The sequence below is a fragment of the Phacochoerus africanus genome, chromosome 1, assembly GCF_016906955.1.
Source record: "Phacochoerus africanus isolate WHEZ1 chromosome 1, ROS_Pafr_v1, whole genome shotgun sequence".
Lineage (NCBI taxonomy): Eukaryota > Metazoa > Chordata > Mammalia > Artiodactyla > Suidae > Phacochoerus > Phacochoerus africanus.
This window is the reverse complement of record NC_062544.1, coordinates 215794292-216947724: the sequence shown is the minus strand read 5'-3', so window position 1 is coordinate 216947724 and position 1153433 is coordinate 215794292. Positions and strand designations below refer to the sequence as shown.

Genomic DNA, 1153433 nt, shown 5'->3' with positions numbered 1-1153433 from the left:
ACTATTTGGATAAGTAACCAGTGACTTTCATTGTTTTCTCGCTTGGGTACTGCCCTGCATTTTCTACTTACCCTCCTTCTCCACCACAAAAGCGGGCATAGCTAGGTCTCAGCATCTGGGATTCAATTACAACATGATTCTTTTCAAAAATAAATAAAAATAAATGAGCCAATGAACCCCTGGAACTACCATGCTTTTCTCTTCATCTTTTTTAATGGGGGAGGTTTTATTTTTAGATTTTGCTGTCTAAAGATTTCTTACAATATTTTTAAGCATGACATCTGGTATCCCAAGGCCTCAACATCTGGTCATAGGTTACTTGTAGCATTATGGCTTAGTTTTCTTTCTTTTGAAAAATAATTATTCTGTAATGGCTTTCATGGCTATCAAATGAATAAAAACAGCTTTTATCTCAACATAGTTTTAGCAGTAAGCTTGGGCTTTATTGGCCCCATGATCAGGGATCACCCAGAAAAATTTAGTAATTAGGTTCCCAGGATAATAACTCCAGGGGATGGATCCTTGGCTTGCAGGCTTATTACCAGCTTAAACTCTCATCCAAACCCAGAGTCTCCCTCATATCGTAGCGGGCTCTCAACTCTGGGTCCTGCCTCCTCAAGAGGGTCTCCCGTCTCTTCCAAGCTCTCATGGTGCCTCCACCAGAAACTGCTCCTAAGCTTTCTTACCATCCTATGGGTTCTCTGGTTTCACTAAGCCTAAGTAAGGGACAGGACAGGATCCAAATTTCATCCCAGACTCCCGATGATCAAAAATTCATCTCTCTTTACGCAGATCAAATCCTAATGTACCTAACCCTTAGGAGTTTGTGAGGCTGTTCCACCATGGATACTGTCCCCAGTCGGAGACGGCCAGATCGTCACACCAGGTTACCCCCCCACCCGCACCACCCAGTCCCATTATAGGTACAGATCAGAGGAACCCAGTCAATGGAAGTGGCCACGACTATCCTGAAGCACTGCTCACAGAATGCTTCCCCAGACACAGGCGCCACTGGGTCTCTGCTCTTTGTTAGGACCTAAACTGGGTTCTGAATCTGATACCTCCAAGAAAAGCCATGACAGGCTCCTCCACCCATCCTTCTTCAGCCACAGCAGAGATGGAAGGGAAAGGATCCAACTGCTGCATCAATCAAGGGCCATTCAATGGGCTCGTCCTGACCCTTCAGGGCCCCCTCCTCAGGCTGGAGCTGAGTGACAACACTTAGGGGGCTGACTGTTTCCTTGCTCAGCAAGCTGGCCCTGCTGTGTCTCCCTCCCATCTGTCTTCTCCTCTGCCGCACAATGCTTCTGCTTCAAGTTGGGACATCACTAGCCCCTATGCCAAGAGGGGAACTGGTTCTGCCCCTTCCTGATCAACGCTGTCCCCACAGCCCTAGGGATGCACAGCCTCAGAAATAGCTCCCACAAGGAAGTGTCCCCTCAGGTCTCAGCCTCCACATAGTAGAACTTTGCTGGTAGATGGTGAAGTCATGCTTTGAGTGGCTCCAAATATAAGCAGAAGAATGTTGAAATAACCCCTGGCTTCAGTGAGTTCTTAGTCCAGTGGGGGAGGACAAAGTCCATGAGTGCCTAAGAAGCCAGGAAATCATCCAGAAAACACTGCTATTCCCGGCGGATAACAGGTTTAAATGCTCTCGGCTGCGCTGGCACCGTTACTCACCCCTCCCTCTGGAAAGATTTTCTTCTCTTGGTTTCTGGGATCCTGAACTCTATTTTTCTTCTTACTCCCTCTTCCTGGTCTCTAAATGATGGGTGTGCTCATTCCCAAGGGATCAAATCCAGTCCCATGCTTCTACATACCCTCTAGCGACTAGAGATTCCCAAACACAGTCCCTATCCCAACCTCTCCACTGACCTGCAGGATTTTGCAACTGCCTACCCACCTCTCCAACCTATGACAAGATCTCTAACAACATACAACAAGATCTCTCAGTTTTCTCCAGCCAAAGGTGCTCTTCCTGCTGCATTTCTCACACAAGCAAAAGGCCTGCCAAAGAGCACAGTCCCACCCACCCAGATGCTCAGGCCTGGGAGTCACACTCACTCACTCACTCACTTGCTCCAAAGCGCCACCCCAATCCATCAGCAAGTCCCACTGGTTCCACCTTCAGTCGGATCACTCCTCCCATCTCCATGCTGCCAGCCAGCCAAGCCATCCGCATCATGTTCTCAGCCCACTGCAGCAGTCGCCTAACTTTCTCCCTTTCTCCACGCTTGTTTCCCTATAGCCAGGTCTCCACGGAGCAGTCAGATCACAATGTGCTCTCACCTCACAACACCCTCCAATGACCACCCATCACACATGGAATAAAATCCAAACTCCTGTGACCTACCCGGCCCTACTTCGCCCAGCCCTGACTACTGCTCTGAACCACCTGCTATCACGCTGTGCTTCAGCCTCCACCCTCTGCTTGCTGGCCTGCTTGCTCTTCCTCTAACCACAGCAAGTTCACTGCCTCAGGGCCTTTGCCTTGAATAGAGCTCTTCCTACAGATTTTCAAGACTCATGCCCTCACTTCATTCTGTTCTCTACTCACATCTTAATTCCATGAAGAGGCCTTCCTTAACTACTTGGTAACCCTATATAAGATAACTCTGTAACCCAATCCTTCCATCACCTTAACTTTGCTCTCTTTTAGCTGGGGCAAGTCTGCCTTTAAAATAAAGCAACATGCATTCATTTTTCCAGGCTTTGATCTTCTGCCTCTGCTGCTTCAGTGTCTTGGCTTTAAGGCTTTGCCTTTCAAGCAAGCCATGCTCAGACACCTAAAGTGTTCCCTTTGATCTAGTCTCCACTAAATCCTAAAATAATGCCTCCCATCTCAGCCACAGGTAATGCACTTCTTTCAGGCAGCGGTAGGACAACGCCTACGTTTATTCTTTATCAGCCCCTTTAGAGTCCAGCCTCACAGTCATTTTTTTATAAATTCCTTTAAAGTTACAGGATTTATTTTCTTAACAATAGAGCAGCACCTACCTACTTAGTTTAATCTCTCCAAGCAGTCTAGGAGCCTACACTCTCACTTCAGTGATGGGGCCATAGTTCAATGCAGCTTTAGAACCATGGGGGAAACCATCAGTGCCATAAAATCACAGGCCACACTTCCTGTCACTAATTCCTCTTTCCTTCTCATGCTCTTCATTTCATTGGCTGCAGCCCCACAGCCTCCTTTGCACTGAGAGCGAACGGATGCCCCCCAAAGACCCCTAAAGTGCTGTAACCATGAAGGCCAGCATAGTGGCAGCAGAAAACCCATCTCTCTCACTGGCTAAAGCTGCAGAAAGCAATGAATCCCTGCCTCCGCCCCCACCCCCGACCCCTGCAAATCACACCTTTGAAATCCTAAAAGATCACCCACATGAAATATTATTGAGAAATACATTTTGGAATATTATTTTAAACGTTATTCACCACTGTACAGCTGCGCAGAGAAGGCCCCATCTACATACACTGACTCTCTGTCTCTCCTACCTGGGGCTTCGCCCCGAGCAGAGCAGAGATGACTCCATCCGGGCAGCATGGACACAGGTGCCCTTGGCCAGGACCTGGAATAGCCAGGCCCACATTAACACCGAATTCTACCTGTGCTCCAACCCTGATGATGGCTGCCTGCCAAGAAACCACAGAGCCAAAGGGGAAGCCAAAACCGAATGGAGTTCATCAGAGCAGCCCATGGGAATAGCGAAGGAGGAAGTCTGGGGTAGTTTGGAAGATGGAGCACCATAGGTTGGCAGTGTGAACAGTTTCTAGCAGAGGCCAGGGCACCCAGCAGGCGCCTAATCAATCTTATTTCCTGGCTGACTCTGCTGATGGCTCCCATCGCCGACTCCCACCGACTACACCAGTTCCAGAATGCCGACCAGCTAAGCCAAGGCCAGCAGATGATGCTAAAGCATGTTGACTTCACCCCCACCTGCCTGGGCACCTGGCCAGGTGTCATCTCACCTTGGGGGCACTGGTCCCCTGGGGGAGGCACACAGTTTCCCACTCGGCAGCTCCTCGGGGAGGTCTGAGGGGGAGGGGTTGTCAAGAGCATAGTTTATAAACTCTGCCCACTCACCAGCGTCTCCTCTGCTATTTGTTGTGGCAACTGGGCTGGGAGGACAAGGAAAGACGTCCTGGAAGTTTGCCTCGCTGTGGGGAGCCCTCAGCCAGATGCTCCTGAAGCTGTTCTGAAGGGTAGCAGGATCAGCCGATTTGGGGGCCACCTGGCCAGTGCCTGCCGGGAAGGAGGACAGGAAAGCCGAGTCAGGGACAGGCATGCCAAAGGCAGCGGGAGTGGCCGGGAGGAGGCTGGTGGAAACATCCCAAGGACAACAATAGTGGCTTTTCTGACTAAGTGTGGGGGGTTACGGGTTTAGAGCTCAGGAACAATAGTTACAAGGAGAACCCAGAACGAGGTGCATCCTTCCTCCGCAGAGAACCAATGCCCGAGAACAGACAAGGGTGGCACTGGGGTGAGGCCCTGGCAGGGCTGGGGAGGAAGGCCTCCTGACAGGCCACTCAGGAGACTGATGGGGGTCTCTGGAGGGCACTGGCTGAAGGCAGTCAGGGTCCCTGCTTTGGTGACTCGGCCAGGGGAAGGAGTTGCTGACAGGACAGGGAGGACATACTCGCAACTGCGAGAAGACTGGCCTCAGAAATGAGTGAGCCCCTGCCCCCAACTACCCTAGAACCCACGTCCCGTGCTCCCCAGGACCCACACACAGGCAGCCCACCGGGCCCAGGCTCCTGACGGTCACCCCTTTCCCCCACTTCAGAAACTGTTTCCCTTCAGCAGCAAATCTCACATACTTCTTAAGATGGAAACAAGTATCTACAGTAAGTTGTAAATCCGTTCTCTCAAAGGTTCAAACGACTTATCTCTGAGCGTGTTGTGAACTGCCCTTCCAGGTTTACTAGTAAAGGAGTCTTTATAAATGCAAAGGAAGTCACGATGGAATTTCAGCAGAGATTTTCAGGTGGAAAGGTCCTCACCCATCCCTTTGATCACAGGAGACTGAGAGAGTGGACACTCAGTCTGGGGTTGTGGTTGCCCACACCTTGAAGAGGTAAAGGGAGTGCCTGGGCCCCTAGAAGAGGGGTGGGATGGGGTGGACTCCCCATCCTGTTATGGTCCTAGGGCTGGACATACTTATCCACATGGACAGGGAGCCTCAGCACAAAACTGATCCCAGGAGTGTAAGCTCCATCCATACTCAGTTGTTCCTGGTAACATGTGTGGCCATAGGACCAGGTGGGAGCTGAGGCAGGATGTTCTATAAGGAATGGATCTGCATCTATCACAGGCTAAGCCAGTCGGTCCCTGCAGAACTTTTCTCAATCCAGTAAGCTCAGTCCATGGGCTGCCCTTCTCTTCAAGGATTCTCCACCCTTGGTAAAGGGTTCAGGTGCCTGTGGCTCTTAGTTCTTTGACCCTGACTCTACCTCCAGCTTGAACACTTGGCACCTCATCCTCACCAGCTCCCCTTCCGTTGGCTGCCAGCAGGAGGCACCTCCTCACCTGCTGCCCCTCCTTGCCTCAGGCCCACACCCTACCCTGTGCCCAGGACGCTCCAACACCCCCATTCTTTTGGCCCATGGATTAGGCCACTTCTGGCTATGATCCTTTATGGCCCGACTTGTACCAAGGATCGTTTCTAAAAGGACCCAATGTCACTCACAAGAAAACACAAAAAATTAAGTGATTATTTAAAAATTAAAACTGCAGAAAAGCTGATAATACATGCAAAACAGTTTTCTAAGCTCATTTCACAAACCTATCAAGTGTTATATCTACCCATGTTCCACGACACTCGGAGTGAACAAAAGAAACAGAATGGGTCACACAATTTTCCCTGCTGTGATGAGGATGCAAAAGGCACTTCAACAGGAAGCAGGGCCTACAGAGAGGGGACTGAACATCACACAGACAATTCCACCCACAGGGTTTTCTCCATTTGGCCCCTTTATAATATCAACATTTCATAAAAGTAAGGGAAATATTAAAAAGCTACTCGAGATTTTTGCCGGGAGCTAAGGCAATGCGGTTTGGGCAGGGGTCTGGTAGCTTAATACAAGACACAGTGATTCTCTGGGCACCTCACCAAGCGTTCTGCTGGGAAAAAGGGGAGGGGAAGGCACAGGGGGAGGGGCACTATGGTGGGATTATTAATTGCCATAATGACTGGGAGAGGGCAAGGATGCTGAATATCTCACATTAAATGGAATACTCATTATAAAGAATTGTCTAACGTACTAATAATGTCCCCGTGGAGAAACACAGGAAGGGGAATCAGTAATTAGCATGACTCTTCTAATGCCCTAAATACCAATTAACGTCTTCACAGGGAGTTGACAGCAATGAATGCAAGAAGGTCTGCTTAGGGAGTACAGATGAAGGGGGATGCCAGGCTTCTGATGTGCCAGTCCTGCTGGTGGTGACATGTATATCATCCTATGAGGCGGCTGGAGCCTGGAGTACTGTTGGCTGCCAAGAGTGCTGGAAGATGATGAGCTACTGGCATGCCCGTGGAAAGGGACAAACCTTTCCTGTTTTTTATTTCTCCATATGTCTAAGTGAGGCTATAGCTGGGACAACCAAACTGCAGATCAATACATCACAGGAGAAACTAGTCTAGAGCACTGGTTCTCAAAGCCTGCTCTCCCAACTAGCATCACCTGGGAACTTGATGGACCTACCCCAGACCTGCTGAATAGAAGAAATTCTGAGGGTGGGTCCAGCCACGTGTGCTTTATCAAACCTTCCAGGTGAGTGTGATGAAGCCTCAAGCTTGAGGACCAACAGTCTACAAGGTTTGAGGCTAAACATGGCAGTTGATCACCAGAGGTATTTTACAAATGCTGCCTCACCCCTGTGCAGAGTCTCTCTAATAGACTCTGAGAGGCAGGGGGAAGTTGCAACGTCTCTGTTACAGGCAAATGACCACAAATGGAGGGTCTGAGAGGGAAGACCTAAGTGATGAGAAATGAGAGCAAAGAGTGAATTATTATGGGCAAATCTAAACCTCAGGTCAGATTAACCACCCTAGAAGGATTTTTTTATTATTGTTGATTGATAATATTATATTAGTTTCAGGTGTACAGCATAGTGACATCATATTTTTATAGGCTATACTCCATTTAAATGTACTACAAAATAATGGCTTTATCTCCCTGTGATATATACTATATCCTTGTTACTTATCTATTTTATACACAGTAGTTTGCATTTCTTAATCCCATACAACTGTCTTGCCCCTCCTTCCTTCCCTCACCACTCTGGTATCTACCACATTGTTTTCTATATCAGTGAATCTGTTTCTGTTTTGCTACATATAGTGTCTCATTTTTAAAATTTCACATATAAGTGATAACATACAGTATTTGTCTTTCTCAGACTTCTTTCACTAAGCATAACACTCTCAAGATCCATTCATGTTGTTGCAAATGACAGAATTTCATTCTTTTTATGGCAGAGTAATATTCCATTGTGTGTGTATGTATATGTATATATATATATATATATATATATATATATATATATACCATATCTTCTTTATCCATTTGTCTGTTGATGGACATTTGGGCTGTTTTCATATCTTGGCTATCGTAAACAGTGCTACTACAAACATTGGGGTGCATGTATCTTTTCAAATTAGGATTTTCTTTCTTTTTTTTTTTTTCAGCTATTTAGCCAAGTATGGAATTGCTGGATCATAGGGTAGTTCAATTTTTAGTTTTTTGAGGAACATGCATACTGTTTTCCATACTGGCTGCACAAATTTAGCATTCCCACCAAGAGGGTTCCCTTTTCTCCATACCTTCTCCAACATTCATTATTTGTAGACTTTTTGATGGTAGCCATCCTGAAAGGAATGAGGTGATATCTCATTGCTGGTTTGATTTATATTTCCCTAATAAATACTGATATTGAGTATCTTTTCATGTGCTTGTTAGCCATCAGTAGGTTTTTTGGGGGAAAAAACGTCCATTTAGATTCTCTGCCCATTTTTTTTCCTTTTCCTTTTTTTAAGGTCACACCTGCAGCCTATGGAAGTTCCCATGCTAGGGGTTGAATCAGAGCTACAGCTGTCAGCCTATGCCACAGCCACAGCCGCTGGGATCCAAGCAACACGGGATATGAGCTGAGTCTGTGACCTACACTACAGCTCACAGCAATGCCAGATCCTCAGCCCACTAAGCGAGGCCACAGGCTGAATTTGCATCCTCCTGGATACTATTTGGGTTTGCTACTGCAGAGCCACAATGGGAACTCTGTACCCATTTTTAATTGGATTGTTTTTTGGGTTTTGTTTTAGCTATTGAGTTGTATGAGTTTATATATTTTGGATATTAAGCCCTTGTTGGTTGCATCATTTGCAAATATTTTCTCCCAATCAGTAGGTTGTCTTTTCATTTTCTCAATGGTTTCCTTTGCTGTGCAAGAGCTTTTGAGTGTAATTAGGTCCCATTTGTTTATTTTCGATATTTCTTTTGCATTGGGAGATAGATCCCAACGAATATTGCCACAAGTTATGTCAAACAGTGTCTTGCTTATATTCTCTTCTGGGAGTTTTATGGTTCCATGCCTTACACTTAGGTCTTGAATCTATTTTGAGTTTATTTTTGTATATGATGTGAGGAAATGCCCTAATCATTCTTTACCTGTAGCTGTCCAGTTTTCCCAGCACCACTTACTGAAGAGACTGTTTTTCTCCACTGTATATTCTTGCCTCCTTTGCTGCATATAAGTTGGCCATAGGTGTGTGGGTTTATTTCTGGATAGAAGAATTCTGTTTTTAATCAAACTTATATTTCCCTTTGAATAAAATACACATTTATATAAAATTCAAAAAATGCATAGGGTATATGGCAAAGGGTCTTTCACCTTCCCCTGCTCCTGGGTACCCAGCTCCAACTTTTCTCTCTCAGAGGCAACCATGTAGTCTGTGTTTTCTAGGGTATGTTGCAAAAATACATGTATGTTTTTGTCTCTATTTCTTCAAAACAAATAATAGCATACACACTGTTTTGTACCTTGCTTTTCTCACTTAATATATTCTTAGGATTGCTCCATATTAAAAACATCAAGAACCACTTATAAGACTTCCAGGTGTATGGAAACATACAACACCCCAGGGGCATGTGTGTCTTTCCAGCAGAAAGGGAGCATCTGCTCGATCATTACATGATTCTTGTGGATTTCTTAGTGAACCCCTAACAGACAAACTGTCCTCAAATTCTTTTTGGAGAACTCTCCACAGGCTCTACTTGTTGTGTGGTTTCATAACAAAAGGAGGCAATACTGAAAGCCTGAGGTCATTAAAGTCCAGCAGTAACACTACCAGATAACACCAGCAGCTAAAGGGTCAGATACCCTATGACACATGGTAGAGAGGAGCTTGAACACGAGAGAACTCAAGGCAAAGAGAGGACTTAGAACTTTTTATCTGTAAGACTCATCACCATGAGTCACATTTTATCTATTGGAATTAACAAAGTACATGAAAATATAAAGACATAAACTAGTTAAGAATACTTAGGAGGGAGTTCCTGTCTTGGCTCAGTGGTTAACGAATCCGACTAGGAACCATGAGGTTACGGGTTCCATCCCTGGCCTTGCTCAGTGGGTTAAGGATCCAGCGTTGCCGTGAGCTGTGGTGTAGGCTGCAGACGCGGCTCGGATCCTGCGTTGCTGTGGCTCTGGCGTAGGCCAGAGGCTACAGCTCTGATTCAACCCCTAGCCTGGGAACCTCCATATGCCGTGGGAGCAGCCCAAGAAATGGCAAAAGAAAAAAAAAAAAAAAGAATACTTAGGAGAGCCAGTTTTCAACACTTAGAATCTATATAACACAGAATAAAATAACATAAATAATATCTATCTTTCCACTAGATTCAGTTAGAGGAACATTTTCTTCGGAATTACTTTTTGTTCTGTAAAAAGTCTTTGCCCTCCCTGGTTCCTGCCAGATTTGTATCAATGTAGCCTTTGAACCTAAAGCATGAAGATTTCTTTTCCATAACAGCTTTGTTGAGATATAATCCCACATATCACATAATTCATCAATTTAAAGTATATAATTCAATTGAAGATGACATAAACAGATGAAAAGATATTACATTGCTCTTGGAAGAAGCAATACTATCAAAATGACTATATTATCACAATCTACAGATTCAATGCAGTCCTTATCAAATTACCAATGGCATTTTTCATAGGCCCACAACAAAAAAATTTTTAATTTGTATGGAAACACATAAGACCCCAAATAGCCAAAGCAATCCTGAGAAAGAAAACTGGACCTGGAGGAATAAGGTTCCCTGAATTCAGATTATGCAAAGCTATAGTTATCAAAACCATATGGTCCTAGCACAAAAACATAAATAGATCAGTGGAACAGGATAGAAAGCCCAGAGATAAACCCACATACCTAAGGTCAATTAATCTACAACAGCGGAGGCAAGAACATACAATGGTGAAAAGACAGTCTCTTCAATAAGTGGTGCTAGGGAAACGGGACAGCTACATATAAAAGAATGAAACTGGAACATTCTCTAACATCATACACAAAAATTAACTTAAGATAGATTAAAGACCTAAATGTAAGGCTGGATACTATAAAACTCTTAAAGGAAAAAATAGGGAGAACACTCTTTGACATAAATTACAGCAATATCTTTTTTTGATTCACTTCCTAAAGTAATGGACATAAAAAACAAAAATAAACAAATGAGACCTAATAAAACTTAAAAGCTTTTGTCCTGCAAAGGAAACCATAAACAAAATGAAAAGACAACATACTGAATGGGAGAAAATCTTTGCAAATGGAGGGACTGACAAGGGATTAATCTCCAAAATATACCAACACTCGATGCAGCTCTATGTCAGAAAAACAAACAGCTCAATCAAAAAATGAGCAGAATATCTAAACAGACATTTCTCCAAAGAAGACATATAGATAGCTAAATGGCACATTAAAAGAGGCTCAACATCACTAATTAGAGAGAAGCAAATCAAAACTACAATGAAGTATCACCTCACACTGGTCAGAATGGCCATCATCGAAAACTCTACATATAATACATGCTGGAGAGGGTGTGGAGAAAATGGAACCCTCCTACACTATTGGTTGGAATGTAAACTGGTACAATTACTATGGAGAACAGTATGGAAGTTCCTTAAAAAACTAAATATAGAACTCCCATATGATCCAAAAATCCCACTCCTAGACATCTATCCAGAGAAAAATCATAATCAGAAAAGATACTGCACCCCAATGTTCACTGCATCACTGTTTACAATAGCCAAGATATGGAAGCAACCTAAATGTCCACTGACAGAGGAACGGACTAAGAAGAGATGAATATATATGTACATACACAGTGGGCTATTACTTAGCCATAAAAAGGAATTAAATGATACCATTTGCAGCAACATGACAGACCTAGAGATTATCATACTAAGTGAAGTCAGACAAAGACAAGTATCATATGATATCACTTATATGTCGAATCTAATAAAACTAATACAAATGAACTTATTTACAAAACAGAAACAGACTCACAGATTTCGAAATCAAATGTATGGTTACAAAAGGGGAAACAATGGGTGGGGGAGGCATAAATTAGGTTGGGATTAATATATACACACCACTATATACAAAATAGATAACTCAAAGCGACCTACTATATAACACACAGAAATCAACTCAATATTCTGGAGTTCCCATCATGGCGCAGTGGTTAACAAATCCGACTAGGAACCATGAGGTTGTGGATTCGGTCCCTGCCCTTGCTCAGTGGGTTAAGGATCCGGCGTTGCCGTGAGCTGTGGTGTAGGTTGCAGATGCGGCTCGGATCCCGCGTTGCTGTGGCTCTGGTGTAGGCCAGTGGCTACAGCTCCGATTCGACCCCTAGCCTGGGAACCTCCATATGCCGCGGGAGCAGCCCAAAGAAATAGCAAAAAAAAATAGACAAAAAAAACCAACTCAATATTCTGTAGTAACCTATTTGGAAAAGAATCTGAAAAAGAATGGATATATGTACAACTGATTCACTTTGCTGTACACCTAATACAATATTCTAAATCAACTATACGTCAGTAATTTTTTTTTTTAAAAAGGAAATAAATGCTGTGGGTGCAGCCCTAAAAAACAAAACAAAATAAATAAAGAAATAAAAAAGTACACAATCAGTGGGGTTTTTTGGTTTGTTTTTTGCGCTTTTTTTGTTTTGTTTTTGGACTAGTCACAGCATTATACAGCTATCAACTCAAGGCAGTAAGGACATTTTTATCATCCAAAAAGAAACCCTATACCCATTTGCAGTCACTGCCTGTAATCCCTCAAAATCCCCAAGCTCTAGGAAACCACCAATCTACTTTCTCTTTCTATGAAAGATAAGATCTTTCAACAGGCTCATCAGCAAACTTTACACAACTGAGGAAACAAAAATTAGTGATCTTGAAAATAAATCAACAGAAATGCTACAAACTGGAAATACAAAGAAATAAAGTGGTGATAGGGAAGAACAAAGCATCTAAGGGTTACAGGATAGTATCAAATGGTCTACCACACAAGTAACTGGACTCCTAGAAAGGGAAAAAATGAATGATGATGAATGTTGCAGAAGAAATATTTGAAGCAATAATGCCCACAAATGTTTAAAAAATAATGAAATATATCAAACCACAGATCTGAGAGGCTCATGGAATTCCAAACATTATAAATACCAAACAAACAAAAACAACCAAACACACCTAGACACATTATATTCAAACTGCTGAAAATCAAAGAGAAAGTATTAAAGGCAGTCAGAGGGAAAGGGAGAAACATATTACCTATAGAGGAAGAAAGTTAATTATTCTCATTTGAAACAATGCAAACCAGAAAACAACAAAATGACATCTCAACAGTACTGAAAGGAAAAAAACAAAACTATCAACCCAGAATTCTATGCCCATTAAAATAACTCTCAAAATAAAGGAGAAATAAAAATTTTTTAAAAGCAAATGAAGAGGAGTTCCCGTCGTGGCCCCGTGGTTAACGAATCCGACTAGGAACCATGAGGTTGCGGGTTCGGTCCCTGCCCTTGCTCAGTGGGTTGACGATCTGGCGTTGCCATGAGCTGTGGTGTAGGTTGCAGACGTGGCTCGGATCCTGTGTTGCTGTGGCTCTGGCGTAGGCCAGTGGCTACAGCTCCGATTCTACCCCTAGCCTGGGAACCTCCATGTGCCGCAAGAGCGGCCAGAGAAATGGCAAAAAGACAAAAAAAAAAAAAAAAAAAGCAAATGAAAACCGGAGTTTCCATTGTGGCACAGCAGAAACGAATCCAACTGAGGATGTGGGTTACGATCCCTGTCCTCAATCAGGGAGGTGGGGATCAGGCGTTGCTGTGAGCTGTGGTGTAGGTCACAGACATGGCTTGGATCCTGAGTTTCTGTAGGCTGGCAGCTGCAGCTCCAGTTCGACCCCTAGCCTGGGAACTTCCATATGCCATGGGTACGGTCCTAAAAATTAAAAAGCAAAAAACAAACAAAAAAAACAACAACAAAAAATAAAAACATGAGAGAATTTGTTACTCACAGACTTATCCTTCAAGAACTGTGAGAAGCTAAACTGAAAAGAAGTTGGGTCGAAATAAACTAAGATCTCTAGAAATAGTTAAAATGAAAGTAAACATGGAAGACATTTTTTAAAAATTAAATTACTCTAAAAAATAATTGTTTATAGTTAAAAGAGTGGTAATATACTAAGGGTATATAGTATCATAAAAGAAAAATGTATGACAATAATACAAAAGTGGGAGGGAAGAATTGGGAGTATAATGTTCTAAGATTTTTATATTATACACTAAGTGGTATAATATTATTTGAAGGTAGACTGTGATTAGAGGTGTATATTGTACTAGAACAAACATTAAAAAAAATTTTTGAGACGTATAAACGTAGATAAAAAGAAATACTAAAAATCCTCAATACAAAAGCAGGCAGAAAAAGAGGATAAAGGAACGAAGAAGAGATGTAAAAAACGAAACACTTAGATGACAGATTTTAATCCAACCATGGCAGATTTTAATCCAACTATATCAATAACTAACTACATTAAAGGTAAATGGCCTAAACATGCCAATTAAAGATTATCATATTATATTAAAAAACCCAAAAATATGCTGTCTACAAAATTATATGCTGTCTACTTTATATATAGACAGAGATAAGTTAAAAACAAAAGGAAAAAAACATAAAAATGCAAACACCACCCGAAAGAAAAGTGAAGTGGCTATATTGATAGAATGCAAGTAGACTTTAGAACAAGGAGTATTAGCAGGAATAGAGTAATTTCATAATGATGGAAAGGACAATTCACTAACTATAACACTCGTAAATGTGCATCTAATAACAGAGACCCAAAATACATGGTTCAAAACCTCTTGTAACTGAAGGGAGAACTGAGTAAATGCACAGTGGTTGTTTGGAGAATTCAACACTCCTGTCTCAGTGATTGTTAAAAACAAGTAAATAGATAATATGTAAAGGTATAGAAGAACAGAACACCACCATCAAACAACCTGACTGAACTGACACCATACCTAAAAAGGCAGAATACACATTCTTTTCAAGTGCACATGAAGCATTTACCATTAAGCCAATTTCTGGGCCACCAAACAGATCTGAATTAATTTAAAAGATATGAAATCAAATAGAGATGTACTATAATCTAAATGAAATTAAACTAGAAGTTAATAACAGGAAGATATTTTTAAAAATTCTTCCAAAAGTTGAAGACTAAACAGTACACTTCTAAATAACCCAAAGAGGAACAAAGAGGAAGTCACAGGATATTAGAATATATTTCAAACTGAGTGATATGAAAACTAAATGTATCAAATTTGGGCAGATGCAGCTCAAGTCTAGGAGGAGATTAATAGCATCAAATGCTAATATCAGAATAGCCAAATCTGTGGTCTAGAAAACTAAAAAATAAGAGCAAACTATATCCAAGTCAATCAGGAGGAAGAAACTAATAAAGATAAAAACAGAAGTTCATGAAATTGAAAAGAGAAAAAAGTATCAACGAAACCACAAGTTTGTTCTTTGCAAAGATCAACAAAACAATGAGCCTGTAGCCAGGTTGGTCAGGACACACCCACACAAACACCAAACTATAACTTCCAGAATAATAGAGGTGATATTACTACAGACCCTACAGACCTTAAAAAGATAAGTAAACATTATTAATGATTCTAGGCCCAGAAAATTGACAATTTAGGTGAAACAGACAAATTTCTTGAAAGACACAAACTATGAAAGCTCACTCAAGAAGAAGTAAATAACCTGAATTAAAGAAACTTTCTGGGAGTTCTCGTCGTGGCTCAGTGGTTAACGAATCTGACTAGGAACCGTGAGGTTGCAGGTTCGATCCCTAGCCTTGCTCAGTGGGTTAAGGATCCCGCATGGCTGTGAGCTGTGGTATAGGTCACAGATGCAGCTCGGATCGGACCCCTAGCCTGGGAACTTCCATATGCCATGGGATCGGCTCAAGAAATGGCAAAAAAGACCAAAAAAAAAAAAAAAAAGGTACAAGCTTCTTGAGGGATCCAGAAGTCTTCTCATGAGAAAGGTTTCAGCTGATATTAGAAGATAGGGTATGAGGAGACAAGATACATGGCAATCTTCAAACATGTAATGGGACAGTATTCACGATACAGTTGTTTCAGATACAGCTGGTTACATTTAGGCAGATTTCTAATGAATAAAAGAAGAGTTTCAGGATTATAAGACTTCTGGGAAAAGGCATCTACTTTCCATTTGAGTGGTGAGATTCTTAAAACCACAGGTGTTCAAAATGTCCTAGAAAGCTCTCTGTCAGGGATACAGAAGAGTCTTCTAGCTTAGATGGGAGTAGGGACTCAATGACATTAAAAGTTCTTTCTAGTACTAAGAAAGAGCAGGAAAAGTAAAATCCAGTTGGCTTAACTAAGGTTTAAGAGCCAGGTAAGGGAGTATTACGAGATTCATACACTTTTTTTTTTTTGTCTTTTTGCCTTTTCTAGGGCTGCTTCCTGTGGCATATGAAGGTTCCCAGGCTAGGGGTCTAATCGGAGCTGTAGCTGCCGGCCTACGCCACAGACACAGCAACATGGGATCCCAGACGCATCTGCAACCTACACCAGAGCTCACGGCAACGCCGGGATCCCTAACTCACTGATCAAGGTCAGAGATCCAACCCGAAATCTCATGGTTCCTAGTCGGATTCGTTAACCACTGTGCCACGATGGGAACGCCCCAAGACTCATACACATTTAAAAAAGCATACTGCTTATCTTTATGTAGTTTACAGTGGTAATTTAATAAAGATGTGTATTTCTATAATATGCCATGTGAAAATATTTCTTTCTGTATATTTTTCTCTCTCTGCTATTTACTCTAAGTGATTAGTCATTGCCCCATTATTCATTCACATTGCCAGTTCCTTTTTCTCTGCCTCTAGACATCCTTCCTTTAAAAAGACTCACAAGGAGTTCCCACTATGGCATAGTGGGTTAAGGAAGGTCCAGCTTTTCCACAGCTGTGGTGTTAGTTACAGCTGCAGCTCAGATTTGATCCCCAGCCTGGAAATTTCCATATGCTATGGGTGCAGTCAAAAAGTGTCATCAGAAGGACACAGCATTTTTAATAAAAGAGCTAATCAGACAAAAATCAGCATAAATCCTCCACATTATCTACTCAACAGGGACTAGGAGAAGGGGTTAGAAAGGAGAACTGATATTTATTAGGTATCTTCTAGTATACGGTTGTGTCTCCCCTGATGGCCATCAACAATTCTTCCACTCACTCCTGTACACTCGTGTCACTCCAACTGTATCAGAAATCACAATAAATATAAATGAACCAAACTCACCAGTTAAAAGATACACAAACAGATATGAGTGACATCATATGGTAGACAAACACATGCATGCACACACAGATCAACTGATTCAGGTTTATTTGGTGGCTCAGAATATGGTCTATCTTGGTCATTGTTTCATTTGCACCTGAAAAGAATGTATATTCTGCCTTGTTGGGTATAGTGTCAATTCAGTCAAGTTGGTTGATAGTGGTATTCAGTTCTTCTATATTCTCTTAGTTTCTGTATACTAGTTTTATCAATTACTGAGAGGAGTGTTGAAAGCATAAATATATGTATTATATATACATATATGTATACATGAAAGAGGCTGAAAGAAATCAATGTAAAAATAGGAAAATATGTCAGGCAAAAACTAACCATAAGAGAATCACTACAGAATGATAAAGAATGTGGCAACTATGTATAAGACAACCCAGGCATGGATAGGAACAAGGATCTAATAACTGCAACCCAAATATAATAATTTAGAAACAGGCCAATTCCACTATTCAATTTAATTCAATCCCACAATTATTTGTGAGAAAGTTACCAAATTTGTTACCATGGACAACAAAGTTTGACCTAACAGACACATATAGGACTCTATATCTGATAACTATAAAATATGCATTATTTTTTTAAAGTACATAGGAATATTTTCCAAAATTAACCCACAAGAGGCCATGATGCAAATCTCAACAAATTCCAAAGGATCATATAGTCAACGTCAATTAAAAGATCAGCTTGACTGCTGGTCTTCTCTGCCAACATCTCATGCCCCTGAAATTCCCCTCTTCGTTGTGCTTGTATCTTTAGACACTCTATGTGGAGGCTGTATCCATTCATTCATTTATTTAACATATTTTTATTTAACACTAAATACAAGTTACTGTTCTAAGCACAGAGGATACATTAACAACCAAAGCAAAACTGACAAATATACCTCCTTTATAGTTATCAGATATAGAGTCCTGTCTGAGCTTACATTCTGGTGTCACCTCTGTCACTAGACCACAAGTGCCTTAAGGCAGGACCATGTCTAATACAGATTTAGCTGACTCTTAACATGCTACTGGGCCACACAGTATGTTGGTTCTGGCTGGGAAGGACCTATAGACCTTACTGAAGATGAAGGGCTTGGTGGGACTTAGGGTATGGTCTTGAGATACTGTGGTGGAAGTGGAACGCAGCTCATCAAGGAGGGACCTGGAACCAGAATGAGTGACAGAATCTAGACCCTCCTTCCCACCTCTCTATTGCCAATTCAACATCTAGGTCTCAGCGACCCACAGATCAAAGCAGACCCATGTCTAGAAACCAATTTATCACAGCAGAGCTGCATAAGCCCAGATGGATGTCAAAGAAACTTGAGGCCATGAAGATCAGAAGGAATAATCATGTCTCTTAATATGTGCCTGCAAAAAGGGGTGCAGTTTAAAGAGGCCAGACAAGTCAAGTGACAACATCCCACATGTTAGCCTGGTTATAAGGTTCTGTTTTTCTTCCCTGTGATGTAGGAAGGAACACCTGGTTTTTCTGAGCTATGGGACAGGATGAGGAGGAGAATATACATGGCTTGTGGCAAATAGATCCATGTTCTAACAGACACAGGAGCATGGTAATTGGCTTTATGGGGAACTCTGTCCAGTTCCAGAATGGCAGGTTAACAGTGTAACCGAGAAGGGCCTTAAAAAGAAAGATGCCTTCAGCTTCTATTTTGGGACTACAATGTGATGGTTTGATATATGTACACGTTGTGAAAAGATTACCACAATCAAGTTAATTTACACACCCATCAGCTCACATAGTTACCTCTGTGTCTGTGTGGTGAGAACATTTAAGATCGACTATCTTAGCAAATTTCAAGTATATAATACAGTATTGTTAACTACAGTCATAAGGCTGTACTTTAGGTCTCCAGAATTTATTCATCTTATAAAATTTGTATCCTTTGACAAACATCTCTCCATTTCCCCACCTATCTCCTCTTTGCCAGCCACTGGCAACCACCATTCTACTCTCTGGTTTGCTAAGTTTGACTTTTTTTAGATTCCACATATAAATGAGCTCATACGATACAGGTTTCCCCTATTATCTGAAAATATAGCATTTCTATGAAATCGTTTGTGAGCCAAAATGGCGTAAAGCAAAAAAGCAATTACTTTAAGAACACCTCTTGCTAACGGATGCACACAAAAAAAGTCAGATAAAGCACAGGTGCTCACAGACACCAATAAAAGCAGCTGAGATGCTGAGGGTAGTTCCTGGGGAAGGAGCTTGGTGGTTCTATACTCGCTGCTCACGGTATGTCCTGACTTTCTAAAACAGCTTGCTGCAAAATAAGTGTGGGCTCTTTTCACTTTTTGTAAAAGCAAAAATTCTCCTAGGATTTCTTCTGGTTAATGAAAACAGGCACTAACGTAGTTCTTTCATAAAAGCAAAGTGGCATAAAACAAACTTTCAAAAATTGTGAAATACCCAATTTTACCGTCTTTCTCTGTCTTATTTCAAAACATAGCATGTGTCCTCCAAGCTCATCCACATTGTCACAAATGGCAGGATTTCCCTCTTTTTAGTGACTAAATACTATTCCGTGTGTTTGTGTGTGTATCAGATTTGCTTTACCAATCCATCTTATCAACCAACACTTAACTTGTTTCCCTATCCTGGCTATTGTGAATAACATTGCAGTGAACATGAGAATGCAGATATGTCTTCCAGATACTGATTCCATTTCCTTTAAATGAATACCCAGAAGTGGAATTGCTGGGTCATATGATAGTTCTGCATTTAATTTTTTGAGGAAACTCCATACTGTTTTCCATAACAGCTGTACCAATTTATACTCCCACCAACAGAGTACAAGGGTTCTCTTTCATCCATATCCTCACCTGCATTTGTAACTTCTCTTTTTGGTAACAGCTAGCCTAGCAGGTGTGAGGTGACATCTCATTGTGCATTGTTTTTTGTTTGTTTATTTTTTGGCCACACACACAGCATGTGGAAATTCCTGGGCCAGAGATCAAACCTGCACCACAGTAGTGACAACACCAGATCCTTAACCTGCTGAGCCATCAGGCAACTCCCTCATTGTGGTTTTGATTGGCATTTCCCTGGTGATTAGTGATGCTGAGCACATTTTCATATACCTGTTGACCACCTGGATGTTGTTTTTGGAAAAATGTCTATTCAGGCCTTTTTCCCACTTTTTAATTGGATTATTTGATATCTGTGGGGGTTTTTTGTTATGTTTTACTACTGAGTTATATGAGTTCCTTATGTATCAATCCCTTATTAATATATTGTAGATGTTTTCTCCCATTCTCTAGGCTGCCTTTTCATTTCATTGATGGTTTCCTTTGCTATGCAAGAGATTTTTGGTTTGATGTAGTCCTGCTTGTTTATTTTTGCTCTTGTAGCCTGAGTTTTTGGTGTTAAATCCAAAAAAAAAAAATCATTGCCACAATCTTTTTTTTTTTTTTTTTTGCTTTTTAGGGCTGCACCTGCAGCATATGGAGGTTCCCAGGCTAGGGGTCTAATTGGAGCTACAGTTGCCAGCTTATGCCACAGCTGTAGCAACACCAGATCCAAGTCTCATCTGCAACCTACACCACAGCTTACGGCAACGCCAGATCCTTAACTAACTGAGCAAAGCCAGGGATTGAACCCACATCCTCATGGATCCTGGTGGGGTCCGTTAACTGCTGAGCCACAACGGAAACTCTACCGCAACTAATTTCAAAGAGTTTTCTCTTATGTTTCTTCAAGGAGTTTTATAGTTTGAGGTCTTAAGTCTCATAATCAATCAATTTTGGTTTGACTTTTGTGTGTGGTATAAGGGTCCAATTTCATTCTTTTGCATATATATATATGCAAAATTTTCCCAACACCATTTATTGAGGAGACTCTTTTTTTTCCATTGTGTATTCTTGGACCCCTTGTCAAAGACGAGTTGACCATATATATGTGAGCTTATTTCTGGGCTCTCTTTTCTGTTCCACTGATTCATGCTTCTATTTTTATGCCAGTACCATACTGTTTCAATTACGTATAGCTTTATAATATAACTTGAATCCAGGAAATGTGATGCCTACAGCTTTGTTCTTCTTTCTGAAGAGTGCTTTGGCTATTCAGAGTCTCTTGTGGTTCCGTACAAACTTTAGGATTATTTGCTCTATTTCTGTGAAAAATGCCATTGGAATTTTGATAGGGATTGCACTGAATCTGTAGATCACTTTAACTAGTATGGACGTTTTAACAATATTAATTCTTTCAGTCCATGAACACAGGCTATCTTTCAATTTACTAGTGTTTTCTTCGATTTCTTTCATCAGTGTCTTACAGTTTTCAGTGTATAGGTCTTTCACCTCCTTGGTTAAATTTATGCAGAAGTATTTTATTCTTTCTGATGCTATGGTAAATGGGATTGTTTTCTTAATTCTTTTTAGGACAGTTCGTTGTTGGTGCCTCCAGCTTCTGATACAGGTTTTAATGAAGACTAGTTCCTTCTGCTGGGAGCCACTCCTTCCCAAAGAACACATCAATTCGGAGAGAAAAACTAAAACAAAAGACCCACAGCAAGAGACAGGAAGGAAGGGATGCTATTCAACCCCCCTGCCCCTCTCCTCCATAGCACACAATAGCTGAGTCCTCTACTAGAGAACCGTGGCTCCAAAAGAATCCCTGTGGCCTGGTGTTTTCTGGTTTTTAAGCCTCTGTTTGAGCATTGTCACTATGGCGACAAGTCTGGGATGCTCTGCTCTAAGTGAGGAAGCTTATCCCTTCAAATATGCTTCTTGAGTTAGCAACAAAGGAATTCACTGAACCTCAACTAATCTCATATTCTCCTGCGAGACCTCTCTCAAGAGGCACTTTCCCCCCTCTGCCCTCACAAACCTCCCAGGTTTACACTGTTCAGCCAACAACCACATTTACACAGAGGTTTATAGTTTACTTTCACCCACATTATCTCAATCAAGCCCCAAGGAGTCCTCTTCAGTCACATGAGCCTATTCTACAACAACTAAACAAAATGCGGCCCTTGGTTTTAGGAGGCCCCTCCTGGAAGGCTAGCAGACACAGGCCTGGCAGCTGGGATGGGACAGAGGAAGGATGGGTGGGAGGGCAGAGACCTTAGCCACATGCCTTTTTCTTTTCCAGAGGGAAGAATCTGCAGTGGCTTGTAGCCCTGGCAGGCCTGATACCCACTCCCCTGAAGCTCTTCTGAGCCTGATCGAGGCTGTTGTTCTGACTTGGCTCACGTCCTACATCATTTCCAACCCCAGCTGTTCTGAGAGTGGCAGTCAGCTCTGGGGAATTTGTCCTCCCTGACTTCAGAGGGCTCTTCCTTAATTATAATTTTTAGAGTCAGCCCCAGTTTCCTATAACAGAGGTGTACAGGGAAAATTCTCCTTTTTCTCTACTCTGTGATGACATTCTAATTCACCTCTGGTCACCAAATGTGTATAGGATTACCCCTCACCAAGCAATTCTCTATGCCACCAGCTGTGTGTTCAAAAACTTAATTCTGACACTATCTGCCTGGAGATAATATCAGCTCTCACAGACTATCCCCACTTCAGATGCCAATTTCCAGTCCAGGTTGTTGTCTGTACTTCTAACTGACTGGCTCTAAATCATATGTTCCCACAACCCTCTCCCAGAGTTTGATCATTTGCTAGGACAGCTTACAGTACTCAAGAAAACGTTTTACTTACTAGATTAATGGTATATTGCAATGAATATTAAAGAACACATAAGAATAGCCAGATGAAGAGCTATGTGGACTGAGGGCTGGAAGAATCTTAATCATAGGAACTTCTGTCTCGTGGAGTTTGGGGTATACCACCCTCCTCGCATATGGATGTATTCTTGTTCACCCACTCAGAAGCTTTCCAAATACCATCCTTTGGGGAGGGGGGTAATGGAAGCTTCCTGTCGTAGGCATGACTGATTACATCATTGAACATTAGTGATTAAGTCAATATCCAGCACTTCTCCCCTCCCAGTTCCAACTTTCTATGGCAACCAACTCCCTTCCTATGGTTTTATAGGGGCTTTCCAAAAATCACTTTATTAATATAAATTCAGATGATTGAAAGGGGCTTGTTATGAACAACAAAAAACACCCATTTCATTTGTACACTCCAGAGCTATGCTATTTTTTATTCCCTTTTAGGGCTGCACCTGCAGCATGCAGAAGTTCCCGGGCTAGGGGTCAAATGAGAGCTTGAGCCGAGGCCTACCCCATAGCCACGGCAACACCAGATCTGAGCCACATCTATGACCTATGCTGCAGCTTGCAGCAATGCCATATCCTTAATCCTCTGAGTGAGGCCAGGGATCAAATATGTATCCTCACAGACACTCTGTCGGGTTCTTAACCCACTGAGCCACAATGGGAACTCCTCTAAAGCTATTTAAGAAGTGAGGAACAAAGGATTCTGATAATGCTCTTATCACTTAAGAAATTACATAATTTTTAAGAGCAATTTCCAGGAAACATGAAAAATTTATTATATCACAATAGGCCTACCTCTTACTAGTTTTAGGACCTTAGGGAAATCATTTAACCTTTCTAAGTCTGTTAACTCATCTGTAAGATGTTGGCATTTCTATCCATCCAGGGGGTTTTGATAAGGATTCTACTTATCCTTAGATCGGCAGAACTCTTAGTTCCCACCCACACCAGCCCATTCTGCCCTCTTAGCCTAGACAGCCTCCAACCCTAAGAAGGTTCATAACAAAGAGACAACCCAACCTCACCTTGACTTCTCTAGCTTGTGTCTGTGGTCACCTAAATAACTTAGGGGTGATACACAATTCTTTCCCTCTGATTTTCAAAACAGACAATTAAGGGAGGCTGTTCAACTCATTTTGTCTCTGTGATGAGAGGTGATGAGGTAAAAACAAAGGTTATCGTAGGAGACAAAACTTCTGGGTTCCAGTCCTCCTTGCTCACTGAGTTCCTCAGCCTCTCTGGTTGGAGAGTTATTCTCAAATAACTCCCCTGCCTTACCTCCCAGAGGAAAGGGGCTGGATAGGGTGCTCTGTCAGGCCCCTTTCCCACTCTAAGATCTCCAAACCTTAGGGGACTATCAAACATGACATGGAAACAAATCAGATTTTGCAGACACTGGTCTTGCCCTCAAGGAGTATTCTAATATACTCTAAAATCCACCCCTGCTTCTTAAAATAAACATTTCATTTGGTAATAATTTTATATTTTTGAAAAAGTTGCTAGGATGATGCACAGAGTTCCTTTACCAGTTTCCCCTAATGTTACCATTGTACATTTGTCAGAACTACAAAACCCACATCAGTATATTACTATTTACTAAATTTCGCATTTTATTTGAATTTCACCAGTTTTTCCACTAATGTCTTTTTTCTCTTCTTGGATCCAATCCAGGATACCTCACTGCATTCAGGATAAAACATTTTTTAAATAGTGGAAGATTTCCAACATAGAAACAAACAGATCTTCAATAAAAAGAACATTAGGAGTTCCTGCTGTGGCTCAGCAGAAACAAATCCGACTAGGAAACATGAGATTGCAGATTCGATCCCTGGCCTCACTCAGTGGGTTAAAGATCCTGCATTGCTGTGAGTTGTGGTGTAGGCTGCAGATGCAGCTCGGATCCTGTGTTGCTGTGGCTGTGGAATAGGCCAGCAGCTGTATTTCCAATTTGACCCCTAACCCGGGAATCTCTATATGCCTCAGATACGGCCCTAAAAAAAAAGGAAAGAAAAAAAGAACATCAGTTATATTTAAAGTTCTTTGTGAGTCCTCCCTTCCCATTTTCAAGCCCTTTTCTTTTTTCCTAGAGATAACCACCATCAAAAACTAATTGTTTATCATTCACAGACATATTCACATGGATTCCTAAAAAGACAGTATAAGCATAAACACTATATAGTATTGTTTTACAGGCTTAGAAACTTATATAAATACTATTCTTTTCATATACTTCCATAACTTGCTTCTTTCATTCATCAGTGCTTTTGAGATCTAGCTATTAAGAAATATAGTGCTAGTTCCTCCTGCTGTATATATAACATGTATAGTAGCTCATTCTATGAGTACACTATTATCATTCTCCCACTAATGAATATTGACACCATTTCCTATTTTTGTGCTGCAATAGAAATTTTAATGCATGTTTGCTGATGCACATAAGAAAGATTCTCCATCTGGGACTGGAATTTCTGGCTTAAAAGGTGTAACCAAATTGTTTTTTAAAGCTGTTGTACAGTTCAACACTCTTCTGAGAAGGAAATGTGTCTGTTGCTCCATATCTTCATCAATACTTGGAAGTACATTTATTTCATAAATTTGGAGAAAATTGGCATCTTTTAAATGAGTCTCCCAGTTCATGAACATAGCCTTTTTCTCCATGTATTAAGGCTCTTTTTTTTTTTCTTTTCAATAATTATAATTTCTCCAAAAATATTCCTGTACATTTTTTGGTTAGAAGTACTTGTAGGTATCTTGAGGCTTTTATTATTATTTAAAATGGGATTCTTTATCTATTAACTTTTCTAATTGGTTGTTACTGGTGAATAAAATTTTGATATGTCAATTTTGTGTCTAGGGAAACTGGCAAACCCTTATTATATATTTTCCAGTTAAAAACCTTAAGAAAATAACATTGTATTCAAATAAGGAAGGACATATCATCTTTCCAACATTCACATCATTTTTCTTATCTTACTGCATTGACTAGAATCACCGGTACAATGCTGAATATAAATGGTGAGAAAGGGCATCTTTGCCTTTTTCACTATTTTTCTGAAAAGGAGCCTAGAGTCTCATTGTTAAGGATAGTTTTTGCTGCAATACTTTGATAGATGCTCTTTATCAAGTTAAGGAAATTTCCTCCTAAGTTTTCTGAAAAGTCTATTCAATCATGAATAAGCACTAAATTCTGATAACTGCTTTTTATGAATCATATATTATAGGTATTATTGATCTGTTAGTACGTTTTATTACATTGACATATTTTCTGATGTTGGATCATTCTTAATTTCTTGCATAGACTCAACTTGGGATGTAAACGTTTGAAATAGATTTGCAAATATTTCATAAGCATCTACGTTTATAAATTGAATTAGGCTATAATTTTTCTTTTTTGTATTCTTATTTGGGTATTTAGGCTATATTAAAATTGTAAAAGTAGACAGCTTTGTCTAACTTTCTATTCTCTTAAACAGATTGTCAACGTTAGGATTATCTATTTCTTAGAAGATGAATACAATGCAGATGTAAACCATCTAAGCCTGACATTCTGGGGAGAGGAAGTTTTGGTTTTCCGTTTAAGTTCTTTAATGACGGCTGCTTTATTAGAATTTTCTATATTTTTTGAAGTAAGTTTGGCAAATTATATTTACCTAGAAAACAGGTTTTTCCCAATACAAATTTTAGAATAAAATTCTTCAGAGTATAATCTTATTATTTGTATCACCTATTACACAACTGCAGTTACAGTTCCCATTCTTTCAAAATACTATTTGTGGCTTTTTCTGAAAAAAAAAAAAAAACTTAACTAGGGATTTACCTATTTTATACCTTTTTTGATCCTCTAAATTGCTCTCTGTTTCATTTGGCTTGTCCTTAGTTTCCTTACTTCTACTTTTCTAAAGGCTTATTCTTATTCTTTGTCTAGATTCTTAGAGATGGACATATATAGACAATAGTAGGTGCCTATACAATATTTATTCTTCGTTTTTCCTTATTAACATAATCCCTATTTAGTTTGGGAAAGCAATATGCCAAGCTTAAAAAAAAATTATATCTTTCAGAATCCCTTGCAGCTAGGAAATGTCATATAACACAGTTCTTAGCAATGACATACAAGTGGAAGTTACTGGGTAGGGCTTCCAGGAAAGCTCTTTACTTAAAGATAGCAGACTCAGCTGGTACATGCCTTTTTCATAACCTGTACTTTTTTTCCCCATCATGTTTGGAATGTGGATACAAAATTAGAAGTAAAGCAGCCATCTTGCAACCATGAGGCAGCAAGCATGAGCATGAAAGCTAAGTTTAGATGGATCAAAAATTAGAAGAGCCTGTGGCTACAATAGTATCATGGAATCTCCACATCTGTTTTAGAGGGCTACCTCCGAATGGAGTCCCCCTAAAATCGAGTTCCTCTGCTGAGTTTATGGTTAACCTCTTTATCCAAAACTTTATTTACATTTTTCCCCCTCACTTGTTTCCCTTAGGATTGAGGAGTATCAAAGAACAAGGGGGGAGTTCCCATCATGGCTCAGTGGTTAATGAATCCAACTACGAACCATGATGTTGCGGGTTGGATCTCTGACCTTGCTCAGTGGGTTAGGGATCCAGTGTTGCTGTGAGCTGTGGTGTAAGTTGCAGACACGGCTCAGATCCCGTGTTGCTGTGGCTCTGGCGTAGGCCGGCAGCTACAGCTCCAATTAGACCCCTAGCCGGGGAACCTCCATGTGCCATGGGAGCAGCCCCAGAAAAGGGAAAAAAAAAAAAAAAAAAAAAAACCAAGGGGAACTATAACCAAGCAGTACCTTGCAGCACCCTCTCAAATAAAAAAGCCTTTCTGTGTTCCCTGCATCTTGTTTGTAGAAAAAGGCCTTCTCTGAAGTCCAGAGAGCAGATTCAAACAGTTACTAATTAGGGAAGTAAGGGAGTGCAGAAACAAAGGAAAAGCATTCAAGAAACAACAGTTCATGGGAGCTCCCGTCGTGGTGCAGTGGAACGAATGCGACTAGGAACCATGGGGTTGCAGGTTCAATCTCTGACCTCACTCAGTGGGTTAAGGATCCGGTGTTGTTGTGAGCTGTGGTGTAAATCACAGACACGGCTCGGATCCTGCACTGCTGTGGCTGTGGTATAGACTGGCAGCTGTAGCTTCAATTCAACCCCTAGCCTGGGAATCTCCATATGCCTCGGGTGCAGCCCTAACAAACAAACAAACAAACAAACAAAAAAAAAAAAAAAAAAAGAAAGAAAAAAAAAGAAAAGAGAGAAAAAAAACCCAAAACAATAGTTCAGAGTCCTAATTCCCCCTCAAGGGATATACATACACATCTGACACATATCTTTGAGTTGTGCTGCAGGAACTAAGACCACCCCCCACCCAAACAGAGGATGGTGACTACATGCTGAGCACAAGCACATGGACCCCACACTGACTAGAACCAGAAGGTGGATGATTAAGATTCCTGAAACACCACCCTGTAACCTCACCACCAACCAATAAGAAGAAAGTCATGCCTCCTGCAACCCTCACCCCACATGTGGCCTTTAAAAACCTTACACCCTGGTCAGCCAGAAAGACGGATCTGAGAAAAACCTGTACCTCTTATTTTCATGATCAGTGCCCTCTCAATAAACCTTTCTCTGCTCCAAGCTTCCATGTTTGTTTATTTGACCACACTGTGTGTTGGGAAATGAACTTGAGTTCAACAACACGAACTTTTTGTTACAGGACAAATATTAAACCTCTAAAGGCCTTTTAACCCATGATCATTTAGATTCTTTTACACATAGCCAAATACCATTTTAAATAATACAATATTCAACTTATTTTTCATATTTTAAATTAATACATGCATTTAAGGTCATAAATTTTCCTAAAAGAAAACCTTTCTTGACTAAACTAAGAGATCAACTGTGCTGGCCCAAACCCAAAAGAGCACTTGGCCAACCCCCAAAGTAGTGATATAAGTGAAAATAGCCATGGTTTAAGTCCCTAAATATGGGGGTGGTTGTTATGCAGCCAAAGCTAACTAATACAGAAACTGGTTTCAAGAGTGAAGTGCTGCCACAACAAAAAACTAAAATGTGGTATTAGCTTTGGAATAGGGCAGTGACTAGAAAATCAGTCACAGACTTTGCAAAGATTGAGTGCAAAAGCTGCAAAAATGGAAGAAAAAAAAAAAAACCCTGCTCTAACAGGTTTGGAAAATGATGACTCATACTATGTAAACACAGAATAGCTGGTAAAAGTGAAGCTTGCAATAACTTGACGGGGGGAGGGGAAATGAACCTGATGAACTTTCAGTTACAGCTAAGTAGCTGTCCAGCGAGAGAATTTGAAAAGTGCCACTTGGGTGCTCTTAACTGCATGTAATACAGGATGGCAAGACAGAGAGATGTGCTCACGAAGGAAGTGTTCAGTTTACAGACAGAATTTAGATGGGATTCAGAGGGCCCAGGACCTGCTCTGTTGTAAAATAAAACTCTCATCTCCAGTCTCCCCATATTTGAATAGTCTTCAAGCAAAAGATTCTCAAAGTAAAAGGAAACCTTAGGACAAAGAGAAAAGCAAGGGTGTGGCCACTTGTTAAGACCTCTGAAGGATTTAAGGAAATGTCTAGTATACTTTCTCAGCTAGACAAAAAGTCATGCCAGAAGCCTAATCCCATACTACAGTGAAGAAATCTGGAGAAAAATAATTCTGGGTACAGGTTTTGTTGAATAAAGTTGACAACAATCTGTTACACAGAAAGCCCAAAATGTTTAAAACAAAAAGCACAACAAAACTATACCAACAAAAGCACCCTGAGCTTGAACTAGACAGACTAAGATTGATTCAACTGTAAAGAGGTCCCTTGGCTCTCAATTACCTATGGTCAGGAAGCCAGAAGAGAAAGCTTCTGAACTGTTAACGTGGCTGTTTCTCAAGAAAATAGAGGAAAGATTTCTCAAGATGGGGAACCAAAGGACTGGGGAATGGAGTCTAGAGCCTTGGAGAACAATGGACTGGGAGGACTCCCCAGGAAGCTGAACTGATTCCTAATCAAGGGCCATTTTTTGCCCTGGCACAGGGCCACCTGGCAAAATTTGCCCAGGGGGACTTTTTATTTTTCCCCCAGTTAGAAAAGCTGGTTTTTGTATTTGATTCCCATAATAACTCCCACTTTCCACTTTTTGAATTTACTCCACTTTACAGATGAGGAAAAACAATGCTCAGAGGTCAGGTCAGCTTCCACAATAGCCCAGCTAAGAGGAAGCAGCTCTAGGCCTTCAGCTGCTGCAGCCCATGTGCTCTCTGCTTTGCTGCTCTGAGCCCCTGGGAAGTCATTTGTTGGATACTTTTGCTTCCCCAGAGCAAGAATCTTATGTTTGCGTTCATGACTAGGAACTATCTTCAAAAAGAGTTTCTGATGAGTTAAATCAGAGCATAAATCAGCAAAAACGGCCAAGGAGGGACAACTCAAAAGATCTGTAGGGTCAGAAAGCTCTCTCTCAGAGTTCCTGTCATAGCTCAGCAGTTAACTAACCCGAACCCGACTAGCATCCATGAGGATGAGGGTTCGATCCTTGGCCTCAATTCAATGGGTTAAGGATCGGGGCATTGCTGTGAACAGTGGTGTAGATCGCAGATGTGGCTTGTATCCCACGTTGCTGTGGCTGTGGTGTAGGCCAGTGGCTACAGCTCCAGTTAGACCCCTAGCCTGGGAATCTCCACATGCTGAGGGTTCGGCCCTAAAAAGACAAAAAGAAAAAAGAAAACTCTCTCTCTCCTCTCTCTCCTCCCTTCTGCCTCCATCCTTCTCCAACATCCCTCTCTCTCCAGTCCTCTCTCCTTTCACTCCTCTTTCCTAAGTCCTGCTACAGCTATGTGGCATCATTTTTACTTGTTGATACACTGCTTATAAGCATTCTTTTTTTAAAATGATTTTTATTTTTTCCATTACAGTTGGTTTATAGTGTTCCATCCATTTTCTACTGCACAGCAAGGTGACCCAGTTGCACATACATGGATACATGCTTTTTTCTCACATTGTCCTCCGTCATGCTCCATCACAAGTGACTAGATACAGTTCCCAGTGCTATACAGCAGGATCTCATTGCTTATCCATTCCAAAGGCATTATAAGCATTCTAACTTCTAGTTCTTGTCTTTCCTACTGGAGGACAAGCCTGGTCCTTTCCCTTTCTCTCAAAATGGAACAGAGTCCCTAATACCTGACTGCTCAGTTTAATGGCCTAGGAGGTCTTTTAGGCCAGTGATTGCTATGTATCTCCTCATCCTCCCTCTTCTGAAGTCTGTGTCTATTCAGTTAATATTCAATGCCTCTGTCTCGCCACTGTATGTCGGATGTGTAGTGGGAAGAGGACTTTTCATTTTTAGTTTGCAGACCTCTGAATCAAGAGGAGCCTGACCTAAGGAGCCATGTCTAAGGAGCCTCCGTCATCCTGATGTGATAAGCTCATGAGATCACCGGCTTCCAATCTGATACTCTAAGGAGGATGAGACAGAAAGCCTGCAACGAGGGTCAGCAACTTTGCACATGGAAGAAATATGAATACTTTGTGGCCAAGGAGCAGACTGTGATAGATTCTAAAAGCAGCCACAATTTCTTTTTCTCCTACCCAGGGGTGGAGTCTATTTCTCCACTCCTTAAATCTGGGCTTGGCCATGTGGCTTTATTTTTGGCTAATAGGACATTAGTAAATGTAATACAAACGGAAGCTTAAAATGTGCTTGCAGAGGGAGGCTGCCCTCTGATTGCATTTGGAAACCTGGATTGTCATGTGAACAGCCTCAGCAGACAATTTGGAAGATGAGAGCCAATTTGGAAGAGAACTAAGGCATCTCAGCAGGCAGGCAGTCAACTTCCAGACAGGAGCGAGGCTATCCTAGATCATCTAGCCACCAGCCCGTCAGAGATGTATGTGATAGTCAAGATCAGCTGAGCTGGCCAGATTTTTTAAATTGCCCAGTGAGCCAAAAATTCCAGAGCTAAATAACAGTGTTTCCTTTAAGCCATTAAATTTTGTAGTGGTTCATTATATAGCAAAACTCAACTGATAACAATTATAATTTTTTTTTCTCTTTTTAGGGACACAACTGCAGCATATGGAGGTTCCCAGGCTGGGGGGTCCAGTCGGAGCTGTAGCCGCCGGCCTACACCACAGCCACAGCAACACCAGATCCGAGCCATGTCTGCAACCTACAACACAATTCATGGCAATGTCAGATCCTTAACCCACTGAGCGAGGCCAGGGATCGAACCTGTATCCTCATGGATACTAGGCAGAATTGCTTCTGCTGAACCACTACAGAAACTCCTATAATTTTTTTCTTACAAAGTCTATAATTATCATCTTTGTGATTCTGAATGTGGCTTTAACATTCCCCCCAACAGCCTGCCCATATTGCTATTGTTGCCTAGTTTTCATTTTAATAATTTTACTCCCCACCCCCCACCCAGTACACACACACTTAGGAATTTTCTACACAGTTAACAGTTAAATGAATATATTTAATCATCTTGTGTTCAGTGTTCTCATATTGTGCATCTTTTCTCATTGTTTAATTTTTTTCTTTCTAAAGCATATATTTACTAGTTCTTTTAGTGAGAGTCTGAATTTATGCTTTTGGTCTTTATTGTTCTCTCATTCTTTTTTTTTTTTTTTTTGTCTTTTTGCCATTTCTAGGGCCGCTCCCGAGGCATATGGAGGTTCCCAGGCTAGGAGTCTAATTGGAGCTGTAGCCACTGGCCTACACCAGAGCCACAGCAACTCGGGATCCAAGCCGAGTCTGCAACCTACACCACAGCTCACAGCAACACTGTATCCTTAACCTGTTCTCTCATTCTTAAAGGATAGCTTATCTAGGTATAGTATTCTAAGTCCAACACTTAGAAGTTGTCTGTTTTCTTCTGCCAAAACATCAATCAGCCTGGCATTTATTTATACATGTTTATACATGACAGTTGGGGGGTTGGTTTTTTTGTTGTTTGTTCACTTTTTAGGGCCACATGTGTGGCATATGGAGTTTCCCAGGCTAGGGGTCAAATTGGAGCTACAGCTGCCAGCCTATACCACAGCCACAGCAATGACAGATCCCAGTCATGTCTGTGACCTACACCACGGGTCTCAGCAACGCTGGATCCTTAACCCACTGAGCAAGGCCAGGAATTGAACTAGTATCCTCAGGGATACTAGTTGGGTTTGTTACTGCGGAGCCACAGTGGGAACTCCCAATACATGACATATTTTTAACTCTGATTTTTAGTTGGCTGTTATGCACTGAAGGTCTGTGTTGCCCCAACATTCATATGATGAAGCCTCCTCCCCCGACCCCCACCCTCCCCGCCCCAGTGTGACTGTATTTTGAGACTGGGCCTTCATGGAGGTAATTAGGGTTAAATGAAGTCATATGAGTGGGGCTTGACCAGAGAGTGTCCTTAGAAAAAGAGATGGGAGAGAACTCACACACTCTCTCCCCGCTGCCATGTGGGGGACACAGTGAGGAGGCAGCCATCGACAAGCCAGGAAGAGGGCTTTCAAGAGAAACCACATCAGTTTTGATCTCAAACTTCCCAGCCTCCAAAACTGTGAGAAATAATGTCTGTTGTTTAAACTACCCAGGCTATGGCATTTTGTTACAGTGGCTCAAGCAGACTCATACACCAGTCTTTTCCCCACCTTGATGTTATGTAGTTTCACTACAACCTGTGTAGTTGTGGGTTAACCTTTACTTAACTTTCAAGATATTAGGAGATACTTTTGATCAAGTTATTAGGAGATACTTTTGATCTAAGAACTCACAGTTACTCAGTTCTGGAAAATTATTAGCTGTTTATTTAAATACTACTTCACTTTCGTTCTCTGTTCTCTCTGAAATTGTTACTAAAGAATGTTGAAGCCTGTCATTTTCTCTTTCATATCACTAAAATTTGCTTTTTGTATTTCTGTACTTTGACCAGGATGAGTTTCTCTGTACTGTCTTACAATCTGTTAGCTCATACTTCTCTGGTACCTAAGCATCACATTTTTCTTTTTTTTTTTTACCATTAAATATTTTATATAGCATAATAAAAATAACTTAACTGGTAAGAATAGCAAAAATAATACACCCTCTGAAAATAAGTAAAATATAAAATGCATAAATTGGTTAAAAAACAGAGTAATTATATAAATATGTCCTCACAATGTGTTACATCTTATTGATTCTTCAATATAGGTGTTACACCATTCTAGGTGATGTGATAAACATTATAGACCTTACATTATACTATGGAGAGAAATGGCTCCCTCATCTGAGTTACAGTTCTCTGTCTTTTCATTTTTATAGGTTTTTGGTGTGGTGACCTTTTTATAGATAATAGGGTTGTAGCCTCTCTTACTTCTGGTGTCTGCCCCCCTTGTGGCTGAAGTTGGTGTGGGGGGCTTGCTGTAGGCTTCCTGATGGGAGGGGCTGATGCCTGCCCACTGGTAGGTGGAGCTGTTTCTAATCCCTCTGGTGGGTGGGGCTTAGTCTCTGGATGGGATTAGAGGTGGCTGTGTGCCTGAGGGGTCTTTAGGCAGCCTGTTTACTGAGGGACGGGGCTGTGATCCCACCTGGGTTGTTGTTTGCCCTGGGGCTTCTCAGCACTGACTGATGTGTGAGGCCAGATTTTCCCAAAATGGCCACCTCCAGAGAAAGGCAGCTGCTGAATATTCCCGAGAGCTTTGCCTTCAATGTCCCTCCCTCACAACACACCACACTCACCCCCATTTTCCCAGGATGTCCTCCAAGAACTGCAGTCAGGTTTGACCCAGATTCCTATGGAGACCTCACTCTGCCCTGGCACCCAGTGCATATGAAAGTCCATGTGCGCATTTTAAGAATGGGGTTTCCATTTCCCCCAGTCCCATGGAGCTCCTGCACACAAGCCCCACTGGCCTTCAATGCCAGATGCTCCAGGGGCTCTTTCTCCCTGAGCCAGATCCCCGCTGGTGAGGGTTTGATGTGGGGCTCAGCACTCTCACTCCTGTAGGTGAGTCTCTGTGAACCAGTTAGTTTTCCCACCCCTGAGGTATGGGGTTGTTTATATCGCGAAATCACTCCTCCTACCTCTTGATGTGGCCTCCTCTTTGTCTTCTGGAGTAGGGTATCTTTTTTTAAGGTTTCCAGTCCATTCGGGTGGAGATTGCTCAGGCTTTAGTTGTGAATTTTGTTGTTATTAGGAAAGAAGTAGAGCTCCAGTCCTTCTATTCCACCATCTTAATCCTCTCTCCACATTTTTCATTTCACAATTTTTTTATACATACCTGATCTTATTTTATTTGTTTTCACAATTCCTTATTTTTATTTATTTTTTTTGTCTTTTTGTTGTTGTTGTTGTTGTTGTTGCTATTTCTTGGGCCGCTCCCGCGGCATATGGAGGTTCCCAGGCTAGGGGTTGAATTGGAGCTGTAGCCACCGGCCTACACCAGAGCCACAGCAACTCGGGATCCGAGCCGCGTCTGCAACCTACACAACAGCTCACGGCAACGCCGGACCGTTAACCCACTGAACAAGGGCAGGGACCGAACCCGCAACCTCATGGTTCCTAGTCGGATTCGTTAACTACTGCGCCACGACGGGAACTCCACAATTCCTTATTTTTAAATTAAAGTATATTCCTTTTTTTTTAGGGTGGAGGCACATATTCTACCTATATATTATGAAGTCTTTTCCAGGCTATTCTATAAAATTAATGTCATTTGGGAGACTTTTTTCTTCTTATAGTTGATTCTGTTCTCTGTATGTCTTGATTTGTTTGACATTTTGGAACTGCAAGTTCCTTTTGAGTCTGTTGTTCTCACTTTTGTTGTTTTGTTCCTTTCTTTCACTCCATTTCTCCTTGACTCTCCAGGCCTGCAATGCAGAAGCAGGTTGGATGTTACAGCCTCACAGGAGCACGGCAGCTGCAGGTGCAGTCAAAGAACCAGCGGGCCACTGGGCTCAGTTCCTGGTGGCGAGGTGATGTGCTTGTCCCTGCTTTCCTCGGCCCACAGCTTCTGCCCCAGTCTCCATCAGCAGGCTGATGGGCTTCCTTCCCACTCACACACCCAGGCTTCCTTCACGACTTGGTGAGCTCTTCTTCAGCTCCAGCTTCAAGCCTTACTCTAGTTTCTCAATGCTGGCAGAACTCCTTTTATTTCATAGGAGCCAAACTCTTCACAGCCACTGCCTCCATCCAGCTCACAGTGCAAGCAGCTTTAGTCTCTGATCACCTTTTTGCAATTCTCTTTTTATGATCCACAGAGATGGTTATGTCACATCAAAGCTGGTTATGTCCATTTTTTGTTTTCTCTTTCCTATCATCCATCAGAGATATGAATTTGGAGAAGAAGATTTCAAAATATAAACAAAGTGTAAATTAGCAATCTGGTCCTCCTTCCCAAAGTGGCATGTGCTTCAAAACGGAAACTTAAAAAAAGGACAAGGGGGCGCTTTCATCATGGCTCAACGGTTAATGAATCTGACTAGTATCCATGAGGGTGAAGGTTTGATCCCTGCCCTTGTTCAGTGGGTTAAGGATCCAGTGTTGCCGTGAGCTGTGGTGTAGGTCGCAGATATGGCTTGGATCTGGCGTGGCTGTGGCTGTGGCATGGCGTAGGTCAGCGGCTACAGCTCCAATTCACCCCCTAGCCTCCACATGGGAACCGCCATATGCTGTGGGTGCGGCTCTAAAAAGACAAAAATAAAAATAAAAAAAGGACAAGGAGATCATATGTGAAGGCCACTCATTTTTCTCTGAAGCCAGAGGAATCTCTTCACCTCACTAAAGACTCTCTGTCCAAAAAGAAAGTATGGTGAGCAAGGCAAAGAGACCCACTGCTCTCTGCCACCATCTACCCTGGAGATTTGGGAACTTCTCCTTTTAATTATTAGCATTAATTTTTTTTGGCCATGCTTGTGGCATGTGAAAGTTCCCAGGCCAGGGATCAAACCTGAGCCATAGCAGTGACAATGCCGGACCCGCAACCCACTGAGCCAGCAGGGAATTCTGGAACTTCTCCTTTTAGATCACAGCTATGTATTGATCAAACCAACTAGAACAGAGGACTTTGGCAAGAACTTGGGAGACTAACACAGTCTCTCCCATTCATTCAAGGGTAAAAACTTCAGGGAGGAAGAATGGGATGGAAGAAGGACACCGCAGATACTGTGATGTGGCACATCTCGACACTACAAATCCATTCTTTGAAGAATGGAATTTGCTGCACTGGGGCACAGGCACTTGAGTCTCCACTGTCTGTGACACTGTTCTTGCACAGTCACTGGACAAATAAAGGGATATAACCTAAGTCTGGAATCAATACACGGAGAACACACAACACAGGCAGCTTTCCTTCCCCTTGATCTGGAAGGGCACTTCTTCTTTTTGCCTGAGCGCTTGCAGGGAGAAATTTCACTTTTAGTTGGAACAACTCGATTTGGCACTCCGCTATTACATACTACCATGACGTTCTCATCTGTTTATCCACTGGGAACTTCCCAGGACCGGTCTCCTCAGGGTATCAGGTGGGATGAGATGAGGCACATCGATTTCAGCACTAAATTCCAGGGGGTTACTTTGCGTATGTGCTTATTTTTTACTTTGCTTTTTGCCAACTCTACCTAACACAGCCAGGTTTCCACTTAGCTACGCTACCCACTCAAATATTTCTTGAGCATTTATTGATAATAACAGCTCCTATTTAATTGGGACCTTCTGCATACATGATAATGCATTTTACACACACATTTAAACTTCACAACGGCTAGTCTTTCAAAGCAGGCAACGTTATCATCATTTTTCAGGAGAGCAAACAGGCTTAGAGACATTCAGTGATTTCTCAGAGTCACACAAGATGGAGCTTGAATTTGGATATGACCCAAAACCCATAATATTTTTGTTATTGCAATCTGAGGACACCTGTTCTTCCTATAAAGAAATTGTGTATTATGGGCTATGGCCCAAAGTTTTCAACACTGAAGCAAGTCCAGCTTAAAACATCCCACAGTGGGGCTGTCACCTGGCCTGTATATATTTCTTTCCCCTTCCATCTCAGTCCTGCCATTTGTGCTTCTGAGGCTTATGACCTGGCCACTCTCAGCTACAGGCTTAATCAGGGGCAACAAGAAACTCTGGGTCCCTGTTGGTACTAGACCCTGGACCCTTCTCAGTCAGTGCCCTGAGGCTTGGTAGTTTTCCTGCTGCTGCTGCTGCTAAAGCTTTAGGGATTTGTCTGCTTGTCAAGTTTATTTTTATCTCTTGCAGTGGTGCCCAGATCCTGCGGTATTGGCCTTGGCCCTGAAGATGGCATATAATAGGCAGAAAAATGCAGTGGGACTTAGAAGCATTGAGAGGTCTCCAGAGAGGGAGAGGCCTCAAAGTACTTGAGAAAGGAAAACTGGAGCTGGCTCCCCAGAAATGTGGATGAGCTCTACCCTTTCACCCACTCCTTTGGCCTCTTTAGTAATCCCCTGCTCAGCCTGGGAGAACCATAGACCTTGGTTCTCAAAAATCCTTCTCCCCACTCCGTCCTGGAACCAAACGTGCTAAATGCTTTGCGTACATTACTTCATTTAACCCTTTTGACGTCCTATACGGTGTAGGTGCTGTGATCTCCGTATTACAGATGAGAAAACCAAGGGAAAGGGAGGCTTTATAATTTATTTACACAGGATCACAGAGCTTAGGAAATGACAGAGCCAGGATGTGACACCAAGCAGTTTGACTGTCCTCTATGCTACTTTCAAAATAGCTTCATAGTAAAAACCAGAAAGGATGGATAGAAAATCTCTATGTGACTATATTTAGTTATAGGGACTCGGCGGGGGGACTGGATTAGATACAGGGATTCAAGGTGCTGGGGCAACACCGTATTTGGATGGGTGAAAGGGCTGTGCTCCATCATCTTTCCACACACTGTCCTCTAAGGGACGTCTGCTCAGCTGGAGGGGCAGAAGTGTTCTTACCCCAAGCATAGCACATCTGACGCACGGCAGTCACTCAATAAATATTAGCTGGAGTAGCAGCCCTTTTAAATAACCTCCATGGGAGTTCCTGCTGTGGTGCAGTGGAAACGAATCCGGCTAGTAAACATGAGGTGGTGGGTTTGATCCCTGGCCTCATTCAGTGGGTTAAGGATCCGGCGTTGTCATGAGCTGTGATGTAGGTCACAGACATGGCTCAGATCCCATGTTGCTGTGGCTGTGGTGTAGGCTGGCAGCTACAGCTCCTATTCAACCCCTAGCCTAGGAACCTCCATATGCCACAGGTGCAAACCTAAAAAGCAAAATAAATAAATAACTTCCATGTATCAGAGTCACCCCTTTAGGCAACACTCTCTGCGCCCTCTGTTCAAGACACTGACTGATGTTCCCATGCTGAATGAGCACGGCTACTAGGTTATTCTTAGGTTCTCTAGTCCACTTGCACCTTCCGCTCCTGCAAGGCAAACTGTGTGCAGGAACCAGCTGACTTGTCCCAGAGCTGATTTTGCCAATTGTATTTATTACTGAAAGTATTTAACTAGATTCACACATAATTCAACCTGACTCAATCACACCAAATGCCAGCCATTTCCAAAAATCTAAGCCATGTTCAAAAGATGAAGCTGTAAAATAATACAAGACATTAAAAAGACTGTCCAAATATCACTATCATATAAAGAGCTTCTATAACTTAAGAAGAAAATAGCAAGTAATTTAATAGAAAAATGAGCCAAGGACAAGAACAGATAATTTCCAAATAGCCAAGAAAACATGGCAGCATATCCAATCTCGCTAGAGGTAGGTAAAAATTAAATCAACAATAAGACAGTATTTATTATCCATTAGACTGACAAAAGTTTAAATGACTGATAATATCTGGATGGTAAGGTATGGGCAATCCATTCTGTTACCAGGAACTCAACATTCTGTGATAATCTATATGGGAAAAGAATTTGAAAAAGAATAGATATGTGTGTATGTATAACTCAACCACTCTGCTGTACAGCAGAAATAAACACATTGTAAATCACATATACCTCAATAAAAGTTTTTTAAATGAAAAAAATTCAGAATTGCATAAAAAAGAAATTTAAGTTGAAAAACTTCTCCACATATTCTTCTGTGGCTTTAAAAATAATACATGATTTTTTTTTTTGTCTTTTTGCCATTTCTTGGGCCGCTCCCACAGCATATGGAGGTTCCCAGGCTAGGGGTCAAATCGGAGCTGTAGCCGCCAGCCTACACCATAGCCACAGCAACGAGGGATCCGAGCCGCGTCTGCAACCTACACCACAGCTCACGGCAACGCCGGATCCTCAACCCACTGAGCAAGGCCAGGGACCGAACCCGCAACCTCATGGTTCCTAGTCAGATTCATTAACCACTGAGCCACAATGGGAACTCCTACATGATATTTAATAGATGCCTTTCCTTATCAAAAAAAATTTGTTACCAGCAATTTCTTGTAGGTAGTAGAAACAGTAAATTTATATAAAAAAATACATTTTTTTTTTTTCCTTTTTAGGGCCACACTGCAGCATATGGAAGTTTCCAGGCTAGGGATCAAATCAGAGCTGCAACTGCTGGCCTACACCACAGCGACAGCAACACAGGATCCAAGCCACATCTGCAACTTACACCAGAGCTTGCAGCAGTGTCAGATCCTTAACCTATAGAGAGAGGCCAGGGATCAAACCTGCATCCTCACGACACTGTGTCAGGTTCTTAACCAACTGAGCCACAGTGGGAACTCCCCAAAATAGATTTTTAAGTAATGGGATTTTTAGTGGTTTCAGATGCAGCTAAAAAAAAGCAAAACTCTCCCTCAGAAGGAAGAAGGAACTGTTCTAACCCTTAAACACTATACTAAAACTAAAACTTCAAAAACCTTCAGAGCGACGTGGCATCACCAAAATAAGAGGTGATAATACACATTCTTGGAAGAGGACTACTGTGATTTAGATGATGACTTCTGGTATGCTGATCACCAACACCCTTCTCCCAGCTCTGCAGTCCCATTGTGGACAATGCAGCAGCACCCACCCCAGCAGGCCCAGCACAGAGCTCGTGACCAGGGGGCTGGCGGAAGCCACATTGTGAGCAGTGCCTCCTCTTCCCTTCCCCACACGCTCACGTACAAGGCTTGGGTTGCACTGGGGTGGATGGTGTGCCTCTCACATTCTTTGATCAGAACATTGCTCTGTCTCCAACCTCTCATGCTTGAAACCGACTCGCTGGTATTTGAGCCCTCGGGACACCCAGCGCCTGAAATAAAGTAAAGACCCAGCTTCTCTTGGAGACCCAAGGAGCTAAGGACATAGTGTTCTATCTATACAATGAAATGCAGATTTCCCAATAAAAGGCAAAATTCTTGACTGCGGGAAGTTGAATAGGATGGAAAAGAATTCCAGCTGGTTAAAGTTATGGCACTGAAAAAAGCCCTGTCTGAGAATAATTCTTGTGTCTGAGCCCAAGATGCTGTCATCCTGCCATGGATTGTTAAAATAGTCACTCATGGCATACTCCGATCCTCAAAGCTGTGCCCTACATTGGTCAATAAACACAATGGTCTTACTGCCTCCTCTTCCAAAATTAAGAATATTTTAGCTGAACTAGTGCCAGGGCAAAATGCACAGGAGGATGTATTTAGTTAAAAACTAGTTGGACACCATGTGATTACATGTTAAGATCGTGAAAGGAAATGTCAAGAATTCTCCTTCCTGCTCTATTTTTGAAAGAAGAGAGCCATAAAGTACCAGTCAGCTGGCCTCTGTGGGCCTGACAAGGTGGGCTCTGGGGCAAGACTCTTGGGTCATCAGCACGGCACCATAGCTTCTAGCCGGGTGACCCTGCTTAAGTCTCCTGGCGTCTCTGACCCTCCATTTCCTTGTCTGAAATATGGGGATACCAACAGCTCACCTAGGGTCAGCAGAGGGGGCAAATGAGTCAATCCATTTAAAGTGCCACTCTCCAAGGAAGCACTCAAGTGTTAGTTGTTACTTCTGGAAGGGAGAAGGGGTGGGTTGGAGGCAATGCTGAAGGGCTTGAATGCCGGTCATTGGCTTGTCAGCCAGTGCAGAAGGCATTTATTCATGTGCTCTGCCCAAGCTGTCCTCGGGCCATGTCCTGTGCTTGGCCATTTATATTTGGCACTGACCCCTTCTGTATGTGGGGGGTGGTGATCTCTCTAACTGGATCATGAGTTCCAGGAGGGCAGGAACAGTGTCCTAACCTAGCACAGAACCTGGTGCCCGGTAAGCCCTCCAGGGATACCTGATTGGCTGCTTGCTGTTGCATACATGGAGGTGCCCAGACTCAACATTAATCATACAAACTCCATTTAAATGGGCTTTCCTCGAAGTGCAGCTAGATCTTGCAGGATATATTCATAAACCAGAGGCAGAGATGGGTTTCTGTGATCCACTGGACGACGACCCTGGAAGGTGCCGTCCCTCCCGTAGGCAGGGTGCTTGCTCTCTCACTCACTGTCTGGGGGCTCTCTGTCATGCCTACAGGAGCAGCATAGCTCCAGGCCAGCAGGGACCCCACGCAGAATCCAGGCCAGCAGTCTGCGTCTTTCCCCAGGAAGTCTTTAAGGCCCTGCTGGCTCAGCATTGGCCATCTGGACGGCCTCCTGTGCCACCTGGGTATTTAGAGATCAGCTCCAGTGCACAATCCTAGTGTCTTACTCTGACTTCCTGGCCACATGTTCTCAAACTGCCAAGTTGTGCAATTCAAGTTGGAGAACTCTGTGTCTCTGGAGGTTGTCTGTTCATTCAGCAAGCTTCCCTGAGGGCCTTCCAAATGGAAGGTGCTAACCTCAATCTTAAAATATTGAATCTTAGTAAAAATTACTAACATGTCATATATTGAACACTTAGCCTATGTCAGATACTGCGCTAAGGGCCTTCAATCCATTCTCTAACTGAATTCAGGAAGGTTGGTATCATCTCATTTTACAGATGAGGAAAATAAGATGCAGAAATGAAGTGACCTGCACGAGCTCCATGAGTGGTGAACTGCAGGGCTGGGAGTAGGGCCTGAAACCAGGTTTGTCTGAGAACAGGCTCTCTGATCACAATGCCTGCTGACTCTCACTGCCCCATTTATCTCATTCTCTTCTCTAGCTTTACAACTCCTGCTCATGTCACTCTTACCACCTAGATTCTAAAGCTCTAGACTAGTTGGATTTGCTAGTTCACGGGCTCTTCTAGACCAGGGGTTGATATGATAGGCTACCAAGCCCCTGATGCTAAACAAAAAAGGAGAAGTTTGGGTTGGGCTTTAAGAATGTCCCTTTTTAGCACCTCTTGCCCTCCTCCTCAGCTTTCCTCCCCACTCCCTATTTGTCCTTCCCTCCTTTTTCTGCTTCCCACTGGACCCACTCAGGTAGCTCATGGGCTCTCCAACTCGACCCCAAATGAAACTCACCCCCACTTCCTGACTTCTCCATCAATGCTTTACATAGAGCCACCTGGCACTCAGATCAAAACCTCAGAGTCTTTGGCATGAGAAGGAAACAGAGCATAGTGGATAAAAATACAGGTTATGGGTGCGACTTCTGGATCTGACTCTTATCAGCTCCAGGATTGATAAACAAGTTACTTAATCTAGCTCAGTCTCAGTTTCTTCATCAGCAAAATGAGGATTAAAAACAGTACCTAGCAAAAGAGAAAGCGTTTTGCAACAAATGCAGCAGGAACAGCTGGATATCCATTCGAGGAAAAAAAGAATTTTGACTCCCCCTCATATTGGACACAAAAATTAAATGAGATCAATGATAGATATAAATATAAAAATTAAAGCTATAAATCTTCTAGAAGAAAATATGAGATGATCTTTGTAATGTGAGTGTCAGCAAGAGTCTTAGGGCACAGGGAAAAAAAACAAAAAAACAAAAAACAAACAAACAAACAAACAAAAAAAACCAGCCTTACAAAGAAAGTGATAAAATTAGATCTTATCAAAATTTAAAACTTCTGTTCATCAGAAGACACTTAAGAAAATGAGTAGGGGAAAAAAAAAAAAAAAAAACAGAAAGAAAATGAATAAGCAAGCCAAAATAGGAAGAAGATTTAGAATCACATATCTATAAAGAAGTGGTATTCAGAATAAATAAAGAATTCCTAAAATTCTATAATAAAAAGACAAAAAAACACAGTTTTTAAATGGTCAAAATATCTGAATAATTTGAATAACACTTCAGAAAGAAAGATACAAAAATGAACAATAAGCACACGAAAAAATTTCTTAAAATCATCAATCATTATGGAAATGTAAATTATAACCATTTTAGGATACTGCTACATATCCACTAGAATGGCTAAAATTTAAAAGTCTGACACTATCAAATGTTGATGAGGATGCAGAGTGACCAGACTCTGATACATGGTGGAAGCATAAAAATGCTCTTTGTCGGTTACTTATGAGGCAGAAAACACAGACCTAACCTATGACCCAGTGATATTTCACTCCCAGGTATTAATCCAAGATAAATGAAAAAAACACATCTACCAAACAAGACCTGTACAAGATGTTCATGACAGCTTTATTCAGAATAGCCAAAAACTGGAAACAGCCTAGCATCCATCACCAGATGATGTACACAGATGTACACAACTGTGGTACAGCCGTACAATGGACTACTATTCAGAAATAAAGAGGGAACTAATGATACACACAACAACATGGATGGATCTCAAAAGCATTATACCAAGTGACAGAAATTTCAAACCAAAGTGTACCTACTGTAGGATTACATTTACATGAAGTACTAGCAAAGGCACAAGGAATCTACAGTTTAAAAATCTGAATAGTGTTTGCCTCTGAAGAGTTGAGACAGAGACTGACTGAGAAGAAATACGAAGGAATTTTATGGGATGCTGCTAATGTCCAAACCTTAAAAGGGCATTGGGTTGCAGAGTTGCATGCTTTTGTCAAAAGTCAGGCAACGGTAGACTTAAGATTTGTGCATTTCACGTATGTAAATTTTATCTCAAAAGAAAAATAACATAAACAATTATTGAAATCTTATTAATAGTATGCATGCTTAGCATTTAGGGGGAGATGTACCAATGTCTGCAACCTACTTTTTTTTTTTTTTTTTGTCTTTTTAGGGCTGTACCCACAGCATATGGAGGTTCCCTGGCTAGGGGTCAAATTGGAGCTGTAGCTGCCTGCCTACACCACAGCCACAGCAATGCAGGATCTGAGCCGCGTCTGCGACCCACACCACAGCTCATGGCAATGCCGGATCCTTAACCCACTGAACAAGGCCAGGGAGACAACTTGTGTCTTCATGGATACTAATCAGGTTTGTTACTGCTGAGCCATGATGGGAACTCCTGCAACCTACTTTGAAATGCATCACAGAAACAAGACAGTCGGATGGATGAAAAGGGATGGAGAGATACATGACAAAGCAAAAAAAGCAAAATGTTAATTTTAGAATCTAGGTTGAGAGTATATAGGTACTCATCGTACATTTGTTTAAACTTTGCTGCGTATTTGAAATTTCATAGATGTTTTTTCATAGAAAATAGTACCTAAAATATGATGGCTGTACCATCTTTCACTCTCCTTCCTGTTACCACTCAGATAGTCTCCAACACCTACTGATTTCGCCTCATTCACATCCCTCCCCATGCTGGCTCTCCTGCAATCTCCGGCCAGGTCCAAGCCCTGGACTCATACCTGGACGGACTGCAGGCCCACAGTCCTCCCTATTGCTGGTGTTCCCTCACTATGATCCATCCTCAGTGTTCATCTTCCTCATTCACAGCTCTTAGTATGTGAATCCTGCTGCTCAGCAACTTTTGGTGACTCTCTACTAACAATCTCTAAACCCTCAGCCTGCCACAAGGCCCATGCCCTCCAGCCTTATTCTACTATTGTCCTATAGAAACACAGAAAGTCTTTGCTATAGTCAAACCAGATGATTGTTTGTCTCCTAACACAACATACACCTCCTCTCTCCACACTCTTGCCTCCTCTGAAGGAATCTATTCCTGGGTGACCAGGGGCCTGGCTACAGGTCTCAGCAGTTCAGCATATGAACAGAGCTGGTCAGAAGGCTTTGGCCACTGAGTTCCCGTCATGGCACAGTGAGTGGTTAATGAATCCAACTAGGAACCATGAGGTTGCGGGTTCAATCCCTGGCCTTGCTCAGTGGGTTAAGAATCCGGTTTTGCCGTGAGCTGTGGTGTAGGTCACAGACGCGGCTCAGATCTGGCATTGCTGTGGTTGTGGCGTAGGCTGGTGGCTACAGCTCTGACTGGGCCCCTAGCCTGGGAATCTTCACATGCCATGGGAGCGGCCCAATAAAAGGCAAAAAGACCAAAAAAAAAAAAAAAAAGCTTTGGCCTTGATTGATGTGAGCTTCAAGGCATCCTAGAGACCCAGCAGTGTTATGCCAGCACAGAAAGCACCTTTGTTCACTTGTTCATTCATCCATTCATCCTCTAACTCACTTGCTATGTGCCAGGTAAGCAGCCAGAGGCTGCAAAGGAAGTAAAATGACAGAACTCTACAGTGAAGAGACACAATTAGTGAGTGTGGGACAGAAGAATATTCATAATCCACAGGAAGTTCCTGGTCTGAGGTGGTAGTACCAGAAATCTCACTCAAGCTTCTCTCCAGATTGAGGCTGGTGAAAGCGTAGTAGGATCCCTGTGGCAGCTTTCAAATATGCCCTCCAAATCTTTGACACTCCTCCCAACAAGGTAGGGGACAATCTCTATTCCCTCCCCCTGGAATCTGAGAGGGCTTGTGACTGCTTTGACCAATACAGTATGATGAAAGTGACACTCTGTGATTTCTGGGGTCAGGTTAAAAGACAAGGCAGCCTCTACTTGGCTCCCATGGAACGTTCATTTTCCAAATGCTCCCTCTGGGGACCCTCCCCTTAGAATCCAGTCACCATGTTGTGAGGAAGCCCACACCCCATGATGAGGCCACATGTAGGCACTCTGGCTCCCATGTCCCAGCTGAGCCCCACCTTCAAGTCATCTCAGCCTGGGCACAGGACTGTATGTGAAAAAGACTGCAATGATCCCATCTCCTAGTCATCTGATACCTGAGCCACACAGGTCTTCCCAAGCCATCTCCCCCATGTCCTGTTCAAATTTCTTTCTGACCCTCAGAACTCCTGAGCATAACAAATAATAACACTCATTATTATGCTGAGTATAATAATATAATTTTATACTGCTAAGTCAGAGGGTGTTTTGTTACAAGCACTAGATAAATGGAACAATCCCTTCAAAAACATATGCTACGTATGGCAGGGCTCCAGGTAGCCTAGGCCAGGGGCCTGGAGCCAACAAAGAGTAACACCCCTCAAAAATTATAACTGACACATCCCTTTAAAAATTGTACCACATCTGTCAAGTTTAAGATACCTTCAATTATTCAACAATCAACAAATATGTATTAAGTGCCTAGTATATGACAGTCATGTTTAGCATGGATAAAAATCCCTGCCTGGAGGAGTTTCCATCATGGCTCAGTGAATAACGAATCCAACTAGGAACTATGAGCTTGCGGGTTCGATCCCTGGCCTTGCTCAGTGGGTTAAGGATCCGGCGTTGCCATGAGCTGTGGTGTATGTAGGTTGTAGACGCAGCTCAGATCCCGCGTTGCTATGGCTCTGGTATAGGCTGGCAGCTACAGCTCTGATTCGACCCCTAGCCTGGGAACCTCCATATGCCACGGGAGCAGCCCCAGAAAAGGCAAAAAGACCAAAAAAAAAAAAAAAAAAATCCCTGCCTGGAGTTCCCGTCGTGGCTCAGTGGTTAACGAATCCAACTAGGAACCATGAGGTTGCAGGTTGGATTCCTGGCCTTGTTCAGTGGGTTGAGGATCTGGCATTGCCATGAGCTATGGCGTAGGTTGAAGACATGGCTCGGATCCCGCATTGCTATGGCTCTGGCGTAGGCCGGTGGCTACAGCTCTGATTAGATCCCTGGCCTGGGAACCTTCATATGCCATGGGAGCGGCCCTAGAAAAGGCAAAAAGACAGAAAAAAAAAATCCCTGCCTTCCAGGGTCTTATTACCTACTGGAGAAAGCAGACAATAAGTGAGAGAAGTACAGAACATATAAACCATGCTGGAGAGGGGTTAAGTACAAGGAGAAAAAAGAAAGCCCAGAGAGGTACCATGAAGTATCAGGGGTGGGGCTGAAATTTTAGAGAGGGTGCCCAGGAAAGGCCTCATGGAGAAGGTGACTCAAAGTCTTGTTGGAAAGGGCTGGGGTAGGAAATATAAGGCTCTCACAGCTGTCTCCTCCTGGGCACTCTTTCCATGTCAGCTGCTCACATGTCATTGACTAGATAGACCTCGCAACAACTCTGGGGTCAAGGAGCTTGGGCTTCTCCAAAACATCAACTCTCAAATAAGAATTATGTGATGTCCAAACAGGAAGGGCCCTCAGAAGCCATCCAGTCTCACCCCCTCATCTTTCGATGGAGAAACTAAAGCCAGAGTGTTCTAGCTGGCCTAAGACTTTTTTTTTTTTTCTTGTTAGGACCACATCTGCATCACAAATGGAAGTTCCCAGGCTAGGGATCCAATTGGAGCTGTAGCTGCCAGGCTATGCCACAGCCACATCTGGGACCTATGCCATAGCTTATGGCAACACTGGATCCTTAACCCACTGAGTGAGGCCAGGGATTGAACTCGCATCCTCATGGATTCTAGTTGGGTTCTTAACCCACTGAGCCACAATGGGACTTCCCAGCTGGCCTAAGACTTAACATGAGATCTGTAGGGCTGCCCAGCCCCCTGCTCTTCCTCCTACTCTTTTACTGAATACTGGAAAACTGCTTTCCCTTGGTAACAAAGCTCTTTATCCCTTGGTTGCATCACCCCAGCCAGATGCACCTGATCCACATATCACTGATATGGTCCAAGACCAATCCCCAAGGCGAGTGGGTGGGGGAGTGCAAGATCAGAAGCAGCACTGGCCCTAGACAACTGGCAGCATTCCCAGCAAGAGCACTACCATTGTGCCTATAACACCTCCATCAACATCCCCTCCACAACAGTCTGTGAAAAAGAAAATGGACATTTCCCAGGTTCTCGGCTGCTCTGCTATGAGGTGAACTGTGACCTCCAAAAAGTCATGTTGAAATCCTAACACTCCCCTCCCCCACAACCTGGGAATATAACCTTCTTTGGAAATGGAGTCTTTGCAAGTTGAAATGAGAGCAGGGTGGGCTCTAACCAAACAACTGATGTCCTTACAAGAAGAAGGACCTTTGGACACATACAAAACATGTAAAGACAGAAGAGAGACGGTCCTGTGAAGGTGGAAGCAGAGATTGGAGTGATGAATGTACAAGCTGAGGATGCCAATGGTTTGCCAGCAAATCATCAGATGCTAACAGAGACAGGAAGGAGCCTTTCCCAGAGCTTTCCCAGGGAGCATGGTTCTGCCTACACTTCTATTTCAGACTTCCAGCCTCTAGGACAGTGAAAGAATAAGTTTCTGCTGTTCTAAGACACTTAGTTTGTGGTACTTTTCTTATAGCAGCCCTAAGAAACTAGTACTTCCTCATACTTAAAAAGTCTGGAGGCACCCACAGCCCCAAATGCACAAGGCTGTCTTTCTCCCTGCACTTCCAGGTCAGATGTTCAGAAGCAGCTCCCGCCTCCTCCAACACCACCCCATCACATCCACCAACAGCGCACGTGCCAAGACGGCCCGTGGAACCTGCAGGAAGGAGGGAAGAGGTCAGATGTTCCTAGGGGTTTGGGTACAATTTGCTGACCACCTTGGTCTATCTCTTGCTATAGACACAACCTGTTTTATGTTTTATAAAGTTTGGCTCCAATCAGTCTACAATCTGTTGGTCTTTTTACCTTCAGTAAAAATGACAGATGGCAAAAAAAAAAGGTGGGGGGGAGTCCCGTTATGGCTCAGTGGTTAACGAATCCAACTAAGAACCATGAGCTTGCGGGTTCGATCCCTGGCCTTGCTCAGTGGGTTAAGGATCCGGTGTTGCCATGAGCTGTGGTGTATGTAGGTTGCAGACGTGGCTCAGATCCCACGTTGCTGTGGCTCTGGTGTAGGCTGGTGGCTACAGCTCCGATTCGACCTCTAGCCTGGGAACCTCCATATGCCACGGGAGTGGCCCAAGAAATGGCAAAAAGACACACACACACACACAAAAGAGAGAGAATGAGAGATGGTCCCTCTGACAAGCTGAGAGGTCACAGGGAAGCACCATCCATAAAAGATGGATCACTCTCATGGGTCTAATAGTGACCTGTTAAGTAAGAATCATCCCAATAATAGGCCATTTGGCAACATGGAGCAAAAGCAAAAAAAAAAAAAAAAATAGGATCATACCTTTCGAACTAGTAATGCTGTTCTTGGAATGTAATCCAAGGAAGTGACACAATAGAAAAAAACAAACCAATTGGACAAAGATAATTACAGAAGTCTTACTCATAATAGTGGAATAAAAACTGGAAACACTAATTGCAGGATAGGTAAAAGGGAGTATCATAATAATACCTAACATTTCCTGAGCCCTTACCAGATGGCAGACTACGACAAGTGTTTGGGTGATCTTATTTTACTCTCAGAAAAATCTTATGACAAACCTATGCTACCCCTCTTTTAAAGATAAACCCATTCAAGGTCATATAGCTAGGAAATGGCAAGTGACCACTATTTTATGCCCTCGATTTAGTTGGAGTGGTGACTTTATCACGGCCATGTGAAATTGGGCAAGTTCTTTTTAACTTCCCTGAGCCTTAGGCCCTCAACTAGAAAACAGGAACGAGAACAACATCCTAAGACGGTCAAAAATTTCGGAATGCAAAATGTGTGAAACATTAAGTAAATTATCAGGCATTATCCAAAGAAAAACTACTTCCAGCCACACAATGATAACATAAGACCTTATGTGGTAGGAGTCCAATTATAGCCTATTTTGTGTGCCAGGTTGAATAGTTAGAATTTTATCTTTCATGTAGTAGAAGATGAACATTGTTTTGTAATAGGGGTGTTTCAAGTAGATCTTGTTTTAATGTTTTTGAGTACAATAATATAAAATCATCTCAAGATGACAACACTGGAATTTAATTTCTAATCCTCAACAAGTTTTATAAGTTCCCATGTAAAAGCCTGGATCTGAGTCTTCAAGGGGATGGGTAGGTGGGCCTGGTAGCCGTCATTTCCTTAATTCACTGACTTTCTGCAGCAAAGACAAGGCCGCCATCCCTTAACAGCTGCACCCAGGGGTCTAGAATGTGGGCCAAGGAAAGCAGAGACTCCAGGGGACACAAAGAGGTGGCACAAATTCCTGATGGCATTTAAGGAAGGCTCTCCTCACCCTCGCTCACCTCACTGGGCCGTAAGGTGGTACAAACATGTTCTTCCCACAGACAGAGGGCCTAAACATGTATAAAGGAGAGTTATTACTAGGGGCCTGGCGCCATTGAGTACCAGGCAATTATGCAATCAGTTTCACCAACCAGGATCTGGCGCAGCCCCAGGACCCTGTTCCCATCCCAGGGAGCCAGGCTGAATAAGGCAAGACAAAAACACCAAACAATACAAGGCACCACTCAGACCTGCCAGTCAGGCCCTCCCTGCTCCAGAGCAAAATCACAGATCCAGCCCCTGAGTCACCCCTCCCCTGCCTTTAGTCAAAAAATACCTGAGGACAAAGTGACCGACACTCCCTCCTGATACTCTACACTTCTAGTGGATTTTCCCATCATGTTTGCTATTTGTTTTGCATTGCTCTATAGATGTGCCCACCACTCCCACTGAGTATCTTTCAGAGTTCCCCCTCATCTCTCAGGAGAGGAGGTGAATTGTTTAATATAACCTTCATCACAATGCTGGGAGATTGTGAGCATCTACATGTTAGAAATGAGTGAAGGGAAGTTAAATAATTAAATAATTTCCCAGGCTCACACATCTGAGAAGTTGTTGAACTAGGATTCAAACCCAGGTCTGTGAGCTGCAAAACCTGGATGCTTTCTGTCAACCACACACAATCAAGAAGGAAAAGTAGATGAGACGGACTCTGTAACCTGCCTGTATGAAATCTGTCTGGTGCACTGAGTTGCCATCATACTATGCAGTCAACACACAGCTGACATGAGACATGAAGTTCAGGCATGCTCACATCTTCTGCTCCAGCTCTCCTACTCACTGGCACACCCTTCTGAAAATGGAGACCAGGGCCCTGGGAAGGGCTCGGTCAAACCCTTTCAGAACACCAGCATAGGGCTGGCATCTGGATGTCTTGAGGGGTTGGCAGCCACTGTGCCAACCACAACTCTCAGGAAAAGGAGAGAGTAATTAGAAAGCAGAGCCCCATAGACCAAAGTTAAGTCATGTTTCCAAAATAGCCTCTGAAAGAAAGATCAGCCTGTGCCTACAGTGACAGCACTTGGGCCTAATTCTTCCACACAACCCCCGTTTCCTCTAGCCCTCAAGGGGACCATAAACAGAGATCAGCATCAGTATCATGGACATGCACAGTTCTTTCCATCCAACCACAAATATTTATTAATCATCCACTCTATGCTTCATGGGAGATAAGACTGATACAACCATGGCTTTGCTCCTGAGAAGCTCTCAGCTCGGTGACAAGTTAAGAAACACAGACAGGGCCAGGTGCAGACCAGATGCTCTAAACTAAGTAGAGTTTATCTCGGGAATGCAAGGCTGGCTCAACATTTGAAAATCAATCAATGCGAATTTGAAAATTCACCATATCAACAGACTAAAGCTGAGTGGGCAACCTATGCCCCATGGACCAAATCCAGCTTGTTGTCTATTTTTGTAAATAAAGTCTTACTGAAACTTAGCCATGACCATTCATTTATATATGATCTATGGCTGCTTTCAGGTTGTCCCCCGCTCCCCCCCCAAAAAAGGCAGAGTTGAGTATGTATGACAGACATAGTGGAGCCTACTAAGTTATAACTTTCTACCATTGGCTGTTTTCAGAAAAAAATTATTGGCCCTTGCTCTAATTTATTGGGAGAGAGCCCTTTTACCCATAAAAACTACAGCAACTCTAATTCCCTCTAGCCTCTATTCTGCAGACCAGGTTGGGAAGCAGATGTGTGAACGTTAGAGTCCCAGACTCTCGGGGCTGGAAGACCAGGCCACTGCTATCCATGAAGAAAGAAGTCCAAGGTACAACTTCCAATCCTCCCTCCCACTGCTCCCACTCCCAGGCAGAAACCTCAGAGTTCTCTGAAAGAATCTGGCACGGGCCTTTACTAAAGCTTTTGTAACAAATGTTTGTAAGTAGAAAATATCCTTCTATACCTCCATGTTCCTCTTTTCAATCCAACTGCCCCCAAAAGCAAGACACTGGAGGTCTCATACCAATGATCTAAGCTTCCACTTCAGCAACTAGTAAAGGAAGAGCAATTAAACCAAAGAAAGTATAAGAAAAGAAATAATAAAGAGAAGTCAGTTAAATTGAAGACAAAAAAAAAGCATTAGAGAAAAAAAAATCAATGGAACCAAAAGCAAGTTTTTTGAAAATATCAATAAAGTTGACAAACTTCTAGCCAGATTGACAGAACAAAAAATATATAAAACAAATATTAGTAATGAAAGAAGAGACATCACCATAATCCTGAAGACATTAAAAGAAAAAGTAAATATTATCACTAATATTTGCCCATAATCTCTACATTTTGGATGAAACAAATTACTCCTAAAACACGAATTATCAAAAATCACTCAAGAGAAGGAGGAATCAAGATGACGGAGAAATAAAACACACAGCTCACATTCTCCCACAAATACATCAAAAATACATTTACATGAAGTTCCCTGGTGGTTCCAGATTAAGGATCCAGTGTTGTCACTGCTATGGCTCTGGTTACTGCTGTGGCACAGGTTCGATGCCTGGCCCAGGAACTTCTGCATGCCACAAGTGCAACCAAAAAAGAATGCATAGAACAATTATCACAGAACATCTACTGAATGCTGGCAGAAGACCTCAGACTTCTGAATGGGTAAGAAAATCTACATGTAACTGGGTAGGACAAAAGAAAAAAAGAGAGAGAAAGGAATTGGGAAGGGATGTGAACCTCTGAGGGGGAGCTTTGAAAGAGGAAATATTCCCAAACAGAAGTCCCCTCACTGGCAGGGAGATCAGCCAGGATGGAAGGGGCACTTCCAAGCCTTGCAGGAGAGCACGGTAACCAGCTTGTGGAAGGCAAAATAGAGAGAGACCTTCACAGGCAATAGGTGCTGCTGCCCTGCACTCCCCAGCCTAAGACGTGCATCCGCTGGTATGAGCAAGGACTGGGTGCTAAAGTGCTAAAGCTTGGGCTTCAGAGGCCAGACCCAGGGATAGATCTAGGGTTGGCTGAGTGGAGACAGTTAGAGTGTGGTGCAGCCTCAACTGAGGGTGTTTGTAGAAGAAAGCTGAGCCCACCATAGAAGCAAGGTGTCATTTTTGGGAGGGTATGCAAGGGGAGAGATGGGACCATCATAAGAGACTCTTTGCCCATGAGCACTTTTTCAGGCAACAGGACATGGCTTACATGAGTTTTGGAGGTAGACACAAGTTGCCACACCCTGAGAGACCCAGAAGCAGATGCCAACTCCACCAGTGCAGACTCTGGGAACACGAATGAGCCACTGCATCTGCTCAACCCCATCAAAAGGTTAAGAGTCAGCACACTCTGAGAGAAGAGGCAGGAGGCACCCATGCTAAAAACGGCCCTCATGTCAAAAATAGTAAACCCACACAAGGTACACAGGGATGGTTCCACATATAAATAGACTTTCAAGACTACAGTATGTAATTGTTTCTCTTAAACTCAGAGTAAGAGAAATATACGTAAAATGAAGAAGCTGAAGAACCACTCCCAATTCTTTCTTCCCCTGAAGGAACAATGAAAGAGACCACTTCTGTCTAATACAAAGAATTCAAAAAGGATATAATGAAAATACTGAAGGAATTAAGAAAGGCCATTAATAGAAATGCAAATTATTGTAAAAAGGAACAAGGAACTATAATAAGGAGCCAAGAAAAATTGGAAAATTCATTTACTGAGATGAAAGCTGAGCTAAAGGCAATGAATAGCTAAATGAATAATACAGAAGAACAAGTACGTGACTTAGAAGATAGAATAATGGGAATCACCCAATCAGAATAGCAGACATAAAGCCAAATTTAAAAAGTGAAAGCAATATAAGAGACCTAAAGGATAACATAAGCATGCTAAAATATGTATAATAGGGATTCCAGAAGGAGAAGAAAAAGAAAAGGGGATTAAAAATTATATTTGAAGATATTTTGGCTGAAAACTTCACAAACCTAAAGGAGGAAAGAGCTATCCAAGTATAGGAAGCATAGAGGGTCCCAAACAAAATGAACCTAAACATGCCTATACCAAGATATATTATAATTAAAATGCCAAAAGTTAAAAAAAGATTATTTTTTAATTTAAATTATAAATTTTATTTTTTTAATTTTTTAAATTACTCAATGAATTTTATTACATTTATAGTTGTACAATAATCATTACAACCCAATTTTATAGCATTTCCATCCCCAAACCCCAGAACATTCCCCCACCCTCCAATCTGTCACATTTGGAAACCATAAGTTAAAGAAAGGATTCTAAAGGAAGCAAGAGAAAAACAAAGAGTTAATTACAAGGGAACCCCCATAAGACTATCAGCGAATTTCTCTACAGAAAGGGTGCAAGCCAGAAGAGAGGGGCAAAATACATTCAAAGTCTTGAAAAGGAAAAATCTGCAGCCTAGAATATTTTACCAAGCAAGATTATCACTTAGAATAGAAGGAAAGATAAATTATTTCTCCGACAAGCAAAATCTAAAAGAATACAGCAATACTAAATTTATCCTAAAAGAAAAATTGAAAGATATTCTCTAAATAGAAAATAAATATGAAACTATGAGAAAAAGGAAATCACAATTGGAAAATAAATCACTTAAATAAGCCAGTATACAGATTTAAAAGAAAAAAAAAGAACTATTTGTGAAAGCGATGATAACCAAAATGAACAGAAAAAGGATAAACACAAGGATATAAAAGAACACATCAAAATCATAAAACAGGAGTTCCCGTTGTGGCTCAGTGGTTAGCAAATCCAACTAGGAACAATGAGGTCGTGTGTTCGACCCCAGGCCTCACTCAGTAGGTTAAGGATCTGGCGTTGCCATGAGCTGTGGTGTAGGCTGAGACTCGGCTCACATATGGCATTGCTGCCACTCCGGCATAGGCTGGTGGCTACAGCTCTGATTGGACCCCTAGCCTGGGAACCTCCATATGCTGCGGGTGCAGCCCTAAAAAGACCAAAAAAAAAAAAATTACAAAACATGGGAGAATAATGGGCAGAAGATCTAAACAGATAGGTCTCCAAAGAAGACATACAGATGGCCAAAAAACACATGAAAAGATGTTCAACATCACTCATTATTAGAGAAATGCAAATCAAAACCACTCTGAGGTACCACCTTACACCAGCCAGAATGGCCATCATCCAAAAATCTACAAACAACAAGTGCTGGAGAGGGTGTGGAGAAAAAGGAACCCTAGTACACTGTTGGTGGTACAACCACTGTGGAAAACAGTATGGAGATTCCTCAGAAAACTAAACATAGAACTACCACTTGATTGAGCAATCCCACTCCTGGGCATCTATCCAGAGAAAACCATGACTTGCAAAGACACATGTATTCCAATGTTCCTTGCAGCACTATTTGCAATAGCCAAGACATGGAAACAACCTAAATGTCTATTGACAGAGGAATGGATCCAGAAGATGTGGTACATATACACAATGGAATATTACTCAGCCATTAAAAGGAATGAAATACTAGCATTTTTAGCAACATGGGTGGACCTAGAAATTATCATGCTAAGTGAAGTCAGCCATACAATGAGACATCAACATCAAATGCTTCCACTGACATGTGGAATCTGAAAAAAGGACAGACTGAACTTCTTTGCAGAACAGATGCTGACTCACAGACAGTGAAAAACTTATGGTCTCTGGAGGAGACAGTTTGGGGGGTGGGGGGATGTGCTTGGGTTGTGGGATGGAAATCCTGTGAAATTGGATTCTGATGATCATTACACAACTACAGATGTGATAAATTCATTGAGTAATAAAATAAAAATAAAAAATAAAACATGGGGGAGGAGAGTATTAAAAAGAAGATTCTTCTTTTTTTATTTTAGAATGTTTTTGAGCCTATATGACTATCAAACTAAAGTAAGTAGATATAGGAAGGGGTTAACATATTTGAAAAACAGGGTAACCACAAATACAAAAATACAATAGATTAACAAAAACCAAAAAGGACACAAGCATAAAACAAAAGGAAATGATCGAGAAAGAAAAAGGAACAAGAAAGAAACACAGAATCAAATGGAAAACAGTTTAAAATGACAATAAATACATATCTATCAATAATTACCTGAAATGTCAATGGACTAAGTGCTCCAATCAAAAGACATAGAGTGGCAGATTGGATATTTTTTTTAAGTGTACAATATGCTGCCTACAAGAGACCCACTTTAGGGCACATAAATTGAAAGTGAGGAGATGGAAAAAGATATTTCATGAAAACAGAAAAAACAAGAAAGCAGAGGTCATAATATTCATATAAGATAAAAATACTTTAAAACAAAGGCTATAAAGAAAAATAAAGCATACTATATAATGATAAAAGTATCAATATAAGAAGATTTTATATTTGTCAACATATATGCACTTAATATAGGAGTACTCAAATACATAAAACAAATACTAACAGACAAAAGGGAAGAAATTGACAGGAATACAAAAACAGTAGGAGTATTTAACATCCCACTTATATCAACAGACAGATCTTTGAGACAGAAAATCAATAAGGTAACAGAGATCCTAAGAGATACAACAGAGTAGTTAGACTTAATTTATATGTTCAGGACATTACACCCCCCAAAATCAGAATACATGTTCTTTTCAAGTACACATGGAATACTCTCTAGGATTGACCACATACTAGGGCACAAAACAAACGTCAACAAATTTCAGAATATAGAAATTATGTTAAGCATCTTCTATGACCACAATGGCATGAAACTAAAAATCAACCACAGGGGAAAAAAATGAGAGAAAAAAAAAAAAAAGATTACATGAAGACTAAACAACATGCTACTAAGAAACCAATGGGTCAATGAGGGTTATCAAAGAGGAAATTAGAAATACCTGGAAACAGATAACAACAAAAACACAACCATATAAAATCTATGGGGTGCCACAAAAGCACTTCTTAGAGGGAAATTCATAGCAATAAAGATTTCCTCAAAAACAAGAAAAATCTTGTTTAAACAACCTAAGCTACCACCTGAAAGAATTTTAAAAAGAATAAACCATAAAATCAGCAGAAGAAAATAAATAATAAAAATCAGAAATGGAATAAGTAAAACAGAGATTTTAAAACAATAGGAAAAAAAATCACTAAAATCAAGACCTGGTTCTTTGAAAGGGTGGACAAAATTGACAAACCTCTGGCCAGGCTCACCAAAAAGAAAAGAAGGAGAACCCAAATAAATTAAATAAGAAATGAAGAAGGAGAAACATCAACTGATACCACAGAAATACACAAAAAAAAAAAAACTGTAAGAGAATACTGTGAACAATTATATGCCAACAAATTCAACCTAGAGGAAATGGACAAGTTTCTAGAAACATACAGCCCACCAAAGCTGAATCAAGAAGAAATAGATAATTTGAACAGATCAATCATTAGAAGTGAAATAAAATCTGTAATTTAAAAAAAAAAAAACTCCCTAAAGCAGAAGTCCAGAACCAGATGGCTTCACATGTGAATTCTACCAAGCCTACAAAGAAGAACTTATATTGATCCTTCTCAAACTCTTCCAAAAGACTGGTTAGGAAGGAACACTCCCAAAGACATTCTATGAAGCCAGCATCACACTGATACCAAAACCAGACAAAGACACTACCAAAAAAAGAAAATTATAAGCCAATAACTGATTAATATTAATGCACAAATTCTCAACAAAACATTACCAAACTGAATCCAACAACACATTAAAAAGATTATATGCCACGACCAAGTTAGATTCATCTCAGCATCACAAAGATGGTTCTAAATACACAAATCAATGTTATACAGCACATCAAAAATAGAAAATATAAAAACCACATGACCATTTCAATAGATGCAGAAGAAAGCATTTGATAAATTTCAACATCCATTCATGTTAAAAACTGTTATGAAAGTGGGTATAGAGGGAACTTATCTTGACATAATAAAAGCTGTTTTTGACAAAACCACAGCCAACACAATACTTAATGGTGAAAAGCTAAAAAGCCTTCCCCCTAAAATCTGGAATCATACAAGGATGCCCAATATATCCACTTTTATTCAATACAGTACTGGAAATCCTACCCACAGCAATCAGACAAGAAAAAGATATAAAATACATACAAATTTGAAGAGGAAAAATTGACATTATATGCAGGTGACATATTATACATATAAAATCTAAGAACTCCACACAAAATTACTAAAACTGATAAATTCAGCAAGGTAGCAGAATACAAGATTAACATATAGAAATCATCTGCATTTCTTTACATTAACAATAAAATACCAGAGGAGTTCCATCATAGCACAATGGAAATGAATCCGACTAGGAACCATGAGGTTGCAGGTTTGATCCCTGGCCTCGCTCAGTGGGTTAAGGATCTGGCACTGCCATGAGCTGTGGTGTAGGTCACAGATGCGGCTTGGATCTGGTTTTGCTGTAGCTGTGGTGTAGGCCAGCAACTGTAGCTCTTATTTGACCCCTAGCCTGGGAACCTCCATACGCCAAGGGTGCAGCCCTGAAAAGCAAATAAATAAAAATAAAAATAAAATACCAGAAAGTGAACATTAAAAAAAAATACATTTTAAAATCACACCAAATAATAAAACACTTAGGAATAAACCTGACCAAGGAGGTGAAAGGCAAAGGAAATTAAAGAGATTCAAAGAAATGGAAAGATACCCCAGGCTCTTGCACTGCAAGACAATATTGTTAAAATAGCCATACTACCCAAAGTAATCTGAAGAACTAATGCAATCCCTATCAAATTACCCTTGACATTTTTCACAGAACTAGAGCAAACCATCCTATTTGTATGGAACCATAAAAGATCTAGAACTGCCAAAGGAATCCTGAGGAAAAAGAACAAAGTAGGAGACATAATCCTCCCAGGTTTGAGACAATACTACAAAGCTACACTAATCAAAACAGTGTGATATTGGAACTTAAATAGACCTGTGGATCAATGGAACAGAATAGAGAACCCAGAAATAAACCCAGACACCTAGGTTAATTAATCTTTGACAAAGGAGAAAAGAATACAAAATGGGAAAAAGACAGTCTCTTCAGCAAGTGGTGCTGGGAAAACTGGACAGCTGCATGTAAATCAATGAAACTAGAGAACACACTCTTACACCATACATGAAAATAAACTCAAAATGGCTTAAAGACTTAAACATAAGACATGACTCCAAAAAACTCTTAGACAAGAACATAGGCAAGAACATTCTCTGACATAAACTGTACCAATGTTTTCTTAGGTCAGCCTCCCAAAACAATAGAAATAAAAATAAAAACAAAACAAAAATAAATGGGACTTAATCAAACTTACAAGCTTTTGTACAGCAAAGGAAACCAAAAAATAAAAATAAATAAATAAAAAAGACAACCTAAACAATGGAAGAAAATTTTGCAAATGATGAGACTGACAAGGGCTTAATTTTCAAAATATACAAACAGCTCCTATAACTCAACAACAACAAAAAACCTATCAAAAAAATGAGCAGAAGACCCAGACATTTCTCCAAAGAAGATATACAGATGGCCAACATGAAAATGAAAAGATACTAAACATCACTAATTATTAGAGAAATACAAATAAAAACTACAATGAGGTATCATCTCAAACTGGTCAGAAGAGCCATCATCAAAAGGTCTACAAATAGCACATGCTGGAGAGAGTGTGAAGAAAAGGGAACCCTCTTACACTGTTGGTGGGAATGTTAAGTTGGTGCAGCCACTATGGAAAACAGTATGGAAGTTCCTCAAAAAACTACAAATAGAGTTACCATATGATCCAGCAATACCACCCCTGAACATATATCCAGATAAAACTATAATTCAAAAAGATACATGCACCCCTATGTTCATAGCGGCACTATTAACAACAGTCACAACATGGAAAACAACCTAAATATCCATCGACAGATGAATGGATAAAGAAGATGTGATACATATATACAATGGAATATTACTTGGCCATAGAAAAGAATGAAATACTGCCATTTGCAGCAACACAGATGGAACTAGAGATTATCATACTTAAGTGAATTAAGTCAGAAAGGGAAAGAAAAATACCATTTGATATCACTTATAGTTGTAATATAAAATGTGACACAAATGAGTCTATCTATGAAACAGGAAGAGATTCATAGACACAAGAACAGACTTATGGTTGCCAAGGAGGAGGAGAGATGGGAGAGGTATGAACTGGGAGTTTGGGCTTAGCAGAAGCAAACTATTACATTTAGAATGGATAAACAAGGTCCTATGGTATAGCACAAGGAACTATATTCAATATCCCATGATAAAGCCTAATGGAAAAGAATGTAAAAAGATTATGTAAAGTGTAAAAAAACAATCACTCAAGAAGAGATAACCTAGATAACCCTATATTTATTAAATAATTTAATTTGCAGTTAAATACCATCCCATGAAACAAACAAATAAAACCCTCCAGGTTCAAATGGCTCCACTGGAAAATTCTACAGAAAGTTTAAAGAATAAATAATAACAATTCTATACAACTGTTCCAGAAAATAGAAGTAGAGAAAATACTTCCCAACTTCTTTTATGAAGTAACCAATACCCTGATAGCAAAATCAGACAAAATTTTAAGAGAACTAGTCTAATATCTATCAGAGTATAAACACACACACAAAAAACCCTCAACAAAATGTTAGTAAATTCAATCCAGCAATACAAAAAGATTAATACTATATCATGATGAAGGGGAGTTTATTCCTGGAATGTACAGCTAGTTAAACACACAGAAATCAATTAATGTAATTCAGCATATCAACAGACTAAAGTAGAGGTCAGTAAACTATGTAGCCTATTTTTATAAATAATAGTTACTGGAATACAGTCACACCTATTCACTTACGTATTGTGTATGGTTGGATTTATGCAACAATAGCAGTGCTGAATCATTGATCAGAAACCTTGTAAGAGTGGAGTAGAGACCTTTTAGTCCACAAAGGCTAAAATAACTTACTCTTTGGCTGCTACCATATGAATGTTTATATTCTCTTAAAGTTTCTATGTTGAAATCCTAACCTCTAAAGAATATTGTATTAGATGGTGGGATCTTTGGAAGGTGATTAAATCATTAGGGTGGAACTCTCATGTACAGCATTAGTGCCTTTATAAAAGAGACTACAAAGAGATCCCTAACCATGTAGAGGACATGGGAAGAAAGTGCTGGTTACGAACCAGGAACAGGGCACTCACTAAAACTTGACCCTGCTGGAACTTTAATCTTGAATTTATCAGCCTCTAGAACAGTAAGCAATGAATTTCAGGTGTTTATAAACTACCCATTCTGTGGTATTTTGTTAGAGCATTCCAAACAGACTAAGACACTTTCCATTTAAGAAAATGTCCACCAACTCTTGGACATATAAATGATCATATATAGATCCAAAAGGAGCAGTTGAAAACCACTGTGGCTCACCAGGTTAGGAATCTGACCAGTATCCATGAGGATGCAGGTTCAATCCTTGCCCTCACTCAGTGGGTTAAGTGTCCAGCCTTGCCACAAGCTGCAGAACAGGCCATACTATCTTCCATCATATTCTACACATCATATTCTCACTCAATATATTAAAGGATCTGTTGTTGCCATGAGTTGTGGTGTAGGTCACACATGCAGTTTGGATCCCACATTACTGTGGTTGTGGTGTAGGCTGGCAAATGCAACTCTAATTCAACTCTTAGCCTTGGAACTTCCATATGTCATGGGTGTGGCCCTAAAAATAAAACAAACAAACAAAGAAAGAAAAACTCAGCAAGCTAGGAGTAGAAGGAAACTTCCTCAGCATAATAAGGAACATCTACAAAAACCATACAGCTAGAATCAAAGATAATGGTATGAGAATGAATGCTTGCCCCATAAGATTGGCAATAAGACAATGGTGTCAATTTTTACCACTCCTTTTTATTATTTTATTTTATTTTATTTTTTGTCTTTTTGCTATTTCTTTGGGCCGCTCCCGCAGCATATGGAGGTTCCCAGACCAGGGGTCAATTCGGAGCTGTAGTCACTGGCCTACGCCAGAGCTACAGCAACGCAGGATCCGAGCTGCATCTGCAACCTACACCACAGCTCACGGCAACACCGGATCGTTAACCCACTGAGCAGGGGCAGGGACCAAACCCGCAACTCATGGTTCCCAGTCGGATTCGTTAACCACTGCGCCACGACGGGAACTCCCTCCTTTTTAACACTGTACTGAAGATGCTAACCTGCACAATAAGACAAGAAAAATAATGTCAAGTCAAATAAATTAGATTAAAAATGAAACTGTCTTTATTCACAGATGACATGATTACCTACATAGAAAATCCAAAAGAAGCTACTAGAACTAGTAAGTGAGTTTAGAATGGTCACATGACACAAAGATCAATACACAAAAATCAACTGTTAAAAAGAGAAAAGTTCAGGGAAATAGTTGAGGCAGAGGAGGGCTGAAAATTGATTCTCTATCTCAGCCTCCTAAATTATTTAAATTACATATTTTATGGTGTTGGTTAACTGCAGACAATTATATATCAATTATATTACTTTCCAATTTATATAGGGGCATATTTGGGTGCACTTTAGTCTCTGATTTAAATCTTTTAAAAGTACATTAAAGTAACAAATCAATTGTAATTACAGTTGTCCCTTGAAGAATAAAGGTTTAAACTGAACAGGTCCACTTACATGTGGATTTTTTTTAAACAGTAAATACTACAATATTGCAACATCTTTAGTTGGTCGATCCAGGGATGTCAATCCTTGGATAAGGAAGAACCATGGATACAGAGCTATGACTCTAAGTTATACACAAATTTTCAACTTTATGCAGTCTCCCCAGGCAACAGAAATAAAAGCAAAAATAAACAAATAGGAACTAAGCAAAGTGACAAGCTTTTGCACAGCAAAGGAAACCATTAAAAAAATTAAAAAAACCTCCAGAATGGGAAAAAGTAGTTTCAAATGAAGCACTGAGAAGTGCTTAATCTCTAAAATACACAAAAAATTTACACAACTCAACAGCAAAAAAACAGCAACCCAATTGAAAACTGGGCAAAAGAACTGAATAGACATTTCTCCAAAGAAGATATACAGATGACCAAAAAGCAAATGAAAAAATGCTCAATGTCACTGCTTATTAGAGAAATGAAAATCAAAACTACTATGAGGTACCACATCACAACTGCCAGAATAGCCATCATTAACAAGTCAACAAATAAGAAATGCTAGAGAGGGAATGGAGAAAAGGGAACCCTCTTACACTTTTGGTGGGAATGTTAATTGGTACAACTATAGAAAATATAACATTGGTACCACTATGGAAAACAGTATGGCGGAACCTCAGAAAACTAAATATCGAGCTACCATATGACCCAGTAATCCCATGCTTGGGCATATACCCAGACAAAACTTTCCTTGAAAAAGACACATGCACCCACATGTTCATTGCAGCACTATTTCCAATAGCCAAGACATGGAAACAACCTAAATGTCATCAACAAATGAATGGATTAAGAAGATGTGGTAATGGCACAGGACTGCCAGCTCCCGGCAGGACCCCCCCGCCCCCCCGCGCCCCTGCACCCCAGAAAAGCTACAACAAGCCTGGCCGGGCCGTGAAAAGATCTGCCTAATTCTCGGACAGTCTCTCTGAGTCGGGCTGCCCTGGGAAAGAGCCTCTTGGGTTTTCAGCAGCCCAGCTAGCTGCTCCAGCCTGCAGGAGGAGCAGCACTCTTGCGGAACAGCTACAAAGGACTGCCAGCACTCTGCAGGACCCCCTGCAGCCCAGAAAAGCTACAACAAGCTTGGCCAGACTGTGAAAAGATCTGCCTACATTCTCAGGCCGTCCCTCTGAGTTGGGCTGCCCTAGGGAAGAGCCTCTTAGGTTCTCAGTGACCCAGATAGCTGATCCAGTCCCCAAGGGGTGCTGCACTCCTGAGGAACAGCTGCCCAACACCGCCAACCCCCTGCAAGAACCCCACAGCCTAAAAACACCAGAGCAAGCTCTGCATGACCATAAGTGAAATCTGCTACCTCGTGGTGTGGACCTCCCAGTCCTGTCTGCCCTCAGGAAGTCCTCCTTTGCTTCAAAGAAACACGTTAGCCCCATCAACACTCCAGAAAAGCCACACTGCCTCAAAAAGACTGACCAACAACACCAGCCCTAGGAAACATTCCACAGCAGTGACAAGGCAAACACTACCTGATAACGGAGAGTACAACTCCCTCAGGAGAAAGAAAACAACAAGCAAGATGAAGAAGCTGAGAAACCACCCCCAGTCAAACCAACAGGAGAACTCACCTAAAACAGTCAACAATGAAACAGATCTCTGCAGTCTGACAGACCTGGAGTTCAAAAGAGAAATAGTGAAAATGCTGAAGGAATTAAGAGAAGATATAACAGTAATGCAGTACCCTCAGAAAGGAACTAGAAAATATAAGGAGAGCCAAGAAAAACTACAACATTCCTTTGCAGAGATACAAACTGAAATAAGGGCAGTAAAAACCAGAATGAATAATGCAGAAGAACGAATCAGTGATATGGAAGATAGAATAATGGAAATCACCCAATCCGGTCAGCAGACAGAAACAAAATCAAAAAACAGGAGAAACAATATAAGAGACCTATGGGATAATATAAAGTGGCCAATCTATGATAATAGGAATTCCGAAGAGTAGAAAAAGTAAGGGATGGAAATATATTTGAAGAAATTATCGATGGAAACTTCCCAAATCTAAAGGATACTGAGCTCAAGATACAGGAAGCACAGAGGGCCCCAAACAAATTGAACCCAAATAGACCCACAGCAAGACACACAATAATAAAAATGGCAAAAGTTAGTGATAAAGAGAGGATCCTAAAGGCAGCAAGAGAAAAGCAGAATGTTACCTACAAGGGAACCCCCATAAGATTATCAGCTGATTTCTCTACAGAAACACTACAGGCCAGGAGGGAATGGCAAGAGATATTTAAGAGTGCTCAAAGGAAAAAATATGCAACCTAGAATACTCTATCCAGCAAGAATATCATTTAAAATAGAAGGGAAAATAAAAATTTTTTCCAACAAACAAAAACTTAAAGAATACAGCAACACAAAACCCAGGCTAAAAGGAATACTGAAAGGGCTTCTCTAAACCAAAAAGAAAGGAAGGAAAGGGAAGAAAAAAGAAAAGAAAAAAGAAGAAGAAGAGGAAGAACTAGGATTGAGGAAACCGCAATCAGAGGCAGTCACTCAAACAAGCCAGCATACAGATTTAATCATGAACCGCTTCAAACAAAATAAAATTAAAAAGAAAAAATAAAAAGAGTCATCAAAACCATAAAATGTGGGCAAGGGATGTTAGGAAATAAATAGCCCTTTTTGTTTGTGTTTGTATGTTTCTCTTCTTAATTTTAATAGTAATGAAGGTTTGAACCTACAGGACCATTAGGCTAAAACACACAATTATAGGAAGGGTTAGCATACTTAAAAAACAGGGCAACCGCAAGCCAAAACCAAATATTGCATTCGCAAAAAATGAAAAAAAAAAAAAAAAACAACAACACTCAAGCAGATAGTAACAGGAGACCATCCAACCAAAAAAAAAAAAAGAAAGGAAGAATGGAGAACTATAGAATCAACTGGAACAGAGTTTCAAATGGCAAAAATAATCATCTATCATTATCACCTTAAATGTCAATGTCTGAATGCCCAAATCAAAAGTCACAGAGTGGCTGAGTGGATAAAAAGGCAAAAACCTTCAATATGCTGCCTACAAGAAACTCACCTTAGGACAAAGGATACATATAGATTGAAAGTGAAAGGGTGGGGAAAAATATTTACGCCAATAGACATGACAGAAAAGCAGGAGTTGCAATGCTCATATCAGACAAAGTAGACTTTAAAACAAAAGACATAAAGAAAGACAAAGAGGGACACTACTTAACGGTTAAGGGATCCATCCAAGGAGAGGATGTTACTATCGTCAACATATATGCCCCAAATATAGAGCAACCCAGATACATACAACAATATTAACAGAACATAAAGGGAGATATTGATGAGAATACAATCATAGTAGGAGACCTTAATGCCCCCTCACATCAATGGACAGATCCTCTAGACAGAAACCAAATAAAGCAACACAGATCCTAAAGGAAACATAGAAAAGTTAGACTTCATTGATTCTTCAGGACACTACATCCAAAAAAAGCAGAATACACATTCTTCTCAAATGCTCATGGAACATTCTCAAGAATCGACACAGATATTGGGACACAAAGCTAACCTCAATAAATTTAGGAGCACAGAAATTATCTCAAGTATTTCTCTGACCACAATGCCATGAAATTAGAAACCAACCATGGGAAAAGGAAGAGAAAAAACCTACTACATGGAGACTAAACAACATGCTACTAAAAACCAATGGGTCAATGAGGAAATCAAGAAGGAAATTAAAAACTACCTTGAAACAAATGATAATAGAGACACAACCGCTCAAATCTATGGGATGCTGCGAAAGCCGTGCTCAGAGGGAAATTTATAGCAATACAGGCCTTTCTCAAAGAAGAAAGATCCCAAATTGACAACTTAACCCTCCACCTAAACGAATTAGAAAAAGAAGAACAAAAAGACCTAAAGTCAGCAGAAGGAAGGAAATTATAAGATCAAAGAAGAAAATCAATAAAGAGGTTCAAAAAACAATAGAGAAATTAATAAAACCAAGAGCTGGTTCTTTGAAACGGTAAACAAATTGACAACCCTTGGCCGACTCACTCAAAGAAGAGGAGAGAAACAACTCACAATAAACAAAATTATAAATGAAAAAGGAGAAATCACAATGGATACACAGAAATACAAAACCATAAGAGAATACTATGAACAACTATACAGCAACAAGTTTGACAATCTGGAAGAAATGGACAATTTTCTAGAATCTTAGAGCCTGCCAATACTGAATCAAGAAGAAACAGACTGATCACTAGAAATGAAATTGAAGAGGTCATAAAATCACTCCCTACAAATAAAAGTCCAGGACAGGGGCTTCACAGGTGAATTCTATCAAACATTAAAGAGGAGTTGTGCCCATCCTCCTGAAACTCTTTCAAAAGGTTGAAGAAGAAGGAATACTCCCAAAGACATTCTATGATCCACCATCACCCCTCATTCAAAACCAGACAGAGATACCACCAAAAAAAAAACTATCGCCCATATCATTGATGAATATAGATGCAAAAATCTCAACAAAATCTTAGCCACCGAATCCAACACATACCAAAAAAATTATACACCATGACCAGGTTGGGTTCATCCCAGATTCACAAGGATGGTTCAACATATGCAACTCAATCAACTTCATACACCACATTAACAGAAAAAAAGTAAAAAATCATATGATCATCTCAATAGACGCAGAAAAAGCATTTGACAAAGTCCAACATCCATTCACGATCAAGACCCTCGCCAAAGTGGGTCTAGAGGGAAATTCCTGAATATAATCAAAGCCATTTATGAGAAACCACAGCAAATATAATCCTCAATGGGGAAAAACTGAAAGCCTTCTCACTCCAACTGGAACAAGACAGGTGCCCCTCTCACCACTGCTCTTCAACATAGTTTTGGAAGTCCCAGCCACAGCAATTAGACAAACCAAAGAAATAAAAGGCATCCATATAGGAAGAGAAGAGATCAAACTGTCACTGTATGCAGATGACATGATACTATACATAGAAAACCCGAAGGACTCAACCCCAAAACTCCTTGAAACTGATTCATAAATTCAGCAAAGTAGCAGATATAAGATGAACATTCAGAAGTCAGTTGCATTTCTGTATACCAGAAATGAACTATTAGAAAAGGAATACAAAAATACGATACCTTTTAAAATTGCACCTCACAAAATCAAATACCTCAGAATACACCTGACCAAAGAGATAAAGGACCTATATGCCGAGAACTATGAAACTTTAATCAAAAATCAAAGAAGATGTAAAGAAATGGAAAGATATTCCATGTCCTGGATTGGAAAAATCAATATTGTAAAAATGGCATACTACCCAAAGCAATCTACACATTCAATGCAATCCCTATCAATTACCCAGGACATTTTTCACAGAACTAGAACAAACATCCAAACATTTATATGGAACCACAAAAAGACCCAGAATCGCCAAAGCAATCCTGAGAAACAAAAACCAAGCAGGAGGCATCACTCTCCCAGACTTCAAGAAATACTACAAAGCCACAGTCATCAAGACAGTGTGGTACTGGTATCAAAACAGACAGACAGACCAATGGAACAGAACAGAGAACCCGGAAATAAACCCTGACCACCTAGGGTCAATTATCTTTGACAAGGGAGGCAAGAACATCAAATGGGAAAAAGAAAGTCTATTCAGCAAGCATTGCTGGGAAACCTGGACAGCTACATGCAAAGCAATGAAACTAGAACACACCCCTCACACCATGCACAAAAATAAACTCCAAATGGCTGAAAAGACTTAAATATACGACAGGACACCATCAAACTCCTAGAAGAGAACAGAGGCAAAACACTCTCTGACTCAACATCATGAATATTTTCTCAGGTCCGTCTCCAAAGCAAAGAAATTAGAGCAAAAATAAACCCCATGGGACCTCATCAAACTGAAAAGCTTTGCACAGCAAAGGAAACCCAAAAGAAACCAAAAAGACAACTTACAGATGGGAGGAAAGAAAACAGTTTCAAATGATGCAACCGACAAGAGGCTTAATCTCTAGAATATATAAACAACTTATACAACCCAACAGCAAAAAAGCCATCAATCAATGGAGAATGGGCAAAAGACCTGAATGACATTTCTCCAAAGAAGATATATAGATGGCCAACAAACACATGAAAAAATGCTCAACATCGCTGATTATAAGAGAAATGCAAATCAAAACTACCATGAGATACCACCTCACACCAGTCAGAATAGCCATCATTAATAAATCCACAAATAACAAGTGCTGGAGGGGCTGTGGAGAAAAGGGAACCCTCCTGCACTGTTGGTGGGAATGTCAACTGGTACAGCCACTGTGGAGAACAGTTTGGAGATACCTTAGAAATCTATACATAGAACTTCCATATGACCCCGCAATCCCACTCTTGAGCATATATCCAGACAAAACTCTACTTAAAAGAGACACATGCACCCGCATGTTCATTGCAGCACTATTCACAATAGCCAGGACATGGAAACAACCCAAATGTCCATCAACAAATGATTGGATTCAGAAGAGGTGGTATATATACACAATGGAATACTACTCAGCCATAAAAAAGAATGACATAATGCCATTTGCAGCAACATGGATGGAACTAGAGAATCTCATACTGAGTGAAATGAGCCAGAAAGACAAAGACAAATACCATATGATATCACTTATAACTGGAATCTAATATCCAGCACAAATGAACATCTCCTCAGAAAAGAAAATCATGGACTTGGAGAAAAGACTTGTGGCTGCCTGATGGGAGGGGGAGGGAGTGGGAGGGATTGGGAGCTTGGGCTTATCAGACACAACTTAGAATACATTTACAAGGAGATCCTGCTGAGTACCATTGAGAACTTTGTCTAGATACTCATGTTGCAACAGAACAAAGGGTGGGGGGAAAAAATGTAATTGTAATGTATACATGTAAGGATAACTTGATCCCCTTGCTGTACAGTGGGAAAATAAAATTAAAAAAATTTAAAAAAAGAAGATGTGATATACATACGCAATGTAATACTACTCAGCCATACAAAAGAACAAAATAATGCCATTTCTAGCAACATGGATGGAACTAGAGACTCTCATACTAAGTGAAGTAAGTCAGAAAAAGAAAGACAGATACCATATGATATCACATATCTGGAATCTAATACATGCATAAATGAACCTTTCCACAGAGAAGAAACTCATGGACTTGGAAAACAGACTTCTGGTTGCCAAGGGGGAGGGAGGGAGAGGGAGTGGGATGGACTGAGAGTCTGGGGTTAATAGATGCAAACTTTTGCATTTAGAGTGGATAAACAATGAGATCCTGCCGTATAGCACAAGGAATTATATCCAGTCATTTGTGATGGAGCATGATGGATGATAATGTGAGAAAAATAATATATCATATATAGATAGATAGATACAGATATATATAGATATAGATATGTATGACTGGGTCACTTTGCTATACAGTAGAAATTGGCAGAACACTATAAATTAACTATAATGGAAAAAATAAAAATCATAAAATAAAAAAATTTTTCCACTCTATGGAAGGGTAGCACTCCTAAACCCCCAGTTGTTCAAGGATAAACTGTACTAGCAATGAGCAATTAGAAAACAGAGTTTTGGTGAAAATACCATTTTTACAATTACACCAAAAGCATGAAGTACATAGCTATTAGTCTAGCAAAATATGTTAAATATTTACTATGCTAAAATAAAACACTGATGAAGAAATCAAAGACCTCAATAAATACAGAGATGGTGCATACATAAATAGTATTAGAAGACCCTAAATTGTTAACTTGTCAATTCTCCCCAAACTGACCTATCGAGTCAATATAATACTAATGAAACTTCCAGCAGATTTTATATAGAAACGAATAAGATGACTTTGAAATATATATAGGAGGCAAAGATATAGAATAGCAAAAACAATTTTGAAAAGGAAGAACTAAAGTTGAAGGATTCACACTACTTTATTTCAAAACTTAAAATAAAGCTGCAACAATCAAGACAGCGCGGTATTGCTAAAAGGATATACACATAAACCAATGGAACGGAATGGTCAGAAACAGACCCACACAAATATTGTCAATTGATTTTCCACAAAGATACAAAGGCAATTCAATATAAGGATATACTTTCACTATGGTGCTATAATAATTGGAAATCTTTATACAAAAAAGAACCTCTATACCTTGCACCATGAAAAAAAAAATTCAAAATGGATTAGACCTAAATGTAAAACCTAAAACTATAAGATATCTTAAATAAAGTATTAGAGAAAATATGAATGACCTCATTTTAGGTAAATATTTCTTAGATATAACACTAAGAAAATATATTTTTAATTGATAAATTAGACCTCATCAAAACATAAAATTTATGCTCTGCAAAAATAGACATTGTTAAGAGAATGAAAAGACAGGGTATACACAAATATTTGCTAAACATGTCTGGACTCATTCAGAATATAAAAAAATTATATCTCAAAACTCAATCAAAATGAAACAATCCAATAAAACCCGGGCAAAAGATTTAAACAGATACTTCATCAAGGAAGATACATGGATAGCAAATAAGGCAATTAGCAAAGATGCTCAACATTATTAGTCATTAAGGAAATGCAAATTAAAATCACAATGATAAAAGTATATCTATTAGAATACCTAAAATTCTTTAAAAATCTGACAATACTAAGTGCTGACAAAGATGTGGAAACTGTAACCCTCATATATTGCTAGATTGGAATACAAAACAGTATAGCCACTTTGGAAAACAGTTTGCCATTTCATTATAATACACTACACCCGCCCAGCAATCCCACTTCTGGGTATTTATCCAAGTGAAAGGAAAATCTATGTTCACATAAAAACCTGTACACAAATACTCATGACGAATTATTCATTACCACCCCAAACTGGAAACAGCACAATGTCCTTCAACTGGTGAACAGATAAACACATACAATGAAATAACACTCAGCAGCAAAAATAAATGATTTACTGGTATACCCAACAACAGAGATAACTCTCCAACACATTGTGCTAAGTGAAAGAAGGTGAACTTAAAAGGCTACACACCATGCAACACCATACCACACAACTCTATTTAGAAACATTCTGGGAGTTCCCGTCGTGGCGCAGTGGTTAACGAATCCGACTAGGAACCATGAGGTTGCGGATTCGGTCCCTGCCCTTGCTCAGTGGGTTAACGATCTGGCGTTGCCGAGAGCTGTGGTGTAGGTTGCAGACGCGGCTCGGATCCCACGTTGCTGTGGCTCTGGCGTAGGCCGGTGGCTACAGCTCCGATTCAACCCCCTAGCCTGGGAACCTCCATATGCCGCGGGAGCGGCCCAAGAAATAGCAACAACAACAACAACAACAACAACAACAAAAAAGAAACATTCTGAAAGAGGCAAAATCATAGATACAGAAATCAGATCAGTGTTTCCCACCTAGGATCTACACAAGGCAATTTTTGGAAGTGAGGAAAATGTTCTATATCTTGATTATAGTAATGCTTTTATGACTTTTATGTTTGTAATATTTTTTATGTTTGTCAAACTCAAAGTCATACACTAAAATATGTAAAATTTACTGTATGAAATTATACTTGAATTTTTTAATAAGAAAAATGTCTTCAAAAAGATTCCACCATAATGCAGCATTGCAAAAAAAAAAAAAAAAAGTTATTATGTACCTAAAACAATGCCTACCACTTGTCAAGCAATGCAATCAAAAAGCAATAGCAACTTCCAAACTGATCAGAATAAAGCACAGACTTCTTGAAGCTAGGAAAAGTTGGTGTTACTAACTCACATGCAACACATGATTAACTGGGTACTGAACAATAATTTTTTCAAAGCTTCCAGTTAACTTTCAGAAGACATTTAATTTTCATTTTTGCCACATCCATAGCATGTAGAAATTGCCAAGCCAGGGATCAAACCCATGCCACAGCTATAACCAGAGCCACAGAAGTGACAGTGCCAGATCTGTAACCCACTGAGGCATGAGGGAATGTCAGAAGATATTTAACTTTTTTGGTTTTTTTTTTTTTGTCTTTTTGTCTTTTTGCCTTTTCTAGGGCCGCTCCCATGGCATATGGAGATTCCCAGACTAGGGGTCAAATCGGAGCTGTAGCCGCCAGCCTACGCCAGAGCTACAGCAACTCAGGATCCAAGCCTCGTCTGCAACCTACACCACAGCTCACAGCAAAGCCAGATCCTTAACCCACTGAGCAAGGGCACGGATCAAACCAGCAACCTCGGGGTTCCTAGTCGGATTCATTAACCACTGTGCCATGACAGGAACTCCAGAAGATATTTAACTTTTAGCAGCATTATTTTCTTATAGAAAAACTAGAACTAAAAGTTTAACCTAAAGGAAATATATATAAAACCCTAGTACACTTTAATATTTCCTCAGAACTATTCTGTCAGTTCTTAAAAGACGTAAAAATTTTAGGCACATGCAAAATTAGCCATGGAAACCAAAGACAATTAATAGTTCTATCTCACTTATGACCACAAATGCAAAAAAAAAAAAAAAGGAAAAGTCCAATAAAGTATAAAATCAAAGCCAACCAGGTGTTCAAAAAAACTATACATGACCAAGAATTTTCTTAAGAATTTATCTTGGGAATTCAAGGATGGCTCAACATTCAAAAATCAAGGGCACAGATGATTAAAAATAGCCTCTTACTATGTGTAACACATGTAAAACAAACACAATTCAGAAAGATCTGAATATTCTGATCATGGTAATAATGAAGAAAATGATTATGAATAAAAGCATACTGAAATTTGGAAAATTTTCTAAAATTGTGTATATTAAAGGAAGCGTTTTTTCCCTAAGAACCTAGAAAGAATCTTACAGCCTAGGGTAACTCAAAATCAAGAAAATATGGGAATGTTATCTCCACTACACAACCATTATCTTTTTTTTTTCTTTCTTTCTCTTCAGCTAGCCTGAGTTGGTTTATGTTCATTTTGCTGACACTGGAAATACATGGGGAGCTTTGTAAAAATGGTGATTCCCTGACTCCACCCAGGTCTAGGTTGGGGAATGGGAGGCAGAAATTATTTTGCAAACAAGGCTCCCAAAAGAATTTTGTTATTAGTGGATTCTGGAAGACTGCTATTAGGAATAAAAACTTTAGGCATGTCTTTCCCTTAAAGTTTTTCCAGTATGGTTTTGGATATAAAAATTTTAGCGTGAGTAAAACTAAATAAAACATATAAACTTACCATAATAAGTTTATGACGTCACCATCAAAAGAATTTAACAGGGACCAATAGCTACGGAAGGTCAAATGAGGAGGCGAACTTGAAGCTGAGGTCAAAGGTAGTCTTGCTTCTGAGGCAGTGCCTGACAGGTATAAGGAACTTAATTCATCCCCTGAACAAATAGTTAAGGATAGAAGGACTTGTCAAAGAGGCAAATGAAGAATATTCCAAGACAGGATAAACTCATAGTTAAAGGTGGAGAGACAACAAAGTGTGAGCTGGGTTTAGGGACAAGTTAATGGGTCTTGTTAGCTTGAAGGGCAGATTGCAGAGGCCCTTGTGCTTCAGGTTAAGGCTGTCCTGTGAGAAGCAGGGAGCCACTGAAGGTTTCTGAAGGTGGAGTGACACAGCCAGATTGGGCTTTAAGATTAACAAAGCAGGAGTTCCTGTCGTGGCGCAGCGGAAACAAATCTAACTGGGAACCATGAGATTGCAGGTTCGATGCCTGGCCTAGCGCAGTGGGTTAAGGATCCAGCGTTGCTGTGAGCTGTGGTGTAGGTTGCAAACGTGGCTCAGATCCCGCATTGCTGTGGCTCTGGCATTGGCTCCAATTAGACCCCTAGCCTGAGAACCTCCATATGCCTCAGGTGCAGCCCTAAAAAGACAAAAAAAAAAAAAAGATTAACGAAGCAGGAGTTCTCACCTTGGTGCACAGTGGATTAAGAATCCAACTGCAGCAGTCCGGGTTGCTGTAGGGGCGCAGTTCAATCCCCGGCCAAGCACAGTGGGTTAAAGAATCAAGCATTGGCACAGTTTGATTGGCTTAGATTCAGTCCCTGGCTTGGGAACTCCCATATGCCATGGGTGTGGCCATAAAATTTAAAAACAAAAAAAAAAAGATTCACAAAGCAATCAAGTGTAAAATTTATTTGTGCCACAGAGAGGCCACAGTTAACAGTGCAAGTGTGAGCTAGCAAAGGTCTGGTCACAAGTAATAGCAATATGAGAGTAAAACCAACCTGGATAACCAGAGGAGAATAACTGCAGGAGGAGGGGCTGGCGGCTGTGGTCATCTGTGACCAGCTGGCACCCTAGGGGGGCTGCCCAATCACAACAAAAAGTCTGAGAACTCCCTAAAACACTTCAGCTGAAACACCATGTGGTAGTCTGTAGCAATTGCATTAACTGTCTCATGCCCAGCATGACAGCCTGCGGTGAAGACAGACGTTTCAGTAGTAATAAGGGGCAAGCTACAGGGTAAGGGCTGTGTTTCTCCAGGCACACAACAGTCTGCTGCCTCCTCCCAAACATGTCCATTTCCACAAGCTTAGCAACCAAGCAACTACGGAAACACTGTGATGATGCTAATACAAAAATATGGAATGACAACCTAACCTGGATAACGAGGAAGGATAGGAACAGGTCCATTTTAGGCACATTCTATGAACAGGCTCAGTACTCAGCAGGAAAAAAAAAAATGTATAAGAGTCAGGAGAAAAATCAGAACAGTTATGCCTAACCCATAAAAAAGACATTTTGGAGAAGCGAGGGAGATGAGTGAAAGTACCTTTTCATGGAGCAGCAGATGGGAGATGCCTTAGGAGCTTTCTCCCATTCATCCACTAGCCAGGACTTCAACCCAGATGTCCCGGCCCCTGTGCTGTCAGGTACTAACTTCTTCCAGGGATAAGAGTAAGGACACAAAGATGAACCATTGCCCTCAGGAGCTTGTGGCCTATTAGGACATCACACCTTACGATTGCATCACAGGTAAAGGTTACCAAGCCCTATTCATCTATCCACAGCCTCTTCAGGCAAGCAGAGAAAGGGTTCCCCTCTCAAGGGTGGTTCATCCAGAAGACTGTGTCAGACATAGGTGTTGAGTCTGGGTATTAGGTGGGACAGGGGCTAGCACTTTAGGAGTAGGTGGAATCTGCGTGGGCAGATACAAGGTACCCAAGGGCCCTGGCAGCAGACAGATAGCAGTGATCATAGAGTCAGGCCAAGAGAGGAAGGAACATTCTGCCCTGCTTCCCTGGGCACCCTCAGACTAAAGAGAACAGCCTTCAGAGTCTCTGGAGAACCAGGTGGGACAAATGATAGAACCAATTTGCATCCATTGCTCTGGCTGAGGTCAGGCCTTCCCATTCCATCACTACCCTCCGTCAGGGTTGAGGCATGAGAGGAAAACACCCAAAGCCTTGGCCTTTTAGACCAGTTCCCACGTCAGCATAACTCAGGTGTCAGGTGGACTGGCGTAAATGAAACATGAGGAAAGAACGCAAAGCCCCTGGAACCCAAAAGTCTTCGTGCGCTGGGCTTTCGCTCTGGCTGTGACAAAGATACCCCAGGACAAGCTATCCTGCATGGTTGAGAGCTCACTGCAGGGTCAAAGGTTTGTCATCAGGCTCCAACAAAGGAGGAGCTGAGAGCTTCTGAACCCTGGAACCAAGTGTTCCTGCCCTCCCTCCTCCTCATCACTCCAGCCCCTGAATTTCTCGTTACTCAAAATTCCCCTAATTGAGTCTGGACCACAGAATGTATCCCTGTTTTCTAATAACATACTCCATATGTGTTATACTTCCCCAAATAGACCCCAAGCCCCTTGGGCATACTGCCTTCCTTTTATAAGCCTCCCCAGGGTGGGACGGGGAGGAGATCTGTAATTAATGTGTGGTGGCTGATGCACAGGTCATTCCACAGACATAGGGAACACTACTCAATGTGTGAAAGAATAGCAATTCCTTCTTCTGTGCCTCTTTATAGTCACATATTCGTTTTTATAACCACCCTTATTGTCAGATGAGGAAACTGCAGTTGGCCCACAGAGGTTAAATACCATACCCAAGAACATCCATCTGGCCAGTGAGCGGGATGGCTCTGAAGCCACATTTAACTCCAAAGATTACATTCTACCCTTGCACTGCCTCTCCTGCCAGAAATCTGAAGGAGAGCTACGCTGCACCAAAAAAAAAAAAAAAAAAAAAAAAAAAAAAAAAAAAAACGAAGCGCTGCAAACCAAAAAGATAAATGGCTTCCTCAACTATGAAAGCTTATCATAAGGTGGGTTTCTGGCTCCCGAAAGATTATGAGAAATAACTCAGAAGGTCCTGCCTAACAAATTAGTATCCATCCGATCTGGGGGAACCCAGCAGCAGATCTGTAAGAAAAGGAAATCCCCTCCTTAGCTCATTGCTTTTGTTTCCAGAGAACTCCACACTCAGACCCAAGAGAACAGGGGAGGGGAGGAAGAAAGGGGGACAGAAGTACCAACACTAGAGGGAGGGAACAATCCTGGGACATTTGAGAAGCCAGATTTATACAGAAGTTCCCACAGCTCCCTTGTAGGGTGTCCATTGTAAGCATTCACCTCGGACACAGGGGACAGTGAGCAGGAGGACAATGTGAGCATCTGGAAATCCAGCCTTAGCCCCAAGAGCTGCAAACAGAGAGCAGTGCTCTCTGGCTCTCCTCTGGCCCCAGCCCCATTTCACAAAGGCTGCAGACCTGACAACCAGTCGCAGGAAGGAGGAAGTGCTGGCCTGTAGTGACAAACGCTGAGGTCCACCCACTGTGAGACTGTAAGAACAGCATTTGCTGAACCTGTTGGTTTAAAACTGATATAAATGTATGAAACCGAAACTGAACAGAGAGACAAGAGAATTCATCTGCAGAACAGCATAGGCGGGAGAGGTGCGGGGCTCCCACAGCAGACTCTGGCCCAGCACATTCACCTTTCTGTGCTCCTAAAGCAGGAGGCGAGTGGAGGGACAGAGCCTGTCCTAGTGACATCTGCGCTGCCTTCACTCTGGATTCCAAGCCCACATGCCACCCAAGTGTCCACTTGTATATTTTCCATACAAACATCCTTCCTCCTGCCCTCCGGCTGCGCTCTCTAGGGGTCAGAGGAAAACGACACAATAGTCAAGCTGGGAGAGGACAATGTCTTCTGTTGGGCAAGGTTACTTTCTAAGGGTTGGTCTCTAAATTTCACTACATTCACAGAAAGAACAGGACAGGAAGCTTTTAAGAATGAACAGTTCCCCAATCAGAGTTTGTTGGTTGACATGGGGGTAGGGCAGTTAGGGTTCCAAGTGGCCTTGGTGTATATTTCCAGAATATCAAGAAAGTGTTGTTCTCAGAAAGACGCTACATAAGACCCCACATGTTCATGGGGTTGCTGCACCCCTACCCCCAGGCTGGGCTGCATTCTCAAATTGCCACTTCTTGAATCTCTTAAAAGGCAAAGAGCCAAGAAACCAACTAGTTCTATTTCGCAGACTCAGATTTGTATTTGGGGGGTCAGCAAGGGGTCATTCTTGTAAATACTGAGAACACGGTGACCTCAGAGCATTCACAATCCATTCCTCAAAGACTGGGGAAGGACCTCCCCAGCTAGGACCAAAACCCCACCCCTACCTCTGTCACTGTAACGGCCTCTCTCCCCCCAGCACCACCTGGGACCAACCTCCTTTTCTGACCAGTCTTCCCAGCAGACTCCTTTGCAGCTGCCAGCCAGAAGCCCCTGCCCTAGAGTGACAGCACCTGTCTGTGTAAGGCCCAGGCAGCAGGTGGGTCCACTTAAGCTTACCAGTTAGATCAGGACCTTCCCCAGGACCTAGTCTGCTCTGTACATGTCCCCCAAGATCTATCCCCTGAGGAAATAGTCTCATTGATGAGAGGGCCAGCAAACCTCATATAAAGAAAAACCACTCCAAGGCCCCAGCAACCTCTTCCCCAGCTAGCTAATTACTGCGCAAAAGAAATCAAACACACTGCTTCTCAGCCTTTTGGCTAAGATCAAGTGAAGAAACCAAACACACAAATCCTTTCCCACTGTGGGGCAGTTTTCCAAGTCCATGCCTACTGGTGTATCAGAACCAGCATGTTTTTGTATTATCTGTGGGTGAGGGGACAGACATGCACATCCTGGGGAAAAGGCTCTTGTGCAAGTCCTCAGGGTACCCTCTACCCAATCCAATAGCCAGCATCCAGCCACTCCCCAACTAGGACCAAGCCTCCAGGCTGCTCTGGCTAAAGGCTCTTGGCCCACTTAGGATGGAAGACAAAAGGCCAGCCTCACTCAGGACACCATGGCATTATGGTGCCAGCAAAGTCACTTTCTCTAGGGTGCAGGGCAGGGAAAGAGACTAAGACAGAGGATCACCAAAGAAAGAAGGGGATCAAGGGGAGCATGAATTTAAAAATAAAGAGATGGAGGGGAAGAGGGAAATGAAATGGGGGAGAAAAAAAACCACCAACAACTATTTACTGGAACCTAGAATAGTTTTTGGGGACCCAATAAGGTTACCAGAAGCACCTACAGTTCCTCCAGAGATTTGTATGGATCTCTGGGGCTTTGAAATGTGAGGAGTTCCCTGAATGATCCTCTCAAGCCCCCACTTGCAAATATCTTACTGAAAAGGTGTGCACTTTGACAAAAGATTGCACTAAGGCAGGAAAGAACTTGCAGCCCCAGCTGGAAGGGGGATGTAGCAACGGAGTGAGTTGGGGGTAGGGATGGGGGGAATTGCACATATTCTGCTCTTTGCACTTGGGGAGAATAGGGATGGTGAAAACCAGTGGCCTGAGACCTGGCACTATTCCCACTGCCCAGGTGCTCCCCCACCCCCACCAACTTCCCTCAGTTACAATGACCACTTTTACCCCTTCCAGGCCTCAAAGGAGCTGGGTCTTTCTCCTTCCTGTTACTATATAGAGGGCGTGCCCCTCAACAACAAAATGCTAGAACACCTCCCCTCATCAGCTCCTCTTTGCATCTGCAATACCACTCCTAAAAAATTCAGTCCTTTGGGTATTGAAGAGTAGCCACAAGTTCCAGGGAGGAGTTCTGCCTTAACCACTGACAGCTAACACCTGGGAATTAGTTTAGCCTAAACTTTCCAACCGCAGTGATCTGCATACAAAGGTACTTTAACCATGGAACTCTGGCTGAAGGCAAGAAGGCAGAACAGGCGAGGGACATTAGTGAGGAGCAGGGAATGAGAGCAGAACTGCGACGCCCGACGCCCCAGTTTTGCCTGAGACCCTTAGTCTGCCTCCACTTCTCAGACTTGCATTTAGGCTGGGAGGACTTTCACGTGGCATCCCCGCCCCTTACCCCCGCAGCTGCAGTCACAAGTCCTCCCACAAGGGCTAGGGACCTAGGAGAAGAGCCCACCTCTCTTCCTTGAAGGCTGGCGGCGATTTGCACTCCTCAAATCAAAGTACCGCTTCGGATGATAACCGCATCACTGTCCCCAAGCACCTCACCTTCCAAAAGAGAACTTGGGTTGCCGCGACAAGCTGGAGTCACCCCTTGTGCCACCTTCCCCAACTCCTCTCCGCCCTCAGGAACCCCTCTCCAACAGTGGGGCCGGGGGCAGATTCCTGAGGGAGGGTCCCGACCCCGGATCCCCGCCCTCGGAGAGTGACTGCCAAGGGCCGAGACAGGACAAAAGCGTGGGGCGGGCTCACTCACCCGCGCGGCGAAGGCGGCCCGGGAGCCGAGGCACCGTGCTCGGCTGGGGCGCCCTGGCCGCGGGCGCGCAGCGCGGGTTCAGCGCTCAATCTGCCACCGGCTGCGGCTTGGGGAGCCGGTGAGGCGAGTCCCAGGCGGGGCAGGGCGGGGGGGGCGGCCCGGCGAAAGAGCGAGCAAATGGGAGCGCAAACGCGCGTGTATGCGAGGGACTGGGAGTGAAGCGCTCCGGGTCTCGACCCAAACTGCAGACTCAGGCTCACACGCGCTGATTTGCATGTCATTTGCATGACGCTCTGGGAATGGACCTGCGGTCCTTCCGCCACGCCCACCTGCCCTCCTCCCCCGGTTGCAAGAAGGGAATGCGGAGCGGAATCGACAGTTGGACGCTGGTCCCTCTCGTCCTTCCTCCGCACCACTCCAACTCATCTTCGCACACTGAATTGGTGTTTTCTCATGTTTTCTCCTGGAAGACCACTCCGTGCACGGAAGACCACACACTGGAAAAACTCCTTAGACTTTAAAATTAATTTTCTTTTCCTTTGATATGGCTCTCAAAAACAACAACGAATCAAGTACATTCCCCAAATGAATGCAGTTTTGGTTTTTGGACAATGTATCGCGAAGAACTTGCTCACTTTCAAAATTGGACACAATGTGCAATTTTGTTCAGGCTGGATAACCTAAGTCCTTAAAAATGCGGGCTCTGGAGTTAAGAACACTAACCCTTGCTTTCTAGCAGCAAAATTTGGGGCAAGGTATTTATGCTCTCTGCTATTTCGTTTTCTTTTATCTAAAATGCGGATAATCTGCCTCATAGGAATGTAAGGCTTCAGCCAGGAAAAGCATTTAGGATAGCGTCTAACAAACATAGTTACTTTCAACTCTTAAACGTGTTAAGTATTGTTCTATATCTACTTAACTGAGAGGCAATCAGACCAAGGTGAGGCAAGAGACCAGGAGAAGAGGGGAAGCTTAGACCAGGGTTTCCCACCCAACTCAGCTGTTAGACTAACCAGACTCACCTTTGAAAATCCATTTCCGTATCTTCCTTCCCTGTAGAAGATCCAACCTTAAATGCATTTTGAAACGTTATCGTGAGGATGTTCTGGAGAAATATGAGAAAATGTTCAACCCGGTCACTTCCTTAAAAAAAAAATTTTTTTTTATTTTAATGTAAAGACGGAGAAGTCTGTTTTGCGGTGGAGAGTCCCAGATTGAGAGACTTGAGTGTTAGACCTGGTTCTAGCTTTGTAGAGCTTGTGGGAGTCACTCATCGTGTCTCCGCCTCAGTTTTCTAATTTGTAAATGAGGCAGCTCCATGGGATGTTTTTTGATTTTGTCTTTTTCAGGCATCTTCCAGCTTTGAAACTTTAGCCCCAGGATTCCTCTGACCTTTTCCTTTGCTGTGTTAAGAATCTCTCATTGGTTTGGAGGACACCTACACCGCCCTTTTAAAATTGTTTTCTCAGCTTGCCTAATATTTAGTTTGCACCTAATATGAAATATTTTGTAGAGCTTCCTGATCACTTCACTTTTCCTTTTTTTTTTTAACTGTTTATTCCAAGTAAAGGAGTAGTTGTTGCTTTTCTTATCATAAAACAAAACACAAAGTACATAAAACCACGCAAAGCAAATATATAGACTGGTGAAGCAAACATCCTAGCTGGTCACTACCCAGGTCAAACACAGAACTCTGTCAGCCACCCCAGAAGTCCCTCCACATGCCCCATCCTAATACCAGCCACCTATCACTCTTCTCCCGAAAGCAACCACCAGCCTGTCATTATATAATCACTTTTGCTAGTTTCTTTAGAGTTTTATGTCCCAAGTGTGCATCTTGCCCATTTTTTAAAAACTTGATGTGCCTTTTAAGCCTTTTGTTATAATTTATCTGTTGAAGAAAGCAGGCCTTTTAATCTGAGTTTCCCAAAGTTTGGGAATTGCACTTAAATAGTTTAGCATATTTGTCTATCCTCTGCATTTCTTGCAAATTGGTAGCCACCCCAGAGGCTGAAGTTCCATCTTCTTGGGCAAGACTATAGGTGGTGGTATGTTCTTTCATCAGGAGGTTTATAATATCTGGCTTGGCTCTTTTTATAGGCTAGCAGCTGTTGATGCTTAATTTCTACATTGATGAATTAATCCATTGAGGTTGGCAAAATGATATTTTAATTCTATAATTTTGTTTTTATTCGCTGAATAAGTTTATAAAGAGGTGTTTCCTCTCATTTAGTATTTAGTTACCATAAGCTCATAACAGAAAATTTGGATCAATACTTGTTTTCTTTTAATCTACACAATTTTGGGTTCTGTGTTATCCTCAGAAGGTAACTTAATTAGGGTTCTTAAGAGTTGTTGCCAAAAAGAAACATGGAGACGGAGTTTTGGGTGAAGGAGAAAAAGATAGCTTTAACTGCTTTGCCAGACAAAGGAGGCCACAGCAGGCTAATGTCTTAAAGGCTATGCCCTCCACTGGGAAGTACTGCAGGGAGTTTTTTAGTAAAAAGGAGAAAAACAGGTTTTCAGATAGGACTCAGGATTGGGGCATACATGCATTCTTTCTTTGGGGGAACCTTAGTCATCAAAGCTAACATCAGGAGATCTCAGCATGATCATGATGGTGGTCTGCTGGGTTATTGCCTAGAATAACAGTACTTTCGAAAAGGGCATATTGATCAGAGATTAGAACAAACTGGGAGAGTTCCTGAAAAACATCACATGCTAATAATCTTTAACCCACAGGCAATTGTACTCAGGGTGCCTAATCTTTAACTTACTGGTGATTGCGTTTAGGGTGCTATTAAGCCAGGGAGGACTCTAGGCTGTTCCAATTTTAAAGCATTCATTTCTAAAAGAAGCATAAGGAATATAACTTTTCTCTTAGGTGTGTAAGATGCCTACATCATTATGTGTATGTCTTGAGGGAACCAGGATCATGCCCCAAGGCTATGCTAGTGTTTCTTGACTGTTCCTCCCATGTCTGTGTATCCCCTTCCTTCCTTGTTCAGCAACTGTCTGAACCTGTCCCTTGGAACTCAGGGAAGGTCATGGAGGCTGAATGAGGCCCATTTCCTAAGAACAAGAAATGGGGGACACAGAATGGCATATGAAAGTTCCCAGGCCAGGGATTGAATCTGAACCAGAGCTGCAACCTACGCCACAGCTGTAGCATTGCCAGATCCTTAACCCACACCATCAGGCCATGGATCAAACTGGCACCTCCAACAGAAACAAGCCAGATCATTAACCCACTGTGCCACAGTGTGAACTCCAAACCTTGTTTCTTTTTACGGCTGAGTAATAATATTCCATTGTATGTATAAACCTCATTTTGCTTATGCAGTCACCTACTGATGGACACTTGAATTGTTGCCATTTTTTGGCTATTGTGAATAATGCCATTATGAATACTGGCACAGAAGTATCTACTTGAGGCCATTTTCAACTCTACTGGGTATATATCTATGAGGGGAACTGCTGGATCATGCGGTAAGTCTATTTTGAGGAACCACCAAACTATTTCCGTAATGTCCGCACCATTTTACATTCCCACCAGTAATGCACAGAGTCCCAAATTCTCTACATCCTTACCAGTGGTTTTGAAATTCGAGATTTCTTCTTTGACTTATGTATTACCAGAAGTATATTGTTTAATCTCCAAGTATTTTAGTATTTTCCAGCTATCTTTCTATTATTGGCTTCTAGTTTAATTACGTTGAGGTCTGCGAGCAGATATTGTGTGATTTTCATTCTTTTAAATGTGTTAAGATGTGCTTTAAGGTCCAGAATGTAGTCTATCTTGGTGAATGTTCTATGTAAGCGTGAGAAGAATGTGTATTCTCCTGTTGTTAGTCAATAGATGTCAATTTTATCTAGTTGATTATGGTGTTCTGAGTGCATCTATGTCCATACTGATTTTCTGCTTGCTGATTGTCCGTTTCTGATAGAGGGAGAGAGTCATCTAACTCTCCTTGCAGTTCTATCACTTTTTGCCTCATGTTATGTTGCCCTACTGTTATGCACATACATGTCAAGGATTATTATGTACTCTTGAAGGGCTGACCGCTCATTACTACTTAATATACCCTTCTTTGTCCCTAAATTTCACTGCTCTAAAGTCTGCTATGTCTGAAATTAGTATATATACTCCTGCTTTTTTTCTATTAGTGTTAGCATAGTATTTTTTTTTCCAACATTTGCTTTGAATTTTTATGTCATTATTTTTAAAGTGGGTTTCTTACAGACAACATAGAATCAGGTCTTGTTTTTTGATCCACTCTAACAATATATGTCTTTTAATTGGATGCATTTAGACCACTGACATTCAAATTATTGATACAGTTTGATTAATAGCTACCATATTTTTTTTTTTTTACAATTTTCTATTTGTTGCCCTCATTCTTTTCTCTGATATTTACTGTTGAGAACTAAGTTAAGGTATTGGAGGTGAAACACAAAAGTGCAGACCCCTTCCCCCCTCTATATCTGGGTCTTTCCAAGATTTTTAACTTCTATACTCATCCACACTAGGCTTCCATTAATTTTTCAATTACAGTTCATGTTTTTCCTACCCTGGCCATGGTTCCTACAGTGGTTTATGCTCATGGGTTTTTGCTCCAGTGTCACGATTCTCTGTTTCCACCTGTCTGTCTCTCCAATACTGGCAGCAATGGTTTGCCCTGTAACATCACTTCTCTTATGGAGATGTCCAAATGTCTTCCACACCAGACCAGAAACCAGAAGTCTCTTATCAACATTAAAATTTTTTTTGTTTGTTTTGATAATAGCCATCTTAGCAGGTATGGAGTACATATCCCATTGTGGTTTTGCTTTGCATTTCCCTGATGACTAATGATAACTGAGTATCTTTTCATGTGCTTATTGGCAATTTGTATATCTTTTTTGGAGAAAAGTTTTTCAATTCTTTTGCCCATTTAAAATTAGATTGTTGGGAGTTCCTGTCGTGGAGCAGTGGTTAACGAATCCAACTAGGAACCATGAGGTTGCGGGTTCAATCCCTGGCCTTGCTCAGTGGGTTAAGGATTCGGCGTTGCCATGAGCTGTGGGGTGGGTCGCAGACGCGGCTCAGATCCCGTTTTGCTGTGGCTCTGGCGTAGGCCGGTGGCTACGGCTCCGATTAGACCCCTAGCCTGGGAATCTCCATATGCCACGAGAGCAGCCCAAGAAATGGCAAAAAGACAAAAAAAATAAAAAATAAAAAAAAAATTAGATTGTTGGGGTTTTTTTCCTCATTGAATTGCAGAGGTTCTTTATGTATTCTGGGTATCAATCTTCTGTCAGATGTATGATTTGCAAATACTTTCTCCCATTCTGTGTTGTACTTTCACATTGCTGTGTCTTTTGATGCCAAAAGTCTTAAATTTTGATGAGATCCAACTTATTTATTTTTTCTTTTGTTACCTATGATAAAGATGCCATACTTAAAATTTAGTTCAAAACATTAAAGTTCCTATGGTTATTATGTTAGGAACAAATTTAAGATCTAAATCAATTATTTCAAGATGCAGAATCCCCAGATTCCTAGGAGGTGATGCAGGGAATGAAGTGGGGATTGGGACCAGGTCCCAGGCCCCCACCCATTCCTTGTCCAGAGAGGCTCTGCTTTTCTGTTTCATGTGTTAAGCTTTTGTGTAAGACTCTGCAGAACACTTAAATCTGTTTGTTTTTGTTTTTGTCTTTTGTCTTTTTAGAACCACACCCTTGGCATATGGAGGTTCCCAGGCTAGGGGTCTAATCAGAGCTACGGCTGCTGGCCACAGCCATAGCCACAGCAACGCCAGATCCAAGCCATGTCTGCGACCTACACCATAGCTCATGGCAACGCCGGATCCTTGACCCACTGAGCAAGGCCAGGGATTGAACCCGCAACCTCGTGGTCCCTAGTCAGATTCGTTTCCACTGCGCCACGACGGGAACTCACTTAAATCTGTTTTATATAGTCTGAAAGAAGAGCAACAACAGTTTAAATGAGTAGACAAATATGAACTCAAGTGACCACATTCTATCATTCTTCCTCATATTCTACTGCTAATAACCTACAGGTTTTCTATTTGCTCCCCTCCCCCACAAACACACTGTGGAAGTTTATTTTAGTAACCATAGAGGGAAGTGCTATAAAAACTTAGTGTGCATAAAAACCCAGCATAGCAAAGACCATATTTAAGGACAAAATGAGCACATGATGAAAAATGAAATGGAAATCATAGCTGAGAAATCTACATATAGTAAAGCAAATTTGGGGGTGTTTATATGTAAAACCCTTGATTTATAAATTCCATAAACTCAATTTTCTGCATAATGAGAATCTACAGCCAGATGATACCATCTATTAAAAACCCTTTGCTTTGCAGACGTGGAAATGGAAGTCAGAGGGTAAGTCCTACATTCCTACCTCAAATTCATTGTGTGAAGGATAGTATAGTGGTTAGGTCTTCTGAGTCAGCCACTTGGCTGCATGGGAGCTTTGTCATTAGCTAGTTGTGTGATCTTGGTCCAATAACTTAATTTCTTCGGGGCCTTAATTTCCTAATTGTTAAAAATGATATACAAACAAAAAAATGAACTATGTCCACTTCATTGTATTGTTTTGAAGGCTGAATGAAAAGATACACAGCAAAGCATCTTATCTCTGGCCTCCAGTGCTAAAATTCCTTCCATTATTTGTGAACATACAAAATGAATGAATGAGTATAGTTATTGTAGGTATTTACCTTTGGAAGTAAACAACAATGACAAAAAGGAATTCATTGTTAAAACAAAACATAAATATATCATTTTAACAGCAAAATGGAATTTCTAAGAGGGAAAAAACAAACAGAAGGAAACCTTCTTTGGGAATTCTTTACCATGAATTATCCCAGCATGTTTTATAAGGTCTCCTACATGTCCCTGTACCCACTAGAAAAACTGGCTAATTAAGTCAAGAGCTCTCACAAACAGAAACCTGACATTAGGAGGCTGGCTAAAACAGGAATGTTCCAGATTCCTCCTCTTCTTAGGACTTCCAGAGCTCATCTGGTCCTCCCCCAACCTTTTAGCAAGACTTTACCTAAATTGCCTTAGAGAGATGCAAATCCACCTTTCCTTCCCGATAATATGAGAAGGAGCTTTCAATTCAGTTACGACTTCCAGTGACTGGACAGTGTCTGAAAGTTTCTTTCATATGCCCAAATAATCTTCATGCTGCTAATAAAAATCTATGCAAATCATGTTAGTGACAAAATTCTAAATACTTATAAATAAATTTAACAAGATAGACAGGATCTACATTGAAACAAATTAAGGGGGAAAAATGATTAAAAGACACAAAATAGGATTTTAATAAATTGAAAGTTATATCATGTTCCTAGAAGGAAAGACAATAAAAAAACTGTTAATTCGGGAAATTTTAATATATAAATTCAATACAGTTCCAACTAAAATTCCAACAAGATTTTTCTTGGAATTAAATAAAATGATCTTAAAATTCAATAGAAAAAGAATGTCAAAGAATAGCTAATACAACTGTAAATATGTAAGAAAAGAGAAAGTGTGTATATGGGGAAGCTTACTAAGTCTTCGGAGTTCCTGTTGTGGCGCAGAGAAAACAAATCCGACTGGGAACCATGAGGTTGAGGGTTCAATCCCTGGCCTCTCTCAGTGGGTTAAGGATCAGGTTTTGCTGTGAGCTGTGGTGTAGGTCGCAGATGCGGCTTCAATGTGGTGTTGCTGTGGCTGTGGCTGTGGCATAGGCTGGCAGCAATAGCTCCGATTCACCCCTAGCCTAGGAACCTCTATATGCTGCGGATGCGGCCCCAAAAGGACAAAAGACAAAAAAAAAAAAAGATATCAGTCATAGAGAGTTCCCACTATGGTGCGGCGGAAACAAATCTGACTAGGAACCATGAGGTTGTGGGTTCGATCCCTGGACTCACTCAGTGGATTAAGGATCCAGCGTTGCCATGAGCTGTGGTGTAGGTCACAGATGCAGCTCAGATCTGGCATTGTTGTGGCTGTGGTGTAGGGCGGTGGCTACAGCTCTGATTAGACCCTAGCCTAGGAATCTCCATATGCCATGGGTGCAGCCCTAGAAAAACAATAAAAAAAATATCAGTCATGCTACAAAGTTTATTCAAATCAACATGACATTGTAATGGTGTATGAAAATTATTTGTGGAATAAATAATTGATAATATTGGAAATATCTGGATGCAAACTGATAGTTCAGTTAGGAAAAAGATAAACTATTTTTTTTTAAGTACAGGTGTAACTGGCTACCCATCTAAAAGAAAATAAAAGTAGACTACTATCTTACACTAAATTCAGAAGTAAATTGCAAATGGATCCAAATTTCAATATGTAAGAGAAAAATAATTTAAAACTTCAAGAAAACTGCCTAGGAGATTTTATGCATAATCCATGGTTTGGGAAAGTTTTCCTTAAAAGAACAAAGAAACTATAAAATAAAAGTCAGGCATATTTGACCATATATAAATAACTTTTTTTGGTATGGCAAAAGGTACTCAGACAAAGTTAATCAATGTCTGAGAAAATGTTTATGCTGCTATATTCTCACAAAGAATTACTTTCTACACAAAGCACTCTTAAAAACTAATTAGACAAGGAGTCCCCATCGTGGCACAGCAGAAACAAATCCAATTAGGAACTATGAGGTTGTGGGTCCGATCCCTAGCCTCGCTCAGTGGGTTAAGGATCCAGCGTCGCCATGAGCTGTGGTGTAGGTCGAAGATGCGGCTCGCATCTGGCATTGCTGTGGCCGTGGTGTAGGCCGGTGGCTACAGCTCCAATTCGACCCCTAGCCTGGGAACCTCCATATGCCGTGGATGTGGCCCTAAAAAGACAGAAAGACAAAAAAAAAAAAAAAAGAGAGAGATTGGACAAAACCAACAAGTGAATAGAAAATTGTACAAAGGATACAAATAAACAATTCACTAGTGAGGAAAGCCAGAAGGCCCAAAAAACATATGAACACGGTCAAACTCACTAGAAATCAGGGAAATAAAAACGAAAGTAACAAAATTGCTTGACACCCATCACACCAACAAACACAAAAAACAGTAATAACAAAGTTTCAACTGATCAAATGTGGGACAATTTAAGTATCTGTAAGAATCATAATTACAGTAGATTGAAACACAGCAAATAATTTAATCCATGAATTCACAGTGATACTAGAAAACAAGTCACCATTGAAAGATGCTGAAGGAACCAGTTCATTATTTTGCAAACTGATAAATAACTGGAAAGAATCAAGTATTTTTCTTGTCCTATATAAATGAATTTTACCATCGGCTATCCAAATAGCGGAAGTGAGTAAGTTTTTCTTTAGAGATGTAGTCTATGTCATAATGAAATAGGATAGAGTTGGACAGTCAGCATTTTGTAACCCTAACAGATCCGCACACAGCGTACCAGCTGTTACTAACATCACAAAGGGTGAGACAACCAGACATTATGTGAGTCCCAGTGGAGAAGCAGACACCATCTATGAATTATTCTCACTATAAAGGTCAAACCTGAATCTGACCAAGCCTCTAGACTCCACTACCAATTCACAGGAAATAACCAGGTTGAGGAAAACATTCTCTTACAACATAGGGATGCAATATGCAAAATTCAGACCGTGGGAAATTCGTGGCTCTGACAACCTGCTTCTTCCAACAAATGCAATGTAAGGAATAAAAAGATGGAGGGAGAGCCTATAAATTAAAAGAGACATAAAAGTGTAATCAGTTGCAAATTGTGGGACTTATTTGAATCCCTACTCAAGCAAAATGTACTGGCTAAGTACTGAATGAATAGTTATTGTTCATTTTTAGATATGATAATGATTTTGTGCTATTTTATCTTTAGACATACATTTATATTTATAAATGAAATAATAAAGTGTCTGGAATTTACTTTAAAATAATACCTAACAGTGGGAAATGAATGGGACAGATCAACATGGGTGGATGGTGGTTGAGGCTGCCTGATGGAAACATGAGAATTTATTATAAGTGCCTACTTTTGTGCATGTTTGAAATTCTCCACAATAAAAGCAAACACACACACACACACACACACACACCCAAGCCATAGTTCCTATTGCTGATTCCATGGTATGTGTAAAGACAATTCTTACACATTGCTGGCAGAAATGTAAAGTGTTACAACCTTTTCAGAAGGCAATTTGGCAAGATACACTTAAAAAAAAATACACACACACACACACACACACACACATCCTTTGTCCCAGAAATTCTACTCCTGGGACCCCATTCTTTGGAATAGAAGTAGAAACCCATGAGGCCACATAACAGGTATGTTTACTATGAAACCATTCACAGGGGAACTCAATCTATAGCCATCTACAGTCTAGAGCAGAGTTCAAGGACTGGTTCACTCTCCCTCTACTTAACCCTTTTCTTGTGTGTTTTTCTGTTTTACAGAGGCTTGAAAACTAAAGACATAATTCCGAGACTCCCTGGAAGCTAGTGTTTTAGATTAAATTCTACCAGTCAGATGTACTAGTGCAGTTCTGACAAAGGCAGGAAGGGTTTGGAGTCAAAAGAGTAGCAGGATTCTGGAACCAGCAGCTTGGGACCACAACTTCCTGTGGTGGACGCTGTAGTTCCCTGTGGGGGGGTGTTGTGTGGAAGTGTTGTGAGAGTCATCCTGGAGGCCCAGCCTAGATCCTGTTACTTGGGTCCATCTAATGATCCTAAATTTAAGTCCTAAATTTCCTCCATTAAATCACTTTCTACTTCAAATAACTAGTTTGTGTTATATACAACTGACCCAAATTGTTGAATTATAGTATTTTACATCTTCATATCACAGAACATTAAGCAGCCATCTAAAAGAATAAATTAGGAGTTCCTGTCGTGGCGCAGTGATTAACAAATCCGACTAGGAACCATGAGGTTGCGGGTTCAATCCCTGCCCTTGCTCAGTGGGTTGACGATCCGGCGTTGCTGTGAGCTGTGGTGTAGGTTGCAGACGCGGCTCAGATCCCGCGTTGCTGTGGCTCTGGTGTAGGCCAGTGGCTACAGCTCTGATTGGACCCCTAGCCTGGGAACCTCCATATGCCGCGGGAGCGGCCCAAAGAAATAGCAAAAAGACAAAAAAATAATAATAATAAAATAAAAGGATAAATTAGATCCATATAAATGACTTACTAGTCAACTGGAGAGATTTTTGTAGCTACTTCTAAGTGAGATAAAATCAAAATACATAAAGATGGGTATAATATGACCCATTTTTGCAAAACGATGACCAACACCCTGAAATCTCTAAAAATACAAAGATTCATGCAGGATTTTATGAGCATTGAGGAAATGCTAGTTATGTATGGAGAACAGTACAGGGGTACCTCAGAAAACCAAACATAGAACTATCATATGATCCAGCAATCCCACTCCTGGGCATATACCCAGACAAAGCTTTCATTGAAAAAGATAAATACACCCCTATGTTCACAGCAGCACTATTCACAATAATCAAGACATGGAAACAACCTAAATATCCAATGACAGATGAATGGACTAAAAAAGATGTGGTGCATATACACAATAGAATACTACTCAGCCATAAAAAAGAACAAAATAATGTCATTTGCAGCAACATGGATGGAACTAGAGACTCTCATACTAAGGGAAGTAAGTCAGAAAGAGAGACAAATACCATATGATATCACTTACATCTGGAATCTAATATATGGCACAAATGAACCTTCCCACAGAAAAGAAACAAACTCATTGACATGGACAACAGACTTGTGGTTGCCAAGAAAGAGGGGGAAGGAGTGGGAGGGACAGGGAGTTTGGGATTAGTAGTTGCAAACTATTGCATTTGGAATGGATAAATAATGAGATTCTGCTATATAGTCCAGGGACTATACCTGATCATTTGTGACAGAACATGTTGGAGGATAATGTGAAGAAAAGAATGTATATATATATTTATAACTGAGTCACTTTGCTGTTCAGCAGAAATTGACAACACTGTAAATCAAGTATAATAAAAAAATTAAAAAAAACACTGCTACATAGTATATAAGTAAATTGTTAGGAGAGTAGATCCTAAGAGTTCTCATCACAAGGAATTTTTAAAAAATTTTAAAAATTGTACCTATATGAGATGATGGATGTTAACTAAACCTATATGGTAATCATGTCATAATACAAGTAAATCAAACCATCATGCGATACACCTTAAACCTAATACATATTGCATATCAATTATTTCTCAATAAATCCAGAAGGTAAAAAGTAAAAAAGAAAATCTGAATAAAGTATAGACTTTAGTTAATAATAATATATCAACATTATTTCATTAATTATAACAAGTGTACCCACACTAATGTAAGATGTTACTAATAGAGAAAATGATTCCAATTCTGACATGGGAATTCTCTTTACTATCACTGCAAAATCTAAACTTTTCTGTAAATCTAATACTACTATAAAATATAAAGGTTATTATAAAAAGAAAATGCTGGTTATGAATACAGGTTACAGATGTGTGGCTAGGGATTAGGAAAGGGGCTAATATGGAGAGAGGAGGTAGAGAACAAAGCTGTTGATGAAAGAATAAGCACGATGGAGTTCCCGTTGTGGCTCAGAGGTTAACGAACCCAACTAGCATCCATGAGGATGCAGGTTTGATCCCTGGCCTCACTCAGTGGGTTAAGGATCCAGCATTGCCGTGAGCTGTGGTGTAGGTCATAGACGTGGCTCAGATCCTGCGTTGCTGCGGCTCTGGTGTAGGCCAGCAGCCACAGCTCAGATTGGACCCCTAGCCTGGGAACTTCCATAGGCCTCAGGTGCGGCCCTGAAAAAGACAAATAGATAAAAAAAAAAAATTATATAATCCTATATATAAATTTATTTGGGTATTTATATTTTATGCATGAATGCTTAAAAGAATAACCAGTATTGAATGCTTAAAAGAATAACTAGCATTTTAACCTCAGGATGATGGGTGGGGTTTATTTCCTTCTTTATAATATTTATATAATAAATAAATGAGCATTTTTTCATACAATCAGGAAAAAAATGCATTTTCATTGTAGAAAAAAGCAAAAAACAAGTGACTTACAATAGTAACAAAAGATATAAGAAATCTAGGAATAAATTCCACAAAAGTGTAACAAGATCTTTATGGAGTAAATAAATGGAGCATTATACAATATTAATGGATTAGAGGTTTCAGTATAATAAACACAGAAATCCCCCAAATTAACTTATAAATTCAAAGCAATTCTCATATAACTCAAGAGGATTTTTCACAGAACTTGACAAATTGATCCTTGAATTCACATATAAGAGTAAAAGGCGCAGAATAGCCAAGACAATTTAGAAGATGAATAAGGAGAAAGAACCACCCATCAGATATCAAGATATTATGAGTCTGGAATAATTACAACAGTCTGGTATTGCACAGAGGAAGATAATACATAACTAAAACAGACTAAGAGAATGGAGATACACCCACAGATATTGAGGAACTTGTTGAGTGACAGAGGTGACAATATATATTAGTGGGGAGGACAAGATAACAAACATGGGTTGCTGGCCTCCTTTCAAAACCTACCCTAGAAATGCTAAAGAAGGGATAGGCAGGTTAATGAATAACAGAATATTAAAGCCAAGAAACTTCCAGGAAGATAGGAAATGGCTGCATTCCAAATGCATATGGGAAATGGCAGCCTGGAATAGAAGAATGGGTTGCAGGAGTACAATCTCATTATATTTTCTTCCTTTCTCCACCCTGTCCTAGGTGAGTCACTGCTCACCTCATCACCTCTGTTGGACAGAAGAACACCACCACAGTGCCATTAGATTTATGTATGTTATGGCAGAGCTGGAATCTGGCTGATGGGGAGCAGGTAACAACAGGTGCAGATCAACATCCTGACCCCTGAGCAGTCCTAATTCCTATCCCAATCCTAATGAGGAAGATTTTGAAACAGATCAAAGCTGAAAGATTAGATACCTGTCTAGGTAGCTAATATTTCCAAGGTAATATGAGCTTATGGGGGGGGGCAGGGAGAACGATACAAACATGCTTAATAGTCCATGCTAAAGGAAACAGAATCAATGGACTAGACAAGAATTATACACACAAGGAGTTCCCACTGTGGCAGAGGGTTAAGAACACAACATTGTCTCTGTGGCAGCACAGGTTCAGTCCCTGGCCTGGAGCACTAGGTTAAAGATCCGGCACAGCCACAGCTGTGGCTCTGTGGTGTATGTTGCAGCTGTAGCTTGGATTGGATCCCTGGCCTGGTGCCAGAGGCCAGCTCTGGCAGCCAGGGAGTGCACTCCCCGAAGGAGATGGATGGCGTCGGCGTATGTACACGGAGACAGCCTCTTTGTCCCTTCTTTCAGGGCGCTGGACTGCTCAAATTTTATTGGCATAAGTGGTTGATTATATAGACAGTTTTTCACTACAGATTACATCATAGTGTTAAAAGTACATTGGTTAACTATTAGGCTTTGTTTTTTGATCACATGGTACAGGAGCAATACGTCATGCTTTAAAATCTTTAGCCTAACTAAATTTAGTGAGTACAATTCAAGGACAAACAGGCACAGCATATCATGTGGGAAAGAGGAGACCCAGCATAAACCATCTCATGGCCAGCCAATTTTTACAAACTGAAGAGGCCACATAACAATTCTTGCCTTCAGACTAGTGTCTATCTTCAAAGTGTCCTTGGCAGAGAGACAGTGTGAGAAAATACAAATTAACTTAGCCAGCTATCACTAAAAGCTTCTAAAATCAAGGACAAAACTCACAGCTAGGTTTCTTTTGATCATGAATAATATGTGTCTACTTTCTATAAACTTCATTAAAATCCTAACTCTAAAGTTTACTGTTTAACTAGTTAGATAAACACTATGTTTTAATTAAGTTGGATTTAAATAGGGGAAAGTCCTTTAGAATGAAATTCCTATTATATTATTGTTGTAATTTTGTTAAATCACAAATCACCACAGGAAAATAAGAATGGAAAATAAAAATAATAAGCAAATAATCAGGAAAGACTGAGGAAAACTGAATAACAAATAAACCAACAGGCAAGACTAGGTCACCAGAGAAACAATCCATGTTCTCTGGCGCAAACATGGAAATTGGTTTTCCCAGGAAAGCCCCAATTTTTTCCCATCAACATCAACATGAGAGCCATGTAACCTGAGGCCTGCCCTCGCATTGCACCATACAGGAAGGTCTCAGCCTGCCCTCGGTTTTTCACCGTACAGACAGGCTTCTATCCTGACCAGAAGCCCACCTTCGGCTTGCACCATTCAGGTGAGCTCCCTTCCTTGGTTAGGAACTTGCCTTTGGGCTTTTCTGCCATCAGGCAAGGTCCCTTCTTCGAGTCCCTGCATTTTTTTGGCTCCCCGCAGCCCGGGAACTTCCACATGTCATGATATGGCCAAAAAAATAAAAAAATTTATTAAAAAAGGCTTTGCTTCTCTGTTCAATGCTCTTGACTTGAATAAATAATTGCATAAATCAGTTTAAAAAATTTATGGCCTGGAGTTCCCGTTGTGGCTCAGTGGTTAACAAATCCGACTAGGAACTATGAGGTTGTAGGTTCGATCCCTGGCCTTGCTCAGTGGGTTAAGGATCCGGCGTTGCCGTGAGCTGTGGTGTAGGTTGCAGACGCGGCTTGGATCCTGTGTTGCTGTGGCTGTGGCGTAGGCCGGCGGCTACACCTCCGATTGGACGCCTAGCCTGGAAACCTCCATATGCTGTGGGAGCAGCCCAAGAAATGGCAAAAAGGGAGTTCCTGTCGCGGCCTAGTGGTTAATGCATCCGACTAGGAACCATGAGGTTGCGGGTTCGATCCCCGGCCTTGCTCAGTGGGTTAAGGATCTGGCGTTGCTGTGAGCTGTGGTGTAGGTTGCAGACGCGGCTGGGATCCCGCATTGCTGTGGCCCTGGTGTGGGCTGGTGGCTACAGCTCCGATTCAACCCCTAGCCTGGGAACTTTCATATGCCGTGGGAGCGGCCCAAGAAATAGCAACAACAACAACAAAAAGACAAAAAAAAAAATCACGGCCAGATATTTAGTCAAAACTTATGAACTCTATGGCAGTATTTTTTCTCGTGGTTTTGTTTTTTTGTTTTTTTTTTGTTTTGTTTTGTTTTGTCTTTTTTGTTGTTGTTGTTGTTGCTATTTCTTGGGCCGCTCCCGCGTCATATGGAGGTTCCCAGGCTAGGGGTTGAATTGGAGCTGTAGCCACTGGCCTACGCCAGAGCCACAGCAACGCGGGATCCGAGCCAAGTCTGCAACCTACACCACAGCTCACGGCAACGCCGGATCGTCAACCCACTGAGCAAGGGCAGGGATTGAACCCGCAACATCATGGTTCCTAGTCGGATTCGTTAACCACTGTGCCACGACGGGAACTCCTTTTTCTCGTGTTTTTAATTTACAGTTTTATTTTTCTATTTCTTTCCTTTTTTCCTCAAAGTATGCTATTCTACATCCTCTGCTGGTCCTTCTTGATGACTAATGTTTTTTGAAGCACATAAGGTTTTCCTGGATCAGTTATTTATAGAATGCTTGTGTATAAGGGTTAGAATCGTCATTAATCTTGGGCTTTGTGCTGTGATTTGTTTAGCCTTACTTCTCTACATGGCAATTGGCATCTACATTTTTTCTCCCAACATAAAGCCAGTGGATAGTGTTCCTATTGTCATAATCTAAGGATTTACATCATTTCCCTCTGCATGAGCTGTTCATCACTGAGAAGTGTACTTTGCTCGCTATTTCTGTTACCTGGAGACATAGCATCCTCTCTGTTTCCTCTCATGTGTAACCCAGCTTGATAATTACTGCTTTTGACAGTTCTTCTAGCTCAGTTATGGCTTAGTTTTAGAGTTGTCTCCTAGTATTACCCACAAATGGAGTTTGTACTCCTCTTGTTGGTTTTGCTCTCTACAAAAGAAAGGGGAAAGGACAACTTTACACTACCATCTTCGCATTGAAATCCAATGGAAGCTATAGTTGAAATGTGAAGGTGAAACAAACATATTCAAGTCCTCAGAGTCACCACACAAAGATACTCATTGAAAGTGATATCTAGAAGAAAAATAAATATGGAAGGCACCTAAGACATGAGTATTAAAAGAGAAAGAACAGCAATCCAAAGCTAAAATGATATAGGACACCAACGTGGTATGGGTACCTATTAGCGCTACATGCCTAGTGCCTTTGCTGTTGGGAAACTTCTCCTTGGAAACTGCAGCATTTTAAGCGGGAGGGAGTCTTTGAGATCGTATTTTCTCATTTAGCAGGTCCTGGGGCTCTAGGTCCCTCAGAGGCACACTTTGTCTTGTCTTTAAATGCTCAGAGGCACACGGTAGACCAGCTAATAAGTTATAAATGGTTGAAGATCACATGGAATATGAAGACAGTCACTTAGTCACTTGACTCCCAATCCACGGCTCATTCTCTTCTAAGTCACAGTTCTTAAGATGAACTTTCCCACAGACTTAAATATCATTGTCTGTTCAAGACTCTTATAGTCATCAGTGATCTATCATGACCTTTTCTCAAACTTTGGCTAAAGATACAAAACTACAATTTAAATTCTCATACCTTTTCTGGTAAGCTAGGGAACAAGAGGAGTTGCTTTATGCATAAGTCATCCATTTTTATAAAAATCTGACCAGATGGATTTTTAGACCAGTTGGGATGGGGGGAGGGATGAGGTGATGACAAGTAGTCCAAGTCTCTGGCAAAAAAAAATCATCATTAGCTTTGTGGCCCAGGAAGAGTGGAATGGTAGCATATAGGTCACTGCTCTAAATGGTGAAGACCTACTTACTCAAATATTCATTTATTGACTTGTTCTAGTTTGTGTCCCATCTTCCACCAATCCATCTCCCTATCCTAATACAGCAAGTCTGATAGTATTGACCTAAAAAGAAGAAAAAAAGAAAGAGGATTAATTTTCTCCCTATCCACCGAGGCTCTGGATTTAAGATTTTATTTTTCCTTTACTCTTTTCTTCTTGCCAAACCACTGACTACTATCCTCCAAAAGGGTCTGTTCTGCTTATTTTGGAGCTGCTGATTTAAAATACTTACTTCTGGTCTCCTACTCCATTCTGGTCCTAGAGCTCACAGCCAAGTGCAGACCAATCTGGAAAGGATAGTGGGATGAAAATATGTACCTTGGCTATGTGCTCCTCACTGAGCAGTGGACAACATTCTTTGTTTTAGATTTGATCAAATGTTTAAGTCTCCAGCTCCAAAGGCTATCAGATTTTCCTCCTAGATAGTCTGTGATACCTCTGCACATCTCCTTGAGATCTCTATGGAAAATGAGCCCTCTTATTCTCTGGCTGAACAGAAGATAGTGCTGGGGTCCTGGAAATGTCAGGAAGCTTGTGTCTTGGTTATGGTAAATAGTGCTATGAGTACTGGGGAGCATGTATCTTTTCAAATTAGTGTTTTCAGTTTTTCCGTATATTTACCCAGGCATGGAATTGCTGGTCATACGGTAGTTCAATTTTTAGTTTTCTCAGGAACATGCATATTGTTTTCCATAGTGGCTGCACCAATTTACATCCTCACCAACAGTGTAGGAGGGTTCCCTTTTCTCCACATGATGAGGGCTATTTAAATATTGTCATAAGTCACAGACTGTGCACTGTGCTCCAGTTTTCAAAGCGCTTTTCCTACATTTATCCCTCCCACAAATCAGTGAGGTAGGCTAGCAGGATAAATTATCCTTGCACTGGTGACAGAGTTAAAAAAAAATGTTTCTGGGGAGTTCCCGTCTTGGCGCAGTGGTTAACGAATCTGACTGGGAACCATGAGGTTGCAGGTTCGATCCCTGCCCTTGCTCAGTGGGTTAACGATCCAGCATTGCCGTGAGCTGTGGTGTAGGTCACAGACACGGCTCGGATCCTGTGTTGCTGTGGCTCTGGCGTAGGCTGGCAGCTATAGCTCCGATTCGACCCCTAGCCTGGGAACCTCCATATGCCACAGGAGCGGCCCAAGAAATGGCAAAAAAGACCAAAAAAAAAATGTTTCTGGGAGTTCCCACTGTGGATCAATGAGTTAAGAATCTGACTGCAGCATCTCAGGAGGCTGCAGAGGTGAAGGTTCAACCCTCAGCCTGGCTCAGTGGGTTAAAGGATCCGGCATTGCAGCTACTACAGCATTGGTCGAAGGTGTGGGTCAGATTCAATCCCTGGTCTGGGAACTTCCATACACTGTGGGTATGGTCATTAAAAAAAAAAAAAAAAAAAAAAAAGTTTCTGCCCTATCTCCCCTCCTAAAGATTTAAGAATCTGTGGCTTTTTCATAGCACAAGCAGTAGTGTGCAAATATTTGCTAAACAAGTGAATTCTGCTTCAGAAGTTAATAATAGTGGAGCTGAGATGTATATAAGCAAGATATAAACAAACTGTTGCATGATCTTGTCAACACCAGGAGGAAATTAATTGAAGCCTAGATGACCATCTGTCAGGGATTTAGTTAAGTCCATCAATAGTTACTAACTGCCTACTATACGAAAGGCATCAAGTGTAATGGGGGTGTCAGAGATGAATAAATCCTGGTCCCCTGCCTTTAAGCACACAGGGAGGGTAGGAGGGGTTGATGTGTAAACTGATACGTGCATTGGTAGAGGTATATACAAGGTAAAGAAGTAGTACTGTGGGTTTGAAGAATAACTGAGAATTTGTCAGGAGCCTGGGCAAAAGGGTGGTTCAGGCAGAAGTTATCACGATAAAACAGATTTCATCTTTTGGTATAGGAGTGATATAGAAGACTTTTAAAGTCCTTTCAAAACCAATTTAAGCCCTAAGAAGTCCCTAAGATCTTGTAATCTTTGATAATTATTCTATGGGGGGGTGCTACTCAAACCAACTGCTTTAAATAAAATAGTGACCAGTTCTCTACACACCATATACTAAAACAACAAATTATAAGGTGTGATATAGTCACAGAACCCATTTGTTTAAGTAATTCTGAGCAGAAGGAAATCATGAATTAACAGATTTGAAAAAATTATTAAGGGAGTGTTAGCTCACAAGTCAAATCCAACTTTAACTAGTGGTATGCTTATGTTCTGGACTCCTAAAAATAATTTTTAAAAAGGGGCCTCTTACTCTTATAATTAAAACTTCAGCCAGAGTTCCCACTGTGGCTCAGCGGGTTACAAACCTGACTAGTGTGCATGATGACGCAGGTTCAATCCATGACTTCACTCAGTGGGCTAAGGATCTGGTTTTTCTGTGGCTGTGGTGTAGGTCACAGACACAGCTCCGACTCGACCACTAGCCTGGGAACTTGCATATGCCACAGATGTGGCCCTAAATACAACAACAAACAAAAGATTAGTCAATCTTGTCACTCTTTATTCTCTGTTTTTTTCCTCACAGTACTTATCCTTTGCTTGTGTCACAGTGTGACGTAAGCTCCTTAGGGATAGAGAATACCTATCTTGCTCACTGTTATATTCTCAAGAGCCTAGAACGATAACTGGAATATATTGGAGTTTTCACTTCATTTATTCATTAAATGACTGCATGAATCTTTAGCTGAAGGGATTGGCCCACAATATGAGCACTAGATACTTAAGCTGCAGTTCAGGCGTATGCCTTCTGATATAACTGAGCTTTGCAATTCTGTCCAACTTTCCATGTAGTTGAAGCGAACATTTATAACTTGTAACGCACTTAACATAAACCCCACCACTAATGAAAAGTAAAGATTTCTGGACAATTCACTCAACTCCAAGGGTGACAATAGGAGAAAAATGTGCACCAAGTACTTCTTTGATTCCTTTAGCCCTGCTCCTAGGATCTCTACTCAGAGAGTCAGATTCTAACTTTCATGTTCACTGGTATTCAAAAAATACTAAATCCACCATGAACAGTTTGTACATTACCTTCAGATCCAAGAAGGGGCAGCAGAATAGTGTCAACATGCTAAAGGATCATTCTTTCCCATTCTACACCCAGTATCTATCAGGAGATACTGAATTCATCCTGTAGGAGATAAGGGGACACTCTGTATGCTTTTCACATTCTGGGAAATGGTAAAAGGCTTTGTGAGAGAGCTGGGATTTGGGACTAGAATGACACTTCTGAGACTATGATGGGGCTGTAACAACTCCTAGTGTGGAGATCTAAAGCAAATTACTGAGAATGGGCACTCTTCTCTCCTTTTTAGCCTACTCCCCATCATCACTACCGTTATCAAGACTTAAATTGGAATTTGTTCACTTTGAACTTAACGAAGAACTTGATTTTTCATTTTAGACAGCACTCGGTATGACTTGTACTGATCAAATTAAAAACTCTGGTGTCATCTTTGATTTCTCCTTCTTTCATTTTCTATTAAGTCGAGCCTATTGAAAAAGTTTCCGTTTGCCTCTCCTTTTCCACTTTCATTGCCAAAAGCTTATCAATTTATGTCTAGACGTCTGCAACAGCTTCATATGTGGTCTCTCTTCTCTTCCTCCTCTAATCCTTCTTATTTACCATTACTCTCTGCAATTTTCTAGTTTCCTCTGATGATCCTCAATTAAAACAAAACAAAACACCAAGGATACCCTTACGCTCAAAGATTTCATAAGATGTAATGGTTACTCCTCTGCCTGGAGCTCAAGACATTCAATAATCTGACCTCAGTTCTTGTATACTGTATTATCATCTATTACCATTATCATATAGTAACCTCAACCCTTCTATTTTAGTCAGGCTGGTGTACCTATCATCCTCTTACTAGACCACAACCCCCATGTTTTGATGATACTCCCTTTCTATGGGATTAACATTTTGAGGATATTTACAGGATTATTCAAATCTTACACATTCTTTAAGATCCAAGTGAGGGAGTTCCCATTGGGGCTCAGAGGAAATGAATCCAACTAGTATCCATGAGGATGTGGGTTCTATCCCTGGCCTTACTCAGTGGGTGGGGGATCCGGCATTGCCATGAGCTTAAGTGTAGGTCACAGATTTGGCTCGGACCCCACATTGCTGTGGCTGTGGTGTAGGCCAGCAGCTGTAGCTCTGATTTGACTCCTAGCCTGGGAACATACATATGCCACGGGTGCGGCCCTAAAAAAAAAGCAAAAAAAAAAAGATCCAAATGAAGTTTCTTCTCTTCTGGGTCTTTCTCTATCATCATTGGGCTTCTTTCTACTCTAAACTTCTAGGAAACTGTCTATCCCATCTATTTTTCAAGGGTCACATTTCATCTTCAAATTCAATTCTTTCATGTTTCTATGCCATGTGTACATCTTACATCAAATAAACAGTAAACTCCTGGTAAAGGTCCCTCAAGGATTTTGTAGTCTCATTTGTTCTTCAATCAAACTATTAACTCCTATAAATGTTTAAAGTTTTTCTTTGCACATAAGGATGCCTATCCTATATTACAGGCAAAAGAGGATGATCTTGTATTATCACTAAACAATCTTAAGAATCAAACTTGTGCTTATGAATAATAATTCCCATATATGGGAATAGACAAATGACATAATTTTCTTACTGGCTTTATTTTATATTTCTGAAGTGTAGTTGCAACCTGTTACTACCTCCACATAAACCAAGGAATTAATTTATGAGGACTGGAAGTAAGAAAAATCAAGAACATTAGCAGGCAATTCTGTGAAAATAGTTTAGAATTCATTTAGTATTTTTAGAGTTAAGAAACCTCTTTCTGCAAAATCTGAACATGTCAAAGAGACTGTACCTGGGTCCTTCGGAAGTTGTAGCCCCAACACTTAAAAACCAGCAGGAAGAAGTTCTAGGACTGGCAGAACACTCTTTAATGCTAAAACCTGCCCAAGTACTAAACACAATGACACCAGTCAGATGACTTGTATGAAGCATCAGTGATAGCACAACACCCGGCTTTCTAAGAGTTAAAATGTGCTGTTTCCATAGAAGGTAATGATACTGACTAGTTAGCATCTTCTGGAGTTCAGCAATGTTGATGTCCAGTGCTGCAAGATCACTTCAGAAGTCTTGTTCATCATGAGATGTGAACATTGAGAAAGAAGAGATGTGCTACATATACTAAGTATACTACAGAGTACAGGGAAGCAGAGACCAACTTAGGTCACATTATTTATAGAATAGAGGCGGTTTTCAGCTAAAGTGCTGATAAAAACAAACAAAACAAACAAACAAAAAACTGGCCCAGAAGGGGAGAATTACAATCAGTGCAAGATTTATAAAATCCATTATGTTCAAATATAACAACAAACACTTCTTATTTATCTAAACAACCAAACTTCCAAAACTAAAACTCACCTGCTAGCATTTCTTTATCAGTCCGCTCTGCTTGTTAATGGTCTTAAACATACATTAAGGGTAAAAATAAAGTGTCAAAGTTCTAAGAAACCATATGCTAACTTGGGATGTTATATATATTTTCTTAGACCAATCAATATTTTTCAAAAAGTTGGAGTTATTGGCACTTTTTCTCTTAAAATAAATGTTTATATGTCTCACCAACATCAGCCTATAGCACAGAGCATCTCATATAAAAACACAATGCCATTAAAACACAACCAGGAATCCTGAAAGAGAAAAAAAACTCTAGTTTTAATACAGTAAATTGTGAGAAGTTCCCTTCCCATTATCCTTTAGGACAACCAGAGACTCCTTCTAACCTGTATCCTCAGCCCAGCAGAGTAAGAAAAAACTCTAATTGCTAAATATTAAATAAAATATTATTTACAATACTTACAGTACTTTCCTAGTTATATATGACTTTCTTCTCTTAGCAGATATCAATTTCTTAAAATGACTTGTTTTTTATAAGCTCCACAGTGTTGTCAATATACTCCAATAATAAATTTATTATTCACACAATTTGTTTCACACATAATTAATATAAAACTTTTCTCTAAAGAAATTTAAAATATACATTCAATGTAGCCAAGTTCTATTCTTAAGAAGAATTTTTCTTCTGGGTTTACTTCTCCAGAAGACCAGTCCTTAAGGACTTCTGGAGTCTAGCAATGTTGGCATCCAGTGCTGCAAGCCCATTTCTAAAGTCTTGTTCATCACGAGAAGTGAACGTTGAAAAAGAAGAGATGCTCCAGTCAGAGGTCAAGTCAGAATTTAAAAAGCTAGAATCAGACACTGCACTACTTTTAACTTGAATGATGCTGCTCTGACAAGTGGAGGGGCCATGACGTGCAGCCAGTTCCTCTGGCTCCTCGGTGGCAACAGGGATCTTGCAAATGGCTTCCTTTATTTTCTCAAGGAGCTGCTTGTCCTCCATATCAGTTGTTTTGGAAAGTTTCTCAGGTACATCTTCCTCCTTTTTGGAAGAGGAACAAACTCCAGGTGCACACAATTTATTTACTTTTTCAGCAACATGTCCACAGTTGCTGACCAGCTTCGGTGAAGCAACACTGATCTGTGGCTGGGGGGATAATCCCTTGGCTAGCGGTGATTTCTTTTTATAAGTGCTTCTAGCAAATGGAATGTAAATTGTCTTATCCAATTTACACTCATCTTCTATTAATGTCGTAATTTCACTCTCCTCATCAGAATCCTGTTTTGAAAGGGCAGAAATGATTCCAAGGGCTGATATTTCCTCCATGCTCCTAGTATTACTATGCTGAGGGCCTTTGGAGGGCAGAACATTTTCATACAGTCTATCTGGCACTATGTTTTCCTCATTGTTAATTGTAGAACGTGGCTCTGGACATGTAATAATAGTGTGATTTGGTTCTAACTTATTTAAGTAGCTCATTATGGAAGTGTGAGCAGGGATTGGGTCATGTTGAAGTTGTTTTTCATAAATGTTCAGAAGTGATTTGGTAAGATTATTTCCAGCCTTGCAGCGTGCACTGTCCATACTAAGATCTGACAGAAGCTTTGCCATACTGCTCTGTAAAGTTCTGTTAAGAAGAATTTAGTACACTAATTATTTCTTTTTACCCACTTCTTTCATTTATTTAAATATACTTCATCTTTAAAAGAAAGGATTTGAGGCAAGCACCTGGTTCATAATATGGAAAAAAAGCAACTAAAAGCACAAAATCACAGAATATACCCTGAAAAGAGTAGATTAAAATAACAAAGGATAAAATATCTTGGTCTGCATCAAATCTAATATTATAGCTAAAAATGGAGACTCAGAAAAAAATTTTCGCTTAAGATACAAAGATTTTATTCTTGAGCAACACTGTAAAATGGTAAATATGCTACTCATTTGTTAGAGGATTCCATTAGTAATTAAATTATTTCTCTCCATTCAAAATACATATGAAAAGGACACTGGAAAAATACTGGGGGGGCGGGTGAGGAAGATGGTTAAAAATAATTACCTAGTATAATTAGGTATAAGCAACATCAAGGCTCCAGGAAAAGTGTGATATAACCACACAGAGTTTGAAGTCAGACAGAAATGGAATGATACTCTAGTGCTACTACTAGCTGTGACCTTGGGCAAGTCACTCAACCTTTCTGAATCTCAAGTGCCTCTACTGCAACATGAAGATAACTACTTCAGAATTAGAATGAACATTAAATAAGACACAATAATAAAACATAAGGATAAAGAGCTTAGCACAGTTTCAGGCTAAGTGGGTTTTTATTTGGTAGCAGTTTCATGAGTGGTCCTATTAAAACCATTTTATACCAAGACTTTAGTCTATTTGAGTTGAATCATATATGTTCTTAAATATAGGTAAGAAAAAGATACAAACAACAACAGGGTGATTTTAAAAGATCACAACCAGCGAATGAGCATGTTTTATAAGTTCAACTTTTAATCAGAGAAATTCAGATTTTTTAATGTGATTTTTCTTTTCTTTTCTTTTTTTTCTATTAAGCTAACATAGTAAAATAAAAATACCCATTATTGGAGAAGCAGGTACTACTCGTGGGAAGGTACACTCTTCTAGCAAACCAGTAAAGTATCAGAAGCCTTGAAGATTTGTACATGCCATACCTTTTAACCCATCAATTTGCACGTTTAGAAATTTATCCAATTATAAAAAAGAAATTTATCCTACTGATATACACCAAGAGGCTAAACTCAAAGATACATCTACAAAGATGTAATTTGTAATTAAAAAATAGATGGGGAGTTCCCGTCGTGGCGCAGTGGTTAACGAATCCGACTAGGAACCATGAGGTTGCGGGTTCGGTCCCTGCCCTTGCTCAGTGGGTTAACGATCCGGCGTTGCCGAGAGCTGTGGCGTAGGTTGCAGACGCAGCTCGGATCCCGCGTTGCTGTGGCTCTGGCATAGGCCGGTGGCTACAGCTCCGATTTGACCCCTAGCCTGGGAACCTCCATATGCCGCAGGAGCGGCCCAAGAAATAGCTAAAAAGACAAAAAATAAAAAATAAAATAAAATAAAAATAGATGGATAATATCTTTCTCTTCAAATACAGTGCACTGATTTAGGTAAATTACGGTATAACTGAATCACAGCCATTTATAGTCATGCTGTAAAGAATATTTATTGATGGAAAAATGTTCATTAATTAAGGTTAAATTTAAAAGAACAGGCCATAAATAACACAGTAACAATACTATTTTTGTAAAAACAGTTACACACAACCAAATAAAAAATTAAAAGGAAATCTCTACACTATATAATTAGCAGTGATTATATCTTTAGATATAGAATGAGTGATTTTTTTCCTACAAAAGGCTTACACTGTCCTCTTAAATATACTATATTTTGAATTTTGATTGCCCTTCAAATGATAATGGCCCCAGCCACTTTTTCTCACACCTCTTTCAAGAAGCTAATGAGCTACTAATTCAAAGATAAAAAGGAGTTCCCACTGTGGCACAGTGGATTAAGGATCCAGTGTTGTCTCTGTGGCAGCATGGGTTCAATCCCCAGCCTGGTGCTGTGGGTTAAGGACCTGGCATTGCTGCAGCTGTGGCATAGGTCGCAGCTACAGCTTGGATTCGATTCCTGGCCCAGGAACTTCCATATGCCCCAATTATGGGGGAAAAAAAGATTAAAAATACGCCATAAGAACATATCTTTAAAGAAATGCTGTAATGAATAATGACATACTACTTCATTCAATCAGACTACATCCTGGAGTTTTTATTTATTTTTAGAAAAGAGATCCTTATATTGAAGTTCCTTTCTAGACTTAAATAAAAATGTTAATTTTGCTGTGTACAAAATCAGCAATACAGAAAGGAAGGAAGTGACAATGTAATAAGAGTTTAAGCTCTGGAAATTAATAGCAATCACTAAGCTTCTCATGAATAAACAAAATGTGACTCACCACTGTCTTTGAAATTAAAAGAAAAATCTCTGGAAGTAGAGATAAGAATATGCTAAAATTTGAAAGGAAGCAATACAAGACCCAGATAGCTACAAAATGAATATATTTGTGTTTCTATTATATGAGATTCAACTAAACACACTGATTTTTTAATTCTTGGAAAACTGGCACATTTTCATAATAAGAAATGTAAGATCTTTTCTTGGCTTATAAAAATATACTAATAAATAACTATCAGCATTTATGAGTGCTCTTAGCAGCTATTAGAAGAATATTTACTACTTATTTACTGAAAATTTCCTCACATTTTAATGGTTTTATGACATGTACCATAGTAAAATCTAAAAAAAAATGATAAAGATGTATTTCAAAATTACTGAAGGTTGGGGAAGAAAGAGCTGGTTTAGAAAATGTATTTAGAACTTGTATGTGAACCTTCTATTCTCATTATCTCTCCCCAGGAGTCTGAGAAAGGCATTTAAAAATTTTGTGAGCTCTCAAAGGGACTATTTAACACACACAAAAAACATACACCTATCTGACCAAGGTGTATGGCTATAAGGGAAGAGAGATGGTGTGGATGAGCTAAAGATTCATCTGTATTGCCAGATGTCCTTACTTTACTCTCTAATGTCAAAAGTAAAATTTAAATGGTCAGAGTAGCCCAGTTCCTAATTAATTGAATTGCATAGAGTACTACCAAAAAACATATTCTAAATCACCAATGTGGGTAACAACTGAGCTCAAAGAGTACTTTTTTAATTTATTTGTCTAGCTTTTTAATTTGAAGGACAAAGGAAAAACTGCCATCAATGGGTATATATAGCATTTTGAAGCTATTACTGAATCTTCGGTGTAAGGGTCCTATTTATCCCTATAAGACACTGTGCTAAGCCTGTCCACTCATTATGTTTCATTTAGAGTCCAATTAGTCTAATAAGTGATCTAGTAGTCATGAGGCAGGACTTATGCCCAGTATAAAAATAAAATGTCCTTGATAACAATGGAAAAACACTGAAAGGAAACTTTTCAAGAGTCTTAAGAAAAGGAGAACAAAATGTCTAGGTCTCACATTTTAGACACAAATAGTATGTTAAGAATTAATGACTTTTCTCAGTTCCTATGCTTCTATGTTGGGGTAAATGTTAAGAAAAGGCTCCAATTGGCAAGAAATACTTTTTCATCCCTAATAAATACTGGAAAAGGCAGACTGTGTGTTATTTGGGAAGAATGAGCAGACACTAAGGTATCTTCTTACAAAGATCTCTCAACAACAGGTCATCTCTCAGAGAGAAGATCTCCTTTTCAAAATAGGAAGCAAAACTGAAGGAAGAATCCGAAGTCTTTGGCTCAGGTCCAGGTCAGGCTCCAACGAGGTATGAAAGTCAGGTTAAGTGCTTTTCATTTCTTTGGGCTTCCGTTCATGTTAATTTCTAGAATAACTGTATTATTACTTAATCTGAAAACTGTTCTTACATTTGCGTTATCAATTTTCTTCACAAATGTACCACCTATCTCCGTATTTAGTCCAGTTTATCCTTTAAAAAAAGATGTTATTTCCCTACATATGTCATCAAAGAACTAGAGTGGGCTTTTTGCTTAACAGTGTGGATATTTAGCAACTAAGATGACTCAATACTTTTGTGTATGTTTCACACATATGTTTGCAACATAATATACAATAAACATTTGCTGAATAAATGAATATGCAAATGAATCCATCCATTTATACATCCATCTCCCAGGTGAAAAAATACTAAGGTTTACTTAGACTAGATTAAGCCCAGAGTTGTCACCAGGAATAGATTATTTTAGCTAAGGCCATGCCATGTATGAGAGAGAAAGAAAACATGGCTAGGAATTAAGAAATGTGAGTTTTAGTCTCTGCTGTTATTAACTCCAATTATTAATATTTAACTTCCATGACCCCCGCTTCCCCATCCATGAAAATGCAGATATTTAAATCTTCCCTCCATAGATGAGGACAAATAATAGAGAGAAGACTGAAAAAAAATTCAAGTATTTTATACATAAAAGATAACATCAGGTACTGATTTCATGCCATAAAGGAGCTGGATTTAGCAGTATGAAGAAAAAGACTGTGGGAAGAAAACTCCCAGGAAACTCAATCCTCTGCTTTATTTTCTGCTTTGGACCAAGCAGAATGAGGAGATGCTCTCAGTGACACCTAAATAGCTGCTCATGGAACTTGACCATATTGACTTGCTGTCCTGTTTTTCTTTTCCAAACTGACTGTATACCATATATACTTTTAAAAAAACTTTATTGAGATATAATTTATAAATTATAAAATGAACACTTTTAAAGTGTACAACATAGTGATTTTATATTGTATTCATAGAGTTATACAACCATAACCTCTACCTAGTTTCAAAACATTTTCATCACCCTGAAAAGAAACTCTATACATTATCAGTCACTCCCTATTCTCTCAGCCCTTCCCCCAGCCCTTGACAATTACTAATCTACTTTTGGTTCCATGGCTTTATCTATTCCGGACATTTTTTATAAATAAAATCATGTAAGATGTGGCTTTTTGTGATTGGCTTCTTTTACTATAAATTCTTGAAAATAACAGTTTTCACTCCCAAATTATTCCTTAGAAAAGAAAAGATGATTTTCTTTGGAGACCTTATAAGGGCTTTCATAAGAAGGGACATTCTCTTAATTATTTTACTTAGAACAAGAGTCATATGAGCCAACACTGTAGCAATGCCAACTGGAGCCTAACTATAACACTACATGGATACAAGAAGCGTATTTTGCTTTTCTCACTATTCAATAAAAGTTTGAGTGAAATTATTCTGTGAAAGATGTGTGCAAAAAAAGCAATTTTTCTGTATTAACATAGCTTCCATAAAGTAATTTAATATTATATATATATATATACACACACACACACACACAAAAACACATATATAATCTGTTTCTCTAAAGAGTTTATAATTCAAAGTGGGGGAAAAGTTTATAATTCAAAATGGGTCTTCTCATTTACAATACAAAGAAGACTTTTAAATTCAGAATTTTTATTTAGGACAATGAATTTCCAAGATCATTCAAAGGCATGGCCAGATCTGATGATATTCAGGCTTAAAATAACTGACTTCTCTAGTATTTTAAAAATTAGGTTTTAAAAATTAGTTTCTCGGAGTTCCCGTCATGGCGCAGTGGTTAACGAATCCGACTAGGAACCGTGAGGTTGCGGGTTCGGTCCCTGCCCTTGCTCAGTGGGTTAACGATCCGGCGTTGCCCTGAGCTGTGGTGAAGGTTGCAGACGCGGCTCGGATCCCGCGTTGCTGTGGCTCTGGCATAGGCCGGTGGCTACAGCTCCGATTTGACCCCTAGCCTGGGAACCTCCATATGCCGCGGGAGCAGCCCAAGAAATAGCAACAACAACAACAACAATAACAACAACAACAAAAGACAAAAAAAAAATTAGTTTCTCAAGAGAAAACTGAACTGTATAAGTGCATATCACAAAAAAATTGAGTAAAGTGGTTTTATTTACTTAAGACATGTTAAGGAACAAAGAGATCTTAGGAGTTGCTGCCAACTCCCTCATTTTGCTGATAAAATGATTGAGGCTCAAAGAGGCTAAATAACTTACCCAAGATCATATGAATGAGCGCTTACTGAGCTAAGGGCTTTTCATGAATGATTCCTTAATCCTCCCATCTGTCCTAATCATCTCCCTACTTTACATCCAAGGTTTAGCAAGGTTAACTAACTCTCTTGCTTAGTCATGGCAAGAGCTAGAATTCCACTCAGGTCTCTCTGGCTTCAGAGAGCTCTTAAACACTTTGCTAAACTAGTCTTCAGCTCCTCAGCAGAGCGGCTTTTCCTGGAATCACATGGTTTAAAAAAGTATTTAGCCATGTTTGGAATTTAACTTAATTGGAGCAAAAGACAACATCATTAGAAATTAACAAAAACAATGAGAAAAGGATGGGGTAGGAGGGCAGGTCTGAAATTATTTTGCAGTTTATAAATACATCTAACCAAAGGCATGAGTTATTCAAATGATGCCAACATTACCTAGTTAATTCTCTCAGTTGAGTCACCTCAGCGTCACGCTGACGTAATGTTATTCCCAATATCTGATTTTCCTTTTCAGCAGCTTCTAACTTAAACTGGGAGCTTTTCACGTTGACCAAGGCTTCCTCTAATTCTAAAACAAGAAAAAAGTTTTAGATTCCTTATTACTGTTTTTAAAAAGTGATCATAACTACAATGCAAACACATACCAATTTTCATTCTTGTTGTCTCAATGTCAAATTGCTGTTTATTTTCAAGTAAAGCTTGATCTTTCTCTTTAAATATATCAGCAAATTTTTTGTTTTCATCTTTCTGATTTTCTATCACTTTTAAAAGTTCTTCATTTTTACTCTGTAGTAATTCCTGGCTTTTTAGTGACTCTTGTAATTGATTTTGCAGTGACTTGTTCAGCGATTGAAGAGAAAACACTGTAAGACAAAATAGGTAATATAATTGTTAACCCCAGTTTAAAAAGTACAAACCTGGGGAACTCCCGTGGTGGCTCAGTGGTTAACAAACCCGACAAGTATCCATGAGGATGCGGGTTCGATCTCTGGCCTCGCTCAGTGGGTTAAGGATCTGGCGTTGCTATGAGCTGTGGTGTAGGTCGCAGATGCAGCTCGGATCTGATGTTGCTGCGCCAGGAGTGTAGGCTGGCAACTATACCTCTGATTCAACCCCTAGCCTGGGAACCTCCACATGCTGTGGGTGTGGCCTTAAAAAGACAAAAAGACAAAAAAAAAAGTACAAACCTGGAAAAGATTTAAAAAAAAAAAAAAGGCTTGGAATTTACTGATTTTACTTAGTAATTATATGCTTGAGCAGTTCTATACAAATACTAAATGTATTTTTTTAAAAATTGATTGGCGGAAGTCATTCTTCTCCAACTGGTATTTCAGGCATTAGTTTCTTTACCTTTCTTAATGAAAGAATGATACATACACAAAGTGAAAAATTCAAATACCATGAAATACCAATGCAATCAAATGATTCTCAATGAAAAGTTTCATCCCATCCCACCTCCACTCTCCCCCCTAGAAGCAATGACTATTAATTTTGCTATCTTTCTGGGAAATACTTTTGCATATAAGAAATGCTTAAACATAAATGAATCATACTATACTCATAGCTTTTAATCTTGCCTTTTTCCCTTATAAGATTGTTACGTACCAGGACATGGATCTATCACATTCATAATGGCTATAAAGTATGTGGCGCTATTCATTCAACAACTGCAGCCTTGAGTGAAAGTTTACTACATGGGAGGCACTACATTAGAATCTGGGCACAGAGTGGGTCAACAACAGAGATGTGATTCCTGCTCTCCTGGAGCTGATAGCAAACAAGTAATCATGAATAATAACACATGTTTCTCAAGGAAACAAGAAGGTAAATGGCAGAGAATTAAAAGATGTAAAAAGAGAATTAAAAAGGGATGGCAAACACTGATCTCAATTCCCATCTTGGCTCCTTTCTCCTACCCATCCCTATTGTTTATTCATAATGGAATCACAGTGATCTTTTCCAAAATTATTCTTGTGAAGTTGAATGTTTTTATGAAATTCTGAGTCTGTTGGGTGCTTAGATTTTTTTGTATTCCTTTACAAGAGGTATTTTTATATATTAAGAAAAAGCCTAAAGCTTTTGTCATATCATGTATTACAAAATTTCTCCATTTGATTAATGCTTTATGAATGTATTTATAACTCTGCTGTGCCTAAAATGAAAAAAATTCTGGGACATATTTTATCAATCTTTCCTTTGTAGCATGTGAGTATTTTGGAGGCTTAGCCAAAGTTCCCAAGAATACAAAAAAGGTTCTTATCTTTTCCTCTAGTCCTATTAATTTTTCTTCTTTTATTTTACCTTAAGTTCTACGATCCATAAGGACAATTGGGCAATATCTGTCAAACTGCAAACAGTACTTACCCTTTGACTCAGCAATTCTATGACTATCATCTACAAAAAAGCTCACACCTATGCCAAAAGACATATGTACAAGGATTTTTGCTGCAGGATTATTTGTATTGGGAAAACGGGGAAATTACCTAGATATCTATCAGCAGAGGACTTTAAATACATTATGACAGAACTACATAAACAGAATATCTACATAGTTCTTAAACAGAAAGAAATGGATTTATTTTGATAGAGAAAAATGCCCACTACATACTAAGTGAATAAATGTAAGCCGCATAAGAATACATACAATGTAATCTCATTTTCACAAAAGAAAAAAGTACATATATAGTTCTATTAGTGCCTATCTACTAGTAATATACTCAGTATTTGTGAAATAAATCAACTATATTTGAACAGGAGATACATGATCTCTATTTAAAAAAAAATAGAGATGTATTACTGGGAAGAGATAGAACCTTCTTTTGTGTTTCTGTACTATATTAAATTTTAATGAGTATTATCCCTACTTTTTATTTACTTTTGGCCACACCCACTTTTGGCTAGGGACTGAACCTGCGCCCAGCAGCAAACTAGGCTGCTTCAGTGATAACACCAGATCCTTAACTTGCTGAGCTCCAGGGAACTCCTATTACTGTTTTTTAAAATTTTTTTCTTTAATCCACTTATACAGCAGGAGAGGCCCTAAAAAGCAAAAAAAAAAAAAAAAAAAATCCACTTAACACAAAGTAATTAAGAAAGCTGATTCTTTATAAACATTTCCAGAGCCACAAAGAATTTACCATCATTTCTTAAAGTTCTACCTACATTCAAGACTGCATTCCAGAGAACCAGATGCCTTTTGAGTTTTTTCTCGTTCTCTAAGTTGCTGGTTCAAAATTCTCAATTGCCTAAATGAAATAATGAATAAACATGAGTGCAAGAATCCCAAGCTCATTTAACAGTGTACATTTGACAGCCTATTAAAATAGACTATGCAAACAGTAATACCCACCAGGACAGCAGAAGTCTGTCTTATCCCCAAACAAAAGGCAAAAACCAAATAAACAAAACAACAAAACCACACTACCGCTATTATTAAAAGGCCTGAGATAATTTTTAAAAGATTGCCTAGGACAACAAAAACCCTTCCCTCCTAGGAAAAAACTTATTTTTCCTCTTTTTTGTTGTCTTTTCAGTGATTTTCTTGTTTTTTGTTTTGTTTTGTTTTTCTGTTTCTTTCATTTCTATCTCCTCTATTTTCTTCTATCTTCCTTCTAAGGAAGTATTTTCATTATTGTAGTAATTACCTGCTTTTTAAAAGCTCGGTCACAACTGTGAACCAGAATGCTTGCAGGGACTGACTGCTATCAGACGTCTATCTGCTTGGCTTGTCACAGTGTAAAAATGGGGAAACACAAATTTATGCTTCTACTAAGTTCTTTATTACATGTAAAAGTTAATGGCTTTTTTTAAGTAAAGAGAATGCTAACAAGCAGCACCTTTGCCCCACAATGAACTTCAGAACATGCAGCTGTTTCACAATAAGGAACATATAAAAGGTACTACAAGTGTTTTCTTTACTTCTAAGAAGTTAGCGCTAAAAAACTGTTACCTGCAGTATCTTTCTAGAATTACTAACCTGGAAATATTCTGCAGTAAAGTATTTCTGTTATGAAACCTAAAACGACAGATTCTACCTCACATCACTTGTATGTATCAATTCAGGATGGATTAAAGAACTAAATGTAAAATATAAAAACAAATAAAACCAAACTATATGAAATCTACATGATCTTAAGTGAGAAAGGCATTCCAAAGTAAGACTCAAAATACAGCAACCATCAACTATAATAGAAAAAATTAAAATCTTACACACACAAAAAAATCCAGCAACCATCAAGGAAAAGAATGAAGGACTTAACTATATAAAAATTTGAAACTTGTTCTAGGTTTGGAGGAAAATACCCTGCTACATATAAAACAGACAAAAAGGTCTGTAACATTTAAGAGCTCCTACAAGTCATTTAGAAGGGCAATAAAATGTGACCAAGAGGAGTTCCTGTTGTGGCTCAGTGGTTAACGAATCTGACTAGGAACCATGAGGTTGCGGGTTCAATCCCTGCAGTGGGTTAAGGATCCGGAGTTGCTGTGAGCTGTGATGTAGGTTGCAGACTCGGCTCGGATCCCGTGTTGCTGTGCCTGTGGCATAGGCCGGTGGCTACAGCTCCGATTCGACCCCTAGCCTGGGAACCTCCACATGCCGAAGGAGTGGCCCTAGAAAAGGCAAAAAGATGACAAAAGAAAAAAAATGTGACCAAGAATAAGAACGGACAATTCACATAAGAAATAGAAATGGCAAATAAATATGTAAAAAAAAGTTTAGTCTCACTAGTATGAAGAAATACAAATTTAAAACAGGAGATTATTTTATGGCCACAGGATTGACAAAAATAAAAGGAAATGACATTTTTTGCTGGTGACAATATAGGGAAATGAATTATCTCAATTGGTGGCTGTCTACTGGTAAAACCATTTTGGATGGCAATTTGGTATCATCCAACAAAATGTAAAATGTTGATAATCCGTGACAAAATAATTCTAGTTATAAGTTATCTACCCTCAGAAATAGTTGTATATGTGCTAAATCATTTACAATCGTGTAAATATATACAAGATTATTCACAACAACAATATTTTAGAGTGAGAAGTCGGAAACAACTTAACATGGTAGATAAATATGATATATCCGCACTATAAAATACTAATACACTGGTATAAAAAAATGGAGACTAATGTAGAAAGATTTCCAAGAGACAATATGAACTGAAAAAAGTGTTACAGGAATTCCCGCTGTGGCACAATGGGATCTATGGCATCTCTGCAGCGCCAGGACCCAGGTTCAATCCCCAGCCTCACATAGGGGGTTAAATAATCCAGTGTTGTTGCATGTTGCAACTGCAGCTCAGGTCTCATCCCTGGCCCAGGAACTCCATAGGCTGCAGGGCAGCCAAAAAAACCCAAAAATAAACAAAACAAAAACAAAAAGACAAAACAAAACAAAAATGGCAAGCTACATACAGAACAGCAGTATAAAATGACCTTCCTTTTGTTTTAATAAAATTATGCTTTTCTGCCAAGGTTTCTCTTTTACAATAAAGAGTGCAGATCCAGAAAAAACTATATAGATTGGTAATCTATAACTCCAACTGGAATGCTTCTTTTGTTATTTTCCAGAAAAACAGCAGGTTCTCTCACACACCAAGTATGTGACAGAAGTTTTGCCTGACAATGCTGTATGGCCCTGGTCAGATACTTCTCTTCTCTTCTACTAGTTTATGTGCCTGAGCCAAGAAGCATAATAAAACTGCTCCCATATTTAAGAAAACATTCCCTCTAACCTAATTGTACTGCTGACTACTTTCTTCCCTCTCATTCCCAGCTTTCAGGGCCAAGCTTTTCAAAAATGATTATTCTAAGAACAGAGACAAGATGGTGGCATAGAGAGACTCAAGCTCACTTCTCACAAAAACACCAAAATCACAACTAACTGCCAAACAACTATCAACAAAATAGACTGGAAACTACCAAAAAAGATATCCTACTGTAGGAGGGGCACTTTTACTATATAAGCAAAACTCATACCCGCCAGGTAGGTGACCCACAAACTGGAAACTATATTGCAGAGGCTCTCCCACAGGAGTAAGAGTTCTAAACCCAGCAAGTTCCCCATCCTGGGGATCTGGCATTGGGAAGAGGAGCCCCAGAGTATTTGGTATTGAAGGCCAATAGCGCTTGAGTGCAGGAGCTCCATAGGACTGGGGGAAAGAGAGACTCTACTCTTGGAGAGTACACACAAGGTTTCACGGGCACTGGATCCCAGGGAAGGCAGGGACTCCACGAGAATCTGGGCCGGACCTCCCTGTAGGTCTTGGGGGAGGGGGAGGTCTCCCGAGGAGGCAGCTGTTAGCTATGGCTCACTGTGGGGCAGGATACTGGAGGCAGAGGTCTCAGGGAATAATCGTCAGTGTGAGCTATGCTGGAGGCTGCCATTTTGGAAAAATCTGGCCCTACCCAATACCCTGTAGCACCAGTGCTAAGAAGCCCCAGGCCAAAAAACCAACAGAGTAAGAGTAGAGAGCCTAAATCAACAGACAGGCTGCTTAAAGTCTTCTTGAGCATACGCCCACCTTTAATCCCATCCCTTGAAACAACACTGCATACCAGAGGGATGAGACCGAGATCCACTCACTAGTGAACAAGCGCCAGTTCCTCCCATCAGGAAATCTGTGCAAGTCACTGGACCAAATTCACCCAAATTCACTGCGGGCAGATACCAGAAGCAAGAGGGACTACAACCCTGCAACCTGCCAAAAGGAAACCACAAATACAAAAAATGATATGGCAGAGAAATACACTCCAGACAAAGGGACAAGACTAAATCCCAGAAGAACAACTAAGTTAAGCGGAAATATGAAACCTACATGAAAGACTTTAGAGTAATGACTATAAGGATGATCCAAGATCCTGGGGTGGGGGTGAGAATGAAGGCAAAGATCAAGAAATTACAAGACATGTTTAACAAAGATATAGATGATTTAAAGAACAAACAGTAACCGAAATGAAAAATACACTAGAAGGAATCAATAGCAGAATCATGAGGCAGAGGAATGGGTAAGTGAGATGGAAGACAGATTGGTAGACATCACTGATGCAGAAGAAAATAAAGAAAAAAGAATGAAATGAGGGTAGTCTAAGAGACCTATGGGATAACACTAAATGCACCAACATTTACATTATAGGGATCCCTAAAGAAGAAGAGAGAAAAAGAGCCTGAGAAAACATTTGAAGCAATAATAGCCAAAAACTTCCCTAACATGGTAAAGGAAAGGAAACACTAATTCAAATCAAGGATGCACAGTGAGTTCCATACAGGATAAACCCAAGGAGGAACATCATGAGACACATATTAATGAAATTGACCAAAATTAAGACAAAGGGAAAATACTAAAAGTAACTAAGGAAAAGCAACAAGTAACATAAAAGACAACCCCAATAAGGTTATCAGCTGATTTGTCAGCAGAAACTCTGCAGGTTAGAAGGGAATGGCAGGATACTCTTAGAGTGATGACAGGAAAAAGCTTACAGCCAAGACTACTCTATCCCGCAAGGCTCTGATTTCCACTGAGAAATCAAAAGTTTTACAGACAAGCAAAAGCTGAGAGAGCTCAGCACCACCAAACCAGCATTACAACAAATACTAAAGGAATTTCTCTAGGTAGAAAACATCACAACTAGAAGAAAATTACAAATGAGAAGGCTCACTGGTAAAGACAAACATATAGTAAAGGTAGGAAATCATCTACACACAAAGAGTATGACTGCAGGATTCTGGAAAGGCATTTGAAATTAAGAGAGCAGCAACTTAAAACAATCTTGTGTATGTGTGTGTGTATATATATATATATATATAGAGAGAGAGAGAGAGAGACTGCTATATCAAAACCTCATGGTACCCAAAACCAAAAATCTACAATAGATACACAAATTAGAAAAAGCAACCCAAACAAAAATGATACAAATGAACTTATTTACAAAACAGAAACAGACTCACAAACTTCGAAAACAAATTTATGGTTACCAAAGGAGACAGGTGAGGGGGAGGGATGGATTGGGAGTTTGGGACTGACATGCACACTATTGCCTACAGAGTGGATGGTCAACAGGGACTTGCTATATACACAGCACAGGGAACTCTACCCAAAATTCTGTGATAACCTGCATGGGAAAATAATCTAAAAAAGAATGGATATGTGTATGTGTAAAACTGAATCACTTTGTTGTACAGCAGAAATAATCACAACATTGTAAATCAACTACACGTCAATAAAACTTCTGAAAATGGAAAAAAAACTGTGCAAAAATATAAAAAATTGTTCAATAAAAATGATACATGATAAAAAATGTCTTAAAAATAGATGTTACACATGCTATTTTAAAATATTATGTGTTATATGTTCTTACTTGATTTTAACAAAGAACTTTTAGGCAATTATTTCCTTTTTCTATTCATTCATTCTTTTAAATATATATCTTTTTAAAATATATATCTTTTGAAATATATCTTTGAGACACAACTGACACACAATCAATTGCACATATTTTTTTTTCCTTTTTGTCTTTTTGCTATTTCTTGGGCCGCTCCCGCGGCATATGGAGGTTCCCAGGCTAGGGGTCGAATCGGAGCTGTAGCCACCGGCCTACACCAGAGCCACAGCAACGCGGGATCCGAGCCGCGTCTGCAACCTACACCACAGCTCACGGCAACGCCGGATCCTTAACCCACTGAGCAAGGGCAGGGACTGAACCCTCAACCTCATGGTTCCTAGTCGGATTCGTTAACCACTGGGCCACGTCGGGAACTCCCTGCACACATATTTAAAGAGTATGCTTTGATAAGTTTTTGACATTGGATGTGTGAAACCATCAACACAGTTAAGATATTTATCATCTCCCAAAATTTCCTCTGGTCACATTTCATAACGCTGCATTCCCAGACAACAACTGATTTACAGATTAGTTCGCATTTCCTAGAATTTTAATACTATACAAGTATATAATACATATATTTTGCCCAGCTTCTTCACAAAGCATAATGATTTTGAGATCATCCGTGCTGCTGTATGTACCAATAGTTTCTTCTTTTTTATTGTTGAGTGGCATTCTACTGTATGGATATATCATTATTTGTTTATCCATTCACCTGTTCACAGACATTTGAATGGTTTTCTATGAATATGCACAAACAAGCTTTTGTGTGGACATATGCTTTCACTTATCTTGGGTGAATAGGATACCTAGGATTAGAATGACTAGATTATAGGTATATTTTTATTTTCTAAGAATCTGCCAAACTGTTTTCCAAAGTGGTTGTACTATTTTATATTTCCATCAGCAAATTATGAAAGTTCCAGTTCCCCAGCATCCTTACTAAGACAGTCTTTTGAATTTTACCCATTCTAGTGGGTATGTAGGAGTATCTCAATATGGTTTTAATTCGCATTTTACTAATGATTAATGATGATGAGCATATTTTCATGTGCTTATTTGATATTCATGTATCTTCTCTGGTAAAGTGTCAATTCAAATTTCGCCCATTTTAAAATCATATCTGTCCTATTCTAAGTTGTAACCATTCTTCAAGCATTCTAGATACATGCATTGTAAATATTTTGTTTGTTGTTTACTTCTTCATTTTTAGTAACAGTGTCTTTTGAAGAGCAAAAGTTTTACATGTTAATGAATTTCCACTATGTTCTTTTCTAGTTTTACTTTTTATCCTATTTAAGAAATCCTTCCCAACCCAAGGTCCCTAAGATTTCCTCCTGTGTTTTCTTCTATAAATCATGTAGATTTAGCTTATATATTAAATCTGTGATTGATTTCAAGTTAATTTTACATATGGTATCAAGTGTTTGAGGTTCTTTGGGGGGTAGGCAGGGGTATACAGTTCTCCAATTGCTTTGGCACTACTTATTGAAAAGATTATTACTTTCCCATTGCATTTCCTTGGCATCATTGTCAGCCATCCACGTATGAGTTTGTCTCTGGACTCTATCTGTTTCAGTGATCTAATTGTCTATCTTTATGCCAATTCCACACAGTCTTGATTACTATAACTTTATAAATTATAACCTATCTTGAAATAGGATAGTACAAAATTCTTATCTCCTTTCCTAAAATTGTTTTGGTTATTTTACACTCTTTGAACTTCCATATAAATCTTATATTAGATCGCCTTTCTACAAAAACACTGCTGGGGTTTTCACTAGAATTACATAGAATCTATAGATCAATTTGAGGAGTACATCTTAACAATAGCGAATCTTATAATCGATGGATCTGGTTTATCTCTTTACTTTTATAGGTTTTAATTTCTCTCAGCAATGTTTTGTAACCTTCAGTGTATAAATCTCACACATCCTTTATCAAATTTATCCCTAAATGGCTCATTTTTTGATTCTACTGTAAATAGTATTGATTTTTATTTGTTATTTTTATTTTTGTCTTTTTGGGGCTCCACCCATGGCACATGGAGGTTCCCAGGCTAGGGGTCGAATCAGAGCTGTAGCTGCCGGTCTACACCACAGCCACAGCAACGCCAGATCCAAACTGCATCTGCAACATAAACTACAGCTCACAGCAACGCCGGATCCTTAACCCACTGAGCAAGGCCAGGGACTGAACCTACAACCTCATGGTTCCTAGTTGGATTCGTTTCCGCTGCATCACAATGGGAACTCCAACATTGATTTTAAATTTCATTTCAAACTGTTCATTGTTAGGACATAGAAATATAACTAACTGCTTTTTGTATACTGATTTATTAATTCTAGTAGCTTTTTTGTAGATTCCATAGGATTTTCTACAAATATTATCATGTCATCTATGAATGAGACAGTTTTACTTTTTTCATTTCCAATGTAGTCTGGCTTTTATCTCTTCTCCTAGCCTCATTGCACTGGTTAGAACCTCCAGCACAATACTGAATAGAAATAATAATCATTATTTGATGGATATCATTCAGATATTTTTCTAGTACATACAGAAAAGAAAAAATTAGCTAAACTATTTTTAAACCATGGGATGCTGCTGCAAATACTGTTTTTAAATATTATGTACTGAATTTAGGATTACATGATTTTAACTGAAGAATGGTGACAAATGAAATTAGAAGTCATAAACTTTAGGCAAATATTTCTTTACTTCAAAAAAATATTATTCCTAAACAACTTAAAGGAAACAGGATTTGAAAAGCACTGATTCGATTCTACACAGAGTGCATAATTTCACACCTTAGTTCTACGTACAGATTCAACGTTCATCTCTAATCTACTCCTGTATCTGAACTCATCTCTTGGCTAAGTATACTTTACCATTCAAGAATATATATATATATATATATATATATTTTTTTTTTTTACTGTTCCATGGCATGTGGAAATTCCTGGGCCAGGGATCAAACCTGTGCCCCCAACCACAGCAGTGACAATGCTGGATCGTTAACCCACCAAGCCATTAGGAAACTCCAGAAACTTTTTAAGGGAGTCCAAGGGTGCTGTACTTGCTAAGTTCTTGTGCACTTTAGAATATGACTATCACCTTTACTCTAAAAGAATCTTAATGGATCACATGTGAGATTCTTGGAGCATCTTTTCTTTCCCTTAAAACTTTGTAAATGAGGTTCTATGATCTTCTGTAATAAACATCACTGTGAAAAGGCTGAGGCTAGTCTGATATTTTTCTCTTTATGACATGCATTTTCTTTAGTGTGTATAAAAGTTAAATTTTTTGTCCTCAAAGTGCAGTAACTTCACCAGCGTATGTCTTGGTGTTTGTTTCACACAGTTTTTCTGAGAACTTGTATACCCTGACCTGCTGACACAGATCTTTAGTAAGTCTTTCTTTATATATCTTTCAATATTATCTTTAATCTATTTATTCTCTTTTTCAGGAACACTAATTATGCCAAGTTTATATCTTTTGTGTTTCTCTTCCACGTGTATTATGTTCTTAATCATAATTTTTAGATCTTTTTCTATTTTGTTTTGTATGATTTCTTTAAGCTTTCCCACCCTTCTTAGAGTGAGTGCTAGGCACAATTCTCAGCACTGGAAATATAGCAGCAAACAAAAAAGACAAAAATTCAGTCTTCTTGGAGGTCCCGTCATGGAGTAGCAAAAACGAATATGACTGGGAACCATAAGGTTGTGGGTTCGATTCCTGGCCTCACTCAGTGGGTTGAGGCTATGAGGTTGCGGTGAGCTTTGGTGTAGGTCATAGACACGGCTCTGATCTGGCGTTGCTGTGGCTGTGGTGTAGGCCGATTCAGCTGCAGCTCCGACTCAACCCCTAGCCTGGGAACCTTCATATGCCGTGGGTGAGGCCCTACAGAAGACCAAAATCAAAAGACAAAAAAAAAAGTCAGTCTTCTCAAATTCATAGAGATAGAAAGGAGAATAGAGGTTATCAGAGGCTAAGGGGAAAGGATCGGGGACTTACTGTTTAATGGGTTCAGGGTTTATGTGAGGATGAAAAGGTTTTGGGTACAGATAGTTGTTATGGGTATACAGTATTGTGAATGTATTTAATGCCAGTGCAATATACCCTTACAAAAGGTTAAAAAGATAAATATGTCATATATTTTACCACAATAAAAGTAAATTAATAAAAGTATTTAAAGGATTTGTGAAGAGAAATGAGCTAAGGCTTATAGGAGACACTTAACTATGAATTTAGCAGCAACTAAAACAAAGATTTGAGGGGGGAGCAAAATACAAAAAACATAACAACGACAAAATTCAGCCTTCATACTGCTTAGATTCTAATATACATATATATATATATATACACATACATACCTGTGTGTGTGTGTGTGGTGTGTTGTGTGATATCCCTGACTCGATGTTTGTTTGGTATTAATTTCTTGTTTGTTTTTAACAGGGCTTTTTTTTTTTGCTTTCCTTTATTTTACTGAGTTTACTCAATCCACATCTCCTTTTACTGTCTTTTCTTCTTTAAGTACTCTCTCTTTCCAATCTCTCTCTTCCTGCTTCCAAGAGAGACTATTAGCTTTAATTTCTTTGAAACTAGAGAACCCTGTCTCAAGTTTTCCGGTTTTTTGGGAGGGCTATTCTTTTTTTTTTTTGTCTTTTTTTTGCTATTTCTTGGGCCGCTCCCGCAGCATATGAAGGTTCCCAGGCTAGGGGTCGAATTGGAGCTGCAGCCACCGGCCTACGCCAGAGCCACAGCAACGCAGGATCCGCGCCACGTCTGCAACCTACACCACAGCTCACAGCAACACCGGATCCTTAACCCACTGAGCAAGGGCAGGGACTGAACCCGCAACCTCATGGTTCCTAGTCAGATTCGTTAACCACTGCGCCACAACGGGAACTCCATGGGAGGGCTATTCTTGACCTACTTCTGTCCCTCTTGTGAATTTGTTTATTTTGGATGTTATACAAAGATCTCTCCCCTTCCATAAATTCTTTTTTCCAGTTGCTTCTGTGGCATCACTCTCTCCCTAGTTGCTTCTTCTCAGGCTCCTCTTCCTGTGTTCTTTCCTTAAAAAGCTGTTATTCCCCAGCAATTCACCCTCGGCTGTGATCATGCTCTAGACCTTCTTGGTGAATTTACCACTTGCCCGCTGATGACAAATCACTTGTTGTTAATCATTACCGTCTCCAGTGCCTACACAGTGCCAGATCTACAGTAAATATTCAATAAAAAGGTGGCCAGTGAATAACTCCCAGGTCTACATTTCTATCCTGGATCTTGTCTGTGTGCTCCACTCATACCATTTGTGTCTCTAGATGGTCCAAATGACACATTCACCATGTCTAGATCTTAACTCACTAGTTCTCCCATTACATCTTCTAACTCAAAAATAAAAGGAAATAAAAAAACAATCTATTCTTCCTCTAGTAACTTCCATCTGGAAGAATTATGTTAGCACATGTCAAATTACCAGGCTAAAAGACTGGATGACATACCCCAGCTCCTCCCATTTACTTCCATTTCATTTTTTTGGTTCTGTGTGGGTAAGTAATGGTCTCATATTTGAGTTTAAAATCAGAAAATGGGTCATGAATTCTAACTTGCCCTTAAATATTAGGATACTCTCTAGTTAACCTTCATCCAGGAAATTTTGGAATGTGCCAGGGCTTTTGGTGGTCACAATGAATGGGGCACTACAGACACTTTGTGGTAGGGACCAGGAAGGCTAAATGTTGAGCACTGTGTCGGGCATCTCACACAAAAAAATGTCTGGCCCCAAATGCCAAAGAAACAATGCACCTAGTTATTTTTTTTTTAAGCCACAAGATGGCAATAAACACCAAGAAAGTCCTGAAAGATCCCTTTGCTGGCTAAAAAGAAACAGGAAGCTTCAAAATGTTCAAACAAGAAAAAAAAATTTTTTTGATTGAAAATGCTGAAAAACACTTTTGAATAAGCCTGTGCATTCCAACTTTCATTTGTAATGGAGATTATGGACAAGTCTTTCCAAATAAAGACTCCTATACTTATGCTAGAAATTCCTATACTTATGCTAGAAATCATTCTACTAAAAAAAGCATATCTGACAAATTCTCCATTTTTCAATAATTTCATTTTCAGAAGGTCAGGTAAATAGTGGCAGTAGCATGCTATATAATCTTTGTCCCCTAAGGACACAGCCAAAAAAGCTTTGGTGCAAAGGCTGAAGAATTAGGTTAGACGTCAAATTAATACCTTTTTAAAAAGTTAAAAACAAGCAGTGACCAATAAAGTAGTAAGACTCATTTTCTTAAGTGGATTAATAATTAGCTCCTAAAGCAATTTAAATATATTATAAGGAATAGAAATAAATAGCAACCATTGATATTTCCTATGGTCAAAAGTTAAAATAATAATACTTGACTACTAGGTTCCAGTATGCTTAAGAAACTAAGTATTTGATAGTTATACCTTTAAAAACATAAATGTTTATTTTATTTTAATGCATTACAGTATATTCTTTTATTCCACAAAATACACCTATACTGAAGCATAAAAAGCCAGTCTCTACTTCCTAGCAGAGGCTGCATAGATGCATAGAAATTAGGATAACTACACTCTAAAATCAAACTGCCCAGGTCTGAGTCTTGTCTCTGTTACATCTTGGGTATGTGACCTTGGGTTAAGTTATAACCTCTTTGTGCTTTGATTTTCTCATCTGCAAATAAGAATAACATAATGTGTACTTCATAGAGTTGTTGTAAGACTTTAAAGAGATTACACATATAAAGGATAACAGCCTGGCAGATAAGAAACATTCAAAAATGTTAGTAAAGTACTGGCTATCACCATTATTATTATAATTTATTTATTTATTATTTTGCTTTTTAGGTCCGCACCCGTGGCATATGGAGGTTCCCAGGCTAGGGGTTGAATCAGAGCTGTAGCCGCCAGCCTACGCCACAGCCACATAGGATCCAAGCTGTGTCTGTGACCTACACCCACAGCTCATGTCAATGCCGGATCTTTAGCCCACTGAGCGAGGCCAGGGTTTGAACCCTCAACCTCACGGTTACTAGTCGGATTCATTTCCACTGCACCACAATGGGAACTCTACCATTATTAATACTTGGTTTTGATTTTGAAAAACTAATGCTATTATGGGGATCTCTTAGGTCAGGACTGAAGACAGTATTATTACAATTTAAGCCAGCAACCCCAGAATGTATCATAGTAGCTAGAGACTAATGATCTTTAGAGAAATAATTCTAAACAAGTAAACCTCGCTAGGTGTCGTGCCTCTGCAGATTCCAGACGTGTGATTTTAAGCTACCCTTCCACTAGGAATCCTATTTTTTTGCTTTCTAGTTTCTTAAAATGTTTAGGAAGGTCTTTACAGTTCCTATCTGGTATACTGTCTATAACTCACACAACTGTAATGTCCTCTCAGATCACACTCACATTGCAGTGCTGCAGAAGCACCTTTTGAAAGTGTGCTCCAATCCATTGCAAAGTATATTCGCAGACACTGAGCAGTGGCCTTGGTGATCACCACTGAAACATTCCAAGTTAAGATAAGGAGTTTCCGTCATGGTGTAGCAGAAACGAATCTGACTAGGAACCATGAGGTTGCAGTTTCAATTCCTGGCCTCGCTCAGTGGGTTAAGGATCTGGCGTTGCCATGAACTGTGGTGTAGGTCGCAGACATGGCTCGGATCTGGAGTTGCTATGGCTGTGGCATAGGCTGGCAGCTGTAGCTCAGACCCTAGCCTGGGAACCTCCATATGCTGTGTGTGCGGCCCTAAAAAGTAAAAAAAGAAAAAAAAAAGATATTATTGATAAAATGTAAGTGATTCCTATATTTCAAGATTAGACATGCGGTTTATATCTTTCCTAAACAAATTAAGGCCATAATTTCAACGTAAATTATGACAGCCAAAAGAAAAATTACCTAAGAATTTTACATTTTTTTCCCTATGTCAGAGTGTTGTGGGGCTAATGGTGCTCACCCATATCAGGTTCTCCTTTCCCTCTGGAGTGGACAGGAAGTATGAGAAAATTTTGTGTCCCAGATCTTTATGTCGGGCAGGGCCTTATAATACATTTTAGCCTATAAAATATAAGGAGAAGTGAGACTGCCACACTCCTGGGCCAGGGCATGTCAGAGTTGGTGTGACATATCCACGTTCTCTTTCTCTTGAAAAATATACACTGAGACAGTGGCTCCTGAGATGGAGGGAACCTAAATCCTCAGCCACAGGATGAAAGACAGTCTCAAGTGAGCCATGATGACCTTGGTGTGAAGGAGAAATAAAGTTTTGTTGTGCTATGCCACTGAGATTTTGGAGTTTGTTACTCCATAACCTAGACTAGCCTCATAAATATTCTGGGGCAGCTCATTTCCCTCTCCATTCATTACTAGCCAAGTTACAACATATGTGAAAGAGGAGGGGAAAAAATATGTCCTAGTGGGCAGAAGTAATAGAAGAGTTAGAAAATGTTGACAGTGTTTGGAATGTGGGGAAGAAACAGTAGAAACACAGTAAGACAATGCATCTATTTTCTCCATGAAGTCCAAGGTATCTCATTAGACACTTCTGTTCCAGCCATGGGACATCTTTGCATAGAGACCAAAAAAATTCAAAGAGCAATTCTTACCTGCGTAAATGAGCATTTTCATTTCTTAGTGGTTGCATGGCCAGTGCTATTTCAACCTGAAAATTTGTTTTTCCACTTAATGTTGGAAGCAAAGATATACATAACTCCAATTCTGTAATCAACCTCTGAATTTCTGAGTCTTCTATAAAAGGCAGAAGAGATGAGTAAAGACAATATTATAAATTGTTTCTGGATAAGATTATTCATAGGTACCACTAAAAAGAAAACATTTCAGATATATACATACTTGCTATAAACAACCTCAACTAAGTTATTGATTTATTATTCAAATCCTATTTTTTTCTCTCCTGCAGCGTTTACTTCCTTATTCATAAAAATTCTAAAGAAATTAAGTTCAGTAAATTAAAGATTACAGAGATCCCGTCGTGGCGCAGTGGTTAACGAATCCAACTAGGAACCATGAGGTTGCGGGTTCGGTCCCTGCCCCTGCTCAGTGGGTTAACGATCCGGCGTTGCCGTGAGCTGTGGTGTAGGTTGCAGACGCAGCTAGGATCCCGCATTGCTGTGGCTCTGGCGTAGGCCGGTGGCTACAGCTCTGATTCGACCCCTAGCCTGGGAACCTCCATATGCCGCGGGAGCGGCCCAAGAAATAGCAACAACAACAACAACAACAAAAAGATTAATCATTAGTCACAGGACTATTATTGGTGGGGTTTTTTGGTTTTTTTTTTTTTCAGTTAAAGCATCTAGTAGAAAGATGACTTATACATATCTCTAGTTCACATTTACCAAAAGACTATCTTGGACTCCTTTAATTGCTAAAGGGTTTCCTAAAATTGATTATAGTATTAACATTTACAACGCAACCTTTGACACTGGCATAAACAAATAATTCACTTTAGGTGATTCACTGTGGGAAAATATTGAGGGAGGGTCTACCAAGATAAGGTTTTATTACTTAATTTTATAAAGCAGATTTAACACAACCAGCCATACATCATTTGATATAGCATCAAAAGTGCTATCATTTTTGTTATTAATGGTAGGGAGTGGATGGTGGAAGGTAGATTTTAGATCTTCTGTCTTCTTATTTTTGTCCCTTCACTTCTATTCAAATTTTCTGTGAACTTAAAATATTTAATAAACATAATATTAACTGTCTTAGACCCAAAAGAGGAAAAGTATATTCTAAGTTACAAAAACTTATTCAATTCCCTGAGTATTTTAATACCCTGATGAAAGTTTATATGCACACAGCAAACAACTGTGCCCAGTTACTGAGCAGTCCTTCTTAGAGTGGTTTCATTCATAAGCATTGGAGGCAGAGACTTGGGTTACACCATTTTCTAGCAATATATATCTTAGTCAATTCACTTAACTCTTGAAGCCTAGGATTCTTCATGGTTAAATGGAGATAACAACAGTACCTCATGGGGTTGCTGAGAGGATTAAATGAAATACTGTTCTCCAAGCCTCAGTTTCCTCATCTGTAAAATGGGGACAATAACAGTACCTCATAGGGTTGCTGTGAGGATTAAATGAGATAATGCATATAAAACACTTAGCACAGTGCTGGGCACATGGTAAGTGCTCAACCAATGACAGCTAACATTGTTAATATTATTATTGTTACCAAAGACTAAGTATTTGGTTAAGAGAACAGTAATATATTGAAGGTCTGAAAACACAAGAGATTTTAATATATTTGACCACTGGATGAATGGTACTACAGTCCTACAGAAAAAATAAATTTTAAGATTTGGTATTTTTTTCTGCAGGTCTGCAAATATTGGGTATTCAATCAGTGCCTCCAGAATCAATTACTCTGTTTTTTTCTAGATGACAAATCTGTAACTCACTTCAAGCAAAAGCCATTATTTAGAATATACACACATAATGGAAACAAATGAATACAACCTGGCTCAAATATCACATAACCCCACCCTAGACATTTTTCTTGATTTAATTAAAAACCCCAAGTGAAATGAAAAGGGCATAGAAAGGTTTCAGTTCCTTCTCAAGGTGAAATTTGTTAAACATAACATTTGGTTATTAAAGAAATGATGAGAGGAAAATTTCTGTGCCTTTTTAAAATAGGAAAAAATTGTCATTCTATTCTAGGGAGTTAATCATATTTAGGGGTCCTGTAACCCCTTAAATTTTATCTCTACAAATTCTCTTTGGCTGAATCTTTTCAAGGTCCCTTTGATTCAAGTAGAACGAATATACACTTGCATGTAAAAGACTGTTTGATATTCCCTAGCACATTTTAAATCCACAGGAAATAAGAGGGAGCAAAACCTAAAAAATAAGAACAAAACAGACAAAATTCATTTCCTTGTTTAGCACAAGCCCTATTTCTATGGAAAATATCACAAACCCCATGTCCATGATTCTAAATTTAAATGGTGATATTCCACAGAAAATTATAAAGAAAAGTACGTATCTACCTTGTTCTGCTACCAGGGCCTTGAGCTCTCCCAACAAGTACTTTATAGTTCTCACTTTTTCAGCACTCTGGTTCACATTTTTTGCCTTCCGCACATCCTTTATTCTTAAATCTCGCACATGTAGGTTTAAATCCTTTCCTTCACTTCTGACCTCTCCTCCTTGTTCTTTAGTGCATTTGTCTTCATTAGTAGCCAAGGAAGCTGGCTGTAACAGGGGGTTTTGCTGTGTCTGACTGTCCGGATGAGAATGCAACAGTTTCATATATGTCTGGAAACACTTTAGTAGGTCCGTTTCCTTTGGAACTCTTTGTTGTGGCAGAATCCCATTAGCAAGACCCAGCTGCTGGAATGCTGGAGGAGCTGGTTTGTCAATTTGGGGCGAGCTACATGGAACTCCAAAGCTAGTACTGAAGGAATTCCTTAGAACATCATCGGTACAGTTCATCAAAACTGTTTTACCTTGTGAGGCAAACTGGTTATCACTATCAGTCTGAACTTCCTAAAGAAGAAAAAAACAAGTTAAGCCTTCAAAAATGTGAGCACTGACTTGTAAGCATTAACTATAATAAACTCAAATGAAAAATGTTAGAAAAGGCCACTTGCAGGATGGAGTTACAGATTACCAGTAAGTTGAATTTTCCCCCAGCATAACATTCTAGTTTTTAAAAGCTTAATTAGTTTAGTCTGCAATATGGGAACATTATAAAGCCATGACTGAAATAGATTGTTTAGGAGTTCCTGTCGTGGCTCAGTGGTTAACGAATCTGACTAGCATCCATGAGGACACAGGTTCGATCCGTGGGTTAAGGACCTGGCGTTGCCGTATGCTGTGGTGTAGGTTGCAAACACAGCTCGGTTCCCGTGTTGCTGTGGCTGTGGTGTAGGCCAGCAGCTATAACTCCAATTCGACCCCTAGCCTGGGAACCTTCATATGCCACCGGTGCAGCCCTCAAAAAAATAAAATAAACAAAAAAATAAAAATAAATAAAATAGACTGTTTACAAATATCACAAATAGTTTAATGGCATCAACAGTTAGTCCACTTTAGGGACTAAAACAAACTTCCACTTTGGGAAATTACAATGTAAGAAAATAAGCCCGAATATACAAAAAAGATTTTGTAAAACATATTTATAGAAATGTTATGGTACTAAAACACCTACTTAAATACCTAACCATAGGAGAGTAGTTATACACTACGGCATATCCACTAAACAGAGTATTAACAACTTATTAAAAAACTACAAAAAATTGGAGTTCCCATCATGGCTCAGTGGTTAATGAATCCGACTAGGAACCATGAGGATGCGGGTACAATCCCTGACCTTGCTCAGTGGGTTAAGGATATGGCGTTGCCGTGAGCTGTGGTGTAGGTTGCAGACACGGCTCGGACCCCGTGTTGCTATGGCTCTGGCGTAGGTCGGCGGTTATGGCTCCAATTAGATCCCTAGCTTGGGAACCTCCATATGCCGAGGGAGCGGCCCCAGAAAAGGCAAAAAGATCAAAAAAAAAAAAAATTACAATAAAATGCTAAGGGAAAAAAGCAGTATATCAAACTGTACAAAATTTATGACAATAGTTTTAAAAGAAAGCAAACTTAATAAATTAAACCAGAAAACAAAACCTACACAGAAAATTAAATGACATGCTCTATCTACGTGTTAACAGCAATTTTGCCTGGGTGGTAAATATGGGTGATATCTTTTTCCACTAATTTCTTTCCCTCTCCCCTCCGCCACTGTCTTTAATCAATAGCTAAAACTTTTTCTTTTTTTTTTTTTTTTTTTGTCTTTTTGCCATTTCTTGAGCCGCTCCCACGGCATATGGAGGTTCCCAGGCTAGTGGTCTAATCGGAGCTATAGCCACCGGCCTACGCCAGAGCCACAGCAATGCAGGATCCGAGCTGCGTCTCCGACCTACACCACAGCTCTCGGCAACGCCAGATCGTTAACCCACTGAGCAAGGGCAGGGATCGAATCCGCAACCTCATGGTTCCTAGTTGGATTCGTTAATCACTGCGCCGCGACAGGCACTCCAGTAAAACTTTTCTTAAAAAAAAAAAGAAAAAAACTTGAAAAAAAATCATTGCTCTTTACATCCTAGGGCATTAAGATACAATAAGCAAGGGAGTTCCCATCTTGGTGCAGTGGTTAATGAATCCAACTGGAACCATGAGGTTCTGGGTTCGATCCCTGGCCTTGCTCAGTGGGTTAAGGATCTGGCGTTGCTGTGAGCTGTGGTGTAGGTTGCAGATGTGGCTTGGATCCTGCGCGTTGCTGTGTCTGTGGTGTAGGCTGGCGGCTACAGCTCCAATTGGACCCCTAGCCTGGCAATCTCCATATGCCGCGGGAGCTGCCCAAGAAATGGCAAAAAGACAAAAAAAAAACAAACAAAAAAAGATACAATAAGCAAATTCAATTTTCTCTCTTAAGATGGCAATTTCGAAAAGCAAATTATTACTTGTATAGTCTATAAACTGTACTCACAGAATGAACCATTGGAGGGCAGGGTGGCTGCTGAGAAAACTGGACTGGGGTGGGGGTAGATAAGCCACAACTAGAATGTGTTGTGTGAGATTCTGAAAGGTAAAAGGGAGAAAAAGTCATTTACATCTCATACTGCTTATACCAGGCAACTTAATTCAAACTTATATTCATGCTTTTTAAAACATCATTCATACTGACCAGAACCAGACACAGTGTGGCAAGGTACAGTAGGAATTCCATTAGCATTGTTCTTTGAGGGCAAGTTATTCATCAGTGACATTTGAGTCTGCACATGCTCACAGAGGGCTTGGTATATCATGGGTGAATACATTCTATAATGATCTTGCAGTGACCAATTTTGTGGTGTATCTGATGCATCTCTTTCACTGCCAGCAGAAGCTTCATTACGTATCTGTTTCTTAATATCTGAAGATACTAATGTGGAAAAAGGGAAAAAACATTATTGAAATATGATTCTTCAAAAACTTTTACCGTAGATACTAGGGAAAAGCGGGCTCTCAGCTCAGTTTATCACATACTTTACAGAAGGGCTTTACCGTTATCACCTCTTTAAGAAAATCACCTCAAGTTCTTTTTTCTTAAGTAGATAATAAATTTGGTTCTCCAGTCAAAAATTATGCTACACGATGTCTTTTAAATCTCTACTAGGGAGTTGTTCTCTGGTGGCACAGTGGGTTAGGATCTGATGTTGTCACTGCTGTGGCTCAGGTTGCAGCTGTGGTGTGGTTTGATCCCTGGCCAGGGAACTCGAAAATCTCTATTAAGTGCTATTCAAGAAATTTTCCTTCAATTATAAGAGCCCTCTTAAGGGTGTTATTTCTCTCTAAAATCCAACAAAAGTCTTTCACCTTGCTCCCTGTCCAGCTCATGCTCTTACTTAAGAGGGGGAATAGAACAAAAAGACAGAATACCTTGCATAATAAAAAAAAATAGTAAGTCAGAGCTTTTAGAGTAAGATTAAAAGCAGATTTAACCTATACACTGGACCCTCATCAAACAATACCTTACCCTACCTAGCATTAAGTCTCCAAAGCCTGATCACAACATACTTCTCTAACCATCTTTCCATCACCCTTAGCTACGAAACTTTTCATTCCAGTTGAATTGAAAGGCCAATTAGACCTAAAACAAGTTTATCACCTTCCTAAGACATTACCCATCATGAACTCTTCCTTTCAATTCAATTCTACCTACTCACCAAAGTTCATCTGAAGGGGTTCCTCTCCCATGAAGCCTTTTCCAATCATCCCAGTCTGGTGACTGTCCTTCAACACCCCAGAGCACATACTGTCTATACAAATCATATACCTCTTGCACATTGTACTGTATTATCTTTCATTCTCTTTTCTACCTGACTAAACTATAGGCTTTTTTTTCTCCCACAGTCTTATATTAATGTATGTACAAAGTAAACATCTAGTATCAATAAACTAATACATGAAAAACAACAAAGTTTTCTACATAGCACTACTCTATAGAAAACTGTCAAAATCTATTGCTTTGTCTAATAAGATCCCCCTCCCAAATTTTTTTTAAAGACTATTAACAGATACAAGAGTGTTCTGGTTAAGTTTGGTATCAGGGTACAAAATAAATTTAGAGAAATATATAGCTTTTGGCAGTACTTACCAAAGCTAAACACATATTCTATGATACAGCAATTGTACTTCCAGGTACATACCTAACAGATATGAGTGTTTATATCTACTAAAAGATGTATAAAAGAATGTTCACAACAGCTTTATTGTAACAGCCAAAAACTGAAAATACTCAAATAGCCATGAATAGTAGAAATGGATAAATTGTGGTATACTCATATGATGGAACACTACAGAGCAATGGAAAACAATAAACTACTGATAGATTTAAACCACCTACATGAAATAAACAGACATGATGTGTGAGTCAGACATGAGACTATATAGTGTACTACTGCACGTATATGAAGTTCAAAGATAGTAAAAGTATCCAATGGAGATACAAGTCAGAAAAGTGGTTACTGAAGGATGAGGAGATAGGTGGTGATGAGAATATTGATGGGTGAGAGCTAGACGGATACCAAAAATGTTCTATATTTTCATCTGGGTGGTGACTATATGGGTGTACACATACACAAAAATGCACTGAGATTTATGAACTTGCTTTTTTGGTCTTTTCTAGGGCCACACTTGCAGCATATGGAGGTTCCCAGGCTAGAGGTCGAATCAGAGCTGTAGCCACCAGCCTACACCAGAGCCACAGCAATGCAGGATCCGAGCCGCGTCCACGACCTACACCACAGCTCATGGCAATGCCAGATCCTTAACCCACTGATCAAGGCCAGGGATCGAACCTGCAACCTCATGGTTCCTAGTCGGATTCGTTAACCACTGAGCCATGTCGGGAACTCCTATGCTCTTGCTTTATGAAAGTTATTTCTTAACTATTTAAAAAGTGAAAATAGTTAAAAAATTTTTAATGGCATGGAATTCCCCAAATACATATACAATTTATTGAAAATAAAAACACTGCTAAAAGCATAAAACTTACTTTTACTTACTTTTTGTGTATGTGTGTCTTTTTAGGGCCAACCTACAGCATACAAAGTTTCCCAGGCGAGGGGTCAAATTGGAGCTGTAGCCCCTGGTCTATGCCACAGCCACAGCAACACCGGATCCGAGCCACGTCTGTGACCTATACCACAGCTCACGGCAACACCAGATCCTTAACCCACTGAGCAAGGCCAGGGATCGAACCCGCAACCTCATGGATACTAGTCAGATTCATTTTTGCTGAGCCGTGACAGGAACTCCATTAGTTTTCTTTTTTGTTGTTGTTACTTTTACTTAAATAAAAGCAAAAAATTAAAGGCAGGGGTTCCTGTTGTGGCACAATAGGACTGGCAGTGTCTTTGCAGCACCAGGATACAGATTCAATCTCTGGCTTGGCAGTGCTTTAAAAGATCCAGTGTTGCTCGGCCCTGGCCCAGGAACTCCATGTGCTGTGAGGAGGCCAAAAAAGATTAAAAAAAAAAAAATTAAAGGCAGATGAAACACTGTAATAAAAAGTAAAGAAAATAATTGAAAAACAATTATTTTTAATAATTAAAAACAAATAATTTAAAAAATAAATAAAAAGACTAAGTTAATAATTGACTATGAAAATCATTAGAGATAATACCTGCTTCCATTTTAACTGAGGTTTTAATTCCTTTTGAGAAAAACTATTCCTGTGAACCTATTTCCCCAGCCTAAATATGACCTCTAATAGTTACTAGCTGAATAACTTCTGGCAAATTATCTATGCTCTCTTGGCCTCCTCTTCCTCATCAGAAAGATGATGATAATAAGAGCATTACCTATTCCATAAGATTGTTGTGAAAAGTAATTGAGATAGCACAAGTATCAACGTCTAGCACACAGTAAGAACTCAGTAAATGTTATATCTAATACCAAATGGCTGCAGTCTTAATATAGACAATTAAATATTTCATATTCACAAATCTTCCCATCTGATAACAGTAATATACCTCTATTCATGTCCCCTTGAGGTGACATGCAGTAAAAGTTATTCTTTGCTATCTGAATAGATGCGCTACAACTAATTGGTTAATAAACGTTTCTGTAAAAAAAAAATTATTAGAAACACAATTTTATAATAAATGAAGTGGGAAAGAATCCTCTAAAACATTTTAACTTTGGAATCTAAAATGATGAAGGGTGAGATCATAGGCAGCCCCTGGCCATCCAGCACATTAATCTTCTTTTCCTGATTTCTAGTTTCTCTTCTGCACTTGGATTTCCTTTGGTTCCATAAGATAAAAATTGTCTGGTTTGAGGAATTCTCAGATTTTACACTCACAGGTCCCAAGCATTGGCTTTCACTCACCTTCTTTTCAAGGGATGGTTTTCACAATCTCTGATAAAGCTGAACTACAATATTATCCCTTTGCCAGCAGATGTCATCATCCAACATAAATTAATAAACTTCAAACATTTCTTAAAATTCAAAGCTTTAGAGCTAAAATGACTTACTTTACCTCTTTACTAACTCAATCTATATGAAACTCTACTGAGAATATTACATATTTGTATTTAAGAGACAAAATCTTAAATTATCCCAAGTTATCCATAAATGGATATACATGGATATATATTTCAATATTAAAAAAAAAAAAACCACCATCAACAACAAAATAGCCTGTTACTACACAAATACAAATGAAGTATACATTGCTCTAATTCACTATACCAAAGCATCCTACATAAACATTTTCACCAAATTAGGGCAGCAGTGTCTAATTGATAACTAGAATTCATGAAAGGGATACAGTCATTTATTCAGTCCTCAGAATTTTTTCTGTCCTTGAATTCTAGCTGCTGTATAGCGCTAGATGTACAACCATTGTCTGACAGGTAAGATAATTCCTGCCACCCAAATATAGAACAAATATCTACTACATATAGGAGCTGCTGGATGCCTATTTAATTTGAAATATGTAAAAGAACACCTGGCATTGAAGGGGAAAATCAATGCTCAAAATATTATGCCTGTAGCGGTTTATTTCCCCAAAGTGAGGGCAGAAATGTAGGCCACTGAAAGTAGGGTCATGTGCCCATGCATTCAACACAGTTATCAAAATGTAAAAAGTCACTTATTTTAAAATGGTTTTTTGTTTGTTTGTTTGTTTAAATGTCAGGAGCACTCTCAAGCAAGCTCTCAATGCACTTTTGGAACTGCCTTTTTGCCCCTTCCTCCCAATATACATCAGGGTAGGTATGTGTGATCCATGGATGTTCAATGATCAGGCAGGTCCCAGAAAGAAAACACATAAGGAGTCCAAGGAGTTCCCATTGTGGTTCAGCAGTAACGAACCCGACTAGTGTTCATGAGGATATGGGTTCCATCCCTGGTCTCACTCAGTAGGTTAAGGATCTGGCACAGACCCTGCTCAGATCCTGCATTGCTGTGGCTATGGCTGTCACTGTGGCGTAGGCCAGTAGCTACAGCTCTGATGTGACCCCTAGCCTGGGAACTTCCACATGCTATAGGTGCAGTCCTAAAAAAAGACAAAAAAAAAAAGAGTCCAAGCCCCAGAAGACAGTTAACATAAAATAGTAACATAAGATAATGTATGTCAAAATTAAAGTGATACATAGATACCAGTTAACATGCTATAATAGATTCCCTGAAGTCCTATTTATGCTTATCTCACTTGTACAGAGATGGAAAAGAAAACAATTGCTAAGCATGGTTTTGTGTATTTTGAGCACTATGATAACAGAACAAAAAACCTAATACTGTTTTAACAGCTGCCAATCACAAAAAAAGGAAAAAAAAAGATCAACGAAATATAGTGCCAGAGTTTGTGCAACTAAAAAAGAGAGTAACTTAACCAAATGGAAAGAGGCTTCTGCTTCTGATGGGTCAACCTCAGGAATGAATAAATCAATGAGAACTAATTTCTAATACAAGGTGATTGTTGCTGAGTCAACTGAGGAAGTAAGAACTTGACCTAAGCCCTTTACCAAGGCCATTTCTCAGGGTTATGTTTGTAGTGAGCAACCTTGAGGGATAAGGAAATGTTTCTCCTTGAGATAAGTATAGGCTTGCTTACTCTCACTAACAAAGCAATGGAGTCCCCAAGCTCAGTGACCCTCAGCTGAAACTTAAACCTGCAGCATGTGCAGCATCTGCCTAGGTTCCATCCCCTTATTTCAATGGGAACTGGCAGCAAGGAAGAACCAACACAAATACACAAACATGCTGATGTATATACTGCTTGTTATGCTATGCGTAATAAAGTCCTTTGTCTCTGACCCAAGAATCTTGTGTCTATCAACATGCAATGATGGGTGAACCTAGAAATTATCATGCTAAGTGAAGTCAGCCATACAATGAGATACCAACATCAAATGCTTTCACTGACATGTGAAATCTGAAAAAAGGACAGAATGAACTTCTTTGCAGAACAGATACTGACTCACAGATTTTGAAAAACTTATGGTCTCCAAAGGAGACAGTTTGGGGGGTGGGGGAATGAGCTGGGGTTGTGGGATGGAAATCCTATAAAATTGGATTGTGATGATCATTGTACAACTACAAATGTAATAAATTCATTGAGTAATTTAAAAAAAAAAGGAAAAAAAATTCAATGACACAGTAAGGTCAACTGACTAGCTTGTAAGAATGACAACCAAATCCCAGATATGTTATACATCAAGAGGCTTCCAATTGGGTCTGACCCAATGGGAGTCTTGGCATTATCAAGGAAAGGAAGAGGCATGAATTCAGAGTATTTAGTTCCAAATCCCTCTCTATGGGACCCCTGTGGGCTGGCTTTATCCCATGAAGCTCACTGCTCTTCTCAAGGCAGACTAATCTACACAGCAGTACCTCTGAGTCCCAGTAACCTCTTCCTCACCTTATCCCTAAGGTCTAGTGATAATAACAGCTCTGCTGCCGCTGCTGGCACCAAGCTAGCACAATCGCCTGTGGTTTTCCTATACCACAGTCACACCTTTGTAATGCGTTTCCTTGCAAATAAACCTCAAATTATCCTAATTTGAGTGCTGCAATCCTATTTTCTGTTGGAACTCTGATAACAGTTAAGCTGGGATTCAACAAGGTGCTACTATGGCATAACTGTCGGTCATGTACATTTCAAATGAGAGCGAGGAATAGGCAATTAATTGGTGCTACCACTCCTTTATTAGCCCCAATAAATACGCCTCTACTTCAAGAACTAGACCAGGGGTTGGCACACTTTTTCTTATCAGACCAGAGAATCAACACTTTACCCTTAGCAGGCCAGATGGTCTCTGTCAAAACTACTAAACTCTGCAACAGCAGCACAAAAGCAGCCACAGAAAATACATAAATGAATTCACAGGGCCATGCTCTGATAAAATTTTATTTATAAAATAGATAACTAAACATTATTTATAAGACAAAATTGGCTGCAGTATGCTGATCCCTGGTTTAGACAAATGTTGTCCAATAGAAATATAATGTAAAGTGTATACATAATTTAAAATTTTTCAGTGGCTATATTAAAAAAGTAAAAAATAGGTAAAATTAATCCTCATGTTTTATTCAAATCAATATATTCACATTTCAACATGCAATTAGCATTAAACATTGATACATATATATACTTTTTTTTTGTCTTTTGTATTTTTAGGGCCACACCCACGGCATATGGAGGTTCCCAAGCTAGGGGTTGAATTGGAACTATAACTGCCGGCCTACGCCACAGCCACAGCAACATGGGATCTGAGCCGTGTCTCAACCCACACCACAGCTCACAGCAACGCCAGATGCTTAACCCACTGAGCGATGCCAGGGATCAAACCCTTGTCCTCATGGACACTAGCTGGGTTTGTTCACCACTGAGCCACAACAGGAACTCCTAAACACTGAGATATTTTATTTTTTGTATTAAATCTTCATACTTTGTATTTTACTACAAAGCATATCTCCATCTAGATGGTAAATTTTCACCAGAAATCCTCAACGTGTATTTAGATTTAATAAAACTTAGAGTTAAAAAGTAGATTTACTTACCTAAGTTATTCTAAACATACTTTAAAGTTTTATAATAACTAGATCACATATCAAATTTATTCAAACTTAAATTTAAATTAATTAAAGTAAAGTAACATTTACAATTCAGCTCCTGGGAGTGCTCAGTGGCCACGTGAGGCTAGAGACTGCCATCTTGAGCAGACAATACAGGCTAAATGAGTGGCCTCCAAGATGAGTCAGTAAGTTATTTCCTATACTTCATTTCCCTATGTCAGAACCATCTGCAACATCAGCCTCTAGTCCTTTGAATGCTCTACCCTTATTTTCTCAGTCTCTTTGACCAGATCCAGGGTTGGTTAAGCTGAATCTAAGCATTAACTGTTGTGCTCAAGTTTTTTGGCTCACCTAAACTATGGAACTAGTTTCCATTCTCAACCATCTGAATTCCAAGCATGGACTTTTCCATCTCCATTTTGGGCTATCTTGTTCTCTAGGCCTCCAGGGAACAACATAATCAAAACTTGCTTATTCTAAACTGCTTTTGTGGAGCTCCTATTGTGGCTGAGTGTGTTACGAACCTGACCAGTACCCATGAGGATGTAGGTTTGATCCTTGGCCTTGCTCAGTGGGTTAAGGATCTGGCATTGCCGCAAGCTACAGCATAGGTCACAACGTGACTCAGATCCCTTGTTACTGTGGCTGTGGTGTGTAGGCCGGCAACTGCAGCTCTGATTCGACCCTTAGCCTAGGAACTTCCACATGCTACGGATATGGCCCTGAAAAGCAAAACAAACACACAAACTGCTTACTGAATTATTACACTCAATTAAGTCAGTAAGTTAACTGTGAGGGTGTAAAACATCCTTGGCTACATTCACTGTCAATTAGTGGCAGGCCTTCTTTCCTTACCTATCTATCCAACGTGGAATTTTATCTTCCTGTTTACATCTTATAACTGTGCAGCTTAAAAAGTTGAGCTACAGAACTTACCTAGAATATACGTATATAAAAAAATAAACAAAATAAAATATATGTACATAAAATACTTTAAAACCGTATGTACACACACAAAACCTAACCAATTTGTGAATATCAACAGAAACAAGGGGCAAGGAGATAACCACATACCTCCCAAATGTCATTCTGTTTTTGAATCTTCTCTCCTACAAAACCTAGTTACTTTTTTTTTCTACTTTCCTCTTGGGAAAATGATAGTATAAAAAAGCAACTTCTCAACAATTAGAAACCGAATAAAGACAAAAAAAGCCTGAACACACACACCTGAATAACACAATTAAGTATTGCATTTAAATAAATAAGATGAGTCCCGACGTGGCGCAGCAGAAACGAATCTCACCAGGAACCATGAGGTTTCGGGTTTGATCCCTGGCCTTGCTCTATGGGTTAAGGATTTGGCGTTGCCGTAAGCTGTGCTGTAGGTCGCAGACAAGGCTCAGATCCAGTGTTGCTGTGGCTGTGGCATAGACCAGCGGCTACAGCTCCAATTTGACCCCTAGCCTGGGAACCTCCATACGCTGTGGGGGCAGTCCTAAAAAAAAAACACAAAAGACAAAAATAAATAAATAAATACGAGAAAAAATACTTACAAATTTCTTTCCGGACTACTGAAGGAACAGCGTGTTGTTTTTCATGTCCTTTCTTTTTAGATCCACATCTTTTGCTTTCTAAAGGTCTGGGGTTATATCTATTTTCTGAATATGCTATTTCTGAACCTATTAATAATTAAAACAAAAATTCATTAGCCCTAATAGAACTACTTAATTGAGAAAAAGTGATCAGCAAAGAAGCATTTAAAAAGTAAAACCTGAATCTTCATTTCTCAAAATGTCCCGTAGCAAAGAAGCACAACCATCAAGCCCCTGTACTGTTTCAGTCTGTAAGGAAAAAGTCATTTAGAAATTTGTACATAAAATTTTAACACAGGAAAAAAAAAAATCTGTAATTTAAAACTCCCCTTATTTAGAAGCAATTTATTATTGGTAGAAACGTTTTAAAGCAAAAAGCGTTCATTCTTTTTTTTTTTGCTTTTTAGGGCCGAACCTGCAGCATATAGAAGTTCCCAGGCTAGAGGTCAGATCTGTGCTGCAACTGCCAGCCACAGCCACAGCCACAGCAACACGGGATCCAAGCCACATCTGTGTGACCTACACCACAGCTCATGGCAATGCTGGATCTTTAACCCACTGAGAGAGACCCCGGATTGAACCCACATCCTCATGGATACTAGCTGGATTGTTACTGCTAAGCCACAATGGAAACTCCATGAAGCCTTCATTCTCCCTTAGGGCAATTAATACTTCACCATTGAATTCCTCCTTCTTAGCTTTCACCTGAAAACTAATTAAAGTAGTATATGTTGTATCTACTGTTTAATCTTACCTGACTTTCTGAATCAGAATGAGTGGGATAGCCAGAATCTGCATTAAGACGGGATATCTTTCTTAAATGAGTCCTAAAATACAAGTTTGTTAGTATTTTTACAAATAATACAAAAAGTTTTTTTCCCAAAATGTATTATAGTCATTTTTCTTTCCAGGAAAGGCTGGATAAAGAAAGCTTGTCCAACCCTGGAAAAGATGGATCTATGCAGGACTTCATTAAACACTAAAATGATCAATATGGGAAGATAAGAATGCTTCCTCCCCAGAGTGGTGAAATAGAGAAACTATCTAGTTTTCAGGGGTAGGCAAAATTTAGGCCAGCCCAAAGATATGAAAATACTTTTTCAGAGTTCCTGAAGTTGTAAACTTCTTTAGGTACTCACCCTTTCTTTCTATTTGTTAACTTAGCAGGTCCAGTGTGCTTTCCTGAAGATAATACCTATGAAAATAATGCATTATGTTGTAGTAGATAAACAAATATTTTATTATAGTCTCAGTACACTGCTTTGACAAAACCCAAAAGTTTGTTTTGTTTCCTTTTTTTATTGTGATAAAACATACATAAAACCTACCAATTTAGTCATTTTAAAGTGTACAGTTCTGTGGCATTAACTACACACATTATTTTGCAACTATCACTACCATCCGTCTTCAGAACTCTTCCATCTTCCCAAACTGAAATTCTGTGCCCATTCATCATTAACCTCTCGTCCTCTAAGTCCTGGCAGCACCCTTTTACTTTCTGTCTCTATCAATCTGACTGCTCTGGGAAGCTTATATAAGTGGAATCATACAGTATTTGTCCCTTTTTATTTTGCTTAGCATAACAATATCAAGGTTCATCCATGTTGAAGTATGTGCAAAATTTCTTTCTTGTTAAAGCTGAATAATATTTCATTTTATGTATCATGTTAATTTTTAATAAACCCCACAAATATAATTGAACTTTTATAAATAAATAATTTGTTCTTTACAAAATGTTGAGCAAGCAACACATACAATTTGTTCCTTAAGTCTACCTAAGCAGAAGGTGAAGCTGAGATATTTTAACCGGGAGTACCTACTACAGTAAGTGTGGACTATATTCATTCCCTCAACATGTTCTACATTCCCCATCTTTTTTTTTTTTTTTTTTTTTTTTGCTTTTGAGGGCCACACCACAGCATATGGAGGTTCCTAGGCTAGGGGTCGAATTGGAGCTACAGCTGCCGGCCTATGCCACAGCAGATCCAAGTCAGGACTGTGACCTACACCACAACTCAAAGCAACGCTGGATCCTTAACTCAGAACAAGGCCAGGGATTGAACCTGCAACCTCATCGTTCCTAGTTGGATTTGTTTCCACTACGCCACGACGGGAACGCCCCCATTCTTCTTAACATGTAAGTTAATTCAAGATACAGGGCAGAGTTTAAAACTCTGATTCTATTTATCCACATCCTTTTGAATGCCTAACAAGACTAGCACATGAAAACTCTACCATTTCTCTTTGCCTACATCTCATTCTCTCAATCTTTCTTTTTCTTTTTTTAAATTTTTTGTCTTTTTGCCTTTTCTTGGGCCGCACCTGCAGCATATGGAGGTTCCCAGGCTAGGGGTCTAATCAGAGCTATAGCCGCCGGCCTACTCCACAGCCACAGCAACTCGGGATCCGAGCCAAGTCTGCAAACTACACCACAGCGCACGGCAATACCGGATCCTGAACCCACTGAGCAAGGCCAGGGATCAAACCCGCAACCTCATGGTTCCTAGTCGGATTCGTTAACCACTGCGCCACGACGGGAACTCCTCAATCTTTCTTTTTAAATGCATATGTTTTCTAATATTGAATTTTAAAAGTAACTTAAGTGGGCTTCTTTTGTGTAAAATAAAAAAAAATATGTATTTGCTTATACATGTACCAATATATTGAGAGTTATATAAGAAACAGTTAATTGTAGTTACCTGTATAGAGAGAAAAAGAATCTGGAGGATAGAGCAAGGGATAATTTCCACGGTATACCTTTTTATATCTTAATAACTATTTATTTATTTATTTATTTATTTTTTAGTGTGGCCATACCCATACTATGGGTAGTTCCCAGGCCAGGGACTAACAGAACCACAGCTGCAACCCATGCCATAGCTGCAGCAACACCAGGTCTTTTAATCCTATGCACTGGGCCAAGGATCGAACCCATACTTCCATGACCCTAGTCACTGTAGTTGGATTTTTAACCCACTGTGCCACAGTGGGAACACCCTATTTTAACAATTTTATATCAGATAAATATAATCTCTATTCAAAATATAATATTTAAAAGACATTAAATTTCCTACTCATTCCCTCATCTTATCCTCCAGGTGCAGGCACTGTTGGCAGTTACATTTATGATTTTTCAAGGCCGTACCTGTGGCATGTGGAAGTTTCCAGGCAAGAGGTCAAATCAGAGCTGCAGCTGCTGGCCTATGCCACAGCCACAGCAACGTGGGATCTAAGCTGCATCTGCGACCTACACCACAGCTCACAGCAATACCAGATCCTTAACCCACTGAGTGAGGCCAGGGATCAATCCTGCATCCTCATGAATACTGGTAGGGTTCATAACCAGTTGAGCCACAACCACTTAGCATAATTTCATACTAAGATAGCTGTGAGCAGCTAGCTACTATTTAAACTTTCTGGAGTTATATAATATTCTATTATTTGCTTGAATATGTACTCCCTCCTTTTAAGAACGCTACTGAGAACATACTTTGTAAATTGGGTTGATACAGTTCACGTCTCCTAAAGATAACTTGGAATATGATGGAGTCATGAAGCCAGCAGTGAGAACCAATGTTGGAGGACATAAGATTCCATGTAACATAGCTCCACCGGTCTCTGCATGGGCCCCTCGGTGTCCTTCCCTTCACAGTATCTGTGTGAATGTCCTGGGCAGGACCATAATCAAAAGCCAAACTACTATACTGCTAAGTCTAACTACCATAATAATTATCTTTCAAAATTAAGAAAGTATACTAAGATAAATGTATGGCAAATGGCCTAAGTGTAAGATTGTATATAGTATTTCTCAAAAACAAATAAACAAACAAAAACACATAAGGTTATATTACAGAAAATCAGGCAAAAAATAACAGTCAGGATAAAAGCACGCTGCAACAGTATCATACTGGCACATTTCCTTCAAATTTGTCTTTGCATTCTTCTTTTTATGGCCATACCCTTGGCATATGGAAATTCCTAGGCTAGGGTTCGAATTGGAGCTGCAGCTGCCAGCCTACACACCACAGCCATAGCAAGGCCAAATCCAAGCGACATCTGCAACCTACACTGCAGCTTGCAGCAATACTGTATCCTTAACCCACTGAGCAAGGCCAGGGGATTGAACCCACATCTTCATGGATACTAGTCGGTTTCTTAATCCCCTGAGTCACAATGCGAACTCCTATACTGTTTTGAAATAATAGCACAAAAGAAATGTATACACATCATCACGGCTCCCCAGCTCTTGACATTTTACTACATCTGCCATGTCCTCTTTCAAAAAAATGCACAGTATTACTTTTTGTCTGAACCATTTCAAAGTTGCAGACATGATACCCTTTATATTTAAATATTTACTCCTAAATATTTCCTAAGAACAATGTCACTCATATAACCCAAATGTAATGATCAAAATCAGGAAATTAACAGTGAAATATACTATAATCTAATCTACAGATCTTAATCAGTTTGCCAATTATCCCAATACTCTCCTTTATAAAAAAAAAAAAAACAAAACACATCTGGCCCATGTTCAATCCAGGATCATATATGTTGCATCTTAAACTGTGATTATGTCCTTAGTCTCCTTTAATCTGTACAGTTCCCCAGGTTGTCATCCATCATCTTTTACAGCCTTGACATATTCAAAGAATATGAGCAGTTACCTCAGTACAATGTCCCTCTGGACGTTTAGACTCATCTGCTTCATCATGATTAGTTTCAGGTTGTGCTTTTTGGCAGGAATACCACAAAAGGGATATTGTATCCTTCTCAATACAATATGAACAGGCATATATGATGTCAGTTTGTCCCATTATTGGCGATGTACACTTTAATTATTTAAGATGGTGCCTGCCAGATTTTTCACTACAAGGTTACTATTTTTACTGCTTCAAATATTAAGCATTTTGTGGGGAGATACTTTGAGATTATGCAAACATCCCATCCATCAAACTTTTATCTAGTAGTTTTAGCATCCATTGAGGATCTTTCCTTAATCATTTGTCAAATGGTCATTTATCCTAACTTCTATCATTCCTTTTACATTATTAGTTGGCATTCCACTTTAGTGAAGTACTTCACTTGTTAGTATGAACTCATTGACTCCTATGTTATTTAGTGATGCATTATTATTACTTATATTGATGCCCAAATTGTCCCAGATGCTGTCAGTAGGAGTCTCTTCAAACTGGCTTCTGTATCATTTTAGTATGTCATTATTTTTAAGCTACTCTTCGCTGCCTAATTTTCAGGTGTACAACACAATATTAACTAGAGTATGGTGCTATATAGCAGATGTCTAGAACTTATTCACCTTGCATAACTAAAATGTATATTTATCTCTATTCCCTCCTCCCTCCAGTCCCTGGCAACTACCATTCTCCTCTCTGCTTCTATGAGTCTGACTATTTTAGATACTTTATATAAGTGAACTGATGCAATATTTGTCCTGTGACTGGCTTATTTCATTAGCATAATACCCTTAATGTTCATTCATGTTGCAGATGACAGGATTTCCTTCGTTTTTAAGACTGAAAACTATTCCACTGCTTTGTATCCACTAACCCATCAATGGACATTTAGGTTGTTATCACATCTCTGCTATTGTGAATAATGTAATAAAAATGAAGTGCAAGTATCTCTTCAAGATCTTGTTTTTCATTCTTTTGGATAAATATCCAAAGTTGGACTACTGGATCATATGACAGTTCTATTTTTAATTTTTGAGGAAACTTCATATGGTTTTTCACAGCAGCTGTATCACTCTTTAACATTCCCATCAATGGTGTACAAGGGTTCATATTTCTCCACATCCTCACCAACACTTATTTTCTGGGTTGGGGTTTTTTTGTTGTTGTTGTTTTGCTTTTTTTGATAACAGCCATCCTAACAGGTATGAGGGTAGGATTGTTGTTTTGTTCTGCATTTCCCTAAAGATTAGTGATGTTAAGCATCTTTTCATATATGTGTTGGTCATTGGCATGTCTTCTTTGGAGATATATCTATTCAAGTCCTTTGCCCATTTTCCAATCAAGTTATTTGGGTTTTGTTATGGAGTTGTAGGTGAGACTTATTAATATATTTTGGTTATGAACCCTTTATCAGATATATGGCTTACAAATATTTTTTTCCATTCCATAAGCTGCTTTTTCACTCTGCTAATTGTTTCCTTTGCTGTGCAGGAGCTTTGTATTTTGATGTATCCAGGTTCATCTTATAATTTCTCTGCCTCAGCCCTGGAATTAGCCATTTTTCCAAGAAGTCATGGTTCCTCTTAGTGAACACCAGTATTTAAAAACCAAGATACAGGCACCAGATGTGCTCTGCTACTGGGGCTTCATATGAATTATTTATTTAGTCATCATGACTAGACAGTTGCAATTTTGAATCTTGTATTTTTCAAACTTTTTAAATGGTTGTATAGCATTTTCTTAAGTGGACGTAATATATCCTTGGTTTACTTCATATTTTTCACAATTAAAAAACAAACCTGAAATGAACCTTTTCATATACTGAAAATAGCCTTTCATATTCAGGACTAAAAGTTTAATTATTTGGTAAAAGGTTATTAGTCATCTAAAGGCCATAGATACACACTGCAAAACTGCTTTCCAAAAGAAGAGCCCCAAATGGCAATGCATCAGAGAATCAGTTTTTTAATCTCATATTTACTTACACTAGATATTATTATCAAACTTTTTACTCACTGATTGAGAAAAATGTAAGTATTTCTTAGGAGTCATATCTCCTACCAACAAGTGTGAGATAAGGTTACCTTAATGGAATAATTTAGAGGGTACTAAAGCCTTTCATTACCACTTAATCCACATCCTGTGATTGTTATTACTTCTGTGAGGCAGAAGCCTAAATTTCAGAAACAGTAGCTTGTTCAGTTGTGCATTTAATGAAATACAGACTAAGGTATAAAAGAATGGGCTCTGGTACCAGATATGTGAATCTGAATTCTGTTTCCTCTGCTAATCAGTTGTCTTAACTACAGGGAAGTTATCTGAACTCCATCCCTCAATTTTCTCATGTATAAAATGAGGGTAATAGTATCTACTTCCTAATGCTCTGTGAAGATTACATGAACAATTACATGTGATATGTAAAAGCACTTAAAGTAGTACCTGTCACATAAGCGGGATGTAAATGGTAGCTGCTATTATTATCATTAAGACAGTAATAAACTAAGTGTTTTCAAGGGGACTAAATTATGTTGTTTATTTTATGTCAAGTGTGAAACAGATGTTTTACCAGGTTTTTTCCTTTAATCTCCTCAATTCTCTGTGGCAGAATTTTATACCCATTTTACAGATAAGGAAAAGGAGTCTCAGAGAAGTACAAAGTATTTTGCTTACTATCACTGTAATAACACTGGCAGAATTGGAATATGGATCTGCAGGTGACTGTGACTACAAAAAAACATATCCTTCCCCCTTCCTGACTGCACATACTCTGAGTTCATTCAATAAAAAAAGATAAGGGTGGGGCTGGTGTGAAAATACTCATGAAGAAAGTCTTCAGCCAGGTCTTGAAAAAAAGTCTAAGGGTGGCTGTGGTGTGGACATATGTAAGGAGGAATAAGATCACTCCAAGTAGAAGGGCTATGTGAGGAGTAGCTGATTCTTATTGATCGATTACCTGAAAATACAGAGCGTTAAGCTGTTGAGCAGTGCAGAAGAATAGCAATGTCTCTAGCCTGAAAAGTGATTTGATAAAGGTTAGCAAGGACACAAAAGGAGCGCAAAAGGGCACCCAAACAATGGAAATGGGAGAGTGCTAGACAAGACTTCAAGAAGTGATCCTTGATCTGAGGGACAGGAAATGGGAAATGGAGGTATCAGGGAGAAGACGGGCATTCTAGGCTGAACAAAGCACAAAAGCATGGAAGCCTGAGGGAACAGGAGCATCCAAGGCACTGTAGAACACAAAGGAGAAGAGTGCCGTACGTAACGCGAATGAGGGTAGTGGCTGGTAAGGAATGCTCAAGCCACATCAAAAAATGGCTGTGTTGACAGGCCAAAGAACTGAGATTTCATCCTGAAAAAAAGAAAAGAGAAGTGTTCCAGGGAGGAGAAATGATGAGAGTCATGGCTTTGAAAGGGAAAAGGCCTAATACAGGGACACTAATTGGAAGAATTTTTTTTTTCTGTCAGTAAAACACCAGCTGACCGGAGATCAGCTAACGGAGGCACTTGGAAGAGCCGAGAACCTGGAGTTGATGCAACGAGGCTTGGAGCGGTTAACTCACCGACCCAGCGGCGGAGGTTGGACTCGAACCCCGGGCCCCACACCAAAGGCAGCGCTCTGGAGGACCACAACGATTAAAACAGAAAATAGGTCTGTGGACTGAGCGTTCGGACGTTAAGATCAGGTGCCACCACCTCCGACCCCCGCCTCGTCTCCTCGCCCAGCATTTTTTACGCGGGAGCATTGCCTTTGTTTTTATTTTTTCAAGTGGGGTTTTGCACTGCTCCCGGCCCGAGAACTCCCTCAGTCCCTCTCCGCCCCCAGAGTGGACGCCTCAGGTCCGCAGACCTCACCTGGCCCGGCCGAGATCCCGACCTAACCATCTCTCGCAGCTTCAGAAAAGTCCTGAGGGAGCGAAGCAAATAAGCACGGTGAAAAGAATTAACCGCCGCGGACTCCCGGCGGCCCTCGGCCCGCCCCCCGAACTTCCGCTTCCGGGAAGGAGCGGGCGAAACGCCGCGCTTCATCGTCTCGGGAGCGCAGCCAAGGCTTCTCCCCTAACTTCAGCCCAGCTCCCTGGGCTTGCGCAATAGACCCCTGCGAGCCCAGGCTCGTCACACTCGGGCTGAGGGTGCGAGAAGCTCACAGAACGCGGGCGAGCGCGGCGGGACCGGGGGAGGGAAGGGAAGGGAAGGGCAGGGCGGGGGGGTGGGAGGGGACGGAGCTGGGCGGGGGGGGTGGGAGGGGACGGAGCTGGGCGGGGGGGTGGGAGGGGACGGAGCTGGGCGGGGCAAGGAGGGCGGGGCGGGGAGCTGGAGCGGTGGGCGGAGCCGGGTTCCAGGTCACCTGGGAGGAGTTCTCCGTCCTGCAGCGTGAGCTTCTGGTGGAGAACCCTGCCTCAGCAGCGGGAAGTGGTGGCGGGGACCCGCCAGGACCAGAGGAAGGGACTGGGGTAGAGGGTGGTTAGGTTTCAGATGGAATTGCACTGACCGTGGGATTTGATTCTGTATTTTTAGTTCGTGTTTTTGTATGCCATTGTGAATGTTTTTGTTCTTGATGGTCAATAAAAATCAACCCTCAGTTTCCTTATCATTGCGTAATTCTGACGGCCATTTCACATCTTTCATTATGTGCCTCTTGATTTCAGAACAGTGCTTATTAGTTGGGATTTTGGTTTTACTTCCAAGCATACCTCTTCAGTGGAGGTAATTACTGTTAATAAAGAATAACACAGTATTCTTACCACAGTGTTCGTACTGCACAAATTTTAATGTCTTTTTAAGGCACTGAGGTTTTGCTTTGTTTTGTTTAGGGCAACACCTACGGCATATGGACGTTCCCAGGCCAGGGATCCAAAGGGATCTACAACTGCCAGCCACAGCCATAGCCACCGCAATGCAGGATCTCTGCCACCACTGTGACATACTCCACAGCTCACTGCCACACCCCATAGCCAAACCACTAAATGAGGCCAGGAATCCAACCCGCATCCTCATGGATACTAGTGGGAATTCATTTCTGCTGCACCACAAGGGGAACTCTGGCATTGAGTTTTGAGTTGATGTTGGCTAGGAGTACTAAGGGAGTTTCAGCTGCCACTGCCCTACAGCCACAGCAAGGCCAGGTGTGAGTCACGTCTGAGACCTACCCGGCAGCTTACCACAAGGCAGGATCCTTAACCCACCGAGCGATGAGTGAGGCCAAGGATAAAACTTGCATCCTCATGGATACCAGTGTGGTTCGTTACCACTGAGCCACCACAGGAACTCCTGAATTGATGTTTTAAATCAAGTTGGGGAGAAATGAACCCCCCCTTTTTTTTTTTTTTAAGGAAACTGAGCTACCTTTTGAAAGTCTTAATTAGAATTAAAATAAAAACCCAGAAACTGCAGTCTGTTCACCTATATAGTGCACACTCATACTAAATGATTTGGGGAAACTAAGTATTTAATAAACTTAGCTTTAAATTAGATTAAACTGTGAAAAACCTCTCCCTTCTTCATCCCTTCCCTGTAAATGTTTAACATATTCACCTGAGGTTACAGATTTGTTTAGTTGACTTAACTTTTTAAAGCTTAAACTGATTTTTCTTGATTAATACATGCTTATTTTAGAAAATATAGCTAAGCTTGGTGCATTCCCTTCTAGACTTTTCCTGTGCAAAGTCCCCACTTATGATGGTCCCACCAAGGATTTTTTTTTTGACTGTATAATGGTGTGAAAGCAATATGCATTCATTAAAAACTCTACTTTGAATTGTGAATTCTGATTTTTTCCCAGGCTACCAATACGAGGTAAAAATTACTCTCTGGTGATGTTGGGCAGCAGCAGGGAGACACACCTCCCAGTCAGCTATGGGATTATGAGGATAAACCAGCGCTATTCTACAGTGTGCTGTGTTTGAGCATGTTTCATGTAGGCTGGGCTAAGCTATGATGTTCAGTAAGTTAGGTTATTAAATATACTTCTGATATGATATTTTCAATTTATGGTGAGTTTATATCAGGAAGTAACCCCATGGAAAGTCAAGGAGCATCTGTATTATGTACAAATATATTACAACAATAATGCAACATGCTACGTATCACTGTACCATGAGTGTTTCCTCTTAATTTCTCATTAACATTGCTGCTCCTTAACCTACAGTTACAAAATGGCTGCCTGGCATTCCATTTCCCTGCTGTTTGGCATTTCATAATTCTCCTCCCCCCCCCCTTTTTTTTGAGGTCTTTTTCCTCTTTTTAAAATTTTAAGATTGGAGTTCCCGTCGTGGCGCAGTGGTTAACGAATCCGACTAGGAACCATGAGGTTGCGGGTTCGGTCCCTGCCCTTGCTCAGTGGGTTAACGATCCGGCGTTGCAGTGAGCTGTGGTGTAGGTCGCAGACGCGGCTCGGATCCCACGTTGCTGTGGCTCTGGCGTAGGCCGGTGGCTACAGCTCCGACTCGACCCCTAGCCTAGGAACCTCCATATGCTGTGGGAGCGGCCCAAGAAATAGCAAAAAGACCAAAAAAAAAAAATTTTAAGATCGTAACTTCTGGATTGATTTTTTTAATTAAAAATTTTCTTGTGGGAAAAGACACAAAACCTAATATTTAACATCTTAACCATTTTAAGTGTACAGTTCAGTGGTATTCAATACATTCTACTGTTGTGCAACCATCACCACCATACAGCTCCAGAAGTCTTTTCATTTTGTAAGCCTGAAACACTATACCCATTCAACAATAAATCCCCATCCCCCATCCCTGCAGCCCCTGGCAACCATTGTTCTACTATCTGTCTCTATGATTTTGATTACTCTAAGTACCTCAGATAAGTGGGATCATGCAGCATTTGCTCTTTTACAACTTGCATATTTCATTTGTCTTCAAGGTTTATCGTTGTCGTTGCATGTGTCAAAATTTCCTTCCTTTTTAAGACTAAATCATATTCCACTGTGTGTATATACCACATTTATTTATCCAGCTACCTGTTGGTAGATGATTAGGTTGCTTCTGCATTTTAGCTATTATGATGAATATTGTTGCTATAAATATGAGTGTACTAATATCTCTTCCAGACTCTGCTTTCAATTTTTTTTTTTTGGTGTACATACCCAGATTTGCTGGATCACATGGTAATTCTATTCTTAATTTTTTGAGGAACCATCATATTCATCCATAATCGTTGTGCCATTTTACTTTCCCATCAACAATGCACAAAGGTTTCAATTTCTCCATATCCTACCAACACTTGTTACTTTCTGGGGTTTTTTGATAGTAGCCATCTTCATTGGTGTGATGTGGTATCTCACTGTAATTTTGATTTGCATTTCCCTAATGATTAGTGATGGTAAGCATCTTTCATGTGCTTATTTACATACCTTCTTTGGAGAATGTCTATTCAAGTACTTTGCCCTTTTATAAATTGGGTTGTTTATATTTTTGCTGTTGATTTTTAGGAGTTCTCTACATATTCTGGATAATAATCTCTTTTCATATATGATTTGCAAAGGATTTCCCCCATTCTATGAGTTGCCTTTTTATTCGGTTGATACTGTCTTTTAATATGTATAAGTTTTTTGTTTTATTTTCATGAAATTCCCCGTTTGTCCCTTTTTTATTTTGCTATCTATGTCTTTAGTGACACGTTCTAGAAGTCATTGGCATTTTCAATGTCATGAAGAATTGCCCTATGTTTTCTTCTAAGATTTCTACACTTTTAGGTCTTATGTTTAGTCCTTTGATCCATTTTTTAATATGATAGTGGGTAGGGGTTTAATGTCATTCTTTTACATGTGGATAACCAATTTTCCCAGCATCATTTGTTGAAAAGGCTGTCCTTTCCCCCATTGAATGGTCCTGGCACCCTTGTCAAAAATTATTGACTGTACATGTAAAGATATAGTTCTGGACCTTCTATTCCTTTGGTTTATGTATCTGCCTTATGCCAGTACTACAGTGGTTTTTATTATGGTAGCTTTGTAGTAGGTTTGACATAGGAAATGTGACTCTTCCAGCTTTGCTCTTCTCTTTCAAGATTGTTTTGGCTGAATATTCAGGGTCCCTTGAGATTCCATATGAATTTCAGGATGAATTTTTCCATCTCTGCAAAAACTGGCACTGGGAGTGTGATAGGGATAGACTTGTGAATCACTTTGGATAATATTGACATCTTCAAATATTATTTTAATCCAAGAACGTGTGATAAGCTGTATTTGTTTATGGTTGAATTTGATGTTTTAAATCAAGTTAGGGAAAAATTAAACAACTTGATGGCAGTTTTTTTTTTAATGGAAAATGAGCTATCTTTTGAAAGTCTTAATTAGAATCAAAATAAAAACCCAGAAATTGAAATCTATCCACCAATATATTACACACTCATAGTGAGTGATTTTGAGAAACTGCTATTAAATGTTTGGTAGAATTCAGTAGTGACTCCCTCAGGTCCAGCATTTTTCTTTGTCAGAAGACTTTTGATTACTGATTCAATCTCCTTACTAGTTGCAAGACTATTCAGATTTTCTATTTCTTCATGACTTAATTTTAGTAGGTTTTGTGTTACCAGGAGTTTGTACATTTCATGTAGGTTACCCACTTTGTTCACAGTACTCTCTTATAATACTTTTTATTTCTATAGAATCAGTATTAGTGTCCACACTCTCATTTATTATTTTAGTAACTCCAATCTTTTTTTTTCCTTAGTCCATCTAGCTAAAGATTTGTCCATTTTGTTTATCTTTGAAGAATCAACTTTTGGTTTCACTGATGTTTCTTTACTGTTTTCTATTCTCCATTACATTTATCTTTGCTCTAATCTTTATTACTTCTTTCCTTCTGCTAGCTTTGAGTTTAGGGCTTTTTTTTTTTTTTAGTTTAAGTATAATTGACTTACAGTATTATATTAGTTTCAGATGTACAATGTAGAGATTTGATATGTTTATACATTACAGAATGATCACTGTGATAAGTCTAGTTACCATTTGTCACCACACAACTTCTTGGTTTTTTTGTTTGTTTGTTTGTTTGTTTGTTTGTTGTCTTTTTGCTATTTCTTTCGGCCAATCCCTCGGCATATGGAGGTTCCCAGGCTAGGGGTCGAATCGGAGCTGTAGCCACCGGCCTACGCCAGAGCCACAGCAACGCGGGATCCGAGCTGCGTCTGCAACCTACACCACAGCTCACTGCAACGCCGGATCCTTAACCCACTGAGCAAGGGCAGGGACCAAATCCGCAACCTCATGGTTCCTAGTCGGATTCATTAACCACTGCGCCACAACGGGAACTCCCTTGTTTTTTAATGTAAACATTTAAGGCTATAAATGGGGAACCTTAACATTACTTTCCCTGTATTCCATAAATTTTGGTATCTTTTTTGGTTTTGTTTTCACTCATCTCTAAGTGTTTTCTGATTTCCCTTATGATTTCTTCTTTGATCTATTGGTTGATTAAGTGTGTTGTTTAATTTCCACACATTTGTGACTTTTCCACTTTTACTTTTGTTATTGATTTCTAACTTCATTTTGCTGGATTGTAGAAGATACTTTCCATGATTACCTATCTTTGGAAATCTATTGAGACCTAATTTGTGGTCTAATACGTGGTCTCTTTTGAAATATGTCCCATGTGCATTTGAGAAGAATGTGTATGTTTTTGTTGGGTTGAGTGTACTAAGTTAAAAATAAATAAACAGGGAGTTACCATCAGTGGTTAACGAATACGACTAGGAACCATGAGGATGTGGGTTCGATCCCTGGCCTTGCTCAGTGGGTTAAGGATCCAGCGTTGCCAATAGCTGTGGTGTAGGTCGCAGGTGCAGCTTGGATCTGGCGTTGCTGTCGTTCTGGCATAGGCTGGCAGCTGCAGCTCCGATGAGACCCCTAGTCTGGGAACCTCCATATGCCACTGGTGCAGCCCTAGAAAAGACAAAAAGACAAAATAAATAAATAAATAGAGGAACAAATAAATCTAACAGTGGCTGTCAGATTGATTTGTTTGTTTTCAGCATTCTCTATGCCAACGATCAGCCTGAGGTGTAAAGTTAGGGTTTTCTCAAGTTTTTCTGGGTCTACACTTTTTCCTGGGCATGTGTGGTCATGTTCTAATTTTCCCTGTGTATAATGCTGCTTTTGAATATCCCAGTCTTTAATGTTTGGCTCTCAAAAGAAGAAAAAGAAAAATGAAAGGAGGATGAAAGGGTGCCAGCCCTTTAAATCCCCTGTCACTTCAACCAGAAGGGGATGGGCTTGTGACAATGGAGGGAGGTGCAACAAAAACGGCCACCTAGCTGACTTTTGTCTGCACTCCCTGATTAGAAGCAGCAATCAGTGATCGGAACACAGATACCCAACACTTGGAGGCCAGGGAGTTTTTACCCATTCTGACTCCCACAAGCTGTGTGCAAGCTGCTCCTGGAACTTGTGTATGTCTGCCTGTTATTGGACTGGGAATGGGGGATGGGTTGCTGCTACTGTGCTAAGAGCTGAAATGGAAATTAACCACAATTTACCATTCAAGCCTTCCCCTAGAAATTTCAACTTTTCAATAGACTCCAGATTTCCAAAATAATTATGTCAGACAGATTCTGCCAGGGTAATTGTTGTCTATGTTGGAAGACAGATTCCTGGCGTGTCCTATTTCATAATATTTCCAGAATTATCTCCCCTCCCCAACATGATTCTGCGTAAGAGAGATTTTTGTGGCTCAGGTATTGACAGCAGAGATAGAACTATGTGTAGGGGTCAGACTATGCAGTTTTCATCGACCACATTAAAGATCTGGGTTATCCTAAGGGCAATAGAAATGTGTAAAAATTTGAGATTGGGGCAAGGTGAAATGCCTGGTGTTTCACAAACATCATGGACTGCAGTGTAAAACAGGAGTCCACAGTCCCTAGCCTCAGCCAAATCCAACCTGCCATCCTTTTTTCCTACGACTATGAGCAATTTTTACATTTCAAAATTGTTTTTTAAAAAAATCAAAAGAATAGTGTTTCATGACATGCAAAATTACATGAAAATTATACTTCAGTGTCATAAATAAAATTTTACTGGTACACTTATTGTTCATATTTTATCTAGGCTGTTTTGTCTTACAGTTGCAGAATTGAGTAGTCGCAACATAGACTCTTAAAGCCTGAAAAGCCTATTCACAGCCTTGCCCTTTACAGAAAGATTCCCAATTCCTAGTATAGAGGATGGTATTCGAAAAGGGAAGCATGAATGTGAGTAGATCTCCCACCCCTTTCAAGCCAATCCATTCTCTGCCCTTCTCCATGCCCTGGAGACTGCCTCTTAAGCAGAGTGTCACTCAGAACTGCCCTTTAGCTTCAGGTTTTGTGTACTCAGTAGGAATCACCTGGCAGAAGATCAGAAGGAAAGAGGAGAGAGAATGGAGTATTCCTCCCATCTTCATCCTAGTACAATCCTGGCTGATGCCTTAGGTCTCTTAGACTACAACTCAGAGGAGTCCCTGGGGCTCTGGTTCTCTTCAGGCTCCAATAAAACATGCCCACACCCATCCCTTCAGGGCGGATGGTTTGATAGTCTCTGGGCACCTCAGTACTCCTTGTCATCTTCCTCATCATCTCTGTAAACCCTTTCATTATCATTAAAATCTTGGTTGAGAGTGTCTTCTGTTTCCTATCATGATCAGACTCATAGATGGCCACCACATTTTCGAGAGGAAATAAATTAGTAGCCAGAGTGGAGGGTGGTATGAGGGAAGACGAAGAGAACAGATGGGAGAGAAGCACAGGAGGTAAAATGAACAAGACTTGGTGATGAATTTGGGAAGTTAGGCAAAGGGGAGGTATTTACATTGACCTTGGTTTCTAGGTTTTGTACCTGGATGGGTGGTGGGAAAGATCAATATTTAGGAGGGAAGCTTATAAACTCATTTTCACCCAACATTTTATTACGAAAAAGTGCAAACTGGGAGCTCATTTGGAGGCACATAAATTAGGTGTGCCTTGGAGTCATTCAAGAGATGATATTGACTAGGCTCCTGGATATTAGAGTCTGGAGCTCGGTAGAGAAATATGGGCTACAAGAAACACATGTCGGAGTATTTGTGGTAACTGAAGCCTATCTTTTTTACTATCTTAAAAAAGTCTTTCCTTCCATCTCTCTATCCCACTCCTACAAGCTAGTGCATGTGTCCCTATACCATGACGTTACAGCACCACTTTTCACTTATGTGATTATTATTTCATGTCTGTCTTCCTAAGTAAAATCTAATCTCTATGAAAGCAAGGAACTGATCTTTCAGTGTAGCATCCCCCGTGCCTAGCACAATGCTTTGCACATAGCGGAAATGTTTAACTTGTTGAGTAAAGAAGTGAGCTAACCAGTGTTTGGATTGCTCTGTTGCATTGAGGCTGACAGCCACTTGAATATTCCGAGACTCAAAATTATCCAGGACTCAGACCTTTGAGCCTGATAAGGAAGTTTAGGTCCCTCTAGTATCATGGTTGATGACTCTGTTTGGTCTAGGCGGTGTTTTATAATTTGGTGCATTGGACCAATGGCTTTTCCAGTTGGCTCACCTCTGAAGTGTGAAAGTCTCTGTTTATGTTTAACCATTTCGGTTTGGAACATGGCAACCGTCAAAGTTCCAAAGTATATGAAAATCTAAACTAAAAACACAGTTAAGATTTATGGCCAGGAGATAAATTTATAAAGGCTGTGGACTGGCTAATAAATTAAATGTTAGGAGCATGAACTCAGTTCTTCTTGGACTGCCCTGTTGCTCTGACTCAAGCCATTTGTTCTATTCTGGAATTATTTCTAACCCCGGGGCTCTTAACCTTCTGAGATCCTGTACAATTTTGAGAATTTGCTAAAAGCTTTTATTTGTTTCCTCAGGGAGATGCTAATGTGCACATTTATGAAATATGCTATGTTTACAATTTTATCAGAGGCATTCAGGAGCCTCTCCAAGAATTTCCGGTTAAGAATCCTATTCTTACATAATTCAAAACCACCTTCTGGACACCCAGTTGTGGAAGATCTTGGAAGCTATTGGTTCGGTGGGCACAGGGAGGTGCCTGATTGAACAGCATCAAGGAGAGAGAGGGCATGGAGCACACAGAAAATGGAACTGAGCCATAATCTCTGCATTTCCGATTGAAGCTTTAAATGTATCTGCAGTCTTCACTTTAATCAAAATAGCTTAATTTAGAAAAGAAAGAGCCCATTTCTTTTTCTTTTAAAAAATCCTGATTTGATTGCTTCCTGAGTATTGTTCTTTTTAAAGGAGAAATGCAAACCATATGTTACTAGGGTCTCAGTTTGACAGCTTAACTGGGGTCATGCTAGGATTCAGATATTTCTGGTCATGATAGGAAGGCCAGTGGGATGGGTCAATTGGCAGCAAGGACCAAGAGAGCCCCTTTGGCATGATCTCATCTAGGGTTGCTGTTTTGGGTCATGGTGTCAGGTCTGAGGGTCAGTATGGTTTTTCGATAGCACAGTGTCAGTCGCTTATTGCCCTGCAGCTCCTATGGACTTGCTCCTCACCCAAGTTGAGTAACAGTAGTGATTAAAATGCTAAAAATGAAAAACTCTGTAAGGCGTTGTGCAGAGGTTGGAGGTGCCCCTTCCACATGCCTTCAAAGTTGTCTACTGTGCACACCTTTGACTTCCTACCTAAGAGCTATTTTTTTTTTTTTGGAGCCCAAGGGGAAGCTCAGGCCATGAGCTGGTCAAGCTGGTAATACCAGAAAGTTAATGCCCCTGGAAGAAGCCTTCTGTCGATAACAGGTGGGAACATGGTGAATAAGCAACACTTAGCCAATGATGGATGGAGAGCTTCCTCATCCCTCAGGCTGGAATAACTCTGAGGTGTGTTGTACACCACTTCTCAGAGTGCTTCAGCAGGACTGGGCTCCAGGTTTAAGTGGCCTGATCATATACCTCTATTTGCTTTCTTCCCTTCACCATCTTACTTTTCCTACTCCCTTTCTGCTATTCCTGGGATTGCCTCCCAAATAAACTACTTAACACTTAAATCCTTGTCCTGGATGTTGTTTCTGTGGGAAATTCCATACTAAGGTAGGCAATATGCATACAGGGCAGTACAAGTTCGAAGTCAGACCTGGATTCAAATTCATTCTCACCAAGGACAATGAACAATTTAATTTCTCTAAGACTAATTCTTCCTCTTATTTCCTTCTATAAAATGGGGATAATCGCACTGACTTCATAAGGTCAGTTTGTAAAGAAAAAAAATGAGAATGTGTATAAAGCATTGTCTATGGCAACATGCACATTTTAAGCCCTTAATAAATGTTGGCTCCTATCGTTAACATAGTTTGCATAATATTGTTAATACAGCATACTCAGGTTGAGGGCAAAGCTGTTTTTCACCCTTGGGGTGACTGCTGAAGCAGGTTGATTTGGGAGCTGTGCTGTAAGTCTGTGTCTCTGGTGAGAATCTATGGATTAGCTATATCGATGGCCTAGAAGGGAGTTCCCATTGTGGCTCAGTGAGTTAAGAACATGGCATAATGTCTGTGAAGATGCAGGTTTGATCCCTGGGTTTGCTCAGTGGATTAAGGATCCAGCATTGCTGCAAGGTGCAATGTAGGTCACAGATGCAGCCTAGATCTGGTGTTGCTGGGGCTGTGGTATAGACTGCAGCTGGAGCTCCGTTTAGACACCTAGCCCAGGAACTTCTATAAAAAGAAAAAAATCTTCTGTAAAAAGAAAACAAACAAACAAGTCAATGGCTTAGAGGAAGTGTGAGCCAGAGCAGGAAGGGGTCAAAATCAAAGGCCCGTTTTAGTACCTCTTGGGGCCACTTACAATAAAGGGACTTAAGTTCATGTCTTACTTTCATATTAGACTGTGAGCTCCTTCTTGAAGGCAGAATTTAGATATAATTTATTTGTATATGCCCAGAAGCCAGCACAGTCTCTAGCCAGGGTTGCTAGTTTTAGCAAATAAAACAAACCAACAAACAAAAAGACAAAACTAAAAATAACTAAAAAAAAAACATTCATTTATCCAAAATTCAAATTTAACTGGGTGTTCTATATTTCATTTGGTCATCCTATCCCTGGCATATAGCCAACCTTAATAAATATTGGTGAGTGAGTGAATGAATAGCTAGCATCGTAGCAACAAATGGAGAAATAAATGGGTAAAAAAGTGGATTGACCATGTAAAAGATACTCGTGTAAGTTATTCCTAACAATACCAAAACATCAAAATTGTATCGGGATAACAATCTACTTCTGAAAATCTGACAGCCTGGCTTTCACTTGAGATGCATTTTCCATCCATGCTTTGTTAGCCACTTTCACTCAGTGTTCACATGGGAAGAATACTCATCTTCTGTTAATGCAGGTGTTTCGTTCCAACACTTTTACCTCTTAATTCCACACATTTCTGATTTCATATTTTGCCTAATTGTTTATTAGTGTGTACCAGATGCACAAGAAAACTGACATTGGATGGCGTATGGGGTCCAGTCATTCTGCAGCACAATCATCTCTGTATCTTCTTTAAAATTGCCATAATTGTGCTTTTACTCCAGCCGAACCCTCGGGTTTTGGGTAAAGTCATTCACCTTGATTAAACCATCAGGACCGATTCTGTTTGGGGAAAAAGTATGTTTAGGGGTTAGCTCACTGAACAATTAGTATGAAGAAAGATTATATAAAGAAATAATGTATTGGGGAAATTAAATAAATAGATACATATGCAAAACAAAAAAGAAAGATTATATACATATAAACAAATTAATTCTGCGGGGCTCCTGCCCTCCTCACCCTCTTTTTTCCCCATCTCTTCACTGCCTGTTCCTCTTGCTCCCTTCCTGCCCCACTGGTCAAACCTGAGCCTGAGCCAGAGTCACCTGCAGGCCTTGCAGAGACCCTGAGGCCTGGCCCCGCCCCCAGAGTTTCTGATTGGATGGGCTCAGGGTGCAGCCTGACAAATTGCATTTCTAACATGTTCCCAGGTGCTGCTGCTGCTGGTCTGGGGAGCATTCTATAAGAATCACGGTCCTATACCATTTTTTCTTTCCCCTTCCCCCTCCTCTTCTGATCCTTATTTCACGTATTCGTCTGTTCCCAGAGCAGGATAACACAGTAACCTCACTACGGCTTGGCCCGTGAGATTTGCTTTCCCCATAGTCTTTCCCCTCCACTTTGGTAAAAGTTGACTTACACTTCCTGTTCAATGTAATTGAGCATTCGACTGACGTGTGATGCGGAGATCTCCCCGTCCACCTCAGCGATATACGTGTAGAGAAACTGGAAGGTGCTGAAAGGGATCCGGGGAGGTCCACCGTCGTGGTCAGAGGATAACACTTCACACACTATCTTGAGAGTTTTGGCAATGGTCTATAAAGCCATAAGGTTAAATGAGGAGGAAGTCAAGATGCCTAAGATCACTTTAGATACAACAAAGAAAACAAAAATGTTGATCTCATAAAATGAAGTGGGGATGATATAATATTGGAAAATTTGATTTTTTAAATACCCAAATGTCATTTAATTCAATCTCAAAATATTGAGTATCTACTGAGTGTCTTTCTTTTCCCTTCCCTTTCTTGCTTGGAGGAATACTCTCAAAGAATAAGTTGAGTGCCTTAAGACCTTTATTCCTTTCATCACAATAACTTAAGAGTTCCTTCTGTTGCACAACGGGATGGGCAGTGTTTGGGGAACATTGGGATGCAGGTTCCATCCCCCAACCCAAAACAGTGGGTTAAGGATTTGGTGTTGCTGAAAGCTGTGGCAGTAGGTCACAGATGTGGCTCAGATCTGATCTCTCTGGCCTGGGAACTCCATATGCCTTGTGGTGGCCAAAAAAGTAAAAAGAGAAAAAGAAAGAATAATCTCACAGAAAGAGAGTAGTTTGATTTTAACTTCTATAAAATTGGAATGACTGCTTCTTCCTGATGCTCTCCAGTCTTATCTCTAAAGGGCTGAGGTGATTAGTGGAGCTTATATACCCCAGCAAGACACTTGGAGCAGTGCCGCAGGAGGGGAGCAGGCCACTTTCAATCACTCTCTCAGGCCCTTGGGAGTCCTCTCCCAGCAGCTGCTACAAAGCACAGTGTGAGGCAGTGTGCCAGGCACGTCCATGGAGGAGAGTGGGAGTGTGGGCGCACAGGAAGCTGGTAAGAGGTTGTCAGGGAGGGTGGGAGGGCGTGTGCATGACTGAGGTAGATTTGCAAGCATGTGTGCACTGGACTTCACCATTTCCACTATAGCTCATGCTCTCTCTGCTTCTTAAAAAGCCCTACTGCCCTATTGCCTTTGTTCTGTGATCCTCTTGCTTCAATCTCATCCAAATTGGGGTGCTCTTTTGGGATGAATTATGCACCCCAAATTCATATGTTGAAGTCCTAACCCCTAGAACCTCAGAATGTGACTGAATTTGGAGATAGGGTCTTCAAAGAACTAATTAAGTTAAAACAAAGTCATTAAGCTCTAATCCAATAGGTCTGGTGTCCTTATAAGAGGAGGAGATTAGGATACAGATAGAGAGAGGGGGCGGCGGGGGCAGGGGGGTGCTTGGGAGAGAGAGGCAGGGACAGAGACAGAGAGAGAAGAGAGAGAAAAAATAGTACCAGACATGCATGCAGAGAGGGACAACCATAAGAAGAAAGAGGGAGATGATGGTAATCATTAAAAGCCAAGGAGAAGGAGTTCCCGTCATGGCTCATCAGTAATGAATCCTACTAATATCCATGAGGTCGAGGGTTTGATCCTCAGTCTCTCTCAGTGAGTTAAAGATCTGGCATTGCCATGAGCTGTGGTGTAGGTTGAAGATATGGCTTAGATCCCGATTTGCTGTGGCTGTAGTGTAAGCTGGCACTTACACTAGATTCGACCCCTAGCCTGGGAACTTCCATTATGCAGCAGGTGTGACCCTAAAAACCAAAAGCAAAAAAACCAAAAAGAGCCAAGGAGGAGACCTCAGACACCTTGATCCAGCCTTCCAGCCTCCAAAAACAGTGAGAAAACAAATTGCTATTGTTTAAGCCACCCAGTCTGTGGTACTTTCTTATCTTTTATTGAGTATTCAAATAACAAATTCTATTGCCCTCATAAGATTTTTAAATATTTTAAAAGATTTGATAAATGGATGAATGTATAAAAACTCTCTGGATTGGAGCTTTTCTGGTCAATTTAATCAAATCTAAAGTAAACAGGAGTTCCCATCATGGCGCAGTGGTTAATGAATCCGACCAGGAACCATGAGGTTGTGGGTTCGATCCCTGGCCTTGCTCAGTGGGTTAAGGATCCAGCGTTGCTGTGAGTTGTGGTGTGGGTCGCAGACATGGGAGTGGTTCAAGAAAAGGCAAAAAGACCAAATAAATAAATAAATAAAGTAAACAGAGATCTGGAGTTCCCACTGTAGTGCAGTGGGTTAAGAATCTGACTGCAGCAGCTCAAGTCATTTTGGAGGTGGGGGTTTGATTCCTGTCCAAGGAACTTCCATATGCCCCAGGTTCAGCTACCATAAAATTAAAAAAACCAAAAAAAAAACAAACAAAAAAACACATATCTGCGTTCTGTTGTACAGTTTTTTGGTCAGATGGGGCTCCACTTCATAAAGATAGCCTTTTTTTTTTTTTAGGGCCGCACCCACCACATATGGAGGTTCCTAGGCCAGGGGTCAAATCAGAGCTGCAGCTGCCGGCCTACACCACAGCCATAGCAACGCAGGATCCGAACTGCATCTGTGACCTACACCACAGCTCATGGCAACACAGATCTTTAACCCACTGAGCGAGGCCAGGGATGGAAACTTCATCCTCATGGATACTAGTCAGATTCGTTTCCACTGAGCCACGACAAGAACTCCCCATAAAGATAGACTTTAAGCATCTTACAAGCCTCATTTTCAAACTCAGAGGTGAAAGGCTGAGAAAGTGAATTATCTGCTAACAAAATATGCCCTTCCTTCCAGTGAACACAATTACACGATCTCTTCTTGTGTGTAACTGGCCTCAGTGGAACAGGAGGTGGAGCGGACATCCTAGAGGAAGGAGTGCTGAGAGGGAAGAGGAGTGCAGGTCTGCACGCTGTAGCGTTTGAATCCTGTGGGTGGATTCGGAGAACACAAGGCTGGAGGAAATGCACCTGCTTCCCACAAGTTCTGCCACTGGGCTCTTCTCTAAAGAGGGACTGGATTTTTCTAAATGGCACAGAGATCAGGACTGGCTGGTGAGCTGGCAAAACAAGGAGGGAATTTCTGGGCTTGCCTCTAAAGATATGTGGATTAGCAAGAATGGACTGTCCTCCAGATGGTGACACCCTGACCACCTCCATATTTAAGTTCCCACGAGGTGTCCAACATGGAACAAATGGGAATAACGGGACTAGCTCTGGGATTCACAGGGCACCCTTATTTATGGACTGGACCCTTATTTATGGACTGGACCTTATTTATGGACTGGACTGGACCTTCAGGCTGACTTTACCTCTGGATGTTTTTGTTTCTTTTCTTTTTAGGCTTGCACTCTCGGCATATGGAAGTTCTCAGGCTAGGGGGCTGCGGCTGCAGCTGCTGGCCTAGGCCACAGCCACAGCAACACAGGATCCAAGCCACATCTGCGAACTACGCCATAGCTTGTAGCAATGCTGGATCCTTAACCCACTGAGTGAGACCTGGGATTGAACCTGCATGCTCAAGGATACTAGTCGGGTTCTTAACCTGCCGAGCCACAAGGGGACCTCCCCTTCCCTCTAGGTGTTCTCTGATATAAGGGTGATAGAGGTGGGGGACAAAGTTAGACACCTAGGTAATTCTCAGAATTGGCGGGGCCCACTGTTCTCCAGAGCCAGGCCTGAGGGTATCTCAGTGGAAGCAGAGAAGGTGTAATGGAATTGTAGGGTGTGAGAGATCAAAGGACCTCATGGACCATCTAATCCAACCTCCCTGTTTCAGTAGGAAGTAGACAGACATGACTCACCTCATGGTAGCCCCTCCCCAGTGTGGGCGGCAACTGTATCCAAGTAAACCTAGCAGCTGCAGAGGGAGATGAGGGATTTGGTGTTCCAAAGTCACTCTGGGTTACTGCGATGTATATGGACAAGGAGAGGACCAAGATCAGGACACAGAGGAGGGCAACTTGGAAGTGACCCAAGGAGGCCCTAAGCACCAGTGAGAACAGAGGTGAGCTGGTGGTGGCCTGTCCTGCTGTGAGAGGAGAGACTAAAGGCTTCAGCTGTACAGCCAGCAACCACACAGAGTGTTTCTGAGAGATCAGAGGGGCCAGGAAGGACCAAGGGATGAGGGAACCCCCTCTTGGCTGCTCTCAGATCCCAGTGTCATCCCTCACCTCAAACACTCACTGCCACCCTGATTCAGAGAGGAGCAATCTGAGAGACTGAGCGATTCCCTTTAGAGCTGTTTTCAGCTACTGAAGCAGACGAAGATGCCTGAGTTGGGGTGAATCCGGTTTTTTTTTTTTTTTTTTTTGCCTTTTCTAGAGCCACTCCCTCGGCATATGGAGGTTCCCAGGCTAGGGGTTGAATCGGAGCTGTAGCCGCTAGCCTACAACACAGCTCACAGCAACGCCAGATCCTTAACCCACTGAGCAAGGCCAGGAATCAAACCCACCACCTCATGGTTCCTAGTCAGATTCGTTAACTACTGAGCCATGACGGGAACTCCAAGGGGTGAACCTGTTTATTTCATACCCCGCCCTTCCTGGGTAGCGTAGATTGGGAAGATCAGGCTTAACTACAGAGAAATACATTCTCCCCCTCCAACATTTCTGAATGTGGTATAATAAATCAGTGACCCTATGAGAATCTCATCAAATGTGTCAGTTTTTTATATTCCCTCTGTGATTTCCCCCGTCCTTGGGCTATTTCCACACAAGTAGACTAGCGCTGATTGGCAACTTGCCTGCCTTTGCTGTGGAGAGTAGTTTATTCATTGCATAATAGTTGCTAGAAAAGACATTGAAGAAGGAAAAAACAACAACAGCAACCCAGCAATGGCCCCTCCTCTACTCCTCTCTAAAGACATAATTATGCTGAAAGTTGAGCAGAACTATAGGAAAAGTTGGACTTTAATATTTCTGGTAACTTTTCTCACAAATGGAAGTATCCATATGCATTCCCAGGATATTTAAGAGGAAAGAGCAAGATCGTGTTTAGATATACTCAATGAGTCAAACCAGCTTTCTCGTACCATTTGGTTTTGGCAGAGGCAATCATTTTCGCATTAATTTTTAAACTTGCATGCATTCCACAGAGTTTTAAAAAATCATTTTTCTGACTCAATTTCATTTGTTATTATAATAGTGTTTAACAAGAGTGAGTCCACATATAAGATGCTACCAAAAGCTTTGAAGTCTGCATATGAACTGGTTTCTTTAAAACAGGAAAAGCAGCTCTTCCAATTGTAAATCAAGTCAAATCTGGAAAAGGCATGCATTTGTATGAGGGTCCTGCATCCATGGTGATGTCATGACTAGTCTGGAAATAGCCTCAATTCTCCTTTCCTACCCCCTTATCTCTGATTTTTATATCCAATTATGCTTATCAAATAGTAGTTTTCTATAAGGCTGCATCCCTTTAAAAAAATCTCTATTGGTATATCTTCTGGGTGGGTGAATCCTACGCATAAGCCAATCTTCTTCTACAGCTGGCTCTTGGTTATCTTTAGGAATATGAATGGAAGGAGTGGAGAGATATTTTATTTTAGGAAATAAACCTAAGTGCAGTGACTAAATTCATAAATAATCCCAAAGCTGCATCTTAGTCAACCTCTCCCCAGAGTCTGATGCCAGTTTTCCTCTCCCTCCTCCTAATCCCTCCTTCTGGCCAATGAGCAGAGAAATGACCTTCATTCTCAGAGGAGAAGTAGACAAGAGGAGGCATGTTCCTCCTTAGCCCTGGAGAGTTGACCGTGTTTGTAAATTGTACTGCCCTTCCAGACTCCAAGAGATTTTCCCAGGAGGAACAAAGAGCAATCAAGCTAACTTACAACTCCAAGAGAGCTGCAAGCAAGGGCTAGAAACTTCAGCCACTCAATCTCCTCTGTGAAGCGGCCCACATTCATCACACTATTAAACAGATCCATCGGGAGACTCAGCACCTTCCACATCTGGGCCAGCTCATCTGCGTGGATGATCAGTCTGCCAGCAACCTGTGGGACAGACACAAGACAGGGGATGAGGGACAGGACGAGATGGCCCTGAGAACACCTGCCCAGGAAAGACCCTCCTCTCCCAGCATCAGCAAGACTGGGGAAGGGTATTGGGGGTCAGCGAGGACTCTGTTTGGCAGTTCTCTTTGCAAGGACAGAGGAATATACACCTGACTGAAGAGCATTCTGAGATACAATCTAACCATTTCAACAGGTGTCAGAGTTACAGGGGAAACTAACGCATATATTACACTTAAAATTTTTTTTAATGCTTTTATTATCTGCTGTTTCAACCCTAGGCTGTCCCTATGGGGCAGATAGGGCAGTCTGTAAATGAAACCAAGGGGCAGAGCACTGGTCTGAGACCACTAATTAATGGTGAAGCTAGAACTAGATGTTAAATCTCTTGCTTCTAGATTCCATTGAGTTCTTTGCACTAGGCCCCGAATGCACCTCTCACACTTTCCCAGGAGTAATATGGGGTCTATGATCTGAATGCATAACACTGCTGGGTCCTCAGATCTCTGCCATGTCCATGGCACAAGGAGCATGGTGGTCAAGAGGAGAAGGCCACACATGGCCAGTTGTTGGCCAACCATGCGATAAGGGTGCGGGTGCCCCAGCGAAGCGCTATCACAACTTTCATGGTCCTCTGATTCCAGTGAGATCCTAAGCCTCTGGGATACAAGGAAGTTGGCCAAATCACTCCTGAATCACCCCAAACCTTTTGGTCCTGGATCCTAAAGTGAGGTATGGTAGTGCTAAGCCACATTTCTTGGGAGTTGGCCAAACTGCAAGTTTTTCCAAGGCAGATCCTCCTCATCCATTCACAGCACAGCTCCCAGGGTGATGTGGCTATGGAGAGAGCCAGAGTTTAAAAGCCAGGCTCTGTCCGCACCTGAGATAACAGGGGAACTATAACTATAACTCAAACTATGAGTGGCATCATATATGGTCTTAGTCAGTAAAGGAGACACTGGCAAGGGAGGTGGACTTACACTTTCTGGAGAGAAGGGATTAGTCTTACATTGAGCCAGGACATCCTGAAAGCTCCAAGGCAATCTGGGATGACCCAATTGACAATGCAGCTTACCACCTATTTCACTGTCACTCCTACTTCCCCAAAGATTTACTCTCAGCACATGGTTTAGTGAATGTTAAGACAATGCTTCTTTTCAGCTGGCATCCATCATCTCCCAGTAATTCATCAAAATGACCAACACAAAGGGAAGGAGGAGGGCACCTGCTCATAATGTTTTCCAGGCCTTTTAGAAAACACGAAATTGATCTTTCAGCCACATGCATGCGAATCTACAAAAAAGGTGATATTGTAGACAGTATCCTTAATAGGGGATGGGCACTGTTGGAAAAGACATGCCACGCAGATGTCACCATGGCAAAACGGAAGAGACTGCAATGTCACCCAGCATGCTGTTGGCACTGCTGGAAACAAGTTAACGGCAAGATTCTTGCCAAGAGAATTAATGTATGTGTGGAGCACATTTAAGCACTTTAAGAGCCAAGACAGCTTCCTGAAACCTGTGAAGGAAAACGATCAGAAAAAGAAGGAAGCCAAAGAGAAAGGTACTTGGGTTCAGTGGAAGCGCCAGCTTGCTCCACTCAGAGAAGCTCAGTTCCTGAGAGCCAATGGAAAGGAGCCTGAACTGTTGGAACCCATTCTCTATGAATTCATGGCATGGTAAGTGTAAAGAAAATAAAAGACCTTGGCTGTAAAAAAAAAAAAAAAAGTTGAAATGTTGAGTGGCCAGCTGACGGGCAAGGGGACTTTTGTCTGTACTCACCCTTGACATGGACCCCCAGCCCGGGGCTGGAAGCGCGACTCTTACCCTAGAATGCAGGATCTTTAACAGCTCCGGTGTAAGCTCCGCCCAGTTAGACAAAGCCACTCGATCAGACCGCTCCCTCACTGGAGGAATATCTCCGCGAGCCATAGCCCCAAAATAACTACAAGACAAACAGTTAGAGGGTTGGAGGGAGCAGCCTATACTCCAGTGACCTCTGGCTGCTTTGGGAACTCACCCCTCTATTCCTGTCTTTTTCTTTTCTTTCTTTCTTTCTTTTTTTTTTTTTTGAGGGGAGGGGTAAAGAAAAGAACATTTACTAACATTTGCTTCTACATGCCAGACACTGTTTTTAGTTCATTTATGTACAGAAAAAGCCTGAATGTGTTTGTTACTTCACACTTAAGGTATAGAGATAGCTTAGGGAATAAAAAGATTTTGTTCTTCTCTAAGAATGAGGAATAACCAGCAAAAGTTTGGTGTGGAATTCCCTGAAGCACATTGGGTTTGTTTGCGGGTTTTTTTTAAAGTCATTCTTTTAGAAAGTGTTTTATACACATATGTATGTGCATGCACACATGCACACACATATATAGGTGTATAATTATAATGAGATATATATTATTGTGTATGTATAAATGCATATTATATAAGTATACAAAAGGAGAAAATTATTGTTATTTTATTTTTCATTAATTTTTAAAGAGAACATATTTTATTTTTCTTTTGGCTGCACCTGCCATATGCAGAAGTTCTTGTGCCAGGGATCCAACCCACTGCCACGGCAGTGATAATTGCTAGATCCTTAACCCACTGAGCCACCAGAGTACACCCTAATTATTGTTATTTTAACCTCCTCACTCTCTTTTATGAAGGAAGAATCCTAGTACTTGGAGTATCTTTTTTTTTCTGAACATAAAGATCTCGATGCTTGAAAACAATGGCTCTCTACATGCTTATAGTGGGTATTAGGTAGTGGTAGGGGTATGTAATCTTGGAAGGAGAAGTTGGAAGAGAACTAAAATGGTTTGCATAAGAAAGGGGAGAAGATGGGGTCCTCTGGGGGTGAACTAGAAAGTTTTTTTTGGCTGGGAGCAGTGAGGTTTGGGGCTTCAAAGGTGGCGGGGCAGGGAGAGAAGGTTGACAGGGCACTAACAGAGGCTTAGGTGAGAAGCCAAGCCAAAAAGGGTTTTAGATGAACTTCCGTGGGGTGTGTAAATCCCCATGGAATGACACACCCCATGGAAATCCTCCTCTCTCTTCCCTCAAAAATTTTAGTAACATCTGCCTGCCTATTAGTGCTGTGTGGAATGGATTCTGTTTGGTGCAGTGTGGAAAAATGCTGACCCCTGTTTCAGGATTGACATATGATGGAAAGGGGCTGCCCAAAGCAGGGACTGGACTTGGGTGGTTGACACGTGGGGCACCGATGCTATGTGGAAGGGCCTGTCTCCGTCAGAAGCCCTCTTATTGACTATCCCTGGGTCACAATCTCTTACTTTTTATTAATTTCTCCAGATCCAGGTGGTAGAAAAAGAACATAGAGGGAATTTTATAAAAGCCCATTTTTAGGGTCAAACCATGCAGTGATGGAGCAAACCACTGTCTGTCTCTAAGTCATCACACAATGCAGAGCTACAGCTGCCAGCACTAAAACATCTTTTAGGCCCCCCTTGGAGGTCATGGGGTGGGGAGGGGCAGAAGAAATCCTTTCAGGCCACCTCTAACAGTGTGCATGAGACAGTCAGGGCTGGGATGGGTGTGGCTTTGGACCTTTTAGCAAAGTTGGTTAGAGAACATGGAAATGAGGCTATAGCCATGGGTCTCATTCTCTTTGGGTTGTTTAGCTTCATTTGCAGCAAACAATTCCATGGTTCTTCAAATTTGCGTGGTCACACATACCCACCATAAGACAAATTAGTGTATGTCCTGCTGATGTCTGGTAGGTGGTTTATTCATGGATAGCTCATATGCAGGGAAATTTTTGGCTTGTGATGAATTTAACATTTTTTCTTGGAAATACTTTGTGGCATTTTACCTCCAAAATGCTGCAGGTTTGTCAGTCACATAAAACCATCTGACAAGTTGCTTTTCACATCTGAATAGATGGAGAGTCCTCTTAGGTCATATGCTCTTTTTTTTTTCATTGTAGTTCAACTACAAACTGATTCTTCACGGGTATCTAAAACATTTATAGACCATGATACAATATGGGAGCAAGAAGGCTACAACAGCAGAATGTTTTCTCCCATAAATGTCAGGGACAATACAAAGAAATGTCATTTTTCTGGCTATAAAGCAGCAGCGCAAGAACAATAAAATGGGGTTTTAAACTATTGTATAGTACAAAACACAGTGTGTCTGAGGGTGCCAAAAGAAATTAGTCTTCTGACGGTAAAGTTCAATTTTAGAGGTAATACATAAAATTTAGAATAGAAAATGAAACGGGGTTCATTACCAGGCAAAGCAAACCCCATTGTGCCTTTTTTATGAGCACCACTGGCTTATTTCCATTTATAAAAGCTTCATTCTAGTCCAGCCCAGGAGCATGAGCACACTGGCCAGGAGACTCTGCGAGTCTCCTCTTAGATTACATTGCGGCCCTTCTCAAAGGTGTATGCACCTCTTTCCTACATAGAAAGTGCGCCTACCCCAACCTCATGCTAAGGCCATTCTCCCCTCCCTCAACCCACCAACTCTGCTCTATAGCCTTTTAACTCTTCACCTCCCTCTCCCACTGAAGACCTACTAAGGGGGCCATCACCAAACACTAAAAGTAGCCGAAAAATGGTCAGGGAGGTCTGGTCGGCTCCCAACTCCTGCCCCAAGCCTCAGTTCCCCAGTTTCAAGCAGTCATGTTTGTCTAAGAGGCAGTTTCATAGCTGGGAGCCTTTCAGTGTGAAGCTAGCTGTTTCAATCTCGGCCAGCAGCTATTGTGTAAGCTCTGTCCACTGAGCAGCCTCTGGAGGTATCTCCTGAAAGAGGACATCTGTGTTTGAGGCACATTGTCTGCAGCCAGGCAGGGGTCCGCCAGCCCCCATCAATTGCCTCCTTTTTCCAGAGTGCAGTATGTACTGTGTGGACGTCCTTATGTTGAAGGAACAAATTAGTTTGAACACTCAAGAAAATAACAATTTCCCCGAAGATAAGATACAAGGTATCTCTTGGCTGTGGGCAAGAATGAGTTTCAACAACATCAGAGGAAGGTGTCTCATTAAAGGAGAAAACCCAGGAATGAACCTGCTTGGACAGGTCCCACACAATCTGCCCCTCCGCTCGTCGCATGGCTCCCCAAGGCGTACTGCTACCACCTAGTGGTGAGACCTGAGAATGAGGCCCTGGTTTACACCAGGGAAAGGCACGCTAGGTCCGAGGGATTCTGAATCTTTTCCTCTGGGACAGGGGATGGGAGTAGGGGTGCAGGGACACGATGGAGTGTGCGTGTGTGATGTGATTTGGTAATCTAACTCTTGCTGACTGCTCTAGGACACATTGCCTATTCCCCTGGCGTCCTTCTGCTCAGTCTGGTTCACTTGAGGGCATCCACCGTAACCCTGTTTGCTGTATTTTGTGTAGGGATTTTACAGCACCAAAGCCATGCGAGAGCTGCACAGCGTGAAGATTGTGCTAATAAAGCCCGACTCCCAGGCTGCAGCCATGACAACCTCCTTCCAATTTTCCAAGACCTTCCCTCCTCCACCTCCAAAGGGAACCAGGGGCTGGAGGTGAGAAAGGAGTACATACTCTGCAGCCCACTGGATGAGATCCTGCGGCTGGGTCCGAATGGCGGCTTTGGTGAATTGCTTCAGCAATTCCGGCAGCTCGGGAGGGATGCATATTTGCTTGTCGGTCTGAGGCATTGATTGGTTGACCTATTGGCGGGTGGGGGGGGGGGAAGACACACAAAAATGGGAACTTTTGAATCATAAAATGGCAGGAATCCTGGACAGGAAGTCACCCAGACTATAACATGCTCGCTCAATATTGGGGAGTTCACTACCCCACAAGACAGATTTATTGTTACACAACTCCAAGGTTAGAAAGTGTTTTATTCATCCCTGCTCTTTGTTGTTATTAATTTTGTCATTCACATAAAAACACACACAATACTACTTGTTCATTAGAAAAGTAGAGATCAATAAGAAGTAAAAATTCTCCTAATGATATCACCTTGAAATACTGAATGTCTCCTTCCAGAATTTTTTCAATGTAAACACATATTTGTATAAATAAAAATGGGATCATGCAAAACAGCTTATTCACTTAGCATCATATCATGATTATCTTCCATATCACACAACTCTTTTTGGACAGATAATAGTCATGGCAAATTTTACTCGGTGAATCCTCTATTATTTGACATTAGGTTACACATTTCCAACTAAAAAATCATCATTAAAAAGCCATAAACATCTCTGTTTACATTTGCATGTACTCATCCACTTTAATTGTAAAAGAGAAAACTCGTATATGTCACTCGAAAAGTTCCAGGACAAATTGAAACAAAACATGAAAACAGATGGTATACAACACCATGCACAAATAAACCACAGATCAAAGGACTTTGCTTTCCATAGAGAAACTCGATATTCTGAAAAGCCCCACCTCTTCCAAACACACATCTAAGCAAATTTCAGCAAACATACCTTTCAAATTGCCTTGCCGAAATTGGAAGAAAGTGAGAGAAAGCCTCGTGTGCCAAATAAGTGAGGAAAGCAGAAACCAGAGTGGAACGCAAATGAAGAGATGAGGGCTGACATGGGCGCAAAAGTAGATGCCGGGAACTTGACACTTTGAGATAAATGGCCAGGCAAGGAGTGAAAAAGTAAACAGATGAAAGGAAGGACTCTCACTCCTCTCCACTTGAAACCCTCCAAGGTTCTCACACTCAGTGTCAAAGGATGGGACCGAAAATATCTACCCCCTGGCAGGGGGAAGCAGCTTCTTCTTGGGGGAGGAATAATTTCCCATGAATCTGCAGCCACAAGCTAGGTCTAAGTTTTAAATTTATATCACCTGAGAAACCCCAAGACAAGAAATTAAAGTGGTCTCAGGTTGGTGGTACTCCATTATCTTTTAATTTATGTTCTTTTATTTAGAGGAAGAAGAGTATAAAGGATATAAATTTTAGACTGTAAAAAGTCAAATATGGATAGCAAAATATCAAGAGTAATTAGTATAAAAGTGATATAATAACCAAACCAATAGACAGGAGAAAAGGAATTAAAAACAGTAACAACACAAAACAAGTCGACTGATCCAAAAGAAAGCAAGAACAGAGGGATGGGGGAAACATAGCGAAGTGGTCCTTTTTTAACCTTTTGCAACTTTATCTGTCCTCACCATTCCATTGGCACCTTAAAATTGTCAATTACATCTATAAACTCCTTATCTGTGCCAGACACTGTGCTAAGTATTCTGTATACATTTTTTCACTTAATCCACAAAATATCCCTATGATGTAGATTATATTATGACCATTTTACAGATGATGAAACTAAGAAAGAGGGTAAAAGCTTTGAAATGATGCCTAACTAATAAGTGACAGGCAGGATTTGAAAACACACAATCTGAGGCAGGAGATGGCCTGTTAACTACGACTCACCTTTCCTTCTTGCTGGATCCTTGACCCTGTGTGCTGGTCCAGGAATCCACCTCTTGCCTCAGCTGAGACAACACTGGATCTTTAACCTGCTGCACCACAGCGGGAATTCAGGGGTTTATATTTTTGGTTTTTTGATGGCAGACACCATGCTTGTTTTCCTAGTTTCCTCAGCACTCTGCCTCCATCTCCATAACTACTCCTTCCCCTTCCTCCTGCTAAGCAAGACTTAGTTATCTTCCCAAAGCTCAGTCCTGCCCTCTGCCATTCTCAGACAGCTCACATCCTCTCATGGCTCCAGCTACGACCAAACGGTGTTGATTTTACCTGTTTATCCATCCCTCACCTCTGACCTGTGCTCCATTTCACGCTTCCCACTGCCTCCAGGACATCTCCACTAAAACTCATTCTCTGTCTCCCAGCTAAGTCCCCTCTCCAGATTTGTTTCTGAACACGATGCCACCATTTTCCCCAGTAATTTGGCCTCAAATCCCTGTTTAATCTGTTGAATGTCATTAGGTCTCCTTGGTATTTCCTTTGGAATGTGTCTCCAACTCATCCCATCCTCTCTACTTCCACTCCTTTTACTCTGGTTCAGCCTCTAATCACCTGTTGTGCAGCCTCTTACCGGGTAACCCTATTTATCTGAGATTATTCTCTGGTCTATTCTGGCTGGTGTGTCCAGATATGACTTCTATACTAATGTCAATAGGTCAGAGAGCCCTGATCACAAAATGATAACCATATCCTGACTTTCAAGGTTGTCCATGCTTTATACATACAATTGTACACTATAAATTTTTACTAGTATTTACCAAACATCTTCTTCTTCTTTTTAAGGGCCACATCTATGGCATATGGAGGTTCCCAGGCTAGGGGTCATTTTGGAGTTGTAGCTGCTGGCCTACACCACAGCCACGGCAACGTGGGATCTGAGCTGCGTCTGCAATATACGCTGCAGCTCACTGTTCAAGGCCAGGGATTGAACCTGCATCCTCGTGGATAGTTGTTATCACTGAGCCATGATGGGAACTCCGTATTTGCCGAACTTCTAACACATAGTCCACTCTGGCCACTTTCCAAGAAATTATATATTCAAAGCTTAACACTTTCTCATCCACTGTTAGCAGTACTCCATCCTGCTTTTCTCTTTCAGTGTGTTGCGAATTCTGGCTGGCTTACTTGAGGTGCCCTCCATCTTCCCTGCCAGCTGTTAAAATCCTGTGCACCCTCAAGGTTCATCTTGTGTCCCTGCTATGCCTTAAGTCTTCCTACAAAATTGAGTACTGCCTTTTTTTTTTTTGGTAGTACGTATTTTACCATTTCATCCTATTCTGCCTTTTATAGATCTCCAAAGCTGAGCTTCCCACAAGTGGTCATGGCAGAATGGGTGACAGGTGTGCCATGAGCGATGGATGGTTGTAAACGTTTCATAGTTATCCAAAATTTGCAACCATTTTACAACCGTTCACAAGTTTATAACAGTTGAAATTATATTTGGATACTGTTTCACTCAGTCAGTAAACTTCCAGATTTCAGTAATTATTGTTTTTGTGCTTAAGGTTTTATGCAGAGCACCTGCCAACAGAGATGCTTGCATGGAATTTCCCCCTTTAACCACCATTTTAAAACCATCTCTGTAAGTCTGATTATTGTTTTAGTCCCAATGTATTTGTCAGTGACAATCTTTTATCCATATGCATTTCAAATACTTAGTTCTTCCTTTAACTTACTCTTATTTTAAAAATTGTTTTCTCCCCAAAAAGAAGGCATATTTTTTCATCACCATCATCACTTGTCTGCAATAAAACGTAATTGATTTTGTTCATTTTTTAAAATTGTGACTTGATTTATATATTTATTTATTCTTGAATATTTTGTAAAATATTCAAAATCTGATTCTTAATGGAATTTTGTAATGACATTGTTTATAGAAATTTTAAAATGCTTGATTCTAAAAGCAAATAATAGTGGAAAATAATTGGTTCAGCCAAGGGACAATAGGCCTTTAATATAGTATAAAAATCTTTTTCAAAATATTTTAATTATACCTGAGTATAAATAATATTTATATTTTGTGGAAAATTTAGCATCTTAATTGTTAAAGTAATGGTAATATTTCTGAAATTTCCCCTTAATGAATGCTTTTCAAGTTTTGTAATTCATGTAAAAGTATTCTTGGAGTTCCCATTTTGGCTCAGCAGATTAAGAACCTGACATAGTGTCCGTGAGGATGCGGGTTTGATCCCTGGCCTCACTCAGTGGGTTAAGGATCTAGCGTTGCTACAAGCTGTGGTGTAGGCCTCAGCTGTAGCTCCAATTCAGCCCCTAGTCTGGGAACTTCCATATGCCACAGGTGTGGCCCTAAAAGGAAAAAAAGACATTCTTAAGAAAATGGACCACCCTATTTTCCCTGAAATCTGATTTATTGTAGTAAAAAGGGCATATAGTCTCTCCTTAAATATTTTAAATATATCATTTATTTTCCTACTATCAAATGTAATATAAAATTAAATATTAATATCTAATTATAGTTTAATACTTTTTAGAGATTCACAGACATATATAGTAGTCAAAAATGTAAATTTAAGTCACTTGGCAATAAAATGAGGATTGTTTCAAATTGGATTTGTTTGCCCTGATAGTTTTTTTCTTTACCTAAATATCTGTCCAAATATCTTTTCATGGAAAAAGTAATCAAATGAAAAAAATGGTGCCATGTAAATTATGCTAGAGACAGAAAATATCTATATTATATGGATAGTCTCTTAAGAGAGTAATCCTTAAAATTTTTGCTCTCAGCACCCTTAATTCCTAAAAGTTATTGAGAACCCACCCTAAAGAGCTTATGCTAATGTTGTTATATCTTGTGATATTTATCATTTTGGAAATTTTAAAATATTTAAAATAAAACAATTGCTTTACATATTAACATTAATATATTTTTCATAAAAAACTATAACTATTGTTTTTAGAAACAAAATCTTTTTTTTTTTTTTTGTCTTTTTAGGGCCACACCTGAAGCATATGGAGGTTCCCAGGCTAGGGGTCGAATCAGAGCTGCAGCTGCTGGCCTATGCCACAGCCACAGCAACATGGGATCTGAGAAGTGACTGCAACCTACACCGCAGCTCACAGCAACAGCAGATCCTTAAACCACTGAGCAAGGCCAGGGATCAAACCTGAATCCTCATGGATACTAGTTGGATTCATTTCTGCTGAGCCACACTGGGAACCCCTAAAAATGGTTTTAACTTCATAGTTTCCTGCCCCCTAAAATCTCAAGGATCCTCAGACATCCTTTAAACTGCTTTGAAAACCACTGTTTTATGAAGTTGTTTACAACAGTATTTACAACTACAATGGTAGTTTATATCAGATTGGGTTCAAGAAGTTAAGTAAAAGGTCATAGACTTAAGAACTAAAGCCAAAATATCTCCCACAATTACAGAATCACTCATTTTACCAACCTGCCTGGGAAATGAGCATGTTTGAGACCAAATGAAGCAAAGGAAATATAAAAATTGAATATTGCTATTAGAAGATGCATTGATAACTCTCGTCACAAGACCAGTTAAGGTGCTTGTTTGAAGGGTGATGAATCTACAGATGGTGGTTACAGCGGTCAGTTAACAGCACTAGTTAGAATCCCTGGAGAAGATTTAGAAGAATATGGATTGCCAGAAAGTACCTAAACAAACACCTGATACTTCGTTTTATTGTTATTTTTTTCTTTTTTACGGGCGTGCCTGTGGGATATGGAAGTTCCCAGCCTAGGGGATGAATTGGAGCTGCAGCTGCTGGCCTACCCCACAGCCAGAGCAATGCCAAATCCAAGCTGCATCTGCAATGTACATCACAGCTCATGGCAATGCCAGATCCTTAACCCGCTGATCAGGGCCAGGCATTGAATCTACATCCTCATGGACACTATGTCGGGTTCTTAACCCACTAAGCCATAAATGGGAACTCCCTTAAAAAAATACTTTAAAACAAACAGTATTTTCTGGATTATGCAAGCAAAATTGTTGGTTTTGGTACTGGTGGAAAGCTGTGATGACAGGAAGGTGGAAAGGCTCTACATTATATCTATTCTCCTGAACACCTGAGATGTAAGACATTGTTCACATAAAGCTCTTGTCTGTACATTTGCCTACACATGTGAATTCCATATGAAAGGATTTACTAGTAAAATCCAGGCTGCTATGGTTCTGTCTGTTTTCAGCTTTATGTGAAGAAGCAGTCAGCTGTTTCCTACTCAGTTACCAACCACAGGAAAAGCTTTTTTTTTTTTTTCCTGGAGGTTAGGAGCTAAAAGAGGAATTGAAAAATGTCAATGATCCTTATTGTAGAGTTGCTGAGGAGAGTTTATTACCTTCAGAAAATTGTCTTACTTGACATTTTCAAACACCAGAATGAATTTAATCAAAATCACAGTGAAGGTGTGAAAATATAATAAGTATACCAACGAATGCTCAGAGATTCAAACGTAATGTGAGATTAGAAGTAGTTCAGTGAGGGAGTTCCCATTGTGGCTCAGCAGTAACGAACCTGACCAGTATCCCTGAGGATGCAGGTTCGATCCCTGGCCTTGCTCAGTGGGTTAAGGATCTGGCATTGCCGTGAGCTGTGGTGTAGGGTCACAGACTCGGTTTAGATCTAGTGTTGCTGTGGCTGAGGCATAGGCTGGCAGCTGCAGCTCTGATTCAACCCCTAGCCTGGGAAACTCCATATGCCACAGGTGTAGCCCTAAAAAGACAAGAAGAGGAAGAAGAAGTGGTTCAGTGAGGAGTTTAATAATCTACTTCATCCCTAAAGACCAGTAGCAAAACATCTTTTAGGGGATCACATTATTTGGAAATACATGATATGAAAGTGTTCAAGTGCATTAGAAATCTATTCACCTTATCACAAGAATTTTGATTAAAGAAGAAATCAAATTATTCAAATCCTGATTAATAGTGAGAAAGGAGTTTCTATCAATTGGAGAAAAATTTAAAAATACCATTTTAACATTTGCTAAGACCCCTCTGTGAGGCAAACTTTCTCAGTGAGGGTGACTGTAAGAATTTGAAAATTTCATTAAAAATTTTTGAAAAACTGGAGTTCTCATCGTGGTGCAGTGGTTAACAAATCTGACTAGGAACCATGAGGTTGCTGGTTCGATCCCTAGCCTCGCTCAGTGGGTTAAGGACCCGGCATTGCCATGAGCTGTGGTGTAGGTTACAGAAACGGCTCGGATCCTGCGTTGCTGTGGCTGTGGCATGGGCTGGCAGCTACAGCTCCGGTTAGACCCCTAGCCTGGGAACCTCCATATGCTGCAAGAGTGACCCTAGAAAAGACAAAAAAAAATTTTTTTTTGGAAAGCTGATGACCCTATTTGGACCGAACAGTGGCCCCTCTCTAAAGTAAAATTGTTGGCTCTTCAGGAATTAGTCAAAGAACAATATGAACTTGGACATATAGAAGAAACAACTAGCCCTTGGAATTCTCTGGTTTTCATTATTAAAAAGAAAAATGGTAAATGGTGAATGTTGATAGACCTTAGAAAAATAAGTGCTATTATGGAACCTATGGGTGCATTACAACCTGGATTGCCATCACCCTCCATGATTCCTGAATCATGGCCTATTATTATTGTGGATTTAAAAGATTGTTTCTATACTATTCCATTACATCCTGATGATATTACATGATTTGCCTTTACAATTCCTTCTATTAATAATAAAGAACCTGTCAAGAGATATGTTCAGAAAGTTTTGCCCCAAGGGATGATGAATAGTCTTACATTGCATCAAAACTGTGTTGCAAGGCCTTTACACAATATTTGAAAACAATTTCCTGAGGCTTATATTGTTCATTATATGGACGATATTTTATTGGCACACCTGACAAAGAAATATTGCATAAAAATTTTTTTGAGGGCAGAAGAGGAATTAATATCATATGGGTTTAAGATAGCACCCGATATAAACCTCAGTATGATATTCCTTATACTTATTTGAGTTATTTAATGGAAAGAGAAATTATAAAACCAAAAAAAAAATTCAGATATGAATAGAACACTTAAAAACCTTACATGATTTTCAGGAATTATTAGGAGATATTAATTCATTGCGTCCTTCACTTGCTACCTATCAATTGACGCATTTATTTCAAACTTTGAATGGGGATCCTGATTTAAATTGCCCTAGAGAATTAACTGAACTAGCTAAGGAATAACTACAACTTGTTAATGAGCCCTTACAGAAAAGACACATTGTTAGAATTAGTCCAGAAAAACCAGTTTCTTTAATAATATTACCAAAGAAAAATTCTCCTACTGCCGTCTTGTGGCAAGATAAGGGTCCATTAGAATGGCAATATCTAACCCATACGCCTAAGAAAACCATGACCGCTTATCTTAACGCTTGTTTCTCAAACACTATCTAAAGGCAGAACTCATCATAAACAAATTTCTGGATATGACCCTTCAGAAATTATAGTTTCTTTGAACAACAGCCAAATACAACAACTTTTTGTAGAAAGTATGGATTGACAGATTGCCTCAGCTGAGTATGTTGGTAAAATACACACACATTATCCTAAAAATCCAATAATACAATTTTTTAGTAAATATGAATGGATAATACCTGTTAATACAAAGCAAAGCCCTATTGCTAATGCCCCAGTTTACTTTACTGATGCCAATAAAGAGTTCAAGGCAGGATATACAGGACCTACTATGAAGATATGGGTCTCATCATATCAGTCAGTACAGCAGGCTGAGCTGGATGCTATTATTAATGTTCTGCAGGATGTGAATTCACCCCTTAATATTATTTCTGATTCATTATATTCCGTAAAAGTAACAAGGAATATTGAGACCATGGCGTTACCTGAAAACACTCTTAAACCCATTTTTGTTTTGTTTAACATATTACAACAAGTTATTCAACGTAGAAATTTTCCTTTTTACATTTCACATGTACAGTCCCATTCCCTGTTGCCAGGACCTATTGCGCAAGGAAATGCACAGATTGATAAATTAATTATGTACTCGTCTCTGTATGAATATCACCAACTAGCTCATATCAATACTAAGGGACTGATGCAAAAATTTGATATTTCTCGCCAGCAAGCTAGAGACGTTGTTGCTGCCTGTCCTGAATGGACTCTAACACACCCCTATTACTCATGTTGACACTCTTAATCTACGAGGAATCCAATCAAATGATATTTGGCAGATGGATGTGACGCATGTTCCTCACTTTGGCAGAATGGGATATGTACATGTATCAATAGATACTTACTCAAATGTTAGTTTTGCCTACTCCCCTGCAGGAGAAGCAGTAAAAGATGTTAAAGCACGTTTATTGCAGGCCTTTTCCTATATGGGTACTCCGTTAACAATAAAAACAGATAATGGTCCTGCATATACCAGTTTTGCTTTAAATAAATTATTTCAGGACTGAGATATTAGACATGTCACTGGGATACCTTATAATCCTCAGGGTCAAGCCATTATAGAAAGAGCTCATAAAATGCTAAAAAATACTATTTAAAAAAAGGGGGGGTGGGAAATGTAGGCCTTATGCCCAGGGAAATTCTAGCTCAAGCATTATTCACCTTAAATTTTTTAGATATAAGAGGATTTAATGATAAACCGGCTATAATGCATCATTTTGAGTCGCTTACAAGACAGCAGGTTAGACATAATCCCTCTGCTGATATTGATGATTACACCCCTGTATTTTGGAAAAATGAAAAGGGAGAATGCCTTGAAGGATACAAAGTAAAAAAAGGACAAGGTTTTGCTCTTATCCTTACAGAGAATGGACAACATCACTGGGTTACCAGAAGAAATAGCAAAGAAAGGAAAGAAAAGAAATTGGATGAGTCTAGATCCACCTGGGGAGCCTCCGGTACATGCCCTGAAACGAATGACAATTCATTCGTCACAGGAGAAAAAGTCAACACCATTGCCTCGAATGAATAATAGTAAAATACCAACATGGGGGCAAATAAAAAAGCTCACTATAGAAGGGAAAAAACTGGTGTAAGATCAGCATTACCCTTTATTTATTTATTTAGTCTTCTTGCCTTTTCTGCAGCCACTTCCGCGGCATATGGAGGTTTCCAGGCTAGGGGTCTAATTGGAGCCATAGCCACCCGCCTACGCCAGAGCCACAGCAATGTGGGATCCGAGCCACCTCTGCAACCTAAAGCACAGCTCACGGCAACGCTGGATCCTGAAGCCACTGAGCAAAGCCAGGGATCGAACCCGCAACCTCATAATTCCTAGTCGGATTCGTTAACCACTGCACTACGACGGGAACTCCAGCATCACCCTTTAAATGCCGCTATGTTATTTGTGGCTATAATGGCAGATTTACAGCAGGTGGTAATTTTGTTGGGAGATCAAGTGAATAGTTTGCAAAAACAAGTAAGACTTAAATGTGAATGGAATATTACTTCATTTTGTGTGACTCCTCACCGGTATAAGGAATCGTCCTTTAATTGAGATAAAGTAAAATAACATTTATTAAATCAAGGGAACTTATCAATTGATATTAATAATTTAAAAAAAGAGATTATGGAAACTTTCTCTCAGAAGTTGCATTTACTTCAAGGATCTAACCTTCTGGCGGTACTATGGGAGGCTTTATGTTCATATTCATATATCTGTTTTTTTGTTTCTGTGCAGTCTGGAGATGAATCATGACAAAAATCAACGGTCAACAACAGCAATTAGCCACTACAGCACTTGCTAATATGATTAATAAATAAGAATCATAAAAATTTTAAAAAGAGGGAGATGTTGGCGGCATGAATATGCGACGTGACGAAGAATGGAAAGAAAAGACTGGCGCCATAGAGTGGCTATAGAAGGTCAGTCTATACAAAGTCTTGTGACTCTCCCATGACCCTTGAGGCAAAATGAATGAGAACAACATCAAAAAATGGCATCTTGAAAACAAGATTGCTGAAGCACTGATGTTGCTGATGGAAAACCATCAGCTCTGACATTCTCAGGACTGGAGCCTTGGGGGATTTATGGGAGAGGCCATAGATGGCTTGAAGCAAACAACAAATTATGGTTTTGGAGGGCTAAAACATTTATGATTACTTTATGTGCTTAGGAATGACTGTCCTAGCATATCTTGCTTTCAATAAGTTCGAAGTAAAATACCGATGTATTCCCTGCATGTACAAGGAAGTAGAAAATAGTAAATAAAAACCATGAGTTGGCTCAGAGGGTTGCTATTGCTTCTGGAAGGCTGTAGCCCCATGATCCCCCCTCTCTTTCCGTGTGTCTTTCTTCTTATTTCTGCGGCACCGCTGACTTGGGGACCTGGGTTGACGAGCAGGCCTTGTCATTGGAATGTAACTGCTTTCCAATGTTGTGTTAGTTTCAGTTATAGAGCAAAGTGATTTGGTTATACATATCCATATATCCATTCTTTTTCAGATTCTTTTTCCATATAGGTTATTACAGAATATTGAGTAGAGTTCCCTGTGCTTCACAGTGGGTCCTTGTTGGTTATCTAGTTTATACATAGTAGTGTGTATAAACTTTTTTTGATTGCAGAGAAATAGAATGTCAATAAGACTCAAACACATCTGCTACTTTATAAAGAAAGGAGGAGCCAAGGGAAAGAAATAGCAACATCTACCACTGGCAGCAATTCCCTTACTGAGGCAGTGAGATAAGGCTGTAATGACTGTGTTAGTTTATGAATAGGAGTTGGGATTCCCTCATGAGAGTTGTTGCTTTCTGAGGTTGATAGAGGGAAGGGGTCCTTAAGATTTCTGACACCGCTAAAGCACCAAAGCATGAACACATTTTAAGATGGGTCATGTGAGTCTAAGATTGAGAGAAGCTGAGTGAATTTGAAAGAGCCAGAAAAGTAGGCTGATACCAAGTTAGGCTTAATCTAACCAACAACTGGCTGTTCTTTTAGTCTTGCTCTACTTGAATTTTATAAAACGATAACATCACAAAAGTAATCTCTGCAATATCATCCAGTGTGGCACCCTCCAGCCTTGTATCACTCCTCCACTCTCTAGCTCCTTCATGTCAGCTTCTCCACTGATCTTCGCCATCCCCCAAGAACACGTTTCTATTTCTTATTTAATCTCCAGTGAATGACTCCCCTCAAGCCTGCATCCCACTCAACTATTGTCCTCATTCTCAGCAGATAAAGTAATTTCCCTACCTGAATGAGATCAAGGATGTCAGACTGAATTCACACTGCCATCCTCTGCCACCCCAGTCCATGACTTTGAGTTCACATTCTTTACTGCTTGAACTCTTAGTTCTTAACTTGTCCAAGACTGAGGAATTGGCATTTGATCCTCTACTTTCTCTAGAAAGTTACATCTTTTCCACCTCCCTGTCACCGTCTCTTCCATCACATCGGCAATGTCTGGATTTTTTTTGGCGGGGAGGTTGTTTTTACTGTCTTTCCCAATGGTCTAATTCTCTTTTTCACTGTCAAACTTCCCAAGTGCGCGCAAGTCTGACTCTCACGCCTCTTGACGTGATTCCTCCTCCTTTAACCACTTAGGAAGCTTCCATCCTGATGATTGTCCTGAAACAGATGTAAATGTCACTAAAGTCCCCTTGAAATCTCAGTCTAGTGATTTCCCTCACAACACTTATTCTTCTTGGCTTCTGTGTTGCATTTGAGAAATTGATCTCTCTGATGAAACACCTTGCTGCATCAGATAATAGAGTCTTGCTTGCCCCAACTCTGTGCTGTTCCTTGTTCATTTCTGTCACCTTTATCTCTAACATCCCTTTTTAGAAGTATTGCCTGAGGCTTGTATTTTCTAATCCATGCTTTTTTTTTTTTCCAACAAATTGTTTGTTTTTAAGAATCTTGGTAAATATTCCACATTTACCAGAAAAGAATGTTTACTCTGCAGTTGTTGGGTGTAATGTTCTATATATATCAAGAAGTTTAACCGTGTAGTTCAAATCTTCTATATCCTTATTTACTTTTTTGTCTCCTTATTCTATCCATAAATGAGAGAAGTGTTTAAAATCTCCACCTATGAGGTCGTTTTGTCTATTCTTTTAGTTCTGTCAATTTTTTCTTGATAAATTTTCAGTCTCTGTTATTACGTGCATAAATAATAAGGCTTTAAAATTTTTTCTTTTTTGCTTTTTAGGGCTGCACCCACAGCACATGGAAGTTCCCAGGCTAGGGGTCAAATCAGAGCTACAGCCACTGGCCTACACCACAGCTCACAGCAATGCTGGATCCCTGATCCACTGAGTGAGGCTAGGGATCAAACCAGCAACCTCATGAATTCTAGTCTGATTCGTTTCCACTGTGCCACAAAGGGAACTCCCCAAATTTTTTCCTCTTGATTGGAAACTTTTATCATTATGCAATGCTTCACTGTTTTATTTGTCTTAAACTCAACTTTGGGAGTTCCCGTTGTGGAGCAGCAGAAACGAATCCGACAAGGAACCATGAGATTTTGGGTTCAATCCCTGGACTTGCTCAGTGGGTTAAGGATCCTGCGTTGCCGTGAGCTGTGGTGTAGGTTGCAGATGCGGTTCCAATCTGGGGTTTCTGTGGCTCTGGTGTAGGCCAGCAGCAACAGTTCCAATTAGACCCCTAGCCTGGGAACCTCCATATGCAGCGGGTGTGGCCCTAAAAAGACAAAAAAAAAAAAAAAGTCCACAATTTTTCAAGATTATACATTTTCTCAAAATTTTACCTTCAATTTTTTTGGTGTCCTATTGTTCAAAGTGTGTCTTTTGTAAACAGCTTAAAAATACATTCCGAATATTTTGTCTATTAATTGTCTTCCTTTTTTAAAGGACATATTCACTGAGTACAGAATTTCTAGGTGAGCAGGTTTTACTTTCAGCACTTTTAAGTATGCAATCCCATTGTCTTTTGGTCTCTGTCGTTTGCTAAAATTAAGCCAGATATCTTTGTGTTACTCCTTTGGAGGTAATGCGCCTTTTCTGCTCTGGCTGTTTTTATGATTTTCTCTTTATCTTTGATCTTTAGTAGTTTGATTGATTTGCCTGTGTGTTCCCAGATGGAGTCTGCTGAGCTTCTTGGACATGTGAGTTGATATCTTAACCAGTTTTGAAAAATTCTTGAGTATTACCTTTCCAAATACTGGCTGTGCCATTACCTCCTGAGACTCTTTCTCCTTACCTTTGGGAACTCTAATTACATCTATCTCAAACCATACACTGTTTTTTCCAGCTGCGATTCCGTTTGGATATTTTCTATAGACCTTTGAGTTCACTAGCTATGTCTTCTGCCATCCAGGCTGCTGTTAAGTCCATTCAATGAATTCTTTATTTGAGATATCATTATTATTTTTATCATTTGGCCACACCCGGGCAATACAGGAGTTCCTGGGCCAGGGATACTATCTGATCCTATCTATGACCCATGCCACAGTTGCAGCAACACCAGATCCTTAACCCACTGAGCTGGGCCAAGAATTGAAACTATGTCACCACAGAGACAATGCCAGATCCTCAACCTGCTGTGCCATACTGGAAACTCCAAGATGTATTATTTTGAGCTCTAGAATATCTAGTGTTTTTAATGTATAAACTTCTGTGTTGATATTCTGCATTTTCATTTATTTATGCATCATTTTCTTGATTTTCCTGAACATATTATCTAGAGTTATTTTAGACTCAGTATCTGATAACTCCAGTAGCTGAATCTGCCTGTGGACTTTCTCCTTGATATCTATTTTTTTCTCTTGATTACTAGACACATTTTCCTGTTTCTATGCATGTCCAATATTTTTTAATTGTATGTCAGATATTGTGTAAAAACTAAAATGTGTTTGGGGGGCCTCAAATTTCTAATCTGTCATACCAGTGGTGTTTGACTACCAAGTCTTGCTGGCTTCTCCCCCCTGCCTCAGTAAAATCTCTTTTCAAGGCCAAGCACAACCCTGAGTCTACATCCAAAGCTGGCAAATCTCCCCAGGGAAGAAAATCACTGTGACCATCAGTTCGCCTTGGAAGGACTTGGCACCCTCCTGGAATTTTAATCTAGAGCTCATTGCCTCTAGAGCTCTCTGATGTATTGACAATATTTTTACAAATAATTTTTCTAGAGTTTTTAATTTGTTGCAGTGGGAGGCTTGAGCTGCTGCAACCCTACTATATTCTGGCTGAAAGTAGAGGGGTTTTATTTGTTTTTCGTTTTGTGACTTTAACCAGAGTCTATGCAATGGCTTGCAAGTCTCCAATCCTAAACTCTCAACCATGGCAGTCACATCCACCAGCTACCTACTGTAGAGGTCTCCTTTCCCATAAAACATCCAAAACAAACTTGTTGTACTTTCTCAATTACATTGGTCTGATAGATCATGGCCACTTTTTTTTTTTTTTTTTTTTTTGCTTTTTAGGGCCGAACTTGCAGCATATGGAAGTTCCCAGGCTAGGAGTTGAATCAGAGCTATAGCTGCCGGCCGCAGCCACAGCCACAGCCACGTCAGATACAAGACACATCTGCAACCTACCCTCAGCTCGCAGCAATGCCAGATCCTTAACCCAGACTGAGGCCAGGGATCGAACCCAAATCCTCACTAAGGGACTAGTGAGTTCTTCACCCCCTGAACCACAGTGGGAACTCTGATCAAGGCCATTTTTGATTCATTCTCTTCTTTCATTCCTTTTAGTCCTGGTAGACTTAAAAAAAAAATCTATCTGGAAGATAAAAAGGAATATCTTTTCCAAAAAAAGAAGGGACTTAATTTGACTTAGGCTATAGTTCAATATCTTCAATTTACAAATGAGAGAACTGACGTGATTGGCACAAGCTAACAATTTCTGTTGGCACTAAATCAAGAATTCAGGTCCACTTCACTGCTCTTTCCACACTCTAATGGCCATGCTGCCTGTCTCGGAATAAGGCAATTATACATCATGGATTTTCTCTAGGACAATCCTAGTTTCACATATTATGTCATACTCTTTCCATCAGTCACTGAAATATCCTGGATATTTCCATTTGAATCATGAAAAGTCCACTTTTGGTAACTTGGAGTAAAACAAAATCAGAGTGTGTCCTAATGTTTTTGTCCTAAAAATGAGCATTATCTCTTGAACCATATTCCATACATTTGTTAAGAATGGAAGGGTGATCAGCATTAAGAGAGGCTTCAAGGTCCATGCACATTCCTTATCTCATTTAATCCTCACAGCAACCTATGGGTAGGTAGATCTAATATTGGAATCATTTCCCAATGCCAGGAAATTGAGGTTTCGTTTTCCCAGATAAAATATCTTAACCACTCATATTATCATATCACTCTCTAAAACCTTTAGTGGATCTTCATTTCTTTCCTCATCAAAATGATGCCCTGACTTTCAAGCTCTCCAAAATTTGTCTTATTCATATTAGCTTGCCTCTCCAACTTCATTTCACAGAAGTCTGGATCTTTTTCTACCCCGGGCCAACCCCTGGATGAAGCCAACCCAGCATGTGGATGCCAACAACAATCTTGCTAAGAGCAGTCCTATCTGACCTTGTTCCTTTTTGGAGAAGTAGTTTTTGGCTCTGTGGTTAGCATTTTTCTCCAAACTGCTTATATATCATGCTAGTACCACCTCTTGAAAGTTATGAGTTCCACATATTTTATCATTTAACAAGCAAGCCGTTACCTCTTTTGGTGTGTATTAATTTAGCCATGTTCATATTTCAAAGATTTCCTCCATGTTCATATCATGGTCCATAAGCCCAAGGATAACATTTACAGATTGCTCTGTTACCTGTGCTCCCTAAGTGTGCAACACGTCCCCCTGGTCTTGGGACCTGGCATACAAACCTGGGGCCACCTTAATCTCATCTCTCATAAGCATAAGTCTTCATTTCTTCAGTGTGAAGAGTCAGAATATCCACCACTTCATTTCATCATTTTACTTGTCCTCCCTGCTTTTGATTTCATCAGAACATTCCTATGGTCCAGGGACTCTAAGTCTACAAGGACTCTGAGGGTGAAGGCACCATAAGTTTCAACAAAAATTCAGGGCTATGTTTCTCTCCTGTTTCCACTATCATTCCTGATGGTACTCAACACTGCACTTGGCTTTTCCAACCCAAAATGCAGAGATGCTGTACTTTTTAGTCTAGAAACATTAGCCTACTCTAGAAACACTTGACTATGAGACAGAAGACCAGATAATCCTGGGCCTATCTTGGACTACTTATGTGATCCTGGGCAATCAATCCAACAAAACCTTAGTGTCAGGAATAGCACTGAATACTGGGGTACAGAAATAAATGAGTCATACTTCCTGCCCTCAGAGAGCTCACAGGCCAGTGGAAGAGACTGACAGGAAAATCAGTGATCCAAATAGGACATGATAAGTGTCAAGAAGTCTGCACTAGATATAGGAGAACAGAAACTCCCTAGATGAGGCATCGAACTCATCTAGAGGTAGGAGAAAGTGGTCAGAAAATACTTCCTAAATAGTGATGATATTTGAAAAAAGACTTGGGGAAGCTTCGTTTGCTCACTGCTGTATCCCCAGCCCCTAGAACTGTGCCAGGTACAAAGTAGGTCCTCAGTAAGCAATGTTTCCTGATGAGAGCAAAAAGTGAATTCTTTGTGGCTAGGGCTACTTAGACAAAGGTGTGGAGGTATCAGAGCATGGAGAGTTCAGGGAACGGTGAGTAATGATGGAGGGCTAGAATGGATAAAAGGGGAATTGTTGGACCTAAGGCTGGAAACAGAGCCCAAGACCAGAATACAAAAGGCCTGGTATGCTAGAGTAAAGCTTTTGAACTTTATATTAAGGTGATAGGGAGTCACTAGAGGATTTAAGCAGTAGATTCACACATCAGATTTTGGTGTCAGCTTAATGCTCCAGTTATCAATTGATTGACTGACTCCCTGCTCCAAATTCACTCTCCATTGTCTCCTCACCAGAAATAGAACTAGGTTCTTTCAACAACAGTTCTCCTTTGCCAGCTGGCATAATGTTAAGCTTTGTCAGTAGAGGGCGCTGGAGGGATACTGGAGGAGGAAGGGGCTTCTGTCCCTTTCACAGGCTCTTCCTACTGGGCTCCAGGAGGGTGCAATTTCCCCAGGGCTGGGATCCTGCATCTGCAGTATGGGATCTCCTAAGTGTTCCATGGCTGCAGTGTACAGGAGTCAGCAGTGCCCAGTGGATAGCCGCTTTTCCTGGCACCTCTCTTGGGAAGCTTTGCAGCAGAGTATAGCCACTGTACATTCATCTTTTCATGAATGGCTTCCTGGGCATCCCAGACAGTGGATTTCTGGCTGCCTGGCCCCTCAGCAGTTTCTCTGCCATCCAATGATCTGAGCTATACCCTCTGCAACAGGCTCTTGGGAAGTCATCTCTTTCTTGGATGGTCTATTTCAAGGGTACTGATTGCCTCTTCTGTCTGTAATTCCTGTATACCTTAGATCTTTATGACTTGCTAACCAATCTTCCATTACCCCAACCCATGATAGTTAAAAATTTGTTATATTGAACTTCCTTTGTTAAATAGTTGTATGATTTCTTTCTCTTTGCTGGATTCTGAAACACACATCAATTGAAAGCTGTGGAAATGGGCTCAAGGGAGTGGAGTGAAGCTTCACGCCCGCAGCCTGGTTAGGAGAATATGGCAGCACTTTTGGCAGCAACTCTGGGGAGCATCCCTGCCATGAAAAGCCATTGCAATGGGGGAGGATAGGACAGGCAGGAGCTACAGGACTTGGTAATCAATGGTGGAGATGGATGAGAAGAGACAAGAGTTTAGAGTGACTCCCCACTTTTCAAGCTTTGATGACTGGTCACCTTTGATGATAACCCGAACCCTAATAGTAGAAACAGTAGGACCCTAAAGGAGGGACAGGTCAGATTCTCCTCCCATGTCTCCATGGGACTCGGGATTTCCATGCACCTTTGAACCACAGAGACTTAGAATCATAGACTCTTATAGGTTGGAGTGACACCAAAGACCAATGTTTTGTTTCAGACCATTTGTTCACATCTGATAAAAGAAGTAGGGGAAATGTCCATTCTATCTTAACATTCCATGACTCCAAAGCTTTGTGAAGTTCTTTTCCATTTTCGAAGTTCTTAGAATGGTGGGCTTTCCTCAATTTATCTATCAATATCAGCCCCCCTCAAACTCTTAAAATTCAACGTATTTCCTCTTCTGCGACACCTACATCCTTCCCACTGTGGAATGACAGGTCAATGCGTCTGTGCTGAGTGCTAAAGAATATAGGACTTATCAAATATGAAATATAATTATGGATTTGTTTCTGGAATTTCTCATTTGGTTTTATTGGTGTGGGCTAAACAGGGCTCCAGTTATATAAATGGAAGCCTGCAGTTACCTGAATGAAAGACTCCAGACACCAGAATCTCAGAGGTAGTTTCTTCAAACAGTTCCTGGAACCTAGAACCAGGCAACTGTATGTTCTTGTTGGGGTTTGGAATAGAAGATGCATTTTGGACTCACGGTTACCCTTGCCTGGATACTTCTTCACCTTTTCACAGGTTTTTCAGGTCTTGAATCAGCTTTCCCTCACCTATCAGTTCCACTGCACCCTCTCAGACATCACTTACTCACCTCTCCTTGACAGCACTCAGCTCTAATTTTACATTGTTTGTGTTATTTTTATGATTAACACCTGCTTCCCCCAATAGACTGTAAACTTGAAGGTAGGGATGGTCATTTTCTACTCACTATAGATCTCCCTTGCCCAGCCTGGTGCCTTGAATACACTCAGTACTCAATATGTAGGAGGAAAATGAAGGACTGATAGCAGTTTATAAAGCAGTAGTCATGCCTGTTAGTTCTCATGGCATATTCCCCCCATTGGTATTTTAGTTAGTGGGGGGGCTCTGATCCCAGATTCTGTTCTGTTTCCAAATCACGGTCCTCTATGAAAGAAATTATAAAATGGTAGTCCTAGCTACAAAATATGCATATAGCTTAGGCGGAGGGCAACAATCACCCATATTTATGTTTTCTTAAAGATCTCATTTCTCTCCTCTTGCTCTGTAGACAAGAGGGGTCAGAATCTAGGTGGGCCATCAGACAAGGCTCTTCCCTCAGACCCGAGCAGCCGTCGGGGCGCTCAGGGTGCTCCCCTCTCTCCAATTCCCCTCAGGGTGGCTACCTGAGATTCTTTCCCAAACGGGCTATCCGGCACCGGGCGACACCCCGCGCCTGCCCTCAGGCGGGAGGTGTGGGCAGAGATCAAGCGCCCCGCACTTGGGCGGGCGGAAAGCAGCGGAATCTGGGCGGGGAAGGGCGGCACCGGCCTCGGCCTCTAGGCTCTGGAGAGGTGAGGCGCGACCCGCTTTGTTAGCGCTAAGCCTTCGCTTGGCAACGGTGACGCCCACTGCGCTGCCTGGCAACCGCGGCGCAGGGGCAAGGGCGCGACCTCACAGAGCCACCCCCTCCCCAGATGCCCCACCCCAACGTCTCGCCCGGCCCCGCCCCCTCTGCCGCAATCTGCTCCGGAGTCTGGCTTCCCACGGTCCCGCCTGGGCGGGGCTGGGAGACCAAGAGGTGCCTCGGGGTTTGCTTGTGGTGGAAGGACCAGACGGCCTAGCGGTTTAGGGATGGGGCTGGGGCCCTTGAGAAACCCGGGGGAATGGGTAGCAATTTACAGTGGGCTTTTGTACGTTAGAGAGCGGAAGTGGAGGAGCTTTCAACGATCTTTTGGCTTGTGGAAAGTGGGCAGGTGAAGAGAAGCCCTGGGGAACGATTGTAACAAGCACTTCCTGCAGTGCTTTTTTTTTTTTTTTTTTTTAAGTGCATGACACATATTAACCCACTTAATCCTTATATCACCCCATGAGACAAGTACCATTATCTTCATTTTTGTAGATGAGGAAGCAGCACAGAGCAGTCAAGTAACTTCATAAGAGTTAGCAAGTGGTAAGGTTAGGATTGGAACCCACATTTTGTAGTTCCACATTACTAACTCTTAACCTGTATAGTGCTAGGAAAGAGGAATGGAGCCAATTGTAGATAGAAAGGGAACAGAGAAAAAAAGAAAACATGCACATGTAGAATGGCATCAAGGTCTCATAGCAACTCTGAAGGTAGGTATTTACCTTCATTTTAGAAATGAAACAGGCTTAAAACGTTGAGTAACTTGCCTATCGTCAGACAGCTGGCAGTGAGGTGTAATTTGACTCCAGGTCTTCTGATTTCAAGGTTTCTCAAGATTTTTCTTTTTTAAGCTCCCAAGGAAGTCAGAAAAGCCCTTTCTTTCTCTGCTACAACTGTTGTCATTTTTATACCCATTTTGAAGGTGCCCATTGCATCATCCAATTTTTCACTCCAAAAGTAGTGTGCACTGTTCTAAATCAATGAGTTAGTTTTTCCAGGGCCTTCAAAGGTTTCTGTAGTTGTGAGATGAAAGCTGTTGTCTCTCCCTAAAGCAATTTCAAGCATCACTGAGCAAGTAGGAGAGCTAGGGTTTTGGTTTATGTATGCAGAGGGCTTTCAGAGCCTGCTGTCATCAATTTGTTAAAGGGCTCAGTCTGTTGGCATTTGTCAGTCTTGCACACCTGGAGAATTCTGGAAGATCTGAGGATGGCCACTTGTCCACAGGTAAGATTGGAGGACAAAAGAAACAGAATCACTGGTCATCACCCCCCTTCCTGAGCCCTCTGTGAAGGGGCCACTACCTGTTGGTATAGATATCTGCTGAACAACATGTACCTTATGGTTGGATGGGGAAGCTGGAGGTTGGAGGGCTGCAAGTGCATCTTCCAAGAGAAAAAGAATGCTGTGGCCACTGGGGTCTGTTCTGTGTGAGCACAAGGGAAGACAGCATGCTGGTCTCTTCCTGCGATCATGCAGGATAAAGGATAACAGAAAAATGAATAATAATGATCTTTGTTCAGAAGAAGGGATATTTCAGGCAAAGCTAGAGATAGAAGATGAAAAACGGGAGGTTAGTTTAGTGTGGGGCATTAAATGTACGAGTCATCACATGTTACTGTTTGATGGAAATGGTTTGATGCCTGTCAGTTTCAGTTTGAGGTTCTCATCAGTCAGTAAATATAAAATGTAGTGAAGAGAATGCAACTTTACAAGGAAAGGATAATCATAAAATTCAGGAAAGTTGCTTTCTTCTAAGAGAGAGGCAAGGGGATGGAAGATGGAAGAGGCCGATGTAATTGGTGGTGTTCTAGCTCTTGGTGTGAGTGATGCCTTTGTGCGTGTTCATTAGGTTTCAGAATTTACATATACTTTTGTGATATGTTTCAGATATTATTCCATAAGATCTTTTAAAGTAAACTCATCTAATAGGTCACATTTTTTTCTCTCTATTTTCTTGTGTAATTGAGAATTGATTCTTGTTTTCATCATTTCATTTTTCCCTCATCAACATACAAATATCCTCTAATTTCTTCTCCATCTTTGCCCCATTTCTCTGCTCCCCTTTATTGCAAATTTCTTTAAAAGTGTTGTCTATACTTGCCACCTCTAATTTCTGCTCTTCTAGTATCTCTTGAGTCCACTTGAATCAGGCTTTCATCCTTATCATTCTACTGAAGCTACTTTTTTCTTTTTTTTTTTTTTTTGGCTTTTTGCCATTTCTTGGGCTGCTCCTGCGGCATAGGGAGGTTCCCAGGCTAGGGGTCTCATCGGAGCTATAGCCGCCGGCCTACACCACAGCCACAGCAACGCGGGATCCAGGCCGCATCTGCAACCTACACCACAGCTCACAGCAACACTGGATCCTTAACCCACTGAGCAAGGCCAGGGATCGAACCCGTAACCTCATGGTTCCTAGTCGGATTCATTAACCACTGAACCATGACGGGAACTCCTACTGAAGCTACTTTTGTCAAGATTTCAAGCAACATGATGTATCAAAAGTTCTCTCTTAGCCTCAACTCAGACTATCAGCAGCATTTGACCCTGTTGATCACTCTCTTGTCCTTGAAACTCTTTCCTTGGTTTTAGGACATCACACTCTTTCTCCTTCCTCATTAGCTCATCCTTCTCAGTTGCTTAGACTCAGGGTTTGTGTCCTCCCAAATTCATATGTTAAAGCCCTAAACTTGGAGGTAGGGTCTTTGGGAGATGGTGAGATTTGGATGAGGTCATGAGGGTGGAGCCTCATGACTGGATTAGTGCCCTTGTAAGAAGAGGGAGGCACCAGAGTTTGCTCTCTCTGCCATATGAGGGCACAGCAAGAAGGTTGCAATCTGTAAGCCTTGATGTGGACTCTCACAGGAACCAAATCTGCCAGAACATTGATTTTAGACTTCCCAGCCTCCAGAACTGTGAGAAATAAATTTCTGGTTTTTAGGTCACCCCGTCTATCATATATTGTTACATGCATCCAGTTCCAATGTATACAGTTTTCCTGCCACACTACCAAGCAGTTCTCTGACACCAGCTGGGTGTCCTACAATTACCCTGAATTCTGATACTGTCTACCTGGAAATAGCATCAGATTCCACAAGTAAGAGCTCAGTCCCATAAGACTGCCCTTTGCTTCAGAGGCTAGTTTCAAATCCAGATTGTCACCTGTGCTTCTGACCAACTGGCGATAAGTCACAGGTCCCATGACCCCCTCCTTGAATTCAGTTAATTTGCTAGAGTGGCTCATAGAACTCATGCAACCAGTTTACTCATTAGGTCCCCAGGATTATTACAGTGGATATTAAAGGATACAAATCAACCATCAATTAAGAGGTACATAGGGTGAGTTCCAGCATAAAGAAGCTTCTGTCCCTGTGTAGTTTGGGGCCCAGCTCCCTGGCATGGGATGGGTTCTTGTTCATCAACCTGGGAGCTCTCTGAACTCTGTCCTTTGGGGGCTTTATTAAGTCTTTATTACATAAGCACATTTGATAAAATTATTACCCACCCCTGGTGATTGATTCAACCTCCAGCCCCTCTCCTCTTCCCAGAGGGCAAGAGAGTGTGACTGAAATTTCTAACCCTCTAATGACATGTCTAGTTCTGGCAACCAGCCCCTATCCTTAGGTGAGGTCCAAAAGCCACTTCATTAACATAGCAAAAATCACCTTTGTCATTCTTATCAATTAGGAAATTCCAAAGTTTCTAGAAACTCTGTGCCAGAAACAACAAAGGCGAAATACGTATTTATTATAAATCACAATATCGCACAGCCCAAACTAAGACCATGGTCCTTCCTCCCCACTGTAACCCCTTAATGTAGGAGCACCCCAGGATTGACCCTTGGGTTTTTCCATCCACACTTACCACCACCCCCTTTTTTTAATCTCATCTAACTTCATGCTTTAGATTCCAAGTTTATATCTCCAAACTCTAATCCTTTCTTAAATTTCACACTGGCACATCCAACTGTCTACTTGATAGTGCCACTAATAGGCATCTCAAACTTAATATATGCCACACCACACTCCTGACTCTCCTTTCCAAACCAGCTCTCCTGTCTCCCCCAGATCGGCAAATGGCAACTCCATCCTTCCAGTTGCTCAGGCTGAAAACCTTGGCATTATCCCTGGCTGCTTTTTCTCTCACACCTTACATCCAATCAGAGCAAATACTGTTGACTCTCTCTTCAAAAGATATACGGAATCTGAGCCCTTCTCTCACCCTCTACCACCAACACGATGGTTTGAGTAAACCTCATCTCTCACCTGGACCACTGTAGTGGCTTCCTAACTTGATTCTCTGTTTCTGGTCTTGTTACTCTATAGCCTACTGTCAGTACAGCTGCCACGTAGATCCTTTGAGAACCTGACCAATCTTGTCACTCTTCTGTTCAGAGCCCTCAGTGGCTCCCATCTTACTCAAAGCAAAAGACAAAGTGACCTGCAAGGCTTTAAATTCTCTGAACCCATCATTTCCTCCTTTTCTCCCTGCTCACTTCCCTCCAGCCACACTAGGTGTCTTGCTATTCCTTAGCAAGACCCCTCTCCTGCCCCAGGACATTTGCACATATTTTTCCTTTGCCTGGAACATGATTTGCTCAGAGAGCCACTTGGTTCACTTCTCAGCTCCTTTGGGTCTATATTCAAATGTCATCTTTTGGGGGAGCCTTCAAGGACCCCTTCATTTAAAACTGAATATCAGCATCTCTTCCAACTCCTTTGCCTTACTACCACTACATGCTATGTATTTTTAAAGATTTGTCTTATCATTTTATCTATATTCTCTCACTGGAGTACAGCAGTTTTTGTGTTGTCCATGTGAATTTCTGGGGCCTTATGACTGCACATGTAATGGGCACCACAAATAGTTGTTTACAGAATAAATTTCTGTGTTTCCTTTCCTTTCACCTTTCTTCTTCCTCCTTCCAAGAGCCCCTCCTGAAAAGTGATACTCCAGTGTCCCTTCAGCATTGCTAGCTCAGAGTCTTAGAAGCTAACATTGTATTTGGCCAAGTAAGGAATTCTGACCAGACTTGTGTCACCACCTCAGTCCCGAAAGTCAGTTCTCCCTCTCCTGTGTAGCTTATATCATGGTTTGCTTCCCTAGATATGAAGTTTAAGTTTACCATTTCCAGGAGGAAATGTGATGGGATCCCATCCTGTAGACTGATTAGGTCATGGTGAGGCTGGGACTGAAGAGTGGTGATGGTTGCACTGCGGTCTGGGCCCCATGCAATTCTGTGACTCAGCTGTGTGGTGTGGTTGTCACTCTCCTTGAGAAGCCAATCCCTCCTGTGGATGTAATTTCTCTTCACAAAGGCATCCTTTTTCTTTTTTTTTTTTTAGGGCTACACCTGAGACATTTGGAAGTTCCCAAGCTAGGGGTTGAATCAGTGCTACAGCTGCTGGCCTACACCACAGCCACAGCAACGCCAGATCCAAACTGTGTCTGTGACCTACACCACAGCTCATGGCAATGCCAGATCCTTAACCTACTGAGCAAGGCCAGGGATTGAAGCCGTGTCCTCACAGATACTAGTCAGATTTGTTTCTGTTGTGCCTCAACAGGAACTCCCTCATTTTATTTTGTTGTGTAACAAATTACCACAAACTTAGCAGCTTAAAACAAGATGAATTTATGATCTCAGTGTTCTTGGGGCAGGAGTCCAGCAGAAGGCTAGCCAGGTCCTTTGCTAAGAGTCTCAACAGGCTAAATTTAGGTGTCAGCTGGATCTAGTATGAGGCTTGGGGTCCTTTTCCATGCTCACTGGTAGTCAACAGAATTCAGTTTCTTTCTTTCTTTCTTTAATGTTTTATTGAAGCGTAGTTGATTTACAAGTTTATGATCATTTCTGCTGTACAACAAAGTGATTCAGTTGTGCATGTACACACATCCATTTTCTTTCAGACTCTTTTCCCACATGAATTATCAGGGAACATTGAGTAGTGTTCCCTGTGCTATACAGCAGGTCCCAATCATTCCATACACCACAGTGTATATATGAGTTCAATTTCTCAAGGTTGTAGGACTGAAGTCCCTGTTTTTTTCCTGACTGTTGGCCAGGGATCACTCTTATTAGGTTCTCTGAATGAGGAACTCATGAGGCCAAATTGGTAGAGTAAGACATTTACATCTGAGCGAGTTGGGTTGAGCTCAGGATTGTATCAGCCTTGACTGTGAGGAGAAATTAGTCTTCCAAGGGGTCATGGTGGGAATCTGTGGTGAGGGTCTATGGTGGGAATTTGTGGCTAGGACAATGAAAGGAAGGTTACACAATTTAGGGAAGGGATGGGTGGTTGAGTCCCACGACCAAGAGATTGTGGCAGAGATAATTATAGGGGAAGGGAAAAATTTCACAATGTGAGAGGATGGTTGGGGTTGGAGTCCCACGACCAGGTAAGTTCAGCAACAGGAATAGACGTACAGGGGGCATTTAATCTTTATAGGTGGTTTATCTTTGCAGGCAGTTGTTTCCCATAGACCATTGTCTCTTGAGGTCCAACTCAAAAGGCTACATTCCAAGGGAGGGGGCTTCTTCCATTCTCCTGGGAACCTATCAACTCTCAGCTCCTGGAAGCCACCCGCAGGTCCTAGCTACGCAGCTGTCTCACAGCACTGACTATCTGGGTTCCTCCAGCCAGCAGAGGGCATCTGCTGTTGACTCCTGCCTGTTTAGAACCTCACCTGATCAGGTCAGGCCCATCCAAGGTCATCTCCCTTTTGATCAACTCAAAGTCAACTAATTAGGGGTCTGAATTACATCTGAAAATTCCCTTTTGCCACATAATGTTCATCATGGGAGTGATAACCCACTGAGGTCCTACCCACACGCACAGAGATGAGATTATACAGTGCTCATACACTGGGCGGCAGTGGGGCAAAGTCTTGGGGGCCATCTTGGAGGTCTGCCTGCTGTGGAATGTATCTTTGTGAGGGGAAAAAACCAAGAAGACCCATCATCTTTCTTCAGAGAGAACCACAGAGACAGACAAGCGCTGGTATTTCTGGATCCCCTGGTCCTCCTGCCACATCTGCATGTACCCTTTTCTTCAGAACACTAGGGGAGCAATACATCCTATAAAACTCACTTAGGAAGAACAAACTGTTTATTCCATGTAAGTGAAAATGTCTACCTAATCAAAGTCTACTTTGCAGATTTGAGTGATGAAAAAAGAGAAAGAAAGGGAGGACCATTAACTGCTGGGGAGGTGGGGCCAACGAGCCTCCTCCCTTCTTGACACTTGTGGCTTCTGAGATGGCTTTGAGTCTCCTCAGTACCACTGCAGCCTACGTGGTACTTTTGTATACATCAGAGAGAGGTGGCCTGTCATGGAAGGCACAGCCCCTGGGACAAAGGCACTGGCAAGTCGGGCAGAAGCTGGACTTCAGCCCACTGTTCCCCTCAGAAAACTGTCTAGTTTTCTTGTCTCTGGAGCTTTCTGTTTCCATCCCACATTCTTCTTCTTCTAAATATGCACACCATTCCTCTCCACCCCAACACCCCCCCAAAAGGAAAACCAAAAAACCTTAGTCCTTGGTTTTCTCTTTCTTGGATAGAAGTCTGTCTCTGTGGGTGACTCAAATGTCCACTCTAGTCCCAATCTCCCTTCTCAATGCAGTCCTCTGTCTAAAGGTCCTTGTCTCCCTTCAGATAAATTCCAAAAACCCAACATCTTCCCCCAGGATGATCCTCATGCATTCCTGGCTGTCAGTGGAGTCAATGTCCTCCTTGCCATCCAAATTACAAGCCTAAAAGTTACCGTCAACTACTCCCTCCCTCTCCTCATGCAGCCTGCCTGTTCCTCTCTCCCAGGGTCTGTGTCATTTGTCCTTCTCTTGACAGTCTTACCGTCCCATGTTTGTCTCAGCCTTTAGAATCTCCTGTCTGCCCTGTGTCCCAAGGGATTTCTGATTACAGTCACCTTCCTTTCTTTTCCCAGTGGTTCTCAACTGGAGGAAATTTTGCACCCCCTTTAGAGGACAGTTGGCAATGTCTGATGACACTTTTGGGGGTGGGGTGCTATTGAGGTCAAAGATGCTGTCGAACATCCTAACAATCACAGGGCAGTCCTCAAAACAAAGAATTATCCACCCCAAGTTCAGTAGTGCTGATGCTGGGTTCACTGTGTCTGCTCCTCCAAGCTTTCTGAATGTCATGGCCTGCTTCTTCTTAAGAAAATACACTTTGCGAGAGAGGACAAGATGGCGGAGGAGTGGGGGGACACGCTCGCCCTCTGCCACAAACACAACAAAAAAAGCACATCTACAGAATAAATGACTCACACAGAACAGCAACCAATCGCTGGCAGAGGAACCTAAACTCCAATAATGGCAAGAAGTTCATGACATTACTGGGCAGAACGGGAGAAAAGAGGAGAGTGAGAGAAGGTTAATCCGAGCGGGACGGGCGCTCCTGAAAGGGAACTGCGAAGGAGAAAGGGACCCCGCACCCTGAAAAGTCACCTACATGGGGGAAAGATCAAACAAACCGGAGGAATCTCCAGATGCAGAGAAGAGTGTAGCAGCAAGTTGATGTACGGAAAAGCCGATCAAGAACCGAACGGACCATCTGAACTAAGGGCACAGTCACCAAAAATTGAGATGCCTGGGTTGGGGCTGGGCACCAAATCCTCGGCTCCAGAGGTTAGTCCCCGGGAAAGGGCCGGGGGACGCCTGGGTGGGGGCTGGGCACTGAGACCTCGGCTCCAGAGGTTAGTCCCCAGGAAAGGGCCGGGGGATGCCTGGATGGGGGCTGGGCACCGAGACCTCGGCTCCAGAGGTTAGACCCCGAGAACGGGCTGGGGGGGCGGGGCGGAGCGGAAACTGCTTGGGAGGTCTAGAAACCATTTGACAGGGCAGAGACTGCCTGGGAGACTAGAAAACAAAGCTGTCACAGAGGAAGGGAGCAATACTCTAGGGGTGGGGAAGTGGAAAGCCACATCAGAGGGAACCTGGGAGAAGAGCCTGGTCTGTGCCCGTGCTGGGGAGGGGAGAGAAGAAGGGGTGGGTCCCCATAGAATACCCCCTATGCCACAGCAAGCTTACAGGTCCACTAGCTAGCTGAAAGCTGTGCTTCCCAGTGCATCCCCTCCCCCCCACCCCCGTCACCCCCTACACTCTCGCCGAACCTGGGGCTGCCTGCCATCTGGGAGGGCTGGCCTCAACAATTGCCTGAAGCCTACCACTGTAGGGGCTGTCCCTGCACAGACCTGCTTGCCCTTTGGAGGGGCTACACTTCTGCAGAGCAGCACCAAACACCACCAGCCCCCAAGAAAAGGCCTGCAGCCCAGAAAAGCTAGAACAAGCCTAGCCAGGCCGTGAATAGATCTGCCTAATTCTCGGACGGTTTTTCTGAGTCGGGCTGACCCGGGGAGGAGCCTCTTGGATTTCCAGCGGCCCTGCTACCTGCCCAAGCCCCCAAGGGGTGCCAAGCTCTAGAGGATCAGCTGCATAGGACTGCCAGCTCCAGGCAGGACCCCCTGCAGCCCAGAAAAGCTGCAACAAGCCTGGCCGAGCCGGGAAAAGATCTCAGACGGTCTTTCTGAGTCGGGCTGCCCTGCAGAGGAGCCTCTTGGGTTTCCAGCCGCCCTGCTACCCGCCCAAGCCCCCAGGGGGTGCCCCACTCCCGCGGAATAGCTGCTCAGCACCACCAGCCCCCTGGAAGAGCCCCTGCAGCCCAGAAAAGCTGCAACAAGCTTGGCCAGACTGTGAAAAGATCTGCCTACATTCTCAGGCCATCCTTCTGAGTTGGGCTGCCCTAGGGAAGAGCCTCTTAGGTTCTCAGTGACCCAGATAGCTGCTCCAGCCCCCAGGGGGTGCTGCACTCCTGAGGAACAGCTGCCCAACACCGCCAACCCCCTGCAAGAACTCCTCAGCCTAAAAACACCAGAGCAAGCTCTGCATGACCAAGTGAAATCTGCTACCATCGTGGTGTGCACCTCCCAGTCCTGTCTGCCCTCAGGAAGTCCTCCTTTGCTTCAAAGAAACACTGTTAGCCCCATCAACACTCCAGAAAAGCCACACTGCCTCAAAAAAGACTGACCAACAACACCAGCCCTCAGGAAACATTCCACAGCAGTGACAAGGCAAACACTACCTGATAACGGAGAGTACAACTCCCTCAGGAGAAAGAAAACAACAAGCAAGATGAAGAAGCTGAGAAACCACCCCCAGTCAAACCAACAGGAGAACTCACCTAAAACAGTCAACAATGAAACAGATCTCTGCAGTCTGACAGACCTGGAGTTCAAAAGAGAAATAGTGAAAATGCTGAAGGAATTAAGAGAAGATATGAACAGTAATGCAGATACCCTCAGAAAGGAACTAGAACATATAAGGAGGAGCCAAGAAAAACTAGAACATTTATTTGCAGAGATGCAAACTGAAGTAAGGGCAGTAAAAACCAGAATGAATAATGCAGAAGAACGAATCAGTGATATGGAAGATAGAATAATGGAAATCACTCAATCCGGTCAACAGACAGAAAACCGAATCAAAAAACTGGAAAGCAATATAAGAGACCTATGGGGTAATATAAAGCGGGCCAATCTACACATAATAGGAATTCCAGAAGGAGTAGAAAAAGATAAGGGGATGGAAAATATATTTGAAGAAATTATCGCTGGAAACTTCCCAAATCTAAAGGATGCTGGGTTCAAGATACAAGAAGCACAGAGGGCCCCAAACAAACTGAACCCAAACAGACCCACAGCAAGACACATCATAATAAAAATGGCAAAAGTTAGTGATAAAGAGAGGATCCTAAAGGCAGCAAGAGAAAAGCAGAATGTTACCTACAAGGGAACCCCCATAAGAATATCAGCTGATTTCTCTACAGAAACACTACAGGCCAGGAGGGAATGGCAAGAGATATTTAAAGTGCTAAAAGGAAAAAATATGCAACCTAGAATACTCTACCCATTACGAATATCATTTAAAATAGAAGGGGAAATAAAATTTTTTTCCAACAAACAAAAACTTAAAGAATACAGCAACACATGCTGCGGGAGCGGCCCAAGAAATAGCAACAACAACAAGACAAAAAAAAAAAAAGAATACAGCAACACAAAACCCAGGCTAAAAGAAACACTGAAAGGGCTTCTCTAAACCAAAAAGAAAGGAAGGAAAGGGAAGAAAAAAGAAAAAAAAAAGAAGAAGAAGAGGAAGAACTAGGACTGAGGAAACCGCAATCAGAGAGTAGTCACTCAAACAAGCCAGCATACAGATTTAATCATGAACATGCTTCAAACAAAATAAAATTAAAAAGAAAAAAAAAAAGGAGTCATCAAAACCATAAAATGTGGGCAAGGGATGTTAGGAAATAAATAGACCCTTTTTGTTTGTTTGTTTGTATGTTTCTCTTCTTAATTTTAATATAGTAATGAAGTGTTTGAACTTACAGGACCATCAGGCTAAAACACACAATTATGGGAAGGGGTTAGCATACTTAAAAAACAGGGCAACCACAAGCCAAAACCAAATATTGCATTTGAAAAAAATGAAAAAAAAAATACACTCAAGCAGATAATAACAGGAGACCATCCAACCAAAAAAAAAAAAAAAAAGAAAGAAAGAAAGGAAGAATGAAGAACCATAGAATCAACTGGAACACGAGTTTCAAATGGCAACAAATAATCATCTATCAATTATCACCTTAAATGTCAAGGGACTGAATGCCCCAATCAAAAGACACAGAGTGGCTGAGTGGATAAAAAGGCAAAAACCTTCAATATGCTGCCTATAAGAAACTCACCTTAGGACAAAGGATACATATAGATTGAAAGTGAAAGGGTGGGGAAAAATATTTCACGCCAATAGACATGACAGAAAAGCAGGAGTTGCAATGCTCATATCAGACAAAGTAGACTTTAAAACAAAAGACATAAAGAAAGACAAAGAAGGACACTACTTAATGATTAAGGGATCCATCCAAGGAGAGGATGTTACTATCATCAACATATATGCCCCAAATATAGGAGCACCCAGATACATACAACAAATATTAACAGACATAAAGGGAGATATTGATGAGAATACAATCATAGTAGGAGACCTTAATACCCCCCCTCACATCAATGGACAGATCCTCTAGACAGAAAACCAATAAAGCAACACAGATCCTAAAGGAAACAATAGAAAAGTTAGACTTCATTGATATCTTCAGGACACTACATCCAAAAAAAGCAGAATACACATTCTTCTCAAATGCTCATGGAACATTCTCAAGAATCGACCACATATTGGGGCACAAAGCTAACCTCAATAAATTTAGGAGCACAGAAATTATCTCAAGTATCTTCTCTGACCACAACGCCATGAAATTAGAAACCAACCATGGGAAAAGGAAAGAGAAAAAACCTACTACATGGAGACTAAACAACATGCTACTAAAAAACCAATGGGTCAATGAGGAAATCAAGAAGGAAATTAAAAACTACCTTGAAACAAATGATAATGAAGACACAACCTCTCAAAATCTATGGGATGCTGCGAAAGCAGTGCTCAGAGGGAAATTTATAGCAATACAGGCCTTTCTCAAAAAAGAAGAAAGATCCCAAATTGACAACTTAACCCTCCACCTAAATGAATTAGAAAAAGAAGAACAAAAAAGTCCTAAAGTCAGCAGAAGGAAGGAAATTATAAAGATCAAAGAAGAAATCAATAAAATAGAGGTTCAAAAAACAATAGAGAAAAATAATAAAACCAAGAGCTGGTTCTTTGAAACGGTAAACAAAATTGACAAACCCTTGGCCAGACTCACTAAAAAGAGGAGAGAAAGAACTCAAATAAACAAAATTATAAATGAAAAAGGAGAAATCACAATGGATACAGCAGAAATACAAAGAACCATAAGAGAATACTATGAACAACTATACAGCAACCAGTTTGACAATCTGGAAGAAATGGACAATTTTCTAGAATCTTACAGCCTGCCAAAACTGATTCAAGTAGAAACAGACCAACTGAGCAGACCGATCACTAGAAATGAAATTGAAGAGGTCATAAAATCACTCCCTACAAATAAAAGTCCAGGACCAGATGGCTTCACAGGTGAATTGTATCAAACATATAAAGAGGAGTTGGTGCCCATCCTCCTTAAACTCTTTCAAAAGGTTGAAGAAGAAGGAATACTCCCAAAGACATTCTATGATGCCACCATCTCCCTCATTCCAAAACCAGACAGAGATACCACCAAAAAAGAAAACTATCGCCCAATATCATTGATGAATACAGATGCAAAAATTCTCAACAAAATCTTAGCCAACTGAATCCAACAACATACCAAAAAAATTATACACCATGACCAGGTTGGGTTCATCCCAGGTTCACAAGGATGGTTCAACATACGCAAATCAATCAGCATCATACACCACATTAACAAAAAAAAGGTCAAAAATCATATGATCATCTCAATAGACTCAGAAAAAGCATTTGACAAAGTCCAACATCCATTCATGATCAAGACCCTCGCCAAAGTGGGTCTAGAGGGAACATTCCTGAATATAATCAAAGCCATTTATGAGAAACCCACAGCAAATATAATCCTCAATGGGGAAAAACTGAAAGCCTTCTCACTCAAATCTGGAACAAGACAGGGATGCCCACTCTCACCACTGCTCTTCAACATAGTTTTGGAAGTCCCAGCCACAGCAATTAGACAAACCAAAGAAATAAAAGGCATCCATATAGGAAGAGAAGAGATCAAACTGTCACTGTATGCAGATGACATGATACTATATATAGAAAACCCGAAGGACTCAACCCCAAAACTCCTTGAACTGATTAATACATTCAGCAAAGTAGCAGGATATAAGATGAACATTCAGAAGTCAGTTGCATTTCTGTATACCAGCAATGAACTATTAGAAAAGGAATACAAAAATACGATACCTTTTAAAATTGCACCTCACAAAATCAAATACCTTGGAATACACCTGACCAAGGAGGTAAAGGACCTATATGCCGAGAACTAGAAAACTTTAATCAAAGAAATCAAAGAAGATGTAAAGAAATGGAAAGATATTCCATGCTCCTGGATTGGAAAAATCAATATTGTAAAAATGGCCATACTACCCAAAGTAAGCTACAGATTCAATGCAATCCCTATCAAATTACCCAGGACATTTTTCACAGAACTAGAACAAACAATCCAAACATTTATATGGAACCACAAAAGACCCAGAATCGCCAAAGCAACCCTGAGAAACAAAAACCAAGCAGGAGGCATCACTCTCCCAGACTTCAAGAAAGACTACAAAGCCACAGTCATCAAAACAGTGTGGTACTGGTACCAAAACAGACAGACAGACCAATGGGACGGAATAGAGAATCCGGAAATAAACCCTGACACCTATGGTCAATTAATCTTTGACAAGGGAGGCAAGAACATCAAATGGGAAAAAGAAAGTCTATTCAGCAAGCATTGCTGGGAAACCTGGACAGCTGCATGCAGAGCAATGAAACTAGAACACACCCTCACACCATGCACAAAAATAAACTCAAAATGGCTGAAAGACTTAGATATACAACAGGACACCATCAAACTCCTAGAGGAAAACATAGGCAAAACACTCTCTGACATCAACATCATGAATATTTTCTCAGGTCAGTCTGCCAAAGCAATCGAAATTAGAGCAAAAATAAACCCATAGGACCTCATCAAACTGAAAAGCTTTTGCACAGCAAAGGAAACCCAAAAGAAACCAAAAAGACAACTTACAGAATGGGAGAAAAGTTTCAAATGATGCAACCTACAAGGGCTTAATCTCTAGAATATATAAACAACTTATACAACCCAACAGCAAAAAAGCCAATCAATCAATGGAAGAATGGGCAAAAGACCTGAATAGACATTTCTCCAAAGAAGATATATAGATGGCCAACAAACACATGAAAAAATGCTCAACATCGCTGATTATAAGAGAAATGCAAATCAAAACTACCATGAGATATCACCTCACACCAGTCAGAATGGCCATCATTAATAAATCCACAAAGAACAAGTGCTGGAGGGGCTGTGGAGAAAAGGGAACCCTCCTGCACTGTTGGTGGGAATGTAAACTTACACAGCCACTATGGAGAACAGTTTGGAGATACCTTAGAAATCTATACATAGAACTCCCATATGACCCCGCAATCCCACTCTTGGGCATCTATCCGGACAAAACTCTACTTAAAAGAGACACATGCACCCGCATGTTCATTGCAGCACTATTCACAATAGCCAGGACATGGAAACAACCCAAATGTCCATCGACAGATTATTGGATTCGGAAGAGGTGGTCTATATACACAATGGACTACTACTCAGCCATAAAAAAGAATGACATAATGCCATTTGCAGCCACATGGATGGAGCTAGAGAATCTCATACTGAGTGAAATGAGCCAGAAAAAGACAAATACCATATGATATCACTTATAACTGGAATCTAATATCCAGCACAAATGAACATCTCCTCAGAAAAGAAAATCATGGACTTGGAGAAGTGACTTGTGGCTGCCTGATGGGAGGGGGAGGGAGTGGGAGGGATCGGGAGCTTGGGCTTATCAGACACAATTTCGAATAGATTTACAAGGAGATCCTGCTGAATAGCATTGAGAACTTTGTCTAGATACTCATGTTGCAACAGAAGAAAGGCTGGGGGAAAGAATGTAATTGTAATGTATACATGTAAGGATAACCTGACCCCCTTGCTGTACAGTGGGAAAATAAAAAAAAAAAAAAAAAGAAAATACACTTTGCACACATCCCTCAGCTGAAAAATAAATTATTTCCCATTTATTCTATATACATGTCTTCCTCTGCTGCCCAAGATGCTGTTCCCCTTCCATTTCTATGCCAAGAAATCTCCCCATAGTAAGGCGTCCAGCCTGTGCATTGGGCTAGTCTCCATTTGTCCCCCTATGTCCATTCTCCACTCCTGTGTCTCCTGATCTGTTTCCCAGGGCTGCATCTCCCAGCTCCTTGCCCTCCTGTTTCTGGGTGGGCCTGTGGGAGCCATCAGCAGGTAACCAGAAGTTGGGGATTTATTTTCCCAGACCCATCCTGAGCTTCTGGCCTCAGCTCCTGTGGAGCACCCCCTCTTCCATGTAGGGCCCAATGACATCCTTCTTCACATTGCCCCTTCAGCCCAAGAGTGATACCAGCTTCCCACTGCTGCTAGTCTCCATTTGCTACTTGGACTATTTGGCTTAACTCTGCCCACACCCTAGTTAGTATCTTTTGAAACTCTCTGTTAAACCCTTAGAGTGTGCCATCTGCTTGTGCTGGATCCTCAATGACACATCCATCACTTGAGGATTTGCCTTTCTCTTGGCTCCCACACAGAACTTAGCATCAGGACCATTCCCATGTCATTCTACGTGTACGCCCCACACTGCTGTGATCCGTTTACATCTAGTGTTTCTCATGTTTCCCAAAAGCATTGCAAACCCCTGTGGGTTGAGCTGTTAAACACATCATGTACACCCTCTTGGCATTGTTCCGTGCTTTATAAATGTTTACCAATGAAAATTACAATAAAATGTACTGAAAAATCACCTCATCTGATAAACAAAATGTTCTGAATTTAAGTAACTTATTTTCTTTTGGACCACAGCTATTTGGGGTGATTGGAACTCAGTAACTTTTCCACGATGTTTTAAAATCGCCTGAAGCTTGGGCTTTGTGACTTGAGGTTGACTGCTCAGCTGCTTTGTTTTGCTTACATCCTGGTTCCCAATGGCATTCTGTGTACTTGTGGCTGCTGAATAAGGGACTCCAAGTGGAACTGGGGGTTTCTGCCCTGGCTTCCTCCCTTGAAACCAGTCTTCTCCTCCCTTCAGAACTCTTTGCTGCATTTTTCTATTGTTGGTCGTCAGGGACCACATGTTCCACTTGCTCCCCAAGTCGAAAACTTGTGCTGTGTTGCGCCCAAACATGTGCTTTGTAAATGCCTTTGTGTCCCACAATTCAGTTTGAGTTTTTATTTAAATATTTAATGATGCAAAAATTGGTGTAAGTGCCTCCTGAGGGATTCTTGGGAAAGTACAGGGATGTAATCAAATGGTTTGCAAATTGTACTTATTTATTTATAACTCTAATTTGAAAAGAAAGACCAGAGTTATTAAAGGGGCCGTCCACATTTTACAGAAAACTTCTCCTAAGGAATGAGGGATAATCATCCCTAAGAAAGGGAGAAACGCCAACTCATTTCCTAGCGTTATTGCTTCTTGACCTTCCTGTGTTGTAATGGTCGTTTGTGTGGGCACTTTAAAAAGCAATTTCTTCTGCTCACTGCTAAATAGATCTCCATCTGCCTAATTCTGTCATGTGGGTCTTCGTCTAACCTCATGGTTCTGGCTATTTTTCATGCCAAAAAATCCACACCCAAGTTCTGTTTCCTTTGTACCAGAAGAGTGAAAATGATGACTAGAGGGGAGTGGTAAGTATTCTTGTCCGCAGTCCTCCTTGATGATTTCATAGGAGGGCCTGGAAAAATGAAGCTGGTATAGACTGGGCGTGGCCGCAGTATGACTTTCATGGATCTTGGCACATTTGCTTTTGTGGGCCCCTTCTACCATGGAAGATATCAACACTTATGGAGTTCCCCAGTGGCCTAGTGATTGAAGGATCCGGGGATGTCACTGCTGTGGGGTGAGTTTGATCCCTGGCTGTAGAACTTTCACATGCCCCAGGCAAGGAAAAAAAACCAAAACTTATATTTTACAACTGTGTTGGTATGCGGCAAATACCTTACTGTAATATATTAAAATATTTTTGTGGACCCCTACAAGTATTTTGGTCCCTAGGCACTGTGTCTCTTGTGCCTAATGAATTAGTCAGCCCTGTCAGTGAGCAATAGGAAAAGAAAGTAGCTTGATTCCTTTTCTCAGGTTCTAAAGATACCTAAGTTCCAGTCTGTTCTCCACGATGAGAAAGTCTATTCTCCTGTCTTTCCATCAGGATGTTACGATCATCAATAAGGGGAATGAATGGTCCTCTTCTGAGAGGCTTGGGATGGGCCTGTGGAGAGTTGGGCAGCTGCAGGCCACAAAGCTTGGCCCCCTCCCAAATATGGGTTGATTATTTCTTTACCTTGTCCCATAGGCCTTCTGTTGGTATGGCACTGATAGTGTTACAGTCCCTACTCTGGGATGGTCCAGGGTGACTGTCCCATTTTGTGGACGGAGAGCCTGAAGCAGGGTGAGATGAGCCTGGGTGACTTGCTCTTTTGCAACTGATTCTGATTCTAATGCCTTGCTGCTTTCTTGGAAGCACAAACAAGAAACCCTTCAAATAATTTTTTTCTGACTATAAAAGTGCTACTGGTTTATTGTGAAATTTGGAAAATAAAAGAAATTGAGAGGAGATTAAAAAATAATAAAAAATAAACTCTTTCAATCCTAACTGCTAGAGTCAATGCTGCCCACTGCCTCATGGAGTTGTAGAAATGGGTGAACCCAAACACCGGTGGGACAGGACTTCCAGCTCCGAGGAGCCCGCCGATCTGGCAGTACTAGCTGTTGTTGCTGTGTCTGCCTGATGTCACCCTCCATTATAAAATGGTTGGATTTTACCAAACCCTCCCACCTTCAAAGGCTTATTATAATCTACAATGTTAACTGAAAAGGGCAGATTGCAAAATGTATGTACAAAATGACCTCAGTTACATACAAACAGGCATAGAAATTGAGGACGGCAACAGATAATCAGCTCAACAGTGGTATTACTCCACAGAAACTCCAGTGTGGGTGAGAGACAGCTTTTTCTTGGGGGTGGGGTGGGGATGGTGGCTTTTCAGCACCACATAAACCATCCCCCACAGGCAATTTTCTGTGCATAGGAAATTTCCTATGCAATTTCCAGGCAGTTTCCTGTGAATAACATTCTGCTGTCTATAGTCCTAGGAGAGGTCAAGGGGAATGATGATCCTTCCATTCATAACCCCCAAACCTTTGGAGGCAGCTGCCCTCCCTCATCTCCTTTCTCCTGTGCCCACCCATGAAGCAGCCATCTCTGCACGTTCCTATTGGTATTCCAGGCTAGCAGTGGGTTTTCCCAGCTAGCCTCTTGGGAACATGATTCTATTCTTTCCACAAACGCAAGGATACAATTAAAGCTACGCATCAGAGAGCAATCAAGGGAACTAACAACTCCACATTACTGGGAAGAGGATGCCATTGAATGAGGGCAGTTTCTGCAGCAGATTCTTCCTACTGTGGCCACCAATGCAGAAGGGCAGCTTCTGGAGCCTCTGCAGACCCTCAGAAGCAGAGCCTTCCCAGCAGGCAGGAATCTGGCTCATCCCAGAGAGATGGGGATGTGCAGACAAAATATTTTGTCTTTGTCAGTGGCCTGGTCTGGTATCTAACCCAAATCCTGCCTGCTAAGGTTTCCTCCCATATCTGTTTTCCTGGATGAAGACAGAAAACTTTGGCTTGTGCATTCCCATTTGCTAACCCTCCAGCTTTGATAAATCTTCATGTGAGTTTTCTTCTAAAGTCAAACCTGGAAAATTAGAATAAAATAGGAGATTAAAAAACTGAACCTAAATGGTACATTCTGTAATTCAATTCAACCAAGATTTGTTTGAGCACCTACTATGTGCTCAGGAGGAAAGAAACAGGCAAGGGAGCATAGACTGAACCAGAGATTGTTAGCATGTTCTGTGTTAGATGCTGTGTAAATGCTCCAGGCCTCTCTGTTTTTAAAATGGGCTTTGAAGGCAGATAAACTTGAGTTGAATCCACTTGATCTTTCTGTTACCTAGGCCAAGAGTCTGTTTCTGTTTTTTCTTTTGTTTGTTTTTGTGGCACCCACAGCAAATGAAGTAACCAGGCCAGGGATTGAATCCAAGCCTCAGCTGCGACCTGTGATGTAGCTGCAGCCTCACTAGCTCCTTAACCCTTGGCTCCAGGCCGAGGATTGAACCCGTGCTGCCACAGAGATAACACGGATCCTTAACCTGCTGTGCCACAGGGAACACCTGTTTTGTCACCTCAAAATGGGGATAATAGTAAATATTACAGGAGTTCCCGTCGTGGCGCAGTGGTTAACGAATCCGACTAGGAACCATGAGGTTGCGGGTTCGGTCCCTGGCCTTGCTCAGTGGGTTAAGGATCCGGCGTTGCCGTGAGCTGTGGTGTAGGTTGCAGACGCGGCTCGGATCCCGCGTTGCTGTGGCTCTGGCGTAGGCCGGTGGCTACAGCTCCGATTCAACCCCTAGCCTGGGAACCTCCATATGCCGCGGGAGCGGCCCAAGAAATAGCAACAACAAAAAAGACAAAAGACAAAAAAAAATAGTAAATATTACAGAGGTTGTAGTAGAAATGAAATCATTTAAGCAAAGTACAATTCCTAATAGTGAAAGTTGCTTCATAAGTGTGCTCCTTCATTCAGGTTTTATACTAATTTGGGGACATCAGTGATGTTAGGTGTAATATAAAATTGGTTTTTATTTTTAAAATGTGAATTTCAATATGGATTGTTCACTTTGTGAATCAGCTATAATTCCACACTGGCTTCCTGAAAACTCAGTTATGACCTGTTATTAATATGTCAACTTTCATTCATCCAACAAGTATTTCTTAAGTGTCTTTTATGGTGGTCAATGTATGCTAGGGGAATAAAAACCGCCTCTAATGTGAGCTTGTTGCAGTCATGATCAGGAGGGGAAATCTGTTAGGAAGAAAATCCTGTAGGGAAGGAGTTTCCAGGACAGCGGAAGATGGGCTCAGAGAAGCACAGATGCCAGAGATGCTTCTTAAATGCTGGCAGAAACCCTCCTCACAAATGCCTGCCTACAGAAGAATCCTGGGAGCCTGGACTTGCCGCTCATTCTTGAATTGCATTTATTCTGGGAACCAAGCAGAGTGCTGTGTCAATCTGCTAAGAAGGAGGTAGAGTTATAAATAGGATAGATGAAAGATGGCATTTGAGGCTTTCACGGCTTTTCCCCCTCTTAAGCAGAGGGAGGAAAGCCATCCATTTTGGTGGAGGCAAGAAATTCAGGAGCCATCATTCCAGAAGTGGAAGGGAGAGAGGAAATGGGAGGAAAGTGGTGGAAAGTGGAGAGGTGAGGAGAAGTGAGTGAGATGTGAGCAGAGGGATGGGAAGGCAAGCCGGCCCCCTAGGCAGAGGAGATGAAATCAAAGAGAAAAACCTTGTGCTTAGACAAAGAGTGAAGAGTTACCCAGCTGGAGAGAAAGTTGAAGCAGCAAGGTAGTAATCACATGTGGCCAGGAAGAGCGACTGGGTTAGGAAAAGAATTAGAAAGCTTAAACCATAAAAGTGAAAGTAGGTGGTAGGCTGATAAGATGTGTGAAAAAAGATCAGACTTGATCAGTGGCATTCCCAGGTAGCTCCATTTACTCTTTCCCCCAAAGCCGACCTTGACCTCCAGCCTTCCATGTGAATATCCTCAGAGGCATTTGTGAATAAATAATGGGGTGTCCTTCCACTAGGGGTGGGGAAGAGTCTTCTAGCTATGGTTGAGGGGGGCTGTAGTGGAAAAAATTTGGAATTGGAGTTGAGTTCTAGACCCAGAGTTGCCATCACCTGAACATGTGACCTCAAACAAGTCACCTGACTTCTGAGGTTTGGGTTTGGGTAGAGACTCTGCCAGGAACTTCTTGTTTGATCTTAATCTATTTACTTCCCTTCTGTAGACTTCTTTTATCCATACAGTGATGGCTATTAGACTGTGTCTTAAAAGCTGCTGCCAGGTATAAAGTTTTAGTACTTGGATGAAAGCATAGGGTGGGAGAGAAGAGTGACCCCTGATTTAATTTGATCTCTAATGGGAGACCATTCTCCCAAAGAACCTCCAGCTCAGATGCTAGATGAATGGGTAGCCATAAGCCTGGTCAGGCCAGAGAGTGTCTCCTTTTTGTACTGCAGAGATTCATGCCTTCTCCCAGCTCTGTTGTAGGCATGCCAAGTGTGGATCTGTGCTGCCTGAGTAGCCCATACAAGAGAGTTTTTAGCCATTACCTACCCAGAATAGGGTGGGAAGGAGGCCTAGAGAGAACATAAAATAGAGGCTCCTTAAGGAGGCCTTGGGGAAAAACCATACCACAGCACTCTGCCTAGGGGATGAGAGGGACCTAGCCATCTTGCAAACAGAAAGTGTGAAACTGCAGGTCTGGTTCTGCTTTGTTTCCCCAAAGGGGTCTCTTTCTGAGGCCAAAACCAAGATTTGGGGAAATCGTAGTTCAGAGGACACCGAAATGCATCAGTGTTGAGAAGTGTTCTTTGAAGCAGCAGTGCCCAAACTCAGGATCAGGAGCAGCCAGGTGGTGTGTATAGAAACATGCTGCATTCCCTTCCCTTACAGATCACATTATCAATTCACCTCGATGCAATCATCTGTCCTCTTACTGGTCCCTTGAATTTATTAAGGTCATTTCATTGGCCAGAGGTCCCTATCAAGATTATCTAAGTTACCTGTAGATTATCTAAGTTACCTGTAGAGTTTCTGTTTCTTCGGCTTGGCCTTTCTGCTCGCCTCTCCCCACCATCCCACCTCCCTGAAGGAGCCAGTATGCAAAAGCTCATCCCCGTTAGACAGACAACTTTGACTCTTAATTAGCCTTTATTCCCTTGTCTAGGGAATCCTTAAATATAAATTCCAACAATAGGTTTGAATTCAGTTACTGCGTCACTGGGGTGCAGGTGGGATAAGCCTTGAATATGGGAAGTCCTGGTCCAGGTCACAAGTGATTCACTATTATGTCAAGGATTATAAATAGTTTGTTCCCTATTTGGGGAGAAATGTGAGTCTTGGTCAGAAACTTTGGCAGGAAACCAAGGCCATTAGTAGGCAGAGTATCCCCTCTGCTACAGGTTTTTGGTCAGTGACAAAATGTGATGTTTTGGCAAACTGATTGGCTGCTATAACCTCTTAGATGGAGGCAAACCCCTCACAAGAATAGATGGATGGCAGGGTCTGAGTGTTGCTTAGGGGTAGGGCCTTGTTTGAGTTTGGGCCTCGCTTCTCCAGCTGCCCTTCCCGGACAGGCAGCATTTGCATTGCCTGGAAGGGAGCTTGTCAAAAAAGCAGAGTCTCAGAGGTCCCATCTGGCTCAGAGGAAACGAACCTGACTAGTATCCGTGAGGACACAGATTCAATCCCTGGCCTTGCTCAGTGGGTTAAGGATCCGGCGTTGCTGTGAACTGCGGTGTAGGTCGCAGCAGCAGCTGGGATGTGGCATTGCTGTGGATGTGGCACAGGCCAGCAGCTACAGCTCTGACTTGACCCCTAGCTTGGGAACCTCCATATGCCAAGGATATGCCCCTAAAAAGACTAAATAAATAAATAAATAAATAAAGCAGAGTCTCGGGTCCCCATGCCAGGCCCACTGGATCAAAACTGTGTTCAACAAGATTCCCATGTGATGTATATACTCATGAAAGGTTAAGAAGCACTGGGTCAGGGTGCTCCTTTTTAATTTTATTTTATTTTATCTTTTGTAGGGCCGTGTCTGCGGCCTACACCACAGCTCACGGCAATGCTGGATCCTTAACCCACTGAGCAAGGCCAGGGATTGATCACGCAGTCATGGTTCCTAGTCGGATTCGTTAACTACTGTGCCATGACGCGAACTCCAGGGTGCTCCTTTAAAAAAAGAATGTAAATGTCTTTTCTAGAAGGTTTTCATAAGCTAGTCATTTACACTGTAATGAAAATAGTTTAAGCAGATTACTTCTCATTTATCTCTTAGCTAAAATAAGCCAGGATGGGAATTTTGTCTGCAAAGGAAGAAGAAATCTCAACACCCCCCCACCCACAGCCAATCCCTGACCCCTAGTGTAACCTTGTCTCTTAGCGCAGAGATCTGGCATGTAGTAAGACATGATATACCTTTTTTGTTTGTTTTTGTTATTTGGCCATATAACTGATTTACAATACCAAAGAATATGTGGTTTTGTTGTCATCTCAATTTGCCCTAAGCCCAGGATCCCAAATGTCCACATCCTAACCCCTGGAACCTGTGAATATGTGAACTTACAAGGCACTGGGGAATTAGTCAGATGATTTTTTTTTTTTCTTGGCCTCACCCAAGGCAGTGGAACTTCCCAGGCGAGGGATTGAACCCATGCCATAGCAGTGACCTGAGCCACAGCAGTGACCACGCCAGTTCCCTAACCTGCTGTGTCACCAGGGAATTCCCATTCAGATGATTTTAAGATAGGGAGATTTTCCTGGATTATCTAGGTGGACTCAGGGTTATCATAAGGCCCTGAAAAGTGGCAGGGGGGGCACGAGAGGTCAGAGAAGGACACCTAAGGAAAAACTAGACCTGCCTTTGCTAGCTTTGAAGGTGGAGAAAGAGAGCCACAAGTCAGGGAATGTGGGCAGCCCCTAGAAGCTGGAAAAGGCCAAGAAATGGATTCTTCTCCAGAGCCTCCAGAAAAGAACACAGCCATGCTGACACCTTGATTTTAGCCCAGTGAGACCTGTGGTAGACTTCTCACCTATAGACTGTACACAATAACATATGTTGTTTGAAGTTACTAAAACTGTGGAACTTTGTTATGGCAGCTCTAGGAAACTAATACACCACACCAGGGAACAGTTAGTTAATTCATTTTGAATACGATAAACAAACAAAGATACATGCACATGTATCTATGCATGTACACACATATGTATGTATGTATCTACCTATTTACCTATCATCTATCTATCTGTAATTTTTTCTTCTTTGTATCCTTAGGGATTCAGGTGTACATGCTTGAGTTAATCCTATTCTCAGTTCATGGGATGTCATCACTATCCATAGAATGACCTTCTCTTTTTAAGAAAAAAAATTTAATTTTAGTGTTTTTTTCCCTTCATCCACCATTCCCAATCCCACTGGCCTCCTCCCACAGGCATCCACTCTTGTGTATGTAATATAGGTCTTCCTATCCATCTGACAGATGTTTATTTAGGTATATGAGTACCCTTACAAAAATATACAAGCCTGTTTTATGTGGGTGTGAAATACGTAAATGGAATTGGCTAAAAATCTCATTCTGTTTTTACATTTTTCTCTTAACTTTGTTCTTGAGATCAACCCAGGTTGCTGCACAAATATCTAGTTCATCATCCTGCTGTCTGCCTATGACATGTGCCATAGAGATGGACACCAAGGTCGCCCCCAGCAGTGTGGCAATGAACCCCCTGAGGCACCTCTCCTTTGTTCCCTAGGAAGAATCCCCCTGGGTGTCTACCTAGTAATGGGCTTGGTGGATTTTAAGGAAATCCATTCTCCTAAAGAATGGCTGTACCAGGAGCTCCCATTGTGGCTCAGAGGTAATGAACCAGCTAGTATCCATAAGGATGCGGGTTCAATCCCTGGCCTCACTCAGTGGGTTCAGGATCTGGTGTTGCTGTGAGCTGTGGTGTGGGTCACAGACATGGCTCAGATCCTTCGTTGCTGTGGCTGTGGTGCAGGTTGGCAGCCGTAGCTCTGATTCGACTCATAGGCTGGGAACTTCCATAGGCCACAGGTTAGGGCCCCCCCCAAAAAAAGAATGACTGCACCAGCTATGGGTGAGGGTCCGATTTCCCCACCTTCCTGCCAATGCTTAGTAATGTCTGACTCAAAAAGCATATATAGCTATGGGCAAGAACTAGCTATGAAAGGAAGTACAGATGACTTAGTGGAAATCATGCTGTGAATACAGAATGGTCAGGGATAAATTAGAAAGTGATTCTTGGAGGAAGAGAGTCTTAAAGAAATGACAATGGGAAGAGGAAAGCCTTCCAGGCAGGAAGGATGTATGTGGGACTCACAGGTGGGCTTGGGCTGATCAAAGGTGAGTGGTCCTTATGGACAATCCCTTCTCACTGTAGTCATCTGGCACTCAGTCCAGCCTGTTTCCAACCTCCTGTCACCCTCCCCCCCCCCCCAAGGAAAGAGGCCTTCTCCGAAGTTCCCTTGGTCATGATTGCAGCCCAGCTTTCCCTCTGCTCCCAGCTCCACAGAACTACTGAGCTCCTTTCTGTAGCTATAGGGAAGAGTGTATTTTCCAGAATTCTGCATAAATAGAATTTTGTAGTATAAACTGTTTTGTGTCTGGCTGGTTTCATTCAGTATAATTATTTTGAGATTCATCCATCTTGTTACCATATCAATAACATATATTTTATTGCTGAGTAGTATTTCATTGTATGAGTATATGACATTTTATATATTCACCTGTTTAGAGACATTTAAGTTGCCTTCTGTTTTGGGTTATTAATGATTGAAGCTGCTTGGAATATTTGTGTACAAACTTTCACATTTGCTTTAATTCTCTTGGATAGATAGGAGTTCGGTGACTGGGTCAAATGACAGGTGTATGTTTAGCTTTTTTAAAAATTGCCACATTCTTTTTCAAAGTGGCTGTACCATTCCGTACCCCCAATAGTATTGTAGGAGAGTTCCAGTTAGTTCAGATCCTTGTCAACAGTTAATATAATCAGCCTTTTAAATTTTTTCTGTTCTGATGGATGTGTAATGAAATACCATTATGATTTTAATCAGCACACAACCGGTGATGTGGAGCATTTTTCATATACTTATTGGTCATTCATACAGCTTCTTACATGAAGTGTTTCACATTTTTTTGCCCATTTTAAAGTTTCATTGTTTTATTTTTACTATTGAGCTATAGGAGTTCTTTATATATTCTGGATATAAATCCTTTTCCAGATATATATATAACAAAGATTTTTTTCCCATTATCTAGCATAAGTTTTCATTTTTTAAACAGTGTCATTCAGCATATGCACCCATATGTTCATTACAGCACTATTCACAATAGCCAAGACATGGAAACAACCTAAATGTCCATTAACAGATGAATGGATTAAGAAGATGTATATATACACAATGGAATACTACTCAGCCATAAAAAGAACAAAATAATTCCATTTGCAGCAACATGGATGGAACTAGAGACTCTTATACTAAGTGAAGTAAATCAGAAAGAGAAAGATAAATACCATATGATACCACATATCTGGAATCTAATATATGGCACAAGTGAAACTTTCCACAGAAAAGAAAATCATGGACTTGGAGAAGAGACTTGTAGTTGGTGGGGGGAGGGGGAGGGGAGTGGGATGGACTGGGAATTTGGGGTTAATAGATGCAGACTATTGACTTTGGAATGGATAAGTAATGAGATCCTGCTGTATAGCATCATAGTCACTTATGATGGAGCATGATAATGTGAGAAAAAAAGAATGTATACATGTATGTGTAACTGAGTCACCTTGCTGTACAGTAGAAAATAGACAGAACACTGTAAACCAGCTATAATGGAAAAAAATAAAAATCATTAAAAAAATAAACAGTGTCTTTCAAAGATCAACATTTAAAAATTTTGATTAGGTCCAATTTATTAATTAACTTTTTGTTTTATCTTTGGTATATGTTAGGAAATCTTAGTGTATGTTGAGGTTGCAAAGATTTTCTCTTATTTTTTCTTTTAGAAATTGTATAGTTTAAGATTTTATGCCACTTGTGCATAATCTTAACTTCTTCTTCTGAGGAAGGATCTTCAATCTGAGATCCTTGGGCCTTTCCTGAAAGGGTCAGTAGCATCTCTTTTTATCTGTAATGGGAGTAAACCTTATGACCTAGCTGGAGTCCTTTGATTATATCTTCAGCCATAGGCTCACTGCCACACAAGCATATAGAAGAAAATTTAGAAATTTCACTGAGTGGTTCTTTCCTACTTAGCTACTGGAATGTAGAATATGACTAGTTGTCCCATCTGGAGCCTAAATGATTTTCACACCCCTCTAAAGAAAAGTGGGCAGGAATGGCAGGTGCTGATTTGGCTAAAGGAATAGGGAAGGTGTTTTTGCTCAGGCACCTGGAGAGACAAGGGGAATCAGGAGAGAGAAAGGTGTCTATCCTGGATATTTATGATGAACCAAGTTCTTGAGACTCAGGCAGAAACCAGGATATGACTTCACAACAGATGTTGTGGGGCAGAGGAATACACACAGAGGTGTTACCTTGGAATGCAGGGGAAATTGCCCTACAGAGGTCTTCTTCTCCAGCTCACATAGATGCAGCAAGTCTTTAACCAGGGAAGACCCTAGGAAACATAGGACACCTTTGGCACCAAGGGAGTTTGAGGCTCTGGGAACTCTGAGAGCCACCAGCCTTGGAACAGGTGTCAGTGTGGTCACAGAAAAAAGAAGTGGGGACAAGGATGAAAAACAAGAGATAGGTTCTTGAGTGCATGAGCGACTGCCCAGGGGAGCTCTCCAAAATGTAGGAGTAGAGGGTTATTGCCAACAACAAGACAGGAAAAGAGACCTGGGTAAGCTTTAGGGACAGCTACAATGGAAACGACTGGCCCAAGTGAGAGCTATGGATTAGTTACAGCCATTAGGAAGGAGGCTGGGGAAAATCAGCCTCCTGATGGCATGTTTTCTGCCTGTTGCAGCCATGAAAAGGCATGTTTTCTGCCTGTTGCAGCCATGAAAAGGTCAAGGGCTAAAAAGGCCAAGAGTTACCTGAACATCCCTCCCCAGGAGGGCCATGCATTCAGGATTTGACTTCTTGATGATTATCCTTAGTGTTGATCTGTAGATGCTGGTTTCTCTAAGAGGGCTAAGAAATTTGGCTGATAATTTTTAAAGTAATCTGGTGTCAAAGTATCATCTCACAAATTATTTGGAAACTGCAAAGGCAAAAACATACTTTGTAGCCCAGATAGCTCAAAGTGGCCACTTTAACCAGACAATCCGATTCAGCATCGCCCCTAGTGGGACAACCTGATATTACATATTTCCTGCTGGGAAGCATTATGAAGCACAGAACACATCATCTATAAAATATTCTTGCCCAAAGTGAATCTAATCAAACTTTCAGGCCAGCACTGTCCAACAAAAGTACAATACGTGCCACGTGTAATTAAGTTTCATGTAGCTACCAACAGGCAACAAAAGAAAAAATAAATTGGACTGTATCCAAGTTAAAAACTTGGGTGCATCAAAGGATACACTCAATAGAGTGAAAAAGCAACGGTAGGATTGGAGAAAATATTTAAAAATCATATATCTGATAAGGGGTTAATATCCAGAAGATATAGAGAACTACAGCTCAACAACAACAAAAATACAACTAGATTTAAAAAATGAGCAAAGGACTTGAAAAGACATTTCTCCAAAGAAATATACAAGTGATTTGTAAACACATGAAAAGATGCTTAACATTATTAATCATTAGGGAAATTCACATCGAAACCATAATAAGATCATACCCATTAGAATGGCTATTATTCAAAAAATGGGAAATAATAAATATTGGTGAGGATGTAGAGAAATTGGAACCATTGCTGATGGGAATGTAAAATACAGCAGTCTCTGTACAAAACAGTGTGGTAATTGCGCAAGAAATGAAACAGAATCACCATATGATCCAGCAATCCCATTTCTGGGTCTATACCCAAAAGAATTGAAATCAGGGACTCAAGCACATATTTGTACACCCAATGTTCACAGACGCATTATTCATTATACTCAAAAGGTGGAAGCAACTCAAGTAGACATCAGCGAATGAATGGATAAACAAAATGTGGCATATACATTAAATGGAATATTAAAAAGGTAATTCTTACGTATGCTACAACATGGATGAAACTTGAAGACATTTTACACTCAGTGAAATAAACCAGACACAAAAGGACAAATGCTGTGTGATTTCACTTACATGAGGTACCTAGAGTAGTCAAATTGCATAGAGACCGAAAGCAGCATGGTAGTTGCTAGGAGTTAGGGGAAGGAAGAATGACGACTTGTTGTTTAAGGGGTACAGTTTCAGTTTGTGAAGACGAAAAATTTCTGGAGGTGGATGGAGGCGATGGTTGCACAACAATGTAAAAGTACTTAATGTCACTGAACTGTACACTCAAAAATAGTTAAAATGGCAATCATGATGTTATGTATGTTTTACGACAATAAAAAAGCAACAAGTGGCATTCTTGCAACAATTAGATGGTTTTTTTTTTGTCTTTTTGCCATTTTCTTGGGCCGCTCCCACAGCATATGGAGGTTCCCAGGCTAGGGATCGAATTGGAGCTGTAGCTGCTGGCCTACACCAGAGCCACAGCAATGTGGGATCCAAGCCACATCTGCGACCTACACCACAGCTCACGGCAACGCCAGATCCTTAACCCACTGAGCAAGGCCAGGGATTGAACCTGCAACCTCATGGTTCCTAGTCGGATTCATTAACCACTGAGCCACGACGGGAACTCCTAGATGTTTGATATTATAAAGTTATTATTAATTTTCCTAAGTGTAATTACGGTATTTTGGTTATATACAGCAATGTCTTTAGTCTTAGAAGATACATTCTAAAGTATTTGGGGGATAAAGTGCCATGATACCTTTGACTTTTTTTTCAAATGGTTAAAAACCATAAAAAACAAAGCCCAAGGGGTTCCTGTCACAGTGCAGCGATTAACAAATTCGACTAAGAACTGTGAGGTTGCGGGTTCTATCCCTGGCCTCGCTCAGTGGGTTAAGGATCTGGCATGGCCGTGAGCTGCAGTGTAGGTCACAGATGCGCATTGCTGTGGCTGTGGCGTAGGCCGGCGGCAACAGCTCCAATTCAACCCCTAGCCTGGGAACCTCCATATGCTGCAGGTGTGGCCCTAAAGAGCAAAACAAAAACAAAGACAAAAAAGCCCATATAAATATATGCACACATACCACACATGTAGGTAAAGCAAATGTGGCAAAACATTAATAGTTGATGAATTAGGAGGAGTGCGTACAGGTATTCATTGTTTTATTCTTATAATTTTTCCTATGTTTGAAATCATTCAGAGTAAACATGGGAGCAGGAGAGAGAAGTTTGCCCAGACACCTCAGAAAATGCCCAAGTTCTATTCCTAAACAAGGGACATAGTCTTCTCTCTCCCCCACAAAGTTCCTAAGGATAGTGTATGCACAGGGAGCAATGACAAAGGAAAGCAGCTCTTCACTGAGCTGGTGTTTGGAAGCTAAGTGCCCCTCTCTCTGTTAAGTGGCCTAGAGCACATGGCAGAGGCCAGAGACCTCTCCTTCTCCTAAGTACAAACCCAAGTTTGGGGACCTTCTTCATGGGACAAGACCTTAAGGAGATGAATGTACTGCAGCAGGCATAGGAGAAAACTGAGCCAGATGCCCTCTTTAGCAACACAAAGGAAAGAGGAAGAAAAGAGAGTGACAGAAAGAGGGGCCACCAGCCTCTCCTAAGCCACGTCCACTCAAGTGCTAAGAACTCTTCATCACACTGGCATGACCTCTTCTTTTATTTTTCTTAACTCAATGGATTTTATTATATTTATAGTTGTACAACCATTGTCACAAGCCAATTTTACAACATTTCAATCACAAATCCCCAGCCCCCCACCCCCAAACCTGTCTCATTTGGTAACAATAAGTTTTTCAAAGTCTGAGTCAGTTTCAGTTCTGCAAAGAAGTTCATTGTATCCTTTTTCTAGATTCTACATATAAGTGATAGCATATGAAGTTGGTGTCTCACTGTCTGACTAAGTTTACTTAGCATGATAATTTCTAGGTCCATCCATGTTGCTGAAAATGCCATTATTTCATTCCTTTTTATGGCTAAGTAATATTCCATTGTGTATCTGCACTACATCTTTACCCACTGCTCTATCAATGGCTTTTTAGGTTGCTTCCCCATGACCTCTTCTTGAGCTACAGAGGTGAAGGACAGGGGGAGAAGTGAAAATGGCTTGAGTTCCTTCTCTTCCCAGTGGTAAAGGGTTGATGGGTGAAGGCTGGTAGTCAATATCTAAAAGCCACTCTTCCATCCCCATAAGTATCTCTAGCATCATGAATGATGTGTAGGCCATTGTCTTCAGAGGAGTTGTGAAAAGGCGAAGTTCCAACTTGGAGGTCAGAATCGGGCAAAGCAGGATTGTTGCTGTCTCCTCTGAAAACTGTATCTAGCAGCAAAACACCAGCTGGAGAGGAGTCACTGTGAGTTCAAATGCTTAGGAAACTTGGAGAGACTTTTACTTTTATCAAGGGCCAAAGAATCATGTGATGTAATGTTAGCAAAAGAAACACAACTTATGTGGAGGCATCTCTACCCTGGCCCTTCCTAAAATGCCACCTTTCCTTTTCTTTAACTTACTTTCCATAACCTGACAAAATAGACATTCAGACCACAGGCATAATCAGGTGTTATAATTTAGAATACCGTGGAGACAGAGGAACTGGGTTCTCTTTAGCATAAATCACTGGCATTGCTCCCAATTCAGCCACATCTGTAAATGCTTCATAATAGGGACAAACTCAGGGAAAGAGGTAACATGGCAGGTGAGATTTGGGGGAAAGGGAACAAAGTGATAATCCTTTGGAGCAGAATAAGAAAGCTCTGACTTTCAACATCGCTGGATGCTAAATGATGGTCTCGAGTTGAACCACCATAAGTTGAGTCAACTACAACTTTGCTTGCAGTTTATCCCAAATGCTGGTCTTCTGCCACTTCTGGAAACACTCAAATATCCTTGGCACACAGTGAAAAATCTTCATTTGCTGCCTCACTGTTACTTTTCTTAACTTCCTAGGAAAAAAACCAATGCTTTTCGCTGAAATAGTTGCTAGCTTCAGAGCTACATTGACTTGCTTCCTCTGGTCAGGCATCAGAACGTCCTGTGTTCCTATCACTGCTATGACAATGACCTAGCATTAGGTGAGGGAGTAAGGCAGTTGTAAATAGATACTTTAAGTATAAACTCTGCCCCCTTGGATTTCCATGAGCCACCTCTGGTGGAATGAGACTCCCCCTCACCTTCAGCTATTGAGAGCCTCTGCTCGTAATGAGAAATATTACTGTTGTGGGGTCAGAAAAAAGTCTGATAGCCACAGTGTCAGGGGAAAAGGAGAGGTGGTCACCTGTGTCCTTGGTTCAGTTATCTTCTTGGCTTGGGATTATGGACGCCAGGTCACATTCAGCCCACCCCGCATCTCAAAAATACTTGGAACAGCTGCTCAGGAAATCGGGGTACATCTAACTTCCTCCCAACTTGGTTTTCCTATCCAGAAATATGAAGCAAGCAGGAGACACAGTGAGACCTAGATTTTTATCATTTTCAGTGTGCTCTAGAAATCTTGCAACTGCCAGTATCTGCCAGATGGGTGTTTGATGACTTTATCTGGACCCCTGGAAGGTCACTAGGTCCAAGATACATGGCAGCTCAGAAGTTCTGGAAAATTAACTTCTCTTCTCCCTCTCCTCCCAGCATCCTTCAACCAATGAGGGAAGAGAGAGAATTTATAAATACCCCAGCAACCTTCTCCCTGGGGTGGGATAATTCTGAAGTGTGTGTTTTCCCTTCAGGCTTACGGTATAGTTGTCCACTGTGTAGTTGGCTTAATAATTCACTTTTTATTGGCTGTCTTCCCCTTCCTGACTCACTTCCTCACTCTCTTGCTGGTATTTCCTTGGATTAACTCCCAAACAAACTTCTTGCTCTCAAGTCCTTGTTTCAAGGTTAGCTTCTCAAGGACCCCAAACAAAGATGATTCTCTGGTGTAAGTTAGCATCACTAAACACACACTGCTGAAGAGCCAATAAATGAGGGAGACACCCACCTCCTCTTCTTATTCCTTTGTTATTATCTGAGGCAGCGGGGCTGGTACCCAGACAACTGTGAGGTGTCCTGTATGTACTCTCCTCTGTGAAGAGCCTGGCATTGTCACGACATGTTCACAGATGCTGGGGAGTTTCCTTGTTGCGATGTAAATGTTGGGTGAAGATACATGGGATACAGTGGAAGGAGGTGGATGGATGCCATACCGGCGGTGGGTGAGAGTGAGAGGAGCTCCTTATTGAGAGTGGCACCACTTGCGCTACACTCCCTGGTGTTTTGGGAGATGCTTAAGAGACAGAAACCCCAAAAATAAAGTGCCTAAGGTCAAATGTTTGAGAACTGCTGGATCAAGCAGGGACTGTTGTATGGAAGGACTTCTCAAGACCTTTAATTAGACAGAGGACCTTGTGATTCTCTGAGGGATGGTCACATACACAGTGTTTCCCAAATCTCTCTGGCTATAGACTTTTGAGGAAACATCTATCAATACTCCATTGAAGGCAGTTTGGGAAGTGATGGTAGAAGGACACGTATTTTCTCTCTCCTATGTCTTTCAGCCATGAGTATTTGAAACGAGTTCCAGCCTCCATGTTTAAAAAAAGTTTCTTTTAGGAGGTCCCATCATAGGTCAGTGATTAATGAATCTTACTATGAACCATGAGGTTGCGCGTTCGATCCCTGGCCTCGCTCAGTGAGTTCAGGATCCGCTGTTGCCGTGAGCTGTGGTGTAGGTCGCAGATGCAGCTCTGATCTGGCATTGCTGTGGCTATGGTGTAGGTGGACAGCTGTAGCTCTGATTGGACCCCTAGCCTGGGAACCTCCGTATGCTGCAGGTGAGGCCCTAAAAAGAAAAAAAAAAGTAGTGTGCATATCTGGCCTCCATCTGAGTGACCAGAATATCTTCTCCCTTTTCTCTTGTCTGTGAAGCTAAGCTTTAGAGAGGAGCTGTTACTCCTTGTTATAGCTAAGGTACCATAATCATTATAAGACCCAGCAATTGCTTGGCCTTTGCAGTCTCCAGACTGCTTTCCCACACATTAATCCTCATAATAACTGCAAAGGTGGGTCTTAAACATTTTTATTTAATAGATGAGGAAACTAAAGTTCAGAGGTTTTCACCAGGATCACTTGGTAGTACATCATTGCAGGAAAACTGTGATTTGAAGTAATTATCACAAGCGAGGCACTCTTATTTTCTCTACTTTGAATTTTGAGTAAAGCTTCAATCAATTTAGCAGATTTTTCTAAGACTTCAGGGTTTGCAGATTTCACTGGACCACACATCAGTTCTCAGAGCATGATATATGGGATTCTTCCAGGTGGTCTGTGGGCTGGTTCCATTGCAGCACAGAAGGTAGGTGGCACCCTGGATAAGATCAGGGTTTTCTTTCTCTCTCTCTTTTTTTGTCCATGCAGAAGTTCCTGGGCCAGGGATCTAACCAGAGCCACAGCAGTGACAACACCAAATCTTTAACCCACTGTGCCACCAGGGAATCCCAAGATCAGGGCTTTCAAAACCAACCCTGGGTTTATATTTTTTGCTCTATCATTTGCCAGCTGTGTGACTTCGGGTGAGTAACAAACAATCTGAACCTAATTTCCTCATCTATAAAACAGAGAGGATAATAGTTCTCAGGGGGCCACTGTGAGGATGAAATTAGATAATGCATTTAAAGCTCTTCACATGGGAGGTGCCTGGCATATAGTAGAAATGATAAAGAAAAGTTAACTCTTATTAGTTGCACAGTATCCGTAACTTTTATTTTCTGGCATTACTATATTAACATAAACCAGACAGCATTCATGTTGTTACTTTACTGGGAATAGTGCTGCTTTCTTTTTTTCTCTTTCGGTCTTTCTTTCTTTCTTTTTCTTTTTTTTGTCTGGCTGCAGTCATGGCATGCAGAGGTTCCTGAACCTGTGCCACAGCAACAACCTGAGCCACTGCAGTGACAACACCAGATACTTTACCCACTGAACCATACAGGAATTCCCAGTGCTGTTTTCTAACAACTTCTGGCAGTCAGTTGTTTAGTTGTTTTTTTTTGTTTTTGTTTTTTTTTTTTTTACAGCTGTTACAAGACGGCCTCAAGTTTAATGTTCCTTGAATTCAGTTCCATCTTCAATTTCTGCGGCATATGGAGGTTCCCAGGCTAGGGGTCTAATCGAAGCTGCAGCCACCAGCCTACGCCAGAGCCACAGCAACGTGGGATCCGAGCCGCATCTGCAATCTACACCACAGCTCACGGCAACACCAGATCCCCCAACCCACTGAGCAAGGCCAGGGACCGAACCCGCAACCTCATGGTTTCCAGTCGGACTCGTTAACCACTGCGCCACGATGGGAACTCCCAGTTGTTTAGTTTTGTTTTTAATTATTGTTGTTTATTTTTGGCTTTATTTTGTGTAAAAATAGGACTGAGATAGGTCTTTGCAATTTCTCTCTAACCCAATAGCCCATCAACACTCACTAACACTCCCCTGACAAAAGGAAAAAGAACAGATTGGGAATATATGGAACCACAGCTGAGAAACCTGAGCATTTCCCATTTCAGCTTTTCTTGGAATCATGATGAAAAGCTTGAGCTGTGGTTTTAAATGGCATTGGGATGCCCATCTTCTGTTCCTACCCCTAAGCTCCTGAACATGATTTATATTTCTCTATTTTAAGCTAGTGTAGATTTAGGAGACTTTAAACACCATAGTTGAAGTTACTGGAGGTTTAAAGGGATTAAGTAGGTCCAGCAGCATCTGGAGGTGTGTAGGTGGTGGAAAAGATTTATCAGCATTTCCATGTTAAAACTCACCTTTGAAGGATTCTCATAGCCTGAGTCTGAATCTATTTGGGCAGAGGAGTGAATTTTTCAGATTTCTTTCAGATGAAAAAAAAAAAAGTCCACCTCTCTATTATTTCCTGCTTTGTTTTTCGGGCTGTGCCTCTGCCCATCACCTCTTCATCTTTCATGTCTAGCTTGCTCTGTCTTCTCTGAGGTTTCCCTTTTCCTTGGTCTTGTCTTCTCTCAAGCGGTTGAACTCTTGGTGTTCCTCCTCGTTCATGTATTCACAAGCTCAGCTCTGACCCATGAACCTGAGGGCAGCTGGAGGGAGCTGACACTCCAGGACAGGGCTGTGGGGGTGGGAATGCCTCATGCCACAGGGGTGACCGATCCATGTGTTCACACCAGAGGGTGCAATGACTCCATGGATGAGAGGGGCTGGCTGGAGACTGGAGTTTCCAAATAAAATGTCCATTCAAGGCAAAGCAGGCAAAATTCCCAGGCAGTTAGGTTTTGGAGAAGCCATATTGAGTGATGCTGAAAACAGGTCCAGGGCACAAAGTGGGCACACATTCTTTGCCATAGTCTATCAATGTTGGGAAGAGCCAGCATTCTTCTCGTTGCCAGTAATTATTTTCATCAGCCTCTGCTGCTTACCTCTCAGGTTTCCACCAAGTCCTAGCTCTGCCCACCCTGTCAAATCTGTGTGGGCGCCGGGAACATGAAATCATTTTAATCTGAGCCTGAACCAGACATCACCGGGGAGGAAATCAGAGAGGCTATTCCAAAGTCAAGAAAAAAATAACTTTTGTTGAGTACATGCTCTCTGATTACACTTACATGAAACCCTAGAAAAGACAAATCTAATCTAGAGTGACAGAAAGATTGGTGGTTGTCTGGGGCCAAAGGAGTGGAAGATGGACCAAGACAGGGCATAAGAGAACCTCTGTGATGCTGGAAATGTGCTTTGTCTCAATTATGGTGAAGTTTGCACAGGATTATAACATTGTAAAAACTCATTAACATGTAGAATTTAAATAGGTGTCAATTATACCTTGCTTTTAAAAAATGATCAGCTGTGCATGCCCACTTCTTGTTCTCTCTCTTAGCACAGAGAATGGAAAGCTGAGTATAGATAGAATGCTCCCCTATCCATGGATGGTTGTCCAACCAGTCAAAGCTGTGTATCCATTCAAGGCACGGGGACAATCCGGAGACATAGATAAACACCTAATCAGTTATAATTGACTTTGGAATGCTCTCTGAGCCTTTACATTCCCTGAGTACAACCTGACTGACAGAGGCAGGAGGGAGCAGGCAGCCAAGAAATGTGGGAGGGGAAGCCAGATTAAACAATGCCAGAAAGAGACAGCAAAAGAGCGAATGACCCTGCAGATGATGAAGAATGGTTGACTTTGTAACGTGAGCCAGGCATTGTATAAAGTGTAAAGGGATTGGTGGGTTGGAGCAGATGCTCATTAGAAATCAAACCAACCACACCGAATGGTCTTGGCATCTGGATAACAGGAGGTCTTCACCAACCCCATCTTTTCCATATCTCTAATTAAATTTTTGATATTGCTTATGTCAGGCACAGTGCCCTATTCATTCTGACATCCAAATATCCACTTTAAAGTTGGCCAGACTCACCCAGAGGATGATGTAACTAGATCAAGGATGGAGTTAAGATTTAGGATGTTGGATTTTTGTCCCTGCTGTGTGACCTTCTAAAATATCACTTAGTGTATTTATTTACTTGTTCACATATTCACTTAGTCAATAAAATTATCGAGCACCTGCTACAAATCAGGTTGTTGGCAAGACCCAGGGGATACTTGGCTCTGGGTCTCACTTGCCTCATTTATAAATGTTACCCTGAGATCCCTGCACCATCCCACCATTGTACTGATGGACAGCGTGGGTAGTGGCGTGGTCAGGTTCAGAGACCTGCAATGCTCTGCTTCAATGGTGAAGCTGCCTGGGAGGTGCAATAAAGATAGGACTCTGTAACTTCTCTGGTCTGTATCTTTCCAAAGGGTAATTCTAGGCCGCTTAAAGCATCTTTGCCATAAAAAGTTCCATGGAAATAAAATTGAGCATTTTAGTTTTGTTTGTTGGAAAAAAAAATGCTCTTAAAAAAAACCCTCTAAGGCGGTTTTTAAATTAATTCCTTATTGCTTCGCAGCACAAATTCACATATAGTTATAAATTGAGTTAACATTTGATCTAGTGCAGGGCAATAGACCAAGGCTCTTGTCCAACCTTTCCCCCTGATTTGCAGTGTTCCCTGTCTCACCCACCCTCTCCCTGAGCAAAATTTAGAAGTCAACCGACACAAAATCGCTTCTCTTTTTGAAGTCCCTCTCACACTTATCTTTAACTGTACACGATCTGTTCCCTTTCAGAGCATCAAACCAACTCTCAGAAGGATCTGAGAGCGTGGGATTCAAATTCTACTCTGCCTATTTATAATATGTGACCCGGGGAAAATCCTCTAACCTTTCTGTGCCTTGGTTTCTTCATCTAGAAGTGGGAGTAACAATATCAACTTTTGGTCACTGTGCAGTTAAAAGAAGATAATGGGTATAAAAAATAACAAGCATGGTGTGCAGCCAGCTGTAGAAAAGCAATTGGTGGTTACCAAAGCCAAGCAGAAATGAAGTCTGGAGACTGAAGAGAAAAAATCCATCATAAAGTAAGAAGTCGTCCATTGATTTTTGGAATGGAGGCACCAGGTCCATCAGCCTTTGCTGCTTTGGTAGCTACTAGGGAAGATAGGACTTTCAGATTATTAAGCTCAGAAGAGCATATTACAGTTGTCCCTTGGTACTTATGGGGAGTTGGTTCCAGGATCCCCAAAGACACCAAAATCTGGGGATGCTCAAATCCCTTATATAAAATGGCATAGTATTTACATTTAACCTATGCATATCCTCTTGTATACTTTAAACAATCTCTAGGTTACTTATAGTATCTAATACAATGTAAATATGATGTAAATAGCTATAAATGCAATGTAAATACCATGTTCAGTAGTTATAAATACAATGTACGTATGATGTAAGTTGTTGCCAGCATGTGGCCAATTCAAGTTTTGCTTTCTGGAATTTTTTCTGGATATTTTTGATCCGAGGTTGGTTGAATTCACAGATGCAGAACTCATGGGTAAAGAAGGCTGACTAGGAGTTCCCATCATAGCTCAGCAGAAACACATCTGACTAGTGTCCATGAGGATGCAGGTTCAGTCCCTGGCCTCACTCAGTGGATTAAGGATCCAGTGTTAGCGTGAACTGTGGTGTGGGTCACAGAGGAGGCTCGGATCTGTTGTTGCTGTGGCTGTGGTGTAGGCCAGCGGCTACAGCTCCGATTCCACCTTTAGCTTGGTGAACCTCCATATGGCGTGGGTACAGCCCTAAAAAGACAAAAAAAAAAAAGGGATGACTGTATAAAGAAACATTTTCTTGCAATATGGCTGAAGCTTTTTAAAAAAGCCATTTACTTTACTTAGAATATTGATTCACACCTTGTTAGAGAGGTGATCCTTACTGTTTATGAGATGCTACACGATGCCTCCTTTTGTCCCATGTAGACTCTTTTATAAAAAAAAAAAAAACTTATTTTATTTATTTATTTATTTATTTTTGTCTTTTCTAGAGCCACACCCGAGGCATATGGAGGTTCCCAGGCTAGGGGTCTAATTGGAGCTGCAGCTACCAGCCTATGCCACAGCCACAGCAATGCAGGATCCAAGCCACACCACAGCTCACGGCAATGCTGGATCCTTAACCCACTGAGTGAGGCCAGGGGTTGAACTCGCAACCTCATGGTTCCTAGTTGAATTCATTAACCACTGACCACAGTGGGAACTCCTATTTTTTTTTTTTTAAATGGATTTGTCCTTGACCTTCCCATGGATATGGAGAGCCAACCATATCTATCTGGGAGAAGGGTTGAGATTCTGAGAGGGGAAATCTCATCGTGTGCCCTTGACCCACAAGTGAGAGAGTTTTTCTCTTTAATCCAGTATCCAGCTACAGGAGGAATGCATACGGAACATTGATGGGGAAAAAGCCGTGTCCCCACTAAGTGCAATGTCCCCATCTGCAGATGCCGCAGGCAGATTACCTCTACACTCCCCGAGGAAAGGTTGACATCTCCTGACGCTTTCCAAAGAAGGCACTGTTCCATCCAATAGGTCAAAATTCTGTGTCACAGAGAGGGCTGAGAACCTGAAGATAGAGTCTGCCTGCTGATCCAAGAACAACAGACGACTGGCTCAGGCTGTGATTCAAGTTGGTTGGAATTCACGGCCGGCGGAACAATGACAACATTCATGAACTGAACTTCTGCTTACTCTCCTATTCCGAAGTCCTTCATCTTCCCTCCACATGGACAGCCAGCTGTGCTGAGAGATTTGTGGTGTTAGCACCTGGAAGTGTTGGATGGACTTGATTCCTGTGTAATAACATCTAACTTGGATGCCTTGAAAATACAAAGGACGCAAACCTATTTGTAATTGCTAGGAGCCCCCAGATACAAGCCCACTGGATTGTAGAGCTCCATATGGGCAGCAACCATATTTGTCTTTTTTTGTGGCTATACCTGCAGCATGCAGTTCCTGGGCCAGAGATCAAACACAAACCCATGCCACAGCAGTGACCCAAGCCATAGCAGTGACAGCACTAAATCCTCAACCTACTGAGCCAACAGGGAACTCACATATTTGTCTCTTTTACTGCTTTATATCCAGTATCAAGCACAGAGCTTCTTGGGTAACTTACCATATTGGTTCACCTAGGACTCTGGTTTTTCAGCACTAAAACCTCCTGCATCTCAAAAATCCCTCAGTCAGAGGCAAACTGGGAGGATTGGTCACTCTAGGCTTGGCACATAGCAGGGGCTCAAAACTTTTGTCAGAGGAAATAAATAAGCAGTAGAAGTGTAACTAGAATTATAACGCAGTTAATTGAATTAATTACTATAGATAGGTGTTTACCTTCGGCAGCTACTGATTTGAGATTGAGTTTGGTGAAACCAGAATACTATTTTGATGGTATATAGGCCATGCTTGTTCTTTAAATACCATCTTATTTTGGTCCCTTCTTTTGACTTTAGTTTATATATCGGGCCATTAGTCAGCAATAGGCTGCACATAGGTTGAAACTGTTAAAATATGGTCAAAACATGACTAGGATTTCTAAAGCCTATTTTCCATTTGGCAACTTTTCCACAATATACATCGAGGCCAGGTGTTTTAATGTGATCCATGCTATGTGTTTGGGATGGGAGGAGTGTTCCTCCAGTCAGAGTAATTCAACAATCCTTTACTGAGTGACTGCTCTGGGCAAGGTGCTGGGGGCTGCAGGGCATTCAAAATGAGTGAAAAGAATCCTTGCCTTTAGCAGCTCTCAATCTGGGGTGGGCTATATGTGAATAAACATATGTAAATATTTATGACATGAAGCAGGCTTGATATATGCGTGCTATTTTAATTATTTTAATTGTGCACTATGTGACTGTGGGAAAGAAGGAGATTAATCTTAAGATGTTATGGAATGTATTTTTAAGGAGGCAGGATTTAAGGTGGGCTTTGGAACAAGCATGTGTCTTCAAAAACTGGCTATGGGATGGGGAGCATGGCTTTCCAGGTGGAAGGAAGAATATTTGTTGCATTTGGCCACTCATTACCTAAACCTGCTTATAGGGCCTTAGTTAAATGGAGGTGTGTTATTCTCACTTGACAAGAAGTCTGAGGCTGATGCAGCAGCTGCAAGGTGTCATCAGGGCCCCAGGCTCCTTTTCTCCTTTGGCTTCCCATCCTTAGCTTGTGGCTTTGCTGTCTCATGCTCCAAAGCTGGCTGTTCTACAACAAGCCTCCTGTTTGTGGACCAGGTAGGAAAAAGAAGGAAGGAGGGAGGGGGAGGAGAGTGGTGAAAGGAGAGAGGCACATCGGAGGGAAAGGCAGGACCTATGTGAGGAGGGCAAACACTTTCCCCAGATCCCTAGCAACCTTTCTATGAATCATGTCTCATGACAAGGAACAGGTTACATGGGCACCTCTAGCTGAAAAGGAGCTGGAGAAGATGAGCATTTGAGCTGAACACAGTCCCCTCCTGGATAATATTGCAGTTGTCTTACTAAGGAGAATGGATGATTTGGGGTAGGTACCTAGCCTGGAATGGGGTGTGTGTGTGTGTGTGTGTGTGTGTGTGCAGGACAAGATAGAGTGGGAGGTTGGGGAGCTGGGGAGGAGTAATCTGAAGAAGATAGGATTGGAAAAATATGAGCCAAAATGCAGGAGACATCTGGCTCTTTAATTTCCTTCCAGAATCTCCAGAACAAACTGAATGACTCTGTTTCACATTTCATGGTGTGGAATTCACCCTTTGCTCCCAGCCTTTTTCCTCCCCAGTCTCATGTTATCAATAGAGATATAAAAAAATAACACATTCAACCTTGTACCCTCATGTTAATATCAGAAGAAGATAACGGAAATGTTGAAACCATTCTCTTTTGCTAAATTCCCGTGTTATCCATATTTCAATTTTACATCATTATTCATATATTGATCAGTTCCTTTAATTCCTTTGGGCACCTCATCAACCTTTTTACTGTGAAACAATTTTGATTTTAGCAATGTGCAAAATGAAATTTTAAGCATTGCTAAAATACTAATCAGAAAAAACTATATACAGAAATATAATGCTTATCAGAAATCTATATACAGAAATATAGATTTCTGATTAGTATTTAGTAATGCTAAAATTATATTTTACATGCATATACATATATGGTTTCATCTGTAGCTATTTTTTTGAGAATCAGATTTGTTCTTCAGCTTTGCAGTTCTTTGATATCTTGGTGCAATCTTGCTTTTGTCACTCTCTAAGCTATAGCTCTGAATAATTTTCCCATTGCTTGGCTTTAGCCTTGGTTTCTTTTAGGATAATAGTTTTTGAAGATAACTGTAAGAATTAAGAATAGTTGAAGAGAAGTTCCTGTCATGGCACGGCAGAAATGAATCCGGCTAGGAACCATGAGGTTGCAGGTTCGATCCCTGGCCTCACTCAGTGGGTTAAGTGTCCCGTGTTGCCGTGAGCTGTGGTGTAGGTCGCAGAGGCAGCTGGTGTTGCTATGGCTGTGGTGTAGGCCAGCAACTGTAGCTCTGATTGGACCCCTAGCCTGGGAACGTCCATATGCCGTGGGTGCGCCCCCCCCCCCCGCCCCCAAAAAAGAATAGTTGAAGAATCACGGAGTTCCCGTCCTGGCACAGTGGTTAACGAATCCGACTAGGAACCATGAGGTTGCGGGGTCGGTCCCTGCCCTTGTTCAGTGGGTTAACGATCCGGCGTTGCCATGAGCTGTGGTGTAGGTTGCAGACGCGGCTCGGATCCCGCGTTGTTGTGGCTCTGGCGTAGGCCGGTGGCTACAGCTCCGATTCAACCCCTGGCCTGGGAACCTCCATATGCCGTGGGAGCGGCCCAAGAAATAGCAACAACAACAATAACAACAACAACAACGAAAAAGACAAAAAAAAAAAAAAGAATAGTTGAAGAAACAGGAAGAGCTTGCTAGTATTAGAGTAAGTTATGAAATTATCACTCCAAGTTAGTAGTTAGCAAACATTTTTTTTGTAAAGGTCTGATAGTAATCTTTTTGACTTTTGGGGCCATATGATGTCTGTCACAACTACTCAGCTCTGTTGTAGCACAAAAGCAGCCCTAGACGCTAAGTAAAAGAATGGCTGTGTTCCAATAAAACTTTATTTACAAAACCTCTGCTCTGAGTGAACAGCAGGAAGACATTCTCTGCCTTTCTCTACATCTCTTTCCACCCCTCTCTGTCTCTCTCTTCCCCCTTCCATTTTGCTGTCTTTTTATCATCTTTCTTCCACTTTTGTCTTCACTCTGTTCATCCATCTTTCTGTTTCTCACTTTCTTTTTGACATCTTGCTTCTTTTCTTGTCACTTGCTGCAAGACATATCCCTGAGGAATGAATGACTGGCGGGTCCTCCTGGCCTCTGAGATGGCACCAGAGGAGAGACTTGACTCTTCCTAGAGTCCACTTAGTGACCCAGAGAGGTCCCTGGGCTGACTGGATTATATGTATGGTCACTTCTTAAACACATGTAACTCTTCCTGGGTACTTCAGGTATGCTTTGGTTTATTAGCTGTGGAATTTCTTCTGGCTTCCTTTGGGTCTGAATCCTGCAATGTCTAAAACGGTTTCTCTCTTAAAATGTCAGTGGAAACTGAAATAGATTTGAATGTTCTTTTGTCTTTTTGAGCTCCCTCCTCTTTTCAGGCTGGGCAGGGCTGGTGGGAACATGGGCATGCGGTGATGAGGGCAACTTCCTTGGGGTCAGGAGGAAATCCATAATATTTTACCTGCTGCAGATTTCCTCCTGGAGGCAGGCGTTTTGGCCACGACATGCTTTCCCCAAAGACAGGATGAGAGGGAACGGGCTTCAGTTGCATCAGGAAAGATTCAGAGTAGAGGTCAGGAAGAACTTTGGTTCTGTCACAACTGTATATGGAGCAAGGTGAAGACCAGGGGATGTTTTGGCGTTCCCTTGGTACTTTTGAAAGAACAGGACAGATTACTTCCTATGCTCACTCTAAACAGAAAATAGTGTGACAAAGGAAACAGCTTTGTGTTAGAAATTTCCTGTGCAGTATGGACAGAGGGCTGGAAATCAAGATTTGAGGCCCAAATGTCTTCCCCCAGCTTCCTCTACGCAGATCAATCCTCAGGACACAGGCTAATCCCCGCAACAGGGAAGCCCCCCCCCCCATCCCTGCCCTTCCAGTTTCTGTGGTGATGCTGATAGTTTTCCAGCTTTGGAATTTTTATCTCTTGCTTCTTCTCTCCCTTGTGTCTTTCAACTCTGTAGAGCTAGTTCCATTTTGAAAAACAAAATGAAGTAAATATTTGGAAACGTGACCAACCTGTTCAGCTACTGTCTTATTTTCTTTTTTTCACTGCCCAAGCTTCAGGTACAGATGGTTTGGCTCTGCTCCTCCCATTCTCTCGACACACACTGGCTCCCATCCTGTCTCCAGTTGGGTTCTACCCTTGCCTTGCTTGCTCACCACATCTCCTGCAGTTCATTCCAGCTTCCTCTTTCTCTCTCAAAGTTGCCTTGAAATCTACCACTTACCCACATTCTGTCTCCATGTCTCAGTTTTAGTTGCTCCCCACTTAATCTGTGGCATCTGCCATTTTTAACCCCTGTCTGCCTCTTGACACCCTCTTGTCTCATCTCCATGGCCAACATATTCCCGTGACTTGTGTGTCTCTCTGGCCTGTCTTTTCTTTCAGACACTGGCTTTCCTTTCCCACCTTGCCTGGGAAAGCTGGTTGACAAGCTTTTGTAGAAATTCAAGATTACAGAGCTGAAGGCTGGGCTAGGATGGCATTGGAAGGAAAAGTGGATAATGGATAACATTTCTTTCTTTCTTTTCTTGCCTTTTTTTGGGGGGGGGGGCACACTTGTAGCATATGGAAGTTCCCAGGGGTCAAAGTGGAGCTGCAGCTGCTGGTCTACACCACAGCCACAGCCACAGCATTGCCATATCCAAGCTGCATCTGTGGCCTACACCAGACCCTTAACCCACTGAGCGAGGCCAGGGATCAAACCCACGTCCTCATGGACGCTAGTTGAGTTCGTAACCGGCTGAGCCAGAACGGGAGCTCCATTGAAGAATTCAGCTTTTTTTTTTTTTTAATTTTTTTAAATGCATGCAGTGACTTGATGTGGGATCTCAGTTCCCAGACCAGGGATTGCACCCAGGTCACAGTGGTAGAAGCACTGAATCCTAACCACTAGACCACCAGGGATGTCCCAGGAAAACTTTGGCTTAATAACAGCAGATTGGGTACCAAAAATAGAAGAGAGAAGACATGTAGGGGCCAAGCAAGTGTTCCAGGTTTCTAGTCTGTGAGAATGGAGTAATGAAGTCAGAAACTTGGGGAGAGGTGCTAAGGCAAATTTGATTTCAGCGGAAAGCAGGACATAAAAGTGGATGATATGTCTAAAAGGGTAAGTTAATGGAAATGGATAGAAAACCTTTTATCTCATTTGCTCTTCCTGCTTCAGCCAGCTCCTAGCTCCTTAATCAATATTTCCAGTTCCCAACCCTCCCAGGCTCTGTGCTGACAGTTCTAATTGCTGATTGGACATTACCACCTAACACCCATCATCACTTCAGATCCTTGGGGAAGAGGAAGAGTGTTCCAGGGAAGCAGCCAGAAGAATTGGCCTAGGAGGCATGAGTTCTAGGGTCTGTCGTATGACTTTGGACAAGTCATTTTACCCTCTAGTTTTCTAAGTGGTGAAATGAGGGGTTAGATGAAGTCGTATCCTACAAAATCCCTTTCCCAACTCTCCCTCGATTGATTTCTCCACTCGATTTTTTTCCTTCTATTAGTCACACTACATTTTCTGTTACCTGGTGCCCAGAGGTGTCTTGAATGCTAGTTCACTACCCCTTCTCTCTCCTGCCTTCACCTGTTCCACTCCACATATAGGTCCATCAACACATGCTACTGTTTTCCCTTCTCCTTGACTTTCCAGCTTTCCATCTCCTGCCACATCCACACCCTCCTGGAGGTGCTTACCACCTCACTCCTCAATTATTTCTGTGAACTTTGAATTCCTCTTGAGACACTGGGGACTTGGGACCTGGGACCCTATACTGCAGTGCTTGCACCTGAACCAATGTCTCCTCAAGCAACCAAACAAAGAAAACTACAAGGGACTAGAAATAACCACATATATCCATAGTTGGGGCAAATAATGGACAATAAGACACAAAAAGGCCCAAATTCAACTGCTACTTCTGAGGTGCCAGGAACAGAAGTAGGGTGCTATCCATGATCCCTGCACACAGCACCACCAAGGAGATAGGCAGACCGCCTAAGCCACCCTTCTGGCCCCACCCTCACCCTGTAACCAGCTTACATACCCTCATGGAACTAGCGAGGGCACCTGCTACTTGCTCCCTGAGCATGAGCTTCAGTAAAGTCCGCCTAAATTCTTCCTCTGGCCTCTCATTTTTTATTGATTAAAGATTTCAAGAACCGAGGTTTGGAACACTCTGGAGTCTTCTGGGCACAATACATTTCTTCATTATTCTCCTGCCTGTTCTTCTGTATCATCCTGTCCCCTTCCTTCTTAAATCTTCAAAGACAGATGGAGAAAGGGGTGTCTATCAAAATTATTTGAGAGTTTTTCCTAAATACTTGGACCTGAACATCTCTCCTCCTTCCTCCACCCTATATTCTTATGCAAAAAATTTCCTCGGATCATGGTTCTCTCTCTTTCGTCTGTAAAAAATCCATACTATGCAAAATTTAATATTTATATATGTATTATAGTCCAAAAAATCCCATATAATCTCCTCAAGTAAACTATTTCTTTGTAAGATGTATAGCTATATCCTACTCTATTCTTTTAAAAATTATTATTTAAAAAATAGCTTTATTGACATACAATTGACATTTGATAAGTTGCATGTATCTAAAGTGCACAATTTCACCAGTTGTGACATAAGCATACACCCATGAAACCACTCCCACAATCAAGAACATACCCATCATCTCCAGAAGTTTCCTTGTTCCCCTTCGTAATCCTACCCCCTTGTCCCTGCTCCCCCAGACTCCTGCTCTGGTCATCTCCAGAAAACCACTGATCCAGTTTTCTATCGGTACAGATTACCTTGCATTTCCTGTAATTCTATGTAAATAGAATGACTTAGGACAGACTCTTTTTTTTTTTTGTCTGACTTTTCTTCATTAAGCGGAATTATTTTATCTATGTATTGTTGGTATATCAATAATTCATTTCTTTTTATTACAGAGTAGTATTCGGTTATGAGTATTTTGCAATTTGTTTATCTTATCACTTGTTGATGGATTTGGGGATTGTTTCCTGTTTTTGGCTATTATAAATAAATCTATGAACATCCGCATACAAGTTTTTGAATGGATACATGATTTTCTTTCTCTTAGATAAATATCAAGAATGCCTGGGCCATATCATAGGGGCATATTTATTTAAGAAACTGTCAAATTGTTTCCTAAAGTGTCTGTACAGCTTTACAATTCCACCAGAAGTGTAGGAGAATCCCAGTTATTCAACATCTTCACCAACACTTGATATGAACAAGTCTTTTTATTTTAGATATTCTAATAGATTGTGGTTATCTCATTATGATTTTAATTTGCATTTCCCTAATGACTAATGATTTTGAGCATCTTCTTAAGTGCCTACTTGCCATGCACATACCTGCTAAGGTGAGGGTCTGTTCAAATCTTTTGCCCAATTTTAAAAACTCAGCTTGTTTGTTTTCTTGTTTTGAGAGTTTGAGAGTTTATACTCAGGATATAGCCCTTCATCAGGTATGTGAGTTCAAGTATTTTCCCCTGATGGCTTGTTTCTTCATTGTCTTAACAGTGTCTTTTAAAGAGAAGAACCTCTTAATTTTGATGAAGTCAAGTTTATCACAATTTTCCTTTAGGAATTATACTTTTGGTGTCATAGCTAAGAAATCTTTTCCTATCAAGGTAAGGTTTTTGTCAATATCTGCTAGAAATGTTATAGTTTTAGGTACACATTAGGTCTATGATCCATTTTGAGTTAATTTTTGTATATGGTTGAAATATCGATCCAAATAATCTTTTTTTAAATACAGATAATGTGATAGGCAGAATCATGCACTTCCCCAAAAAGTCCACATCCCAGTCCCCAGAACCTGTGATTATGTTAGTTTACATAGCAAGTTACATGGGAATTAAGGTTTCAGATGGAATTAAGGTTGCTAATCAGATGACCTTAAAATAGGGAGATTATCCTAGATTATTCTGAGCAGGACCAGTATAATCACAAGGACCCTTACAAGGGAGAGAGGGAGGCTAAAGAGAGAACCAGAGAGAACCTAGTCCAGAGATGGACTAGGCCCATAGGTGGTTTTGAAAATGGAGGAAGGAGAACAAAAGCCAAAAAAAAAAAAAAAAAAAACAACAGGTGGCCTCTGAAAGCTGGAAAAAGCAAGGAAACAGATTCTCTCCTAGATTCCCCCAAAAGAACACAGTCCAACTAACCCTTTGGTTTTAGCACAGTGAGACCTATTCTGGACTTCTAACTTCCAGAACTGTAAGATGATAAAATTTATTTTGTTTTAAGCCATTAAGTTTGTGGTAATTTGTTATAGCAGCCAAGAAAACTAATACAGATTTTTCAGTTTTTCAAGCACCATTTGTAAATATTACCCTTTTTACATTGAATTCTCCCTGATCTTTATTGCAAAGAAATTGACAATAAATATGCGGGCCTGTTTCAGGACTCCATTCTATTCCATTGGTCTCTTTGTGTACTTTACACCAACACCACATTGTCTTGATTACTGTAACTTTATAATAAAACTTGAAATTGGATAGTGTAAGCACTCCAACTTTTTTCCTCCTTTTCTTAGCCATAACGGCTTTCTAAGGGTTTTGTTTTTTTTTGTTTTTTTTTTTTTTGGTTGTTGTTTTTTGCATGGAATCAGTTTGTCAACATCTACAAAAAAAAAAAAAACCTTCTGGAATCTTGATTGGGATTACATTGAATCTACTGATCAATTTTGTTGAAAATTGATGTCAAGTAGTTTGAGTCTTCCAATCATAATACCATATATCTCTCCATTTACTTGTCTTCTTTAATTTCTTTCAGCAATATATCGTAGTTTACAAGGCATTGGTCTTGCGTATCTTTTATCAGATTTAGCCTTCATATTTCAAATTTTTCCAAGCTGATATAGTGATGCATTTAAACTTCTATTTACAATCTTCTTTGCTAGCGTATAAAAGTACAATTTATTTTTTGATATTGGTCTTATATCCTGAAATTTTGCTAAACACATTATTAGTTCTAGTGACATTTTGATGGATTTCATGGATTTTCTAAATAAGCAAACATGTTGTCTATGAATCAAGAGAGTTTTACCTCCTCTTCAATTTGGATGCCTTTAATTTTTTCCCCCTACCTTATTGTACTGGTTAGAACATCTGGTACAATGTTGAATAGGAGTGAGAGTGGATATTCTTGCTTTGTTCTGATCTTAGGAGGAAGCATTTAGTCTTTCACCATTCAGTATAATGTTACTGTAGGTTTTTTTGTAGATGCCATTTATTAAGTTGAAGTTCTTTCAATTCTTAAGTTTGCTAGGAGTTTAGATCAGAAATAGATGTTGTATTTTTGTCAAATACATCACCTTTTCCTGAATCTATTGAAACGATCATGTGGTTTTTCTTTTTAGATAAGGTTTATGAATTTTCTAGGACTACCATAACAAAGTACTAGAAATTGGGTGGCTTAAAGAACAGAAATTTATTCTGCCCCAGTTCTGGAGGCCCAGAAGTCTGAAATCAAGTGTAAGCAGGGCTATGCTCCCTCTGAGACTCTGGGTGGAATCCTTCCTTGTCTCTTCCTAGCTTCTGGTGGTGGCCATCAATTAATTCATGGTGTTCCTTAGCTTGCAGTTGCATCATTCCAGTTTCTACCTCTGTTGTCACATGGTGTTTTCTTCATGTCTTTGTCTTCACTAGGAGTTTTTCTCTTCTTATAAGGACACCAGTCATAACGTATTAGGGGTCCACCCTAAAGACCTCACCCAAACTTGATTATATCTACAAAGACTTTATTTCCAAATTCACAGATACCTTGGATTAGGACATCAACATATCTTTTGGGAAGACACAATTCAATCCATTACATATGGTAATTACACAGATAGATTTTCAAAGATTAAATCAACCCTGCCTCCTTGGTATAAACCCACCTACTTGGTCATGTTGTATTATCCTCTTTATATATTATTGGATTTTGGATTTGATATGCTAATTTTTTTTTTTTTTTTCATTTTTGGCTGCCCCAAGGCGTATGGAGCTCCTGGGCCAGGGAACAGATCTGAGCAGTTGTGACCTAAGCTCTGTGCAAGGCCTGGGCTTAAACCCTTGTCCTAGTACTCCCAAGATACTGCCGATCCCATTGTGCCACAGCGGGAGCTCCTTGATTTGCTAAAATTTTACTGCGAATTTTACATCTATATTCCTGAAGGATAGCAATATGTAGTATGTTTTTCATCTTTTATATGGTCTTTGGTTTTTGGCATCACAGTAATGCTGGCCTCATAGAAATAGTTGGGAAATATTTTCTTTCTTCAATTTTTCTGGAAGAGTGTGTGTGGAATTGATATTATTTCTTCCTTAAAGATTTCATAGATTTCACCATTGAAGATAGATGGGTCTCAAGTTTTCCTTGTGGGAAGTTTTAAGCTATACATTTAATTTATTTAATTGATATATGGCTATTTAAGTTATTTCCTTTTGAGCTTTAGTAGTTTGTATCTTTCAAGGAATTTGTTCATTTTATGTAAGTTGTCAAATTTGTTGGCAGAACATTGTTCACAATATTTTCTTACTATTCTTTTTGCCTATCTATACTCTATAGTGATGTCATTTCTCTTATTTCTGCTAATACTAATTTAAGTCTTCTCTCTGTTTCCTTATTGCAATCTGGCTAGAGCTTTATCAATTTTATCAGTCTTGTCAAATAACTCACTTTTAGTTTCATTGGTTTTTCCCTTCAGTTTTTCCATTACCTATTTTATTGCTTTCTGTTCTAATCTTTTAAACTTTCTATTCTTCTGCTTTGGATTTCATTTGCTCTAAAGGTAGAACCAGAGACCACTGATTTGAGACTTTTCAAAATAAGTATTTTAGTACTAGAAATTTCCCTATAAGTACTGTTTTGGCTCTATTCCTTAGATTTTTTTATATGATGTGCTTTCTTTTTTGTGGTTGTTGTTTTTAGGGCTGCACCCTATGGAAGTTGCCAGCTAGGGGTCCAACTGGAGCTAAAGCTTCTGGAGCTACAGCTGCCAGCCTATGCCATAGCCATAGCAACACGGGATCCAAGATGCATCTTCGACCTACATCACAGCTCACAGCAACACGTGGTCCTTAACCTACTGAGCAAGGCCAGGGATTGAACCTGTAACCTCATGGTTACTAGTTGGATTCATTTCTGCTGCACCACAATGGGAACTCTGTGTTTTCATTTTTAAACACTTAAAATTTTTTTCTAATATCCTCTTCGAGTTCCTAGTTTATCATAGGTTATTTAGAAGTATTTATTTAGTTTTCAAATATTTGGGGGACTTTTCATATTTTCTTCCTTCCTTCCTTCCCTCCCACCTTTCTTTCCTTTCTTCCCTCCCACCTTTCTTCCCTCCCACCTTTCTTTCCTTCTTTCTTTCTTTCTTTCTTTCTTTCTCTTTCTTTCTTTCTTTCTTTCTTTCTTTCTTTCTTTCTTTCTTTCTTTCTTTCTTTCTTTCTTTCTTTCTTTCTTTCTTTCTTTCTTTCTTTCTTTCTTTCGTCTTTTTAAGTCCTCACCCATGGCATGTAGATGTTCCCAGGCTAGGGGTCTAATCAGAGCTGCAGCTGCAAGCCTACGCCACAGCCACTGCAAAACTGCAAATCTGAACCATGTCTGTGACCTACACTATAGCTCAAAGCCATGCTGGGTCCTTAACCCACTGAGCGGGGCCAGGGATGGAACCCACGTCCTCATGGATACTAGTTGGGTTCATTACCACTGAGCCACAATGGGAATTCCTGTTTTGATTTCTAATTTAATTCATCCTGCTCAGAGAACATTGTATGATTTAAAAAAAAAACTGAGGTGTAATTAATTTGCATATCACTTTGCATGATATTTATCCTCTTACATTTATCAAAACTTGTTTTATGGTTTAGCATGTAGTTCATCTTGTGCTAACTGGATACTGGTGCACTTGAAAAAAATGTATATTTGTTGTTGTTAAGCGAAGAATTATATAAATGTTGGTTAAGTTGGTTGATAGCATTGTTCAAGTCTTCTACATTCATACTGATGATCTGTTTCCTTATCAATTATTGAGTGAGACAGATGTTAAAATCTCTGAGTATAATTATGAATTTGTCTATTTCTTTGCTTTGTCCAGTTTTGCTTCATATATTTTGAAACTCTCTTAGATGCAAAACCTTTTAAGAGTGTTATATTCAGTTGATAAATTGAAATGTCCCTGTTTATCTCTGGTAAGAGTCTTTGCTCTGAAATCTTTGTTGTCTGATATTAATATAGCTTTGAACATTTAAAATCTTAATATAAATTACCAAATTTCCTCTCAAAAAGTCTGTGTCATTACATAAAGTTTTCCCCCATTCTGGTCCACATCTACTGAGAACTTGATATGAACCTTTCTCTAAACATTTAATGTTTCTTCTGAATTTGGGATGAGCTAATGCTCTACCAGACCTCTGGTTCTCTATCTGCACGATGGTAGCAATTAATAGCAGCTCAGCAATCCTGTGCAGGTGTGGGAATGCAGGCCAGGGTTTAGGCAGAGGATTAAGGGGAAGGCAGCATTTAGAAAAGACAAACGAGAAGTACTTTCATTATCAGAGAAGGTGGTAAGTAAGGGACATCTGGCTGCTGTAAGGAAGTTCAAGATATCAGGGCAAGATGAATTAGAACTTGTGGCAGTAAACTTGTGATGTCAGAGTCACTATTAATAATTTTTAAGGAGTTCCCTGGTGGCCTACCAGTTGAGGATCTGGCATTATCACTGCTATGGCTCAGGTTCCATCCCTGGCCCAGGAACTTCTGCATGCTGCAAGTGTGTCCAAAAAAAATTAAAAAATAAAATAATTTTAAAGAAACGGGGTCTGATAGATGTAGTCAAGATTGAAGACAGGCAGCCATACTTACTTTTTTAATTAGTGAAAAAAAAATTGTGACATTCAGTAAAGAAAGCAAGGAGTCCAGGGGACCAGAAAGCGTTCACTAAAAACTTATTTAATTCATCGTATTTGCTGAGTGACCCAGTTGATAGATCTGGAAAGGTCCCAGGTGCTTTGACCTGGAGAGAAGTGGAACCAAGTAGGTTCCCAGAGACAAACAGATCCAGGAGTTCCCGGCTGGTGGGCAGCGAGCCATCAACATTATACTAGGACCTGGCTTTCTTATTAGGAGTGTTTTAACACATTAGGTCAGGCCACCGCCTCTCCATCTGTCTGGATGAGGCAGCAGCAATAGCCCCCAACATACCACATTAAGTACTCAGGTCTAAAGAGCCTGTTTTGTAGGCTCTGCAGTCACTAGGACTATAAACAGAATACTGGCTAATTATTGTTTAATTATTGCTTAAAAACCAATTGGCACAATACAATCACTGCATTAATTACCCCATACAGCATCTGCTTTCTTTTTAGCCGTCTTCCCTATCCACCCCCACCCCACCTCGGCCCCCTTTCCCCACTTTAATCGAAATTCAGCTTGCTGTAACACCTCCTTTCTCCTGGCCAACTGGATCTCTCCATTCACATGAGGGAGAAGAACAAAACAGAGAAGGCCCCGGGGATTAGGGAGTTTTGACAGCTGTCCAAGAGGAGCGCTGAGATACGGGCCAAGTACCTAGGCAGGACAGAGACAAATGAGAGACAGAAGAGAGTCACGGAGGAGGGGAAGATAGGCAGGGACACATCGCAAGAGGAATGAAGTGGACAAAGAGTCACAGAGACAGGCAGAGATGTTCAGAGGGGCGCTGAAAAGGGGGGAAAGGAAGAGAAACGCTAAAAAAGAGTTGAAGAAAATGCGAAATGCTCAGGAAGGGAAGGAGACAGGAGAGAGCTTGTCAGGAAGGAGAAGGAAAAAGTCCAGCCTCTAGGGACAGATCAGTCCGGCTTGGGGGACAGGCAGCTCGGGAGGCCCCTCACACACCTGGGAGCGGGGTGGGGCGGAGAAGGCGGCCTCTGGGCCGGGAGCGCGGACGGCGAGAGGGGCGAGGCTGAGCGCGCGCGGCTGGGCGGCAGAGCCCCCTGGGCGAGCGGGGCGTGCGCCTGGCGGCCCGGGACTCGCCCGGCGGCCCCGCCCCCTCCCCGGCCACCTCCTTCGCCGGGGCTTTTCCTGCGGGGCTCAGGAAGCCGGCCTAGCACAGCTGCAAACAATAGCTCGGGGCCCGGGCTTGGCTCCCGGAGAGGCCGGCGCGGGGCAGCGGGGAAGGGAGGCGTCCGCGCCGCCGGGGGCCCGCGGCGAGCCCCCGGCCGGGCCGGAGCTTCGGTTGAGCTCGGCGCTACCCGGGTCATTGTTGGCCGGGACGGAGGAGCGGGAGCCGGGGGAGGAGCTGCTAGGCGGCGGCGGCGGCGGCGGCGGCGGCTGAGGGAGCCAGAGGGGGAGCCAGAGAGCGAGCGAGGGAGGGAGACCGAGCGAGCGGGCGAGCGAGCGAGGGAGGGAGGAGGTAGAGAGACAAGGAGGGTGGGAGGGAGGAGGAAAAATAAAGAGGAGAGCCGAGCAGGGCTGAACAATAGAGACAGGCAGACGGGCGAGGAGGAGAGCCAGCTGCCGCTGCTGGGGGAGAGCGGGCGTCCAGGCAGCCGGGACCCCGGCTCGGGCCAGACCGCAGGCGGCCAGCGCCCCCAGGGAAGGGGGACCATGGGGGAGCCGGCAGCAGGCGCCCCCAGCCCGCCGCGCGCCTCCGCTTGAGGGAGCCTCGGCGTCCTCTGCCCCAGCCTCGCCGCCCCGGCCGCCCGCCCTCGAAGCCCGGTGTCCGCCGGGTCTGCGGCCGTGGCCGCTGCGCCCCGCGCCCTCCGCCCACAGGGCGCCGAGCAGCCCTCGGCCCCAGGCTTCGCCAGCCGCCGGCTGCCCGCGGACGCCCTCCCCCAGTCATGAACCCCCCGGAGGGGGCAGCGGAGGAAGGAGGAGCCGCCGACTCGGACGTGGACGCCTTTTTCCGGACAGGTAAGCTGGGCAGGGCGCGGGGAACCGGGGAGGGGGCTGCTGCCCAGGACGCGGTGTCTCGGACAAGTTTGGGGAAGCAGGGCTGTTGCTGGGGTGTGCGTGTTGGGGGGCAGTCCCTCTCGTCGTCGGGGCTGGAGTTGCCCAGATTCTTGTTGTTATGGCAATGCTGGTTGCGTTTTGGGGAGGGGTGGGGGCTGGGAGCTCGGCGCCCCTCGGCGTTCACCCCACTTGCGCGAGTCTGTGTTGGGGAGGCGGGAGGCGGTCCCCTCGGGCCGCCTTCTGCCGGAGCGCGGGGATGGGGCGATGTTGGATCACTTTGCAGCGCGCCGCTCCCGCTACCGGCGTCCCCCGGCCCCTCCCTGGGCTTCCCCCTCCCCCCAGCGCCTGTCAGCCGGGCCCCCTCCGGCCGCCCTGCGCCCGCACCCCTTCTCTGGCCGGTGGCCCCTGATGTGCAAAGAGGGGTCACTGGGGACCGGGAGTCAGGCAGGCTGCAGACTGACAGTCTGGAGCGGGGCGGACCGAGGACGGTCGTGCCTGGTGCGTGCGGGGCCAGCATCTCAGACTTGAGAGGCAGACCCGGCTGGGAGGGCGGTGGGCGCCTGGGACCTCCTCCTTGTCCTTCTCTTCTCCAGTTCTGGAAACGGACGAGCTTTTCATAAGAATCACTCATTCCTGGAAGTGTGAGTTAGCGTCCCCCTCATACACACCCACTGAATCTTTGCTCGCCTCTGGTACGTAACACCCCCCGCCCCCATCTGCCTTCTGGCTGTTTGCGGCCCCTGCCACCTCCCAGCCCCCGGCTCTGTGGCTACCCATGTTCTTTGGCTACACAGTCCCTTTCCCAGAAAAGACGCCGACCACCCTTTTTTCCTACCACCTGTGGCCACGTTTCTCTGCTGACCAGGGCTTCTCCATCTCCTCTTTACCTGTAGCTTCCACCAACTCAGGGAGGTAGAGCACCCCATCTTCCATGTCTGGAACCATTTTGTGTAGAATCTTTGTCCCAAAGAGTCCAGTAAGTTATAAGGACCCTGGGCATCTGCCCCTCTCTCTGTAAATTGGATTAGAGGACGGTGAACTAGTGGGGTCAAGGATCAGGTTAGCTCTGAAGACTCCCTGCACACCCATCTGTTTCCTAACCTCATTGCCTTGCCCTGGAGGTCATCTGAGGGAAGGGGTGGGGTGCTTTGTTGGGGAGACTCATGATTTTAGAAGTCAAGACTTGGTCGGCCCATATGTTCATTTTCTAGTTGGTCTGAAAAGGAAAGAGCTGGAAGACAGGAATTGATGCCAGGGCTGGGAGAATGTAGAGGGAGCCCCTGTTATCTACCCTGCTTCCCAGGGATAATATACACCTCCCCCCCCCCCCACACTGCCCAGGAACCAAAGCACAGATTCTAAAAAGGTGCTTGACCTTAGTTTATAACCTTAGTTTATAATCTAGGGGAGAGGTTCTGGGGCTAAGTGATACCTGGAAACATTCACCAGGATTTCTTTCGTGAACCCCTCCCCCCCCATCCCTACCCCTTGCTTCCCATCTGGCACAAAAGTCTGTCTTTTCTTAGCTGTGGGGAAAACTCTTGATGTGTGAGCTTTCCCACCTTCCCTTTCTGGATTGGCTTTCATCTTTTGGCATCCACTCCTCCTTCCCCTTTCCTACCATCCAAACAGGAGTTCCTGTCCATTCTCTGTCCCAGGCCCTTGGAGCAGATTCCAGTTTCCGGAGACTTGCTAATTTCTGACAAATGAATTCACACAGTGTTAATGGTGTTAATGGCCTATAATGGTCCAATGTGTTACTTTTCCCAGGGCCTTTCAAAAACACAACATGGGGCTTACATTGTCTAGCCCTAGCTCAAATCACAGAGTAAATAGCAGACTGAGTCTGTCTCCTGTGGAATCATGTTGGGGATATTCTCCTTCCTCCTCCTGAAACTTGGTGAGGTGGGGGCTAGGTGGGGGCACTTAGAATCAGAGAAGGTCAATGCATAATGCTGGAAATGGCCAGTGACCTGGAACAAGTTGTAAGAGGGGGTGCAGACTGCAGGTGGTAGAGTCTAAGATCTCTGCCCACCCTGAATGGCCCTCTGTGCTCTGCTTCCTGATCTTACCCCCTTTCAGTCTCTAGCCTGGGCTCTTTTTGGGGATTCTTAAGCCTAAAAAAGGCCATATTTCTTAACTGTCTCTCTTCTGATTCTCCATCTTTATGAACAATAGCACTACACCTGGTAAGCTGGACAGATTATAAATTTATTTATTTGAACAACTGAGAAAGATTAAAACACATTTTCAAAGTCCCTAGTGTCCAGTTTACCCCCTACTTTCTGGTGGAAAATTTTGCATGCACAAAAGCCAGACTGGCAATTGCTTTGTCAGAACTCTGGTGTACTGTGTCTTTAATAAGGCATGTTTCAAATAATTCTGTCATTTTGGTTTCTCACTTGTCCTTTTCCTGTTTTTAGTGTTTCAGTTCTTTTGACCACTGACCAATATAGATTCCCTAAACCTTACTTCCCTGAAGGCATATGGAGAGACAGACAAACACACACACACACACACACACACACACACACACACCCCCAGAGCCAAAATTGCTATTCTTATAGACTGCTGGATTCTATATCATCTTTCTGGGAATTCTCTGGTCCAAGCCTGGGAAAGTGCATTATAGTAATTTTATTGATCATTGTTATGAGGCAGAGGAGAAGAAATATGGAAACTCAGAACTGGGAACAGAAATCAATTGGAAAAGAAACCAGCAAGGACTTTTCCTACTAGGAGCCTTCTGCTGTCCAGGGTGCTGTGGGATACAAAAGAAATATTCAAAGTGGCTCTACCCTCGAAGAGCTTTTAAAAGCAGATTGACAATTACTGCTCAATTAGAGATTAATTAATTGCTGAACATTATGGTGCTATAAGAAAAAGTTGGCAGAACAACAGAGGAGTGGAACTGAGGGTAGCCCTTGAAGGGGAGAAGGAGGGTGGGAAGAGACACATGGGCAAAACTCAGTGGCGACAGGCGGTGGGGGGTGGTTGAGGCATTGACCTTGAGGATCCCTGGAGGACCAGTATTTAGTGGAAATTGTAGAGTAAGGAGGAATGGGAAACAGGGTTAAGTAGAGCAAGGCCAGATAGGGAGGGTCTTGGAAGCCCAAGAGAGGGGTTTAGATTTGATTTGGGGTGGGTAGGGAGTCACGTTAGCTTCTTGAGCAAGGGCACATCCTGAAGAAAGTGTTATTTGGAAAGGTTAATCTGGGGCCCATGTGATTGATGAAGTGGAGAAGCAAGAGAAAGAACCCAGGGAGATGCAAAAGTGATCTGGAACTGAGGGGGAGGGTTGGTGGCAGAAAGGATGGGGAGTCATAGACTACTCTGAGACATTTTCAAAGGCAGCAGTGTGGGAAGTTGACAAACTAGTCATAGGGGGAGAGAAAATTAAGCCCACAAGAAAATGGGAGTAGCTGGGTTGAAAGCACAGAGGACCAACCATGTCCTAACCGACATGCTCTAATTAAGGACAGGACCTGGTTTTGCAGGGCAGAGAATGCTATTAGCTTTGGACATGGAGAATTAAAGGTGACTGAGGAACATCCAGGTGGAGTTGTTTTGTGGGAGACATGCGACCCTTGACAGGAGCACCGGCAGGGTGTTAGGGCTGGTGGTGTGGGCGAGGAAGCCTTCTGCTAAAGCTTGTGAATGCATCAGTTCTCAGAGGGAGGGGGTGCAGGAAAGAGGAGAGGGCTAAAGTTAGAATTTGGGGGAGAAACTCTTATTTAGGAAGTCGCAGCAAAGGATACTTGATCCTGGAGACCCCAGGGAGTCAGTGTGAGTTCTCATGTGATGACAGGCTGCAGATAGGTTAAACAAGAGGAACACTGCTAAGTGTCACTGGATGTGATAAAAAGAAGGCCACTGTGAGCTCTTGGGAGCACAGTTTTAGAGGAGGCATTCAGGATAGGGGTGGTGGGTAGGAATCAGTTACTTGCAGAGTTGACTGCTGAAAGGAAAAGAGTTTGGGTGCTAGTCAGGGGGGATGAGAAAAGGAGTTTTCATTTTTTTTGTTTGTTTTTTTTTGTTAAGAGGGAACAGGTTTGGATGTAGAAGGAAGGAGTTTGTGGGCAGGGAGAAGAGAAGATGGCAGATTGGTTGTTGATTTAGATACTGAAGAGGCGAGACAAGAGGAGGTTCCCTAACAAAAGTAGGAGCTTGGCTTTGGTGAGCAGAGGAGAAACCTCTTTCTTTAAGACTCAAAGGAAAAAAATTCAGAGGATAAATTTAAGGAGATTCATGTGGAAATATCTTCTACCTCTGTCCTTCTGTTGTGCTTTGGTCCTGTGAGTCCAGACATTTTCAGCTGGAGTGTTTACTGTTACTTGGACTTTGGTCGGCCTCAAACCTCAACTCTGTCTTTCCGACTCCCTAAGTTAGCTTCTCCTCTTATCTTCCTTAATTCCGTAGGTGGCATCTTCCCTCTCTTAGTCATGATGTTTAAAAACTTGGTATTATCTTTGAGGAACCTCTTTCTTCTAACAAACTCTATTGAATCGTCTTTCATAGTTAGCCCATACTATTCACCCTCAGGGCCAATGTCCTAGGCCAGGACACCCATTCTGGCACCCATGGACTCTGTTAGCAGAATTAATTCTTGGCTCTGGGGATTTGCTCTCTCACCTCCACTCCAAACTGGACTTCTAAAGTAGGTTGCACTACTTTCATCAAACCTTATTTATGAACTCCATTGTACCTTCAGGGTCAAGTCCCTCCCTCACAGCTCAGCACCAGCCAGGCTGCTCTTCTCACCATCCAAGGGTGCTTTCAATCATCCACCCCTTCACCCCCACTCTACAAATGCAACTCATTCTTGAGTCCTATATGCTTCTGGAAGCTTTCACAGCTCCCAAAGACCAACTCTCCTCCGAATTCCTAAAACACTTTACTTGTCTGTACTCATTTTCTCACTTCATCAGAGGTATTGTATTGGTTTTTAGCCTTTTCATACACTGTCATAACTCAGGGAGGGAAGTGATGTGTTCTTTGAACGATCTTTGAAAAAGTTTGTGATTCATCAAAACCAAACCAAAACAAACTATCCCCCCGCAACAGAGATAAAGCAAACTTGGCAAAATATAAGCATCTCTGAATCTAGGTGGTGATATATTGATATTTATTTATTTATCTTTTTGGTGTTTTTGCCATTTCTTGGGCCACTCCCGTGGCACATGGAGGTTCCCAGGCTAGGGGTCTCATCGGAGCTGTAGCCGCTGGCCTACCCCAGAGCCACAGCAGTACTGGATCCAAGCTGCGTCTGCGACCTACACCACAGCTCACGGCAACGCTGGATCCTTAACCCATTGAACAAGGCCAGGGATCAAACCCACAACCTTATGGTTCCTAGTCGGATTCATTAACCACTGTGCCACGACGGGAACTCCGATATATTGATAGTTATTGTATGATTCTTTAAACTTTTCTTTCAGATAATAAACCCATCCAACCCAAACATGGAACTGGACATTGTGAGGTCCAGATTGTAGGGGAGGGAGATTTTGGAAAAATAGCCTATGTTTGTGTGCAGTTTTTTGAGTAAATATCACTACCCTGCCTGAGCATTGCCAGGCACCTAAACAGGGATGAGTCTCTGACCTCCTGGACTCTCTTTGCAGCAAAGGAAAACATCTCTTTTAGATGTTGTGTTTGATGCTCCAGAATGTAAATATGATGCCTAATTCAATGTTTACCATTCCTTCCTGATTCTCCTCTACTTCTACCCGTCATGATTTGGGTTTTTGGCGACACCATTTTCCAGGAACTTCTGGGGGAGTATTGAGAGGACTTTGTTTTTCTGAAGAGGGAATGTGGTTCATACTTCTAATATTGTATTTATATAGGCTGTTTCTACATTAATATATTTTATAACATGTCAATGACATCTAGGCACATCTCCAGATTTGGGAGGCTCAGCTTTATCTTTGTGCTGCCAATCATCAATAACTCAATTATTGGCACATTCTGTCCATTTGTATTTGATAATCCTTTGGGGGTTGGAAGTGGTGTTGGAATAAACTGAAGCTACAGAAATAAATTAGGTGAAAAGTTAAAAGAACCTTCCGGACTGTCGAGATCAAGGAAAGATTAGAACAGGTGAACTAGGGGTCCTTTTTAGATGTTGTAGAATGAACATTTTACTGGTTCTTTCTGGTTCTGGAACTTGGTAGTTTACTTCTAGAGGTAAGTGATATGTTATAGTCTAGTGGTTCTCAACTGGAGGCAGTATGTCCTCCAGAAAACATTTGGTAACATTTTTGGAGGTGTTGTCATAACTCAGGGAGTGGAGTTGCTACTGGCATCTAGTGGGTAGAGGTCTGGGGTGCTGCTAAACATCTTACAGTGCACAGGACAGTAAAGCCCCCAAATGTTAGTGGTGCTGAGGCTGAGAAACCCTGAGAGAGCAGACGATCACAGGCTTTGGATCAGATAGGCTTAGTACTAACCAGGGGCAGAAGCTTGGGCAAATTATTTAATCTCAGTCATCCTCAGTCTTCTGAAAATGAGACCAAGAATGTTTGTTTCATAGGCTGAGAAGATTAAATAGGAAAAACATGTGTAAAAAGCAGCTAGTGGTTTCTGACACTCTTTAGGAGCACAAGAAATCCTAGCTGTTCCTGCTGTTTCCGTATTAAGTGACCATGATGGCACAGAGGCTAAGGGAGTCTCCGGAAGCGGTACAGTGCTGAGCTTTTGACATGGGTGGGAGAGGGTGCTGAGAGCATGCAGAGGCCTGAGTGGAATCAGAAGGCTAGAGTTTGGTCCTCTGCTCTTTTTCATTCATTCATTTCGTCCTTTGTTTGACAGACATTTATCGAGTGCCTAGTGCAGCCATGTACTGTGCTCTGGGAGTGTATAAAATCATTGCAGGAAAGAATATAGAGCAGAAAGGGAAATGAATATAATTACTATACCCCTCCTCAGGGAGCACTTGAATTTAAGGGGTGGGAAAGGGAGAAAAAGCCAGTGAAAGAGGCTGAGAAGTTCAGGCAAGAGAGCAGGAAGTGAACCCTCCCCTTTGCTCTCTACTTATCTGACAACTTGGGTGAGTGAGTAACATCTGTGTAAGCTGAGGGTAATGCCATCTCCCCAGCCTCCCCTGGTTCCCACATAGAGCTGTTTAGAGCGTCCAACAAGGTACAGTATGTGAAAGGTCTTTTTAAGTTGTACAATTCTAGCCAAACATATGTAGATAGTTCCTTCCAAATTGAACATTCTATTACTCTAAGTACCTCTTCTGACAAGTATTATTTTATTTAATTTGACCTCCATGGGACCTTTTCCAATCCTTCCTAATTTGGTTTTTCCAAGGGGGCTGGATGGGGCATCCTCCTTATAACAGATCGGGGCACTCCTATTCTTTCCTCCACAAAAGTGTGAAAATGCCAGCCCCTCAGGCCCTTTGCCATCTGGAGAGCCTGCTGAGAATGGGGTTCTTGCTTCCGCTGAGCCTCAGGTGGGTGCAGTGAATCAGTCCCTTCCTGCTCCTTCTCCATCTGCACGCAGTTCAGACTCCTCTTGCTACTCCTTTGAGTGTGAATGACGGGCAGCAAAACAACTAGGAAATGATTGACAGCCTCATGATTTCATGCTTGAAATCATGTCTGCTAAGGAGTGAGGAAACACAAAAAATTAGCTGGGAGGATTAATTCAGGGAAGTAAAGAAGAAACTGTTGGGGAATTAGCTTTGTATCCTCCCCCTCTGTCCCATGCCATTGTCAGAAGGGAACTGGACATTAGCTAGAAAACACATATACAAGGGATAAGCAAGTAGAGGTGTGTGTGAAAAGTGGCAAATGAACTCTGTTCTCAAGGAAGTAGTTTCTTCTCAAGCTGGGACTGGAAGGATGGCTTGGATTTGGTTGGGGAAGACAGAGGTGCTGGAACAGTGTTAGAAAAAGGTATGACCATCCATGGCATGTTGGAGGCAGTAAGTGGTCTAGTTTATGTGACTCAGAAGATTCAGGTGGAGGATCAATGGGAGATAAAACTCAGAAGGATGTGGGGACCAAGTTGATTGACTGCTTCATTTATCATTTACTGGACTCCTAGATAAAAAAGGGCTTTGTGTGGCAGGCCAAGGAGTTTGGTCTTTGTGCAGGTGGCTTTCAGGAGCCACTAGAAGTTCCTGAATGGGGTAGCGACATGATCAGAACAATAAATCTGGCAGCCCTGCAGAGAGTCTTTTGGAATGGGGGAGGAACTGCTGGCCAGGGCTGGATTGGGAGACCACTGTGATAGGCTGGGAGGGTCTGAACTTGAGCTGCCACAGTGAAAATGGGGAGGAGTGGATGGATGTGCAGGAGATCAAGGTTGTAAAGTCTATAGGACTTGACAGCTTGGATGGAGAGATGTCAGGGATGAGGTGGGGCTCAAAGGTAACTCCCAAGCTCAGAGCCTGGGTGACTGGGGAGGATGGAAGAACCCTAAATGAAAACCAAGAGTTAAGGAAAAGGAGGATCAGCTGTGGGAGGTAGGAGGAGAGGGAGGATTCAAGAATTTACTTTGGGACATGTTGCTTTTCAGGTGTCAGTGAAATATCTTAGGGAGGTGTTGATTCAGTAGGCGGATAGTGGAGGGAGTCTGGAGCTTTGGAGGGAGGCCAGAGACGGAAATACAGATTTGGGAGATATCTGTAAGAAGTTGTGGCTGGACCTATCAGAATAGATGAGATAATAAATGAAAAGCATGTACAGACTTAAGGGCAGAGGTCCAAGGACAGAGCTGCAGACCCAAGTGAAGGGCTAGAAGAGAACCAGGGGAGAGCAGGGCTTGGGATCAGTCAGGTCTTCAATGGGGTCTGAAGCTGCAGAGAGGCCGAGGGAGAGGTGCCTGAGAGAACCCCCTCCCTGGCTTCTGAAAATTGAGAGATCACTGGTAACCTTTGAAATAACAGTTTCGCTTGTGTATGGGAGGTGGAATTCAAATTTCAAGGGGAGTGGGGAGTAAGTGGATGGGGAGGAAGTGGTGGGAGTGCATATAGATGACTCTTTGCAAAGGTTTGGCTGTGAAGGGAAGGTTAAAAATAGTAAGGTAGCTGGAGATGGGGAGCAGAGTTGAGGGGAGGCTTTTTTTAGGTAGGGGAGGATATGTGTGTACCTAAGGGTGGGGAGGAGGGAGAAGGCAGGCTTGGGGAAGGGAATGAATATTCAGAAAAAGAGGAGCAATTGAAGAAAGAAGATCCTGGGTGAGCCTGTAGGGGTGGCTCTCAAGGTTAGCTGTGGGGTGAGCCTTGGGCCACAGGAGGAGACTGGGGGAAGGCAGACCTACCTCAGTAACGGAGCAGGCTGGCCAGGAGCTCTGCTGAGGGCACCATGTGCTTGGTCATTTGCCCCAGTAGAGAGCATTGGTGGCTTGGAGACTCAGGGGCTCCTGGTGCTGCGCTTGGGGAGGGAAGTGTAAGTCGAGGGCAGCTGTGAGCTGGGCGGGTGTGGCTCTAGAGGGCTTCTTGGGCAGAGAAATAAGAAACAAGGCTGGGAGACCCTAAAATAGCAGGCCTTATAGAAGTGCTGGTGGCTTCCTTTTACAGGCTGAGGTGGGATCTGCTCCAGGCTATAGCAGGTCTGCAGACTCACTTCCTACAGAGCATGAGTCAGAAAGGCAACTTGGAGGCTGGGGCGAATGGAGGGTGAATGAGGAGAGGACAGAAGGAGGAGGACTTCAGCAGGCAGGGAGGTGTTGGGGCAGCCTCCTAAGGACCAGCCCATGCCTGGCCGTCGGGTGTTGTCTCTGGCAGGGACAGACCTGCTCTTGAATTTTCAGTTTCCTTAATGCCTCTAGAGGTTTTGGAAGAAAGAGGAAGTAGAGCTGGGGTCATGGAAGAGCCTTTTGCCCATTTTTTTCCTTGAAGAGGAACCCTTCACACCAGAGGGAAAATGGCAATAAGCACACCCATTCCTTTGGCCCCAAAGCACCCTTTTCAGCTCTCACTTTAGGGACAAACCCAAGAATTGTCATCAAGTGAGGCATCTTATGTGGCCCTCTAGGGGGATGGGGAGCAGGAATCCAGGGGCTGCTATTACCAAAGGTTGGGCTATGGGGGACTGGCTTTATATATATCCTAGAGTAGGAGGAGGTGGGAGTTTCCTTAGGTGTGGAAGGTTCCAAAATCGGTCTTAGAACAGGAACTTACTAGCTATGTGGCCTTGTTCAAGGTACAGCCTCTTTGAGCTTCAGTTTCCTCATGTGTAAAATGGGTAAAAAAACCCTTACCTGTCAGGATTGCTCAACGTGGGTAGATGTGTATCGTGATAGTTACATTCATATGGTACATAGTGATAGAAATTGGATTATGCTACTAGTAATAGAATATACTATATATTCTATTACTAGTATAACTATATTACACATATATAATTATATTACTAGTTAGATTTTCTAAATCATAAAAATTATGCTTCAATAGCTTCCTTCCTTCTCTCCCCTCCTCTGTAATATTCTTTTCCCTCCTCCCTCCCTCCCTTCCTTCCTTCCTTCTGCATAGATCAGTAAGGCTGTGATTTTTTAAGCTTGCAGTTGCAGTTATTCCAGGGCTTGGCAGGCAGGGACTGGAAATGTGGCTACCCCCCCACTCCAACCTTTTTACACTCTTACTCTGCAGCCCAGGGACAATGGGCATCTCTGAGGAATGGGGGTGGGGAAACACAGTGTTCAGTTGGCAGCTGGACAGTGGGCCTAGAGGGAGACCCAGGAGACTGGCAGATGGTTAATTGGATGTGACAAAAGGGGGCTGGGGGGAGGGGTCTGGGGCTCATGGGGGATTCCTGTCTCTGACTTCTTACCATCCTGGGAAGGAGATTGCAGGAAGAGGGAGGAGCACCTCAGGAGCAGTTAGAGGGAAAGATTGGCAGGACTCCACATTGGCCGTGTGACCATGGAAGGACAGAGGGCCACTGGGAGTGGTGTCACGGCTTTATCTTGTGAGGTAGGTGAAGAAGGTGTCTCTTCTCTGTACCACAGTCCATTGGCACATAACAGGTTCAATTACTTTTATATAAAGTGAATGCTTAACCAACTATTGGAACACTGTAATTTTCTAGTCATTCTTCATGATCCTAACCACTGAGTTTTGACAGCTAAATATCATGATAACTTTTGATGTAAACTGGACAAAGATTGATCAGTTTCAGCAAACACTAAATTTCAGTGAGTGGATCTCTTCATTCATTCTTGCATTCATTCATTCAGGTGTCAAACACCAGCTGTGCACCTTGCAAGTGCCAGGCACTGGGGCTATACAAACAAGTTAGAAATCATCCTTCCCACACGGTGGGTAATAGTCTAGAGGGGTGGCCTGACACATGAACAACGATCGTCATGTAATATGAGAAGTGCCATGAAGAAGCTTGCATGCTATACATTGAGAATAAAGAGGAAAGGTCAGCACCTCACCTGTATGGGTGTGGGAGGAGTCATTGAGGAGGGGATGCTTATACTGAAGTAGATGAGAAGGTGGTAAAAATGAAGATGGATCACCACTGTTCAAGAGGTTTGGTAATAAAACCAAGGAGAATAATAAAATGGTAATTGAAACAGTATTTTGGGAGCACTTGTAGTCTTCTCTTTCTTGATCGTAAGTGTGATCTGTTTGTGAACGTTCAGTGAGCTGTAGACTTAATATGTGCATTTTATGAATGCAAATTATACTTCAATAAATTTTTTAAAGCTTATCAGGTCCAGTGAATTTTTTTTTTAAGAGAGAAAAATCTTTGTATGTTTGAAAAAAATCACAGGAGGAGACCGTGGTAGAAAGTGGTGTGTGTGGTGGTGGTGGGGTACCAGGTTGGGCACTACCTTCTTCAAAAGTCAGGGAAGGATGCGATTCCCAGGCAAAAAGGTTATATCTGAAATAGAGGGGGCACTTATTCTTCTATGGCTATGGAAAAGGACCAGGTGGTTTTCCAGGTCATGTGTACAGGTCAGCTCTTAATTAAGACTGACCTCAGTCTTCTCTGTGAATGGGAGCCAAGGTCATCTGAAGGACTGCGAGGGTACTGAGAGCCTCCGAAGAAAGGAGATGGATAGGATCCAGGCTCTGGAGAATGAATGAGAATGGCATTAAAGACTGGTCTGTCAGGAGTCCAGTGTGGGCCAGGTATGCACACTTCTGCATCTTGCTCAGCCCTGGAGTCTTTGGCATAGAGGAGAAAACAGAGGATTCTTGAGTCCTTGGGTGGTGACTTGGGTGAGATGTCCAAGTATGATGTATGCATTAGATTTGTTTTTACCCTAGTATCTTTCCAGAACCTTGCTGGACGTTGATGACTCCAAGGCCTTGTGGAAGCCCTGTCTTGGAAAATGGTCATGTCTGGTTTCCTCAGGTTTGCTTTGGACTTGTCTGTATTCTTCTCAACAACCAGTTCAGTGCCTTGCAGATAATACCTGCTTGTTTAGTATTTGTTGGCTTGATTTTTTAAAAAGAGCTGTTTATTGCTGTGTGGGTCATTTGGGAGTTTTATAATGAAACATTGTGCTAAGGAAATGAATCTTTTTTTTTTTTTTTGTGGACAGGCAATCTACCTTAAAAAGACCTTTGAAATCAATATTTACTGTGAAATGGAGTGAACAACTCTTGTTTATTCTGGATTAATTAGAGGGGACCTCTTTTATCACTTGCTTACAAATATTCCATAGCGCTGGAAAACTAAAAACGCACTCTTCTTTCAGAAAAACCCACATGGGGAAGTTTAAACTTACAAATGCACCAACTAAGCAATATTGAGTGAGTGTCTGCTCTGTGCCCAGTATAATGCTGGATACTAAGGGGGTTGCTAAAGGTGGGTAACAAATAGTTCTTGTCCCTGAAGAGTTTATGGTCTTGTTGGGTTGGGGAGAGACTGATATAGGAAAAAATGGCTAATTGGAGGTCAGTCAGAATGGGGAATTGAACTCATTCATGAATTCATTTAGTACATATTTATTGTCTATACACTAAAAGAGAATTTAAGTGGTAAACAGTGTTTCATTTAGAGAGACTTGATTTTCTATGTACTGTCATACAACATTTATTTTTTTATCCTAAAGTTATTTTTTGTTTTAAAAATAATGCTGGCTCACTGTAGAGCATTTGGAAAATATGAAGCATAAAGGATAGAAAAGCCACTGCAATGCCATTACCCAGAGATAACCCCTGTTTGTTAATTTGAGCTATTTCCTCTGATCGTTTCCTATGTGTGTAGTCTCTTCCTTGATTCAGGTTTGTTTTTTGATCATTGAATTAAGGTGAAAAACAAATGGGAGGCCAGGCTTTTTCCTAAATGAAGCCATTTCCCCCAGTTTAAATGTATGATGTGTCAGTATACATGTATCCATTGAGCAAAGTGATGCATTCATGAGCCAATTAACATTTATATGAGGGTAACGTAAGAAGACAGAGGATCCTTTGATTGTTTGGAGGGGTAAAGACATTGACACTTAATGTTGTAAGAAATAAATTACACAATAGTACAGGATCTATGGTTAAAAGTGAATGAACGCTCTTTCTCCCTCCTCCTCCCTGATATTAAGATATATTCAACAGATGTATGTACCTGTTACATAGACAAGTGTGTGTTTGTACAAATGCATAGCTCTCTTTCGTATTTTAACAAAAAAGAATATTATCCTATGTCTGTTATTCTGCAATTTGTTTTTATCACATTATAATCATGAACATTTTTTCATGTCAATATATATGCTCTAACTCATTTAAGAGTTGTGTTACATTCTGTTGTGTGAATGTGCCATATTTTATTTAACTATTCTCCTAATGATGGTCTTTTTTTTTTTCTTTTTTCTTTTTAGGTCTGCTCCTACAGCATGTGGGAGTTCCCAGGCTAGGGGTCAAATTGGAGCTATAGCTACCAACCTACATCACAGCCACAGCAATGTGGAACCTGAGCTGCATCTGCAACCTATGCCACAGCTCATGGGCAATGCTGGATCCCCTACCCATTGAGTGAGGCCAGGGATCAAACCCGCATCCTCATGGATACTAGTTGGGTTTGTTTCCACTGCACCGCAAGAAGAACTCCATGATGGACATTTATACCTAGGTTTTTTTTTTTTTTTCTGTGGTCCAGTGTTTATTCTGGGACATTGTTTTGTCCAATATTAGTAGCAAGAAGGGTCACCCATTATTTGATCCCTTTCAAAGATGACTGTGGGACAACCATAGGATCAGGATGTTTCTTTTGCTTTTATCTTCAGGAGAGAGGGAGAACAGCCAGTCCCTGTTCTCTGTGGGCTGACTTTCTGTGCCATGTTTATGGATGCCTTTATTAATGACATTTAAATAAATGGTAGAGGCCATTCTTGGCTTCTTTGGCTGTGTGCCTTTAAGTGACTTAGGAGCCAGCTTTACAGTCACAATTAGCCAAAAAAAAAAAAAAAAAAGCCATATGTGTTTTATGGGCTTGAGTGGAAGTTAATTCCAATACCACAGGTATGGAAATGCTTTAGGTTGTGCGTGCAAAAGTGGTGGTCTGTGTTTGGCCAGAAGAATCCAAGGATGTGATTTGGAGACCTTGGTTTCCAATTCTGCCCACCACTAATTATCTCTGTGACTTGGCCAAGCCAGATAAAATATCTGTTTTTACAGATGGGACCTGTCTTTCCTCATCTGGAGAGGGAGGTAAACATACAGGCCCTGCCATTCCTCCTAGGAGTAGTATGAGATAAAGTGAGATAATAGAAGGAGAAGACTTTGGATGAACAAAATTGCTGACTCAGGGAAAAGAGCCTGCTGCCTTTCTCCAGGGTCTCCTTTGGTTTGAGTGTGGTTGAAAGCTGAGCTAGGGGACTCAGATGGGAGTGACAGCCGTTCTGCGTCTGAGGACTGTACATTTTTTTGTGTCTGGTAGGAAATTGGCAGCACTAGAGATGGAGTGAAATGTTTCATGATATGTTCCATTTGCTTTTGGAAAAGAGATGTGTGTGTGAGAGTGAAAGAGTGGCACATCTAACTGCCCAGAGCGGCTGAGGCTTCTCTCTTATGGGTGACACTGCAGCTCAGTTGTGCAATCCTTATCACCCAGACATGCAACGAATATGTAGCTTTTATAATTTTCCAGTGTGAAGCTGATATTCATCCATCCCAAGTTGGCTAGTTTATAGTATATTACGTGTTTTTTTTTTTTTCTTTTTTTTTCCCTGGGTCAGTCTATTTGGATGACTGTTTCTTTCAGGTAAGTTTTTCATTCACTTGGATTTTCTCCTGTTCTCCCACTGCTCTGAGTCTGGATGTGTAGAGGGGTGCCTGTGAACTTGTGGTGATGGTGGTGGGGGCAGGGATAGAGGGGTGTTTGGAGCCAGGACAGGATGGTTGGATTCCCCTGGTCTTTGCTTCATGCTGGCTGGTCTTGTCTGATCTGCTTCCTGTACTGGTGTTTGCAAGACCTGTCTTGCTTGCTGGGTATTGTGGTGAGACCTGGCGCTAATATTCATGTCCTGACTATTTGCCTGTAGGGGTCAGAGTCCCTGCATGTGGCAGTCTCCTGGTCCTGATCCGAGGCCTCTGCCTGGTCCCTGGCTCTCTGGGCACCTCTGAGTGCCATCATCTGGGAATGAAAAAATGTGTAGAGCCCTGGCTCACTCAGTGCCAACTATGAAAAGATAACCTCTAGGCCTGGCTCACTTAACTAGATATCTATGTGGTGAGTGCTGTGTTTTCACCCCACCACCTCCATGCCATCACTGAGGGTGTATGACTGGGTGGCAGGCATTGTTCGGGAGGCCTGCAGGCTGTATAGGAGTGGCCCTAGGGTTCTCAGGTATGTTCACACCCATTGGGATGTTATTTTCTAAAGCTGCCTCCTTCACTGCAAACCCTGGCTGGGACTTGAGGTGATGTACAGGAGGAGGCCGAGGCCCTAGTGTCTGATCTCCTAGACACCACATTCCCCTGACGCTTGAGGTGTAGGCTTCCCCTCCTTACCTCCAGGAAAGGGTCTCACTTGTGCAGCATCTTGAACACTCTACTTCTGGTTAAAGTGATCTCAACAGTCACTTCACCGTGTTGGGATCTTGATATGTTAATGGGAACTTGAGAATTCAAGCTGCGCACTGAACAAATCCTATCCAGGATGTCAGCAGCTGAACAGGGATGCTTTCTCTTTGCCTGCTACTGTAACTATCTTAAACTTCCCTGAGGCACATAGATGCTTCTGACAGAGTAAGGGGGAGGTTAAATATATGTAAGGACATCAAAAGAGAAAAACACATTATAATTTTAAACAGAACTGTGTTACCCTAGTTCTACACAATATTATGTGATAATCTATATGGGAAAAGAATCTGAAAAAGAAAGGATATGTGTATATGTAAAATTGAATCACTTTGCTGAGTTAACAGATATGATCACAACATTGTAAATCAACTACACTTCAATAAAACTTTAAAAATCTGGGCACTAAAAACAAACAAACAAAAAACCCCAAACAAAACACAATGAAAACCCCCAAACCCAAAACAAATAATTTTTTGGAAAACAGGTTTATAAATGGGGCTTTTAAGACTGTCTTTGTTGAGATTTCTATCTACATGAGATTTCTATTTACATGCATACATGTGTTTGTATGCATGTAAGCACGCAGGAGGGCGGTGTGGTTGATTCCTCCAGCAAAAGCATTTAGTGAGCACTTCTCACAACCCCAGGCACAGTAGTGCAGAGGGGGGTATGGTGCAGTCTGTCTTCAAGGAGCTCCAGCTTTCAGAGGGTGATGGGTGGTGGAGGTTCATTCATTCAAGGCTGCACTGCTGACGCCCATGTGTCTGTCTGGTGAATATGACCCACATTTGAATGAGTGGTCTCTACTGGGTCTGGTGTCCCTCTTGCCTTGCTAGGTAGGATCTGCTTTCTGAGTCCCCTCAGCCTCCTAAAAGGGCCAGTTGCAGTCACTTTCGCCTTTTCCAAACAAAGGTAATTCCTTTACCATTGGCCTAGGTTTTCACGAGCATGTATTCTATAGAAAGGATGCATTAAATAAGATCAGTTGAAATAGATAATAAATAAATAAAGGAAGTCCAGCTGTGAGCTGTTGCTCTGTTGCTTTTGCAGTGGAGTTGTATGCTGTTGTTTTTTAACCAAAATTTCTCCACTTCTGTGGACACAGGACAACTTCTGTGTTTTACCCTCTTCTTACTCCAAGGCTCTGGGGCTCGAGTAGCCCAAGTTGTCATGGGCAGGGGTTTCTCATTTGACCAGGGAAAATGGCAACTCTATTCCCTGTGAAGGTGGCAGAAACTGGGAGACTGGCAAACCAGACAGGCCAGGCAAGTGCACAGAGGAAGAAAAGAAGCAGGCAAATGATGGTGCCTGGTGGTTGGGTTCAACAGGACAGAGCAGTGGGCTGGGTATCACGAGCACCGCATTGTGATTGATGAGGTTGGTTAAACCTCTTTCCCTCTCTGAGACCAATGAGGGAGGTGAGCTAGGGCGTCTCCGGTGCCTCTTCCATCTTCAGCATTCCGAGCTAACTGGACAACAGCAGGGGTAGAAACCAGGTGGTAAGTGGTCTTAGGACCTTTATGCCCAGGCTCTCTGAAGACTTTGCATCCTTCTGAGGACTTTTGTCTCAGCAGCTCTAGACTGCTTGATTGGACCCCTGATGCTGGCCTGACAGGTGACCTGATATCCTTGCTTGGTCATCACAGGCTCTAATTCCTTTGAGGAGGCCATCTGGATGGTCAGCTGTGGCTTTAGACTATTTTGGCCCTCAGATTCTTTTGGAAGAAGGGCCATGGTTCTGGGATTTCTGGGCCTGTGTTGAAAAGCCTACACCTCTCAGCCTGTTGCTTTGCACCCTTGGCCTGTCATTAGTCATGTGTCTGAATGCCCTGGAGAATGCCCTCAACCAGGGCTCCATCAGAGCTGCTCTGCCACCTCACTTAGAGCACGTGGAGGACTAAATGATCTTCCTGCCAGCTCATGTTCCTTGAACTTTTCTTCTTTTGAGTCACATAGAGAAGACAGTGAAACCTATCCAAAACCTTCATTTCCTAGGGCATGTTTAAACCCAGCCCAACCACATCATCTCAAAAGAGGTACTGGATAAGTGAACTGCTATCTTGGCTTTCTTCTGCATTTCCTTCTACCCAGAGCTCCATCTCCTTTCCCTCATCTTCTTTAGACCTTCAGAGAACTCATGTTTTGGTAGAGGGAAACTTTTTTTTTTTTGTCTTTTTGCCATTTCTAGGGCCGCTCCCGCGGCATATGGAGGTTCCCAGGCTAGGGGTCCAATCAAAGCTGTAGCCACCGGCCTACGCCAGAGCCACAGCAATGCAGGATCTGAGCCGCATCTGTGACCTACACCACAGCTCACGGCAATGCCAGATCCTTAATCCACTGAGCAAGGCCAGGGATCGAACCCGCAACCTCATGGTTCCTAGTCGGATTCGTTAACCACTGCGCCATGACGGGAACTCCGAGAGGGAAACATTTTTTTTCACAAAGCACATTAAAACATTCCAAGTGTATGATATGACTGTGCTAGTGGAACTCAGGGACATGAAGAGGAATGGTGAAGCCTATTTTGGCAGATATAGTGGTGATCATAGAGTAGGAGATGCTTGAATGGCATTTGGAAGATGTGCTCATTATCTAGAGGGTAAGGAGAGAATTCCTGGCTGAGAGAGAAGGGTGAGAAAGGGAGAGGGTTGTGTGAGATCATCGGGAATGAGAGGTTGAGTGCTTTCATCAAGCCTGGCATCGTAGGAATCACGTTGGAATCATAGGAATATTTCACAAGCTACTCTAGCTTTCTACCTTAAAGGGGTTTAGCACTGCCCTGTCCTTCAGTCTCAAAACATTTTGAATACAGAGTGATGGAAGCCTGGACAATGGTATACCTAGACGTCCTTTCCCATGAGGATGGTGGGTGTGCATGCCTTTGTGCATAGATGTGTTGAGTGCATGTGTGTACTGTCACTCATGCTTTGGATGCAAATGTATGTGCTTCTTCCATCATACTGAGTTCTTGACACAGTATCATTTTTCAGCATTAAAATTCTCATCACCTCCCAGAAGTGCTCCCTTTAGTATCCATTTCTGCTTGGCTCAGTGTGCACAAACATTCCAATGGGATTGATTGCTTATGTCAAATTAACTTTTTTCCTTCAGAGGGAGAGTGTCTGCCATATGCAAAATGGGGAAATCCCCAGGCCTCTAGCCAAATGCAAGTGTGGATAGACAAGGAGGCAGGCTTGGTTAAAGAACTGGTCTGGAATGCCCACAGAGGCTGCACCTCAATACTTAAGCTACCCTTTCCAGCATGCTTTGTGGCTGTTCCTAGGTAATAGGAAAACTTGAGGCTGGGTTGAGATGGCTGCATGTGAGAAGCTTGGGTCTTTTCAACATTAGCTGTGGTACCATTTCCTCTTCTATGCCCCATCCTTCTATTACTCCTTTATTTAAAAGTTTGCAGAAGCCTCTGGAAGAAAATGGAGAACAAGGTAACATTCTCCTCCCAACTATGTGCAAGCTTCAGAGAGCTCTAGGATAGTTGTCCTTTCTGCCGTGTTCCTGATGCTTTCCTGCAGGCTTTGGTGGACCCTCAGAATGTATCCCTTAAGCCTTTCCCAACAGGTAGCCTCTAGCTTTATGCTGGCCAGACAGCCAGCCTTACCACATTGTGTCTGACTCCAGACAGGAGACCAAGGACATTCAGACTATCTTTCCCACAGTTGGAACTGTTGATCTACGGATCTGTAAACAGTAGGGTGGTTTAGACTGTTCTGTCCACCAGTGAATAATTTGTATCATGGCAGCAGAAGCTTTGTGAGATGTATAAAGTCTCCCTAAGGATGGTTATGTATTATTTTCCTATAACCTGGAATTCTGGATGTCCTGATTAGCACTTAGTAGCTTTAAGTTCAACTTTGTGGGTTATGATTATCAGTAGTTCTAACCAAAGTTTCTCTAGGAGTTTATGATCTATAGTCTAGTTGAATGTAGCTCTTTAATTAGTGGGGTTAGGTCAAATATCTTAGCTCATTTAGTTAACTGTTAACCTTAGGACCTTTGGAACTTGAAGGAAAAGGCTTGTGAATTCCTCGTTCCAAAGGATAAAAAATGCTAAACGTCCACATTATCTGGTGTTACAATTACTTTTTGGGGAGGGAGGTGGAATTTGAATTCTATTTGCTGGAAACATTTAAATAAATTGGTAACAGAAATGATTTTTAGCTTTCCCCAGCAGACTCCGTAATGCATCACTTCTAGCAGAGGCACACTTCAGGCTTGGTTATACAATTTAGTGCTCTGTAATTCTCATAGAATCTGACTGCAATGTCTGTTTTTTTTTTTTTTTTTCCCTTGCTTTTTAGAGCTCTACCCCACAGCATATGGAAGTTTCTAGGCTAGGGATGGAATCGGAGCTGCAGCTGCTGACCTATGCCACAGCCATAGCAATGCCAGATCTGAGCTGCATCTGTTGCTACACCACAGCTCACAGCAACTGAGCCAGGCCAGGATCGAACCTGAATCCTCATGGATACTGAGCCACAACGGGATGTCTGATTTTCGAGCTGGATTAGCTGGGCTGCTGGAAGGGGGAGAGTTCACAGAAGGATACTGACCGTTAGCCAGAGTGTTCCTCTCCCACCCAGTATGTTCCTTGAATCCGGAAGGACATCACCTAATTTCTTCTCTCTACTCTGGCCAGTGGCTAAACTCTTATAGCTACTCAATTGTTCTACCCATTTGTTTAGAAGTATAATTTGATTTGTTATGTGTAGAGGTTATTCTCTGACTGAGACTTTTTCCAGACCACCCTGATTATTCCATCTAGTACTATGGTAGATGTTGAAAAAGTGTGTTTGTGATTTCCCCCTTAGGTTTTAGTCCCTCCCCCACAAAGAGCCAGGCAGATCCCCAGATAAGGTCCTCTCTGACAGAGCCATGGCCAAGTGTGTGAAGGTACCATGTGCTACCTTAGGCTTCCCAGGCCCCAGGGCCATGGAACTCTAGATTTGGCAGGACCTGATGGCAGGCAGAGGTGGCACCTTCAAATCCAACTCTGAATCTCCTTAAAGTAGAACAGAAGGCTAATCCTCCTAGCACTCTGTGAGGTACTCTGGTGGGTGACATTTTTTTCCATGCCAAGACTTCATTTCTTCTGTATTTAAATGGTTCTGCATCCAGGTACACATTTTATTTGTTCCTTCCAGGACCCTTGATATGTGCACTCCTGAGGCTTTGTTCTCTGGGACGTTTCCATTTCTGGGCTGTTGGATTCAATTTGATCTTGCCATATATCAGCTTAAACAGGAGAGCCTTGCAAATTCCTGGAGAGCCTTTGTGGAGGTTAAGGACAAAGGAGGCAATTTATCTCTTCAAGTGTCAGGACTTTTAACCCTATATTTTTCATCCTCTCCTTCAGGGTGGTTTAACCTTTTGCAGCTCCTTGCCTAATATGTCATGTGTATTCTGTGGTTGGAGCTGCACTTTCCAGATACTGCTCAGTCTTTGAAATGAAATTTGCAGGAGTTCCTGTTGTGGCTTAGTGGGTTAAGGACCTGACATTATCCCTGTGAGGATGCCCGTTTGATCCCTGGCCTGGCTTAGTGGGTTAGGGATTCAGCATTGTCACAAGCTACTCAGATTCAACCCCTGGCCTGGGAACTTCCATATGCCACAGGTGCAGCTGAAAAAAAGAAAGAAATTTAATATGATTGTCTTTTTTAAGGGGGAAGGAGGACTCCCCCAAAATGTGATCAGTAGAAGGCGGCCCTGCTTTAGATGTCAGTAGAGACCCTTATGAGTCTTCCGGGGACTAGTGGCACAGCTATGGCTCCAGCGTGTTACAGAGGGGTGTATCCCCTTCTGGAGTTGGGAGAGCTGTGTACTGGCCACCTCTGTGATCTTGGGCAGGGCACTGAACCTCCCTGGACCCGAGTTTCCTCACTGGGAAGTGAAGGTACTTGCTGAAGTTTCTTCCTTCTCTAAGTCATTTTGAAAGTCTTCAAGTTCTCTTCGAGAATGTCCTTTAGGGGAGAATCTTCTGCTTATTATCTTGGCTCTGAGAAAATGCCAATCCTATAAAGACTGGCTTGGGGGTGGGGAGAACCCTTGTTTTCACACATTGCACACAGAATTCAGAATAAGTTGTCATTGGCTGGTGTCTCTTCCCAGCCATTGGAAATCCAGCAATGACAAACTCTCAGTCTTGCCAGTCTCTAAATGAGCCATACAGGATAAGTTCTGGGCCAGTTTTAGTATCCTTAGTGTATACTTTTATAGGACCCACCAGATATTTATAGGCTTCCCAAGAAAGTGCAGTCAACAATTTTGGGATAACCATAATCTATATATAACAACTACTCTTAAACATGATTTGTTTCCTCTCCTGGTCCATAAAAAGGATTTTTGAAAGGAGAAAAGTTTTGTTTGAATTTTCTCAGAGCCTCTAACTTCTTTAAATCGGATGTTTGGCAAATCTCCTTCCCCAGAAAGTTGTGTCTTGACTGGCCCTGCCAGATCTTTTCCCTCCCTCGTAGAGGGAGCTGTAACTTCTTTTGATGTATGCTTCACCACATTTGGCTTCATGAAGAGCTGGCATGGCGGGTCATCCTCAGAGTACCTCTTCCTCTGGTACTCTGGATTAAGCCTCCAGGGCCATGTCCTGTTCTTTTTCTTAGGGCTGCTCCTGTTGCACCCCTTCTTCTGCCACTCTGTCTTCAGACATGAGTATTTTTCTGGAAGCTGGGCTGAGGATGAGAACCTGGACTGGAGGAAACACAAGTTAGGTTTAAAGGTCAAGACATTCTCAAAGTTTACAGAATGACCAAGAGTCAGAACCAGAGAGGGTGGCCAGGTTAGAGTGGACCCTCAAGCCAGATTCAGGAGAGCAAGGGGCCAGGGACGAGGAAGGTAGATAATGGCCAAGAAGGTGAAATGGAGCAAGGTCAGTCAAGGAAGGTAGTAAAAGATTCACTCAGCATCCAGGGCACCTGCAGATGCTGAAGGGGCAACAGGACAGAGGGGAATGGATGTGAGTCTTTTTGACAGAGGGAATCTCCTGGCTTCAGCCAGTCCCCAGCACCTGCAGGCACCAGCTCTCAAGTAGGAGGAGCCTAGAGCACGTGGCTGTGCATAGTCTTGGATGTCATCAGCTAGTGTCCCCATAACTCTCTTTCTGCATCAGGTCAGCCCATGAAGTTCTGCTGATTTTGCTGCTCATGGATGTCCTCTCCATTCAGTGAGCCTGCCAGCATCCAAGCTTGTTCTCTAAGCCTGGGTTTACAAGGCTCAAACTACCTGACAATATTAAGAAAGTGAGACAGTGGAAATCCAGGTTCCCCACAGAACATTATCCTTTAGCCTTAGAGGGTCTGCAGATATGTAAATGCCCCTTCAGTTTATGGTAGCTGAGCTGCCTGCATGTCTTCCTGTCCTTTTGGCTGATGCTACATCTTTGTGTTCCTGAGGTGCTTTGGGTGGGTTTAACTCATTTTGATAGGTGGGCCAGATGCTCTTTCCAGCCACAGATAAAACAGGTTGTGACCTCAAAGGGCCCATTTATTTTCAAGTTTTTATTCTGTCAACATAGAAGGCCTTTTGCTTTTTGATCCAAACTCTCCTCTCATTTATGTATTTTTTCTTCCCTCTTATGCTTGAAAGTTTTGAAGTTACCCATCTCCCTATGGTGCCAGAGAGCTCCAGACTTATCTGTGGCCTGGCTGAGCACTGCAGGCTTCATAGCCTTGACCTGTGAAACCCCAGTTGGATTTTTCTGTGAATTCTATTTAGAATTGATCCAGCCCAATTAAATCAATGAGCTTCCCTCTGGTATCTGTCTTTGCACCCTTCACTTGTGGATTTAGCATCTCCTTCAACCTTTTCCAAATTGTACCACTCATTCTCCAGGCTAAAGATGAAAGTGTCTAGATTTATGATCTTGTTTTATTTTTATTTTTTTCATTTTTAAAGTTTTACTGGAGTCCCTGTTGTGGCTCATCAGTAATGAACCTGACTAATAATCATTGGAATGTGGGTTCCATCCCTGGTCTCCCTCAGTGGGTTAAGTATCTGGCCTTGCTGTGAGCTATGGTGTAGGTTGCAGATGAGGCTTGGATCCCAAAGCCTGGGAACTGCCATATGCCTCAGGTACAGCCCTAAAAAGCAAAAGAAAAAAAAAAAGTTTTATTGAAGGATAGCTGATTTACAATGTTGTAATGATTTCTGCTGTACAACAAAGTGGTTCAGTTATGCATATATACACATCCATTCTTTTTCCGATTGTTTCCCCAAATAGATTATCATAGAATATTGGGTAGAGTTCCCTGTGCTATATAGCGGGTCCCCGTGTTATTGCTTTTGTAACATCCAGGTTAAAATTTGGAATTTGGGAGTAGCTTCTTTAAATGTAACATGAGAAATATCATTGTGTCAATTGTTGGTATAAACCTGGTTGAATCTGACTCTGGTTCCAGTGGCTATGTTCTCCTCATAATCCTCTTCCTTGACCTCCTCTTCCAGAGACTTTTATTTTATAAAAGAAAAGGATTGTGCAGTGCAAAGATTCCCAAACTTTCTCAGCTCATGCTTCTTTAACGTCTCACTAATTTTTCATTGGTACCCTTAGGCCAGGTGGGCACTTCACAGATCTGTTCATTAACTATTTAGGTCCAAAAAGCTTAAAACATACTTAGATCCTTACAATGTAGTAGCCATTCGATGAAGTAATACAGATGAACTGAAAGAAAAGTTGTTCTTATTTCATTCTTAAAAAACCATGGCTATTTACTACTGAGATGATGTCCCTGTTGGGCACTGCACAACTTCTCAGAACTTGGAATCAGTTTGGGTATTACTTTCTTCATTTCCTGTTCTATATTTATTTTTGTGTTTTGCTTCCTTTTTTCATAGCAACTGCCCCAAATCTAGTTTTGCAAAAATATGATGTCATTGAAAGGAATGAAGTGTGGCTTAATGCTGCAACTGAGAGCTATGTTGTGTTGGTAGCTCATGTGGTGTCTGACGGATGCCAGGCATTGATGTATTTCCCTCAAAAATTTAACTACCCCATGGAACTCCTATGAATTTGCTGAGGCACCCCAGGGTACCTTGGATGTATAGTTTGGAATAATGGGAATTGTGGCGTAAATGTTGAGAAATCTTTTCTGGGGGTGATTTTCATGGCTTTTATCTCCTCAGCCTAGTTGCCATTTTCTAGGTTGCCAGACATTCTCCAGAGAATTCCTTTGCTTCTGGCGGCCTTGATTCTCAAGGAACTCTTCTTTTCTACTCTCCATTAGTTGTACCGACCATCCTTGAGGCTGATTAGTACTTATCACAGATTTCTTTCATGAGAAAGGGCCAGGTCTTGCTCCCTCAACATGAGATGAGAAAGAGGTAAAAGGAGCATCAAGTAGGGGAGTTGGGGTGGGGCTGGAGGCTGATAGGATCAGCTACATAATTTGCAAATGCAAAATGAAAATTCGAAGCCTCTTGTTCGAAAACAGGGAGACTGTGCTATTATAGTTGTTAAAATATAAAGCCCTTCCGTTCCCTCGTGGTCTCTCTCTTTACCTGTCATGGTGTTTTAAATTTTGCACAGTGTATCACCGGGCCAGTGCAGAGCCTTTCAGGTGCCTGGCCCCCTTCTGCATGTGGCCTTTGAACTGCTGGGCAGCCCCCTCTGTCCATCAGCTGCGGGACTGACCCTTGGCCAGGAGCAGAGAAGTTGAGCCAGGTGTCTCCCCTTCCCGTGGGCCTGCTGCTTCAACCCAGAGGGGACAGGAAACTACCAAGCATATTGGAAGCAAAGGGGCTTGCTAGCCACCTGGATTGCAGGTGGGAGAGATGTCTGCTTCCCCGAGTCACCCTCTGGGGATTTGTGGTGTGGCCAGCCCAGTGGGGATGGCTGCCCCACTTTGCCTTGAGAGCTTGTGGGGTGTGCACACCTCACCTTGACCTCCACTCCCACCATATGTATATCCAGGCCTCTGCTAAGGGACAGGGGTGGAAAGGCCAGACAAGTCTGAGAGCCTCGGAAGGTGGGGAAATGGGGGCCTGAGAATCCATCTTTGGAAGGTGGCTGGAGGTATACTGCGTGTAAGCCTGGGCTCCAACCTCCTGGTGCATGCTCTGTTTTCCCATCAGCTTTCCCTTACAAAACACATATACAAAGATTAAATTGTTAATAATTTTGAGACAGTGACCACAGAGCGTTACAGTCCAAGCACAGAGCCTTTTCACGTGGGACCCTGAGTGACCACCTCCCCCCTTTCCCCAAAGCTGGCCCTGCCGGTGGTAGGATCCCTAAGTAGGAGTAACAAGTACCCAGACATAGCCACTGATGACATTTGTCCCTATCACAAGCCATGCTGCCTGCAGTCGAGATGCCCTAAGGTGGATGTGTGAAAAAACTGAGCCAGTAACATGTGTGTGTGTATGTGTGTCTTTCTCCAGAGGAGGCCTCTAAGCCTTGGGGAGGCAGGTACACTAGACAAGTCTACCTGTGACTGACTGAGCAAGTTGAATTTCTCAGTAGTTGAGGAATTTGCTAAAGTGTGGTTCATTGGTTGTGCTCACATCTCTGGAAATATTTAAAGCCGGTTTGTATCAAGTGCCCACCATGTCTCTGGCATCATGCTAAGTGCTTTACTGAGTTCTTTCTTTCCTGCCTTCCTGTAGGAAGTCATTAAATGTTCATAATAACTCCATTTTACAGATGAGGAAACTGAGGTCAGATGACTTCACCCTCCCATGGTATGTAAGTGATGGAGCCAAGTTTTGAAGCCAGATTGTGTGGTGCTAGAACCCCGCTCTGATCCAGGAGGCCATTCTCCTGGGTGTCATCCAGTTTTGTTCATAGTAATGGTGCTTAAGTGCATCTTTATCTCCTGATTTCAAACGAAACCTTTTGTTTGGTTCTACATGTATTTCCAGACCAGGATATTTGTTTTGAATTTGAAAGTTTTCTTCAACATGTAATAATCTCCTCATTTTATAAATATATTTTCAAGAAAAGAACATGGTTACATCTTTTAGAGCCCTTTTCAAGCTTTCGTCACCTCACCGCACTTTTCACCATGGATGTTTCAGTAACAAAGCTGAAGCTGGAGGCTTGTTAGCCCCTCTTTGTCTGAGCGCCACCCCTGCTGGCTGTCAACAGGTGATTAGTGGCCTGAATCTGGAGGAGGCGGTGTAGCAAGTCAAGTCCACTCACCACACCTCCTGGGACCAAGGAAATTGGAGGTGCATGGATCTCTGTGGCACAAGCGCTCACTGTAAAGAAACAGACCATTTATTTACAACAACAGAAGGGCAGGTATTTTACTTTCTAAGACCTTGCTACTCAAAATGTGGGTCGTGAACCAGCAGTATCAGCATTACCCGGGCTTGTTAGAAATGCAGGATCTGGAGTTCCCGTCGTGGCGCAGTGGTTAACGAATCCGACTAGGAACCATGAGGTTGCGGGTTCGGTCCCTGCCCTTGCTCAGTGGGTTAAAGGTCTGGCGTTGCCGTGAGCTGTGGTGTAGGTCACAGACGTGGTTCGGATCCTGCGTTGCTGTGGCTCTGGCGTAGGCCGGCGGCTACAGCTCCGATTCGACCCCTAGCCTGGGAACCTCCATATGCCGCAGGGGCGGCCCAAGAAATGGCAAAAAGACAAAAAAAAAAAAAAAAAAGAAATGCAGGATCTCAGGTTCTCCAGCCTTACTGCATCATATTCTGCATATTAAAAAGAGCCTCATGTAATTTATTTGCACATTAAAATTTGGGAAGTACTGCTTCAAGCTTGTGGGTGCGTGCGTCGGTGTGCTTCTTTTGTTTACTTCTATGGAAAAAAAGACATTCCTTGTCACTTAAGATTAAACACTCTGTCATGGACTTGTGTGGCCTTGTACAGGTAACTAACCTCCTCTGTGTTTCAGTTTTTCTTTGTTAAATGAAAGAGTGAGACCAGGTAATCTTTGTCGTGTATCCTGGTTCTATGGTTTTAGTAGAAATCCTTACACAGCAGAGCTTTGTAACAGTTTATTGCTTCTATTTAAAGCCACCTTTGGGCATTTACACATTTTTTAGTCCTGTCTTCTTTTTCCTGTACCCGACTGCTAAAACCTGATTTTTGGAGACATTGTTAAAATTCAGATTCCTGAGCCCCAGCTTAGACTTCCTGAAGTGGAATCTTGAGGGATGGGTCCTAGAAATTCCCATCTTGAACTTCTGTGTTCCAGTGTAGGTGTTGACACTTTTGCACTACTTTCTAAGTACGAAAGTCTCCACTGGGTCTCTGATTATTTTCTCTTTCTCTTCTGGACATTGTCCACTTCCTTGGAGCCTTGGAAAAATGGAGGCAAAGTGGAAGAAAGGGGGACGCTGGGAAAGGGAGCTGATTTGGGGAGGTATGGCACTGAACGTGTAGTGACCCCATTGATTAAAATGCACCTGTCTAGAACATATTGGAGGCTAGAGGGTTGAAAGTCTATGGGCGAGAAGAGGGTTGAGCTCTGCATTTAGGAGTGCCTGATGCAGTGCTGGGACACTGAGGGATGAAAAGGAAAAAGGCTGCTGTGCATTTAAGTGTGAGGAGGTGTTTCTGTGCAAGACAGTGGAGGCTTCCCAGGAGTGGGAGAGCTGGGCGTGTGAACAGAGAACTCTCAGACGACTTCAGATTCCCCTCTGAGGACAGCTTAGGTTTAGAGGTGGGGAGGGAACGAAGAGTCCATGAGACACCCAGGGAGAGTTGGAGAGGCAGAAGGAGAGCCAGGATGGCTTGGTGGGAGGATTACAGGAGAGAAGAGTGTAGAAGTCATTAACAAACACTGGAGACTGGTCATTCTGTCCCAAGAAGGGCTCATGCATTTGGAATGAGGGTTTAATGTCTTTAATGGTGTCATGGCATCTAGATCATACGTGATTTAAGAGGGCAGTGGGGCAGTGGGGCCTGTGTTGGGGTGATGGCACTGCTGGCACTTTTGTTTGGGGATGAGCCACTGGGCCACTTTGATCTCAGGTTTGTCTAGGGTGCAGAAGGGGTGGCCTCACCTCCTTGGTGGGAGTGGGTATCTGCCCTTGGTGCCCACAGCAGTGCTTACACTGTAGTGCCTAGAAAGTTGCCAGCTTGGGAAGGATGTGATGTGGGTGCGATGGGGGAAGATGGTTGGTGGAGAAACAAATATTCTCGGCCAGTTGGCAAACATTGGGAGCAGCGAGCTGGAGGCAAACAGATGTCAGTATTTAGAACAAGATGTTTGGACATTTTGGAAGCAAGAAAGCCCTTCTCTCTGCTCACTTCCAGGAGGAATTGATAATTTTCTTCCTTGCTTGAACTTTGTTGGCTGCTTAACATAATTCAAACACACTGTAGCTATATCTGGCAGATGGTCCACTTCTCCAGGGAGCTTAGATCATGGACACCATCAGGTCAATTCAACAAGCATTTCTCAAGGGTGTGCCATATGTAAAGCACTGACTTTGGTGTAGTGAGGACGGAAAAAGACTGGGCCAAACCTTCAGGAGTCACGGCATAAAAGGATTGATGTACAAAACTCTAATAAGGGGCAGACTGACTTACATACACAGACTCAGGTTTTCGGGATGTGTGGTGTTTCCCAGTTACATTGATTATCAAGTAAGCTATTGAGAAGCAACCAGGGATGTTTTTAAAATGAATAAAAAATAAAAACAGTCCAGTGCCATTAGTAAGACACAGAAGGTGGTTTTGGGAGAAGTGCTAGAATCCAGTACATTTTGACCAACACGTGTTAAATGACCGATGTATGACAGGCTTTATGTTAAGGGTTGAGGGCTCAGAGATAAATAAGACATGATTTTGGCCTCAGTAGCTTGAAGTCCAGCTGGGGAGGCAGCCGAGGAAACAGATAATTATAGACCTGCACTGTCCTCACACATCCTGCACTTGGGTGACCGCTGGATGCTAAGGAGCAGAGATGAGGATGTCACACTCAGGGTGATTTTGATTAAACATTAAAGAACAAGGAGGAGTTTAAACTGCTAAGCGCTATGAAGAGGCTTTTACTTTTTTTTTTTTTTTTAAGTCAGTGAATGAAATGCTGTGATTCCTCTGGCAGCCCTTTAGAGGTAGGAATATAGTTTTGGAATTTTGAGATTTTTGTTAGGGACTTCAGCTCCTGAACAGTGGGCAGGGCAGACCTAGACGATGTCTTCTGTGCACTCTTCCTCCATTTCTCTTTTCATCATCTTTCTCTTTCATCAGCGAGGCTGGAAGCAACAGTAATGAGGACCCAGTCTCCTTGTCAACACCCCCGCCACACAGACCACCCACCCCGGGGTGGGAGAAGATTTTAAGCTTTGTGAGGGCCCAAAGATGACGTCTGATTAAGGTCTGCTCCACTGGGCCCCAAGGAAAAGAATGTGGTGTGTATATTCAAACTGCTTTTGGTTTGGGATCTAGACCCACAGAGGTGGTTCTCTGTTCCTGGGAATGACCCAGCCTTGCTTTTCCTTTCCACCTGACACCACTTGAGCTGCACACACATTGTTTTCAAAACAAGAGTGACAGAGGTAATGACCTGGGGCATAAGTTGCCAATTTCCCCCCTCTTGGCTAGAGAGGGACCCCCCCACCCCACAACTGGGTCCATCTTGTCAGGAGCCTCCCCATCGTAATCCTCCTCTTCAAGTTGTTCAGAGTGACAGAAGCAGCGCTGTTTTATGTGTGCTGTCCATTGTGGCTCTTACAAGGTTGTGGCTGCAGAGGGGCAGTAGCTAAATTGGGGAGGTTAATCTTTTCCACCAGGTAAGACTGGTTTGCACTAGATTTATATGGGAACTGAGTGGAAGGAAAAATGGAGTAATAGAGAAGATTTTTCATTTTAAAAGACTATTTAAGGAGGAAAAGCACAGCAAGGAGCAGAGAGCATAGCTGTGATGGGGTTGCAGCATATGAACTAAAATTGGAATAATTCAGACGCAATCCAACTGGACAACATGTAAACTCACAACGAGTTCTATAATTTTTGAGGGCAGTTGGGGAAATTTGAATATTGACTGGTTGTTTGATGATATTAAGAAATGAGTTTTAATTTTGTTAGGTGTGATTCATAGCACTATGGATAAGAAAATACTTTCATATTTAAAAGACGCCTTTTGGAGTTCCCGTCATGGCTCAGTGGTTAATGAATCTGACTAGGAACCATGAGGTTGTGGGTTTGATCCCTGCCCTTGCTCAGTGGGTTAAGGATCCGGCATTGCCATGAGCTGTGGTGCAGGTTGCAGACGTGGCCTGGATCCCACGTTGCTGTGGCTCTGGTGTAGGCCGGCAGCTACAGCTTTGATTCAACCCCTAGCCTGGGAACCTCCATATGCCTCGGGTGCGGTCCTAGAAAAGGCAAAAAGACAAAAAAAATAATAAAATAAAAAAATAAAATAAAAGATGCCTTTTATCTTATTTGTGAGTGAAATAAATGTCATGTTGTCTGTAATCATTTCAGAATAGTTCTGTAAAAATTAGGAGGCGAGTCTGGCACCAAATCATAATTATTAAATTTAGGTTGTGAGTATATGGGGATAATTATTTTTTGTACTCTTTGATATGAGTTGAAACATTTTATAACAAAACATTAAAAGAATGAAGAGTAAAGGCTCTGGAGCCAGACCTCATGGGTCTGAATCCTGGCGTGTGATCTGACCTCTTTGTGCCATTTCTCTTCCTTGAAATGGGACGGTTGATAAAGGAACCTGCTGGATGGGGTTGTGTGAAGGCTGAGTCGTATAACACATAAAATACTTAGATCCAGGTCCTGTACATAGATACTCAATATACTGTTATCATTGAAAATAAGCCATCTCGGAGTTCCTGTTGTGGCTCAGTGGTTAACGAATCCTACTAGGTAACTTGAGGTTGCGGGTTTGATCCCTGGCCTTGCTCAGTGGGTTAATGATCTGGTGTTGCTGTGAGCTGTGGTGTAGGCTGGTGGCTACAGCTCCAATTAGACCCCTAGGCTGGGAACCTCCATGTGCCACGAGTGCGACCCTAGACAAAGACCAAAAAAAAAAAAAAAAGCCATCTCAAGAAGTAGAGATGGTAAGCTTAGACTGGGACTGAGAGAGATAAGAATTTCTCCAGAGGCTGAAGGAAATCCCGACATCTCTCCATGACCGCATGAATGGACCTTGAGGGCATAAGGTTAAGTGAGATAAGTCAGGCAGAGGAAGACACTTACTGCGTGGTATCACTTTATGTGGAATCTAAAAAAAAAAAAAAAAAATCAAACTCATAGAAATGGAAAGTAGAAAATTGGTGGCTGGGGGTGGGAGTGGAGGCAATAGGAAGAGGTTGATAAAAGCATGTAAACCTTCAGCTCTAAGGTAAGTAAAGGTCTGAGGATCTACTGTCCATCATGGTGATTATAGCTAACAACACTATTGTATGTATAATTGAAATTTGTTTGCTAAGTGAGTAGAACTTAAATGTTCTTATAAAAAAAATAAAGATGTAAGGTGATGGCTGCGTTCACTCGATGTAGGGAATCTTTTTACAATGTATACATATATCAAATCGCCATGATGTACACTTTAAGTATTTTATAGTTTTATATGTCAATTACTCAGTAATAAAGCCAAAGTTAAAAAAAAAAAAAAAAAAACTTCTCTAGAAGCCGAAGGCATTCAGTGTGGATTGCCTTCTAGTTTGTGGTGAGTCCAGTGGGCAGAGGTGGAGCTGGGTTTGATGGGGATCCAGGATCCTTGATGACATCCTTTTTCCCGGCAGGGTGAGCTGAGCGTGGTCAGGGAGAGGCTTATAAATAGCAGGACACTGATGTGAGGGGCATCAAGGCCATCTCCAAGGAGAGATGTTGAGATAGAAGAGCTCATTGGACAGTGACATGAATGTTGTGCTGCCATCCATGCACAGAACTGAGGATTTTTAAGCCATTTGGGATACATTTTTCTTTCAGGTGGAACAGGGAATTTTGTAGGTAGGCAGGAAGAGGGCTACAGAGAAAAGAGGCAACTCCATTTCCATCTGGGAGTTCAGCTGTACCAGAGGAAGTCTGGAGTGTGCACTGCATAGTGCAGAGATGTGTAGAGTGAATCAATGGTTCAAAGATAGGACTAGAGAGAGCATGGGTTTATTAGGTACACCAGTCAGGTGTAGGAAACGGATGGCCCAGCCATTCTGGGTCATTTGAGGAAAGTCTGATGAACAGGCTCTTTACACAGGTGTGGGCAAGGGAGAGTAATGAGGAGGTTGGTTCCCCTGGACCTAATGGAATGAGGAAGGACTGGTACCAGAACCCGGAGACAGAGAGTGTGTGTTGAGGGCTACCTCAAAAGGTCAGAGGACACAGCCAGCCCATCAGGGAGGTTGTGGAGAGGTAGGGGGTATCCCAGCCTCATTCTCCTTGCTTCTCCTGATCTTCTGCTTGGCTTTGCAGTGGCTGAACTCAGCAAGGCACAGAGAGCAGGTCCACACAGTTCAGCCTCCCAGGGCCCAGAGCAGGCTGGGGAAGGAGGGAGGCTATACCTAGAGCAGGGTGCAGAGTGGGGGTGGTGGATCTGGGTATCTTCATCTTCATCTTCATCATGAGGCTTTTAGGAAAAAACTTTTTTTTTTCCAACCTCACTGTTAGTTATTTCTGCATTGCTGGTATGCAGGGGAGCCAGGTAATCTTTATACTGTGTAAGCACTGTAACCAGGAAGGATGTACCAGTAACTGTGGTGTGAAGGCCAGAAGCAGATTTTAAATCCCCAAATGGGAGCTCCAGAAGTGATATGAGGGATAATTTAGCCTCACTGCCTCATGCCTACAGATAAGAAAACAGTTTCTGAGAGACAGAGTGATTTGTCCACAGCTGCTTCATGGCAGAGCCAGAAAGAGAACACTCATATCCTGGCTCTCAGTGAAATGGTCTTTCCTCAAGGACTAATCCTACTTTGCCTTCAGACATGAAATTGGCTTTTTTCCTCTCTTTCTACATTCCCTGACCTTGACTCTTCAGCGTTACCACCCCATCTGTCCCTCTTGTGATAGGAAATTGCCTTGATGCAATGGTGGCCTCTTAAATGTGCTTTACACATAGTGGGCACTCTATGGAACTGAAAGCTCACAGCCAAAGACATAGGGTGTGTTTATGCACCCCATGGATAGGGTACGAGTGGGTGGCTTCTGTGTTATAGAGGGTCAGAGGTCCTGTCTATCTCTGCCAGGTCAGCCTTCCCCACTGATGCTATGGTTATGGAAGCCAGATCTTGAGAGGCGAATGAGAGGGCACAGTAGGCAGAAGGTGCCTGTGGCCAACACATATTTTTTCTTTTTTTTTGGAGAAGCACTGGGGCAGGTAAGCCTGGCTGGAGCAGTCCTTATGAACAGCTCTGGATCTTGTGTGGGCAGGGGACTCATGGGGCCTGAATGGTGGTTACAAAAGAGCAAGTCAGTGTCTGGCATGAGTGTTGGGTGTCTACTTGGTCCTTTCTTCCCTTCTTAGCTTCTCTTCAGCATGTGCATGCTCTTAGTTTATCTATGTCTAACATGCCTCTTGAGCTACTTGCTTACTTACTGCCTGCTTTTAGTTTTATCTAACTTCATTTTGTTTGTTTCTCTTTCTGTAGAGAATTGAACATTCTTAAATAACAGAGCAAATACATATTACACTCTCCGTATATTTAGGCTGAATGTTTATATTTATACCTCAGTTTCTATGCTTTGGAGGTTTAAAAAAAAAATCCAAGGTCATGTCTTTAATTTCCAAAGAGAAAAAGAGGAAGAGGGCCATCAAGTGACTTTTTCTGTCCCGAAATCACCCACCTTTGCTAAACCTCATGGATCTCAGAATTGGATCCTTCAATTATCTCCAACTAATTATGACATGTGAAGACGCAGTCTAGGGGCTGCTCACATGGTCTCCTCACCACCCGTCTGCCTCCTGATGTCCTGCATGTATCTTATCTGGACGTGTGGTGTTAGCTCAGCTGGTTGGCAGTGGACTTGATGAGGGTGGCCTGGGGGTCTGATCCTGATAGGGCCCAGCTGGTGTTGCACAGAGAAAAACATGGCTTCCCCTTCATAAGCTGTGCCTCCTTTAACCCTGGGTCACTATTCTGACAATCCCTTCACCAAGGAGGCAGAATGACAAAGTCTGGATAACTCAAACAGATCCCAGTTCTAGGGTTGACTAGAAGTTAGGGACGGGGGACAGTGTCCCTTCAGGAAGGACACCACCCATTTCTCTCTGTGAACCTCAGGGGTACTGCATGGGGCTTTGTCAGCATCCACCTAGTGTAACCTGCCTTTCAGCAGGTAGCAGCTTAATGACGTCGTACCAGCTCACAGCTCTGGTGTCCAGATCACTTTGAAATTAGGACAAAAGCTGGAAAGGCTAGTTGGCTCAGTGACACCAATGACAGCCCCAAAGTACACTTATGTGCTGAGTCCCTGGAAGGCTCTGTTGCCGAGCATGCTACAGAGTAATGTTTAACCTTTAGAGTCCATCTAGTATGGCCTGCTTGTTTCTGTCGAATGTGCTCATCTGTGTTCAGCCCAGAGATACAAATGAGAGGCAGCAAGAGTAAACCCCCTCCCCTGGCCACCTCCATCTCACACTAACTTCATTTTTCATTTGAATATTAGGAACCCCACCGTCCTGCCCTGGCAAGTTTGGAGATGATAGAGATGCCGTGGATTTTACATATTTATTAATTTGACCTTTCCCTCCCCAACAGTTGAATAATGCTTATTGATAGAAGTATTTGGGACATACCATTTTTACAAACGGAAAAAAAAATCATGGAGCTTGGAGGAGTTGGTAAGGGGCAGGGAGGAGCTTTCACTGACTGGTGGTCTGAGGAAGGTTTAGTGTGGGAATTTTCCACTTAATACATGAGGAAGCAATATGATTTGAAATGTAGAAAGGGCCCTAACTGCAAGCAGTGCCTGTGTTGAGACCAGAGACTGAGGCCTTGACATGGGAGTCTGACTTTCTGAGTTTGTCTTTCATGGCATAGAAGCATGAATAATAATAAAGATAGTAATTGTCAGTGATCTTACCAACTATTTGTTAAGCAGCTTCCAGTGTTTGGGATAAGGCTGGGCATTTTCACAAATCTCTCACCTGATCTTTAAAATAACCTTTTTTGGATGATGCAACTGGCAAGGGGTTAATTTCTAAAATATACAAACAGCTCATACATCTCAATAACAAAAAAACCCCAACCCAATAAAAAAAATGAGCAGGAGTTCCTGCTGTGGTGGTGTCTCTGGAGCACTGGGACACAGGTTTGATCTCTGGCCTGGTACAGTGGGTTAAGGATCTAGCGTTGCTATGGCTGTGGAGTAGGTTGCAACTGTGGCTCAGACCTGATCCCTGGCCCTCAAACTCCATAGGCCATGGGTGCAACAACAACAACAACAAAAGATCTAACTATTAAAAAGAAAAAAAAATGAGCAGAAGACCCAAATAGACATTTCTCCAAAAAAGACATACAGGTGGCCAAAAAGTACATGCTCAGCATCACTAATTATTAGAGTAATGCAAATCAAAATTATGATGAGCCGTCACCCCACACTGGTCAGAATGGCCATCATTAAAAAGTCTACAAATAATAAATGCTGGAGAGGGTGTGGGGAAAAGGGAACCCTTCTACACTGTTAGTAGGAATGTAAATTGGTACAGTTGCTATGGAAAACAGCACAGAGAGTTTCCTTAAAAAATTAAATATAGGAGTTCTCACTGTGGCACAGTGGGTTAAGGATCCAGCATTGTCTCTGTGGTGGTTCAGGTTGCTCCTGAAGCTCAGGGATTGATCCCTGGTCTAGCACAGTAGGTTAAGGATCTGGTGTTGCTGCAGCTGTGGTGTAGGTCACAGCTGCCACTCAGATACAGTCCCTGGCCTGGGAACTTCCACATGCTGTGTGTGTGGCTGAAAAAGAGAAGAAAAAAAAAAACCTAAAAAATCCTATAAAAATAGAGTTACCATATGATCCAGCAATCCCACTCCTGTATCCAGAAACAATGAAAACTAATTCAAATAGTTCACATGCCCCAAGGTTCACTATTTCAGCACAATTCACAATAGACAAGGCATGGAAACAAACCAGATGTCCATTGACAGATGAATGGATAAAGAAGATGTGGTACAGGGGGGATCCTGATTAAGATGGCAGAATAGAAGGACTGGAGCTCAACTTCTCTCCTATAAACAACAAAATTCACAACTAAAGACTGAGCAGTCTCCACCCGAGTGGACCAGAAACCTTAAAAAAGATATCCTACTCCAGAAGAAAAAGAGGAGGACACATCAAAAGGTAGGAGGGGCGATTTCATGATGTAAAAAACCCCATACCTCCTGGATGGGAAGCTCCACAGACTGGAAACTAACTGGTTCACAGAGACTCACCTATAGGAGTGAGAGTGCTGGGCCCCACATCAAATTCTCACATGTGGGGATCTGGCACAGGGAGGAAGAGCCCCGGAGCATTTGGCATTGAAGGCCAGTGGGGCTTGTGTGCAGGAGCTCCAAGGCCTGGGAGAAATGGAGACCCCATTCTTAAAAGGCGCACACGGACTTTCACATGCACTGGGTCCCAGGGCAAAGCAAAGTCTCCATGGGAATCTGGGTCAAACCTGACTGCAGTTCTTGGAGGACCTCCTGGGAAAACAGGGGTGAATGTGGCTTGTTGTGTGGGAAGGACATTGAAAGCAAAGCTCTTGGGAATATTCAGCAGCATGCCTTTCTCTGGAGGTGGCCATTTTGGGAAAATCCGGCCCCGCCCATCAGTCAGCTGCTGAGAAGTCCCAGGGCAGACAACAATCCAGGTGGGATCACAGCCCCAACCCTCAGTAAACAGGCTACCTAAAGACCTCTCAGAAACATAGCCACCTCTAATCCCATCCAGAGACTAAGCCCCACCCACCAGACGGATTAGAAGCAGCTTCACGTACCAGTGGGCAGGCATCAGCCCCTCCCATCAGGAAGCCTACAGCAAGCCCCCATACCCACTTCAGCCACAGGGGTGCAGACACCAGAAGTAAGAGAGGCTACAACCCTATTATCTGTAAAAAGGTCACCACACCAAAAACCCATAAAAATGAAAAGACAGAGAACTATAACTCAGATGAGGGAGAAAGGAAAAACCCCAGAAAATCAGCTAAGCAATGAGGAGATTCTCAGCCTCCAGGAAAAAGACTTTAGACTGTTGATGCTGAAGATGACACGAGACATTGGGAATAAACTGGAGGCAAAGATGGATAACTTACAGGAAACACTGAGCAAAGAGATACAAGATATAAACCTTAAACAAGAAGACATGCAAAATACAATAACTGAAATAAAAAATTCGCTAGAAGCAGCCAACAGCAGAATACAGGAGGCAGAAGAATGAATAAGCAAGGTGGAGGACAGATTAGTGGAAATTATGGAGGGAGAACAGAAAAGAGAGAAAAGATTGAAAACAAATGAAGAGTGTCTCAGAGAACTCTGGGACAATGTTAAACACACCAACATCCATATTATAGGGATGCCAGAAGGAGAAGAGAGAGAGAGAAGGAGACAGAAAAAATATTCCAAGAGGTAACAGCCGAAAACTTCCCTAACATGGGGAAGGAAGCACCCACTCAAATCCAGGAAGCACAACGAGTAGCATATAAAATAAACTCCAGGAGGAACACCCCGAGACACATATTAATCAAACTGACCAAAATTAAAGACAAAGAGAAAATCTTGAAAGCAGCTAGGGAAAAGAAACAAATAACATACAAGGGAACCCCGATAAGGTTATCAGCAGATTTTTCAACAAAAACTCTGCAGACCAGGAGGAAGTGGCATGATATACCTAACGTGATGAAAGGAAAAAACCTCCAACCAAGATTACTCTACCCAGCAAGGCTCTCATTCAGATTTGAAGGAGAAATCAAAACCTTCACAGATAAGCAAAAGCTGAGAGAATTCAGCAACACTAAACCAGCCTTACAACAAATACTAAAGAACTTCTATAGGCAGAAAAGAACAAGAGAAGAAGGAAAGAAAAAAGAGCAGCAAAAACAAATCCAAAGCAATTAATAAAATGGCAATAAGAACATACATATCAATAATTACCTTAAATGTTAATGCACTAAACGCCCCAACCAAAAGGCATAGACTGGCTGAATGGATACAAAAACAAGGCCCATATATATGCTGTCTTCAAGAGACCCACTTCACTTCTAGGGACACATACAAATTGAAAGTGAGAGGATGGAAGAAAATATTCAACCCAAACGGGGATCAAAAGAAAGCTGGAGTAGCAATACTCATATCAGACAAAATAGACTTTAAAATGAAGAATATTTTAAGGGACAAAGAAGGACATTACATAATGATCAAAGCATCAATCCAAGAAGATGATATAACAATTTTAAATATCTACGCACCCAACACAGGTTCACCAAAATATATAAGGCAACTGCTAACAACCTTAAAAGGAGAAATCGACAATAACACAATAATAGTGGGGGACTTGAACACTCCACTTACAGCAATGGACAGATCAACCAGACAGAAAATCAATAAGGAAACACAGGCCATGAATGAAGCGTTAAACCAGATGGACTTAATAGATATTTATAGGACATTCCATCCAAAAGCAACAGAATACACATTCTTCTCAAGTGTACATGGAACATTCTCTAAGATTGATCATATCCTGGGCTACAAATCCAACCTCGGTAACTTTAAGAAAATTGAAATCATATCAAGCATCTTTTCTGACCACAACGCTATACGACTGGAAATCAACAAGGAAAAAAGTGCAAAAAAACACAAACACGTGGAGACTAAACAACATGCTACTAAACAACCAGTGGATCACTGAAGAAATCAAAGAGGAAATTAAAAAATACCTAGCAGCAAATGACAACAAAGATACGACACTCCAAAACCCATGGGATGCAGCAAAAGCCGTTCTAAGAGGAAAGTTTGTAGCAATACAAGCCCACCACAGGAAACAAGGAAAAGCTCAAATAAACAAGCTAACTTTACATCTAAAGCAGCTCAAGAGAGAAGAACAGACAAGACCGAAAGTTAGTAGAAGAAAAGGAATCATAAAGATCAGAGAAGAAATCAATGAAATAGAAGCATAGAAAACCATAGAAAAGATCAATGAAAAGAAAAGCTGGTTCTTTGAAAAGATCAACAAAATTATTAAGCGATTAGCCAGACTTATCAAGCAAAAAAGAGGACTCAAATCAATAAAATTAGAAATGAAAAAGGAGAAGTAACAACGGACATCACAGAAATACAAAGGATCATAAGAGACTACTATATGCAACTATACGCTAATAAAATGGAAAACCTAGAAGAAATGGACAAATTCTTAGAAAAGTACAATCCTCCAAGACTAAACCAAGATGAAATAGAAAAGATGAATGGACCCATCACAAGAACTGAAATTGAAACTGTGATTACAAAACTTCCAACAAACAAAAGTCCAGGACCAGATGGCTTCATAGGCGAATTCTATCAAACATTTAGAGAAGAGCTAACACCTATCCTTCTGAAACCATTTCAAAAAAATTGCAGAGGAAGGGATACTCCCAAACTCATTCTATGAGGCCACCATCATCCTGATACCAAAACCAGACAAAGATACCACAAAAAAAGAAAACTACAGGCCAATTTCACTGATGAACTTCGATGCAAAAATCCCCAACAAAATACTAGCAAACCGCATCCAACAATACATTAAAAGGATTATACATCATGATCAAGTGGGATTTATCCCAGGGATGCAAGGGTTCTTCATTATCCGCAAATCCATCAGTGTGATACACCACATTAACAAACTGAAGAATAAAAACCATAAGATCCTCTCAATAGACGTGGAAAAAACCTTTTGACAACATCCAACACCCATTTCTGATAAAAACCCTTCAGAAATTGGGCATAATGGGAACCTACCTCAACATAATAAAGATCACATATGACACACCCACAGCAAACATCATTCTCAATGGTGAAAAGTTGAAAGAATTCCCGTGGAGATCAGGAACAAGACAAGGTTGTCCACTCTCACCACTACTCTTCAACATAGTTTTGGAAATCCTAGCCACAGCAATCAGAGAAGTAAAAGAGATAAAAGGAATCCAAATTGGAAAGGAAGAAGTAAAACTATCCCTATTGGCAGATGACAAGATACTCTACCTAGAGAATCCTAAAGACTCTACCAGAAAACTGTTAGAGCTCATCCGCGAATTTGGCAAAGTCGCAGGATACAAAATGAATAGAAATTGATGGCATTTCTCTACACTAACAATGAAAGAGCAGAAAAAGAAATTAGGGAAGCAATCCCGTTTACCATCACATCCAAAAGAATAAAATACCTAGGAGTAAACCTACCTAAAGAGACAAAGTATCTGTATTCTGAAAACTATAAGCCACTGATGAAAGAAATCAAAGATGACACAAATAGATGGAAAGATACACCATGCTCGTGGATTGGAAGAGTTAATATTATCAAAATGACTATACTACCCACGGCAATCTACAGATTCAATGCAATCCCTATCAAATTACCAAGGACATTTTTCACAGAACTTGAACAAAATATTTTAAAGTTTGTTTGGAAGCACAAAAGACCCAGAATAGCCAAAGACATCCTGAGAAAGAAAAATGGAGCTGGAGGAATCAGGCACCCAGAGTCCAGACTATACTACAAAGCAACAATCATCAAAACCACATGGTACTGGCACAAAGACAGAAATAGAGATCAGTGGAACAGGATAGAAAGCCCAGAATTAAACCCACACACCTATAGCCAACTCATCTATGACAAAGGAGGCAAGAATATACAATGGAGAAAGGACATCTTGTTCAATAAGTGGTGCTGGGAAAACTGGACAGCCACAGGTAAAAGAATGAAATTAGAACACTCCCTAACACCATACACAAAAAGAAACTCAAAATGGATTAAAGACCTACACATAAGACCAGACACTATAAAACTCTTAGAGGAAAACATAGGCCAAACACTCTCTGACATAAATGACAGCAACATCTTCTCAGATCCACCTCTTAGAGTATTGAAAATAGAAACAAAAATAAACAAATCAGACCTAATCAAACAACAAAGGAAACCCTAAACAAAACGAAAAGACAACCCACAGAATGGGAGAAAATCTTTGCAAGTGAATCGACTGACAAGGGATTGATCTCCAAAATTTATAAACACCTTCTGCAGCTCCACAACAACAACAACAAAAGAATCAATCGCATCAAAAAATGGGCAGAAGATCTAAACAGACAGTTCTCCAAAGAAGACATACAGATGGCCGCGAAACAAATGAAAAGATGTTCAACATCACTCATTCTTAGAGAAATGCAAATCAAAACCACGATGAGGTGTCACTTAACACCAGTCAGAATGGCCATCATCAAAAAGTCTAGAAATAATAAGTGCTGGATAGAGTGTAGAGAAAAAGGAACCCTAGTACACTGCTGGTGGGATTGTAAATTGGTACAACCACGGTGAAAAGCAGTATGGAGATTCCTCAGAAAACTCAAAATAGAACTACCATTTGATCTAGCAGTCCCACTCCTGGGCATCTATCCAGAGAAAATCATGACACGCAAAGACATGTGGACTCCAGTGTTCATTGCAGCACTATTTACAATAGCCAAAACATGGAAACAACCTAAATGTCCATCGATAAAGGAGTGGATCAAGAAGAAGTGGTACATATACACAATGGAATATTACTCAGCCATTAAAAAGAACGAAATACCAGCATTTTTAGCAACATGGGTGGAACTAGAAACTAATCATGCTACGTGAAGTCAGCCATACAATGAGACACCAACATCAAATGCTTTCGCTGACATGTGGAATCTGAAAAAAGGACAGACTGAACTTCTTTGCAGAACAGATGCTGACTCACAGGCATTGAAAAACTTATGGTCTCTGGAGGGGGGTGGGGGGATGTGCTTGGACTGTGGGATGGAAATCCTATGAAATCAGATTGTTATGATCATTATACAACTACAGATGTGATAAATTCATTTGAGTAATAAAAAAAAAGAAGTGGTACATACATACAATGGAATACTACTCAGCCATAAAAAGTGAAATAATACCATTTGCAGCAACATGGATGGACCTATAGATTATCATAGTAAGTCAAGAAAGTAGAAAGAGAAAGACAAATAATATATGTTATCAGTTATATGTGGAATCTAAAATATGATATAAATGAACTTTTTTATGAAAGTGAAATAGACTCCCAGACAAACTTATAGTTACTAAATGGGAAAAGTGGAGGGATAAATTAGGAGTTTGGTACTAGCAGATATAAACTATTGTATATAAAATGGTGAACAGCAAGGTCCTACTGTATTGCCCAGGGGACTGTATTCAGTATCTTGTAACAAACCGTGATGGAGAAGAATATGAAAAAATAAGTACATGGTTCGTGGTTCCCATTTTAAAGATAAGAATACAGAGACTCAGAGAAGCTAGGAACTTGCCTAAAATCACACAGCTGTTAAGTGACAGATCTAGGATTTGAACCAAGAAATAGACTATATGTCTTCTTCCATAGTCTGTGTTCTTTGTATTGTATTACCCTGGGGAAAATCAATTCATGGAGACTTAGGAAGAAGAGGAGAAAGAAATACTGAGGGAATAGAGTTAAAAAGACTAAGAGGCTGGGGATCTCCCAGAGCTGAGTCTACATGTGTGTCCCTGTATCTAATGTGCAGACAAGAACAGCACTGGAGAGAAGGGCACAGCATCTGCCGCTCTCCCTTCACTTGTAGCAAAGAGCAGGGCATGCTCAAGGAAAAGGGGGCAGTTTGGATCGGCAGGTGTATAGGATGGAAAATAGGAAACCAAACTACAGGTATATTCTGTTGGTAAAATGATGTCTTCCTTCATTGTGCATGAGGAGCCATTGAGGGTTTTGGAGTGAGGAGATGACAGCATAGGGCGGTTTTGCTTCAGGAAAATTATACTGTTATTGTTTTTTAGCAGTGTTTAGAGAGGATCACAGTGTGGCATAGGGTAAGTGTTATAAAGAGGGAGATAGCACATGCAGTTGAAACTCAGAGCGAAGGGAAGTGAGCTTTACGGGGATGGTGGTGGTAGTGGTCGTGGTATTTAGGTAATGGTTTGTAGGAAAGGTGATGTTTGGCTTAGGCCTGGAAGGATGAATTTGGAGAGTCTGTGATGTGGGTGCCAAAGTGTCCCTGGAGGAGATACTGGAGAGTTTCTCTTTTCAGGCTGCTGTACAGTTGGACTAGACTAGCGGCATGCATTACCATAGCACTTTGCTTGAAAAAGAAGTTACAGCAGCTTATAAAGACTATGTATTACAACAGCTAAAATAAGGAGGTGATGAAATAGGGGCAGAGGGGTAATTAAGGTAAGAAAAGTGAAAGGAAGGTAGCATTGAGATTAGCACCGTTGGCTGGATCTATTCCCTATTTTGGGGGGACATCTTTTCAAAGCTCATGGACAGAGACTGCTATAAAGACAGACTGTGGAGCAAAGGTAGAGACCGTAAGAGTCAGTGGCAACACATGCTTCAGCCCTGTGGGCAGCTTGACAAAACTTTGTGCAGAGCAGAGAGGAAGGCTGCTTCAGTGAGGGGATGCTCAGAACATGGTGGAGCCTAGATGAGAAGAATGGAGCATGTAGGAAGAGAGAAATCTGAGCTGCTGACTCCATAGCTGTGTGTGTGTGTGTGAGACGTCAATGTAACACTGATTGCTGAGAAACTTGGAATCCTCAAGGTCTTTGCTCTGAGCACTGAGCTCCATGCTCTATGGTCGGAGATCCAGGAAGCAGCCAGGTAATAATTTCCAGGTTCTTGGAGGATCTGCTGGAGGCTCTCTCTTTACTGGCTTGAGAACACACCATACTCCAGCTAGACTCCAAGACTCTGCTCCTGATGGAGCCTGTGCTTGAATGTTCTTTCCATCCATGGCCTATTCATAGTCTATCCATTTTTGTGAGGCTCCAGCATTGTTCCACTCCAGGTGGGGGAGAAGTCTTCTGTGACATCACTCTGTTGTCATCTCTGATCTCCTTGAATACATTCCAAAACCTGTCATCACGAACTTTTCATTATTGCTCTTGCACATGCCAGGTGTTTTTTTCCCCAGCTTAACAGATGTTAAGTTCCTGGAGGACAGCTGGGAACTTTTCGGAAAGTCTTCATGTCTACCCCAGTGTTGCTTATCTAGCAGAAGCTAAGTAAATACAAGCTTGACATTCTCTTCCTCTGGTACCTTGCTTTGTGAATAAAGCCCTCAATCTAGTCAGGAGGTCTTGGTTTTAGGATTGATCTATCAGTGACTGGGATATTGATCTATCACTGCCTTGGATATTGATATACATTGACTTGGATCTGGCTCTTGTCCTTTTAAGGTCTCAGTTTTCCCACCTGTAAAAAGAGAGGGTTGCACTGAATGACTGCTAAGGGTCCCTTCTACACAAATGTGTGATTGAAATGACCATAATCAGGGTTATTTTCTGCCCTGTCTTGCTCTCTCCATACTACCTTTGTTATATGTGCTGATGTCTGTCATTGAAGGATTTTATTCTTGTTTAAATCTCTGGACTCAGGAAGGTAGCATTTTCAGGTGAAGGATGACCAAGATGGGGAGGGGGATAGCCCTGTGCCTGGTTGGATGATGTGGGTGGCATGGTGTTCCCACAAGTTTAAAGTGTGCTGGGACGTTTGGTGTTCTACGCCAGTCAGGTGTTTACGTGCTGGTGATGTCTCTAATGGTGGTGTCTTTGCAGGTGCTAAGTTAGCCAGAAGTCCCCCTCATAAGAGCAACCATTGACTAGGCACTTTTCAATTGTCATCTGTAGTCCTCCCCCAACTCTGAAAGGGAGTAGTTATTCCTGTACTCTGAGAGAACAGGCTCAAAGAGCTTGAGGGATTTGCCAGAGATTGTCCAAAGCAGAATCTTGACCAGGGCCTCCTGGCTTCAAACATGGGCTTTTTTTTCATCAACGTTACCTTGCAACTCAGTTAAACCCAGAAGAGAGCAGAAGACATCCATGCCACAGTCCATAGGAAGGTGAGGGTCCATCCCCCGTCCAGCAAGGTGTTAGAGTTTCCCTCAGGCACGTCAGTCCTTGAGCCTGGTGGATTTCTGAAAGACATTTTGAAGATTTCCCCCAGCATAACAAGTCAGTGATTTGTAGAATAAGACATATTTCTTCTGAAAGCTAAAGCGGAATGTTCTTGCACGGGCTGTTAAGATATCAGGGAAAGAAAAGAGGATGTTGGCCAGGATAAATGTGGTGGAAGACGAGCTGTTTCTTTTGAAGTAGTGGGTATCAGTTTTCTAAATACAACCCGGGGACATGTTATACTTCCTTCTGCAAGTCCTTTAAAGACAGTAGAGACAGCAGCTCAGTGCACCCTCTTCCTGGCCTTGTTCTGTTCCGATCTGCTCCCTGAATCTGTGCTCTCTCAGCAGTGCTTGAAAAGTGGTCCTTTCCTGTTAATGAAAGCAAATGTCTGCAGTTTTGCCTAACATGTCAATCAATGCCATTGATGAGGTGCCTACTGCTAATGAATTTCTATTCCACTTACTAAAGAACCATGAAATAAAATAGAAGATGAGGTTCCCGGCTTGAGGGAATTTGGGTCATATTCATGGAGGTAACAGTGAAGTCTCTCAGGAGCCTGGAAATGATAGAAATGAAGCTGCCTCTGAGGGTTGAATTAGGTCCATCTATCCATCCTACATGGATGTGAGCCATCATCTGCAGCTTGGGGCGGGAGATGGTCTGCAAATGTGTGAAGGAGAAGATGCCATCAGTTTGAGCTGGGAGTAATCTCAAGGATGCTGGGCTGAAATATGGCTGCCATTTAGTAATCTGAAGCCTAATTAATTGCACCAAGTACAGCCTGGAGGAAGACTGTGTACAAAAGTTGCTGTAGGCACTTTTGAAAGGCAAATTAAAGAGGCAGAAACTGGTCGTGCCCATTCAGGTTCTGTAGTGTCCACAGACAAGGAAGCTTTCCTTCTTTGGCAGGTCTAGTCCTAATCTTGGACTATATACACCAGCCCATCATGGTCTGCTGCCTTTGGGCTATGAATTATTCCGCAGACTCCTCTAGCCTTGCTTTTACATGCTCACTAAGCAACTTTGGGTGATGGTTTGGTGTCCCCAGTCCATCAGCCTACCCTGACTTTGCTGATCTGAGCACTTTAGGTCCTGTGGCAGTTGTATTTTGTTGTTGTTTTTGGCACACAGTAAGTGGAACTTCTGGCTTATACATCAGTTTTGTGAGCTTGGCTTATGAGTCTTCACCAACAGTGGATTTGCTCTCAAAGTGCTGACAATGTCTAGTTTCAGAGTGTATCCCCTTTGCCTCAAGAGATTATCAAAAACAGTGTCATATGTGGATTCTCTTGGAAGGAGCTAGTGGCCTATTACTACTAAAACTAGGCTTGCTGCCTGTTTCCATGCAAACTTTACCCAAGAACAGGCAGCGATGACATTGGCATGTGGAAGAGGGCCTCACAATTTATAAAATGATGTACAAGCAGGTTTAGGCAAATACTGCCCAAGAAGATAGCAAAGGGATGGCTGAACCCTAAGGGGCTGTGCAACAGAGGCAGCTAGAATCAGTCATCTTTTGAAAAAGCAGTCTTTTAAAAGCTACATTTAGATTGGGGAGAAAGTCAAGAAAGGAATTGATTAGATCTAGAGGAAAGGAAGACATTAGTATTCATTAAATTTCTTTTCTCCCTCATTTTAAAACTGAAGTATAGTTAGCGCACAATATCACATGTTATAGGTGTACACTGTGGTGAGTCACAATTTTTAAAGGTTATATACTCCATTTATAGTTATTGTAAATATTGGCTGTATTCCCCATATTGTACAATATGTCCTTGTGGCTTGTTTTATACTTAATAGTTTGTACTTCTTAATCCCCTACCCCTATCCTGCCCCTCCCTCTTCCTTCTCCTCAGTGGTAACCACTAGTTCGTTCTCTATCTGTGAATCTGCTTTTTTTCTTGTTATAGTCACTAGGTTGTTGTATTTTTAGATTCCACTTGTAAGTGACTTTCGTACAGTATTTATTTTTCTCTGGCTTGTTTCACTTCTAGCTGAAGTTTTTTTTTGTACTTAATATGTACCAGCTACTGTACCACGTTCTTTAAGCATGACCTAAATTGATCCCCAGAACTGCCCTTTGAAGTATGTAGACATTATTGCATCCATTTGACAAATGAGGAAGTTTACTTAACTAGTGATTAGTAGAGCCAGGGTTTGAACCTATCTGTACAGCCACTGTATTATATTAGAACAAGTTTTAGCATAACATAGAACTCATTTGTTTCTGCCTGCTACAACAAAGCACTGACCTCAAGCCCAGAATGATAGAGTAAGTTTTAAGCTCTCATGGTGCTAGGGGATGACTGTGGGGAGAAGTTGTTTTGCCCTGGTTTTGAAGGAACAAGTGGACTTGGATAAGCAGAGATGGAGGCTGAGAAAGTGTGGCACAGCCTCTTATCATGTGGCAGTCACTCATGTTAGAAGCAGTAGGCGAAGCAGGATAGGCAGATGAGATGGGTCACAGGAAACAGTGGGCCCAGTGAAAGACGCTGAACTTAACCAGATTTGCATTTGTATGGTCAGCTCTCTGCCATATGCCCCATATGGAAATGCAGTAACAAAAATTAACTCAAAGGAAGCGGTAAATCCAATCATACTCTTCTGTTTGTTTTAGAAGTTTTAGTCCATAGCGTTAGAATGGCTTTCCTATGGATGTCTACTTTGGGTTTATAACGTGAAGTTCTGTGTATTGAATGGGCACTGCGGGGAGAAGGGCCAGCCCCTGGTGAACCTGACTGGTGAGGGTTTAACCAAATGCAGCAGACGGTCTATTTCCTTGTTAGTCTACCCAGAAACATTTTCTCTGAGTTAAATCTGGGTTTGTTCCTATTTCCCAGGCATATGTAGGTGCTGGAGCCCACAATCATAAGGTCTGGAGAACGGAGCCCAGGATTCATCTTATCGGGAGAAAGACTAAGGAACTGTCACTTGGAGATAGATTCCGTCACACTTAAACCCAGTCACCTCACATCAGCTCTTAGAACCTGAAAAGACCTTCCTATCATTGCTCTAGATCAACAGTTCTTTTTCTTTCTCAGAAGAGTGTAGACCTGTGGAGTAGCTCACTGCTAACTCCCTCCAACAGATTATTTATAAGGATTTTATATAAGACCGATTCTACTGTTCATGCATTAAGAACTCCACTTCTTAATTTCTTGGTTTGAAGATGTATCTTTATTTTTTTCACTTTGTTTCTGATCTCTTAAGTCAGTTCCCTGAAAAAGTGTTTTCCGTATTGCATCATTATTCAATTAAAAAATGTTTTTACTATAATCCCTTGCTAATAATTTCTTGGAAATTTTTGTAAGTTACGTCCACAGATTCCCTCTAATTCACATATCGCTCTTTCAGAAATTCTTATGCACATGCTTTACTGTTATAAGAACTGCCTTTCTTTTTCTGTGATAGATCGTGCCTGCTACATACTTAGTTCTTCACACGTGTATGGTTTTTCTTTCTTTCTTTTTTTTTCTGATTTTCCTGGTCTGAAAATGAAAATTCTCTCTAGAACCTTTCTTATGAATGGAGGCTATGTGAGTACTTTGGCAGTTCTAGGGCCTAAGTGACTTTGTAATAAGAAGTTACACATTTTGGCTAGCAGCTTTAAAATTTCACCCTTGAATTCCTTTAGGACTTCCAGGTGGATGCCATATGGTCCTGGTGACTTATTTATACCTCATTTGTCAGTCAGGTTCCTGAGCACTTAGTTGCATAGTCAACCCTGACCTCACTCCTGCCAATGGAGAAGCGCAATTTGGGAAGGGCTTTCTCTCTTGAGAATACTTCTTATACCGGGAATTTCACCAACTGGTCCCCCTGATTCTCCATCTCATTGTCTCCTTTATTGGAACAAAATAACTTCTGTGATTGACTTTGACATTGGCATTCCTCAGTTTTATTTTTGGGTTAATTTCCTGGCCTGTTTTGTGATTATGTGCCATTTCTTCCTCCACGGCCTCTTGGAAATTTCTCCCTAGTCATACAGGGATGCTTTCTTCTTTGAGGGTCTGCTGTTGTGGTCCCTGGCCTCACCCCATCTATCCCAGGAATTCTAATACTATGTGTTAAAATAGCCTCCATAGAGTTCCCAGTGTGGCTCAGTGGGTTAAGGACCTGACATTGTCTTTGTGAGGATACGGGTTTGATCCCTGGCCTTGCTCAGTGGGTTAAGGATCCAGCATTGCTGCAAGCTGCAGCATAGGTCACAGATGCAGCTCAGATCTGGCATTGCTGTGGCTGTGGTATAGGCTGGCAGCTGCAGCTCCGATTAGACTGCCAGTCTGGGAACTTGCATATGCTGCAGGTACAGGCTTAAAAAGAAAAAAAATAGCCTCCAAATTTCTGTGAACTTGTAACTTTATAAAGTCTTCAATCTCTCCTTACCAGTGCGTGTACATCTCTCCCTTTCTCTCCGAAATTTGGTGTTTGGGGTTTAGGGTGCTGCTTGAGAAAGGACTTGGAGGCAGGAGCAGGACAAGCTGGGCAAGGGAGGTACTATGCATTCTACCAAGAGGCCCTTTGGTGATGCAGACGGGGAGCTGAGCATGCTTTCCAGGTCAGGGCAAGCCCAATTCTTGAGACTTGTTCTGAGTCAAGATCTGTGCCCAGGATATGCCAAGGCTGCCAGGCTTGTGCTTCTCCCTGCATCGTGGGCTATGTTCACATTTCCCTTCCACACCCCAGCTCCCAAAGAGCCAGAGAAGTAATTGACTGGAGCATTCCGGCCTGGCATGCTTCCTGCGATGAGGCCAGAATCTCTGCAAGACAGACCAATACAAAATAGGCTAACGGTGCAGCAGGAGAAACCGATTTTGGATACAGGGGAGAATTTCTAAGGAGTTCAAGTGGGAGCTCAAGGAGAAGGTGGAACCTCTGTGGAGAGATTGAGAGGATCTGTCTGTATGAGCAGAGAGGCAGACACAGATGAAGCGAGGGCAGGTGGGAAAGGACTTCCCGAAGCTTCTAGGCTAAAGCTGCTGCTGGTCGGGATCACTTCTCTGCTCCAGCAGCAAGTGCCTGACCAGGGCTGTTAAGCTAATTGTTAAATTAGAGAGACTAGGGAAGCAAATTGCTTCATGATGGGGTTTCTCTCTGTCCAAGGCTGATGTCATCTGTGAGTTCCTCCTTGATGGGGTGTGGCTGGGGGATGTGGGCAGGCCTGACACATGATTTAATAAACCTTCATCAGCTGTCGCAAGCCCATGCTCCTCTGAGAGGGCCATGTCTGCCATTGTGGGGAGGTCACTGCCAGCTTCTCAGTGCTTCTGTTTATTTTCCCTAATTCCTGAGCCTCAGAGTGATGATGTTTTTGATTATCATCTTCTTAGGGGTTGTGAACTCAGATGCCTAAAAGGAGCCAGAACATTAACCTGAAAGATTGAAATGGGCTAAGTGTAGATGGTGAGTGGACACTTCTGGGGATAGTAGGGAGTGATGGGGACTGTGGCATACTGGAGAGTGGTGTCTCATCTAACGGGAGCAGCAGCTACTCAGCTCCAGCTGATTGATACCATGTGGGAATGTGCACTCCTTGTTGCCTGATACTTTTGTTTCAGAGATGATTCAAATATATATTTTCTTTGTGATATAGCCTGATTTTTAAATGTTGAAACTAATTCAATTAAGACATTGTGTTGGTCAAACAAAAGTCCATTAGCAGGCTGAGTTTGGCCTGTGGATCTCTACTGTGCAACTTATGGCTCAGGTCCAAACTGCTTGTCTTACAGATGAGGAAACTGAGATCCAGAGAGGTTAAACCATTGGCCCGGGGTTACAGGGAGTCAGGATTACTGCCTGGGGCTTGCAACTCTGTCTGGTGCTCTTCTGCTTCTTGGTCCTGATTTGGGACCAGGCAGTCTCTGTGCTGGGGCAGGCTGGCCGGAGGAGAATATACTTGGTGGGATGGTTAGGGAATTCAGGGTCTTTTGCCGGTAGCTTAGTGCATAGTGAGGCGGGGAGGGTTAAGGTTGCCCTGTTTTGGAGCTTCCAGCCATGCCTGCACTCATTCCCACTCTTGTGCATGGGCGCTGGCTTCCTTTTCCCACAGACACTGTAAACGTGTGCAAACATGCAGTGGCACTGGAGAAGGGGGCATCTGCCAGTTCTGAATCCCTGCCCTCTGTCACTCAGGTGTGCACCTTGGGACCCTCATAGATTGTTCCCACTTTTGCTCTGGATTCCTCAGCTTGGAACCACCTTTCCAGTCTGGCTGCTGCTCTCCCAGTTACAACATTGGGACCATTGCAGTGGGATTTAAGTCTGACTGTGCCCAACCTGTCTGCCATCACTGTCTAATAAATCTTCCCAAACGCAAGGTTTGACCTTGGCATGTTTCTACTCAAAGTGGCTCTGCATTGCCCATCAGATAAAGTAACAACTCCTTAACTTGGCATCTCAGGCTCCGAAGCCCTATAGTATTGCTGCCATAGTTGTCAGTCTGGCCGAGGTGTGGATCCCAGCTGTGCCACTTACAGGCTGTGCTGCCTTGGGCAATTTTCTTGACTTTTCTGAGCCTGTTTCCTTCTCTGTAACAGGAGGGTTTTACATAGGATTGCTTCAATAAATGAAGTCATGAATGTAGAGCACTTAGCCTGACACATACTGATTATTTAATTGAGGGTATTATTCCAGGACCTCCAGGCTCTGGTCCCAGTATTAGCTGTCATAGCCTTAGCGCCAGCTGTTTTGAACTACTTGGTGATTCCAGTGCCTAGCCATTTTCTCGTTCTCTAGTATCCATCGTTTTTTTGGTTTTGCTTGTCTACTTTGTAGCATAGGTATTTGTGTACTTGTCTTGACTTCCTTCCTCCATTGCGTGTTCTTTGAGGGCAGAGCCTGGCTTTGACACATCCTGTACCGTGCTGGCATAAGAGATGCTCAGGAAATGTTTCTAGAATGGATGAATACTATCCTCAATTGAACAGCTGTCTGGACTTGGGCTCCACATTAATTAGTTAATTGATAATGTGTATATTTATAATAGTTTCATGAATATTTATTGAGTCCTACTATGTTGAGGGGATTCAGTTTTAAAAGAAACAGATACAGTCTAGGTCTTCATGAATCCTGCAGTGTAACTAGGCAATGGGCTGGTGCAGAGGCCATTGAAGTGAGTGTGGTAAGACTGGTGGCAGGGCAGGGACAGGGCTGTGACAGGGCAGGTACAGGATGCTATTGGTGCACATACCAGGGGCAACCAACACAGACCTAATAGCCTCCTTCCTGGAAGAAGTGCTCCACCTGAGACTAGAAGGATGAGTAAAACCTTGATGCAGATACATGGTTTATTGAGATGAAACTGCTTTAAATCTTAGTTTTAAGAAAATCTGGCTTTGTTTCATTCACTCACAAGCTTTTATAGAAATACTTTCTGAGAATCAGGTTTCCTGAAGTAATCTGCAACCAAGCAGTGTCATAGTTGTAGGTTGCTAGTGACTGGGACAAGAGTTGTTGATTGTATTCAAATTTTAAGCAACATCCAAGCTGACAGCTGTGGCTAGAGAAGCAAAGTTTCTCCTTTCTTTAAGAGCTGGGTGGGAGATTATTCTCTTCTAATTGGGAAAAGATAATCATATACTTTCATGCTGTCAGTGTATGGATCTTCAGCTACTCGGTCTATTCTCTTTTTGTTTGCTGCTTGCTTGTTTTGTGGCTTCAGCTGTGTGGATGCAGGGGCAGGAAAGCTAGAAGCAGGAAATGGCTGGGGTGTTTCTCTGACCCTCCTTATTGGGTCTTCTGCTTGGGTCATGAAGAAAGACTGTAGTAGCAGACATGGTCTGCAGCTGTGGAGGAAGCAGAGGTTTTTTGCATTAAAAGGAGACATAGGGATTTGGAACTGTGTGTAAGTCAGGAAACTTGACACCAGAAAGAGGAGGCCACAGAAGAAGATAAGATTCTCTTTGTAGACCCTGTACAAAGGAAATGTACAAGAGGAAAGCAGTGATTAAGAATCATTGTGATGGAATAATCAGAAAAATTATGAATTATACTTACATGTTACTTTGAAATGGCAACTTTTGGGCTTAACGATTGCATCTGTTCTTTTTAAAATTTTATTTAAAAAAATGTCATGAAACTGGGCTAATTTTTTTCATTACATTTAGGACCCAGAGTCCAAGGCATCTGCTGCCACCTGGTGGCAGAGTACACCACCTGTGGGATTTGAAGTTGATAGGGGTACACAACTGATTGAAAATTGATTCTACAGCCAAAATATGGAATCATAAAATATTAGAATTCTTAGATATCTTAAAAATCACATAGTTTTGCTTCTAATGAAATCCAGTATCTTTTTATATAGAATCTCTGACTTGAATGCCTCCAATAACAGGAAGCTCATGATTTTGCCTGACTATTCTGTTGTCATTCATTCTATCAGAACATTTCTTCTATTTATTTATTTATTTAAAATTTTTTTTTGTCTTTTTGTCTTTTTAAGGCCGCACCTGTGGCATATGGAGGTTCCCAGGCTAGGGGTGGAATAGCATCTGTGACCTACACCGCAGCTCACGGCAATGCCGGATTCTTAACCCAATGAAGGAGGCCAGGGATCAAACATGCATCCTCATTGCTGCTAGTTGGATTTGCTAACCACTGAGCCATGACAGGAACTCCTAAACTCCTATTTATTTATTTATTTATTTATAAAAAAGGCTGCACCTGTGGCATATTGAAGTTCCTGGGCCAGGGATTGAATCTGAGCCACACTTGCGACCCACGCTGTGCCGCAGCAATGCTGGATCCTTTAACCCTCTGTGCTGGGCTGGGGAATAAACCTGCACCTCCACAGTAACCCAGGCTGCTGCAGCTGAATTCTTAACTCACTGTGCCACAGTGGGAACTCCTATTTTTAACAGGAAGAATTACTTATTTTTATTTATCCTAGTTTTTACCTCTAGAAAAACCCAAAATAAGTTTACTGTGTCATCTACATTATAATCCTTCAAATATTTAAAGGAACCTTTCTATCTCCCCATGATCTTCTTGTTTTGAGATTAAACAGCTGTGGTTCCCTCAGTCTTCATTAAGTCATGCTTTTCAGACACCCCATAGGCACTTTTTTCTTGCTTGCTTGCTTTCTCGCTTTTTGGGGCTACACCCACGGCATATGGAAGTTCCCAGGCTAGGGGTCGAATTAGAGCTGCAGTTGCCAGCCTCTGCCACAGCCACAGCAAGCCAGATCCCAGCCTTGTCTGCAACTTGTACCACAGCTCACAGGCAACACCAGATCCTTAACCCACTGAATGAGGCCAGAGATCGAACCCACATCCTCATAGATACTATTTGGGTTTGTAATCTGCTGAGCCACAACGGGAACTCCCCCACTGCCATTTTCTTACCGTAGCTGCATTCTACTTTGCCTATGTCTTTGCCTAATTGTGCTACCAGGCTTCAGTCTAACATAGTGCTGCAGACAAGATCAGCTAAGTGTTTCCAGGTACTTGCAGGCTACCTGGACACCAGACTTCAAGTGCTCTCAAAGTTGTGTAGTATGGTAGGAATTAGCTTTTTACTGTCTTTTACCCACACCTCTTAGGTTTGTGGTAATGGATAGCCCAAGAATTTATGTCTTTCTCCATATTTTTGAACTTTTTTTTAAAGCTAGAAGAAAGACTTCACTTTAAAACAAAAGCTGAATTATACAGTTTAACACAATACATTCTGAATTTTAGATATTACAGGTAAAGCCAAAGCCATTTTTGACTTCATACCAACTTAGTTTCTCCCTGGAAGTAGATCCTGGTAGCAGAAGTTAGGGATCTTTCAGAACTTTCCATGAATTTACATATATGTATATCTGTATGTATATATGTATACCTATGTGTGTGTATGTAAATATCTCCATGTATGTATGTCTGAGGTTAACATACTAAACTTTCATATCATTTTGCAACTTTTTTCATGCAGTGACCTCTTGAAAATCATCTGCATAGTATTTCTCACTGTGGATATTCCACAATAGTCTTAGCAATTCTTTTATTGTTTCTGGTTTTTTTTTTTCTTTACTTTTTTTTTTTTAAACTGTTATAAACAGTGCTGTAGTGAATATTGATGAACAAGCATGCACATACACGAGTATTTCTCTAGGACAGGTATAAAGGACAAGAGTTGCTAAGTGAGTGATAGGTACATGTTTTATTTTAAAATGTAGATCTCAGGCAGGAAGTTTGCCCTTGTTAATTCTGACCTAGTGTTCAAGTCTGCTGAGATAAATTTACATATTGCTTTTGGTCATTTCTTATAATTTTAAGCCCGCTCCACCAGTTTTGTATCATCTGCCCATACTATATGCACATTTTTCATCTTATCTTCTCAGGAACTAATTTTTTAAAAAGTCAAACACAGTAGGGGAGAGCTTTGTGGCTACTACCAGAGCTCTGCATGTAACCTAAAGCTCATATATTGTCCTAATAAAACTTTTTGGGTCCTGCAATTTATCTGCAGCAATTCTGCCCAACTCTACTCTGTTCATTTTTCACTATCATATCTGCAAGAATATTATAGAGGACATTTGCTAAAGGTTTAGCAGAATTCCAGACACACACTGTAAGATGTTCTCCTGCCTACCCACCCTTGTGGGCCTGTCGTGGAGAGAAATGAGGATGACACACAGCGCACTGGGTAAGTGTCATTTAAAGTAGATCCAGGTACCACTTTGATGAGCAATGCTTTATGTGCCTCCATGGAAGAGTGCATTCCATCAAAGATACTAGGGAAAAATAAACCATCTGTTCTCAAATTACCCTTCTTACCTCTATGTTCCCAAATCAGTGGGTCTCCCAGGGAGACTCTCTGGTGACAGAGACACAGCAGCCTTAGTGATAAGCTCAGTGCCTCGGGTTATATTTCCAGTGTTATTCAGGTTGATTTCTGATAAACAGAGATATATTCCCATGGATACACCCACAGGTGTAGGTGCCTGGACATGCGCATTGACACATGGCCCTGGGCATATGTTTTCTCTGGTTCTTGTGGTAAAAGGACATTTTCTGGGTCATAGGCCCTATTAGCTTATGCTGCATTATCCGTAAGAAGGATGAAAATGATGGGGCAGATAATTTCCAGCTCACTTTTACCTGGCTCTGAAATTCATAGTATGATGCCCTTAAAACAATAGGGGTGGTGGGACCAGAGTCCTGGAGTGGGTGACACAGAGTGACATCGTTGCCTCTGGATGGATGTGCAGTTGCATTGTTGCAGCCACAGAGGGTGGCGGTCCTCCAGAGTCCCCTGTTCCCCAGGTTGGGATTTGGGAGTTGTCTTGTTTTTCTGGAGGTGGCCAGGCTTGGGCTTTTCATTGAGGAATAATACCTCCCTTGCCTCATTTTTAGGGCATCCAGTATGGAAAACATAACCTCAAGTATCTATGATGTAATCTCCAAGGGAAAAATTGCTCCAGCTTTTTCTCACTATAAGTAGAAGTTCTGTTTCCTTTTTTTCCTTCAGTGAGCCTGTGCTATCAAAGGCTTCTGGCAAAGTTACAGCCAAGTACATCTCCAAAATCCCACAGCCAGCTTTATTTGTGGGGTGGAATGATGGTGGTGTCAGTTCTGCTTCAGAAGAGAAATAAAGAAGGAACAATAAATATTCCTTTAACTCCTGATGTTTCTTTTTTCTTTTCCCTTAAGCTAATAAACAAAACAAACATTAAAAAAAAAACATAGTGAAAAATGCAGAAGGGAAGAAATGATACAAAATGAGCAAGCTGTTCTCCCTTTGCATTCTGCCAATGTCCCGTTACCCTGGACAAAGCACTGTACTAGGCATTTGGTGCCAGTGGCAGGAGGGAGTGGGGTGGGATACAAAAAAGCAGCAACTGTGGTCTCTGTCTAGGAGTTTACAGTCTGACGAAGACAGTCTGAAGACAGCATGGATGCAATGACTCCTCTGGTGTTTCTCTAGGAAGAGTTTTATTGATAGTACTTGGGTGCTTAAACTACCCTGTAAAGAAGAATACACCTTTTGTGTTTCATAAGTTTTGTTTGTAAAGCTACATTTATTCTTGGAATACAGGGAAAATAAATAGAATCTTAGTTCAAGGCTTGTGTTGCTTGGTTCAAGTTAAACAGACCCACTCTAGGCAAACCTGTATTTCCCTCCAGGAACCACCCCCTTCCCTCTGGGACCAGGTGACCTCCTGCCTTGGGCAGGGCTACACCCATCCCCTCTTGGTTCTTGAGTTACTGCTAGAAGGCAAAAAGTTTGCTTTTCAAACTGTGAGTTCTTGGGGAACTTCCTGGGTGTTCTGCTCCTTCATATATTTCTAGGCATAGTCCAGGATGTGACACAGAGCAGGCACGTACTGAATGCGTGTTGAATAAATGAAAGCTTCCCTTCATCTATTCCTCATTCATGCATTCATTCATTGAATACATGTTTATCAAGTGCCTTCTCTGTGCCAGGCTTAGGGATACAGCAATTAACGAGACCTGGTTGAAGAGACAGACATATAGACAATTGGAATATAATTTGATGCGTAATGGATCTAATATGATACCAAGGGAGAACAAGGGATGATGGGTACATGTGCAGAGAGACTCCGCCCAGTTGGATGGGGCAAGGAAGGCCATCTAGAGACTAAAGAATTAGCACAGGTGTCTTCGAGAGCTTAGATAATGGCAGGTAGGAAACTGTTCCAAAGCATGGGAAGAGCACATGCAATAGACCAAACGGGGAGTTCCCATTGTGGCTCAGCAGGTTATAAACCCAACCAGTGTCCATGAGGATGCAGTTTCGATCCCTGGCCTTGCTCAGTGGGTTAGGGATCTGGCGTTGCCATGAGCTGTGGTGTAGGTCACCGATGTGGCTTGGATCTGGTGTTGCTGTGGCTGTAGTGAAGGCTGGAAGCTGTGGCTCCAAATTCTGATTTAACTCCTAGCCTGGAAACTTCCATATGCTGCAGCCGTAAAAAAAAAAAAAAAAAAAAAAAAAGGGACCAAAAGGAATAGCTAGCTGAGCGTGGAGAGTGAGGGCTGGACAGATCATCATCATCATCACATGTATAGTACTTACTGTGAGCCAGATACTATTTTAAGCCTTTTGTATTTGTTAAGTTATTTAAAAACTGCATCATCCTCATTATACAGATAAAGTGGAAGCATGGGAGATTAAGTAACTTGAGCAGTTTTGCACAACTGGTCGTGGTCGAGCTGGCATGTGAAGTCTTGGTAGGGCTACAGCATTTAAGCCTATTGGGGTGGGGCCTGATTCCCCGGGGAGTCCTGGACTGCTGCTGGATATGAATTGGCCCCAGGGCAGCAATCCTCTTGGAGAATGTCTGGTGAAGACTGTCAGGGCCTCTGGTAGATCCTAATTGTCATGTCCACCTCCATCGGGCAGGTAATGAGACTTTCCCTTGCCACTGTAGATGATTTGTTGTGTCTGGTTCTCTGTGAACAGCCTGCAGTGTCCCCAACCTCCTAGGGAGAATAGACTTGGGACCACAAAGAACAGTTAAACTGTGCATGACGAGTTCGCAATCTCCACTGGGAACTTCCATCCCTAACTGGGGAGGAGAAAGAGAAATGGCTGATGACCTTGACCCTCAAGTCTAGACACCCTCTCCTGGTGCTAGACCACCACCGTGTGTGATTGTCAGGGCACCAGTGGTGAGGGGTGGGTGGAGGGGAAGATTTTGATTGACTGCCACCGGCCCCTAGAGAGTGGGCCTGAAAAAGGGTGGAGGTATTGGTTCTGGTTTCCTTCCTCCCATTTTGGAAATGAGTGATCCACCCCAACGCCAGTGTCCTCACAGGCCCTGGGCAGCCCCTCCCCTTGCAGGTCATGACCATCCTCCAAACCCCCTCAGGCAGACCCTGCTTGGAGTGGTGTCCTGGCAGCCTCCTCACAGCCCGCTGCCACTCGCTCTGGAAGACCGCAGGAGCTGCATGTTGGTGTTTGGAAAAATTAATGCTTTCAAGATGAGCTCCATGCAGTCTTAGCACGTCTGACTCTCTTTCTCTCTCACCAGCTGAAAGAAAAGAAGCATTCTTAGACAATTACTCCCCAAGGGACCCCAAAGACTGGCTTTGTTTTTTGAGTGTTTTTAGTTACAACACGTGAAGTTCTGAGATTCTTCTGGCTTTGGGGTTTTTTTCTGGTTTTGGCTGCAAGATGAGTGAATTCCCAGGGAACAGGGCACTTGGATGGTTGAAAATTGTGAAGGGGGTGTTCCTACAAGGGCACAATCACATATCCTCGGGTTAAGTAGCTTGGGAAGACCTGACAGATGACCTAGGTTTGGGGCCTGCCTAAGGCCTGCACTGTACCTGGGTGTTCTGAGACTTCCACTGCTGCTGCCTGGGGCCATGTGTCCACCTGTCAGCTTCCCCTTCTTCAGGCTCTCCTGACTTCCGATGGTCGTAGTGTTGTGGCAACCACAGTCAGCTGTCACCCCTTGCACCCTCAGCCCGCCCCCTTCAATTCCCCCCCTCCCCAAGTAACATCACTCTCAGTAGAGATGGTGGATTTGAGAGTGTCAGTGTTGGTGAGTCAGAACCCACTGTTCCTGGGGCAGGGATGGGCAGACTTGCCAGCCCGTGTGTTACGGCACTTCCAGCCCGATCTTGGCAGTTGTCACTAACAGATAGTGCCTATCTTTCCACATCCATTGTGCCTCTTGCCTCAGGGGTTCATTTTTTTTTTCCTCCACATAGTCTCAAAGATATTTATTAATACAAAGAGAAAGGAAGTAACTCTGTTTAACACAAAGCTCTGGACAGTCACCACCCCTGACAGAGCTGGAATGTGAGCTGAAACACTGTTGCCACTCTGATCAAAGTCCGCCAAGATGTCTAAGTGGCTGAGAAGTGACTGGGCTGAGAACAGCTGGGTTGTCCTGAGTGCTCCTTGAGGCCATGAAGCATCTGTCCAACCCTGTGGAAAGCAAGGGAGTGGAGTGAAGGCAGGGTGAGCTGCCTCTGCCGGCCAGTGGCCAGGTGAATGAGTCCAGGGACTTGGCTGTGAGGACCTGTGGGTTCTCTGGAAACCATCTCACATTCCACCTCCTATGAGTGGGAAGTGGAGAAGGAACATCCCTTCCTGGCCCTGAGGGAGCTCCCCTTTTCAGAAAAGGTCTGAGTTGCTACTTCAGTCAGCCTGCAGACCTAAACACCTTGAAAGTTGCCAAAGTAATGAATGCTTGTAGTCAAAAAATAACAACATAGAATTTTATAAAATATGATTCTCTTACCACCTATCCCCATGCCCTAGGATAACCACTATTAACAGCTTGGTGTATACCTACTTCTATGCACATTGAAATATATCCTCTGGAATCATCATGGCTCAGTGGTTAGCGAACCCGACTAGGATCCATGAGGGTTCGGGTTTGATCCCTGGCCTTGCTCAGTGGGTTAAGGATCCGGCATTGCAGTGAGCTGTGGTGTGGGTTGCAGACGCAGCTTGGATCCTGCATTGCTGTGGCTCTGGCGTAGGCCGGCAGCTACAGCTCCTATTAGACCCCTAGCCTGGGAACCTCCATATGCCGTGGGTGTGGCCCTAGAAAAGACAAAAAAAAAAAAATACAATATAAAAAGTTCCTTATATGACCCAGCCCTTTCCACCCATAGGTAACTATCATGTTATTTTCTTGTGAATCCTTCCAGTGTCTCTTTTTGAAAATATAGGCAAATCTGAATCCATACTTACCACTTTCTTTTCAAAAGTGAGTGAATACTAACTTTATTGTTCAATACCTTGCATTTTTGTCCCAAGAGTATATCTGGAAGATCTTTTTTTTTTGCTTTTTTTAGGGGGCGTGCACCCTCGGCGTATGGAGGTTCCCAGGTTAGGGGTCAGATCAGAGCTACATTTGCCGGCCTATGCTAAGGCCACAGCAAAGCCATATCCGAGCTATGTCTGTGACCTACACCACAGTTCACGACAATGCCAGACCCTTAACACACTAAGCAAGGCCAGAGATCACACCCACAACCTCATTGTTCCTAGGCAGATTCATTTTGGAGGATCTTTTCATATCTATTTGCAGAAAGCCTTATCATTTTTTAAATCTGCATGGTATTCCATTATGTAGCATACCATACACAATTCAGTGGGCTTCAGAATTTTTTGCTTATGTTTGCTCTAAAAGAATATTGAAGGAGTTCCCTTCATGGCTTAGTGGTTAACAAATCCGACTAGGAACCATGAAGTTGCGGGTTCGATCCCTGGCCTTGCTCAGTGGGTTAAGGATCCGGCGTTGCCATGACCTGTGGTGTAGGTCACAGACGTGGCCCGGATCCTGCATTGCTGTGGCTCTGGCGTAGGCTGGCAGCTACAGCTCCGATTGGACCCCTAGCCTGGGAACCTCCATATGTTGCAGGAGCGGGCCTAGAAAAGGCAAAAGACAAAAAAAAAATTGAAAACTAAATACTCTCCTTACACATCTAAGCTGACATTAAACTTTTTTTTTTTTTACCATAAGTTTAAGTGGTTGCAAATAAAATATTTTCTAGCATGTTTATATTATGTATACACTTTAAATATATTTTCTTAAAAATCTTGGACTGCAAATTTAATGAATTGGAAAAGGGAGTTCTCATTGTTAAAGCAAGCAGCCAAATTAGATATATATTTACTTCCTGTCAGAGAAAGTTTGACTTTTTAAAATTCAAGCAAGCATGTTAAGTAGCCACTCCTGTGACACCCCTGTCTTCTGAATTCAAATTCCAAGGCAGGTAGATAGATGGACAGACAGATATGGTCCTGAGACAAGACATGCTTTGGGCTTCTAGATGAAATAAGCTACAGTCCTTTTCAATATTTCCTTGTGAGCTCATCCAGCTTATGGCTTTAACTTCTTTGTATTCACCAGTGACTCCCTGTTTCATTTATTTATTACACTGTGACAAGCCACCCCCAGTCTTAGTGGCTTAGAATAACACTCTACCATTTCTCACGATCGAGAGGATTGAGAGGATCGAGAGGATTGTGAGGATCGAGCAGACAGTTCTGTTTCACCTCGCATTTGCTGGGGTGCTGGGACGGCTGGACGCTCCAAAGTGGCCTCACTCACGTGGATGGCAGTTGGTGTGGGTGAGGCTGGGACTAGCCCATCTTCTCAGCCTGGGTCCTTGGGTCTCCTTCTTGTGGTGTTTCCACATGGCCTCTCACAGCATGGCAGCTAGTTTTATCTATTCTTAACACCATCATCTTAAAATGTCCTTTAAAAAGTTAGGTGGTACAGTCCAAGAGTCAAAATTCAAAAGGTATTAAAAGATAGTAGTGAAAACTTTCACTGCTGTTGTCCATCCCCTGTTCTCCTTAGGTGATTGGTACCTCCCTCCAGAGGTTAAAAAATGCACATACACGCCACTATGTTGAGCTTTGTGTCTTGTTTAGGAAAACCTTCCTGCCCTGGACCTATAAAAGTTTTCTTCTCAGAGTTTTGTGGTTGTCTTTAGCTAGGCTTTAGCTAGGCTTTCCTGTGAGCGTGCTGTGAGGCCAGGATCGATGGACTTTTAGGGAAGTCAAATCCTCGGTGTTTCCTCACAGACTAGATGGAAACTCCATCAGGGAACTCCACAGAGTTTCCCATGTCCTCAGTACTGCGGGTCATGCACATGGTCCTTGTGGGTAGAGTCAGAGGACTTTTCATAATTGCATCTCTCTTGGAACTTTGCAGCCTGTGTTAGGGCAGAGGGAGGAAGCCAGATGAGTGGGGGCAGTTGGGCAAGTAAGATGTGAGAAGCTGCCCCCACCTGAAGGGCAGTTGGAGGAGTTGGGGCACTCAGACTCATGACTTGTCCCTAACTCAGGACTTTACAAGGGCCACCTGCCTTACACCTGTCCTCAGTGGCAAAGCTGACACTGTTGTTTTAACGGCTTATCTCTTCATTTAGGTCCATGAATTGACAGTTTCAACCTGGCATGGGCTTGTTTTCTATTGCAGGAGAATACACCAACTTTATGAAGTACCTACTGTATTAGGTACAGTGCTTAGTATTTTTATTGTTACTTTGTGTTTTCTTTATGGAGGTTGTTCAGATTTTGTAAGATCAGCCTTATCTTTATCCAAAAGTTGTAGAAACTGAGATTCAGGGAAATCTAAGTGATCTGCCTCAAGTTACTGAGCTAGAAAACGATTTGGGACTTGATCTGATTCAGCTCAGGCCCTTTCCCAACACCTAGAAGGCTTCCGATTAACAGTACAAACAGATCATAAAAAGATTAGCTATAGAATTTATAGGACTCCATTATTTTTAAGAACCATAAGCAGAATTCATTTGCTGAAAAGTAAAGTGATTATGGCAACTTCTTTTCTTTTTAAAAATAAAAGTCAAGGAAAAGAGAATTCAAATTGATTAGTGTGCTGATCTGGGGTTTGTGTGTGTGTGGTGTGTGATATGTTGTGGTGTATGTGTTGGTGCATGTGGTGTGGTGTGTATGTGTTGTGTGTGGTATATGGGTGTGTGGTATATATGTGTGGTGTGTTGTGTGGTGTGTGTGGTATGTTGTGTGGTGTGTGGGGTATGTGTGTGGTATGGGGATATCCGGGCATCAGGTGAGTCAGATAGTCTGATGTAATAGTGGGTTGCTCTGTGGAACACACATAAAACCCCCAACGGAGTATAGGAAAAAAACGTTTAATTCTCCATATATGCTAGCTAACAATTAGTATTTCTCAGATGTACACAGTGGGCTCTTTTTTATCTTGTTGAACTTCACATTCATTATTTTCAACCCCAGTTGTGATTGTCTGGTGCCTGCTTTTCCTGTTTGGAAAAGCTGTTGGAGGAGATGGAGAAGGCGTGGGGGGAAGCGGGGGCAGAATTCTCCATAGTAGGGCTCCCCACAGGCTGCATGTGGCATGAGGTTTCAGCAGTGGTGACTGACAACTTCAATTTTCTTGATTCTAAGGTGGTGAACTGTGGGAATTGAAAGATGGGACAGTTAAGAAAAACCTAACGAAACCTTGGTGGGGTGTGAATGGCCTCCAGACTTGAGGGGCCTCTATGACATTGAGTCACCCCGCCTCCTTTCATGGTGAGGAATTGTCAGTGGAGGTAAGAGGAGGTGCCCCTTACTGGCTGTGAAGGAAACAGGATGCAATGAGCAGCTCTGGGTTGCGAGGCCTCTTGGGTCAGGTTCTAAGGTGTTCTCTCTATTTATTTATTTATTTTTTTCTTCTTCAAAAAGAACAACTTTGTGATCTAGGTGTTTGGAGAGGGCAGTCAACCATGTTCTGGGTAGGAAGTGTGAGGTCAGGGGAGCAAGTGAGGAGGGAGGCAGAGGAGACACCAGGTCCCTTGAGCTCCTGTCATCAGGCTGCCCAACAGGAAATGCCTAGGAAGCTTAGGGAAGAGAGTTGTGGTCCCTCCTCCCTGCCCCCAATACACCCTCACCCCAGGCCACCCCTGCTGTTTATCTAAGGCCTGGACTTCCACTCCCCTTCCTTTATAACAATTGAATAAATTTCCTCGTCATTCTAGAACATGATTTGCACAAATTAAGCTCTTTGACTTAAGAACACACATATGAGTACAAAAATCCTCAAAATGTTAACTTAGCATTCCTGGTGATGGTAAAAACATACCATACTATTTTTTCCCCATTTCCCTTTTAAAAAAATTGATGTATAGTTGACATACAGCACTGTATTAGTTTGAGGTATACAACATGATGATTTGTATATGTTGTGAAATGATCACCATGTAAGTCTAGTTAACATCCATCCTCACACCTAGTCACAGATTCCATTTCCTCGATGACAACTTTGAAGATCTAGTCTTTCAGCAACTTTCAAGTATGTAATACAGTATTATTAAATGTAGTCACCATGCTATACATGACATCCTCAAGACTTTTTTTTTTATATAATGATTTTTATTTTTTTTCCGTTATAGCTGGTTTACAGTGTTCTGTCAATTTTCTACTGTACAGCATGGTGACTCAGTTACACATACATGTCTACATTCTTTTTTCTCACATTATCATGCTCCATCATAAGTGACTAGACATAGTTCCCAGTGCTAATCCATTCCAAAGGCAATAGTTGGCATCTATTAACTCCAAGCTCCCCATCCATCCCACTCCCTCACCCCTCCCCATTGGCAACCACAAGTCCATCAAAAAGTACAAACTTCCCATGATAAAATAAAAAAGTCCCCAAGACTTATTTATTTTTATCATTCTTTTTTTTTTTTTTTTTTTTTTTTGCCATTTCTTGGGCCGCTCCCGTGGCATATGGAGATTCCCAGGCTAGGGGTCTAATTGGAGCTGTAGCTGCCAGCCTATGCCAGAGCCACAGCAACGCAGGATCCGAGTGGCATCTGCAACCTACACCACAGCTCACGGCAATGTTAGATCCTTAACCCACTGAGCGAGGCCAGGGATCAAACCTGCAACCTCATGGTTCCTAGTCGGATTTGTTAACCACTGTGCCATGATGGGAACTCCAAGACTTGTTTATTTTATCACAGGAAGTTTCTATCTTTTTAAAAAAATCATTTATTTATATATATATTTTTTCTACTGTACCTTTTGACCCACTTCACCCACCCTTCACTGTCTGCCTCTGGCAACCACTGGTCTGTTCTATATGCAAGCTTGATTTTTTGTTCTTTGTTTTCCTTCCTTTGACCTAAAGCAACATCTTTTGCAAAATGTAAATTATTCCTCAAGGATCTAAATATCAAGCTCTCATCATGAAGAACCTTAGAGGAGGAGTTCCTGCTGTGGCTCAGTAGGTTAAGAACCTGGCATAGTGACAGTGAGGATGCGAGTTCAATCCCTGGCATCTCTCGGTAGTTTAAGGGTCTGGCATTGCAGCAAGCTGCTGCATAGGTCACAGATGCGACTCAGATCTGGCATTGCTGTGGCTGTGGTGTAGGCTGGCAGCTGCAGCTCTGATTCGACCCCTAACCTGGGAACTTCCATATGCCACAGGTATAGCCATAAAAAAAGAAAGAAAAAAAGAGAAAACTTTAGAGGGGATGAGATTATCATAACACTTTTCACAGGCCCAGGATGGGTGAGCTTTGGAAAGGCAGAGTGGTCGGGGGGAGGTGTCTGACACTTGGGGCACAGGGTGGGGGTGTGGGGGTGGCATGTTGTGGGTGGAGATTCAGGCAACATGGGGGTTCTAGTGATTGGTGGGGGAGGAATTGATGCTCAGGGGAGGGGTTGGGGAGGGATTGCCTTCCCTCACTTAATGGTTTGATTTAGAGCCTGGTGTGGTGAAGTGTTGTGTGCTGCCTCTGTGAGCTGGGGCTCCCGCAGCCAAGGGAGGGTTAAAGATCCTGGTGCAGGTTGGAGGTGAACAAGCATGAAAGTGACACAAAAGCCAGGGTGAGGCAGGCTAATTAGCTTCAGCCTTTCCCTCCTGCAGCGCAGCCTGGCCTGGTATTTGAGGTGACATTTAAGCCATTGTACAGATGAATGCTTTCTGGAGCCTGTGGAGGGATGAGGCTGATTCTCGGCCTCCTGGCTGGCGGCCCCTCAGCCCCTGGGCCTTGTGGGCAGGTGGGACTTCCCTCCACCTCCCAGGAGTCTCTCTAGTTCTGGACTTAGGAGCCTCCTCCCTCCTGGACTGTGGAGGTGTGAGAAGCGGGTACACTCTAGAATTCAACCAGAACAGTTCAGTGAGGTAAGCGAGGAAAGCAGGGACAGCAGACAGATCACCGTTTCAGACTCATCTGGGGAACTTGTTAAAAATGCAGTGAGGCCTGGTTATCTGCATGGAAAACCAACCCTCTGAGGTGATTCTGCCACCCATTAAAGTTTGAGAACCTCTGAGAGAGAGAATGAATGAGCTTAGCCGGAAAAGACCTCTTGGGAGAAGTAGACTTGAATTTCAGTGTGACAGGTGATACCTGTCTTAGGTGCTGGCCTCAGGTGTGGCCCTCAGGGGCCTGTTCACCCGGCGCTCATAGGAGAGATGGGCCATGGCCATCCCATCCTTGGGTGGTGTCACTTAGAATGTGTTACCCCAGGGCTTTCCTTCACCACTTGGGCGCTAATTGCCAAGGGGACAGAAGTGGTGTGGGAAGTGGCTGTGGATGGTGTCTGCTAGAGTGTGTGATAACATGTTGCAACTGATGCACAGCTTGCGGGGCAAAATGGCAGCCTGCTGGAGCCCACTTCCTGGGGCACAGCCGCACAGGGATAGTCTTCACTCTACATAGTCTGCACAGACTAGCAACTCTTCCGCCTCCTGTGTGGCCTTCCCTGGCCAGACAGCCCTGGGTGTCCGAGAAGCTGGCCGGTGCCACTGCAGCAACAGTGGTCATTGCCCCGGGAGATGAGTGGGAAAGATTTGGGACATGAGTGCTTCTCTCCTCCCTCCGTGCTGTTTGCCTTCTGCTCAATACACTTGTGCTGGGTTTGTCTGATCAGGAACACAGTGTTTCCATGTTGGGGCGGGCGGGGAGAGGGAGAAAGAACAGTGCCAAGTAAAAAGAAGGAACAGCGAAGAATAGGGAACACAGCTATGTTGTGACACCAAGTAACCGGTGGTCATCCCGATGGGCATCAGCCCTCTGGAATGAGAGGGCAGGTGCTGACCTGGAGATGCTGCTTGTCCCTGGAGAACAGGTCCAACGGGAATGGCTGGGCCTGCTTTGGCCATGATGAAAGACAGAGCCGCTGCGGGAGTATTAAGAAAAAACGACGACAACAACAGAAACCTAATAAAGCCCCTTCCTGGCCAATATCCCCTCCATTCTAATTGCACTGCATCTAAATGGCAACTCTGACAGTCTCTTGGAACATTTTCTTCAACTTCTGGAGGGGCTGCATTGAAAGTATGGCTTAGGAGGCTCTGTGGGAGTTGAAGAAATGAGCAGCAGTGGGCTGGGGTGCTCCCAGGAGCCCAGCTTGATGGGCTAGAGCCAGTCTTTAGCAAAAGTGCTGGTTGAATGGGTTCATCCTGGGCTGACCTGGTAGCTTATGCTTATGTTCTTAGGCTCACAGTGTGTGTGGGAAATGCTTGCACCCATATTGTTCTTTAACATCTTTATTCCCTTTCTCTTTGAAAATGAGGCTGTGTGGAATGTTTGGCGTTTGATCACTAGAAGGAAGGGAACAGGGCCAGCTTGCTTCTCCAGGCCCAAGAACTCGATATTGAACTGTAGTATTAGCCCCATCAGAGTATTCTAGTCCACACTGGTCCACACAGTCACAGGGACGTTCTTCCTTACACACAGATGCTCTTGCCAAAGTCCATCTTTGTCTAAGTCTCCTGCATGATGGGAGCCATGTGTGCATCCCTCCCAGCTGGGTCAGACAGAACCACCTCTGGCATTCTTTTTCTTAGGGCCACACCCATGGCTGTGGCATATGGAGGTTCCCAGCCTAGGGGTCAAATCAGAGCTGTAGCTGCTGGCCTATACCATAGCCGTAGGAACGCTGGATCCAAGTGGCGTCTGCCACCTACACCACCGTTCACGGCAACGCTGGGTCCTTAACCCACTGAGTGAGGCCAGGGATTGAACCTGAATCCTCATGGATACTAGTCAGATTCGTTTCCCCTGAACCACGACCGGAACTCCGACCTCTGGCCTTCTTACTTGGAGACACACTCCCTTGGCAGCTGGGAGCCAAGGAAGAAGGTGAAAGCCTGTCACTCAGTAAGAGGCCACTCGAAGGCCCCCTCCTCATCATGTGCTCGTGCCAGGTCAGTACTGCCCTGGGGGCCCTGTCCTATTACGAAGGGCCTCGTCTCTCTGTGAGAGATGTCACAATTCCCTAGGGAACAATCCAGAGCCCCAGAAACTCTTTAGTAGGAGACAGATGCTCATGTATCTTCCTCAGCCCAGCCACCTGCTAAATATTTGACCATAGCGAGTTATTTAACCTCTTGGAATCAGGGTTTTCCCTACTGTAGACTAGGGAAAGTGAGTCCCATCCTGTAGACCTTGCTGGGCTGTTAAGAGACCCAAGGGAGATGATGGAGTTGCAAGTATTTTGTGAGCTAAAAAGTACTGGCACACCTGAGTGATGGAGCGTGTTATTCATGAAGGAAGGGGGAGGCTAAGGGTCAGTGCACTTCTCTCCCGGAGAGAGGAGGAACGCTTTGCATTCTTGTGTTAGCTACACGCTGGAGTCTTGTCCATTTAAGGTAATAATAAAATAATACTACCAGAGCCTGCGAGGTAGCTTTTGGGCAGTGCGTCTGCTCACTCCCAATATTGCCCTTTAAGAAGGAAGCATGATGCGGTGGGGGTGCTGGGGCCCAGGCAGGCTGGTGCAGACTATGGCTCTTCTCGCTTTCTCTCTCTCCTTCCCAGCTTCTGCCCAAGGACATGCCCCCTCCTCAGTCTAAATTCCGTCAGAATCTGCAGTCTCTGTCATTTTGGAAGCCTAAGTCCCCAGGAAGAGCTGACCCTGAGGAGGCCTGTTCCTGCCAGCTGCCCCATGGAGACCAGGAAGCCTGGGATGCCCAGATTTCTGTTAGGACAGTGAAAAGGCATTGAGGGCATGGCCTGGGCTAGAACAAGAGCAGTAATGAATGTGCATGTGGCGGCTGGGTAATTTTTATGCTTGGAGTCCAAAATTGTTTCAGACCTGGGTTTCACTTCTATGAGCAAGACTTCCAGTCACCTGGGGACACAGCCTCCACATATGGGTGGCCAGTGCCCTGTAAAATGGGCTCCCTGTCGTCCTTCTATGGGCCTTAGGCAGTGCCAGGGACTGAGGCCCTTGTAGTCCACTCCTCTTCCTGACTTCAAAATGAAACCATGTGGTGTGCACAGACCCATTTGCCTGTCCACTCATTCAGTTAGTAAATATTCAAGTGCTTGCAAAGTTCAAGGTACTTCAGGGGATGCAACAATGATGAAAGAGCAGCTCCCATCTTCATGGAGTCCATGGTCAGTAAGGGAGCAGAGTCCTGTACAGGAGAGAGGAAGGTGCACTGCAGGGGGTGGGGGAACCAAGGACGGCTGTCTGGTTCTGTAGCTTTTGAGCTACATGTTGGAAAAACCAGGAGGACTTGGCCATGATGAAGTGGGAGAGTAGTAGGGTAGACATGCTATAGGCAGGAAGAGCAGGAGCAAAGGTACAGGGTTAGGAAAGCATGCACCGTAAGGGTCCATGGAGCTGAGAATCTGGTGGCAGGAAGAGGGGCTGGAGGGGAAGGGGAGCGAGCACTTGAGCACGTGTTCACCAAGTGCTGGACCACAAATGGAAGGTTCTTCCTTTCCCTGGGGCCTCACAGGAACTCAAAGAGGCAAAGGTTGTTCTCTCCCTTTGCAGAGGAGGAGGTTGGGGCTTAGCAAGTTGAAATGAGTTAATCAAGGCTGGACTGTTAAGTGGTAGTAGGATTTGGGTCCTTGACCATGGGACTCAAGAGCCCATACTGTCTCCACTGTAACAGAGGATCCACGAAAGGAGATGGGATCTGTGGCCTTTTTCTGGCCATGTGGGTCCAGCGGCCTTGGGAAGGGGGTGCCTATGGTCCTTGTGGAATAAGGCAATGAGGCTCTAACTCTTCTGGGCTGGCTGAGCTCCTGGCTTCTCACCCCTGCCCTGTTAGGAGGGCTGGGAGACCAGGGAAGCCAGGATAGCGGGAGATCCTGGAATGACATTCAAGATGTGGCCTAAACTGTGGGTTTTCACCCCCAGGACCACCTGTCCCCTGCCTTCCCCTGGTTGCCCTCCCCTGCTTCTCTGACCTCCCCTTGGGCCAATGCAGGCTCGGTCTGCACAAGGCGGCAGTGTTCTGCACTTGTTCCTTTGTTGCTGTGAAACGGGCTCCCGGCACCGTCAGCCTCTGTGTGGGAGGACTGGTGGCTGTCTTCACAGGCAGGCATTTGCTTAGAGCAGGCTGCGTGCGAGCCCAGCGTCAAGTAATTCCGGCCTCCTCGAGTCGGCGGTGGTGGGACAAGGCTCTGCTGAGGGGACTGGCTGTGAAGGATGAGTTCAGGGTGGGATGACGGACCGCTTCTGGGACCAGTGGTATCTTTGGTATCTCCGCTTGCTTCGGCTGCTGGATCGAGGTATTCCTGGGGGAGTGAGGGAGAATATGAGTGTGTATATGAGTGTGTATGAGTGTGTGTGTGTGTGAGAGAGAGAGAGACAGAGGGACATGCACACACGGACATGGAGAGAGAGAAAAAGAGACACACAGATACGGCAGAGGAGGGAGCAGAGAGCAAGGAGAGAGGAGAGGGAATGAAATAGGCCAATAATCAACCCATGGAAAGTCAAAAAAGACTGTTTTTCTGGGGACATTCGTGATCCAGCTGGGACTTGGGAGCACTGGGCCATTTGGGGAGCATCTGTAGCTCAGGTCTCATTTCCTGTTGGGCTGATCATCAAGCTTAGCACTGGAGTCAAAGACGAGTTAAGCCCTGTCTTGCAGGGCTCTAGATGGAACAGTGAGCAGTGCGGCAAGGAGAATGGTCCCTGAACCAGTAGCTGGGGGCACACAGACACAGGCTCACATCTTAGCCCTTCCACCACCAGCTCTGTGACCCTAGGCTGATTTATGTGACCTTTCCAAGCTCACTTCCCCATCTGTAAAATGGGCCTGGTGAGAGCTGTCTGCTGGGGTTGTTGTGGAATTCTTATGTACTTCCTACCTGTAGAACCCACAACAGAATGTCTGGTGCATAGTAGGTGCTCTGTAAGTGTTCATTTCCTTCTTACGGTGCCCCTCAGCATGTGGCGCTCAAGTGCCCCTCTGGAGGGCAGCTGCCTTTGTGGGGCATCTGTAGGTAGAGCCAGTTCAGAATTTGCCATCTGGAAAGGAAAGGGAAAGTCTGTTTTATTCCTCAGGTAATCTGACATTTTACCATCAAATATTCATGTGATTTAAATCTTCTGATACTGTGGTGCAAATCCAGACATTCCATTGTAAGGAAAAGCTACTCTTAACTTGGTTGAGTAATTGATTTTATTTGATTTAATTATTTTTTTACAATGTTGAATGTTATTTTTAAAAGCTCCGGCTCCTTTAAGAGGCTTTGGCAAGAATGAGATCAAACCCCTGATGGAAAAGGTGGCCCCAGGGAAGTGCTGCCACACAGCCCAAGATGTGCTCATCTTCACAGGCAGCAGGCTTAGGTGTGCCAGGTGGTCAGTACCAGGTGGAAGCAGAGAGCTGCACATAGCAGGTGAACCAGGGCTGTTATCAGGAGAAATCAAAGATGGAGGAAGCCAAGCCAGTACCCTGGGAAAGCAGTCTTTCACTAGCAGTGAGAAGCAGACCAGTGGGAGCCCAGACTTGAGATGAGATGAGAGTGTTAGGAAGAGAGCCAGAGCTTGTTACTGGTGGAGATCAAAGACCCGGGGAAGCAGGAGGAGACCACAGGTGTGAATCCCCCTTATCTGTGTGACCTTAGGCAAGTTACTTAACCTCTCTGTGCCTCCTGCATTGTAAAACAGAATGATAATAACAATAGCACCAACTCAGAGGGTTGCTGTAGGGTTAAATGAAAAACTGCAAGTGGAATAACTTTTCCCAGTGCTCTGCGTGAAGAAAGTGCCCCTTAAATGCTGGTTTTCATTACCAAGACAGTTAATTCTCACTGTCTTATAGACATCTTAGGAAAGACAGGAACAGTGGTAGATAATAACCAAGAGTTGAGAAAACTCCAGCTAAGTGTTGTTAGAGGCTTAGAGCTAATTTATACTTACATAAATTAAAACAAGATTCAACTAACAGATGATGCTAATTATAAAAGAACTAGATGTTAATTCTAAGCTATATTAATAATACTTTGGTTTTATTTTGGAGAAAATGCTTGAATCCATGTGTTTCAAACTTAAGTTCGAGTTTTTGCTTCTTTCTAAATGCCGTTGAACAAATGATTTACCCTCACATTGCTCTCAGTTTGTTAATCTAAAAAATGGGAATGTTAATAAAAACCAATACTTACAGAATTTGGGGGAAATTTATTGTGTTAGTGCATGTAAAAGGGCCAGGCCTTCTTAGAAATGTCCAGTTAATGAATTTATAGCTTGATGGATTAACCTGTTGTCTTGGATAGCAAACACAGGTTGCCAGAATTGTCTGTTCTTCCGTGCATGTTTTGTCAACATGTATGGCTCTAATTGGAAAGTTTATGGTCTTTCCTAAACAGTGCCTCTAAGATTTTTCTTTAATGTGAGGCTTTAGCAGCTTCTGTGTCCGGCACCTTATCTCCAGGTTTTGAGGGTTGGGTGTTGATGATGTTACCCAGTTTCAGTTAATGGGCTTGGCAGTATTACACATGCTGCATGTCCACATCCATGTTCAAGCAGAATTTTTGCAGATAGCAACTTCCCTCTGGCAATGAACGTCAGCTCCTTTCTGTAGACAACGGTGAGCTTTAACGTGGCATGCCAGGCTGAGCTAGCTCTGGGAGATGCTCAATAAATATTTGTTCAATGAATGGATGAATGATGAACCTGTCCTTCCGGGCAGTGAGCGAAATTCTCTTGGATCTCTCTTTAGTGTAACAGAGTTTAGCTCCCTTCATCTCTTTTAGGATTTTATGTCATTTCACCCTTATCACTGTCATGCCTCATGTCATCTTAAAAGTAACAGGCCTCAACAAAGTGAGGAGGGAATAAGCAGTGAGAACGGGAAATGATGAGTTTAGCCCAGGAAATTGAAATAACCAACAAGCCGTGTGCCCGCCTGAGTCATTCTCTTGGCTGTGACTGGGGGATAAATAGATGTGTGATTTGACACCCCTAGGAAAAAGGGGAGCATTGGAACACACCATGGAGCGGAAGTAAACTTTACAAAGCAGTGGCAGTGTGTGCTCGGCGACTGCATATGAATCTTTTCTCTCCCCCATCTCTGTTCATTAAGGATAGGGATTTAAGAAAATAGAAGGGTTTGTATTCTAGGGCTTACCTAACTGTATGTGAGGATTTATGAGGTAATGAACTGCCAGGTTGCTCAGACACGATTATTTTGATGGTTTCTTTCATTAATAGCGGATGCTGTTTTTAATGGTGTTTGTTCTTGGGCGTTTGTCAACTCTGCCGATTGTGTTCTTTGTTTTCAGACGGTGACTAAGGATATGGTTCCTACCGTGGGGACTGTCCATCGAAAGAAAGGTGCTTGTGCAGAAATGAAACATGAATGTGTATCTAAGAGAAGAGAGATAACATTGCATTTTGTTGAGTTTTGGTGTATCCATGGCAAGTGAGGTGGGGGTTTACATTTCTTGTTTCCATCTAATTGTTTTTGGTAGTGAAAGGGGAAGAGCGAAAAGGCTGACACTCTTTATTCATAGAGCATCAGGCCATGTTTCCTAGGGTGTGGGGACAACTAAGCACTGGTAGAACATGAAATGATTACAGGAAATTTACAGGTGTCCCTGGAGGTTTTCTTGCTGGTCACTGTCTGGAGGACAGCTTGTTTATTCAGTGTCTGCTTCTGCTGTGCTGTCCACTCCCTTTCCCCACCCGTCCAGCACAGACCCTCCTTAGCCCCACCCATCCCTTAGATCTCCCCTCATTCCCCCCTTGAGGCTCCCTTTTTACCTTTCCACCAGCCCTACCTGGGACTCACACTCTGCCCTGCCTTCATCTCTGGCCCCAGATGTCTGCCTCCTCCAGCCCCGTGGTCCTTCTGTCCACTCTCTCTGTTCCTCAAGGTGCAGCCATGTACCACCTATAACCCCATTCCCTAGCACTCCTCTGTGATTTTCTAACCCATTGCCAAGGTGCCAAGGCATCATCCCTTCTCAGTGCTGTGCCCAACTTAGCCCCATAGATCTTGGGTCTTCTGCCCTGGGCCTGCCCGTCCCTGATTCTAACTTCAAACACCTTTCCTCTTCAGAGCCACTCTCTTTTTTGCTCTTACTCCTGCCCTTTTATGTCATCTTGCCATTACCCCTAATCTACTAGTTTCTTTTACAAATTTAAGTAAAAGATGGAGTCAATTTAAAATGATATCAAGGAAATAACTGTAGGAGGTATGTGGATATGGTGAAATGGTGACAGGAGTACAAAAATGACTGATGTGTGGAAAACTTAAGTGATCTGTTGAATTTACGTCATAGGCTGCTCATTTCTCCTTGGTGCTTCATCTGCATTCCTGTAGCTACCACAAAGTGCTTTGGATTCTGGGCCAGAAAACCAACTGGTTCTCATCCCTGGATATATACTAGAACCATCTGGGAGCTCTTGGAAAGCACGATGTCCATTTCCTCCCTTTCCACCTCCTTGCCCCCCGTCCCCAGCCAACTAAATTCAAGTCCCTGGAAAGGGGGCTGGATATGGGCATGTTTTAGGAGCTCTGCAGGTGATTCGAATGACAGCCGTGGTTGAGAACTGTCATTGTCATGCTTCCATATTGATGCCAGAGAGTAAAGGCAAAAAATGACTCTTCAGCAAAATAACAAAATAAATGAGAAAACCAGTCACTCTATGAGAGTAGTAAACATAGGAATGTACTAAGGAACAAAATTTAAAGGAACCCAATCCTTTGGATGTAAATTCATCAAGTTTCTCAGGAGCACATTGACATCTCTATTCTATCACTGCCTACCTAAATCTTGACTTTCCTTCATATTCCCAGGGAAAAAATTTACCTGTGCCTCAGGATGTTGTCTTTTTCCAGCTCACCTTGGGTTTATGGCTCTCTGTTCTGGCTGCCTAGGGCTCTGGAGATTGGGATGGTGGTTTGTCACTGCTGATGTCAAAAACCTTTTCTTACTTGTTTAGTGTAAGTCCAGAAAGTGTTCTAACTCTGCCCATATTCATCTAGAATTGGAGAAAGAAAAATCCCTTTCTCCCTTCTGGATGGTTGGGTAGTGAGGACAATAGCTTTGCTCACACCTTCATGGTTTTGGGCTCTTCTTTGGGCAGGAATCTACTTGACTTTCTTACTAAAGCTCACCTCTCCCTGTGTGGCCATTCTCTGTTGCCACAGCCTTCAAGTCTCCCAAATATTCTGTGCAAGCATTGACTCTGTTCAGGTGCAGTGCAGCACAAGAAGCAGCTGGCCCTCATGGCCGTGGCCCTTGTGGCACCCTGATTTTTGGTCTCACCCTTCCTGTGCCTGCAGCCCACTTCCTGGCCCCTGGATTCCCATTACTGACAGATGTCCTGACTTTGACCTGCTTGCTGCTCAAGTGTCTGCCCAGCTCTGTCCATTGTCTGGGTCATGAGTTGGGGGTCTCTGCTTTGTCCATTCCTGACCTGCCAGGGACAGGAATGGCAGGATACCCACCTTGTTTTGGCTGGTCCTGTTCTTATTACCTGTTGCATGTATGTGCCCAGCATGATGGGTAACTTCTTTGTGTCAGCCTTTGTGACTTGTCCCTCCCTTTCTATGGTTGGTGGGGAAAAAGGAAATAACAGCATGTATATGAAAACACATAGGCTGTTCTCCTATGCTGGGAAGTTTCTAATTAGAGGAGGTTAGGTTGTAATCAGTTTCTTATTTGAGAAGAATATTCATATAATACATAAAGAAGTTACTTTAACTTGGTTTTTAAATTACAAATGGATATCTCATATTCCAGTTGGCTTTTTGCACAAGACCACTTTCCTAAATGCACTAGGCCTCTTGTTTGAGAAATAATTTGAACACAGGTACCCCTTGAAATACCATCACAGGACAGTTCCCCATTGCTCCATACGAGAACCTCCCCAGAAACCTTCATGTTTTCCTGTGCTTCCACTTGAAGTGCCCGAACCTTCCCCTTCTTACAGTTAATTCACATCCTTCCTCTTCCAAAACATATAACCTTCATGTCCCCTAATGAATCATGCCTGATTCTGTTCAGAGACATGTGGGCACTTGAGGTGCAAGGCTGGTGTTGTGTGATTCAGGATGTGCTCCTGTGGGTGGTAATAGGACACATCTCCTGGGATGGTTGTGAGCCTTCAAGAAGTTAATATGTGTAGCCAGTGCCTGGTACGAGTAAGTGTTCTGTCCTCCAGATTTCTGTTGCTTTTAGGAGCTTACCTTCTCTTCCACTGAGAGTAGAGCTTCCCTGAGGGCAGGTCCTTACCCTACCATCCCTTTGTATTCTCACCCAGATAGCAGATACATCAAGGTTGTTTTCTACTAGGAAACCCAATAAATAAGGTGAATAGAGTATCTGAACTCTCCAGGGAATTCAGAAAGGTGCTGATTATCCTGGAATTGTTAAAGGAAGGAAAAGAGGACTGTAATGAGTTGATGGTTCCACTGTCTTATCCCCCTTGGTCCTCACTATATCTGCCTGTGAGAAGTTACTTTAGTTCCCTTTTTACAGATAGGAAACAGGCTTGTAGAGGTTAAAGACTTCGCTAAAGCCCTGAGCTGTTAAGAATCATATGTAGTGGAATATTACTCAGCCATAACAAAGAATGGAATATGGATGGACCTAGTGATTATCATACTAAGTTAAAGTTAGGCAATGAAAGACAAGCAGCATATGATATCACTTATATGTAGAATATTTTTAAAAGGATGCAAATGAACTTATTTGCAGAACAGAAACAGACTCACAGACTGAAAAACTATGGTTACCAAAGGGTACAGGTTGGGGGTGGGGAGGGATGGACTGGGGGTTTGGCACTGGCATATGCACACCGAGATATATGAAGTGATTGGCCAGCAGGGACCTGCTAGGTAGCACAGAGAACTCTACCCAATATTCTGTGATAATCTATATGGGAAAAGAATCTGAAAGAGGATGGATATGTTTGTATGTATAACCGAATCACTTAGTTGTACAACAGAAATGATCACAACATTGTAAATCAACTGTACTTCAATAAAAATTTTAAAAATGGAAAAAAAGGAAGAATCAAACCCCAGAACCCCTGACTGTCTCCTGGGGTGAGTTCTTTCCTCTACCTGCTCTTGAACAGGTGGGGAATCCCCATCTTTCTCTCTCTGGCACACGTGTTAAGCCAGGGTGTCTTCCCACCTCCCCTGTCAGCAGAGAGTAGAATATATCACCGGGGTGTCGTGTCTGTGATGTGAGATCACTAGACAAGGTCTATCTAGGCCAAGTCCTGGGGGAAGGACACTGATAGCTGTGCTGTGAGGTCCTGGTGTGGTGTTTCTATCCAGGCGGGTGGAGGTAACTGTGATGTGAGAACAGTAAAGCTGTACTTTCCTGTGCATGGTCTCCCAGCCCCTGTTCTTCTGTTGCAACATGTTCAGTGATTGCAGAGTCAACTGGCAGTGGGGCACCTGTTGTCCCTGGATGGTCAGAAAGCCAGCTGTGGATTCCCAATGTAGGTGATGGGTTTGCTCTTTACCTGGATGGAGGTGGCTTGATACCAAAGAAATTGTCAAAGCAATCAACAGATTGTTATTATTAATGGTAGTAGTATTAGTGTCTACTAAGGGCCCTAGCTATAGCAGGGCATGTTTAGGAACAGGAAGTAGGACTCTTGCCCTCAGGGAACTTACAATTCAGACTCCTGAAAGATTAAAAACCAGAGGTAACCTCTCTGAGTTTCTGTTGGCTCTTCTATCAGATGATGGATTACTTATAAGAAGGATCCCTTCTAGGTGCAATGTTCCATGGTTCTGTGTGGACAATACCTGTGATACCTACAGGTTCAACCTATTACGTTGAATTGCTAAATGAGTGCTATGAAGTCACAAGAGGGAGAAATATTTGGGTGTGAGGGCAGAAGACATATTCACTCCTTAAATAGTGTCTTCTCAGGATCTGCTATGCGCTGTGTCCTATTCATGGCTCTAGGAAGGCAGTGCTGAAGAAGACAGTGTTCTTGTCTTCATGAAGCTTTAGGATTTAGCGAGGGAAATAGACAATGACAGACAACACAGTAAATAATACAGTGGCAGGTAGATTAAAAAGGGGAGAATGGACTTAAGCTAAGCTTTAATAGTCCTTAATGATGAGGATGCAAGTTGGAGAACTTCTGTTCTGTGGGGTAAGAGTTAAGTTTGGAGAGATAGGTTGGGGCCACCTTGTGAAGATTTTTGCTTGCAGACCAGGTTAAAGACAGATAATGGCACAGCAGTAGCATTTACCTTTTTTGAAATGCACTGAACAGTTTCCATGTTCCTGGTGGTAGACCAAATGCTGGGAATACAAAAAAGCATAACATGGTATATAACACGGCGGCATGACAAAATGCCCACTTCCTTCATGTGATTGGAGTGTGCCTGTGTTTCTAGAGAGTTAGGGTAGGAGATGAATGATTTTGTGTCATCTGGCCCAAAGTGATAGTGAAATTGGTATTAGTTCAGGGGACTGTATAGGGGGAAATGTGACTAGAGTAGATTGATCTTGGAAAGTGTGGACTTGGACAAACTCCATCCAGGGGATGAGAAGAGGATTCCTAAGGGTAGGGAGAGAGCTAGGATATAATTCATTTATGGAAGTAGAGGAAAATGGACAGTTAGTGGTCCCAGTCTGCAGGGAGATGGGGGCAATGTGAGGAGTTTGGTGACAGAAGGCATTGGTGACTACTTACAGCATTGTTTCAGCAGCCTCCCTGAGGAAAACCAGATTGCGGTGGGAGGAGGTGGTGAAGATGAGGCAGCATCAAGCACATATTGTTTGTTTGAGAAATATGTCAGAAAATGCAAGGTAAAAATAGAATGGTGGTTGGTGGGACATTGGGGTCAAGTGATGGTTTTGATTAAAGAAAAGGGGGGCTTGAGTGTGTTTGAGTTGGGGGGAAGGGCCAATGACAGAGAGAAGTTTGAAAATGATGAACAGAAATGGAGTTATTAATCCATTCAAGAAATAGTCATTGAACACCAGCAGTCTTCCAGGCACCGTGTTATGTACTGGGGATACAGCATGAATAAGGTATGAAGTCTTCATGAAGTTTACATGTTGATGAGTGAGGCAGACCATACATGAGTGAAGCAACAGTTTAGAATTTAGAAGAGCTTTTGATAAGTGCTGTAAAGCACAGCAGTGACCTGGAGGAGGTAGGAACGGGTTGACTGAAGCATGCAGATAGAAGTGGAAGACTGGAGGAGGGAGAATGCTTCCTCTGCTGGAAGGAAGGAAGAAGGGGGTGCTTACAGAGCTATTTTTAAGTAGGAAAAGGGAAAAATGAGGAAATGCTATTGAGATGGCCTTGGTATTCTTAGCAAAAGAGTAGGCAATGTCATGGGCTGAGACTAGAGAGGTGGGGAGTTCAAGACTTAGGCTGGGTTCTTAACTGCTTCATTCAAGCCTCCAACAGTGCTCTGTGTAGGGGGTGTTATTCACACTGTATAGGTGAGATAGCTGAGGGGATTCAACTAGAAGGTAAAAGGGCAAGGAATGGGTCTATCACCTGGATACTCAGCCATTGAATAACTCTGAGAGGATTGCTAATAAGCCTGTCAGCGCCATTAAGAGATTAGCCCCAGCTCCCTCCCATTATGTGAAACTCTATACTGGGCCCTGCAGGAGACTCTTGGAGAAGAGATGACACTTAAGCAAGGAATGTGTTAAAAACAAGCCGTCTTAGTACTTGCTACTAAGTGCACTGTCCTTGTATTTGGATTTTTAAAGATTTGGGGAGAGCAAGGGAAAAGGGCATTCAGGGTGAGAGAAGATGCAGTGCAAACACTCCACTGATTCAGAGGAAAGGTGTAATCAGAGAAGGCTGGCGCTTTATCAGATAAAAAGTGAATTCACTGGTTCAAGAGATGGCATTGGGTCAAAAAAGATTAGTGGTGAGTAAGAAGAGGTTTTTATTTCTCATTCTCTTTGCCTCCATAATTTTACCCCAGCAAAAGAAAAAAGAGACAGAGTTGGAAGAGATCTCTTAAGAGATGAGGAAACTGAGCCCAAAGAGATGATTTCACTCCCTAGAGTCATACGGTTAGTTGTTGGCTGAGCCTACTTTTTTTTTTTTTTTCTTTACCTTTTTTAGGGCCACTCCCATGGCATGTGGAGGTTCCCAGGCTAGGGGTCTAATCGAAGCTGTAGCCACCAGCCTACTCCAGAGCCACAGCAATGCGGGATCCGAGCTGCAACTGCAGCCTACACCACAGCTCATGGCAACGCCAGATTCTTAACCCACTGAGCAAGGCCAGGAATAGAGCCTACAACCTCATGGTTCCTAGTCCGATTCATTAACCACTGCGCCACGACGGGAACTCCTGAGCCTACTTTTGAAGCAAGGATGCAAAAACTCCTCGCAAGGCCTCTTTTCATTATATTCTCCATGTTTTCAACTCTTTCTGTCCCTTTTAACAAGCTAAGCAGCACTGATAGAGTCATTGTATGTGGAAGAATGGGCAGACTTGAAAATTCAGGGGTTTGAGGATTGTCTAGTTTGGATTTGGCTTTTTAAGCTTCTAGGAAAAATTTCTAAGAAGCCCCCAAAGCAGGATTGTATTTCTTTTTTTATCCTCCCTTGTTATTATCATGAAAAAATAATTTTCTACTCAGAGTTGGAAGTGGCACCTCCTGGCTCTCCCGGTTTACTGCAGAACCATGCTCCAAAGAACCCAGCCCAGAGCAAAAGCAGAGGACTGTCTTCCTTATAAACCCAGGCTAGAAGGAAGAACTGGCATGGGGCTTTTCATCTACATTTATGCCAAATGAAATCTCTTAGATGGGATAATGAGCTCCATATTTTATAGGCTATTTTAAGCCTGTCTCAAAATAAAGTACAGGGCTAGGGGTGGAGGAAGGACGTAAGTCTTGGAGACAAAATGCCATGGCTTACTCATCAGTGTTTTCATTTTAATGATTCCAACCCCAGAACAAGTCCCTCAGTGACACTGTAATGGAAACCACATTTTTTTTTCCTTGCTGGAAGTTTCAGGATGAATATAGCCAAATGCTTCAAGGCACAATTAAGGTTACAAACTCCTATCCCCAATAATACACAGACCTTTCACCCCGGGGGGCTTAGCTACAGACAATGTGGTTGGAATGTAGTTGAAATTATAGAGACATTTCTTCTGCTAGTCTCTGGCTCACCACAGCTTCTTTTCTGGGCCTTCCCCTCTCCCCATCCCACCTCCCTCTCCTTCCTTTTAACCGCTGCCTCATCCCTGGGAAGAAGTAAACCAATACATAAATACGTAAGAACCCCAGTTTCGACCATTTCCCTGCCACATGGAGAGAATCTCAGACCAATGCTGCTGTGTCTGCAGGAGGCTGGACAGGGCTGGCAGAAGCAGGACACACATGGCAGCCTAGTTAGCCTGCCAGTAGGTGTGGGAGGAGGTGGGGAATTTTCTGCACATTACAGGCTGGAAAATCCACCTCACAGGAAGGTCTTGAAGACCTAAGAGAATAAGGTGGCCCTTTCTCCTGTGTTTGGACATGATGGGTTGAAAGCTCTCTCAGTTTGCATCTCCTTTGCCTTGACAAGCTTTCTGAAACTACACAGATCAAAGTTAAGAAGCCTGGCACAGCCAGCTGGATGATGTGGGCTTATTTTTTCCCCTCCTCACCGTATCTTGAACACCTGGAATATGTAAGATAGTGGGAACCCTTAGTGCATGTATATTAACTTTTTCTCTGGCCAGTTTCGGCCCCATCTTATCCATGTAGGGAAGGCTCTGGTTAGCACAAGGAACAAAGGAACAACTAGGACATTTGCCCCCTGACTGCCTTGGGCCCATACTCTGCCCTGACAGTGGTGATTCTGGGATTGACTATAATGAGACTCAACAAGGAACTCTGCTTGTCTCCTTGGAGGTCAGATCACAGCTCATTTCTCTTCTCACTACCCCATCACCAAAGGGCAAATAGCCATGTTCATAATATCACTTTTGGAAGATGTATTAATGTAAGTACATTCTCCGTTTATCTGTCTAACAGATATCAAATACCTCTCTGAGCCTCAGCTTCCTCATTTGAAGAATTAGGGTAATATCTATCTGTGTTAGTACTAAGGGCCATTCATTAAGTACTTACAGCTCTACACCTTCCAGGCACATGGTAAGATTTGTACTTCCCTAATCCTTTGTCTGTGTGATTTGCTTTGGCCGATGAAATGTGAGCAGAATCAGGTGTTTCATTGCCATATGGAAGCTTTAAACGTAAACTACTATTTACTTTATTCTCCCACTGTTTCATTGATTGTAGGAGCTATGTTGGGTTTTAAAGCCATCAGCCTGGGATCCTGAATGACTATGAGCATAGCCCTCTGCTAAATCATTTCAAAGATGTAGTATGAGCAAGAAATAATCCTTTTTTTTCTGTAAAGCTACTTAGATTTCGAGGTGGTTTGTATCTATAGTCTACCATGCCTGTGCTGATTGATATGTACTACTTTATAAGGCTTTGTTTGGAATAACACAAAATTGAAATCTATATGTAGTCCATGCGATATAGTAAGCATTCAATAAATGGTGGATACTTTATTCCGACTATGAATATCATTTGGGATGCTTTTGACTGCAGGTGACTGAATCCAAACTCAGAATGGCTTAAACAATAAATAATTCTCCTCCTCTTCTTTTCTTACTTCTTTTTGTGCTTCTTACAAGTTGGGCCATTAAATCAGAGGCTCAATGTGATAATCAGATTCTCTCTTATTTACTCTGCTTGGGTTAATTAGATTTCTGACATCTACGGGGTGTTGCATTTCATCAGTTTTGCAAAATTCTCAGCCAATATCTCTCTTCTTTCCCAGCTGATTAAAATGGAAATTTCAGAGTTCCCGTCGTGGCTCAGTGCTTAATGAACCCGACTAGTTCAGGTTCAACTGAGGATACAGGTTCAATCCCTGGCCTTGTTCAGTGGGTCAGGGATCCGGTGTTGCCGTGAATTGTGGTGTAGGTCACAGATGCAGCTCGGATCCCATGTTGCTGTGGCCGTAGTGTAGGCCAGCGGCTGTAGCTCTGATTTGAACTCTAGCCTGGAAACCTCCATATGCTGCAGGTGCAGCCCTAAAAAGACAAAAGACAAAAAAATAAAAAATAAAATGGAAATTTCTTGGAGTTTCTGCTATGGTGCAGTGGCTCAAGAATCCAACTGCAGTGGCTAGGGTAGTGGATTAAAGGACCTGGTGTTGCACAGCTACAGCAAAGGTCACAGCTGTGAATTGGATGCAGTTCCTGGCCTGGGGAACTTCCATATGCCATGGGGTGCAGCCTTTAAAAAAAAAAAAAGGAAATTCCTTGAATTTAAAACTATTTTGAAATTGATTGAAGTTGACATTTATCACTCTATCTTCTATATTTCTTATAATTCTATATTTTTCAAGATTTTCTCTCCACGATGCATCTTAGTTTCCTCTGATTTCTCTTCCAGTTTATTAATTCTCTATTTAGCTCTTTCTAATCTGCAATTAATTTGTTCATTGACTTCTTAATTTCAGGTATTATATTTTTTAGTGCTAGAATCCCTATGTAATTCTTTTTCAAACCACTTAAAAAGTTTTAAGTTTAATAAAAAATCTTTTAAACTTGTCTTTTATTTCTTTGAACATAGTAAGTATATTTTATTTATAGTCTCTGTAAGATAATTCCAATATCTGAACTCTTTGTGGGTCTGTTTCTGTAGTCTGTTGTTTCTGATGGTTCTTGCTCATGGTGTCTTTTTCCTTGTGTTATATTTAATTGTTTCCCAGTCATTATTTTTAAAAAAGATTTTATGAGAATAATTTGAAGGTTAGAATGGTAACTTTCTTCTGCAATGATCATTTTCTTTTGCCAAACTCCTGGGAATACTACCAGTCCCATTCTACCTTAATCCAAGTTGAATGCTTGAGGTTCCTTGGACCCAGATTACAGGCATTTGTGTTTCAAGTTTTCATGAGAGCTGGCTTGTTTCTAGATTACCTTTACCTTGAGAATGAAGCCCTCCCTCTGGGAGGAAGCCTAGCTTAGAATGGGGTATTATTAGAGTTCCCTGTTGGGCTGGCCCTGAACTTTGATCTCTGCTCCCCTGGCTGCCAAAAGCACAGCTTAGTTTTGCCACTGTTTCTAGAAGATTGTCAAATACTCTCAGGGCAAAAGCTGCTCTGTGTTTTGAACCAACTTCTTTGGGTTTTTACCTTCTTCTAGGTTTTGGCCTAGTAATAGCTCTTTAATGCTTTTAAGAAGATTCAGAAATAAACCCCACACACTTTCATGAGTGGGAGGGTTGGTCCTAATTACCTAGCCAGTCGTTACAAGAAATGAAGGTCCCAGGACCCTATTTCTCTGCATCCTTCCATTCCTCATAGTCCCAAGATGCCTGTCACAACTCCATATGTCTCATGGAGAACTGACAGCAATTCAAAGAGCCTGTTTTTCTTACATTTTATTCTTAAACAAGTCACCAGAAAGGGGATACAATTTCCATGATTGGTGTAACAGAATTAACATTTACCCTGTGAGGCATGGATCTGCACTACGTGGGGACCTACGTGCTCTGAATGATACAGAAAAATGTAAAGTCAAACCCTATTGGAAAGGATTCAGAAGTATCAAGGGCAAGTTCCTTGAAAACTTACTTTGTAACCTAAAAACTATAAAAATTCAAGATAGCCTGTGATCAAAATGTAATAATTTTATTTAATGAAAAATATTCAAAAATAAAATTCTGTAGTAGAAAGAATAGTCTCATTAGAAATTTATTCACACTAATCACACTACAAATTACTTTTATAAATGCATATTGCATTAAAAACTAATGCATCTAGTGGAATCATATGGCTCCACTTGGTGAGCTGGGTCTGTACAAATGTTTCTGGCAGAAATGGGATGTAGCTTGCAGGAGATGGATCATGTTAAGATTTAAGTATCCTCACAGACCTTCGGAACATGGGCCGGAAGGCTGTCCTTGCTCTAATATATTTGCCTTTGTTACCTAGGAGCAGGATTGGAGGGCACAGGAGTGAGGTATGAGGGTACCAAAGACAGCCTTTCCTACAGGGTGTTGGCCCTGTGCCTTTGAGAAACCAGATGGACTCCACATCCTCTCTTTGGGACAACAGGCTCCATAAGAAGGGACATTTACCCTCCCTGTCCTGACTGGCCCCTCCATAGTTTCCACTAGAGAGAAGGTCCAGTTTCACAAACAGTGCCTCCCACAGGTTCTGGATTGATCTCCCCTCCCTCTCTTTTCCATGTCCCATGTCTATGGCTTGACCTCATCTCAGAATTTTCCCTCATCAGGCCATTACTTGCCAGGAGTTGCTAGTTCTTGGAAGTTCCTCAAAGAAGGTATGCTAAGCAGGTTAAAAGTGTGCATGGGGCAATACTTTGGTCATGGGCTGATGAGTGCCACCGGGTTTTGGGCTTGTGGCTTCAGAGGAGGTGAAAGTGAATTGAAAGTAGCTTCTATCCCTTTTTATCAACTTCATGTTATTTTATCTTCAAACTCTAGCAGTTAAAGCTGTTGATTTGCATGACCAGTCTCCATTAAAAACCAAATTAAAACCCAAAGCTTAATAAAGTTTAGAAATACCAACCCCAGCAGCTGGGCTTGGTTTGCTGGTGGATTGCCCTTTTAGGCAGTATGCTAAATGGTTCAGCATGAACCATAAATGGTTCAGCTTTACCACTCATGACTGCTTAATATTGGGTATGTAACTTGGCTTTTCTAGGCCTTGATTTCCTCATTTGTAAGATGCTGATAATATCAATATTTACCTCTTAGAGTTACTATATCGATGAAGTGATGCTGTATCTGTTAAAAGTTCAATTGAGGAGATTCCATCGTGGTTCAGCGGAAATGAATCTGACTAATATTCATGAGGATGCAGGTTTGATCCCTGGCCTCGCTCAGCAGGTTAAGCATCCAGTGTTGCTGTGAGCTGTGGTATAGGTCGCAGATGAGGCTTGGATCTGACTTTGCTGTAGCCTAGGCTAGTGGCTACAGCTGCAATTTGACCCCTAGCCTGGGAACCTCCAACCTCACAGGTGTGGCCCTAAAAAAAAAAAAAAAACAAAAAACAAAAAACTTCAATCGATGTTAGCTTTCTTAGCCCATATCGCCTAAAATTTAACTTTTGGATGAGAGGAGAATGGTGGAATGATCAAGAGGGGAAGTGGGGCCTAACAGCTTAGGTAGGTGGGTTTTGAAGGCATGAGGGAGATAGCATGTGCTGTGAGTGCTAAGTTCTGGGGCTTTAGGGAGGGTGAGGGAAAGCTGGGAGGGTGAGGGAACCAGAGACTGGCCTCTACTTGCCTTGAAGCTTGGCCTGAGGCCCTGGGGGGAAACTTTAGCCTTAGGCTGCCTGTGCACCTTACTGTGACTGGGATGTGTTTCCTGCAGGCGTGGAGTCATCCATCAGTTGGTCCTTTTAAGACTTAGCCTCCTTGCCTTGAGGCTACCTGCCAGGTGGCCAAGCCAGGCTGCCTCTGAGGGGCAGTTCCTCTGCTGTCTCCTGTGGGCTCCACCTACCAGCTCCAGGTGCTTCCTGCCTAGTTGGAGCTCCTTCTCCATTAAGTAGATGAAGGGCTTGGATGACCCAGTCCAGAATAATGGACACAGTAATTGGCAGGCATTCAAAAGCTTCAGTATCGATAAATCTTCAGGCTCTGGCAGTATCTGCTGAAATCCAATCTTATCAACCACTTCTGGAAAAAAAGGACCTGTGGGCAGTGGTGAATGCCTGTGTGAGGAGGAGAGGAAGGGGTTGAGGCAGCGGGGTCTTTAGAGGTGTGGAAGGGATAGAGTCGGCCCTGGGCAGAAGCATTGACAGAAGGAGAAAGGCAGAGGAAGGGTTTCCCAGTCTTTACATAGGAAAGGTGGTTGTAGTCAGCTCTTCTCCTTCAGTATCATGCACAGAGGGTTGAGGGATGAGGCCTGAGGCAGCAGATCAGGGGAGAGGAGGTATTTCCTGTGGCCACTGTGGGCCTTTGGACTTTTCCTGGCCATTTCTTCAGAGAGGCAAGCAGCCCAGTGGTCCCTTTGTATGGTGGGTTTGAACACAAGATAGGGCAAGATGGGTTTTGGAGAGACCAGGCACTGTCTTTCCTAGATGTTCGTCTCCAGCCAACCCCATGGGCTGGCGTGTGAGACCTGAGGAGGGGCAGCCCTGAGGAGGGAACAGCCCTGAGGAGGGAACAGCCCTGAGGAGGGACTCCCTGAGGAGGAGGCATCCCTGAGGAGGGGCACTGTGCAGAAGTGGGAAGAACTGCTCTCAGCAGGGCTCTGTGTGATGCCTGGGGACAGATGATGCTGACCTCGTGAATAGTGTGGAGAAGGGGCTAAGCTTCCACAGGGACTAGATCCAGGGGCAGGGAGGACTCTAGGGAACTCAGGCCATTTGGCACTTGGCGTGTTGGGGGTTGGAGAGTCCTAGAGCCAGAACCCTGAGTCAGATGCTGGAGTCTTCACGGAGGTCACCTCAGGCATCCTCTAGCAGCAGTGGGCAGCCTGAGAAGAGGAGGAAGACACAGCAGGTGTGGCTGACAGGACCCCTGTGAGAACAGGGGCTCCTGGACATAATGCAATGAGACTTTTCAGGGGCTGAGATGGTACATGAGAAAGGAAATCAGGCCAAAGCCAGTGGACTTTGAATTGCCTTGGTCAATGGAGACATCTTGTCTGGCGAGGACTGAAAAACTCAAGTTATGGAACAAACATCTTGGCACTGAGGAACTCCTTAAATTGACAATGTTTGTTGAATATCTGCACAGCGTGAACAGGGCAGGCAGTCTCTGTCTTTGTGGAAATTACAGTGAAGGGAAAGGCTTCTTTATTCAGAAAGTGCCATGGGAGCAAGAGAAGAGGGAGAGAAGAATTCCAGCTGTGGACTTGGCCTTGAAAGGCTTTGAAGGTTGGGTAGAAGCTGTACTTGTGGAGATGGAGGAGGGCAACAGAGGAAAGGTGAGGAGCGAAAGGTTATGAGTTTGGGAGATAATTTTCATGTGGGGTCTGTGCATGTGTGTGTGTGCTCATTGTGAGTGTGTGTGGGGATTTGGAATGATGAGAGAGAAAGCTGGAAAGGCTGCCTGAGTGGGCTTTAGTTTCCACACTATGGAGATTTAGGATTTTCTTCAGTAGTTTATGGGCAGCTATTGGGAGATGTTGAGCAAGAAAAGTTATTTGATCAATCCTTTTCTGTCCCTGGCTGAGGTCACTCAGTAGCACTGGTGTTAGGCAGGGCTTCAGGCCGTGATTGCTTCAATATGTTCTTTTCCTGGCTTTCTCACAAGGGAGCAGTCGTCATTTTATTTTTACCGACATCTCTGTTTTGGGTGTGCATCAGATTAGCAGCTCTTTGCCTCCAGTTGGAACAGAGCTTCTGTTCAAAGTACTTGTGGGTGGAGTCTTTCCGCCACTGTCTAAGCCCTCCTGCCCCTCCTGGGTGTTGACCTTGGCTGTAGAGGGTGTGTTCCTTGATTTAATGCTGTTTGCTTCCCCTACTTTCTCAGCTCCTTCCCGGTGCTCTTTGAATGACCCAGGTTCCCTCAGGGAGGCTGAGCAAGGAAGGGGAAGCCTCTGGCTTGAGTGTTGGCTAGGGGCAGCAACTACTAAAATGGACAGTCAGTCATCTTGGGAATGTAGATCTTTGCTTCAGTCAGATTTACTTCCATTTTATTATAAATACAAGCAGCTTCATAAATTTATACTGGTTTCCAGGAACAGATCCTGGTTCCAGGAACATTTCTCGGTATGGAAGTCAGGATTATCAACAAAGATGGGGATGCATTTTTAAAGATAAGACTTATTTACCAGGATATGGTCTACAAAGAAGCAAATGTGGTGGCTTAAAACTTCTCTTCTGTATCCAAATGAAGGGTTTGGTGCAGATTTATCTTCCAGTGACAGTGATGTTTTAAAATATCCTTATGGTGGCGTTCCCTTCATAGCTCAGCAGTTAACAAACCCTACTAGGATCCATGAGGATGTGGGTTCAATCCCTGGCCTTGTTCAGTGGGTTAAGGATCTGGCGTTGCCATGAGCTGTGGTGCAGGTTGCAGATGCAGCTCAGATCTGGCGTTGCTGTAGTTGTGGTGTAGGCCAGCAGCTGGAGCTCCGATTGGACCCCTAGCCTGGGAGCTTCCATATGCCACGGGTGTGGTCCTAAAAAGCAATCAAATAAAATAAGATAAAATTAAATTAAATTAAAATATCCTTACAGTGAACATCCCCGACACTATATTCATGAGAGAAAGGCTGTGGCACAATTATCTATTGGACAGATAATTGCTCTCTGGTCATGGTTGCTGACTACATCTTCCATTCCAGCTGGTAGTCTCTTAGTAGCTTCTTCTCATCATATAAGGGCCAGCAAAAATAGTATAGACAGATAGCAAAAATCTATACCTATTACTGGAAAAAGAACCCAGAGAATATGGTCTGCAAGTAATCACTGTGTTGTAATTTAGCATTTGGGGACTTCCTATGTGCAGGAACTGTCCTGGGTACTTATCTTAAATCTCACAATAGCATTGTCTCTATTTTACAGATGAGGAAACTGAGGCTCATCTGTTATGTGACTTCCCCAAGTCATTCAGCTTATATAGTGGTGAGTCAGGATTCTAACCTAGGTTTTTTTATGCTAAATCTCATGTTCTTTCCACTCCTCCATCTGGAAACCGTAACGACATACTTATACCCTAGATGCCTGGAGGCAGAGTTAGACGTTGGACTGTTCAGCAACATCTTGGGGTCTCCTCTGGCCACCAGGTATATTTGGGTATGACCTTAAGCCTCTTCTTGCTTTGAAGCAGAGTTACGTCTCTCCCATTTGGTTGACATCTGCTCACTGCCAAATGGACCCCTGGAGACCTCTCCTGCTGTATCTTCCAGCCCCTGCTCCCTGCCGAATTGGGGAAGTGACAGATCAAGTGGCAGATGGAAGATCAGATCTCAGACACTGCAGGCTTCATTCAGATCTACTGCAGCTCTGGAGGAGCTGAGGGGGCATTGGCTGGTGTGTGCACAAATGTATTCTGTTGACCTGCTGCCTTGAGCTGGGACTCTACTGGGAATTTCTTTTATGGAAAAGAAAAGATTATGTTTGTTTTTTTTTCCCTTGAGCATGTGGGGGAAAGAGAATCCGAAAATTATTTGCTATTTAAATAACTAAAACATTTATTGAGTTATTTCTGGGGAAGGCAGAATTGGTGTCATTTGAAAGGTGCTAGGAAAGTGCTCCCTGTTCAGAACCTCTTTGACCTTGGCAGTGACATGGTACCCAGAATGGTTCATTCATTCTTTTGGGCTAATACCACTCAGCTAATCCTTTTCTAAGTGTGAAAATAATGCACCCTGGTGTTAATTTAAGATTCCTCGGCTCCGGAAGAAGTAGAGGAACAAGAAGGCTGTATGTGTGTGTGGAGTGGGGTGGGTGGTGTCTAGAGTGGATGGAATGACTCAGACATGGTGGGAGATATTCTGGGATGGCTTCTTAGAGGAGAAAATGCTTAACAGGATGTGGTGGCAAGGAGGATTGTTCTTTCAGGAGCTGTGGATTAGGGCATTCACTGAGTTACTGAACATCAGTTTTTAGTTTCTCAGATAATGGAATTAGCCCTAGTAATACAAGGTACAAAGCCATTAAATAACTTATAAGCTTTTATAATTACTTTTCAGAAGTCCTTTTTGCTTCAGCATAGTAAATCTTTTTCACAGCGCCAAGGATTTAAAAATTTTAGAAATGACATTTAATTAAGGCAGAAGGTAAAATCCTCTAGGTTTTCAAGCTGCCTTGGGAACCTCTCATTCTCCCTACTCCCCCCAAGCTCCCCCTTCTCTCTGGTACCATCCAGGAAGCTTCCAGAGGCTGAGGGCAGGAGGGAGACAGGCAGGGGCAGAGGATGTGCCTTCCTGGAGGATGACTACCACCCTTTGCGAGGCCAGGAAGAGACACTTCCATCTGCATCAGGAGTCAGATTTGGGGAGAATGAGTGGTGTACTCTCAGCTGGGGGTCAGGACAGAGGGACCACAGATGGCAGAGGCTCTGACTGCCCCTTAAGTGGGCTGTTCTTGGGGCTAAGGAGGTAGGAGTGCCTTAAACTATGTTCCCTGTGATGGAAACAGGGAATGCTTTTCTTAGTATCCAAGGAAGCTTCAGCAACTGAGCAAAGATTATGCCATCTCTGCAGAAGAGAGGGTATCTTGAGGAGATGGTAAAGAGGTGTGTAAATGTGAGTAGCCTGAAAGTGTATCACACACATACACACCCAGCAACCTTCTGTCCCCGACATAGGTCCTGGATGTTATGAAGGGTCCTGTACATCCATACATGCCAATGATGGAAACATTCACTTAGGCAACGTGTAAACAAGTGAGACAGTGAGACCTAAATAGTCACTGAGCTCTAATGAAAGTAAACAGATTTCATTTCTCATATTTTTATAATAACTATGCCTTATTTGAGTATTTATTATATACCAGATTTATCCTGGAAATATGTCTTTTTATTTAATTATCACAACACTGGGAGGTAGCTATAATTGTTTATAGTTTATGAAGCACTTCCATCATCTCACTTGATTCTTCACCATTATATGAGTGGGAAACAGCCAGAAGTAGCTCCTTTTTACCATATCAGAATGGCCGGCACACTCCCACCCATATTCTAGGGAGTTTCTCAAGATTCTGTATTTGGGAAAGATATCTGAGCAAGGTGAGCCTTAAGAATGTATGTGGTGCTGGGAGATGCAGGGTGAGGGGAGCAGGGAGTGGAGACTGCCTGGCAGGGCCCTAGGGCCTGTGTCAGAGACAGTGCCACATGGCATGGACTCTCCACAGGGAGGGAACAGGAAAGGAAAAACTCCCACTCTGAAGAAGAATGAGACTCTTCCTATCATCTTCACATCTTTGAGGGGACTGATGGTACAGAGACTCACTGATTAATGGGCAGAAGTTTTCAGACCCAAGAAGATATTAAAATAAATATTTAATTGGAACAAATTATGCTGTGAATCATTACGACAAACATAAATCTCATGAATAATGTTTCTCTTATTTCTCCGAATCTCAATGAAATATTTATTGAGGAAAGTGAAGTCAGCTCCTGCTTTGCATGACTAAATGTCATTACTGGCTTCCAGGAGCAGCTTCTTCAGGACCCACGCTGGATCACAAGGATGGGGAAGGAGGCAGAAATACTTCCGGGCAGGCTCGGCATGAGCAGGGATCAGACTGCTCAGATCTGGGAAGTCTGAAGCAAAGGCTGGCATCGTGTCTGGGATAGAAAAGGGAATGTTGGGTTTGAAGGTGCTGGGGTCCTTTCTAGTCTGGGGAATGGGGAGGGTGGGCTTCCAAGTAAGTGCATTGAACGTGTAGATAGTAAATCCTGAGATATCCTGTGAGGGTATCTAGATCTTAGAGCTCTCTGATTCAGGTTAATGTCCCCGTGGGTGACACACAGATTTCCTCTGCCATTGCCAAGCTGAGTGCCCTCTACCAGTGCTAATGATGTACCCATAGGTGGTACAGATGATAAGACTCACAGATGCCCATGAGGGTTGGGAGAGCATCACCGGTTCACCTGATTCCACCCAGGGTAGTAAAGGATATTGGTCCATCTCCCCAGAGAGGTCTTCTTACCCAAGGCATCCCTTAAGGGTTACCAAGCAGGGCTAGACACTCTAGAACACAGATTCCATGAGACAGAACCAAACGGCAGCAAGTGTAGGTACATACCCAGGGTCTCTGGCCATGCTGGACTGGTTTTGGCTGCGGCTGTACCCTGACAAGGTAGGTGGTCCTTACTCCTGGGTGTATGGTCTTTGGGCAGGCAGATCCTGTGTAGGTCACATGATGGATGTTTCCATGGGTGGTCTTGTCCAAAGTCAGGCTTGCTGCTCCAATTTCATTCTGGTTTTCTTTGTTCAGTGCACAGGTGGCTTGTGTCAGTCCTCATGGATGAATGATGACTTTATTCCTCTCTCACAAACACAGTGCTCTGGTTTGGGAGATGGCTTATCCAGCATGTTGGGGTATTGTAGGTCACTTAGGACTGATAAGGCTGTTTTCCTTGGCCTTAGGCTTCCCATTTTCTAAATCTAGGGTGTGATCAACAGGATTGGCATAGAAGAGGAACCCTAGTTGCAAGCAGAATTGCTGAATTCAACTAAGTACGTATTCAGAATGAGCCACATATCCAGCCCTAGGTTGGATGCTCTAGAAGATACAGAGCTGTTAACAGAGAAATTCTTGTCTTTGGAGAAGCTTACAAGCTATATGGGAAAATTAAACATTTATTTATTTATTTCGCATAATTAACTATTCATTCAACATGGTTCCCTCTCTTACCAGACCACGGAAGAAATCAGAAATGCTTTCAATCTCACAGTGCTTAAAAAGACGTGCTCATAATTATATTGTAAAGTGGAGAATAATATGAGTTATAGGAAAATACTCTCTCTGAAATACTGTATTTTATGCAGAGGGTATAAACACTGCTTTTAGTAATAGATCAGAGGATGGAACCACAAGATAGAGATTTTGACTGTTAATATTATTCAACCCCTAGAACAACCCAGCATAGTGCCGGGTACACAGAGATGTTCGATAAATAAATGTTAAGGAATGAATGAATGAATTTCCTAGGCTGGAGAGATCAGAGAAAGCCTCATAGAAGTCCAGCTTGAGTTAGATATTTGTAACATTATAGAACTTGGGTAGCAATTCAGGTTTTTCAGAGGAATCACTGCCGCCTTCACTCCACTCTGATATTAATTAATTTCTTTGATGTTTATAAAATGTTAGCTAAGTCCCTCATGAGCACTCAGCTATTTCTTACCTTCCTTATCAAACCATTAGGGAAGGGTTGACTCTGGGGCCCCTGGTACCTGGTTGTACAATAAAGTGCAAGAAAGTGATTTATTTCTACTTGAAGCACTTTTATAGTTTGGGGATGCCTTTGGAACCCTGTTGAAAGAGGCTGTGGATTGGCATTCTCCGTAAGGCCATTAATTATTGAATTTGCTTTGTTGTAAAACAAAGGACTGCTTATTGGTGTCAGCTGTTGGCGGTGCAGAGCGCGTTAGGATCACTCTAAGTGCCTCTGATCACAGGCTGGCCTGTTAGCAGACACTTAGGGAGGAAGGCAGGACCCTGTCTGCGTGTCGCTGTGGGGAAGATGGGCGATTAGTGGCTGCGCTTGTCATATAGCATTCTTCTCCCTTTGGTCTCCCGGGTACATTCGGTTGGGTAACCGGCAAATTTTAGTTATGACTCTAAAAGAGTCCCAGTGAGAGGATTCTGGGGTGTAGGTGAGTGGTGCCAGGGAGTTTGGCTGCAGTGCTTGTGATGGTAGTTCGTTGTGCAGGTAGTGGTGCTAAAGGGGAGATAAAATTCCTGGGGGATGGGGGGTGGGTGGCTTGTCTTGTAGGCAGTGGGGCTGCATGTACCAGTGTGGCCTGCAGTGATGGAGGGGTCTCGGTGCCACCCTGCTGCTACCGTTGTGTCCTCCAGTAGTTTCTGAGGCCTGGAGCTGCTCTTCTGTTTCCTGCCTGGGGGCATATGAGGCTGGGCTGCAGGATCCTTCTCCATAGGCATCTTTATAATGGTGTACATGGCTTCTGAATGTACATGGTAGAGCTGGGGAGAGGATCCATGTTAGCACTGTAGGAACAAGGGGGAACTCAGTATCATTTCAATCAAATCTGTGCTGAGCCTACAGAGGGGGTACAACCCTAGTTCAGACTCAGGAGTAAAGGGAAGAGACCTGGTCTCTGCATCACCCCCAACCAAAACACTCAACAAGTTCCAGAAAGCTTTATCAACTTAAAAATTACACAACCTGAAAGTTGAGAGTTAAGTTTTATTAGGAGCAAAATTAGGACTTAAGCTCGGAAGACAGCATCTCAGGTAGTCCTGAGAAACTTCTCCGAGGAGGTGAGTGGGGTAGGGGGTAACTAGGATATATAGTTTTTGCAACAAAGAGAAGGGAGCAGGAACAAAGGATTTACCAGTTTCTATGGGAAGATGTAAAGGTCTGGGCTTACTGGAGTCAGTCCTTTGGTATACACCTCAGCTATGGGGATATTATTCTTTGTTTCTTTCCTGAGTTCCCTCAGGGCTCACTGGCTTACCCTTGGGAGTGGCTGACTGTGACATGTTTTGTTTTGTCCACTTAACTATAGCCCAGGAGTTTTCTATGGGAAGATGTAAAGGTCTGGGCTTAGAGAAAAGGGGAAAATATCAAGATATAAGTGATAAAGGTGAAAGGGGAGGTGCATTCAGCCATGCACACATTTTACAGAAGTTTGCTGCTGGTCTCATGAAGGTTACCGCTAGTGACAAGGAGCAGACACCATCATGAAGGGTTTTAGGGGTTTTCTAGTTATGAGGAGGTGCAGGAAGTGGGCTCATAAAATCTTCTCCTAAAAATATTTAACTATTTGAAGACATATTCCTCCAGTTTTCTCGGAGCACAGAGTGCCTTGCTCCTGGTCTCTACCCTGAGCTCCACTCAGGGGGCGCTGTGAGTCAGCAGCTGCAATGGCTCATGATTTAATCAATGTAGAGGCTGATGGCAAGTGCCAAACTCCAGTTCACAGCTTTCACCTGGGCTATCTCATTTGCAATCCATATAACCCTTTTCCAGATGGGGCCACTGAAGCTTAAACAGGTGAGGAGATTTGCCTAAGGTCACCCAGTCAGTAAGGAGAAGCCAAATCTTGAATCCAGTCCTTCAGATGGAATGCTTTGTGCTTTGCTCTGTTATTTCCTGCTGTCACTTCCAAATCATGAGAATTGAAAATACACATGACCTGACTCAGAATGCTAATAATGTGAAGAGGGAGGCACAAGGTTGGAGATGGCGTGGTGGGTAAGCAAGAGTTCCAGGAGCAAGTGACTTGAGCTGTCATGCAAAAGACAGGAATCTATGGTTATGGTGGGCAGAGGGATGCGTTTGGTGTTCCTGGCAATGCTGGCACCTATCATTATCTAGGTCCACTCTTTGTTATTTCTGGGCACGCCAGGAAGGCTGAGGGGAGTCAAGGACACTGAGGGCCTGAATAATTGAAATCAGAGGAAACACAAACACTCTTTTTAACTTAAAACATAATCTCCTTTTCCTAGAAATGCTTTCCACACACTGCTCAACAAATAGCAAAATGCATTGGAATGAGTTTCTTCTACTCCTTGCTCTTGATTCTCCTGTGAGCAAGAGATCACTTAAGAGGACAGGAGAAGAGATGTCAAGAATCTGATAACCCACAATGAGGCCATCAGCCTCCTGGCTGACTGGGCTTGGGTTGCACCCATCAGGTGCTTCCACTTGAGCAATGGTGGCTCCATAGGTTGGAGGTTCTGTCTTGGTATGGAGGGAAGGGACTTGACTCTACCAGCTCATCTACTAACACTGTTTTTCTCCTCTAGGGTGACTTTTAGGGACATCTCTTCTCCCTTCATGGTTTACCTTGATGTTCACTACAGAATTGTTGAATAAAAGAGGATCATGGTTTTGGGAATTCCTGGCCAAGAATAAGGAGAGACTTCCTTGCTTATTCCAGGCCTCAAATTGATGATTCTGTTCTCTCTCTCTCTCCCTCTTTTTAAAATAAGTCACGAGTGAAAATTTCTGAACTTGAAAAGACAGACATCAGAAGCATTTTTCAGCCAGTTCTCTGTATTTTTTTTTTTTTTACTCAAGATTATATTTAAGAATAATCTGGTGTTATCCCAACTGTTTTCCTGGCCACTAATGGCGATGTTTCTCTCCTTCAATCATTGACCTGTTTGAAAAGTCAGAGCAAATATTTGAGAACACTTTTCTGCTCCATCTTAGGAGAGGTGGACAACTGAAATTTGTGGTCTCAGGATATCACCTGGCCACTCCTCTCCTTTGAGGTCATTTATCTTTATTTTAAACTCAACGCAGTGGACAGGGATCCATCCAATCACAACGTTCCTTTCTAATTTGAGGGCACAAAACCAAGTTGTATGCTTGCAAGAATTTCTCAAGGTGTAATACAGAATGTAAAGGCTATTCCCTCACTATCACCTATGTAAATTTTCTCATGGAAATGAAATGGCCCCAAGCCCTGTTGTACCACACTCTCCAAATGATAGTTTCATCAAGTCCATATGTTTATGGATAAAGGAAGTGTTGTCACATGGCAAATGGCCAAGAAAACTCCTGATCTATTTCTGCAGAATTGTCCAAGAGTCCCTGGCACATTCTACCCCTCAATTATTCCCATCAATTGTGAACAGATGGGCACAGTACCCTTTAAGTCATAGTAAAGTGACTTGTATTTGGCCATTATCCAAGCAAAATGAAAGAAGGTACTGTTGCCCACCTGGCTTAGCTACAGTATAAGATTCATAAAATAATGACCCTTGGTTTGATAATGACAAGAGTCCAAGGCTGCCAAGATAGTCACTTTTGTGGCGGCAGCTCAGAGACCACCATTCACAAGTTTCAAATTGGTTACAGATTTGTGAGCTAGACGTGCTTGTTGTTGGCTTCCTTTCATTTCCAATTCTATGGCCACTCCATATTGCATCAACTTGTTAAATATCTGAAAAGATTTTTCCATTTCAATTTGACCTAGGTTAGGATTACCTGACAATTTAGGAAGATTTCAATTTACTTTAAATAGATGGTTTGGAGAATAATACATGTGGACCCTAAAGTATCCCTGACACAATTATACAGGGTGATTTTTCTAATTCTTCCCACCTTTTTTTTTCTGGGTCCTATACTCCAACACTCACCTTAGCAACCAGACTAATTTGCTACTTTCATGTTGCCTCTTTCCCAGCCTGACTCCAAACTCTCCTTTTCCAGGAAGTCTGCTTTGTTTGAGCAGACTATCCACTTTTGACCGCAGAGTTCTAGATTAGTAGATTTTTAGTTATGGATGAGACTTTAGAGTCCACTGAAGCTAACTTCCTCTTGAGACAGGAATTGCCTCGGGATGATCTCTAACTGGTGATGATCTGCAGCTTCAGTGACAAGGCTCTCGTGACTACGTGGTGTCTCATTTTAGTGTGGGGCAGATCTAACTATTAGTAAATTATTTTATGTCATTGAATCTGACTTTGTCTAATTTAGGTGCGTTGATCTTCTTTCAGCCCTCTAGAGTAATGCGGAGCCATAGAAATTTTATTTTTACTTGCAATCCTTCAGATAATTGAGGACAGCAGTTATTATTACCACACAGTCTTTCTGGCAATGCTTTAGATTTTTTGGTCGATCCTTGTGTCTCCTTAATTTTGTTTTCTTTCTCTTTTGCTTCATTTATTTTATTACTCCCACTCCACAGTCTTACAGGCTAAACCTCTCCATAATTTTGTGTCCCTTAAGAATTTATGCCTTTGATGTGTACAATATGCTTTAAATCACTCAATTATTTCCTTCATTCATGTGTTCCCTCAGTTAACATTTATTCAGTACTCTGGTGCAGGTCTGTGGTAAGTGCCAGGAAGACAGCAGTGAATAAGGCTACTCCCTGCCCTCGAGAAGCACTTACTAATATGCTCACTCTGACATTTCTCCAGCTGTTCATTATACCTATAGTCAAATTTATCAGTGGAATCAGATCAGTCATTGATGAGAGAAAAGGGAAGCCTGGGATGTTGAGACATAGATGTTACCAACTAATGTTATATTTGTTTACCTGATGGCTGCTCCTCACCCTGTCCCCACTTGTTACTTTTTGTATGTTAAAAACTGTCACTCTTGAAATGGATGGGCAGTGGGCTCCTACTGTACAGCACAGGGAACTGGGTGTGATTGGGATACTTTGCTGTACAACAGAAGTTGAAGAAACATTGTAAATCAACTATACTTTAAAAAAAAGTAAAAAAAAAAAAAAGAATCCAATTAAAAAAAAAGTTTGTCTCTGAGAAAGATGTGTTTTCTATGGAGATTATTTAGTTAACAAACACTGTTGAGGACAGAAGCCTGAGGTGAAAGAAACTTGGGGGCTGAGAATGGAAGGCTCAGCCCCATCCCTCTTTGCTGACTGGCCATTCAAAAGTGGTAGTTTTGCTTTGGCCTCATCCAGAGAGGAGGTGTTCCCTCTCAGATGACAGTACAGGGAAGCAGGAAAACCAAATGAAATTTAAACCAAGTGACAAGAAGTAGATGGTCCCTCAAGAAGCAATAAGACTATAGATTCCTTAAAAAAAAAAAAAAAAGTGAGTTGGGCCCCAAAAGGATATCTGGAGAACTGAGCTGGATGGAGGGCAGCGTTGTGAACTAAGAACCATGTCTTCATGTTGGTGGCTGTGGTATGGTGTCAGGTGTTCCCACAGGCCCCTATCAGATTCTGCCCTCTTCGACTCGTCTCCAAGGGTCCTGGGCTCTAGAGTTATCTCATGGGTCTGACTCTCCTGTGCTAGTTCCCCATCCCCTCCCCCACTCCCCAATGCTAGCTGCCTTGTTGACTTGGTTATGCCTCTGCAGAAGGATAGAAATGCCACAGAGTTGTTCTCGGTCATTTGCATTTGATGTCTAGAGAGCCAAGTCAAAAACTATGAATTGAAAAACTGACGGCTGTAAAATGCTGATGAACAAAATCGTACACAGCCTCATCTGCCTGCTTATGTAGAGATATTTCTAAGAAAGTCCCTAAAATTCTCAGTCACTTTGTTCAGGCAGCTTTTATTTGAGTGAAGAAGCTAGGTTATACTCAGGAACAGTGGCTAAATCATATCCCAGCATCAGAGTGGTGTGGGAAGCTTGTCTGTCTATTAACAGACTCTCAGGGTCCCAGGTTTCTTCCTATCCTTGTCCTTTGCTCTACTAGAGGGCAGAGCACTTCCCACCGTTGCTCCACTGCTTTGCCTAAGTCTTACCTGCTTTAAGAACCAGTTCAACACCCTTCTACTCTTTGCCTGCACATGCTATTTCATAGTAACTCCTTCTTGGATTCAGCTCTGCATTTGGTGATCACCATAAATATGTTATTTAAGGCTGGTATGTTCTTTAAGTTCAGGGAACATGTCTTGGGCATATACTCCCTGGTGGTGGGATGTGGGTAAGGACACCTAGAGAGATTAGCTGGGCAGAAGGAAGATGGTGGTGGGCAGAGGTCAGGGGAGGAACGGACTAGGTCAAACCTGACCTTGTCCTAAGAGAAGAATGTAGATTACAATTATCATCTTTTATCATTCATTTATTCTGTCACCCATTGCAGGACATTTGGTCCTGTCCAGAATGTCCTTAAGACATTTGGTCCATGCTAGAAGATCTTTGATGTGTTAACCTGTTTAGAGCTATTTGGCATGGAGCAAATTTCAAGGACCTTTTGGCGTGTACCAAATGTCTTATGAACCAGGTGTCACAGATGTTTTAGATAGGACAAAATGCCTTCTAACCCTATCACCATGGCCCTATGGACAGGCCTGTTCTCCCCTCTTCTGTTTTCATTCTCTTAAGACTTGCTCTCCCTGCCAAGGCCAAGGTCAAGGCCATCACTGCTATTTGTTTTAACCTCATTTCATCTGTTAAAGAGTTTGGATGGGTAAAGTGGGAAGAGGAAGGCAGATGACAACACTTCACATGATTTACCCTAGGGCTCTTCCCCCTCAAGGGAAACTTTGTTCATTTTCTTTGTGACTTCAGAATGTCTAGCTCAGTAACATAAAATATGTGCTTTATAAATGAGTTGATTGTTTGATAACTGGGTAACATTTGCCAAGCCACATAAAAACAAATGAAATGAGTAATAACCCACTTGTCTATTTATGGGGCAACCTTCACTATTCTGGGCATAGAAATAGTCTTACAGCAGTAAAGAAGCCCAGACACAATGAAACTAGAACTTACTGATTTATGATTGTGTGTAAATTAAAGTTCCTGATTGGCCTTTCTTCAATATTTCCTGGAAGAGTGATTAGAGGGAAGGGTGTGGCCTGCTGATACTTGAGTGATCTCTACCCATGAAGGAAGAGACAGTGAAATTCCTAGAGATTTAATGTAGGGACAGACCTCTCTGCACATCTCAGTGTAGCCTGCAAGGGTTAGGTGGTTAACTTTGTTTGAGAAGAAAAATTGTTATAATTTTTTTTTGAAAGCTGCTTAAAGACTAAAATAAGTTATCTGGAAAGCCAACTGGGATACCTTGTTTTCCAGTGATACTTTAAAAAGGAGGCTTTACCAAGAACACCAAGTGTTGGTGAGGATGTGGAGCTCCTAGAACGCTCTTTGCTGATGGGAGCATATATTGGTGCAATCACTTTGAAAAACTTTTGGTAGTATCTATTATGTATACCCCACACCCCCATGATGCTCCAATTTTGCGCCTGGAGATACTCAGCTGACAGGAGGGTTTATCTTCATCAGAACAGGTATAAGAATGTTTATATCTGCTTTATTCATAATGGCCCCAAACTGGAAACAAAGTGTTTCTACAGTATAATAGGTAAATACATAGTTGTATATTGTTGCAAAGGAATATCATACAGCACTGAGAAGAAGCACACTATTGGCTTACTCACAGAATAGAGGAAACTTACAAACAGAAGGCTGGGTAAAAGAAGCCAGGTATAACAGAATACATGCTATATTCTTCCATTTATATGAAGTTTGAGAATAAGCAAAACCTAGTGTGTGGAGTAGAAGTCAGCACAATTGTCATTCTTTTTTATATTTTTAAAAATTTTATTGAAGCATAGTTGGTTTACAATGTTGTGTTAATTGCCCTTGTATGACCAAGTGATTCAGTAGTGCACATGCACATAACCATTCTTTTCCCATGTAGGTTATAACAGAACATTGGGTGGCTTTCCTTGTGCTGTACAGTGGGTCCCTACTGATCATCCATTGCATACACAATAGTGTGCATATTGGGAAGGAGGATGAGGTAACCTTCTGTGTAGCTGTAAATGTTCTGTGTCTTGGTCTGAATGGTGGTTAAATCAGTATATAAATATGCAAAAATTTATCTAGCTCTTCCCTTAAGATTTGTACACTTTACTGTGTACAAGTTATACTTTAATAAAAAAGAAAAAAAAAAGAGGGGGAGAAAGAGAAAGGAGGGATGACTTCAGTGATTCTTAGTAGTCTGCCCTAGACGCCTAGATCTTCTTTTTGCCTGTCAGTTAGTAATGTCCTTGTGGCTCTTGCCCCTGAAGCTTCTTGTAAATTTTAGTTTCTTACTCCTACTGCCAACTCGTTCTGAAAAGGGCTTGGCCCTGGGAGTCAGGAAGTCTTTGCTGGTCTCTCAGCCCAACTTGCCAGCTGTTTGCCTATGGGTGGTCATCAGGAAAGTCTACAAACTGGACGTGTCAGCCCCTTCTCTATCTTTAACACATGTGATTTGGTGAACAGCATGTTAGGTACAAGATGTCAAAGAATTTTGGAAAACATCAAAAGGGCCAACCAAATACCAAGAATATTATGTACTTGAACTTAATGAAATTGGTAGCAGCTACTGATTTGAATCCTATAAGGTGCTACTATTAAAGACCATGCTGAGATTTCCAACAATGGGGCAGTGGTTTATGAATCATTTTTGTGCTTGACCTGGTGCAGTCAGTAGCATAGGAGGGGAACTTGTATGTAGGGAAACATGGCGACCACAGAAGCAGCCACTGCCAGGAGGTCTGCAGGGTCCTGGCGACACACCAGTCAGTATCAGGGATTTAGGATGAGGATTCTTTTCAAGGTGAAACCCTTGGGCCAATGTGCCTGAGTGAACAGGGCTCTGCTTAGACCATCCAGCTCTAGTTCTGGCTCTTCTGCCCAGTGGCTGTGGAATATGAGGCACTCACTTTACTTCCCTGGGGCCTTAGTGTTCTCATCTATAAAATGTGGGGTAGGTGGTATCTTAGGTCCCTCTCAGCTTTAACTTCCTATGTGTCTTCCCTATACAGCCAATTCTTAATTATTTCTGGATATCTCTTATATGGTCCCTTTTAAATCCTGAACTGTCTTCCTCTTTTCATGTGGTTGTTTTCTTTTCTTTTTTAAAAAATTTTTAAATGATTTTTATTTTTTCCATTATAGTTGGCCAACAGTGTTCTGTCAATTTTCTACTGTTCAGCAAAGTGACATATATACATTCTTTTTCTCATGTTGTCCTCCATCATGCTCTATCACAAGTGACTAGTTTCTAGTTTCTAGTGCTATATAGCAACATCTCATTGCTTATCCATTCCAAAGGCAATAGTTTGCATCTATTAACCCAAGATTCCCAGTCCATCCCATTCCCTCCCCCTCCCTCTTGGCAACCACAAGTCTCTTCTCCAAGTCCATGAGTTTCTTTTCTGTGGAAAGGTTTATTTGTGCTATGTATTAGATTCCAGATATAAGTGATGTCACATGGTATTTGTTTTTCTCTTTCTGACTTACTTCACTTAGTATGAGAGTCTCTAGTTGCATCCATGTTGCTGCAAATGGTGTTATTTTGTTCTTTTTTATAGCTGAGTAGTATTCCATCGTGTATATATACCATATCTTCTTAATACAATCATCTGCCAATGGACATTAAGGTTGTTTCCATGTCTTGGCTATTGTGAATAGTGCTGCAATTCATTTACTTTTGGATACCCATTCCTTTTGAAATACCCTATTCATATTATCTGCATAGAGTAACAATTTTATCTCTTCTCTTCTAATTTAGATACCTTTTATTTCTTTTGTTTTGTCTGATTGCTGTGGCTAGGACTTCCAATACTATGTTGAATAAAAGTGGTGAGTGTGAGCATCCTTGTCTTGTTCCAGATTTTGGTGGGAAGGCTTTCAGCTTTTTTCCATTGAGTATTATATTGACTGTGGATTTGTCATAAATGGCTTTTGTTATGTTATGTCCCCTCTATACCCACTTTGGTAAGAGTTTTTATCATGAATGGATGTTGGACTTTGTCAAATGATTTTTCTCCAACTATTGAGATGATCATGTGGTTTTTGACTTTTCTTTTGTTAATGTGGTGTATGGTGTTGATTGATTTGCCTATGTTGAACCATCCTTGTGAACCTGGGATGAATCCCACTTGGTCATGGTGTATGATCTTTTTTTATATGTTGTTGGATTCAGTTGGCTAAAATTTTGCTGAGATTTTTTGCATCCATATTGGATATTGACCTATAATTTTCTTTTTTGGCCTATCATCTTTGATTTCAGTATTAGTGTGATGGTGGCTTCATAGAATGTCTTTGGGAGTATTCCTTCTTCAACCTTTTGGAAAAGTTTAAGAATGGTTCTAAGTTCATCCTTGTATGTTTGGTAGCATTTGCCTGTGAAGCCATCTTGTTCTGGAGTTTTGTTGGTTCATGTAATTGTTTGCTTAATCTTCCTGGTGTTTGTATTCAGGAAATGCAAATTCATTTTTGAACAAGTAGATTCTTTGCAAGTCTGCTGTGAAAAAGCATGTTGACTCTTAATAAACAATGCCCATGATTCTGGACTACCAACTTTTTGTCATTTTGGTTGCCCAGGATCTCTTTCCACCATCAGTGCAGATGACTGCATGTTTCCCTGCCCCTCTGGCTGTTCTCAACCCATTGGAGCTCCCGAGTGGCCTGACTTCAGAGCTGTGAACCCCTAATACTTTGGTTTTTTGCCACACTTTCCTACGGGCTGTGAGGGCAGCTCAGTTAGTGCTTCCAGAGCCCAGGGTTTGGCACCCCAGTCAGTGAGAATGCTGCAGCGAGGAGGAGAAATGCAGGGAAATCCAGCCAGGCCTGGGAAGGTGAGCACCGAGGCACAGCACAACACATTTGCGGGCTTCTTGCCTGGCCTAAGCTTTTTAAGGCTGAATGAAATTGCAGAGCCAAGGAGAAAATATCTCATTCTCCTCTGGCCAGCCTGTGCAGAGGGCTTGTTTTGCACGTGGCAGGGCTTGGGGAAGGAGGAGGGGGGGTGATGGGGCCAGGAGAGGGTGACTTTGTGGTGTCTGGGAAGGAGCTGGGCCCTCGAATTACTGCTCAGAACTGGAGAAAAGCTGCGTGCCTCCTTTATTTTTCCTTTTCCTCCAAGACTGTTTCTGCAGGGACTTTTGTTTCTGTCTCATGTTCCAAATTCTTCTGTGGGGGTTCTGTGGGTCAGGGGCAGGAAACTAGGCCAGGCTGTGGCTTCTGAAGATACCGCTGCTCACTGGCAGCCCCTGCATCTTTGGAGGATAGACCTAGTACCTGCTTCTGGGCTTCTAACCCCTTGGCTCTGAAGGCAGATCCCTCCTTCTCTGTGGCCCCTCCTACTCCCTTATGGGGGTCTGGTTTCCAGGCCCCTTGGAGATGACAGCATGACTGATGCTTCACTGACCACCGCTACCTGAGGGCCCCAAGGGGAGCTGAGGCCAGGGACGCCACTGATGTTCAGACTCTGTGGGGTCTACCTACATTCTGGAAACTCTTTCCCAATCTGGTGGTGCAGTGTTTTTGTTATTATTTTTCTGTTTTAAACTCTCCCTGACAGTGACAAAACTTTATTCTTTGAGTGCTAATTTGATCTTGGAAACAACCCAGTTTCATTGGCGGAACTCTATGGAAGAGGAAACCAAATCTGGGCAAGCTGAATGATCATGTTTTTAGTTTAGAAGAAAAAAAAAAAGAAAGCAAGGTTTGCCTATGAAATAATGATGCAATTTGCTTTTTTTTTTAATTTTAAAATGACGGTGAAGGCTGTTCTCAAGAGGAGACGAAAAATGTTTTTAGCATCCACTGGGATAAGCATAGAGCCCAAGGGGACAGCTACAAGGACAGCCCCATATTTCTGCTCTATTCAGGAGGCCATGGGGTCTGTGGGACTGTTGGGGGAGGCCCAGGGTGCTCTCTGCAACAGCAGGCTCACTTCTGTGTCTTACGGGGTGGGGGTGGGGAGGAAAGGGGTGGGATGAGTTTGGTACTTTTGCCAAGTCTCCTATAGGCTGAATTCAGATGTTGCTGAGGAGGGAGATGGAATGATGAAAGGCTCTGCCTGGTGCAGAGGGAGCTCCCCCTGAGCCAGCGGACCTGCCTGGAGCCAGAGGTAAAAGCTTTGAGAGGGGGCAGGCCTAGGGCCCTTTAAGCATCCCTAGTGTGATACAAGAGGGCCTTGTCAAGTTGTTTGAGGGAGCGGTTCTTCGAAAGAGCTGGGGGTGTGGTGGGGGCCAGAGCTTTGGGCTGTGAGCAGCCCTCTGTAGACAGTCTGATTCTCAAGGCCCCAGGCTGTTATTTAGAAAGTGACTGAAGACCCTGGGAATGTTGAGATGGCTGATAAAGAGAGCTGTTGTCCAAAACTGAGACTAGCTAGGGGGGGGTCTGTCCTTGGTGGGGTGGAGTCCTTGACGATGAACTGATAGGGCATTCTGAACACATCAGTCCAGCTGCTGAGTACAGAGTCAGCAAAGGGCTTGGTGGAGGAAGGGGGGATTGATGCCTACCAAGCATCTGTGGGGTCCTAGGCATTTACGTACATCCTGTCATGGGATGGACATTGCAATCCCCATTTTACAGATGAGAAAACAGAGGCTCTGATAGTGAAGCCACTTGCCCTGATCTCCTCACCGCCTTCTCCCTTCTGAGTTGTCTGTACCCTTATTCAGTCTTTGCACTCAGCACATTGCATTACGATTATTTACCCATTCCTAGAGATTCTAATGGAATGGGTCTAGGATGGGGCCGGGCTTTGGTGGTATTTTAAAAGCTCCCCTGCTGATTTTAATGTGCAGCCAGGGCTGAGAACTGCTGGTCTAGATTGTAGGTTTTTCATTTTTGTGTATACCTAGGGCCTCAATCAGTGGCTTTCAAATTCGAATGTGCCTTAGAATCACTTGGGGAGTTTGTTAAAACACAGGTTGCTGGAGTTTCTGATTGAGTTCCCAGGTGCCACTGGTGCTGCCAGTGTGACGACCATACTGTGAGAGCCTGGATCCCTTAGAACAAGAGTCAGCCATCAGTAGATGTCAGTTGACTTGGCCATATCACCGAATCAGCCAAGGATTTGAACCCTGGACTGCCTGGTAGCACAGCCCACCCTCTTATCATGACACTAGGCCAACTCTCAGGGAACCTGGGAGGATGTGGTAGGTGGGCCTGGCATCTACTTAACCTCTGGGAAGAGGGTAGAGTTCGTTGGTCTTAGAGTCTCCTCCCAGGGACAGACAATACCAGTTTCCTGCCAGGAAACCTAGTGGCTATTGGAGGCTCAGAAATTCTGGGTAGAGTTCAAGACACCTAAGAGATCCTGGGATTTCAATGCAGGACACAGACTCTCGGTGCAGGGAGTGACCTGGGAAAAGATGGGATGTGTGTGTCCCAGGGTGTTGTGACAAAGCTGGTGACGCTGATTTACAGTTACACCTAGGTTGTGCTCCACAGGAAATTCAGGGGCCTCTACTGAGGGAAAAAGGGCTCAGTGAGGTCAAAAGTGGGGGAGTGAGGCCCTGAGCCATCCTGGATGAATAGGGGATGGGGCTTGTGGGGTGTAGCGACTATGAGAGTTAGGGCAACAGGAAAGGATGTTTCAGGCCATGCAGGAATGGTGTGTTTAGGAATGGTGGAAGAGAGGTGTGCTGGGAGGTACAGCAGAGGACACGAGGAGCTTCCATTCTATTGCAGGACGTGCTTGGACACCTGGAGACTGGGTCATCTGGTTTTGCTGAACAATGAACAGTTTTTAAAAAATCTACCCCCAAAGCAATATTCACTTAAGTGCCTACTATGTGCACAAGCTATTCTAGATGCTTCCTGGGGCTTTCAAGACAATACTGATTAACCAGAGTATGATGTGTCAAATGATGGGTGCAGGTGGCAGGCATGCAGGAGTCGGGAGAAGAGTCCTATTGGCTGCATGGCTTGGGAAGGCTTGGGGAGGAGAGTCTGTTGGTCCTGGCAGGATGAGCAAGTGTGAGGTGTGCAGTGAAAATGGGGTGAGCTCCAGTGTGCAAAGAGCTTGTCGGGGTGCAGTGGGTGCATGAGGGGAGCAACGGTAAGGATGTGGAGGAAGAGGGGAGATGAATGTGAGATACCTTGTCCTGGATTGTTGTTCCAGCTCTCCCCGAAAGCATGAGAGCTGGAGTCTCTGGGGACCACCCCAAGGATCCCAGCCTCCTGGCAGTGGGGCTGTTGATATAGACTATTTCTCTAAAGAGTTTCTGCAGTGTTCATAGGCAAAATATCATATTATTTTCACCTTTTCCAGAAATACTAGAGGAGAGCAAAGCCCTCCCCTTGTAGATCTGGTAAGACTGAGATCCAGGGAAGAAAAGGGCTAAAAATGATGCTCTGGGGTGAGCTGGCTGCAGGTGATCACTGAGCTTGCTGCTGAATGGAGCGATACCTGCTGAGACACAGTCTTCCCTGCAGAGCACTGGGACATGGGTTCTTGATCCTAAGTGTCTTTGGTGCAAGTCTGTGTCTTTGTGGGTCTGGAATTACAGAGAAAAGGGAGTCAGAAGAGCCCTGGGTAGAGCATCAGGCCTGAACACTGCCCAGTGGCCCCAGCAGGCTGGTATCTTGAGCACCTGTCCTGGGTGCAATAGCCTGGTACTGTGGTTTTGGGAGTCACCTCCTGTAATTCATGCCACTTCCCCTGGCGGCCTTTCTGCCCCCATCCCACCTGGGGGCCCAGTGAGAACTGAGCAGTAAATCAGAATTGCCACATCCTGTCTCCCTACTGGATGGCCCATTAGCCAGAAACTTAGCTGGTCTTTGGAGGGACCCACTCTTTTCCATTCCCCCTGTCAGAAGCATTCACGGCCCCCTCCACTTGGCCAGACCTGCTGGAAGGAGAGGGAGGGGAAGACAGGTGTGTTCTACTCTACCAGTGGTATCGCCCACGAATATTTATACTGGAGAGGAGTGTTCTGTTGCCCTGACAACTTTCTAGCATGGGTTCTGGTGCTCAGAATATCTGACAAATCTCAGTGTTTCACATTCAATGAGCAGAGCTAGAGGAGCAGATCAAAGGATTAGTAATCTCTGTCATTGGGGCCAGGGCCAAAGGTGAGAAGGGTGACTAAGACAGGGTCCGAGAACCAGCCGAACTCATGAAGGATTCACTTCAGTCCTTCCATCTCCTTTCTTCTCTCCTTCCACCTTTCCCTCCTTGTGTATCTGCATTCCCGTCTAGGAAGTTCCAGGGGCTTCCTGCTTTTCCTTGTGTATCTCTGAGTCACCAGCATGAACTGGGGGTGCCTGTATGGGCAGAGTTCTGTTGGGAGCTGAGGGGAAGTGGTGGGTACAGAGAGAGGACAAGTTAAGGACGATGTGTGTCTCTTGGTCATGGCTTTGGTCCTCAGAGAACTCTGCGCTTGTTGATGGAGAGCAAGGTCCTCTCCTAAGAGCTTGGTGTGAGGGAGCCCAAAGGCTGGGAGTATGGAATTTTTGGATATTGTTCACCTATCTGTGTATCATGATACATGTAATACAGATGTAAGCAACAGAAAGACTATTTCACAAAGAAAACTGATGCATCTCAGGCAGGGTCGTGGGTGGGGGGGATCAGGGAGGAGCTGGGCCAGAGGAGAAAAGTCCCTTTGTGGCTGAGAAGAGCTGTCCTCTCAGGGGTCCATCCCTGGAACCTTTTCCTGTGGAGCTGTGGTCCTCTGTGAGAACGTCTCCTTGGATACCGGAGATCAGAGTAATGAGGAAGCCAAGGGCCCTGGGGTTGGTGGCACTCCCTTTAAAAGTTGCTCTCTGGAGAAAACCCATTGAACGGGGGCTCATGTGTTAGAATCAGGGCGTGTATGTCAAGTAAGGGGAGCCTCCTCAGAAACAGAGCAAGGTGCTGAGCCTTCTGTGGCTCACTTCCTAGGGTGACATCCTTTGAGCCACACTTTGGCCAGCATCTGAATGCACTGCCTTCCTTTGTTATCTCTGCAGCTTACCACACACCCACTGTGTGCTCTGCCTTGTGTGGAAGAGGCTCTTGGGAACCACTCTTTCCCACTCTGCCAAGAACTGCAGGAAGTGGTCCCTCTGCCTCTGAGGGAGGTGGTACAGAGGAGAAAGGCAGCACCTGGGGGCAGGTGGGAAGGAAGGTGAGAGTGGTTTCACCTTCCTTGAAAACTCAGGGGTTTCAAGGAAGGTGTGGGCACTGGCCTTCAGTCTGCTGAGGAGTGAGGTAGAACCCTGGGGTTTGGGTATTAGGAGATCATGGATTATTGTTAAAGGAAGTTTCAGGAGTGTGGTGAAGGCACAAGGAAAGCCTACCTGGGTGAAGAAGGAGAGTTTCTGCATCACCAGGAAGTGCTTCCTGGCTCCCACTTCAGTCTCTCCTGGTGTACCTTGATCCCCTGGGTTTTGCTTACATAGGAGGTAGAGATAGCTTTCCTGCGATGCTCTGCAATGCCCTTTGGAGAGCAATAGCCTCCCTGACTCTCACCTTGTATCTTCAAGTCCCACATTGTCACATTGTAACTTCAACTGGCAGGGCTATTTCTTTTGTGACCCTCTCATTCAGCAATCAGTGCTGCTTCCTGGCGAAGCAGTGGAACTTGCTCCTCTAGGTCCCTAACTCACTTTAGTGGCCCTAACTCACTTCAGCGGCCTCACCAAAGAGGACCAGTCATTTCAACACCAAAATGCACTTCCTTTTCTCCAAAGCATCAAAACCCTTGCCACACACCCTTCCTCCTGACAGGGTAACAGCTCAATGGGTTATTCCTCATAGGAGAATTTGTAATTTAAAAGAAGCATGTTAGACTAAAGAAATAAATCGCTAATGGTAGGATTGCATTCGTCACTAACAATCAGGTGATATTTTTGAGGGCTTTGGGCTGCATTATAGAAGAGCAGTTATAGCCTCCTCTTTGTTCTCTATCTGTCAGACCTTATCATGGAGATGAAATTCAGTTCAAGGTGCCCCACATCCTGCTTCAGGGGAAACATGATCAACATTTGACAGGTGGAAGGGGAAACTGACTTATTTTTTGTGCTATCCCAGAGAGTATAATTAGACCTTCTGAAGAGATACTGATAAAAAAAACAAAAAACCAAAAAAACCCAAAAAACAACCAAAACAAATATGTCAATGAGAACTGAGCAGTAGAAAGGCCTGATCCAGGGTAGAGGAGGGTGGGTGGGGGGAACCAACATGTAATTGAAACCATGTGTATGCCCTGCCCTATGCCAGACACTTGACACTTATCTTTTTTGACTCTTTGGAGAGGTTGGTAACTTGCCCAGGCTCACTCAGATGGAACAACGATGATTCTTACTCACGTCTTTCTCCAAAATCATGTCCCTCATTTTCATACCAAGACACAGGGTGAAGTCCCCTGTGAGTCCCTGTCCCTGAAGAGGCTGGTGATGCCTCACTAGGCACAGAAGGGATTACTGCCTAGGTAGGGAAGTGGATTCCTCTGGGCTTGACCCTGACCAGGCACCTCACTCGCTGTATTGAGAGAATAATTAAGAGTTGGCTTAGGCATTTTGTTTCCATTCCCCTGTGATTTCTCGTATCAGGACTTATAGTTCCTAACTCACAGAGCAGCTGTCCTGCCTCCCCTGGAGGCTTATGGAGCGAGGGGTCCTTGTCTCACCCTGGACGATGGGTGCACCCGCCTCCTCTCCCCCAGCCTAAGGCATCCTTTTCCTGAGTTTGTGATTCATGATTTTTTTCGTTGGAATATCCTAGAGGCAATTTAGGATGTCTAAAATGGAGCTAATCAACCTCATTATCATCCTCCCCCCAAGTTTTATTTTTTGCTGGACTTCTCTAATTTCTGAATACGACACTGTCATTCTCTCAGTCTGAAATTTGGGTTAACTTTGATGCTTGCCTTCTCCTGCTCCCCGTTCACCAGGACTTTTCCATTCATCTTGAAACACCCAGGAGATCGATCCTTCCTTGCCAGCCCCAGGGCCACCCCCTTGTCCAGCCCCACCTCACCCCACCCTGGCTGTCTGAGTGTAGCTTGTTGCCTTTACCGTATAGTCAGCGGTTGCTCACAGCCTTGGTTAAGGATTAGACTCCTCACTCTATCAGCCAAGGTGCTCTAGTCTCTCCTGACCCAACTGTTTCCCACCAGCTCTCCCTTCTAAGCACAGGGCAGTATATTTCCTGCGTTTCCATCCCCTGGATGAGATTTTTCCTGTCCCAAATGTCCTTACCTCTCTCCCCGCTGTTCCCGCTGGAACCCTCTAAGGCTCACACCCACTCCCCTTCCTCTGTAGATCTCCTATGGCCACCAGAATTAGAAGCAGCAGCCCCCTTGCTTAAACTGGACTGTGACTTACTTTGTACACCTTCCTTGGCCCTTTTTGTAGCATGTCATTTATTGTCAGTTTTCACATTTTATCTCTTTGGTTGTACCTTAATTCAGGAAAAGACTGTTTTATATACCACTTTCTTTTCCATAGCATTTAGTGCAGCCCTGACTATGAGGGAGGGACTACCTGGTTCTCATTCTGTCTGCTGACTACACCCTCCTTCCTTCACAGCCCCCAGGAATCTTCCCTTGTTTATCCCAGGGCTTTTCAAGCTCAGGGTTTTTGCCCATGCTGCTTCCCAGGCTGCCTCATACCCCCGTTCCTGTTCCCGTCCTACCTTCTTAGAGAAGCCATAGGAGCCAGTGGCAAGTGCACAGGCTGTAAGAGCAGGTGGATATGGGTTTGAATCTTGAATCTGCTACTAAGCTGTATGGCTTTGAGCAGGTTACTCAGCCTCCCTGAGGCTTGGCTTTTTCAACTCTGGAGGCCCTTTATCCTTAGGTACAGGTACATAACATGCCCTCAGTAAACATCAGACTCCCTCTCTCACCTCATCTTCAAATCTTCCCTCTTCCATGCAGCCCTTCCTGAGTATTCTATTTTATACTCAGCTCTGCTCCCACTGAAATCCTGTAGTGTTTATAATGGCAAAGACTCAGGCATGTCTAATCTAGAAGGACTGCTTAGTTTAAATCTCATTTTAAAGATCAGGAGACTGAGGCTCAGAGACCTTGAGCGACTTGCCGCAGGCTGCCCGGAGCCCATGTGGGCCCAGCCAGGCCCAGCACTCAGAGCCAGGACCCAGCAACAGTGTGGCCAACACAATCCATGTTCTCCTTTAGCCCTGGGGCTGCCTCTGCCCCCACAGTATCCTGTGCTCTGTGCAGAATGCACTCGAGGTGGTTCTTAATAAATACTTGTCAATGGACTGTTTCTGTGTGTGTATCTCATTGCCCCGGTGGACTGTATGTCCCCCCAGGCAGGAGACATGCCAGCCTTTATGCTGTTCATTGTCCCTTTTTGGTATTCAGTGCAGACCTGGTTATAACAACTGGAGGTTAATTTCAGGCCTAAGAATAAGGGATTTTGCAGGGGGCAGGAGGTCCTTTTTGTGGTTCCTGGGGCTGTCCCCACAATATTCTGACGACCTCTGGCGAGTGTGATTCTGTGCAGTGTCCATTCTGTGCAGTGGCTCCCCAGGGAAGGGCCTGTGTGTGTAGCCCAGGTGCTCTCTGGGCACCACTTTGCCTCCTATTCCTCTCGCCCCCCCCTACCCCTCCCATGGCTCTGTCTCCTCCCCCCACCCACAAGCTGCTGCTGCTCTGGCTCCTCTGGCTAAGAATAAATCAGCATGGTTGCATAGCAACGAGCTTGGTTTCCTTAACTCCTCCTCTTCCCTTAAAAGTGCCTCGTCTAAAATTTAAGGTAGTACGTCACGAGATGTCCTTGCCCTACAAATGCCTCTGAACTCCAGCACTGCCCCCCTCCCCCACCATAGCTTCCAACTTTAGGAGGCCAGAAGCTGACTTTAGTTCACATCTATTCCTAGCACCTAGTACAGTTCTTGGCACATAGTAGGTGCTCAGGAAATACCTCCTGGATGGTGAGTGAATGACTCATTCTCTCAAAATCCTTAAGTTGCGAGGTGCTTTTGGAACTCAGAAATGTTATTGTAGACTCTCAGGTGGGGGCAAGGATTCACCTCTCTTGGCCTCCCTCTTAAGCCCCCTAAGAAGCTGGTGTAGCAAGAGACATTTATGTCTTCTGAGCTCACTGGCATGTGGATGGTGAATATGTTTTCCTCTCTTTTCTGGAAGCTGGTGTTTCAGTCAGCCTAAATGGATTACTGGGCCCAGTGGGAGGTGTCAGTCTAATGGGGCTTCATGATTCCTGCCTTGGGAAGCCCCTTTAGGGCTGGGGGCAGGTTATTCTTTTTGGCGACAGGAGTACAAGACTGGCTTTTGGGGGAGGATGAGCCTCTGTGAGCATTGAAATCACAGAGTACTAGGTTTGAATTCCAGCTTTGCTGATTGCAAGCTGCCCGACCCCAGATGGGTCCCTGAACTTAGCTCGTGGATTAGAAGACTCGTATGAGAAAAACCACGAACCAAGTCCAGCAGAGTGTCAGGAAACAGGGGTGCCCAAATAGGAGACAGAAACTTACCCAAAAATGCCCATTCCTAGTGAGGGGAGGCCATCAATATGCAGGTGGGCAGGGAAGAGACCCAGAGGATGGCTGCTTTGGGGGCCAGAGGGAGCGCTCTCCCTGGACCTAATGTGTTTCCCTTTTTATTTTTTTCCGGTTTAAAAAATAAGTGTTGAATTTCACAGCTGACTTCATGGCCACCCTGTGTTGATCTCCTTCCAAACATCCTTGCAGTATGCAGAACTGACTCCATGTGGGTGTCAGGGAGGAGTGGGTGGTTCAGGGTCCAGAGGGAGAGTGAAAGTTCAGTGCCTCCTCTGGGGTCATGGAACGAGGTTTGGAGAGGAGGCTGGAAAGGGCTGGTGTTCAGCTAAAAATAGCAGCAGCAGCAGCTCAGGGAGCAGCCACAGGTCAGAAGCCGGGGCAGCTGCAGGCACACATTCTCAGCAGGGAACTTGGAGCTCAATGTAGCTCTTCCCTGCCCCTTGGGACAGGGCTGCAGACACTGCCCAATCGTGTGTCACCTGGACCTGCCCACAGGGGCTGCCAGCATTTCCTCACCCCTCCAGGCCCACATGCCACTTCACTTCCTCCTCCCCCTTTTGTTCACTTCACACACTGCTTGCCTTCTTGCCCTCCCTCAGCAGCACAACAGCATTGGCTTACCAGACTTTTACAAACCAGTCACTTGGTACTAAGTGTTCTCGGGCCTCTGTCCTCTGGGGTCTGGAGTCTGAGATAGCATCCTGATCCCAGGGACTGCCAGAAAAACAATCAGGGAACAGCCATTAAATACAAACAAGATAGATGAGATAACATGTTCCCATCCTGTGTGAGTTGAGGGCTATTTGTGGGGGGTGTGTCTTCGAGAAAGTCCTGCATCTTCCTGTTGAAAAGGTGAGGATGAGCTAAGTTAGTGCTTTCCTGGGGCCAGTGTGCCCCAGGAGAAACAAGCCCTCCTCCCACCAGCAAGAGGATGGACAAGGGATGTTTCTGGCTGGGCCTTGGGAGAAGATGCATGCTGGAGGTGAGGGCTCTCAGGATACAGGGCCAAGACCTTCTCCACATTTGCCACAGATGCATTCTCATCCACTGAGTGAGCCATTCACTCAACAAAAGTTTAAGGAACATCTGCTAAGAATGAGTGTGGATGGGAGGGAATGCTAAATCAGGGGTTTTTCATCTTGGCTGCACAGTGGAATTGCCTATGGAACCTGAATAATACTGATGCTCAGGTTTCATCCCAGAGCAATTACATTAAGAAAAATCTCTGGGTCTGGGAGGCAGGCATGAGTATTGTTGTGAAGATTCCCCAGGTGGTTCTGCTGTGCAGCCGGATTAGAAAAGCACTGGTCTAAATGACCCGAGGTTCCTTCCTGTAACAGCACTCATTGTCCCTTTTTGCCTTCTGAGTGACATGAGGAAGATGGGACTTGTGGTCACCGAGGTACAGCCAGCACTGCCTGGCCAGGTCGCATAAATGTTTATTGAGCAGCCATCATGAGCTCAGCGGTAGGAGAGGCACAGGCGAGAATAACAGTATCCCCTAGAAGTATATTAATTTAAGCACTCCATTTCCTTGAGTGTTTATCTGGTGAGCTAGAGCCAGCTTTTCTGATGAATGGGATTTTCTGTGATTTGTACTGTCTTGTCCCTCAGTGAAAGAGAAACAGTGACTATAACTGGTACATTTCAGTTAAATGAAGATGAAGCAGGTGGTGAAAAAGATACACACACACACAAATAGACAGAAGGCAGGCAAATAGAGAGGGATGCTAAAGGGACAAAATGTGTTCATCGGGCAGGTTTTCACAAATGCACTATCAAGTTGCCTAAATCATGGAGTAAAATATGTCAGTTTCATATTTGGATTATCAGCTATGATTTGAGCCCCTATGAGGCACCTCTCCTATGCAAGGCACTGTGCTCATGACCCTGACACTCAAAGAACCTTCAGCCTCAGGAATTGAAATTAATATAAAAATAGAGATTTTAAACCACTCAGTTGTGTTTTGTGACTGTAAGGTTATTAGGAGCTTGGAGAAGAAGGTACAAAAGAGATGCTACTCAAAGTGCAGGTCATGGTCCAGCTCAGCTATAGCTATTATCAGTCAGGAGTGGGAAGTATGGAAATTGAAAGGAAGCATTTATAAACTTTTATAGCAATACATCACGGTAATTTTGTCTATTGGATCTAATTAAAAAAAAAAACCTATGCCTTATGTTTTGTTTCTGAAATTGCGTTTCTCAAGTAATTCATTTTCCTTGTACTTTACCAAATACTAGTCTATAACAGATTGGATTAAAAAAATGAAAAACAAAACCAAAAACCAAAAAACTGGTCCTTCACTAGAGATGGTTTGAGAAACCCTAGTTGGAGTAGCTGAGAGCTACCAGCAAGTGGAGGAAGGACAGATGTTCTGTATGATGTTGAAAGGGAGGAGTGAGTCCTCAAAACCTAGACCTTATTCATGCAGGAGGCTCTAAGACCATAAACATTTATTGAGTTTTTAGTAGGTACTGGAGCCTTATATTTGCTTTGTAGGAATTATTTCATTGACTCCTCTCACAACCCTGAGTGATAACAGTGATTATCCCCATCTCTGTTTTGTGGAGTATGGAAGAAGGCAAATCATGTGCTCAGGCCACCACAGATGGTGGTGGTGGGAGGGGACCTGCATTTTAAAGCCAGGTGTGCCAGACTCTGGTTCATGATCCCCTCCCCACCAAAGCCCTTCCAGGTGATAAGGAGCACAGGCACAGACTCTGCCCATCTAATTGGTTCCAGAATAGGAATGAGGGGAAGGCTCCACAGAACACATCACAGAACTCAAGGTTGCCCTTCCAGAAGGATGCCCTACCTCCTAGGGAGGGCAGGGTGTGGGTGTTGTTCTCTCCTCCCTGGTGCAGATTTCCAGAGGTTTTTCAGTAGATGAACCCACCTTAGTTGGGGCTTTTATTATCCTGCAGTGTCATCTCATCTGTTTATTTTTAAACTTTTAATTTTGAAATACTTATACATTCATAGGAAGTAGGAAAGAAACACAGGGAGGCCCTGTGTACCCTTCACCCAGCATCCCCACTGTTGACGTCTTATATAACTATTGTGCAGTATCAAAACCAGGAAATTGACATTGGTATAATCTACAGACCTACCCATTTATTTTTGGTCTATTAATTTTTCAAAAATATTTATTTTTAGAGCAATCTTAGGTTCACAGAAAAATTGCAAGGAAGGTACAGAGATTTGCCATTTATACCCTGACCCCCTGCCGCATGCACACCTTCCCCATTGTCAGCCAGAGTGGTGCACTGTGACAGATGATGAACCCACACTGACACATCCTAATAATCCAGTCCATAGTTTACGGTAAGGGTCACTCTTGGTGTCATACATTCTATGGGCTTAGACAAGAGTATAATGTTATATGTCTACTATGATAGTATCATGCATAGTTTGCCCTAAAATCCCCTGTTCTCTGCCTCTTCTTCTATTCTCCCCCCTAATCTCTGGGAGGCACTGATCTTTTTACTATCTCTGTAGTTTTGTCTTTTCCAGAATGTCGTATAGTTGGAATCATACAGTATGTAGCCCTTTCAGATTGGCCTCTTTCACTTAGTAATGGTCATTTAGAGTTCCTCCCTGTCTTTTCATGGATTGATAGCTCATTTCTTTTTAGCACTGAATAATATTCCATTGTCTGGATGCACCACAGTTTATTTATCCCTTTACCTACTGAAGGACATCTTGGTTGCTCTGAAGTTTTGACAGCTAGGAGTAAAACTGCTATAAACATCCCTGTGTGGGTTTTTGTGTGGACATAAGTTTCCAACCCCTTTGGGTAAATACCAAAGTACCATGCTTTAAGAGAATCATCAGCAAACGCCAGTGTACCTGAAGGAGGGAGAGGGGTGGGTGGTCTGGAGGCCAGGTCACATCCAAATTGTTCTTAGGGACCAGTATAAGCATCTTGTGTTATTTCACTCTCATATCCTAGCACCTAAAGCAGTATGAGGTTTGTAGTTGACCCACAACAAGTCTTATTTGAATTGAGTGTTTGATTCAGAGTAGAAAATGTGTATAAACATAATGGCTCCTTCCATTTTGCTGGACCTCCAAGGCGGAGGACAGGGTGAGGTTTATCTTGTGCCTCCCCCTGCGATTCCCGCCTCCATTGCTCTTGTGGGTAGAGGTAGGATTAGTGAATGGGAGAGAAACATTAGGGGAAATATCCCAGCTGGATTTATCAGGGAACTTGACCAAGAATGGGAGCAATGTAGCAGGGAAGTTGGTAGGCAGCTCCCCTGCCCTGGAAATACTTAGCCAGTTGCAGATCATCAGGGATGTTGTGGAAATGATTCCTGCATTTTTTGGTTATTGAGCCCAATAGCTTTAATGGAAGTATTTCCCTTTCCTTGTTTCTAAGATTCTAAGAACACATAGGCATGGACAGAAATGAGACAGTTGGGAAGGCAGACCTGTTTATGGGTAGAGGGTATTCATGGGTCTTGAGGTGACAGCAAAATATTCTTATTCTGGAAGAATACCTGTAGATTTTGGAAAGTTTTTATTGGTTTATTTTGCTTTTTAAAAGAAAAGTCATAGGCAGTCAAATATAAGACCCTTTTCTCTCAGTTTCTTTGGGTGACCTGAGGAATTTGCCCAGGACAACATCTGGAATTAAGCAGGCAGTCAGATACTTATCTTTTTTCAGGCAGCATTTGGCAACATCTTTTCTAGAAAAATTATGGAAGCTGGATTCTGACTATAGTTGATGTGTTTTTTGTCATGTTAATCATTTATTGAAATTAAGGAGAAGATTATTGCAGTTTCTATTCCAGGAAATGAAGCAGGCACTGAGTTAATCAGATTACTTCCAGGTGAAAAAGAAAAAAAAAAGAAAAAGGTCAAGGCACTTAAGTTAGGCCATCTGAGAAGGTTATTATATATTCACATATGATTATCCTGTAAGGTGTGAATTTGAATGATTTATGTTTTAATTTCATTTTAGCTGCCAAGGAAGACACAAACTTGTCATGTCATATATTTTAAAAACTCACAAAAAGAAAACTAATCTTATCATTTATTTATTTTTTAAAGTAGGGTGTAAGGAAAGGAACTTTACATGTATGATTTCAACAATTTTCACAATGATACTGAGAGGTAGCTATTATTGCTATTTTATGGCCAAGGAAATTGAAGCTCAAAGCAGAGTAACTTGTTCACTAGAGTGTGTCTAGTGAAAAGTAGAGTTGGGGTTCAAAGCCATGTCTGTTAGACTCCAAAGCCAGTGCTCTTTATGCTGTTTAGGATTGGAAACAATGTCATCTCAACTGTACCATGTTTATGAATGGATTTCAGAACTACACGGTATACATTTCAAAGCCACAAGTGTCATCCACCTTGTAGGAAGGCCTACCTGGACGGCTCATTTCCTTCACTGCTGACGACCTTTCTGCCGGAGAGCTGGACCGAGACATTCAGACCATTGCTATGCTTAACAGCTCTTCACTCCAGTCCTGGCTCCTACCTGTGCCCACCTCTTTCCTCCCAGTGACCCCAGAATTCATGATACTAAAGCTATGAACACTTTATTGGGCTGGAGCACAGTTTCCAGGTTGCTTGCTGCCCAATGTCTAACAATCCTAGCCTAATTTTTTTTTTCAAGTCTTGGGATTATGTTCTCATTCTCACAAGCAGGCTTGGAGAGAAGCCAGGAGACCTCGTGGACCAGGAGACAGAGCACTGTGCCTGCATGTGCATTATCCTTGCTGTGTGACTTGCAGGTCCTCTGGCTTTAAGGGGTCCCTTAGCTGGCTGAACTTCAGTTCTTTCACCAGCAAAAAAGGGGATAGGAATAACCTTTTTTTAGGGTGAGCATATGACCTAGACGTTAGTGTTACCTGGGAAATTTTGTAAACCATAGGTATCGTGCCAGTGTAAGTCCAGTGAATGGAAGAGAATGATCCCGTCCCCTGGAAAAGCTTTCCTCCAGAAGGGGTGGAAGCCAGCACAAAGGAAAACATGAGCACTTTCTGACCAGCCAGGCTCCCTTTCACTAGAGCAGCTTGGTCTCTGTGGCCCCCTCTTTTTCCTGAAGAGTGTGGCTGTGTTTCTTGGCTTGGATTATTGAGGTAATTGCTCCCAATCTTCCCTTTCCAGTGAGCATGAGGCTATTACGATCATGGTCACTGGCTGAAGCCTTCATGGATTCTGATTGGGGAGACTGTGTTCTGCTCAGATTAATTTGCTTGCTGGGTATGTAAATAGCGGGGTTGTTAATCTTCATTAGAGGGTGTTGGCCAAGAAAAATTGTATTTTTAAAAACCCATATATTAACATGAGAAAAGAAGTTAAAGTAAACCAGGCAATATTGGATAATGTTGATGTCCTAAAAGCTTCCAGTGAAGAGTAAAAAGCCTCTAATGCGTGTTTATTCAATAGATAAGGCACTGGCTTCCAGTTCTTTTTGAAAGTGAGGCCTATATCTTAAATAAATAAAAAATCAAATTTTCATTTTAGAACAGAACAATCTGAACAATTAGAAGTTATCAGTTTTGCTTGTTACTTAATGGGTTTGGGTTTACAAGGCAGATTTTTATGTTTTTCCCCACCACCTAGATATTATTCTTTGAATTTACTTTGTGTTTATATTTTCTCATTATGAACTTTTTAAAATTAAAGTATAATACACTATGGTAAAGTGCACAAATCCTAAGCACACAGGTCAATGAATTTTTACCCATTGAGCACACCTGAGAGACCAGATCAAGAACCAGCATTCCATTGGGAGTTTGGGGTTAGCCAATGCAAACTATTGCCTTTGGAGTGGATAAACAATGAGATCCTGCTGTATAGCACAGGGAACTATATCCAATCACTTGTGATGGAACATGATGGAGGATAATGTGAGAAAAAGAATATATACACACACACACACACACACACACACACACACACACACATATATATAAATAAATTTACAATTTACAATTTCTGTACAGCAGAAATTGACAGAATATTGTAAATCAACTATAATAAAAAAATTTTTTTAAAAAAAGAACCAGCATTCCTAGCACCCCCAGAATGCTGACACCACCCCCCAACTGTCCTCTTTGGTTCACTAGTCTCTCTTCTCAAGGGCGACTTCCAGCACCAAAGGTTAATTTGCCTGTTTTAAAACTTTATATAAATGGAGAGTTCCCATCATGGCTCAATGGTTAACGAATCCGAGTAGGAACCATGAGGTTGCGGATTCAATCCCTGGCCTTGCTCAGTGGGTTAAGGATCCGACTTTGCCGTGAGCTGTGGTGTAGGTCGCAGACGCAGCTCAGATCCCACGTTGCTGTGGCTCTGGTGTAGGCAGGTGGCTACAGCTCCAATTAGACTCCTAGCCTGGGAACCTCCATATGCCACGGGAGCGGCCTTAGAAAAGGCAAAAATAAACAAACAAACAAACAAAAACTTTATATAAATGGAATCTTAAGCTATGTACTGTTTTGTATGTGTCCTCTTTTGTTCAACATTTTATGTGAGAGATTAATTCACACTGTGTGTAGCATTGCATGTCAATTTCATTGTGATATGATATTCTACTCTGTGTATATATATATACATGTATATATACACACAGACACAACGTGATTAGTTTATCTATTTTACTGTATATGAGTTGTTTCCAATTTGAGGCTATTATGAGTAAAACTGCTAGGCACTTTTGTATAGGTCTGTTGATGAATGTATATTCTCAGTATTGTGGAGTATATACCTAAGAGAATAATTACTAAGCTCTAGAGAGAATGAGAGCTGTTTAGCTGTGGTATGTACTGACAAATAGTTTTCTAAAGCAATTATAACAAGTTATATCTCCACCAGCAAGGTAGGAGACTTCAAGTTGCTTCACATCTTTGCTAATACTTAGTGTTTTATCTTTTCCTCTTTAGCTCTTCTGGTAGATATGTGGCAGTAACACATTGTGAGTTTGTATTTTGTTTGTTTTTGTATTCTCCTGGTAATGAATGAAGTCAAGAACTTTTTCATATGTTTATTGGCCATTTGGATGCCCTCTTTTGTAAAGTGAATCTTCATTTGTTTTGCCTGGTCTTTTCTATTGATATGTTTTTTTGTTATTGATTATAGGAGTTCTTTGTATATTCTGGATCGGAGTCCTTTGTTGAATTATATGCATTGTGAATATCTTCTTCCAATCTGTAATTTGTCTTTTCATGCTCTTTATGGTATACTTCAATGAAATAAGTTATTCATTTTAATGTAGTCCAAGTTTTAATCTACCAAGTTTTTTTCTTTTACAGTGTCCTATTTAAGAAATCTTTTTTTTTTTTTTTGTCCCTTAGGTAGAATACCTTTTATTTGGCTTATACAAAAGAGCAGTTTATTTTTACAGAGTTCTGGGGTTTGTGTGTTTTATTAAAATTTTTTTATTTTATTAATTTTTATTTTATATTGGAGTATAGTTGATCTACAGTGTTGTGTTAGTTTTAGGTTTACAACAAAGTGATTCAGTTATACATATACATATATCTATTATTTTCCAGATTCTTTTCCCATGTAGGTTATTACAGAATATTGAATAGTATTCCCTGTGCTATACAGTAGGTCCTTGTTGATTATCTATTTTATGTATAAGGAAATCTTTGTATACCCTAAATTTTTTTTTATTGAAAGCTTTATTATTTTACTTTTTCATTTAGATTAGTAATATATTCGGAAGTGCTTTTTGTGTTTAGTTATATTTCCTGTTTTGCCACTCAGTTTGCTTGGGTCTTTTGTTGAAAAGACTAGTCTTTACAGCTCTGTAGTGTCACCTTTGTCATAAATCAGGTGACACTTTTATATGTGTGGGTCTGTTTCCATGCATTAAAATTTAGTGGTGCCACCAAGTCACTGTTACTACTTTGAGATTGATTGTATTGAATAAATGGCTAGTTTTCCTCTTGGCACAGGAGGAATGGATGGCTAAGAAAGGCTGGGGCAAGATCAGAGCTCTAAAAATGTCTGAGATATAAAACTTACCGACTCACAGACGATATTTAGGTATACTTCTCCAAATAAAATAACACTAATAGGATCATAGTATGTATTGGTTAACTATCCTGTCTATTAGAAGATAGATATACCTTAAGAAATAGCATTTATAGGAATACAATCCTTAGTTTCAAATTGAATGTAGTTTCTCCCAGGAGTCAACTGACAATTATTGTTACTTTAATGCCAGTTCTCCTCATAATAAGAGAATAGTTTTCTTTCAAAGTAGGCTTAGCTGGTGCTTATTTTGGGGATTCATCACATCTGCCTGATCGTTGTGCTCAGGAATTAGCAGAGCCTCTAATTGCTTATTTATTTTAAGGATTCTGTGGAGGGCCTTTTGTTTGTGTCCAGCTACTTCCAGCAACCTGAAATCTTTCAAGTCTTCTAAGATCCTAAGGCAGCTGGGTCTGGGGTGCGGCTGAGAGGTATTTCCTCTATTGGGTGAGTACCCCTTTTTCAAGGGCCCAAGCCAACTCAAACTATGGAAGACATTGGTCACTGGCTGATCCCCAGCCCATCCAGAAAATACAGCTTCTTTCCATCAGTGATTCCCAGGGCAGTCGATGAAGTGGAATTCTCCTTCCTAGGGGCCTTGGACCTGGTCCAACACCTTTATACTCAGAGAGTTACCCCTCACCTGTGTTCACCTCCCCTGGGTGACTCAGAAGTCTGAGCTTCCCTGGATGGGAAGCATTGTTCAGCAGACAATGGAGCAATAGCTTCTTTGTAAGTTTCCATTTGGTCAAGGAATACAGTTGAACATCTTCTGTATACCAGCGCTTCAAATCTATTCCCAGCCCTCGAGGGCTTAGATTACCTCTGACTGTCTTAATTGATACTTTCTGCTTAAACTTGGAACCTGACAAAAACCTTACTAATGCTTGGCCACCGGACCGCAACTCTTACCCATTGCTGTTCTCTGCCATGGCCAGACTTAGCTAAGTATTTGGTGATGAGTCTTACCTTCAGTCCCTGTATTGTATCCACCTTGTGACCTGGGCTCATCTATGGCCTGTTAGCCAGGATGACTCCAACTTGGATGGCAGGTTTTTCATAGTGACATCCAAACTGGGCACCTGCTGAAGCCTTAGTTGTCCTACCCAAGTTCATAAATGTCTTGAGATGCTGCTCTACTGCCCACAAGTTCTGCCATTGAGCTGGGGACAGAGCAGTGCCCTTGCCAAGAGAGAATTATTAATCTTTTTCACATAATGCCATCCACCTGTTGAAATCCTGGGTTCCCCCTGTGTCTAATGGCAACTGGTATAATAGTGATATGGAGTTAGGACTGTGGTGCACTGTCTCCATAATTGTGCTGTCTTATTTCAATCGGCAAACAGTCCTCGTCACCACAGGTCTTTGCCACCCCAGATGTTGTACAGCTCATCCACTTATTTTCTCTGTGTGTACCCAGAATGTCTGGAGACTTTATTTTAGGCTCTTTAACTTCTGTTTTTTAAAAATGGTCATTTAAAAAAGACTCTTCTGTTCGTTAAATTTTTTTTTCTCCAATCTTTGTACATTTAAAAACATCGTATGTAATAGAATAACAGACTTTCAGAACCTGGAGATAATAGATATCATTAGTCCAATCTTCTCATGACTAAATAATATTGTGAGATTTCTCTCCCTAGATATATTTTTAAATGTCTTTTACAATCACAGGAAGTCAGAGCTGGAAGAGAACTGAGAACTGTGTGAGGCCAGCAATCTCATTCTACAGATGAGGAGCCTGAGACCCTGAAGGCAATGGCTGGATCACACAGTTGATGGTGTGATAAGACTCTTGGTCTCCAGACCCTCCAGTCTGGGGGTCTTTGATTGTGTAGACAGGGCCACTTCCCACTTTCAATTTTGCTTCATAATTGTTACCATAAGACAGCTAGGAATTTCTCATAGAATCTGTGAATGTGCTTGTCATGAAACATTAATATGCCAGGACTTAAGGTAACCTAGAACTAGCCAAAATGTACCTTGGGCAAGAGCCATGAATCCCAGTGGGAGTGGGCTGGGATAAGTGGTTACATTAATAAAACCATTTCACATCAAACGTGTGAGTCAGATTCAATATATGAATACCATAGAGAAGTTGCACACAGAGGGAGTTTAATTTTAGTTCAAACAGATCACCCGCTTGCGTCTCTCTTCAGAAATAATGGGGGTGGAAGTTGTTATGTCTTTCAAATTAGATTGATTGCTAAAAAAGGGAAAACAGTCCAGAGGAGGATCCTGTTCCTTTTAACTGCTGTCCTGGGTATCTACTTCCAGTGGAGCTTGAACTTCCAGGCCAATAGAGGTGGACTTGGAGAGGGTGCCTTTTCTCCCCTTTGTCTTGGCTACACTCAGGATATTCCACATGTGCCCCAGGGTTTTTCCTGAGACCTACTGCTCTGTGTGGGTGTACAGTCAGATGGCTGTGGCTGTGGGGTCCGTGGGAGCTTGCCGTGATGGTGTACCAATCCTTTCTTAAGGAGAAGGGAAACCAAAGGAGTCAGCTATCCTTTGAGCTCCCTTCTGCTTATATTTCCCCAAGAAGGCCTAAGGCAGGAAAAGAGGTTCAGCAATGTGCATTGAGGACATCAGGAACTTTTCTGCCCATCACACCTGGGGTTGTTCTTACTCCGTCCGTGTAACCTCCACCTCGCCCTCTACTCCTTAAGGTCCCAAGCAGGGGCATCTGTGGGCAGAGGATGAGGATAGAGAGGGTGGGAGTGTATACAGCCTCTGCTGGGCTTTGAGTCTGGTGACTAGGGGGACTCTGATGGAGCCTTGTGGGAGCAATAGCCCGCCCTTGCTGGGAAGCTCTTCAGCTCTTGGGGAGATGATAATCACTGGTCTGGTGGTCTCCCATGCAAAGCAGTGCTGGAGCTGAGGGTCGCTCTGTTACCTTCTGGGTGCCAGCACCAGTTCTAGGGAAACATGGTGGTAGGAAGAAGCTGGCTCCGAGCTGAGACCGTGATTCTGTCCTCTCTGGACAGGCCATTGTCCACAAGAGGTGTTCATGTGTTGATTTCCAAAGTACTCCTGAGCTCCTCTTTGGGGATTTTCATCCGAAGGGTATCTCCATTCCTGGAATTCACTGAAAGCTCTCCCTGACATGCCCTCTGCAACTCATCAGGTTAATGGGAAGGGAGGGCTGGAAGCCAACCAGGATGCCCCACTCCCAGCACATCAGAATGGCTGTATTGACTGCAGAGTCTGACAGAAGGTTAAGGCCATGGATGGGGATTCACTGATACTGGAGGAATAAAGCTCTGGCCCTAGTGCCTGTCTTCTTAACTGGGCTCCCAGCCAGGGTTTCCTTGCCAACTCCTGACTCCCCAAGTCTGTCATGCACACCTAACCATATCTGGCTTCCTTGAACACCACTTCATCAACCGTCAACCCCCTACCCCCGCCCCCATGGTTGCTTAGAAACCCTTAATGGGTCCTCTTGGCCTGGATTCAAGGCCCTACAGGATCAGGTGCATATCCACAAACATTTGTCTTTACAACCTTATCACTGATGAAGCCAACCCTTTGCAGCAAAGCCATTGTCTGGTTGGCTGGGGTCTGCTTACAATCCCCTAAAAACACCAGGCTTATTTGTATCTCCCTGCCTTTTCCTAGGTTGTTCCCATGTCTTCTGCGCCTCCACTGCTCATATATACCTCCTCCTTCACTACCTGGTGCTTTTGCCTGCTTTGATCATCTTTCCAGGCGATTGTCCATTTCTCTGTTGTACGCTAAGTCAGTCCCCTAAGGGCAGGAACCCCTGTAAGCCCCAGTTCAGTGCTGAATGTGAGCTTAATGAACACTACTGCCTGGGTAAATGGGATAAATGAAGACTTGAAATAATGAAACCTCAGTGGGCAACTTTGTATTATTTCCTTCTTGACTTGGCGTTCACTCACCCATTTAAAGTGAGGTCTGGAGATGTTGAATGGGATGGGGGGAATGAAGGCAGATACCCACAAGGCAGTGGTCAAGAGGAGGATTGAAATGGAAAAAGTGCTAGAGACAAAACAAATTTAAAAAAAAAAGGCAAAGAAAACGAGAAACCAGATTTAACATATCTTGGAGCTGGAAGATGGGTATACTGGGTTGAATAAATGTTCTCTGAAAATTTTTATCTACCCAAAACCTCAGAACGTGACCTTATTTGGAAATAGGACCTTTGTAGATGTAATTAGTTAAGGTAAGGTGGGCTCATACTGGGTTCAAGTGAGCCCTAAATCCAATGGCTGGTGTCCTTGTATAACAGCAGAGGATTCTGGAACTAGAGACTCTTAAACTTAGTGAAATAAGTCAGAAAGAGAAAGACAAATACCATATAATATCACTTATATCTGGAATCTAATATACAGCACACATGAACCTTTCCACAGAAAAGAAAATCATGGACTTGGAGAAGAGACTTGTGGTTGCCAAAGGGGACGGGGAGGGAGTGGGGTGATTGGGGAGCTTGGGGTTGAGAGATACAAACTATTGCCTTTGGAATGGATTAGCAATGAGATCCTGCTGTGTAGCACTGGGAACTCTGTCTAGTCACTCATGATGGAGCATGATAATGTGCAAAAATAGAATGTGTACATGTATGTGTAACTGGGTCACCATGCTGTACAGTAGAAAATTGACAGAACACTGTAAACCAGCTATAATGGAAAAAATAGAGATCAATATATATATATATATATATATATATATATATATATATATATAGCAGAGGATTCATGGAGAAGCAGGCCATGTGAAGGGTGAGGCAGAGATGAGTGATGGAGCTGCATACCCAGGAATGCCAAGGTGTCCTGGGAGCTATCAGAAGCTGGGAAGAGCCAAGAGCCTTCAGGCACTGACACCTTGATTTTGGACTTCTAGGCTGAACTGTGAGAGAATACATTTCTTTTGTTTTAAGTCATCCAGTTTGTGTCATTTTGTTGCAGCAGCTCTAAGAAAGGAATGCAGTGGGATTTGTTGGGCATTTGGGGTATATGCATCAGAAATTCCGGGGATCATGGAGTTCCCATTGTGGCTCAGCGGTAATGAACCCAGCTAGTAGCCATGAAGATGTGGGTTTGACCTCTGGCCACACTTAGTGGGTTAAGGATCTGGCGTTGCTATGGCTATGGTATAGGCCGGCAGCTATAGCTCTGATTCGACCCCTAGCCTGGGATCTTCCATATGCTATGGGTGCAGCCCTAAAAAGACAAAAAGAAAAAAGAAGAAATCGAGGAGATCAGAGGCTTAGATGATGCTGTACTGTGTGTGTGTCTAGTACTATGACCAATGTTGTGAGTTTGTTTGCAGTAAGAAGTGTCCCTTTGTCTTTTGTAATGCAATTTTGCCAGGAACTACATAGTGGCAAACTCACTCTTGGAAGCTCCTGATCACTTGAATGGAGGTGGCCTGTGAAGTGCTTGGGGGATCTTGAACTTGGTAGGAAGTCATGGGCAGAGCTCCCCCACCAGGTATAGGAAAGAGAAATCACACCAGGCAGGATCTCCTGGTAACTCATGTTTATGCAGAAGAAATCTGGCTAAAATGATCATCAGTAATGGAGACCTCCTCTCTCCCTCTGTGCTGCAAAGAGGGCAGAGAGAAGGGTAATGGGGACTGTGTTATGTGATTTTGATGCCAGTGGAAAAGAAAAGGAAAAAGAAAAGCGCGAAACAACCCAAGTTGACTTTTGCAATTAGTGCTGCGTAAGAGAATGCCTTATTTTCTTGGGCCACCAGGCAGCTCTGGCTATCCATCGAAAGCAGTGAGAATCCCACAGAGCAGAGGGTGGGACAGGAGACAGTTCTGCCTTGGAGGAGGATGTCCTCAGGCACCACTGCAGAGCCCCTTCACATCCCTCTTCTCAGCATTGGAGGTGGTGGGGTGTCATGGAAGCCCCACCTGTACTACCCACTGTTGCTGTTCTGTTGGTGCAAGTCTGCCCTCTCTTGGTCCCTCCCACCTTTTTTTTTTGGGGGGGGGGCAGCATATGGAGTTCCTGGGCCAGGGAGCAGATCTGAGCCACACTTGTGACCAATGTTGCAACTGCAGTTGCAGCTGCAGCTGTGGCAACTCTGGATCCTTAACCCACTGTGCCAGGCTGGGAATTGAACCTGTGTCCCAGCGTTCCAGAGATACCATCTATCCTGTTGTACCATGGAGGAAACTCCAGGCTTCTCCCTTTTACAGGAGGCATGTGATGTTGGTGTGAGTGTTGAGAAGAACTTTGTAAACCTTAAAATGCCTGATACTGTATCTTAGGGTCCTCTCTAGGATTGAACAGGATGGTGGGTGGAGTCCTCATCCTTTGGGGTTCTGGGGTGGCTCACAGACTGTGGAAAAAGTAATGTAGGTTTCAGTTGGGGATGATAAAAATTCTGGAGGTGAATTGTGGGGATGGCTGCACAACAATGGGATGTCCTTCATGCTACTGAACTGTACACTTAAAAATGGGTAAAATGCTAAATTTTACATAACATATATTTTACCACCAACAAAAAATCACAAGCACCTTCCTCCCTGAAAACAAAGTAACACAGATATCAGACAAAGCTAGTATTCAAGTGAATTTGACGCTCTGGGTGTTACAGAGTAATGATTGCCCTTTGTGGTAAGTGCTCACTATTTACAATCACTGTGAGGAATTAGCCCTGTTTACTGGGACTCAATTAACACAATACATTATTATTTCTTTTGGATGGCTCCAGAAGTTCCCTTGGGAGGGGAGTGGATTAGATCACGATAATTGGATTGAAATGAACTGTCAACCATGCTTAATAACATATGATCTGAGATCACCTGCTGGCTCTACTCTGCCCCTAAGGTTATCCTCTCTCCTCCACTCTCCTCTTTCCTGTGTTCACGAGTTACTCTCCATCCCAGAAGGTCAGGATGGACACAGGTTTGCATCTGTAGCACAGAAACGAGTAAGTGGCATGTGGCCTCATGCACTTCACTGAAAACATCCTGTGCTATCACAGACCCTGGTCCTCTGGCCCAGACTTTGCTCCTGGAAGTGAGAGCTATTCGCACACCTCCAAAGCATCTCACTCTCCAGGCCTGTGGGTCCGCATCAGAGCCTCACAGCATCACCTCCCAGTTTGCTCCTTTGCCTGGCTTCGAGTTGCTTCTAAAGATCAGAAGCACAGGTACCTCTGATGACCTGTCTATTTCTGAGAAAGATGGATGTCTTTTGGATTGAGAAGTTGCTTCATTTTAGCATAAAATCAAATGTTTCAGGTTTTGTCTTCAGCTATCAGGACCTTCTTGTGCCTCCTCCAAGTCACCTCTGACGATGACGATGCAGAGCATGTCGAATGCAGAGCTGCCTGGGATGCGGGGTGATCTGAGTGGCAGCCAGGGCCAGGCTGGGCTCTCAGATCTAATGGCTGCTCGTGTTTCTGTCTCCAGGGCAGGCAGCCAGTCTCCTAAGAGGAGGCTGGGGTAGAAAAAAAAATCAGTGCCTTCCTTGTGGGCTCCTTGTTGTTGACTTTCACTCTGCAGGTTGGAGGACCATTCCAGTCCTCCTGAGTAGGCCTTTAGTGTCTGGGTGGTGTGGATGCTCCCTGGAGCTTTGGAAGCTACAAATAAAGCAAGACGCTCCCTGCCTCGCGAGGTCAGAAGAAGGTGCGGGAGTTGGAAGAATGTTGGAAATCAGCTTCCGTGGTCCTTGACTTTAAGTTTCATAAAGGAAAAAGAGAAGTCTTCTCGCTGGAAGGTAAGAGTTTAAATTTATCTAAACTGAATATTATAGTCTGTTTTAGCTGCGGTGGCTTATTTCCATAATGTATGCAAATTTTGTGTGAATTCTTGTGAATCCATGCGCTGAGGCAACGTCAGAGACCTAATCTTATTCCTGAGGTGGGGCCTTCAGAGCTGGAACACTGCTTAGTGCCCTCTGAAGGGGCTATTATCAGAGTTTATATGATGGATAAAATTGTCTAGAAACTAGAGAGGCACTAACCAGCATGCTGTCCTCTTTCTCCTTAGCAAAACGGAACCTCCTCTCTGCACATGAAACCCTTCCTCTCTGCAGCCCATTCCAAAGGAGAGGAAGAAGCCTGACCTCCAGGTACCATCCAAGAAAACAAGCATGTCTAAAGGAGATGAATGCACTTTCACGTGTGGGATGTGTTCACTGTACAAACAGTTCTTGATGGGTGACAGAGGTGCAGGACAGAGATAACGCCGGCCTCTCCTCCTCAACCCTCCAGTTCCCAATTTCCACTGCGACTATGTGTGAAACAGAAGTATCTTTACCAGGGCCATACAGGGAACAGATGCAAACCACCCACAGTTTCTAGCTGTATTCAAAACACATCATAAATATGTTTGAAGATGAGAAGAGTTTAAAAAAAAAAAAAGCACTGTGTTCTCCTAGCTTACCACTATGAGTGCCTGAGAGTGGACGCTGGCCTGAGGTCTCATGTGCTCACCACCCCCACATTCTCAAGACATTCTTAGCAAACCTCTTTAGAGTGGGGATGTGAACACATGGGCAAGGGAGCATCCATGGAGAATAAGCAGCTCCTGCAGGACTTGCCAGTGGAGGGTTGATCACTTGCACAGAAGGATGGAATCACGGATTCCATCATATGACACTTGAACCATCTTTTGTGTTTCCAGAATTATTAAAAATAGAAGGGAGCCACCATGTATGGAATTGATGAAGTCTTCTATAGAAGAGTGGTAAAGTATTTGTTTTGACAGTTCACCTTGCAAGCTATGTGAAAGCCGTCTGGAAAAAAATGTCCTCCTCTAATGCATCGGACTGTGCCTAAATCTGTTGATGACATTAAAATATATTTTTTTCTCGTGTTCTTTGGAGAACTTTATAAGCTGGATGCACTCCAGACCATAGGTAGGAGAGAAAAATGGGTTCTAAGACATGTAGAAAAATAGGTTTAAGAATTGGAGCTGCATAAGAAGTAAAGAATGTTACAAAGGTGGAAAAAGAAATGTGTAAGTATTACAGGACTTTTATTCAGGGATTGGAAAAAATGGATATGTTTATAAAAGACACTGAGAAGCTGTAGGAAAAAAAACCTAGATGATGCCCTTTTGGGAGTTTAAGACAAAATAAAAAGTTATTCAAGAAAGTAATATCTGAGGATCTTAAAGGACTATAAGGGGTAGTCTCACAGCTTGGAAAGACGGCCCAGTCCTGGGAACCCTTATCTCATTCCAGACAGTGGTAATGTCCTGGATCTCAAAGAAGGTCCTGAGGCTGTTTCAGAGCATTTCCAGCTGAAGAACACATACCGATGGCTGTCTTGATGAGCTCGATACCTTCAACATCAGAAGTGCTGCCCACCCCCACCCTGGGCTGAGTGGCCCTTGACCATGGTCTTCTTATTTTTCGCCTACCAGATTGCTCTGGGCCACCTTCCAAGTCTGTGCTCCTCCTGAGCTTCCCTCCACACAGGCTTCTCCTCGGCCACCTGACTGATTTTTAATACCTGAAGATTTGCTCCTGTCTGTGCATGACCAAGCCTTGGCCAAGCCACTGTTTGTGTTGATTCAGTTGTAACATCTGTTCCTGCTGGGGACGGTCATGCTTTCATAGCTTACACATGGCTGGCTTGAACCCAGTCTCTTTAGTGGTCATTCTGAGCAGCAAGGAACACTGTCTTTTGGGTGCACTGCAGAACTCACACCCTGGAAGGAACAAAGTCAGTTTCCATAGCTGTCATTGCATCCAGATTAGACAGTGACCTTGGCTGAGCCATCCTTTCCCTCTGTTTCAGATCATCTCAGCTGGCAATTAATATCTCGGTGCATTCCCTCCAACTTGTCCATATGGAACTAAAGTGAAAGACTTAAAGAAATAGAGAAGAGCCACATGGCTGGCCGTTGCTGCTGAGTGACCTTGGTTCTTGAGCTCAAAGATGGCAGTATAAATGCAGATGGCACTGCTGCTACATTTGCTTGGAACACCTGTAAAATATGCAGCATATTTCAGCCTTCAGTTTTGGAATGGTGCTTCCAAATAAGGCTCAAAAAATCCTCAGGTGCTTGATTATAACATAGAGCCAGGGATTCTGTCCTGCGAATGAATCCTTCAGCATGAGGAATGGTCTTTTCTTGCTTCAAATTCTTTGATCTTCTGGAGGCTGGAGAAAGATGTGGGTCTACATCTTGAAATGTGCGCCTTGAATAAGAATTACTAACCTGTAGAAGAATTGTCTTACTTTGAACAAATTCTTAGTTTACATAAGCCTATTGAAATATCAGAGTAAAGCATCAGAAGGTTATTATCTAAAGGGATAACCTGAAAAATAAAGTTCTGTGTGCCCTTTGATTAGTTTGGATTCTTATTTTCCATCCTTTTCCTCCTGTATATTTTTTTCTAAAATTAAATGCTCTTAAAAAAAAAATGGTGTAGGTCGCAGATGTGGCTCAGATCCTGTGTTGTGGCTGTGGCATAAGCTGGTGGCTATAGCTCTGATTTGACCCCTAGCTAGGGAACCTCCATGTGCTGGGGGTGCGGCCCTAAAAAGCAAAAAAAAAAAAAAAAAAGCTATTTCATGATGTACTTAATATTGTGAAAAATGCCCAGTCCAGAAATGAGGATGGCTTTTCTTATTTGAGTAATAAAGCAGCAGCATAGTGTGGTGGGAGAGCCTGGGTTCCAGTTCTGTCTTTGCTGCTAATCCTGGTTAACTTTGGCCTTGTCATGGGATCTCTCTGGGCCTCTTTGTGTTGTTGTTTGTTTGTTTTGTTTTTGTTTTGGAATATTTTTTGGCTGACTGCACTGGTGGCTCATGGAAGTTCCCAGGCCAGGGATTGAATCCATGCCATAGCTGTGACCTGAGCTACAACACTGACAATGTCAAATCCTTAACCTGCTGAGCCACCAGAGGAACTCCTGGGCCTTTTTTTTTTTTAATCTGTAAAATAAAGGGGCTCTCAGGGGTATCCTTCTGGTTCTAACATCCATCACCTGTGTACTCCTGATGGTTTCTTCTGTTTAGACGTTTCCAGATTTCTCATAAACAGTCATAAAAGCCAGAGTTCAGGAGGGATGGAAACTCACGACTCCATTTGTAACAATGTTCAAAATTCTTAAATGCAAATGTAGGTAATTAATTTGTCATCATTGCTTGAATATATTATACTTTAAAAATACTGTATTCTAAAGTATAATCTTTAGAAAAACACATCTGTTATGGAAAATAAATAGTTGTTACTGTTTGTCTCAAACCCTTCAGGACCCCTCAGCCATCATCGCCAGTGGCAGTTCCCAACCCTGGCCATGCATTAGCATCACTCAAAATGCTTTTCAATGTACCAGTGCCAGCCGTCCCACCCAGAAGTTCTGATTTAATTGGCCTGGTGTGGGGCCAGGAAGCCGTATGTTTAAGAACCAGGTGAAGAACCAGTGGCCTGCAAAATCAATTCAATTCCTGAGGCTGGTGCATACAGCCTCGGATGCATGTACCCACTTGCCCTTCATGCTGACTCACTCTGTCCCCTCCAATGTGCCCTCGTATTTCACAGTCGTTTCACACTTCTGCACCTTTGCAGCTGTCTTTATAGCCTGGGATGCCTTCACCGGAAGAGGCCTGGTCTTTCCCTAACCCCTCCCTGTAGGGTAGGTTTCTTTATTAGCATAGTCCCTGTAATGCTTTATGTTTTTCAGTCATCTTCCTATGTTGTAAATATTTTGCCCATAGTGTAAGTATTTGTATTCATAAATCTGATCATATCCCTCTCATGCTTAGACCCCTACCCCGACCCCAGTGCCTTCCCGTGTGCTAGGAATACCAGGCATACCTCTTACCATGGCCTGCAAGGCCCTAGAGAGTCTGAACCTGTCTCTTTCTCAGATACCTTCTCCTACCACTTCCCCCATGTTCACGTCACTGTAGCCAGTCCTCTGTTCCTAAAACCTCCCAAGCTTTTGTTCAGCCCAGGGCCTTTGCCCATGTTTGTGTTCTTCCCTCTCCCTGGGGCATCTTCCCTCACCCTCTCCTTTGCCTCCTTCCCAATGATCAGACCATGGCTCAAATGTCACTTCTGTAAAGCAGCCTTTCCTACCCACCATAGCCGAAGTAGCCCATTCCCCACCCCACCCACCATGCTCCAGTCTTACTGCTTGTATGTTCTTTTAGGACTTAAACTAGCTGAAATGATATTTTTATTTCATACACATTATTTCATTTTTGAAAGCCTTCCATTACTGGAATGTGAGTTCTAAGAAGATAAGAATGTCTCTGTCTAGTAGGGGCTTCATAAATATTGAATGGTTGGATGTTATTTGTCTACCCTGTAAGATGATGCTATGGCCAGTGTACTGACTGGAAGGAAGGTGTTCAATACGTGGTTGATGGATGAGTAGTTACAGGTCACGGATGTTTCTCCTTTACAAACAGTATGACCGGAGATCTCTAGACAACAGGAATGAACATTAGACTTAGACGGAATCCATATGCCGCCTTCTTAATTTCTGGTTTAAAAAACAAGGAAAACAAATGTTTTTTTCCTGAAATTTTGGTTTTATAAGATCGTCTGCCAGTGTTCAACAGGTATTCTGGGAGAATTGTTCCACACGGAGAGGAAGGTGAGCTCACCGTCTTGATCCGTCTCCCCCCAGATATATGTTTTTTGGCTGCACCCATGGCATATGTAAGTTCCCAGGTAAGGGACTGAATCTGAGCTGCAGCTACAACGTATGCCACAGCTGCTGCAACGCTGGATCCTTAACCCACTGCGCCAGTCTGGATCCTTAACCCATGCACCTGCACCTCAGTGCTGACCTGAACACTTCAGTCAGGTCTTTAACCCACCACAGCAGGAACTCCCCACATATTTTTCTTAACAAGAAAATTAGATTCTGTCTCTCCAGAACTTCAAAATAGTCATTTCTAAGACCTATACCAGTGGGCGCTTCCTCTCTCCAGGGATCCTTGAGGAAGGGAAAGAGGTTCCCAGAATTTTGCCTGGGACTCCCAAATTTAAACCGTGACCGCTGCTCTGAGCCAATGTGAGAGAAAGACATGTGTTTTTGAACATCTAAATTTGGAGGTTTGCAAATAGGTGACTGATGAGTAAAGATGGAATTGGGCAGGAAGAGGAGAGAACTGCAGGGCCCTGCATTGAGAGCCTGGCCCTCCCACATCTCTTTCCTTGCAATTTCCCTGCTGACCTCTGGGCTCTTGTGAAATCCCTGAGGAGGAGACCTGTTGCTGATGGTGACAGATGTAATTTCTTCTCCCCAGCTTGGCTCTTTCCCTGGCATTCCTAGAGGTGGAGGATAATTGAGAAGGTTGTCAGAAACTTTGGGAGCAAGTGTGGAAAAGCACTGGACTCCCTAGAGAGAACAGATCTGTCAGATATCATCTGAGGAGAAAGGGTAGCGAGTCTGTTTTCCCAGCTATGAAATGAAGGTGTTGGGCTAGGTGGTCTTTCGTGGCTCCTCTGTTTCCACCTACTCGGTCTGTAAGAATCTTTAATCATTTTGTTATTGAAGTGCTCAACATCCAAACTGTAGGCAAAAGGTAGCCCACTTAGCCTTTTCTCCATGTGATTCTTTCAGCTCGTTTACCAAGTGTCCTCTGTGTAAAATTCTATGACATCCTTTGGTCTGGGAGACAGTAGCAAATTGAGGCATTGAATTACCATTGCAGTGAGGTCTGCAGCGTTGCTATTGTCTTACACAGTAGCCTCTATCTATTAAAATTAAAATTATTTACAAAGAAAATAAAGTAAAAAATTCAGCTTCTCAGTCGAATTGGCTATATTTCAAATGATTAATTGTCCCATGTGGCTGAGGCTGTAGTGCACAAACAGATATGGGCATGTCTGTCATCACAGAAAGTCCTGTTGGACGATGCTGGTTTAGAGGGCACCCCTGCTAAGGATAAGGGATGTATTGTGGGAGAGGTGCTCAGGCTCCATCCATCTAAGGCTGAGTGATTCTGTGGCTTTGTATTGGGAGGATCAGATTCCTGCTCTTCCTCTGCTGAAAGTCTTTTGGTCTCCAAAGGTGCTGAGGCTGGTAGAGAAGGACAAAACAACTGCAAGGAGTTCCTCTCTGCCTGAGGACATTGTCATTCACCTCACGAAAGGCAGCAAGATTAAGAGCTGATGAGATGATACTGGAAAGCTCTTAGAAAAGTTGACGAGTTGCATGAGTATAAGGCATGATGAGCATTAAGTGAATGCACCAGACACAAGGCAACTTTGTCCTGGCCCCCCTTGACTTCCATCCCTCCAAACCAATCAAAGTGAAGTTGGAATTGAAGCAGTGGGGTTTGGTTGCTATTGACAACTGACTGTATATGCTCTGGGAACCTGGGTTAGAGAGAATGTGGGAGAGTTCAGGGAAGAATGTGGAAACGCCTTTCTTCTCTTGGGGAGAGTTGTTTTTGCCTTGGCTTTAAGAGAGCCCCCCGAGTGGTGGTGAGAGTCAAGAGGTGTGCCTGAATCAAGGGCTCAAGCAGGTTTGAAAACTTGGGGAATCTCAGGGGAGGAGTAGTAAAGGGGTAGGAAATTAAGAAGTATAAACTATTAGGTATAAAATGAGCTACAAGGCTGTATTGTACAACACAGGGAATATAGCAAATATTTTATAATAACTGTAATTGGAATATAACTTAAAGATTGTGAATTACTATATTGTACACCTATAACATATAATCTATATCAAGTATACTTCAATTTAAAAAAAAAAAACAAACCTAGGGGAAACTCCCTAGGGAGAGGGTTGTGGTGCCACCTTCTTTCCCAGGTAGAGTGAGCTCATAGAAAAGGTGACTCTGTCTACTATCTCTGCATGTCACTATGCTTCTCCCCATATCTTTTCATCATGGTCTTAACTCCTGTCATGACAACATAGTATGTTGTATGTCATGGAAAAGGCACTCCTCTCAATGTGTGGCAGCTGTATTTACATGCCCTCTGGTTTGTGTTAGGTCTCTGTGGGCCTCTGGTGGAAGAGGACTCTAGGAATGATTGGGAAGACAGCCCCCTCTGTCACCATTGTCAACCCTGCCTCCAAACATGACACTGTGCTGGAAGCTCTAGGAAACCTGTGACTAAGGCAGAGACTCTATCCTGAGTAGCATCCAAACACAGGCGGGTATGTTCAGAATACATACTAAGAGAATGCAACTCTGAATGTTGACTCTTGGGCGGAAAGTCATGGACTTTTAGCTGCATGGACCTTGATTCAAATCCTATCTGTTGACTATTATCTTGGGCTCCATTAGCTTCAGTTTACTCATATACAAAATGGAAATAATAATGCATTACTCATTGGAATGTTGTAGGAATGAATGATGAACATGTGTGTAAAGGATCAAGCAGAAGGCTTGGCACATTGAGTTACTTAACAAATTATTTCCATTCTCTTATGAGGGGTCATTGCTGCAATTTGGATGGGAGAGAGGGTGTAACCTCTAGGAGTCCATGCTGGGAACCACTCCATTTTACTGAGCATGTGGGCTCCCTGGACTGTTTAAACGATAGGGTGGGGATAGGGGTGTGTGGGTTACTGAGTCAGGGAGGCCCTTCTACAGGATAAGGGCTCTTAGGTATGAAGGAGTCAATTTCTCTTCAATCCTGAGCCAGTGGTTGATGTTTTAGCAGCTGTAGCTTTGGCCCAACTTTCAGCTCTAGTTTGGAAGGGTTGGTACTTGTGGATAGTCTACCACTATGCATGCAGGAGGTGTCAAGTATTGATGCAGGGGGCAGAGCGTGTACTTTTGCAGGGAGGATTTCCATGGCTCCCTGGCACCTCACACTCAGTGAAAAGCTGTTCCCTTCAATGGTTTGATTGGTCTCGTATGAGATTTCGTTCTCTTAGTTCAGTTTCCCATTTTATTGCAGAATATCAGTGTACATTTGTGTGAGAGAGACAGGGAGGGAGTTATGACCAGCAGGGGACTGACTTTCCTGTACAAGGGGAGCAGGTGGGGGGAGAGTGGGGGTGAGGCTCTCTGGGACTCTCAGTTGGCCTGGCTGAGGGAGTGGTGCCTTGCTGGGATGGGACTAAGGAAATTAACATTAGAGTTTTATCCACTCATGAAACTAGATACAGAGGTGAGAATAGTCCTAATGTGGGACAGGGTCCTGAGGACAAGAGGTGAACATCCATTGTTGGGTATGAAGTGTAAAGTGAGAAGAGGATGGCTGGCTTGAATAAAATACAACCAAGAGTTTTTCAGTTTCCTTCTTAGAAACTACTTTGGCAAAGCCTCGGTTAGCTGCCTGATTGCTATGTAGACGTACTTGGGATGTGTAGTAAAAACCAAAAGCAAGTGACACAGAAACCCAGCCCATCACTCTGATTCTTTACCCCCCACATCAAGCTTCAGGACATACCTTTATCCACAAGGAACCCTTACCTCTTCCCTGGCGTCTCCCAAACTGTTCGCTGTGATGGAAGATGTAGAACTTTTGGGAAGGAACTGTATATTTAGTCAACATCCATTTTGTGCTAGGGACAATACTGGGTACTTAGTTATGTCATTTTACTTTTCATAATATCCCCATGATCTATGTATGAAAAATCCCACCTCTACAGATTAAGAAACTGGGACTCAGAGGTGTGAAGTGTCCTGCCCAGGGCCACATAACTGGTGAGTTAGTGCTGGGATTAGGTTTCCAGATCTGACTTTAGCAGCAGAACACGGAGAGCTCCTTAATGTCAGGTTAAGAAGTTTGGAATTCTTCAGAAGGAGACAGGGAGTTGTTGGCCATGACCAATCGCTTGATATATGAGAGAAGACGTTTTCCTCTCGAGTACACACGGAGGAGCTGGATATCAATAAAAACAGTCTCTAAACCTCTCCCACTTTTATGAGCTCTTGTGAAACCCTTGTGTTCAGCTCTTCTTTACGCAGTCAAAACTGTATGTGCTGTCTGTCTCCAGTCTTGGAGGTTCATGGAGCCTGTGGAGTCTCAGGCCATGAGCCACATCAGCTGTCTTGCTTGAAATCTACTTTACAGTCTTCCTCAGTTCCCACACTCTTTGTGGCCCCAGAAGGGATGGATTTGTGCACTGGGATAATCTCTGTAAAGGAATTTGGGAAATTGGACTCCAAGCCACTTTCCTCCATGTTGCCCGTTTATTCACCCTTCTGCCTGCCATAGGCGGATGGTCTCTTCAGAGCTCACTGTGCAACTCACATTTCCCTTTGTGTTGCTGCTGTTTGGTGGCTGGGGTTACTGACATCTCTAACACTGGGTTCATTGAGGGGAGGAGTCCTCAACCTACACTTTAAAAAATATCATGTCTGCCAGCAGAGTGCTGGGCATATAAAATATGCTGCATAAATATACACAGAATGAATGATTATCAGGAGTTTCCGTCGTGGCTCCATGGAAATGAATCCAACTAGTATTCACGAAGATGCGGGTTCAATCCCTGACTTCATTCAGTGGGTTAAGGATCCGGTGTTGCCAGGAGCATGGTGTAGGTCGCAGATGTGGTTTAGTATCCCACGTTGCTGTGGTTGTGGTATAGGCTGACATCCACAGCTTCAATTCAACCCCTATGCCATGGGTGCCGCCCTAAAAAGCAAAAAGAAAGAAAGAAAGAAAATGATTATCAGCAAGAACCTTCTGAGAGAAATCCTATGCAGGGATTGCTTAGAACCATAGGAGATTCCTTGCTGGATAGGTGGGTGGGTATTGCTGAGATGAGCAGGTGAGGGATGTGTACCCAGAAGCAAAGGGAAAGTGTATCAGTTACCTATTTCTGTGTAACAAAATACCCAGATTTTAGTGGCTTAAGACAACTGTTGGAGTTCCCGTCATGCAGTGGTTAATGAATCTGACTAGGAACCATGAGGTTGTGGGTTCAATCCCTGGCCTCGCTTAGTGGGTTAAGGATCTGACATTGCCGTGAGCTGTGGTGTAGGTCACAGACTCAGCTTGGATCCCTCATTGCTGTGGCTCTGGTGTAGGCTGGCGGCTATAGCTCTGGTTCCCCTAGCCTGGGAACCTCCATATGCTATGGGTACGGCCCTAGACAAGACAAAAAGAAAAAAGAAAAAAAAGACAACTGTTGATTTGCTTACAGTTCTGTGGATCAGCCATTTGGGTTGGAATCAACTGGGCAGCTCTTCTGCTGGTCTCAGCTGGACTCATTTATGTAACTGTAGTCATTTGACAGACTGACTAGGGCTGAATGGTCTAAGATGGCTTCACTTTCATGTCTGGCTGTTGGAGCTGCCTGTCAACAAGTGTCTCTCCTTGATTATCTTGAGGCATCTCATTCACCAGAAGGCAGGTCTGAGTCTTCTTACATGAGAGCAAAAGTTTTCCAAGAAGATGAAAGCATAAGCTGTAAGAAGTTGAGGCCAAGAAGTCACACAGTGCCTCTTCTGCTACATTTTGGTTAATCCAAGTCTCAGACTAGCTAGATTTGGGGGTAAGGAGATAGACACCACCTCCTGCAAAAGAGCATGCACACACAGATGGGATAACTTGACGTGGCCAGCTTTGTAAACAATCTACCACAGGACTTCTGTTTTTCTGTCTCTCCCTGAAGTTTGAACTACATGTTCCCTGAGGAATTCCTGCCTGTGGAGGAAATTATAATTTGGATTCTCAGGTACATGGTTTAATAGCTGTGAGCAGTGGCCATCAGAGTCCCTGAACAAAATCGTCTTTGGGGGTTCTGTGAAAGCTTCTGATGGGTGCGCTAAGCATCCTCTCACCAAACCTTGTGCTACCGCTGTATGTTTTTGGACACTTAGTGAGGAGGGCAGCCTGGTGGAGTGGAAAACATGGTTTTGAGAGTTGAACAGATCTGTGTTCAGTCAGCTCAACTTTAGCACTGACTGGCTTTGTGGCTTTGAGTAGATTACTTGACTTTTCTGAATCTCATTTTCCTCACTGTAATATGGCTGTATCTGTTTTGTGTGATTGCCGTGAGGTGTCATTCATTCAATAGCAGGTCATGATGTTTCAGGAACCATTGGAATCCATTCCAAGGGCAGAATGAACTCAAGTTTCACTTTCAGAGCTCCTGCATCAAGCTGGTCCCACCCCATCTCCATCTTGCCGTAGCATATTGGCCAAAGGGTCATGAATTGCTACAGATTTTCCTGTTTTATTCTATCATGATTGCTATGAGCAAGGAAGCTCAGAATGGGTCCACCTAGCTAATCCTGGTCCCTTGCAGAAAGCCCAGAGGAGGAAGTTTAAGAAAAACAGCCAGAAAGTCTTCTCTAGACAGCAAGAAATTCTCCCTCAGTACTGAACGGAACATTCAGAAATGACACACAGAGAATCAGGTCACTGCTTAGGACAACAGAGTGGAATTTGAATGCAGAAGACCTGGGCTCTGGGCCTTCTAGATCAGAGGTTTGAGGTCAGCCTTTTAGTCTGCTTTTCCTCATTGGTAGGATGAGGATCAAACTTTTGTTTTGTTTTGTTTGATACGAGAAAAAGAAATTTTGCCAAGAGCCTAGCAGAGCTCCTGAAACATGGTAGGTGCACAGTAAATGAAAGCTTTGTAATTATTATTCTCGACTCTCTCATCACTGGGCATCTCTGTTCTGTCTGTGCATGCTGGGGCTGTGCCCTCCACAGGAAGTGATGATTCCACACTTTGAATGACCTACCTCCTGGGACATGATAGCTGCATTTCAAATCAGTTGTGTGTCATGTGAGTTTTTAGAAATTGAATGATCCTTCTTTATTGACTGATCTGATCAATGATCTCAGTGAAAGAGTTCATTGGAAAGCAGATATAATAGGAGTGAGCAGAGCTGCCACAATCAGCTTCCACCCCCCACTGTCATTCTATCCAGGAAATTGGGCTTCCTGAGATTAAGGAAATAACTGGCCCAGAGTCACCTGACTAGTAAGTGAGAGAACTGGGGAACCAGGCTGCCTGATCCAGATGGGAAAAAAATGAAGGAAAAATGCACAGTAAGTTGACTAGAAGGAAATAAAAAAAAAAATAGAGTTAATGTATGGGGGAGGAGTTGAGACATTAGGTCATTTTATTTCATATGTCTACTTTATTTTTCAAATTTTCTATGATGAATGGGTATGGCTTTTATAATGGCTGAAATAAATTTGATAAAGAGAAAAAGTAAATTTGAAAAGAGGTAAAGAGAAAGGTCGGGAGGGCAGAGCCTAGGTGGTGGCCTCTGTTTATCTTATGGACATGGGTGTCCTAGACTGGATGGAAGGTGTGTAGTGGGTGAAGGGCAGGCACATGGGGAGTGGACGCTACCCTCTTTTAGGCTTGGAGAATGGAACTGCGTTCTGGAAGTGGTGCTGAGGTTGATTTGATGATTTGGGGGAATGTAGGGTCAACAAACTATTGCACTGAAGCTTCCTCTACCTCTTTTGTCTTTGCTTTGGCCTCCTGGTGCAGTGGTAACTGGGGGAAGGGGGAGGAAGAGGGAAGGTGCCAAGGTTTCCTGTTATTTTCAGTGGCCACATCTCAGGGCCAACTGGAGAGGCCAGGGCAAGACCCCAGACATACCCAGCTGGGCAGAGATCAGGGTTTTCCAGGAACTTTGGAAAAAATACATAAAGCTTGCAGTTGATACTGTGAAGTGCACAATGCCCCACCATTCACCATCGCCCAGGAGTTCCTGATGTTCAGTAGACTTTCTGCAGCAGCAATGCGGGAACTTTACAGCCTTTTAGGCGCAGGGTTTACCTGCTTCTCCCTCTCTGCCCATCTCTCCCCTCAGGTTTGGGTTGTCTCTCCTGGGGCCCCCTTCTTGTGCTCTCACGTCAGGCTCCTTTCTTGGAGTCAGCTGGGCCCCTCCTCTGCCCCCAGGCTGTTGGGAAAGGTGCCCAGAAGTCCGAAATCACAGCTGTCTCCTTGGAGAAGGGCACAAGTGCAGGGCTTGGGCCACACGCACGTGGCTTTGTGTTGGGTCTCTGCCAGCTCCCTCTTCCTGCAGACCTGACCTGACCAGGCCCCGGTTGGCAGATCATATCCAGAGGCAAGTTTTCCCACAATGGGGAGGGAGGCAGGGGGCAGCTTGCAGGTGTGCTGGTAGTTTCCAGAGGTGTGCTCCAGGTGTGAATGCAGGGCATTGCTGAGGTCTCTTCCAGAGTGCAGGGGCTCGGCTTCTGCTCACTGATTACGTGAAGGAGTGCGGAGAACCTCACCAGGACCCCCATCTCGTCTGAGGATGGGGTACTTGATGGCACCTCTGGTGAACGCAGGCCTGTACATTTCTTAGGCATTGTCCACCCCTAATCATCTTTGCTGGCTTCAGCCTCGATAAGAGGGAAAGAGACTTTACCTTGAATATGTTCCTAAGTGACAATAACTCTCTAGCAGTTGGATACACCTGTTTGTTTGAGAATCTGTTAGAATCAAGCTATTAACTTGTCTGCTTAGCCCTCACCAGTTGCCTTGAAAGAAAAGTGTATGTCCTGCTACTCTCATTACAGGGCTAGGTATGGAACGGCAGATAATGGAACTCAGCACCAGGGTTCGGAGGGGATAGGAAGCTGTGTGGTCAGGAGCCAGAGGTAGGCATTGGCCCAGGTCCTGTGTGGGTGGCCTCAGTTTCAGATAGAAAAGTTTGTGGCCAGGGACTCACCCACAATGCCTGGAGCCTGGAGAGTCTTCACGTCCCTTGTCGGTCAGAGCTCTTCTTCCTTTCTTGATTGCAACGCCTGTAATCCTTGGCAGGGAAGAGGTTTGGAGGATGGCCTGGTCTTGTGAGCTGGTCACTATCTTCAGAATTGCGAAAACAATGGCAATTGACCTTTTCTGCCTGGCCCATCTGTGTGGGGACCTTGTATTGTCCTTCCAAAAGGAGGGGGTGGCTGGCAGGACCGATGCCCCATGACCCCAGGCCAGCCTGGCTTCTGTTGTCATGAAGGCTGATGTGGCAGGTGAGACAATTGGTGGGGCCCTGCATGTGCAGGGAGGTTTCTGGGTACAGCGAAGCATGTGGGATAACAGCATACCACGTTCTCTGCCCTCAAGATGCTTACCGAATGTTTGGGACAGACACACACACCTGGAGGCACTGCATGCCCAGCACGGTGTGTGCTCGGCCGAGTGCCTAGGCCTGCTCTCTGCACCACCATGGATGTGGCCGGCCTTGCTCACATCCTTTGCATTTCTGATTCTCTTCCCTGTACTCTCTGTCACTATCCTGTTCATTAAGTCTAAAGTTAAACTCAGCCTTTTTTCCCAAGATACATTGTCGCTCTTTCTCAGGACTTAAACCCTTGAGTTTCTTTATTGTTTGCTCTTTCCTATGGCTGCTTCATTCTGGTCTTCAGACCCAGTAGCTGTTTATAGCCTCTTGCCTGCATTCCTTCTTTTCCATATATCCCCACCTTTTAACCTCATGGCTTGCTGCCTCAAAAGCCTCCTGACCAGGCTTTCTGGTGCTGCTTTTTCCTTTCTGGGTCACCTGGATCAATCTTCCTAAAACAGCAAATGTGTTCATTTGCTCTCCACCTCCTGGAGCAATGACTTAACCCAGGATCGTAGCGGGATCGTCCGAGAGAAGATGGAGTGAGATGGTCGGGAGCAGCCAGGAATCCGTCCTGAGGGGGCTCCTTAATAGCATTCAGTGCAGTGATCATTTTTATTACTCAGCAACCTCTCTATAAATTATCCACATTGTGATACATTTATGGTGACTTATAAAGTGTGGGGCGGGCTTCTCTCTGCTGCTCAACTGTGGCCATGGTGCCTGTCCTCATTGTCTGACTGGTGTGGGCTCAAGATTTTGACTTGCTGGGATATTAGCTGGAACCAAATACCCCTAAGAAGGTAAAGCAGCTTCTGGTACCAGAAGTCAGGGTATACACTGTCAAGCCAAATGTGGCAGACTTGAGGGGTGGAGGGGTTCTGAACACGAGCAGCCAGGAGTCCAGGCTCTAACCCAGGTTCAACCATCAGCCGTATCACCTTGTTTTCAAGTTGCCCTTTTAATCTCATCTCAGTTTCTACCAGTGTATAAAAAGAAGGTCTAATTCTGGATTATTCATACCACTGTTCTCTTTTGAGGGGAATTTGGGAGGTGACTACATTTGCTAATTTTTTCTCCTTGCCTCAAGCCAAAATAGGCATCCTTGGGCCTTGGCTAAAAGGAATTATGGAGTGTTGGTATTAGGAGGGATCTTGGAGATCATCTGATTCTAGCTCCTACCTGATGGGCATCCATAATATTCAGAAAGTGAAGGAGACAGCAGATTGATTTCCTGTCAGACTCCTGGGGCAGAAAGGTCCACTGGGTACCAGGGGATCAGAGCACTTAGCAAAGATCATGTGAGATTCCTTGAGATGTGGACGTGGTCTCTGCTGTTAGAGGTGTACAGACGCCCAGGTGGGCACCACCGTAGGAGGTCGGGGGTAGGTCTGCTGCTGGCTTTCTCTGTTCGCTCCCTGCCTTTCCACAGGGCCTGGGAGTCGAGGGGCTCTGCTCTGTGCTGATGGAGAACTCAGTGGGTACTCCCCCAGGGGCAGGCCAGCCACCTCCCATGTGCTCAGGACAAGGCTAGATGGTAAAGCCTAAGAGTAAAGTGGCAGAGAAAGTCCTGGAACCAGAGCCTTTACATTTCCCAAATCTTGGAAAACTGTGTGGCCTTTAAGGTAGGAGCTAGAGGACTGGGTCTGGGCTGCTTGGCAAGCTTGAACTCAGGCAAAGCCCTGTGCTTTCTCCCTGCAGCATTTTCAGCACAATGAATATCCTGGAAACCTTGACCACAGCCTGTGGACTAGTAAAAACATCAGGAATGGCAATTAACTGGGAGCAGGATTAGGGAGGGGAGGTCATAAGAAGTCAGTGAGAAGATGCTTGTGAAGTGCCAATGAGGATGGGTGTGAAATAGGCTGGAGAGAATTGTATTTTAGTGGCCAGTTGCCCAGAAGGTTCTTCTTATCCTCCAACAGTTTCCCCTCAGTTTCCTAAGCCCCGTATCTTGGAGAGCAGTCCAATCTAATCAGTGTTTCTGTGTCGTAGGTGAACTTTTCCATAACTACTCAGTCTGAGCCAGTGTTTCCTAAGGTAGTTTGGACCACATGCATCTGCGCCACCTGGGGACTCTTTCCAAAGGCAGGTCCTGGGCTCTTCCTGGATGCACAGGTCCCAGCAGGGGGGTCCAAGTGTTTGCTTGAGATAAAAGCTGAGCACAGTTTCTATATCCTTTTTGTCGGGTCTACAACTTTTCTCTTTATTAAAGGGTGATGTTTAAACAACCCTAAGCAAGCAAGTAAAAGGAAAGTAATTCTTTCAGAGCAAACATGTTAAAGAAATGAATGCTCACAATGCATAGCTGTGTTTTCCTCATTAAGCCATAGCTTCCCTGCCCTCAGTTTTCCCTTAGCCATAGTCATACACATACACTTCTATCAGGATGATGCTGAGTTTGTGGCCGGGTAACTGGTGTTTAGCCTTTCTTGGTTTTGTAGCAGTGGCTCCTCTCAGCTGCTAAAATTGCCTTGGCCCTTGCTGCTAGGGCTGCTGTATCTTACCTGCTGAAGGAGGATGTGATGTCTTTGGGAAGGGCTGCCCTGGCTCTCTCCTTCCTTGCTTCTGAGCTATCCAGACCCAGCCCTCCAGCTCTTACGATTTCCTTGCCCTAACTTTCATCAAGAAAATTGGGACAATCCACCCGCTCCTTTCTCTTTACTGAGATAAAGAAGGGAGTGGGTGTATAGGGAAGTGGCAAAGGTCCTTGCTGGCCATTCAAAAAGACCCAAGTTGGAATCTAGGTGCCACCACTTAGGAGCTGCGTGATCTTCAGCAGGTATATAAACTCTCTAAGAACCAGCATCCTCAGCTGAGAAATGGCAGGAGAAGATGCCCTATCTCATCTGACTGCCATGAGGATCACGAGGATGCAGAAAGTGGCAGGAGAGGGGAGCCAGCTCCTGTCCCTCACATGTTAGTTACTCATAAATGCCGTTGTCCCTCCACACCCCTTCTCGGTTCCCCTTCCCACACAGCTCACTTCACTCCCTGGTCTCCTTCCTCTCGGCTCTGCTCGGTCCCCTGCCCTTCCCCTCACCTCCTACAGTGAACAGCACCGTTCACACCCTACATACATGTATCTATGACCCCAACTCAGAGGGGGCTATGTCTAAAAATTCATTGATAGGTCAGGTGTCAGAACCCATCTTGTGCTTCTCTTTAAAAAACCCACATTTATGTGTCATGGTGAAACATTCCCAGGCTAAACACAAAAATAACTCACCACATATCATACATTTGCAATGAAAACAAACAAAGTAAAGAGCAACATTGTTTTAATAGTAAGCATAGCAAAAACCTCAGCAAAGGGGAGTCCTATTTGATTTTTTCTGGAAAGCTGCATATGATCAAAAACAGGTTAAGTTAAATTAGACTATGAGAAGGTGGGAGGTTAAAGAATTTGTAGAGTCTCTGACATTAATTTTGAGGTGCATTCAAGATTTTGAGGTGCTTTAGAGTTGCTGGCTTGTGTTATTAGCTCCAATTTACTGCAAAGTGCGTGGCTCTGCCTTTTTTCTGATACAGGTGTAAATTCTTGGCACTAATCTTGCACTTAGCCATTATTAGGATTATTTATGGCTCAAAATGGAACAAAGCAGGGATGAGAAAGTGTGAGTGTGGGAGAAATCTTTTCCTGAGGTATTTTGGAAAGAATTGAAATCAAAAAGAGAGACAGGGCTCAATGATATGTCTGTGCTGTGAAAATACAGTTTATAGTGGAAAGTGATTCCTCTAAGGGATATAGGAGAACAACACCTTCTCCCTGGTGAGGAAGAAGGAAGCAGCAGACAAAAAGAGTCCATGTCAGGTAGGAGAGTGAGCACCCTCAAGGATTTTATGCACAGGGTGGCAGATCAGAAGTGGGAATCTTGGTACCAACCTAAGTTTGGATGTTTCCACATTGACTGATAGGAGCTCCTTTATAGGGACTGTATCCTTTCACAGTAGGAAATAGCAATCTGATGCAAATGATGTGCAAGATAAAATCATAAGGGAGTTAAACGCCACTGTGGAGATGGGGAGATATTAATAGGTCAGAAGTCAAAACAATAGGGTGGCAAATATTTGGGGGCTAGAGAGAGGACCTCAAGGGTGTGTTTAATTAGTTATGTGTCTCTGTGTAACAAATTAAAACTGAATGCCTTACGATAACACGCATTTATCATCTTATAGTTTCTGTGAGTCAGGGGTCCAGACATGACTTACAGGGTCCTCTGTCTCATGGTCTCTCATGAGGCTGCAATCATGGTAACATCAAACAATAACTCCCTGTTACCTCTTCCTCCCAGTCCCAGGCAGCCACCATTCAACTTTATTTCTCTATGGTTTTGCCTCAAAAAAGTAGAATCATAGAGTATTTTTTTTGTGACTATTTCACTTAGCATTAAATGTCCTCAAGGTTTATCCGCGTTGTAACATGTGTCAGAATTTCCTTTCTTTTTAGGGCCAAATAATGCCCAAGTCTGTCTATACCACATTTTGTTTATTCATTCATCTGTCTGTAGACACTTGGGTTGCTTCAGGCCTCTGGTATGAGAGAGTGTCTTCACCTGGCTTCTGTTCCCCTGAAGATCTTGGGGCTGAGGGAGGGGGCAGTGAGAGGAAGGCATGGAGAACTGACCATGAATGGCATATAAGCCAGGAGAAACCCAGTGGTTGCTGAAGATATCTTTAGGGAGGCACATAGGGATTGATGGATAGATGAACTGTAAGTGGATTAATTGGAACTCCAAAATGGAGTAAAAGAAAAGGTATGGGCCAATTAGCTTGACATTATGGGGCTAAATTTCTATTGTAAGTGATTTATTAGGGAGTTACAAATGGGGGGAATTCTTAAAATTTGTATTTGAAGAGAGAATAATGAAATGATTTTGTTGAAGGGCAATTAGGATGTTGGAGCAGAGGAATATTGGAGAAAACCCAGTATGTGCATTTTTACCTGGTTGCCATTCCCAGTAGGATAAATGGACTGAGGGTTTTGTTGTTGTTGTTGTTGTTGTTGTCTTTTTTCTAGGGACGCACCCTCGGCATATGGGGATTCCCATGCTAGGAATCTAATCAGAGCTACAGCTGCTGGCCTACACCACAGCCACAGCAGTGTGGGATCCAAGCCACGTCTGCGTCCTACACCACAGCTCATAGCAACACCGGATCCTTAACCCACTGAGCGAGGCCAGGGATCGAACCTGCAACCTCATGGTTCCTAGTCGGATTCCTTAACCACTGGGCCACGAAGGGAACTCCTGGGCTGAGGGTTTTGAACCCAGACTGTAAATGGAATCTCTTAGGAAAGCATTAAAAAACAAAAAAACACAAGTCCAGGCCCCAGCACCAGAGAAATTAATGAGGATCTCTGGCCTGCAGCCCTGACATCATATTTTCACATACGGCCAGGGAGGGGCCCACAGTGTTTAAAACTCAATCTTAGCACACTTGAGAATCACCTGGGCACTTGTTTCAAATGCAGATTCCAGGACCCCACCTCCAAAGACTGACTCAGTCTGGGGTGGGACAGGAATCTGCAGTTTTTGCAAGGTCTCTAGATAAACTGACTATGCACTATTGGCAAGGGATTGGGGGATGTGGCCTTCAGGACAGTAAGAAAACAGTCGGGTAGAAAAGCTCTGTAGGGAGAACAACATTTCTGAAAAGAGTTCCCTTCAGAGCAAAAGCTGCTTTAGTATCATTATCCCCTCAGCATGGCTAGTTCTGACAGAAATTGGTGTCTGGTGCTCAAATTAGTCCCTTAATTACATTTACCTTCAGCTTCTCTTGTCATGTGCCAACACAGGAGGTGGGTTTGTCATCAAGGGTTTGGCAGAAGGAAGTACTTTGAACAGAAGAATGGGAGAGGTCGGAGCAGGTGTTTCACAGGGAGGGAGTGGGTATTCTCTTGCCTAATGTCCTCAAACTCCAACTCCCACGGGCCTGAGATCTAATCTATTCACAAGCTAACACGTTAGCCTGGGTCAGAGACAAAGGACTTCATTACTTGTGACCAAACCAATAGCATGAGCTTTGGCACACTTGCATTGATACCCTTCCCCCATGTCCCACAGAGACCATGCAGAGGCCCCAATGGGTGCTGCATGTGAATAGCTGAGGAACCCTGACTTTTGGAAACCCCAAGTTTTTACTTATTTTTTTTTGTCTTTTTTTGGGCCACACCCATGGCTTATGGAGATTCCCAGGCCAGGGGTGGAATTGGAGCTATAGCTGCCGATCTACACCACAGCCACAGCAATGCAGGATTTCAGCTGCGTCTGTGACCTACACCACAGCTCATGGCAATGCTGGATCCTTAACCCACTGAATGAGGCCAGGCATTGAACCCGCATCCTCATGGATGCTAGGCAGGTTCGTTTCTGCTGAGCCACAGTGGGAACTCCAGGAAACCCCAGGCTTTTAAAGGGGCTGCAGGCAAATATGCAGGCTTTGGCCCAAAGGGGGACATTATCTTTATAATACTGGTTAGCAAACACATCTACTCTCTGCCTCAGAGGGGACAGATGGTCTAGAACAAAGGTTACCAGGGGTTGTAAGATGTGAAAAAATGCAGGACATCATGGAGAATCATCTAACATCTGACACCTCAGGTCTCTCATAAATAAATGTTGAAAAAGACTGTCCCAGTCTTCTCACTGTATGTCACATGCTGCAGGCTAGACTGAGCACGCAGGTTCACCTTGGGATGGAGGATGGAGTGGAGAGTTTTCTGAGATGCTGAGCCAAATACCCGTAAGGGTTCAAATCTGAAACTGTTGATATCCTGTGTGAGGTCAGCTCATACCCTCAGAGCAGGCAAGGGATTCCAGGAGTTTTGTAAGAAGCACAAGAAGCAGGAGATAGAAATGCTCTCCCTGCTGCCATCCAGTTCTTGGCTCTGGAAAAGTTCCTACATACAAGATTGTATTAAAAATATCATAGAAGGAAAAAATATATCTGTGTGTTTATGTGCTTAATATACATAATATAGTGCTTTACAGTTCACAAGTACTTTACCAAACTATTTTAGTCCACAACTACCTTCACCAGTTTTTTTGCATGGACATTGAGAAAATGTAGGAAGAGACTGATTAGAACCAGGTCAGATCCTACTTAATCCAGGAAGCAACTTTTGAGCAGAGTTTGAGGGCGACAAAAGGATGGGATGGAGAAGAGAAGGGACCAGAGGAGCAGAGGACATTTGGAGCGGCAAAGAATGTGTGCAAACCCAGAAGTTGAAAGAAACAGGGAGCTTGGGGTGGTTGGCCTTGCCCAGTTCTCCTCTGCATCCTTCCAGGGCCCCTGACTTTCTCCCCAGTGTTTATATGTCTAAGCACTGTCATTTCTCTTCAAGACCCTACCTGTCCCCCTTCCCACATCACCAACCCTGACATTCATCTGGGGCAGGTTACTGAAATAACATTCCTACCTGAGGAGGCTGGGGGTGGACAGATCATTTATGAAGACTTTGAAATCCCTGGCAAGAGTTTCTTTTGTCTATGGCTGACCTTAAGACATAATGGCATGAAGCAAAACCCATTTTATTATGTTCACAATTTTGTGGGTCAAGAATTCAGGCAGAGCGCAGTGGGGTGGCTTATCTCTACTCCATAATTCTTGGGGCTCTGATAGTTAAAGAGGGCTGGAGCAGGTGCTCTAGGGCTCTTTGTTTGGGGCTTCCATCTTGCCTGTAGCTAGATTCTTTCCCTGCCCTCTTTCACTTTCACAACACACATGCATTGTGTCTGCTGGGGCTGGAATGTCTAGGATGACTTGTCATACCATGTCTGATGCCAAGGGGAACAGCTGGGCTGGCTGGCCAGTCAGTTTTCAATTTTCTCTCTTTCATGGGATCTCTCCACTTGTCTAGCTTGGGCTTCCTCATAGCATGGTGGTCTCAGGGTAGTTAGATTTCTTACATCGTGGTTGGCTTTCCTAATGTGAGCATTTCAAGGGCCCCGGGCAGATACTTCAAGGCCTCAGAAGTCCTAAATGTCCCTTCCACTGCATTCTATTGGTCAAGCAAGTCACTAAGGCCATCCCAGATTCAAAGGAAGGGGGATTAACACTCTGCTTTTTAATGGGAGGACTAGCAATTGTTGCCATCGTTAACCTACCACACTAGGTCTGGGTGGATCAAATCCGTATCCTCAGGTTAGGGGCCTGGGAACCTGTGTGCTTAACAAATGACCCCGGGAGACTTGTCATCAGGAGACACTGGTATTGAGAGTTGGCTGTTAAAATAGAACTTGGGTTTGCCATGAACTAATTGTGTATAAAACTTACGTTCTCCTGGAAATTGTCAGTATACATACTTTTACTCTTTCTTGACCTGACCTAGAATCTGTTTGATATTTGGTCCAATTTTTACCCCCTTCATGCTGGTCCTGAGACCGTTTGCCTTCAGATTCCCCTCTTCCCCAGTTTCTCCTGCCCTGTGGTGTTTTGTAGGGCGCCAACCTCTGTAGACTGCATTTCCCAGGCTCCATGAGATCTGGCTCCTAGCTGCATTTGTTCAGTGGAAGAGGGAGACTGAAGGGTGGAGAGAAAAGGGAGGCGGGAGTGCCCCTCCCCTTCCTCTCTGATTATAGCATTTTATGGGCTAAGGAAATACAACACTTCTCTCCTGGTTCCAGTTTTCATGAGCCATCCTGGTTCCTGATAATCTCTGGGTTTCCCCTCCATCCTATTGGGCTTCTTAGCTTTTCTACCATTTGGGTAACCAGTTTCCTGCATTGAATTCCCACTGGTTTGAATTCCTAGAATGATTTTTGTTTACCTGTTTGGGTCCTGAATGAAGTATCATTTTAATATTTTTCCTAATTTAACTAACCATGTACCACTCTTGACCCCCAAGCTCACTCCCACTAACTCCTCAGCAAATGGAATCCAATTTAACATTCATCCTGGTATTTCTTTCAAGGGCAATTTCTGCCATTTTCAAAAGAAATACAGAAAATTAAATGGAAAAACAGCCATCTTTAATAGTCCTGCCAGCCAGCGATAACCCCCCTTTAACCTTTGGTATAGATAGTTCCTTCCAGTCTTTCTTTTCTTTTCTTTTTTTTTTTAACGTGTTCATTCCAGTATTTTCACATATTTTTCACATCGTTGAGCTCACACAGTATATCTATTTTTGCACCCTCTCTCTTTTAGCTTGACATTTTTATCATAAACATTTCCCCATTTCTTTAGAATTCTTTATAAACACCACTTTAACTTGTGAAAGGAGCCAAAAAAAGGTAGAATTTGGGAGAATTCTGATTTTTGAAATTCTGTACTCCAAAAAAAGAGGATGCCCACTAGGATTTGCATCTGCATCTCTCAAGCTCATTGTTCACTAGTGCTTGCAGTACCCAGGGCCATTGTGGGAGAAGTGACAGAATGATCCAGCAGGGACTGGTTAGGAAGCCAAGAGGTCACATATGAGGCAATTAGAAATAAGAGTTAAAACAAAATCAGATTCTGAGGAAGTACTTCAAACTGTGAGGGTAATAAAGGGGCAGAGGGAGAAGAGGTTGACATGAGCTGCACTGGTCCTCCAAAGTCTCTTCCTGTGATGCCAGCAGAATAGTGAGTCACATGGGCAGGGTTCAGGTAGGTCTGGGGGAGAGGGAAGATGCTCCAGGCCAAGGAGGGTACAGATTGGGGGCTTTGGAGTCAAGCAGACCTGGGTCTAGTCCTGGCTCCATCATGCCTACGAGCTGTATCAGTGATGATAGGCAAGTTAGAAGCCTTTCTCGGCTCCAGTTTCTTGGTGGTCGTGATAGCACTGCCTACTTCTTGGAACGAAATGCAGAACTTGAAAGAACTACAACCAGACTTCTTCCCACCAGGATTAACACTTTGCTCCAGGTGAACGTGGAAGCGAATAATCTTCATATAAGCGCTTGCTTTTGGTGGTGCCCCGTAGTTAAAACTGCATCTCTATGTTATTGAAAGTATTAATCACCTGCCCTATAAGAGCAGGAGAAGTTAGTATCTGAGCTGAGTTGGGAGATTCTAACTCAGCTCCTGGTGCAGCTGAACCCAAGGGGCACTGAGCCTTCCCCCAGCACCCTTTGTACACCAGGTGCCACCAAGTCTGTGGGTCAGCGTGGCTTCTGGTCCTCTTCCCTTTCTGAGTGGGCCCTTATCCATAGCGTCACGGGAAGAGGGTCATATATTGGGGAAAATGTGTTTTCTAAGGACATGTGTTTGAGGATGCTGAGCTGGTAGAGCTAAATGTCAGGAAGAGAAAGTAGTGATGGTAGAGGGGTATGGGTGGGAGTGACCAGCATGAAACATGTGGTTGAGGTTGTTGCAAATATTGCAGGCTGGTGTGAATGTCTGTGGACCCCAAATACCTTTAAATTCTGTTTGCAGAGTTGACTTGTTATTACTGCTAGAAAAGGTGTGGGGAGGAGGATTAGTGAGAAGGTTAATACTTCAGGAGAAATCATAACCACATGCTCAGAAGGTGTGAAAGAACTTTTACTGTAGCCCCACGTTAATTACCTTCTCTCCTGGAGCTTAGCCAAGCTGCTGAGGGCTTGCTAACCAGACTTCACAGGGCCTCGTTCTCCCTGCCCTCCCCCTGCCAGAGTCTCTCACCTTCATCAAGACCTCCTGTGTGGTCCTTGGGATGCTGCCTGTGGTTAGCTCATTGGCTGCCCGTTGTCCTGCTGTATGGATTCAACTGATGGTCCATGACAAGTGCTTTTTCCCTGGTGGCGAGGGGCTCCTGGCTTCTGGCTTCTAAGAGCCCTAGTAGAGTATGTTGCCATTTCCAGAACTTCCTCCTGAGGCTCCCTATGTGGACCAGGTGGGAGGAAGGAAGAAGTCTTTTCCTTCTCCTCCCCAAGGGCCTTATAGAGCCCACCTGTCTTATCCAACCTGCCCTGAAAGGGGAAGGTCTCAAAATACAGAACCTCAATGAATCACAGCCCTTGGATACTTATTCCTGGACACGGAATTGGCTCCACAAGAGCCCCTCTCTGTGCCTCCACTCTCATCTACATCTTGACTCCATTGTTTGGATAACAATGAGGAGCCGAGTTTAGCAGTGAGCATGGGGTGCTTTGTCCACACTTCTGCACAAAAGGACAGCTGCTGAAGCCTGGAAAAGCCTGCCTACCTGCCAGAAATCTAATTTCAGACACCTGCACCAAACTCACCTGCACTTGGTGCATGCCTGTAATTGCTTTGGTTTTTGTCAAAAGTGCTTGAGGGGAGGCAGAGCTCCCCAGAGCCCAGAGGAAGGGAATTGGAACCTTTCTTTCATTGCCAGCTTTGTTCTCGGGGCCCAGAACTCTTTCCCCAGCTGTCCAGTGGGAGTACTGGGAATAAATGGGAAGAGGTAGAATGTTTTCCATAACTCCACTGGTCTTAGCCAAGCGCCCCCAGAACTGCCCCTCTGTGATGTCTGTACAATATATGTGGTCCTTTTGATTTGTGTGGCCTGAGTGAGCATCCCTGATTTACTCCTTTCATTCCTGGCCCCAGGAGTTGTGCATCTCAGACTGAGACAGGTTGCAGGTGGGGTCCTGCTCAGGGTCAATGCTCAGGTAAAAATCATTTTAAAGGCCAACTGGGTATGCGAAGCACCCTGAGAAAAGGTGAAGCGTCCCTTCTGTATAAGGTCTTGCCCTTCTTATGGTTGGTCATGCTGCTGATGATGGAGGCTGCCTTTGCCTGCTTCTGAGAATGGAGAGATCCAAATCCCAGTGCATGGACTGAAGACAAGAGAGAAGAAGGGCAGGATGCGGGCAGGCGCGGCCAGCCATGACAGCCAGGAATTTTCTATAAGCTCACATCAAAGACATTCCTTAGCAGCACACTCTCTCAGAGCTTTTTCTGGCTGTCTTGAAGTTGGCCTTTCTTTTCTTCATTTCTGAGGACATAAGTGCTTTCCAGTTCGTCTTGTCTATCCATTTTTGAATCTTTGTATCATTTTCTTCATCACCTAAATGCATACACATATGAAACATATGGATGTAAACATAACTGTATAAATGTGTGAATAGATTGGCACATGCGCACTGTATACTGAATGCCTGGCCAATGGGGACCTGCTGTACAGCACAGGGAACTCAACCCAATCAATATTCTGTGATAATCTATATGGGAAAAGAATCTGAAAAAGAATGGGTGTGTATATGTGTAACTGAATCACTTTCTTGTATAGCAGAAATTATCACAACTTGTAAATCAACTATACTTCAATAAAATTTTTTAAAATGGAGAAAATAAAATAAAGGACGCATGCTTTCTAATCTGCTTCTTAAAACCCCACTTTTTTGTAAACATATTTCTTTTTTTATTATTTTTTATTTTTTTAATTTATTTTTTAATTTCCCCAATACATTATTTTTAATTTAATTTTTATTTTATATTGGAGTATATTTGATTTACAGTGTTGTGTTAGTTTCAGGTGTACACCAGATTGATTCAGTTATATGTGTACATATATCCATTCTTTTTCACATTCTTTTCCCATATAAGTTATTACAGAATATTGAATAGTGTTCCCTCTGCTATACAGTAGGCCCTTGATGATTATTTTATACATGGTAGTGTGTATGGTTTTTTTTAGTTTATTTCTTTTATGATTTTTACTTTTTTCATTATAGTTGATTTACTGTGTTCTGCCAGTTCCTACCGTATAGCAAAGTAACCCAGTCATACATACACACACATCCCTCCCTGTAAACACATTCAGTATCATATTTCTATAAATTATTTTGAATGGCTCAATAGTTTTCTGTCTTATGAGTGCATCTTAATAATGATAACAAAACTGCTAGCTAACATTTATGGAATGATTTCTTGCTCTACAGTTATCTAGGAATATATTAAGCACTGTGCTAAATAATAATACCAGGGAGGCAACTACTATAATTATGCCCGTTTATAGGCGAAGGAATGGAGGCTTAAGGAATTTAAGTAATTTTCAAAAGATCACATGGTTCTTGAGTAGCAAAGCCAGGATTTACCCTAAGCACCTGATTTCAGATCCTACACACCTAACAGTTATATTGACTCTCTGATTTATTTAACTGCTCTCTTACTGTTGAACATTTGGGAATATTTTATCTTAAAAAAATATAAACCCTTGTTTTAATCTTTGCATACATCCATAATGACATTGCTAACTAGATTCGCCTCTGGTATCTTTGAAGAACATGGTATCCTGTAGACTTATAACATGTTAAGCTTTTTATTTGCATTCTGTGTTATAATTTTTTGTTTGGTTTCCAAACATCTATGATACTTGGAGGAGGGGCCCATCTTCTTCAGGTGCTTTAATCAAGACCGGCCCTCCTGCTGACCAAGCCCTTGCCTCTGAACTCTAAAACCAAGCCTTGGGTACTGGTTCCAGACAGACATCCAGAGTGTGGTCTTCTCCTGTCCTCTCATTTTCCCCTAACCTGCTTTCACTCGATCTTATCTCCTGGCTCTTATCTGCCACCTACACCTCAGTTTAGTCCCCACCCTGGTCCCTTCCACCTGTGGCACTTTTCCAGCTCTGGGTAACATCTTTCCTGGATGTTCTCTGCTGGTCTTACCCTCAGTATCTCACATGGCCAGCATATAAAGACAGTGCATTTTAAATGCTGTTTCCAGCCCCCTCACCCTCCAGCAGTACCTGACCAGAGTAGGGCTTATCTGCTCTGACCAGCGCCCCTGCAGTATTGTTCATGGGAAGGAATTTATCAGGAAATGGCTTAGCTTTTTGTCTTGCTCTACATTTATCTGGGAATGTTCGTTCCATCTGCCAGCTAATTTTCTTAGTTAGATCTTCCAAGATGCTCCTCTGCATGTTCCCCCCCCTCCCCCCAACCCTCACCTTGTCCCCTTCAGCTGCTTTCCACCATTTCCTACTGGAGTGCACCCTACACTTCTCTTCTGCTTTGTACTCACTGACTCAGGTGATAGCTCCATGAACTGTCCAAACCACACCACCTTTATATAGAACCAGATAAATGGACGCATAACCACAGGCATTACTTTACTTTTCTTTTTAGCTAGATTTCTTTTTTTTTTCTTTTTCTTGTTTTTTTTGTCTTTTTAGGGCCACACCCACAGCCTATGGAAGTTCACAGGCTAGGGGTCGAATCAGAGCTGTAGCTGTTGGCCTATACCACAGCCACAGCAACGCTGGATCCCTGACCCACAGAGCAAGGCCAGGGATCAAACCTGCATCCTCATGGATCCCAGTAGTGTTTGTTACCACTGAGCCACATCAGGAACTTCTTTAGCTAGATTTCTAATTGTGGAATTAAAGGCTTTGTGCAACATGGGGCTAGATTTTGGATGGTCAGGGGAGCTTTCCTTTGCTTACTGCTAAGGGTAGCTTAGCTGTGGGAACTATCAAACAAGAGCAGGCATGGATCCCGGACAATCCTGGTTTGATTCCACAGTCCATAACCCACTATGCAGTTGTGCAACCACAGTCAATTCTGTAACTTCTTTAAGCCTGATCTCCTCATCTGAAAGGGGATAACACTTGTTTCACAAGTTCGTTGTGAAAATTAGATTTCCAGAAAATGTATGTCAAGCCCTTTGGCTTCCCACAGCTTGCCATGCAGTAAGTGCTCAGTGTTTTCTTCATTAAAGGCTTCTGAGGTGGGAGGGATATAAGGGACAAGTTGTGTTCTCACTGTTCCAAAAGCCTCCCTGTGAGAAGGACAGGCTGAGAGTGGCCTGGCTGGGCCACTGGAGGCTTCTCCAAGGGAGTGCAACAGCCCTAAAACAAAAGATGTGTGGAAGCTTGGACCAGGAGTTCTTATTCTGGGTCTGTAAGTGGGTTTTTCTATTCACCTCCTATAATTGCATGGAAAATTTGTGGCTGTATATATATATATATATATATACACACACACAAATGTGACTGGGACAAGTCTCTGGCTTTCATCAGATTCTCAAAGGGGTCATTGACTTCAGAGAGGCTGTGGACCACTGCTTTAGAGACACCTTTGACTTCTGCATCCTCTTCCTCCATCAACGGTGGCTGTGGGCTGCAGTGGACAGGGCCTGGGAATGCCTCTCAGGGCCTCAGCTAGACTCAGGAAGTCCATGGAAGCTTGAGGGATCAGGGCTAGGAGAGTCAGGGGCAAAATGCTAGGGGTCAAGGCAGGGAAGTAGGACAGACTTAACGAAGTTAAGAAAAGGCCTGAGAGGCTAGAGGCAGCAGAACTTTAAAGCCAAGTCCAGGCTGCCCGTGTGGCTGCAGCACTGATTTTCTGAACATGGCGCATTCACTCTTGCTGCTGCCAGGCTGTTCTTCTTCCATCTCCCCTTTTCCTCTGCTTTTCTTGCATCAAGGGTTCTGCCAGTTAGAATTTCAGAGCCCATTTTCCTCTCCTTCTCACAGCACCCACCCATCCAAGAAATGCAGAGACATCACCCCCAATGCTGTAGATCTCAGCCTCCTTGGATCTTGGCATTCTAAGAGATATGTGCTGAAGGACTCAAATTCAACCCTCCCTGGGATCTCTGGAGTCCCAGTTGGGCACCCACCAGGGTGACCGGCTCTTTTCTGTTCCTACTCTGGAGAGGGCAAGAAGAAATCAATGTACAGGCACTGTAAGAAGAAGAATTAATCTTTTGCATTATTTATTTGAATATTTTTTATTACGACCTTACCATGTGCCAGGCATGATGCTAGATGCTAGGGACACAATATTGAATTAGACACAGTCCTTTTTTTCTTAAGGAGTGAAGGGTCTGTGTGGATGTCAGAACAGTGGCCAGGCAATTACCATGCGGGGATAACAGTGCTCTGCTGGAGGAGTACGTGGCTGGCCTGAGCAATGCTGAGCCCGTGCTGCAGCTTGCAGCAGGGGGTAATCTCAGGCGTGCCATGGAGCTCCAAGGTCTGTCTCTGCTATTTGAGGGGCTGGAGTGAGGGCTATGGAGAGGATGGCCTCTAGAAGGCATCTTCTATTCTTGGATTTGGGATTTTAGGACCTCTTTAGGGTGACCTTTGGGAGAGTGAGATGCATGTCCTGTTGGCAAGAGTGTTTTTCCAACCTTTTATGCTGTTTGACAGATTCCATCTCCTTTCACAGATTCCATCTCCTTTTACATTAATCTCAATTTTAAAAGGCGAAAGGATCATCCTAAGCAGGAAGGGTGGGGAATTGCAACCGTAGCAGTCAGAGATGCAGTGTAAGAATGACCAGTGGTCTAATGAAAAAAGCACTGATTTGAGACTAGAAATCTGGGTTCAGAATCTGATTCTGCCACTTATAAGCTGTAGGGCTTTTGGCAAGTAACTGAAACTCTCTGAGCCTCTCTTCCTGTATCTATAAAAGTGGGATAGGTTACCCACGCTTTAGAGAATTGAAATGAAGGGTGTGTGAGGGAATGCATATAAAAGTGATCCAGTGTGCTCAGTGGGAGGGGACACATTTGGGAGCCTGAGGTAAATTTTTTCAAAGCCCTTCGCATTTGAAATAGCAGACAATCAGGAGGTAGCCTGCATCATCCCTCTTGGGAGGGTGTGAGTGTCCTTTTGGTTTGTGAATCGGTATGTGTGGCACAGACACTGCAGGTTGGTGTACTAACACCCATTTTGAAGAACTTCTCCCTTGTCTTCCTTTATTGTCAAGGTTGGAGAGTGACATCCTTAAATTTCTAGCTTCCCTCACCGGTAGAGAAGACCTACATATCAATAGAATGATATGTAGGCAAAAGTCAATGTGAAGGTCTTCTCTTCTTAAGATAAAAACATCCACAGAGAAAGCTGTTTGCTTTTCACCCTTTTTCCATCCTGAAATATGGACATGATACCAGGAGGTATTGCAGCCATCTCATGACCAAGAGAAAAAAAGCCATGTGCAAAGATAGTGGGTCAAGAAGATAGTTGCCATTTAGGCAGCTCCAGATTGCCAGCTCCAGACTTGTTGTTGCTTGAGACATTTAAGCACCTTACTTGTTGAAGCCACTCTAGTCGGGCTTTCTGATACTCTCAGCCAAACACAATCCTGACCAATGCAGGATTGTGAGGTCTGGAAAGTCACAGGTGAACTGGGGCTCAGAGGGTGGTGGAGACACTTGTGATGCAGGCTATCCTTCATAGCAGGAAGAACAATGGCTTTCCTTTACTCTGGCTGGCTGAGCTCCTGGTCACTCCAGTGACTTGGCATTCCGTGTGGCAGACTGGAACATTGCATGTTTTCTTTTTTTAACAGACATTGCTAGTTTTCAGAACTTTTCTCTTCCTGGAGAAGAATCCTTAGGGAATAACAGAAATTTAAAATGCCATCCTCATCAAAAAGTATTTACAGAGTCCTATAAAGTCCTGATGTACAGCTCTGCTGGGGTCTGTCTGGGTTGAGGGCTATGATTTCTGTTTCCCCAAAGCTCCTGGTGGGAAGGGAGACATGTAGAGCTGCCCTTGGGGACTCCAGGTCTGCTGGAGGACATCAGACATAAACAAATGATAGACTTGGGAATGTTTACTTTTTGAGAATGTTTAAAAGACATGCAAATTAGTTTGGTATGAATTAAATTCATAAATGCAGCCAAGGGAGTTACTCCAGAGACATGGCTCCCATCTTGGAAAGAAGTGGCTTTTACCTGGGTTGTCTCTTCATCTCTGGTTAGACTTGGGCCTTGGAGCTGTGATCAGGAGCATCTGGATATGAGGATCATCCAGCAACAGGCTAGGGTACAATATCATCCCGCCTCCCATCTCCTACCCCTGTTCAACTGCAGTGGGGAAAGAGCTAGCTCAGGTAGGAAGTTTGAGTTCCCCTGTGTTTGCTTTGCTTAATTTTCATGGAAGTGATTTAGAAAATTTAAATTAGAACGAAATCAGCATGAAGATCTAGAGTTCTCTCTGTGTGGAGAAGTGGCAGCCACTCCACTCTGTTCCTTTAATGAAAGTTCAGATAACCTGATTTTCTTTGAATCCCCCTTCCTCCTGCATTTTTTTTTTTCTGGCTGCCTTTTCACAGATTCATCTACCCTTCCCCTCTTCCCAAGCCTGCTTCCTCTTCTTGTGGCCTATGTTTGTCTCTCCTGTGATGATCTCTGACAATAGATACTGGGGTCTGTCCCTCCTGATTTTGCTTCATCACCACCTTTTCTTCAAGACATGCTTCCTTTCCTCTCTGGTAAAGAACAAAGTACATTTCCCTTAGTCCCTGGGACTGTTCCATAGTCTCTGAGCTCTCCTGATACTGTGTCCTGCTGCTCCTGGCTGGCCCCAGTCCCTTCCCAGTGTGTTGTGCCAGTGGCACACTGGCCAGCAGCACCCCCTACTCTTAGCTTTGCTTGTTTCCTCTACTCTCTGACATGTTCTGATGGTGCTTGTCCATTAATGTTTGATATGCTGCCCCCAGGAACCTTGGTTGCATTACACAGGGGAAGTTTCCCATCCTCCCTCATCAGCACGGCAGAGCTCTGGGGCTGGAGAGATCATTTTGCTTCCCATAAACTTGGTGTCATCTGTCATCAAGTCTCCAATTAGCGGAAGCTGGATGCAGCAGTTTGGGGGTACCAGCCGTCTCCCTGACCCGGCAAGGATGGAAGTCTCCCAGGAATAGCGACAAGCTGGCTCGTTATCCCTGAGCTGTCTGAAGCTTGAGACTGACCTGTTCTCCTGGGCTGTTCATTAGAGCTTTCTGGCCAGGACAGGTTCTTTTTGTTTGTGCCCATTTGTCAGGACTAGAAATAAAGACAAGGGAATGCAGAAGGCTTATTCAAGGTCGTGTAGCTAGTTGAGGGCAGAGCCAAGTGAAAGCTGCTCTGTTGATTTTTGACTGGGTGCAGTGATGAGCCTCCCCTGGCTTCCTCAGAGGATACCATGAGCCAGATGCAGGCTGCTTCCAGACAAGGAGGTTGGAGGCACCCAGGTAGTGGCTTCTGTAGCTTTATATGCTTTGGCATGGGGGTAATGTTCCCAAAGCAGGGTGAGAAAGAGAAAATAACGATAGAGCAATAGCTAACAATGACCTCTTCTGTGCAAGGAACGGTGATAGTGCTTTCCATTCTCCATCTCCAGCACTTTCGGTGTGAGTCTCCCCATTTTACAGATGAAAATTCTGATGCTCAGTGAGACAGTCACCCTTCAAACTTAGCAAATATGTGGCTATTAGTCTTTCTCCTTTTCTTTCAGAGTCCTGCTAGATCTGGGTGTAACCTCTTCAAAACTGGAATCCCCTTCAGACCTTCTGTCCTGTTTTTCCCTCCCTGGCTGTACTAGGGGAGGTTGCTCCACCTTACTTAAGTTTCTTCTTAGGGTCATTTCATCCTTTAATAATAATCCTTTTTTTGATGTTACACTTTTAGGAGTCTTTCAGTTCAATTCTGACAAACACACAGTTTCTTACACTCACTGAATCTAAATCTAAATATAGACACCAGAGTCTGTATTTAAAATTTTTTTTCAACCAAATCTGATGATAAGCCAGGTTTGGGAACAACTGCTCTAGGCCACAAATAAGTGTCCGTTTCTTATTTTTCACATAGGGACTGTCTACCTAAAAAGAGAAAAGTGAGTGCAGGCTGACTGTCCTTAACCACTCTTCTACCCTCATTTCCCAAATATCTGATCAGCAGCATATGCTCATCTAATTAAGATGCATTTTGATTACAGAAGGTAAACCATGTGCAGTTGATCAAAGAAAATATTCCAGTTATTTTTCTTGGGCTTTGGAAAGCATCATGTGATTTTATCTCCTACTTTGGATTATCTGTGCGTTAATGTGCTAACTGTAGGTTTTGACATTAAAAAAGAAAATTTTGATAATCCTTGTTGCAGAAATTACCTCAAGGCGCTTGTGATGCCTCCCTAATCCCTTAGTTCAAAACTAAATCTCTGAGATTTTCCTTCTCATAGCAGTTCTCTACATTGCCCCAGAACCCAACTGCCTCCCCTCCTAAAACTCCTGTCATCCTTCCTAATTGTTTCTTAACCAGTTTATTAGGAGAGCTCTATATAGAATTATCAGACCCTTGGTGTTTAGGAGCCCATACTTCTTCCTCATTCCTTTGTGCCTTTGTAACATTTCCTTTACTTCTATTAAGTTTTTGTTTGCAAAGTCTGCCATCAGCTGCTTTTTTCTTCTACTTCTTCTTCTTGCTGAAATCACACCAGAACATCAGTGTTACCATATTAGTCCAAATGGAAAGGTGGAGTTGGTGACTGTGAATGTTTTCAGGGAGGAACAGAAGCCTGATTGTAGTGTTTGCAGCATTCGCTGATTTCCATTGGGTAAATATTCCTATCTGTGGCCAGTTTCAAGCTACCAACCTGTTTAACAATCAGCTGGCAAAAATCCTGACAACTACCATTGGCTCTTGGGAGCCAGAACAGCAGGCTCTGGCACCCCGTCAAGTGTATTCAGCTTAAACAACAGAAGCATTCTCATCACTTATAAGTTTTACATAAATGGAAATCATTTCTTAAGTCCTAGTTACCAGTTGTGTGACCTTGGTCAAATCATCTGATGTCTGTGAGTCTCAGTTTCCACATCTGTGAAATGAGATAATGACATCTATCTCAGGAAAGACTATGAAAGGATTTAATAGGTAATTACTGTAATTGTAATTATAATATACATATGTAATATTACGTATTATAATTGTTATGTATGGGTCTGGTGTATGTTAGGTGTGGAGCAAATGATTATTCCCCTCTCCAACAGGATGGAGACACAAAATTGAGAACAGAGAAAGATTTGAACTCTGAAACACCTGCTGGTGGTTGGCAATGCAGCTGGAACTATGCTGGGTGAGAGACAAGGCCAAGGATTTAGATTTGGGAATCAGAATGATGATAGTACTCTGTATTAATACTGATCTCTGAAATTTACCTGGTACTGTCACATGAGGTTATCAGAGGCATGGGAATGGATGAACTTTTTCAGAAAGGAGAATGGAGAACCTGGCTAACTACTAAGTCCTTTATAGTTCTGAGTACTCCCAGATTTTCCCTCTTTGAGTTTATCATTCTCCTTCTCTTTGGAGGTCTCCCACAGTTTTTGTACCCACATCCCTGACATATCCTTACTGTTTTTGAAAGAGACCTATCCACCCTTCACGCATTAACAATAGACAGAAGATTTTGGAATGGAGATAGAAAGCAATGTCTTCAGTCTGCACAGTTTACTGTCATGATACTTCACCCAAAATTATATCTACCACATCAGTGTTCTCTGCTAATTGGTCAGCGTAGGTTGACTACTATATTAACTTGCAAATATCAGGGGTAACCGAATAGAAGCTTATTTCTTGCTGACATCCACTTCTGTTCAATTCTCTGCCATACCTTGGAGCCCTCCAGTGGAGCCTCCACCTCCAGCCTTCAGAAGAGGGGAGGGAGTGGAGCACACATGTGTGGGATGATTTCATGGGCCAGTCCTGCAAGTGGCATATAACACTCTGCCCATATTTCATTGGCTAGAGTTCATCCACATGTTGCTCTGAACTGCAAGGGAGGCTGGGACGTATAAGAGTTATGTCCCTTGGAAGAAGATGGAGTGGGCATGGTCAGCATCCAGCCAGTGGCTTGGTGGAAGTATTTGCCAACATGAATATATGACAATGCAGCTCACCGCAGGAGACTTGTGTGCTTAGCCCCTAGGGTTTTCTGGGCAGTGTAGCACGTCGAGAAGTACAACCCCATTCCCATAGTCAGACAGAGATTTCGTTTAAGCTAGATTTATAGTTGCTGGCTTTACTGTATTATGTGAGTTCCTGAACTTTCCAGGACTGGTGTGTTGCTGACTGTACCAGCTGGTTTCAAGTTAACTCTTGAAATTGATAATATTTGCTGTTGTGTTTATAATTACCAGTCATTAACAGTCAATGGGGTGGGAAGATTCATGGGACTTCTCATTTTAATTTAGCCAACTGTTGTTGACTGAGATGCTTCAGACAGTTTTTATGGGTTGTTTTAGTTGCTTGCTTACACGAAGAAAACTGATTCCCCACTTCAAATCAAGATTGGCATTGGCACTTCTGAAAGGGTTGGCAGAATCTCTGGCTGAGAGCTCAGGGACTGCAGGGCTAGCCTGGAAGAGGCAGTCAGTCAGCAGGAAGTACATGGGATCCAGTGGAGCATCACAAAAGAAAGTTTCCTTCAGGTCAACATCACTACCCACCATCCAAGGTGGGAGAAGGAGATTTGGGCAAGGCTGGCAGCATCTACAAGTGGTAAGAGACCCTCGGGGTCAGGGGAGTCTGCCCTTTCACTGTAGAGTCATCAATCCATTCCTAGCAGGCTCCCAGGCAGTGACTTGGGGGCACAGGGACTAAGAAACTTCCCTCCAACCTGCGCCAGGAGACAGGCATTGGCAAGGGATAAGCAAGGCCCTACCCGGTCACATTGGGTTTCAGAGCTCGATGCAAGCTGCAGGGTACTAACAGCAGTGCTCAGCAGGAAACTGAGGCAGAAGCTCCCCAGAATGACTGTCCTCTGACTCCGTAGAAACCTAGGCACTGGAAGCTAATCCCAGACATATCAAACTGTGTGCCGGGGGCTGCATCAAACATGGCTAGATTCCAACTCTAAAAGGATTGATGCTGTGGATGTGCCTTGACTCAAAGTACTTGGGAATGAGGTGAGATAGAGCCATATGGCATGGGGGTTTGTGCATACAATGGCTTTGGAATGGGAGGGACCTCAGTTCAAATCCTGATTTCATCCTTTCCTGGCCCTGTAACTTTGGGTAAAGGATTTGATTTTTCTGATCTTTAGTTTCCATCCATAAAATGTGGCGATAATGTATTTCCCATAGGATAGTTGTGAGACTGAAACAACATCAGTTATGAAAAGCACTTAGGGAGCCTTCCCCTGGGTAGTGACCTTTAATCCGTGGCAGCAAATATGTCCTGCCAAGTCCCACAAAGGCAGCAAGAACAAAATAGCAGCCGGGCAGGGCTTCCGAAGGCAGGAGCTGAAATTCGGGCTCTTGTGATACTTGATTTACAAAGCCTTGTTTTGTGAGGTAGGCTGTCCCCGGGGGGGCAGAGGTGCCTTGGTTATGCCCACTGGTTTCACCAACTGGGCTTTCCACAGAGTGGCTAAGTATGGGGCTGGGTTAGGTGCCTTTAAAATGGAAAGTAGGACTGATAAGTCAGCCCACATTCTGACTACTCAGCTTCTTTGACACTCTCCACCTCTCAGCTTGAGGGTCTGCCCTAGCTCCTGGTAGCCTGCAACGTAATTTATCACACATTGTCTTCTCGCACGTATGTAACTAGAAGCACAAAGGTCCCTGAGAAGGTAGGAAGGGGCTTTTCCTGTACTGGCACTCAACTCCCAGTGGTTGGAAGGTTGAACATAAATTGCTTTGACCTTGAGCTTCAAGTAGCTCTGAAGTCTTGAGGGCTGCCCACGCCTTGGAAAGGGGTTGGCCCTCACTTTAAGATGAGCAGCATGAATTGTGAAAGGAAAGGGATTTCTTCAAGGAGCTTGATGTTTAAAGCCTTATACACAAATTTAAAGGGAAGGCAGGTAACTGGATTAAAGCCAGCAGGAGGCAAGCTTGGGAACAGCAAGGATAAAGGAGGGTTTTGGTTTTCTGCTTGGAAAAGGAAGTTTGTCATAAAAGGAGGTGGGGAAGGCAAGGGTCGGGCCTGCCATCCTGCTTCCATTGTTTCCAGCCAAGAGGATGTGTTTCAGACTAGAAAATGCAGAATGGATTATCGATGTAAGAACCGATGACCAAGTAAGGTGCGGGCATAGTAAAAGCACCAAGCTACTTTACCTGTCATAGCCAAAATAACGGCCATCAATTGCCTGCCCACCATGTGCCATGGAGACTTTGTAGACTGTGTGAGTTTGGTGTTATTAGCCTTATTTTACACACACATCCACAAAGCACAGAGAAATAAAGATTTCTGGGTTCCTAGAGCTAAGAGGATTAGAACCCAGGACCTCCTGCTCTGTCCACTCCCCACACTGCTTTGAGAATGCTCTGTATCTCAGGAATTGCATCCCAGAGCACTGAAGGAATGTGCCTGTGGGATCACAGGGAAATCACTAAGAAATCAAGGTATAAAGATGAGAATTGGCAGGTTCAGGAAATTATAGACTTGAGAGCTTGATCTCACCTAGCAAAATTTGAGAATCCTAGCTTTTGCACTAACGGGCCGTGTAACCTTGCACATGACATGACCCCTCTGGGCTTTCGATTCTTTGTCTCTAAAGTATGTGCTTCTGTAACATTATCTTTAATTTCTCTTCTAGTTCTAAGTGTTTCGCCCTGATAAGGTCCTTTAATGTATTCTGATAGTTTTAGCATTTCAGCCTATCTCCATCAGACACCTCTTTTTCACTTTGTATCATATGCTCTGGATTTTCTTCAAAGAATAAAAGGTTAAGAAGATGGAGCTTGGAGTGAAATAGTTATAGGTTCAAATCTCTCCTCTTCTTACCAAAAGGTTAGATGACCTTAAGTAAATGATATAAACTCACTGTTCCTAAATTTTCCCCTCTGTAGAATGCTGATCTTTCACACATTTCTATTGCACAGAGTTGTTTTAGGGTTAAATGAAATACTGTAACACTTAGCCCAGTGTCTAGAATATAGCAAATATCCAGCAAATGCTATTTCCCATATTTCTTTCATTCTCAGATTCCCTTCCCCTCCCATTTTGCCATGTCTGAAATCAGAATGCATCTCATAGCTTATGGTGTGTAGTAGTTTAATGGCAACCATTTTGTCTTTCTTAATGGCACATAAATGGTGCATTTTATAATTAATTAAATGTGGTATTTTCCCAGCATGATTCTCATCCTTGAGGTTCTCCTTTCCTCTCTGGGATGCCCCCTTCTCTAATGTCTTGCCAGCCACTATCTCTGCTATAGCAAAACAGAGTCAGGCAGTGGGACAGCTTGGGAGGGGACAGCCTTGGTCATTTTCTTGTCTGGTTTGGTCATTGTACTGGTGTTGAAAATGAAGGCCAGAAAAGGGAAGCGACTTGGAAAAAGGCACAAGGTGAACTTGAGTCTTCTTACTCCTAGTCCAGTGCTCCTTCTTATGTCATGTACGGTATTAGCATAAGGCCATGCCACAGTTAGGACTCAGTTGCTCTTTCCATACCTGGATCCAGGTTGGATGGGAAATCCTTCCAAATGTACATATAGATTCTGATGGAAAGATTTTAATCCTAGAATCCCCAAAGCTTAAATGATTAGATTGTTGACTCTTATTCTTCTCTCTCTCTGTTTTTTTGGTCTTTTTTTTTAAGGGCTACACCCATGGTATATGGAAGTTCCCAGACTAGGGGTCAAATTGGAGCTATAGCTCCTGGCCTACACCACAGCCACAGCAACGCCAGATCCCCAACCCATTGAGTGAGGCCAGGGATAGAACCTGCATCCTCTTGATCCTAGTCAGATTCGTTTCAGTTGAGCCACAACGGGAGCTCCCATATTCTTCTCATTTGTACAAACACAGAATCATAAAATTTTAGAGTTGAAGGGAAGATTTTTCCCTTAAGGAAAATTTTTTTTTCCGTAAGGAACTGTAATGTCCTCACCTTTGCAATAGCCTGAATTTGCAAGGCATGCTTTCTATAGGCAGCTTATTTCCTGCCAGTTATTGTGCCTACAATTTCAGGAGCTGACAGCATGTGAATGACTGTGTCTTAAATTGTGAATGGTTTCTGCAGTTTGGCTGCTTCCAGGTTGTACAGCTGAGCCCAGTGACAAATCAATCACACAGTCCAGACGCTTCATTAATTCATCCGTTCACTCCATCACCTAGCAACTTACTGGACTCCTGTTACCTACCAGTCACAAAATACACACATAATTTCAGTTAATTGTCACAACAACTTTATATGAGGTTGGTATTACATGTTGCATATCGGAAAAGTGAGGCGCAGTGATACTAAGTAACATTCTGGGGGCTTTGACACTGATCCTCTGCTTGGAAAATAGGGAAGCCCTCCAAAGTGAAAGAGAACTCTATTATTATAAGAAAAATGTCTTAAAATTGACATAGCAAAGTAAATTATTATACACTGCAGTGTGAATTAATAAAAAATATACTCAGCAAAAGGAAAAGAAATCGAATGTTCATTGAATAGCTTATTAGCTCTAAAGATTAATTGTATCAATCACCTTAACTGAGTCAGTAGAACTCAGAGTAGTTCTTTTCCTCCTCTCATATACAGTTGGAACTTCAGTGAAAATACGCAGAGGTAAATCAACTGTACTTCCATTATTAAAAAAAGAAAGAAAAAAAGTATCCAGAAGACTTGGTCTTTTTCTAGCCTCTGTAAGCAGCTCATCTCTCTCTCCTTTGGTCTCATTTTTTTCCCCACTTTTGTCCACCCTACAACATATGGAATTCCCTGGGACAGGGACCAGATCCAAGCTGTAGTTGCAATCTAAGTTGCAGCTGCAGCAATGCTGGATCCTTTAACCCTTTGGGCTGGGCTGGGGATCGAACCTGCACCCTAGTGTTGCAGAGATCCCATTGCACCACAGTAGGAACTCCCCTTTTGGTCTCATTTTAATGAATGAAATGTTATAACAATAAGAATGTCTTTGTTTGAGGCCATACATCCAGAAATTTCTAAAACTCACTTTTTTATTGGCAAAATGTTCTTAATCAGGCTTTTACATACATTTTGAATAGAACAGAATGAGACAACCCTGTTTGCAAAGGGGCTTTTTCCTTGACAGAATGTTTACCCAGTCTTTTGAGGGACTTCTCACCTTGCCGTGTGCTGGACTGTGGGCGTTCAAAGCCTTCGGGCAGGCTGGCTTCTCTCTGTAGCAGGGCAGCCTGATTTCCATTGTGACTAGTCGGCCTTTCATGGGCTTGAGGGAGGGTGATTGGACACCACAAAGCAAGCACACATGCAGGGTTTCAAATTGCCTCTCGAAAACAAGAGGTTTGTGAAGATTTTTTTCCCATTAGGGAACCTGAGGGGTTTTCCTTCTCCTTTATGCTTCTTGCCCTTCTGCACAAATGCCTCCCAAAGTGACCGAGGCTCAAATGCATCTGTGTGAGGCTTGGCAATTAGTAACTGAAAGTGTTGGTTCCCATGGAAAATTTGATCAAGTTTCAAACAGTAATAGTCATTCTTCTTGAAAAAAGAGATGAGACAACAGAAGCTACATGTTTCTTCCCTGGGCTCCTGTGCTTAGACCAAGAAAGGCCATCTCTTCGGCTCCCCTGGGTGACCATCTGTGTTTTATGGCCTCTGGGTCCTTGCTGGCTGAGCCTCTCATTGGTTGTATCGTTCTTTCACTCATTCAGTCGTTGGTTGTGGGTTATGAAGAACATTCCCAGTACGTTCCAAGGGAGCACCTGACACAGACCTTGTCCTTAGAGAACGTAACCATTTGTAGGCTCTCTATCCATCTAAATAATTGGCACTGTCGATAGGACTTTTCTGTAATGATGGAAATGTTCTTTATCAGTGTTCTCCAATATGATAGCCATTAGCTACTTCAAATGTGACTGAGGACCTGAATTTTTAATTTTGTTTAATTAATTGAAATTTAAATAGTTTCATATAGCTGCTGGCTACTGTGTTGGAAAGAAAAGTCCTAAGTTCTTATTTACCTCTCCTTGCATTTTAATGTGAATGCATCTATAGTGGGGCAACTTTTCAGGCCATGGTATAGAGTAGAAGATGCTTGACTAAGATTGGATTTCTAGACTCGTTGTGTGACCTTGAGTACCTTTCCCTTACTGAATTTCAGTTTCCCTTCCTGCCAGCGAAGGACCAGCTGTTGGTAAGGACTTTCCAGCTCTGCCATTCCATTTGGTTCTACTTGGTTCTGGCCCTGGATGGGCACTCTAGGAAGGGGCATCTTTTGTCATGGCCTAGTGCTCTGAAGGGAAGGAAGGTTGTTGTCTCTGTTACCCACTGGCTGGGGGCTGTTAGCAAAGCCACCGGGCGTATTTAATAGTTCTTTCTGGGTGTGGATCATGGGAGAGGGAGGTGAGGGGAAGTGATGCTTTACTCTGGGAGGCTGGTGAATTCATGGAGGGTGGAGGGTGGAGGTCCTGGCCCCATTTCTGGGATGGTGACCCACCTCTGTGCATTCTAGATGTTGTAAGGAGACATTCAGTTGTCAGAAGAGAAAGGCTAGAAGAGGTGGCAGGAATCCACTGAGGCTGGCATTTCATGAGACCAAAAGTGTTTTCCAGGTTTCACTCACCTGCTTGTCCTAGTGGGCATGCCAAGACCATTATACATGCAGAAATTCAGGGATGTATCTTTGGTTATTTCGACACAGCCCTCACTCCTCATTGGGAACAATGTTTCCTGTCCTGTTTGAGTGGAAATGGGAACATAGCCACACAATTCTGCAGCTTCCTTACCCTGCAGACTAATGCCTGCCTAGACTTTGGGGTTACAATCTGCATAGTTGTGTTCCCGAGATTTGAGACAGCAGAGTAGTGCAGATAGATGGGATGAGCCAGGCTTTCTCTGATCGTAGCCACTAAAAAGCAGGTACTGCTTTTCACTTGAGGTTGGCAGTGATGGCAGCAGTGGTGGGAGGGCTTTAGCTAGAGCCTAAAAGCACAAGCATGCTTTGAGACCAGAAAGGCATGCAATATGTATCTGCTTCCACAAAAAGGCTACAATACAGGTGAGATAGTTAATACCTTACCTTTGTATAGACTTTTGCTGTTTGGCAACCGCTTTACTTTGAATTTATTTAATCCTTTCTTAGGGGTGTATTGAAACATCCACTTGAGGCAATTGAAGACCGAGAGGGTGAGGGATCTCCTAAAAGTTGCTAAGTTGAGGGAGTTCCTGTCATGGCGCAGTGGTTAACTAGGAACCATGAGGTTGCAGGTTTGATCCCTGGCCTTGCTCAGTGGGTTAAGGATCTGACATTGCCGTGAGCTGTGGTGTAGGTTGCAGACACGGCTCAGATCTTGTGTTGCTGTGGCTCTGGCATAGGCCGGCGGCTACAGCTCCGATTGGACCCCTAGCCTGGGAACTTTCATATGCCACGGGAGCAGCCCTAGAAAAGGCAAAAAGACAAAAAAAAAAATTAAAAAAAAAGTTGCTAAGTGGATATGAGTTGAACCCAGGTCATCTGACACCAAGTCTAGTGTTCTTTCTGCCACCCTGTGGGACCTAGGATCTACTTGAGTGGCACAGATAGGAAGTGCTGGGAGAGGACATGTCATTGAAAGATCCTCATGATAGAGTGGATAAAGAGTCCAACAAATATGTGTCAGGAATATAGAGCACAACGAGATGTCAGCCTGGGGATGATGGATTGGCTCACCAGCTGATGAAGGGAAGCTGCTGGCTGCCTTCGCTTGAGCCTGTGGAACTTAACCTTTTATCTGTTAGCCTACCAATGGGGCAGGGGCAGAGGCAGGAATGTCAGTCCCAACTCCAGGGGAGTGGGAAGGACTCAAGTGGGGAGGACTCCCAATGAGAGGGCTACCTGCTTTCCTCTTCCATGATACTTCTACTGACTGAGAGGCATAGGGCCACTTCTGGGTATTAGAAATCTCATGACTCTCATGCCTCATCTGTGACAGCACAGGTCAGACCCCTTCTGGGGCCCCACTTCTTTTTCTGGAGATTAACCCCAAAGAGAAAATTACAGAACATGCGAATAAATTGAAGAAGAAACATAGATGCAGAGCCTGCAGATTAAGAGATCAAAGACGCAGAGGATGGTAAATTTCAGCTAAGAGGAAGCAGAGGTGGTTTATTAGAGAGTTAAGTTTGGGATATTTCTTTATATGATCTGCATATAATTATACAACTTTAACATTTTAATACATATTCATTGCAGAAACAGAATAAAGAAGAAAATGAAATAGCTTCATAATCCCCACAACCCAGAAATATATCTGTATTTGGGATCACACCAAATTGATATTTCTGAGGGTTAAAGAAAAACCAAAAAACCAAAACAAAAAAAAGTTGAGCTTCAGCAATTTCATATGATTCAATCTAACATATATAGTACAGGTATCATTAGTATCCTATTTTTTACTTTACATATTGTGAGTATTCTTTCATAAAATTATAAATTACTCAAAAATAATTTTAATGGCTGATTGGCATTATGGCTATCTCAGATTTATCTAACTAGTCCCCTTCTATTGGACATTTAGTCTGTTTGCAGTTTGGGACTACAATAAAAAGTGCTACTTGGGAATTCCCATTGTGGCACAGCAGAAACCAGTCCAACTAATAACCATGAGGTTGTGGGTTCGATCCCTGGCCTTGCTCAGTGGGTTAAGGATCTGGCGTTGCTGTGAGCTGTGGTGTAGGTCATAGATGTGGCTCAGATCTGGCATTGCTGTGGCTGTAGTGTAGACCGTCAGCTGTAGCTCTGATTCAGCCCCTAGTGTGGGAACTTCTATATGCCATGGGTGTGGCCCTAAAAAGCCAAAAAAAAACCCACAAAAAAGTGCTGCATAAAATCCCTGTCCTTGAATATTAGCCCTCACTTTCCCTTAGTTCCTTAGATAGGCATCCAGAAGGGGAATTGAATAATTAGGTCATTGATTATGTATAGTATTATTCATGACTCGTATTACCAAATTGCCTTCTGGAAAGGTTGCAGCAATTTTACTTGCACCAGGAGGGATCTGGGCAGAGAGGGCTAGCACTGAACTCTTGCCAGCATTGAGGATTATTGCCTTTTAAAAATCTTTGCAAATTTAACAGTTTTTAAAACATCTCATCATTCAGTTTGCATATACTTGATTACTAATTAGGTTGACTACTTTTTCTTGTTTATTGCCATTTCTCCTTTTTTTTGAAATGTATATTTATATTCTTTGCCTGTTTTTCAGATAGGGGAGTAGAGTTAATCCTTTGTCAGATTTGTTGTAAATATGCTTCCCAGCTTGTCATTTATATTCTAAGTTTTGTTTATACCCTGATGTATAGTTTAAAATTTTCTATAGACAAACCATAAATATTTTCTTTTCTTATTTCTTTCAATGCTTTCATGTCTAGAGAGTGCTTTCTTATTTAGTTATCAGTTATACACTCACCCATGTTTTCTTTTAAGATTTTTTTATATGTCATTTTTAAGATTTGGTTTTCTAAGATTTGGTTTTCTATCTAAAATTTATTTTGGTGCATAGTGTGAAGTTTTGAGGATTAATTTGATTTTTCTTTTCCAACTAGTCCATTTTTCCAGTGCCATTTGTTGAATAATTCCTCTTTTCCCCATTTCTTTAGATTCTCCACTTATCATATATTAGGTTCTTAAATATGTCAGATCAGTATTAGGTCTATGAATCTGGCTCCATTCATTTGTATGTTAATTCTTGTGTTTGTGCCACCTTTTAATAATTGTAGCTTTATATATATTAATATAATATGTATAATATGCATATTAATATCTAGTAGGGCAAACACAACATATTATTCTTTTTTTTTTACGAAACATGCTTATTTTTATCCATTTATTCCCTCAAATGGAAGTCTAGTTGAAAATCCCTTTGGCATATAATAGGTACTTAGAGATTCATTCAACTTATATCTTCTATAAATTTAGCTTTTAAATCCAAAAGCATATTGATTTTATTTGAATTTTACTTTACTTAAATCTTCTTTAATGTCTTGTCTTCCTAAGATAAACCCTATTTGCATACATGAAAAATCTCTAAATGACATTTAATGAAAAATTAATTTTATTTTTACAGCTTATTTGAATTCAGTTCTTTTAGTCACAAGACACTCTATCTGTGATGGGCGGCAGTTTTTTTTTTTTTTTTCCTTGATACACCCATGGCATATGGAAGTTCCCAGGCCAGAGACTGAATCCAAGCCACAGCTGTGGCAATGGTGGATCTTTAACCCACTGTGTCAGCCCATGGATTGAACCCACGCCACCACAGAGACAATGCCTGATCGATCTTTAACTCGTTGTGCCACATTGAAGACTCCACAGTTATGCTGCTTTCTAAAGAAAAAAAGAAGGCATCATGAGTCGGACTCTCTCTTGATCCTGGTCATTCCTGAACTTATGCTAGTTCCTTGTTATGCTAAGTCTGCAAGGGAAGCTTTGTTGGTTATCTCTGGCAAACATTAACTCATCTCTCTGTTACTGTGGAGCGGGTCTGGGTTATGGCTGGGTAGGGACCCACCTGGGTACTCTTAGCTATTCCTTTATGTTCTCCGAAACCTATCAGAGACCTCAGTATTCACCACCAGCCTGTCCAGTCCATGACCTCACTGAGGTTCCTATAATCCATCACCTCTTCTCTCTTGATCCTTTACTTTTCAGACACTTTCTTAGAGAGTTTTATTATCCCTTTTGCATTTTCTGAATATTTGTTCTTTGTATGTACCTCTATCAATGTGTTTCTTACCTGATATTAAAATTACATGTTTATCAGTATGGAAGTACCTTAGAAAACTATATATAGAACTACCATATGGCCAAGAAATCCCAGTCTTGGGCACATATCAGGACAAAACTTTCCTTGAAAAAGACACATGCACCCGAATGCTCATTGCAGCACTATTCGCAATAGCCAAGACATGGAAACAACCTAAATGTCCATCAACAGATGACTGGATTAAGAAGATGTGGTATATGTATATACACAGTGGAATACTACTCAGCCATAAAAAAGAACAAAATAATGCCATTTGTAGCAGTATGGGTGGAACTAGAGACTCATACTAAGTGAAATACATCAGAAAGAGGAAGACAAATACCATATGATTTCACTTATATCTGGAATCGAATATTTGGCACAAACAAACCTTTCCACAGAAAAGAAAATCATGGTCATAGAGAACAGACTTGTGGTTGCAAAGAGGGAGGGGAAAGGAGTGGGAGGGACTGGGAATTTGGAGTTAATAGATGCAAACTATTGCCTTTGGAATGAATAAGTAATGGGACCCTGCTGTAAAGCACTGGGAACTATGTCTGGTCACTTGTGATGGAGCATGATAATGTGAGAAAAAAGAATGTGTACATGTACGTGTGACTGGGTCACCTTGCGTGCAGTAGAAAATTGACAGAACACTGTTAATCAGCTACAATGGAAAATAATAAAAATCATTATAAAAAAGTTACATGTTTATATATCTGATTCTCCCTCTAAACTAAAAATTTCCTAAGATAAGGAACTCTACATTTTTTATCATTTTACCCATAGTGATTGGAACTTTATTTGGCACATATAGTTGCTCTATTATTACTTATTAAACTGAATTGGGTAGTGTTTAGATACCTAAAGTAATAACTTAAGGAGAAACTTAAAAATTCCTTAAAACTCTAGGAAATCTTTCTGTGGCCAATCCTTCTACCTCAGGTTACCAGAAACCTAAATGTAGTATTGAGGGACCTGAGGAGTTCACGCTGTCTCATTTCTATGGGAGGTGTGTGTGTGTGTGTGTGTGTGTGTGTTATTGAATGAGGTGCACAGACTTTTCTTTTCTCTTTTAAAAAAAATTTATGGAGTTCCCGTCATGGCGCAGTGGTTAACGAATCCGACTAGGAACCATGAGGTTGTGGGTTCGGTCCCTGCCCTTTCTCAGTGGGTTAAAGATTCGGGCGTTGCCGTGAGCTGTGGTGTAGGTTGCAGACGCGGCTCGGATCCTGCATTGCTGTGGCTGTGGTGTAGGCCGGCAGCTACAGCTCCAATTAGACCCCTAGCCTGGGAACCTCCATATGCCGCGGGAGCGGCCCAAGAAATAGCAAAAAAGACAAAAAAAATTTATTGGGGTATGGTTTATTTACAGTGTTGTGCCAATTTCTTCTGTACAGCAAAGTGACCCAGTCATGCATATACATACATTCCAAACACCTTTCTTTCTTGATTACTGCAGTTATTTGTAAAACAATACCAAAACAAGTATTTTTATTCCTTCTAGTGACCCCTCCAAGTCTATATCCTTCAACACTTTTTCATATTTGTGTATCTCCTTGATATATCTTCATGTGTAACTCTCATTTGGTTTGTATATCCTAAGACAGGCTGGACAGCAGCCATTCTGGGTAGCAACTGCACATCTAGCTCAGGACCAAGGACAGCAGCATGCATGTCCTTGAAGTGGGAGAAGGTACTTTAGTTTGCTGAAGTTTGTTCAATAACATGACCTTTGGGTGTATCCCTTCTCACCTGTCAGGCTGCACCTGCAATTCTGCAAACCTGGTTGTTACTTTTTCCTTAGTTGTTCCATGTCTGTAGTGAACCTGTGTCTAGTCTGTTCCCAATTTGTCCGTGTGTCGTTGCTTCCACTGAGGGGCATGGTAGTGAGACCCAGGCAGTAATGGCACAGCTGTGGAATCTGAAAGCCTAGAGGTGGGAGCAGAGAGAAAGTCTGGGCTAGGGTGAGGGAAACTGCTCTAGGAGCTGCCCATGAGGGTCTCCTGCTCTGAGCTCTGCCATCAGCCACTGCTGCTTTATTGTGACCCACACCTGAATTTCAGGCCATGGGAGTGGGGGTGGGGAGTAGGAGAGAGGCCTTGGGGAGATTCTGGGCCTTTTCCTATTTGAATGCCTGCCCGAGTATCTTCTGTAATGACAGAGGCCAAATATGGCTTTTCGAATCAACAATTTCATTTTTAACCTAAGTCATAGTGTCCCAATTAAATGAGAATTAACAAAAATTAAAATGCCATTGACATGCACACTGGGGAAGAGGGAGACATGCTGAGTGAGGGTCCTGAGGAGGAGTGAAACTTTGATGTCTGAACTTGCATAGCACACACCTTATACCTCTGAGTACCTCCTTAACCCTCTCTAAATATATTGTAAAAGCAAATATACTGCTAACGTTTATCAATTGATTTATATTCATCACTAACTGATTCGTCACTAGCTAATGTTCTGTTACTTTGAAGACCCATCCCAGAATGATGCTCAGTGTAATAAAAAGGCAATAAATTGCCCACCGTCACCACCATCTGTGAGGTATGAGCACTTTAAATAACTGGTCAGTTAGCAAAGACTATGTTTTAAAAAGTAACGAGCAGATATAATCGCTTCTGAAGTGGCAATTTTCTTATGTCCAGAGTACATTGAATGGTGTCAACTTTCCTGGGAAGGGAAGGAGGGTGGGAGAGTGAGTGAACCTATGTATTGCAGCTGAGGTCTCAACTCAGGCTAATATGAAAGCTTGTGAAGAATAAACAGAAATGGTTTGCTCATTAGGCTGGGCTTAGAGGAGTGTTACCCACATGTTTAAAGTGCTAATTATTAGTGATCTTTAATGGAGCTAATTTAGCAATGTTAAGTGTTACACATTTCTGCTCTTCAAAAGTAGCCCATTAGCCATGCTTTTATATCTAATATTGACTTTAGGAAGTTAATATTGAAATTGGCCACAATTATAGCTGGTGTGAAGCATGAGAGAGAGAAGGATGGACTTGGGGTAGAAGTAGACACAGAGAGGGACCAGAAGAAGAGGCATAGCTGTTATTAAGCACCTTTTGTGTAGAAGGTACTGTGGATGAGCAAGATTTGGTTCCTGGGTTGTTTATTAACCACCAGCTGTATGTCAGGCATTGGAAATATGGAGATAAGCACCCTGTCTCTCCCCTCAAGAGCTTAGGGTCTAGAGAGAGGTCCAGAGGCAGGGGTGGAGATGGCACGGCAGTGAGATGCCTGCCATGTGATATACAGAGAACGGAAACCAGTCCAGTCTGGGGTTGGGAAGAGTTAGGGAAGGCAACATGGGAAAGGGACACAGCTCACTATGGAGAAGGTCAGAAAATGGTCATTTGAGGAGTGAAGTTCAAATGCAAGTCAGCATTCAGAGAAGGGAGACATTGCATTCTCCTTGTATGAAAATGCCATCCTCTCAAGTCCCTCACTACCATCAGTTTGCTTAGAAAAGATTAGTATTTTGCAGTTGTTAAAAGAGGAGGCCTTGTGTTTTTTTCTCTCTCCCCTTTTGCATTGAAATCAGGTGATCTGCAGCTCATGCATGTCCTCTCAGAAGTCCCAGAGCCTTTTGCAGTGAGGAGAGCCTGCCACACCTTTGCTCTTCCAGTGGCTTCTGCCCAAGGGCAGGAAGGATGCTGCTGACTGGTCCGACATTGGCAGGTGTCAGTGGTGGAGGACTTTGTGGGGTGTCAGCCTTACTGGGAACAGGGATTCCCCAGGCTGGGGAGGGGCATTGGCTCCCCACACTGAGCTGTGTCTAATGCTGACACAAAGCTGCCCAGTCTCTTTCTCTGCCAGATTTATTCCTTCTGCTCAGCACACAATTCCTGCCTCAGTGGCAGTTGTTTTAAGGAGAGCTCCAAGAAACATATTTATAGTCACTGGAGGAGTTTCCAACAGGCAGTTTCCTCAATAGCTCATTAGCATCTGTAAAGAGGAGATAAGACAATCACCTCCATCTGTGTGTGTGTGTTTGTGTGTGTGTGTGTTTCTTCCCAGCTCTTTATCTCTCACTCTTACCCTGCCCCTTTGCACTCTTGCACCTCACTCTCCTTTTCTTGTGTTAACATAAGAAAGTGGGAAGGAGAGAAGGATGAGGGGAATGAAGATCACCACCTCCTCCCACCTATAGCTTCCCACTCATCCCAGCTACACTGACAGTGCCTTCTCTCAAGGGCTTTGCCCATCTAGTCCCTGTGCAAAAGGGGCCATGTCCTTGGTCTCATCCCTTTATGAATAAAGGGATGAGTCTTCTGGAGTCTTCTGGAGTCTTACACAAACTTTCACAGGCTCCCAGGAGGTACCTAGCGGAAAAATGTTCTTCTTGTCTCTCCAGGAATCCAGGGAGAAGATAAAAAGAGGCCAAGTTCCAGTGTTCCCCTGCCCCCACCCCCTTGCACCCGCCTAGTAGGGGCTGTGTGTCCCGTCCTCCCTGTCTCTTTGAAGATAGAACAGAGTGTGATGTGGAGCTTGGGGTCAGTGCCTGTTGGGACCAGCCGGGTGTCACCCGGCTCTGGCCCTTGCTGAGGCACAGTCCAGCTGTCCAAGCTTCTGCAGGCACTTGCAGCCACATCTTTGCCTGGGCCTTTTCAGGAGCCCTATTGAGATTGGTCAAGTTCAGAGTGAGATCATGGAGCCCACCCAACCACCTGCATACCCTCCTTGCCATCACTTCCTGACCCTGCTCGCTTGCTCTCTCTTTCTTTCTCTTCCTCTCTTTCTTTCTTTTTCTTTCTTTCTTTCTTGACTGTTCCCATGGCATATGGAAGTGCCCAGGCCAGAGATCAAACCCATGCCATAGCAGTGACCCAAGCTGCTGCAGTAACAATGCCAGATCCTTAACCCGCTGTACCACAAAAGAACTCCCTGACCTGGCTTTTTTGTTCAGTTAGTAAGCTCTCTCCATCTCTAGCACACAGCTTGCTTGCCCCTTCCTCTCTGCTTTAGTGCTTGCTGCTTCCCACTCCCCACCAGAGCACCATTCCCTGGCTCTTCCCTTATTCAAAACCTGGCTCAAAGATCACCTGCTGGGGGAGCTGCCCTGATGAATTGCCTCCCACTCACCACTCTTATTCTCTGTTTTCTTAAGAGCTGTGCATGCTCAGTTTTACTTCATTATTTCTTTAGCCTCTTTTGTGTGACAGGCCCTGTGCTAGATGCTGGGGTAGAACAATAAGACATGGTCCCCACCCTCAGGGTATCAGGACAGTTAATGGGAAGCAGAATGAAAACACAGAAATGCCTTTCTCGAGTGATAGAGTACAGGGCACAGTCCGGGACTGCTCCACTTGATGGGGGAGGTTAGGGAAACCACACAGGAAATGATGGATTAGAGAATGATTAAGAGGTAGAAGCAACAGAACCAAGTATCTGAATCGATATTTGCAGTGTAGGAGCAGTGCTAGAGTTCGGGTGGAGTCTGGGATATGTCTCCCAGCTTCCTGTTTGGCTAACTCAGTGGATGATGGCACCAGTAGTTAAGGTAGAGGGGAGGCAGGGACAGCCTTTTGGGGGGAAGGATAAGAGGGTCTTTTTCAGTATCTTTTAATTTTTTTTTTTTTACTACAGTGTCTGGTGGCTTCCTGGTGTCAGGAGAAATGGGCACTAGGTATTGTATTAGGCAGGAAACTCTCAGGGGGCAAAGCTTGGGTCTCCTCTCCCAGTGTTGGAATTACCTGAGGTGAGCACTGTGGTCTCCTTAGATGTGGAGCTTCCTAGGGTGGGGGCACCTCTCCTTCCTCTCTTTCTCATCCAGTATCACCCAGTGTTCAGGGCTTTGCACCTGTGGGTGGGAGTGCAGGAGCAATAAAGGGCATAAACCACCTGGCTGCTCCATCCCCTGGGGCCATCTCAGAGATGGCATCCTGGCCTCTAAATATGATCAGTGATGGTCTTTATGGTACTGAGAGCAGTTAGAGAAGGCAGAGGGCTCTAGGGTTGGGGTAGCAGGGAAGATTTGTTGCAAAATTAAAATATTTGATGCATGGCAGAGTGGTTTAAGCTACCAAAATTCCAAGCAGTTTGGACAAGTGTTATTCGTAAACATTCCTAACCACCAAAAATCCAGACATGGTCAGTTTCAGTGCTCTGGAGGGGAAATAGCCACCCCTGGATGGCATTTTTATTCCAGAGCAGAATTTGAGTTCTGGGTCCCAGGGTAATGGCTGAATCTCTGGTATCCTAGGCAGTGGTGAGGGGTCTTCCCAGGGTGGGGGTGGGAGGGGTGATGAGCCTAAGTACTAGTTCAGATTGTAGAGATTCTGCTTAGACTGGGCTAAAGGATGCTCTTGTCTATCTCTGCCTTTGAGGCAACTCTACAGTGGAAAGACATGCTTTAGAGTATAGGGCTGCCCTAAACCTAATGCATGTTCATCACCTGGGTTTCTTGTTAAAATACAGGCTCTGATTCTGCAGGTCTATGGTGGGGCCTGGGATTCTGCCTTTCTAGCAAGGTTCTAGCTGGTAACTGATGCTTGTTACTTGAGGTAGCAAGGATTTAGGACTCAACTTTTGGGAGCCTTTCCTTTGAGGTCCCTTTGCATTCTGTACTGGTGATATCTTATCTCTGGTAACAGCTCATTGTCCTATCTGCATACCTGTTCTATCTCTGCCTGGAAACCCCTGGAGAGCAGGGTCCATTTCTTACTTGTCAAAGTATCACCACTGCCTAACATAAGCACATAATAGGTACTCAATAAAGAATCGATGAAAGAATGGCTCTGGGAATAGGAAACTGTCCAAATTCCATCCAAACCAAGGTTTGGCCTAATGAGCTTTTGGCACTCTCCATTGCAAGCCAAGTCTCTTTTATACAGCAGATTAGTCAGTGTTTCTGTGTCACCCTGATCGAGGCCCCCAAGCTGGATACCATAGGGATGGAGTGGAAAGAGCAGGCAGAGGCCTGAGCATTAGGAATTTTTCTGTCTCAGTGGCAAAACAAGAGTTTGGGCCCATTGGTTGCAACATTGGAATACTTAAAATTAATATAATAACTTCTAACTAGGTGCCAATTAAGGGGGTGTGACGGAGAACTAAGAGGAAATAAGAACAATCCATGGGTACCCTGGCAGCTTGCACCTCCAGATGCTTAGCACTTTTTGTTTTTCGCTTGTGGAAATCAGGATTGCTTCCTGAAGGAAGTTAGCAGAGACTCATTGCTATCCCAGAGCCAGAAAACCACAGACAGAGCCTGTGACACAAAGGCTGTTCCTGCTCTTGCATGTAGGGCCCCATAGAGGCAGGGAGCCAGAGTAAGGGTGATTGGCACCTTCCAGCACAGGGTCAGTGACTAGGGAAATGTAAAAAGGGACAGGCAGCAGCAATGTGAGCGTAACCCATTTGGAGTGAGGAGGAGGCACGTGTGGGGCTGGGAGAAGCCCACGCTGGAGATCCTGGGGAGATGGCAGTGGTAATTTTTACTTCCCTAATAGAGGCAGAACATTTCAACTTTGCCAATTAACAGAACAGCAGGCTTATAATTCTGACAGCAGCAGGACATGAAGGAGGGGTTGGTTATCACTGAACGCCAGCAAAGTGTGCCTTTGTCCTTAAGATAAAGCACAGCAGTCATGTAGGGTCAGGTCAAGGAGGGAGCCCTCTGGTTCTTTCTTTTCCTGCAGTAACCCCAAGGGTCCAGGGGCATTTATTTCTTCTCAGCCTTTCTTTAGAGGTAACAAGGGGCCTGTGTTTTCTAGGCTAAGAGTGCTATCCAATATACCTTGTATGGAAGAGAGTAATTGCAATTCAAGTGTGCCTCCTTCAAGATGTATATGCCTCACAAAAGTTCTTCCATCACTGGTCTCCCATTTCGGCAACTTGGGCTATCTACAAAGTGGGGAGATGTGCCCGGAGCATTCCAATCCCTAAACTGATCCCTGAAGAAGGAATGGGCTGAGAGGCCAGGGAAGGGTGGTTTGATCTTCCCAAAGTGCCCTGGATCTTGTTAGGAACTGGTTCCCAGGACTTTGTTTCAAAGCATATTGATCTGATAATCGGAGGATCTTAAAGACCAAGATATATGAAGACAATGTTTAAAAAGTCTCAGAATAGTAGAGCTGAGTGGCACCCTGGAGATTATTTGTGCAGATCACTAGCACTGGGTGGGACAGATGAGGCCACTGACTTTGTGCAGGTCACTTTAGGAAGGGTTAACATTTCATTCACTTATTTATTCTTTCATCAAATATGTATTGAATATTTACTGTAAGTCTGCCCAGACATGCACCTGATAGTGAAAACATGTGGCTATTTCATTGATCCTGTTTGAGTTAGCTTTCAATGAAGTTCCCCTTTATTATGGATTCTGACAGCTGGTTTCACAAAGGCCATGGGGAAATTGATACATAGGATCTTTAGCCAGTGCAAATAGGTTTTCTATGCAAATTTGCTAACTTCTGAGCTCCTGGGCTAATTAGTTTAGCTCTACTTGGCTTTACATAATACATACATTGTTGAAAAGTTATTTGTAATTCAATTTTTGGCAAATGAAAAGCTAATTCAAACCACTAAGGCAACCCTTATTTTAAAGAGACCCTGGAACAAATCCTTTTATAATGCGAAAATCTTGTTGTTGCTATTGGAAATGGTTACTGAGGGTTTTGTAAATCTGGACACTTGAAGTTTTCCTATAGTGGGCACACAACCTGGGAAATAGCTTAGCTGTGTCTCAACTGGATGGGGGAAGGCTCTGGTCTGGGAAGAGGAAGCCTGGGAATCCTAGACCAGCCCAGCACAAGAGAGTGACCTCTACTTGGGCCAATGATTGCAAGCTACATGGACAAGCTGTTCCCCTTCTCTCAGGTCCTGAAGTCTGGAGGGGAGAAGGAAGAGGTGGGGTAGATGAGTGAAGTGTAGACGAAAGTCCAGACTCCTCTCTCTCTGCAGGTGGGAGCCAGGAGGGGGCAGGACAGGGAACCTTTCCTTCTGTCATAAGATTCCAAACTCTTCCTTAATGTCTGGGGACTGTGTGGAATTAGAGCCATTTTGTATACTTTAACATGGTAGGGGAGGAGAGGAGGAACAGCGGAAAAAATAGACCAGGAGTTTAGGAGAGAAGAGGGTTATGTGGATTCTTGTAACACAGTAAAATCTCATTAGCTTGGGTCTTGTTATTTCTGAACTTGTACATAATCTGGAGGAAGACAGGCCTGAAGTTTAACTTTTCTCATAAGATTTTTTTCTCTAGAAATTAATAGTGTATGTAGTGACTTTGAGGAGAGTGTTATAAAACTGCTGCATAGAAAGACATCTCACAAATGAAAATAAACTATTTTGAAGCAGAAGCATCATTCTACACAAGGAATTTATGTTTTTGTTAAAGATGATCCTTGTCTATGGAGTTTCCACTGTGGCACAGTGGGTTAAAAATCTGACTGCAGCAGCTTGGGTTACTGTGGAGGCACAGGTTTGATCAGCAGCCTGGCACAGTGGGTTAAGGTTTCTGGTGTTACTGCAGCTGTGATGTGGGTCGCAGTTACGGCTCAGATTCAAACCCTGGCCCGGGAACTAACTTATGCTGCAGGTTAAGCCATTAAAAAAAAAAAAAAAAAAAAAAGATTCTTATCTAATTGGTAAAGCCTGACAGGACTCTTCCTTGTGTAAGAAGCAGAAACTTCTTACTGCATTATGGTGAAAAAGTGCAACAAATGCTGAAGAGGGTGTGTAGAAAAGGGTACCTTCCTTCACTGTTGGTGTGAATGTAATTGGTACAACCACTATGGAAAACTGTGTGGAGATTTCTCAGAAAACTAAATATAGAACTACCATGTGATGCAGCAATCCCACTCCTGGGCATGTATCTGGACAAAACTTTCCTTGAAAAAGACACATGCACCCCTATGTTCATAGTAGCACTATTCGCAATAGCCAAGACATGGAAACAAGCTAAATGTCCATTGACAGATGAATGGATTAAGAAGATGTGGTACATATATACAATGGAATACTACTCATCCATAAAAAAGGACAAAATAAAGGAGTTCCCATCATGGTGCAGAGGAAATGAATCCAACTAGGAAGTATGAGGTTGTGGGTTGGATCCCTGGCCTTGCTCAGTGGGTTAAGGATCCAGCGTTGCCGTAAGCTGTGGTGTAGGTCACAGATGCAGCTCAGATCTGGTGTTGCTGTGGCTCTGGCATAGGCTGGCAACGACATCTCCGATTAGACCCCTAGCTTGAGAACCTCCATATGCTGCAGGTGTGGCCCTAAAAAGACAAAAAAAAAAAAAAAGAACAAAATAATGCTGTTTGTAACAACATGGATGCAACTAGAGATTCTCATACTAAGTAAAGTAAGTCAGAAAGAGAAAGACAAATACTATTTGATATCACATATGTGGAATTAAAATATGGCAGAAATGAACCTATCTACAGAAAGAAACAGACTCATGGACATAGAGAACAGACTTGTGGTTGCCAAGGAGGGAGGGGGAGGGATTGGGATGGACTGGGAGTTTGAAGGTAGTAGATGCAGACTATTACATTTGGAGGAAATGGGCAATGAGGTCCTGCTGTATTGCACAGGGAACTATATCTAATCACTTGTGATGGAATATGATGGAAGATAATATGAGTAAAAGAATGTGTATATATATATATATATATTATATATGTGTGTGTGTGTATAACTGGGTCACTTTGCTGTGCAGCAGAAATTGACAGAACATTGTAAATCAACTATAATAAAAATGTTTTAAAATGCATATTATCTATTTGTAATTTCAATAAGAATTTATATTGTTCCTAGTTAATTTCTATTAGTGAGATTTAATAGAAGATAATTTAATAGAAGATATCTTTCTATGTGGAAGATAAAGTCAGAGCATAAAGATCTGTAGAAACAAAGAAAGTCCAAAACAATGTGTATCGGTAGAACTTTCTTTTTTGTGGTGTTATTTCATTGTTCTATTGCCACAGTCTTCTCAAAATGGGTCTTACAGCTGGTTACTCCAGTATCAGCTACTCTGGGTCACAGTTTTTAAAGATAAGCAACAAATGAATACAAAGGCTTACTGTCTTCATTTAGTGAAAATGCAAAAGAAGAAATAGGTGAAAGGCCCTTTGGGGATTTCTTTGGGGTTAGGGTATGACCTCTGGCCATGGGAACTGGCATTCTGGGGATATTTCTCCTCTTTGGTTAGTGTGCAGCTGTCTTATTTCCCTTCTCTAGGCCAGTGATCCTAGCCCTGGGTTGTTGCCAAAATTTCTCACAGTTTTGGATCCTTGAGATCATCAATGTTTAGGGATTGAGATAGCCCTGAGTGGGACCATCCTGCCCAGCATCGTTCTTCCTCTGTCGATTGTCAGGTTGGGACCACAAGGGAGTAAGCCATGTGGAGAAGGGCACTAGAACAGTATCTATGGTCTCTGGTTCTTTCTCACTGAGCTGACACAGCACTGCCTCTCCTCTGGGGTCCTCCTGTGCCGTGTCCCTAGGGGTGGTAGACAGCGGAGAGTACAGTTACAGCTCACAGGGCTCCAAGTGTGGACTGGCTCTCTGTGAGGCTCCTTGGGGGGTATTCGGGGTAAATAATAAGGGTGCAGTGGGTGGTCTGCCGTTTTTTTGTGTGTGTAAGCTGAGTCCTCCCTTTCCACTCATCCCACACTGGGCTGGGCTGTCCTCTGCCTCCTAAGGCTACTGTTTCCTGGGACACATTGTTACACATTGTCACTACTCTGTGTGAGCCCCAGGCCTCCACCTCCAGCCTCCTAACAGGACTCCGCTGGACCCCAGGAAGGACTTTCCAACTGAGAAGCGAGGTTTAGGCAGAGAATGAGTTGCTGAAGAAGGCAGTGTGTTTCCTTCCATGGGGGTGGTGTGGCTCACTAGCTGTCCATTGTGGACTCAATGATGGTGTCGTTGAGGGGAGGAAGAAGAGGGGGGGAAGAGGGTTGCACTCGACTTGGCTTCTCACATGGGGATTTTCGCTTTTCCCACCTGTGAAAGGAAGACTAACAGTTGTGCCACGTAGAGGAAAGGCAAAAAGAATTATTTGCACATTGTGGTCCATCTTTTTATTAATTAATCTATTCTCAGATATTCACTGAGTGTACCAGACACTGTGCTAGCACCAGAAATACAAAAACTATTTCTAAAATGCCCCCTGTCTTCAAATTCATAGCAACAGGGCTATAGTTGTTGCCTCCTGGGCATGGAGCTTTGTGTATGTTTTGGGGAGTGACTTGGACTGTCCCCTCATTGACAGGGACCCGGAGGTCCACACTCTTGGTCACTCCTGTGGCCTGGCATCTTGTGGAAGTGTCCTTTCTGTTATAGACATAGCCCCTCTCTCTCTTGGGCTGGGATGTGGGACCTGAACAAGCTTACTTTCTGGCCCACGATGGGGTTGGGAAGCTGAGGGTGGGACCCAGGGAGTCAGCCACGTGGCCTCTTTCACCCTGATTCTCTCTGTTTTGTTCTCCAACAGGGTCTTTTCGGAATGATGGTTTGAAAGCTTCTGATGTCCTTCCCATCCTAAAGGAAAAAGTGGCCTTCGTGTCTGGTGAGTGTCTATGGAGGTTTCCTCTGTAATGGACCTAGAGAAGTTGCATGTGGGTGTGCACGTGTGTGTATGTTTGTGTGCATGCATGTGTGCAGGCACGTACTTCTTTGTGTGTGCGTGAGAGAGGAGGGAGGTGGGAGTGATGCTCTGAGCAGCTGCTTCCTCTCTGCAGAGGCAGGCAGAAAGGGGAGGGAGTGCTCTGGTCCCAGCTGGGTGTTCTGGAGGGTGTTCACAACCAAAAGTGGGTATACCCCCCTCCATCTTGCACCCACACACATATCCATCACCCTGCCCCATCCTCCTGGGCCTGTCAGGCCCACAGGAGCTGCTGAGGCCCCTCTCTGAGAGATGCTGCAGCCAGAGGGGTCTGTCCCCCTCACACAGTCCTAGAGGTTTTCTTTGGGTTCATCTCTGACTAGATCATGAACAGGAGATTTAAATTTTTTCTGGCTCCTCCCTATCTCTCCTTCTGGCAAAGGGAAGTCAAGTGGGTGTTTGTGTCTATTTATTTTTTTTATTTTTTTAATTTATTTTTTAAAATTCATTTCTGACTTCTCTCTCCAACCTATCTTGTATGCCTGGTCCTTTTAATGTCTAATTCAGGGGTCATCAAAATGTAGCCTGTGCTTTGCTGCAGGCCAGCCAGCTGTTTTTGTAAATAGAACTTTATTAGAATATAGCCATGTGCATTCATTTAGTAGTATATTAGCTTTCTATTGCTGCTGTAACAAGTTGCCACAAACTCGGTGGCTTACAGCAGCAGATATGTCTTCTCTCATGGTTATGGAAGCCAAAAGTCCAAAATTGGTTTATCGGGCCAAAATCAAGGTGTCAGCAAGGTTCTCATTCCAGAGGCTCTGGGAGAATTTGTTCCTTGTTTCTTCCAGCTTCTGGGGGCTGCCAGCATCCTTCAGCTTGTGGCCACATCACTCCCATCTCTGCCTGCAGGGTGGTATTGCCTTCCACTTCTCTATCTGTGTCAAATCTCCCTGTGCCTCACAGTAAGGATGCCTGTGACCTCATTTAGGACCCACGGAGATTATGCAGAGTAATCTTCCCATATCAAGAGCCTTATCTTAATCATTACCTGCAAAGACTCCTTTTTTTCCAAATAAAGTTCCATTTACAGGTTCTGGGACTAGGATCTGATATGTCTGGGGGCCATTATTCAGCCTACTGCAAGTTGTCCATGGCTGCTTTGTTGCTGTAACAGCTGAGTTGAGTAGTTTTAGCAGAGACCAGATGGCCACAAGCCTAAAATATTTACCATCTGTCCCTTTAAGAAGAAGTTTGGTAACCCCTGATGTAATTGAAGCCAAATTATGAGGTTCACCAGCATCACTCTGGGTGCCAGTTCTAGGGCATCAGAATCTCTGGCAGGGGCTGCGGGATGGCAAGGTGAGTAGCCAAGGATCACATTTTGAGAAATACATCCAAGTGCTTCACTTTCAAGGACTAAGACTTTGTTTTTAGATGATTCTGGTCAGCTAGAAGGAATGGTGATGGAATCATAGGCAAAGAGCCAACACAGGCCCACAGTGCAGGGTTCACTCCATGGGCACTGCAGAAGCCAAAATGGAGAGAAGGGAGAGAGGGGAGGGGGGCTTGGGGAAGGAGAAACCAAGTAGCAGGTGTCCCCCACCTGACCAGAAGGAAGAGATCAGACTGGTGATTCAGCATGGAGGGTGGGAGATGAAGGCAGAGTATGTGATGGGAGCATGTAAGCTTTTGTAAGGTATTAAGTGCGTTACATGTGAGTAGTATTAGTAGTAGAGGTAGTAATAATAGTGGTAGTAGGAATATAGTGTTTTATTACTGTCATTGCTGTTGGAGGGAGTGGCTGGGAAGCCGCCTTTCCCCGTTAGTGTTAAGCGCTTGTACATCTTATTAGGTAGGGAGCCTCTGTCACTGAAGATGCTGAAGCTCAGGCTAATCCCTTGGCAGGATCACGTGGTAGCAACTGCATCATAGGGAGAGGTGTAGGTCAACCTCCAGAGCTGGATCTGAGTGCTTGCTGAGCATGTGGGGATACCCTATGCAGAAGTCTTGGAGCCACTGGGCAGCGCAGATTGCTGACTTCTGCAGCCTCCCATCATCTGGGCTCCCAGGACATGGCCCACAGCTCTGTAGGGAGCCCAATCAGATTTTTCCTCTTCTTTTTTAATGCCTGGAGCCTATTTAACCTGGTGTCCTTCTTCTCCCCTGCGTGTCCTGCTAATTCATTTCTCTTATGCGCTGTGCCTCCTTTGTCTGCGGTGCCTGCCCCACACCTGCTGCTGCTTTGAGCCTTTTCCCCTCCTTTCCAAGTCAATTCCCATTTTGCCTCCTCCAGGAGGCCTTCCTGGCTTTAAGGCATATCTTTTGAGCACCATCCTGTTCCACATCAGTACAGGGCATATGAGTGCAGGCATGGTTCACTTGGACATGGGGACCCTTGCTTGATCATTCATGGTTTATTTTTTTTCCCACGTGAATTCTGTCAGAGCCCTAAAAAGAGCTTCCTGAGTTTAGGGAGTTCTCATAATAGAGCATAGAGCAGCAAGGTGCCAGGAAGGCAGTCAGTCAGGTGCGAGGCAGGTAGCTGCTTCCCAGAGGAGGACCTAGGGGCTGGGAGCTGCAACTCGTGCCCTTGTGCCATTGTGGATTGAGAATGGGGAAGTCATTCATCTGCACGTGTTGCCAGGAGCTTTGGGGCTTAGGGACATTGTCCTTCTGTGCCTGGGAAGGACACTGAGGGCGCCAGGGAGATGATTGACTGCATCTAAAAAAAAGAAAAAACCGCAAAACAAAAACAAACCAAAAAAGGCCCTTGTATCTTAAGCTTTTAGAAGAGAGAACACAAAAATAAAACAAAATAAAGAAACCCAGAATTAAGTAATGCAATGTAGCAGTTACATTTCTTTCTGAGCAGAGGCACTGCAGGAAGTGCTGAGCAGAAAAACAAAATGCCAGTTGAGCCCCCTCTCCTGCTGGGGCCCCGGGTGGCTGGGGTGCGGGGAAGCTGCGCTGCCATGGGAACATACATTTGGAATAATCCAGTGCAGCCCAGCAGCGTGTGGGCGTGTGCACGTGTGTGCCACAGGCTCTGTGGCTGGGCCTCGGTGGTGGTGGGGGGGCATCGTTCCAAGCCCTGCCACATCCTGCTCTGTGTTCTCAGCCCATGGGCTCCCCCTTTGCCCCTGCTCTAGCCCTAGCCTCCTTTATGTGCTCTGCCTCCGGCTCACAGCACACAGTGTCCCTTTTATCCAGCCAGCCTGGGCAGGCTTAGTCCACCCCGTTCTTGCTGTGTGCACTCACCCTCTCCTTTTGGCCACCTCTTGTTAGCTCTCTCTGCCACCTCATCTCCCATCAGCATCATGCCCATCATTCTCAGAGAAGCTCCGTGCTGCGGTGGCACCATCTCTTATACTCTAGACCATCTCAAAGTGGGGACATAGACCAACAGTCACATGAGATGATCTTCAAAAAAGAAAAAGGGGTTCTACTAGAAAATACATTTGAGAAACGCTGCCTGTTATAGCCCCCCTCTTGGAGATTTACCATGTTCTTTAAAGCACATGTCCATCAAGCACATGAAAGCATTTCCCAAACGATTAATACCTCATTCCCTTAAAAACAACGTGTATATCCATCAACATCTCGCAGGACTCTAGTTACAGGGACCAGATTTTGGGAATTATTCCCTAGATGTACTTTTCTTGTCCTTCCCCCAAACTGCCCTAATCTGCTTGCCCTAAATGGAACTCAACTCCTGAAAATGTGAGCTCCATCCTCCTCCACCTCAATCAGGGAAACCTTAACCTCCCCTGCTTTCAGCCTTACCTCTTCCCCAGCCCTCCTGCCCCTGCCCTGCCACTGTGGAAGGGGACCAGTGCCACTTCCAGCACATCAAACCACCTCCTCCCTCTTTATCCTCTACATTCCTGTCCTAAAGTTCCCAGCACCAAAGGTTTGACCAAGTAGGCAAATAGCAGGTGTTGGGTGAGCAAGGGGATCCTGCCATCATCTCTATCGTCTTCAAAACTTGGCTCCTTTTGTCTCCCACTGTCTGGGGTCTGCTTCCTTAACTGAGGGTTCTCATTCTTCATCTCTGCTTTTCACCCTTCAGAACTTCAGCCCTCATGTCAATTACTAGTCAACACCATGGCCAGACCTTTCAATAGAGCTCTTACTATGCCCCAGTACCCTGCCACCTACCCTTGAACCCACATCATATACAGTCCTACTGTCCATTATCTAAGAATGCTCTTCAGCAATGGTCCACTCCTCCTTTCTCCTAGCACCTCAAGCCCACCCTGACCCTCACTACTCCATTTCACCTAAAGGCAGGCTGAACCCCTCACTCTCCATCCCTTATCTTCGTTTCTTCTTCCCTCTTTGTTCTATCAATCTGTCACAGAGAAAGGGGAAGCCCCCATCTCCTTGTATGAGGTCTGAAACCTTGGTCCATCCACTGTCCCCACTCATTCCAGCATAATGATTCTCTTCCTTCATGCTTGTTCTTCTTCTTCTTCCTACACTCTTGCAAGGTCATCTCCTTTCTGAAAAATACCTGGTTTGATCATGCTGAACCCTCTGGACTCCTTATCCATATTTCCAGGAGGGAAGGGATTCCACTTCCCCAGAGCTTCTCCCCCCGCCATGCATCTGGAACCTTCCACAGCCAAGATTATGAAACTCCTGTTGCAAAGGACAGAACTAGCTGTTGCTCAAGAGGGACAGTGCCAGCAGCCCTCCAAACCTCTTTGCCATCAGACCAGCCTTGGGTCCTTTAACATTGTTCTTTTTTTTTTTTTTTTTTTTTTTAAAGTCTTTTTAGGGCCACACCCATGGCATATGGAAGTTACCAGGCCAAGGGTCGAATCAGAGCTGCAGCCACTTGCCTATACCACAGCCATAGCAACACCAGATCTAAACCACATCTGTGACCCACACTACAACACACGGCAATGCCAGACCTTTAATCCACTGAACTGGGCCAGGAATTGAACCCGCAGCCTTATGGATGCTCGTCCAGTTCATTACTGCCAAGCCACCATGGGAACTCCAGCACTCTTCTTTTTATTTTTATTTTTATTTTTATTTATTTATTTTTTTCTCTTTTTGCCTTTTCTAGGGCCACTCCCGCAGCATATGGAGGTTCCCAGGCTAGGGGTCAAATCAGAGCTGTAGCCGCTGGCCTACACCACAGCCACAGCAATGCAGGATCCAAGCCACGTCTGCGACCTACAGCTCACGGCACCACCGGATCCTTAACCCACTGAGCAAGGCCAGGGATTGAACCCACAACCTCATGGTTCCTAGTCAGATTCGTTAACCACTGCGCCATGGCGGGAACTCCTCCAGCACTCTTCTTAGATCATCCATGGAAGGTCAGGAAGAAAGGCAACAGCTGCAGTTAAAACCACCCAAGAGTACAAGTCCTTTGGGTGAGGTCAAGGCTGGAGGGGAAGGTTGAGAGTGTGGGGGAGCCTCCCAGCTTTGGGGAAACTTATCATTTGATCTCCTCACTTCCTTTTCCTCCTATGGAAGGCAGTTGGCAGATGTGGATCATGTCCAAGGTAGATGAGATGAGGTTGGTTATCTGTACATAAAACCGGGTTTGGACCTGGGGGCCAGGGCCCAACTCTGTGGTCTCTACACAAACCTGCCCTGACTGGGGGCTTCAGGGAGGGGATGGTGGTGCTGAAACTTTTTTACTTTGAGGCCAAATCCCTCAATGGCCCTGATCTCATTTGTTCCTTTTATCCTTGCAGCCTTCTTATTTCCTCCTCTGGAATATCCTGGAATGGATTGGATTTTGTTTTTCCAGCCTCCCCTCTGTCTTTGTGGTTTTTGGACACTACAGTCAGAGGGAAATGTTATTCGGGCCCTGGGAGGCTCTGCTTTTCCTTGGGAAAGAGAAGCTTCTTTTCCAGTATTGGTGATGGCCACGCCAACCCCTCCTCCCTCCTACTTCAGATTCCTGGTGGTCCCTGCTCTGGTGAATGTCAGGTGGCAGCCTGAGATGCATGTGGGATGGGGAATCTGTGATCATGACACAGAGTTTTCTTTGTGTAGTAGCAAGTACCTGTAAGGACATGGTTGCTATACCTTAGGTTTGTCCCTGTCTAACCCTCCTGAGAGACTTGGTCCTGGCTTCTAATTGTAGCACAATGAATGAATGAATAAAATTGAGTAAAATTTTATAAATTTAATTTTTTTAAATTTTATAAAACTGACTAAAATAAAAATGAATAAAATTTTAAATTGTGGAATAAATAGTGAATAGAAAGTTTGGAAAATAGAGGAAAGAGAAAGCAACCATGTAAAATCCCAGCCTTCTGATAGCAAACAATGATCATCATCTCAATTACTCCTTCCAGCTTTTTTTCAACCTGATATTTAGAAAACACTTGTAATCATAGTGTGTACATATGCATCTGCAGCGATTAAGACCTTCAGCATCCTGTTTCCAATAAAGATGCATGTGCTTCTCCAGCAGGAGTGACAGGTGGCACCTCAGGCAGGAAGGCAGGGGTGGTTCCTTGGCTTCATAGAAAACACTTATTGTCTTTTCTGTGAATCTAAAAACCTCCCAGCAATGATGACCCGGCTGGATGCTTTAAGGGCTTCTGACCTTTGGTAGTCAGTTAATCCTGAGCACTCTCCCATCACAGAAGTCTGTAAAGAGAAGTGAATTGGAGGTTGAATTTCCAAAGACTATAACACCTTCAAAGGTTTGTTTTCTCAGTCAGAGCAGTTATCACCTCCTTCATTATCCTCACACATTTGTAGAGAATATTTTTCTTTTTTTGCTTTTGGGGGCCACACCTGCAGCATATATTGGTTCCCAGGCTAGGGGTTGAATCGAAGCTGCAGCTGCCAGCCTATGAGACAGCCATAGCAATGCAGAATCCAAGCCATATCTGTGACCTACACCACAGCTCACGGCAATGCCGGATCCTAACCCACTGAGTGAGGCCAGGGATCTAACCCACATCCTCATGGATACTAGTTGGGTTCGTTACCACTGAGCCACAATGGAAACTCCGAGAATATTTTTCAAAGTGCTTCCGCATATGCCGTCTTATCAGGTCTTGCAGCAACTCTGTAATATTGTCATTATTTTCACCTGTATCTTGCAGATTTGACATCAGAGAAGTCAAAAGACTTACCGAACATCATGTATCTTCTCCACATCCAGACCCCATGCCATTTCCCTGAACAGTGCCAGATTTCTCTGGGCACCATATTTCTGCCTGGTTCATCCAGCACGGGGACAAATTCTTTTTCCTCTGTGGCACAGTTTCTGGCTGTTTTTCTTAAACTCCCTTCTTTGCCTCCCTGCAGGGGGCCGCGATAAGCGAGGTGGACCCATCCTGACCTTCCCTGCTCGAAGCAATCATGACAGAATAAGACAGGAAGACCTGCGGAAACTCGTGACCTATCTGGCCAGCGTGCCAAGGTAAGGTGATGGGAATGTCCTGCAGGGGAGGGCCGGGGAAGCTGGGCTGATGCAAGTGAGTTGGAATGAACCTCCATCCCTGCCAGGCGCCTGGCTGTTTCTGCTCTTGGAATGGATTCTGAGTCTTCCTGGAACGTCATCACCCATTGTTCACTGCGTTCCCATCACTCCCATTGTTACTGCTGGGATTCATATGAATGGAGCAGGAGCTGGATGTGGGAATCATGGGCAGAGGTGAAGGTCCTGGGCCGAGAGGACCAGAACAGGCCTTGGTACAGGAGACAGTGTGGCCTGGGGAGGAGGGATAGAAAGCTCCTCTTTACTTTGGGGAAATGGGATTTCTGGCAGATTCCACTCTGGCTTGTGTAATGGAATTTTTCTAAAATCTTCATCTTATGAATATGTTTGGGGCAAATAACTCCACTTACATCATTCAAGAGGTAGTCTTCAGCTCAATCTAAGTCATGCATTTTCAGCAGGGGTAACATTGCCTCCAAGGGGGGTGAGAACTGGCTCTTAGGGATGGCAAAAATCTTACTCTTTTATGTGTTAAGCACAGCTATATGCATAATACATAAACAGATACATACTGTGTATTTATGATATTCAAATTTCATTGGGTGAGTGATTAAGGAAAAAAGGATAAGGAGTCTCTTTTGGGGCAGGGGATGATGATGACTTTTTAAAAAAAAAGTTGAGGAAGGTGGGGGGATGTGTTGGGGGTTTGGGATGGAAATGCTATAAAACTGGGTTGTGATGATTGTTGTACATCCATAAATGTAATTTAAAAAAGTCGTAAGAGAGGCATTTGAGATAATAGCAAAAAAAAAATCTTTCTCCTGTCAGGTGGGCAAAATTAAACTTTCCCTTCCTGTATCAAAGGGCATTGAAAGGAGGAAATGCAATGAAAAATAAGCGAGGGCTTTGTAAAGTCAAAAGGATGCAAATGCAGATGAAGCATTGTCATTCATTTTCCCTGCACAGTGTATAGATGATGTTCAATAAATAATAACTATCATTCAAAAAAAAAAGTTCAGAAGGACTGGTTTCTAAGTGTTTCTAGATGGTGCTGGCCTCAGAGGGTGGTGAGGGAGACATGTCCCTGGGACATGGTTTATATCTTTTAAGAAGGGTGGACGGGGAACAGAGGCCTTTGCCTAGTCAGAGAATCATAGAACATGAGAGCCAGAAGAGCTGAGAAGTAATCCAGGCAAAGATACGATGTGTTCTGCTTAGGATACAGGGTTCCTGTGGGATCAGAGTTGCTTATAGGGATGGCGGTGGTAGTGGCAGAGCTTGGCCCAGAACTCCACCCTCCTGACTTCTGTCCCCATGCTCTCCCCGTCCTCGCTCATGGCCAGGGAGGACATTTCTGTCTCTTAGTGGGTGGAAGGCTGTCAAGTGTTCATTGTGGCAAGTAACAAGTGGTGCCTGGGGCTTTTAGGACCTTTGTCTTCTCTCTGTGCATTTCATAGAGGAATTGGTAAGTTACAGAGAGGAGCCTTGCTTTTGCTGGAAGACCTTGGATAATTGTTGAATCTGCTGATTAAGTTCTTGAAGCTGGTGTCAAGTGAGGCAAGCACTACACTTGAAAGAGCCATGGGAGAGAAACATGCACAGGGATTGGTGGCTGCTGATGGGCAGGTGGTAGAGGGGATTTAAGAGCAGTCATCAAATGCTTGGAAGAATGTTGAGCAGAATGGGGAGCCCTGAAGAGCTCCAAGCAGAAAGCTGTAAACAAATAGATGTCGACTGGTGTCTTTTTTTTTTTTTCTTGATGATATCCACAGGGAACCAGAAAAAAGATAAAGGTTCTAAAGCTCTGATGAAAGGGACTTAGGTTATATCCAAAGAAGAACTTCTAAACGTGAGTGCATGAGACTTGGATGAAGAATAGAGTAGAAGATTTTTTCCCCTAGAGATCTTTATACAGAAGAAATATTCTCATCTGTCTTGGAGGCAAGGAGATGGATTAAATAACCCATGATTGGTATAGGTAATTTAGCAATTTAGCCATCTAGGGGATAAGCAGTTTTAAAAGCATCTTTCCCAAGTATAATACTAGCAGGCATAAAACCAGGCATTTTCTAAAGCAATTTACAGGAGAAATTTTCATGGGGACCCATGACAGACTGTTAGTTCTTTTAGGGCCTATATAAATTTGGGATCCTGAGAGATATGATCCTGAGGTACATATTTCTTTCTGGTAGGTTTGTCACATTCCTACTGCTAAGGCAAACTCATATTTTATTTAGAATAGAAGATGAAAGAATCAGAAGAGCATTTTCTTAATTTTGGCTTGTTAAGCAAAGATAGGACAAAACAGATTGGATGCAATTAAAAAGGAAAAGACTTCTGCCGGGTGAAAGGGTACAACATCCAAGAGGGCCTGAGAGGAAGGATGGTTATGTGACAGGAATGAGAAGAATGGCTCCCACTATCCTATGTGAAGGCCAGGTCATGGCTGGACGACTTCGTCAATTCTGCAACATTAAACCCTGCCAGCCCTGTTTTAAGAACTGCATGGATCAGATAGAGTATTGTCAGGGGAGCAGCGCACTGAGAAATCTACAAACTCTTTCTCTGCAGTTGAAGGACTAATGGATGTTTTCTGGCAGGAGTGAAAGTGGAAGAAAAATGATTCCTGACTTCAGGTATCAGGAGAGCTGCTCCAAAGAGGAGGGAACAGGCATGGTTTCTGTTGCATCAATGGGTAGAAGTTAGAGACCTCAGCGCTCAAGGAAGAAAGATCTGCCCAGGTGGAGCTGTCCAGCAGTAATGCTGCTGCCTCTGGAGAAAGTGAGCTTTCTGTCACTGGAGCCTGAATGGCCTTCGTTAGAGATGCTATAGGGAGGATTCCTCCAGTGGGTTGGAGGCTGGATTAGATCATTTCAAAGAAGCTTTCCTGCCTTGAATGCTGTGATTCTATGATATTAGAGGAAAATACATTATACATAGTCTCTCTCAGGTTCCCTAAATAGTTTAAGGCCTAGAATTTCACTTTGGATCTTGTCTACATCCTAAATTCTAAGAGGACTGCTTTCCATTTCCTTTGGACACTGTGTGGGAATTTTGAGGCATCACCAGGGGCCAGGCATCATCCTGGGATATGACAGTTGGAACAGCACTAGGTATCCTTTTAGGATCCATATCAGCCCGAGCCGAGTTCTTACCAACTGCCCTTTCTTGCTCCTGATGAGCATCTGTCTCCTGGGGCTTCTCCAAGATTTCTATTATCTTATTGTAAGGAATCATAGGATGTTAGAGTAAGAAGAGGGGTCCTAAAAAGTCTTCTGATTCAACTTCCCAACAATGCCATTCACTCAATTCAACAAATATTTATTGAGTGCCTACCATGAACCAGGGCATGGATAGAGATCTTGGTCAACTCCTATGCTTCCTTTTCTGTCATCCATCCTAGACTTATCTAGCTTTTTTGTCCTTCTGCCCTGTTATCTGCTTGTGGTCACTTGTACATGAAAGGATTGGGGAGGAAATACAATCAGCTGATGAATGTCCCTAGAAATTGAGAGACAGAGAATCTAGCCTGAGAGTAAACACCCAGGTGTAACTCACAGTATGGCTAAATCTACCCACTAGGATTCTTGGAACTTGACCATATGCTTGGAATAGGAGTTTCTAAGTATCTGGTAAAGAAATCCTGGGCTATTTTTATTGCATTGGATTCCTCCCCTTCTTCATCATCCTGCTTTGTCACAGTCATATTTCTGCTGTTCCTAAGGGCACTGGTTGTTAGCCCCTTGATATATCTGCTACTTAACTCTGTTCTTAGCAGTTCTGCTGAAGAGCCTGAGTGTTCTGGTAAGAATGCAGGTGTCATACTGGTGAGGAAAAACGACAAGAAATTAAAGTGGGATATTCTGTAATGCCAGTCAAACTAAGGTGCCAGTATTCACAGCTTATTATTTGATAGCATTTGCTCTTGTTCAACTGATTTCAGCAAGAGATAACTTTGGCTTATAGCCAGCATTCTCCGTGCAGCATGACCAGAAAATAAAAATAAGTGGAGAGAGCCAGAAATACAGTTAAAAGGTGAGATAAAAACTGCAAGGGTTTCCTCCCACTATATTCAGCATGAGAGAACCCAAACTATGGAAACCGTCATCATTGAATATGTTCATTGTAAGGACCTGGTGAAATGTGTCCTTGGCATCCTGCCCTTTGCTCTGGGATCATCTGAGAAGGGAGGATGCAGGGAGTAGTGATGGAAGGTTCAGAAAATAGAGCCAAAGAGGGCGTTTGCCTATAGCTTCTCCATTCCCAGCTCTGTTTTTAATTGCTTTTGTCGCTTAGGTATAAAGGGCTTATAATTTATATTATAGTTCCCACATTCTACGTAAATTTCTTAGCACTATCACTTAAGTGTCCCTGTTGTTAGGAGTATGTAGTACAAGCCCTACAAAGCAAATAGTGTTCTCCTCTGCTGCTAAGGAACATAACATTACAACAGTAATAGCCATTGTTAGTGGTTACCTTCTTTGGAGCCATATAGACCTTCACAGCAAAGGGAACAGAGGCATCTTAGGACAGACGGAAGGCACTGGGGTTCAGATCCCAGATATACCACTTCTGAGACAGGAAACATGACCACTCCACACGGGTTATCTGAGAAGAGTTTGACAAAGGGGCCCTTTCCAGTGATGTGGGCAGGTGACAGGGAAACCAACAAGGTTTGGATTTCCAAGTTATCCCAGAGCTGGCAGCAACAGGGAGGGAAGACATTATTAATTGTAAGCCTGAGAAGCACGTAGAACCCAGAGAGGTAGCTGTAGGAGAAGGTCATCCCATAGGAGCTGTGGCCAAAAGCAGAGAGATGCCACCAACTCATGGTGATTCCATGATGCAGGGCGAGGGGAGTCACTGGTCTTGCTCCACCCCCTCCCACTCTCTGAGCTTCTGTTATTGTTAGTCATTGACTGAATGTAACCAAAGCCAGGTACCAGGGGCCTTGTTTATGCAGTCCATGTGGGTCAGCCTCCCAGGGCATCAGTTGGACAGGAGGAGATAGAGATTGGATGCAGAGGGACAAAAGGAAGATATTTGGCACAAAGTGAGACCTTGGACATATGACTCAACATTTCTGAGTCCAGTATTCTAATGTTTAATGTGGGAAAGGAATGCCCATCTCCTAAGTGTGTTGTGAAGAAACTATCTGCAATCTCACTGTAGCACCCAGGCGCTTACTGTTTGAGAGTCTGTCTCCTAAAGGAGCCTGATAGTAGTAATAAGTATATGCACATATATGGCAATATTTTCTACCTATGAAGGAACAGATGAAATGAATGTTTAAGTTCTCAAGCATAGTAACAAAATGAACACCCCCAACTTCAGGAGCAGAGCATCACCTCTGCCCTTGAAGCTACCTGTGACTCTTCCCCACTTCGATCCCACCTACTTCCCCAGAAATAAATACTATCTAGCATTTTGTGTTTATCCTTGTCGTGCTTTTTGGGTATAGTTTACCATATGTTTGCATAAACAGTGTATCATTCAGTTTTGTATGCTTTTGAGCTTTATAAAAAATGGTATCATACCATATATAGTTGTCTTTGGCTAGCTTTTTTGAACTACTTTGTTATGTAACAACATGGCTAAATCTTCAAACATGACTTTGGGTTGAAAAAAGCACTTCATGCTTCTAACCAATGTGGAAACTGATCTAGGAAGTAATAAATAAGGGCTAGCCATTATTAGTATCTGCCAGCCTACATAATTGCACTGTTGTAAGTATTCTGTATACGTTAACTTCATTTTCACAGCATTTTGAGATGGGTATTATTTATTCCCATTTTGCATATGAGGAAACTGAAACTCAGGTTAGATAACTTGCCTAAGGACACAACTTGCCAGTGTGATTTGTAGCAGCAGAACCTGAGTTTTTATCCCCTGAATAGAATAAAGAGGCTAGGGTGAAGGAGGCAGTGGTGGTGGAGAACAGGGGACATATTTGGGTAGAGGGGGAAGGTGGACCCTGAAAGACAGGCTAAGGAATGGATGGAAGCAGGGAGGTAGAAGAGGGTGGTAAAGAGATGGATGTAATTATGGTTGGCAGTGGCATTCTGTTCATCAAGTCAGCTTTCTTCAAGATTCCCTTTGAATTCTGAGTGTGAAGGTTGCTACACATGGGAAATGCAGGTGGCAATTGCCTGAAACCGGGGTTTCTGCTGGCTAAGACAGCCATGGTAGCTATGGTTGTGTAGGATAATGAAGGTGGCAGGGGGGTGCCTCATATTTCCTCCCCCAGGGGCTTGTGTTCCGTTTTAGACACATAAAAACTCCTCATTTATACTCATTTGTGGATGATAGCTATTTTTCAGTAAGCAGATTATATTAAGAGAGGTAGTGAGAAAGCAAAAGCACTAAGACCATGGAAACTATTTAAAGAGATGAGTAAAAGACTGTGTGTAGAAGGAACCCTGAACACAAAACCTGGAATGGTGGGAGTGGCCCCTCTGTTGTATTCTAGAATGCTCATCGTGTTCTGTTTCCTTGAGTATGAGATGTTTCTTTCACTCAGCCCCCTGCCTGGTTCAATCGTACATTGCTGGCATCAGAAGCATGATGTTGGCATTAGTCAGTGGGCCGCTGATATGCATTTTGAAGTTTGTTCACTTCCTTGACCATTGCCACTTCTGGACTTGGCAGATCTGTGTCTCTGCTGGTTTAGTCCTGAGGCAGAGGGGCCAGAGGGGCCTGTGGAAACTCTGTGAAAAGCAACTCTGTGGGAGGGGAAGGCAGGAGGAGGGGAAGAGCCAGCCACAATGCTTCAAGTACAGAGACAAGCATTTGTGATTCCCAAGAGAACAATAACATGGACAATCAGAGGCGGAAACCATGTGGTCATGAAGTAACTATGAGAAGCAGCCCTCATTATTCCAGGAATGCTTCTAGTAAATGCCTTCAGGTGATAAATCAAGGATCCACCATCGGAAAAAGAATTCCTAATGGAGACGGGGATGTTGTTTTTTCTTCACGTGCATCTTCTGTATCCTTGGAAGGGATTTTGGACATCACTGACTTGTTGAGAGTGGCACTGCAGACTAGTAGAGGAGGGAAAAGTAGCCTCAAGGACAAATACCAACCCTGGAAACTAGGCAGGGGGTTCTAGTGCAGGAAGAATGAACCCCTGAACCCTCCCCTCTGGGAGGAGAAGTGTGCATGCTTGCTGATATATTTCCTCACCTGTGAAATAGGCATAGAGATATCACCAGACCCAATGGTAGTGAGAATTATGGGAGAACATGTGGATGGTACCCAGCCCAGGACTTGGCACACAGCAGGGGCCTAGGGCAAAGGGCAATTTTTTTCTTCTTCCTTGCTTGGCAGTGAGGACCTTGTTTTGTCATCTGTCCCTCATTGTCTCTAGCACAGTTTTATCAAAGTCAAGGTTAGGGTGATAGTTAAGGTTAAGATTAGAGTTAGAAGGAACAGTATTAATAGCAGTAAGATCAGTATTACCTAGCAGGCTTATAACAAGTACTGAATAAATGAATATGTATTCCCAATAGTGTAATAAAGTCTCTTTTTCAAATTAGAACTTTTTTTTCAAATTAGGAAAATATTTCTTTATTATAGAAAATAAATGCAGAAAATAGAATTTTCTTAAACTCTTATAACTCTACCTTCTAGAAATAGGAAGGATTAACATACTGACATTTTTCCTTCCTATCTTTTTTGTTGTTGTTGTTGTTGTTGTTGTTGCTATTTCTTGGGCCGCTCCCGCGGCATATGGAGGTTCCCAGGCTAGGGGTCGAATCGGAGCTGCAGCCACCGGCCTACGCCAGAGCCACAGCAACGCGGGATCCGAGCCACGTCTGCAACCTACACCACAGCTCAGGGCAACGCCGGATCGTTAACCCACTGAGCAAGGGCAGGGACCGAACCCTCAACCTCATGGTTCCTAGTCGGATTCGTTAACCACTGCGCCACGACGGGAACTCCCCTATCTTTTTTCTTTGGAGATTTTTGAAGCTGGAATTGAATCATATTGCTTGTTTAATTTTGCTTGTTGTTTTATTCCACTTAACATTATACCCAAAGAATAATTTCATAACATTAAAAACTTTTTATGTGTAATAGTGTGACTTGGGAGACACCATATTTTAATTAACCCTATCATTAGACATCTAAGTAATTTCCAAAACTGCATTGTTGTAAATAACTCTCAGGAAACTTTTCCTTTTTTTTTTTCTTTTTTGTCCTCTTAGGGCCACACCTGCAGCATGTAGAGTTTCCCAGGCTAGGGGTCCAATTGGAGCTATAGCTGCCGGCCTACACCAGAGCCACAGCAACGCCAGATCCCAGACGAGTCTGCGACCTACACCACAGCTCACGTCAATGCCGGATCCTCAACTCTTTGAGCGAGGCCCGGGATTGAACCTGCAACTTCATGGTTCCTAGTCAGATTCATTTCTGCTGTGCCATGATGGGAACTCCTCAGGAAACTTCTTCGTGTATAAAGATTTGTCTGCATTTTAGTTCGTTTCTTTGGGATAGATCCAGTCATGGATTTTTTTTTTTTTTTTTTTTTAGGGCTCTTGATGGACGTTGCCACATTTCTTTCCAAATTTCCCAACTTACACTTCCTGTGTGCCTTGCCCTAGACTTCCAAGTCTGTATTTCTCCAAATTTAAGTTTATAGGCTCCTCATTGCCCAGGCCCCATTGCACAAACATTGTTATTACCATCACCAAGAACCCTGATTAGGGCCACATATGTTACGTGCCTAAACCTGACCCTAGATTTGAAAAGAGTAAAGGAATTGGCCACAGGGCCTACCCTTTGGGGTCTCCCAGGTTAGGATTCCTTTTACTTTCCCCCCAAAATAGGAATGTAAATGGGGACCATACATTAAAGTTCAGATCTAATAAGAAATCTATAAAGACTTAATTGCTTTTTGCCCTTGGTGGATTTGTAGTTTTGCCTCTGGGTGTATTTCAGATCCTTGGCTGGTTGTGCAATCAGTGCCTGGCTTGGCTTGGCCCAAAGTGGTTGTTAATCTCCTCTGCACTCATCTGAACTGAGGTCCTTATTTGCCTTCCACAGTGAAAGTTGGGTCTCTTTGGAGTTTGTCTCTGGGCAGCAATGTTGAATGAGCATGAGGTGGGGTTATTTACTTCCTTTTTGTAGGCTTCTGAAGTCTATGGGTCACCAATAGCAGGCTGATTAGGAAACTGATATTTCTGTTTCCACTTAGTTTAGGTAAAATGCCGCATTTCAGGTGAAATTAGTTCTAGTATATCCAGGTTTTTCAAGATTTCATGCTAGGGAATCAGGATGATTTGAATTTGGTTCACATTCATTTGGCTGGGATATTGGAAATGTGGGATAGATACTGGAGAGACACTCTGACGCTGGGGAAGAAGGATGTGTTTCTCACTTGGTGGGTTTCAGATTTAGGCTTGTTTTCTCCCTCCCCTATTGTATAATTATTTTCAGCATGTTTTGTGTTTCTCTCTTCACCTGTCATTGGCTAGGGTCTACTGTGTGTCCCTCACTGATGTTTGGAGTTGTGTATATTTTGGGGGATATATTGGATGCGGACACTTCATGGTATTATACTGTAGTAGAGAGACTGCCTTTATTATGTACCTATACTTCTGGCAATTTAGGTATGCGGCCACCAAGTGGCGGAGTATCTCACCTTAGCTACTTGGAAGATACCGATAGCTTTTGTTAGAGGCTCCAAGCGGTAAGCGTCTGCTTTCTCCTCATTAGACCTTGGATTTTATAGGCTTTAATTTTTTTTTTATTGAAACATTGAAACTTAAGTAACCACTAGCAATAATTACTTTCCCTCAACTACAAAATGAGGTTAATGTAATCTTTGTTAGACAACTGTAGTAAATATTAAATGACACTTGTAAAAATATTTAATTGAGTATGTAACAATTGCCAGTTGAAACTAGAATTTTGTAATGATGCTCTTTGAGGGAAAATGCTTAAATAACATAGAATCTCTATACCAATTTTTGACTTCCTTTTAAGGATAAAAATCCTTTAAAAAAATCATTTCTAATGGTTTGTCTTTAGTCTTAGATAGATTTGAAGTCATAGTGCCCCAAGCATACTGATCTCTGAATTTCTGTCTCCCTCGCTATTTGCATCAGTTGCAGACATTGAAGATAAAAGTCTTAATTTGTCTTTTCAAACCTGCTCATTAGATTCTGTTTTCCTTTTCTGAACACAGAGAATGAGAATGAGAAAAACATCATTACCTAGGGCTTTTTGGTGCTGAGATTATAACCCTGGGGAACACACTCACTAGTCACGGAACATTTCTGGACTAGTTTGCCACTGTAGCTTTGACTAAAATAAGGTTCCCCACCCCCCTTACCGGTTTCACGCCACCTCAAGTCTTCTTGAATAGCTTTTGAATGAAAGACTTTTTAAAGAATTTCTTTCTTAAAAGTCCAGCATCACTTATACAGAAAAAAATAATTTGAAGAACATTTGAAAAAGACTTGGAAACTAGAAAACTCATAAAATAGTGGTGATAGGTCCTGTCTCTTAGCAGGGAGTTTGCAGAGCAGCACCTTGAAAGTTGGCTGAATTCCCTTAGACTGGGAGCTCTCCAAGGGAAGAGGGCAGTGTCTCACCCCCAGGGCCACATGGGGCCAATGCCAGGCTCTCTTTTCCAGACATGAAGTCACTGAAGTGATACCAAGGCCTCCATTGGGATGCCCTCTTTCCTCTGTAAGGGGCTGTGCCCACAGGAAGTGCTCAGGCCATGTGGGTGGACCAGCTCTGCCTCAGAGGAGAGGCAAAGTCCTCTGCTAGGGCAGGAGCAGGGAGGAACATGTGAGAGAGCTGGGAATGGACGCTGTCTCACCAAGGAGAAGCATTCCTGTTTCTAAATTGAGCAAGTGTGACAGCCAGCCCCATTTCTTCCGGAACCCAGACAGGAGCACTTTGTCAGAGCCGCCGTGACTCAGCGAGGACAAATGTTTTTCCAAATCATTTACTGACATCATTCAAGTGTGCATCCTGATGGGCCTGCTGCCTCTTTCCCTTTCTCTTGAAGCCTCTCTTCTCCCCGCTACCCCCTCCCTCCTCCTTCTAGGTCAAGAGAGGACCAGCTTTGGTTTTGAGAACTATTCAAAACCTCAAAACCAGTACATTTTTCTTCATCTTCTCTCAGACTGTCCTATGCATCCCTGAGCTGGCATTTCATCTGTTCCCATTGCTAGCAATTTGTGTGCCTGGTTTCACACAGAAACTCTTCTTGGCCTGGTGCCTGAGGCAAGGTCTGAACCTAGTACTGTGACACCTTCCACCCTGATTCCCTGTCCTGGAGGAGACCATCCTCTCATCTCCAGGCCGGAGGCTGTTTTCCTTTGCAGGAAACTCAGGCTTCAGAACTTATTTGCTGAAAAGAAATTCCCTGTTTTGGACCTGGAAGAAGGCAAGATCTGCTACCCTCCCCTCCAGCCCCAGCTATGATGGACTGCTCCATTATGATGCCTGCAAAGTGGTCCAGGTTTAATTCTGTGTGTAGATGGGACAATTGTTTAGTTCTGACATGCACACCAACTTAGAGAGAATGGCCCAATAATCCTCTGGATTTCTCTGGCTGAACTTGCGGACTAATGAGGGGGACTCAGTTCTTGCCCTTGGGAAAGCTTGCAGTCTGGTGAAGGTTCCAGGACCCACTGGAGAAGACAAACTAAATGTTTTCCAGACAGTTGTTAAATAAGCATACCAGTTCAATGGACGCCATCAGAGATAGTTTATTTGATGTATTATCTGAGGTGGATTTTAAAAGAAGTAGATGCATTAGAATCCTGGAGCTTGAGGCAGGAAGGGATTGCAGAGGTCAGCCAGGCCAACTCTCATTTTTAAAGGATGGAGTGCTGTCCAGTGTGGTGAGGTGCCCAGGGCCACCCAGCTGGCCAGTGATGGTTGCTGGGCCAGTGGCTACAACCCTGCACTGCCTCCTAACACGGACAGGACCTGTGGGCGAGCAGCACGCATTGGGGTCAGGGCCTCCCTGGGATCTTGCATAGAGGGGCTATCCCACTCACCCATGAGCTGACAGAACCCCCGAGCTAGTGTGGGTGGGGGCAGAGGCCCACTAGAGCCCTTCCTATTGGGTTTTGCATTCCAAACATGTCCTCTCCCTTGGGTTTCGTTCTCCGCCACCTCCCTTGCTGTTCTCAGGTTTGCACCCTGCCTCAGCCTTCACAGGATTCTCTCCATAGACATCACAGGGACCCTGGCTGGGAAGGCAGGAAGACAGGAAAACTGGCCCCTAGGTGGGGGTGGCCTGCTCTTTGGGAAGCAGGGCTCCTGCATTAGCAAGGTCCAGTGGGCCTGGCCCTGAAGGTGCCTCTTTGGGAGCTGAGGGTGTCTGTGTTGACGGGTTTATTTGGACCTGTGTTCCTGTGTGCAGGCTAATAGCATCAGGCTTTCAAGAAAGTTCCTGGTACTTAGAAAGGAGGAGGGGAGGAGGGGAGGTGTGTGCAGGCAGTTTTGACCAAAGATCATTTCCTGGAGGAAGTGTGTGGTTTATTAATGAGGATTCCACCTGCCCTGCCAGGAAACCGGAGCCCAGCTGGAGGTGGTGGTGGTGGGTCCCCATGAGAGGGCAAGGAGCAGCAGGATGCAGACAGAGCTGTGATTGCAACGGGGGTTGCAGTGAGCAAGGAGGAGCCCCTGCTCTGAGGGTGGGGGTGGGGTGGGGGAGAGGGTGGCACATAGCATTCTGCTGCCACCTCTCTTGTGTCAGCTCTCTTCTCTGTCCGCCCGCCCCCCCCACCCCCGGCCTTGAAGAAGCTTATAGTGTCTTATTGCTGGGGTAGCCAAGACACTGTGGTTAGACAGGTTATATAGCCTTTGGAATGTGGATTCAGTCTTTGGTATATGAACGGTGATTATAATGACATGTTTTTAAAGTAAAAAAAAAAAAAAAAGACTGCTTTTTACCCGGCCTGAGTGTAGGAAAGAGGGAGCAAGGGCCGATGGAGGACAGAGGAGCATGGTTCTTGCTTTCCATTCATGCTTTCTTTCCCTCGATGCTTTGGTTTCCATTTCATTTCTGCTTCATGTTCTGAATGCCCTAGAAGGAGGGGACAGGCAGCTGTGTGAAGAGGGGTGGGAAACAGGATAGGAGGCTGCTGTTGGGAAAAGGATACGTCATTTTCATCCCAACCCCCTGAACCTGCCCCCTCTGCCATCTGTCCTCTCTGGTCAGCCAGCTCCAGACTTCTAGGCTCATTGGTTCTGGTCCTTCTCCCAAGTCTCCAAGCTGTTTTGCTCCTAGCGGAGAGTAGCTCCTTTCGGCCCCAGGCCAGTCTGGCTTAGAAAGTGAGTCTCTTCCTTTGGTGAATGAAGCTGTGTTTCAGAGGTCATGACCTGGTGGATCAACACACATTAAGGTCAGACCAGGCTGGCCCCGACAGGAACCTTTCTTTGGAAGGCTGTATCTTTTTACCTTGGTCCTGCTGTCAGCCGGGCCATTTCTGGAACTCTTTTTGGGTGCTCCCTTTGGCCTGTGGCCTGCTCCTTTGACTCTCTGCAGGGTGGCAAATCTTTGTCCTTCCTGAGTTTTTTTGGTTTTTGGTTTTTAGAAAGTGATTTTTTTAAAGACAGCATTGAAGACAAGTCAGGATGTGGGTACAGAGGTCCTGCTGTGTTTTTAGGCCACGGTCGCTTTATGGCCACACTTGGGGATTCGGGAGTAATCTTGGGGCCTGAGTCTTCACCACACCTGTCCAGGAATTAAAATGAGAATCAAAATTGCTGCTTCTGGCACAATTGCAGCCAGAGGGTTTTTTTTGTTGTTTTTGTTGTTTGCTTGTTTAAACAGCTTTGTTTGCATAGAATTAGGTAGCAGACTTTAAAGAGGTGGAAAATGTAAACCTTGCTCACTGGGACCCTGAGTCTCTGGGCAAGACTTGGGTTTGCTTCTGGTAAAGTTGGAGGTGGAGAACTGGCAAGAGAGAGTTCCTGGCCCTGAAAACAGGCAAGCAAATTTCTAGAACCTTTACTGTAGGGGTATTTAACCATGGCTCTATGTTCAGATCACTGGGAACTTTTGAACAATGCTGAGCCCAAACCCTAGACCAATTTGTCAGTCTCCCCACTTCACAGAAAAGGAATCAAGGCTTTTTGATTTAGGATAAAAGATCACCTTTGACCTTTGTCCCCCAGCCCTGACATCATAGGCCAGAGGCAAAAGATGTGTTGTTCAATGTGTTTGTATTGTGTTGTAGGGAAAACACAAATTCTCTGGAATAATCATAAGCTGGAAAAGTGGACAGAGGGTCTTCGACTAAAACAAAACAAAAAATGAGAAACAAAATATTAATAAAAAAACAAAACTCTGCTTGGATTAACATGGATCCTGAAGAGGCTCTGATGGTAGTTGAATCACCCCATGGCAGAAAGGCAGCTGATGGTGGACAGTCACCTGTTAGCCTGCCACCAAGAGAGATGCGTGCCAGGCAAGGGATTCCCCTCCCCAACCTCTCAGGGTGCCCCTCCCCTCCTTTTGGGCCTCAAGCCATCCAGGAGCCTTCCACATTGTGCAGGATGAGATTGAGAGCTGAGTGCGACCTACCCCTCCGTCAGGACACAGCGTTCCCTGGACAGTGGCTCATTTCTCTATAAGGCACAGCTTCCTTCAAAGTTTTTTTTTACTGCTTCTGATTATACCAATTAGAAAGCTTAAAGCAGGTGCTAATGTGTCTTTAACACTTTTCTTCAACACCTGCTGATTTCTGGTTGTTGCGGAAAGTGGGTATGGTGTGGTTTGGAGCAATCAGCAGAGAGCTGCTACCAGAATAGCACTGAGGAACAGAAAACAGGTCAACATAGATCAGGGTGCTGGACAAGGGATCAAGGGATCCAAACAAAATCTGGATCCTGCAACCAGGGACTCTGCTGCCTGAGAATGGCATGAGAACAGAAATGGGTCAGGGGAATGTTTTCTCCCCAGTGCTCCGGGGACTTTTTTGTTCCTCACATTCTAAGTGGAAAATTCAGCTCCTGAAACCATCTGGGGGAGGCATGGGTACAGCACAGTGCTGAAGAAGGGGTGACGGGGGTGGCTTCTTGGGACTATCTTCCTCCCGCCCTTTGCCTGTTTCTGTCTCCTCGTGGTGACCTGTCCAAGCACTGCAGTAAGACATCTCCGCCATCCCTTCAGGTCACCCTGTGTTGCTGGTCCTGCTTGCTCCTGTGGGGCCAGAGCTGTGTGGGTAGCTGCTGCCCTCGTTCAAGGGGAAGTCCTCCATTCATCTTGGCCTTCTTGTCCTTCGCCCACTCCTCAGCAACCAGTCCAGTGTAGAATTTGTCTCCTTCCCAGGACTACTTAGTGACGAAGTCTGACTCCAAAGCCACTTCTGCTCCATCACAGCCAACAGCTGGGCCTTCCCAGGCCCCCACACTGGGATTCTGACACTCCACACTGCCAATATCCTGTGCTCACAACTATTACCAACTGAACAGCCCTCGGCAGCACACACTAAACAGAAAGCTTGCTGCTTAGTCTGCAGGCATGGTGCTCACTGCCGATCTCTGCCCCCCCCCCCAACCTGTCACCAGAATGGATTGATGTTACATTTATATCAACAGCTGTTCCAAGTGAGAATCAGCTGGACATTCAGAGATATGGGGTGAATCTCTGATGGTATCATAGGAGCTGCGCCAAGCAGGGTCAGGCTGTCTCTCTGCTGCTGGAGACAGTGGAACTATGAGCCAGATGGTCCTTATTCCTGGGAAAGGGGCATTGGTATTCAACACCTGGTATCCTGGGCCTCCAAACCAGGTTATTTGTCATCTGGGAGGACTTTTCTCCCTCTCAGTTCCAGAGATCTCGTGGTTGAGTAGAAGACCTGAGGTGGGGAGATGGACACCTGGGTGTCTGGCCCAAATAGCCAAACATCCACTCAACCCTCTGACCCTGAGCAAATCATGTCCCCCCTCTGGAACTTGCTGCCCTCATCTCTGAAATGCAGGATAGAGAAGTAAGCATTGAAGTTTCTTTGGTTCAAGTGTTCTGTGTCTCTCTGAGGCAAGGTATCCTGACCCACTAGACAGAACCAAACAGACCAGATGCAAATATGATTTTACCTCTTTCTGGCGACTTTAGCAAGTCGCTCAACTCTGTGGGCCTCTGTTTCCTTAAATATGGGGTGGGATGATAATAGTAACTACTGGTGAGTTTCGTGTAAGGAATGAACAAGGCAATGAATGCAAAATACTTAGCTGACGTAGATTCTCACATCTCAATAAAATTAGCTTTTATCATTAATATACATATATGTCCTATTTTTATGAAAACAACTGCTCTGAGTTTTAGGAGTTTGGCTCTCATTTTTTTATTTCTCTCTAGCGTAAGGTTTTGAGCTCCTCGAGACTTAGAGCCTCGGGAGTTCCTGTTGTGGCAGAGCATAAATGAATCCAAATAGTATCCATGAGGATGTAGGTTCAATCCCTAGTCTTGCTCAGTGGGTTGGGGGTCTCGCGTTGCCATGAGCTGTGGTGTAGGTCTCAGGCACAGCTCGGATCCCGCGTTGCTATGGCTGTGGTTAGAGCCTGGGTGTGGCTGCTGGTCTCCTGCTTCCTTATGAACTTTATTGTCCTTGCTTCCTCCCTGTAATGTAGGATCAGCCAGCACACAGTCTCTTTTCCACCTCAGGACCTTTGCACAGGCTGTTCCCTCTGCCTGCATTATTATTTTTACAGCATTTCCTTAACTAGCTCCTTGTCATAGTTTTGGTCTCTGCTTAAATGTCAGCTTCTTATAATGGCCTGTTCTGACCACCTGATAAGTTGTTAAGACTTATCACAATGTGCATTTATTCTATTAATCTACCTAATAGTCTTATGTTTGTCTCTCCCTCTAGAATGTAACCTTTGTATTTCTGTCTTAACCACATTTATATCTCTAGTGCCTCGCACTGGGACAGCCATAGAGTAAGTTGGATGAATAAATTAGTGAGTTAATGGATAGTATGATGTATTTCTATAAAACCTTATTATTTATGAAGCCCTTTCATAGCGAGGCTCTCATCTTGAAGTCACATAAGTCTCTGTAAGGGATTTAGACATTGATCACCCAGAGAATGGCTATAGTTACCCTATGCATGACAGCTACCGTACAGAGTAAGCATGAGGTTATGGTGATGCAAGGGATGAGCCCTCATCCCAGTGGGGATGGCGTGGGATGGGGAGGGGCATTATCAGGAAGGGAAGACTTCTTGCAGGAAGAGGCATGTGAGTTGAGCTTTGAAATGTGAGTAGGCATTATCCAGGCACAGATGGGGTTGGCATGCATAAGCCCAAAGGCATCCAGGAATGAGCGGCCAGGTTCTATCACAAAACTGGGATAATGGATGCTAATAGAGGTGTTTTAGTGGGGAGAAAGCCAGGATGACCCCAGGGAGAAGGTGCCCTTTGAATCTGACCCCTTAACCAGATGGGAGTGATTTGGTGATATGGCCAGGATGAATCCAGAGGGATAGTCTGGACTTCACTAGTCAGTGACCTGGGGTGCCACGAGGGAGCAGGTGTTGGAAGGACGTGGCACTTGAGTTCCTGAGGCCAGACCTGTAACCCAGGGAGAAGCCTTGGCCTGGGGTTGTCACTGACAGGTACTCTGCCATGCTGTGCAGGTCACAGAGCCCCCCTTGCCTTGAGACACTGGTGGCTTAATCCCGGTTCCCCGAGCTAAGGCTGTTGAGTCTTATAATGTGTGAAGCAGGTCTGGGAAATAACAGCAATTAAGACAGAGAAGCCAAAGGTACAGGCCAGTAAGCAGACAGGTTAGGTGAGTCTGTGAATGAGCTGGGAGTAGTTTCAGGAATGAAGAGTTTAAGCTTCCTCCAAAGGCACTTGAAAGCATTATAAACAACAGTAACAACTGTGTCTAATAAAACCACAGGAGGATTGGGTTCAATGGTGGGTTGCTGAATTGTGATCTCTGCTGAACTGTGATCTCTGCCAGGCATGGTATGACTCCCAAGTCAAAATTTGCAACCCAGGAGTGCAAAGGGTCAGGGTGACATGCCTAGGCCTTGGTTCCACACCACCTACTGTGGAGGGCCTGCATACCTGGACCAGTCAGACCTGGGGCCATCCTCACAGAGTTCACAGCCCCGTGGGTCAGGAGATGACTCTGGGGTGTCAGATGGGGGCAGGACCCACGGGGACCCAGAGAGACACCCAGAACTTGCCCAGAAGTTTAAATAAGACCATCAGGTCAGGGATATGATAAGAAGCAGGAACTTCTTGGTCATTTCATGGCAATTTAAAAGTAGAGAGGGGAACCTGGAAGTCTCCCTAGGCCAACAGAGGAGGAGCTTGGGCTTTGCAAAAAGAACCAGAAAAATGCATCGCAAGGACAGAACTCCCTCCCAGCCTGGGCTTGCAATAAAAGACTCCTTTCAAGAGAACGTGAGGCTATGGAGAGAGAAACAGCTAACATTTTTGGCAGACTTTGGTAATAGCATAGCTGTTGGTCCACCTTGCAGACACTGTGCTGACTATATGTTACCTCCTGTTTTTTTTTTTTTTTTTTTTGTCTTTTTGCTATTTCTTTGGGCCACTCCCACGGCATATGGAGGTTCCCAGGCTAGGGGTCCAATCGGAGCTGTAGCCACTGGCCTACACCAGAGCCACAGCAACGCGGGATCCGAGCCGCGTCTGCAACCTACACCACAGCTCACGGCAACGCCGGATCCTTAACCCACTGAGCAAGGGCAGGGACCGAACCCACAACCTCATGGTTCCTAGTCGGATTCGTTAACCACTGCGCCATGACGGGAACTCCTCTTGTTTTTTAATGCCTGTCCTCATCTGATTCAGATAAAGTACATATCATTAAACTCTCACAGACCACACTTAAGAGAGTCTAGGTGTTGTCCTTGGATCACCTGGAGACATTCCTGGGCCTCATCTCAGACTGATTCTGAAAGCGGTCGCTAAAATCATCACTTTTTAAACAAGCATCCTAGGTGCTGGTGAAGGTCAGAGTTTGGGGATCACAGTCTTAGAGTGGTGCCAGCGCTGTTTTGAGGTAGCACAGGCTTGCTGAGTAAAAACAGCCCCAGTGACATGTAAGGAGCACAAGAGTAAATGGTGTGGAACTGAATACAAGAACTATTTGATCAATCATCTGGTCACTCAGGATACATTTATGTCCTGGGCTGGAGAGCCCCTGAGAGTCTATGAGACAGTTCACAGCTCAGTTGGAAGGAACTGTAATTTATCGCAAAAATTGAGAAGCTGGCCAAAAGGGTGCAGGTCTCAAGCCCCAGATGGGAACCTAGTGGGGCGGTGGGTGGGACAGCAGCTGTGTGTCTCTAAAGCTCCCTCTAAAACAGGAGCTATGGACCTGGGGAGGGCGGTTCGGTGTCCTTTCCCTCCTAAGTGGATTTGAAGCCCTGCTGCTCCAAACTTCACCTCTCTGTGCTCCCGTCCTCATCATCCACAATGCACATTCTGCCCCTGAAAATTTAATTTGGGCTAAGAACTATCATTTAAAAGGTAAATAACCTAAAAGAGAAAAGAAGGCTGCTTGTTAGTTATATTCCAGTGTTCACTGGTTTGCTGCAGCTGCTTCCCTTCTGAGCACTCTGTGTGAGAGGGAAGAGCAGTCCAAGGGCATGGAGGCTTGGGAAGGAGGATGGCTGGGGGGCCTCGTGGGGTTTGGGGTGGCCAAAGAACAGTGCGTGGACCCTGCTTGCTCCCGGAGGTCAAGGGGACAGGGCCACCAAGGAATGTACCAAACGCCACCTCTCATGGCTTTGACATTTCCTTCTGTCATCTCAGAGACTAACTAAGAAGTCTGCTTCCCTGCTTCACCCCATTCCTTCTGCCCAGCACTGTCTGGCACCACCTCTTGGCTGCTAAAGGCAGTAGTTCTGACCTGCCTCTGTGGCATTCGACGCCGTGTTTCCTCCTTGAAGTCCTCTCCTCCCTGATTTCTTTTCCTTCACTCCTCTCCTAGTTTTATCTAACCTCTTTGCATTTGTTCCTCAGATTCATCTGCTTTCCTCTCCCATCTCTTAAAATAGATATTCCCATCAGTTCTCTCCTGGACTCAGAAGATAGTTCTTTTCATCTTACTTGTCTTCATTGAGTGATCTCACCCACTGTGTGCATATCTACTGCCACTTATCATGGATTTATTCATTCAGCACGTGTTATAGAACACCTACTGTGTGCCAGGCATGGTATGACTCCCAAGTCAAAATTTGCAACCCAGATTTCTTCTTTAGTCTTCAGATCATATATGAGATTGCCTGCATAATTTCATAGATGAATGAAATCTATGTATATGTAACTGTGTCTATGTTTCTTGAGATAGGGTTTCAGGTAGAGATGATTTATTAAGGGCATTCTCTTCAAGAAAAACTTGCAAGGGAGTTGGAGAAGCAGAGTAGGAAGGGGCAGGACTGGATAAGGAGGTAGCCTCAGATGAGGTCTAGCTGGAGCCTGACTGGGGAAATGAGAAGGCTCTGGAGCACAAGCTGGAGTTATTTTGCCTTGAGGTAAAGGTATCCCTGGGATAGGACAAGCACTAGCTTCCCTGGTTTGGGGGTATAACTGCCCAGGTATCTTTTGGAAAAATACACCCATCAGCCAAAGGCAAGTTTCCTGAGATGGCCTCAGGTATAAGCTGATTGCTACAATAATTTTGGAGCAGGGGACTGGGCCCAGTGGTCACTAAAGGGACCCTGGGAGGGATACCAATGGTGTCTCCTATGGCAGCTGAATATAGATATGTATCCAGCACCATCATAAGTGTTTTATGTGTATTAACTAACTTAACTTTTAAAATAAGCCTGTAATGTATAGGGAAAAGGGAACCCTCCTACACTGTTGGTGGGAATAGCCACGATGGAAAACCTTATGGAGGTTCCTCAGAAAACTAAATATAGAACTACCACATGACCCAGCAATCCCACTCCGGGGCATATATCCACACAAAACTATAATTCAAAAAGATACATGCACCCCTATGTTCATAGCAGCCACTATTCACAATAGCCAAAACATGGAAACATGCTAAATGTCCATTAACGGATGAATGCATTGAGAAGATGTGGTACATTTACACAATGGAAGACTACTCAGCCATAAAAAGAATGAAATAATGCCATTTGCAGCAACATGGATGCAACTAGAGATTCTCATACTAAGTGAAGTAAGTCAGAAAGAGAAAGACAAATACCAGATGATAACACTTATGTGGAATCTAATATACTGCACAAATGAACTGAAACAGACTCACAGACATAGAGAACAAGACTTGTGGGTTGGGGGGATTGGGATGTACTGGGAGTTTGGGGTTGGTAGATGCAAATTATTACATTTAGAATGGATAAGCAATGAAGTCCTGCTGCACAGCTCGGGGAACTATAGCCAATCTCTTGGGATAGAACATATGGAAGATGGTATGAGAAAAGAATGTACATTTATGTATGACTGGGTCACTAGGCTGTACAGTGGAAACTGAAGCAATACTGTAAATCAACTATACTCTAATAAAAAATTGAAAGTAAAATAACCCTGTAATATAGTTACTCTTATTCACATTTTATAGTGAAGGAATTGAGGCATAGAGGTTAAAAGTAACTGGCCTAAGATTCCTTAATAGGTAAATGTGGAGCTGGGGATTCAGACTGGGAAAGTTTGGTTCTAGGTTCCATTTCCTTTGCTGCCGCCCCTCCTTCCTCATGTGTTGAGTCTTAGCCTGCCCCAGGCACTGTAGGCACTGGGGATCCAGTGAGGAAATCAATACAAACACCCCTGCCCTCACCAAGGTTACTGTCCTCTGAGGGAAAATGGGCATTAAATGGATAAGTAAACTGTATGATCCAGATGGTAATGAGTGCTAAGGAGGCAAATAAACCAGGGAAGGGAGGTCAGGAGTGCTAGGTGACAGCTGCAGCAAAAGAGTGGGATATGTGTATGTGTATGACTGAGTCACTCTGCTGTACCTGAGGCTAACACAACATTCTAAGTCTACTACACTCCAATAAAAAAAATTTTTTTTTGATGTGCTGGCCCAAGAAGACTTCAGTTAGGAAGCATTTTTGCGAAGATCCCAAGGAGGTGGCTCTTCTCTGCTTCTGTTCTCGCCACTCCATCTGCTTGACCCCAGTTTATTCTCCCTCTGCACCATCGAAGGGTACTCTTCCCCAATCATCTGATCATGTTCCTTCCCTGAATGACACCCTTCAGTAGTACCGGATGGCCATCAGGATAAATGCAGCGCTTCTGTCCCGGTGTAAGATGCATCCTGATTTGAGGCCTGCCTCCCTCCACTCCTGCCAATTCTCTGAAGGCCTTCTTTTAACATTGAGATGAGGGCAGCAGAAGCACAAATGGAAACCCACATACTCCATGTCTAAGTAGTGAAAGTTAATATAGCAAGCTAACCAAACCTTAGATAAAACGTGGTCTACCCTTCTGTTTGACAAATATGTCTCCACAGCTACCTCGGAGGCGCAGCTTCAGATTCAGATTTGTTGGACTCCTCTGAGTTCCATACTAGAACTTTGCAGTACAAGGAGCTCTGCCTTCAGCCCATGTTCTGCCTCTCTTCTCTGCCCACCACTCAGCTCTATCTTCTACTGCAGGGGGCCTCATATGAGCATGTGGATACTCTGGCTCACAATCCACATTTTATTTTATTTTTTAAAGTTTTATTTTATTTTTATTAGAGTATAGTTGATTTACAGTATTGTTTCAGTTTCCACTGTACAGCCTAGTGACCCAGTCATACATAAATGTACATTCTTTTCTCATACCATCTTCCATATGTTCTATCCCAAGAGATTGGCTATAGTTCCCCGAGCTGTGCAGCAGGACTTCATTGCTTATCCATTCTAAATGTAATAATTTGCATCTACCAACCCCAAACTCCCAGTACATCCCAATCCCCCCAACCCACAAGTCTTGTTCTCTATGTCTGTGAGTCTGTTTCAGTTCATTTGTGCAGTATATTAGATTCCACATAAGTGTTATCATCTGGTATTTGTCTTTCTCTTTCTGACTTACTTCACTTAGTATGAGAATCTCTAGTTGCATCCATGTTGCTGCAAATGGCATTATTTCATTCTTTTTATGGCTGAGTAGTCTTCCATTGTGTAAATGTACCACATCTTCTCAATGCATTCATCCGTTAATGGACATTTAGCATGTTTCCATGTTTTGGCTATTGTGAATAGTGGCTGCTATGAACATAGGGGTGCATGTATCTTTTTGAATTATAGTTTTGTGTGGATATATGCCCCGGAGTGGGATTGCTGGGTCATGTGGTAGTTCTATATTTAGTTTTCTGAGGAACCTCCATAAGGTTTTCCATCGTGGCTGTTCCAATTTACATTCCCACCAACAGTGTAGAAGGGTTCCTTTTTCTCCACACCCTCTCCAGCACTTGTAGTCTTGTTCATGATGGCCATTGTGACCAGTGTGAGGTGGTACCTCGTGTAGTTTTGATTTGCATTTCTATAAAAGTTTGTGATGTTTAGCATTTTTCATGTGGCTACTGGCCATCTGTATGTCTTCTTTGGAGAAATGTCTATTTAGGTCTTCTGCCCATTTTTTGATTGGGTTGTTTATTTTTTTTGTTGTTGAGTTGTATGAGTTGTTTGTATATATTGGAGATTAGGCCCTTGTCAGTTGCATCCTTTGCAAAGATTTTCTTGCATTCTGTGGGTTGTCTTTTCATTTTTTTTGAATGGTTTCCTTTGCTGTGTAAAAGCTTTTGAGTTAATTAGTTCCCATTGCTTTATTTTTGTGTTTATTGTTATTATTCTAGGAGGCATATCAAGCAAGGTGTTGCTGTGATGTATGTCAAGGAGCATCCTGCCTATGTTTACCTCTAGGAGTTTTCAGTATCTGGTCTTCTATTTAGGTCTTTAATCCATCAGATTCCCTGGGTTCAGACCATACTACAAAGCTACAGTAATCAAAACAGTATGGTACTAGCACAAAATAGAAATATAGATCAATGGAACAGAATAGACAGCCCAGAAATAAACCCAAGCACCTCTGGTCATTTAATCTATGACAAAGGAGGCAAGACTCTCTTTGGAGGAGAGACAGTCTCTTCGATAAGTGGTACTGGGAAAACTGGACAATTACATGTAAAAGAATGAAATTAGAAAATTTTCCAACAGCGTACATAAAAATAAACTCACAGATTCACATTTTAGCTACATCCTTTGCCATTCCCCAGGCCAAGGTGCTCATCCTACTGGTGTTCCTTACCCCTGGGGGATTGGACCTGGGAAGAAGGCATACATGTGCTTAGAAAGTAGCAAAGGGTGTTTTAAGCCAAGAATTTTAGGGTTTCAGGTACAAGGAATGTGGTCTAGGGTAGGACTGTGGGTAGCCTGGAATCTATGTGGCAAGATGATGGTTAGAGCCTTGAATCGGGCTCTCTTAAGGCATTCTGACAGCACTTCCATCACTCTTTGCCTCTTACCCACATACCTAAACCAAAGTGAATTACTTGAACTATCTGAATGTACCATGCTGTTTTGCTTCTGTGATTTTGTGATTTTGAGGTTGCAGAATGGAGGCCATCCACTTAGATTCCTTGCTCAAATTTCCCCCAGCATCTATGAGCTCCCTAATATAGTCCCCTCATCACTAACCCTTCAGCCCACACCCAATCAGAAAAACACCAGATGCAGTGGTGATCTGCTGAAGTGATGTAATACAGCGACCTGAGCACAGGCTCTGGAGTCAGTGGTCCTGGTTTTGACTCTGTGCCAGGTACTTACTAGTCCTGTGACCTTAGGCAAATTCTGTGCCTCAATGTCATCATCTCTTACATGGTGATAACCATGCCAAGTTTATAGGTCTTTCTGAGGATAAGGTGAAATAATGTATGTCAAGTGCCCAACCATAGTCCTGGCACAGAATAAGCATGTGATAAAAAACGTCTTTTCCCTCCCCTGGCTATTCTCCTTGCTTCAGACCAAACACAGAAAGCACCTTGGCAGCTTAGCTGTTTTCACAGAAAGATGCCAATTAGGTTATCTATCAACACTCAGCCCCTGGGCCTCTTTTCCCATTTTTTTTTTTGAGCTAGTGAAAACTTCCTGGAGGGTATTAGTACACGATTTCTCTTTGAGTTGTCAGAGATTATCCGTTAATAGCTGTGTTGGTGGTTATGCATGACCACATTTTAGATCCTGGGATAATCAAACCCCAGCTCTTGGTGGTAACACTGACTTCATTGTTAGGGACGGGGATTTCTCATGTCAGCACAGTTATGGTCACAGTGATGAAGCCTGAGGAGCAGGTAAACAAGGAAGTGGGTCATCTCTAAGGAAAGGCAGACCACAGTTGTCCTGCAGTGCCTGGCATAAAGGGGCATGCAACACATGTGAGTCCTGCTAAAGGAAACTAAACTCAATGAGAAAAACTCTTAAGTCTCAATAGATAAAGGAAATGACCAGGTAACTCACAGAAGAACTTCTTATGGGCCAGTATGCTATAGCCAGTCATTGAAGAAATGCAGATTTAAATGTAAGGTAATATTTTTCTTAGAAAATTGGTGAAGATTTAAAAAAATCAGTGACCAGTGCTAATGAGGGTACAGTAAGAGGAGGGGGGAAGGATACTCATGCTTTGCTGGTGGACATACAAATTGATATGCCCCCTGTAAAGCAATAATGAGAAGGATTCAGCTATGGCGTAGATGTAAGATGGACTATGTGTTGCGGAACGTAACAGTTTCAAAGAAATTTTAGACGTGAAAAGAGCCTCTATGTTACAGTGAAAGGTGGAACACAATAAAGTATGAAAATTACATGCTCAAAAAAAGACTGGAAGGAAATAGGCCAAGTATTATAAATCCCTCTCATTAGTATCTCTTACATAGACCTTTGACTGTTTTAACTTTTCTGTAATTAGCAGGTGTTTTCTTATAATGGGAAAGAAATTCTGTAATTTAAGAAGAAAATCACATTGCTTTCAGACAATAAGGTAGAGCGAATTACTTATGGAAGATTCTGGCCACTTTCTGACTAAGTAGTTGTCAGAGAAAGAGAAGAGGCCACTCCTTTCCTTTGAGATGCAGGATCTGCTGAGAAACAAAAGGCTCAGCCTTCCTCCATGCAGAGTCTAATCCTTTGTTTCAACAAGAAGAAAGGGACAGAGTGTCCTCACTGGGGAGTTTCCTTTCTAACTGTCTAACTGGGAGGCCTAAGTAAGCTGCCATCTGCTTGAGACATTCATTCAGTAGTGGGAGCTGTGATCTCTTCACAAGTCTGTGACATATTGAGATTTGAGAATGAAGCCTGAAATGGGACTTATTTGGTTTTCTTTTGTAGCCCAAATCCTCCAGTTGTGGCCTTACGTCCAGTAGCTGTAGGTGATTGCTAGGTGGTGGCACATGACTCTGGGGCAAGCAGCATATACAGGGGTTTAAGCAAGTATGATCTGGGTAATAGGAAATACAGCCAGCGCCCTAAGGAAATGCTACACCAATATTTATACAAACATGTGAATTAACCAAAGTTTTATTTTGAGTTATAAAATAAACACATAGGTTAAATAAACCAAGAAGGATAGAAGGAAAGACCCCTAACTACTAAAACACAGACTTTCTTCCAAACTGAGATGTTATAACTGTTCTGGCCTTCATTTTTTTTTTCTTTGATTCTTAGGAGCTATAAAGTCCAAGAGTTTAAATAAACCTTGCTCATTACAAGTTATATAGAAATGTCTTTTTTTTTTTTGTCTTTTCTAGGGCCACACCTGCAGCATATGGAGCTTCCCAGGCTAGGGGTCTAATTGGAGCTGTAGTTGCTGGCCTACATCACAGCCACAGCACTGCCAGATCTGAGCGGCATCTACGACCTACACCACAGTTCGTGGCAACACCGGATCCTTAACCCACTGAGCGAGGCCAGGGATTAAACCCGAAATCTCATGGTTCCTAGTTGGATTCCTTAACTACTGAGCCACAACGGGAACTCCACAATGTCTTGTTTCACTTTAGCCTTATTATGTTTTGGTTTTCAGGTTGGTCACTGTTACTTCATCTGGTCTTGATTTCACTCTTAGCTTCCTAAATGTGCCTCCTTATGCCCTGACTCTTACAATGGGCTTTCATGAAACAATAGGACCACATCCACTGTTCTCATCAGTCCCACCCTTGGCCATCTAAGAATTACCAGCGTGACTCAAGGACTTGATTTTTTAAAAATTGACATATAATTTTAACTACAAGTAATATATCTTAAATAGACTGGTGTTATCAATACCTTGTGTGCTATCTCTAATCAATTGATAGAATCAGGCTAGAGCCCTTTATTAAAAAGATTCTTTGACCCAGGTTGGGTCCATGGTGAAGCTTAGCAATGGCTGCCATTGATGTGGGCCCAGGGAAGGACAGCACTCATGCCAAGGACTTTCTTTTTTTTTCTCATTTTACAGCTGCACCTGTGGCATATGGAAATTCCCCAGCTAGGGGTCAGATCAGAGCTGCAGCTGCAGGCCTACACCACGGCCACAGTAACACCAGATCCAAGTCACACCTGCAACCTATGCCGCAGCTTGTGGCAACACTGTATCCTTAACCCACTGAGCAAGGCCAGGGGTTGGACCCACATTCTCAAGGACACTATATTGGGTTCTTAACCTGCTCAGCCACAACGGGAACTCCTCATGCCAAGGACTTTCCACCTCAGATCTACAGGCAGCAGCATCCCTGTCTTTAGAGTGTTTGTATTCAAATGGAGAAAACACAATTCATCCCAGGAGCAGGAGAGTGAGACAAGAATTTTTAAAAAATTAAACACACAGTATGAATACCAAATCTATAAACTTCCAACAAGTGTAGTTGACTATGGGAAAGGCTGAGTTATTTGCAAAGTGCTGAGAGAAGGCAGAATGCCCTTGGTCAGATGAGGTTAATCTAGGAAGGTTTTCTGAGGCAACACATTTTGAGTTGAATTGAAAGGCAGCCAGGAGGCCTGGCTTGAAGTCGAAAGGTTAGTCCAGATAAAGAGGAAGGCAGGTTTCCAGATGCTTTTTGACGGTATACTCCAGAGTCTCAGCTGCCTAGAGTGACCATGCCTGACCTCTGACCTCCCCACAGCGAGGACGTGTGCAAACGTGGCTTCACCGTCATCATCGACATGCGGGGCTCCAAGTGGGACCTCATCAAGCCCCTCCTCAAGACGCTGCAGGAAGCCTTCCCAGCCGAGATCCATGTGGCCCTCATCATCAAGCCCGACAACTTCTGGCAGAAACAGAAGACCAACTTTGGCAGCTCCAAGTTCATCTTTGAGGTGAGCTGGACCTCTCTCCTAGCTCCCCTTTCCTTTCCCCTCCTGCCACCCACCCGTGTTTCACCTGCACTTCTCTATCTACCCTGCCATCCCAACATGTCAGGGCCTGATAGGTCAGGATTCTTTGGCTACTGTGGCCTCACCAGTTAGAGCCTCAGAAGGAATATGAGGCTCGAGAGATTGTCACAGGACACGGTGTCATGAGGCAGTCCTGTTACTTCTGGTGAGTATAAATCGGAACAGTTGTTCCTGGGGCATTTTCGTAACTTGGGTCAAATGCCTTAAAAAGAGTTTATATCCACCGATCTGGTAATTCTCCTTCTAGGAAAATATTTTTACTATAAAAATTAAACAAAAAAGATGAAAAGCCAATTATAATTACAAACAAAAAAAAAGCCCACAAGGTTGTTCATCAAAGTGTTTTTGTTTTTTTGCTTTTTTGGGGGTTTTTGTCTTTTTTTTTTTGCCATTTCCTGGGCCACTCCCACGGCATATGGAGGTTCCCAGGCTAGGGGTCTAATCGGAGCTGTAGCCACCGGCCTACGCCAGAGCCACAGCAACACGGGATCCGAGCTGCATCTGCAACCTACACCACAGGTCACGGCAACGCCAGATCGTCAACCCACTGAGCAAGGCCAGGAATCAAACCCGCAACCTCATGGTTCCTAGTCAGATTCGTTAACCACTGCGCCACAACGGGAACTCCATCATCAAAGTGTTTTTTGCAATAATTCACACCCCTATGAATGCACAGATTTGCACACACACACACACACACACACACACACAGACATACACATATATACACACACACACACAGTTTTTATGCTAAATACCCATTAATTTTGGTTACTATGAAGCTATTAAAAATCATATTTAGAACAATAGTGTCATGGAAAAATGTGCATGCTATATTGCTTTTAAAAGGGGGACTTATAAAACTGTCTGGGTAGTATAATCTAAAATTTGTTTTTAAGTGTGTAGTATATGGAGAAGAAGACTGAGAAATGCATGAAAATGGTGACAGTGATTTATTTGAGGTGGCTGGATTATGGTGGTTTTTGTTTTCTTTAGGTTTTTCTACTTTCTTTTGAGAATTTTGTATTACTTTTATACTCAGAGAAAACATATTTTTTAAAGAGATCTTTCTGGAGGTTATATGTGCCCCCCGAGGATGTTTAATGACAACATGTCAGATTAAATCCACGATTTAGGAACTTTTGCTCCAGCCAAATCCAAGCTGTTTCCCTTTCTTGGAATTGTGGCCCCCATCCTCAAGGGGATGAATTATACATACGTGTGTGTGTTGGAAAGGCCGAGCTGCTCTTAATCCAGCAGCAACTTCCATTTCAGACACTTGTCCCCAGGGCCGGGGAGCACGTTGGGGGGGGGGGGCGGTGAGCAGGGGGTGTGCTGGCTCCAACAGGCTACAGTTTGAGCACAACAACCTGACCATCGGACCAAGGCAGTTCTCCGTGAAAATCACATGAGAACTTTGACTTGGTGTAAAAACAGTTAATTCTTATGCTCTCCAAGCACATGTTCCCAACGCTAGGAGTCCTGCAGGGAAATAAATGCTTTGTGTATTTTTGGTTTGTTTGTACAGAAGTGGTGACAACAGGCCTATAAATTTATTAGCTGAAGTGACTGGAAACAATCTTTCCAACAAATCTTGAAACTTGTACTTCAGCCTAGCTGCCCAGCACTTCCCATCTCCCTGCACCCCCTTCACCCCAAGTTGAGCAAGCTTGTCTTTGCCAGCTAAACAAGATGAACAGGAGAGAGAGCTGGCGGCTTCCCACTTGGAGGAATATTTACAAAGTAGTATTTTTTGGGGGGTTTTGTTTTTGTTTTTATGGCCACACCTGTATCATGTGGAAGTTCCCAAGCAAGGGATTGAATCTGAGCCGCAGCTGCCACCTACACCACAGCCATGGCAACACCAGGTCCTTAACCCACTACACTGGGCCAGGGTTCGAACCCTTGCCTCCACAGCAACCTGAACTGTTGGAGTCAGATTCTTAACCCACTGTACTATGGTGGGAACTCCTATAGTGTTTTACAAAGAGCAGGTGAAGTGGTTAGTGCCGACTAAAGCAGTAAATGCTACAGAGATGAGAGTCCAGGCTTGTTGAATGGCAATTATTTACTTAATAATTGGTAAATGGAATCATGGGAGACTTCCTGGAAGTGGCAACTTTGAGCCATGTTCAAAGAGGAAAAGGCTCTAAAACAGGGCTTCTTGGAGTTTAATACACAGAATCCTCTGGGAATCCTGTTAAACGTAGGTTCTAACCTAGTAGGTCTAGGGATCCGAGATTCTGCATTTTTTCACAAGCTCCCAGGTGGTGCTGATGCTGCTGGTTTGAGGGCCTCATTTTGAATAGCAGGGATCTAGGTAAAGAGAGGTTTGTGCCCCTGGTTGCATATTAGGAGCTCTTAAAACCACCCAGGCCCAATTCCAGCCCAGACCTACTACATCAGAGTTTCTAGAGGTCAGGCTTGAGCATCAGCGCTTTTGTAAACTCCCCAAGGAATTCTGATGAGCAGTCCAGTTGAGAAGCCCTGTTGCAGACACAGGCAACTCCTTCCTGTGCCTTTCGAAGGAGATAGAGGGGAAGGGAGAAGAGGAGGAGATGCTCAGAGAGCAGCAAGATCAAGGGAGATGAACCACTTTTAAGGTCCAGTGAGGAACATCCTGATGGAGGCTGACAGGGACTCCCCAAGCCTGGTGCTCTAGGTATTTTACACACCATCACATTTAATTCCAGCACAGCCCTGGGAGAAAAGCATTATTATCTCCATTGTACAGAGGAAGAGACTGAGACTCTGAGAACTTAGTTTGCCTGGTTCACCCAATTAGTTAGTCCAGGGCTGGATTCTGCATCCGTATATTTCTGTAGTAGCCTCTCCTTCCCCAGGAGAGGGAATCAGGAAATCCTATAGGAAGGAAAGCTCTTTCTTGGCAAATTGGGGTGGTCGCCAGTGCCGTCATTTGCCGCTCTGTGTCCTGGAGATACACTTTCTCCACTCTACTGTCCAGGAGCTTGTAGGCTCAGAGAAAACTGAGGACTCAGACTCCCTGGCCCAGCCTGTCTGTTCACTGCACCAGAGAAGGGCATCTGCTCATCGGGAGAGGCAGGAAGATGGATGCTGAGATGCTTGCAGCCCAAGATTGACCCATACCATTTAGGGCAACCATGATGAGATCCTGAGTTTTAAAGCTGTTGAGAACTAGAGCTCCTAGAGCTAGACTTGGTTTGTTATTCCCCCTTCTGCTTCTAGCATCCTAAACCCTGCTGTGATGGACTTGGGGATGGGGAGGAGGGAGATGAGAGCAGCAGGGTTTCATCTTCCCTGGCAAATGGGTGGCTGGTGGAGAGGCTTTTTGAGCCAGTCAGCCAATCTGTTGAAACTGCTGGCCTTGGCCGATTGTGGCTGCTGACCAGGGGGCCATGTGCTCTCCCACTTGCCCTTTCCCAGGCAGGGTCATTACTATGTGGACTTCTCTTGCCTTCCCCCTTGACTTCCTCTCTTCTGCCTATGGCTGCCCTGGGGTCTTCCCCCTACTCACCCAATATCACTGAATGGCCCTCTCTGTGTCTGCCCATCCCAGACGAGCATGGTGTCCGTGGAGGGCCTCACAAAGCTGGTGGACCCCTCCCAGCTGACAGAGGAGTTCGACGGCTCCCTGGACTACAACCACGAGGAGTGGATCGAGCTGCGGCTCTCCCTGGAGGAGTTCTTCAACAGTGCTGTGCACCTGCTCTCGCGCCTTGAGGACCTGCAGGAGATGCTGGCCCGGAAGGAGTTCCCAGTGGACGTGGAGGGCTCGCGGCGCCTCATTGATGAGCACACACAGCTCAAGAAGAAGGTGCTCAAGGCCCCTGTGGAAGAGCTGGACCGGGAGGGGCAGCGGCTGCTGCAGTGCATCCGCTGCAGCGACGGCTTCTCAGGGCGCAACTGCATCCCGGGCAGCGCTGACTTCCAGAGCTTGGTGCCCAAGATCACCAGCCTCCTGGACAAGCTGCACTCCACCAGGCAGCACCTGCACCAGATGTGGCACGTGCGCAAGCTCAAGCTGGACCAGTGTTTCCAGCTGCGGCTCTTTGAGCAGGATGCCGAGAAGGTAGGAGGGCTCCAGGCAAACCTCAGTGGGCCTGGGGAGGGGGCTTACATGGCTTTTCAGGGAGAGTGACAGAGGCTGCTAATCTAACTTTTTGATCAATGATAATACTTTTGTGGAAAATCTTTAAAAACTTGCCTACCGGTTTCAGCTGATATACATTTACCCCAGTCTTATATTTGGCCAATGATCACAGAGTTGTTTTTTTTCTCTTTTTTTTTCTTATTATTTTTTAATAGTTATTTCCCCAATACAATTTTTTTCCTACTGTACAGCATGGTGACCCAGTTACACATACATATATACATTCTTTTTTCTCACATTATCATGCTCCATCATAAGTGACTAGACATAGTTAGTTCCAAGTGCTACACAGCAGGATCTCATTGCTGGTCCATTCCAAAGGCAATAGTTTGTATCTATTAACTCCAAGCTCCCCAACCACCCCACTCCCTCCCCGTCCCCCTTGACAACCACAAATCTATTTTCCAAGTCCATGATTTTCTTTCCTATGGAAAGGTTCATTTGTGCCAAATATTAGATTCCAGATATAAGTGACATTGCATTTGTCTTTCTCTTTCTGATTTACTTCACTCAGTATGAGAGTCTCTAGTTCCATCCATGTTGCTGTAAATGGCATTATTTCATTCTTTTTTATGGCTGAGTAATATTCCATTGTGTATATATACCACATCTTCCTAATCCAGTTGTCTGTCGATGGACATTTAGGTTGTTTCCATGTCTTGGCTATTGTAAATAGAGTTGCAACAAACATGCGGGTGAATGTGTCTTTTTTAAGGAAAGTTTTGTCTGGGTATATGCCCAAGAGTGGGACTGCTGGGTCATATGGTAGTTCTATGTATAGATTTCTAAGGTATCTCCATACTGATCTCCATAGTGGTTGTATCAGCTTACATTCCCACCAACAGTGCAGGAGGGTTCCCTTTTCTCCACAGCCCCTACAGCATTTGTTTTTTGTGGACTTATTAATGATGGCCATTCTGACTGGTGTGAGATGGTATCTCATGGTAGTTTTGATTTGCATTTCTCTAATAATCAATCAGTGATGTTGAGCATTTTCCCATGTCCCTGTTGGCCATCTGTACATCTTCCTTGTAAAAATATCTATTCATGTCTTTTGCCCATTTTTCAATTGGGTTGTTGGCTTTTTTTGCTGTTGAGTTGTATAAGATGCTTGTATGTTCTACAGATTAAGCCCTTGTCTGTTGCATCATTTGAAACTATTTTCTCCCATTCTGTAAGTTGTCTTTTTGTTTTCTTTTTGGTTTCCTTTGCTCTACAAAAGCTTTTCAGTTTGATGAGGTCCCATGGGTTTATTTTTGCTCTAATTTCTATTGCACTGGGAGACTGACCTGAGAAAATATTCATAAGGTCAATGTCAGAGAATGTTTTGCCTGTGTTCTCTTCCAGCAGTTTGATGGTGTCTTGTCTTATATTGAAGTCTTTCAGCCATTTTTAGTTTATTTTTGTGCATGGTGTGAGGGTGTGTTCTAGTTTCATTGCTTTGCATGCAGCTGTACAGGTTTCCCAGCAATAATTGCTGAATAGACTGTCTTTTTCCCATTTTATGTTCTTGCCTCCTTTGTCAAAGATTAATTGACCATAGGTGTCTGGGCTTATTTCTGGGTTTTCTATTCTGTTCCATTGTTCTGTCTGTCTGTTTTGGTACCAGTACCACACTGTCTTGATGACTGTGGCTTTATAATATTGCCTGAAGTCTGGGAGAGTTATGCCTCCTACTTGGTTTTTGTTCCTCAGAATTGCTGGCAATTCTGGGTCTTTGTGATTCCATATACATTTTTGGATTGTTTGTTCTAGTTCTGTGAAAAATGTCATAGGTAATTTGATAGGGATTGCATTGGGTAGTATAGCCATTTTTACAGTATTAATTTTTCCAACCCAGGGGCATGGAATATCCTTCCATTTCTTTACATCTTCTTTAATTTCCTTGATTAATGTTTTATAGTTCTTGGCATATAAATCCTTTACCTCCTTGGTCAGGTGTATTTGATTTCTTGGGGTGCAATTTTAAAAGGTATTGTATTTTCGTATTTCTTTTCTAATATCTCATTGTTAGTATGCAGAAATGCAACTGATTTCTGAATGTTAATCTTATATCCTGCTACTTTGCTGAATTTGTTGACCAGTTCAAGTAGTTTTTAAACCTCCCCTTGTGTAGTGTTTATTATGTACTAGGTACTGTTTTTTGCACCATGTATAAATTAATTCATTTTAATCTCTCGAGATTCCTGTGAAGTAGGTATGTTATCATCATCCCATTTTATGGAGGCAGAAACTGAGAGGCTAAATAACTTGGCCAAACCAGGAGGGGCAGCATGGCTGCAGAGTCCACTGTTGGACACTGCATGCCATGAGTGATTCAAGCCAGCTGAGCAACAGAAGTAACAATACTGTTACCAAATTATTGTCCTGCAGTGTACTCAACTACTGACAGAGCACTTCTGCATACAGAGTCTCGTTTAATTCACGCAGCTCTTTGATCCTCTGAGGTGGGTGGTGGTGTCTTGGCTGAGGCGGGGAAGTGCGTACTCTTTGATCTTGGGGCTACAATGGCAGACTCTTCCGTTTGAAGTCCAGGGCTCTTCCTGCCATTCCACTTCTTTCTGGAGGTTTTTCCACAAATATTGTGCACTTTCTGAAGCAAGACATTGTTTTTCCAGTGGTGAATTTTCAAAGCTTTCGCCTTGTCAGGGGAGATACGAGAAAGTGAAAAAGGAAAATGCTATACAGTGCGGCTTTGCTGAGGAGGCAAAAGTGTCTTCTCTAGATTCTCTCCAAGCTAAAGAATAGAATTTACTGTTATATACACTTTATGAAGAGTGAAACGGGGAGTTCCCTTGTGGCACAGCAGATTAAGGATCCATCATTGTCACTGCCGTGGCTCAAGTTGCTGCTGTGGCATAAGTTTGATACCTGGCCTAGGAATTTCCCCTGCATGCTGTGGGCACAGCCAAAAAAAAAAAAAAGAAAAAAAAGAGAAGAAGAGTGAAAGTGATCCCATATCAGCTTTCTGCAAATAACTTATATTTAAATGCTCAGTACCACTCAGAGTACCATGACCTCTCAGAGTAACCCATAAGTTTGACAGATAATACCTGTTATAATGGTTTTGTGTCTTTTAAGAGCCCATATTGAAAAATGTCTCCAGGTGTTTTAAATGATCAAATCAGGATATAAAACTCTATATAGTTATGATCCCTATTTATGTGGGAGTGCCAGCTTAGGTATAATTGGACTGCAGAACCCCCATCTCATATCCAAGTGATGAGAGATAACAGGTCAGGAGCCAGCTGCTCTGTAAAGCTAGAGGCAGGTACTTTGGCTCCTGTGACCAATGTTGGAAAGGTCTGGAGCATCTCCCTTTTACTTGAGGTCCCTTCTGCTCTGGGGCAGGGCATCTGATTTGCCGCCTAGCCTGGGTGCCTGTTTCAGTGAGCCAGGACCGAAGGGGAGGCAGGGGACTTGTTCCCCCTACATGTGTTTTAGAGTTTGAGGCACTTCCCTGCATCCCTGAAGCTCAACAATAAGGGAAGCCTGAAGAGGTCACAGTCAGTGCAGGGCTCCAAACAAAACAAAACAACATAACCTTGGCTCCAGAAGTCCCCAAGTAGGGGAGATGACATTCTAGAGTCAGCCTAGTGCCAGTCAACCAAGCGGTAATTGCTGCCACACATATATCCTCTCAACTCAGGCTCGTAAGAATTGGATGGTGTGTCATTATTCCTATTTTATGGTGGAGGAAATGGAAGCTCAGAGAGATGCTTGCCCTGCCCAAGATCACACTGTGGGTTGGACAGAGCCAGTGTTTTGTCTGTCTCCAGAGCCCACCCAACCTCTTACCCACTAACCCTACTATCCTGCCGCTCCTAGGATCTGCCTCATGCTACCACTGGACACTGCCTATTAGCTCCTGAGCCCCCTGGCCCATGATGGCTCTAGGCTAAATCTCAAATTCCCACCTTCCACTGCCCATTTGACAGCAGAGGCTCTTAAGCTTTCCATGCTCTGGATCCCTTTGGTCTGGTAAAATCTATGGACACTTCCCAGAATGCTGTTTGTCAATGTACAAAATAATATAGGAGTTAGGGGAGTTCCTGTTGTGGCTCAGTGGTAGCCAATCCATCTAGTATCCATGAGGATGTGGGTTCAGTCCCTGGCCTCGCTCAGTGTGTTGGGGATCTGGCATTGCCATGAGCTGTGGTGTAGTTCACAGAAGCGGCTTGGATCTCATGTTTCTGTGGGTGTGCTGTAGACCAGTGGCTACAGCTCTGATTCCACCCCTAGCCTGGGAATTTCCACAGGCCATGTGTGTGGCCCTAAAAAGACCAAACAAACAAACATATATATAATATGTGTTTTAAATATGTATATTTAAAATTACATTATTATACATTATTTTAAACATATATTTTAATATATAATTTTAAATATGTATTTTAAATATTTATATATGTATGTATGGATTGGAAAATTATTGAAATACAATCATTAAAATGTTTAAAATATAACAGCATATGTAATTCTTTAGGAACATGTTAAATAAGAAGATGGACTTGGTCTTATAACTACCATAATTTTAAAGTAGTGATGAGCATAAATAATATTTCAGGGCAACAGCTGTGATGTGATAGGAAAATGTGTGTGTTTCCATTGATGTCAGCGGCCCAGGTACTGGTAACATTAATGAAGTTTGTTGGCGACATTCATAATTGAAGAGAGTGCTATATTTTAGTTAGAGGTTAGTGAAAATAAAGATGTATGTTTCCTATTCAGATATAATATCCCTGAATTCTGTGCATAGACTCTAAGGGTCTGTGCTTATACCTTAAAAAGAATTGTGTGTGCAAAGTTCCTGTCACAGCTCAGTGATATCAAACCTGACTAGTATCCATGAAGATGCGGGTTCGATCCCAGGCCTTGCTCAGTGGGTTAAGGATCTGGTGTTGCTGTGAGCTGTGGTATAGGCCGCAGATGTGGCTAGGATCTGGCATTGCTGTGGCTGTGGCGGAGGCTGGCGGCTGCAGCTCCAATTCGACCCCTAACCTGGGAACTTCCATGTGCTATGGGTGCGGCCCTAAAAAAAACAAACAACAACAAAAAAGAAATGTGTATGCATGTGTGTTTGTGCACATGAGTGTGTGTGGGGGGGGGTGGGGGGGGAGAATATCACAAACAAAACAGAGGGAATGAAAGGACGATGGGAAGAGGGTAGCCCAGGAATATTTCAATATTGAGTCAGTGGTGAAAATTGCTCAGGCTTGACCCAGCTGCCACAGAAATGTACTGGGTGAGGGACCGGGGAGAAAAACAGCCTTTTTAAGTTGCTTCAAGATTAATTTAAAATATCTGTGCAGAACTAAGTGCCTGAGCCCTTGACTTATTTGGTGTTTTGGAAAGGGGTGAGGAGGGTGGTGGTTTGGGGAAGAGGCTTGTGTGCAGATCCACATCTAAACAAGGGCCTGAGGAAATAGTTACTGCATGAGCCATGTTTTAGCCTCTTCTCTGGTGGGAGGTTTGTTGCAGGCCTCTAATTCCAGATCTGGGAAGCTCTTGGCAATTGGAGAAGTCTGGTGATCACCCAGCTTCTATTTTTGCAAAGGGGTGGGCACCGAGTCGCCCCTCTGGCCCCGTGGGTGACAGCTTTTTTCCCAGGCTTTGAATAATGGCAGTGCTCCCAGTTACCAGCTGGTCTTGGGGGGTGAAGCCACCCCTCACCACCTTCCCCTGACCTCTGTGATGCCCTCACACATTCCTCATCTTGGGGGTGGCAGGCAGGGAAGGAACCTTTCTCTCCTCCGGTTAAACACTTAGAAAGGAGGGACTCTGTTCCACCAATAATTCATAAAGCAGGCCACCCATTCACTTAATCAACTTCTGTTGAGCAGCTGTTGTGAGCCCCAAACAAGGCACGTGGATAAAAATGAGTGAGCCAGAAGCAGCAAGTTGTCATCAAGTCCTATTTATTCTTACTTGTGTCTGCTGTGTGTGCCCCACTGTGCTAGGCACAGCCTCTGTGATTAGGGAGTTCTCAGAGAAGGGGGATATTGCAGCTCAGGAATAACAAGGGGGCCTTCCCAAGCGATTTGTGGGAGAGCTGAGTAATTCAGAGGTGATTCAAGGAACATACAGTACATTTTGCTGGAAGACAGGCACCTGGGCCCTGGGCCCTGGGCCCTCTGGTCTGTAACTTAATGGGCCTGTCCTCCAATGTGGTCACTGAACACAGGCTACTGGCTCCTCATTAGTCAGGCACAGAGCATGGCTTTCTTTGCAGCCCTGTTTCGCAGCTGGTTTCCCCCTCCCTGCCCCCTGACTGCAGTGTACCCTGTGTGATGAAGGGCACATCCCATTGCTGGAGAGAAGGGAGGCCTCATCCCCAGTAGGGGACAGTTTGTGATGTAAGGGGTCATTAAGTAGCCTTGTTGTAGATGTCTCCTTGGAAAAAGGAAGGGTGGGTGCTGCTCAGTGGAAGGTTCTCTCTGGCCCCTCCCACTTCCTAGGTGCCTAGGGTACACCTTAGAATGGTAGAACTGGAAAAGACCTCGATGTGGAAGCTTACCTCCCATGCACTGTAGGCAACCAGTCCTGTCCTCCTGATACCTGTCTGCATGCTGATGCCAGTGGTAAGTATCACAAATTGCCAAAAACACTGCTCCATCTGCCTTTCGATCTGGAGAAGGCCCACAGTGCTCCAGTCTTTTTAGAGAAGGGAAAGTGCTTAGAAGGGCTCCAGTGCATACATAGACTTAGCTGATGGAGGCCTCTTTGTCTACTTGGCTTCTGAATAAAGGAGGCTAAACTGATGTCTACCCAGAGGCCTGTCCTCTCATCTTGCTCAAAGCCATTCTGGAAAGGATTATCTTCCCACTTCCTGGGAGAGAATCCCCTTAAGAATGAGCAGAGCTACGCAGTGGGGCTTCCAGTATTGGAGCTGTACTTATTATTGGTTTATACCCACGTTGTGTTTATTTTGTGTGTAAGCCTGTGCTTGGACACGACCACAGCAAGGTCTTTATCACCACGCTTTGGAGGATATTTAGCTGCCCCACCTCCTCTGTGACCAAGGCATCTGCCAAGGTGAGAGCCTCTTCTTTGCTTAGAGGAACCTGGTCTCAATGGCTGCCCTCACCACACCACCTGTGGGGACAGTCTCTTTGGGAAACCTAATGTTAAATACCTTCGTGCATGTTCATCCTTGAGTGGTGAGACTCTGTTCACGGCCACAAGTGCCCTGTCCTTGCGGAAATGGAGCTGTGTTAGTGCGGAAATGGAGCTGTGTGGAGCTGGGATGTTCTTACCTCTTGGGAGACCATAGACACAGCTTTAACCTCTGACTCCCATTTGTCTTCCCAACAAAACAGAGATGAAGAATTGGGCGTAGCTCAGATTTTGACTTTTTTCCTGCTTCCCCACGGCACTGTTCTCATGTACCATATTCTGTCTTTGTGAAAATGTCTTTCAGTGGGAGACGTGGAGTGGCAGTATACATGCGGTCATGGTTGGGGGGCGGTGGGGGAGGAGAATAGGCTTGTTAGGGTTGTATCACAATCTCCAGAACAGTTTGGTGAAGACCCCCACTCACCCCAACCCAAACGTAGCTGCCATTCCTCCTCCCCTAACTTGCCACACTACAAGATGTCTAAACCCCTTATAGCTTGACAGTTCTATAGTAATTTTTTGCCATTTTGCTATTCATCCCCCCCGCCCCCCCCGTATATCTACAGTTGGCTCATCTCTCTTCAGGGTTGTCACCTTGGGTGATGATGGAAAATAAGAAATTTTCTTGGCAAATAGAACCATAATCTGTTGAAGGCCTAAACGCTGTCAAAGTTGTTGGGATAATTGAGTGGGATGACGTGTGGAGGTGCCAGCCCTATGCCTGGCCCAGATTCGCTACTCCCTAGACCTTGGCTTCCCTCCCTTCTCCCTGCCTCATTTCAGTCCTGATTTATTCCTCATCCAATGCCCACTGAGACCTCGCAGTGTCGTCAATGCAGTCTTCCAAGTGAACTTGCTCCAAATAATTTTCAGTGATCCCTCACGGAACGAAATCAAGAATTGAGTTTTGAGAGAAGTTGGCAGTTATGTGGGTTCATGGGGACCCCCCAAGCTCACTAGATTGTGTGGTGCCCCTGGGTCATGCATAAGACAAGAGCACCGAGGTCAAACTGGGGTCACATCTGATGGGTCAGGGTTGGAGGTGCCACTGCAGGGAAAGGTCTCTGGAATACCAGGGTCTGTCTTTTGAAGCCACAGAGGAAAGTGATTCTCCCCAGGGGGATGTGATTGTGCCTTCCCATGAACCTTCTACATCTGAGACACTTGTCCCCTCCTGCCGTGCATTATAGCAAAGAACAGATCTGTCTTATTCTCCTACCACCTCGCAGCCAGAAGCACTTCCTATAGTCCATCCAATTTTGATAATCTTGGAGGTCTGTGCAAACAAAATAATGTTACGTTCATGTTAATCACCCTGAGAAAATGCGTATGGGGCCCATGTAGTCAGCAGGGTGATGCACTGAGGGTTATGTGTTTATTGTTTCTGCTGTTTGTATGTCCTACTAACTGTACTAGCAATTCAGGACCTCTGCAGGATGCCCTGTCACTGGCAAATTATGCATTGCTGTTTCTTGCCCTCTTCCTCTGAGGTATAGCAGTTCTGATCACTCCCCAGGACCCAAAGCAGGGCTGAAAGTCTCATTCTGCTGGGGTTGACAAGAACCTGTGGGGCCAGTGTGGACGTAATGCACGCCCCCTCCTCCCTTCCCCACACTTGGCCCATTGATGCTTCTCTTTGCCACCTCTCCAACCCCCATCCCCCTCCAGCCAGCAGTGTCATTTGTCAAGCTGAAGTGACATTGTAGTCATTATAATACCAAATAGCTTTTTTTTGAATGCTGGCTTTTAAAGTCTTCTCACACCCCTGGCCTTAGAGATTTTCTGATCTAGCCCTTCCTTTTACATAGGAAACTTTGATCCACAGCAAAGACCCAACCAGAGCCACCCAGTTGGTGGTTCCTCATTTGGTCTCCCATCTACTTTGTGTGACAGGCCCAGGGGGTGGATGTGAGTATCATTTTACAGGGGAAAGGGGAGACTTGGGAAGGCTGGGATACAGCCAGGTGGATGACAGGAAGGTGGGCCCTCTGCTTTGAGGCTGGGGCTCCTCCTCCTCCCCCAACACACATACACACACAGAGACAGAAATACACACAAACCTTACCTTTGCCCTGCAGGAGAAAGGGCACATATGCTAGCCACCTAGGAGGTGGCTAGAGGGGCTGGGGCAGAGTAGAGGTTCAAGGCCACCTGACCTGTGTCGTTACCTGCTCTGGTCAGAGGGCAAACACAGATTGGACCTCTAGGGGGTGTGCTGACATATCTCTGTGATTCAATTGCCTGAGCCCTTGGTGTTGGGAGGGACTTCGGGACAAGGTCTTTGCTGAGTGGTTTGTAATTTCCTGATTTTCTTTTTTTTAAGAAAGTCTCCCGGGACCCCTCGTTCCTGCCCTCCCTCCTCCTAAGGGGCCCTTAACCATGGCCCTGCCACCCGCTACTGACTGGGCTCAGGGCGAGGAAGTGTGTCCGTGTCCCACCCAATACAGGACACAGTGTCCTATATTATTTCCAGCCTGCTGGTCCTGGGAATCTCTACTTATTTTTTCTCATTTCCTCCCCTTGAACATTAGAAACATTAGATTCCAAAAATAATCCAAGTCACAATGTTCTGCAGGCTGCATGTGTGAGTGTTTTCTCCCGAAGCTGTTTTTCCCTTCCGTACATCCTTTCTCCCCTCCTCCTTCCCTCTGCCGCATGTTCAGTCAGCCCCAGTGTCCGCTGAGGTCGCAGGCCTGCATGGGAACTGTGGGTGTGGAGGGCAGAGCAGAGGAAGGCATGGCAGGAACGCTGGGCACGGGAGCCTTGGCTTCCTCCCAGGTCTCTTATGAGGAGCAGGAAGGGGTTGGGACTTGAATTATTACATGTGAATAGCCTGCCTAGGGGGCCTCTACTTATGTATGGACCCCACAGTGACCCTTTGGAACTGAAAACATGGACATTGTGTTAATAGTACTTTGAAGCATCCAGATGGTCACCCTGATTCTGTCCACAGCAATTTAGGTGAGCTAGGAAAGAAAGATCTTATCAGAGAAAGACATTGTATGAGGCACAGGGAAGTAACTGAGAAACATTCATTGATTCATTCATTCCTTTGTTCACAGATAATGAGCATCTTCCATATGTCAGGTCCTCTGCTAGATGCTGAGGACCTGTCCCCACCTCAGGCACTGGATAGGGCAATAATGTGGGCAAGTGTAAGGAGAATCAGTTTCAGCATTGCTGTGAGTCCCAATCCTTGTAAGGAACCACTCCAGTGGTTCAAACCTGCTGGAATGTCAAGGTTTTATTGCTTACTGGGCAGAGGTTAGGGTTGGTTGGGGGTCTGCTATATGGAGGGAAGAGAGTGTGGAGGTGGGCCAAGAAAAAAGAAAACATATCCACTCTATCCCAGGAAGGGAAGTGGAAGAAATGTCTTAAGTAGGCTTTTTGAAGAATGAAAGATATTGAGATACAATTTATTAAGTGAAAAAACAAGCTGCATTTCTGTTTGAGGTAGGGATTTTTAAGATTTCTTTCCAGGCATTTTACTCTGAAGAATCCACTTTCCTTCCTTCCCTTCACCCTCTATCCTCCCCCCTGCGCCCCCTCCACATCCTCTTCTGTCCCCGCTCCCGTTGGCGACCCTTTTCTCCATGCCCTTGCACCTCCTCTGGCCTGTGTTATGCAGCCTTCTAGGGTACAGCCCTTCTCTCGGAACTGGTTATTTCATTTCCCTCCTGTGGTCCTGCTTCCTCCCTTGGGTGGTGCCCTGTGGCTCATGCCTCCCACGGAGAGCAGAGAGCGCGCAGGCCAGAAGACCCAGCCAAGTCTAGAAAGAGCACTGACTTTGCAGTCACAGAGACTTGGGTTTGAATCCCAGCTGAGCCACTCGCTAGCTAATGGACCACCTGTAGCCAGTTCACCCTCTCCGAGCAGTTTCTTTATCTGTAAAATGTAGATTTTAATACACATGTTATGATTATGGTATGGATTAAAGAAAATGTATGTGAAGCATCTTGTATGTTGGGAGCCCAATAGGTGCTCAGCAGATGGAGGGTTAGCAGCAATGGGTGGGAGCTGGGATCGGGAGTGGCAGAGAGGCCTCGGGAGGAAGGGCAGAAAGTACACAGTCATCCCCAACAGGGTGCTGGGGCATGTGGCGGGCAGCAGGTGGGAGCAGAGCGAGGAGGTGAGGTAGGGGCTTGGTACCTGGAGAAACTAGTAGGAAAGAGAAATTGGAAGCATGTGCCCAGGTTGACAAGGTTTTAGAACACTGCTGCTAAAGACAAACCAATTAAACAAGTGCCGGATACTGTTCTGGGAACAGGCAGTTGCAAGATGAACTGGAGTCAGGCCTTTGCATGTTGGAGAAGGGGCACTGGCACTGGCACACAGAGAGCTGCTGCTGCCTGGGGGAAGTTGATCCGAGTACCAGTTACTATTGTGGGGAACAGATGGGGAAAACATTGAGCCCAGGTTGGGGTGCAGGGCAGGGAAGAGCTCGAGCAAAAGCATGGCAGCCTCAGAGGTACAGGGTGGGTTCTGGGACCATCCACTGTCCACTGTGGCTAGAGCTCAGGCTGCGTGGGGAGGAGTGTAGGAGGGTGATGTCCACGCCATGCTAATTACCAGAAGTTAAACAGGGTCCGAAATCTAGTCATGCTGCTTCCTGAGTAACCAGGGACCTTGAGGGAAGCTGGATTCTTGCCCTTCTTGGTACAGAGAAAACAGAGTATTGGTTCCCTCTATGCAAATCAGATGGACTGGCCGGTCCTTCCTCAGTGTGGCATTCATCCTGTCCTAAAATATTTCCCTGAGACACCCCTCATCCTGAGGTGTCACAAGGAGGTGCAAACCAGAGGGGCCTAGAATGGAGGGTGAGACTGGACTTGGACATTCAGCCCCACTCCAGGACATTCCTTCTGTGCTTTGCACAGGCCCACCTTATCACACCTGTGTTTACACCAACCTACCCTAGCTGGAGGCCCAGCTACCCTCCCCACTCTTCCCCTTCTGGATATGGTCTTTCTTTCCTCTGGGCACCTTTCCATAGTCTTTCTCCAACCCCCTCAAATTGGCTCTGTTCCAACCCATGTGTGTTGCAAATTCCTAGAGGTCAGGGCCAGTGTCTTAGATAACTGTGTTCCCCAGAGGCACACAGTCAGTGCCAGATAAAGGGTGGACCATGGCACAGTCTGTACTCACAAGGCTGCCTGAAGGAACAAAACTTTGGTGAGCGTTCTGTGCTGGCACAAGAGCACCACCTGCTGCTGAGTGGTTTCAAGGGATGTCACTGCAGTGCTCTTGCTGAGGTTTTAGTGGGGCTGGGTGAGGGGTGGCGTGGGGGGTGGGAATTGAGAGAGATTGAGAGAGATTTGCAGGCAGGGAAATACTAATCCAAGTGTGAGCAATGAGGTGACAACGGGAGAGGTGAGGAGAGGGGCAGACCCTGGAGACACTTTAGGAAGTGTCCCTTTAGGAAGAAAGGGACCAGGTGACCAAATAGATGTCAGGGAGGAAGGAGAGCTTAGGTAACCCCAAGGCCTTCACCTTAGGATGGCGACTACAGGACAGCAGTGGAAAGAGAGCCCAAAAATACTTGGGGAGAAAGATCAGTGATGAAATTCAAATGTTAATTCCTCTTAAAGCACAGAAAAGTCAGAGAGGTGGTGATGAGTTACTGTAACACTACCAGGAACTATTTGGTTATTGCATTTCTGCCCTGCTCTTAAGGACAGTGGCATTATTTAAACACAGGAATTTACCTTAGACCTCTGAATTAGAGTGTTAAAGAAGTGGAGGGTTTTGAAGATTGGGCTCCTCATTCCAGAAGTCTTTGCTGAGCTCCTCCTGTGGGGTATGCTTTGCCAGGTAGCACCTGGAAGCTGGAAGCCTGACCAGGCATCTCCTCCTGGGTATGCCTGAGCCCAACTCCCTCAAGGCCCCTCAGCTGTCCTGGCCCCCTTTTTCAAGCAGCTGCTGGAAGAGGGCAGCTAGCTCTCTTCCTCAGCTCAAGGCCAAACCTACCTGGCAAGACCCTTTCCAGCACAGCACCTGCCCCCCCCCCCTCAGGTGGGAACCATCTGATCTGCATAGAAGGGACTCCTTTCACCCATGTGGAATTTTTTTCCCAGATGTGCAAGTAATTGCCACAGCTGATTTTAGGCTGTGTGGGAGGACTGGGTGAGAATATCCAACAGACACTCCATTTTTGCAGTAACAATAATAGTTACCATTTACTGAGTATAGCTTTTATGCCAGAAACAAGCATTAGCTCATCTAAATTAACTTGCCAGGGGACAGAGCTCAGTTTATGCCTAAATTTAGCGCTGGGATAAAGTTGGGCACTATTTTCTCAGCTTGAATAAAATAGGGTTTGACCTCTTCAATTTCGCATTTTGGGAAGTGAATGAACATTCCCTCATGCTGTTCCTGAAAATATTTTATCATCATCTGTGGTTCAGATGGAAGGAATTCAGCCACTCAGAGTCAATATCCCAGGGCTGCCCGGCCTGACTCCTGGTTTGGCTGGTTCTGTTTCTCATGTGCTTGACTTGCTGGCTCCTGGATGACCGTTCCTTCCCCACTGCGGGGTAGTGTGTGTGTGTTGCCAGTGCTACAGGAAATTCAGGCCATCCGGGCAGGCAGGCTGGAAATAAAATGCAAAAAAACAAAAAAAACAAAAAACGTTATTCAAAGTCTGAAAATATAGATATTAATAGTAGACTTGGACAGACTTTTTCTTACATTGCTTAGCACAAGGAGGGCAAGCCCACAGAGAGGGGCCTTTTAAGGCCTAACAGGAGCGTGCCCATTTTCAAGGGCAGTGTGTGATTTTAGCATGAAGAGTTGCAGCCTGGGTTTCTCTAATCAAAAGGCATGGCTTTTTGTGACTGCCAGCTTATCCTGTCTGAACCCAGAGGAGGTGGGAAGGAAGTGGTGGGCATTCAGTGTCTGCTGTGTATCATGTGCTATGCTGGGCACCTTCCGCATGTTGTCTTTATCTCCTCCTCTGTATTGATCATTTTTGATCCAGACATTGAGGGGTTTATAAGAAAAAGGAGAGGGGAGAGTAAGGGTGGGGAAAAGAACCCTCCATGGGTGAGAGGTCTGTGATGTGCTGGTTGGGTTTTGTTTTGTGAGCTCAGGGCTGGCTTGGACTCCTCTTTGCAATGAGATAAATGACTGTGTGTCTGAGGGCTTCCTTGTAGAGCCCCAGTTCAGAGTTAGAAGGGAATTTGACCTGACGGCTCTCTTTTGGTGGGTTCCTCGTGGCCACTGAATAAAGGCCTTCTGCCTCTGACCTTTGCCTTTCCACCTAGGCCCTCCCTACCTCTGATCATCCCTTCTCACTCCCTCTGACTTCCTGTTCTAGAACCCCCATACCATCTCTCACTCCCTGCTGTTGTAGCCTCTAGGGCTTCATTCAAGTACTCCTCTCATTTTGATGCCCTTCCCATCTATACCTACTTCTCCTGAATCTGATTGTCTTTCCAGTATTGTTCAGCTGTTGCCACCTTCTAGGAATCATCCGTGCTTTTAACCTCTCTCTGCCTCTGACAAGTTGGACCAAGTCCTTCTCTGCTATCAGCCAACTGTATACACTTTTCATAGTACTTTTCACACTTGAAATTGGCTGACTATTGAATACATTTGTCTCCCTCACTGACCTTGATGTTTTATCACTAGTTCCCTATCCAATGTCTGGAATACAGCGGGCACTCAGTAAGTGAACAGAATATTGTCCTAAGCATCATGAGCATGTGACTATATACAGTGGGCACTCAGTAAGTGAACAGAATATTGTCCTAAGCATCATGGGCATGTGTTCTTGGGCTACAAGAAGCAAAACTGGACTCCGTTGCAGTGCTCCATCTTTTAATCCATTTATCCTTTTCCATCCTATTTTCTTTAAGTTGTTAATCATGGTTATCTTGAAAGCATTGTCTGCTAAATCATCATAGCCTGATCACCTCTGGATCTGTTTTTATCGACTATTTAATTTTTGAATTATTAGTCACTTTTCTCTGCTTCTTATGTCTAGTAATTTACTGGCTATTACAGATGATGTATGTACAGACTCTTGATTAGGTTATCCTCTAAATATTGTTTTGTTCTGAGCTGCAGTTAAACTACAGATCTTGAGCATCTTGAGCCCTGGTTTAGGCTTTGCTATGGCCAATCTGCTGCTGCTTCTCATTCTCTCTCTCTCTCTCTTTTTTTTTTTAATTTTTTTAGGGTGACACCTGCAGCATGGGCATGTGGAAGTTCCCAGGCTAGGGGTTGAATCAGAACTGTAGCTGCCTACTTATGTCACTGCCACAGCAACGCCAGATCCAAGTCACTTCTGCAACCTACACCACTGCTCGTGGCAATGCTGGATCCTTTAACCCACTGAGAGTGGCCAGGGATTGAACCCACATCCTCATGGATACTAGTTGGGTTCGTTGCTGCTGATTCAAAATGGGAACTCCTGCTTCCATCTTTACATTAATCCTAGGGGCATAGCCCTTATTCTTTTTTTTTTTTTTTCTTTTTACAGCTGCACCTGCAGCATATGGAAGTTCCCAGGCTAGGGGGGCAAATCGGAGCTGCAGGCCTGTACCATAGCCACGGCAATGCTGGATCTGAGCCACATCTATGACCTATGCTGCAGCTGGTGGCATAGGATCTTTAACCCACTGAGTGAGGCCAGGGATTGAACCCACATCCTCATGGAGGCTATGCCGGGTACTTTATCCACTGAGCCACAATGGGAGCCACCATAGGGGCCTAACCCATTGAGCCTATAGTCCTATTTTTAGGATGTATTTCTTACTCTTACACTCTGGTCTTTCAGGGGTCCCAGCTGAGTGTCCAGAGTGTTCCTCAAAGTCCCTTAATTCTGTTTGATTTAGCGCTCCTAACATTTCCCCAGCAGTGTGTAACTCCTAATGTTTCTGTTCAGCTCTCCACCTCCCACAGCTATTCTCTGCTAGACCCTCTGGAGTCTTACCTGGCCTATACACAGCTTAAGATTCGGCCAAGGACCTGGAGGAAATTTTAGTGAAGATTTTTAGGACTCCTTTTCTTAGTTCCTTTCTCTCTAACGTCCTATCACCACAATTACACCCGCCTTACCAGCCCTGAACTCTGATTTCTGGTTTTTTACACCCATTAAGACTGCTGCTCTCTGCCCAGCTCCTGTTTCTCTCCTCCACAGGTTGAGAAATACCATCAGGGAGAGAGCCAAGGTGGATATGGGGCTTACATGATATGTTTCCCTTCCTTCAAAGATCCTTGGTTGGTTGTTGACCAATACTAGATTAAATGCGGTGGAGTTAAGTTCAGTGCCAGTTACCCTATCAAAAACAGAGTATAAGTCCACATGAACTGTTTAAGTAAAAATGCAAGTACATCAGAATCACCTGCAAAGCTCCACTGCATCAGAATCTCAAAGGTAGTGCCTAGGAAGCTATATTTTTAAGAACACATTTTGGATAGTTCTGATACTTGAGCAGTGAGTTTGGAGGAAAAAGAAATTAGTATGGGCTCAATTGGCCAAAGGAGGCATCTAGAGGAAGTGAGATTTCAATTGTATTTTAAAGGGTGAAAATAATTTGGATATTTGGGTATGGGGTGTTTCACAAAAGGAGAGATGTGAGCACACACATGGGGGTGGCAGTGAGCAAATAAGCATAGCATGAAATAACTTGGCCTGGAAGTGGATGGGATATGACAGTAAAGGATGCTTGGTGTGGGACAGTGGTGTGAAATAATAGGGCGAAAGGCAGGTTCGCACCAGTTAGGGGTAGGAGGGAGGTCCTTTGAATGCTAGAGTAAGGAGATTGGATTTTGCATTATAGATCATAGACAGCAACAATGACTGGGGGGAAATTAGAATGAGAGAACAACAGGGTGAAAGCAGTGTATTAGCACGGTGAACCTGGTGGAGGCAGATTGCTCAGTATAAAGAAGAAAACAGAGCCAGGGAGACCAGTGAGGGAATGAATAATGACAGTGATCTCGGCAGGATGGGCTGAGTGGTTCCTACTGGTAGCCCTGGAGAATAAAGGATGTATCTCAGAGTGCTTTGAGGAAAGAATGAGTGAATGGGCTCCGTGAGGGGAGGGATGAAGATGTGGGAAGTCAAGAGAAGGTAAGCAGTTTTCATAGAGAAGGCAAAGTAGTTTGAGATGCTGGTGGAACGTCAAGGGGGGCTGCTCATGTTGAATCCACAGGCACCACGTGACTAGGAATAAGCAGAGATTTAGGTATGCATTTGGGAGACAGTTTGACAGTGGGTTAAAATCACAGACTTTGGAGTGGTACAGACTTAGATTTGAGTCTTTAATATGCCAGCTTGACCTTGGCCAAGTTATTTCATCTCTCTGAATCTGTTCCTTCAGCTAGAGAAGGGTGGTGATGATGATATCTGCCACCTCCTGGGGCTGTTGGGAGGTTTGAGATAATGTGTGTAAAGCTCATTGTGCAGAACTGGGCCTGGTTATGTATTTATTCTTGTCAGTTATCAGGGAAGTTGAGGTTTGAGAGCACCCTGGGATAGAGGAAATGATGGATACTAGATTCCAAATTTATCTCCATCACTTACAAGCTGTGTGATCTTGGGCAATTTATTTCAGCTCTTCATACTGAGCTTTCATTGTTTGAACATGGAATTAACAATACCTTCTTTCGCATTATTATAAAGACTATATGAGGTAATCTGTGGATGAGCCTTGGCACAGGGCTTGGCATGTGAAACAGGAAATACGGTCTGTGTTGTTGAAACTGTGAGCTTGGATGGATTTTCAAATGGACAGAGCTGATGAATAAAAGGCAGAGAGCTGAGGGCTAAGAGTTGAGATTGTCACAGTAAAGGTCTGAGGGTCAGGAAGGAAAGCCACAAAGGGGCAGTCAGAGAAGTGAGAGGCGAGTGTGGATAAATCAGTGTCGATTTGAAGGGTGGGTGAGCTCTTGAAATTAGAGTGTTCCTGGTGTTTGTGGAATGCCAAGACTGGACATGGTGTGTTGAGGAAGAGAGCATGAGGGTACGAAAGCACCAGTTCCCCTGGGGGAATTTAGTGTTGGGGAGAGAACTATGAAAAGAGGGAGAGGCTGATCATGTCTGCAGCCAGATGATGTGCCCCTGAGAATGACCTTGTGCAGAGGCCAGAGGTGGTAGGTTTCAGAAAGGACTGCATCTGACCCAAGATCAAGGGAAGGATTGAGACTCAGAAAGGATGAGGTGATTTGTTTTCATGGTGGGTACAGACTTAGGGAAAAAGTAAAGGGGGCTAAAGAGGAAGAGGATGGGAGGGAAAACAAAGGCAGCAGGGGCAGAGCACACTTCTGAAAGTTTGGTGATGGTCGATAAAATGAAGGGAATTAGAAGTTGGAGCAACAGGGTTAAGAGGATCAACACTGGAATGAGGCTCCTGGGTTTGGATCTCGGCTCTGTCACTTACTAGCTTTGTGGCTTTGGACAAGTTAATTAACTTCTCTGTGCCTTAGTTTCCCAATCTGTAAAATGGAGATGCAAGTATTGAGGGTTGCCATTGGGGAGATAATTATGAGGTTACTAGGAGGCTTAAATGAGTTAACATGTGTAAACTGCTTAGAACAGTGCCCAGCACATAGCACCTGGCAAATGTAAGTTGCTGTCATTTTCATGGTCATCATTATCATTACTGCGGTTATTGAGAGACGCTGAAAATGAGAGACTGGAGAAAGGGAAGACCGGAAGAGACTATGTACACACAGTATGGATGCCACACCTCCCAAGGAGTCCTCTCCAACGCTACTGAGCATTCAGACCTAAAACCACTATAGGGAGTTCCCGTCATGGCTCAGCGGTTAATGAAGCCAACTAATATCCATGAGGAGACAGGTTTAATCCCTGGCTTTGTTCAGTGGGTTAAGGATCTGGCGTTGCCATGAGCTGTGAGCTGTGGTATAGGTCCATATGCCTCAGGCGCAGCCCTTAAAAAAAATAAAAGACTACCATCAGCCTCCTCTAGTGCTGAACCACTCACGATGATAGAACACGGGAGCTGTGGTTTCCCAGTACCATGGTCCTTGCAGCAGTCCAGCTCAGGTGCAAGGAGTCAAGATCCATGGCAGGCAGCTGCAGAAGCTGCAGTGGCTCAAAAATCCATGCTTCACCGGAGCCAGTATCTCTTATAACAACTCTATTGGTACAGCTTCCAGGGTTCCTGCAATGGACATGCCGGTTATGAGAGTTACCCCCTTCAGGGAAGACCAAGGACGGTGTCCTGGTCAGTTATTTATAGTTCATTAATAGTCCTTCCAGCCCAGACACAGCTTACCAATTGGGAGAGTTTTTACCACAGGCAACATGATTTAGTAACATGTTGGCACATACTGTCTTTATCTGTTTCCAGGGAAACAGGACTGGGTGTTAACTGAAGGTCAGATTAGCATGCACAAGGGGAAAGGGTTTTGTTAACTCCTTGCTCACAGTGGGACATTTACCTGTTTTATAGAGAAAATGGAGCATTTCTAGATGTGAGCCTCATGTTGGGATGTTAGATCTGAGGTCTGGAAATTGGGGAGTGGGGAAAATGGAGGGGGTAAGACACGTGTTAGGGGATGGATAGCATGTTTACAGGTCAGAGACACATCCTGGCCAGTGAAATTGTTTGGTGCCCTGGCTGATTCCTGAGGCTACAGTGCTGGGTTCTCCCAGGTAACCAAGCTGAGCCATCCTTCAGAACAGCTGGATTTATGATGAAAGATGAAAATGGTTTCTCTCTTATACCGTATATAAAAGTATGCCAGCTGACTTCCCAAAAGCCTAAAGGAAAGCAAGCAGAGCCCAGAACACCTTCTCTCCCTTGGTAGATGTTTACTGACAGTCTGCTGTCAGGCTCAAGTCCCAACCCCTCCCCTGTCTGTAGATACCAGTGTAGGGGCACTTCCAGAACTGCGCACTCCCTGTGGCCTGCAGACCTTACAAGGTACAGAAGAGGCGAGGGGTCCAACTCTCTTCACTGAGGAATTCTAGGAACCTAGAAACTAGGTCCAAATTTTGGGGCCCTTAGTTTTTTCTCTCTCCATCCTGCTTTGGAAAAGCAGGAAAGCTCAGTCCTTGGTGAGTGGATAATGAAAACCAAGGCTGAAGGGTTTTGAGTGTCCTGGGCCAGAATACATATGTGGGGTCTGTGTGTTGCCCTGTTTCCATGAGGACAGGTGCCTGGAATCAGAGTCCATGTGAAAGTGGAATTGTAAAGTGGGGAAATTTGCCCTTGGTTCTCACCCACGTCTCATTTTAGGGCCTCTTTCTGTCTTGGGCTCCTCTGCCACCCCATTTTAGGATCTCATCTCTGGGTCATGGCTTGCTTTCTTACTGAGCTGTTTCTGTGTCCAGGATAAACTATTTCCAGGAGGGGTTGCAGGAATAATGTATTTTATTTATTTATTTTTTGTTGTTGTTATTTGTTTGTGGGGTTTTTTTATAAATTTTTTTCATTGTTATTTCCCCAATACATTTTTTTTTCTACTGTACAGCATGGTGACCCAGTCACACATACATGTATACATTCTATTTTTCTCACATTATCATGCTCCATCATAAGTGACTAGACATAGTTCCCAGTGCTACACAGCAGGATCTCCTTGCTAATCCAACTTAGTAGGCATCTCTCCTGAGTGAAAATCTAAGAGCCAAAGGGATTGAGTCTCTAAGACTGAAAAGGTTGGGGTATGGCAGAGCAGGTAGGGAATGGGGAGTTTGGAAGCAAGGCGGGAGTGAGATCCCTGGTCAGGCCATACAGGGAGGGCAGGAGGGCACCAGCGCCCTCGGGTGTAACCCTGAGAGAGTGTACGGGTCTCTGAGTCCCATGTGGGCAAAGGCACCCCAGGGCCCTGAGCGTGTGTCAGGGTAGGGGCAGAGGGAGGGTGCATGGCTGTCTTCCAGGGGTGGTGGGCTGTGGATGTTTGTGTGGGAGCTGCAGCTGTGATTCCCATTAGCCCATGCGGATATCTCAGTAATGTGAACATAGCACAGTTTTAAATCCACACCTTTCATCTGTTTTGTGCTCTAAAAAGAAGTATTAGGGAAATGTGTGTAATAGAATGCACTTTATATTTAAAAATCTATCCAGTACATAGCACTTACCAAAGGATGAAACCATATCTATTTGAATCTCACTCTTACGCTAAGGTTGAAATAGTGTACCTGGTTATCCCCATTTTACAGATAAGAAAACTGAGGTTTAGATCATTAATGTAGCGTGTCAAAGCAGATCTGCACTAGAACCCAAGTCTCCTGATTTGAAGCCTCTGTTCTTTGCACTAGAACTCACAAAACATTTTATCATGGAATTGACTGCACGCCAAGTTTTCAGATGTGGCAAGGTTTTCTGATGAGGAGGTTGTTAGCTTTCTTTAGGGCACAGGCTTTCATTGTGGGTCACTGCAGTGTACAAGCAGGGTTCAGGGGACACAGGTGATGCTGACATGTGCACATTTAGGAAGGAGAATCCATTGGTTGTCTTTTGTCCTCTCAATCAAGTCATCAAACCTGGATATGAGCAACTTTACAACCAATACTATCTAAATGATAGACAGTATAAAATACCAACACTAGGTGTTAAGGTGGTTTGAAAGTTAAAACTCTAGATCAGATGATGATGCTAAATTTGGCAATGAAGGAAAATAAGCACAAGATCCTTATTTAATAAGCTTGTGCTATAAAATGTTTATGCTTTATTAAAAAATAGAACAGAACAATAATAACCTTTTAGCTATTCCCATCTTTAAAAGTAGAAGATTTCTGTTTATTTTCCTAATTTGCATTTAAATAGATTCTTTTTATTATGTGTTAAGAGCTAGATTTTTGTGTTTTCACTGTTTTAGCCAGCGTAAAAAAAAATTATGAAGCAAAACATGAAAAAAAAAACCCCAAGTAGCTTACATGCAACATCCATCTTCTTAATGAGACAAAACTATGTTGGTTTCCAAATAAAGAGATAAAATTTCATTATTTGGACAAGAACTTTCCTCCTGAAGAAATTTTGTTGTTATATTACATTTTGTTGAACCTACCATTTGTAGCTTCTCAAAAAAAAAAAAAAGCTCAAAATATTTGGAACCACTGTAGAGATATTTTCTTTAGTTTTTCTTTAGATTTTTGGGTCAGTCTAGTTCAAGTGTCTTTCACAGAGCCCAATTCACATAGCTCAAATCATGAAAGGTCCTGGAAGGGAACTTAGAAAGGGTCAGCTTGTCTGGAGATTAGCCACCCACGAGCCTGTGGCCAACTCACTCATGCATTCATTCTTTCATTCGCTTAAGTATTTATTGCGAGAAATGAAGCTATTTGAATCAGCTGTCCCCAGGCCCTGATGGAGGCAAGGGTGAGAAGGAGAGGAGGGGCCTTGGTATTAGACCGTGTGTGGCCCCATGTGAGGGACAGGGTCTTACAACAATCAGAGCCCCGCAGTGCTGCCTTTTAGTGGGCAGCTGCTCTGCAGAGCCCAGGCAGAGGAGGTCCTACAGTCACATGCAAAAGTCAGGGCAGTGTCCCAAAAGCCTGGATCAACAGACACTCAGGGAATATGTCTTGGGTGGAATGAATGTAGCCCACTGGGTGTATTTCACTTCTCTGAACCTGTTTTGCATCTATCAAATGGCCCAGTGGAGGCAGTGAGATGATGTGTGCAAAGGATGTTTTGAACTCTAAAGCACCAGACAGATGTCAGGACTGAGAGTAAGAATGTCTTTCTCTGCCTATCAAAAACAATGCCAATTTTCTCATTGACATTTCTTTTATTCAAAAGCTATAAATGTAAGTAGTAGCAGTGAATATGCATTCTGATCTAGGAGACTCAATAAAATGAATTTTTATTTGAATGGAAAAAAATACATTCCATACGTTTCCAGATTGAGCTTATTGGTAAACCAAGATGCTTATGGGAACCGCTTAACCCTTGTAAATGAGGAGAAGCCCAGAAATGAAGAGACTTGCCCACAGCCCCATGGCTAGTTAATGACAGAGCCAGGCCCAGAAGCAGCCAGGCCCAGTCCTCACCCCACTTTGCACACACGCACGTGGAGTGCACACATGCATACATACACACATGCATATGTGCACGTGCAGCCAGTTCCACTGAATGCAGCAGAAATGCTGGTGACCCTTGCAGGCAGCCAGACTCAGAAAGGTGAGATTATATGCAGTCAGCAGCTGATTCAGGCCCAGAGAAGAGTTGAGACTTTTCCTAGGAAGGAGCCATGTTGGAGAGACCCTGGTTCCCAATATCATGTGGACTGTCTGGCCCCTACAGCAGGTCTTTTTCTCTGTGCCTGAGATGTGTGTCACCTCTTTGGAGCACTGCCTCCAACCTAGCTAAACGTTCCCAGAATGTGTGGCCACTAGAGATAGCTCGTGTGCTCCAGTACAGAAGGCAGATGGGCACAATGGCCTGGGTGCGGACCTCAAGGTGAGAAGTCAGTTGGCGAGGTGTATGGTTCCTCCAGCTCTCTCCAGTCCTGCCTGCCTTTTACTTACTGTTGTTATTGCTTTCCTCCCTAATTGGCCTGTGTTCAGCAATCCTTGCTCTCTGCAGTCCAGCGGGGGCCTGGCGCCGGGCAATCTAATCATTCCAGGGCTAGCACATAACTCTCTGCTTATTAGCATATCTAAATAGTCATGTAACAGAAAATACAGGGAAGGTCACTTCTAGGCCACTGGGAAAGCCAAGAAAGTATAAGGAGTGAGCCCTTTTCATCACAAGTTCCAAGGGCTGCAGGCATTTCAGAATTTCATTAACTTTATTGATTCTTTTGTCAACAAGGAAAAGAGATGAGAAATTATTTTAAAATGGGGTTGAAAGGCAGAATGTTAAAGAACAGAAATTACATGATGAGATTGTTTTCACCTCCTGGGGCACTTCTTTCCCCTCTTGTCCATAATAATAATTTTTTAAAGCCCTGGCTGCATGCTTATGGTATGGCGTTGGCTATGGCTTGCAGATCCATGGTGGGCACACCACAGATACCCACCCAGCCTCCGCAAGTGCCCCAAGCCTGGATCATCCTCTGACACTCAAAAGTGAAGAATGATACTCTAGCTCCTTGTCTGTGTAGTTATCCAGGAGCTGGATCATTCAAAAGGAGAGTCATCTCCAAATCATGACCATTTCCTTGGGAAGATGACTTGTTTGTGCTGGAGTGTGTGAGTTGTTATAGCCTCCATGTCTCTCACCTGACCTCCAGGCGTAGAATCTAACTACTGCCCATAGGACAGCTCTGCATGAAGCTCTTTCAAGCCTCTCAAACTCAGCATCCTAAAGGGAGACTGCTGCCTCTGCCCCTCACCCCTACCCCAGCTTCTTACCTCCCTGTGAGGAGGTGCCTGGTGGCACCTTCTCTTACAAGGACCCAGGGTGCCATGTCAGACACCTGGTTGTCTTCCCTCACTCAGCTCTTCCTCATGCTCCCTCCCCAAACAGTTGAGAGTCCCCAGACCCTTCCTAGTAGCTCTCACTCTGCCTGCTTCTCAGACTCCACTGCCACCCCCACATCTGGGTTTCCAGGTTCTCACCCTTGCCCCCAAGATTACTGTAACAGCCTCCTAATCATTTCCCTGCTCTGTCTCTGTCTCTCTCCATCCAGTCCACACCCCATGCTGTTCTCAGAGCTCAGCGTGCTTCTCTGCTCCGCTTATAACCTTCCACTGACATCTCACAGCCTACAGGGTATATATATATATATATATATATATATATATATATATATATATGGTCCAGGTGTCCTCAAGCCTGTGTCCAGGGCTCTCCATGGTCCCATCTACTTCCCCAGCCACATCTTCTCTTTCCATCAGGCTCCAGAAGCACAGCAGTGGTCCCTTCAGAGTGCTCCACACACTGAGCTGCCCCGCAGTTCTGTCCCTTTGCCCAGAGCTCACATCCCACCCATCTTCACCTGGCTAATTCCTACTTGAGCCAAGGCTCAACTCAAGTGTCACTCCTCTGGAAAGCCTTCTGTCTTCTTCCCTGTCTCCACATCATCAAGAGTAGCTGCCCCTTTGATACACTGTATTGACCTTTACTTTGATTTCTTTTTTGAGTTGTGATTTTAATCGTCATATGCCAAGTTGTACTAACACTGGATCTGAGTCCATATCTGCTTTCCACCCTGGCTTTTAAGCCACTTCAACTCAAGAACCACATGCTAGTCATTTTTGCCTTGAGCAGTGCCTGGTGTATAATGAGTATCTGATAAATGTTGGTTAAAAGTAACTAAAAAAGTAAATTCACTTTTCTCTCTAAAGGGGGAGAAATGGAATGAGGCTAAGGTTCTGCCTCCAGGAAGCTGACATGATCTTTGCATGTTCTCAGCCTGTATCTTTGCTCAGTTCCTCACTGCTCTACTCTGCAACTGAGCTGCAGCCTTTAACTCATGCCAAATTATGGAGCATGAGTTCCAAGTATGGCAGTCTTCTTCTCCAAAGGTTTCACACCTTTCCTGGCCATGTCATTTGACTACTCTGGGTAGAAAATCGCAGAAAGTCCAACTTATACCAACTTAAGTAATAAAGAAAATTTCTTGACTCAGGTACTAGAATGTCCAGAGACAAAGTGGAGATCAGGCAAGGCTCAATCAGGGCTCTGCCTGTTTTCTGGCTGCAGCAATTTGAGGTGCAGAGCCATAATGACAGTATCTGAGGAAGAGAAGTTGTATCTAAAGAACTACAGTTCCCAGAAGCTTCCAGAAAACTCCCCCTCATGTTTTATTGTACTGAATTGGATAACATTCCTGTTTCTGAGACAGTCCCATTGGCTGGGAAATGTCACACACTGACTGGCTTAGATCTGGTGTCCTGAGGAGGGATAGCCCTTAGCGTGACCAGGCTCTCACTTGGAACTGGGCCTCTGGTCAGCTCCCCTTGAAGTGAAGGGGTTGCCTGAGGGAGAGATGGAAAACTAAATGAAAACCAGATACACAGCCAGTGGGAGGAAAATGGCCCCATGCCCACTCTGCCAGGCAGTGTTTACCCTTAAAATCCTCCTCTTCTGGTTCCTGTTGGGTCTTAGCGGAAACCCTGGAATTGTGAGGCTGTGGAGTCACAAGAGTTGATTTCATTCCAAGTCAACTCAACAGGGTCTGGCAGGGAAAGTGAGGTGGGGGCACCTTAGAATGCCCTGAGGCTTACGACAAGGCTTGTAAGAGGGGAATAGATGAAACCTCCTGCTCGTCCTCTCATCACCTGTCCCTGAAGCAAGCGTGGAGCCCTTTTGATGCTTTTTCTAAAAGTAGCTCAGGACAGTGAACTGCCTCCTCCCCCTCTCCTTGGTTCTCTTACTCGTTTTGTCTTTTTCCCTTAGTCTCTTCAAGAAACAGAGGGTGATGGTGGGTCCTTGTGCACAGAGGGAGGGCTCCCCTGGGAAGCCAGGTCATGGACCACCCCCACCTTGAGCAGGATAACTGGTCCTCACTGGGCACCAGCAGGGGGGCTGTTTTTCTTTCAGCAGCTCTGAAAGTTTCTCGCTGTAGGACACATAACCCTCCTGATTACTCTGTGCCTTCCTTTCCCCCTAGATGTTCGACTGGATAAGCCACAACAAGGAATTATTCCTTCAGAGCCATACGGAGATTGGAGTCAGCTACCAGCATGCCCTAGACCTCCAGACACAGCACAATCACTTTGCCATGAACTCCATGGTAAGTGGAGGGCCTGTTCTCTGGGGGCAGGAGAAATGAGGGTGGGGGGACAAGGTTGAGGTGGGGAGGACAGAAACAAACTTCCAACCTGAGTAAGAATGAGAAACTCTGAACAAGCTTGGCCCCCTTAGCATTCATTCCATTTGCCAGGATGGGGACGTGAACAGGACACGTGTCCAGCCGGCTCTTCCTTCAGCAGATTATAGCCCCATCTCTGCCTCCAGACCCTGCTTTACATAGTGAAAGGAACATGCTTGGGTTGTAGACACATTAAGCCCAGTGCAAGAATAGAAGAGAGTCCCCAGTTCCACTCCACTGACTTAACCACCCAGAGTGTGTGAGTCACTGAGCTGGGACAGAGAGGGACCTCGGGCTGTGGCACATTGGAAACGGTTGAGTGAACGGGGCTGTTTAGACTAGGAAAGAGGAGCCTCACTGGACACAGCTATGTGATGGGCTACCTGGGAGAGATGAGGGCAGAACTTCTTTGTGTTGGTCTAGGGGGCAGAACTGTCCAGGGGACAGCAGTTGGAGGGGGAGGCGGGCTGTGGCTCGGGAGGTAGGGTGTGTTAGAAGTTAGTGAGCTCCCATGATGGGGAGAGTCCAAGCAGATGTTGAATTCAGAGAGGGATATTTGCTAGCCGGGTGGCCGTAGGAAATTTACTTCTCTGTACTTCGGTTTCTCACTGAAATGATAATAGCTACCTTATAAACTTGTGAGGATTCAATGGGTTAATTGTAAGGTGGTTGGAGATGTGCCTGGTATAGAGTCTGTTATCAGTAAATATTGGTATTATGATAATGATGATGGTGGTGATCTAGGAGTCCAGTCTGGCTAACACCTGTGATTTCTCTTAAAACTTTAGCATTTGGGATGCTCTTTTTCCCACGTGATCACCCAAAACTTTGAAATCTTGTCTGCCCCTGGAGCCCATTGTACTTGAAAGTATGCCTTGATGTGTCTCTCTCTCCCCTGTCAGCTCTTCCACCTTATACTCCTGGTCCAAAAGAATAGCGCCACCATGCCCCACATATCTGAACATCTAAAACATCATTTCAGCCGGTGATACTGGGAGGGGGCAGATGTTAGAAAAAAATAAGCACAGAGGATCACAGAGCCCAGGAAGTAAGACATTCTTATTCTGCCGAGTTGTTTTAACTATGTTAGACACTGGACTTAACACACTGAAGAAAAAATAATTCTGGCCTTAAGTTTCCAGTGTCTAATTGGGGAGATAACTCAGACCATCATAATGCAGCTTGATAGGTGCAGTGACAGAGAGATGCTGAGTGAACTAAGAACCTCACAGCCTCAGTGGTTTAAAACAACAGGGGTTTACTTCTTGCTCCAGCCACTTGCCCCTCACTGACTGGTGGGGGCTCTGCTTATCACAGTCACTCAGGGACCCGGGCTGATGAAACAGCCATTGTCTCAGATGTTGCCACCGCCTCACCAGACAGGGGACGTAGCTGAACACATGCTGGCTCTGACACCTCCTGCCTAGAAGGGACCAGGCAGGAAAAACAGCAATATTGATTCTGTTATCAATTTTGGCCACAGCAGACCTATATCTTCATCTAAATGTAAAGACTTGCCCCCTCCAACTAATCTTTTATAATTATGTCTCATCCCTGTCTTGCTTTAGTCACAGAGGAGCAAAGCAATTGATCACAAGTGATTAAGAATGTGAACTCAGATCTAGTCAGGTTTGATTACCTGTGTGCCTTGTGGATTTCCCCCGGTGAATCTTCCAAATTCTGTGCCAGAATTTTCATGTCACCCAACTGCCTGGCCCTAAGGCAGACAAACTCCTTTTAATAAGAAGCAAAGACAAACATAATTAGGGAGGTAAGTCTGCTACCAACCTTCTCAAAACAATGAACTACAAAGTTAAATAGAGCCTTTGGCTTTGAATATCTGCACCACTGCCCTTCTCTGTTAATATGGATAACTGAGAGTTAATGACACATCAAAAACCTTTCCTCTGACGACTTTACTTTTGAAGTCTCCATTTTCAGGACAGAAAAAAATGAGGGAGGAAATTTACTGAAGGGAAGCATCTTCTGGAGCTGGGAGAGAGGGAAGAAGAGGTTTAATATATAACAGCCAATTAGCATGTTCCAGCCCATCTCACTAGTTCCCAGGGCTGTGAGTGCCTGCAGTGCTGGGAGGCCTGTTTAGCCTGATTAGACTGGTTCCTCTCTCTGGCTGCAGGGCAGGGGAAGGGAAATCCCAGGTTTGTTTAATCAAATTGCCCAAACCAGTGCTTAATGAACACGCCCCATGCCTTTGTTAACTGGGAGGTTTCCAGGTGTGTTATTAAAAGGAACTTCCATGAAGAGGGATGTCAGCATTCCAAACAGGTGAGAGGAGGGAAGCACAGACTCCTTACTTCTGGCCTGAGTGATGAACGGTGCTGCCAAGAAACAGATGAATACGAGCAGCAACTGCTGGAGCCTATGAACTGCAGGAATGATCACTTACTCAGGGGAAGTGGGACTGTGGATTGTTTTGTAAATTCGCTGAGGCCTTTCCTTTTCAGTTCTTGGGAATTACACACACACTTATACATATGCCCACACATCTGTCCATGTAAAGGTCCACGTGGGTGCGTAGGTGGCATGCTTTGTTTTGGGCTACAGGTGAGTTCTTTGCTATTGCAACCTGTTTTACCACAGAAATAGGCCAGTGATTCCTTACTTTTCAGGGAGGTCACAGACCCCTTTGGAATCTAATGGATATTGTGGGTCCTCTCTCCAGAGAAACGTATGTGGACAACTTTTTAAAGATAATTTCAGAGGATTCAAGAGAATCCTAAAGCCTGTCAATCAACCTTCCCAATTTAAGATCCCAAGAACCTTATGACTTCTTTCTTCACTCATTCCACTAATAATTAAGGGTCAGACGTTGTGCTGGATGTTGAGTGGTGAACAGAAGAGAGATTCTGGTAGAGAGATAGATGATATTTAATTTCATAAGTAAATATGTAATTGGAAATCAGTGTCTTATGTTGGAAGGGTAAGTAAGGGCTGCTATGATGGAGTATAACAAAAGGGGCTCCATTTATTTATTTGTTCATTTTTCTCTTTATGGCTGTACCTGTGACATGTAGAAGTTCCCGGGCCAGGGGTCGAATTTGAGCTGCAGCTGAGGCCAACCCCAGAGCCACAGCAATGCCAGATCCGAGCCACATCTGCGACCTATACCACAGCTTGCGGCAACGCCATATCCTTAACCCACTGAGTGAGGCCAGGGATCAAACCTTCGTTCTCACAGAGAAAACGTTGAGCCCTTAACCTGCTGAGCCACAACAGGAACTCCAAGGGCTCCATTTAAATGAGAGGATGTCAGGTGCATTTTCTAATCAATAATCAGTATTGACTTAATGCTCATTGTTCATTCATTGATAGTAATTAATGATCTGTGAATTAACTATATAATATACCAGTTTGTAATTTAAAGAAGCACCAGGTATATTGTTTGGTTAATGAAAATGATCAACTTATAACTTATCTGTTTTTTAAGTTTTGTTTTCATATATATAGTTTTACATACCAGTTAAAGACTCAACTACAGCTGAGGTGACCATTACTGAGAAATGACTGCATACCATTAAATCATGGAAGAAAAATCAGATTTTTCCTAAATTTTTTCTATAAATTGGCCCAATAAAGACTATCAATGATTAACCTGTGAAGAGTGTGGAATAATGCCCCACTGAGAATGGCCCATGAGCAACTCTGAAAGAAAAAGGCTGAAATTGGTTAATCTTTGCATTTTTTTTTTCAGTTTCCACTAGAGAATCCTATTCTTTTGATCTTTAATAATAACAACAGTAACTCACCTACTAAATCTAGTAGGAAAATACTTTCTGGCTTCACCTACTAAACCTAGTAGGAAAATATTTTCTGATCTTTAATAATAACAACTGTAACTCACCTACTAAACCTAGTAGGAAAATGCTTTCTGGCTTTAGGTTTCCTGAGCTCTCTGGCACCCTCCCCTTTCAAATTCTGCCTTCTGTTGTGGAAGGCTTGCTCACAAATTCTCCTTCCCCTGAGCATGGCCTCCTCCTCTGATGGCAGTGTGGGCAGATGGAAGTAGAGTCAGGTTGTAATACACAACAGAACAATCATGTAGCCATCTATGCTCTTGTTCCTCATGAAAAGACACTCACTGGAGTATGTACAAACATAACAGTCTTATTTACAATTTTAATTAGCCTGTTCTTTGGGAAAAAAATAGTTAATGGTTTCTGTCTAGAGTTTTAAAATATGAAATGATATTCATTTTCTATTATGACTGTAAGGACTCACATTAGTGATAACTGTGTGCAGCTGGGCAGTAGGAAGCCTTTCTGCTGTGGCATGTTGATAGCTGCTTTAATCCTATTAATTTGCTCACCAGAGGCACATACTACCACTTGATGATGTGCAAATCAGACCAGCTGCTGCAAAGCCTATGGTGTTCTCTCTTTGTTTTGAGGGGAAGTTACAAATGGTAGCACCAAGGAAAAATCAGACCTGGTGTAAGAGAGATACAGATTCTGAGCAGATTTCCTCACTCCAATCTGAGAAGTCTTCCTCAGGGGTCCTTTGATTCTTGGCAGCCCCAAACCATGGTTCTGCAAGCATTTCCCCACCCCCAAACAGCACTTCCTATGATGACAGCTTTTCTAGATTTTAGTGAACACATACACATACACACACGTGCGATTGTGATGTTTAATAGCCAGGATTTGACCCTGCCATAGCTGCAAAGCCTGTTAGTAGACATAGAACCTATTGAAAAAGAAAATAGATGAATCTTAGCTGGTAAGCATTTGTCTTTTTAGTATGTTTTGTCCAAAGAATCATGTAGTAGACTTGCTAAAAATGCAGACTTCTTGGCTTCACCTCAGTCCTAGATAATCGTGATCTCCGGGGGATGGGGCCCCAAGAATTTCATTTTTAACAAGTTTCATGGGTGATTTATATACATATTAAAGTTAGAGAACTGCTATGTGGAGATGTATATATATATAAAATAGTCATGCCCTAAAATAAAGCATTTCAAGTTCTGAAAGACAGTCCACGTTCAGCATGACAGCATGAGGAGCTATGCAGACCCACCCTCTGGTGAAACTGGTGAACATTATTTTAAAACAACCATTTAAATTCTCTAGACATAGTCCTGTATGCACACAAATGAAGAAACATTTATTCACGAAAATTTACTAAAACTTAATAAGAACAGTGAATCCGTGGTATTTGAATCAACACCCACTTTCTACCTCTCTCCTCTTGCCTCCCAGCTTAACGAGATGGAAACTCTACTCTAGAGTGGTACAACCAAGAACACAGAGTCCCCTTTTCCCCAAGTTCCCAACTGAAGGGCTATCTTCCCAGATAGGCATTTTCTATCTTACTCCGAGCTACCTGTTGCTGAAGTTAACTTCTGGGTGAGTGTAGCCAAGAGGTGAGGACTCCTTTTTCTGCCTAGCTCCCATTCATAGAGCAGAGGCTACCATGGTTGCAACACTGCTTAGAGTTCTAGGGCTCTTACCTCTGCTCCAACTTATAAGGCAGAGGTCCCATCTAGGAGAGGCAAGCCAAGAAGACATAAGGCTTCTCACCCACCCCACTGAGTGTTTGGCTTCTGGAGTGGGGATGTCACTCAGGGAAGTGCACCATTCTTCCTAGCCCCAGCTCCAGAGTGATGGCTCAGAGATTTTTCCTGGGAGTAGAAGCAAGCTATAAAATAGAGAGCCCCAAATCTTTTCCCAAAGCAAGTGACTTTATTCGAAACAAAGAGTGGAGAGAGAACTTTAATCCAAAAGCCTTCTCAAAAATGCCCTTAGGAAAGTTCTGGTGAGAGGCAACTGGGAGAAGATTGCTAGAACCAGTGGAGATATAGGATAAATGGTAGGCTGGCTAATTTGCTGCAGAGAAAGAGACCTTCTGGGACCAGAGCAAATCTCAGGTACAGACCTCAGGAACTATACCTTCAAAGGAGCTTGGATTTGATTAGAGAGGTCTGTGGAATATTTTATCCTACAGGACATTGTTGAAAGCAATAGAATAATGAGCTGGCAATTAGTGGAATTTAACAGCTAGGTGTGGTCAGGGAAAGAGAAAGTTAAAGAGAGGACCGTGAAGACCACTGTTATCCCTGGGTGACTGTGGCACATACAAGGATATATTCCTTAAGGAACAACATCAGATGTTTCCCATTAAAATAATACAGCCAGTTACTAAACAAATAAGCAGACAAATAAAAATGACAAGCTCCAGAAGTCAAGGGATCATTACCTAGAGTTGCTACAATATATTATGTAAAATGTCTAGGTTCCATCAAAAGATTACAAGCTGTGCAAAGAAAAAGCAGTATATGACTGGGGCAAGGGGACCAAATAGATAAAAAGCATACACTTGAAAAAGCCAACAACAAAAAATGCCTGTAGAGTGACCAGATATCAGATTTAACAAAGATTTTCAAAGTAGCCATTATAAATATTTTAAAAACAAAGGAAAATATGATTGAGGAAGTAAAAGTAGGCATAATGATAATGTCTCAAACAGAGAATCAATAAAGAGATAAAAATTATTTTACAAAAAGTACCAGAGGAAGATTCTGTATTTGCAAAATACAATCACTGAAATGAAAAATTCCCTAGGCAAGGTCAACAGTAGGTGAACTGGCTGAAGAATTAGCAATTGGTCTATATTGAAGATAGACCAATAGAAAGTATACAATCTGCAGAACAGAAAGAAAAAAAAAGAGTGAGGAAAGATGAACCTCAGAAAAAAAGTAAGATATCATTAAATGTACCATCATATGCATAATGAGAGTAGTATAATGAGAGAAGAAAGGAACAGAAGAAATATTTTTAAAACTTTATTTATTTATTTTTGTCTTTTTGCCTTTTCTAGGGCTGCACCCGCAGCATATGGAGGTTCCCAGGCTAGGGGTCCAATTGGAGCTGTAGTCGCCGGCCTGTGCCAGAGCCACAGCTATGCCAGATCTGAGCCACGTCTGAGCAAGGCTAAGGATCGAACCCCCAACCTCCTGGTTCCTAGTCAGATTTGTTAACCACTGAGCCACGATGGGAACTCCATTTTTTTTTTTTTTTATCATCAGGTACAAGACAAGGGTGCCACTTCTAATTGACATTGGAGGTTCTGTTCAGGGCCGTTATTCAGAAAAAAGAAAGGGCATTTAGGTTAGAAAGGAAATAAAACTATCTCTATTCTCAGGTTTCATAATCTTGTATATGGAAAATCTTAAGGCACTTATTCTAAGATCATTAGAACTAGTAAATGAGTTTAGCACATTTTCAGGATATTTCTACACACTTACAGGGAACAATTTGAAATTAAGAAAACTATTCCATTTATAATAGCATCAAAAATAAATACTTGGAAAAAATTTGACAAAAAAACTTGTACTCTGAAAACTATAAAACATTGTTGAAAGAAATTAAAGCTCTAAATAAAAGGAAAAACATCTCACATTCATGGAATGGAAAACTTAAAATATGGTTAAGATGGTCGTGCTTCCCAAATTGATGCAGATTCAGCACAACTCTATCAGAATCCTAGCTGGCTTTCTTGGCAGAAGCTCACAAGTATATTCTGATTCTGTATGGAATTATGAGGGATCCAGAGTAGCCAAAATCATCTTTAAAAAAGAACAAAATTGGAGGACTCATATTTCCTGATGTCAAAATTTACCACGAAGCCACAGTAATCAAGATAGTGTGGTACCGGCCTAAATATAGACATAAAGATCAATGGAATAGAGTTGAGAGTCTATAAATAAAGTCATATGTCTGTGATCCACTGATTTTTTTGACAAGGATACCATGACTATTTAATGTGAAAATAGTAGTATTGTCAACAAATGTGCTGGAAAAGTTTGGATAGCCACATGCGAAAGAATGACGTTGGACTCAACTCACACTAAATAAAAAATAGGTAAACTAGACTTCATCAAAAATAAAAATTTTATGACTCAAAAAGTACAATCAAGGAGTTGAAAGGGCAACCCATGGAATGAGTGAAAATAGTTTCAAATCATTTATCTGATAAAGGACTTTTATCTAGAATCTTTAAAATAGAATAAGAGCATAAAGAACTTTTCAAACTCAATAACAAAAAGACAACCCAACTGGGAAAAATGGACAAAGACTCTGAATAGATTTCTCCTAAGAAGATATACAATGGTCAATAAATGCATTAAAAAAAAGGTTAGTCATGAGAGAGATGCAAATCAAAACCATAGTGAGATACCTTTTCATATCCCTTAGGATGGCTATAACCAAAAAGTCAGATAAGAACAAATATTGATGAAGACCTTGAGAAATCAAAACCCTCACACACTGCTTTAGGAAGTGTAACGTGATGTGGCCATTTTGGAATACGGTCTGGAAGTACCTCAGTTAAACATTGACCCCCTGATTCAACTGTGTATATACTCAACCAAAATGAAAACATATGTCCTTACAAAAGTCCATACATTTTACACAAATTTTTGTAGGAACATTAATAATAACAAAGGATGGAAACAACCCAAATGTCCATCATCTGATGAATGGATAAACAAAATGTGGTATATACACACAATAGAATATTATCTGACCATTAAACTGAACGAAGTGCTGATACATGTTATAAGATAGATGAACTTTGAAAACATTTTACTAAGTGAATGAATCCAGTCACCAAAGACCACATATTTGTACAAGTCCATTTATATGAAAAGTTTAGGAGTTCCCGTCATGGGTCAGTGGATAACAAATCCGACTAGGAACAATGAGGTTGCGGGTTCGATCCCTGGCCTTGCTCAGTGGGTTGAGGATCCGGCGTTGCCACAAGCTGCGGTGTAGGTTGCAGATGTGGCTTGGGTCTCGCGTTGCTGTGGCTGTGGCGTAGGCCGGTGGCTGCAGCTCTGATTCGACCCATAGCCTGGGGACCTCCATATGCCGCAGGAGTGGCCCAAGAAATGGAAAAAAAAAGAAAAGTTTAGAGTAGGCAAACCTATAGAAACAGAAAACAGTAGGCTTGGGATGGGTGGATGATAGAGGAACAACGGTGAAAGGAAAAGGTACAGGGTGTCTTTTGATGATAAAAAAAAGTAAATTTGTGATGTTGGTTGCATATATTTACATACTAAAGACTATTGTACTATAAACCACTGAATTGTATATTTTGAGTCTAAATGGGTGAATTGTGTGATATGTGAATTATGTCTCAATAAAATGATTAAGAAAGAAGGGGAAGCAGAGAAAGAGGAGAAGGAGGAAGAGGAGAAAAAGACATCTGGGAAGTGAATGTCGTGTAAACGGGGCTCCACCACCTTTAAGATATAATCTTCTTAATGGTTAAAGAGAATGATGGTGACAGAGCGTGGACATCAACCGTGGTGATGTTAGCAGTAGGAGGAGGATCTGGGTGCACCGCTTAACACTAACTCATTGGTGTATACAACAGAGTTTGCTGTAGTCTCTTTGCCCTTTGCTAGACACTAAGAACAGCAAGATTCACAAGAAAGAAAGCTGTCTTCAAGGAGCTCGCAATTTAGCCATCCTGAAATTCATGTGCTTAATGTGAAGAGAATTTTTCCCACTAGGATATAAGCTCCTAAGGGCAGAGCTTTGTTTCACTCACACCCATATCTCCAGGGCCTATAAAATGCCTAACATCTAGTAGGTGTCTAATAAATGCATGTTGAATGAATAAGGATATTAAGCATCCTACAGTATCTCTTACCAACCTGGAGCAAAGTTTGACTGCAGGGATGCAGAACTGGCAAGGCATGGCCTTTATTTTTGAGGGAGCCCTACAGGATGTAACTTGAGCAGAAGCTGTATAGCCATGGAAAGAAGGTGAATGAGAACAATAGTTTCCAGCAAGGGTGGGCCTTGGAACCAGGATGCTTACGGGGTCCCCATGTGATACACAGTAAACTCCAGGAGCTACTGGACTGGATGGTCTTTTAAGTTCCTGGCCACAAGCATCTTTGTTTCTAAGGTTCTGATCCTAAAGATGGAAGTAAAGCCATTACAATGTATCCTTCCCTGACAAGAAGGAATATGATCCAGTGTTTGCTGTTAACAGTGCAATTCCTAAGGCAGGCCTTCTAAGGAAACCTGTGCTTGTAAAATACTGCATGCATCACCGACAAGACCTATTCTTACTGATTGAGTCACAGATGCAATGTTTGTATCTCCATGAACAGCCTTGTGGGTGGAATTTCCCTTTTCTTCCAACTCAGTAGGAGGATTAGATTTCTTTTCTGATCTTCTCAGGATCTATTTATGATCCTTGCTCTTGGCACCATTGTCAGCATTAAACTTGTCCTAAGCAGAAAGGTATATGCTTTGAACTAAGCCCAGGGAATCTGGTGCCTGTGTCTAAGGCAGTAGCCCTTCACCCTGATGGCCCACTAGAGTCACCTGGGGAGCTTTGAAGAAAAACCACATCTGGGCCCCACTGCCCTAGACTGCACTTTAACTGCACTGGACTGTAGCCCAGGAAAGCTGCATGAGATGGAGAACCAGACTGAGACCCACTGGACCAGGTGTAGAAAATAAGCCAACTGACTTGAGCCCTGGAGTCAAATTCTAAAGCTGTGGGATAATTAGCTTGTGGGATTGGAGGACTTCCCTTCAAGGTCAGGAGTGTCCAGGGAGAAAAATCTCTATCTCTACTCCCTCTTCCCAGCTCCCTATTCCAACCTCCTCAGGTGACCCATTTACCTACACCCACCAGACTCTAACCAACCATGTTTTGAAGATTAACTTCTATTCAGATCAGAAACATGGAAGCTCCTTGGCAGGGACAAAGCACAACTCTGCGTCACTCAGTGTCACTCTAGTGTAAATCCCCTCCCCTGCTGCCCAGTCACCTGGCCTGGGCCCACCTTTGGAAGACTTCTTTGAGCTGACCAGCAGGGCTTGGCTGACCACTCAGACTTTGACTCGTGGCAGCCCCTGACCTGCTTCAGCCTTCTCTCCTGATCATTCACTCCTCTAGGGCCCAGATTTCCTGCCTCCTCCCCCTCAGTCCTGGTTCTCTGCCCAGCACCCCGCTACCTCTTTTCTAGCTCCAATCCGCTGCTCTCCAAGAACCTCTGCAGTATGTTCCTTGGTCTCAGGATATTTGCTGTGCCCTGTGGGTGTTTGCCCCCTGAGCCTTATGGCTCAATATACCCACACACTTTGACATACCCACAAGCAGCCAGTGCCTGCCCTCTGCCAGGTCTGCAACTGCCAAGGAGTTAATTTCTCTGAAATTCAGCTAAAGCTGACTCATGCCTCTTCTCTGAGGTCTGGAGCTGAATGAAAGGCATGAAATGGTCCGTGAAACCTAGTATGTCAGATGAGATAATGTATACCAAAGGGCCTGAACTGGAAAGCACAACACAAATATGAAGTATTGATAATAAGCAGCAGCAACATCGCACATGCCTGTCTGGGATACAGCTGGTAGCTGACCATGAGTACCAGAGGAGGGATATAGACCGATCAAGGACAGACAGGCAAGTCATTTACAAATCAGAAGATTAAAGAATTGAGCGATTGGGACCAGATAGGCAGTAGCGAAGGGAGCAGTGCAAAAAGCAGAGGCAGTGTTCACGACAAAACTGGAGGCTCAGAGTGAGGAAGAGCTAGGGATTTCCATCAGCAAGTACTTTGGATTTTACCCTCAAAGCATGTCCATAATCTGGCCACTTGTTACCACCTCTACAACGATCACCTGCCTAGACTATTGTAGTAGCTCCTACTTGGTCTCCCTGCTTCCACCTTCACTCCCTCACTGTCCATTTTCAGCATAACAGCCCTAGCGATCCTGCCAAAAGTGAGGTACTTCACATCATGTCACTGCTCCACTCAGAATGCTTTAATGTCTTGTCATCCTTCTCAGGATAAAAGCTGAAGTTCCTTACCATGGCTTACGAGGCTCCATGTGGTCTGGACCACAGTTACCCCTCTATTCTCGTCCTCTCCCACATGCGCATCTGCTCCAGTTACCCTGGGCTTCTTGCTGTTTCTTGAACACCCCAAGGTCATTTCTACCTCATGTTCCTTTCCCCTGCTTTCTTATTCCTGGATTCTCTTCCTGGCTCTTCATCTTCTCACTTCATTGAGGGCTAAGCTCAAGTGTCATTCCTAATTTCAGGGATCGTCCTGCCACAGGAACACCAGATCTGAGCCACATTCATGACCTACACCACAGCTCACAGCAATGCTGGATCCTCAACCCACTGAGCAAGGCCAGGGATCAAACCTGCATCCTCATGGATGCTAGTCAGATTCATTTCCACTGAGCCATGACAGGAACTCCCTGAACTTCTCTATTTTAAGTGGCAGTTCCCAGCCCCATCATGCTGTATCCTTTTCCTAGCTATATTTTATATAGCACTGAAATGAGAAATATTTAGTAGATATGACTTTATTGTCTGACTCTTCTACTAAAATGTAAGCTCCATGAACATAGGGATTTTTTTCTGCCTTGTTCCCTGCTTGCATAGGGCCTGGCATCGTTGGGTAAATGATTGAATAAACAAATGGAGTAGCAGATTTAAGACTCCAAAAATAAATCAAGATATCAAGTCAAGGGGCAAAGTAGTTGCCTTCATCCTGAGCTTTATTGTGGTTCTGTGGAGGCAGAGACCTGTCCCCCAGGGTGCCCTCTGCCAGGTCTGCAACTGCCAAGGAGTTAATTGGTAAAGATTATTTCTCCAAAGAAGGAGAAGACAAGGAAAGTGCACCTTCCCAACTCCTGCCCATCCTAGAGCTGAGCTATTCTGGGAATTCCAAGGGCAAACCAAAGGCCTCATTGGGAAGGCCTCAGGGAAGTAGAAATCCTTATTATTCTGTCTCCAGGACCCCAGTTTCTCCAGGATATGGGCTTTTGAATCTCTGGGAGCAGTCTCTCTATCATCTCCCCCTCTCCTGTGAGGGACATCCTTGGCTGGCCCAACCATGTCACATTTATGGCAAAGTGAAACAGCACAGCAGGAGATGGCATGGGCATTCGGTGCTAATCGTGGCTCTATATTTCCCTCCTAGTTGTGAGATCATAAGCAAGTTATTTCTATTTCTCAGAGCCTCACTACCTTGTCCGTAAATGGAGAATAGTGATAGTACCTTTGCCAGGGATGTTGTAAGGATGAAATGTGATCATGCATTTTAAGCAGGACATTTGGCATGAGGTTATACTTGGCAATTATTCATCATCAGGGTCAGGAGTACTGGAATGAATAGCTTTTGTTTGGGACAGCTCCTCACAGTTCCCATCTACAGAACATCTCGCACTTTAATGTGCATCCATGTCACTTGGGACAGTCTTGTTAAAATGCAGACTCTGATTCAGAGGATTGGGAAGGGTCCTAAGATTCTGCGTTGCTAACCAGTTCCCAGGTTGTGCTGATGCATGGACCAGGCTCTAAATAGCCAACAGAAATACAAGAGAGTGGTCTGGGGGATAAAATACTGGTGAAATGTGTTTGCAAGAAGCTTCCTAGCCTCTGATTCCCACCTTAAAGGCAGCCCGAAATTGCTACCTCCTAACCCAGAAGCACTGCATTGTTTCCAGCTTCTTTCCCTGCAGGAATCCCTGAATCCGATTCCAGCTGTACCTATTCCTCTCTTCAATCTCAACCCCACAATAAGGCCTCATACAATGACACTCTTTTAAGGAAGTTTCACTCAGAACTGAGAGAGGAGAGAGAGGTTTTCTGTTTTACTTAGATCTGCTCCTTGGTTTCCTTCGCCCTCGGACATATGGCCAGGCACTTGTTTTCATGGCTGCTTAATGGTTTGTAAAGCAATTGCTGGATGAAACATTGCTACAGCAAGCCAGGCTCAAGAGACACAGGGATTCACCGGCCAATGTTATCTTTGCTGAGTACCAGGGCTGTTCCAGGTCCTTTCCTCTTTCTGTCCGACAGTGACAGATGGCTTCCACATGGTTTGACCTACTGTTTGGCCAGATCTGACCAGATAGTCATCCATCAGCTGCCCTATTTGACCCCCTAGAGGGCACCCTGTGGTTTGAGGGAGGCAGAAGTTAGAGGTTCCTTTGGCTCTCACCCCATCTCATAGCTGTTGTAGTAGAGTTTCAAGCATGGACAGCTCTTATTCCAGATGTTACCATCCCGGAGTCCATATGTTTCAAGGTGGGATCAGCAGGTTTATGTGGTAATGTTCAACTAATTAATCATAAGCCGATGCTTTAACAGCTTCAGGACCCAAAGCAGGTTTGGTACTAGCAAAGATGTATGCAATACATATGGTATTATTAATTGGGAAAAAGGAGGTGAAGTTCAGCTTTTTCCATTGCTTTGGCACAATCTCTATTTTCTTACTGATACTGAATGTTACTCATGAAGCCTCTGAAAGCTGTATGGGAAAATCTCCAAAACCTTGCCTCATGGCTCTCTTTGAGTGTTGCAAAACAAAAACTTTTAATATAAACTGTAGGGCATGAGAAAAAAGGTAGTATAAACAGAGCGGTCAAGCAGATGAGGAATCAGGAGACCTGGGTCTAGTCCCAACTTGCCTCTCTTTTTGTAACTTTAAACACATCCCTTAATTGATTTAACAAACTTTTTAAACATCTACTAGGTAGATTCAAGAAATACCTGGGTTTTAGTTTTTTTCTAACTGTAACATGAGATTGTTATATGAACTTGACTTCTAAAAGACTTCAAATAAAGTATTTACATTCCTTTCTTTCTGAAAGGACATATATATATATATATATATATATATATATGTCTTTTTAGGGCTACACCCACAGCATATGGATGTTCCCAGGCTAGGGGTCCAATTGGAGCTATAGCCACCAGCCTACACCACAGCCACGACAATGCTGGATCCAAGCTGCATGTTTGAGCTACACCACAGCTCATGGCAACGCCAGATCCTTAACCCACTGAGTGAGGCCCGTGTCCTTATGGATCCTAGTCGGGTTCGTTAACCACTGAGCCACAACGGGAACTCCCTGAAACCATAGTTTGCTCACTAAATTTTTGCCTATTCCACTTGCACATAAATTGTACTTTCCTTGTAAAAAAATGCTGTATCAGAGTAAAAAGATATGGGGACATTTGAATAATTACAGCTTTAATGGAATGCAACCTGACCAAGTCTATTAAAATTAAAGATACATTAAAATAATTTTTAAAACTAGGAGATATTTTAAATACCAAATCTATTGAAGTTAAAACTACTCAGCAACTCCCTGCATTATTTGTAGAGAAAAAAAATGAAAAGCGAAAACTAGAAGCAACCTTTGTATCTCAAGAAAGAGAATGTGTTAGATAAAAGTAGAAGTTTGAACGTTAAACTCCCCCTTATTCCATCATTCATAGACACTTGGTGTTTTGATATATTAATTTCACTGGGGAGGGAGAGGGCTGGGGGATAAAACACTTATAGTTTTAAGACCGTTTCCTCCTAGCTACTACAAATGTATATAGATATAGATATAGATAGTTTTTTTAAAATAAATAAATAAATAAATAAATAAATAAATAAATAAATAAAACCTCTATACACGAGAGAATTGAGATGAGAAAAAGACCCCAAAGAAACCCTGCCACCACCATGTATATCTAGTACAAAAGAGGACTTGGTAACCTTTGGGTGTGCTTCTCCAGTATGCATAATGTTTCTCTCAGCTGAGGCTAGACTGTTTATATTTTGTAATTCACATTTTGATTTAACATTCGGTTTTCATTTGACCTGAATGATTTTGCTGAGGACCTTGGCCATTGGCCAGATGTTTACCTGGCCTCCCTCCATGGACTTTTGGATTTGGAGAGTCAAGGTCTCCAGGGCTTGTCTAGAGGACCGAACCTCTTTCAGAAAAGTGGGCTCTATGTCTTAGTTGGCCTCACCTTCTGCGATGATCTGACAGATCACAAATTCCATTTTCACAATAATCATTTAAAAGCTGCAGCCCCACTGAGCAGAATGGAAGTGAAAACCCTGTGCCCAGGACTCATTCCTCACAAAGGACTCCTGGAGGTGTTCCTGCTGTCCTTTGCTGTCCTAGAGGTGATGATGAGATACACCCCTCCCCAGACAACAATGTGATCAGTCCCTATACCTGGCCTGGGGAGGAGGCTTCAGCCACCTTTTGTCAGTGATAAGGGGATGGATCTGTCCCCTTGTATGAGGCTGGACACTCCCACTTCTGGGTGTGACTCACATATATCAAGGTAGTAGAGATACCTTGGGAAGGCTCTGTCAAGGAGTTCCCATCATGGCTCAGTGGAAACAGATCTGGCTAGTATCCATGAGGATGCAGGTTCTATCCCTGGTCTTGCTCAGTGCGTTAAGGATTGGGTGTTGCCATGAGCTGTGGTGTAGGTCACAGATGTGGCTCAGATCCCGAGTTCCTATGGCTGTGGTATAGGGCAGCAGCTACAGCTCCGATTGGACCCCTAGCCTGGGAGCCTCCATATGCCACGGGTGCAGCCCTAAAAAGACAAAGGCAAAAAAAAAAAAAAAGACTCTGCCAAGAGAAAGAGACTTCTGTACTTCTATTTTTCTGACTTAAGGTTCAAAGGATATGGCTCAAAGAGCTAGTCATGGGCTGATTCTGAATTCTCCAGTCTTTCTGGGTCAGAGAAAGACCTGTGGACAATTCAGGGCTCCAGATCCTTGAATCCTAGGGGAAGGGCATCTTCCAGCACAGGGGCTGTGGTATGCATACCAGTGGCCTGACAGGCAGCTGGGCAACTTTCCCTGCTGTGGGGCAGGTCCCTGTGGCAGGCTCCTGGACTAGGGACTTGTTCTGAGGAAAAGCAGGGACTTTGTGACATGTTCTCTATGAAATACAGTGGACCTTGGACACTTACTGGAATATTTGTCTCTAGTTGGGATAGCTGATAGATCTTTCCTTTTGTTATACTTTTCTACTAATGCTTTGATTTGATTGGTACTTAACTTAGAGAGTTAACACTAATCTGCTGGAATTGGATGTAGGAAAAGATACAACATTCTTTGAGTTATTGGTTATATGCCAGGCAACTGACTGGCTGCTTTATGTTCTCTCATGTAACTCAGAAAAGGCAGTTTCTGATTCAGGGTGGGGACTATGACCATAGGAGCATAAAATTCACCCCTGATTTTAGGGGTGAAGTGAATGGGGTTCAAATAATACTCAGAAGTGATCTGATTGGTCTTCCAATCAGACCCTGACACAGACCCTAGGGTTACCAAAATGATAGGTTGCATCAACTGATTATTTCTAGAAGAACCAGTATCTCTTTCAGAATATACTACATAAGAAACTACATTTAAAGAGAAAATTCAGCTGAATTTTAAAGTGGAAAGTTATCAATAACCTTGCAAGCCAGTTTGCATGTTTTTGTAGCCAGTCAGGGCAGCCAGGAGCCAGGTTCAAAATGAAAGCCTTTGGCGGGGCTGAAAATTTTCGTCAAGATTTGGCCAGCTAGTTCTTTAAGCAGGAACACTCTGTTCCATTGATTTCAGTTAATCACAGCAAGAGACAAGCCCTCAGGAGAAGGGGCCTGCCATCCGTTTTGTGATCTCCAGTTAACGGCTGCAGGGATGAAGAAAACAGAGTTTTGTATGCAACAAAAGTGGAGGCAAAGTATAAATATAGAGGGTTTTGAGTTAGCAAAATTTTGCTGGAATTTACTTATTTTTCCCATTTGTGGCCAGAATGATCAGAGGAAAGCCTTTGAGGGGAGGTGGAGGTGGGGGTGGATGATGCAGCAGACCAGGCTGCAGTGCATTTCATACTGCAGGGGAGAGTCTATTTAAACCTTGGATAATGAGACACTTTGAATAATGACAATAATAATAGCAGCACTGATATGGTGGAAGGTTTAAATTAATAAAGCAGATGTTCCCGTTGTGGCTCAGCTGAAACAAACCAGACTAGTATCCAAGAAGATGTGGATTCGATCCCCGGCCTCGCTCAGTGGGTCGGGGATCTGGTGTTTCCATGAGCTGTGGTGTAGGGCATAGCACAGCTATGCCAGATCCAAGCCGTGTCTGGGACCTGCACCACAGCTCATAGAAAGGCCGGATTCCTGACCCACTGAGCGAGGCCAGGAATTGAACCCTCATCTTCATGGATACTAGTCAGATTCATTTCCTCTGTACCACAACAGGAACTCCAATAAAGCAGTCTTGAGGTAAGGGTTTAAGAAGATACTAAGTCATGGAGTTCCCGTCATGGCTCAGTGGTTAACAAACCCAACTAGGAACCATGAGATTGCGGATTCATTCCTTGGCCTCGCTCAGTGGGTTAAGGATCCAGCATTGCTGTGAGCTGTGGTGTAGGTCACAGACTCGACTCGAATCTCGTGTTGCTGTGACTGTGGTATAGGCCAGTGGCTACAGCTCCGACTGGACCCCTAGCCTGGGAGCCTCCATATGCCACGGGTGCAGCCCTAAAAAGACAAAAAAAAAAAAAAAAAAAAAAAAGAAAGAAAAGATACTAAGTCAGAAATGTTGGCTTATTAAGTCAGGGAAGTTGGTTAGTCTATGCAGCTCAGCTGAGGGGAAGGGGCTACAGAGAGGAGGGAGAAGGGAGCAGCTGGCCCCCGGTCACCCAGCTCCAGCCATGGCCTTCACATGACAGGGCAGAGAGCAGAGCCAGACTGGGGGATAAGGCATGTGGACAGCTGAGACTGTGCTACATGTTCCTCTGGGGTAAGCTGCTCTGCTCTCCCTGAGTCTCACTCCACAAAGGCATCCCCTTACCAGTCCTTTAGCGAACAGAGCAGGTTTTTGAAACCGTAAACCATCACGTTACTCTTCTGTTTAAAATCTCTCTGCACATGGGTGCTTGACAGGTTTGAGTTACCCTTGTTGTTTATGGCCCACCTCCTCCATGGAAAAGTGTCTTTGGAGGGAAATAGATTTAGTTAGTGCTCCCCCAGGCACTGAAGATGAGACAGAAGACTGTGACCTCCAGGTTCTCTCTGCACTCAGTCTGGCCTCCCTCCATGAACAGGGCACACCTAGAGGCCTGGGTAGATGGCACCAACACCGCTTACCCAGAAATGGAGTGTTTGTGAGCTTTGGTTCAGCTCTTTCATTTTACAGATGAGGAAGCAGAGGCAGAGGGAGCCAAGTGGCATCTTATGTGAGTGCCAGGCTGGGCCAGAACTCACATTTAACTCCTCGCCTAGCCACTCTGATGCCCTTGACTGAGGACAGCTCTGCAGCAACAAAGGTATTGGGGGCTGGCAGGGAAGAACAGCAGAACCAGTCAGATGGACAGGAGTGGAGGAGGTAGCTGGTAGAAAATGGAAAGGCCATGAAGAGTCAAAACATCCATTCCCACTGGCCATGCCCCCAAGACAAACATGAGTCCCAGATGTTGCTTAACAGGGGCATAAACAGTGACACAGGAAAACTATATGGAGGATTGACCAAAGGCTATGACATGGGCAACTTTCCCTGCTGTGGGGCTGGTCCTAATGACCAAGCACCCTGTTTAGTCGGATTCTTAAGCTTATTAAGCTTATTCTGTCCTTTTAAGTCACGTGGGACCTCCTCTGCCCTCCTCTCTTTTCATTTGGTTTGTGACTCCAGTTTAGAATCTGTCTGCCTATTTGTCTCAAGTTCTAGGCTGGAGGGATATGAAGAAGAAGATGATGATGAACTTAGGCAATGTGACCTACCTGCAGTGTTTTGCTGCTCTGCACAGGGGCTGTAGAAAAGAATAATGAGCAGATTCATGAGTCAACATTATATTTATCCCTCTATTGTGAGGAATACTGCCTCTACTTCTTGTGTGGGGCATAATCATTTGTTAGCTTTAGTAAGACATTTCTCTGCCCACTGATAAGGAAACAAAAAGGCATTTACTGTGCTAGTCTCTAGAATGTGAAATGTAAGCTGTGGTCTTTTGGGGGTTTGTTTGTTTTGGACTTTCATTTATTATCACGGGGGTAGAGGGGACCTTGGGAGATCGCCAGCCTCACCTTCCCCTTCTGTGCAGGAAGCTCCTTTCCAGCAATCTTGCCAGGAGTTCAGATCCCTTCCCCTGCATCCCCACAGTGAGCTGCCTTCATTCTCCTTTAAATTATAGTTATTTGAAGACTTTTTTTTTGTCTTTTTGCCATTTCTTGGGCCGCTCCCATGGCATATGGAGGTTCCCAGGCTATGGGTCAAATCGGAGCTGTAGCTGCCAGCCTATGCCAGAGCCACAGCAATGCAGGATCCGAGCCGCATCTGCAACCTACACCACAGCTCATGGCAACGTCGGATCCTTAACCCACTGAGCAAGGGTAGGGAACGAACCTGCAACCTCATGGTTCCTAGTCGGATTCGTTAACCACTGCGCCATGACGGGAACTCCTTGAAGACATTTCTTAAGTCTCAGCTGTGAGCCCCTGAGGGCAGGAATCCTGTCTCTTTCCCCTTTGATCTTCCATGGCCCCCAATACAGAGCCTGGCCCACTCTCCATAAATAGTTCAATGAGTGACAAGGTGTTAACAACCTCCAGAGGCAGCCATAGTTTGACATCTGTAATAGCTGGAAAGTTCTTCCTGAAAGTGAGCAGAAACACACCTCCCCAAGTTCTCTGTGGGGAGAGAATATAAACAGGCAGTGATGATAAAGGGCAGACATCCCTAAGGTGCACACGAGAGACCCTGGGGACAGACCATGCCCTGCTCTCATTGCTGTTCTTGCATCCCCATCTGCCCAAAGGACATAAGGTCTTTCTGAGGACAGGAAAACCCAACAACTCTAGATAGCTGTAGATGAATATGTGTGTGGGGGTGGGGGTTCCCAGGATTTGAATCCAGTTTGGACGAACAGCTTTGAATCCAGTTGGGAAGACTGGCAGTGTCCTACCTATATACCCTCAGTCCACCCTGAAGGTCACCTGCAGGTGGTTCCTATACACACCAACAGCCTTCTCTGCTCGTGGCCACACTCTGACATGGGGATTGTGCTTGGTCTGTGCATAGGTCATGCGGGAAATGCCCAGGAATAACTCCAGGGGAGACCTTCGCCCATGAGCAATGGGACTTGGCACATGAATATCCCAGATCCCTCATTTCCCAGTGGGATGTGCCAAAGTGTGTTCTACAGTGTTTCTCAGAAGGCTTCAGGAGGGAGGACCCCAGATGGTCACAGCAGCAACCCACCGATGGGCACATCCATTCCTAGTTTGCCTCCCTTCCCTCTTTGACTTGTCTCCTCCCTCACTGTGTTTCCTGGGAATAAGCAGTGTGCCCCAAATCCTCATTCAAGGTCTGCTTTGGGTGTAACCCAAGCAGGAAATGGAAGGGGGCGCAATCCAAATATCAGTCTCTCAGAGACAGACTATTAAAATTAGCATATGTCTTTTTTCTCTCTTTTCTTCTATTTCTTTTTTTATTACTCAAATGAATTTATCACATCTGTAATTGTATAATGATCATAACAATCCAATTTCACAGGATTTCCATCCCATAACCCAAGCACATCCCCCCACCCCCCAAACTGTCTCCTCCAGAGACCATAAGTTTTTCAATGTCTGTGAGTCAGCATCTGTTCTGCAAAGAAGTTCAGTCTGTCCTTTTTTCAGATTCCCCATGCCAGTGAAAGCATTTGATGTTGGTGTCTCATTGTATGGCTGACTTCACTTAGCATGATCATTTCTAGGTCCATCCATGTTGCTAAAAATGCCAGTATTTCATTCCTTTTAATGGCTGTGTAATATTCCATTGCGTATATGTAACATCTTCTTGATCCACTTCTCTGTCGATGGACATTTAGGTTGTTTCCATGTCTTGGCTATTGTAAATAGTGCTACAATGAACATTTAAGTACATGTGTCTTTGCGAGTCATGGTTTTCTCTGGATAGATGCCCAGGAGTGGGATTGCTGGATCAAATGGTAGTTCTATGTTTAGTTTTCTGAGGAATTTCCATACTGCTTTCCACAGTGGTTGCACCAATTTACAATGCCACCAGCAGTGTACTAGGGTTCCTTTTTCTCCACACCCTATCCAGCACTTATTATTTCTAGACTTTTTTGATGATGGCCATTCTGGCTGGTGTTAAGTGACACCTCATCGTGGTTTTGATTTGCATTTCTCTAAGAATGAGTGATGTTGAACATCTTTTCTGTATGTCTTCTTTGGACAACTGTCTGTTTAGATCTCCTGCCCATTTTTTGATGCGGTTGTTTGTTTTTTGTATGTAGCTACAGAAGTTGTTTATAAATTTTGAAGATGAATCTCTTGTCAGTTGATTCACTTGCAAAGATTTTCTCCCATTCGGTGGGTTGTCTTTTCGTTTTGTTTAGGGTTTCCTTTGCAGTGCAGAAACTTTGAAGTTTGATTAGGTCCCATTTGTTTATTTTTGTTTTTTTTTTTTTTGTTAATACTCTAAGAGGTGGATCTGAGAAGATGTTGCTGTCATTTATTTCGGAGAGTGTTTGGCCTATGTTTTCCTCTAAGAGTTTTATAGTGTCTGGTCTTATGTGTAGGTCTTTAATCCATTTTGAGTTTCTTTTTGTGTATGGTGTTAGGGAGTGTTCTAATTTCATTCTTTTACCTGTGGCTGTCCAGTTTTCCCAGCACCACTTATTGAACAAGATGTCCTTTCTCCATTGTATATTCTTGCCTCCTTTGTCATAGATGAGTTGGCTATAGGTGTGTGGGTTTAATTCTGGGCTTTCTATCCTGTTCCACTGATCTCTATTTCTGTCTTTGTGCCAGTACCATGTGGTATTGATGATTGTTGCTTTGTAGTATAGTCTGGACTCTGGGTGCCTGATTCCTCCAGCTCCATTTTTCTTTCTCAGGATGTCTTTGGCTATTCTGGGTCTTTTGTGCTTCCAAACAAACTTTAAAATATTTTGTTCGAGTTCTGTGAAAAATGTCCTTGGTAATTTGATAGGGATTGCATTGAATCTGTAGATTGCCGTGGGTAGTATAGTCATTTTGATAATATTAACTCTTCCAATCCACGAGCATGGTATGTCTTTCCATCTATTTGTGTCATCTTTGATTTCTTTCATCAGTGGCTTATAGTTTTCAGAGTACAGGTGTCTTGTCTCTTTAGGTAGGTTTACTCCTAGGTATTTTATTCTTTTGGATGTGATGGTAAATGGGATTCCTTCCCTAATTTCTTTTTCTGCTCTTTCATTGTTAGTGTAGAGAAATGCCATCAATTTCTGTGTATTCATTTTGTATCCTGCGACTTTGCCAAATTTGTGGATGAGCTCTAACAGTTTTCTGGTAGAGTCTTTAGGATTCTCTAGGTAGAGTATCTTATCATCTGCCAATAGGGATAGTTTTACTTCTTCCTTTCCAATTTGGATTCCTTTTATCTCTTTTACTTCTCTGATGGCCGTGGCTAGGATTTCCAAAACTATGTTGAAGAGTAGTGGTGAGAGTGGACATCCTTGTCTTGTTCCTGATCTCCACAGGAATTCTTTCAACTTTTCACCATTGAGAATGATGTTCGCTGTGGGTGTGTCATATGTGATCTTTATTATGTTGAGGTAGGTTCCCGTTATGCCCACTTTCCGAAGGGTTTTTATCAGAAATGCGTGTTGGATGTTGTCAAAAGGCTTTTTCCACGTCTATTGAGAGGATCTTATGGTTTTTATTCTTCAGTTTGTTAATGTGGTGTATCACACTGATGGATTTGTGGATAATGAAGAACCCTTGCATCCCTGGGATAAATCCCACTTGATCATGATGTATAATCCTTTTAATGTATTGCTGGATGTGGTTTGCTAGTATTTTGTTGAGGATTTTTGCATCGATGTTCGTCAGTGAAATTGGCCTGTAGTTTTCTTTTTTTGTGGTATCTTTGTCTGGTTTTGGTATCAGGATGATGGTGGCCTCATAGAATGAGTTTGGGAGTATCCCTTCGTCTGCAATTTTTTTGAAATGGTTTCAGAAGGATAGGTGTTAGCTCTTCTCTAAATGTTTGCTAGAATTTGCCTGTGAAGCCATCTGGTCCTGGACTTTTGTTTGTTGGAAGTTTTGTAATCACAGTTTCAATTTCAGTTCTTGTGATGGGTCCATTCATCTTTTCTATTTCATCTTGGTTTAGTCTTGGAGGATTGTACTTTTCTAAGAATTTGTCCATTTCTTCTAGGTTTTCCATTTTATTAGCGTATAGTTGCATATAGTAGTCTCTTATGATCCTTTGTATTTCTGTGATGTCCATTGTTACTTCTCCTTTTTCATTTCTAATTTTATTGATTTGAGTCCTCTCTCTTTTTTGCTTGAGAAGGCTGGCTAGGGGTGTATCAATTTTGTTGATCTTTTCAGAGAACCAGCTTTTCGTTTCATTGATCTTTTCTATGGTTTTCTATGCTTCTATTTCATTGATTTCTTCTCTGATCTTTATGATTTCATTCCTTCTACAAACTTTAGATCTTGTCTGTTCTCTCTCGAGCTGCTTTAGATGTAAAGTTAGCTTGTTTATTTGAGCTTTTCCTTGTTTTCCGAGGTGGGCTTGTATTGCTATAAACTTTCCTCTTAGAACAGCTTTTGCTACATCCCATAGGTTTTGGAGTGTAGTATCTTTGTTGTCATTTGCTGCTAGGTATTTTTTAATTTCCTCTTTGATTTCTTCAGTGATCCACTGGTTGTTTAGTAGCATGTTGTTTAGTCTCCACATGTTTCTGTTTTTTGCAGTTTTTTCCTTGTTGTTGATTTCCAGTCATATAGCATTGTGGTCGGAAAATATGCTTGATATGATTTCAATTTTCTTAAAGTTATGGAGGTTGGGTTTGTAGCCCAGGATATGATCAACCTTAGAGAATGTTCCATGTACACTTGAGAAGAATGTGTATTCTGTTGCTTTTGGATGGAATGTCCTATAAATATCTATTAAGTCCATCTGGTTTAAAGCTTCATTCATGGCCTGTGTTTCCTTATTGATTTTCTGTCTGGTTGATCTGTCCATTGCTGTAAGTGGGGGGGCCAAGTCGCCCACTATTATTGTGTTATTGGCAATTTGTTCTTTTAAGGTTGTTAGCAGTTGCCTTATATGTTGTGGTGAACCTGTGTTGGGTGCGTAGATATTTAAAATTGTTATATCATCTTCTTGGGTTGATCCTTTGATCATTATGTAGTGACCTTCTTTGTCCCTTGAAATATTCTTCATTTTAAAGTCTATTTTGTCTGATATGAGTATTGCTACTCCAGCTTTCTTTTGATCCCCGTTTGCATGACATATTTTCTTCCATCCTCTCACTTTCAATTTGTATGTGTCCCTAGAAGTGAAGTGGGTCTCTTGAAGACAGCATATGTATGGGTCTTAGTTTTGTATCCATTCAGCCAGTCTATGTCTTTTGGTTGGGGCGTTTAGTGCATTAACATTTAAGGTAATTATTGATATGTATGTTCTTATTGCCATTTTATTAATTGCTTTGGATTTGTTTTTGTTGCTCTTTTTTCTTTCCTTCTTCTCTTATTATCTCCTCTTCTTGTTTGATGATTATCTTTAGTGTTGTATTTGAGTTGATTTTTCTTTGTTTGTGTATCAATTGTAGATTTTTTGGTTTGCAGTTATTCTGATGTTTTGATATAAGAGTCTAAATGTACACGAGATTGTTTTAAGTTGTTGTTCTCTAATTGCAAGTTCATCTCCAGTGTCCTGTATTTGTACCCACCTCTTCTCATGATTTCTGATTTTGGTGGTATAATCGTGCATGGATGATTTTGTATCTTTACTGTATATATACCTTTACTGGTGAGCCTTGTCATTTGTGGCATTTTTGTTGCCTGTTGCTGTCTTTTCTTTTCTGCCTAGAGAAGTTGGTATTTGTTGTAAGGCTGGTTTAGTGTTGCTGAATTCTCTCAATTTTTGCTTATCTGTGAAGGTTTTGATTTCTCCTTCAAATCTGAATGAGAGCCTTGCTGGGTAGAGTAATCTTAGTTGGAGGTTTCTTCATTTCATCACGTTAAGTATATCATGCCACTCCCTCCTGGCCTGCAGAGTTTCTGCTGAAAACCTTATTGGGATTCCCTTGTATGTTATTTGTTTCTTTTCCCTAGCTGCTTTCAAGATTTTCTCTTTGTCTTTAATTTTGGTCAGTTTGATTAATATGTGTCTCGGGGTGTTCCTCCTGGAGTTTATTTTATATGGTACTCATTGTGCTTCCTGGATTTGAGTGGGTGCTTCCTTTCCCATGTTAGGGAAGTTTTCAGCTATTATCTCTTGGAATATTTTTTCTGTCCCCTTCTCTCTCTCTTCTCCTTCTGGCACCCGTATAATACGGATGTTGGTGTGTTTAACATTGTCCCAGAGTTCTCTGAGACTCTCTTCATTTGTTTTCAGTCTTTTTTCTCTTTTCTGTTCCACATTCATAATTTCCTCTAATCTGTCCTCCCCCTCACTTATTCGTTCTTCAGCCTCCTGTATTCTGCTGTTGGCTGCTTCTAGCGAATTTTTTATTTCAGTTATTGTATTTTGCATGTCTTCTTGTTTAAGGTTTATATCTTGTATCTCTTTGCTCAGTGTTTCCTGTAAGTTATCCATCTTTGCCTCCAGTTTATTCCCAATGTCTTGCATCATCTTCAGCATCAACAGTCTAAAGTCTTTTTCTTGGAGGTTGAGAATGTGCTCATGGCTTAGCTGATTTTCTGGGGTTTTTCCTTTCTCCCTCATCTGAGTTATAGTCCTCTGTCTTTTCATTTTTATAGGATTTTGGTGTGGTGACCTTTTTACAGATAATAGAGTTGTAGCCTCTCTTACTTCTGGTGTCTGCACCCCTGTGGCTGAAGTGGTTATGGGGGCTTGCTACAGGCTTCCTGATGGGAGAGGCTGATGCCTGCCCACTGGTAGGTGGAGCTGATTCTAATCCCTCTGGTGGGTGGGGCTTAGTCTCTGGGGTTAGAGGTGTCTGTGTGCCTGGGGGGTCTTTAGGTAGTCTGTTTACTGAGGGGCAGGGCTGTGATCCCACCTGGATTGTCGTTTTCCCTAGGGCTTCTCAGATTTGATGGGTGGGGTCAGATTTTCCCAAAATGGCCACCTCCAGAGAAAGGCAGGGCTGCTGAATATTCCTGAGAGCTTTGCTTCCAATATCCTTCCCTCACAAGAAGCCACATTCACCCCTGTTTTCCCAGGATATCCTTCAAGAACTGCAGTCTGGTTTGACCCAGATTCCTATGGAGACTTTGCTTTGCCCTGGGACCCAGTGCACATGAAAGTCCGTGTACGCCTTTTATGAATGTTGTCTCCGTTTCCCCCAGTCCCATGGAGCTCCTGTGCACAAGCCCCACTGGCCTTCAATGCCAGATGCTCCAGGGGCTCTTTCTCCCAGTGCCAGATCCCCACATGTGAGAGTTTGATGTGGGGCTCAGCACTCTCACTCCTGTAGGTGAGTCTCTGTGAACCAGGTAGTTTCCAGTCTGTGGGGCTTCCCACCCGGCAGGTATGGGGTTGTTTATATCATGTAATCACCCCTCCTACCTCTTGATGTGTCCTCCTCTTTTCCTTCTGGAGTAGGATATCTTTTTTAAGGTTTCCAGTCCATTTGAGTGAAGATTGCTCAGCCTTTAGTTGTGAATTTTGTTGTTTATAGGAGAGAAGTTGAGCTCCAGTCCTTCTATTCTGCCATCTTAATCCCATCTCCTCTTTTCTTCTATTTCTAAATCAGAGTGGTTTTTCTGTTGGTTCTATAAAGAGAGTTTAATTTTAAGAAGAAACTCTGTCCTAACTCAGAAAACAGGGCTGATAATGACTCCTAAATCTTTAAAGGATAGTTATTTCAAATAATAAGAGTTACTAGTATTCTAGTTCTATTAACAAAATGCACTATGTCAGAAAGTTCTCAGATCAGACTTCACACAGAGATTACACCTGGGGGGTCATTAAACATTAGGATGGATTTTTGTTCAAGTAGTTCTCTTAACCTCAGAGTTTCCACAGAGACCTTTTAAATGAAGGGAGACCTTATCCACTTGGCTCAAGTTTGGGATGGAGTGCTTGAGGTTGGAGACAATGAAGATGAATGGGGAGCGGGAGGGAAGAGGGAAAGGAAAATAAAGAACCTTCATTAAACTTACCCATTATTAATGAACTACCACTGAGCTGATAGAGCCAAGAGAAATTGCTGTTGCTTAAGAATATTTATTATCATATGAGAAGATTCATAACAAAGAACAAAGGTATGCCAGCAACCTGTCACTCTGGTCCTTCTTCAGACAGACATTGTGTGAGTCAGAAAAGCTCCCTGGAGGTGCCACAATATTACTCAATTGTTTTGACACCTCAATTAATAGGCGGTAGCGGTTAAAAATAACCATGCTCATTACTGTCTTCGTTTGTGGGGGTTTCCTTTTGTCTTAGTACTTCCTAGAGAATTTTCTGCTGGCCTAGTAGGGACCATCACACATGATCATGAATTTTTAATTGGAAATCAAAGATAGAAATGAATATAAACAAAACACTGGGTAAGAGCAGTCAGCAGTCCCAGGAGACCCCCCCACAGATGCCTTTTTGGGGTCAGGTAGGAATATGTTCCGAAGTCAAGTAGAGATAAGAAAGGGCTCCACAGGAGTTCCCATCGTGGCGCAGTGATTAACGAATCCGACTAGGAACCATGAGGTTCGGGTTTGATCCCTGCCCTGGCTCAGTGGGTCAACGATCCGGCGTTGCCCTGAGCTGTGGTGTAGTTTGCAGACGCGGCTCGGATCCCATGCTGCTGTGGCTCTGGCGTAGGCCGGTGGCTACAGCTCCGATTCGACCCCTAGCCTGGGAACCTCCATATGCCGCAGAAGTGGCCCAAAGAAATGGCAAAAAAAAAAAAAAAAAAAAAAGAAAAAAAAAAGAAAGGGCTCCACAGACTGTATTTTTAGCATGGATGTTGTGGCTACATGTGCTCTCTCTATTTAAGCCCTGGCTGCTGGCCAGTTCTCCAGCTCTCTCGGTGGGGGAAAGGGCAGCAAAGTCTTCACTTGGTGGTAGGAAGATGTGTAGTTATCATGTGCCATGTGTCCTTTGCCCTGCACCCTGTTGTAGTTGACAGTAGTGCCCTGGGTACAGCTTTCTCCTGAGTGAGAGAGGTGCCTTTGGCTCCTCTGGCTTTTGCCCTGGTCTGAGCCATTGCTTCCAGAGAGAAACTCTTCCAAGTATCATGCTATCCCCTTGGCTTGACCTCCTAAGATGACTGCGAGGATTGTTACAGTGGTCCATGTAAGGTGACTGCATTCATGGGCATTCATAGTTGGCACAAAAACTATGTTGGTCCCCAGAATGTACCTGCCAGCTACTAAAACTTTGTGTCGTAGACAGAGACCTCCTTTGGCCCCCAAGTGGATACACTGGTGTGGCTAATACTAGACTCTCTCAGACTTTTTGTTCTGGGTAACCTCCTTCCCCATGTATTCCCCTGCCCAGAGTGCTGCATGAGTGCCTTTTGAGCCTGCCCCACTAAGCGCCTGCTCTCCCTTGCGTCCCAGAATGCCTATGTCAACATCAACCGCATCATGTCTGTGGCTTCCCGCCTCTCAGAGGCTGGCCATTATGCCTCGCAGCAAATCAAGCAGATCTCCACGCAGCTAGACCAGGAGTGGAAGAGCTTCGCGGCCGCCCTGGATGAACGCAGCACCATCCTCGCCATGTCTGCAGTGTTCCATCAGAAGGCTGAGCAGGTGAGGCCAAGGGAGCTGCCGTAGCAGCCAGCAGTGGGGAGTAGAGGGACAGGGCCAGGGCAGGGTGGGGATACGTACACTGAAGGTGGAGAGCCCCTCCTCTCCTCAAAACACCAAAGACCCTGCTGAGTAGCTGTGACAATAATCCATGTTCTACACTTTCATGGTCCCTGTGGGCCCAGAGACATTGGTAACTCTTGGTGGCTTTGCTTAACAGTTAGACAGGAAGGAACCCAGAGCCTGTTTACATTCTGCTTAGTGGCTTATTGTTGTGTCTGTGCGAGTGTGTGTGTGATGACTGCTTAGTTTGTTTTCCATGAGCATAGACCAAAAGGGTGAAACAAAACTGATCATTGACTGCTGAGAGCAGGAGGAAACTAATTTTACATCAAGCATTTGCTGTGAGTAATGGTAATGTAATAATAATACAATGGACAAAAATAATAATTACTTATTGCCATTTACTTACTGTCATTGGCCAGTGACATGACTAACTCGTTTTGTAGAGAGAAGCAGAGAAACTCAGGGAGATTAAGTGATCTAAGATCCAGTGGCATGTTGGAGCTGACTCTGACCAGCTTGGGGAGAGCCAATTGTTGAATTTTCAGGAATTCTATGAGCTGATTGTTAAATATAGCCATTACTTTAAACTATGTAAATTTAAATTAAATACAGCATATTAAAGACAAAGGTAATGAGTATTCAACACTCATCATTTTCAATTATTTTACCACATTTTATTATTTTCCGTATTCTTGGTATTATTTCTGTTTACGTCTGTGGTAGAAACAACATACAGTTGTGGCTCCTGATTACTTCTTCCCAATTCCACATTTGATGGTTTTGTGATGGTAACATGAATAGGCCAAGGTAAAAGTTTTGCACCATGGAAATCATCAGATGTTAATAAGCCAGGGTTTGATTTGTTGTTTTATCGATTATCTGGAGTCTTAAGAAAATTAGAGGGAAAATAAATCTTTTAAAATGCAATTTAAGGAGTTCCTGTTGTGGCTCAGTGGTTAACAAACTCGACTAGGAACCATGAGGTTGCGGGTTCAATCCTTGGCCTCACTCAGTGGGATAAGGATCTGGCATTGCCATGAGCTATGGAGTAGGTCTCAGACACAGCTCAGATCCTGCATTGCTATGGCTGTGGTGTAGGCTAGAGCTGTATCTCAGATTTGACCCCTAGCCTGGGAACCTTAATATGCTGTAGATGTGGCCCTAAAAAGCAAAAATAAATAAATAAATAAACAAATAAAATGCAAATTAAGCCTAAAAATGTGTCCTGTGTATAGCTGTTACTTTATGAACAGCACACAAACTTAAGGAAATAAACCTCTGATAGTCAAAAGCTATTATTCCATTTAGCAAGGAAGTCACTTGCAATCATTGGTGAATGAGTAACATTCTGACATGTCTCCAGATATTTTTCACTTTTGTCATACACCTTAACAAAAGTGAAAGTATCAACCAGCTTTTGTGTTGGAACTATATGTTTGTCACTTGCACATGAAAGCATCTGTGAGAAGCAATTTGTTACATGGAATTTATCATAAGAAACATTCTCTATGTTATTATTCTTTGTAAATTATGTGCTACTCACCTTTTATACAAGCAAAGTTTATAACACACGTGTATGTGTGTGTACACATACATATATACCTTTGTATGCTGTTTAGTAAACACCCCTATGAAAATGATACAATCAATAGGCATCTGGGATTTCAATCCAGGTGTGTCTAACTTTAAAGCCTTGGTCTTAACCTCTAAATTTCTTTATTTGTATGACATTTGGGTAGCTCGAAGATAATATGATCAGGCACAAGGTCATACCTTAAATATCTTCCTCAGCTGCCTACCTAACTTGGAAGGCAGCATGGGACAACTGAAAGTCTCGGTTTTGATGCCAGACACAGGCAGGTCCTAAGCATTAATTCCTAGGCAAGTCACCTCATCTTCCAGAGCTTGTTTCTTCATCTTTAATGTGGAGGTAGTCATAAATCTCACAGCACTGTTTTAAGAATTAGAGGTGGAGCACGTAAGGTGCCTAGTGTGTTTTTTAAATGGTAGACATCACTACTGCAGGTATTTGTTCAACATACTATCCTGTATCATAGTATTTCCTCCACCTGTGTCTGTTTCCATCTGAGACCTCACCAAAGATATTAAGTCAAGACAGCCCTACACATGGAGAGGGATCCAGCCTTTTTGTTGTTGTTGCTGTTGTTTAAGATGATGTAGGATGTTGGGGGAAGTGGCTGATAGTGACCGATTTGTTCTTGGACCATGAGAATATTCACATCTCATCTCCTGTCCTCTCTTCAGCCCTATCACTTGCACACTTTGTTGAAGTTTCTCCAGCTTGGCAGGGGAGGTTCGGTACTTCCCTCTCTCTTTCTTTCTCTCCTTGAGATGACCATTCTGTGGGATCTGCTATGGGACTCTGGTTAGACTCTGATAGAAGTCTCAAAGGCCTTGAAAAGGAACTCCCCCACAGCTGTCACAGGAGTGTCAAGTTGCTTTCAGGTTCCTTTAAAAAATGAGTGTTGCTGAAGCAAAGCAGCTTCTGGGATATAGCAAGTGCGTGCAGTCTGACCCTGGCTGCCACCCAGCATTTTTCCACGTGTAATAAAAACATACAGAATGAAAAACCAACCTGGCTAAGGACTGAAAGCTGACAATAATACCAAGACTAGAACTCACACAGTTGCAGAAACCTAGTACCTGAGCTGAGAGCAACTGAAGGAGTCAACTTCTATTTGATGTTTCCTGACTTGGATTAGTTTGGATCAGAAGTGGTTTTATTTGTATCCTTTTTTTAATGCAGTTTCTCAGGTATTTCCATTCCTTCAGGGAAACTCATAAACCATGCTTCCTTTTAGCTGGAAAACACATACAGATACACACACATACACACCGAACAGCAGGTTCAAGGCTATTTTTTCAATGTGTTTATTTGGGCAGCTCTTTATTATCCTCATATGGGCTGTCCTAGGCAATGAGATAAAAAGGTATTTAGGCAATTAATTTAAGTGGAGCTGTGCAGCCAGGCAAGAAGAATCACAGACAGAACCATTCCAGACTGTTGTGTGAAGAATTATTTGCATTTTAGAGGTGTATTTTCCTCCCAATAAATCTGAGTGATTTCAGTTAGCTAACCCTTTGTGCATGGAGACCCAGAGTCTCCCACAGTTGTTAGTTTTAACTTTTAAATAATTTGATGTCTGTCAAGAGCTATGTCTATATATCACATCTCAGAAGCCATGGTAGGCACAGTACAGTCCTTCCCCCTCAGCCGCCCTCCCCTCCCCACCCCCAGGGGGTTCTGACCCAACAGCAGGGATCTTGTTGAGTGTTAATCTCCATCCCCTGTGGGAATGGTCTCTGCAAGTTCCCTAGAGTGCCGATTGGGCCTGTATGAAATGTTCTTTGCTATTCTTCACAGCTCTGTGTCCACACTCTAAATCACGTGTTTGGAAACATCCCATTTTATTATATGTTGCCTCTTGCATGTGCCTGTGAGTATGCACAGGACAGGAAGCCGCTGGCACACTTGCATTTTATAATCAGCATGTGGATATAACCTGTTGAAAAGGTAGACAGTTCCCATCCCTAGAAATTTCATAAATAGTCATCTATCTTTGTGGGAAACCACACTTCCTGAATGGGTATGAGTCTGACTACTTATCTGGGGTTGGTGTTTGTAGAATTAAAGAAAAAACTCCACCCTCTGCAGTGGACTCTGAAGGCTTCCAGAGGTCCTGATGCTTATTCCCAAGGTGTCTGACCATCTCTACATAATCTGCCCCTTACCCACCCCCAGTGCCCCCACACTGACCCAGCTGGCATCTCCTTCCAGTTCCTGTCAGGAGTGGACGCCTGGTGCAAGATGTGCAGTGAAGGTGGCCTGCCATCCGAGATGCAGGACCTGGAGCTGGCGATCCACCACCACCAGTCCTTGTATGAGCAGGTGACCCAGGCCTACACAGAGGTGAGAACCAAGGAGGACACCCAGGGGTCCTGGCTCTGTGGGGGGGGGGGGAGGTGTGTTGGGGGGTGGCACAGCCTGTGTGCTGTGTAATTGCCTGAGTTGGACTAAGAAGAAGAGAGGCCGTTTTTCTTCCTTTGGCACATGTTTAAGATCCTTGATCTATGAATGGTGGTGTCTCCAGCCAGCAAAAAGGAAAATGCAGCCATCAGCAGGCACCACCTTGGTGTCGGTGTACACACACACACACACACACATACACACACCCCTCACCCTGTGTGAAGAAGATCAGACTCTCTCCTCTGAGGAAGAACTATAAGACAGCAAGGCAGTGCTCCTCTGGAGTAGCTTCCTGACTGGTAAGCGGGCATGTACGCACTAGCCCTGCCACCCCTTTCATGAAGTAGCTTATCAAAAAATACTAGTTTTACCACCAGAGAGTCCATAGGACATCTCACCATGGGATGGAGGTGAGTACGTGTGGGAGTGAGAAGCTGCTGTGGAAACAGAGGACAGACTAAAGCCTCTTCTGCTGAAAAGTCAAAGGCTGGGAGCTTGGTACACATTAGGAGGGGAAAACACGTCCTTTCAAAAGGAGAAGGAAAAAGGAAAAGGAAAAAGAAAGGGACCTACAGGTGCACCTGTGTGTTTATATACAGTAAGTTCGCTAACTCTGAGGGAAGGGCTGAGGGATGTGAAGAAATGGGCCGATTACGGAAGCTGGGTAAGGAGGGCAAAGGGTACTCACTGCTTGCCCGTGGGTTTTCTTGGGGGCAAGGTCAACTGGAGCACTGTTTCTCAGAGTGGGTTCCTGGACCACCTGTCTCAGGTGAGCCTGAGGCACGTGTTAAAGATGCAGATTCTGGAGTTCCCATCATGGCGCAGCAGAAACGAATCTAAGAACCATGAGGTTGCAGGTTTGATCCCTGGCCTTGCTCAGTGGGTTAAGAATCTGGCGTTGCTGTGAGCTGTGGTGTAGGTTGCAGACATAGCTTGGATCTGGTGTTGGTGTGGCTTTGGTATAGGCCAGTAGCAACAGCTCCGATTCGACCCCTAGCCTGGGAACCTCCATGTGCCATGGGTGCAGCCCTAAAAAAAAAAAAAAGACAAAAGACAAAAAAAATTGCAGATTCCTGGTTCCAATCCAGGCTGAATCAGAATGTGAAGAAGTGGGACCCAGAACCTCCATTTTAATAAATATTACCCTAAGTGAGTTTGGTGCATGTCAAAGTCGAAGAACGAATGGCCACTGGGTAAGAATAAGCGTTTTTACCACAGTCAAAACCAAAGCTTGAATCCTGGCTCCCTTCTTACCTTTGTGACCTCGGGCAAGTTACTTAAACACCCGAAGCCTCCGTTTCTTCCTCTGTAAAACGAAGGGGATCTCAGCCGCCTGTAGTTTTGAGGGTTGTAAAGATAATCCATGTAATGCACTTGGCCCAGCGCCTGACGGTAATAAGTGCTGAAAAATGGGAACAGGTTTCATCATTAGAGGAGGCAGAGAGGGAGGCTTGTGAGCCAAGCCTGATCTCATCAGCTCTGCTCCAAGCCTTTCGTTGTAACAGAACTGGCCTCTGCCCATGGGTCAAGGGTCTCTAAATTTCTTCCTTATGTAACACAAAATCAGAGCAACGCAAATGAGATGAATATTTTACTTACACAGTTCACACACGTGTAGTGTGAGTGTCGTTATATGAAGAGATGCAACATTTCTCCCAGTCAATTCTCAGGCCTTAGCACTTTGGGACATAGGCGCTTCCTCCAAGCCCACTGCAGAGGTCAGGGGGTTGCCCCCACCTCCTGCACATGTGGACTGAGGTAGAAGACTGGAACTTGAATGCCCTTGGATTTCAGGACTTGGTCCTCCATCTGGAACCACCCTGCCCCGGCTGTAGCCCAGTGCCCTGGCAGTATTGCTCAGAATTCCCTGAAGAGAGCTCTCTTGGGTATAGCCATAGGATGCATGTCTTACTCACATTACCGTGTTGTTTAGGAGATGCTTCCTCTCTTCCTCTCCTGGCCATTCGTCATGGAAAGCAGGCATGGTGGCATGGGGTGGATAGAGGTGGGCACTGAAACTGACCCTATTCATCCAGCCAGGCTCCCCCTCCTGGCTCAGCTGCTTCCTTGCCAGTGCTCCTCTTGGGTCAAGCCCCAGCCCCACACGCACCTCTGTGGCTCTATCACCTGGGGAGTAACAGCTGCCTCTGTGCTCCTGGACCCACAGCCAAGCTATTATCAGGATGTGAGGGTGGGGGAGGGGAGGCTGCGAGCCCAGCAAACAGCTCCCCCTTAGTCATCACCTTTCCCACATTGCGGGAAGGAAAAGAAGACCATTTCAACTCCAAACCAACCCTGACTTCATTGTTAACCAAATTAATTTGGGGTCTTAAAATTCCTATCAATTCCCTAGTCACCCCTATTTTAAATTAGAAAGACACATGCTTGCTGGATACTCTGCCAAGCACTGGAGAGCCACAGGTGTCAATCAGGTGACGCCACTTTCCAGAAATATTGCCAGGATTCCAGTGACAAGTGACAGGGTATCACCCCCACTGGTTTCAGCTCTGAGGGTAGCTCCCAGGGGCTTGGAGGTTGTGTCCGCAACCTAACGGTCCCTCCCTTACTCTGCATGTTCTAGAAAGATGGAGATATTACCTTTTTTCAGGAGGGAAAAAAAAACTTGTATAGAACAAGAGTCAAAGAAGTGTAAATATAAAAGAAAGGAAAATGACAAGGAAAACGACAGGATAGAGGAATGATGATGAGGAGGAGGGGGAGGATAAAGGTAGAAATACCAGGAGTTCCCGTTGTGGCACAGCAGAGATGAATCTGACGAGGAACCATGAGGTTGCGGGTTTGATCCCTGGCCTTGCTCAGTGGGTTAAGGATCTGGCATTGCTGTGAGCTGTGGTGTGGGTCGCAGACACAGCTCAGATCCTGCATTGCTGTGTCTGTAGTATAGGCCGGCAGCTGTACCTCGGATTAGACCCCTAGCCTGGGAACCTCCATATGCCTCAAGTGCGGCTCTAAATAGCCCCCCAAAAAAGTAGAAATGGCCAGTACAATGTTCCAGGTCCTATGCTAAATGCCCTGCATGTGTTAACTTATATAGTCCTCACCTTGACCCTATGAGGTATGTACTATTACTATCCCTATTGCACAGACAAGGAAACTGAGGCCCAAAGAGGTAATATAACTTGCCTTTGGCCACACGCCTAGAAGTTTAGAGCGCTGTAGAGGAAGGTGAAGAAAGAAGAGGGAGAGAGGTTTATGGTGTAGCTTATGTTCGGCTTTATCTCTGAAATAATGTTCTGCTTCTGCTGCCTGACCTAGTCAGTGAGCCAGTCAAAATATTTATCAAGTACCCAGTGTCAGGCACTATTCTAGGCTTTAGGAAGTGGGGGATAAACAAGGCAGAACCCCTGCCCTGATGAGGCTGAAACTTAAAGAGGAGAGAGATACTGATTCAGGGTCTGGCAGACCTGGCTACTGCCCCAGCACCTCCTCTCCTACAGGATTCCAGGAGGTTCTGCCCTCTCCAGGCAGCAAGGCAGGCATCACAGCAGCTCGGGCCAGCACCTCCTTGGGTGTCATGGATCTGGGTAGGACTGAGGTTCTCTCTGTGTCTCACCTGGCCCTCTGCTCCCTTGACTTGACCCTCTTTACCTCTTGCAGGTCAGCCAGGATGGCAAAGCCCTGCTGGATGTGCTGCAGCGTCCCCTGAGTCCTGGGAACTCCGAGTCCCTCACAGCCACAGCCAACTACTCCAAGGCAGTGCACCAGGTGCTGGACGTGGTGCACGAGGTGCTGCACCACCAGCGGCGGCTTGAGAGCATCTGGCAGCACCGCAAGGTGCGGCTCCACCAGCGGCTGCAGCTCTGCGTCTTCCAGCAGGATGTCCAGCAGGTAACGGGCTGCTTCCCTGTGCCTGGCATCCATGGGTGTCCCTGACCTAGGTGATCTGGCCTGATGTGCAGGGGGAAGAGGGGACTTTAGCCCCCAGCAGCTCCCTCCCCCTCGGTACCATCTGACTTGTTAACTGATGCTTCTTACCTAAGTAGCTTCACAGACCAGGCCTCCTCCCCCTCTGGCATTGGAAGGGGGCTCAGTCTGAGAAACAGCTCTCCCTGCACTCAGGTGACATCATTCACTCTGGGAGAAGCTTGACCCTCCCTCAGGCTTCAGCTTTCTGGACAGCTCTGGGCCTGGGGGTTATCTGAGAACTGTCAGGGCTGGACCCCATATAAAGTGAGCTCACCTTTAATCAGGGATTCAGGGGGCCTGCTATAGTTGGGGTGTGGTGGGGTATAGGGCCTTTAAGGGTTCTTTGGCAAGACTGCACTTGGGAAACCAGAGTTAAAACATGGGCTGCTGATAATTGTGTGTTCTATAATTAGAGGCTACTTCAGGCTTAGTCTGTTTTGTTTGTTTTTGTTTTGAGTTACTGTAAAGTCAGAACTTTTCCCTTCACCACAAATAATAGAGAAATGGTTATGTTTCTAACTATAAAAGGACAGCCTTGCCACACATGTCCTTTTGGATGAAATGACCCATTCTTTTCTCTTCATACGTTCTCCATCTGTTTCTTTAGGGAGCCCTGGGAGCTTTTTTCCAAGACTGATCTGCTGGGGGTGGGGGAGCTGGTTGGGAGTCAGAGATGGAGATGAAAGTTAAGGTTTATCATCACCTCCCTGCTGGTTCACTGCGAGATGCAGGGGTGGGGGCCCTTGTGTCATTAGATTTTTCTGTGGCCACCATGTAACTTCAAGATCATTCATATAAAATAGCGTTACATCTTCTTTCATGCCTCCTGCAGTGTGGACCAGGTGTCAACCAAAAGTGTGTTGAAAACTGAGAACCAACTGGACATGTCTTTGGGGTGCTGGATCCCCTAACAGCACTTGCTGGGGGGGCCCTTATACTGGGTACCCTGAGGTGCAGGCAGGTTGGAGGAAGAGCCGGGCGCTAATCACAGCTCTGCCACTCTCTGGGTGTGTGGTCACTGCTGTGCAGTAGGTCCCAGGAGTAGATGGCCTTCGGGAGGGTCCCCCCTTCTTAGGCTGCCCTAACTCTGTTGCAACCCCCACCCCCCGGCTGAAGCAGTGATTTGTCCTCAGAGGTGACACATCAGCCTCAGAAGAAAGGGGCGCAGAATATATGCTGGCCCAGCCCTGAAACCTTTGGGACTTGCTGGGGATGGAGAGGCAGATGAATCAGGTGCCTGCTCCTGCCATCTAGAACCGGATCAATAAATCACCCCTGAGCACAGGAGAGCATGAAATTGGCCTGTGATTGAGACAAAGTGAAGTGCCAGCCTCCAGGGGCACACAGAGGGGGCACTATGACTTCAGTGAACTTCCGGTGGCTTTTAGAGAGTATCTGAGCCTTGGATCACACAGCTTCTTGGTGTGCTCTTGGCCCCCCTGCTGTTTTCGTGGCTGTTGTCCCTGGATGGGCTCTGGAGAGGGGCGGGGAGGGGAGGGGCGGGGGCATTGCGAGGAGGGCAGGCAAAAGGCCTCCCCTTCAGGAGAGCAGCATGCAGACTCAGACTATCTGGGAACTGTTGTTATCAGACTTTTCCGTGGCCACCCTGACATCTACACTAAAGTTGGGAAAAAGTAATAAAACTACACTGGTGGCTAATCTAATCATGCTCTTAAAAAGGGGAGCATTTCTGGAATTGAGGCCTGTGGATTCATCTCTACCAAATGAATCATATTTCTGGCACTCAACAAGGGCAAGTAGAAGATTATGAGGTGTGTGGAACAAGGTTTGGATTTTCCATGAGGATTGAATTCCCCAGGATGGTTAATTCCATTGTTCTTTTTGGGACATGTGAAAGCGACTTCTGGGGACAGGACTTCACATTCACTTTCACTCACCATATATCTGACAGCGGGACAGATGCACACATACAAAAAAAAATGTCAAAAATGAGGGCTATCAAACCTGTGATGGGTCTTACATGCTTTCTGAAACCAAGACAACCATTGGTGCCTGCCCATGTCCAAGCTGGGGCTTCATGGGGCTCTGGATGTAACACTCTCGGTGATTCCAGTGATGGACTCCTGGGCTTCAGGCTTTTGACTTGCAGCTGTGCAAGAGCCTGTCCTAGTCTTCAGAATCAGATTACAAAAGCAGTTTCCCTGCTCTGTGCTCCCATGACTTTATTTCATAATACATACATACACACACACACATAATAACGTAAGACAAGGGTGAATGTGCTGTAGAAAATTACATATACTTATTTTTTTTTTTCCTTTTTACAGCTGCATCTGCAGCATGTGGAAGTTCCCAGGCTAGAGGTCAAATCAGAGCTGCAGTTGCAGGCCTATGCCACAGCCACAGCAACACCAGATCCAAGCTGCGTCTGTGACCTGCCCTGAAGCTTGTGACAACACCGGATCTTTAAACCCACTGAGCAAGGCCAGGGATCAAGCCCACATCCTTATAGATTCTAGCCAGGTTCCTAACCTGCTGAGCCACAACAGGAATTCCTCTCATTCTTTATTTTGCGTGTTTCATCTCTTTTATTCTAGTGTTTCCTTGAGAATAGAAGTCATGGCTGCTGCTTCTCTGTGAAGAAGCTGGGGTTCTCTTTATCGTTGCTCACTTGGCTAAAATTATCATCAGGGAACCCCAAGTTCTGCTTCTGTGACTTGAATACCATCTAACCCTCTCCCCAAGCCATCCCTTAGGCGCCATTGAGTAGGTGGAGGCTGCCTGCAGGGATTGTGATATGAAGTCCGCAGGGTCTCAGGTATCTACTGAAAGCCCAAGCAGAGAACTCAAGGACATGACCTCAGTGCCACGAAGTAGCTTGGTGCTCATCAGTTATTCCACAAACCAAGGCCTCTGCAGTGGGGCCAGCACTGCACTAGGCTCTGGCAAGGTGCCTGTTTATGTAGAATGGCCATAAGATGTACACATTTGAAAATATAAAGGTCAGTGCTACCCAAGCACACAGGCAGTGTGCAGGCAATTGAGTCCTGTTGCAGCAGTCACAGGCAGAAGCTGAGAAGTTGGAGTTGGTATCGTGAAGGAAGGGAGAATTGGTTGAACCATTTGGTCTGGATCCAAGAACCCTTAGGGTCTAGGGCCATTTACTCTGCAGCCTGAGTGGGAAGCTTGTGAGTGAGCATTGGTGCCTGGGGCAATGCAGTATCACAGACAAAAACATGGGCTTAGGAGTCAGATGGCCCAAATTTAAACCCTGCTCCAATGATTCTCAGCTGTGTAATCTTGGGCAAGTGGCCTCACTCCTGGTACTTCAGTTTTCTCACCCCTAAAATAGGATCCATCCCATACCCATCTCACCAGGTTGAATGAGGTACAAGCACAGTGCCTGCCCAGCAGGTGGTTTATCCTCTGGCAGTGTTGTCTTGGATTAGTCACATCCTCTCTTGAGTTGTACTCAGGTATCCCCTGGTGCTTGTGCTGTTGTTGGGAACCCCCAGCATGCTTCTCCTATTTCTACAATAGCTACTCTTTCGTGGGTCTGAGTTCCACTTCAGGCAGTGATAAAATCTTAGAACTGCTGAGAACCTGGATGAACATCTAGTCTAACCTGCTGTGGGGTCAAGGAAATTGAGGCCCAGAGATAGAAAGCAACTTGGCCATAACCATACAACTAGTTAATGGTAGTGCCAGGACAAGAAGCTAAGTCTTTTGGCTCCCAGTCCAGGTGTCCTACTGAAAAGCCACATGAGAGAGGAGCCAGGAAGACAGAGAAAGAGAAGAGACAGGAAGCATATGCACATTCTTACATAGTGGGAGAAAGACAGACAGACACATACATACCCAGAAACAGGGAGGGAGCAGGAGAGACAGAGGCAGACAGTGGGGATGGGAAAGAAAGGAGAGAGATTTAAAGACAGAGAACAATGCAGCTCAGATCTGCCATTGCTAAGACAGTGGCATAGGCCTGCAGCTGCAGCTCCAATTCAACCCCTCACCTGGGAACTTCCATATGCTGTAGGCGAAGCCCTAAAAAAGAAAAAGAAAAAAAAGAGCAGAGAAACAGATCTACACAAGTTAGGAGGAGAAAGAGGAAAGGGAAAGTGGTGGGGGGTGGGAGACGGAGGGAAGAGAAAGAGACAGGGACTTGTGCTTATGGAGGGTTGGGGGAGAGCAAGCCAGACTCTCCTCACCTGACTCCTTGTCTAATTGTCATTTCCGGGAGTGGTCTTTGGCCAAGTAGGAACACCATGTCCAAAGCAGAATAAAGCAGAGAAGTTGAAACCAAAGATCGACCCCAGTGAAAAAGAGATTCCATTCAAACATCTGCTTCCAGAATTGTCCTGATACATCGTCTCTGTCGTAGCCCTGCTTGGACCGCAATAGGTCCCTTCTTAACATTCTCTTCCCGCTGGGCTTGGGGGCCTCGGAAATAAGTCTCTAAGGATCAAACTGGAACTTGGGTTCATTAAGCTGCAGGAAGGCATAGATAGGGTGCACCTGCCATAGTATTGCTCGTGGAATAATTTTCAGTATTATTGTGTTTCTAGTTTAGAATGGAACTGTACTAAGCAACAGCCAAAAGAGTGCACTATTATAACAACAGCACACTCTTCTTTCCCCAGGCCTGTGGCTTTCCACAGGAGTAAAGGACTCCCTCCAAGCCTAGCTAGAGCTGACTTTGTTGACAAGAACAGGGAGTAGCTAGAGTCTTGACCTTTCTGGTAGCTGCAAAGTCCATTCCACTTTTTTTTCACAGCCAGAGGAGCTGTTGGGAGCAATCTCCCTTTCTTCTCCCTCTGTGTTGTTCAAGAGTAAACCGATAGTGTTTTGGAACACTTATGTGCAGGGACTCATAGGATTGGAGGGCTCTGGTCTGAGATAAGACATATACAGCTGAGGGTGGATGAATAGCACTTGGCTGTCTGGGTTCGGAACCAAAGAAGCAAGACAACAGTAAGCTGGTGGAGTCAGAGCAGGGAAAGTTCCCCATGGTTGGAATGAGATTAGCACTGGCCCTTGGATCTCAGGCGAGGAGATGGAGATGGTCTTCCTGGGGAAGGCTGGGAAGCAGATGGATAAGCTATAGCCAGGAGACAGGGAAGAGGAAATCTAACTGGGTGCCCTCCTGACAGTGATAGTGAGGCATCAGGGTGGAAGGGTTAGGAGTGGTCTTGGTGGGGGAGGTGGGACGTGACCCATTTGAGGCTCCAATGCCCTTCCTTAAAAGCAGTATGTTTGGGGAGTTCCCATCGTGGCGCAGTGGTTAACGAATCTGACTAGGAACCATGAGGTTGCAGGTTCGGTCCCTGGCCTTGCTCAGTGGGTTAACGATCCGGCGTTGCCATGAGCTGTGGTGTAGGTTGCGGACGCGGCTCAGATCCCGAGTTGCTGTGGCTCTGGCGTAGGCTGGTGGCTACGGCTCCAATTGGACCCCTAGCCTGGGAATCTCCATATGCCGCGGGAGCAGCCCAAGAAATAGCAAAAAGGACAAAAAAAAAAAAGGCAGTATGTTTGGCTTTTAAGTGGTCCAGAGGTGAGCCAGGGAGGGGCAGGGAGGGCAGGATTTTCTGGCTCAATGGCTTGCCATTCTGAATGAATGTATTAATATTAAAATCCATAGTTCTTATACTACAAATGAATCTCACCTGTTTCTATCAGGTTTTTCTGGAGCCTCATGTGGAAAATTATAGCTTTTACTATGTCAGTTTTTGTCCCCCAAAGAATGTGTAAAAAGGATTTGAGAGTAATTTTGTAACACTGCAGATATTCAGTCTTTCACTAGCTGTAGTGACTATAGCCCCTTAATCATGCTAAACCAGTTTGGGCCTTGTATAATCCAATTGACAGCTTTGCGTAATAAAAGGTGAGCACTTTGGGCTACAAACAGCATGCTTAGAGGCATGGATCTAGAAATGAACTCTTCTTATGAGAAGGAATGATTAAAGTGTCTTAGAAGGAAAATGCTTGCTCATGGCAGAGTTCAGATAGATGGGGACATACACAAGTGGGAGCCATCTCCAAAACTGGAAATACCAACTAGTTGGGAAGGGGACTCAAATATCAGAGGGATGATTGGATTCCAACTCTGAGATTTGGTGACTGGGATTAAATGTGTCTATAAAAAGTTTATTCATAACTCAGAATTCATCATCTTCATGACTAATTGAGCATCTAATCCCTTCTCGTATCTTTTCTTATTTAGTCTTCCAATACTATGAAGTAGGTGATGGTTTGGTCCCCATCTTACCGATAAGGAAACCGAGGCTTAGAAAAGTTAAATAGGATTCCTACTCTGGTGCAGTGGGTTAAGTATCTGACTACAGCAGCTTGGGTTGCTGCAGAGGTGAGGGTTTGATCTCTGGCCCAGCACAGCAGGTTAAAGGATCCAGCGTAGCTCACAGCTGTGGCTCATATTCAATTCCTGGCCCAGGAACTTCCATATGCCATGGGTGCAGCTATTAAAAAAAGAAAGAAAAAAAGGTTAAGTAAACTTGCACGAGGTCACATAGCTAGTGGCAGAGGAAGGATTCAAACCCAAGTCCACCTAAGCTCTAGGTCCATGCTTTTCACCTCCCAGCTATGCCCTGGACACTGTGCTAGAGGTTATGGGGTGCAGAGAGACAGAACCCCTGCCCTTGAGGGGTTCATAAGTTAGTGCTAGGTTGTCATTGAGACTTGCCCAGTGTCGTATAACCACTGACAGCTAAAGTTCGTCCCCAAATTGCCTGTCCAGGAAGACCCACACAGGCACCCAAACATACATCCAAACACTTTTCTCCACCTGTCCCATCATTTTTAAATTGCCCTCTATGGTTATTTATCGCTAATACAAATGTCCCTAAAACAGGCTCTACTCATTCTCCCTTGTTTTTCATAACCGTAATTCTGTTAATTCATCATTGCTAGTGCTTTTCTTCATAGCATATATCTGAATAATGTGTCTTGAATAATATCCACTTGCCCACGGTAGTATTTGGCAGTATTGAAGTTCACAATTAAGGGGGGTATTTGTTTTTTTTTTTTTTGGAGGGGGCCGCACCTGCAGCACATGGAAGTTCCCAGGCTAGGGGTCAAATAAGAGCTGCAGTTGCTGGCCTACGTTGCAGCCACAGCAACATGGGATCTGAGCTGCATCTGCAACCTACACCACAGCTCCCGGCAATGCCAGATCTTAACCCACTGAGCAAGGCCAGGGATCAAACCCACTTCCCCATGGATGCAATCAGATTCATTTCCACTGCACCACAAAGGGAACTTCACCACAATTAAGTTTTAACAGTGATAATCCAATCATTACAATACATTCAAATAGTTAACAGGTGATTCCTTGGGCAGAATGAGTGTCCAAAAAGTGAGCAGGGTTGAAGCTTAGCTGAACTGTGGGAGGTCAGGAGGGGAGAAAGGCAAGGCTCTGTTGGTCAGGGTTGCCTCTGATGGGAGTGAACATAGGGAACCTTTCACATCTGCCTCTCTGATGTCACTGATCTTACAGGGGGCACTCTATCCCTCTCCCATGGTCATGGGCTGGTACTTAAGTATCTGTTCCAGTTTCCCCCATGTGCTCCCCAGCTAGAATTGACAGCTGGGGTGTGGGCTTTAGAGACCTGCTCCTGATGTGCTCAGACCTTCTTGTCTGGGAATTTCCTGGCCCCTTAGTGCCCCTTCACATTCTGGACCTCACCCCCCTTCCTCTCTGCCCCACTTTGTGCCTTCTCCATCCTTCCCCATCGCAGCCTTCTCCCTTGGTGCTTACTTTGATTTTCTGACTGCAAACTCTGTTCTGAATGAACAGTGGTCCTCTGGATGAGCACCTTCCACGGAAGGAAGGGCCTGGGTGCCTCCATCTGGTTAGTCCTGGGAGGCAGTGAGAGAAAGTCCCTCCCCAGGATTTGCTGAGCTTCAAGGCTTTCTTGACCCACAGTAATTTTAAACACCTTTAATGTCCTCAGTTTCTTTTAAAATTACTATTTAACAAGAAACGAGATAGTTATCATCTTGAAGGTGAAAGAGGGGTCACTCCTTTCTGATAACCCCTATGCTCAGCATGTCCTTGATATCAACATGCTATTTCTAGAGTCTTGAATACCAACTGTAGGATAAAAGACTCACACTTTATAACTCACACTTTATATCTATTGAAAGATTTTGAGCAGAGGAAGGAAGTGATCAGAGTGAAAGTCTGAAGTAATTTGGTGCTAGATTGGAGTGAGAGGATCCTGGGGCCATGATCATGGTGTGGCCACAGAACGTGAACTAGGGTGATGGAGCCAAGGGTAGATTTGAGAGCATTTATTTTAAAAAGTCAGTGGAAATTGCTGTCCATTTTGATATAGAAGATGAGGGAAGTGTCAAGTGTGAGTAGGGAACTCTATTTTTTAAAGTGTGGTCCTACGACCCGGTAAAGAACCCAGCTCGGGTCAACCAGTCCAATGCACAGCAAAGCCCATTTACTGACACTGGTTTGTGGTGAAGGAAAGAGAAGCATTTATTGCAGGGCAACAAGTAAGGAGTCTAGGCAACTAGTGCTCAGAAGACTCAAACTCCCTTTTGGCTTTCAGGAGAGGGTTTTTAAAGGCAGCATCAGCGGGGAGGTTCACAGAGGGCCTGATCAGCTCAGGGACATTCTTCAGACTGGTTGGTGGTGAGGCAACAGGGTGAAGTTTTGGGAATCTCAGTCATCACCCTTCTGGTTCCAACCAGTCTGAAGTCTACGTGCTTGTGGTCAGCATGTTGTCATCCCCCTCCATCTGATGGAGGTCTTGGCTGCTGCAGAACAGCTCAAAGGTTGTGTCAGGTTGTAATCTGCATCCTCAGGAAGAACTAGAAATCTTGTGGCTCTGTTGTTCTGATCATTAACTGCATGTGCCTCCTCTTTGGAACCTGGGCCAGACCAAACAAGAACGGAGGACATGGGGAAGACCCCACAGGGTCCTGCTCAGTTCCAGTCCCCCCCTTTTCTTCGCTACCTCTCAATCCTAACGGGAACAGGGGCAGAACAAGAGAGAGAGTACAGTTTTTGATAGAAAGGTTAATCAAATTTTGCAGGGGAACTCTGTGTTATGGGGACTTGGTTTCAGACCCCTGGCATTAAAATCTTGTGGGCATAGTAGGGGCTTGGCAAAAACAGATTATTTGACCCTATGCCACACTTTTTTTGATTCAGAGTCTGTGGGTTAGGTGGTGCCTGTATTTTAAAAAGAACCCCAGGTGGTTCTGAAGCTGGAGAACCAGCTGAAAAGTTGGTTCTAAAGTTGGAGAACCTCTGACTTGGAAGATTCAGTCCTTAGTGATGAAAAGTGTGGGGACACCACAATTGGGAATCAACGGCATCAGGGTGAGGTGATGCTCTCAGGGAGGTGCCAGGGACACGGTTCCAGCCACCCTAGCCCGCTGGAAAGGGACGGGTATAGGCTGGCTGGGAAAGGAGGGGCCCTGGGGAGGGAGGTGGGTGGTCTTTTAGCCAGCTTCCATGCAGTATCACATCTGTCAGGAGAAAGGACCATTGCTCTCAGGGGGGACAGGAGTCTGTACACCTGCTAATGAGTCTCAGATGAGCCCTCTCAGAAACATGATGGCTTTCCCGCCATAGTAAGATGTTTATTTTGATCCTGCTTGTTCCAAAGAAGGGACAGAAAATGAATTGCTGGCAGTTGGGCATTTCAGGTGGTGCCCGCATGTTCTCCAGGTGTGGTCGATGGGTAGCAGGGTGGTTCTGGCAGAGCGTGGGCTGTTTGCCTTCAGAATGAATACTCAGTGTGCTGTGCAAAGAGACAGAAATAATGATTTGATGGAATATCCTGGGTGTACTTGAGCCTTCAACAGAATAAGACATGTTGTTGACACCTGGTGGTCTCCTTCCAGACCCTCCTTCCCCGATCTCGGAATAATGGGACCACAGAATAACACAGAGTAAGGGACGCAGCCAGGGGGTATGAGCTTAGGGGAGCAGTTCTTCAGTTCACTTAATACAGCAAAATGACATGCCTGTTTTACTGTAGATCAAATTATGACATAAACTTAATAGCATATTTCAAATGTGATGATTGATCAGAGAGAGCCAGAAGAGGGAATCAGAGAGTTGGGAGTCTGGTTTCACAGCTGTTTGCTCAACAGCTCCATTTCCTTTGATAGTTTTTGTCCTTTATCACACAGGAAGTTCTCAAATCAGATCAGTTGAGTTCAGTCAGTCATTTATTCAGCAGATGCTCTTTGAGAACATAGCACAGAACCAAACAAAGCCCTTGCCTTTGTGGCACTTATATTCAGGAGGTAGAGAGAAAACACCAGCACAAACAAGCAAATATGCAAGGGTGCTGGAGTGATGGCCAGTGATGTATGAGTAGATTGCTGAAAGAAGCGTGTTTGAAGAAAAGGTTCCAAGCACGTGACATAGGACCACATCCTTGGGACCAGAACTTGTAGGGTGCCTTCATGAAAACAGGAGAATGGCCAGTGCACCTCATCAATAGAGAGGAGGGAAAGGGGGTAAGAAATTTGAAGAAACAGGTTGGGTCCAGATGCATTTGGGCGATGTAAGCTCTGGAGAGGATTTGGATTTTTCTAAATGTGATGGGAAACAATTAGAAAGTTTCAGTAAGAGGAGGGTGGTGGCTTGATTTATGCTTAGAGAAATGTTAGGTTTAAAGATCTGGCTACTCTATGGCTGGGGTGTCAAGAGGAAAAGGAGGAAGACCCCGGGAGGGCTGGTGGGGTGGGTGAGGAAAGATGGTGCCAGACCGGGGGTGTTATGGCAGAAAGCAGTGTACAGGAAAGAGTAAATGAGACAGGCTAAGCAACTGGGTGAATTGTGGTGCTTTTTACTGATAGGAGGGAAATGAGGAGAGGAGTGGAAGTCGGGCGGAAGGCACTGAAGAGTTCTGTTTTAGACATGTTAAGTCTGAGGTGCCCATTATAAACCAAAATGACGAGGAAGAGTGGGCAGTTGGGTACATGAGTCTCAATCTCAGGAGAGAAATTAGGGCTGAAACTGTGACTATGGAAATTACCAGCACAGAGATGATATTTAAAGCCATGAAACAGGGTGAGATCATCTAGAGAGTAAGAGAAGAGAGAGAAGAGGTCCAGTACCGAGCCCCAGGCATCCCAAAATTTAGAGGCTGGGAAGATTAGGAGGATTTAGAAAAGTAAATGACAGCGGCAATCAGTGAGCTGGGGGCATTCCCCGTAATGGTGGTGTCTCAGGAGCTAATGAAGGCAGGGGAGGCTCTTCCTCTTAAGCAGGGCTGAGCAGGGCAGGTATCTCTGCAGGGTGGGAGGGCCACAGTGGCTAAGAGAGGTCAGAGCCCAACCTCGGGGCTGGGAGTTCTCAAGGAAGGATGGTCCAGAGTGGAGTGAGGAGAGGGTCCTTATGTAAGAGCCACCTGGTGCAGGTGTCAGAGCTCAAGCAAGGTGAACAGAGCATCTGTAGAAGAGGGTGGCCCAGCATAGGTGCAGACACAGAGCATGTCAAGGAGGCCATCCATGAGGGAATCCTCAGCCAACCCTTTGAGGCATTCAAAGATTTACCAGTCTGGGGAGTGACAACTGGGCCTTTATACACTGGACTCCATCACTGGACACAGGTCAGTGTAAGAGGGGGTGTGGCCTTGGGCAAAGCTGCTCCCTTCAGCTGGAGGTAGTAATCCCCTGAGGGCACTGACCCCCCAGGGCTGTCTGCCTGCTGGTGGCACTCTACACAGGATGACAAAAGGTCCTAATAGCACATCATGGTGTCTCCTGCCTCCATGGTCTCAAACTACCTCCTCCAAATACTTATTAATTCCAAAGGAATAAGACAAAGGCTGGAAGACACCACCCTGGCCGAGGGATCAAAGTCAATATCACTGGTAATAGGACAGATTGAAATTATATCCCCACCTGATGGCATGTAGTGGCAAGAACAAGAATCATTTCTGTGTTATTCCCAATTCTAATCATGAGGAAACATCAGACAAACCCAAATCGAGGGACATTTGATGAAGTAATGGGCCTGTAACTGTCAAGAATGTCAAAGGCAGGGAAATCTGAGGAACTATTCCAGATTAAAGGGACAGCCTAGCATGACACATGCTTCTGGACTGCATCCCTTTGCTTGAAAACTCAGTGTTGGGATAGCTGGCAAAACTTGAATGTGGTCTGGGAATCAGATGGTAACATTGCTGCCAGAATCATTTGGGTTTGAATTTTGACTTCACTGTTTGGTAGCTGTGTGAGGCCAGCCAATTTAATTAACCTCTCTGAGATTGACTGTCTTCATCCAAATATGAGGATAATAACTCAGCCATCCTAAGGCTGTGGCGAGGTGGCATAGATGGGATGATGAGCATGTGCCCTGGCCTCGTGCTGGACAAAGAATAAACCCTCCACAGACAGCAGCTTCTTTCGAGGAGGGGAGCTGCCCTACTCTCAGGGGAGCAAAATCGTGAAATCTTTGAGCTGGAAGGAGATTTAGGGAGATGGTCTGATCAAACATTCTCATCTGAGGAAGTAAGATTATGAGAGGAGAAGGCACATGCTCAGCTGGGTCACAGCTGGTTAAAGACAGAGCTGACACAAGAACCTAGGTTCCTCCATAGGTTGTGGTGTCTATAATTTGGAGTATCGTGGTGGTGCCCCATTTTAATGATGCTTTAGGAACCTGAAACACTTACATGTAGATAGAGCTTGGATACCAATTTAACACTTTGTTCAAAGGCAGTTGCTTCTAAGTGCAGGGGCCTCCTGCACTGGGCTGGGTGATCCCTGAGGTTGTCCCCAACACTGAGATTCTATCTGGTTCCAAGTACCCCAAAAAACCTGCATCCTGGGACAAGGCAGCTAGGCCCTTGATTTTCTCTCAGTAACTCAATTGTATTCATGGCCACTGTTCAGAAAATTTCAAGTTTTCTTCAAAAAGTCATTTCTCTTCTCCTTAGCAGCTAGAAAGGACTGTCTCTTTCCCTGAAAAGTGCTCTGTCTTGATTGTATGCTGGTTGGAATAAACACAATTAGATGAGGAAGAAAGGGGGTGATTAGGGAATTATGCATAATGGCTGTTAAATTGGCTCCCAAATCCGGTTCAGGATGTACGTATCTTTCTTGGAAAAGGCTGTTCTGGGAAAGGACTAAATCTGGTTGAAAAATTGGGGCTTGAGAAAGGAAGAAGAGCTTTACAAGTTGTTTACAAGACTACCTGCCTGCTGTCCTCAAGAGGAGTCCCGGGCTGGCCAGGGCTGTTGCTTCCAGTGACACAGCAAAGATCAAGCCTCTTGCTGGATGGGTTGGCACAATGTCTCCCAAGACGAGAGGCCAGCCGGATTTGCACTTGAAAATTCATGGCTATAAACAGTCCCTGAGCATCTCTTGCATTTGCAGTGTTAATAGGGGTGCTGGGGGTAGGTGAGGGATAAAGGCTGGGAGAAGACAATGGTGGAAACCCACACTTCTTCAGGAACACACTGCCTCCCAAGTGGGGCAGGGGAGTGGGTGGATCCACACAAAGGGAGAACTTTGAATACAGGCCATGAGAATTACTGAGGTATATGGGGCTATAAACCTTTACCCCAAGTGATGGGTTGCAGGGATAAGTCTGAGTTGAGTTCAGTTCAGCACATCTTAAGCAAACCACTCTGTACTGAGTACCAGGCTGTGTCCAGGAATCACTAGGAGTCAGTCTAGTGGGAGAGACCAGCCTGTGGGCCCTAATTGTGGCTTGAACTGAATAGAGTGACACCACCCCAGCCTAGGTGGATTGTTCAAGAGAAGGGGCTTTCCCAAACTAGAGTTTGGCCTTGGCGCTTAAAGAATGAATAAGAAGGAACCTGGGAAGTAGATATAGGGAGAAAAAAGATGCACTGTTCAAGTGAAGTGAAAAATAGTGAGAGCAGACCTCGGGAGGTGAGAAGCAGCTTTTGGGGTGATGAGGGGGTGGGGCAGGAGCTCATTGGAGGTGGAGTTGGGAGAAGGTGAGGCTGATCACAGAGGAATTTGCATGTCGGGTTAAGGGCCCCCTGAAACTATATCCCAGTGAAATGCCCCTTCAGGAATCCGTGACTGAATTCCATGTAAGTCTGGATTTGTGTTCTTTGGGTGAATTTCATATGCCTTATTATTTTTTTTTTATCATGAGGATCTGGCTATCTTAACAATTTATAATTTATTTTTAAACCTTAGTGTATAAAATTACTCCTTTGAAATTAAAGGCACATCTTGCCAGAATCAGATTGACAACCCTCACTGGGTGCTGCTTCCCACTCAAGTTCAGACGCACATCTGTCATTTATCAAAAGCAGAGCAGTGTGAATATGAAAATTGAAAGAAAACTTCAGAAAAAATCTGTGGTCTTCGTGCCATCTCCTATAACTCACTTGCCTCGGCACCAGTGACAAGTTCCTCTTCCACGCAGTTGTTCAAGCCTTGCCCCGGGGGTCAGCCTTCCACCTGCCTCTCCATTCCCCCCATGCCCCACCACCACATCCTGGCCATTCTCTCCTGTAAATATTACACAAAGCTGTCTCTCTACCAACACTGCCGTTTGCCTTGTCTGAGCCACCATCACCTCTTGTCAGGATTTCTGCAGGAACCCCCTGTTTTCTCCCCTCTATTCTTGCCTTCCTCCGGTTGGTTTTCCGCAATGCAGTTAGAGTGCTAAGTTTTAAATGCAGATCTGTTGATGTCTTTCTCCTCCTTTCAGCTCTTCAGCGGCTCCCAGGCTAACTCTGAATCAGACTCAGCAAGCCAGGGCTCCGCTCCATTTGGCACCTGCCTTCTTGGGTGAATTTCCTCCTTACGCCTACTCAAGCCTCGCTGACCTTTTCAGTTCCTAGACTGGTTATGTCCCACTCTCTCCCAGGCCTCAGCTAACCCTCACTTCTTCAGGGTGGGCTTCCCTGACTGTTGGCACTGTTCACCCTTGCAATTCACGTGTGATTTCATGTCTAGTGCTCGTTACCCACTTAGACTGAGTTCCTAGAGTCAGAGCCATGCCTGCCTTATTTAAAATGATGCAGCCTGGGCTGCCCCAGTGCCTGGCGTGGGGTCACAGTGAGACTAATGAATATTTTTTGTATGCAGCAGTACATATGCCTCATGTACTGCTGCATATCCTGAAGACCCCTCAGACAAAAACAAAAGGAGAAAGCCTCCTATTGTTGGAAACACTTAAATCCAATTCAAAGCCATCAGCAGGTATGGTTAGCTATCATTCTGTACTCTCCAGACTATAATTGATAATTGAGTATTTTAAATAAGATCTTGTGGATGAGAGAAATTAGGTAAGGGACAGCCAATAAGGAGTACCTCGATGGGCACTTCCCTTTGGTAGTGTCCAAGGTAAGGCTAGAAACTCAGTTTATTCTTCAACCAGCAATGGTCGGATTCTGGGATTCACCAGACTTCCAATGCTGCCCATTAATTTATGATGTGTTGAAGTTCCCCCTGTGGGCATGGAGGGTTAAGGATCTACATTGTCTCTGTGACAGCACAGGTTTGATCCCCAGCCGGCTCCGTGTGTTAAAGGATCAGGCATTGCTGCAGCTGTGACATAGGTCACAGCCAAAGCTTGGATTCGATCCCTAGCTCAGGAACTTCCCTGTGCCCCAAGTGCGACCAAAAAAACAAAACAAAAAAAAACCAAATTTATGCTGTGTCATGTAGCTATCAGGCACTGCTGACAGCTGCTCAGAAATACATTTCTCTGCTGTGCAGTCTGCATAGGAAACTGGATTGTACTCTTCGGGTTGAGGGCCATGAGTTCAAAGGTCAAAAGAGCATATGACTAAATGTCTGTACCAAGTCATGCTGGCTCTCAATGGACGTCTGAAATGAAACTGTCAGAATTCAGTGTTTTGAACAATACATCATGCATTGAGTATGTTTATCTGCCCTCAAGTACTTTTTCAGTCTCTATGTATTACTAAAGTAATTTTGTTCACGTCCTAAATCATTTGCCTTTATGTTTGTGAAATTGATTTTCCTGCAGTCCCTGAATCCTCACTGAGGTTGCATATGGTTTCTCCACAGCTCCAGTTCTTTTTTTTTTTTTTTCATGTTCTGTCATTTTATTTATTTATTTATTACATTTTATTGAGTTAGTTGATTTACAGTGTTGTGATAATTTCTGGTGTACAATAAAGTGATTTAGTTATACATACACACATATCTCTTTTTTTCAGATTCTTTCCCCATAGAGATTATTACAGAGTAATAGTATTGAGTGGGGTTCCCTGTACTCTGCAGCAGGTCCCCACTGACCATCCATTCCATGTACAGTCACAGCTCCAGTTGTAATGGCAGTAGTTGGACAAAACTGAGGCAATATAACATTACAGAGCAAAGTTATGTTGAAACTAAGGAAAGCCTCTCCAATATGAAATAAATAGATTTTTAAGCAGTTATGGTAGAGCTTATTAAGTAAACCTAAGTGCTGCTAACTGAAAGTGAATTGACATTTTAAAGAAAGCAAAATAACTGAAACAGGGAACAAGCTGCCTTTTAAAAAAAGTTTAAAAGTTGTGAAATCACCCCTAGGAAGTATAAAATCTAGCCACTTGTGAACTAGTGGGTGAAACACGTTTCTCTCTAACCCATTTTGCTTTAGAATGTTATTTAGAATATGTATTAAAGCTGGAGATAAAAAATGAAATGGAATAAAGTAAAATTTATTTTAAAAGTTCCAGATAAGTGAATCACACCTGCCTCAAAATGAATTTTTTTTTAAAAAATTATAACTTGAAAATATGTCATAAATTCCAAGGCACTCATGAAAAGCTGCAAGACAGCTCTTTGGTATATAAAAATTACCTCCAAGCTTCAGTTCATTCTTGAAGTGGGATTACTAAAGTTAAAATATGCATAAAAATTATAAAAATATACAATCCATGGTACATATTATATGGGAAACTTGGTGACTAGAAATGTTTGTCTTTGACCTTGCATGCTGGCACCTATTATCCCCTTTACAGTACAGAATTGTGGGTTCAAATTGTGACAAGTCAAGTAAAAATGCACACTCCTGATTTTTATTGTTGAAATTTCACCATAAGCAATTCAAGAGAAAAAGAGGCTCTTCTTTCTTCGAAGAAAGGAATATTTAAATTTCCTTTCTTTCGACAGGTGTGTCTCCAAAATATTGAAAAATATTACCAGAATTTGTTACATGAAGTATTTAAAATCTTTTTTTTTTCATTGAATTATAGCCGATTTACAGTGTTATGTTAGTTTTAGGTGTACAGTGAGGTGATTGAGTTACATTTTTTTCAGATTATTTTCCATTATCAGTTATTACAAGATATTTAATATAGTTCCCTGTGTTATACAGTAAATCCTTGTTGCTAAAATATTTAAAATCTTTACACTAATGTTTAGATAAAGTCATTTTTGAAAAAACCTTTTTTTCTTCATTTTAATGGACAAGGACACAACCTGGCTTTGTACTGTGCATTTTTTTCTGCCTTTTTAGGGCCATACCTGCAGCACATGGAGGTTTCCAGGCTAAAAGATGAATCAGAGCTGTGGCCGCTGACCTACATACACCACAGTCACAGTAACCGGAGGATCTGAGCCGCATCTGCAACCTACACCACAGCTCACAGCAACGCCAGATCCTTACTCCACTGAGTGAAGCCAGGGATCGAAACTGTCCTACGTGGGTGCTAGTCAGGTTCATTTCCACTGAGCCACAATGGGAACTCCTGTACTGTGCATTTTTGTTAAATTTCTCTTTGTATGTGCATTTCCCTAACGAATACCATCTTGGTATGGCTTGATGATACTGCCAGTGAAGACTTTGAGAGCTTCCATATTTTGTGCAGTTGCCAGAATTGATTTATCTCATGTGTCAGAGGAAGTGAAGCCACTTCTTAGATTCTCTAAGTCAGAACTCCTATGCCTACAGTCCGTGCAATGAGTTGGTCTCTCTGTTTGCCACAGGGCAATCTGTAGAAGAAACAGAATTAAAGTACCCTTTTATACAGGCCTAGTTCATCTAAATCATCTCCCCAAAAGTCCTTCTAAAATCTGAGAAAGCTGGTACCCCATTAATAAAAGGGTCAGTTGAAGTTTACTGTGGTAGGAGTAGAGTAGGCTTGGTTGATCTTGGCAGCGTTTGTGGCAGGTACGTCTGTCCTATAATTCTTCTGGGTTTTTTTGTTTTGTTTTGTTTTGCTTTTTTGTCTTTTTAGGACTGTACCTATGGTATATGGAGGTTCCCAGGCTAGAGGTCGAATCAGGGCTGTAGCCGCTTGCCACAGCCACAGCCACAGCCACAGCCACGCCAGATCCAAGCCACATCTGTGACCTATGCCACAGCTCATGGCAATGCCAGATCCTTAACCCACTGAGCGAGGCCAGGGATCAATCCTGCGTCCTCATGAATGCTAGTCAGATTCGTTTCTGCTGAGCCATGATGGGAACTCCTATCCTGTAATTCTGATTTAACTGTGGCCCTCTGATGTATTGAGTGCCAACTCCTCAGAGCCCAGATGAGTTGCTTCCCTTCTTCCTGGGAGGCACACATCTTTGTTAGGCTATGGGGGAAAATGCGAGATGGATTAAAGGCTTTGATCCCCTGTGCATTTCAATTCTTTTGCTAGGGGGTTTCCACTCCCCCCATCAAGTGCCCTTCAGGACAATATCTTTCTTAGCCTTCTCAGCATCCTCTCACTCATCCCTCTGCTGCTCCAGCCACCTTTTTTTCCAGCTTCTCTCAAGTCCAAGGAAAATGTCTTGAGGCCAAACGCCTAGACCTTAAGCCCGGAGAACATGAAGTTGCTCCCCAGAGAATCACAGATACTAAAAACCTTACTTTGGTTGGTTGGTTAGTTGGTATGGATTGGAGGAGAGAGGTGGAAAGAAGCTAGAGAGGGCAGTTGTCCTGGCGATCCGCGATCTTGAGCAGAGCTCTTGTTGAAGACTGACAACTGTGGACTTCACTTCCAAGATTAGAACAAGCGTCCCAGGAGCACCATGAGGCAGGATCCCCATGACTAGATGCCTCTGCCATGAGTGTTTTGAGATGGAATGAGGTCCAAGGAACTCCCTTGACCTGACACCACCTAATTTTCGGAAAATGTGTCTGACTTTATGTGGTTGGAGTAAAGGTAGTGAGGGGGGTTAAAGGGTGCCTGCTGGTCTGTGTAGCTTGTTTAAAATAATGGGCTAATTAAAGCTAAGAAAACTGAAGAGGTAAAGAAAGCAAGCGAGCTGAATGCAGTTCAAGGTAGAATGGTTATATTGCCAGTGACAGTAATGAAATCCCCTGTGTCCACCATGGATTGAACATTTCCACCTGGACTTTAGGAACCTAGCAGCCACACATGTTGTCACGTGTCTTTCCTTCTGCCAAGAAGTTATTATTTCTGTCTTTCTTCTCTGACCAGGTATTAGACTGGATTGAAAACCACGGCGAGGCCTTTCTCAGCAAACACACAGGGGTCGGGAAGTCTCTACATCGAGCCCGGGCCCTACAGAAGAGGCACGATGACTTTGAAGAGGTGGCTCAGGTGAGGTGCTGTGTCTGGTTGTATGTGTGTGTGGAGCCAGGTGAGGGAGACAAGGGCTGTGGCTTTGGTGTTTGGTGGGGCATGTTGGGTGGATAGCTTGCGGCTTCTCGGCTGCCCTTCCTGTTGATGCAAGGAGACCCTTGACTGCTCCTGAATTACTAGGTGAGCAGTAAATTAACCTTCAGTTTATGGTCCTCAAAGAAAATCTTCCTGCCAGCATGCTCTCTAATGCCTTGTCCACAGGTGGTGATGGCAGGAGGGATGACGTATTAGAACCACCAATGGCCTGAAGCTACTACTTATAGTTATCAATGCAGGCGAGTGGGAGCCAAAAATTAGTTTGCACTCTGCTTGCAAAGCTTTGACCTTTCCAGGACCTGGAGAAATAGATGGCACCTGTTCACCAAGTGGTGCACCCACAAGGCTGAACATGCCCAGAGAGTGCGCCTTTGTATCATCGGCACAGTATGTGATCTGTCATTGCAAAACGGTCAGCCTTTTAGCTGAGCTGTACACCTGATCCAGAAAGGGCCCTGTTTTCTAATTTGCACAAAGATGCTGTGTGAGAAGCCTTTGTCTTAATGGTGGAAGATTATAAGAGGTTTCTGTTCTAAGCCTCTAACCTAAAAGTATTATCCTAACTCCCTTATGTTCCCCTTTTGAGGAATTTTCCAAATGGATCCTGGAAATCTTTGTTTTCAAGATGAAATACTACTGTCCAGTTATTTTTGTCGACCAGGATCGGTTGCAGTAGAAAATCAGACTGTTAAAATTAAGGCAGGAAAGGGAGTTCCCATTGTGGCTCAGTAGTAACAAACCTGACTAGTATCCATGAGGACGTGGGTTTGATCCCTGGCCTCATTCAGTGGGTTGAGGATCTGGCATTGCCACAAGCTGTGGTGTGGGCCACAGATGTGGCTCAGATCCTATATTGCTGTGGCTGTGGTATAGGCTGGCAGCTGCAGCTCTGATTCCACCCCTAGCCTGAGAGCTTCATAGACCATGGATACAGCCATAAAAAGAAGAAAAAATAATGATAAATACATAGAATTTTGATAGTACTTTCACCTTTGTCTTACATTATTATTTTTGTGTATGTATGTATGTGCATATTATGAAATAAAATTGTGGGAGTGCAGAGCAGGGAAACTTCTTAGGGCACGGCCCTAAAAAAGGCAAAAAAAAAGACTAATGCAGGGAAGGGAATCAGTATGGGATGGAGAAATGGAATTGCTTAAGTGGTGAGGGTCTCAAAGCTAGGACTGCCATAAGACAGCTTTAGTCAGTGCTGGCTCTGATCCCATTATGTGAGTGATCCTCAATGTAGGTGCCTTATCAGGCATTGTCCAAAGCCCCAGCCCTCCCCCAAGGAGGTGACCAGCCCCAGACAGATATGAACTACGGGTATAATGGGAGAGGGCCCACCAAGAACCAAGGGTTAGAGGACAGGAAGTAGTGGGAGCAGGCTACATCTCTTGGGGGGCAGCAAGTGATGCTAGAAGAGAGAGGCCAGAGCCAGACAGACCTGAACCTGGGAGGCAGGTGGATTAGACCCACCTAATCCATGGGAAAAAGAAAGCTTCATGGGAAATCTTTGTGCACTTTTGGTGGGAATGTAAAATGGTGCAGCTACTGAGAAAAGCAGTATAGTAGCTCCTCACAAAATTAGACATAGATTGGAGTTCCTGTTGTAGCTCAATGGTTAATGAATCCGACTAGGAACCATGAGGTTGCAGGTTCGATCCCTGGCCTTGCTCAGTGGGTTAAGGATCTGGCGTTGCCATGAGGTGGTGTAGGTCACAGATGCAGCTCGGATCCTGCGTTGCTGTGGCTCTGGCATAGGCCAGCGGCTACAGCTCCGATTAGACCCCTAGCCTAGGAACCTCCATATGCCGCGGGAGCGGCCCTAGAAAAGGCAAAAAGACAAAAAAAAAAAGACATAGATTACCATATGATTCAACAATCCCATTTCTGAGGGTATACCCAAAAGAATTAAAAGCAAGGATGTGAAAAGATATTTGTATGCCTATATTCAAGTAGGTTTTTTCACAATAGCCCAAAGGTGGAAGCAATCTAGTGTCTATCGACAGATGAATAGATAAATCAAATATAGTATATGCATAAAATGGGATATCTTTCAGTCTTTGAAAGGAAGGAAATATGGCACATGCTACGCCTTGGATGAACCTTGCAGATACTATGCTATGTGAAACGTCAGGAGGATAAATACCGTATGAGTCCACTTATATGAAGTACCGAAAATAGTCAAATTTATGGAACCAGAAAGTAGAATGGCAGTTGCCAGGTTCTGGGGAGATGGAGGAATGGGGAGTTATTATTTACTCGGTACCAAGTTTCAGTTTTGTGAGATAGAGAGTTTTGGAGGTGGGTGGTGGCGATGATCCCACCACAGGGTGAATCTGCTTAATACCACTGAACTTAAAGCATTTTCTGTTATGCATATTTTACCTCTACTGCCTCCACAAGAATGAAAAGCCAGCCTCATTAGCCACACAAGGACCTGCAGAATGACCTGGACTCCACCATCTTGATACGGACCCAGGCCCAATGTGCCTTTGGTGGACGAGATGTAGCACAGACCCAAAATACCCATGTGGCCAGGCATTCTGGTGTCTGTGCAGTCTATTAGGGGGCAAAGGAGAGGGCCATCAGACTCTCTCCCTGCAGAGAGGGGGCCTTGTGGTACCTGGAACAGGCTGTTGCAATAGCGCCATCCCACAGCTTCCGTGCACCTGCCTTTGGGCCGTCCTGTGGCTCAGCCCTCCTCACTTGGGAAGGGCAACCCCAGAGCCACCCACTGCCTTGATTTAGCCCACTCCTTGCTGTCTTCCTGCTGTGGTCTCATAGGTAATGCCAGCCATGGTTAGAGGCCCATGAGGGGGCTTTCATTTTTGTGTGTCGTTACAAGCAAGCCTCGTGGCCACCCCAACTTCAATGCGGTTTCCCCCAGTCACTCCTCTCCCTTCTTGCTGCTGCCTGATATGCTCTTCCTATGGGACAGGGTCTTTCACTTGGTGCCAGAAACACATTAATTTAAATTCATACCAAAGAAAGAAGAGACACGTTATCGAGAGCTTGTGGGTCTATGATGTATTTTATCTCCCACAGTCCTGCGTGATGGACAGTATTAGCGTTGTCTTATAAAAGATGACATGAAGGCTCAAAGAGTTCTTCAGTGCCCATGTATTCCAGCTTGTTGCTGGTTCTGCAGGGATTTCAACCTGGACCTGACTCCAGACTCCTTTCTTACCCTAACTCCATGCTGTCCTTCTTACTGAGGCATAGGAATTGGGTATAATGTTCATTGCCAGTTTGCCCATGGAAAGTGCAGAACAAGGAGTTCCTCACATGGCTCAGTGGAAATGAATCTGACTAGCATCCATGAGGATGCAGGTTTGATTCCTGGTCTCACTCAGTGGGTTAAGGATACACATTGCCATGAGCTATGGTGTAGGTGGCAGATGCAGCTTGGATCTGGCATGGCTGTGGCTGTGGCATGGGCCAGGGGCTACAGCTCCAATTCACCCTTAGCCTGGGGAAACTCCATATGTGACCCCAAAAGACAAAAAAAAGGGAAAGTGCAGGGCAAAGAACAAGAATGGAGTGGGGGGGCTGCTCCTGTGGCCATCCCCTTTCATAGGCATTACTTTTCCCTAGTCCTGCCAAAGAGTCATCTCGATGTAATCCACTTCTCCCTGCCTCTGCTTTCTAATAAGAATGTCTTTATGGGAGAGGAGAGAATTCTACCCTCCAAAAGCCTCATGCTTTTAAGAGGGTTTCCTCTGGAAAGGGGAGCAGCAGATGCAGGCCACAAAGGGAACACCTGGGTTAGGGGCCATGAGATCACTGCATTGCCCTGCAATTGACTTCTAGAGATGGGTCTTGCAGTCTTAAAATTAACCCTGTCTTGTTCCCTCATCCCCATTCTGGGAACAGGAGAGGGCAATGGAGCTGCCTAGCATCCCATGGCGAAGGCAGGTGGACGGTCAGTGACCACCTGCCTCCACCTTGCTTTGAACTGTGTAATGGGACCATCACGCTCAGGTGGAGAGAAAGGGGTGATCTAGGGAGGAAAGAGTGCTGTCTTTCCTACTTCTGTTCTCAAGTAGGTGAGGGCCCCTGGGAGGAGAAACGTGAATTTAATCAGGAATTGGATCATTCTTGAGTTAGTCAGAGATAGGTGACACAAAGTGAAAGTAATAGAAACTTGTTCCCGGTTGCTGTGGGCTGCTGGTTATGAGATATGGTCAGGAAGGTAGGAAGGGCATCACATGTGGTGTGAGGTAGGAGGCTAGGGATTGACTGTCAGCAGCACTGCGGGGCAGGGGGCTGTCGTGAATCCATGAAGGAACCTCTTTCAACTTCATGATTTTGTGGTTCTTTGACCCAAGGCTGATATGACAGGGAATTTTGAGCTCCCATTCTTTGCATCAGGTTTAAAAGTTGTCTTGATTCAAAGCAGGAAGAGAGAGGTTTCATCTCTCACAGGTCCTGGAAATCTGCCCTTCTGCAGGGAAAAGCAGAGAAGGAACTACCCATGGGGTGAGGTCTTGGACAACAGAAAGCCCCTGAAGGGGCACCTCTCTGCTCTGTGATTCTCACCATGGTTACTCTTTGGTAAAGGCATTTAAAGCAGTCATTAAAATAAATACATGGAGTTCCCTTCATGGCTCAGTGGTTAACAAACCTGACTAGGATCCATGAGGATGAGGGTTCGATCCCTGGCCTCTCTCAGTGGGTGGAGGATGCGGCGTTGCTATGAGCTGTGGTGTAAGTCGCAGACGTGGCTTGAATCCTGAGTTGCTATGGCTGTGGCGTAGGCTGGTGGCTGCAGCTCTGGTTTGACCCCTAGCCTGGGAACTTCCACATGCTATGGGTGTGACCCTACAAAGCAAAAATAAAAAAAATAATAATAAATTCAAATGATATCTGTGAAGAATGAAGGTGCCAGTTCATTATCTGTCATTAAGCTTTAACTTAAATCTTGTGTTTATTAGCTCTTAAACACATTTTAAACAAATTCTCAACTTTAATTTGAAGGAAATGAATTAAGTATTTATAGGTCCTCCCTTCATCCTGCAGATGGCACTCTTCGAATAGCCTACGTAGACATGGAACTGAATGAGGAAAGAAGCCTCAGTCATGACAGCCTGACAGGCAGGTGGTGAGCTGGTGAGCAGCCCGGGCCAGGGGGTGCACCAAGGGGCTGTCTCTTTGGGTCTCTCTGGCCTAGGCTGCTGAGATTGTCCATGCTTAGATAGAAGAGTTAGAAACCAGTGGGAACCTCTCCTGTTCCGATAGACACTTGACTCAAGTTGCCTAAAACTCATCAAATGGCTCAAGCCACAGAGTAAATCAGATTGAAAAAAACTTATTACATTCATATACTTAAATACATAGACATATATTTTGTGTTGCATGTCGGGTTTCCGTCACTGGGAGTATAAAGAAGTACAGGGATGGAGTTGCTGCCCATAAGACCATAGCTGTCAGGGGGTAGATGTGTCCATATCTGCCCCAGAGGTAGAAGACGCAATGGTACTGCCACTGTGTCCTGAGATGTTTGCTGTGACTCGTAGAGAGTCCTCAAGTTTGATTGCCTGTGGTTTAGATAGCAGCTGTGCCTGCCCTGTTAGTGGTCTCTTTTATGACCTCATTATCTGAAATGCCAGACTCTCTGTAAGCTAGTTTAGTAAAAAAAAAAAAAAAAAAAAAAAAATAGCAAGCATTTACATTCAAATATGTATTATTTAAAATCTCAAAGCACCAAGTCACATTTAAGCAGATGAACATCAGTGTAACATTTTTGAAAGAACAGACCATTTAAAGAAAGATTTGAAGAAATAGAAGAACACGGGCACAATTACGTAGTAATTCATTCAGTACTCTCTGGTTGGTTATTCTCTAGCTGACTCTTGGTTTTTCCTCAAACTTGAATAGATTACATTTAAAAAATTCCTTCTCATTCTTGAGGTCAAAAAAGTCAAAAATGGAAAGGAAACAGTTTAGTGGACCTGTCAGTGACCTTGGCTATTGAAGATATTCAGAGGAATCAGCTAAACTACTAGCATATGAAGGGCAGATAGAACAGGGTAATCCACAGAGGTGGAAAGCCTATGCCCAGAAAGTTTGACAGTTGCACTCAGTTTCCATGTCCCATCAAGTCTTTGTGTTAGACACCATGGAAAATTAAAGAGATACACAGTTTCTGTCTTGAGAAACTCACAGTCTAATGAAAAACATTCAATCAGCATATTCTAACCTTCTAAGAAGTCCCACAGTCAGAGAGGAGACATAATCTCTACTCTTAGTTTTCAAGGAGCACGTCTAATGAAACCAAGATAAACCCTTCGTTCATTTGGCAATCTAATAAAGATACTCGCGAGCGGTAGTGTAGTGACCTTTGGAGTAAGTTCCATCTTTCTTTTCACGCCTGAGAAGGAGACCAATCACAGCAGATGTAAATGCAAGCAGAAGGAAAAGGTGGAGAAGCTCAAATAGATACTTTTTCACACTCCACTTTTTTAGAGATGATGAAAGGTTAGGCGGGATTAAAAAAAAAAAAAAAACATCCTGAGGAAGAAAGCCAGGAAAATGCTGATAAATTAATGTCATGAAGTGGGCAAGTAGAAGAATGTGAAACGGCAGAGAAATGAAGGATAGTCTTACCCTTTGGATCTTGCCTGGCACTCTTCCCGTTGGGGTGGACTCAGGACATTCCTTCCACAAAGCACTAGGGAGAAGTTGCTGGCATGAACTGATGGGAGGGGTCTTATGACCACTGTCAGGAAGAAGAAAGATGTTTTATATGGTGGATAATCCCCGACCAGGGATTTTGAAGGTCACTTTGTATACACACGATATGGAAAATTGAGAGGGGGTTAGAGCCAATAACCAAGATATTTTAGAGAGCCTGCCAAGAACTTCTTATCAAGACTATGAATTGTCCCGCCACTGTTGCTGCTTCCTGTGTGGAACAAATGGCAAACTCAGGAGAAATTGGGGCTGTATTCCTAATGACTTTAAGGTTCTGGGTAGCAAACTGCAAGATTTGAAAGCACAGGTGGTGTTTTTTATCTCTTACTCCATGTGATGGCAGTGATGATAGAAAAGAAGGCAGGCTGAGAAACAAATGGCTGCCTGTGTAGATGGTGTTTTAAAAGGTTTTCTGGACTGTATCCTACAGAGCCGGATGATGGACTTCTGGCAAGGGGTAGAGTGCATCTTGTAAAGATTGAGAAGGATATGCTTTGGCAGAAAACCTTGTTGATCTATCTAGAAGAACTTAAGTGAATTTTGAAGAGGAAGGAGAAAATTATCCCAGTAAAGCAAAAACCAGACATGTGAGGCACACAGGTGGGGTAGAAGCGTCTTCTCAAGGACATGCCTTTAGGTCAACTTAGGTTAAAAAAAAATACCAAGAATACACATTTCAAACAATATATATAGCATCTCATCTATATATCAATAAAAGACATGTGTAACAGGTAAGGTACTTAAACTTTAACACAAGAAGATAAATATCATAAATATTCCTGAGATGCTAGGGTTCATAGGTTTAAAAAAAATGGCAATCGAAGATTTTCTGTTTAAAGGACTCATTTAATAGGAGTGAGGGTATATCAGAAAGGTTCTCATCTATTTGGGATCTACAAACCTGAGGGTGGTAAACAATATTGGAGAAATAATAGAGATTAAATAGAGTAAAAAAGAAGCCATGATTGTTACTGCAGAGGACCATAGTCTGCCCCATTGATGAAGGAAATGGGAAATGCTGTTCTGATATGATTTTGTTTCCGACTCAAGGAAAACTATGGTGATGATGAAAACCCTCAAATTTCCTGGCACCTCCTGTAGATTCTGTGACATTGTAAATAAAACATCAATAAGTTGATGAGAACAAAGGGCTCAACAATGTAGAGCGTGAATCATTGTAGAAAAGCTTGAAAGAGTATGTGGGTTGTGTCTAGACTCTCAAGAACCTTGACCTTTAGATGCAAGAGTTTAGACACTGCTCTTGGAGCAAAGGGGAAGACTTTTAGGATTTGATACAAATTAAAATATAACCTCTATGCCAGAGAAAAGAGAATTTCTTTATGCACTAACTGTTTAGATCACATACAGAATACTAGTGCAAAGTTCTAGAAAATATGCTTTCAAAAGGATATTGACAAACTATACTATGATTGTTCGAAGGCTGCCAAGATAGTGAAGGTGAAGTAACAGGAAGTGTCTAGTTTTGAGTAAATACTTTCTTTATGGAAGGTGAAGAGGGTGAATTTGATAGTTAAAGGCTTCCTACAGAAGAGAGAAGGTGGAGGGTATAGTGAAGCTACCTTATCTTACTTCAGGTATCACATCTAAGCCATGGTTGCTTTTGTATGAGCTATCCAAAAGCAGAATGAAATGTCTCATGACATAGTGTGTTTCTTATCACAGGAGATTTTCCAATGGCAGCGACACTTTTTTCCTTAGGATATAAACATCTTCAAGTTTTTCCCACTTTTATTAAAAACAAAGAAACAAACAAACAAACCAAGACTTCCTTTTCTGGACTCTACTTTCCCATTTATCCTTCCCTTGAAAGCCTGTGTTCTTGAGAGAACAGTTTGTATTTGCACATCTACTTCCTTATCTCTTAGATGCCCTTTGGCCCCACCATTGGGCTTCTATTTCCTCGGCCAACTAAGGTTAATCTCACCAAAGTCTCTACTTGAACATTTCTTTTTGTTGTTGTTAAATCCAAAAGACACTTTTCATATATTAATTCGGCTTCCTGAAACATTTAACCTTGTCAACCACGTCCTCCTTTTTATTTTTTAAAACGCATTATTATTATTATTATTATTTGCTTTTTTAGGGCCACACGTGAGGCATATGGAGGTTCCCAGGCTAGGGGTTGAATCAAAGCTGAAGCTGTCAGCCCACACCACAGCCACAGCAACATAGGCTCTGAGCCTCGTCTGCAACCTACACCACAGCTCACAGCAACACCAGATCCTTAACCCATTGAATAAGGCTGGGGATTGAACTCACATCCTTATGGATACTAATCAGGTTTTTAACCCACTGAGCCACAACAGGAACTCCCCACTTATCCTGTTTTAAATTCCCTCTCCTCAGCCTCCTATGACACCTTGCTCTCACCCAGGTCTTTCTGGCTGGTCCTTCTTGGAGGACACTTCTCCCTTTCCCCCAGGATTTGTTCTCAGACCTTCTCTTCTCACTTTACCCTCCCTGCATGATTTTATACTCTTTTCTGACCTCAGCTGCCACCCCTACCCTGATGGCTCCCAAATCCATGTCTAGTCTCTGATCTCACCCCTGCTCTTCCTGTTTGAAAACCCATTGCTTTCTGGATAGTTCTGCTTTGATTTTTTCAGAGAGTTCTCCAGCCCAGTGTACCCAAAATTTATTTGGTCATCTCTGCCCCCTTCCAGGGGTATTTTCCCCCTGTATTCACTGTGCCAGTGAAGGGCACCAACCGTCCAGCTGCCCAAGCCAGAAACATGGGAGGTATTCTTGACTCCTCCTTTGTAAGTCCCTCCTCATGAATCCTTGGCAAAGTCCATCTGATTCTGGGACTTTGATGTGTCCCTTTTCTTCCATCTTCATTGCCACTGCCCTAGATCAGAGTCTCATGCATCATTGCAGTATCCTCCTGTTTTCCCTGACTCTAGTCATGGTCTCCTTAAATCCATGCCCACATTGCTCCCAGAATGGTTTTCCCAAAATGGACATCTCATCATGCTACTCCATTTGTCATGGAACTCATAGGTGTCTTCCTATTGTGATAAAGTTCAACCCTTTTGATATCAATAAACCTTTTATGACCTGGCTCTGCCTTCTGTGGTTTTACCTTTTATCCCTCTATTGCTCCCACTACTCCACTCTATAATCCTGCTGCCCCAGAGTTTACCTGAGCAAGTCATGTTCTCCACTCTCAATGTGTCTCTTCTTTAAGTCTTCCCAGTTCTTTAACTTTGACTGCCCTTGACCAACTTCTGTTCTTCTTTAAGCTCTTATCTCAAGTATCACCTCTTCGGGAAGCCTTCAGTGGCCTCCATGGCTTGGATTGAATGCCCCTTTTCTACGGCATCCACTTTTTCTTGTCACATCCCTATCATGGTAGTTATCACACAGTGTCATAATCAGTTTTATGCTGGCTTCACTCCCCAGATTTGACTTTCCTTGGAGCAGAAATGCTATCTTATTAACTTTTGGTCCAGTGTCTAGTGCAATAAGCCTAACATGCAACTGGAGCTTGAAAAATAAAGGGGTGACTAGTATAGAGGGGATTCCTTTGTTGGGTGGCTATCAGGCCAGATGGTATCTGAGGCCCTTTCCAACTCTAAGAATGATAACTGAAAGGGAGGTGAATTATATGAACATTCGTAAAAACACAAGCCCCAGAAACATATCAGCTGGGAGCCATCCTAATATAATTAGTAGGATTGCACTGAGGTAGAACCAGCATGGACAGCCCCAGTTTAGGATCTGGCACTTGGGAAGAAGCATTTTTAGAGTCAAATTTTGAATAATTCAGATGAAATTATTTCCTATGAATAGGTTTCATAGGAAACCAACTTCAACAAGAGGGTATGGTAATCCTTACTCTGTCCATTTTCCCAGTCCCACTAAGTTTCCATGATTTTCCAGCTGGGATAATTAGCATCATGCTGCACCTGACTGCTGGGTGTGTGTGTGTGGGGGGGGGGGGGTTAATCCTCTCCCTTTTCTAGAAGTTCTCTTCCCCTTTCAAAAACTCTCCCTTGATAGATATGAATAAGATTGGCCCTTTTCAAAGGGATCTTAAAGGAAACAGCAAAACAAAAAGTAAATTAGACAAAAGTATACTGATTTTATATTTAGTATATTGATTTTGAGTCCAAGACAGCTCATCTTTTTATTCAGTCTCTCATGTCCATTGATAGACATGTTTTCCTTCTCCCAGTTGAGGAGATCCTAATGACAACAGCTTTAATAACAGCAATAATGCTTACTGAGTTACTTTCTATGTGCCAGACATTCCCATAACAGCCCTTGAGTTAGGTATTGACATTCCTATTGAGACAAAGAGGTGAAATAATTAGCTCCAGTTGGCAGAACTTACAGTGGTGGAACTGGAATTCAGACCCTAGTAGTCTGGCTCCAGAGTCCAGGCTCTCAACTCCTTTACCAGAGTCTCTTTATTCATAACAACTTTGGACATCTCTGAGGTCAGGGCTGGCAGGGTCCTCAGTGTCACCCCTAGAACTAGTCCTAGTCCTCTTTCTGTGTGTGGATCTAGATAACCCCTCAGATAGCCACATGTTAGCACAGTGGCCACAGGACCACTGAGTGGCACTCTTTCCCTCCTTGTGTCTAAGATTTCCCTTGGACTCTAGGGTCACCTTCAGGACCCTTTATGATACCATCTTAATCTAAAACTCTCTGTGACCCCAGGCCTCTGGGAATCCTATGACTGCCTTTTACCTTCCTCTGCCTGTCCTCTGAAAGACATGCACCCACAATTGGTAACAGCTGGCTCTGCTCTCTGCTGGCACTTGGCCCATTTAACAATGAACTTGTCCAGTATCTGGCCTGAGTCTTCATTTCCATTTTCTAGCACAAAATGGTGATCTACATTTGGACCAGCCCGAGATATTATTTTGTCTCTTTCTTTTTATGTTTTGCTAAGGTCAAGCTATTGTTAACAAAACCTTGTTTCCAGAACACATCCCCCTTGACAGCTCCACAAACCTATGTGAAGCATCCTTCTCAATTCTAATTTCTCATCTATTTTGGACAAATGGTACGATGAAGAGAAGTAGCATTTGCAGTCAACCTGATCTTTCCTTTTAGTGGCCTTTAGCCCTGTGATGATCACTTAAATTCCCTGAGCCTCAGTGTCCTTTCTAAAATGGAAATAGTAACACCTCTCCCGAAGAGTGATGTAAGGGCTCTAAATAGCACATAGGCTGTGCCTGATAGAGAATTTGATTCATAGGAGGTGAATGGTGATTCACCTGGTGAATGGTGGCCCCTATGGCAACAGTGGTGACCGCAGTCATGGTGATGATGGGATACCTCTCAGCTTTACTCCCTTCCAGGTCAGGTTATTAAGTTTCATGATGTCATCTCTTGAGACTCAGCTTGGTGTGGTCTGCCTAACTGTGTTGGAAGGAGTAGGCTTATCCTTTGAGATGGACCAGGTGCCAGGTGGAAAGATCAGCTACAGGTACCGACAAGCTTGGCCTCGGATTAAGCATGTGGAAGAGCTGTCCATCCGATATGACTAATCAGAACCAAGGAAAGGCAGTAGAGTAATAGTGCATCCTCCCCTGGGGTGGTAGGTAGGGGCTACCCAGCACTGAGCATCCAGGAGCCAATGTATTCAGAGATCCAAGGAGGAGGATGGGTGGTTTGCATTAAGAAAACTCTTAGGAAATAGCAGGCTCCAGCCACTGGGCTGCAAATTAGAGGCACATTGCTGGGGCACCAGGTGAGGAAAGGCTGACTCTTAGGGGTAGGACAAAAGTCTAATGATCAAATGTGGGCACCAGGGCAGGGCCTGACTAGCTACCAGTGGGACTTGGGATAGGGGACCAGTCTGTAAGTAAGACGTGTGGTTCAAGTTGATTTCTATAACAGCACAGGAGCTGAACCTACTGTGGGGCTTCAGAAAAGGGGGAAGAAGGAGAGAGGCTCTGGACACCAGGTAGGAGCACCCTCCCTTCTAAAGGATTCTTCACCTCAGTGGGTCTCCTTAGAGGGGTACCAAGTGTGTGGCCACTGGGTGATTCACAAAGTAACAACACATGTACCTTACATGGTAAGAATAACATACCAGTGGGAAGAATAAAGTTGTTCTTTCTCAGCATTGATGTGATTTAGAGAGGAAACCAGGAAGGCTGTTCCAGAGGAAAGCTTTCTCATATGCCTGGTATTGATTCTGAAAGCAAACCATGTATTATCATGTCTTCCAACCTGCCCAGATTAAGAGAAACCAAAGGGACTTCCTTTCTCTTCCCTCTTTCTTTCACTTCTGTGACACTGTGCGAGCAGGGTGGGCCTCTGGAAGCCAGTGTTGTCTAAGGCAGAAGTAAGAGGGAGCGCATGGCAGATTTGCATGGGCAGGGTAATGTGTGCAAATTCCACATTGAAAATATTTCTTCTGGATAAAAATAATGTGAACATTATTTTCAAGGTTTTAAACCTGTGCTGTAAACATGTAAGAATAAGTAAAAATGACACCTGCCATTTATTGATTAAAGAAATATTTCATTTAATCCTTTCAACACTTCTATGAAGTAGGTTTTAATATTATCCTCAATTACCAAATGAAAAATCAGGCCTAGAGAGGATCATTCAAATGCAGAAAGCGAGCTTTGAACCCAGGAATTCTGACCCTAGAGTCCATGATTCTAGCTCATATGCATTCTGAGTAATGGGAAAAACAGCTTATTTAGCTCTCATTTAGATTTTTTACAAATGAAATATCTATTTTATTTGTATTTTTAAAAATTTCTAATTACAAAACTCCACATTTTCAATATAGAAGTGCAGATGAGCAAAAAGGAGCAAAAATAATCCACCCACTCAGTTGTCTGACTGTCTTAACAGTTGCTAATACTTTGGCATTTATTCTCCCAGACATTTCTATATTTATACATATATGAATGTTTGCCACCAGCTTTTCTCACTTAATGATATATCCATGGTAATAGATATATATCTATGGTGGGGTTTTATTTTTTGTTGGTTTTTTTTTTTGCCAGTGGAGTTTTTAATATTAAGACTTCTTATTGTTTCCCAGATTCTAGTAATTATAGGCTATTAAAATCAGGTAAGTGGGTCAGAAGAAGCAAAATAAGCATTGAAAACAGAGGGCTGGTTTTAAGCCAAGCATTCAGAATCCTTTCCCAAGAGAAGCTTCAGAAGATGGCATTTTACAAGTGCCCTCCCAAGCCTTTCCAGTTCCCCACTGCAGGTGCATGAATACTAGAGGGCTTGTGAGGACCTTCTGAGTCCCTAAAACTGGCTGAGATGGGGTGCAGAGATGAGAGTGGAGGTGGTAGTGGTAGTAGGTGGGGAGTATTTCAGGACAGTAACATTTACACCCTCTTTCCTCCTCTTCCTTCTCTCCTTCTTCATGTCCTCCTTTTTTCCTTCATGTCTGTTCCATCTTCTCTAGAGAGGTCCTCTCCTGAAACAGGGGCTCTAGTGAGGGTCCAAGATGCGGTGCTTGGTCCTGGTCCGATTGTGGTTTCAGGTGGGCAGTGCTTTCCAGGACCCCTGCAAGCTCCGTGAGGCAAGTGCTCCCTTGCTGTGGCCTTCAAGGTGATGGGATAAATTTTTAGCAGGAGAAAAGCCCACTGCCAAGTTCTGACAGAAACAAAGCATTACATCTGAGTTAGTCCACCTGGAAAGGCAGCCAGGTTTGAGGCAGTGGGAGCTGAGCTCTTCTGGCCTCTTGTGGTGCCAGGTGACATCTAAGCATCATCAGGATAGGTGCCTTTATTTGCTTTGGGATCCACAAGGTGAATGTCCAGCTAGCCCAGGGCACTGCCCTTTGGACTTCAGTGGAGACTAGCGCTGCTGTCCTACTACATTTTACCAGTGATAGCATTAAATATTGGCAACCTCAGCTGTAATTATACATCTCCATGGTGTTTCACACTGTGGGCTATTTTGTACATTGTCGCTGAGCCTCCACAATGCCAAGGATTGAAATAGCTCTTGTGGACTTTTGTCCATCACATGCCTAGAATTTGAAAATAACTTTGAGGGAAGGGGCGGTGAATAAAGCTAAAAAGAGAACACCAAATCCACATGATAGATCCCTTTCAGTTTTCTTCTTCTTCAGGAGCCTTGGACTCTGCCTAAAATTATGGATTCTTTAGTGTCTTGAGAATTCACAAGGGAAGTCCCATTTGGTTTATATATATATATATATCCAAAGAAGAGAGGGTTATTTGGATGTAGAACTTGGGTCTTACCCACCTACCGTAGCTGTCACTTTTTTACAGCTTTATAAAGTTAAAAAGAGTCAAGGATTGAGGGTACTCCGAGGAATTCCATTCCATTGTGGCTTCAGGTGGCCCAATGATTTGGTACCAGATGACTTCTTTTTTTAAATAATGATTTTTATTTTTTTCCATTATAGCTGGTTGACAATGTTCTGTCAATTTTCTACTGTACACAAGGTGACCCAGTCATACGTACATGTATACATTCTTTTTCTCACATTATCATGCTTCATCATAAGTGACTAGACATAGTTCTCAGTGCTATACAGCAGGATCTCATTGCTAATCCATTCCAAAGGCAATAGTTTGCATCTATTAACCTCAAATTCCTAGTCCATCCCATTCCCTCCCCTTCCCCTTTGGCAACCACAAGTCTGTTCTCCATGTCCATGATTTTCTTTTCTGTAGAAAGGTTCATTTGTGTCAAATATTAGATTCCAGATATAAGTGATACTGCATTTGTCTGTCTCTTTCTGACTTACTTAACTTAGCATGAGAGTCTCTGGTTCCATCCATGTTGCCGCAAATGGCATTATTTTGTTCTTTTTTATGGCTGAGTAGTATTCTATTGTGTGTATATACCACATCTTCTTAATCCATTCATCTGTCAATGGACATTTAGATTGTTTCCATGTCTTGGCTATTGTGAATAGTGCTGCAATGAACATATGGGTGGATGTGTCTTTTTCCAGGAAAGTTTTGTCCAGATATATGCCCAAGAATGAGATTGCTGGATCATATGGTAATTCTATGCATAGTTTTCTAAGATACCTCCATGCTGTTTTCCATAGTGGTTGTACCAATTTACATTCCCACCAACAGTGCAGGAGGGTTCCCTTTTCTCCACACCCTCTCCAGCATTTGTTATTTGTGGACTTATTAATGTTGGCCATTCTGACAGGTGTGAGGTGGTACCTCATAGTAGTTTTAATTTACATTTCTTTAGTAATCAGTGATGTGGGGTATTTTTCCATGTGCTTGTTGGCCATCTGTATATCTTCTTTGGAGAAATGTCTATTCAGTTCTGTTGCCCATTTTTCAACTGGGTCGTTGGCTTTTTTGCTGTTGAGTTGTTAAAGGTGTTTGTATATTTTAGAGATTAAGCCTTTGTCAGTTGCATTGCTGGAAACTATTTTTTCCCATGGTACCAGATGACTTTGATACAGTAATTTCCTAGATCCTCCCTTTCTGTCCCCTGTGCCTCATATGAAGGCCACTTCAATAATTAAAGCCATAATCTCACCATCAACAAAATGAGAGTTACAGATTCTTCTTCCCTTTTTCCTTGTAGGAGGCAACAAGGTTCCAATGAGAGAAAAATTCAGAGATTGGAACATCCAGGTAGAGGCCCAGAGCTACTCACAGCTGTATGTGCAGGCCACCTAACCGCACCAAGCCTCCTCGATCCATCTGCAAGATGGGAATAATGTTTATTCCATCAGAGTTGATGGAGGTATTAAGTGAGATAAAGTACTTAAAAGTACTTAAAATCTGGAGCCCAGAGCAGATGTAAATTAGTATTATTTGGGGGGATATAGTGACGGTGGATGAGATCATATCTGGAACACACTCAGAAAAAAGGAGCTAGAAGATACAGAAAAGATTGATGCTATTGCCCCATACTGGGTGTTTCCCAAGAGAGAGAATGTGCTGACCAGTCTCTGAGTTTAACTGAACTCTTCACGCCCCAGACTTCTGACACTGTTTGAGGGCCAGATTCCCATGCGTAGCAGGATTAGCCGGGAAGCTTTCCACATTCTAAAGCTAAAGCTAGTGATTTAATGAGCCTTGTTCTGGTGTTTATGCAAGTGTAGATCAGTGAGACTCTGGGGTCACAAGTGGATTTTGGAAATGGAAACAGCATGATGCTTTGTGCATAGAGTATCCTGATCACTTTATCTTGTGTACCCTTCTGCCCAGAGAGCACAGGGAAGTCCTGCTCACAGCTCATGCCCAGCCCTTTCAGAGAGTTCTGGAGGCCTGCAGCCACTCTCCCGTCTACCTTCTTTGGGATTCTGTGCAGTTATTCGTGCCCTGCCAGACCCCGCCTCCTGGCCTGCTTGCTGCCATTTATCATGTCTCCATTCGCATAACCTCATTGTGTAATTTCCCCTTTGTCCTGTTGAAGGTGGTTTTGTACAGAATTACTTGTGATTCTTGCTGAGGTTTTCATGACTATGAGGATTCCGTAATGTATGTAGTTTGTGGTCATGGAAGACACTTCTTGGCCTGTGAAAGTTGGGAACATTCAAGAACTCCAGATAAGGAGGTGAATGATGGGATGTGAACCTGAACCTCATGACCCTTCCCTGTCTCAGGGTCCAGTCTCCAGCTATTCAGATTCTGCCCTTTCCCTTGGGGGCCACATGTGGGGAGACATTGATCTCCTGCAGCATCCCTGCTCTAAAGAAATGCTCAGTGGGTAAGCCTCTTCACTCAATCTCCTAAGGAAAGGAAACAGGAAGAACATATTGCTCCCACTTTGGAAGTGGGGATCCTGAGATCTTAGAGGGCCCTGGGTCTTGGCAGGCAGGTGAACAGTCCTTGCTGGATGTAGGGTATCTCTTCCGTCCTAAAGCAAATCTCTGACTCTTGCCCTATTTGAGAAGGAGCTCAGGTGGCCCTACTCTTCGCCTAGCTCTCCCTCCTTCCTCTCTCTCTTGCCCTCTCACAGCCCACCCCACAGTTCCATACCACAAGGCCCCTGTCTGTGGCCTGTCCCACAGAGAGGGCTAGAGCTGAGTTCTCTGACTCCTGAGCTGTGCTTCTCTGTTCTCCTCTGAGCAGAGGTGGATCTTTTTGAAAAGCCAAAGAGCCACTTCTTGCTTTATACCCCCAGCAAGCTTTCCATCACCAACCCAGCCTGAAGGAGCCCCCAGGACTGAGCGTCTCTTACTTAGTTCCTCACCAAGACCCCTCCACTCATATCTTCCCAATTTCCCAATCTGGATCTTTGCCTAAGCCATTTGCCTTGCCTGGCAGATTCCTCCTCTTTGCCTTCACCTTTTAGACTTTTTAAAGTTGGCTCAAAAAAATGTGTCTCCTGCTGAAGACTTCTCCAGGGCTCTCCATCTTACTCAGTCACTCATTACCTAGCCTGCCTGGCTCAGTGTCACAGCACCACTTTGTACTACTGTCACACCTCATTTCTTTCCCCTCCTTGGAGAATGAACTCTTCTACATAATTTGATTTCATAGAGAACCAAGATGTAAACCTAAGTACTTCACGCTGAAACTCTTCAAATTTCACTTTTATTGACAGTAAACTTTCTGAAATGCAGTTTAAACTTCCCATGCCTTGTTTACAGATCATTCTGAACATAATCCCACTTTTTCTTTTTGATGCCTCAGGCTGCATGGCAATGTTCACTCATTCCAGTCATGAGCAGAGAGACCTCCAGGGCCACTGCAGAGGCCAAGGTTTTCCTTTTCCTTTACTGAAGGTCTTGTCTAACATTGCAGGGCTGGCTTGCATTCAGAGGGTCCTGATCAGGGAATATACCCCCTAGAGAGGTAAGTGTCACTCCCTGAGGGCCCTGGAGCAGCCCTGTGGCTACAAGCCATGTTTCATTTGGATGATGACGATGATCTTAATGGCACACCGGGGGGAGCTGAGCTCTAAATGACCCAGGCCTTTTAAAACCACTGAAACCCCAGCCCCAGAGTGCACCAGCAAGACTGGAAGAGGCAGGATGATTCTTCCAAAAGATTTCTCCTCTTATCCCTTTGAACTTTGCATCACTCCATCTTTATTTTGCTGGTTTTTATTTAAAGAGCTCTAAGCATTTCAATCCACATCAGCTTGTCGGTTTCAGACACATAGGTACCCAAGGACTGGCCTGTGCCTGTCACACAGTACTGCTGTCAGCTCCGCGCCAGGGGCATTAGGGCTTTGATATTTAAATGATGGTCATGAAGGCTTTCAACCAAACCATATAGCCCTGTTCCAGACACAGGCTCTTGGGGGTGTTGTCTGAGTCTCCCTCCCTTTTGAGTATTTTCAGATCTGACATGTCTCTTATTTTCAACTGCTGAGGGAGACAACTCAGGGTCCTGGGTAGTTGATGTTGGCATTGTGCCCAGGGGAAATGATTTCCAGGATTTCACAGGTGATTATTTTTAACTGGATCTTTTTTGCATATATATGTCATATCAAAATCATGTTTCTTCTAAGCTAAGATGAGCAATGTCATAAAATCCAAACTGAGAAAGGTGAAATCCCCCTCTGGGGCTACAGGAGATTTTGCATTTTTATATGATTGTATTTCTCCCAGTGGCTGGTCAAGCATTAGTGTCTTCAGGATCCCAGAACTAGGAAATGCATCCATCTCTAAGATAAAAGCATTTGTAAGGAAATGTTTGTATTTCTAGATTTACTCAATTGACAAAAATATATTGGATCCTCCAAAATTTCTTTTATTTGGTACATTTCAAACTTTAAAAGAGATTCCTAGTCTTTGTAATAACAAGTGAAACATTGCAAAGATATGTGTAAATAGAAACGCTAATTATCTCTTCACTCCCACCTCCCAATCCCTCCCTCCCAAGGCAATCACAGTTAGCTTGCACATTTTTCTTCTTACACATACAAAAAGAGGTAAACATATGTAAATATAAAATTCTATTTATTGTTTGAAATAATTTCTATAGAACACCCTGCCTATGATTATTATACTTTGAATGATTTTTCCATTTTCTTCTGATTATAAAATTAATACATGTTCACCATTGGACATTTGAAAACAATGAAATTATAGAAAAGAAAAAATCCTCACTAACTTGGAGATAATTACATATAAACTATTAATATTTACTGGCCTATTTCCATTCAGCACAGCAGAATGCAAAGGACATTTTGCTTGGAGTCAGATAAATGTGAATTCCATGCCAGCATCCGCCATTCAGCAGTTATAGGAGCCTACTCAAATTCTTTTACCTTTCCAAGCCTCAGTTTTCTTATCTGTAACATGATATAATAGCATAATCTACCACGTGTAATATAATGTTTGTAAGTGGATCCAAAACTGGCAGCCATCATTGTCAGTAGTAGTTTTTTCCAGTAGATAGCTAGGTAGGTAGGTAGGTAGAAAGAGAGCCTGAGGGAGTTCCCTTCATGGCTCAGCCAAAACTAATCTGACTAGCATCCATGAGGACGCAGGTTCAATCCCTGGCCTCACTCAGTGGGTTAAGGATCCGGCATTGCCATGAGCTATGGTGTAGGTTGCAGACATGGCTTGGATCCTGTGTTGCTGTGGCTGTGGTGTAGGCCGGCAGCTACAGCTCCGATTAGACCCCTAGCCTGGGAACCTCCATATGCCGAAGGTGTAGCCCTAAAAAGACAAAAAAAAAAAAAAAAAGAGAGAGAGACAGAGAGTCAGAACCAGGCTTTGATTTATCCTGACTTCATTTAATCTTCTATCAGGAATACTTCCTCGGATCACTAAGTAAATAGTAGTCTTCAAAACATAGTTGTCATGACTACATCATGGGGTTCTTCCTTCCGCAGTGAGGTAAACCACCCCCCTCTTGTTGAACATTTTGATTATGTCTAGTTTTTACTTTTATAAACCACAGTTACTGTAGTTAAACTGCTAAAAGTAAAGTGTGAAATCCATTCCAGTTCTTAGTCCTCCATGTTTTTCTGATCTTCAGGAGCATTACCATTCATTCAAAGCTATTGACATTTTAGGGCAAAAGACTAGATTTCTCTCATCTTAGAATTTTGGCCCAGGCTGTGAGAGGTTAAATAAGAGGTTTCAACCTTAAATAGTGGCTGCAATTATAGTCATCTGGGGTGCTTTTAAAAACATATGTAGAGTTCCAGTTGTGGCTCAGTGGGTTAAGAACCTGACATAGTGTCTTTGAAGATGCAGGTTAGATCCCTGGCTTTGCTCAGTGAGTTAAGGATTTGGTGTTGCCAGCTGTGGTATAGGTTGCAGATGCAGCTCAGATCTGGAGTTGCTGTGGCTGTGGTGTAGGCTGACAGCTGCAGCTCCAATTCAACCTCTAGCCCAGGAACTTCCATGTGCCTCAGATATGGCTGTAAAAATAAAAAATAAGAATAAAAACATTTGCTGGGAGTTTCCTGGTGGTCTAGTGGTTAGAACTTGATGCTTTTACTGCTGTGGCCTAGGTTCAATCCTTGGTCTGGCAACTGAGATCCCACATCAAACTACTGTCCACTGTGGCTAAAACAAACAAACAAACAATAACAACAAAAACATATGCTGCGAGGTACTCCCCTCCCCCACTTGCCACCCTTAGCCCCCATTCCGCTTTGAGCAGTCTGGGTTAGGGCCTGAGCATTGCTTTTCTCCTTCAAGCTCTTTTATCTACCCCTCAGTCCTGTCCTATGAAACAGGATTGCATGATTTCTTAAGGCTTCTGCCATCTGAAGGATTATCAGAAAAGTACTCTAAGCTAAGGAAGTTGTATGGTCTCCCTTACTGGTCTCCTCTATGGGCTTATGATCTAAAAACAGTGTTTCTCAACTAGAAGACAATTTGCCACCCGACCCCACCAGGGAACATCTGGCAATGTCTGGGGACGTTTTTGGTTATTACATCTGGGGAAGGGGCTGCTATTGGCATCTTGTGGGTAGAGGCCAGGGATGGTGCTAAACATCCGAGTACGCAGAACAGCCCCTGTATGCATTTTCTAGGAGGATTCTAACAAAGTACCACAAACTGGGTGGCTTAAAACAACCGCAGGGTATTGCCTCACAGTTCTGAAGGCTGGAAGTCTGAGATGGCGTGTTGGTAGGGTTCATTCCTTCTGTGAGGGAGAATCTGTTCCCAGCCTCTCTCTAGATCTCTGACAATCTCTGGCATTCCTCTGTATCACTCCAGTCTTGGCCTTCATGTTACAGGGTGCCCTTTCTCTGTATGTTCATGTGCCCATCTCTTTCTAAGGCCACGAGACATGTTGGATTAAGGCCCACTCAATTCCAGTTTGACCTCATCTGTACTCATTATATCCACATCGACCCTATTTCCAAAAATGTCACATTCTCAAGAACTAGGGGTTAAGGCTTCCACATAGCTTTTTGGAGGGACATAACTCCACCCATAACAGCCCCACATCATAGAATCACCCAGCCCAAAATGTTAATAGTGCTACTGTTAAGAAACCCTCTTCCATAGTATCTGTGGATGAAATCCGGAAAGGCTAGAACACGGTAGATAGGAGTCATCCAGGAATGTTGAAAGTAAGCAGGGACGACATCCACAAGGTAAGTCAGAGGCAGTTGGCTCATGGAGATCGGTGTAGGACCCTCAGGGACATGTGTGACCACAGAGAGTGAAAGGGCTCAAGGAGCCCTGTGCTGACTGGGGCAGAAGCGGGTACGGGCGAGCCCCTCTCCTTCTTCACCCCATCACCTGACTCCCATTTCCCTGGGTCAGGCACACTGTTCCCTGCCTGTCCTTTTCCGAGTAGAATGGAAGAGAAAAATAAATCCATAAGCCCCAAGGTTTTCAGCAGTATTTTCAAGCCAGCTGTCTCATCTTTCTAAAGCCCTACCTTCTCCTTCTCAAGCCCGCTGCCTCCCACTGATAGCCAAACATAGAATATGGAAAACAGTAAAAACAGCAACACTGCAAAGTTACTCTTTTGAGAGAGAACATCGCTTTGGGTACATTTCCCCACCCCCACCCCCTCCAAATCTCCTGACTGGGACCCTGGGCAGCAGGTGGCCCTACTGTCTTTGTTCCTCCATGGTGATACTGTCTCACCAACTGCTCTTTCTTTGGATTTAAGAATTCCACATGATGCTGCTGTAGGTGTAGGCCCAGCAGCTACAGCTTCAATTCGACCCCTAGCCTGGGAAACTCCATATGCCACAGGTGCGGTCCTAAAAAGACAAAAAAGAGAGAGAGAGAAAGAATTCCACCTGAAAATGTACTTCTGCAGGGCCAGGCACAGGGAAGTCCACCTATCCACATCTGAATGCTCAGGTCTGCCTTCCTCCCTTCGAAAATATTTTTGTCTTCATTCTTCTACTGGGATGGGGGGAGAGGTCACATGTTCCCCTTCATTATTTTGCCCTTTTGAGCTGACTGAGGGGAAGGAGGGAGGGGAAGGGTGGCCAGGGTGGAGACTGTGTTATCGAATTCCCAGAGCAGTGGATTGCTTCCCAGCAGGGATATGGGTACCAGCTGTCTGCATCTGGGACTTGCTTAGTGGGAAGAGGATTAATTGCTTCCCTCCACAGTCTGGAGAGCTTTGTGTCTGCTCGGCACTCTCCTGGTTTTGATCTCCCAATTGCCCAGCTCCCTAAGACCCTCCTCTTAGCCCCAGCCTGCAGCTCTGGGGCAGCCTCTGGCCTTTAGGCCCCTTCCCATCTGCACCATATTCTTTTTGTTCTGTCTAAGCATCAGGCCTGACTTAACATACAGACCGGTCTCTGCCTTCAGTTGCTCTCCGTGCCCTGGAGACATAGGTAGTGAGGGTCAAGGAAAAAAGTTGGTCCTTGCTTTGTTTCTCAGTCCCCTAGGAGTGGCCAAATTTTCTGAATCTGGCTGGTTCTTTCGTACAAGCTGGACCTGCTGTTTTCTCTCAAATCATGGTTTATAACCTGTATCAGTAGCCTCTGGGATTGACCCTTCCTTTTGGTCCGGAAACAAGGTATTGCTTTTTATTATTATATTGAGTTGATAATATGCTAATAGTTAATTGCCATTATTGCTTTTGCTGTTTTGCCTGTGAGTGCCTAGGTATTCAGTTTTCAGTCTTCATGTGAGAGAAAACACATGGAAGTTCCCTTAAAGCCTAACATGTAAGTCAAGAGGATTAGCAAGGAGTAGAATGGAAAAGAAAGAATCAGTAAAGGAAAACACCCTGGGAAAGACCAGTTGCTATTCTTCTTTCAGAACCCCTCAGCCTAGGTACATTCTTAAACACATTAGACTGTAGGAAAATAAAACTTTACTTTAAAAATGTGGAGCTCTGAAAGTACACCATTTATCATTAATAGGAGAAGGCATCGAAGCATTTTAGATACAGAGAGGAATTTCTTTACTTTGTTCTGGGAATCTAATCCCTATTTACATGGAAAACATATTCCCAGTGTGCTAAATAAGGGGCTTACAAAAGAACTTTTGATCAGTACTTTATCCTTAATCTTGGGACTACCTACACTAGGAGATAAAGTAAACATCCACTTCCAAGCCTTACTGCAGAGTTTTGGGGTTGAGTACCTATTGAGAGCAGAGCACTGTGCTGACTAAGTACATTGATGAATAGCTGAGAGAAAAGATGAGTAAGACAGGACTCTTTCCGTCAGGGAGAATTCAGTTCTGTCTGGAAGTCAACATGTACACACTGGAAATGTGTTGCAAACAAAAGGATAGCAGTTGCAAATGAACAAGTACAGTGTCATAATTTGAAAATCAAAGATGTAAGAGTGAGTATGGTGCAAACTAACAGTGAAGCAGAGGGGATGGAGACTTTACATTGAGTCTTTGAGAGGTGCATGGTTCAATGAAAAGAGCCTGGGGGTTATAGTCAGAAATACCACTTTCCATTTTCCAGTTCTGTAACATTCTTCAAACAAGTTGCCTAACCTCTCTGAGCCTCAGTTTTTTTTATTTGTAAAATGAAATTAATAATGCCTATCTTATTATTGGTCTTAAAGCTTAAATGTAATGTATAGAGAGAGCCTAACACAATGCCTAGTGTACTATATATACCTGGTAAAGTGATACTACCTTCTTTGACCCTTGGATTGTTTAGAAGTATCTTATTTAGTTTCCAATTCTTAGGAGATGTTTCAGAGATATTTCTATTATTGATGTATAATTTAATTACATTAGATCAGAGAAAATCTTTTTATGACTCATATCCTTTTAAATTTTTTTATACTTGTTTCATGGCTCAGAATATGATTTATCTTGAAAAGAATGCTCATTCTGCTGTTTTGGGGTGTATGGTCTATAAACTAAATCAAGTTGGTTGAGAGTGTTCAAATATCCTATATCCTTACTAATTTCTTGCCTACTTTTCTATATATTAATGAGAGGGGACATTAATTCTCTGTCGTAATTGTGGATTTTTCTGTTTTTCCTTGTAAGTTTATCAGTTTTTGCTTAACATATTTTGAAGCTTTGTTATTAGGTACATAAATGTTTAGAATTAATATATCCTCTAGATGAATTGACCCCTTTACTATTAAAAAATCACCTTCTTTCCCCCAGGTAATATTATTTTCTCTGAAATCTACTATGTTTGATATTAATGTAGCCACCCAAGCTTTATTTTGATTAGTGCTATCATGTTATATTCTTTTCTATCCTTTTTCTTTTTTCTTCTTCTTCTTCTTCTTTTTTTTTTTTTTGCTTTTTAGGGCCGCACTTGCAGCATATGGAGGTTCCCAGGCAAGGAGTCGAATGGGGGCTGTAGCTGCTGGCCACAGCCACAGCCATAGCAACACCAGATCAGAGCCACTTCTGTGACCTACAGCACAGCTCACGGCAACGACAGATCCTTAACCTACTAAGCAAGGCCAGGGATGGAATCCGCAACTTATGGTTCCTAGTCTAATTCATTTCTTCTGTGCCACAATGGGAATTCCCTCTATCCTTTTGCTTTTAACCTATTTGCATGTTTACATTTGAAGTGCATTGCTTATGGACAGCCTGGAGTTGAGACTTGCCTTTTTATCCAATCTGACAATCTCTGTCTATTTTTGGTGGTATTTAGAGAATTTATTTAATGTGATTATTGATGTATTTAGATTTGAATCTATCATCTTGTAAATTTTTTTTTTTCTATTTGTTTCACCTGTTCCTTTTTTTGTCCCTGTCTTCGCCTTCCTTTTTTGGATTAATTGAATTTTGTTTGTGTTTAGGTCCATGGGTGTAGCACCTGGAAGTTCCCAGGATAGAGGTCAAATCGGAGGTGCAGCTGCTGGCCTATGCCACAGTAACAGCAACACCAGATCCGAGCCACGTCTGTAGCCTACACCACAGCTTACAGCAACACTGGATCCTTAACCCACCAAGTGGAGCCAGGGATCGAACCCACATCCTCATGGGTACTAGTTGAGTTTGTTTCCACTGAGCCACAACAGGAACTCTCTGAATATTTTTATTATGATTCCATTTTATCTCCTTTGTTGGCTTATTAGCTATAACTTTTTTTAGATATTGGTTTGGGGGTTGTTGTTTTGTTTTGTTTTTTATTTTTTATTTTTTGGCCACCCTGTGGCATGTGGAGTTCCTGGGCCAGTGGTCAGATCTGAGCCGTAGTTGCAACCTACACTGCAGGTTAGGTTGCAGCCTATTCCTAATCCACTGTGCCAGGCCAGGGATCAAACCTGTGTCCCAGAACTCCAGAGACTATTTAGTTACTTTAATGGTTACTTCAGGGTTTATAGTATTTGTCTTTAACTTATCACAGTCTGCTTCAAGTGATATTATCCACTTTACAGTACAAGAAACTTACAGTTGTATACAGTTTATCCAGTGCAGGTTTGTACTGCTTAGGTCCTCTTATACACAGATATTTTTCAGTAGTAAATACTACAGTACTATGATTGGATGAATCTGTGGATGCAGAGGAATTTCAGACATGGGGTGGGGCTAACTATAAGGTATATACAAATTAACCCCCATGTTATTCAAGGTCAGTTGTATTTCTGCTTCTCCCTGGTCTTCGTGTTATTGTTGTCCTGTGTTTTACTTTTATATATGCTGTAACACTACACTGTCACGTTTTGTTTAACTATTCAATTAGCTTTTAAAGAGATTTAAATAATACGAAAGAAATCTTACATACTTATCCACATAAGAGCACTCCCATTGTTCTTTATTCCTGTTGTGGATCTATATTTCCACCTGTTACCATTTTCCTACTTTCTGAAGGACTTCTTATAACATTTCTTGTCATCCAAGGCTACTAGCAAAGAATTATTTCAGCTTTTGTATGCCTTATAATGTCTTTATTTCAGTTTACTTTTGAAAAATATTTATGATGGGCATTGAATTCTAGATTTACAGGGGGTTTTGCTTGTTTGGTTGGTTGGGGTTTTGCTTGTTTTTTAGTTTGAAGATATAATTCCACTGTTTTCTTGATTGCATTGTTTCTAATGAGAAGTCTGCTATAGTCCTATCTTTGTTCCTCTGTGTATAATGTATTTTTTCCTTTGGTCACTTTTTTTCCCAATTGATTTGATTTGGATTTTATATGCCTTGATGTAGTTTTCCTTCTGTTTCTTGTGTTGAGGGTTTGTTGAGTCTCTTAGATCTGTGGATTTATAATTTTCACTAAGTTTGGAACTTTTTGGTTACTATTTCTTCAAATATCTTTTCCATTTCCTTCTCTCTCCTTTAGAGATTTCAATTACATGTATATTAGCCTTTGTAAAGTTGTCCCACAGTTCACTGATACTTTATTTTTAAGCATTCTTTTTTCTCTGAGCACTGTATTTATTTATTCATTCATTCATTCACATGTTAAAGTATAGTTGATTTACAATGTTGTGTTAGTTTCAGGTATACAGCGTAGTGGTTCAGTTCTCAGCATTTTGAGTACTTTCTGTTGCTATGTTCTTGAGTTCAGTCGTCTTTTCTTTTGCAACCTCTAACCTGCTGTTAATACCATCAAGTATATTTTTCATCTCTAAAAGTGCAAGGTCTTTTTTTATGTCTTCTATTTCTCCACTTAACTTTTAGAACATATGAAATAGTTAAAATAACCATTTTAAGCCCTTGTATGCTAATTTCAACATCTATGCCAGTTCTGGGTCAGTTTTGATTGATTTTTAGTCACATTGTAAGTTATGTTTTCCTGCTTCTTTGTGTGACTGGTAATTTTTTTTACTGGATACCTGACATTGTGAATCCTACCTGTCAGTTGCTAGATACTTCTGTATTTTTATAAATATTCTTAAACTTTGTTCTGGAATACATTTAAGTTACTTGAAAAAAAAAACTTCATCTTTTCAGGACTTTCTTTTAAAATACATTAGGTGAAAACAGAGAAGTGCTCAGTCTAGGGCCAATTATTCACCCCTGCTAAGACTCATCTGAGTATCTACCCAATATCCTGTGAATCACGAGGTTTTCCAGTATGACTGATTAAAAACAGGCACTATTCCTTGACCTAAGAGTACTGAAAGCTGTTATATCCAACCCTTTCAAGTGGTTCTTTCCCTGGCCTTGAGTAGTTTCCTCACACACAGGGGGATCCTCTGCATATCTTCCCCAGATTGGATAAGAAAGGAAGGTGAGAGAGATTTGTCACCGGTAAAGTACTATTCAAATGATATTACTTTGATTTGCCTTCTTTCACTAACATCAAGATCCAGAAACCTGTCTCTGTGCTTCTATGTCTCTCTCTGTCTCTCTTTTTTTTATTTTTTATTTTTAATTCTTGTGTCCTTTTGCTGCTTTCCTCTCCCTGTTCATTGGTTCCAAGTGTCAGCCTGGAAAAATAATCATCAGGAGGGGAGTTCTATCCTGGTCCTCTGGTAGTTTTGTTCTCCAGTCCACACTGCTTCTTTTAAATTATAAGAGTAATTTTGGCCTCATCCTTCCTTATCCCCAGAGCATAAAGCCAAGAGTGTTAACTTCATATTATCAAGGAAGTCAACTCTTGACACTAGAAATGTTTTTATGCATTGTCTCTTCCATACCTTGGCTTTAAAAAGCCTGCCTCCTGTCCCTCTATTTCAGCCTAAGAAGTTTGAAACCATAGCCAGTAAGTACTGCTGGGATGCCTGTATTTTTAGAGACAATTTATCCTAGAACACTTTGTCTCTTCTCTGAGGAAAAGGCCAAAAAGTAATGGCTATGGCAGGGGGAATGGAAGGTACAGGCATAACTTAGAGATATTGTGGGTTCTGTTTCAGACCTTTGCAATAAAGCAAATACCACAATAGAGTCACAAGAATTTGTGTTTCCTAATGCATATAAAAGTTTTGTTTACACTATATTGTAGTCCATTGTGTGACATAACGTTATGTCTTTAAAAAAAAGTATATGCCTTGATTAAAAAATACTTTATTGCTAAAAAATGCTAGCTATCATCTGAGCCTTCAGCAAGTCATAATAGTAACATCAAAGATCACTGATCAAAGATCATCATAATAAAGATAGTAATAATGAGAGAATTCGAAGTATTGCAAGAATTACCAAAATGTGACTCAGAGATATGAAGTGAACAAATGATTTCAGACAAACAGTACTGGTAGACTTGCTCAACACAAAGTTGCCACAAACCTCCAATTTGTAAAAAAAATGCTATATCTGCAAAGCACAATAAAATGAAGATGAGATTTTATGCCTATTGACATAAGGGTTGAATTATCTAGGGCATTTTATCTGGTGGACACTGGCATGGGGGAAGGAAGAAAAGAAACTGGCCATTTGTATGGCCCAAATCTCTGACTCAGAGTTGTGGCTACCACAAGTCCTGCTTAAAAGCCCCAGGGGCAAAAGGATTGATGTACTAGCACTCATAACCCATTTTTGCAATATCAATTAGGAAATGCCAGCAAGGGTTCAAAACTAAGGCAGAAGCTAGCCAACTGGGGAACCAAAGGAGGCCTAGGAACTGCACTCAAAGCGAGGTTGATTTGGTCAGAAAGTGAGCAGAAGCCGATTGTGATCCTTGCTTCAATGTGAGGCAATGACAGGCATCAGTGTATTACTCTGTTACTACTTTAGTTGATATCCCATAAGCAGATTCTTATTTCAAGACTGTGCCAGGAGGTGGGATAAGGCAAATGAGTCTGAATATTGATCATGAATTCTGGCATGTAAGGTCTTACACCAAGTAGTTGATGAGGGCCAAGGACTGAATATTAGGATTGCTGGGGATTGATGTATTGTTTAATTTATTAATTCAGTCACTGAATTTTTATGGAGTACTTACTGTGTCAGGCACTAAGGGAAAGAGGTGAAGGACTACCTGCCCCTGTGTGGATGAGACAGGCAAACATTTGCATTAGAATATGGTAGGTGCCAAGGCAGGTGTTGGCACAGATCACTCTGGGAACTCAGAGGAGTGCATCTAAGCCAACCTTGGGAGAGAAGTGGAGCAGAGGGTGGACTTCCTGTAGGAAGTGACTCCTGGACTGGGTCTTAAAAGGTAAGAGTTGGTCATGTTAAAAAAAAAAACAATAAAGTGGGGGAAGGGCACCCCAGGACTGGGGAAGATTCAGTGCCATGAGTTCCTGGAAGTGTAAGCAGTTTATTTCACAAGCTGTTTTTAATAGAATGATGTGAGTTGAAGCTGAAGAATCAGATGAAGAAGAGCCTTGGTGGCACCCTGAGGTGTTTTACACTAAAGGCGGTGGGAAACCACTCAACAGCAGAAGTAGAAGAGAGTTGTGACCAGATCTGAATTTTATTTTATTTTATTTTTATTTTTGTTTGTTTGTTTTTTAGGGCCACACCGTGACATATGAAGTTCCTGGGCTAGGGTTCATATCAGAGATGCAGTTGCTGCCCTATGCCACAGCCACAGCAACATGGGATCTTAGCTGTGTCTGTGACCTACACCACAGCTCATGGCAACACCAGATCCTTAACCCACTGAGAGAGGCCAGGGACCAAACCCGCATCCTCATGGATACTAGTTGGGTTCATTACTTCTGAGCCACAATGGGAACTCCCAGATCTGAATTTTAGAGGCTCTTTCTGGTAGAGATGGGGTAGAGGGCTGCATAGAGGGTGGAGCAGGGAGCCTGGCTTTTAATGATGAGCCTGGTTCCCTCCCACCCTTTCTCTCTGTAAAATCTCTTATCTAGCGCTCCCCTGCCTTCTCCACCATGATTTCCTGCCACTCTCTACTTTTAGTTGGGTTGGCTCAACATATCCATACATGATACGCTCATTCCCATCTCTGAATCTTGTTTGCTCAGCATTTAATAAGTACCTACTGTATACAGTCATGGTGTCTGTAGTGAGGAACCAAAGATGAGTGAGTCACAGAACCTACCTTTAAGGCATGCACAGACCAGGAGGAAGAGACCCAGGGAAGCAAGTAGTTACATGAGCATGAGCATGGCTGTAGGATGAGATAAACAGAACACAGAGAGAGGGGAACCTGGCTATGAGAAATCTCTCCTTCCCTGAAAAGTTGTGCCCAACCTCCAGCTTCTGTCTACATCTGTAGAGAGGCAGGGTAGTGTCTCTAGACACTATACATCAGTCAAACCTCTCTTCTGCCTACAACTGTTCAGTGCCTGTTCACTGCTTTGGACAAAAACACTTGCTCTGGTGTGCAAGACTCCTCTTCATCTGATAAGGTAGTGTCATGGTTTTAAGCTTGGGCTCTGAGATCAAACAATTAAAATCTTGGTTCTACCACTTTTGAAACATGTGACTTTAGCCAGAAATTCCTTTTGCCTCAGTTTCTGCATCTATAAAATGGGGCTGATGTCTGTATTGACTGCCTAGGGTTATTGTGAAGATTAAATGAGTTAATATGCGGGTAAACCTTTAGAATGGTCCTTGGCATGTGAAAAGTATTTAATCATTATTGGCTATTATTATTCTCAGTTTTTGCTCCTTTTCTTCTTGGCACCTATATATCATGTCAATAAATTTTAACACCTAATTATTATTGTGTTGTTTGTCCCATTTAATGTATTGTGACATTATTTATCTCAAGCATGATTTCATTCTCCTTTAAGGCAACATACATTACATATATGTATCTGTACTCCTGAGACACCTACAGTGTTGAATATGTCTTAGGGTGGCCAGCCATCTCGATTTGCCCAGGACCAACTGGCTTTCTGGGACATAAAACTTTTATACTAGAACCGCAAAAGTCCTGGGCAAACCAGGATAGGTTGTCCACTTTACATGCAGTGGGCACTTCATTCTTGCTTTTTATTTACCACATATTGGTCCCAGACTTAACTTGAAAGCAGGCCTGCTTTGGCTTTGCCATAGATTTTTATTTATTGGCTAGAAAATACAAAGTCTCAACCTCTGGGTTTCTTTGGAATTTCTTGAGATTCCCTAAAGTTTAAAGTGGAAGATTTGAGGGATTCTTGAAAAAAAAAAAACCTTTCTCCCATCAGCTCTGGGCATATTTATTAGAAATTGTGGGGGTTCCCGTTGTGGTTCAGTGGTTAACGAATCAGACTAGGAGCCATGAGGATGTGGGTTCCATCCCTGGCCTCGCTCAGTGGGTTAGGGATCTGGCATTGCCGTGAGCTGTGGTGTAAGTCACAGAGATGTGGCTCGGTTCTGGCGTAGCTGTGGCTGTGGTGTAGGCCAGCGGCTACAGCTCCGATTAGACCCCTAGCCTGGGAACCTCCATATGCCAAGGGTGTGGCCCTAGAAAAAGACAAAAAAAAAAGAAAAAAAGGAAAGAAATTGTGGGCAACCCTTTAAGACGCTTATTTACCCTTGCCCACAGCCCTAGACGTCTCCTCCTGTCTGTCATTTCCCATCTCTCCTGGTATTTCCATCCTGACTCTGAGTACTTCCTGCCCTTGCTTTCCAGAATCAATATACTCTTACTTAACTCTGTGGCAAAGCCTCTTTCCTCTCACAAAGATCATCTGTTTTTCCATGAATCCCCCAGGTGAGGCCAAAGGACCTTTTTTCCTTTACAGCCTCACCCCAGTCCCCAGTCCCACCTCACCTGCTTTGGGACAGTGTTTGCTTTAGGCAGTTGCTGGTCAGACAGCATTCCTGAAGGATCCATGGCAGGTGGATGGGGAGTGCACTCTCTTGGTATTCCTTGGAGCCATAACAAGGGTTTGCTAAAGCCCTGCTCATCTTCTGCGGTTCCACCGAGAGGCTAGGTCAACATACTCTGAGAGGTTGCACCCCACCCCCCCACCCCTTGTGTATTAGTGTATTAAGGCTGCTGTAATAAAGTACCACCCACTGGGTGACAAACAATGGAAATATATTGTCTCACAGTTCTGGAGGCTAGAAGTCCAAGATCAAGGTATCAGCCGGTTTGGCTTTTTCAGAGGGATTTGAGGGGGAAACCTGGTCCATGCCTCACTGGGGAGCTTCCCATGGTGTGGGGGCAATCTTTGGCATTCCTTGTCTTGTAGATACATCCCCGATCCCCCCCACCCTCAGCTTCACGTGGCATCCTCTCGGAGTGCATGTTTGTCTCTTCACATGGCATTCTTTTTATAAGAACACCGGTCATATTGCATTAGGGGCCCACCCTACTTCCCTATGACCTGATCTCACCTAATTACATTTACAATAACTCTGTTTCCAAATAAGGGTCCCATTCTGAGGCATGGGGAGGGGGTTTAGGGCTTTGACATGTGAATTTAGTGAGGATACAATTCAACCTTTAACACCCAGGTCTTCAGGTGAGTCTAAGAACTCCATGGAGACTGAAGACCACTTCAGACAGGAGCAGAGTAAAGCATCATACAGCCATTGCTCCAAAATCCATTCCTGTTCTCCACTCACTTTACATTTGGTCCTGTTTCTGTTGCCAGATTCACATTGTCACCAATAACCATTGGCTCACCACTCTATAGGGCACTGTGCCACTGTGGGGATATCAGGAAATATTATGTACACCTGAGTCACCAACTTGAATTCGGGGTCAATCAGGAGATCTTTTTTAAGTGAAGCCTGCTGAGGAAAAGGTGTATCCATGACATATGTATCATACTGGCATATGTGTATTATCGAGGCAGTGGCTCCATCTTGATGAACAGTAATTACAAGCTGGTTGCTATTTAAAATGCTCTGGAGAATAGAGACACGGGTTGGAGGAGAGTGTGTATATGTGTGAATGTGTGTGTGTGCATGCAGTAGCTTAAGATAAAATCACCAGACTCCTCCCCAACCTCCCTGCAAGCTTTAAGCCTTCACCGGGCACATAGGGAATCGCCTGCATCTCCTCACTCTGGCCGTGTCTGCTTCCTTCTGTCAGCTCCCTGAGTTGCTGACCCCTTCCCCTCCAAAGAGATAGCTCTGTTCCAAAAGATAAACACCAGTAGTTGCAAGGGACTTGGGGGAAAAGTCGAGCAAGTCTCCCAGTTATTATTTTCCTGGTGTTCTCACGCAGAAGCCCAGCTGATCTCCGTGGATGAGGTATTCTCAACGCTGGCAGTTACAGCCTGAGATGTGAGGGCAGTGATGGATCTGCATAAGGGTAGGGGGTCAGGGCGCAGCTGGGGAACAGTGATTCTCGCATATCTCCTGGCTTCTTTCCTGGGACACCCTGTCTCCGAGAGATCCCAGGGATGGAGGAGGCACCTAGCTAGTGTCCGCTTGTTCCGAGCTGCCAGGCAGGCTGCTGGCTTGCTGAGAGGCGGGTGAGCTGGGTGCTCAGCTCCTCAGTGCCAGATCTGGGAGCTCTCGGCTCAGTGCCCACGCCCACACCTTGTGCTCCAGCTCTGGGCAGCCCTGGTGGGCTGGGGGAAGGCGCGAAGCTCCGCTCCTGACTGCAAGTTGACTTTACCTCACTGTTGTTGCTGGCAGAATACGTACACCAATGCGGACAAGCTCCTAGAAGCAGCGGAGCAGCTGGCTCAGACGGGGGAATGTGACCCGGAGGAGATCTACAAGGCAGCTCGACACCTGGAGGTGCGCATCCAAGACTTTGTGCGCAGGGTGGAGCAGCGGAAGCTTCTGCTAGACATGTCTGTCTCCTTCCACACGCACACCAAAGAGGTAAGAGGATTGGCTGGGTTGTTGTGCTCAGGCAAAGGTCAGGTTGGCTTCCTAACCCCCACCCCCCACCGCCCCAGGGTCCTGGTTGGTCTGGGGGTTACTAGCCTCCTAAGGTTGATGCTGTTAGCAATTTGCTCTTGATAACCTGTATTTAGGTCTCAACGAACGTGGGGCAAAATTTCCTCCTCAACTCTAGTGAGGAGGGGGCTGGAGAGGCTGGTGGTTTTGCACTAGAGAATTCAGTCTGCAGCTGGAGAAATTTGGGGCTCCCTAGTATAGAAATAATCACCATAAAGAGACAATATTATAAGCTCAGAGACTCCCTTTCCACACCACACCCAGTTTCTCTTGGTTGCTGTTTCCTATTAGAAATCGGAGCCCTGCAGAACTTTGATCATCTTTGCTATCAGCAAGGGACTAACAGAGTTTGCAAATGTGTTCTGTGTTTCTGTTTTATTTTCTTCAGAGGATTAAATCCTCTTAGTGAGGTCTGCCACGGGGTGACTTAAAGTGAAATGGTCCTCACGTTTCTCACTGTGGAGTGACAGCCAATGAAGGAAGGGAGACTGGAGTGCCTTCCACCCGGGAGGAAGCCAACTGGGCTTAAGTCTGGCCCCTGAATCATTCTCAGAGTGGAGAAAGGAGAGGGGAGGATGGATCATGTTTCAGGGTTGGCAGGATAGAAGGGCCCACAGAGGAGGGTTGCAAACCTGCAGTTACTTTTTGATTCTGATTAGCACAGGGCACTCTGAAATTAAGTAAGTGGCCAGTGAGGAGGCATGTTTAGCATCTTCTGTAATAACACCCTTGGCAGATGAACTCATTAGGTGTATGCATGCTTGTGTGCCCCCCCACCCCAAAATCATTTTAATGGAGTATTAATTAAAGTTTGATTGCTGCTCAGGAAAAAAATTAACCCAACTTAATTAAGTTGATTTTTGATATTTGAAATGCATTAAGAAGCCTGGTTGTTACTACTTCACAGGCTTTTCTAACACTTTGTGGGAATGAATGCAAATCATTGCTGTGCCTATCAGAGACAAACATGCAAAGATAATGTTTTTTAAACTGAGATTCCCCAGGCAGATGAAGGGCTGGCGAGCTCCACGAAGCTGGCTCAGCTTCCTCACTGTGGGACCTACCACCGCCCTCTGAGGAGCATCTGTAAAGCAAGGGAATTAGCTCTAATCCAGGCTTTCCTGCCTGGTTGTCTGCTTGCCTGTGGCTCACCCCATTCTTAATAATCGTCTCAGAAACCAAAGGCACGTGTAGTCTCTTAATTATGAGCCTGTGGGTGAGAGAATGGAGCATGAATGGACAGGAGTCATGTTCCTTGCGAAGGCTGTGGGAGTGTAGGCTGTCAAGGGAGGTGTGGGCTGTCAAGGGAGGTGGTGGACAAGGTCAATTTCCATGGAAGTTCTACTCCTGGATGGGTGACTGTGGCTTCTGGAAACCCTCTCCAGCTACATCTCCCACCTCATGTACTTGGAACTAGGAGGCTGGGATTCCCGTCCAGACCCTGCTGCTGTAGAACCATGTGAGCTTGTGCAAATCACTGTGTCTCTGGCCCTGGGTTGGCTTATCTATAAAATTATGCAGTTGGATTCAGTGGCCCTAAGGCCCCTTATGGTTCCAATGTGATTCAGAATTCCTTTCTTTTTCTTCCCCTATTCTTCTGCTTTATTTGATATTGATAACACTAATTAATAATAATGGTAATTAGGCCTGAAATCATTCAGGCGATTTGCCTGGCCTAAGATTTGGTTCATTGCAAGTACTCAGTGTATATTAGATAGTATTTGTTTCTGTTTGAGTACCTTCTGCTTGCTGGACTTGCTATATATCATCTCATGTAATCCTCATGAGAATCTATGATAGTGACTTTATTAAACGTATTTTCACATGGGGAGACCAAGACCCAGAAAACAGAGCTGCTTAGGGCAGCAGAGACAACCTCTCTTCCTAAATTCTCTCTCCTGCTCTGACCTGCTACCCCACACCCTGTCCTCCTTGTCCCTGCTTGTATCTCCTCCTCTCCTCTGCTCTTCTTCCTTCTCCTTACTCTTTTCCTCTTTACCTTTCCAAACCTGAAAGCAGGGGCTGGATGGGAGGATAGCTCTTAGCTAAGAAAGATAAAGTGTTGAGAATGTGGCAGATAGGAACATCCAGGTATTCAGTTATCAACCATCATTTTCCCAGGTATCTCTTGAGCCTAAGCTTAGTCTTATTTGTACCTGAGACTTGTTTTCCCAACATGGCTCAGCTCATACAACCACATTCATATGAAAAAGTACTAAAGAGAGCAGCATGATACTGGGTCAAGTGAAGAAAGAGAGAGGGAACTAAAATGGATTTGGCTCTGTGTGTGATCAACTATTTCTCTCATCAGTGGCCATGAGAATTGTCGTTTTTTAAATTCCAGTTTTACAGATCAAAAAAATTAATCATTGATCCAGGATCTAGTAGTGAGGATGTGGCAAATGTAGGAATTGATCCCAAGTCTTTCTGACTCCAAAGCCTATACATTTTCTCACAAGCCTTTCATAGGAAGCCTTCATTTAAAGGCCAAGGAACAGAGACTTTGAGTTTTCTCTGCCAGGAATTTGTTGAGCAGAAGGCTATCAGAAAGTAGCATAGTCTCCTTCTTTGGGATCTCCAGATATGAGAGGAATTAGAAAAAGTCCTTCCTGGATGCAGTGGGGTGTGTTATGGTGAGGCTCTTTCTATCTGAGAGATTTACAACTCCTAGATCACACAGACTCTGACTTCAGGATGCAAAGAATAGCATCCTTTTGAGTGGCCGTCATGGAGGGGCTGTTCATGGAGGCCATCCTGCAGGTTTTTATATCTGCAAGTTTTCTCTCAGGTATACCTTCCCATCCCTAAACTAGTCTGTCAGAGGTCTCTTTCAGGCACAGTAGAGAATAAGACATGTATATGTATGTCCGTATTTATATATATGTACATGCATATGTGTATGTGCATGCACATATATTTGTGTTATAAACACACACATTAAGTAAAGCATGATCTTAGATGCCAGGGAGATCTGATTTCCAGATCTAGGTCTTCACTGGGCATGCTGTGTGCCTTTGAGAAAAGTACTTGGTCTCTGTTTTAATAGAGACTGCTTTGTATACATAATAGAGATTCCGTTATATAGATTTTGTGATAACTATGATGATGATGATGATTACAAAATTGAGTAGCATAATACTAATACCTGTTTTTCTCCTACCAAAAAACTGTCTCCCAAATTTACTCTTAAAGCATCTCTAACGTAGGGTTAACAAGAAACTTGAGGACTCAACTCAGACATCATTTTCTCTTGAAATTCTCCCCTGGGCCTTCCAACTTCCCACCCAGATGGGCCAGGAACACCGTGTGTTCCTCACTGATGGTGCTGGGACCTCAAGGGGCTGATTGGCTCTTCCTCATTAAATTGGAAGTGCTCGTAAGTAGAGGACACATGTGGATTTAGATGTGTAGATGTAGATTCTACTTCTGTGTCTGATACGTAGGGATGCTGAATAAATATTGGACAGGTTTACTTGACAATGAGAAGCTGGCCATTTCTCCTAAAATAAAAAAGAGAGAGAAAATTGGGGGGGGGAAGTAGGGGGATAAAGAGGGGGCAAGGGAAGCCCATTCAGTTGCAGTATTCATCTACTCCAGTTCTTTGACTTGAACTCTACAGGCAGCAAACAGAGGTCAGTTGGGTATTTCAGATTGCTTGTGGGAGCTTTCTCCTAGTGCCTGTGTAGCAGGCAGAAACAGATGATTAGGTAGGCAGAAGTGAACATCCTTGGATGACCTAAGGAAGCATAACTCCTGCATTTTGGTCTTTCCTTATTCACTTTAATTTCTCTCAAGACATGCCACCTCTCAAACCTTACTAAGTGTGGGTCCTGTCTGGTCCTGGGTCTATTAACTGTTGACTTCTTCCTCTTGACTCTATAGGCAAACTTCCAGCTTTTTACAAGACAAGATTAGTAGCCAAGTTTAGTAGTCTGCAAGTCTGAGAGAATTTTGAGTTTCTTTGGATGTTTTTCTCTCTTAAAGTAAATAGAGTGAATGGAAGAATAATCTTCTGCTCAGTTTTGCTAAAGATTTAATCTAATTACAATCAGAGAGAAAACAGAAGATAAGAAGAAGATACTCTCCAGGATCACTTCTTCTTCAGGTTGCAGAGTCTGTTTGCCCTGCTTTGTGAATTCATATCCACTAAAGGAGTCTTGAGGGTTAAAGCCTTCTAGCCATTTCATTGCAGTATTATCAATAACCTTGAACAATTAGAAATCATCTAAATATTCCCTGTTAAGTGATTCATTAAATTATAGTGAATCTATAGAGTGAAATATTATACAATTATTATAAATCACATTGTCAGAGGTGATTAATGGCATGAGAAAGTGCTTGTGGCATTATGCATAAAAAACTGTATATCCATCATGTCCGCTATTTTGATCACACATAAAGACTGAAAAGAAATATACAGAGAAGTTAAGAATGTTATGGATGATTTAATTTCCTTTCCATATTTTGCTTGGTTTTTTTGTCATTGTTGTTTTTTTGTTTTGTTTTGCTTTTTAGGGCTGCACCCACAGCATATGGACTCTTCCTGGCTAAGGGTCAAATTAGAGCTGTAGCTACTAGCCTATGCCACCACCACAGCAATGTGGGATCCAAGCCATGTCTGTGACCTACACCACAGCCACAGCAATGCCAGATCCTTAACCCACTGAGCAGGGCCAGGGATCGAACCTGCATCCTCATGGATACTAGTCAGATTTGTTTGTGCTGTGCCACTATAGGAACTCCCTTTGCTTATTTTGTTTTACAAGTTTTCTTCAATGATATTTCCATTGAAAAATCACAAAAGATCCCAATAAATGTTACTTTACAAAAACAAAACTTTTCATCTCTTCTTAGAAGAGCTGCACAGTAAAGAGATGTGACAACACATGCTTGGAACCTCCTGATACATCCAGAACCTCACTTAATACAAATGTGCTGAACTTTCAGATGGTCTTCTTGCCTTGGGACAAGACACCAGCTGACTGTTTGCTGGTCTGGAGGCTTGGGGAGGATATTGGAAGATGCATTTACCCGAGGCCTCATTTTCTTTGTCCAGGAAAAAGGCATTTGTAGCAAGTGTCATCTGCTCTGCAGAGATTGTCCAGACAGAATTTTCTCTCCTTTGCTGTGTTTCCATGGAAATGCTGCAGTTGCTGGGTTTTCAAATTATCCATTTTTAGATATTTTTGTAGTAATAGTGTGAGTCAAATTAACTAAGGAATGTGGCCAAGATAATCAACCTTGGCTCTTTCTTAGAGTGTTTAATTAAAAGCCCATTTCCTTTCATTTATAACCCTGTGAAATCATTATTTCATGTTATGTCAGGCTCAGATAGGTACACACACACAGACACACCACAAATGCCACAGACACTCATATATGCACATGTCCCCTTACCCACCCACTGTAGAACCGAAACTAAATCAATCTTCAGAAGAAATGATGGCCTGGAGAACAAAAAGCGTCATCCTCTATTTCAGTTGCTGTACCGGTATGGTGTTTACTTAAGAAATAAAAGCTGGTAGTCAATGCCAAAGGAAAATGATGTCTGCATCATGAGAGAGGGACACTTTGCCCTGTGAAATTGGTGCTTCTTTCCACATCTCTCAGGGTCAATCAGGTGTATCAGCATAGTGGCTACCAGAGTTGTGCAAATATGGTTCAGCCAATCAGTAGGAGAAAGTGCTGGAGTAACATTACCTATTTCCTTAACCACTCAGCCATGAGTCTCATTATTTCTATAACTCCTGGTTTCTTCCTTCCTTGGTCCTCCCTTCTTGTCCTTTTCAGTTGCCCTTTTCCCAGGCTGCCCCACTGTGTAAGCAGGATGGGCTCCAGGGGCTGGCCCTTCCTGATATCGCTGGTTTGGGTCTTAGAGGTGACTTTACGCAGGGCATTGAAAGGTCGCCTTAATTCTACCCTTGCCATGGTTCTAGAAATTCTCAAATGAGGTTCATTCTTTGGGATGTAGGTATTTTTTGGTCACGATTACATGTGTTCTCTAAGAGAAAGACTACATAAAGTATATGTATATCAGTATGGACCAAGTAATTATTGTCAAGCAGAGAGCACAACCCTGAATGAATGGTTGTAGCACAGGTGTGTTTGATCAGGAAGGGAGGGACTGGAAATGGCTGAAACATAAGACTCTTTATGGGGAGTAGGTCAGTTGACAGCAAAGGTGCAGTGCTGATGTGTGAGACTCTACAAGCAGAGGATGAAGAGGATTATCCTAGGGGAGAGAGATGGAGGGAAAAGCCTGTGGGTGTCTGCTCCCAAGCTGCCTGACTCACTCCATGATTTCTCCTTGTTCTGGCAGTGGCTTGTGGAAACTTGAAGTGTAAGATCATTTGGCTCAGTCTCACTAGCTCCCTGATAATGGGCAAATTAGTAATAGAAATGGCTCTCTGCTGTGGATTCTGTTCAAAGGAATCTAGCTAAGCATGCTCCTCCAGGATAAGTCAAATGGGCACATACATAGAAGGAGATCTATGGAAGATTCAGATAGTAGGAAAGTTACAGCCTAAGGAATGAAATACGGACCCTTACTCACAGTTGAGTGACACTGATGCTTATGTTTGTTCACTCTGTGCCTCAGAGGTGCTTATTCAAAATCATAAGCCTGCAATTTAAACTTTCTGATATCAGGGGAAGACTGTGTGCATGTTTCTCGGGATTTGCAGTGGCTCTCTACTCAAGCTTCCTAGGTTGTAAATAGTGTCTTAACTTTGTAGCACAATTATCCTTGAACTAGTGCTTAATTCTCTGGACTTTGGCTGCCTTGGTGTCGAAGGTGTGACTGCAATTTTTTAGTTGAGAGAGGCCTTTTTATTACTACCTCTTCTTTACCTCAGCTTCTGGAGAGAACTCATATCATGTTAGGGTTGGAACGGATTTTAGAGATAAGCTACAGAAATCGCAAACACACACCTGTGCACGCGCACACACACACACTTGTGCACGTGCATTTTATTTTAGGTATGACGCAATTAAAGTAAAGTAGTTTGCCATGATCATAGAACTAGTCCGACAAGGGCAGAATCAAGAATTATCACCAGTGGGAGTTCCCATTGTGGCGCAACGGAAACGAATCTGACTAGGAACAATGAGGTTGCAGGTTTGATCCCTGGCCTCACTCAGTGGGTTAAGGGTCTGGATCTGGCATTGCTGTGAGCTGTGGTGTAGTTTGCAGACTTGGCTCAGTTCCTGAGTTGCTGTGGCTGTGGCTCTAATTCAGCCTGGGTACCTCCGCATGCTGTGGGGTGTAGCTCTAAAAACCAAAAAAAAAAAAAAGTCCTAGGAATTCCCTGGTAGCATAGCAGGTTAAACCCTGGCCTGGAGGAGGGAATGGCAAGAGATATTTAAAGTGCTAAAAGGAAAAAATATGCAACCTAGAATACTCTATCCAGCAAGAATATCATTTAAAATAGAAGGGGAAATAAAAATTTTTTCCAACAAACAAAAACTTAAAGAATACAGGTTAAAGGAAATATTGAAAGGGCCTCTCTAAACCAAAAAGAAAGGAAGGAAAGGGAAGAAAAAAGAAAAGAAAAAAAAAAGAAGAAGAAGAAGAAGAACTAGGACTGAGGAAACCGCAATCAGAGAGCAGTCACTCAAATAAGCCAGCATACAGATTTAATCATGAACATGCTTCAAACAAAATAAAATTAAAAAGAAAAAAATAAAAAAGAGTCATCAAAACCATAAAATGTGGGCAAGGGATGTTAGGAAATAAATAACCCTTTTTGTTTGTTTGTATGTTTCTCTTCTTAATTTTAATATAGTAATGAAGTGTTTGAACTTACAGGACCATCAGGCTAAAACACACAATTATGGGAAGGGGTTAGCATACTTAAAAAACAGGGCAACCACAAGCCAAAACCAAATATTGCATTTGCAAAAAATGAAAAAAAATACACTCAAGCAGATAATAACAGGAGACCATCCAACCAAAAGAAAAAAAAAAAAAAGAAAGGAAGAATGGAGAACCATAGAATCAACTAGAACACGAGTTTCAAATAGCAACAAATAATCATCTATCAATTATCACCTTAAATGTCAATGGACTGAATGCCCCAATCAAAAGACACAGAGTGGCTGAGTGGATAAAAAGGCAAAAACCTTCAATATGCTGCCTACAAGGAACTCACCTTAGGACAAAAGATACATATAGATTGAAAGTGAAAGGGTGGGGAAAAATATTTCACGCCAATAGACATGACAGAAAAGCAGGAGTTGCAACACTCATATCAGACAAAATAGACTTTAAAACAAAAGACATAAAGAAAGACAAAGGAGGACACTACTTAATGATTAAGGGATCCATCCAAGGAGAGGATGTTGTTACTATCGTCAACATATATGCCCCAAATACAGGAGCACCCAGATACATACAACAAATATTAACAGACATAAAGGGAGATATTGATGAGAATACAATCATAGTAGGAGACCTTAATACCCCCCTCACATCAATGGACAGATCCTCTAGACAGAAAACCAATAAAGCAATAGAGATCCTAAAGGAAACAATAGAAAAGTTAGACTTCATTGATATCTTCAGGACACTACATCCAAAAAAAGCAGAATACACATTCTTCTCAAATGCTCATGGAACATTCTCAAGAATCGACCACATATTGGGGCACAAAGCTAATCTCAATAAATTTAGGAGCATAGAAATTATCTCAAGTAACTTCTCTGACCACAACGCCATGAAATTAGAAACCAACCATGGGAAAAGGAAAGAGAAAAAACCTACTACATGGAGACTAAACAACATGCTACTAAAAAACCAATGGGTCAATGAGGAAATCAAGAAGAAAATTAAAAACTACTTTGAAACAAATGATAATGAAGACACAACCTCTCAAAATCTATGGGATGCTGCGAAAGCAGTGCTCAGAGGGAAATTTATAGCAATACAGGCCTTTCTCAAAAAAGAAGAAAGATCCCAAATTGACAACTTAACCCTCCACCTAAATGAATTAGAAAAAGAACAAAAAAGTCCTAAAGTCAGCAGAAGGAAGGAAATTATAAAGATCAAAGAAGAAATCAATAAAATAGAGACTCAAAAAACAATAGAGAAAATTAATAAAACCAAGAGCTGGTTCTTTGAAAAGGAAAACAAAATTGACAAACCCTTGGCCAGACTCACTCAAAAGAGGAGAGAAAGAACCCAAATAACCAAAATTATAAATGAAAAAGGAGAAATCACAACGGATACAGCAGAAATACAAAAAACCATAAGAGAATACTATGAACAACTATACGGCAACAAGTTTGACAATCTGGAAGAAATGGACAATTTTCTAGAATCTTACAGCCTGCCAAAACTGAATCAAGATGAAACAGACCAACTGAGCAGACCGATCACTAGAAATGAAATTGAAGAGGTCATAAAATCACTCCCTACAAATAAAAGTCCAGGACCAGATGGCTTCACACGTGAATTTTATCAAACGTACAAAGAGGAATTGGTGCCCATCCTCCTTAAACTCTTTCAAAAGGTTGAAGAAGAAGGAATACTCCCAAAGACATTCTATGATGCCACCATCACCCTAATCCCAAAACCAGATAGAGATACCACCAAAAAAGAAAACTATCGCCCAATATCATTGATGAATATAGATGCAAAAATTCTCAACAAAATCTTAGCCAACCGAATCCAACAACATACCAAAAAAATTATACACCATGACCAGGTTGGGTTCACCCCAGGTTCACAAGGATGGTTCAACATATGCAAATCAATCAGCATCATATACCACATTAACAAAAAAAAAAAAGTCAAAAATCATATGATCATCTCAATAGACGCAGAAAAAGCATTTGACAAAGTCCAACATCCATTCACGATGAAGACCCTCGCCAAAGTGGGTCTAGAGGGAACATTCCTGAATATAATCAAAGCCATTTATGAGAAACCCACAGCAAATATAATCCTCAATGGGGAAAAACTGAAAGCCTTCTCACTCAAATCTGGAACAAGACAGGGATGCCCACTCTCACCACTGCTCTTCAACATAGTTTTGGAAGTCCTAGCCACAGCAATTAGACAAACCAAAGAAATAAAAGGCATCCATATAGGAAGAGAAGAGATCAAACTGTCACTGTATGCAGATGACATGATACTATACATAGAAAACCCGAAGGACTCAACCCCAGAACTCCTTGAACTGATTCATAAATTCAGCAAAGTAGCAGGATATAAGAGGAACATTCAGAAGTCAGTTGCATTTCTGTATACCAGAAATGAACTATTAGAAAAGGAATACAAAAATACGATACCTTTTAAAATTGCACCTCACAAAATCAAATACCTGGGAATACACCTGACCAAGGAGGTAAAGGACCTATATGCCGAGAACTATAAAACTTTAATCAAAGAAATCAAAGAAGATGTAAAGAAATGGAAAGATATTCCATGTTCCTGGATTGGGAAAATCAATATTGTAAAAATGGCCATACTACCCAAAGCAATCTACAGATTCCATGCAATCCCTATCCAATTACCCAGGACATTTTTCACAGAACTAGAACAAACAATCCAAACATTTATATGGGACCATAAAAGACCCAGAATCGCCAAAGCAATCCTGAGAAACAAAAACCAAGCAGGAGGCATCACTCTCCCAGACTTCAAGAAATACTACAAAGCCACAGTCATCAAGACAGTGTGGTACTGGTATCAAAACAGACAGACAGACCAATGGAACAGAATAGAGAACCCGGAAATAAACCCTGACACCTATGGTCAATTAATCTTTGACAAGGGAGGCAAGAACATCAAATGGGAAAAAGAAAGTCTATTCAGCAAGCATTGCTGGGAAACCTGGACAGCTGCATGCAAAGCAATGAAACTAGAACACACCCTCACACCATGCACAAAAATAAACTCCAAATGGCTGAAAGACTTCAATATACGACAGGACACCATCAAACTCCTTGAAGAAAACATAGGCAAAACACTCTCTGACATCAACATCATGAATATTTTCTCAGGTCAGTCTCCCAAAGCAATAGAAATTAGAGCAAAAATAAACCCATGGGACCTCATCAAACTGAAAAGCTTTTGCACAGCAAAGGAAACCCAAAAGAAACCAAAAAGACAACTTACAGAATGTGAGAAAACGGTTTCAAATGATGCAACCTACAAGGGCTTAATCTCTAGAATATATAAACAACTTATACAACCCAACAGCAAAAAAGCCAATCAACCAATGGAAAAATGGGCAAAAGACCTGAATAGACATTTCTCCAAAGATATACAGATGGCCAACAAACACATGAAAAAATGCTCAACATCGCTGATTATAAGAGAAATGCAAATCAAAACTACCATGAGATATCACCTCACACCAGTCAGAATGGCCATCATTAATAAATCCACAAATAACAAGTGCTGGAGGGGCTGTGGAGAAAAGGAAACCCTCCTGCACTGTTGGTGGGAATGTAAACTGGTACAGCCACTATGGAGAACAGTTTGGAGATATCTTAGAAATCTATACATAGAACTTCCATATGACCCCGCGATCCCACTCTTGGGCATCTATCCGGACAAAACTCTACTTAAAAGAGACACATGCACCCGCATGTTCATTGCAGCACTATTCACAACAGCCAGGACATGGAAACAACCCAAATGTCCATCGACAGATGATTGGATTCGGAAGAGGTGGTCTATATACACAATGGACTACTACTCAGCCATAAAAAAGAATGACATAATGCCATTTGCAGCCACATGGATGGAGCTAGAGAATCTCATACTGAGTGAAATGAGCCAGAAAGACAAAGACAAATACCATATGATATCACTTATAACTGGAATCTAATATCCAGCACAAATGAACATCTCCTCAGAAAAGAAAATCATGGACTTGGAGAAGAGACTTGTGGCTGCCTGATGGGAGGGGGAGGGAGTGGGAGGGATCGGGAGCTTGGGCTTATCAGACACAACTTAGAATAGATTTACAAGGAGATCCTGCTGAATAGCATTGAGAACTTTGTCTAGATACTCATGTTGCAACAGAAGCAAGGGTGGGGGAAAAAATGTAATTGTAATGTATACATGTAAGGATAACCTGACCCCCTTGCTGTACAGTGGGAAAATAAAAAAAATTATTAAAAAAAAAAACAAAAAAAACCCTGGCCTGGGAACTTCCACATACCGCAGGTGTGGCAAAAAAAAAAAAAAAAAAAAAATTATCACCAGTAAATATCAGTTCCTTCAAGAACTCCTCTCCCTGTAGGTTGTTTAGGTTATGATTTTACAGAAGAGAAAATAGAGAAAGATGTCACTAAGCCTTTGTCTCTGGTACTATAATCCCCTTTCCTATCTCTAAGTCCAATTCTTAGCAAATTATACGTGACATTTTATCCTCTTGGCCCCTTCCTTTCCTTATCAGGCTACTGACCACTGGGCTGAGTGGCATCTAATGTCATTCCTGATTGTTCATCTCTTAGCTGATTTTCCTTAGCTGTAGGCTTTAATCTACCTTAGAATAGAGTTTCTTTATAATGTAGTCGAGTGTATGACTGGAAATCTGAGAAATCAACTTCAACACATTAATCAGAGAGTACCCCTGAGGAGGACACGTTTTTTAAATGATGTTGCCTTCTGAAGTCGGTGTGTGTTCTCAGACATCCCTAATCTTTCTCTAGTCTTTTCTCTCGTAACACTGACACCTCAAGGTTAGTCTTTGACTGTCCCTACAATTTAGCTGCATGACCACGGGGTGGAAGGGGTGTCACAAGTCATGATGAATTTCCTCGGAAAAGAGTGAGGCTGACTTTCTCCTGAGACCTGCATCAAAGGTGCTCAAGTTTTAATTAAGGAGAAAATAAAAGGGGACCTCCAAGCTATGAAGCCATTAAAATAGTTTACGGATGGTACTAAGAACAAAATTATGTTAACTAAGGTAAAATCCTCACAACATCGATAAGCCTCTTTCTCTCTTATTCTTGCAGCATAAGCACCAGCTTCATCCTAATCAGCCTTCCATCTCAGTACCTGTCCTCCACTGACACACCGAGTTTATTTTTCTCCTCTTAAACGACCTATGCCCTATTAACAATTTTCGTCTCTCTCTCCCTCTCTCTCTGCATCTTTTCTTTTCTTGCTTTTTAGTAGAGAAATATCTAGACTTCTCAGTTTCTAGGCTTTGCTTAGATATCCCAGGACAAAGTTGCAAAAACATAGAAGAAAGGCTGAACTCATCCTAGCATATTGAAGGACCAAATCCAGTATTGATCTTTTATCAATATCCAAATGGAGTTCTTCACACTTTCCCTCTGTCTTCTAGTTGGGAACTGGAGGTGGCTTGGATCAAAAAATATGTTTTAAATACAATAATATCTAGCACTTACATAGCACTTACTCTATGCCAGGCACTGTTTCTAAGTGATATACATATATCTCTGTGTGCATGTCTCCGTGTGTGTGCAGATGAAATATACATATGCATTTATGTGTGTATATATATATAACTTATATAAATGTAGAGTATATATATACACACACACATATATATCTCACTTATTTATGTATGTATAGATATGACACATACATATATGTCAACTTATTAGTAATCTTTACAACTCTGTGAGGTAAGAATTATTATTCTTGTTCTACTGATTAGGAAAAACCGAAGTACAAAGAACATAGGTTACTTACCTAAGGTTATATAGGTAATATGTGGTGGAAATGGGATTTGAAGCTCCTTCCTTTCTTCCTTTCTTCCTTCCTTCCTTTAAAAATTGAAGTATAATTGACTTACAGTGTTGTGTAGAGTTTGAAACTCTTAACCACTGTAATTGCCTCTCTATACAATAATTTTTCAAAGATCCCGTTATCTCATACTCAAGGACTTCAGCATACCTGGGAAATGTCTTTGCTCTTTAGGCAAAATGACAGCCAGAAAGTACAAAGTAACCTCAAGTTATGCTGACCAGTATCCTGAACTTCCTGATTTTATACTGATTTGAAATAAATACACCCATACCTATAGGAATATGTATCCCAACTTCTATGGTCTGGAAAACTTGTTTTATGTTTCATAACAAAATGCATATTTGTGAAGAAAATAAACTGAACTAATTACATTCAGTTGCAAGCTGCTAATAACAGGGACTCTAAATAATAATAATTTTGTATTCCTTATAGCTATCATCACAGTGCTATAGGCTTACTAATAATGCTGTTTGTTCATTTAAGGCATTGATAATCACTGAATGGTTTTTCATAATCTTTGAAGTGAGCAGGGTAAATCTTATTCTGCCAATTTTGTAGATTAGGAAACTGAGGCCCAGAGAGGTTTTCACCTATCAAAAAAAAAAAAAAAACATTCTTTATACCCCCTTATTTGCTACCTCCAGGGCTTATTAATGTGAACTCAACCTCTTCTGCCACACTTAGGGCTTTTCCTCTCTAAAGAATAAGGAATAAATTGTCTGAAATCTGAAGACTATAGTCTCTCTTTGTTGTCTCTTTTCCTATCCCTGGTTACAAAAGCCATACCTGATTTTCCATACTGAGAACCAATAAGATGAAACAATAATTTTTTGATAATTTTTAAAATTATAGTTGATTTACAATGTTGAGCCAATTTCTGCTGTACAACAAAGGGATCCAGTCATACATATAAATATACATTCTTTTTCTCATATCATCCTGCATCATATTCTATCCCAAGAGATTAGACACATTTCCCTGTGCTATAGAGTAGAACCCCACTGCTTTTCCATTCTGAATGTAATAGTTTGAATCTGAGAACCCAAATCTCCCATTCCATCCCGTTCCCTCTCCCTCCCCCTTGGCAACCACAAGTCTGTTCTCTATGTCTGTGAGTCCATTTCTGTTTTGTAGATAGGTTCATTTGGGCCACATTTTATATTCCACATGTAAGTGATATCGTACGGTATTTGTCTTTTTCTGACTTACTTCACTTAGTATGAGAATCTCTGGTTGTATCCATGTTGCTGCAAATGGCATTATTTCATTCTTTTTATGGCTGAATAGTATTCCATTATGTATATGTACCACATCTTCTTAATCCATTCAAGATGAAATAATATTCTTAAGGTGGATATTTATCCGTGTTTTTAACGTGGAAATTTTACAGAATGTTAGAACCATAAGGTAACCAACCATTTTATTATATGCTTTCCCCAGCCAATTTTACACATAAAGTCTTGGTGAGCAAAGGGTATAGTGACTTATTCAAAGGTACCATGGATATGGGAAAAACAAGGGCCACAATCCACATTTTCTGGCTCCTCTTATCAATTTTTTCTCCTGGTAAAGCCATGAGCTTATCTTTCCTGCCAGTCAGGTAAAGAGTCCTTGTTTCTGAGGGAACATCAGACTCATCTTTCCCTCCATTATTCATGAAAATCCTCAGTGCGAGCAGTTAGAAGTGGAGCAGTGTGGCAGGCCACTGGAGACCTGTTTTCAGCGTGAGGAAGAGTTGTCAGTAAGTGAGTTTTCGGTAATTCATGTCAACTCTTCATCATTTCCAATACTTATTCCATTCAAAACACTATACTCGGCTCTTTTAAAGTTATCTGACCAGTACTACTATCCTGACTGCATTTTGTCATCTGAAATACCACAGGGGAAATGTCTCATACTTATACTGAAATTAAGATAAGCCATGTCTTTAGCGTTCAACTTTCTAACCAAGTAACCAGTCCTGAAAAGAACAAAATGATTTAGCCTAGCGCATATTTTCTTCATCTTCATTTGATTCTGATTGAGCATCACATTCTTTTTTGCATATTTGTAAAATCATGGTACATTCCTAGGAGTCAGCGTCTAGCTGCCTGGAGGAGGAGTGCAGAACCCTCCTTTATGAAAGATGAAATGATATTTGTCCATCGCCAGTTTCCTATTCTTCCCAGTCTTTCAAAGATGAGTAAGCTCCCTCCTGTAAAACCCGAGGTTCCCTAGACCATAGGGAAGTAAAGCTGAGGGTGGTGCCTGTCATTAGGGAATGCCAGCACTAGTGGAGTAAACTCAGCAGAGATGGGTAATGAATATAAATACAGAAATACAAATACAAAATGCTGATTGAGGGTAGACTAGGTGACCTCACTTCCACACTCTTGCTCTGACCCCAGCCCTGGCCTCTCCCTGTGCCCTGAGTGATCTCTGCTCTCTCCTCCACAGCTGTGGACATGGATGGAAGACCTTCAGAAGGAGATGCTGGAGGATGTCTGTGCAGACTCCGTGGACGCAGTCCAGGAACTGATCAAACAGTTCCAACAGCAGCAGACGGCCACTCTGGATGCCACTCTCAATGTCATCAAGGAGGGCGAAGACCTTATCCAGCAGCTCAGGTCAGCGCCTCCCTCCCTGGGGGAGCCCAGCGAGGCCAGGTCAGCATGGGCAGTGCTTTCCAGTGGGAAATGCCTTGGACTAGACACGAGATAAGTCATCATGTCCTGGTCTTGGCTCAGCCGCAACCAGCTTTGTGGTATTGTGTGAGCTTCAGTTTCTCCATCTGTCAGTCATGAAAATGCCTGTGCCGTACCCAACTTGAATTTAGAATGAAATAGTAAATAGAAAATCTCTGATGTTTCAAAGATTTATATATCACTGAAGATGTTAATCAGCCATCAGTAAATCATATAAACATAACAAAAATGTAGCAACATTCAATAGAAAATAAATAACATCTTCATGAAGAATGATGGCATATTTGGTCACGTGGAAAAATAGCCATTATGGAACATAGTGTTCTTTGGCACCTGTACTCAGGCTAACTCTGAATTCCAGTGCTCCAGTCTATAAAATGTGACCCCAAATGGCTGCCTTTGGCCCTCTGAGAATGTAGAGAGCGTGCACTGTTTTCCCACCCTGCTCTCCATCACTTACATATGACCTTTCCAACCGTTCCTTGCTGCCCAGAAAAGTAAAACTCCCATATTGCCCTAAACAAATATAGCTAAGAAAGAATCTTAGAATCCTGTCTCATATCTTACATTCATTTAGATTCATCCACACTATCGCCTCCTTAACATTGGCATCAGTGTCTAGCTTTCCGTCCCTGTCAAGGGCACCGGCTTCTCAGATAAAGTGTCATGAGGCCTTGAGCTGGCCCTCAGCAACCAGCCCTGTGCCCAGTTGCTGTGTAAATAGGATTTGATGGCGCTAATGATGTCTGCCTGCGAGGACTTTTTCCTATCCCCAAATCTCTGAGTGCCAGGACCTCTGCCAGCTCTGGACAGAAATAATCTCATCAGCAAGCCCCAGGACAGTCCTGGGGCCAGAGGGAATTACTTCACTTGGAGAAGGCCTCCCCCCCACATACCAGTTGTCCAATTAAATAAACAATGAGAATGTACCTTACGATGGCCCTGGCGTGCTTCTCTGTTGGATTAATCATTTCTATTCCAAACTTGCACATGAGATGTTCTGAGTCCTCCTCCTGCATAGTAATGAGACAGCCTCTTTCCTTTCTTCCCCCAGCTCATTTTCATGAATATATAATACATGACAGGTTTATCTGCCTACCTAGGAAACTCCACTGTTATTTGCTTGTGAAGAAAATTCCAAAGAGTAGGCAGTCACTTAACCTCCCTGGGCCTTCACTGCTGCAGTTGTATAATTAAGGGGTTCACTCTCTGGAGCTTGTCGCCTCTAGAATTGTGCGATGGCTTTGTGTTTTCTCTGCAAATCCTTTTCACCGTCATGGCTGGCCTCTCCGTGGGGCCCGGTCTGTGGATGCAATTTGTTCTTCTCCACTTCCACCCCTGCACCATGCCTGGGGGCTGCAGGCTACTCAGTGATGGTGAAGGCAATGAGATGGCTGGTGCCTGTCCTACAAGTTTAAGTTCCATGGCTTTCAGAGAGGACCATAGACATGTAACAAGAACCCCTGAGGACTCTTCCTTCCTCCACTAGTCTGATGCTAGCCTGGGCTCCCCTCCCTGTTATCAAGACCAGTCAAAGCAAGAAAGTCAATGATGCCTAGTGGACACTGGCAGGATGCTCACACCAGCCAGCACACACATCTTTCCTGGGCCTCCATGACTCTTCCAGCCCCAACCACCAAGAACCTAAGGGGATTTTGCATCATCTCTGTGATTCTTAGTGAATGTGACACTGACATAGGTGCTTTACACAATAGCCAGAGAGCCTCCTCTTCCTGTGGAAGCTGTATGATAGAGAAAGACTGAGGGGAGCAGTCAAAGAGAACAGTCATATCCTCCCAACAGCCATGTCCTCAATGAACTCATAGTGTGTAGCACTGAGTACACCTCTTCTGTTTTGTTCATGATTGGGGGAGTTGTGTAGTGCAAGGCTTTCGTGCTCAAAGAGGCCAGGGTGAGAAGGAAGGGGTTGGAAGCTCTCTGGATGATGGAAGGAGAGGCTCTTGACAAACTGATGCTCCCTTCAGAAACAAAATGTGAGTTCAGATACCATTGCTTCTGAGACAAACACTGTCCAAAAGACCTGGTTTTCAGAAAGGCTGCCAATGAGAGCATTCAAAACCAATGATTTTCCCTAATGACTTCTTAAATCATATAAAAAAATAATGTGTCCCAAGATAACGAATGTGCCTTTTTATTTCAAGTTTCAGGGCTCTAGCTTACTCACTCAAGGCCATGTAGAATCTAAACCACTTAAACTCCAGTTTTCCTATTATAGTGGTCTCTTTGGAGGTGTCACCACCACCTCACTTGTCCAAGTTTACCTCTTGACTCCCTCTGTGACTTGTCACCTCCCCTTGCTACTTTTGTATAGCCTCTCTGATCAGAAGCCCAGCCCTCCCATCTGCTTGGCTCATCCTTTTCTTCTGCGTTCTTTGTAATCTTTGCTGACTGTCCAGCCGCTTATGCTCAAGCCGCTACTCCCCAACTGGACCTGTGCCCCAGTCAGCACCTGACACTTCAGTGTCCCTTCAGGATTAACAGTCATTCATACGGCACGTTTCTGGTCACAGAGCACGTTCACACATGCCGTCTTATTTAACAAGCTGTGACGTGAGCAGGGCAGGGATTATTGTCCACTTCACAAGAGACAACTGGGCCTCCAGGAGGTGATTTCCCAAGGTCACCAGCCCATATATGTCAGAGCGGGGACTTTAGCCTGGCTTGCAACCTCCAGACCCCCTGCTTTCCTAACTACAGCTCAAAGCCTATGTAATAACACCAGCCCATCACTTTGACATAGAAATATAAAGTGGATAAATAATTTTGGCAGCCAAGATCTCATTTTATTTATTTTTTCATTAAAAAACTTTTTTTTTTTTGGCTTTTTAAGGCCACACCTGTGGCACATGGAGGTTCTCAGGCTCCATATCGAATCAGCTGCAGCTGCCAGCCTAAGCCACAGCCACAGCAAAGCAGGATCTGAGCTGTGTCGGCAACCTACAGCTCACAGCAATGCTGGATCCTTAACCCACTGAGTGAGGCCAGGAATCTAACCCACATCCTCATGTATACTAGTCAGGTTCGTTACTGATGTGACATGACAGGAACTCCAGATCTCATTTTATTTTAACAATGATCCTGTGAGGTAAAACTAGGAAGGATTTTTTTTCCCCATGTCTTTAACTTGTCTACCTTTATTTATTGTTATATGTGTATGTGTGTGTGTGTGGTGTGTGTGTGTGTGTATTGAAACTCTATGTATTAGACCATATATATGCATAAAACCACTCCATTTCATATTTGTGGAGCCCTGTTGCATGCGGTATTTGATTTGATCCCTGTTACAATTCTTTCTGTCCGAGGAAGTGGACAGCAACTAGTCTCAGAACTACAGTGCTGTAAACCCCAAAGAGGATACGGGTATCTTTGGTTCACCTACTAAGCAGACTGTGCCAGGCTCAAAGTAGGAGTTTGATAAACATCTCCCAATTGAATGACTCAACTGAGTCATGCCCCTCCTTGCTCAGGCTAGGAAGGCCCCTTGCTCATCTTTCACTTTTAACATGGCAAGGCCCCTCCCTTCTCTCTCCCGCTCTGTCACAGGGACTCGGCCGTGTCCAACAACAAGACGCCCCACAGTAGCTCCATCAGCCACATTGAGTCGGTGCTGCAGCAGCTGGACGATGCCCAGGTGCAGATGGAGGAGCTGTTCCACGAGCGAAAGATCAAGCTGGACATCTTCCTGCAGCTGCGCATCTTTGAGCAGTACACCATTGAGGTAGCAGGGCAGGGGCTGGTGGGAGGTAGAGGGCGGGCTGCCTCCTGGCCCAGGAATGAGAAGGGACTGTTATGCAGTAGCCCAAGGGAATTAGAGGGGGTTATACAACACAGATACCTTTTCAGAAATCAACAAATTCACACTCCACCATGTTGGATTCCCGCCAGTCTGTCTGACACCCACTGCCAAGCTGAGCCCCTCTCCTTGCTTTTTGTCTGGGATTATTCCACTGAGAAGGGCTTTGTCCATGTGTTTTGGTCTCTTACTTGGCGCTTTAGTTCCTGAAAGACCGTGAAGTTGGCTGCTTGGTGATGGAGGTAGAGCTGTTGGGTTCCATAGCTTCATGAATAGGTAGGTGTTAAATTAGGCAGTCTCCTCAGCTGGTGACCACAGACCAGGTATTAGATGGAATCACACAGCAGCCAAGGCCTCAGGAGCCACAGGAAGGAAGACCTGTATCTTCAGTTTGCTTTCTGCTTATCAAGAAAATAAGCATGTGCAAAGGCCATCTGCTGGTTCATCTCATTGATGCCTCGGTTCATTTTGGGAAGGTCAGAATCAGGTGTTCTGTTATATTTATGTCCCCTTTGCAATGCCTATTAATAATGTCTGCCCCACATAATATCCACCCTTTATTATGTCCTGCTTTGATACAATAACTAAAGCCAGGCCAGTAGGGTTTCTGGGGTATAAGAATATTCAACACCTGTGATGCTTTGTCCTTTTCAGAGATGGCAAAGCATTAAATTAAAAAGCTCCATCTTCTCTTTGCTCCTGGTGGGTGTGGTATGAAAGAAAACCAATTCTCCATCTACCATTTATTAAAACTTTACTTTGTATTCCAACCATCTCCTCCTAGTTGGGGCTTCTGGGAGGGTCTGGGATTGATCTTCCCAACAATATCTGTGGAAACTTCTGTGGAACTGGTTTGGAAGGAAAGCTATTATTTTTCAAATGTTGAAAGCTCCACTACCCCAGTCCCAGTCTCATTCCCGATCCCATACAGGACCAGCCAACTGTCCTGGCAACAGATGCCTCCTTGAATCTTGAGACCAAAAATGTTTATGATGAGAATCAGAATGTATAAGAGAAGCCATCCTAGAGCAGCCCTTCCTAGCCTTTGCTCTCTTATGCCCTTTCTCTTTTTTCCCTCTATCCAGGCTTCCTGGAAGCCACTGCAGTTTCTTGCTTAAAGGTGTCATGTTCTAAAAGGTGTTTTCTGCACAGTTTCTGAGACAAATGAAAAGAGAAGTCTTTAAATCTAGATCTCGATTATCCTTCCAACGTATCCCATAACATTAAGTGAATTTATACCTTTTATGTATAATTTATTTTGACTCCACACTCAAAAGGATTTCAGGTGGCAAACAGTATTAAAACGTATTGAAAGATCAGTGAAAATGCCAGTGGAAAATTAGAGATATTGGCTTGCAGCAAGGCGTGAATGGGGTGAACTTCATAAAGGTGGGGTGGCCAAGATCATAAAGAAAAGGAAAGAGGGGGTGTGGGTTATAGTTCCTTGGTAATTGGGAGTGAGACTCAGAGAGTTGAGTTTGGTTGCAGCAGTGTTGGCCCCAGGCACTCCCACGGCTCCATTTCACCCAGTGGGGAGTGAATATTCCATGGGGAAATTAGGTTAGCAGGTGTGGGCATTTGGCTGTTGTACTCTTTATTTACTCTCCTGTCATTCCAGATCCACATCAAACACTGCTTAAGGAGAGGGAAGTAACTTGAGGGTTTGGAGGTTTAGGCTTTATTTGATGATACGGCTGAGGCTTTGAGGTCAAGATTGCTGGTTCAGTTCCAGAATGGGTGGGTTAGCCTCACTTTGCCACTCGGGACTGTCCCCCTGACATCAGCTGGGGACACCACTAGGGTGTCTTTTGCCTGCCGTGATTTTGGGAAAATCCATTTCCAAGGCAAAGCGTATGCCAAAAAATACCCCCTTTTATAAAGAGTTTGCTGTAAATGAAATATTTTAAAATTGGATCCTGTTTAACTGGAGCTTGATATTTGAATTGTAGGCTTTGCATTTTTCAGCCTTTGGATCATATAAAAGTTCCCCCTCCCACCCTGACAGTCGCTTCCACAGCTTGGCATATACAGCAGAGCAGAAGTAGGGAAGTTGTATGAGGGTCTGATAAAGTGAGGGAGATACAGATAGTAAATAGACCAAATGAGGGAGATAAACATTTGGCTCTGCACCCTCTGGTTTAGGCAGTGACGCTCAGGTTTTAGAAGGAAGCTGGTTCCCCATTTGGGGTGTGGCCCGAAGCTTGGGACATGCTACATTTCATCTTAGACAGAAATGAAAATCCTCTCAAACCTATGGAAAATTTCTCCTTCAAGTCAGATAGTCAGGAGTTATTTTTGAGGGTGATGAGATTATTTCAAACACCAGCTAGTGTTTCACTCTGGGGATGAAGGGCAAACTTGTAGAGAAGCTTCAGAGTGTGAAACTGAGGGTGGTTTCTGTAATGAGAGATGTATCAGAGCTGACATAAGCCAGGGCAGAGGCTGGCACTGTGGGACCTACAGCTATGGTTTCCTTCCTTAGAGGAAGACATTCCATAGACATTCTCGGAATTCCTAGGGATTACCAAAAACCAGAGTGGGCCTGCTCCCCTGACATCTGGGGGCTCCAAGTGTGACTCCTTAACCATATCACTGATGGGCTAATTAATTTCAATTAAGATAACATATGAGTTGTTGCACCAGCCTCCTTTTAATCAACTATGTGGCTCCCACAGTATACCTGGGGCGGGGTCAGGGGTTATCCTTGCCAGAAGTAAAACCTATCCCAACTGGATTAGGCAAATGTTCAAAAACCAGGACTGTAGCAGTGTGCCTGACATGCCTTCTTAGACTCCCTGGAGACTATGAAGTGACCCATAGCAGAACATGATGTTCTAGAAAGGTTTTTTTTATATTATTCAATGAATTTATTACATTATAAAGTTTTTTTCCCTGTAAGTTCAACCTCCTCCTCTGAAAGGTATGTTATAGGAAATGGTTGTGATAGAAGAGACACTTCACCAAATGCAAAAAATGTTTATATTGAGGTGGTAAGACTCTGGATGCTTTTTTCTTGTTTTTGTTGCCTCCATGCATTTTACCTTTTCCACAGTTGATTGGAATGGTCAGAAAGAAATAAAAAATACTTTCGGAAGCAAGAACGGGCCAGTGGTCTCCAAACTCCTTTGATTAGATTAGACACCTTCAATAAAATATTTTTGAACTTGCAACCCTCTATATATGCATCTGTATTAGTTTGCAAATTTTATATACACATTCTGCCATCACTAATAATCTCAAAACTCACTGTGCCCTTAGGGTGAAGCTTCAGTTTTTCATTAGAAATAGTTCCATGTTTTAAATGTGTAGTTCCATATTTCAAATAGTCTTCTCGATAATTATTGCTGATTTTTTGGTTCTGGTTTCTTGACAGACCTGATTCGATTGTCACTGTTTTTTTACCCCATAGTGTGGCTGCCAAAGGGTTCAAAGTTCTCTTGTGTTTTCATGATTAGTATTCTCTTCAAACTGCAGTTTCTTTGAGCAACCTTGTTAAACCACATATTTTGGGGGCAGGTTAGCTTTGTTAAAACTAGAGAGTAGGTAAGTCCATTTAACTGGGCACTTGAAAAGAGCACTAATTTGCAATATACTGAAAGCCACTGGACACATGTTCCTGTCAGTGCCTCTGCATTGAGGTCCTGGCACCGTCCATGAGCTCTCCCGCCCCACACCATCACCATGTGGTCCGAGTGACACTCCGCCATGAGTATGCTAGGGAAAGTCCAGGGAAACGTTACAGCTTTCCTATTGGTTTGATAAAATACATGTGCATATGATATATATGCACATACATATACTTATTTATATACAGAGGATTTTTTTCTCTGTTATGAAAGGATAATCTTGGGTATCCCTTGGGGTAGACATACCTACCCTGATGATTACTAGAAATGACACCAAGGAAGATACAAGGGGCTTTATCAAAAATGGGCTCAGTTAAGACCTTTCTTTTAAATTTCTGACTTGATCATTACAATCAAAGTTTGTTCAGTGCACCTGAAAATTAATCTGCATAATCAACCTGAGTAAGGAATGGAAAGCCTACCATAAATCTGTGGGGTTTGCCTTAGGATAAGTTGGGACCAGGCTGGCTGGGAAAAAAAATGACCTTCAAGGAGGAAAATTCTGCCTAGAAGAAAGAAAGCTGATGGTAATTTACTAGTGGTCTCACCTCTGCAGTTGGTTGTATGCGGAGGCCCTTATTAGCATTTTAGACTTGAAAGAGATTGTTTAGTCAGCCTTTCACCTAATAGAAATTCAATTCGATAGACATTTAGTGAGCACCTACTATGTACCAAAAATTGTGTTGGGCATTGAGGATAAAACAGCCCCTGCCATCAGGGGACTAGTTGGGAAGAACCACAGAAACAGAATCATCCTATAATGTGATCATTCTACGGCAGGGGAAGCCTCAGATTTGATGAGAACACTGAGACAGAAATACCAAGCTGTCAGGCTGTCCATGGAAGATTTCCCAATGAGATGACACCTGGAGGACAGGTAAAGGTTGGTGGCCAGGATGTGGCATCTCTGAAGGATGCCATCCAGCCTCCACCAGAACATCTCCAAAGCCTAGAAGCAAAGCTGGTGTCGGGGGAGGGGGGAGGAGGGAGCTCTGGATCTCATTACTGTGTTGAGCCCAGTCTCCACCCTTCTACCCTTTGGTCCTGGTTCTGCTCTCTGGAAAAACAGAACAAATCTGTTCCCTCTTATTTGGCAGCCCTAAAAATATTTGCAAATGGTCATCATAGGCCTCTTTTCCTTTATCTGAAAAATGTTGAGATTGTGTAAGTTATTTCTGCTGTCTCCTCTGACTCTAAAACTTCGATAACTATGTCTCTTCATTGTCAGCCCTTCTCTGTGGGCCCTGTCTCCAATGCACTAACCTTTCTGGATACGTCTCCCTCTCCTAGTTGCTTCCTGTTGGCAGGACCCTGTTTAACCACACCCGCCTTGCACACACCCCTGGGGAGCTGGGTGTCCAGGACACTGGCACTCTCCCCATGCAGCCCAGGAGATGGGGGCCTTTTCTATGACTTCATCACCTGCCTTGTTGAGGCTTGTGCCCCCTTAAAAGCCCCTGGTTATTTTCTCAAGGTAAATGTTTCCAATATACTGACTTTTTAAAAACTTAAATGAAAGCTTTTTATATATATTTTCCTCTCAAATTTTACCCTTTTTGGGGGGCCCAATTCTTCAGTCTATCAAAATTAATTTAATTTATTATAGAAGTAATTTCAATTTTTCAGCATTGGCCAGGCCAGGTGCTTCACTGGAAGTGCTCCTCTGGTGACGCAGGGCCATCAGTCTGCACAGTCGTTCAAAGGGCCACAGCCTCTTCTGGTTGGATTTCATAACCCTTTCTCTAGCCTTGTTGTTCTCCATGCTTGCATTCCTCAGATCCAGTAACATAGTAACTATATCAGGAAAGAAAATCAGATCTGTTTGAGATCCATCTCTGTGGGTTACTCCTAGGGATCCCTGTAGCATTTTTTAAATGTACCCCAGGGCTTTTGCAAAGGAAATGAAGAATAAATACAATAAAGTAAACCAACATTCTCACAAGATATTTCATTATGAAATATCTAGACTTTAAGGATTATTCACAGAGCTTTCGTATTCAGGCAAGTCACTTGTTTTTGGTAAAATATCAGAGATCCCCTGATGGGAGCTTTCAGATCATTCTGTAATGGGGTAAGTATGGGACTGAAGTCAGGTGATATTGTCAAGGTTCAGATGCTCTCTGCTTCTCATTTCTGGTAAAGATGCAGGGAACTCAGTAGAAGGAAACAGTGTAAAGCTCTAGCTTTCACAGGAGAAAACTCAGTCTGAGACTTGACTACTGACGAGTTCTAGAATGGATGAACGATACATGTCCTCGAAGCTCTTCAACAGAGGGGGGATCTTTTAATAACATCATAAATTCCTACAAGTTTCACACTGATTAAGAGACAGAGATATGGACAAAATAAACACTCAAGATTCCCTCAAGATCAGTCATAATTATATTGAAGATCTATTTTAATCATAATGAGAATGAAAAAAAAACATGATCATAAAAGAACTTGATCATAAAAATTGTGTTCAGTCATCCAGATTATTCAATTGAACTAGAAAGCAGCAGTTGAGACTCATCAGTTAGTGTCGCAATATGTTCTTACTTTTTTTTTTTGCCAAAAATCAAAAAAAACACCTGAGCAGATTCCTTCACCACTAAGTCCTTTTCTTTTCCAGAACACTCTTGCAGTATCCTCAGAGGTCTTCATATAGCTACATAAATAAAGATTTTAACTTGTTAGACAGGTTGCATATATATTTCTAAAACAAAAGGAAATCCTATGCTATACTTTTAAAAAATTTTCTGTATTAGAGTTCACTCATCATTTTATAAATTGATACACATAAAAGAATTTAACACTAGACTAGACAAGAAGAGTAAATTTAGCTTATGTTAGCTTTACAGTGATAACCTACATCAACATATATACCAATTATAGATAAAATAGCCCTTTCCATGCCATGAGGCTGTTTCTTTAGCTACAATATGTCTTTCCGTGTCAGCCAGCACTTGTAGGTCAGTGGCACATATTTAGCTTTCACTTTCCTCATCTTAATATGAATAATGACATTATAACACAGAAAGATGTTCACTTGCAATTGACAGCTCCTGTGTTTCAGAGCATCTTACCACAGTGAAATCCTTGGACCCTTCCTCCCCACGTGAGGTGGAATGGGATTGGACCTTAAGGTACATAGCATAAGTGTATACCTTTGCTGAGAGGCAAAGGTATAGTGCGGTCAGTGAGTATGCAACATTTTGAGTTAGACTGCCTGGGTTTGAAACCAGCTTCACCAACTTTACTAATTATGTGATTTTAGGCAAGTTACTCACTTGGTTTCCTCATCTGAGAAGTATGAGAATAATAATTCCCAGCCCAGAGGGTTATTAAGGACTTAATGAGTTAACACAGAACATTTTTAGCAAAGCTTCTAGCACTTAAAATATGCTTTAATACATTGTGGTCAGCATTATTATTTTTTTAATGATGATTTTTATTTTTTCCGTTATACCTGCTTTACAGTGTTCTGTCAATTTTCTACCGTACGGCAAGTTGACCAGTCACACATACATGTATAGATTCTTTTTTCTCACATTATCATGCTCCATCATAAGTGACTAGATATAGTTCCCAGTGCTATACAGCAGTATCTCATTACTTATCCATTCCAAAGGCAATAGTTTGCACCTATAATAATAAAATACCTAAATAATATATACATACATATACACATGTATATATATTTGCTTCCAGATTTTAAGCAAACCTCCCATATTATTCTCCTCCATTGTTTTTCTCTGATTTTGTTGCCCAGTCATATTAGGCAATCCCTGAGCATTCATATAACTGCTGTGACAGCCACAGGCATTTGCTCTTGCCATAAAGAGAACGTTCCCAGGCAGAGGGCAGGTTACACCTCTCTTTGCTACAGCTTTTGCCCCAGTATTCACACCCCAATGCCAGATTACAGATGTGTCTCCTGTTCATGGCAAAGGCCCCTGGGGGACCAGATAATTCTAGACAGGTTAATATGACCTTTATACTGAGTATAAATACTCAGAGTCAATTTTTTAAAATTACCAAACTCTTAAACAAAAAGGCTGCATGTTTTTTTGAAAGGGTAAATTATTCCTGGCATTATATAATGCCACAAGCACACAATTTATTGATCTCTTCAAAGCACATGATTTATTTAAAAGGTTCATATGAAGTGAAGAAAATGGAGTTATCATGAGTTTGTAGGGGGGTTTTAGAAAAGAAAACCAGGGAACTGCTAAATGGGTACTTCTCTGAAGTGAGGAAATGAAAAGAAAACTATCCCCTGAAATTAATTCTTGGGCCAGCACTTTTGACATGAGGTTAAGGAGGTTAAGAGCCCTGGCCTTTGTAGTTGAATGCTCAGCTCTGCCATCATTTCTGAGAGCCTGGGGGCCAAGGGTCTGACTTCTCTGTGTCTTCCTTTCCTCTGAGAGTTGCTAGGAGGATTAAATAACAGAAAATCAAATGCTTAACACTGACTGTCCCATGATAAATGCACAATTCAGGGTAGAATGTCTTTTTTTTTTAATCAAGATTGTCATCTTCATTATGATCAGCAGCATCTAAAAGTGATCTGAAGAAGAGGACTTCCAACTTTGCAGTTGATAATAAAGAGCTAAGTTTATGGGACGAGACAGACCAGAGGAAGTGGGAAGAGAAGGGACTGGTGCATTCTGTTTCAGGCAGGTACCCTTGAGGATGAGGGGGCCAAAGTATTCTCTACAGAGAACTACTAGGCGGGACCCAGAAGGAGGGAGGAGCCAGTGAAGAGGGCTCCCTGAGAACAGAGCCCAAGGCCATTGCTAAACCAAGTCCCTTGGGACAGTTTTTGGCCACAGTATACTGGATTCAGTGAATCTCATCTGGCAGGCAAGTCTTGGGCTTCTTTCTGAAGTGTCTTTCCATGTCCCACTGCCTCTTATCCCATCTAAATTCCTGTTTAGCTCCTCCTCTGATTTCCCTTATGCCTGTGGCTCTGGAGTAGATAATTGCTAAAATAGAAATACTGCCAATGTGTCTCGCAAAAAGGTCATCATATCCTAACACTCCAATTAATTCAGAAGAAGGAGGCAGAGAGAGGCCACCAGAGCCAAGAGAGGAACCAAGTGAGCCAGAAGCTGAGATGGGGCTAATGGAATGGAAGGAGAAAGCAAAAGAGGCCAGAACAAATTCTTCCAGGTTTCTTTTCCAAATGGAGTTAGATCACCAGATTAATTCCCCAGGCAGGTTTTTCTTTTCATGGTCTTGTCTCTGTATTAGCCCACCAGCCCGTGTCCTCTGTTATGAGATAAGCCAGGGAAAACATCAGGGTTTGGGGGTTGTCTTGAAGCTCTTCATACGAGAAGGTTGACTTTGAAGAGCAATGAGGACTTGAGTAGATGGGAGGAGGGACAAGGACATTTCAGGGCTGCTGGGGTAGGGAAGGTGGCTGGAGATGACAGAGCCACCCCTCAGGGACCGGAAACAAACCAGCTGACTGGTTCATGCAACACAAAACCAGGAGAAGAGCCTGGAAAGTTCTTTTCATTAGCAGTAAAGTAAGTTTCAGGCTTGAAAACAAATTTTTTCTTAAAAGAGAAAAAATGAGCCCCTGCTCTGGGCCAGCCTTGTGCCCCAGAAAGAAAGTGAAGAGGAGGAGCCCAATAACAGAGTATTCCTTGAGGAAACAGAAAATACTCGGGAAAGAAAACAAACTCCAGAAAACATTAGACATACACAAATCAGACTATTTCAGGGCTCTGCGCATCAGTGCTTGGGGTGATCGGAAAGAGAGTCAAACACGGAGAGAGTAAAGAGAGTGCAGACCCAGGGCATGAGCCTTGGAAGCCAGGACGTTGCATTGAGTAGCTTCTTGAGATTCTCATTCTTGAGGCTTCCTGACAGACTTGGGCCCTTTAACTGAATGGGTTTGGGGGGTGCGGGTGGAGGAGCAGGGAGGAAGGAACATAGAAACACTAGATATAGAATCCTGGGCCTATTTCACACTTGGTTTAGATTCAGATCCCCAAGGTACCCAACCTCAGAGCCTCACTCTCCCAACTAAAGTCCCTCACCTTTGCCCTGCCCTAAGCAGCACCCTAGACACCTGCCCTTCCACTTGGCAGACACAGGCATCGGGATCCCTCTGGGATCTTCCTGCAGCAAACAGCTTCTTCATAGCCTTGGTTTCATGGAAACAAAACAAAAACTAATGTGTAAAGAAAAGGCAGGCTCTTCCTTTCATGCTTGTTATCTTTCATTCTTATTCCCCTTGAGTTTGTAGATAGGAAAATGGACTAAAAATTGTGTTTGGACTATTTTCAATATATGATCTGATAAACGACTTCTATCTAGCATGTATTAAGAGTTCTTGCAAACCTATAATCAAAAGATAGTCTAGTTTTTGAAAAATAAGAAAAAAACTAGAAACTTTCTAAAAGAAAACATCAACAGTCAATAAGCATATGAAAATATGCTCACTATCATGAGTCACCAGGGAAATACACCCTAAAGCCATACTAAGATATCACTTCACACCCACTAGCGCTGAAATTAAATAGACCGGTAATACCAAATGATGGTGAGAAACTGGAACTTTCTTACATTTCCATTGGGACAGTGAAATTCTTCTTAGGAACATTAAATGGACACCTACCCTATGACCCTACAATTGCACTCCTTAAGTGACTCTTGAGAGAAATGAAAATCTGTATATCCACAGAAATACTTATGCAAGAACTTTCATGCCAGCCTTATTCATAATAGCCAAACACTGGAAACGATCCAAGAGTTCATCAGCTAGAGAATGGATAAACCAATCATGGTATATATACCATGGAACAGTACTCAGCAGTAGCAAGAAGTGAACTGTTACACACAATACAGATGAATCTTCAATGAATCATATAAAAGTGTCCATATTGTAGGAGTACATTTGTGTGGAGTCTTAAGAATCTGTGATGTGGAGTTCCTGTTGTGGCTCCGTGGTTAACGAATCCAACTAGGAACCATGAGGTTGTGGGTTCCATCCCTGGCCTTGCTTAGTGGGTCAAGGATCCAGCATTGCTGTGAATTGTGGTGTAGGTCGCAGACGCGGCTTGGATCCCGCGTTGCTGTGGCTGTGGTGTAGACCGGCGGCTACAGCTCTGATTAGATTCCTAGCCTGGGAACCTCTATATGCCGCAGGAGCGGCCCTAGAAATGGCAAAAAGACAAAAAAAAAAGAATCTGTGATGTTAGAAATCAGAAGATGGTATCTGAGATGGGGGCTGGGGGGGACAGGAACTACTGGAAAGGGTGACTCCCTAGGGTGATGGAAAGGTCTTATATTTTGTGTTTGGTGATGGTTACGTGGCTATATAAAATTGTCAAAATCCACAGAACTGAATACTTGAAATAATGTGTATCCTTATGTAAATTATACTTCAACTTTTTTTTTTTTACCACAGGAAGGAAAAATATAAACTTATAGGCCTAGTCTATAAAGACCCATTCTTCCTATAAATTGTCTCCTATAAATTTTAAGTAAATTATCTCTCTTATTTTTCTCAGTTTAACTCCTATCTCTAGCTAGAGAATGAAATGCTTTTCAAAGATGGGATACAACAAAAACCTGTTTGCCTGTCAACCTGCTGATTCCCAGACCCCTAAGGACACTCCACAATAAGTAGATACTAGGCTTTCGGGCTGAGCTCAGTAGATCCCTGAGCTGAGGTGGGGGCATGAGGTGAGAACCCATGATGGTGAAGGTAATATGTTTACAGTTCCCCTATTTCTTTTTTTTTTCTTTTTTTTTTTTTTTTTTGTCTTTTTAGCTATTTCTTGGGCTGCTCCTGCGGCATATGGAGGTTCCCAGGCTAGGGGTCCAATCAGAGCTGTAGCCGCCGGCCTATGCCAGAGACACAGCAATGCAGGATCCGAGCCGCGTCTGCAACCTACACCACAGCTCACGGCAACGCCGGATCATTAACCCACTGAGCAAGGGCAGGGACCGAACCCGCAACCTCATGGTTCCTAGTCGGATTCGGTAACCACTGCGCCACGACGGGAACTCCGAGTTCCCCTATTTCTGTTTCAAAGAGAGCAACTACATTGTTAATGGAGAAAATTCTTACTGTTAAGACGAGAATGGAATCCTAGACCTCAGGAGGGAGGGCTTGCCTTTCCCATCCTGGTCTGTATGGCTGCAGACCTTACAGCATAGGATGTAACCACACCATCTCCCAGTTGCATAAAGCTGGTCTTTCCGCCACTTTGTCCCCTGATGCTCCTCGACAGCCGTGTTTGGAAACTGGGAAGGGTGTGCCACACATCAGCTGGGATGAGATCCAGCAGGATGAGAATCACTGAGCCGGGGCCCTGGACCGTGAGCTTAGGTTGCCCGGGCCATACCCTAACTCTGTGATCTGGGGTGAGGCTTCCATTGCTTCTTCCCAGAAAAGAAGGTGACAGTACCATTGTGCCATTATGTACCATAACTGCAGGTGCCATTGCCTTCAGAGGGCTACCACGGGGGAGCATGTGATGACAGACCTGAAAAGTTGTTCTTTGATTCATATATCAGATGGAATTATTACCCAGTTCAGGACTTTTGAGTTCCTACACTGGATGATGGCAGCAATTGTGAAGGAAGTATAGGATTCATTCTCTATGTGGAGGCGCATTTTTGAAAGTAAATGAGGGCAAGTCATGTGAGTGAAGGTGTAGAGCAATAACCAATTAGCAGTTTCATATTAGGGCAAGTTTCCCTTCATTACATGCTTCAGTCTCCATTAGAATCATCCGTGCCTTTCTATAAAGTATACTCTGCTTGGCTTTCTAGAGGTAAGCTATACATTTACATCTTGTTAGTCACCATTTCACGTATCAAATTTTCTCATAGAGAAAATCCTGTACAACAGAACACAGGAACCGGATTGGGACCCCTGGGTTCAGTGGATACGGGCTCTGATTGTGTAACCTCAGGCTGTTCACTGGGCTTCTCCAGGCCTCTGGTTTCTGTTTCTTGAAAAGCATTTGACCCAGTGCTTAATTTCTGGGGCCCTCTCCAGTGATGAGATTTTTAGAACAACAGTTACGGTATGGTGAACAGAGTCTTTGCTGTCAGGAGGAAAACTGAATTATGTCCTCAGGTCATGCCCCTCAAGAGCGAGGTGAACTCTGGGCAAACCATTCCATCTGTATAAGTGAGTGTCAGCCTCCTTGTTTGTGAGATGGACTTGGAGATCTCCACCCTGCCTCCTCTCCAGGTCATTGAGGTGGGGAGAGGATGATACGGAGCATGCGAAAACCTTCTAAACCATGCTTCTTCCTGTAAGTGTTTGCTGTTGCTGTAGACACTGAAATGCAGGGCAAACACTTTTAAAGGCATGCTTTTGTGGGCATGTGGCACCGTTGCTTAAACTAGGAGTCAAGAAAGAGATGCAAAGCAGAGACGGATACAAGTGTTGGATTAGTTAATCTGGCTTGGAATCGGTGAGCTTCCACCTAGCAGCCTTTCGTGGACCAGGAGCCTGCACTGATGGTGGTTTCCCCACAGGTGACGGCAGAGCTGGACGCCTGGAATGAGGACTTGCTTCGGCAGATGAATGACTTCAACACAGAGGATTTGACACTGGCGGAGCAGCGGCTGCAGCGCCACACAGAACGGAAGCTGGCCATGAACAACATGACCTTCGAGGTCATCCAGCAGGGCCAGGATCTGCATCAGTACATCATGGAGGTCCAGGCCTCAGGTAGTCCACCTGTCCCGTGCTCTTGCTTCCAGTGGGGAGATGATGACGTCAAGAACACCAGCCTGACTCCAGCAAGCACTTCTACTCCACTCCTTCATTCTCTTCTCACAGAGATTTTTGCCCCCTTTTTAAAGAAAAAGGAACCAAAGCAAGGGAGCTGAAATTGCTTGCCTGGGGTTGCCAAGTTAGGCTATGGTAAAGACAGGAATAGAGCCAGGTTCTCCTGTGCAGAGAATGGAAAAAGCCAATGATGGAACTTAGCACAGATGCAAAAACATGGTGGTCTAGAGAAACTCACCAGGTGGGCCTCGAAAGCAGTCAGCCATCCTTGCGCATTGTCTTCACATGTATAGACATTGCTGTTCCAACCCCGTCCCCTGCACACACTCTCCTGCCTGGTCCTCCACCCTCAGGGCCGGCTCCTCATCTCTAGTTCATGCCTCTCACACTCATTTTTATCACTGGTCTATGCCTGAGTATAAGAAGTATGGATAAAATTTATGGCAAGGTCATATAATTTTATAACTTCTCAAAAACACACGGCCAAGTTATCCAGACTTGACTTCTTTTCCTGCTCAGGATTTACTCACTATTTAACCAACAAATGCATAAGCTCTTACCATGACACCTGCCAATTTCCAAAACAGCCTTTGATGTTAGAACTGAAGAGAGCCATAGCAGTCCCCTAGTCCAGGTGGTCCAGAAAAAGAGAAGTCCCTGGCCTGGGCTCACATCTTGGAGTGCCAGAACCTGGGTCTCCACACCCCCACCCACCCTGGGTCCTCCAAGAGGAGGCAGACAGGGCTCAGGCCATCAACGCTTTAAAACACAGTTGGTGCCATGGGTGTGGCCCTAAAAAGCAAAAAAAAAAAAAAAGCGCACAGTTGGTATATGTCCCTGTTGGTTATACATTTAGAATCATTGAATTTGACTTTAACTCCTAGAATAAGACCCGTCTCTCGAATGTCCTCGTTTACATTCAGGGGTGCCGCCTGCCTATCTTTGGGAAAGGCCACACCAGGTTGAGTGATGGGTTATCAGTGCAATGCAATAGCCCAATGACATAACAAAATCCCAGCTTTGGAAAAACATGTTCACAGGTGGGAATGCAGCAATGAGGAGATGGAACAGCCGGTGACACTGCATAATCCAGCTTTTATTGTGTAATGTCTGGGCTTATTGGGCCTTTGTTCCTGTTCTCTTTGACAAAGGATGATTATTTTTTTCAAAACTTTCTCGTTAGAAATCAGTAGTTCAAGCCTGCTTATCACCTTGTTAGCCTGGCATGTGGACCATGAAGGAAAGGCCATGTCACTTAATCTGTTGTCTCAGGTCCAGAAGTTCAGAAATGTGGTTAGCCCCAGCGTTTTTTAAAAAAATTAGACTGTTATTCAGGATAATTCATGTCATAATTATATTAATAAGACATTCTGAGGCTCTCTATGCAAAACAAAACAGAACAAAAACAAAAACAAAAGAACTTGCCTTTAAGGCACTGTGTTTCTTTTAATGACCTGAAAGAAGATAAACCAGCCTTCAAAGGAACTTCTCTTCTAACCAGAGAGGCAATCTAATAAATTCTGTCTACTTCTTATGCTCCTACAAAATCAACAGAATCTTTCCTTAATTTTTTTTTTTTTTTTTGGTTTTTTTGTCGTTTTAGGGCCGTGCCCATGGCAAATGGAGGTTCCCAGGCTAGGGGTGACTCAGAGCTGCAGCCACTGGCCTACAGCACAGCCACAGCAATGTTGGATCTGAGCTGCATCTGCAACCTATACCACAGCTCACAGCAACACCAGATCCTTAAGCCACTGAGCAAGGCAAGGGGTGGAACCCACATCCTCATGGATGTTAGTGGGGTTCATTAACTGCTGAGCCACTATAGGAACGCCCTTTCCTTCAGTTTTCATTTGTGTTGTGAACAGACTGTAGCTGCTTGTGAGCCCCAGGCCTGCAGGGTGCAGACCTTGCTCCACGCAGCTCCAAGAAGGGCCCTTCATTCACATCGCAGTCTCTCTGAGGTTTGTTTTTAAAATGGCAGTGCCAGACACTCTGATGTAACACCTCTGAATGGGACTTGGGTATCAGAAAAAGCTCCTCAGATGATGCCATCATGCAGACAGGGCTGAAAACTACTGCTTTTCATCATGACAGTTACATCACGGCAGTTGATGTCTATGACATGCCCTAGAACAGTGACTTCCAAATGTGGCCCCCAGATCAGCAGCAGCAGCATCACCTAAGAATTTGTTAGAAATTGTAAGTCCAAGGGCCCACCCCTAGAATATGCCACATCAGAATCACTTATGGGTGAGGCCTGACAACCTGTTTCAGTAAGCCCTCCAGACAATTCTGATGCACTGATCTAGGACCACTGACCTGGGACCTACTTAAAGTATGCCGGGCCCTTGTCCAGCAGCATCAGCCTCACAAGAAAGCTGATTAGAAAGGCAGAATCCCAGACTTAGGAAGCCGAATCTGCATTTTAACAAAATCTCCAGGTAAATCATGTGCATGTAAAATCTAAGAAGCAGAGCTCCTGGCCACGGCTGTACACTTTTAAGGCCTTGTTAGAGGTGGAAGAATGGTGGAGAATGCAGACACAGTACCTAGGAGAGTGGCTATGCAGAGAACCCCTGCAAGGATGCTCACCCCTCATTCCCTCATCCCTCAGTACTGATGTGTCTGGCAGGTTGGAGAGCCTCGTCTGCCTGAAAGCCTGCGGCACTTAGGACCAGGGCGATCTTAAGCAAGTACACCTCTGTCCAAGAGCCAGGTATCCTTGGTAACAGAAAGTCTGCCGGGAGCTTGCAGTCCCTGAAGACTGGCTGTGCTTGGCCGCCACCTTAGCCATGACGGCTGAGTGGGTGACAACACCCCAGGCAGATGGGCTGCTCACCCCCATAATATCCTGTTCTAGGAATGAGCTTTGTCAGAAGAGCTTTGATTGGCCTCTTCAGCCCTCTCTGCTGGGACTGGCTGTTCCTCTGTTCCTCCTCAGCTAGCTGTTCCATCTGGCATAGCCTGGGAGGCTGCAGGGGAATGATTCCAGCGCTCTCAGGGAAGCTCACTCTGTCTGCTGCCATCTCTGTCCTGCAAAGGAGGCATCGATCACATCTCTCAGGCTTGAGGGGAAGGAGGGCAGTGTCACACCAGAGCTGAGGCTGGGGGTGGAGGTTCTTGGTGGACCTGGAGTGGGTCTTGCCCAGGACTTAAGTGGCTGAGGAATGCAGGACTTCAGAGACACAGGACTGAGGCATAAATATAAGGCATTGACCTTGTATGTCTAGTGAACTGTATTTGAGCCAGAGGTAAAATGAACCATTATCTCAGAAAAAGGACAGTTAGCAAAATTAAGAATTTGGTTGCTATTCAGCCCTCCAAACTAAATTAACTAGGGGCTTATGCTTTGATTTTTATAGGAGTAAATGGAAGTCAGGAATTTCCTTACACTTATTTTCAGATATGATGTTTGTAACATTCAGCCAGGTTCTACTAAGTCCACCTGATATACCAACAGCCCTAACCAAAGCAAAAGCCTTTGCTGAAATCAACATCAGCCTTAGGACTAGCTGGCAAAATAGGAACTATTTCTTCAGTTGCTCATTGCTTAGGGTTATCTATTTGGACCTCAAGTTGGGAAGTGGTAGGGTTTGCTGGAAAGAGTCAAGTTGGGGAAAAGACACTGGCTGAATTCAAGGTCCAGGTACACCACCACCAGGCAGTCTGATTTGTTTTTTGTTTTGTTTTTTTTTGGGGGGGGGGGTGTTATTTATTTATTTATTTACTTTTTTTTAAGTTTTATTGAAGTTAATTTACAAGGCCATGGTAATTTCAACTGTGCAAGAAAGTGATGCAGTCATACATGTATACATCTCCATTCTCTCTCAGATTCTTTGCCCACATAGATTATCACAGAATACTGAGTAGAGTTCCCTGTTGGCCACTCCTTCCATATACCTCAGTGCAAGCAGTCTGACTTTGGAGGTCCCTATTCTTTCTCTTGAGACCTTAGTTTCTTCCTCTGTCTAATGTGGCAAGGTGGCCTTCCTTCCCAAAGTCCCCTCCAGCTCACTTGCCCTGATCCAGCCTCACTTCCCTGCTTGGTTATGCCCCAGGTCTTCCTCATGTCATCTGACCCTGTGACTCTTACACACGACCTTAGGAATAAGACCGGAGCCACATGTTCTGCAGATATATTGCTTTTGTGGTTTAATCAAAGCATCACGTTCTCTCTTAATGCAAGGTTTATAGATGAAAACTCTTTGGAGCTTGTGGCAATGATGCTTAAAATTTACCGTGCCTGGGAAGAACCCAGCCACAGCATTTAAATTCTTAAATTAGGCTGTGAGGATCACTCCTTCCTGAACATAGAGGAGTACAGCCAGGAGAGAGAGAGAGAGACTTCCTGGTTTGGCATCCTGGACACACTCCTCACTACCTGGGTGTCCCTGAGCCCATTACCCCATCTCCCTAAGCCTCGCCTTTCTCTGAAAAACAACAGTCACAGGAATTGTAACCACATAGAGCGGTTAAGGATGCAGTAGGGGGAACATAACCATGGGAAGAGCTCAGGGAAACTTGATAACTGTTGTCTGTAGTTATTGTCTAACTGAATTCTCTTGGGGTTATTTGTGCCCCTATCGCTTCTCTGTCGTGAGGGCAGGGCCCTCCTTCTTTCTCTTTATATTCCCAGCATCTGGCCAAGTGGCATGTAGCAAATGCACAATATTAAAGTTCACTGAATTAATCAAGAATGAACATCAGTCTGGGGGGAACAGATGTAGGTCAAAATAATGGGCCACAAATCATTGTACTTGTGCCATAAAAGAAAGAAATGGCCTGTGTTTCTCCAAAACAGGTAAAGGAATGTGCATCTGAGAGCAAGAGAGAGAAACTGATATACAACAGTGGTTCTCAGCATGACCACATATTTGGAATCACCTGGAGAGCGTCTTAAAAATATCCCTGTCTGGGTCCCATCCCTCAGGGATTCTTAACTTAATTGGTCTGGAATGGGCCCAGATTTGTTAAATTTCCCAGGTGATTCTAATGTACACCCAGGGTTGAAAATACTGATCTAAAAACCTGATTAGAGGACTTGATCATTTCTAAACTGAGTGTTATATTGAGGGAGTGACACGGAAGGGGTGATGAGGGAGAGGGGAGGAGAAAAGTTGTTCTCTCTCCAAGGCAGACACAGATATTTCGGGAACACACAAACACTTGAAAAACCCTTTCTGTGTGTGGGCAGCATAGGCGGGAACACATAACTCTTACCCTAGACCACAGCTACCTCTGTCCTTGAGGAAATCCAAGTGGAACCCTCGGCCTGGCAGCAGAGGAAAGCAGAGTAACATTTTAATATCAGCCATGTCCTTGAGCCCTAAGGAGTCGCACTGCCGAGCATTGTGGTAACAGAGGGTAGCACAGGGTTATCTCTGTCCCTGGTCGCTGACTGTTGTGCCATCTTACCCAGTGGTTCCCAATCTTGGTCACACGTTGGAGTCACCCTGGGAGCTTTAAGACTACCTGATGCCTGGGTCCTACCCGCAGAGATTCTGATGTTGTTGGTCTGGGCATAGCCAGGACACAGTGGCCTTTTAACATTCTCCAGGTGAATCTAATGGGAGCCAAAGTTGAGCGTGTTGGCTTAATAGCATCCAAATCACCATAATTTCTAATGATATACTTTGAGAAAGTTCACAGACACCTAATGGTAAGATTTTATGTTTACATTTTATATAAGCCTCTCAACAGTCCCATCAGTAATAAACAAAGACTGTAATTTCCCCCAAGGGAAAGGAAAAAGTGGGGAAATGGATGTTTTTGAGCCTACGACATGCCAAGCACTGTGTATACCTTATCTGTTTTTGTCCTCACAACACTCGAGCAGTCAGTGCTGGGAAACCCATCTCACTCAGGCTCAGACAGGATGCAGAGCCGAGAGAGTCACTGTTAATAGGTTACAGAGCATGGATTCAAACCTAAGTCTGTCTGTCCCCAGGGCTCTCAGGTGGCCTGAGCTCTTCCCTAAAGAGCCCCATGTGTTCACTAAACAGGTATTTTTTAGGGTGTTATGAGTCAGGCACTGTGCTAGGTCCTAAAGATGCAAAGATGCATAAAACAGACATAGCCCTGGCCTCAGAGAACATGCATTCCTGTGAGAACACAGACGAGTTAGTAAGGAACTGACCTCAGTGGAGGTGTTGTGATGGAGGGATGTTTGCAGGACATTGTGGGGGCATATCAAAAAGAAATCCCAATACAATTTTCTTTAGCGAGACGGACAGACTGGTTCGTTATGAATATGTTTCACTACTTGAAGGAAAGAACAAACACATGGCATCTCGAGCGAGCCCCCAAGGAAGACAGGCCTCTGATTAGATTGAGAGCAGTGACAAGACAAGAAAATGCTATTTGCTATTGATCGATGGTACTTACCAGTTGATGTATATTAGCTGGGACTCGTGTTGATGGGTTTGGGGCACCGGGAGAGAGAAGGGAGTTTCTGTTCTTCTAGGTGTGGCTGGAGTAACTCGTGTTCCTCCCATTCACTCCATCCACGACAGAATGAGTTGTTGAGGGGTGCAGAAATGCAACAGCACTGTCTTCACCCATTTTATTTCCTGTGTTCATCTCACACACACAAAAATCAAGCAAGATAGATGAAAACGAAGGGCTCGGATCTCAGGGCAGGCAGGGAGCCTGTTCTGTATGATGTTCTAGACAGGTGGCTGGCCCCTTTGATGAGGTACCAGGGCTTAGAGAGCTCATTTGCATGTGATATGGCAGGGGTGAACCATGAGCTTCCCATAGAAGGCATTTTGCCCAAGCCCAGCATACTAAACACCAGAGATGCATGCAGAATGAAAACGAGCTGGAGAAAAGTCCTTCTTGTGGCTAGAAGTGGGAATCCACATCTGCAGGTGGATCTTAAATACATTTTTAGAAAGTAAACACAGAGGTCAAAGGTCAACCCACGACACCTAGCCCTGCAGAGGTAGAAATGTTTGTATTTCTTCTTTTCTTTTTAATTTCAGTCAAGGAGATGCTCTGCCTCATCCCCTTGGTAACTGGAAATAGTAACTGGAGGGAGTTGACTGCCAAAAGAACAAGTCATTCTTTTCTCTCCCAGATATTTCAGGACCTGGGACTTGGAATTATGAAACTACCAGAAAAAAAAATAATAAACATGAAGAGATCCTGAAATTAATACCATGTAACACTAGGGAAAAAAATTTCCCACTCTCCCATATTGTCCTTATGTAAAACACTATTTTTGCATCTAGAAATGAATTTCCCTAAGCGTGTACAGATTTTGCTTATACTCCCCCACTGTAACAGGCAGGTGTGTCGGTGGTGGCAGAGAGCATTTCTGGTGGTGTGAGTCAGAATGAGGGGGAAGTCTCCCAAAGGGGAATTGATTTCCTGTGGCCATACCTTGAGGTTGTCGAGGTCCTTTGAGTGTCATCCCTGTGGAAATACAATACCCTTTGTACCCTTTGGAAGTACTTATCTACTGGGCTTTTAGTCCAAACCCCATTGTTGGTTGAGATTCTGTTTGTCAGTATCAGGACCACAGCTGCACTGGGTCATAGATTCCAGGATGTGGACCCAAGGAAAGGATCTGGACAGAACTAAAAATCTGAGCTCAGGTAGAGTCAGGGATCAGGGGACAAGCAGACCAGAGTCAGGATTTTCCCAGAGCCAAGGATCCGAGCAAGGCTGAATTGGAAATAGCCGGACAAAAGAATCAGGAAATCATACAGTTACAACTTGCATGAAGTTGGAGACAGAAAGGAACCAAGAGGGCGTGAATACAAGAAAGCAGAATTATAAGTTTAAGAGTCAGGAACCAGTAAAGCCTTAGGACTGAGCAAAACATGCTTACTTTGATATAGTACAGATGCCTTATGTGCATTATCTCATTCGAGCCTCCTAACCAGCCCCTAAGGTAGGTAGCTTATGAGGTAGGTTCATTATATAAAATCCTATCCAGTTTCACGGAGGGATGTGCAGAGGTTGGGAGGTGGGGTGCATGGGGTGCTGCTAAAGGCTATTTCCAAATTCCAGTTTTCATATGCATATGGAAGGAAATGCAATCTTTACAGTACTCCTGGGTTTTTAATTGTTTACCTTTTGTTTAAATCAGGAATTGAGTTGATCTGTGAAAAAGACATTGATCTGGCAGCCCAGGTGCAAGAGCTGTTGGAGTTTCTCCACGAGAAGCAGCATGAATTGGAGCTCAATGCGGAGCAGACCCATAAGCGGCTGGAGCAGTGCCTCCAACTGCGGCACCTCCAGGCCGAGGTCAAACAGGTGAGCTTGGCCCTCCGCCTTCAGCCTGGGCTTCCCAGAGGCTGAGTCTGGCCTGGGCCTGCCCCTGGAACAGGGTATGGTATCCAGAGCCACAGAGGCAACCAAAACTTAGGAAATAGGTAAGTTAAGGAGTGGTGTATTAGTTTCTGAAAACTAGGCTATCTATTGGCCCTAGCAAGTAAATCTAATGGTGCAGTGGCTCAGACTACAAATGCGTCATTTCTCTGCCGTGTAACAATCTAAGGAGAGGATCTCTGTGCTTTTCCAAGTTGTCCTCAGCCACTGAATCCATTCTCTTCCTTTCTCTCCTCAATCCTGCACAGAGTTCATGAGAAATGCAAATCCTTTATCAATAAACATATTCAGGCCTTAGAGCTAGGTTGATTAATTTGGGGTCCCTATGCGTGTAGTACAGCCCCTGACATATAGTCAGTAATCAATAAGTGGGAGCCATCATTCTTTCCAATTGTGTGTGGTTCTTACCAGAAAATGCCACATGAAAGCCAGTTTTAAAAAGGAAGGAGTTCTTACCTGTATAAGACATGATACTAGCCATTTTACTAAAGACATCCCCATACCATTCCTAGGAATCACTAGGAACATACACACAGCGAACAAAGACACATTTAAAACATTCCACATATTTATATTATAAACAGACTAAGTAGGAATTATTAGCAGAATGAATGGGGATTTCCTGTTTAGACAAAATGGGATTAAATAAATAGAACGTGATTAGAGTTCCATTTACGAAGTGCTACGTGCCTTTTAAACCTATCTCTTGATCAATCTTCGCAACCATTCTCTGAAGCAGATATTACTCTCCTTACAGAGCAAGTCCCTGAAGCTTAGAAAGGTCACCAGACAAAGGTCACACTGAGGGAAGAACTCACCATCACCTTCCCCAGGTTCACGAGGGCTCCCCAGCAGGGCAGACCCCATAGCACTTCAGTGTTTGCTCTGTCTGCTCCAAACCCTCCCAAGGAACTCCAGCCCCCTGCTTCCCACCCAGAATATCCCAGCAGAGACACATCTTTCTTTTTATTTTATTTTTTTGGCTGCACCCACATCAGGCAGAAGTTCCCAGGCTAAGGGATCAAACCTGTGCCACAGCAGTGACAATGCCAGATCCTTAACCCACTGAGCCACCATCTTCCTCTTTTAAACATGTTTTTCTTATGTGCTGTAACTGATAGAGCTTTTAGATTTAAATATTAATTTAGCGCAAGAAACAAAAACATATTTTTACACTTGAATGTTATTCATGATTTTTTCTGGGCCAAATTCTCGGTGACCTAATGAACTATAGCTTGATAAATAAACAATGTATAAGTGCTCACCTCCCCCCAAAAAACATTTTATTTCATTATTGCCTAGACCTTTTATTTAGGGTATTCCCTGCTAGTGCCTATGTTTTAGTTATTATATGTTATAATGTGAAAAATTATCTTTTCTGCTCCCTTCTCCTCCTCATTATGTTTGTGACTGAGATGAAAATGGAAATGAAATGCACTTTCATCCCCCAAGTATACATTCTGCTGGGGTGGTGATAGGTAGGTTGTCAAGTGGGGAAGTAGACCATCTATATATGGATCATTCAGGCTTGACTAATAACGCGAATACATTCCCATTCAGTGTTTCATGAATTGGAGGATGAAAATTCTTCTGCAGGAGTGAGATAATTCCTTCTCCTTCTCTCCATCATCACAAGAATGACACATAGGACGACTGTAGTTCCACACAGTCCTGGATGGCTGGAGTCGGCCTTCAGGAAACCCATGAAGGCCTTCTCGAAGGACAGCGGCCCTTGGAGGCACCGAGGGACTGCTGCTTGGTTAAGCCACCATGCCTCATTAGGCAGACTTGTTCTCCTTGTCAGCATGGGCTCTTTCTTTGGGGAGTCGTCTGATCCAGTTTCAGAGAAGGCATTTGTGTTTGATGGAAGTTGGTGGAGCAGGAAATATTGATTTAGAAGCTGTTGACACTTAGAAAGAGGGAGTTAGTTTAGATGTCAGTATTGATCAGTGGGGCTAAATTTAGACACTAGCTTGAGAGTTTCTCTTTTGAATATACTCTCAAAAAAGAAAGATAGAAAAGGACACCTTAATTGAAGTGCCACTAATGGGGACTGAAAGGAAGACGACAACGATGTGTCATTATACAGCCTTGTTGTCAGGAGTTCAGAGATTAAAGGTTTAGATTTGGCCTTCTTAATCTTAAGTGCAGTTACACTACAATTATATTAAACTGAAGCTCTGGGGGGTGATGATGTCACAGACATTGACTGATGGTTATTTTCAAGTATTTATAACAAGTGAACCTGATGAATGCAACTGATTTTCTTCCTGAGAGATGATATAGGACTTTGTATCTGAGATACATGGCCCCCAAATCTCCAGGGAAATGTCAAATCTTCAAGGGAAACCACTCCCCTAATTCCCATGGTCCAGAGCCCTAGACCACCCAGATCCCCCCTTTCTTCTAGAAAAATAGTTCAGGCTATTCTCAAGACCCCACAGAATGCTCTGATTGCTTTCCAGGAAAATTGCTACTCTGGGAAGGATGACCTCACATCTATTAGATAATTCCAGAAGATTTGAAGAACCTATTTAATGGGCATAAAACAAATTTCCATATGTATTCCTGCAGAGCAATGCATTTAGCAGTAAATAGGCCAAAATGGATTTATAAGATGTTGGAGCTCTAAGCTGTGGGGAAAGAAATCACACTCATTTGTCTATGAAAGACATTGACTTAAATTACCCCTGTGGACCAAATACTGGCCAAAATTAGCATATGATCATGACGGGAAATTAAAACAAAGGAAAAAATATTACCCTCCCCTCATATTCCTATAGAGAATACTGTTTTGTTCTGTTCACTGTACATAAAAGCTAGAGAGGAGTTGGGGTAGATCCAAAAGAGAGGCAGCCAAAGGGGCAAGTACCATCCATTTCTTTCAAAATGGAGATTATTAAGAAGATACATCATCACAGCCTGTAAAACCATGCAGGATGAACACATAATCTCGTAAATCGTGAATGTTCAGAACTGAGAAATACTAGAAATATGACAGACTCCCAGTTATCATCTGAGGGCCTGACGGTTTTCCTGTGGCTAGAGTTTCAGAAATGCTTGTGCCTTATGGTAAGTCATCTGCAATAGCAGACGTTAGAGTCCATGTCCTTCAGTGCAACCTCGTGGCTTGGTTGTCCTTGTGACCCAGAGAACAAAGCCATGTCCCAATAGCTTCCATACCTCTTCGGCCACAGGGTCCAGCCTGTCCAACTTAGATAGCATCATCATTTTGGACATTCACATCCAGTTACCAAATCCATTCCTCTTCTAACTCGGACTTACCTGAGCATCCTTGGCTGGAGGAAGCAGCAAATCCCCATCCTCACTCCTCCTCAGCTCTGCCTGAGCTGCATCCGTGGCCTTGCTCCTAAGCCCCCAAGCGGCAGTACTCTTCCAGCCCCTCATTTCTGCAGAGCTGAGTCTCTCTGGTGTCCTAGGGGTGTGGGACAGTCTCTGGATTTTGAAAGAGGTATGAATCTGAGGACTCAAAGTGACCTTCAAAGACCATCTAAGCCATAGGTAAACTGTTCTCTAAGAGAATGATCAACATAAAATGTTCAGTTTAAGGATGACATTTTATGGTTTGCAAAATACTTTTCATTAATTATTTCCCCCATACCCTGTGAATTACCATTTTAAAGATAAGAAAACTGGGCCTCCCAGAGATTAAATGATGCTTCCCAAGTCACACAGCTCAAGATTAGTAGGACCAACATTTTCCCATTTTTATTACAAAATATCTCCTACTGGCTTTTGCTCCTCTGGATGCTCACAAAAGAATAAATAACCAATTCTATGAACCAGGAAGATAAAAGCATACAGAAGTGGAAAATTATACCCACACGAGTTGTCATTGATCAGGGCATAAAGAATGATGATAACAAATCAGCTAAGGTCTCTACATCACATCAGAATATGCCAATGAGCACTATAAACGCTAGACTAAAAATGAACATTCCTAAACTTTTCCTCTTCTCATTGTGCAAGGTGTAAATGAAGAATCATAGCATTTTATAGCTTTGCCTCAAAACTAAGAATCACCCCTACCAGGTCTTCAGGCTTTGCATTTTCAGAATGCTTCATCAACCCTGATACAAGGAAGGCTCTGCTATCCTGCCTTGATGCATGAAAAAGCTGAGGCTCAGAGGGGTAAGTGGTTTTACCAGATAGCAGCAAAGCCAGGTGTTCTGACTTGAAATTTTGTGCTCCTTCTACACCCTCCCAGTTCTGCTTCTAGGAGTGAGTCCAGGACTTCAACATGGGAGCTTTGATTTTAGGACAGTAAAAATGCATGGTAGTTTAATCATAGGCATCAGTCCCACCCCTGAACCTAAGGCTTTGATTAAACTACCATGAGTTTTTTACCTTTTTAGAATCAAATCTCCCATGTTGAAGTCCCGGAATGCCTTTCTAAACAATATTTGGGAAATAAAAGTGAAGAGGGATCTCAAGGATAGGGCACAATTTAATGAAAGATGGAGAGACTGAAGCCTATATTTCTAAACAGAAGTCTTGGCAAATGGAGATCCTATAACCATAACTATAACTGATGTTTTCAGTTGCTGAAATTAGGAAAATAATCCAGCAAGACTCAGGAGGCCCAGAGGGACTCAAATTTTCCCTCCACCATTGATCTGCGATGTGCACTGAGGAAATGTTTCTCTGACACCCTCGAATGAATCCTGAACCAAGCAAGATACAGTGATTCATGGCAGAAGGACTTAGCATAGTTCAAAAATGCAAATTGTGAGCTCTACTTTTCTTTCTTTTTTTTGTCTTTTTTTGCTATTTCTTGGGCCGCTCCCGTGGCATATGGAGGTTCCCAGGCTAGGGGTTGAATCGGAGCTGTAGCCTCCGGCCTACGCCAGAGCCACAGCAACGCGGGATCAGAGCCGCGTCTGCAACCTACACCACAGCTCATGGCAACGCCGGATCGTTAACCCACTGAGCAAGGGCAGGGACCGAACCCGCAACCTCATGGTTCCTAGTTGGATTCGTTAACCACTGCGCCACGACGGGAACTCCAGCTCTATTTTTCAAAGAGGTGACATGCTTGGGCAATGCAGTCCATGTGTGTATGTACCCACCTTCCAGCCAGCTGGTAGAAATCCCTAGCACCTCAAGGCATGCAAGCACAGTGCTCCCTCGGCACCAGAGATTTCACACATAAACTCCGAGCAGTTACTTCCTGCAACTAATTGCTTTGCAGATTAGCATCTCATCCCCAGCCTGCCAGACAGCCCATGAATTAACATCTCAATCCAAGTAGCCCAGCTTCAGCGGGATTTATGTCCTGATGTTAGCCATGCACAGTATGGTATCAATCATTTTCTGCCCATGGAGGACATTTGAGAAATGCCTGTGAGGGTTGTGGAATAGGAGACCAGGCTTAGTATTTTTCTAATTGTTAAAAATTGAGGGAAGAAAAAACAAATCTGAAACAGATTGTGGTGTCTTCTGCTTTGCCTTGAGAGACAGATGGATGGTATTTACTGATCTTGAAATTTCAAAAGAATTTATATTTCCTCTCCAAGCAAACTCTCAGACTCCTTAATAAAGCAAATATTTGGCAATTTTCTGATGACCAGACACAAGCTAGATTTTCAAGGCCTTACACTCCCGGTTTGATTATTTGCTCTTGACTCTATCAGCTGGATAATTACCACATCTCCGTTTCAGCTAGGACTGTCTAGACAGTGTCCTAGCCTAATATTCCCTAGCTGAGTTTTCTTGCCCCAGCACTAATTAAGGGCACCCAGAAATTTTACTCAGCCTAGCCATATTCAAATCAATTATAACATACTCCCCCTTTTTCTAATGCTCCAGTGTTTTAGATAATTCATGTTATTTTGCTTGTTTTCTTTCTCCTCTCTTTGGAATGCTTAACCAATCAAAGCTCAAACCAGCCTATTTGGGGCAATTTTACAAGGTATCAGAGGTTGGACTCACTGCTCAGGTGTGATGTGAGTCTTTTCCATAGATAGTTGTTCACTCTTTCAAAAACATTACTGCATACGCATCATATGCAAGGTACTGTGCTAGGCACTGGGTGAGATTAAAATATGACGACTCATATATTACTCTAGTCTCCTGGAAGTTTGCATTCTCATGTGGGGAGATGCAACAGAGAAACATAGAAACAGAAGTAACTGAATAAGGCAGGCCATGCTGAGTGCCATAAAGGTGGTGCCTAGAAAATGGTCTGGTTATACCAGATGATGAAAAGATTGTTTCTAATGGGAATAGTTAGGATGGGAGATCACAAGATATTGTTGATGTTTTAATTAGGCCATAAAAAAAGGATACCAACAGATGGAATTTATTTACTTATACCATACTGTGTTCCAGAAGGAACTTCAGAAACATACATAAATGCAATCAAAGTAATGTCTAAAATAAGTGGGTGAGGAAACTGAGATTGTGGAGTGATAAAGGTAAGAAAGAAAATATGAAGCTGGGCATGAGGTTGCTACTTCAAATAAGTATGGCACAAGGTATCAGGTGAATTTAGGGAGATTTTAACTACCCAGGCTCTCCCTGCCCCCTCTTCAACTGTGAGGAAAAGGTAGTGAGCTCCCTGACTCAAGGACCCGTCACAGAGGGCAACGGCTGTGGGGAAGCTGCCAAGGCCGTTCACTGTGCTCTTGTCCCAACTCCCTAGGTCCTGGGATGGATCCGCAACGGGGAGTCCATGCTCAGTGCCAGCCTGGTCAATGCCAGCTCTTTGTCCGAAGCAGAGCAGCTGCAGCGGGAGCACGAGCAGTTCCAACTGGCCATCGAGGTAACACCCACATCTGGCTACACTGTCCTCCCTTCCCCTTTCTGCTCAACACCTTAGGCAGGACGCTTCCTCAGGATGTGGGGGTCCCTTTTGTAGTGAAGCCTTTACTCTTTCGAGTGAAATGGGCCAGAACACCTCCGTATCACGCAGGAGTTAATGGAGAAGTATAAATGCAGAGGTTTATCACCTCAGGGAGTCTAGCGTTAGAAGGCCAATATTCAAACTGCACATGTGGATCTTTCCTACTTATTGGTACCTTTAACCTTCAAGACCTTCGATACATTGTTTTTATACATTATGATCTATGCACCAGGTGAGAAATGTAAAAGGTTCACCTCTAGTTGAAGATCACAAGGAATTGAGGAAAAACAACTGCAGAAACCATTAGTAAATTAGGATTCCATTTTTAAGAGGCTCATGCTCTACTGGCTGAGCTAACTGGGCACACTGTAGGATTCCATTTTTAAACACTTTGTTTACATGTAACATTTAGATTCCGTTGTCAGATCTGCCTTTTAACAAGAGCAGTGAGCACGGGTAGTTTGCTTCACTGAAAGTAGTTGTTTAGTAATGCTGATGGAAGTCATATTTAATGAATAAACTAAAACCAGAAATTCACCAAGATTTGTTTTAAAGGCTATTTTAAAATAAAACTCCACTTATGATAGTCTAATATAAATTTTGTCTTACTTTAAATAATACCTTCAATTATCCTTTCTACTGGAACATTTCCTTCCCAAGAGGTTTGAGCTGATTACTTTAGAGTGGTGTGGGGAAAATGGTAGGAAATGGGACATCGGAACTATGTTAAAAATAAAATAAGTTCAGTACAAATGGGAAAATAGATAAAGAGTGAAAACCTCAAAGACAATGCTTACTTGTGGTTCAGTATAAAACAACCCACTTCTGAGTGTGTAAGAAGTGCAAAGGTATTGTCTTCTAAAAAACCACTATGTTGAAATTTTAACTGTCCATGCCAATAAGTGTATCTTTAATTCAGTGATCCAAAATTGCTAGCCATTTTTGAACTAGCATTGATCGATTTTAACCATTTAATTTTTCCAAAAGCTATCCTGTACGTGAAAACATAGCATTAACACAAATGGCGTGTTTTTAGAAGACGCCCGATAACGTCTTAGGAACCTTGGCTAGTACCAGAGTCATGTCTGAGGTTTGAGATTTTAAAATAGATTGTCTATGACACACATGGTATGGGAAAATCATTTTCTAAGGAAGAACTGGCCAGAGGAGAGAAGTTTCATTGTCATCAGCTCACTCTGTTGCATTTTACTGGCGTGCCCAAGCATGAGAGTATTAGGATCTATTCCTTGTAAAGGAAAAATCAGTATTGGGGTTATAATCAAGAATCAGGCACACAGTAGTCAAGGCCCCATAGAGAGGCAACATGGAAGAGAGGCACATTGGGCAGTCACACTGGAGGCATGGCATGAAGCTGGGAGGGCTCCTAGCAGAGAGAGGATAGCCCTTGGCCATACCTCCTCCTTGTTTATCTTAAATGTGAAGGTTTACCTGCCCTGTCAGGTAATTAAATTTTTACTCCCTTAAGCAAACGCTGGGCAAGTAAAATCAAGTGTCATGACACATTTGAGCACCTCAGTGAGCTAGTAGAAAATTGTGCGTAAGTGCATTAGCAGTGCTGTTGAAATGACTAAATGCCACATGACTTCATAGGCAGCATGTACTCATTTGTATTAGATGCTGTTGCATCCTTACTGAATTGTCTATTCATCTTTTCATCCATGTCTCTGTAATTTCATGAATGCAACTTGATCAAATATTCTTGGAATAGATGTTGAGACATAGACCCCTGTAGAGTTTAGGTCTATGGCCTCAAGAGGACGTGGCAGAACAGATAGGATTTCTGGGAGATCTTGGGAATGGAAAGTAGGCAGGGTTGGCAGCATGGCCAGAATCATGAAGAGAATGGCGCCGGAATCTCAACATGGGCTCCTTCTCCAGGTGGCCTTGTGCTTCTCTCTGAATACGTAAGTTTAGAGCAGGGTCTGCAGGTGGGGGGGGAAATATGCCAGGGAGGATTTAAGCAATTTGAAAGGGGATCTGACTTGTCTGGTTTGATTTAACCCATTTTGATAGTTGTGGCCTTTACAGTGATCACTGATAGGGAACATAATTTGACTTCTTGGGCCCTGAAAACAAACCCTGGGCTCCAGAAGGGAAAATAAAATAGCTATAGGTAAGATGATCATACAATTTATTGTGAAAACTGAGACACTTTTAAGAGTGAAGAAGGGAATTACTAATACCTAAGCCAGAAAAGCAGCCTATGCTAGAACTCTCACAGGCTAACCAAGATGTTTTCTTACCCTGGCCTGGATGCCTCATCTGTCTGAAGGTCTTGGTAACAAAAAAAAAAGGTCAGAATATTTACCTAAAGTAGCCTTTGTTTCAGAAAAACTTTCCCAGAGCAGTTCAGGGTAGAGAGCAGTCACAGCACCCAGAAACATAGCTTTATCAACAAACCCAGGTTATTGTTTGTTAGTGTGCAAGATGTTGTGGCTGATAATGTCTTCAAGAACTGTGAATGTCATAGAGACAAGCTTGAGTTTTGAAATCCGTTTTTATTTTCAATCTTCTTATGCATTTTAAGTGTAAGCATTATAGCAAAAATAGTAGTTAAAACTGAATAATAGATTCAGTTGAATTGGTTCAATTTTCTTTCATGTCCTTCTACTAAATATGAACATCCTTGATAATCCATGTATCAAAGATACAGCACTCAATAGGATTAGATAATAGTAGAAATAAACACAAATAATGACTCAAGCTTAACAGAGCAGAGATTATGTCATATGCATAAGAATTTATCATTTAGGAAATTATGGGGAAGAAGGGACTCCCAGGACTATTAGCTAATAATGAGTTTCAAAATAAGGAAGAGGGTTTGTTACATAGCACAAATTATAGGAAAATTAGTTACTCCTCAACTCTCACAGAAAAAGATATAATAATGGGTTTATGATAACAATTATATTGAGGAGAGATCAGATAATTATCGTAAAGATGGATGTTCATTTGATGAACCTTTGCTTTGAATGAGAAACTGTAAATACCATTCTAATTGCTAGAGATGAAGAGATGGGTTGTGATAGAGTGGCAAGGACATAGATTTCAGGATAAGTCAAACCTGAGTCTTATTCCTGGTTTTAACACTTCCTAGATTATACATTTTTGGGCAAGTCACTTAACCAGCCTGAATCTCAAGGTTTTTTTGTTTGTTTGTTTGTTTTCGTCTTTTTGCCATTTCTTGGGCCACTCCCGCAGCATATGGAGGTTCGCAGGCTAGGGGTCTAATAGGAGCTGTAAGCTGTAGCTGCTGGCCTACACCAGAGCCACAGCAACGCGGGATCTGAGCCGCTTCTGCAACCTACACCACAGCTCACGGCAACACCGGATTGTTCACCCACTGAGCAAGAGCAGGGATCGAACCCGCAACCTCATGGTTCCTAGTCGGATTCATTAACCACTGCACCACGACGGGAACTCCCTTTTTTTTTTTTTTTTTATCTTCAAGTTTCTTAATCTGTGAAGTGGGAATTATAATGTCCACCTTGCAGTAGTATCATGAGAACTAGAAAAAAATGCCTTAATGCCTGGCACTGAGGATACATCTGGTTAAATGATAGCTATTAAAGTGATTTTTTAAAGAGAATTCTCCCTCTCCTTCTTTTTTTTTTGGGGGGTGGGGGGTCACATTTGTGGCATATGGAAGTTCCCAGGCCAGGGGTCGAATCAGTGCTGCAGCTGCTGGCCTACGCCACAGCCACCGCAATGCAAGATCTGAGCCACATCTGCAACCTACACCACAGCTCAGAGCAACGCCAGATCCTTAACCCACTGAGCGAGGCCAGGGATAGACTCTATGTCCTCATGAATACTAGTCAGATTCCTAACCCACTGAGCCACAATGGGAACTCCCAAGAGAGTTCTTGCTTTGAGAGTTTCACGGCCTCAGTAAGGAAAATCAGCCAACTGTTGGATGAGTGATAGAGGCATTCAGGTGAGGATAGTTTATAGGAGGTCTCAGACTACCCAAAACGGGCTCTTTGAAGGAGGCCAGAGCTGAGCTGAGTCTCCAAGGGAGACTGGAACATTCATGACAAGAGACGAAAGGGTGTTCCTTAAAGGCAGGGAGAATATGATGGCGATGCAAGTGTACGGTGTGTTTACAAATGGTTTTTGTAAGGAAGAGGCAGGTGATAATGTTACAGAAGTCATTGGAACCACAGTGTGAGGGGCTTTTAATGACGTCCTTTAAAGTTTGGGCTTGATTCACAGCAGTGGGAAAACCGCTGAAGGCATTTTAATTGAGACACAGGAGTGATGTTTAGAGTTTTACCACTGGGAGGGAGGTTAGAATTCACTTAATCAATGCACTTCCTATTACAGAGACCATCCGAAATGTAAGGGATGGGTTTGATGGGTCAGAGTGGAAGCCAAGAAGACTAGTTAGGTAACCTCTGCAGCAGCCTAGGTATGAAAGGGTGAGAGCTGGACTGGAGTTCAGGGTGAGGAACAGCAGGCAGGGGTGAGGACAAGAATGTCATCCCAGGTGGCAGCAAGGAGGACACTGTCAATAGAATGGCTGGCTGCCCTGGAAAGGCTGTTTTAGAGGAAGGAGAGATTTAGTTTTAGATATGAAACTTGAGCAGATGTCCAGGAGGAAGGTGGAGGCTCTGACGGGGCAGGAAGGCCATTCTCATTCATTGGTGAGTGTTCCTTCTCTGTCCAGGAAGAGCTTTCACTTCTACTGAGAATGCATCTTTGTAAGTGACCCACATGGGGCAGGCAGCTAGGCCATCCGAGTCAGTGCTACTGACCTATGTGGGAGGCAAAGCAGGCAGCTCACCCTCAGAGCCACAGACAAAGATGAGGGCCAGTTATCAGGTGGGAGATGAAAATTGGAGAGTCATTTACAAGGTAGAGATGATAGAAGCCAAGGCAATAGTTGAGAACTCTATAGAAGTGAACACAAACCAAGAATGGACCTCAGGGTACCTCTCCATTTAGGAGACAGGAAAAGAAAATTGTACCAATAAGTAAAACAGAGAAAGAAATCAGGGATTTGTAGTAGACGATTGGGCCCATTGGTTTACTCTTCCGAACTTCATTGAGCAGTTAGGAACCCAGACACGCATGTGGTCATCAGGATGGAAGGCTGGCGCAGCGCAAAGCAAGCGAATACTGGAGTCTAGGTTGCTAGAGGAGGTCATGCTGGCAGAGCTCACACTGAGGATAGACTCAGGGCCATGGGGGAGGGAAGCCAGGAGGTGGTCGATAGGCTGCGGAAAAGGAATGGGACTGTGTAGACTGCTGTCTGGGGGAAGGTGAAGGGGGAGGTAGGGGTGAAAAGGGGCGGCTGTGCTCACACACAGGCCATGCTGAGTGGATTTGCCCTGGGGAACTGTCCTGGCACTGCTGCCCAAGAAGGGCAGAAATCATTCTGGAGTAAGGAACCAGGCTTCTAGCTGCCCTTTTCCATTGCCAGTTAAGCTATACTTTCCTGAAAGTGCAGAGGCCAGATTAGTACTCTGCCATTGAGGTGAAATGACCCCAGCAGCTGAGGTTCAGTAATGCTAGCACTGTGCAGTCTTATGGCTCATCCACATGACCCTTTATTTTAGTAAATTTTAATCCCACTTGGCTCTCTCCCTGCTGCCCAGTTACCCAACCTATTCTCCCCACTTCCTATAGTTAATGTGAACTCAAAGGATGCAGACCACACTTAGGCTGCATAAGAAAATCAGCCTTCTACAATATAGATTATTCTAAGGGTGGACATAAATCATGTAGTTTTGAGGGGTTATGCGTTGAGCTGAGTTATCCTCTGTACTGTTCTGTTCCCTGGGTAACCAAGAGATGGTGTGAGATGCTACTCTTCTTTATTAACCTGCCAAATGTCTTCCTTCTACTGGAATCCTTTTTAAAGCTGATCATTCATGTATGAAATGATTGCATTGTGGGTTGAGATTGGTGTTACATTGGGGATATTTTTATATGCAGGTTTTTTTGACCTGTAAGATGGGACTACCCTCCTTTGAAAACTCATGCAGAATAATTTTATGATTAGATTTGGAAAGGAAATTTAATGAAGGTATGAATCAATCAGGAAGCAGATTTATACACAACTGTGTTTCTTTAGCACAGAAACTGAAATGTCTTTGGAACAGCAGAGTAACTCAAGTAGAAGAGAAAGTGGGGGCCAGTTTAGGGATCTGAGCAATTAGTTTATGAAAATGCATGATATCCTTTTTTTAAATATGTTTTAAAAACAATGATGACAACATGTTTGAATCCATCATTTAAAGCTCTTTAACTTTTCTGCATCTTTCCACTCACGCCTCACTCCACCCCCTCCCGTACCACGCCTGGGTCGTTCCCACGGACCTCTCTCTCCTCCCCTTGTGCCCAGTCCCTCTTTCATGCCACTTCCTTGCAGAAGACGCACCAGAGTGCCCTGCAGGTACAGCAGAAAGCTGAGGCGCTGCTGCAGGCCGGCCACTACGACGCAGATGCCATCCGGGAATGTGCCGAGAAGGTGGCCCTCCACTGGCAGCAGCTCATGCTGAAGATGGAAGACCGGCTGAAACTGGTCAATGCCTCGGTGGCCTTTTACAAAACTTCTGAGCAGGTGAGGGAGGGGCTGAGACTGGCAGAGGGCTGTTCTCTGCCACACATCTGCAGGATCTACCTTGGCAAGAAGCCAATTCTCTCAGCGCCAGCCTTTGAGAAGAGAAGAATGATTTGTGGAAATACCATCAGTTTTTCTCCTTATCATACTTGCCATTAGAGGAGTGGACCATGTGATTTGTTTCATATACATTTCTCAAACTCATTGGAACTCAAAGTAGAAATTGGGTGTGTGTATGCTGAATGCTAGATTTGGGTAGTGTACCAGTTAGCTATTGCCACAATAATGCTGCATAACAAATCACCCCAAAAACCCAGTGGTATAAAATAAGCATTTATTTTTCGCCTAAGTATCTGGAGTTAGCTGATCTTGGCTGAGGTTAGTAGAACTAGGCTTTAAGCTGCAGATTGGATCTAGATCTGTTTCTACATTTCTCCTCATTCTTGACCAGCAGCTACTTAAGGCACATTTACAATGAAAGGCAAGAGTGCAAGAGCCCCAGTTCTACTGTGCAAGTGCATTTCAAGTCTGCATGTGTCACGTGCTCTAACATCTTTTTGGCTGAAACAAGTCCTGTGGCCAAGCCAGTTTCAGTGAAGCAAAGAAGTGTATGCCTCCTATGAAGGTTGAGAGAGGAGAGTGACGATTTGCTGAACACAATCTAATCTACCACAGTCAGGTAGATTAGACTATGCACTGCTTGAAAAACATATAGCTCTTTTCCTCATGGGGTTCCCAGTCTAAGAGAGGAAACCCCATGCTCTGTCACCGGAAAACTATGAGCCTAACAGATAGGATGGTGCAGCTGTGGGAGAAAAGGCAGGAGATACACACAGAAGGGCCATAAAGATGCAAACCCATTACAAGTACATCTGAACAGCCATATGCACAAGGGCTAAGAGGGTTTTTAAATGATTTAGGTACTGTTAGGGAATTCTTTTCATAAAGTAGATGTTTAAGGCAGGATTAATTTTGTTCACTGTAAAGTACTTTCCTCACTGGAATCATTTTCTGGCAGAAATAGATCAGAGAAGCGTTCTTCTCTGGGTGACTTACAGGGACCATGGGAAAGTCTGTACCAGAGCAAATGCAACATGTTTGTCAGGGCCCTGCTGCCAGCCTCCATCCCCACACCTTCTCAGTCCTCTTGCCAGTGTTTCAGAGAAGTATTGCCTTCGATGCCCTCAGACTAACATGATAAAAAGCTTCCCCAGTTGATCTATAAATTCAACACATCCCAATCACATCCCAGCAAGCTTTTTTTTTTTTTTTTTTTTGGTGGAAATCGATAATGTTGATTCTAAGATTTACATGGACATGCGAAGAACCTAGAATAGCTGAAACAGTCCTAAAAAGGAAGAACCAAGTTGGAGGGGTTACACTACCTGATTTTAAGATTTACTCTAAAGCAGTGATTGAGACAGAACAGTATTGGTGTAAGAAGAGACACAATGGGACAGAATAGAGGTTCCAAAAGCAGACTCATGTATGTACAAAGCAATTCAAAAAATAAAGTGTCTTCAGCAAATGGTGCTGGAAAGTGATTATCCATATGAAAAAAAGTGAGACTTAATCCTGTCTAACATCACATACAGATTTTAATTTGATATTAAAGATGCTGAAGGGGACAGAGCACTAGATTAAGAGTCAGGAAATTTGACACCGAGCTGACCTTGCCAAAGTTCGCTTTCTCTCTCTAGATTTCTGATCTTTTACCTGTTAAATTAAAGGACATGCTGGGTAATCTTTCCATTTCTTCTAGCTCCCAAATCGACTGGTTTTAAGTCCAGTACTGTCGTGGGGCACGTGTCAAGTACTCTTTTTCTCAAAGTTTTTGCGTGTGTATGGTCTGTTTTCTTTCAAGACTAGAGCCTCTTGCATGTTTTGACGCCCTGCATCAGGAGAGCTGTGTGGTGCTGAAGAATCCAGCTAGAGCTCAAGGACAGGCCTTCTCTGACATGGGAAGCATGTTGGCTGGGAGGTGTTCTGTCTGGGACATCTTGCAGCTTCCTTTTCAGCTCAGTTCTTAATTCAAAAAGCATCCTATCCAATATCACACCCTTCACCAAAAGGGATGACTTTCTCAGACAGAGGAAGCCAAGGATATTAGTTAGACCTATCCTCCCCTGCTTCCATAGCCCAGCAAGTCACCACAGCCTAGAGAAATAAAGTATAGGAGGAGTTTATGTTTTCTGTATCCTTCCCTAGGCCCCGATGCTAGGCTGCCCAGGATCTGCCAGTGATGCACCCAACCGAACTTGCGCTCCAAGCCCCACTGGAAATGCTTTTGGTCTTTTGAGTTCATTTATAAAGCCACTTAGAGCATGGCCTCTCAGCAATTTTAGAACTGAAAAATTTCTTCACTGTCTTTGAGGTTAACCCAAATGTGTTGTCCCTCTGAAGGAAATGACATTTCTGCACTAGCAGGCCTGGAGATGTCATTGCCTTATGGTAGCGCCTTGAGACATTTTTGCTGAGAAGGGAAAGATAATACTCATTTGTGGCTCTAAGTCACATGACATGGGTGACTTCCTCCTTTACCTCTGCTCAAGGCTACTTCCTGCAGGACAAGTACAGATGGTTGGGAACCCAAGTTATCTTCTCCAAACCTCCTTTTCCTGTTCTGCCTAATACATAGACATTGAAAGTTTATAGCAGTATAATCTATAAAAACACTTTGAAACTCAAGTTACTAGACTCTCTGCCTGTCTTACTCTGCATACTATCCCTAGGTGATGGAGTCCACCCCCATCCACCATCAGCCATCACGGGATGGTTCCCAAATCCTCATCTCAGTTGTAATCTGTCTCCAAAGCTCCAGACGCTGGATTCCCACTTCTCTCAGATGTCTCAGGGGTGCTACGCATCTAAGTCTACAAATTGAATTTTGAATGAAAAATGTCACCTGTGCTGGGATGGGGGGTGCCCTTGGCTGAAGGGCCTCATGAAATACTTCTTAAATGATTAATCGACTGAGTCTTTTCCTCCATGATTCATTAGGTCTGTAGTGTCCTGGAGAGCTTAGAACAAGAATACCGGAGAGATGAGGACTGGTGTGGTGGACGAGATAAATTGGGGCCAGCAGCAGAGATGGACCATGTCATTCCACTCATCAGTAAACATCTGGAACAAAAGGAGGCCTTTCTTAAGGTCAGAGCACATTGTCATCTAAGGTCTGGCGCTTTGGCCTTGTTTTTCCACCTACTGTCTCCCCCTTTTCCTCCTCCTTTTCTCCCTCCCCTCCCCCTTCCTCTCTCTCCCTCTCTCCCCCCAAACCCTTCCTCCCCACTGCCTGCTTCATGTAGGCTTCCCATATACCTGTTTTCCTAACTTCTCATCTAAAGTAAGGCATTTGTAGAGAGGATATTGGCTGGTTAATTTGAAAGGTGGAAAGGTTACATTTCAAATGTTCTTTATGTCTCTTGGCCCTTTTTGTATAATTAGGCAATTAGGATACACCATTTCTATTGGTTCCACATACAGTTATCTTGATAGCCCATTGATATTAACTGAGAAAAGTGCCGTACTTTCACTCAGTTCTGTTTTGTCTATAAAAGTATTTTAATTGAAATATATAAACTTAGAAAACAAAACGATTAAGCTGTATCTTTTGTAAGTGGATGATGCAAATTTAGGGCAAGAATTAAAGAAATGAAATTAGACATTTACTTATCAGTCTGACAATTATTAATTGCCAATAAACATAACAGTGTTTATTCTGCTGCAGGAAGAGAGAAACGCCTTCTTTTGTGTGTTTTGTTGTTACCAGAGCCCTAGCTTGCCGGGAGGAAGCACAGGACTGCTCTGAATAGCTTTCAGCTGGTGTGGGGTGTCCTCCTAAGCTTCTTTCCTCCTGCCTTTGATCTCTGTGACACAGTCTTCTGTGCTAAAACTTATCTAAAATTCCATTTACTCTCGAATTCCTTGCTTTCATTTTCTGCTGTCTTTCACGTTTCTGAAAGCGCAAAAGAGAATTTTTATACCCTGACATGTTGCCCCCGATTCTCTACAATTCTGTAATTAACTGCCTTTATTAGGGATTTTCTCTACTTGACCACCTCTTTGAGTTTTGTTTCTCTTCTTTTTTGAAGGCGGCCTTCCTCTGCCCTCCTCCGGTCCATCTGGAGTCTGCACCTGCATTTGATCAGAGCCCTTAGTAATCAGCTCTGACTAATCAGATTAAATAGAAAGTCTTCCACATAGGGCTTAAGGTGATTTAAAAAGTCTTGCCTATGCTAAAACAAAGTTTAAGACAAAACAGTTAAGTAAAGCATATCAAAGGTTTTAAATAGAGGTATAAGGGTATTTCTTTATAAAATTAAATATTTCTTTTGAAGAAGGAAAAAAAAATGTTCTGGTCTAATGATTTCCACATGCGCCTAAAACCACAGTTGAGAAATTCCCTATTGTTGTGGGATTACAAACCCAAGGGATGGGAGATGGAGCACTCCACTGATATGCATCAGTCAATCTATTTTGGATTCCTTGGCTTTGGACCACTGTCCAGCTGTTAAATTCATGGGCTTCAGAGTGGAAGGACCCACTAGCCCTTTTTCACAAGAGCCCCCAGAAGCTGCTATTGCTAATGCAACATTTAAAAGAACTTTTTACCATATAATTTGTAGAATCAGATGCTAAGTGTAAGAAGGTTTAAAAGTTAACAGTTTTGCCTAGAGATGATTTAATTCTGAAAACTGTGGAAAATTAACGGACTCGCATGTATTACTTTAGGAAAAATACTGCTTTTAAAGAAATTCAGAAAATCTCTGGCCTTGAGAGAAACTAGAAGAACTCTGTCAGTAGATGTAAATTCTAGCCCTGACTTGCTTCATGACTCCTGTCCTTGCTGGGCTTCTGCCTGCTCCCTGGGTACAACAGCATGGGACAGACCTGTCCTCTCTGCCACCCACTCCTCTTGTGAGTCTTAAGAGGGTGGTACAGTGGCACTTACTGCTTTACACGATAGATATTTCCCAGCAATAGGATGTTTATTAGCATCGTAGAGGAAGGGGTGGGTTTGATGGACAAATAAGGTTTTTTTTAATTAAAGTATATTTGATTTACAGTGGTGTGCCAGTTTCTGCTATATAGGAAGTGATCCAGTCATACATGTATCTACATTCCCTTTCTTAAATTATCTTCCATCATGGTCTATCCCAAGAGACTGGATATAGCTCCCTGTGCTGTACAGCAGGACCTCCTTGCTTATCCATTCTCAATGTAATTGGCATCTACTAACCCCAAACTCCCCGTCCATCCCACTCCCTCCCCCTCCCCCTCCCCCTTTGGCAACCACAAGTCTGTTCTCTATGTCTGTGCGTCTGACATAGACGTTTTTAAAATGTAATTTCCATTTAGATTTGTAATCAACAGGTTCGATTACTCAGCCTGTCTTCTCAAGTCTAACGTAAGCTAATGTTCACGTGGTCACATACCGCTTATACCAGTGGTCACATCCAAGGCCTTCTGGTGGCAGAGGGAACCAGCCTGGGGGTAAACCATAGTCATGCTGAATCCACATGTAGTTGTCAAGGGGTGGCTCATTTCTGGGGTTTGGCTGTGAGAGAAAGGGGAGAGGCACAGGGAACTTTTCTGGACTCGGTAAAAGAGTGAGCCTTGCATTGGAATTGGAGTGTCCACAAACCAAAGGTGGGCTCCCACAGAGCCCCAGAAACCTCACCACCAACACCCCTTCTCCAGTGTCTTAGATCACACCCCCCGCTGGACCAGGACTGACACGTGGGGCTTCACACCTTGTCTCTCTCAGGCTTGCACCCTGGCGCGGCGGAACGCTGAGGTCTTTCTCAAGTACATCCACAGGAACAACGTCAGCATGCCCAGTGCCGCCAGCCACACCCGAGGACCTGAGCAGCAAGTGAAAGGTCAGTCTGAACCCTGCCAGCCTCAAGCCACTTCAGCCACACGGGCCAGAGCCTGCATACCTGCTCTTCACGCAACCTCACGTTTCCTGGTTCTTCTTCAAAAGGAAAAACTGTGATGTGGGATTTAGGGCAGTGGCCATTCATCAAGCAGCAAGATTTGGAATGGAAAAATGATGATAAAATTTCCCCCAAACTTTTGCTTTTAGAGTCTAGAGCAGCACTAATGGAATTTTCTGAAATAACAAGTGGTCTATTTATACATTTCTATGCTGGGCAGTATCATAGCCGCTAGTCACGTGTGGCTGCTGAGCATTTGAAATGTGCCTAATGCGACCGAGGAACTAAATGTTAACTTCCATTGACTATCAATCAATTTAAATGTATTAGTGAAATGTGACTAACATATTGAACAGCGTAAGACTGAGGTATCTTATAGCCTGGGAAGGAGACATAGACTGAGAAACATCAAACTGCATTCTAATCCTGGTTTTATTGCATATTGGTTAAGCTTTAAAAATTTCAATTTTCTTTTTTCTTTTTACAGCCGCACCTGCAGCATATGGAAGTTCCCAGGCTAGGGGTAGAATCGGAGCTGCGCCGCCAGCCTACACCACAGCCACAGCAATGCCAAATCTGATGCTTAACCCACTGTGTGAGGCCTGGAGTTGAACCCACATCCTCACAGAGACAATGTCATGTCCTTAACCTGCTGAGCCACAATGGGAATTCTGCATTTTTAATTAAAAAATTAAAATTTGTATTAAAAGTATATTAAAAATTATTTTAAAATTCTTTTAAAAATATTTTATTGATTATTAAAAATAAAATTTAATAAAAATAAAAACATTAACAATTAAAAATACAATCCCCAGACCAGAAGCATCAACATCACTTGGGAGCTTATAAGAAACACAGTATTAGGCCCACTTAAATCTACCAAGTCAAAATCTGGATTTTGGCAAGAGCTCCTCCATCCCACCCCAACCAGGCGATTTTTGTGCATATAAAGTTTAGAAAAATAGTGGTTTAGATAATCTTTAATATTTCTCTGAATGCTATAAAATCTATAATTGTATAAAAAAAAAATCGGTAACCTTTAAAACTGCTCATTAGCTGACCAACCACAATAAGCTTAAATGATTATCGGTGGAATTGCTTACTCTGGACCTTGCAGAAATTAGCCTTTGAGTGGGTGAGGAATTTCACCAATGTCGTCTTGACACAGCAGAGAAATACAACCCCGGAGACCAAAGCTGGGGAGGGAAACGACACAGACCTGGAGTGAGGCATGGGGACAGGCCTGGAAACTATGGTGGGGACAGTGGGAGGCTCTGATCTCTTTCAGTAAGAGCCTCTCTCTTGCTCAGAGAGCTCAGGAGGTGGGCAGATCAGAGGCCACTGGGAAGAATTAAACTTAGGAATCAATGTTGCCTACAGAGAACCAGGAAATAGGATTCCTTTTCCAGATGTTCTACCTAGTTTGTGGTCCAGGGGCCCTGTGGGTGGCAGACATGTCACCTTCCTGCATCTTTTTCAAAGCATATGTTCTGACATCCAAATGCAGGTGGCAGCGTGGGTGAGGCCAGTGGCACACATCCCACCTCCTCCCCAGTGTGCCAGGTGAGGGCCACCCTGAGAAAGCGGCATGTGCTGCACCCTTATAGGGCCAAGTCAGGGTTTACCCACAGAAAAGCTTTCAAGAAGGAGCAAAAATGAGACCAGAAACTCATTAGGAATTTTCACCTGATCTGGGTTGATTCCCTCAGCCACCATAGAGGGAACAAAGTTCAGTGAACAAAGCTCTGACTAGTAGGGAAAGACTCAAGGAAACACAGATGCTCACTGATTTTGCCCATTTGAAGCTTCCACTTGAGCGGGGACCTACAATCTTCCTATATCTATTTCCTTTCCACCTGCTGCCTGGACCCAAAACCAGTGCCACTTTTTTTTTTTTGCAGGGGTGGTGCATGGCACATGGAAATTTCCAGGCCAGGGATCAAATCCATGCCACAGCAGTGATCCAAGCTACAGCAGTGAGACCACCGGACCTTAACCTGCTAAGCCACCAAGGAGCAATAATTGTTGCATAACAACCTAAAGAGTTCAGTGGCCTACAGTTGTAAGCATTTATTGTTCAAGTGACTGCATTGTCTGGGAACCAGCTGTCTTGGCTGGCTCAGCTACGCGGTTCTGCTTGACACTGAAGACGTGGCTGGTTTGGCCCCTTCACTACAGAGTGACTTCTTATGCGCTCCTTGCAGATTAATTCTGGGACCCTGGTTGAAGGGGCAGTGGTTACCCAGGAGAACGTCTTATAGTGGTGATGACAGAGGTACATGGGGCAAAGTCAAATGCTCAAGCACACTTCAAGCCCCTACCTGTGTCCTATCTATTAACAACCCATTTGCCAAAGCCAGTCACATGACTGAGCACAAGATGGGGAGGGAGAAGTGGGGGAAGGGTGAGGAAATATACTTTGTCTCTTTGGGAAGGAACTAAGAAGTTCCATGATAAGGGCATAGATACAGGGAGAGCTGAATAATGGGAGGCTGAGAGCTAAGGGAGGAGAGAGAGATTCTGTCCTTAGAGAGCCAGAATTCCACGGGGCATTAAAAGTACATAGCGTCAACAACAACAAAAACCTAAGTAAAAGCACTGCAATTTGGTTCATGCCCTTTTGTAGTTCACAGTAACTTATGCTTTTCAGCCACAGTAACCCAGGAGACCAAAGTGGCTAAGGATTCAGGCTTAGAAGTCTAACAGCCCCACCCCTTTCTATCCAAATGATCCTGGGAAAATTACCTAGTCTCTCTAAGCCCTAGTTTCTTCATCTGGAGAATGGAGATAATAATGGTACATGAATCCTGGGGTGCTGTGAAAATATGTGCCTGCCACATAGTGAGTACTTAATAAGTGTTCATTTTTCATAGCATCATTGTGTATTATATTAGTATTTAGTATAGTTAGCAGGAGGCAAGCAGTGCAAAATAAATTTGATTGCTTCACGCTTAGCGCATACTGTTAAACACATAGGAAATCTATCCAGGTAGCCAGCTGCTTCTGGAACAGCAGGAGAAGTAGGGGAGGGAGATGACATGGATGAACGCCTGCGGTATGTGGCCGTGTGCTCCATGCCTTATGTATGTCCTCACACTCACCATCATTAGAGATAACACGGGAATAGCTCTGAGCCTTTTTCTTTTGTGTGTGTTTTTGCCTTTTCTAGGGCCGCTCCCGCAGCATATGGAGGTTCCCAGGCTAGGGGTCGAATCAGAGCTGTAGCCTCCGGCCTACACCACAGCCACGCCTGATCCAAACTGTGTCTGTGACCTACACCACAGCTCATGGCAACGCTGGATCCTTAACCCATTGAGCGAGGCCAGGGATCGAACCCGCAACCTCATGGTTCCTAGTCGGATTCGTTTCCACTGTGCCACCACAGGAACTCCTGAGCTTTTCTTATGATCAGTTCCAAACCAGTATGGGCGTTTGGGCCCAAAGATATGATTCCATGATAATATGATTCCAACACAGCTTCCCTGTGCCCACAATTTAAAATTTAGGCTCTACAGCCTCTTGTATAGGGCAGAGAGTATAGCAGTTTCCCCTGTCCTGATGCCACTGTTGCCTTCCAGCACTCTCCTAGAACACCTCGAGAGTGGCTGGGATTCCTGTTCAGTCCATTCACTCTTCATAGGCTCCAAGGAGCCAGTTGAGTTATTGTTTTCTGGACCGATACTTCCCAAAGTCTCTTATCATCAAGGACTAGCTTTAGTGTGAAGAAAATCAGGGTCATCCTCTTCCCCTCGTCAACAGGGCCTCCCCCAGTCTCCCTGATCTTTCTCTCCTCTGGCAAATTCTCTATGGACCAAGCTATTATTCCCTTGCTTCTGGTGCCTCAATTAGTCCTATAGGGAGGCTCGAAGGTTGCACTTATCTGGGGCCTCAGATGTTAGGCCAAAGCAGCTGGTCAGATTTGTTCAGGGACTTGCTGTGACCAGTGCCCATCTCTCTGCCTTGCAGCCATCCTGAGTGAGCTGTTACAGAGGGAGAACCGTGTCCTGCACTTCTGGACCTTGAAGAAGCGGCGGTTAGACCAGTGCCAGCAATACGTGGTATTCGAGCGAAGCGCTAAGCAGGTATGTTGAGAGCTTTCCTTGGTTTCACCTCTGTTTTAGAGACCATACAGAGGCCCAAATGACCAAGACTTGGGACATTCCAGAAGAGGGCCATAGCATCAGTCAAAGCAGAGATGGTGGGGAGGCGGGGATGAAGAAAGCAGAGGACAGGCTCCAGCCATTCAGCCTTCACCAAGCACTCCCTTCAGACTTTGGTACCAGGAGTTAGGAAGAGATGCTCAGGGAAGATTGCCCCTAACTCATGGGTGACACTGGGCCTGGCCTAGATGAGTCCCCAGTCTAATGGGCAAGACCCTTTCTTTGTGGGCGGGGTGTTCCATATCTAACGGGGAGGGCACATTCATAAAGTCACCTTCCAAGCTACGTGCTGAATGAATCCTGCCAGCATTTCCTGGTTCCATCATGTTGTGTGAAACCACAAACATTTACCTGGGAGCATGGCATGTTTTCCTACTAACAGCTGGCTTTGGGGGCCACTCAGGGGTTCATTCATTTCCTCCCACAGGCGCTAGACTGGATCCAGGAAACAGGTGAATATTACCTCTCAACACATACCTCCACCGGGGAGACCACAGAGGAGACTCAGGAACTGCTGAAAGAATATGGGGAGTTCAGGGTTCCTGCCAAGGTAGGAAGCATCCCAGAGTCCTCCCCATCCCCAGCACCCTGCAGTCCGGCCAGTTTGACACTGTGGGAGGGAGAACAGCCTCTGGACCAGAAATGCTTGACTACAGAGGCAAGAGCAGCAGTGGGGAGGATGCACGGGTAGGATCATCTCCCCTGAAACCTGAACATCCAAAACGTTGCAACTGCTGGGTAGAGTCTCTGTATGTAGGAAGTCAGCTCCTATACACGTGCTTCCAAATAGGAGTCATCCTCGTGCTCCAGGTTCTGGAATCTGCTATGTTCTTTCAGATCAAACAAGGCAGGGGAAAATGTTCACGTGAAATGTACCTGGTGTGTGTGAACATCTGCACCCAGCCACACATTCTTGAAATTTGAATGCCTTGGGAAGCCCAGCTTATGGGAAGGGCCAGGGGCCCTGGGTGAGTTCACAAAGCAGGTTCTGGAGCTGATGACTTCCCTCTGGCTTTGCCCTACAAATGAGCCAGGCTGGGGTCTCTGGGAAGCAGGATGTGCACTGGTGCCTGTACCATCCTCAAACCCCCATTCACTCTGAGGTGGAGAATGCTGTCATAGGAGGGAGTCTTATTTTCCTCTGTTTTCCCAGCCAGGATTTAATCTGAGGACCTTTGAGTTTGAGTGAAATCTTATCTCAGTTCCCTCTTTGTAGCCTCCTGATCCCTCACTCTGGGCTCCATGCTGTGGAGGACCATCCTTGGCATCACTTCCACACATGGCAGATGGTCTTCCCAGGATGGGAGCTCCCTTTGTGGGAGTCAAGGGGGAGCACATTCATGCCTGTCTCTCCCATCGGTTCTTCGACACTAGGGAGAGTCTCTAATTTGCTGCAACAAAATTAGGCCCTTAGCTGACATTTCAGAAATGGTTATCCACTTTGGGAATCCTACACTATGAACTCTTGATAGTGGGGCAGGGGGCGGGGGTGGCATTCCCCTGCACACCTGTAAGCTTTGGGGCCTTTTCAACCCATTTGAGATAAGAGATCCATTTCAAGACCAACTAGAGCAAACAACACTAGGAAGGTGGCAGGGGTGCGGAACTCTTTTCAAGTCCAAATGAAAATGGTTTTTTGTTTGTTTGTTTGTTTTTGTCTTTTTGCCATTTCTTGGGCCACTCCCGCGGCATATGGAGTTTCCCAGGCTAGGGGTCTAACCGGAGCTGTAGCCACCTGCCTACAGCAACATGGGATCCAAGCTCCATCTGCACCCTACACCACAGCTCATGACAACACTGGATCCTTAACCCACTGAGCAAGGGCAGGGATCGAACCCGCAACCTCATGGTTCCTAGTTGGATCTGTTAACCACTGCGCCATGACGGGAACACCAAGTGAAAATGGTTTTGAATGACCCACTTTGCATCCTTCTGCCCCTCTCCAAAGAGTGTCAGCAATGAACCATTAATAGGCTGAATAGATTCACTGGTATTCATACTCACATAAGGTGGATCACAGCAGATACCCAGAACTTGCTACAATCAGAGTCTGTCCATCACCAAAGTGGAGACGTGGAGGATCATGTAGCTCATTTAATTCATCCTTCCTGTACAATCTTCTTCCTCTTTTCTACTGACACTGTTATCACTTGAATTAAGTTCCATGCTTTTGGCCTTTCCTTCCTTCCGTCCATCCTGCCCTTTATTGGTGTTCATCCCTAAAATACTACTTTGGTCATTGTATCACCCAGCTTAAGAGCTCTACTGATTCTCCAGCGCTAACACTCAACAACGTCTACAACCATGCCACCTTACTGCCCAGCTGTATCTTCAGTTATTCATTTATGTAAATTTTTAGTAGTGATTTTTATTTTTCTATTATAGCTGATTTACAGCGTTCTGTCAATTTTCTGCTGCACAGCAAGGTGACCCAGTCACACATACATGTATACATTCTTTTTTCTCACATTGTCATGCTCCATCACAAGTGGCCAGACATAGTTCCCAGTGCTATACAGCAGGATCCCATTGCTTACCCACTCCAAAGGCAATAGTTTGCATCTATTAACCCCAAATTGCCAGTCCTCCTCCCTCTTGGCAACCACAAATCTGTTCTCCATGTCCATGATTTTCTTTTCTGTGGAAACCTTTGTTTGTGCCAAATATTAGATTCCAGATATAAGTGAAATCATATGGCATTTGTCTTTCTCTTTCTGACTTCACTTTTATGTGCCAGCTGAATGGATACATGTTCTTACCCTCTGAGAGATACATCATTTGCATTTTTGCCTGTGTATCTTTTCTATTTCTCTGCTTAGTATAGCCTTCCCTTCCCTCTAGTTTGTAGTTTTTAAAAAGATCTCACCTTGTCACATCAGTGCCGCCTCCCCTGAGGTCCTGCTTACATGCTAGGATATGACCTTGCCCCTCCTTGCATTGCAGCCATTGTCCGTATCACCTATAAGTCACTTGGCATGGACCAACCTGTTCTCCAGTAATGTGTGTGCAGCATTGTCTCCTGTACGAGCCAGCAAGATCCCAAAGGACAAGGACCACACTGTATTCACTTCCCTGACTGTATCTTAAGCATTGAAGAGAGGCTACCAATATTTGAAAACATAAGGAAAAAGAAGTTTGGGTAGATTTCAACAACCTTCCTCCCCAAATCTCTGTTTAATATGATTCTTTTACTTTGGCTCTCTCTCTGTTCTCTTTCCCTCTTAAGTATTTCTGTTAATGGGATTTCATCCTCCCGTCTCTCATTTCCTTGTCTCAGGACTATTCATTCTGAGAATATCTACACGATAACAAATCCAGCTGGGGAGATTCTGATGAAAGGCAATAGCCTCCTGCCCCACCCCAGTGCCACTTCATAGAAGCAGCCCTCTTTTAAGCAGCCCTCTTGGGTTTCAATCTTTATAACCAATAAAGTGAATTTGAAATGGAAACCAAATTGACCTTAAACCACAAGACAGTAGTACAGTGGACCTCGTGATTGAACGGAGCAATAGAGTATAGTTGAGTATACTGAATTATTGTATGCTGTTCCAGAGAAAACAAATAAAGTAGAAGAACCCCTGAATATAAAAAGGTACTTTCTCTATAGCAATACACAAATGTAAGAATAAAAATAAGACAACGAGAACTGGGGCCAAAATAAGAGGAAAACAAAATTTTCTTGTTGTGGTATGCTGTAAACAATCCGGTTAGAAGAAAGAATGCAAATTATATTTTCCTATTATAGGTTTCAAAATTTATAAGGGGTCAAGGCCCATGGTGATAGGAAAGCTGAATCATCCTGGCATCTGGAAGAACTCTCTTTCTTCTAATGGCAAAAGCATTTTAGATTCTTCTGTTTTCCACTTTTTTCTCTTCAGTGGTTTTTCATACATTCACAAGGCTGTGAAACCACTGTCACTCTCTAGTTCGAGAACATTTTCATCACCCTAGAATAAAGCCCACATCCATCAGCAGTCCCTCCCCTTTTCACCTCCCCTCTGTGTCTGGCAACCCCTAGTCTACTTTCAGTCTCTATGAATTTGTGTCTTTTGGACACTTCATGTAAATGGAATCATGGAATTTCCTACTACAAGGCCTTTTATTTCTGACTTCTTTCACTTAGCTTGTTTTCAAGATTCATTCATGTGGTAGCATGTATCGGTACACCATTCCTTCATATGACCGAATATTAGTCCATTGTATGTATATATCACATTTTGTTTGTCCATTCATCAGTAGATAGACATTTGGATTGTTTCCAGTTTTTGGCTACTCGGAACAGTGTTGCTGTGAACATTTGTGTACAAGTTTTGGTGTGACCATATGTTTTCATTTTTCTTACGTGCATACCTGAGGGTAGAATGACTGGGCTGGGCCCTGTGGCGACTCTATGTTTAAAGTTTTGAGGAAATGCCAAACTGTTTTCCAAACCATTTCCACCGTTTTCCTTTCCCACCAGCCTTGTATAAGAGTTCTGATTTCTCCACACCCTCTCCAGCACTGGTTATCGCCTGTCTTTTGTGTAGAGCCATGCTAGAGCGTGTGAAGTGGTATCTCCTTGTGGTTTTATTTGCATTTCTCAATGAGTAATGAGGTTGAGAAGATACTTTTTTAAACTGATAATGTTATCTCTGAAAGTAAAAGAAGCTAGGAGATAAACTGGACTAATTCTTCTTAACAGAAGAGAATTAAGTGATAATGAAAGTGACTGGAGCCTTAGCTGAACTGAATTATGTCTTGGAATTCAGATCGCCAGCAAAGAGAATACTGGGCTTATCAGAGAGGCCCTTTCTATGAGAAAAATAGAATCTAAACAGGTCAGATAAAAGGTGGGCATGTTTCTATAGCTGAGACTCTTGAGAGGAATATAGCTCATGTGTGACAGACATTTCTGAAAGGCTTAGTTTTTCACATCGAATGACAGACTCTTCCCTCCCGTGGAATGAATATGAAGATATATCTCAAGAAACTGTTTACCCACACAGGGAGCTCAGTAATTCCATACCTACCAAGAATGTATCAGGGAGTACTAGGCACATCAGCAATGAAAGGCCATTTGGAAGCTTGTAATGAGATTATAAGAATTATATCACAGTTAAATCATAAGAACTTGTGAAATGCGCTAAAGACACTGAGAGGCCTTTTTACAAACTATATTCAGAGTAGGGGAAGATGGTATCATGTTAACTGATCAAAGGAAGGAAGGAAACGGAGTTCCCTGGTGGCTCAGCAGGTTAAGGATCTGACGTTGTCACTGCTGTGGCACAGGTTCAGTTCCTTGCCCAGGAACTTCCACATGCCACAAGTGTGGCAAAAAAAAAAAAAAAAAAAAAAAAAAGAAGAAGAAGAAGGAAGATAAAAAATAGAAAATTGGAACTACTGTCTTTTCCAGTAGATAACATAGAATTCAAAATGAAAGGACAAATGGACTTTAGGGGACACAAGAAGCCCAAGATAAGTGAGATGTCAGTTCCAAATGTTCAGGCCCAAATGAATTCTATTCCCCAGAGGTTCTCTTTGTCCACAAAATCATGTCCACATTTCTGAACGTAACATGCAAGCACCTCCACCATCTGACCCCCAACCTGTCAGTCTATAAAAGTCACTCTTCTTGGTGGCAAGATTTGAGTTTCAAGCCAGCTTAAGTTAACAAAGGGGAAAAGATAGTGTCTGGCTGTATGGAGAAATAAAGAAGATGGAAACTATGTGGCTGGACCTCCCGGGAGCCCAGCCAAAGCTGAATGACTCAGCCCAGTGGGAAGAACAAGACACGTGGCCTAGTCTCACCTCTGGAGATGGACACTGGGGCATCACCCGGGTCTCAGCAGCTACGTTGCCTGGCCCACTCGTCACAGGGACCCGGGAACGTACCCACCACTGCTGTCATTCAGCTTCCTTTCTCTCTTCTCCACTGCTTGTTTTCACTTCTGCTCTGCAACCAGCTACCCAGTCCCTGTCTCCACATTCACATCCCCAGGAAAAAAAACCTTGATCGGCTCTGAATGTTGCCCTCATCCCTCTTCAGTCAGAGCCTCTAGGACACCTGGGATTCACTGGCTGCATATCGACAGGCTGTCCTTGTGGAACAAGTTTCACCTCTCATTTCATCAGCGGTGGCCAGGCATGTGGCAGGTCACATGGTGCCACTAGAGTCACCCACATGTAAGAGGTTATGTCAGACTGCTCAGCAGGGGCTGTGGGCATGGCTGGGGTCCAGTTCATGGGTTAAATCTTCTCATCAAATTCTTCCCTCAGTTCTTGTTGGTCTAGCTTTACTTACCTCTAAGCACAATATTTACTCACTCATCCTTTTATTCAACACTTATGGTATGCCTGCTAGATATCAAAGATACAAATGAACGAGGCATCTTGCTTACTTCTTAGAAGTGAATGGTCTAGGGAGGAAGATGCATAAATAACAACGGGGAAGTTACACTGGGAAGGGTGTCTTCCCTCTGATTGTGGGGAGGAAAGGCTTGAAAGCAGGGACTAGGAGGAGCCTCTGACCACAGCAGGGGGCGGGGCAGGTAAGGTTCAGCAGGGCTGGAATTGAGGGGCCACAGAGAGCAGTGGAGACAGTCACAGAGGCGGGTGAGGCCACATGGGGAAGGGCTTGTCTGTGCTGCTCCTTTTGCTCTTCTGGGTTCCACACATACCTGGCATGCTGTCACTCACAAGCCATTCTCCTCGTGGACTCTGAAGCAGAGTTTTAATGCTTCAGGTTGTAATTTCCTCGATAGGGCTGTTCTGGTAGGATTGCTGCTACCAGTTGGCTAATAACACTCCCATCTCTTGCTCAAGTCTCTTGACCAAGAGCAGAGAATATATATGTATTTCCAAGACTTTTATATAAAGATGGATTTTTTTTTTCCTTTTTATGGTCTCACCTGCAGCTAGGTGTTGAATCAGGGCTGCAGCTGTGACCTACGCTACAGCCACAGCAACGCCAGATCCTTAACCCATGCACAAGGCCAGGGGTGGAACCCACATCCTCACAAAGATGAAGCCACTGAGCCACAATGGGAACCCCTAATGATGGATTCCTTGATTATAGCTGCAAAAATTAATCTCTGTTTTTAGTAAATACCAAACCAGAGAAAAATTGGGTTTTTATTGAGGAGTGAGGTGGAGGAAGCCCTAAATGCTGTAAGATAGAAGCCCCTGGGATACCAGGTATCTTTTCTTAACTGATTCCCAGTGATATTGTTCTTTGCCTTTTCATAGTTAAAGAGGTGTTTCTCCTGACCTCATAACCAGCTTCTTTTCTATATACCAAAGCCCCTCTGGCCCCTTGTCTCCCAGCCTTGGGGACCAGCCCACTGTCCTGAGACAGGCGTATTGAGTGAGTTGCTGGAGAGCCAGACCCCTGGCTTTGTGGTGGCCACATCCTGCCCGCGTGCCTCTCTGGCCAGGAGCTCTCTTCCTATGGCATTTCTTGAGAGGGTCGGTCTCTCATGGGAGGAGCTGTAGATGAGCCTGGGAATGTCAGGGTGAGGGTGGTGACATGAAGAAAGCAAGGCTCTTCTCTCTGTTCTGCTGTCGTGCCAGTGATACTCTGCCTCAGTTTCCCTCAGTCATCCAGGTCGTAGCATGATCCAAACCTTGGATCTACTCTCCCCCAGTTGAAAAGGTGAAAGATGACCTCTCAGAATTCTCTTAAAATCAATCAGACTTTTCTGATATGTTTTAGAGTTTCAAAACCCATCGCTTCTCAGCCTTTTGGCTAAGATTAAGTGTAGAGTTTCAAAACCCAAACATAAGATAAAAAATGAACAAACGTTTGCTTGTTGGAATAGCCCTTCCGTCTCCCTATCACCCACTGTACATCCCACCTCCCTCATAAGACCTTTCCTGCCCCTGCCAGCCCACCTTCATTCCTCTCCTGTTTGAAAATTCCTGCAGTGTTAACTGTACATACTTCTTATTTTGACCTTCAATTATATAGTGCCCTGAGTTCTTTAACCACTGGGTGTGAAAATCTGTTCCTCTAGAGATGGCGACTATCCAGGGGAAATGGATATCTCTTCTTTTGTTTACCCTCCAAGTCTCTCCTCACAGCCCTCTGCACAGCAGTGTAGACAGAGTAGGTGTTGAACACACTCCTATTAGAAATGAAATTAACCCACTTAGCCCTGTGATGGATGTTAGCTTCATTCACATCCCTCCCTCCCTCCCTCCTCTCTCTCTCTCTCTCTCTCTCACACACACACACACACACGCACACACACACACACACATCCTGGTGGTAAAAGGGACAGATTTACTCTTAAATCTACTGGTTAGATTTATTTAGATCCTGGCAGTGCCAATTCACCAATGTTTAGAGAGCCTTCTTCAAGCCAATCCAGTGAAGGGAGAGACCAAGAAACTATGGGCCAGAGACAAACAGGCTCTGTCACTTACAGGTTGTGTGAACTTAGAGAAACCCTAGGTCTCTCTAAGCCTCAGCTTTTACAGTCTGTAGTTCAAAGAGACTCACACCACCTCCCTCCACCTGCCTCCTGGGGTTGCTTTAAAGCTCAAAGGAGTCTCAGATGTGACATTAACATACTCTGGAAACTGATGAAATACTGTATTAACATAAGAGAGCCTTACATCCGTGACCATCCTGCGGCTAGTGTTTATTGCTTAGGAGTTCTCGCTGTGAGTACCTTGTCCTGGACACATCCCACCTTGGGACCTTGGGCAGTGCTCACGGCAACCCTGTGATGTAGGTGCTGCTGTGATTCCTGATTCACGGGGGAAGGATCTGAAGCATGGGGGGTTTCAGCTGTTTGGCTCTGGGGTAGCTATGGCTGCTCTGAGAAGGAAAGAGGGATGGGGTGAAGGGCCAGGAGAGGAAAAGTAAGCTAGTAACTTACCACCATCGTTTTTGGGGCAGCAAACAAAGGAGAAGGTGAAGCTTCTGATTCAGCTGGCTGATAGCTTTGTGGAAAAAGGCCACATCCATGCCACAGAGATCAGGAAATGGGTGACCACGGTGGACAAGCATTACAGAGACTTCTCCTTGAGGATGGGAAAGTACCGGTACTCCCTGGAGAAAGCCCTAGGAGTCAACACAGAGGTAGGTGTGGGGCGGTCCATCTGGGACAGCCTCCCTTCTGACAGCCTCAGTACTGCTGCCCATCCCCATGGGAGGGAGCTAGGTTTACAGAGGCCTCTTCCCGAGCTGTTGACCTCCAGAGCCCCTGCTTTGTGTGGTTTTCTCATGGTGGGCTGGGTCTTGCTGAAGCTTGGCCTCCAGCGCCCCCATGCCTTGGTTACATATGGCGAGACTGGCTGGACAGTTGGAGGACCAATGGCTATAGGAGTTAACTGTTGACTTTTAGGATTAAACCCATTATCTTGGCTTCATCAGGACTCTCTCCCACCCAATTACGTTAATCAGCAAATGATTAGAGTCCCCAGTATGTATAATAATGCTCATCCAAGAATAAGGGATGCAATTTGTGTAAAGTCTATTTGACATTTCAACTGAAAAGAGATACTATTTGCCAGGAATCAAAGGAAGATTGACTTTTAATCTCTTCTTTATAATAGGGGTCAGTAACCTATGAATTAAGAGCTAAATACAGGCTGGCGTTTAATCTGAGGATTTCTAATTCTTAAATCTTCAAATAGGCCCGTGCCCTGAAGCAGAGCAGACTAGAGAATAAAGTCGTCAGACCACTAAAATTGGGGGAATTAATGTCTCTGCTAGGCTTTAACCTGTGAGATTTTTTTCCCTAGGAGTTTTCATCCTGTATAAATACCAAACAGTAGTTGAAATAAGCAGGGATGGGCAGTTAGTAAGTTCAGTAATTGTTCTATCATTTAGCTTTCTATTTCTAAGAAAAATTGCTTGTTTAAATAAAAATATCTACTTTTAATGTTTTCCCTTGACCAATGAAAACTTTCTTATGTCTTTATTTCTGTTTCACATCTTTTTTAATGGTTAATAATCAATTTTGGATGTGTGTGTGTGTGGTGTATCTAATCAGGACCAAAGTCCTTAGAGAAATGTGACACTAATTATTAAATGTGTTTGTTCATTTTCTTTGTTGTAGATATTAGCCCTGAGCCTATTTAACTGAATATTTTATACTTTTCTTATTTGAGAAAAAGATTATCCCATGAAGAAGGGTGCTTGCAGGTGGCGGGCAGTGGGATTGCCCATCTTCTCATCCTTCTCCATTTCACCTTTCTCTGTTTTTCCCCTTCACCACCTCCCCCAGCTCCGGGGAGCTCCTTTCCCCAAGCATCTCTAAGGTGACCCCTGCGATCTCTCTGTGCAGGATAACAAGGACCTAGAGCTGGACATCATCCCAGCAAGCCTTTCAGATCGTGAGGTCAAGCTCCGGGATGCCAACCACGAGGTCAATGAAGAAAAGCGGAAATCAGCCCGGAAGAAAGAGTATGTCTGGGGCGGGGCTTCCACCCCAGCTGGCAGGCTCCCCTGGCTGTGCTTGGTTTTCACTGCCACCTGGCCCTTTACATGCCTTGATGTATCCCCATGACCACCTACAGAGGTTGGAATGGACAGATGTGACACATCCACCCACATCTCACACTAACACAAAACCACAGGGCGTCGGACAGAGGGAACGTGAACCACGTCAGCCTTACAAACTGTGTCTTGATCTCTCTACTCCCTTTAGATTGTTGTTACACAGTTCCATGTAGCCAGAGATATGCAAGGGCTTTATGAGGCATATCCTGAAAGATTCCTTTTGAGTGATGCTGGAAAAAAAAATTAGTGTATCCTAAGATTAAGAAGCCCACTGTAGCTGAATTTATATACGTGCTGCAGGACCACAGGTCCCTTGGAGCTGAAGAAACTCAGGCTAGTCTGTGAAGCCAGAGCTGGTGTTTCATCTGGGACGTGCATTGCTTTGTGGGCTGCTGTAACAAAGTGTGACCAGCTGGGTGGTTTAAACAACAGAAATGTGTTGTCTCTCAGTCCTGGAGGCCAGAAGTCTGAAATCAAAGTATTGGCGGGGTTTATTCCTTCTGAGGGCTGGGAGGGAAGGTTCTGCTCCAGGCCTTTCTCCCTGCCTTATACAGGGCTGCCTTTGGGTTCACATGGTTTCTTCCCTGAATACATACCTGTGCCCAGATTTCCCTTCTTAAGGACACTCGTCGTTTTGGAATGGGGACCCACCCTACTCTAGTATGACCTCATCTTAGTTAACTGCCTCTTCAGTGACTCTATGTCTAAAGAAGGTCACATTCTGAGATACTGGGGCTTGGTATACAACATATGCATTTGAGGGGAGACACCATTCAATCCAGAACAGGTCAGGAAACGAGAAGATGACACGTGGCCAGGTCTTCCTGTGGGCTATCTCAGACACCGGTTAGCCAGAGGATGGCAAAGGGGGGGGGGGGTGGAAAGGAAAACAAAGCAGTGTAGAGGGCCGAGGAGCTAAATTATGAAGAAAAACAGGGAAAACTGCAGGAAGCAGATGGAGAAAAGAGGAGAAGGTAGAAGCGTGCCAGAACGCAAGGCAGTAAAATCAAAGACAACTTTTCAGAGCACATGGGATTATGTTCCTTCTGATCTTCCGTCTTTCCTTGTTTACCAAGTACTTACAGTGGACTAGGAACTTTGCTTCCATGATCTTGTTTAATCCTTGTAGCAGCCCTGTGTGATCAGCTGTTTTATTTATAAGTATGGAGTCTGGGGCTTAGAGAAGCAAACCTACCTCTAGTAAACAGCAGCCCAAATTCAATTCCTGTTTGTCAGACTTCAAAGCTCATACACTTTCCACGCTACCAAGAGGTCAAAAAGAGTAAGAGAGTGGCTCATTAGCTCCTGAAAACAGGAATTTTTTGAATCAGTACTTTAATAGAAAGGCCCTGGCTAGAACAATGTATTGCTTTAAGGAAAATCCCACAAAGATAAAAGTCTCAGACCAGGTGCTACTTACTTTAACCTTTCTCATGAAATTTCCAATAGGGGACACTTAGGAGCTAATCTTCAAAATGTTCTCAGAGATAGGGATTCTCATTATGAAGTACTATGAAAAATTGACATAGGAAATCCAAGATAAATGTATAAATATATACTTCATGCTAGATTAGAAATGATTGCATATCATAGGCCAGCTGGGAGGCACCATTTCTAATACAAATTTGGGATAGAAAGAAAATGACACAGGTGCATACAGTGAGGCCACACACCTTAAGTTTACCCCCTCCCGAGTACACTGTGTAGTTTAGAAGTCCCGGGAGGAAAAAGTCCCCCCCACCCCCACCCCCGCACCCACCGCAGGCATGTAACCTTGTAACACAAACTTCTGTTTATGGGAGACTGAAGAGAGGTCACTTGACATCATTAGTTTGTGCTGTGCTTGAGATCTCACACTTAGCTTCATGAATAGCAGTTCGTGATGTGAAATAGACCCTTTAGAAGCTAGAGGTCATTCAGAGTTCCCTGGTGGTCTAGTGGTTAGGGTTTCGCACTTTCACCACTGCAGCCCAGGTCCAGTCCCTGGTCTGAGAACTGAGATCCCATATCAAGCTGCTGTATGCTGCAGCCAGGAAAAAAAAAAAAAAATCATTCAAAAAGAAGCCAGAGGTCACCACACTATAGCCCTCAGGCCAGATCTGGCCAACCGCCTGTTTTATATAGTATGTGAGCTGAAAATTATTAATATATATAGGGAGTTCCCGTCGTGGCGCAGTGGTTAACGAATCCGACTAGGAACCATGAGGTTGCGGGTTGGGTCCCTGCCCTTGCTCAGTGGGTTAACGATCCGGCATTGCCGTGAGCTGTGGTGTAGGTTGCAGACACGGCTTGGATCCCGCGTTGCTGTGGCTCTGGCGTAGGCTAGTGGCTACAGCTCCGATTCAACCCCTAGCCTGGGAACCTCCATATGCCGCGGGAGCGGCCCAAGAAATAGCAACAACAACAACAACAAAAAGACAAAAAAAATATATATATATATATCCCCACCTGTGGCATGCAGAAGTTCCCAGGCTGGGGATTGAACCCACACCATAGCAGCGATCCAAGCCACAGCAGTGACAGTTCTGGGTCCTTAACCCACTAAGCCACCAGGGAACTCCCTGTTTTTTATATTTTTAAATGGTTGAAAACTATCAAAACAAGAATAATTTGTAAAAAAACAGACAAAATTCTTTTCTGTTCATACATAATTTTATTGGAAAATAGCCATACTTATTTTTGTTTTTACATGTTGTCTGTGGCTCCTTTCACACGCAGCAGCCAAGCTGAGTGGTTGTGACAGAGACTGAATGGCCCACAAGTGTTTACTATCTGGCTCTACAGGAAAAAATTCGCTCATGCCCCAGTCTTGGCAGTGGTGTCTTGGACATCTGTTTGTGGTTTTTAAACCTCATTTAACCTATGGTTCCATGAACCTGTTTGGTGTGTATCAGCAATTCTGCTAAACAGGGATCACCATCCTGGAAACTGTAAGAGAAATGTAGGCAGCTGAGTTCATGTCTAGTTGGTGAGAATGAGTGTGAGTGATGCTGCACACTTGTGCGCACACACGTATCTGAGAGCACACACCTATCAGCATAGAATCACAACGTGATAGAAGTGGGGCAGAAAAGGGAGTGAGAATATGGACCTAGCAAGCACAGGCTTGCTGAAGGGGCACAGAGAGGATGATCAGAGTGAGAGGGACTCAAAGGAAGGGATGTATGTCAGTAAAGTTGAAAAATAGGACATTCGAGAATGTCACAATGCTGGGGGTGGAGGGCAGTGAGGTTTGAAAGAAGGGAACATATCACATGTCTAACCAACTAAAAGCCCACTTGTTTCCTTCTAGATTCATTATGGCAGAGCTGCTCCAGACAGAGAAGGCGTATGTGAGGGACTTACACGAGTGCTTAGAGGTAAGCTTTGCGGTGATCGGTTCTCAGCTGTGTTAGAAAATAACCTCCTTGTGGGATTTCCCGTCGTGGCTCAGTGGTTAACCAATCCGACTAGGAACCATGAGGTTGGCCTCGCTCAGTGGGTTAAGGTTCCAGCATTGCTGTGGTGTAGGCCGGGGCTACAGCTCTGATTAGACCCCTAGCCTGGGAACCTCCATATGCCACTGGTGTAGCCCTAGAAAAACAAAAAACAAAAAACAAAAAAAAAAGAAAAGAAAAGAAAAGAAAATGACCTCCTTGCCACATGGAATCCTGGAGAGGAGCCCGCTACTCTCTGTCATCTCCCAGAGCCTGAAACAAACAAACAAACAAAAAACCAACCAGAGGCTGTCTTTCTCCCAGAGTCAGTAATAAGTGCATGGGAGTTGAAAGTGCTCTGGAAAAAGAACTTTTCTCGGACTGGAACTAGACCCAGCCAAAGAAGCATAGGAGACACTTGAATTCAAAATAAAATCCATGACACAGTCAGTGAATTTAAGTCTGAAAATCTGCATCTTCCCCCCTACGCACAGTCAAACTTAAACACATATAATCAGTGTGTGTAATTTGTGTTCTTGCTAACATCTGGGACATGAGTTTCCCCAGCAAGGGTTCAAGATAATGGAGCACCCAGGCTGTCTGTCTTTCTGTTCTGCTCATTGACCAGCTCATGTTTTACACTCTCCACACATTCCCAGTCTGAGCCTCACCCCACAAGTTGGAAAGCCCCCTTCGTTTTGTGTGTGTTCCCTGTGGCAGTGCTTGCCACTGACGGAGCTGTTGCTGTCTTACAGACCTACCTGTGGGAGATGACCAGTGGTGTGGAGGAGATCCCCCCCGGGATCCTTAATAAGGAGCATATCATCTTTGGCAACATCCAGGAGATCTACGATTTCCATAACAAGTAGGTGGGGCACATGTAGGGCCATGAGTACCCAACCGCAGGCCTTCCCAACAAGCTGGCCAAAGCTGACCAGAAAATCTCGCCTGGTGGGGGACTGCCTGGTAAACTCTCCCAGTCAGCTGTTGTCATCCTTCTTTCTCACTCACCCCTCTTTCTCTACAATAGTCCAAAATCCTAGTGGAGGATGAAGTCAGTTGTTCAGTAGGGTCCCTCCTCGGTGTCCTGAGGGACCTAACTGCCAACATCTTCAGACCCAAACAGAATGATAGTCAGGCTTTGAGGAAATAAAAGTAGCTTTTCCTCATTAAAACTGTGGGGCATCCTAGCATTAGAGTTCCTCTGAGGGTAACCCTTCTTCCCTGTGGGCCTTAGGTTTCCAATCTCATTAAAGTTTTCTTTCAACCTAAATATTTCCTCCATCCCCAACTACCTCATCATCTGCACCCTCAACCAAAGCTACAATAGATAGAGAGACAGACAGATATATGCATACACACATACACATTCAAAATACCTAATGGAATATATTTATTGACAGCTTATAGGGGAGAACATCAAGCAAACTCTGTTTTATTGAGATAAATAGAATCATAGAGCCCTAAAACCTCACAACGTATACTTTCCAGCTCCCAACTTGATTTAAGTATCTTCCACAGCACACTAAGCATGCTCCATCATTAACAGAGGGTCAGCAAGCACCTTGATTGATTACTTATGTAACCAGCTGAGGGAAATAACTCCATTTCCAAAGTATGAACAGAGGGAACCTCAGGACACAAGAAATAATGTTGACATAAAGTCCTAGAGCTCTCTCAGGACCCTGTTGCAGAGAAGGGCTGAGCTGTCTCAGGACCCTGTTATAGGGCACAGTCCAGAGGAACTAAGCTAGTCAAGGGTTTGACCAAGGTAGGTCATCATGCCGGAGATGAAACTGCCAGCTCACAGAGTCTCTGAGAAGGCCGTGTGCACCCTGAGGCAAGACTCTAGAACGGCCCTATGCATAGAGCTTCTGCAGTGATGGAAATGTTCCATGTCTGTGATGTCTAATAATGTAGCTAGTGGACCTGTGTGTCTGTCAAACACTTGAAATGTGACTGGTGCTACTGAGAACTGCATTGGTAGCATTATTTAAGAAATACAGGTGGCAAGTGGCTACCATACGGGACAGCCCAGCTCTAGAAAAGGAGACCTCAGTCAGTATGGCCCTTTGCTAAGAGCCGACTAAGAGGCAAGTGAGAGTTGATATAAAAGGATCCTGAGTTCAAAAGGTCTGAAGATGGGGTGGAGAGTCATTCCTCTCTTGTCAAATCCTGATGACTAATCCCCTGTAATGTCATCAAATGGCATGAGTTTAAAGAGAACATAAAATATGTAGCTCCCATGATATGTTAACCTTGTCAGATTATGAAAGCAGTAATCTCTAGGATGAAAATGTCTTCTGACTTTCTGGAGCACTTCAGGAAAGCTCCCAGTCTTTTTTTTTTTAATCACAGATTTTTAGCACTCTCCATATGGTTTGTCTGGAAATCTCCAGACATAGAAATATTCCTTCCTCATGCCTATTTACTTAATAAGATCCCAACAAAGCCATTCTTGACCATTGATCCCAAATTCCATCATCTGAGCCCAGCTAAGCGTTATCCCAGAGCATTATCCCATCTCCCCCAGGACACCTGAGAAGACATCAGCCTGGAAAGCAGTAAGTTATGTTACTTTTCTCTTCTGATGTATGATCTCTGGGATTTAGTTGTATTGTTACCAAATTGACAAGGGGTAGAAATCTAGAGATCACTACATGTGCTTCCTGTGAGCCCTGTTTTTGCCAAAACAAGGGGAAAGGCTATTCATTTCAAAATTGACCAATTGTAACAAAATATCTGGCATAACCATACCTTATTCTTGTTTCATGGTATCACTCTAGTAAGTCTCAGCAAGTAGTTTAGTAGTCTTTTAAACAGCTGAAAATCTACCTAGTTACAAAATAGAGTTCTAAGAAACCCATAAAATAAAAACTTCAAGCTAAACCATATGGAATGTTGCATTCTGCCGAGAACCAAATTCAATGATTAAGAATATAGAAAATGTTACCTATTTATAAAATCGTAAAGCAAGAAGGAAATAAAAACCAGCCTCCAAGCAACTGAAAGAGATATTACAGAGATAATGTCCTGTCTTTTCATAGGAACTCCTTTCTATCCTCCCTGAAAGCCACTTTTCCTCTTGGTTAGATTGTTTCCAAGCCCATAGCCTTTTTTTTTTTTTTTTTTTTGGCTTTTGCTTTTTAGGGCCGCACCTGCAGCATATGGAGGTTCCCAGGCTAGGGGTCGAATCAGAGCTGTAGCCCCTGGCCTATGCCACAGCCACAGCGACTCAGGATCCGAGCCACGTCTGCAACCTACACCACAGCTCACGGCAACACTGGAACCTTAACCCACTGAGCAAAGCCAGGGATCGAACCTGCATCCTTATGGATGCTAGTCCTATTCGTTAACCACTGAACCACGACAGAAACTCCAGCCCCATGGCAATTCAGAAGCATCAAACAAGAATCAAGAACTTGAGCAAGTAGCTTGATACTGGCAGCATACAGTAAAACCTGATAGGAAAGACGAGAGATTAACCTGCCCGCCAAAATTAGGCAGAAGAGTCCCCCAAATCACTGTGGTCAAAGGCTATTTTGTATTGGTGCAAATGACCCTGTGTCCCAATAGAGAGCCCAACACAGCCACTGCATTACAGTTTAGTGTAATAATATATTAGGATTAATCCTGAATCATTCATATATTCTGCATGAAGAAGCAAGGAAATCTGTAATGCATTTAGAAAGCTATCCACCCAAAAAACAAAAAAGTGTTTTAAATTATCCACAATTTAAGGTAACATGCAAGAAAATCAAGCCGTAAATTAATTCCCTACAGGATCTGGAGGACTAAGGCTTTATTCTGCTCATAATGTATGATTTCTGCTTATGCCATACAAATTTTGATTAATGTAGAAAGCATAACACCTCTGAAATAACTAATAAGTAGGAGATAAAATGGCAAGTAAGCCAACTTTTAAAAATGCAGGAACCGTGAACCCCATAAGAGACTACGTCTTCCACAGTGTATCCCCTGTGCCTGCACATGTAAACTTTAAGTATTTGTTGGGTGGATGAATGGATGGGTGGGCTTAAAATAGAATTACAATTTGCAGACCTATGGTTAATGCCATTCAAGTCATAATTCAGTCTTTAGCTTATGAAAGTCTCAAGGTATGGAAAACCATTAGGTGTGATTTCCCTCCCCCACCCCATTCACTAGCAGGACCTTCTACACCAGCAAAATAACTGAATGTCCAAATGAAGGAGTTTTCTGGGCATGTCTTAATGGAAGACCAGACATTGGTCCAAAGACCCATTTGCTCTTCAGGAATACTTTTCTGAAATGGTCACTTTTTTAACCTGAAAATATCAAAAGGTTCCTTTTTACCCCAATTGTTTACAACTTTTCAAAGTAACCATTAAGTGCTACCTAACAGAAAAGCAGACTCCTCTGATTTCTGGTGCATCTCTTGGGCATCTGTCTGTACTTCAGAGAGAGAGAGAAGGAAGGAGGTAAGACTGAGAGGCAGAGAGATTGAGAGGCAGGGGCATTGAGACTGACACTCCTGCACCACCAGATGAGCTGAGCCACTGGGAAATTGGTTTCTAGACCAAGGGTGAATATATTAAATATCTCAGCTCCTTAGTATTGATCCTTTTAAATGGTGTCACTTTGAAAAATGGCAGCCAAGTTTAGTTGTGTGTGTCGCTTTTATCTGGAACCTTTGTCTCTATAGGTATTTTAAATGGAGGAGTTTCCAAGTAGCAACATTTCTACAAAGAAGAACAATTCAATATGTAGAACTTAATACCTACAAGTATTGATTTTATTACAAACTGGAGGTTTAAGTGGAATGATACTTAGTTTTCTCTATTATCCCCATTTTCTTTTTCTTTTTGTAAATTATTTTATTTTTTTCCATTATAACTGGTTTACAGTGTTCTGTCCATTTTCTACTGTACAGCAAAGTGACCCAGTCACATATACACATATACATTTTTTGAATTTTTATTATTACTTTTTTAATAGTTATTTCCCCAGTACAATTTTTTTTTTCCTACTGTACAGCATGGTGATCCAGTTACACATACATGTACACATTCTTTTTTCTCACATTATCATGCTCCATCATAAGTGACTAGGCAGAGTTCCCAGTGCTACACAGCAGGATCTCATTGCTCATCCATTCCAAAGGCAGTAGTTTGTATCTATTAACCCCAAGCTCCCCAACCACCCTACTCCCTCCCCCTCCCCCTTGGCAGCTACAAGTCTATTCTGCAAGTCCATGACATACACATTCTTTTTCTCACATTATCCTCCATCATAAGTGACTAGATTTAGTTCCCAGTGTTATACAGCAGGATCTCATTGCTTATCCATTCCAAAGGCACTAGTTATTCTATTAACCCCAGACTCCCAGTCCATCCCACTGCTTCCCCCTCCCCCTTGGCAACCACAAGTCTGTCCCCCAAGTCCATGAGTTTCTTTTCTGTGGAAAGGTTCATTTGTGCCATATGTTAGATTCCAGATATAAGTGATATCCCATTTTTATGCTACATCTCTTTTTCTATAGAACTGAATGTAAAGACCATGAGATTTATCTACTCAAAAACTAGACCCATTTCTATTGCCTTTTGTTAGGCATTCCGGGAGCACTCAGATGGTGTGGTATATTCCATAAATAGATCCCCCAATGCTAATGGTTTTGTTACTACTGTCTCCCCACTTTGGCCTATAACTTGTAATGTGGGAAAACCACTTATTTTCAGCTTTCCTTATATTAGAATTCCAGCTCTGGTAAGGGTAGCTCTTTAAAATGATCATCAGCTTCAGCTAAATCTGAACTTTACTTTTTCCTTTTGCGTTATTGGAGATCTAGCCATAAGTGAGTCTGGGCAATAGCATTTTTATAAAATCTCTGCTGTCAGGGCTCAGAGGGTCTTCCTGACCATCAAGTACAAATATGTCCATTTACAGATAAGGACACTGAGACTCAGAGGCCGGTGAGTTGCCTGATAATGTGACACCCCTGTCCCCAAAGATGAGGCAGTTCCGGGGGTGTGGGGGGTGTCTCCCACATCAGTGCTCTCTCCCATGCCCCCATTCCATTGTCCACCAGCTGGCACTGCCACATCTAGTTAGTTTGATTCATATCTAACCAGTTTCCATGTGGGTCCCCAAATTTGAAGAATGCTTCAACCCATCTCTTCCATAGGAATGTCATCCAGGTTACACTCCCTTACAGCACTAACCTGAAATAAGTTTTCATCAAAGCTTGGAAAGGGGAGTTGGGGACCAACAGCCAGGGCTGGCCAGCCCTTCTGCACACTCCCTCCTCCAGGCCGAGCCAGAAACTGTTAGATTTGGCCTCAGCCACCCACTGTCCTCCCAGTCTGCGTTCCTGAACCAGAGCTCAGAGGGGCTGAACCAGGAGCACTGGCCAGGCCCAGGGCAGCCTAGCAGGGCACCGGTGGCCAGGGCAGCTGGGAGCAGAGGGTAGTATGCAGCAGGGGGAGAAAACAAGGTGGGGCCAGAGAAGAGATGGGAGATGCTGGTGAACCACTGAACCAGGCCCACATCTCTGTGGTCTTCCTAGAGCTCCATCCTAGGGTCAGGCCTATGCTGGTTTGGAGATGGAGCTCATACCCAGTGAGGAATCAAACCCATGCTCTGCCCCTGAGTTCTGGGGATTAGTGAGGTACTGGTGAGAAGACAGAAGTGATCACAAATGCAGTTTAAAGGAGCAAAGAAAATAGCTTCTGCTGGAGGAACAGGAAGCCTCCCCACAGGAGGGCCATTTGAGGTGGAATTCAAATAACAGGGGGGATTTGTACAGCCAGAGGCAGCTGCCTTGATGCTGGAGGAAGATTTGAATACAGGGCCTCACAGGGAGGAGAGGAGTGGAGTCTAGCAGAGAGGCTGAGGGGCAATGGGAGGAGTTGGTGAGTGAGTCTTAATCCTGGGTCAAGCCAGAGCATCACGCTCCTCGTGTCTTGTCACTTGAGACTGAGGCACAGGAAGGGAGAGGTGGTGTAAATGGGAAATGGTGATAGAGGGAGCACAAAGGAAGGAAGGAGAGAGCCAGGGTGAGTGGGAGAAAATACTTGGGTAGAGAAGTGAGAACAGTGAGGTGGGTGGACTTCAAGCGGAAATTGATGGGGAAATGAGGGAGAGAGGAAGGGGGGAGGTGGCAGGTGGAGAGCGAGAAAGAGAGAAAGGAGGTAGTTAAGGAGGAGAGGGAGGGAGGGACAGAGATGGATAAACCTCTCTCAATTGCAGGCAGGAGCATCAGCAGAGTGCTTTTTTCAAACATTTTTGATCCTGAACTATAGAATGTTATGTCCTGATATGCCTGTGTTTATATATTATATATAATAGGACAATTAAGTTCTCCAGAATAACACCCTCACTATGCATGACACGTTCTGATATTTTGGATATCTTTTTCAATGCTGCTTTGCACCCACAAAATTGATTTTACAACCCCTTGAGACACAGTGGGTTGATCCGTTAGCTACAAGGTGGGAAGTTGGCTCCACCAAGTGGTGAGAAAAAGGATGTGCAGGCCACAGCCACACCTGGAGGCCCGCACAGGCAGGCTGTGCCTGGCTCCCTCCTCCTCCTCTGCCTCTCCTACTCCTTCGTCTTCTCCCCCCCGCCCCCATACACCTGGCTTTAAAGTATGTATGTTCTCTGGAGTGCCCATCATGGCTCAGCAGTTAACAAATCCCATTAGTATCCATGAGGACGCGGGTTCGATCCTTGGCCTTGCCCAGTGGGATAAGGATCTGGCGTTGCCATTAGCTGTGGTGTAGTTTCAGAATTGGCTTGGATCCTGCTGTGGTTGTGGTGCAGGCTGGCAGCTACAACTCTGATTCGATCCCTACCCTGGGAACCTCCATATGCTGTGGGTGCAGCCCTAAAAAGCAAAAAAAAAATTTAAATATGTACATTCTGTGCTTTCTATGCTTTCCCCCATCCATAAAAATCTAGTTCTATTAAACTCCCTTGTTTTATATAGAAACTGAAGCTTTACAAAGGTTTGTGACCTGCCCAAACCAATTAGTAACACAGCCAAAGAATCAGGGTCTTTGTAACACCCTCTTAAGTCACACTGTCAGTTTCTTAATTCTCAAATGCCAAGCAAAGAGCAAGGGGAAGACTGTTGTGATTTTCTTGGGCCCTAAGCCCGTGCTCTAAGGGATAACTGCAGGCCTTAGACTCTCATCAGAAGGGCCCTTTTTTTAAAAAAAAAATTTTTAGGTGTGATTTTGCTACTGTTGTTTGTTTTTTCAGTAAGCTGTCGACTTTGGTGCTGGTTATAGATAAAGTTATGGAGTCTAAACATTCCTTTGGATGTGTCAAAGTCATGTTCCTTTCAATTGTGCCCTCTAACTGCTAAGCGTTCGTGCCTACTTGCTCAACAGCACATCTGTGGTTCTGAATAACATTGACTGTGGGATAGTTTATATTTTTTAATTTTTAAAATTTTTATTATAGTTCATTTTCAATGTTATGCCAATTTCTGCTGTACAGCAGCATGATCCAGTCATACATAGATATAATTCCCTTTCTTATATTATCTTCTACTTTAACGTTAAACTTCTATCTATGCAGTAGTTTTTGATTCATCTGATCACTCAAGTTAAGCAAAAATTAGGAAAGATCAGCAAAATGTGTTCGACAGGTAGCAGTGCAGCAAGGTGAACTGCAGCGAGGTTGAAGGCTGAGGGGGGCATACACTGAGTAGGGGTCCAGGCCCTTGCACCTTTTCCTGGTATCTCTAAACCAGGCCGAAGTTTCTGCTGTGAAACGAAGGAGCAGAGTTTGTGTCATGGATCAGCCCAGGTGATCAGACTGCTGATTGAACACTTATGTGAACAATCTGGCACCTTCCCTGGAGTACATACCCCTCTCCATTTGTTTAACAGCTGTTCAGTACGCTAACCAGCTGTCCTGGCCCTGCAGTCCAGAGCCTCTTCCACGCTAACCTCTGAGTCCATCTGGTCACTAATGAATCCCTTAGAAACGATCTCTAGCTCCAGTTGTGTGGAAGCGTTGGTAAGGGGCTGTGTCCTGGATTGCCGGCAGATGGTCAGCCTGCTACCTTTCTCCCCAGCCTGACTCCAGCTGTGTTTATGTCTCCTCCTCATTGTTCTTCTTTTCACCCTTTGAAGCCCCTGCTTCATTTGCCTTCTCACCAACAAGTGTGCAGACACGAGAGCATGAACACACAAGGTCATCTCGTGTATTTCCTTTTAAAGGCAAGCTGCACCCAGAGTTCCCTTCGTGGCTCAGTGGTTAACGAATCCGACTGGGAACCATAGGGTTGCAGGTTTGATCCCTGGCCTCACTCAGTGGGTTAAGGATCCTGCGTTGCTGTGGCTGTGGCGTAGGCCGGCGGCTACAGCTCTAATTAGACCCCTAGCTGGAAACCTCCATATGTCACGGGTTCGGTCCTAGAAAAGACTAAAAAAAAGGGCAAGCTGCACCCTTGATGTGAAGGTCTCTCTGCTGGGCTACACTGTGAGTGTCTCAGTGACTAGACACATTTCCCCAGAAGTAGTAAAGACTAAAGGCCAGATTTACCTTTAGTGAAAATAACAGAATCAAAATGTCACAGAGTGCCTTTGGAATGGCACTATTTCCACAGTCCTTAGTAACAAAGCTCACAGAGCTTTTCTATCAATAAATCGCAGGCTTCTACCCAAAGCCAGAGGGAAGCATTTTCCTCATAAAATAACTGCATAATATATTGCATCGTAATAATTTAATAGTGTAATGACATTGCTTAGATCTTGACTTTTTTATTATAGTAGAGTTGCTGTATAGTATTAGGTAAGGTATAGGCGTACAGTATAGTGAGTCACAATTTTTAAAGGTTATACTCCATTTATAGTTATTATAAAATATTAGCTTTATTTTTTGTGTTGTGCAGTATATCCTGGAAGCTTTTTTATACCTAATCGTTTGTACCTCTTAATCCCTCCCCCTTAAACTGCCCTCCCCCACCCCCCACACTGGTAACCACTGGTTTGTTCTGTCTGTGATTCTCTTTCTTTTTTGTTATATTTACTAGTTTGTTGTGTTTTTTAGACTCCACGTGTAAGTAATATCATGCAGTCTTTGAATCTGGACATTTCTTTAAAAGCTTTATTCGTTTCTGAAAGCGTCTCAGACATTCACACAAACTCTTAAATTCCTTGCTTTGCTTGTTCTCTCGTGATTTATTACATGTGATTATTGAAATAGAGAATGGGAAAGTGGTGGTTTCCACTGAGAGCTGAGAGCATTTATCAGGTGCCCGGGCTCCAGATCCTCCTCTTTCTCCTTTCCTTCTTAAGTACTCGCATCCTCGTAGTCCTCCTTTCTTTAGAGCGATTCATTTTCTTTCACCAGGCTTTGTCCTAGAACAGCTCATCAGATTTTCTCCCCCCACTTGCCAAGCCATTTCGGCCCTCAGCCCTCAGGCCTGTTCATTCTTCCCAGCTCAGAGCTGGAGCTCCATCTGCTATCTTCACTGAGACTCACACTGAAGGTCAGAAATGACCATGTAAATGACCAGAGAAACTACCTCTGAAGACTTTGTATTATATTATTACATTATTTACATTATTATTATATTATTTAGCATTCTCGTGGAAAAGATCCATGTAATACATGTCTTCTAGAATGCAGTTCCAGAAATGAGAATTATGTCATATTCATATAATATATAATTGTATCCTATAAGATATATTAATATACTAACATATGAACAAACATATTTTATAAAATATTAATGTTATATGTATATGTTAACATATATATGTATATTAACATATATTAACATATATACATATAATATATTAATGTGTATATGTATAGGTGTGTGCGTGCATGCGTGTGTGTGTGTATAGTGATAAGCTGGATTGCTTCTCTTGGCAACAACAAAAGAGATGTTTTCTTTTTGACTTTGAAAAAAAAAGAATTTTATAATATTTTTCCTAATTTCTTATTTAGAAGTCTTATTAAATATACGTGTGTTGCCTGCAATTCTTCTAAAAGTGGCAATAAATATGAGACTTTACTGATTTTTGTTGATTTTTTGAACACTGCATATTTGCATTTCTGAAATCCAAATTGAATTTTAAACACTCCTGTTCCATGACTCAGGTCAGGATACTCTAAAATTCAGGGGAGAGGGGATTATCATCAAACAGGTACTGCCAGGAGTCATCCGAAAATTTTAAGTGACTTTTTCTTATTACTAAAGTCATGCCCACTTATTGCAGAAAATTTAAATGTCGATGGGCAAAAAATATATATCTCATCTATGATCCCTCCAATTATTAGCATTTTGGCCTTCCAAATGTGACTTGCCAAACACTTTTTAATTGTACATGTGTATTTCTTTAAACAAAAACCATCATCTTTCTATGTCATTGAAGGGGGAACACAAGTAACATACGCATAGAAGCCATAACCAATTGTAATAATAAGAAAACACCAGAATGCTTGGACAATAGGAGCCAGGTAGTGTAAGTCAAATCAGTAAAATTCATTTGTTCCAATGATAGAGTTAATAATTCAGACCTCCTTCATATCTTTTCATTTTGAGTTAATTTTTAAAATCAAAATTAAATAGAAAACTATGGACTGAGAAGAACAACCCATCACTACCTTCATTCACCCTGTTCCTTCACCTGCTTTCCTGTGATAATGACTTTTTTTTTGGGGGGGGGGTCTTTCTAGGGCCACGCTCTCAGCATATGGAGGTTCCCAGGCTAGGGGTCTAATCTGAGCTGTAGTCGCCAGCCTACACCACAGCCACAGCAACGCAGGATCCTAGCCGAGTCTGTGACCTACACCACAGCTCATGGCAACGCCAGATCCTTAACCCACTGAACAAGGCCAGGGATCAAACCCATAACCTCATGGTTCCTAGTCGGATTTGTTAACCACTGAGCCACCACAGGAACTCCAGTAATGACTTTTTAAAAAGGTGTTTGCTGGAGTTCCCTGGTAGCCTAGTGGTTAAGGATTTGTTGTTGTTGCTGCTGTGGCTTGGGTTCGATCCCTGGCCTGGGAACTTCTGCATGCCGTGGGTACCGCCAAATATATATGTATGTGTGTGTATATATATATATATATATAGTTTTGCTTTGTTTCCAATCTTCTTTTATTTCAAACAGTGTAATGGTGAATGCTCTTCAGTATGTATCATTTCACATTATTTGAAAGTCTATTTGCTTTTCTCTCTCATTTTTAAATCGATGTATTATTAATGTACAGTATTATGAGGCTGGTTTGGCCTCAGTATAGTATAAGCCTCTGGCTGGGAGGGGGTCAGTAGTACAGAGATATCTGATTGGGCCTTTCTTTCCCCTTGCAGCATCTTCCTCAAAGAGCTGGAGAAGTACGAGCAGCTGCCTGAGGATGTGGGACACTGCTTTGTTACCTGGGTAACCTACCTGAACCTCTTCTCCTCCCCCTGTCCCTTGCTTTCCAGGCATGCAGATGTTACCAGATGGCATCACTGTTCAGTGTCTGCACTGGGGATTGGGGTCACTGACATTCTAACACAGCACCAGGGACTGTAGGGAGGGGTCAGGGGTCGGGCTGAAAAACGTAGTCTCTGCCCGAGCACCAGAGCCTTCGTTGTGTCCTGAACGTTGTGTCCAGGATCCCCCTTAAGTTCTCCTTTTTTTTTTTTTTTTTTTTTTGGTCTTTTTACATTTTCTAGGGCCGCTCGCGCGGCATTTAGAGTTCCCAGGCTAGGGGTCTAATCAGAGCTGTAGCCGCCGGTTCTACACCAGAGCCACGTCTGCAACCTACACTACAGCTCACGGCAACTCTGGATCCTTAACCCACTAAGCAAGGCCAGGGATTGAACCCGCAACCTCACGGTTCCTAGTCAGATTTGTTAACCACTGTGCCACAACGGGAACTCCCCCCTTAAGTTCTCTTAAGAATTTTCTGCAATTGGGATATTGGGAGGTTGGAGCAAGGCCACCACCCTTGGTAGAAGAACTATACCAGCTCAACCCATGAATTGTTTTGTTTTGTTGTTAACAGGGTGAGGATTAAGGAATTAGAACTTTAGAAATCCACCAGATCATTGCTGACATTGTCTTCCTGAGTAGAGAAAGACTCTGGGTGTCCATCCCAATTCTGACCTACAGGATGTGTATCTAGTATTCTCATTCTTGGTGCTGTTGTCACCGGCCAAGTCACTGAATGTACCAAGTCCTAATTATATCAACAGAAACATTAGTCTCCGTTAGCATCTCCGTGCCACACTATTCTGAGTTCAGTTTCGCAATACAAGTGCAAGCATCTCCAAGGAAGTGTATTTAGTACAGTAAGTGCAACTAAACATGGAAATCCTTCCCCAGGGTCAAGAGTTCTAATGTTTAATAATTATCTAATTCTAGCTCCCACTCAGAATGGGCTAAGTACTTTTCCAAATGTCTTCACTGTTCAGAGAGTTTATGCTCTTAACAGCCCTATGGAATAGGCAGGGCTGTACTTGTGTTTTATATTTTATATATGGAAACATTTCAGATGAGTGAGAACATTGACTGGTCCACTGACATGTAATAAATATCACAGCTCATCCCACAACTCAAGACCTGAGTTGCTTCCTTCTCATGAAACTGTGGCATACTCTCATTTCTGGATGACATCTCAGACTGCCATCTCATTTTGTGCTATTTCATCTTTACCTCTAAGTACATAAGCCCATGCACAGTTCACATTAATGCTGATAAATAGTTTATGATTCTTCACATGGCCAATGCAGAGAAAAAATGAGATTGACTATTAAGAGAAGGGATTTTTTTTATATATATATAATCTTGTTTCATAAATTTTGTGGATTTGCCTTACAGTCAACCATAAGTATGATTTATCAGCATCTCTTAGGGGTGATGAATGCCTCCCAGGTAGTATATAAGCCCTAAAATTGGTTTCAGAAGACCTTTGGTGATTGTATAAAATATGCGCATTTTGCCACAAATTATCCCAAAGTGACTTTCTTAAATCTCATAATCTTAATGCATGCTTATAGTGCAGGAGTCAAGGGTAGAAAGAGTTGTTTGTGACATATTGAATAGCCGTGGTTATGACCGAGAAGCCTGGAGTCCACTTGCCTGGGCTCTACCCCTTTCTAACTGTGGGAATTTAAAGTTACTTAGCCAACCTTATGCCACCATTTTCACATCTGTAAAATGGGGGCGATAATTACAGAACTCACCTCATAGGGGTCTCATGAAGATCAAATGAGTTAATACCTACCAAGCGCTGGGGGAAGTGCTGGCCTAACTGGAACCTGCCAGAGTTAACACATAGCGAGGCTGCTTTCTCAGAAGAGGACACCTCCACTGTTTTAGAGGCACCAGGATGGAGAGCATTTCACAAACAGGAAAGCACTTCATTGGCAAATACACACACCTTCCCCAGTGCAAAGGGTGTGTTAGCGCTAAGGCAGAGGGCCCTAGAGAAGTAAGAAACAAATTTTCACTGAGCCATGAGATTCTTGACTTGAAGAAGCAATCTGGTTAGGACTCCTTGGCCTGACCCTGTCCCAAAGGGTCACCCCTGCTTTCCTTTCCCCCACCATTGCCTCTGGGAAGTGGGGGTCATGCCATAGTCCCTTGACCTGCCCTACAAGCTGCCCCCAGTTGGGAGGACGAGCAGATGTCCCTTTGAGATCACACTTCATGCTTCATCTTTGACCTTTGCTTTTAGAGCAACTGCTATCATTTTTCAAGATGGGAAGCACAGTCGTAGGTGATCCAAAAGGGGGGATAATCTCTCCATAAATTCTGTCCAGCTTCAGGATACATGTGATACGTGGATTGGTTTTTCTAATACCGTCTACCCCAGACTGGTATTAAAATGAGCTCACTTCCAGAGAGCTTTCTCCGGCTGCTGCTGGAAGAGAAAGCAGCTCCCCAAAGTTTGTCGGGGGGCGCACAGGCCCCAGGAGCCAGGACATTTGCTGCCAGTAATCCCGTGGGACATCGTATCTCGGGGTTTAACTGTGCAGCCCTTGCTGGCACCGTCAACAGAAGGGAGTGACCAGCGGATGCTTATTTATTACTGTCTTTGTTCTTTTCAGGCAGACAAATTTCAAATGTACGTCACCTACTGTAAAAACAAGCCTGATTCCAACCAGCTGATCCTGGAGCACGCAGGCACCTTCTTTGATGTAAGCTGTGAAATTCCATTCTTGAGCCCCTGATGAGCAGGTGGAAATGCTTCTCTACTTTGAGACACTAGGTGTTGTTTGTTTGTTTTTTTAATTTTTAAAAGTTTTCCTCAAGCATAGTTGATTTACAAGTTTGTGATTATTTCTGCTGTACAACAAAGTGATTCAGTTGTACATGTACACACAGCCATTCTCTTTCAGATTCTTTTCCCACATAGATGATCACAGAATATTGGGTCAAGTTCCCTGTGCTCTACAGCAGGTCCCCGTTGGCCAGTGATTCCATATACCTCAGTGTGCATATGCCAGTCCCAAACCCCCAGTCGGTCCCTCTCCCCCTACCTGTCCTCTTTGGTAACTGTAACTTTTTCAAAGTCTGTGAGTCTGTTTCTGTTTTGCAGATAAGTTCATGTGTATCCTTTTTTTAGATTCCACATACAAGTGATAGCATATGATGTTTGTTTTTCACTGTCTGACTAACTTCATTTGGTATGATAGTTTCTAGGTCCATCCATGTTGCTGAAATGGCATTATTCATTCTTTTTTATGGCTAATATTCCATTGTATCCATTCTTCTGTCAGTGGACATTTAGGTTACCTCTGTATCTTGGCTATTGTAAATAGTGCTGCAATGAAGAGATATTGGCTTGTGTGTGTGTGTGTGTGTGTGTGTGTGTGTGCGTTTCTAGGGCCGCACCTGAGGCATATGGAGGTTCCCAGGCTAGGGGTCAAATCAGAGCCGTGGCTGCCGGCCTACACCACAGCCACAGCAACACAGGATCTGAGCTGTGTCTGCAACCTACACCATAGCTCACGGCAACACCAGATCCTTAACCTACTGAGCAAGGCCAGGGATCGAACCCACATCCTCACGGATACTGATCAGGTTCGTTAACCACTGAGCCATGATGGGAACTCCAAGATATTGGATCTTTAACTATCCTTTCTTCCTCATTTTTTTCTTTACTGGATGCCCTCCCACCTCACCCTACCGCCCCCCCCAAAAAAAACCCCGAAAATGCCTCTGTCATAGCCGAAACATGGAGGAAAACAAAAGCAGTATTTATCTTTCATTTTACTCTATCCCATTTCCAGTGTTGTGGTTTCAAACACTGCTCATTTGCCTGTTTGCCCCAGCACCAAACTGAGCTGACCATGAATCTCCTGTCAGAGGAGGCGTTCCCATGATGCAGGTGCTGATAGATGTGCCCCACTAATACTGCATGCACAGCTCCTCAAATGCAGGGGTTCTCAAAGTGTGATCTCAGCCCAGCCGCATCAGCAGCACCTGAGAACCAGTTAGAAATGTGTATTTTGGACCCTGCTCCAGATCTACTGAGTCAGAACCCGCCATGGCTAGAGCCCAACAATCTATAAGTTTTAGGAAGCCCTCCAGGTGATCTGACACCCCCTGGAGTTTGAGAACCATTACTCAAATGCTTTTGTTTCAACCTGGACTACACATGGAAAACTACACAGGGAGCCTTGACAAATCCTGATTCCTGGGTCTCACCCCCAATTCTGAGATGATCAGCTTGGGCTTGGCCTGGGCATTGAGAGCTTTGAACATTTCCAAGTGAGAGGAACAAACAGCCAGGGTTGAGCACTTGTGCTCTAATAGAAGCTGAGAGAAGACCCAGAGCCGATGCACCTTGTCAGGTCCTCTGGTTTAGGGGGAGGATGCAGTCCTGTTGGTGAATGATAGTGTCTATGTAGTGCTAGTCCCCAGAGAGTGATCTATTGGCTATAAAATGAACAGAATCAAATGGGTCCCTGCAGGATGCACAGGAAGAACCGGAGGGAGAAAAGAAACGAGAATACAAAGGAAAGCTCAGAGAGAGGAGAGATGGTGGGAGTGATGGCCATTCTGGTAGTCTTACCAAAAGGGACAAAACTTGGAGGCCATGGTGCAGTGGCTTAAGAATTCACCTGCTAGGTTGGGTCACTGCAGAGGTACAGGTTTGAACCCTGGCCCGGGAACTTCCACATGCCATGGGTACAGCCATAAAAAAATGTGGCAAAACTTGAAATTCAGAACATTTTAATGTCTATCAGTCTGTCTTTCTGCCTACCTCATTCCTTTCCTAAATATTTGAATTTCAAGGTAGTGTTTCAGGCCCCATGGGGAGTCAGACATCCAAACAAGACTTGAGGTGACAAAATAAACATTCTCTGAGCATCTTTCTAGCCTGACACTGCTGTAACAGAAGTGATTCTGCAAGTATCTTGTTGCTCAGTGAAGGAATGACACTTGAATGGGTGAAAGCCAGACAAGAAAAAACATATGTGCCTTTTAATTTTTTTAATTTTTTTTCAAAAAATAATTTAATTTTAATACCAAAGATATCTAGTGCTACCACTGTTATAATTTCTTTGTCTTTTTTTCTATGCTGTAAATGTTGCATTTTTAAGTGATTTTTATTTTTTCCATTATAGTTGGTTTACTGTGTTCTGTCAGTTTTCTACTGTACAGCAAATTGACCCAGTCACACACATGTATACATTCTTTTTCTCGCATTATCCTCCATCGTGCTCCACCATAAGTGACTAGATAGAGTTCCCCGTGCTTTTTTAAAATGGAATACTAATATGGGAATGGTGCCAAGGTGGAATTTCTGAGCTTGTATATGTTTAAGCAGAAAATCCAAGAAAAGTTCTTCTCTAACTTGGTGTCAGAATTTATTGGCTATCATACTGGATGCCCTGTACTACTATTGTCTTTGCCTAATCATTTAAGCTATTTCTGGGTATTTGTCAACAGTGTGCAGAAGGGACTTTTTGAAGCTTTAAATGTGCTGTGTCCTGTCTTCCACTTTACATTTTTCTGAACATACACATCCTGTGCTCTGAGCATGCCTCAGACTCTGCTGCTTCCTTATCTTTGCTTCCACTGCTCTCGCTGTTTGTAGTCCCTTCTGCATGCGTGTGCATGCGCATACACACACACACACACACACACTTGGTCACTCTTAAAATTCTCCCTATCTTTTAAAAGTCACATGTCGCTTCCTGCATAAATCCTTGCCTCTCTCTGGGCCTGCAGTATCCTTTTTTCTCTCTACAGCGTATGTAACAATTTGCCTTTTGGCAGGTTAATGATGTAACTTTTCATTACACATGCCTTCCCCGACCTGTGAGCCTTTCCAGGTTGAGTGGTAGTTTACCTGGCTCATTTTATATATGTTACAGTCTAGTGCTAAACTGTCTTTTCCTTTTGTCCTACATTCCTCATATCCCTGCTTCTAGCCGATTTCTAGACTTTGACTTGTAAGTCAGATATATCCCAAATTTCACATCCTGCCCCCCAGTTCCAGCATCGTGCCTGATGAGCCTCCACGTTAACTGGGGAGGCTGATGGAAGCCAGAAAACCAGTCCAGTAGGAGTTCCTGGAGCTTGGCCTGGAGGTGGGGAGGAAGAGCAATAAACTCCCCTGATTTTTCCCAAAGCTTTCCAAAAAGCATGATCTTTGTAGCTTTTTCCCATTCCATCCAAAGGGGTTCCCTAGATTCTACACTTAGCAACCATCTGTTTTAGGCCCTCCTTCTATAAGAGATAAAGCTCTAATAAAGACAGTCTCTTATTATCCATTATTATAAAGAGAGCACAGAAAATTCAAGTCCCAGAAAGGCCCACCCGTTGTCATTATCCAGAATTTTCTGCTGCAGACGTGGGAACTGTGAGGCTGTGGCATCTGGTGCCGCATTGCTAGCTAAGCTTGGCTGGGCTGACCCGTCCACCCGAGGCTGCCTCTTCCTCGCTCTCCACATGAACCCTTCCCGGAACCGGGCATCTTCTCAGAGAGCAGAGCCTGTCAAAGGCACGATATTGTCTATGCTCTCCTGCCAAAGCCCCCAGGTAAACTCACAATGTTCACTTGCCCAAAAAGGGTCAAGCTGCCAGGCTGTTTTGCCCATTTTCCTTGAATGAGCCCTGCTATAACTACTCACCTCTAGGGAAGAGGCAAATGAGTGAGAAAACTGCTGCTTCCTGGAAGAGTTGGCAGGAGATGGAGTGATTTTTTAAATTTTACATCCCTCTTCTCCACCCTCCTTTATGGCCACATAGCAAGTCCTGTCTTATTGAGCTTTAACATGTCTCTTGTAATCTTGCCAATGCTTTGTTCTCACCAATCCCAGTTTCTGGCAAGCACCCACATCACACACCTGGTGACAGAGATTGTACATATATGTGAAGGGTACAGTTTGTTTTTAGAGTATTCACAGGCATATACAGTCATCCCCACCGGCAATTCTAGGACATTTTCATCACCTCAGAAAGCAACCCCACACTCTTTAGCTGTCACCCCCTCTACCTTATCCTCCCACCTACTCCCCGAGCCCTAAGCGATCAAGGATCTCTTTTCTGGCTCTATCGATTTACCTGTTCTGGACATGTCATTAAAAATGGAATGATGTGTGTTCTTTTGTAACTCACTTCCTTCACTAGCATAAAGCTTTCAAGGTTCATTTGTATGGTAGTGTGTCTCAGTTTTTGTTCCATTTTATGGCCAATTAACTCTCCATTGTATGAATATAATACATTTTGGGTTTTATTCATCCATTGATGAATATTTGGGATGTGTCAACCTTTTCATTGTTATGAATAATACTGCTGTGAACATTTCATACAAGTTTTTGTGCAGACATATGTTTTGAGTTCTCTCAGGTATATACCTAAGAGTGGAACTGCTGGATTATGTTTACACAGTCGGGTTTTTGTAATAGTCTCCTAATTGGCCTCTCAATCTCTATTCCCCCCCCCCGCCCCCACCTCCACCCTCCACATTGCTCTTAGGCTTGTATTCATCTTTTGGAAACATTGTGTTCACCACTGTCTTCTTCTATTAGAGAAGATTTACCATTGAGATGCTCACCCTCAAATCCGAATTCATTCTTCTAGTTTGAGCCCGTCAAGGACCTACATACATCTGGCTTAACGAACTGTATTTTCACTTTTTTTAGAATGTAGGTGTGCCTCCTCTGAGATGGTGGTCCTCATGACCCTCTAAAGACCCAGTGATTCTTTCCTGTGGGTTCTGGTTTATACGTTTCCCTTCTCAGGAGTGCCCTTGCTCTGACCTTGCACTTCACCAGCCCCTGCCCCTCCTCTAAGCCCCAGCTGAACACTTTGTCTTGACTAAACCATTAACAGCCCCTCCAGGCCCTGTGATTTCTCCCTGTTCTCACTGACTGTCACCAGGGAGAATGTCTTCTCTTACTCTTCGTTGCTCTCGTGTGTGTGTGTGTGTGTGTGAGAGAGAGAGAGAGAGAGTTCTCAGCTAGCCAGAGTGTACAGTTCTTGAGGGAAAGGACTGAAATATCCCCTTCTCCAACCTTCCTAACCCTCAGGCTTCAGGGAATGGAAGGTCACTGTGGAGGAGGCGTGGAAAGTGGACTCAAATAAGAGCCTAGCGGCACAAACAGCAGTTGGAGGCTGAGGTCTTAACCCCGGGTGTGGGTGATGTGAGCAGTGGGGGTGGGAATGGAGAGGAAGGACTGGTCACCAGGGGAAGCAGAAGGAAACAGCTGAAAGTGAATCCCATGGTTTCCAGCTCGAAAGACCTGAAGAATGAGAGAGACCATCACAGGGAGAAAGTGAAAGGGAATATAGGGGTGATTCTAAGGTTGGGATGTGTTAAATTTAGAGAGAGGAGGAATGGTAAAAAAACAGAGAGAGATGCTCTTCTGCAGCTTTAAAGGAGACTGTGGGCAGATGCAGACTCGGGAGCCCTCAGAATACGTATCGAAGCCTCCCTCTCCACCTTCTCTTTATTCTCATCTTCTCTTTTACCCCCTTGTGTTTCCTCCACTCCGGGTTTGTTTCCTTTCAGCCCTGCTTCTTCACCTCTCCTTCACCATTCCGCCTGTTGCTTACCTCATCACTTCCTTTTTCTGTTTTTATCACTCTCCATGTCTTTGTCATTCCATTTCCATTTCGTAAATCTGCTTTCTTTCCCTAAAGTTTCTCCCTTTTTTTTTTTTACCATCTCTCCTTTTTTTTTTCTGTTTATGCATCTTGATCTCTCTTGTTTCCCTTTCCCATCAAAGAATCACTTCTCATAATCGTCACCCCTATTCTCTTTTCTCCTCTCTCCTTACCCCATGCCCCTCCTCCTAGACCGTACCTACACCTCTCCCTCTGTGCCTGACAGTGCCTGTTTCCACCCCTGTAGGAGATACAGCAGCGGCATGGTCTGGCCAACTCCATCTCTTCCTACCTGATTAAGCCTGTCCAGAGGATCACCAAGTACCAGCTGCTTCTAAAGGTACCTCCCCTCTCCTCCACATCCCCCCTTGGCACCCTGCTGCCCCAGCCCAGGGAGTCCCAACTTTGCCCAACAATGGCAGAGCTTCTACCCGAAGACCTTTCCTCCCTCTGGAGCAGAACTTCAGAGATGAGCCCATGCCGGCATTGCTCGCTCCAGACTGCATATTCCAGCCCCTGAAATTCCAGATGCTTATTTTAGGGGAGAAATGGGAAAAGGGACAAGTTGTGACTATTTTCCCAGGCACCCACCATGGCACAGCTTGTAGTGACTGCCGCCCCAGGCACTGGCTGGTACATAGAGCTGCTCTTGTCTGTCCCTTTGGGCAGATTCCTCCTGGTGGCCCCTATTCCTGATAGGATCTGGGGTCAAGGTCTCAGGGGCAGTGCTGGTCTACATGGGCACTGGAGGCCCAGGGAAGCACCTACCATCACCCTAATCACTGAGTTTGTCAAGACTAAGAGGTTTTTGAGAGGAAATAGTTTAAAAATACATATTAGGGAGTTCCCGTTGTGGCGCAGTGGTTAACGAATCCGACTAGGAACCATGAGGTTGCAGGTTCGGTCCCTGCCCTTGCTCAGTGGGTTAACGATCCGGCGTTGCCATGAGCTGTGGTGTAGGTTGCAGACGCGGCTCGGAACCCGCGTTGCTGTGGCTCTGGCGTAGGCCGGTGGCTACAGCTTCGATTCGACCCCTAGCCTGGGAACCTCCATATGCCGCGGAAGCGGCCCAAAGAAATAGCAAAAAGACAAAAAAAATAAATAAATAAATAAAAAATAAAAAAACAATAAAAATACATATTAAACCATAATGACAATCTGTGTCTTTAGAATCCCATATGTTAGGGGTTCTTTTGGAGCCAACCAAGAGATTTGGGTTTTCTCCAAAATCTTTTCTTTAAAAGTCAAATAATCAAATTATGTAAAATACTAAATGATTTGGGCTGATTCTCTCAGAGGAGGATACACTTACAGTCTGAAAATATGACATTTCTCTGCTAAGAGCCTTGGAAAGCAGTGTCATAGGCGGTTATATAATGCCATCTATATTAATTCTTAACGTGTAAGGGTGGAGTTTTCCCCAAGTTTGAATATTTTTTTGGTCGCTCCTCAAATGCAAAGGATAAAAAAAATAATGAGAGGCATGTCATGAGTAGTATAGTGAGAAAATCTGATGAAATGCACCTCTGTGAGATGCTTGTTGAACCTAACATGTTCTAGATGCTTCATTAGGAGTTCCTGTCGTGGCTCAGTGGTTAGTGAATCCGACTAGGAACCATGAGGTTGCGGGTTCGATCCCTGGCCTTGCTCAGTGGATTAAGGATCTGGCGTTGCAGTGAGCTGTGGTGTAGGTTGCAGACGCAGCTCGGATCCCACGTTGCTGTGGCTCTGGCGTAGGCCGGTGGCTACAGCTCCGATTAGACCCCTAGCCTGGGAATCTCCATATGCTGCGGGAGCGGGCAAGAAACGGCAAAAAGACAAATAATAATAATAATAATATTAGATGCTTCATTAAACCTGGAAACCAGTCTAGTTTCAAATCTAGGTTGTAGTCACATTGGAGTGTGCCCACCTTTCGGGTCTGTGGGATCTTCCTGGCTTAGCTCTTGTGGTTCCATGATGAGAAGCGTGGGGGCAGCAGTGAGCCATGCCTGGACCTCTTCTTTCCCCACCCAACCCCCCCACCAGCTACCTTGAAGCGCTTCCTACCTTCAAATCACAAGAACTTGAGGTCCTTCTTTGCCTTTGTCAGATAGTTAGCATCCAGATCTATGGTCACTTATAGAAGTTTCTCCTTTGCCCAGATTTCTGTGTATAATTATGCTTTCCTTCCCTATCCTACGTAATGCACAACCTTTCTCAGTGATTCTTCTTGTGCCAGATTTTTTTAAAATTTATTTTCATGAATTTTAAATTTAAGGGTCCCAAAGCCTTTTCAGGAAGTGGTGGGATTGTAAATTAAAACAAAGTAAAACCAACTTACCCACTCACACTGCCAGTATCTTAAATCAATTAAGATGCAGTTCTAAGAGAAATAGAGCTTCTCACCTCTCCCTGCTAATCCCATAAGGCTCCTAGGATGGATCTTGTGACATGGACAAGGGAGGGAAGTGGAGGGTGGATGGGCTTCCCCATGTTTTGCTTTAGGCAGTCGGAGGGGTGAGTTCAGGGCCTTTGTTCTGTAACTGGATGCTTTAGAAAGAGAGGACTGTGTAGGTACCAGGAGGGAAAAAAATAAAGCAGTGGCAATTTCTTTTAGAGAAGTTATAAAATTATTTGGGGAAAAAAAAGACAAGTTGCTTTTGACTTCTTTTTTAAAAGTGCTGTTAGCAGAGTACCTGCTGAGTAAAAGAAAAATAGTTTGCTGAGCTTTTGCTCTAAATAAATAATATGGAATTTATTTTCTCATTAAAGTCAGTTTCATTCCAAGTAAATTGACATTTAATTACCAGTATCCTCTGGGGTCCCTCCCTTTGGGTGTTGCATGAAAGTGAAAGTCAGAGTGTTCAATATTCTCCGTGTAAATCTGCTACTGCTGTCCTTTTGGAGTCTAAATTAAATGTGGAGCCTCCTCCTTATCGTAAACTACAGCAGGGATATGAGGAGAACTCATTGTTTTTGCTGGTTGATTGGTGGACCTGCCAAACTGCTTTGGGAGTTTAAATTAGTTGGTGTTTTCTGTTGCTAACCTAAGCACATTTCTTATTTCCTTCTTATGTTTCTGGCTAGGAATTCCCTTGATGGGGTATGAGAACAGGTTGGGAGGGTTGAGATTAGAAAGGGGTGGGGAAACTCAGAGAACTCCAGGTTTCCAGAAGTAAATGCAGCTTTCTGAATAATGATGCTGTTATGCTGGCTGGACCCAAGGACAGAGCTGAGAACTGCACGTGTCTACCTCCCAGGCATGTGCTCTGGACAGCACACCTCTTCAGTTCCCTTCTTCATAGGGGAATGTATCCAAGATAACACAAAGCCTTGGATTTTCATATCATATGCTTACTAGTCAGATATCTTACTAAGTATAAAGCTTTTCTAATAATTTCACAGCCACAAATCATCCCAAGGCAGAGGTAAAACAGAAAGAATCCGGGATCACCAACAGCTCCAAGTCATTTTCTTACAGCATTGGGGTGTGCTGTGGCCCAGATTTACATATAAGGTCTCTAAATGCATCCTATCACTTACCCTAAAGAGAGCCATTTGTGTCATGAAATGGAATCACTTTTTTACTTAAATAGTTGCAGAGCTTATGTGATACTTTCCAGGGAGCAATGAATTCTAGGTTTGTTTACCATAAGAAGTTCTAGACAGGCCAGATATAGCTGACTAAGAGCATTCCTTAAAATAAGAACTGTCCTGCAAGCAAAGTGCCATTAGTTTGTCAGGTGGTCTGTGATTAATGTGTTTATAAGGTTTGGTCTTGTCAAGTTCTTTTTTTCCTGGAAGTACATCCCCACCCCTCCACCCATTCCCTGCCTTCCTCCCTCCCCCGACCCCCAACTGCCCCAAGAGGAAAGAGTATGGATTGCAGACCTGTTGCTTGCGTCAAAGGGAGCAAGATATATAGTAACCCTTGTAGGAAAAATACAAAAGCCAGCATCCCTCTGGTTTGGGCAGAATTATTCCAGATGGTCTTTATGGTTATGAAGATAGTTGGAAATTATCTTTTCTCCATCAGCCAGATACTATACATATATTTATATATATATTTATGGAGAAGGTAACGACCTTGTCTCCATGAGGAGGTAGAAGTGAGGGCATGCTCCAGGAAGTCTCAGCGTGGTGGAGGACATGGGGGAGAGGATCAGCATGGTAGATGAGTACTGGATGTGGATTTAAGAGACCTGGATTCAAGCCCCTGCATGGCCTCCAAGAAATTCTATAAACTAGGGGAAATCCTCTCCCTCTCGATCACAGTGTCCTTATCTGACGATGAAGGGACTAGAATCCCATCTGTTGGCTCTAGGTTAGGAACTCCAGATCCACAAGATCTAAAAAGATTTTATATCTCTGAAGAGCTGTCAACCTACAATGCCCATAAGCGCAGGTTGCTCTCACTGTGGGGGGGAGTCAGCATTCAGGCAGGAGAGGTGTGCTGGCCGTAGGAGTGCCGAGATATACGTGAACGCTGAGGGTCCTCTGCACACCCTCTGTCTCCTCTTTATGATTGTACAGCACCACTCCTCTGTTCGTGTGCTTTGCCAGGGGTATTTCCTGACCTCCAGGAGGTCAGTCGAGTGACAGAAAATGTCCTTGTGGCTGACTTCTCATGTCAGCCGTTTGGAAGTTGGGTTGAATTGAGTTCATTTGGATAAGACTGAGCTGAGGAAGCTCAGTCTGGAAAAAGCAGAGCAGTCGAATTCTTTGGCGATGACCCCTCCTCCCCAGCCTCCTTTCCTTCTGGCTCAGAGGGGACCATCACAGAGAAGGAAGCTGGTGTATAATTCCGTGAAGACCTGGCATATCATTGCCTTAAGGGGTTAGGCAGTGGCAGGGTGGGGGGAAGCTGGGGAAAACACTTCTCATTGTATCTGGACTTCTTCCCCAGGAACTTTTAACTTGCTGTGAAGAAGGGAAAGGGGAACTCAAGGATGGCCTGGAGGTGATGCTCAGTGTCCCAAAGAAAGCCAATGATGCCATGCACGTCAGCATGCTGGAAGGTAGGCGTCCTCCCTGCCTCCCTGGGGGAGCCACCTCCTTTCCTGAGACCACGCAGAGGGGAGCAGCATGAAGTCAGGCAAGGGGCAAAGCCAAAAGAGAGGAAAATGGCAGGCTGTTACGTAGGTCCTTGGGGAGGTGTGAGAGGAGACCCAAGGGCCCGCTCAGCTCACTCCCACCTCCAGGAAGGACCAGGTCTAGGCTGAGTCAGATATGTGGACAGCTTGCTGCCTGAGAGGGTGAGTAGGACAGACTATCATCATTTCTATAAATACACTAACCCAGAGCAGTCCTGTTTCCCCTGCAGAGCATTTGCATTGCGTTTGTCACCAGAATAAGTAGAAATCCTGCGCACGCCCACACCCACCATCTTCAGCCTTATGCCCTTCTCTTTTTTCTTCTTCTTCTTCTTTTTTTTTTTTTTGGTACTAAAATAGGCATAACATAAAGTTTACCATTCTCTCCATCTTGAAGTGTCCAGGTGAGTAGCATTAGGTACGTTCATATTGGTGCACAGCTACCCTAATGCCCTTCCCAGCAGGTGAGAAACCTGATAGGACTTTGCCAAAGCACGTTCAGTCCCCTGGGATCATGTTCTTGACCCAGAACCCTGGTAGAGTGAGGCTCCAATAAAGCACTCCTAACACCGAAGAGCAGAGCAGATATGGGCAGAGCAGCTGTACTGGAGTGGCAGCTGCTAGCTAAGTAAATACTCAACATCCCAGCCTAGGCTAACAAACAGGTGATCCGGGAGATGGGTCTGCCCTGTTGTACAGAGTAAATCTGTGGGGTATTTTTCTCCTGAGCTCCATCTCCCCCCATCGCTTTCCCTCCCTACCCCAAGGCCATCTAAAAGACCCAGTATGGGAGTTTCCTGGTGGCTCAGTGGGTTAAGGATCCAGCATTGTCACTGCTGTGGCTCCGATCACTGTTGTAATGTGGGTTTGATCCCTAGCCCGGGAACTTCCACATGCCATGGGCACAGCCAAAAAAAAAAAAGACTAGGTCTGGTCTTCCGGTTTCAGTATTTTCTGGGCCACTCTTAGCACAGGAAGCTCTGCTTCTTCATGTGAAGGAGCCCTGATGGCCTTTTCCAGACTGAGCCCTGACCAGCTGAGCATATTCCCAGTATCGCACTTTCTCCACCCCCTTCATTTCTGTTTGCACCTGCCCCCCACCTCCACCCCTGCATGTCCACCACTATAAGTACCTTCTCCTCCAGCCTGCCCTGGCCTGGATTCCGGATCCAGCTACTCTGTGTGTGGTCTATGGACCAGCAGCAGCGGCAACACCTGGGAGCCCAGCAGAAGTGCAAATTCTTGGGCTACACTCCACACCTACTGGATCCCAGTCTCTTGGGGATTGAGGAGTGGGCAGGAATCTGTTTTCATCATCAATCTGGGTGATCCTTACACACCTTTGTTAAAGATTTAAAGTGGTATAAATATAAATTGTTGAAGGCTTGTGCACCAGGCTGTACAGGAGCCAGCAAAGGGAGGAGTCCTGGGAATGGAATATAAGAAATGTAGCAACGACACATGGAGTGGAGTCTAGGGCACTCAGGTAGGCAGGGGAACCTCAAAGGAGGAAAGGGAGAGGGAGTTGCCCTTGCAGGAGGTCCCAGCTGACAGCGGGACTGGGGGAGGCCGTGAGGGAGCTTTGCAGGAGATCCCACTGACACTGGCTCTGTAGACGCCACCCCTCTTCTGCAGGAAGGAGGCCTGACCCCATGTTTGCAGAGCTACCTCCTCAAGTGTCCAGGAGTCGCAGAGCAGCCTGAGAGGAAAGTGCAGTGGGCACAGAGGGCTCATGGTTGGGGAAGCCTTTCTCCAAGAGGGGCGTGGTTTGTGGCACCCCAAACACGGTGCAAAAAACCGCACAGGGTGGAAATGGGTGTTTTTCAGGGTTCGACGAGAACCTGGATGTGCAGGGAGAGCTGATTCTGCAGGACGCCTTTCAAGTGTGGGACCCGAAGTCGCTGATCCGGAAGGGGCGGGAGCGACACCTGTTCCTCTTTGAGATTTCCTTGGTTTTTAGCAAGGAGATCAAAGACTCTTCAGGACACACGAAATATGTTTACAAGAACAAGCTACTGGTAGGTGGGGCAGTTGGGGTCAGACTCCCCGTTGGCTTAGCGCCCTTGGGCAGGAAGGGATCTTGACCAATCCTCACATCTCTCCCCTGGCGTCACACCAAAACCACACTGGACATGGGAAAACGCATCCTAGTTGGAAAGCGCCCCCTCACGTCCCAGGTCTGCATCTTAGAGGGCACCATTCTTCTTCCTCTCAGCTTTGGGTGCCTCCCTCTTCACCTTCCCTCCCTGCTACCTGCTCCTCAGGCAGGGGCCTGTAGATCCTTTCATCCTGGGTAGGAGAACAGAACGTGGGGTCTGTTTAAGTTTAATTGACAGAGCCCCTCCCTCGGTCCTCTCCTCTCTGTTGCCTTTCCCTTCCCACCCCAGCCCTAAGTCTCCCCACCGCCCTCCCCTTCCCCGCCTCTCACAGGCATTTCCTGTCTACAGACCTCAGAGCTGGGAGTGACTGAGCACGTCGAGGGCGATCCCTGCAAATTTGCCTTGTGGTCTGGGCGCACCCCATCCTCAGACAATAAAACAGTGCTGAAGGTAAGTACTGCTCTCTGCCAGGCCCACAACCAGGGTTGGGGTCACCAAGGGGGCCGGGGAGGGACAGGGGCATAATGCACCCAAAAGCTGGGGCCTGGAGACTCCATGAGCCACTGGGTCTCTCTGGTGAAGGGCAGACTCACATGAGTATAGAGATGCACCATCTGGCCTGAAAGTAGCCTGAAATTTCAAAGATTTCAGGTCTCCCTAGGCCAGTCACCTATTAGCACCAGAGGGAAGAAGGCAGGGAGTGGCCTCCACCAGGACCACTGAAATGCATTCTATCCATTTGGCCCCCTTAAGGGGCAAGGACAACAGCTGACCCTTCAGCCAAAGTCACCTTGATTTGCTCCATATTTGTCTCCTGAACCCTTTCTAATATATCAGGTGTTCTGCTCAGTGCTATGAGGCATGACTGGGTGTAAGATATGGACCTGGCCCTCTGGGAGCTTACCTTCTGGAAGCTCTAGTGAACCCCCAAGAGCATGAGAACTATGTGGGTTGAGAGAGGAATGTTGAGACGGTGCCTTAAGGAATCCCCTTAGCTCTGCAGGCTGCACACAGCCTGGAGTCTGAGTCAGTGCCCAAGGTCACGTTAGGGTAGCTGAGGAGAGAGCCTGCAGACAGAGCAGCCACCAGTCATGTTCTCATCAGAGAGGTGCCCAGCACCAAAGAGAAGATGGACCAGCCCTGACCAAGCTTCACTCTTGTTCACTCTGAATTGCCAGCATAGCTGCCACCTGGCAGGAGGTAGAAGCACCTGAAAAAAAATTCCATGAAGACAAATGAGATATTCATGGAATGGTAGCAGTGCCTTCAATTAACAGGCTAAAAACCTGAGACTGACTTTCAATCAGTACAAGTCTAGGTAGCCATATCAGGTGTTGAAGGCCCTGATGTATATCCTATTGCACCAGTTGGTAAATGGCTGCTGCCTCCAAATGCCTCCTTGATGCCCCTCCCGCTCTCCCCAGACCTTCCCAGAATCCAGTGACGGGAGTGTTCACCCAGGGGCAGATGTCAGCGTTGGCCAGTGCCTTCCAGATTTTAAATACTTTGAAAACCACCCCACACAGAGTTCCCATTGTGGCTCAGCAGGTTAAAAATCCATCTAGTATCCATGAGTATGCGGGTTCAATCCCTGGCCTCGCTCAGTGGGTTAAGGATCCGGCATTGCTGTGAGCTGTGGTGTAGGTCGCAGGTATGGCTTGGATCTGGCATTGCTGTGGCTGTGGTGTAGGCCAGCAGCTGTAGCTCCGATTCAGCCCCTAGCCTGGGAATCTCCATATACCACGGATACAGCCCTAAAAAGACGAGGGGGAAAAAAAAAAAAGAAGAAGAAGAAGAAAAGAAAACCACCCCGTAGAGGTCTGCAGCAAGTGTTGAGGTCATAGCTCTGTTCTGAGAATTGGAGAGGCCTCTCGCTGAGATTGAAGAGTCCTAAGTATAAATTGAGAGAGGTCAACTCCTCCAACATTTGGTATCCTCACAGATGACAAATTAACTTGCAAGAAGAGGGTGGAGGAGGGTGGAGGACTGTTTCAACCTTGAAGGGAGACGGGCTTCTCACTGTCTCTCCCTGTGGCACTCCAGGCCTCCAACATAGAAACCAAGCAGGAATGGATCAAGAACATACGCGAGGTGATTCAGGAAAGGATCATTCACCTGAAAGGAGCTTTAAAGGAGCCAATTCAGCTCCCCAAAACACCAGCCAAACTGAGGAACAATAGTAAGAGGTAACCAGCGTCTCTGCCCCCAGCGCGGCCTCACTGGCTTCCGGGAGCGGGAGTGGGGTGAACCTTCACCTCCACAGGGCAGCATGCCCTGCAGGTGGAACCCTTCTCTGTGACACCCCTCTGAGTCCTAACCAGGAGGAGTTAGTTCCTCTTTAAACATCTCACATGTTACTGTCAGTTATGTGCAGCAGGGCTTCACTGGGCACTTGTCCTCTGACAGACACTCTGCTTGGGGCCTCGGGTAGATAAAAGCAACTGTGAGATGTGTCCATTCCCTCAAGAACCCCAGGACAGTCCTGCCTCACACGTGGGATAGTTAGACCGGAATAGCTAGGACCACGCATAGGGTCAGGCAGTGCTGCAAGCGTCCAGGAGAGGGGACTTGGATGAGCACTAGAGGGAAGCATCTAGGGCTGTGAAGGGTCCTCCCTGGACTGGCTGTGCAGCCAAAGGCCTGTGATGTGGAAGTTATGGTGGGGCTGTCACTGCAGCTTTTACTGCAGACTACCCCCCGCCAGAGTCCTCTCCTTCATTCATCCAAGATAAGCAATGTGATGAAGCAGAAAAGGAGGACTTATTTTTTCTGTCTTCATCTGTCTGGGCCCTTCTGAATCCTAGTTCTCCTTAGTGGAAGACTGCTTATTTCTCTGTTAAGTCTCCATGTGACAGACACCTGCAATGACTCTCCTGGAGGGCACTCCAGAAGAAAGCATACAGAAACTTTATACCAGTTTTGGAAAAGAAAAAAGAAACAAAAACAGTTCTGAAGGTGGTGGACATTGGTGATAACAAGGTGTCCTCTCCTCTCCTGCTCATGAATGGAATAAATCCAAAAGATTAGGTTGGCCCTTTGGTGCCAAACAGAATATACAGACCTGGGAGCCACCAAGGGAGGTGGGAGCCAAAAGAAGGGTGTAGCTAAGGGAGAGAGGGATTCGTCCATGGGGCAGAAGCCCCAAGACCAGCACGGCCAGCATAAGGTTCACCTCTCAGTGCTGAGGAAAAATTATGCCTGTACTGGGGAAGGGTTATTTTGATGTCAATTATCTATGTTCAGAGTCCAGGTAAGGGGCAGACTTAAGTTAGTCCTAGAGACAGACCCTGCTTTAGGAAGCCCCTACTTCAATAAAGAAGCTAGAATGGAAACAGCCATAAAGATCTGAAGGTCCAGGACCATGGTGGGGAAGGATAGTCAGGTGAGGTGGTTTAGGGTTACTCTGCGAAAGAGCCCCTTTTCCCCACAGTAGGAGAGCTTGAGCATCTCTAGAACATGGGATGGATACACCTTGGAAATGTCTCACACCTTTTCTTTATCATTGTCCTGTGATAAGCATGAGAAACCTTGGCAGACTCTACAGAGAGCAGCCAGGACTGGTGTTACTTCATTAGCTCGGCTCTCTGCCTGTGGGGACAGAGTTTACGGAGGAGTGGATTGGCTTGGGGAGTACCACCTACACTCCTGGATGGGCTCCCTGCATCCCCCAGAGCTGGCTTCATCTGGAGTGGAGCAGAAGGGCCTGCGGTGGGCCAGAATAGTGGGACGCAGGGAGTACAGCCAACTCTCAACTATCCACAAATGGTGGGGGGCGGTGGTCCAGATATCTAAAACAACAGATGATCTAAAAGTCCTTTATTTTTGGTTTTGAAATGCATCACGTGATTTCTTTTTACAGCAGATTTTCCTTCCTACGAATGTTTGAAATGCATCACGTGATTTCTTTTTACAGCAGATTTTCCTTCCTACGAATGTTATTAAAATAAGTTGGCACTTCCCAAGCCCACAAATGGTGGTGAGAGAGCAGTCAGCTTAGACGTGTTCTGGGTGGGAGAAGACACTTTTTATGATTAGTAGACCCTGTGTGTATACATGTGCTTTTCATGTGTGCCCACATGCACACACATGTCCATGGGCACTCACACTCCAGATTGTGAATACTTAGACTCTGAGATGGCTTTGATATATAGGATATATTGCCCTTGAGGTAACACTCCCAGACAGCGAGTTCCCATTGCCCCTAAGGCCATACCTCTCCATGAGTAGTATCAGGGTTCTGACTGTCACAAAGACCTGCATAGGAAGAGCTGTCATGTCCTGTGTTGATTTATCCAACCCCTGGCTCACTTCTCCAGATTTTCCTGATGTAAATCCTTCAGCCTTCACCGGTCCCCAGGCATCTCGTCCCCGTTAGTCCAGGCTTTGGGTTCAGTGTAGGATCAGGACCCATTTCTCAAGCCAGAGAGTTGAGGGAGCATGTGAATGGGGCAGCTGTATGGTCCAGGGGCCCAGGAAGGGGTCCAGATGCCAGGAGTGCCCTCGTAACACTGTCTTCTCAGATGGTCAGGAGCCCAGCTGGCTCAAAAGCCGCTGTGGCATCTGTGACTGTCCTCTTATCTTTGAGAAGATGCCTCAGCCTTTGGTGTTATTAAGAAGTCATCATGAATAAGCATGAGACTAACAAGATCCACCAAAATGAGGGCACTAAACCCCTCCTCCGTACCCAGGAGTTGAAGATCCAACATCAGGACCATTTCAGGGATAATCTCCCCTGGAGAAAATGTCCCACCCCGTTTTCTTGAGTAAAAGAAATGCAAGTCAAAAAATATCTGATCAGTTCTGTTTTCTTTATAAGCCAGGTACAAACTCACCCCCTTCCTGTTATGGCATATGCAGAAAAACTGTTTGAATACCCTAAAGTCTGAGATTGTTGCCAGTGACCCAGGCGGCTGAATAGGAGCCTAGGTTCTAAGCAGGGCCTGTTTTCCTGTTGCCTGTTAGAGACCCATTCCTAGTAAAAATAAGTAAATAATTGCCACACACACCCCCGCCCGTACCATGGGCCAGAGGCGTTATCTAGAAGGAGTCGATTTGTGTTCCATTATCAACATGGTGATTATATATTTGCTAAGTGCAAGTGACGTCATTGGGAATCGCATGGGGCTGCTTCCTTTAGTGGGATAATTTTAGACAAATCCCTGCTAGAAAGTGCTAAGGCTCTGCTCTGCCAGCCCAGCTGGAAAGCCTTGTGTGCTCTAAACCCACAGTGGTTCCCCCCACCCCCACCCCTGTTGTTTTTCTCTTCTTCCTGCAGGGATGGAGTGGAGGATGTTGACAGCCAGGGGGATGGAAGCAGCCAGCCAGACACCATCTCCATTGCTTCTAGAACCTCTCAGAACACAGTGGACAGTGACAAGGTAGGACAGTGCCCTAACCTTCCTGCCCCCAAGACTTCTTGTTTGCTTAGCCACCCCTGGGGAGTTCCCCCCAAAGGAATCTCTCCCATGATGGAGCCTGACCTCAGGAGCCATTGGTCTCCTCGTGCCAGCAAGAGGAGAGAGAGCAGGGCTGGATGGGGCATGTCACAGCGTGGAGCCCTTGTCTGAGGGGACAGAAGACTGAGGTGGCCAGCCAAACCTCTCATGTCATGAGCGTTTAGCAGAACTGGCCAGTGTAAAGAGTGAGGCTGTGTCTCCTCTCCTTCTGAGATGCCCCACCAGCACTGCTTGGGCTTTTCTGCCTTCTGGGAGGCTGGAACTCGGGGAGCTGAGGCTGGAGACCTCAGTGGCTGTGACTGGCTCCTCTCAAAGTTAGACCAAGGCCAGAGGTTCGGGAAATGGCCCCAGAGATGCTGGTTAGAAGGGGCTTCCTATCTGAGGGGTCTCTGTGGAAATGATGCCTTCCTCTGGCTGGAGTACTGGGCTCAGTTCCTGAGGGGTCCAGGACCAGGATGTGGTGTTGGAAGCAGCGTGGAGGGGTGTAGACGTCTCAGGAGAAAACCTGGTCACTTGCTCTCTTACCTTTTGGAATAAGGAAGCAGAGGGTAGGAGCTCTGATGAGGAGCCAAAGGAAGGAGAATGTAGCAGAGACTCGGTGTGTCTGCTCAAGCTAGAGGAGGAACCCAGCCTCTGAATTTGCAGCAGGGACAGTGGAAGGTTCTGACTCTGACCCTACTCTCATTTGCTTTCCTCCGGGTCAGAAAGGATGAGATGATCCTTTGCTGCGTTCTAGGGACTGTATGAATAAAACTATGGGTTTTCAAGGATCATTTGGCCCTAGTTTCTAGACCTAGTATTTTGACCTTCAGTCTCAGGCAACAGGCTGTGTCCTTGCCTCAGTTTACTTTTCTGAGTCAGGGGCTTTTTTTTTTTTTTTTTTTTTTTAGTAATCTGCATTCATTAGGATTTTTCCTAATTTTTTTCTTACTGGGGAAAAAAAAAAAAGACTAGGCCCCCCAACCTCTTAAGATCACTGTGCTAAATCATACTCTAGACTAGTGTTCAAGGTCATTCAAGGTGATTAATTCTATTTGACATCCCGCCTTCAAGTTTCTAAGCCATTTTTTGATGGACTATCAGAGTGGATGGAAAATTGGTTTTTTTCCACTTGTAAAACATACAAATGAGAACTATTTCTGTACTTTCCTTTCTCCTCTGATCTATTGTTTAGAAATAGAACCTAGAGTATCCTATGAATGAAAGTGTCTCTTGTCAAACAGACAGTGGGGTAGTAAGTGAAATGTGTGTTTCCCACGTTGAGACGTGCCTGGTAGCTCATGGCCCAGGGGATGCTTCCCTTCCACAGCTACTACTCTGTCTTCCCTGTGGCCCTTGGACAGATACCTCTGCCAGAGACATTTGTCTTAGAAAACCCTTCACTCCAGCCATTCCTTGTCTTCTGGCAAGGTGAGAGAGGCTAGAGTTGAAGCCTCTGACAGCAGGCATTTTCTTTGTTAAGGAGGAACCCTGATACTTACACAAGTCATTCAAAAGTAAGGAGAAAGACCGAGTGACTCACCTAAGAAAAGTCTAGCAGTGAGTGAAGAAGCAGGAACTGGAGCTCAGTTCTCCCTGATTCACTGTCATGTGTGCCCCTCACTCTATAAAAGTCAAAGCTTGGCACTCCCAATGCTCAGATGAACTCTGCAGGCCAGTCCTTCTGCACGTTCCGCAAACACATCAGTCACGCATTCGGGAAAAAGCACCTATCATGTGCCGAGCTCTGTGCTGGATACTGTAGAGAGATGTGGACTCTTTGTTAAGTGTGAATCCTTGTGTGATTTTCGTTTCATGTATGTCTCTCTAGCCAGGCTCTTAGGCCCCGATGAGGCAGGGGTTGTGTCTGTCTGTTTCACGGCTGTACCCCTGGCGCACAGCTCACACAGATACTCAAGAAGTATTTGGGGACTGACGAACAGAAGGGGGCATCTAAAACAGGTGGTCTGAAAGCAGCCAAACATCCAAATACTGTACTTTTAAATATGCAAAAGAAGCCTAGCTGTTTCCTTACCTCCAAGCAGAAAGCTTTGGTCAGCTGGAGAAACCTGGCCTGTTGGGAACATCAGCCCCCACCTTCCTTCTCAGGCCTGGGGAAACATGGGCAGCAGGTTGGGAGATGAAGAAAGATTCTGCGTTCTGACACGAAACCTGAAAACTCACTCAGAAATCATCCATAAGGGGAGGGCCTGTCTGTGACCCTGCACTGTGAGTGTTCTTACTCTTCTGACACTGGACGGTGAGATCAGGACAGCCACGTGTCCCCTTAACTTGCACCGTCCTTCATCAGAGAAGCAATTTATTGGTATCTTTGAATTCATAGATGTTATTCCCAGTCTTAACCAGAAGCCCAGGAAACTGGTCTCCATTGGCTTCCAAGGGTTAAGTGGACAGACTCTAGCCAGACTCTTTCAAGAAGAGAAAGAGAGAGTAGATTGATTCAGGTGGACTGGACCACATTGGACAGAAGGGCAAATAGGGTGGCTGTGGGGAGGGGATGAAGCAGAGACACCTCCCAGGTCACTGGATCATGGTCATTATAACAGTGAATTTCTAGAAAAGGCCCCAGTCTTCCTCTTCTAATCCAGAGGAGTAAGAACAGTGGCACCGTGGGCTGGGCAGATCGTAAATGCAACCATTAAAGGGCCATGACTGCCCCAGAGGAGCAGTGGGGCCCCAGAGCACCTCTGCAATCACCTTGTATGTTCTCTCTGTGCAGTGGCAGGTGGAAGGAGTTTGGACACACCTAGGTTCAAAATTCCAGCCACGCCACTTACTCTCTGTGTCACCTTACTCACGTGGCATGAGTTAACTGTGACTAATTTCCCTGTCTGTAAAATAAAGAATATACCCATCTCATTGAGTCATTGGGAAGATTAAGTAAAATATATTTATGTAGCACCTGTTAGATATTCAGTAAAGGTTAATTTCCCACCCTTAGTAGAGGAAAAACAGCAATGTAGTTCCTTTGAGTAAGAGTGTACAATTATTTAGCAGACTGAGGATCTTTGGAAGTTCTTGAATAGAGTTCTGCTCTCTGGGTCCATGGTTCATTCATTGTCATTGTAGGGTTTTTTTCTCTATTAGTCCTAAAGGGACATAGCTTCCGTTTACTTATCTATAAACAGAACAACTTTACTCCTCTTTCCATTTACTAGCCCTTAGAATCTAAGACGTAGCTACTTGCTGTTAGCACTGGCTCATGGCTTATTTGAGCACTTAATGGGTCAGAATCCATTACTGTCAGGTAATTCATTTTAATCTTCAAATTGTATCACCTCTGGCCAGTGGTAACCCCTAAGCTTTTAGATATTTAGAGATGGTTGTCTTGTCTTTTCTTCTTTGTCTAGAAGTCCTTAGTTTCTCCCACCGTTCCTTGTATTAACGTATTTTCAGACCCTTCCATATCCAGGTTGCCTTCCTCCAGTTTACTCTAGCATGTAATGATCTGTATAAAATGAGACATCCAGAGTGGTGTGTAATATAGTCCTGCAGCTGTGATGGAACCTGTGCAAATTCAGCTCCTTGTTCTGTGGCCACCATGCCGCTCTCCTCCCTAAGATGGCCCATCGACGTACACTATTGGCTTATAAACTCTCTTGGCCTGTTCTCACGGACTACTCTTAGTTGGGCAGGTGATGTCATAACCTGAGTGTTGCACTACATTATATCTATTAAATCTTATCTTGTTTCATTCCATCCTAATATTCCAGCATGTTTTGAATATAAATTATTCTGTCCAGTATGTCAGCTACATTTCCCAGTATGATTGGCTAAACATACCTTTTGTGGCTTTGTCCCAAGTCTTGATAAAAAGACAAGATTGAGGACAGAAGACCATGGCCTGGCCCCTTCTCACTTCTCACCCAGGTTTTGACCCTTGGAACCCTTCTTGTCTGACTCTTCAGTCTAGGAAAGGGGATGCCACCACTTTTCTCTCTGACAGAGAGGCTGGGATTGCCTGTTGTAAGTCCTCCCTTATCGAGGAATCAGCCTAACATTCTTAATTTTGCATTAGATGCTGACAATCCAACACAGGTGCCTCAGTAAATGGCATGAATAGCTTCCCCAAAGCTGCTTTTGTCCAGCTCTCAAATGGGTCTTCGTAATTAAGTTCTACCTTATACCTGTCCCAGGTAAATGTGTCATTTCCGTAAAGACAAATGGATGTGCTTACTTTGTTCCATAGAGTTCCAGGTTTGAGCCCCTTCCTCTTCTGTCCAAAATATGCTCATCCACCTCTGGGCATTCCACTATAAAATGTATTTTGCTTACATGTATATTAAGTGATGGACCTTTACAACCACGCTTCAAAGAAATCCAGAATTATAGAATTCTAGACAAGTAAGGCTGAGGAATGAAGTGGCAGTGAAGAAGTATCTTGTTGAACATGGTAGATGAAGGCTGAATAATTACTAGCTAATGGTACAGAAGCGGCCATCTGGACAGTGACAGTCCCTGTGCATATGTATTTGCCTTTTAGACCAGGCATGCTGGAGATGCTCAACAAATGCTTATTGAATTAAATATTACAAACCCCTCCTAGTAGGGATGCTGTGCATCCAAAATACACTGAGTTTCTAGACATGTCCAGGCTGGCTGGGCAGGAAGTGAAACTGAGTTGTGAGTGCTATTCTCTGCAGAAATTATCGGAGAGAAAACACTGCTGAAACATCCAGGGCTGATTGTGATTTGAATGAGGGATTTCAAAAACAGGCAAATGTGATCTAAGATACAAGGTGGGCTGCTAATGGCAACTGCTGAAGGGGGACAGGGAAATGCCTAGAGAAGCCTGGAGATTTCAGGATCTAACTCAATAGTTTTTAAACTCTGGATCATCAAATAGATGTAATGGGTGAGGAGCCAATTTTTGTTGTACCATTTGGGAAGAGATGCTTGGTTTAGAGATGGTGAGGGCCCAACTAAGGGGAAAGTCAGAGGATTCCTCCAAGGGTACTCAGTACAGTAACATGATGCCTCTCACAAGGGGCAGGGCAGCCTTCTGCAAATGGACTTCTGTTGAGCTTCGGCTAGTTTATCACAACTTGGTGATCCTGACGCATGTACTCTGGAAGCACAGAGCAGGCCACTGGCTGCAAGAGCTGTTGTCAGGACAGTCCGGCCCCTGCACTGGTGCGTTAGTGAGGGCACAGCCCCTGCACTGGCCTATTCCATCTCTCTTCATTCATGACCTGTGTTGAGGGCTTACTTTCTCCATAGCAGGTGCTGCTCTCCCCACTAAGAGTACAGCAGTGAATGAAACAAGGCCCTGCCATCCTTTGGCTTCCTTTCTTGTAGGGAGGGAAGGTAAATAACCAGAAGGAGAAAGGATTCATTCCCTAGCCTTCTGCTAATAGAATCAGAGGTAAAAGCTTCCTAGGTTTTTCTCACAGGAAAAAGTGGGCTAATGCTGCAGTTGGAAGAACTTGAATTAGATGTAAGAAATTAGTTTCCTTGTAGGGATTAGTGTTGATGGGTGAGAGATGACAGAGGGGAAAAATAGAATCCCTTCACTTAAATGAGCTCTTAAAAGGGAAACGCTCCAGAGAATAAGGAATAGATATAGGGCTTCTTGGGAGGAAGGACAGCATTATCTAGAAGCAGAATCTGAGACCAAGATTCCTGGCAATGTAATTTATTGAGAGTGTGTGTTCAAGGAGAAGGGGCAAGAAACAGGGCCCGGTGCAGAAGGAGGCAAGGCAAACTGCCCGTGGTTTCAATGGGCGTCTAGCTCAGTTTGACCCTTGCTAGAGCCAGAGCATGAATTGCACCCAGAGTTTGTCCCACCTTGAGGCGAAGAACCTGGCCTTTTATATTGGTTGTGACCTATTAGCAGCTGCCATGCCTGAGAGCTGGGGCATGGAAACCCTGGAAGCAGGAAGGAAAAGGAAGGTCTGAGTGGGATGCAGAGGCATCCATTGCAAGGAGGAAGGGTGTGGGCTTGGACATGAGGCCTGGACTCAGTCCCTGATTACCAACTGCAGGGACCTTGAGCCGGTCATTGAATTATCTCATGCCTCCGGCTCCAAGTCTACACGGTGAAGGCAATAATTTCTGCTTCCCCAGATTTTAAAGGACCACCAACATCCTGTAGGAAAGGGTGTGTGAAGCAGAGGAGATGTGTGGTGGGGAGGGCTCGGTCCAGGTGACTGCAGGCCACCCCCAGATAAGAAAATGGACAGCATACTCCTGGACTTTTAAGGGCCCACAGACCATAGTGTTTTGCCACTGAGGAGAAAACCAGACGTCTGGAAATGTGGAGACTCAACTGTGTCAGGACTAATAAAAATGTTATCAGTTCACACAAGATAACATTTTTCATTTAACAAATTCTTAAAATTCATCAAGATGGCCCACCTAAGGTTGAGTGTCCAGAATGAGATTGTGACAGCATGTCATTTAGCCGTGGTGCCTGAGAAGGTGAACCACCCACTGGAGATCCAGCCCAGTAAATGTTGTGTTAAAAGCCGGGGGGAAAACATAATGGGTTTCCTGGAGAGAGCCCACAGCGCTTCCATTATTCTGCCCTGTGTCTTGAGGCCCTAAAATGTTTCATTAGAGGGAAAGAGATTAATCTTGCCTCCCATCTAGTAACAAAGCAGGTTCTAACCCTTAAGTAAATACCTTTAAAGAGCATATAATTGTATCCCTCGTTCCCAGGAGTGGATCTATCTGAACCCTAAATTTGGACTTGATAAACTATCATCTCGTGTCACAATCGTACCCCGCGCCTGATGGTACAGTGGGTTGGGGTTGCTGCATGAATCCTAGGTAGCACCATTCCATTTTCCCCAAGGATTTGCTAGTCACTCCTAAGTAGGAAAAGTGCCATCTCTGCTTTAGACATTTAAGTCCAAATTGTGATTTTTTTTTTTCTCAGTTTTCTGAATAATCCAAGTCCAGGGCTAGATTTGAAAATAGTCTTTCTTTTCTCAGTCGTTCATTTGTTACTTTGCTCTGGGGTGGTTGGGCAGGTGGCCACAGTGAGCGGCAAAGAGCAGAGGATCCCGGGTCCTTCTTTCAGTGGCTGCCTTGTCACCTCCCCATAAGCCCAACTCCACCCTCTCCTGAGTGATGTTCCACACACGACAAATATGCTGGCTTTTCCGAACAGATCTTTAAAGTGCAACAAGTGGGGTCACAGGTTTTCCTCTAAATGAAAAGTCGCTCAGAGAAGTGACTGCCTTCCAGCATCGCACACAACCCAACGGTGTGAAAGATACTTTGTTGAAAAATACAACCAGCTTCACAAGACAAACATCTTTCATGACAGCATTATTTTACTTAATATTTGACTTATGCTCCAGAGCTTGAAAACCTCCCTTGAGAAGCCCTGCTTTAAAATTACCAATTATCTGAAAAAGCAAATAAGCTTGGTAAAACACAGCAGCGGTTTGCTGCCCACAGACAAGGCAAGTCACAGGAAACCTCAGAGCACCAGTCTGCATAAAATTTCAGTTTCTCAGGGCAGCATTGCAAGAACCCAGAAATAAAAGAAATTGCAAAAGGTGATTTGCAAGGGTGGCCAGAAGTCAGAGGTGACTCAGGGTGAGTTTGGAATTTGGAAACCCAGAAGCTCAGGGAAGAAAAGAACCCGAGAGATCTGCTAACCCTCTGCCTTCATCCTGTTTAAAGAGAAAAAGGTGACTTGCTCCAGAGTCACAAAGCCAGTTCCCAGCAGACCTAAGATTAAACCCAAGTCACACCCTGCCTGTTAAATTGGATTTAAAACACAGTAGTTTTGTAGTAATCCTGATAGTTCATCTTCTAGAACTTTGTAGCAAAAAAATCAGTCACTGACTTGTTCCTGGCTGCTTCTCCACCTGCCTCTACAGCACTCTGTCCCAGCCCCAGCACAACCCCAGCAACCCAAAGTGGTTCCGTCGGCCAGTCCAGTGTCTCTGGGGCTGGAAAATGGCAAATGCGAAAGATAACTTCTCCAGTATTAATGCCTATCACAGACTCTTTGATACCAAGTAGTTGTGACTCATAGAGTGGCCTTGGCGGGAGTGTGATTCTGCCCCAGACAGAGACTTCAAGCTTTTCCAGGCTAACTCCCGCTTGGGTTCTGAGAGCTTGGCATTGAGCACTGTGGCAAGGCCGATCCCTGCCTCCGAACAGTAAGTCTCCAGAGCCAGCTCAGCCCTGCTGCAGCCCAGCACAAATTCAGATTCGGGTTTTTTAAAAAATTGGGTGGAAGGAGAAAGCAAAATTTGAGATCAGACCAAGATGTTAAAGTGGATTAGATGGCGACAGTCCAAGGCCAACAAGACCCAAGTGAGTACGCCTGCCTGCAGGACACGTTCTGCTGTGGGGGAAGGGGCACAGGGAGAGATGGCCCTGGGGGCAGGGAGGGGGGCAGGGCAAATTGGAGGCTGGAGTCAGAGAGAGAGAGTGGCAGTTCTCAGGGCAAGGGTTTTACTGGGTTATTCTGCACAGACCACCTGGCATGTCATTTACCCTTTTTTCCTTCTGTGTTAGGTAAAAAGTTATTTTAAGAGTTTCCATCATGGCGCAGCGGAAACGAATCCAACTAGGAACCATGTGGTTGCAGGTTCTATCCCTGGCCTCGCTCAGTGGGTTAAGGATATGGCGTTGCTGTGAGCTGTGGTATAGGTCACAGACTAAGCTCAGATCTGGCATTACTGTGGCTGTGGCATAGGCCAGCAGCTGTAGCTCTGATTGGATCCCTAGCCTGGGAACCTCCATATGCTGAGGGTGTGGCCCTAAAAAGCAAAAAAAAAAAAAAAGTTATTTTAGTGCAGAACAAGATGACTGAATCTACCTTATTAAAGCTGATGGCAGGGGGGAGACAGGCTGTGGGAAATAATGTTCTGAAAAAATTGTGCTCCTGGATGGTTAGGAATGACGCCGAGAGTTTTGGTATCTGGTGGCAGTAAAAATGAACTCTTCAAGAAATTTCAAGCAGAAGTGTTGCTGGAAATAAATGCCTTGAGCCAAAGCAGTGAGCCTAGAGTCTGTGAGGCAGGTGAAGGTGGCTTTGAAGTGGTGGCTCTGCTTTAGCTAGACCTACTTTTACCCATTTGTGCTGTGCTGTCAGACATAACATATGTTTTCTGTGGCCATAAGGTAGGAGTCTTGGTAAAAGCCCATTTGATAGACCATCAGATAAATATTACCCTGTTTCTTTTTTTTTTCTTTAAGGTTGAAGTGTAATTGGTTTACATTATGTTCATTTCTGGTGTATAGCAAAGTGATTCAGATATATATATATTTTTTCCTGTCTGATTCTTTCCATTACACCTTACTATAAGATACGTAGTATATTTCTCTGTGCTATGCAGTAGGGCCTTGTTGTTTATACCTATTTTATATTACCTGCTTCTTGGCCTTGACCTTAGACTGAAAATGCTTGCTTGGGTTTTACCTGACTGGAAGCTTAGTGTTACTTCCTCACTGCTGATGGCTACTGCCCACCTGTCTGCCATGACCAGTGTTGTGTGGCAGACCCGGGATGGGGATGGGAAGGTCTAAGGATTCGTGAAACTGGGATAAGACCATGTGATCCTATTGCCCGAAAGCAGGTCCTTATCAATAGAAATGAGTTTGGCTGTCCTCTGTGGGGTCCTCCCACTGGGAGCAGCAGTGAGGATGGAACTTTGGCTCCAAGCCTCTCCCCAGCACACCAAGTAGCAAACACAGTGCCTTGGGGAGCAGCCTGCCTCTATCCTGGTAGTTCTACCTGTTGAGAGAAAACTGCTGGAAGATGCAGGGCCATGAAGACAAGACCCATTCTGTGTGTCTACTCCCTACTTCCCACCAAACCCTTCCCTCTGCTAATCAGTCTTTCCATCCACCTGCTGTCATGTTGCCTGTGGGTCTGGCCCTGGTTGTGTTGGAGCAGTCACCGCCTTGTTTCAAAACTGATAGTTTCCAGCCTCCCCATATATAAGGGCTCAGAGTTGAGTCTTCCAAGTTCAGAATATTTATCTGTCTATTATTATTATTATTAATGCTGTAGTGGGTTTTGTTTGAAATTGCTGATTGCAGGGATATGTATACATTGATTAGAAGTTCTGGAGAGGAGTTCCCGGGTGGCTCAGGGGGTTAAGGATCTGGTGTTTTCACTGTTGTGGAGCAGGTTTTGATCCCTGGCTCTGGGAACTTCTACATGCCGTGAGCACAGCAAAAAAAAAAAAAAAAAGTTCAGGAGGACTATTCCTCTAATCTGCATGGCCCCTGCTGATGATGCTGGCTATGGGATGCTTACCAAATGCTCCCATATGCTTTGCTCTCTGTATCACTTCCAAGGGCTCATCCTCCTCTCTGAACTTTATGATGTACTAGAGGAAATAAACAAAACAGAACAGTGTTTGCATTTTTCTGTCTCTCTCCTGTCTCCTGCTAACTGGCATTCTTTCAGCTGTAGGAATGAGGTTTAAAAAGTGTCACTTACTCTTTGCTGTTACTCAGCTTACACATGAATGATAGTCTGATTTAGTGAGCACTAGAGGATATTAAAAATTCATTACCTTTTCATTGTGACTTGATTTATGTTATCTTTTTATCTTATTGATTAATTTATCAAGCATTTATTGAGCTCCTAATGTATAGCAGGCACTATTCTAAACACAGAGGATGTGGAAGTGAGCAAAACAGACAAAGCATCTGGAGGGTCTACTTACACTTTTCTCTTTTGTGCTGACGTGAACCTAAATGTGTTCAATTTTGAGGTATTTGGAATGCATTGCAATTTCTATTTTTGGTGGGGTTTTTTTGTATCTCTGTTACTGACACTTTTGCAGCTTTATTTTAAAAGAATTCAGCAATTCTTTTAAAAAGATCACCTAGGGAGTTCCCATCATGGCTCAGCGGTTACAAACCTGACAGTATCCATGAGGATGTAGGTTCAATCCCCGGCCTCACTCAGTGGGCTGGGAATCCAGCATTGCTGTGAGCTGTGGTGTAGGTCGAAGATGTGGCTCAGATCCCGCATTGCTGTGGCTGTGTCGTGGGCCAGCAGCTGTAGCTCAGATTCAACCCCTAGCCTAGGAGCTTCCACATGCCACAGGTGCGGCCCCAAGAAAACAAAAAAGCGAAAAATAAATACGTAAATAAAATTAAAAGATTACCTGGGAATTCTTGAAGGTAGTCCCCCAGTTTTTAATTTCCCAATTCACAACCATTTGACACCAGAAGGTTAGATTTCCTGCCACTGCCATCTTTGGGCTGTAGTTGATTAGGGAAGGTTACCTTCATGGCAGGTAGACATTCCAGACAAAGAGAAAAGATCTAGACAGAAATGATTTGCCCCTAAATATTTCAAAATTACTTTTATCTCATAAAGCAGGAATATTAAAGGAAAATTATTCTTTTATAAAAGGGAAAACTGCTAAAATAATAATAAAGTGATGATGATGGTGACAGTGATGGTGATGATGCAGGATGTGAGGGGAGGAGGAGTGGGGAGTACTTTGATAAAAGGAGTTACTTCAAATTATAGAATCTAAAATCTGTAACGCAGAGTCTCATTCATTCTCATCTCCCCACCCACTTCATCCCACAACCTCCCAAAACAAGAACAGTCACAATTCTTATGCCTCTTTCCACACAGGCTATTAAGAAGCTTTATTGCATTCCTGGAAATTTTATTGAAAACTCCTCAAAGAGAAAGATTGTTAGGATATGTTCTCTAATATTAAATTTGAGACCGTACTCCTAACAGGGGCATATAGAGTCCAAACTACTAGATGGGTTGCGTTATTTAGAGGGCAAATAAGTAGGTGCTACCATGAACCCCTGATCAAGAAAAAAAAAAAAATCTGTTCACCAAAAAGAATGAAATTAACTAGAAACAAACCAAAAAATTATCTCAACTATGTTGGTACACCGAATTCATTCTTTTAGTCAACAGAATTTTGAGTCCACCGATGACCAGATACCATAAGATTCCGGATACACAAAAACAACCTCTGTCCTTGTCCCAGAGTCTTCTGAGTTCACACCAAGTATCTTATATGTGACGCCAAATAGGGTGACAATACACGTTACATGTATTGGTGGAAGGAGACTGTTATGCTTAGCACTTCCACTTGCTCTGCCAGATGTCAGAGAAACTACAAGGATAAATGTTGGGTGGAATACATATCACACAACACAATACACTTTGAAACAGAAGTATACTCATTTAGAACAACAAACAGTCTGGGAACCTTGAAGGCTTTTACACCAAAAATGAAATTGGAGTCCGGCCTTGAAGTTCATCTTCCTATTTCTCCTCCTTTGTATCAGTTTTGATCCCAGAATAATTATTCTAATCATGGACAGCCTGTGAAAGAGCAATGTTACTGATACATCTGTATCAAAAGAAGTATTTTGTTTTGATGTAGAATTGGGCTTTTTTTTTAATGGTCTATTAGCTCTGATGGGGATTCTTCAAAAGTTCCCTTAGAATCTTTATAAAACTTTCTTATACTTCCTCATAATAATCTAATTAAACCTGTGTTTCCTTCAATGTATGCGCTCAAGATTTTTTAAATGAATTTTTGAAGCAATAATACATAACATACGTGGTTTAAAATGTAGGGATAGTTCTGTAGAAATTAAAATATAAAAGCTAACATTTATTCTTCTGAATGTTTAAAAAAGTAGTAACATAAGTACTCTTTTATACTTTTCTCCATGTAACAAATCTGGGTAATTTCATAGCAGGACATATAATTCTTTTCAGTGGCCACATAGTATTCCATTTCTTAGAGAACCATAATGTGTTTAACTAGTCTACTATTGATGTGTGTATGGGATGTTTCCAGTCTTTTACCATTACAAACAAGGCTGTAATCCCTGTACAGACAGAGTTTCTTACACTTGTGAATTACTGCATCAAAGGGAATATGCACTTAAAACACTTGATAGACATTGTCAGGTCACCCCCTCTAGAAGTTGAGCCAATCTGTGCTCTAGCTGAGCATGAGTGTCACTTTCCTCAGTTTTGCAATCTAGTGTATCATCAATATTTTTTATCTTTAAAATATTGATGATATCAGATGCTTTAAAAATAATTCTTATTCGTTACTGCTCTTGTGTATATTTTGTTTAACTAATAATAGGACTACATTATTTTCTATTATTTTTATTGAAATGTGCACTATTTGGTTTATTACTTAGTGAGCGTTTGAGGCTTGTATGACTGTTATCTATACTCTTATTCCTATGGATAAAATTCATTCCTACTCATAAAATCTGGTTTACATTAAACTTTTCAAAAATTTTTATTAATGTAAAATACATATGCTGAAAATTCATAAAAACTAACATTCAAATGAATAATTATAAAGTGAACATATGTGTAATAACCACGAGATCATGAAACACAACACTACCAGCTTTCCAGAAGCCCCTGTGTGCCCCTCCCTGTCCTCTCCTCTAAAAGTACCCATTCTCCTGACATCCATGATAATGAAGTCCTTAACTTTACTAGTTTATCTCTTATGTATGTGTCCCTAAACAATACAGTTTCAGTGTGGCTGTTTTAAAATTTTATATGGCTAGAATCATACTGTGTGTGTGCTTTTGTGTGTATGTGTGTGCGCATGCATGTGTGCGTGTGTCCGCGCATGTGTGCATATGTATCTTCTCTCACTCAACAATTATTTTATGGAATTCATACATGTGTATGTGTACAGTTGTTCATTAGTTTTCACTGTATAGTATTCTATCGGGTGAATATACCACAATTTATTTATCCATTCTGTATATGGGATGTTTGGGGTTATTGTGAGCAATGCTGCTATGAATATTCCTGTATATGTATCTTTGTATGCATGTACTTGAGTTTCTCTAGGGTCTAAAGCTAGGAGTGAAATTGCTAGGTGATATATGTATGTTTTAACTTTACTAGATGATATAATCTATTTTTCAAAATACCAGTACCAAATTTACACTCCTATCATTATATGGGAGCTTTTCTATTGCTCCACTTCCTCATGTATACTTGATATAGCCAGACTGCAAATTTTTCACAGATCTAATGGGTATGTAGTAATATCTGTGCATGGTTTTAATTTGCATCCCCCTCATTACTAATGAGGTTGAAAATCTTTTCATCTCTTATTGGACCTTTGAATTTTCTCCTTTATGATGTCCCTGTTCAAGTCTTTGCCTAGTTATCTAGTGAGTTGTCTGATTTTTTTTTTTTTTGGTCTTTTTGCCATTTCTAGGGCCGCTCCCACAGCATATGGAGGTTCCCAAACTAGGGGTCAAATTGGAGCTGTAGCTGCTGGTCTACACCAGAGCCACAGCAACTCAGGATCCTAGCCGCATCTGCAACCTACACCACAGCTCATGGCAACACCGGATCCTTAATCCACTGAGCAAGGCCAGGAATCAAACCCACAACCTTATGGTTCCTAGTTGGATTCGTTAACCACTGAGCCATGACGGGAACTCCCGCTTTTTTTTTTTTTTTTTAATGTGTTTTTAGGTCTTCTTCATGTGTTCTAGCTATTAGTCCTTTGTTGGTTATGCATATTATAAATGTCTGCTTTTACTCTGTGGCTTGTTTTTTCACATTCCTTATTGTGTCTTGATAAACATCTACTTTGACATTTTGAAGGCAGTATATTTGTAAGTTAGGGGCTCATATGATGGGACATAATGAGACATTTCTTACATTTAGTCCTTTAAAATACAGTTCATTGTTTTTTCTCCACAGAATAGTAAACCAACATGGAAACATGTGGGTTTCTTTAAATCCCTAAGTTTACCTCTCTTTTAATAAAGATCAAGAACTAGTTGACCTTTGGAGTTCCCTTCATGGCACGGTGGTTAATGAATCTGACTAGGAACCATGAGGTGCGGGTTTGATCCCTGACCTTGCTCAGTGGGTTAATGATCTGGCGTTGCCGTGAGCTGTGGTGTAGGTTGCAGACATGGCTCGAATCCCGCATTGCTGTAGCTCTGGCATAGGCCGGTGGCTACAGCTCCGATTCGACCCCTAGCCTGGTAACCTCCATATGCTGTGGGAGCGGCCCTAGAAAAGGCAAAAAGACAAAAAAAAAAAAAAGAACTAGTTGACTTTTTAAAATGCATCTGTTGCATTTTACTCTGTACGTTATTTGACAGATAATAAAAATAATAAATATCATGTAAATGTAACAACATTTATATTCAATATATGAATAATATAAGTAATAATAATAATGAGGAATGAAATGTGTTCAGGGAAAAAAAATGATGATAAGTCCATTGGATTTGGAACTCAGTTGTCTGACAAACAGATCCAAGACCCAGGAAGGAACGCTTTACATAGCAAAACATAAGCATCTATGCTCACAGGAAAGCCTCTCAAGCCTAATTTTATATTATTTTTACCATCTTTGCATCTAGCGACTTAGTCCATAAGAAAATTAGACAAAAAGGTAGTTCTATCTAGACACACTAATAGCCACAAAGGTTGAGCTACTGACAGCCAAGAGAGGAAGCCGAAAAGCTATGGATTCTATTTAGTGAAAGTACCACTAGTGCTCTGTGACCTGGCCTGTCTCAGGACCTGCGCTGTCTTCTGTACCACACCGTGATTATTACTCATGTTGGTATTTATAACTGTCAACAGAAGGGAAAATTATGTTCAAGGTACTTTGCTTTTTAAGTCAGAGATGTAAAGATATCCGTAAAAAAGATTTAAGTGGGAAGAAGAGGTTGGTGTCGGTATTTATCTTCAAGAGTCAGAACACTTGACTGTCTAGACCAGCACATTTCCCACGAGTGCTGGAGAGCTGAGGTGATGCCAACTGTGATTTACACTAGTGGAAAGATTTATAAAAGTGGAATTCGCCTTTACTCAAGTCCTGATGATTGACTTCAAAAGACTGACTCTGTGCCCCTTTGTCATTTATTGAGGGTCCGTATAGTGCACTCTGGACCAAGCCACTGTGCTGTCACACATGCCTATGAAAGAAGCCTCCTGTTTGGTCCCCAGACATTCACTCTGACCTTCCTCTAATCTTTTCTCTGCTCTGCGGCCAGTGTGATCTTTTCAAAGGGCAGACTCTCCACATCAGTGGCTTGAAGCCCCTTGAGGTCATCCCTTTGCTCACAAAAGTCCTCAACAGGACCCACGAGGGCTATATGACCTGGATCTCAGTCCACTTCTCACCGCAGACACTCTTCCTCTTGTATCTTGCGTCACAACCTTCCTGGCTTTCTGTGAATGGGCCAGGTTGCTTACCATCTTAGGGCCTTTGTTTTTTCCACCTGGAAAATTCTTTCCCCTCTCAGGCCACAGCCCACCCCTTTTGCTCTCTCTTCTTTCAGATCTTAGCCTGTCCTGACCCTCCAAGTAACTCCCCTCCCCAAGTGATACCTCTCACAACATTCCATATCCTTATTTCTCAGAATCTCTCACTGCTATGAACTATCTAAGCCTTCATTTGGTTACACAGGTGCGCCCCCCCACACACTAGATGTGAAGTCCATGAGGCAGAGACATAACTGTTGTATCACCAAATCTAACAAAATACTAATTCGTAGAAGGTACTTAGTCAATATGTGTTAAATCAGTAAATGAAAACCATATTAGCACAAGGTAATGTGTTGGGCATTGTGGGGAAGAAAGAGACCTAGAAATTGGGAACAAATAGAACTAAGAAAAATCAGACTTCTAGTTTGGGAAGTTTAGAGAAGATTCAGCATTAAACTTTACCAAGTGGGTAGAGTTTATCCAGGCAGCATCAATGTTGAGAGTGGGGAGGAAAGTCATCCTAGACAGCAAGAGCCAGGAAGGGGAAAAAGGAAAACAAAGGCTAAGTCTGGGGTCTGCAGAGTGACTGTGATGAAGCGTGGAGTTTATGAGGTGAGCCCTGGGCAGCAGAGCTGGAATGATTGGCTACGTCAGATTGTGGCAGACGCTGGACACCCTTCACAGGAATTGTTGAGTAGCACCCAGGAAGCTCTGAGTGTTTTTTGTTTTTCAGCCGAATGGTTACAGGGTTATTTTTGTCTTCACTTTGATGCATAACTGTCCTTTTATTCTCTAATTCTTTTGGACCCAGAGAGTCTAAAGTGCACCTGTGCCCATGCTCTGAATCTCGCCCTTGGTCCCCACCTCCATCCAGTACCTCTCCTCTCTCGCATATTGTCAGACACCCCCTTTCCCTCTACCATCTCATACTTATTTGCTCCTTGATGCTCCTGCACTGGAACTTCTCCTGATTCCTTTTTCTCCAGATCCTCCCCCACCTCCATCATTAGTTTTTGTTGCTTCCATTCTGATGTCCCTGATAATAGTTCCAAGATGCCGTCTGTGAAGTAACATTACTCCTCAGGACAATTCTGTGTTCACTGCTCATCCACTCACATTTCTCGCACACCTCCTCTGTGCCAGGCACTGTTGTAGGCTGGAGATGCACCAGTGAAACCAAACAGCCCAGTCCCCACCCTGAGGAACCCTAAGTTCCATTGTGGAACCAGGGAACCAGCAAGCACACCCAAGGCCAAGTGGTGACATCACGAACACTGTCACTGTCCGTGTTTCCAGTTTGATGTCAGCATCTCTCAGTTGCAGCAGCAGAAAATTTACTTTTTCTCTCAAGCCAGCAACCTGGTTTGACTTCCTTCTTGGGATCAGAAGAATGATTCTCCAGATTCCCAGCTCTGCATCTGTGGGCCCATTTGGGACCCTGATGGCCAGCTGAGCTGAGGCCAAGTCCTGAGGATGATCCCCTCGAAGTGTCTGTCACATCATCCTGGTCAGGCCTTGGTCACCCTTTGCTTAAATTCTTAAAGAAGCCTCTTAAATGGCTACTCTGCTTTCTGGGATATTGTCCCAGCATTTTATCTTTTCAGCCAACATCAGATTCATCTTCCTAAAACATTTCTTTCAACAGCTCACTTGTCCATTAAAAGCCATCAGGAGCACATTTGCTTAGAATAAAGCACAGGCTCATCTCCAAAGACATGTATCTGGTTTTCCCTCCTACACCTAATTCTTTAGAGACCCTTATATATTATATACACCATAATGCACTTACATTAGATTGAATCAGGTGGACCTGACAGTTTTGTGGCTTCAGAATGATTGATTGAATATTGGTAGTTTATATATTGCAACCTCATTGCACTTACCAAATAATCAGTTACCTACAGGTATTCTCCCATGTTGCATTGTGAGTTCCTTGACAATCATAGCTTGGTCTTCATGATGCTTCTATCTTTACTGTCTGCTACAGCATCTGGTACACAGCAAACAGTGGCAGTCAAATGCCCCCACTCCTGCCATGAGCTGCTCCTGCTGTTTCCATTTCCTGTAATACCCACAGACTTTACCAAATCATGCCCCACGCACCCCTCACTGCCACCTGACTCATGCCTCCTTCGTGGAAATGCTCACTGCTTCTCCATATTAATCCCTTGCCGCCACCTCTGAGCCACCAGCATTGCCTCCCCCAATCAAATAGCATTCTGTAACATCCAAAGCATACAATACATGTTCTATTTTGTATTTGCCCCATTGCTTGGCATAAAGTCGTGCTTTGACCACTGAGTGGACCAGTCTCTGTTTCTAGCCTGTAGTTTGCACCCTGGGACCCGGTACTGTATTTCCACCTGTCTATGACATAACCGCACTTGGATAACTCACTGCTCTCTACCCAGCAGAACTGAAACTAAGCTCATATGCTGTCTCCCAGGTCTGCTCCTGGTCCAGATCACCATCCTCAGCTTGACCTCTAAGCCATCTCGGCTCTCTCTCCCTCTCTGTCCTCCTCCTGAAGTAGTGTTCCACTGGATTGTCACAGTGATTGCACTTCTTCAGCCTGGCTTTAGATTTGTATGTAATCTGTGAGGTCCACTCCTGGTAGCTTCAAGAGGAGAAACACTTCTCCCAAACCACAGCAGTGTTCTCTAAGACCTAGAGCATCATGAGAAACAGAACCCTTCCCCTGGTCCTGTCTCCTCCCTGGGTCCCTTGCTGTCTGCAGACCTCTCCTCTAACATATTTTCTGGTAGATACGTGAGATTATCGTCACTGAAATGTAAAGATATCTCAAACCATAATCACCCTTGTCTACCACTGAGTCTCCAAAATTACCTCCTGTCCTGATGGGTATGTTTCTGACCTCAGGAAGAATGTTGCTAGAACACATCTTCTTCGTTACTATGGTGACCTCTGGAGTCCCTTCCACCAGCACTTGGTGACAAAGCAACTTCTTTCACTTTGCGCTTGTTTCCCATGGGTTAGTTTTTGTCTCAGCTACTGAATCCTGAGGCCCACAAAGACAAAGCTCACCTTGTGTTGTCCACGTTGAGAAGGAGTTCACAGAGAGGGCTCAGAAGATTCTTGTTTGAATGATATGTTTTGTGTGTTTAACTTCTGTTTGTATATATTTATGAATTTTTGTGTGTGTCTCTGAATGTGGCTCCCATATTGCTCTCTAAGAAGGATTCATCCTTGAGGTTTGAGAGGCAGGGGTACCTTGGATATTTTCCCTGGCCACCAGGCCCATAACATGACAAACTGAGAAGCCAGTGCTCTAAATGTTCACGGCCACAGCTGGCGCAGGTGAAGAGCCTACCTGAACTGCAGCCTGGAGTTATTTTTCTTTTCCACCTGCCGGAGGTCTTCCTAATCCCTCTAAATATAAAAGATGAATTTTTCTGTTAAACATTAAAAGGAACGTGGATGTGTATATATGTGTGTGTATGTGTGCTTCCGTATGCATATATACATATATTTGTATATACATATATGTATGCATGTATGTATATATGAAGGAAATACACCAAAATGTAAACAGTGGTTATTTCTGGATGGTGGCTTTTTCCAAATTCTCTATGATAATTCAAATTACTTTCAGTAACCAAAAAAAAAAAAAAACCACTAATAGATGTTATTTTTTAAGGGTAGGAAGGGACACAATTATTAATAAGACGGTTATTGAGATCAACCCACTGTGTGAATGATAATGCAGGATGCCTAGGAGGGAACAGAGGGATGGACGTCTCAGTATCTCACGATGAGAGAAAGTGACCAGACAGTGGATTTGGGCTGGCTTACAGGATGGGCAGAGGTTACTTAAGGTTGTGAGCTGAGGAAATGGCAACCTTGTTTGGTTGTGAAGGTCAGGAGTCTTGAAGAGTGAAAGGAAAGAGAAGGAAGGGGTGGGTGGGGTTGGGGTAGGAGTGGGGAAGGTCAGGGTTTTCCCCCAAACTCAGCTGTTGAGAAAAGTACAGTAACGGGGAAGAAAAGCTTGAAATGTGCTTTCTCGTTCATAAAGAGATTTTTACAAAGATGCATGCAGTGGGAGAGAGAGAAGGCAGACATGTTTCAAGTTCAGTTTTGAAGCCCCTATAATTCCAAAGAGAGGAGTTTCCAAAATGATCGGCATAGGGACTCTGGGACCCAGCGTAGGAGGAATGGGCAAGAATCCTAATGGCAGGTTCATCCTTGGGTCAAGACTCAGCTCCCCTCCCCTCCCTCCTCCCCTCCCCTCCCTTCTCCCCTCCCCTCCCTTCTCCCCTTTCCTCCCTCCTCCTCCCTCATCTCCCACTGTCATGGGGCAGAGGGAATGTTTCTGATAAGAATACTCCTTAAAGAGACAATTTCCTAACCTTCTGAACTTGGAACCAAAAAGTGATATGAAACAAACATTGTCAAGGAGGTTTCTCCCACATCACCTAGCCTCACAGTTCTTTCCCTCTTTGTCTCTGGGCAGGAGGAGAAACAGAGAGATGAAACACAGGGAGGTGGTCTCTGCCTTGCCGGGGCTGACTTCTTGCCTCTCGGGTGGCATTCTGGGAGCAGAGAGCACCAGGGCCACCACGCAGGAAGGGGCACAGTAGAGCCTGGCTCTGCACAGCCTCCTGCTCTTCCCAAGCCACTGGGCCAGCCGCTCCATGTCAGGAACCTCCCCATTGCATTGGGGGTGAGGAGCCCTGCGTCAGTGTGAACAGCACACACAGGGCTGTCTAGAAGCCAGAAGTAGAGTAGGAAGCATGAAAGAACAAAGTCACAAAAATCAGTTTCTAAAAAGAGTGAAACGACATATTTCATGATGTCTGTGTCTTTTCTCTCTGCACCATTCACCATGTTCCCTACTCTATCTGTCTTTCATTCAGATGGTTAGTTATATCAAGACACATTTCCAGTATGGGCTCTAGTTTGAAACTTGAGGTGGCAAAAGGCTCTTTTAAGCCAGTTTAATAGGGGATCTGCACTTCCTTTTGTGTAATAGAGGAACACAAACAGAATAAAGAAAGTCCCTCAAATCCACCTGTCTAATGAGAGAGCACAGCCCTTTCTCTTAGAAGCCCCTGCTGTAATTGAGAGAAGCACAAAGGCTGCTATGAGGAAGCGCTCACAACATAAACAACTGACAGTAACAATTGTCTTTTTTTTCCCTGAACTCCTACTATGAGCCCGGGAATTGTATGTCTAATCTCTCATTTGAGCCTCACAATTCTTCCAGGTAAGTATCATTATCCTCATTTTGCAGATGAGGAAGACATAGAGGTTAAATCACCTGCCCAGGGTCACGCCTCCAGAAAGTGGCAGAGCTGAGATTTGAACCCAGGTCTTTCTCCCATCTCCTGTGCCCACTGCCTTCTGCCAGCCTAATCCATGAACAAAACCAGTCAGATGATGCAGGCAGAAACACACAAAGTAACATTTTGGCCCAAATGCTATAACTCTTATCATTTCTCCCTCCTGACCAACGGAATGAAATGAACCTGAATTTAAAAACCAAGAACGAAAAAGAATAAAAAACCAAGAACAGACCGTGTTCTATGTATTACCTGTGTGTCAGCTGCTCACTGGCTGCTGTGCATAGTGAAGCATAACCTGAGTCAGGAATTTAGAAGAGGCTGTTTACTATGTCTTGGCCACAGGAGTAGCAATTCAGGCACATCTCTGCCTCAGAGGCTTCCAGATCTATGAGTCAGAAGCGTTTAGAACATATAGTCAACTGAAGATGCATTTAAAATTGATTGCAAGATAGATGCCTCAGATTCTTTGTGGAAGAAGAAAAGACTTAAATCTATAAAAAATGTGTTCCCTATTTGTGGCTGTGTTTAGACCCCTGGATGTCCAGTAATCTCTTAGGCATCCACGGACTGTGGAACATCTCTTTAGAGCTCAGAAAACTGGTACTGTGAGTGCCTAGGATTAGACTGGGATCTATAGTATATTAAATAAATAAGTAAGGTGTTTCTGTGAAGGAGTCTGTATCTGAATAGGAGGAGATTGGAGAAATCTCAACATAGCGGCCCCCCCCCAAAAAAAAGAATTCTGGGAAGATCTGGTTAATAAGAGCTGCTGTCCTATTAAAGTGGGTCTTGCTGATTTTTATTCCTCATGGAAAATGCCCAAGACCAGTGCTTCTGGATGCTGTGTGTCCAGATGTGAAAATGCAGTTCAAATGCTGCAAAACTCAGGTTTTCCAACCATGGAGTGGTCTCTGCCTTAAAGATTTTAAACTAGGTGACCCTTAGAATTACCAAGGAAACATTTCAAAAAAGCTCATCTCAGGCCCCTCGTTGGCTAAATCAGAATGCCCAAGGTAGAGGGTATATATGTGAATTCCTTGCTGAGAGTTATTTTCTAAGTAATAGAAACTGTTAGCATTTCAAAGAAATTGAATGGAATTTTTTAAAACTACACTTCTACTTAAATTTTTCCATCTAGTCTTTGCCCTAGGCAAGATTAAAAAAAAAATCATCTCAATGAGAGCATGAACAGCCATCATTTTTAGAGTTAAGAGTGGTGCATTGGTGTTAACTACTCTTTTAAGGTACCTACTGAGCCATAGAAAGTAATGGTTTCCTATATACATGTGTATTTTCTCAGGGTTTTGGAGAACAAGCGTTCCGTTTGCCCACATGCCTCTAATTCTTAGATGTCTCACTTATCAAACCATCATCAGACAGATGTGCAGGTGCACGGAGACCATCATACCGTGAGGTTCAAGGGGGGAATAAAGTTTTTGTGCAAAATCTCATGAATACACATAATGAAGTGACCCAAACCACTTCTAGTTAGGTCCTTGAGGAGATCATGGATCCTCAGAATGCAGGAGGGATGCTTCCCAAGATCTTTGGAATCCACAAACTTATACATGTACAAATATCATTTAGCACCTGGATTCTCCTAGGGCAGCCTAGCACAGTGGTAGGACAACCTCAGAGCCAAACCAACCTCAATTCAGATCTCAGCCCCTCCACTTGCCAGTTGTATGATCCTGGGCAGGACCTCTCAGTGCTTCAGTTTGCAAAATGGGGATAATGGTATTACCCACCCCATAAGTCGTGGTGCAAATTACAGGAGATGATGCGTGCCAGACACTCAGCGCTTTGCCTGGCACGCCTTAAACGCCCAATAAATAATAGCCATGAATAACAGTGATCATATAAAGGGCATAAATAAATTAGCTTTTAATAATAATGACACTAAAAATATTTTTTAAAACTAGTCTGCACCCTCAGAATTTTAATTACCGTATGAAGAGCCAAATGTCAAATTCAGCACTTGTAAAACTATTAAATTCTGTCGCCAAACAAGTTCTACAGGCATAGTAGCACAGCTGTAAACCAAATGGGTACTGACAGCCTCCTATGATGTGGGGAACTCGCTAATCAGGACAGCTGATGCCGCCAATTCCCCACCTCTAGCCCATTAATGTAACATTATGCAAAGCACAATATGGTTTAAAATTCTGGAGTCCCTTTTGCCCTGGAAAAGGTGGCTCAGTGGGCACCAGTACTTTGCCCTGTAGGACCTCACCAATCACTGCTCCTGGCTTTCTTCAGCATCTCTTCCCCCTCCTGAATCCTCAGCATCTACCTTCCCCACAGCTCAGGGTAACTGCCATTTGAACTTGGTGCTGACATGTTTTCTCTTCCTTAATGAACAGTTTTTGCCTGGCTGGAGTTCTTACCAAGAGAGTTTCAGACTCTTTCTGTAAGGCAGCCTTGATACCATGAGCTAAGCCACAGTCAGATGGGGAGTCATACGCTTTAATTCATCTGGAATTTTATCTTGGCTAAAAGCCATTGCTTTTTAAAAATATTTCACCCTTCCAGTAGTGCTTGAAGCTGGTTCTCTTTGAGGGACCATCATTCTAAAAGAATGATTCCATTGCTTCTGATGGCCCAGTAGAGGTGGTGTCACTGGAATTTGGAAGCGGAGTCTCTGGCCTGGCCCCCTCCCTCAGGCATCCATTCCCTCAGCTGGCCTTGCAGCCTGCACAAACCAACCGCATGCCTTAGAAAAATTCTAGATTACCCCTTTATGGACCCTGGAAACACTTGAAATCAGGAATGTTGAGTCAGTTACTACTTAAGATTTGCTGCATGAATGAGTAAACTTTTCTCAATTTCTTCCCCCCAATTGAATTTCATGCTAAGCCTGGTTAGTAGGACATAGAGACCCTAAAAGAGTTGAAACAAACAAAGCAAAACAAAAAGGATGTGAAATAAACACTAATGATCTCTGCCACTGGACCTGATAGTTAATGCAGCCCTATTTAAGTTCTTCCTGGCTCTCCTCCTGCTTACCTGTCTGGGATGTTGGAAAGCCACAGCACACATGCTCTTCAGGGAGCTAACGTGAGGAAAAGGGTATGGACGTGAGCTCTTGACAGTTAACAAAAGTGGCCGGTGGGCGATCCTCATCAGGATCCTGGACCTGGTTGGCTGCTTCTGAACCTTCAGACTGAGCAATGTCCTTCCTATGCAGCACTCTGCTCCCTCCACTTCCTCTAAGACAATGACTGTGTATTTGCCAGGTTGCACTCTGTGCATTACATTGCTAGAAACTCACCAGGTCGCACTGATGCTTTCGCTCTGTTTTCTATAAAGGCCGACGGGAATCTCATGGAAATTTGTGCCAAGTTATATGCAAATCACAGAGCCCCGGCCCTTTTCTTAACAGGATGGCAACCTTGCTCCTCGGTGGCACCTGGGACCTGGAGATCCTTTCTCCACTTACGTTTAGCGCGCAGCCTGGGACTTGTCCCTGCAGCTCACCGGGTTAGCCGTGCCGCCGCTGGGACCTCCCACCTGGACTCCCATCACCCACCTCTCTTGAGACTGCTCTGGCAGGGCTGGCATGGGGTGCAGCCTCTGCCCAGAGGGCAACATGTTCCAAGCAAAATCTGCCCCCCGGGCCATGGGCTCACCCCTCGGGGCCCCTTGCTTCTCTACTGGGTGCAATTTGAGGTTGCCAAGCTTCTCTCCAAAGTCTAAAATGGTGGGACAGTCGGAACCTGTGAGAGGCCCCCCTGGCCCGATGCTGTCCCCCAGCTCCCAGCCTGAGCACCAGGCACCCCCAGGCCCATGCTGCCCTCCAGGTCTGCCGTGTGAATGGGCAGGTTTGGTAGACGGATGTACTTGTCCCTGGAGTTTTCCTCCAGGTTGAACGTTTCTATTGTCAGTGGCCCCCATTGGAGAAACCCAGCGTTCTGATCTAGCCCGCATCCCCCCAGTCACGGGAAGGAGGGAGGAGGAAGAAGGGACAGTGTTTGGTTCTGGTTTATGGAAGACGAGGGTCAACTCCAGCTAGTCCCAAACATTGGGAGGGACCACTTCTCCCAGCAAATGTTCTATCTGCTTCAGCCTTCCCAGATCTTGTCATGATTTTCCAACTCCTCCCTAACCTCACTCACTCCTGAGGTGTCCGGTTCAAAGAGGACCCCTCCAGCCTTCATTTGCTTCCAGATTATCCTGTTTTGGGGTGGGTATGGGATGGGAAGTGGGAGAAGAAATAAAGGAAACAAACTGGCCACATGTTGATAATTGTTGAGACTAGATGATGGATGTGTGGGTGTTCATTATATCATTCTCTCCACTTTTGTATATGTTTGCATTTTTTCATAATAAAAAGTGAAAAAATAAAAAAAGTCCTCCAACTTCCAGAACACTCAAGAGAGACCCCCCCCAACACATAGTTTCATGGACACCCCACACCAAGGCAAGAGGCAAAGATGATCCCATTACATAAATATATATATGTATAATATATATATTCAGTTTCTAATTTTTTAAGGCCCATCGCTTTATTTTCAATAGACTAAACCTTATTTCTAAGAGGTCCCGACGACGTTGGGCTTACTTCCCCCAGCTGGGTTAGGGGGGAGGGCTTGGGTAAAGGGTTCCTTAAAATCCTGAAAGTTTACACTTCCATGTATCTCACAATCTTCTTGTGAGGATGGGACTTGTTCAGTGTTCTGAACTTTGCCGAGGAAATGTGCTCTCGATTCAAAGTGTCATTCTCTGGAATTGCACCTGGCTCAGGAAAGGACTGTCTTTGTACTTGAATTTCAATCCAATGGAGAACCTTAACACACGGGCATTTGCATGACTAAGAATTGCTGCTGTCTTTTTTCCATATGTCACTTTCTTGAATGTGTTCTAATAAAATGATTCTAAAGCAGGCTGTTGATATACAGTGATTTATAAATACTTTCTGTTGAGTGCCGAGGCCCTTAATTTTCTACCAAGAATTCACCCCATCCCACTTTCTGGAAAGATCTGTCTACTGGGGAGAGATGCAAGGAGCATGTGTCTGGCATGGTGGCAGCACCACTGCAATTGCAGTCACTACTGAGAGTCATGTCAACCACAGTGATTTGTCTTCTGGTTGCCTAGCAGCAGAATGTGTTTTCCAGAATAAAGATGGTCATATGAAGTAGATGAGGGTGGTGGGGGAAGTGGAAGAGGCAAGGCAGGAACAGGAGGATAATTCCCTCAACCAGAGAAAGCAAGGCAGAAGGAGAGACAAAGGCTGCCCCCAAAGAGCGGTCAAGTTCTGTCATTCCTTTTAATGATGAGAGTCAGCACGTGCAAGTGATAATCAATTGTTAAATTTTCTTTACAAAATTTTACCTTTTGATACAAGGCTATAGCATGTTACAAATCTCAAAATCTCAAGAAGCAAACTGGAAGCAAGTGGAGAAAATATGTATTTCCAAAGGTTCTGAGAAGCACTTTTGAGTCCAGTCTTTATCCCCCCTTCAGCCAGATGGGCCAGGGCACTCCCATGGGCCAGTAACCAACTTAGGCTGGTTCTTTGGGGAAGGAGCCTTGATTAGAAACCTTATAAGGGGCGGGGAAGGCAGGACCAGACCAGAAGGCGTCCATGTACTGAGCACCCTTCTCACACCAGATGCTGGGAAGGCACTTGATAGGCATTATGTCCTCTAATCTTCACAGCCATCCTGAGAGGCAGGCGGTACTGTCTTCATTTTCCAGATGAAGAGGCTGAAGCTGAGAGAAGTAAAATAACTTGTACAAAGTCATAAAGCTAAGAAAATAGCAGATCTGTGATTCAAATTCAGGTCTCTGGTCCCCAAACCCATGCTTCTTCAAACCACAGGGCTGATGGCCCAGCGCCCAGCCTGGGCTCTCCTTGTACCTCGCCGTAGTCTTTGCTTTAACAAATTGTGCAACTTCTGTGGGTCCTGGGCGTTGGTGGGGGGAGGCAGAGCCAGCATCCTGCTCTTCCTGTGTTTTGGAGCTCTCTTCCAGGCTAGGGTCTCGGTAGCCCACATCCACATACGTGGGACTTAGTTGTGTAGAGCACGGGCTGGTGAGGCTGACATCCCCCTTTGATTTTCACAGGGATTTGCTCACTCAGATGTCTGAGTGCCTCCTAGGGCTGGGCACTATGAACTAGGTGATCAAATATAGACTCGGTTCCGGTTCTCATGGAGCTTACCAGTAGACAAGACAGACATTAACCAAGTAATATTTTAATGGACGTATAATTAAAACTAGAAAAGTCCTTGGAGGTCATTGTGATCCACAGAGGCAACCGAGACCCAGGTATGCCAGACAATTTGCTTAAGACCAGATAGCAAGTTAGCGGCAGTGTGAGATCTAGAACTCAATAGATTTCTATTCTTAGACTGCCTTTTCCCTACTATGTCCAACTGTAGCCTATTGCACACCCCAAGACTGCCCCCTAAACACAGCCAGCCCTAGGACCATACTGCTCAGTCAGGGCACTCTCCCCAGCTTAGGAAGGACTGGAGGGCACGCCATATAATGATAATCAAACAGTGTAATGAACCAAACCCCTGAGGATGGCAGCTACCCCCGCCTTGTTTGCAGACGCATTTTCGAGCCCAAAGCAAGAACAAAGAGGCAGGGCTCCTGGGCTGTAATAAGGGTGCTTGCTGGTGCTTCAATGTTTTTCTCATCTCCCAGGTTCAGCAGTCATTCATTCACTCATTAATTCAACAAATGTGTCGTGTGCCCCCTAGGGACTGTGCACAGTTCTCAGAGCTGGGGATACAGCAGTGAACAAAACAGATTGCCCTCACGGAGTGAACCTTCCAGCTTGGGGAGACAGATAATAAAATAAACAAGTAAACCACAGCCTATTAGAAGGTGATAAATGCTACAGAGAAAAGTAAATCAAGAAAGGGATGTGGGGCCAGGGGAGGGAGGGGATGCATTTTTAGGTAGGGTGGTTGGGAAAAAGACCTCCCTGAGAAAATTATGTTCTTGGTCATCATTTTACACACACACACACACACACACACACAGTTGTGCCGTGTGGTTTGACACGTCCCTAAGCCTTCCTCTACCTCCTTCAGACAAATACAGGTTGCTCAGTAGCATGTCCCAGGGCCCAATTCCTAGCTTTCCTTTTTTCCCTTTGAGCTGAATCAGTGGTTCTCAAACTTGAGTGCACATCAGAATCATTTGGAGAGCTTGTTAAAACACAGACTGTGGGGCTCCACTCCCAGAATTTGCGATTCGGTAGGTCTTGGGGGGATCCAAGAACTTGCATCCCCAGCTGTTGGCTGCTGCTGGTGGACCAGGGACCTCATTTGCGAACCACTGGGTTCAGTGTTATAGCTGGAAGATCTCTGTTAAAATCCTGAGACAGGATGTATCTGTTTATTAGGATCCATGGACATTCTAAAAGTAGCTATCCTGGAAGAGCAGGAGTCTTAAGAAATATGACTCTTCTTTTTTTAATTGGGTCATTTTGGAGGCCTCAGCCCAAGATCCCAAGCACTGAGGAGTTAGGACAGAGGATAGATCCTGAAAAGGTGGCAACAATATTTCATTGCTTGTCCATCAGTGCTTTGCATTTTCCTAGCATTTAATACTTTTATAAGACCTCTTACTACTCTCTTTTGGCTGTTAACCTGTTAGCTAGACAGGTATAGATTACATTATTACATTTTGTAGATAAAAAAAAAATTTTTGAGCTACGAAGAGGTTACATGGCCTCCTTTGGGCATCAAGAATGAGAACCCCAGTTGCCTTCCTCCTAGCCCAGTGTTCTTTTTCTACTCACACTCTTTATAACACAAGCTGTGGCTTTTTCCTGGATCATCTACCCCCAGCCATTAAAATCCAGGACATGGAGTTGTTGTTGTTGTTGGGTTTTTTTTGGGGGAGGGGGGTGGTTTTTTTGCCGTTTGCTCTGTTCAAAACTCCACTTGCTGCAAATAGATTATCCATGTGGGTGATTAACTGTGACAAATACTAAGCCCTGTGCAAGTTTCCTGTGCCATAAACGCATTTCTTCTACTACCAGGTATTGTACAGAGAAAATGCTAACTCATTTTACTATTAGCCCAAGCTAGAACTAATTGTGATGAAAGAAAACCTGCTGGGGAGAAAGCACACATAATACTTTCCAAAAGTGAATAGAAATGGCATTTTGATGATGCATACTTCTACTTCTGTTCCATTAGTAAAGATGATTAAAAGCGTCCTGTATCACTAAAGCACAAGCAAAATGAGAGTGGATTGTGTTAAATCTGATGGCTGATGAATCGCATTCTCAGGTACTTAAACATAACAAAACAAAACGAAACCCATGGACATGAAAGGTAAAATCCTCTTTGCCGGTACTTGCCTTTCTGTTATTTTCTCCAGCCCTGCACTGACTCCTCAGACAGACCCAGGTCTCCCATTGAATCTCACAGACGGAGACCCGTGGGTTACAAGGAGTTGCTTCCCTTCAGCTTCCGTACGTTTTTTGACCATCCAAGACCCCAAGATTTTAGAAGTTTCATTTCCAAAACCGCTTTCATCTGTCTCTCAACCCATTGCTATTCTGCCATTTTTCCTCTCATACTGCCACTAGAACCACTCATTTGTTCACTAAGCTCTCATTAGGTACTTCCTGTGTACCAGCCACTGTTGGAGCCACTGAACAGGCTGTGAAAATGGGTTAGAAATAATCCTGTCCTCAAACAACATGGCATGTCCTAGAATCACTTTGTAAGTTAGACAGAATAACCAACGTTAAAGTGTATTCTAGATGTAGACGGTAAACCCCTGCAGGCCTCTCTCCATTTTCATTCCCTGTACTCACTGTATGCGCAAAGGAAGTGAATTAATGAGTTATTTTAGCTTCCAACATAAGATAGGCAGCATTAGGAAAGAAAATGTACCTGGGGAGGAGAAGAGTGGGATAAGGAAGAAGCTCTACCCTGTAGCGCTGAGCACACCCCGAGATGTGATGAGCAGCAGCGCTAAAGCATGGTAACATGGGGGCAGTGTGAGATCTGATATCTGCTGTAGATCCTCCACATATGGACTATGACCAATTGAATCTATGAGGAGCATAAAACTTGGATGATTAGAAATTCTATAGTGATAAAAGATCTCGTGTGAATGGGTTTTTGCTGAGCTGTAGACCCCAAAGTGTGCTATAAAGATGACTGCTCCATAAAAATCAAGTAGTTTGTGCCCACTGCAACACAAGGATTGAGCATGTCAGAAAATAGATTGGGTTGGGGAAGAGCTGGTGACATGCAGAGGACTCAGTTAGTTGGATCAGGATCAGAGAAGCCATAAGAAGAGATGCAGACCATAATTAAACAGTGTGTGTGGATGTGTATGCAAATATATATGTATGGAAAAGGTGTTGAAGCCCAGAAAAAAAGGATTTCACAAGGATGGGAGCTCTTCAGATAAATTTCAAATTCATAATCCAACAAACGTGCAGTCAGAAGACAAGGATAAGATGGTAGTTCTGGGGACCAGGTGGCTTGAGGAACACCACTCACACACCTTCCTCCTGTTTGTGTTGGATCACCTGATTGTGTAGCAGCTGTCACTGTCTCTGCTCCCTAAAGTCACTGCTCAGGGTCTGACCCAATTCTGCTTAAGGTTGGGCTTTGTGAATAGCAGAACCCCAAGACAGGGGTTCAAGGCAGACATGCAGGTCAGATCAGTCCTAAGAACCCTATTTCTGCCAGATTTACAAGCCTGTCCTGGCCTGAGAGGGAATTTTCACAGCACAGCTGCTGTCTCCAGCCTTACCAAGGACCACCGAAGGTGCTAGTGGCATGATACCGTAGCCAGGCCTGCAGTGGCAAGTCTGAACATGGATAGCGGTAGCCGCAGGGAGAAATAGCATTGATGAGAAAGGGGGTCTCTATGTGTCTGCCTTTGAGTTTCTTGGCTGGTGGAATAAGGAGTGTTACTCTATTTGTTGGGATGTCCAGGGATTCTGTTGCCTGGCAATGGTGACCTTTTAAGGGGCCTTACACCCAAGCATAGTGTGGAGTTTTTAGACTTGGCTGTGCTGAGCTCTGCTGGGTGGTTGCTATGACACAGATCAAAGGGGAGAGGATCCCAGAGTGGGAGTGGGGAACGAAACGTAGTTGATGTAGAAGCAGGGATTAGATTTCACTGGTGTGGCACTCTCCCTCTGAGAGTGGCCCATAAATATGGCCCTCCAGGTGATATTCTGTATCACATAGATTCATGAGAATTTATACAGGCATCCTGGCCCTAAGAGAAACACGTGTTTTAATTGATTTGTACAGATAAGTTTCTCCAAGGCCACTGAAAGTTAGCAGTGGAAATAGGAGGCTTTGTACTTCCCAGACTCTTCCCTCATTCTCATTTTCATTTTGTACTGAAAATGCTGACATATTGCTTTATTTTTTGGTGTTTCTGGGACTAACCAATCAACAAACTTGTTGGAGAGCCATACATAATAGGCCTCAAAACCAGACCATCACAAATGATCTAGGAACTGTCTGTCCATCCCGCAGGGCCACACAGCAAGCTTAGAGATGGAATGGGTCATTAAAGGGGAGGTCCTTGCAGGGTCTAGTTGGCTGATTGGTGTGGCAGGATGTAAGTGGTGGTGTTCCAGCTTGACTGCTCAGCACAGGGTGGTAGTAGGGCCAGGCAGGTGCATGGCCTTCTAGGAGAGGCCATCAAACCAGCATTTCTAGCTTCTGAGGAATGAATGATTCAGAAATTAAAGTGAGAGGCTGGTTAGCCCACGGAGCCTGATGGTGTTATAAAGATGACTGCTTAGACCATTACCATATTCCCATTTCCCATCAGACCTCAAATTTGGCTATAAGAGTCATTAATCTGGCTATTTTCTCCTGGATTAAATATCATATGAAAGAAGCATATGCGAGTCAGGGGGCGGGATCCAGAAAGTTGAGACAGGTTAGCATAAATATTTGCATTGGACACATCGGTCTCTTTGGCAAATGTTTGACATGGGGGAAGGATATCAAGGATTATGTCTGAAGTAATGTGATGATTTGGGTTCTGGAAGGTCTCCTTAAGTATCAGAGACAATGAGAAAGGCTAATATATCATCAGAGGTTAATGAGAAGGTCATTTATCTGAAAAAGAAGAGAATGAATATTGTTACTAATTAGTAACCCTAGGGTGAGTGGAAGGATAAATTAGGAGGTTGGGATTAACATATACATACCACTATATATAAAATAGATAACCCACAAGGAATTACTGTATAGCACAGAGAACTATACTCAATTTGTAATAACCTATGAGGGAAGAGAATCTGATAAATATACACATATACATATAGGAATATATATAAGAATATATATATAACCGAATCACTCTGCTAGACACCTGAAACTAACATGATATTGTAAATCAACTTTATTTCAATAAAAAATAGTGACCTTTGGTAAACACTAGATATCCATCATATCATTTATTCACTAAAAATATTTATTGAATACCTACTATGTACCAAGCACTATCCTAGACGCCAACAAACCAGGAAAGAATTCCTGCCCTCGTGGAGCTTACATTCTGATGGAATATAGACAAATAAGTAAAATATCCAAAATACTAGATTATGACACATGCTATAGAGCAAAATTTAACTTCAAAAGGATGTAAGTAAGTAGTTCAGGGGATGAGAGAAGAGGTGAGGGGCAGATCTGAGTTCTGGTGACTGACCTATCAGAGATACAGAGTATAATGAAATTAGTCCAGATGCTCTTACGACAGATCGTGGTAATATGGCTGTGAGTGTCGGAGGAGAGGAAGGGTTGAGGGTTCTGCTAGGAGCATACACAGGTCTTAGAAATCTCTCTTCATTACTCCCCAGAAGAGCATGAAGACTTGGGGAGGAGTGGTCTTACCTAGGGAACAGGTCAGAGCTCTCAGGTAAGATGGCCTGTTGCCCATCTTTATACCTGCTTTGGAACCAAGAGGGTGCCCACAAATGTGCCCCAGAAGTCAAGTGTCAGGTGGCACCACAGACTACTCCCCCTCAGCCTCCACCAGCATTTCTAATACGGTATTAGTCTAGGGAGAGGAACCTGGTTTCCATTCAGTCTGATGAGTAGTTCGCCTGTGGTGTGTGACAAGACATCCTTCAAAGTTCACATGATGAGATTCTTGAAAATAAATCCAGGTATAGTCCAAGTATAACATGAGCCTAGGAACCTAGAGTTAATGAAATACATTATTCCTAAATCTCTGGAAGCTCAATGGGGCATTGCAGATTCTGAGACGTGTGGTATATTTGTGTTGTCCTTCGTGGGCTTAAAATATGACTTCCCTTTGGCTACCTCCTCGGATTCCCAGCAGAATGCAGGGCCCCTCAAGTCCAGCTTGATAAAGGTTCAGCAATAGGAAGAATAGTTTCCAGTCATGCCTGTTTTGGGGGACAAACTCCAGTCACCAGTGCAAAGGGAGAAAGAGTCCCAGTTATCTTGATCAAAAAACAGCACATGTTCCTGTTGTAGCTCAGCAGAAACAAATCCAACTAGTATCCATGAGGATGTGGGTTTGATCCCTAACCTCGCTCAGTGGGCTAAGGATCCAGCATTCCCTTAGCTGTGGTGTAGGTCAGAGGCAGCTTGGATCTGGCATCGCTGTGGCTGTGGTGTAGGCCAGCAACTATAGCTCCAATTTGACCCCTAGTCTGGGAACTTCCATATGCTGCAGGTGCAGCCCGAAAAAGCAAAACCCAAAAAAAACAAACAAATAAAAAAAAAACAGCATGGGGCCCTGGGTGACCCAGTGAAGAGGTACAGGAATTCATGCTAGAATTTTGTGATATTGACTCATATAGAATCTGTACCTTGGACCCAAGTAACAGATATATTCAACCTAAATCCAAGTTCCAGACAGCAGGGAGATGATTCAGTCACAATTGTGAAGTAAATGTACTGTCCCCATTTCCTCTCCCCAAACCCTGCTTCAGACTCATTAAACTTAAGCCTCAGACTGGAAAGTTAAGGAGAGGCTGGCTTTCTCTTCCCAGCTGCATCAATTTGCCCTCAAGAGACAAGCTTTTAAGGTTGAAGCCAAATGGAAGAGGAGTTCAGGGTGCCAGAGCACTTACACTCATGTACATACATAAATATACACGTGTGCACAGTATACACATGTACATTCGTAAGCATACACACATGTACACACACATACACCTTTCTATTCATTGTGTAATAGTGTCCCATCTAATGCATAGCCATTATCTCTAGAAAGATGTCTATATAGGAAAATAAGCTGTCTTGGAGTTCCCGTCACGGTGCAGCAGAAACAAATCTGACTAGAGGTTGCGGTTTCGATCCTTGGCCTCACTCACTGGGTGAAGGATCCAGCGTTGCTGTGAACTGTGGTGGAAGTCTCAGACGTGGCTCGGATCTGGCGTTGCTGTGGCTGTGGCACAGGTCGGCAGCTACAGCTCCGATTCAACCCCTAGCCTAGGAACCTCCATATGCCACAAGTGTGGCTCTAGAAAGACAAAAGACAAAAAAAAAAAAAAGAAAGAAAGAAAGAAAAGAAAAATAGACCAGAGAGTTGTCTATATAGAAAAATTAGTGTCAAATGGCATTGGTTAGCCCTTCTAGAAAAGGGCTGCATGGGATAACTTCATTGCAGCTCAAGTTTTAGTCTAGGGGTCAGTTGATGCCATGTCAAACAAAATCACATCCTCCATGTGACTGTGAGAAATCAAATGTGGCATCTGTTTATTTCCTATGTTCTTGGAGTAACATGTGCTCAGCAGAAGGTTTCTTACCATACGTGGTATGAATCAGCTATCTTTTGGCCTATCCTGATAAAAATTGAATATCGAACTAAAACTATAGGATGCAAAAACATTAGAATTTATATGTAGATGCAGATCATTAGCTGGGTAAAGAACCAGAACAGTTTTAGAGGATCCATGTCAAGTCATACTAATAACTGGATTTGTCATCCAGCTACGGAGTGAGTTCCATGAGGGCAGGGATTCTTGTCTGCTTTTTTCAATGCTGTTTCCCCACTGCCTGTACTAGTGCCAGACACATAGTAGGTAGTGCAAGTGCAATTGCATAGTATAGAACAAGTGAAATTTTTTAGTGTACAGAAATACAGACAGAAATATTTTCCATCTTTAATGCAACCAGACTGGTAGGCGAATACCTCCATTGCACTGGGGAGTAGGAAGGAGTTCTGCAGAATAATGTTCTATTTGGCACAAACAAGGAAGGAGCATGCTGCTTGAGTTCCAGATATTGCAAGAGTGGAAGACAGGTTTGTGTGTGATCTGAGAGGCAAAGTTAAAATCTGAGATTGAGGGCCAGAACTGATACACAAGGAAAGCAATTTAAAACTTAGCAAAGAAGCTCCAAGGCCATGATAAAAAAAAAAAAAAAAAAAAAAAAGCAAGCTGAAGCCCAGGTGCACAGCCAGGTTGTGGGAGACTAACATGTGGTTTGGTCACTGACAATTCAAAGGATTCTGATAAATGCCAACTTCTCTCAACACAGTTTTTATTGTATTACCCATCCATAGTTTTTAAATTTATCACTTGACTTTCAGGGCTCTGAGGATAATTTCTAATTAAGGATGGCAAATGGGAAGATTGAAAAAGGAAAAGCACCAAGGGCCAGGAGCGATAAAAAGGAGACTAAATCCTCCAGAGCACATGTCCCAAAAAAGTGAAACAATTGCTATGAGAAGTCATATTTGAAAAACATCTCTCATTTGGTTTGCTTGACTGAGTTCATTGCCAATGAGAAGGACTATGTTCCAAAGACAGTGTTTATTTAATATGTGCTTCTCCTCACTGCTTTGCCCCAACCTCATGCTCCTGATTCTCATTAAGCATTCCTGAAGCTCCAGGAAATGAAAATGTGAGAATCGATGCATCTGTTGTGAGTCAGCCCAAGAGATGGTCAATAATGGGCTGATGCCAAGTCCCTGATAGCAAGTAAAGCTGGCCTTCAGCTTGATTTTATTGAGCTTTAGGACTCTTCCCAAAGTACACATGAGGAAAATAAAATATGGTGCTTAATTACAAGAATTGTATAGTCCAATTTGGAGATCAAAATACAAATTCTCAAAGAACAAAATTCATACTAGGTGTGATGAAGAGTTAACCTAAGAGTTCCCGAAGCTAGAATATCTCTCCCCGCTCTGTTTCTCTATCGAGCACCAAGGATCAGTCATAGCATATAATGACCATATTCTCAGGTTGTTTAAAAAACGGATAAAAATAATCATGGTAGTAGTGGTAACAACAGTAATAATAAAATATAGTAGGTCTCCCTAAATTACATTTGATTTGTATATGGCTATATTTGTCTTAGAATGGCCCCATTACATCTCTCTCCCTTTCTTAACTTTAGCTTTCCTACCACTCTCTCAGTGTTCTGTCCCTAAGACATTATCTTCTCCATCCAGAGAAGAGGATGAAAGTAGATACATCTGTCAGGACAATCTAGGTTGTGCTGTGATAACAACTCTAACAACACTGGTGTGGGTTCCTGCTGTGGCACAATGGAATCAGCGGTGTCTCTGGAGCAATGGGATGCAGGTTCAAACCCTGGCCTGGCACAGCGGGCTAAAGGATCCAGTGTTGCCGCAGCTATGGTATAGATCACAACTGGGGCTTGGATCTGCCCCCTATGCCAAGAAGCAGCCAAAAAAGGAAAATAAATAAATAAATAAATACGGGTGGCTTAAAACAATAAAGATTTATGGAGTTCTCAGGTGGCCTGGCAATTAGGGATTTGTCATTGTCACTGTTGTGGCTCAGATTCATTCCCTGGCCGGGGAACTTCCACATGACATGGATGTGGCCAAAAAAAAAAGTAAAACAACAAAGATTTATTTCTCGCTAATGCCATATATTCATCATGGGTTGGCATGAGGCTCTATTCATAATAGGCAATCAGGGACCTTGGCTGATGGAGCAGCTTCTAAAGTTGCCAATTACCATCCCAGACAGAAAGAGAATTCTAAAGGATCTTAACCCATTCAAATAATCCAGCCTGGAAATGCCTCAACTTCAATGGCCAGAACTAGCCATATGGCCCTACAAAACCAGCAGGGGCTAGCAAAGCAATCAAGTCGTGTGTCCAGAAGACAAAGAGCTAAAAATACTTGGTGACTATCATAGCACTAACACCAAGTCATATTTGCAAATAATTTACATTTTGGCTCTGACTCAGATTTTCAGATTTTGGGTCTACTTAACAGATTGTGTGTATGTGTATGTGTGAGTGAATTTCAAACATATGTTATTCATGTTTGACTCATTGTTTGCTTGCTGTTACTCCCACTGCCTAATTTTCACAAGGCCCTGTCCCTGACGATTAGGCCCTATATGTATTGGGTCAATGCTAATGTCAGTGTCTAGTCAGAGTATAAAGATTAGAAGACTTCTTGTTCTTTGTGAAACTTTTTCCAGACTTAAGGAACCAATTTGTGACGGTATAGTGTCCTGACGAGTCTAGAGGGACAGTGAGGGACATGAGTCCTATCTTAGGGACATGAGTCCTATCCTAGGACCTAATGTGTTACATCATTTTTATGCTAACCTGTAGAGTTCTCTGTTGGTATCTGACATCAGACTGTACACACTATGTGTTACACAGTAGGGATGAGAACTTACTGAATCCCCTATGGCAGAGACACTGATTAATGTTTGAAAGGACGTTTTCCCTAAATGTAAGAACGTGACCCATGTGCTACATTGCTCTTATAGGTAGTGCTATAAGATTGCATGACCTTGTTCTAGAAATCAGATGGTTCCTCCATCATTAAGCAGCTAATGGTTTCTCTGGGAATCCAGGTCAAGCTCTGCTGCAAATCACGTTCAAATTATCAGCAAATATAGAGTATGGATATAAGCAGACATGGCCAGAAACTGTAACACTTGGAGTTCCCGTCATGGCTCAGTTGTTAGCGAATCCGACTAGGAACCATGAGGTTGCGGGTTCAATCCCTGGCCTTGCTCGGTGGGTTAAGGATCCAGCGTTGCCGTGAGCTGTGGTGTAGGTCGCAGATGCGACTCGGATCCCACGTTGCTGTGTCTCTGGTGTAGGCCGGCGGCTACAGCTCCGATTCGACCCCTAGCCTGGGAACCTCCATATGCTGCAGGAGCAGCCCTAGAAAAGGCAAAAAGACAAAAAAATAAAGTAAAAATAAAATAAATAAATAAATAAAATAAAAGTTAGTTGGTTTCGCTCCTAATTCTCCTACTGACTAGCTGAATGAGCTTTGAAAAACATTCTAGCCAAATCATCTTTCTTCTCAAACCTGTTTTCTCATCTGTAAAATTGGAAATTAATAGGAAGTTATCTCTTTCACACTTAAATATTCTGTTTTTCTATTACTGGCTTAGCTGTAATCTCAAAGTCTAATTTGGTATTTACTGGGAAAAATCAATAAGTATGCACCCTAAGTAATGTAGAATTGGGAAAATTACATTTGTATATAACCTAATTTTATACGTAATTATTATCTGTATTGATAAAAGCAATATAGTACTCAAAAATGGGGATAGTAATTTTTTAATGTTTAGCTTTGAAATGTAGGCAGAACGTTTGTCAGAAATTAACATATATGCTTCATTTTCTCATTTATTTATTTATCCATTTATTAACAAAGTTGAACCTGTTCCATGTAATCAGCTGGGTGAAATGATCAGAGGAGACCAAGGGAATTGAAGACATTGCAAAGAGCATTACTTAAATAATGGATCATGGAATACAAGCTGTATAGGAAGGAAAGTGTTGAAGAGAGGGTATGGACAGATTGGGGGACAGTGGAGGACACCATGAAGTAGAGGTCCCAATGAGATTTAAGAAAGGTCATAGTAAGAGTAATTAGGTAACCAAATTAGAAAGAGAATAAGTTGTGGCCAGGAAGGAAGATGTGAGACTTCTGCTTCTGACCAAGATACAAAAGCAAGGACCAACCAGATATACCCCCCTGCCTGGAAAAAAACCAGACCAGACAAAATATAAGAAACAATTTTCAAGACAAGGGACCTAAGATAGCAAAGAACACTGTGATCCCCAGGAGACAAGAAACAAAGTGAGCCCTGTGAATAGTTTACTGTCCTGAGTTTCCAGGTCTCATTGCAGGCAGAGGTAACCCAGTAATCTCTCTGAGTTAAGAAGATGAAGCTGAAAGTCTAATGAGTCCAAGGCAGTGAGACTTCACTGGAGAGAATAGTGGAGAGAAGAAAGCTGCACAAAAAGAGAACTCTGGTGATCTTCAGAGGGTCTCCCTCAAGTATTCACCAAAGTATTGATCATCACATGCATAAGAGGAAACTCCCCTGGGATGGGGAAGAGTTACCTGAAATAATTAGAGGGAAGAGTACTCAGTGTCCCCAAAGAGCCTACAATAATAATGCCTGTTCCCATCAGCCAGGCTAGGAAAGCTCAAATTCCCAGGACATCAGGTTAGGTACTAAGAAGGATCTTACCTTAGTAGTGGGGAATAATAAGCCCTAGAAAAGCTAGGCCCTGGTTCTGCCTAACAAGTCTTAAAAGGATCAGACTATCTCATAGTAACTTGACTGCATACCAGGACAAAACTCAAGAGCAGTTATAGGAATATGTAAATATTGAGCACCCAATAATGTAAAATTCATAATGTCTGGTCCAATTAAAAAATTACTGGGCATGCAAAGAAGGAGGAAAATATGATCCTGATAATAACGAGGGGGGAAAAAAGCTATTGAAACTTACCCAGAGTTGACGCAAATGTTAGAATTAACAGACATGGACATTACAAGTTATTAATAAGTGTTCCATACGTTCAAAAAGTTAAGTAAAGACATGGAAGATATAACAAAAAAATTGTGAAAACTGCAATGTCTGATGTAAAAAGTATCTGGAGAGAATTAATAGCGGATGAGACATAGCAGAAGAAAACATAAATGTACTTGCAAGCATAGTAATAGAAGCTATGCAAAATTAAACACACAGAGAAAAGTGATAAATTTTTAAATAACAAAGCATCAATGAGCTGTGGAAGAACTTCAAGCATCCTAATATTCATGTACTTGGAGTTCCTAAAGGGGAAAGGGGGATATAAAAATATTTAATAATGGCTGAAAAAACTTCCAAACTTGATAAAGTCTATAAACCCATATATCCAAATATTCAAATAAATCCCAAGCACAAGAACTAAGAAGAAAACTACACCAAGATATATCATAATTAAATTGCTCAAAACCAGTGATAAAACAAAATCCTAAAAGCAGTCAGAGAAAAACTTACATGCTATGTACAGAGGAACAAAGATAAGAATGACAGCATATTTCTCCTTGAAAACAAGGGAAGCAAAAAGACAGTGGTGCCTCAGAGTGGAATAATGAAAGTAAAAAGAAAACTCTCAAGCTAGAATTCTATACCCAGTGAAAATGTCTCTCAAAAATGAAGGCAAAAATAAAGATTTCTTTTTCTGACATAAAAAAAAGCTGAAAAAAATTCTTTGCCAGTAGATCCATACTACAAGAAATGTTAAAGGGAGTCCCTTAGGTGGAAGAAAATGATATCACAGGGCAATGTGGATTTGTACAAGGAAATTAAAAGCACCAGAAATGGAAAATGCATGGCTAATGTACAAGATTTACATAAAAAGAACAGTATGAAAGAGCCTTTAAACAAGGATGTTTAAAATCTTCAAAGAATTAAGCGAGGAGTACTATAAATGAGGCAGAAACAAGTGCCTATAAAACAAGAAAGCACACTGATGAAAAGAGTGTTACTTATTTAGAAAATATAGAAGTAAAGAAATCCCTTAGAGCACAACCAGAGGGATAAAAGAGAGGGGGTGAAAAATAATTTTAATAAGAATCCTGGAATAGGGAGTTCCCAAGTGGCTCACTTGTTAAAGATCTGGTGTTGTCACAGCTGTGATGCAGGTCCGATCCCTGGCCTGGAAATTTCTGAATGCCAGCAAAAAAAAAAAAAAAAAAGAAGAAGAAGGAAGGAAGGATGGATGAATCCTGGGGTAAAGTTGGGGAATGGCAAAAAGGCAGAAAGACATAATAGAATTTTCCATAAATTAGAAAATATAGAAACATTGTAGTAAAACTAGAGAACATTAAGAAAAAGAAAAAATCTTAAGGTCAAGAAAGAAAAAGAAATTGTTACCTAAAAGGGAATGACAGACACCTTGATAAGTCTTCTCACCCACTACCGCAGAGAATAGAGGGAAATGGAAGGAATGGGGTAAGAGCGTCAGTGTTCTAATGGAAGATCTTTGCAACCTAGAATTCTATGCCTAGCAAAATTATAATTTAAGAGAAAGGGTGAGATAAACTTACTTTCAACCTACAAGAATTTAGAAATTTTACTACTCATAAATCCTTACTGTTTTGGAAAAAGAAAAGTGAACCTAGGAAGGAAGAATTAGATGTAAAAAGATATTGTAAGTAAAAGAAACACTAAAATAACTGTGGTAAATATAATTTAATGTTGAGCACAAATAAAAATAAAAAGAGTAATAACCATTTAAAACAAAATGGAGTATTCTGAGGGAGGGTAAAGCAAGCTCAGATCCTTGTCTGAATTAAGAAAAGGATATAAGTAGGAATTAACTTAGACTTTGTTATAAAATTACATTTGTAAGGATAATGTAAGAATAGCAGGAGAGTAAACCAGAAGACTAGAAATAGAACATCTAATTACAATACTGGTAGAGGATAGTAAGGAAAATAAAGCAATCTTAATTAATTTGAGAAAGAAAAGAAAAAGAAGCAAAGAGAATTCATACAAATTGAAAATACAAACAAAAATGTCAGAAAGATGCCAAGTATATTGTTAATCATTATTAATGCAAATGGATTTAATTAAAATACAAATACTTTGGAATTCCCATTGTGGCTCATCAGGTTAAGGACCTAAAGTTGTCTCTTTGAGGATATGAGTTTGATTCTTGGCCTTTCTCAGTGGGTTAAAGATCCAGCATTGCTGCAGCTGCAGCGTAGGTTGCAGATGTGGCTCAGATCTGGTTGCCATGGCTGTGGCATAGGCCCCAGCTGCAGCTCCAATTTGACCCCTAGCCTGGGAACTTCCATATGCCATAGGTGTGTCCATAAAAAGAAACAAACAAAAAACCCAAATAACTTGCAGTTGGACCCAGTAACCAAAATTCAGGTAGACGCTGTGTAAGAGAGACGCAAGTCTAAAGCAATTATACAGAAAAATAAAGGGATGAAAAAACATACACCAAACAAATATTAACCAATAGAAAGCTGATATGGAAATTTTATTGTCAGGCAAAATGTAACAATTTAAGTTATCTTGTTCTTTAAATTCTTACTATGTATGATATGTTTATTACTCCAGCAAAGCTAATATAGAAATTGCTACCTAGAATTGGGGTCTTGCCAGACAAAAAAAAATTGAAGAAAGAAAAGAACAACAGAAAAAGATATGATGTAGTCCTGATTTTAGAAGTGGACTGAAGTTGGAGGAGAAGGTTATTGGAGGCTGGAAAAATGGAGACCTCCCTTGTGCAGTGATAAAACATTTGGAAAACTGTCATTTACAATGATTTGGAATACAGCTAATATATCTAATGAATTAGTAATTAAAATGAAGAATCCAGATTTTTTTTAAAAAAAGGAAATAATTGAATGTTTAAACAAAAGCAGTAGCAATGGACAGTGTGACTTGTAACATACGCATATGTATGCTATGTGTCAATAATAACGTAAAGGCTGGGAAGGAGAAAATGAGATGACAGTTATAAGGTTCTTATACAGTCAAGAAGTGGTATAATAATACTTGAAAGTAGGCTATGATAAGTTAAAAATGTACACCAGAGTCCTAACACAACTACTAAAATAACAGAATTATAGCTGATAAACAGTCTGCTTGGGCTACTGTGGTGAAATACTACAGTCTGGGCAGCATAAACAACACAGGTTTTCTTACAGTCCTGGGGTCAGTGTCCATGATCAAGGTGCTAGCAAAGTCATTTTCTCGTGAGGACTCTTCTTAGCTTGCAGATGCTGCCTTCTCCCTGTGTCCTCAAAGGCCTTTCCTCTCTGCTCACATGGAGATAGCTCTGGTGTCCCTCCTACTCCCGCTAAGGACACTAGTGCTACTGGCTTAGGGCCCCATCCTTATGACCTCATTTAACCCTAATTGCCTCCACCAAAGCTTTTTCTTCAAATACAGTCATTCTGGCGGTTGAGGCATCTATAAGAATTTGGGAGGGACACAATTCAGTGTATAACATAAGCCAACAGAGGAGATAAAATGGAATCATAAAACATTCTCAGACAATCCAACAGAAGACAGAAAAGGAGGGGGAAAAGGAGCAGAAGAGAAAAATAGAAAACTAGCAGGAATATAGACTCATCATATTTATAATTACGGTACATCTAAATGGTTGAATCATCTCAATTCAGAGACAGAGGCTGTAAGATTGGATTAAAAAAACAAACAACTATATGCTGACTACAAGAAATGCACTTTAAATGGGAATACACAAATAGTTTTTTAAATTCCCATCCCAACACTATTCCAAAAAAAAAAATATATATATATATATATAGAACAACTATATTAATATCATCCAAAGTAGATTTCAGAGCAAAGAATATTAGTAAGAGTAAAGATGGATATTTCATAATGATAATCAAGAAGACCTAATAATCCTAAACTTTGATGTATGTGATAACAGGACTTCAAAACACATGAAGCAAAAACTGATAAAACTGAAAGGAGAAATAGACAAATCAACAAATACAATTGGAAATTTTAATATCCCTCTTTCAGTAATTGATAGGATAAATAGAAAATCAGTAAGGATGTAGAAGACTTGAAAAACAATCAACCAGCTTAACCTAATGATTGGCCATTTATAGAAAACTCTACCTGATAATAACAATAAAGTGCCTATTGTGGGCCATAAAATAAGCCTCAGTATATTTAAGGATTCAAGTCATACAAGTATGGGCTTGGTCCACAATGGAATTAAATTAGAAATAAACAACAGAAAGACCTCTGGAAATTTTGCAGGTATTTGAGAACTAAACAACACATTTCTAAATAACCCACAGGTCAAAGTGAAAACCAAAAGCGAAATTAGTTGAATTGAATGAAAATAAAAATACAACATACCAAAGTTTGTAGAATGCCCCTAAAGAAAGGAAGATACCTAGTGCTGTGGGAGTCAGAGCAGTCAAAGTGGTGACTGTTGAGATCCACGGTGTGACCTTGGGATGGCACTGCTGAAGTGACATGAAGGAGGAGCTCAATGGAGATGAGGTTAGAGGACTAAGGCCAGGATGCTTGGAGGCACTGCTCATAGGGAGAGGAAGTCACTCAAGATAATGATGGAGGTGTTCCCTGGTGGCCTGGCATTGTCACTGCTGTGGCTCTGGTCACTATTGTGGCCCGGGAACTTCTCCATGCCATGGGTACAACCAAAAAAAGAAAAGGAAAAAAAAGATAATGATGAAACTTGAAGTAGAAAGGAAAATCATCAGCCTAGAGCCAAAGTCGCCAATGAAGGAAGGGCTTCTTGTCCCAACTTTGTTATCTTTGCAAATCATGTCTCTGAGCCTCTGTTTCCTTAATGTGTAAATAAGAGAGTTATGAATTCCCCCTCTCCCTATAGCTTTCAGTAGTCTCTTTGTATTTAATGTAGACATTTTACAAAAGCTTCTACAGATGCTTTTTGGGAAGCAGCAAAGTATTAAGTGATAAGTGAACATGTAAACCTGTAATCTCTAAGGTCCTTTCAAAGCCTAGCTTTCTGTAAGTCATATCATCTCTGAAATGGCACTCACAACCACACAGCAGTGGGAAGGGTATCCTCCAGTTACTGTGGAGAGTCCAGAAAGGATGAACTCATTCAGGGCAAATGAGGGAAAAGGTGTTTCATGCCTCTGTTATGGCCTGAGCTAAAGTTCAGAAGCAGGAGCAACAGAGCCAAAATAAATAAATGGTGAAAAGCCCCCCATTGTTGGAAGTCGTAGGAGTGAACACTGGGGCAGGTCAAATGAAATCAGGCTATGACGGGGTTGAGACTTACACTTCCCAAGCAGGAGAGTCTCGAAGGACCGAGACATCCACTGGAGGGGCAGTTTCCAGGGCTGCATTCATGGCGGTTGGGGTTCGTAGGCTGCAGGACTACTGTTTATCAGAGAACGACACCAAATAACCAGAATTTGCTGATAAAAACAAAGATATGAAAGTACATGCAAGTGATGTTGGATTCAAGACTTTACCGCTGATACGTGAACATCCAGAGGACAGGAATCTTCTAGAAGTTTGGGGTCTAGAAACAGGGATAGAAGAGATTTCATTCAGGATGAAGGAAGGCTAATAAAGCAAAAGAATAGTGGAAGTACTGACTGCCTTTTTTGGGTTAAAGTTGAGTTGATTCATATTCATCACTGTTTAAATAGGTTTAAAAATTCAAGACTAGTCCTGTAGAGGCTAATTATCTCATCACTGTGACTCTTCCTGCAATTTTTGTAGATCCTGCCAGGAGATTGTTTGGAAAAGCAAATCAAAAAAAGTGGAAAAGCATCAAAAAAAAAAAAAAAGGTCTCCCTAGGAATGTAAAGTTTTAGAAAATCAGTACATGATTGTATAGTTAATTAGGCAGGTAGAGGGGTATTTCATACAAAGAAGGCCTTTTAATACTATAAACTTGTACATACACTTATAAATTTTAAACTTGTGAATATTAAAATATGTAAAATGAAGCAAATTTGAAAAGAATGTGTCTTTTTACAGAAAATCTCAGTCATCATCTGTCACTCTTGGTGGTCCTGAATTGACTTCTTATGCTGATTTGCAGCTTTTCATCTTTTCTTTAAGGTAGTGACTGTAGGGAGGCTGGCTTGTACCAGCCACACTTGACTTTTCCAAGAATGCTGCAGCATGACCTGTGTGAGAACTCGCCCCTTCAGTCTGTTTCAACTTGTTCTGATCACTTGGGTTTCAGAGCAGCCAAGCACAGGCTGTGCTGTCAGCTGAGCTTTCCTACTTAGTTCCATGGTATTCCCTCGCTATCTGTCTTCTTTTGTCAAAGAGAGCTGGTTCTTTGATCCAAGATGCTTTTCAATTTACTTTTCTCTCCTGATCAGAATAGAAAAACAGGGAGATAGAAGTTCCCTTGTGGCCCAGTGGGTTAAGGATCCAGTTTTGTCCCTGCAGAGGCTTGGGTCTCTGCTGCAGTGCAGATTCAGTCCCTGGCCTAGAAACTTCACATGCCACAAGTATGGCCAAAAAAAAAAAAAAGCAGCTATGTAGAATTTGAACATGCAAAAATGACTTTGCATGTAGAACAGTAAGAGCACAAGTATAGGGGGGAGGAGTGAAAAGATTAAAGTGAAGCATTTTGAAACATTAGGTTTGATTAAATAAAATTTATTTTTTAAAAAAGAAAAACATGGAGATAAAAAAAAATTCCAAACTTTCCTTTTTTACCTTTGTAGTAGATATATCATCTCTATCAGTTAGGACTAGAAGGTTTAGCTACATGTAAAAGCATCCAGTGACTGGCTTTATAAGGGCAGAGAAGTTTATTTTTCTCACAATAACAGACACCTGAACATAAGCAGCCTAGGACTGGTGGAGAAGATCCATGGAGTCGTCAGGTACTCAGTCTCCTTCTGTATTATTCCTCCACTGTTTGTAGAGTTTGGTGTAACTCGTAGTCCAAGATGGCAAGTGTGCCAGGGAGCAGATTGGGCAAAAGAAAAGCAGAGTCACTCCTCTCACAGGGAGACTAGTTGCAGTTAACACTCAGGCTTACGTCTCCTTGGCCAAAGCTTGATAATAAGGCTACTTTAGCTGCAGGGAGACCCAGAGAATGTAGACTTTTACTGGGCACCAAGGTACCCCCTCTGCCTCCAAAAATGAGTCTTTATTCCTGACAAATAAGGGCAGAATGGACTTTGGGAGGCACGTCGAAATCTTTGCCATACTGTCTCCTACTATCAGAAAAATGATGTGCGGCAATGCATTGGACATCTCTCCAAGCGATTCCCTCCTCCACACTGGGTGCTTATTTTGTACAGAAGAATATTAATGTATAACAAAAGTATCCTTGAGACTCACAATTCCTAAATCCTTCCCTATCTCATAAAGAGATAAATATTCGCCCCTGAATATTTAAAATATATTTTGAAACAGGTTAATTATTCAAGAATTATCAGGCATTTCCTCAAAATTGATGATAGCTCAATGAAAAGCCCCAAATTATAAGCCAATAAAAGGCTTTTCAAATCTATACCCTCCCTATTTCCAAAAAGACTTCAGAGTGTTTAGTCAAAACACTAAAAAATGTGAAATGTTAAAATTAAACCAGAGAGAGCTCCTAGGAAGGAGGCAGAGGTATAGAAGTTTCAAAAATGCGATGAAGCGGAGTATAGTGCTTTCTGTTTATTTCAGCAAATTTAAACCAACACTTATTGAAATTCCTTTCTGTATAAGAAAAAAATTTTAACGACATAGCCTCCACTGTTAAGGCACTTTTGATCCAATGAAAGATGCAGGAATGTTGACAAATACCCAAGGCAAAGATGTGCTATAATAGGAGTTCCCATCGTGGCGCAGTAGTTAACGAATCCGACTAGGAACCATGAGGTTGTGGGTTTGATCCTTGCCCTTGCTCAGTGGGTTAAGGGTCCAGCGTTGCCATGGTGAGCTGTGGTGTAGGTCGCAGACGCGACTCGAGACTCGAGTTGCTGTGGCTCTGGCATAGGCCGGTGGCTACAGCTCCGATTTGACCCCTAGCCTGGGAACCTCCATATGCCGCGGGAGCGGCCCAAGAAATGGCAAAAAGACAAAAAAAAAAGGGGGGGGGTGCTATAATAGAGGTACAAATAGCATTCTGCTAGAAAAGGAAGAAATTGTTTCGAATTGCTGATGCTGATGGCCTGGGTGGAGCTGCTCATGGAGGAGTTCGTGGATTAGGCTGCCTTTAAGCTGGGCTTGAAGGTGGGAAAGGACTTTCAGAAGAAGGGAGGGATGTGCCCTGGGAAGGGAAGGTAGAACCTGCTCAAACTGAGAAAAGGTCATCAGTAAAAGCCAGGGAAATGGGAAAGTATCAGGTACACTTGGGAACCAGCAAGTGTAGTTGTGGCTTGGAGCCCAGGGTCAGTCTTGATAGCAGATGAGTTGCAAAGATTGAGGGGTTGGATCTGAAAGGCTGTAAATTATACACTCAAGGATTTGGACTAGTTCTCCAGGCATGAGAGGAACAGGAGAAGGAAGGTGAACACGTTCATGTTTTAGGACCTCTATTTTCCCGGAAAGTAGTGAGCAAGTCCGTCTATCATTGATGAGAAGTTTGCTAGCTTTAAAAGAATGTAAAGGATTTTAAAGTGGATAGTATGATGAGGAATCAAAAAGGAATGAACAGGCGTTCCCGTCGTGGTGCAGCAGAAAAGAATCTGACTAGGAACCATGAGGTTGCAGGTTTGATACCTGGCCTTGCTCAATGGGTTAAGGATCCAGCGTTGCCGTGAGCTGTGGTGTAGGTTGCAGGTATGCTGCAGTGCGGCCCTAAAAAGCGGAAAAAAAAAAAGAGGAATGAACAGGGGGTTTGTGAGCAATTTCAAAGTCCCTATTGAGGTGTTGGAAGTGAATTTGTCTTCAGGTTGGACAGCAGGAACAAAAAGGCAAAAATGTTAGGTTAAGTGACATTTTGGTTTTTGACACGTACAGGTATATCAGGGTGCATTTTTCTTAAACTGTGTGGATTGACATTTCAAGATGTGCCTTCTCTTAACACAGTGGGATGATTTTGAGTGTCCTCGAGGAAGGAACCAAGGAAGATGACATTGAATATCTGGGGAGTGTGTTGTCAGGGGGTTGCAGAGAGCAAGAGCGAGTGAGACAGAGACTGCAGTGGTATTTGCTACTCTTAGTTAAGTTGTTAGGGGTAGTTACTTGTGGTCAGAGTAATGACATGTATGCATGTTGCCAAGAAGCTGGCTGACATTTGAAATAAGTTCTTAAAGCAACACTGGATATTCTGGGGCATGCATGGTGACACTTAGAAGAGCAGAGAATTTTCCATCAAAAAATGTTTTAGCAAGAGAATTTTTTTTTTTTGCTTTTTAGGGCCAAACCCTCGGCATATGGAAGCTCCCAGGCTTGGGGTTGAATCGGAGCTACAGCTGCCAGCCTACACCACAGCCACAGCAACACGGGATCCAAGTCGTGTCTGCAACCTACACCACAGCTCACGGCAACGCCAGATCCTTAACCCACTGACTGAGGTCAAGGATGGAACCTGCATCCTCATGGATACTGGTTGGATTCGTGTCCACTGCACCACAACAGGAACTCCCTAGCAAGAGAAATTTAAATGGAAACTAAGAGGTGTTATCTCTGGAGTGGGAGGGAGATAGACTTTTCCCTCAGTTCTTTCAGAAGGGCTCTGTAAAGAGAAAATGTCAAAGATAAATGTGGAGATGTAAGCCCAGCAAATTGGGGGTGGGGGGCGAAAATGCCAGGAGCTGAGATTGGCTGGAGCCGCTCACCAGCCACTTGTTCACCCTGAGTCCTCAGCATCTCCATCCCATGATTCAGTGAAGCACAAGCTGTGAGTGGCAACACAAACTTAGTGCTCAGGGGTCCCCTTATATTTTTCATGTACCCAGTGCTCTCATCTAGAGATGAGTAAATAGGCCCAGAAAGATCCAGCAGCTTGGCCAAGATCACAGTCCATTTAGAGGCAGAACTGGATGGCTGCCCAGACTCTTGTCTCTTTGCCCAATGCCCCTACCATCTGTGCCATGCTGTCACCTAGTGCCCTGAGGGCTGGCAGAATCCATCTGAGAGTGTCCAGGCCCTGAAGGCTGGGCATGTTGCTCCTAGAAAAAGAGGCAGCCTAGGGAAGTGATCTGCGGCCTGCGGATGATGAGAATCCTAAGATGGTTTTAGAGGGTTTTAGGAAAAAATCTGCTTACCACCCTGTTTCTGGGATATTAAAATGCAGTGCAAACTGCTCTCCTGCATTTAGGCTTTCTATGCCTTTTGGGGACTGATAGATTTTCTTTCTGTAACACCTTGAGCCTCTCAGGGAAATAGGCTACAAAATTCCAAATCCTTTCCCAGTTAGGAAGAAAAACGTTGAATTGAAATGTTTCATTAATTGATGAGCATGACAATTGTTTTATGAACCCCTTTTCTACCAGCTCCCCATCTATCTCATTGAGGCCCAGGACCAGCTGCAGCCCTGCACACCCTCAGCCAGCAGCATGCTTTAAGGCTGAGTGCAAAGCAAAATTGAAGCCAGTGTAAATACTCTGCCCAGGAGTTCAGTGAGGGGCTGAATAAAGAATGGGATGTGACCACTGGCATTTTATAAGGAAACTGAAAGAAAAAAGCTAAATACACCTTAGGCTTTCCAGAGTCTTTTTAAAAGAAGGGAGAAAAATAGCAAAGCAGGTCAAAGATGTGTAAATTTTGATAGATTAGACCTTAAATTGTTTTAAATGTGAGATAAGAAATGAACCACACAAAGAAGTCTGTTTTATTTTCAATCACCTATTCAAGCCCATCTAGAAGAACAATATAAGCCGCCTGGGGAGCCAGGGCCAAGGTCTGTCCCTAAAGTAGCTTATGGAACAATTCTGATTTTAAAGAGTCTGTCCTGTGGCCAGAGCGTGTGTCCTGGGTTTTTTGTTTGTTTGGAGTTTATAAACTTACTATGGTATGGTTACTGTGAGTTTATGGAGAGCAACTGGTTGTTGACGAGTAGTTGAGAATCTTTGGATCACAATTATACACTTTTAGAGCTGACATGGATCTTGATCTTTTTTTATTACATATTTTACTAAAGTACAGTTGAGTCACAATGATGTGTTAATCTCTACTGTACGGCAAAGTAACACAGGCGTAATACTTATAGATTCTTTTTCATATTATTTTCCTTTATGGTTTATCACAGGATATTGAATACATATTGTTCCCTGTGCTATATAGTATATTGTTGTTTATCCATTGATGATCTTTTATTTAGTACATGCTTTTTGTTGCATGGATGTGGCTTAGAAAGTTAAAGTTGCTTGTTCAAGTCACATGGCTGCTACATGAAGAGCTGGGAGTCTTACCCAGGATCACTCTTTTTGTTTGGTTGTTTTTGGCTGCGCCTGAGGCATATAGAAGTTCCCAGGTCAGAGATGGAATCTGAGCCACAGATGTAGCTTAAACCACAGCTGTGCCAATGCCGGATCCTTAACCCACTGCACCGCAGTGGGAACTCCCAGGATCTTTCATTTTAGTCTGGAACTCTTTATACTGTGTCTGTCAGGATGCTGTGAAGGCCAATGTTCTGGTAGGTCAAGAGCTGCTCAGTGGGTGCCCTTTTACAAAATGCAGCCTTTGATGAGGGACTGGTTTATGTCCATCCAAAGTGACATTTAGAGGTTCACAGTCTCTGCCCCAACTGTATGTCAGTCACACCCTCACAGCAGAGCTTAGGCTCCCGGGGATAATCTTAGTTGGTCTTTGCGTTGCTCTGGACTGAGCATCACCTCTTTTGCACAGTTACAAGCACTTTTTTAAAAACTAAAAACGGTTAGGTCTGGTCATAGCTTGTCCTCTGTCTTGATGCTGTGAAATACAAGCAGCTTTGGGTGTCGCACGTGTTGTTTAATTTTCAGAATCCATGCATGCTTTGAGTTAGAAAACCCTTAGGATCCTTCGAATTTTACAGTCAGAATTTTGTTTTTAAGACTGTACATCAGCCACGCCCGCTCTAGTTCAGTTCATTTAGTTGCAAGGTCAAGAGTGCGCTCAAGAGAGCACAAGGAAAAGGTGGGTGTTACCCAGAATCGATGACGGAGATGGACTCTCAGAGGAGCAGATTCCTAGTGGCCACAGTAGATCTGGACCTTGTGGTGCTGGCGTCTGGAGGACGATCCTGGATCCAAGATGGTTGTAGGGACCTCACTTGTGGTCCCAGTTTAAGTTCCTCTCCGGAGTCTGTTTTATGCTTTTCTCCATCTCCATCGCTAGGTTGGTAGAGAGGTAGAGAGATACAGTCAAAGAGATATACATCTACAGCCTTTCCTCCCCTTATCACCGCTGCTGACTCCGGTTTCTGTTCCCACATGACTTCTGCTTGCCTGTAGCCATTGTGACCCCTCTGACCTTTCTCCTCCTCATAAATTCTTGTACTGCCCTCAGGTCAGTGTGCCATTCTCTTGCCGTTTCCTAGTCCACATTTTTTAAAAGATGGAGTCTAATTGGCCCCCACTCGTCCTTTTGCCCCAGGCCATGTCATCTGTTCCTTGTCAGCCTGTAGTGGTCTCATCACCTGGGGATGCAGGATGGGAAGGAGTTTGTGTCCTAGATGTTGCTGCCTCAGGTCTGCCCTCTCAGAGCTCTAAGCAGGGCAGCTTCTTGTAGAGGGGCCTGTGTCATGCCAGGCCATGTCCTTCATCTGCTTAATATAATTAATACGTGGTCAAACCATCAGGGAGGCAGCTGGAAAAGCAGAATTTAGCAACAAAGAAGCTGTGGTTCAGATCTAAGCTCTGGGACTTAATAACTGCATGATGTTGAAGGTGTTACCAAAACTCTCAGAGCCTCAACCCCCATCTATAAAATGGATATTCGAGAGGATTAAATGAAAGAAAGCACGAAAGCACCAGACCCATTTCAAGGATGTTACCTCTCCAGGCCTCTCCAAAGCATAAAGCATTCTGTTTGTGTGATTTTGGCGGGGGGCGGGGGCGTACCCGTGGCATATGGAGGTGGAATCGCAGCCACAGCTGCTGACCAACGCCACAGCCACAGCAACAGCAGATCCGAGTCACATCTGCGACCTACACCACAGCCCACAGCAATGCTGGATCCTTAACCCACTGAGCGAGGCCAGGGGTCAAACCCGCAGCCTCATGCTTCCTAGTTGGATTTGCTTCTGCTGTGCCATGATGGGAACTCCCTGTTTGTGGTATTTTTATGTATCCTCTCTAAGGTGACCATCACCTTCCAGAATGCAACTTGCACATCTGGGTTCAGACGATGACACCTTCATGGTCTGAATCTGCAGAAGGAGCCCAGGGAGATCAAGGTCGTTACACTTTGCACACGGCTGACCTCCAAACAACATTATTCCTAGAATATATTCCTATTCGGAGACCATAGGGTTTGAGAGCTGGCACTCAGTCTTCTGACCCAAATCTCCTTTGCTCACAGCTGAGGACCAAAGGCTTAGGGCAGTTCCTTGGCTTCTTCAATGCCAGGGGTCCAACCAGAACAGAACTCACACAGTTTCTACTGCTGTATAACAAGTTACCTCAAAGCGTAGCTACTTAAAACAATAAACCTTTATTATCTAAGACTTTCTGTGGATCTGGAATCCAAGAGTGACTGAGGTGGGTGGTTCCAGCTCAGGATTTCTTTTGAGGTCCCGATCGAGATGTCATGAGCAGTCACTGAAGATCGGACTGGGGCTCACAGGCCTGCTTCCGGGAGAGCCCCCAGCATGGCTGTTGGCAGGAGGCCTCAGTTCCTCACGTGTGGACCTCTCTGTGATGTGTCCTCATGCCGTGGTAGCTGGCTCACCCCATAGCCAGTGACCCAAGAGAGCAAGGAGGAAGCTGCTACGCTTTTTATCTCCTGGCTTCAGAAATCACACATCACTTCTACTATAATCTCGTCACTAGAAACAGGTCACCAAGTCCCAGCAACACTCAGGTTGGGGGGAAATTGGGCTCCACCAACCACTGAAGGGCGGCGTATCAAAGAATTCGAATTCGTGAGCATATTTTTAAAACACCACAGAAGGTTTCCTTTAACACGTTATTTTCTCTGCAAATGAGTTTCTATAAGAGACCAACCCTCCCCCTCCTCCCTACCAGCTATTTGATGAAAAGTTATTCTCATTGGGGAGTAATTTGTGAGAGTGCCCATTGTGGCTCAGCCGGTTAAGAATCCAAGAATTCGAGAGAGGATTAAGATGGCGGAATAGAAGGACTGGAGCTCAACTTCTCTCCTAAAAACAACAAAATTCACAACTAAAATCTGAGCAATCCCCACCCAAATGGACCAGAAACCTTAAAAAAGATACCCTACTCCAGAAGAATAAGAGGAGGCCACATCAAGAGGAAGGAGGGGTGATTTCATGATATAAACAACCCCATACCTCCCGGGTGGGAAGCTCCACAGACTGAAAAACTAACTGGTTCACAGAGAGAGACTCACCTACAGGAGAGTTCTGAGCCCCACATCAAACCCTCACGTGTGGGGATCCGGCACTGGGAGAAAGAGCCCCTGGAGCATCTGGCATTGAAGGTCAGTGGGGCTTGTGCACAGGAGCTCCACAGGACCAGGGGAAATGGAGACCCCATTCTTAAAAGGCGCACACAGACTTTCACGTGCACTGGATCCCAGGGCAAAGCAAAGTCTCCATGGGAATCTGGGGTCAAACCTGACCGCAGTTCTTGGGGGACAATCCTGGGAAAACCGGGGTGAATGTGGCTTGTTGTGAGGGAGGGACATAGAAGGCAGAACTCTCAGGAATATTCAGCAGCTGCCTTTCTCTGGAGGGGGCCATTTTGGGAAAATCCGGCCCCACCTGTCAGTCAGTGCTGAGAAGCCCCAGGGCAAACGACAATCCAGGTGGAATCACAGCCCCACCCCTCAGTAAGCAGGCTGCCTAAAGACCTCTCAGACACACAGCTGCCTCTAATCTCATCCAGAGACTAAGCCCCACCCACCAGAGGGATTAGAATCAGCTCCACCTACCAGTGGGCAGGCATCAGCCCCTCCCATCAGGAAGCCTACAGCAAGCCCCCATAGAGACTTCAGCCACAAGGGGGGCAGACACCAGAAGTAAGAGAGGCTACAACTCTTTTATCTGTAAAAAGGTCACCACACCAAAAACCTATCAAAATGAAAATACAGAGAACTATAACTCAGATGAGGGAGAAAGGAAAAAACCCAGAAAATCAGCTAAGCAATGAGATTCTTAGCCTCCAGGAAAAAGACTTTAGATTGTTGATGCTGAAGATGATGCAAGACATTGGAAATAAACTGGAGGCAAAGATGGATAACTTACAGAAAACACTGAGCAAAGAGATACAAGATATAAACCTTAAACAAGAAGAGATGCAAAATACAATAACTGAAATAAAAAATTCACTAGAAGCAACCAACAGCAGAATACAGGAGGTAGAAGAACGAATAAGTGAGGGGGAGGACAGATTGGTGGAAATTACGGATGCAGAACAGAAAAGAGAAAAAAGACTGAAAACAAATGAAGAGAGTCTCAGAGATTTCTGGGACAATGTTAAACGCACCAACATCCGTATTATACGGGTGCCAGAAGGAGAAGAGAGAGAGAAGGGGACAGAAAAAATATTCCAAGAGATAACAGCCGAAAACTTTCCTAACGTGGGAAAGGAACCACTCACTCAAATCCAGGAAGCACAAGAGTACCATATAAAATAAACCCAAGGAGGAATACACCAAGACACATATTAATCAAACTGACCAAAATTAAAGACAAAGAGAAAATCTTGAAAGCAGCTAGGGAAAAGAAACAAGTAACATACAAGGGAACCCCAATAAGGTTATCGGCAGATTTTTCGGCAGAAACTCTGCAGGCCGGAAGGGAGTGGCATGATATACTTAACGTGATGAAAGGAAAAAACCTCCAACTAAGATTACTCTACCCAGCAAGGCTCTCATTCAGATTTGAAGGAGAAATCAAAACCTTCACAGATAAGCAAAAATTGAGAGAATTCAGCAACACTAAACCAGCCTTACAACAAATACTAAAGGAACTTCTCTAGGCAGAAAAGAAAAGACAGCGACAGGAAACAAAAATGCCACAAATGACAAGGCTCACCAGTAAAGGTATATATACAGTAAAGATACAAAATCATCCATGCACGATTATACCACCAAAATCAGAAATCATGAGAAGAGGTAGGTACAAATGCAGGACACTGGAGATGAACTTGCAATTAAGAGAACAACAACTTAAAACAATCTCGTGTACATTTAGACTCATATCAAAACATCAGAATAACTGCAAACCAAAAATCTACAATTGATACACAAACAAGGAATCTCTGAAGAAGAAATATATCTTATAGTAAATAAGTTCATAATCCACCATGAAGGGGGTCATTTGACATCATTATTGGAATGCTGAAATCTTCTTACATCTGATTCTGATTTCCTCTCCATCAAAGAATTTATGATAATTATAATTAAATAATACAACTGTACAACTTAAAAAAAAAGCAAAAAAAAAAAAAACAGAAAAAAAAAGAATCTGAGAATGCAGGTTCAATCCCTGGCCTTGTTGAGTGGAGTTAAGGATCTGGCATTACCACAAGCTGCAGCGTAGGTCACAGATGTACTCCAGTGATGCTATGGCTGTGGTGTAGGCCAACAGCTGCAGCTCCAATTCCACCGCTAGCCTGGGAACTTCCATATGCGATAGATGTGGCTCTAAAAAGAAAAAAATGTAATTTGTGTAAGAGAAATGAATATATGAAGATACCTTCTCCGGAAAGTATTTAAAAAAACCTCTGTTGCAAACAGGAAAGAAAAACAGGAGAGAAATGTATAGGAAAAAACACTGAAGGGGCAAAAACAGAAGCCCACATACGTTAGACTGGACTTCTGATGGGCAGAGCTCTCTCTCCATTCAGGAAACACCCTGTGAACAGCGGCTGTGTAAAGCATGTCCAGGGGCTGGAGTTTGAAGGTACCAAGCCTCTAGGGACCTAGATTCCAGTTGCAGCGCATGACCCATGTGTATAAATAGCCCGTCTATAAGTACAAGGACGCATGTGTTAAATACCGTCATCAAGCTACCTATACTGTGCACTGGCAGCCTGTAAGACAGAAGCAGTTCTGAGGAAGTGGGGTTTGGGAAATCCTTGCAGAAAGACATACAAACCCCTAGATACCCCACCGCCTCCACCCCACCCCCACCCCCACCCCAGACTTCCCACACCCATTCCTTTGCTTTCCTTTTCTCTTTGGTGCTTATGGCTGACATTCTCACATGCTGCTGATTTTGCCTATCTTGTTTCCTGCCTGCCTCCCCTACAAGACTGCAAACTCCACGAAGGCAAAAGTGGTCTTTTTTGGTCAGGGCTGAATCCCCAGTCTCTCAAGGAATAGCTGGCACATTGTCAGCACTCACTCAGTATTTGTTGAATGAATCAATTGGATAATTAATCAGGACACAAGGAAATTGAGCTCAGCCATAATGGAGCAGAGGGGCTTGGCAGGTGCGCGCTAGAGGGCGGGGTGTTCCAGGCAGGTGGAACCAGGGTGGATGCTCAGGGCCTGGCCATCCACGTGTAGGCTGCTGTGGCAAAGGGAAGGCTGAGGAATTTCTTGCTAAGAGTTCCCATTGGGGCTCAGGGTTAAGGAACCTGACTAGAATGCATAAGGATGTGGCTCCTGTCCCTGGCCTCACTCAGTGAGTTAAAGATCCAGCGTTGCCATGAGCTGTGGTATAGGTTGCAGATGTGGCTCAGATCCTGCATTGCTGTGGCTGTGGCATAGGCCGGCAGCTACAACTCCGATTGGACCCCTGGCCTGGGAAATTCTATATACCCTAAAAAAAACAACAGGAAAATAATACACAATGTTAGAAAGCCCCTGTAATTCCTATATTACCTAACATTTGATTAACTGCACATTCACCAATAATTCTGACTCTTTTACTATAGCAACAAGCATTTCATTCCTCATTTTCTCTTTCTGGTACAGGAAGGGTAAAACTCTAAATGTTGGCGTCTTTTATATTCTTCTCCCTTGGCCAGTGGTGCCTAAGGTCAACAGGAGGCCTGGGAAACTCAGTTGCATTTGTGGCACTTGTGACACAGGAGCTTTATGCCTAGGGAATGAGGAATTTCTTGCTCTAATTTTCAGCTTCCCGTATGTGTAGGGGGCCTTTCTTTTCTCAAACTTAATGTGCTGAGATTTTAAAAAAAAAAAAAGTCCACCTTGCAGCTGCCAGCGGCTGCTTTGTAGAAGTGTGGGAACCTCACACAGAGACACAGAGCTGTTCCTAAAAGCCCAGCAGGACCTCTCTTTCCTGTCCTTTGCCAGAAAAGAAGCAGCCCCCAGGGTTGGGTTCTTGTATCCTCTTCCCAGAGCTGGGGCAGGAGGCTGGACCCTGCCTGCTCTGAGGAAACTTGCCCCCTGGTCTCGGATGTGTGGTTTAATCTCTATTCAGCCTTCATTGTTAAGGGGTGGGGGTGGGGGTCTGGGCTGAGACTCCATGCCACACCCACCCTGATGGAGCTTCTCCAAGGCCCAGAGAGTCCAGCCCTCTCTAAGGGAATATAATTTTAGATAAAGAGGGCAACCTCTTAACTCTGGGAAATCTCTTAAGGTCAGAACACAGCCCCGCCCATACCTGACTTCTGGCTGTGAAGGTGGAGGCAGCAGAGGAGACCTTTGTCCTAAATTGTCTCCTTTGTCTCATATTCTCCTTCAGGCAAACTGGAGAGGCCAGCTAAAGACTGCAGAGTGTGCTTTGTCATGGGAACTGGCCTGCAGCCCAGCAGAAAGCTCTTATCAGCCACTCATTTACTTCCACTTAAAAAAAAAGTTCTAGGAGTTCCCCTCATGGCACAGTGGTTAACGAATCCAACTAAGAACCCTGAGGTTGCGGGTTCAATCCCTGCCCTTGCTCAGTGGGTTAACGATCCGGCATGGCCGTGAGCTGTGGTGTAGGTCGCAGACGTGGCTCAGATCCTGCATTGCTGTGGCTGTGGCGTAGGCCAGAGGCTACAGCTCCAATTCGACCCCTAGCCTGGGAACCTCCATATGCCGCAGGAGTGGCCCAAAAAATGGCAAAAAGACAAAAAAAAAAAAAGGAAAGGAAAAAAAAAAGTTCTATCACGTCTCAAAGAGATACTGGTACACCCCTGCTCACAGCAGCCTTACTCACAATAGCTAAAATGTGGAAGCAACCTGCATCCATCAACAGATGAATGAATACACAAAATGTGTGTGTGTGTGTGTGTGTGTGTGTGAATATTATTTGGCCCTGAACAAGGAAAGGTGTTCTGACACATGCTCCAACACAGATGAGCCTTGAGGACACTGTGCTAAGTGAAATAAGCCAGTCACAGAAAGAACAAATACTCTGATTCCACTTACATGCGGTACCTAGACTAGGCAAAATCAGAGAAAGAAAGTAAAATGTTGGCTGCCTGGAACTGGAAGGAGGAAAAACTGGGGAGTTACTATAATGGGTACAGAGGTTCAGTTTTATAAGACAAAGAATTCTAGAGATGAATGGTGGTGATGGTTACATGGTATGAATGTATTTCCTATCACCAAACTGTATACTTTAAAAAAGTTAAGATTGGAAATTTTGTCATGTATATTTTACCACAATTAAAAAATTGGAAAAAAGGGACTTTAAAAAATAGATCCTAAGATATTTAAGATTTAATACCAGTTTCAAAAGAAGAAAGACCTTGTTCTTGTTGTCCTTTTCATTGGCAGCGAAGTGTCACCGCATCAAACTGCCTAGTTGCCAGGCAGTGGTGAATTTAAGCAGTGACTTCACCTGGACTCCAGTATAAAGGAGGGTTGTTGTGGGGGAGGAGTGTGGAGGGTGAGTGCCTCCAGGAAAATGCAAAATCACTACATCCCCTTCACAAAGGAAATTTTGTACGCTCATGGTGGGGGAGGGGGTGTCCTGGAGGCAAAAGCTCCCCAGTCTGGATCCATGTTAGACACAGCTAAAAGGAGGGAGGGAGCGTCTTGAAGCATCCCTCGGTGGTCTCAGAGCCTAATGAAGGCTTTCTTGGGGAAACAGGGAGCCGGTGGAGGAGAGTGGTGGAAACGCAATTCAGGAAGGTCTTGGCAGGGGGATGGAGCTGCGAGAATGTGGAGTACATCCTTGCCCACATATGCTGGGGGAGATGTGTCTGTGGGCCTGGGACAGGCATCTGAAGGATTGCATCCTATCCTGGCTATAAATCCAGAGGCCAGGTGTACTTAATACATACGTGTTGAATGAATGAATGAGTAACTGAGGTCAGCCTCAAAGGAGAAGCATTTCTACCTTTACGTCTACCTTAGACTGACTGCTTTGGTTTCTTTAGACACCAAGCTGGTGCGAAGGTGATCAAGACTATTCAGAAGTGGAAACACAGAGAGGGGTACCTTTTTGTACCCGGTCGGGGTGGGGAGAGGTGACTGTGTCTGGATTGGAATTCAGTGTGGGGAGCGGGGCCTGTGGGTGTTCATGGGGACTCCCCTGCTTTGATGCTGAGTACGTGTTTGCTCTCCCACTTGTATACCAAAGTTTTTAGCTCAAGCAGGGGACTCCAACCATTGCGGTAATTAAGAGCTCATCCTCCTCCCTGTGTATGAAAATTGGGGGCTGGGAGCCCTCCCACAGGTGCCATTGCCAAGTTTTCTATAACTTGCCCAAATGCCAACCCAGTTTGCATCTTTTCCTCAGGATGTGAACATACCTGCTCTCTTCCTCGGTGCTGCACTAGGAACCCTTTCTAGGATGATGTGTGCTCCTGGGTGCCATCAGCTTTCTCACTAAGTCCTCCCCTCACTTCCGTTGTTGTTCCCTCCAGGATGTATTTGATGTCCAGCTGGCCCGTTCAAGCTGCTAAACTCCTAGTCATAGGGAAGAAAGGCTTGTAAAATTTTTAAAGATATCTAAATTGGTTTTTCCTCTGCTTTCTCAAAAACTATATGGATGGCTGCTCTCAACCTATATTTGGGGCAGCTGATTTGTATTTAAAGGAGAATAAAATTCCCATCTCTCCCCAGATCTTGGAGGGTCTGTGATCTTGCTTTTGCCTTCCGCCATAGCTATTAAATCTTACTCTAGCCCAGATGTTCTAAATGGACTTAATACTCTTCCTTACTCTTTGTCCCCAGCTCCTGCAACTATCAGCAGGAAGTCAAAAGTGTCCAATTCTGCTGAATCGTGACGGCTCAGAGTCCCTCAGCAGGACGGTGGGACAAGAGGGCATATGGGGGAATGTCCCAAGTGCCAGAGATCTTCTACACGACCCTGTGCCTATCACTGCAATACTGAATTGTGCAGCTAAACATGTCTTAGGAGGGCAGACTTCGTGTTAACTGTCCTTGCCACACACACACAACTGTGATGAATAATGGGTTGTGGGGAGAAGTACCTGGAAGTGAGTGAGAGGCTTTGGTGATGCTCCCAGGGTTCTTTGCTGGGGTCTGGGCGCTGATTACACAGATTCGTTCAGTTTGAGAATATTCTTTGAGCTGATAGATGCACTTTATGTTGTTAAAAGTTTTAAGATAAAATGAATAATTTCTCTCTCTAAAGAAAAGAGACTGTTGGAGTTCCCTGGTGGTGCAGTGGGTTAAGGACCTGGCATTGTCTCTGCAGTGGCTGGGGTTGCTGCTATGGCACAGGTTTGATCCCTGGCCTGGGAACTTCCACATGCTATGAATACAGTGAAGGAAGGAAGGAAAGAGAAAGGAAGGAAGGAAGGAAGAGGAAAATTGCATGTATACTCAATGACTCAACTAATCACACCAGATAATAATGACAATAGTAGTAATAACAGGAATAGCCATTAACTGGATGTCAGGTGCTTCACATGCATTATAATCTTTAATCAAAATAATAACTTAATATCAGTACCTCAATATTTCTGATGAGGGAACTAAAGCTGAGACAGGCCTTGTATCTTCAACATTTCCAAGGAAACATAGCAAGTCAGTAGAACCTGGATTCAGACCCAGACTGCTGGGTTCAAAATCCAGTCTCTAAACCACCATGCTGTCCTCCAGTGAACTCCTAGCTGACCAGGTCCCTCACCCACCCACCCCTGCCCCACTACCACCACTACCAACTGAAACCTAAGTTTTGGGTTATATACTGACATATTTTGGAATGAGGAAAAAAAAACCCAAGAAGCTGAAACTTATGAAGAAATATGCTATGACATGGCACACACTCACCACCCTTTTGGCTGGTACCAAACACAGAGTTCTGGGATGCCCCATTGCCAAAACACCATGGAATCGGAGAAAATTGCTAAAACTGAGACGGCACTCTAGGAGTTTCCACTGTGGCGCAATGGAATCGGCACCTTTTTTACAGTGCCAGGGGTTCAATCCCCAGCCCGGCACAGTGGATTAAAGGATCTGGCCTTGTCACAGCTGTGGCATAGGTCTCAACAGTGGCTCATATCCTGTTCCAGAAACTCCATATGCCATCAGGTGGCAAAGAGGAAAAGAAAAAGAAAAAGAAAAAAGAAAGGAGGAGGAGAAGGAGAGGGAGAGGAAGAGAAGAAGAAAGTACTCTAAAAATGACTATTCCAGAACTAAGCTAAATAGCCAAGAAATACAATAAGTTGTCTAATATATCCATGTACACAGGCCACCTAAACCAAAGCCTCTGTCCTTCTGACTGCTGGGGTATCAGGCACAATGGACAGACTTGTTCATCCTGTGGAGGGCAAAGCCCCCTGCACAAACCGCTGCCAAAGAACGTGAGAGGCGTGAGCTGTGCTCGCCCTTCCACAGTGGGGAAGACGAGTCTGCAGCAGGAGGGGCAGCTCCCGGCTGGAGGGTCACCCACCAACAGCAGTCCAGAGGCAGACGTGACCAGGATTTAACCTGGGCACCAGCAAGAGACCAAGCAGAGAAAAATCTCTGGACAAGTAATAGAAGTTGGGTTGGACAAGTGAATGGGAGGATTATGAGGGGTTGGAGAGGATGAAGCTGGTAGGATTTGAAGGGGCAGACACGGCAGAGTCAAGGTGAATCTGAAATAATAAAAGCGTGATGATGAGGCTGGAGCATGGCAGAGAAGAGACATGAGGAGACACCCACAGAAATGCAGCAGGGGTGGTGAGGGCTGAATTGGCGAAAAGCTGTCCAAGACAAGATTTTTCATAACCTGGCAGATCCAGGAGACAAATTACACAGAAGGGATGGAGAAGAGAGTCACCAGTGACTGCAGTTTTATCCAAGAAGGTTTTGGAATTTGGATGGGCAGGTAGTTGTGATGGGTTGAAGGGTAGAGGAGGGAGCAGAGAGGGAGTGGGATAGGGAGGAAGAAGAGGACAAGTGTACATGTGATAGAAACACACTCTGGCCTGAAAACCAGCAAGACTGGGCTCTGACACTGTTTTTGTGATCATGTCATGTAACTTGTCCTGGTCTCTGCTTTCTTATATGTAAAATTAGGGATTTCATCCAGGAGACATTTGTTGAGTGCCAACTGTGTGCCAGGCAGTAAGCCACCATCCACCTGGTGTTTCCCACATGTGCCCCATCCATCCTTCTGTACAAGCAACCCAAGTGTGGGCTTTCCTTTAGTCTGTCCTAGCTTTTGCTTCCCTCTAGTGGCCACCTCAGGTCATTACAGGTGTGCTTTTGCTCTTCTGTTCCCAGACCACAGCTTTGAACTGAAAGTTGAGGTAAGACAGAGCTGGAGTCTCAGATCACGCACAGGTGGCAGGGAATACTTAGTAAGCAGTGTCCAGAGGGCACCCCCTGATGAATGGTAACCAGGCAGGGAGGCAGTGATGAGGAAGATAGAGTGTCATGAACCAGACAGCAGACATACGGTGGCCGTCAATCCCAGAGCAAAACCCTCAACAGCAGGAGATAGAAGCAGAAAATCCCACTAGGACTCACCCAGTGGTGGGTGAACCCGGGCAAGTAAGGATTGTGGGATTCCAGCTTCACACCAAAGTGGGGAGGATAGGACCAGAGATAAGGGGAAATCCTAATGGCCATTCAGTGATGATAGACTCAACAGCTCTTAGGGAAGCTGCTGTAAGGCTCCAGGAACTCTTTCTATCGCTGCTGCCCTCTCCTTGCTGGGCACATGTCCTGCATCATTCATCTGCAGAGCCAGCATCTTCTTCAGCTCCCACTGCCAGAGTGGGGCCAGCGTAGTTGGAGGCAGTCTGGTGGTAATGGGGCTGGGCGGGCCAGCATAGAAAAGAGGCAGGTGCTCTGGGATCCCCCCCATGGGCAGGTAAGCAGGAGCGATGTTTTTGTCCACTGTCCTAGCCTAGAGAGGGGCCGAGGCGAACAGTAGAAACAGCTCAGAGCAGACACAAGCATGGCAATGTCTACAGGGCAGTGATGGAGGAGCAGGTCACCTCTGATGGACTCGTTCCTCATGCCTGGACCAGCACCTCACCTTTCCCCTCTCATCACACTCAGCTGCTTGTGTGATGTGTGTTCCCCAGTAGATAGTAAGCTCAGTGAGGGCAGGTCATCTGCCTTGCTGCTCTGTCCCCTGTGCCCTGCGCCCCACGCAGTGGCTGCCTGGCGAGTGAGCAAATAAGCATGGATGAGATAACTGCATTCCTAAGACTTGGAGTCCTGCCTTTATGATTTGCTGTCACGTGACCCTGAGCCAGTCATTCCCCCTCATTGAGCCTCCATTTCCTCATCTGTAAAATCAGGGATCTGTGAGGATCAGATAATGTCTGTGAAAGTGTTTTATACATGGTAAAGGGCCATACAAATGTAAATTATTATTATCTTATTCAGCTCAAAAATGAGAAATTACCAAGATGTCCCCCAGCATCTCTTTTGGCCCAGGAGACAGTCACTGTAGGTGTTTGCTCTCTGAGTCAAAGCATTTAGAATGTGCTTCTTCTGAACATGAATTCACCTCCAGCTCACCAGTGGCAGGCTGGCCCCCTTGCCGAGATGGGCCCCTCTCTCGGGGGGTGAGCAGATAACCCCTGAACTCCACCCACGCCCTCTTCCTAATTCTGCCCTGGCAGACGCGTTGCCTGCACTCAGATTACCCAGCAATAATCAGGCTGACTGGTGTCTCCTGTCAACCGGGGGGAGGGGGTAGGCTCTTTCCAGGGATTATTCTGCCTGGAAATCACACAAACTTCTATGTGTGAATGGACACCTCCACCTCCACCCTATCACTGCAGTGTGAATGTGTTATCCCCCCTGATTTGGCAAAGAGTTCTAAGAAATCCCTTCCTGGCTTGAAGTCCATCTGTTACATCTCCAGGAGGCCTGATGTAGGAAGAGGAGGGAAGTTCACATCCATGGCCCCACAAAGGAAAGCTGTAGCCCAAATCACAGCCTAAGCCTTTTAACCTGGGCTTGGGAATATATGATTGCTTTTAATTTGTTTTTCCAACCTACCAGTTTCTTTCAATATGTGTCATTAAGGATGCTTTAAAAATGGATTTCTATTCCCTGCATACAAAGCATCAATACGGAAAGCATGTCTCTGGTACATGGCAAGTTACAATTGCTGGATAAACAATAGGTAACATTCACTGAACATGTAATGCATGTCAGTATTACCTGTGTTGACTCTTGTAATCCTTGCCGTAACTCTGTTTGGTGGGAGTTAGTAATATCCCTATTTTATAGATGAGGAAAATGAGCCAAAGCCAAGCTAATTAACTTGCCTGTTAGGTAGTAATGGTGGAGACAGATTCAAACCTAGCAGTCTGACTCTAGGCCCAACGACCCACGTGGGAAATGGTGACTCAGGTGCGAATAACTGAGGTTTGATAGCATTTTGCATTTTTGTGAAATCCTCTCTGGTGCTCGCCCAGATTCCCCCTGAAGTTTAACTTTTCAGTGCTGCACAGCCTGTACAGGGCACAATTTGCAGGAACACCTGGGGGCCGCCCATAGCTTCTTATCCACCTGCAGAGTTGCTCTTTGTAAACTCTTGCTTCTTCCAGCCACTCTCCTCCCTCTGGTGCAAATAATCTGGGGGTTTTCAGAGCCATTCCCCAGGGTTCTTTCCCAAGCTCTAACAAGAGCGTGCCTCCCTGCCCAAACCTGGTTGGATCAGCAGTATAGACAGCCTCAGACAGGCACAGAGGAGAAACCTTATATTCCCCTCCTCCTTTCCTGGAGAGTTCTGACCAGCATGTGATAGATTCATGTTGAAAGAGCAAATGAATAAATGTTAAGCCTAATCTGAAGCCCTGCAATGTCCCCCCTCCATGTTAACTGTGCTCAGAAGCAAGTTTGGATCCTCCTCTGGGTGGATCGTGTCCCTCTGTTAGGAGCTTACAGTGGGTGGGCTGTAGGCTCCTAATATCTCTGAGCTCCATCCATTCTTGTTCCTTTTCTCCATTTTTTCTCCATTTTTCTTTCTCACTTGAGTGAACACATTAAAGCATAAATTTCAGGTTTGCAGATGACCAAAACTGGAAGAATCACCGCTCTGATAGATGAGAGAGTTAAGAACACTCCACTTTAGCTAGAAAATCTCATGTAATGAAGATAAATAGAAAACGCTCTGGAGTTCCCGTCGTGGCTCAGTGGTTAACGAGCCCAACTAGTATCCAGGAGGATTTGGATTCGATCCCTGGCCTCGCTCACTGGGTTAAGGATCCAGCATTGCCGTGAGCTGTGGTGTGGTCACAGATGCAGCTTGGATCCCACGTTGCTGTGGCTGTGGTGTAGGCCGGCAGCTACAGCTCCAATTCCACCCCTAGCCTGGGAACCTCCATGTGCTACGGGTTCAGCCCTAAAAAAAGAAAAAGAAAATGCTCTGAGTTTAAATCCTCAAGGCTCCAAGTAGAAAAAGGCAGGTGAGCAGGCTTGCAAAGACCCTGAGAATCAGATTGGGGTTTACAGCAGGCTCTGCTTAATGGATGCCAACAGCTTGACTTAACTAAGAGACTCTCAGACCACAGTGACAGGGGTCTAGTGTCCACTCGTGGGAAGCGAGCGTGTGCCTTAGTCTGTGCTAGAAGACTTCATCTGGAGGGTTGGGTTCAGTTCTAGGGGCGCCCTGTGAGGCAGGACAGGGTCACACTGAAGTTTTTCCAGAAGGACATGAAGAAAATTTTGGAAACCATACATTCTAGACCATTTGAAGGTATGTTAGAAAAAAGGAAGACTTAAAAAATCCTTGATTGGAGTTCCCGTCGTGGCGCAGTGGTTAACAAATCTGACTAGGAACCATGAGGTTATGGGTTCGATCCCTGGCTTCGCTCAGTGGGTTAAGGAGCCGGCATTGCCGTGAGCTGTGGTGTAGGTTGCAGACTCGGCTCAGATCCCGCATTGCTGTGGCTGTGGCGTAGGCTGGCAGCAACAGCTCCAATTAGACCCCTAGCTTGGGAACCTCCATATGCCATAGGAGCAGCCCTAGAAAAGGCAAAAAGACCAAATAAATAAATAAATAAATAAAAAATCCTTGATGGGGTTTCCTATTGGCTAAGTGGTTAAGGATCTGAGTGTGGTCACTGCTGTGGCTCAGGTTTGATCCTTGGTCCCAGAACTTCCACATGCTGCGGGTGCAGACATTAATTAATTAATTAATTAATTAATTTAAAATTAATCCTTAGACTCCACATAGGTGAAGCTCTGTTGAAGATTTCTTCTGTACTACCCTAGAGGGTAGACTGAGAACTGTGAATGGAAATTACCAAAAACAAGGAAAGTATTCTTAAAACCACAGCTCTCTACCAGGAAGGAACAGTGCCACAAAGCAGAGAGCTTTCAGAGGGATATCTTTCAGAGGGCCCTGCCTTGAGTAGAGCCAGAGGAGAAGCCCACGAAGACCCTGGGTTCCTGTGATCTGTGGTCCTTGCTGCCTCTCCAGCCGTGTCCCCTGCAGCATGGATTTGAAAGCCCTCCTCCTTCACTGACACTGCTCCACCTATGGATGCATCCGGTGGGAGCATGGTCTTCGAGCCTCGTGTTGTTCTACTAGAGCGATGCAGTCATCAGTCTAGCAAGGTTTAGGGAAAGGTGTCCAGAGCCTAAATTTGAAAACCCAAGTCTGGTCTTGATCCACTACCAACTAGCTTGGGATCCTTCGTTTTGCCGCATGTGAGTTAGGAGGGTTGGATAATCTCTGACTAAACTATTTACTCACTAACACACTCATTCGTGCAACAGACACTTACTGAGTATCCACTGTCCTCCAGACATTGTCTTCCTTAGATATGTCCCTTTCTCTTTTGGGGATTCATGTTCCTCATCTGTAAAATAGGACGATTAAATAATATGAACCCAAACTCCTTTCACTTCTAATACGCCGTGAATCCACCTAACAGTTCTATCATTATCACAGTCCACACATCATTGTTTTGGCTAAAAGGTTATCATCTATGTCTTAGACAGATGCTTTGCTCAAAGTAAAAACCGTTTTGGGAGTTCCTGTCGTGACTCATAGGAAACGAATCTGACTAGGATCCATGAGGTTGCAGGTTCCATTCCTGGCCTCACTCAGTGGGTTCAGGATCTGGCATTACCATGAGCTGTGGTGTAGGTTGCCGATGTGGCTCGGATCCCGTGTTGCTGTGGCTGTGGTTTCGGCCGGCAGCTGTAGCTCTGATTTGACCCTTAGCCTGGAAACTTCCATATGCTGTGAGTGTGTGGCTCTAAGACAAAAATAAATAAATAAATAAATAAATAAATAAATAAATAAATAAATAAAAGCCATTTGGTGGTTTAGGCATTTCTCCAATATATCCACCTTTTATTTCATTTTTTAAAATGGGAAGGAATTCATTTTACTTTGTATATATCAAAAGCAAAGCACATTAAGAGAAAAAAATAAAGAGAATAAAAGAAAAATTGGAACAACAACAAATGCTAATTATAACAGTTAATACTCACTGGATGCTGACTGAGGCAAGCTTTTGAGTCTTTAAAAGTCTGAAAATGCTTTTAGTGTACCCTTCAGCGTGATGATGGTTGGGCATAGAACTCTCGGCTGGAAATTATTCTCATTTAGAATTTTGCAGAAATTGCTCCATTTTCTTTTATGTTTAATGTTGTTGAAATCTGCTGTCATTATGGTTTTCGATTTGTTGGTTTTTACCTGGCTTGCTTTCCTCCTCTCTGAAGCTTTTAGAACATACCTTTCACTGCCAATATGTTCCAACACTGTGCTTTCGAGTGAGTCTATTTAAAATTAATTGCAGCAGGCACATAGAATGTCCTATCAGTTTGGCCATTCATGCCCTTGAGTCCTGGGAATTTTCCTTTAGAACTTATTCCTTTCCACTCTATCTAAAACTTATTAGATTGGTTTTCTAATTCTCTTCTATTTTCTCTCATTTTCCTTTCTTGATGTTCTTATTCTACTTTGTGGAAAATGTGACTCTATCTCCAACCCATGTATAAAATGTTTCTTTTCAACAGTACCTTTCATGTCTAAGAGCTCTTTCTCAGTCTGTAGGTTTTCCTCTTTCTGTAGCAGCTTGTGCTTTTTTTCATGGATAAAATATCTTCTCTTTTCTCTCAGAGGATATTACACTGCTATTGAAGCTTTATTGTCCTGCTTGCATTTTCTTTCCTCTGAATTCTTGGTCCTCTCTCTTTGCCTAGTTTGGTCTCTGTCAGAGAGACTTCTCTGAAAAGTCTGATGATCCTTAGCTGAATCATATTCATATTTATGAATGAGGCACCAAGAACGTGAATTGGATACTCTGTAATGGGAGGAGCTTATTGACTGGTAGGTATCACTGGCGGGGCACTGGAGCTTGGGAAGAGCAATCTCCAAATGCCAGGATGTGAATATCTGTACGTCTTTTGGTTTCTCCAATGAAAGAGCCTCGAGGACTTCCTGTCAAGGACCTGACTAGCATCTATGAGGACGTGGGTTCGATCCCTGGCCTCGCTCAGTGGGTTAAGGATCCAGCGTTGCTGTGAGCTGTGGTGTAGGTCGCAGACACGGCTCGGATCTCGAGTTACTGCTGGCTATAGTGTAGGCCAGCAGCTATAGCTCTGATTGAACCCCTAGCCTGGGCACCTCCATATGCCTCAGTGTGACCATAAAAAGACAAAAAGACCCCCCCCAAAAAAAAAGCCTCTTGAATCTGCTGAAAATGTTTCTATTTGGCTGCCAGTATCCTGGGAGCCAAGAGGGACAAGGATGTGGTCATCTCTTAGTCTGCGTGTAGATATTGAGTGGATTTCAATTTTTCAACAAAGTGTGCATGGAGTGGAGGGGGAACTAAGGATCTGCTTCCTTTACAGACTTACAACCCATCTTCCCTCTTTAGCCCACCTGTTCTCCTAACCTCAGTGTTGCCTGCTGCTTCTGCTTCCTGAGGCTTTCCGAGCACTGTGCAGGGCTAATTGGCATGAAGTGGAATCTCATCTCCCTTTTCTCCAAGTCAGATACCACTCTTGCATCTACTTTCTATAAATAAAATAAAAACAATATTGTGTAGCACAGGATCTCTATTCAATATTCTGTGATAACCTATGTGGGGAAAGAATCTGAAAAGAATGGATATATGTATAACTGAATCACTTTGCTATATACTTGAAATTAGCATTATAAGTTGGCTACACTCCAATATGAAATTAAAAAAAATTTTTTTGGTCATGCCCATGGCATGTGGAAGTTCCCAGGCTAGGGACTGAAACCAAACCGCAGCTGTGACCTACACTGCAGCTGTGGCCTACACAATATCTGCATCAATGCCGGATCCTTAACCTACTGTGCCAGGCCGGGAATTGAACCCACACCTCAGCAGCAGCCCAAGCTGCTGCAGAGACAATGCCAGGTCCTTAATCTGCTGCACCACAGTCGGAACTCCCAAAATTTAAAAAAAAAATCAATTTAAAAAAAAAATTTTAATTTTATTTTTAAAATTTTTATTATAGTTGATTTATAATGTTCTGTCTATTTCTGCTGTATAGCAAAGTGACCAGTCATACATATATACACATTCTTTTTCTCATATTATCCTCTATTACAAGTGACTAGATATAGTTCCCTGTTCTATATAGCGGGATCTCATTGCTTATCCATTCCAAATGCAATAGTTTTCATCTACTAACCCCAAACTCCCAGTTCATCCCACTTCTTCCCCCTTGGCAACTACAAGTCTGTTTTCCATGTCCATTAGTTTGTTTCTTTTCTGTAGATAGATTCATTTGTGCCATATATTAGACTCCAGATGTAAGTGATGTCATATGGTATTTGTCTTTCTCTCTCTGACTTTCTTCAGTTAGTATGAGAATCTCCACTTCCATCCATGTTGCTGCAAATGGCATTATTTTGTCCTTTTTATGGCTGAGTAGTATTCCATTGTGTATATGTACCACATCTTCTTAATCCATTCATCTGTTGTTGGACATTTAGGTTGTTTCCGTGTCTTGGCTATTGTGAACAGTGCTGCAGTGAACAGAGGGGGGTGCATGTATCTTTTTCGATGAAAGTATTTTCTGGGCATATGCCCAGGAATGGGATTACTGGATCACATGGTAGTTCTATATTTAGTTTTCTGAGGTCCCTCCATACTGTTTTAGTGGTTGTACCAATTTAGATTCCCACCAACAGTGTAGTGTAATAATTATGCCCATTCTGACCAGTGTGAGGTGGTACCTCATTGTAGTTTTGATTTGCATTTCTCTCATACTTAGTGATATTGAATATTTTTTCATGTGCCTGTTGGCTATCTGTATTTCTTTGGAGAAATGTCTATTTAGTTCTTCTGCCCATTTTTCTATTGGGTTTTTGGTTTTGTTTTTGCTGTGGAGTTGTATGAGTTGTTTGTATATGTTGGAGATTAAGCCCTTGTTAGTTGCATCATTTGAAATATTTTCTCCCATTCCGTAGGTTGTCTTTGTTTGTTTGTTTCCTTTGCTGTGCAAAAGCTTTTAAGTTTGATTAGGTCCCATTGGTTTATTTTTATTTTTATTTCTATTGCTTTGGGAGACTGACCTAAGAAAACATTTATATGGTTGATGTCAGAGTGTTTTGTTTATGTTCTTTTCCAGGAGTTTTATGGTGTCTTGTCTTATGTTTAAGTCTTTAAGCCATTTCGAGTTTATTTTTTATACATGTTGTGAGGGTGTGTTCCAGTTTCATTGATTTACATGTAGCTGTCCAGTTTTCCCAGCACCACTTCCTAAAGAGACTGTCTTTTTCCAATTTTATTTTCTTACCTCCTTTGTGGAAGGTTAATTGACCATGGGTGTCTGGGTTTATTTTTGGGTTCTCTATTCTATTCCATTGGTCTGTATGTCTGTTTCTTTATCAGTACCAAACTGTCTTAATTACTGTAGCTTTGTAATATTGCCTGACATCTGGGAGAGTTATGCCTCCTGCTTGGGTTTTTTTTTTTCCTCCCTCAAGATTGCTTTGGCAATTCTGAGACAGTGTCAGAGACAAATGCCAGAGATAATGCCAGGTCCTTAATCTGCTGTACCATAGTGGGAACTCCTAAAATAAAATTTTTAAAAAATTTTTAAATAAATGAAAAAGGTTTTAAATTTTAATGTTGACTTCTCTTGTCTACTATATCTCCCATTTCTTTGTTTCTGTAGATTTAAAACTTCTCCCCCTTATTTTTTGTATGATTTTTAGTTTTTCTATTATAGTTGATTTACAATGCCCATTATGTTGTTTTTGTCAAATTTAGGAATTAGTAGAGATATGGCCATTGATTAAATGACAAGATAATTTTGTTGTTGTTGTTGTTGTAAGATAATTTTTTGAAAAGGATCTTAGAACATAAACCCATAAACAGTGGGGTCAAGAAGACACTGACAGGAATAGGTAGCCTGCCAATGAGAGACCTCTCGGGCATTGTAACTAGACATCTCAGCTCCATATCAGACAATATCTTGTGGAATTTATTCACTTGTGTGTTCAGTAGGTATTGATCACCTGCCATGTACCAGGCATCCCTCTAGACTCCTGGATCTTGCATTCTGATGTGAGATATGACAACCAATAAGTTAACAAATAAAAAGGCAATATGTTAATGAGAAGTGCTCCAGAAAGTCAAATAGGGTTGTGTGTTAAGGCGTAAATATAGAAACTTTTCTGGGAGGTCCCTGGTGGCCTCGTGGTTAAGGATCCAGTGTTGTCACTGCTATAGTTCAAGTCACTGATGTGGCAAAGGTTTGATCCCTGACCCAGGAAATTCTGCATGCTATGGGCATGGCCAAAAAAAAAGAAAGAAAGAAAGAAAAAAGAAACTGCTCTGCTCATAATTTTTTTAACTCAATGAATTTTATTATATTTATAGTTGTGCAACGATCATCACAACCCAATTTTACAGCATTTCCATCCCAAACCCCCAGCCCATCCCTCTGCTCATAGAATATTAAAAGTAGGAGTTCCCATCGTGGCTCAGTGGTTAGTGAACCCTACTAGCATCCATAAGGATGTGGGTTTGATCCCTGACCTCACTCAGCGGGTTAAGGATCCATCGTTGCCATGAGCTGTGGTGTAGGTCACAAATGCCACTGGGATCTGGCTCAGATCCCACGTTGCTGTGGCTCTGGCGTAGGCGGGCAGCTACAGCTCCAATTAGACCCCTAGCCTGGGAACCTCCCATATGCCACGGGGGCGGCCCAAGAAATGGCAAAAAGACAAAAAAAAAAGTAGAAGGGGCTTTGGAGTCCAATTTCCTCATCTTAAGAAAGAGGAAATTCAGGTATGGTGAGGGGAAGGGATCTTCCCAGTGTCACACCAGCACCAAGGTCTCCCATGTCCTGCTCCTGCTTGCTTCCCAGTATTAATCACTATGCAGTTGAGGGACCTTCACTGACCGCAGGCCGCCCTCCACCCCAGCACCATGGAAGACAACTAAACCAGTCAGCAGCAGTCCCAGCTCCAGAAAACAAAGATAAAGCAAATCATCAGTTTTAGACTTGTTTGGACCTGGCAGCTCCACAGGCGATCAATGTGCAAATTGAAGATGACCCAGAGGTCCCCAGCAGTGTCCCTCAAATGCCCAGACAGAGTGTCACTCCTCTGCCTCAAAACATTAACAAAAGAGGGAGTTCTTGTTGTGGCGTAGCAGAAATGAATCCAACTAGTATCCACGAGGATACAGGTTCAATCCCTGGCCTCACTCAGTGGGTTGGGGAACCAGCATTGCCATGAGCTGTGGTGTAGGCTGGTAGCTACAGCTCCAATTCAACCCCCTGCAGATGCAGCCCTAAAACAACAACAGCAGCAAAAAAAGTTAACAGAAAGAACTGAGAGGAATTCCCTGATGGTCTAGCACTTTGACCACTGTAGCCTGCGTTCAATCCCTGGTCTGGAAACTGAGATCCCATATTAAGCCACTGCATGCTACACGCCAATATAATAAATAAATAAAAAGATAAAAACAGAACCCCAAACTCCAGTAAAGGGACCCAGTTTCAGGAGAGCTCATCTGGGTTTCACCTCAGTGTGGGGGCAGAGGTTGACAGGGACAGATTGTGAAGCCTCTACACTGAGGCATCCACAGCAGCTTTCCTGAAGCTCCCACAGTGGTCCTGGAGCAAAGCTGGGAACTATCCATCCATCCACCATCCTGAAAGTATTATGCCTCCTAGGAATATTTGCATTTTTTCCCCATTACATTGTTGACTTGTCTTATAACAAGTTGTTATTGTTGTTGTCTTTGTTACTTTCATTATAAATGACTGAGGTAGAGAATATTGGGCAATAGTGGAAATTAGCAAAGGGGGGTAGGAATTACCCAGATTCCCCACAACAAAGCCCAATCTTAACATATTGATGAATTTCCTTCCCGTTAGTTTCCTCTGAATAGAGTCGTGAAGTTGTTGATTACGTTCTTCACACAGTTATATAAACAACTTTATATCCTGTCTTTTTTTCCTTTTTTGCTCTGGATGCAATAAGCAATCTGTCAGCTATTATAAAGCATCGTAACTATCTAGTGGCTGCATAATTAAGTGTTCACCTAGTGGATGTATCATAATCATAGAACCGTTTCCTTCCTGTTAGATTTGTATATTCTAGTGTTAGGGGCTTTTCAGTGTTGTCATTGTGAAATTTTTCTCATTAAAAAATAGTGTTGTGAACATTTTCATGCTTAAAGTCAGAGGAATACAGCGGTCTGTCATCAGTATGATGCTTCTGTCTTTCTGCTTGGAAGGGAATCGTAAATATGGTCCGCTTTGAGGCATCTCATGGTCAGGGACATGACATAATGAAATGAAATTAATCTCTGATGGTGGGCTCCAGTCATTGGCAGCAGTTGCAGGGGGTGTTGGCGGGAGAAGGACAATTTTGAATAGGAGTTGGCAGGCCTTCCCAGTACCCTTTAAACTGTACCAAGTAGACACCTTCTAGCTTCACATGGTCTAGATCAGCTTTGCCTCCTGAGTTGCTGTTCACATGCAGATGTCAGTTCACAGACGTCTAGCCTGGCACTGCCTGAGTGTTGATGAAGGATTAGATGGAGGGAGTTGGAGGGCAGGCAGCCAGGAGAGCAGAAGGTCTGACTTATTTGATGGGTGCTCTTGAGCAGGATTCCTTATCTGTCAGGGCATCAGATCCAAGAGCTTGGGAAAGCCGTGTGGGAAATGGATGTCCACAGTCATCAGCAGGCTTGGGTGGCAGGTGTTGTGCTCATTAGGCTCATGGGGAAGGAGAACCTCTTCAGATAGAGGCTTCATGGAAAGCAAGGCAGAATGAAAAGGCAGGGAGTTCCCGTTGTGGCAAAGTGGAAATGAATCTGACTAGCATCCATGAGGATGCAGGTTTGATCCCTGGCCTCGCTCAGTGGGTTAAGGATCCAGCTGTGATGTGGCTGTGGCCAGCAGCTATAGCTCTGATTTGACCCCTACCCTGGGAATCTCCATATGCCTCGATTGTGGCCCTAAAAAGACACAATCAGGTATGATGTGACCAGAATGACTGCCATTAAAAAAAAAAAAAAAAAGCTTATTACTCACAGTTCCCAAGAGGAGGGGGCACATGCCCTGAGGGGCGCGTGGGGAAGCACCAGGGTCAGTCAGGAGGCAGAGGGAGCAGAAGGAAAATGTGGACTGGAGCCTTTATTGGTTTACAAGGGAGGGAAGAGGTGAGGCGAGTTAAGCAGGCTTAGGATTCGTGTAGTTTAAATGATTTCGGGGAGAGCGTAGGAGCTGTCCTGAATTGTCTGGTACTTGGCCCCTTGGTGACTAGGGCAGGGGAAGAGGTGGCCTTGAGATGAGAGTCCAAGACAGGAGGTAGCTGGGGGTATGAGCTCTGGAATGATTGATTTGTGTATAAAAGATGTACTCCTGGGTGGGATGTTAGCCATTTCTAGGAATTAGCTAACCCTGGGAGGGAAGTCTCTCCCCAGTCAGAGGGGCTCAAGATGCCAAGCAGCAAGGACCCAGAAAATAAGGAAACATAGTTAATATAAGAACTATCTGAAGGAGTGATGGCTGAGAATTTTCCAAATTAAGGACAAACCCCCAAACCACAGATCCAAGAAGCTCACAAAATACCAATTGGGATAAATGCCAAAAAGCTACATGTATGCATATCAAACTACAAAAATCAAACAAGAAAGCTATCAGGAGAAAGAAAATTTTACCTATAGAAAATTTACCTATAGAAAACGTAGAAAAAGAAAGTGATAGGTTCCCTGGAGGACGGAGACAGACCCCACACCCCGAATGGGACTGTTGACCTCGGAGACCCGCTGTGAACATGGGTTCAGCCCAGCACAAGACCTACACCCTTTCCCAGAATGTGGAGCATAGATTAACCACCGACAAGGATTAACTGCCTTCTGTCACCGGCTCGACCACCTACCCCTCCCCACCTACTGCTCCCTTGGCCTTCCCTCCTCCTTCTTTGTCATTCCTGCCACATGTTTCTGCCATGAACTCCAGCCACATGTCCTTTATAAGCTTAGCACCTCTTCACAGTCACAGCTGGCACCATCTTGAGCTCAGCCCGTGCCCCTCTGATGCCTTAATAAATCTCTTTTTTGCTTTACCAAAAAAAAAAAAAAAAGGATAAAAAGGATCCAGCTGTGAGTTGTGGTGTAGGTCGCAGACACGACTCAGATCCCGCCTTGCTGTGGCTGTGGTATAGGGCGGCAGCCATGGCTCCGATTAGACCCCTAGCCTGGGAACCTCCATATGCCATGGGTGCAGCCCTAAAAAGCAAAAAAAAAAAAAAAAAGGGCAGGAGAGAGTCTTAATTTTCCATTAGTGAATCTGGGGTCCCACCACCCCCTTTTTTTTAATAGAAAAAGCACGTGTGCTGACTTGGAGAACCCTGAAAGGTGTCTGCATTCCCTAGAGAGCTGGGGCTAGTTCTTCTAGTTGGTCGGAGTCAGGGCAAGACTCCATTAAGACTTTTTTTAAAAGAAAAAAGTATTCATTTATGTAATAATGCATGACATAATAATTATGTGATAATTCATTACATAATCATTACATAACAATTTATAGACCTATGTACATCTAGTACAATCTATTCCCAGACAAATTTTTAATCAAATTGATTTCTCTTTCCTATTTCTTCTCCATTCCCAACTTTCCCTTGAAAATTTAAATAACAATAACTAATTAATACTGCTAGAATTTACTTTTAAACCAACATTCGGAAAGCTAACTCCGCTCAAGGCAGTGTCCTAAGTGCTTTAAAAGTATTTTTAAAGTATTACCTCATCTAACACTTTAAAAGTATTGTCTCATTTAATCTTTATAGCAACCTATGAAGTAGGTGATTACCCCCATTCTACAGACGAGCAAACTGAGGCCAAGATGTTTAATAACTTGCCCCTGGTCCCACAGCTGGTGAGGGGCTGCAGAGCCCCTGCCCTTACCACTAGGCGATGCTGCCTGGGGAGAATTGGGTTAGCGGAACACACAGAAGGAGAGGCCCTGAAGTGACCACAGTGGAATGCTGGGTGGGGTACAGCCGTACATTTCTGAATGTCACTGGAAACCCTGCAGGGAACAATCATGTTCTATGATGTGGGAAAGCTCATGAAGTAATCCAGCTCACACTGTGTACACAAGAAGGAGATTCGGTTAATCTCCAAGTGGTAACCAAGCAAAAATGAACCAAAATGAAAGCAATAGTTTCTGGCGAATATGAGCAAGAACCAAGGGCGGTTCTCAAGTCTCCTGTGGCATGTAGTGACATATGCTGGAAAGGAGGCGACATGGTGGTCACAGAGGAGCAGAAGGACTGTGAGGCCCTGAGGTGCTCCTCCTGTCCTCTGGGAAGCATCGCAGAGGATGGAGGATGGAAACCTGCCCTCCAGGGATTAGCAGGAGGGGAACCACTCCTTTTTTTTTTTTTTTTGTCTTTTTGCTATTTCTTTGGGCCGCTTCTGCGGCATATGGAGGTTCCCAGGCTAGGGGTCTAATTGGAGCTGTAGCCACAGGCCTACGCCAGAGCCACAGCAACACGAGATCCGAGCCGAGTCTGCAACCTACACCACAGCTCATGGCAACGCCGGATCGTTAACCCACTGAGCAAGGGCAGGGACTGAACCCGCAACCTCATGGTTCCTAGTCGGATTCGTTAACCACTGCGCCACGACGGGAACTCCCAGAACCACTCCTTTGAGAATGGCTATACACAGAAAGGAGGAGGCTGTGAAAGGAAGGGAAAGAATCAGACACTGGCTCAGGGACAATGGCAGGAGATGCAGGAGGCAGTTGGCATCCAAGAGGTTTAGCAGGCCTCACCCAGAGACTCACGCCATGGCCAGACTGCACCTGATTCCTGGAGTCGGGGACACTGTGAAGGGAGAAAGGTGAGAGATTACAGAAAAGGGGTTCAAGGTCAGAGAAGACTCCAACACACCTGAGCTCATGCTGAGCCTGTGCTGTCAGCTCAAGGTTTCCAGCATTTCTCCCACAGGAATAAGCTTGGGTTTAGAATCTGGAGCAGGATCAAACTCCTAGCTTGGAGGTTAAGCATCCACTGCAGAGAGTTTAAAAATATACAGTAAAACTACAATGTGGCCTTCAAGTATTGAACAGGGTATGGTCACCCTTCCTGGTGTCCATCGAGTCACCTCTGACCTCTGAGGTGGTGGGAAATGGGGCTAAGAACGCCCATCACATGAGAAGGTTGTTCATTAAGAGGGTAACCAATGACCTGGTGGAAGAGACCCAATGTACATCATGAAAAGACCAAAAGAATAGGCTACTGAGGGGTCATCTGAGAGAAACAGGGACCCTGCCAACAGAGAGAAAAGTCGAGTTTTTAATGCTTCTGTCAGTAAAAAGGGTCTTCACAGCAAGGCATGCTTCTCTCTTGAGAACTATTTAAAGAGAGCATCTGATCCTGGCTTTGTCTTTTTGTTGTTGTTGTTGGTATTAACCATTTCCTTTATCTTTGGTTGTTATTATTTTCTTATGTGCTTTTGTTCCCCCCAAGGAATATATTTTCTTCCTTTTTACATTATTGGATAGTGAAATAAATTTAGAAAATGAACACATATGAACCCAACTAAAAGGCACCTTTACTTGTGAATTTGGAAAATCTTTGTAATATAAAACTTAGATTGAGATTAGAACTCAGTGCACCTTCAAAACTATCTTGTCCAGGTGAGGGTAGCTCTCTTGATCCTCTACAGCAGCTGGTTTTCAATAGATGAGTATTTATTATTGAGTGAAGGTTTAAATGTCCTAGCCTACCTCGTTCATCCAAATAATCAAATCAGTGTTTAAAACTTGGGATTACCGGAGTTCCTGTTGGAGCTCAGCAGAAACAAACCTGACTAGGTTGCAGGTTCGATTCCTGGCCCTGCTCAGTGGGTTAAGGATCCCACATTGTCATGAGCTGTGGTATAGGTTACAGACACAGCTGGGGTCCTGCATTGCTGTGGCTGTGGCTGTGGCAACTTCCATATGTCATAGGTGCGTGCAGCCCTTAAAAAGCAAAAAAAAAAAAAAAAAAGAAGTATTATGATGGTAAAAGAGCTCTTATATAAGTCTTTTTTTGTGGATGTGTGTTGTCTTTTTTTCATTTTTTAAAGTTTTATTGAAGCATAGTTGATTTTCAATTTTGTGATAATTTCTGCTGTGCAACAAAGTGATTCTGCTATGCATGTACATGCATTGAGAAGAATCTGAAATAGCTTTGTCTTCCTTGAGGATGAGCATAACTCAGCTCATTGGGGAGCAGGATATCTGATGTGCAGGGAAAGTCAGCAAGCTGCCTGCTGTCAGGGCTATAGGGGGTGACTTCAGAGGGAAGCCTGCAGGTGAAGGAGGGTGAGGTTGAGGTAAGACAGTCCTGACGGATAGACGGCTGGCAGCAGGGGGAAGAGCAGGCAGTTAAAGCATGCAGAGAAGGGCCAGGGTACCAAGGGGAACCAGGACATCCATCCCATATTTGACCCATAATGAGTTTGGCTGGATTAGAGCTTGAGCACTACAGAAATGCCCATCCATCCCCTTCCACTTCCTACCTGGTCTGTGGACTGGGCAGCCTTCGGGAGGCAAACATCACCACCTAGTGGTGTTTCTCCTGAAACTGGATTTTTGAACTGAAGAAGCACACAGCCAGGCTCTATCCTCTCCTGCCCCCACCTTGGCCCCCCTTACCTGCCCATGGGTAAATCTGACTGTAACTCATCCAAAGGGTGGTGGGCCTTGTGTCTCATGACCCGCTGGACTGTTTGCAGCTGAGCCTCAGGCTCCCCTCTGTTTTGCCTCAAAGTCTGCAGAGGGCCACACCCCTCCCCAGAAAGGGGGCAGGTTACATTTCAGGCCCCATTCACCCTGGACCCCAGCACACATTTCACCCTCCATAGAGGCATAGAAGCTCAGGGACAGAACTTCTCAGAGTTAAGGAAATTTCCTCGTCACCTAGCCTAGCATCCTGCAGATGATCCGTTAGTGGAAAGTAGAATCAATTTAGTGGGCTGCCACTAACAACTGAGAAAAAAAAACTAAAGAGAATATCAGGGTAAAATGTGTGTGTCAGTGATACAGTCATTCCTCTGCAGTGTAGACTGGTCGAGACATACATTGCAACCCCAAAAGTTTAAGAGACCTAATGTAGGTCAAGCAAACCCTGAGAGGCCCAATAGCTCAGACCATTAATTTCTTCTCTCCACCTGCCTCCCCCCCCTTCCAACTACAAATATACCTAAGTATATGTGCTTCATTTGCCCTGTGGTATATGGTTTAAGGAGCATGGGATTTGCTGCCCAGGTCTGGCTTCGAGCCCAGCTGAATGACTATGGAAAACCGTCTAGCCACTATTTCCCACACAGTCAACCAGGGACCCCTTTTCAGAATTATGAGTTTCAGAGGTAGGGGAAGTTCCTTGTTAAAAATATGCATTTCTTGGGAGTTCCCATTGTGACACAGCGGAAACAAATCTGGCTAGTATCCATGAGGATGTGGGTTTGATCCCTGGCCTTGCTCAGGGGGTCAGGGATCCAGAGTTGCCATGAGCTGTGGTGTAGGTCGCAGATGCGACTCAGACCCTGCATTGCTGTGGCTGTGGAGCAAGGTGGCAGCTGTAGCTCCAATTCAACCCCTAGCCTGAGAACTGCCATATATATACCATGGGTGTGTGTGTGTGTGTATATACACACACACTTCCATATATATACCATATACCATGGGTGCAGTCCTAAAAAGCAAAAAAAAAAAAAAAAAAATTTCTGAACCCTAACCCAGGCCTCCCGAATCGTAATCTGTGACTGGGGGCTGGAGCTAGGGAGGGGCCAGTTAGGCCACCAGCAATTTTGATAACCCCCTAGGTGACTTTGACACATACTCAATGTTCCAACCACAGATCCTGACATTTCTGAGCTTCAGTGTCTTGATCTAAGAGCTGGAGATGGTAATAACCCCTGGTTGTTATGAAGATGGAGCAGATAATTTATGTGAAGGTACTTTACACACTGGAAAAGCCCTCTTCAGACTTGAGGTGTTCCCATCCCACAGCATCCTTCTCTAGATGACATTTAGGGGAGATGGCACTGGGAGAGTGGGGTGGTGGGCTCTGTGTACCTCATGAGACCAGGAAAGTCAAATGGAAAAAATGAACCAAAAGCATGTTTATTTCTTCTCTCTCTTTCCTTCTCCCACCTTCTGCCCTACAGTTTCTCTTGATCTAACCCAGATGGCAGTACCGTGTCCACCTGTGGAAATGTGTTTAGGGTGGGCTCCATGCTCCATGGCTGGTGATGGGGCATATTGTGACCATCAGTCTGATGCATCAGGTTAACCTTTTCAAGCCCACTGCACCATTCAAGTTCCTTTAATAGGAAATCCTCACAGCCCTGAATGCTGAGCTCCTGATCCCAGGGCATATTGTCCGTCCCCTACGTACCACGAGGTTCACTGTGCATACCATTCAGCAGAAGCCTCCCAGAACATGTGTGAAATAGCTACCCAACATATCTGGACGAGTGCAGCAGTGCGGCCGCTGGCACAGACAGTGCAGCCCTGAAGGCTTAGCCCAGAGAGGTGCAGCCTTGCAGGGAGCCGAGAAAATGCAGGGACTCAAAACAAGGACCTTGCCTGACGGCAGAAAAACCTGAAGGCAGGTTCCTAACCAAGGAAGGGAGCTCACCTGAACGGTACAAGCCGAAGGTGGGCCTCTGGTCAGGATGAAAGCCTGCCTGCACAGTACAAGCCGAGGGCAGGTCTCAGGTTACACAGCTCTCACTTTGATGTTGATGGGGAAGAATTGGGGCTTTCCTAGGAAAGCAATTTCCATGTTTGCGCTGGAGAACATGGGTTGTTTCTCGGGTGACCTAGTCTTTCCTGCTGTTTTATTTGTTATTCAGTTTTCCTCAGTCTTTCCTGATTATTTACTTATTATTCTTATTTTCCCGTGGTGATTTGTGATTTAACAAAATTGCAACGAGAATATAATAAAAATTTCATTCTAAAGGACTTTCCCCTATTTAAATCCAACTTAATTAAAAACATAGTGTTTATCTACTAACTAGTTATATAGTAAAGTTTAGAGTTAGGATTTTAATGAGGTTCATAGAAGTTAGACATAATATTATTCTTGACCAAAAGACACCTAGCTATGAGTTATAGAAGCTTTTAAGTGATAGCTGGTTAAGTTGGTTTATATTTTCTTACACTGTCTCCTTGCCATAACACTTTAAAGATAAGCACCAGTCTAAAAACAAGATTTGTGAATGCCAAATTCTTGTGTCCGTGACCTCTTCAACTTGTGGAGACTTGCTGGCCATGGGATGATTTGTACTGAGTCTCCTCCTTTCCACATGATGTATTGTACCTAATTGCCCTTAAATTGTACTCACTAAATTTAGTTAAGACAAAGATGTTAGAACCTGATGTATAGCTGCTATACCATGTAAAAGTTAACCAATGTACTTTTAACACTGTGATGTAATCTGTAGTGAAAAACTGTCTATATAATCAACCACTTATGCCAATAAAATTTGAGCAGTCCAGGCCCTGAAAGAAGGGACAAAGAGGCTGTCTCCATTGCAAAAGCCAACATCCATCCCTCTCCTTTGGGAAAGTGTACACTCCCTGGCTGCTGGAGCTGGCCTCTGGCAACACAGCCTGAAGGAGAGCTCCCTGGAGCTGGTGGGGGCTTTCCCCCTGACCCTTCGAGAACAGGCTGCTGAGCTGGCCCCTGGGCCTCCCACCCCTCCCTCCTCACCCTGCCCCTAAGGGCAGCAGCTCTTCCAAGGAGGCTTTGTGCTGAGTTCTAGAAGAGAAAGGACTAACTAAGGGTTTCCTCGTGGTGAGAGTGAAAGTCTCAGGTTCAACCAATAGAGCATGTTCCTTTCTTGGGGACTCTATGCCTGGTCTTACTGGTTCTGCCCCAGGAGCGGTGCCAGGCCTGGGGGAGGACAGGCTGGAGCCCCAAGGACGGCTCCTAAGAAAGATGTGCCCCTTCTTCTTCTCTTCCTGTCTTCCTGCTCTTCCTCATGGTCCCCAGTGGCCAAGCCAGCAGGAAGCAGAGCTATTCCCCTTCCAGATAAACAGTCTCCTGCTTCTGCCTTTGAGTAGAGGACTTACTCTTTTTTCCTGTCACTAGTGCCTCCATTTTATGCTAATGGCACCAGCGGCGAGGGTGGGGGGGCGGGGGGGGGGGGGGGAGGGGTGGCAAAAGTTGCAGGGCCCAAAAGGAAGGGTGGTGGCCTTTTTCATTATTCCCAATACCAACTTGAATCAAGTGAGTGAGAGTGTTAGCAATGATACCCAGAAGAGTCTGAAGGGTGGCAGTACAGGCAGGCATGGGACACAAGGCAGAACCCTTGGAAGAAGTAAAGGGACATCCTGGGAAAAGAGGTGAAGGAAACAATTAGCTGGAAACTTGGTAAAGAAATTAGGGAAAGGGAGTTCCTGTTGTGGTTCAGCAGGTTAAGAAGGATTTGGGTTCAATCCCTGGCCTCGCTCAGGGGGCTAAGGATCTGGCGTTGCTGCAGTCTGCGGTGTAGGTCACAGATATGGCTTGAATCTGCATTGCTGTGGCTGTGGCTCTGGCATAGCCCTCAGCTGCAGCTCTGATTCAGTCCCTAGCCCGGGGATGCCATGGATGCAGACCTAAAAAAGACCAAAAAAAAAAAAAAAAGAAAGAAGGAAAATAACTCCAACCAAACAAGAAGAAATTGGGAGCAAATTCTGGGCAGGCTGCAGATTGTTACTGCGGCTAGAATGGCTAAGTGATTGAACGACACTTTGTTAATTTCTTGTTTTTTCCTCTTTTCTTTCCTGTTCCCAACTTCCTCTCCCATCTTCTGCCTTCTTTGCACCCTGAACCCCATCTTTTCTGTTTCCCTCCTCTCCTCTGCTCTCATGCCCACTCTGCTCCCACTTACCTGCTCCTCCACCTCTGCCTCCTTCCTCCATGTCCTCTTTTACTCTGAACCTACCGCACCCCCAAGCTCTCTGGCGGCTGCGAATTGACCGTGGTCCTCCAGGACTTCAACGCGGGCCACAGTAGCGAGCTGAGCATCCAAGTGGGACAGACCGTGGAGCTGTTGGAGCGGCCGAGCGAGAGACCGGGCTGGTGTCTGGTCCGCACCACGGAGCGGAGCCCCCCCCAGGAGGGCCTGGTCCCCAGCAGCGCCCTGTGCATCTCCCACTCCCGAAGCAGCGTGGAGATGGACTGCTTCTTCCCCTTGGTGAAAGGTAGGGGGAGTTGGGGGTGGGGTTGACAGAGGCCTCTGGGGCGCTGGCCACTCTCACTGAAGAGCAACGTGGCACTTAGCTGTCTCAGGAAGCCGTGCTGATCATGCATGATTTCTCTGGGACCTACTTGTGAAGAGAGCGGGCTGGGAGCTTAAAGAGAAAGAGTTACGGAGGAGTTCCCATCCTGGCAGGGCGACGAATCCGAGTGGTATCCATGAGGATGCAGGTTCGATCCCTGGCCCCTTCAGTGGGTGAGGGATCTGGATTATCCTGAGCTGTGGTGTAGGTAACGGATGCTGCTCGGATCCCATATTGCTATGGCTATGGCATAGGCAGCAGCTGCAGCTTCAGTTTAGACCCCTAGCCTGGGAACTTCCATATGCCAGCCGGGGGTGGCCCTTTAAAAAAAAAAAAAAAGAAAGAAAGAAAGAAAGAGCTATGGAATTGCTGTGTGACTTTGGGAAAATCATTTAACCTTGCTGAGTTGGTCTCATCTTCAAAATGAAGATTGACTTAGATGACGCCTAAGATCTCTTCTAACTCTGCTGCTGAATCACCCAACATCTGGAAAGGTCCTCTTCTGCTCCTGGCCAAAAGCCTAGACTCCTCCTTTCTCCACTGAGCCCCGCCCCTTCACAGCTACTGCAGGCTTCGTGGTCCCCAACCCCCACCCAGGTGCTCATGCCTCACAAAGGACCCAACAAACCCCAGGGGCAGCACACAGCATAACTGAGTCAGATTTGAGCCTCCCCTCAGCCCTACGGGGCTCTGGGACACTCCTTCAGGTGCCTTTGGTAGACAAATCCCTGGAGCCTTGGCTCCTGTTTTACCTAAGTTCTGTGTTCCTGCCATATGCTTGTTTATTCATTTTTTCCTCACACTGGGGAGACTGAACTACTGACAATGGGTGATTCTTCTGGATTCAGTCCAGGTGTCTCTGGATTGGCAGCCTCAGCATCCCCTGGGAACGGTTAGAAATGCAAATTCTCAGACCTCACTCTGGACCTACTGGGCCAGAAATGCTGGGGTCGGGGCCACAAGTCCCCAGGGGACTCCAGTTCACACTCAACTATGGCAGCCACTGGCGAGGAGCTTGAAGTGGCTCGTTTTATATTGAAGAGCAGGCCCAGAGAGTGAGAGACACAGAGTTCTTAGTTCTGAGCTTCATTTTTTAACTGGTCAGTTTACATCAAGGTTTCCATGCAGACCTGTGCTGGATATTTATGGAATGGGAAGAGGGAGGGGGCTGGTTCTGTCCGGAGTCAGGGACAGGAGTCAGCATGGAGACATATTGATCCTACAGAGTAATTAAATTGTGAAATATTTCTGAAATTCCGTCCAGTCCATCGCCAAAGCCTGATTTCCTCCACAAGGTGGCACTAGCAGATTGCATTATTAGCGCTGCCTTCCTCTTCCATGGGCCTCTCAGGGGTTTTTTGTCAGGGGAATGGCCCCTAAAACCAGTCTCCTCCGTGTGCACACACACACACACACACACACTTGTGCTCCCCTCTCCCACACCCACTTCTCCCCCTTAACTTTGAAGACTAAGGAGGAATCGTGTCAGGAAATCATATGGACTCTAATTGCAGATGTAGCTCCTCAGCCCTTTGAAGTAGCACCAGAGGAGCTCGTGATAGCAGGGAAGGGAAAAGCAGGGCATCCCAGGAGTATGGTTTTGTTTGGAGTCTCACCAGGGGGAAAATGGGCCACAAAGGGGTTAGAATTGTGCGAGTGAAATGAAACAATATATACAAAACATTAGAACAGTGCCTGGCACTCAGTCCATCTTAGCTGTCACATTAAGTTATAATATCACTTACCATAGATTATTAAGCAAGAGAACTAAAAACTCCCATCTTCAGAGAAAAACCCTAAAGCAGAAATGTATGAGCCGGGGAGGGCTGAGCAGTCACAGATCTCCAAGGGTGAGGTGGTCCATCAGGAAGGATTTGACTTCAAAGGAAGACTTGAAACTTCTTGCCCTAGGCTGGCCTGCCTGGTCTCTGACTGGGTGCATCCCCTCCCTGACCCACCCCGGATGGGGCTCCCTCCGGTGCAGTTGGCCCATGGAAGTAGGGTGCTCGCGGGGAGAGCCCCTGCCTCTCTCCAGGCCGGCCCGGAGTGTTGGCCTCTTAGCAGAGGTTCGGTAAGCTGTTCCTTCTCCCATCCAGCTGGCTGCCTGCTGGCCCTCTGGCCTTCTCCTCCCTGAGAGGGATGGTCCCCAGTGGGCACTCCACCTTCTAAGTTATGCCCGATAAGACGTTCTTCTGGAGGCTGTGGAACAGGACAGGGCCTCCTCCAACGTCACTGGAGGTCAGGATCCATGGCTTTTTCGATCCTCAGAAGGCAACGGGTCCTCTGAACCTTTGCGAGAGCATCAGGCCGGTGCTCCTTTGGGCTGTGAGAAGCAGGGAAGTGTCTGTGTGATGTGCTGAGGGCCGTGTGAGTGCTCAGGCCACAGCTGCCACCCCCAGAAACAGAGGCAAAAGAACCCTGCATTGTCAGCCCCCCTGGACTGGGGCTCTCAACCCTGGCTGCCTAGAATCCCCTGGAAGCTTGACCAAATGACAAGGCCCAGGCCCTGCCTAGAGCAAGGGGGGGTCAGTTTGCAGAATGGGCCTCAGAGTCAGAGGGTTCTAAATGTTCCTCAGGTGAATGCAAGGGACTGCAGGGTTGAGAACCACTGCACCAGCTAGTTTCCTCTCTTGCAGGGGCACCTTCAGGCATAGGAAAGCAAGGTGACTTCCCTGAAGCCACAGGGGGACTTGGTGGCAGAGCTGGAGGAGAGCCATGGCTCCCACCTCCTTGCCCGGTGCTCTGCCTCACACACTCTGCCTGCGGGGCTTCCTTGTAGCTGTGGGCCCTTCTCCAGTCTTTCCCTCCTGTGCCTTCTCAGGAGACAGTGGCTGCTTGTTTCCTCTTGATATGCCTGTGGCAGGACTGATGACAGGCCTGCGCGACAACGTGGGGCAGCTGCCTTTCCTGTTACTTTACTGCCCTGGTGACATTGTAGAGCTTCTCTCAGGGGTTGGGCCCTGTGGGACCCAGGCATTCCTCCTCCTAATCCCCTCGCACTTTCTCAGCAGTAAGTGGCGAGGCAGTGCCTCCCAAGGAACAAAGACTGTGTGGCGGTGGTTTCAATTCTGGTTGCATCTTAGAACCACCTGGAGGAGACTTTAAGAAACATTGATACCTCACACCCCACCCCAAACCAATTAATTCAGAGCCACCAAGGGAGTGGGCATCAGTATTTTTTTAAGTTCCTTGATAATTTGAATGTTCCATGAAGATTGAGAGTCACTACTTTGAGGGTTTGGCCCCCAGGCTTCAGAGGTATTTACGGATCCACTGGAAGGGATTCATAGACAGTTATATGAAGAACTACAACTCATCCACAGAGAAACAGTTCCATTTTAAAATGGACAAAGGGGAGTTTCTGCTTTGACACAGTGGGTTAAGAATCCAACAGCAGCCTCTCCAGTTGCAAGGAGCTGTGGGTTTGATCCCCAGCCCAGCACAATGGTTTAAGGATCCAGCATTGCTGCAGCTGTGGCATAGGTTGCAGGTGCGGCTCAGATTCAGTCCCTGGCCTGGGAACTTCCATATGTCGTGGGTGCAGCCACAAAATAAAATCAAATGGACAAAGAACTTGAATAGACATTTCTCCAAAGAAGATACACAAATGCCAATGAGCCCGTGGAAAGACAGGCAACAACATCCCAGGTCATGAGGGAACTGAAAATCAGTACTGCAGTGAGAAACCTCTTTATCCCCATCAGGAAGGCTGGTATTTTTTTCACAAGCCACAGAAAATAACAGGTGTGGGTGAGGCTGCAGACACATTGGAAACTCTGGCGCCCCAATGGTGGAAAAGTAAAATGGTAGAGTGCTGCAGCAAACAGTATGGGATCCCTCAAAAAATTAAACACAGAATTACTATATGAGCCAGCAATTGCCCTGCTGGGTGTATATCCCAAAGAATTGAAAGCAGGGACTCCAAGATACATTGGTACTGCCATGTTCATAGCAAAGGTAGAAGTAGCCCAGATGTCCATCAACCAATGCCTGGGTGAACAAAATGTGGCATACACATACAGTGGGCTGTTGTTTAGTCTTAAAACAGAAGGTAAATCTGACACACGCTGCAACATGGATGAACTTTGCAGACATTATATGCTAAGTGAAATAAGCCAGACGCAAAAGGACAGATACAGTATGATCCCACCATGTGAGGCAGCTCCATAGCAGCCAAATTCATAGATAGAAAATGAAGTGGGGGAGTTCCCGTCGTGGCTCAGCGGTTAGCGAATCCGACTAGGAACCATGAGGGTTCGATCCCTGGCCTAGCTCAGTGGGTTAAAGATCCAGCGTTGCCATGAGCTGTGGTGTAGGTCACAGACTCGGCTTGGATCCTGTGTTGCTGTGTCTCTGGTGTAGGCCGGCAGCTACAGCTCTAATTAGACCCCTAGCCTGGGAACCTCCATATGCTGCTGGTGCAGCCCTAGAAAAGGCACAAAGACAAAAAAAGAAAAAAGAAAATGAAGTGGTGGTTGCCAGTGGCTGGAAGGAGGGGAAGAATGTGGACATCCTTTGAAATTCAGAACTCACCCCTTCAGAAAACAAAATTATGGGTGGAAGTATGATGAACAAGGATGGGAATAGATTTCTATGCTAGTCTACACAATTTTATTTAAGGATAACACAGCTAAGGAATTCCCTGGTGGCCTAGTGGTTAAGAACTCAGCGTTGTCCCTGCTGTGGCTCAGGTTACTGATGTGGCTTGGGTTCAGTCCCTGGCCCAGGAACTTCCACATGCCATAGACTCAGGCAGAAAAAACAATTATAATAACTGAACATAGCATGTGTGCAATGAAAAAATAGTGATAAGGTTGCTTTCAAAAATCACTGTTGGGAGTTCCCGTCGTGGCGCAGTGGTTAACGAATCTGACTAGGAACCATGAGGTTGCAGGTTCGGTCCCTGCCCTTGCTCAGTGGGTTAACGATCCGGCGTTGCCGTGAGCTGTGGTGTAGGTTGCAGACGCGGTTTGGATCCCGCGTTGCTGTGGCTCTGGCGTAGGCCAGTGGCTACAGCTCCGATTCAACCCCTAGCCTGGGAACCTCCATATGCCGCGGGAGCGGCCCAAGAAATAGTAACAACAACAAAAGACAAAAAAAAAAACATCACTGTTGGATTAAGAATAACTAAAACCCCAAAATAATGCATTTGAATGAGAAATGTAATTGAGTGCTGATACTTCCTAGAGAAAAGTGTGTTTTAAGATAGATGGAGATATATTTGTGGAGACTCTAAAAGGAGCTCCTAGTCATTTTTCAGAATTATAAAAGATTAGAATTAAAGCTCTCTCTTTCTATAATTGAATAAAATTGATTCGATTTCATTTCACTTCAGAAAATTGAATTTTCTGGGTTCCTCGGATCTGAGAATTGAAAAGCACCTTGGAAGTCTTCTGGCTCACTCTGTCCCCTAGTGTAGGACCCTCCTCTTGAAATGTCTCTGTTGGGTGCCAACCAGGCATTCCTTGCTCACTCCCAGTGGTGGGGAGCTTATTACTTCTAGAAGAAGCCTGTTGCATTTGAGTGCAGTTCTGATGGTTAGAAAAGTCCTCTTGCTCAGTTCTGAGCTCCAGATCCTTCTTGCCCATCCCTCCTCCTATTCTCTCCTCCCTAGCTCACCCTGGAAACCACCAGTCCCAATTCTCATTTTCCATCTCCTTCTCATCTCTATCTAGAACAACGTAATTTGATTTGCATGTACAATGATAGACTCCTCTTTCCTAAGGGACCATTTAATAAGAGCCTAGCGATTTCTCTATGTATCTTTTATTTCCTTAGTGCAAAACAAAACATTTTGAATTAAATTCAACAATCCTAATTCTAGGGTGGTTATTTGTGTGTAGGGTTTTTTTTTTAAATTGAAGTAAAGTTGACTTACAATATTGTGTTAGTTTCAGGTGTACAGCAGAGCGATTCTCTTATGTACATACTTTTCCAAATTTTTTTCCATTATATGTTATTACAAGATACTGAAAATAGTTCCCTGTGCTAATACAGTAGGTCCTTGGTAACCAAAAGTTTGTTTTTGGATCGTGAGTCTATTTCTGTTTTGTAAATAAGTACATTTGGATCTCTTTTTTTTTTTTTCAGATTCCACATACAAGTGATATCATATGATATTTGTCTTTGACTTCACTTTGTATGATAATCTCTAGGTCCCTCCATGTTGTTGCAAGTGACATCATTTCATTCTTTTTTATGGCTGAGTAATAGCCCATTGTGTATATGTACCACATCTTTTTTATCTATTCATCTGCTCATGGACATTAAGGTTGCTTCCATGTCTTAGCTATTGTAAATAGTGCTGCTGTGAACACTGGGGAGCATGTATCTTCCTGAATTAGAGTTTTTAGTCTTTTCCGGATATATGCCCAGGAGTGGGATTGTTCAATCACATGGCAGCTCTCTTCGTTTCTTAAGGAAACTCCATACTGTGTATCCCTGCGTATCGGTGACCCTGGTCTCTCACTCACACACCTCTGATCTCATCTCCTTTTCTCCGGGCTCAGGACTTAGTGGGAACTGCCTTCCCCTTTGAGGCTCTTTACAGGCTGGTCTTTGTTCCCGGTTATTCCCTACTGTCATTCAGATTGTTACTTGTTCTAATATAGCATTTTTGGAGTTCCCATTGTTTAGTATACCTGAGGACGCAGGTTCGATCCCTGCCCTCGCTCAGTGGGTTCAGAATCCGGCACTGCCGTGAGCTGAGGTGTAGGTCGAAGATGTGGTTCAGATCCCCGTGTTGCTGTGGCTGTGGTGTAGGCCGGCAGCTGTGGCTCCAATTCATCCCCTAGCCTGGGAACTGCCATATGCTGTGGGTGCAGCCCTAAAGAGACAAAAAAGAAAAAAGACAGGCTGTGGAATGAGTAGAAAGTCAATTAATATTGGTTTCTGCATCTGCAAGGGAAGCAGATAAAAATACCCATCTCTCAGAGTTACTGGGAGGCTCAGAGGTGGCACTGCTAAGTAAAAGTGCTTTTCAACTCTGAGGTTGGTCTTTTGTTATGGGCAGAGGCTAATTATTTAGAGTAAAACAGAAATGACCCTGTGATGCACAGGACTTTATGTGTGTATGTAGTAGGCATACGATGTCATGATGAGAGGTGTGGCGTAACTAAGAGTCTTGAGGTGGAAGACCTGGGTCTGGATCCCACCTAAGCCAATGAGTGGTGGATAACCCTGGACAAGATTGTAAGTATCTTGGAGTTCCCACTGTGGCACAGTGGGTTAAGGATCTGGTGTTGTCTCTGTGGCAGTGCAGGTTTGATCCCCTGCCCACCACAGCGGGTTAAGGATCTGGCATTGCTGCAGCTACGGCATAGATCTCAGCTGTGGCATGGATTTGATTCCTGGCTCCGGGAACTTCCATATGCCGCGAGCATGGCCAAAAAAAAAGAAAAAAAAATATTTTAAGTATCTTGTATATAACATGGGCAGTAGTGCCCACGTCCCTTGAGGTAGACTTCCAGCTTAGTACCACCCTGGAGACAGTCAGTTGCTGTTACTTTCCCTGCCTGCCCTTTGTCCCAGTTGTGGTACCTCTGTAGGAGTGCCTCCAGGGTATTTCTAGGTGGAACCCTCCCCAGGGCTGCTCAAGGGGGTCAAGGTTCTGTCCCTAGTTCCATCCATGGCATTTGCCAAGACCCAACCACTGTCTCTAGTTTGCACCCGCCCCCTCCCTCAGTTTCCGCTCCTGCCTCGCCGGGGCCCTTTCTGCCGTCTACCAAGAGAAGGTCCACCTGGCTCTGTGATGTCCCAAGAAATAATGGTGTGCCCCTCTCTTCTAACTTTCTTAGGCCCCCTATCCAGAGGGTGGAGATCATCCATGATGTATTTGAGCTGAACATTCAAGCTGCTCCCCAGCTCATACCTCTCCATGCCCTACTCTCTTCCGTGATTAACCTTGGTCATTGAAGGTGACAATCAGACCACACCATAGAGATGGGCTGATCTATGTGGCGGACGGGTGTGCTGAGTGTTGGGGTGGGCATGGACGTGTCCTTCCCTAATTCCGAGATGAGAAGGACAAAGGGAAACTTTATGAAAATCGCTTTATTTTCTTTTTCACTGAATTTCTCCCACTTACCTGCCTATGTTAGGATGGGCCAGACATGGCTCATTAGTTACTGACCACCTGGGAGCCCTCCCAGGGCAGTTTCAGGAAGAGGGAGATACAGTCCCTCTGCCCCCCTTTTTCTTTTCTTCAAAGAATAAGGAAGCAGCACAGTTAGAAGTTGCCCTGAGCCTCCTTTGTTCTGGGAGAGATGTCCTGCCTGGGACCAGCTCCCATCCATCTGACACGATTTAGGAATATCAAAGGACTTGGAATCAAGGCCTCAAAGAGGAAAGTGTCAGGCCAGGCCACATCCCCTTCTAAGTCCACCCCAGTGTGGGGCTGCCTGCGAAGACAACTGACCCAGGAAGGGACATTGCATTATCCAGGGGAGGAACGGATCTCTCTTGGACCCTCTGCAGAGATCTGCCCTTCTCCTTTGTGGAGCCAGCCTGCTGAGTCTTAGCTTATGCCAAACGCCCGATCCAGCAGCATATCTCCCTGCCTTCTGGTGTCCATTGTAAATCTATATAAGGATGTTGCCTCTTATCGTCCAGAGGGGAGGGAGGGTGAGGCTTGAATAGCATCTTTGCTTCTGGGAGCCTCATGAGCCACCTCAGAGCTGATGGAGCTCAGGGCTCAAATGAGAGGCCCAGATTTAATCCCAGAGAAGAGAGGCTGCCACTGACCGAGCTTGATGAGGAGAAGCTGAAGGTAGATGATGGAGGGGAGGTCACTGCAGAAAACAGAAGATCCCTCGGAGAATCAAATGCGGTTCTCTTCCCAGAGCCAGCTAAGCTGAAACCACTTCCCCTCTCGAGAGCAGAGGCTCTAGAAGTGACAACGCTGAACATGAGGCATGGGGAGCCGAGAAGGAGCACTAGGACGGCTGGGAATGTGCCCTCTCTTTCTGCTCAGGGAAGGATAGAGGTGAGAGGACCCAAACGGCCATGAGGAGCAGTCCTTGCAGGCCTCGGCCTGAGGAGCTCCCAGCAGCAGGATTCTGATGCTGTGCAGCCAGACAGAGTGAGTGGTCAGGACCCTCCTCTTCCCGCTTCAATGTCTTCCCCTGTGTCACTCGAACCTTGAAACCCTCCTCCAGGACCCCTGCAGGATCAAAACCAGTCTGAACCCAAACCCTGTGACATGCGTGAGGAGTCTCTCAATTGGCAAGTCTTGCCATGTTTAATACCAGCTCCCTGTCCTGCCCGGGAGCAGAGAGGCCCTCCACCCATGGAACCTTGTCCTTGCCTTTGGGATGGGACTGGGCTGCCTAGTTTCCCCTGCCTCCCTGGGAAAAGCCGGCCCTGATTTCATGTCCACTTGCTTTACTTTCCATGGGACCCTGTGGCCTCAGGAAGTGTGGGTGCCAGCCTTGGCACACAGGTGGGCACAGAGACCATTTCCAGTGCTGGCTCCTAGCTGCAGGGAGGAGGCCTGGGCTCAGCTCGAAACATTCCCATGGCTCGTGTGTCTCCGGGTCATAACAAAGTCCCCCCTGTGGCTGCCAGGAGGCTCCTGCAGAACCTGCCCCAGAGCCTGTTCTCTGACTTCATCTTAGTTTCCTTCTGCTGCTCTAGCCAATAACCACAGGCTGAGTAGTGGCTTCAAACAATGCACATTTATTCTCTTAGCAGTCTGTAGGTTAGAAGCAGGACATGCTTTTCACTGGACTAAAATCAAGGGTTGGCAGGACTCTGTTTCTTCTGGAGGCTCCAGGGGAGAGACTGTTTCCTCATCTTTTCCAGCTTCTCGAGGCCGCCTGCATCCCTTGGCTTGTGGCCCCTTCCCCCATCTTCAAAGCCAGCAGTGCGGCAACTCTCTGATCCTTCTTCCAAAGTCACATGTCCCTCTGACCACAGAGGGAAAGGGTCTCTGCTCTTAAGGACTCATGTGATTACATGGTGCTCACCAGGATCATCCATCTCATGGCCCTTAACTTAATCACACCTGCAAAGTCTCCTTCCACGTTCTGGGGATTAGGGTGTGGACATCTTTTGGGGGTTGGGCATGCTTCTTTCCACATCCTTGCACCTCCTGACCAGCCTGCTTACCTGAACTCTTTCCCGATGGAGCCATGCTCCCTCCCACCCAGCATCTGTACCTTCTGATCCCTCTGCCTGGAACACTCCAGACCTTGCAGGTCCTCAGATCCCTGGACGGCTGGCCACCACCCTTCCTTCACGGCTCTGCTCATGTCACCTGGTTAGAGCAGTCTTCCCTCACTCCCACCTTCTCCCATTACCCTGTGTACCCCTCTCCCTGCTTACTTTTCTTCATTGCATTGATGTCACTACCTGATATATTCGTAACCTTTATTGTCTATTCGCCCCACTGCCTCCCAGATTCCCCTACAAATGCAGGAATTTTTAAAATTTTGTTCATTACTCTATCCCTCTATCTAGAACAGTGGCTGGCATATAAGAAGTTCCCACAAATATTTATGGAAAGGAAGGGAGGAGTTCCCACTGTGGCTCAGTGGTTAACGAACCTGACTAGCAACCATGAGGACGCGGGTTCGATCCCCGGCCTTGCTAAGTGGGTTAAGGATCTGGCATTGCCCTGAGCTGTGGTGTAGGTCACAGACATGGCTCAGATCCTGCGTTGCTGTGGCTGTGGTGTAGGCCAGTGGCTACAGCTCCAATTCGACCCCTATCCTGGGAACCTCCATATGCTGCAGGTGCGGCCCAAAAAAGACAAAAAGACAAAAAAAAAAGAAAGAAAGAAAGGAAAGGAGGGAAGGAGATAAGAGAAATAAGAGAAGAAATAAGGAAGGGAAGAAGGAAGGAAGGGACGGGGGGGGGTGAGGGGGAGGAAGGCGGACGGACCATGTGTCAAGGAGCAGGCTCAGTGTGCCCTCCGTCCCCTAAGAACTCTAGAGGAAACTGATTAAAGCTTTAGCAGGAGGGCCTGAGGATGGGGATGGGCAATAACATTTTGATGCTAGGAGTTGTGACTGAGAAAGTCTTTGCAATCCTGCTTCCTGGGAAGTCTTCTCTGGGGACCCATGGGCCAAGCAGCTCTCAGGTATTTGGAATGGTTGGAAACTCAGAGCTATAAGGATGGGCAGCATCTTGCACACCCCTCCTATTTTATCGAAATTTTCCAGAGACTGACTTTTATATCAAGACAAAATCCACTCTGCATTTAATGTATCAGAAGCAGCATGTAATGCTACTTCTGCCTACGTGAGGAAAGGGGGCGCTGACAGTGGGAATGAAGACACCAGCCTTGCTGTGGACACTTAGCAAGCCTTCAGCCAAAGTGATAGACAGGCCCTTCTCACTGCTCTACTTTGGGAACACTTTGACCTACTTAGAAGCGAGCCTGGGGAAGTAGATACAACCTGGAGTGGTTTGTTTTTAGCAACTCCAACTGCAGTCGTCTTTCACTTTGATAAATAGCTTGTCTCCTCCCAAGCTCGGATCTCCAGGAACCTATCCTGGTGGCCCGTAGCTCCACCTCACTGTCTCCCAGAAGAGCATGGACACTGGCTGCTCTGGGAAGACACCTCGGTCCTTGGTGAAACCCACGGCCTTCTCACCATCACCTGGACCACCCTTACCTGGGGCTTGGTTCAGACCCGATGGTGATCGGCGATACCTCCTTCCTGAAAACCAGAGGATGATTGGCAGGGCAAGCTGGGGCTTAACTTTTTCAGCAGGAGGCAGACAGGTGACACCTGGGGCAGGCACAGAGGGACAGAGGGACACATTTGCAGGGCATAGTTGAAAATGGAGAGGAAGAGCTGCCTAGTGATCTAGTCCCTGGCGTCTAGGAGCTGCCACCAGGGGGATGGAGGCACCCACAGGGCCCGCAGTGGTGCCATGCTTAGACCACATCAACAGGCGTAATTAGGGGAAGAGAGTACTATGCAGAATGCTGGCAACCATGCTTTATTTTTGTAAACCTTGCTATTTTAATAACACATATAACCTGGCAGTGGTCATCCACGTGGACATTATATAATTTTGAAAGACATAATTGGAGTTCAAATTAAATATAAAAGCAATGTACGTGTTTCTGGTCACTGATGATTATGATCTCAGTTCTGCTGCTTTACATAAACATGAAACCTCTACCTTATGTCCAGTCTTGGTCTGTCTCCAGATTCCTTCTTCTGCCACAAAAAAAATGAATGAACTGCTTTCCTAGAACTCCCCCTGTCCTTTGTCTTTTCTCAGGGAACAGGTGTTGTTCAGTTTATATTTCTCATATGCTTCCCATGTAAATTCCCACGTATAAGTTAGTTTAGTGGCTTGCAGATAGTAGATATTCAAAAACCAACTGTTTGTTGAATAAATGATCAGTTCTTTGGCAAGACCCTTAGAATTTAGGCCACAGTCACAAGTAGAAGCCAGGACTGAATAATTTGGGGACGATTAGGAGCCACCCTGGTATCAGGCATCAGGCAGTTCACAGGCCAGAAATCTACAGGGAGATGCGGTTAGGTAACTGGAGAGCGTAGCAGGCCGTGGGAGAATGAGTCAAAGCCCCAGCTGTAAGAGTTTGAGAAAGTGAAAATGTGTGAGTCCAGGTGCTTCCTAAGTGGTGTATTTTCCATGCAGGAGCTAATCCCATAGTCCCAAGGTCCACGGTCCTTAGCCCTCGTTTTGCGTTGAAATCACTTGCAGAGCTTCTTCAGGACTCTAGCTAGCACTCTGGCTCACCATCTGGGAGTGGGCGCTGGAAGTGACATTCTCTGCTGGAGGAAAAGGCAGGCAAGTGACTGGTTACGGTGCAGGTGGGGCAGGCAGGCCTGTCCTCTGTGGTCGCCAGAAACCCTGAGCACAGCCTTCACTGGGCAGGCCCTGCAGAGGGCATGTCCTGTATTTGGCACTTAAAAAGGTTCTCTAGGCCCGAGAAACAGCAAAGTTGCTGTTCCTCCTGTCACTGGGCTGAGTTCTCATTAGGAAATGTGGATAAATACTGGGATTTTTTTTGGAAAACTCTGTTCCCTGTAAATTCAAGGAGAATAAGTCGAAAGGACAACATTGGACCCGTGTCTCTCGGTGAAAAGGGCAGACGCCTGCGGTCATGGTCCAGTGTTCCTGAAGCCCATGGCTAACCTGGGGCAACAGGGCGTTCCTACTGGTTCCCGATACCAAGCCCAGCACTGTGATATACCCGGCTCAGTGTGTCTGCAGGCTGAGACCAGCAGGAATTCTTTGGGGTTCACTGTTGTGGGGAATGGAGATGAGATAAAATGGACACATAGGGAGGGAGAGAGTGTAATTCATGTAAGATGGACTCTGACTGGAAGCATCATTGAAGACAGACCATGACAAAAATAAGGGGGAGGCTCAAGCATTTGTTTGGAAATTAGGAACACTCTAAAGATATTGCTACAGCTTGGTGGCTCTTAGCCTGAACTTTGGGAGTGGGTGGGGTGGGGTTTGAAAACCTTGAGATTATAGATATTCTGCTGTCTTATGCAAAAAGACGGGGCTCAGATTGAGGTTCCGGGATAGACAGGCTTTGGGGAGAAGTGTATCTAGTTATCCAGGAGATGGCATCCAGTCTCTCTCATTTCATCCTTTCCTCCATGTTGGCTTTATTCTCAGGCAGCTTCTGCCTATGTGGTTATGGCAATACAGTCTCCCACTGCTTCATGTTAACAGGCCACCAACTTAGAAATCTTCTGGGAAGGAATTGTTGCTCTCCCAGGAGTTCTTGCTAAGGGCTCCTGGTTTATGACCTTTGGCTGAAATTGGGTCATGTGCTAAATGTGACCATTCCTGTAGCTGGCTGGCCAAGCCCAGGTCATGGGCCCATCCTTGGAGTGGAGGGTGGACAGAGGGAGGATGTCGACGACATCCAAAAACATGGTCTGAGACTGGAGGAGGGCTGGCTCCTCAAGGAAAAATCAAAGTGCGATTACAAAAAGAGGGGACGTAGCTTGCAGACAGGAGGGGGAAGGTGTAATACACTAGCAGCTCTCAAAGTGTGGGCCCTGTACCCACAGCATCAACATCCTCTGGGAACTGGTAGAAATGCAGATCCTCAGGCCCCACCCCAGACCTGTAGAATTGGAAAATCTGGGAGTAGGACCCAGAAATCTGTGTTTTAACTCAATCTCCCGGAATTCTGATGCCTGCTCAAGTTTGAGAGCTACTACACTATACCATGGTTCTCAAACTGTGCTGCATGTTACAAACACCTGGGGACCTTTAAAAACTCCTGGTGCATGAAATGCCCATTTTGGCGCAACAGGATTGGTGGCATCTTGGGAGTGCCAGGATGCAGGTTTGATCAGCAGCCTGGCACAGTGGGTTAAGGATCTGGCGTTGCCTCAGCTGCAGTTCAGGCCCCAGCCGTGGCTGGGATCTGATCCCTAGCCTGGGAACTCCATGTGCCTCAGGGCAGCCAAAAGACGAAAGAAAGGGGAAAAAAAATTAAAAAAAAACGTGATGCAGCCTCACCCGGAGTGAATTAATCTGAGTCTTGAGAGGAATGGGGAGAGGAAGACCCAGGCATCAATGCTTCTTAAACTTGGTTCCACCCTGGAATCACCTGGAGAAGCTTAAAAACAACAAAAAAGATAAAACTAATGCCTGGAACTTAGAAAAACTTCCCTGATGATTCTAATAAGCATCTGTGTTTAAAAACCATTGCCCTACCATTCCCTCTAAATTGTCCTGAGGACATTACCTTGAAACATCTAGATGCTGGATAGAGGATTCAGGCACCTATTTTGTTAAGTCCTTGAACTCAAAACTTGGTCAAATAGCTAACATTGGTTCCCTTTGCTTTCACACTCACATTGAGTTTATCCTAGTGGCTAGCTCCACAGGGCTGGGATTGTTTTTGTTCGCCAGTGTAGACCCAGTGCCTAGAACATAGTAGACACTCACTAAGCATTTGCGGAATTAATGAATCGGCCTGCAGTCAGTGCCCCAGTGGTGTCTAAGACTTCTTGCTGGGTTGTAGGCATCACTTGTCTCATTCCGAAAGGCACATGAGGATGGCAGTGGGACTCTTGGGTTATGGATGCCTAACCAGTCTCCAGGATGGCCAAAAATGTGCTGACCATATCAACTTGAGGTGAGTAGGTGTTCCTATGGCTTTATGCCTTTTAAGTTGAGAATAGGACGGATTCCTCGGCTGTAAGACCATACCTGATGAATCCTTTTCATGGAGATTAAGACTATTTTAGGGTCTACTGGTACTCTGATTTCTTTTTTTTTTTTAATTTGAGTATAGTTGTACAATATTACAAGTTACAGGTGTACAATATAGTGATTCACACTTTTTAAAGGTTATACCCCACTTATAGTCATTATAAAATATTTGCTATATTCCCTGTGTTGTACAGTATATCTTTGAAGCTTATTTTATATTTAATAGTTTTTGGTACTCTAATTTCCAAAGTAAGGGCTGGGTATTCCTGAGATATCTAATTTAAGCCAAGATGCAAGATGATGTCACCAGCCTCTCGCAAAAAATTATGATGGAAAGATGACCCAGTGTCACCTGAACACAAAGACCCAGACGAAGATTTTTTTTTAGATGTTATTGGGGTGTAGTTGATTCACAGCATTGTGTTAGTTTCTATACCTGATTCACTTTGCTGTACACCTGAAACTAACACAACTTTGAAAATCAATGTTCTTTTTCAGATCAGAGAAAGATTTAAGTAAAAAGGAAACAGGTTAGTCAAGCAATTTTGAAGCATCTTTGAATTCCTATCAGAATGCCTCCAAAGAATTCAAAGAGGTGAATTGGTGGGTAGACCAGATATCCACTGTTGCATCATAGCACATATGTGGTGGATGGCAAGCAAGCAAAGCTCCCTTTTAGAAGTGCTGATGGTCCTGGCCATTTTCTGTTCTGGGCTTGCAAAAACAGCAAAATGAGCGTGGTCCTTGGTGATATGGAAGGAAGAACTAGACAACAGCAGTGGTTGCCACAAGTCATAACCATAACCCAGGATAAATAGAAATATGGTCCTACAGTAATTCAAGCTGGCAAGATGAGACTGACTGATAGTCAGGTTGATCAGTGTCTTCAGGAACCTGGGGTTCGGACTGCATGAGCGATTTGAACTTTCATTTCTCTGTTTCATATGTGGAACATCAGGGACACATTTCCTGACAGTGAGATTCTTATCTCATTTTCCTCAGGGGAGGCCATCCCAGGGAGATAGATGGCAGTAGTAGGACCTAGAAGTTAGATTTTTGACTTTAGTTTCTGCTCTTGCTCTGGGGTGAAGCTTTTTAGAGTTTCTCTTCAAAGTTAAACCATCAAAGTCTCATCATCATTCACTCATTCAGTTTCTTGGGATTTAAAGAGGACACTACTTTACAAGTTTTCTTGGTTTGGATAGAGAAGCTAATGTATAGAGGGCCCCTGGGAAACTGCTTAGCATAAATAAATGCTCAATAAATGCTAGCTGTTGTTACCTATGAAGTGGTGCTAGGTACTTACTGAGCATATACTGTGTCCCAACCATTTGGCTGGTGCTGCAACACAGATGAATAAGGCACAAAACCTAAGCATGTGTCAAACTGAGAAAGGAAGCCCCAAATCCTGGTAACTCCTAAAAGTCTTGTCCTATGGCTGTCTTTCCTCCAGGTGGGAAGTGGGTGATCAACCTTCTGTTTTTCAGTCCTCGCGCAACCCCCCCCACACACTTTTTTTCCTGACCAGTGGTCTTTCTCGGCTTTCTGAGTGCAATCTCTTCTCTGACATCTGGAAACAAATGGGAAAGATGCTTTGTGAGTGATACACACACTGTTTCATGGGAAGCTCCAGTCGATGTGGTTCAGGTAGGCTTGTTGGGGAGCAAGGAGGCTGTGACTTTTGTCTTGAAATATGAAGACTTAAAAAGGAAACAGATAGGAGTTCCCATCGTAGCTCAGCAGAAACTAATCTGACTAGTACCCATGAGGACACAGGTTCGATCCCTGGCCTTGCTCAGTGGGTTAAGGATCCCGTGTTGCCATGAGCTGTGCTGTTGCAGATGCGTCTTGGATCTGGTGCTGCTGTGGCTGTGGTGTAGGCTGGCAATTCAGCCTCTAGCCTGGGAACCTCCATATGCTGTGGGAGTGGCCCTAAACAGCACACACACACAAAAAAAGAAACATGGATTTAAGTAAAGGGATGATATACCCACTAGGCATGGTTGGGAAGGGTGAACAAAAGTCTTCCACCACAAGTAAAATGTCTGCAATTTCTCTGTAGCTACTCATTCAACTGGAACTATTAAACATCTCCTCTCTAATATCTGCTTCCATGGATATGTCTTTTAAAATTCTCTTAGCAATCCGGGAGTTCCCGTCGTGGCGCAGTGGTTAACGAATCCGACTAGGAACTATGAGGTTGCAGGTTCGGTCCCTGCCCTTGCTCAGTGGGTTAACGATCCGGCATTGCCGTGAGCTGTGGTGTAGGTTGCAGACGTAGCTCGGATCCTGGGTTGCTGTGGCTCTGGCATAGGCCGGTGGCTATAGCTCCGATTCCACCCGTAGCCTGGGAACCTCCATATGCCGCAGGAGCGGCCCAAGAAATAGCAACAACAACAACAACAACAATAACAACAACAAAAGACAAAAAAAAAAAAATTCTCTTAGCAATCCTATAGCATGGGAATTCTTTTTCCTTACTTTATTTTTTTTTAAACGAGGAACCTGAAGATCAAAAAAGTGAAAAGACTTGCCTAAGTCAAATAGCTGGTAGGTTACAAAACCACTCTGAACTTCGGTCTTATGGTTTCCAATCTGGACTGCTTTTTCTCAAATAATAAGGGGAGCCGATAAAAAGGGGAGGCATTAGTAGTAGTAGTACTGAATATTAAAAAGAAGGAAAGAAAAGGGTAGGTGAAAGAGTCTTCAACACAGAGGAGGCTGTCCATGTCCCAAGGCTGAGGAGAAGGAGGAGGTAAAACTTTTAGAGAAAAAGCATGATCTAGTTAGTCTTTTTTTTTTTTTTCTTTTTTTAAACGTATGTCTTGGAGTTCCCGTCATGGCTCAGCGGTTAACGAATCTGACTAGGAACCATGAGGTTTTGGATTCGATCCATGACCTTGCTCAGTGGATTAAGGCTCCGGCGTTGCTGTGAGCTGTGGTGTAGGTTGCAGACTCGGCTTGGATCCCACGTTGCTGTGGCTGTGGCATAGGCTGGCGGCTACAGCTCTGATTTGACCCCTAGCTTGGGAACCTCCATATGCTGCGGGAGCGGCCCAAGAAATGGCAAAAAGACAAAAAAAAATAAAAGAAAAAAGAAAAGAAATGTATGTTTTTACTCTTGTGTGTGTACTTGTCGTATATCAACTACAATATAATCAGCTAAGGAATTTCTTTTTTTAATGTGATTTTTATTTTTCCATTATAGTTGATTACAGCGGTCTGTCAATTTCTACTGTACAGCAAAGTGACCCAGTCATATACACAGGTCATATATATAATATACATCATATATATAATGTCATATATATATTCTTTTTCTCCCATTATCCTCCATCATGCTCTATCATAAGTGACTAGATATAGTTCCCTGTGCTATACAGTAGGATCTTATTGCTTATCCACTCCAGATGCAATGGTTTGCATCTATTAACCCCAAACTCCCGGAACGTTCTAAATCTGCTCCTCTCCCACCTCTTTAGCCTTAGCCTCACGGCATTGTATACTTTAAGCCAAAGGGGATTGTGGTAGCCTTCGAGGGGAGGAAACCACTAAAGGAGTAGCACCTGTTTTGCGCCCGGGTGGGGGTGGCGTGCTGTGTATGGCTGTCTCCCTTGGTGTGCCCTGTGCCCAGGGCCGCGGTGGCGTTGCATAAGGCTCTGGGCCACGCTGCTGGCGGGACTGGGGCAAACAGCTGGACTTCGGAACTCCGCCCCTAGTCCCGCCCTCTCCCCGCCGGCCCCTCCCCTCCTCCCCAAGGTGGCTCGGGCTCCCAGAAAGTCGGAGCGGCAGCTGCTACGCGGGAGAGGACCGTGGGGAGGGAGGGTCGGGTTTGCGAGGTGGCTCCCGGGCCGCAGCGCGGAGGTGGCCTGGCCGCTGAGCACCCACCGCTGCTGGCGCCCCGGGCCATGCGGGAGTGCTAGGGCCGCGGGGCAGCATGAAGGGCGGCGACCGCGGGTACACCCGAGGTCCCTCTTTGGGGTGGCTCTTTGCGAAGTGCTGCTGTTGTTTCCCATGCAGAGGTGAGTGGCTGTCGGCGTTGGCGCCTTCCTTTTAGCCAAAGACTGGGAAGACTGAGAGAGGGGTTGGGGAGAACGTGGGCTGGGGAAATTAAGGGTGGCGAGTGGAGCGCGGCAAAGGGAGAGTTCGCTCCCAACTGTTCAGTTTCCGCGGCACCGTCGCTAGCTTTGGGGGAGCTTCTGACTTGGATACGGAGTTGCATTTTGGGAACTCAGTTACTTATAAGTGATTTTGGCTGTCTGAGCGCCAGCCCTCAAGGAGGTGGGGCGCGGATGCGGGGGATGGGAAGAGGGCACTCTGAGCTCTGCGCGTCCCGTCCGTGCAGTGGCAGAATCGCACTTCCCTGCTCTCATTTACATATGGAGCTCAGCCACAGGGTTAACAGATGACTCCTAGCTATAGGAATGTGTTTGACACTTGTCTCTACACCAGGAACTATTTTTGCCAAGTGACAATTTTCTTTTGGGACTGGAGCGGGCTTTTCTCTGAGCTTTGGCAGGCCAGCGTGGGTTTGCAACTCGGGGCCAGAGCTTGGCTCATTAATTAACCAAGAACTCTCTATGTACCCAATTAGGACTGTATTTAATTATTCTGCTAATTTGGGTGTTGTTGCGGAGACTTGCAGGCAGGAAGCAACTAATTTCTTCCAAATCAGCCTGCAAAGCAAGACAGTGAGAAGAGTGCCAGAAGGAAGGTTATCAATGTGGAACCTATCCTGAAAAAGAAATCGGGACCTTCCTAGACAGAGGTAGCAGATGTTCCTAATGAAGTTCATGTCACTTTAACACCTCAGCTTGGAGGGTGGCAGAAATTGTTTCTCTCTGGTTAGAAGTGAGAATATAGGCTCTCACTCAACATGCGCCCTTTTAAATTGTCACCTATTGATTGGGTCTCTCACCTCCAGCCCCATTTGCTATGCCCCAGTCTCCTTACCTATCCTCACCTGGTAAAGTTCCAACTTTTCTCTTGGACTTACCAGTGAATAAACTTCATCCAAGTAGCCACCGCCTTCTCTGCCCACCCCACACAGTCTGACAAATTCTCTATCCCAGGCAGACATAAGGCAGCAGAAACTAATTACATCTGAAGGCCCTTTCCTCTTAAGTCATTATGGTTCATAATCTCAGCATTAGCTTCTCTCAGTCTCTGCATTTAATTAGAACAGGGTGGAACTGTGTAGTAGCCTTCTCTAAAAACCCGAATTCAGAAGGAGAAGGAATCTTAGGAGGCCTGGGATCCTTGCAAAAATCCAAGCCTAGTACAGGAACATTCAGCACCAAGGCTGGGAATCGAAGGAAGAGGGTGTTAAAAGGGAGAGGAAGCAGGAAATGGCCAAAGGGAATCTGAGTGGGTGCGTTTGCGCTGAAGGCTAGGCTGCTTTCATGGTGAAGGGTTTCCAAGTAGGATTTCTTGGGAGTCCATTTCCTGTCCAAAGGCAGAATGTGGGACTTGGGCGGTGCTTATCTAAAGGCCCTGCAGCTGCCTCCTTGAGTCCAGATGTGTGGCAGCCCCAGCTTCCTTACAGGGTAATTCTCCAGGGGTCTCTCAGCCTCTGCTTTGTTTGTGAATGGCCCTCCATGCTGCAGTGTGAGGAGGGAGTGGAGAGCCCACTTGGGGTGCCTCTTGGGCCACCTCCTGCCTGTGGCACTGGGAAATTGGTGGCTGCAGGCTCTGTGACTTAGAGAAGGGGTGTTACTAGAGCCAGAGCTGGAGGAGACCACTGACCCTCAGCTGAAGGCTGAGGAAGGCAAGAGGCCTGAGCAGTGAGCAGCTTAAAAGGGAAAAGAAAGGGAGTTCCTGTTGTGGCTCAGTGGGTTAAGAACCCAATGTAGTGTCCACAAGGATGTGGATTCGATCCCTGGCCTCGCTCAGTGGGTTAAAGATTCAGCATTGCCATGAACTATAGCGCAGGTCACAGATGCAGCTCAGAACTGTGTTGCTATGGCTGTGGTGTAGGCGGGCAGCTGCAACTCCAGTTTTACCCCTAGCCTAGGAACTTCCATATGCCATGGGTGTGGCCCTAAAAAGAAAAAAAGGCAGGAGAAGCAAAGGAGGGTGACCAAGGTGGATGCCTCTCCCCTTCTCCCACTGTCCCCCTTCCTCTTTCCTAGATCTGAAACATGTGAAGATGGAAAACTGGGGCTCGGATATGAGGAAGATGGTGGGGGAGCTCTCTTTCAAAGAGCTCCTGGTGGCCACGGGGCAGGGCGATGGCATCTGAGGTGTTGGGCCCTGCCCTGGGGCTCCCTGAGTCTGATCTAACAGAGATGGGAGCTCTGAGACCCCGCCCAGACTATAGGCATCTCTTCAGAAGCAGACTGAAAAGATAAGGTCTTGTACTGAACTTGCATGCCTTGTCCAGAGCCCCAAAACTCTCGGAAGAATTGCCCAATTGCAACATAGCGAAGGGCCCAGGGAAGAGGCTGATGGGAGTGGAGGGCATCCACATCAGGGACCTCCCTGTTGGCCTCCCGTTTCAGTTAAACCAGTTTCTCTGGTTGTACAGATGACTCTGAAGCTAATGGGTCAGAACCCGCTACTGTGCTTCCCTAGTCAAGGGGCCTTGACTAACTGGCTTCCAGTCACTCATCATTTAAAGGACACCTCCTCCTCAAGTCTGAGAAAAGGGAACCAAGAGGAAGTGGAATGTTCTGCTTATTTTTGACTCAAAGCTAAGCTATCCTGGACTTGCTCTGATGAATCCTAAGTGGTTGTGTTTGCTCACACTGGGGTGAAAGTTATTTAGAAGAACATACCTGTGTAGCCTTCAGAGATCCTATTTGAGAAAAATATGGACCAATATGGTGGAGTTTGTCTTTTTGCAAAAGCAAGGAAGGCTTGTGTTCTTTCAGGTCTATTGAGTGTGGCAAAGAGGTTTGGTGAAAGATGGTCTTCCTTCCTGACCTTGAAATTAGTATCGAAGGGCAGGAAAACTGAAAACCAAGGGTAGAATGGATATAGAGATGAGTGAGAAGAAAGAAAGACAGCGAATATATTTATAACTGCCTTTTTGGATGTGAAAAAGAGCCAAATGTGAGATAATGGCATGTGTGTCTAAAGGATGATTAATCATTGATATCAAGCTCTCTGAAAAGTTTCGGTGTTGCTTTGGCTATTTAGACATTCCTCTGCACCTGAAGAAGTGGGCGCATTCTGGATTCTTCTTTAGTGATCTTAAAATTTTCAAAAGCAACTTGTTTCCGAGGGACCAAAAGGATTTCGAGTCCCCTGGAGGTTGCTAAGATTTTGCAGACTGGAATATGTGACTTCTTAGATGACGGAGCCTAGAGTTTTTTTCTGAGCTGGCTAGGTAGAAGCCAGTTGTAGAGCCTTTAATTTACCAATGAACTTGTAATTAACTTTGAGTATGTGGACAAAAGTCTCTTCTTGGAAGCCTTTCCTGACCGCTACCCACCTCTGCTTCTCCATCGTGTGCATGGGGGTTATTTATACTTGTTTCCAGTTTGTATCATTGTCATTGCATCTCAAGCCCTTGTGCCATCACGTCTCCCCATTTAGACCGTGAGACAGTGCCTGGTTCAGGAGACTGAGTATCTCAGAGGTAAAGAGAGGAAAGGCCGGTAATTTATCCAAGCTGAGTCAGCCCACCGGAGAGGTGCTGGCACCACATTCCCATGGTTCTTCCACCACAGGGGTGGTTGGGTCTCCCATCACCAGGTCTGGGTAGGGCTGATGGGGGTGTACAGGGCATCCCAAGTCATCCTCATCTATAATTTCCCCCGCCACCACCTTCCCAGAATCACTCAACAGGAACCTTATGTCTTGATGCGAATGTCTCGTCTTTGGCCCATGAATTAAGACAGCTCATTTAATAAACTGAATTTAATGTATAAAACCATAACACCGAGTTCTTTTAGAAAGGTGTGGGTAACCTCAAAGCAGAATAAAAGTGACGAGATTCAAGAGGAACATCACTAAGCAGGACACCAAAAATACACCTCCAGACTAAGGTAGGCCTGTAACATTGTCTGGGCTCGGAAGTGAATCCCTCATGTTCACTTCAAAAAAGAAAAAGAAAAAAAAAACCCAACCTTTTATTTTGCATAAAAACACAGAGTTAGAATTTTTATCTTTTAATCTCAGGTTAGGACTTACCACTTTGTAGCATATGGAACCACTGGGGTGACCTGCCTACAGCACAGTTAGCAATTGTTTGCACTCACGGCTGCACCAGAGGAGGGATATTTGGCTTCTGTTTCTAATCTCCCCCACCCCAGCTGAATCCACATACTCCTATTTCTACTAGGCTATATTATGATTGGCCGGCAATACTTATTACTGCTCACTAGTCAGAGAATCAGGTATGGGAGGAAAAGCATAGGATCTAGTTAAGGGATGGTATGCATAGGCGGATGTGAAAATCCTCCCCAGATTAGGGTATATCCGGGGGAGGCAGAGAAAACCAAGAGAAACATGCTAAAGGCTCAATATAATTTTCTTTGTCTTTTTTTTTTTTTTTTAAGGGTCACACCTGTGACATATGGAAGTTCCCAGGCTAGGGGTTGAATCAGAGCTGCAGCTGCCGGCCTGCACCACAGCTCATGGCAACACCAGATCCTTAACCACCTGAGCAAGACCAGGCATTGAACCTGCATCCTCATGGATACTAGTTGGGTTCCTAACCCACTGAGCCGCAACGGGAACTCCTCAATTCAATTATCATAGTAGTAAAGGCACTTCCTGGAAGATAAATAGAAGGATATGCATACATGGAGGCCCCAAGGCTTCTATCCCTTGGGTGGTGAACTAAACAAAAGTGACTGTCACTTTTGTTCCTCTCCTCTGCCCTAAAAATACTCCCATCCTTTTGAAATCCTGCTCCTTTTCAGTGAGAGGGGCTGCACAGCCTGCCCTCTCCTGCAGACTGAACCCCAGACTTCTCCACGCCCTAGAAAGAGCAAGGGGCTGAAAGCCCAAGGGGGGCTTTTCAAGCAGAAGGGGCTGTATCGTGGGAAGTTAGGACTGGAAGCAACCTCAGAGATTACTGAATAGACCTTTTTTTCTATAGGAGGAAACCGGCCATTTAGGACTAAGCAGGGTCAGAAGTAGAGCCCTTTTTCAGGGCTCTTCCTGGGCATATGGTGTCTCTTACTTTGGACAAAGTCATGCTGGCCCAGCTGAGAGGGGTAGAGGCTGACTCTAAGCTGGAACTTAGGCGTTGACTGGAATGATCTATGGTTCCGGGGCAGGGTTGGGGGGGTGACTGCATTGCCTGGAGTCCTTGGGATCTGGACCTGCCTGCTCTGCTCTGCGTGGCTGTTCTGTCCCAAGACCATAGAAGGCAGGGACAGCAGTCCCATCTCAGTCTCTCGCAGAGCAGCTTCTGCACATTGTTCTTTGTAAATATCTGTCCATGTTTTACCCTCCGATTCAGTTTATTTCCAAGGTCCCTTTCTCCCCTTTCTTTTTTCTCTCTTTTCATGAAGTGTACCCTTTCAGGTGGAAATGAATCAATGAAATGCATTCCTATCATTCCATTTTTGACTGTCACTAGTTTTTATGTAACACGCAGTGTTTTAATTCATTTGACAAATGTTTATGTGCTGACTGCTTGCCCAGCCCTGTGCTAGATCCTGGGGGAGAATGGATGGGAACGAGAATGGCACTGAGCCCATTGGGCTGTTGTGAGGATTAGTTAAGATAATGTATGTAAAGGGCTTAGCATAACGCAGGCATATAAAATGCTTTAAAAGGTTAGCTACTCAGGGTAACGGTAATTGTAATACTAGACATAGAACCCTTCCTTAGGGGACCGCCAGCTAAATACTTGCGGGTCTTCTAGGTGGTAATACTGTATAAATCTATGTTCCTAAGCAATTTAATTGTCTTGATTCCAACCATTGTCACCTGTGCCTCCATGCTGTAGCGTTGTCACTGTGGGGGAAGAGAGCTTGCGATCTAGAAGCATGCTAGGGATGTCCCTCTTCTTTTTATTTTTATTAAATCAGTTAAAATTTTTAAAAATTTTGAAAAGCCTGTAATACTTCTCATAATCATTGTGGCTACATAAAGGAACATTTGAAAGAAGGTCCTGGCAAGATACCTAAGCATCCTCAAGTTCTTCTTCTCTGAGATGAAAAACAATGTGCAAGAATTGTAGCATGGCTGCACCAGTCTTGACGTTTAGATCCTGAGAACCTATGTTATGTACAAAGACGTCACGTCCTGCTGCCCCCTGACTTTGGCTGCAACCTAATGAGAGACATTTTTCTGATCCCATCAGCCAGCATTCATTGCATGCCCTTCCTGCGCAAAGCTTTGCGGGTCTTCTTCATACTCCTTTGCCTAGAAAAAAAGTGTGACTAGCTGCCCACAGCAGCCCCTGAGGTTCTGGACATTTCTCTGAGGTGTGACCCGTGTCTTGTGTATTCCTTGTAGATGAGAGACATGGGTAGCTCCGCTGCTGTTTGGTCTAGTCAGTAACCAATGGGACTCCTCTTTTGAGGCTGACAGAACCTTCTGTGTTACACTTCCTGGAAGGAGGGAGGCCCTGGTTACACCTGCGAGGCAGCCAGAGGCTGCCAGGTTGGCTCCAGCCAGGCAAAAGAGCAAAGACCAGGGTTACAGAACAGGTCGTTTCACATTCTTCTTGCTTTCCTGGAGACCACAGCCAGGAAACTAGCAGACTGAAAGGAAGGGAAACCCCTTCTGCTGCTAGGTCGGAACAGTATCTCATAAAACACCTCTGTTTCCAGGTCTCCCTGGAGCAGAATTAGTTGCAGGCATGTGTTTGGTCTCTGACAGCGCCTAGTGTCTACCAGGCTCTCAGGACACTCCCAGTGTCTGCCCTCCCACTGGTAACATCTTCATTATTGCCCCTGGGGAGAAAGGGATATAATCTTTCCCCATCCAAAGGGGAGGCAAGCCTCGCTATTAAAAAGAATTGTAAGCACTTCACTTCTGCACAGGTTTTGGATGTCCGTCTCACACCTGAGCCCTGCCTCCTCCTCTTCTCTCTTTCCTTAGAGCAGAAGTTCTCCAAGTGGGGTTACCACCAGAGAACGTGCTGGAAATGCAGATTCTTGGCCCCATGGACTCAAACTCCGGAGCGGGACACAGCAGTCTGTGTTTTAACAAGCCCTCTCGTGTTTTGGGTTTGTTCTTTCCTCTTCTCTCCCCGCTCCCGCCTCCTTCCGCCTCCCTTCCCCCAGCTCCAGCGAGAGCTTCTGTGACCCAGGGCTGCCTCCTTCCCTGGGCTTCCGCTTTGAGAAGTGGTGGAGGCCCTTCCCACCCACTTTGGCTCACCCGATGGGGGCAGGAATTAGGAATCGTCTTTCCTGAGCCCCACAGCCCCCAGTGGGGAGTCAGTGTGGTCGTGGCATCCTTCTTCCCCTTGAAGACTCCTTCACTTTTATGTTCATTTTCCTTAGATTCTTAAAGGTAAGTGTGCTTACTTCAGAAAAAAATCAAAACTTAGGCAAACAAAGAGGTCATAAAAGCATAACTTTTGTTATATAATCCTAACCACCTAGGAAGAACTAGTTAAGCATTGACTCTATCCCTTTTTTAGATGCTTATCCCCTTTTAAAATAAATGGGGTCATATGATACATTCTGCTTTATAACTTGATTTCTCTTCATCTTCAAAATGTCTTTCCACATAGATGCATGTCTAGGATTTTTTGAACAGCTGCAAAGTGTTTCACTGTAGACAAGACTTGAACTTGACAGTAGTTGGTACTGATTTAACATAATGGCTAAAAGCTTAGTGGGAAAAGAGGAGGAAGAGCTGTGGGTTCAGAAATGGGCCTTTCCAGAGTTAGACTGTATAGACAGATTGCATAGCTCTACTCTGACATCCCAGCTTTCCTTTCCAGGAAGTATAATTCAACCCTACGGGAGGTGTATGACTTACCCTTCCCCCTGGTGAGATCAGGGTGCCCAGAGCTAGAGCCGCAGCTTTTACCCCTCAGCCTTTTCTTGCTTATGTGTTATTAGGACTCTCCTTACTCCTGAGGCTTCTAATGTGCAGTTGCTTTCATAGCACGTCCAGGGATTTTTCTTTTTTTTCTTTTTGATTCATGTCTCTGAAGATAGGTCATTTTAAAATTATTGTTACTGGGAAAGAGCACTTTTATTATTTTTTTCTTGCCTAGCAAAATATACATAAACATTGGGGAAACATTTGGAAATACAGATAGATGAAGATAAAATTCCTTTGCCTAAAAAGAGCCATATTAACATTTTTGAATATATCCTTTTAATTCCAAGTCTGTATCTTTTCCAGAAACATTATATAGCAGTATTAAAACTTTTTTCACATAACACGCTAAGCAGCTTCCACAATGTTTCTGTGCATACATTCAGTGATATGCTGGAGCCAACTCATCTAGGGTTGGGATTGTTAAATATTCAGGATTTTATGTGTGTGTGTGTGTGTGTGTGTGTGTGTGTGTGTGTGTGTGGTCGCACAGTGGCATATGGAGCTCCTGGGCCAGGGATCAGATCCGAGCTGCAGTGGTAACCCAAGCCATAGCTGCAGGAACTCTGGATCCTTAATCCACTGCACTGGGCTGGGGATCAAACCTGCATCCCAGTGCTCCCGAGACACCCCTGATCCTGTTGCACCACAGCAGGAACTCCAGTATTCAGGATTTTGAGAGTGGATAGTTAAGCCGTTGGTAGCTTTAGATCAGTCACAGTGAGAGTATTTATCCTGGGGAAGTCACCAGACACCACAAGTCAGAGTTTTCGTTTTATTCAGAGAGCTGTTTATTAGCATGCCATGAGATGCTTATTTTATCCTGTATAAATATGGTTTGTATTTTTTTTCAACCTTCCTCCTTGGGGTTGTTTGTAATCTTGCTATTATCAACAATATTGAAATGACTATTCTAATAGTTAAGTCTTGGTGCACACCCCCAATTACTTCCTTAGGCTAAATCCCCTGAAGTGGAGATGCTAAGTCGAAGGACATCCCAGGTTTCAAGACATAGTTGTTGCCAGTTATCCCCAGTTTTTCACCGTTTGAAAGGAAGAGTGTACTGTTCTTTGTTTGAAGAGGATTTATGAGAAACATCCTCGGGGACCAGAAATTTCATGTCTCTCCTGTTGTTTACTTCTGTTTACATTTTCTGCATTAACTTAATTCTTTTTACATAAGGAAATACTGTGGCTGAGAGCCTTTGACGCTTAGGCTACTTACTGCTGTGCAGGGAGTAAAAAATATATTTTGTGGTTGTTCTGGATTGAACAGAGGCAAGTTATAATGATTAAAACCTTGGACCCTGGAGCAAGAATGAGCTTGAATCCCAGTTCTGCCATTGACCTGTGTGACTTTGTGCACGTTACATAAACTCTTGGCCTTAGTTTCCTCATCTGGAAGATGGAGATGATGATGGAATCTAGTCATGGGGTTTGTACAAGGCTTTGGCGGGTTGACAGATGTAAATCCCCTAGAACAGGCACATGGTGAGTGCTAAGTGTCGGATTCTTATTAGCATTAGTGAGTATATAGACGTCTGTGGAACTGTCACATTCGAATGATTTCAATTAGTTCCTTAACTGTACGAGAAATTGAGCCTTTTTGGTATCACTCCCCAAATATTTGAATACCACGTGGCAGGTGTTAGACGAGCAACAGTGGTTGAAGGTGTTTCCATGTCCCTGCGGGTCTCGCAGTCCCATTTGACAGCCGTCCCGAAATATGAAACAGTAAATAATGCCAAAAAAGAAGGAAAAGAGTTGCTGAGGACAATGAGGAAAGATGCTTCAAGGTGTAGTGCCTGATCTCTGACTAAAGTAACTATATAGAGTAATAGTTATATAGAAGCTGATAAGTGTATATTATATATATTATATATTATTTAGTATAGATCATGTTTTATTCTAGATAAATAATTATACAGAAGCTGATGGGAGCTCAGAGGCCTGGGGTGATCTGCGAGGACTTCTCAGGAGAAGTAGGGTTCTCTCTGGGCCCTGCAGGGGTTCATAAAGGGCTGAGTATGTAATGTGATCAAAGCCGCAGGGATGTGCAGGGGGGAGAGGTGAGACCTGCCTTCTCAAGCTGTGCCGTCTGATTCTGCAGCCACTAGTCATGTGAGTGAAATGAGGCTGGTCCAAATGGAGATGTACCGAAAGTATAAATTACATCCCTGATTTCAAAGATTTATTACAAAAAATGTAAACTAGCTCAGTAATCTTTATATTGACTGCATCCTGAACTAATTGGATTTTAGGTATAATTGTGTTAAATATAATATGTTAAAATGAATTGCAGCTGTTTGTTTTTACATTTTACTGTGACTTGTAGAAGATTTTAAATGATTTTAAAATTATAGTTTTTTTAATATAAAATACATGGCTCCCATTTGTGGATTACATTATATTTCCTTTGGACAGAGCTGTCTAAAGCTTTATAGTCCATGATACACTGATGTGCCAGAGTAGGATACAGAATTTTTTTTTCTTTATTTTCTTGTCTTTTTCTTTTTCTTTTTTTTTTTTCCTCTTTTAAGCTGCACATGCGGCATGTGGAAGTTCCCAGGCTAGAAGTTGAATCGGAGCTGCAGCTGCCAGCCTACACCACAGCCACAGCAATGCCAGATCCAAGCTGCAGCTGCGACTTACACCACAGCTCATGGCAATGCTGGATCCTTAACCCACTGAGCAGAACCAGGGTTTGAACCCTGGATACCGGTCATGTTCATAACCCGCTAAGCCACAATGCAAACTCCCTAGAGTAAGAAACTTTCATTCCTGGGCCAGTCTGAGGCCATCCTCACATTCCCCTCCATAATTCCAGGAGGATGGTGGTCTCTCTCGTGCTAAAAGATGTCCACAGGCCTTTCAAAGAGAGCAGTTATACATTTTCCTTTCTGAGCAGCATAACTCATGAGGAAACAAATGGGACTGAAATTACAAGTTCTCCTCACGGAGCTCAGATTAGCCAGCTTTTAGGAACATAATGAAAGTCCCGAAAAGAATAGTGAACAGGAAGAGACAGATGTTGTGCTTCCAACTCTCTAACTCCCAGCTGACTGATTTCCGTCCAGTCCTGGCCTCTTCATGTGACATCAGCGTGGCTGGCCTGCACGTCCCCAGGGTCTGAGGGATAAGATGGGGCTGTGTGACAGGGATCAGGGAGCCCGCTGTTCAGACTGGAGGCTGAGGTCCGGAGAAGACATGACTTTGTGGGTGCCTCCAGCTCCTGGTTGAACTCGGGCAAGTTTGGTTTTGCTGGTTTAGCTGAGGGTTGGATTGATTCATTCTGAGCAGCGTTTTTGTCCTCCTGAAGCATCACTGAGTGCCTGGCCGAGAGCTGTGCTCTAGAGGCTACTGGTACCACCTCCCTCGTTGTCTAGGGAAAACTGAAGCTATAGAGCATGCCTTGATTGTGTGATACTATAGGACAGTAGAATTTTACAGCATCTCAGAACATGAAAATCTCAATTTTATCCATGAGAAGAGCACCTTGGAAAAGAGAAAAGACTGGCCTGAGGTCCCAACTGGTAGTGAGTAAAATGATATCATGGTCTATAGCATGTTGCTTATACCTTATAGAGGAGATAGTGAAATGTAGAATAGTCCTGCCCTTTTGTTTGGGGCCATGGAGAAGGTACACGCACTGGATCGAGTCTTCTAGGAGACTCAGCTCTTTGGAAGGAATCTGGGGACCAGGGATCCCAGTAAATCAGAGATCACTCTTGGGTTCCTGAAACTAGGTCCCAGCCACCTGCTCTAGATTTGCTCCCATAGAAATCTACCCTACAGTGGCCACTTGCACCTGCTGTTCCTGAATGTCTAGGGGGACTTCACCACTCTGAAGTCACAGCTGGAGTCCCAGAACCTAGAACCGAGAGCTAGGTTCCACTGGTCCTGATGAAATCACGATCCATCCCACTGGCCCGGCGTCACCAAACAAGGCCAAGGCAACACAGGAGACCATCTTTAGACATGCCATCGGGTCTTCCTATGCCCTTCCAGTCCTAATGGAAGGTCAAGTTTGATCTGAAGCTAGGCCTAGATAGCCAGTATACTCCAGTCTAGTCAGGGTGCCATGAAGTCCTCCCAGAGAGGTCTGTGGCTGCCACAGTACTGTGAAGGCCTGCTGGACCGGTCATCTCTGACTCCTCCAGGACTAGGGATAATTGGAAATCACAGCCAGTGAACAACATGGACATGGCATTGCCCTCGTAAATTTATAGTTTAGAGCAAACAGCAGATCTCTGTCTCTGTCTCTCTCTGTCTCTCTCTCTCACACACACACACACACCCCCACATCTTTGTAAGTGTTCTCAGAGGTTACTATGAGAGTATTTATTGCAGGGAGCAGGGAGGAAGTAGACTTGACAGTGGGCCATAGGGACCATGTCTGAGGAACTGACATACATATGGAAAGTCTGTTACTACCATTCTTCTGATCCCCAAGTGGATATCATTTGCATTCCAGACCATGTTGAAAGTGTCTTTCCAAAAGGTTTTGCTAAATATCACAGGAGAACACAGGGGAACCTTAAAACCAGGCAGTTTATGGCGTTCCTATTTTTGGTACCTTACTTGAAGCTGACTTGCTTCAAGAGCTCATGTGCCATCTTTGGGTCCACAAGCACCTGGGGAACCTGTGTCCACAAAGGGTCATTGCTGTGGCCCTCGCTTCCTGATTCATGACCTGAGTCCTAGGGAGCTATCATGTTCCTACATATTTTGACACTAGGATCCAGATGAAAAGAGCCAGATTCCCATTCACCACTACCCACATTGGCTTCCCCTGGCGCTGGTTTCTGCTCTGAGGCATTACTCTCCACAGCTGCCACCTCCTGGGGTACACCCCCACCCCCAGTTACGGTGATGGCAGGTTCCAGCCTAGTGGGAATGACCCCCTAGATAATGTTGTAGACTTGGCTCTACAACATGTGGGACATTATACTCAGTGGCCTCTGAGACCTTTTCCAGTTCCCATTCCACAAATGGTTTAAAAAAAACAGAAACAATCCTATTTGCTTACTTGGATTCTGTGCAGAAGCAGAAGACTTCAGTAACCTTTTGAGGTTTTTTCCAGCCTTTCTAATTTTTAGGTCCCTGTTTCTTTGGGCCTTGGTTTGGAAATTATACCCCCTTCCCAATTTAACTCACATCCTGCCCACCAAATAGTGCTTGCATTTGGAGTGTCATCAGCCTGCTCTCCCAACGTGTCTGTGGGTCTCCTCAAACAGCCAGTTTCCCAGCTCCTTCCCAGTGAGGTGGTCAGGTCTAAATTTAACTGTGACCTTCTGCCAGCGTACACAAGCCAGGACTGCAAGAGCAAAATCAGAGCTGGTCTGTTCTCAGGGGTGTGTGAGAGAGAAAGTGTGTGTGTAGGAGTTAGAAGAATAAGTGGGATGGGCTCCCCAAAAGACAGACCAGCCCTGGGAGGAGAAGAGGAGGGGTTTGGGGTAAGGAGAAGCCTAGTCATCCCAAGTGACAATTGGCATTTATCCCAGGCTGGCTGGGTCCCTGGGAAAAAGTCAGCCAGATTCTCCACCCTCTGGGTTTCCTCCCACTGTGAAATATCAGTGACATAACTCACCTGGATTTGTAATTACTGTGGCTTCATGCCAAGCATTATTACCCCCGATTGTGTGCTCACTCTTAGCTCTTATTCCAAAGGCACCAGCTCCAGGGTCATGAGATACCATCTGTGCTTTGTATTGTATAGATCTCAGCCCTCGTTTGCTTGTCTGGGGAGCATCTTTGTTGGGTTTGCATATTTTTCTGTGTCAATGTGAACATATCTCAGAGACAGGACAGAGGCAGTGTCCGTGATTCTGTTGGTGGGATAGCTTTGCACATTCTTATCCTAAACATCTGTAAATTCAAAGGACTGAAACCGGTTTGTTTGTTTGTCAGATATTGCCTCTTATAACTTAGTCCCACCTCTGATTTGTGTTTATGGTCATGCTTAGCATCCTACATCATAAAATTCATACATGCATCATGTGACATCTTTAGAATGGGATCAGACTGGTGACTCAAATAGGACAATCTTATTTTTCTGTTTCATTTCTAACAATCAGAGGCAGATTTGGAGAGGTCATGTGGAGTGTATGTCTTTCCAAAATGCTTGCAGGAGAGCCAGATCACAAAGCTTCTGGAGCTGGGATCCTAGCACTTTGTGACAGTGTCCAGGTTAGTCTCACAAACAGGGACTGACTAAGAAGAGAACAAGGACAGCTTAGCTCTCTTGTATTCATCTGTCACTTTCTCTAAGTTAATGACGTAAATGTTAAGTAAACGAGAGGGATTTTGAGGGCGGTTCTCTCTTGAGCTCAGGTCTCTAAAGGAAGAGAGAGTGTGGATTAGAGAAGGTCAGACTGAGTTCCCATTTTGACATTAGAGTTTACTAAATTGCATTAGTCTAAGTTACTTAGCTTCTGTATACTAATTTTTTCACCCTTATACTTGGGGAAATACAGCTATTTACAGGGTATGTATGTGTATCACCTAACATAGCCTTGGCTTCCTGGTACACAGAATGGACTCAATACATGCTAGCTTATGAATAATAATATTCTTTCTCCTTATCAGCTATTTCTTCGACTTGGCAGTAGTTTGAGATGGACCAGTACGTGGGATGGAGGATTAGTGAATATGTTTCAGAGCTTTCCAGGAAAGCAGACTTGTAACTTATTAGACCTCGAATTACTGGCCTTTTGCCCAACTTTTGATCCCTGGGAGTGTCCCTGTTCAAAACAAATTGCTGATCTGGTGGGTCCTAGGGCTGATTCAGGGTGACAGTTTTTCTTAAGGAAGAGATTTCCTCCCTATGCCTGGAGGCCAGTGTGTTGGGTCCTTAAGCAATTTCTCAGCAGGTCTCCACTAAAGACCTAGATATTTATTTACTAGTTTAGTATGTGCTATTATCCTGCATCATGTCCAGAGCTGATCGTCTTGGAGGTGTTCCTTTAATTACTACAATAATCTGCTGTGCTCTGGTAAATATCAGAGCTCCCAATTATGGCTCAGAAACTTCTTTTCTGTTGTTAGCAACCCATCAGGGCTTCTTGTATTCAGCAACCACATTTATCACTTCTAGATGAAAATGAAGAAACTTGACATTTTGGGTAAATGTATTATTGGTTAGATTTAGATAACTTTTTCCAACAGTGAAACTCACTTATAGCCCTTCGTGTTCAGGAAGGAAGAAGTCAAAACCTTCAGATGGACTCTCTTTGGGCCTGTCTATGTGGAGTCAGACCACGTGACCATCCTTGACTTAATCCCTGCGACCCAGGGAGTAAAATTTTCTAGTTATTTTAGGATCCACCGTTCAGGGGGAGGTGGGGCTGGAGATTGAGCAGGGTCAGGGTTTCAACTCACAAATCTGGGAGACCTGGGGTGCTCTGGGGAAGGGGTGCTCTGTTGACCCATAGACCCCTGGTCTAATGAGAAACAGTGGGGAGTTTAAGGCCAACTGAAGGCCCTCTGCCTCTTCTGGTGAATGGGCTTGGAGGACTCGGGCAGGTCTTCTGGAGGAGTGAGGAGTTATGTGCAGGGGAGACTTCTTGAAGAAGTAGCCTGGGGAGTGGCTCTGGAAGGGTCAGGAGGAATAGACTTCATCTAAGGAGTTGAGCAAAGGAAATAACACAGGGAAGGGCATAGGGCCTGATGGGGCTGAAGTGTCCATGGAAATGGTTTACCACGTGGTACCACACTACCCCCTTTGTTGCTCTTCCAGGGAGTCAGCCTACACCTTTCACATGTGAGAGACTGGGCCTCGGTCAGATTAGACAGCTTTCCCAAGAGCCTGTGTTTAGTCAGCTGAGTCCTGGTTTCTTCTCAGTCTCCTGCTCTCCTGCTCACCTTGCTGTGCAGCTCACTTCTCATCCTTGCATCAAGTTCTGTATTTTGTCTGACCTTAAGGGAACTTGGTACAGTTCCATATGGGGTCCCTGAAGCTGTGGGATGGATTAGCAGTTCGAGAAGCAGCTTTTTCTTGCCAGGTATTACTTTTATTTGCATATATAAACCCCATGCCGCCAAAGCTCTTAACATAAGCATTGCCTGGCGTACACACACACACACACACACACACACACACACTTTATGCCCTAAATAGCAGAGGCCTAGAAATGTTTGTCTTCTCCTGCCAACATCTGACTGCGATTATCTTTAACCACAGTCACACTTGTTTGTCTCTTAAAATAGTGTTGACTCTCTCAGGGAGGATGTTTCTAGTCGTCACAATTCTCCCAGAACCCTGTGTGTTCCACCTGCTGTTTCTTGGTAGCCTGGACAGCCCGTGAATGACTGTGCTTGATGTCTCTGCTCCCTTGTGTTGATGCCCCTGAATCTCTCCTTAGGTTCACAGACCCCCTTGTGAGAGTATTAGATTCCACCTTCAGAGGCACCTTCTGGTCAGGTAGCTCTCCCTGCGAAGTTCATCAGCCCTTCTCCTTCCTGTCCCTGCCTCCACCCACGGGTCATTCCACTCTGCAGGAGTCACTTCCCCTGAGGAGAGCAGCCTCCAGGCCTGGCTGGGTCTGCCCTGGGCCATAGACCCCACCAGTTTTGGAAATGGAGTATCCCTTCCCCCTGTTCCTTGGCATGGAGGTAAAAAGTGTATGTTCTTGCTTTGGGATTGTGTTTTGGAGAAAGCAGCCCCCTCTGCTAGTCTGTCAGCTTCCTTTGCTTTAAAGTAAAAGTTGGAGTTCCCGTCATGGTGCAGCGGAAATGAATCCGACTAGGAACCATGAGGTTGTGGGTTTGATCCCTGACCTTGTTCAGTAGGTTAAGGATCCAGCACTGCCTGAGCTTACGGATGCGGCTCGGATCCCGCGTTGCCGTGGCAGTTGTAGCTCCGATTGGACCCCTAGCCTGTGAACCTCCATATGCCTTGGGTGTGGCCCTAAAAACCAAAAAAAAAAAAAATGTGAAAGTTGCCTCATTTTGACTTTGAATTTGATGAAGGAGAAGGAAGGGAATGGAGGTGTTTTGTTCTTTTCTTTTCTTTTACTTCCTGGTTTCTATCTACAAATGTCCCCCACCCCGTAGAATAATGCATCATACCTGCTCTCAGATGAAGCCTGGTGGTCGTCTCTGGGCAGGTCTTTCTCCGAGCATCACCAGGATAAAGGAAATGAATAGCATCAACTCCCATGTGTAATTCTGGGTGCTGTGTGCTGGGCTTGGATCCCATCACTATGAGATCTCTTTTCTGAAACAATTAAGGTGACACGTGGGTGACAAACACAAAAACCTCATGGGCAAGGACTGAAAAAATAGTTTATCAGGATTGCTTTCCTGGTTTTCAAGCGTGCTCCATGCTTTGAACAGTGTGTTCAGCAGAGTGGGGGTTGGAGCCACTCCTGGTGCCACTGTCAGCCTGTTCTGCCCGTCCTGAACCACAGACCTTGTTTCTGCATAACCTTGTGATGGGAGAATTGAAAAGTGAGGTGCTTAATGGTAGAAAAGAGGTTTGGGACCTGTAGGCTGCAGATGAGCTCATGAAAGCCCTATAAATATTTTTATGATCCTTAAATTATCGCACTAAATAGAGTGAGTACTGTGCACTTTCCATTTTATTGGGTTAGAAATAGTTCACATTTTCCTCACTTGAAATTTGAACTAGAAATTTTGAAACTTGTGTTTGCACGTGGAGAGAATAGATGCATTAAGACATCTGTTCCCCCCCGGGGTCCTTCATCCAAAGGAGGTTCAAAACTGGGTGAGAGTAGAGATTTTTAGAGTCCTGCATACCCGCCCTAAATTCTGACTCTGTCATTAACCATGTCAGCAACCTGCCATAAGGGACTTAACCTCTTTTTACCACATTCTGGACATCAGTAAAATGAGCATCATAATAGCACCCATGCACATGCAGTGTTAGAATGGCTGTAGGGGCCTGGAAGTAGTGATGAGCGTGTCTGTCATGTCGTGAGTGCTCAGTAAAGAGCATGGAAATGTCCGTGTAGACGATGGTGATGGCTGCACAACATCGTTGTACATGGAAGTGGTTACAGCAGTAAATTTTATGTTACATATATTTTATCCTGATAAAAGGACTTTCTTCCCATTAAAAAAATTTTTTTTGTCTTTTTTGCCATTTCTTGGGCTGCTCCCGCGGCATATGGAGGTTCCCAGGCTAGGGGTCGAATCAGAGCTATAGCCACCGGCCTATGCCAGAGCAAGCCGCGTCTGTGACCTACACCACAGCTCACGGCAACACCGGATCATTAACCCACTGAGCAAGGCCAGGGATCGAACCCGCAACCTCATGGTTCCTAGTTGGATTTGTTAACCACTGAGCCATGACGAGAACTCCTAAAAATTTTTTAATTCATTTTATCGGAGTGTTGTTGACTTACAATGTTGTGTTAGTTTGAGGTATACAGCAAAGTGGATCAGTTACCCATATACATATAATACCTTCTTTTTCAGATACTTTTCCATATAGGATATTACAGAATATTGAGGAGAGTTCTCTGTGCGCTACAGCAGGTCCTGACTGGTTGTATGTTTTATACATAAGAGTCTGTATATGTTAATCCCACATTCCTAATTTTCCCTCTCCTTCAGGAATTTTTAAATCATACCCCCCAAAAGGTAGATGTATATATGGAAGAGAGTAATTTATTAATTTGTAAAAGACTGGTAGGTAGTTTACTGGAACCTAATATCTGGAAGGACTCTGAGTGATTTTTTTTTTTTAATTCTCTTCTTTAAACTTTTTTGGTTTTTGAAAATTCCTACAATAACATTATTTACTTCAACAACCAGAAAATATTAAAACAGAAGTCTAAATGAACAAAAGCATAGCTTAGTCAAACAATGACAGGCCACCCACCTTTTCAAGCAGGTCCTATGACTGTTTTCCACCTGCCCTAGTACTTCTCAGGGTTGATGGGGGCAGGGTGGTCAGTGCAAGCCCTCCTTGTCCTGGCCCCACCTAACCTCTAACCCAGTCAGCTGTCTACCATATCTATGGCCAAGTTCACTAGGGGATTAGCAGGGCAGTGCAAATGGTTCCTTGTGGCCCAGCCCCCTGAGCTGCAGTGACTACAGGTGCCGCATCAGTTTTTGACTCCCAGTTACAGAGTTTGGGAAACTTGGGGTTTTTTGGTGTATTTAACAAAGATGCATAGGCAGCCACAGGTGTTTTTCAGCCTCTGTGTTTTACCCGTGCCAGTGTGATGTGTCAGAACACCCGAGAGCAGAGCGGCAGTTGGCCCTGCCTCCGTCATCTCCTATCCTTCCACCCCCCCCACCCCCCTCCCACCTCCCACTTTTCATCACAGATGACTGAGATCCCCCCATGCCGCAGACACACACACCAGCGTGTTATTCTTGCCACAGCTTCTAGCATCTCTCCTAAGGCTTTATTGGGAAATCTACTTCTAGTTAACTTTAACCCCCTTTATCATCTCAGTGCCCAGCCGACTCCTAATTATCCCCATCACAAATGATTTAAAGATTTGACTTAGAAGTCCCCATGTGGCTCCGTGATAATGAGCCTGACTGGTATCCATGAGAACATGGGTTCGATCCCTGGCCCTGCTCAGTGGGTTGGGGACCCGGCATTGCCATGGGCTACAGTGTGGGTGGAGGACACAGCTTGGATCTGGCATTGCTATGGCTGTGGTGTGGGCCGGCAGCTGCAGCTGCGATTTTGACCCCTAGCCTGGGAATTTCCATATGCCGGGGTGCGGCCCTGGAAAAAAAATGAGAGAGAGAGAGATTTGACTTAATATGTTCATGCATTCATTCAGCAAATACTTATTAACCTACATATACTGAAACTTAAAACACACAGAAAAATAAAATCACAATCACTGGTGTTTCTGCACAAGGGAATTATGCTTTGGAGTAATTATTCTGTTGTCCTCATGGCATTATTAGGTCCCTAAACTTGGGCCTCATACAATATTCAGGCTGGACCATGTCCTCTTAGATGGGGACCCACACTGGTGGCATGTGACCCAGAGGAGCCTGAGAACTGCCCCAAGAGCCAGAGCCCGAGCTCTGTTTTTCACACACCTGGAAAGGTTGGTGCACACAGAGTGCCGAGTGTCTGCTGGGCAGGAAGATACCCAGGCTGTGAGAGGTGGGGTGGGGCTGCTTCTTAATCCCTTCTCATAGTCCTGTGTTCTTAACAATTCCACTATTTTGATTTATAAAATGTGGGAAGTTTATAAGATAAATATAAAGCAGAGGTTCTTTTGAAGTTTAAAATATTTTTCATGGGAGTTCCCGTTGTGGCACAGCAGAAATGAATCCGACTAGGAACCATGAGGTTGCAGGTTTGATCCCTGGCCTCGCTCAGTGGGTTAAGGATCCGGTGTTGACGTGACCCGTGGTGTAGATTGCAGACGAAGCTCGGATCTGATGTTGCTGTGGCTGCGGTGTAGGCCAGCAGCTATAGCTTCGATTCGACCCCTCTCCTGGGAACCTCCATATGCCTCGGGTGCGGCCCTAAAAAGACAAAAGACCAAAAAATAAAAATTTTTTTTAAATATTTTTTTTCTGACATTAGAATAAGGTAAATTATGTCCTCAAACAATGTTATACATAAAAATAAATTCTGGTTGGATTTCATGCAAAGTAATAGGCACTCTAAGGGTAAAGGAAGTTAAGACAAATGATAGACCAGGAGAACGTACTTGCAACCTACATAATAGACGAGAGATTAACATCCAGAATGTGTAAAGGGTTCTTCAAAATCGGTAAGAAAAACGGCAACAACCCAATAGGAAAACTGGCAAAAGTTAAAAAGAAGCAGGATTTAAAAAACAGCAGTGAACTTTTGGAAAAGACAATTAATAATCAGAGAAATGCAAATAACAATAAAATAAGTTTTAACCTTCAGATTAGCAAAATCATTGGTAAGGGTGGGGAGAAATAGACAGTCTAACACTTGTGGGAATATAAATTTATATAGTTGTTCTGGAGCGCTATTTTGCAGGATCTTTTTTTTTTTTTTTTCTTCTCATTTCCCAGGCCAGGAACCCAGGCCACAGCAGTGAAAGCAATGAGTCCTAACCACTAGACCACCAGGGAACTCCCTTGCAAAATCTTTAAAAATTGAACAGGTTGGGAGTTCCCGTCGTGATGCAGTGGTTAACGAATCCAACTAGGAACCATGAGGTTGCGGGTTCGGTCCCTGCCCTTGCTCAGTGGGTTAACGATCCGGCGTTGCCGTGAGCTGTGGTGTAGGTTGCAGACTCGGCTCGGATCCCGCGTTGCTGTGGCTCTGGCGTAGGCCGATGGCTCCAGCTCCGATTCAACCCCTAGCCTGGGAACCCCCATATGCCGCAGGAGCGGCCCAAGAAATAGCAACAACAACAACAACAATAACAACAACAACAACAAAAAAGATTAAAAAAAAAATTGAACAGGTATATGTTTTTTGACCCACATCTAGGAGTGTACAATAAGGAAGTTTCTCCATTTGTCTGAGGATACTCAAGTGGCAGCTTTTTTGTTAATAGCTAACAAGAAGTTGGGTAGTAGCACTATTTCTAATAGAGGAATGGCTGTGGGATGGCTTTACTAATGAATACTATGCAACCGCTAAAACAAACAAAGAAAAGACAGACATGGGAAGATCTCCCACTTGTTAAATTTATTTTTATTTATATTTTCACTTTTTGTCTTTTTAGGGCCACACCTGTGGCATATGGAGGTTCCCAGGCTAGGGTCATTCCCCAGACCAGGAACCCAGGCCACAGCAGTGATTCAGAGCTACAGCTGCCGGCCTACACCACAGCCATAGCCACGCAGGATCCAAACCACGTCTTCGACCTACACCACAGCTCACGACAATGCCGGATCTTTAATCCACTGAGCGAGGCCAGGGATCAAACCTGCATCTTTGTCAATACTAGGCAGATTCGTTACTGCTGAGCCACGATGGGAAATCCCCACTTGTTAAATTAAAAAATACATGGAAATATTTGACTGTATAGTATAAACTTCTTTGTGTAGGAACAAACTCTGTGCATATGGTTAATAGACTGAGAGTTACACCCGAAACAGCTATGCTTACTCAACAGGGAGGAGGGTGAATTGGGATATGGGGAGAATAGCTGGGAAGGACTTAGAGATGGAGCCCATTCTACCCTATAGTCTTCTTTGGTATTATTTGAAAGTTCATAAACATGTATTTAAGTATAATGTACTTTCAAAAGTAATATATATTTAGAGCAGATAAATTGGAAAGCATAGGAAAAATTGAGGAAACTGTATCTCCTATAATCAAAGACATGTTGATTTTAGTTTTGTCTTTTTTCTATATGTACTACCTATTGAATCACCGCTGATTCCGTTTTTATACTCAAAACTATATTCTGCTCCAGCCACTTAAAGTTGTCTAAGCATTTCTCCACAGTTCTGCAAAATTTACAGTCTCTCATGTTTATTAAAATTCAGATATTTTAAGGTTCAGGAATAGATGGCAGGGTTTTTAAGGGTCATGAGGAACAGGTACCTGGAGCCTGAGTCCCTGCCCTGCCCGCCCAGGGGAGTGGTAAGTGGCTTGCTGGCTGCTGAGTCAGGCTCAGAGCCTTGTCACCAGGAGTCTGCACAAGCCGTGCGGTGTTCTGCCTGTCCCCTGTGCCTTCTCTGACCAACAGCCCTATGCTTTTGCTTCTCCCCTGCTCAGGTTCTAACTCTGGCTTCTGGGAGTGGCCTTCTCTGCTGCGGGCCTGCCTGAGAATTGGGGCCAAAAGGCAGGATTTGAAATGTTGCCCTCCTCTGAAATAATCGCCTTTGAAAGTCAGCTCACCCTACAAATTGCAGTCTTATATCTCTGAGTGTTAAAGGGGAAGGGCTAGCAAAGAGGATCTAGAGTTGTGCTTCCATTTGACAGACCGGTAAAATTGGAGTTTTTCTGAGACTGTGCAGCAGCAGGTTAGCAGGAGAGCTGGAATCCTTCCCCCGGGGATTCTTGGTATGGCCAGTGCTCTTTTTACTGTACTCCACTTTCTGTCTCTTCGGGAGTCAGGAGCTTGGGGCCTGGCCTAGGACCCTGAAGGTACCATGAAAGCGACGCAAACAGCATTCAGGCTGCCTGGAACCCTGAGACTTAGTCAAAGGGACGGTGGGCTGAAGAAAGGTCACCTGGACTCAAGGTTTAGTTCATTCATTCAGCAAGTTTCCTGGTCGGACACACGCACAAAGATGGGGGTAATATTCTACAGCTCAAGGTCAAGTTATCACATGGTGGTGGGATCGCAGAAACTCTTCGTTTTCTTTAATTTTTCTTTTTTCTTTTTTTAAAATTTATTTATTTATTCATTTATTTATTTTTAACTATTCAATATGACTTTGAAAGCTTGACTTTTCTTTTTAAAGTCCTCTTGTTCAGCCAGGTATTCTTATTTGTTGAAGTCAGGATGTACTTCCTAACTTTGAAGGGAGCCACCGGTGGAAAATTTATGAACCAGAGAAATCCTCTCTCGTAAAGGGAGTGTGATAGTTCTGGGCTCTCCAGCCTGAGTTCATGGGGTCCTAAGCATGCCGTGCTTCCCCCACTCACACTTACCATGCACATCTGTGAGTGCATGTGTGGGCTTACACCTGCTGGGCTCTGTTTCTGCAGCTGTAACTGATGAGGAACGATAGGGGGTTTTATTTTGTTGTTTTTTGTTTTTTGTGCGAGCAGAGAAAGGTTTATTGAAGAGACAGGCAAGGAGAACAAGTGTCTCGTGCTCAAAAACCCCAAACTCCCCAATGGTTTGGAGGGAGATGTTTTTATAGGCAACATTTGGGGTGAGGGCAAGGAGCAGGAGGTTTTATAGGAGGGAGAAGGGGTAGTGGAGCTGCCTGGAAGAAGGAAGGACACCCCCCCTTTTGCTGCCGTTCTGTGAAGGAAAGAGAGAGAACCCAGTCATCAGATGACTCAAAGCACAGCAGTCTGCTGGCTTAGGATCAAGGCTGGCCTCTCGGGCTTCAGACCCCCTGGGCATTACTCTGTTACAACACAATGGTGTTTATTGTCATTCAACGTTGTCCTTGCTATTTATTGTTATACAATAACCTTTCACTATTTAAGTAAATATTATCTCACAGGTAGGTGTTATCCCCACTCTAGAGGAGGAAATCAAGGTTTGGAAAGGTTAGGAGGTAGAGCCAGAAGTCACTTCCCAAGGTCATCTCCCTCTTGCTTGGCTCTGGATATATTCATGCACATGCAGACAGGTGCTTTGGCTTCCATTCTGTTCATTTACTATTGAGAACAGACAATTGAACACTTTCTATGAAGTCTTTCTTCACCCAATGTTTATGGAGTGTTTTAGTTCTGTGTCAAGCACTCTTCCAGGTGCTAGAAGCACAGAGTGAACAAAAGCAGACAAAAATTCTCTGTTCTCATAGAGCTTAGAGTCTGGAGAGGGGACTAAGAAAGACACGTAATACATAAATGCATTCTAGTAGGTATTGGGGGGGCACTCCCATGGCATGTGGAAGTTCCTGGGTAGGGATCGAACTCATGCCACATCAGTGACTCAAGCCACAGCAGTGACAATGTTGGATCCTTAACCACTAGGCCACCAGGGAACTCCTCTAGTAGATATTTTTAAACAAGATATATTAATAGAAAATTGTAAGGTTCAGTGAGACAGGCAGATCAGGAGTGATTAACACTGAAAAGAGAGTCTGCTACTTACACTTCCCAAGAGGAAAGGTGCACAGCACCCAGGGCCATGGGAGAAAAAACTGAGGTTGGCTACAGGGAGAGAAAGAGAAGGAACGAGGAGCTGGCACCTCTAGGAGGTGAATTAGGATAGGCAGGTTGAGGATTGGCTAGTTTGAATACTTTCAGCAGCCTCTGGAGCCTTGGGACTGTCCCTAGAGGTCTGGTTGGCCCTGGATGATTAGGATGGGTGGATAGAGCCCGCTAAAGAAGCTGGTTGGGGGTGTGGGCTCTGATTGGGTGGGGAGGGGGCTGTGTGTGAAAGGCACAATCAAAAGCAGTTGTTTCCTCTCTTGAGGAATTAGCTGGTCCTGGGAAGGGCTTTCCCTCCAGGATCAGCAAGTCCCCAGATGTTCAAGCATCAGAATACAGACTCTGCGTGAGGTGGGGATAATGTCCCAGGCCATTCTCTTTTGTAAGACAGCATCCTCAAGACCTCACCCTGCTGTTAAAAACATTCAGCAGGTGATCATACCAGTGAAAGACAGACCAAGTCCACCTTGCTCTTACCATAGGGAGGTTGGCCAGGGAGGTGGTTCCCTTGCCTTCAAGAAACAGAGCAGCCCCTAACTTGGTTAAGAAATCTCTTCTTGTTAAAGGGATAGGACAGTCAGGCACAAGCAGAAAAACATTTAAAAACAGCTGGCCATTGATATTGCACAAAAGGAGCTCCAGGAAAGGGTGCCCTTGCCTCCTCTCTGACAGCCCCATTAGGTACGCCTTAGGATTACTAAGGATTCCCGTCCTTTGGGTTAATACAGTAGGCAAGGTGGCCATAAGTGCTACAGGGAAAATGAAAGAGAAAGGGAAGAGGGAGTGTCAGCGTGAAAGGGTGGGAGGCTGTTTTAAATAGAGTGGTCAGGGAGTTCCCTCTGTAGTGGAACGGCATCGTAGGCGTCTTGGGAGCACTAGAACGCAGGTTCAATTTCCACCCAGCAACAGTGGGTTAAGGATCCAGTGCTGTGGCTTAAATCACACCTGTGGCTTGGATCTGATTCTGGGAACTCCATATGCCACAAGGCAGCCAAAAAAGACTACATACATACATACATACATGCAAACATGTACACACAATACATACATAAATACATAGAAACATGCATGCATACAAACACATGCATATAAACATACGTGCATACAAACATATATGCATCCAAACATGCATACATACACACATATGTACGTACCTACCTACATACATACACCCATACATACAAACATGCATGCATACGTACATAGAATGGTAAGGGAAGACCAAGAAGGTAGCATTTCAGTGAGACCTGAAGGCAAAGAGGGAATGAGCCATGTGGGATCTGGGGGAGGACCTTTCTAGGCAGAGACATTAGTGAGATCAGCGGTAGGAGTGTATCTTGATAATTATCACCTCAAGCTGCATCGAGCATAGAGGGAAAAATATAACTCAGAGATGAGTGAAACGTGGATATCAGAAACACAAACTGATAGCAGGAAGCCTTGGGATGGTCTTAACATGTGTGAGCCGAATATGGAATATTTCGTCCAGAGACCGTATTTGAATATCTTGATATTTCCCATTTATCCATATTTGGTAACTTGTTTCTCCCCACATCCTTTTTAGAAGAAAAGCTGATTCTTGGTGAAAAGATGATTCAAATTCATGAGAAATATATCTGAATATACAACACGGGCCAATCAGAAATTCAAGATTGTCAATTCAAGTAAATCATATCTTCCCACCTGTCCCTCCAAAGGTTTCTCATCACATTTAGGATAAAGTTCCAACTCCCTGCCGTGGCCTACAAGGCTTGGAGTCTCACTGCTGTTGACCTTTCCAACTTCATTTTACACCACCGGCTGTGCTTCAGCCACAAGAAATTCCTCCAGGTGGCTTGGGCATCCCAAACTCCTTTCTGCCTTAGGACTTCTGCACAGGCTGTGCCCCTGGCAGAAGGCCTTCTCCCTATTGTTACATGGCTGGTTCCGCCTTAGCATTTAGGTCTCGGCTTAGTTGTCAGAGAGACTGTTACCAGCTGCTCACACTGAGAAAGTCCTGCAGGCCCTCTCCAGTCTGTTAGCCAGTTTAATTCCCTAAATGCTGCTCAACAGTATTGGAAACTTTCCTAACTCATTTCTTAGTTTATTATCTGACCCCACCCACACCTCCCTTGAATGTCACCTTCCTAACTTCAGGGAATTTGTCTCCTTCACTGCTGCAGCCCAGCATCGGGACCAGCAATGGGCATATGGATGGCACTCAGTGGACGTTTGTTAAATGAATGAATAAGAGTACAGTATCTTCCTTGGAGTTCCTGTTGTGGCTCAGTGGTTAACAAACCCGACTAGGAACCATGAGGTTGTGGGTTCGATCCCTGGCCTTGCTCAGTGGGTTAAGGATCTGGCATTGCCATGAGCTGTTGTGTAGGTTGCAGACACGGCTCGGATCTGGCGTTGCTGTGGCTGTGGTGTAGGCCAGCGGCTATAGCTCCGATTCGACCCCTAGCCTGGGAACCTCCATATGCCACGGGTACGGCCTTCAAAAGACCAAAAAAAAAAAAAAAAAAAAAAAACCACCGTCTCTTCCAGTATAAAATATTGTAGAAACTGAGCCTACAGAATCTACCACTTAAGGAATAAAAGAGCCATCACAGTGGGGCAGGGTCTAGGCAAGTCTTCTAGGAAAGGGGCATACTTGCAGAAATAGCCTCATTGTGTATTCTTCTTACAAAGGAGATCTCCAGGAATGCCCATCCCAACCATTGCTGATCATGAAGCTGGGGTTCCAGCTCTAGTACTGAGGAGATGGCCTTGTCACCACTGGGCAGGTGTGGCAAAGTAGCAGTCCTTGGGCCTCTGGTCCCAGGTATGTAGCATTTGGCAGCAGTGTTTGGGTTATCTCCGAAGACATGAATATGACCTGCACTCTCCATTTTGCCACCCCTTGCCTCTCCTGACTGTCCTGTATCCAAACTCTTCTCATGTTTACCTTCCCTGTTAACCCCTGAGGACATATGAGCTTTGACCCCCTCCTCCATGTGAATAAGTGCCCTGTTCTCTAGCAACCCAGTGGACACTTTGGATGTTTTTTTCTGATTCAAGGGAAGTTGAAATACTACTGGTAAGTCTCGAGAACCGGCTCAGGGCTAGAGGACAAGGTGTCAGCTTGTCTCACCTGCCCCAGAGGCAGGGAATGCCTGCTAAAGGGGGTTTCTGGTCCTGATTATGCAAATATCCTAAATGGTGTAATTAGGAAGTGACGTTTCAGGGTCCCCAGGTATCATCCTAGCCTCTGCCAACCTCTTCCTGTACCCGAGGTTTATTTTTGGCTACAGCAGTTAAGTAGCCTGATTCAGTGTTTTCTAGACTAAGGGGCCAGCATTTGAACTTCTGAGATTCTCCCTGGTTATTCGCTCATCACTTACTTGCTGTTTCTCCCCCTTTAACACTCGTAAGTCTGACTGGTGAGACAGGAAATGCCTCACTGTCTACTAGTATCTTAGAAGTCAGTTTTCCATTCTTCAGCCTCTGGCCCTTTCAGCTGGTTGGCTCCTGTACTCAAGACTGAGAGGAACCAGAGCTCTTTGTCATGGTGATATTTCTGAATTTATTAGTAAAATATTGTAAATGATTAACAGAGCTAGTCAGAATTTGATGCCTCCCCCAACTCAAAACCTCCAGTATAATTTCACTGACGGTTTCAAGGTCTGTTGAAGGAACTCCTGGCTTGTGTACAAACCTGACCCCAGGAGTTTCCCTTGTGGCTCAGTGGCAACAAACCCAACTGGTATCTGTGAGGACGTGGTTTTGATCCTGCTCGGTGAGTTAAGGATCCAGCATTGCCATGAGCTAGTGATGTAGGTCACAAATGTGGCTCGGATCTGATGTGGCTGTGGCTGTGGCTGTGGCTTGCAGCTGTGGTTCTCATTCAGCTCCTAGCCTGGGAACTTCCATATGCCGCAGGTACAGTCCTAAAAAGATAAAAACAAAAGCAAAAACCTGATGCCAGATTAGCTTTCAGAATCCCCATTTAGCAACATGAGTTTCATGTGGAAACTTCAACATGACTGCTTTTATATGCCACAAAGCTAAAATCAACTTTAAGTGGCATGTCAAATAAAGTACAACTTACACAATTTTAACAAACCTGGTTCTAGCCTTTGGCATAATCATTATTTTCATTATACATTGTTCCATCTGTTTTCAGTGGAGCAAAAAGTTGCTCTCTCGAGTTTGTGATCAGGAAATTGTTTCATGAGCAGAATTGGGTGTTTTACCCAGGAATTATGTTCAAACATCATTTGCAGTTGGTTTGTACCAGAACTTGAAAACACCAGTGAAACCAACAGCACTAAGGGCCTGAACCCAGCCAAAACCCAGATTGAGACTTGAACCCATGTGCCGGGACTCAAACCCAGACTGGAACTTAAACCCACAGTTGTAAATTAGAATCACTCACCAAGTGTCTGGATCTACTGAGGTTCACATTCTTTGTGCGTCTGCACAGAAGGAATTCAGTGAGAGACAAAATGATCGACAAGAAAGAGATTTATTAAGATAGGACACTTTTGAGAGATGCAAGCTGGCAAGCAAGAAGTTTCTTCCCGAGAATTAGGTGGGCTACAGTTTTATTCCCCAAGAGGAGTGAGGGTGGGAAAGGACTGCCTTTTCCTTCCTTAGGAGTAGTAGCTCCTCCTTGGTATCCAGTATTCACATCATCAGAAGGGTGGTCCTTAAATTCCCGCCCTTGGTCTGAACCTGAATGCAGGCTTCCCCTCATCCCCCACCCAATGACCTGGGCAAATCTGGTGCTTCCACTAGTCAAGCAAGCCTGCCTTGTTCTATTTATTTTTCTTTCTTTCTTTCTTTCTTTCTTTCTTTCTTTCTTTCTTTCTTTCTTTCTTTCTTCTTTCTTTTCTTTCTTCTTCTTCCTTCTTCCTTCCTCCTTCCTTCCTTCCTTCCTTCCTTTCTTCCTTTCTTCTTCTTTCTTCCTTTCTTTCCTTTCTTTCTTTCTTTCCTCCTTTCTTCCTTCCTTCCTTCCTTCCTTCCTTCCTTCCTTCTTCCTTCCTTCCTTCTCCTTCTTCTTTCTTTCTTTCTTTCTTTCTTTCTTTCTTTCTTTCTTTCTTTCTTTCTTTTTCTTTCTTCTAGGGCCACACCTGCAGCATATGGAGGTTCCCAGGCTAGGGGTCTAATCAGAACTGTAGCCCCCGGCCTATGCCAGAGCCACAGCAACACCAGATCTAAGCCTCGTCTGTGACCTACACCACAGCTCACAGCAATGCCGGACCCTTAACCCACTGAGCAAGGCCAGGGATCAAACCCGCAACCTCATGGTTCCTAGTCAGATTTGTTAACCGCAGAGCCATGACGGGAACTCCAAGCCTGGCTTGTTCTGATGGCTTTCTTGAGCAGTTATTAACTTTACCATGATCTCCCAAAGTCCCTTAAGATTCCTCTCTATCTATGGTCCCTTAATGGGACTTGTACAACTGTCTGTGCCTACTCCAACCCTATCACCAGGACGAAACTTAATGAATCAGAGTTTAACTTGATGGATCAGAAAATTGTGCCGGGAACAGAAACCACCATAACCAGAGGATTGGAGTTAACATCCATAGAATTGAATCAGTTGTTCTTCTGAGCCTCCTGATATGGCACATCATGTTCAGGAGCATTCCTGCCAAAAAATGTACCTTCTACATCTGATATTAAGGAAACATCCAACAAGCCCCAATGGAGGGAATATTTTACAAAATAACTACCCTGTACTCACAAAAGATGTCCAAGTCATGAAACGTAAGATGTTTTTCTATAAAGAACATTATAGGAATGCTTGGCAACATTTGAACAAAGTAGAGTATCAGTGGTAAATTCCTGATGTGGCTAATGATACGTGGTTATGTCAGAGAACACCCTGAAGTATTTAGGGATAAAGAGGCATCTTTTCTACAACTTATTCTAAGACAGTTCAGAAAGGGACAGAGAAAAAATAGAAAAGGCAAATGGAAAATTTTTAATATTTGGGAGATCCAGGTGAGGAAGACATAAGAATTCTTCATACAAATCTTATAGCTCTTCTCTAAATCTGAAATTATGTCAAAATAAATTTTTAAGAAATGATGCTCGTGGGATCATACTCATGAACTCATCCCCAGGTTGAGGTGGGTAGGAAAAACCCAGCAGGTGGGTTTTCCTGGCCACGTGCACCCTTCGTGTAAATCGGTGCTGTGGCTCCACCGAGGCCAGGAGGACCGCAAGGGCGCTGCCTGCTGCTGCGTGAAGACCACGGGGCAGGACGGAGAATGAGAGCCTTGGCTTGGTCAGGAGGCCCCAACTGACCTCAGCCTAGTTTGTCAGCTGCCTTTTTTCAAGCCAGGTAGCAGGGCTCTAGATGAAAACTCACTGGCACAAGTCCTTAGGAGAAACAGGGCCAGGCTACGACCGCAGGGTCTCAAACTACATTAAGTCCTAGAGACCTGAAATTTCAACATTGTCCTTCCTACCCCCCCCCCCACCCCCACTGCAATACACACACACACACACACACACACACACACACACACACAATGTAGTTTCCTCAAAAAGGACCCTGAAAACCCAGTCATTAACCACAAGCCACCTGTTTGTTCCTCCAGATATTCAGTTTCCTCCTCTTTCCCTAGGTTCCCTAGGAGAATTTCCACTGTGACATTTTCAGTTAAGTAGCACTTAATTACAGTCTTAAATGTTCCAGCAGCACCCTGCTTAACTCTTTCCCTCCGCCTCTGTAATCAAGCCCGGCGTGGTTACCCTTGGTTAAGGTCACTGCTGAGGGGCACGTTATAAGTTGAATCCAGGTCAGGCTTCCAACTGGCCCCTGGCGAGACTCTGATAGGATAGCACACAGCCGAAAATAACTGGCCCAGACTGTAACTTGTCTCTGGCTTTGGTGTTCGTAAGAAGTTTTGAGTTTGACAGTCAAGCTTTCTGTCAGGATACATTCCTTGGGAGTCCGAATCACCTTTTGTATTCTAGACTAAGATGCAGTAATAACCAAGACTGATGCTGACCACACTGCTTTCTACAACATATTAATAGAATTTGGTAAATGTTCCTTCTGGAGAGTAATCATCTACTTAAGCATGCTTTTTTTGTTTGTTTTTAATTTTTTTTCTTTCTTTTTTTTTTTTTTGGCTGTGACAGTGGCATGTGGAAGTTCCCAGGCTAGGAAGCGAACCTGCACTACAGCAGTGACCCAAGCCACTGCAGTGACAGTGCTGGATTTTTTTTTTTTTTTTTGGTCTTTTTGTCTTTTTAGGGCCACACACCCAGCATGTGGAGGTTCCCAGGCTAGGGGTCTAATCAGAGCTGTAGCTGCCAGCCTATGCCAGAGCCACAGCAACACGGGATCCGAGCCACGTCTGCAACCTACACCGTAGCTCATGGCAGTGCCAGATCCTTAATCCACTGACAAGGCCAGGGATCGAACCTTGGTCCTCATGGATGCTAGTCAGTATCGCTAACTACTGAGCCACGCCAGGAACTCCTCTACTTGAGAATGTTAATTAGCACATTAAAGGTTCCTAGAAGTCCTGCAGAAAATCAACAAGTAACTTCTTATAACCCACCTTAATCGACTGGGCAACACTTAGAACATCTTAAGGAATAAAAAGCACTAGCCTGTGTTGATAGTCACATTGCCAAGTTTAAGAGATGAATACCTCAATAACTTTGCTTTTTCTTAGAGGTCTCTGGGCCTAGACATAGACTCCACGGATTTTTCCTGCTTTGTCTTTTGCTATCTATCACCAGCCATTGGATGCACTCCTCTGTGACCGCAGAGTTTGTGCTGAGGATACAAAGATGGAAGACATCTCTGTCCTCAAGGACTTTCCTTAGAGTTAGGGAGGTAAAGTACAGAAACACGCATTTATCAGTGCCACATGAATGGTACAAGAGGTACTCCCGGAGAAATAGGAGAACATATTGGGCTTAGTCATCCAAATCCCAGGTAGGCTTTAGACAAGCAGAGAGGCTGCAGAATGGTTTGAGTGATGAGAAATGCAACAGGGGTGGTGCAGTGAACTGAATAATTAGCCTAAAGTGGATGGTTCCTATGGAATAGTCATTTCCACACTTTAACAGACATCACAATTACTTGGAGGTCTTGTTGGAACTCTTAGTGCTGGTCCACCCCCGTAGTTTCTCATCCCTCGGCTCCGGTGTGGGACCCAGGCATTTCCATTTCTAGCACGTGGCCAGATGATGGTTGCATTGATGGTCTGGGGGCCACAGTTTGAGAACCTTGGATTATCAAACAGTGGAAGCTCATAAGCCATTGTTGTGGTAGCAGAGATATGTTAAATGGTAAGAGGAAAAGGCTAGCTGCAGAGAGACCCATTTGGAGGTTGTTACATCGTTAAAGCACAGGATTTAAAGCTCTGAGTTAGGACAGTGATGGCAGGAATGGAAAGATAAATAATCCTGGTAGAAATCTTTGCGAATGAAGAATCTGCTTCCAGAACAGAAAAACTGAAAGATAGTCTTGGTCATTCTCTGAGAGAGTCTTCAGTAACTTGTACACTGTTATTTTGAGGCTTTGTGTGTATTATTAGAGCTGAGCTTGTTTATGTTCACGCAGTCTGGAAAGTGGAAAATGTTACCATGTAAGGCAATGAAATAAACTGTTTTAGAGAACTTACTACCTGAGGGCTTATTTGAAGGCCTAAGAGAAAGCGCCAGTGTAAACACTGCCTGGACTCCAGAGTGGCTCTGTTTTACCAGGGAAATGTGGCCTCCCTGACAGGCATGTTGGGCAGGTGGCATGTTGGGGGAGAGGACGCCAGAAGAAGACCGATTCCCCAGGCTTGGAAATTGACAGGTGTCATGTGTCCTGATGGGAGGACCTCCTTGTGCTCCTGGGTCCTTTATGGAAGAAAGCAGATCCCAGGTGACCTCAGTCCCTACTGGTCCACTGATTCTCATTGCCCGATTACAGGGAGAAACCATTTCTTAAAAGCAAATTCTGCATTTAGTTTTTGTACTAATATGACATGTCCTTTCTTTTCTTTTTTTCTTTTTTCTTTTGTCTTTTGTCTTTTTAGAGCCACACCCACGGCACATGGAGCTTCCTGGGCTAGGGGTCCGATCAGAGCTGTAGCTGTCAGCCTATACTACAGCCTCAGCAATGCAGGATCCGAGCTGCGTCTGTGACTACACCACAGCTCATGGCAACGCCGGATCCTTGACCCACTGAGCAAGGCCAGGGATCGAACCTACAACCTCATGGTTCCTAGTCGGATTTGTTTCCACTGTGCCATGACGGGAACTCTTCCAACATATCCTTTCTTTACTCGCAATTTGCAAAGTTTTACCACACTCTGGTGGCTATGTTTCAAAGACTTCAGAAGCCTTTTAGCAGAGTCCCCTGCTCCACAGTTTAGAAGAAATGTGCATCTCCTCTCCAAAGGCTGTGGACCTCTCTGAGAGAAGGGAAGGGGCATTTGGAAGGAAATAAGACCTAGAATATGTCCTCTTGGAAGAACAGCAGAGGTGCTTTCACAGATTCTTGCCTGATCTGATATGTCAGGCTTCAGAATCTACCCCGGAAGAGAGAGAGAGAATTTTGAGCCCTTGCCTTCCAAAGCCAGCTAGGGGGAATAGTGAATCATGTTGGTTGGCATGACAACCCCTCAGAGCACTGGCCTTGCCTGTTTAGGATGTGCTGCTCCGGGGTCGGGGAGGGGACTGACCCAGTGCCCTTTGAGGTCCCTCCTCCCTCCGTCTCTGGCTCAAAGAGACGATTACACAGGGGAAACTGAGGACAAGCAGTTGGAAACCTTGTCATTTTACCCTCTGCATCCAGTGGCATCCTGACAGAACTCAAAGCAGGGAGGCTGGGGACAGGGCCCTGAAGGAGCCAGCAGTAGGGGAGGGATATCTGGACTGAATTCGAACAGAATTCTCAAGAGTTCTTTTTGATTAAAGCCAGATATGCTGACTTCTCAGCCCCATGGAGACTATTTTGTCTGTGGAAGAAGATCCTGATGTGAAGAGCTAATGTCTTAGTGGGCTCTGAGGATGAAAAGGTACCTGTCCTGCATGGATGCACTGGGTATGGAATCCTGCCTGTGGTTCAGGTTTCTGTGCACGTGGTACCGGCATAGGAACAGGAACATAAGGGAGAGAAGGGGACCAGTAAGTAGAAATGAAGTAAGTTACAAACTACTCGACATGCTTTTAAGGCTTAGAGTGGTCCTGCATTTTGTACTCTTAGTTTAATGGGAAAAATCAGACACCCAGACGTTATAAACCATAGAGATTTATATGTTTAAAAAAACCTATGAAAGGAGTTCTCCTGTGGCTCAGCAGGTTAAGGATCTGACTTGGGGCACTGCTGTGGTGTGGGTTCAGTCCCTGGCCCAGGAACTTACACATGCCGTGGGCATGACCAAAAAATAAATCATAAATAAAAATAAAATTAGAAATGTATTTAAAAAAATGCATGGGAGTTCCCGTGGTGGCACAATGGTTAACGAATCCGACTAGGAACCATGAGGTTGTGGATTCGATCTCTGGCCTTGCTCAGTGGGTTAAGGATCTAGCATTGCCATGATCTGTGGTGTAGGTTGCAGATGTGGCCCAGGTCCTGCATTGCTGTGGCTCTGGCGTAGGCTGGTGGCTAAGGCTCCGATTCCACCCCTAGCCTGGGAATCTCTATATGCCACAGAAGCGGCCCTAGAAAAGGCAAAAAGACAAAAAACAAACAAACAAACAAACAAAAAAAAAACATTAAGCCTGAGTCGAGTAGTGAGGTAAAGAATGATAGGTTGGCTGCAGTTCCCACTGTGGCTCAGCAGGTTAAGAACTCACCTAGTATCCACGAGGATGCGTGTTTGATCCACGGTCTTGCTTAGTGGGTTAAGAATCCAGCATTGCCACAAGCTGTGGCATAGGTCACAGATGCAGTTCGGATCTGGCGTTGCTATGGCTGTGGTGTAGGCTGGCAGCTGTAGCTCCGATTCAACCCCTAGCCTAGGAACTTCCCATATGCCACAGGAACAGCCCTAAAAAGAAGAAAAATAAGAAGAGAAGAATGGTGGGTTAGCAAAGGATTCATTGGAAAGGAAATTCTAAGTGCAAAAACCATGACTTAGTAAGCAGGAGGCAGGGGCTTGCACTATGCATTTGAGATTTGAGTATGGCTAGAGAAGGAGAAGGAATATCACGAACTGAGATGTTTGCCAGACTTAGTCTAATGTTGTGGCAGGAGCAGTTTCAGGGGCAACAAATTTCCTAGTGTTAAGAAACAGTGTTTCTACAGTATGTTATATAGTTTGTTGTATTACTCTCCATATCTCTGCTGTTTAACTCTGTTGGAAAAGACTAAATGTGGCTGGGGTGGTAAGAAGCTGGTGTTCTGTGGGTGGGAAGGAACCTTATAAACATTTATGTAGTAATATGGAGAAACTTTCATACATAAGTAAGCTTTTCAAAATTGTAAGATATCAAGATAAAACTAATTCAACTTATATATATTTGACACTAATACTTTATCATCTCCATCTTTAATATGTATTTTCAAAAATTTACATAAAATCCATGGATATAAAATATATACAATAAAACCATCATTTAAATGTACACTGAAAAATTTGGGAAGGTATGGGTGTGTACTTTTATCAATCAAATAAAATGCTTTTTATCCCCCCCCCCAAAAAAAAGGAAAAAAAAGAAACAGTGTTTCTAGATAAACGATAAGGTCCTACTATATAGCACAGGGAACTATATTCAATATCTTGTAATAAACTGTATAGAAAAGAATATGAAAGAATCACATTGCAGAACACCAAAAATTAACACAGCATTGTAAGTCAGCTATACTTCAATCACATAAAATTTTAAAGGGAGTTTCCGTTGTGCTTAGTGGGTTAAGGACCTGATGTAGTCTCCATGAGGATGTAAGACTGAACCCTGGCCTCACTCAGTGGGTTGAGAGTCCAGCATTGCTGTAAACTGTAGCATAGGTCGCAGATGCTGCTGTGATTAAACCCCTGCCATAAACTTCCAAATTCAACAGATGCAGCCATAAAAAAAAGAAAGAAAGAAGGAAAGAAACAGTGTTTCTGGACCAGGCTAATTTTCCTCCTTCCCCATGTCCTATTCCTGCCACCATAGCAGCTTTCTTTTGGCATCAAGCAGCCCAGACACCAAAATGGGCAACCAAGTGGTATTCTAGGAAGCCAGCCATGCCGGTGACCAGTGGTACATAACCTGGGAACGTCAACTGAAAGTGCAACCGGGAGATTAGCTTTGCTAAGCATTTCACTAAAGGACTTGCCAGAGCCATTTTCTTACATCATGAAAGATGTACTAATACTTACTGTAGGTTTTATGTGCTCCATGCTTACAAACAATTGAATTTATGGGTTTATGACACAGATAATTTTCAGCCTTGACCTTCTCATCATACACCCTTTTCTAGATGTGCAGTTTCCAGTGTGGAAAGGGGTATATATGATACTTCTGTGATTTTTATAGTAAGTAAACTATGAATAGAAAGCCAAAGGAAACAGGAATGTTTGGGTATGTAATCTCTTCGGACAGATGTGTTAAAATGCATTTGCCTTATATAGCGCAAGCCGTGGAGAAAAATAAGAATGAGTTTACAATGATTCTTCTGTCATTGGAGCTAAACCAAGACCAAAGCACAGAAATTTAAAGGACTTTTCTGTAAATATCTAGGGATTTGAGGAATCATTGTGATTTCTTCTGATTTCAGCTATTGGAGTCAAAGCTTCCAGGACAACATATGATGAATACTAGCGAGACTTTCATAGACCTATTGTCCATCTAGATGATGGATGATGAGGCATGACTAATGTAGAACAACTAGACCGCATATCTTTTATGACTTTTTTATTTTTAGCACTTAAAAAAATACAGTTGATTTACAACGTTGTGTCCATTTCTGCCGCATAGCAAAGTGACCCAGTCATACACATATATACATTCCCTTTCTTACCTTATCTTTTTTCATAGTCTATCCCAAGAGACTGGATATAGTCCCTGTGCAGTACAGTAGGACCTCATTACTTCATTACTTATCCATTCTAAATATAATAATTTGCATCTCCCAAGCCCAAATACACTCCATATCTTTTAGCAGTTACACAGTAGAGTGTGTGAAAGACATGGCTTTGGAATGTGGTTGAATACCATCACTGAACTCCACAAGAGTGGATTAAAATGCATTTTCCTTCTAGAGCAGGGCCCTTGAAGCCAGTGTATAAAATTTCAGTGGGCCAGCTTAGCGAGTTATGCATCTGGGCACTTATAATCCACCCAAACCTTGGATGCCACCTGTACATATGTGTACAGGTCCCAATCTAGCCCTTGCAAGGACACCATTCCTGGTCTTTAGGGGTATTAAACCCACACAACTAATAGGATTGTCTTTTCTTTTGATCAAGGAGTGGTTGCATAATGTGGGGAGGTAGAACAACACAGAATGGCAACTGTTAGCAATAAGTTTTTCTTTGTTTTCATGTAGAGAACTTTGAAGCGAAAAATGGCCTTATACTATCTTGCCTACCGTTTAGAAGAACATACATATAGAGTGAAGGAACATACAGAATAGAATCACAGTCATGGAACTAGAGGAGGTAGTTATAGTTTCATTGATTTTTCTTAACTTGGATGGTACTTCCAGTGGAACTAAATGCTGTTATAAGCACTTCATACATATTAACTCCTTAATTCTAATAACAACCCAATAGGGTAGATACTAATGTTATCTTCATCTACTGATGAGAAAACCAAGATATGCAAAGATCAAGTAATTGGCCCAGAGTCACAGAGCTCATCAGTGGTAGAGTGAGGCTTTGAATGCATTCTGTCTAATCTGTCCATTTTGTAAATGGAAACAGAGACCTGAATGTCTGTCCAGTGCTGCCATCTTTCTGTTGCAATCCACTGAGCAGGCACCAGTGGATTATTCTTGAATCATATAATCAAGGCAGAAAAATCACACCTACGGAGTTTCTCTTTTAAGCAACTTGAACAAAATATCATTAAGAGATGGGTGTTGGTATCAATAATTCCCTAGTCATTGGAAAAGTTTTGAAATGTATTCCATGACTATGCATCATGTCTTCTTTGTTTTTTTTTTTTTTAGCATTTCAGGCAATTTTATTTTTTATTTTTTATTTTTATTTTTTTTATAACTTTTTTTATTTTCCCACTGTACACCAAGGGGGTCAGGCTATCCTTACATGTATACATTACAATTACATTTTTTCCCCCACCCTTTCTTCTGTTGCAACATGAGTATCTAGACAAAGTTCTCAATGCTATTCAGCAGGATCTCCTTGTAAATCTATTCGAAATTGTGTCTGATAAGCCCAAGCTCCCGATCCCTCCCACTCCCTCCCCCACCCATCAGGCAGCCACAAGTCTCTTCTCCAAGTCCATGATTTTCTTTTCTGAGGAGATGTTCATTTGTGCTGGATGTTAGATTCCAGTTATAAGTGATATCATATGGGATTTGTCTTTGTCTTTCTGGCTCATTTCACTCAGTATGAGATTCTCTAGCTCCATCCATGTGGCTGCAAATGGCATTATGTCATTCTTTTTTATGGCTGAGTAGTATTCCATTGTGTATATATACCACCTCTTCCGAATCCAATCCTCTGTCGATGGACATTTGGGTTGTTTCCATGTCCTGGCTGTTGTGAATATTGCTGCAATGAACATGCGGGTGCATGTGTCTCTTTTAAGTAGAGTTTTGTCCGGATAGATGCCCAAGAGTGGGATTGCGGGGTCATATGGAAGTTCTATGTATAGATTTCTAAGGTATCTCCAAACTGTTCTCCATAGTGGCTGTGCAAGTTTACATTCCCACCAACAGTGTAGGAGGGTTTCCTTTTCTCCACAGCCCCTCCAGCACTTGTTATTTGTGGATTTATTAATGATGGCCATTCTGACTGGTGTGAGGTGATATCTCATGGTAGTTTTGATTTGCATTTCCCTTATAATCAGCGATGTTGAGCATTTTTTCATGTGTTTGTTGGCCATCTGTATATCTTCTTTGGAGAAATGTCTATTCAGGTCTTTTGCCCATTCTTCCATTGATTGATTGGCTTTTTTGCTGTTGGGTTGTATAAGTTGTTTATATATTCTAGAGATTAAGCCCTTGTCAGTTGCATCATTTGAAACTCTTTTCTCCCATTCTGTAAGTTGTCTTTTTGGTTTCTTTTGGGTTTCCTTTGCTGTGCAAAAGCTTTTCAGTTTGATGAGGTCCCATGGGTTTATTTTTGCTCTAATTTCTATTGCTTTGGGAGACTGACCTGAGAAAATATTCATGATGTTGATGTCAGAGAGTGTTTTGCCTATGTTTTCTTCAAGGAGTTTGATGGTGTCCTGTCGTCTATTGAAGTCTTTCAGCCATTTTGAGTTTATTTTTGTGCATGGTGTGAGGGTGTGTTCTAGTTTCATTGCTTTGCATGTAGCTGTCCAGGTTTCCCAGCAATGCTTGCTGAATAGACTTTCTTTTTCCCATTTGATGTTCTTGCCTCCCTTGTCAAAGATTAATTGACCATAGGTGTCAGGGTTTATTTCCGGGTTCTCTATTCTGTTCCATTGGTCTGTCTGTCTTGTTTTGATACCAATACCACACTGTTTTGACGACTGTGGCTTTGTAATATTTCTTGAAGTCTGGGAGAGTGATGCCTCCTGCTTGGTTTTTGTTTCTCAGGATTGCTTTGGCAATTCTGGGTCTTTTGTGGTTCCATAGAAATGTTTGGATTGTTTGTTCTAATTCTGTGAAAAATGTCCTGGGTCATTTGATAGGGATTGCATTGAATGTGTAGATTGCTTTGGGTAGTATGGCCATTTTTACAATATTGATTTTTCCAATCCAGGAACATGGAATATCTTTCCGTTTCTTTACATCTTCTTTGATTTCTTTGATTATAGTTTTATAGTTCTCAGCATACAAGTCCTTTATCTCCTTGGTCAGGTGTATTCCGAGGTATTTGATTTTGCGAGGTGCAATTTTAAAAGGTATCGTATTTTTGTATTCCTTTTCTAATAGTTCATTGCTGGTATACAGAAATGCAACTGACTTCTGAATGTTCATCTTATATCCTGCTACTTTGCTGAATTTATGAATCAGTTCAAGGAGTTTTGGGGTTGAGTCCTTAGGGTTTTCTATGTATAGTATCATGTCATCTGCATACAGTGACAGTTTGATCTCTTCTCTTCCTATATGGATGCCTTTTATTTCTTTGGTTTGCCTAATTGCTGTGGCTAGGACTTCCAAAACTATGTTGAAGAGCAGTGGTGAGAGTGGGCATCCCTGTCTTGTTCCAGATTTGAGGGAGAAGGCTTTCAGTTTTTCCCCATTGAGGATTACACTTGCTGTGGGTTTCTCATAAATGGCTTTGATTATATTCAGGAATGTTCCCTCTAGACCCACTTTGGCGAGGGTCTTGATCATGAATGGATGTTGGACTTTGTCAAATGCTTTTTCTGCGTCTATTGAGATGATCATATGATTTTTGACTTTTTTTTTTGTTAATGTGGTGTATGATGCTGATTGATTTGCGTATGTTGAACCATCCTTGTGAACCTGGGATGAACCCAACCTGGTCATGGTGTACAATTTTTTTGGTATGTTGTTGGATTTGGTTGGCTAAGATTTTGTTGAGAATTTTTGCATCTATATTCATCAATAATATTGGGCAATAGTTTTCTTTTTTGGTGGTATCTCTGTCTGGTTTTGGAATGAGGGAGATGGTGGCATCATAGAATGTCTTTGGGAGTATTCCTTCTTCTTCAACCTTTTGAAAGAGTTTAAGGAGGATGGGTACCAATTCCTCTTTATATGTTTGATAGAATTCACCTGTGAAGCCATCTGGTCCTGGACTTTTATTTGTAGGGAGTGATTTTATGACCTCTTCAATTTCATTTCTAGTGATGGGTCTGCTCAGTTGGTCTGTTTCTACTTGATTCAGTTTTGGCAGGCTGTAAGATTCTAGAAAATTGTCCATTTCTTCCAGATTGTCAAACTTGTTGCTGTATAGTTTTTCATAGTATTCTCTTATGGTTTTTTGTATTTCTGCTGTATCCGTTGTGATTTCTCCTTTTTCATTTAGAATTTTGGTTATTTGGGTTCTTTCTCTCCTCTTTTTAGTGAGTCTGGCCAGGGGTTTGTCAATTTTGTTGACCTTTTCAAAGAACCAGCTCTTGGTTTTATTAATTTTCTCTATTGTTTTTTGAGTCTCTATTTTATGGATTTCTTCTTTGATCTTTATAATTTCCTTCCTTCTGCTGACTTTAGGACTTTTTTGTTCTTCTTTTTCTAATTCATTTAGGTGGAGGGTTAAGTTGTCCATTTGGGATCTTTCTTCTTTTTTGAGAAAGGCCTGTATTGCTATAAATTTCCCTCTGAGCACTGCTTTCGCAGCATCCCATAGATTTTGAGAGGTTGTGTCTTCATTATCATTTGTTTCAAGGTAGTTTTTAATTTCCTTCTTGATTTCCTCATTGAATGTCTTAGTTTCTTAGGTATTAAGGAAGATTTTGGGCAATTTAGAGAGGTGGCTTCGAAATTGAAGGAAGTAGGAATGAAAAATAGTATGGAAGCCTGCTGGTGGATAAAAGTTTGTTGTTTGTTGACTTATTTATTTAGATTTTCTTGATTTCATTAGTATCTTCATATTCCCATGACCAACCACTCAAACTAATGCCATTCAGAGTCTATGAGGTTGGACCATTACCCTGCCAAGCTTCCTATTTTTCCAGTTGTTGGCTGGGAAATCAACTATGGGATGCATTTTCTATTGATCTAGAAGCACTGGTTTTTACCTTTTTCTTTCTTCTCCTTGAAACATTCTATTTCATCTCCACGTCCTTTCTTAAAATAGGTGTTTTTGATTAGGGAGGACGCATTCTGCCAGAGGAAAATTATGAACTAATGGTGCGTGACAAAGCACCTAGGAGAGTACAGGAAGACAAAAACTTTTGCACACGGTTGGTTGGAGTAAACCGGAGAGCAGTTTGCCAGTACTTAGTGGCAGTGAAGATAGTGATGTGTGTTCACTAAAACACAGCAGTTCCACCTTGAAATAGATGCTTTAGAACTGAGAGCAGTATTACTCAATGTGTGATCTGCAGGTGGTGAAGGTTTGTGAACTATGTCTCCAGTTCACAGTGAAATTCGTACAGAAAATGAGAGTGAGCATTTACCATACTATTTTTTTTTGTCCTTTTGCCCTTTCTAGGGCCGCTCCCACAGCATATGGAGGTTCCCAGGCTAGGGGTCCAATCGGAGCTATAGCTGCTGGCCTATACCACAGCCACAGCAATGCGGGATCCGAGCCTTGTCTACAACCTACACCACAGCTCATGGCAATTCCTTTAACCCACTGAGCAAGGCCAGGGACAGAACCCACAACCTCATGGTTCCTCGTCAGATTTGTTAACCACTGTGCCATGACGGGAACTCCTACCATACTATTTTGATTAGTGTAGCTTTGTAGTATACTCTGAAGTCAGGGAAGGTGATTCTTCCTACTCTGCTCTTCCTCCAGACTGTTTCAACTATTTGAGATCTTTCGCATTTCCATACAAATTTAAAGTTATTTTGTTCTAATTCTGTGAAAAATGCTAAGGATTGCATTGAATCTATGGTCATTTTAACAATACTGATTCTTCCAATCCAAAAACAGTATATCTTTCTATCTGTGACATCCTCAATTTTTTTCATCAGCACCTTAGTAGTTTTCAGAGTATAGATTATTTCCCTCCTTAGGTAAGTTTACTCTCAGATATTTTATTCTTTTTGATGTGATGGTAAATGGAATTCTTTCCTTAATTTCTCTCTCTGATCTTTATTTTTTAGTTTATAGAAATGCAAGAGATTTTCATTACTAATTTTATATCCAGGAACTTTACCAAATTCATTGATAAGCTCTAGTAGTTTACTTGGTAGTATCTTAGGATTTTCTATGTATAGCTTTATGTCATCTGCAAATAGTGACAGTTTTTCTTCTCCATTTTCAGTTTGGAGTCCTTTTATTTCTTTTTTTTTTATTTCTCTGATTGCTGTGGCTAGGATTTCTAAAATTATGTTGAGTAAGAGTGGTGAGAATAGACATCCTTGCCTTATTTTTGATATTGGAGAAAATGTTTTCCACTTTTCACTGTTGAGTATGTTAGCAATGCGTTTGTCATATATGGTCTTTATTATGTTGAGGTGTGTTCCTTCTTTGTCCTTTTTCTGAAGAGTTTTTATCATAAGTGGATGTTGAATTTTGTCAAAAGCTTTTTCTGGAACAGAATAGAAATCCCATAAATAAACCCATGCGCTTATAGTCAATTAATCTATGACAAAGAAAGCAAGAATATGCAATGAGAAAAGACAGTCTCTTCAATAGATGTTTCTGGGAAAACTGGACAGCTTCATGTAAAAAGAATGAAATTAGAATATTTTCTAGCATCATATGCAAAAAAAACCCTCAAAATGGATTAAAGACCTAAATGTAAGCCTGGATACTATAAAACTCATAGAGGAAAACATAGGCAGAATACACTTTGCTTTAAGTTGCAGCAATGTTTTTTTTGGATCTGTCTCCTAGAGTAACGAAAATGAAAGCAAAAATAAACTTTTACACAGCTTTTAAAAAGTTTTTACACAGCAAAGGAATCCATCACACCAGGAAAAATAATATTTGCAAATGATGCTACCAATAAGGGATTAATTTCCAAAATATACAAACAGGGTATATACAACTTTAAAAAAATCAAAAAATGGGGAGAAGCCCTAAATAGATTTTCTCCAAAGAAGACATTTAGATGGCCAAACAGGCACATGAAAAGATGCTCAATATTGCTAATTGTTAGAGAAATGCGTATCAAAACTACAAAGAGGTATCACCTCACACCAGTAAGAATAGCCATCATCAAAAAGTCGACAAATAATAAATATTGGAGAGAGTGTCGAAAAAAAGGAGTCCTCCTGTACTGTTGGTGGGAATGTGAATTGGTGCAGCCACCATGGAGAACAATAAAAATAGAGTTACCATATGATCCAGCAGTCTGAATCCTGGGCAGGTTATCTGGAGAAAACTCTAATTTGAAAAGATATATGCACCCCAGTGTTCACTGAAGCACTATTTACAATAGCCAAGACATGGAAACACATAAATGTCCATCGACACATGAATGGATAAAGAAGGTATGGTGTACACACACACACACACACACAGTGGAATGTTACTCAGCCAAAAAAAAAAAAAATGACATAATGCCATTTGCAGCAACATGGATGGACCTAGAGATTATCACATTAAGTCAAGTCAGTCAGACAAAGAAAGACAAATATCATATGATAACATTTATATTTGGAACTTTTTTAATGATACAAATGAACTTATTTACAAAACAGAAATAGACTCACAGATATAGAAAACTTACGGTTACCAAAGGAGAAAGGAAGGATAAATTCGGCGTTGGTATTAACATACATACACTGCTATATATAAATTAGTTAAACAAGGACCTACGGCATAGGACAGGGATCTATATTCAATATCTTGTAATAACCTGTAATGGAAAAGCATCTGAAGAAGAGTATGTATATAACTGAATCACTATACATATATAATTGAATCACTTTTCTGTATACCTGAAACTAAGACAACTTTGAAAAATTGACTATACTTCAATTTTAAAAAAGATTTAAAAGAAAAAGCTGAAGCACATGTGGCAAAAATGTTTACATGTATCATATCTAGGGGGTGTGCACCTGGGCATTAAAGTTTTTCTCTGCTTTTCTCTCTTCAAAAGGTGTTTCATAGTAAAATCAGCCACAGAATATTATTTTTTCTGATGTAGAAAGCAAGTTGGCATACCAGAACACCCAGGGGACTTTATTACCTGAAGTGTCCATGGGGCACATTTGTCTTCCCAGTGACTTAAAACCGGATATCAATGGTATGGGCAGTTTTGATGCCTCAGGGCGAAAGAGGAAGCATTGGTTCCGAACTCTGGAGAGATGGAGAGATGCCTGGATTCTGTTCCCAGCTTTATGACTGACTCATGTGTGACCGCAGATTTCCCATACGCAAGCTTTCATTACCTTACCTGTAATATTAGTGAGACTAAGATTGTTTTCAGCATTGAAATTTTATAACATGTAATTATAAACCAGTGTATAGTTGAAATGTTACATAGACTAGTGATTTGATTTTCCTTTTTAGAAGAATTATAGCGGCTAAAAGAATACATGGCATAAACATAGACGTGGGAATAAGATTAAATATATGTGCAGTGGAGTCAGATCTGGGTTGAAATCTTGCCTCTTTGCCACTTATCAATGATGATCCTTGATTTCTTGGAACACTATTTCCCAAGACCATAACCATACGAAATTGTACCTATCTCAGCTTGCAGAGATTTGATGAGGTAACAGTATTACTGTTGTGGTTGTTACACATCAGTTAACTGTTGTGCCTGGACAGGCACTAGAATAAATTCTCAAACAGCTCATTGCATCCATCGTCTAAAGATGGGATGAGCGTAATAAGCTGCCAGTTATTCTTTTAAGTAGCAATAAACTAAGTACACATTTTCTAGACTTGATGATGCCACATTCTTTTGTAACCATGCAGTCAAAGTAATGTAGAAGTAGTCCTGCCTCCATATATGACCCTAACTAGATAATGAGTTATAGATTGCTTCCAACTCTTGAATTCTATTTTATGTGGGCTGTGGTTGAATGGCCCTAATTGTTTATACAGAATAAATTTATTTTTTTATTTTAAGTGATTTTTTTCCATTATAGTTGGTTTACAGGGTACTGTCAATTTTCTCTTGTACAGCAAAGTGAACTGGTCACACATACATATATACAGTATTTTTCTCACATGATCCTCCATCATGCTCCATCATAAGTGACTAGATACAGTTCCCAGTTCTATACAGCAGGATCTCATTGCTTATCCATTCCAAAGGCATTGCATCTGTTAACCCCAGACTCCCAGTCCATCCCACTCCCCATCTCCCCCCTTGGCAACCACAAGTCTGTCCTCCATGTCCATGATTTTCTTTTCTGTGGAAAGGTTCATTTGTGCCATGTGTTAGATTCCGGATATAAGTGATATCATATGGTATGTGTCCTCTTTCTGACTTACTTCACTTGGTATGAGAGTCTCTAGTTCCATCCATGTTGTTGCAGATGGCATTATTTTGTTCTTTTTTGTGGCTGACTAGTATTCCATTGTCTATACAGAATAAATTTAAAACAGCAAAGTTGAGAATACTCTTGATTTTAATTTGTACTTTATAATCTGTACCCCTGCCATTAGTTTGTACAGACTGCACCAAAACAGAACCAGATGACAGAGAGAGAAGACAAATGGTCAGTCAAAATTTGCATGAGTGCATCTCAAAGCCAGGCTATGGTGTGCCATGGAACAAAACTTGGACAATCATCCGTCTCACCTAGTAACACAAGGCACAGTTCATGCGGCTGGGCCTCTAATTCTGCTGACCAAGCATATGCTGATGTACCTAAATTTTGAAGGCTTGGATTTAATAGAGCCTTGTGGTATCACGGGACCTGGTGACTGAAAGGCTTCTGCAGCTTATCAGCCGGAAGATAAGAGGCCCTGTTTCCACTACCAGTGCTGCGGAGATGTTTATCACGCAGGTTTCTGAGAACAGGAGTTTGACCCATACCAAACACTTTAGACATAATGTCAACATACCCTAGACCACAGCCAGCACAGAATTCTCTGAGATAAGATTACAACTTTGTCCTTAAAGGGACGTCACCAAGTCAGTCGATTCCCAAATACTCCCTGAGCAGAGCCACCCTGTGAGTTATCCATCATACCAAAGGACTTTAGGAGCTCCATTTTTATGCTTCTACGTGCAGATATTCTGCTGCTGTTTCCAAAGTATGCACAGAACTTTAGCCATATCTAAGAAAGTTCCCACAGGGTCAAGAGCCTGAGCTTGGGGCCCGAGAGATCAGCCAGTTATAGAAGCCGGAGGCAGCTCTCTATTGGCAAATGCATTTATTTGCCCTATTTCAGGATTTTTTTTATTAAAGTATAGTTGATTTACAATGTTGTGTCAATTTCTGCTGTACAGCAAAGTGACTCAGTCTCACACACACACACACACACACACACACACACACACATTCCTTTTCTTATATTATCTTCCATCATGGTCTACCCCAAGAGACTGGATATAGTTCCCTGTGCTGTACAGTAGGACCTCACTGCTTATCCATTCTCAGTGTAATAGTTTGCATCTAGTACCCCCAACTTCCAGTCCCTCCCACTCTCTCCCTCCTCCCCCTCGGCCACCATAAGTCTATTCTCTATGTAAGTCTGTTTCTGCTTTGTAGATAGGTTCCTTTTGTGCCATATTTTAGAAGATTTTTGTTTCTAATGTATTGAACAGGTCTAGGCTATACAGCCACCAAGGCCAGGTTAGCTCTCTCCTCTAGGTCTAAGATAAAGTCATTATAGGAAAAGATGATTTAGTCTTTGAGATAGGTAGGTGTAAAAAGCCACTGTAATACCTTATTTAAATAAGTAGTCATGTGTTTGGTTTAGCTATCAGTATGCAAACTGGTACCAGGGCAACAAGGCCCATCAAGGGTTGAGGTGAAGCTGGTCAGGTCTTCGCCCAAGACTTTTACACCAATGAGAAAAAGAAGCATAGGAGAGACCACTCCTCTTTGATGGGTTATCCAGACACTCACTGTATCACTTCTTGCTTTGAAATGCCTCACATTCATCCCTTTGTCCTCCTGGGTCCACCTCGTGTGGCTTTCTGGATTCCACCCCTCCTTCCCAGGGCTATGTTGTATGTTGTTACCAGATTATTTGAAAAACAAACTAACAGAAGCCCTTTTGATCATGCCCCATCCCAGTAGAGTTGCACAATAAAGTTCATACTCATCTAATTCATCATGAAATGTTTTCACTGTTCTTTCCATCCAGCTTCTCCTTCTCTGTTAATCTTTATTTCATTGAAAGGCTCTGCTTAAGGATCTGGGTTAACTTATTTTTCCATTTTCCTGCCTCTGTGCTTTCACTCCGGCTGTCCCCCATTTCAGAATTCCTTCTCACTTCTCTTCTACTCAGACACCTCTCATCCATTAAACCTTTTCAGACCAGTCCTGCTGCCCTGACCCTCCTCTGAACTCTGTTTCCTTATCTGCTAGAGTCCATGCCAGCCCTTCGGCAGTTAATCACTATTGCACTGTGGATTTATCTTTATTTTCCGTGCTCCGTCTTGCTCTTTTGCTCTCCTCTCTCTCTCTCTGTGCACATGTGCATATGATTGTGTGTGTGTGTGCAAGTGAGTGTGTGTAGCTAGATAAGGGGTCTATGAAAATAAAATCTGTCTTAGCTGTCTGAGAATACTCCTAGGTGCTCTATGACAAGTTGATGACTCTTGCTTAGGATCTTAATTTTTTTTTTTCCCCAAAAAGGCAGGAGTCTTTGTCTTTTGTCTCCCCCTGTATCCACAGCACATGTGGATTGAATGAATGGCAGCTGTCACCCTCTAGAGAGGTTTCCTTGATCAGGAACTGCAGCTGGCCTTGACATTCTGCCTTGAGCCCCAGCTTCCTGAGTTGGCATGGGCTTCCTCCCAGACTGGCAGCCTGGTTAACTGCCCCTGACACGACCATGTCTGTCTGTTCGTATCCTCAGATGCCTACTCTCATTCCTCGAGTGAAAACGGAGGCAAGTCCGAGTCGGTGGCCAACCTGCAGGCCCAGCCCTCCCTGAACTCCATCCACAGTTCACCTGGGCCCAAGCGCTCCACCAACACCCTGAAGAAGTGGCTGACCAGTCCTGTGCGCCGGCTCAACAGCGGGAAAGCAGATGGCAACATCAAGAAGCAGAAGAAAGTGCGAGATGGTCGGAAGAGCTTCGACCTGGGATCTCCCAAGCCTGGGGATGAGACGACCCCTCAGGGAGACAGCGCTGATGAGGTACTTGGCCCTGGAGCCTTGCCTTGGGGAGGGGCTTCTGACACGCCTCCTTTCTGGAACCTGGAGAGGCAGCCTGCCCCAAGGTTTGCCACCTGGCCAGTCTCTAGTTCCCAGTAGTTGGTCTTCTGATCTCCAGGTGATCTTTGTATTCACAAGACCTTGCCGGTTTGATTTGTGACCAGTTTAGAGACTGACAGGCACCTAGGATACCCAGCAGACATACGTCATTTTGCCAGATTTGAAGATAGGGGTCTGGGCCCATGGGGAGCCGGCTGGTCACCAAGTCCCCAGCCTCTACTAAAGACTACGTTAAACCTGCTAGGCCTGTTTAGGATCAGAGTGAAAGGATGGAGACCATTTCACTTGGACAACAAAAGACTCCATTGGGAGGGGATGGCTGTTGTCCAGCATGCTGAGCACTGCCCTACATAAGAGGGAGTAGTCAACTCCCGGTTGCTCTGGAGTAATCAGTTATGATTGACAGCTGAGGATTTACAGTCGGCAGGGTTGCAGCCTTTAACGGAGACTCAACCAGTCATGAAAGGGGCCTTCATGAAAACAAATGAGTTCCCCTCGTGGGAAGGTTTGGGAGACTGTGACTTCATATCACAGCTGGAAAGACCTGTGCTCGCCGAGAGGTCAGACTACACAGTGACCTCTTGCATCCATCCTTTCCAAAGCTGAGATTCTGTGATCAAAACATAGTGCATATTGGAGTTCCCGTTGTGGCGCAGCGGAAACAAATCTGACTAGGAACCATGAGGTTGCAGCTTCAATCCCTGGCCTCACTCAGTGGGTTAAGGATCCGGCGTTGCCGTGAGCTATGGTGTAGGTTGCAGACGCAGCTCGGATCCAGCGTTGCTGTGGTCATGGTGTAGGCCAGCAGCTGTAGCTCTAATTCAACCCCTAGCCTGGGAACCTCCATATGCCGCAAGTACGGCCCCCCCCAAAAAAAAACATAGTGTGTATTTAGTTGGGTAATGAGGGAACTCTTTTATCTGGCAAACTAACCTACTCTGGTCACCGACGTGGCTAAGAAACTCTTCCTGATGTGAAACCAGACTCTCTTTGTAACTTTATGCTGTCTGCCTTTTCTCCTTCTGAGAGTAGCAGGAGAGCCTATTGATATTTAGATTGTGGTTTAATAGTCCTTCATAAACTTAAAAAGTTAATTTCTACTTGACCACTCTCAGCTTTTTTATTGGCTAGTCAATAAGATAGATGTTTTGTACGTGTGTGTGTGTATGTGTGTGTTTCCCCATGTTGTCCTCACTGTCCTTTGAAATAAGCAGGTGTGCCCATTCTGCATTAGAAGCCACTGAAGCCGGACTTCCTGTCGTGGCACAGTGGTTAGCGAATCTAACTAGGAAGCATGAGGTTGCGGGTTTGATCCCTGGCCTTGCTCAGTGGGTTAAGGATCCGGCGTTGCTGTGAGCTGTGGTGTAGGTCGCAGAGGTGGCTCGGATCCTGAGTTGCTGTGGCTCTGGTGTAGGCCGGTAGCTCTGATTGGACCCCTAGCCTGGGAATCTCCATATGCCGTGGGAGCGGCCCTAGAAAAGACAAAAAAGAAAAGAAGACGACTCTGAAGCAGAAAACCACAGGAGTGTGTTGATAAAGGAGCTTATCTTATATGTTGCTTTTTTAAAATCCCAAGTTCTGAACCCATGGGCATCTTTAACTTTGAGAAGCAGTGACTAATGCTGTGCTTTTGTTCTAGAAGAGCAAGAAAGGTTGGGGGGAAGATGAGCCAGATGAAGAGTCACACACCCCGCTCCCTCCGCCCATGAAGATCTTCGACAACGACCCCACGCAGGACGAGATGGTAGGACTTCTTTCTCACTTGGAAGAGCCATGTGTAAAACGTGTGATGTCATTTTTTGGGTATGGTGGGGGCAGTGATACGCTTTCTCCTTTGTTATCTCTTACACCACGAGAGTCCAAGGTGATGTAGATTCTCTCTGTGTGGGTAGGGTCCCCTCCCCAGCTCTGGTGGTCCGACTTCATTCCAGGCAGGGCAGGGGTGGATATAGAATTCTCCACATGGAAATGGGCCTAGGATCCTGCCTGTTGATGAAGAGTAATGGCTCTGTCTGTGGAAGCAGCAGATCCCAAAGGAACTGTTTATCTCAGAGAGGAATGTGGGGTGGCTCTAGGTCCTGAACAATTTAGCTGCTGTGTCAGTTGATTGTTTTCTTTATCCTCAACTCTAAAATCCAAATCACAGTAACTTCCAGTTAAGCCCTGTGCAAACATGGCATAAGAGATGGAGAAACTGCTAAGGGGAAGCTGTTGTCAGAAGTGGGCAAACCTAGCATGCCAGGTGGCCTCAGTTCTTTGATTTGCAAAATTCGCTGGCTCATTGGCACGCAGAGGTTCACTGGTGTCCAAAACATGACCATCCACCAAGCCTCAGGGTGCAGGGTGACCGCCTCAATTGCTCAGGAGCCAAGGCTCAGGTCCACATGTGCTTCCAGGTACTGAGCTGAGCCTGGGCAGATCCCCGCTTTCGCTGTGTGCTCCGTCACTGGCCTTCCTCACCAGCCAGGCTCTCACCCTGGGGCATTTTCCTGCCTTCTCTCAAAGCTGCTATCCTAGCGGACTCTGGAGGTTGAGGTGGTGGTGGCAGTTTCTGATTGTCCTTCGCCTTTGTTTTCCGGAGCCTGTTTTATCACGTCGGTGGTGGTGGTTGGCCATTCCCGGGGTCTCCATGTGCTCTCTAGCGTCTGGCAGTCGGCAGCCCCCTTGGAGGTGGGGGGCCCAGCACGCACAGCAGGGAGCAGACCTTTCCAGCAGCACCCAGGGTACAATTCAGGCAGCACTTTGGTTTTCTGGTGCAATCCCAGCTCTTGTTTTAATTCTCTCTGCTTTGCATTTGGATCCGTAGCCCCTAGACATTAGTTGAGGTCTTCCTCTGTGCGAAGCCAGAAGGACATTTTCTAGGGCCTGGCCCATGACGGAGATGTGGTCCCTGACCTCCTCTGTGACTCGCCCATGAGAAACACAGTGACAGCCCCTCCGAAGGTGATGTTGGTGGCCCTGGTTTCCAGGGCCAGCTCCGACTCTGGACTGTGGGGAGGAGACGTGGCAGGAGACATGGCAGGATGCCCATCCTGGACTCCCAGAGGCAGAAATGCCTGAGCTTCTCTTTGAGACGGAAACGAGGACCAGCCTGCGGTGTTCCCAGAGGCCTGTTGTAAAAGGTCCTAGAAACAGTGATAGTGGTAGGGGGGAGCAGGGAGCACAGGTCTCATTATCTGCCATCCCACACCACCCCCTGCATGGAGGTGCCAGTGTGCATAAGATAAGGAAAGGTCACGAACCCTCCCCCTCGAATTCCCTCAAACACAGATTGTTTTGGGGAAAGGATGTTATGATGTTTCTGGTAATTTTTAACCGAGAACGTCGACTCCCCCCCCACCTCCTGTCAACTGTGTAGCCTTTTGCTTAACCAGGATTACAGCAGATGGCAAGAGCCTCTTTTTAGATACATTAACCTCCTCAGCCTTGCTGTTTGACTTCTGAACATTGGTTTTTCTGGAATGTCTGAGAAGTGGGATGAGCTTCAGAATTTCTAGCAAATGGAGTTGGTTTATCAAAATAATTCTTACAACAGTATAAAAGGAATTTTTAAAAGTCACCCATTCTGATGTTGTGCAAATATTTCTCTGTGTTTTCTATCTGTTCATACGCATGCATGTTTTATTTTTATAGTTACAGTGTGCATATGATGTGTTCAGTGTTTTATATTTTTAGTAGTTATAAAATTAAATATTCAGGAATTCCCATCTTGGCTCAATGGTAACGAACCCGACTCGTATGTATGAGGATGCAGATTTGATCCCTGGCTTCACTTAAGGATCTGGTGTTGCTGTGAGCTGTGGTGTAGGTCACAGATGTGGCTCGGATCTGGTGTTGCTGTGGCTGTGGCGTAGGCTGGCAGCTGTAGCTCTGATGGGACCCCTAGCCTGGGAACCTCCATATGCCTTGGGTACGGCCCTAAAAAGACAAAAAATTAAATATTCATAATGTTTACTATTTCCTAAAATCGTAGTAATTTTACCTTCTTAACAACAATTTGAATAGCTGAACAGTAACTCACTGATTTGATATGTCATCACTTGCTTGACCAGCATGTTTTAGGATATCCTGGGTGGTTTCCAATTTGTGCTGCTCTGGCTAATATTGCTACAGATCACTGAGTACATACAACATTTGTTTTTTTGACTTCTGTCCTTGGGAGAAGTTCCCAGGGGTAGGGTTACAAGATCAAAACGTAGATAACTTGGATTTCCAAACAGACTTAAGCTGTTTTCCCCACATTCCCCACGAGAGGAAAAAGAGTGTTGCCCCCCCACCACCACCACATGACATTTATTTGATTTTTTTAGTCCATCTCAGAAGCAGAGACCTAAAGTAAGTCTTCGATGAGACTATCAGAAGCTTCCTTTTTGAAACTCTTCCCCCTCACTTCAGGGACAGACTTGAAGGCAGAGCCCAGGCTGGGTTGTTCAACCATCTACTCCCGCAGTCACTTTGCCCATGAGACTGTGGGGCCCTGAGCACACCATGGTCCTCCGCCTTGAAGTGCAGGGTTAACCATTTCTCTCCCAATTTCTTCTCAAGGAGGAGAAGGAAGGAAAGAGCAAAAACAAAATACTGGCCCTCAGGTTGACCAAACCGTCCCATGGACCAGTCATTGTGCTGGTGGGAGGGGAGGAGGAAAGGCCCTGGGCTGGAGCCTCCTGGTGACCAGGAGAGTCTCTGGTTGCTCCAGCACAGGATGCATTGGTCCTACTAAAGCCCTTTATTACTTCCCCAGTGTTTCAGTTTGGAGGCCTTACCAGAAACAGCTGTGCAGCTGTGTTTGTGGAGGAGTGTGTGTGGGTGGGTGTGGGTGTGTGTGTGAATGGAGAAGCAGTTTCTGGTCTCCAGGAACCCTGCCCCTAGCATTGCTGCTTGACACACATGATGATGTATATTGAAGATCTGCATACATCTTTTTTTTTTTTCTGGTCTTTTTAAGGCCACTCCCATGGCATGTGAAGGTTCCCAGGCTAGGGGTCTAATCGGAGCTACAGCTGTTGGCCTGCACCACAGCCATGGCAATGCCACATCTGAGCCATGTGTTCAACCTACACCACAGCTCATGGCAATGCCAGATCCTTAACCCACTGAGCAAGGCCAGGGATCGAACCTGTGTCTCCATGGATGCTAGTGGGGTTCGTTAACCACTGAGCCACGACAGGAGCTCTGAAGACCTACATACATCTAAGTAAAGCAAGGACAGTTCTTCATCTTTGCATCCACTCGAAGCTGGTTTATTGACCCCTTATTTCCTGGAACAGCAATAAGCAGCCCTGTAGTGACCAAAGTCCTGTCTGCCCCCTCCCCCATTGCTGACAGTGGGTGCAGCCCTTCCCTTTGGCCTCCTGGGAACTCAGTGACCCCTCCCCTCAGCTCTTCTGGAGGCCTGCCTAAGGAGATCCTTGTCCCAGCCCTGCTTCGATGCTGGCCAGGACTCCTGACAAGGGATCAGGCAGGCCTGCCCCACACCCACACTATTCCCTGTCTCCCTCTGTCATCTCTTCCCTCTAAACATAGAGCTTTGCTTTCCTTGCCCGCCTTGGGCTTTGGACTTGCTGGGTTGCTTCCTAATTGCTATTCCTCATTCCTCGCTAATCTGCTTTTCCTTTGCTGCTCAATGTCTTGCAGTCCTCCTCTTTGCTAGCAGCCCGGCAGGCTTCCACCGAAGTACCTACTGCTGCAGACCTTGTCAGTGCAATAGAACAGTTGGTCAAAAGCAAGCTGGTAAGTGGGGGTCCTGGAGGCAGTCCTGTGGGTCTCACTTCCTGTGGCTCCCCGGGCCTGACCTCTGTCTGCCATGTTCTCCTTTGCACCTGTCCTCATTCCTCCTGTAGGATCGTTTCCAGCTAATGATGGTTTCTAAGAACACTGCACCCCCGAGTCCTTTTTGGCTTCATATGGGAATAGACATGGGCAATTAACAGATCCTTTTGGGATTGTGGCATTGATGAGAGGTGAAAAGTATCCAAGACAAAATAGCCTCCCTGTAAGTCTGGTCCACCGGCCTGTAGGGAAATGGTGATTGGGCAGTGACTGATGTGTGTCTCCTTAGCCCTGAAGCTGACTTTGCTGCTGAGACACAAGCTTGAATTGGATCTTTGAAAGCACTGAGTAATTTTATTCAAGGACCTCAGATAATCTTCTAGCTTCCAAAATCTTGCAAAAGGAAATGGCTGAACATAAAGGGAAATGGGCAAAATGTGTGGCTGCCTCATGCCAGCTTAAGGGAGATGGTGAATATCCCCATCATGAGTGTGCACCACTGAAAACGGGTCTAGCCTGTGACTGTCTCTTGGACCTATCAGACCGTTGGAGGGAAGGGTTATGAGTCTGAGCTCATTCAAGGTTTTGGCATAATGTTGGTGAAAGAGCTCCCTGTTGAAGAGCTCATTTGCATAGGGCTAGTCCTCTACTCCCATAATTTCACGCGTAAGTGTATCACTACAGGGAGACAGTTTGAAGCATTTTCCTGTCCTTTGCTCTCATCCATGTCACTCACTCGGTCTTCCCTGTAACTCTCATTAGGATAAATGTCTGTGCTTCTGACAGACTTCTGCTGGACAGCCCTATTAATCAGTGCCATGTAAATCCTTTTCCACTTGGAAAATGATGGTTGCTTTCTAGGGAAAACTGCCTGATCATAACTTTGGTTACAGTAACTTCCTTTTTAAATACCCCAACTTACAGAGTAGCAGTGAAATTTAACGCATGACTTTTTCTTTCTTATGTTCCATCTTAATTTTTAAAAATATATTTAGCAGGTATTTTTAGTGCTGGTGACAAACTCCCGAAGGTTGTCCCCTCTCCTGTCATCTCTCGCGGTCTCAATGCAGGGAATCAGGTGCTCTTATGGGCACTGCATTAACTTTTCAAAGCCCATCTCCCTGATCACGCCTCACTTCCTCTCCTTTCCTCTCCACACTGACCCATAAATACTCTTCATACTCAAAATGTTTTTCCTTAAAGAGTCATTCCTTTTTGAAACCTCCTGCACTATTGGATGGGAGTTTTTGCAAATTGGTACAACCACTATGGAAAACAGTATGGAGGTTCCTCAGAGAACTAAGAATAGAATTATCATATGATCCAACAGTCCCACTCCTGAATATATATCCAGACAAAACTACAACTCAAAAAGATATGTGCACCCCTGTGTTCATAGCAGCACTATTGACAATAGCCAAGACATGGAAACAACGTAAATATCCATCAACAGATGAATGGATTAAGAAGATGTGTTCTTATATATATATGGAGATGATATTAAAAAAGAATGTGTTTATATACATACATACATATATATGTATGTGTGTATGTGTGTGTATATATATATATGACTGGGTCACTTTGCTGTACATCAGAAATTGGCACAACATTGTAAATCAACTATAATTGTTAAAAATCTCTAGTTGTATCCATGTTGCTGTGGATAGCATTATTTTTTCTTTTTCATGGCTGAGTAGTATTCCATTGTGTGTGTGTGTGTGTGTGTAGTTTTTTTAATCCCTTTTTTTTTTGCATTTTCTGTTTCACCACCTGTGTATGGGCCCTGACCTCATGCACAGAGTAGCGGTTGCTTAATCCCCCTCCACACCATCTATCTCCCAGGCTCCATTCTCTTTTACCCCCTCCGTCTTCTGCAAGGGCTCACTGCTTCCCTCTTGCCAACACAAGCAATAGTCTCCAATGTAGGGTACACAAGATGGTTTTTTGAAGTGCTAAAAGAAAATATTAGATTCTCTTTAACTCATTTTTAAATTTTTAAGTATGTTTTACTATGTGCATTAGGATAAAGCAGGAGTACAGAAATACAGTTTTTTTCTTTGGTTGGCCACACCCACGGCATGTGAAAGCTCCAGGGCCGGGGATTGAACCAGAGTTGTAGCAGTGACAATACTGAACGGTTATGCTGTAGGCCACAAGGAAAGTCCAAAAACACAAGTTTTAAATGTTTCATGTTTGGGGAGTGCATGGCCAAAATTGTGTTTATGAATTGAAGAGTATAATCAAAGTTTAGAAATCCCTGGCCTGTAAATGCCATACTTACCCAGCAGTCTAATATTTTGTGCCTATTCTCCAACCTTCCTTTCCAACATCCACACATTATTCTGGTTGATGAACTCTGCTCCAACCAAATTGTTTAATTCACTATCCCCAAACGTCCACTTGACTGTCCTCCCCCAAGTTTCTGTTCATACCACCCCACTTCTCTGGAATGTTCCCCTTCTTCATTTTGCTTATCTAAAGTGGAACAGCCCCTCAAGGTCCCGCTCAGCTCCCATCTCTCCTCAAGAGCTTCCCTGATCAGCCCAGGCCAGAGTTCTTTTGCAGTCCAGCAGCGATTCCTCTATAAGTCACATGCCACCTGGGACAGCTCTTAGATGGTCCTGTTGTGTTATCTGTTAAAATATCTTCATCTTTTTACTTGCAGCTTACCCGCCCCCCACCCTGCAGCTAGATGATTAGTCCCTCAGGACATTATTTCCTCCTCCTTTTTTTTTTTTTTTTGGTCTTTTTTGCCATTTATAGGGCCGCTTCTGTGGCATGTGGAGGTTCCCAGGCTAGGGGTCTAATTGGAGCTGTAGCTGCCGGCCAACACCAGGGCCACAGCAATGCCATGGAGTTGCCACCTATACCACAGCTCACAGCAACACCAGATCCTTAACCCACTGAGCAAGGCCAGGGATCAAACCCACAACCTCATGGTTCCTTGTTGGATTCATTAACCACTGAGCCACGATGGGAACTCCATTTTCTCATCCTTTTATTAGTATGTACAAGTCATCTGCATTTCCACCAGGAAACACGTTTCCAAGACTCTGTATTTTTTTGTATTTTGGATTACCACTTTCCTGCTGCTATGGTTCACCTTAGACCTGTCGGGAGCATCCATGGGCCTCTGGTTTGTGTGATCAGTAGGTCAGGTGTTAAACAGGTGAGTGAGGATGTTGAGAAGTCTCACAAGAGCAGAGCAGAGGGAGTGTAGGATAATCCTGGAACTGTTCAGTCCTCTAACAGGCTCTCAACAAATAGGTATTGGATGAATGGCCTTTTGGCAGTAATTTTACCATAATAAGGGCTTTAACTTCTTCTCCAAATAGCTACTTTTTGAGGCTCTGCAGTGAGCCCAGAATTATAGAGATTTCTTTGGCCAAACAAAACCAAGCCGGGGTCATGGACAGGAATGTGAGAGCAGTGGTTAGGTTTCTTGGAATCTTCTTACCAAATTCGATCCTTTCTCTTTTCCTCTACTTTCTCTTTTCCCATCCCAATACATGTCCACAGTAGGCTAGTGACAGAGCATCGGTAGGGGCTGGCTTCCTCAGCTGTATTTGAGAATACTGAGTTTCGTCCTCACGTCTGAGACTGGTATGCCTATTCCTCATTAGGAATAAGCTAGCCTAGAAGAGGGTATGCTCTCAAACCCCAGAAAGTTCTGGAGTTTTGATTTGACTATAAATGTGACTGTGTGGGAGTTCCCACCATGGCAAAGCGGAAATGAATCAGACTAGGAATCATGAGGTTTCAGATGCGATCCCTGGCTTCGCTTGGTGGGTTAAGGATCTGGTGTTGCTGTGGCTGTGTGTAGGCTGGCGGCTGTAGTTTCGATTTGACCCCTAGCCTGGAAACCTCCACATGCCATGGGTGTGGCCCTAAAAAGCAAAAAAAAAAAAAAAAAAAAAAAACAACCTGTGTGCAAGCTGCCAAAATAGCCAGTGTGGTCATAGGCTGGGTTAATCAAAGTAGAACATACAGCTCAAGGGGCGTAATAGCCCATTGTACGCCAAGCCCTTCAGACCACGCCTGTCAAAATTTGTGGCTGAGTCATGCATTAGGTTCTGAACTCAGCATTCTAAAATGTTCTTGAGCTCAATGGAAGGGCCCTGGATGAAGTAACCAATACCATGTGGTCTGTGTCATTGGAAAGAAAGTTGAAGAAGCTGAGGTTAAGTATTGGAAGAAGTTAGGAAAGAGAAGACACAAGAGCTATCTTCTAGTAATTGAGCCCTGCCATGGGGAGGAAGGACAAGTCTCCCTCTTGGTGGCTCCAGAGGACAGAACCCATGGATGGAAATCAGTTCAGTATAAGAAGAATTAATAAGGTCCTGCCCAGTTAACAGTCTGGAAATGTTACAGGCACATCTAGCATACTTGGACGTCATTTCTAGGGCTTAGATTCTTTCTGCTTTCTTTTTTGGTTGCTCAAGAGATGACACCAGATTCTATTGTTAGAATCATTTGGCCCCCAAGCTCTGCCCAGAAGCCATGAGATGCCTTCTGTCCCTGAGTCCTAAAGCTGCCCTTGGTGCTTTAGGATCATATGGTCATGACTACACCAAGGCTACTCCCCCAGGAGTTGGGCTCTCCGCTGCTGGAGAGCTGCTGTTTGAGAACCAGAACAGAAGGTCCTCACTCAGCTGCAGTGCAGGTAAAACCCCAAAGACCCTTGGAAACTCCTCGAGTGAGTCCCTCTGGACGTAATGGACACCTCTGAGATCTCACCTGCCAGCCTTGGTCTTTAAACAATACTTTTGTTTACCGAGAGAGCCTCCCCCCCAAATAGAGCTCAAACACTTTTTCTGGGTTTTGTCTTAAAGTATTATCTTTAACTCTAAGCCAGGACTAAGGACTCCCCCTGCTTTTCCTGGGTGATTTTTACTGAAGTTTTCCCTAGACAGATATACTGATGGTGCTGCTGCTGCTGCTGCTGCTGCTGCTGCTGTGTAAGGAATCAGAAGACCTAGGTATTAGTGCTGCCTCTGCCACTTATTGTGTGGCCTTGGGCAATCTACTTAGTCTACTTGGGCCTCTCTTTTACTTCACTTATCAACAATGATTTTTTTTAATTGACGTATGGTCAATTCACAGTGTTGTATTAGTTTCAAGTATACAACACAGTGATTCAGTTATACACACACACATATTCTTTTTCAGATTCTTTTCCCTTATAGGTTATTACAAAATATTGAATATAGCTCCCTGTGTTATACAGTAGGTCTTTGTTGGTTATTTATCTTATGTATTAGCAGTGCATACCTGTTAATCCCAACCTCCTAATTTACCCTTCCTCCTCCTTTCCCTGTTGGTAAACCATAAGTTTTTTCCTACATCTGTGGGTCTATTTCTATATTGTAAACGAATTCATTTGTATCTTTTTTTTTAATTCCATAGATAAGTGATATCATATATATTTGTCCTTATTTAGCTTATTTCACTTAGTCTGATAATCGCTAGGTCCATCCATGTTGGTGCAGATGACATGGTATCATTCTTCTCCATGGCTGAGTGGTATTCCATTGTATATATGTACCACATCTTTCTGCGTTCCACCTGTCAGTGTTGCTCCCATGTCTTGGCAATTGTGAGTAGTGCTCCTATGAACACTGGGATTCATGTATCTTTTTGAATAACAATGATCATTCTGTCTACCTGAAGCTAATCTCAAGAGAGTTATGATGAAGACTGACTAAGGTGTGAATGCTCTTTGTAAGCTGATAAGTGAACAGCCCACAGCTGTTAGCTCCCAGCCACCTCATTTGCGTGTAAAGGGCAGGGAAAGGGAACCAGTCATACTTTATCTTCTGTAGTCACACCCTGAACACAGGGTCACCGTATTTGTTAGTCAGTGGATCAGTAGGCCAGGTGAATGTTGCAGGGTAATAGCTTAACAATCTATGATTTGGTTTTACTCCTCAAGCTTGAGGAACAAGAGCTTCCTGGCTTCCTGGTGGGAACTGAGTGTACCTCTAAACAACCCAGGATTCTCTCACCTGCCTGAGATGAAATATGAGGCCTCTAGTAAGAGAGCCTCCCCCCTGAGCTCCTGTCTTCAGGTGACACATCACAGTAGTTCCTTAAGCTCAGGATGGCACAGATGAACCTTTGGCTAAAAATCCTGTCTTTAGGGAAGGGGCTGGCCAGGACTGAATGCTTATTTAGTCTATCTATGTGGTGGCCTGGCATCTTGAGAATCAGTCCCACCTGCCTCAGAGAGACTTTCCATCCTCTGGTTCTCCCACCTTGGCAGCGTTCACCTCCCTAGTTCAGCCTGTGAGCCACAGAACATGGCTGGGGCCAGCCTGCATTTGTGTGTGTGCTTTGTCCTCCTTTAGATGAATCAGCTTGTTTTGTCAAAAGCAGAGTTAACTGAAGTTCATAGTCCCAGTGGAGGAAATAATGGCCCCACCGTATCCACTGTAGAGGTGTGTACTTTCAGGAACTAAGTTCCTCTAGCATCCATCTGTGGAAAAGATTCCCAAGCTTGTTAAAAAAGAATAGTTTAGATTTCCACCAGGAGTAGTTCACCCAAAGTCACAAACCTGTGCTGTCATTTGCCTGAAAAATCCAGACTTCAGTTTTTCTGCTGTAAAATGTCTTCCCTACCCTTACCTCCAGTTTGCCTGGGAATGACTAAGCTCTAATACTTTCTTAGTCGGGATTTTATATTAATTTTTATAAAGGGGTGGGGCAGCTGAGAGGTTGATGTGGTAGGTGTGGTAGGTGGTGCTGGATCAGAAACTTACCTATTGTTTTATCAGGTGAGCTTTGACCTCTCCCCAAGAGTTTTATATAAAACTCTTTATTGAGTTTCACTCAGTAAATTCTTGGAGTCCTACTATGTGCCAGCTTGCCAACACAGAACCTTCCCTAGTGGAGCTCAGAGTCTAGGGCTGATGCTCAGAATCCTCTCCTGCCTGGACTATTGCAAACATTTCCTCACTGATTTTAGCCTGATGTCTCTTCACATGACTGCTGGAAGGATCTTTTCTTTTTTTAAAAAAGATCTTTTCTTAAAAAAAAAAAACTTTTAATAGTTCTTTTTGACTAATGAAAGCATTATATGCTTATTCAAGAAAAGTTGGAAAAATAACCAGAGTTTAAACACAAATTCTATCTCATAATATCATCTAGACATGTTCAATGTTAAAATTTAGATATATTTTCTTTTAGACCCCTTTTAAAATGATGGAGTTAATCACAGAGTATATAAAATTCAAGCTCTGTTTTCCTTAACTGTCATATTGCTGAGTCCTGCGCTGCAGGTCAATGGGAGATCCTGAAAGATTAAAATGATGTAATTAATCACAGAGTATATAAAATTCAAGTTCTGTTTTCCTTAACTGTCATATCAGAGACATTTTTCCAAGTCACAAAAAAAGCTCTTAGGAGCTTTCAGACTGATCTTTCTGGAGTCTCCACTGTGGTGCAGCAGGTTAAGGATGCATCATTGTCTCTGCAGTGGCTTGGGTCACTGCTGTGGCTCAGATTTGATCCCTGGCCTGGGAACTTCCACATGCTGCGGGTGTAGCCAAAAAAATTTTAAAAAGAAGAGAAAAAAGTAGTAGGTAAAGCCTTTACTTCCTTTTTTTTAATTGAAGCATAGTCAACTTACAATCTTGTGTTGGTTGCAAGTATACAGCATAGTGATTTGGGGGGTTTGCAGATTACATATTACACACAAGGCTCCTTAAGAGCTGATCCTGCATGCTTCTAAAGGCCTGACTGTTTCACTCCCTACTTCTTCTTTCCCCAGTACCCATGCCCCCAGCTCACATAGCACGCAGTCACCAACCAATCCACCTCTCCCCCACTTCACACTCTGTATCCTACCTATACCAGGCAGCTTTAAGCTTCTCAGGCTGCCCTGTGTAGTTTCACAACCTGACCCTTTACTCACAGTACTCCTCCTGCCTGGAACGTCCTCCCATTGGTGTATCCAGCGAAATCCTTTCCATTTCTCAATACTCAATTCAAGCATTGCCTCTTTCCATTAAGCCTTTTCCTTCCCTCCACACCCCACCATAGAGCCACCTGCTGCCTGCTCTTTTTTTTCATCTTCCATGGTACCCCTCCTGTCTAGAAGGATGCCCGTGGTGGCTTAGGTTATGGTGGGCAGGGGATCATCTTATCGATCTTCATTTCTCCAGCACTTTGCAAATACTCAGCAAGTAGTAGAAACACAATAATTTGCTTGAGTACAAAGATATGATGAGTCACAACACTGTATAATGAATGCTGTTCAGAGATGTGTAAAAGGTACTTATAAGAGCCCAGAGGAAGGGCGTTTTATGTGATCCAAGACCCAGCTAACAGGGGATGTGTTCATTTTTTACTGTGGCAACAGCCTTCTTCTATACTTGGTCTACTTTTTTGAATTCTATTTGCATTTCTTTTCCTTGGACTTGCACCAACTACAGGAACACCCATTTGCAACATTTGTTGTGCCCTCCTTTGTATGCCTTTTTTTTTGTCTATTGAAACTGTTGTGGCTGGAGGCCCAGAGAGAGCAGAAGTCCTTCCTGTGACTGCACAGCCCACTACTCATCAACCAGCCATCAGCACCTGTGTCCCTAGGGGAACAGCACAGACAATTGCAGGTCACTCATTGTTGCCCTTGGCTCGGACCCCATAGCCCAGGTCTAGCACAGGTAGCCAGGTCCTCAGAGGGAATCACTCTTGAATTAAGAGAAACATTTACAGCCAACAGCATTATTTGAGACAGATTTCCAGCAGACAGCTTAGCCAACCCTTGTATTTCCCTTTTCTTCCTCCCTCACTGCCCTTGCCTTCCTCAACTCCATCCCAGAGAGTCCTTCCTCAGAGGAAGCCTGGGCTTCTTTGCTCATGTAACAGGTTGGGCAGGAGGAGATGGAACATACTTCCCTGTGCAAACACTTTGGATACCTTAGATGTAGGATAGTTGCAAGTGGACCACACCAACCTGAATGGTCCAAGAAGGGCCTTGTAGCGGAGATGTCAGCCAGCACTCTGCCAGCCAACAGGCTGCAGAACAAAGGCTGGAACAGGAAAGTGGGGACAGGGAGAAGGGAAGTAAAAGGCATATAATCAGATCAGTCACCAGCTGGGTCCATCTGCCTGGGAAGCCTGTCTCTGGTGATGGCACCAGGGGATATGTCACATGTCATTGGAAAACCTATCTGTCCAGTGGCTTGTCAAGCCTCAGCGCCAGACACTCATTTCCTTAATAACTGGTTACAGATCCTGAATCTATAAATTTAGCTCAACTCTTCTTGACCTTTCTATATTTTTAGCCTAGGCTGCTTCTCTGGAGGACAACGTCCCATGGTTGATTGCTTGTTCTGTGAAATACCTTCATTTCAAGTTAAGAGAAATTCCCTCTCTCAAGCTTGAATGAAGACCTTGTCCTCTTAATGCTGGTTTCTAGGGTTAGTGACAGATTCATGTTTGGCCCTTGGCACATTCTGTTGATTTGGGGGTGGGGTGGAGGAAAATAAGGTTGACTTCTCTTCTCAGCTTTAAGTTTTTCAGCCTCCAATTCTAATGTCCCCTGCCTGTTCTCGAATAATGGCTCATCGGTCACCTCATTTGCTTTTTGTTTCATTCCCCTGGACTTTTCCTACCTCTCGTCAGCCTATCTTGAAATACAGCAGCTAAGTGAGTTCATGACAGGTACTTCAAGTTCAAGTTGTTTAAGTCCATGCTGAAGCCTTTTGTTACTACTCCCTTCGGGGGCACTTCTTGATTTTTGTGACTTTAACCTTAGGGCTGATGTGTTCAAAGCCTTTCCTTTTCCTACAGCAGTGGCTGTAGTAGACAGGCATCTTGTATGGATAGTTTGGATTACTCTCTCATATTAGTTTTATAGTTGCCCACCTTGACTTTGATCTCGTTTTACTGTTTATCCACATGGTTAATGCCAATTTGCAAATAAAATGTGTCACTGTGTCCTCTTTCTGATACAGCACTTATAAAAATGTTAAGATTGACCCCATTTTTTTGTATCCCTATTGTTTAATCATTCCATCCATGGAGGCAGCGGGGGAACTCACCATTAGAGAGCATTTTTAGTCTTTCAGGGGCATAAGGCAGACTTATGTCTCTGCCTCTTCCTTAGAGATCTGTACAAAGGAGGGGCCCAATTTGAAAATTGAGAAAAACTGAAACATGGAATGATTTTAGCTTCTCACTTAAGATCATTCAGGAACTAGCAGAGCTGGGATTAGAATCCTTTACCCTTAGCTCTTTCTAGAGTAACATATTAATCCCTTTAATTTGTTTCTCAGTCCTGCAGCACCTTAATTAAAAGAGATGAAAGGCATTAATAAACTAAAGAAAGCCCTTGGTAAATAACCTTGGCAAAGATGTTTCTAGAAAACATCTATTGCTACAGCTACTGTTGCTATGTTCACATGTTGCCACAGTCTTCATGATTATCATTTTATTGTCTACATAATCTATCCAGTTGGTGTTTAGACATTACAGAATATGGAGATATTAATTTGTTTCAGTTTTTATTGAACATATAACAAGGCAGTGTGAGTTAGTATATTTATCACACTAGTATTTTGAGGTAAACAGCAAAATCTGTTTACCTCTTCTTATCCACATCTCATTGGCATCCTCAGAGAAAATTGTAGCTAGTTTAACAAACATGACTTTACCAAGCGAATTCTCCTCTCACTCCCCTCCCCTCGTCAGTTCACATGTGGTAATCCTGCAACTGATTTTCTAAGTGAATGTTTGGTGTAGAATTGCAATGATTCGCTTTCTCTCTGGAGCTCTTACCCAGAGATCAGTCACGTTGACAATATTCATTATGTCTGGGGGAATTGGCAGCCCCTGCCTGACGCCAAATACATCCTGATTGCCTGAGAAGGCAGCAGCTCTGGGCTCCCTGCTGCAGGAAGGTGGGGTCTCTGGCTTCCTGGTGCCTCACTGAGGTTCAGTGAGAGCAGCCTTGGTGACTGATCTACCAAGGTGGCTGTGGCTGAGCTGGGGGGCATGAGGGCGTCCAGACAACCTTCCCGTGTACACGTCTCTAAGGCTGTTTCTTTTTCTCTTTTCAGAGTCTGGAAGGGGGCTCATACCGGGGGAGCTTGAAAGACCCCACAGGCTGCCTGAATGAGGGCATGACCCCGCCCACACCTCCTAGAAACCTGGAAGAAGAACAGAAAGCCAAGGCCCTGAGAGGCAGGATGTAAGTGGCTTCCCCAGATTCCAGCCTGGTGCACGTGCGTGCAGTGGACAAGGGGCAAGGGTCCCGGCAGGTTGGGGAGAATTAGAGATGCCCACTCTGTTTCCATGGATACCATCTGTTCTCGGTAAAGGTGACCTGGGTTTGTACAGTGTGGCATTGATCAACAGGGGGCACTGGCTTGAAGAATTTTTAGCTGAAATAGTTTCTGTGAGATAGAGGCTATTCCTGACCAAGTGTGGTTATAACCAAGGTCTGTTAGCAATTTTAAACATACTGATGAAAAGAAAACAGCAAAGGTCAAGGAACTGTGGAGCCATTACTATGGCTTCCTATGAAAGAAGCCACGGTAGAAAGTCTGATGGAGTTTCATCTAAGGAAATATTTCCCCAGGTAGAAGGAAGGAATGGTATAGGAAAAGGGCTGCCAGGATTGATTCAAGCTCCACTTCTTTTCCAAAAGTTTTATTTACTTTTTTTAACTTTTATATAGTGATATTTATTTTCTGTTTTGGGGATTTATTTTTACAACCCGATTTTTTAAATTGAAATATAGTTGATATACAATATTATATGTTATAGGTGTACAACATAGTGTTTCACAATTTTTAAGAGTTATATTCAATTTATAGTCCTTATAAAATATTGGCTCTATTCCCTTTGCTGTCCAATATAGCCTTGAAGCTTATTTCTTTTCTTTCTTTTTTTAGGACTGCACCCACAGCATCTGGAGGTTCCCAGGCTAGGTGTCAAATCAGAGCTACAGCTGCCAACCTACACCACAGCCACAGCAATGTCAGATCCAAGCCATGTCTGACCACAGCTCATGGCAATGCCCAATCCTTAAGCCACTGAGCGAGGCCAGGGATCGAACCTGCAACCTCATGGTTCCTAGTTGGATTGTTTCCACTGCACCACGATGGGAACTCCGAAGCTTATTTATTTTCTACATAACAGTTGTACCTCTTAATCCTCTCCCTCTACCTTGCCCCCTTCCTGCTTCCCTCTCCCCACTGGTCACCAGTGGTTTGTTTTCTATAACTGCGAGCCTCTTTCCTTTTGGTTATATTCACTAGTTTGTTTATTTTTTAGATTCCACATGTAAGTGATATCACAGAGTATTTACCTTTTTCTGCCTGACTTATTTCTCTGTGGGCTGAGTTCCAAGGGAACCTCTGTACCTTTTGAACAGTTAGGGGTAAACACAACTCACATTGTGGTCCATTTCATAAGAGCCCAAATGTTATGCAGGGTTTGAGTTATCCACCCTGATGTGAAGTTAAACTTCTAGTACTTGATTTGATCAAGAAGATAACAGACCATTAACGCGAAACCGCAATTCCTCTGAAACTTCAGTTTTCTTGTTTAGGGTTTGACTCAGTGTTGGAAGCAGAGCTGCTAATGATTAGTCTCAGACATAGCTCAATGTGTGAAAGATGGTAAGCACAGGGAGAATGGGATAGGCAGATATAAAAGGGCCCTCCCTGCTGCTAATTTGCCTTCCCTTCTCCCTCAAACTCGTCACTCCTTTAGCCTGGTCGTAGACATGAAGATTAGCAAAAATAAATGAGGCCAGGTCCTTCTGTTGCCCAGAAAGAGGCAAAGTGACCATTTATGACTCTTTCCTAGGAAATATCACAGCCAGGGCCTGGCCCCAGAGCAGGGCTGTCACCTCCTAGTGGAAATGAGCAAGTGGCATGTGGGTGCTCTCTCTATTTCCATATTTATCCCCTTAGCTTTAGGGTTGCTCAGAGGAACCTCAAAAATAGAATAGAGGTAAGAATAGAATAGACGTAAAGAAATACCATCCCCAAAGGGAAATTTCTTAGGACTTGTGAAAGTTGTCTTTTCTTAGCTTCTCAGGTTGTTTTCAAATAGATGAGGAAGAGTCGGAGCTGATCTTCTAGTCTTGCCAAGTCAAAGTCAAACATATCAGGAAGTGAAAGTTTATGTCAGGAAGGTGACCTTTGAAGGGACAGGTGGTCCTTGGCAAAACCCATCACTGCTTTTGTAAATTGGCCCATGAACCATCATTTAAGCCATTGTCTTGCTTTCAGACACAAATTGTCTTATTTTGCTCTAACAGGCAAAAGTTTCTTTCCTCTTTTATCCATTACCCGTCTCTTCTCACTCTCTTGCCCAACTCCACATATCTCTACATCCTGAGCGATGTGAAAAATCCAGCTGTTAGAATGACTCATTCCTCTTACTGTATCTTCCCCTTATTCTATCCTGCTGTGACTTATGGTCACAATGAAAGAGACGATGTGTAGATGTTTAACTGTAAACTCTGTGTGAGGCTGGAGGCTGAGGAGCATAGAGAACTGAGACTCAACCCAGTAGGATCTCAAAGGGTTAAATGGAGATCCATGGAGAAAAGATGAAAACAGTTATTTGTCCCGGGGAAGAAAAAAGCCAAGAATGGTCTTGATTGTCTTCGAGTTTTAGTCACTCATTTATTCAACAAATATTGGTTGAACACCTATTATTTACCAAGTGCTTGGGATATACCAGTGAATAAAATAAACAATAACAACAGAAGAACCAAGTTTACATTTTAATGGGAGAAATCACACAATAAACAAAATTTAAAAGAAGTCGTGTGCTATTATGCTACAGCCTGGGAAAAAAGAAAAAATAGTAAGAGAGATTAGGAGTATAGATGAGGCCGTGTTGCAGTTGTAAATATTTTTGACATTTGCAAAGACCTGGAAGAGGTAAGGAATTAGCCTTTAGCCATGGAGGAAATGTATTTTCAGCACAGGGAACAGCCAGTGCTAAGGCTCTAAGAGATTTTTCAGTGGAAGACTAGCCATTCCCTACCATTGTGATGGATAGAGGTTAGAAGTGGGTCTGACCTGTAGCTGGAAGAAGTTTAGTTGGACCAAAGAATATCATTTACTTTGTAAATAACCTTCACTCATAAGAACTGAGCATGCAAACTACTGCTTTATTGTCAGTCCAATTTATTTGGCAATTAATTGTGCTCTGCCTTGAGTTGCAGGTAGTTTAAATCTTGTCTGTATTTTTTCAGAATGTCTTTTAATGTGTCATTATCTCCCCAAATATTTCATCAGCTCTTCAAGGGAGGAGATGCCAGGTCCCCTAGCAGCACCTAGTCCAATCCACTTCCCTAGAGGCTGGCAAGCCCAGGCCAGCCTTCAGTGTCAGCAGTTAGCTTAGGATAGAAATACCATTCGGAGGCAGGGAGCTGGACTTCCTCTCCAGGAGGCCCTTCTAGCCCCAAATTCCTACTCTAACTTTCCTGTGGGTTTTCTTTTAACCACTTTCTTCCCAGTTGTAACTCAGACCATGCTAAAGATATATTTAAATGCTTTTATTTGGCCTTGCCAGTTCTTTCCTGTAGCCTCAAACACATCACTGTGTATATTAGAGAGAAGGAGCTGGTTGGAAGTGCAGGGTGCGCTGATAAGAAGTGAATGTGCCTCTTGCCTCCTCCCCAGGGCCCTGAGGCTCTGGGCCCCGGGATTCGGTGATTTCTCTCTGCTGTGTGGAACAAGAATTTCAGATGACTTGCTTCCTGGACTCAGAACAGTTACCATCCTTGTGTTGGGGCTCCTCTTGGACATATCAGAACTTGATCCCTCCTGCTAAAAAGCGGTTGTGTGGGCCCAGACAAAAGTCCTTCAAACTTAGATAGTACAAGTCTGGCTCCAGTAAGCTGCTTACAACTGCCCTGCCCTTGTGCGCAGCCATATGTGGTTTGTTTGTTTGTTTGTTTATTTATTTATTTTGGTCTTTATAGGGCCATACCCATGGCATATGGAGGTTCCCAGACTAGGGGTCAAATCGGATCTATAGCTGCTGGTCTACACCACAGCCACAGCAATGCCAGATCTGAGCTGCATCTGCAACCTACACTACAGCTCACGGCAACACCGGATCTTTAACCCCACTGAGCAAGGCCAGGATCGATCCCACATCCTCATGGATACTAGTCCAGTTCATTACCACTGAGCCAGGATGGGAACTCCCAGCCATGTGTGTTTTAGGTCCAGCCCTTTACTATCTGGACAGAAAGAAAGAAGTATTGGATGCCTTAGCGACTCCAGAGAGCCAGTCTGAGTAGTTTATCCAGGCAGCAGGCAACAGTGAAAGAAAAGAACCTTTGGACTCTGATACCACTGGGTTCAGATCTCAGCTCTGCTGCCCATGTTGTCATCCTGGGCAGTACAGCCTCAATATTTCCACCTACATAAACCAGAGCTTACAGTATTTACTGTCTCATAAGCTTGAGGAAACCCAGATGAAGCAACTAACACAAAAGCAAACACTCTAAGAAGAGGAAATGGTTAACAAGAAAAAAACCAAGAAAGTCAATGTCCTTGTAGTGGTTAAATCCCACGTCTGGTTGGGAGTGGGGAGGTGGCCACATCGAAAGTGGTGATTAGGGACCATCTACAATCAGTCTTTCTGGCCTTGACTGGGGATTTTGCAGGCCAGTTACTGTGGACACCTGTCTAAATAATTGTAACTTCTGTATCTCAAACACTTGGTGACAGTGTCTCTGAGACCCAAAGGTTGCTTAGCACACAAATGTCTTTCTCTCCATCTTAAGCAGAGAATAGAGCTGACATGAAGGAGGATAAGCCTCCTGCTGATCCTTTGGCCTCAAAGCTTTCATAACCCACTTTTGCAAAGTGGCTGTTAGTCTTGTGTCGATACAGCTGTTCAGTTAGAGGTGAGAGGGGGGAAGCATAAAGAGTAGGAAGAAGATGACTGGGTGGTGACATTGTTCTTTGGCTGTTGCGTGCCCTCTGGGAAAGCCCCTCGGCCTCAGTGCCCTCAGCTCCTCAGCGGGAGCCCCCTGTACAGGGAGCCCCAGTCAACACATGGCCAGTGTGGCATCTGCGCAGTCTTGTCATAGAAGCGCCAAAGTCACTTAACCGTGAACTTGTGTAAAGATTTCCTGCCTCACAGTGAAAAGGAACCCTCATTGTTCTTAATCTCCTGCTCAGGTTTGTCCTGAATGAGCTGGTACAGACTGAGAAAGACTATGTCAAGGACTTGGGGATTGTGGTGGAGGTGAGTACATGGCTCAGGGTGGGTCTTTGGTCACCTGACCAGGCGCATAGTACCCTACCTGGGTCCCGAGATGGTCTAACTTGACAGTATGTATTTTGCTAGGTATTTGCAAAAATGAAATGAAAAATGGTAACAGATCAAACAGAAGATGTAGGTAAATTTTCTTCTTTTCCCTTCACAATATTATAAGAGATTTAGATGAGGCTTGGGCCCCAAACATTGCAGCCTCTGGGTTAGACCTGAATCCGTTTCACCTTGTTGTAGGTGATCAAGTTACTGGCTCCACAGCTTTTCATCTTTTCATTGGTATTTAACATTATATATGTATGTATACGTGTGTGCATGTGTATGTATATGTGTACATACACACACACATATAAGAATATATGGGCATAAATTCTTCACAGCGAGCCACCATGAGCACTAAGCAGATCAAGCAGGTCACTCTTAGTGAAACCTTGGGACTTATGTTTCCTTAGACTTTAAGGAGAGTGTTATTGCTACCAAGGGGGTAGACAAAGAAAACACCACCAATCAGGCAAGATTGGCAGGTCCACAGTTCAGCGTCAATGTGGTCGTGAGTAAAACGGCTCTCTCTCCATAGGGGCTTAATTTAGGGGGATTTAGACACTCAGCCGAGACAGTCTAAGAAAGTCAATGGATAATTTAGAGGGCTTAGAGCCCTGCTGTTAATCGTCTTAAACGAAAGGATGTGAAGTCTTAAAAGTAAATGCCTGGTATCTAAGTCACCTGCTGGTTTCTTACCTTGGGTCTCTAAGTCCCCATCCTATGACACCTGCTGATTTAGGGATTCATATTCACCTATCCTGAAGCTTGGATACACAGACTAACCAGGCACATAGAGGACCTGAATTCTAGCTTGTGGAGCATTATCCTCTTCTCCAAGGTGGGATGGAGACAACTAGAAGTGTAGCAGCCTCCATAAGCAGCCCAGCCTGGGAGTGGAGGGCTTGGGAGTCTAGAAAGTGAGGTCCAGGGACGTGAGACATCAGTGGTGCAACTTAAATCACGTAACTCCCCATGCACCGGCTTCCTCATCTGCCGGTGGGCAGAAATGCTGCCTGTGCAACCTACCATTTGATTTTTAACACTGAAATAACATCATATATGATAGCATTTTACAGGCTCTAAAGTACTCATATGTGAAGACTTATTTCTTGGTCAGACACATCTAGTTTTGAGCCTTTAAAGACATCATTAACTTGGATTGGGAGATAGGAGAGGAACAGGCAACTGTTTCTTCTTTGCCTTGCCTCCTTAACAGGGCTGGAGACAAAGAAAGAGACCCAGAATGTTATAAAAGTTTTGTCTGTAAGAAAGAGACCCAGAATGTTATAAAAGTTTTGTCTGTCACTGCACAGAATGAAGTCCTGGTTGAGTGGTGAGAAACCACAGAAGCCCTGGCCCTTCTATCAGACAGGGCGGGCGTCCATGGGCTGCGGGTGCTGGGGGGTAGGGGGTAGGGGAGGAGGGGTTGGGGGGGATGTTGGCCCAGAAAGCCTTCTTGGGAAAGACACTCTCCTCACCATTGCCTCTGCCCTGCAGGGCTTCATGAAGAGAATAGAAGAAAAGGGTGTCCCTGAGGACATGCGAGGAAAGGATAAGATCGTGTTTGGAAATATTCACCAGATTTATGATTGGCACAAGGAGTAAGTGCTACGTCACCCTGAGGACCAGGGTGTCCTGGGAACCCAGGACTCTCCCATCCTCCCCCTGCATTTGACCTTGGGGGTGTGGCTTTGGGGAGGATTGTCTGTCATTTATCTCATCATTGAGAAATAGTACAGTTCTGAGGAACTGGCTTCCTTCTCTTATCTCCATCCTCCTTTAGTGTTTTCCTGGGTGAACTGGAAAAGTGCATCCAGGAGCAAGACAGATTGGCACAGCTCTTCATTAAACATGTGAGTGCTGCCCGGTGCCCCTCCCCATCCCAGCAGGCTCTCACCATACGTCTCACAGTTCCTTCCCTCCTCTGCTCTTCCTTCTCACCCCTCTCTGAGCTGTTGGGGGCTTTTTCTCGCCTTCTTGGTTTGGAAGATGGGCTCTTGCCCGTTATGTTTACTCTTCTAGGCTTTATATTTAGCCACTTTGGCGCAACTCCAAAACATGGGCCATATCTCTGCCTTTCTCTTCACGTGTAGAGCAGCTTAGCGCCCTGAGATTGAGCGCAAGGCACAGATGACTGAGTGCCTTTCCCTCTGGCTTTGCAGGAGCGGAAGCTGCACATCTACGTGTGGTACTGCCAGAACAAGCCGCGCTCCGAGTACATCGTGGCTGAGTATGACGCCTACTTTGAAGTAAGCTGCTCGGGCCTGGCTGAACCAGGGTGGGGACAAGAAACTCAGACTAAGTCCTCCCCATTCAGAAACACCAGTCGTCACCCATCTGCAGATGGCCCCACATAGCACCGTCTACCTCTTCAGGACAGGGGTAGCTGCCTCAACAGAGCCATGAGCTCCTGGGGAGAGGGGCAGAGGCACCCCAATTCATGTTCTATTTTTGGAGCCCCCACTTGCAGAATGCCTCTGTGACACAAAGATGCTGCAGAAGCTCCGGTCCTCCTCCCATGAACCCAGAGCTGATTGAACCCACACTCTTCCTCTCCAGTCCCCAGAGACTGCTTACTGAGGACCTTCCTCCTCCCAGAGGTGCTCACAGGCACCTCATACGTAGCCTCTGCTCCCGTCCCCAGTGGTCCAACAAGCAGCTCCGAGTGTCTGTTTTGCCCCAACGTTGAAGTGTTTATTTTGCCAGAGGAGAGGTAACACCATCACTTGAAAAGAGCCCTTGACAGTGTTTGCAGATCTGAGTCGAGGGCCCAGCCCATAGGCTTGTTGTTTCCTGGGGGAAGCCCTTCATTTCTGACTTGGCCCTGGAGTGGGCAAGAAAACAATACTTTTTCCAGCTTGTCCCCAAGACTGGGTGGGAACAGAGAGTATTTCAGAGCTTGGCATGTAAGAAAGAGATGGCGAGATATGCTATGTCATTAATAACAAATGAGCTACTGTGTAGGCGGTTCTCCCCATTGCCTGGTTTGAAGATTCTAAACCTTGATTGACAGACCCAAAGACCAGCCCTCCTTGCCTTTGAACCCCAATCCAGAGCACCCCAATCCTCTGGCTCCTGTTTTCCTGATGTAGCTCCCTTGTGTTCCAGGAGGTGAAACAGGAGATAAATCAAAGGCTGACGCTCAGCGACTTCCTTATCAAGCCCATTCAGAGAATAACAAAATATCAGCTGCTCCTTAAGGTAAAAGGGCTGTGAGCCTGGCTCAGGGTTAGAGAAGGGTCTTCGTCAGGGTTAGGGACAAGGTCAGCTCAAGGTTCTGTCTCCACCACCCCTTTCCTATGAACTAATTGCGGGCGTGTATGGGTTTTTAGCTCGTCTGCTGGTTGTTTGTGTCAGCTTTGCCCCCAAATAAACTGCATGCCTATTGTGCCTTTAAAGTTGGTGGTTATTTGATTTTCTTTTTTCCAAATCACTTTCTTCCTTTGTTGTCATCACTGACTTAAAAATATATATGTAAGACTAAGCTTCAAAAATATGTATAATACTAAGAGCATAAAATCAGAGTAGAATACAAGGAGAAGGGAGAGGCCTGAGAAAACTTAGATGAGTAATACTTAAAAATTGATCCAATTTTACATTTTAAGTCATCTCATTTGGCTCGTCTTATAGAAACATGAGGCAAATGGAAGAGAGATTTGACTGTCCTGTCCCCCGTTCCTTGTCATCGTCATTCTCCTTTCATCCCTATTCACACACTTTCTCTCCCCTTCACCTCGCCCCCCCTTCCATAGCTCTGAATCCTTGAATATTCTGAGGGTTTTCTCTGTCCTCTATGACTCCTAACTTCATATCTCAGCTACCACAAAGCATCGCCCTCTCTGTTGGGAAGGAAAGTCTTCTGGGCATTATCTGGGTTTTTATGATGCTCCACTTTTTTTTTTTTATAGTGCTCGATTTTCCTAACTGGTTTCACCCTCCCCACCCCCTTCCCTGCTTACTCATGTGCTAGGACTTCCTGAGATACAGCGAGAAGGCTGGTTTGGAGTGTTCAGATATAGAGGTGAGTTTTTTGCTTGTAATGCTGGCGGTTCTTAGGGATAATATTGGAGGTCTGCCTCCAAAGGGGAAAGATTGTCGCTGGAGGCCAGAGGGTCCAGGCTGCCTCCTCTCAGACAGTCAGAGCCCCTTGCAAACAGCAACTCAGCAGGATGAGGAATGGTGAAGGTGAAGGAACACATTGAGAGTTTTTCTGGAATTTGTTCCTGGGCCAGACCAGAGCTTCGCCCCACTGGCGTTCTCCCTATAGCTCCCAGTGGTGGGAAGAGGTGGTATTTGAGCCTTCTAACATCCTTCAGAGATTGGGTGTTTATGTGCAGCTTCATTCATGGATCCATGGATCCAGGTACTATTTGAGTCTAACGTATAAATTATTCCATTTTCACTCCCTCTCCCATCCCCAAGGATTACTTCCTAAGTGAAGTCCTTTGAGGCTGTGTCGCCATGGGGATTATTTTAAGCCAGAGCTATTACAGACCCTTCTGGCAGGTTATTTTAGGTTAAAACCTCTAGTGTTTCACAAGCGAGGCTAAGCTGTTGCTTGGGCAGCCAGGAAGCAACAAAGAGAAGAAAGAAAAATGCAGGAAGGAAAGGAAATGGATAAACAAAAGTGGGAAGGTAGGAAAAGGATGGTCTGGGGAGCAGCCACCCCCCATGTGGTCAGTGATTCTTGTGGAGCTGCTGCATGGATGACCAACACCCCGGACCTAGAACAGAAAATCCCTGCTTCCTCTGAAGTGGGCTGCAGGGACCAGTGTCCTTTTCTAGGGTCCTGGAGCCCCTGGGAGGCCCCTGTCTTCCAGCACAGAATTGCCCTGAGCCCTCTGCCTAAGTGCTGCTCCCTGTCCTCACGGTCCTTGTTCTTTCTCACAGAAAGCAGTGGAGTTAATGTGCCTTGTTCCAAAACGCTGCAATGACATGATGAATCTGGGACGCCTGCAGGGATTTGAGGTGAGCCCTTAAAAAAGCTTCTTAGCCCTCTCTCTTCCAGGCAGCAGGAGCCCAGGCGATGGGCAGCTTCCCTTAGAAGCCCTATGCCCACCCTCTCTATCTCCTTCCCTGGCCATCTGTGCCTTTGTGCCTGGGCCACTCTGGAACACAGGCCAAGAAGATGCATCCATGTAGTATTTCCAGTCATAGGGCAGTCACGGGAAGTACACCAAGCCAGAGTCAGAATTCCAAGGGGATCGGAAAGACCCCAAATTCTTTATAACTGTGGACCTGCCAAAGACCCCATCCCTTTTCTTTCTTGCTTGAGAAATGCTGGGCATGTGAGGGAGAGGAGAACCAGAGGGAAAATGGAACACTTCTGTGGGAAGAGGGTAGTTCTAATAACCAGTTCTGTATAGTAGCTGGGTTTCTAGTTAAATGAATGTTAAAAGCTCTAAAACATCACAGTGCATACTTCTGTTCTTTGAAGAGGAGAGTCGAGTCTTGGAAGAAACAGCAAAATGTACCAAGATGGGTTTCAGTGAATATGCTAGCGCACTAGGGCTGCCGTAACAAATTACCACAAAGTACCACAGACTGGGTGGCTTAAACCACATAAATTTATCATCTCACACTCCCAGAAGCTGGAAGTTCAAAATCAAGGTGTAGGCAAGGGTGGTTGCTTCTCAGTGCCATGAGGAAAGGGTCTGTTCAGGCCTTGGCTTATAGATGGCCATCTTCATGTTCACATGGCTTTCTTCCTGTATCTTCACATCATCTTCTCTCTGTTCATAGCTGTATCCACATTTCCTCTCTTGATGAAAATGCCAGTCATATTTGAATCAGGCTCACCATAACGACCTCTCTTTAACTTGATTCCCTTTGTAAAGACTCTGTCTTTCAATTAGGTAATATTCTGAGGTACCATGGTTAAGACTATAGCATATGAACTGGAGAGGAGATATAATTCAACCTCTAACAGTGAATTTTTGAAGAGCAAATTGACTTTCCTAATTTAAACTTAATAAGTGGCTGTTGTTAGTTTATATTCACACTTCATTTGTTAACTAACATAATCTATTTTAGGGAGTTCCCATTGTGGCTCAGCAGTTAGTGAACCTGACTAGCATCCATGAGGATGTAGGTTCGATCCCTGGCCCCACTTCAGTGGGTTAAGGATCCAGCATTGCTGTGAGCTGTGGTGTAGGTTGCAGATCCAGCTCAGATCTGGCGTTGCTGTGGCTCTGGCATAAGCCAATGGCTATAGCTCCAATTGGACCCCTAGCCTGAGAACCTCCATATGCCATGGATGAGGCCCTAAAAAAGACAAAAAAAGACCAAAAAAAAAAATCCGTTCTAAATACTAAGACAGTAAAATTGAAATTGACACAAGTATTGACTGTACTTAGTTGTTGTTGAACCCCCTTAGAGAAAGATGTGAATCTTCGAATTCTGTTTCTCAGTAATCCTGCAAGATAACACTCTTCATTTTTGGAAAAAAGGTATTTTTTTTTCTGGTTAAACTAGACTAGGTATAATAGAATAGACCTAAGACAGACTGGTATATAAGTAAATTTAGGAAATTCTGTATTCAGGTTTGGGTTAATGAGTTGGATTCATGATGGTCTAGAACCAAATTCTTGTCTTTTTTTGTCCTTCCTGGTAGCCCCGTCTGACTTCCATTGCTTTGTTGTCACCAGGAACTGTAGGGAGGGTCTTTTGCTGCTCATTTTTCACAAGTTCCTGTTCTCTACAGTAGATCTGAGGCCTTGGCGAAGCAGAGTCATGCTGCAGAAACACACCTTGACTTCCTAGACAGTGTTTCTTTAGTCACACTAGGTGAAGTTCCCTTGTAATTATGCCAGAGCTGAGGCTCTTCTGAACAAGCCAGGTAAATCTGTTTGCTCTTCACCCTTGATATCCTGTGTTTCTCTGAGCAGGAGTCTGACTTGACATTCCCTTGGTCCCTGGAGAACTGATTGCTGACAGGAGGGGCAGCATCTGACCCAAGTCAGACTTCACAGGAACAACATTGTATGTGTGCATGTGTTCATGGAAGGACACACACAGAAGTGCGGAGTTATTTTCTCTTTTAAAACAAGTACCGCCATCTCCTTGTTCCATCAAGCCCCAGAGAATCTGCTTTGCATTCCTTCAGCTAACTGGAAAGGACCGTGAACACACTTCCATTCCATCTGAAGTCCGTGGATTTGGGTCAGGGAGAAGTTATCCCTTCTCTTAAATTCTCTCCCTTTTAAATCCTCTAGCTTTCCCTTTGGCTCTGGCAAAGCTATAACTCATAGTTCAAGCTCTTATATAATATTAATAGAGCTTTTAGAGCTGGTCACTGGCTTAATATTAACTTTGGGCCAGGGTAAAGATAAGCTTGTTTGGCTGCTGACCTTGACAATAAGGAACCACCTTCCAAGCAGAGGGCAAGTGTTTCTCAGTAACACGAGAGGAAAATGACCCGTATGATGGTAATATTTGGAATAAGGCACCATGTAGAGAATCCCACATTTGCACTACAGTGAAAAAGCTGTCACCTGAGCGTACAGTTCAGAGGAGGCCCTCTGGCCACTGTCTCAGATGTCAGCATCTTCTTGTTGCAGAAAAACTAAGGCCCTCTCGTAGCATCTGTGAAGACTTGCTGGGTTGAGCCGTATTCCCCCTGCAGATGTGATGATGTTTCTGAGAGTCTATTAAAACTGTCAGACCAGGAGTTCCTGTCGTGGCGCAGTGGTTAACGAATCCGACTGGGAACCATGAGGTTGCGAGTTCGATCCCTGCCCTTGCTCAGTGGGTTAACGATCCGGCGTTGCCATGAGCTGTGGTGTGGGTTGCAGACGCGGCTCGGATCCTGTGTTGCTGTGGCTCTGGCATAGGCTGGCAGCTACAGCTCCGATTAGACCCCTAGCCTGGGAACCTCCATATGCCGTGGGAGTGGCCCAAGAAATGGCAAAAAAAAACACAAAAAACTGTCAGACCAAATAGGCTCTACCTCCTAGGCCTATTGTCAATTGGTCTGGTAACTGGAGGCATTTTAAGGAAATTACGAGACCCAGAAAAATACCCACAGCTTATCTATAGTCCCTATGTATCATCCATCAAATGACCTGTTGATCTATAGCGGTAGACTAAGACCTCAGAAGTTCCCCATTCGGAAATAATAGAAGAGAGGGGCCCAACTCATCTGATTTTTTGTGGCCCTGTTTCCATCACCCCTCGGCCATAGGTTGGTTCTGGGTTCAAGGTTACGAGAGCACCCCAGGTCCTGGCCTAAGCTGTAAGGTGCGAGCAGGCACATCTCTCAGAGCTCCAAGGACAGAAAGGCCAATTCCAGCTCCAGAGTTACCTACTTTCTGTTCTCCTTTTTTTTTCATGGTCACACACATGGTATAGGGAAGCTGAATCTGAGTTGCAGCTGCGGCAACACTGGCTCTTTTAACCCACTGCTCCTGGCCAGGGATCTAATCTGCACCTCTGCAGCAACCCAAGCAGCTGAAGTCGGATTCTTAACCCTCTGAGCCACAGCAGGAACTCCTCTGTTCTCCTTTTATTAAAATACACAAAGGACCAGGCTAATTCCAAACATCATTGTAGCAAATAACTTTACCTTCCTTCTGCTATTTTCCTGGAGCTGCTTCCTAGGGGTCCCACAGCCTTCTTTCCCTCCCTCCAGGGCTCTGTGCGAATGGGAAGGTGGCCACGGCCTGCCCTAGATGATTGGCTGGGTCCTAAGTAGTATTACCAGAGCCTGAGGCTTTTGCTGTCAGGTCTGTTGTCCATGTCCCAGGTGAGGGGACGGTCCTGTGACCCGGAGGTCTGTGGTTGTGTCCCCGTCTTTCACCTACTTCACCCCAGCCCTTCTGTCCATCAGGGCACCCTGACTGCTCAGGGCAAGCTGCTGCAGCAGGATACGTTCTACGTGATTGAGCTGGATGCCGGCATGCAGTCCCGGACCAAGGAGAGGCGTGTGTTCCTCTTTGAGCAAATTGTCATCTTCAGTGAACTTCTCAGGAAGGGATCCCTCACCCCAGGCTACATGTTCAAGAGGAGCATCAAGGTGAGGATCCCCGAGGGATGAGGAGGGTCAAGGAAGAGCCACACTGAGGGCACTGCTTCCCTAAGACAGAGGCCTGGCAGGAGCGAGGATCCAGAACACTGAAGACCGCTCAGCCTGGTACTCCTTGGGCTAGAAGGCTGAGTATCTGTGAGGAGACGTGACAGTAAGGAACCACGTGCCAGTCTTTCCTGGGATCCCAATCCTCCCGGGTTCCCAAGATCGTGTCATTCACTCAGAGACAGAAACCAAACTGTTGAAGCTTTTAGATCCAGGGCATGTTTTGGGGAACCGTCTCCTGAAAGAAAAACTTTGAGGAACTGGGATGTATGGTTGATTTTTTTTTTTTTTTTTTGGTAACCACTTAGATATGAAAAGAATCACCCTGGTTTCTTCCAGATGAATTACTTGGTCCTGGAGGAGAACGTGGAAAATGACCCCTGCAAGTTTGCGCTCATGAACAGGGAGACTTCGGAGAGGGTCATCCTGCAAGCCGCCAACGCTGACATCCGGCAGGCCTGGGTGCAGGACATCAGTCAAGTCTTAGAAACACAGCGAGACTTCTTAAACGGTGGGTCTGAGTCTGCCTTCCAGCCAGGCCATTTGCAGGGGACCCCATACCTCTGAGCCTCCTTGGGTCTGGGCTCATGGTGAGTTATGAGCCTTGATCACCTGTATATGCATTCCAACTTTGTAATTTTCAGAAACACATTGTCTAGAATTTTTCTGAACCTGCATATGCAAGTTGACTGATGGGCTTCTTTATCATGCCCCACCTTCTCAGAAGAGACAGGCTCTTACAGCCTTGGCATAGGGGATGGGGTCACCACTACCAGCTGAGAATACTTGGGGCAAAAGTCTGAAATGGGCACATCCTCCTGGTCTTAGGGGCCAGCTATTAGTGATATATGTTTTTTCATTTGGTAGCTAATGGCTGGTCATGTCACAGGTCCTAGTGTTATCTAGAGATAACTCAGGGTTTGGCAGATCAGGTCAGATCCCCCTTCGCTCCCAACAAAGGTGACTTCCAACTCTAAATTTCAGTAATACCTGAACCGTCCCAGAAGAAATTGTCAATTACACAGAGAAGGAAGCGCTCAGGGACCTGCAGGAGTACTGTATGGCCATGTGTGCTCCCACATTTACACACACATGTCCACACTTGGGTGTGTCACCTCTTCTAGTCTAGGATCCAGACTCTTTCAAATGATGCAAATAGAGCACTTGTTGGGTGTCTGGCATAGAACTGAGGGCTGTGGGGAAAAAACTAAAGGAGATGCACTAGATGAGGACCTTGGGCAGGTCATGATGTTTCTCTGGGCCTCCATTGGCTCTTTTTGTGACAGCTCTACAAGGCTGCACTGGAAGCAGGAAAACACGGCACACCTCCCATAGGGGGCATCATTCTCGGTATAGTCTTCAGTCTGTTCTGGGACGTCTCAAGGTATTACTGAAATCGAGAGTTAGCAGTCACCTTGTTGGGAGCAAAGGAGCTGATCTGCCAAACCCCAAGTTATCTCTAGATAACACCAGAGCATCTGTGAGATCACCAGGTATCAGTTGTCTTCTACTTGTAAAGGATTTAACACATTGTATCTATTTTAAAAACAAAAAGAGATGATGTAGCAGGTGCCTTGACTTTCTCAGCTGGAACATGCAGTTCAAAGCAGTTACCCACTTATGGAGAGTATTTGGGAGCCATGCCCCTGATCTCCCAACTGTAGAACAATTTGGTGGAAAAAAAAAAAAGTCATCTCTAGGGTTCTTTCTCAGTCTAAAGAATCTAAAGTTAAACACTAGCCCCTCCCTGAGGGATAATAATGAAAGTCCGGTATAGTTCACAGGTTTTAAATATACAACTTTGAGTTAACACTTGTGTGGATAAAATAATCTTAAGCAAAAATATGTGCATGTATAAAATACATTCACTGAATTGCATTCTATTAGGAATTTCTGAGAGATCCTAAGCTAAGCTGGAATGACATTTTTAAGTTCATCAATTCATGGAGTTCCCTAGTGGCTCAGCAGATTAAGAATCCAGCATTGTGGCACAGGTTCGATCCCTGGCCTGGGAACTTCCACATGCCATGGGTGCAGCCAAATAAATAAGTAAATAAGTTCATCAGTTCAGGGCAAAAGAAAAATAAGGTCAGACAATCAACTGAAACTGGAAATAACTGAGTAACAGTGATAGCTCCCGTGTATTGAGTCCTTGCCCTGCGCGAGGCACAATACTAAGCATTTCACATATGTTGTCACTCTTCATTCTCATGTCAACATGGAAAGCTGAGTACTGTCATCTTATATTTTTCAAGTGAAGAAAAGGAGGCTCAAGGTGGTTAAGAAACGGGTCCAAAGTCACAAAAACAGTAGGTGCTAGAATGAGAACTTGAACCCTGAACTGTATGACTTGAAATTAGGCTCTTGTCCACAGAATTGCAGTGTCGTTGCCAGTGGTAGGGCAGACATTCCTATATGAGGTCCCCAGCAAACAAAGCAAAGAAAGAGGGTCAGGTGTCTGACACTGCATCCATCAGCCACATGCACGCCCTGTCAGAAGAGGCCTGGCTTTCCTGATGCCAAGACCTAAGTTGTGCAGATGATTGAGGCTGGTGGAGGAGCACAGGCTCTCTGTGGAGCTCAGTTAAGGAGACACTCTGTTTTCAAACACTTTGGCACAGTTAATGCCTATAATCAGGTAGTACCCCAATTCCACAGGATGGGTATTGATTCATCAAATCATTTTGCCATGGCCTGCTTCACAACCCTCTGCTAGCTGCTTCACACTTGGAATGGCCCTTCTCTGGTCACTGTCAATGATTCGGACTTTTACAAGGGTCCAAGAGAACTTTCACCTAATTATAGTGAATTATGGAGCTATTGCTGAACTAGATTCTCAGTGCCTAAATATTGATGCTCTCCAGGAAGAAAGGCTGAGGTCTGGCAGGAGCCTCTTCTCTACTTTGACACACTCAAAAGACAAGGATGTGATGGTGGACTGGGACCATGTTTTTACTTAGTGACACATGTGCAGGCACCTCAGAGCCAACCTTTCCCTCCTGAGACCTCAAACAGAAAGGAAGTGTGGGCCGTATGCTGAGTCCTATTAAAGTGCATACCTATTGGAAGTTCCTGTTGTGGCTCAGCAGTAACGAGCCCAACTAATACCCCTGAGGATGCAGGTTGGATCCCTGGCCTCACTCAGTGGATTAAGAATCTGGCATTGCCATGAGCTGTGGTGTAAGTCGCAGATGCAGCTCAGATCCTGCGTTGCTGTGGCTGTGGTGTAGGCCAGCAACTGCAGCTCCAATTTGACCCGTAGCCTGGGAACTTTCATATGCCATAGGCGCAGCCCTAACAACACAAAAAAAAAAAAAAAAGTACATACCTATTACTAGAAATATCCTTATGATGGAACGTTTTCTGGACCCCAGCCATTAACCCAGTTAAATATTTGTTACAGTGAATAGTGATAAAACAGCATAATCCGGCCAGCCCTGAAGTCATTGTTAATAGAATTTGACCTGTATGGCTTTTGCCTGGCTGTACCTCTTTCATACTCAGACCTTAGAACTTCATTGTCTTAAAGTCACCTCCCAGAGAGAGCATCATTCAGAGAGAGAGTAAAACAAAACTCACATTTCCCTTCAAAGTAGCTTTTCCTCTGTCTCTTGAGCCCCACGGAGCACTCTTCTCCCAACCTCCAAACCCAAGTGACCCTCGACTCTTGCCATCTTTTCCCATGGGGGCTGTCAGCCTCAGCTTCCTCTGGAGTGCTTGCTGCACCGCACCGCTTACTCTCTCCCAAGACTCTGTTCGGGTTCAGCCTCTCCCATGCTACCATCTCATGGCCCCTAATCAGCCTGACCAGTCTCTCCCCCCATCTGCTGCAAGGTGGATGGTCTTTAGCTGGTGCTGAGTTGCTAGCACCTGAATCTAAAACTTGCAAGTTCACTTAATTCAATCACTTTCCATGATCTTTGGAATTAAATCCAGACTCATTCACCTGGCTTTCTAGATCTGTCTCACCATGGCCCCGCAACCTCCCTCACCTGTATCATCTCCTCTTCCTCCGAGGAGACCCCTGACCCTTTGCTCCGGGGAATCTGGCTCCATGCTGGTCCCCAGACCCACTTCACACTTGCTTCCTTCCTGTAGAACCTGCATGTCAGGGCCTAAAGGCTGGCAGTTTCTGAAGCTCTTTATTACCACCCATACCTGTGTCCACCCATTTGCACACATATGACAGAGCCCTCTCTTCCTCTTTTTGCACAAAAGTTTCCCCTCACATATAGCACCTTTTTTTTTTTTTTCACAGCCACACCCATGGCATATAGAAGTTCCCAGGCCACGGAATTGGAGCTGCAGCTGAAGGCTACACCACAGCCTCAGCAACACTAGATCTAAATCACATCTGCCACCTACGCTGCAACTTGCTGCAACTCTGGATCCTTCATCCACTGAGCAAGGCCAGAGATCAGACCCATATCCTCACAGACAACATCAAGTCCTTAACCTGCCGAGCTGTAATGGGACTCTGCATATAGCACAATTTTGTTTGTGCACTTTCATTACTTAAACAAAACAAGGGCGTTCCCATCGTGGTACAATGGAAACAAATCTGACCAGGAACCATGAGACTGCAGGTTCAATCCCTGGCCTCCGCCCAATGGGTTAAGGATCCGGTGTTGCCGTGAACTGTGGTGTAGGTTGCAGGCACGGCTCAGATCCCATGTGGCTGTGGCTGTGACGTAGGCTGGCAGCTGCAGCTCTGATTCGACCCCTAGCCTGGGAACCTCCATGTGCCATGGGCACGGCCCTAAAAAAACAAACAAAAAAACTAAACTAAACTAAAGATAGTTCTCAGTAGATTATATGTTCCTTAAGAACAAGGCAGCATCTTCCTCGTGTATCCGCACTCTGCTGTGCGCAAAGACTGTATCTTAGAAGCCTTCAGGTCCGCTCAGGATTTCCAATGCTTACACTAATGGTCTGCTCTTACCCTGCAGCCCTACAGTCGCCCATTGAGTATCAGAGGAAAGAAAGGAGCACAGCCGTGATGAGGTCCCAGCCTGCCAGGGTTCCCCAGGCCAGCCCCAGGCCCTACTCCTCCATCCCCGTGGGCTCTGAGAAGCCCCCAAAGGGCTCCAGCTATAACCCGTCTCTGCCACCCCTGAAGATATCTACCTCCAATGGCAGTCCGGGCTTTGACTACCACCAGGCTGGGGACAAGTTTGAGCCCAGCAAGGTAAGTGACAGCCCATTACTGCCACCCTCACCACTTTGAGGGCATAGGCTCTAGGCTTACTTTAGAAAGTAGCATCTTTTCAGGCTGGTCATTTTAGCAGGAACATCCACTCAATGCAGCCTAGTCCCAGTGATTTCTCTTTCTTCCCCTGTAAATCAAGTGACTTAGACCAGTTCCCCCACCCTTCCCAGTTCAGCCCTCTGTGTTAAAGGGCTATTGTCATCTGTAGAAACACTACAGAAATATAAGGTAATTTAGTAGTGGCAATTATGCAAACAGAGGCATTGTGGTGTGGATCATCTCATCTAAAAGTCACAGAGTTCCCATCGTGGCGCAGCAGAAACGAATCTGACTAGGAACCATGAGGTTTCGGATTTGATCCCTGGCCTCGCTCAGTGGGTTAAGGATCCAGCATTGCCATGAGCTGTGGTGTAGGTTGCAGACGTGGCTTGGATCCTGCATTGCTGTGGCTCTAGCGTAGGCCAGCAGCTATAGCTCCAATTAGAACCCTAGCCTGGGAGCCTCCATGTGCCTTGGGTGGGGCCCTAAAAAGACAAAAAGACCAAATAAATAAATAAAGTCATAGCCCTAGGGTTTCCCATCTTGAAGAGACTGCCCTTTCTTTTTTTTTTTTTTTTTTCTTTTTATGGCCACATCTGCAGCATATGGAAATTCCCCCGCTAGGGGTCCAAATGGAGCTACAGCTGCCAGCCTACACTACAGACACAGCAACACGGGATCCCAGCCACATCGGTTACCTATGCTATAGCTTCCAGCGACACCAGATCCTTAACCCACTGAGCAAGACAAGAGATCAAACCCACATCCTCACGGAGGCTATGGCAGGTTCTTAACCTGCTGAGCCACCATGGGAACTCCAGGATGGCCCTTGCTATGAGGAGTCGCTGAAGCGCGCTCACAGCTCTTCACCATCCGTGGGCTCATGCAGCATGGGAAGTTGTTCGTCAGTGTGTGATGGGGGAGACTCGCCTTGGATTAGACATGTATCCCAGATCATCCGTGATTCACACACCACCACGCGGGTAGTCATCGATGCAACCATAGACCAAGTCTACATAGTTGTTTCGACCCTCCAGGGTAGTAGGAATGGCAACAAATGGGAAAGTGCTAGGTCGGGAATTAGGCAATCTGATTTCCATTCCAAATTCTGCAGCTCAGCACCCTGAGACGTTCTGTAGAGCCTCAGCAGGTGATCTGATCTCACCAGGCCTCAGTTTCCTCTAAAACTCAATGAGTCTGTGAAGAGGAACATCCACATTTTTTACCTGCATGTCTCCACTTTATAGTTTATTTTTCTTACCCAAATTATTAGATGATATTCATTTTTTTTAATTAACTATGGGCGTTCCCATGGTGGCTCAGCGGGTTCAGAACCCACCATAGGCGCCATGAGGATGTGGGTTCCATCCCTGACCTTACTCAGTGGGTTAAGGATCCAGCATTGCCACAAGCTGCTTTGTAGGTCATAGATGCGGCGCAGATCCAGCGTTCCTGTGGCTGTGAGCAGAGGCATCATCTGCAGCTTCAATTCAAACCCTGGCATGGAAACTTCCATATGCCATAGGTGCAGCCATAAAAAGAAAAAAAAGATTTTCAATTAAAAAATTAATTCTTTTTTTTTTGTCTTTTTTGTTGTTGTTGTTGTTGCTATTTCTTGGGCCCCTCCCGCGGCATATGGAGGTTCCCAGGCTAGGGGTTGAATCGGAGCTGTAGCCACCGGCCTATGCCAGAGCCACAGCAACGCGGGATCCGAGCCGTGTCTGCAACCTACACCACAGCTCATGGCAACGCCGGATCGTTAACCCACTGAGCAAGGGCAGGGACCGAACCCGCAACCTCATGGTTCCTAGTCGGATTCGTTAACCACTGCGCCACGACGGGAACTCCAAAAAATTAGTTCTTAATGTCTAAGTTCAATTCTGTGTTAGAGTAAGTATACTGACCTGTTTTATCACATCACCTGGAAATGATTTTTTCGTCTTAAGAAAATCCCCTGCCCTGGTGAATACGTTGAAGTCATACTAACTTACTGAAGAATTTCTGGCCCTCACCATGCTCTGTGAGGCAACCAGGCCTCCGTGAGAGTTCCAGGTCTGTTTAGAAGCAGCCTCCCTGGTGCAGTCATGTGAAAATACCATGGAGGCAGGACCCCTCGTATTAATGAATTCAGGGGGGACTGGAGGAGTTGTGTTCCCATAGGAGTTGGGTCAGGGTAGGTCATAGCGTTGCCTTTGAATTGGGCAAATGTCTCATTGTTACTCCTGTCTCAGAGAGGGTCAGAAAGTAGAGTTAGACCCGAGCTTTTTCAAAAGGAAGGAAAAAAAAATTTACCAAAGGGTCTGTGTTCTTTTCCCTGGGGAGTTGTGACCGCTGACCTGCCCTTTGCCCTGACCTCACTCTGCCCAGGTGCTTATGCATCCCTGTGCCTGTGCCACACTCTTCCTCCCGTGAGCTAGAGGATGCTGGTGGGAAGGTGCATGCTAAGGAGGACTTCCAGGTGGAAGGCGTGTTCATCCGTTATCTAAGCCTGGACAGTATCTCCACCTTTTCATCCTTAATTGTACTATTAATGACACATCACCAGAAACCACATTCGCAGAGCTCGTTTCTGAATATAATGTCTTTTCTCAAGATAATCTTCTGCCTGCCCTTACCCTGCTAGTGGTGGGGTTGGCTTTGAACCACAGGATAGGATGCAGAGCAAGCTGTGCGAAGCAGCCTTCCTGTGTCTCTGTTCCTCTCCTCCTTGTCTCCTGGCAGAGCGACCTGGGAGGCTGCAATGGGGCCTCATCCATGGCCGTGATCAAAGATTACTATGCACTGAAGGAGAATGAAATCTGTGTGAGCCAAGGTGAGGTGGTCCAGGTCCTTGCCGTCAACCAGCAGAATATGTGCCTGGTGTACCAGCCCGCCAGTGACCACTCCCCCGCCGCCGAGGGCTGGGTCCCAGGCAGCATCCTGGCGCCCCTCACCAAAGCCACGGCAGCCGCAGAAAATAGTGACGGGAGCATCAAGTAAGTGCCTCGTTGGCTTCCCCGGGAGAGGAGTATGTGGATTAAAAAAATTCAAAACAAAGAACACAAAAAATGCAAACACATGGTAGGGAATTTCTGCTGCTTATTCTCAACAGTGCCACCGGAGCCAGTGTTTGAGTGCTGGAACCACAAGCAGCTTATGGGGCAGCGGGCTGGATTATTCAAATTTCCCTGTTTTTTGTTTGTTTGTTTGTTTGTTTGTTTTTTTGGTGGTGGTAATGGCAGTGGTTTTTCTTTCCTTTTCATTTATAATTTTCTGTTTATTTTTTTTTTCTTTTCTCCCTCCCCTGCCCTTGTTAAGAAAAGAACCCTACTGAAACCCTAGGTGACAAAAGGCATGCCTCCTGTTTCTCCATTTGAGCTACCACAGGATTCACTGGACTGGACTTCTATTTATATTGTATTAAGTTACTGGTATATATATATTTTTTTTGATTGACACCAAAAAATGACCTTGGCACAAATGCCAGACCTGTATAGGTCAGAGGCCTGCTGCTTCTCCCAGGAGAGAGGAAACTTTTTGGTTGTCGATGGCAATTCCTTTGTACAGATTGTAAGTTTTTTTTTTTAAAACGGTCCCCCTCCCCTGTCACTTTAATATATGTTCATGGTAATTTGTAAGATATTTCTTTTCCTTATTTTGGTTGCAAAGACCCTTCCAAACACATTCCTGTGTAAAGTATTTTGCACTATTTAAAGAAACCCATACGGATGAAGTCAGGCTGTGCAATATGATGGAGAGTCACAATGTTCATCATTGTACCTGTAATGTAATAATTTTAACTGTACTATTTTAAATATGTAAAATAAATTTTCACCATGAGCATGTTTTAATGAGGTGAAAGACTAGTTGACCCTTTTTCCTCATTTCACTCTTTTGGGACTTTTACATGTACAAATGATTCTTTTCTTCTTCTTCTTTTTTTTTTTTCTTTTTTTTTCCCTTTATTTTAGGAGTTGGTTGAATATATTAGCAGTTTTTCCCTACACAGAAAGTACCTTTGTCACCAAAGCTCCAACCCTAGGCTTCCCTTCAAAACAGCCCCCCAGTGGGTCCTCCCTAACCTCTCAGATAAAGGATGCTGTAGCTAGCATGCTGTCCATCTGGGCAACCTTGAGGTGCTCATGTGAATCAACGATGTATAGAAAGCTCTCCATGCCACCTGGTCACCCATGGCAGGTGTGAAGGAGCTCCCATGAGATGTCTGAGCAGGAGCACTCACAGAGCTGTGCCTCCTCAGCACTTTCTCTAGTTCAGGGAGCAGAGGCTGCCGACCCTGCCCTGGCCTTTCTAGGTAACCACAGGCCTAGCAAGAAATCAGTGGTGGCCCCCGAGGGTAATAGGCCCAATTCATTGTATCCTAAAGACACTTGGTTTCAGGACCTTTTACAGAGCCTTGGGAAAGGAGCCCCTCAAAGCATTGAGGGTCTTCTCAGTCAATGGCTTACAGAACTAGCCAGCTCATAATGGGTTGTGATCTAATTATGCAAACACTCAGCATTTCTCCCGTCTCACCCGTGCATCTTTTGGTCACTTTTTTCACACCTTCCATGGGAGGGATGGTAGGAGGGGTGTCAGGCTGGGCAAAAGAGAGCAGATTCCAATACCAGTTGGTCATTGGGTTCCTTGTCAGCCGCTCTTGCACAAGGGTTGGTGGCGACAGAGCAAAGCAATGGACCGAAAGTGGTTGTCACTGTCCATGAAGGACACTCACCGCCCCCTCCCCAGGGCTGCTGTAACCACAGCGATCAGAGTTGGTTGTGATGCCTACAGGATAAATGTCCCTGAAACCCTCTTTCCACATCAGTCCCAGGGCCCGGGGCCAAGAGATGGAAACTGCCCAAACCATGATGACATGTTCTTCTCGGAAGAAGAATATGAAATTGAGTGTGTCCTGCTACTTGTATTACTCTGAGCCTTCCTTCTGAACCTTACTCGTAACCCTTCTCGTGTCTCACCAAGCACACTTGACCGACCCGGAGGGTTGTGATAAACTTAGGAACACACCCCCACACTCATGCACGTATACGCTGAGCTGGCCACCCTGGGAGTCTTTTCAGCTGGGACCTCCCTGACTCAAGAAGTTCTCAGAATGAGTCAGGGGCATGGCTTGGGGGATACAGATGTGGGATGAAATCCTGCAGTTAAGAGGGATACTGTCTGAGGTTAGTTGCCATGACTGGTTCTCACTCAGCAACCACAGTTGGAGTGAGGAACTGCTCTGTGGGGGATCCTGGGGGGGGCCGCCCATTTAGGAGGAACAAGAGAAGGTCTGGCCAAGAGATTCCTTCTTACCTTTTGAAGGTGCCTGCTTTCCCAAAAATATTTGAGGACTTGACTATGGTTGCTCTTTCCTCCTCAGAAAGTTGATTGTCAAACCTCCGTGTAAGTGACATATATTTCGAGAACCTCCCCAGGGCACTCTGAAATCTCTGACTTTTGTGGGGTTTTGTGGAGGAAATGTTACACATTTTCGAGCATCTTCCTTCCTCCTATATCCCGTAGACCTCGCTCTCTCTCCTCTCTCCCTTAATGAAGGTTCTTTCCATTTAGGCCTGTCCGCATAGGCCTAAATTTGACAAGGAGCCACTTAAGGGAAGCCAACCTCACTTATTCCAGATATGATGGAAGCTCCTGCAAACTCTGTGACCACCCCTGAAATTGATGATGCCTGCGCAGGGTCCCTCATACTGTCTGTGACTTGGCTTTTGGTGTCTTTGTCTTTGAGTCCTGACATATGCAGAACTCAAGAGCTCTGCTCTGAGCCCCTTGTTACAGGTCCATGAAGAAATAGCTCCCTACCCCCTCGTGAGAAGAAAGAAGTTAGAATAGTGTGAAAGGGCGTTGCCACCCTGAGACCGAGTGTCGAGTCTCCTCCCAAGAGGAAAACTCAAGAACCTCTTGTGGTTGTCAGAGCCCTGTATTCACAAACACTGAGTGATGTGGAGAACACAGACCGAGAGGACTTCATCCTAAAACATCCTAATAAATGAGTGATGCTCACCAGTGTATTAAGTCAAATGCTTTAGACCCTCCTACCTGTCCTACAGTGTTTGGGAGTGGCCACAGTCCAGACACAATAATGAGATGGAAACCTCAAAATCATCTTTTTAGGTTTTTATATCTGATCCTGGGAAAGTACCAGTAGCTTATATACTACAGAATATCCTTCCCTTCCCTTCCCTTTTTTTTTTTTGGTCTTTTTAGGGGCGCCCCTGTGCCATATGGAGGTTCCCAGGCTAGGGGTCTAATTGGAGCTATAGCCAGCCGGCCACAGCCACAGCCACGGCGACAGCAATGCCGGATCCTACATCACAGCTCATGGCAACGCAGGATCTTTAACCCATTGAACAAGGAAGGCCAGGGATCAAACCCGCATCCTCGTGGATACTGGTCAGGTTCGTTACCACTGAGCCACGACAGGAACTCCATCTTTCTGATTTTATTCCCCACCCCCCACCCCCAGTCTTCTCCCTTCTATCATACGCTTCAGGAAGGCAATTCCTGAGTCCTCTAAGGCCTCATCCACATGATATCAAAACTTCCCTTGGCAGAGTTGAATAACTCTCTCCTCATGCTTTTCTCAAATGCTACAACCAACCTTGCACAGCTCACAAAAGGGGTCCGAGTTCATCCTTTCTCACTTCCTGTTGGAGGTGAGATCCGCTGCCAGCCACTGCAGGAGCTGGTGTGCAGGTCCAGGGCCTCTGAAGCCGGGGCTTGACTGGAGCCCCTCACCTGCTAATTCACCCAAGGGTGGCAAGCCCACCCACCGCCTCCCTCTGCCCTGACCTGCCATTTTGATTGGTGCATTTTTTGGTACAACAGGAAGTCATGTTCATGGCATACTCTACGCATGAGAAAGCGGGCAGAAGTGGAGAACACGGGTAAAAATGAAGCCACAGGGCCTCGTAAACCCAAGGATATTCTGGGCAACAAAGTCTCTGTTAAAGTGAGTAAGGGATTCCGGAGCTGTGTCCGACCTCTCATCTACTCCCACCCTGCAGCATTCTCACGAGGCAACTTGGGTGGATGGGACCAGAAGGGAAGTAGTTTAGCAGGATTTTGCATGCGAGATCAATTTATTTTTTATTTTTTATTTCTCCTGGCAACTTCGATTCAAATAAGTAAGTATCTCTTTTTTTTTCTTTTATACCCTCCTCCTTATATAATGCAGATGTTTTATAGCAAAATTATCTGCAGTATTATTTATTTTCTTAGAAATGCAAGATGCTTGGTTCATACTAAAGTTCTCAGAGCCACCCATTCAGTCTCCTAGGTTTGAAAATACATGCAGGATAAAAAGCTTAGAGATGCTTTCCAAACCTTCAACCCTTTGAAGTCTGAGGTTTGGAATTTAAGGGCTCCTGGGTCCTTGATAAAGTTTTGTTTCTTTTCCCCAGAATGCATACAGTATCACCCTTCAGGCTTATGCATGAGCAGAGAAAGGAGGCACATTGATGAAGCCCAAGTTCTGGCTTTGTAACAATCCAACTATTACAATGAACTCACCGATCCTAAGTTTTGGCAAACCTTTGTTACCCCCGTCTTGGAATGATGTAATCTGTTTTCTTTCCATTGGGTCCTCTGATAAGATCTGCCTCTGGACAGTGGGAAGTAGACCACTGAGGCTTAATATTGTTATAATGTGTGATTATCTCCCTGAGCCTTCATTTTTCCCTTCCTGAGCAAAGTAACCATCAAAATCCATTCTAATGTCTTTCTTGGGGAAAAGAAATGGGACTGTCTCCCTCACCCTCATGTGGGGAGTCCAGCTGCACAGAAGACAACGATGTAAAGTCAACAGCACTCATGCATCATTTGGTTGCTTCCATTGCTATTTCCTGTGAGATGAGCGGCTGTACACAATCCCAGCCTCCTCTTCCCGAAAAGAGCATGCTGCTGCGCTAGGCGATATGCACCCCACCTTTACAGCACCTCGTTTTTCTCTGCCCGATTTCCCATTGTCCGTGCTTCTCTCAAGTTCTCCCTGCTCTCTAGCCAACGCTGCCTGTGTTCTAACTGTGTTCTCTTTCTTCCCCCTTCCTCATGCTGCCCATCAAGGAGACGAACAGTTCCGAGGAGTCAGAGTGTGATGATCTTGACCCTAATACTAGCATGGAGGTAGAAGCAGCTATTGTTGTCCTCTTTCCTATTCTGATTGTCTTTTCTGATGTGTTCTGTAACAGTGACCTTGCTAAGGTGACCAGCCTGTCAAAGATCAGTTGTGCTGTTAGGGCAGCTCTGGGTATCCTATTCCACTTAAAAAACAAAACAACTTTATTAAGTTTGGTTTTGATAGAAAACTCTTCCCAGATGTCTTTTTTAAAACTTCTGGTTTTCTTGAAGACTTGCTTAATATTTTCCTCTTTGGCAGATTTGGCTTTGTGTAGAACTATCCAACTTCATTATTGGAAACTTAGAAGACATTTTTCTATGGGAAGGAGCGTTATAAAGAGTGGTTGGTTCCCAGCTCAGGATAAGAACTCATTCATTTTAGGTTCTCCTTCCTCCCCTTCCCCTCTTTGTTCTTTCCCCTTTATGTTCTTCTCTGGGGACTTATTCCTCCCTCAAGGCGCCAGCAGACTCATGGAGTAGGTATGGTTTGGGGGATGACCTGGCGCCGAGGCACTGTGTGTAGCTGGCCGATGGCAAATGAGCTGTGGCAGTAGCCCCAGAATCTGCTTCGGCCTGGCCCCCGGTGCTCCTGGGCAGTGGCTGTGCCTGCCGTGAAGAAGAGCCCTGGTAACAGCCTCCCTCCTGTAGGCCTAGCAGAGGCCTCTCTAAGACAAGGAGGCTGAAACACTGCCCTGGGCGCCTTTCTCATACTCTAGGGTTATGGGGATGTGGGAGAGGAACCAGCAAGAACACGGAGTCAACGTCCAACTCCTTCTAGTCTGGGAACTCGGGACGGGGGGCAGGGGGATATAGAAATAGGACTCTTACATGGCTGGCCACTGAGTGACAAGCATCATAAATTTACAGACACCAGAGAATTGGAGCAGACTGGGAGGTGGCTTTCCCTGCCATTCTGTCTTTCAGAGTAAATTGAAATGTTTTCTCCACATCAGTGCCTGCATCCTTTGTAATGGGTAAACGTTTAGAGAGTTCCTCTGTGCACAAAAAAGAGAATATTTTTAAACAAAGCAAAAAAAAAAAAAGCACCTTTCCTTTGTAAAGCCCTCTGCTTTTCACTTAACTAGATAAACCTTTATTATTCTTATTGTAATTTGACCTAATCCCAAAGAAAGCCACCACCATATTATGCCAACCACCACAAAACCCAAGTAAGACCGTATGGCTCCAGGAGGGGTAAGTCAGCAGTGAAAGACGCCAGTTGAATTAAAGCAGGCCAGAGACCAGCGGTTTAAAGTGGGAATTCTGCCAGGATAAAGTAGTCCCCTGCGGATGTGGGTATTGCCACAGAACTAAATCTGGCAGGTGTGGGTCAGTGCAGTGCTCCCCTGTGGGAGGAAGTGGATGTGACATTCATAGCCTAAGTGTATCTTAGAGAATGAGGAAAGTGGGGGGAGGTTTCTGGTTCTGCTTTCCTCGCATCTCATAGGATAGGAACCAGCTCCCATGGAGCCCACACCTGTCAGCTTGCCAGTGCCTCATGGCACCTGTATCTCCAGACTGAAGTGTTGCTCGCATATATTAAAAATATCACCTGCAGGGAGTTCCCATTATGGCTCAGCTGTAACAAACCCAACTAGTATCCGTGAGGATGTGGGTTCAATCCCTGGCCTCGCTCAGTGGATTAAGGATCTGATATTGCCATGAGCTGTGGTAGGTCACAAACTTAGCTCAGACCCTTTGTTGCTGTGGCTTTGGTGTAGGCCGGCAGCTTTAGCTCTGATTCGACCCCCAGCCAGGGAACTTTCATGTGCCATGGGTGCGGCCCTAAAAAGACAAAAAAAAAAAAAATCACCTGCAAATACATAGAGGAAGTCCAGGCAGCACCAAGGGGGAGTGGGGGGAGGCGGGGAGGGAAGCTAGTTATCTGGGTTCCAGGAGGCAGTCTGGGACCTTTTTCAGCTCTGGTGGACTAGGGGGGGAAGAGTGACTTCCCACTCTGCTCTTTAAAAGAGGGGGATATGGAGCCAGGTGAGTAACATACACTGAGGTTAACTGATGTAATCCAGGGCTCTGTTCCACATCTAGATGTGCCAAAGCTTGTGTGTGCGCATGTGCATCTTAGCCCTGTTTTGGAATTGCGTGCATTTCAAGGGTTCTTATTCACCCAAGGCTTGCAGCCCTTTGCATGGGCCAAGTGAGATGGGTCCCAGGGAGGTGCTAGGGCTGCAATAGGAAAGGTGTTAGGAAGTCAGTGAACAGAGTAAAGCCAAAAATTGCATTGGTGCATGTCCAAAAAGTTTTCAAGTACAGTTGTTGAGGCAGAACTGGATCTCCTGAGGGGGCATGTGTTTGGAAACTGCAGCTATTCTGGTTGATCCAAGGCTTCTGGAGTAGAGGTGCCTGCAGCCCTTGTACATTCCGTATGGATGATCCTTGCGGGGAGCAGCGTGTTCATCCAGACTGTGTGCCATGTGGAAATGAACCCTGAGCTTATTAAGCAGATGCTGAGGGAAAGCAGGGATCCTAGCAATGCTTGTTTAGTATTCTCATAGACAGGTAACAAATGAGATTTAGAAAGTCAACCTGTTTAATGGGAACTGTGAATTTTGTCAAGGGAGAGGTAGGTAGAACTTTATCGCAGCGTCCATTGCAGAAGAAAATGGCTAGGAGTGCCGACTGAAAAGAGCCATCCCTCAAAGACCCGATTTGACAAATCGATGGGCCAGTCACCTCATAAAGGACGCTTGCTGCTGATTTATAGGCCTGGGCATCACTACTAGGCCAAGACTGGCTCCCACCCTCCGTCTTGTCTTCTGAACCTGGCGACTGTCATAGGGGTTGTCTCTCTGGGAGCGTGTCCCTGTGCCCTGCTGCACTGAACTGCAGAAGAGCCCCTGGGCCTGGGACCCCAGCTGACAGCCTGGCCACACACCCCACGCTCCACTCAATGTTAGATCTCCAAATGTTGAGTCCCGCCCTGCTGACTGCCTGTGCTCTAGGTCTGATGCCTGCACGTTGATTCCAAGCCTGGCCGTGAATGGACTTTTCTCTCCTGCCTCTGCACAAATATCACCTCCAGTGCATTCTTTACTTATTCTCACTTGGTGGATTGAAGGGGTCCATTAAAGAGCTGTTTCCTGGAGTCTTTGCTTCCACACCAGCTACTTACTACCCTAGGTCTGGCATAGGTCTCAACATACAATTTTAGGGAGGCAGGTAGGCACATCTTTGAAAGTTAATTAAGAGGGAAATAAAGCACCTTGAAGCCCAGGAGTGTGATTGACGAAGTTTTCAGAGAACACCCAGCTATGTGAAGGGAGGCAAGTCTGCTCGAACGTGTACATCCCTTCCTTCCCCTCTAGAGACATGCTTGTGAATATTCTCAAGTCCAGCCCCACCTCCCACCCTGAGCACCACAAGCCAGGCCACCAGCCACTGCAGGATTGGCTCTGGGTCTATGCGATCCCCTTGGGGCCTAAAGCCCCCTTCTCTCCTGCTGGTCCGTGGGCACACCCTAGAGGGGACTGTTCTAAAAATGACAAGGATCTGTCCACAGTTCAGCTTTCTTCTTTACCCTGCACTGAGTATACTCTGGGGGTGGGGAGGGGGTGTCATATACGAGAGGAATGTCGCTCATGGAAGAAGAGTCAAGTCAGGCTGTAAATCAAACCCTAGGCTGTCTCGGGAGCAAGCAAATATTAAGTTTTCCCCATAGAGTTGAGACTGCCAATTGCCTTTTGTTGACAGGACGGGCAGGCAGGATAGTGGGCCAGGCACTACATGCCTACTGGCCAACTTCTCATCCTGTCCCTGTCCAGGGTCTGCACTGACACCTGGGCAGGAGCCAGGGCCACAAGCCGGGCATCCGCCCTTTCAGCTAATACCCATCTCTGAGAAGTCTGGGTTTCGGAGTTCCCATTGTGGCGCAACGGAAACGAATCCGACTAGGAACCATGAGGCTGTGGGTTCGATCCCTGGCCTTGCTCAGTGGGTTGGGGATCCTGAGTTGCTATGAGCTGTGGTGTAGGTTGCAGATGCAGCTCGGATCTGGCGTTGCTGTGGCTGTGGTGTAGGCCAGCAGCTACAGCTCCAATTTGACCCCTAACCCGGGAACCTCCATATGCCACATTGGGGCCCTGAAAAGGGGAAAAAAAAAAAAAAAGAAGAAGAAGAAGTCTGGATTTCTCCTGAGCACTGGGTTTCCCTTAGGACCCAGGCCTTACAGCTTCCCACATCCATGTCACCTCTGAAAAGGTGTCTGAAAACTGTCGCTGCTGGGGTTTCAGCACCTACCCTCCAACGCCAGCGCTGCCCCTTGCCTGCTTCGTGTGCTGGAGTAGGAAGGCCCGAACCAGCCTCCCAGCTTTGGGCCTCTGTCTTCAGGAACAAAGACTCTCTCAGCCCAGGTTTTATGTCAAGTCCAATTCATTAAATGCATCTTCATTTTTTTTTTTAATCCCCAAGACCACTTTTGTTTAGCAGAGATGGTCAAACGATCAGACTAAGAGGTTGTCATGATTCCAGAAAGACTGCATCGGGCCCCAGCCATTTAGCACTGGGCTAGCCTCATTCACGACACAGACCAAGTGCAGTCATCATGCCAGCCATGGAATACTGAGCTCAGGGGGGTTGCTTTTTAGGGTAAGAACCAGGCTGGGATCCTGCGGGAAGAGAAAGCTCTTGGAAAGGTGAAGCTAATTTGGAAGGAAATTTCCAATGAGTCTAAGAATCTCAGACTTTCAGAGTTGACAGAACCTTGGAAACCTCTCATTAAGCCTATCCTCTTTATTATTTTTACTGTGGTAACATACACAGGAAATAAAATTTAGCACGTACCTCCCTAAGGTGGCATCAAATACTTTGACGGAGTTGTGCAACCGTCAGCATTATTCATTTCCAGAATGGTTTTATTATCCCAAACTGAACCTGGGTCCCATAAACGATAATTCCCCTTTACTCTCCATCCCTCCAGCCCCTTGGAAAACTTTTAGAAGAGGCAACTGAGGCAGCGGAAGTTGTTACTTTCTGTTCAAAAAGGAATAAGGACCCCAAAGGCCGATTCTGGTGTTCCCCGGTCCCTGTTCCCCCGCCTCCACCCTCCTGCTCCCTTCTCGGAGCTCCCACCTCCATCTCAAGGTTGTTTTTACATTAAAACACAGATCCTGGCAGACAAGGACACCTGTCTTCTAGTGCCAGCTTTTCCCTGTGAATCTGTTATTCAGTTTTCCAGCTCAGCAAAGAGGAATATCTTTCCTGCCCACCCCCGCTCTCCAAGACTGAAGTGTGATAAATAAAAGGCACACAAAGGCCACGTCACATGGAAAGAACACTGGACTAGAAGCCAGAAAACCAGGACTCTGTTCTTGGGACTGTCAGCTGGGAGGCCTGGGGCCCGTGTGTCTCTGAGCATCGGGTTTCTCTGTGGAGGCCACACCGCTCTGAGGGCAGGCGGTTTATATGAGGGATGCAAACTCATTGAGCCCCAAGAAGACCTAAGGTGTGATTGCAGAAGACTCTACTCTCCCAAACTTCTGACTCTGTGAACAACGAGACCTCAGGAGAAGGAATAGACCATTCTGTGCTTTGCCTCTGAAGCTTGCGTTGCCGAGGATGTGGCAGGAAGGGCCTGGGTACTCCCCCCAGCTGGAGTGTCCACATCTGGCTCCAGGAAGAGCTTGCGTGGCCAGAGCTGACCCCTCTTTCCTTCCCCAAATGTGCGGTTCTCCAGCCCCAGCCATCACACCTTCAAAGAGCTAGCCTGCTGCTCCCACCTCAGCTGCCCTGGCCACTTGTCCCAGATTCAGAGCTTCAAAATAACCTGGCCAGACAGCCCGAAGGAAACTTTTACACCCCTAGTCAGGTGTCTGACCTTCTGGCAATGCCAGTGTGTTTCCACCGGTGCCTGTTTCTGCATTTTATAAAAAGATTTTTTTTTTTTAATGAAAAGAACTCTTTGGAGAAAAGAAAGTGAAGCATCACATTCCTCTCATTTTATTTTTACAAAATATTTTCTTTGTCATAGATCTGATGGGTTGGGCCCGGAGACCCACTCTTCTTGCCTAGCTTTGTTTGAATTCTCCATGCCGGTTGATTCTCATTCTGGCACTTGGCTGGCCACAGCTGGCCTTTTCCTCTCCTGGGAGAATTAATTACAAGATTTTCCAGGAGTTCCCGTCATGGCTCAGTGGTTAATGAATCCGACTAGGAACCACAAGGTTGCAGGTTCGATCCCTGGCCTTGCTCAGTGGGTTAAGGATCCGGCATTGCCGTGAGCTGTGGTGTAGGTTGCAGACTTGGCTCGGGATCCCATGTTGCTGTGGCTGTGGCATAGGCTGGCAGCTGTAGCTCTGATTAGACCCCTAGCCTGGGAACCTCCATATGCTGCAGGTGGGGCCCTAAAAAGACAAAAATACCAAAAAGAAGAAGATTTTTCCACTGCAGAGTCACTTTGGCTGTGCTTTCTGTTCCTTCCAAACATTTGGGGAAGATAGGGTTTTCTTACCCTCCTGGAAGACACAGGTTCAGAAGCGCCATGGTCCTACAACCAACAGCAAGAGCCGGTCTTGATCGGGGTGCTCTGAGTGGCCAGACGCAGCATGTGGTGGGAGGAAGTCTGCTCCCCAAGTGAGGCTCAGGTATCTTCTTAAGGTCGGGTTCAGGCCTTCCCTGGTTGCACATCTGCTTCGGGGAGAATTTCTTCCTCAACAACTTTTTTAATCCCTTGATAGTTGGGGTAATTACTTGGCCTCACCCACACCCTTAATGAGTGACTCAGGCATCCAGCCACCACAGCCAAGGAAAAGGTCCAGTTTGAAGAGCCAGAAACATTTGAATTGGTTTCCCAGGCCAGCCGATTTCATTTATGTCATGCACTGAGATAATGAGGTGCCATTGACCCCGGAGCCGTTGCTTGGAGAGCCAGCTATTAGAGGAGCAAAGGCCACCCCCTCCCGTCTCCACACCCACTGCTGTCAAGGTTCACCTACAGGCTACCTCGGCGTGATTTTCTAGTCAGTCCATTCAGTTTAACAGACGTCAGCCAACATAAGGCATTGCAGTGAGCACTAAGGAGCGGCAATAAATTAGGCAAGAGCTGGTCCCTCCCTGTGCTGACCGTCACTGGAGGGAGGCAGTTTTAATTAAATGCCTATATTCCATAGCAAATTTTGAAACTTGATCTAATAGAAGCACGGAGCCATTTATTTATTCACTCAGTGGATATGGAAACACCCACTTGGGCACTGGGCTAATATTAGTGGCTACTGTTGATCAGCCTTTCCTATGTACGTGGCTCTGTACTTGAGTTCTTTCTTCCCAACAACTCATGACAAAGGAATTATTATCATTATTTTTCTACAGGTGAGAGAGCGCAAAGAGGTTAGGTACCTTCCCCATGGTTGTGTATTCACGACCTGTCTCCCTGGATACCTGTGAGCATGGTCATTGACTTCACTTGATGGCAGAGGATGGGCTGGATGGACTGGGGGGATGTAAACAGCCTGGGAGAAGGGTCAAGGGTAAGGAAAGGGCAGGAGCAAAGGCCCTGGGGTATGAGAATGCCTGGTACATTTTGAGAAGAGAACATTGTCTGGGTGGTGTTAGGTACGTGAGAAGAGTTGTAGGAGATAAAGTCCGGCAGGTGAATTGGAGCCAGACTCTGAAGGCCCCCAGAGACTTGCTAGGAAGCCTGGACTTGATCCACTGGATAGTGAGGAACAGTAGAAGGTTGTTAGGCGGAGTCCAGATGATTCATTCTGGACTTTAGGAGGATACCTGGCACCTACCTGAGAACAGAGGGGATAGGCAGGCCTGTTGGGGGGCTGTTGTAATAGACCTAGTGAAAAGTGGAAAATACCTGATGGGCAGGATAGGGAAAGCCATGAGCGCCAGCTAAAGGCAGAGGAGGATCCATGAGGGAGGTAGGAATGAAAGGGGCTGAGTGCTGCTCCAGACGTCAGGGAAGGGACACTGGGCATGGGAATTCCTGCAAATCAACCTTGTGCTCTCCCAAGTCCTCTGAGCAAAGTTAACCTGCTGTGTGTGGGTCCATAGACTGGGAGGTGGGTTCACTTAATAACAGCAGTTCAGGAGTAGGGTATGATCAAGGACAGATTGTTAAGGGATGAGACCGCAGAACATTTATCCATAAAGACTTAGAATATTCAGAGTCAGGGTCTTGGCTTCCAAGATGGAAATGTGGGTTTTGGAAGGGAAGTTACATCACCATCCCTGGACCGTCCTGCCCATCAACCCAAGCCCCCTCCTGACAGACTTCTTGGGGGCTGACAGCACCCTGAGACCACTGCATGCACAGCAGCAAACCCCCGTTCAGTTCCTTTCCTCAGCTATTTTGTGTGACAGGTGACAGGTTTTTTTTCCTTATTCTGTTAAAGTTGTATTTTAGCCTTTTTATTTTTAAGAACACCCTAAATGTTCTCTAGGGAAAATATCAAGGAGGAATAGGAAAGGGATTTGCTTTTTATTGTTGTTGTTTTGTTTTGTTTTGTTAGGGCCACACCTGTGGCATATGGAGATTCCCAGGCTAGGGCTGGAATCAGAGCTGCAGTTGCTGGCCTCCACCACAGCCACAGCAACACCAGAGCTCACGGCAATGCCAGATCCTTAACCCACTGAGCGAGGCCAGGGATCAAACCTGTGTCCTCATGGATACTAGTCAGATTCGTTTCTGCTGAGCCACGACAGGAACTCCAGGAAAGGGATTTGGATTAGAAATCCCCACGAAGCAATTAATATGCTCAACACATGGACATTCCCAGCTCTACCCAACAATTCATGCTTTATACATTCTCAGAAACACCTGGAACTTTTTATGAAAAGTGACCATCAACTATTTATAGAACAAATCCCAACAAAAATCGAGTCAGTATTGTATAGGCCAAACTGCAACCACCGTGCAATTAAGTTAGAAAGCAGTAGCAAGAAGATAATTTTTTTAAATCTCATTTGTAGATTTTAAAACGTGTCTACTGCAATTGGGTCAAAGAAAAAAATCGTGGTTGAAGGAAAAACAGAGCTAAATGATAATGGAAATACTTAGGCGATAAAGAGCTAGTTCAAAGAGAGATGCTGTTGCTGTTTGGGATTGTGTTGGATTTTTTTAAAAATTGTGGCTTGTTTTATACCCTCTTAGAGATAAGCGGAGGTAGGACTATTTTCTAAATTTTTAGAGAAATGTTTTGTAAAAACTGAGAAAATCATGTCTGCAACATTGGAAACATGAAGGTTTGGTTAAACCTCCAAACCAGAAATCCTACCTCAATTTGTTTGTTTTCCAATTTTATTGCCAAATCTCATCATCTGAAATACCTTTCCCGCTCTCTCTGAACATAGAGTCACATGAAACAAGCACAAAGAGACTAGAAAGAAGAGGCAGAGTATAGAAATCATGTTTCATTCAAGGTAGCTCTGAGATGAGTTTAGGACATTTGCGTTGTTTTGTCTGACCAGCCTGGTTCCCTCAGCACTCTCAATATATAGCTTTGAACTGTGTTTTGTGACAGGTGATGAAGGATTTAGCAAAAACAGGTGTTTTTCTTCTGGAGTCAGTTGACACCTGGTTTTCTAGATTAATGAGGATTTCACCCTCATTCTCAGGTCTCGGAGTCAGAATCTTGGATACTGACTGGCCAGAAAAATAGACTCCAGATTTCCTCAAGCTCAGCTTGTTATTCATTGCTGGTTGATTTTCCCTGTAAGCCTTTCCTGTTGCTTCGCCACCCTCCCACTTTAAAGAAAACTCAAGCAAAAACGACTGGAATTGTCTCCAGTAGGAAGAAGCAGAGTTAGCCATGGGCTGCATTGTGGTGGTTCTCGGAGGAGGCACCTGCCGCCCTCTGCTGTTCAAATAAAACCAGATTCCTAACAGCTGTTGCCCACAGGGTCTACACAGCCTCCTCCTCCTGGACGCAGGTCTCCCAGCCAGAGAACGTGCATTTTATAGAAACAAAGTCATCTTCCCTCCGCTGCCGCTTCCTTCCCATCCTCATGGGCCCCCAAAGTGTTTCTAAGGAAGGAAAACATTAGGCTTCAGGGAACGTGCAGCTTGTGGTTAACCCTTCAGGTCCCAGGTCCTTGCCCACACCACTCATGATCATTAGACAAGATGGTCAGAAGGCCCAGGTTAGAGTCTGCTCATGAGTGACCTCAGTTAGTGTGACTGAACAAATCCTGCCTGGCCTACTGTACGCAGGGTGCTAAGCAACACGACAGAGGGTACCTAAAACGCAGGGGCAGGTTACGCTCTTCAGCAGGTTCATAAGTCTGGTAGGGGAGTTTCCACTGTGGCTCCGTGGGTTAAGAACTCGACGTAGTCTCCATGAGGATGCAGGTTCAATCCCTGGCCTTGCTCATGGCGTTAAGGATCTGGCATTGTTGCAGGCTTCGGCTCAGATCTGCTGTGGCTCTCGCTATGATACAGACCTGCAGCTACAGCGCCAATTCAACCCCTAGCCTGGGAACTTCCATATGCCGCAGGTGCAGCCCTAAAAAGAAAAAAACAAAACAAAAAGAAAACAAGAAACAAAAAAACAAGTCTGGTAGGGCAGTTATCGTGCAGGGAGGACGTTATGCTGGATGGCAGCATGTGCTCAGTGTCATGGGGACCAGCCTCTGGGAGAGCAGAGAGGAGGGACTATCACAATGGGCTAAACCTCAGACCCTGACTCAGACCCAATGAGATCCCAGAACAAGTCATGTTCCAGATTCATGGAAACCGGAAAACACTCCAAGTTCCTTACAAGGCATTTTCTCAACTCTCCCTCCCCCGGTTAGGAGCCCACCGTTGACAATTGTTACGGATTTGACAAAATTCAGCAGAGCGCTTATGTGCCAGATATCGTGTTAGACTCTGAGGCAATGACAGTGAATGAAATGTGGCCCTTGCCCGCATGGGCCTTGTAGTCCACAGGGGGCTGGAGACAAGTACAAAGATACTGTGTGAGAAGGGTGGCCCTCCTCCAGTCCACACGCTGATTTGTTTCAAAGGAAGAGGAGGAAACATGAGGGGGGCATCGTCTATGGGCACGATCCGGAGTCAGGGTTAGGAAAACATTGGTAGGGATTCTTCCCGGGCTCCTGGTCCTTGCTGGAGGAGGTCGAAGAGAGGGACTGGGGAAAGATGGGCTGGAGAGCAAGGCTGCGGAGCAAAGGTCAGCAGGCAGGGCTTTGACGTCGAGGATAAAGTCTCAAGAGCCTTTCCCAAGACTTGGCCTTTGCCCTGGACCTCGAGGTGGAAAGAGCTCTCAGAGCCAGTCCCCAGGCACCGCCTCTGTGATCTCACACACGCATCCCCGTCACCTCTGACAAGGGGAGTTGGTAACTGCTGCTCGGCGCTTCCTCCCAGGGCCTTGGAGGAACCAGTGAAGGAGTTTGTGGGTAGTTTATGCCAATGCTGCGAGGCTGAACAAGCCAGGGATGGTATTACAGTTGTCAGTAACACCTGGGCCGGCCAAACGGCATGAAGATGGGTGCCTCCCACAAGCTGCTTCCGGAGAGAGAACCTGCAAGGGAGCCACATCAGCAGCCTTTCCCTCCAATGTCCCCACTAAGGTCTGCACCCGAACTAGGAAGATTGTCTTTTTAAACAGTGCCGGTGTTTAATAATACACTTAACACATTTGGGGTCATGGTGAGAAAGAGGAGTAAGGCAAGAAATTCTCTAAGCAGCAGTTTGGGAATTTTTTTTTTTTTTTTTTTTGTCTTTTGTCTTTTGTCCTTTTAGGGCCTTAGGGCCGCACCTACAGCATACGGAGGTTCCCAGGCTAGGGGTCCAATCGGAGCTGTAGCCGCCAGCCTACACCACAGCCACAGCAATGCAGGATCCGAGCCGCGTCTGTGACCTATGCCACAGCTCATGGCAACGCTGGATCCTTAACCCACTGAGCGAGGCCAGGGATTGAACCTGCAACCTCATGGTTCCTAGTCAGATTCGTTTCCGCTGCACCACCACGGGAACTTCAGTTTGGGATATTTATAAAAGCACCAACAATGCAGATTTATGGAACGCCCCCCCCCCTTACATTTTGATAACATAGGAAACTCTCCATTTTTCTCTTCCCTTTGTCATCTGTCTCCTCTCAGCATCTCCTGGTGTGGACTCTGTCTTGCTCCCTTGTGGATTCCTATCCAGATGAGAAATGCAGGGCATTGAACAAAGCTGGCAGCATTCCCAAATCTTTTTGACTCTAGAGGCCTTCTGATCGAGTAGGGGGTAGGTCGAGGGGGAGGGTGGTGCTTCATGTTTGTTGAAGGCTGGTGAATGGCATGCAGTGTCCACCAGCCTGGATACTGCATGTCATTTAATTCTCTGTCTCCCACTAGACTGTTGGCCTAGTGAGGTAGTGAGCCCCCTGGCGGCCACCACCCCAACCAATTGTCAGCTCAGTAAAGCTTCATCAAATCAAGTCCTTCCATCAAGCAGCTTTCCAGGTGGACATTATTGCCCCCGATTTACAGATAAAACCAAGGTCTAAGCTGCTTAGGAATGTTCAAGGCAATGTCTGCCTTATAGTCTGGGTACTGTGTGCTCTCTGCTCGCCGAGTTAACAACCCCTCCTGCACCCACACCCCTGAGACCCTCCTGTCTCAGAGGCCATGGGTTTTATTGGTTTTAAGAATTTTCCAAACTTGGCATCCCATTGTGTTTGAAAACAGACTCTAGTCAAGTATTATTAGTAATATCCCTGGAAGTAATTACATTGTAGGTCTTTTGATCCCATTTCCAGATTCTGTGCTTGAATTAGTCCTAAATTCATGGGAGAACTGAAATGAAGACATAGGTCAAATATTCATTCAACCAACATGTATTACCTGAATATTACGTGGTAGACTGGGGGTCTAGGGGCCTGAGGTGCAAAGATAAATAACAAATGGTTCCTGTCCTTGAAGATCCTACAGTCTGATAGCTCTGACTGTGCCTTTTTTTCCTTAAAAAAAAAAAGACAAAAGTGAAACATACTGACTGCAGAATATTTGGAAAGCCCAGGTAAGAAAAAAAAACAAAAAAATCATCCAGCCTTCAGATGTTTTATAAATCCTGAAGTCAAACCTGTGTCTTAGCATCTCCATATCTACAAAAACTTATACCAGCTTGAAGACAATGTTTTCAAATGGAGGGGAATAGCCACCCTTTATCCCATCACCCTGAGAAAACCGCTGTTAACGTTTAGGAAATACCACTAGTCTCCTTTTCTTTGTGAAAGGACTGCTTGCATGCCAGGTGGGTCAGTTTATGGGTCCTTAGCACCCCTGCAAGCAGAGCTCTGCTGCCCTCCATGGGTACTAGTTCATTGTTCAAGTGGAGCAACTCTTTATAATCCCCACCCCCCAGGCCAGGGTCCAAGGGCTCCTCATATACAGGGGTCTCCAAGATGTGCAAAAAGCTGTTGCTTTTACCAAATGCCATGGCATCGCCCGCCCCACCCCAGAGAAGCCTGGAGGGCAGGAAGTCAGTTTATCTGAGATCAGTTCCCTTGCTTAGACCGAACCTTCAGCGGCTTTCCTCAAACCAGGCTGCACGCCGATTCACCTGAAGCCACTTTCAAAACTCCTGATCCCAAGCCTACTTGACACCAGTTAAAACAGAATTTCTGGGCATGAGGCCCAGGCATTGGTGTGTTTAAAGCCACCTGCATGAAGGATTGAGAACCACTTTGTGATCTGAAAGCTGGCCAGCGGTGGTGTGAGTGGTCTTTTGGGACTAGCAGAGGGCTCAGTGGTGGTCAGAATATTGAGACGCTCAGCCCTAGGACATGACATACCAGGAGTTTTTCTGCAGCCTGCTTTGTGAAAAACCTTGAGGGCAGGTGTGGGTGATCGTTTTGCAGAGAGGAAGTCAAAGGAGGAAATAATATCTTTTTCCAAAGGGCTCCTATGGCTCCTGCGTCAGGGAACACCACACAGAAACCAAGTTCGCACAGGACATCGGGAATAAGTGACTGCGCCATCAGGCGATCTGTAAGGCACAGGAGCCTCCTGGCTTCATTATGAAGGAAAGAAGAAGTTTGCAAGATAAACAATTAGAGATAAGCCACTGCAACAATAGAACTCTTAGCAGAAGGGCGATGATTAGAATCAGAGAATCTTTAAATAGTCATCAAATACTTGTTATTTGTCAAGCATTGTGTGACATATGATTTCATTCAATCTTGGTGATAACACTGCACGAGATTATTTATCCGCATTTTATAGTGAAGGAAAATAATGATAGCACATTTTAAGGAATGAGGATAAAATCATATTAAACAAAAGAGGGGTGCCCCAGCCTCTCCTCTGAAGCCCAGGTTTTTGGTTTTTGGTTTGTAAGGCCGCAGGTGCAACACATGGACGTTCCCAGGCTAGGAGCTGAATCTGAGCTACAGCTGCCAGCCTACGCCACAGCCACAGCCACAGCAACACCAGATCTGAGTTGAATGTGCAACCTACACCACAGGCCATGGCAATGCCGGATCCTTAACTCACTGAGTGAGGCCAGGGATTGAACCTGAATCCTCATGGATACTAGTCGGGTTCCTTTTCCACTGAGCCACAATGGGAACTCCTGAAGCCCAGGGTTTTTTTCCACCCTGTTTGGCTTTATCCCAGCCTGTTGGATTAGAGGTAATATACACAATGGAAGAAAAAAACAAGGTGACCATCTTCTCAAGAAGGTCTGGGAGGTTTTCCCTTCTAGTGTGAAGATCTATGGTGTCACAGGGCAGCTTGCTGTGTACAAAGGGCTCCAACAGTGGCTCTGCCAACCAGCCATGGGAGCAAACAGCCAAGTCATTGGGGAAGCCCAAGTCTCTCTTATCTCACCTATGCAGCCAAAAAGGCTGCTCAGTGGCATTGCCCTGGGGAGGGCTGGGCTACAGGGGGATGCTGCAGGGGGCAGGATAGACAGGCAGGACCTCCCTCTTCCCTCTTCCACCCGACAAACTCTGCACTTAGCTGCTGGAACTCCCCCAGCTCATAGGTTAGTTAAGGTCCACAACCCTTCCAGTTTAATAGATGTCAGTTCCTCTGTTGGTGAGAATTCCCGATGCCAGGAAGAATCAGCGCCATCATGATGCTTGATGCTTCAGTGCCTGTCGAGGTGGTGATGGGGTGGGGTGGAGAATGGGTTCTTGTGCGCATGGCAGGGAGGAAGACCGAGTGGGCTGCTGGAGGACAGAGACGCTGGCTGCAGGCAGCCCGGCTCTGAGTCACAGTAAACCTGCCTGGGGCCCGGGCTACCCAGGGGTGAATGCAAACAGTCAGAGCAGATGGGCAAGTAGGCCAGGTGCCCTTGTGATGTGACAGGGATGCGGGCACGAGCAGAGGTGGGCGCCAGGCTTCTCTCCCCAGGCTGTGCTTTCCTTGTACTCACTAGGCTAAAAGCCTCGGGTTCTCTTTTAGCAGTTTAGGATTTAAGCAATTTTCTGTTTCTTTGTGTTTTTCAGATCTTAAATCCAAATTTCATCCAAGAAGGTGAGTTAAAAGTGATAGAATTGAGACTATGGGGATCAGGTAAATAAATGAGGCAAATCCAGCACTGAGGTAGCACCTTTAAACCTAGTGATGTGGTTCTGCACTTATGAACAAGGAAAATGTTTAGGCTAAACTCTTAGGGCCAAAAAGACCACGACTTGCAGTATGTATACTAGGATCCATGTTTTTTAAGAAAAAAAAAAAAAGTGTTTCTAGAAAAGCTTGAAAGATATATACCAGACTGTTTACAGTAACTCCTGTGTGTGATGACATCATGGAGTCTTACCTTCTATTTTTTATCTATATTCCCTAATGTTCCTAAAATAAACATTTATTACTTTACATTTTCATGGGACACAGGTAACTCTACAGTGTTAAGCTGAAGGTTATTTGAATAATTACAGATCATGGGTGGGGAATGAGAGGGCTGTGTTATAAAATAGCTGTTTTATTCTAAGTTTGTTCTGAATGATGCAAATTTATGTCGCTTTGACCACAGTGGCCCCAGAATTCCTTGTGCCCCTGGTGGATGTGACCTGCTTGCTTGGGGACACAGTGACACTTCAGTGCAAAGTCTGTGGGCGGCCGAAGCCCACCATCACCTGGAAGGGTCCAGACCAGAACATCCTGGACACCGACAACAGCTCAGCCACGTACACCGTCTCCTCCTGGTAAGCTGACCCCACATCAGCACCCCCAGCACCTGAGTCTGGTACCCAGAAACTGAGTCCGGGATGCAGCTCCTGTTCGGGTTCCTTGGTCTCTCAAGAGAAGAGATGCCCTTGAGCCTGTTCCAGTGCAGACTCTTTATGCCCCTCGGGAGCCTGTGGAATGGTGATATATTCAATTCCTCCTTTGACTAAAGAACTCTTTCTTAGGAAAAAAAAAAAAAAAAAAAAAGGGGAGTTCTCACTGTGATGCAGTGGGTTAATGATCCATCTTGTCTCTGTGGCATTGCTGGTTCAATCCCTGGCCTGGAGCAGTGGGTTAAGGATCCCGTAGGTCACAGATGCAGCTTGGATTCAAGCCCTGGCCTGGGAACTTCCATATGCTGTGGGTGGGCCGAAAACAGGGGTTAAAAAATGACTTACTCCAAGGTATGCAATAGAAAACTGAAAATCCAGCCACCGCCATGCTTCTATACAAAGACTTTACCCAAAGTTGGTGGACTGCCTTCCAATTATTCTTTAATGTGGATTGCTACTCATTAAAAACTTTCTTGCACACCACTGCTTACCGTGGAAAAGTGGTACCAAGCCCTAGATGCTTAAGAAAACATTTATGCAAGAACACTTAGGATCAAGACACTGCATCCTTTAACTTCAGGTTTTTGCCTGTGACCTGGCCAGGTGGTAAAATCTCAGTGGCCCCAGGGAGCTTAATGGGAGAGTTGGTATGTGGTGAGGCTCAGGAAGATCACCAGGTTATGTCACAACCAGTGGGAAGGTGTGGAGCTGACTGTGACTTCGAAATTTAACCCTTTCATTGCAGGTCTTTCTTGACATCTGGGACCCCAGGCTGGGACTACTGGGAAAGTGATTTAGGAGAGGAATTTGCCTTTATTTAACTCACTTATTTTGAGGGTCCCACACATAGGATGGGAACCACCTGAACATTTCATTCTCTAGCCTTCCCATTTTCTGGTACATTATTCATTGTAGACTGAAAATATTTTAGGACCATACTGCAAAGTAGCAATAATACTAGTAATATTGGGGACCAGTATTTGTACAGGACTTTATATATTTCAAACCACATTCGAATTCTTATCTCCTTTTACTCCTTTACTGTCCCTCATTTACAACCAACTCGAGAGATGGGCATGGTAAGAATTTTCTTCTTCTGTATGGAACTGGGCAGCTAGAGAGGGAAGGTCATCACCCAAGGTGTGTAAGAAGGTATCAGAACAGGGACTAGACCTTGGACCTAAGGATTCAGCTCAGCACACCAGGTACCTTTACTCATCAGTTGTCTTACTGGAGTTTGAAAGGCATCCGTTTGGTGTCCCTAGTGATTCCGGGGAAATCACCCTGAAAATCTGCAATCTGATGCCCCAGGACAGCGGGATTTATACCTGCATAGCAGCAAATGACCATGGCACCACGTCAACGTCGGCTACGGTTAAAGTGCAAGGTACAATCTCTTTGATAAACATTGTTTATGCTCTTTTTAATATTCATTTTTTAATTGTAAAATACATGTAACGTGAAATTTACTGTCTTAACCAATTTCAAGTATACAGTTCAGTAGTGTTAAGTACCTTTCGTGGTTGTGTAACCCATCTCCAGAACTCTGCATCTTGCAAAACTGAAATTGTGCACCCAGGAGTTCCTGTCGTGGCACAGCAGAAATGAATTCCACTAGGAACTATGAAATTGTGGATTCAATCCCTGGCCTCTCTCAGTGGATTAGAATCTGGCATTGCCGTGAGCTGTGGTTTAGGTTGCAGACACAACTCAGATCTGGCATTGCTGTGGCTGTGGCGTAGGCTGGGAGCTGTAGCTCTGATTGGACCCCTAGCCTGGGAACCTCCATATGCCGCAGGTGCGGCCCTGAAAAGCCAAAAAAAAAAAAAAAAAAAAGCCAACTCTGCACCCATTAAACAGCATTTATCCATCCCCCATCCTCCCAGCCCCTGGGACCCACCATTCTACTTCCTGTCTCTATGAATTTCTTTTAGTCAAACATTTTAATTCCACATTACAAGGGCTCCCTGAGACCTGGGGAAGAAGAGGTCCACTGTGAAAGCTCAAAGCAAAGCTCCAGCAAACAGGAAAAATCAGAATCCTTGCAAAGGATTGTCTGCACCCTGCCATTCATATCCCATGTAGTTCCCTGGGCAGGCTTTCTCTCCACTGGGCGGTATTTAGTCTGAGGACGGCAAGGTCTATCTCAGGTGTCCCTCGGGCCTGGAGAAAGGTGTGCCACTTGGTGGAGAAGGTCAGAAGAAACATTTGAGACACAGGTTAGGTAGCCTTCCCTAGATGACTCTCAGCCTTTGTGTAAAAATGTCACGTTCTGCAGAGGTAGCATTTGACCGTACATTCTTGTCTCGGCAGGTGTTCCAGCGGCCCCCAACCGCCCCATTGCCCAGGAGAGAAGCTGCACCTCCGTGATCCTCCGCTGGCTGCCCCCGTCCAGCACGGGAAACTGCACCATTTCTGGTTACACCGTGGAGTACAGAGAGGAAGGTGCGCCATTCCCGCTCCCCCACCCTTCTTTTTCTACCTCCTCTCCCTCCTAAGCAGGTCCTCCAGAGTCATAAAACTCTCTGCCTCCTGCCTCTCATCAGCTGATCTTCCAGCTAGGCACAAAGGCCTCAATGCCAGGCCACAGCCGCTTTTGATCTCAAACACTGAGCAGGGGTTTCTGCCAAAATGATAATGACCCGTGGCAGGTGGCAGAGTACCTCCATGTGCCCTTACTTCCCTACCTAACAGGCCGGGTCCCCTAGACAGGGATAATTGACCCCATTTTACTGATGAGAAGGCTAAGGCTTAAAGAAAATTAAGAAGCACGAGGCTGGGGTTCATAAGAGGCAGAGCTGGCATGAGAACCCAGGTCTCTGGGTTGCTCATCTGTGATCCTTTCCCCCAGCATAGTAACTGGGGGAGCAAAAGCAGAGCCCCACCCCACCCCCACCCTATAGGCACAGTGACTTTTTAAATTGTTCAGTTTCTAAATTTGTTACATTGACACGCTCAGAGTGCATACATTCCCTCTGATGGTGGAAACAACTGAGCCCCCTCTGATGGTGGAAACAACTGAGCCCGGCCCCTGTGATCAAGAAGAGTTGGTTGAAATGAGATGCTGCGGGGTCATTCTGGTTGTTAATAACACATCTCTGGTTGTTAATAACGTGCGATGACACCTGAATTGAAAGCAGCTGTCTGCACCTGGAACCAGAATCCTCTGTTTTACGCTACTCTGCTCTGTGTTGCTCTTCTTTTTTAACCCTTTTCTCTTCTATTAAACAGGCCTCTGCAGTTTTAAAGCCATTCCCATTTGCCTTCTTCTTTTGTTGGTCACAGTGTCTCCCTCCTTGGCGCAAAGGTGTCCGTGCTGAGCTGGAAGACAGCTCTCTAAGCCTTGGCGTTCCTCAGGCTTTAGTTCATTTTATGAACCAAGTTCTCTTGGGAAAATTGTTAAATCTTCCTGAGCCTCAGTTTCTTCATCTGCAAAGTGAGATTCATGCTCATTGGGTTTCTGTGGATTGAAGCGAGCAGGTTAAATGAGAGAATTAGAGGAAGGCGCCTTCCACAGTATTTTACAGGCAGTGCTCAGTACATGTTCATGTCCATTCTGTTTCCATTTCCAGATGTATATTTCTCTCATTTTGTTATAAATTCACCACATATTTTTCTTGTTAGAAGTTTGCTCCTGTTCCTCTGTCAATTCTGTCTGCTCCCACAGGCCATGATGAAAGTTCCAGTTTGAAAATGAACAGAATCTGCAGGCCAACTGCTCTCACACGCCTCATGATGTATTCAGTCCTTTAGGAAATTCAACCCAAACCTGCCCCAGAAAGGCCCAGGACAGGCTTTCAACTGCCCCTTGAATGGAATGTGTCCATTTTCCTTTCATTGTGTGCTGGAGGTTTTTGAAACAATGTGTCTGGCCTTTTCTCTTGCCCTCTCCTTGGAAATTGTGCCCTAGGTTCCCAGGCCTGGCAGCAGTCGGTAGCATCGACCTTGGACACTTACCTTGTCATCGAAGACCTCAGTCCTGGGAGTCCTTATCAGTTCAGGGTCAGTGCCAGTAACCCCTGGGGCATCAGCCTTCCCAGTGAGCCCTCGGAGTTCGTGAGACTTCCAGAATACGGTAAGTCCCAGCCCTGCTGGCACCCGGGCCGTGGGGACCAGCTACCTGGCCGACTGTCCCATACTCACTGGCACTGGCTACCCACTGGCACATCCGGCCACTGGGCTAGAGGCGACCTGGATGTGCTTGTCGGCTTCTGACAAGTAACACTTCAGAGGCTTGATGAAGTGTTCCCAGAAAGTATGATTTCAAACGTCTTGGAGCAAAAGTTAGATCTGCCCCCGCTACCCTGGGCCTGCCAGGCTCCTGGTACCTGTGTGTGTTTCCAGGACCTGAGAGGGGCGGTCAGGAGCCACAAGTCACATGGATACTATCAACCCCTCTTCTGAGACTGGAACACCAAGCCTCCTCTTCCCTGAGAACCCCTGCCTGCCTAAGTGTACCTCACAGCATCAGGACAGCCCCATTCACCAATTTAAAATGGGGAGAGGAGGCATTCCTGTCGTGGCTCAGCAGTAACTAACCCAACTAGTATCCACGAAGACACGGGTTCCGTCCCTGGCCCTGCTCAGTGGGTTCAGGATCCGGTGTTGCCATGAGCTGTGGTGTGGGTCGCAGAGGTGGCTCAGATCTGGCATTGCTGTGGCTGTGGTGTAGGCTGGCAGCTGCAGCTCCGATTCAACCCCGAGCCTGGGAACTTCCTACTGCTGCACGTGTGGCCCTGAAAAGAAAAAAATCAAAATTAAAAATAAATAAAATGGGAAGAGGAAAGCAACCTGGCTGACAGATTTGAGTCAAAATGAATACTAGATAGTTTCCTCAACCCCAACCCTCCCAGGATGTCTTTTTTTTCAACAAGGATAGGTTTTTATGTGCATGATTAAATAACTAGCTAAGATAATGCGTTGCACTAGCTGTGCATGAGTATCTTACCAATGTGTTTCTTATTTTGCCCCTCTATTCATGATCTCACCTGGCCACCTTGGTCCCAGGGACATTTTGTAAGAGGAAACTTGTTAACCTGAAGAAATCTCCAAGGAGTGACAGGGCATGGCAGTGAGCTCTGTGTGCTGGAGCCAGAGAGGAGGTCACTGTACTTAAAACACAGTGAACCCGTGTCACTGGATGAAGGGTTTCCAGCATCTCCAGGGGAGCTGAGGACCTCGAGGACCCACCCCTGGCTGTAGCCCCGCCCCCTTAATGCTCCCCAGGCTCCTCCCCACTGCCAGCCCCGCTCAGCTTTGCTTCCATGGGCCTGTGACTCACTGGGAAACCTTGGCCCTGGTTCTCTCTTTCCTCGGAATTCACTAAGGATAAGCCCTGTCCAGACTCGGCCGGGCTGTGCTCTGGGCAGTCTGGAGTGACCGGGGTCAAAAGAGACGTGCTGTGGCGGCTTGACTGCTCCTCTCTGGAGCTGCTGCCTAAAGCCAGGGGAGGGATGACCACTGCTTATGCGTGGCTTCCTTCCCTGGGCCTTGCTCCCCAGCAGACAGCACAGATACTGGTGTACGTGTTTGTGTGTGTGTATAAATCATTGCCAGGGAATTAACACATCACACAAGGTAATGCTGCCGAAGATCCTACTCAGGCATATATTTTGAGTTACACTAAACTATTCACTATACCAGATAAGCTCATTAATGCAGGGAACAAAAGGGTGAGAAAGAGCCAATTTTTAGAATGTTTTGAGCGCATTCCTTTCCTATGCTCCTTGGCCTGTCGCTCATCCCCTTTCCTCTGCTGCATCTGCCTCCCTCCAGCCCTGACTCTCACCTGCTTTCCTAGGCCTTCAAAATGTTTTTCTTCCTCCCTTTTCATTTTTTTTCTACCAAATTTCTATTGGAAAATATCCAGAAGTTACATTTCTGATTGTCTGGAGTTTTTCCTTCATTCACATTGATGGTACAGGGAGTCATGTCAGTTTCCCTTTGGATCATATTTTTTTAGATGATATTTCAAAAAATCATGGCATTTTCCCACTGAGTTAGATATTTAGTCATGAGAAGTGCTTTGGGGTGATGCTGGGGCTTTTCTGTTCATCTTAATTCTTATACGAATTCCTCAATATCATAAATGGATTCTTTCTGTTCTAAAGATGCCGCTGCTGATGGCGCCACCATTTCTTGGAAAGAAAATTTTGATTCAGCTTATACTGAACTGAATGAAATTGGAAGGTAATGACCCACTTTTCTGTTTTTTCATTCATGAACACAGTAATAGCACAACAGAATAACGACATGTTTTTCTTTGTTTCTTTCACTACATGCATTCTCTGTATACCAAGAAAAAAAAAAAGCTAGAATACTTATGTGTATTTTCTATGGCTCTTTTTCTAACTTCTTGAGTTAAAAGACTTCACTCATCAGTTCTCAGCTGTTTTACTCTTCTAATGTAAGAATTTAAGGTTCGGCGTTCCCTTCGTGGCTCAGCGGTTAACGAACCCAACTAGGATCCATGAGGATGCAGGTTCAATCCCTGGCCTCGCTCAGTGGGTTAAGGATCTGGCATTGCTGTGGCTGTGGTGTAGGTTGCACGTGGGGCTCGGATCCCATGATGCTGTGGCTCTAGAGTAGGCCAGCAGCTGTAGCTCCTATTCGACCCCTAGCCTGGGAACATCCATATGCCACAGGTGCAGCCCTAAAAAGAAAAAGAAAAAAAAAAAAAAAAAAGAAGAAGAAGAATTTAAGGCTCGATTGTTTCTTCAAAGTACAATATTAGCTACATCTCCCGAGTTTTGATATGTGACATTTCTATTACACTTCAGTTCCAAGTAGTTTTCCTTCAACTATGTTTTGACCCAATTGTAATAGAAATGTTTTAAAAGTTACAAATGTATGAGATCTTTAAAAATTATCTTCTCATCACAGATTTCTATCTTAATTGCATTGTGGTTAGAGAACTTGGTCGGTATAATACTGATTCCTTGATTTTGGTGGCACTTGCTTGATGAGTACAGGGTCAGTTTTCATTAAAAGTTCCATGTGTTCCTTGGAAAAATGTTGTTGAGTATACGTCTCTCTATGCGTCCACGTGTCAAGCACATTATTTTACGGTAATTTCTAGTCCAACCTCCCCTCCCTCTTCCTCTCTGTCCCTCTGTCCCTTTTGGTGTGTTAGAGAACTCTGTCTTCAAAAATATCACCTGTCTCAATAAATAGTTGATGGGAAGGTACAGAACAGAGGTCATGCCTGTGATGCATTGATCTCCAGGTGGTGCAGGTGAGAGAGGGGGGTAGGTCTCACTGGGCACCCACCCTCCTGTGATGTGTTCGTAAAAGAGCCCCCACTAGCAATTGGCCATTAGCATCATTTCCATCCCTGACATCTCTCAGTGAAGGATAAAATTTCTTAAGTGGTTGTGCCAGAGCTTATAGAGATAGCCAAACTATTTGTTATTCCTGTTCCTTAGGCAGGAGTCACAATGTAATTCACTGCCTTTTGTTACAGCGTCTTTATCAAAAGCGAACTTTTGGAATTCCCTGGTGGCCTAGCAGTTAAGGATTTGGTGATGTCACTGCTATGGCTTGGGTTTAATCCCAGGTTTAGGAACTTCCGTGTGCCATGGGTGTGGCCAACCCTCTGTGCCCCACACCCCCTGCCAAAACAAAAACCAAAACCAAAACCCAACTTTCACTCTACTTTCCTATCTTCTTTGTGTAGCCAGATGAGGGGGGGGAGTTCAATGGGCCAATGAAAATTGACGTGGTGATGCTGCTGATGCTTATTGAGTTCTACAGTGGTCCAGATACTATGCAGATATTTCACAAAAGTTACTAAATCCAGGCCTTACAACACCATGAGGTCATGTTTGAGTAGATTTCCAACAAAGGAAACTCAGGCTTGGGAGGTTAAGTCACTTTCTCAAGGTCCCACAACATCCCACAGCTGGTAAGTGTAGCACCAGGATTCAAAATATGAGCTACCTGACTTTAAGCCTGCGCTTGTTTTACTAACATATGTTGTTTCTCATCATAGTGATTTGCGTCAAAAATAAGCTCTAGTAATTGAAATCCAGTTTGTCATATGATATTAAAGTGTGTGAAGCTACACATGACCCCAGTAATGAGCAAATCAAATCCCCATCTGGTTCTAGATGAAACAGGTTCTCTCACCTGGATGTACCAGTTAATCCCTCCCCCAGGCCTGTATTTGTCATTGACAGCCATAGGTTAAGGCATGTTATACCTAGCAGAGATGTATGTTGTGCGATTTCTCAAAAAGAGATCAATTTCCTGAATTGTTCAAAGCAATCAATTTTTTTGAAAATTTCATCTCCAACTACCTGGAGCTTTTCCTTTCTCCTTCTTATAGTCCTCATATTTTTAGAAGATCGTTTAAAATGATATATGTTAACAGAATGGAAAGGAAACATACAGCTACATGAGCTGCATGAAAGATATTTCTGTGAAGGCCATAGAAGTGAGGCAACTTTCTCCATCACACCTAAACCTAGCATTCTAGGTCTATGTGACTATCTTGTTAAAAATAACTCTTCAGTAATTACATACTAAAAAAATCATGGTGAAAAAGAAATATCTCCACTCCTATAGCCTCTACCTAGAGGTGAAGAGCACTTGAGCATGGCATAATTAACCAGAAAAAAAATCTATAGGCACATGGCTGCTTAAAGAAGCCAGAGAGTTATCCCTTGGGAGTGCTGATTGGTTACCTGTACAGGATCCAAAAATGCCACAGTACCAGGCCTTCAGGTGAGGATGGCAGGATGAACACAGGCATCTATTTTCGTTCCCTCCTGAGACTTCACTGAATCTGTAGTAGATGAACTTTGTTAAGCAGACACATAAATATGAGGACACTGGAAGAAGTATTAGAAGCCAAAAAATAAGTGGAAATGACAAATGACCAAGAGGCCTGAGAAACTCAATCCAAGTCACTTGCAGGGTCAAGTGAGAGCCAGTATGACCTGTGCAGCAGAATTCCCTAAAGGCTCAGGTAGGGCAGGATCCAGTACCCCTTAGAAATAGGAGTAGGAGTTCCCGTCGTGGCTCAGTGGTTAACGAATCCAACTAGAAACCACGAGGTTGCGGGTTCGATCCCTAGCCTTGCTCAATGGGTTAAGGATCCAGCATTGCCGTGAGCTGTGGTGTAGGTCACAGACACGGCTCGGATCTAGGGTTGCTGTGGCTGTGGCACAGGCCCGTGGCTACAGTTCCAATTAGACCCCTAGCCTGGGAACCTCCATATGCCGCAGGTGCGGCCCTAAAAAGACAAAAAAAAAAAAAAGAGGAGTAAAGAAGATGCAAAAAGCAGAAGGATCCCTAGCCTTGCTCAGTGGGTTAAGGATCCAGCCTTGCCGTGACCTGTGGTGTAGGTCGTAGACGCGGCTTGGATCTAGCATTGCTGTGGCTGTGGTGTTGGCTAGCAGCTACAGCTCCAACTAGACCCCTAGCCTAGGAACCTCCATATGCCGCAGGTGCAGCCCTAAAAAGACAAAAAAAAAAAAAAAAAAGAAAAAAAGAAATAGGAGTAAAGAAGATGCAAAAAGCAGGATTGTCTGAACCTTTGGTGAGATGAAGATGTGACCCCAGATCTGTTCTCCAACTTCCAGTAGCTCTATGATTGTCCCTCCCAATCCAGGAAAAGATCGGAGGTTTATCCTCTGGAGAGGATGAAACAGAGTGCTGCTGTTCTCAGGGACACCGGCACAGCTGAGGGCAGGAGAACCATGCTCCAAACAGGGCTGTTGCGAGAATATAGAAATGATGGATGCTGAGGAGCCCTGCTGTCATTCACCAGGCCTCCAGAGGTGGATGGCCAGGGCTTCGCCTTCTAGGCAGCAAGTAGGAGGGTCTTTCTCTAAGGAATCTAAACAGCTCAAGAAGGACTTGAAGATACTGACTTTGGAGTTTCCCTCAAACAGTCCATTCAGATTACCCTACAGCAAAAGTCAACTTGATAGGCTCTACTCACACAGAGTTTCCAAAAGGCTTTTTGGTTCCCAACTTTATTATTATTATTATTATTTTGGTCTTTTTAGGGCCATACCCATGACATAATGGAGGTTCCCAGGCTAAGGGTCGAATTGGAATTGTAGGTGCTGGCCTACACCACAGCCGCAGCAATGTCAGATCCAAGCCACATCTGTAACCTACACCACAGCTCCTGGCAACACCAGATCCTTAACCCACTGAGCGAGGCCAGGGATCGAACCTGTGTCCTCATGGATGCTAGTCAGATCCGTTTCCACGACAGGAACTCCTGGTTCCCAACTTTTAAAATGAGTCAACTTCTGATGCTGGCAATGATGGAATAAGCCCATTGCTACCTTTCTCTCTCACTGATTACAACTGGAATCTCTGGACAAAATACAAATAGCAATTGTTGGAGCATTCTGAAAAAGTAAATAGCAGGGATATCAGGGAGGGAAGGCAACACCTAAAGAGAGACAAGAATGGAAGCAGTGAGTTTTCTGGGGTTTCTTGCTTCTCCTTGATCTCCTGGATTTGACCCAAGGGTGGGCCAGATCAAGGAACTGTAGAGCATGCACAGAGGGCAGAAACTCCAAGAGAACCCCATCTTTTTGGCCAAAAGACAGGGAGAGGGCCTTTGAGCTGAAGAGAGCAGAAATATATTCTTTATAGAAAAGAAATTGGAACCTGTGTCTGATGTTCAGAATGACAGAGAAATACATTGACTGAAAAATGTTGCTAGTTTTTTGCGTCTTGATGAATCATAACATGCTAAGGAAGGAAAAATCGTTTTTCTGAATGATAACATTGTGATTAAAAATAAAGGAATAGAACTAGAACTAAAAAAAATGTTAACTTATATGGAAACACAAAAGACTCTGAATAGCCAAAACAGTCTTGAGAAAGAAGAATGGAGCTGAAGGAATCAGGCTTCCTGGCTTCAGACTATGCTACAAAGCCATGGATATCAGAACAGTATGGTACTGGCACAGAAACAGAAATCTAGATCAATGGGACAGAATAGAAAGCCCAGAAATAAACCCACACGCCTATGGTCAGTTAATCTGTGACAAAAGGGGCAAGAATATACAGTGGAAAAGAGATAGTCTCTTTAATAAGTGGTGCTGAGAAAACTGGACTGCTACAAATAAAAGAATTAAATTAGGACATTCTCTAACACCACAAACAAAAGTAAACTCAAAATGAACTAAAGCTCTAAATGTAAGATCAGATACTATAAAGTTCCTAGAGGAAAAATAGGCAGAATGCTCTTTGGCATAAATTGCAGCAATTTTTTTTGGATCCATCTCCTAAAGTAATGGAAATAAGAGCAAAAATAAACAAATGGGGCCTAATTAAATTTAAAAGCTTTTGTACAGCAAAAGAAATTAGAAACAATGAAAAGATAACCTACAGAATGGTAAGAGTATAAATTGGTGCAGCCACCATGGAGAACAGTGTGGAGATTCCTTAAAAAACTGAAAATAGAGTTACCACATTATCCAGCAATCCCATGCCTGGACATATATCTCGGAAAGATGAAAACTCTTAATTTGAAAATATACACACACCACTGCATCAGCACTATTTACAATAGCCAAGATATGGAAGCAACCTAAATGTCCATCAACAGAGGAATGGATAGAGGAGATGTGGTACATACATACAATGGAATATTACTCAGCCATAACAAATGAAATTATGCTGTTTGCAGCAACATGGATGGATCTAGAGATTATCATACTAAGTAAATCAGAGAAAGATAAACATCATAGGATATTGCTTATCTGTGGAATCTTAAAAATGATACAAGTGAACTTATTTACAAAACAGAATTAGGCTCACAGACATAGAAAACAAACTTATGATTACCAAAGGGGAAAGCATGAGGAAGGATTAATGAGAAGGTCGAGATTACTGTATACACCCTACTGAATATAAATGGATAAACAACAAGGACCTGCTGTATAGCACAAGAAACTATATTCAATATTTTGTAATAATCTATAATGGAAAAGAATCTGAAAAAGATTCCGAATCACGTTGCTGTACACCTGATACTAACACAACATTGTAAATCAACTATACTTCAATAAAAAAAAAAAAAATACCAGAAAGTAGAGTCCTAATAAAATGTTGCTGTCTGACCCCTTGAGATAAAACTTCACACGTCGTTGAATAAAATGAGACCTAGTTGATTTAGGAATCTTGGCAAAATCTTTCTCCCTTTTGTTTTCCAGAGGCCGTTTCTCCATAGTAAAGAAGTGCATTCATAAAGCTACTCGTAAAGATGTGGCTGTGAAATTCGTCAGCAAAAAAATGAAGAAAAAAGAGCAGGCTGCCCATGAGGCTGCCCTGCTTCAGCACCTGCAGCACCCCCAATACATCACTCTCCATGACACCTATGAGTCCCCCACATCCTACATCCTGATTTTGGAACTGTAAGTATGAACATCACCTCTTGAAGGTGGTTCCCAGCTTTTTGGGTTCTTTATTGCCCACAGGTAATGACATGGCAGTTACATGTCATGTAGTGTCTTCTAGTTTACAAAGTGTTGCATGTAATATAGATGCTCCCCTCCATTGTATGAACATGTTAGTCCCATGTTATAGGTTAGAAAATCCAGAATAAGGAAGGTCATTAAAACTAGTTCCTTAAAACTAGTAAATGGAGGGAGTTCCTGTCGTGGCTCAGTAGTTAACAAATCCAACTAGGAACCATGAGGTTGCGGGCTCAATCTCTGGCCTCGTTCAGTGGGTTAAGGATCTGGCGTGGCCATGAGCTGTGGTGTAGGTCGCAGACATGGCTCGGAACATGAGTTGCTGTGGCTGTGGCGCAGGCCAACAGCTGTAGCTCAAATTAGACCCCTAGCCTGGGAACCTCCATATGCTGCAGGTGTGGCCCTAGAAAAGACAAAAAGACAAAACAAAAAAACAAACAAACAAAAAAACCCTAGGAAATGGAGAAGTTCCGTTGTGGCTCAGCAAATTAAGAACCTGACACAGTGTCCGTGAAGATGCAGGTTCAATCCCAGGCCTTGCTCAGTGGGTTAAGGATCTGGCGTTGCCCTAGGTCATAGATTCGGCTCTGATCCAGCCTTGCTGTGGCTATACTGTAGCCTGGTAGCTGCAGCTCCAATTCGACCCCTGGCCCAGAACTTACATATACTGCAGGTGTGGCCATCAAAAGAAAAACAAAATTAAAAACTAGGAAATGGAGTAGCTGGCACTTGAACCCACATCTCTCTCAAATTTTTATTTTCTTTCTCTTACGTACTCTGGAGCTGGGCAGATGTTTAGGAATAGCTTGTTGACAATGGGCTTAGTGACAGAGGAGAGTTTGTGGGTGTATCTACTGCCAGAGCATCCCCAGTCTACCACCCAAGAAATTCCTTTAAGAGGAATTCAAAACCTTCTACTCATCCCAGATACTCTAAAGAGTCAGGCAGCCATATACTTACTTGGCCATATACTTGGGACCACATACTGGGCCCCAGAAAAGGGTAATAAGATCGCATCCCTCCCACTCCTTACCCAAACTAAGAACAGAGGTCAGGCTCTGTGGTTTTAGAGATCTTATTGGGGCTAAAGAGAACCATCTTTTCAGAAGTATGGAGCCCTACCTAAGTGTTATCTGATTGGTGTTAATGAAGCCCTGGGCCTGAAGAGGTGACACATTGACACTGAAGACTGATGCTGAGTATGGCTCCATGTGAACCTATGTTTAATCGAACAGCACCTCAATTTACAGCTTCCCAACTGTGCTTTTAGTTCCTACGCTCTTGTGTGCTTATTAGTCTAGCTGTATGTGTATGGGGACCTTTGAAGCAGTGACTTATCATAAATTCATTTATGATGAAAAAAATCAAGGAGTTCCCATTGTGGCTCAGCGGGTTACAAACCCAACACAGCGTCCAAGAGGGTGCAGGTTCCATCCCTGGCTTCTCTCAGTGCATTAAGGATCTGGCATTACTGCACGCTGGGGTGTAGGTCACAGATGTGGCTCAAATCTGATGTTGCCATGGCCATGGTGTAGACTGCAGCTCTGATTTGTTCCCTGGCCTGGAAAATTCTCTATGTCACAGGTGCAGCCATAAAAAGAAAAAAAAAAAAGCCAACATCCAAACATCTTAGGCTATATTTTCTAATTACTTGAAAAGAAATAAGAGTTGTGGCTCGGCAGAAATGAATCTGACTAGTATCCATGAGGACGCGGGTTTGATCCCTGGCCTCGCTCAGTGGGTTGGGGATCCAGTATTGCCATGAGCTGTGGTGTAGGTCACAGACACGGCTTGAATCCTGTGTTACTGTGGCTGTGGCGTAAGCCAGCGGCTACAGCTCCAATTCGATCCCTAGCCTAGGAACCTCCATATGCCACAGGTGGGGCCCTTGAAAAAAAAAGAAAAAGAAGAAGAAGAAGAAAAGAAATAAGAGGAGACTTTTAAAACTGTCACTGTTAGTATTTGTAACCCTTTTATGATCCTTAACTTTCTGTAGCCATGTAGTAGCTGCTAAGATCGTCACTTCAGACTTCATAAATACACTTACAAACAAATTTTCAGAGCCTAACCTGTTTGTTGCGAGCTTCCTAACTCAAAGGCACATTCTATCGACAGTGAACTATCTTTGTTTATGTGACAGCATAATGTACTTGAGTTCCAATAAAAAGTAATGTCACTTGTGTACCAACCAAGGCGGTACAGCGGACCCAGAAGCTTTGTCCCTTCAGTCTTGTCAGTTACTGAGGGAAGGTGTTGATTACTAGACTGCCATAGAGTAATGCAAAGAAAGCTGATCTTGGCATGGAGAACCTGGGTTGTAATCCCAGCTCTGTGATGTGGAGCCGTGTATGTGGCGTTCTGGGCCTCAGGCTCCTCATCTGTGAAGTCCGGAGAAGTATTTCCACTTCTCAGACATGTTGCAGGAATTAAAGGAGTTGAATACAGCATTGAACACATTGATCAAGCATTTATGGCACCTCACTGTGTGCCACCCACTGTGTAGACCTGGGTCTGAGTGTCAGGAACAAAGATGAAGTTCTATTTCTTGCCTTTGAGGAGTTAGAATCCTAATGAGGTGGAGTTCCCGTCGTGGCGCAGTGATTAACGAATCAGACTAGGAACCATGAGGTCGCAGGTTCGATCCCTGGCCTTGCTCAGTGGGTTGGGGATCGGGCATTGCCGTGAGCTGTGGTGTGGGTCACAGACGCAGCTCGGATCCCACGTTGCTGTGGCTGTGGCGTAGGCTGGTGGCTACAGCTCCGATTCGACCCCTAGCCTGGGAACCTCCATGTGCTGTGAAAGCAGCCCTAGAAAAGGCAAAAAGACAAAAAAAAAATCTAATGAGGAAGTAGGCAGATAATGATTTCAGCATAGCGTGGTAAGTGCATATTTTGGAGAGGGTTGTGTGAAAATATAGAGCAGGGCTTGGCTGGACTTGAGGTTCAGGGAAGATTTGTGGAAAGGCAATGCCTGAGCTAAACTCTGTGCTAAGTCTTGGTTATGCCACGACTGTGGGTGGCCATCTATATCAATGGTAGAGCTTTTCCCTACTAGGCATCTGAGGTTCTGATCCCCTAGTCTAGGGTGGAGCCCGGGCATCTGTGCTATCCAAGAACTCTGAAGACGAATTTGGTGGCTGAGACTTTCTGGTCTTGGAGCAGTACTACTGCCAACTTCTCCGTAAAACACTCCAAGAAGTTCAAGTGGATGCATCTAACAAGCCCAGTTCTATGCTGCTCCATGCTCACCCCTCCCACCCAACCCTGGCAGGGTCAGAGGAAGGCAGAGGAGGCCTTCCTTGGACCAAGCCTTTGATCCTGTCAAGGAAAGCAGGAGAAGAGAACAATCTTGCCGGAAGGAACAAGCTAGAGAACAGAATGGAAACATGGCCAGAGGGTGTCAGCTCTGCTCAAAAGTGGTTTCTGACCCTGGCTCAGGCTCCTCTGCCTGGACCTTTCCTGGGGATGGGCCTTCAATGGCCCATGGAACAGCCACCTGACATCTGGTCATTCCCTGCTGAAGGAGGCTCAGGACACCTGAAAATATCTGCCACTTATTGTGCACTTACTGTTGCTACTAATTATGCTCAATGCCTCATCATCTCACCTCATACTTGGGTAGTCCTCATAATGAAATAGGTATTATTGTTGTTGTTACTCTCTCTTTTTAACAATGAAGAAACCAAAACACAGAGAGTTTAAATGACTTTCTCCAAACCCCCAGCCTGGAAGTGGCAGAACCAGGATTTGAATCCAGATCTGGCTGGCTCCCCCTACCAGATTCTCAGTCATAGTTTTTAAGGTTGGAAAATTGTCCAAGAGGGAGAGGATGCAAAAGGGAGCCAAGAATGCCAAGGTCAAATTTTGCCTGCTTTCTATTTTTCCCCAACTAAAAATGGACAAGTAAAAGCAATTTGCAAAGCCACCAGGATCCAGTTATTCAGATGGTTGCAAGATCTCTCTCTTTCTCTCTTTCTCTCTCCCTCCTTTCTCTATTTTGTAGTCTAACCTCTCTTAAAGGAGTATCTTTTTTCTTTGTGAGCAATTTCAAAAGTTAACAAAACAGAATGTGTCTTAAGGTTATAGAAGTTTCTTCCCTAAAGCATGAATTTCCCTCTCTCTCTAGCTCTTTGGCTCTCTTCCTCTCGCCCTTTTTAATATAAATGCTGAACATGGTACTAACTTTAGGCTCTAACTAAAATATGCATGTGTTGTGACTTTGACCTTCATTTATAATAGAGAGTAGGAGAACTCTTAGAGCTCTTACAGAAGTATACGTGTGTTTCTTTTCTGTTTCTTAACAGATTTCCTGTGCCTTTTTCTCCCTATTTCAGGATGGATGATGGCCGGCTCTTAGACTACCTTATGAATCATGATGAGCTGATGGAAGAAAAAGTAGCTTTCTACATCCGAGACATCATGGAAGCCCTGCAGTACCTTCACAACTGCAGGGTTGCACATTTGGACATAAAGGTAATAAGAAGTAGCAACTCTGGCAGGGAAATGGTGAGGTCCAACCTGCCAGGCATTACTGTTGAGGGCTGTCAATGCTCATTTTATTTTACTTACTTTCATTAGAATCCCTATGAATATTGAATACAAAATGGGTCATCACACAATTTAAATGTTATTCATGAATAAATGAGAACACACTAAAGTTACATGACTCCTGGGCTCAAAGAAGCTAGGGAAGCTTTAACCACTTCAACTAACTTTACAGAAGGATGGCGTTCCTGCCATGATGCAGTAGGTTAGACTCTCACTGCAGTAGCTGAGGTCGCTGCAGAGGTGCAGGTTTGATCCTTGGTCGGCCCAGAATGGTAGGTTAAAGGATCCGGCGTTGCCATAGCTTCTTTTTCATGGTGTGCAGAAAGAAGCTCCTGTTCTCCAAAATAAAGAATTTATTCTTTTCCCCAGCGTTCCCATTGTGGCTCAGTGGTGAACAAACCCGACTAGCAACCATGAGGATGCGGGTTTGATCCTTGGCCTCGCTCAGTGGGTTTAGGATCCAGCATTGCTGTGAGCTGTGGTGTAGGTTGCAGATGCAGCTCAGATCCCTTGTTGCTGTGGCTGTAGTGTATGCCGGTGGCTACAACTCCAGTTGGACCCCTAGACTGGGAACCTCCATATGCTGCAGGAGCGGCCCTAAAAAGACAAAAGACCAAAAAAAAAAATTCTTTTCTTGATTCAGCACAGAAGTAAGGGCTAGTTAAGAAGACATGAGGTCAACATCAACCAACCTTCCCTGAAGCACCATCCAAATTTAGAGTTTAGTTCAGTTTGAAGCCTCCTATGCATTTAGGGAACGTCCCAAGCACTACAGGCTTTGTCAAAGACTAGCACAGCCATGTTTGAGTGGATGGGGTCTTGCTGGCAGGCAGAACAGAGTGCTGAACTTGTCTTCTCTTCTCCCCGCCTCCCTGGGTCTCTGCAGCCTGAAAACCTGCTCATTGACCTACGGATCCCAGTGCCTCGAGTGAAGCTCATTGACTTGGAGGATGCCGTCCAGATCTCAGGACACTTCCATATCCACCACCTGCTGGGGAACCCTGAGTTTGCCGCCCCAGAAGTGATCCAGGGCATCCCTGTGTCCCTGGGCACCGACATCTGGAGCATCGGGGTCTTGACATATGTCATGCTAAGTGGGGTCTCCCCCTTCTTGGATGAGAGCAAAGAGGAGACGTGCATCAACGTCTGCAGGGTGGACTTCAGCTTCCCCCATGAGTACTTCTGTGGAGTGAGCAATGCTGCCAGAGATTTCATCAACGTGATCCTCCAGGAAGACTTTCGGAGGCGGCCCACGGCGGCCACCTGCCTGCAGCATCCATGGCTGCAGCCCCACAACGGCAGCTACTCCAAGATCCCCCTGGACACCTCCCGCCTGGCGTGCTTCATAGAGCGCCGCAAGCACCAGAACGATGTGCGGCCTGTCCCCAACGTCAAGAGCTATATTGTCAACCGGGTAAACCAAGGGACGTAGCCACCTCCCAGCCCTCGAGGTTTCACATGGAAGTGCAGTGTGAACCAAAGCAAGACTGAATGTGTCTGTAAATAATCCTGTTAAGTAGTTCCCTCCACACGGTTCTCTGGGTTGAGAGAGGGACCTCTTCAACCTCATCAGTGGTTATTCAGGGTCTGAGCAGCAGGAAGAGCCCCCTAAATCCAGGGACTTGCCAGAAGGTCATTCAGAAGAGACACAGATGTCAAGAGTCACAGAAAAGATTCAAAAGAGAGGTAAAGCTGACAAGGGGTAGGAGCGGTTATGAAACTTTAATCAGATGAGGAGTCACTGGGCGAAACTGAAGCTCAAGGCAGTGAGTAGAGAAGGTTTCTGCCTTTGCTGGAATTTGAAGCAAGGTTCTGTCTAACAGAGATGTCATGTATGTCGACTGTTCTGGTTTCGATTACCTAGATATAGTTTCTGAATAGGCTACATGGACACATGCTGTAAAATGTATCTCCTTCGGCTTTCAGAGTTTTATAATATAGAGAGATATATATGAAATCAATCCTAAGTAACTTTGAGTGTGCCAGTTCAGTAACTTATTTCCCCGAAGCATTATATTGTTTGGACAAGCACAACTAGATGACAGGTTTTTTTAGATCATTTTATAAATCTTGTATAGAACTCTTCAACCAGAACCTGTGCATTAAGAGAAAGCAATGCTCTCCTCTTGCGATCTGTGATGAGAAGATTTTTCTCTCCGTCACAGGTATTTGACTCACCTGGAATCTATTTATGAAATGCTATCCCCAGATTCACTGGCAGCTCAGCGTTCATCTGGCAGGAAAGCCTGCTAGGAAATAAGTCCAAACACAGTAAGAGTTGTGGGGCTATTTTTCATGTCTACACCTGATTTGAAATAGGTAACGAATAAAACAGGTCCATACAAAAGTACCAGTGGAAACCTTTCCTGTAATATCAACACTTTCTGATATCTTCTGCAGCTATAGGATGCAGTCCTCAGAAAGTTGGCCTGCTTTATTTCTAACCTCTTATGGAAGCAAAAGAGGTGCTTACCAAAAAGGAGGCAGCCATATAGGCCTTTTAAAGGCCTGGTCCCAAGTCCTTTTTGAAGCCATGGAATACAATCTGATATATCACTCGAACAGAGCTTTGAGTTTTAACTGCAATTGCAATATCTACCACCATTCAGCCGCTGAGAGTTCCCTGGACTAAAAGGACTAATTGCACTTTGAGGCCAATGCTGCTTTCTGCTGTACATTCTCCTTCCCAGCTGATTATGAACTGCCCTTTTTTCCACTGATGGAAAAAAAAAATTAAACCTGGGCATTTCACGTTTTTTTTTTTTTTCCTTTCTTTCCCTTTTCTTTTTGGTTTTCAGGAAAGAGGTTTTGTTTTTGTATTTATTCATGATCCACCACTTATTTCCTAGTGTGTGTTTTAAACATCACTGTTATGCGAATTATATTTTTAAAATATAACTCAAGTGTCTGTCCAAATCAGGTTTAATTGCTTCTCTCCTATAATAGGATTGAGGAAATGAAAAAATCATGCGGCACAGAAGTGCAGATAGAGAGTTTATGAAGGATAAAGTACAAACCTATCTTAATGAAAAAGATGGAACTAAGCCTGAACATTAATGTATAAAAACACTATTCCTACAATGGAAGTATAAAATTAAAAATCCTCACCACTCATTTCCATTGATTTCAAAGTCAGCTTCCTCATCTCCCCTCCACCTTATCCCATCCAAGATTATAAATGAATAAATTAGTAGAAAGTACAAGCAATAAGACTAGATAGCACTTATGTATTTTCAGGATTAACCAAATATGTGGAAACTGACTCCGTCTGTATCTGTTTCCTAGTTTTCGAATGGCCCTGGGTCATCAAAGCTCCCTTCCTCAGAGCTCTCTCTTGACTAACCCTCCATAGACTTTATTTAAATTCATGTGTATGTACAAATACTATAGGATACAAGATTTGGACATTTAAAACATATTTACTAAAACCTCTTTTGGTAAACATGTCTTCATCGTAAGATATGAAAGAAAAAAAGCCTGGTCCCTAGGGCTCATCATGGGATAGATTACAGGCACTGAGGATTCCAAATGTCCATGCAGGATGGCTCAGCAAGTTCTGTTCTGTCCACTGTGGACAGTGAGTAAAGAGCCCCCTGCTAAGTCATGGTGAGTTTTCATGACCGTATAAGAGACAAGCTGAGTTTCTGCTTCAGAAGGACAGTGGTGTCCAGACTGCACAGGAGAGCATCAGAGAAGTCGTGTTGTAGGGAGGGCAGTTGACAGAATGTTAGATGGAAGCCAAAGCTTTTATAACAGCTTTTACACAGAGTTGGGATGGTCCAGATGGGAAGTTGGGTGGAATCCCCTTAAGTACCCATGCTGGGAAAGTGAGGAGACAGGAGAGGAGGGACAGAGAAATGAAAAGTTGCGTGATTTTGTTAACTGGAGCCAAAGTACAATCATTAGAGTAGAATGAGTTTAATAGAGGCCCCCAGAGAAAGGGTGTATATTTTATATAGTTTGATAACTGAAGAAAACTAACAGGGAGGCACCCTGTCTGCAAAGCTCCTGGTCGCTTCCACTAGGGATGAGATAACATTTCTGGTTCAAGTGGGCAACTGTGGTGAGGGATGAAGGGTTAGGAACCACTTCCTTGTACCTATTTTGGCAGAGATATTTACTACTTTGTGGTAGAGAAGAGGGGAGAGACGAGAAAAAAACCCACTTCTACTATAATTATGGTGGTTCTTGCAATCACAACTTAACTAGGAATTAGTGAACTTCCCTTTGAAATGGGAAAAATAAATGTTGGTTAAAGTCACAAGTTTCTTGCTTGGCTTATATTCATTGCATAGAAGGTTTTTTTGGGGGGGTGTTTTGTAAGTGTGGGGTGCAGACAGAGGAAAAGATCAGGGACAACCCACAAGGATTTTTTAAAGGTATAATAATTTACTGCATCTTTTACATGTGTTTCATATTAAATAGACTTATAGCAACTTACAGCTGAATGTGGGAACATTTTTAAGAAAAAAAATTGTAATGTTGGAGGTGTCCTTCAGGTCTCTGACAGCCATAAACACTCTTGGGGGAGCAGAGGAAGCAGAGGAAAAGCTGGTTGCAACCGCTTTGTGGTTCACAAGTCTTTATAAATAGTAGTGCCTTTCAGAGGGGAGAACGGGAGATAAAGAAGTTCATTGTATTTAGAGTGATGATATGGCAGCATTTTTTTCTTTATTTTAAAATATCTTTTAAAAGAAACCATCTGAACATAGGGTGAGCCCAGGAATTCACGAGTTTCGACCTCAGCTATTCCTGATTCGTCCTTTCTTACAGAAAGTCTTTGTTTTTTCCACCCCAAATGTCCCCATTGTTAAAATGGGAGTTGGGGAGAAGGAGGGAGGAATTAATCTCATAGGAATGTTGGGAAAATAGCTTTGTTGGGATGTCTAAAAAATACTTTGATTTTTTTTAAGTGCTATACACTGCCAGTGCTAAAAGATTTTATTGATAGTAACTTTGAACATTCCAGGATTTCGATATTCTTGTCTTTGGATACCATTTGCAAACTCATGAAATTAAATGCTGTAAATTGATCTTCATTGGAGGCACTAGGTGCTCTTTGTCTGAATGTTATTTGGTCTCGATGCTTTAAAAGGTTGTCTAAAAAAAAGGTTAGGCGAGCTGATGAAGTGTTTGTTGATAAACTGTTTTCTCCAGTATGCCCTATGGCAGCGGAAGCAAAGAGTGAGATGCCCTCCAAAGCAATTGTGATGACCTTCTCAAGCTTTATGCTCTGGAAAAATTGACAGAGGAGAATCAAAACATCCCCTTTCCTCACTGGGAGGGCAGAAGTAAGAATAAAATATTTTCTGATTTCACAATTCATTTCTTCAGAGTCTCACAGGCACCTATTATAAGAAGCAAATTAAATTCACAGGTGTAGAAATGAATTGGACTGCTGGCTTTTAGAAGGAAAACCTTGGGTCTTTTTTTTTTTTCTTTTTCTTTTTAGATTGCTAGGTGTTTCTGGAGTCACCTATTTGCTTTCTGATCATCTATATGATTTACTGCCCAGGAGTTAGTCATTACCTTTTCCTTGCCTATGTGGAAAAACATGGAAATTTAGATTTGCGAGAATATGAGGGGCAAATATGTTATACACTGGAAGGTAGTTATTTCTGTGTATTAACGAAACCTTCGTCCCATGAACTTGATAAAGGAGAAAATATTTCAAACATAAGAGTCTCTATAGTAGGGCCAACTCACCACTTCCTCATTCAGTTTTGAGGAATGCAGGCCTTATTTCTTTATTTCCTGTGTAGCGTCTCTGTGGAGTCTTGGTTAGGCAAACATAATGTGGGAGCTTTCCATGGATTTATTTGCATTACGGTTTTTCTTAACTATTTAAAATCTAGGGATCGTTTGGAAATGAATGACTAAACCCAGGGTAGGGTTAGGAAAGATAAGGTTTATACATACTCCGTTAAGAAAAGGGGAGCTACCGTCTTGATACCTATTTTCTAAAGACTATAAGGCTCTGAGTTGTTTCATTAATTTTAGAGAGTTTAAAAGGGCTGAAATTTGTGCATAGTGTTAGATGTTTCTACTAGAGAATATTATTCACGTGAGAAATCTATACGAAAAGAGAACACAGAAATATCACAGGCCATGTTTTCTCTAAAAATCATTTCTTCCTCATTTTCCATATATGTAGAAGTTAGAGGAGAGGAAAAAGCAAGTACTCTAAGATGAATTTTCCTCTTTAATGGACATGGATGGAAAGCCTGAAATTATACTCATAGGCTATTGAGTTTCCTGTCAGCTTGTTGGCTGGGAGATTCTAAAATGGGGTCAGATTTAGTTTTTATTCAAATGATCGAGATTAACTGTTTATTCAGATAACTTATTTTGGATGGTGAGGATGGCTGAGAAAATGGAGGGTGTTGGAAAAGCGTGCAAATAGCAATTTTCAGAGTCTCAATCCTGAAGCTTAATTTAAGCAAGCAAATTTCCTAGCCCAGGAATAGCTAGTATAAAAGTTCCATCAATGCCTGACTTCTATCAAGAAATGAATCCACATCCTGTAGGCTTAACGGGGACTGTTACCTTGATCTCAGACTGTGGTTATGAATTTGAAGTTAACGAAACATACATCTTCTCTTATGAACTTAAGCCATATCTGTCCTCTCTGTGTTTGATTTTTTTTGACCCTGGTGCTTTTACTTCTGTTTCTGCCAAACTTCAGCCTAGTCTATGGGGAAGGTGAGTAAAACTAGTAGTTAGGACAAATGTGAAGACTGTGAAAAAAAACTAGATATATTCTTCAGAATGAGATCCTAGTCAGAGCACAATAGTGATCAAAGTGCAAACTGTTGGAAAATATGGATATATGTACATCTGTACATGTATATAGTGTATAATATGTATGTATATGTTATGGCTCATATGCAGAAATCTATCCATTTGAAGACAGTCCAGGTGGGTCAGTTTTTCTATTAGAAAACCATTGAGAGCCATTCAAAACCATTAGGGCTGATGGGGAGAGTTAGATTCTACTCATTGGGGAATTATTTGCTGTCTTCTGAAGTCTACAAAGCTTGAAACATAATGTGGCCATCATTTAAGTTATTCTGTTTACCTGGAGTCAGAAGAATCTTTGTTTGAATTAATAATTGTTGGTTTGCGAACTTCTTTGGCACCCCTTAGTTTTGAGTGACCCCTCCCCACCAAGTCTTTTGAGAGTTTGGGGTGGGCTTCTCTGACCATTCAGATAAAGGGCCTTATCTATAAGTGGACAGGTTTCCCCATAGGGACCATTACACATATACATATAAGTACATACTTCCATAACGCTTGTAACAGTTGATTTAAAATCACTCCACAGTATTGATAAATAGCTCTATATTTTCAAGGTGCAGAAGAATTCCACAGCCTTAATTATTTCAGTGTCTTGCTGGTCTGCCTTAAGTGTATCTTCTGGGTTTTTGGTTGTTTCATTATTTTTAAATTTTTCTGCAGTTGTTCATTTTGTATGCACACAACGTCGTTTTGTAAAGGTAGGTTGTAAATATTTTATTTGTAAGTCAAAATCACTCATGTGTAATGTTGTAAAGTGATGATCTGCTGTCTTGTTATTATTACTACAGTAAATGTTATAAGTTATGGATGAAACTTCAAAATGTACATCTCACAAGTTATGCATTCCTATAAATATACTATACTAAAGATATTATTTCTGGTGGTCTTTTCTTTCTAATTAAAACTTCTGTTAGCAAGAAAAGAGTAATTTTTTTTTTTTTTTGCTCTTCCTCCAAATATATGAAAGACTTTGACAAGGCGAAGATACTGCATTATTACTATAATAAAATTTGCCCAGCATTGTGGAAAGAAAGCAACAATTTTTTTTTTGTCTTTTTTGGCATTTCTTGGGCCGCTCTCACAGCATATAGAGGTTCCCAGGCTAGGGATCTAATCGGAGCTGTAGCCACCGGCCTACGCCAGAGCTACAGCAGTGCAGGATCCGAGCCGAGTCTGTGACCACAGCTCACAGCAATGCCAGATCCTTAACCCACTGAGCAAGGCCAGGGATCGAACCTGAAACCTCATGGTTCCTAGTCGGATTCGTTAACCACTGCGCCACGACGGGAACTCCCAAGAAAGCGATAATTTTGTAGCTTGGAGAGGTATTCTAAGATATTTCTCTATCCAAAAATGCCAAATAAGACTCGATGTGTGTTGTTAATTTCATTCTGGTGTTTTATTTGGCAACTTTGTTAGAAAATTGGCAGGCCATTTGGGATAGATCTCACAAGTGTATGCAACATAGTGTGGACTCCAGGAGCCTGGATTAGCCTGTGCAGATATGATAAGGTTTTGAAAGAGTCTGTATGTGCCACACCAGTGCAAATGAGATGGATTCATAGGACACTGACAATTATCTGGAGTGTGTGAAAATAAAGGAAAACCATGGAGTTCCCATTGTGGCGCAGTGGAAACGAATCCGACTAGGAACCATGAGGTTGAGGGTTCGATCCCTGGTTTCACTCAGTGGGTTAAGGATCCAGCATTGAGATGAGCTGTGGTGTAGGTCACAGATGCGGCTCAGATCTGATATTGCTGTGGTTGTGGTGTAGGCTGGCAGCTGTAGCTTTGATTAGACCCCTAGCCTGGGAACCTCCATATGCCTTGGGTGTGGCCTTAAAAAGCAAAAAAAAAAAAAAAAAGAAAAGAAAAAAGAAAAAAGAAAAGATAACCACATTTGAAATGGAGTGTGGAAGCCCTGAAGGAGGAGCTCTTAGGCAGGCACCAGCACATACCACCCTAGGCAGCCAATTTTACTTGCTGGGCGGGAAGAGGCTTATTTTACTACCCCAGGATGAGGAGGGAAGTTTTTCTCTTTCCCCACCTACAGTGGGCAGTCTTGAAAAACACCAAGATTCAGCCAATAAGAAACCCTTATGACCCTGAATCCTTGATTTCCTCCAAAGGACTTTACTTTAAAGCAGACCCTCCCAATTTCCCAGTTCTCCATAAAGTAACATTTTTCTTTTTTGTTCTCCGACTTGCCTATGTTTACCATAGTTTGCATGCCCCAAATGTAATTCCTCTGCCAATCCCAAACAGAATTCATTTAGCTGGTAAAATAAATGGTCATCTTATTCTTAATGTTGACAGGGTAGGATCTGAAGTATATTGATTAGCTTATTTTGCAAATAACTAAAATATTTTAACACTTGGTTTCTGACAGGGTAGGATCTGAAGTATATTGATTAGCTTATTTTGCAAATAACTAAAATATTTTAACACTTGGTTTCTATTTCATCAAGGTTTACTTGCCTTTATTTGAAATGAGAACGGTCAAAAGCATAGGCTCCTTCACACTGGCTGGTCATCTTGTCTTCAGAGAACACAGACATACATTAAAAAACAGAAACAAAATCAGAGACTTCCCTTCCTGGCTCAGCGGTTAATGAACCCGACTAGTATCCATGAGATTGCAGGTTTGATCCCTGGCCTCATTCATTGGGTTAAGGATACAGCGTTGCTGTGAGCTGTGGTGTAGGTCAAAGGCTCGGCTGGGATCCAGTGTTGCTCGGGCCAGCGGCTGTAGCTCCAACTGGACCACCTAGCCTGGGAACTTCCATATGCCAAAGGTGTGGCCCAGAACAATGTAAGTAACAATCATGAGCTCTACTGTTTTAAGGGTTATTATCATTAAAGTATTGCCTTCTATACATAATGGGAATCACCCCTACTTTAAGGAATTTATGTGTAAATACCAAATACACTTAGGTTTTCAGATTGGCTGGCATAATTATCCTCCTAGATAACCCTGATACCAATCAATTCATCTTCCTCTACTGTCCTCCCTTTCTTCCTCATCTGCTATGCAATTTATGTTCCAAGCACTTGAGCTTCTCTAATGGGAATAAACTCCAGGAATTCCCATTGAGGCACAGCAGAAACGAATTCGACTTGTATCCATGAGAATACGGGTTCAGTCCCTGGCGTTGCTCAGTGGGTCGGGTATCTGGTGTTGCCCTGAGCTGTGCTGTAGGTCGCAGTCTCGGCTCTGATGCTGGGATGCTGTGGTTGTGGCATAGGCTGGCAGCTACAGCTTGGGTTCAGCACCTAGCCTGGGAACTTCCATATGCAGCAGCTGCGACCCTAAAAAAAATCAAACAGGAGTTCTCAATGTGGCTCTGTGGTTAACCAATCCAACTAGGAACCATGAGGTAGCTTGTTAGATCCCTGGCTTTGCTCAGTGGGTTAAAGATCCTGCGTGGCCGTGAGCTGTGGTGTAGGTCGCAGTAGGGCTCAGATCCCCGTGTTGCTGTGGTCCAGCTCCAATTAAATCCCTATCCTGGGAACCTCCATATGCCAGTGGGTGCAGCCCTAGAAAAAGACAAGAAAATAAAAAATAAAATAAATAAAAAAATTTTAAAAAGCAAACAACAAAACAACCAAGTCCAAACGCAGAAGAGGTTTATTACAATTACCTGTTAAGCGTTTTATAACACACGTGCAAATTGTTATGACATTAACATTTGCCAAATGCCATGAAGTTAATAAAAGAATTGAGCAAAAGTCCTCCTCTTCCAAAACTTACACTATATTTGGAGAAAGAGGATGGGAGAGGGCAGTGTACCAGGCAAATAGAGACATGCTCGCCCAAGAAGCAATTTTAAGAGGACACTGAGGCATAAAAAGTAGGCAGGATTTATACAAACTCTCTTGAGAGTCTTGATTTTAAGATCCTGGAGCCACTCAACTCTTCGAGGCTTGAAAGCCTAGCCATCTCACCCACAGGAAGCGTCAAGGTAAATCTCGCTACCGTTACTTGGAACCTGCCCTTAAACCCTCGACTCCGACTTCCTGGGAACCCTGAACAGCCCGCTGAGAGCCCGCCCAGCCTCCGGAAAGGGCGGCGGAAGAGGCGGGTCTTATCAGGTGATGTCATCAGGCGCCGCAGGCAAGCCGCGGTTTCGAGTTTGGTGTGAGCTGGGAGCGCGGGACCATGGCCGCAGCCGATGTAGCTTTGGAGTCATTGGTGACTGGTCTGTACGACGTGCAGGCTCTCAAATTTGGGAGCTTCGTGCTGAAGAGTGGGCTCTCTTCCCCCGTGTACATCGATCTGCGGGGCATCGTGTCTCGACCGCGTCTTCTGAGTCAGGTGCCAGCCCGGGAAAATGGAAGAGGAGGGCTGGGTGGCAGGGATGGGGACCAGGAGGAGGTGGGGGTGACAGGAGTTGGGCTGTGAGTGAGAGCTAAAGAGCCAGGCAGGCGGGTAGACCCTGTTATCGGCCAAGATGAGTCTATTTTCAAAGCCTAGAGACCACGAACTGTTGACCTAGAGGGCAGACTCTGCTCTTTGAGTCTTCCGCTTTGACACGTGTTTTTCAAGAGAGTCCGGAAACCCAGTTTGGGGCCTTGTCTCCGACAGAAGTAGTTGCAGGAGCTCCGCGTATTTAACCTCGGGAAAATGAGACGCAGGGAGAAGAAAGGAAAAGGTGGTTGGGGTGCTCCAATACTTGGAAGGGCTCTTGCTTGGAAAAGGGATTCGCTTTTACACTGTGTGGCCAGGAGCAAGAATTAAAACCAGAGGGTGGACATTTCATGGAGACAGTGTTTTGGTATATAAAAGGAAAAATTTTGTGCAATTAGGATTTTAGCACAGTGTTTCTCAAACTCTGAGTGCATATGAATCACCTGGAACTTTGTTAAAATGCATGATCTATTTGAGTAGACCTGAGGCAGGACCTGAGTTTATGCATTTTTAACATGCTACCAGCCGGGAGCTGCAGACCACTCTGTAAATAGAAGAGTCTAAATATGTAGTCTGATAGAGTTGCTACTAGCCGCATGTGAATATTGAGCATTACGGATGTTTAAATTTAGTCCCATATGCCTAGTGGCTGCCTTATTGGGCAATGCAGATATAGAATGTTTCCATTATTACAGAAGTTCTATCTAGAAAACATGCCTTCTCCACCACTAAGGATTTATGTTCACTGGTCCTGAACGTTGCTGAAACTCAGCCTCTGACCAAGGATACTGAATAGAAACGTGGAGACAGAGTTTGGGGCTAAGGAGAAATGAGTAGCTTTTATTGCTTTGCCAGGCAAAGGTGGCCACAGCAGGCTAGTGCTCTAATGACTGTGCCCTCCTTTGGGAGAGAATAAGAAGTGTTTTTATAGTTTCAGAGTGGAAAAGAGAGCCATAGATAAGGATCAGAAGAGTTGCAACTTTGCATTTTTCAAAGCTGGTATTTGGTGGCCCCCAGACTGGTTCTGGTAGTCCTTAAGGCTATCACACCTTTCTGGAATGAAGACTGCTTCATCAAGTAGTTAACATCTTCCTTTTGTTGCGGATTTTAATTCTGCAGAACAGTTTTGGCTTCCCTGAGTAGCAACTGTTTGAACCTGGCCTTTGGAACTCAGGGAAAGTCATGGAGGCTAAATGAGATCTATTTACTAAAAAACAAGAAATAGGGGATGTAGAAAAGCTTTTGTGTTCAGGAGCCCCATAGGGTCCTGCTTGGTTTCAGCCCCACTTTGTTGTGAGGTTATTATGAAAAGGACTAAGCGCTAGTTGTAGGGGGTTATTCTCACCATCCAGAATCTTGCGATGGTGCATCTCATCAGGGCTGAGAAAGCAAATGACTAAGGATGTCTATTGAAAAATTGGTTTATTTTTGAAGAAGTCATCAGTTAACAGATGATTCAAAATTATAATTTTGTTGTTTTAGGGTCGCAGGTGCAGCATGTGGAAGTTCCCAGACTAGGGGTCGAATCAGAGCTACAGCTGCCGGCCTATACCACAGCCACAGCAACACAAGATCCGAGCCACGTCTGGGACCTACATCGCAGCTCATGGCAACACCGGATCCTTAACCCACTGAGCAAGGCCAGGGATCCAACCCACATCCTCATGGATCCTGGTCGGGTTCGTTACCGCTAAGCCACAGTGGGAACTCAAAATTATTTTTTTGATAACTGGTTCTTTGGGATGTGTGTGTGTGATTTTGGGTAGTTAACTCAGAAGGAGTTCAAAACATTGAGAGACCTGGCTATGAGAGAACTCCTTGATAAGAGGCCAGATAAGAAATTCAGGCAAGGCTTTATTGGGGCCCCTACTGCAGCAGGGTGAATCAGCAACAAACAATGGTTCCTTTGTTGCTCACTCCTTGGGGCTGGAGTGGTGGGGGGTCAGGGGGTTGCTAGCTGTTTCCTTATATGGAACTGGGGTGGGAGTGGGTGGAGGGCAGGGCCAGAGGGGTAGCTTAGGTGGTCTGCCCACCCTCGGTGGTGGTGTGTGCGGGAGGCATGCATAGTACCCTGCTTTTGCTCTCATCTCTTCAGAAGTCACAGTTGGGGGTTTTAGGATTTTTTTGTTTCTTGTTGCCCATAATTTGCCCTGAGTGTGCATGAATGTAGTTATTTTTAGTCCCTTATAGTTTCTTTGTATTTTGTTGCTCAAGATGTTTGTCCAGGTGTAAGCATTGCAACCACTGCATTAAGGGTCCCAGGTCCCCAGCCTGTCTCATTCTCCACTGAGAGATTCCACTCTTTTATTTATTTACTTTTGTCCTTTTAGGGCCTCACTGGTGGCATATGGAGGTTTCCAGGCTAGGGGTTGCATCAGAGCTGCAGCTGCCAGCCTACACCACAGCCACGCCAGATCTGAGCTGTATCTGTGACTTATGCCACAGCCTGTGACAATGCTGGATCTTTAACCCACTGAGTGAGGCAGGGATTGAACCCGTATCCTCATGGACACTATGTCCAGGTCCTAACCCACTGAGCCACAATGGAAACTCCTGCACTCTTATTCTTAAGGGGAAAGGGGCCGAAATTCTCTTCTTGAGACATCATGAGCTTTACATCACACTGCTAGAGCCTAGAAGATGTACACTTAACCAAAAGTTTAAATACAGAAGGACCAAAAAGGAGAGTAAAAAATAGCCTTGAAAGGGCCTAGAAAGCAAAGGCGTCAGGTTAACTGTAGGGGGGCTTCCTTAACTGTGGACCAGACAGGAGAGACGACATTGTCCCTGTCAAAATCGTGAAGCCATTCTGCTTGGGTGTATATTTTTGGTAATCTCAGGGTTAAAGTTTAACATGTTTCTTTGTTTTTAGAGTGGAAGGCCTGGACCTCTTGGTCCCAGGTCTCCTCCTTGGACCAAAAAGCCTTAGCCACAGATCTGCAACAGTAGGGAAGATAATAGAGCACTATATGAGGAGTTCGTGCCTTGGCTCAGGGGAAATAAATATGACTAGCCTCCATGTGGATGCAGGTTTGACCCCTGGCCTTACTCAGAGGGTTAAGAATCTGGCGTTGTCACGAGCTGTTGTGTGGGTTACGGACGTGGCTGGGATCTGGTGTTGCTGTGGCTGTGGTGTAGGCTTGCGGCCGATTAGACTCCTAGCCTGGAACCTCCATATGTTGTGGGTGAGGCAAGAAAAAGATCAAAAAAAAAAAAAAAGCTCTAGGTGAAACGTAGCATAAATCAGTATGACAGAGACGAGAAGGGTTATGATAAAATGAAAACCTCCTGCCAGAAAGTTTTTTCTACTCTGTGGGATCCTAGAGAACAAACTAGAGAAGCAGTTTTCAATTTCTCCACTCATTAAATAGCAAGGGTTGGTGGTTAATTGTCTGCTGAAGCCAGGTGGTTTGTCGAATTTTCTCAGTGTTGGTTTCTATTTGGCAAGAGGTTTTGATGTAGGTGCAATAAAACGTATAGGTAGCACAAGTCGGTGTGGCAAACTGAAACATCAGAGTTGGGAGCGGAGAAAGGTTTATTGCATGGCTAAGTGAGGAGACAGGTGGCTGGTGCCCCCAAAATATCCTGAACTCCCCCAGTCAAAATTGCAAAGCATTTTTACAGGCAAGGTGAGGGAGGGGTTGGTTATTGCAGACTTCTTGGTGCAGATATCCTTTGTTCTTGTAGCTGTCCACAGAGGTCAGGTCACCATGTTCCTGTAAACCTCCAGCAAGATACATATTATACTTCAGAGAGAAGCTAAAGCAGGGGATGTGGGGGAAGGGCCTGCCTAGGGAAGGCCCCATAGGGTCCTGCTTGGTTAAGTGTTGGCTGTTGCACCCTGTTCTGCCAATAGGTAATCCAGGACCAATTGGTTGTCAAGTATCACCTTGGCCGGGGAATCTAGATATGTTTTGGATTTTTGAGTTGCTTCTATGAGATGTAAAACCTCAGCTCCATCTTTTACAGGGGAATTTGGGGCATTTAAAAGTTCTCTTTCTAGAGTTACACTTGTGGCTCTGCAGGTTAAGGACCTGATGTTGCCTCTGGGGATGTGGGTATGATCCCTTGCCTTACTCAGTGGGTTAACTCTTGGTGTTGCCACAAGCTGCAGTGTTGGTCACAGATGCAGGTTGGATCCTGTTGGCTGTGGCGTAATCTGCAGCGGCAGCTCTGATTTATTCCCTGGCCCGGGAACTTCCATGTGCCACAGGTATGGCCATAAACAGGAAAAAGGAAAAAAAAAAAGTTCTCTTTCTTTTCGGATAGCTGCATGGGTGTATATAACAGGGAGGGCGTGTTTTGAGTCTTTGTGTGTATTTATAATTTTTCCTTCCCCTAAGGTTAAGACTCAGGTTAGGGCTGTCGTGCTGGGTGGCAAAGGTTTTGCTTCTGTGATACCAGGAGCACTCACAATAGCATACACTGCCCTCCTGACTATCTTTTTTTTTTTTTGTCTTTTTGTCTTTTTTGTTGTTGTTGTTGTTGCTATTTCTTGGGCCGCTCCCGCGGCATATGGAAGTTCCCAGGCCAGGGGTCTAATCGGAGCTGTAGCCACCGGCCTACGCCAGAGCCACAGCAACGCAGGATCCGAGCCGAGTCTGCAACCTACACCACAGCTCACGGCAACGCCGGATCGTTAACCCACTGAGCAAGGGCAGGGACCGAACCCGCAACCTCATGGTTCCTAGTCGGATTCGTTAACCACTGCGCCACGACGGGAACTCCCTGACTCTATCTTTAATGAAACTACTGCCATCATTAAACCATTCCTCTTTAGGATTTTCTGTGGCTTGATCTGTTAGATCAGGCCTGCCAGCATAAACCCAACCAGGGGTTTCAAGGCAACAGTGTGTTAGTTTGGGGCTTTCAGCAGGCTTAAACTGGATTGAGGGTGGGGCAGGTTTTGAGAAGGCGGCCTCCAGTTAGCCTTTATTCTCCAGAATCTTTTGTACTTGAAGAGGGGTCTGGACTTCCAGTGACTGTCCAGAGGTAAGCTTGTTAGGTTCTTCCACTAATAACTCAGTAGCAGCTCCTGCCCGGAGGCCAGAGAATATAGTTGTTTGGGAAAATAGCCTATTGGCTGAGGAACTTCTAGCTTTTGTACAGAGGCCCCCAGGGCTGTCCCTGCTTTTCAGCTACATACAAGATGAGTGGATTTTTTTTTTTTTTTTTTAATTGTGGAGACCCAGAGCAGGTGCTCTGGTGAAGGCCTGTTTGATACTATTAACAGCCTTTTCTTGTTTCCTAGTCCTGTGTAATGGGTCCATATCTGGGCCTTTAGCGGCTTCATATGGGGGCTTAGCCATTAGCCCAAATCCACAAAATTCTGCCATGCTTAAGAAGGTACGAAGATGTTTGGGGCGCTTAGTTCTAATATAGCTTGTTTTCTATCGGGAGATAACTGTCTACTTCCAGGGTTTATAATATATCTCAGATATTTAACTTGTTGCCTTGAAATTTGTCCCTTTTTTTTGGAAAACCCTGTAACCCTGAGCCCCAAGGAAATTAAGGACTCCAGTGATAGTCTAATCTGAGGCCTTCATGGTGGGGCTACAAATTAATATATCATCTACATACTGCAAACTAGCCCCTTCTTTTTCTAGGGCCTGGGTGAACAGTTGGGCTGTCTTGAAAACCCCTGAGGCAATACTCTCCAGGTATATTGTTGCATTTGGCCCAAGTAGGGGTTAGTCTACTCAAAGGTAAACAGATAATATGATGAGAGATGAACTGGGATGCAAAAGAAGACATCCTTGAGGCTAAGCACGGTAAACCATTGGGCATCTTCAGAAACCTGGACTGGCCACAAGAGGATTTATAGGGACCATGACATCATTTACTGATTTGAGGTCTTGTACCATCCTGAATTCCCCATTTGGCTTAATAACTGGCAGAATGAGTATTGCATGGAGACTGACAGGGCCCTAAGAGACCATGTTTTAGGAATTTATTATGGGGGGTTGTAAACCTTTTTTTTGCTTCTATCCTTATGGTTATCTTGTTAAGATAACCAACCTTTGGCTTAAGGCTAATTTTTATAGGTCAGACATTTACAGCCTTACCCGGGGATTCCTTTGTCCCAGACTGCAGGGTTTACTGCTTATAGAATATGGCTGGGAATAGGGCCTTGTTCTTCTAGCTGAGTTGTCTTAGTCATAGAGTCAAGATGGGGGGCCTCTTCAGTCCCGTTAGCTGTAATATGGTTCTGAGGGATTCCAGAAGGTTTCTCCCTAGTAGTGGGAGTAGTAGGACACTCAGGCACAAGTAAAAAGTCACGTGAGATCAAATGTGTTCAAACTGGTGAGGGGCCCAATGAAGTAATGGGTATGAAGTTTTCCCTCGATACTAGTCACTGTACAGCTTTAGAAGGAAAGAGGCCCAGTGTGAGAAATGAGTACAGAGTAAGTAGCTCCCAAATCAATTTAAAAAATTAGTTTTCTTACCTGCCATGGCAGGAACCACCAGGGGCTCTTTGATAGAGATAGTCATCTTGTGGTGGGGAGCTGCTACCCTGTGCCACCTCAGTCGTCTAGCTTGGCCATCTCAGAAGCAGGAATCCTCCTTCCCTTTGGAACTGGGGACAATCCCATTTCCAATGACCCATTTGTTTGCAAACCGGACATGGATCTGAGGGCTCTCTCTGGCACTTTCGAGCCCAGTGGCCAGTTGACTTAACATTTGAAGCATTCCCCCTTGCTGGTTTTACCTCCAGGTAGATGGTTAAGCTTCCTTGGCTCCTTTGGATCCTCAGGTTGCAAGGCATGGCTGACAGTAATGGCCATCCGTTTAGTGTGAGCCCTGGCCTGCCTGTTTTTACATGGGGTTCTCGCTTCCTCCTCCTTGATCTCAATTAGTAAATACCCCAAAGGCTGCCTCTAGTTGTTGGGACACAGAATTTTGGGGCCTAATTGTAATTTTTGGAGTTTCTACCTAATATCAGGGATGGACTGGCTGATAAAATGTCCCAGTAGGGATTGACCCTTAGGAGTGAGGGATCAATGTTGGTAAAGTGAGCTGGCTTTTCTTTCCCTTGTGGGTTACTCCTTTAACCTTTTCATAGTTAACTGGCACGTAGATACACTTTCTTATCCCTTCTGATACACATTGGATCATGTGGTTCCTGACTTCTGTTCTCTCCCAGGAATTGTAATCCCAACAGGGCTCCTGATTTGGGGCTGCAGCTCCACCCATAACAGAATGTTGGGGTTGGCCCCTGACAAACTGGTCACCATGCTCCTGGGCTGTTGCCTAAATTCTCTGTTTTTCCTCAGGAGTACAGCAAGTAGATAGGACTCTTTGGACATCCTTCCAAGTTAAACATCAAAGGCCAGAGCTTAGGGCCTGAAACCCTTGGGCAAACTTACAAGGGTCTTCAGGAAATTGGCGCAGTCTCTGTTTGCATTGGGCTAAATCAGTTAAAGAGAAGGGCACAAGTACTCTTAACTTTCCCTTTGCCATTTGCCACTTCCCTAAAAGGAAGGGCACGTTTTCCCTGATCCTGGGTGATAAGGGGTTCCACTGCAGACTAGTCTCTCCCTCCTGGGGCAGTGGAGGATATAAAGGGACATGGGGAGGCGGAGTTTGGGACTGTTCAGAGGAATCCCAAAAGGTGGGTTGCTCCACAGAAGCAGGGGAGTCCTGTTCCCCCCCCTTTCCCCCGAAAGTTGGGGAGTTTAGAAGGGGATCATCTAAAATGTCGGGAATGTTTTCTGATTCCTCAGGCTTTTGATTACAGAAGCTGCATAGAGTGGGGTTCAGGTAAAAGACCATGAAGACTTGAATATGGAAAACCTCAATCCATTTTCCCACCTTTGGACAATAAACATCCAGTTGCAAGATGGTACTATTAATTTAGAGACCCATTTTCTGGCCATTTTTATCCATTTCCCAACTTATATAAAGGCCAGACAGTGTTCGAGTGGAATTTAAGTTTTTCCTTTTTTAGCCCTTCTATTTTGAAAAATTTGTAATTTTTAGGGATACACTTTAGAGGTGTTTTTTTCTTTTCTGGCTTTAAAGGGAATCCTCCCATGTTGATTAACCTGCAGTGAGCATTCCTAGAAATGAAGTCTGGCACCCCGGAGACATTTACCAGGAGGCTTTTGTCAGAAGGAGGTCAGCGTGTCCTCTGAATTCCCTTCTTTCCTAATGAGATTTTGAGCATCCTCTACTCTCCCGTAGCCTAACCAAAAGTCTCTGGTCAACCCAGTTCCTTACATAAGGGGTCTCCCCGGGGGACGTTTGAACCAGTGCAGTGCCAGGACTCTCCTTGAGAGCAGTCTGTTGTCTGTAAAGCTTATGTTCCTATGCTGGGGTGTATTCCTTGAGATTAAGCATCTGTAAAGCCTAGGATATGGGCTGCTTGGAAGTGGCCAGTCCCATAAGTAATCTGTAACAAGGTATGGGCTGTCAAGACCTGGAGGGAAGGGGGTCCTAGTTGTAAAGAAGAACCCTAGAGAAATTGGAGTTGGGCACTATGGAAGATGCCACAAGGGTCAGGGCCTAGAGATGGGAGTATTCCCACAGGGAATATTTAGACATAGAGCAAGGTGAGAGATTAAATAGCAGAAGACTTCAAAGTCCATTGTCATGTTTGGTGACTAAATATCATTGCAGGAAATCTAAATTAATTGAGTCAAAATTTGATAACCACTGAAACATCATCTTTTTCTCTCTAAAATTACCCTCATTTTTACCAGGTATTGGCACTTCCTAACACTGTAGGATAAACTCATTTTTACTTTCCACTTTTATGAAGAAGGATTGTTTTCAGGCAGCCATAGCTGTGACTTTCAGTCAGGGGCACTGCTCTTGGTGACCTCCCTTCCCTCACTGTGCCACTGACCATTTTGGAGAGTTACCTTATGGAAGAGTACAAGTATCACTAGAGGAAAAGAAAATGCCAAAGGGATGATAGATCTAAATGAGGCTAGAAATGAGAAGAAAAGGCACCGGAGTGTTTTCTAGGAGTGTCTTTAGTTGATTTACATTAAGTCTGATTTTAATAACTTGGCTCAATTACTTTTGTAAGTGTAATTGATCATATAAGTTCTTTTAAATTGGCTGTGTTGGAACTTTTCATAAGGAATCTCAGACTCAACTTTTTTTTTATTCTTTCTTTCTTTTTAGGCCCATACCCGCAGCATATGGAAGTTTCTAGGCTAGGGGTCTAATAAGAGCTACAGCTGCTGACCTACGCCACAGCCACAGCAGCACAGGATCTGAGCTGCATCTGCAACCTGTACCACAGTTCACTGCAATGCCGCCGGATCCTTAACCCACTCAGAGGGGCTAAGGATCGAATCCTCAACCTTGTGGATTCTAGTTGGGTTTGTTACCACGGAGCCACAGTGGGAACTCCATCAGACTAAACTTTTTAAAAGACTGCTCGGAGCCAGGAAAGCAGTGCTGAGAGCTTATCATAGATTTTGTCTTAGAGATTTAGATGGATTTCTCCCTTTTTGAGGTCTCCCAAATTGGGAACATCTGCATTTCCAATTTTTGGAGGAATCAGATGAAGGGAAAAGATAAAGATTTTAATTTTACTTAGGGGTATAATTTACCAAAGGGCTGTAAGTTATAAATAGCTTGAGGGGAGGGGTTTTCTTTATATCTGGAAAACACAGAATAAAAGCTAAAATTAAATGAACTTTTACATTAGTATCCTATAGATGGGTAGAAAACCTATCAAAGTGTAGCACTAAACATTTTAAGTTTTTCTCTCATAAGAAGATAAAAGTAGGTGAATTTAGAGCTATTTAGCAGTTAATGCTCCAATATTGTATCTTATTTGAAATGGCCCGGATATTCAATGAATTCCTATCATTTAACCTAATTTAGTTTCAAGTTACCAAAATTAGGAGGGACTGCTTTAGATGGACATTTCTAAAACATAGTTATTCTTATGGAGTTTACCTAAAAGCTCCTATTTCAGTTATATTTACTTATTTATCATGTCAGCTTATTTTCCTTGTTGACAGATTTGATAACAGAAACAGTATGCACTTAATGACTTCTAGTATCCCAAGGTACAATAAAAGTATTGTGCTTAATATTGATGACGCCAGAGACAGGTCTGTATTAGTTAAATGCACAAGCTTAAGCTACCCTTAATAACAGATATTAATTCAGTATTGAATACTTCCCCTGTTACATGAACCTGAAAAGCGTTCTGGTTGAGTTTCTCTGACATTTCTGAGAATGTATGTAACTGATCAGTTTCCTTTAAACCAATTAAATACAGCTCACTTACATGTTATTTTTACCTAAAGACAGATTGAACCAGAGATCTCATAGTTAACCACTTGAATTTAAAAAGTCCTCCCCCATACCCCACCCCAGTCTATGGGACTACAGATGAATCATAGTCCCTGAGAGCCCAGGCAGAATAGTTACATTGCAAAGGCAGAGGAGGGAAAATGTAAGCTCCTCTCTCATTTTTTTTTCTTTTTTTGCTCTTTAAAATCCCACCAAGGAACCCAAGGCTGGAGTCTCAGGCAGCGTGGGCAGTTTGTATTTCAAGGTTTAAGTGCTCCAATTTCGGCAAAGACTTGTAGGAGCAATTGGACAGACAAAAAAAAAAGTACAATACAACACAGATGCCAATGACAGAAGCTCAAAGACACAAACAGTTAAGTTTGCAGGTAAAGGGGGTGAGTGCAGCTATGAGGATCAAGGGAGAGGTAAAGGGAGGAGGGGTAGAAAAGACTGAAAATGAAGGGACAGCTGAAAATAAAGATGAGACTATCGGGACCAGCCACTACGTTATAAGAGGTTTGAACCTCTTTCACCCTCATAAATCTTCTGTCAGGGAGAGCCTGCTGAATCAGGATCTGCATGGTGTGAGGCAGGCCTCTCCCACTTCTGCTTATCACCCATCAACGTGAGCCCTTGTGGGTCTCACAGGCTGAGAGGAGTGATGCTGTAGTTGTTCAGCATCCACTCTAGAGGTAGTAGAGGACAGAGAGAAGTAGAGAGATACCAGGAGAGGGAAGGAGACAAGGGGGAGGGGAAAGCATTGCCTGAATGAAGGTATTGAGAGCCCCAGAGCCAGGAAGGCACACTTACTAAACATTCATTCAGTGGTCCTGGAGATGCCCAGATCCTGTCCCAGCAAGGGGACAATTGCACATCCGGTGCCACTAAATCTGTTATTGGCGTGGGTTCTTGGCCTTCCTTAATAAAAATTGATAAGAGGTCAGACAAATTTAGGCAAGCCTTATTGGGTGCCCTCCTGCAGCAAGGGAACGTGAAAACGGGTTCTGTTGCCAGGGTGTGGGGAAGTGCAACTGGTTCCTTATATGGGGCCAGGGTAGGGGCAGATTCAGGGGTGGGGCCAGAGGGGTGGCTTAGGTGGTCTGTCTACCCCTTTGGTGGTGTTGAGTGCAGGGTCATGTGTAGTACCCAACTTTTGCTCTCTGCTCTTCAGAACTGGCAACTGGGGTTTTAGCTTTCTATCTTCTTGTGCATAATTTGTCCCAACTACATGGTTGTTTTTAGTCCCTTATATTTTCTTTGTATCTTGTTGCTTGAGAAAGATGTTTGTCCAGGTACAAGCATTGCAGCCTCTGCAGCAAGGGTCCCAGGTCCCAGGCTCTCTCAATCTCACTAAGAAATGCATTTCCAAAATTATCTGTTTTAGTGCTTCTATCAAAATTTGCAGATGTTTTGGAGTCCCCATTGTGGTTTAGTGGGTTAAAGACATGATGTCTCTGTGAGGATGCAGGTTTAATCTCTGGCCTCACTCAGTGTGTTAAGGATCTGGCTTTGCTGTGATGTAGGCTATAGCTATAGCTCCTATTGGATCCCTGGCCCAGGAACTTCCATATGCCACAGGAGTGGTTGTTTAAAAAAAAAAAAAAAAATTTGTTTTTTTTTTTTTGCAGTTAATTTTATGCTTATAACAACTGTAATGATAACAGTTTTTAACACGTAGAGATTTATGATCACAGGAAATTTTTTGAATTCAGTGAATTTTATTATGTTTATAGTTGTACAGCCATCATCACAATGTAATTTTACATTTCCAGCACAAACCTGCAGTCTATCTCTACTCCCCCCAACCTGTCTCCTTTGTAACCATAAGTTTTTCAAAGTCTGTGGGTCCGTTTCTGTTCTGCAGATAAGTTCATTGTACCTCTTTGTTAGATTCCACATAAAAGTGGTAGCATATGATGTTTGTGTCTCACTGTCTAATTTCACTTAGCATGGTAATTTCTAGGTCCATCCATGTTGCTGCAAATGCCATTATTTCATTCCTTTTTATGGCTGAGTAATATTCCATTGTGTATATGTACCACATCTTCTTTATCCACTCCTCTGTCAATGAACATTAAGTTGCTTCCATGTCTTGGTTATTGTATATAGTGCTGCATTGAACATTGGGGTACATGTGTCTTTTTGAGTCATGGTTTTCTCTGGATAGATGCCTAGGAATGGGATTGCTGGATCATATCTATTTTTAGTTTTTTTTGAGGAATCTCCATACTGTTTTCTATAGCAGTTGCACCAATTTACTTTCCCACCAACGGTGTAATAGGGTTGTCTTTTCTCTGCACCCTCTCTAGCATTTATTGTTTGTAAACTTTTTGATGGTAGCCATTGTGGTTGGTATAAGGTGATACCTCATAGTAGTTTTGATTTTTATTTCTCTAGTAATTAGTGATGTTGAACATCTTTTCATGTGTTTTTTGGCCATCCGTTTGTCTTTGGAGAATTGTCTCTTTTGATCTTCTGCCCATTTTTGGATGGGGTTGTTTGGGGGTTTTTTGATACTGAGCTGTAGGAGATGTTTATATATTTTGGAGATTAAGCTCTTTTCAGTTGCTTCATTTGCAAATATTTTCTCTCATTCTGTGGGGTTTTTTTTGTTTGTTTGTTTAGGGTTTCCTTTGCTGTGCAAAACCTTTTAAGTTTAATTAGGTCCCATTTGTTTATTTTTTTCTATTGGCATTACTCTAGGAGGTGCATCTAAGAAGATATTGCTGGGATTTATGTCAGGGAGTGTTTGGCCTATGTTTTCCTCTAAGAGTTTTATAGTATCTAGTCTTATATTTAGGTCTTAATCCATTTTGAGTTTATTTTTGTGTAAGGTATTAGGGAGTGTTGTGGTTTATTTTACATGTAGCTGTCCAGCTTTCCCAGCACATTTATTGAGGGGACTGTCCTTGCTCCATTGTATATTCTTGCCTCCCTTATCATAGATTGGTTGAGTGTAGGTGTGTGGATTTAATTCTGGGTTTTCTATCCTGTTCCACTGAGCTATATTTCTGTTTTTGTGCCAGTGCCATACTGTTTTGATGACTGTTGCTTTGTAGTGTAGTCTTAAGTTGGGGAGTCTAATTCATATTCTCCACCTCCATTTTCCTTTCTCAGGATTTCTTTGGCTATTCTGAGTCTTTTGTGCTTCTAAACTTTAAAATGTTTTCTTCTAGTTCTGTGCAAAATGCCATTGGTAATTTGATAGGGATTGCATTGAATCTGTAGATTGGCCTTGGGCAGTATAGTCATGTTGACAATATTGATTCTTCTTAGATTCTTCTAATCTAAGAACATGGTATATCTTTCCATCTGTCTGTGTCATCTTTGATTTCTTTTATCAGCATCTTAAAGTTTTCAGAGTATAGGTCTTTGGTCTCTTTAGGTAGGTTCATTCCTATGTATTTTATTCTTTTTGATGTAATGGTACATGGGATTGTTTCCCTAATTTCTCTTTCTGATATTTCGTTGTTAGTATATAAAAATGCAGTCAATTTCTGTGTATTAACTTTGTATCCTGCAGCCTTACCAAATTCATTGATAAGCTCTAACCATTTTCTGTTTTCTGATAGTGTCTTTAGGATTTTCTATTTATAGTATCACATCATCTACAAATAGTGATAGTTTTACTTCTTCCTTTCCAATTTGGATTCCTTTTATTTCTTTTTGCTGTGGCTAGGGCTTCCAAAACTCTGTTGAATAATAGTGGTGAAACAGACATCCCTTGTCTTGTTCCTGATCTTAGCAGGAATTCTTTCAACTTTTCACCATTGAGAATGATGTTAGCTGTGGGTTTGTTATATATGGCCTTTATTATGTTGAGGTAGGTTCCCTCTGTGCCCACTTTCTGGAGAGTTTATCAGAAATGCTGGTTGGATTTTGTCAGAAGCTTTTTTTGCATTTATTTAGAGGATCATGGTTTTTATTCTTCAGTTTGTCAATGTGGTCTATCACATTGATTGATTTGCAGGTATTGAAAAACCCTTGTATTCCTGGGATAAATCCCACTTGATCATGGTATACAATCCTTTTAATGTATTGCTCAATTCGGTTTGCTAGTATTTTGTTGAAGATTTTTGCATCTATGTTCATCAGTGATAGTGGCCTGTAATTTTTTTTTTTTTTTTTGTGGTATCATTGTTTGGTTTTGGTAGCAAGGTGAGGGTGGCCTCACAAGAATGAGTTTGATAGTATTCCTTCCTCTGTGGTTTTTTTTTTTTTTAATTTTTATTATGATTGATTTACAATTTCTGCTGTACAGGAAATTGACAGTCATACATATGTTTTTCTCACATTATCTTCCACCATGTTCCATCACAAGTAATTAGATATATAGTTTCCTCTGCTATATAGCAGGATCCCATTGCCCATCCACTCCAAGTGAAACAGCTTCATCTACTAAACCCAGGCTTCTAATCCATCCCATTCCCTCCTCACTCTGCAATTTTTTGGAATCATTTCAGAAGGTTAGGTGTTAATTCTTTACCAATTTTTTGTCTTTTTTTAGCTATTTCTTGGGCCAGTCCCGCGGCATATGGAGGTTCCCAGGCCAGGGGTCTAATCGGAGCTGTAGCCACCGGCCTACGCCAGAGCCACAGCAACGCAGGATCCGAGCTGCGTCTGCAACCTACACCACAGCTCACGGCAATGCCGGATCGTTAACCCACTGAGCAAGGGCAGGGACCGAACCCGCAACCTCATGGTTCCTAGTCGGATTCGTTAACCACTGCGCCACGACGGGAACTCCCCCAAATTTTTGATAGAATTCACCTGTGAAGCCATCTGGTCCTGGACTTTTGTCTGTTTTTTAATCACGGTTTCAATTTCATTACTTATAATTGGTCCATTCATCTTTCCTATGTCATCTTGGTTTAGTCTTGGAAGATTGTACTTCTCTAAGAATTGGTCCATTTCTTCTAGGTTGTCCGTTTTATTGGCATATAGTTACTTGTAGCAGTCTCTTATGATCCTTTGTATTTCTGTGATGTCTGTTGTAACTTCTCGTTTTTCATTTCTAATTTTATTGCTTTGAGTCCTCTCTTTTTCTTGATGACTCTGGCTAAGGGTTTATCAATTTTGTTGATCTTTTCAAAGAACATGCATTTAGTTTCATTGATCTTTTCTATGGTTTTCTTCATTTCTATTTCATTGATTTCTGCTCTGATCTTTCTGATTTCTTTCCTTCTGCTAACTTTGGGTTTTGTCTATTCTTTCTGTAGTTGCTTTGGGTGTAAAGTCAGGTTGTTTATTTTAGCTTTTTCTTGTTTTCTGAGGTAGGCTTGTATTGCTATAAATTTCCATCTTAGTACTGCTTTTGCTGCACCCTACAGGTCTGGGATTGTTGTGTCTTTGTTGACATTTGCTTCTAGGTTTGTTTGACTTTTGCTTTTTTAGGGCAACACCTGTGGCATGCGGAATTTCCCAGGCTAGGGATGGAATCAGAGCTGCAGCTGCCGGCCCACACCACAACCAGAGCAATGCCAGATCTGAGTCGCATTTGCAACCTACACCACAGGTCACATATCCCACAGATCCATAACCCACTGAGCAAGGCTGGGGATCAAACCCACATCCTCGTGGATACTAGTTGGGTTCATTACTACTGAGGCATGACAGGAACTCCTCACTTCTAAGTATTTTTTAATTTCCTCTTTGATTTCTTCAGTGATCCGTTGGTTGTTTAGTCTCCATGTGTTGGTATTTTTTGCAGTTTTTTCTTTGCCACCAGTTTATTTCCAAGATCTTGAATCATCTTTACTATCATTAGTATAGTCTTTTTCATGGAGGTTGGTAATCTCCAGATTATTTGTTTTTCTGGGGTTTTTTCTTGTTCCTTTAGCTGAGTCATAATTCTCTGCCCTTTCATTTTACATAGGTTTTTAGTGTTGTCTCCTTTTTGCAGACAATAGGGTTGTATCCTCTCGCTTCTGATGTCTGCCCCCTTTGTGGGTGGCTAAAGTTGGTATGGGGGCTTGTTATAGGCTTCCTTGTGGGAGGACTGGTGCCTGCCTACTGGTAGGTGGAGTTGATTCTCCTCCCTCTGATGGGTGGGGCTTTGTCTCTAGGTATGATTAGAGGTGGCTGTGTGCCTGAGGGGAGGAGCTGTCTTTAGGCAGCCTGTTTGCTCATGGGTGGGGCTGTGTTCCCACTAGTTTGTTGTTTGGCCTGGGGCTTCTCAACCCTGGTGGGTAGAACCAGATTTTCCCAAAATGGCCATATCTAGAGAGGTACACGCTGATGTTTCTCCCCGAGACCTTTGCCTCCAATGTCCCTCCTCCACAATGAGCCACAGTCACCTGTTTTCCCAGGAGATCTTCCATGAGCTGCAGGCAGGTCTGACCCAGTCTCCTATGGAGTCTCTGCTTTGCCCTAGGACCCAGTGCACCCAAAAGCCTGTGTGTGCCTTTCAAGAGTGGAGTCTCCATTTCCCCCAGCCCCAAGGAGCACCTGGCCCTCAATGCCAAATGCTCCAGGGGCTCCTCCTCCCAATGCTAGATCCCCAGGTGTGGGAACCTCTCACTCCTGTGGGTGAGCCTCTGTGATATAGTTACTTTCCAGTCTGTGGGCCACCCACCCGGCAGGTATGGGGTTGCTTATATCATGTAATTGCCCCTTCTACCATCTCAGTGTGGCCTCCTTTTTGTCTTCTGGAGTAGGATATCTTTTTTGATAGTTTTCAGTCCATTTTGTTGAACATTGTTCAGTAGTTGATTGTAATTTTGTTGTTTTCGTGAGAGGTGAGCTCCAGTGCTACTCTGCCATCTTAATCCTGTCTCCACAGGAAATAATTGTTTTTCAATTTATAATTTTAAATTTTAGTTTATATACATTTTTGTTGTGGAGAAGTATCATAGAATGATCAGTGAGGAGTTCCCATTATGGCTCAGTGTTAACAAACCCAACTGGTATCCATGAGGATGTGGGTTCAATCCCTGGTCCCATTCAGTGGGTTAAGGATCCCGTGTTGCTGTGGCTGTGGCATAGGGCAGCAGCTGTAGCTCTGATTTGACCCCTAGCCTGGCAGCTTCCATATCTACAGGTGTGGGCCTAAAAAGCAAAAATAAGTGGACGTTTTTCAAGCATAGGTAGATGCATTAGAATAAAAATCTTTGGAGACAATGGGATGAAAATATGAGTTCATAAAAGTAAGTTTTTCCGACTTTCATAGTTCATTTCATGGTTCGTTTTATTTATTTATTTATTTAGACTGGTTCTGTGGCATGTGGAAGTTCCTTGGCCAGGGATCAAATCCACACCACAGCAGTGACCCAAGCCACTATAGTGACAATACCAGATCTTAATCTGCTGTGTCACAGGCGAACACCATGTTTTTTGTTTTTAAATGGCACATATTGAATATCAAATGGTATTTGGATCCCATTGTTGGTTTAGTTGGTTTTTAAAAAAAAAATTTTTTTAGGACGACAGCTATAGCATGTGGAATTCCCAGGATAGGGCTTTGAATCAGAACTGCAGCTGCTGGCCTACACCACAGTCACAGAAATGCCAGATCTGAGCCACATCTGTGACCTGTACCACAGCTTGCGCAACACTGGGTCCTTAACCCACTGACCAAGGCCAGGGATAGAACCTGCATCTTCATGGGTACTAGTTGGTTTCTTAACCTGCTGAGCCACAAGGGGAACTCCATAACAGTTCTAGTATAATATGTTAATTTTTTCAACATTCTAGAAAAATATTCATAAATTTAAAATATTCACAAATTTTAGAAATAGAGGGGCAGATAATTGTGAAGACTCTGATGTAGTTCACTGAGCAACACTTTGCTTTTCCTTCTTTTTAAAATAAGATGGTGAGTGGCCTTCGTGGCTCAGTGGTTAATGAACCTGACTAGGATCCATGAGGATGCGGGTTCGATCCCTGGCCCTGCTCATTGGTTAAAGGATCTGGCATTGCCGTGAGCTGTAGAGTGGGTCACAGATATGGCTCGGATCTGGCATTGGTGTAGGCTGGCAGCTGTAGCTCAGATTGGACCTCTAGTCTGGAACCTCCATGTGCCATGGGTGTGGCCCTAAAAAGCAAAGCAAAAAAAATAATTGTAATAAAGATGGTGTTGGGTGGGAGTATGCATCCTAGCATTAAAATCTGGTGATTTATGTGGAAAAGGATATTATCAACTAGTACTTCACACAATAGGCTCTTTATTTATAAGAACTTAAGAAAAAACATTTCAATATATATTCTTCCATTGACTTTTTAAAAATTGAGATAAAATTGACATTAATTTCAGATGTAAAAGATAATGGCTCAATATTTGTATATATTGCATAGGAGTTTTATGTTTTCAGGTCTTACATTCAAGTGTAATCCATTGAAGTTAATTTTTGTGTATGGTGTAAGATAGTGGTCCAGCTTCATTCTTTTGCATATGGCTGACCAGTTTTACCAACGCTGTGTTTTGAAGAGATTGTCCTTTCCCGTTGTGTGTTCTTGGCTCCTTTGTCATAAATAAATTGGACGTAGGCTTGGCTTTGTTTTTAGGGTCTCTGTTATCTAAATGCTTGTACTGTACTATTTTGATTACTGTAGCTTTGTAATACAGTTTGAAATCAGAGAATCTGATGCCTCCAGCTTGGTTCTTTTTTCTCAAGATTGTTTTGGCTGTCTGGGGTCTTTTCTGTTTCTGTACTAATTTTAGGATCATTTTGTTCTACTTATGTGAAAAATGCCATTGGAATTTTGCTAGCGGTTGCATTGAATCTGTAGATTGCTTTGTGTAGTATGGGCATTTTAACAATCTAATTATAATCCATACAAAATATCCTTCTATCATTTTCAGTTTTTTTTTTTAATCAATGTATTACAGTTTTTAGTGTACAGGTCTTCACTTCCTTGGTTAAATTTATTTTTGTAGGTATTTTTGATGCAGTATAAATGTGATTGTTAATTTCTCTTGTGCAATTTCTTGATTGAAGACTTCAGGAAAATAAAAGTAGCCAGTAATAAAAGTTTTAGGCAAAGCATAAAGAATTGCTTAGGGAAACTGTAAAGCCTGGGGGCTCATCCTTAGTCTTCAAGGTCAACATCAAACCCTTTTCTAACATATTCCGTTCTGCCCTCAGAGCAGCCCTGAGTCTAAGTTAAGTCTTGTGTTTTTATGTTTGTAATCTTGGATTTGTGTTGAGGGCAGTTTAACAAAAAAAAAAAGCTCTTAAATTTTTCTGATCACATTTGAGACTGTCCTCTGCTGGGTTGTTACTGCCCTTTTATACATGATTTATACACAACTTAAACTTGTAATAATAATAGTTTATATGTTTGTTTTTTTACAGGTTGCTGAAATTTTATTCCAAACTGCCCAAAATGCAGGGATCAATTTTGATACTGTGTGTGGAGTACCTTACACAGCTTTACCATTGGCTACAGTTATCTGTTCAACCAACCAAATTCCAATGCTTATTAGAAGGAAAGAAGCAAAGGATTATGGTAAAGTAAAAATAGTATAAGCATTAAGTTGTTATGTAACCTGATACTTTTAGAAGGTTTTCTTCTTGTAGGCAGTGATTTTCATAGTTACCTAATATTCTTCATAAGTCCTTTGAGTTGTAATGGCCTATGGAGTTTGTTGACTGTTGTTATAAATCACCTTCCTTTCCTTAGCATCTATGGGTGAAATGCTTTGTATTAATTAGGCAATGGAAAAAAAGTGCTATTTTGTGCACCAAATTTATGAAACCCCAAATTTTTATCAGCACCTCCCTCATCAGCTGAATGTTTTAAGAGTATGACTTTTCCAGTGTATTTATTTATTTAAAAAATTATTTTTAATGGCTGCACCTGCAGCGTATGGGCATTCCTGGGTCATGGATTGAATCTGAGCTGCAGCTCTGACAACACTGGATTCTTAACCCACAGTGGTGGGCTGAGGGTCAAACCTGCATTCCAGTGCTCCAGAGAAGCCACCAATCCCATTCGACCACAGCAGGAACTCCTGCAGTCAGATTATTAATCCATTGCACCACACTGGGAACTCGTATTTATTTTTACTTTTTAGGGCCGCACCTGCAGCATATGGAAGTTCGCAGGCTAGGGGTCAAATTGGAGCTGCAGCTGCCTGCCTATGCCACAGCTGCAGCAAAGCTGGATCCGAGCCACATCTGTGACTATGTCACAGCTCTTGGCAATGCCAGATCTTTAATTCACTGAGTAAGGCCAGGGATTGAACCCACATCCTCATGGATACTAGTCGGGTTCTTAACCTGCTGAGCCACAGCGGGAGCTCTGGGAATTCCTATATTTAAATTGCATGAATAAAATTACTCTTATTTATTTATTTATTTTTGTCTTCTTTGCTATTTCTTGGGCCGCTCCCGCGGCATATGGAAGTTCCCAGGCCAGGGGTCTAATCGGAGCTGTAGCCACCAGCCTACGCCAGAGCCACAGCAACGCGGGATCCGAGCCGCGTCTGCAACCTACACCACAGCTCACAGCAATGCTGGATCGTTAACCCACTGAGCAAGGGCAGGGACCGAACCCGCAACCTCATGGTTCTTAGTCAGATTCGTTAACTACTGCGCCACGACGGGAACTCCTAAAATTACTCTCTTAAAGCAATATAAATGCCACGTGAAATTCTAAATGGAGATTTTTTTTTTTTTTAATGGCTCCATAGCAGTAGGTTATCAGGTGGGTGTTTTAAACCTGTAGGCTGCTTTAAAACTAAATCAGTCTAAAAATATTGCCACTGACTTCATATTTGAGGATATAAAGGAATTAATGGGTTTTTTGGTATTGTTTTATGTTGGTTTCATAGCGTTTTGTTTTTGAAAAAGAGACCTTTTTACAGATGCATTTGAAAAATTTTTATGAAATTGTATGCTATTTGAAATTTGCTTCTAAAAATTATAGGGGGAGAGTGGGAGTGGAGTTATAGCTGAAACAAGATTGCCCATGAGTGGTGAGGTGCTATATTTGTGGGGGTTTGTTACACTATTTTGTCTAGTTTTTACACTATGAAAAAAATCAGAAAAATATTTTTGCTGCTTAATGGCACAGTGTTTATGTATATGAATCCTTGCCATAAGGAAACTATTTCTATTTCTGTATTATATTTCTTAGAATAAGATCATTAATTTTTAACTACACCTCTAGATACTTGAAGGTCTTTGTTCTGGTCTAAGCTGATTCGCTTAAACTTGCCAATTCTTCAAGGGAAGGAAAGGATTAAGGGGAAAAGAATGGGGAAGAGCAAAGATGGGACCTGTGGAAAGCTCAAAAAGTGGGCAAAATGCCCACTCATTCTATTTGTTTCAAAATAAGGCAAGTTTGGTAGTGGAAAATAGACAAATAAGTCTCTAAATATATGAGTCTTTGTAGTCTACAGCCTGCATTATTATAATTTGTAGATTATCTGAAAATATTCTGTAGTGGGGGGGTTGGAGTAATTATTTATCTATTGTTATTTATATATTAAATAATTTATAAGGTTATAGTGATTGATCTAAATGATTGTTGAATATTTTCCCTCCCGAGTTTATAATTCTCAAAAGGCCAGTCGTTTGGCTGATTTTGAATCATGAAATTGTTTGTTAATGGAAAAAGGAACCTTAAGAAACCCCGTATTTGATATTTTGATCATAAACACATTGAGTAATGTTTATTTACAGTTAAATAATTTGATAGTTTTACTATAAATATTCTGTATATGTAACTTGACAATTTTAAAATACAGAGATGCTGAACAAAACTGTAATCATGGCACATGGTCGATTCATCAGAAATCTATAGTAGTTCCAAAGTAGATAATCATAAAATATGATTTAGGTGACCCACATTTTTCATAAATACATGCCAAATTTATACTGCAAGATACACCTTGAGTCGGCTGAAATTATAACTTTTAAATGGAATCAACATAATTTTTTCTTTTCTAGGTACCAAGCGTCTTATAGAAGGGGCTGTTAATCCAGGAGAAACCTGTTTGATCATTGAAGATGTTGTTACCAGTGGATCTAGTATCTTGGAAACTGTTGAGGTTCTTCAGAAGGAGGGCTTGAAGGTCACTGATGCCATAGTGGTGCTGGACAGAGAGCAAGGAGGCAGGGACAAGTTGCAGGCACACGGGATTCGTCTCCACTCAGTGTGTACATTGTCCAACATGCTGGAGATCCTTGAGCAACAGAAGAAAATTGATGCTGAGATGGTTGAGAGAGTAAAGAGATTTATTCAGGAGAATGTTTTTGTGGCAGCTAATCATAATGGTTCCCTCCCTTCTGTAAAGAAAGCACCCGAAGAACTAAGCTTTGGTACACGTGCAGAGCTGCCTGGGATCCACCCAGTTGCTTCAAAGCTTCTCAGGCTCATGGAAAAGAAGGAGACCAATCTGTGTCTGTCTGCTGATATTTCAGAGTCCCGAGAGCTGTTGCAGCTAGCAGATGCTTTAGGACCGAGCATCTGCATGCTCAAGACTCACGTAGATATTTTGAATGATTTTACTCCCGATGTGATGAAGGAGTTAACTACTCTGGCGAAACGCCACGAGTTCTTAATATTTGAAGACCGGAAGTTTGCAGATATAGGAAACACAGTAAAAAAGCAGTATGCAGGTAAATTTTATTGGTGGTCATAAGTGTCAGCCTGCAAGGAAAAAGTCTAATCAGTTTTGCTAGTAGACTACAGAAATTGCAAGATTTTTTTCTTCCTCATGATCTCTTTTAACTAGCTAGCAAGGTCGACAGATAAATTTTTTCACAATAGGTCATTGCTAATCACTAAATTCTTCAAGTGTTTCACTATTTCATTAGCATGTTGCTAGGAAATTATTTTCCTCTTGTAGTTGTTTAGGTGGGTAAAAAGTTACAGGTTTTTATTTGAAAATTGACAAATGTCTTTTTTTTTCCCCCTTCTTAGGTGGTGTCTTTAAAATAGCTTCCTGGGCAGATATAGTAAATGCTCATGTGGTGCCAGGCTCGGGAGTTGTGAAAGGCCTGCGAGAAGTCGGCCTGCCCCTGCACCGGGCCTGCTTGCTCATTGCGGAAATGAGTTCTGCTGGCTCCTTGGCCACTGGGAGCTACACTGAGGCAGCAGTAAGTGACAGAGGAGAAGGACTGGGATGAGAGAAGGCCAAGGCCAACACTGCATGTTATAGGGGCAGAAAATATCTTAATTTGAGGACTATGGAATCCCTGCCAAAAATAAAATCAGCTGCTGTTAGTATGGCAGTATATTCATACTAGTTAGCTAGGATTCCCTGATAATTAATATAGTATTTTCTATCTTGTAGTGGGTACCAAAGAGATTTGAATTATACTCCAAGAGATATACAGATAGTGGGTCAGATAAACATCTCTGTGTGCTTACCTGGCCGTTAACCTATAGGAGGATTTTCCCAGACATGCAGTTGCTTGGACTCTTCCGCAGGTCCCTAGGGATGCTCATTGTCATGACAGCGGCCCACAGGAAGTGGTTTAGCTTTTGCAGTCTTTGACATTGATTGGCAGTGTATGAGAGAGCTCTTAACTAGAGTCCAGACACATGGTGTCCTCCAGTAACTCCTCATTATTAAAGGTTCTTAGAACCCCATACATGTTAATACCCAGCTCCCACCCCATACGCCAGAACAAAATGAGAGATGGATGGCTAATCATCTCGTTAAAAAGCTCCTCTTCACATTCTCCTCTGGGCAGGTTTCATAGTTGAATATTATCTGCAAAAATGGAAGGATTACCTTTACAGATACTTTAAAGACTATTTACTTTTTAAAGCAATGGGAATTTTTATTTTAATGAATTTTAATTTGTACATGGGAATTCATGTTCTCATATTATCTCAAAGACTGTGGAACGGTGAAGAACTCCCATGGCCCTAGGGCCAGGTTTCAACCCCACCCCTCTATTGACCATAATTGACCATGAATGTCTGTGATTTCCCAACTCTCATAGCAGAGGGTCCATATTTGGTATTCTGGACCTGGTTCAAGGACAATACATTGCTTGTTGCTAGGTGGTAGTACTTAGTGGCAAGAATGAAACCATCTGGGCCTCAGGAAAAATCCAAATTAGAAGGTCAGGCACCTCTTCTACAGAAACTTCTATGAATATGAGGTAATGATAGAGAAATTGTGGAGACAAGTTATTGGCAGATGTTAAAGAAGAGAGAAAGCAGTAGAGCTAAGATTTCTTTAGCTAATTCTTCACAACTTAGCTGTTTTTTTATATGGTGACCGTCCCTGGCTGTATCTTCAGTGTAGTTTCATACTGTTATGAATGTATTCTAGAGTACCACTCATATCCTTTTTGGGAGTAGGTGAGTCCCCAAGCATTATTATAAATAAGTAACCATGCAGCATCTCAGTTTTAGATGCACATTGTATAGGATTTTTAGTGTTTTTTTAGTGTATGGTTTTGGGAAAGGGGGAACAGGAGTTATTTCAGGGCCTTAATGGAACAAGTATATAGATTCATAGCTAAGATTGCCAGTTTTAGGTATGAGTTTAATGTGAAATGAAAAAAGGCATCTATAAAATAGCAAAGATTCTTTATGTGATTAACTCCTGATTAACTCCTTTCATATAATCTATGTTATATTCCATTTAGGTGAGAATGGCCGAGGAGCATTCTGAATTTGTGGTTGGTTTTATTTCTGGCTCCCGAGTAAGCATGAAACCAGAATTTCTCCACTTGACTCCAGGAGTTCAGTTAGAAGCAGGAGGTAAATCTATTCATTGGTCATGGTTCTCCCAAAATGCTTCTTTTTTTTTTGTCTTTTTTTGTTGTTGTTGTTGTTGCTGTTTCTTGGGCCGCTCCCGTGGCATATGGAGGTTCCCAGGCTAGGGGTCGAATTGGAGCTGTAGCTATCAGCCTACGCCAGAGCCACAGCAACGCAGGATCCGAGCCGCGTCTGCAACCTACACCACAGCACACGGCAACGCCGGATCGTTAACCCACTGAGCAAGGGCAGGGACCGAACCCGCAACCTCATGGTTCCTAGTCGGATTCGTTAACCGCTGCGCCACGACGGGAACTCCGCCAAAATGCTTCTTTTTCCAAGTCTTACCAAAGTCAGCAAGGAAAAAGCAAAACCTAGATATGCAACATAGCTGCCAGTCTAATTTTAGGATGGAAATCTATAGAGTTACTTTTTGTTGAAATATGCCCAGAAACTAATAATTTTAGTTAAAAGTGTTTCCCTACTGATGTTCTGAATATACTGCCAAAAAAAATGTTCTATGCTCAAGGAGGAATGTCTTAGGCTTTACAAAATCAGACATTTGTTTCTTTGTTAGAAGACTTTTCAAAGCCTTTAAAATACTAATGTTTAATGTGGCTCTCAGCGTGGAGAGTTCTGTCATGTTCCCAAGTTTATCTGACTACAGTTGCAGTGGCCAGAAAACAGTGTAGATTTTCTCATCAATAGTCTCTAGTCAATAAAGGAGTGATCTAGTTATTAAATGTGCTGTGATAGGATAAGATAAAGCTGCTTTGGTTTTGAATGGGGAAGAAATGATGACCTGGAAACATTGTTCCTGAATTGGTTATTGTACAAGAAACCTTGCTTATCACAGTTTCGGGAGTTTATTCTATCCCTCTTCTTTAAGATTGGAATTATGAACGTTTTGATCCTCAGCAAAAATCATTTAAGATGAAAACAACCTTGCTTCATAGAATACGGAAGATGTTTTGTATATGTGCAGTTATGTTAGGTTTCCACATCTAGAGTTACCTCGTAACAACTCTCTAGTGTATTCTAGTTACACTTGGGCCATAATATGTTTAATCATTCCCTTGTTGATGCATTTGGATATTTACAAACTGAACATCCTTGTGTGTATTTTTGCACATGTAGCATATTTCCGGAATACTCTACTAGGCTGGAAACTTCTTGAGGATGAGAGTTCTTTCTGAAGAATGCATAGCCTCTAGCACAGTACCCTGTGCATCACAAGGGCTCTGTAAATACTTACACAGATGTTGACAGAATGGATAATACACTGTATAGGAGCAGATGTAAGAGTTGGTATTTCTGTGAACATAGCAATTGATAGTATAGCTTTGGTAAACCTTGCTTAAAAAAAAAAACAAAAACCTAAAATAAAGAACTATTGGATACTTACGAGCCTTAAAGGAACTAGTTATATAAATAATATAAGTATGGTTATATTTTTAAAAGGAAGATATTACTGTGGGGGGGGGGTGCTTTTCATTGAGTACTTTAAGAATATTGGAAGTTTTGGTTCCATTTCTCAAGTTTTACATGCAACAGAGTAGACCCTAGCAGAATGACTCAACAACTTCGTAAAAACTCTACATTTGAGCTAAACATTTTATGAGTCAGGTGGATTTGGATTCCTGGCCCTTACAGTATCCTTGGACAAGTCAGTTCCCTTTTTTGGGGGGGCTCATTTTCTTGATCTATAAAATGAGGGGACTATTGAACCTCATAGGGGTTGTTGAGAGGCTTAAATGAAACTGGGTGAGATAGAGGACAAGATGGCGGAGGAGTAGGGGGACACGCTCGCCCTCTCCCACAAACAAAACAAAAAAAGCACATCTACAGAATAAATGACTCGCACAGAACAGCAACCAATCGCTGGCAGAGGAACCTAAGCTCCAATAACGGCAAGAAGTTCGTGACATTACTGGGCAGAACGGGAGAAAAGAGGAGAGTGAGAGAAGGTGAATCCGAGCAGGACGGGCGCTCCTGAAAGGGAACTGCGGAGGAGAAAGGGATCCCGCACCCTGGAAAGTCACCTACACGGGGGAAAGATCAAACGAACCGGAGGAATCTCCAGATGCAGAGAAGAGTGTAGCAGTAAGTTGGAGTATGAAAAAGCCGATCAAGAACCGAACGGACCATCTGAACTACGGGCACAGTCACCAAAAAATTGAGACACCTGGGTGGGGGCTGGGCACCGAATCCTCGCCTCCAGAGGTTAGTCCCCGGGAAAGGGCCGGGGGACGCCTGGGTGGGGGCTGGGCACTGAGACCTCAGCTCCAGAGGTTAGTCTCCAGGAAAGGGCCGGGGGACGCCTGGGTGGGGGCTGGGCACTGAGACCTCAGCTCCAGAGGTTAGTCCCCGGGAAAGGGCCGGGGGACGCCTGGGTGGGGGCTGGGCACTGAGACCTCAGCTCCAGAGGTTAGTCTCCAGGAAAGGGCCGGGGGACGCCTGGATGGGGGCTGGGCACCGAGACCTCGGCTCCAGAGGTTAGACCCCGAGAACGGGCTGGGGGGGCGGGATGGAGCGGAAACTGCTTGGGAGGTCTAGAAACCATTTGACGGGGCAGAGACTGCCTGGGAGACTAGAAAACAAAGCTGTCGCAGAGGAAGGGAGCAAAACTCTAGGGGCGGGGAAGTGGAAAGCCGCATCAGAGGGAACCTGGGAGAAGAGCCTGGTCTGCACCCGTGCTGGGGAGGGGAGAGAAGAAGGGGTGGGTCCCCATAGAATACCCCCCACGCCACAGCAAGCTTACAGGCCTGCTAGCTAGCAGAAAGCTGTGCTTCCCAGTTCATCCCCTCCACCCACCCCCGCCTCTCTCGCCGAACCTGGGGCTGCCTGCCATCCGGGAGGGCTGGCCTCAACAATTGCCTGAAGCCTACCCCCGCAGGGGCTGTCCCTGCACAGGCCTGCTTGCCCTTTGGAGGGGCTACACTTCCACAGAGCAGCACCAAACACCACCAGCCCCCGAGAAAAGGCCTGCAGCGCAGAAAAGCTAGAACAAGCCTAGCCAGACTGTGAATAGATCGGCCTAATTCTCAGATGGTTTTTCTGAGTCGGGCTGCCCCGGGGAGGAGCCTCTTGGATTTCCAGCGACCCTGCTACCCGCCCAAGCCCCCAGGGGGTGCCCTAGTGGATCAGCTGCATAGGACTGCCAGCTCCACGCAGGACTTCCTGCAGCCCAGAAAAGCTGCAACAAGCCTGGCCGAGTCGGGAAAAGATCTCAGATGGTCTTTCTGAGTCGGGCTGCCCTGGGGAGGAGCCTCTTGGGTTTCCAGTGGCCCTGCTAGCCTCCCAAGCCCCCAGGGGGTGCCGAGACCTAGTGGACCAGCTGCATAGGACTCCCAGCTCCAGGCAGGACCCCCTGCAGCCCAGAAAAGCTGCAACAAGCTTGGCAGAGGCAGGAAAAGATCTCAGATGGTCGTTCTGAGTCGGGCTGCCCTGGGGAGGAGCCTCTTGGGTTTCCAGCGGCCCTGCTACCCGCCCAAGCCCCCAGGGGGTGTCCCACTCCCGCGGAATAGCTGCTCAGCACCACCAGCCCCCTGGAAGAGCCCCTGCAGCCCAGAAAAGCTGCAACAAGCTTGGCCAGACTGTGAAAAGATCCGCCTGCATTCTCAGGCCGTCCTTCTGAGTTGGGCTGCCCTAGGGAAGAGCCTCTTAGGTTCTCAGTGACCCAGATAGCTGCTCCAGCCCCAAGGGGGTGCTGCACTCCTGAGGAACAGCTGCCCAACACCGCCAAACCCCTGCAAGAACTCCTCAGCCTAAAAACACCAGAGCAAGCTCTGCATGACCAAGTGAAATCTGCTACCATCGTGGTGTGGACCTCCCAGTCCTGTCTGCCCTCAGGAAGTCCTCCTTTGCTTCAAAGAAACACTGTTAGCCCCATCAACACTCCAGAAAAGCCACACTGCCTCAGAAATGATTGACCAACAATGCCAGCCCTCAGGAAATATTCCACAGCAGTGACAAGGCAAACACTGCCCGATAACAGAGAGTACAGCTCCTTCAGGAGAAAGAAAACAACAAGCAAGATGAAGAAGCTGAGAAACCACCCCCAGTCAAACCAACAGGAGAACTCACCTAAAACAGTCAACAATGAAACAGATCCCTGCAGTCAGACAGACCTGGAGTTCAAAAGAGAAATAGTGAAAATACTGAAGGAATTAAGAGAAGATATGAACAGTAATGCAGATACCCTCAGAAAGGAACTAGAACATATAAGGAGGAGCCAAGAAAAACTAGAACATTCATTTGCAGAGATGCAAGCTGAACTAAGGGCAGTAAAAACCAGAATGAATAATGCAGAAGAACGAATCAGTGATATGGAAGATAGAATAATGGAAATCACCCAATCCGGTCAGCAGACAGAAAACCGAATCAAAAAACTGGAAAGCAATATAAGAGACCTATGGGATAATATAAAGCGGGCCAATCTACACATAATAGGAATTCCAGAAGGAGTAGAAAAAAGATAAGGGGATGGAAAATATATTTGAAGAAATTATCACTGGAAACTTCCCAAATCTAAAGGATACTGGGTTCAAGATACAAGAAGCACAGAGGGCCCCAAACAAACTGAACCCAAACAGACCCACAGCAAGACACATCATAATAAAAATGGCAAAAGTTAGTGATAAAGAGAGGATCCTAAAGGCAGCAAGAGAAAAACAGAATGTTACCTACAAGGGAACCCCCATAAGAATATCAGCTGATTTCTCTACAGAAACACTACAGGCCAGGAGGGAATGGCAAGAGATATTTAGAGTGCTAAAAGAAAAAAATATGCAACCTAGAATACTCTATCCAGCAAGAATATCATTTAAAATAGAAGGGAAAATAAAAATTTTTTCCAACAAACAAAAACTTAAAGAATACAGCAACACAAAACCCAGGTTAAAGGAAATATTGAAAGGTCTTCTCTAAACCAAAAAGGAAGGAAAGGGAAGAAAAAAAAAAAAAGAAGAGGAAGAACTAGGACTGAGGAAACCGCAATCAGAGAGCAGTCACTCAAATAAGCCAGCATACAGATTTAATCATGAACATGCTTCAAACAAAATAAAATTAAAAAGAAAAAAATAAAAAAGAGTCATCAAAACTATAAAATGTGGGCAAGGGATGTTAGGAAGTAAATAACTCTTTTTGTTTGTTTGTTTGTATGTTTCTCTTCTTAATTTTAATATAGTAATGAAGGACCATCAGGCTAAAACACACAATTATGGGAAGAGGTTAGCATACTTAAAAAACAGGGCAACCACAAGCCAAAACCAAATATTGCATTTGCAAAAAATGAAAAAAAAATACACTCAAGCAGATAATAACAGGAGACCATCCAACCAAAAAAAAAAAAAAAAAAAGAAAGGAAGAATGGAGAACCACAGAATCAACTGGAACACGAGGTTCAAATGGCAATAAATAATCATCTATCAATTATCACCTTCAATGTCAATGGACTGAACGCCCCAATCAAAAGACACAGAGTGGCTGAGTGGATAAAAAGGCAAAAACCTTCAATATGCTGCCTACAAGAAACTCACCTTAGGACAAAAGATACATATAGATTGAAAGTGAAAGGGTGGGGAAAAACATCTCACGCCAATAGACATGACAGAAAAGCAAGAGTTGGAACGCTCATATCAGACAAAGTAGACTTTAAAACAAAAGACATAAAGAAAGACAAATAAGGACACTACTTAATGATTAAGGGATCCATCAAGGAGAGGATGTTACTATCGTCAACATATATGCCCCAAATATAGGAGCACCCAGATACATACAACAAATATTAACAGACATAAGGGAGATATTGATGAGAATACAATCATAGTAGGAGACCTTAATACCCCCCTCACATCAATGGACAGATCCTCTAGACAGAAAACCAATAAAGCAACAGAGATCCTAAAGGAAACAATAGAAAAGTTAGACTTCATTGATATCTTCAGGACACTACATCCAAAAAAAGCAGAATACACATTCTTCTCAAATGCTCATGGAACATTCTCAAGAATCAACCACATTTTGGGACACAAAGCTAATCTCAATAAATTTAGGAGCATAGAAATTATCTCAAGTATCTTCTCTGACCACAACGCCATGAAATTAGAAACCAACCATGGGAAAAGGAAAGAGAAAAAACCTACTGCATGGAGACTAAACAACATGCTACTAAAAAACCAATGGGTCAATGAAGAAATCAAGAAGGAAATTAAAAACTACCTTGAAACAAATGATAATGAAGACACAACCTCTCAAAATCTATGGGATGCTGCGAAAGCAGTGCTCAGAGGGAAATTTATAGCAATACAGGCCTTTCTCAAAAAAGAAGAAAGATCCCAAATTGACAACTTAACCCTCCACCTAAATGAATTAGAAAAAGAAGAACAAAAAAGTCCTAAAGTCAGCAGAAGGAAGGAAATTATAAAGATCAAAGAAGAAATCCATAAAATAGAGACTCAAAAAACAATAGAGAGAATTAATAAAACCAAGAGCTGGTTCTTTGAAAAGGAAAACAAAATTGACAAACCCTTGGCCAGACTCACTCAAAAGAGGAGAGAAAGAACCCAAATAACCAAAATTCTAAATGAAAAAGGAGAAATCACAACGGATACAGGAGAAATACAAACAACCATAAGAGAATACTATGAACAACTATACAGCAACAAGTTTGACAATCTGGAAGAAATGGACAATTTTCTAGAATCTTACAGCCTGCCAATACTGAATCAAGTAGAAACAGACCAACTGAACAGACCCATCACCAGAAATGAAATTGAAGAGGTCATAAAATCACTCCCTACAAATAAAAGTCCAGGACCAGGTGACTTCACAGGTGAATTCTATCAAACATATAAAGAGGAATTGGTGCCCATCCTCCTTAAACTCTTTCAAAAGGTTGAAGAAGAAGGAATACTCCCAAAGACATTCTATGATGCCACCATCACCCTCATTCCAAAACCAGACAGAGATATCACCAAAAAAGAAAACTATCGCCCAATGTCATTGATGAATATAGATGCAAAAATTCTCAACAAAATCTTAGCCAACCAAATCCAACAACATACCAAAAAAATTATACACCATGACCAGGTTGGGTTCATCCCAGGTTCACAAGGATGGTTCAACATACGCAAATCAATCAGCATCATACACCACATTAAAAAAAAAAGTCAAAAATCATATGATCATCTCAATAGATGCAGAAAAAGCATTTGACAAAGTCCAACATCCATTCATGATCAAGACCCTCGCCAAAGTGGGTCTAGAGGGAACATTCCTGAATATAATCAAAGCCATTTATGAGAAACCCACAGCAAGTGTAATCCTCAATGGGGAAAAACTGAAAGCCTTCTCCCTCAAATCTGGAACAAGACAGGGATGCCCACTCTCACCACTGCTCTTCAACATAGTTTTGGAAGTCCTAGCCACAGCAATTAGACAAACCAAAGAAATAAAAGGCATCCATATAGGAAGAGAAGAGATCAAACTGTCACTGTATGCAGATGACATGATACTATACATAGAAAACCCGAAGGACTCAACCCCAAAACTCCTTGAACTGATTCATAAATTCAGCAAAGTAGCAGGATATAAGATGAACATTCAGAAGTCAGTTGCATTTCTGTATACCAGCAATGAACTATTAGAAAAGGAATACAAAAATACGATACCTTTTAAAATTGCACCTCGCAAAATCAAATACCTCGGAATACACCTGACCAAGGAGATAAAGGACTTGTATGCTGAGAACTATAAAACTTTAATCAAAGAAATCAAAGAAGATGTAAAGAAACGGAAAGATATTCCATGTTCCTGGATTGGAAAAATCAATATTGTAAAAATGGCCATACTACCCAAAGCAATCTACACATTCAATGCAATCCCTATCAAATGACCCAGGACATTTTTCACAGAACTAGAACAAACAATCCAAACATTTCTATGGAACCACAAAAGACCCAGAATTGCCAAAGCAATCCTGAGAAACAAAAACCAAGCAGGAGGCATCACTCTCCCAGACTTCAAGAAATATTACAAAGCCACAGTCGTCAAAACAGTGTGGTATTGGTATCAAAACAAGACAGACAGACCAATGGAACAGAATAGAGAACCCGGAAATAAACCCTGACACCTATGGTCAATTAATCTTTGACAAGGGAGGCAAGAACATCAAATGGGAAAAAGAAAGTCTATTCAGCAAGCATTGCTGGGAAACCTGGACAGCTACATGCAAAGCAATGAAATTAGAACACACCCTCACACCATGCACAAAAATAAACTCCAAATGGCTGAAAGACTTCAATATACGACAGGACACCATCAAACTCCTAGAAGAGAACATAGGCAAAACACTCTCTGACATCAACATCATGAATATTTTCTCAGGTCAGTCTCCCAAAGCAATAGAAATTAGAGCAAAAATAAACCCATAGGACCTCATCAAACTGAAAAGCTTTTGCACAGCAAAGGAAACCCAAAAGAAACCAAAAAGACAACTTACAGAATGGGAGAAAAGAGTTTCAAATGATGCAACTGACAAGGGCTTAATCTCTAGAATATATAAACAACTTATACAACCCAACAGCAAAAAAGCCAATCAATCAATGGAAAAATGGGCAAAAGACCTGAATAGACATTTCTCCAAAGAAGATATACAGATGGCCAACAAACACATGAAAAAATGCTCAACATCGCTGGTTATAAGAGAAATGCAAATCAAAACTACCATGAGATACCACCTCACACCAGTCAGAATGGCCATCATTAATAAATCCACAAATAACAAGTGCTGGAGGGGCTGTGGAGAAAAGGGAACCCTCCAGCATTGCTGGTGGGAATGTAAACTGGTATAGCCACTATGGAGAACAGTTTGGAGATACCTTAGAAATCTATACATAGAACTTCCACCTGACCCCGCAATCCCACTCTTGGGCATCTTTCCGAACAAAACTCTACTTAAAAGAGACACGTGCACCCGCATGTTCATTGCAGCACTATTCACAATAGCCAGGACATGGAAACAACCCAAATGTCCATCAACAGATGATTGGATTCGGAAGAGGTGGTATATATACACAATGGACTACTACTCAGCCATAAAAAAGAATGACATAATGCCATTTGCAGCCACATGGATGGAACTAGAGAATCTCATACTGAGTGAAATGAGCCAGAAAGACAAAGACAAATACCATATGATATCACTTATAACTGGAATCTAATATCCAGCACAAATGAACATCTCCTCAGAAAAGAAAATCATGGACTTGGAAAATAGACTTGTGGCTGCCTGATGGGAGGGGGAGGGAGTGGAAGGGATCGGGAGCTTGGGCTTATCAGACACAACTTAGAATAGATGTATAAGGAGATCCTGCTGAATAGCATTGAGAACTTTGTCTAGATACTCATGTTGCAACAGAAGAAAGTGTGGGGGAAAAAATGTAATTGTAATGTATACATGTAAGGATAACCTGACCCCCTTGCTGGACAGTGGGAAAGAAATAAAATAAAATTAAAAAAAAAAGAAAATGGGTATAAACCACTTAATGACCATATTTTGGCAGAGTTAAGTACTCTTTGCCAACTATTAATGTTCATTGGAATCCTCTACAATTTTTGATTATATAGTAAAGTTAAGGATCTAGGCTTTGAAGAATTTTTAAAACATCTTGGATTTGAACGATAAGCCATTTAAGAGAGGCCTCCTGGAACAGCAGAATTTTAAAAGGAGGAAAAAGTGGGGTTCTGGTTCAAGATGACAACATAGGAAGATCCTAATCTTCCCTCCTCCCACTAAGTCTACAGCTATTGTGGAGCAGTTTCCTCTGGGAAAAAAACCTAAAGGCTGGCTGAGCACTGACTACACGTCAGGCAAATGAGAAGAAAACCATGTTGAAGTTGGTAGGAGAGGCTGGGACACAACCTCACCTAATCTCTACCCCTGCTATGGAGATGCACAGTCAGGGCGGAAGTCAAAACCCATGGCTATAATCATTGTACTCTCCCTTTGCCTCACTCCAGCTACCTGGTATCTCCCACAAAGAAACTTACCCCCTGGCCTGGCACTCTGGTTTATGCAGCTACCCCCAGGGCTGGGTTTGGTGACCAATAGGGCTTACACTGCAGGTCCCGCTAAAATAACCTATGGAGAGAGTTCTTAAATAGCCACCACCCTAGGGCACAGCACGAGAGGCAACAGAGCCAGGAGTTCAGTCTTGCTGTTAAAGACTGAGCTAATCATCAAAGCTGCAGCCTGAGGGGCAGGCCTTTAATTAAACACACATCAAAGGGTAAACTGTTGAATCTTTTTCAGAGGGCATTGTTACTTTTTGTTGACCCTCTGCTGCACTCCAAAGTGCCAGTATATTCTGGAAGGGAGGCCTCTCACGTGTCTGTTGCCCCAGTTTTGGTGGCTGCCACCCAGGGGCAACCCCTTGATCATCTGGCTCTAATGGTTTTGGCCCGGGGGTGGGGATGTTGCTTTCCTGGGTCCCATGGTACTGTAACAATCTGACAATTCTTGGCAGGCTCCCACCCCAGGGCGCTGCACAGACAGCACACTGAAATGCAACCCTGGTCTTTGTGTCAAAGAGGCTTATTTTATTTGCTTGTCCCGAAGCTTTAGCCTGAGGCTTCAGTTTTAGCACATACTTGGGGCCTATGGAGCTGTTCTCCAGGAACATAAGCTGGTAGAGACTATCCTTGCCCTCTCCCTGTCTCCTTACAGCTTGCCGTTATCACCCAGAAAAGAATTTATACCTGGTGGCCAGTGGGGTTTATGCTTGCTGTCCCACAGGACTGTATGTATTTGCATACTTCAAAAGCTGATGCCTGAGGTTCTGAGTATAGTCACTGTGAACCTAGGGGCTGACTGAGACCCTCCCCTTTGGGACATTGACAAGTCTTGGCAAACTCCCAACTGCTGGGAGCCATTACAAATACAATAGACTACTTAAACAATCAAAAAGATTTAAGAAACAAGCAGGAGCTAGGGTAGGTTTGAAAGAAAGTGCATCTCCTACATGAGGCCACTTCTTCCAAAATGGGGAGAGGGTTCTTTCATCTAATGAAACAAAATGAAGAAAGAGAGGCCTTATGTTCCAAATGAAAGAATAAGATAAAACTCTCAGGGGAAAACCTTAATGAAATGGAGATAAGTAATTTACCCAATAGAGTTCAAAGTAATGGTCATAAAGATGCTCCCTGAACTCAACTTCAACATAGGAAATATATGTATTGAATAGAAGTCACAGAGCTGAGGAATACAGTAACTGAAATGAAAAATACAGTAGAGGGTTTCAGTAGCCAGCTAGCTGAAGCAAAGAAAGAAGCCTGAAGACAAGGCAATGGAACTTACTCAATCTGGGTAGCAAAACCAAGAAAGAATGAAAAAGGTCAAGATAGCTTAAAGGACTTATGGGACCCATCAAACAGACTGACGTACTCACTGTTGGATTCCCAAAAGGGGAGAGAAAGGGGTAGAAAACTTACTTGATGAAATGATGACTGAAAACTTCCCAACCCTGGGGAAGGAAACGGACATCCAGTTGCAGGAAACCCAGAGTGTTCCAAATGACACGAACCCAATTATAATTGAAACAGCAAAAGTTCAAGACAAGGAGAAAATTTTAAAAGTAGCAAAAGAAAAAAACTTGTTAGGTTCAAGAGAACTTCCTTGAAACTACCAGCAGATTTTTCAGCAGAAACTTTGCAAGCCAGAGAGGAGTGGCGTATGTATCCCAAGTGCTGAAAGGAAAACTTGAAAGAAAGAACTCTTGCATAGCACAGTCATTCAAAATTGAAGGAAAAAATTTTCCAGATCAGCAAAAGCTTAGAGTTCATCATCACTGAACCAGCCTTACAAGAAATGTTAAAAAGGGACTTCTTTAAGCTGAAAGGAAAGGGTGCTAATTAATAAAAAGAAAACACAGGGAAGAATAAATCTCACTGAAAAGGTAAAAACAGAGTAACCACTTTAAGTAGTAAGAAGTTATTGTGGAGTTCCTGTTGTGGGCTCAGCAGATTAACAACCAGACTAGTATCCATGACAATGCAGTTCAATGCCTGGCCTCGCTCAGTGGGTTAAGGGTCTGGTGTTGCTGTAAGCTGTAGCATAGGCAACAGATGCAGCTCGGGTCTCATGTTGCTGTGGCTATGGTGTAGGCCTGCAGCTACAGCTCCGATTTGACTCCAGCCTGGGAACTTCCATATGCAGCAAGTGCAGCCATAAAAAGAAAAAAAAATTCAAAAGTTATTATAATAATTACAATAATTAGTTAAGGGATACACAAGACAAAAAGGTATAAAAGGTGACATCAGAAACAGAAATGTAGAGCTTTAGAATGCAGTCAAATTTAAGTTGCTATCAACTTAAAATATTGTTACAAATACAAGTTGTTACATGTAAGCCAAATGGTAACCACAAAGCAAAATCCTATAATAGAGGCACAGAAGATGAAGAGAAAGAAATCAAAACATGCCACTAAAGAAAGAAAGCAAGGCACAATGGAAGGAGAAACAGACTCAATAGATGCTGAAAAAGTATTTTACAAACTTCAACATCCATTTATGATAAAGACTCAACAGGGTAGATATAGAGTGAACTTACCTCAACATAACAAAGGCCATATATGACCACAGGTAATAACATGGTACTGAAAAAGCTGAAAGTGTTTCCTCTCAGAACAAAACAATAACGCCCGCTTTTGTCACTTTTACTCAGGTTGGTGTTGGAGATCCTAGCCAGAGCATTTAGTCAAGAAAAAGAAACAAAAAGCATTCAAACTAGAAAGGAAGTAAAACTGTCACTAGTTGCAGATGACATGCTTTTATTACATATAGGAAACCCTACAGACTCAAAAAACCTATCAGAACTAATATACAAATTTAATTAAGTTACAGGATACAAAGTTAATATGCAGAAATCTGTAGCATTTTACGTATATTAACAATCAGAAAAAAATTAAAATATCATTTACAGTTGAATCAAAAAGAATAAAATACCTACAAATAAGCTTAACCAAGGAGGTGAAAGACCTGTGCACTGAAAACTGTAAGACCAAAGACATTTATGAACAAAATTGAAGATACAGATAAAAGGGAAGCTCTTTTGTGCTTATATATTAGAATTAATATTGTAAAAATGTCTATTACCCAAAGCAATCTACAAATTCAGTGCAATCCCTTTCAACATTCCAGTGGCATTTTTCACAGAAATAGAACACACACAATCCTAAAATTTCTTTAAAATCGCTAAAGCTGCCAAATAACCAAAGTAATCTGGAGAAAGAACAACAAAGTTGGAGAGCTCACACTCCCTGGTTTCAAACTAGATTTCAAAACTACTGTAATCCAAACAGCATGGTATTTGCATTAAAAAGACACATAGATCAATGGAGCAGAATAGCCCAGAAATTAACCCACACATATATGGTCAGTTATTGACAAAAGAGCCCAAGAATATAATGGGTTAGGATCTCTTCAATAAAATAGTGTTAGGAAAACTGGTCAGCCCCATGCAAAAGAATGAACCTGAACCACTATCTTACACTGTATAAAAAATTAATTCAAAATGGATTAGACTTGAACATAAGACCTGAAACCATAAAATTACTAGAATAAAACATAGATGGTAAGCTCCTTGACATAGGTCTTGGCAGTCATTTTTGAACCAGACTCCAAACAAGAAAAGCAAAAATAAAAAACTAAAAAGCTTCCACATAGCAAACAAAGCCATTAACAAAATTAAAAAGCTTCCACATAGCAAACAAAGCCATTAACAAAATTAAACGGCAGTAGAAGATATATGCAATCATATGTCTTATAAGGGGTTAGTAATCTAAAATATATAAAGAACTCATACAGCTCAATAACAAAAAAAAATCAGATTAAGAAAATGGGCAAAAGATTTTAATATACATTTTTCCAAGTATGTACAAATGGCCAACCAGCACATGAAGAGATGCCCAACATCAATAATCATCAGGGAAATCAAAATCAAAATCAGGAGCTCCCATCTTGGCGCAGTGGAAACGAATCCAACTAGGAACCATAAATTTGTGGGTTCCATCCCTGGCCTCACTTAGTGGGTTAAGGATCTGGTGTTCCTGTGGGCTGTGGCATAGGCTGGCGGCTACAGCTCCGATTAGCCCCTAGCCTGGGAACCTCTGTATGCTACGGATGCAGCCCTAAAGAGACACACACACACACACACAATCAAAATCACAATGAGATACCATTTTACACCTATTAGAGTGACTACTATTAAAGATTTTCACCTATGATTGGAAACAAAATAAGGATGCCCACTATCAAAAAGAAATAGAAGAAATAACAAGTGTTGGTGAGGATTCAGAGAAAGGGAATCCTTGTGCTCCTTTGGTGAGAATAAATTGGTGTAACTCCTACAGAAGATAGTAAGTTCCTCAAAAAATTAAAAATAGAATTAGCGTATGATTGAGCAATTCTACTTCTGGGTATTTATTCAAAGAAAACAGAAATGCTAACTTAAAGAGGTATCTTCACCACACTGTTCATTGTAGCATTATTTACAATAACGAGATATGGAAACAACCTAAGTGTCCATTTCTAAAGGGATAGAAAATATGTGGTCTATATATACAATGGACTATTACTTAGCTATTAAAAAAAGAGAAAGAAACCTTGCCATTTGTGACAATATGGATGGGTGCCCTTGAGGTTATGCTAAGTGAAATAAATCAGAGAAAGACAAATACCATATGATTGTACTTATCATGGATAACCTAGAACAAAAGCAGAAAGCAAACAAACAAACAAAAAGCTGTAGGTACAGAAAACCGATTGATTGTTGCCAGTCATTGGGTAAGGGTGGATGGAGTGGGTCAAGGGAGTCAAAGGTACAGACTTCCAGTTATAAGTTAAGTCATGGGAATGTAATGTACAGCATACCAACATTGTTAATAAAACTATACCACATATTTAAAAGTTGCTAAAACTTCACAAAAAATTTTTGTGATTATGCAAGATGATGGATGTTAACTAGTCTTATGGTGATGGTCAGTTCATAATGTACACAAATACTAAATCATGATGTACACCTAAAACTAATTTTATATGTCAGTTACACCTTGGTACATTTCTTTTTTAAAGAACAGAAAGCCAAAATTAAGGATATGGGTTTATACATAATCTAAGCACTTGATGGAGTTGTGGCAGAAGGTTCACGTACGTGGTCAGGTTAGATGCCTTGTGAGGACTTTACCAACAGCGTATCACAGTGATTCTAAGATGTATGCTAAAATTGTCTTTAATTGTGAGGCAGTTTTATTTTATTTGATATTGAACTTTTTTGGCAACAGGAGATTTATTTCTTTGTTTTTTGATACTGTTAAACTATGCATGCTCTAAAATTGGACACTGAAAAGAAATTAGTTACAGGCCAACATCACTGAAGAACATAGATGCAAAATCCTCAACAAAATACTAGCAAACTGAATCTAACAATACAGTAAAAGGATCATACACCAGGATCAAGTGGGATTTATCCCAGGGATGCAAGAGTTTTTCAGTATCCACAAATCAAATAAATGTGATATACATACACCACATCCAACTGAGGGATAAAAATCCATGATCATCTCAGTAGACACAGAAAAAAACTTCTGGCAAACTTCAACACTCATTTACAATAAAAACTCTCCAGAAAGTGGGCATATTGAGAACCTACCTCAACATAATAAAGGCCATATATGACAAACCCACGGCTAACATCATTCTCAGTGATGAAAAGCTGAAAGCATTTCCTCTCAGATCAGGAACAAGACAATGATGTCCTCTCTTGCTACTTCCATTCAACATAGTTTTGGACATCCTAGCCACGACAGTTAGAGAAGCAAAAGAAATCAAAGGAATCCAAATGGAAAAAGAAGTACAGCTGTCAGTGTTTGCAGACGACATGATACTCTATGTAGAAAATCCCAAAGATGCTACCGCAAACATCTAAAGCTCATCAATGTGCAAAGTTGCAGGATACAAAATTAATACACAGAAATCTCCTGCATTTCTATAAAATAAAAGTGAAAGGTGAAAGAGAAATTAAGGAACTAATTAAATTTACCATTGCATTAAAAACAATAAAATACCTAAGAACAAACATTTCTAAGGAGGTAAAAGACTTGTCTGTATTCTGAAAACTCTAAGATGTTGATGAAAGAAATCAAAGATAATACAAACGTATGAAAAGATATACCATGCTTTTGAATTGGAAGAATCAGTATTGTCAAAATGACTATACTACCCCAGGCAATCTGCAGGTTCAGTGCAATCTCTATCAAATTACCAAAGTCATTTTTCACAAAACTAGAACAAAAACTCTTAAAATTTGTATGGAAACACAAAAGACACTGAATAGCCAAAGCAATCCCGAGGGAAAAAAAAATGGAGCTGAAGAAATCAGGTTCCCTGACCTAATACTGCAAAGCTAGTCATCAAAACAGTATGGTACTGGCACAGAAACAGAAGTATAGATCGGCGGAATAGGATAGAAAGCCCGGAGTAAACCCATGCACTTGTGGTCAAATAATCTACAACAGAGGCGGCAAGAATATTCAATGGAGAAAAGACAGTCTCTTCAATAAGTAGTGCTGGGAAAACTAGACAGCTCCATGTTAAAAGAATGAAATTATAGCATTCTCTAACACCATGAACAACAACAAAAAAAAACCTAAAAATGATTTAAAGACTTTAAAGGTTAGGCTGGATACTATAAAACTCCTATAGTTTTTTAGGAAAACATAGGCAGAACACTCTATGACATAAATCGCAGCAATATCTTTTTGGACCCACCTTCTAGAGTGTAAGTACACAAGTGAGACCTAATTAAACCTTTAAAAGCTCTTGCACTGCAAAAGAAACCAACAAAACAAAAAGACAACCCACAGAATGGGAGAAAACCTTTGCAAATGAAGTGACCGACAAGAGATTAATACCCAAAATATAGAAATTTCTTCAAAGACATACCAGTGGCCCAAAGTACATGAAAAGATGTCCAACATCACTAATTATTAGAGAAATGCAAATCAGAATTATAGTGCGGTATCACTTCACACTGGTCAGAATGGCCATCATCAAAAAGCCTGCAAACAATAGGAGTTCCCATTGTGGCTCAAGAGAAACAAATCCAACTAGTATCCATGAAGATGTGGGTTTGATCCCTGGCCTCACTTAGTCGGTTAAGGATCCGGTGTTGCCACAAACTGCAGTGTAGTTTGCAAACATGGCTCGGATCTGGCATTGCTGTGGCTGTGGCATAGGCCGGCAGCTGCAGCTCCAATTCAACCCTTGCCTGGGAACCTCCATATGCCACAGGTGCAGCCCGTAAAAAAAAAAAAAAAAAGTCTACATACAGTAAATGCTGAAAAAGATGTGAAGAAAAGGACACTGTCTTATACTATTGGTGGGAATGTAAGTTGGTACAATCACTGTAGAGAACAGTATGGAGGTTCCTTAAAAGACTAAAAGTAGAACTACCATATGATCCAGCCATCTCACTCCATCTAGCCAGAGAAAACTATCATTCAAAAAGACACATGCACCTCGGTGTTCACTGCAGTGCTATTTACAATAGCTCAAGACCTCATCTGGCATTTTCACTGCTGTGACTCACTCAGGTCATCCCTGTGGTACATGTTCAGTCCCAGGCCTAGGAACTTCCATATGTCGTGTGCGTAGCAACCGCCCCCCCCCCCCAAAGGGACCTATTTACAAAACAGAAACAGATTCACAGATTTTGAAAACAAACTTGTGGTTGCCAAAGGGGAGCCATGGAGGGAAAGGATAAAGTTGGAGTTTGGGATTAACACATACACACTACTATATATAAAATCACCAACAAGGATCTGCTGCATATATAGCACAGGGGTGCTCTACTCAATATTCTGTAAAAGGAAGAGTCTGAAAGAATGGTTATGTATAACTGAATCTCCTTGCTATACATCTGAAACTAACATTGTAAGTCAAATATACTCCAATATAAAATAAAAATTAAACTAAATTGAAAAAAAAAAAGGAATTGGTTAGCCTCTGTCTCCACTGTGGAGGTCTGGCTAATCCTAGGAGTCTCTTCACCTGCTTTTAATCACTAGCTTTGTAGAAGGGCAGTGGCCAGCACAAGCATATTTTTATTTCAATCAGGTTACTTTTCAGAAGAATCATGTGACAGGTTTTCTCTTTTTCTGTGTTACAGTAAATGTTTGTGTTTTTGTAGGTGATAATCTGGGCCAGCAGTACAACAGCCCACAAGAAGTCATCGGCAAACGAGGTTCTGATATCATCATCGTGGGTCGGGGCATTTTAATGTCAGCTAATCGTCTGGAAGCAGCCGAGAAGTACAGAAAAGCTGCTTGGGAAGCTTATTTGAGTAGACTTGCTGTTTGAGTGTCTCATACATTTTTATGAAGGCCTTGAAGATACACGGTCTCCCGAGATGCCACTGCCTTGAAATAATAAGCTGCCTGTAATACTGCTTGGATTCTTCCATGGGTCCTGGATTGGCTTCTGGACTTAACCCTGGTCTACAGGAAATATTCAGTGATGTGTGATCACTCTAATCCGTTCTTTTTCAAACTTTCTTTTGTTGTGATTGATATTGGTTAGGCAATCACAGTCCTGTCTGTGTTAGAATCTTCCATATTTGAAGATCCCCCATCTCTAGATCAGACTTTTGGATTCTTTTAATTGCCATGAGACAGACATTTTAGGCTATCAGGAGGCTAAAGCCAGTAGAGCATTTCGTGAGTCCTTTATTCTCTCTAATGTGGTGCTCTAATAATTCTTAAATGCTAGCTTTTCCCCTCCTCTTCTGCTTAAAAGTTATAGTCCAGGATGTAGATGCTCCTAGCACTGCCGTTGCTTACTCACCCGAGGGAACTGAGTGGGGATGCAGGTCATGTAAGTGAGCCCCTGAGCCCCTGAAGCCAGTATCTGGCTTTCATTTCATGACTCATTTCTTCCCCGAGGCAGCAGTGTAGACCTGTGCTAACCCCAGTCACTGCTTCCTTTCACCTAATTTCCATTACAAATGGACCAAACTGTTCCTTCATTTATTTAAAAGGACAGCAATGTCAGTTCTAAAGTTTCATTCAGAGGTTTGCTCGAGGATCCTACAACATTAACAGTGATGTCAGCCTTCACATTTAGAAATAAAGACAAAGGAGAGGCTGGGCACGCAGGAAGCCCTCTCTGGGCCCAAGTGCACTTTCTCTTAGAAATTCCTCAGAGTTTCTGGCTGATCCCTGGTCTCCAGTATTGATGTCGATTTTTCCCATTTTTATATTTCTTTGGTCTGTTCAGGAAGCATCAAGAGGGGAGTGAAGGGTGTGGGCTCAGATGATCATTTTGAAATGGCCCCACTGAACATCCAAGGCCCTGGGATTCTTGAGCGGGGCCAGGTGGCAGGTGCATTTGAAAGCTCTCAGTTCCCATTCCACCAGCACCTCCTAGTCTGCTTTTCCTTCTGCTTGTGCCCATGACGACATATAGTGACAGGAGCAATTGCCATTTCCTCCAGATGACAGCTGTTCCCATCCCTGACTGCCCCACTCTTCAGCTCTCAGCACTCAGAGGGAAGCTGTTATTTAACTCAGGTGCTTACGTTGGAGGCTCCACTTAATAGCTTCTGCTCTAAAATCCAGCTGAGCTTTGGGTGCCAGTGCTGCTTCTCCAGAGAAGTTCCCTCTGGGAAAGGCAAGTTGTCAGGGAAGGAAGGAAGTGGAAGAGGTGTGGCCTCGGGGCTACTCAGGAGGAGTGGAAAGTCAGGGAGGGAGTGGCAGAAGTTTTTCTAATAAAAACTTATAGAAACCTCTTGGTTATCCTCAAAGTCTTGGTGACCTCATGGCTGAGAGACCTTTCCAGTCGTGTGCTGAGATCTCAAGTGCCCCCTTCATGAACATCACTCATGCTGATGTGGACTGATTATCAGTCTCTGGGTGCAGGTGGCAGCAGCCTGAGGGCACTCAACTTCCATTCCCCCACCTCTTCTAATGGAGTGGCTACCCAGTCCATGTAGGCGAGGTCCACGGACTCTGCCAGGCTCTCCAGAGAAGAAGACAGATACAGGAGATCATCTCCTTCGAGGTAGGTGGGTACAAGGAATAGCAAGGAGGCTAGATCTAGGGTGTGTGTGTGCGTGTGTGTGTGTGTGTGTGTCTGTGTACACACATTGGGGCCAACTGAATGTTCCTGGCTGGGGAGGGGCTGGGGTTGCTGACAGCCCATCTTTGTCAGCGCAGTGCTGGTCTGTAAATACAGTCTGGGCCTCCAACCCTGGGTTTGTGACTACATGTGGCTCAAGGTAGCCAGGGCTAGGCCAAAAAAAGCACTTGAGGAAGCCCAGCAACCAGGCAAGGAAAGTAAAGAAAACCACCTGTAACAGGTGTTGGGTCCAGGAGAGGCAGGATTTTAACTTGTGTTCAGTGCAGTATCTCTGTACCTGGAATGGGCTCAGCAAATGTTTCTTAATGAATAGGAGCCCAGGTGCCTCGAGTGAGCTAAAGACAGCCCTACTTCTGAATAACAAGTACAAAATGACACAACTTGTGTGTATTAGGGTTGGGAGGAACTAGAATAAAAATTTGAGTTTGAAAGTTTGACAGAAGAAAATACAAGGATGGTGTGATAGTATTGAGAACTAGATTTCTGGAAGAAATCAAAATTCAAAACAAAGGGACAAATGATGAGGGAATAGATGAGAGGCTCAGAGGGCAAATCCATGAATATAAGGAGAAGACACTGAGGAAATAATTACAGAAATAATCAAAAATTTCCAGTTTGAAAAAATGCTTGTCTACAGATAAAAAGGGCCCACAGGTGTTAGGAACAAGCATATCCTGTCAATTACAACATCAGAGAAATTTTATAAGCATCTAGAGGAATAAATTACTTGCGAAGTAGAAGGAATCTGACTATACTGTCATCTGTAACATGAGAAGCTTGGGAACAGGTCCTGAGAAAGGCCTCTCACAACCAGGAATCCTGAGCCCAGCCATGTGATCCCTAGTTGGGCTGTAGCAGCCTGGTTATATATGATCAGGGTACTTCTCAGTGCTCTGACTGATCCACACTAATGAGTGCGAGGCGCTGAGTATGTGCCCTTGAAAAGGCTTGCCAGGAGGAGGCTGAGGGTGCACACACAGGTTGAGTAGGGGATCAGGCCAATAGAAATGGGACCTTTCAGCAGCTGAAGCAGGGACTGTGTCCTACAGTCTTAGGAAACTGATACTGCAAGCTCCTTAGAGATATTCTAAGCTAATCACCCCATTTCACAGATGAAATTGAGGCCCACTGGGAAATGATTCTTACAAGGAATGCTAATTATAGGCAGAGTAAGGACTAGAATCCCTGTCCTTACGCTTCGTTTGTGTATTTTTGTTATTACACTTTACCCCCTTTCTGTAAGGGGGTGAAGTATAACTCCCTGCCTGTTACGTCTACATGCACATACATAGTATACATACAATGTTCTTTCACCATTTAATCAAGTATTTATTGAACACAAGGAGCGAACCGTACATACACTGTCCCAAACATTACACTTAGTTTCTAAACTACACTTTTTAAAGGACTTCCAGACCATCCTAAGAGCAGCCAGCCTTTCCTTCCCATCAGTCACAACTCAGATGCTTCCACTGCTACCAGGATTCAGCAGAACATGGCAAAACTCAAGTGCCAATTCTATTAAGTCCCCTTCCTTCCTTCCTCCCTGAATCCACATACTTTACCATAGGATGCACCAGTTCTTCCCCTTTGAGGTGAGTATTTCCACGCTTCACTGATGTTGGGCTCAGCAATGTAACTCTAGCCAATGGAATGAGAGCGGGCAGGAGCCCAGACTCATGTTTCTGCTCACCGCTTTCATTTCTGCCACCACCATGAGAAGAACATGCCCTGATTAGCCCACATGTCCCAGAAGAAAAACAGCAGTGCCCACACCAGCCTTCCACAGCCTAATGCACAGGGACCCCACCTGGTCTGTAAGCCTGTGAGCATGGTGATAAATGCTCAAAACTGTGTGCCATGGAATTCGGGGGAGGCGATTGTGCAGGAATAGCTAATACATTTAACAGTTAAAAGGGCTACAGCTTCCCCAGATCTAGCCCTTAAGAAGACAACAACTTGATACTGCTAAGACTCAGCCTTCCTACCTTCAGCCTCCCTGCCTTCAACTTTGGTTGCTTTAGTGATCTCTCCAAAAGAAACAGCTACTTAGCTCCTGTGAGCCCAATATCAGTCAAGTGTAACTGACATACTCCGCAATTTGCTTCCTCCACCCCATAGCTGATGGATATGATATTGTGCTGTCAGCGCCAAGGCACACAATGGGCTGACTGAGCATGGGCTAAGAGGACCAGCGGAGCAAGGATACCAAAGTGGGTTTTTTGAAGGAATCTGGTACTTTTTAATGGGGGTGGGCTAGGGTGGAATCAGGACTCCCTGGGGTTCTTTTTAGTTAATGCTGTTTTAGTAAATGTTTTTATTCTGGATTATAGGACAAGTAGGTGTCAAATCTTTTTTTTTTTTTCTTTTTTTTTTTTTAAGATCCTAAAGCCTTTAGAGTTTGTAATCTGGAATTCCCCTTTTTTTTTAATCCCAAATATTTTCCACTGTACAGCATGGGGACCAAGTTACACATACATGTATACATAATTTTTCCTCCCATTGTTGTGTTGCGATGTAAGTATCTAGACATAGTTCTCAATGCTACACAGCAGGATCTCTTTGTAAATCCATTCCAAGAGCAATAGTTTGCATCCATTAACCCCAAGCTCCCAATCCCTCCCTCTCTCCCCCGGGCAGCCACAAATCTATTCTCCAAGTCTATGATTTTCTTTTCTGTGGAAATGTTCATTTGTGCTGTATATTATGGAGTTCCCATCTTGACTCAACAGTAATGTACCCAACTAGGATCCATGAGGATGTGAGTTCAGTCCCTGACCTCGCTCAGTGGGTTAAGGATCCGGCATTGCCATGAACTATGGTGTAGGTTGCAGACATGGCTCGGGACTGGCATTTCTGTAGCTGTGACATAGGCCGGAGCTATAGCTCCAATTAAACCCCTAGCCTGGGAACTTCCATATGCCATAGGTATGGCCCTATAAAGCAAATACATACATACATACATAGTTTGTAATCTGGCCTTGCATGGAGTATCAAGTGAAAGTGATTTTTTTTTTTTTTTTTTTTTGACTCTGCGATCTGTTTTCTCCATTGCCCTTCCAGCCAGTACTTGGCCTCTGAGCCTCAGGAAAGGGCTGCCACCATGCAAATACAAACAGAAACAAAACAGAATTTTTTTTTTTTTTTTTTTTGTCTCTGCCATTTCTTGGGCTGCTCCTGCTGCATATGGAGGTTCTCAGGATAGGGGTCGAATCGGAGCTGTAGCTGCCAGCCTACGCCAGAGCCACAGAAACGCGGGATCCGAGCCGTGTCTGCAACCTACACCACAGCTCACGGCAACGCCGGATCCTTAACCCACTGAGCAAGGCCAGGGATCAAACCCGCAACCTCATGGTTCCTAGTCGGATTCGTTAACCACTGTACCACGACGGGAACTCCCAACAGAATATTTTCTAACTTTAAAAGCTCAAGGTCTTGGCATAAAGACTGGTTTGGAAGAATATTTGCTTCTCTCCTTACCACCAAGGGAACAAAGGAGACTTCCTCTGGCCTAGCGAGAGCAACATAAGGCAGAGGGTGGTCACGTCAGCTCATAGGGTGGGCTGGGACATGGGCTTCCCACCCCCGGGCAGGGAGGGAGGAAAATAGACATGTCAACAGCAGAAGGGCTCTGGGTCTGGCTCTTCTAGGAAGGGCCCAGCAGAGCAGTGACCACAGAGGTCCCACCCCAGCACAGAGTGGGCTTGTGGACCTGCAGGCTACATGTGGCTGGGGCAGAGCCTGCAGCAGCCTGAGCTTCCTTTGGCTCCCAATGACATGAAAGAGAAGCTGCATTTCCCTAAGAAGGGCATGGGAGTTAAATGAAAAGCAGACCTGGTGGACCTGAAGGCTCTCTCCACCGTCACATGAGGACAGTTCATTAGAAGTGGTCCTGATGAGGACAGTGACATCTCAGCAGTGGTCAGGTGCGCACACAGCTCCATGGGCCTGTTGCCAGTGTCATGATACTACACTTCGTGGCCCACTGGTTGGAGCATCCTGAAACAATTGTGTTTAACCAGACCCTGTCCCTTCTAACCTATAACTATTTTCTGCCATCACTTGAATAGATACTTAGTAGAGATGATGTTGAGTTTAAAAAAAAATACATATATATATATGGAGTTCCTATCATGGCTCATCAGTTAATGAACCCAAGTAGCATCCATGAGGATGTGAGTTTGATCCCTGGCCTTGCTCAATGGGTTAAGGATCCTGCATTGCTGTGGCTCTGATGTAGGCAGGCGGCTACAGCTCCGTTTGGACCCCTAGCCTGGGAACCTCCAAATGCCATGGGTGTAGCCCTAGAAAGACAAGAAATAAATAAAAATAATTAAAATTTAAAAATATACATATATTTTGTTGGTTTGTTTTGTTTTGCCATTTCTTGGGCCGCTCCTGCAGCATATGGAGGTTCCCAGGTTAGGAGTCATATCGGAGCTGTAGCTGCCGGCCTACACCAGAGCCACAGCAATGCAGGATCTGAGCTGCATCTGCAACCTACACCACAGCTCACAGCAATGCCGGATCCATAACCCACTGAGCAAGACCAGGGATCGAACCTGCAACCTCATGGTTCCTAGTCGATTCGTTAACCACTGCGCCACGATGGGAACTCCAAAAAATATATATATATTTTTTTAAGTAAACCTGAATGATGGGTTTTAGGTCTTATTCACCTCATAGAATGTTCTCAGGGAAAATTTGCCTGGACAGGCTCTGGTTTCCTTTCCCCCTTGTGCTTTCCTCTCCATTCCTCACCCCTTTCATCCTGCTGCCCTCAGACTTCCCCAAACCCTCGTGGTCTACTCTTGGGTTGCAGCACTCCCTCTCCCTTTGCTTGTCTTCTTCCCCATTTAGAGTCTGGGTCCTTCTGATAGGCAAGATCTCCCAACTCAATTCTAGCCTACCATCCCTGCAGCTTGAGCAGGAATGAACCCTCAGGGGCCGTGTTCAGCAGGCAGAAAGCCAGGCAGTCCTGGCCTCTTCCTTCTCTGCCCAGCGCTCCCACCCATGCAGAGAGCCTCATACAGGGTGCAACCCACAACTCTTGGTTGGCGGTGTGTTCTAGTCAGTGTAGGTTTTTAAAATGTTTAAATATTGTTTTATGGTCACAGGCCAGGATGTGAATGCCAACTATCACACATAACCGCTCGAACAAATATTCCATTTCAATAGGGCTGGCTGGACTGGCAAGGAGATGTGCCTACAAGAACACACAGTCACCTCCATGAAAAGGAGTCTTAAAAGTGTTGCACTTTTATGCCAGGAATCATGGAATATATGTCAATTGTCATCTTTCCTCTTTTTTTTTTTTGTCGTCTTTTTTTAGGGCCGCACCCACAGCACATGGAGGCTCCCAGGCTAGAGGTCTGATTGGACCTATAGCCACCAGCCTACGCCACAGCCACGGCAACACCAGATCCCAGCCACGTCTCTGACGTATAACACAGGTCACGGCAACGACAGATCTGTAACCTGCTGAGCGAGGCCAGGGGATCGGACCCACAACCTCCCGGTTCCCAGTCAGATTCGTTTCCACTGTGCCACAATGGGAACTCCCCTCATTTTTTAAGTAAAAAAGTTCCTTGAGCTGTATCTGGAATTTTGATTACCACGCATGTACCAGAAATTGCTCACACTATGGGGCTCAGAGAAAAAGAAACAAGGAATAGGGAGAGGGAGAGGCATTCTACAATCTCTTTGCCTGCATGAAGACATACTTCCTTTTATTTCAGTAGAGAGGTGTGCCTCCAAGGCAGAAACTCAGATGACTCAATCATACTAGAGAGTTCAGGGATAAGAAAAGACAGTTCTGAGGAAGGAGACAAGATGGCGGAGTAGAAAGACTTGAGCTCACCTCCTCTCATAAAAACACCAAAATCACAAATAATTGCTGGACAACCATAGACAAAAAAGACTGGAACCTACCAAAGACAAAGAAGAAGACAGACAGCAGGAGGGGTGCTTTCATGTTATAATCAATCCCATATGTGCCAGGTGGGGCGACCTAAAAAATGGGAAATTACTACATTGCAGAGGTTCTCTCCGAGAAGAGTTCTGAGTCCCTCATCAGGCTCCCCAGCCTGGGGGTCTGGCATCAAGAGTAGGAGCCTGGAGAGCATTTGGCTTTGAAAGCCAGCAGAGCCTGAATGTAGAAGCTCCACAGGATTTGGAGAAACAGAGACTCCACTCAAGTTTCAGGTACACTGGACCCAGGACAAAGCAGTGACTCCATAGAAAATTGGTCTAGAGTTGTACATCCTGGAGGGGCTCTTGGGGAGGGAGGGGTTGGCTGGGGCTCACTGTGGGGGCAAGGACACTGGTGGCTGATGCCCCAGAAAGTATACATTGACACATTGATTTGAGTTCTCCCAGAAATTACCATTTTGTTATTTTGGGGGGTTGGTTTGTTTTGGGTTTTGTTGATGGTGGTGTTTTTTGGGGTTGTTGGTGGTGGGTTTTTTCTTTGTTTCTTTTTAGGGCAACACCTGCAGGATATGGAAGTTCCCAGGCTCAGGGTCAAATTGGAGCTGTATCTGCTGGCCTATGTCACAGCCATACAAACACAGGATCTGAGCTGCACCATAGCTTGCAGCCATGCCAGATCCTTAGCCCACTGAGCGGGGCCAGGGACTGAACCTGCATCCTCATGGATGCTAGTTGGGTTCGTTTCTGCTGGGCCACAGCAGGAACTCCAAAGTCACCATTTTGACATTGATACCTGAACTTATCCCAATAGACTGTAGGCTCCAATGCTGGGCTGCCTCAGGCCAGACAACCAGCAGGGTGGGACACAGCCCCATGCATCAGCAGACAGGCTGCTTAATGTTGTCCTGAACCCACAGCCACATCTAAACACACCTCTTGACACAGCCCTACCCACCAGAGGGACAAGACTCACCTCCACCCACCAGTGGGCAGGCAACAGTCCCTCCTACCAGAAAGCATGCACAAGCCCCTGGGTCAACTTCACCCACCAGGGGGCAAACACCAGAAGCAAGAGGAACTATAATAATGCAGCCTGAGGAACAGAGACCACACACACAGAAAAGACAGACAAAATGAGATGGCAGAAAAATATGTTTCAGATGAAGGAACAAGATAAAACCCTGGAAGAAAAACTAAGTGAAGTGGAGATAGGCACTCTACCTGAAAAAGAATTCAGAGCAATGATAGTAAACATGATCTAAGATCTCAGAAAAAAGAATGGAGGAAAAGGCCCAGAAGATGTAAGAAATGCTTAACAAAGAGCTAGAAGATTTAAAGAACAAACAAATAGAGATGGACAATAACCAAAATAAATACACTAGAAGGAATCTATACCAGAATAAATGAGACAGAAAAACAAATAAGTGAGGAGTTCCCGTCATGGCTTAGTGGTTAACGAATTCGACTAGGAACAATGAGGTTGCATGTTCGATCCCTTGCCACACTCAGTGGGTTGGGGATCCGGTGTTGCCAGGAGCTGTGGTGTAGGTTGCAGACACAGCTCGGGTCCTGCATTGCTGTGGCATAGGCCGATGGCCACAGCTCCAATTCGACCCCTAGACTCCATATGCTGCATGTGCACCTCTAAAAAGACAAAAGACAAAAAAAATTAATAAGTGAGCTGAAGACAGATTGGTAGAAATACTGCTGTGGAAAAGAATGAAGAAAAAAAGAAAGAAAAGAAATCAAGACAGTCTAAGAGACTTCTGGGACAACATTAAATGCACCATCATTTGCATTATAGGGAGTCCCAGGCAGAGAAGAGAGAAAGTAAGGGCCTGAGAAAATATTTGCAGAGATAAGAGTTGAAGATTTCCCTAAGTGTAAAAGAAAATATTCATTCAAGTCCAGGATGCACAGAGTCCCATACAGGATAAACCCAAGGAGGAATTTGCTGAGACATACAGTAACCAGACTGACAAAAATTAAAGGCAAAGAAAAAATATTAAAAGCAATGAGGGAGAAGAAACAATTAACATAAGGGAATCCCCATAAGGTCATCAGCTGATTTTTCAGCAGAAACTCTGCAAGCCAGAAGGGAGTGGCACAACATAATTAAACTGATGAAAGGGAAAAACCTATAACCAAGAATAGGTCCTTGTTCAGATTTGACCAAGAGATCAAGGCTTTATAGAAAAACAAAAGCTAAGAGAATTCAGCACCACCAAACCAGCTTTACAATAAATGCTAAAGGAGTTTCTCTAGGTGGAAAAGAAAAGGCCACAACTAGAAACAAAGAAAAATATGATGGGAAAGCTCACGGGTAAAGGCAAACATACAAATATGGTAGGCAAATCATCCACACACAAATATGATATCAAAACCAGCAATTGTGGAGTTTGCGTTGTGGTGCAGCAGAAATGAATCCAACTAGGAACTGTGAGGTTGTGGGTTCAATCCCTGGCCTCGCTCAATGGGATAAGGATCTTGCATTGCCGTGAGCTGTGGTGTAGGTTGCAGACACGGCTCGGATCCCGAGTTGCTGTGGCTCTGGCGTAGGCCGGTGGCTACAGCTCCGATTCAACCCCTAGCCTGGAAACCTCCATATGCCGTGGGAGCGGCCCAAGAAATAGCAACAACAACAATAACAACAACAACAACAACCAAAAAAAAAAGAATGTTGAAAACGCATTTGAAGAGACCAGCAACATAAAACAATCCTGTACATATACACACTGCTGTATCAAAATCTAATAAACAAACCAAAAAACTACAACAAACATACACACAAAAAAGGAAACCAAATACAACACTAGGAAGAGAACAAAATAGGAAGGGAAGAAAAAAGACCTAAAATAACAAATCCTAGGAAGAGAACAAAATAGGAAGGGAAGAAAAAAGACCTAAAATAACAAATCCCAAGAAATTAAGAAAATGGCAATAAGTATGTAATATCAATAATTACATTGAATTTAAATGAATTAAATGCTTGAACCCAATGAACATACAATAGCTGAATGGATATAAAAACAAGACCTACATGCTGTCTACAAGAAACTCACTTTAGATCTAGGGACAAATATAGACTTAAAGTGAGGGGAGGAAAAAAGGTATTTGATCTAAATGGAAATCACAGGAAAGATAGAGTAGCAATACTCTTATCACATAAAACAGACTTTAAAATAAAGATTGTCAGAATTCAATTGCATTTCTATATACTAATAATGAAAGATAAGAAAGAGAAACCAGAGAAACCGTATTATTTACAATCATATCAAAAAGAATAAAATACCTAGAAATAAACCCACCTAAAGAGACCAAAGGCCTGTACTCTGAAAAGTATAAGACCTTGATGAAAGAAATCAAAGATGAGGAGTTCCCATTGTGGCTCAGTGATAACGAACCCAGCTAGCATCCAGGAGGATGTGGGTTTGATCCCAGGCCTTGCTCAGTGAGTTAAAGATCTGGCGTTTCTGTGAGCTGTAGTATAAGTTGCAGATGCAATTGGGTTCCAGCATTGCTCTGGCATAGGATGGCAGCTGCTGCTCCAACTTGACCCCTAGCCTGGGAACTTTCATATGCTGTACCTTCAGCCCTAAAAAAGACAAAAAAAAAAACTTTAAAAGGAAGGAGGTGAGGGAGGGAAAGAGGGAGGAAGCAAGTAAGGAAGGAATTCAGATGGAAAGATATACCATTCTCTTGGATTGGAAGAATCAATATTGTCAAAAGGACTATACTACCCAAAGCAATCTACAAATTCAATGCAATCTCTATCAAATAATCAAAGACATTCTGCACAAAACTATAACAGAATATTTTAAAATTTGTATGGAAACACAAATAGCCAAAGAAATATTGAAAAAGAAAAATTAAAATGGAGGAATCAAGCTTCCTGAGTTTAGACAATACTATAAAGCTACAGTCGTCAAAACAATATGGTACTAGCACAAAAAGAGAAATGTAGATCAATGGAACAGGATAGAAATCCCAGAAATAAACTTAAGCACCTATAGTCAACTAATCTATGACAGAGGAGGAAAGAACATAATGTGGAACAAAGATAGTCTCTCCAATAAATGGTTCTGGGAAAACTGGAAAGCTACATGGAAAAGAATGAAAGTAGAACACTAACACTATACACAAAAATAAATTCAAAATGGATTAAAGACCTAAATAGAAGGCCAGATACTATAAAACTCCTAGAGGAAAACACAGCTAGAACACTCTTTGACATAAATCACAGCAACACCTTTGATCCACCTCCTAGAATAATGACAATGAAGACAAATAAACCAATGGGACCTAATTAAACTCAAAAGCTTTTGCACAGCAAGGAAACCATTAAAAAAAAAAAAGAAGACAACCCACAGAATGGGAGAAAATCTTTGCAAATGATGCAACAGTCAAGGGCCTAATCTCCAAAATAGACAAACAACTTATACAAATCAACAACAACAAAACATCCCAATTGAAAATGGGCAGAAGACCTGAACAAACATTTCTCCAAAGAAGACATATGGATGGCCAACAGGCATATGAAAAAATCACTAATTACGAAAGAAATCACTAATTATGAGAGAAATGTTGATCAAAATTACTGTGAGGTACCATTCTCACCAGTCAGAATGGCCATCATTAACAAGTCAACAAATAACAAAAGCTGCATAGGGTGTGGAGAAAAAGGCACCCTCCTTCACTGTTGGTGGGAATGTAAATTTGTACAACTGCTATGGAAGATAGTATGGAGGTACCTCAGAAAACTAAATATAGAACTACTCTATGATCCAGCAGTCCCACTACTGGGCATATATCCAGACAAAACTTTCATTGAAAGAGCTACATCCACCCATATGTTCATTGCAGCACTATTCACTATAGCCAAGACATGGAAACAACGTAAATGTCCATCAAAAGACATATGGATTAAGATGTGGTACATATATACAATGGAATATTACTCAGCCATTAAATAGTCAAAATAATGCCATTTGCAACAACATGGATGGAATTAGAGATTCTCATTCTATGTGAAGTAATCCAGAAAGAAAAGACAAATACCATATGATATCACCTACATGTGGAATGTAAAATATGCAACAGATCCTATCTAAAAAAATGGAAACAGATCATGGTCAAGGAGAGCAGCCTTGGGATTCCTGGTGGGGGGGGGTGGGGAGAGAGTAGGATGGATATTATGAGGTTTGGGGGATACAAACTGTTATATTTGGAATGGATGGGCAATGGGGCACTACTATACAGCACAGGGAAATGTGTGTGATTTGGGTCAATTTACAGTACAACAGAACTTGAAGAAACATTGTAAATCAACTATACTTTAATAAATTTTTAAATTTATTTTTACTATTATTATTTTTTGTCTTTTTGTCTTTTCTAGGGCCGTGCTCACAGCATATGGAGGTTCTCAGGCTAGGGGTTGAATGGCAGCTGTAGCTGCCAGCCTACTCCAGAGCCATGGCAACTCAGGATACAAGCCACATATGAAACCTACACCACGGCTCATGGTAACACTGGATCCTTAACCCACTGAGCGAGGCCAGGGATTGAACCTGCAACCTCATGGTTCCTAGTCAGATTCGGTAACCACTGAGACATGACAGGAATGCCAATAAATTTTCTTTAAATAAAGTAAATAAAATAAAGATGGTTATAAGAAACAAAGGACACGGCATAATCATCAAAGTCTCAAACCAAGATGAAGATATAATGACAGATGACAATAAAAACATGATGCTCCAAAACCTAGAGGATGCAGCAAAAACATTTCTAACAGGGAAATTCACAGCAATACAGTCTTGAGCAATACACCTCAAGAAATAAGAAAAATCTCAAACACTGAAACACCTTCTACCTGAAGCAACTAGACAAAGAGGAACAAAACCAAAAGTGAATAGAAGAAATCATAAAGACAAGAGGAAAAAAATTTAAATAGAGATAAAGGAAATGATAGAGAAGATAAATGAAAGCAAAAGCTAGTTGTTTGAAAAGACCAACAAAATATATAAAACTTTAGCCAGGCTCATCAAGAATAAAAGGGAGAGGGCTTAAATCAATAAAATTAAAAATGAAAATGGAGAAGTTACAATTGATACCACAGAAATATAAACGATCAGAAGAGATTAGTACAAGCAACTATATACAATAAAATGAGCAACCAATAAAAAGAATTGGACATATTCTTAAAAAGGTACAACCTTCCAAGACTGAACCAGGGAGAAAGAGAAAATATGAACAGACCAATCACAAGAACTGAAATTGAAACTGTGATTTCAAAACTTCCACCAAACAAAAGTCCAAGACCAGATGGCTTCACAGGTGAATTCTATCAAATATTTAGAGAAGAGTTAACACCTATCCTTCTGAAACTCTTTCAAAAGTTACAGGGGAAGGAACACTCTCATACTGTGGCCACTGTTACTCTGACAAAAAACCAGACAAAGATACCACAAAAAAAAGAGAAAATTATAGGCCATTGATCACTGATGAATATAATGCAAACATTCTCAACAAAATGCTAGCAAACTGCATCCAACAATACATTAAAAGGATCATACATCATGATCAAGTCGGATTTATCCCAGGGATGCAGGATTTTTCAATATCCACAGATCAATCAGTATGCTATACCTTCATTAACAAATGAAGAGTAAAAAACAAAATCACGGAGTTCCCGTCATGGCTCAGTGGTTAACGAATCCGACTAGGAACCATGAGGTTGTGGGTTCGGTCCCTGCCATTGCTCAGTAGGTTGATGATCCGGCGTTGCCGTGAGCTGTGGTGTAGGTTGCAGACTCTGTTTGGATCCTGTGTTGCTGTGGCTCTGGTGTAGGCCAGTCGCTACAGCTCCGATTAGACCCCTGGCCTGGGAACCTCCATATGCCAAGGGAGCGGCCCAGGAAATGGCAAAAAGACAAAAAACAAAAACAAACAAACAAAAAAACCATAATTACCTCAATAGATGAAGAAAAAGCTTTAAACATTCATTTATGATTTTAAAAAAATTTCTAGAGAGTGGGCATTAGGGAACCTATCTCAACATAAAAAAGGGCATATATGACAAACCCGCACACATCATTCTCTTTTTTTTTGTCTTTTTCCCATTTCTTGGGCTGCTCCCGCAGCATATGGAGGTTCCCAGGCTAGGGGTCAAATCAGAGCTGTAGCCACTAGCCTGCGCCAGAGCCACAGCAATGCAGGACCCGAGCCACGGCTGCAACCTACACCACAGCTCACAGCAACACCGGATCCTTAACCCACTGAGCAAGGCCAGGGATCGAACCCGCAACCTCATGGTTCCCAGTCGGATTCATTAACCACTGAGTCATGACGGGAACTCCCCCACATCATTCTCAATAGTGAAAATCTCAAAGCATTTCCTCCAAGACAAGGATGTTCACTCTCACCAATTTCATTCAACACAGTACTGGAATTCCTAGCTATGGTATTCATAGAAGCCAAAGAAATAAAAGGAAGAGTTCAAAGGCAGTGCTGCAGATTAAGGATCCAGCAATGTCACTGCAGGGGTTTGGGTCTCTGCTGTGGTGCAGGTTCAATCCCTAGCCTGAGGAAATTCCACATGCTGTGGGCAAGGCCAGGCAGAAAGAAAGGGAGAAAGGAGGGAGGAAGGAAGGAAGGAAAGAAAAAAAGAATCCAAATAGGAAAATAAATAAAACCGTCACTGTTTGAAGATGATATGACACCATACATAGAGAATTATAAAGAAGAGTCTAGAAAACTATTAGAGCTCATCATCAAATTCAATAAAGTTGCAGGATAGGAGTTCCCGTTGTGGCACGGTGGTTAATGAATCCGACTAGGACCCATGTGGTTGCAGTTTCGATCCCTGGCCTTGCTCTGTGGGTTAAGGATCAGGCATTGCCGTGAGCTGTGGCATAGGCCACAAACATGGCTTGGATCCCGCATTGCTGTGGCTCTGGCGTAGGCTGATGGCCACAGCTCCGATTAGACCCCTAGCCTGGGAACCTTTATATGCTGTGGGTATGGCCCTAGAAAAGGCAAAAATAAATAAATAAATAAATAAATAAATAAATAAATAAATAAATAAATAAAAATGTTTAAAAAGTTGCAGGATAAAAATTGATACAAAATTAATATACAGAAATCTCTTGAATTTCTATACTCAAATGATGAGAGATTAGAGAGAAATTAAGGAAACAATCCCATTTACCATCACATCAAAAAGAATAAAATGCCTAGGAATAAACCTACCCAAGTGGGCAAAATACTTATAATCTGAAAATTATAAGATGCCGGTGAAACAAAAAGAAATCAAAGATAATATAAACAGATGGAAAGATATACAATGCTCTAGGATTGGAACAATCAATATCGTCAACATGACTATACTATCCCAGGAAATCTGCAGATTCAGTGCAATCCCTATCAAATTACCAATGGCATTTCTCACAGAACTAAAACAAAACATTTTTAAATTTGTATGGAAACACAAAAGACTCTGAATAGCCAAAGCAATCCTGAGAAAGAAAAACGGGGAGTTCCCGTCATGGTGCAACGGAAATGAATCCAACTAGGAACCATGAGGTTGTGGGTTCGATCCCTGGCCTTGCTCAGTGGGTTAAGGATCTGGCATGGCCGTGAGCTGTGGTGTAGGTCACAGACACAGCTCGGATTCCGCATTGCTCTGGCTCTGGCATAGGCCGACCACTACAGCTCTGATTGGACCCCTAGCCTGAGAACCTCCATGTGCCTCAGGTGTGGCCCTAAAAAGGCAATAAATAAATAAATAAATAAAAGGGGATACTTGTCAATTAAAAGAAAAAAAAGAAAAAGAAAAACGGAGCTGGAGGAATCAGGCTCCCAGACTTCAGACTATACTACAAAGCTGAAGTCATCAAAACAGTATGGTACTGGCACAAAAACAGAAACATAGATCAATGGAACAGGATAGAAAGCCCAGAAATAAACCCACACACCTATAGTCAACTAATCTATGACAAAGGAAGCAAAAATATACAATGGAGAAAAGACGGTCTCTTTAATAAGTGGCACTGAGGCAACTGCACAGCTACATGTTAAAAGAATGAAATTAGAACATTCTTTAAACACCATACACAAAAATAAACTCAAAATGGATTAAGGACCTAAACATTGAGGCTAGATACTATAGAAGTCCTATAGTTTTTAGGGAAACATAGGCAAAACATTCTTTCACATAAATTGTAGCAATAACTTTTTGGATCCAGCTTCTAGAGTAATGTGAGTAAAAGCAAAAATAAATAAATGGATGGAGTTCAGTGGGTTAAAAATCTGACTGCAACAGCTCCCATTGCTGTAGAGGTGAGAATTCACTCCCCCACCCAGTGCAGTGGGTTAAAGGATCCAGTGTTGCTACATCTGCAGCACAGTTGCAGCTGTGGATTGGATTCAATCCCTGGCCCAGTAACTTCTGTGTGCTACAAGTATGGGCAATAAAATTAAAAACAAAACAGGAGTTCCCATCGTGGCTCAGTGGTTAACGGATCCGACTAGGAACCATGAGGTTGAGGGTTCGATCCCTGGCCTCACTCAGTGGGTTAAGGATCTGGCATTGCTGTGAGCTGTGGTGTAGGTGGCAGACGTGGCTCGGATCCTGCATTGCTGTGGCTCTGGCATAGGGCAGCGGCTGTAGCTCCGATTAGGCCCCTAGCCTGGGACTCTCCATATGCTGTGGAAGAAGTGGCCCTAGAAAAGGCAAAAAGACAAAAACAAAAACAAAAGCAAAAAAACAAAAACAAAAAAACCCAACAACGGAAGTGGGAATCAAACACATTTAAAAAATCTACATGTAGAATGATTGGCACAGAACACCTGCTGAATGCTGGCAGGAGACTTTAAACCTTCCAAAAAGGCAAGAAACCTTCTACATAACTGGGTAGAACAAAAGGAAAATAGAAACAGAGAGAGAAGAGAAAGAAAGAAAAGAAAGGAAGAAATGAATCAGGATGGGAGACCAGCACTCCTGAGAGGGAGCTGTGAAAGAGGAAAGGAATTTGCATCCTGGGAGGCCACCTAACTGAATGTGAGATCAGCCAGGATGGAGAGGGAACCTCAAAGGCTTGGTGAAAAGTGCAGCAGCCAACTGAGGCAGGTAAAATGGAGAGAGAGCTGCACAGACCACCGCCCCCAGACACCACAGCCTGAGAGACTTGGCCAGGGGCTGGGCATCAAGACTCAGGCTTCAGAGAATAAGAGAAATATACACGAAATGAAGAAGCTCAGGAATCATTCCTAGTTAAAAGAACAGAAGAGGAGCTCCCGTTGTGGCTTGGTGGAAACAAATCCAACTAGGAACCATGAGCTTGTGGGTTCGATCCCTGGCCTTGCTCAGTGGGTTAAGGGTCTGGCGTTGCCATGAGCTGTGGTGTAGGTTGTAACTGTGGTTTGGATCTGTTGTTTTGTTGTGGCTGTGGCATAGGCTGGCAGCTGTAGCTCTGACTGTACCCCTCGCCTGGGAACCTCCATATGCCTTGGGTGTGGCCCTAAAAAGCAAAGCAAAAAACCAAAACAAAACAAAACAAAAAACAGGAGAATTCCCCTGAAGGAGCAAACAATGAAACAGACGTCTACAGTCTAACAGACACCAAGTTCAAAAAGGAGATAGTGAAAATTCTGAAGGAATTAAGAGCAGATATGAACAGTAATGCAGATGACTTTAGAAAGGAACTATAAAATATAAGGAGGAGCCAAGAAAAATTAGAAAATTCATTTGCAGAGACAGAAAATCAATAAGGCAACCGAGATCTTAACACCACAGAATAGATACATTTAATTGACATTTTCAGGACATTACATCCAAAAAACCCAGAATACACATTCTTTTCAAATGCACATGGAACATTCTCAAGGATTGGCCACATACCAAGGCACAAAACTAACCTCAACAAATTTAAGAGTATAGAAATTATTTCAAGCATCTTCTCTGATCACAATGACATGAAACTAGAAATCAACCAGAGGAAAAGAAATGAGAAAAAAATGACTACATGGAGACTAAACAACATGCTATTAAAAAACTAATGGGTCAATGAGAAAATCAAAAGGGAAATTAAGAAATACCTTCAGGCAAATGACAATGAAAACACAACCATTCAAAATCTATGGGATGCTGCAAAAGCAGTTCTGAGAGGGAAGTTCATAGTGATATAGGCCTTCCTCCAAAAAAGAAGAAAAATCTCAAACAAACAACCTAATCTACCACCTAAAACAATGAGAAGAACAAACAAAACCTAAAGTCAGCAGAAGGAAGGAAATCATAAAGATCAGAGAGGAAGTCAATAAAATTGATATTAAAAAATAGTGTGAAAAAAAAAATAAAACCAAGAGCTGGTTCTTTGAAAGCGTAAACTAAATAGACAAACCTCTGGCCAGACTCATCAAGAAGAAGAGAGAAAGAACCCAAATAAAATAAGAAATGAAAAAGGAGAAATCTCAATAGATACTGCAGAAATACAAAACCATAAGAATACTATGAACAATTATATGCCAACAAATTTGACAACCTAGATGAAATGGACAACTTTCTAGAGACACACAGCTCACCAAAACTGAATCAAGCAGAAATAGATCATTTGAACAGACTGATCACTAGAAATGAAATTAAATATGTAATGAAAAAGCACTCCCTACAAACAAAGTCCAGGACTAGATGGCTTCACAGGCAAATTCTCCCAAACATCAAAGAAGAATGTATACCCATTCTTCTTAAACTTTTCCAGAAGGTTAAAGAAGAATTAACACACCCAAAGATATTCTATAAAGCCACCATCACCCTAATACCAAAACCAGACAAAGATACTACCAAAAAAGAAAAGCATAGGCCAATATCTTTGATGAATATAAACACAAAAATTCTCAACAAAACTTTAGCCAACCAAATCCAACAAACAACACATAAAAAAGATCATATACCATGACCAAGTGGGATTCATCCCAAATTCATAAGGATGGTTCAACATTCGCAAATCAATTGATGTCCTACACCACATTAACAAAAGAAAAATCAAAAACCACATGATCATCTCCATAGATGCAGAAAAAGCATTTAACAAAATCCAACATCCATTCATGATTTAAAAAAAACTCTTACCCAAGTGGGTATAGAGGGAACATATCTTAATGTAATAAAAGCCATTTATGACAAACCCACAGCCAATATAATACTCAACAGAGAAAAGCTGAAAGCCTTCCCACTAAAATCTGGAACAAAAAAGTATGCCCACTCTCACCAATTTTATTCCACAATAGTATTGGAAGTCCTAGCCACAGCAATCAGACAAAAGAAAGGTATTCAAATTGAAAGAGAAGAGTTAAAATCATTACTATATGCAGATGACATGATACTATATAGAGAAAACCCTAAGGACTCCACACGATAACTACTCGAGCTAATCAATAAATTCAGCAAAGTAGCCAGATACATTAACATTCAGAAATTGGTTGCATTTCTGTATATTAACAATGAAATATTAGAAAAGGAATTAACAATACAGTAACTTTTAAAATTATATCCCCAAGATTAAATATCTAGAAATAAACCTGATCAAGGATGTGAAAAATTTATATGCTGAGAACCATAAAACATTAATCAAGGAAATTAAAGAGGATTAAAAGAAATGAAAATTTACTTCATGCTCCTGAGAAAAATTAATATCATTAAAATGGCCATGTTACCCAAAGCAACCTACAGATTTAATGCAATCCCTATCAAATTACCCATGACATTTTTCCCAGAGCTAGAACAAACAATCCAAAAATTTATATGGAACCATAAAAGATCCAGAATTGCCAGAGAAGCCTTGAAGAAAAATAAGTAAAGCAGGAGGCATAACTCTCCCAGACTTCAGACAATACTACAAAACTACAGTAATCAGGACAGTGTGGTCCTGGTACCAAAACAGACACACAGACAAATGGAACAGAATAGAGAACCCAGAAATAAACCCAGACACCTCGGTCAATTAATCTTCGACAAAGGACGCAAGAATATAAAATGAGAAAAAGTTCTTTTTCAGCAATTGGTGCTGGGAACACCAACACCTACTTGTAAATCAATGAAATTAGAACACACGCTCACCCCATGCACAAAAATAAACTCAAAATGGCTTAAAGATAAGATAAAACACTGTAAAACTAGAAGAGAACATAGGCAAAACATTCTGTGACATCAACCATACAAATGTTTTCTTAGGTCCGTCTCCCAAGACAATAGAAATAAAAGCAAAAATAAACCAATGGGACCTAATCAAACTTACAAGCTTTTGCACAGCAAAGGAATTAGAATAAGAATACAAGACATTTGGAATGGGAGAACATAGTTGCAAATGATGCAACCCACAAGGGCCTAATCTCTGAAAGATACAAACAACTCAAACAACTCAACAGCAAAAACAAACAACTCAATGAAAAATGGGCAGAAGACCTTTAGAACATTTCTCCAGAGAAGACATATGGACGGCCAACGGGCACAAGGAAAATGCTCAACATCACTCATTGTTAGAGAAATGCAAATCGAAACTTCAGTGAGGCACCACTTTGCACTGGGCAGAATGGCTATCATTAATACGTCTACAAATAACAAATTGTTGGACAGAGTGTGGAGAAAAGGGAAACCCTCCTACACTGTTGGTGGGAATGTAAATTGGTACAACCATCATGGAGAACAGTATGGAGAGTCCTTAAAAGCCTAAAAGTAGGAGTTCCGTCGTGGCTCAGTGGTTAATGAATCTGACTAGGAACCATGAGGTTGCGGGTTCAATCCCTGGCCTTGTTCAGTGGGTTAAGGATCTGACGTTGCTGTGAGCTGTGGGGTAGGTCACAAACACGGCTTGGATCTAGGGTGAATGTGGCTGTGGTGTAGGCTGGTGGCTACAGCTCAGATTAGACCCCTATCCTGGGAACCTCCATATGCGTGGGAAGCGGCCCTAGAAAAGGCAAAAAGACTGAAAAAAAAAAAAAAAAGCCTAAAAGTAGAACTGCCATATTATCCAGCCATGCCCATTCTTCATGGGCATATACCTGGAGAAAACCATAATTTGAAAAGATACGTGCACCCCAGTGTTCACTGCCACACTATTTACAGTGGCCAAGACATGGAAGCAACTTCAATGTCCATGGACAGAGGAATGGATAAAGAAGATGTGGCATATATATATGCAATGGAATATTACTCAGCCATAAAAAGAAAGAAGTAATATCATTTGTAACAACATGGATGGACCTAGAATTATATTAAGTGAAGTCAGACAGAGAAAGACAACACATAATATCACTTATATGTGGAATCCAAAAGAAAGATACAAATGAGCTTATTTATAAAACAGAAACAGACTTACAGACTTAGTAAGCAAACATGTGGTTACCAAAGGGGAAAGAGGTATAGTGAAGGGATAAATTCAGAGTTTCAGATTAACATATACACACTAATATATATATATATATATAATAGATAACCAACAAGGACCTACTGTATAGCACAGGGAACGCTATTCAGTATTACCTAATAACCTATCTGGCAAAGAATCTGAAAAAGACTGCATATATGTATAAGTGAATCACTTTGCTGTACACCTGAAACTAACACTGTAAATTAACCATACTCCAATATAAAATAAAAATTAAAAAATAAAAACAAAACAAACAAAAGACAGTCCCGCTTTTTGCAGGAGAAGACGCAATGCAGAGGAAAGAGCATCAGTCTAGAGAAGGGGTCCCTGAGCTGGAGTCTCACTTGCCAATCCTCACGGCAAGGGTGACAGATCTCAATTTCCTTCTTAGTAAGTACCTTCTTAGGAAATACCTCCCCTGAATACTGTGTGGGTGGACAGTGAGAAGAAGCTGCTTTTAGTCTCAGGTGTTGGATATTCTCTGCAGGTAGGACCAATAAAGCTGTAATTGGTGAGCAATTCAAGGTCTTTCTGAAGGCTCATGAAGACGGTAAATGGTAACCAGTTGCCCTGATAAACTGGCCCAGGCTTTTTAATTTGTTCCTTATTTACACATTCATGACCATTATTCTGACACTTGGGTGTGCAGTGTTCACTAGAACACCACAAGGGTCCCCGACACAAAATGGTTAAGAACTATCCCAGAAGGTCACTGGGGCTCATGACCCTATGCTTATTTGCAGTTTAGAACTTGTCTAATGGCCAGAAGATTCTGAGGCCACTTAAAATGAAGACATCATACAAGACTCTGTCAGAAGGATCAGAAAGCGTGTGTGGAGGGGAGGCAGGGTGAGGATGGGGGTGCAGGGGTTCGGTGGAGAGGACAGGGTTCCCTAGAAAAACTGGAGGTAGGTTACATTTCGTGGCATTTAGCTGCCAGCCTCCCCACCACCAGGACACCGCATCAGGCCCGATTATATAGGTCCCATTCACGACGAAAGGAAGCACAGTTCGGTCCCAGCACTGAACTCCAGAGGAACAAACTGGAAGTGAGGACCATCTCGCTGTGACACTTGACCGAGCCCGTCTTGGAGGCAGCTCCATCACTGAGGGCCAGCTGGGCAGTGACCATCCCTCCCACAGCCGCAAGCTCAGCAGCAGGAGCCATGGGGGCTGAGAAGGACGGAGCTTTCCCTTCCCACCAGCACCGCTGCTCAACCGCCTCTCATTCTCCCTCCACCCACATCCTCCCCCAAGGATCTGGGGTCAGAATGGAGCTCCCTCCAGCCTGACAAGCCTGGACCCCCTGAGCCGGGGGGAGGACAGACGCCAGGCAGAGACAGATCGATCCAAGGCTCCTCAGCCCCCTTCCCTGGATGAGAGGGGCGGGAATTCAGTTACAGCCACAGCTGGACAGGCTCCCCAGCGGACCCCGCACGTCCACAAGAGGCCTCAGACGCTCCTACCTCCACCAGTCTCGTCCACGCTGCTGTTCTCTTCTTCTCTGCTGCCTCCTCCCCGTCAATCACAAGACCCCACGGAGCTGAGCGACCCAGGGGCTGCCCTTCTCAGAAGCAACAGAAGCCCCCCGCCCCCCGGCCAGAAGGCCCCAGAGAGGGAGGAGCTAGTCAGATTAAGAGCCTGGAACAGAGAAAAAGACCTTCTCTCTGCCCCTCTGGCCTCCCCATCTGTTTGCTGTTACCTGAACCTCATCCAGGAGTTTCCTGACAATCAACCTTCAGCTTTGATCCTAATTAAGCAGATTAAAAAAACACATGTCTTTCCAGAAGTGGCAGGTGTTACTTTAGTTTGACTAAGTACTAGTCGACCAAGTGGAATGAGAATCCCCAGTCCTCTTTAAAAGAGTGACAGTATACTCCTAATTTGGTTAAAATCACACATGCATGTATTAAAAAGATTGAGACATCCTCCACAAAAATGGCAAGAGTCATAACCTCTGTAAGATGTGATTATAAGATTTTTACTTTCTTTTTGTGATCTCTTTATTTTCCATTTTTTTCCACGTATTACTTTTGCAATTCAAAAACCTACATTGTTAAAAATCAACCAATAAAATAATCAATACCATTTGGAAATCTGTATTAAATCAACGTATGATTACAAAGGTATAACCTTTCTCACTTTTTCTTTCCAACCAACAAGCACATCACTGATTATCTTTCCAAACAGATACCAGTAAACAATTTTCCAGAGACCGCTGGGTGCTTCTTGCAGGGCCCCTGTAGCCACATAATGGCGGTCCCTTTACATTAGGAGGCTCACTCCCATTTGTGTGCTTCCACAGCCCCAAAATGACAGAAAGGGCCTATAAGCCCCCACCTTTAGCCTCTGCACCTGAGGAGAGAAGCCAGGGAATCAACAGGCTGGGTCAGAATCTCAGGAGTCAGCTGTCCCCAGAGCTTCCAGCAGGGGGCAGCAGGGGACTGTGAGCAGCTGTTCTGTCACCAGCCCTGTGGTGTCACTGAGGAAAGAGCCCTGACTTCCTTTTCAGGTGGAAGCCTGGAGCAACTCATCCTTTCTGTCTGCGGCTCAGGAATGCTGTGTTCTTACAGAGCTGCCCTTTAGAAAATGAGGCTTTAAACAAGTGAATGTCTCCAGGAAACACACAAACAAAAGAGAAACCCAAAGTGTCTTCCAAAATCATATATTTTTCTGTTTAGAAAAGTCTCAAAACCACCAAGTATCTATTCTGTATATTTATCTACATTCGGCTTTATTCCAACAAGGACATAAGGCAGCTTTACCAAGTCACAAGGTCTCTGTTTCATCCTAATTACATGGGACAAAGGGAACTCCGAATCTGTTCGTATTTGCCCCAGCTAATAGGCTGTTTACCAATAGGCATTTGTCTTAGTGTCTCCCAAAGTGAAGTCAAGGGAATTTGGTCCAAGGCTGAGAACAGATGAATTTAGAGTAAAAGCCCAACAGTAAAAAAAGGAAAGAAAATTAAAAAAAAAAAAAAAAAAAAAAAAGAGCAGGTAGCAGGAGGCCAGCACTGGAGTGTTCTTGAGAGCTGGCTCTCTACCAGCTCGTCACAAGTCAGACTCCCAATCCCTGGGAAAGCCACTGCCCCTCACTAGCGATCAGTTTCCTCTTCCATGAACAGGGGTAGGATCAGAAAACACATGCAGGGCAGGAAAGCTGAAATGGATTGTGTGTTTTGGGGCAGAGGAGTTAGGCTGGGGAGGGCTCTGGAAGGAAACTGTTATTTGTAATGTGCAAGAAGTCATTTTGTGCAGAAGCCATATCTTGACCCTTCTGCATCTGCACCATCTAGTTCCAGCCTCAGCACCTGGGAACGCAGGAGGGAGGCTGTTGGAGGGGGCTTCACGCTTAACTAGAAAAACTACTTTTTGTGTGTGTGCGTGTGTGTATATTCTGTCTTTTTTTTAGGGCTGCACTGTGGCACATGGAGATTCCCAGGCTAGGGGTCGAATTGGAGCTGTAGCTGCCGGCCTACGCCACAGTCACAGCAACGCAGGATCTGAGCTGCGTCTGCAACCTACACCAACAGCTCACGGCAACGTCGATCCTTAACCCACTGAGCAAGGCCAGGGATGGAACCCACAACTTCATGGATACTCGTTGGGTTAACTGCTGTGCCACGATGGAAACTCCAAAAAACTCCTTTAAGCAGAGGCTAGGCAAGTCCAAGGACACCTGCTCAGCCCTCCCTGGAGCCACCCTGGCTGCCCCAGAGCACCGAGTGGGTCCCTGTGTGAAGAGCGCTGGTCTAGAGCGTTGGCCTGGCTGTGTGGGGTCCCCTGAGGGAGGGAGTACACAGTCACTGCAATCCACACTGGGGTACCAGTCACGGCCACTTCAGACAGGAACGGGCACGTCATAAAGAGTGTCAGGCAAACACATCTTTTGGTTTTAATCTTTACTTTCAATCCCAATCTCTTTCCTTTTCATTACAAAAATACTAAACAAACATGGACAGGAGAAGGAAGGTGACATTTGCCAACTATGTGCCTTTAACAGGTGTCTCAATAATCCCATCACCAACACCCATGTGCCAGGCAGAGACACCAGGCGGGTAATTCTCAGGACTCAGAATCCCTTCCGGGAGGGAGAGGCAGCCCAGCATCTCAGCAGTTCAGTGAGAGGACAAGCTGGCTGTGCAGAGGAAAGCTGAGAGGGCCAAAGTCCCCTGGGCTTGGAGAGCTGGCCAGGTGGTGTGGTTGGGCGCCTTCCTGTGCGGAGAGCGGGCTCCTGGCCCAGGCTGGCCGGAAGGTCTTTGCGATTGGCCTTGCAGGGAGCCGTGATCAAGCCGAGCAGCTGTTGAAGGTGTGTCAAGTCTCTGGCTTGAAGACTCACCCCCCAGCCCTCTGAGAAGGAGCCGTCAGTCCACTGTGCCGTTGTAGGACTTGTTGAACTTGTTGAAGGTGAAATCCACATTGTGTGTGGAGATGGGCTTTCTGTACAGAGGGTTCGAAGCCTACAGAACACAGAAGGAAGGAAGGACACATGTTAGTTCACACAGGGTTGGAGGCCCTTCGGGGTCAGTTGCCCGGGAAGGCAGCAGGCCGAGCGCCGGTGCAGGCCAGGGCCTGGTGCTGCAGGACTGGCTGCCTCTCACCCGCTGGCCTGGGAGGGTTTTACCCTTCCCGGGGCTTTCTCTCTCCATCTCCGAGATGAGGGGCTGCGTCAGACAGGCTCTAGAGTTGCTTCCAGTTTTAACAAAAATTGGGGATTCAGTGGGTGCTTACTCTGTGCTCTGTCCCTCGGGAGCATGCAGACTCCCCACCCCACCTCTCCGATATAGAATGTGAACATGGGAGCCTCTCCAGACTGGGTCCAGACTCTAGACTCCCTGCTGAGCCTATGCTGAGTGCCTCTGCCCATGAGCCTCCTCCCCAGCTGGGTCTGTGCAGGGCATTCCAAACTGGGCACATGCAGCCTTTTAGGATTTGCCTCTTTGTATTTTGTTCTCTTTTTTCTTCTATGGCTACCCGGAGGCCTCTGGAGCTCCTGGGCCAGAGATCAGATCCGAGCCGCAGTCTCCACCAAAGCTGCAGCTGGGATAACAACGGGTCCTTAACCCACTGTGCTGGGCAGGGGATTGAACCTGCATTCCAGCAATCTCAGGACACCACCAGTCCCGTTGTGCCACAGCAGAAACTCCTTTTTAAAATTTTTTTCAAAATTTTTATGGTCGCCCACACAGCATGTGGATGCTCCCTGGCCAGGGATCGAACCCTCACCTCTGAAGTGATCAGAACCACTGCAGTCGGGTTCTTAACCCACTGTGCCACAGCGGGAACTCCGCCTCTTTTGTTTTGAATGCCAAAGATGTTAGCAGGCCTGTTGGCTGCTTGAACTCAACAGGACCCCTACGCTTGATACTTTTTCTACTTCCAACTTCCCACTGGCTTACCATTTCGTAGCGGGCTCTGGATCGCTCACTCTGGAACTTTGCAAACTCTCTCCGGTCGTGGATGGTGACGAGCAGCTTCCAGATGGCCAGGAGCGCAATCCCAATCAGGAGGATGCTGCCAACCACAGCCAGGAGGATGGTCATGGCATTGGGCGCAGTTCCACACTCTGGAGGGGACCAGGGCATGGTGAGCAAAGCTACCAGCATCTCCATGTCTCCCCACCCCTGAATTCAGGCCTGTCAGCTCTCCGCAAAGGCCTTCCCTCAATTCTGAGGGTCTCTTATTGCTTCTGGGAGACCTGGGTGGCAGGCAGGTTTCTCTGATGCACATAAAGAAGGAAGAGTTGAAGAAGGCTGGTGACTGTTCCAAGGCCAGTCAATGGCAACTTGCAGAAAGGCCTTGGTGGCCGCTCCACTTCCTCTCACATACCATGTGCACGGCTCCATCTCCCCACCTGGAAGCACCCATGCCCCTGCCTGGCCCCGTCTCCGTGCAGGACACTGGACCGTGTCTCAGCCTTCATGTAAATAGTTTCGGGAGTAGACGGGGCAGGCAGGAAGTTTCATGAAGCTGCTTCCACAAGGGCTGGGCTGGGGACCAGCCAACATTTGTAGGCCCTTAGCGTGGAGCCCTTTGGAGCAAATGTGCTTATTTTCAGAGAACCGCAAAGAGAGCGCCTGGAAACAAAGCCTCATTCTTACAGGCTTGCATCCTGGGCTGAGACCACAACACCTCCCTCTGCCTCTGGCCGGGAGAAGGCATATTATGTGGTCTGGCCACATTTGGAAAAACAGTTTGCAAATATTTTTCTCTGCCACCCCGTTCCCCCCACCCCTTCCAGAAAAGACTAAAATGGATCCTACTAGAAATCCTAATTACCCCGAGGAAAAGGACCACTGGTCCCTTGGCCCAGAGCGTGAGGCAGACGTTGCCCTGTTGGATTAGAGCTGCCGTCCTCAGGAGTCTGGGGAGCCTGGCATGGCATCTGCAGGAATGTCAACCGGTGTCCACTGCCCCTCGGCCAGAGCCGTGTGGGTACCCAGATGCTCCCTGATAACAGAGCTGGCCCGCCCAGCCCTGACGGTCCTGACCCGCCTTGCACGCCCACAGCACCGCTAGCAGGTTGTGTTCTGCACGTACAGTCACCCTCAGCCCCCGTTCAAGATGAAACACGCCCCCAGGGCAGGGCCTAACCTCCTATAACACCCATTTCCCCCAACCAGGCCCCCCAAGCTCTGCCCCAACAATGGGTCCCCATTTTTCTTCTAAGTTCTAGTAGCCAGGTAGGGGCCACCTCAGTCCTGATCTAAGGAACTGGAGCCCTCCTTTCTCTGGAGTCTGGAGAGGGTGGTGAGGAGAGAACAGGTGATGCATCAGAAACTGAGCCCCCTCGGGGAGCAGACAGAGCTGGCCCTCACCCACCTGGCTCCTTGAGGACCGTCAGGTTGGACTTGCCGCTGGGCAGCTCTGCATAGGTGAACATCATCACACAATCCTTGGCGGTTTTGTAGAAACAAAGCACAGCCTCCTGGTCATCTTTCACTGGAAGGAAACCAAGCAGAAACATCCCATATCTCTGATCAACTCAGAGCCACTGATGGACGGCGTGAGGAGCCCAACCCAGCAAAAGAGAAAGGGGTGGGGGCGGGCCCTTTAAACTGAGTGCAGCTTCCTCACACCAAGAGCAGGCCCGGGTGCTGGGTTAGGTTGCCCTGGGGACAGGGATGCCTGTGGGACCCTGGAGAGGCTCCTCAGGCCTCTGCAGTACTGGCTGGGGTGAGTGGAAGGAGGAGCCACTCCTGATGGGGCGGGACAGGCAATGGAAGTGGATAAGGGAGAGGAAGAGTCAGCTTGCTGCCTCCGAGGCCTGAGGGGCCACACTTGAGTCAGCCTGGCTGAGCAGGCTGAAGAGGCCAGGAGCCAGCAGCGCTTTCCTGAGATGTAAAACCAGCAAGACCCACAAGGTGATGAGAATGGCTGGATGAGCCACTGGCGCCTCCGTGCTGCCTGTGCTGAGATACAGTGAGCAGCTGGAGGCCGAGCCGAACCCAGTACTGCTGGCAGCGCCCCCCCATAAAGAAGCCCCTTCCTCCAGATGCTGCTGCAACACCTCCCCGTCCCCACGAGGCTGCTATGGAAGTGAAGGTGTCACAGTCCCCCTCCAGGCGTCGTCCGCATTCCAAGGCTTCTGTGGGGCAGGGTTAGACTGATTTCTAGGGGGAAAGGAAGCCAGGAGAGTGAGCGAAGAGGGGAGCGGTGGGGAGGGCGTGACCCACTGGTCCTGAATACCAATTGTGGGTTGTGCTATGCCAAGAAATGCTTTCCAGCTCTGGCCTCTGTAACCCTGTGGCCCAAAGGAGTGTCCACCTGGAACCAGGCCATTTCATGTCATTATCAAGCACCAAGGTCTGGGCTTTTTCTTTCAGCTGCCAATCATAAGCTTGGTCTGAGTGTGAACAAGTGTGTGTGTGTGCATGTGTGTGTGTATGTATAGAGACCTGCTCTGTGAAGCAGCCAGTCCTCTCAGACGGACAGACTGAGAGGCAGCTGTGCATGAACGGCTACCTAGTGAGCGGCTACTGGACCAGGGGCAGCATCGCCCTGTCTCTTCTGTGGGTCCCCCAGGGGGCAATGGCCCCAGGCCTGCAGGCAGAACAGGCTGTGAGCCAGGCCTCAAGTAACAAGACAGAAGCAGAGCAGGAAAGTGGGCAAGAGAGGCGGAACTTGGGAGCTCCCCGCTGGCTCCCGGGTCCTGTACAAGCCCTGGCACACAGTGGGTGCTCAACGAATATGTTGGCAGGATACACGGCTCGGCATCCTCAGGAGCCATGACTTGGCCAGAGGATCAGTCAAGATGGGCGAGGCGGGAACAAGGAGTGGGGGGCCTGCAGGAACAGGTGCCCTATTCTCTCCCCGACTGGAAGGGTGGCCCTCCATCTCCATTCACCGGCCTGAACACGCTCTGATTGTCTGAGTGCCAGCAGCACAGCAAGAGCTGCACTGGGCTGAGGCCAAACGGGGAGAGAATGGCTACTGATCACCAAATGTGGCTTCCCAGCTTCCTGGGCACAGCTGGATGTCATTTCCTATCATCCCTGCAATAAATGTGGCTGGACAACTACGCTCTGGGGGAAGTTACCTGCACCGCTTCCAGGCCCGGCGCTTATAAATCTCCCACGTGACCCTTCCCTCTGTCTTCCCCATCTGCAGGCTCAGTGGAGAGGATTCTAAGGACCTAAGAGGGTGGAACCACAATCTAGAGGGTCCCTGAGCTCCTGCAGGACCACACGGAGGCCTTGTCAACTAGGAACCCCTCCACCAGAATTTCAAGGAGTGACAATGTGACTGCTGCTTTAAGTCCCTGAGGCATGGGGTTTGGTTGTTGCAGCTGCAGTACTTACTCCAACTAACATACTGACTTCCCGGGAAGCCAGGAAGACGTGACTAGGAAGGGACTGGGCTCCAGTGATGGGGCAGAGACTTCTGAACAGGAGGTCTTAGGCCCTAGAGAGCCTGGAACATGTCCTCTAGCCCAGGTACCCCAAGTCCTCTTGGGGAGCCAGCAAAGACTGGCCAAGGGCGCTGAGGCTGCTGCCTAAGTCAAGGCCAGAACCACACTGCTGTCTGCCAGGCAGCCCAGAAGCTCGTACTCACGGGAGAGAACGTCTATATGCCTGCAAAGATCCAGCCCAGGGAGGCTGCCCAAGGCCGCTCGGCACACTCACCGATGGTGTCCACCCGTGTGATCACCTCGTCCTTGCACAGGTTTTGGCAGGTCTGGTTGTCAGCTGAGCTTCCGGAGTGAAGCAGCAAACACTCGACACAATCTCTGTGGAAAGAGGCCGTGAACACGGGGGTCAGACGCCGTGCAGCAGCTCCACCTGGGAAGCGAGCGCAGCCCCAGCCCTCCGGCAGACCCCTGAAGGCTTTAACTTTCCCGTCTTCAGATGTTTGGCTTCAGGGAATGTTTCTGCTCGGCCCTTTCGGTTGCTATCATGCAGGGAAGCCCGAGGGTTCTTGGAGGAACATGAGTTGAGAGGCATATCTGGTCCACGTGTCAAGGTGCAGATGGGCGACCTTCGAAATTCTGATATCAGGAGACAAACCCGTCTGCACCCTGGAGCCTCAAATGCCTCACTAAGGAGTCTGGAAAGTGTTCCCAGCCTCGAAGAGGGGTCCTTACACCCCCAGGACCCCAATTCCCAGGACCCCCCTAGTGGACCATCACCCAGGCAGGGTGTTCTGCCTGCCTGCGCATTCTTCTCTAGGTGGGCTTTCAAGACAAAAGTACCGCCGCCTGGGCCCAGCCACACCCATGGACTCCTATCTCCAGGGCCAGACCCTGGGCTCCCAGGGCATCTGATTAAAGGGGAGGGCCAGCGGGAACCACTGTCCTACAGACTCCCAGGCCCTCGCCCCCTTCCCTCTCCCAGACAGAACCCCCGGCAAAGGAGCTAAGCTCGAAGGGTCTGTAAAGTTTCTGTGGAGGGAGAAAGGGTCCTGACCCCTCTGGGGGACTGTGGGGCTGTGGGAGCATAAATGGGATGGTGGGGACTCAACTCCAGGGAGAAATGGGCTGGAACAGAACAACCTGCTGACAGTGGCCTTGCAGGGACTTTGTGAGATGATGGTGCCCGGTGGCCCGCAAGGAGGGTGAGAACCCCCAAAACAGGGCCTCCTTGGGAAACAGAGCAAGGGAAGCAAGAGCCAAGCATGCTGGGAGGGCCGCCACCTCCCTGCAGCGGTGCCCTGGCACCAGAGGGTGGCGGGTGGCCTCACAGAGTCTTGGCCATGTGGGGGACAGCCGCCCTCCCTATCCCCCAGGCCTGGGGAGGCCAAGGGAGCTGTGTGTCTGGAAAGCTCTCTGGCAGAAACAGGGAGGGATATACAACCGCCAGGCATCGCCTTCATTATGATCATGTTTAAGCCTCTCGGGACAAGGAGATCAGCTACTGCATGTCCGGGGCAGAAACCGTGCAGTGGCGCATCAGGCCTGGAGGGAGCTGGGAGCCTTGTATTAAGTCGCTCTTCTTGTACAGGCGAGGGACATGAGAAATCAATGGTAGTGGGGTCCAGCACCCAGGTGCCCCGCCTCTCGGACAAGTCCCTCCCGAGGCCTTGCTCCACTTTCTGACCACAAAGGAGCAAAGAATGAGCATATGGTGGAAAAAAAGTACACAAGACCGTCTTACCGGGCTTGTAACATGCTTAAGAATTCAGAGTTCCTGTTGTGGCTCAGTGGTAACAAACCCGACTAATATCCATGAGGACACGGGTTCGATCCCTGGCCTCGCTCAGTGGGTTAAGGATCCAGCGTTGCTGTGAGCTGTGGTGTAGGCTGAAGATACGGCTCGGCTCTGGTGTTGCTGTGGCTGTGGCACAGGCCGGCAGCTGTAGCTCCGATTCGACCCCTAGCCTGGGAACCTCCATATGCCACAGGTGTGGCCCAAAAGATAAATACATAAAAATAAATTAAAAAATAATATCCTTAAGAATTCAACTATCCCAGAATTGGCCACAAAATCCCACTCTCCTGGGAAGGATTTCATGGAAACATCTTGCGGTTACAAACAAGGTGGTAGTTTTTGCATTTCTCCCGAGGCCACAGCCCCAGTGGGCAGGGAACTGCGACCTGGCTAGGGACCAGGAAGGAGTGGCTCCAGCTCTGCTCATTCATGCTGATCTGCTGCCACCACCGGGGATTAACACATTGCAAAGAAAGCTGGCTGCTGCCAGTCTCTGCTCCGATTCACCTTGCGCTCCATCTGCGCCCCCTGTTGTCATGAAACCACAGGGCCGCTTCCAGGGAACATGCCCTGATCATCCGTGCAGACATATCAGTTTAACCTGTGTGCTCCACATACTGGGTTGAAACTTGTGATATGTTGTGCTCATGTATTAAAATAAGCCTGGCCTTTAAACAAACAGGTTGCTGAGACAGACTTTGCTCAGAGAGCCTGTTAACTGAAATCAGCTGAGGCTGAACATGAACTCACCCAAGGTGAAGGGTATGTTTGGTTAGTTCGAGAAAGGAGAGATTGGCTGCTCTCAAACCTCAGAGGAAAAACGGACAGAAAGGGAGTTCCCTTGTGGTGCAACAGGTTAAGGATCCGACATTGTCACTGCAGCAGTGTGGGTCACTGCTGTGACATGACTTCAATCCCTGGCCTGGAAACTTCCACATGCCAAAGGTGTGGCAAAAAAAAAAACCCAAAATGGACAGGAGACGTTCCAAACCTGGTGGGTCTCAGCAAAGCAGCAAATAGAAACAGCTTGACATAAGGCACTATCAAAAGGACTTTGCTTAAAAAAAAAAAATTACGAGGTGGTAAATGAGACAGAGGGTCAGTGTGGCTCGGACACAAGAGGGAGTAAGGAGGTTCGTTTACCGTGTCTCTCTGCTCCTTGCTCCTCCGGAATTGCTTAATGGATACCAAATCACCCAGTCCACGTCTCTAGGAAATGAACGCTTTAAACATTTAAGGGGAAGTCTGTCTCCTCCGGGGGCCTTTTAACTGACCCAAGCCAGCCCTCTTACCGCCTTGTGCGCCAGAGGAAGGGAAGCAACGGGCTTTATCAGCTTTTATTAGTTCCATGTGTGTTGTCCTAGCTTGCCCTCCACCCCGCATCAATTTCCTCTGCCCCAAGGGCTGGAGCCTATACTCTGAAGGGTTCTGCGGCTGCGAGCTGCGGGGATGGCACCTCCCTCAGGCAAAAACTGGCTGTGAGTCCAGGCTCAGATGTGATTCCACTGCTCTGTGGGCTCCAGATCCAGGATCCTCCGCTCCTCCGCTGGGTGGCTTCTATTTGGACTTCTGTTGTTTCTCTGCTCTTAGCAGGTCTACAGAGGCTCTGTGTTCCCTCTCCCTTACCCCGCCTGGCCTCCTCTAATCACACAAAGTAAAATCTGGCCCTGTCTATCTTGTCTCTCCATCTGCAGCCAGCTTTCAATTACCCATGGCTGGATTATTGTGGCCGATGTCCAACCAGGGGTTCTGCCGCCCAGAGCATCTCTGAGTTATGGACTGACCGGCAGCCGCGGCAGCTCAGGGAGTACGGACTCCTCTCATTATGAACCCGAGCCAGGCATTTGGAAGGGCCATCTGCCAAAAAAATTGCACAGTTGTGTCTCCCAGCCAAAGGGAAACAACGTCTGTATTATTATTTGTTTCTAGTTATCTGTGCCCCTCCCTCCTGGCCCCTTCGTGCTCGGATGGTGACGGCACAGCTGCTTTTCTGGCGGAATTCAACAGAAACTGTCACTCTTGCTTTCCAAGGGCATCACTCCTGGATGTCTTCAATGCCCTCCTCTCATGCACACCCGGGCAGACTGGCAGAGCTGTGGGGAGGTCCACAGGGGAACGTGACCCCGTGGCTGAGTCGCGGAAGGCCTGGAGCCTGCGTCTGGACAAGCTCTGCATTCAGCAGCGGCACAGAGACCCGCTCCATTATCTGTACAAATGGAGCAGAAAATTCAAAAGCCACTGCAGTTGGTTCCTGGCATGCCTTATCTAGGTCGGGTGCCCTCCCATCCAATTTACCTTCTGACTATGGTTTGTTTAAAGCAGCCTTTCCCACATGAGTGGCTTGTGAAACCATGTTGGGAGATGTTAACGGTGGGGGAGGGCAGGGAACAAATTCATTTGGAAAACAAGATGCATGGGGGGAATCCCCTTTTGAAATAGGCAGTGGCCCAATAAAGGCTCAAGAAGATGCTATGTTGGTACCAGAATCAGTTTAATCTCCTTTAACTCAGTGGTTCTGAACTTGCTTAGGAACAGAGTAAGAGTCTTGTTTTGCTGCTGCTGTTGCTGGTTTTTTTTTTTTTTTTTTTTGCCATTTCTTGGGCCGCTCCCGCGGCATATGGAGGTTCCCAGGCTAGGGGTCAAATCGGAGCTGTAGCCACCGGCCTACACCAGAGCCACAGCAACTCGGGATCCGAGCCCCATCTGCAACCTACACCACAGCTCACAGCAACGCCGGATTGTTAACCCCCACTGAGCAAGGGCAGGGACCGAACCCGCAACCTCATGGTTCCTAGTCGGATTCGTTAACCACTGAGCCACGACAGGAACTCCATGTTTTGCTTTTTATTTTTATTTTTTTAAACAAAATCCCCATGACACCAGTGTTTCAAAGACGCTATTCTAGTTAATGTTAGTAAGAGTTTCGCTCCCCAGCAAGGCCGGGTAGGAAGATGCCCGAGATGGGGAGTGAGAGGCTGGCCGGCCCTGAGGGCTGGTGGCCGGATGTCAGGCCTGGTCTGCAGAAGAAGGTGGGCGTGGGGGGCAGTGAAGAGGGCTGTGGGGAGGGTCTTTACCTCTTGGTGCTGCAGGCATCAGGGCAGGTCGGGCACTTCTCACACTTCTCCCCAAAGGCCCCTGGCTCCGTGCACTGGCACTGCCCACAGACACAGTGCCCGCGGTCGCTGCAGATTTGGCCATCCCTGGCCTGGCATGTGCTGATGTCTGTTGAGCAGTTACAGTTGTCCCCAATATAACCTGCGTGGCACTTGCATTCTCCACAGTGACACTCGCCATGGCCTAAAGGGACACACATAGCACATCAGCGCCTGCCTGCATGCACGAAGACACAACCAACAACCCAGCGCCTGCCATGTGCCAGGCACTGGGAATCCAACAGAATAAGATACTAACTGTGCCCTTGGAGACTGCCTGGGCCAGACACAGAGGCCCGGGCAGTGCATGTGGTCCGGCTGGGTCCGGTGCTGCTCCAAGTTGGTCCAGAACTTGACCAAGTCATGCCACTGGCCCAGGACCCCAGAGAGCTTCTTGCTGTCTACCTTGTCATGTGAATAATGGCCCCAGAACCAGGACTGTTACCTCACACAGGGCAGAAGAGACTTTGCAATGTGATTAAGTGAAGGATTTTGAGGAAGAGATTCTCTTGGATTATCCAGAGGGGCCCTCAATACCACCCCACGTGTCCATATACAAGGAAGGCAAAGGGAGAGTTGACTCCAGAAGGTGGTGGCAAGGGACAAGGGAAGCAGGATGCTGCGCTGCCTTCTTTGAGGATGGAGGGAGAGGCCTGGAGGGGCCACGGAATGCAAGGAACGCAGCTCTGCCAGAGGGCAAAGGCGAGGGAGCAGAGCCTCCGCAGAGGCTGGGAGAGGGAGCGCGAGCTGCCGACACCTCGCAGACTGACCCCAGAACTGAGAGAACACACCAGAGTCGTTCTCAGGCACCGGTAACTTGTTCCAGCCACAAAGGAAATCCAACTGCTGTCTTGTCCCTCAGCCTCAGAGAGATGCTGATCCTTCTCTGGCCTTGGAGCCAAGGCTCCGAGCGGGACAATTGAGGGGCAGGTGCAGGGAGCAGGAGCGGCGGACACTAAACACACTACACACATGCCAGTTTATGGCATGAACTAGATGGATCCTGCCAGCCATCCTGGGCAGCAGGGACTGTCATCATTCTTGCTTCACAAGTGATGACACTGAGACACAGAAAGATGAAGCAGCCTATTGACGGTCAGACATCCAGTGGCCTCGGAGCCAGGACCCAAACGGGGAGTGTGGCTCCAGGGCCCATGGCCTGAACTCCCAGATCCACTGCCTCTCAGGAGAAGAGGACAAAGCAGACCCCGACCACGATGAGAACTGGCCGAGGGCCCCCTTGTCCTACCTTGCAGGAGGTACCCCTTCCACAGCCTGCAAGGGAGGAGGGGCTGGGCATCCCCCACCTTCCTGCAGGCACTAAAGGCAGTGGAACTGCTGGGCTCAGAGGACTGTGTGCACAGGCACGTGTGTGTGCACATGTGGGACAGTGACAAGCACAGAGCGAGCCAGCTTCCAGGGGGCCAACAGCCTGACAGTGGAATTTGTATATACTGAGCACCCACTCAGCTGGGGGATGGGTGCTGGATGGGGTGTGGGTGGGAGGTTGCAGTTATCCTGGTAGCTGGACCTCAGCACCTTCTGTGGGACCCCCAGTGAGGGTGACCCACGACGTAGGTCAGGACCTCACTCGAGAGCCCCTACACCACCACTTCCCTCCTGGCCCCCTCCCTGCCCTGGCTGCTCTGTAGAGCCGAGAATTGGCAGGAGGCAGGGAGGCCATCTGGAGCTGTCAAGCCTCCCCATCCTCCCTCCCAAGCAGCCGGGGCAGCCTCTCTGCAGCCTGGGGACGCAGAGCCCGGAAGAGCCTGGCAGATACTGTGCTGAGCGAGAGCGCCACCCACTGCACAGGCAGCGTGGAGGTGCATGGAGAGGTGAGGAAAGTCAGGCCTGGGCCAGGAGGCGGCTTGTAACTGCCTGGAAGCTGGCCTGTGATGTGCGGGCCACAGGAGAGAGCAGTACCCCTGCGCAAGGGCTATGTGGTGGGGGTGGGGGTGCAGGGGAAGGGCAGGGGCGGGGGGGATGGATGCTCAGCTCCCCAGGGATGGAGGCCTCCTCTCACCAATCCCCGAACAGCACTGGTGGCAGGAACCACCCCCACCCCGGACATCTTCCCGGGCACTGCATGTGGCCCGGCTGGGTCCACTGCTGGATTATCCAGGGGGCCCTCAACGGATCCGATCCGCACAAGAACTCCCTCACTCTGCAGCCGCAGGACCACGATCGTCAGGAAGCTGTTTTAAACTAAAATAGTTCACTCTCAGGGCAATTCCCCCCCTCACCGCAACATTTTATTAAGTAAACTTGTAAACCTGTAGCCAAGAGGAAAGGACTACACAGTGAACACCCATCCACTCACGTCACCCTGCACTACTAGCACATTACCGGCTGCCTGATGATGTATCCATCCAGCCTTCTATCTGTCCATCAAGCCATATTTTTTCTTCTAGTTATTTTATTTAGTTTTTTTTTTGCCTTTTTTTTTAGGGCCGCACCTGCGGCATATGGAGATTCCCAGGCTAGGGGTCGAATTGGAGCTACAGCTGCTGGCCTTTGCCAAAGCTACGCCAACTCGGAATCCGAGCCACGTCTGCCACCTATACCACAGCTCATGGCAATGCCAGATCCTCCACCCACTGAGCGAGGCCAGGATCGAACTTGCAACCTCATGGTTCCTAGTGGAATTCGTTTCTGCTGTGCCACGGCGGGAACTCCAAGCCATATTTTTTTAACATGCTTTTCAAAGGAAGTTGCAGACATCAGTGCATTTCAGGGGTAGGTTTGTGATACTGCTCTGACCTCTGGAAGGGCTCCTATCACACCATCCCATCAAGCAAAACGATAAGGTGTAAAAGGCACAGCCAGTGCCATATTTATAAGCAACAAAGACACTACTCAGGCCAGAGGGACTGCTTTGTTTGAGATGGTGTTTTCCCTCCTACTTTTGTAGCGGCAGTATAAAATGATCCCATTGTAACCTGACACAATATTCCCAAGTGCAAAGAGGTCTGGAGAAGAGGAAGCATATGATTTTGTTTTGGGTGAAGTGCGTGTGCTGAAGGGAGAACGTGCTCCCCCTGGTGACTGGGCATCTGGGCATCGAATGTGAAAAGACCTGCTCACTGAGAAGATGGCAATGGTGCCGGCTATTCTGCACTCTCCACTCTGAGGTTAACTGGCAAGTAAACCCAGCTGCCTTTGGTACATCCGACACCAAGCAGACTCCAGAGTTCTAAAGCCCAGCCCAAGGTCAAAGCAGTTGTGTGTGCCCCTAGATTTGGGGTGCAAGTAGAGGAGTCAATGGCAGGAGAGAGCGGGAGCTGGGGCTTCACCAAAGGTCACCGTGGCCTCTTGGAGAGGGCAGAGCTGTTCCAGAAGCCTCCCCCACAACCACCTGAGCAGCAAGGACATGGCGAGAAAGAAACGCTGTGCCCCAGCCGACATCAGTGGACAAAGAAGCAAGTGGGAGCTGCCGAGGGCTGAGGGACATGGGACAGTCCTTACCCATGTGGCTTTTGGGCCTCCGACATTTGGGCTTCCAATGCAAAGTCCTAGCAAGCCAAACGAGGAAGGAAGCCATACTCGGTGAAAGGGCTGAAGCCACCTGAGTGCTGTCATCAGGGACCCTTGGTGGCCCCAGTCTGTCAGGTAGTTCATCGCCTTTCAAAGGCAGCGTGAGGCAGTTATGGCAGAGCTGGTTTGTGGCACCTTCACTCCCACGTCCTCCTCACTGCCCAGGCGGACCGTGTGGTCTAAGCAGGGGACTCTCTCCCAGGAGCCTGGGCTTGATCTCAGAATCCTCCTCAACACTGTACTCCAAGGAGGGCAACCGGTGGGAGCTGGCACACAAGGTACAACCACTTGCCATCTTGGTTTAAAGCATCCAAGTCTCCTTTAGAAAGCGTGACCCACAGAGAGTGTCAGAACTATGTAAATCTGTCTTTTTAGGGCACATGGAGGTGCCCAGGCTAGGGGTCAAATTGGAGCTGTAGCTGCCAGCCTACACCACAGCCAGGGTACACCACAGCCAGATCCGAGCAACACACCACAGCTGTGACCTATACCACAGCTCATGACAATGCCAGACCCTTAACCCACTGAGTGAGTCCAGGGATCAAACCTGCATCTCATGGATGCTAGTCAGATTCATTTCCACTGAGCCACAACAGGAACTCCAGGTCACAATGTATCTTAATCCAAATGTCTCAGATCCCACAGGGGAGCCTCAGCCTGGACCTGACCTGCACACATGGAGATCTCCCCACCCTCTGGTCAGCCCTTGGCCTCTCCTAATGCCCTAGTAGGAACACATTTTATTAAAATGACAAGGGTCATTGGGTGCCGTCCCCAAGCGCAATAACCCATCAATCACCGGAAGAATGGAACGGGGGCCCTGGGAACATGATCCTGGCTAACAGAGGGCCAAAGCAAGGACTCTTCATCAAAACAAGGCTCATTTATAATGCCTCCCCAACACCTTGGCAAAGTGAGCTGAATTTAATGATGCCTGTTTAATACTGTGCAGACATGAAAATATTTTCATTGCAGAGAGACAGGGATATTGAAGGGTATGTGAAAGCACTCTGTGAGCTGTGTATGGCTACATGTGCAAGTTATTATTAGTACCTTTGCTAGAATGATTGATAGCTAAATGGACAGGAAGTTGTAAATGTGTCTATTTATACGGAATTTCAGCTCTACAAAATTCAACAGCTTTCCATCAGCAGCACTGTGCTGGTGTGGGCTGTGGGCCAAGACGCGGCCCCTTGCCTCCCCCGATAAAGCAGAATACTGGCTATTCAGAGGAAGGGGCGCCCCTGAAGCAGGCGGGGAGGGGAACTGCCCGTGTGGAAGGAGGGGCCGTGTGGCGAAGCCCCAGCATCAGTGCTCTGCAGAGGTCAGGAAGGGCAAATCCTACAGTGCAGCAGAGGCGGGGTGGAGGGCAGAATCCAGGGACAGAGAGGTAAGGAAGTGGCCACGAGCAAGTGTAGCAACTCCCATAAGGAATCTGGTTGTGCGGGGAAGGAAGAGATGGGGAGGAGGGAAGATGGGCACTTTGAGGAGGGAGACCCTGGAGCCCTCTGCTGATTAAAGAGAAAGGCTCAGAAGAGAAAATGGGAATTTCTGTTTGTGGCACAGTGGAAACAAATCCGACTAGGAACGATGAGGTTGCGGGTTCAATCCCTGGCCTTGCTCAGTGGGTTAAGGATCTGGCGTTGCTGTGAGCTGTGGTGTAGGTCATGGACGCAACTCGGATCCTCTATTATTGTGGCTGTGGTGTAGGCCAGCAGCTGTAGCTCCGATTCGACCCCTAGCCTGGGAATCTTCATATGCCATGGATGCGGCCCTAAAACACACACATAAAAAAAAAAGAAAGGATGAAGAATGTTTTGGGGGAAGTGGAGGGACTGTGGGAAGAACAAACTCCAAAGAGATCTCAGCAGAGAGACAGAGACACAGATGGGGAGCGAGGGAGGGGGAGAGAAGGAGAGAGAGAGAGCTCAGGGTACAGTCATCAGCTGTGTGCTGGAACCAAGTTCAAGTATGTTTTCCATCACTGGTTATGTCACCTTGGGCAAGTCCCTAAACCTGACTGATGATGGTTTCCTCATGTGTCACTGAGGATGATGCCTCCTCCATGGGAGTATTATCGGAAGTACCAGTGCTACTGCAAATATAGTCCCTACTGCACACGGCCGCCCCCGGAGGCGAGCAAGCTCAGAGCTTGGAGGCCAGGGCATTGGACAGCGGACACAGGGCCATGCAGGGGTGACCGGGAGGCAGAGGGAGACAAGGAAATGCCAGGCATCACGCGGTGGGAGAGCAACACTTCAAAGAGGGAGAGTTCAAAGGGCTGGAACACGAGGATCTGCCTGAGTGAGGAGAGGGCTGCAGGGGTGGGAGGAGGCCAGCCCTCTGTCCTCAGGAAAAGAGGCTGAGGATGAAGGGGAGTCTGCTTATCATGGAACATGGATGGAGGACAACAGAGCAGGGACACAAGGAAACATTCGGAAAATGAGGCAGCAGAGCGTGGTGGTGAACACACAACTTCTGGAATCAGAGAGTGTGGCCTCCCGATCTGCTATTTACCAGCAATAACTGATGTTTATCTTGGTGTCTTCATTTTAAAATGGGGCCAATAGGAGTTCCCGTTGTGGCTCAGTGGTTAGTGAACCTGACTAGTATCCATGAGGACACGGATTGGATCCCTGGCCTCGCTCAGTGGGGTGAGGATCTGGCGTTGCCCTGAGCTATGGTGTAGGTCGCAGATGCAGCTCGGATCCTGCGTTGCTGTGGCTGTGGTGTAGGCCAGCAGCTGTAGCTCTGATTTGACCCCTAGCCTGGGAACTTCCATATGCCGTGGGGTGCGGCCCTAAAGACAAAAAAAAAAAAAAAAAAGAAAGAAATGGGGTCAATAAAGTTCCATCTCCTAACCTATATAAAGCACTCGGTATTTGGCAAATAGTGAGTGCTCAATGAATGCTAGCTAGCCTCGTCATCATTGCTGTCCCTGTCATAATGGGAATGTGGGGGAGGGGAACCGTGGGGTAGATCTCAGAGGATGGGACAGAATGCTTTCTGGGAGCTTGGATCAAAGACTTCCAGAGTTAAGAGCTCCCATAAGGTTACCTAATCGATATCCAGCCCAAATAAGAACATGCAGGGCCTGGCAGAGCTGCTCACTGGACCCCAGAGCCGTGGTGGGGAGGCAGATACCCCAATGGCCTGAGGAAGGGAACAGCTGGATGTCTGAGGCAGGGCATACAAGGCTCTCAGCTCCAAGCTGGATTCCACCTCTGCAGAGGCCCAAGGTGGCCCTGGGGTGACCTCAGAGGACGTTCCTGCGGGCCCAGGGGCTGGAGGAAGGAAGGAGCCAGCTTGGGACAGGGCAGAAACAAGAAGTGGGTGTCTTCTCCCCATCCTAGCCCCACTCAGGAGCAAAGGTCACAACCAGTCAGATGTCAGACCCTCCCCTCCGGGTATAAATCATCTCTCCGAAGCTGGTCCAAAAATAGCTTCTATCCAGCTTGGAACGCAGTGAGCCTGCTGCCCTGGCAGATCCGCTTCTCCCCACCCCCACCCCCAGGCGGCCATTCTGGCTGGCAGGGGCGGAGGAGAGAGGGCTGAGGAGTGGGGTGCAGAGCTCAGCTCCCCAGACAGGAAGGGAGCTTCCCTGCTCTTGAAGTCCTGTCTCTCCCTCTCCCCACAGGCATTGTGCCTCTCTGCCCCAGAAGAATCTACGCTGTTTCTGTCTCTCCCACAGCAGCCCCATGGGCCTCTCTCTCTGGCAGCCCCCAGCCCCCCAGCCCCCCAGCATCCTCCTCTATGGCCCTGGCTGCCTGTGTCTCTCTCTCCCCACCCCTCTTCTCAGGACAGGCAGTACGTAAACAGGAAGTGGTTAAGAGAAAAAAGAGAAAAAAGAGAAAGAAGGGGTGTGGGCTGGAAAGCCTCTGCCCGCTTGGGTGATCTCCCTGTCCCAGAGGGAAGTCAGGTCTTGTCTGCAGGGTGGACGCCTCTGGGGGAGACCCTGGGTCTGACTCCTGGAACTTTCCAAAAGCTGTCTTCAAAAGCACAGGAAACCCAACCAGAGCTTTCAGTGCTTCAGCCACTGGTGTCTGTGTGACTCAGGGGCCCCGAGGTGCTCCCCAGCCAGGAGGCAACGGCGCTGCCCTCCTGAGCGTCAGGGGGGTATTCAGAGCACAGCAGAGGGGCCACAGGCACAGACGTGGCAGGCGCTCACACATCCCCATGGAGAACCCCAGCCAGACGCCGGCTGGACCCATGTACGGCCAAACGCACACACCAGCTTCCAATAGTTCAGCCTCGGTGTCCAGGGCTTTGGGTGGGAAAGGGGAGATCCCTCCCAAAATGCTGACAAGTGGGTTAGGGTTACATAACGGGCCCTCCTGCGTCCTCGCGCTGCCTGTGCCGCGAGGACGTCCCCTGGGAACACGCGTCCCCTGGGAACACGCCCCTCCCGCTGCCTCAGCCTTCCCTTCCGCACACTGGCTGTGGCTCCGGAAAAAGTAGAGAACAGAGATTTTTTTTTTTTTTTTTCTGAAACGCACAGGACATCCACCCAGTTCCCTCATAAGGAATCACAGTCTGGCACTGGGCACCTCGGCAGAGATTAAACAAACCTCCAGAGGCGAGAGAGAAGTCACTCTTGAAAGGTTGTGCCTTCTCACCTCAAGCTTCCTGAACCTGAAAACGCGACGGCCTCTCTGGCAAGGACGAGTTACTGACAGGACAACTTGCCAGCAAAGAGAGCATAGCTCAACACCCATTCAAGAAGCCAGTTCTCAGAGTCCCCTCAGACTGACCCGGTCCTACCCTTGACACTCAACTTGGACGCCTTTTCTGGACAGGAGCTATTGTGCAACCTCAGTTGCCTACTGGCTGGCTCTGGGCAGCAGTCCAGTTTCTTCACCCAGAAAAGAGGGATAATGCCTTGTCTATCTCACAGGATTGGGAGAATTCTTTATAAATGTGCAAGCAAGAAATGTATGGTTCACTGCCTTTGGGAAATGTCTAATTTCACTGAGACATCAAGCCACTAAAATCTCTTAATAGAGCAACTTTACGGAACCACTTACAAAAGGACAGGCATTGCTCTAAGCGCAGCACTTGGATTTTCTCATTAGTGATCCCAATCACTCTCTGTGGTCGTACAATTATTACCCTGATTTTGGCAAATAGGGAAAATCAGGCACAGAGAAGCCAAGTAATTTATGCAAAGTCACACAGCAGGCAGGTGTCAAGGCTGGGATTTGAACCACATTTGTTTCACTCTGGAGCCCATACTCCTAACCATTACATGTACTGCCTCTCCAGTAGAACCCAGCCACAACCAAGTGATACAAATGAAAACAATATACAGGATAAATGTTCAAGGTGTCCCAAGATGTGTTACAGTTAAAAAATGTGCCACAACCCACAGTAAATATAATACTCAATGGGGAAAAACTGAAAGCCTTCTCACTCAAATCTGGAACAAGACAGGGATGCCCACTCTCACCAATGCTCTTCAACATAGTTTTGGACGTCCTAGCCATAGCAATTAGACAAACAAAAGAAATAAAAGGCATCCATATAGGAAGAGAAGAGATCAAACTGTCACTGTACGCAGACGACATGATACTCTACACAGAAAACCCGAAGGACTCAACCCCAAAACTCCTTGAACTGATTCATAAATTCAGCAAAGTAGCAGGATATAAGATGAACATTCAGAAGTCAGTTGCATTTCTGTATACCAGCAATGAACTATTAGAAAAGGAATACAAAAATACGATACCTTTTAAAATTGCACCTCGCAAAATCAAATACCTCGGAATACACCTGACCAAGGAGATAAAGGACTTGTATGCTGAGAACTATAAAACTATAATCAAAGAAATCAAAGAAGATGTAAAGAAACGGAAAGATATTCCATGTTCCTGGATTGGAAAAATCAATATTGTAAAAATGGCCATACTACCCAAAGCAATCTACACATTCAATGCAATCCCTATCAAATGACCCAGGACATTTTTCACAGAACTAGAACAAACAATCCAAACATTTCTATGGAACCACAAAAGACCCAGAATTGCCAAAGCAATCCTGAGAAACAAAAACCAAGCAGGAGGCATCACTCTCCCAGACTTCAAGAAATATTACAAAGCCACAGTCGTCAAAACAGTGTGGTATTGGTATCAAAACAAGACAGACAGACCAATGGAACAGAATAGAGAACCCGGAAATAAACCCTGACACCTATGGTCAATTAATCTTTGACAAGGGAGGCAAGAACATCAAATGGGAAAAAGAAAGTCTATTCAGCAAGCATTGCTGGGAAACCTGGACAGCTGCATGCAAAGCAATGAAATTAGAACACACCCTCACACCATGCACAAAAATAAACTCCAAATGGCTGAAAGACTTCAATATACGACAGGACACCATCAAACTCCTAGAAGAGAACATGGGCAAAACACTCTCTGACATCAACATCATGAATATTTTTTCAGGTCAGTCTCCCAAGGCAACAGAAATAAGAGCAAAAATAAACCCATGGGACCTCATCAAACTGAAAAACTTTTGCACAGCAAAGGAAACCCAAAAGAAACCAAAAAGACAACTTACAGAATGGGAGAAAAGAGTTTCAAATGATGCAACCGACAAGGGCTTAATCTCTAGAATATATAAACAACTTATACAACCCAACAGCAAAAAAGCCAATCAATCAATGGAAAAATGGGCAAAAGACCTGAATAGACTGTTCTCCAAGGAAGATATACAGATGGCCAGCAAACACATGAAAAAATGCTCAACATCACTGATCATAAGAGAAATGCAAATCAAAACAACCATGAGATATCACCTCACACCAGTCAGAACGGCCATTACTAATAAGTCCACAAATAACAAGTGCTGGAGGGGTTGTGGAGAAAAGGGAACCCTCCTGCACTGTTGGTGGGAATGTCAACTGGTATAGCCACTATGGAGAACAGTTTGGAGATACCTTAGAAATCTATACATAGAACTTCCACCTGACCCCGCAATCCCACTCTTGGGCATCTATCCGAACAAAACTCTACTTAAAAGAGACACATGCACCCACATGTTCAATGCAGCACTATTCACAATAGCCAGGACATGGAAACAACCCAAATGTCCATCAACAGATGATTGGATTCGGAAGATGTGGTATATATACACAATGGACTACTACTCAGCCATAAAAAAGAATGACATAATGCCATTTGCAGCCACATGGATGGAGCTAGAGAATCTCATACTGAGTGAAGTGAGCCAGAAAGACAAAGACAAATACCATATGATATCACTTATAACTGGAATCTAATATCCAGCACAAATGAACATCTCCTCAGAAAAGAAAATCATGGACTTGGAGAAGAGACTTGTGGCTGCCTGATGGGAGAGGGAGGGAGTGGGAGGGATTGGGAGCTTGGGGTTATCAGACACAACTTAAAATAGATTTACAAGGAGATCCTGCTGAGTAGCATTGAGAACTATGTCTAGATACTCATATTGCAACAGAACAAAGGGTGGGGGGGAAAATGTATACATGTAAGGATAACTTGATCCCTAGTAGGAAAAAAAAAATGTGCCACAGACCCATCCCCAAAGACACCCAGCTGCAGCTCAGCAATCACATAAGATGAGGGCTGAACCAGCCTTAGATGCAGCAGGACATAGCCATTCGGGACCTGTTTTGGTGGGAACGTGGGGCTGAATCCAAATTGGACTGAGGTGATGGCTGACTGGGAGGTGACACATGTTTTGAGGAATATGGCTGTGGATACGGAGGCACAGGAGCTTGTAGGAAGTGGGGTGCGTGGTTGAGGATTTCTCTTTTTCTATTCTTTTTTTTTTTTTTTAAAGATTGAAGAGTCCTGAGCAAATTCTAAAGCTGAACAGAAGACTTAGTTAACAGGGAGAGTATAACAGCCAAGACATGTAAACAACCTAAGTATCATCGACAGCTGAATGGATTGAGAAGATATGGTATATATAAACAATAGAATACTACTCAGCCATAAAAAAGAATGAAATAACACCCTTCATAGCAACATGGATACAACTAAGTGAAGCAAGTCAAAAGGAGAAAGATAAGTACCCATATGATATCACTTATATGTGGAATCTAAAATGTGGGACAGGAGTTCCAGTCGTGGCGCAGGGGAAACGAATCCAACTAGGAACCATGAGGTTGAGGGTTTGATCCCTGGCCTCTCTCAGTGGGTTAAGGATCCACCATTGTCGTGACCTGTGGTGTAGCTCGCAGACATGGCTCGGATCCCTCATTGCTGTGGCTGTGGCATGGTCCGGCAGCTGTAGCTCCAATTCAACCCCTAGCCTGGGAACCTCCATATGCCGCGAGTGCAGCCCTAAAAAGCAAAAAGAAAAAAAAAAAGAAAAAAAGTGGAACAAATGGACCTATCTACAGAACAGAAACAGACACACAGACATAGAGAACAGACTTGTGGCTACCAAGGGTGAGAGGGGGGTGTGGGATAGGCTGGGAGTTTGAAGTTGGAAGAGACAAACTATTACATTTAGAATGGACGAGCAATGAGGTCCTACTGTACAGCACAGGAAACTGTATCCAATCTCCTGAGAAAGACCGTCATGGAAAAGAATATAAAAAAGAATGTATATATGTGCATGACCGAGTCACTTGGTTGCCCCGCAGAAACTCACACATTATAAATCATCTATTTTTTAATTAAAAAAACACCATACTTTTGGAGTTCCCGTCGTGGCGCAATGGTTAACGAATCTGACTAGGAACCATGAGGTTGCGGGTTCGGTCCCTGCCCTTGCTCAGTGGGTTAACGATCCGGTGTTGCCATGAGCTGTGGTGTAGGTCGCGGACGCGGCTCGGATCCCGCGTTGCTGTGGCTCTGGCGTAGGCTGGCAGCTACAGCTCCAATTGGACCCCTAGCCTGGAAACCTCCCATATGCCGCGGGAGCGGCCCAAGAAATGGCAAAAAGACAAAAAAAAAAAAAAAAAAAACCCATACTTTAAAAAAGAGGGAGAGTAACAATACCTTATCATGTAGATATGTTTGTTGACTCCTTTGCCACATCTCATTTGCCTGCAAACCCATACAAAATCAAAGACAGTGTCTTATTTTTGTTTGCCCAATGCCTAACATGGTGTCTGGCACACAGGAGATGCCCAGAACATGCTGTTGGCTGTTGGAGGCTGTGAGCGCCATCAGGATGGGCCTGAAGCCCTGGGGGAAGATACCCAATGCTGGAAGTTAGAAAAGGAACGAAAGTATCATTGATGCTTATAAACTTACACGTGATTCTCGAGATAGTTCAAATTCTTAACAAATGCCCCAGAAACCCAGAGATTTTCTCAGGACAACATGAAAAATAAAGATTAGGGATTCTCTTTCCTTTGGCAACACATGGTCCTGGTCACGCAGAAGTCACAGGCTCTGCACCAGCTACTGTTCTTGTATGTTGTTCAGATTTCTCCAGAAAAAGGCTCTTCATAGATGTGAACAGGGATATACCCTCGGTCTCGGGGCCAGCTGCTCCTGTGTCCTTAACTTGGTGTCAAGGAACCAGCCCTGACAAGTTCAACTGATGGTGCTTCCCAACACGTGATGCCCTGACAAGCCCCTCCCCCCTTTGCCTTTCTCTGCTGGACCGTATATTGCATTCTCTATCTGAGCAGCAAAACAGGACCACCACTGAGCAAATAAGGTGATGCTGTTAAAAGCTAAGTGTCTCCAAACCTCAAGATTACTTTGAGATGACAGCTCTGGCTAGAAAGCCAAGGCTCCACTGTCCAAGGCAAGAGAACCCTCTCAAAGGCGGCCTTTGCCTTCCTGCTCCCCGCACCTGATTTCTCAATGCTGATGCCCAGCTGCCAAGTCCCTCTAATTATGACTACATTTCACACGAGGGCACCAAGGACAGGACCTGGTCTCTTGCCCAAGTCTATCAATCACAGGGAGAATAAAGCAATGGAGGGAAATTGGAAAAGGCCCGAGTTCCTTAATGAACTCACCTTTCCAGTTTTAAAGAAGTCTGTCATCAGCTGAGTGTGATGAACCACAGTCCTCAGAGGACCCTGAGATGCTGACTCAGAAAGAAAAACAAAGAAAGAAGCAGAGGTGTCTCAGATCAACATCTTGAGTTCAGCTTAACCTGCCCAATCCGCTGGGCAGGCACTTCTGGAGAAATGCCAGGGGCATCTAAGGAGATGTGAATTCACAACCCTTTCCCCTGGTCACTGCAACAGGAACGAGAGGCTTACTATTTTCAACCTGGCAAACTGTCAGGTTGTTGTGGTTGGTTAAGAGTTGCCATATTCCATCCTCAGTTGGCCACTGCTCCGGGCCTGGAGCAGCACTTCCATGGACAGAGTTAGTCTGGAATGTCACATGAGTGGGCCACGCTGAAGCCTGGATGCCAAGAGCCCTGCCAAGCCACGAGATGGCAGGAAGCAGCCGCCTAGAGAAGAGTGTCCCCTGAGGGTTAGGGTAGGTGGGCTTTTCTCAGGTCAAGGCTTGGGGCCAACCACCAGTGGGGAGTGTAGCCAACATGCCAATCTTCTCAGCCACAGCCTCCCCCACAGGGCTGATCAGTTACAGCCGTTTCAATCTTCTGGTAGAAGAACAACAACTAAATGAGATCATTCATGCCAAGAGCGTTTTATACATTAGACTAGGCTAACAAAGGTTCATTTCAGGCAAGTAGGTCCAGCCTAATCAATAACAACAGCCAGACACCCACTGACTACTAAGAGGAACACTTTGTGCCTTTCATCAAATAACAGTTGTAAAAGGATGGGTACCCCAGATGGTCTCAGTCCATGTGTGTCCTTCAGCCCGGTCTGCTATGTCTGATTTATTCTTATGTAACCCAGAAAGACTCACTTAGCAAAACAGAGACTAAATATTTCCTAAAATTGTGACCAAAATAAAGAGCATTTATTAGGCAAGACTTGGAAAATGTGGGCTAAATGCTTGGGTGGTGGCAGGAAGGGCTGGAGTGGTAATAAAGAGATTTGGGAAGGGTCTCAAGCGAATCAAAATGAGTGAAATTTGGTAGAAATAATGAGCTGACTATTTACTTGCAAGGTTCTCACGGTCCAAATCTTTAATCAAGAATCACAAGGTGTGGGACCTAATGAAACTTAAAAGTTTTTGCACAGAAAAGGAAACCCTAAACAAAATGAAAAGACAGCCTACAGAATGGAAGAAAACATTTGCAAATGAGCGACTGACAAGATATTAATCTCCAAAATATATAAACATCTCCTGCAGCTTAATATCAAAAAGTCAAACAATGCCATCAAAAAATGGGCACAAGATCTAAACAGACAATTCTCCAAAGAAGGCATAGAGATGGCCAAAAACCATATGAAAAGATGCTCAACATCACTAATTATTAGAGAAATGCAAATCAAAACTACTATGAGGTATTACCTTACACTAGCCAGAATGGCCATCATCAAAAAGTCTACAAACAATAAATGCTGGAGAGGGTGTGGGAAAAAAGGGAACCCTCTTACACTCTTGGTGGCAATGTAAATTGGTGTAACCACCATGGAAAACAGTATGGAGATTCCTCAAAAAACTAAAAACAAAATTACCATATAATCCAGCAATCCCACTCCTGGGCATCTATCCAGAGAAAACTGTGATTCACACACCCAAATGCTTATTGCTGCACCATTTACAATAGCCAAGACATGGAAGCAACCTAAACATCCATGGTCAGAGGAGTGGATAAAGATATGGTACATATACACAACGAAATAGTACTCAGCCATAAAAGGAATGGCATAAAGTCATTTGCAGCAATCACAGATGCAACTAGAGAATCTCATACGAAGTGAAGTGACGTCAGAAAGAGAAAGAGAGATACCATATAATATCACATATGTGTAATCTAAAATATGGCACAGATGAACCTATCTACAGATGACAAAATAATAAGTTTAGCCATAAAACAAAGTCAAGAACACGTAGCTCCTCCTCAAGGGCTAGAGGTAACATTCTGAGCCATATCCTTGAGTTGTTTTGTAGAAACTAAAACCCCACTAGACAGAAGAAGGTGACTTCATGCTGACCACTAGCACATAGTCCCCAAACTGGCTGGAGGCAGAAAATTGGTAACTGAGGAGTTCCCTTGTGGCACAGGAGGTTAAAGATCCAGTGTTGTCACTGCAGCGTCCTGGGTCGTGGCTATGGTGTGGGTTTGCTCACTGGCCCAGGAACTTCCATATGCCATGGGCACCGCCTAAAAAATTAAATACAAAACAAAATTTTTAAAAAGGAAATTGATAATTGAGATTCTCATAATATCACCCTATTACCTCACTACCAATCTATCAGAAGAATGCCCATGAGATGATCAGGTACCCTGCAACCTTCACCTCTAATGGTGCCTTTAAAAACTCTTCCCAAAAGCCATTGTGGAGTTTGGGTCTTTTGAGCATGAGCTGCCCATTCTCCTTGTTTGGTCCTGCAATAAATGCTGTGCTTTCCTTCACCACAACCCAGTATCAGCAGATTGGCTTTGATGCATGTTGAACTAGCAGACCCCAGTTCCTTTCTTTAATAAGAAGATGCAAAACTTCTAGCAGGTCAAACTCATTCATGGCAACTTCTAGACACAAGGGAGCATTTGGATCTGGGTGGAGTTCTTAAGTCAGTGTTCTGAGAGCAGGAATACTTACCCCAAAGGAAAACAGGGCTGCATCCAATCCCACTCCACCCTTCCCTGCCCAAGGCACTGAGTGGCACAGTCCTATAGTCAGTTAGGTCACAATTTCCAAAATCAAGACCAAACTCAGAGTGACAGCTCAACACCCAAAAAATGGAACCAAAGGAGCCTTCAGAGTAACTTTCAGTCACCAGAGGTCTCTCATTGTTTTCAATTTAACTAGGAATGGAAGTTTTTCTGACATGTTTTCTGTAATATCAAAAAGCTAATGCCACCCACCCAGTTCTACACATGGCAATGATCTTATCTTTGGCATTCACATAGTTTTCCTAGGATTTTCCTTTGCTTTTTAAGTTTCATTATTTCTTTCACAAACCAAACTTCATGACCTTGGATCAGGCCTGAAGTTCAAAAGCACATGCAGAGTCCTTATCGTAGGCTCTCCTGTCTGCATACTTCACTTTCTAAGTAGAGAGAGGGAGGCAATTAGGCAAGATCCATTGCTCAGACTATTCCTTTTTTTCACAATCACTGGTAAATTATTGCTTAAGAATTCTGGGAATTCTCTGAAGGCTTGGCTGGTTAAAGAACCAGCGTCATCACGGCTGTGGTTCAGGTCACTGCTGTGGCCTGGGTTCAATTCCTGGCCTGGGAACTTCTGCATGCCCTGGGCACAGCCAAAAAAAAAAAGATGTTTCTGGAATCAGGATCTGAGCAGTGAGCACAGATGGTGAGAAAATGCCACTCCCAGAGCTGAGCTTAGAGCACAGAACAGGCAGCTTCTCAAAACAGCCTTCTAACACACTTTCTTAACTTTTAAAATCTCACATTAAGTTTGGACAGTGGAGGTAGAAGCCTAAATGGTTCATACCCTCTTTCCTCAACTGCAGAAAGTTTTGGAGAAGTGGAAAATTCTAGAACAAGAAACATTTAGAAATTAACTCAAGACTGTGAGCAACTCCAATTCTGTACCCCTGCCCCTGTATAACATCTGGCCCATGAGGAACACTTGGTGAGCTCTTGAAGGAGATGAAAGGAGTACTCTACCTGCAGCAAAATGATCTCAGTGAGAGATCGTTTTGGTGTCTGTAGCTGTGCTAAGATCAGATACTTATTTTGCTATGGTTTTTCCAAAGAGCTTTCTCCAACCACAGGCTCTAGAAGGCTGGTCACTCCAGACCTGAGCAACCCAGCTTACCCGGTCCATGTGGCCAGTCTGAATGAAGCATTGTTTTGTTACATGACTAAGCCCAAGGTTTTAATACTTCACTAACTTTCAAATAACCTTGAGCAATATCTGGATACCAATGGAAATCTTAAGAGAGTTCCTGACCATGAGGTAGATGCCTGCTGAGAACTCCCGAAACCAATCTCTTTTGATGCCATGAATGTCTCTGATGCTTATTTTTGTGGAAGAAAATGTTCCTCCAGGAAAGGTGGGGAAGGCAGCTCATAACATTTACACCAGTGGGGAGGCAGGAAGGAGCTTTACAGTTATGGTCCTATTTGATGCTTACAAGTACCCACTGGGGTAGCTGAGCGATGACAGAGAGGGTAAGTAGAGTTCAAGGTCACAGAGGTAGAAAGGGGCAGTGCCAAGTTTAGAGTCAGATTTGAACATGCACTGGTCCTCGACCATCGTGGCAAGTGATCTTTTGTGGAAATAACTTTACTAATTACGGAGGTATCATTCCTTTACAATCATAGTTATTGAAGAATACTGTAACAAATCCTGTTCTCACAGCCACCATTTGCTGAGTACTCCGAAATGAAATATGACTCTCTTGGCCTTCACTGTCATGGGCATAATTAGGATTTATATAATATCAGATAAAGAAAACTATTGTGCAGGCTATTCCTTTGAGGGAGAGGTACTCTTTCTCTAGAAGATATACACATGTATATACTGCATCCTTGTATTTGCAAATAGCACCCACGTAACCATCAAGAAATCAGAATAGAGATTAATAGGCACGGAAATACACGAAGAATTTTCTAGCCTCTCCCACCTGAGGCACACAGTGGTAGCAATCCCAGGCCACACCTGCAGCATAGAAGTTCCCAGGCTAGGAGTCAAATTGGAGCTGCAGCTGTGGTCTACACAACAGCCATGGCAACACCGGATCCAAGACACATCTTCAATCTACACCATAGCTTGAGGCAACGCTGGATCCTTAACCTACTGAGCAAGGCCAGGGATTGAACATCCATCCTCACAGACTCTATGTGGGGTTCTTAACCTGCTGAGTGACCACAGGAACTCCAAAAGGTACTTTCTGAGGCTTTTGTCATGGAGCCACATTCAAAATGGTTCTTTAACAAGTCATTTATGAAATATGCAAATTGCAATGCAGTGCCAGAAGACAGAGCTATAACCATAAACGGCCCCTGGGATACTTATGCTGAATGTGAAAATTACATTTCTGAAGAAAATAGTATAAATAGTGTGAAAAATACTTTTATAAACATATCTGGATAACTGTTGCTATGGGAGGTGTTTCATTTGGCAAGAATCAAGGAGTCTAGAATCAGGCCTTAACGTCAGAGGCACTTGTAACAGGAGGGGTTGAACATAACCTTGTCAAGCCTTCTGGAAACCACCAGTGCAGAGCAGAAACCTGTCTTTGGATGTGGGCTCTGACCACCAGGAAGGATGCCACTAGTGTCGCTCTCCATTTCTTCATGTTTGAGAGAAAACCACAGATGGCCCTTGACCTCTAATTGCCTGCCACATATTAAAATATTCATATATATTTTTATGAATAAACTGGCCAAACAGATGAAATAAAATAGATAAGACCTTATTTAGATATACTTTGGGGATCTCAGGGTCACAAGACCAAAAGTGTCCTGTTCAAAATTCTATATCCTCTTTGACACAAATCGTCTCAATATATGATATCCAAGCTGACTCTCAGCAAACTAGTCCAAGTACCCCAGTGCAAGCATCTGAAGTACAGAGACTGCTGAAAACATCTGGGCTGGGCCTGAGTTCAATGGCTTTTACCATAACAGAGTAACTCAAATCCCAGGAAATGTACTGTTTGGGTACAGAAACCAACAAAGAACAACAAAGTTTGAGCAATAGCTTCTAATTACATTAAAAACAACTAAACAGACCTTGTCCTACTTCTTCTGTTCTATGAGCAGAGGGGTTCTGAAAGGTCAACGCTCAAGAGAACAAACACGCTCACAATGGCCCTGTCGATCCCTTTGTACACACAGGGATAGTCTATGGACAGAACCACTCGCTCCGTGATGTTGCCTCTGGAAACCAGAGGGAGATACAGCAGCCCTGGCTACACATATTCCCATGACAGTGTGTCACAAAAGTCATACCCAAGTTGCTCAATTGCTTCCAGGCCTTAGTCGGATTTGCTTTACTATTTATATGATGTGTACCATGTCACAGACCCGTAATCGCTTGCATTTCCCCTCAGTCCTGTCTCTTTCCTACAGACCAGACCAGAGAAAAGGGGAAGGAGCCTCTCCAAGAAGTTCCTACCGCTTTTGGACTGGCTCTGCCTTAGTGCCCGTCCGAAGACAACCACAAGCACACAGCCCCTGCGGGCCCCACTGCAGGGGAAAGGGCTGAGAAAGACTGAGAGAACGCTGAGGTTAGCTGTCTGCGAGTCTCTGAGTCAGCATCTTCAAGACCAGAGTGGTTGTTGAGAAGCAAGACTTCTTCCCCACAAAAACCTCAAATGGAACAGCGATCCAAGAGCTTGAAACCAGTGGGTACAATTCCGGAGCGGGAGCCCTGAGCTGACCACGGGTGCAAAGAGCTGGGGGGTGGACCCCTCAACCCCCCACCCCCCACTCCCACTGCCTTCTGCACAAGCTGGAGCCATTTGCACAACCATGAACAAGGAGCCTGGGGCTCCATCATTAGGCAAGGAGGGCCTCTCTGACGCGGATCAGTCCTGCCTGGAGCTGGGCTCACGTGTTCGTCCCTACTGGCTGATGGCACAGCAGCACGACCTCATTCCAGAGACTGCTGTCTCCAGGAAGACTTGGATAGCTTCAGCTAATTGTTGCTTTCAAAGTGAAGGGGTGGAGGAGGCTAACTGAGGATGCGGTGCAGAGACAGTCAAATGTTCTAATCAAGTAATTCGGCTTCAAGCGCTTCATGAAGAAAAGCAAGATAGAAAATTGTATACACACACACTTAAAAAAAACTGAGAAAGAAAATATGAATGATGGAATGGTGAACAATTTTTTCTTTCTCTTCAGAATATTCTAGAGCTGAGAATAATCCTCCAGCTAGCTGGAGTCATTCTCTTGACTGAGGACACAGTTTGAGAAGGGACACATGTGAACCAGGGAGGGCAAAAGGTGTTCCTTGTCTGGTTCACCAGATGCTCCAAATTAATCCTAGTTGCCAAGAAGGAGACAGACAGCACAGACTGACCACACATCCATGACTCGCCTGTATTTTTTAAATCTTCCAACAGGGGTGGGGGTGGGCAATGGGGACAACGAAAGACATCCCAGTTCAGCAATCAGAGGAACTAGTGATTCAAAGCCCTGCTCACATGGGCACCTCCAAGGCATCTTGAACCTGCTTCTCCACCCGGGGGCTCGTCAGAATCGCCCACACACAGGGCTGGTGGAGTGAGGCCCAAGGAGAGCAAGCGTCAGGGCCTGGCAGAAGCCTGGAAGGCAAGACTAGCCCAGGAGAACTGTGGGTTCAAGGGGTACTCACTCAACTACAGAACATCCAGTCTCCAAAATGACCACTTTCCCCTACTAAGGCCACTCGCCCCCACCCCCCAGCCCCAGCCCCACATCCAGGCTCTGAGCCGTATCCAGAGGAACGTGGATCAGCATCAGAGGGAGAGGAGGCACCTCCCACGTGCTGGGCCCTGTTTCCTGCCAAGCACCACACCAAGTCCTTTACCTCCATCTTCTCCTTCAGTTCTCAAAAGGGTGCAAAAAACAAGGGGGTATGGAGCCATTTTTAGAGAGAGGAAAACCCAATGTCCAAGACGGCCCAGGTGGTGGGCCGATAAACCCCAGGAATAGGATCTCCTTGGTCACCAGACGTAGCAGCCCTGACTCCCTGGTAACACTGACATAAGCAGTCTTCTGGACAAAGACACATCAGAGGATGATTTCCGGTACTGGAGGGGAAAGGAGAGCGTTCTGTGATAATATGTGCTAACAGGCTTTAACAAAAAAAAAAAAAGGCACTGCTGAAGCCCGTTACAGACCCAGCCATCTTCTTGGAGCCTTTGCGGTGGCTGCCAAGAGGAATGGGCAGTGCATCCTCGGTGCCATGCCGGAAGTCCTCAGCAGAGCCCAGGCCCCGCCTGCACGCTGGGCAGAAGCTGCCGCTCCTAGGCATGTGTGGCTCTAACTCTGAAAGGGACCAGTGGTAGTGAGGCAATGTGCTAGGTGCCCTAGACACATTCTCCTACTGTTCACGACAGCTCTAAGCACAAAGTGACATAGGCAGCAGCACGTGGTGGGGTTGGATTTCAGCCCAGGCCTGCCTGACCCTAAGCACTTTGTCTGCTAATCCAGACAGAACCATCCAGCAGAACCACCCATCAGAAAGTAGGGACCTGTGCAGCCTGACTCTACTGCCTAGCTGTCTCCTCTGACATTCACATGTCCTGCATATTCCGGAGCAGTTCTAACTTTGAACGCGCTGGTCCCACTGCACCCATGGGTGTGCTCATACCCGACTCACAGTGCGGTCTGCCAGGGACACCTCCCTTGCTTACGCACAGAAGGTCTGTGCAAGCTTCTGCACTTGTTTCTCCCGTGGAGGGACAGCTGTCCTCCCACAATGACAGATCACGTCTATGTTCCGATTTGCTTCACGCGTTCCTGTTTCACCTCCTCCGCCACACGCTAAGTTCCTTTTAAATCAACACTTCACAACTGGAAGACCATTCTCAAGGAAGACATCTCAGAAACAACAGAATCCACACAGACTACGCAACAGATCACATAGCAGTAGAAGAAATTTCAATCCTGCCTGAAATTGTTCTGCTTACTCTATTTGCCAGGGGCATGGTGCTGGACAGAATGAATGATCCTTTTGAGTCATGACTTTACAGTATCTCATAGGAATGCAACTCCCAGAATGGGACCTGCCAAACTATAATTTAACTGGAATCCATGTGAAGTCCTATGCTGAGATTCAAGTGCTCAAACGTGACATGATAGAAACTTGGCAGGGTTATAGTTCATTCAAAACACTAACAATCCCCAACTTTTGGTAGTCAAGTTAAAACCCAGCTCAGCACTACAATGTGCTTGTTCAACGGAAAAGAAAGAGAAAACTGAGCGTCATTTGGATGTGTTAATGGAAGTGCAGCATCCAGTTCAAAGAAGCAAACGTTTAGCTGAACTTCGGGCTGTGCCTAATTCTGAGACACACCCTTAAAATGATGGAACCTCAGCGAAGGAAGAAACCTGATGTCTAGCCTGGATGAGACAAAAGAAAAACCTTTACAAAGAAGTTTTCAGATGTTGGAAGATTGTCCTGTGGTCGAGGGACATGTGAACAACTGGGAAGTGATTGAGAAACAATTTTCTGTTCAATATAAAAGGACACTTTCAAAGACTGTCCGTGGGAGGCAGAACGACGGCCCTCAAAGGTGTGCACAGCCTCCTCCCTGGACTTGTACCAGTGTTACTTTACACGGTTGGAGGGACCCTGCGGGTGAGATTCAGTCAAGGATCCTACAATGAGGGGACATGCCTGGATTGTCGTTGTGGAGTTAAAGCAATCACAAGGCCCCTTCTAAGGGGGAAGCAGAGAAAGAGGTGTGACATAGGCAGAGGCCAGGATCAAAGATCTGAGGGTACTGCAGTGCCGGCTTTGAAAACAGAGGAAGGTGCTGTGAGCCAAGGATGGCAGGTGGCTTCGGGAAGCTGGAAAGGGCCCGGAAATAGATTCCCCTTAGCGCTTCCAGAAGGACTGCAGCCCTGCTGACACCTGGGTTTTAGCCAAATAACATCCAGTTCAGACTTCTGATGCTCAGAACGATAACAGAATAAATTGTGTTGTTTTAAGCCACTAAGTCTGGTGACTTGTTGGAGCAGCAGTAGGAGATGAATGGGATGTCTAACAAGGCAATAACCATGACCCGCGTCAGGGAGCACCCTGCCCTCAGAGGCAATCAGGAAGAGGCTGACTGGGAGTTTCTATCATTGCTCAGTGGTTAAGAACCCTACTAGTATCCATGAGGATGCACGTTAGATCCCTGGCCTCCCTCAGTGGGTTAAGGATCCGGTGTTGCCGGGAGCAATGGTGTCGGTCACAGACATGTCTTGGATCCCGCGTTGCTGTGGCTGTGGTGTAGGCTGGTGGCTACAGCTTGATTTGACCCCTAGCCTGAGAACCTCCACACACTTCAGGCTGACCATCTACTGTCAGAAATGCTGTGCAGGTCCATCCTGGATGACCCAAAGTAGGCTCCTCCATCTCTGAGTGTCCAGGTCACATGGCAGTGCCTCCTCCTGCTTTGGTATTTCCACGCTGGCCCCCCCCTGCCAAGGCTTGCCCTCACCCAGGAGGACCATGGCAGTTGGTAAAAGGCATGTTCCAGGAATGTCCCAATGGCACCCGGCACCTGTGCCTGGCTCAGAGCCAAAGGGCCAGCGGGAAGCCTACCTGAGCAGAGGACTCCTTTGTTCCTGGCGCAGGAGAAGTTGTCACACTCGCAGAAGCGCCCGTAGATCTTCCCGAATTCGCTTTCGAAGCAGGAGCACTGGTTGCAGCTGCACTGCCCACGGCCGCTACACAGCGGCTTGCCCTCCGCTTCCCGGCACAGGTTCTGGTACCCACTCTGTCTCTCCCCTTCCTGGCACTCGCACCTGGTGCCCAGGTAGCTGGGGTTGCACTCGCACAGGCCGCAGACATAAGTCCCGTTGCCGCTGCACCTGGTGCTGTTGGGCTCCAGCCTCACACTGCAGCCGCACCTGCAGTTGTAGGTGACTCCCACCTCCAGGCTGTCCCGGAAGCCCACGGGCCGCAGGGTGAACGTGTGCTGTGCGTGTTTGTCCGGGCAGCTCCGGGCCTCCACTGACACCTCAAAGGATGCCTGGGCAGGAGAAAGAGAGGGGACATCGTGGCCATGGCCGTCTGGGACTCCCGTTACCTGCACCAGCCTCCGGAGCATCCAGGGGCCTGGCCCAGGCACAGCTTCTCCCAGGTCCTCAGAGAAGAGCTGGGGCCAAACCCAGGCCCTCCCTGAAGCGGCCCAACAGCCAGCAGCCCCCTTCAGTTCCCAGGAAGAGCATATTCAGGGTGCCAACACTTGACAGGCATCATGCTTGATTCTTTAACATTTATTACCTCTTTTAATCCCCACACCCCAAGGAAGACAGTGAGCACCAGAAGGTAGAAAGATTCACTCAAGGTTACACATTTCTCTTCCTTCCCTTTCTTTTCACTTCTATCCCATCCTTTCCCTGTCTCATTTTGAAAGTCCAACAAATATTTACCAGGCGCCTCCTCTGTGCCAGGCAAGGCGTGCTCCTGAACTCACAGGGCCCTGGGGTCATGAGGTGCTTACCCCTCTGCAGAGGTTATTTCCTCCCCTGCTGGAGAAGGGAGAGATGACTCCTGGGTCCCTTCCAGCCTATGTCCCCTCACCCGCACACCAATTTCTCCCTGCGTGGCCCTCACAGCTGCTCCTTTCACCATCAGCCCACAGCCCTGCATCTGGAGAATCATTGCTACACTTAGACTTTTTCTTATAAAACAAAGTATGTGAAGAAGAAGTGTTGCTAACTCCCAAGCTGTTCATGGGTTGCCACGGAAACAGGCAGTAAGGTGGCCCTTGCTGGCAGATGGTGATGGAAGAAAGATGCCTGCTAGCTGCCCACAGGACTGGGATGGGAGGAAAGCAAAGACACCGCTCACTGATTCCCCAGGAAGCAGAGCATGACTCCTCCACCTCCCCTCCTCCCATTGTGCGGGTGAGAAGCATCCAGCACCGCGTGCTCCCAGCAGGGCACTGGGAAAATCCACAGACAGGTAGCTGGCACGCCCTGACCAAACGCATCCTGAAGTCCTTCTTCCCTGAATGGATAGAGCCCTGCGCACTCCAGAAACTGAGTGACTCACCACCTCTGGCGCAGATGGCTTTATTTTTTTCAGAAGCCTTCTCAGAACATTCAAAACAAATTAGGAACCACTTTTATCTATTGGTATCATTACTTCTATTATTTGGCTTGGAATGAAGCTGATTTTTTACATGTCATCAACCACCTGCTGTACTGGATATGCTTTAGGTAATGATGTGTATTTTGGGGGAACCCTCTTAACCTTCTACATATCCTTATCACATTGGGATCTTTACTAATTCTAACAGGCCTCCCCTCCTCTCAGATTGTGACATCTAGGGACCCCCCAGTGTGAAAGCAGGAGTGTGTAAGACTGAGCAGGAGGCCCAGCTCTCTAGGTCCTACAGAGGGTCCTGCCTGATGGCAAGCCTCGGCTCCAGGGACTCAGCATTAGCAAAGAGCATCGCAGGAGATGCTGTTGAACAGGTGGACTGAGGATGATGCCCAGGAGCCAGGGCCAAAGGACGCTGAGAGAACTAAGCCAGCTGCACAGTTGGGACTGGCCAACCCCTACCTCTATGTGGGGGGGTGGGAGGAGATGAAGGGAGAGATTGACAAAAGCAAGTCCAAGACTTCGTTCCAAGGTCCTGAGGAACAGGGGGGCCCTTGAGGTAAGGAAAACAAGATGAGACCCACCCCAATGGTCACCAGGGACCGAGTACCACACCCACCAGGCACTGTGTAGGCATTTCCACAAGCATCCCATTGGCATGCCGTAGGAGACAGAACATGGGTGGAGGGCTGGGGGAGCTTGGTGCTGGTCACAGAGCTGGTGAGGGGTAGCACTGGGCCTGTGCTGTCCTTGGCATGTCACCTCCTAGAAGGAGGGAATGAGGCAGATGTCCAGTGTCCAGGTCTGGGTACAGATAGAGAGGCCTGGCTCGCACAGGGATCACTAGACGGGGACCCCCAGGGGGTGACCAGGAGGCTCCTTCGAATTCTCCTGCCTTGGGCTGGTGATAACCTGAGCCTGCAGAAGGGACAGAAGTGGGGGCTGCACCTGACCATGAGGCCATTGAGAATGTGGAGGTGAGCATCCTTCCCTTAGAGACAACTACTACTTCCCAGGAGAACAATTTTGCTGAACTTGTTAAATGGAAAACCCCTGCCCCCCAAAGGCATCTGGAGGCTGGAGATAGAATAAATTACAAAGCAATAACCTGGACCAAGAGCCAAAGACATTTAATTACTGCAAGACTGTGGGGAGTGAGCATAACCTTCCCCTAGGAAAACTTGCCTGCATCAAGGGATCAAGTAAGAAGAGAGAATTCCATCTCCTGGGTCTCCCGATGTGTCTGTGTTTGCTGGGGAGTGGAAGGATTAGGGCTGCCCCAAATCAGTGCTGGCAGCTGATCGCCCAGGATTCAGAAAGCTCACACACTGTCAGCACAGCTGGAGGAACAAGGAGACTCAGGCTCTTTTGAGCAGGTCCTGTTCAGCCAAAGTTTTGGTCTAACTGAGGTCCTAGCTGCTGGGGCTCCCTGCAGCCTGGTGCGCGGCCGGCCACAGATCACCAGAGAACAGCTCTGTGTCGGTCACTGGGCCCCGGGTCCTGCTGGGCATGGGAATGCTATAAAAAGCACTCAGGCACGGCAAGTAAATCTGTTGTTACTCCTCCCTTCAGAGTCCATTTCCCTGAAGGATCAGGGAAGAATCCAGGGTCTGTTAAGTGGCTGGAATGAGGCTTCTCTTCGCTGATGACTGTGGACTCTGAGAGCAAAAGCTCCCCACTTCCTGGAGACCTTCCTTCCCCCGCCACGAGGTTCCAGATGAGCCCCGGGCCATTCTGCTGCGTCTATACTCCTGCCTACCCGCCTCGGCATTTCTGGATTTACCACAGCTCTCCTGCCCGCCTCATCTTAATAGCGGAACCTCATTGGGATGCTCCTGGTGGCCCCCAGGGCTGCTGCCCAGCCCCCACCCAAGCCCACCAAACCCAGGGCCGTGCAGATGCCAAGTGCACGAGGAGCTCACTGAGACAAAGTGCTGGGCATGGGCACAGGGTGGAGAGCCCCGGGGGGGGAGGGGACATGAGAGGGGGACGCTGCGGGAAGCCTGTGCTGGGGCTCACTGGGTCCTTTGTACCAGACGTCAGTGCTGGCCGCACAGCCGGCCACTTGCATACTGATTTGTCAAAGCCAGTTCATGAGAAAACTGACTCCCAGTGGCAGGGCCCCCTCAGTCAGCCCTGAGAGGCGTTGGGAGGAAAATCAGGAAAAAAAAGAGCAATCACTGGATTTGGGTCTTCCGGGTTTTAGTGAAGGACTATCTCTCTGAGGACAACCTTGTCCCTCATCCCCTGTCACCTCTTCTGTTTCCTGCCTGGACAGATCTCCTAACCCAGAGAACATAAAACAGTCACAGAAGTACAGCCTCTGGCTGGAAGTGACCATGGAGCCTCTGCCTGCCCACCCCCACCTCTGCAGGAAGCTCTGCTTACACGGAGATGAACCCAGCTGTCCCAAGGCTCCTCCCACCCCTGGGCCATGTCCTTACCCACAGGCCAGACCCTGAGACACACGTGACAGCAGGATGCTTTCCCTAATCCCTCTTCTCCAGGTGAGCCCCAGGGGCATTCTGCCACATCTATACTCCTGCCTTGCCCCTCGTCATTCCTGGACATGCCCACAGCCCTCCCAACTCATGGTACTACAGAATGCACCCCTCTGCCAAATGATGGCCAGACACCTTAGCATGGCACATTATGTCCTACCAGTAGGACAGCAGCCCCAGCCACTCTGCCCCTTGGTCCCGAACTCTCTGCCCTCTCTCGCTTCCCACCTGCAAAAGGGCAATGCTCTTTCACAGCCTCCTGGACTCCTCACCTGCTGCTTTACGCATGCCATGCCCACTACTACAGCCTCCCCACCCCTCTCCTATGTCTAGGAAACTCAGCCTCCACTTGAATTGCACCCCCTTCTTCTCTGGGGCTCCCGTAGCACCAAACCCAGCTTTTATCACTGTGCCCCACTCTGTGGGATTGGCTCCTTTGCATGTACATTCCCTTCACCAGATCTGTCCCTGGGACAAATGTCAGGAGGGAAATACTCGCTTACTCAGCAGCAAACCTGACAAGTTCAGCTGTCAGTTCTCTGGAGAGCATTCAGAGGGACAGATGTACCTCTCATATCTCTCCTTCAGCAGAAAGCGAGTTAAGGGGAAGACCCAGTTCTCCCTCCGGGGCTGGCTCCATGGGCATGTGCCTGTGCAGTCACACAGGGCCCCACACTCAGTTGAATACGCTGCTGCCATCGTCTTAAAAGTCTTTGTTTTTTGGAACAAGGACCACACATTTTCACTGCCCTGGGTTCTGCCCTCCACTGCCTGCAGGGCCCTCAAAGAGCTCACCTCCCAGGGCCGGGCATGGCCTGGCAAGCAGCACCATGTCTGGCTATGATGGGAGAGTGGCCGCTGCTCTGTGACAGCCTCTCTCCATCCACAGAAAACACCCCCTCCCCCCTGGCAGTGGAGCCAGAGGCCATGTGGCTGCAGCCTCTTAGAGAGAGGAAACAAGGAGCCAGCGTGAGGGCCTGCCTTTGGGTCACTGTCTCAACAAGGCCATGGCCCCTTGGCACCCAAGGGAGGCTCAGACTTGGGGGGGGGGGGTAGTTATCACTTGCCCTTTTAACAAAAACAACTGAACAAAGAACTCCAGAGGCAATCTGACCCAAAGAAGAGTGAAAGCGTTATCGCTGGGGTTTTAAAATATCTCCATTAATACAGCATTGGTTGGCATTGTTTTATCTAAAGCAACACTACCTATTCACATTGAGCCTTTCTGAGAATGAGAATCTGCCAGATCCTTTTCTTAAAAGCTACCATCAAGCCAAGTTCCCTCTAGCCTATTCTTATTCTGAATGAAATGCAAGATATTAACCCTGACGATTTCGACCCAGTTCCGTTATGAAAAATGCTCTTCAATCCCGGTTTTCCCGTTTTGTCAGATAACCTGTTTGCTCCAGCTTTGTGACCGTCCACCTGTGATAAGCAGGTCTTCCTTGAGTTCCACCAAGGCGGCAGGCAACATAAAGAGACAGGAGACAGCCGGCACCTCAGTCAAGTCTTTCTCCAGCTGAGTTACCAACACTCCCAGAAAGCAACCTAGCTCAGCTCGGCACCTGCCTGGCTCTGCTACCGCCAACCTCTATTAAGGGTCTTTGCTTAAAGATGTCATTAGAAACTGTGAAGAGACTTCCTGAAACCCAGGCATCTGGTGTGTGTGGTGCCCATCCTGCTTCTCACCTCCGTTCCAATGCACCTATTTCTCCAAGTGAAGGGTTCCTTGTTTGGGTGTTTTTACACATCATTCTTCAGCTTTCTTGACCCATTGCACCAAGTATTCCACCCATGGATCTATAGAACCCACTTACATGCAGTTTTTTCTGGCTAGTTCTGCCTCCTTCCATTTTTCATAGCTGAATCTTCAATTTCAGTAACTATAAGGCTTTTGTGTTAAATCCACAACAATTAACAAAAGGGCAATAAGAACATACATATCAATAATTACCTTAAATGTCAATGGACTAAATGCTCCAACCAAAAGACATAGACTGGCTGAATGGATACAAAAACAAGACCCATATATGTGCTGTATAAAGATGTGGTATATAAAAAAGAGCAAAATAAAGCCATTTGGAGCAACATGGATGGAATCTAGAGATTATTACACTAAGTGAAGTTAGACAGTGAAAAACAAACATGATATCACTTATAGGTGGAATCTAAAAAAAAAGATACAAATGAACTTACTGCATAACAGAAACAAACTCACAGACTTTGTAAATAAACTTATAGTTACCAAAGGAGACAGATAGCGGGGGGCGGGGATGAACTGGGGATTTGAGATTGGCACATGTACATTGTATACTGAATGACTGGCCAATGGGGACCTGCTGTACAGCACAGGGAACTCAACCCCATCAAAATTCTGTGATAATCTATATGGGAAAAGAATCTGAAAAAGAATGGGTGCATGTGTATGTGTAACTGAGTCACTTTGCTGTAGAGCAGAAATTATCACAACTTGTAAGTCAACTATACTTGAATAAAATTTTTTAAAATGGGGAAAAAAAGTACGGAAGAGAAATGCCTTTCTATTTGCTGAGCAATGAAGGGTCAATAAAGCAAGGAGTGGCTCTTGCGGTCTGCTTCCGATAGCAGGAACCTCTAGAAGAAGTGTGGATGGCCCTCCATCACCACTCTGCCTGCCTCTGAGCTGGTGTTTCATCCTTGCTCTCATCACCTATATATCTTCCTCCCTCCCTCCAGTCCGTGGCTTGGAACACAGGTGCCCATCTTTAGATGCAACGTTCCCCCCACCACTTAATTATATCCACTTCATCCACACAAGGCACCCGTGCCCTCCACTGCTACAGAGTTGCCCATTCCATCTCATCCAGTCAGAAGTGGATGGGATGGCTTTCTTCATGTGTTACAGGAGGGAAGAGTGAAGATCAGATTATCGGAGGCACAGGGCAAGCTGGAGAAGACTAAAAATGAAGGCTGGGTCTTTCAGGTTCCCACCTACCCTCTCCCACCCAATTTTACCCTGTAAACTAAGAAAATAATGGTTTTAAGACACCAAAGGCACACATCAAGTTGAGGAGGCCTTAGGTGGCAATGCACTAAGTGCGGTATGTCAACTAGAGCTTTGTAATGAGTTCACCTGCACCTTGAAGACACAGCACCCAGCAAGCTGAGGGGGACCCAGCGGCTGCAGAGTTAGAAGTCACATACAAACTCAGGTCTCTATTAAGTCACACAAGTTATCAGAAGCCAAAAAATGACGACTGACACTGACAAGTATAAACAAACAGGAGGTAGGAGTTCCCATCGTGGCTCAGCAGAAACGAATCTGACTAGCATCCATGAGGATGCAGGTTCAATCCCTGACCTCGCTCAGTGGGTCAGGGATCCGGCGCTGCCATGAGCTGTGCTGTAGGTGGCAGACGTGGCTCGGATCTGGTGTTGCTATGGCTCTGGCATAGGCCAGCGGCTACAGCTCTGATACCACCCCTAGCCTGGGAACCTCCATACACCATGGGTGTGGACCTAAAAAGACAAAAAGCCCTAAAAACAAATGGGGGGTGAGAACTTACCGTGTCCCCGATCTTCAGGCCCTCACACTTCCTCTGACCGGGGTAGGATACGCCGTCCTGGCAGGTAGCAGTGAAGAAGAGATTAAGATCCTCAGGCTGATCCCAGACGGACAGCTCCACTTTAGACCGGATGCTCTGCACAGAGAAGGAAGATGAGGCCAGAGCCACTTAGGAAAGGCTGCAGCGAAATGCTCTCCATACCTGGGTGGCCTCCTCTAACTCAAGGGCCTTAAGCCAAGGCAAGAGCCAGCAGGCAAGGTTGCCAGCCCACTCTCATCCCTCTCCTTCTCTCCACACCCACAGGCTGCCTTGCTAGGCTGGCCTCCCGCTGTGGTCTTAGAGGAATTGCTAATGGCCCACTTGCCATCATCTCATCTGCTTCTGGGGTGATGCCCTCTCCCTGCTCGTCTCTGCAGTCACCTCTCCCCCCGCCCTCAGCCTCAGACATGCAGCTCCTCAATCCTTGCTATGTGCTCTCCAGACTTCGGGCCTTTGCTGTGCCTGGGATAAAGTGCCTTTGCTCAACTGCCCTCCTCTCTCCTCCTGCACAAGCAGCCCTTCATCGTTCTTCCCCATCAGCTCAGGAGGCAGTTTCTCCCGGAATTCACACATTCCTCACTGTCACACCCATGCCCCATCAGATGAGGTCCACATTCATGAGTTTTGAACTACACTCTGAGAGAATAACACCTTATGTGTGGGTTATGTTCTCAAGACAATGGATGAAATAAAAGTCAAGCCAAAATCACCCATCAGAATAGAAAAAATAAAAGACAAAAGAGTATCAAGTGTTAGGAAGGAGCTGGAACAACTGGGGCCCTCACAGCCTACTGGTGGGAGTGTGAACTGGTACAACTCTTGAGAAAAACACTAGGCAGTATCTATTAATGCTCAGGTCAACCTGAGATAAGCAATTCACACTAGGATTCTACCCAACACAGATGTGTACTGACCAGAAAACAGATATGAGAATGTTTCAGCAACTGTTTTTTTTTTTTTGGCTGCACCCATGGCATATGGAAATACCTGGGCCAGGAATTGAACCCATGACTCAACAGAAACCTGAGGTGCTGCAGAGACAACACTGGATCCTTAACCCAACGTGTCACAGCAGGAACTGCCTGTGATAGCTAGAAACTGGAACTACCAAAAATCTATCAACAGGACAGACTTTATTTTTTCCAAATTATTTTTTTTCCAAATTATGACGTATTCACATAGAATACTGTACAGTACAAAAATGAATGAAATATGACTACATGTTATGACATAGATGAATCTTCTAAATATCACATGGCCTAAAAGAAGCCAGACACAAAAGACATACATACTATATGATTTTACTTATATGAAATTGAAAAACAGGCAAAACTAACAGTTACCCTTGGGAGATATACTAGAAGAGGGCATAATAGGGGTTCTGGGTGCTAGTAATACTCTGTTTTTTGACCTGGTTGGCTTAATACTCAGGTGTATTTAGTTTGTGCAAAGTCCGTACAATCATTCATACGTCTCTAAGTTTACAAAAACTGCCCTTGAACACCAAGGTACATGGAATGATTGGCCAGTGGGGGCCTGCTGTATAGCAAAGAGAACTCTACCCAGTATTCTGTGATAATCTATGTGGGAGAAAAGTCTGAAGGAGAATGGACGTGTATATACATCTAACTGAATCACTCTGTCATACAGCAGAAATTATCACAACCTTGTAAATCAACTATACATCAATAAAACTTTTTTAAAATGAAAAGAATTGCCCTTGAGAAACAACCTAAATGTTCACTGACAGATGAATGGGTTAAAAAAAAATGGTGGTATATATATGTATGTGTGTGTATATGTATATATAATGGAATATTACTCAGCCAGAAAAATGAATGAAATAATGCCATTTGCAGCAACGTGGATGGATCTAGAGACTGTCGTATTAAGTGAAGTCAGAGAAAGACAAATATCATATGATATCACTTATATGTACAATCTGAAATACGACACAAATGAACATATCTATGAAACAGAAACAGAGGCATAGAGAACAGACTTGTTGCCAAGGGTGGGGTGGGGGTAGGGGAAGAATTGACTGGAAGTTTGGGGTTAGCAGGTACAAACTATTACATAGAGAATGGGTAGCATAGGGAACTATATTCAATATCCTGTGATAAACTATAATGGAGAAGAATACTTAAAATTATATATATACTATAACCGATTCACTTTTCTGTACAGCAAAAATTAACACAACACTGCAATGAATTTTTTTTTTTGTGCTTTTTAGGGCTTTTTAGGGCTGTACTCATGGCATGTCGAAGTTCCAAGGCTAGGGGTTGAATGGGAGCTGTAGCTGCCAGCCTATGCCACAACCAGAGCAACGTGTGATCCGAGCCACATCTGCAACCTACACCAGAGCTCATAGCAACGCTGGATCCTTAACCACTGAGCAAGGCAAGGGATCAAACCCACAACCTCATGGATCCTTGTCGGGTTCGTTAACCACTGAGCCACGACGGGAACTCCTCCATAACAGTTTTTTTAAAATTGCATTGAAAATCTGTAAGGAGTTTCTGTCGAAGCTCAGTGGTAACAAACCTGACTAGTATCCATGAGGATGTGGGCTTGATCCCTGGCCCTGCTCAGTGGGTTAAGGACCCAGCGTTGCTGTGAGCTATGGCGTAGGTTGCAGGCATGGCTCGGATCCCGTGTTGCTATGCCTGTAGTGTAGGTCAGCAGCTGCAGCTCCAGATTCTACTCCTAGCCTGAGAACTTCATATGCTGTGGGTGCAGCCGTAAAAAGACCAAAAAAAAAAAAAAGAAAAAAAAGAAAGAAAAGAAAAGAAAAAAGAAAAAATCTCTTAAGGAGGATGTGCATGTGCTTCGGAGACTGAGGCCAAATGAAGTACCTAGCTTATGGTTACACCAGATGCACACAGAAGAGCAGGATGCACATAAGAAGAGACACATGGACACATGGATACCACCCCCTGCCCCAGATCAACTGAAGACTCCAATCTCCCCTCTCAGGTGCACTCTAGGGAGGAGGGTGCTGGATGGAACAGCAAGCAGAAATGCCTTTTGCTCTCCAGTTTCTTTTATTTCCTTTTTTTTTCCTTTTGTGCTGAGCATGTAGTATTAAACTTGAGTTAAATATGCAGTTCGCCCACATTAACAGCTTATTGAAAACACTCTAGCAAAAATAGTCTCTCCCTTTGCAACAAATTGTCTAAATGTATCTACAACTCCAAAAATACTCCCCTAAATCCACTTCCTCTTGTTAGTGCCAGCCTCCACTGGCAGAAGACTGCCAGAGCAGGGTCACTCTGCACACAAAGCTCTCCTGCTGAATGCGATCAGTTATTCACCAATCTGTCCCCACCTCCAGCTGTGAATTCCAAGGACCATATCATATTTCTCCCTAAGACTGAACACAAGCTTTTGTGGAATGAATGGATGGGTGGATGGAAGGGTGGATGTTTTAACAGCAGCTATGCTAGGTGGCTTCATGGAAGAAACGACCAATTATTTTTGAAAGATAAGGTAAATTAAATAAGTATGAGTGAGGCAAGACAGTTTCTCATTAAAAAGGGCTAAGTAGATCGGAGCCATTTAAAAATTACTTGGGAACCGAGTTCCCTTCATGGCTCTGTGGTAACAAATCTGACTAGTAACCAATGAGAACAGGGGGTTCGATCCCTGGCCTCGCTCAGTGGGCTAAGGATCCGGCGTTGCCATGAGCTGTGGTGTCGGTCACAGATGTGCCTTGGATCTGGCGTTGCCGTGGCTGTGGTGTAGGCCAGCAGCTACAGCTCCGATTTGACCCCTAGCCTGGGAACTTCCCTATGCCGTGGGTGTGGCCCTAAAAAGACCAAAAAAAAAAAAAATTACTTGGGATCAATCTCATGAAATACAAGGGCGCTTTGGCAAAGAAACGAGATCCTGGAGAAAACTTTCCCACCAAGGTCTGCTGAAGCCACCTCCTGGAAGCATTACTGGGGAACTCAGTGGAGGGACAAAAAGCACAGGGGACTGGGACTCCTACTTCATGAATCAGGAACAACGGGTGGAAACTGAATCCTCTGTTCTATTCAGGCCATAAGACCTTAAGCTTTGTGTTCAGATCTAACATTTGTATTATTCCTGATCCTCACATGGTTTCTGGATTCAATAACTCTTCAGATGTTAGGGGGGGTAGGAATGATGGAGGTCTTTTTTCAGTTCAAACCTCTCATGTTATGGAAAGTGGGACAAGAAACAGCCTCACCCAGGGCTACTCCACTGCCAAGGGCAGGCAGGACCAGAACCGGGCCTTCTGGGTCCCCCTGCAGTGCTCTGACCAGACCAGACACCTCTCTATTCAGAAACTGGCTCTGACCTTGGAAAGACAGTGCAGATGGTCAGGTTGAGAGAGTCAGTCCCCCCCTCCAAGATTATGAGCTCCTAGAGGGCAGGGCTGTGTTCTGTTCACTGTTTTGTTCCCAAGGTGTAGCAGGATGCCTGCCCCCATGTTAGGCTGTGAATATATATTTGTGAAACAAATGAATGAATAAATGGATGGAGTACAAGATATAGTTGAGGATCAAAGCCAGAGCCAATGCAGATTTGATGCATGAAAACGGATGTGTCGCCCCTAAAATTCAATTAACTGCTACCAAATATGCCTCCGAACATGATTCCTCACTCCTCATCCCAGGACAAGGAGGCAGTGTTAAGAAAGTCAGACTTTAAAGGCTATTAAATACTCAGCCGGGCTAGGTCACATCTGCAATCACTTTAAGTCAGGCCAGTTGTGGAGTGGGTGGGAGCAGACTTTATGGCAACAACAAAAAGAGAAACATGTGCTCTGCTAGGAGAAACATATACCGCTGGCCTCTGATGTCACCCTCCACATGCGACTCTAGTGGTTTCTAACTCATGCTATTCTTTCCTACTCTGCAAAGGAACCCCTGTGATTTCTCTGAGTCCTAACACCACCACCCCCTTGTCAATGTGACATCCAGTAGGGTGTGTATGTGCATGCATGTGCATGCACCCAGGGTTCTACCTCTGAGCCCTGGAAGGGAACCCCTCATGAGCACCCACTGCACAGCAAAGCTCCACACTGGTGACCCCTCACAACAAAGACACTGGTATAGCAAGGAAAAAAACTTACTAATCAAAGCCCAGAGTTGAAGATTTTACACGAATAACACATGTGATTCTTTTTTTTTTTTTTTTTTGTCTTTTTAGGGCTGCACCCAAAGCATATGGAGGTTCCCAGGCTAGGGGTTGGATCGCAGCTACAGCTGCCGGCCTACACCACAGCCACAGCAACGTGGGATCCAAGCTGTGTCTGCAACCTACACCATAGCTCATGGCAAGACCAGATCCTTAACCCACTGAGTACAGGGATCGAACCTGCATCCTTGTGGATACTAGTTGGGTTTATTAACCACTGAGTCATGACGGGAACTCCCACAGATGCAATTCTATGAGACGTTATATGAAATGTGCCTGTTCCGTTTTGCTCCCTCCCCAGCCTGAGGACATGCCATGGCCACTGCATCTGTTTGACGTGTTCGCTGCAACCCTTTCAGGATGTCCCCACAGTTTGCCAGCTCTAGGGAGGCAGAGGTCAACACATAGTCATGCAACACACGACTCGTGAAATCCGCCACAAACTGTGGAGGTGGTAAGGTGACACGGAGAAATGCAAACAGTCTGGTAACCGCTGTGCTCCAACCCCGGCCAGGGCAAGAGCAGGTGAAAGGATAATCAGAGCCCCTACTGCAGGTCAAAGTACCAGCACGTGCACTTTCTCTCTCTCTCTTTCTCACATACACACAGACAGAGTCTTGTGCAGAATCAAATCAAAGGATGGTGGCCAGTGAATTGGGGACTAATCAACGTTGAGCACAACACACCCCCAACACGGCTCCCGCCAACTGGACTTTGCTCCGAATACCTTGCTGCTTCACACTTCTCCAGTTAACAGCTTTCTTTAAAATGTCCACTGAAGGGAAGACAGGAAGTAGGGGCTTATCTAGGGTCCCAACTTTCTAGGGTGATGGACACGCTTGATGTCTTGATGGTGGTGGTGATGGCTTAGTAACTTGTATACAGGTATCAAAACTTATCAAATGACACACGTTAAATTGGCATAATGTATTGTATGTTAACTGTCTCTCAATAAAGCTGTTTTAGTTTTCCACTGAATTTGAATAGTCCCTGTGGATGGTATTCTAGAAACAACTGTTTGAAGAGTGGAGTTTCAGGGAGCTCCCATTGTGGCTCAGCAGGTTAAAAAATTGACGAGTATCCATGAGGATGAGGGTTTTAATCCCTCACCTTGCTCAATGCGTTAAGGATCCGGCATTGCCGTGAGCTGTGGTGTAGCAGATGTGGCTCAGATCACGTGTTGCTGTGGCTGTGGTGTGGGCCAGCAGCTGCAGCCCTAGCCTGGGAGCTTCCACATGCCTCAGGTACAGCCCTAAAAAGACAAAAAGAAAAAGTGGAGTTTCATATGCTCACTCATGAGTCGCATGTCTGTTCCCAATGTGTTCTCTCACAGGCACCAGGTGAACGGAGTCAGGCTGTGGTACCACATTCCTAGAGTTCCTCGGGGGGCTCATCCCAGCTTCCACATGGAGTTCCTGCCTGGAACAGGTCCCTTTCTCTACTCCAGGTCCCAACCCCTCTACAACAGAGGGGGCTCCCACTCCTCTCCTGACCTCTGCCCACCATTCAGAGCACATTCCCCCAGGCCCCTGGATGTCCATTAAGAAAACGAATTGATCAATCATGAATCCTGCTCAGGGCCAATGCAACGTGCCTCGGAGCAAGAGCAGCACTGAGCATTTATGAGACTCCGCCCAGGGGACCACCACCACTGCCTTGTGCACCCTGGTCTTCAGCAGACCCAGACACGGGTGTGGACGTGCAGATGGCTCGGCTGCACGGAGCGCTGATTGAGCAGAGCACCTTGTCTGTCTTGGGTGCACCACTCCCCAGTTCTACAGAACAGGGTGTCATGATGCCCTCCTTTATTAAAGCCACAGGAGCAGGGGGCCTGGGCCTCCAGCAGGAAATGCTCCCGGCAGAGCCCCAGAGCTCTGTCAGCCAGCTGCCTGGGGCGTCTGAACTCCAAGCTGACTGAGGATGGAAATGCTGGGTCCCAGAGACCCAGAGAAAGCTGCACCCCCCACCGAAGCCCAGGATGTGCTGCCTTTCTGCCATTTTCCCCACAGGCTCTGGCTTGGCAGGAGGCAAGCAGCCGTCACTGCACCAGTGAAAGTGGATCCAAGGAGCAGAGCCCCCCCGCCCCTGGCTAACCCTGGGGTCTCCAAGCTCTGGGGCCCCAGGAGGATGCAGGGAGCGGCACAGGGCAGCCCTCTGGCTCTGGCTCCAACTCCTTTGTTCCATGTCCACAGCTTAAGGCCCAAGGTGTCACAGTGAGGAGTGGCCCTCAGGACAGGGGGACAGTCAGCAGGCCTGGCCCCTGCCACACACACACTCTCTTCTCAGACTCTCTCTGTACATGGCACATCCTCTCACTGTGGAAATCTAGAAGCCACAAAGCGTAGTGCACCTGGAAATCTGCTCTCCCTGGGTTCTGAGGTGGCCCCTGGATCTGGTGAAGACTTAAAGGTCAGGGACAAGAAAAGAGGATGTGAGTATGTGGGGAATAAAGCAGGAAAGGAGCAGGAAGTCTAGTTTTGTTCTAGGAGTGGGGAGGATCAGAGCATGTGTGGGGGGAAGAGGACCCTTGGCTCCAACAGAGGTGGGGGCAGGGAGAAGGACAACGAGCCACAAACCTCACTGCTACTCGCTCACCACCTTTAGGAGACTGAGCGAGGGATGGCCACTCCCCAAGCTCTGGGTGCTCCAAAGCGAGGTACTACCTACAGCTCCTGGTCTAACTGGCAGTACTTTATAGCTCAAGGCTGCATCCGTAGGGTAACAAAGTCAACTGGAAAGGCAGAGCTCCAAATATGCACTTGTAAATTGGTCAGGAGAAAGGAAGGTGGTTTTTCTTTCTTTTTTTTTTTTTGTCTTTTTAGGGCCACACCCACAGCATATGGAGGTTTCCAGGCTAGGAGTCCAATCGGAGCTACAGCCACTGGCCTTCACCACAGCCACAGCAATGCGGGATCCGAGCCGCATCTGCAACCTTCACTCCAGCTCATGGGAACGCCAGATCCTTAACCCAATGAGCAAGGCCAGGGATCGAACCTGTCACCTCATGGTTCCCAGTCGGGTTTGTTTCCACAGCGCCATGACAAGAACTCCAAGGTGGTTTTTCTAATACACATGTGATGTCAGAGGGGCTATTTCTGTCCCCAGGTTAGCCCACAAGTCTATTCCACAAAAGTTAAGGAATAGCAATGCTACTGAAATTATGCTTCCCCTACAGAGAACTTCCTTTTAACAGGAAGATGCACTCGGAATTCCAGTTTGGACATTTTGTGGCCCCAGGAAGGGCTGGGTGGGCACCGGAGGCTGAGACCATACTGGGACTTCGCAGGGAGGGGACAGCTGAGGGCATATTCTTCCCAGCACAAGAAACCATGCCTGCCGCTTTCCCAAGAAAAGGTAGGTATGAGTCCTGACTTCTTGGATGTTAGGAATCGAGGGCAAGGAGGGTAGGAAGGAGGAAGATTTAGGAATCATGGATGACCCATTTGGGATGTGTTGTGACTCCTATACCACGTCCTTAGGTGCTGTACTTACTCTAGCGGAGCCCAGTTAATGAGGTGAGTTGCAACAGCACAGACCTGAACAGGGCCCCACAGGCTTCTCTCAAAGGACCTGATTCCAGGCAGATCCTAAGTGTGTGGACCCCTGTTGGTAGGCAGCTCTATGTGGAGCTCTCCGAGCCTGGGGGATGGCAGCCCTGCCCAATGGGAGGCGAGGTCAGCGTGCATGCTTCTCATCTTTCGCCACAGGGAACGTGGGCAGGATCGCCCAGGCAATTGGAAGGGCAGAGCACCTGTACCCACGCCAGAATGGTGCCCTGCTGGGGCCCAGGGTTACCACGAAGTCAGAACCCTAGAGGGCCAGGGGCCACCAGTCTGAGTTTGACAGAGGGGTTGCTGCTCACTGGGACCAGCGTATGCTGAGTCAAGGTGGCAGGGGTGAGGGGAGAGGGCTGCCCTGAGCAGAGGTCCCTCTCCACCCCAACCTGAGCTAGACAAGAAGGAACCAAACTCAAGAGGCAGGAGGCATAGCCAGGTACAGCAGCAATGGTGCACTACCCACCTGAGCCCACCCCAGCGCCCGGAGCCCTAGTGGGAGAGGGCAGGGGTGGGGGCGAGGGTAGGAAAAGAAACACTGACTTACATTGTAAGCATTGATAATGAGCTGAATGATATTTTTGGAGTCTCCATGTAAAATCTCCACCGTTGTTCCAGGTATCAGGGCTGTAAAGTTCTTGGGGGGAAAAAAAGGAAAGAAAAGAAATAAGGCCACTCTGCCCTTCCGTACTGACAAAGCATGAACACTGTCTTACTGAGCTACAAGAGTCAGGGCCCCAGCTCCGTATTCCACCACCTTCTCACACCATACATTGGAGAAGATGCTGCAAGGAGGGTGAGAAGAACACGCACAAGGGAACAGAGTTGCTGCAGCAGGCCGTGGAGTATCGCCCTCACAGATCTGAGTGCGAATGGCCCAACAAGATCTGCTCCTAAAGTATGTCATGCTCCTTCTTGGTGTTTTGTTTTGTTTCAGGGCCAATCTGGCACCACATGGAAGTTCCCAGGCTAGCAGGGGTCAAATCGGAGCTGCAGCTGCCAGCCTACACCATAGCCACAGCCACGCCAGATCCGAGCCACATCTGTGACCTATGCAGCAGCCTGCAGCAATGCTGGATCCTTAACGCACTGCGTGGGGCCAGGGATCGAACTCGCCTCCTCATGGATGCTAGTTGGGTTCTTAACCTGCTGAGCCAAAATGGGAACTCCTAAAGTATAATGTTATGCTCCTTTTTGGAGCCCCCTGCTCTCTGGAATGTCATGGACAACTCTCTGAAATGCCATCCTCCAAGGTCAATATGCTCTGGATGTTCTTGCCATCTCTTTCCTGGACTGCACAGGTATTCCCAGGTTCAGTTCAAGGATGCCCTCAACCTGTTCAGCAGGAATGAAAGGGGAAACTTTTCCAAGGATCTCAAACACAGCCTCTTAAGAGGGAACGGAGATGTGAATGGTGCCTTCCAAGGAGGCCTGGTATCTCTGGGTGACGTCCTTGCAAAGCAGGCAGGCTTGAAATGGCAGTCTTTCCTCTTTCACTTATACCAACACCTGAGTATGTTACTTCCTGAAGCAACAGAAGCATCCAGAAACACCCACCTCCCTCAGCCTGCCTTGGACTGGATGGGCCTCCTCCCTGGATGACCCGTCCTTAGTTCTGAGCAAGGCTGTCTTAAGCTAAGGTGGGTCTCTTCCTTCTTGAAGCACCAGAAGCATTCTCAGTACAGTCTGTGTAACTGATCCCTCTAAAAGAGGTACCTGTGTATCGATATGTTCTATCCTGCTGTCTTCCACTAAACAAAAAAAAAAAGACATCTTGTTTTCATCTTCTAAAAGGGATTCAGACTGAAAGAGGATAAAGATCTCAAAGAGACATAGGTGGCATTTTATCAGTGATGATCTCAGGCAGGAGCAGAAAAACACACCATCAGATAAAGGTTCTTTTGTGGCTATTTCAGAATAGTAAGGAGGGGGCCGGGGCTGGCTGCTCTAGAGATGGGATTAAGTCCACAGAACCTCTCCATTCCAAGGATGTCAGTCAGAGGTGAGCTGGGCTTCGTACTCAGAACACACGAGCACCCCTTGAGCAGCTCAGAGGACGGTCCCAGTGAAGGGTGACTTGTCCATGATCGTGGGGAAGAGCCCACCCACGAGGGGAGTTCAGACTGCTGGTCCATGCAGTGACCGGGGAGAGTGCTCTGTTCATGCATGACATTGTTTTCTTGGAAACAATAGTCTGAGTTAGTCCTGTACCCTGCAGGAAGGTATAAAACCTTTGGATGATGGAATTAGTGACGCAGCCTGCCTCAATGCCTAGTTTTCTCTTTGCACATTGTCACTCATTTCGTCCTTCCCTAGTCCCTGGGTGTTTCTATTTCATCATCTGAAAAATAGGAATTGGTACCATTTCTGAAGTTTCTCATGGTCAAATCAGAAACCACATGGTTAACTCCCCTGGTATGCTCTGCTATGTGAGTACTTTCTTAGTACTATTATTTGCCACTCTTTCAAGACAGGGCTATATTCCACCCTCTTATGGGTCTCCATCCACACAGAGCAGGGCTGTTAACACCCCTCACCCTGCCTCCCACGCTTCGCCCGACCCCACGTTCTAATCTCCCATTCACCTTCAGGTCAGCACAGCCCCCAGATTCAGGCTACCAGCCTCCCTCACTCCCTCCAAGTGTACCTTGTAGAGCATATAATGGCCTTTTGTCACTGCAAAGATGAGGTTGATGTTGTTCTCTGCCAGCTTCTCTCCAAGCAAGGCAAGGGATGGATAGTCCTGGGTACAAGGCAAAAGTTGAGGCTGTAACATGTCCGGCAAACTGAGACTCGAGCGCCTGGCTTGAACGAGCACTCAGGAAGCCATCACTTGTGAAAGCATCTGCCCCTGGCAGCTGCTAACTGAGGAACTGTATAGGGGAGACCCACCAGGAAAGGACCTCTGGAATCTATCAAACTAGACTCACTCCTTCCACCCCTCTCAAACCAGGATGGAGAAATGAGAAGAAGAGGGTTCCCACATTTGGTCCATATTTCCATCCCTTTAGCAGGGATGGGGCAGAGTGGGGAGACACCCCCGCCCCCCAAAGAACACATCCCACCATCTACCATCAGCACCTGTAATCTTTCCTCTCTTGCCTAAGACCTATCCTTCTGATGTCCTTGCCCAATCTTCCTTTGCCTATGCCCTGTGTTGGCACTGCTGATGTCCCCTGCAAGTTCTGCTCAGTCCTGCTCATGGCGCACAATGGGAATGAGCTAACATTCGGGCTGAGGGTTGGGCTGGGGCAGGGCAGGGGGTGCAGAGCAGCAAGGAAGCTGCGAGGCAGTTTAACAATGTCCTAAAGGGTTTGAAGGGCTGATGATGGGTCCAGGGGCCCTCACTGGTGAGCTTCTGCAGTTACCAAGTTGTATAGTTTGGAGGTCCTTTTTTCCAGACTCCGCTATTCTTGGATAATATGGAAGTCCTAAATACTGACCACCTCTTGAAACTAGAGAAAATGGGCTAGTCTGGCAAGAATTAGAAAGAATGTCTCTCTAGCCAGAAGTAGGGTTGAATTTGGGAAGGAAACAGGTGTAGAAATTTTAGGGGGGAAAAACTGTATAGCAAATGTGGAAAAATCTTAATTGTTGGGTCCGAGGGTAGGTAGGCAGAAGTTTCTTTTCACTGGTCTATTATTATTATGTTTGAAATTTTGCATAAATTCTGTTTAATTGCCTGGTCACAGTGACAGATGACTGGAACTGGAAGGCCCTTGAGGCTTCTCATCCCGTGCAGGACACCTGCCACCCACCCCTGACCATGATGGAACCCACTTCTGTTTTTTTTTGTTTATGATTTTTATGTTTTCCATTGTAGTTGGTTTACAGTGGTCTGTCAGTTTTCTACGGTAGGGACCCATTTCTAGAAGTCAGCAAGTTTTGTCCTCACCGGCCTTGGCCGCTAACCTCTATCCCAGGTTTGGTCTCTTTGAGAACACAGTCCTCTCCCTCCTGTAAAACCGCCTCTCCCCTTTGAGAGCTGTTCTGTAGCCCAGCGTCAACCAGCTGTATAAATCCCTGAGAAATGTTCTAGAAGCCCCCATAGGAGAAGATGGAATAGAAATCCAGTTCCAAGACTGAATGGGAAAGGCAGTGAGTAGAGGTCCAGAGGAAGGTGGCAAAGGCCAGTGGGGTGGGGTGGGGGGTCTCGGACCACGGGGTTGAGGGGGGTCTCGGACCATGGGGTGGGGGGGTCTCAGACCATGGGGTGGGGGTGGGGTGGGCGCGGGAGCAGTGCGGGCGTCCCTAGCCCTCACCATCTGGTTGGAGGCGGTGTACTCGTTAGCCTCGTTCAGGTGGCACTGGCCGTCGTGCGGCTGCACCAGGCCCCCCAGTTTTCCGTCCAGCGCGATGTGGGGCACGTCGTCCGTTGTGAACACCAGCAAGTGCAGTGCGTCCTTCCGCCAACCAATCTTCTCCTGAGGGACAGAGTCAGATGGGTGTGAAGCAGGCTGCCCACGCCTGCCCTGGGGCATCGGATGGGGCACCAGCCTGCCTCTAGGAGTCGCGGCCTGAACTGGAGGCCTTCCTCTGTGCGCACAGCTGGGGAGCACTCACACAGCCACAGGGGGTCCCACAGAGCTCAGGAGAGACCCAGCCTGACTGGAAGCCAGCTGCTGAGGCAAATCTCCACGGGGGGTGGGAGCCCGAACAGGCCCACGGACCTAGAACCCCTCCCTCTGGGCCACCTTTCTGATCCGACTCTTCACCTGCGGCCACTCCTCCTGGCTGCTTCCCCCCTTTAGCCTCGCCTGTGACTCCTTCCCCAGAACAGCCTTTGACCTACCTCAACCTCCCTACAACACACTCAGCTGGCTGCCCTTGTCTAAGACGACCGGTGAGGGACCACTTCAGTCCCCACTTAGACACGAATGACTCAGAACAGAGTGCTCAAGTGACCAACAGGCAGATCTACCTTTCGAGGGTTTGGCAGGACCCGCCATCTTTCTGGTGGATAGAAACCACTCCAACCGTGAACTGAATTACTCTCGTGTTCAAGGTCAATCCGACTGGCTCTTTTCTCCCTGGCCTGCTTCAGAACATGGAATGTGTCCACTCTTTAGACAGAAGTACAGCTCAATACAGGCCGTACTGCAAAGGAAGGATTCTATTTTTCATATTTGCCGCCGGGGCCCCAACACTGCATGAAAACATTCCCAGTCATTACTCATTAGGAGCAACTAGACCTTGATAAAGGGGCAACAAAAACTGGGAGAGGGCCGCCTTCATACCAGTAGTGAAAGGGCACCCCAAAGTACGTGGGTACCAGGATGAATATAGGACAGGTTTCAACATCGCTGAGTTACCTACACACATGCACTTGACACTGATACAGGAGTCTGGGTTCATAGACTTCACAGGTTAAAAGCTATCACCTTACAGCAGATGAAGGGTTGAGGTATCAACCTCTCTTTCTTAGCACCACAACGATGGATAACACAGCCTCCAAGAGCTATTGCGTTTTCTCATTTGCTCCAAAAGCAGCATGGAAATAAGTCACAAAAAGAGTAATGCAATGGAGTTCCCGTCCTGGCACAGTGGTTAACGAATCCGACTAGGAACCATGAGGTTTCGGGTTCGATCCCTGACCTTGCTCAGTGGGTTAATGATCTGGCGTTGCTGTGAGCTGTGGTGTAGGTTGCAGACACGGCTCGGATCCTGAGTTGCTGTGGCTCTGGTGTAGGCCGGGGGCTACAGCTCCGACTGGACCCCTAGCCTGGGAATGGCCGCTCCCACATGCTGTGGGAGCGGCCCAAGAAATAGCACAATGACAAAAAAAAAAAAAAAAGAGTAATGCAAGGAAGAGAAAGGGTTTGAAGAGAAGCCAGTGAGGACTGCAAGCCAGGAGGCCAGCTGTGAGCAAGGAGTTCACCTTTGGGGAATCCGTTTCCCAGATGCTCAACATTCATCCAACAGGTAATTACTGACCTCCATGGAAGGCACTGAGTTAATGAGACAGTCTGTTCCAGACCTTAAAAAGCCTACAGTCCAGCTAACACGTGCTCACGAAGGTAAACACACTTTCAGTGGAAAGCCGGGGGGTGGGGAGTGCAAAGCTTGCCAGGGCAGAGGAAACGAAAGCTGAGCTAAAGGTAAGGAGGCCCCTCCAAGGAAGCTTGCAGAAGAAATGTGGGAGAAGGCAAAGGAGCAGGGGTGTACTGCAGGCACTGGTCAAGGCATGAGGAGAAGCTCAGGCGCGTCTTCAGAACCTGGAGGAAGAAACCTAGAAGGTCCCCTACGGCCGGGAAATTCTAAGCCGTGACAAACTAATTTATGTGGTTAGAAGTGGAGACGAGCGGTCCCTTTGGTGGCAGGACTGGGGTGTGTGTTGGGGGTCGGGGGGGACAGGGGTAATGACCGGAAGAGGTCCCAGAGGGTGGTAATGTTCTGTTTCTTCACCTGGTAGGTCCACCTTGTGAAAATTTACCAAGATGCACTCGGACACATGGTTTTCTCTACGTATGGTATACTCTGAAAAAGGTTAGACAAAAAAAAAAAAAAAAAAAAAAAGAAAAAGAAAGAAAGAAAAAAAAGAAAAGAAAAAGAGGTTAAAACTTTTAATAAAGCAATAGCTATAAGCCATTGACTGTGGAAGAGAGGGGAGTGAGAGCCTTGGGAGTTAAAACATCATCAGGGAGGTGTAAACCAGCAGGGTTTTTGTGCAGGAAAAATGTGGCTACTACCCAGAAGGGCAGAGCAATGTCCTCAAACATCCTACAAGGAAAGTAGAAGACAACTCTGATAAAAACATTAAAGAAAATCAGACTCTTGGAAAACAACAGGGGATCTTGTTCATGGATTGGAAGAGTCGATGTTGGCGAGATGTCATCTCTCCCCTCATTGGCCCACAGATTTGACACAACCCCATCAAATGCTCAGAGGCCTTTTTTGAGAAAATGACAAGCTGATTCTAAAATTTATGCAGAAAGGCAAACAATGAAAATTCATCCATCAAACAGTTTTGAAAAACAGCAGTAAAGCTGGGGATTCGTTATCTAAGGTCCAGACGTGTTTGAAAGCTACAGTAAATGAGACAATGTGGTACAGACAAAAGGAGAGACCAGCGGGACCGGAGAGGGGCCAGAAATCCATCCACACACATAGGGGCATCTGACGGAAGGTACTGCAATAATTAGGTATCCATGTGAGGAAAAAAAAGAAAGAAAAAGAAACTCCACCCATAGCTCTTACTATAAACAAAAATGAATTCAAAGTGGATCACAGACCTAAAACTATGCACCGGCTCAAGGAAACAAAGGAGAAAAGCTTTGTGACTTGGTATAAGCAGAGATTTCTTAGATGATTCACAGGATAAAAATCTGATGAATTAGACTTTGTCAAAATTAAAAACATATGCTCTTTGAAAGATACCATTGAAGAAAGGAAATGACAAGGCACAGATTGGGAGAAAATGTTTGCAAAAAATAAAAATATGATAAAAGACTTGTATCCAGAGTGTGTAAAGAATTCTCATAGGTCAGTAATGATACAAACAACTGAAATTTAAATGACAGAGACTTGAACGGAAATTTCATCAAAGAAAAGACATGGATGAAAATAAGCACATGAAAGTATCCATCATTAGTCATTAAGGATACACACTAAATGCACAATGAGATAGCCGTCAGACAGCTATGCCAATGGCAAAACAACCAGCCCTGAAAATACCAAGTGCTGGAAAGGAAGTGGAACAATTAGAATGCTCATAAATTTCTAGTGAGAATACAAAATATTTCCGCAATGTTAGAAATCAGTTTGGCATATTCTTATCAAGTTAAATATAAACTGACCATGAACTTAGCCACCCCACTCTTTGGTATTTACCCACATGAAAACATATGATCACATAAAACCACTATGCAGTTTATCACAGCTACTCAAAATCACCAAAAATCAGAAACAACACAAATGTCCATCAAGTCGTGGATACATAGATTATAGTACCCCTCCACAAAGGAATACTACTTAGCAATGAAAAGGAAACAACTGCTGATACACACAGCTTGAATCTCCAAAGCACTGTGTTAAGTGAAAAAAGCCTGACTCAAAAGGCAACTTACCACCTGACTCCATTCGGAAGATATCCAGGCAAAGACAAAAATACAAGAACAGAAGACAGATGGGTGGTGTCAAAGGCCGAGAAGAAAGGGAGGGATCGACAACACATGGACACTAGGAACTTTCTAGGGAGACCAAAATCACCTATACCTTACTTGTGGGGGGTGGCTATAAGACTTTATGCCTAAAAATGATGAATTTTACTCTGTAAATTAACCCTCAATACATCTGACTTGAAAAAACTCTAAGTAGTATCGGAGTTCCCATTGTGGTTCAGTGGTTAACGAATCCGACTAGGAACCACGAGGTTGCGGGTTTGATCTCTGGCCTTGCTCAGTGGGTTAAGGATTCAGCGTTGCTGTGAGCTGTGGTGTAGGTCGCAGATGTGGCTCAGATCCTGCGTTGCTGTGACTGTGGCGTAGGCCGGCGGCTACAGCTACAATTAGACCCCTAGCCTGGGAATCTCCATGTGCCATGGGAGCGGCCCTAGAAAAGGCAAAAAGACAAACTCTAAGTAGTATCTATCTTTTGACTCAATGATTCTACTTCAGGAGACAATCTGCAAGATATTTTGAAGGACACACACACAGTACTTTTGATTTGGGGATGGTTAAGTGAACTGTGGTATCTCCTCTCAGCCATTAGAAATTATATTCACAAAAAGCATGAAACTTTGTGTAAACAGGTGTAATAGAAAGTGAAAACCAAAGAACACAGTACTCTAACTGCAGTGTGATTACAAACTGTAAGAAACCAGCATCACTTTCTATTGAGCAGAGAAGAGAGACTGATACACCATAATGCAGTTTGGGTTGAGATTATAGGTGGTATCTTTTTATTTTTCCCACTTCCCCCCAAACCATCTTTTTTTTTTTTTTTTCCCACTGTACAGCAAGGGGGTCAGGTTATCCTTACATGTATACATTACAATTACATTTTTCCCCCAGCCTTTCTTCTGTTGCAACATGAGTATCTAGACAAAGTTCTCAATGCTATTCAGCAGGATCTCCTTGTAAATCTATTCTAACCATCTTTAATAAGCCATTGCTACTCTTACAAGACTAGGCTTTGAATGCTGGCTCTGTCATTTAACTTTTTCAGCTTCTCAGGGAGCGTGTAGGAACCTAGGGAAGGATGACAGCGAGCAGACAGAATGCAGAACTTAGAAGCTAGAAGATGGGCATGTGGATTTTCTGCCACCACCAATTACCACTGAAGCTTTGACTGCATTACTTAACACCTTGAAGTGTTTTCTTTTTTAATGTTTTATTGAAGTATGGTTGATTTACAATGTTGTGATAATTTTTGCCATACAACAAAGGGATTCGGTTACGCATACACACACGTTCACTCTTTTTAAGATTCTTTTCCCATATAGATTATCAAAGCTTTTTCTTGTTGGTAAGACAGGAAACGTCATATGTCTGTTTATTGATCACCTCCACTATCCCATCCCATCTCCACTGCAGCCCTTGTGAAGGAGGTCATTCATATATTGCCATCTTGTTGGTGCTCAGAGATAGTAAGTCCCTGGCCCAAAGTTACTGAAACAGGAAGGAGCAGAGAAGGCCGATTTGGATGACCTGCCTTTTACCCCCAAAGCTAAACGACCCCATCACATAGGGAGAGGGGAGGCTGTGTAACCACTGAGAAAACTCAGGAAAGTACATGGTAGGCTCTCAATTAATGACGGCCAGATCCAAGATAAATATTTGGTGAATTGGACGACTGCATTTGAAACAGAAATAGCTCCACAAATGAAGAGTGGCACAGCATAATAATAATAATTCTGTCTTCTCTGAAGTGGACTCTTGTTACGTAAGTGATGTGAACGAACTTGGCCCAGAGGTTGGGCTGCAGAGAATGACATGCTATTCATGCACCCAGGCTTCGGGTCTTGGAGATTTTATAGGCAGTGACTCCACAGGGAATTTACATTAGAAATAATTTTCCTGATGTCTATCTGGACCATGTGGAAGGCTTAAGTTCTGCATCCTACATCTGGGGCAGAGAGCCATAATGGGGAAGTAGAATTTTTTTTTTTTTTTTAAGGTCTAATTACAAAATGGAGTTAGGCCTGGAGGCCAGATAAGAGAGCTTTGGAACAGACAAGGCTGAGTTCGGGTCTTTGCTTTTCAGGCTGAGTGCAAGTCTGCTTTTTGAGACCCTAAGTCAGTCACGTCACCTCTCTCACCCTCAGTTTCTTCATCTGTAAAATGGAGACAATCCTACTTTGCAGAGTGGATGCCAGGTTAACGAGTAGTTAGCACACAAGAGGGACTAACCAAAGGATCTATTGTTATTACTCTAAGACGAGTACAAACTTTCACCTTTCTTCTCTTCTCCTTTTACTACTTGATATGTAAGGCTTCACAGCTGTTACAGGTCACCATGAAGAACTGCACAGCGGAAAGTTTATAAGGCTTGTATTAATTAAGACCACAGGGAGAATCTACTGCACACCTAAAAGAATGTCTAAAAATTAGAAAGACTGATGACATCAAAGGCTGACAGAGATATGGAGGGAACGGAACCAGCACACACTGCCCATAGGGATGCAAAATGATACAAGTACTTTGGAAAACAGTTTGGCGGTTTCTTAAAAAGTTAAACACCCACCATCTGACCCAGCCATCCCACTCCTTGAGGCTGACCCATGAGAAATAAAAGCATACATCCATATGAAGACTTAAACATACTTAGAGCAGTTCTATGTATAATAGGTAAAAACCACCAAATATCCATCAACGGGAGGATGGATAAACTGTGGTAGAGCCACAGCTCAATGGAGAACTATTAAAACAGGATGAACAGAGACACTCAACAGCACAGATCAATCTCAGAGCCACTGCGCTGAGGGAAATAAACCAGGTCCCCAACCAGGATATACTAGGTTTATAAGATTTTAACAAACACAAACGAATGTGCAGTAACAGAAAGCAAATTCGTGGCTGCCTGGGGTAGGGAGGCAGGAGGCACAGGAGGGAGAAGGGACCAGGGAGCACAAATACGCTTTTGGGGAGAGAAGGATGTATGTTTGTCACCTTGACTGTGGTGAATATATATCTCACGGGTCTAAGCGTCAAACTGGTCAAGCTGTACCCTTTCAATACACGTAATTCACTGTACATCAATTACACCTCAAGAGCATTCTTGTAAAAGAAGGCTCAGGAAGTCACTGAAATACAGTAAATTAATGCCCCCGCTGAAGGTCCGTACTGTGCTGGGCATACCTCAGATGCACATTCCTTTGTTTGGAGGCAGTGCCCACAGAGCAGCTGGGAGCGTGGGCTCACCAGTGTCTGGCAAATTATGGTTCCTGCCCACATCGCCCCAGCTCGGTCTTTGTGACCTTGGACAAGGTACTTAATCTTTCCCAGTCCCAGCCTCTCAGCTGTAAAGTGGAGATAATAATAGTACCGATAGAACAGGGCTTGAGAGGATTAAACATGGTGCCCCAGAGGAGCACCCAGCTCAGAACCTGCCTGGAGTAAACAGTCAAGAACTGACAGCAACGGTCCTATTTCCACGGAGCTGAAAATCTGACTTAAATCTGTAATCCAGAAACACACAATCTTATTTTGGGATTTCAGGGTTATGAGTGATGTTTCCTTTCTGCTTATCTGCATTTTCTAACTTTTTACTTATTTATTTATTATGCTTTTTTTGGGGAGAGGGGGGCGTGTACCTTCAGCATATGCCAAGTTCCCAGGCTAGGGGTCAAATAGGAGCTGCAGCTGCTGTCCTATTCCACAGCCACAACAACATGGGATCTGAGCCGCATCTGCAACCTACACCATAGCGCACAGCAATGCCGGATCCTTAACCCACTGAGCGAGGCCACGGATTGAACCTGCGTCCTCATGGATTACTAGTCGGATTTGTTTCCGCTGTGCCACAACAGGAACTGCCTGCCTTTTCTAAATTTTTAGACAGAACTATTTTGAGAAAAAGAAAAAAGAAAAAAAAACAGACTTATTTGTTTAGCCAAATTTTCCTCCAAGAGTTTTAAAAGCCAGTCTAATCAACCACCATAGAGGTCCACCCTCAGACGAAAATGTCAGGGGTGGGCAGGACGGAAACGCGCTGGACTCGGAAGCCAGAAATCTGGCGTCTGGCCAGGACTGCTGTTCACTAGCCTTCTCTTAGTCCCCTGGCTGAACCTGCATCAAATCCACCAGAAGGTTCTGTTCCAGCCGCTCCAACTCCCAGTTCCCACACGTTCAGGAGTGGCCAACAGACACAAGTAGCAGGACTCACTTCCCCATCTATTCCAGGTGCTCAGCGTCTGGATCCACGGCCCTAGGATGCCTCATAAACAAAAGGGGCGGCCTCCTAGCCTCTCCTCTGATCTTACTGTCCCAAAGAAAGGAGAGGAAATGCAGCCCCTAAATCCTACCCTCTTTGGAAGTTTCCTTCCATCAGCCGGCTTCTCCTCCGCTTCCTTGTCTTGAGCCTAAAAATGGGCTCATGACCCACTGCTGATAAATGGCCCTGTTTCTGACCCAGTGTCTCTCATCACTCGTCTCTAAGACTAGCAGACTGGTTGCTTCTATTTCCTCTCCCCAGTTCCGTGTAATGCAACTTCTCCACACACCCCGTTCTCCTTCACACACATATTGACGGGTTCTCTGCCCTGGCTGCATGTGGGGGCCTTCGAGGAAGCTTTAACAATGCTGAGCTCAGTGGTTCTGACATGACCTGCAGCCCAGCCACCGGAGTAGTTAAAGCTTCTCAGGTGAGTCTACTGTACAGGCAGTGTTGAAAACCTTGTGCTGAGGTCTTGTCACCAACCCCATCTATCCACAGCCATCCTCTGGCCTCACTCTTCAGCCTCTGCTGCCAACGAGGGCCTCCCTCCAGCCTCTTGGCCTTGGTTCCCTGGACACCTCATCATCCAAGCCCCTCTTCCCTCCGGCTGCTCGTGGATTCCACCTCCTCTCCCACGTTGGATGAGGTCAAAGGTAACATCCTCCTCTGAGGACAAGTATCTATAAGTCCGTGCATCTGCATAGACAGCTCACAACCTCCCCACTGGATCTCTCTCCTGAGCTTCAGTCTCAGGTCTGGACCAAAGCCAGACGTGCCTGCTGTCACCGGGAACTCGACTTCTCCCAAACTGAAGTACCATCTTCCCCGCCGGACTTTCCCATTCTGACAAAGGGACCATCAAATGCCTTGTCTAGAAACTTTGGAGTGACCTTTTTCGTCTTACTTCCCTGGTCCTCTGACAGTCCCGAACTATGGAGCCTCTCTTACGGCCGGTCCATTCCTAGGACCTGCGTTGAAACAGAGCCGCTGGACAACGCTGCACCCTTTACCCTCCCCTTTCCAAGCCACTCTGAGCAGCAGGCAGCAGAGATCTGGAGCCGACGGGAAGAGAAGAAGGGGTGTGGGGCCCAGAATAACAAGAACCCTGCACCTAGCATGTGCTCAGGGAGGAACAGGAGGTGGACACGAGAACGAGGTCAGGGCTGGGTACCAGAAACCTCCCTCACAACGCCTAGAGGTCTTCAATCACATCGCTCCCAATTCCACCAACTATTTAATATGCTTTGGAATCTAACACACAGCTTCTTTTAATCATATAAATATGGGAAGCATTAAGGGACTCACTCAAGTGAAAACATTTCATCAAATCACCTGGCGTGTGCTGAGAGCTGAGAAACCTACCGGGAATCGCAGAAAAGGGGGCAGCAGGGCCGGGGACCATCTGATACACGCTGCTGGAGGGTGGAGGAGGGGGAAAGGGGCCGGGGGTGTGAGGGGGCAGCCAGGGGTGGGGTGGGGGGGTGTGGATGTCAGCCTGGGGGACTTGGGACTCTGAAGTGACAAATTCAGGGCAGCAGTCCATGAAAAGGGGAAGCGGAATGGAGATGGAAAGCCAGGCGAGAAGCCTTTGAGAAAATAATTAAAAGCGGCTCCTCCCAAGAGTGAAGACAGACTTGCTGTTCCCTTTACGTTCAACATCTGGTGGCGGCGGAAGGTGGGGGCAGGGGGAGAAATGAGGACTAGGGAGTAAGGATGTCACTTCTCTGGGAACAAGGGCCTCCAGCCTGGGGGGCCATTCGGTTTCTGGGGTGGGAGGGAGTCAGTCACCCGCAGGGGCTACGAGGACTGACAGAGGAGGACGGTCACTCAAAGGACCAAGGACAGGTTTCCATCCTCCCCCGCCTGCCTCCAGATCATCCCCTTGAACACCTAGCTGTCCCGCCCCACTTGGATTCTTACCCGCCTGGTAAGGTGGCTCCGTGGGGAAGCCACAGGGAGCCAGGAAAGCTTTTCTGGGCACCAGTTCTAAGCAAGCTGTGCTTGGCGCACAAAACGAGGTCACGGCCACGGAGGCCCACGACAAATGCAGCTTAGAGGGTACAGCGAGACCACAGAAGACAGGCTAGAAGGGGCCATGACAGAACAAAGGTACCAGGGAGTCACCGGGCAGAAAAGCCAACTCAGCAGAAACATGCAGCACCTGCAGTTTGGAAGGAACCTCAGAGTTTGGCTCGTCCAGGCTCCATCCAGTGCAGGAACCTCTCGTCTGGAGTCCCCACTACATGGGCTTGTGGCCACTCACTGCCACATCTGGCAGCCGGCCCTGTTGCTGAGCAGAGATCTGTTAGAAAATTCTCCCTTGCCTGGAACTCAAACCTGCGTCCCTGTGGCCCCCCCACCCCCAGCTCGGCCCCTGGAACAGCCAGAAGCCTCTTCTCCGTCCTCTGTAGTGATGTCTGAAGTCAGGTAACCCGTGTCTTCCTCCTGGTTAACCTCGAACCACTCCTCAGAGGATATTTCCGACCCGCGCCATCTGCTCACGCCTCTCTGCTCTCTAGCTATCCATGTGAGTCTTAACCAGGCCCAGAGGCAGGTGTGGTTCCCGGGGTGCGGTCTGGCTGCCGAGAAAGGCAGGGCTGGGACTGCACCTGCAGCCCTGCATGCATGTCCTATGTGTGGCAGCTGAATCTTCTGACAGGCTCCCACTGAGCCTGTGGGTCCCGAGATCCATTTCCTAGTGACGTGTTTATACACAGGGCCCTGGGCAAAGCTTGGCAAACGTGAGAAAGAGGCTCAGGGACGCCCTGGGGAGGGTGTAGGCGAGAGCCTGGAACAGTGATTCCTGGGAATCTGAGAAAGCTCAAGTCCCCGTCAGCTGCCTTAGGGGACACAGGTGGGGGGGTCCACGACAATGTGGCTGGCTCTCACATCGGTTTGCTTGTTCTGAGACAAAGCCCATAATATTCTCTCTGGTTGACAGTCGTCAATACAGGGAAGACCTAGCAAAGATGCCGTCTAGGGCGTGGTTTCAGTGAGGACAGAAATACTAGCCTTAAAAGACGGGGTTCTCTGTTCTTGACATCTGTAAGTAAAACTGATGGTCATCCAAGCACCTGGGCCCTGCAGCCAGATGTGGACACAGCCCATGGGCCCCAGTTGTCACTGGAGAGACGCCAGCCACAGGCTCCCTCACTGCTGAAGAGGACGCACCATCTGAAAAAGCGTCTCCACAGCTGTTACCTGTGAGAGCTGAACAGCAGAACCCATGATTCCAGGACGCCCTGAATTACGTATGAGAAGGCAGAAGGCATCGTTCCCTTTTCACAGATGGGGAAGTCGAGGGCAAAGATAAGCAGGCTCACTCAGAGGGCTGGGCCCCAGCAGTGCACCCACCTTGGGACAGTACCCAGGGCCTCCCGAGAAAACCCGAAGGCTGCCAGAGCCACATCACAACTCTTTCTGATAAACAGGAAACTCTCAGCTCCAGAGAACAGAAGCACGTGCAGCTGTCATCCCCCCTCCCACCCCCGCCAGGACCAACTCAGTCCTGACTGTACCACTGGAAAACTGGGTCACGTGGGGAATCGAGCTGGCCCCTTAGATGAGGACTTTGCCCTCTTTGGAAGCACATTCCTCCCTCCCTCACCTCTGCTCCTGTGTGGCCACAAGAGACAGCAGGCTCTCTCTAATGCCAAGGTTAAGAGCTCCGTCTTTGGAGCTGGGAGCGGGGATACCATTCCATCTCTGGCTCTTGTCATTTCTAGCTGTAAGACCTCTGAGAAGTTACTCAACCTTTCTAGGCTTGTTTCCTCATCAAAAGAGGACAAAGAAGCCACCTTTAAAGGATTAAGTAAAGCAAGCTCGTGAAATGCTTGGCATAGAGCCTGGCTCTCACAAAACATTCAGCCAAAGGTAATCAATAACATCATCAGCATCAGAGCCTCAGGGCAAAACACGAGGAGGCAGAGAGACCAAGGTGACCGCTTGAAGGGGAAGAACACTGCAATGCAAACCACTGGGTCCCAGGGGAGCAGACCTTCTAGAGAGTCTGTGCACCCGACTGGTACCTTAGATCTCTGTGCGGGCATCTGCCATCCAATGGGAGTGCTGCTCACAGGGACAGGAGCTGTGGCGCGGTCATGTGTGCACCCATCACAGCAGCTACCGGGACATCTCGCACACAGTAAGTGCCCAACAAATTCCTAAAAGTCATAACTAAAACACTCTACGCTGACCTTTCAGGCAAGCAGAGAGAGAGAACTGGTTTAGGGGGTAAAGAAGGAAAGGGGACCAAAGTGACCACCCGGGGCGGGGGCAGAACCTACAGCAGATCTGGGCTTGGGGACCAAGGAGTCTCAGTTCCAACAAGGCTGGATCCGCTTTCCCCAGTCATGTGGACATTCATGCCTATTTCCGTCACTTTGTAACAATAAACATGTTCTTATTCCTAGTTTGTTTCTCCAGCTATGCAATGAAAAAATCTTTTTAAAAAAACATCTATCTGTGGTTCAACTTAAGAAGGGCAAAAATGTCACCTTTCTTTCCTTAGGGAAAAGAAATCTCAGCCTGTGACTCAGGACGTAGACATTACTCTGGAGCCCAAGCCCCGACAACATGCGGTAGAATATGTCTGATGTAGCCGCTGTGGAGAGTCTCATCTGCACTAAAGAAAAACCTTTGCAGTATATGAGGCTGAACCACATGAGGTTTCTATTTTTGTAGAAGAAACTATCGAAAGACAACCATCAAGTTTCATGAATAGACAAATGTCAATAATTTCACGCGGTTCCATCTCATGTTTACAAATAGGTTGTTCAACTTGCCTTCTAGTGGATCCGCAAGCTCAAATCAGATCCCTGAGGATGGGGGTTTTTTTTGGGGGGGGCTCTCCTCATCTTTAATTTTCTTCACTATACCTGCCATTGAGCACTTACTAGGCATGCAATAAATGCTCCTGAGTTGGAAAGTATTGCCAAGTAACAGTATTTCTGGTTCTTTTTTCCCCCTTCTTTTCTTTTTAGGGCTGTACCTGTGGCATATGGAAATTCCCAGGCTAGGGGTCGAATCAGAGCTGCAGCTGCCGGCCTATGCCACAGCGATCTAAGGTACCAGTCAGGTGTCACAGCAATGCAAGATCCGAGCCCAGTCTGTGACCCACAGTGCAGCTCTCAGCAATGCCGGATGCTTAACCCATTGCGCAAGGCCAGGGATTGAACCTGCATATTCATGGATACTAGTCGGGCTCTTAGCCTGCTGAGCCACCATGGGAATTCCTGGTTCTGCTTTAATGGACTTGTGAAGCACATGTGAATGGCATGGAACTTGGTTTAACCAGGAGCGTGGATGGAGCCAAGCAGCCAAGCAGACGTAGGGGTCTGGAGCTTCAGAAGTATAAAGGAATCAGTGAGAACAAAGCCATCTGTCTGTTCACCAAATATTCAAGGAGAACCTGCTGGGTGCAAGCAGTAAGCTCGGCGCTGGGGATGTGCGGGGGTGAGAAAACAGACGTGGTTCCCTGCCTTCAGGAAGCAGCCTGTCTCGAAGGGGAGGCAGCCTTCCCTCAAGGAGTAGCTCAAGGAAAAAGAAAATGTAACTGGTATTGATATGGCCAAGGGCCTTGTGCACAGAGGCTCTGTCCTTTCCAGGAGGGTCCATCAGGAAAGACTTCCTGACCCACAGACAAGCAAGTGGAGGGCCAAACCCTAAGCAGGCAGAGATCAAATATTAAAACAAAAGGAGAAAGGCAGGGAGGGACGCACTGGCGGTGAAAATGCCGCGGGATATGTTGTCACATATCTGTCCAAGCCCATAGACTGCATACCGCCCAGGATGAACCCAGGGTCAACGACGGACTTTGCAAGAGAACGTTGTGTCGACAGTGGTTCACTGATTATAACACATGTACCATTCTGGTGGGGGATGTGAATGGTGGGGGAGGCAGTACATAGGGGAGGTGGGTGTATGGAAGTCTGTGTACTTTCTGTTAACTTTTACTGTGAACACAGACCTGCCCCTGAAAAATAAAGTCTAGAAGTTCCCATTGTGGCTCAGCGGTAACAAACCTGGGTAGTATCCACGAGGACGCAGGTTCGATCCCTCGCCTCGCTCAGTGGGTTAAGGATCCAGCATTGCTGTGAGCTATGGTGTAGGTTTCTGACTCGGCTTGGATCTGGCATGGCTATGGCTGTGGTGTAGACTAGCAGCTGCAGCTCTGATTCAACCCCCAGCCTGAGGGCTTCCATATGCTGCAGGTGTGGCCCTAAAAATACAAAAAAAAAAAAAAAGAGTCTACACATTTAAGAAAGAAATGCAGGAATACAGGGGAGGAGTATTCCAAAGAGAGGCAACAGCATGTGCAAAGGGCCTCACATGAGTCAGAGCAGTGGACTCAGGGTCACGGGGGCTGGAACGCAGAGAGGGGCTGGAATGCAGAGGGCGGCTGCAGGCTGGGAAGAGCAGCGCAGGGAGAGCCCAAGAGTAAACATGTCTTTGTCTCTTTTCCTCTTTGCCAAATGGACACCTAGAGCAAAAATAAGCCCATACCTTGAGAAACTGACATTCTAGCCAGGTATGGAAATGCAGCCTCGGTCACCAAAGGGGGTGTCCTAACTTCCCCAGCCTAAGTCTCCCCTCGACCCTGACCCCACCATCTCGACCAAGGGAGCCAAGGGGTGCAGATCCCTTCAAAGCAGGCGACAGTAGTTTACACTGGAGGATAAGAAGAGATGCAAACTCTCACTGGCACCCTGCAGAGCCGATAGCTGGGAGCAGGGCAGAGAGGCCTACGGCACAGCTCATGGGCAGAACGTCCATCACTCCAAGGACCAAAACCAGTTGAGTGATTCAAAAATACACATTAAACCACGACCACCTGCAAGACAGAAAGCCAAGGAGCACCCTTACCACCTCCAACGAAAACGCGCATGGGCACAGGTGAGGGCCTCGTGCCTGCCCGCACAGCCCCCCAGCGAAATCCAAGCTCGCACAAGGCTTCACAAAGACACTGAACCAGGGGAAAAGCAACCAGGGTGGGCTGCCTTAAGTCCCATAAACCGTGTGTGATCTGCTCGCAGAAACGGCTCACACGTGCTCAGACATAAATATCCCAGGCTGTGTGCACACAGGACTTGTGGGGACGCCCCGTCAGGCGACAAAACGGCATCAGGGGCCATTTCTCCTTGAGGCAAGAAAGGCCATTTCCTACAGTTCTCAGCTCATGCTTGGAAAACGACAAGTCTGAGGTCTAAAAGAAATCAGGCAACAAGTCGAAAGAAACCAAATCACTCCGGGGGAGGCTGGGGCAGAATGAAGACTTCTCATAGCTGAGCCTACCTCCAAGAAAAGGGAACCGCCCACCCTCTGCTGGAATCTGCAGCCACCCCTGCCTAGACTGAGCCTCAAACCTGACCCAGGAGAGACAGAAAGCAAAACCAAGGGCTCTGGCAAAGGGACACAGGGCTGGAACCAGCCCTTTGTGAAAAGGAGCTCCGACCCACATGGCAGGAGGGCATCCTAGAGAGCCTCTCCTCCAGCCCTACCTCCCTGCATCCTCCAGATGAGCACGCAGGCCCAGAGAGGGCAGCTGGCCCCACGGAGCCGCTTAGGAGCAAATGAGGCATCACTGGCATTGGGACACGTGGCTCTAAATCAGGTCTGTTGTGCCCAGTACCAGGTAACAGACAGGGCTCAGGCTTTAGACTCACCCGAGTCTGGATCAAATCCTGGCTCCACCCCTTACCAACAGTAAGTATAAGGGACCCTGTGATAACTCAGTGTTCTCACTTATAAAGTGGAGATAAGCACCACCAATACAAGGAAGGAATGCTGTGAGCTCAGAGAGAATGTACTCAAAACACCTGAAGCACGGATGACGCTCAAACAAGGGCAGCCACCATGTTGTTTCCAGAAGCCCATGGAATCTGTATTCCTGCAGAAAGTCTGGTCAGAGGAAGCTGTTCCTCCAGCCTCTCTGGGGCTGGGGTCTCCATTGTAGATTAGGAAGCTTTCACCAGTCGAGGCATAAAGGACCCAAGTCATGCCAAGACTTTTGACTCAGCATGCAAACTGATTTCATTTGCTTTGAGATTTATGTATCCACCTATTCCTGAGAGAACATACAATGTCTTTAACATATAACACAGAGAACAGGAGTTCTCGTCCTGACACAGCGGCAACGAATCCGACCAGGAACCATGAGGTTGTGGGTTTGATCCCTGGCCTCGCTCAGTGGGTTAAAGATCCAGCATTGCCGTCAGCTGTGGTGTAGGTCGAAGATGCGGCTCAGATCCTGGATTGCTGTGGCTATGGCATAGGCTGGCAGCTATAGCTTTGATTAGACCCCTAGCCTGGGAACCTCCATATGCCACAGGTGCGGCCCTAAAAAGACAAAAAAGAAAAGAAAAGAAAAAATACAGAAAGCAAAATTAGATAATCAAGATTAAAACCAAAAGTCTGGGAGTCCCTGTCATGGCTCAGAGGTAATGAACTTGACTAGTAGCCATGAGGACACCGGTTCAATCCCTGGCCTCGATCGGTGGGTTAAGGATCCGGCATTGCCTTGTGCTGTGGTGTAGGTCACAGATGCGGCTCGGATCCAGCATTGCTGTGGCTGTGGTGTAGGCCAGAGGCTACAGCTCCGATGAGACCCCTAGCCTGGGAACCTCCATATGCCGCGGGTGTGGCCCTAAAAAGACAAAAAAAAAGAGTCTGTCTGAAGGATATGGAGTATAATTCAGAGTGCTATAAGCTGAGGCCGAAAAGGAAACAGGCTGGGTTACAGAGATCTGATGAGAGAAATTAGCCCACGGAATCCGTGCAGCCAGGATGTACGTACCCAGCCAGGCTTAACCTTGCAGGGACCTTCTTTAGCCTGAGCGGCATGGAGAACAGCCAAGTGGTGATCTGGTGACTGGCAACCTGGAGGGCAGAGCTCTGGGGGCCACCCGCCCTCTGTGTCCCCAGGTCCCAGCACTTCCTATTTTGGGAGATCAGGAAAGCAGCCATGGTTCCAGTGTGAACCATGCATCACACTTCCACCCACACAATTTCAGAGTAAACAACTCAGAGGCAACTTCTAGAGAGTCCCGGGAGAACAATAAAAGTGGTAATGGGAGAAACTATTATTCTGACCAGGAAAAAGTATAAACAGGTTTAATAATAGGTTTCCAGGCAAAGATAAGTTATTAAGGGTGGCATTTCCTCATTCCAACCCAGGCTGGTACAATGCTGGGAAAAATGCCTGCCCTGATGACACAAGGGTCCTTAGCTGTAGACACCACTGCATGGTCTCCTATCCTAACAATGCAACCTGCTGGCAGGAAAGATGACAACTCCAAACTTCCACTCATGGAAGCAGGGCTCTGCTTATCCGAAACAGAATCCTAAACAGCAACAGACTGTTTCCCCCTTTTTGCAAAGAACAGCTTCCCAAGAAATGTAAAGTCAATGGCAGGGTGGGATTTAAGATCCGTCATGGAAACATTCCACAGCCCTAAGTTCCTTAGGCTGGTAACCAACAGTCCATCCCAGGGAAACTACAGTGAGACTGAAATCAGAACAAAGGGCCCCCTGCAGGCTGTGAGGTAGGCCTGTTATCAGCTCCATCCCTCGGGCGTGGGGTCAAAGGAAGCCTAGCAAGCAAGCACTGCTCTCCAGGTGGCCCCACCAGCTCCAGCCTGTACAGAGGCCTCTCTAACTACAGAGATTACAGGCCTGCTGGCTCTGTCACCTTCAGTTTGCAGGATTAAGAGGAAGGGTCTTTAATCTGGGCAAATCAGGAGGAGGCGGAAAATTCAGTCCAAAAAGTAAGGCATGCTTTGGGCTCTTAAAAAAAACTCTAAAAATCTCATAGAGAGATTTCTCATTGAAATCTAACACCAAACATTTCAATGTCACTGAAACAAAAGATGTCTGGAATTTGCTTCATATAACGGGGGATAAAGTGGTTAGGAATGCAAACCAAACAAGACTGGCTACAAACTGGTAACTGTTCAAGATGGATTATGGGTCCATGGGGTTTGATTTCACTATTCTCTCTACTTTAATATGATTGAAATGTTCCATTACAATTTTTAAAAATCATACATATTCACTGCGGAAATTTAAGAGACACCAAGAAGAAAATAAAAACCACACATAATCCTATCACAAGACAACTGCTGTCAGCACTTTACTGATTTCCAATCTTTTCATCTTTTTTCTTTCTTTTGTTTGCAAAACAGGGTCATGACTAAAACAGAGTAGACACATGACCCTATTTATCACTTGCTCTCTTGCCTTCTATGCCTTTTCAAATTAATCCTAAGTATTAATATTATTATTATTATTACTTTTTTTTTTGTCTTTTGTTGTTGTTGCTATTTCTTGGGCCGCTCCCGCGGCATATGGAGGTTCCCAGGCTAGGGGTTGAATCGGAGCTGTAGCCACCGGCCTACCCCACAGCCACAGCAACTCGGGATCCGAACCGCGTCTGCAACCTACACCACAGCTCACGGCAACGCCGGATCGTTAACCCACTGAGCAAGGGCAGGGACCGAACCCGCAACCTCATGGTTCCTAGTCGGATTCGTTAACCACTGCGCCACGACATGAACTCCACTTTTTTTTTTTTTTTTGGTCTTTTTGTCTTTTCTAGGGCCGCACCCACAGCACATGGAGGTTCCCAGGCTAGGGGTCTCATCAGAGCTATAGCCGCTGGCCTACGCCACAGCCACAGCAACATCAGATCCGAGCTGCGTCTGCAACCTACACCACAGTTCACGGCAACGCCAGATCCTTAACCCACTGAGCAAGACCAGGGATTGAACCTGCAACCTCAGAATTCCTAGTCAGATTCATTAACCACTGAGCCACGACGGGAACTCCAAGTCCTCAAATATTCTTCAAGGGTATGACTGTTGCACAGTTTTCCATCAATAGGCAGCCATAATCTATTTCTAATACCTGGCTGCTATCTATAATAAGGCTGTGGTGAACCAGGAAGATGACATTTGTTATAAATTAGTGATTTCAAGTGAGAAAGAAATTGCTTGATATGTACCCAACACAGACTGTCAAAGGAAAAGAAATGGCGAGGAGAAAGGCTGGGGTCTCACCATCTGCAGAATTCCCAGCAAGTATTAACTTTCCAGGGACTCCCTGTTGGCAAAGGCCACGGTGACGAGTAGGACATAAAGGCCAAACATAAAGATGTAAAACAAACATGCTCCAAAGTGCCTGTCAGCCAACAATCACTCGCAACCAGGCGCAGGCACTGAGTTTAAGAAATCTGCCGGCATCTCCTCTGAAAGGTTCGCGTCTTGAAACACTACCTTTTCAAAGGGAAGGATATTTTCCCAGGCCTGGGAGGGCACAGCAAGGTTCTGTGGGCAGAAGAGCGAATCCAACAGCTTCCCACAGACCACTGCACCTTGAGCATTCCATCGTGCCACTTTGATTCAGCTAATTAAACAGAAATGAATGTCACTGGACAGTGCGGAGGCCTGTCCCCGAGCTCTCCCCACCAGCCCTTAGAGATGATTTCCTCCCCTGAAAAGACATCCCAAATGATTCCCAAGATGGGAAGGTGACAGGGGCCCTGCACTATCTGTTCCCACCAAGAAGTGGATTTGGCAGAAAGTCTCTGATGACCACAGTCGTACAATGTCTGAATGCCGGTCGAAAACATTGTTCTTTCTTTCTGAAGCTAATCCATCGCCTGTCTATTCTGTGACGCCCATGAAAGACTCAGAGCTGAACACGGTCTGGCTGGGTCCCATCTGGCCTCCTCAAGCTGCTAAGCTTCAGGGGCCGCTCTGCAGCCATGCTGGGCAGGGGCCACTATAAGACCATCGCTCCCAGGGTGGCACTAAGGACACAGGGATGGGCAGAAGGGCAGGGAGATCAAGAGGAGACTGAGGAAGCTGTGTGGCTTTCTTCACCGTTTTCTTTTCCCGTATCCTGCTCTACCACTTCGGGTTTTTAGTTCAAAAAAGACAACTGTGGTTCTCTTATCCTTCTGTCAAGGACTGAGAGGAGGAAAGGTGATTCTGTGACACATGTGACAAGGCTCTCTGAGCTCAGACACGCAGCCTCTCCACACTGAGTTCTAACCTCCTTACCCAGCCCGCCCCAGTCATGAGGCTCCCGACCACCGCCCTGTTTGCTGAGCCCACCTAGATTTTCGAGAAAGCATTACCCGTTAGGCATAGTCTATGATGACCACTACGGCAAACAATGAAAAAATGTTAAAGTAGGTGTTGGGACAGCAAATTCAAGGGTGGTATTTCTTTTTATCTTTTGTTATTGTTATGGGACTGTTTGGACAGTAGAAAATTGGTTGAAGAATAACTTATTACCAACATTCCACTTATGTATTTCGCTGAGATTGGGACCTCTCAAAGCATGAGTTCATTTCTGACCTAAGTCTACGTCCTCCCTCTGGATTCATGTATCACAGAGAAATGAGAAAAACAAAGCTAAACAAAACTCAAGACGACAAGCATTTCTCTTTCTCCGCTGGATTCCCCGCTAAAGCAATCTTGAATGTGCACCACAATTGGGCCAGGGAACACTACAAGATTCTATGGATATGGCTTGACCTTTCCTTTTTTTCTCTTGGAAAGAAGTACAAGAGCCAAGTGGAGAAACACAGAACAGCTGTCTGCGGGCAAAGGGAACATCCCACTGTACACAGCCACACCCTCACACAGACACACATCAGCCCCAAGCCAGCCCTGCGCTCCAGCTGGTCTAAGTGCTCTAGATTCCCCCGCCGTCCACTGAGCTCACCCTCTGATGCAACAGCAGACAGATGCCACGGGCTGGGGTGGCTCAAAATCCACAGGCAGCGCCGACACCCCCACCGACCCCCACCAAGGCCTCTTCCCCCACCTCCCCGGAGGGGACAGGACCAGGAGGGACGTTACCTTGCAGACAGCAGCCTGGAGCACTGCGTCAAAGCCGCCCTCGGGGGCGTCTCGGTTCCGGGACACCCTCTGCTTCCGAACTTCCTCGTTGAAGCTGTCGACTCTGTCTGTGAGAGGCAGCAGATGGCGGAACCCAAAGGAGGGGACGCAGTTTGGGAATAACTTGTAGCTAGAGAAAAAGAGGAGAGGCGTCACTTTTCTTCACTGTCTCAAAATCTTAACCAAGTACTCTGTGCATTTACCGGGTGTCTTGATGGCACCAACGAATACACCCTCGACACCTACCATGAGCCCCTAAAACGGACATGGTGTGGGAAACAGAAAAATAACACAGTTCTTACTCTCCAAACACAAGCCCTATACTGCCAGCGAGACAGCACATACCAGGTTGAAAGTGAATGAAATGGACAGACACACATCCTGGAAGGAAGTAGAGATGAGGGCAAGCTACTACGGTCAGAGGACGACGGAGGAGACCGGATGTGGGCCTTGGAAGATGCAAGGGACTGGTGTTCATGTCCTGCAGCCTCAGCAACACCAAGGGGAAGGCTCTTCTGGGCTGAGGAAGGCGGCAAGATCAAGTGAGGACAGTGTAAGTAGACTGACTCTAGGAAACCAACTTCTCACATCACATGGGAAGGATCCACATGACAAAGGATCACGTAACCCCTTCATGTCAACCCATGCAGAGACCACCAGACATGCAGGAACATGAGCAAACACTAAATGGAACAGGACGCTTCTCCATTTATCTATAAACACTGGAATGATAAACCATCAGCCCTCTAGATGCAAAGAGGAGTTATTTCGAGATATGCCATCTTCAAACGGAAAATTCTACCTTGAAATCTGGAAAGAGGGAAGCATGGCATCTCACCAGGAGGTTAACGCCCTGCCTCTGTCCTGACATACCTGGTGCTCTCACCTTTAGTCTGCAGTAGGGATGCCAGGCAGCCCTGTTCCTGGGGGAAGTTAAATCCCAATCACAGTTCCAGGAGCTTCAGTTGGATATACAACCAATGAAATAGGAAGGGGCGCCTTAGGTTGTTTCACAAATGGGTTTGCAGGATAGAAGGGGAGTGAGAAGGGCATCCTGGGCAGAGAAAAGAGCAAATGCAAGGGTCCTGTGGCAGAGGGGGGCATAGCGTGCCCGAGGGCAGAGGGAGGCCAGCAAGACTGCGGTGCAGGGGGTAAGGGCAGAGGGGGGCTAGGAGTCGGCTGGAGAGGCAAGCTGGACGAGATCCTGCAGGTCCCTGGCCATGTTAAGGAAGCCTCTCCTTCAGAACAAACGATGAAAAACACTAACAGAAGGGCATGAGAGGAAGGCTTCATAATCCAATGCAACCTGTGTGCAGGGGAAGAAAACAGGCTTAGCAACTGCGAGAGTCCTGTCTAACTGCAGCCCAGAAGGGCAGCCAGGGCAGGTCCGAAAGGCCAAGGCTTTCTGAGAGGCTATTCCACTCCCCCTCAAGGCCCATGACACCTGCTCCACCAGTCACTAGCAGCAAGCTGGCTCTGGATGGTCAACTCCACTGCCATCATGAACACAGCGCCCCCCCCAGAGAGGGAGCAGCACCCAGAGGCTGCTCCCACCTGCCTTTCCTTTATTTCCCTCCCTCCTCCTTCCCCCAGAATTCTCACCAGCCCCTTGCACTCAGACAGGCCAGGCTCTTCTATAACCCATGCCTCAGGGCCACCCAAACTTTCTTTCTTTTTTTTTTTGTCTTTTTGCCATTTCTTGGGCCACTCCCTCGGCATATGGAGGCTCCCAGGCTAGGGGTCTAATCAGAGCTGTAGCCACTGGCCTATACCAGAGCCACAGCAACGTCTGCAACCAAGCCGCGTCTGCAACCTACACCACAGCTCACGGCAACACTGGATCCTTAACCCACTGAGCAAGGCCAGGGATCGAACCCGCAACCTTATGGTTCCTAGTCAGATTCATTAACTACTGGGCCACGACGGGAACTCCAAAGGGCCACCCAAACTTTCTAGTTCCATTTCACTCCGCCATAAAGAGGAAGGTTGAGCATGGCAAGTGCGTTTCCAGCTGGATTCCCTCCTAGTGATCTGACAGGCCCAGGAGGAAGGAAATGTACCCAAACCCTTACTCCCCCCTCATCACCCCCCTCCAAGCAACTTGGACCTTCTGTGGTGCTGGTCCGCCCTTGAGGACCTCAGGTTTGTACTGTGATGGCTGATGGGGCTGACTCAGGAAGGGAGGAAAGGAATAGAACAATAATGGCTGTTCAATGAGAAAACCAGAAAAGATGTGAAAAGCTCAGCTAAATTTTTTTTAAAACTCTTCCTGTAGATACACTGAGTGGAGAATTACTATTGAAAATGTGTTTGCCAGAGAGATGTAGTCACTGCAGAGAATTTATTAATACCAAACCAGGGTCACCTCTTAGTGAGAGGGAAACAGCTGTGTCACACAGGCTCTGTTGAATGTCACTGTAGTCACTGGAAAACAATGTCATCCGTGACTAGTTATTTAATTTAACCCCTGGGAGAGTTGTGCGAGTGACCTGAAGATCTGGGTGTTTGAGGGTCTTGTGCCAGGACGCCTTCCCAGCCCCATCCTGTGTGTGTGCCATGGGACTCCAGCTCAGGGTCATGGACAGGGAGCTACTAAATTAAGGATTATAAACTAGGAAGATGAATAAAAGATACATGCTTAAAGAACCTGGAGGAGCATGTATGTATAAAAAGAGAATCCAATTTGAAGACGCTCGATCTAGGCAAATCCGGAAATAATCTAATGCTTCAGGACAATATTGTGGATCGTGGAGCTAACAGGGAAAGCACTCTGCTCTTCCTCTAAAGAAAGAGAACTTCTGGGCAAATCCAGTCTTTAAAGATGTTCCTGTTGTGGCTCAGTGGTTAAGGAATCCGACTAGGAACCATGAGGTTGCGGGTTCGATCCCTGGCCTTGCTTAGTGGGCTAAGCATCTGGCATTGCTGTGAGCTGTGGTGTAGGTCGCAGATACAGCTCAGATCCCGAGTTGCTGTGGCTGTGGTGTAGGCAGGCGGCTACAGCACCAATTCGACCCCTAGCCTGGGAACCTCCATATGCCTCAGGAGCAGCCCTAGAAATAGCAAACACGCACGCACTCACACACACACAAAAGATGTTCAGAGGTAGCCAAGACTGGGAGCTCAGCAGAGACATCCCAGGTGCCAGGAACAGAGAGGTGGGCACTGCACACATGAGGGGCGTGGGGAGAATAGAAAGGAAGTGCGAGGGAGCTCCTGCCAAAGGGCTCCCAGCGTGTCGCGACGTGACAGAGGCCCGGGGCTCAGGGCTCAGTGCTGACAAGAGATGGATGATGGGCCTCAGGCTGGCGCAGGGCTGCCCAATGGAACAGGGCTCTCTGCAGAAAGCAGAGGGCTCCAAAATGCTGCCCTGTCGCTAAAATCACAACCAGAAAAATTCCAGCCACTGGCAAGGGAGATGAACTCTGAGCCTGGGGCGAGATGAGTCACCCATAAAGATTATAACTTCAGGCCTGGACAAGTCAGAATTCATTACCTGTATAGGGAAGGAACCCCCAGCTGAGAAATAAACAGGACAACTCATCCCAGTGAAACCTGGAGAATCCTGGCAACAAGAAACATAAAACTATGCTGCAGGGAAGTCGGTGCACCTGCAGCACTTGATCCCCTGCTGGAAAAGAACCTCTGATAAGGAGGAGCTAATGCAAAAGCTACAGACCCTGTAAGAAATAAACTACCACGAAGGAATGACAACAAACTCAACCAACTGAAGGATCTGCAGTTCAAGAAGCAGAGCTAACAAAATGGTTGAAAGTACTTTATTTATTTTTTGTCTTTTTAGGGCCACACCCACAGCATATGGAGATTCTCAGGCTAGGGGTCGAATTGGAGCTGCAGCTGCTGGCCTATGCCACAGCCACAGGAACACAGGATCCGAGCTGCATCTGCGACCTACACCACAGTTCATGGCAACACCAGATCCTTAACCCACTGAGCAAGGCCAGGGATTGAATCCACCTCCTCATGGATACTAGTTGGGTTCATTACCACTGAGCCACAACGGGAACTCCCTGATCTAAAGTACTTTAGAACAAAGATATTTAAAACATCCAAGGAGAAGAAGGACTAAACATCCAAGATGAGAACGGGATATCACCAGGGAGGAAAAAAAGTCAGAAGGCTGTGGAAAAAATAGTACGAAAAACAGAAGCCTGGAAGAGAACCCAATAAAAACGACAGTCACTGAAATTCAAAAATCTGTACACATTAAAAACCTATAGAAGGGAGTTCCCGTCGTGGCGCGGTGGTTAACAAATCCGACTAGGAACCATGAGGTTGCGGGTTCAGTCCCTGCCCTTGCTCAGTGGGTTAACGATCCGGCGTTGCCGTGAGCTGTGCAGACTCGGCTCGGATCCCGCGTTGCTGTGGCTTCGGCTACAGCTCCGATTAAACCCCTAGCCTGGGAACCTCCATATGCTGAGGAAGTGGCCCAAAGAAATAGCAAAAAGACAAAAAAAAAAAAAAACCTATAGAAAAAACTGGTAAACTAGAAGATATTTCCTATTACGCAGCTAAGGAAAAGAAAGCAGTAGAAATTATGGGAGAAAAATTAAGAAATATGAAGTTTAGAATGAGAAGCTCCAACACACACCTAATAGTGTTAGAAAGGAAAATGGAGAGAATCAGAGAAAGGCGTCAGATGACATCTGAGAATTTTCAAGAATAAAGCTGTACTCCTGGATTAAGCAAATTCTGAGCAATGTAAATACAAGTACTAAACCCAACCTAGCCACACAGGAGTGAATGTCATTACAGGACATGAAAAGCCCCCAGAGAGAAGGAAAACTTAGGTGGACAGCAGACTTCTCATCAGCCACAAGGTATATCAGAAAACAATGAAATATTATCTTCAAGGTGGGGAAGGAGTACCATGACCTCTTGGAAAAAATACAAAGTATAAGAAAAAATATAAATGACAAAGGGTGAAATGTATTATTTCACTTGCAAAGTTTTTTACATATGTACTTCCATTTTTGTATGTGTGGGGAGAACCCTAAAGACCTACTCTCTTATTATTATTTTGGGGGGGGGGTCTTTTTTTTTTTTTTTTTGTCTTTTCTAGGGCCACACCCACAGCAATATGGAGGTTCCCAGGCTAGGGGTCTAATCGGAGCTGTAGCTGCCAAGCCTAAGCCACAGCCACAGCAATGCAGGATCCAAGCTATGTCTGTGACCTACACCACAGCTCATGGCAACGCCAGATCCTTAACCCACTGAGCGAGGTCAGGGATCGAACCTGCAACCCCATGGTTCCTAGTCAGATTCCTTAACCACTGAGCCACAATGGGAACTCACAAGATCTACTCTCTTAATTTCACGTACACAACGATACATTTCAAGTATAGTACTGTTATGGAGTGGCACCACACTGTACGTTAGGTCTCCGGAAAGTATTCATTTTATAACCGGAGGTTTGCATCCTTTGGCCAACGTCTCCCCCCAAGGGCATCCTCAGTCCCCAGCCCCTGACAACCACCTCTCTACTCTGTTCCTATGAGGTTGGCCTCTTTAAATTCCACATATAAAGACATGTGGCACGTATTTCAACAACAGCCCAGTGTCTCTAACAAAAGAAAAAGTGTTCAGAACCAGAAATGACATGTTGGCTTAATCCATCAAATCCTGCATCAGTGACTATCACATGACAACCCTGGCCAGGGACACTATTCCATTAACTCAGAACAGCAATTAAACAGTTCTTTAATCTGATGACTTAAACACTTTATGTTTTGGGGTTGTTTTTTTTTTTTCCTTCTTAGGGCAGCCCTGGTACTACTTTCCTCAGTTCTGGCATTTCTTTCATTTTTTTTTTGTCTTTTTTTTTGTTGTTGTTATTGTTGTTGTTGTTGTTGCTATTTCTTGGGCCGCTCCCTCGGCAAGTTCTGGCATTTCTGATTCATTCTATGATGGGACAGGCTGAGTTTAAGATTTTGATCCTTTGGCAAAAACATCTGGAGCAGCAGGAGGAGGGACAAATCTCAGCAGAGCCCCGTGAAAAACTCGTTCTCTTCTCTGTGATGTCCTGCACAGGTGGCTAAATCATTCTCCTGACCCCTTCATCCCCCTCAGCCCGGGGGGCTACTGCTGCTGCTCCACCACCACAGGGGAGAAAAACCTAACAGAAGGTACCACTGAGAGCGAACGCTGCGATTTTCTCTCCACATGAGTTGAAGGACAAGAATGGACAAGGATCACAGACGGCCTCTGCAGAGCCAAGCATGGAACTCAAACTGAGACAGGAAGACAAGAGCATAGCCATTTTGGAAAAGGATCAAGGGAAGGGACTTGAGCAAGCGGCCTTGACCGGCCAGGAAAACAAAGTGCCCACAAGCAAAAGGTTTCCGAGACAGCAAGCAAAGACCCACAGAAGTAAAAGACTGGCTCTTATCTCTGTTCTGCTTATGTATGTACATGGTTTCCAAAGGACAAAAGTGGAAGTATAAATCTGCCACTCAGCAGAATCACCAAACTCCCAGTTCCCTGAAGCTTGACACACATTCCTAAGTTGTTTTTGCAGGAAACAGGAACCCGCCAGATGAAAACTGCCAAAGGCAGGCACTGGTGGAAACTGGAAGGTTAATGATGCTTAAAACTGCACCTTGATGCCACCCAATCCAAGAATTGAGCACAAGCTGATCAGGCGCCCGGCAGCCCCTCCCTTATACTGCCATGAAAACCCACCCTAGGGAGTTTCTATTGCAGCTCAGCGGTAACAAACCTGACTAGCATGCGTGAGCATGCGAGTTTGATCCCTGGCCTTGCTCAGTGGGTTAAGCATTTGGCACTGCCCTGAGCTGCGGTGTAGGTTGCAGCCATGGCTCAGATCCGGCGTTGCTGTGGCTGTGGTGTAGGCTGGCAGCTACAGCTCCAATTCGGCCCCTAGCCTGTGAACCTCCACATGCTGTGGGAGTGGCCCTAAAAAGCAAAATTAATTAATTAATGGATTGAGTCATCTTCCATGTCCTTCAGACAGTTTTTTTTGTTTTTTTTTTGGGGGGGGGGTTGGCTTTTTAGGGCTATACCCACGGCATATGGAGGTTCCCAGACTAGGGGATCTGCGAGGCTAGACTGGCAGCTGCAGCTCTGATTCGACCCCTAGCCTGGGACTTCCATGTGCCATGGCTATGGCCCTAAAAAAAAAACCCTTCCTAGAGATTATCATACTGAGTGAAGTCAGTCAGAGAAACACAAATATCATGAGATATTTGTGGAACAATAAAAAATGATACCAAAGAACTTCTTTATAAAAGAAATAAACTTGAAGATTTTGGATTTTGAAACCAATCCTACGGTAACTATAGGTGAAACCACTGTGGGGAGGAAAAATGTGGGAGGGTGAGAATAACCTAAACACACTACTATATAAAACATGATTAACAAGAACCTACAGTACAACCCAGGAAAATCTACTCGGTTCGTAATATCTTATGTGCGGAAAAATGGATATATCTATATGTATGACTGCTTCACTCTGCTGTACAACTGAAACTAATACAACATTATAAATGAACGATACTCCAATAAAATAAAGTTAAAACAAAACAAAAAAAACCGAAACCCCTCCCCAGAAAGTCCTCAGGAGTTGATACTCTTTTCCACCTTCTCCCTTGTGCATAAGCTATCCTTTCAATAAAAAGCTTTGCTTGCCTAAGAGTCCTGTGGGAGCAACATTGGGTTCTGCGGTATTGCTGTCCAAGAAGCTGGAGTAGGTCTGGTAACGTAACTGGTGAAACAGGCCAGCTGTGAGACAAGAGGGAATGGTGGGGACTGTGGTGTCCAAACATGAGGTACAAGCCTGGCTTTACCAGACCTCCTAGTTTTTTTGAGAAAACCTAGAAATCCTGGTTACTCCTGTTAAATCTTCTATTTTGACCTGTTGGTAACTAATTCAGTGCTGTTAAAACTTAGGAAAGCAAACAAGGCACATGTACAGGCTGGGCCAGGAGCAGAAAACAGCCAGATCACATCCCCCAGCTTGCTCTGTTCTTCCCTAGGAGCAGAGGGGAATCTCCGAGGACACCCAGGAGGCAGCACACAGTCCACTGCCAGGACGCTGGAGATGAATTTCGGTCTGCTCACTGGGCCATGAGCCACTCCCCAGGTGCTGCCCAGCATAAGGAAGAAGGATTTGCATAACTCAGATCTGTTGTTTCCTTCCAAACGCCCATCCTTCACTGGATTTCCTGTCTTCCAAGCATCGTGTCAGTGTGCCTTGTACTCTGACTTTTACTGCCTGTAGTTGGTTCTGCCTTCCAGGGCCTGCAGACGGAGCTCTGAATAAGGAGTGGAAGAACCCTGACTGCCCAGAGCCCCGAGCCAGTCCTTCACTATCTGCCAGTTTCCAATCTAGCCTCTGACAGTTTGTGCGTGGTCCCTGGAAGGAAGAAAGTGGAGACACACCCTGTCTGTCTGGAGACAGGGCCCAGCCTGAGGGCAGAGAATCGCAGCAGACAGAATTGCTACTCTGAATGAACTGAAAAGAGTTCTGGTTAAGATGCAGGTGCACCTGGTAAGTAGCAGAACTCCAACTCCAGACATGTGATACTGGGATATAGCTGAAGAGGGCCTTGGAGTCAGGACCAAAGTAACAATAATGCCAGCAGCCACCTGTGGCCAGGAGGAAGCTAAATCCAGCAAAAGAGGATACCTAGTGCCTCTCCATGGTTAAGGAACTCAGAATTTCATCTGCATCTAAAACTTTTTCCTATCTTACTGCGTTTTCCACCATCGTCTCTTTTGCAATCTCTGGGGAAGATCTACAATGGATTCTAGGAGAGTGTACAGAAGGGTCAGGAAGGATTCAGAACACATTAACACCAGCATAAATACCACCTCGTCCCACCCACCCAATCCAACCCAGAGGTGGGAGCTGTGGAGGCTGCTAAAGGTGAGCTGGGAGGTACGACAGGGTCAGGGGCAGCCAAAGAGACAAGAAGTGAAAATGACCATGAAATGCCTGAATATGCCAAAGCCTAACTAAAGTAGACCATGGAGATGAGCAAGAAAAAGCTGGAGGTTACTTCTCATTGTTGCCATACTGCATAATTGTGTCACTTAAAAGAATACCTGAAAGACTAGAAAAGAACCAAATCAACCTCAGAGGGGTTGTGTTAGGGGAGTTGGAGGAAGTGACCCCCCAGCTCCAATACACAAATATACCAGGGCAGAGACCTATTCACTGACCCCTTTCTTCTTCTACCTGTGTGCAGCTAATCTAGCTCCCAGCCTCCCTGCTAGAACCCAGCTGTGGAATACGACACAGGAGCAGAAGCAGCCAAGGCCATGTCATCCTGGCCCACAGGACCCTCCTAGGAGCAAGCCTCCAGGCTTGAAGGACCTTACAAGCTACATGGGCTCGAATGGAGCCTGGGTCCCTGAGTCACTGCTGGGAGGACTGACCAGGAGACCCACCTGCACTGAGGGGAGCAAGAAGTAAACTCTCACCAAGTTTGAGCCAATACATAGTTAAGATTTGTTTGTTGCAGCAGTTAGAAACTCCTACCCTCTAATATTTGTCAATTCAAGTACTTATGGTGGAAAAATCATACATCTAAAACGCAGAGTTTTCATTCTGCTCCAGCAATGTAAGTTATAGTTATTTACATAAACAACAGGAACAGACTTGTAATTCACTTATCCCAAACATCTCAGGCACTCTCCACAAAGGGACAAGTTTAAGTTGCTCTGTCTGCTCCCTCCCTGATCACTTGGGTCCAGCACTTTCTGAGAACCCTCTCTAAAATGTACTAATGTGGCAAACAGCACTATGTCAGGCAGGCAGGAAAACAAATGAGCTATGACCATTATATCTTTATGCAACCTTGTAACAGTTTATTTCTTTGCACACAGGGGGAGGACAGAACTAGATTATCTCTAATCAAATTTAACACCTAAACCAGATTCCCTCCCTCCCCACCTCAAATATACACCTTTCCTCGTCCTTTCTTAGGCTAAATTTTCCCACTGATCCATTCCCCAACCTTTAAACACTTAACAGAAGAAGAGCTGGTCACTTACCCAATGCACGGATTGGTCTGGTACCTCGGGGCTGTGTAGGAGAAAGGAGAGATGTTCTTGTCTACAAAAGACCCGAACCCCAATCGGAAGTTGCTAGTGAGCTTCCTCATCTCCTCAGCCAGCTTGGTTCCCAGGTTCCGGATGTTATCCAAGTCATCCTTCATGGACAGAGAGAGGTCCATCAGGTAGTACAGGTCCACAGGATAATCCTCCACCTGTCGGACCTGCAGCTGGAAGGAAGTCTTGTCACCTGTGTCAACAGAGAGACCGGGCATGTTAGAGGTCACCCAATCTGCTGGGGCTGAAGGGATGGGCTTTGCTTTCAAGGCTGGTCCACCTCCGACTTTTCGTTAGCAATTGCAAACCTCTTAGAAGACATCTTTTTCTTGGAAGCTTATGCTGTGTCACCTATTTCCACCTCCTTAGCCATTTATCAAACAAAACGATTTAGTTCTTGGGCATATCTGACCTCACAGACACAATTCATTATTATCAGAAATCATATGTAGGCGTTCCTGCTGTGGCACAGTGGGTTAAGAATCTGACTGCAGCAGCTCAGGTCACTGCAGAGGGGTGGGTTCAATCCCTGGCCCTGGCACAGTGATTTAAGGATCTGGCATTGCCACATATATGACACAGGTCGCAGCTTTGGTTCGGATCTAATCCCTGGCCTGGGAACTTCCATATGCCCCAGATGGTACTATTAAAAAAAGGAAGGAAGAAATTATATGTATAAACACAGGAAGACATGTTCCAAATTTTAGCACCATCAAAAAGAAAAAGGGGAGTTCCCGTCATGGCTCAGTGGTTAACGAACCCGAATAGGATCCATGAGGATGTGGGTCCAATTCCCGGCCTTGCTTAGTGAGTTAAGGATCCAGAGTTGCCATGAGCCGTGGTGTAGGCCCCAGGCACAGCTTCCATCTGGCTGGCATTGCTGTGGCTGTGGTGTAGGCCGGTGGCTACAGCTCCGATCCAACCCCTAGCCTGGGAACCTCCACATGCTGTGGGTGCGGCCCTGAAGAGACAAAAAAAAAAGAAAGAAAGAAAAGAAAAAAACAAAAAACAAAAAAACCCACTACTAGATTTGTCTACAGTGATGAGAAAGAGAAAATAACTTTTGGCCCTATAATAAGATAGTCAACAGACAAAGGAAAAAGGAATGGATTCAGAGGAAAACAAAGAGAAGAAGGCAGTGTCTGGGAGGCGTGGCCTCTGCACACTCACCCCACGGGGTAGGCAGAAAGACCCGAGTCAGCACGGTGGCTGGAGGACTCATGCCAAGAGAATGATCCTTCACCATTTCATAATCTCTAAAAACACATCATTCAGAAACAACGGGGAGAAGATGAATCATACCAGGTAATGCTATCTGCCCTGAGGCTTGTTAGCCTTTCAGAGGCACCAAGAGAGGTCCTGGAATTCTTCAGTTAGAACGGTCCACGCATTTGCAATCTGGATGTTCCTTGCGTGTTTAGAGGTGCCAGGGCCAAGGTGGCCTTGCTCCCACACGAGGGTCCGGCAGTCACACCTCAGAGGACCCAATCTCTCACCTCAAGCTGAAACCTCCTTTAAAAAAAAAAATCTGAGGCCTTCTGGAACTTGTAGGATAGGGAACCCAATGCTCTGTGCTCCCTTCTCCTGCTCCTCCCAAACTTTGTTAACCAGGCCGTGAAGAATCAAAGGACCAAAGGATTTCAGGCCAAGTTCCAGCTCTGCCCCTTGACGGGGCGTGCAACCCAAGCCTCAATTTCCTTAACTACAAAATGACAACAGGGGCACCACAGCAGCAAGGCGATGAAGCACTGGTGTGGGAGAGGAGTGTTCTGTAAGCAGGGAAGGCCTGCCCAAACTAAGGATGATTATTGTAATTACCACTGCAGCCCGAGCGACAGAGTGCAGCCTGCCTCCCTGACTTGTCCTTGCATGTGCTGCTCTAGCCGCCTCAAGACTGATGGAGCCTGGCCTGCCTGTTGGTATGAGCCTATTTTTAAAAACCATCAGAGTCTGACTCAAACAGAGGAATGTTCAAGCCCTCTTCCAGAATGAATTCCGGACTGCTGCAGTCGGTCTCTGGTTCCCATCAGGCAGACAAAGCCCATCCCTGCACAGGCTCCCCCAACACCCCCGACACCCCGAACCCCACCCCCCCAGCCCCATGGACAGCACATCACAGTGGGGGAGGGGCAGGAGGGGCTCATGTCCCCTTCTGTCTAATCCCACGACCTCTTTGCAAGGTCTTCTGTACGTTGTTACCTGTGCCCTTCCACCAAGGTCCCAGCTACATCTTCTTTAATCCAAAATCCACTTCCACCTTGCGGGGGATTATGAGTAATGAACAAAGGAGGACTTCAGGACCAGGAAACAGGCAACGAGCTTGGACTAGGGAGGCTGGGAGGCACCTGTCGGAGGGAAGCGGACTCTAGCCTTGGAGAGCAAGAGCTGGGTTGCAATCCAGACCTCGTCACCAAGGACTTGAGACCTCAGGCTCCTTCCTTTCAACCTGCTGCTCAGCTTCTGGATCGGTAAAACAGGGCGGATGTCAATTATTCCAGGTATTGAGGAGACCAAGAAAAGAAACCCCGGACAAATGCTGCTACACAAGAAAAACTTCAGCCTCAAGTTCCCTGAAGGTCAATTATCAAAGCCATTTCCTATAGGGATGAAGAAAACATTTTGCCAAAAACTTGAATGTGAATAGCTAACGGCCTTAGGTATTATATTTAACTCCAAATTTTCCAGACATGAAGGCAAAGACGGAAACAAGATGTGATACATCCGTCTCTCTGTATGCGAAGAGCTTATCTATTCTGAAGTGAGAAATCTCTTGCCAAAAAATCTAAAAGAAATTGATCGCTAAAACACAAACACACACACACACACACCCCTCCCATTGGGAGGGGGCAAATGTTAAAAAGATGTATTTCTCCTCCAGTTTTCCAGAAAGGGAGAGGTCTAAGAAAAAGGGTAGTGTCATTACTGTTCAGAATGAGAGTTTATTGCTACCTTATCTCTGCTGGATTTTCAAGGCAACGAACTCCTCAATGGGCCTTGGTAATAATGGAATAGCCTCTCAGTGTAATAGGGAGAACCTTCGCATTCTATTAATCACTAAAGGGATGTTATCTATAAGCTTGAGCTATCTAAGGGCCCATCTCTGGGAACCCTGCTTCCCAGGTAATGAGCATGAAGTCAAAATATCTTTGTTTAGCTCACAGGCGACATCCTGATCAGGAGCAGGAAGGAGGACGTTAACACACCCCCTCTGGAGTCTGGCCAGAACCCGGACTCTACCCCCACCCTTTCAGTATAAAAGAGCCTGAATTCTACCCCAGGGAAATTGGTTCTTTGGGACACTGGTCCACCATCTTCCTGGCCAGCTGGCTTTCCGAATAAGGTCGCTATTACCTGCCCCGACAACTTGTCTCTCAATTTATTTATGGGACCTGTTGTCCAGCAAGCAGGCCAAGCTTGGACTCTATAACACCAGCAGATTTGGAGGGAGGAGGTTTCACTGTAGAGGAAGAGCCTGGGGGTTAACTCCCCAATGAGGGGGTCTCTGTGGTTAGCTGACTGAAGGGGAAGCTGCTGCTGAAGGCCAAGGGCACCCCCTGCCAGGAGAGGGTCCAGGGAGTGTTCTCCATCTTTGGGCACATTTCCAGAACCATGCACATGTAAACCACTCGACGGTATATCCAGCCACCCAGTTCTGCGCCACGAGAGACTAAATGTCACCACCTCCCATGTGTCCGGCAGACTGAGAGCCGGGCTGGCCTTCACAGTGGGTGCTCCATCTGTGCCCGTCTCTAGGACATCAATCCAGTCCTGTGTCCCCTCCTCCCTCTACACACGAGACCCCTAAAGGCTTCTTGCGTGTGGCTGCAGCCCTCCTCTCTGGGGCCATTCCGCATAATTCCCGCCTCAGCACCAGCAGCAGGATCAGAGAAATAGGATAAAGCAAACCCCAGAGAAAAGTGGATTGCCTCACATCTGTGAGGAAGAAGCCACTCCTGCAAGCAGCCCCTCCCATATGCTTCTGGTTTTTCCTGTTTCCCAAGCATCCAGCCTCAGATGTACTTTGCATGGAGTTCCTGCCACTGCTTGGTTCCTAAGTGTAGGTTCTCCTACCGTACTCAAGTAGCAACAAGCATTCCCTATGAAATGTTTTTTCCTTTTTCTTTTTAGGTCCTTTTTCTTTCTGTGGCATAGGAAAGTTCCCAGGCTAGGGGTCAAATTGGAGCTAGAGCTGCCGGCCTACACCACAGCTGTAGCAACTCGGGATCTGACCTATACCACAGCTCGTGGCAATGCCAGATCCTTAACCCATGAGCAAGGCCAGGGATTGAACCCATATCCTCATGGATACGAGTCAGGTTCTTAACTCACTGAGCCACAATGGGAACTCCTGAAATGTATTTTTAAAGCTTTCTTCTGTCTTATCCTCAATCAGAAGTGAAAAGTTAGCTTTCTCCTTAGGAACATATATCAGATAACAAACATTCCTGGAAAATGAACATAGAGAAATCTAGCAAGAACTTTGGGGTTTTTTAAGATTGATTTTTGTTCAAATATGAAAACAAAGTATTATCTCAACAGATAAACTCTTGCTTTCCCCAATATAAGTAGTTTCTGATTCCGTGGAATTACACTTCTATGCTAGGACATGAAAAAAAGGAAACATTAAAATCAGCTCTAGGAGTTCCCATCGTGGCGCAGCGGAAACAAATCTGACCAGGAACCATGAGGTTCTGGGTTTGATCCCTGGCATTGCTCAGTGGGTTAAGGATCTGGCATTGCTGTGAGCTGTGGTGTAGGTCGCAGACACGGTTTGGATCCCGTGTTTCTGTGGCTGTGTTGCTCCAATCGGACCCCTAGCCTGGGAACCTCCATATGCCTTGGGTGCTGCACCAAACCCCAATGCCCACCTCAGAATTCTGACCCTTAACAGATAGAACTGTCAGAAGACGTCCCTGGCCTTTACAGCGGCTGCCCCCAAGCAATTAGGGCATTTCTAGTTTCCTTGAAAATAATCTTGTCTTAGTTCAAGCTGCTATAATAAATACCATGGACCAAGTGCCTTATCAACAAGAGAAATTCATTTCTCATGGTTATAAAAGCTGTAAGTCCAAGATAGGTCAGTGTGGTCAGGTTCTGGCAAGAGCCCTCTTCTAGGTTTCAGACTGAAGGCTTCTTCTTGCTGTGTTCTCTTAAGGGAGAAAGGGCCCGGTGGGGTCTTGAGAGCTTTGGAGGTTTTTGTTTTGTGTTTATGACATTAATTCCATTCATGAGGGCTCCACCCCATAACCTAATCAGCTCTTAAAGGCCCCACTTTGCTTCCTAATATCACCACATTGGGGGGCAGGCAGTTAGGGTTTCAACATAGAAGAGTGCAGGAGAGATATGAACATTCCATCTAGAGCAAACCACTTATCCACCCATCATCGAGTCTTCTGAAGTGTGTGTACAGTCAGTCTGGGTAGCAGAAGCAACACCTAAGTCACATACTCAGCATCTCCAATCAGAATGTGGGAGAGGGGAAAAAAGCAGCATAGAGAGGGGCTTTCATCATCAAAAGCATGTATCAAAAGCAACCATCATCTCGAGGTTAGTTCACAGTATGGAACCCAGGTCAATTTCCTGGCTTTGATAACATTCTCTGGTTATGTAACATGTTCTTATTGGGAAGGATATGCAGGAACTCTCTATTACTTTTGTAACTTCTTGTGGCTCTAAAATGATTTCAAAATAAAAAGTTAGAAAAAAATGTTAGAGCTACCAATCAGAGGTCATTTTTTCTTAAGAGGCTAAGGGACAGAGGCAAATAAAGACTTAAGTAAACTTTTTCTAATCGCTCTACCTCTAGCTTTTTACCATTTCAATATGCTTTATTCTAAAATTTATGTCTTTTCTTAAGGATCTTCTATCCTTTATTAAGGTGTTTTTTTTTTAAGATTTTTATCCGGACAGTTTCCAGCATTGGAAACAAAATGGAAAACATGATCCTGTGTTTATACAAAATCATGCTTCAAGTTTGGCAGTTCCTCAAAAAGTTAAACATAGAATTACCATACAACCCAGCAATTCCACTTCTAGCTGTATACTCAAGATTATTGAAAACACATGTCCACACGAAAACATGTACATAAATGTTCGTAGCAGCATTAGTCGTAATTGTCCCAAATCAAAAACAGCCCCAAAATATTCATCAACTAAAATGTGGTATACCTACACATATACAATGGAACATTATGTGGCCATAAAAAGGAATTACACCCCTATACATGCTCTAACATCAATAAATCTTGAAAATATTTTGCTTTAGTGAAAGAAGGCAGACATAAAAGACCACATATTATATGATTTATTTATTTACTTATTTTGTCTTTTGAGGGCTGCATCTGCGGCATATGGAGGTTCCCAGGCTAGGGGTCGAATCAGAGCTGTAGCGATTGGCTTACACCACAGCCACAGGAAAGCCAGATCCGAACCACGTCTGCAACATACACCACACTCATGGCAACACTGGATCCTTAACCCACTGAGCAAGGCCAGGGATTGAACCTGAGTCCTCATGGATACCAGTCAGGTTCGTTAACCACTGAGCCACAACAGGAACTCTTTTTTTTTTTTTTTTTTCATATGATTGAAATGACATGTCCAGAATAAGCAAAACCACAGAGACAGAAAATAGCTTAGTGGTTGTCAGTCTGGGTGGGAGAAGATAAGGAATGACTATTAATGAGCACAGGATTTCTTTTGGGGGCGATGAAAATGTTCTGGAATTAGATAATTGGCCATGCTGTACCACCTTGCAAATACACAACACACCACTGAGTTTATCTTTTAAAGTGGTGAATGTTATGGCATGTGAGTTGTATCCTCAATTTCAAAAATAAAACAAAAAGTCCTGCTTTTTAAAGCAGAGGAAGAATTTCCTTTTTGCCCCCAGGCTTATCCTGGAACAAGAACCTTGCCTTGGTGAAGTACCTCACATATTACAGCGAGGCTTGTCCCTGCCTAGTCTGGTATAAAGCTAGTAAAGTGCCACATTTCACTCAACAAATATCCATTATGAGGTACAGGGGAGCAGGGCAAAGGAGAAGACACAAAAGTATTTCTAAAAATACACAATGGAAAAACCAAGCACTAAACACCTGAACGTCAGCCTTCGGTCATGGGGGCCATAACCTTGAAGTAAGCATGCACTTGGCAAACAGAAGCTATTGCTACCTGTGACAGACCATTCTCCCCTTCCCCCATATAAATAAATATCTGGGGCCTGCCTGCACTTCTCTTTATAGATGTTGAAATTTTCAACATGTTAAGAGGCATCGTTGGCTTCAAGTGTTTCTATATTTGTTTCTATATTTGAGGAGATCAGATCTCCTCCTAGTCTTCACCTCTACAGACTGAAACACCCTCGCCGCTTGGGGGTGTCTTCACAGGACAGCCAGCACCCCCCCCCCCACCTTGACCTCCGCAATGGGCTCTCGGTCACTATACCTTCCGCAGGACCAGAGCTGCACAGAGCACTAGAGTCATGATTTTGTATAAACATAGGATCATGTTCCCCATTTGATTTCCAACACTGGAAGCCAAATCATAATGCTTACCGAGAAAGGTGACTATACCAAATAAGTCTGGTTCTTTCTTTAAGTGAGCATACATTGAGCTTTATGCATCAATCAGCATTGTGCTAATTTAACATCGAGAGAACTTTGCCCGAGGAGGTTGCCTTCACTCAACTGCATCTTTAAATTCTCTTTGGGGACTGTTTTAAAAGCCGGTTGATAAATCCAAACAAATAACAGTCTCTCTGCCTCAGAGCCACACCTTAATTCTGATTTTAAAAACTGCAGTGAAGGAATTCCCGTCCTGGTTCAACAGTAATGAACCAGACTGGTATCAATGAGGATTCGGGTTCAATCCCTGGCCTCTCTCAGTGGGTTAAGGATCCAGTGTTGCTGTGAGTTGTGGTGTTGGTCGCAGACATGGCTCGGATCTGGTGTTGCTGTGGCTGGGGTGTAGGCCAGCAACTACAGCTCCAATTTGACCCCTAGCCTAGGAACTTCCATATGCCATGGGTGTGGCCCTAAAAAGCAAAATAAATAAATAAAAATTAAAAAAATAAAAACTGGAATGAGGGAGTTCCCGTCGTGGCACAGTGGTTAACAAATCCGACTAGGAACCCTGAGGTTGCGGGTTCGGTCCCTGCCCTTGCTCAGTGGGTTAACGATCTGGCGTTGCTGTGAGCTGTGGTGTAGGTTGCAGATGCAGCTCGGATCCTGCGTTGCTGTGGCTCTGGCATAGGCCGGTGGCTACAGCTCCGATTAGACCCCTAGCCTGGGAACCTCCATATGCAGCGGAAGCGGCCCAAAGAAACAGCAAAAAGACAAAAAAAAAAAAAAAAAACCTGGAATGAAAAACTATGAGCTCTCTGGCTTGTATGACCTCCGACTCTTCCCTAAACTAAATCTACCCTAAAGGAGTTCCCATTGTGGCGCAGTGGAAACAAATCTGACTAGGATCCATGAGGACTCAGGTTCAATCCCTGGCCTCGCTCAGTGGGTTAATGATCCAGCATTGCCATGAATTGCGGTGTAGGTCACATATGCGGCTCAGATCTGGCCTTGTTATGGCTGTGGCGTAGGCCGGCAGTTACAGCTCTGATTCGACCCCTGACCTGGGGACTTCCATATGCCATGGGTGCGGCCCTAAAAAAAAAAAAAATCAATCAATCAATCTACCCTAAAGTGTAGAGATTTGCCACCACGAAGGCTAGAGCGCCACATGCTCTGAGCACAATTCTAGATGAAGAGTTCCAGAAATAAAAATTAAAAACCTCCCTCAAACTATAAACTCTGGGAGGTGTTCATTTTGCCTCTTGTTTTCAAAAACTGGGTGAAAACAGTGCATGCTAACAAGTACATTATACGTGTACAACAAACCTGAATGCATGAATAAAGCACAAATGAAAATAATAATGTGTTAAAGTGGATGATTTTTCAAGAATTTTTTGAAGTGACATTGTTGTACCATTATTATGATAAAAAGGAAAATCTACCATTTATGTGAGTCCACAGTCATTCTTATCAAACACAGTGTTCTGATATCTTAACAGTCAATGATGCTTACGTGCCCTTCTAAGTCAGAGCCTGACTCCGCGTGAGGGAAGGAGTCTGCCTGTCCCCAGAGGACACCACTAAACTTCTGCCCACAGAAAGGCTCAGCTTCCTCTTTTCCACCCACTTGCCCAGCTTTGCAAGGGCTCCCTTCTCTCTCTCAACGTGCCCTCTCACTAAACAAAAGGTGAAGAGTCTCCCCCAGTGAGTGACTTGTAAAAACAGTAACTCCTCAGCTAATCTCAGCGCTAATCCCTGGGCTGTCCCATCGTGCAGCTTGTGCTATTCTGTCTGGCACCGCCACTTACCCCCTCCTTCTGTTTCCTATTTCCAAGACAATCCAATAGGCAAAATAAAACAGTTCTCAAGTACACGGTGACTCAGAGTTCTTCCTAATGACAACAAGCAGCAGCATTACTGAGCACTTATGATGTACAGGGCTGTGCCAGATTCATTTCTGAGACATGCGAATCTCTATCCAAGTCTAGGTGTGGCCGACTCCAAAATCTGCATCTTTGGCCACTACTTTTCGAAAATAATAATTAATAGGTCTTAAAAGCAATAGCTTGCGCCTATTAACCCCAATGAGATCCTGCTGTGTAGCACTGAGAACTCTGTCTAGTCACTTATGATGGAGCATGATAATGGGAGAAAAAAGAATGTATACATGTATGTGTAACTGGGTCACCATGCTGTAGAGAAGAAAAAAAAACTGTATTGGGGAAATAACAATTAAAAATTTAGACCAAAAAAAAAAAAAAGGAGTTCCCGCCGTGGCTCAGTGGTTAACAAATCCGACTAGGAACCATGAGGATGTGGGTTCAATCCCTGGCCTCGCTCAGTGGATTAAGGATCCGGCATTGCTGTGAGCTGTGGTGTAGGTTTCGGGTGCAGCTCGGATCCCACGTTGCTGTGGCTCTGGCGTAGGCCAGCAGCTACAGCTCCCATTCGACCCCTAGCCTGGGAACCTCCATATGCCATGGCTGCAGCCCTAGAAAAGACAAAAAAAAAAAAAAATTCCTAAAGTGCCTTCATACAAAAAGCCTCATCTAGCCCCTGAATGTGGCAGTGAAGAATGAGGGAGTTCTCTGGTGGCTCAGTGGGTTAAGGATCCAGCATTGTCACTGCTGTGGCTGGGGTTCGATCTCTAGCCCTGGAACTTCTGAATGCCACAGGCATAGCCAAAAAAAAAAAAAAAAGAGGAAGAAGAAGAATGAAGGTGACAAATTCTCTGAGATGCTAAGGGGTGGAGCAGTCTGCCCAGGGCCCCTGAGCTACGAACAGAGCCCGAATCAGATCCCTCATCTTTCCACTGCCCCAGCTGCCCTGAAGTCTGAATAAGCTGTCTGGAAGTAGTCATTGCCAATGGTTTCCTAGACAATGAGAAAGAAGAAAGAAGTTACTGCCAATGAGATTTGGGGAAAAAAAGCTGCCCTCTGTTAACAATGTGATACTTTCTAATTTGGCCACGTTCACATCCTCCCAGACACTGCAAAGAAACTAATATCTAGAATATGAGATGACAAAAGTGATGAGCTACAAACAACCATGAGTTGTGCAGCCTGAGACTGAGTCAGGGTGGAGGGGAGCCACCAAAACTGGGAGCTCCTGAGCACACAGCTCCTCAGGCGTAAAGTTACACCAGCTACCTTCAGGCAGGGCAGATATTCAGCACATGGTAGGTGTGCAAAAACTGTTAGTTCCCTTATATCACAATCAACTCCAGGGCTGACAGAGGCTCCAGGGTCATTTAAAAAAAAAAAAAAAAAATCCCTACTCTGAAAGTTTGTTCCTTCAACATGCCACGGATTCAAATGGACTCTGCTGATGGAAAAAAGTACTTTCTCCTTGGAAGGAGCATGTTCCCTGAGAAATGTGCATTAACTCGGGAATAAACTACAAGCATAGTCCCATAAAAAAACAAGAACATTATCCATAACAGCTAAAAGTAGAACAACCCGAGTCTGTCAATGGATGAACAAAACGTGTCTATACCTTCAATGGAGGATTATTCAGCCGGAAAAGAAAGGAAATTCTGACACATGCTACCACACAGATGGTCCTGGAAGACGCTATGCTAAGTGAAATAAGCCAGTCACAAAAGGACAAAGGTATATAGAGTCCGCTTCTATGAGCCACCTGGAGCAGTCAAGCTCAGAGAGAAACAAAGTGGAACAGTGGCTGCCAAATGCTGGGGGAAGGGGGGTGAGGAGTTCATATTTAATGGATACAGAGTTTCTGTGTGGGATAACAAAGAAGTTCTGGAAACTGAGAGTGTGATGGTTAGACAATATCGGGAGCATACTTAATACCCCTGCTACCCACTTAGAATGGGTTAAGATGGCAAATTATATAAGTATTTAACCACAATTATCAAAAAAATAGCAAAGAAACTCCATCCGTCCACAAAGGCCTTGGACTCTGCTCCCTGGGGCCCGGGCCACGCCTCCCGCTGCCATCCCCTTGCCTGGCTCAGCTTCCCTCATGAACTGGTCCACACCAAGGGCACTCACCGGGCCGTAGGTTCACGGTGACCTCCTGTGGGGTCATCTGGATGACATCAGACTCCACCGGACTGGAGCCCTTGCTGCTGAGGGGCAGGCTCCGCAGGACCCGGGTGCTGCTGACTGGGCTCTCGAATTCGCCGCCGCAGCCGTTCTTGACCAGGTTTGTCTTCAGGTCGCACCGGGAGGTGACAGACCGCAGGCTGCCGAAGTCCTGGAGGTGGAGAACCAGGAGAAGGGGGCGGGAGGCGGTCAGGGCGTCTCCCCAGAACACCCCAGGCTGCAGACCCATCACCATCCCCTGACCTTGGACCCTCTCCAATCCATTTTCTAAAAAGAGGATAAACCCCACCCCAAATGCCTCACCAAGTATCATTACGAGGATAAGCTGAGGGGCTGGAGATGAAAGCATTTTTTGAGCGGTAAATGCATTAAAAAAAAATATTTTGGTTTCATTGTCATTTTAATGGTCAAAATGCTCCTTTTAAAAATGTGCTTTTCTGGGAGTTCCCGTCATGGCTCAGTGGTTAACGAATCCGACTAGGAACCATGAGGTTGCAGGTTCCATCCCTGGCCTTGCTCAGTGGGTTAAGGATCCGGTGTTGCTATGAGCTGTGGTGTAGGTTGCAGACTCGGCTCGGATCCCGTGTTGCTGTGGCTGTGACGTAGGCCAGTGGCTACAGCTCCGATTCGACCCCTAGCCTGGGAACCTCCATATGCCGCAGGAGCAGCCCAAGGAATGGCAAAAAGACATAAATAAATAAATAAATAAAAATGTGCTTTTCTGCATGAGTAACAGGAGAAACTGACAAGGTCAAAAGATGCATATAACTGAAAATTCTTTGAAAGACAGCAGGTAAATGGTCAAGTAGCCATCATGAGAGTTCAAGACCACGCAGCCACTACTGTGGTAGAGAGCAATGCGTGATCCACCTTGTACCCTTTGGTCCCTCCTAGGAATTCATCATAAGAAAATGATCAAAAGGAAGGCAAAACTCTTTAAGAAGATATATACCGCAAGTTCTTTAGAAAAGCACAGAAATACAACACTTTTCTTTCGGCTTACAGGCTGATATCACCTCAACAGATGATACGGCCATTACAGATAAATATGAAGACTAAGCACACATTTCAGAACATAGGCATTAAGAAAAAAAATCAAAACAGAATTGTATCTGTATTAGGATTCCAAAGAAAAAAAACTGAGGACAGTTTAGGTGTTGCGGGGAAGCACATAAAATACTTTTTTATCTTCATTGTTATTTAAACAATAAAGCTACATCGATAAGAAAGATCTTTTCTTATGTTGGATCTAGGAGAAGGCTGGGCATCAGAATATCCCACCCTAAATTGGGCACTAGGAGTCTGGGCCACTTACTTTAAAACGAAATAAAGGAGTTCCCGTCATGGCTCAGTGGTTAATGAACGCTACTAGTACACATGAGGACATGGGTTCGATCCCTGGCTTAGCTCAGTGGGTTAAGGATCCAGCGTTGCCATGAGCTGTGGCATACGTTGCAGATGTGGTTCAGATCCCAAGTTGCTTGGCTGTGGTGTAGGCCGGCGACTTCAGCTCCAATTTGACCCCTAGCCTGGGAACCTCCATATGGTACAAGCGCAGAGTCGACCCCAAAAAGACTAGAAAAAAAATAATAAAATAACTAAAATGAAACACCGTGTTATAAAGTACAATAACAAGCACTGATCATTTTCCAGGAGGGGAATTTTCAATGGTAAAGCCAACCCTTTCATTGCCAGATATAGAACACAAGATCACCTCCCTCAGCTGGCTGGAGGCTAGTGCTGGGCTGGAGCAAAGCCTAGAGAAGTTGCATGCTCTCTTCCTCCCTGCTCTGTAAACACTTTGCCAAAAAGCCTCAGGAGTCATGTGTCCTCTGACCACACAGGCACAGACACGCCGAGGGACTTCCCCTCAGCCTGTTCTAAGAGGCCCCTAGACCAGCCAGTGTCCATCAAGGCCCTTCCAAGATTCAAGATCAAGAACTCAAGATGTTGCAGTTTTGTTTTTATGGCCGCACCCACAGCATATGGAAGTTCAGATAAGTAGAACCAGATGTGTTGTTCTGGGCCTCTGTGATTTTGGCTTTTTGTTTGTTTATAAATGAATTTTTCTTTTAATTTTGTATACTGAACCCTTGACATGACAGGAGATCTGGCCTGTCAACAACTTCAGGGAAAGGACTGTAAATAGAAATGGCTTTACAGACACTTGGGGAACAAGGTGAGAAAAAAATGATTACTCCAGCTTAAAAATCAGTCTTCTTGAAATTACGAGATTTCAAAGCTAGGGTTTCTAAATTGGATTCCCACCGGTCAAGTTTGGCTCTGATTTAGCAATTCTTTTTTTTCTTCTTTTCTTTTTCTTTTTAGGGCCATCCCTGTGGCATATGGAAGTTCCTGGGCTAGGGGTTGATCGATCTACAGCTGCCACCTATGCCACAGCAACACCAGATCTGAGCGACATCTGCAAACTCCACCACAGTTCATGGCAACGTGGGATCCTTAACCCAGTGAGTGAGGCCAGGGATCAAACCTGCGTCCTCATGGATGCTAGTCAGGTTCTTAACACGCTGAGCCACGAAGGGAACTCCCTGATATAGCAATTCTGATGAAGTAGTAAAAAGGAAGGCACAAGGATTGGGGGACGGAGTGTTAACTTCCTGAGGGCCTTACAGGCATTGGTCACTGTCATGAGCTGTCTGAAGCAAAGGATGAAAATTAGCTGTGCAGAGCTGACAGGGCTCAAGAGCCTACCTGCTCAGAGCCTACTTGGCTAGAGAATTTCTGAACTTCTTGCCGGCAAAGTGGTCTTGCTGCCAGCTCCTCCAATTTGGGAGAAGTGGTTGTCCTCCTCCCATTTCTGATTGCCAAACTGCACCTTCAGGTCAAGGCCAGTGCATATCCCCACCACCACGCTGTCAAGGAAACACCTTCAGGCTCCCCAGAACCATGGGAACCCCTGATGCCCTCCCATTGGTCTGGAGCAGCCAATCTGCTTTACCCTAAGCAGGAGGCACCTGCCTAATTCCTCACCCACAGCCTCAACCATTTGAGTCAAAATCATCCCAGACACCTGGACACCTGCACCAGCAATGAACTTCATCTAAGCATCCTGGTTATCCGGCACAAAGGCTATTTTTGATGGACAGTCCCCGACAGAGGAATCCTACAGGCCACCTGCTGCTCCGGGCTCATCAGGAGACTTCGAGTCCAGGACATATTTCCCAGAGTTGAAGAGCTCAGAAGCAGCCATACAGTGCCAATTACAACCTTGTTTGTGTAGCTGGTTTTCCCACTGTACTCTGGGGCTCTTCCCCCCCCCTCCCCAATACTCAGGGGTTTTTTGTAAATTGCTTTTCACTGCTGTTTATTTTAGTTTCTCAATTTCTTGTTTGATGTGGCCCTCAAGGAACTAGCATTTATTTATTTATTCCTTTTGCTGCCACCCCGGCAGCTCTCTGGGGCTGCTTTAACATCTAAGAGGTCAAGAGCAAAGCCCTCTTCGTGCCCCACACTGGCAGCAGCTTTCCCTTATCGCTCTTTAGTCCTGTTCTTCAGGGTTGTGGCAAACCTCCACGCCAATGCTCAGCGTCCTTGGAGTCTGCTGCGCCAGCAGGGAAGACCATGAACTCCCGTCACCCGGTTGCCAGCAGGAGAACCACCACTGACCGTATTAAAACTGCCACTTTGGAGTTCCCATCATGGTGCAAGGGAAACGAATCCAACTAGGAACCATGCGGGTTCGATCCCTGGCCTTGCTCAGTAGGTTAAGGATCTGGCATTGCCGTGAGCTGTGGTGTAGGTCACAGATGCGGCTCGGATCCCGCATTGCTGTGGCTCTGGCGTAGGCTGGCGGCTACAGCTCCGATTAGATCCCTAGCCTGGGAACCTCTACATGCCGCGGGTGCAGCCCTCAAAATTTTGACAAAAGTCAAAAAAAAAAAAAACCTGCCACTTGCAGGATGACTTGAGGCGTGCCAACCACAGCAGCAATGGAACAGTAAGGGAGCCCCCTTCTTGGCAGCTCCTACTTCACAGGCAGCAGGGGACAGCCTACTGTGGCACCCCTACCAAATCCAGACTTCGTCTCAGGGCCATCCATCGCTACCCTGTTTGTCACCCTTCTCTTATTTCAGAGTTCGGTTTCTTGCTTCTTGGGGCAGCCCCAGTGGTTTTACTAAAATGCCTGACAGCCTCTGCAACACCTTTTCCTATATAGCGAGTCCTGTCATTGTCCCAGAACTTTAGGGCCTCAAAGACGCCGTCTGGGCACCTTTGGGCCTGGCAGGTCCAAAGAACCTTTTGAGAGGAAGGCAGCTACCTTGACACTGATCCAGGATTCCCACAGTAGTTGAGGTCTCTCTGGCATGGCATCTGAAAGCAAACATGACTCATTCCTAGCATAGGCTCTTGCTGCCCAAGAAAGGGACAGGGAGTGTTAAGCCTGAAAGCCCAACCAAGAGCTTCTCCTCTATTCCCCGGAGCTCCTCTCTATTTCAAGAATAAAGACACATGCATATTTAAAGAAAGGCAACCAAAACCACAGAGGCCAGGGGCATAGATTGTGATGGTTTATGACCTTCCAGGTACACAAACTTTATCAATAAAGACAATGTCTCAAGACCTCCATTTCCAAGCTTTAAATTCAGTGACTGCAGAGATGCCCCAAATTATAAACCCCAGGAGGAAAGGAAGACTCGTGATTAAAATAAAATCCTGGAGTTCCCATCGTGGCACAGTGGTTAACGAATCCGACTAGGAACCATGAGGTTGCGGATTTGGTCCCTGCCCTTGCTCAGTGGGTTAAGGATCCGGCGTTGCCATGAGCTGTGGTGTAGGTTGCAGACACGGCTCGGATCCTGCGTTGTTGTGGCTCTGGCGTAGGCCGGCGGCTACAGCTCCGATTCGACCCCTAGCCTGGGAACCTCCATATGCTGCAGGAGCGGCCCAAGAAATAGCAAAAAGACAAAAATAAATAAATATATAAAATAAAATCCTAGGGAGTTCCCGCTGTGGCGCGGCGGAAGCAAATCCAACTAGGAACCATGGGGTTGTAGGTCTGATCCCTGGCCTCGCTCAGTGGGTTAGGGATCTGGCGTTGCCATGAGCTGTGGTGTAGGTCGCAGACAAGGCTCAGATCTGGCATTGCTGTGGCTCTGGCCTAAGGTCAGCAGCTATAGCTCTGACTGGACCCCTAGCCTGGGAACCTCCATATGCCGAGGGTGTGGCCCTAAAAAGACAAAAGACAAAAATAAATAAGTAAATACATAAATAAAATAAAATCCTCCTCACAAGAGTGACATCCTGAACTCTGATATGCTAAGGGCCTTTAGATTCCAGAGACCTGACACTTGCCCCCCCTGCCAGGTGTCGGAACACAGCAAGTTCCGGGGGAAGGGACTCTGGATGCATCACCTTGCCAGCCCTTCATGTGTACAGAGGAGGAGTTAGAGGCCCACACACCTACGTTCTATGTTCACCTGAGAAGCTTAAGTTCCTCCAGCCTCAGCTTTCTGGACCCAAGCTCAGTGTCCTTTGTATCATCTGCCTCCCTTCTCAGCCAAGGTCACTGCTGAATTCTACAGCAGGACTGTTGGCCCCAGACTCCATTCCTCTGAATTTGGTGTTTCCTTGTTGCCCCAGATGCTGAGCTCTTGCTGCTGTCTATTCAACTTGGAGGATGAATATCCATTTGATGCAGAAAAACAGGTATGAGCTTTCATCTCAATGAAGAAAAAATGGCAACTAGTTTTAGGATGGGCTTCTCACAGGGCAGCTCAGATGCTGGCAGGTGCTCCCAGCACTCTGTGCACCAAGAGGTTTCAGTTCCTGTGGGAGGCATCTGTCCATGGTCTCTAGAAACGCCCTCATGCACCCTCCAAGGGACCCAGGAAGGGTAAGTGCACTACAGGCAAATTACCAAGAGAAGCAACAGAACTGCAGAATAGGAACTTGAAACATCTTTCAAGGCTTTTAGTCACTACATGGTAATAATATAAGAAAGAGAAGGGAGCTGTTCCAAATTTAGATGGCTTTTACTTTGTTACAACTCAGAGGCTCAGGGTTGTTATACCCTGGCCCTCTCTGCTCCCTCCATCACCTGGAACAGAGGATACAATGAGCTCTACTGTTGGCTCCAACATTTCACTCCTGCACATTTTGTTTATCGGAACTCCCTCCTGCAGCCAAGGCCAGCGCACAGTGGGCTCTCTGCTGTCAGGCACTGCCACCAGTGCACTCAGGCTTGTCTGCCTGCTGCCACTCTGGTCATCAAATCCTCTGTGAGCCTCACTGCCTGCTGTGGAAAGCCAAAACTCAAAAAAGATGTGGGTGGTATTTGGGGGAAAGGATAGGCTTTTGTTTGTTTCTGAAACGGCAGGGTAGAAACGTTGAGAAACTGCAAGCCTGGGAGAAGAGGAACCCAAGCAGGAAAGGGGGCAGACGCCCTAATCCCTGGGGTGAAGGGGAAGAAGATGCAAACAGGCCGACAGCCTGGTGGAGAAGTAGGCAGAAGTAGGGAGCTGCCCGGAGGCTGGGGCTCTGGCTTGACTGAGGGGGTGGGGGTGGAGGCAGAAGGGGAGTGATGAGAAATGGAAATCTGTGCAACAGCAACACACCACCACATGTGCTGCCTGCCTGGGGGGTGGAGAAACCCCTGTCCACTTCTACTCAGCTCACTTAACTCACTGGACCAAAGTTTATGAAGCAGCGACAGTAAGCTTAAAACACAGCCCAAGAGGTGTTCTCCCACAGATCTGTCTCACTATGAGCTGCAGTGGATGCTCACGGTGTCCATTCCTCCCCAGCTCAAAGGAGAATATAGGTCATGCCCCCTCTCCTCTTCCCGCCACTGTAAACTCCAGAAGGTCCAGTTGACAGGTCCTGCTTCCCAGCCTCTCATCTTTCTCCTTCCTCATATTCCCACCTCCAGTCCAGTCCTAGGGATCCCTTCACCCCTTCTCCACGCCCACCTCCAAGGCAAATTCCCTAGGCTTCTCCCATGCCAGGTCCTAGGTCCACCCTCCAAGCACCTCTGGCCTCCTTGTTCTTGTCTCCACAGGACTCCAGCTTCCACAGGGTGGCCTTACCTGCCCGGTCTTCTCTCTCTGGTTCCACAGCAGCCGGGACTGGCCCAGCGCCTTGGGGTGTCTCACTGTCACACCCCAGCCCTGAGCACCATCATCCTGCCTGCCTCCATCCCTTCTCCCACTGCCATAACCCTGCTTTCTGTCCCGGGGCACATGGGCCCCTCAGCCCTGCCCACTTCTCCCCAGACACTGCCCGTTGCCCCAGCACATGGGCCTCGCTGCTCCCAGCACAGGCTGCTAGTCCACGAAGCCCCCTCTCCTTCCTCCTGGACACACAGCTAGATTAAGTCTCCCAGCTCCTGCTGCATTTAGTCCGAGTGACGTGACTGGTTTTAGACGAGAACAAGTGCGTGGAAGTAACGTGAGCTGTCCCCAGGCCTTGCCATAAAAGCATCCACACACGTTCTTCCCCACACACACCTCTTCACAGCTACCTGGATTGTGAAACTTACCCTCTTAGAGCAGAGGCAAACTTCTACTTTAACAAAATAAAGAACAGAAGTTCCTGTCGTGGCACAGTGGTTAACAAATCTGACTAGGAACCATGAGGTTGGGGGTTTGATCCCTGGCCTTGCTCAGTGGGTTAAGGATCTGGCGTTACCATGAGGTGTGCTGTAGGTTGCAGGCGCGGCTCGGATCCTGGGTGGCAGTGGCTGTGGCTGTGGTGTAGCCTGGCAGCTACAGTTCCAATTAGACCCTTAGCCTGGGAACCTCTATATGCCACAGGTACGGCCCTAAAAAGAAAAAAAAAAAAATAGATGATAAGCTGCCGGAGTTTGTTGCGTGTTTCACGCCATGCAGTATAAACGGCACTAGGAGTGTTGAAGCTGGCCGAGAATAGCCTGGGGCTGTGACGAAGGACAAGGGACAGGGGCTAAGCTGTGTGGTAAGGATAGGCAGCATACCACCCCCCCACCCCCACATCTAGGGTAGGGGAGCGTCTGGTGACCCTGGTCTTAAAGCCAAAGCGTAAGGTCTGAAGCTGCCAGGAAAACCAGTTAGAAAATGCAGACAGGAGAGCCAGGTAAACAGGGCCATGCGGCAGAACCAGGCAGACAGATCCAGCATGAAACACCAGCGGACAGCGGCAGGGGTGGATGGGTTTGCAGGGAAGGCACTGGCCTATCAAACTCCACACCTCCTGAGAGAAAGAAACACAGTAATGGGAGGCAGGACTGAGAGAGGAGATGGAATTAGGTTACAAGTGGTGTTAAATGCAGAGAAGGCGTTTCCGCCCCCACCTCCTGCCCAACTATATAAGGAAGCCATTGTGAGATCTGGAACACGAGGGAGGGAGGGAGTCCCCACGGAATGTGTTTGGGGCTAATCCGTGGTGGTATGCAGCCACAGGGCAGGTGGGTGGATCAGAATCCACAAGGACACACTGGTTAGGGACCTGGCCTCCCCCGCCGTCCACTCGGTACCAGCCCTCCACATATATACATATCATGTGCTCTTGGCAGATACTTTACTTCTTTGATGATGTCCCAGGATGAATGGACCACACTGACTTGTCTTGCTAAGGGACAGGGGTTGATCCAAACCATTCCTGGGGAGTTCCCGTCGTGGCACAGCAGAAATGAATCCAACTAGGAACCCTGAGGTTGCAGGTTCCATCCCTGGCCTTGCTCAGTGGGTTGGGGATCCAGCATTACCGCGAGCTGTGGTGTAGGCGGCAGATGTGGCTGGGATCCCGAGTTGCTGTGGCTCTGGCATAGGCCAGCGGCTACATCTCCGATTTGACACCTAGCCTGGGAACCTCCATATGCCGCCAGTGTGACCCTAAAAAGACAAAAGACCAAAACAAAACAAAACAAAACCATTCCTGAATGCCCCAAACCCAGCTCCCTGAAGCACACTCAGGTCTGGGGAAAGTTCACCCCCAGAGAGAACATGCATTCTCGGTGCAGGCACTGCAGGAGGTTTTGCAGCCAAGACTAAGCACAGAAAGAACCCAGGTGCCAGCCAGGACAATGACAGGCTCCTCGGGATAACATCAGTCACTACCAGGACCAGGACGTCAGACTTGTGAAATACTAGCACAGGAAAGGAAGAAACCTGAAGCACAACCCGGCTTCCGGACTCCACTGCCCACATTTCACTAGAAAATATCCAGAGATGACAAGGTTCAGGCTGCGTTGATGAGCAGCCCCCTCCACAAGCTCTCTCCTGAACCGATCTCATTCTTCACTCCCAATAATGCTGGACGGTGGGAATTGCCATCTTCACTTTACTTATCAAGAAACTGAGAGGCAATCACAGTAAAACTGAGATTTTAAACTTTGGTTTGCTAACTCCGTGTTCTTCCAGAGGGCCTGTTTTTATCAAATACGAATTCCTGTTAGATTCTTGGCTACATCTGAAATGAATAAGACACAGTTTAGATTCTCAAGGGGATGGTGATTTAATTGGTATCAGGCATGAAAATCAATGCACAGAAGTAAGAGGTTATAAATGCTACTGGAGGAGGATGGGAAAAGGGGAGGCAAAGACTGGTCATGGCCTGTACACACAGGTGTGTGTTATGGAGCCACCCAATGAAATCCTTCCATCAACATGACTAAGCAGCTGTGATGTGACAGGCACCACTCTGGGTGTGGGGGAATCCAGCAGTGAAGAAAACAGATAAAATCCCTGCCCTAAGGTTCTGATGGAGGGAGCTTGCATTCTCATTTCAAATGGATGCACGTATGGATGTACGGATGGATGGACAGATGCATAGACAAAGGGGTGAACAGACAGATGTGTCTGAGGGGAAATCATGTCAGTCTTCATGAAGTACGAGTCTTGAGTGAACTCTTGAAAACTGGGAGACAAGGTGTTGGCCAGAGGAAGGCCGTCCAGGAGAAGCAGCAGCACAGGGACATCCACAAGGGTGTTCATTGATCAGGGCTCTCTGGGGACCTTCCAGTCATTCCCTGGGGCCAGAGGGTTGGAGGTAAGCAAGGGACAAAGGTGAGGAGGCAGGCAGGGGCCATGGAACTTGGATGTGTCATTCAGGTCATAAGGAACCAGCGAAAGGTTTTCAAGGAAGTTCATAACAAAGACACTACAATTAAGCACAAATATGAAGGCTTTATATCTTGGGAAGAGTCCTCTCTCAAAGTAGCTTGTTTAGTCATCTCACTCTCTACTAGAAAAAATTCTCTAACAGTGTAAAAGACAGAATAGCCTAGAGGAGAGAGCTTAGGCTTAGAAGTCCAAGAAGGCAAACGCAAACCCTAACTCTGGAATATGGTGTGGCCTTGAGATAGTCTTTTTAACTCTCTGGGACTCGATTTTCAGCCATAAAATGGGTGTAACACCACCCATCTGACAGAGCTGTTTTGAGGATTATTAGAGACACGATGTGCAAAGTAGGTGGCATCAAGTCGGGTCCCACATGATAGTTTTTAGCCATCACAGGCTGAAGGAGCCCCCGAGACCTCTGGGACTGCATCACGGTGAAGAGGTCAGGCCTCCCAGGAGCCATGGTCCCTGACAGGTACACACAGTGAATTGCAGAGGCTGAGCCAGTCCAAATGGCAAGTCGTGTGTTCTTTTAAAAATAACCTTAATGGTGCACTCGGGCAAAGAGAGTTTGTGCTCCAATGGCCCTAACAACAGTTTGGAAAACTGGCCCAGAAATTTTCCCCAAGGCAGGAGGTTTAGACATGGAGTATTTCCTGATTAGCCCAGCAAGCACTGCTATTTGCATTGCTTTACAACAGCAATATGCCTATTACCACCCCAGACCTACCTCCCTTCCTTATAGGGCTTGAAGACACCAACAGCAGCCATTCTTTGCAAATAAAATAATTTCATAAAGGTCAATTCTTAATATTCAGCCTCAGAAACGGCACTCTGCAATGACTGGCGTCCACCAACAGGCCACCCACTCGGGCATGATTTAAATCGTTATGCAACAGACTCGCTTCACAAGCCCAGGTCTTTCACCAAATAATAGAAAACTATACAGGACTCATACATAACTAGTTCCCTTACAAGAGGGAAGGAAGGTCTCCTTTCCCTAAAACAGGATTAAAATATTCAACAGTACCTAGAGACCCAACTTAATTTATAAAAATGCAATTTTGGGGAGCTCCCATCGTGGCTCAGTGGTTAACAAATGTCACTAGGAACCATGAGGTTGTAGGTTCGATCCCTGGCCTTGCTCAGTGGGTTAAGGATCCGGCACTGCCCTGAGCTGTGGTGTAGGTCACAGACACAGCTCAGATCCCACGTTGCTGTGGCTCTGGTGTAGGCTGGCTCTACAGCTCTGATTAGACCCCTAGCCTGGGAACCTCCATATACCGCGGGAACAGCCCTAGAAAAGGCAAAAAGACAGAAAATAAATAAAATAAAAATAAACAAAATAAAAATGCAGCTTTTCTTTTGTCAGCACCCTGGGAGAAAGAGGAAAAAACAGCTTGCAGAATCTGCACACTTTTTCTGCACAACTTGTATGCTGGTATGCTGCCCCCCAGCCCCTCGCCCCAGCCCTCCTCCCCTCCCCTGCCCATATACCTCTTTGAAGCACCAGGCACATTTTGGGTGGATAAGCAGACAGTCTTCACACGAGGTGGCACTTCCACTAGTGCATATGTTGAGACCTTCAGAGAAAGATAAAGACGCACCAATTAGTTTCTGGCTATACACCCTATTGAGAAGGCCTCCAAATGGGGCAGAAGGAGGAGTTGCTTCCCTTCTCTACATGCGGCCTTCACGAGGCTGAAGTGTTCAGGCTCCAGTGCTAATTGCAAGTGGGGGCTCACCGATTAAACACTGACAGTTTTTGAAGCACCCACCACGCACACACTTGGTGTTAGTGTAACGGAGAAGGGACCTGTGGGGCTCCAGGGCACAAAAGCCTTTCTGCATCCCCCCCTTTCTTATTCTTAGGAAATGGGCCTCATTCAGCCTCCATGACGACCTTCCCTGAGTTCCAAGGGGCAGGTTCAGACAGTTGCTGATCCGGGAAGCAAGGGGATGCACAGACAAGGGAGGACCAGTCAGGCAACAATAACACAGCCTTGGGGCAGGATCCTGGTTCCCTCTCAAGGGATACACATAATGATGTAGGCGCGTTATACACCCAAGAGAAAAGTTATATTCCTTATGCTTCTTTTAGAAATGAATGCTTTAATACCGAACAGCTTGGAGAACTTCCTCGTGCTTCTCCCTTGTTTGACTGCACGCTCAACACAATCACCCATAAGCTAAAGATTAGGCACCATGAGCACAACTGCCTGTGAGTTTAAAATTCTTTTTTTTTTTTTTTTTTTGCTTTTTGGGGCCACACTCGCGGCATATGTAGGTTCCCAGGCTAGGGGTCAAATTGGAGCTACAGCTGCCAACCTACGCCATAGCCACAGCAACACGGGATCCAAGCCATGTCTGCAACCTACACCACAGCTCACGGCAACGCCAGATCCTTATCCCACTGAGCCAGGCCAGGGATGGAACCCACAACCTCATGGTTCCTCGTCGGATTCGTTTCCGACGTACCACGACGAGAACTCTGAGTTAAAGATTATTATCACATGATATTTTTCAGGAAGTTTCCTAGTTTGTTCTAATTTCTGATTAATATGCCCTTTTTGCAAATACTGTTATTCTGGGCAATAACCCAGAAAACCACCAACAGGATCAAGTCGAAATCTCCAGACTCGATGACTAAGATTTCCTGAAAGAAAGAAGAATGCATGTTTGCCTCAACCCTGATTCTTATGGGAAACCCTGTTTTTCTCCTTTTAGACCATAAAACTCCCTGCAATTCTTCCCCAAGGAGGGTACAGTCTTTAAAACATTCGCCTGCAGTGGCCTCCTTTGCCTGGCAAAGCAATAAAAGCTATTTTTTTTCTCCTTCACCCAAAACACTGTCTCCATGTTTCTATTCAGCACCAGTGGAGAGAGGCCGAGTTTCGGCAATTAGTAGCTCCCATTTCTTCTGCTGTGCCCACCTAGATTCCACTCTCTCTGCCCCAGCACAGCAGGTCGTCCCTCCTTGGGAGGGAACAAGGCCCTTTTATATTTAGTTCAGCCAAAGTGACAGAAAAGGGAAGAAAAAAGAATAGATCAGTCTCCTTCAGACATAAGGAAATCCTACATTAGGTACCGTCACACCAAATCCACAGTGTGCGGAAAGAAGCCAGCACAGCCCTCGAAGAATGCATCCCAGGAAATCCTTGCCAGCTTGTGATAAAGGACACCCTTTAACGTGATGCATCTACTACTAGTAGGTCAAATAAGAAAAAAACATATCATCCCAGTAGGTAATAAAAAGGCATCTGATCAAATTCAAACCCCATTCTTCGCTAAAACAAAACAAAACAAAACAAAACCCAGAAACTAAGATTTGAAGGAAACTTCTTCACTGTTGTAGAAGTTACTTTTTTCAAACCTTAGCCAGTTCCTCCCGCCCCCGTTGCCATCATTCTGGGGAGGGGGACTCCTGAGGCAGGCTCAACTGTAGCACTGAGGTTAAATCCATCATTCCCTCTCCTCCCCATCCCCCCTTCGAACCCCACCCTCCACCCTCAACCCCAAGAGCACAGGCACCTTGGTGAAACTTATCATTCCCGTTCTTTGCCTTTCTCTCTGAAACATCCAAGAGATTTCTTTTGACCAAGAGCAGAACCACTTGGTTTTTCACTGAACAGAAATAACTGTATCTGGTCCTCACAGCATGAACAGACCCAATGGTCTCTTCTGGTGGTTACATAGGGGCCATGAGATAAAAGGAAAAAGGAAAAACCCAGGCCTATCACCCTAGGAGAAGGGCTCAGACTGTAAAGGGGAAAAGAGGGTTAAAGCGATTAACAAGGAGAGTGGAAGAGAAAACCCAGGAGGGGGAGACTGTTACCCAGCTCCACCAAACAGGAGAACAATATTGGGTGTAAGACACTTGAAAACTGTAATATTTCCCTAATTTGCTAATTTTAACTCCCTACTTCTTCTTTGTCACTAGCAGTAAAAACCCACAGAAATCAGGGGGATATAGGAGGGGCACCAGAGGAAACAAGTACCATCAGGGATAAGAATGGCAGCTGGGATGGAAGGCAGAAAACTGGCAGCACCTGAGATGCTGGGAAAAAAAGGAATAAAATTAATTTAAAGGAGTTCTCGTTGTGGCTCAGCGACTAGTATCCATGAGAACACGGGTTCGATCCCTGGCCTCACTCAGTGGGTTAAGGATCCTGGGTTGCTGTGGCTGTGGTGTAGGACAGCAGCTGCAGCTCCAATTCGACCCCTAGGCTGGGAACCTCCAAATGCCATGGGAAGGGCAAACCCCCCCCCAAAAAAAAAGAAAGAAGAAAAAAATTAATTTAAATTACAAAAATAAATAAATAAAATTTGGCTACTGTTTTGACAAATTCAAATTCAAGAAACCTTGCTCTAAGCATGTCTTAAATGCCAAACCCTGGGCTAGGGGATGCTAGAGATATGGAGATGAATGCCCCCGGGCCTTGCCTCCATGAGCTCACAGTCAGCCGGGGACCAGGTAGCAGCCAGGCACTCTGGGAACCAAAAGCATAGGCTGCATGCTGATCCAGGCCACAGTGCCAGCATTACCCTCTTTGGCATCCTCCTCCTCTCTCCACCTATTAATATTTCAGAAAGTTTGGATTTGGCTGCATGAGTCACTGGGCACCACCAGCATTTTGAGAGGAAGGAAGCAATGAATAAAAACATTAAACAGCTGCAGTTCACAAATGTCAGAGTGTTGTGTCTAGGTCATGGAAATAGGCACTAGCAGCCCAAAAGGTGGCCGCAACTTTTCTTGGTTGATGTTTCCACAGTGACTAGTCCCTGCTCGACGTCAAAACGGCCTGCGGCCCTTAATGTCTCTGAAGCCCGTGGGGCGGGTTACTGCACACCATCATCTGGAAACACACTCTCCTTCCGCAACTCATTGACTCATCTGTCCCAGTCATCAATCACCCCGGCAGCCACCAGGTCCGGCTGATCCTTCAAGATGCATGAAATGTTTCTCCTAATCCAATCCTTCTGGCCTACGCCCTCCTCCAGTCCCCACCCCCATCCCAGAGCCCATGCCAGGCCCTCTGAGGACTTTGGCCGTCGCCTCCCAGCTGGCCTCCCTCCATTCTGCTTCTCCCCATTTCTGTCTACCCCACAGGCCAAGGTCACACGATACCCACTGACGCACTCCTCCAGCAGTTGGAATTTCCTGATCATTCAGCGGGATAACAGAGGTGAGTACCAAGCCGGAATGCTCCCACTGGCAGGGGGAGGGGAGACAGAGGGCACAATTCAGTGGGGATAGTGGGAAACTCATAACAACCCCACTGAACGATATAGGGAATGCACCAACCCTGGAAAGCACACAAATAAGAACAGACCCTGCTGTTCGGAACAGTTACCATCTGTGCCACCACCTTCGTGATAGGGCTGAGAAGCCAGGTGCTAAGGCCCTGGAGTGCCTCTCTCTCCTCATGCCCTGAACCACATCCGCCATGTGTGTCACACAACAAAGCATTTCCAGTGTTGAATCTAGCAGTTAAATAGTCATCAGTCCAAAGATGTTACCATGAAATGCAAACATGCCCTAGGAAAGATCTGTCTCAGTCAGTTCATTATCTTGGCTGCCTCTCTGAACACCACACATCTGCAGAATACTCTACCACGTCAGCTTTAGAGAGGTGACTTCTCTTTAAAAAACACCACTTCATACACGGGAATACGACGCAGCCTTAAAAAAGGGATGTGCATGCTCCCTGTTCCCTGCATACCGATATGAAGGGCGCCCTGATGTATTTATCGCTATGTTAACACAAAAGACAAGAGGCAGAACAGTATGTTTAGTGCTGCCTTGCAATAGAAATGGGGATGGTTTAAAAAACATGTGTGCTGAGATTTAGATGACGAAGAGATGCTTATGGTGTAATGTTAAGTGAAAATAAAAGTATACAAAATTAGAAAAAAAATAGAAGTGGGGGAGGAAGATTTGTAATAACTGTTTAGAAAACACTACAGATCCATCAGAAACCAACAGGGATAGTCTGAGGAGGGAAGGGAGTGAGGCAATAGCCTAGACCGATGGGCAAGAGGAACGGAAGAGAGAGCTCTCACTCCACACTTGCCATGCCTTTAAAAATACATGACTATATCACCTATGCAAAAATTAATTGGTCCTCCTCCAAAACCCATAATTCTAATCTATTCATAAGGACAAATCCTGGTGGAGGGACAGTCTATAAAATATCTCCTCAAAACCGTCAAGGTCTCAAACGCAAAACTGGAAAACCATCACAACCAAGAGGCACCTCCAGAGACAGGACCACTCAATGTACTGTGGTGTCCTGCATGGGATCCTAGAACACCAATGGGATATTATGTAAAAACTAAGGAAATTGTGCATCAAGTACAGACTTAAGTCAAAAAGAACACAGCAATGTGGTTCACTGATTGAAACAATCATGCCATACTAAGGCAAGATTTAAATAACAGGGAAAAATGGAAGTGGGGGATAAGGCAACTCTGCTACCTTCTCAAACTTTCTTTAAAACTGTTTTACAAATTTAGGTAGCTGAGGTTTTTTGGTTTGCTTTTTTTTTTTTAAGGCCACTGATACCATGATGGATGTGGAGAGGAATCAACTGAGTACCAATTACTGTGTCCGTATCAGGAACCTAAAGGTAAAGGAGACCCAAGCAATTCACCATATAGCAGGTGAGGCAGAGCGCCCTCCAGCCCCCAGTCTCTGTAACAGACACAACATGCTATGAGAGCAACGAAATCAGAGGCCAACTCTGTTCAACCCGAGCGAAGCCGGGAACCAACTAAGGCTTCACGGAGGATGGGACATTTAGGCTAGAGTCCTGGGATGAGGAGAGGACATCATGGCAAGAAAGATCCGAGCACTTGTTCCATCACTTACTGGCTACATGACCTCAGACACGTCGCTTAACCTGTCCTGGCTTCAACATCCAAACGCAAACAGTTCAGGAAGGGTGGAGTAAACGGGCTCTATCATAGATCCCCTGGCTCAAAAAATCTTGAAACATTCAAATGATTTCTCTCCCGTGCAGAGAGAACTTCTTCTTTTTTTTTGGTTTTTTTTGGGGGTTTTTTGTTTGTTTGTTTGTTTTTTGGGGGCTGCACCCGAGGCATATGGAAGTTCCCAGGATAGGGGTCCAATCAGAGCTGAAGCCGCCAGCCTACACCACAGCCACAGCCACACAGGAGCTGAGCCGCATCTGCAACCTACACCACAGCTCATGGCAACATCAGATCCTTAACCCACTGAGTGAGGCCAGGGATCGAACCTGCATCCTCATGGATACTAGTCAGATTTGTTAACCATTGAGCCATGATGAGAACACCGTCCCTGACCTCAAAGCTTGTTATAGAAGGCGGCGAAAAGGTAAGGACAGAACACTCCACCTCCAACACACACACACAGTACCAAGATGAGTTCATCCATTCATTCAAAGAATATGAGTCAGGCACTGTTCTAGGCACAGAGGATATAGTAATGAATGAAATCAACAAAACTCCCTGCCCTCTCTAAGCTTACATCCAAGCAAGGGCAGAATCCTCAAAGGAGACAGACAATAAACCAGATAAGCAAAGACATTTGATGCTGATAAGCACTAAGCAGGAAAAAGCAAGGGAGGGAAGGAGACAGGAAGAACATGGGGCAGGAGGCTGCAGCTCTGGCTGGGAGCAGCCAGGGAAAAGTGAACTGCTGAGCTGGAGACACTGAGAAAGGGCTTGGGGTGGAGGAAGCCCGCCCTGCAGAGATATGGGGGGAGCATTCCAGGCAGAGGGAGGGGACTGCAACCAGAGCTGGAAGAACAGTGAGGCCCCTGGGGGTGGACTGAAGTGCAGGAGGGGAAGTGCTGAGAGGGCTGGGGGCGGGGGGGGGGGGGGGGGGGGGGGGGGGGGGGGGGGGGGCAGGAAGGCGTTCCCGGAGAGCCTGGCAGGACCCCTGGCAGGCCTTCCAGAAGCCACTGGAGGGTTTTAAGCAGAATGACAGGTCACTGGAGTTTTGACAGGATCACTCAGAGAGTTGAGAATAACTCTAAAAGAGACAAGCAACCATCTCTGAAAAGGGGTGGGGGAGGGAACTACTAAGGAAAGAAGGGGGGGTCACTCTACACCCCCCAACTCACCCCCAGCATCCACCATAAGGGAGCTGACAAGACCTGCCTGAGAGCCAACTTTTCACCATGGGGCCCAGGAATCAAACCCTACATTCATTCAGTAGAAGCATCCTTACAAACAAATGAGCACCTATAAATGTCAAGTGTTCCTTTACACATATAAAGGCCACTAATCCCATTTCAGCTAGAAAGGAAGAAACCAGAGCCCTCAGCCCCGGCCAACTGAAAATACCTGTGAAGAGATGCCACCCCATGAACCCAGCTGCAGGCCGCCATGGGAAAGGGCACTATCATTGAAGTCCTATGGAATCGCCCCATGTTTCTGATATTGTTCAAACTTCCCAGACTATTTCCCTGAGCCAGCTGAAGTAGAAAAAGTAGTTACCAGGGTAGGCCGGCACCATGGCCCGCAGCCAACTACTTAGATATTTTAATTCTCCGTTGCCTCAGTAGCTAAATAAGCATGGAGAACAAGCAGGAGAGGAATACTAATTAGAGCTAATTAGACCCTGCCCTCTTCTGCCTCAATCCCCTTTATTAAAAGCCCCCCTAATTCAAGGATGCTGGCGCTAAAGTGTAAAATACCTAGGGGGTAAACAGCAGCCGATGGGCCAAGCCCCTATTTGCATTTCTAAACCTTTGCTTGGTTACCTTAGGTGAGCCGGCAAACCCCAGGCCAAATTCCGACGGTCTAACCACAGACCAGGGGAATCATGGTGCTGGGGGAGTGCTGCCAACAGGCGTGAAGTAAATAGGACAAAGGGCTCTCCTAGGATTTAGAGCCTTCCAGTGTGCAGGGCATTCACTAAAAGAACATTTGATTTTTTTTTTCTTTTTAATAAACTATGATAACAAACATGACTCCAGCTCTGGAACCCGATCAGTGCCACACTCCTCCCCACTTCTTAGTAGAGAGCAAGGGCCTCACCCCAGAGAAACTCTTTTCTGATTGTGTGGGAAGACCTGTCTGGAGGCCCTACACAAGGCGAAAATAAGAGCAGATGGGGTGGGGGGGCAGCCTGCCAGAGCCATGTTTGAAATGAACCCCCTTAAATTAAAAGCCTGTTTCCTGCTGGAGTAAACACACAGATGAAAGTGTGGTGCAAGCAGTAGAAGGGCAACTTGGCCACTGATCTAGGAACTCCCAGGCAGGCATGACCCTGCAGATCAACGTTGGGTTTTTTTTTTTTGAACTGGGTAATGAAGGTTTTTCTTTCGAATCCTGTTTCTAGTAGCAAGACGGAAACAAACTCTGGAGAAAGTACCCTGCAGTGCTTCAAGAAAAAAAAGATAAGGGAAGGAAAAGAAAAACTCTTGCTTCAAACTATGCAGCTGGCTCAGCAACACTGGGAACCTAGGAGAAATCACACAGATATGTGTCAACCCCTCCTAACCTTGAGAAGCTCCAGGGCACTAAGAGGGAGGTGGCCAGGTCTGAAGGCCAAGGACAGCCTTCCTCTACCATGGCTCTGCTGCTCCACAGCTCGAGGACTGGCTGAGCTCTAAGCAACGGCAGCAGAAGAAAGGAGCACTGAAAGAGGTGGGATTAAATGGCCGTGGCTCAATGCTTTTTTCTCTTCCTAAGCTGCACCATGTGGGACAAAGGGCTCTGGACCAAAAAGCTATGAGGCTGATGGACAAGGACAGTGGGCAAATCACTTCGCCCTCTTGGGCCCGCTGGAAAAATGAAGATCATGAAGATGTATTTGAACTTTGAAAAACAGAAATCACAATGCAAATGGAAAATAATGTATTGAAAGAATTCCTTGCAACTGGAAGTGTTTAAGTTTTTATTAGAATCACAGAATGTCAAGCTGCAAGGGAATAAAGAAGGCATCTCCTTCAGCAATTGCCAAACTTCTGGATTTCACAGGTCATTAAGATTTAAAAACAACAGCAACGAAGAAGAGGAGGTAAAATGTTTATAGGACTGCCAGGTTTTTTAATTCTTGCCCAAATGGAAAACTACCCTTCATTAACAGTACATATTACTAAAAGAGGTTTTCTCACCAAAAATATAAAAAGAAATAATTTGAAATTAAAGTCCAGTCCATGTGAAGCAGGGGACTGTTGGCAACGATATACTACTCCTGTATGTGACTCAGGCTACATCCTCCTCTTTGCATTTCCCTGGGAACCCACAAAAACATCAGTGATGTGGCACTGGCTGCCAGATGGGTGTTTGCAAACCACTGATCTACTTCAAGCTCTGGCGTGATAAAAGAAACCTGCTACAGTAATAAGTTTGAGTTGGGGGCCAGAAGAAAGTTTTAGTTTGCCCAGACCCCTCCTGCCTCCCAAAGAGAAACCTCCACTACCTTTACATAAATGAGACACCGTAGGGAAGAGCCCTCCCCTTCCCTCGAGCGTCAGACACCTGGTTCACAAGACCAACGTATAGTATCTCGGATTCGCAAGTAAACAAAGCATCTCAACACCATTATCTCCTACAGGAAACGAGAAAAATTGGAGCTTCCTGCTTTTGGATGGGACAGAGTGCAGGTAGCTCATCTGCCTGGCAGCCCCAGCGCCCAGCAGAACATCCTCCCTCTGGGGCCTCCCAACAACCGCCACATCCAGCCCTCTCCCAACTTCGAAAACTTTAAGCAGGTTAACTGAGAGCTCCTCACCCAGCCACCAGCCCAGGGCAGTGCCGTGCGAGGGCAACTGCACACCCGCTGCCCTCTGCTCCAGAATCCTTCAAAATCAGGGGATGTGCTGCCCGGAGTGTTCGTAAACCGCAGGGTACAGCCAGGCAGAAGTTGTCAGATCTGGATGTTCCAGGTGGGGATGTGGTTTGGGGCCCAGGTCTCCCCCTCGGGTGTGCAACGGCTTGGGGGAAGGCGGCCGGCCTAGGAGCGGTGAAACTCTAGGATCCGCTAAGGGGCACCGGCACCTCCAGGAGACGAACCCTCAGGAGAAGCCGTGGCCCCACGCTTTGGCTTCAGAGAAGACTCCAAGTCACGCGCCTCCAGGTGCCCTTCGCCTTCCCGGGACCAGGGCACCGGGGCATCACTTGGCGCCTCCCTGCACCCGGGCCGCCCCGAGCCGGCCACAAGGGCCGCTTTGTGCCGGGGAGTGCAGAGCCCGGATCCCGACGCGGGGCGGCAGGCGGCGGCCCTCCCCGCGCACTGGGCGCGGGCGCACGCAGGCTGGGTCAGCAGACGGGCAGGGCTGTTTACACAGGAAGGCTCCTCCTTGCCCGGGAGGGGGCTGGAGGCCGACGACTGCCCTCAGGGGCTGCGGCGGACCCCGCGCGCGGTGGCTCGCGCAGTTCGGGAGCCGTCCACCCGGCCGTCCCCGGCGGCTCGCCACCAAGGAGTGCCCTGGGGACGCCTCCACTTTCAGACAACAGCCCCGGCCTCGGAACCTCCGAGACGCCCGCGGGCGGCTGGCTGCGCCACAAAGTTTCCTTCTGCACGGCGGGCGGCGCGGCTTACCTGGGAGCCGGGGCACAAGCGCGCAGAGCCCGAAGAGGCAGGCGTACAGGGGCGCGGGGGAACGCGGCATGGTGGGGCTCCCGGCTCAGCGGCGGCGTGCGGCGGGGGCCGGGGCGCGGGGGCGGAGGGCCGGGGGCCGCGGCCGAGTGGGAGGCGGGGGCAGCTGAGCTGGCCCGCGCCCCGCCGCCACCATCCCTCCCGCAGCGCTCTCGCCGCCCAGTCCCAGAGCCGCCGCTGCGCCGGCTCGCCGGCCGGGACGCCCGGGGTGTCGCCGCTCGGGACGGCCCCGGCGGGCGGCTCTGGGCAGGCGGAACGGCAGGCTCCGCGCTACGGCGGCGACTCTGGCTCCGGGACGCGCCCCGCGCTGAAGCTCCCCCGCGCGCCGGCACACTCTGCCCGTCGCCTCCGCCCCTTCCCTTCCTCCCTCGGGCCCGCTGGGGTCCACTTTCCTCTTCTCCTTTCTCCTCCCCTTCTCTCCCCTTCCCGGCCCCCGCCCGACTGCCACTCGGCCAGTTTACGGCGAGGCGGGGCTGCGCGAGCTCCGCCCCGCGCGGGGACCAGCCCGAGATTGGAGGCCGAGGGCATCCAGGTGGAAGCTGCTTCCAGCGCACCTGGGGGCGGGGGCGGGGGCCGAAATCGCGCGGTGGGTTTCGGCGGGGCTTTGGTAGCAACTGGAGGCTACGGGAAGGGGGCGGAGCCGGCTCCGCAGGCTGGCGGAGATTGCTTGGAGTTGGTGAACTTAAGCAGGGAGAGCGGGTCTGGGGAAATCGTCCTAAGGCGGTGTCGCCCTCCCAGAGCCGGGCTTGTCACGGCGAGGCGACGCGTTCGGTGGGGAAGAGAAGGCGCATGGGGCGTGGAGGCACTCATGCAACACACTTTCCCCTCATTAAAGTTTTGCCCCGTTCTCGGATTGGAGACGGGCCAATATGTCGCTAGTTTGTGTTTCCCTTATCTCGATTCACCGGAGGTTTCCTTGAAGCCAAACTGCTGTTAAATTAAAAAACCAGATGCTTTGGCTTTTACCTTATCCTTACAGCTGAGCTGTAAAGTGAGGGGTGGGGGTAGGGAGCTTATCTATTTCCACCCCCCACCCCCAACAGCACCTGCAAAGTACTGGGTGGGCTTAGGTTGGGCCATGACGAATGGATTAAGACTGGAATGATTCATCGGCAAAAGGAGAAGAGGCCGCCTGCGTATGGAAGGAAATAATGGGATGCCTAACACGTGCAGAGAGCACTCTGCTAGCCAGGCACTGAAATGTAAATACCGTGTTAACTCTTGCAATCCTCCCCACAACCCTGCTGTTATCCAGATGAGAAAACTGAGACACATAGGGGTTAATTGCCAGAAGAAGTGCATTTTCCAAAAGTTCAAAATGCCTTGACTGAAAACAGAAGAAGGAACAAAGGAATCTGACCTTTACAGGTCAGGCACCAGTTGGATAGATGGCTCCCAGGGGGCAGGCAGGGGAAAGTTCTAACTGCCCAGATTAGGGAATTTGGGGTTTAATTGTGCTCTCCCACCCCAAACTTTCCCAAAGTGGTGCCCTGATGCCAGAGAAAGTAAACTTATTCCTGTGGCATAGAGTGCACAGAGGCCAAGCTCCAAATTCCACTTGAAGGCCAGTATTTCATCCTTAAACTGCATGCAGATATCATCATACTCTAAATATCTCCCATGTTTATCCTGATGTAAGAGTCATGTTTGTCCCCATTTTCCAGTAAATGTGGTGCTGCAGAGGCTCCCCCTAGTTTATCTTGGGTCTTTCTGCCTCAGCAGGGTGGCCTGGGGGCTACTCTTTTTTTGAGAGGCAATGATTATAAATAATGGGCAGCCAGTGAAAGAGTTTGAACTGAGGAGGTGTCAGTGCCAAGTGGTGATTTTAAAAGATTTGTCCAGTGAGGATGTGATGGATCAATTAGATGGACAGAATGTTAAGTTGCAGAAAGTGAGTAAATACTGCATTGATCAATACTATAAAAACTTGCATTTATAAAGCATCCTCTAAGTTAAGGCCCTGTGGTATCTGATCTGTGTACCATCCTCCCCACCCCAACATGGTGCTTCACTGTTCAGACCTCACACACACACCCCTGTTTCCTGGGACTGCACCTGGAAAGTGCTGCAGCCAAATCCATCCTCCTATCCCATCAGGTGATTCCCAACCTGCCCAGACCTGCCATAAACCGCTGAATCCCAAGTGATGACATCATTCTTCCACAATCCATTATCTCAGAACTGTTTTAGAGATAGATGCCTCTTCTAATTCCTTCCAAGCTTTCGTTTTCTGGTTTGTGGCTATTTCTTGTCCAGTCACCCTTCATCCTTTTAAGCTGGAGAGTGGAACTGTCCTCCAAATGCTTTGGCTTCCTCTGATCAGCAAAGTCAGCGTGCCTGAGAGCCCCCCTCAGAAGGGAGACAAGGCTATACTTCCCACAGCCACTGGTACCGTTTTCTTTGTGGCTGCCTCCAGAACTTCCCAGTTCTGATCATTGGCTGAGCTTCTGGACCCAAAGGAGGCTGCTGGGTGTATTGAGTTTGAGTTCCAAGGTTTGAACACAGCTAACCCAGAGGAATTTTGTGTTTCTTATTAGTTTTAAAATAAGATTAGTTCCTCCAAAAGTTAAATATAGCATTACTATAGGATTCGGCAAAGCCAGCTCCCTACTCCCAAAAGAACTGAAAGCAAGGCCTCAAACAGATAGTTACACAACAATGTTCTTAGCTGCATTATTCACAATCCCAGAAAGGTGTAAACAACTCAAACATCCGTCAACAGATTAGTGGATAAATTAAATGTAATAGCTATGTACCATGGAATATTATTAAGCCTGAAAAAGGAATGAAATATTGACACATATTACAACACAGATGAACCTTGAAAATATTATGCTAAGTGAAATAAGCAAGACACAAAAGGATAAACACCAAAGGTGCCATTCACATAGTGGATGGACATAGGAGATGGGCAGATGACAGGCCACGGTGAGGACAGAGGGTTCCATTTTGGTGCAAATAGCCTATTATGTTAACTGGCAAACGGTAGATCCCTCAGTCTTTTTTTTTTTTTTTTTTCCGTTTTAGGGCCATACCTGCAGCATATGGAGGTTCCCAGGCTAGGAGTCAAATCAGAGCTGCAGCTGCTGGCTTACACCACAGCCACAGCAATGCCAGATCCAAGCTGAGTCTGCAGCCAACACCACAGCTCACGGCAACGCCAGATCCTTAACCCACTGAGTGAGACCAGGGATTGAACCCACATCCTCATGGATTCTAGGCAGATTCGTTTCCACTGCGCCACTATAGGAACTCCTCATTAGTCATTTTTTGTTTGTTTATTTAGGGGATAAGCATGCACACTGTGGTTATGCCAAGCCTGCGATGGTGGAATTTCATATTGAGAGACAAACTACAAAACAAGTCTTGATGGAAATTTTCACCAAGGAGGAAAGATGTTTCCGTTTCTTGCTGTTGCTTTTAATGTACAAATGGAGCTGTAAGTCATGGAAATGTCACATTTCTCTGAAGCTGTTAAGCGGCACATGCAAAGATTTTAAACTGATTTATGGACCAAGAAACACACCCATGATAAATAAGTCGTGTTTGGGTTTTTTTTTTTTTTTCTGGTTGGTTGTTTTTTGTTTCTTTCTTTGGAGTTCCTGGGTCAGGGATCAGATCCGAGCTGAAGTTGCTACCTAAGCTGCAGCTGTAGCAATGCCAGATCCTTAACCCACTGTCCCAGGCCAGAGATCGAACCTACCTCCCAAGACCCCACTGATCCCATTGTGCCTCAATGGGAACTCCAAGTCATGTGTTTTTAACCTCTCTGTTCAGAGCATTATCAAATCTGAAAACACTAATTATTACATCTTTCTGTGAGCAATTTTTCAAAGGTTATTTTTAAGATTACATTTCCAGAGGGAATGTATGCTTTCCAGCTTTCATGAGCTGAAATATTTTAAAACAATATCCATTATTAAAATTACCGTAAGAGTTGTGATATTTTTCAATGAATTTTGGCATGTCTGTTTCCTTTTTAGAATACTTTTCTTTAAAATTGTATGTACTTAGACCCAGAGGAGACCACTAGAGTCTTTCTCTAAATGCCCCTCTTCCACTCTAGCAAAGCCATCACAATTTGTTTCTCTTTTCCTAGAAGTTATCTTCTACCACCTAAAGGGCACACTCTTTTCTGAGCACAGACTCTTTTCCAGTTATTTAAATAAAATGTATAAAGAATGAGGACAGATGTGTGTGCTACACACACACACACACACACACACACACACACACACACGCGCCTTTTAAATTAATCATGTCTAGGAGTTCCCGTCGTGGCGCAGTGGTTAATGAATCTGACTAGGAATCATGGTTGCGGGCTTGATCCCTGCCCTTGCTCAGTGGGTTAAAGATTTGGTGTTGCCATGAGCTGTGGTGTAGGTCGCAGACGCGGCTTGGATCCCACATTGCTGTGGCTGTGGTGTAGGCTGGCAGCTACAGCTCCGATTGGACCCCTAGCCTGGGAACCTCCATATGCCACGAGAGTGGCCCAAGAAATGGCAAAAAGAACCAAAAAATAAATAAAATAAAATAATCATGTCTAGGAACTTCTAGAGTAAATGCCAGGAAAAAAAGGAGTAGGGAGCGGAGAAGGGGCGCAGAACAGGTATAGTACATGCAGATGTGGCCTGGGAAGAAATGCCACAACATGGGGGCATGGAACAGAGGGCAGGGAACAGCACAGACATGAGCAAGAACGGAGATGTCTGAAGACCAGAAGGTAGTAGCATAACTTGGAAATGCACTTGCAAGCAGAGCTAGCATTCCGCCCCGGCCACTTGAGTACCATTTTTTTAATCCCCTTTTCACTTACACTCCCCTTCTTGCCACGCCCTCTTCCTTCCTGCCTTTTCTTAGCTCTATTAGTGGTTCTTTAGACAATGCTAGTGCCAGGAATTCAGCACTTTTCTAAAGGTAAGATAAGCTTCTGACACCTGTCCCTTTCCAGGGGCTAGGGTTGGAGATGAGGTAGAGGGTGGAAGCTGAGCAGCTGCTCAAGGAACAGGTCTGCAGAAGTCAAGAGCCAGCAGCCCTGCAAGAAGTCTCCAGCCTGGGACCCAACTTTGGCCTGTGTACAGGGGCTACTACCCCTTTGGGAGAAAATAGCTCTTCATATTTAATTGCTAATGGAGGAAAACTATAAATCTGAGCTCAGAATCAGAAGAATTCAGTTCTGGTCTGATCCTCAGAGCCATCAGCTGGCTAAGCAACCATGTAACTGCCTGCCCGTCTCTGGACCTCAGTTTGCTCACTTGGAAAGCAAAGAATCTGGTGCATGCCAGAGCTGGCTCTATAATTGCTACTGGTGAACTCAAATGTGTTTGGCACTTGGCAGCAGAGATCTAGTTTACATAACCTGTTCTACCAACTAAAAGTTGGCCTTCAAAAAAAGGTGGGGGGGAGGAAGAAACAAAAAACAAAAAAAACCCAAAACCACTGTGCTTTAACAGGACACAGGACCTGAGTGAACACATTCTCTATGTGGGAAGATCATGAGGGCCTGTCTTGAGAGTGGTTTCCAAAAATGATCACTTCACCTCTTTCAGGGATGTCCCAAGGAGGCTTCATAAGCTCCCTAGCTAATCCACTCTGATTATTTAATCATCAATCACAGCAGGTTCTTCATTCCATGTAACCCAAGTTCCTTCTTTGGTGGTTTCTTCTTCCCCAGCCTCACTGGATGGAGATGGGCCACTGTCTGCTCCAACATGTCAGAGACCATAAATGAAAATACAATGCCTGCAGTGCCCACCAGAGGGTCCCCCTAGGGCCAACTGAATATTCAGACTCACAAGCCTTCCAGAGGTCACACTTGGCTTTTGTCAAGATGTTGGGAGGAACCATAGCTGCCCGGCATGGCAGTGTTGAGAGTTCCTCTTACAGGAGCTCTGGTCTCTGTCCAGAACAGCAGTTAGCTCCAGTGCAAGGACCAAAGAGGTGCCTCCCTGGTTTAGAAGCCATTATATTTTGTACTAACTCTAGAAGTATAGTTTGCAGGTTTCTTCCCAAAGACGATCGAGGTTCAAAACGTCATCACACTCAGAGAGACCCAAAGAATGGTGCCCAGCCAGGTATGCATAGTTCAATCAGGTATTTAGAGTATCAGTCAATGCTGTAGAACATACCCCATTCTCCCCATTTGGATGCTAGAGCTTAGAGAGGTGATGCTCAGTGACACGGCCAAGATCTTATCCAGGGTCTGCTGTTCTTTCTATTCTGTCACAGCTGTCTCATTTTGAATGGAACTCTGATCTATGATCTGCGACTATGACATCGTTCTAACTTAATTTGAGTGTAATATTTTTAAAAATACAGTGTCATCTAATAATTGCTCTTATTTGTGATCATTTCAGGAAATATTTACAGGCAGGTAAATTAGCAAATACATCTGAAAATACCTGGCACATAGTAGGCATTCAATATATGCTCACTGAATCTGCCTTGTACTTCCTAAGTTATGTCCCCATGTGATTTCATAGAGTGACAGTTTTGATCCCCTAGTCTTATGAGTCATATCATACAGAGTGGCCATCCAGGGTCACAGCAGAACTTTCATTACATGAAGTTCAATGCTTTATAGCTACCCTTGTAGCATCTGTCCCCAAACCACAGTTAACAGCAAACACAGGGCCTTTTACCCTTAGGTCAATAGGCTGAAATGTAGTTAGCTGTGGAGGTTTGTGGCTACCGGACTAGGCCACCCAGATCATTGTTCTCTAAGTGCAGCCGTAACAGGGAAGAACAAATCTGACTCCCCATTAGATCTACTCCTTTTATTTTAATCTTACTTTAATCTTTGTACTCTGTGGCCTATGCTTCGTCATGTTCTATAGCTCTTGTAACAGAATGTTGCCTATAGCTTGAAATATAGATAGCGCTCCAGTGA

General features: G+C 44.1%; 5 protein-coding genes and 1 pseudogene across 15 annotated transcripts; 3 read left to right on the top strand and 3 right to left on the bottom strand.

The window, feature by feature from the left end:
- Positions 1–104210: 104210 nt before the first annotated feature.
- On the bottom strand, positions 104211–152264 carry CCDC14 (coiled-coil domain containing 14). Of its 2 annotated transcripts, none has more exons than XM_047790570.1 (13): positions 151959–152262; positions 144549–144604; positions 144164–144236; positions 143589–143658; positions 143371–143496; positions 134435–134671; positions 134237–134328; positions 131751–132249; positions 129340–129481; positions 115471–115553; positions 112953–113171; positions 112744–112876; positions 104211–106325 (listed from the first exon to the last, which is right to left on the bottom strand). In XM_047790570.1, exons 1-13 carry the CDS (start codon positions 152130–152132, stop codon positions 105389–105391), a joined length of 2841 nt encoding a protein of 946 aa, XP_047646526.1. In that variant the 5' UTR covers positions 152133–152262; the 3' UTR covers positions 104211–105388. The 2 variants fall into 2 exon arrangements, with proteins under 2 accessions (XP_047646526.1, XP_047646535.1); XM_047790579.1 differs by having other exon boundaries at positions 105810–105976; positions 151959–152264.
- An 11216-nt stretch (positions 152265–163480) lies between these two features.
- ROPN1 (rhophilin associated tail protein 1) lies at positions 163481–195980 on the bottom strand. The gene is made up of 6 exons (XM_047755611.1): positions 195745–195980; positions 175758–175885; positions 172059–172176; positions 170050–170211; positions 164260–164435; positions 163481–163682 (listed from the first exon to the last, which is right to left on the bottom strand). The coding sequence occupies exons 2-6, from the start codon at positions 175871–175873 to the stop codon at positions 163616–163618; spliced, it is 639 nt and encodes a 212-aa protein (XP_047611567.1). The 5' UTR covers positions 175874–175885; positions 195745–195980; the 3' UTR covers positions 163481–163615.
- Positions 171424–171914, top strand: LOC125137871 (60S ribosomal protein L21-like; annotated as a pseudogene).
- A 55700-nt stretch (positions 195981–251680) lies between the features above and the next one.
- Positions 251681–949363, top strand: KALRN (kalirin RhoGEF kinase). Of its 10 annotated transcripts, none has more exons than XM_047790542.1 (60): positions 251697–252153; positions 443816–443890; positions 451223–451337; positions 479434–479626; positions 483243–483755; positions 510435–510557; positions 539965–540156; positions 544019–544150; positions 547826–548056; positions 567469–567591; positions 602051–602242; positions 618492–618700; positions 622304–622478; positions 635672–635867; positions 644023–644189; positions 650929–651048; positions 657500–657718; positions 660719–660868; positions 663486–663600; positions 667624–667739; positions 668245–668367; positions 676699–676881; positions 678092–678210; positions 681599–681665; positions 682478–682587; positions 694045–694114; positions 696775–696864; positions 703038–703130; positions 707679–707790; positions 709693–709883; positions 710313–710414; positions 712008–712150; positions 715240–715342; positions 800424–800670; positions 869265–869548; positions 871269–871370; positions 875261–875356; positions 886462–886592; positions 891568–891634; positions 893201–893304; positions 893487–893556; positions 893866–893952; positions 894812–894904; positions 895674–895724; positions 896594–896671; positions 900531–900716; positions 901113–901284; positions 905723–905961; positions 908743–908996; positions 912847–912970; positions 914083–914142; positions 929535–929562; positions 930062–930233; positions 931574–931695; positions 932622–932753; positions 934219–934383; positions 936419–936497; positions 942494–942694; positions 947088–947226; positions 948188–949363. In XM_047790542.1, the coding sequence occupies exons 1-60, from the start codon at positions 252081–252083 to the stop codon at positions 948731–948733; spliced, it is 8964 nt and encodes a 2987-aa protein (XP_047646498.1). In that variant the 5' UTR covers positions 251697–252080; the 3' UTR covers positions 948734–949363. The 10 variants fall into 10 exon arrangements, with proteins under 10 accessions (XP_047646446.1, XP_047646438.1, XP_047646498.1 ...); XM_047790550.1 differs by lacking the exon at positions 251697–252153 and adding an exon at positions 324082–324163 and having other exon boundaries at positions 871266–871370; positions 948188–949362; XM_047790490.1 differs by lacking the exons at positions 800424–800670; positions 869265–869548; positions 871269–871370; ... (22 more) ...; positions 947088–947226; positions 948188–949363 and adding an exon at positions 740307–741835 and having other exon boundaries at positions 251681–252153; positions 657527–657718.
- Positions 949364–958170: 8807 nt separating this feature from the next.
- On the top strand, positions 958171–1003277 carry UMPS (uridine monophosphate synthetase). Its single transcript, XM_047790467.1, has 6 exons — positions 958171–958414; positions 978061–978214; positions 980662–981333; positions 981638–981813; positions 983323–983437; positions 1001682–1003277. Exons 1-6 carry the CDS (start codon positions 958259–958261, stop codon positions 1001849–1001851), a joined length of 1443 nt encoding a protein of 480 aa, XP_047646423.1. The 5' UTR covers positions 958171–958258; the 3' UTR covers positions 1001852–1003277.
- Positions 1003278–1027867: 24590 nt separating this feature from the next.
- ITGB5 (integrin subunit beta 5) lies at positions 1027868–1146824 on the bottom strand. The gene is made up of 15 exons (XM_047790454.1): positions 1146488–1146824; positions 1136446–1136531; positions 1124840–1125044; positions 1113205–1113454; positions 1103131–1103299; positions 1082152–1082313; positions 1080537–1080632; positions 1078437–1078526; positions 1069128–1069262; positions 1061573–1062002; positions 1037701–1037923; positions 1033106–1033209; positions 1030803–1030922; positions 1029380–1029546; positions 1027868–1028440 (listed from the first exon to the last, which is right to left on the bottom strand). The coding sequence occupies exons 1-15, from the start codon at positions 1146555–1146557 to the stop codon at positions 1028345–1028347; spliced, it is 2403 nt and encodes an 800-aa protein (XP_047646410.1). The 5' UTR covers positions 1146558–1146824; the 3' UTR covers positions 1027868–1028344.
- Between the last annotated feature and the right edge of the window lie 6609 nt (positions 1146825–1153433).

Bases quoted from the DNA above. Each gene is read 5' to 3' on its own strand.
- CCDC14 (XM_047790570.1), bottom strand. From the start codon at position 152,132: ATGAAGCGCGGCGTTTCGCCCGCTCCTTCCCGGAAGCGGAAGTTCGGG. The intron at 132,250-134,236 runs GTGAGTACAGTT...TTTCTTCTTTAG, and splicing joins GCCCTCCAATGGTTCATTCT to GAAGTTCAGACTGATAGTGA. The intron at 115,554-129,339 runs GTAAGAATTGCT...TATTTCATTTAG, and splicing joins GAAAATGCTCATTTACGCAG to GCAATTGAGAATTTTGAACC.
- ROPN1 (XM_047755611.1), bottom strand. From the start codon at position 175,873: ATGCCTCAGACCGACAAGCAAATATGCATCCCTCCCGAGCTGCCGGAA. The intron at 172,177-175,757 runs GTATGTACTCCT...TTTGTCTTGTAG, and splicing joins CTCATCCAGTGGGCTGCAGA to TTATTTTGGGGCTATGGCTC. The intron at 170,212-172,058 runs GTAAGAGTCGCG...TCTGTCCCACAG, and splicing joins TAAAGATCCTGCATTCTAGG to GTTGCTGGCAGACTGATCAT.
- KALRN (XM_047790542.1), top strand. From the start codon at position 252,081: ATGAACCCCCCGGAGGGGGCAGCGGAGGAAGGAGGAGCCGCCGACTCG. The intron at 635,868-644,022 runs GTAGTCCACCTG...TGTTTAAATCAG, and splicing joins CATGGAGGTCCAGGCCTCAG to GAATTGAGTTGATCTGTGAA. The intron at 930,234-931,573 runs GTAAGCTGACCC...TGGTGTCCCTAG, and splicing joins ACGTACACCGTCTCCTCCTG to TGATTCCGGGGAAATCACCC.
- UMPS (XM_047790467.1), top strand. From the start codon at position 958,259: ATGGCCGCAGCCGATGTAGCTTTGGAGTCATTGGTGACTGGTCTGTAC. The intron at 958,415-978,060 runs GTGCCAGCCCGG...GTTTTTTTACAG, and splicing joins GACCGCGTCTTCTGAGTCAG to GTTGCTGAAATTTTATTCCA. The intron at 981,334-981,637 runs GTAAATTTTATT...CCCCCTTCTTAG, and splicing joins AGTAAAAAAGCAGTATGCAG to GTGGTGTCTTTAAAATAGCT.
- ITGB5 (XM_047790454.1), bottom strand. From the start codon at position 1,146,557: ATGCCGCGTTCCCCCGCGCCCCTGTACGCCTGCCTCTTCGGGCTCTGC. The intron at 1,125,045-1,136,445 runs GTATATGGGCAG...CTCCACCTCCAG, and splicing joins GTGCCTGGTGCTTCAAAGAG to GACTTCGGCAGCCTGCGGTC. The intron at 1,030,923-1,033,105 runs GTGAGTGTGCCG...GTTTCCTTCCAG, and splicing joins CACACGGGTGGACACCATCG to TGAAAGATGACCAGGAGGCT.